At 38.4% G+C, this 1,128,789-nt stretch overlaps 116 protein-coding genes, 10 long non-coding RNA genes, 6 other non-coding genes and 1 pseudogene across 211 annotated transcripts; 67 read left to right on the top strand and 66 right to left on the bottom strand.

Moving 5' to 3' along the window:
• The first annotated feature begins 29,544 nt into the window (after positions 1 to 29,544).
• Positions 29,545 to 30,856, top strand: LOC108133637 (angiopoietin-related protein 4-like). The gene is made up of 3 exons (XM_017253641.2): positions 29,545 to 29,653; positions 29,716 to 30,277; positions 30,339 to 30,856. The coding sequence occupies exons 1-3, from the start codon at positions 29,588 to 29,590 to the stop codon at positions 30,854 to 30,856; spliced, it is 1,146 nt and encodes a 381-aa protein (XP_017109130.2). The 5' UTR covers positions 29,545 to 29,587.
• Positions 30,857 to 33,560: 2,704 nt separating this feature from the next.
• Positions 33,561 to 34,416, bottom strand: LOC108133634 (serine protease SP24D-like). Its single transcript, XM_017253638.3, has one exon. The coding sequence runs from the start codon at positions 34,408 to 34,410 to the stop codon at positions 33,622 to 33,624; it is 789 nt and encodes a 262-aa protein (XP_017109127.2). The 5' UTR covers positions 34,411 to 34,416; the 3' UTR covers positions 33,561 to 33,621.
• Positions 34,417 to 36,133: 1,717 nt separating this feature from the next.
• Positions 36,134 to 37,004, bottom strand: LOC108133636 (serine protease SP24D-like). The gene has a single exon (XM_017253640.3). It carries the CDS (start codon positions 36,990 to 36,992, stop codon positions 36,201 to 36,203), a length of 792 nt encoding a protein of 263 aa, XP_017109129.2. The 5' UTR covers positions 36,993 to 37,004; the 3' UTR covers positions 36,134 to 36,200.
• Positions 37,005 to 41,717: 4,713 nt separating this feature from the next.
• LOC108133996 (angiopoietin-4-like) lies at positions 41,718 to 53,208 on the top strand. The gene is made up of 4 exons (XM_043212959.2): positions 41,718 to 41,827; positions 41,890 to 42,448; positions 42,500 to 43,013; positions 53,154 to 53,208. The coding sequence occupies exons 1-4, from the start codon at positions 41,762 to 41,764 to the stop codon at positions 53,206 to 53,208; spliced, it is 1,194 nt and encodes a 397-aa protein (XP_043068894.1). The 5' UTR covers positions 41,718 to 41,761.
• A 2,649-nt stretch (positions 53,209 to 55,857) lies between these two features.
• LOC122321902 (uncharacterized) lies at positions 55,858 to 56,183 on the top strand. The gene is given in 2 exon segments (XM_043212960.1): positions 55,858 to 55,992; positions 56,043 to 56,183. Coding segments are annotated over 2 exon segments (276 nt in total).
• A 6,395-nt stretch (positions 56,184 to 62,578) lies between these two features.
• On the bottom strand, positions 62,579 to 63,311 carry LOC108133998 (uncharacterized). Of its 2 annotated transcripts, none has more exons than XM_070283148.1 (2): positions 63,202 to 63,311; positions 62,579 to 63,142 (listed from the first exon to the last, which is right to left on the bottom strand). In XM_070283148.1, exon 2 carries the CDS (start codon positions 63,032 to 63,034, stop codon positions 62,678 to 62,680), a length of 357 nt encoding a protein of 118 aa, XP_070139249.1. In that variant the 5' UTR covers positions 63,035 to 63,142; positions 63,202 to 63,311; the 3' UTR covers positions 62,579 to 62,677. The 2 variants fall into 2 exon arrangements, with proteins under 2 accessions (XP_070139249.1, XP_070139250.1); XM_070283149.1 differs by having other exon boundaries at positions 62,579 to 63,124; positions 63,202 to 63,284.
• Positions 63,312 to 64,485: 1,174 nt separating this feature from the next.
• On the top strand, positions 64,486 to 65,853 carry LOC108133997 (angiopoietin-4-like). Its single transcript, XM_017254141.3, has 4 exons — positions 64,486 to 64,598; positions 64,674 to 65,061; positions 65,112 to 65,610; positions 65,709 to 65,853. The coding sequence occupies exons 1-4, from the start codon at positions 64,533 to 64,535 to the stop codon at positions 65,761 to 65,763; spliced, it is 1,008 nt and encodes a 335-aa protein (XP_017109630.2). The 5' UTR covers positions 64,486 to 64,532; the 3' UTR covers positions 65,764 to 65,853.
• A 14,259-nt stretch (positions 65,854 to 80,112) lies between these two features.
• Positions 80,113 to 81,249, top strand: LOC138925540 (fibrinogen-like protein 1). The gene is made up of 3 exons (XM_070276289.1): positions 80,113 to 80,424; positions 80,477 to 80,984; positions 81,088 to 81,249. Exons 1-3 carry the CDS (start codon positions 80,319 to 80,321, stop codon positions 81,140 to 81,142), a joined length of 669 nt encoding a protein of 222 aa, XP_070132390.1. The 5' UTR covers positions 80,113 to 80,318; the 3' UTR covers positions 81,143 to 81,249.
• Positions 81,250 to 81,814: 565 nt separating this feature from the next.
• LOC122321903 (fibrinogen beta chain-like) lies at positions 81,815 to 83,326 on the top strand. 2 transcript variants are annotated; one of them, XM_070276320.1, is made up of 4 exons: positions 81,815 to 81,922; positions 81,983 to 82,544; positions 82,606 to 83,122; positions 83,226 to 83,326. In XM_070276320.1, exons 1-4 carry the CDS (start codon positions 81,857 to 81,859, stop codon positions 83,269 to 83,271), a joined length of 1,191 nt encoding a protein of 396 aa, XP_070132421.1. In that variant the 5' UTR covers positions 81,815 to 81,856; the 3' UTR covers positions 83,272 to 83,326. The 2 variants fall into 2 exon arrangements, with proteins under 2 accessions (XP_070132421.1, XP_043068896.1); XM_043212961.2 differs by having other exon boundaries at positions 82,606 to 83,326.
• Positions 83,327 to 86,025: 2,699 nt separating this feature from the next.
• Positions 86,026 to 87,298, top strand: LOC138925650 (fibroleukin-like). Its single transcript, XM_070276516.1, has 3 exons — positions 86,026 to 86,137; positions 86,200 to 86,728; positions 86,781 to 87,298. The coding sequence occupies exons 1-3, from the start codon at positions 86,072 to 86,074 to the stop codon at positions 87,296 to 87,298; spliced, it is 1,113 nt and encodes a 370-aa protein (XP_070132617.1). The 5' UTR covers positions 86,026 to 86,071.
• Positions 87,299 to 101,796: 14,498 nt separating this feature from the next.
• On the top strand, positions 101,797 to 155,080 carry LOC138925649 (fibroleukin-like). The gene is made up of 3 exons (XM_070276515.1): positions 101,797 to 101,925; positions 101,996 to 102,533; positions 154,563 to 155,080. Exons 1-3 carry the CDS (start codon positions 101,860 to 101,862, stop codon positions 155,078 to 155,080), a joined length of 1,122 nt encoding a protein of 373 aa, XP_070132616.1. The 5' UTR covers positions 101,797 to 101,859.
• On the top strand, positions 116,302 to 127,471 carry LOC138927808 (microtubule-associated protein futsch-like). Of its 4 annotated transcripts, none has more exons than XM_070283152.1 (2): positions 116,302 to 118,476; positions 118,621 to 127,471. In XM_070283152.1, exons 1-2 carry the CDS (start codon positions 116,415 to 116,417, stop codon positions 127,425 to 127,427), a joined length of 10,869 nt encoding a protein of 3,622 aa, XP_070139253.1. In that variant the 5' UTR covers positions 116,302 to 116,414; the 3' UTR covers positions 127,428 to 127,471. The 4 variants fall into 4 exon arrangements, with proteins under 4 accessions (XP_070139253.1, XP_070139254.1, XP_070139256.1 ...); XM_070283153.1 differs by having other exon boundaries at positions 116,302 to 121,364; positions 121,611 to 127,470; XM_070283155.1 differs by having other exon boundaries at positions 116,302 to 124,562; positions 125,178 to 127,470.
• Positions 139,743 to 147,931, top strand: LOC138927820 (uncharacterized). 2 transcript variants are annotated; one of them, XR_011444301.1, is made up of 3 exons: positions 139,743 to 140,056; positions 140,137 to 140,271; positions 147,730 to 147,931. It is a non-coding gene; the product is annotated as an uncharacterized lncRNA (long non-coding RNA). The 2 variants fall into 2 exon arrangements; XR_011444300.1 differs by lacking the exon at positions 147,730 to 147,931 and adding an exon at positions 142,025 to 142,292 and having other exon boundaries at positions 139,746 to 140,056.
• LOC122321904 (uncharacterized) lies at positions 148,958 to 154,479 on the top strand. Its single transcript, XM_070283093.1, has 3 exons — positions 148,958 to 149,056; positions 153,950 to 154,331; positions 154,430 to 154,479. The coding sequence occupies exons 1-3, from the start codon at positions 148,991 to 148,993 to the stop codon at positions 154,477 to 154,479; spliced, it is 498 nt and encodes a 165-aa protein (XP_070139194.1). The 5' UTR covers positions 148,958 to 148,990.
• Positions 155,081 to 155,915: 835 nt separating the features above from the next.
• On the bottom strand, positions 155,916 to 159,217 carry r-cup (ryder cup). Its single transcript, XM_017239726.3, has 3 exons — positions 158,111 to 159,217; positions 156,739 to 157,037; positions 155,916 to 156,673 (listed from the first exon to the last, which is right to left on the bottom strand). Exons 1-3 carry the CDS (start codon positions 159,110 to 159,112, stop codon positions 156,196 to 156,198), a joined length of 1,779 nt encoding a protein of 592 aa, XP_017095215.1. The 5' UTR covers positions 159,113 to 159,217; the 3' UTR covers positions 155,916 to 156,195.
• An 83-nt stretch (positions 159,218 to 159,300) lies between these two features.
• Positions 159,301 to 162,065, bottom strand: LOC108133639 (glyoxalase domain-containing protein 4). Its single transcript, XM_043213116.2, has 4 exons — positions 161,847 to 162,065; positions 161,562 to 161,611; positions 161,386 to 161,492; positions 159,301 to 160,111 (listed from the first exon to the last, which is right to left on the bottom strand). Exons 1-4 carry the CDS (start codon positions 161,940 to 161,942, stop codon positions 159,495 to 159,497), a joined length of 870 nt encoding a protein of 289 aa, XP_043069051.1. The 5' UTR covers positions 161,943 to 162,065; the 3' UTR covers positions 159,301 to 159,494.
• Positions 162,066 to 163,436: 1,371 nt separating this feature from the next.
• On the bottom strand, positions 163,437 to 165,168 carry LOC108133640 (zinc finger protein 497). The gene is made up of 2 exons (XM_017253644.3): positions 164,799 to 165,168; positions 163,437 to 164,733 (listed from the first exon to the last, which is right to left on the bottom strand). The coding sequence occupies exons 1-2, from the start codon at positions 165,060 to 165,062 to the stop codon at positions 163,624 to 163,626; spliced, it is 1,374 nt and encodes a 457-aa protein (XP_017109133.2). The 5' UTR covers positions 165,063 to 165,168; the 3' UTR covers positions 163,437 to 163,623.
• A 217-nt stretch (positions 165,169 to 165,385) lies between these two features.
• On the top strand, positions 165,386 to 168,981 carry Ntf-2 (nuclear transport factor-2). Of its 2 annotated transcripts, none has more exons than XM_070283175.1 (4): positions 165,386 to 165,686; positions 166,703 to 166,774; positions 166,842 to 166,940; positions 167,446 to 167,786. In XM_070283175.1, the coding sequence occupies exons 1-4, from the start codon at positions 165,579 to 165,581 to the stop codon at positions 167,554 to 167,556; spliced, it is 390 nt and encodes a 129-aa protein (XP_070139276.1). In that variant the 5' UTR covers positions 165,386 to 165,578; the 3' UTR covers positions 167,557 to 167,786. The 2 variants fall into 2 exon arrangements, with proteins under 2 accessions (XP_070139276.1, XP_017109142.1); XM_017253653.3 differs by lacking the exon at positions 167,446 to 167,786 and adding an exon at positions 168,493 to 168,981 and having other exon boundaries at positions 165,389 to 165,686.
• A 356-nt stretch (positions 168,982 to 169,337) lies between these two features.
• Positions 169,338 to 170,404, bottom strand: LOC108133646 (uncharacterized). Its single transcript, XM_017253652.3, has 3 exons — positions 170,197 to 170,404; positions 169,929 to 170,052; positions 169,338 to 169,653 (listed from the first exon to the last, which is right to left on the bottom strand). The coding sequence occupies exons 1-3, from the start codon at positions 170,248 to 170,250 to the stop codon at positions 169,436 to 169,438; spliced, it is 396 nt and encodes a 131-aa protein (XP_017109141.2). The 5' UTR covers positions 170,251 to 170,404; the 3' UTR covers positions 169,338 to 169,435.
• A 2,071-nt stretch (positions 170,405 to 172,475) lies between these two features.
• On the top strand, positions 172,476 to 173,622 carry Mgstl (Microsomal glutathione S-transferase-like). The gene is made up of 2 exons (XM_017253650.3): positions 172,476 to 172,713; positions 173,180 to 173,622. The coding sequence occupies exons 1-2, from the start codon at positions 172,582 to 172,584 to the stop codon at positions 173,504 to 173,506; spliced, it is 459 nt and encodes a 152-aa protein (XP_017109139.1). The 5' UTR covers positions 172,476 to 172,581; the 3' UTR covers positions 173,507 to 173,622.
• Positions 173,623 to 174,187: 565 nt separating this feature from the next.
• Cbs (Cystathionine beta-synthase) lies at positions 174,188 to 179,063 on the top strand. The gene is made up of 4 exons (XM_017253646.3): positions 174,188 to 174,294; positions 177,217 to 177,449; positions 177,511 to 178,552; positions 178,615 to 179,063. The coding sequence occupies exons 2-4, from the start codon at positions 177,227 to 177,229 to the stop codon at positions 178,916 to 178,918; spliced, it is 1,569 nt and encodes a 522-aa protein (XP_017109135.1). The 5' UTR covers positions 174,188 to 174,294; positions 177,217 to 177,226; the 3' UTR covers positions 178,919 to 179,063.
• Positions 179,064 to 179,506: 443 nt separating this feature from the next.
• Positions 179,507 to 181,023, bottom strand: LOC108133644 (fibrinogen alpha chain-like). 2 transcript variants are annotated; one of them, XM_070276328.1, is made up of 3 exons: positions 180,947 to 181,023; positions 179,746 to 180,884; positions 179,507 to 179,647 (listed from the first exon to the last, which is right to left on the bottom strand). In XM_070276328.1, exons 1-3 carry the CDS (start codon positions 181,010 to 181,012, stop codon positions 179,599 to 179,601), a joined length of 1,254 nt encoding a protein of 417 aa, XP_070132429.1. In that variant the 5' UTR covers positions 181,013 to 181,023; the 3' UTR covers positions 179,507 to 179,598. The 2 variants fall into 2 exon arrangements, with proteins under 2 accessions (XP_070132429.1, XP_070132428.1); XM_070276327.1 differs by having other exon boundaries at positions 179,509 to 179,659.
• A 3,495-nt stretch (positions 181,024 to 184,518) lies between these two features.
• LOC138925528 (fibrinogen beta chain-like) lies at positions 184,519 to 186,056 on the bottom strand. Its single transcript, XM_070276255.1, has 4 exons — positions 185,941 to 186,056; positions 185,318 to 185,879; positions 184,762 to 185,266; positions 184,519 to 184,665 (listed from the first exon to the last, which is right to left on the bottom strand). The coding sequence occupies exons 1-4, from the start codon at positions 186,004 to 186,006 to the stop codon at positions 184,605 to 184,607; spliced, it is 1,194 nt and encodes a 397-aa protein (XP_070132356.1). The 5' UTR covers positions 186,007 to 186,056; the 3' UTR covers positions 184,519 to 184,604.
• Positions 186,057 to 187,063: 1,007 nt separating this feature from the next.
• On the bottom strand, positions 187,064 to 190,568 carry Stt3A (catalytic subunit 3A of the oligosaccharyltransferase complex). The gene is made up of 6 exons (XM_017253656.3): positions 190,232 to 190,568; positions 189,516 to 189,844; positions 189,062 to 189,451; positions 188,584 to 188,871; positions 187,882 to 188,361; positions 187,064 to 187,682 (listed from the first exon to the last, which is right to left on the bottom strand). The coding sequence occupies exons 1-6, from the start codon at positions 190,329 to 190,331 to the stop codon at positions 187,128 to 187,130; spliced, it is 2,142 nt and encodes a 713-aa protein (XP_017109145.1). The 5' UTR covers positions 190,332 to 190,568; the 3' UTR covers positions 187,064 to 187,127.
• Positions 187,748 to 187,834, bottom strand: LOC122322020 (small nucleolar RNA Me28S-U3344). The gene has a single exon (XR_006246388.1). It is a non-coding gene; the product is annotated as a small nucleolar RNA Me28S-U3344 (small nucleolar RNA).
• LOC122322023 (small nucleolar RNA Me28S-U3344) lies at positions 188,940 to 189,023 on the bottom strand. The gene has a single exon (XR_006246391.1). It is a non-coding gene; the product is annotated as a small nucleolar RNA Me28S-U3344 (small nucleolar RNA).
• Positions 190,569 to 190,826: 258 nt separating the features above from the next.
• bves (popeye domain cAMP effector bves) lies at positions 190,827 to 224,029 on the top strand. 3 transcript variants are annotated; one of them, XM_043213115.2, is made up of 9 exons: positions 190,827 to 191,043; positions 198,684 to 198,985; positions 199,054 to 200,029; positions 216,182 to 216,339; positions 216,433 to 216,535; positions 216,904 to 217,053; positions 217,125 to 217,266; positions 221,850 to 221,882; positions 222,465 to 224,029. In XM_043213115.2, exons 3-9 carry the CDS (start codon positions 199,472 to 199,474, stop codon positions 222,527 to 222,529), a joined length of 1,209 nt encoding a protein of 402 aa, XP_043069050.1. In that variant the 5' UTR covers positions 190,827 to 191,043; positions 198,684 to 198,985; positions 199,054 to 199,471; the 3' UTR covers positions 222,530 to 224,029. The 3 variants fall into 3 exon arrangements, with proteins under 3 accessions (XP_043069050.1, XP_070139002.1, XP_017109144.1); XM_070282901.1 differs by lacking the exons at positions 221,850 to 221,882; positions 222,465 to 224,029 and adding an exon at positions 218,043 to 218,337 and having other exon boundaries at positions 190,832 to 191,043; positions 198,687 to 198,985; XM_017253655.3 differs by lacking the exons at positions 221,850 to 221,882; positions 222,465 to 224,029 and adding an exon at positions 218,043 to 218,337 and having other exon boundaries at positions 190,832 to 191,043.
• LOC108133648 (transmembrane protein 205) lies at positions 201,094 to 205,819 on the bottom strand. 2 transcript variants are annotated; one of them, XM_017253654.3, is made up of 3 exons: positions 204,768 to 205,819; positions 202,355 to 202,599; positions 201,094 to 202,232 (listed from the first exon to the last, which is right to left on the bottom strand). In XM_017253654.3, the coding sequence occupies exons 1-3, from the start codon at positions 205,466 to 205,468 to the stop codon at positions 201,784 to 201,786; spliced, it is 1,395 nt and encodes a 464-aa protein (XP_017109143.2). In that variant the 5' UTR covers positions 205,469 to 205,819; the 3' UTR covers positions 201,094 to 201,783. The 2 variants fall into 2 exon arrangements, with proteins under 2 accessions (XP_017109143.2, XP_070139001.1); XM_070282900.1 differs by lacking the exon at positions 204,768 to 205,819 and adding an exon at positions 202,747 to 203,073.
• Positions 224,030 to 226,608: 2,579 nt separating the features above from the next.
• LOC122321905 (angiopoietin-2-like) lies at positions 226,609 to 227,647 on the top strand. The gene is made up of 3 exons (XM_043212964.2): positions 226,609 to 226,747; positions 226,810 to 227,338; positions 227,490 to 227,647. Exons 1-3 carry the CDS (start codon positions 226,682 to 226,684, stop codon positions 227,645 to 227,647), a joined length of 753 nt encoding a protein of 250 aa, XP_043068899.1. The 5' UTR covers positions 226,609 to 226,681.
• Positions 227,648 to 236,488: 8,841 nt separating this feature from the next.
• On the top strand, positions 236,489 to 255,611 carry stg1 (stargazin-like protein). The gene is made up of 8 exons (XM_043212965.2): positions 236,489 to 237,186; positions 242,404 to 242,579; positions 247,604 to 247,699; positions 252,484 to 252,624; positions 252,692 to 252,909; positions 253,645 to 254,051; positions 254,111 to 254,724; positions 254,803 to 255,611. The coding sequence occupies exons 1-8, from the start codon at positions 236,489 to 236,491 to the stop codon at positions 255,531 to 255,533; spliced, it is 3,081 nt and encodes a 1,026-aa protein (XP_043068900.1). The 3' UTR covers positions 255,534 to 255,611.
• Positions 238,699 to 241,019, bottom strand: LOC108133458 (uncharacterized). Its single transcript, XM_043213085.2, has 3 exons — positions 240,624 to 241,019; positions 239,737 to 240,520; positions 238,699 to 238,919 (listed from the first exon to the last, which is right to left on the bottom strand). The coding sequence occupies exons 1-3, from the start codon at positions 240,685 to 240,687 to the stop codon at positions 238,760 to 238,762; spliced, it is 1,008 nt and encodes a 335-aa protein (XP_043069020.1). The 5' UTR covers positions 240,688 to 241,019; the 3' UTR covers positions 238,699 to 238,759.
• LOC108133459 (uncharacterized) lies at positions 243,123 to 244,350 on the bottom strand. Its single transcript, XM_017253395.3, has 2 exons — positions 243,645 to 244,350; positions 243,123 to 243,591 (listed from the first exon to the last, which is right to left on the bottom strand). Exons 1-2 carry the CDS (start codon positions 244,211 to 244,213, stop codon positions 243,219 to 243,221), a joined length of 942 nt encoding a protein of 313 aa, XP_017108884.2. The 5' UTR covers positions 244,214 to 244,350; the 3' UTR covers positions 243,123 to 243,218.
• Positions 255,612 to 256,521: 910 nt separating the features above from the next.
• Positions 256,522 to 257,945, top strand: LOC108133602 (angiopoietin-related protein 3-like). The gene is made up of 4 exons (XM_043212966.1): positions 256,522 to 256,626; positions 256,688 to 257,231; positions 257,283 to 257,787; positions 257,885 to 257,945. The coding sequence occupies exons 1-4, from the start codon at positions 256,561 to 256,563 to the stop codon at positions 257,943 to 257,945; spliced, it is 1,176 nt and encodes a 391-aa protein (XP_043068901.1). The 5' UTR covers positions 256,522 to 256,560.
• Positions 257,946 to 260,142: 2,197 nt separating this feature from the next.
• On the bottom strand, positions 260,143 to 265,610 carry unc (uncoordinated). The gene is made up of 4 exons (XM_017253606.3): positions 262,587 to 265,610; positions 261,842 to 262,526; positions 261,618 to 261,786; positions 260,143 to 261,557 (listed from the first exon to the last, which is right to left on the bottom strand). The coding sequence occupies exons 1-4, from the start codon at positions 265,350 to 265,352 to the stop codon at positions 260,216 to 260,218; spliced, it is 4,962 nt and encodes a 1,653-aa protein (XP_017109095.2). The 5' UTR covers positions 265,353 to 265,610; the 3' UTR covers positions 260,143 to 260,215.
• A 926-nt stretch (positions 265,611 to 266,536) lies between these two features.
• On the top strand, positions 266,537 to 271,209 carry LOC108133609 (NEDD8 ultimate buster 1). The gene is made up of 5 exons (XM_017253607.3): positions 266,537 to 266,805; positions 266,879 to 267,054; positions 268,049 to 268,507; positions 268,580 to 269,377; positions 269,433 to 271,209. The coding sequence occupies exons 2-5, from the start codon at positions 266,935 to 266,937 to the stop codon at positions 269,898 to 269,900; spliced, it is 1,845 nt and encodes a 614-aa protein (XP_017109096.2). The 5' UTR covers positions 266,537 to 266,805; positions 266,879 to 266,934; the 3' UTR covers positions 269,901 to 271,209.
• Positions 271,210 to 273,802: 2,593 nt separating this feature from the next.
• On the top strand, positions 273,803 to 292,907 carry ldd (lipid droplet defective). Of its 2 annotated transcripts, none has more exons than XM_017253602.3 (15): positions 273,803 to 274,076; positions 282,391 to 282,771; positions 282,830 to 282,972; positions 283,472 to 283,555; positions 283,624 to 283,764; positions 283,832 to 283,891; positions 283,963 to 284,102; positions 284,161 to 285,161; positions 285,234 to 285,354; positions 285,414 to 285,604; positions 285,666 to 286,003; positions 286,168 to 286,817; positions 286,874 to 288,126; positions 288,196 to 288,901; positions 291,521 to 292,907. In XM_017253602.3, the coding sequence occupies exons 2-15, from the start codon at positions 282,470 to 282,472 to the stop codon at positions 292,385 to 292,387; spliced, it is 5,997 nt and encodes a 1,998-aa protein (XP_017109091.2). In that variant the 5' UTR covers positions 273,803 to 274,076; positions 282,391 to 282,469; the 3' UTR covers positions 292,388 to 292,907. The 2 variants fall into 2 exon arrangements, with proteins under 2 accessions (XP_017109091.2, XP_070139115.1); XM_070283014.1 differs by having other exon boundaries at positions 273,819 to 273,880.
• On the bottom strand, positions 289,138 to 290,676 carry LOC138927778 (angiopoietin-related protein 3-like). The gene is made up of 4 exons (XM_070283092.1): positions 290,548 to 290,676; positions 289,957 to 290,485; positions 289,407 to 289,905; positions 289,138 to 289,291 (listed from the first exon to the last, which is right to left on the bottom strand). The coding sequence occupies exons 1-4, from the start codon at positions 290,611 to 290,613 to the stop codon at positions 289,246 to 289,248; spliced, it is 1,140 nt and encodes a 379-aa protein (XP_070139193.1). The 5' UTR covers positions 290,614 to 290,676; the 3' UTR covers positions 289,138 to 289,245.
• A 709-nt stretch (positions 292,908 to 293,616) lies between the features above and the next one.
• LOC122320954 (fibrinogen-like protein 1) lies at positions 293,617 to 371,217 on the top strand. 3 transcript variants are annotated; one of them, XM_070282905.1, is made up of 8 exons: positions 293,617 to 293,741; positions 294,352 to 294,565; positions 294,699 to 295,308; positions 345,759 to 345,895; positions 355,825 to 355,944; positions 361,370 to 361,931; positions 361,993 to 362,494; positions 362,596 to 362,711. In XM_070282905.1, exons 6-8 carry the CDS (start codon positions 361,592 to 361,594, stop codon positions 362,639 to 362,641), a joined length of 888 nt encoding a protein of 295 aa, XP_070139006.1. In that variant the 5' UTR covers positions 293,617 to 293,741; positions 294,352 to 294,565; positions 294,699 to 295,308; positions 345,759 to 345,895; positions 355,825 to 355,944; positions 361,370 to 361,591; the 3' UTR covers positions 362,642 to 362,711. The 3 variants fall into 3 exon arrangements, 1 of the variants encoding a protein (XP_070139006.1); XR_011444201.1 differs by lacking the exons at positions 293,617 to 293,741; positions 361,370 to 361,931; positions 361,993 to 362,494; positions 362,596 to 362,711 and adding an exon at positions 371,146 to 371,217 and having other exon boundaries at positions 293,800 to 294,565; XR_006246357.2 differs by lacking the exons at positions 293,617 to 293,741; positions 361,370 to 361,931; positions 361,993 to 362,494; positions 362,596 to 362,711 and adding an exon at positions 358,077 to 358,437 and having other exon boundaries at positions 293,801 to 294,565.
• LOC108133605 (fibrinogen-like protein 1) lies at positions 301,150 to 301,842 on the bottom strand. The gene is made up of 2 exons (XM_017253601.3): positions 301,353 to 301,842; positions 301,150 to 301,246 (listed from the first exon to the last, which is right to left on the bottom strand). The coding sequence occupies exons 1-2, from the start codon at positions 301,754 to 301,756 to the stop codon at positions 301,201 to 301,203; spliced, it is 450 nt and encodes a 149-aa protein (XP_017109090.2). The 5' UTR covers positions 301,757 to 301,842; the 3' UTR covers positions 301,150 to 301,200.
• Positions 301,815 to 302,567, bottom strand: LOC122320956 (dynein regulatory complex subunit 4-like). Its single transcript, XM_043212967.1, has 3 exons — positions 302,463 to 302,567; positions 301,896 to 302,404; positions 301,815 to 301,839 (listed from the first exon to the last, which is right to left on the bottom strand). The coding sequence occupies exons 1-3, from the start codon at positions 302,526 to 302,528 to the stop codon at positions 301,815 to 301,817; spliced, it is 600 nt and encodes a 199-aa protein (XP_043068902.1). The 5' UTR covers positions 302,529 to 302,567.
• On the bottom strand, positions 314,775 to 519,723 carry LOC108133603 (fibrinogen alpha chain-like). Its single transcript, XM_070282906.1, has 3 exons — positions 519,556 to 519,723; positions 315,074 to 315,575; positions 314,775 to 314,962 (listed from the first exon to the last, which is right to left on the bottom strand). The coding sequence occupies exons 1-3, from the start codon at positions 519,686 to 519,688 to the stop codon at positions 314,884 to 314,886; spliced, it is 714 nt and encodes a 237-aa protein (XP_070139007.1). The 5' UTR covers positions 519,689 to 519,723; the 3' UTR covers positions 314,775 to 314,883.
• LOC138927777 (angiopoietin-4-like) lies at positions 320,928 to 322,312 on the bottom strand. The gene is made up of 4 exons (XM_070283091.1): positions 322,247 to 322,312; positions 321,717 to 322,188; positions 321,158 to 321,665; positions 320,928 to 321,051 (listed from the first exon to the last, which is right to left on the bottom strand). The coding sequence occupies exons 1-4, from the start codon at positions 322,310 to 322,312 to the stop codon at positions 320,997 to 320,999; spliced, it is 1,101 nt and encodes a 366-aa protein (XP_070139192.1). The 3' UTR covers positions 320,928 to 320,996.
• Positions 320,960 to 336,323, bottom strand: LOC138927809 (fibrinogen-like protein 1). Its single transcript, XM_070283156.1, has 3 exons — positions 335,819 to 336,323; positions 335,642 to 335,707; positions 320,960 to 320,976 (listed from the first exon to the last, which is right to left on the bottom strand). Exons 1-2 carry the CDS (start codon positions 336,046 to 336,048, stop codon positions 335,662 to 335,664), a joined length of 276 nt encoding a protein of 91 aa, XP_070139257.1. The 5' UTR covers positions 336,049 to 336,323; the 3' UTR covers positions 320,960 to 320,976; positions 335,642 to 335,661.
• LOC108119462 (uncharacterized) lies at positions 322,953 to 324,149 on the bottom strand. The gene is made up of 2 exons (XR_001772995.3): positions 323,800 to 324,149; positions 322,953 to 323,697 (listed from the first exon to the last, which is right to left on the bottom strand). It is a non-coding gene; the product is annotated as an uncharacterized lncRNA (long non-coding RNA).
• LOC108119465 (fibrinogen alpha chain-like) lies at positions 325,443 to 337,044 on the bottom strand. The gene is made up of 4 exons (XM_043212968.1): positions 336,930 to 337,044; positions 336,379 to 336,871; positions 325,595 to 326,093; positions 325,443 to 325,488 (listed from the first exon to the last, which is right to left on the bottom strand). The coding sequence occupies exons 1-4, from the start codon at positions 336,993 to 336,995 to the stop codon at positions 325,443 to 325,445; spliced, it is 1,104 nt and encodes a 367-aa protein (XP_043068903.1). The 5' UTR covers positions 336,996 to 337,044.
• LOC108119463 (uncharacterized) lies at positions 339,717 to 340,567 on the bottom strand. The gene is made up of 3 exons (XR_011441853.1): positions 340,542 to 340,567; positions 339,983 to 340,490; positions 339,717 to 339,870 (listed from the first exon to the last, which is right to left on the bottom strand). It is a non-coding gene; the product is annotated as an uncharacterized lncRNA (long non-coding RNA).
• Mnr (Membrane-bound Notch regulator) lies at positions 364,430 to 501,586 on the bottom strand. Of its 5 annotated transcripts, none has more exons than XM_070282904.1 (4): positions 501,438 to 501,586; positions 371,796 to 371,916; positions 371,233 to 371,415; positions 364,430 to 365,789 (listed from the first exon to the last, which is right to left on the bottom strand). In XM_070282904.1, exons 2-4 carry the CDS (start codon positions 371,881 to 371,883, stop codon positions 364,837 to 364,839), a joined length of 1,224 nt encoding a protein of 407 aa, XP_070139005.1. In that variant the 5' UTR covers positions 371,884 to 371,916; positions 501,438 to 501,586; the 3' UTR covers positions 364,430 to 364,836. The 5 variants fall into 5 exon arrangements, with proteins under 5 accessions (XP_070139005.1, XP_070139004.1, XP_017088151.2 ...); XM_070282903.1 differs by lacking the exon at positions 501,438 to 501,586 and adding an exon at positions 498,141 to 498,250 and having other exon boundaries at positions 371,796 to 371,919; XM_017232662.3 differs by lacking the exon at positions 501,438 to 501,586 and adding an exon at positions 498,143 to 498,249.
• On the top strand, positions 371,874 to 374,074 carry LOC108119468 (ubiquitin-conjugating enzyme E2 R1 pseudogene; annotated as a pseudogene).
• LOC108133630 (E3 SUMO-protein ligase ZBED1-like) lies at positions 374,137 to 376,357 on the top strand. The gene is made up of 4 exons (XM_043212970.2): positions 374,137 to 374,275; positions 374,340 to 374,400; positions 374,463 to 376,051; positions 376,119 to 376,357. Exons 2-4 carry the CDS (start codon positions 374,376 to 374,378, stop codon positions 376,311 to 376,313), a joined length of 1,809 nt encoding a protein of 602 aa, XP_043068905.2. The 5' UTR covers positions 374,137 to 374,275; positions 374,340 to 374,375; the 3' UTR covers positions 376,314 to 376,357.
• LOC122321908 (angiopoietin-related protein 3-like) lies at positions 391,988 to 453,705 on the top strand. The gene is made up of 3 exons (XM_070282902.1): positions 391,988 to 392,094; positions 392,156 to 392,801; positions 452,978 to 453,705. The coding sequence occupies exons 1-3, from the start codon at positions 392,029 to 392,031 to the stop codon at positions 453,502 to 453,504; spliced, it is 1,239 nt and encodes a 412-aa protein (XP_070139003.1). The 5' UTR covers positions 391,988 to 392,028; the 3' UTR covers positions 453,505 to 453,705.
• Positions 402,920 to 403,970, top strand: LOC108131872 (fibrinogen-like protein 1). Its single transcript, XM_017250954.3, has 3 exons — positions 402,920 to 403,074; positions 403,124 to 403,631; positions 403,741 to 403,970. The coding sequence occupies exons 1-3, from the start codon at positions 402,945 to 402,947 to the stop codon at positions 403,784 to 403,786; spliced, it is 684 nt and encodes a 227-aa protein (XP_017106443.2). The 5' UTR covers positions 402,920 to 402,944; the 3' UTR covers positions 403,787 to 403,970.
• On the bottom strand, positions 404,387 to 404,460 carry TRNAI-AAU (transfer RNA isoleucine (anticodon AAU)). Its single transcript has one exon. It is a non-coding gene; the product is annotated as a tRNA-Ile (tRNA).
• TRNAR-UCG (transfer RNA arginine (anticodon UCG)) lies at positions 412,484 to 412,556 on the top strand. The gene has a single exon. It is a non-coding gene; the product is annotated as a tRNA-Arg (tRNA).
• Positions 440,317 to 441,708, bottom strand: LOC108131865 (uncharacterized). The gene has a single exon (XM_017250943.3). The coding sequence runs from the start codon at positions 441,508 to 441,510 to the stop codon at positions 440,500 to 440,502; it is 1,011 nt and encodes a 336-aa protein (XP_017106432.2). The 5' UTR covers positions 441,511 to 441,708; the 3' UTR covers positions 440,317 to 440,499.
• Positions 442,860 to 444,210, top strand: LOC108131870 (protein scabrous-like). The gene is made up of 4 exons (XM_043212972.2): positions 442,860 to 442,925; positions 442,984 to 443,497; positions 443,549 to 444,053; positions 444,150 to 444,210. The coding sequence occupies exons 1-4, from the start codon at positions 442,860 to 442,862 to the stop codon at positions 444,208 to 444,210; spliced, it is 1,146 nt and encodes a 381-aa protein (XP_043068907.2).
• Positions 470,233 to 471,036, top strand: LOC138927775 (fibrinogen alpha chain-like). Its single transcript, XM_070283089.1, has 3 exons — positions 470,233 to 470,320; positions 470,372 to 470,879; positions 470,991 to 471,036. Exons 1-3 carry the CDS (start codon positions 470,233 to 470,235, stop codon positions 471,034 to 471,036), a joined length of 642 nt encoding a protein of 213 aa, XP_070139190.1.
• Positions 497,412 to 499,992, top strand: LOC138927741 (uncharacterized). The gene is made up of 3 exons (XR_011444203.1): positions 497,412 to 497,591; positions 497,652 to 497,861; positions 499,894 to 499,992. It is a non-coding gene; the product is annotated as an uncharacterized lncRNA (long non-coding RNA).
• LOC108131844 (phospholipid-transporting ATPase ABCA3) lies at positions 503,283 to 524,237 on the top strand. The gene is made up of 10 exons (XM_043212973.2): positions 503,283 to 504,297; positions 514,409 to 514,552; positions 514,605 to 515,900; positions 515,986 to 516,365; positions 516,423 to 516,875; positions 516,935 to 517,275; positions 517,748 to 518,071; positions 518,143 to 518,509; positions 523,141 to 523,890; positions 523,953 to 524,237. The coding sequence occupies exons 1-10, from the start codon at positions 503,425 to 503,427 to the stop codon at positions 524,143 to 524,145; spliced, it is 5,121 nt and encodes a 1,706-aa protein (XP_043068908.1). The 5' UTR covers positions 503,283 to 503,424; the 3' UTR covers positions 524,146 to 524,237.
• LOC138927740 (uncharacterized) lies at positions 518,849 to 519,113 on the bottom strand. The gene is made up of 2 exons (XR_011444202.1): positions 519,000 to 519,113; positions 518,849 to 518,888 (listed from the first exon to the last, which is right to left on the bottom strand). It is a non-coding gene; the product is annotated as an uncharacterized lncRNA (long non-coding RNA).
• On the bottom strand, positions 521,022 to 521,644 carry LOC108131853 (fibrinogen-like protein 1). Its single transcript, XM_017250930.3, has 2 exons — positions 521,269 to 521,644; positions 521,022 to 521,186 (listed from the first exon to the last, which is right to left on the bottom strand). Exons 1-2 carry the CDS (start codon positions 521,556 to 521,558, stop codon positions 521,135 to 521,137), a joined length of 342 nt encoding a protein of 113 aa, XP_017106419.3. The 5' UTR covers positions 521,559 to 521,644; the 3' UTR covers positions 521,022 to 521,134.
• Positions 524,238 to 524,925: 688 nt separating the features above from the next.
• LOC108131866 (uncharacterized) lies at positions 524,926 to 526,917 on the bottom strand. The gene is made up of 3 exons (XM_070276351.1): positions 526,756 to 526,917; positions 526,067 to 526,702; positions 524,926 to 526,010 (listed from the first exon to the last, which is right to left on the bottom strand). The coding sequence occupies exons 1-3, from the start codon at positions 526,756 to 526,758 to the stop codon at positions 525,132 to 525,134; spliced, it is 1,518 nt and encodes a 505-aa protein (XP_070132452.1). The 5' UTR covers positions 526,759 to 526,917; the 3' UTR covers positions 524,926 to 525,131.
• A 565-nt stretch (positions 526,918 to 527,482) lies between these two features.
• LOC108131873 (fibrinogen-like protein 1) lies at positions 527,483 to 528,483 on the bottom strand. The gene is made up of 3 exons (XM_017250956.3): positions 528,274 to 528,483; positions 527,708 to 528,221; positions 527,483 to 527,591 (listed from the first exon to the last, which is right to left on the bottom strand). Exons 1-3 carry the CDS (start codon positions 528,413 to 528,415, stop codon positions 527,546 to 527,548), a joined length of 702 nt encoding a protein of 233 aa, XP_017106445.2. The 5' UTR covers positions 528,416 to 528,483; the 3' UTR covers positions 527,483 to 527,545.
• A 1,704-nt stretch (positions 528,484 to 530,187) lies between these two features.
• Positions 530,188 to 547,162, bottom strand: Abca3 (ATP binding cassette subfamily A member 3). 3 transcript variants are annotated; one of them, XM_017251012.3, is made up of 13 exons: positions 546,871 to 547,162; positions 541,268 to 541,589; positions 540,598 to 540,663; positions 538,473 to 539,061; positions 536,979 to 538,406; positions 536,579 to 536,921; positions 536,146 to 536,516; positions 535,226 to 536,075; positions 534,402 to 534,552; positions 534,158 to 534,334; positions 532,383 to 533,183; positions 531,443 to 531,631; positions 530,188 to 530,897 (listed from the first exon to the last, which is right to left on the bottom strand). In XM_017251012.3, the coding sequence occupies exons 2-13, from the start codon at positions 541,477 to 541,479 to the stop codon at positions 530,843 to 530,845; spliced, it is 5,232 nt and encodes a 1,743-aa protein (XP_017106501.2). In that variant the 5' UTR covers positions 541,480 to 541,589; positions 546,871 to 547,162; the 3' UTR covers positions 530,188 to 530,842. The 3 variants fall into 3 exon arrangements, with proteins under 3 accessions (XP_017106501.2, XP_070139137.1, XP_017106503.2); XM_070283036.1 differs by lacking the exon at positions 546,871 to 547,162 and adding an exon at positions 543,449 to 543,522; XM_017251014.3 differs by lacking the exon at positions 540,598 to 540,663 and having other exon boundaries at positions 546,871 to 547,161.
• TRNAY-GUA (transfer RNA tyrosine (anticodon GUA)) lies at positions 544,749 to 544,848 on the bottom strand. Its single transcript has 2 exons — positions 544,812 to 544,848; positions 544,749 to 544,784 (listed from the first exon to the last, which is right to left on the bottom strand). It is a non-coding gene; the product is annotated as a tRNA-Tyr (tRNA).
• TRNAY-GUA (transfer RNA tyrosine (anticodon GUA)) lies at positions 545,119 to 545,214 on the top strand. Its single transcript has 2 exons — positions 545,119 to 545,155; positions 545,179 to 545,214. It is a non-coding gene; the product is annotated as a tRNA-Tyr (tRNA).
• Positions 547,163 to 548,136: 974 nt separating the features above from the next.
• LOC108131868 (transportin-3-like) lies at positions 548,137 to 550,173 on the top strand. The gene is made up of 3 exons (XM_017250947.3): positions 548,137 to 548,364; positions 548,418 to 549,053; positions 549,104 to 550,173. Exons 1-3 carry the CDS (start codon positions 548,362 to 548,364, stop codon positions 549,977 to 549,979), a joined length of 1,515 nt encoding a protein of 504 aa, XP_017106436.3. The 5' UTR covers positions 548,137 to 548,361; the 3' UTR covers positions 549,980 to 550,173.
• Positions 550,174 to 550,669: 496 nt separating this feature from the next.
• LOC108131928 (ATP-binding cassette sub-family A member 17) lies at positions 550,670 to 557,519 on the bottom strand. Its single transcript, XM_017251053.3, has 12 exons — positions 557,126 to 557,519; positions 556,296 to 556,884; positions 556,093 to 556,236; positions 554,700 to 555,941; positions 554,364 to 554,643; positions 553,763 to 554,276; positions 552,763 to 553,448; positions 552,563 to 552,701; positions 552,325 to 552,507; positions 551,268 to 551,927; positions 551,141 to 551,206; positions 550,670 to 551,050 (listed from the first exon to the last, which is right to left on the bottom strand). The coding sequence occupies exons 1-12, from the start codon at positions 557,341 to 557,343 to the stop codon at positions 550,792 to 550,794; spliced, it is 4,980 nt and encodes a 1,659-aa protein (XP_017106542.2). The 5' UTR covers positions 557,344 to 557,519; the 3' UTR covers positions 550,670 to 550,791.
• Positions 557,520 to 557,787: 268 nt separating this feature from the next.
• Rpt6 (26S proteasome regulatory subunit Rpt6) lies at positions 557,788 to 559,362 on the top strand. Its single transcript, XM_017251036.3, has 3 exons — positions 557,788 to 557,948; positions 558,012 to 558,156; positions 558,221 to 559,362. Exons 1-3 carry the CDS (start codon positions 557,931 to 557,933, stop codon positions 559,273 to 559,275), a joined length of 1,218 nt encoding a protein of 405 aa, XP_017106525.1. The 5' UTR covers positions 557,788 to 557,930; the 3' UTR covers positions 559,276 to 559,362.
• Positions 559,363 to 560,019: 657 nt separating this feature from the next.
• anox (acyl-CoA-binding domain-containing protein anorexia) lies at positions 560,020 to 560,872 on the bottom strand. Its single transcript, XM_017251037.3, has one exon. The coding sequence runs from the start codon at positions 560,870 to 560,872 to the stop codon at positions 560,135 to 560,137; it is 738 nt and encodes a 245-aa protein (XP_017106526.1). The 3' UTR covers positions 560,020 to 560,134.
• Positions 560,873 to 560,980: 108 nt separating this feature from the next.
• SLIRP1 (SRA stem-loop interacting RNA binding protein 1) lies at positions 560,981 to 561,448 on the bottom strand. The gene is made up of 2 exons (XM_043212934.2): positions 561,342 to 561,448; positions 560,981 to 561,269 (listed from the first exon to the last, which is right to left on the bottom strand). Exon 2 carries the CDS (start codon positions 561,254 to 561,256, stop codon positions 560,981 to 560,983), a length of 276 nt encoding a protein of 91 aa, XP_043068869.1. The 5' UTR covers positions 561,257 to 561,269; positions 561,342 to 561,448.
• A 356-nt stretch (positions 561,449 to 561,804) lies between these two features.
• Dd (CTD nuclear envelope phosphatase 1-like protein dullard) lies at positions 561,805 to 568,734 on the bottom strand. Of its 6 annotated transcripts, none has more exons than XM_070283098.1 (5): positions 568,643 to 568,734; positions 567,386 to 567,492; positions 565,605 to 565,853; positions 565,357 to 565,539; positions 561,805 to 563,830 (listed from the first exon to the last, which is right to left on the bottom strand). In XM_070283098.1, the coding sequence occupies exons 2-5, from the start codon at positions 567,485 to 567,487 to the stop codon at positions 563,639 to 563,641; spliced, it is 726 nt and encodes a 241-aa protein (XP_070139199.1). In that variant the 5' UTR covers positions 567,488 to 567,492; positions 568,643 to 568,734; the 3' UTR covers positions 561,805 to 563,638. The 6 variants fall into 6 exon arrangements, with proteins under 6 accessions (XP_070139199.1, XP_017106515.1, XP_017106517.1 ...); XM_017251026.3 differs by having other exon boundaries at positions 565,605 to 565,862; positions 568,643 to 568,733; XM_017251028.3 differs by having other exon boundaries at positions 567,386 to 568,719.
• Positions 568,735 to 569,125: 391 nt separating this feature from the next.
• Positions 569,126 to 574,750, top strand: LOC108131920 (basic proline-rich protein). Of its 2 annotated transcripts, none has more exons than XM_017251040.3 (4): positions 569,126 to 569,809; positions 570,241 to 570,620; positions 570,679 to 571,255; positions 571,363 to 574,750. In XM_017251040.3, the coding sequence occupies exons 1-4, from the start codon at positions 569,596 to 569,598 to the stop codon at positions 572,991 to 572,993; spliced, it is 2,802 nt and encodes a 933-aa protein (XP_017106529.2). In that variant the 5' UTR covers positions 569,126 to 569,595; the 3' UTR covers positions 572,994 to 574,750. The 2 variants fall into 2 exon arrangements, with proteins under 2 accessions (XP_017106529.2, XP_017106530.2); XM_017251041.3 differs by having other exon boundaries at positions 569,127 to 569,809; positions 570,679 to 571,249.
• PIG-T (phosphatidylinositol glycan anchor biosynthesis class T) lies at positions 574,736 to 577,461 on the bottom strand. Its single transcript, XM_017251046.3, has 2 exons — positions 577,068 to 577,461; positions 574,736 to 577,008 (listed from the first exon to the last, which is right to left on the bottom strand). The coding sequence occupies exons 1-2, from the start codon at positions 577,342 to 577,344 to the stop codon at positions 575,309 to 575,311; spliced, it is 1,977 nt and encodes a 658-aa protein (XP_017106535.2). The 5' UTR covers positions 577,345 to 577,461; the 3' UTR covers positions 574,736 to 575,308.
• Positions 577,462 to 587,870: 10,409 nt separating this feature from the next.
• LOC138925575 (uncharacterized) lies at positions 587,871 to 589,464 on the bottom strand. 2 transcript variants are annotated; one of them, XR_011441810.1, is made up of 3 exons: positions 589,336 to 589,428; positions 588,969 to 589,194; positions 587,871 to 588,177 (listed from the first exon to the last, which is right to left on the bottom strand). It is a non-coding gene; the product is annotated as an uncharacterized lncRNA (long non-coding RNA). The 2 variants fall into 2 exon arrangements; XR_011441809.1 differs by lacking the exon at positions 587,871 to 588,177 and having other exon boundaries at positions 588,706 to 589,194; positions 589,336 to 589,464.
• A 2,830-nt stretch (positions 589,465 to 592,294) lies between these two features.
• LOC138925648 (involucrin-like) lies at positions 592,295 to 594,911 on the top strand. Its single transcript, XM_070276514.1, has 5 exons — positions 592,295 to 592,305; positions 592,566 to 593,245; positions 593,309 to 593,374; positions 593,436 to 594,801; positions 594,887 to 594,911. Exons 1-5 carry the CDS (start codon positions 592,295 to 592,297, stop codon positions 594,909 to 594,911), a joined length of 2,148 nt encoding a protein of 715 aa, XP_070132615.1.
• Trf2 (TATA box binding protein-related factor 2) lies at positions 592,558 to 601,414 on the top strand. 2 transcript variants are annotated; one of them, XM_017250981.3, is made up of 6 exons: positions 592,558 to 593,245; positions 593,309 to 593,374; positions 593,439 to 595,750; positions 595,816 to 596,068; positions 596,123 to 597,458; positions 598,594 to 601,414. In XM_017250981.3, exons 3-5 carry the CDS (start codon positions 594,911 to 594,913, stop codon positions 596,977 to 596,979), a joined length of 1,950 nt encoding a protein of 649 aa, XP_017106470.2. In that variant the 5' UTR covers positions 592,558 to 593,245; positions 593,309 to 593,374; positions 593,439 to 594,910; the 3' UTR covers positions 596,980 to 597,458; positions 598,594 to 601,414. The 2 variants fall into 2 exon arrangements, with proteins under 2 accessions (XP_017106470.2, XP_017106469.2); XM_017250980.3 differs by having other exon boundaries at positions 593,436 to 595,750.
• Positions 601,415 to 603,979: 2,565 nt separating this feature from the next.
• Positions 603,980 to 605,666, bottom strand: LOC108131895 (uncharacterized). The gene is made up of 3 exons (XM_017251001.3): positions 605,538 to 605,666; positions 605,198 to 605,470; positions 603,980 to 604,340 (listed from the first exon to the last, which is right to left on the bottom strand). The coding sequence occupies exons 1-3, from the start codon at positions 605,586 to 605,588 to the stop codon at positions 604,116 to 604,118; spliced, it is 549 nt and encodes a 182-aa protein (XP_017106490.1). The 5' UTR covers positions 605,589 to 605,666; the 3' UTR covers positions 603,980 to 604,115.
• A 569-nt stretch (positions 605,667 to 606,235) lies between these two features.
• Miga (mitoguardin) lies at positions 606,236 to 609,283 on the bottom strand. Its single transcript, XM_017251000.3, has 4 exons — positions 609,040 to 609,283; positions 608,465 to 608,953; positions 607,222 to 608,409; positions 606,236 to 606,847 (listed from the first exon to the last, which is right to left on the bottom strand). Exons 2-4 carry the CDS (start codon positions 608,540 to 608,542, stop codon positions 606,539 to 606,541), a joined length of 1,575 nt encoding a protein of 524 aa, XP_017106489.1. The 5' UTR covers positions 608,543 to 608,953; positions 609,040 to 609,283; the 3' UTR covers positions 606,236 to 606,538.
• Positions 609,284 to 609,538: 255 nt separating this feature from the next.
• On the top strand, positions 609,539 to 612,991 carry Axs (Abnormal X segregation). Of its 2 annotated transcripts, none has more exons than XM_070283178.1 (8): positions 609,539 to 610,118; positions 610,186 to 610,334; positions 610,711 to 610,817; positions 610,882 to 611,152; positions 611,216 to 611,428; positions 611,488 to 612,458; positions 612,511 to 612,687; positions 612,747 to 612,991. In XM_070283178.1, exons 1-8 carry the CDS (start codon positions 610,100 to 610,102, stop codon positions 612,763 to 612,765), a joined length of 1,926 nt encoding a protein of 641 aa, XP_070139279.1. In that variant the 5' UTR covers positions 609,539 to 610,099; the 3' UTR covers positions 612,766 to 612,991. The 2 variants fall into 2 exon arrangements, with proteins under 2 accessions (XP_070139279.1, XP_017106488.2); XM_017250999.3 differs by having other exon boundaries at positions 609,540 to 610,118; positions 612,766 to 612,991.
• Positions 612,690 to 613,714, bottom strand: sing (MARVEL domain-containing protein sing). Its single transcript, XM_017251002.3, has 3 exons — positions 613,365 to 613,714; positions 613,163 to 613,303; positions 612,690 to 613,104 (listed from the first exon to the last, which is right to left on the bottom strand). Exons 1-3 carry the CDS (start codon positions 613,674 to 613,676, stop codon positions 613,027 to 613,029), a joined length of 531 nt encoding a protein of 176 aa, XP_017106491.1. The 5' UTR covers positions 613,677 to 613,714; the 3' UTR covers positions 612,690 to 613,026.
• Positions 613,715 to 614,550: 836 nt separating this feature from the next.
• On the top strand, positions 614,551 to 615,397 carry LOC108131899 (uncharacterized). Its single transcript, XM_017251008.3, has one exon. The coding sequence runs from the start codon at positions 614,802 to 614,804 to the stop codon at positions 615,210 to 615,212; it is 411 nt and encodes a 136-aa protein (XP_017106497.2). The 5' UTR covers positions 614,551 to 614,801; the 3' UTR covers positions 615,213 to 615,397.
• Positions 615,398 to 618,692: 3,295 nt separating this feature from the next.
• LOC108131897 (uncharacterized) lies at positions 618,693 to 627,887 on the top strand. Of its 3 annotated transcripts, none has more exons than XM_017251005.3 (4): positions 618,693 to 618,849; positions 626,411 to 626,491; positions 627,277 to 627,406; positions 627,474 to 627,887. In XM_017251005.3, the coding sequence occupies exons 2-4, from the start codon at positions 626,416 to 626,418 to the stop codon at positions 627,661 to 627,663; spliced, it is 396 nt and encodes a 131-aa protein (XP_017106494.2). In that variant the 5' UTR covers positions 618,693 to 618,849; positions 626,411 to 626,415; the 3' UTR covers positions 627,664 to 627,887. The 3 variants fall into 3 exon arrangements, with proteins under 3 accessions (XP_017106494.2, XP_017106493.2, XP_017106495.2); XM_017251004.3 differs by lacking the exon at positions 618,693 to 618,849 and adding an exon at positions 623,966 to 624,123; XM_017251006.3 differs by lacking the exon at positions 618,693 to 618,849 and adding an exon at positions 623,967 to 624,123 and having other exon boundaries at positions 626,415 to 626,491.
• Positions 627,888 to 629,639: 1,752 nt separating this feature from the next.
• On the bottom strand, positions 629,640 to 643,833 carry r (carbamoyl-phosphate synthetase 2, aspartate transcarbamylase, and dihydroorotase rudimentary). 4 transcript variants are annotated; one of them, XM_017250911.3, is made up of 8 exons: positions 643,757 to 643,833; positions 641,999 to 642,786; positions 638,696 to 641,947; positions 638,520 to 638,624; positions 633,407 to 633,546; positions 630,509 to 632,345; positions 630,063 to 630,446; positions 629,640 to 629,999 (listed from the first exon to the last, which is right to left on the bottom strand). In XM_017250911.3, exons 2-8 carry the CDS (start codon positions 642,770 to 642,772, stop codon positions 629,790 to 629,792), a joined length of 6,702 nt encoding a protein of 2,233 aa, XP_017106400.2. In that variant the 5' UTR covers positions 642,773 to 642,786; positions 643,757 to 643,833; the 3' UTR covers positions 629,640 to 629,789. The 4 variants fall into 4 exon arrangements, with proteins under 4 accessions (XP_017106400.2, XP_017106402.2, XP_017106398.2 ...); XM_017250913.3 differs by having other exon boundaries at positions 641,999 to 642,781; positions 643,757 to 643,815; XM_017250909.3 differs by lacking the exon at positions 643,757 to 643,833 and adding an exon at positions 643,536 to 643,750.
• LOC108131846 (uncharacterized) lies at positions 633,906 to 637,626 on the top strand. The gene is made up of 2 exons (XM_017250914.3): positions 633,906 to 634,574; positions 635,183 to 637,626. The coding sequence occupies exons 1-2, from the start codon at positions 634,054 to 634,056 to the stop codon at positions 637,614 to 637,616; spliced, it is 2,955 nt and encodes a 984-aa protein (XP_017106403.2). The 5' UTR covers positions 633,906 to 634,053; the 3' UTR covers positions 637,617 to 637,626.
• Positions 643,834 to 644,299: 466 nt separating the features above from the next.
• LOC108131847 (uncharacterized) lies at positions 644,300 to 664,927 on the bottom strand. Of its 9 annotated transcripts, none has more exons than XM_070276540.1 (10): positions 659,891 to 660,000; positions 658,365 to 658,506; positions 649,309 to 650,043; positions 649,125 to 649,244; positions 648,874 to 648,954; positions 647,016 to 647,124; positions 646,692 to 646,951; positions 646,268 to 646,324; positions 645,336 to 645,603; positions 644,300 to 645,274 (listed from the first exon to the last, which is right to left on the bottom strand). In XM_070276540.1, the coding sequence occupies exons 3-10, from the start codon at positions 649,937 to 649,939 to the stop codon at positions 644,695 to 644,697; spliced, it is 2,106 nt and encodes a 701-aa protein (XP_070132641.1). In that variant the 5' UTR covers positions 649,940 to 650,043; positions 658,365 to 658,506; positions 659,891 to 660,000; the 3' UTR covers positions 644,300 to 644,694. The 9 variants fall into 9 exon arrangements, with proteins under 9 accessions (XP_070132641.1, XP_070132639.1, XP_070132640.1 ...); XM_070276538.1 differs by having other exon boundaries at positions 658,365 to 658,511; positions 659,891 to 659,996; XM_070276539.1 differs by having other exon boundaries at positions 658,365 to 658,511; positions 659,885 to 659,978.
• Positions 660,498 to 662,867, top strand: LOC108131863 (trypsin-1-like). Of its 2 annotated transcripts, none has more exons than XM_017250940.2 (5): positions 660,498 to 660,575; positions 661,072 to 661,335; positions 661,404 to 661,733; positions 661,836 to 662,058; positions 662,167 to 662,867. In XM_017250940.2, the coding sequence occupies exons 2-5, from the start codon at positions 661,281 to 661,283 to the stop codon at positions 662,813 to 662,815; spliced, it is 1,257 nt and encodes a 418-aa protein (XP_017106429.2). In that variant the 5' UTR covers positions 660,498 to 660,575; positions 661,072 to 661,280; the 3' UTR covers positions 662,816 to 662,867. The 2 variants fall into 2 exon arrangements, with proteins under 2 accessions (XP_017106429.2, XP_017106430.2); XM_017250941.3 differs by having other exon boundaries at positions 660,524 to 660,661.
• LOC108131862 (trypsin-1-like) lies at positions 663,626 to 665,650 on the top strand. The gene is made up of 4 exons (XM_017250939.3): positions 663,626 to 663,882; positions 663,970 to 664,293; positions 664,363 to 664,585; positions 664,916 to 665,650. The coding sequence occupies exons 1-4, from the start codon at positions 663,816 to 663,818 to the stop codon at positions 665,562 to 665,564; spliced, it is 1,263 nt and encodes a 420-aa protein (XP_017106428.3). The 5' UTR covers positions 663,626 to 663,815; the 3' UTR covers positions 665,565 to 665,650.
• A 335-nt stretch (positions 665,651 to 665,985) lies between these two features.
• LOC108131869 (C-type lectin 37Da) lies at positions 665,986 to 667,077 on the top strand. Its single transcript, XM_017250948.3, has 2 exons — positions 665,986 to 666,143; positions 666,196 to 667,077. The coding sequence occupies exons 1-2, from the start codon at positions 666,014 to 666,016 to the stop codon at positions 666,648 to 666,650; spliced, it is 585 nt and encodes a 194-aa protein (XP_017106437.2). The 5' UTR covers positions 665,986 to 666,013; the 3' UTR covers positions 666,651 to 667,077.
• Positions 667,078 to 669,399: 2,322 nt separating this feature from the next.
• Positions 669,400 to 680,851, bottom strand: Trf4-1 (Topoisomerase related function 4-1). 3 transcript variants are annotated; one of them, XM_070276537.1, is made up of 7 exons: positions 680,487 to 680,851; positions 677,775 to 678,234; positions 676,512 to 677,399; positions 675,772 to 676,452; positions 675,112 to 675,710; positions 672,815 to 673,532; positions 669,400 to 669,656 (listed from the first exon to the last, which is right to left on the bottom strand). In XM_070276537.1, the coding sequence occupies exons 2-6, from the start codon at positions 678,016 to 678,018 to the stop codon at positions 672,840 to 672,842; spliced, it is 3,105 nt and encodes a 1,034-aa protein (XP_070132638.1). In that variant the 5' UTR covers positions 678,019 to 678,234; positions 680,487 to 680,851; the 3' UTR covers positions 669,400 to 669,656; positions 672,815 to 672,839. The 3 variants fall into 3 exon arrangements, with proteins under 3 accessions (XP_070132638.1, XP_017106509.2, XP_043068852.1); XM_017251020.3 differs by lacking the exon at positions 669,400 to 669,656 and having other exon boundaries at positions 670,043 to 673,532; positions 680,487 to 680,850; XM_043212917.2 differs by lacking the exon at positions 669,400 to 669,656 and having other exon boundaries at positions 670,043 to 673,532; positions 680,542 to 680,850.
• A 520-nt stretch (positions 680,852 to 681,371) lies between these two features.
• On the bottom strand, positions 681,372 to 704,830 carry LOC108131877 (inactive dipeptidyl peptidase 10). 2 transcript variants are annotated; one of them, XM_043213110.2, is made up of 9 exons: positions 704,527 to 704,825; positions 695,620 to 695,833; positions 695,444 to 695,538; positions 695,245 to 695,330; positions 694,464 to 695,096; positions 693,028 to 694,209; positions 687,609 to 687,803; positions 687,392 to 687,552; positions 681,372 to 684,761 (listed from the first exon to the last, which is right to left on the bottom strand). In XM_043213110.2, the coding sequence occupies exons 1-9, from the start codon at positions 704,644 to 704,646 to the stop codon at positions 684,415 to 684,417; spliced, it is 3,033 nt and encodes a 1,010-aa protein (XP_043069045.1). In that variant the 5' UTR covers positions 704,647 to 704,825; the 3' UTR covers positions 681,372 to 684,414. The 2 variants fall into 2 exon arrangements, with proteins under 2 accessions (XP_043069045.1, XP_070132711.1); XM_070276610.1 differs by lacking the exons at positions 681,372 to 684,761; positions 687,392 to 687,552 and having other exon boundaries at positions 687,743 to 687,803; positions 693,030 to 694,209; positions 704,527 to 704,830.
• LOC108131880 (uncharacterized) lies at positions 692,833 to 755,921 on the top strand. 2 transcript variants are annotated; one of them, XR_011441886.1, is made up of 8 exons: positions 692,833 to 692,901; positions 700,876 to 700,934; positions 746,993 to 747,155; positions 750,290 to 750,428; positions 754,885 to 755,093; positions 755,145 to 755,316; positions 755,388 to 755,723; positions 755,789 to 755,921. It is a non-coding gene; the product is annotated as an uncharacterized lncRNA (long non-coding RNA). The 2 variants fall into 2 exon arrangements; XR_001773662.3 differs by lacking the exon at positions 754,885 to 755,093.
• Positions 712,260 to 715,022, top strand: LOC122321910 (importin subunit alpha-like). The gene is made up of 2 exons (XM_043212975.2): positions 712,260 to 714,886; positions 714,940 to 715,022. The coding sequence occupies exon 1, from the start codon at positions 712,480 to 712,482 to the stop codon at positions 714,244 to 714,246; it is 1,767 nt and encodes a 588-aa protein (XP_043068910.1). The 5' UTR covers positions 712,260 to 712,479; the 3' UTR covers positions 714,247 to 714,886; positions 714,940 to 715,022.
• A 4,024-nt stretch (positions 755,922 to 759,945) lies between the features above and the next one.
• LOC138925687 (uncharacterized) lies at positions 759,946 to 775,635 on the bottom strand. The gene is made up of 2 exons (XR_011441885.1): positions 775,305 to 775,635; positions 759,946 to 760,413 (listed from the first exon to the last, which is right to left on the bottom strand). It is a non-coding gene; the product is annotated as an uncharacterized lncRNA (long non-coding RNA).
• Positions 775,636 to 776,524: 889 nt separating this feature from the next.
• LOC108131841 (uncharacterized) lies at positions 776,525 to 777,936 on the top strand. Its single transcript, XM_017250906.3, has one exon. It carries the CDS (start codon positions 776,563 to 776,565, stop codon positions 777,850 to 777,852), a length of 1,290 nt encoding a protein of 429 aa, XP_017106395.2. The 5' UTR covers positions 776,525 to 776,562; the 3' UTR covers positions 777,853 to 777,936.
• Positions 777,937 to 779,994: 2,058 nt separating this feature from the next.
• Positions 779,995 to 812,796, top strand: LOC108131879 (uncharacterized). Of its 9 annotated transcripts, none has more exons than XR_011441884.1 (6): positions 779,995 to 780,140; positions 807,473 to 807,643; positions 807,702 to 807,878; positions 807,937 to 808,486; positions 811,478 to 812,182; positions 812,396 to 812,796. XR_011441884.1 is itself a non-coding variant. In XM_070276616.1 (6 exons), the coding sequence occupies exons 1-4, from the start codon at positions 807,337 to 807,339 to the stop codon at positions 808,111 to 808,113; spliced, it is 591 nt and encodes a 196-aa protein (XP_070132717.1). In that variant the 5' UTR covers positions 807,114 to 807,336; the 3' UTR covers positions 808,114 to 808,194; positions 808,268 to 808,486; positions 811,478 to 812,074. The 9 variants fall into 9 exon arrangements, 8 of the variants coding, with proteins under 8 accessions (XP_070132719.1, XP_070132717.1, XP_070132718.1 ...); XM_070276616.1 differs by lacking the exons at positions 779,995 to 780,140; positions 812,396 to 812,796 and adding an exon at positions 807,114 to 807,402 and having other exon boundaries at positions 807,937 to 808,194; positions 808,268 to 808,486; positions 811,478 to 812,074; XM_070276618.1 differs by lacking the exons at positions 779,995 to 780,140; positions 812,396 to 812,796 and adding an exon at positions 807,112 to 807,402 and having other exon boundaries at positions 807,976 to 808,486; positions 811,478 to 812,074.
• A 23,529-nt stretch (positions 812,797 to 836,325) lies between these two features.
• Positions 836,326 to 846,290, bottom strand: wcy (WW domain-containing adapter protein with coiled-coil wacky). 6 transcript variants are annotated; one of them, XM_017250961.3, is made up of 15 exons: positions 846,098 to 846,290; positions 845,197 to 845,843; positions 844,394 to 844,430; positions 840,999 to 841,365; positions 840,675 to 840,932; positions 840,283 to 840,357; positions 840,148 to 840,223; positions 839,995 to 840,080; positions 839,831 to 839,938; positions 839,277 to 839,764; positions 838,981 to 839,216; positions 838,429 to 838,922; positions 838,201 to 838,370; positions 837,916 to 838,043; positions 836,326 to 837,840 (listed from the first exon to the last, which is right to left on the bottom strand). In XM_017250961.3, the coding sequence occupies exons 2-15, from the start codon at positions 845,235 to 845,237 to the stop codon at positions 837,762 to 837,764; spliced, it is 2,643 nt and encodes an 880-aa protein (XP_017106450.2). In that variant the 5' UTR covers positions 845,238 to 845,843; positions 846,098 to 846,290; the 3' UTR covers positions 836,326 to 837,761. The 6 variants fall into 6 exon arrangements, with proteins under 6 accessions (XP_017106450.2, XP_017106451.2, XP_017106455.2 ...); XM_017250962.3 differs by having other exon boundaries at positions 837,916 to 838,037; XM_017250966.3 differs by having other exon boundaries at positions 838,429 to 838,874.
• A 440-nt stretch (positions 846,291 to 846,730) lies between these two features.
• Positions 846,731 to 848,279, top strand: LOC108131860 (uncharacterized). The gene is made up of 2 exons (XM_017250938.3): positions 846,731 to 846,927; positions 847,005 to 848,279. Exons 1-2 carry the CDS (start codon positions 846,826 to 846,828, stop codon positions 847,470 to 847,472), a joined length of 570 nt encoding a protein of 189 aa, XP_017106427.1. The 5' UTR covers positions 846,731 to 846,825; the 3' UTR covers positions 847,473 to 848,279.
• A 195-nt stretch (positions 848,280 to 848,474) lies between these two features.
• LOC108131926 (uncharacterized) lies at positions 848,475 to 856,568 on the bottom strand. The gene is made up of 7 exons (XM_043212976.2): positions 855,130 to 856,568; positions 853,456 to 854,775; positions 852,528 to 852,975; positions 851,956 to 852,470; positions 849,046 to 849,410; positions 848,727 to 848,916; positions 848,475 to 848,664 (listed from the first exon to the last, which is right to left on the bottom strand). Exons 1-7 carry the CDS (start codon positions 856,484 to 856,486, stop codon positions 848,501 to 848,503), a joined length of 4,359 nt encoding a protein of 1,452 aa, XP_043068911.1. The 5' UTR covers positions 856,487 to 856,568; the 3' UTR covers positions 848,475 to 848,500.
• LOC138925549 (uncharacterized) lies at positions 849,513 to 851,313 on the top strand. Its single transcript, XM_070276311.1, has 2 exons — positions 849,513 to 850,583; positions 850,645 to 851,313. Exons 1-2 carry the CDS (start codon positions 849,715 to 849,717, stop codon positions 851,156 to 851,158), a joined length of 1,383 nt encoding a protein of 460 aa, XP_070132412.1. The 5' UTR covers positions 849,513 to 849,714; the 3' UTR covers positions 851,159 to 851,313.
• Positions 856,569 to 861,398: 4,830 nt separating the features above from the next.
• On the top strand, positions 861,399 to 867,818 carry LOC108131911 (proton-coupled amino acid transporter 1). The gene is made up of 6 exons (XM_017251024.3): positions 861,399 to 861,731; positions 864,499 to 864,656; positions 866,252 to 866,612; positions 866,672 to 867,123; positions 867,192 to 867,370; positions 867,438 to 867,818. The coding sequence occupies exons 1-6, from the start codon at positions 861,720 to 861,722 to the stop codon at positions 867,689 to 867,691; spliced, it is 1,416 nt and encodes a 471-aa protein (XP_017106513.2). The 5' UTR covers positions 861,399 to 861,719; the 3' UTR covers positions 867,692 to 867,818.
• Positions 867,819 to 871,419: 3,601 nt separating this feature from the next.
• LOC108131910 (proton-coupled amino acid transporter-like protein CG1139) lies at positions 871,420 to 874,577 on the top strand. 2 transcript variants are annotated; one of them, XM_070282970.1, is made up of 4 exons: positions 871,420 to 871,548; positions 872,512 to 873,051; positions 873,146 to 873,779; positions 873,862 to 874,577. In XM_070282970.1, the coding sequence occupies exons 2-4, from the start codon at positions 872,560 to 872,562 to the stop codon at positions 874,101 to 874,103; spliced, it is 1,368 nt and encodes a 455-aa protein (XP_070139071.1). In that variant the 5' UTR covers positions 871,420 to 871,548; positions 872,512 to 872,559; the 3' UTR covers positions 874,104 to 874,577. The 2 variants fall into 2 exon arrangements, with proteins under 2 accessions (XP_070139071.1, XP_017106511.1); XM_017251022.3 differs by having other exon boundaries at positions 871,421 to 871,548; positions 872,509 to 873,051.
• Positions 874,578 to 874,826: 249 nt separating this feature from the next.
• LOC138925647 (thioredoxin domain-containing protein 2-like) lies at positions 874,827 to 875,822 on the top strand. Its single transcript, XM_070276513.1, has one exon. The coding sequence runs from the start codon at positions 874,827 to 874,829 to the stop codon at positions 875,820 to 875,822; it is 996 nt and encodes a 331-aa protein (XP_070132614.1).
• Positions 875,823 to 876,017: 195 nt separating this feature from the next.
• Positions 876,018 to 877,101, bottom strand: Arpc3B (Actin-related protein 2/3 complex, subunit 3B). The gene is made up of 3 exons (XM_017251035.3): positions 876,973 to 877,101; positions 876,666 to 876,839; positions 876,018 to 876,489 (listed from the first exon to the last, which is right to left on the bottom strand). Exons 1-3 carry the CDS (start codon positions 876,976 to 876,978, stop codon positions 876,145 to 876,147), a joined length of 525 nt encoding a protein of 174 aa, XP_017106524.1. The 5' UTR covers positions 876,979 to 877,101; the 3' UTR covers positions 876,018 to 876,144.
• A 216-nt stretch (positions 877,102 to 877,317) lies between these two features.
• Positions 877,318 to 878,634, top strand: LOC108131915 (rab-like protein 3). The gene is made up of 3 exons (XM_017251033.3): positions 877,318 to 877,482; positions 877,546 to 878,118; positions 878,178 to 878,634. The coding sequence occupies exons 1-3, from the start codon at positions 877,443 to 877,445 to the stop codon at positions 878,468 to 878,470; spliced, it is 906 nt and encodes a 301-aa protein (XP_017106522.3). The 5' UTR covers positions 877,318 to 877,442; the 3' UTR covers positions 878,471 to 878,634.
• A 199-nt stretch (positions 878,635 to 878,833) lies between these two features.
• LOC108131914 (decapping and exoribonuclease protein Rai1-like) lies at positions 878,834 to 880,291 on the bottom strand. Its single transcript, XM_017251032.3, has 2 exons — positions 879,526 to 880,291; positions 878,834 to 879,463 (listed from the first exon to the last, which is right to left on the bottom strand). Exons 1-2 carry the CDS (start codon positions 880,215 to 880,217, stop codon positions 879,022 to 879,024), a joined length of 1,134 nt encoding a protein of 377 aa, XP_017106521.2. The 5' UTR covers positions 880,218 to 880,291; the 3' UTR covers positions 878,834 to 879,021.
• Positions 880,292 to 882,872: 2,581 nt separating this feature from the next.
• LPCAT (lysophosphatidylcholine acyltransferase) lies at positions 882,873 to 888,554 on the bottom strand. The gene is made up of 8 exons (XM_017251043.3): positions 888,000 to 888,554; positions 886,052 to 886,197; positions 885,467 to 885,952; positions 885,262 to 885,399; positions 884,705 to 884,981; positions 884,533 to 884,634; positions 884,328 to 884,469; positions 882,873 to 884,263 (listed from the first exon to the last, which is right to left on the bottom strand). Exons 1-8 carry the CDS (start codon positions 888,267 to 888,269, stop codon positions 884,169 to 884,171), a joined length of 1,656 nt encoding a protein of 551 aa, XP_017106532.2. The 5' UTR covers positions 888,270 to 888,554; the 3' UTR covers positions 882,873 to 884,168.
• Positions 888,555 to 891,169: 2,615 nt separating this feature from the next.
• Positions 891,170 to 892,004, bottom strand: LOC138927748 (uncharacterized). The gene is made up of 3 exons (XR_011444218.1): positions 891,928 to 892,004; positions 891,675 to 891,800; positions 891,170 to 891,483 (listed from the first exon to the last, which is right to left on the bottom strand). It is a non-coding gene; the product is annotated as an uncharacterized lncRNA (long non-coding RNA).
• An 820-nt stretch (positions 892,005 to 892,824) lies between these two features.
• Hex-A (Hexokinase A) lies at positions 892,825 to 896,460 on the top strand. Its single transcript, XM_017251011.3, has one exon. The coding sequence runs from the start codon at positions 893,146 to 893,148 to the stop codon at positions 894,775 to 894,777; it is 1,632 nt and encodes a 543-aa protein (XP_017106500.2). The 5' UTR covers positions 892,825 to 893,145; the 3' UTR covers positions 894,778 to 896,460.
• Positions 896,461 to 899,463: 3,003 nt separating this feature from the next.
• Positions 899,464 to 900,931, bottom strand: LOC108131867 (skin secretory protein xP2-like). The gene has a single exon (XM_017250946.3). The coding sequence runs from the start codon at positions 900,858 to 900,860 to the stop codon at positions 899,640 to 899,642; it is 1,221 nt and encodes a 406-aa protein (XP_017106435.2). The 5' UTR covers positions 900,861 to 900,931; the 3' UTR covers positions 899,464 to 899,639.
• A 4,827-nt stretch (positions 900,932 to 905,758) lies between these two features.
• On the bottom strand, positions 905,759 to 912,610 carry LOC108131861 (uncharacterized). Of its 4 annotated transcripts, XR_011441794.1 has the most exons (38): positions 912,368 to 912,610; positions 911,936 to 911,967; positions 911,708 to 911,802; positions 911,550 to 911,641; positions 911,385 to 911,492; positions 911,219 to 911,326; positions 911,031 to 911,161; positions 910,867 to 910,957; positions 910,702 to 910,809; positions 910,524 to 910,637; positions 910,358 to 910,464; positions 910,198 to 910,300; positions 910,049 to 910,135; positions 909,884 to 909,991; positions 909,718 to 909,825; positions 909,530 to 909,660; positions 909,366 to 909,456; positions 909,201 to 909,308; positions 909,023 to 909,136; positions 908,856 to 908,963; positions 908,691 to 908,798; positions 908,513 to 908,626; positions 908,347 to 908,453; positions 908,187 to 908,289; positions 908,035 to 908,124; positions 907,870 to 907,977; positions 907,699 to 907,812; positions 907,532 to 907,639; positions 907,367 to 907,474; positions 907,195 to 907,308; positions 907,029 to 907,135; positions 906,864 to 906,971; positions 906,687 to 906,805; positions 906,526 to 906,627; positions 906,319 to 906,404; positions 906,126 to 906,263; positions 905,970 to 906,070; positions 905,759 to 905,899 (listed from the first exon to the last, which is right to left on the bottom strand). It is a non-coding gene; the product is annotated as an uncharacterized lncRNA (long non-coding RNA). The 4 variants fall into 4 exon arrangements; XR_011441796.1 differs by lacking the exons at positions 908,035 to 908,124; positions 908,187 to 908,289 and having other exon boundaries at positions 912,368 to 912,609; XR_011441795.1 differs by lacking the exons at positions 910,049 to 910,135; positions 910,198 to 910,300 and having other exon boundaries at positions 912,368 to 912,608.
• A 4,089-nt stretch (positions 912,611 to 916,699) lies between these two features.
• On the top strand, positions 916,700 to 918,196 carry Chchd2 (Coiled-coil-helix-coiled-coil-helix domain containing 2). Its single transcript, XM_017251050.3, has 2 exons — positions 916,700 to 916,873; positions 917,351 to 918,196. The coding sequence occupies exons 1-2, from the start codon at positions 916,827 to 916,829 to the stop codon at positions 917,787 to 917,789; spliced, it is 486 nt and encodes a 161-aa protein (XP_017106539.1). The 5' UTR covers positions 916,700 to 916,826; the 3' UTR covers positions 917,790 to 918,196.
• A 1,064-nt stretch (positions 918,197 to 919,260) lies between these two features.
• On the bottom strand, positions 919,261 to 928,739 carry xmas (RRM_XMAS2 and SAC3_GANP domain-containing protein xmas). Its single transcript, XM_070276512.1, has 6 exons — positions 928,533 to 928,739; positions 926,897 to 928,475; positions 924,316 to 926,843; positions 922,591 to 922,754; positions 920,392 to 922,513; positions 919,261 to 920,336 (listed from the first exon to the last, which is right to left on the bottom strand). The coding sequence occupies exons 1-6, from the start codon at positions 928,574 to 928,576 to the stop codon at positions 919,985 to 919,987; spliced, it is 6,789 nt and encodes a 2,262-aa protein (XP_070132613.1). The 5' UTR covers positions 928,577 to 928,739; the 3' UTR covers positions 919,261 to 919,984.
• Positions 928,740 to 929,050: 311 nt separating this feature from the next.
• On the top strand, positions 929,051 to 960,814 carry baz (par-3 family cell polarity regulator). Of its 5 annotated transcripts, none has more exons than XM_070283122.1 (9): positions 929,051 to 929,360; positions 930,261 to 930,815; positions 953,405 to 955,084; positions 955,148 to 955,761; positions 955,824 to 956,129; positions 956,188 to 956,864; positions 956,919 to 957,423; positions 957,723 to 957,842; positions 959,101 to 960,814. In XM_070283122.1, the coding sequence occupies exons 2-9, from the start codon at positions 930,696 to 930,698 to the stop codon at positions 959,651 to 959,653; spliced, it is 4,575 nt and encodes a 1,524-aa protein (XP_070139223.1). In that variant the 5' UTR covers positions 929,051 to 929,360; positions 930,261 to 930,695; the 3' UTR covers positions 959,654 to 960,814. The 5 variants fall into 5 exon arrangements, with proteins under 5 accessions (XP_070139223.1, XP_070139226.1, XP_070139224.1 ...); XM_070283123.1 differs by lacking the exon at positions 929,051 to 929,360 and adding an exon at positions 929,748 to 930,092; XM_017250973.3 differs by lacking the exons at positions 929,051 to 929,360; positions 930,261 to 930,815 and adding exons at positions 945,134 to 945,277; positions 950,729 to 951,176.
• TTLL1A (Tubulin tyrosine ligase-like 1A) lies at positions 960,462 to 963,468 on the bottom strand. Its single transcript, XM_017250979.3, has 4 exons — positions 962,938 to 963,468; positions 961,539 to 962,118; positions 961,130 to 961,470; positions 960,462 to 961,062 (listed from the first exon to the last, which is right to left on the bottom strand). Exons 1-4 carry the CDS (start codon positions 963,270 to 963,272, stop codon positions 960,834 to 960,836), a joined length of 1,485 nt encoding a protein of 494 aa, XP_017106468.2. The 5' UTR covers positions 963,273 to 963,468; the 3' UTR covers positions 960,462 to 960,833.
• A 965-nt stretch (positions 963,469 to 964,433) lies between these two features.
• Positions 964,434 to 965,150, top strand: LOC108131871 (keratin-associated protein 21-1). The gene has a single exon (XM_017250951.3). The coding sequence runs from the start codon at positions 964,527 to 964,529 to the stop codon at positions 965,106 to 965,108; it is 582 nt and encodes a 193-aa protein (XP_017106440.2). The 5' UTR covers positions 964,434 to 964,526; the 3' UTR covers positions 965,109 to 965,150.
• A 3,543-nt stretch (positions 965,151 to 968,693) lies between these two features.
• LOC108131864 (skin secretory protein xP2) lies at positions 968,694 to 970,249 on the top strand. The gene has a single exon (XM_017250942.3). It carries the CDS (start codon positions 968,757 to 968,759, stop codon positions 970,029 to 970,031), a length of 1,275 nt encoding a protein of 424 aa, XP_017106431.2. The 5' UTR covers positions 968,694 to 968,756; the 3' UTR covers positions 970,032 to 970,249.
• Positions 970,250 to 970,751: 502 nt separating this feature from the next.
• Positions 970,752 to 971,299, top strand: LOC108131840 (uncharacterized). The gene is made up of 2 exons (XM_017250905.3): positions 970,752 to 970,955; positions 971,013 to 971,299. Exons 1-2 carry the CDS (start codon positions 970,847 to 970,849, stop codon positions 971,294 to 971,296), a joined length of 393 nt encoding a protein of 130 aa, XP_017106394.2. The 5' UTR covers positions 970,752 to 970,846; the 3' UTR covers positions 971,297 to 971,299.
• Positions 971,300 to 971,429: 130 nt separating this feature from the next.
• LOC108131839 (uncharacterized) lies at positions 971,430 to 972,184 on the bottom strand. The gene has a single exon (XM_017250904.3). It carries the CDS (start codon positions 972,098 to 972,100, stop codon positions 971,540 to 971,542), a length of 561 nt encoding a protein of 186 aa, XP_017106393.2. The 5' UTR covers positions 972,101 to 972,184; the 3' UTR covers positions 971,430 to 971,539.
• A 1,718-nt stretch (positions 972,185 to 973,902) lies between these two features.
• Positions 973,903 to 975,123, top strand: LOC108131838 (phospholipase A1). Its single transcript, XM_017250903.2, has one exon. It carries the CDS (start codon positions 973,903 to 973,905, stop codon positions 975,121 to 975,123), a length of 1,221 nt encoding a protein of 406 aa, XP_017106392.2.
• Positions 975,124 to 976,104: 981 nt separating this feature from the next.
• LOC108131923 (vitellogenin-1) lies at positions 976,105 to 977,869 on the top strand. Its single transcript, XM_017251045.3, has 3 exons — positions 976,105 to 976,402; positions 976,461 to 976,720; positions 976,861 to 977,869. Exons 1-3 carry the CDS (start codon positions 976,144 to 976,146, stop codon positions 977,647 to 977,649), a joined length of 1,308 nt encoding a protein of 435 aa, XP_017106534.2. The 5' UTR covers positions 976,105 to 976,143; the 3' UTR covers positions 977,650 to 977,869.
• Positions 977,870 to 979,347: 1,478 nt separating this feature from the next.
• Positions 979,348 to 979,934, top strand: LOC108131874 (uncharacterized). The gene has a single exon (XM_017250957.3). The coding sequence runs from the start codon at positions 979,411 to 979,413 to the stop codon at positions 979,804 to 979,806; it is 396 nt and encodes a 131-aa protein (XP_017106446.2). The 5' UTR covers positions 979,348 to 979,410; the 3' UTR covers positions 979,807 to 979,934.
• Positions 979,935 to 981,780: 1,846 nt separating this feature from the next.
• LOC108131875 (uncharacterized) lies at positions 981,781 to 982,464 on the top strand. The gene has a single exon (XM_070276511.1). It carries the CDS (start codon positions 981,781 to 981,783, stop codon positions 982,462 to 982,464), a length of 684 nt encoding a protein of 227 aa, XP_070132612.1.
• Positions 982,465 to 983,607: 1,143 nt separating this feature from the next.
• LOC108131854 (uncharacterized) lies at positions 983,608 to 984,465 on the bottom strand. Its single transcript, XM_017250932.2, has one exon. It carries the CDS (start codon positions 984,452 to 984,454, stop codon positions 983,777 to 983,779), a length of 678 nt encoding a protein of 225 aa, XP_017106421.2. The 5' UTR covers positions 984,455 to 984,465; the 3' UTR covers positions 983,608 to 983,776.
• Positions 984,466 to 986,225: 1,760 nt separating this feature from the next.
• Positions 986,226 to 987,059, bottom strand: LOC108131857 (uncharacterized). Its single transcript, XM_017250934.3, has one exon. It carries the CDS (start codon positions 986,994 to 986,996, stop codon positions 986,451 to 986,453), a length of 546 nt encoding a protein of 181 aa, XP_017106423.2. The 5' UTR covers positions 986,997 to 987,059; the 3' UTR covers positions 986,226 to 986,450.
• A 4,176-nt stretch (positions 987,060 to 991,235) lies between these two features.
• LOC108131855 (uncharacterized) lies at positions 991,236 to 991,995 on the bottom strand. The gene is made up of 2 exons (XM_017250933.3): positions 991,932 to 991,995; positions 991,236 to 991,874 (listed from the first exon to the last, which is right to left on the bottom strand). The coding sequence occupies exons 1-2, from the start codon at positions 991,935 to 991,937 to the stop codon at positions 991,236 to 991,238; spliced, it is 645 nt and encodes a 214-aa protein (XP_017106422.2). The 5' UTR covers positions 991,938 to 991,995.
• A 1,565-nt stretch (positions 991,996 to 993,560) lies between these two features.
• Positions 993,561 to 1,034,713, top strand: f (espin protein forked). Of its 11 annotated transcripts, none has more exons than XM_070276545.1 (13): positions 993,561 to 993,700; positions 1,005,487 to 1,006,405; positions 1,017,903 to 1,018,286; positions 1,024,242 to 1,024,425; positions 1,025,089 to 1,025,271; positions 1,025,342 to 1,026,523; positions 1,026,648 to 1,027,053; positions 1,027,129 to 1,027,476; positions 1,031,460 to 1,031,994; positions 1,032,818 to 1,033,223; positions 1,033,288 to 1,033,536; positions 1,033,606 to 1,033,802; positions 1,033,885 to 1,034,712. In XM_070276545.1, exons 2-13 carry the CDS (start codon positions 1,005,501 to 1,005,503, stop codon positions 1,034,231 to 1,034,233), a joined length of 5,328 nt encoding a protein of 1,775 aa, XP_070132646.1. In that variant the 5' UTR covers positions 993,561 to 993,700; positions 1,005,487 to 1,005,500; the 3' UTR covers positions 1,034,234 to 1,034,712. The 11 variants fall into 11 exon arrangements, with proteins under 11 accessions (XP_070132646.1, XP_017106472.2, XP_017106480.2 ...); XM_017250983.3 differs by having other exon boundaries at positions 993,563 to 993,700; positions 1,033,594 to 1,033,802; XM_017250993.3 differs by lacking the exons at positions 993,561 to 993,700; positions 1,005,487 to 1,006,405 and adding exons at positions 1,015,000 to 1,016,003; positions 1,023,483 to 1,023,944 and having other exon boundaries at positions 1,033,885 to 1,034,713.
• On the bottom strand, positions 1,000,033 to 1,004,065 carry LOC108131888 (3'-5' RNA helicase YTHDC2). Its single transcript, XM_043213206.2, has 3 exons — positions 1,003,072 to 1,004,065; positions 1,002,805 to 1,003,012; positions 1,000,033 to 1,002,742 (listed from the first exon to the last, which is right to left on the bottom strand). Exons 1-3 carry the CDS (start codon positions 1,003,807 to 1,003,809, stop codon positions 1,000,695 to 1,000,697), a joined length of 2,994 nt encoding a protein of 997 aa, XP_043069141.1. The 5' UTR covers positions 1,003,810 to 1,004,065; the 3' UTR covers positions 1,000,033 to 1,000,694.
• LOC108131890 (uncharacterized protein C9orf85 homolog) lies at positions 1,004,239 to 1,005,179 on the bottom strand. The gene is made up of 2 exons (XM_017250995.3): positions 1,005,064 to 1,005,179; positions 1,004,239 to 1,005,005 (listed from the first exon to the last, which is right to left on the bottom strand). The coding sequence occupies exon 2, from the start codon at positions 1,004,977 to 1,004,979 to the stop codon at positions 1,004,272 to 1,004,274; it is 708 nt and encodes a 235-aa protein (XP_017106484.1). The 5' UTR covers positions 1,004,980 to 1,005,005; positions 1,005,064 to 1,005,179; the 3' UTR covers positions 1,004,239 to 1,004,271.
• A 3,506-nt stretch (positions 1,034,714 to 1,038,219) lies between the features above and the next one.
• LOC108131858 (uncharacterized) lies at positions 1,038,220 to 1,039,223 on the top strand. Its single transcript, XM_017250935.3, has 2 exons — positions 1,038,220 to 1,038,346; positions 1,038,611 to 1,039,223. The coding sequence occupies exons 1-2, from the start codon at positions 1,038,281 to 1,038,283 to the stop codon at positions 1,039,187 to 1,039,189; spliced, it is 645 nt and encodes a 214-aa protein (XP_017106424.2). The 5' UTR covers positions 1,038,220 to 1,038,280; the 3' UTR covers positions 1,039,190 to 1,039,223.
• A 627-nt stretch (positions 1,039,224 to 1,039,850) lies between these two features.
• LOC108131859 (uncharacterized) lies at positions 1,039,851 to 1,040,586 on the bottom strand. Its single transcript, XM_017250936.2, has 2 exons — positions 1,040,494 to 1,040,586; positions 1,039,851 to 1,040,424 (listed from the first exon to the last, which is right to left on the bottom strand). Exons 1-2 carry the CDS (start codon positions 1,040,530 to 1,040,532, stop codon positions 1,039,912 to 1,039,914), a joined length of 552 nt encoding a protein of 183 aa, XP_017106425.2. The 5' UTR covers positions 1,040,533 to 1,040,586; the 3' UTR covers positions 1,039,851 to 1,039,911.
• Positions 1,040,587 to 1,042,259: 1,673 nt separating this feature from the next.
• On the bottom strand, positions 1,042,260 to 1,056,731 carry Fim (plastin-2 Fim). 2 transcript variants are annotated; one of them, XM_017251010.3, is made up of 5 exons: positions 1,055,999 to 1,056,731; positions 1,043,881 to 1,044,991; positions 1,043,537 to 1,043,815; positions 1,043,214 to 1,043,467; positions 1,042,260 to 1,043,148 (listed from the first exon to the last, which is right to left on the bottom strand). In XM_017251010.3, the coding sequence occupies exons 1-5, from the start codon at positions 1,056,071 to 1,056,073 to the stop codon at positions 1,042,924 to 1,042,926; spliced, it is 1,944 nt and encodes a 647-aa protein (XP_017106499.1). In that variant the 5' UTR covers positions 1,056,074 to 1,056,731; the 3' UTR covers positions 1,042,260 to 1,042,923. The 2 variants fall into 2 exon arrangements, with proteins under 2 accessions (XP_017106499.1, XP_017106498.1); XM_017251009.3 differs by lacking the exon at positions 1,055,999 to 1,056,731 and adding an exon at positions 1,046,515 to 1,047,002.
• A 281-nt stretch (positions 1,056,732 to 1,057,012) lies between these two features.
• On the top strand, positions 1,057,013 to 1,059,708 carry LOC108131849 (protein ILRUN). Its single transcript, XM_017250922.3, has 4 exons — positions 1,057,013 to 1,057,384; positions 1,057,480 to 1,058,088; positions 1,058,393 to 1,058,688; positions 1,058,770 to 1,059,708. The coding sequence occupies exons 2-4, from the start codon at positions 1,057,607 to 1,057,609 to the stop codon at positions 1,058,907 to 1,058,909; spliced, it is 918 nt and encodes a 305-aa protein (XP_017106411.1). The 5' UTR covers positions 1,057,013 to 1,057,384; positions 1,057,480 to 1,057,606; the 3' UTR covers positions 1,058,910 to 1,059,708.
• An 8,474-nt stretch (positions 1,059,709 to 1,068,182) lies between these two features.
• B-H2 (homeobox protein BarH2) lies at positions 1,068,183 to 1,076,324 on the top strand. The gene is made up of 3 exons (XM_017250926.3): positions 1,068,183 to 1,069,409; positions 1,073,732 to 1,073,984; positions 1,075,215 to 1,076,324. Exons 1-3 carry the CDS (start codon positions 1,068,419 to 1,068,421, stop codon positions 1,075,810 to 1,075,812), a joined length of 1,842 nt encoding a protein of 613 aa, XP_017106415.2. The 5' UTR covers positions 1,068,183 to 1,068,418; the 3' UTR covers positions 1,075,813 to 1,076,324.
• The last annotated feature ends 52,465 nt before the right edge of the window (positions 1,076,325 to 1,128,789 follow it).

Below are 1,128,789 nucleotides of genomic sequence, written 5' to 3'. Positions count from 1 at the left end.
TAGCAGTCACTCATTGTTTATCGACGTGGCACCTTTGCCTTTTATGGCTTTAAGCAACTGCCCAACTGCCCAGCCACCGTCAAAACAATAAACAGAAACGGAGATGGAGATGGAGACGCGGCTATAACTTCACGGAAAGTACACCATCCCCCGCTAAGCCCTAAGCCAGGCAGCCTTTCTCAACCCTTGTGGACAGTTCACGTCTTACGCCTTTTTGGGGGATAAGTTAAGCTGTGATTTTTTTTTTAAAGATATTCCTAAGAGTTCTCCCCAATGAGAACTACAAATGCTCTCTAAAAGAAGTATATACCCAGGGCCTATACTATAATTTTTAAACCTCTAGTACCTCTAATTAAATAAAATATTAAATTATAACAAATAATTAGCATATCAGCAAAGCCAACAGGGCGTATGATGGATGTAAGAATATTAAGTATACGCCATGTGGTATACATTTTAATGCCATTTTTGCCATTTCCGCAGTTATTTGTATTTAAAATTGATTTAAAAAAAAAACATTGAATAATTTATAGAGCATTCTACGCTTTGCTAATAATCCGGTTTTGTTGATTCTATTATTTTGCTGGCCTTTTTAAAGGAGTAAGTTTTCGTTGCTTTTAACTGCTTTGCCAGTCGAGCAGTCGAGTGTTTTGCGGCAACACCCTTAAAACGAGTCGAGTGTTTTTAATTAAAATTAATAAAGTTTCAAATGCTTTTTGTGAGAAAAGCAGCAAACATTTCTTCTTTCCAAAAACTCAAACAATCACTCAAGGCGAGCATGTGTGAGTGTTTCTGTGTTTGGACATTAAGATTCATGCCGGCAAGCACTTGAAATAGCCGACAATTGAAAAGCATAATTATAAATGTATCAACTAATGCATATGGCAAAATCAATTAGCAATTACCCCCAAAAACACACACACACATACATACTATGACATCCAAAGAATATATCTACATATAGCACACATATATTCGAGATGAAGTGCAAATTGAGTTGGCCAAGTGTCTGTTGGATGGGTTGGCCTGTTTTTCATCCTACACTTTAATTGCCATTGAAATGCGACTGTCTGGCCTTCGGGCCTTAACAATGCCAAGTGCTAATGCCAAAAATTTTACCAAATGAGCCGGAAAACAACTCACAAAAGAAAATAAACACGTGCCCCATTCACAAAATACCCAACACATTTGATGATCTTTAATGGCAGAATGCTTGACAAGTGCGGTTTAGTTTGTAAATTGTGCATTTCGAGTGTTTTTTTTTTTTTTTATTCAGTTTTCATTCGAAAAGTCTAGTCCAGTATGGTAATGGCCATTAAATGAAGAGCCACCTTGTTCTCAATTGATATTCGAGAGGCCTTTCAAGTGGCTGGCAGTATTCTGGATGGGAGTTCATAATCATAATTTGTTCTAAGGGTTAGTGATTTAATTAAAGGTAAATATAGAGAGTTAATAGTTTTATTGTTGATTAATCAGAAATATTATCTAGCTATCTAAACTGCTTACTATGGCACTTTCTATTTCATTTATTTATTATCTACGCTATAAATTCTAGATATTTGTTTTTATAGACTATATGATACTCTATGGTACTTTATTATCCAATTTTTTTATCATCCAAGTAAATGCCTTCTAGAAAGTAATAATTATGTGAGTATTAAGTCCACACTGTGCCTAGCGGTAAGGTATTATGTGTCTTGAGTAGCAATGGGCACACTAAGAGTAACTGTAAACACAACCAAGTGTATATTTAGTTGAAAAAATAAAGAAATTTAAAAGAAAATAAATTTTATTAAAAATATTTAAAAAAATATTTTAAAAAATATCAATCTGTCAATATAGCTTCTTCCTATTCACTACCACTCGAAGATCTACTATACCAATGATTTATTATGTATAAGCTATGGTACCTGGTACATCTACTATCCTACTGTTCTGTACTATACTATTCTTTTATTATATTTTATAAGAATTTTAATCATTAAGTGAATATTAAGTCCACACTGTCTAGATTTAGCGGGTTTCTTTATTTAATGTAGAAACAGACACACTTAAAGTAACTTAAATACCAATAAAATGTATATTAATTTAAAAACCTTTAGAAATTGAAACGAAAAATCATTTTAATTAAAAAAAAAAAATATTTTAAGTCAATCTGGCATATTTATTTATAAATTTTTATTATAAAGTCATATAAGGAAGGAATATCCCATTGACTACCAACTAATCATACAATCTATTTCATTTACTATTTTCTAAGACTATATATGTTAGTTTCTATATACTATATGATACCTAGTACCCTTCTATTCTGTGTACCCTTCCTGTTAATCTTTCAGAAATATTTCATGGGTGAAGTTTTTATTTTGTTTTAATTTTGAATAGTTAGAGTTATTAACTGTTCAGAGCTCTTACTATTAAGTACCAGTATTCAGTTTGATCATAATATCTATATACCCATTATATATATATAAAGTCTATCTGTAATATCACATTATATATGCCATATTAGACACTTTATATTCCTTTTACTTTAAAGAATAGTTTATATTTCTATTATATTTCAATTTCTATAGTCACATGGTATCAGTCAGTTTCTATATAGATGGTATCTGGAACTGTACTATCCCTTATTTTTAACCTTTCAAATATATCAGAAGACTCTATAACACATATTATTTCTTCTCTCCCTCTGCCTAAACCCATAACCGATATACCTTTCTTCCTTTACTCCAAAAATACCTGCCATAAACACTTCCCAAAAGATATCTCAAATTCCATTAGTAGCATCTTGCCAGACTCAGACCGCAAAATGGAAAACGCAAAAATGAAAACCCCGAAAAATCCAAGGCATAAATCATTCGTATGAGCGGCAACACACATTTCCCACTGAAGTTCAGGCGAACGAATCAACGAATTAATGCCGCAAGTGTGGCAATAAAAATTTAAATTAATTGATTTTGTTTTTGGTGTGCGGCATTTGGCATGCGGCATGTGGCAAGTGGCATGTGTGGCCCCAAAAAAAAAAACAAAAAATATTCAAAAATAGGACGAGGCAAGAGCCTTAGAGGCTCTCCTACGCACGATATGCGGACTCGGGACCCATAACCAGGTCATAACTCACGAGGGGAAGGCATTAAAATAAAATTCTGCGCATAATATTAATCGGTTATTGGCCAAGAGACCTACAGAGGCAGTAAAGGCCGTAAATGTATTAACTGTATCAGAAAACTTGCCATCCAAAAAGCACCAACTGACTGACTTAGCTTCTCTTGGGAGATTTTATTTTATTTTATTAAAATACTAGAAGCATTTTTTATATTTATTCATCATTTAATTAATTCAAAATTTTTGGAAAATAGTTAAATTTTGTAATTATTTCCCTAAAATCATTTCTCTGCTTATAAGCTTCTTCAATAACTTGCATTTAGTATTTTATTCAAATATGCTATTAACGCCAAAATGTTTCTAAAGCGTTAGGGTATTAATATGTCCCCAAAATTATATTTAATAAACTGAAACGGGCACATTAAAACATATTCAAATTCATTTTAAGTCAAAAACTATAACTGGCAAACCCATAAAGAACTTGTTAAGTTTCAAAATAAAAAAAACAAACCATACTCTCTAAAACATACTTAATTTCAATTAAAAATTAAAAATTTCTTTAATCATTTCTAATAATTTCAATTAACATTTAGAAACCCAAACATAATCCAAACAAAGCACCGATTAACTGCCAATATTTCATTCTATAACATATTCATCTTTTGATTTTATAATCCAAGCCACATTAAATTCCTAAAACATCCCCTTTATTTTTCTTTGCGCCCAAAAATTGAACTTTTCAATTATTTTGCAATTAGTAGGTGCATTTGTAAATTCCATTTAAATTGGCGTGTAAATATTTTTTTGTTTTCCAGTTAGTTGGCTTAATTAATGCAATCAACTAAACCAAAACCAGAGGGCCAAAGTCAGTATTGTTGTATGGATTTTGGGTCCGAAATGACATGGCCTAAGCCGGGCTAAGCCTAACTCCATTCCGTTTCCGCATTCCGACTGGATGTCGGCAAATTGCTTTTTAATACAAATTAATTACAAAGGAGGAAATTCAATTTTTAGGAGATACACTATACGTATAGTAGTAGTTTACCGCCATTCTGCCAAAACCAAACGTGCAAAAATAGGAAATACGAGAAAAAAAAAGAAAAAAAAAAAGTTAATTAAAGCAACGCGCACATAAGCGTACTGGCACATTTTCAATGATGGAGATGGAATATTTAATTTATTCATTTGCTGACATAAACCCCGGACTATTGGACAACAGGACTACAGGGGTCTCCACTATCCTACCGGCTGTAGTCGAACCTCTCTCTCTCTCTCTCTCTCTCTCTGGTCTATAGACGAATCAGTAATTTATAAACGTGCTTATAAGCCGCAATCCAATTCGCAATTCGCAATTCGCGTTTTTGGCTAAAATTACACTTGCATCAGGCCAGAAACCCATTTCCAACCAGACCCCTTAACGGGCTTTCAGTGTCCTCCTCCATGAAAATGCTATCAACACTGACAAAACTCAAAAAACTGGCCAACTGGCCGTGGCCATGGCCATGGAATTGGCCTAGTCTATAGAGGCCACTACCCTCTACATTTTCCCAGGGATTTTTGCCCCCCAAAATGGGGGCTTATGAGGGGCCAAGGGGGGAGGGTATCAAAGAGAGGGTCTAAAACTAAAACTAAAAACTCCAAAACTGAAACTGAAGCCAAGCGAAAGCGCGCGAACGAATGAGATTTGGGTTTCTCCTGTCCAGTTTTTTTTTTTTTGTTCTTTATTTCAAAATTAAAATTGAAAATGAATTAAAGTTAACCCCAAACATACACAAAAAAATACTTGATTTATTAATGATAAAAAAAGGGTAATGGAGTCTAGAAAAGACTGATTCATCAGTTTGTATATTTTTTAGTAAACTAAACCAACTAATAGTTTTTTATTGAGATGGATGGATATTCGTTAATTGGTTAATGCATTTTTAAACTAAGCAGCTTGCTCTTTAAATAAATGTGCTGTTGATTCTATAATTAGTGCATTCGTAGGCTATAAGCTTGCTTTAAAATTTAACATATAAATTATATTATAATTCTTTTTATAAAAATAAAATTAATTAAAACATTAAATTAAAATTAAAATTAATTTTTAATAAATTTTTAGGACAGATGGTTTCACATTCTCTTAGAAATCAGTTAGTTTGCAGACTTAAAACCTTGATTTAAAATAATATAATAACCTATTTAAAAAAAAATAAATAGACTAAGCAAATAAGAAAGGCTAACTATACTATAAAGCGCTACTAAGAGCATAATGATCGTAAAAAAAGTGTCAAGCTTAGACTTCTTTACCTATGAATTTATAAATCACATGGATTGGTATTCTCCAATTAATTAATTTGACGTTAAGTATGAGGCGTACTATTTAGTATGGCATAAGTATGACTTTTAGTTTAAGCTTTAAGTATGACTTAGCACCTTGCTTCAGTATTAAAATAATTACATACATATTATTAAAAAAGAATAAGGAAACTAATCAAATTAGACACATAGCAAGGCCACACTAGCCTGAAAAATGGGGCCAGGCCTGCAAAAAATAATTAAGTGTGGCCTTTTAAATTTTTAAAAAAGCTAAATTGATAAACTTGAAAATCTTCCAGAATTTTTAGACTAAAAACCTTGGTTTAAAATTAAAAATTTTAACTGTCAATATTACTCAAATAGCAAGGCTATTCAAGCAAGACTCAAATAGCAAGAATACTACCCTAAATAATATGGCCAGGCATGTAAAAAATCACAAAAACAATAATAACATCAATAATAGTTATAATTGATAGACTTTTAAACCAAACAGTGACTCACCAAAAACTGACAAATAAAAACAAATAATAAATATGAATTGAAGTGCAAAAATTTGCACAAAAGAAATTCCTGTGGAAAAAGTGACAGGAAATATTTCCGAATTTGAACTCTCAGAGCCAACAAATTACTAAAGATTAAATTAGAGTTAAAATGACATTGACTTAATGGGTTAATTTAGAGAGACATAGAGTGTGTGTGGATGGGTGGGCGGATGCGGATGTGGATGCGTTTGTATGATTGTATGGGTGTGACAGCAATTTCCAACTAAATTATAACAACAACCTCAACAAATGCGCAAAATTTTGAGAAATTTCATGCAAAATGCAAAGGCAAAAGCAAAAGCAGTTTATACCCAGCCAGGCCAGGCCAGGACATGCCGCAAAAAGCAGCAACACCACCACCAACAGCAGCAGCAGCAAGCAGCAACAAAAGCATCAGCATCAGCAGCTGGTTGCATTAAATGGTGCACGTTTTCCCCTGGCTTTTCCCTGCCACTTCCACATCCTCTTGGGCCCCCTTCCCCTCAACTGTCCACCGAACATAACGAAAATGTCAAACACACTTTTGACCAACACATGGATAGCTGGCACAGCATGAGCTCAACACCCGATGGCCCCCATCCTAAAATTCCCATCCACCCAGTCCCAAAAAAAACCCCTCTCCACACACCCGCCTCTGTATTTCCCATCTAAATGCATTATCACACTGGGAATGAAAATAGCAATGGAATTATAGATAGTTTTTATAGGAATTTGGGTTGAAAAAAAGTACTAATAATTAAAGCTTATGGTTGGAAGTTTGTTTAATCAATTTTCTAAATTTTTAAAAATATTTAAATATCTTTAAAAAAATCCCTAAACCTTAAACCTTATCTTTAACCCGAACTTCACCATAAAAATTATAAATAAATAGCTTTGAATTTCTCTCAGTGCCCTGGCGAGGATAACTGGGATAGAGGATGGCTCATAAAAGCCATGGCGCTGACAAGTGCCCCCTGATCCGATACGCCACCACTGCCGCCGCTCCACAACTCGCATCCGAAAGCCCCAAAAACCCAAACCCAAACCCAGATGCAAAATGTCAGCCAAGATGGCAATGCAGCTATCGATTGATTGGCCTTCGATAGATTGCAAAGCGCAAGATAATAATTTTTAATTAATTTTTTTTTGTATTCACTATTGGCACGCACACAATAAACACACACACCCTATACACATACACACAATACAATATGAAGTGCTGGCAGGGACGATGGATGTGTATAAAAATTAAAATAATTATAATTATTTTGTTGTGGTGCCACGAAGCGCTAGATAATCCAATTAATGGCATGGTAAACACACAGTGACACGTGCACTCACACTAACGAAGTTAGGATGTGTATGTGTGTGTGTGTGGGAAGTAGAAAGGATGTTCTGATTTTAGGAACTGATTTTATCCAAAATATTCATTAGGAATCCCTTTTTTTATGAACTGGGTCGGTTTTAGGTTATTTTTAAGAAAGCAAGGCCACACTTGGTTATTTTCTACGAGCCTGGTCACATTTTTTAGGTCAGTGTGGCCTTGCCTTGTGTCCAATTCAACTTATTTTTTTTTTTTAATAATTTTATTTTTCATTCGGATTCCATTTTTTATAGAAAAGACTTTATGGAGCTTTGTTTTGGAAACTTTTAAGAAATCAAGGTCACACTATGTTTTTTAAAAGTCTGGTCACATTTTGTAGAACAGTGTGGCCTTGTTTATGGCCTAATTTCTTTATTTTCAAATTCAATTAAATGCTATTACAGTGACTAATTATTTCTTATCTCTCTTGACTTCCAGCTTTCTATATTTTTTTATGAGCCTGGACACAGTGTGACCATGCTACCTGCTAAATTTGATAAAAAAAACTTAAAAATTTTTAATTATATTTCCCTTTTAAGCTTTATTAATGTCTTGATTTCCCTAAGCTCTTTAAATTTCCAAGCTCTCTAGATTTCTACCATACCCTAGTCACATTCCTCAAGTCATACCCCTTTTAATATTATTTCCCCTTAATTTTTCGAATAAAACGTATTATTTTCAGTGAATCTGTTTTGTGGAATACCAACCGCCGCTGGGTTAAGATAATTTTTACTGGTTTATGGCCAGCCACTGTTCAATTAAAATCATGGCCAATGATATCAATTAAAAGCACAGAACACTGATTGCGGTGAGAGCTGGGCTCTTATCCCTCGGCCTCCAATATCTTTCGCCCCACTTACTTTTCCGCCCCCCTACACCCACCCATCCTCATTCGTCACTATCTTATTCACTCTTTGGTTAAATTTTTATGGCCCCCAGAAAGGCGATGGCAGCGAAGGAGGTAGGCAGCCGTGGTAGATGGTAGCTGTGGGGATCCCCTTGTGATTTATCACAAAGAAACAAAAAGGAAACCTCAACCATGGGGGAGCATTTGCTTATCTTCAGAGCTGTTGGGTTGTTGCCACTTTTTTTGTTTTGTTGTTGTTGTTAGTGTTTGTGTTTGTTTGTTTGTTGCTTAGACCCGTGCTTTTGGGCCGCAACTTCTCCAGCACCTTTCTTTCTTACTATCTGGGAAGGGAGCTTGGGCTTTTCTCTTGTTTATCGTAATTATGAATCTTTGTTATCCGAACGCTACTGATGCTCAGCCTCTGTTCGCTCATGTGTGTGTGCGTTCAATCAAAATAGTTGATTTCCTTTATGCTAGTCTATGTTTTTCCGCCTTCCTATCTATTTTTTTTTTTCATTGTTTGTGGGTGTTTGTTTTGTGTCATAAACGGATATGGCTATCGAGAGATGTGTGGTGGCAACTATTCTTGATATGCCAGAAATTATGCCTTGCTCTTTTGTTCGGACCTTGTCTTGGTCGAGCATATCTAAAAATTCGATGGCCCTGACATGGTTGCCACGACAGTCCTCTCCAATTATAGACTAGTTGGCTCTTAATTAAGAGCCAAAACTAGTCTAGGCCTAAAAGTCTCTATCACTGTGTGATGCAATAATTTAAGCCTACTTTTTGGCGCTCTGGCGTGTCCATTTCAAGTGTCTATTTTAGACCTGTCAGTCAGTCAGTCCAGTTCGTGCTTAAATACATATATACATATATTCTGAACTGCCTGAATCTGATCTGTGGCATCTGCTGGGCGTATTGCATAAACTTCCATTTACGTCCATCAATGTCCGTCATCGGCGAGTACAAAAATTCCGTAATATGTGTTGGCAGCATCTGTACATTAAATCATGACCCAGGACCACTTTCTCCATTCTACTCGTTTTTCGTAATTAATATAGTAGGATCAAAAACCCAACACACAACTAGACGGCACAGACAATTCCTCATAAATCTTTGAACCAATTTAATCAGGTGAACTGAGAAAATTGTGTATAGCAGCTCAGCTTTTACTGAAAATATTAATACTTTTAAGTTCATTTTATTCTTATTATATTTTTCATATTTTTAAATTTTATTATAGCCAACTTTTACTGATGTAACTCTAAATATTTACTCTCTATTGCCAAAGTTACTTTAGGAAAGTTTATATTTGCATTTTTTCTACGAATTCCATGGACTTGGCTTTGAATATTTAGAGGTTTTTCTAATAAAAGTTATTTATGGAAATGTATTTTTTTTTAATAAATATTTAAGAAAAGTTCCAGTTAATAAATAAATTAAAAATACTACAAAAAGTTGTAGAATTCAAAATTATAGCCACAAAATAGCAAAAATGTTGCTATAAACTAAAGGGTTAAAGATAGAAAGGCTTCGAAACGTATTCAGTATTTTTTCAGTATTAAGTACTCAATATTTTCAGTATTCAGTATTTCTTAGTTTTTTTACCAACTCTTTTATAATTTTCCCTTAAAAATTAAAAAATAATAATACCTATAGAGCAATGGCCTGCCTTCTATACCCTCTACCATGCCACCCAGAGGCGTAGGGTTGCCGTGGGGGTGTCGGTCGGTCTTTTGGGGGCAGCTGAAGCAGGATTTTTGTGTTGCCACCTCGATTCTGATTTTTATCGCTTTAATGAAGTTTCATGCCGTTTATGCTGCCAGCTGCCAAACATTAATGTTGCTACTGCTGCTGCTGCTGCGGGAATTTTGTTAAAAACTTTTGCGTCAATCCCATGACACGGTTACACCCCCCAATACCAAATACCCAACACCCAACACCCACACCATCCACCCCCGCCCACTTATCCCAGCCACCCGCTGACCGAGCAATGTTATGGAGCATTTGAGGCGCTATTGATGCACGTCTTTTCAGTCTATTACTATCAGCACTTTTTTCACTTTGCCGCATTTTGTTTTTTCTATTTTTTTTTTTTGTTCTTTTTTTTCGCCGATATCCCACGGTAGCTGAAAGTGGGTATATTTAGTGGATATATGTATATATATATTCCAGGTTAGTGTAAACAGGGGTGTATATTGCAAAATGGACTGGAGTTGTTTGGTCTAAAAACTTTTTGGTTCATCTGTTACTGAAAAAAAATATATCTTTCTTTAAACGTTTTTATTTAAAAGCTTAGTTTTTTTTTCATCTTTCATATATTTTTAATTTATACAATATTAAGGGATTATTTTTAAACATTCTAAAAAACCTTTTCCAACATTTATTTCATTTTTTATCTAAAATTTCTATAACATTTTCTAAGCTTGTAATTTTTTTCTATTATTACTTTGAATTAAATTTTATATTTATATCAAATTTAAGAATATATTTTTCCACTAATAATTTTTTCAGATATTTTTTCAGATTTCTCTTCCCAAAGGTTAAATTTTTAATCGAAATATTTTTGATTGATAAAATATTTATTTTTATAATTTCTTTGAATAATAATCTATACAGATTTAATTTTAAGCTTTATACTTTTCAAAAACCTTTTCAAAAATTTCTTTATATTTTGAAACATTGACCAATTCTTGCCTGTATTTCTAAATCTAAATGTGCCTATATTTCTATTTTTTAAAATATTTAAGTAAATAGTAAATAGTTTCTTTCATTTATGGTCTAAAATAATTTAATTTAAAACATTATAACAACCTTTTTAATCATTTTTTTTATAATTTGCTCCCAAAAGCTTAAGTCACAGATTCAAAACTTGATCGGTATTTTACTTGTAAATTTAATCGAAATATTTTTAATTTATATAAGATTTTGTTTATATTTTTCCTATCTAAATCTTTCTATCTTCCTTATCTATTCATATTTAACCTTAAGCATACTACCAACCTTTATTTCCATTTTTTTCTCCCAAAAAGGGTAAGTCAAGGTTCGAATCTTGACCATTTTTTTTTTGCTATTATTATTTGTATGTTATTTTTTATTACCATTTTGCTTTTTTTTGCCGTAATATTTTGTTGTTCAGTTTCAGTTAACAGTTTATTGACTTCGCTCAACTTGTCGCCGTTATAATGTCAGCAAATTGTTAAAATGCTTTGTTAGGAATTTCAAACAATTTTTTCCCACTTTTCCCAGGCACTCCCAGGTTCTATCCATCTCTTTCGCCATCTAGCTGTCTCTGTTGCCGGCGACTCTTGGCTCTACGGGTATGTGCTCCTTTGTTTTGCAAGGAGTACAGGACCACGGGACTCCGAAGGACCAAAACTGAGACCAAAAATATGCTGTAGTTGTTGCGAAATAGTTCTGCTTCTGCTGTGGGTAATTTGCCAGCAACAACAACAAAGAAAAAAGCCAAAAAAAAAACAGAGATGTGGGCACACCACCCCAAGAACAATGTTGCCACATTTAAGCGCGTTTGAACTTCGAAGTCATAAAATATTTGTTAAGCATTTTGCGCTCAATTTTCTTTTTGGCCATTTGCGCGCTGCAGGTCAACAGGCAGGCTAAAAAAAAAAAAAACCTTTAAAAAAAAAGTCAAAAAACCAAAAAAGCAGAAAAGCACTAAGCAAAAGCAGCAAGCAAAAGCAACAGCCAAAAGCAAACATAGCCAACAAACAACAGAGCAAACAAACACAGGAAGTAGAGGAGCCTAGCTAGCGTTCAGGCGTTCTCCTGTTTTCATCCCGATTTTGTATGACCTGGATGTCCTGCGTGTCCTGGGTTCTTTCTCCGCCCTTCCCGACAAAAATATAATAACCAATTCGTAAGCACATTCATTATGCTCTGTAAGCAGAGTCCGGAAATTCCCAAAAAAAAATATAAGAAAAAAAAATATTTCAAATAATTTAGTATTATAGCTAGAGTTGTAAGATTTAAAGATTAAATATCTTAAAACAAAATATATTAAGCACAAAACCTTAAATTATTTATATTAAAAAAAAAATGCTTTAAAAAACAATCTTCCAAAAAATCATAAAATCTATAATCAATTTTTCAAGAGCTTAATTTTCTTTCAAAATTTTCTTACATTTATTATAAAACTTTTAATTTTTTGTAGAGTATTTAAGTATAGTTTTGATACATCATTTTTTAAAAATTTTCGCCAAAAAGACCACCCCTATTTTTGGGCCATTTTTTTCACACTTTTGACCAAAAATTAAAACACATTAGTGGTGAGCGCGAGTTTTTCTTTCCATCGGCAGGTCCGGCCGCATTCCGCCCACAATTTCCTTTATTAGTATTTGTGCTTGATTTTTTTTTGTTGGTTCCCCCTCGCAAGGATCTTTCCCACTTGGTCCTGATGTCGTCCTGGGCCAGGTCCTTGTTGTTGTCAGCGTATTATGGCAAAATGACAAGCAAACAAATTATGTTTTTGTGTGCTTAGCGTGGGCCCCAAAACAAAAAAAAAAAAAAACCAGAGCACTTGGCACAAGGTAGCATCGCAGCATGTGGGCCACAATACCCATCCCCGGATGGGGAGCTGGGATGCTACGACAGGCACCACCCCCTGAATGAACATGCCACTGGTAACATTTCTATTGATGCGATGAGTCTGTATATTTCGATTAGATTTTGTTTCTTATTTTCTTTAAAGCTTAAGTATAATTTTTAAAAGTCAAGCATAAGGCAGAAACCTTTAACGAAATCCACATGAAAATTTAACAAATAAACTCCTAAAAAAATACAAAAAAAAAGGAAGCAAAAAATAATACGAAGAAAATAAAATGTAAACAATGCACAGTGCCGTGATGCTTCTCTTTGTGTTTCGCACACTTCACACACAAATCGCAGCTTCTTGCGACGCTGGGGCGACACCGCAATGCAAATATTCCACAACACAACCAACAACTTCCCCCACAGAGCCCAGACAACGGCACGGCCAGAAACTCCACAAAGCCAACACGGCCGACAGACAACAACGGATAACCCCACAAATCTCTGAAATCGCTTGCGGCGCTTCTGAGACGCAAACCAAATACTGGATAAAAATGCTTAGAAAGTGCAGATAAAACATTTGAAAAGTGAAGGAAAAGGGAGGAAGAGACAGGAAGACTTTAGAGGATATATAATAAAATATTGCGACTTAATTGATAGACTCAGGACATCATTGGGTACATTTTTAAGAGGGAGTCACTTCTTCTGTACAGTAACACCTCTGTAATTGAAGATTCATTAAGAGATAATCGGTTTACAAATCGAATAAGATACTCCGCTTGAGAATCGGATAAGAACTGACAGAGATATGGATGCTCCCACTTGGACATATAGGGGTTTCTTACATTTTCAAGGGGACCCCTGGGAAAAATTTACGAAAAATCTTAAAAATATTTTTACTTGGGATTTTGATGCAGATTTATTGGAAATCGGTATACAAGTCGATTAAGATACTCCGCTTGAGAATCGGATAAGAACTGGCAGAGATATGGATGCTCCACTGGGCCATATAGGAATTTCTTGCATTTTCAAGAGGACCCCTGGGAAAAATTGACAAAAAATCTAAAAAATATTTTTACTTGAGATTTTGATGCAGATTTATTGGAAATTGGTATACAAATCGATTAAGATACTCCGCTTGAGAATCGGATAAGAACTGGCAGAGATATGGATGCTCCACTTGGACATATAGGGGTTTCTTACATTTTCAAGGGGACCCCTGGGAAAAATTTACGAAAAATCTTAAAAATATTTTGACTTGAGATTTTGATGCAGATTTATTGGAAATCGGTATACAAGTCGATTAAGATACTCCGCTTGAGAATCGGATAAGAACTGGCAGAGATATGGATGCTCCACTTGGACATATAGGGGTTTCTTACATTTTCAAGGGGACCCCTGGGAAAAATTGACGAAAAATCTTAAAAATATTTTTACTTGGGATTTTGATGCAGATTTATTGGAAATCGGTATACAAGTCGATTAAGATACTCCGCTTGAGAATCGGATAAGAACTGGCAGAGATATGGATGCTCCACTCCGACATATAGGGGTTTCTTGCATTTTCAAGGGGTCCCCTGGGAAAAATTGACAAAAAATCTGAAAAATATTTTTACTTGGGATTTTGATGCAGATTTATTGGAAATCGGTATACAAGTCGATTAAGATACTCCGCTTGAGAATCGGATAAGAACTGGCAGAGATATGGATGCTCCACTGGGACATATAGGGGTTTCTTGCATTTTCAAGGGGACCCCTGGAAAAAATTGACGAAAAATCTAAAAAATATTTTTACTTGGGATTTTGATGCAGATTTATTGAAAATCGGTATACAAGTCGATTAAGATACTCCGCTTGAGAATCGGATAAGAACTGGCAGAGATATGGATGCTCCACTTGGACATATAGGGGTTTCTTACATTTTCAAGGGGACCCCTGGGAAAAATTGACGAAAAATCTAAAAAATATTTTGACTTGAGATTTTGATGCAGATTTATTGAAAATCGGTATACAAATCGATTAAGATACTCCGCTTGAGAATCGGATAAGAACTGGCAGAGATATGGATGCTCCACTTGGACATATAGGCGTTTCTTACATTTTCAAGGGGACCCCTGGGAAAAATTGACGAAAAATCTTAAAAATATTTTTACTTGGGATTTTGATGCAGATTTATTGGAAATCGGTATACAAGTCGATTAAGATACTCCGCTTGAGAATCGGATAAAAACTGGCAGAGATATGGATGCTCCACTTGGACATATAGGGGTTTCTTACATTTTCAAGGGGACCCCTGCGAAAAATTGACAAAAAATCTAAAAAATATTTTTACTTGAGATTTTGATGCAGATTTATTGGAAATCGGTATACAAATCGATTAAGACACTCCATTTGAGAATCGGATAAGAACTGGCAGAGATATGGATGCTCCACTTGGACATATAGGGGTTTCTTACATTTTCAAGGGGACCCCTGGGAAAAATTGACGAAAAATCTTAAAAATATTTTTACTTGGGATTTTGATGCAGATTTATTGAAAATCGGTATACAAGTCGATTAAGATACTCCGCTTGAGAATCGGATAAGAACTGGCAGAGATATGGATGCTCCACTGGGACATATAGGGGTTTCTTGCATTTTCAAGGGGACCCCTGGAAAAAATTGACGAAAAATTTAAAAAATATTTTTACTTGGGATTTTGATGCAGATTTATTGAAAATCGGTATACAAGTCGATTAAGATACTCCGCTTGAGAATCGGATAAGAACTGGCAGAGATATGGATGCTCCACTTGGACATATAGGGGTTTCTTACATTTTCAAGGGGACCCCTGGGAAAAATTGACGAAAAATCTAAAAAATATTTTGACTTGAGATTTTGATGCAGATTTATTGAAAATCGGTATACAAATCGATTAAGATACTCCGCTTGAGAATCGGATAAGAACTGGCAGAGATATGGATGCTCCACTTGGACATATAGGGGTTTCTTACATTTTCAAGGGGACCCCTGGGAAAAATTGACGAAAAATCTTAAAAATATTTTTACTTGGGATTTTGATGCAGATTTATTGAAAATCGGTATACAAGTCGATTAAGATACTCCGCTTGAGAATCGGATAAGAACTGGCAGAGATATGGATGCTCCACTGGGACATATAGGGGTTTCTTGCATTTTCAAGGGGACCCCTGGAAAAAATTGACGAAAAATCTAAAAAATATTTTTACTTGGGATTTTGGTGCAGATTTATTGAAAATCGGTATACAAGTCGATTAAGATACTCCGCTTGAGAATCGGATAAGAACTGGCAGAGATATGGATGCTCCACTGGGACATATAGGGGTTTCTTGCATTTTCAAGGGGACCCCTGGAAAAAATTGACGAAAAATCTAAAAAATATTTTTACTTGGGATTTTGGTGCAGATTTATTGGAAATCGGTATACAAGTCGATTAAGATACTCCGCTTGAGAATCGGATAAGAACTGGCAGAGATATGGATGCTCCATTGGGCCATATAGGAATTTCTTGCATTTTCAAGAGGACCCCTGGGAAAAATTGACAAAAAATCTAAAAAATATTTTTACTTGAGATTTTGATGCAGATTTATTGGAAATTGGTATACAAATCGATTAAGATACTCCGCTTGAGAATCGGATAAGAACTGGCAGAGATATGGATGCTCCACTTGGACATATAGGGGTTTCTTACATTTTCAAGGGGACCCCTGCGAAAAATTGACAAAAAATCTAAAAAATATTTTTACTTGAGATTTTGATGCAGATTTATTGGAAATCGGTATACAAATCGATTAAGACACTCCATTTGAGAATCGGATAAGAACTGGCAGAGATATGGATGCTCCACTTGGACATATAGGGGTTTCTTACATTTTCAAGGGGACCCCTGGGAAAAATTGACGAAAAATCTTAAAAATATTTTTACTTGGGATTTTGATGCAGATTTATTGAAAATCGGTATACAAGTCGATTAAGATACTCCGCTTGAGAATCGGATAAGAACTGGCAGAGATATGGATGCTCCACTGGGACATATAGGGGTTTCTTGCATTTTCAAGGGGACCCCTGGAAAAAATTGACGAAAAATTTAAAAAATATTTTTACTTGGGATTTTGATGCAGATTTATTGAAAATCGGTATACAAATCGATTAAGATACTCCGCTTGAGAATCGGATAAGAACTGGCAGAGATATGGATGCTCCACTTGGACATATAGGGGTTTCTTACATTTTCAAGGGGACCCCTGGGAAAAATTGACGAAAAATCTTAAAAATATTTTTACTTGGGATTTTGATGCAGATTTATTGAAAATCGGTATACAAGTCGATTAAGATACTCCGCTTGAGAATCGGATAAGAACTGGCAGAGATATGGATGCTCCACTGGGACATATAGGGGTTTCTTGCATTTTCAAGGGGACCCCTGGAAAAAATTGACGAAAAATCTAAAAAATATTTTTACTTGGGATTTTGGTGCAGATTTATTGAAAATCGGTATACAAGTCGATTAAGATACTCCGCTTGAGAATCGGATAAGAACTGGCAGAGATATGGATGCTCCACTGGGACATATAGGGGTTTCTTGCATTTTCAAGGGGACCCCTGGAAAAAATTGACGAAAAATCTAAAAAATATTTTTACTTGGGATTTTGGTGCAGATTTATTGGAAATCGGTATACAAGTCGATTAAGATACTCCGCTTGAGAATCGGATAAGAACTGGCAGAGATATGGATGCTCCATTGGGCCATATAGGAATTTCTTGCATTTTCAAGAGGACCCCTGGGAAAAATTGACAAAAAATCTAAAAAATATTTTTACTTGAGATTTTGATGCAGATTTATTGGAAATTGGTATACAAATCGATTAAGATACTCCGCTTGAGAATCGGATAAGAACTGGCAGAGATATGGATGCTCCACTTGGACATATAGGGGTTTCTTACATTTTCAAGGGGACCCCTGGGAAAAATTTACGAAAAATCTTAAAAATATTTTTACTTGGGATTTTGATGCAGATTTATTGGAAATCGGTATACAAGTCGATTAAGATACTCCGCTTGAGAATCGGATAAGAACTGGCAGAGATATGGATGCTCCACTGGGCCATATAGGAATTTCTTGCATTTTCAAGAGGACCCCTGGGAAAAATTGACAAAAAATCTAAAAAATATTTTTACTTGAGATTTTGATGCAGATTTATTGAAAATCGGTATACAAATCGATTAAGATACTCCGCTTGAGAATCGGATAAGAACTGGCAGAGATATGGATGCTCCACTTGGACATATAGGGGTTTCTTACATTTTCAAGGGGACCCCTGGGAAAAATTGACGAAAAATCTTAAAAATATTTTTACTTGGGATTTTGATGCAGATTTATTGGAAATCGGTATACAAGTCGATTAAGATACTCCGCTTGAGAATCGGATAAAAACTGGCAGAGATATGGATGCTCCACTTGGACATATAGGGGTTTCTTACATTTTCAAGGGGACCCCTGCGAAAAATTGACAAAAAATCTAAAAAATATTTTTACTTGAGATTTTGATGCAGATTTATTGGAAATCGGTATACAAATCGATTAAGACACTCCATTTGAGAATCGGATAAGAACTGGCAGAGATATGGATGCTCCACTTGGACATATAGGGGTTTCTTACATTTTCAAGGGGACCCCTGGGAAAAATTGACGAAAAATCTTAAAAATATTTATACTTGGGATTTTGATGCAGATTTATTGAAAATCGGTATACAAGTCGATTAAGATACTCCGCTTGAGAATCGGATAAGAACTGGCAGAGATATGGATGCTCCACTGGGGCATATAGGGGTTTCTTGCATTTTCAAGGGGACCCCTGGAAAAAATTGACGAAAAATCTAAAAAATATTTTTACTTGGGATTTTGATGCAGATTTATTGAAAATCGGTATACAAGTCGATTAAGATACTCCGCTTGAGAATCGGATAAGAACTGGCAGAGATATGGATGCTCCACTTGGACATATAGGGGTTTCTTACATTTTCAAGGGGACCCCTGGGAAAAATTGACGAAAAATCTAAAAAATATTTTGACTTGAGATTTTGATGCAGATTTATTGAAAATCGGTATACAAATCGATTAAGATACTCCGCTTGAGAATCGGATAAGAACTGGCAGAGATATGGATGCTCCACTTGGACATATAGGGGTTTCTTACATTTTCAAGGGGACCCCTGGGAAAAATTGACGAAAAATCTTAAAAATATTTTTACTTGGGATTTTGATGCAGATTTATTGAAAATCGGTATACAAGTCGATTAAGATACTCCGCTTGAGAATCGGATAAGAACTGGCAGAGATATGGATGCTCCACTGGGACATATAGGGGTTTCTTGCATTTTCAAGGGGACCCCTGGAAAAAATTGACGAAAAATCTAAAAAATATTTTTACTTGGGATTTTGGTGCAGATTTATTGAAAATCGGTATACAAGTCGATTAAGATACTCCGCTTGAGAATCGGATAAGAACTGGCAGAGATATGGATGCTCCACTGGGACATATAGGGGTTTCTTGCATTTTCAAGGGGACCCCTGGAAAAAATTGACGAAAAATCTAAAAAATATTTTTACTTAGGATTTTGGTGCAGATTTATTGGAAATCGGTATACAAGTCGATTAAGATACTCCGCTTGAGAATCGGATAAGAACTGGCAGAGATATGGATGCTCCACTGGGCCATATAGGAATTTCTTGCATTTTCAAGAGGACCCCTGGGAAAAATTGAAAAAAAAACTAAAAAATATTTTTACTTGAGATTTTGATGCAGATTTATTGGAAATTGGTATACAAATCGATTAAGATACTCCGCTTGAGAATCGGATAAGAACTGGCAGAGATATGGATGCTCCACTTGGACATATAGGGGTTTCTTACATTTTCAAGGGGACCCCTGGGAAAAATTTACGAAAAATCTTAAAAATATTTTTACTTGGGATTTTGATGCAGATTTATTGGAAATCGGTATACAAGTCGATTAAGATACTCCGCTTGAGAATCGGATAAGAACTGGCAGAGATATGGATGCTCCACTGGGCCATATAGGAATTTCTTGCATTTTCAAGAGGACCCCTGGGAAAAATTGACAAAAAATCTAAAAAATATTTTTACTTGAGATTTTGATGCAGATTTATTGGAAATTGGTATACAAATCGATTAAGATACTCCGCTTGAGAATCGGATAAGAACTGGCAGAGATATGGATGCTCCACTTGGACATATAGGGGTTTCTTACATTTTCAAGGGGACCCCTGGGAAAAATTTACGAAAAATCTTAAAAATATTTTTACTTGGGATTTTGATGCAGATTTATTGGAAATCGGTATACAAGTCGATTAAGATACTCCGCTTGAGAATCGGATAAGGACTGGCAGAGATATGGATGCTCCCACTTGGACATATAGGGGTTTCTTACATTTTCAAGGGGACCCCTGGGAAAAATTGACGAAAAATCTTAAAAATATTTTTACTTGGGATTTTGATGCAGATTTATTGGAAATCGGTATACAAGTCGATTAAGATACTCCGCTTGAGAATCGGATAAGAACTGGCAGAGATATGGATGCTGCACTGGGCCATATAGGAATTTCTTGCATTTTCAAGAGGACCCCTGGGAAAAATTGAAAAAAAAACTAAAAAATATTTTTACTTGAGATTTTGATGCAGATTTATTGGAAATTGGTATACAAATCGATTAAGATACTCCGCTTGAGAATCGGATAAGAACTGGCAGAGATATGGATGCTCCACTTGGACATATAGGGGTTTCTTACATTTTCAAGGGGACCCCTGGGAAAAATTTACGAAAAATCTTAAAAATATTTTTACTTGGGATTTTGATGCAGATTTATTGGAAATCGGTATACAAGTCGATTAAGATACTCCGCTTGAGAATCGGATAAGAACTGGCAGAGATATGGATGCTCCACTGGGCCATATAGGAATTTCTTGCATTTTCAAGAGGACCCCTGGGAAAAATTGACAAAAAATCTAAAAAATATTTTTACTTGAGATTTTGATGCAGATTTATTGGAAATTGGTATACAAATCGATTAAGATACTCCGCTTGAGAATCGGATAAGAACTGGCAGAGATATGGATGCTCCACTTGGACATATAGGGGTTTCTTACATTTTCAAGGGGACCCCTGGGAAAAATTTACGAAAAATCTTAAAAATATTTTGACTTGAGATTTTGATGCAGATTTATTGGAAATCGGTATACAAGTCGATTAAGATACTCCGCTTGAGAATCGGATAAGAACTGGCAGAGATATGGATGCTCCACTTGGACATATAGGGGTTTCTTACATTTTCAAGGGGACCCCTGGGAAAAATTGACGAAAAATCTTAAAAATATTTTTACTTGGGATTTTGATGCAGATTTATTGGAAATCGGTATACAAGTCGATTAAGATACTCCGCTTGAGAATCGGATAAGAACTGGCAGAGATATGGATGCTCCACTCCGACATATAGGGGTTTCTTGCATTTTCAAGGGGTCCCCTGGGAAAAATTGACAAAAAATCTGAAAAATATTTTTACTTGAGATTTTGATACAGATTTATTGGAAATCGGTATACAAATCGAATAAGATACTCCGCCTGAGAATCGGATAAGAACTGACAGAGATATGGATGCTCCACTGGGCCATATAGGGGTTTTTGCATTTTCAAGGGGACCCCTGGGAAAAATTGACAAAAAATCTAAAAAATATTTTGACTTGAGATTTGGATGCAGATTTATTTATTTTTTTCCAGCGATTTCAATAAAAATCAATGGATTTCTAATCAATCCAGTTAGATATATTAGAAGTTTTATATTTTTTAAGAAATTAGTATAAACTAGCGAAAATACAGCTTATCCAGTCGTAGTTTGCCCCATAGATATTCCTTGATAATAGCCCATAGATACCAACAAACAACATCAACTATCAAGCATCCTTCCATGTTTTTATGCCGCCCCTTTGCTAATCCAGATAAGATATATAATTCCCCCAACCCATAATGCCCTTGAAGTCCCGTTTCTAGGCTTCCAGCTGCACTCAACAAGACCGAAACAAAAAAAATTATATAAATAATAAAGTAAAAAGAAAAGGAAATGAAAATGAAAAAAAAAAAAGAACCACTGACCAGGACAGCTGCCCAGCAGTGCCGCACCCATTTACGTGCCCCAAAATGGCAGTCATAACAAATTAAGAAGGTTACCTTTATTGCCATGGCCCAGAGCTGCAGCTCCGGCTTCCTAGTTTGGCTCCAGATCTGGACTCAGATTCAAAATCAGCTCCGAGACGAGCTCCACAGAGCTGGCTACTTGCCCAAGTACATTTGCTAAATCTTTGCACGTTCCCAGTAGCGCAACAAAAACGAAGCAAAAAAAATATAAATAGAGTTTGTAGATGGAAGGTTGTGACAACGACTTTAGAAAGTATCCTTTAAAATAGGGCTAAGAGCTTAAACATAGAAATTATGTTCAGAAATATTGGAGATATTTTTAAATAAATATTTTTAAAGTTTTGTAAAAATTTACGAAAATATTTCTGTTTTAAGGAAGAAAATATGTATATAGTTCCCTACAAAATGCCATATTTTAAGTATTTAAGATCTCATCTCTCTTATCCTTTAACCTTAAAGTCTTATGCCTTATACCCCTTTAAAGTGTAGTCTCTCACAAACAACAACCTGCAAATTATGAGACCCAAGCATTGCTGCGGTCAAAGTTTTGTGTTTGTTTTTGTTGCGTCGCCTTTTGTTTGTGAAGTTGTTCTTGGGGTCTATGGTAGGCGTGGCTCCGAAAATGTAGGCAAAATCTAAAATATATGTATATGTATCTTTGTGTGTGTGTGTGTGTTTTTTTGGCATACTCCTATAAAACCAACATTGATGCGATTGTCCGGCTGCCTGGCTCTGTTTGGGGAATTTGCAACGTGATCGGGGGCCGGTGTCGGTGTCGGTGGCAGTGTGTTGTTGTTTGTCGTTTGCTGTTGCAAGTTGTTGTCATTTTGGCAATTATCCCGTTTGTACTTGGGATAATGCTCAATCAGGTAAATTGGGGTTAAAGCCAAAACTTGCAAGTGCTGAGATTTTTATGAGAAAAGGTGCTGCTTTTAATGAGAAATATTGGTAACATGTTTGAACATGTTCAAGTCGGAATTATTTCTTTTAATTTAGTGTTACCAGACTTGATAATAAATTAAGAAATATTGATATAATATCTTAATCAATCAAATTTAAATAAAAGTTCTTGTTTTTAAAGAGAAATAAGGGTAACTATTGTTCACAATTTTAGTCCAAATTATTTGTTCTGATTCAGTGTAACCAGACTCGGGAATAAGTCAAGAAATATTGATATATCTTATAATATATATAGATATATTCAGGCAAGTGCTAGGATTTTCGGTAGAAAATCCTTCATTTTCATTAATGTTAATAGAGAATTTAAAAAACATTTATGTGCAATTTCTAGACAGAGTTATTTATTTTTTAAAGTGTGGCCAAACTTGTTATTAATCTTTGTAATTAATAATTGTAATATCTTTGTAATTAATCAGTCAATTTGTGGTTAATGCCAAAAGAAAGGTCTAGTTTTAAGAAGTGCATGGTTGTTTGTAATAGTATTTATGAATTATTTTTTAGTGTGCCCAAACTTATGATTAAACTAAGAGATATTGACATCTTATCTTGGAAAATCAGAGGCTAATTCAGAGGAATCAAGGGCTAAGAATTGCAAAGGAAGGAGTTACTGTTAATCGAGAATTTAAGTAAAAATTATTCACAATATTTCGAATTTTTTATGGTATAAACTGTTTACCCAATGTGCCCAGGCTTGAGAATAAGTTGAGAAATATTGAAATATCTTTGTAATTAATCGGACATAATTTAATGAGAATAATATTATATAAAACAAATATATACTTATCTAAGCATGAAAAATTTGTAAAGACCGTCTTGATATTATTCTTGTTTTTTTTATTTTTTTCTTGTAATTTGACCTCCCAAACAAAAAGCAAGAGAACTCCCCTTTAACTCCCCTTTAATTTTTTTCCCAACTACAATCGCACAAAAGTCAGTGATCCAACCTCAGAGTGACCAAAGTGACATGTGATTCGATTGGCCTTTTGTCGCCTCTTCACAATTGAGCGACCGGGCTCATTGCATTTCATTTTGTGGCGCCCGCTCATTAGCCTCTCATAAATCGCCTAATTTCGATGGTGCCAGCCCAGAACCCTTCTTGTATTCACTCTTGGCCCCTCATCTATTAGGGTTTACGAGTGTCTCTCTCTCTCTACCTGAATGAGTGTGTTTGTCTGTCTGTATCTGTTTGTGTGTGTGTGTGTGTCAATGCCACACAATAGCACCTATGATATGCCACCTGAGCGAATGTTGCTCCTGCTCTGGCTGCCTGTTTCTGCTGCTTCTGGTTTTGCTTTTGCTTTTGGTGTTGCTGTTTCTGCATTCAACGCATTCATTTGTCATACATTTATGCAATTTACCCCATTGTGCCACGCCCACAGACGCACACAATAGTAGGCGTAGGGCGATGGGGGGTGGGGACGTGTTGGTAGAAGTGTTGCCCGGTTGGGCACTGAACTGGGCATCCAGCATTTATTGAATTTTGTGACTTGAAGCATTTTACATTTTAAACATAAAACAAGCCAACCAGAGTCAATTTGGGAGAGTTATTCGAACGGGGATACTGTGTAATATATATATTTATCGATAAATATCGATAAGCCTGTTGATGATGTTAATAGGTGTCTTAAGTAATAGCGATCAAGTATATTTTTATATATTTTATCGATAAATATCGGAGTAAAAGTAAATTCTAAAGCTTTGTTTATTTTTATTTTAAAAATTACTTTGTAGCTCTTCTTTAAAGTAGATTTAAATCTATTTTATCGATAAATATCGATATGTCTTTAGTTATTTTTTACCTTAAAAAAAAAAACTTTATTACTTTGTACCTTCTTTGAAACACATTTCAATATATTTAATCGATAAAAATCGAGACTTTAAAAAGATCTACATACAACCACCATTTCTCTCTTGAAATATTTTATGTAATTATTTCATTCGCAATCAAAAGAATTATCGATAATTATCGACAGACATATTAGCCCTCTACTAAGGTATTTATATTCCACACAGATCCCCCAAAATGGAAGCCCACCAGTTACGGCAGATCCTACTGTTTGTTGTAAGTTTTTGAGGGAAGGGATGCCGGCCGAAAAGGGGAGGCGTTTCCAGAGGCGTATGCAGATGATGGGGGAGAATGGAGGACTTTTCGTGGGGGATCCGGTAACAGGCCTCAGGTTCGTTTCTGTTTGGCCTTTTCGGCACATAAATTGCCCAGGCCAGGCCAGACCAGACCGGACCAGACCGGGCCACACCAGACCAGAGCAGAAAAGACCAGGACAGGACCTGCTGTTGTTATTGTTGTTCGTCCTGTCTACCATTTAGCCGCATTTTGTTTTTCATCTTTTTTTTTTGTACCAGAGTACCAGAGTGTACCACACACACACACACACACAGAGTGCGTGTATACGAGTGTGTATGTGTCTTTTTGTTGTTATTCTTTTTTTTTTGTTTTTTTTTTTTTTGGATGACTGTTGTAGCGTATAGTACGGTATACGGTATGCACAACGGAAATGAATTGAAATTTTAAAACCCACAGCTGCGACCGCTTCCTGCGGCAAAAGTAGCACCAACCGACGACACTTCCCAATATACACAGATGTATGTACTTACACATGTCTGTCTCCCATACACTCCCCCATACGAAACATGACCCATTGTTGTGCGACTTATTTATATGTTGTTTCGTTCCAAAAACTGATTTCTACCTTATTTTTTTGGTGAAACTTATTAAATGTGGAACGGAATAAGTAATTTTCCATAAATCTGGATAGTTTATTTGAATTTAGACCAACATGGCGTATGAGTGATATTTGTAAATTACGTATACGACATGTTTGGACACGTCTAAAAACTTAAATACATATATTTTTGATGAATGAATTTCTTTTGATTTTTTGAGGATTTTCATTAACATTTTGTAAGAAACACATATATTTTTTAATAATTAACTATAATTGATATTTTAACAAGTTTGAACATGTCTTTAAGTTTAGGGACATGTTATAACTTGTCTAAAAATTAAAATAAATATTTTTATAAATGTGTTCTTATGCATTTTTATGATTTTACCAACAAATATTTAATATAAAAGACAAAAACATATGTATTAATAAAGTATTACCAATATAACATGTTTGAACAAGTCTAAACATGTATAGCCATGGTTTAACTTGTCAAAAATTGTCTAAAAATTAAAACTTTACTTTTTTAATATTTGATTTAGAATTTCATAAATATATTGAAACTCAAATGTCAATAACGTAATTTTTAAATTAAAAAAAAATTTATAAATATTTAAAAATACTTACATTTTTTAATAAAACTCATAGAAATCATTTTCCAGAATCACCATTGCGTGCAATTCATTTAAATGAAAACATACACATGTAAAAAACACACATATATTTGCACAAAAATGGATATATTCGTGTGCCTGTATTGAGGTGCCATATGTATGTGTGTGTGCCTTGGTTGCGTCTATGTGTGCGTAGAAGTTTATATCATTGATACACTTGGACGCATTCTTATTCCAAACACAAACACCCAACATACACACAGCCACCCACCCACACAGATTTTATCCGCCAGTATTTAAATTTAAGTCCGATTCAGGTTGTTATTTAAAAATTTCTGTGTAAATGTTGTAACTTGGTAACAACTACAAGAGCAGGGGAAAAATATGTGAATTGATTTCAAATGATGTCAATAAATAGGATAAATTACCGTAGAAAAAAATATGTTGAAAAAATAATTTTTATTACTTCCGGAGAAGGTAGTTTTTGCTTTAAAATGTGGTATTAAATAGAATAAATTACTAAAATATAGAGCTTACTTCATTCAACATTTACCTTTCGATACATATCATCCCATCGATATCTATCGATATATGTCGATATATCTTTGATCTTAAATATTTTCTTTAAATAATAATTATATGAAATAGGTCACGTAATAAATATAATATTTAATATTTTATTCAAATAATCAGAAGCAAACGATAATCATTTTAACGATAACGATAATGATAAAATCAAAATACTTACTTTGAACCGCATAATATCTAGACTTATCCAGACTTACCTTTACTTTATATTAATTATAATTTTTATATTAGAATTTGTATTTATATTTAAAAAACATCTGTTAAAAAAAACTTACTTATAAAAGCATAATAAAGTTAAATATTTTATATAAATTATAATTTTATCACTGAATTAATTTTCAAGTCACATAATATTTCATTTAAATATTCAATCACAAGCACGAAAATAATTCCAAGTCTTAAGTATAACAATTTTTTATTAAATTAAAACAGATAAACTATAATTTGTAAAAAATATTAAATTTTCAAAATAAATACCATTGAAAAGCTATTTGTTTTTACCTTTTTTTATATCTCAACCCCCAGTGGAGTTGCCACCCTATTTAAGCACTTAAATACTCCTTCATTTCTTATATTCTCCATATTTTTTTATTTCATTTTCGCCATTTCCCTGGAGTTATCAAGTGGCCCTGTCCCAGACCCCCAGTCTGTCACTTTTCACTCGCGATAATTTAAGAGGGAAATTATGAAGAGCGACACGCAACAAGGTTCATCGGAAATTCTGTAATTTTATCGCTGTCGTTGCAGTCATCTTCAAAAATGGCACAAAAAAAAGAAAGGGGAGACAGTTGGGAGACTGCGTCAAAATAATAAAAAATAAATGTATAATGTATAAAAAGTAACAATATTTGGATGATGATTATTTTCTATTTTAATTATTTACATAAAAATGCTGCTACAAATGATTGATGGCATTGACATCGAAGGGAGAGGCATCGAATAAAGATGCCGATGATGACAGCCACTGGGAGATATTACGTATACGTACGTGTCACCATACCAGAGGACACATTCATACATATATATACATATATTTTTTATAATATATACATATATATATAAATTGCAAATCAATAAATAAAAGTATAAAACAAAAAGAAATCGAATAGGAGGCTCACGCAAAAATCGTAAATAAATAAAAAGCGCAAAGTGACGCACAAAGTACCGACACAGAAAATGCAGCAGCCCAAGGGTTAAGGGGTTAAGGGGAATGAATTGTGGTCATATGGGGGAAAGGGGGTTAAGTAAGGGACTAACATTGAACTGGCATGTTGTTGTTATTGCTATTGTAGTCCTGTTACCCATCCAATGGGCCCAGGACCATTGTTTATTGTATTTTTGGTATTTCGTGCCGAGCGCAGCGATAAAAATGCTGCTAAAGTATAAATTATGCCAATATATGTTGGAAAATGCGCGAAAATGCAGCAACAAACATAAAAAAAAATCAAAAATGTTGATAAAAAAATAAAACAAAAACAGCAAGAAATAGCAACAACATGGGCCATAAATGAAACAAAACACCAGAAAACGAGGGGTGTCTTTAAAAACAATTAAAAATTAATTTAAAATTGACTAAAAAAATTACTAAAAATTGTTTGAAATAAATAAAAAAATATTTAAAAAAACTTTAACTTTTAAAAAGACATTTTATTTTTTAACAAAACTTACAATTAATTTTCAAATATTTTAAAAATCTAAAAATATTTTCCCAGTTCCCACTTAACTTCTCATAATTTTTAATAATTTTTTACAACTTTTAAAGCTACCCTCGCCGTAACAATGGCCAGGAGACAATGTAGCCCAAAAGCGATAAAAGGGCTATACTCTTCCATTCACACACACACACGCCTATAAATCGCGCATTAGTATTGATGCATTTTCGAGTGGGTATTGGTGGCTCAATCGGGTCACGCTCAAAAAATGCGCATAATTGGCAAATTTAGAGTGAAATTGCTTGACAAATATTCAAAAATACGTACATATATCTGATATGCCAGGGTCGCCACCAAAAAGAGGGGGTTTCCACAAAAAAAAAAAAGTAACAAATTTCTATTATTTTTTTGTGGGCGAGAGGGAGGAGAAAATGTAGTTCCTTTTATTTCTAACTAAAATGTAGTTTCTATTAAATATTAAATAATTTTTTATAAAAAGAAGTAATATTTAATATATTTTGTTAATATTTTATGATAAAAACAAATTCCTCGAATAATAGAATTTAAAAAAAAAATCCACAGCTTCTATTTACAAAAATACTAAAATTTTTATTTTTAACAAATTGTTTTTTTTTTTTTTGTTTGATTTTCTTACATTTTTAGACTAGATGACCGCCTTAAGCGTCACATTCAATTGTTAGAGATAAGACAAATATTACGTCATTGAAATCTGTTTGAAAAGTATTTTCCATTTGGGTAAATATAAATATAAAATAAAATACATATATATATATAATTATTTATAATAATTATATAAAATATAAATAATGTATTATATTATGTATTATGTAATGTAATTCATATATATATATACATATATAAGGCCTTACTATATACCAAAAAGGAAAAGCTAAGAACATAAACCAGGCTTTGTTGCTAATCACCTCTCTCTAATCTCCAATAACCTTTGACATCCCTTTCGTACGAATTCTGTCTGTGGAATATTTTGGCTTTTCTATATGTGTGAGTATGTTCCAATTTCTTATCAGAAACTAAAGCTCAAGCTCATGGCCAAGGATGGCTATAAAAAGCCGGAGCTCCAAGACTCGCAGCATCAGTTCAAATATTCCCAGAGACTCTTTTGGTACAAAGTTAAGTTCAATCAAAAAAATACAAGATGATTTTCCCCGTGGCCCTTATTTCTGCCATTTTCTTAATTTCCGCCTCCCTGGGATCGGAAGAAGTAAGTTATACCTTTTTTGAGTGTTTTTTTATTTTAAAAAGTAATTTAATTTTTAATTCCAGTCATGCTACCTCTCCGAAGAGGAGGAAGATCAATGTGCATCGGTTTGTTATCCAATCGTGAAACCTCTACTACGCTATTTTGAGAAAACAAATGAAAAGGATGCCCAGCTCCTAAGATGCAAGACAGACTATTCGGAACTTCAAAAACGACATTCAGACTTGCAGAGCAAGGATCTAAAACAATATGCCCAGATATCCAAATGCCAACAGGACTATTCAGACTTAGTGAAATCGAATTTGGAAGTGCTGAGTCAACTTAAAGATAGTGAAGTCAAATATGTGCAGTTGCATTCGAAGCAGCAGGAAGTTGAAAATCTAATAAATCAGAAAAACAAGGATATCGACCTCCTAAAAGATCAAATTAGGGAACTAAAAGAAAAAAGTGAACTTGCAACGTTGACTAATCAGTTCCGCGAAGACATTGCCAAGTTGGGAAATATAGTAAAGATTGGAGGAATTCATGAAAATAATCCAACAAAATCGGAAGTAGAAACTGGGGAGGTCCCAACAACTCCACTGCCTAATATTAATATTGAGACGACGCCCAAAACAGAAACCATAGGTAAGTCGGAAGAACCCAATCATTTGCAAAATAAAACATAACATTTTTATATTCTATTTAGATTTTCCAGACCCTTGTCCACGAGATCAAGAAAAAATGAAAGTCCTCCGCGAAATCAAACTACCAGGCTTAGACCCGTTTAAAGTGGTTTGTTATTCAGCTTCGAATATTGGATCTGGATGGTTGACTGTTTATAGAAAATGGGCTAATTCAAACAAATTGAATGGCACGTATAAGGATTATGAAAGTGGATTCGGCCATTTCGGAACTGATAATGACGATGAGTGGTTTATTGGACTCAATCGATTGCACCATCTGACCAGTGGAAAGCGTAATGAAGTACTTTTATGGTCCAATGGCATAGGAAAAAGATGCAACAACTTAATTGTGGGCGATAGAAGCGAAGGGTACAAGGTGAAACTTATTGACGATTGTACTGGAAATGTGTGGATGAGCCCTAAGCAGGGCTCTCAATTTTCCACCTTCGATCAAGATGAGGATGGAGATCCTGATCGTAATTTGGCGAAGGAAGGGGGCTATGGCTGGTGGTTTGATCCCAGAATGAGGTGTGTATTCTAATTTGGTTTTTTCTTTTGTTTCATCTCCAACAGGAAAACTTTCTAAAATAACTAACTAAATAATTTTTATATTCTTTTTTTTCATCTATAAGCCTTGAAGAACATGGCATATTCATGTTCATCCGAAGAACAGGTTGAAGATAACAAGAAACCTTTAAAAACGGACTTGGAAAATGAAATATTTTTAAAATAATTTGAAATACAGGATATATGTAAGCCCTATAATGTAATTATATTTTTTATAAAATTATAAAGACGATTATTAGATAAGCTTTTTTTATATTGTTTAAATTTTGTATAAAAATTTCCAATTAAAACATTTGAAAATTAATCGAAAACAATTGTTTTCATCGGAAGGTCGGAAACAAAAATATTGAATTTCAGACATTTCAAGATCAGCCCCAACGGAGCCTTTGAAAAATAAAGAAGCGACTCTGCTTTGGTTGTGGAAAGTGGCTAACAAACTTGGCCAGCAGCTGGATAATGAGTTCCTTTGGACGTTGGCCCCTTTTATATGAAAATATGAACCAGAGTCTCAACCTACTGTGTCTAAAAAAAAGTTCCGGCATAGCCGATCATTCAGTTATATGCGATTCGATGTACATATATCATTCCATATCCATAAGCTTAGGTTTTTCTTTCTCTTTTAATCCTTCAGCGGAGGGAAATATATGCATCACCTATATCTATTAGCAGAAACTCGAACATTGTAGATATAATTACATTATTTTTCCCTAAAATGTAACTTGGGGCAGTTCTGGTTACTAAAAAATACTTGAATTTATATAAAAAAAATAAGTTTTTTTTTTCCCCAACTTCTCTTTCTGGGGAATATAGAACACTGATTTGTGGGAAGATATATTGTATATAATTAAAAAATGCATTTATTCATAATTCCCCATAAAATGAATATTTTTAAACCAACTTTTCCTAAAAAGTAATTCCACAAGCACTATGTAAAAATTAAATCATAAAATCTTAATCAAAAAAATTTTCTATTAAATTAGAGTTTCTATATATTGCTATCCAATATTTGCTATATATATCTTTGAAGGGTATATCATCTGCGGCTCCGCCCGAAGTAAGCTTTCTTTTCCATTACAATGTATGTACATATAGCTGACCTATTTTGTGCCAATACTTTCATTTAAAAAAACGGTTTCTTTTTTTATAATTTTTAAAACCCATTTAGTTTAAACTTAAGCCTGAGTTACGTATTACACATTTTTTCTCTTTGTGTAGGTTCTGGATAAGCCCAACTTTTTTCCTTTCCAAACTGAGTAAATATCGAAATGAAAATACCTTTTCTTTAATTAAATAATTTATATATAAATAGGATTTATTATATATCCTATTTATATATAAATTATTTAATTATATATTTATTATATATTATTTATTTATTATTATATGATTTATTATATATCCTATTTATATATAAATTATTTAATTAAAGGCTGTATATATATATCTTATATATATGTACATACATACATACAGGGAGGTATAGGCCATAATACAGTAACTATAATATAGTCTCTACTTGTCTTCTTACTTGTTAAAATTATTTAAAAGCTTAAAGCTTTTCATATAGGTAACAATATGACACATTTTAAACATTTTACACATTTTACACACAGTAAAATAGTGTTAAGTAACAAGAGTTTTGTTAACCCTTAAACGGTGAATAGGGTGACTAGGCTACCTCTAATAAAAACTTAAAATTTTCTATACAATTGTTTCCAAATTTTAATTATTTTGAGTTCGAAAGAAATTTATATATTTTTTTGTTTCAGTATAAAAAGGCTAATTCCTCTAATTCGTAATTTATCATTATAATTTAATGCCTCAAATTCCTCAAAAAATGGGAAATTTTTGTTTTTTAAGCCCACTAAGGGTTAAATATATTTATTTTAATTTAAATCACTTCAAGCTGTACAACACTGAAAGTTAACAGAATAAAAATCGAATAAAATGTCAGCGATAAGACTATTTTTTTATTATCTAATACAATCTACTATATTTTATATCAAATTAATAAAGGTTTTATTATTTTTTTACTATCACTACATATTACTATTTACTATGTGTAGTACTCTCTTTATTGGGTTTGGCATTAAAGCTTATATGCTCTTAAATACTCCTCATCGATGTCCTCGAACCATACATACTTTCTCTATAAGATCCCTTAGTTTAACCTATTCTCTTCAGTTTCAACGAAAGCCTTTAATAGTTAGATTATATAAAGTTTTTTTTTTTTATTTCATCATGATATAGGGGTTTCTAGAAACTGTAGTACAGAGTAAGGTTCTTATGGAGAGATATATAAATTCATTATAGAGAAACTAGATTAGAGAGTTGATGTATATAATATATATAATACCAAAATTCGACTCTTAAATATCTCTAGTATAATATATATTCTTATAGATAATAAATAAACTCTCTTCTACACTCTACTTAACAATGTCTAGTATATAAGTCTCTTAAAGAAACAATACACTTCACTTATAACTTAATAACTTGCTAACTAAACAACTAGTGGTATTTCAATTTGTTCTTATCACTTCAAGAATGTATTACCTTGATCTAGGTATTACCCAAAGCCCACTTTAGCTTTTACTAATTACGTTCTTTTGTAAATTATTTATTTGGTTTTTAAAACTTTAACCTAATTATTTAAAAACTTGCATAGTTTTTTTTTATTAAAATATTTATTAAAAATTCACAAAAAAAAAAGGAAAATTATTTTCTAGTAATTCCAACTCAGATATCCGAGTGCTGCTTGATCCAATCCCTGAAGTAGTAGACCCTGGCATAGCCATCGGGATATGAGGAACCGCATCCTCCTACCACAAATCCGGCAATGCCCACCACCTCGTTATTGTAGATGGCCGGTCCGCCGGAGTCGCCGTTGCAGGCTCCATTGTCCACCTCATGAATGAGACAGAGTTCGCCCTCGAATCCAAATTCGATCAGCTCCTCGCACCGTTCCGGCGAAATCGACTTGAGGGTATTGTACTGCAGATACCGAGGCAAGTCGCCCATGTGCTTGAGCCTTCCCCATCCGGAAATGATAATGTCCGCGTCCGCCGGCGTATTCTGGGTGGCTATGGCTATGGGCTGGATGTTGCTGGAGAAGATCAGGGGGCTCTCCAGCTTCAGCAGGGCAATGTCGTTGAGAAAGTCACCGTAGCTCTCGTGAACGATGATCTCCGCCACTTGGATGAGCTGGCCGCCACTGAACCGATCGTTGGAGCCCGCCCGAATGGACAGCCGGTCGACATCCACGGGTATATGCTCTCCATTCGCGTTCTCGTTCGTGACACAATGGGCGGCCGTCAGGATGAAGTTCTTGGAGAGAATCGAACCGCCACAGCTGTGAGAACCGCCATTCCTCAGCGAAATCTGATGCGGAAACTGACCCTTGGTGGCATCCTCGCCGCCCACAATCCGTCCGACACCGTTAGCGGGGGCCGACTGTACCGACGACGACAATAGTGCCAATACGATTAGCAGCCAAGTGCCCACCAAGTAGCGACCAACACGCAACATTTTCAATTCGCAAATGAGCACCATCCATGATAAACACCTCCGTTATATACCCCATGACTATATACATAGTTAGGTCTTACAATTTATTACGGCCCTGTATTACAGAATGAGAAACTATATCTTATCGCCAAGATTTATGCAGTCAGTCGAGCAATCTAATCGTTGAAGACGCCGATATTGGGAATTATGTCATTGCTAATTGTTTTATAACTGCATTGGATTTATCTTGACGCTGGCATTACCTCGGAGCTACCTCTGGCAGCTATATTTTTGGCAGCAGGTATTACCAGTGTTTGCGGAAAACAAACTTCATAACAAACTTTAAAGAAAATAAATCAATGGAGGCAGTTTTTTAAAAAATTTTGATAAGAAATGTAGGGGAATTGAAGCAGAAAAGCAGTATATCGCTTAAGAATAAAATAAATATATACATATATATCTTTGAGGGCTTTGTTGGGGTTTTCTTTACTTTTTTCAAATAAAAAAAAAGTTACCAAAATCTTGAGATTTTATTAAAAAAATAAATACGGAAAGTAGATAAAAAACCCTATTAAGTGAATAGGATAAAAATTATCAATGTACCCAAAGATATTTCAAAGAAAGGTATATCAAAGATATAATTATAAAGAAATTAACAAAGTTATAGCCTTGGGCTTGATATGGGATATATATTATATATAAAAGTATTAAAAACAAATAAGTAAATAATTAATTATAAATATTATTATATTATTATTATCTATAAAAGTATCTATAATCCATAAAGTATTTAGAACCTATTAAGAGCTGGATAGCATTTGGCTAAGATATAGACATATAAGTATGTAAACCTTATAGGGGTTCTCCTCATTTTCTATAAAATATTATTTTGAAAAAAAACGACAAAAAATCTAAAAATGTTAAATGTTAAATGTTCTTCCTTATAATCGGATATAAATTGGCAGATAAAAAGATTAATAGGATTTCCTCCATTTTCTTTTAAGAGATTTTATTAGAAAAAGCAATAAAAAATCCCAAAAAATATTTTTCGTTAAGATTTTGATAAAAATTTTAAAAAATCGATACAAATAATTAATGAAGGAATTATCCAAAAATTCCGCTTAAGAATTGGACGAAAATATGGACAAAGATATAGCCATCGAAAAGATAATAATGGGCCTATTATACTCTTTTTAATTTGATCTCTTATAAAGAGTATAAAAAAAAAATCTTAAAATATTAAAAATAATTTTCTTTCATATTTCGATTCAAATTGATAGGAAACCTACATATATAGAAATCGATTATAATCGAGTATGCTTCAAAATCGCTGAACAATTTACAAAGATATAGGCTTAGACTAGGCTATATAGGCCTCTTCTATTTTATTTAGAGCAATATTATTGAAAAAATTTAAAAAATATATATTTTTTCTTAAGATTTTGAAGAAAATTCATAGAAAATCGATTTATAAATCGAAAAAAATACTCTTCTTAGAAATCGTATAAGAACTGACTAGAGATATCCATCTTTTTTGACTAGGTATATAGGTTTCTCCTATAAGTTTTTTGAAAGAAAACTTTCCGAAAAAAATCTAAAAATTATTTTCTTTCTAAATTTAAAAAAAAAGTCCAACCAGGGATTGTTTAAACTTTAAAGAGGGAATCTCCTTAGAATCGGAGGTAAAATACTGACCACAACATAATCGATTAATCTTAAAACAATATTCTTAAACAAAACCCACTTCATAAACTCATTTCTTTATTATTTCTTGTACATCTATTAAAAAAAAGGGGTGTAGGTCGGGACCTTTAGAGGTCGGTGTGCTGGATAATCCATTCCTTGTGGTACCACACCCTGGAATAGCCGTCCGGGTAGGTGGTTCCGCAGGTGCCCCACACAAAGCCGGCAATACCGACCACCTCGTTGTTGTAGATGGCCGGTCCGCCCGAATCGCCATGACAGACACCGTTGTCCGCCTCGTGGATGAGACAGAGTTCCATTTCGAGACCCCAACCGATCAGTTCGTCGCACTTTTCCAGGGAAATGGACTTCAAAGTGTTGAACTGCAAGTACCGGGGCAGATCACCGCCAGCCTTGATCCGACCCCAGCCGGAAATGATGATGTCGGCGTCATCCGGAGTCTGGGCCGAGGGCAGGGAAATGGGCTGAATGCTGGTGGAGAAGATCAGGGGCGTCTCTAGCCTGAGGACGGCCACATCGTTGCGAAGGTTCATGTAGCCCTCATGGAAGATGACCTCGGCCACGTTGACCAGGACACCGCCACTGAATCGATCATTGGAGCCGGCACGGATGGTGAAGCGATCGGCGGCGATGGCCACGAAGGAACCGTCCTCCTGCTCGCTGGTCACACAATGGGCGGCCGTCAGGATGTAGTTCTTGGAGAGAATCGAACCGCCACAGCTATGAGAGTTGGCATTCCGCAGGGAGATCTGATGCGGAAACTGGGCCTTGGTGGCATCTTCACCGCCAACCACCCGTCCATAGCCGTTACCGGGTGCCGACTGTACCGTGGCCAGTGAAAGTGCCAGCACTAGCACCAGCAAGCAGCACCTCGTCGCCAAAACACCAATTCGTGCCATTTTTAATTCGCAAATGGGCAAATCCCATGGGGCGAGTACCCCTTTTATAAAGTCCCCCATTCCCCCACTTTTGATTTACAACCGCGAGTGGTCAGTACTAAAATACTGCATAAATAGTAGTGCTATCTAATCGGAGCAACAGAAAATAAATCATAATTCTCAAGTGGCGTTCTCAATCTAATCGATGGAGACAATGGGCTTACTTACAACATACTCCTCCCCCCAATCATGAGGTGGTAATAATGAACAAACTTTCATCGAAAACTTCCCATTTTTCTGCATTCCTCTCGAGCGTTTTTTTTTTTTTATCTTTCTTTTCTCTTTTGACAATTATTATCCTGGCTATTAGTGTTTGGCATTCAATTAACGGTAATGTCAGAAAGGATCAAGAGCTGGGATTAAGTTATCCCGAAGGCTGTTGGCTTCTATAATGAATATTTAATACTCTTTTCAATCGTGTTAAATTTTTAAAAATTTTAATATCAATTATTTTTATTTTAATATTTAGCATATATGTAATATTTAATACCAAAAAAAAATAATAATAATAGTAATACCAAAACCCCCAAACTAATGGAAATCACTTTTTTACCGTTAAGATATCGAGAGAGAGAGAAAGCGAGCCAGAGTTGCCGGCGACACCTGGAAAGACAATGGGAAAATGTCGCTGGCACAACAACAATAACGGTAACGGACTGTGAAACGATTCGTGATAAATCTATTAGCTCATCCGCAGGCTGCATTGTTGCCATTGTTGCAAAAGTGAAGATGTGGATGGAAGGGGAGGCAGTGGGATGCTGCTACGCGACAAAAAAATAATGGAGGAGAGAGACTGTTGCAGGAGAGAGCAACAGGCAGTCAAGACACAATTGACGGCTGAAGACACAATTATAGAAGGAGCGAAAGTGGGAGGAGAGATGGTATTTAAATGTTTATTGCTGTGTATATGTTTATAGGAGAGTGAGAGGGTGGTGAGTAACTTTTAAATTTAATCAAAACGAATGCGAAAAGAAAAAAATAAACCGAAAGGTGAAAACGAGAGAGAGTAGCTGACTGGCGCAGGAAAGGAGAAATGCAAGGAAGGCAAACAAAACAGTTAACCCACATCCACCAAAAAAAAAAGGGCGGACTTTCTAACTATATAGTTTTTTTCATCAATGCTTACTAAAAATAAATAATATTTTCAAGTATTCAATTTAACAAAAAAATTCTTAAATTATTAACCTCATTTAAGTTATTCAATTAGTTCCCCCTTTTTCTCTCAGTGCCACCTAGACCAGCTTTTCTGGCTTTAGCCGACTTAGCGCAAAGTTTATATCAAGGATCGCTCTTAATTATTGACAGTGGCAGGCCGGATGCTTGAGGCTTTCAGCTTCTTCCTGTTTCTCGCCATTTCTCGTCTTCCCCGTTATTTCTTTCATTTTTCTTTGCCACACGGATTTCTTTAACCCGTTCTATGGTCAGGGGCGGACTTTTAAATTATGCAGATTATTTTCAGAAGCTTTTCAATTAAGCGGTTTTGTTGTTTTTTTTTTTTTTCAAGAAATTTACAAAAGTTGGCAAATAAATAATAGAATTTAAGGAAATATAAATATTAAAAATTTGTATTTGAATTGTGTATTATTTTTAAGCTATAGTTTATAATTTATTTTATTCCCACTCCACAATATAATATAAATAATATAATTTAACAAAAATAAATTGTATAGAAATTAAAATAACTTACCAAAATTGTTTAATTCTTCTTTAATCTTTTTTTAAGTTTTTTATTGTGTGCATTTAATAAAAACTAAAATGAAAATTTTAAAAAATATATTAAATATAAAATATTACTATATAATATAAAATATTAGAAGATTAAGCTCATCTTTGAATATTTATATAAAAAATATACTTACCCAACTTTTAATATTTGGCTTCTGTATTAATTCAGAATGGACTGTACCATAATGTTTTATAAAAATAACGGTAAACGGGTTTAGTTTAAAAAAATATCCTTTAAAATAGTTTTACTTTTGCAATAAATCAGGCCAATTATGTTTATTATTTTATTAATACTTTTAAGATTAAATTTTATTTAAGACTATTTTAATGCGCAATTTTTAAACACTAACACAAGAAAAATAAAAAACAAAAATTTAAAAAAAAGTTGCGCCATATTTCACAAGAATAAGGTCCATCCAATTAATTAAATTGGAATTTTGACCTTTTCCTTAAACACTTTCACTTATTTTACTCACACACTATTAACTCACTATTAAATCACTTAACATTCACTTTTCACTAACTAATTATGTACTCTTATTCTTAATTTTATTTATTCACTTTTAAAGAAACTGATGTGTCTGCGTCGTATCCTTTGCAATGTCCAAGTTGAAATGGCTGGCAGAAGGAAAACGAAAAAGGATCAAAGTGCCGTGATCAGTCTGGAAGTGGTGGGAGAGCAAGGTGAGCGCGAGAGAGCGCTGCTGAGCGGCCATTACTGTTCACCACAGCTAAGCATTATGTAGATTGCCGGGAGACATAAAAGTGAGCTACAAAAATTGGAAAATGGATATTGGAAATGAGAAGGGTATCTTATATGTAGATCTTTATTGAATCGTTTAGAAATAGATTAATATTCAAATTTTTAATTATATTAGATACCATAATATAAATTATAATTTATTAAAAAACAATTATAAGTATTCATTTTTTTGTCAGTGCCTTACCCGTTTTCTTCCCCCCTTTTTGTATGTATTTTTTTAAAGTTATGCATAAATGATTCGTAGCTTTTGGAGTTCCCGTTGTGCCTGCTGCCATTTTTTTTTCCCCAATTTATCTCTCATCTTTGGCAAAGTGTTTCACAACTATTCCACTGCACTTGAGAGTGCTCTTGTTCGGGGGGTTGGTGGTAGTATGCATGTAGGTAGGGTGGTGGAGAGTGATATTGTATGCGCTGAGTTGGGTAAAAATCTTTCCAAAAACTACCGTTACCGGTGGCGCTGTTATCGAATTAAATACACACAGACAGACAGATATACCACATAGAAGAAGAAGAAGGCAGCGGCTGCAGGAGCAGCGCAGTCGACGCCGAAGGGCGATCAATGTGCAAATTTATGGAGCGAAAGGCAATGGCTAGAGGGGGGACGGGTAGAGGGGAGTGTACTGGTCTCCCAAAAAAGGGAGAGAGAGCGGCGTGTGGGGAGTTTGCCCGAGGAGTGGCAGCAGGAGTGGTGGTGGAGGTGGGGAGCGAGAATGGAGTTGGTCGGCACGGAGGCAAGGCAACAATTTTGGCAGCCGAGCACGTGAATTGAGTCCAAAATTTTGCGCACTTGTGCAATGACAGCGAACCACCGAAAGCAAACTATACACTGTTGAAAAAATTTGTAAAATAATGATTCCCATTTTTCGATTTATTTGAAAGACATTTTTTTTTTTCAATGCGAAGTTTAAATAATGTTTTATACCTTCCCCAATAATTTCTTACTGTGTAACTTTGCAGCATCAATTCTCGAACCTTTGTTCTCATTCCCCCCTTGTTCGTTGTTTCACTAGCAGCGCCAGCCCCTCTCACTGCACTCAACCTGCATGCCCCTCTCTGGCAGAGAGTCTCCAAAAACCAGAGCCAGGTAAACCATGTACTCCACCAAATGCATGTATATATGTATGTATGTATGGGTGTAGTAGTAACCTTAAATATGCACATAGACGGTGGACAAGGGTGGTAAGGGTGGCTGTGGTATGTGGACCAAGGGTTTCCCCAGGGACGAGGGTCTGGGAAACAACGTTGGCCATTTGGCGCTGCTGATAGCCAAAAATATTAGTCATTGCCTTTAAGTTCTTTTCTGGCTTTTGATTAATAAAGCGAACATTTCTCAGGGATTTGCTTTAAGGTGGAACACGAATACATATGTATATTTTATGTACATATGTATATATATTTAAAGACTTTTCTGCAAAAAATCGCTGGTCAGTATAATAAGTATATTAATTAAATTATTATATTAAATTAAGTAAATTAATTTATAGGGATTTTATCAAAATATTTATAGGATGTTAAAAATCAAAAACCTTTTGTTCACACGATCATATGGAGAAACGGACAGACGGACATGGCTATATCGACTCGGCTGTTGATGCTGATCAAAAATATATATAATTTATGGGGTCGGAGATGTCTCCTTCACAGCGTTGCACAATTTTGGCGAAAGTTATAATACCCTCTGCAAGAAGGGTATAAAAAAAATTATGACAAAAAAATTAAAATTTTTTTTTCTTAAATTTTAGACTAGAAACCCCCCTTTAGCGGGACATTCATTTGTTAGAGATAAGGCGAGTATGACGTCATTGAAATCTGTTTGAAAAGTATTTTCCATTTGGGTAAATATAAATATAAAATAAAATACATATATATATATAAATATATATATAATTATTTATAATAATAATATAAAATATAAATAATGTAAAATATACATAATTTTTTACAAATTCATATATATATATACAAAAAGGAAAAGCTAAGAACATAAACGAGGCTTTGTTGCGAATCACCTCTCTCTAATCTCCAATAACCTTTGACATCCCTTGCGTACGAATTCTGTCTGTGGAATATTTTGGCTTTTCTATATGTGTGAGTATGTTCCAATTTCTTATCAGAAACTAAAGCTCAAGCTCATGGCCAAGGATGGCTATAAAAAGCCGGAGCTCCAAGACTCGCAGCATCAGTTCAAATATTCCCAGAGACTCTTTTGGTACAAAGTTAAGTTCAATCAAAAAAATACAAGATGATTTTCCCCGTGGCCCTTATTTCTGCCATTTTCTTAATTTCCGCCTCCCTGGGATCGGAAGAAGTAAGTTATACCTTTTTTGAGTGTTTTTTTATTTTAAAAAGTAATTTAATTTTTAATTCCAGTCATGCTACCTCTCCGAAGAGGAGGAAGATCAATGTGCATCGGTTTGTTATCCAATCGTGAAACCTCTACTACGCTATTTTGAGAAAACAAATGAAAAGGATGCCCAGCTCCTAAGATGCAAGACAGACTATTCGGAACTTCAAAAACGACATTCAGACTTGCAGAGCAAGGATCTTAAACAATATGCCCAGATATCCAAATGCCAACAGGACTATTCAGACTTAGTGAAATCGAATTTGGAAGTGCTGAGTCAACTTAAAGATAGTGAAGTGAAATATGCGCTGTTGCATTCGAAGCAGCAGGAAGTTGACAATCTAATAAATCAGAAAAATACGGAAATCGAGCTACTAAAAAATCAAATTAGGAACCTAAAGAAAACAAGTGAACTTGCTACTTTGACCAATCAGTTCAGCGAAGACATCGATAAGTTGAGAAAAATACTAACGATTCGAGGATCGGTTGAAAATAATCCAACAAATTCGGAAGTAGAAACTGGGGAGGTCCCAACAACTCCACAGCCTCATATTAATAATCAGACACCGAAAACTCAACCCATAGGTAAGTTGGCAGAACACAATTATTTGAAAAATAAAACATAAAATTTTTTAGATTTTCCAGACCCTTGTCCACGAGACCAAAAAAAAACCAATGTCCTCCGCGAAATGCAACTACCAGGCTTAGACCCGTTTAAAGTGGTTTGTTATTCAAATTTGAATGTTGGATCTGGGTGGTTGTTTGTTTATAGAAAATGGGCTAATTCAAACAAATTGAATGGCACGTATAAGGATTATGAAAGTGGATTTGGCCATGTCGGAACTGATAATGACGATGAGTGGTTTATTGGACTCAATCGATTGCACCATCTGACCAGTGGAAAGCCTCATGAAGTGCATTTATACACCAGTATAGACAGAAAAAGATGCTCCAACTTTGTTGTGGGCGATAGAAGCGAAGGGTACAGGGTGAAAGATATTGGCAATTGTTTTGGACACGACTCGAGGATTCTTAAGCAGGGTTCCAAATTTTCGACCTTCGATCGAGACGAGGATGGAGTTCCTGATCGTAATTTGGCGAAGGAAGGGGGCTATGGCTGGTGGTTCGATTCTAGTACGAGGGATATGAGGTGTGTATTCTAATTTGATTGTTTCTTTTGTTTCATCTCCAACAGGAAAACTTTTTAAAATAACTAACTAAATAATTTGTATATTCTATTTTTTCATCTATAAGCGCCGAAAAACATGCCATATTCATGATCATCCGAAGAACAGGTTGAAGATAACAAGAAACCTTTAAAAACGGACTTGGAAAATGAAATATTTTTAAAATAATTTGAAATACAGGATATATGTAAGCCCTATAATGTAATTATATTTTTTATAAAATTATAAAGACGATTATTAGATAAGCTTTTTTTATATTGCTTACATTTTGTATAAAAATTTCCAATTAAAACATTTAAAAATTAATTGAAAGCAATTATTTTCACTGGAAGGTCGGTAACCAAAGTTTTGAATCTCAGACATTTCAGGATCAGCGCCCCAACGGAGCCTGGAAAGTTGTGGAGTTGTGGAAAGTGGCTAACAATCTTGGCCAGCTGCTGGACAATGATTTCCGTTGGACCCTCTTTCCGTGATCCCCTCTTATATAATAAGAAGCAGAGTCTCATCTTTCTTTGTCTAAAAACTCACAAGATACGGCATGGCCGATCGTTCAGATATGGTATATGCGATCTGATGTTTATCATTTCATATCCATAAGTTTCGCTTTCTTTCTTGTTTAACAATAAATCTTATTATAATTTTGGTCAAAAGTGTGCAACGCAGTGAAGGTGACATCTCTGATCCTATAAAGTATATATATATCAAATCATATCATATATATCATTTTTGGCTCCGCCCGAAGTTACCTTTTCTTTCTTGTTTTCCTTATATTTGTATTTGTTTTAAACTCCAACTCTGCTTTAAGGACAACAAATGCTAAATCTTGCCGGGTTCTGATTTATTTTACTTATAAATTTTAATATTTTGTATTAAGTTTATGCCTAAAGTTATGTCGCTTTTATTAATAATAAAATAAAAATTATTCGTATTAAACTGAATTTAATTGAAAGAAAATAACCTTATGTTGCCTCCATTCTCTCGACAAATCATAGTTGAATAAAATTATTCAATAAATATTCAAATTCAATCTATAAATCAAAATAATATCCTTTATAAAATAGACAACCTAATCCCCTAATTTTTTTTTTTGGTAAAAAGTCAAAGCCAAGACTGCAAACACATGTCTTTGATGGTCAGAATGGCTGAAATTAATTGAAATTAAACATGAACTTTGACAACAACAACAACAACAAACAGTGCGATGTCCTTTTGAGTGAATTTCGAATTTCGTATAGGATTGGCAATTGAATCAATTCGCTTCATATCCGAACATGACAACTCATTAGATCCAAAATAGATAATTGAAGCACCATCATTGGCCGGGCTATCATCTTCAGCCTGCAACGGGACGCCATCCCAATGGAGAATGGCCAAAAAGTTATTGAACTGTTGCCATTACGCTTCAATTGATTGTGGAGTGCCAGGAGATCGGGCAGTGGCGTAGAGTGGAGTGGAGTGGAGTGAGTGGACTGACTGACTGACTGAATGGCCAATTATGGGGCGGCAACGGGGTCTTTTTCGCCCAAAAAGGACGAAGGATGAAGACCATGTCCGTTGCGAGAGCTCTTCCTTATCGCCATTGCACATTGCTCATGTCCATGTCCACGTTAGCGACGCCTCGCGACTCGCGACATTTGCCAAAAAGGCGGCATAAGGCCCCCCCTTTTCGCTTCGCTTCCACGCCCCCTGACCCAGAGAGCCAATGGTTTTAGCTGTGCATTCAACACACTTAAAAAAAATTTTATCTATTTTAATTTCTCTAATTAATTCTTGAAATAATAAATTGCTTGCTTTTATTTATATTTAAATAAAACACTACATTTCAATATAACATCGATATAAAAATATGGTTCATCGATAATATCGATATTTTTCTTTCGATTCTTAAAAAAAATGTTTAAAATATTATTTAAAAAAAAAGCAAAAAGAAAAGCTAATATTCCAAAACTAGAAGGAATCCTCTAAAAAATTATTGATGCAAAATGGCATTTTTAGGCTTCAAGCTTAAAAGCTTAAAAGATATTTTAAAAAAATTGTATATATTTTTGAAAAAAGTACATATTTTAATTTTGTTATATTTTAGAAACATTTTTTTTGATACTATTTTGATCTATTGAATTTCTATTGAAGATTTTCCTTATTATCGATAACATAACGACAATTTAGACAAAGAGCTTAGAGACACATTTTTAACTCCCATTTTTAATTAAACTTAAATTTATAAAAAATTATATTTAAATTTATATTTTTTTAAACTTTAACTTATTAAGATAGCTTATATATTTATTATTTACTATTAACAATTTTTATAAAAAAATAAACAATTTTAAACTTTCCTAAAATGTCAGATAAAAGTATATCGATAAAAATCGATAGCCCATTTTTTAGAACAGTGCATCGAAAAAGCGATAACAGAGCATCAACCTTACTGGAGACGGAAAGCAAAGAAAGAGCATGAGGCGATGAGGATGAGGAATAAGGACGAAGGATGAGGAAAATGGAGGAAGGATGGCAAAACAGGAGAGAAGCAGTGCATCTGCCACGTGCAGCTCTTGATTTAGTTGCGGCAAGGAGTCAACGACATGCAACGACCAAAAAGCCGAAAGAAAGGACCAAGGAGCAAGGAGCAAGTACCAAGTACCAAGGACCCTGTGCCGGGCAATTGAAATTAACATTGGCCTGGACATTGGACAAGGGTCACCGTCCACCAGTCTACCAGTCAACATCTGCCCTGCCACCCACTCGGTAACTCAGTAATCTCCCACCGCCATTTGCTGACATCTCATTTCACTTTCTCACTTCTTTTGGGGATTCCCCTCGAACATCCTTTTTGTTTGCATAATAAAAACATAAAAATTCTCCCCCATCACCATCCTGGCATTTGTATGTTTTTTTTTTTTTGGTGTGCAACCGAAATTAATTTCCATTTCGTACATTTAATGGAATTTACTTGTTGTCTGTCAGCCCAGAAACGGAAAGGATTGGTAAGATTGCCAGGACCATGGACAAAAGGGCTACTGGTGGAGGTAACTACCATATCAAACATACATAGAATATCTATCCATGTGAAGGCCTACCTACTAACTCCAAAATAGCATTCACAGATGCATTCACACATTTGCATTTTCATTCTGATTCGAATTCGGATTCGGTTTTTGGTTATTTTGGTTTTTGGGGAGGTGTCCTGTTTGTTTGTTTGATGGCTGTCCGTCAATTTTGTCCTAATTTTGTAAAATGATAAATCGAAACAAAGGGAAATGTATTTTTGGAGGGTTTTTTTGAAAAAACAAAGGTTTGGAAATGTTCATGTCCGTCTGTAGTTTGGTTTTATTCAGATTATTAAATCAGATTTAAAGCTATACTTTTTTATACACCTTTCTTATACATATGTACTTAAACCCACCATATTTAAAATTTAAAACTCTAATAATCAACCTTCTATATCTCCCAAATACTCACTTAAAACAAATCAATATATTCCAATACGTTTCTCCTATTTCACAATTTTATTTGTGAAATTAATTAATTCAATAAAAGGGAAATATGCAATTTATGGTGGCCATAAATTTTATACCATACACATCCAAAAGGGGGGGAAGTGGTGTGTGGTTAGGCGGGTGCCGGGCGGGGTTCAAAAAAGCCCCAAAAGCACCCAGGAAGGACCCGGCCAGGCCCCAGGATACTCGAACTCGAACTCGGGCAAGAGTCGAGCCTTGTCTTGCACTTGGCCAATATGTCTGTGCATAATTTATGCGCCATCTTTTAAATATGTTTGAAAATTTTCCCCAACCCAACATTCAATGAAAAGTTTTATGCTTTCTAAAAGAAAAAAAAATTAAAAGAAAAACAAGAAACACAAGGAGTTTGCATATGGAAATCATTAGATTTTCACAGAGAAAGCAATTTGATTTCGTTTATGCTACGTACATATACTGGAAGTGTCAAGTGGAGTTAATTTGTTTACGTTGGCTTAGGTTTATGGCTTTAGATTTACAAATTAAATGGAAATTGCATTCTATTAAGGGGGTGAAAATTGTGTATGAGTGATATTTTGTACAAAAAGTTTTTAGTATTTTGTTTGGGAATTGTTTTGGGAATGGTTTCTATGTTGAGCGGTTTATGGGTGGATTTTTTGGACCTAGGACTTTAGGTTGCTTATATCTGTATATCTGTATTTTATAAATGAGCCCTTAAATATATGCTAAATAAAATAGATGTACTTAGAACTTTACTTTCTTATTACATTTTTATTTCCTTATTTATTTATTTTAATTAACAATTATAATTTTATCAAAAAAAAAACTTTAATTCTCTATAATCTCTATAATAATATAGAGTTAAAACTAGAGGTAGAATTAGAATTAATTTAAAGTTATAATTTCCTTAAAATAATGAAAAAATCTTCGAAAAATATTAATATTTTCTAAAATATAGAAAAGCTATTTAAAGTATTAATATTTATAAGATCCTAGACAATTTCCTAATAACTAATCCAAATATATGTATATTTTTTTGAAGCTTAATAAGTAATACAACTAAAAGTGCTTTCTATAACTTTCTTTCCCCAAAAATCATCTCTATCCCCCTGATCTCTCTTTGGGCCAAGTCAAGCACTAAATTGACCATTTGGATATCATTTTGACCTGGTTTCTGGCTTAAACCCGGTTATTACCTACCCCTCTGAGTGATTGTTTTTTTTTTTGGGGATTATTATTGTTCTATGTTACCACCCACCGATTTTGATTTCTGTTTGAGATGGCAACTTTTTGGGGGACTCGAGAGAAAGGCAACTGGAAAGTAGAATTTTAGAAAACTATAAAGCTTGCCTGTGGCCCCAAAAGTTGTATGTTGCATGTTGCGTGTGTGGCCCCTCCTGGTGCGTGGCAGGCAGAAGAAAAACCAAATGACTGATGGCTGGTTAATTGTCTGGCCAGGGCCTTTGTTCTTTTTTAGACAAAAACAGGAATTTCTTTCCTTTTTTTTTTTTAGAGTGAAGTACTGCTGCTGCTGCTACTGACGCTTGAAACATTAGACTTAGACGTGGCACAGATACTATATACTACGAGTACGAAATCCTGTAACTGCAACTGAAGATGAACTGAAAAAAACAACAACATCAAAGACAATGCAACCCACACATACACACTGCCAACTCGGATCCTGGCAACAGACTTTACTAACTGGGTTTTTCTAAAACCCAACCCCTAACCCGAACCCAACCCACCCACCAAGATGTTGGCCTAAACTGAAGTCGGGTTAAGGAAGTGAAGTCTCTTACAACACTCCCCCCCAACACATCTCCCAACAACTCTGGAGGCTAAAGAAATTTTCGTTACTGAAATTTCAGTTCCCCTTTTTGGGTGCCAATTGGAATTATATGACCCATGGCATCATTGCATTCCAAACCAAATTTGTCAGCAAAATTCAATTCATTCATTAATTGAAGGGGTTCGAACGAAGTATATAGAGCTTCTAAATGAAGAACTCGATTAAGAGGTATTTTAGAGTTCTGAAAGCAATTACTAAATTAAATTGAAAAACATAGGAAAATAAAGGTTCTGGGATTTGTAATATAATTTTGATAAAGTAAACTTATTTTAGGATTAAAAGCAGGAGAAAATTTTAAACAATATTTTTCTGAAAAAACTACACAACTTTTTGGTTAAAAATTAAAATACATAGAAAACGTTAATAATCCAAATAAGAAAAAAAATGTTTGCTAAGGATATTATTTTAGTGATAAGTTATACATAAGACAAGTCTTTATATACCATCGCCATGGAGCAGATTGAAATTCTGACCAGATCGTGAAAGACAAAATTCTAAAATATAATACTAAAATAGTTAAGAACGAAAGAAACATTTATCAAGATTATTTGAGTTTTTGACAAAAAAAAGGCAAGGCGAGATAATTTACAATTTTTCCAATTAATTTTAAAAATATTCAAGCTTATAAAGAACTTATTATAAATTATTATTAAGACTAACTATTATAAAACTCAAACAACAAAGTATTTAAATAAGAATTACTTAATTGGGTTAAAAATAAACAAAACATATTTAAATATGAATTTCTCTTTAAATAATAATTTTGTATAACACTTTTCATTATTTTAATTTTAAATAAATCAAATCTAATAAAAATAATTATTAGAGGTATATTAAAATAAAAAATTTAACATTTTCAGAAATCAAATCCCTTTAAAAAAAAACCAACAATTTTTTTCAAAAAAAAAAAAGAAAGAACATCCCTTAGTTTGGTTAAACTTTTGTTGGTTTTAACGAATTTAGCCTCCTTTGTGGCTTATTTGTACTTTTTGTTGGCCACGTTTCACTCGGGTGTACTGGCTTGTTGTTCTTGCTGTTGTTTTATGCGTTCCAGGACTTGGTGCAGTTAGTCAAACAGAGATGCCAGCACAAAGCTAGACAGAGAAAGGGAGAGTGAATGAAGCCTGGGGAGTTGGAGGCAAAAGGAGTTTTCGGGAAACAAATGGCAAGAAAACACCGCATGGCGATGATTGTGATGACGACGATGTTTTCATTGTTTTGTTACGCTCGCTTTTCATACCAAACTAGCCCCAACTCACCAGGACCCTTCTAAAAAAAAAAAAAAAAACAAAAAAAAATCCCCTTTCTCCTTAGAGCCACACTCCCCAGCCCCGTACTGGCCTTTCGCGCAGCTGCCAGCTACAATATTTTACTGACTGTTTGCCGGATTTTCTTTGCAATTTTGATGCTATTGCTCAACAAAAAATAAAGGAAAATTAAAAAAAAAAATGGCAGTAGCTTTCTTTTTATTTAAAAATGAGTATTTACATTTTTTAATACTCTTGTGGGATAAGGCTTTTAAAGTTATAAAATAATTAAGCCTCTAAAATGACTTTTATATTTGTAAGGATTTTTTAAATATTTAAAAATATTTTAAACATTTTTATTTGTTATGTTTTCGGGACTACATTTGGTTGTTTTATTTAAATCTTCGAAAGTTTTTGTTTTTTATATAACAATTCTTAAGTGTGATTTTGAATATTTTGAGGGAAAATTGAATTTTTTTACACAAAAAAAGTATTTAAGGTTTAAGTAAAAATTAACTTTCTTTTTGAAGCCAAAAATTGTTTGAAATCCCATTATAAAATGGGACATTGTAGGTCATATTTTTCAGAAGAATCTGAAACAAAAAATCTCAAAAATGGCGAAATGACGAAAAAAAAAAATTATTTTTATCGTATTTCAATACCCATTTTTTTTAGAAACATTTTCAAACTTTTTAATATACCTTTATAATCTAAACATAAAATAAAAAAATCATTTTTTAAATAATTTTTTTGTGGAAAGAGCAGACAAAATAGCAACAAACGAATGACTGGCTACCAAAGGGAGGAGATAAAAAAGGCTGGCAGGATGACAGGGGTGGTGCCTATAAGGGGGGCTAGAATGCACCTAACCCCCTCTCACCATCCTGCTAAACACAAAAAAAAAAAAAAGAATGGAAGGGCTGCTGGCAGCAGCTTTGTGAGGCTTTTTAAACCGAAGCTCCAGGAAACAGCAGGATGCGATGATGAAAAGGAGCTGCAAGACGAAAAGGACATGTGGGGAGGGGGATGTCAGATGAAGAAGGGAAGGCGGGTAACGGGTGATGGGAAGGGGAGGGAAGGCAATAACGATGACTGCGAACGATGGCAGCGACGCCAGCTGCGCCGTCAACTGCGACTGCAGTGGGGCAACAACAATTTTTCAAGCACTTCCGAATGTTGCAATAGAAATCTGCATTTTTAATTTGTGTGTGTGTTGGTGTGTGTGGAAGTGTGTGTGTAAGTGTGTGTGTAAGCGTGTGTTTGTGTGTGTTTGTGGCAAGTATGTGTTACTGTTGATTTCTTTGCATTGTTGCTTTTGTTGTTTGGTGTGCTTTGAGGGCTAAGGATTTGCACTGAGAGAAAATTTAATATATTTCTATTTAAATTTAAATATTTATATATTTATTTATATTTATTTTATTTATATATTTATAATGAATACATTTTAAAATATTCATTTTTTATGTGGATAAATTTATTATGTTATTATTATTTAAGAATCATTATTTTGAATGAATTAAACATTAAATTTATTCTACTTTTATAGAGTTGTGTTATTTAAACTTCATATTTCTAATACAAGGGGTAATATGGTATTAGTAATATACTACAAAATACTAAAACAGCAAAACTATTATTTTAATTTATAATTTTCTTTAAAAAAAAGTTATTTTATTAATTCCAACTCAACAAGTTTTTCTTTCTCTGTACTCTGTATAAGGTTTGTTTGTTTGTGTGCGTCTGGTGCCTGCGTCCCAGTTCTTGTAACGTTTGATGTTCCTTTTGTGGTTGTTGTTATTTTTGCTGTTGCTGGCGTTGCTGCGCCATGTTGTTTGGAACTTCCTCATGACCCTAGGACCCCACTGCCGCCCCCCCTTCCTTCCACCTGCTGCTGTCCCTTGCCCTCTGACCACCCACCACCCATCACCCACCACCCACTGTTGTATGCAATTTTTGGTGAAATATATCCAAGAGATTTTTGGGGAATTTTCGGTTAATGATCTTGCCAGTAATATTTTCTGTTTTGTTGCTTTGGTCTTACAGAGACATTGGCCATTACACTATTTTTTTAATATACACCAGATATGGCTAATAATTTTAAATTTTAAGACACATTTTTTTTAATTTCAACCCTTTTTTTTGAGAAAAATCCATTTTCTCTATAATTTTGATAATTTTTTAGAAAAATATTTTATTTCATCTCTTTCTGTTAGCCAAAAATTAAAAACGATCCTTAATTTTGACCAAAAACATAGTCAAAAACATACACGTTTTAAAATATACATATAAATTATTTAAATAAATTAAAATAATATGAAAAATACCAACAACGTGTAATTCATTTTTGTACAAAATAATTGAAAATATTCCATTAGGCTTACCTTAATTATTAAAAATCTTGTGTATTTCCAACAGCTCCCCAAAAAAAAAACCAATTATTTTCTGCAAAAAGAATACAAAATATAAAAATTAGATCTTAAATTTTTTGTTAATTTTCTTAGCAACCACAATAATTAGTTTTTCCACAAAACCCAAAGTCAGTATCTTGCATTTATATACAAATTTTGTAATACCTTCCTGCAAGCCAAAAACCAAAAACCTAATAACCAAAAACTTGCCAAAATCCCACATGAAATCCCCATGGAATTTTGGCATAAAAACACAGTAAGCATCAGATTCCCAATGGGGAATATAAACATATATATACGTGCGCACATATCCAGTAATTTTCCATTTGCCTTGTGAAGAGAATATCTCATCAGGTATTCCCCTTTTTTTTTGCAGCAGCAGCAAAAAAGCTACAAAATATCATATATACTGCCCAGAGAGACTGGATTTCTGGATTTTGTGGAAGGATGGTGGACTCTGTACTTCAACGTTTATCTTGTCCTTCCTTGGATTTTTTTCTATTTTTTTTGTTGTATTTTTTTATAGTTATCTAGTGCGTATTTCGGTTACCATTTGATTGTGATATGCACACAAAAGCGGATTATTCTTGACTCTTTAGCAGCATCATTTATGACATGCAACAATAATAGTTTGGTAGTTGCAACATAGAAAAACCAGGCCAACAACTCTCTGTATTTGTGTGGAAAATGTGGCTAAAAATTGTTACAAATAGAAAATGCAATTTCGTTTAGTGGCCGGCAACATTTTTGTTTAGATTTTTGTATTTTTTTCGGTATTGTCTCGCTTTCCGGCATTGTAGTTACATTATACTTACATATTTTTGGGTCCAATTCTCGATTTTAAATTCGTGATTCAAAATGGAATTGCATAGTAGCCACAAAAGCTACTTAAGTTATTAATAATACATATATATTTTGGAATACATATTTAGTCAATAGTATGCTATTTGTGTTGAATAAATTTTATTGTAATTCTATAGTTGGCATTTCAATTGAAGGAGAATATTTTTGGGAAAAGGCAATTAATTACGAGCAAAAAATAGGTCAGGACTTGTTTAAATATTTGGATTATTTTTTGGTATATCTATCAAACCCTATACCCCTATATCTTACTTTTCAGGACATCTAAGGAGACCAACTTGAAGACAACGATATTCATCTTCAATCCCGACTAGGGGATTCCTGGGGTGTCCGCTGCTGCGTAAAAAGTGGGCTAAATGTCGTTGGCAGTCTAGGCTGCCTGCCTGCACAGTTGGGATACTGGTCCTCGTTTTTTTTTTTTTTTTTGTGGTGGTGGCAACCCTACAAGCCCTCACCCGCCCACCCTGTCGTCGTCGCCGCCGCCGCCCATGACAACTTGAGCGCTGTGAAGCGCTCACCGAAATGGTCCAATTGCCGGCCAAGTGGACCAAAAGTGCCGACGTCGCCTGTTGGATGTCTACTTTCTGTCTCCCCATTATCCTCCGTATAATTTCCTAGGGTCTTGGGTCCCACCAGGTCCTAGATTTTTTCAATGGACATCACTCTTCTAAAAGACCTAACAGCCTAATTTACACCTTGGATGCTCAAATGGCTAATCATTTTGAGGTTTATATGGTTTCTTGATTTAGCTTTAGCTTAAGCTTTTATTTTCTAAAAAATGCACTAATTTAAGGATCGTTTTTAAGGAGCATGGTCTGACTGAGCTTTTGGAGACACAGTGTGACCTTAAGCCATATAAATATACTTCTTTGGTAGAAGCTACTTAAATACTTTTTTTTTGTTAGTAAAAATAAAGTAAAATTAATAAAAAAAATAGGTATTTTACTGATATTTATGATGCTGGTTTTTCCGTCAAATATTTTCTTAAAAGATCTAATTTTTTCAAGGAAAGGTAAAACTTCCTCTAGAACAGAAAAAAATGGAACGTATTGTTGCTTCATGACTTTGTAAATTTTACTTTGTGATTAAAACAAAAAGGTCCGACATTTTTTAAAATTTCCATAAGCAAGGCCACACTGTCTATCAGAAATGTGACCTTTTCCTCCTTTTTATACTCAAATATATTTTTTTTATTTTGGTAGACCTTTATCAACTTTTTATATAAAAAATTTTAAACTTGAAAAGATCTCATAAATTTTTCACGTTTCTCCCTTTATAAACCGCATTCCGGCTCGCTCCGTACTTGCCCCAAAACATTTTGGCCTTTGGCCTCCAGTGGCTGCTACGACTGGCCCTGTTTAAGATGCAGATAATGCTAATTAATTGTATTGATTAGCTCATTATATCATTAGCTGGCAACTGAGCGCGCGTAGCACACAGCACAGAACTTGCCCCAAGCGCCTTTTCAATGCGCCACACACGCTGCGGCTGCTTCTGCTGCTGCTGCTGCCGATGCTGCATCGACTTCCACTAAGACCCCTCGTGCCACCAACAGCAATAATGCCGCATATGTAGGTATATATGTATGTATGGGTTTGTGCCACATACTCGGTGTACTTGCATATAAATAAACTTGTCCAAATTGCTGTTACCGCCCCAGGGCCATGGCCAAAATTGTATGCAACACGGGGGCACACACACAATATTCGGGGGCATTTTGGAGTCTCCGTTTGGGAGACTTGTTTTTTGGATATTTTGGAATGGGCCAAAACATCTTGAAATAAATTTAATTCCTTAAGGATATTCAATCAAGTTGAAGGTTTAAGCATCTTTGTTTCAATTTCATTATTAATCAAATAGAAGAGATTTTTTTAAAAAAGACGGAATTCAGGTGACGAATTTGCCTACAAGGGCTGAGGAAATATTAGTGACGAAAATAGGATATTTAGTTTTTTAAAGACATTTTTCAGCAAATATTAAAATACTAATATGTACAGCGTAGATGTCATTTTTAATAAATGACATTGCATTTGTCACTAGTAAGTATGAGCTCGTCACCTTTCTATAATATATATATATATTTTTTTTAAATATTTCTTAAACCTCTCTAATCATTCTTAAAAGTAAATAAAAAAAAAAAGGAACCAAAAATACTTACCATTTTTTATTTATTTTGTTCTTTGCCTTGCTGACTTTGTCGCATCTGTCAGGTGTTTATTGCCGTCTCTTTCACTGGCCATTTGGTTGCCCTCCCTCCCTCACCGCATCCCGCCCCTCCTCCACTGCCTGGCCATAAAGTTTTTGGCCAAGTTTTTTGGCAACAAGCTGCATGGTCCGCTCGATTCGTTGTCTGTCTTTTTGTCGCCAGCATCGTTAAGGCGTATCCATCATAATATCTATCAGAGAAAGCTAGAAAGAGACAGGCACATCGAGCGAGAAAGAGAGAGAGATGGAGGTCTCTAGGAGAGTCTCATCCGTATAATTCATTTATATTAATACATCCTGCAGAGCAACAGTCAAACTCACTGCAAAAGAGATGCCTGGACTAGAAGAAGAACTATTTCAATTTGTATTGCCAAGTGTCTCTGCATCTATCCATCTTGCTCTAACGCAAGCAGTCTATCTCTTTCTAACTTGAAAAGCTTCAAGTTGAAATTGCTGAACACAGAGACACTATATACAGTGAAAGAAATATGTTAGAATTAATAAAATTTTAATAAAGAGAAAGAATATTCATACCTGGTACTTGAAGAGACTGATTTTTGAAGGTTATTCGAATTAGAATTCTACAATTGTCACCATCATGAATGATCATGATTCTCCAGAAATATAATATTATATTATAGGATAATATTGGAATCTTCTTCATTTGTTTTCTTAAGTACATTTCCGCTTGGACAACCTGGCCAAAAGGTAGGAACTGGGTTGCATCCTTGCGGGCTGGAAAATGCGATGGCACAAGGATGCGGGACAACAGGATGCAGGACGCAGGACGCAGCAGCAGGCAGGACGCCACCTTTTGCAGCTGCTTCCATGTGTTCATGGCGCAAATAATCGCCGTCATCAACAAAAACAAAAACAAGATGCCCGCCCAGGACAGGATCAGGATGAGGATGAGGATGAGGATAAAGATGAGAAGCTGAAGTTGCAGGATGCAACGGCAGGACGGTGGCAACGGTTGAAGATGGAAGTGGGTTAGACCCACCTACTCTCCCAAAAAGATGAGTTGAAAGACGTTGACGCTGACGCCATTAGCACCGAGTTTTGCAGCATCAACGACAAACTTTAAATTGTTGCGTCATTACAATTCGAGTTATCCTTTTTTCAGGGAGGGTAGTGACGGCGGAGGTAGAGGCCGACGATAGTGGGCGTGGCAGTGGGCGTTGAGCAACAGGAAGACACTGGCAGTACGAATATTTGAGCCTTCTCTAATAAAATATACATTTAAATGGTATATATTAATAGTTATACAATTATGTCCACTTTTCTGCGATTTTTAATTTTGTTTTAAGTAAGTGACTCTGCTTTACAGATATTTTATTATATTAAATTTATATATTACTTCTATAAGCATGAATAATCTTTTAAAATGACTCTCGAAAAGAGGCCTCATGTCTTAATAATGATGTGTCTTTTAGTTTTATAATTTTAAATTGGGAAAAGAATTTTTAAAATTTATAAATAGTTTAGAGAAATATGTTTTTATTTAAGGTGATATCTAAGGTAATATACATAAAGAATCTATATAGAAAAGAATCTTCTATAGAATATAGAATTAGAAAGTCGATAACGACTAGAGAGTAGGAGTTAAGGAATAAGTTCTATATCCAGGAGCAACAATCATCCTTGTAATAATTCTTTGATCAATTTCTTTATTTTTTGGTAAAAATATAAAAAAATAACGCGTATAGAAAAGAAAAGAAAAATGTATAAGAAAATGTATAAATTATATAGACATATGATCATAATAAAGTGGGTTAAACAATTATTATTTTAAGTGTATTAAAGTCTCGTATATGTTGCAAATCCTGACTCTTTTTAATTTTTTTGAAGCCGTGTTAAAGGAACCAAACAAGTCCTGTCCCCATTTTTACCAGTGATTGATGTTGCACTTTAAATTTCAGTTGTGTCACTCAACAAACATACATATACACCCACAAACAAAGATATGAAAAACAATTCCCTAATGATCAGGTGCCACAAATGGTTGCAGGTTTCAAAAAGTTGATGGTTTTTATAAAACAATTCCATTTTCATCTTAAATGTGTTTGAAAAAAGGAAATCTTAAAAAAAAAGTTGACTATTTTTGAAAGGTTTTGTGGTATTTTTTAACCTAGTATTTTTCTAGTGTTACCAAACATCAATATTTTCTCAGGAATATAATACCATGAAGTGCGTTTTGGATAAATATAGATTTCTTAATTAAGATTTCTTTAATTCTATATAAATAATTTAGATTTTATAATTTGATTTAAAAATTATAATTTATATTGTATTATAATTTACATTTATATATAGATTTTATAGAAAAAACTAAAATAAAATCAGCCCAAAGGGGAACTAAAAATCGGCCTACAAGGCCCATCATAAAACCCCCATAATATATATTTTTATTGAACATTAAATATATTCATGCCCAAACATACATATAAGATGTACTTACACACACACAATCAGATCTGTCTTGTCATCCTTTCGGCTGCAAGGTCCTTTGTAATGATTTAAATGAACAAATTATAAATTATCCCAATATAATGGGCCCAGGACTCCACGACATTCAGGCAGAACACAAGGAAAATGCCAGCGACTGGAGACCGGACAGAGTCAGGAACTGAAATCAGAAATCAGGAGTTGGGAGTCACGTCCTGGCGCACACACACCACACTACACACACATATATACATATATATATGTATATACATATTACTATATGCATCATATATTATATATTGCGGTGATTGCATCGCAACGACAATTTTGGCTCATTATAAATTTGCCTTAATTTTAATGCAAAATGTTCCTGCCGCATTCTCTCTCCTTCTTTCCCTCTCTCTCTCTTTCCCTCTATAAGGCTATCTCTTTCTTTGTGTGTGTGAGTGTGGCAGTGCCATCTCTCTTTCGGCGTGTATCTGGCACAGTGCCTTACATTTAACTCGAAAACTCCAGCCGACTCCAGCTGGCATTCCAGATACTGATTCTGATGCTGATTCTGATTCAGAACTTCAACTGAACTCAACTCGACTCGAATTGCATTCAACTGCAGTCTGCACTCTGCACTCCTCTGCATCGCTCCCTCTCTTTCTTGGTCTGTGCTACCCGTCTCATTCTATGGCTGTAGGTAATCATGTTGCCGACAGCAGCTTTGTTACCATGAGGTCTGCTGTTTTTTATACCCTTGATGGGAGTTTTTTTTGGTTTGGGGTAGTGGCAGATCATTCATATTATTTTACAAATTTTTAATTAATTAAAAAATATGGAAAAATGCTAAAGAAAAAAAATACTATTAAAAGGATTATGAGTCACACATGACTTGCTCATATTTTTATTGAATACTATATATTTTTAATAAATGAATAGTTTCTTTATAATAATTTAGGTATTTTAGAAAAATAAATAGATAATATTTATACCCGGTACTCGTAGAAAAAAAGGAAAATTGTGCGGGAATTTGAAGAGAAAAGTACCAGGTATGATATAGTTATGTTTTGTACGATAGACATTCTTTTTAAATTGAATTCCTTTAAATTTTTTCAATTAAAAATCTTAAAAACAAATTAATGGCTTAATCTTAAATCAAAATATCTAAGAATTCAAGATACACATTGAATAAAAAGTTTGAAAATCAATATTAGTATGGAAATATGATTAGAATATATTAGTATGATTAGAAAATCATACTTAAATCAATATTAAGTATGGCATACCAAAAATATAGTAATATAGTAATATTTTTGGTATGCTAAATACCTCCATGTAAACCCCATTTTGGGGGTAAATCTATGACTTATGTACATTCTAGGATATCTTTTGACTCGTATCTTTTTCATAGTCCTTGCCCCGCATTGTAATGTTAAATTGTTGCACGACAATGAGCAAGCTGCCGCCAAAAAGGACGAAAAAGGACCAAACAGCAAAAGGAACAAAAGTGTAGCCCTGCGAAGAAATGAAAAGAAAAGAAAGCAGCCGACAAAATGCACATGCCACGTAGTTATGCATATGTCGTTGTACCCTCTGACCCCCAGCTCCTGCCATCACTTCCCTCAACCCATCGACCACGCCTCCTTTATTTTTTTTTTGTTGGCCCACGCCCTTCCCTCCACCCCTTAAAAACGCCCAGTACGTGTGTTCCAGGCAATTCACAAATTGAACGTACGAAATCACATTAGCCCCGACGTCAGTCCCAGAATCAGGCTCAGTTCCAGATCCTGCATGTCCTTTCAGCATCTTCGCTTGTTGCAGCGGCTCCTTGGGGAGATGCTGCCCGCTCCCAGGCTCACTGCCACACCCTCCCGTCACCCGGCTAGTCTATGGCTTCTACCTCACTTCACTTTCCTCTATCTCTGGCTCAAGCTCTAGATGAAAAAGTGCACGTTGGAAATAGATTTGGATTCTATGGATATTTGTTCTAATCTATAAAATATTTAAAGCATAAATAAATTATATAAAAAAAAAACAGAATGAAATAATTACATTTTAGAATTTAATTAGGGAAAAGAACGAACCAGGTACCAGGTAACTTAAAAAATAATTGTTGAAATAAATAAACCTCGAGAAAAGCTTCGTTTTTTGTAAAAACATCCTGAAGCTAGAGCTAGAGTACTTTAAAAAAATGGAAACCATAAGTAACTTAGAAAATAGTTCCAAATATTGTCTCAAAAAAGAATATTTTTATAAAATAGAATTAATAAGAAATAATAATTCTTAAATTTCATAAATTATTTCGTTAAAAATTATTACAAGACTTTAGAATTAAGAAGGCCTTCTGTTTATATTTTTGTTTTGTTTAGTACTCATTTTAAAAATATAATTCTTATTTTATTTTATTCCAATTTATCTATTTTTTTTTTCAAGTGTATTTAAAGGCAATGGACGTACCCGTAGCGGGACTATTTTGGACGAACACGTACGGAGCCAGTGGCATTGGCCAATTGGCCTGGTCTGGTTCGGTTTTGGTTCCGTTTGGTTTGGATCTTGGTCTTGGACTGGGTGTCCTGCATCCTGCACACACACACATACACACACACACACACAAATATATATCCTTTATATGCAGACATCTTGAAGCGACGTGCTGCAGCAAAGTTTGCCTTGTCTATTGATTTGAATTTGAATTTTTTCGCCTAATTGCAAAAAAGTGTGCACAAAGTGAAAAAAATCGGTCAAAAAAGGGAAGAAAATGCTAAAAAGTGGTAAGAAAATTATTTAAAAATTTAATCTGAAAAGATAGTTTAATTCTCCACAAAATAATCAAAATCAACAATGTTGCAAAAACTGAAATCAATAACAAATGTTTGATTATCTGCAACAGGGTTCTACAAATATTTAGCCAAAAAATTGAACATCAATTCTTCAAAATGAAATATTAATAGTTTTTTTTCCGATATATGTATTTATATTTACAATAGCTTGAAGGTCTGGTCTGGACAATAAATGTATATATTTATTTTGTGCATTTTCCAAATGCAAATATTTGCCTCGATGGGTATGGGGATGCGTTTCTACAGAAAATTGTTTTTATGAAACGAAAGCCTAGATAACAATCATACAAAAAATATATATATACTTTTAGTTGGATGAAAAATAATAAGTATTGAATATCTATATATTGATATTTTTAATAGTTTTTTTTTGGCTTGGAATTGATTTCAGAAGTGCTGGCCAAATATAAACAACTTGCCGAGGCGCGCACTTTATTGAAATACGTTCGTACGTATTACGTCTTCCTTGAGTGAAGAAAAAAGAGATGGCTAGATGATAAGTGAAAGAGATGGGAGAATGGTGAATGGCTCATAGGGAGCAACAGGAGTTTCTCAAAAAAATACAAAAAAAAAAAAGAATGTCCGCCCCACGCAACAAGGTAATCAAATGCAATTGAAAATTCATCGCAAAAAAAGTTTATCCTTTGGCTTGTTCCGGGGCTGTTTTTCTCCAGGTTTTTTTCACTTTTTCTCCAGAACCTCACCGTTTCAGGTCCGTTCCACTCATTTTTATTTTTATTTTTTTTTTTTTCATTTTTTTCACTCGTTCGATTTTTCACCCGGTTGCCATTGCAACGAATTTAATCAAAAGTTACAATTCCAATTGTCCGCAAGCGGGTCACTCGTGTTGCGTATTAAAAAAGTTCTACTGCGGTGAGACAGGGATGGGGGAAACACTGCCGAAAGAGATGGCTCTATGCTAGAGAAAGAGATGGCCAGAGATAGAGCATTTCATATCCGTGTTCTATGTAGGCCAAAAAACAAAAAAAAGTGAGCCAAAAAGTTTGCCCGCTTAAATTGCAGCGATTGCAATGAACCGGACGGACAATCAATGCCGATTTTTGCCATATCTCTATCTATCTATCCCCCATCTCCCTCTTTCTCTTTCTCTCTCTTTCCCTCTCTTTCCCTCTCTTTCTTTCACTCTGTACCCCTCTCTTTCATTGGAGCAGGCTGGCTCTTCGAAAGCGAAATGCGTATCAAAAAGTATCGATATTGGATATGTGATAAAATCGAAACATTTTGCGGCCTTTTGTAAGGTTTCGCAACAAATAAAAAAAAAAAACACCAGTGACGAAAAAAATGTTAGAAATCAAAGCGTGTTGTATTGGCGATTTTTATGATGGAAAATTATTCAGACAAATTCACGAGAATTCGTGGATCAAAAATGGTTATGGCTTTGAAACAAAAATCGACTTTTTTGGAAAGCTTTATTAAAAAGTAACTAGTTTTTAATAAAAAAGAGATAGTAGTTATTAAAGTTATATGTATTTGAATTTATTGTTAAATTTAAAACTATTAGACTTTATTAGTCAGAATTAGAAAAAAGCTATTAAAGTTATATTACTAAAACAATCTAGTTTTAATATAAAAAGCTATTTTAAGGTCTTTAAATTAATTAAATATATATATCTTTCATATAAGTTGCTTAAATTTTAAAAACTGTAATTTTTAAATAAAATTTAAAGTAAAATCATAAAAAGTTCAAAGCTTAAACCCATTTTCTGTAAGTGTATAGTTGTCAGCACTCTTTCGGTCTTTCTCCTTGAATGCTGGCTGTTGGTATTCTTCCTGCCACTGCCCCCTTAAATCCTTTAGGACGCACCCCCTTCCCCACCACCTAAAATCCCACCCCCTTTGCTGTCCATCACAAATCGCCTCCGTCACCTCCCCCTCGCTACACCCGAATGTGTGGCAGAAACAAAACCAGAACCATGCCACCCGCCCCAAGGCAGATGTGGCAGCTCCAAAGTCGCCGCCCAGAATGTCGATAATGATGGTCCAGACGAACAATCAATTAACGCACATCCAGCCATCAAGGTTGCTGACCAGAAAAAAGGGGCAACTGGCTGCTGTTGGCTGCAGGGGGCGTGCCCGGATGTCGTTGACAGCCAGGAAGGAAAGGGCTAACAACCGAAGAGAAGGCCCAGAAGACAGAACCTGATTTTCGGAGATACTTTAAAAAAAAAAAAAAGAACATAGCTCGTTTCAAAATTAAACTTGAAATTTATTTGCCAATCCATTCGTTATATAATTTTTAAATCGAAAATATTTAAAATATAAATTTGGATATTATTAATGGAAATTATTTGGAAGTCATTGAGTTTGGATTTCCCTTTTTTCGTAGCTGGCATTTGCAGCTACTCTCTGGACTTGCCTGTCTCAAATATTCAGACTCTGACTCCCAGCGATGATGACTGACGATCCTGGCGGACAATGGGAAACTACTGCTCACCGTGGTGAGACTAGTATTACGGCTCAGTTCGCCGACACATACGGGATCCCACGTACCAATGGCCTCCGCCAGCAAGGAGCTGGTGTCCTCCTCCAGGACCATCTTGGATGTGCTGGCAGCATCCTCCTCCTTCTCCATCTCCTTCTCCAATCCCCGTTCGAGATCGAAATCAAAGCCCGGCGGCTGTATCTGTTTGTCGACACTCATTTTTCCCGAACTTTTCTTCACCTTCGACACTGCACACTTCTAGTCTCTTCTCTTTGAAACTAAGGGTATTCGTATTCTATCTACTTTTACCTATAAAAATTTTTCAAACTGTGTTTGTTTGGTTGGGAATCTGGAGGGCGGGCGGAACGGCAGAGGATAGAGCTTACTTTGAAATTTTAATGAGAAATAATCTCTCCGAAAGTCCAGTTCTCAGATAGGGATTTGATGAATGTTTCTAGGGTTACTTTGTTATGAAACAAAGGTAAATGGTATTTGTTGGTGATTCTTAGGATTTTCTGAACCCTAACCTGGAGTTTTTTCCCTAAAAATATTAACAACGTATTCGTTTTTATTTCAATTTCGAATTTGTTGATTTTAGAAGGCCTTAGTCAGTGTTTTACCAAAGGGAGGAAGTGAATGTCTCTAGCTAGACATTTTATATAAAAAAAATTGAAGTAAGCAAAAATTAATAAAAATAAGGCAATAAAATTTATAAACTTAGTAAACGCAACAGCTCAGTAACAACTTGTAATAGTATATGCATATTTTAATATTTATATTTATAATTAAATGCATTATTAATATATATACTGTTAAGTCAATTACTTAACAAACATCATCAAGCTTCAAGCTTAAACAAATGCGTCATTTTAGTCTATAAAAAAAGCAATCTATATGTGGGTATATTTCCCTTATCTGTAATAAACATCGACATACGTACGTATTCTGTCTGCCGAATATTTTGAACATTTTTATGAGGTGACTTTTTATAATATTAGAATATTTATCTCTTAACTATATAGAATCGGGTCGAATCGAATGAATCGGAAAGTTTCCGATTCAGATGGGAAAGACCTTGGAAGTTTAGTAAATTTTGAATATATAACCACTTTAATCTCTAACCTATGCAGAGAAAAGTTTTATTCGATAGTAGAATCTATTATAGGTCTTAAAGATTCTATTTTTAGTTATAGAATCTTCTAAGAAAAATAAATACATCCGATATAATTATTTTTTTGTTATATATACAAGCAACGAAAAGATTTTATGTATTAGTTTATAACAATACTATTATTATGGTAATTATGATATTATAATTCTTGAGAATAATGTGCCTAAGTCGTTATTTAAAAAGTACTTTCCATTTCGGTTTTACCTATAATAATTTATGATTTATTAAATAATGTACACACTTGTTTAAGTTATAACTGAGCTGTTACAGATCTAGAGAGGAAGAATATAAACAAGTGTTTGTTGCTAATCACCTCTCTCTAATCTCCAATAACCTTTGACATCACCTTTGACAAGTTCTGTCTGTGAAATTTTTTGGCTTTTCTATATGTAAGGGTATATTCCAATTTCCAAGCTTGAAACTAAAGCTCAAGCTCATGGGCGAGGATGGCTATAAAAAGCCGGAGCTTCAAGACTCGCAGCATCAGTTGAAATATTCCCAGAGATTCTTTCAGTAGAACCTTCAGTTCAATACAAAAAATACAAGATGATCTTCCCAGTGGCCCTCCTTGGTGCCTTTATCCTCCTTCCTGTCACCCTGGGATCGGAAGAAGTAAGTAATAGACTCTTTGAGTGTTTTATTTTGAAAAGTAATTAAAATTCAAACGTAAAACTATACTTCGAGTAGTGCCACAAAAATGATACTCAGCTCTTAAAGTGCCACACAGACTTGCAGAACGAGCGTCTCGAAAAATATGCCAAGATATCAAAATGGCAACAGGATTATTCCGAATTGCTGAGACAACTTATGGATGAGAAAGATAAATATGCAGAGTTGCATTCGAAGCAGCAGGAAGTTGACAATCTAAAAGCTTTAATACATCAACAAAGTGAAGAAATAGAACTTCTAAAAGATCATATTAGGGAACTAAAAGAAAAAAGTGAACTTGCAACGTTGACAAATAAACTCAGCACAGACATTGACAAATTTGGAGAAATAGTTAAAGCTGAAGGAGTCTTAACAAATCAACAGGCTCATATAAATAATCAGACGACGCCGAAAACAGAAACCATAGGTAAGTCGCGGACCCCAATCATTTGAAAAATAAAACATCGAATTTTTCAGATTTTCCAGATTCTTGTCCACGAAGCCAAAATGAAACCAGAGTCATTCGCGAAATCAAACTACCAGGCTCAGACCCGTTTAAAGTGCTTTGTTATTCAAATTCGAATTTAGGATCTAGATGGATGAATGTTTATGCAAAAGAATTTATTTCACGAAAATTTAACGGCACGTATGAGGATTTTGAAAGTGGATTCGGCGATATTAATACTTACTTTGAATTCTTTATTGGACTCAATCAATTGCACCGTCTGACCAGTGGAAAGCCTTATGAAGTGCTTTTATTGACCAATGGAAATGAAAAAAGATGTGACAATTTTGTTGTAGGCGATCGAACCGAAGGCTACAAAGTAAAAACTATTAGCAATTGTACTGGAGACGCCTGGCTGGCCCCTAAGCTGGGTTCCAAATTTTCGACCTTCGATCGAGACGAGGATGGAGTTCCTGATCATAATGTGGCGAAGGAATTGGGCTATGGCTGGTGGTTCGATCCTGACATGAGGTGTGTATATTCCAATTTTGTTTTTTCTTTCGTTTCATCTCCAACTGAAAATTTTAAAATAACTAACATGAAATAATTGTTTTTATTCCATTTTATAGTACTTTAAACGTCGAATTTCATTACTTAATCATGTTCATCCGAAGAAGAGATTGACGACAAAAAACAGCATTTCAAAACGGCCTCAGAAAGTGAATTATTTTTGAAAAGAATACAGGATATATATATGCACTAGAATGTAATTATTATTATTTTCTTAAATATAGTTACACGATTATTTGATAAACTGCTATTTGACAAAAACTTCCAAATAAAATATGTTACGATTAATCGAAAGCAATTATTTTTACTGGAGCGTCGGAAACCAAAATATTGAATTTCAGACATTTCAGGCTTAGCCAAGACTTAAAAATACTTAGCCGCTGGATAATGATTTCCTTTGGACGTTGACCAAATTTAAGAAACAATAACTGTTTTGTGGCAGTAAAGTTATAACAAAAATAATCGGTTTATTATTATTATTACAACTAAATTACTAATTACTAAAATTGGTAAGTTCTTCATATAACAATTTTTAAAGAATTCATCTTAACATCTTTTTTTTTTTACCCACATAGCTATAAGATATACTCCACAGATTCCGGTCATACTATGCACTTGTACATATACAGTGTGCCTGTATATTTCATTATTTTATCCTTATGAAATAAGGATATTTTTTAAAATTTTAAATTAAAAAAGAAAATAAATACCAAGCTCATTCTCTTAATTTATTTTACTTTAATTATAACAAAGATGTGTTCTACTATAAATTGTTTGTATCTAATTCTTAAATCTTCAATTTTGTATTACCCGAACGGCCCCGAACACCTCATCTCTGACGAAATTGAAGGTAAATTAAGTTTGCTCTCCCACACATTCGACGTTTGAACTCGATTGACGCTTTTCGTTTGCATTTTGCTTCTATTTTTTTTTTCTGGCAGATGGGGGCATGGAGAGGAGGGCCTCAAAAACGAAATTGCTATTTACAAACAATTTTACATATTTACGCGGCAACTGTTGACATTTTGCTATAAATTCACCCAAGCCTGGTCTACCTCACGCTCTGTCTGCCAGAGCCAGAACCAAAGGCCAGAGCAAACACTGCTTCTACTAACACAAAAATTGTAAGAAACAAAATTAAAGGAAAAAAAATAAAATTAAAATGTAACAAAAAAATAATTTAGTTATAAATTGAAAAAAAAAAATTATGAGTTAAAAAAAGAGAACTAACTAACTAGCATTTTTTAGGGCATACATATACTATTATTTACAGACTTTTGAGTATTTATTTTATTCTCATTCAAAAGAGAAAAGATTTAACATAAAAAATAATAAGATTCATATTATTATTTAAACTAGAGTATAACAAAATTTCAAGGCTTGCAATATGTACATATGTAATCGCATAAAATTGTTAAGTCTTATATTAAAAATTTTACAAAATTAGCAAAAGATTATTATTTTTTTAAAATTCAAACCACACATAATATTCAAAAAAAAATGATTCAATACAGCCCCAAAAAATTGCCTAATTTGTATTTTTTTTTTTTCAGTGCATTTGAAAGTTGCAATGAAAAAAAAGTGGCCCAAACTGACTGATGGCTGACTAGATGGATGGCTCGGATGGGTCGACGTAGGAGCTGTTGCTTTTGCTGGACGCTTATTGTTAGATGGATGGATGGATGATGTGTAGCTGTTGCTCCTGCCACTCCATCCCTCCGCACCCCAATACCCCCCTTTCCCCCACTGACTTATAGTCTCCTACCATCCTCCTACTTTTTCGAGTGCAGTATGTGTTGTTGCAATATATCTGGTATCTGGCGGTGGAAAGTCCACGGCCAGGGACAGAGAAGCCAGATAGAGTTGATGATTTGTGGCGCAAAATGCGAAACTGACAGCGCGCTTCCGCTTAAAGGAAATTGAAATCCTTCTTTGCACAAAATTGTTGACGTATTTACACATACACGCACACACACTCACACACACATACAGATACGGACAGAAACACAAGCACACATATGAACAAAACATGTCCTTTTCCATACATTTGTATTTATATCTTTGATTTTTTTTTCGGCCGGTGAGCATTTGAACTTTTCTCTTATTTATTTGTTTAAATAAAATAATTTAAATTTTAAAAAATTAACTTGGAAAAATAAGTGTGTTTAAATAATTATTTTTATAAATATATTTGTAAATTAATGACATTATTAAAAAAAAGGATAGTATTTAATTGTCTTTCATTAAAAAAAGGTTTTACTCAAGATGAAATTTTAGAACTTTAGAAAGTCAAAACTTTACTTTCTTCGAAGAAGAGTAAAAATGGCAAGTTATTACAATATAATTTTACACAAAAACGTTTACAAAATAAAATTTTTTTCATTCTATAAATTAACTTTTATAATACAAGTTTTGAAACCAATATTTAGTAAGATTCTATATAAAATAATCATACAAAAATAAAACCCTATATATTTTTAAACACTTTCCTTACAAAAATCCATCAAAGTTCTTTAAAGTAGTACTGTGTGCGAAAAATATTCAAATTTTCTGTTCAACTGTCAACTCATTGCCAGTCAAATATAATGAAATGAGATATTTTTTTTAAGGGATGCTCTCCTGCAGGAGAGGCAGGAGGTGGGTATGAAAATGAAGGAAACTTTACTTCCGCCGGACATATGCTGATTATTTGGCCCGATGTTGCCACCGACGATTCGTGCCGCATTGCTGGCCACTCTCATTAGGCCAACAGCTGCAGCAACAATTGCAACTGCAACTGCAGCTGGTGCAACAACAACTGTAACTTTATCTGCAACTGCAGCTCAAAAACACTAAAGAAAAACGTACAGCTTTTTTTTATAAAAGTTTTAAATACAAAAAAACTCATGGAAGAGTAATTTAACTCTTCTTGTTGTACGTGTAAAATATATAATATTTTTTAATTACCCGTTTTTTTCAGTGCCTGAATGGAGTTCAAGAGCATCAATGTGCAAGTAAGTGAGTGGCAAGCCGAGTTGCCACCACAAATGTGCGTCCAGCGATGAAAATGAAAAACTGAAGGATGCAATGTTAAAAACCAAAAATCCAAATATTTTCTTTTCAGATGTAACGTTTTATGGATACCCTATATTGTTTTAAAAATTTATATTAATTAAAATAAAACTTTAAAGACCGTTAATATGTTAACTAAGTCAACTATTATAAAACCAAATGATACAGTTTCGAAATAAGAACTTATTGGCAATCGAGTTTTTGCTGTTTGAAAACTAACTAGTGTTGGAAAACGATTTATGACACAAAACTGATAAACTTTGTTAAACGATATCTGAAATATCGCTATAAATTAAATAATAAAAATTATTTTTAAAATTTTCAAATATTAATCCAAACTTAACAAAACGACTCTTATTCCCAAAAACCCCACAAAACCAAGAAAAACTTTACATTTTCAGTGACATTTGTGACCCCTCTTGTCAAAAAGCAAAGGGCGGTGGGCGGTAGATGGCCTGCAGCGGCGACCCACTGAAAGGGGGAGGAGGACACTCCATATACTAGTGTCATACAGGGTCACCTAATTGGTTGCCTGGCATTCCACTGATCGAGGGAAGAGAAGAGAGCTAGCTCCAAAAATTGGGGAAAGGGCGAGAATATATGACAATCAACGAATGACCAGCGGCTTACCTTTTTCTCTCTGTGTATGTTTTGTGTGTGTGTGTGTGTGCGGTTGTCATCATCAACGGTTCGTCTCACGTTTGCGGTGTTTGTTTGTCTGCCTAAGTCCTCAAACCCTTGTGCCCCCCAATCCCTCTTAAAGTCCCCTTTTTTGCACGGCCCTGCCCTCACTTGACCAACTCCCCAAGCTTCCACTCCCCCTTGGTCCCACATTCCGGCCAATCCAACCCTTTTTCCCCGTTTTCCCTTTGCCTCTGGCTACCTTTACAGAAATGCATTCGAATTTTGACAGTTCTTATAAGCACTGAGAGAAATGAGTGACAATTTGCAAGGAGGGATTTAAAGTTAATATCATAAAAAGCTTAACAAAAGTATTTTTAGTAGCTTTTAGTATTTTTGGTTTAGATTTTATTTAAATATTTTTTTTATTAAGTCTTTTTTTATTTTTGTTTGTTATAATATTTTATTCATTATTTTCTTTTATTAAAATACCTTTAACTTAAAATTTTAAATTAAAAAAAGAAAATATTCAAATTAAATAAATACAGCATAGTTAGGATATTTTTGTAAATTAAAAAGCATACAAAAATACTTGGAAAGTTAGAGCTTTACTAATTCTTAAATAAATTGTAGTTCTATGGTTAATATTTTCTAATCTTTATAAAATAAAACCAACATTTCAAATATATGAATGAGTTCCCTATTATTATGTATTAAATTTAGTTCCCTATTCTCTACCCTATTAATAAACAATTATACATTTGGTTCAGTGTAAAATAGAGCACCGAGATGTTTGAAAGTAGGCGAATAGGCTGCCCGGACAGACGTCATTCGACTGTAACTAAACATTTTTGTTCTGCCTTGTCTCGGCTTGCTAAGCTCCTTTCAAACAAGACTCCCCCCTAGATGAACCCAGCCATCACCCTGCCTCCTGCCTCCATGCTTTTTTCTTTTGCAATCTAACTACTTTCCTCCCTTGCCAACATCCTGCTGCCTTTGGCGGTGCCAATTGCAATGGAGTTCAATTAGAATTTGTCAGTGGTTGACCTAAACCTGATCCTGAACCAAAAAAAATACAATACAAAATGGTTTCAAAACAAAATACAACACTCTATGATAAAAAAAATAATAAAATAAATAAAAATAAAAGCAAAGAAGAGGAAAACATAGCGAAATTCAAATCTTAAATATATAAAAAAGCTATATAGAAAAGTGCATTGCTTTTGTGATTTAATTGTGTTATAGTGTTTTGGTTTGTTTTATTTATTCTTTATTTAATAATTATTTTGAATAAATTTTAATAAGTTTATGTTAAATAATATATAATTATATATAATAGAATATTTTGAGGCTTAAACATACATTTATTTTACTCTTTGTTTTTTTTTCCAAGATGATGTTAGGACAATTTTCTCATTTTTTCTTCCGAATTTATTTCTAACTTTCCACCTTAACAAGTAACATTTAAGAAACCTTTTTAGAAAAGTTAGCTTTGTTGCATACCATTTTTAAAAACTTATTTTTTAAAGATAAAAGAAATCACATTTTATTTAAGACCATATACCCCATAAAGCCCATATTGGTTATTTTTCTGTGGCATTTGTAGACAGGTATTAAGAACCATATCGAAAAATAGTTATAACCCCCCGTCAGCCATAAAAATCCCAAAAAGGAAGATATGCCAGAGAGGGAGGGAGGACGGTAATGGGTTGTTGTATCCTGTTGTATCCTCGGGTATTCGAATAGGCTTTGAAGGTTCATTGGGTTTGGGGCTTGACTCTTGCTTTGATTTGGTCTTGCTTTGGTTTGGTTTTTACCATTTTGACCATTTTGCCATTTGGCCATTGAGCTTTTGCGGTGGTTTTGGCCAATGCAACAGCAAAAATATGAAATGCATTGGTCTAATGTTAGTGCTATCCTCGCCCGCCCCTTCTCCTGCCCCAGCCCCCGCAGGATATCCATCTCTATATCCCCATATCTATCTTTTTTCCCGTTGTCCTTCGTTTTATCTGAACTCTTTGCACCTTAACCGCAGTTTACTGTGGCTCCGATGCAACCATCTAGTCATCGATGGTCATTCATCTAACTGCTATCTTCTTCCACCCTTCCCCCCTTGGTATCGCTCTCTCCCCCTTGGAACAAAAAAAAAAAAAAAAAAAAATAGAAAACATCTACCCCTAAAATGGGAGGGATGATGGCATCCTGGCGGTGATGGTCATAAGGACCATTCTAATCCACTTTGTTGAAAATACACCGGTGCATATTGAAGAGCTTGAAAGCATTCCAGGCGTTCAGAGGTGTCCGTTGATCGGGGTTTTAAATACAAAATAAATATAATAAATATAAGAAATAAGATATTACATGTTATGAACATAAAAGTTTCATTCAAATTAAAAAGTTCATTCAATAAAAAAATATTACATTTTTAACAATTATAATCTATATTAAATTATACGATTCAAAGATAAGTTCATAATAACCCTTAATACTATAATTCCATCGCTTAAATATCCATTAATATACATTTCTATAAAAAAAATTCCTCACAAATTCCATTTAAATTCTCAAAAACACAAAAAATACTAAACCAAAAATTGAAAATAATTTAAAATTTAAAATAAAATTAATTGTTTAATATTTATACAACTTGGTGTTAAGGAAAATAGGAAAAATACTTATGTTTAATAGTTTTGGAGCTAAAAAACGCATCAATTATAGATCTATATATTCTTTACTTGTTTTAACTTCAAAGCTCCTAAACAAATAACATTTATAATTTAAATGTAATTCAAAAATTTAAAATCTTAAAATTTAAACTCTTTATTCAAATGTTCTTAAAACACTTGCTATTATATTCCTACTGTTTGTTGTTAAAAATATTTCTGCTGCTAAAAATATGTCCCAAAAAATATTTCTTTTAATCTGATGGCTTAAGGACCCCCTTGGGCGACACCCCTGTATTTTTTTTTTTTTGCAGGGAGTTGAAAACAAAGAGAGCGAAAGGACTCCGAGCTGAGCTGCGTTTTAAGTTTAGCGCGATGGCGAGGCATGGTCAGGATTTTAAAGGGGTTTCCCAGCCCCTCCCCAGAGGGAAGGAAAAAAATGGGGGCTGGGTAGTGGCTTAAAGGCTCGTCCTGTGCATATCGATTTGATGTGATTTTCATTAAAAACTCAGCACAGGTAGCAACAAAACAAAGTGCGCAAAAATGTAGAAAAAAATGAAAGCAAATCCTGAAAGCCACGCAATGCACAAAAAAGGAGTGGGTCTTCCTGGCTTAATAAAAATGTGGGGCGGTGGAAGTTATGGCTGAGATTTAATGATACTCACTAAAGGAGTGGAAAAAAAATACAAATACATTTAATTAATACAAAAATGTTAAAACATTTATCTTAAAGTTTAAAGAAAAGAAAGCGGAAACATCTGGGACTTGGGATTCAGGATATGAAGGATTTAAATTGCCATTGACTTGGTATATCCTACGTGAGCAGTCAAACTTTTGGCCCCAAAAAACCAAAAAACAACGGGAATAGAAATTAAAAACAAACAAACAAATCGATTATTAGCAAGGATACACCAAAAAAAAGGGTTCGACATCTTTGATGGGAGATTTCTTTTCGTTTTTTTTCAGTTTTTTTTTTTGCATTTTGTTTGTTGTTTTCAAAAGTCCGATTCTTGGACTTTGGGACATAAAGTGTCACTTGAGTGGGAGTGAAGTAGAAGGAAGGGGGGGGGGGGGGGGGGGGGGCAGCTGGGAAATCTGTTTTCCGTTCGATATTTTCACGCATGATTTATGACCCCGTTAACAAGTAAAAGTCTCAACGTGCAGCAGCCGAAGCAGCAGCAGCAGTGGCAGCAACATCCGACCGGGCAGAGGCCGTTCCTACAACTTGAAAAATGAATTTTTCGTTAGCCACCACCACCGCCCACTCCCACCTTACTCCACCACTCAGTCGGCCTCCATAAAGTGGCAACGTGGCACGTAGAAATTCGGTGCGAATGGGACAGGACAATGGGACAGGACAGGACAGAAGTACAGGGGACAGGACAATGCCAGCAGGAGGACAGCTGAGAAAAACAGGAACAGGCCGCATAAAGTTGCCGAAATGAAGCTTAATTTAAAGACAAACATTTGTGCAAAACAGCGACAACGACAAGGGTTTCCACGGCAGGCCGAGAATGAAAATGCTGAAAATGGGGAAAACGTGAAGGAAAATGACAAAGCTTAGAGGGCCACTTAAAAAGCCAACCAACAAAAAAAAAAAAAACAATCCCAAAGGAAACTACTTTAAAAGACCGCACAATTAGCAGTTGGTGCTAAAAAAAATTATTTAATTACTTAGAAAAATGTAACGGGGAAAAGTTTTTATTGCAAGTCTAATAAGTTTTTAGTTTTAAAGTCTTTTTATATTTCGTTTCTATTTATTTGCACAAAGACATTTAAAAATGAGCATTAATTATAGTGTTGGTCACACTTTCTTTTCACACTTGGTTACACTCGCCCTTCAAGCTTGATCTTTTCATCTTTTATAAATATATTCGAATATTGATAGTACTTGATGGTCCTTTATACATACTTAATAAAAACAAAAACAAAATTAAAACAAAAACTTACTCGATTTTTGAAACCTTTTTATTTATTATATAATCGCACTGATAACTAGAAGCTGTTTTCAAATTAAATGTCATTTAGTAAATTGCAATAAATCTAGTATTAAAAAAAAATTCAAGTAGTATTAAAAAATTCTCTCAGTGTAAGCTTTTGACGTGCGTGTATTTTAGAGCTGGATGCTGGATGTCTCTTAAAAAAACGCCAACAAAAGAAAAAAAGTCTTACCACTTTATGGTTTCCTTGGCCAAGGCCAACATTTTGTTTTCAAGACTTTTCCCCAAAATATCAAAACAAAAAAAAAAATACGGGAAAAAGTAGAGAAAAGGGCCAAGGGAGCAGTCGCTTTATGAATTTTACATATGTTTCCCAAAGAACAAACAAAAAAAAAATACAAAAACTAAAAACTGAAACTGAAACCAAAATGAAATAAACATTAGAAAAGAAAAGGAAAACCCACGCGCGGAAATCCATACAAATCAGAAAAGTAAAAGGAATAACAACAAAAACTTAGCAGGTGTGCCCCAAAAATCTAACGGTTCTTCTGCGTGTTTTCCTCCTAGAGGGGAGAAGTGGAAAAAGGGGCTGGTGGCAGGAAGGTCGGGATAAGCGACTCCCCGGCACTGTCATCAATCATCACAACTCGCGCCCACGCAGGAAAACCCGGTGAGGAAAATTCGCAAGAGGAAAAGCGGAAAAGTAATGGTAAGGAAGGACGAGAGGGTCAGAAGGATGTGGCCAAGGGAAAACGTGGAAATGGGCAAAGAAAAGCTGCTGCTATTTGGTTACTTTTTTCTCGACCATTTCCACGTATCATTGCTTCATGGTTTGCAAGCCAAAACGGTTTCAATAGGTTAATGGGTAATATTACTAGGGGCTTGAAATCTTCCAACAGGAGCTACAGGTTTTCAAAAAAAGTTTGAAAGAAAAAAAATATACAAAAAAAATATTGATTTTTGATTAAAATTATAGTTTTATGAGTATATTTCAGAGGATCATAAGCATACTTTTTCATATGTTATGGATTGGTAAAAACCAATCCATTATTTCTCATATATTTTACTTAGTTATTTTTGAAGATTTTAAATAATTAAACTTTATTTAATTTATAATAGTTTATAAATATATTATAAAGCAAATATAATTATTTTAAAAAATGGTTTGAAAAAGAAACCTTACAAAATTTGTAGTTAGTTCTTTGTTCTTTAACCAATCTATTTAAAAAATTTATCATATAATCTCTAGAATATTGTAATATAGTACATTCAATTTTATTTTATTTATTTTTATAAATATTTGCTTTTTAAAATTTTCCTTAACATATAGCTTATCCCTGGAACACCTACTGGGTAACCCACTGATCGAGTGTCCCAGTTAGCTAACTTCCGTTCCTCCCAACTCTCCTAAATATGTATACCCCCCAGGCCCCCCTTGTAAGACCCTATTTTTAAACCGCCAACTAACTCCTTGGGTGCCTGGGCCTGGGTTCTTTGTAACAGTTGTCGAAAATGATAGCAAAAGCGGCAAACCAATTGCCGTGGGACCCAGAAGCGCTCCTTAACTCCTATTCTGTTTTTTTTTTTAATCAGTGTTGTAATTTTGGCTTTTTTTTCCTTTAATTGGTTAAAAATAAATGGGTAAGAAAATATATAAATAATAAAACTCCTTTTAAGGATGATTTTGTGCTTTATAAATTATATAACTTAAATATTAAAAGTTAAGTAGTTTTATAGACTGGTGTTTTATATTATTCTTGTATTTTTTGACATAATTTTTGTCCATCATATTTTCTCTTCTAATGAATATGTAAAATTCATAAAAATTTACTTATTACTTATTAAATTTACATATTCAGTGAAATACAAAATAGTTACAAGGCACTTAATCCATAAGAGATATGGGCACACTAATATAATTACAGGTAAGATTTTATTTTTGAAAAACAAGGACACTATTAAATACATAAATACAGAAAAAAGCTAATAAAAAAAAAATAAACAATAATAATTCAAAGTCAAAAATAAAAAAAAATAATTATAAAAAGAACTTACCCGATAATTCCAATACTTTTTGGCTTAAGGTCACTTACACTTTAGATTATTTCACTTTCACTTAGTAGACTTTAACTTAAAACACATTTTTTTAAATAAACACACACTTTTTTAAAACGAACTAGATATACACACAACGTCTTTATTATAAAAGGAAAGTATCTGAGCCCGGAGCTCTGATCTTTGTGGTACCATCACTAGAACTGGTTGAGAATTTTAGGAAAATTGGAAAATTGGTATCAAATTGGTATTATAATGTTGCATTTAATGTTTAATTTTATTTAATTAAAATTTATAAAATAATCAAAATAGCTACACCAATATTTATGGCCTACTCGAGCATCTCTGCCTGAAACGCGTGTATTTGATGGCCCTCTGGGAGCCCATGAGCTGGGGTTAGGGGGTGCCGTATAGGCCTCAGCGGTGGCGGATGGTAATGGCTCAGAGGGGTGTAGCGGGGTGGAGGAGGGGACTGGCAGGCGCCTGTTTGTTTGCGCTTAATTCGCGCCGCTCCGCGTCAGGGGCACTCAACCATGTTCGGCTACCGTTACCTGTGGGTGTGTGTAAGTTAGTGTGTGTGTGTGTGTGTGTGTTACCTGTGGAAGACCGTTAACTAAGCACACGGCAAATGTTTGCCAGCCGGGAAGACGTTTACCGTTTAAATACACTGAAAACTAAAATTTCCTAATTTTACAATAAACTTTAAAAACTTAAAAAATAAAAAATATTAACAACAATTTATTTCTTTAAAATTAAAAGCCCCTACATTATTTTTCTTTCTTCTTCTCTTTCAAACATATTCTTCTTAGAGAAGTTAACTCTTTCAAATTCACTATTTTTTCTCAGTGCTTGCTTATTAAAACCGCCCACTCAGCCCCTCGGGTCACGCTCACGGCCCACCGGCCACCTGCCGCCCCCTGTCCGTCAGTCAGTGAACTCGGGGCATAAAAATACCACAGGGGGCATGTCATACATTTGCTTTCGCTTTCGCCAGCGATTAGTCAAAAGACTGCGGGCTCTGCGTAGGGATGCTACGAGGGGCAATACGAAAGAGAATCGAGGGGCGGGGCACTAACCACTATAGAAGGAAAGGCCCCATCAATATTTATAATGTTAGTTTTAAATTAGCGTAAAATAAACGACTGGCAAATATTGAAACAATCTCGGGCCCGTGGCTCATTATGCTAAATATGATTTAATCTTTTTGCCGAGAAACCGAGTATGGCCTGGCTCACCTGTACAGTCAATCCTCGCCTCCGCATCTCTGCGTACCCTCTGGGGGAAAACCTTTTCACAAAATCCGCTGCAAATCCCTCAATCAAATACACACTGCAAATGGGTGAAAGCTGTGTGAGAAAAGCAACAAAAAAAAAAGAGAGAAGTGCAAAATATACATAACACTCGTACAAAGACCTAGCGAAAGGCCAGGAGAGAGTTAAGTTAACTAACGAGAACAGTAGAGCAATTAATTCGAATCAAATATTGATAAGAAGAGGCATGGGAGCCATACTCTAGCAGGCGATGATTCACAAACTTGGCCAATGAAAAATGTATCCCACAAATACACTTTAAAAGGGAAAATGATAATCATTTCCACGCCAACTAAGTTTACAAATAATCGATTGATCGCACTATTGTTATCAGGGTTGAACTATCCTTATCGATAGTGTTTGGAGCGAAGCTGACATCTCTGGTAGATGCCCAAATTTTCCTTTATAACCCGAGACCCATCAGATCTCAGAGCCAGTTGCCGTTTGGCAGCCAAGCCGTCACAATCTGCCCAAAATATTATTGATTTTTTTTTATATTTTTATTTTTATTAAAAAAGAGCGTTGAAAAATCTAATTTTCTTATTCTTTATGTTTATTTCGCAGTTTTTATTTGACTTGTAAATATTCTTTTTTTTGCATTACTTAAGAAAAGATTAGAGTTCTTTTACTTTTATTTTATTGACGCCTGGAACCTCCGAGATAAGAAAATTGGTAATTTCTGGTAAACTGATAATTTCTATGTATTTCATGGTTAATGTTATGTCCATCACTTAAAAAAAGATAAAGGTTTTAATTATACTTTTTATTTTATTTTTATTTACGTCTGGAATTTCCGAGAGAAGGAAGTTCTTTTTTCTTGATTGGAAGAATGGGTTTATTATTTCCGGTCACCGTACACAAAAAATAATTTCTTTTTTAATTTGTATTTATTTTTTTTATGTTTTTTTTTTTATCTTGTTAAAAATATGAGATTTTGCATCCTTTCGAATATGCAAGTTCGTATGTTATCAAGTCCAAAGTTTATTCCAACTTCATTTAACTGTGCATATAATTTTTTTTTCCTTTAAAAAATCTTTAACAACACTCGCTTAAAAACTCGATTTTTTTTTATAAAATTTCTAAAACATTAAATTTATTTATGAATTAATAATATGAAAGCTTTTTCTGGCGTATTTTTTTTATTTAATAAGATAATAAATGAAATAATGTCGGATGGGATGTTTACTGCAAATATCGAATATAGTTGGCTGATTGTTATGAAAATTTTAAAACCAATTTATAAGAAAACAAAATTTAAAAAAAGTCTCAAGCGTCCAATGAAGGAATTTTTACCAAATTTTTACCATTTCCAATCAGTCAGTTTACAAAAAAACTAAAGTTATACCATTTCCGATTAATCAGTTATATGGCAGCTATAGGACATAGTCAGCCGATCAAGGCCGTTCCGACTTATATACTTGTATTCTGATTAAGGATATATATACTTTATAGGATAGGAGATGTCTCCTTCACTGCGTTGCACACTATTGACCAAATTTATAATACCCTCTGCAATATCAAGTCTAGATTTTCTTACATTTTAGACTAGAAAACCCCCTTTAAGCGCGACATTCATTATAAGGCGACTATGACGTCATTAAAATCTGTTTGAAAAGTACTTTCCATTTGGAGAAAATATATAAAAATATATATAACAAGAAAGGAAAGCTAACTTCGGGCGGAGCCGAAGTTGATATACCCTTGCAGTTAAAACCGGATATATATCGCAAACATCGGATTTAGTTGGCCGATCCTTATGATTACATTATAATAAAACCAATTAATTAAATTACAAAATCTAAAAAAAAGTCCCAAGCTTCTATCGTCAAAAAAAACAAAGTTGTTATTTTTACTAAACACCAAATACCATTTCTGATCGTTCAGTTATATGGCAGCTATAAGATATAGTCGGCCGATCCTTATGAAATTTGGTAGGTTGGATCAACTGACCAAAAATAGAATCTGTATGGAATTCCAGCATTCTATCTTCAAAAACACGAAAGTTGGGTCATTTCCGATCGTTCAGTTATATGACAGCTATAGGATATAGTCGGCCGATCCTTATGAAATTTGGCACGTCGTATTGTTTTGCCAAAAATAGCTCTCATGTTAAATTAGAACTTTCTAACTTTAAAAACACCAAAGTTATACCATTTCCGATGAATCAGTTATATGGCAGCTATAGGATATAGTCGACCGATCCCGGTCGTTCCGACTTATATACTGCGTGCAAAGGAAAGAAGGGTGTGTGCAAAGTTTCAAGTCGATAGCTTTAAAACTGAGAGACTAGTTCGCGTAGAAACGGACAGACAGACAGACAGACAGACGGACAGACGGACAGACGGACAGACGGACAGACGGACATGCTCATATCAACTCAGGAGGTGATCCTGATCAAGAATATATATACTTTATAGGGTCGGAGATGTCTCCTTCACTGCGTTGCACACTTTTGGACAAAATTATAATACCCTCTGCAAGGGTATAAAAATAACATAAAATATAAATAATGTAAAATATTCATAATTTGTTACGTATTCATATATATATACATAAAGCCTTCTTATATACTAAGAAAAAAAAGCTAAGAACATAAACCAGGTCTTGTTGCTAATCACCTCTCTCTAATCTCAAAATACCTTCCGTACGCGTTCTGTCTGTGGAATATTTCGGCTTTTCCATATGTGTGGGTGTGTCCCAATTCCTTATCAGAAACTCTGAAGCTCAATTTCAAGCTCAAGGCCACGACCGGCTATAAAAAGCCGGATCTTCAAGACTCGCAGCATCAGTTGAAATATTCCCACAGACTCTTTCAGTAGAAAGTTCAGTTCAATCAAAAAAATACGTGATAATCTTCCCCGTGGCCTTCACTTCCAGAAAGCATCTGGCAGTTGACAATTAAAAAGCTCTAAAGCTCAAAAGATCAAATTACGGAACTAAAAGAAAAAAGTGAGCTTGCAACGTCGAGAAATCAGTTCCGCGAAGAAATCGACAAGTCATCACCGCCAAAAATAGTAAAGATTGGAGGAATGGATGAAAATAATCCAACAAAGTCGGAAGCAGAAACTGAAGAGGTCCGAACAACTCCACTGCTTAATATTAATAATCAGACGACGTCGAAAACGGAAACCATAGGTAAGCCGGCAGAACAAAATCATTTACAAAATAAAACAAAAAAATTTTTCAGATTTTCCAGATCTTTGTCCACAAAGCCAAAAAGGGGGGAGCCACCTTCGCGAAATCCAACTACCAGGCTTAGACCCGATTAAAGTGGCTTATTGTTCATATGATGACATTGGCTCTGGATGGTGGTTGGTTTACAGAAAATTAAATAGGTCACGTATATTTAATCGCCCGTATGAGGATTATGAACGTGGATTCGGAAATCTTGAATTAAATTTTTTCGATGAGTTCTTTATTGGACTCAATCGATTGCACCGTCTGACCAGAGAAAAGCCTCATGAATTGGTTCTCTACGCCGGTTCGGGGACAAGAAGATTCGACCACTTTGTAGTGGGCGATCGAAGCGAAGGTTACAAGGTGAAAAGTATTGGCAATTGTACTGGAGACGACGTATGGATGAGCCCTAAGCAGGGCTCTAAATTTTCCACGTTCGATCGATATGAGGATGGAGTTCCTGGTCGTAATTTGGCGGAGGAATGGGGCTATGGCTGGTGGTTCGAACCTAGTATGAGGTGTGTATTCGAATTTTGTTTTTAATTTTGTTTCATCTCCTACTGGACATTTCTAAAATAACTAACATGAATAATTGTTTTAAATCTATTTTTCTATTGCTAGATCTATTGGGAACGAAAATCATTTCATAGATATGTACATCCGAAAAACAGATTGAAGAAAACAAAAAGTCTTTTAAGACGGACTTGGACAATAAAACAATTTTGGAAAATATATGCAATCTTCATATGCACTAAAATGAAATTATATTAATTCTATTATAAAGACGCTTATTAGATAAAGTGTTTTCTTCTAGATTTTAAACTTTTAAATAAATTAAACAACAAAAAATATTCAAAAAAAAAAAACAAAAATTTTTAGACTAGAAGACCTCCTTTAAGAGCGACATTGAGATAAGGCGAAACATTTGTTAGCGATAAGACGACTATGAATCATTAAAATCTGTATGAAAAGTACTTTCCATTTGGGGAAAATATATAAAAATATATATATAATTACCTATAATAATAATATAAAATATAAATAATGTAAAATATACATAATTTGTTACATATATGTATATACATATATATATAAGACCTTATTATATACCAAAAAGAAAAAGCTAGCAACATAAACCACATCTTGTTGCTAATCACCTCTCTCTAATCTCCAATAACCTTTGACATCCCTTTCGTACGAATTCTGTCTGTGGAATATTTTGGCTTTTCTATATGTGTGGGTATTTCCCAATTTCTTATCAGAAACTAAGGCTCAAGCTCGTGGCCAAGGATGGCTATAAAAAGCCGGAGCTCCAAGACTCGCAGCATCAGTTCAAATATTCCCAGAGACTCTTTTGGTACAAAGTTAAGTTCAATCAAAAATATACAAGATGATTTTCCCCGTGGCTCTTATTTCTGCCATTTTCCTAATTTCCGCCTCCCTGGGATCGGAAGAAGTAAGTTATACCTTTTTTGAGTGTTTTTATTTTAAAAAGTAATTTAATTTTTAATTCCAGTCATGCTACCTCTCCGAAGAGGAGGAAGATCAATGTGCATCGGTTTGTTATCCAATCGTGAAACCTCTACTACGCTATTTTGAGAAAACTAATGAAAAGGATGCCCAGCTCCTAAGGTGCAAAACAGACTATTCAGAACTTCAAAAACGACATTCAGACTTGCAGAGCAAGGATCTTAAACAATATGCCCAGATATCCAAATGCCAACAGGACTATTCAGACTTAGTGAAATCGAATTTGGAAGTGCTGAGTCAACTTAAAGATAGTACAGTCAAATATGTGCAGTTGCATTCGAAGCAGCAGGAAGTTGAAAATCTAATAAATCAGAAAAATACGGAAATCGACCTCCTAAAAGATCAAATTAGGGAACTAAAAGAAAAAAGTGAACTTGCAACGTTGACTAATCAGTTCCGCGAAGACATTGCCAAGTTGGGAAATATAGTAAAGATTGGAGGAATTCATGAAAATAATCCAACAAAATCGGAAGTAGAAACTGGGGAGGTCCCAACAACTCCATTGCCTAATATTAATATTGAGACGACGCCCAAAACAGAAACCATAGGTAAGTCGGAAGAACCCAATCATTTGCAAAATAAAACATAACATTTTTATATTCTATTTAGATTTTCCAGACCCTTGTCCACGAGACCAAAAACAATTAAGAGTCCTCCGCGAAATCCAACTACCAGGCTCAGACCCGTTTAAAGTGGTTTGTTTTTCAGATTCGGATATTGGATCTGGATGGTTTTATGTTTATAAAAAATGGTATCATTCAAACAAATTGAATGGCACGTATAAAGATTATGAAAGTGGATTTGGCCATGTCGGAACTTTTCCTACCGCTGAGTTCTTTATTGGACTCAATCGATTGCACCATCTGACCAGTGGAAAGCCTCATGAAGTGCTTTTATGGTCCAATAGCATGGAAAAAAGATGCAAAAACTTTGTAGTGGGCGATCGAAGCGAAGGTTACAAGGTGAAAAGTATTGGCAATTGTACTGGAGACGACATATGGATGAGCCCTAAGCAGGGCTCTAAATTTTCCACATTCGATCGAGATGAGGATGGAGTTCCTGGTCGTAACTTGGCGGAGGAATGGGGCTATGGCTGGTGGATCGATTCTAGTATGAGTGATGTGAGGTGTGTATTCGAATTTGATTGTTTCTTTCGTTTCATCTCCAACAGGAAAACTTTCTAAAATAACTAACTAAATAATTTTTTAATTGCATTTTTTATCTTTAAGCCGCAAACAATATTCCATGTTCATATACATTCGAAGAACAGGTTGAAGATAACAAGAAGCCTTTTAAAACGGTCTTCAAAAATGAAATATTTTTGAACAGGATACAGGATATAAGCTTATACGGCTTGATATTTTGATATATATTGATATAACGGCTTATATCAATAAGCCGTTGATAAACTGTATTCTGATATTTTTTAAATTTTGAATAAAATTTCAAAATAACATGTCTAAAAATTAATCAAAAATAATTGTTTTCACTTGAAGGTTGGAACCAAAATTTTCCATTTCAGACATTTCAGGTTCAGCCTCTACGGAGCATTTGAAAAATAAACGATCGACTCCGCTTTAGTTGTGGAAAGTGGCTAACAAACTTGGCCAGCAGCTGGATAATGATTTCCTTTGGAGTCTCCTTCCGTGGGCCCCTCTTAAAAAACATAACTTTCAGCTTTCTCAACCTAACTTTCATTGTCTAAAAACTCACAAATACGGCATGGCCGATCGCTCAGTTATGTGCGATCATTTCATATTCATTAGGATTCGCTTTCTTTCTCGTTTAAAAATGAATCTCGTTCATTGTTATTTTTATACCCTTGCATAGGGTATTATAATTTTGGTCAAAAGAGACTACGCAGGGAAGGGCTTATCTCCGATCCTATAAGGTATATTATTCCTGATCAGGAGCACCTCCTGAGTTGATATAAGCATGCCCGTCTGTTTCTACGCGAACTAGTCTCTCTGTTTCAAAGCTATCGACTTGAAACTTTGCGCGCTGTATACATATAAGTCGAAACGGCCGAGGTTGACCGATAATAACGATTGATCGGAAATAATATAAATTTGGTTTTTTTAAGCTAAATAATACAGAATAATACGACATACCAAATTTCATAAGGTTCCTATAGGAGACCCCATTTTCACGAAAAATGGACAAAAAATCTAAAAAATATTTGTCTAAGGATTTTAATGCAAAATGGTGGCAAATCGATCTAGAAATCGTTTAAGGTGCTCCGCTTGAGAATCGGATGAGAATTGGGGATGATATAGCCAGCCCTGTGGGTCCTTTAGGAGAGAACTCCATTTTCAAGGGATCCCATCACGAAAAATGGACAAAAAATCTAAAAAATAGGATATAGAATATATAAAAATGTAGGATTTGAGTTTAAAATGAGGTCTTCATTGGACTCAATGTATTGGATCATATGACCAGTGGAAAGCTTTATGAAGTGCTTTTAGACATCCATGCGTGGGCAAAAAGATGCGAAGGATATATCGTGAAAAATATTGGCAATTGTATTGGAGCTGACTGGAGGATCCCTAAGCAGGGCACCAAATTTTCGACCTTCGATCGAGATAGAATGGAGTTCCTGATCGTAATTTGGCGAAGGAATGGGGGTATGACTGTGCGCTCTTAAAAGTAGGCAATGCAAATTTAAGTGTGTCGATTTTCAGGTTTATAATTTATAAACAAACATGTTTTCCGTTAGAGACTATAGAAAAATTATGTTAATTAAGGATATTTAAGGAAGGAATGTAAGAAGACCGATTCTTTCGGTCAACTTGGCATTGTTCTTTTTATTGCTTTTCTATTTTTGTTGGGAGGTATTTATTATTACCCTTCAGGGTATATTTTTTTTTCAGACTCGGCAACCATTGAAGGAGTCTCCGACCCAAATATTTGATATTTATATTATTAGGACAAAAGGGGAAAAAATTAAGCCTGTTTTGACGCATTTCATATTCTTATAATACTAAATTTTTAAAGAAATTTATAACTTTACCACAAAAATTGGGACTTTAGTAAAAAATTAATAAAAACAAGAAATGAAAGCTAACTTCGGGCGGAGCCGAAGTTTATATACCCTTGCAGTTAAAACCAGATATATATCGCAAACATCTGATATAGTTGGCCGATCCTTATGAGAATATGATAATATAACCCAATTTATTATAATACAAAATCTAAAAAAAGTCCCAAACTTTTATCATCAAACATACCAAAGTTGATATTTCTACCAAAAACCATTTCCGATCGTTCAGTTATATGGCAGGTATAAGATATAGTCGGCCGATTCTTAATGTACAAGAAAGGAGCCGAAGTTGATGTACTCTTGCAGTTAAGATTGGATATACATATGTAGATCTCGAATATCGGATATAATTGGCCGATCGTTATTAGAACTTTATTTTAAAACCAATTTATTAAAACACCAAATAAAAAAAGTGACAAGGTTCTATCTTCAAAGATACCAAATTTGGTATTTTTAACCAATACCATTATCGATTATGAAATTTAGTATGTCATACTATTCTGCCAAAAATAGAACCTATAAAAAATTGCAACTTTCTTAGTCTAAAACACCAAACTTATGGCATTTCCGGTCAATCAGACATATGACAGCTATAGGATACAGTCGGCCGATCACTTATATTCCGACTTACATATATACTGCGTGCAAATCAAAGTTTTAAGACTTAATTAGACCATACAACATATACGTTGTAAGGTAATATAAAAATAATTTATTGCTTATATATTATGTACATATATAGCCTTAATATATACCAAGAAGAAAAAGCTAGGACCATAAACCGGATCTTGTTGCTAATCACCTCTCTCTAATCTCCAATAACCTTTGACATCCCTTCCGTACGAATTCTGTCTGTGGAATATTTTGGCTTTTCTATATGTGTGGGTATTTCCCAATTTCTTATCAGAAACTAAAGCTCAAGCTCATGGCCAAGGATGGCTATAAAAAGCCGGAGCTTGAAGACTCGCAGCATCAGTTGAAATATTCCCAGAGACTTTTTCAGTAAAAAATTCAGTTCATTCAAAAAAATACAAGATGATCTTCCCCGTGGCCCTCATTTCTGCCATTTTCCTAATTTCTGTCTCCTTGGGATCGGAAGAAGTAAGTTATACCTTTTTTGAGTGTTTTTATTTTGAAAAGTAATTTAATTTTTAATTCCACAGACCTGCCATCCCCTGGAAGAAGAGTGCGAGACCATTAATGTGCAACGGTACTTCGAGAAGTGCCACAAGAAGGATGTCCAACTCCTAAGGTGCAAGACAGACTATTCGAAACTTCAGAAACAATACTCGGATTTGCAGAGCGAGGATCTAAAACAATCTGAGATATCCAAATGCCAACAGAGTTATTCGGACTTGGTGAGAAAGCATTGGGAAGTGCAGAGTCAACTTAGTGATGAGAAAGTGAAATATACGCAGTTACATTCAAAAAAGCAGGAAGTTGAAAATCTAATAAATCTGAAAAATAAGGAAATCGACCTCCAAAAAGATCAAATTAGGGAACTACAAGAAAAAATTGAACTTGCAACGATGACTAAGTTCCGCGAAAACATAAATAAGTTAGGAAAAATATTAAAGATTGAAGAATTTCATGAAAATAATCCAACAAAATCGGAAGTCGAAACTGGGGAGGTCCCAACAACTCCATTGCCTCATACTAACATTGAGACGACGCCCAAAACAGAAACCATAGGTGAGTCGAAAGAACCCAGTTATTTGCAAAATAAAAAAAACGAGTTTTTTAGATTTTCCAGATCCTTGTCCACGAAACCAAAAAGAAGAACAAGTCCTCCGTGAAATACAACTACCAGGCTCCGACCCGTTTAAAGTGGTTTGTTATTTAGATTCGGATTTTGGATCTGGATGGTTGACTGTTTATACAAAATCGTTTTATTCAAAAATATTTAATCGCACGTATGAAGATTATGAAAGTGGATTCGGCCATGTCGGAACTGATATTGACGATGATTTCTTTATTGGGCTCAATCTATTGCACCGTCTTACCAGTGGAAAGCGTAATGAAGTACTTTTATACGCCACTTTGGGGACAAGAAGATGCGACCATTTTATTGTGGGCGATAGAAGCGACGGGTACAAGGTGAAAAGTATTGGCAATTGTGATGGATACGGCGCGATGAGTCCTATGCAGGGCTCCAAATTTTCGACCTTCGATAGAGATGAGGATGGAGTTCCTGATCGTAATATGGCGAAGGAATTTGGCACTGGCTGGTGGTTCAATCCTTTTATTAGGTGTGTATTCTAATTTGGGTTTTCATTTTGTTTCATCTCCAACTGAAAATTTCTAAAATAACTTAATTAAAATAATTTTTAAATTCTATTATTTCAGTTCTGCACTATTTAGAAGTGTCGAAAATTATGACATTTACATGTTCATCCGAAGAGCAGATTTAAAAAAACGAACAGAATTTTAAAACGGACTTGGAAAATGAAACATTTTTAGAAAATATAAAGATTATAAAAATGCATTAAAATGTAATTGTTTTAATAAGATAAACTGTTCTCTTATATTTCTTAAATTTTGAATAAAATTTCCAATTTAACTGAAAAACGTTTGAGAAGGTCGGAAACCAAAATTTTGAATTTCAGACATTTCAGGATCCGCCCAAGGCTCCGTCTTTGAAAAATAAACAATCGACTCTGGTTTAGTTGTGGGAAGTGACTTGAGGGGGGTATAGTTAAATTGGAGCAAAATAGACACTTTTTTTAAGAATTTAAATTTCATTCAAAAATATTTAAAATTAAGTGAGATAAGTGAAGTTCCAGATTTCTATCTTCAAAAACACGAAAGTTGGGTCATTTCCGATCGTTCAGTTATATGGCAGCTATAGGATATAGTCGGCCGATCCGGGCCGTTCCGACTTATATACTGCGTGCAAAGGAAAGAAGGGTGTGTGCAAAGTTTCAAGACCATAGCTTTAAAACTGAGAGACTAGTTTGCGTAGAAACAGACAGACGGATATGTTCATATCAACTCAGGAGGTGATCCTGATCAAGAATATATATACTTTATAGGGTCGGAGATGTCTCCTTCACTGCGTTGCACACTTTTGCCCAAAATTATAATACCCTCTGCAAGGGTATAAAAACCCCCATACAAATGAGTAAAATTCTTAGAATATTAATAAAAATGAAAACTAAGAAACAGTTTAAGGTTTCCCTCTCCTTCTGGCTTTCCATCATCATTATTGTCGCTGCCACGTATTTCTCACTTTCGTAATTAATTGCAACACCTTCACTAATTCCGATAATTATCTCAGAGCATTTTTTGTGTTTTGATTAAGAATTTGCAGGCACCTGGAGAATCGACCTCAGAATTTATTAATTCCTTGGCATGCCATGAAATTAATTGGCATCCGATTTGAAGTCAGCCCGGTTTGGGGAAAATCTGGCGGAAAACCTCAGAGTTTTCAATGTGTGGGCGAAGTGTGTGGTGTATAGAGTGTATAGAGTGTATTGTGTGTATGGATGGTGTGTGTGTGTGGTATATGGGCCTGGCATGTGTGTGGCTGTCCAGAAGGCAGACGGGATATGGGGAGTGGATGGAGTTGGCAGCTCTTCTGGTTGAACTACCGTTGCGGTTCCTGTGGTCCGACCACAAAGCGAGTTACAAAAACCAACACAGAAAGGGGCCAGACTCGGCCGGAAATCTGAATAAGGTTCACCCCAATGACGGTAGCCCGCATATTTTTTTACACCAAGGTCTTCCCTTTAATTCCAATTTTTATTTTCTATCATATTTGATTAATTTTTTCTGAAGTTTTTGTTTAATCTTTAAACATAATTAAAAATTCCTCAAAAACATGCAGCTTTCTCTTTACGCTACTATATTATACCCGGTACTCATCTATTCAAACCACACCTTAACTAACATTTTATTTTTAAATTATTCAGTAGGGAATAATTATTCAGTGTTCAGTTGAGAAACATAATAAAAAGTCTATAACTCTTCTTAAAATTTTCTATTTAGCTGAATTTTGATTTGTAGGTGTAGCTTAGCCATTAGAATAGTTTGGCATTAAAATAATTCCAAAAAACATTTACGAACTAGCACTACGAGATTTCTGTTTCTGTATCCTCTAAGAAACGGCCGATTTGGATGAAATTTGTTTTTCGGACATAAATTAACTATAGAAATAGTTTTCATCAATAGTTTTCCAAAAAACCATTATTATTATAGGGCATTATAGGAGTCTCCAATAAAATAAAAAAAATTAAAGGTATATCTTACAGATTCTTAAGAATGAGAGACCATCGTATATAAAGTGATTAACAAAAAGGGTCAATAAAAGAATGAATAAAAATATAAAGGAAAAAACGATTTTTTGTGTACGGTGACCGAAAATGACCGTAAATGAAAATAAAATAAAATAAAAATTATAGTAAGAACTCTTATCTTTTCTTGAGTAATGCAAAAATCTTTGACTACGAAATAAAAAACAGAAAATAACCAGTTAATTGAAAATAAGCAAATGAGACCCATTTTTAAATAAAATAAAAAAAATAATATTTTAGGCAGCCCTTGATGGCTTGGCTGCCAAACGGCAACTGGCTTTGAGATCTGATGAGGCTCTGCTTATATAGGAAGTTTTGGACATCTACCAGAGATGACAGTTTCTATCGATACACTGTAAGATAAGCTAAGATAAGCTATCGATAAGCTCGATAATAGCGATAGTGCGATTAAACGATGATTGTCAGAGATTCTCATAGAGAGTTAAGCATTCCTGGAATTAAATGTCAAAGTTTCAAGTTATGAAAAGTATTGAATAGAGACTCTCTCCAACAAAAAGTTCAGAAGTGTTTCCTTAGAAATAAAATTCATTTTAAAGTATTATCCCTTAAGCTGTAGAGCTAAAAGATCACTCGTAAAAAAACCCAAAGTGTTTCCACCACATTGATGCATAGTATCTGGATATATGAGTATCTTCTTATTGTCATTTACTAATATATTTTTTCTTTTAAGCATTTGCCGCTTGTTATTGATACGTTGGCAGTGTGCAACACAAATCACAGTCCAATTAAATGGCCAGCCGGACTCCAATTAAAGCTGCCACAGCCAGAGGATGGCCAGGATGTTCCAATTGGAGGAATCGATGGAGGTCGATGGAGAGCTAAAAGGAGCTATGTGACTATGTGGGGCAAAGCAGATGCCGTTGCAAGCTGGAAAACGTTGCACAAACTTTATTTTTTTTTTGGCCCCCCCCCCCTTCTCCGACTGATTTTGTTGAGGGCATAAAAAAATCCAAAAAAACTCTCGTACCTCTAAATCCTAAAACACCCAAGAAAGTATATACATATGTGTGTTATATATTTTCTATTCTCGTTATGTTGCTACAAATTTATGGCTTGTACGTGTAAAATTATTTCTAACAAGTGTTAAATTTCATTTTCAAATGTTTTATGAGTTTTTCAAAGGAAAAAGACACATTAAACATTTTTTTTGGGGAATACTTCACAAAAAAAAAAAATAAATAAATATTCTTAAATTGGCCTATTTGAAGTTATTATTAAATATTTTGGGGTAATTGCTAACTTATTATGTACAACCTCTATATTTAATTTCACTTGCACTTCATACAAAAAAAACCATTAGTCAACGTAATTAAGGTAAAAAAAAAATAAAAACATTCAGAAGTTAACTTTCATTTAAAACAGAAACTTGGTCGACAGTACAGAAATCGAAAATTTTCCAGCGAAGCCATTTTCCAGCGGAAAACATTCGTTCTCACTCCTGTTGCGAAATTTTCCACTAAACTATTTCAATTTTTGTTGTTTTTGTTAGTTGCTGTACGGTATTTTTAATACACTGAGAAAAATGTGTTAAAACTCTACTTAAATAATAAAAACATTTTACATTTTAACTGAACGATAATTCATTTTTACATTAAAAACTAAACATACTAAGTACTGCTCCACTTACCCAATTTAATGCCTTGTTATTTTATTTTTATAAATTAACACTTTTTCTAGCCCTTTGTGAATTCTGTAAATAAAAAATGTATATACGCGAATTAGTCTTAAAAAACTTGCTTATTTAAATGTTTTATATGTTGAATAATATTTTGAGACGTAAAGCAAAATATTAAGAATATTGAAAAATACCTTTCGAATATAACCTTTTACATTTTTATCATCTTTAAGTTTGAATATATAGACCAATTCTGTAAAAAAATTATCGCTATAATTTATATTCCTTCTTCCTCAAATTTTCTATTATTTCCTACATTTTGTTATCTTTATTTTTTAATCATGATTTAAGATAAAATATTAATATTTGTATGTAAAGTGTACATAATAGTCTTATAGGTCTTAACATGAAACATAATTTCAAAAAACACATAAATCTTTTTTAAACCCTGCCTTATAATTATTTAAACAAAAAATTTCCAAGTTTTCATTCTTTTAAATTTTAACTTAGAAGTAAAAACAATATTTTTTCCAAGTGTATCAATTTTAGACAATTTTCGGGCAACGTCAAAGTCAACTCCAAAAGCAAAGTCAACACTAACTGCGCTGCCTCAGTCGACTTCGACGTCTACGTTTACGTCGATGTCTTGCAACTGCAGCTTTCCACATTTCCCTTTTTTTTTAATTTTCCCATTTTTTTTTTTTTGATTATTTGTTGTTTTTGTTGGACGGTCCGCTTAAGAGCGTAAAATGCATGGAGTTTATATAAAGTTTATTGTAACACAAAAACGTAGAACTTTTTGATGTTTTATTAATTAACTTTTTGCATTCTACAGGGGTTGGAGGTGAACGGCGAGGAAGGGCTGGCCGGATGATGGGGGTGCTGGATGGGTGGGGCTAGGCGGTGGGTGGCATGTTGCAAGTGGCAAGTGCCACGATGGCTGGTGAGTGAAAATAGTTGCTGCTATGTGGTTAAAACTTTGATGCCTCTTCCAGTGACGTAAACACACTTACACATGCTTACAAACACACACTCTTACACACCCACACAGACACTCACTCACACACTCTTGTACACACATATGCTTTGAGCTTATTAAAATATTTATGATTGTGTGAAAGAGAGAGAAAACTACAAAAGAAAGAGGTGGCAAGGTGGCTGGGCAGTGGGTGGGTTGTGGGGGGTGCCAGGATTCTAGGCTACTTTCCAACATTAATTTAGTGCAGGAGAAGAAATAATATTATTTATAAAAATAAAAAGTTCCAAGACCTCTTCATGAGTTATAAGCAATTTTTAAATTTAAAATTAAAATCTTTCAAAAAGTTCTTCAAATATCGACGCATTTCTGGAAATCTCTAGGGGTCTTTTTTTACAGAAATTTCTATCGAATGTATCGATAAATCAAGTAAATATCGATAATGTATCGATAAAACAATATCAATAATATCATTCATATATCCACAAATCATTGCATTATAATAATTTTCTTGGATCCTTAACATATCCTTTGAAACTCCCAATGACCTAATTTCCCTTTAATAATTTTCAGTGTAAGCACACACAAGCATTATATATATGTTATTTTTTTTTTAATTTTATTTTCTATTTTCTGATTTTTTTTTTTTTTTTTTAGTTTCTCTTGTCCAAGTAAGTACTTTTGCCATCTTTCGCTTAATTGCTCGTAAAATGTGAAAAGTGGGAAGTTTTCAAAGAGAAAGAGGCTAGTAGGAGGGGTAGGAGTGGCTGGAAATAGCCAAACACTTGGCCCAAACAACAAAACTTTTCATCAAAAGGCGGTAGTAAGGCAAACAAAAAAAAAGACGTAAAGAAAAGAAAATGGTAGAAATCAAAATAGAGAGAACTCTAGAAAATGATTTGATCGAATATGTAATGGGGTCCTTCAGACCCATGCTCATTAATATATGATTAGGCCTTTAACAGAGAGTGGGAGTGAGACAACAGCGAGTGTGTAACAGAGACAGACATTATAAATCTTCGAAAATATACCATAAATAATGCAAACAATTTCCCAGCGTAGAAAACCAAAAACTCTGCCGAAGGAAAACTCTCTTTTTCGGTGAAAAGTCCGCACAAAGCCAAAAGCAAAACGATACGAAACAAAAGCCTTACAAAGCCCTTAGTGGGCGGGGGCTAGGCGGGGCAGCATGCAAAAAAAAGGGGGTTGGCTATACAGACAAAAACAAAAAAAAAATTACATATTACATTATACTCTTTTGAGCTTGTCTTTAAATTTGGTTTTGTTTGTTAGTTATTAATTTGTTATAAATAAAATATTGATTGTTATTGGTAAGAGTATTATTATAAAAAAAAACGAATTTTTCAATATTATTGGATTCAAAATATTTCAGCTTAATTGGCCTTATTTAATTGTTATAAAAATATAAAGAAATCGCATATCTTAATAAATCTCTCAAAACCTTAGTTTTAAACCAGAGGTCGGCACGGCCCTATCTCGGGGGCATAGGAAATTTCTCTGCCCGAGCTCTGCCACACACACACAGTATACATGTGTGAAACGTCATGCACACAGCCTACTTTCTGCTATTCGTTACTAACACTAATGCGGTAAAATCATATCAATGTATTGGGGTGCCGATCCCTGTTTTAAACCATTAACTTTATATTTTTCTAGTTTTTAATAATCAATTTATTTTTTTTTTAGATTTTTCTATACTTTAATTTATTGCGAAGTCGTAAAGACTGCTCTTTAAACTACAACCTAACTTATAAGTAATAAAGAAACAGTTTGAATATAACAAAAATTAAAAATTATGTATGTATTTGTATTTTTTTATATATTAACATATATATTAATATTAAGACTATATATTAAATTTAATTATACAATAATTAAATTTTTTGAATGCCACAACCATTTCCAATTCCGCTTGTCTTCAAATTATCTGATATTTTTTGAATACATGTTTATATATCCCTGAATTCTGGCAGATTATCCTGGTTTATAGAGTAACACACACACACACACACACACACACACCAACACACTCTCACACACACACACACACACCAACACACTCTCACACACACACAATAATAATAAAAAAAAAACAAAAACAATTGCCGAGGCATTCAAACTTGTATTTTTGCGCGGCGATAAAAAATAAAAACAACAGAAGGACCAGAGAACTTGGCTTGTTTTCCGTTTTGTTGTTTCTTTTTTTTTTTGTTTGCCAGGATTAACAGGAGCAAGGAGCAGGATGGTGCAAAGATGAGGGTGGGGGGAGAGAAACAAAGAGGGGGGGCGGGGGAAAAGACAGAAAGGAAAACTGTGCGCGGCATAACAGGCACGAGTACAAAAGTACAATAAAATTGCATACGAAAGCAGTTTACTGCAGACGAAAAAATTAAATTAATGAAGAAAAATGGTAATAAAGCGTTAGTCACGTGTGTCCCTCCCCTCTGTCATCTCCCTATCTCTCTTGCGTACTACCAGCTAACCATCTCCTTCTACTCACCAGTGTGGCTGTCTCTCTATCGCAGACAAGAGTTAGACGCCAGAAACTAAAAAAGAAAAAAAAAATATTAAAAAAACCAACAAAAATCTGTGAAAAAGTCGTAAAAAATAAAAAAAAAATAACAGGGCAGAAAATTAAGTATACGCCACGTTGTAAAGGACATAAACATGCGAATTTTTGACTGGAAATAAACCTGGGTAAGAGCTACTCAGAAATGGACATGACTTTTAATTTCCCACCAGAAGGCACTGAAAGAAATGGTTTTTAGCAGTAATATAGGTGCCGACTTTATGAACTCTAACTATCTTTAAAGTTCCTAAACAATTTTCTTCTTATTATCTTGAAATACAATTATCTATTAAATGTATATTCTTTTGATAATGGGATTAAAGTTGAAATTTAAGACATAACTTGCGTGTTTTAATTTCTTCCTTGAAAACTTCTTGAAGCTCCTAAATATTTATTATTATTAATGTATAATCCAGAAATAATTTGATACACGTCAGACAAAATAGTCATAATTGACATAAGCCCAAATCAATTCATCGTTTATTTTTCTTTAAACTGTTTCAAACTTAAAAATAGTTCTTTCTATTATAAGGTACATATATTCCATAAATAGCTTTAATAAAGTTCAAATTTAAAGCATCCTTTTTTAATTTTTTTTACTTCAAACATTATTCCTATTCATATAATTTATTATTACATTTCATCCTACATTTACTTTCAACTTCATAAAACTCAAAAATCCTTCGTATATTTTTTATGATAAGCCCATTCATAATATTATGTTTCTAATTTATAATGCACAAGCTTATACTCTTAACCTTCAAAAAACACTGTTTTTACTGTTTTTACGGTTTTTACTGTTTTCCCTTAAAAAAGATGTCAATCAATTAATGATTATTTTGCTTTTGCATTAAACCCCTGTTTAAACTCAAGAACATTAGCGATTGTTTTAATTGAAATCCACTTAAATGCCTGAAACCTTTTCAAATTAGATTAAATCGCAAATGTATAGTATACATTGAGGCTTTTCCGCGGCCGCTCATTAATTTTGCAGGATTAGCAATTAAACACATGTAGCTATCGCTTGTCTGTACATTCATAGATATATATATATTTATAATTATATATATATATATATATTTAAACGATAAGTAGATATATCTATAAGCCATGTGCGGGAATTTAATCCCGTTATTAACACTTTACATGGCCAAATCTCATGGTTGGAAAAAGCATTGGAGCATACAAATTGACAATTAAATATCAAGTTGGTTAACTTTTATGCGGCACTGTGTCGGGGGCCAGTGTTGATTAACAGCTAATTAATGGTTAAAGCTTTAAAGTCGCATAAATTATGCACATCAAGTCAATGAAAGAAAATTTTCCCATTTGTTTTCCCCTTTCTCTTTCTCTTTCTCTTTTTTTTTTGTATGTTATTATTATCTTTTATTATATACATATATGCATTTATGTATATAGAGAAATATACATGTCTAGTGAGTGGAGGGGGGTGTGGAGGAGGTTGCACTGTTTACACCACAAATATGCCTCAAAAGCAAATCAAGCATAATCAAATTATTTCCACTCGATTGCTGTTTATTGATAAATTACGCCACAAACAATATTTTGATAACATCAATTATAGTCACCACTGCCAATGCCAATATATATGTATGTATGTATGTCTGTATATAAATACATACACCCCTAACAGCTAACACCCCTTAATTTTTGTCCTTTATTTATTTTGTCACCCAAAGCCAAAGATATAAGATGTAAAAGTATTAGACTGGTAAGAGGCTTATAGAGTCTATAATATAGAAATAATATACATACATATATCTATTTTTAATTCAACTTTCAAGTCAATTAATTTTTAACAAATAGTCACAGTTGTTTCATTCAGGTTTATAATCAACTCTAAGGGTTCGAAATTAAAAATAAAAATTTTAAAAAATGCAATAAAAAATTTTAAACTATTTATGATTTAAATGAGTTTCTTTTATTTCTTCCCTTAATTTGATTTTCATTCAGATTTAGTAGGAACTCCATAAAGGCCCATAGGTTATCTTTAAGTTTCGTTTAGCTTTAGCTCCAAAAACTGAAATTGTAGGTTGATCCCCAAAATATGATACCCCAAAGGTAAGGTGTTAACCTTTATGTTCTCATTTAAGTGACATACCTTTATTACATTTTTTTAAAGATATAATCTATATTTTATTGGTTATTTATTGGTTTTATAAATAAAAGTATATAATCCTTATGAATCATTTAACAAATGAACTGTATACTATGAAATATTTAAGAGCTTAAAGACCGTTTAGTTTTAAAAACCCTATAGAACCCTTTTTGTTTAATATATTAAATCAAAACTAAATCAAAATACCTACCAAATACTATCAATTTTTTTCCAATATGTTAATTTTCCCAAACACACAACCCTATTTATTGAAATAAGCCCCTGCCACCCTATCCCGATAAAAATATCATCTTGCCCTTTTTTAAAGACTAACCAGAACAAAAACCGAAAAAAAAAACCCGAAACAAAATATAAGAAAAGTAAAAGCAGGGGCGTAAGTATGGGCGTGGTTTTGGGGGAGGTGGAAACCACATGTGTTTTTATTTCCTGGCCACAATTGATTTGTAATCTTGGTAAACAGGATTTAACAGATTAGACGTGTAACAAGCAACGGGCGACCGATAATCGCACAACCACACGCACACACCGCCAAGCCGAAAAAAAAAATGGGATTCCCCCCTCCATACTTGCCTCACACACACACACGTGTCCTGTTTTTAGACCCCTCTTCAAACAAAAAAAAAAAAACAGAAATAGAAAGGGAAGCGAATTCTGATATACCCAAATGCTATGCGTCGGTTTATGGACTTGGTAAGTCTATAATGTAATATTTTAGGCCTTATTTTTTAAATTAAAAAGAAAATCTATCTTGAAAGGATCTTAAATAATTACAGGGTATATGATTAATGTCATCTAATTTCTTGTCACCCACTACCGTGTGCTCCTTTATTTGCCAACATGGCTGGCTTGGCTTGTATGTATGATTGATACTTAATGCCGCTTTTAGCCTCGTTAGGATATCGTATCCTGTGTGTATTCTATGTGTGTGTGTGTGTTTGTGTGTGAGGGTGTATTGTGTGTGTTTGAATGTCCACATCCTAGCGGTGTCAGTGTGTAGGTGTGTGCGTTTGTGTCGCCATCCTAATCGCCCAATTTTATTGTCATTTCTTTGGCTTTTGTTTGAGCCTCAGTTTTGGGCGCCAATTAGCTGCCCGTTGTCATCGAATTCTCGCCTCCCAAAATGTCCCTTCCTCGCCAGGACTCTCCCTTACCTCATATGATAGCAATACCAATACCGATACCGTTTCCATCGTCCAATGTCCAATGTCCATTTTTCCATTTGTCAACGTTAATTGATGGTGAGCACTCATTTAGCAGATCTGGCCAGTTTGTCCGGCCATCAGTCAGTCAGTCAGTCAGTTGGTCAGTCAGTTAGTCTGTTGGTCTGTCAGTTGGTCACTCAGTGGCTTTTGGGCTTTCAATTAATTTATGCCAGTGCCTAATTTTGATAACTGCCCTTCCTGTCTGCCTAACCTGCCATCTATGATTCTAATGAAGCTACCACATGGCGGATGATCAATTTTCGGGGTCGCCTTTTCATTTATTCATTCATTGAATCTTTTCGATTAGTTACTTTCATCTAAATTAGGCATACTATTACAAATACTTTTATGTATTAATTTTTTGGTATTAAGAACAACCATTTCTGTTGTGTTTTAATGATTTTTTGAAGTTAATTAATGTGAAGGTATTTATATTTTTGCTAATCTGAAATTATTGGCTCTTTATTAAAGTAACTAATACCTTGTATAAAGTATCTTGAAGGTAATAACTAGAATCTAGAAGCTAATAACTAGTATCTTGAAGCTAATAACTGGTAGCTTGAAATAAGTGGTAGCTAGTATTTAAGAAACAGTATTTAGTAGCAATAACTAGTTGCTATAAAAAAGTAGCTAGGAAGTAGAAAGTACAAGCTAGAAACTAGTATATAGTATATAGTAACTAGTATAACTAGTATATAGTAACTAGTAGCTGCTGGCTATGTAGCAACTAATAGCTATTTAGAAACAGAAACCTACTCACTACTGCCTGATATCTAACAGTAGCCAGTAGCTAGTAACTAAAAGCTATGTAGCAATCAGTAGCTAGTAACTTGTAGCTAGTGAGTAATTGCTAGTTCTTGGCAAAAAGAAACTATTAACTAATATAAATTGAACTATAACTAGTATTTACTTCTCAGTACCTATTATTTAACTTATTATTTAATTATTAATTAGCTCTCACTATTAAATATAACGATTTAAACGTATTTATTACATATAAACTAGAATTAAATGCTTATAAGTAAGAAAAATTAGACATAGCCAGAAGTACCATAACTAGTAACTAGTATCAATTACGAAGTACCAAAATCCTATAATTAGTAATTGGAAAACATTACTTAGTATAACAACTAGTAACTAGTGTCTGATAGCTAGTACCTTGTATCTAAACCATCTAGGTAGTTGTATCCATTTAGGTAGCAAAATCACAAGTACTTAGTAACTCACTTAAAACATAAATAATTCTCAGAACATAACAGAAAATATATATATATATAGAAAATATGTAAAAATAATTATAAACTAATATTTAACAAAATGAATCAAAAACGTATTTAAAAACCCAGCAAATTGAAAGCCAAACAACCAAAAACATTCCCCCGTTTTGCCATGAAAATGTTACGAGGTTTAATAAAGTGCTGCTGTGCCAATTGGCAAACCAGTTAAGTGTGCGGCTATTGACCAGTTATCCAATATCCTGAAACCATAATCCTTATCCTCTTACCTACAGGATCATCATCATCATCATCATCGTCATTATTGAGCTTCATTTGGCGGGGCATCTGTCCTCGCGGCGATAAAAATTGCATGCAATTATGCCAACTTTGATTCTGATTTTACCACCCACTTACCCACCTACCCACCAATTCCACTTTTCGGATGGATGTTCCCAGCTACTTTACAAGAGGAAAACCCCCGAAAAATCCCAAAAGTACAGAAAAATTGGAAATCGAACCAAATCCGAGAATGAGAATCCATCCCAGAACCATTGCCACCCACCCACTTGCCGGTTTCAGTGCGTTTTTAAGAGTGGGTGTGTGGGTGTGTGTAGGTGTGGGTGGGTGTGTGTTTTTGGTTTGGTAATCAAACGCTTAATTAATATGAGACACGCCAATACAAGCTGAATGGAGATGCTCAACTGGAGGTTTTATAATCAAGATGTGAGGGCTTTTTAAGATCTTTAATATTAGGAATTAAGAATTTAAGAATTTTAAGCTTTTAAAGTAATAAATAAATAAAGAAAAAAAAAATAATAATAATAATACATATCTACAAAAAATATTTGTTTAATTTTTATACTTGCACAATTTTAAATGTCTTAGGTATAAATATAAAAGAATTTTTTTAAAATTTAATAACCTAATAAATTATTAAATTTAATAAATTTAATAATAAGTTTAAACATAAATTTTTAAACTTAAGATGAGTCCTTTACCCTTAACTCACCTTAAAGCTTAGTATTGGAATTAAAAATTAAATTAAAAAATTAAACAAAAATTGCATATGTTTATTATATATTTATTTTTACATTTATTTTGTATATAACTTATGAATTTTTCGATTTTTTAGTGCTATTTTTTTGGCAACCCTATTTGGTAAGAGATTCGATTTGGCTTTTTGGCGTCCTGCAGGTTACCAAAGTGAGTGAGGAGGAGGTCCTCGCGCCAAAGGACATCGGAAATCGGAATATCGTCGTCGGTGGTGGTAGTGGCGGCGGTGGCTGATGATTTTTGGTGCCCCCCGTCCCGGTTATGTCCCCGGATTTTTCGGTTTTTGGCATATTACTGATAACACTCGCGGTCGCCTCTCGACCGAAAATGCCCAAAAAGTGGCCAAATGCCCGCGAGGGGCACTGAACGAGCGAGATGGACAATTTGGTTGTTAGAGCGAGATAGCCCACAGAAAGGGACAAAACGAGACTGAGACGTAAAGCAGCGCTTGCGGTAATTGCTTCATAATTGAACAATTATGCAAACGTGATTGAAGTGATTATATGGCCGCTTATGCGCCTCTGTTTATGTGCGTTTCGAGTCCCGAGCTCCCGAGCTACAGCTACAGGCACGCCCCCTTCTGTTCACCCGCCGCCCTTATTTGCCGCTTTAACGCCCCAACTCCCCATCACCCCTATTCCTGCCGCATTTCCCCCCCCATTTCCACATCAATTCATTTCAACGCATTTCTACTTTCCTTTCCCTATTAATTGAATTTCCCATCATTTTTCCAATTTCTATTGCCCGTCTGTTAAATATTAGTTGAATTTTCTAAAAATATATGATATTCTAGCGGTAAACTGAGTTTAATTGTACAAATAGCATGTGACTATATTTAAGTTTCTTCATAAATTTTTTTATAAAAACATCTATAAAAACACGAAAGTTGGGTCATTTCCGATCGTTTAGTTATTTAAAAGCTATAGGATATAGTCGGACCATCCCCTTTGAAATTTTTTATGTCGTAATATTTTTCAACACATAGATGCCATAAAAAATCACAAGTCTCTAACAAAAAAAACACCAATGTTATGCCATTTAAGATTAATCAGTTATATGGAGGCAATCCTGATCAAGAATATATATACTTTATATGGTCAGAGATGTCTCCTTCAATGCGTTGCACAACTTTTGACCAAAATTATAATACCCTCTGCATTATAAAATCTCGATTTTCTTTACTTTTTAGACTAGAAGAACCCCTTTAAACGCGGCATTGAGATAAGGCGCGAAATTTGTTAGAGATAAGAGGACTATGACGTCATTGAAATGTTTGAAAAGTACTTTCCATTTGGGGAAAATATATAAAAATATATATAATAATAATATAAAATATAAATAATGTAAAATATACATAATTTGTTACATATATGTATATACATATATATATAAGACCTTATTATATATATATATATATATATATATATTATTATATACCAAAAAGAAAAGGCTAAGAACATAAACCAGATTTTGTTGCTAATCACCTCTCTCTAATCTCCAATAACCTTTGACATCCCTTCCGTAAGAATTCTGTCTGTGGAATATTTTGGCATTTCTATATGTGTGGGTATTTCCCAATTTCTTATCAGAAACTAAAGCTCAAGCTCATGGGCGGGGATGGCTTTAAAAAGCCGGAGCTTCAAGACTCGCAGCATCAGTTGAAATATTCCCAGAGACTCTTTCAGTAGAAACTTCAGTTCAATCAAAACAATACAAGATGATCCTCCCCGTGGCCTTAATTTCTGCATGTTTCCTAATTACTGCCTCCTTGGGATCGGAAGATGTAAGTAATAGCCGTTTTGAGTGATTTATTTAATAACTATTGAAAACTAATTAAACTTTAAACACCACAGTCATGCTACCTTACCGAAGAGGAGGAAGATCAATGTGCCTCAGTTTGTTATCCAATCGTGAAACCTCTACTTCGATACTTCGAGAAAAGTAACGAGAGAAATGAACAGCTCTTAAAGTGCAGGGCTGATTACACAGAATTGCAGAAAGATGGTCTCGAAAAATATTCCCAGATATCAAAAAGCATACAGAATTGTTCGGAATTGGTGAAAAGCCATTTGGAAGTGCTGAGTCAACTTAGTGATGAGAAAGTTAAAAATGCGCAGTTGCATTCGAAGCAGCAGGAAGTTGACAATCTAATAAATCAAAAAAATAAGGAAATCGACCTCCTAAAAGATCAAATTAGGAACCTAAAGAAAACAAGTAAACTTGCTACTTTGACCAATCAGTTCAGCGAAGACATCGATAAGTTGAGAAAAATACTAAAGATTCGAGGATCGGTTGAAAATAATCCAACAAATTCGGAAGTAGAAACTGGGGAGGTCCCAACAACTCCACAGCCTCATATTAATAATCAGACACCGAAAACTCAACCCATAGGTAAGTTGGCAGAACACAATTATTTGCAAAATAAAACATCGAATTTTTTAGATTTTCCAGACCCTTGTCCACGAGACCAAAAAGAAACCAGAGTCCTCCGCGAAATCCAACTACCAGGCTCAGACCCGTTTGAAGTGGTTTGTTATTCAGCTTCGGATATTGGATCTGGATGGTTTTATGTTTATAGAAAATGGTATAATTCAAACAAATTGAATGGCACGTATAAAGATTATGAAAGTGGATCTGAAACTGATCCTGCCGATGAGTTCTTTATTGGACTCAATCGATTGCACCATCTGACCAGTGGAAAGCCTCATGAAGTGCTTTTATGGTCCACAGGCAAGGCAAAAAGATGCAACAACTTAATTGTGGGCGAAAGAAGCGAAGGGTACAAGGTGAAACATATTAACAATTGTACTGGAGACGTGTGGTTGAACCTTAAGCAGGGTTCCAAATTTTCGACCTTCGATCGAGACGAGGATGGAGTTCCTGATCGTAATTTGGCGAAGGAAGGGGGCTATGGCTGGTGGTTTGATCCCAGAATGAGGTGTGTATTCTAACTTGGTTTTTTCTTTTGTTTCATCTCCAACAGGAAAACTTTCTAAAATAACTAACTAAATAATTTTTATATTCTATTTTTTCATCTATAAGCCCCGAAAAACATGGCATATTCATGATCATCCGAAGAACAGGTTGAAGATAACAAGAAGTCTTTTAAAACGGTCTTGGAAAAAGAAATATTTTTGAACAGGATACAGGATATATACATATATATGCATATACATTAAATAAGCCGTTGATAAACTGCAATCTTATATTTTTTAAATTTTGAATAAAATTTTAAAATAACATGTCTAAAAATTAATCAAAAATAATTGTTTTCACTTGAAGGTTGGAACCAAAATTTTCCATTTCAGACATTTTAGGATCAGCTCAAACGGAGCCTTTAAAAAATAAACAAGCGACTCTAGGTTAGTTGTGGGAAGTGGGTAACAAACTTGGCCAGCAGCTGGAGAATGATTTCCTTTGGACGTTGGCCCCTTGGTTTATAAAAATGTGAAGAAGAGTTTCAACCTTCGTTGTCTAAAAACTTACAAGTTCTGGTATATTGTATATATTTATGTATATTATTGTATGTATGTGTACGATGTATATTATTTCATATCCATAAGTTTAAGTTTCCTTTCTAAATTAAAAATTAAATTAATTCTTGATCTGAAGGAAATATGTATATGCATCACTTTATTTATAAAATAGGTTTATTTTTTAATTTTTATTCAAAAATATTCAAATATCTATTAGCAAGGAGCTATTACTAGAAACTCGAAAATTGCAAATCTAATGACATTATTTATCCTTAAAATTCCGGACAGTTCTGAAAAAAATATATGGACTTTGGGAACGGAAAGATAGATTATAAATATGCACTAAAATGTAATTACTTTTTTTCTTTTTTTTTTTTAGACGATTATCAGATAAGCTGTACTCTTATAATTATAAAATTAAAATTTTATTCTATTTTATGTTTTACTATTAAAATATTCTCCAAAAATCTATTATGCATATTTTTCGTGGAATATGTTTCATATTTTATTTTATATTAATATTCGATGTGGTTTCTTATTCTTTAAAAAGACTTCCTCGAATCATTTCTGTAAGTACATATTCTCTTTCCCGGATCATCCTTTCTTTATACTCAACTCAATAGAGGCACTAGGACGAGTGCTATAGCGGCGCCTTTCATACCCTGGCATACCCTTTCAGTTAAGATTGGATATAAATCACAAATCACAAATGTAGTTAACCGATACTTATGAGAAATTTTTTCAAAATAGCTTTAAAACTGAGAGACTAGTTCGCGTATCAAGAATGACCCTGAATGACTATGACCCTGATCAAGAATATATATACTCATTTTCAGACTTTGAAAAAAAAAATGCAAAAATTTTATTTTTACTTTTTTCTTATTTTATTGGGTGTAACAGTGTTTTATTTACAAATTTTTCTTTGTTTTTTTTTTTTTTGTTTTTTTTTATCCTCTCCATGTACCACCTCTCCATTTATGCAGTTGTCGCTTTATTTCTGTCTTCCCTTTTAAGCTTTGTTGTTGCCGTTGTCGTTGTTGTTGCTGGCGTGGGGGGTGTTCTTCTTATAGCTAGGATTTTCACTTTATGCTTAATTCTACAAGTGCTCTGTGATCCTCAAAACATCCTCATCCTTCATTTCTTGACGTGCGTTTAATAATGTGTTGTCTTATTATGTTAATATCTAAGTACTACTATTTACAATTTTAAGTCTTTTTATGTTCCATGCTACTTACTACCGGGACTCGAACCCGGACCGAACGGCAACCGAAAGTAGGTCTAACTTACCCACTCGGCTACCGCTCGGCGGCAATTTAGGAGTTCCAAAATTTCATCTTAAACCTCAACAAACGGGCCTACTATTTCCCATTTTCAGAGTTGACAGCATACAGTTTTTGTGTTGGTAAACGTAAAGTGTTGTCATGTTGGAAGAAAATGCCTTTTCATCATTCAATTTGTTGTGCTAGATCTTTCACTTTGTTTCAAAAAACTATAATTAAATTTATTGGAAATTTACTAAAAATCAGATTACATGCTTAAGGTCATAAATTCCTCAAGAAATTGAAACAAGTTGTTTCACCTAACAGTGTTGATAAATTATTTATTTCAGAGTAAGTGTTGAAAGCGGCAAAGAAAGCAACAAGTGGCTGTTTATTTGAATTATAAGACCAGAAATATAGAAATTAAAGACCTCCAAGTTGCAATTCATCAAATTTATGGTAAATGGTTGTACAGAAAAAAATGTAGATCCTTATTAAATCATTTCGTAAATTAATAAAGTCTCTTACCCTGTTAAATACATAAATATTTTTCGGCCTCGATCCCTATTCAATGGCTGACGTATTAGGATCTCGGACTACAAACTAAGAGTCCCAGGTTCGATTCCGCTTTAAAAAAACAACATATTTTTTCCTTGTTTGTCTTTAATTAACAACGTTTTTTTGACCACTTACAGTTTCTTGACCAACATTTTGTTACATTTTCAGTTATTTTTTTTGGCCCTCCTCTGGTGGAATAGTGAAAAGTTGGCAAGTTTACGACGTAAAAATCAGACAAATAAAACTGGCGAAAAAATTCGCATAACTTTCGGTCGTTGCCGATCCTAAGTGTCATCATGTGGCCAACACACCCACTCATCCACACCCACTCTCGATTGTGGCAACATAAACTTGCAACATACATGACAACAACGACAAAAACCAAGAAGAATAACCCTTTTATTATATATTCTTTTCGCTTTTTTCGGTGGGGGTTTCGGTGGATATGGGAAACAGTCACAATGAAGTGGAAATTTGTCTGCGACAGAAAAAGGAAAAGAATTCAAATCAAAGCTCATCGTAAGGCGGCAATGACTGCGGCCACGCCCATCACCCATCTCAGATTGAAACTAAAAATAAAGTTGGTTTTTAGATTTATACTCTAAAATAAAGGGTTGTGGTGGTTGATACAACGGTTTTGTAATCATGGTACCCTAATGAACAAAATGTTTTTTAAGACATAAATAATGATAAACGTTTTCTTACTTTATTCTTGAGGCTTTATTATTATTAAAAAATAGTGGGTAATGTAAAATAGTTTTAAGTTTAAAAGGCAAGCATAAAAATTAACAAAAAATGTTTTCCCTTTGGCCGGAGTCGAACCTGGGACTTTTAGTTTGTAGTCTCACATCCTAATACGGAAGCTAGTGAATGAGGCTCATCGCCAAAAAATATTTCGTTATTTAAGATGGTAAAAATATTTAAGGATGTTTAGCAGAAAATTATTTAAACAATAAGTAGTTTAATATAATATAAAAAATTAAATAGCTAGTGGCTAGCAACTTGTACTAAGGAAACTATAAATGAGCTACACTTCTAGAACAAAGACAGTCTCAAACATCAAATTAAATACAAAGATCGGTACTTAGTATCATAGCATCCTTGGTATAATACCTTCCTTGGTCCTTAGTTCTTAGTATCCTTTGGTGGTATCCTTTTAACTGAATATCCTAGTTCCACCAGCAGGATTCCTTATCCAAAATGCTGTCCCCACCCAAATTCTTCGGACTAGGAAGCATAGTCGGGCTTACTAAGGAAACCCATACTTAGGGCCTCAAATAGGATAGGACAACTATTCCTGGAAGTATCCTATTCTGCGAACCCAAGTTCAATTTTTTAAGATTTTTTAAATATTATTTTACTAGCTTATATGATTTCTACAAAGAATATCTTCTCTGCAATCTAAATCTATTTGTTCCTTTTATCATAACGCTTTTCTAACTAAAAATTCATTAACAATTATTTTTCAATATATTTTTTAAACTTTTCCTGAAGATAGAGCATCTAACAATTCATCTTCAAACCGATGATTCATTTAATTTGCTTTGGTTTTTCCTTATTTGGTTTAGTTTCAGTGTTATTACTGCTACTTTTGGTTTTTGGATTTTATTGCAGAAATTGTTTATGAATTGGAAAATTAAATTCTTCACAGTTTTCCATTCCTCTGTATGTGATGGTTAGAGTTGGAGATGGAGATGGGTGGGGTGCTAAGTTTGGAAAGGAATGGAAGTTTATTTGCATGCAGAAAGTTCAATTCAAATTGCATGCTTCGTCGCACACACACACATACATTTTCAGGAATATAAACACACATACCATTACACGCGAAAACTTCCCTTTTCGTCCTGTCTTTTAGAGGGTGGGATGGGGGAAGGGGGGGGTTGTGTAAAAAAAAGGATAGCGACTTCATTGCCAGCTTCGACTTTTGTTTCATTTCCGACAGGACTTGGATTTTGAAGGCTTTGCATTTCAAAGTCCATCGAATTCTGAGGCAAAAAGATTTAATTGGGATTTATTTGATATTTTGAAATGTTTGGCCAATAGAGTTACAAAAATATATATACATACATACATATATATATACATATATACATATGAGAAAATAAAGTTAATTAAAAGGAAATATAAGGATATGAAAGGTATGTATGTAGAAGTTGTTGTTGGATTATAATAATAGAAAAGATTATTGGCTCGAAGAAGAAGCCTTCAAAGGAATTTGAAAATTGTTCTTTTTTTGATTAATTTTACAAATTTAAGAAATAAATATTTATATTTCTACCTCTTAGATGTACATAGCTCCCCCTTTTTGGAACATAAAACCATAGATGGCCATGAAACTAATCCTGATTTTGATCCTGATTGACCAACAACAACAACAACACTAGCAAACGACAAATAGCTAAAATGGAGGAAAAGGACCACCAGCCAAACAAACAAACAATTCACACTCAACAAGCGAAGCAAATGAGTTTTGATTCATTTAGCGTAAAATGAAACCCAAAGTGATGGCCAAAATGGGGCGTAAGGGGCCCCGGCCGAGAGGAAAATACAGGACATAGAAGCGGATGGACTGGCGAGGGGAGTGGCAATGGCGGCAAGCCATTCAGCTGTCATTTCATTATTTATACTGCTGATTAAATTTCCGCTTATACTCATTAAGTTCCATTGTCAAACCACTTCCGTTGCAAAATAGTCGTGGCTCTGAAATGAGTAGGAAAGGGAACAAGGACTAGACAAGGACGAGACGAGGCATAGACAGAAACACACAACCAACCACATGCTGATCCCAGTGGAGAGGTGGTATAGCCGGGGGGTAGATTTCTGACGCGCTGGTGAAGGGGGGGGACGCTGGTATAACAAACTAATTAAGTCGACGGCAAACTGCAAAGGTGGCCCAACTTGGTTGCCACTTCTTCGACGTATTACACTGGCAAAAATCATAATTTTAGTATCCTTTTTGAAATCTTTAAACTTTTTTGTTTAAAAATGTTTTTTATTTTTGTATTATAAATTTTATTTAAATTTGTATAATTTGTTGGGTCTATTTCTTATCATAAATTGTTATTATTTTTTGGCGGATGTTGATATTTGTATTTTTTATTTGAATTTTTATATTTTTTTTATTAGGCGGAGACCTCCTAGAACTGTGCACTGAGAGAGTAAAGGATGCAACAAGACGCTCTCCTTGCTTTTATCGCATTTCGCGGAGAAAGCTCGTAACATCACTGCTCCACTTTGGCTCTGGGAGAGCCATGGGAGAGAGTCCAAGAGTGAATAACTCAAAGTATGGCTGCACTGTTTACTCCTATCTTGTTGCATAGAACGATTCAAAATGGCCGCAAGAGATCTCTGATCTCAAGCAATGGCCGCGTAGAAGGAGCCAGCGATGAGAGTAAGTACGATATGGCTGCTCTCATTTCTTCCAATACTTTTCATATAGGACGATGTTGAAAAAGAGATGACGAACATTGATGGAAAAAAAGACAACATTAGAAGAGAGGCACCTTCAGAAAGCTGTTAATATCTTCTATTAATATTACTTCTATTCTTTTAGTTCTTTCAATGCCTTTATAACTTGGAAATCCAATGAGAGAGCCAACAGTAGGAGAACAAGGAAGAAAAGACCCCAATAGCTTCCATTCAATTTAAAAAAAAAATCACCCATCATTTCTTGAAGTGTAAAACCATAAAGGAATGATAAACTCAACCGATTCAGGGCCAGGGGCGGTGTGGTTGGCAAAAGAAATTGGCAGTAAATGTGGGCGGGGCCCAAAAGAAGGCGAACCTCCTGGCAGGAGTACCTAAAGGAGTAGAAACTTCAAGCTCCTAACACTTGGTTGGATGCCATAGTACTTCCAATGGCACCTCGAGGTGCGAAACTTCAAGGTGGTGGGGAAGACCCCCACTCGAAAATTGCAATCGGAGCTGAGCACAATTAACAAGATAACACCACGAGGACTCGTGGGTGCAAGGACTCGAGGACGAGGGCGAGGACGGTGTTGTGGTGGAACGATTGAAGTAAATCAAAGGACTACAAGCCAGAATATAGTCCTGCGGATGGCACTTCAAAAAAGCCAAGACCCAAAGGCAAGGCAACGCAAGGCATGGCAAGGTATTGGCATTCACTTTGCCACTTCAACTGGCAAAAGACAATCTAACTTTTGGCCATGATTGCAATTCGGATTCGGATTTCAGATTCGGCTACGGATAATAATGATAGTCATTAAAACCAAGAAATCACGATTTGCAAATTAATTAAATAAAACAGAGAACCGAAAACCAAGAACCAAAGTGCCCTTTCTGCAGTTTAACTCAAGAATCAAAGTTATTTGGTAGAGAAATGCTATTGTGATTTTTGAATAAGAATTAAAAAACAAAAACTATTACATTTTTTATCGTTTTTAATTGTATGCTCCTAAAGTATTACTTTAAGTAAAGGGTTCTTGAGTTATAACTTGGATAACTAACTTATATTCTTATTTTAGTTCTTAAGAAAATCAACTTAAAAACTTTAATTAAGCTTTAAATAATAATATATATACAACAAAATCACCCTCACCATATTCTAACTGATGAACTAACTAAAAACCTCTTAGTAATTCATAATCCCTTAGTAATCTCTTAGTAGAAACTCAACCCCACATCAACCTCACAACTCCTTTCAATTAAAAAAAACCTCCCTAGACTTATTCACTTATTTATTAAGCATGATAAGTATTATATAAAAAATACTTATACATTTGCAATAACATTAATGTACCTAACCGCAATTTTTCCACTCCACTCAGACATTTTTCAAGTTGTTTGCCGGCAATTATCAAAAGCCAAAAAAAACGAAGAAGAAAAATAGTAAAAGGAGCCTTTAGTTGAACATTTGTCTATGGACTGAAGGATCTTATCAGGGTTATCGCATCGCAATGACAACTTCGTACTTCCTTGCAGTCTCACAAGCACACAGACAACCGCAAACAGAAAGGACATTCACACATACATATATACAGCCATAGGTTAGTTGCCAACTAACGGTAAATGCGCGCCAAGTGTCATTATCCTTTTGGCTGGCGCTTGTCTGTGCATGTTTCCCTCTGTATGTGTGTGTTGTTAGTGTTTGTGTGTGAGTGTGTGTGTGGCCAGGTTGCGAGCGTTAATATGCCACAAGCTCACACACAGACGCATGCAAGCACTCATGAAGTGCACGTGGCCATTGCCAAAAAGACAGACAGGACACTTCTTCTCTGTGTATGTGTGTGTGTGTGTGTATATGCTTGATTGTGTGTGTATGTGTGTACCTTCCCTACACACCTCCTTGGGGGGGCAGAAAACCATGGGAGGCAAAGCCAAGTTTTAACCGCCAGCATCAGCGTCTTGTTCTTTAGGCTTCTTAAAGGATACCAAAAAAGTATGCTATGCTTTTTGAAAATCTCAAAAATGTGCTTATTTTTTGTAAAAAAAATTTTACTCACTATTAGTTAATAAATAATTAATAATAAAATCAATAAAAAAAATAAAATCAATAAAAAAAATAAAATCAATAAAAAATATAACTCATACGCCTTGATGGAAAAATATTTATTATTTGCAAGCATCTATGACTTATGCCAAAATGTATGCTATAAATATTTTAGTTTCTCATTTTTAAAGGCTGATTCCACAAATCTTGCATACGGAAATAAAATTTTATAACTTATTTTTAAGTTTAATGTGTGGATTTGAAGGATAAATTGTGTGGGAGTAATATTTTTTGTTGAACATCAAAATATTACTCATACGCCATGTTGACGTATGAGTGGCGTATGTTTTAAAAATAGAAATAGAAATAAAAATAAACGCCAAAAATTAATTTAAAAACAAAATTTAAATTTATATATTATTCAGAATATTTTGTACACACAAATTTAGTTTAGTATTTTAAGTTTATTTATATAGGGGCGAAGCCTACAGGGCGTATGAGTAATATTTATAAATAACACTTTTTTTTTGTACGAATTTAAAAAAAAAAATAAATAATATAAGTATCTCAAGTAGGCTATGGAGTATTTTTAATAAATATTTTATATATTTTAATATATTTTAATTCCTAAGGTATAAAAAACTCCTCTCAGTAAAGATTACATATCCTGTATTCTTAATGGTTTAAAAAGGCAATCTTTCTTTTATTCTTCATCTGCCTCTTCAGCCTTCTGCCTTCTTCTCCTTGTAGCCCCCGCACACCTGTCCCCTCCTTCTTTTTGTCCTTTTTCTTGTGTTTTTTTTGTTGTTGTTCCTTGGCTGCCCCTGGTGACATTAGCCAAAAAGGTGCAACGATGTCGTCGTCGTCGTCTCCTAATTTCAGTGTGTGTGCTGCTTCATTGCATTCCCAGGGAACCCTTAGGACCCCCCAACCCCTCTTTTGGATCCTTCTCTGCTCTTTCCGCTCCCCACCTTCCCGCTCTTCCGTTCTCTTTTCCACTTATTTGGTATCCTTTTTTGGTCTGTCGTCGATTTATTTTTCATTTAGTTTTGTTTTGATTTGCCGCCTTATTCATTGCGACAGCATTGCAGTAGTCCTAGTATTGCGACCCCAACTCTCTCTCTCTCTCTCTCTCTCTCTGTTTCTTCCTCTTTTTCTCTCTGTGTCGCTAGCTCTCTCTTCCCTCTCTTGGGCTCCTTGTTCTTCCCCCCCGGTTTTCTGTGTGTATGCCGCCTCCGCCTACACCTCCGCCTCTGGAAGTTCTGCTCCCTGCGCTGCTTACGTAATTTCCAGGATAAGCTGCAAAGTTACAACATTTTCAGGTTGCGCGGCTGCAACAGAAGCAGCAGCAGCAGCAGCAGTAGCAGGAGCAGCAACAAAAGCAGAAGAAGCAGAAATGGCAACAGAAGCATAAGAAGAAGCAGATATGTCAGCAGTACACAGCGAAAAATAGCATTTAATAAAATGCATTTTCCATTTAATTCAAGTTATTAAATTTCAGTTATGGTATTTTCAAAGATGGTGCGTACATTATTATCGCTATGATCAGGGCTGATATTTCGATACATCTATCGGCTAAATCACATCTCTAGGCCTCAATTCTAGGCATCAGAGTTTACCATTAAGGTAATGTCGTCCCAGAAATTCAGTCGTAGCCGGTGCGCCGCACAGTTAACACCGGCTAGCTCAAAAAAATCTTTTTATTTTCTTTTATTTTTGTTTTTTTAATTTAATTATTTTTTTTTTTTCAATATTTTAAAAATATTAAAACAATATTATTTATAAAATTTAATTGTTTTTAATCGATGGTCTTTTTGTTGTTGTTGGGCATATGGATATTGAGACTTATTTGCTGATTTATTTTTTTATTTTTTTTTTATTTATTTTATTTTTTTTTGTTTTCCTAAGTGTATAAAAAGGGACTAGACCAAATGTTGCAGCTGCAGCAGCAACATTAGCACATGCTGCAGCAACCGGAAGTTTGCAGAACAGCATCCAGGTTGAGCAGTACTCTGGTATCTCTCTCTCCCTCTCTTTCTTGCACTTTGACCCGCTGCACAAATTGCAGGAGCTAGCAGTGGTCTCTTCTCCCACGCTCTTTATGCTCTCTCGAAGCTTTTTTTCCGCTCTCTTGCATTTCTGATAACGCCGACAGCGACGCTTCTGTTAACATTTTTTATTTTATTTATTTTTTATTTTTTTGCCGGTTTTGTGTTGAAACCCATTCTCTGTTGTTCTTGCCGGCAAGGAACTTCTGATTTTCTTTTTTTACTTTTTTTAATTTTTGAATTTTACTTATTTATTGTAATTTTATTAAGAAACTGCATTGGTCACCTTACAAGCCATTCGCCTATATATGTCTTTTTTCTGATTTTCTTTTTTTATTTGTTTTTTGAATTTTTAAATTTAATTTATTTTTTAAATTTTTTTTTCGGAACTACAAAGGGTTTTGTTACTTTGCATGCCATGCTTCTATAGATGCATAAACATAATGTGCCTCATAAGAATAAATAAAAGTGCCGAATTTAAAAAATTGCTTACTCTTGTCTTGTTTTTCTTTTTTTATTTAATGCTAAACAAACATATTTATTTTTTTGTTATTTTTTTATTTTGCATCAAAGTCCAAAAAAACGACATAGAATATTTGTGTCAGTTTTAAATATTCTGGCAGTTTTGTGTCAGTTCATTAATATCAGTTTTTTGTGTAAAATTTTTATCCTTTTTGTTTAAATAAATTGAAGATCTATTTTTTTTGTTGCAAAAGCTACATTGAAGCTACTATTAAAAAACTTCGTATAATTTTTTAATTTTTTATTTCTGAATTTAAAAATATTCTGACTTAACTGCCTTAAATAATTACACACCTTAGGCTTAATAATGAGCTTTTAATATCCTCTATATACTACAAGAAAGAAAATCGCTGGTTTCCCATTAACCAAAACTAAATATTTATAAAAAAAAATATATAAAGTAAGCTTGGCTGAAAAATATGCAAAGCAAATCCAAGTATTATTACTGTCCAATGTTTGAAGGCCCGAAGCCCCGGATCCCCGAAGCCCCCTGCTCTGTTGTTGCCACAAACAGGCAGGGGAACAGGCAGACAAGCAGGCAGGCGGCATGCAGTCAGTGAGGCAGGCATGGACGGCTGGCAGGATGTCTTCCCGAGGGCATTGTGCCACCGTGCCACTCGATTCGTATCCCCCTTTGCCTTTGGCTTAATGGGGATTTGATGTTTTCGGTCAAGTGTCAAGCGTTTTGGCCAGCAGGATGGATGAATGGATGGATGGATGGACAGGACGGAAGGCAGTTGTATTTTCAAGAGTATTTTCTCCTGCAGGTGAAATCTGCAAAATCCAAAAACATCACACAGCCCACACAGCCCACACCAGCCACCACCTCCAGCTATCATTCCTATTGAAGATTGCCATGCTATCCAAGGGTTATCCAAGAATATAAAATACACAAAAATCTTGTCGCCATTGTTTGCCCTTCAATTGGGAATGTCTAGCAATTTGTTCAACTCAATAAAAAATATGGCCCAAAAACTTAGCCTCAGCAGGATACTGAGCAGCCAGCACCCTACAACCCTCAAATAGCACTAAAAAATGTGGTAAGAAAAAAAAAAAATGTAGTAGTAGTAAGGAATATTGAGAAACTCCCAGCAGCCACACATAAAAACTATAAAAGTGATTTATTTGATGTCACAGAAAAGCAGTCATGCATAAATATTTAGCATAACCCTTAGACTATATGCTCGATCCCGAGCATACAGAACTTCCCAACTAACGAACAAAGCAGACATATGGACATATGAGAACTGTGCGGACAGGGCGGACATGGCGGACAGTGCCGTCTGCGACTCCAAGGAGATATTTAAATCAGGCAAACAGCAGATATATGCTTTATAACTGTGTGTGAGGCGCAATCTGAATCCAAATCCAAATATACGTTTGTCCTTAATGTCCGTTGTGTCCGCTGTGTCCGCTTTGTCCGTTAGTAGTTTACGTGTATGTGTGTATTTGTCCTTTTTTTTTTTTATTGGCAGATACGGAGACAGGAGAGGACATTATGGCCACATACTCGGACACACGCCTACTTCAATATGCTTCTTCTGGCCAAGGCGAAGGATGAAGTATGAAGGCTGAAAGACTAAGGAGGCAAGTCGAAGGAGCAGGCACACCAAACAAGGCACATAAAAAGCCATAAGCATCCTGGAGTGGATTGTCCTGGAACTTGGATTTATTTCTCAAAGATATCTCTTTTATTTTTTCCAATACTCTTACTTGTAATTCAAATTTAAGGAAGAAACTAAACAATTAACTAATTAATATAAGACTTGATAATTTATAAAAACAAAAATATTATATTTATAAAATGTTTTAAAATATAGACTCTATAGAGTATTTAGATTTTCGTCTTTCGTTTTGAAATCGAGTTTCCAACTCAAATCAAATATGCGCAAATAAATAAAAATGAAAATTCAAGAGAATGAATGAATGAATTTCTTTTTTAACTGTTGATGCCGATAAGTATTAGCGTTGGGTCCTCTTTTCATGTCCTTTTTTTTTTCCTTGCCTTTCCCGCTTCGAAGGTAAGCTTCGAGTTTTTGGCCAAAAAGGAAAACACTTTGCGGCATTTTTATAGTTGTTTGATATATTCATTGAAATTGGTTGCCATGTTCCCGTTTCGAGTTCCGAATGTGTATTGAAATATTTATGAATCAATAACAAAAACATATTCTCCTCTACCCCACCATATACACATCCTTGGTCCTTGGTCCACACACGTTGTATGTGTGTGTTTATGTGCGGCATCTGTCCAGGACGAATAAGTGAGTGTTTGGTTAAGCAATTGTTTATGTGAAGTTGAAGTTGTCGCATTGGGGATAAAGACAGACGCCTTCGCATAGATCAACTCGCACAACTTATGGCACAAAAAGGACAAAAGGATATCCAGTATCTAGTATCCTTTTGGGTGTGGGTTTCAGTGAATAAACTACTACTTTCCTTCCCTTCTTCACTTCAGTTCGATTCGATTCTCAACATAATTGGCTGGGCCAGATTGGATGATGGGGGATGTCGGGATGTTTTGTAAATCCATCTTGGCTCTCAAATGGGATTAGTTCCGAGGACCTCGATAGAGGGGATAATCTGTCAAGGTAGCAGGGGAGCGGCAGTAACTTCAGTGCGAATTATTTATTAAGAAAATCATTTCTGATCCAAAAGGATTGCGGTCGAGCTTAAAGTTAACTCTTATTGTTTTAATTACTTTAATTATTAAGTTTTGTTTTTAAAATTTTACATTTTCAAAATATTTACAATCAAGTACTCCTTGCGAAAAGTCAATTCAAAAAAGTAGGCTCTGTCAAAACGGTCGTGTCAAGAGCCAGGCCCTAGAATTTCATTCCAAAACGAAAACTCAATCCAATCGGTTGTCTCCCAAAAACATTAAAATAAAAAAAAGTGGTGAATTAAATTTCGATTTTTTCAATATCCAAAAAAAAAAAAAGAGTTGGGATTAAACGATCAATATGGAAAAAAACAAAGACCAAAATAATATTCAAGACACGGAGCCTTCTCCTTTAACGACCTTCTCTGCAGAGAAACCACAAGACGACCCAAGCCAGTCAACAGTCGACAATGCACCAAGTGATGAGACCCCTTGCACAAGGAGGTCAAATATTCCTATCCGAATTAAGCCTATAAGGTTCTGCGAAGTGAAAAATCAATTTACAGACGAAGGAAAAGCACTGTTTCCCGTAGCTGAACGGCCCCCAAGAGGTTCAAGAGCGCCTCGTAACATGTCAGTTTCCCGGATCGAAACCAATGCCAACAGGTATTCAGAACTCAAAGAAGACAAGGCGAAGCATACTCCAGGTGCATATCCAAAAGGTGCATACTCGAGGACCAGTCGTGCAATGTCAGTTTCACGGATCGAGTCTCGTGAAGTCACATACGGAGGCAAAGCGAAGTCACCCGGAATGCCAAGTAAGAGTGCCATCTTGAAAGATTCATCTGCGGTAATAGAGACCAAGACCAACATAGCTCAAGATGCGTTGCCTAATCAAAATTGGAAAAGAATTAAAGGCAAAGACGAGATAAAGAATTTAAATCGCAACGTGAACCAAACGGATGTTAACGATGAGAGCGGAATTTGTAAGGAAAAGGAACTCCAACCGGACCTGAACGAATTGGAACACAACCTGAACCAGTCTGATGTTATCGTTGAGAGAAACATCCTGAAGAATCAAACCTCTTCGAAACCAGAGGCCGAGACCAACACCACTCAAGATCCATCAACGGTTGAAGACAGGAGGAATGATATAGAAAAGGTAGTCGATGAACACATGCACGAAATGGAACGCAACCTGAACAACTCGAAAGTTATCGGTAAGAGTGGCATCTTAAAGCATCCATCTCCGGTAACAGAGACCAACATCGACATGACACCAAGTGATGAGAGCACTCGCACAAGGAGACAGTCTGCCAACCGTGAGAGGTCAAATATTCCTATCCTGATGAAGTCTGTAAGGTTCTGCGAAGAGAAGAATTCATTTATAGACGTAGGCAACGCCATGCTGCCTATAGCTAACCCAAGAAATTTTAGACCCTCTCGTAATATGTCAGTTTCCCGGATCGAGACCCAAGCCAAAAGGTATCCAGAACTCATAGAAGACAAGGCGAAGCATACTCGAGGTGCATATCCAAAAGGTGCATACTCGAGGACCAGTCGTGCAATGTCAGTTTCACGGATCGAGTCTCGTGAAGTCACAGACGAAGGCAAAGCGAAGATGCTCGTAGCTGCCCCACGAGGCCAATACTCGAGGTCGGTGTCCCAGATCGACATCCAAGTCGGCAGGACTCAAGCCGCAAGGCCGGAACTTAAAACGGGCACAAAGGGAATGGCGCAGAATCCACAGGCTACGGCTCCCAAGAAGCCCGAAACTAACCGTAGAGGTCCGAACTCGACGACCATTGCTTCTCGTACTATGTCGGTTACCCGGAACGAGCCCCAAGCAGCAAAGAACCAGTCTTCACATAAGCCAGACAGAAGTGTCTCGGCTCACCCCAACAGGGCCAGGACGCCGATAAATAACCTTCCAAAGGAAAACGACAGCAATGTGCAGCAGTCAGAAATTCAGAATCGGGAGCCGGCTAACACCACAGATTCACAACTTGTCACAGTTCTCCGAAAGATCTTAAAGGCCCCCAAGGATAAGACAGCAGTGACGGATAAAGAAGAGGATCGTACAAGCCGCATAACATCTACTGTTCAAAAAGGTAGAAATGAAAATTTGAATCGCTTTATGCCTGAGGAAATTGCTGCCCACCAAATCTTACCCAGGTCTATGACTAGTATTTCGCAGACTATTTCAGAAAATCAAATGGAAGGCAACCAGAACACATTAGAGATTGTAGAAAGTAAGCCAGACTTGAGGATCGGCTTGAGGATCGACCATGAGGATCGGAAGAATAAAATAGAAAAAGAAGTCAAGGTTGAAGTCGAAGACAAGAGAGAAATGGAACCCAACCTTAACCAGTCACGTGTCTTCGGTAGGAATGACATCTTGAAGGATCAAATATCTTCGAAATCTGAGGCCGAGACCAACACCGCTCAAGACCTACCACCCGTTGAAAAGGAACTCCAACCGGACCTGAACGAGTTGGAATACAACCTGAACCAGTCTGATGTTATCGTTGAGAGAAACATCCTGAAGAATCAAACATCTTCGAAACCTGAGGCCAAGACCAACACCACTCAAGATCCATCAACGGTTGAAGACAGGAGGAATGATATAGAAAAGGTAGTCGATGAACACATGCACGAAATGGAACGCAACCTGAACAACTCGAAAGTTATCGGTAAGAGTGACATCTTAAAGCATCCATCTCCGGTAACAGAGTCCAAGACCAACATTGACATGACACCAAGTGATGAGAGCACTCGCACAAGGAGACAGTCTGCCAACCGTGAGAGGTCAAATATTCCTATCCTGATGAAGTCTGTAAGGTTCTGCGAAGAGAAGAATACATTTACAGACGAAGGCAAAGCGCCGCTGCCCGTAGCTCAAGGGCCTCCAAAAGGTTCAAGAGCGCCTCGTAACATGTCACTTTCCCGGATCGAGACCCAAGCCAAAAGGTGTCCAGAAATCAAAGGAGACAAGGCGAAGAAGCAACCCGTACCGATCGCAGGAGGGCCATACTCGAGGACCAGTCGTGCAATGTCAGTTTCACGGATCGAGTCTCGTGAAGTCACAGACGAAGGCAAAGCGAGGACGCTCGGAGCTGCCCCAAGAGGCCAATACTCGAGGTCGGTGTCCCAGATCGACATCCAAGTCGGCAGGACTCAAGCCGCAAAGCCAAAACTTAAAACGGGCACAGAGGGAACGGCACAAAAACCAGAGGCTACGCCACCCAAGAAGCCCGAAACTAACCGTAGAGGTCCAAACTCGAGGACCGTTGCTTCTCGTACTATGTCGGTTACCCGGAACGAGCCCCAAGCAGCAAAGAACCAGTCAAGTGATAGTCACCAGTCAAGCGATATGACACCAAGTGATGAGAGCACTCGCACAGGGAGACAGTCTGCCAACCATGAGAGGATGAATATTCCTATCCCGGTGAAGCCTATGACGTTTTGGGAAGTAAAGAATCCATTTATAGACGAAGGCAAAGCGCTGCTTCCCAAAGCTGTCCCTATAAGTTCAAGATTCCGTCGTAATATGTCAGTTTCCCGGGTCGAGACCAAAGCCAACAGGTATCCAGAACTTAAAGAAGACAAGGCGAAGCAACCCTTACCTGGCTTAAGAGGTTCATATTCGAGGACCAGTCGTGCAATGTCCGTTTCACGGATCGAGTCTCGTGAAGTCACATACGAAGGCAAAGCGAAGTCACCCGGAATGCCAAGTAAGAGTGCCATCTTGAAGGATTCATCTGCGGTAATAGAGACCAAGAGCAACATCGCTCAAGATCCGTTGCCTAATCAAAGTTGGAAAAGAATTAAAGCCAAAGACGAGATAAAGAATTTTAATCGCAACGTGAACCAAACGGATGTTAACGATGAGAGCGGAACTTGTGAGGTAACTGAGTTCAAGACCAAAATCAATCATGTTAAGTTAACGCATGATAAATTGAAAAAAAATGATATCACAAAAACGATAATGAAACGAAAACACAACATGAACCAGTCAGATGTTATCGCTAAGAGAGTTTTGAAGGACCCGTCATTTTCGGTAAGAGAATCTATTGCTCAACAGAGTTTATCGCTCTTGGTAACAGAGTCCAAGCCAAAAATATCTTGGACACTTCCAAATGAAAATTACACACAACGAATATATAAGGAACTTCAAGCACACTTGAACGTAAAGAATCGTAACCTAAACCTTCTAGATTTTATTGAGAAAAATAAAAAAGGTGATAGGCGGAACTGTCATTCATCTTCTGATGAGTCTAAAGCCAACATCCATCAAGATCCATTAGCGAAAATAGAATGGAAAAAAGTAAGAGCAGATTTTATAAGTAACCTTAATACACTGAAACGCAGCGTGAACCAGTCAAATGATATCAATGAATGGGAAATCTTTAATGATCCACCATCTACAGGAACTGACACGGAGACCAACATCGCTCAAGATTCCTCACCGAATTCAAACCGGAAAACAATGGAATCAGACATCGGATTCGATCTTAAGAAAATTACAAGCGAGAACCTGTCGGATGTTATCGATAAGAGTGAAACAAATTTGCAAATATATGTTGAACATGAAATTGAAGAACTTAAGGGGAAGACACTCACCTGGAACAAGGAGGAAGTTATCGATACGAGTGTAGTCTTGAAAGATTCACCTTTAGACGAAGATTGGAAAAAAAAAGTAGAAAAAGAAATGGAAATGGACCGCAACCTGGAAACTTTTGACGTTATCGGTCCATCATCGACGCATCTTCAAGATCCCGTACCGAAGATCGAGTTGAAGAATGATGTAGAAGAGGAGGTCGGAAAAGATTCTAAGGAAATGGATCGACACCTGGAAACTTTTGACGTTATCGGTCCATCATCGAAGCATCTTCAAGATCCCGTACCGAAGATCGAGTTGAAGAATGATGTAGGTGAGAAGGTCGGAAAAGATTCTAAGGAAATGGATCGCAACCTGGAAACTTTTGACGTTATCGGTCCATCATCGACGCATCTTCAAGATCCCGTACCGAAGATCGAGTTGAAGAATAATGTAGAAAAGGAGGCTGGAAAAGACACTAAGGAAATGGATCGCAACCTGGAAACTTTTGACGTTATCGGTCCATCATCGACTCATCTTCAAGATCCCGTACCGAAGATCGAGTTGAAGAATGATGTAGAAGAGGAGGTCGGAAAAGATTCTAAGGAAATGGATCGCAACCTGGAAACTTTTGACGTTATCGGTCCATCATCGACGCATCTTCAAGATCCCGTACCGAAGATCGAGTTGAAGAATGATGTAGAAGAGGAGGTCGGAAAAGATTCTAAGGAAATGGATCGAAACCTGGAAAGTTCAGATTTCATCGGTCCATCATCAACGCATCCTCAAGATCCCGTACCGAAGATCGAGTTGAAGAATGATGTAGAAGAGAAGGTCGGAAAAGACACTAAGGAAATGGATCGCAACCTGGAAACTTTTGACGTTATCGGTCCATCATCGACGCATCCTCAAGATCCCGTACCGAAGATCGAGTTGAAGAATGATGTAGAAGAGAAGGTCGGAAAAGACACTAAGGAAATGGACCGCAACCTGGAAAGTTCAGATTTCATCGGTCCATCATCAACGCATCCTCAAGATCCCGTACCGAAGATCGAGTTGAAGAATGATGTAGAAGAGAAGGTCGGAAAAGACACTAAGGAAATGGACCGCAACCTGGAAAGTTCAGACCTTATCGGTCCATCATCGACTCATCTTCAAGATCCCGTACCGAAGATCGAGTTGAAGAATGATGTAGAAGAGGAGGTCGGAAAAGATTCTAAGGAAATGGATCGCAACCTGGAAACTTTTGACGTTTTCGGTCCATCATCGACGCATCCTCAAGATCTCGTACCGAAGATCGAGTTGAAGAATGATGTAGAAGAAAAGGTCGGAAAAGACACTAAGGAAATGGATCGCAACCTGGAAACTTTTGACGTTATCGGTCCATCATCGACGCATCTTCAAGATCTCGTACCGGAGATCGAGTTGAAGAATGATGTAGAAGAGAAGGTCGGAAAAGACACTAAGGAAATGGATCGCAACCTGGAAACTTTTGACGTTATCGGTCCATCATCGACGCATCCTCAAGATCCCGTACCGAAGATCGAGTTGAAGAATGATGTAGAAGAGAAGGTCGGAAAAGACACTAAGGAAATGGATCGCAACCTGGAAACTTTTGACGTTATCGGTCCATCATCGACTCATCTTCAAGATCCCGTACCGAAGATCGAGTTGAAGAATGATGTAGAAGAGAAGGTCGGAAAAGACACTAAGGAAATGGATCGCAACCTGGAAACTTTTGACGTTATCGGTCCATCATCGACGCATCCTCAAGATCTCGTACCGGAGATCGAGTTGAAGAATGATGTAGAAGAAAAGGTCGGAAAAGACACTAAGGAAATGGATCGCAACCTGGAAACTTTTGACGTTATCGGTCCATCATCGACTCATCTTCAAGATCCCGTACCGAAGATCGAGTTGAAGAATGATGTAGAAGAGAAGGTCGGAAAAGACACTAAGGAAATGGATCGCAACCTGGAAACTTTTGACGTTATCGGTCCATCATCGACGCATCCTCAAGATCTCGTACCGGAGATCGAGTTGAAGAATGATGTAGAAGAAAAGGTCGGAAAAGACACTAAGGAAATGGATCGCAACCTGGAAACTTTTGACGTTATCGGTCCATCATCGACTCATCTTCAAGATCCCGTACCGAAGATCGAGTTGAAGAATGATGTAGAAGAGAAGGTCGGAAAAGACACTAAGGAAATGGATCGCAACCTGGAAACTTTTGACGTTATCGGTCCATCATCGGCGCATCTTCAAGATCCCGTACCGAAGATCGAGTTGAAGAATAATGTAGAAAAGGAGGTCGGAAAAGACACTAAGGAAATGGATCGAAACCTGGAAAGTTCAGATTTCATCGGTCCATCATCAACGCATCCTCAAGATCCCGTACCGAAGATCGAATTGAAGAATGATGTAGAAGAGGAGGTCGGAAAAGATTCTAAGGAAATGGATCGCAACCTGGAAACTTTTGACGTTATCGGTCCATCATCGGCGCATCTTCAAGATCCCGTACCGGAGATCGAGTTAAAGAATGATGTTGAAGAGAAGGTCGGAAAAGACACTAAGGAAATGGATCGACACCTGGAAACTTTTGACGTTATCGGTCCATCATCGACGCATCTTCAAGATCCCGTACCGAAGATCGAGTTGAAGAATGATGTAGAAGAGGAGGTCGGAAAAGATTCTAAGGAAATGGATCGACACCTGGAAACTTTTGACGTTATCGGTCCATCATCGACGCATCTTCAAGATCCCGTACCGAAGATCGAGTTGAAGAATGATGTAGAAGAGGAGGTCGGAAAAGATTCTAAGGAAATGGATCGCAACCTGGAAACTTTTGACGTTATCGGTCCATCATCGACTCATCTTCAAGATCCCGTACCGAAGATCGAGTTGAAGAATGATGTAGAAGAGAAGGTCGGAAAAGATACTAAGGAAATGGATCGCAACCTGGAAACTTTTGACGTTATCGGTCCATCATCGACTCATCTTCAAGATCCCGTACCGAAGATCGAGTTGAAGAATGATGTAGAAGAGGAGGTCGGAAAAGATTCTAAGGAAATGGATCGACACCTGGAAACTTTTGACGTTATCGGTCCATCATCGACTCATCTTCAAGATCTTGTACCGAAGATCGAGTTGAAGAATGATGTAGAAGAGAAGGTCGGAAAAGACACTAAGGAAATGGATCGCAACCTGGAAACTTTTGACGTTATCGGTCCATCATCGACTCATCTTCAAGATCCCGTACCGAAGATCGAGTTGAAGAATGATGTAGAAGAGGAGGTCGGAAAAGATTCTAAGGAAATGGATCGACACCTGGAAACTTTTGACGTTATCGGTCCATCATCGACGCATCTTCAAGATCCCGTACCGAAGATCGAGTTGAAGAATGATGTAGAAGAGGAGGTCGGAAAAGATTCTAAGGAAATGGATCGACACCTGGAAACTTTTGACGTTATCGGTCCATCATCGACGCATCTTCAAGATCCCGTACCGAAGATCGAGTTGAAGAATGATGTAGAAGAGGAGGTCGGAAAAGATTCTAAGGAAATGGATCGCAACCTGGAAACTTTTGACGTTATCGGTCCATCATCGACTCATCTTCAAGATCCCGTACCGAAGATCGAGTTGAAGAATGATGTAGAAGAGGAGGTCGGAAAAGATTCTAAGGAAATGGATCGACACCTGGAAACTTTTGACGTTATCGGTCCATCATCGACGCATCTTCAAGATCCCGTACCGAAGATCGAGTTGAAGAATGATGTAGAAGAGGAGGTCGGAAAAGATTCTAAGGAAATGGATCGACACCTGGAAACTTTTGACGTTATCGGTCCATCATCGACGCATCTTCAAGATCCCGTACCGAAGATCGAGTTGAAGAATGATGTAGAAGAGGAGGTCGGAAAAGATTCTAAGGAAATGGATCGCAACCTGGAAAGTTCAGATTTCATCGGTCCATCATCAACGCATCCTCAAGATCCCGTACCGAAGATCGAGTTGAAGAATGATGTAGAAGAGGAGGTCGGAAAAGATTCTAAGGAAATGGATCGCAATCTGGAAACTTTTGACGTTATCGGTCCATCATCGACGCATCTTCAAGATCCCGTACCGAAGATCGAGTTGAAGAATGATGTAGAAGAAAAGGTCGGAAAAGACACTAAGGAAATGGATCGCAACCTGGAAACTTTTGACGTTATCGGTCCATCATCGACGCATCTTCAAGATCCCGTACCGAAGATCGAGTTGAAGAATGATGTAGAAGAGGAGGTCGGAAAAGATTCTAAGGAAATGGATCGAAACCTGGAAAGTTCAGATTTCATCGCTCCATCATCAACGCATCCTCAAGATCCCGTACCGAAGATCGAGTTGAAGAATGATGTAGAAGAGAAGGTCGGAAAAGACACTAAGGAAATGGATCGCAACCTGGAAACTTTTGACGTTATCGGTCCATCATCGACGCATCCTCAAGATCCCGTACCGAAGATCGAGTTGAAGAATGATGTAGAAGAGAAGGTCGGAAAAGACACTAAGGAAATGGACCGCAACCTGGAAAGTTCAGATTTCATCGGTCCATCATCAACGCATCCTCAAGATCCCGTACCGAAGATCGAGTTGAAGAATGATGTAGAAGAGAAGGTCGGAAAAGACACTAAGGAAATGGACCGCAACCTGGAAAGTTCAGACCTTATCGGTCCATCATCGACGCATGTTTTCGATAAAAGAAAATGTCGGTTCACCATGAATAGTTTAGCAACGGAACTCAATCGAATTATTGGCACAGAAATCGAAGTTAAACAGAATAAAATACTGGTGGAAGAAGAACAGAGTCAGCTAGAATATGTAGAACCTAAGCAGAACTTGGAGAGCCCAACATTAGATAATTATCCGATTAGGGAAAAAGCTCAATCGACGCCGAACGACTGGAATAAATGTCGCTTCCCGCCCAAATCTGAAACAGAAGCTCACAAAAAAAATATATTTAAATTGAAACAAAGCAAGTTGGAATACGTAGCACCTAAGCAGAACTGGGAGACCCCGACAGCTTCTATTCATCCGATTTTGGGAAAACCTCAAACGACGCCGGACGTATGGAATAAATGGCGCTGCCCGACCAAATCTGAAACAGGAGTACCAAGTAGAAGTGAAGTAACTGATACTAGAGAAAAAGTTGAAGACCGGACCAAGTTGGAGAACGTAGAACCTAAGCAGAACTTCGAGACCCCGACAGCTTCTATTCATCCCACTTGGGGAAAACCTCAAACGACGCCGGTCGTATGGAATAAATGGCGCTGCCCGACCAAATCTGAAACAGGAGTACCAAGTAGAAGTGAAGTAACTGATACTAGAGAAAAAGTTGAAGACCGGACCAAGTTGGAGAACGTAGAACCTAAGCAGAACTTCGAGACCCCAACAGTTTCTATTCATCCCTCTTGGGAAAAACCTCAAACGACGCCGGACGTATGGAATAAATGGCGCTGCCCGACCAATTCTGAAACAAAAGCTCAAAAGGAAAAAATATTCAAATTGAAACAAAGCAAGTTGGAATACGTAGCACCTAAGCAGAACTTGGAGACCCCGACAGCTTCTATTCATCCGATTTTGGGAAAACCTCAATCGACGCCGGACGTATGGAATGCATGGCGCTGCCCGACCAAATCTGAATCAGGTGGACTATGTCGAAGTGAAGTAACTGATACGTTGACTGGAGAATTTGTCGAAGACCAGACCAAGTTGGAGAACGTAGCACCTAAGCAGAACTTGGAGACCCCGACAGCTTCTATTCATCCGATTTGGGGAAAACCTCAAACGACGCCGGACGTATGGAATACATGGCGCTGCCCAACCAAATCTGAAACAGGAGGACCAAGACAAAATGAAGTGACAGAACACTCCAACAAATCGTTCAACATCGTTCAATTTGCAGATCCGGAGAAGAAAAAAGTATTAAAAAGCGATGTGATGCGTAAAGAAAGTGACAATCCGCTCGGCAAGTTCAAGGGCCCACCTAAACGGGCCTATCATCAAAATCCAGAACAGGAATGGGAATCCAGGAAAAGACTTGGGAGTCTAACGCTTATGGAGCTGAATAATGAAATCGTCTCATCCCAATGCTCCAAGGATCATACAGAACAGCCTATATATAGAGCTCTTGGTGAGGACCAGATGAATTCCGAATACGTAAAACCTAAGCCGAGCTTCAAGTACGTAGAACCTAAGCAGAACTTGGAGACCCCGAAGTTGAAGGGCCTATCGTCTGAAACGTCCCTTCGTCCAATGACGGAGAAGGAATTAATATTCGCAAAAAACCTTGCTAGTGTGCCGGTACTTCAAATGAAAAAAGAAGTCATCTCACCACGAAGAAAGGCGTTAGATGCGATTAATTCAAAGACAAATTCGATTATGGAAGGATTCAGCAAAGTTTACGACAAGATAGGCAATATAAAGTTAGGGATTAGTGATTCCGATGGTAATATTCTTGATGTAGTGCCTGAAAAGCAAAAAGATGCTATAGAATCTGATTCTGTCAACAAAATGGAACCCCTTTCAAGTACTAAGTGCCTCTGCATGCGTCCCATGAGTGGTTTGAAGTGTCGCAAATGTTCTAAAATTTGTTACGGCCGAATTGCTCGGGTCTGCGATATGCATCCAGACCGTGAATTTGAAGGGGATCTCAAGAGTTGCCCGATTTGCAAGGCACCCACCAATAATCTAAAACTGTCTAACGAACCGCTTCGAACATCCGACGATGATAGCGATCTTTAAAGTTTAAATTTATAGTTCCAATCGGGATGTTAAAAGTTATATTTTTCTGTTAAATACATCTGGAACATAAGGTATTTTTTAAAAGGTTTTTTAGTCACTTTTAAGGTTGGGAAGGGGTTCTCATTTTTAACTCAAAAAGAGAGATATCTAATGTACTATTTCTCAACTAATTTCTAAAAGACTTGGACATAAATTGGACTTTTCTTTTCCTATATAAATTTCTTGGATTTAGATGCAGTTTTATGGAGAATCAATCTACGAACTGTTTAAGGTATTCTCCTCAAGACTCAGATGATGTTTGCCAAAGATATAGCCTTTGCCGGGGGTCATATAGTGCCCCCATGCATTATTGTGGATTTTTGAAGGGGATCCCCTAGAAATTTGAAGAAAAAATATGAAAAATATTATTTTCCTAGATTTGGGTGCAGTTTTATGGAAATTCGATCTACGACTCGTTTAAGGTACTCCCTATAATAATCGAATGATGTTTGCCAAAGATATAGCCTTTTCCGAGGGTCTTAGAGTGCCCCAATGCATTTTTGTCGATTTTTAAATGGAACCCCCTAGAATATTGAAGAAAAAATCGTAAGAATATAATTTTCTTTGATTTAGATGCAGTTTTATGCAGAACCGATCTACGAATTTTTAAGGTTCTTGGCTCAAGATGTTTGCCAAAGATACGGCATCTAAAAATAAAAATGTTTTAAATTGTAGCTTCAAAAAGTTTAAAAAAAAAGTTCAAATTTCATATTTGTTGTAGTTTTCTGATAGACAATTTAATGGTTGTGGACCAATGCAAGAATATTTTTTACAAATAAAAAATAATTTAAAAATGTGCGCTGTAAGGAACATAGAAGTAATTCAGTTTGTTTTTTGTTCAGAACCCACTAGTGTTTCTCAAAATATATAAATATCTCTTCGACTAATATTGTGCATTCATATATCCAATAGTTTATGTATATCATACTTACTTTGAAAAAAAATATCTGAAAACAAATTAAAACAAGAAAGCAAAGCTAACTTCGGGCGGAGCCGAAGTTGATATACCCTTGCAGCTAAAACCGAATATATAGCGCAAACATCGGATATAGTTGGCCGATCCTTATGATTACATCATAATAAAACCAATTAATTACAATAAAAAATCTAAAAAAAAGTCCCAAGCTTCTATCTTCAAAAATACGAAATTTAATATTTCTACCAAATACCATTTCCGATCGTTCAGTTATATGTCAGCTATAAGATATAGTCAACCGATCCTAATGAAACTTTGTAGGTCGGATTAACTGACCAAAAATAGAATGTGTACCAAGTGCCAGCTTTCTATCATCAAAAACACGAAAGTTGGGTCATTTCCGATCGTTCAGTTATATGGCAGCTATAGGATATAGTCGGCCGATCCTTATGAAATTTGGCATGTCATATTATTTTGCCAAAAATAGCTCTCATATCAAATTTGAACTCTCTAACTCTAAAAACACCGAAGTTATACCATTTCCGATCAATCAGTTATATGGCAGCTATAGGATATAGTCGGCTGATCCGGGCCGTTCCGACTTATATACTGCGTGCAAAGGAAAGAAGGGTGTGTGCAAAGTTTCAAGTCGATAGCTTTAAAACTGAGAGACTAGTTCGCGTAGAAACAGACAGACAGACAGACATGCTCATATCAACTCAGGAGGTGATCCTGATCAAGAATATATATACTTTATAGGGTCGGAGATGTCTCCTTCACTGCGTTGCACACTTTTGGACAAAATTATAATACCCTCTGCAAGGGTATAAAAATTAGGGAATACATAAAAACTTAAAAGTCCTTGTCGCTCGCATCCTCTTCAAATACTAAGACATTAAATGACTTCAAAATTATGAATTCAAGAAATAAAATTTTATCAAGAAAGAAAAGCTAACTTCGGGAGGAGCCGTTGAAGCCCTTGCAGTTGAAACCTATAAATTCATTTGGTCTCTGTGAGTTATTTTTGACAGACCATTAAAAATATAACTCATCTGATAAAGCCCAGCCGAAAACCTAAACCACTGAAAGAGAGAAAGAATACTTTGTTTTTTTTTCGGTTAAGTTCCAAAATAAAACAAAAAGTAAAAAACTGTTAGCAGCTATTACTATAGCTCTACTACTATTACTATAGCTATTATTGCAAGCTCTACTATATTACGTCTTGATTTATTTAAAAAAAAAACAAGATTTTATGGGTGTTACAACATTTTAAAAACGATTTTGTGCTATATTTATTTATTTATTGATTCATTATTAAAAATGATCTGTTTTTCAAGATTTTTATAACTAAAAGTAATAATAAATTAATCTTAAAGAGATTCCATAATTTTAGATTTTATTACATCTAGGGATAGTTGATAATATGGGATAATAAATGGGACAATGAGTTATTATATTCACAAATAATGCGAAATGGACCGTGTTCAGCAAAATTAAACCTAGAAATTGGTAACCAAAGGGGTCGGAAGGATCTAGTTACTCTATTAGGAACAGAAAACATTAATTTTTCAAGAAGTAATTTTGAGTCCACCTGTCCAAGAATAAGCACATAAAGTAGCATATTCGACCTTATAAACAATTCCTACTATGTATGGCATTGGGTTTATTATTGCTTTAATATATGTATATAAAAAAGAATCTAAGGTCTTGTTGCTGATCACCAACACAAACCAGGTCTTGTTGCTGATCACCTCTCTCTAATCTCCAATAACCTTTGACATCCCTTCCGTACGAATTCCGTCTGTGGAATATTTTGGCATTTCTATATGTGTGGGCATTTCCCAATTTCTTATCAGAAACTAAAGCTCAAGCTCATGGGCGGGGATGGCTTTAAAAAGCCGAAGCTTGAAGACTCGCAGAATCAGTTCAAATATTCCCTGAGACTCTTTTGGTACAAAATTAAGTTCAATCAAAAAAATACAGGATGATCTTCCCCGTGGCTCTCATTTCTGCCATTTTCCTCATTTCCGCCTCCCTGGGATCGGAAGAAGTAAGTTATACCTTTTTTATACCTTTTTTATTTGATAAGTAATTTAAATTTTACTTCCACAGTCATGCTACCTCTCCGAAGAGCAGGAAGATCAATGTGCATCGGTTTGTTATCCGATCGTGAAGCCCTTACTACGCTATTTTGAGAAAACCAACGAAAAAGATGCCCAGCTCATAAAGTGCCAGAAAGACTACTCGGAACTTCAGAAACGGCATTCAGACTTGCAGAGCAAGGATCTAAAACAATATGCCCAAATATCTAAATGCCAACAGGACTATTCAGACTTAGTGAAATCGAATTTGGAAGTGCTGAGTCAACTTAAAGATAGTGAAGTGAAATATGCGCTGTTGCATTCGAAGCAGCAGGAAGTTGACAATCTAATAAATCAGAAAAACAGGGATATCGACCTCCTAAAAGATCAAATTAGGGAACTAAAAGAAAAAAGTGAACTGGCTACTTTGACTAATCAGTTCCGTGAAGACATAGATAAGTTGGGAAAAATAGTAAAGATTGGAGGAATTCATGAAAATAATCCAACAAAGTCGGAAGTAGGATCTGGAGAGGTCCCAAAAACGCCACTGCCTAATATTGATAATCAGACGACGCCGAAAACACAAACCATAGGTAAGTCGGAAGAACCCAGTTATTTACAAAATAAAAACAAGAAAGGAAAACTAACTTCGGGCGGAGCCGAAGTTTATATACCCTTGCAGCTAAAACCGGATATATATCGCAAACATCGGATATAGTTAGCCGATTCTTATGAAATTTGGTACGTTAGATCAACTGACCAAAAATAGAATCTGTATTAAATTTCAGCTTTCTATCTTCAAAAAAACGAAAGTTGGGTCATTTCCGATCGTTCAGTTATATGGCAGCTATAGGATATAGTCGGCCGATCCTTATGAAATTTGGCATGTCGTAATGTTTTGCCAAAGATAGCTTTCGTGTCAAATTTGAACTCTCTAACTCTAAAAACACCAAAGTTATACCATTTCCGATCAATCAGTTATATGGCAGCTATAGGATATAGTCGGCCGATCCGGGCCGTTCCGACTTATATACTGCGTGCAAAGGAAAGAAGGGTGTGTGCAAAGTTTCAAGACGATAGCTTTAAAACTGAGAGACTAGTTCGCGTAGAAACAGACAGACGGACAGACGGACAGACGGACATGCTCATATCAACTCAGGAGGTGATCCTGATCAAGAATATATATACTTTATAGGGTCGGAGATGTCTCCTTCACTGCGTTGCACACTTTTGGACAAAATTATAATACCCTCTGCAAGGGTATAACAAGAAAGGAAAGCTAACTTCGGGTGGAGCCGAAGTTTATATACCCTTGCAGTTTAAACCGGATATATGTCGCAAACATCTGATGTAGTTGGCCGATCCTTTGGGAATATGAATATATAATCTAATTTATTACAATAAAAAATCTAAAAAAAAGTTCCAAGCTTCTATCTTCAAAAATACGAAAGTTGATATTTCTACCAAGTACCATTTACAATCGTTCAGTTATATGGCAGCTATAGGATATAGTCGGCCGATCCCGGCCGTTCCGATTTATATACTGCGTGCAAAGGAAAGAAGGGTGTGTGCAAAGTTTCAAGTCGATAGCTTCAAAACTGAGAGACTAGTTTGCGTAGAAACAGACAGACGGACAGACGGTCAGACGGACAGACGGACATGCTCATATCAACTCAGGAGGTGATCCTGATCAAGAATATATATACTTTATAGGGTCGGAGATGTCTCCTTCACTGCGTTGCACACTTTTGACCAAAATTATAATACCCTCTGCAAGGGTATAAAAACAAGTTTTTTAGATTTTCCAGATCCTTGTCCACAAAACCAAAAAGAAGTAAAAGTCCTCCGTGAAATACAACTACCAGGTTCCGACCCGTTTAAAGTGGTTTGTGTGTCAGATTCAAATATTGGATCTGGATGGTTGTATGTTTATAAAAAAATGTATACTCCACAAACATTTAATCGCACGTATGAGGACTATGAACGTGGATTTGGCGATGTCGGAACTGATGGTTCCGGTGAGTTCTTTATTGGACTCAATCGATTGCACCGTCTGACCAGTGGAAAGCGTAATGAAGTAGTTTTATACGACACTTTGGGGCGAAGCAGATGCGACCATTTTATTGTGGGCGATAGAAGCGACGGGTACAAGGTGAAAAGTATTGGCAATTGTAATGGATACGGCGCGATGAGCCCTAAGCAGGACTCCAAATTTTCCACCTTCGATAGAGATGAGGATGGAGTTCCTGATCGTAATTTGGCGAAGGAAGAAGGCTTTGGCTGGTGGTTCGACCCTGGTGTGAGGTGTGTATACTAATTTAGGTTTTCTTTTAGTTTCATCTCCAACTGGAAATTTCTAAAATAACTAAATTGAAATAATTTTTAAATTCTATTATTTCAGTTCTGCACCTTATAGCCCCGAAGAGTTTTACATTAATATGTACATCCGAAGAACAGATTGAAAAAAGCGAACAGAATTTTAAAACGGACTTGGAAAATGAAACATTTTTAGAAAATATAAATATTATAAATATGCACTAAAATGTAATTATTTTAATAAGATAAACTGTCCTCTTATATTTCTTAAATTTTGAATAAAATTTCCAATTTAACTGAAAAACGTTTGAGAAGGTCGGAAACCAAAATTTTGAATTTCAGACATTTCAGGATCGGCCCCAAGGCTCTGTCTTTGAAAAATAAACAATCGACTCTGGTTTAGTTGTGGGAAGTGACTTGAGGGGGTATGGTTGAATTGGAGCAAAATAGACACTTTTTTTAAGAATTTAAATTTCATTCAAAAATATTTAAAATTAAGTGAGATACAGGCAATATTCAGTGTACCCTATAACTAGACTCAGAATCATCTGAACTGAAAAAATGAAATTGCATTAGTTAAAGGATAAGATGCCTCAGGTAAAGCTGTCGAGTTTTAAAGGCAATTGAAAGTCAAAAAACCCCGATCGACCAAAATTTCAAGATATTTGTGTTTAGTACATAGGATACGCGTGTACCTTGAAAATGGAGTTTTCCCCTATAGGGTCTACAATGAAAGTTGGTGTGTATTATATTATTCTGCCACAAATAGAATACATAGAAAATCGCAATCTCTTATTCTAAAAACACCAAACTTTTGCCATTTCCGATCAATCATTTATATGGCAGCTATAAGATACAATCGGCCGATCTCAGATGTTCTGACTTACATATATACTGCGTGCAAAGGAAGGTTTCAAGACTATAGCTCTAAAACTGAGAGACTAGGATGTGATCCTGATCAAGATGTTGTGTTATCCTGTTATGCGTCAAGCTGAACAGTTAATTAAAGAGTTGGTTTTTTCCATAAATTGGAAATGGTGGATTTTCGGGAAAACTTCATAAAAGGAATCAACATTCCTTTTATATTTTTGATCAATATGATGATAATGAATATCGAATATTTCCAAAACAAATACACTTCTTTAAGTTGGATTCGAATCAAGAATAATATTTAAAATTTAATTTTTCAAAAGAAAATCAATAATAATTACTATATTTGATTTTTTTAATGAAAACCTCTGAAATGTACAGTCCCTGCTTCTCGGAAATCCCCAAGCATAAATATGTAACTTGAGTTGAGGCAAAGTTTGTTGTTTTTATACCCTTGCAGAGGGTATTATAATTTTGGTCAAAAGTGTGCAACGCAGTATAGGAGACATCTCCGACCCTATAAAGTATATATATTCTTGATCAGGATCACCTCCTGAGTTGATATGAGCATGTCCGTCTGCCCGTCTGTCTGTTTCTACGCAAACTAGTCTCTCAGTTTTAAAGCTATCGACTTGAAACTTTGCACACACCCTTCTTTCTTTTGCACGCAGTATATAAGTCGGAACGGCCCGGATCGGCCGACTATATCCTATAGCTGCCATATAACTGAACGATCGGAAATGACCCAACTTTCGTGTTTTTGAAGATAGAAAGCTGGCACTTGGTACACATTCTATTTTTGGTCAGTTAATCCGATCTACCAAATTTCATAACGATCGGCTGACTATATCTTATAGCTGCCATATAACTGAACGATCGGAACGATTTTAGATTTTGTATTGTAATAAATTGGATTATATATTCATATTCCCATAAGGATCGGCCAACTATATCCGATGTTTGCGATATATATCCGGTTTAAACTGCAAGGGTATATAAACTTCGGCTCCGCCCGAAGTTAGCTTTCCTTTCTTGTTTTAATTTCCATTGATCCTGATCAAGAATATATATAATTTAAAGGGTGGGAGATCTCTCCCTCACTGCGGTTCACACTTTTGAACAAAATTATAATACCCGCTGCAAGGGTATAATTACAATATTAGAATATAAGATCCCACGTCCATCGAATCCTTTTCAAATAAGATACCTTCGACGCCATTTTTTGTTAAAATACAAGAATTTTAAATAATCAAGAATAATAAAAATAATCTCCAAATGATTTTACGTTTTAATGGTGCGATCGATATTCGATATTCCCATTTAACGATATTTTTTGTCTATATTTTGTCTACTCAAATATGTTATTTTTTCATTCCATTCCTCATAAATGAAACATGCCCTATTTTTTAACTTAAATTGAATTTTTTTCTTGCTTTTTTGTTAACAAGTTCAATGTTGTTGGCATTATAAATCATGTGGAATTTATTAGTTCCTGTTAAAAGTCTACACTTGCAACGTGCACCTTTTGTGCCTGTTGTGGAAAATCCGTGTTTGTCAATGAGGAGAAAAAAAAAGTGACAGACGCCGCTCTCCTTGCCAGCCCCCCTTTTGTTGCATGCAACGAGTTTCTCTGCCACATTTTGCTCCACTTTGAATAAGGCCCAGCAATTTCTTCTCTTTTATTATTATATTTATTTTTTTCCCCCTTTTTCTTGTGTGGCAACCTCAGCCGCCTTGCTTCATTATACCCTTGCAGAGGGTATTATAATTTTGGTCAAAAGTGTGCAACGCAGAGAAGGAGACATCTCCGACCCTATAAAGTATATATATTCTTGATCAGGATCACCTCCTGAGTTGATATGAGCATGTCCGTCTGTCCGTCTGTCCGTCTGTCCGTCTGTCCGTCTGTCCGTCTGTCTGTCCGTCTGTCTGTTTCTACGCGAACTAGTCTCTCAGTTTTAAAGCTATCGTCTTGAAACTTTGCACACACCCTTCTTTCCTTTGCACGCAGTATATAAGTCGGAACGGCCCGGATCGGCCGACTATATCCTATAGCTGCCATATAACTGATTGATCGGAAATGGTATAACTTTGGTGTTTTTAGAGTTAGAGAGTTCAAATTTGACATGTGAGCTATTTTTGGCAAAACATTACGTCATGCCAAATTTCATAAGGATCGGCCGACTATATCCTATAGCTGCCATATAACTGAACGATCGGAAATGACCCAACTTTCGTGTTTTTGAAGATAGAAAGCTGGAACTTAGTACAGATTTAATTCTTGGTCAGTTGATCCAACCTACCAAATTTCATTAGGATCGGCCGACTATATCCCATAGCTGCCATATAATTGAACGATCGGAAATGGTATTTGGTAGAAATATCAACTTTCGTATTTTTGAAGATAGAAGTTTGGGACTTTTTTTAAATTTTGTATTGTAATAAATTGGGTTATATATTCCTATTCCCATAAGGATCGGCCAACTATATCCGATGTTTGCGATATATATCCGGTTTTAACTGCAAGGGTATATAAAATTCGGCTCCGCCCGAAGTTAGCTTTCCTTCCTTGTTTTTGATTATTTTTGTTATATTATGATAATCTCATAAGGATCGGCCAATTAAATCCAATGTTTGCGATATTTATCCGGTTTTAACTGCAAGGGTATATAAACTTCGGCTCCGCCCGAAGTTAGCTTTCCTTGCTTGTTTTTTTTTTTTTTACTGTTCTTGCCACCGCTGCACAAATTTGAATCATTTACAAAAATATGCAACACAGAAGAAAACGGAAGTCAAAGAGTGAAATAATACAACAAAAAAAAAGAACAACAAAATGCAAAATCTTCATGCAAGTGTGTGGGTTGTTGCATGTGGCAGACAAAAAAAAATATAACCTTATTTAATATATATATAAAATAAAATAAAAATCAAAACTTTGTTTAACAAGAAAGCAAAGCTAACTTCGGGCGGAGCCGAAGTTGATATACCCTTGCAGCTAAAACCGGATATATATTGCAAACATCGGATATAGTTGGCCAATCCTTATGATTACATCATAATAAAACCAATCAATTACAATAAAAAATCGAAAAAAAGTCCCAAGCTTCTATCTTCAAAAATACAAAAGTTGATATTTCTACCAAATACCATTTCCGATCGTTCAGTTATATGGCAGCTATAGGATATAGTCGGCCGATCCTAATGAAATTTTGTAGGTCGGATTAACTGACCAAAAATAGAATGTGTACCAAGTTCTAGCTTTCTATCTTCAAAAACACGAAAGTTGGGTCATTTCCGATCGTTCAGTTATATGGCAGCTATAAGATATAGTCGGCCGATCCATATGAAATTTGGCATGTCATATTATTTTGCCAAAAATAGCTCTCATGTCAATTTTTAGCCCTCTAACTCTAAAAACACCAAAGTTATACCATTTCCGATCTATCAGTTATATGGCAGCTATAGGATATAGTCGGCCGATCCGGGCCGTTCCGACTTATATACTGCGTGCAAAGGAAAGAAGGGTGTGTGCAAAGTTTCAAGTCGATAGCTTTAAAACTGAGAGACTAGTTTGCGTAGAAACAGACAGACGGACAGACGGACAGACGGACATGCTCATATCAACTCAGGAGGTGATCCTGATCAAGAATATATATACTTTATAGGGTCGGAGATGTCTCCTTCACTGCGTTGCACACTTTTGGACAAAATTATAATACCCTCTGCAAGGGTATAAAAAGTTTGTAAATCTTTTAATTGTATAACCCAAGAAAAACTTAGGTGCTATATTTCTTTTAATTTTATCGTCAAAATCCCTTATTTTTATTTTAATTTCTTAGGTTCCTTAAAAATTTTTAATTTTTTGTAAGAACCTTTAATAAAATTTAATTTTAATTGAATACTGAGGCAAAGAGAAATCTTCATCCCAAAAAGTTCGGTGTGGCGGCAAGTAATTCCCAAGATCATTGGGGACTCAAAGGAAACCCCCCCAAAAAGGGCATTCAAACGAGGCAAGACGCGGCCAGGAGAGACACTCCGAGACACGAGGCGGCACATGAACATCGCGCATCCTGCCCGCCACCCACACTTGCACCACTAGACCCACAACTGCCGTCCCCCCCCCCACATCCTTATGCCTACAACGCGCTGCAGGACCACCACCCTCCCCACCTTTACCCTTCACTCATTTGGTGCTCCTTTTTCTCTGGAATCCTGGGCAATGGCTGCTCCTTGGCTTTTTCCCCGACTGTGACTGTCATGTGCCACAAACCCACTAAACTAATGAAAAATGTGAAGCGACGGCACAAAAGGAAGCACAATTTCTCCACACACACACATAGACACAGGCACACATATGCATGCAACACAAAAAAAAAAAAAAATGGAGAAGAAATGGTGAAAGAAAAGCAACACAAAGAAATGTTAATTCCGTAATACTTTAAATGCGGCAGGCATCGAATGACATTTGCACTTTTGCTGCCACTGTGCCCGCCGCACAGTGGGACGAACTATTTTTATTTATTTTTATTTTTTTTTTTTGTTTCGTGGGTTGATGGGGAGGGGGGGTTCGTTTCTCTTTTGTTTGCCGTACGTGATGGCCAAGTGAAAGCGCTTTCTCCTTTCTCTGCCTTTACCCAAAAAAACAAAATACCCGTCTAATATGTATTTGCCGGCTTGCAGGTGCTCCCCAAAAAAAAAAATTAATAGTCTTGACTTTAATAATACCTGGTACTTCAAAAATCAAAAATAGATAACAAAAAAAAATGTATATATTTTTCCAGCTTTTTGATATATTAAAAAAATATATTTATATAAAAAAGTAAAAAAAAAAAATCAGATAAATAAAGAAAGTAATAATTTTTAGAAGCATATTTTTTACTTTATTTAAACTCAAACCGTTAGTCAAGGGACTGGTCTTTTCCTCAAATGAAAGCCATTGATTACAATAAAATAAATAAATAAAAAATCACAAGAAAAAAGAAAAAAAAACCAAAAATCAAATAAAATAAATAAGAAATAAAAATAATGATGTTAAATAAATATTAAATATCTTTTACCATATCCAAGAAATATATATTTTAGTCAAGAAAATATAATCTTTAACCTAATATCTTATGTGCCTACTAAGGTAAAAGGTATGTATAAAAAGCTATATAGAAGTCAAACAAAAGGTGCAAAAACGGGAACAAGAACTGCAAGAACGACGGATTTTTGAAGCGGATTGGGGCGGCCATACTGACCGCACTCTGCTGGCCAAAACAACAAGCACCACCACCAAAAACAGCAACACCCCAAACAAAAAAAAGGGGAAAAAAATAATAAAGGATAACAACACATGAGTACGGAGAACACGAAGCCAAAACGGAACCAGGCCTGGCCTGGAGATGGAGATGGACTCGTGAATTTATACAAACGAAAAAAATATATATTTTTAAATAAAAAAATAAAAATCAGAGAACCAGTTTTCCGACTACACAAATTCTTGAGTCGTATATAATAAGTAAATCAATAAAAAATCATAAAAAAAATAATAAGCAAATAAGAAGAAATGTGCAATCCACGTTATTACCATACCGATGGTATTCAATATACAAAAAAAATTTAAATGAAAATAAATATACAAAAAAGAAAATCAGAGCTGAGGTAGAGTCAATTTCCCACCTTAAGAGCATCCATAGGATTTGAAAATAAAAAAATAAAGATAAAAAAAAGAAAATAATTAAATAATTATTTTCGAGACAGCCTGTGAACGATTTGCCTCACAGGATGAGACTGACGTTGTTTTGGGGCCCCATCTAAGAGGAAACCTCAAAATAAGGGCTAGAGATGCAATTTAAACGATAAAATAAATTGATATATTGATCAAAAGCTTTCCTGATAATATCCCTAATAAATAAAATATCGATAGCATAAAAGTTGAAGATATCTAGCAATAGCGGCTTTTAAATATAAAAATCTTAATTTACCCAAAGTCAAAGAGTACTAAGAAGATTAATTTTTTAAGGCTAGAAATAGGGCCATTTGATGTAAATAAAACGATAAAAAGAAACGATATTTTAATAAAGAATGGCCCAGATTGTTCCACATCTCATTTAGTGCGATCCAAATTATTCAGTTGAAAGCATAAATATGCATTCTATTTAAAGAATTTTATTACAATTTTAGGCCTCATATTTAGAGGTGTAACTAAATCAATAACAATATCGACAAGTCGATGGTCGATAAAAAAAAAAGGATCCCTAATAAGAACTAATAATTGACTTGTCAAAAATCGAAATATATAAAGAAGCATATATCGCATCATTCCGAAGTATCATCACCATTTTGAAGAACCGAGCTTGCCAGGGACCAAGGAGAAAGCGGCAATAGGCGGAAGGTGGAGAAAGTAGAAGGAAACCTCGGCCTGGGTCAGTTCGCACGTTCATTTGCGCGCTCGTTTGCTCTTTAACAAATGTGCTTTTCTGCTGCTTTTCATTACGTATGACAGCAAATAGTACAATGGAATATGGAATATGACATGCAGGCGATAAAGTTATGCCGGAGACATACCAAAAAGGACGCAGGACGAAAGGACTAAAGGACGCAAAGGACAACGGACACGGTACACCGGAGAGGCTGAAAGGTGAGCAAATGGGTGTTAGTGTGCCACTTTGCCACACACACACACACACCCATATATGTACATAGAAAGCAGAAAAAGGGAGCAACACCTTGTAGTGAAAGAGATGGATATAACAGATAGAGTGAGAAAGGTAAGGCAGCAGCAACAGCAGGCCACAAATGCTACTGCGGTAGTTGTGCTAATTTGTTTGTTTGTCGTTATCATTTTCTCAGACCTCTCGCATCGCAGTCTCCCTGCTTCCCCCAGTCTGCTTCCCCCCCATTTCGAACTGCCCTTTATATAGCCTGCCATGTCCTTTTTGTCCCAGAGAGCCGCACAAAGGCAAAAGCAGGTGACAGGCCAAAGGAAGAGGTCAGCGAAAAGCGAAAAAGAGTCCTGCCAGATAGTCGGGGAATTGTTAATAGCCGGATTAAAGTTCTGACATCAATGATTTTATGGCAAACATAATTGGAAAGTTTCTTTTTTTATATAGAATGTGTATTATGGCTCTTCAGGGTTTATTTAGCAAAGGGAAGAATTTATTTCTAATATTTATTAAAAATTTTTTTTATCAGTCTAATATTTAACAAAAAAATAAATAAACAAAACGAATTCTTATATCAGTTTTTACATCTTACATATTATAATTCCTAATTTGTCATAAGGATTAGCTATAAATGGTTTTCTTCTTTTCTTAAACGAAGAATTAGTCTGTTTTCAATACTTTTGTTATTTTAATTTTAAAAATAATCATTCTAGTTCCATAAAATTGTATTTAATTTCATAAAATTCCAACTTATGCCTAATACATATATTAAATTAAACTATATTGGTGTATTTTTTATGAAAAGCGTATGTGTTAAACTCATAAAAAAACATATATTATTAACATATGTATTTAAATAATTTGTTTTGTAAACCAAAAATCTTAGACAAATTATTTTAATTAGTATTCTTAATTCCCAAACTTTTATGTAAATCGCTTAAAGTCTCTTAATTAAAGCCATTTTTGTTGCCCGAAACACCGCTAGCTAGTTTTTCATTTAGTTCCAAACTAATCTATATAAATTGACATTGACTTTATCAGCTTTTATAAACCAACTTTACCGACAGTTATCCCTCACTTTCACCCAAGGCACGCACACAGCCCTTTTTCACTTTTTTTTCCCCTTTCGGCATTCCTTCAACCTATCGTGGAAACTGCAATGCCAAATATGCGGAAAAAGCCGGCAAGAGACGCTTTTCTTTGCCAACTGGTCATCAGATCGGTTGGAACGTGGTTCGGGAAGGGGGGAGGTGTAGATGGAGCGATGGGGAAATGGTGGAAAGAGAAATTGGGGAGAGTCTGTGACTGTGTCTGGGCATTTTCTCATTTTTCGTTTGCCGTTAGTTCGTCTTTGGATTTGGTTGCGTGTTAAACGGTAAATTTGTACTACTCTCCCATAGTGACTGTCCCTGGGTTGGTAGTTATGCTAGGAATGGTACAGTAGTCTATCGGGGGGTGAAAAATATTTTCAAGGGAAATTTTATACAGGAACATTTAATAAACAATAAAGTTTATAATTGTAATTTTACTTCATAAAAATCATAGTATTTTTCTTATATTTATTCTTAAAATTTAAAAAAGATTTTTTTTTGTAAATCCTCTAATTAAATATAAGTTATATACACCAACCCCAACTACCCCCAACTTACCTGTTATAATCTATTATAGCCTAATTATCATATTATTCATTACCTAAAGACTTTCTTAAATATAGTTTCTCTTATGTAGCTTTCTTTTTAGCCAATCTCCCCTCTATTTTGTATTTTGTCGCGCATATTAATCATAAAGCGGACACGCGTCGCTTTACGCACGTCTGCTGGCTACGGTTGCGGATGCGGATGCGGAAGACAAGAGACTCTAGCAAGTAACCCGACACTCCTGCTCCCCCATCTCCATTCCCACTCCCAGCCCTCCAACAAGAAGCATAAAGAAGAATGAAAGAACTGCTTGAGTACTGTCCGCGTATTAGATTTAAGCGCGTTATAAATGAGCCCGGCCAATATACAAACACACACATAATTTCTCTGGCTCCTTCTCTTTTACTTTACTTTACTTTACTCTGGCTTTCGGCTGTTTTAGCTCATAAATCAAAATTTTCGTTTTTGGCATTTTTAAAGGCCAGAACTAACAGTGACGTAGAGGATAGTATAGAATGGTGGGATGGTGGTATGGTGGGGTGCGATTGTTGGTTGAGGATAGGGTGTGTGGGGGCCAGTTTTTTTTTTTTTTGGAGAGAATGGGGTGGACAGCCCTTTGCTGCTGCTGTCCATGACGGATGATTGGATTTTATGTTGATTACGAAAATGTCTACGAGTCTGCATAGATGTGTGTGTGGGGCAGTCGAATTTTTGGCTTTGCCTTTCACGAAATTCTTTTATTTACTCCCCTTGAAAAAAATTAGCCAAAAGTATTGTCAATGGGTATGGGAAGGGTTTAATGAACTATTAGAATGAGGTTTTACAAATATTAAATTTTATTACAACATTTTAAAATTGAAATTTACGTATAATAAATTGATAATAAATATTAAAATTATTATTAAACTTACCAATGATTACTTTAAAGTTTCAACAAAAACATAGAATTAGTTAAAAATTCTTTGTTTTATGGACCCTTATATCTTTAAAAGTATTTCTTCACTTAACACTCATAATTAACGTTATTTCAACAATTACAAGTACAATTTTATGAAACAATGTTTATTATAGTACAAAACTATAAGAATATTAAAAGATATGAATTAAAGAATTAAATAGTCTGGTCTAGCAAAGAAATACAATTTTTAAGCGCACAAAAACACACTACATTAAATAACAAAATCACAATCACAAATGAAATCCTGATTTCAAAAAATGGTTATTGACCATAAAAAAGAAGAATAAAAAGAAAAAGGAGAGAGCTAAAAATGGCAATTCCCTAATTCACCAAATGGAGAGAAAGAGAGTAAAGGACTAAAATCCAGAGATCACCTAACTATGAAGAGAGAAAATAAAGGATTACGAGTTCTTAATTCACCTAATGGTGTGAGAGAGAGAGAGTAAAGGATCTTACAGGCGAAAGATTGGGAAAGAAGTGAGAGAGTAAAGGATAACAAGCAACTTATCACCAAATGGGAAAAAAGATGGGGAATGAGAGAGTGTTCGACACAAATTAAAGGCTCATTCTCTTTTATAAGAAGCCTTTCTACATGTAAGAAATATAAAATAAATTAAAACATTTAATAAATATTAAATTAAATATTTATTACAAAGTATCACTTATTCGAAACACTTTAGATATTCATTCTTCAGTATCTTACTATAGTCCTACCCCAACCCCTTTTTGGCCTACTCGTATTACCAATTTTGGGGCTTTTCTCATTTTTTTTCGTTTGGATAGGAGAGTGGGTGGGTATGGTTGACTTTGGGGGATATATCACATGGATATTTCGGTTATTATTGGCCATATTTTAATGCTCTCGCCACTGCTGTCCGTGTCTACTGCTTTTGGCCAACCGAGATTTGTCGTAGTCCATTTTTGATTTATTTATGTGTTTATTTGCCTTGTTTTTGGCTTTGCGTCTGTGATTACTCATGGCTCCATGGATTCCTTTATGCCCATGTTGTATATACACATACACATATACACATATACATCCCTACATATTTATAAGGATTGGTTGCTCAAATTCGATTTGCATATTATTTTATTTGCATTTTACATAATAATTTAATTTTATTAGTTTTGCTGCATCATCATCATCGTCATCGTCATCGTCGTGTGGCTCAAGTCCTGCCAATTCTAATGGTTTTAATGGCACCTAAGTGACCCCATCCCCCAAATATTTGTATTTTGGGTCATCGCCCCACCATTTCCAACTATTTTCTTCCTATTTTTGTTGTTGTTTAATTTTATTTTTTGTCGATTTTATTTAGGCAATTCCTATTGGGGACACTTAAATACACCAACCATGCGAAAATCAACGCCTACGATGGGTTTTTTTTCTAACTGAACACAAAAAGAAATAAAGGTAATAGTTTTTAATATTGGACTTTTTAATTTTACCTAAATTTTTTTATATTTATTTTATGAATTTCAACTTCAAATAAATTTGAATGTTTTAGTTAAATCTGAATACTTATAAAAAATAAATATACTGTTTAATTTTCTTAGGTAGAAGGTAATTTCTTACATAATTAAATTTCCAAAAATTCATACAAATTAAAAATAAATCAAGGAAGATTTGTAAGGTTCGTAAAGTAAGTAAGGAAGACAGTCAATTAATTATATTATATTATATTAATTTTTAATTCTTAAATAAAATAAAATTTTGACCAGGAGTTTAAGGAAGAAAACAATAGAAGTACCGGGTATCGTATATCTTTTATCTTTTTCACCTATTTATCTATTTTTTTTTTACCAATATACTTTAAGACGCAATTTTTTTGACTGTGTAGTATGCAGTTTATTTTCTAGTTGCATTTCTGCGTCTTGCCTGTTATTTATTTATTTTTTTAGTTTTTTTTTGGGCATTTATTTTCATGGCTTACTTGTAGCATATTTTGTTGGCCACCACATTCATTTAAGTTTGCGGTGAAGGGTGTTAAGAGTGGCCTGGTAAATATAGTCCATGGGTGGGTTAAAACGGGGGCATGGGCATGGGCATGGGCATGGGCATGGCGTGGTTGGTGGGGAATTGGCCGACAATTGCCGCAGTCTTTGGAGAGTCTTCCCAGCGCGACGGGCAGTCGTAAATTAGTTGCGAATGGCAGCAGTAACACCATCAACAACAACACCACAACACAACACAACAAAACAACAAGCATAACAATATGAACAACAACATCATCAACAACAACAACAACACATACATATATGTACAACAACTAACTGGAAAGTTCTACGATGCAGAGCGAGAAAAGTTCAAAAAGTCGAAAGGAAAAGTTCAGTAAAAGTGTAAGGTGAAAATTATTATCAAGTGTTTGCCACAAAATTTGTGGCAGCCTTAAATTGGTGATGGTGCTGTGTGCTGCACCTGTTTGCATCCAACTGGGTGGCTGAGTGTTCTAATTTAAATTGTTTTTTGATCAATTCCAATTGGATTAGCAGAAGTTTAGTAGAAATGGAATACATATTAGCAAGAAATGGAATTGGAATATTAAAGACTTCTTTAATATTAAAGACTTAGTTTTAAAAAAATAACTCAAAAACTAACTCAAAATATGTAGTTACACTTAAAATGAACAAATTTTTATAATTAAAATGATTAAAGTGAGAAAGTTCAGCAACATATTTTAAAAATAATTTTAATAAAAGCCTCTACTTATTTTATTATGTTTTAGTTTAAATGATACAGACAAAACTAAAATAAAACAAATTTTGAATAATTGATGAATATCAACAAAAAATATTACACCAACAATATAAAAAAACTTACCAACGTTTTCATACATATAAATCAAAATTCCTACATTTGTAATATATTTTTAGTGATAAATTGTAAACCAACGTTCAATTAAAAGCTACACCAACGTGGTTTTAACCAAAAAATGTAAAATCCATACTGCCTACAACAAATTCAAAATTAAACAAAAAATTTAACTGAATTAATTATAGCATCATTTTAAACACATATAATTTCAAACCAAGAAACAAAATAATCCAACAATCTAACAAAAATAAATCTTTATAAAACTAATAAATTTTAATTTGTTTAGAAACTTTTAATAACAAAATTAACTAACAGCAGAAAACTATCTCCAAGAACTTTCACCAACCATACACCAACATTACTATAAAGACTGCTCTAAAATCGGAACTATTCCAAAATAGTCTTCTTATTTTATCCAACTAAATTTAAAGCAGTCAAAAAAATACCCTCGAGTCCATTTGAGTTTGGAATAAACCGAAATGACTTGCAGATCTGAGTCAGAAGGAAAATGTTGAATGCAATTTGGCTTGGTTCTGGTGGCGCTGCCATTACCAATTATTTGTGCTGTTATCGCGACCTTCTTCCTCTGCTGACCCCAATTTGGCCAATAAGGTTGTCCTACCCAAATATATGTATATACATACATATATCTATATATTTTCTTATATATATATATATTATGTTGGAAAAAAAGGCAGCCTCAAGCATCAAGTTTCAAGCTTGTTGATTGCTTTCGATATTCGCGTCTTGGCGATGGCAGCTGATTGAAGTGCAAGGTAAGGTAGAAAAAAAATCTAAGGGGGGACGCCTGCTTCAGACAATTTCTTTTAGCCATGGAGGAGATGGTATGTATGTATGTTCCTGCCTGGCAGGTTTCTCTTTCACTTTTAATGGCAACTGGCATAATGAGCTGGAAATATGTGTGCCATGTGCCACAATCGGAAAAAAGAAGTCAAACTCAAATCGACGCGACTCGTTTTCTAGCAGCTATTGGTATTTGTTAGCTGGTAGTTGCATTTGTTTTGGCCACTTGGGACTTTGGGCTAGGACCACCTCGTCCTCACTGCTTCTGGCCAGCATTGACACAATATAACATTTGTTGTCGTTGCATTTATTGACGCATTTGCTCTTTTGCATATTTTGAATGTGAATAAATACATACTCTAACTTTGGGTTATTTTGGTTTTAAAAAATATAGTTTTCAAATTTTATTGAGATTTTATATAATCTTAATAAGTAAATTCTTTAAAAATAAAATTCATAAATGGAAAAATTGCTCTTGAAAATGCACTTATTTTGAATAAATGCAAAATATTAAAAAAAAGGTATTAATTTAAGATATAAGATAAGATTTAAATAAAATAGAAAATAACTTAAATGAGGAATAGAGTATGAGTATAAAAATTATATTATACTTTATTGGTAAAAAAATATAATAAATTTATATACTTTATTATATAAATCTAAAATTTGGGATATATCTTATAAGAAAATAAGATATAAATATTCTTTTAGTTAATGGTTTAAATTTTAGAGTATTTTAGGAGCTTCTATATTCGAAATTTTCTACAAAAATATATTATTAGTAAGAGTATTCTCTCTCAATATTTAAATTATTTTTTTTGAAGTGTCCTTTAGTATTTGGTTAAGGTTTTATCATTAGGATAACAATCCAAACAAGGTTTTAAACAAACACCAGGTGATGTAAAAAATCAAGAGTTCAAGTTCGCAAATTTTAATTTTAAAAAAAGTAACAAAAAAAAAAAAAAATAAATCAAATAGTTCCAGCACTAAAAAAGCAACTCTAGTAATAATTGAATAAAAATCGGCCTTCAATAAAAATTAACACTTTCTAATATTTTCATATTTTAATTTATTTTTTATATTTTATAATTCCTAAAAATTCCTCCCAAAGGGTATCTTTCACTTGCAATAAATATGAAAAATTTGAACAATTTTTTTTTTGCTAGAATTATTGGTGTTCCACGACATGCGACAAAATAAAATGTAATTTCTCTTTCAGGCCCAGTTTTTCAGTTTATCCATTGGCAGTACCCCCCTCGTTTTGGCCAACATGCGACAATTCAATGCTGACACTAACAACAACCTAAAAACAAACAAAAAACCAGCAACAACAAAATATGCAAATCGTAGTTGCCACGCTGGGGCAAGGTCGGTCAGGCACACGGGGCACATAAATATTTCTTTTTTGTTGGCTTTTTTAAAGGGCTAAATTGGCTAAATTGAAGTCAAGTGCAATTGCAATATTTTAAATGTTTTTGAAAACTAAAGTTTTTGTTTGTATTTTTGCTATTATTTAGATTTTTGTTTATTTATAATTATATCGAACAAAAAATAATGCCAAATAATAGTGAGAATTGTTATTGTTATTATCTTGTTGGGAATGTGATTTTTAATTGTTATGTTTTTTTGAAATGATTTCCATTTTCATGTGATGTTAGTTTTGTGTCATAGCCATTAATTTTGTTAACCCATTTAATTGAACTTTTTTTTCATGTCATTAGATAATGCATATTTAATTTTATGCAAACAAAAATGGCCACTGACATTTCAATCTTTGACCCATTATGGAAACCGCGCTGTTATTTTGTTTTTTTCTTAAAATTTGTGTAAACTATGTCAGTGATTGTCACAAAAATTAAGTAAATATTTAAAGAAGGTAATAAACTTATTAAATTTATTATTAAGATTTCAAAGAATTATAAATTAAAACAAGAAGGGAAATCTAACTTCGGGCGGAGCCGAAGTTGATATACCCTTGCAGTTAAAACCGGATATATATCGCAAACATTGGATTTAATTGGCCGATCCTTATGAGATTATCATAATATAACCAAAATAATCAAAAAAAATAAAATTTCTAAAAAAAAAAAAGTTTATTTCTGATATCCCTGATAAACAATTCCTACTATTTATGGCACTTAAAAAGTTCCTCCCCTTTTTTTTTTGTTGCACTGTGTAATTTATTGCATATACATAAATGTACATATGTATTATATATAGCCTTAATATATACCAAGAAAACGAATCTAAGAACATAAACCAGATCTTGTTGCTAATCACCTCTCTCTAATCTCCAATAACCTTTGACATCCCTTCCGTAAGAATTCCGTCTGTGGAATATTTTGGCATTTCTATATGTGTGGGCATTTCCCAATTTCTTATCAGAAACTAAAGCTGAAGCTCATGGCCAAGGATGGCTATAAAAAGCCGGAGCTCTAAGACTTTCAGTAGAAAGTTAAGTTCAATCATAAAAATACAAGATGATCTTCCCCGTGGCCCTCATTTCTGTCATTACCCTAATTTCCGCCTCCTTGGGATCGGAAGAAGTAAGTTATACCTTTTTTGAGTGTTTTTATTTTGAAAAGTAATTTAATTTTTAATTCCACAGACATGCTACCTCTCCGAAGAGCAGGAAGATCAATGTGCATCGGTTTGTTATCCGATCGTGAAGCCCTTACTTCGCTATTTTGAGAAAACTAATGAAAAGGATGCCCAGCTCCTAAGGTGCAAGACAGACTATTCGGAACTTCAGAAACAATACTCGGATTTGCAGAACGAGGGTCTCAAACAGTACGCCCAGGTATCCAAATGCCAAAAGGATAATTCGGAATTAATGAAATCGAATTTAGAAGTGCAAAATAAATATACGGAAGTGCTCAGTCAACTTAGTGATGAGAAAGTTAAAAATGCGCAGTTGCATTCGAAGCAGCAGGAAGTTGACAATCTAATAAATCAGAAAAATACGGAAATCAACCTCCTAAAAGATCAAATTAGGGAACTAAAAGAAAAAAGTGAACTTGCAACGTTGACTAATCAGTTCCGCGAAGACATTGCCAAGTTGGGAAAAATAGTAAAGAACGGAGGAATTCATGAAAATAATCCAACAAAGTCGGAAATAGAAACTGGAGAGGTCTCAACAACTCCACTGCCTAATATTTATAATAAAACACCGAAAACTCAAACCATAGGTAAGTTGGCAGAACCCAGTTATTTGCAAAAAAAAAAACAACGAATTTTTCAGATTTTCCAGATCCTTGTCCACGAGACCAAGAACTTAACTTCGTCCTCCGCGAAATCCAACTACCAGGCTCAGACAAGTTTAAAGTGGGTTGCTATTCAAGTTCGACATTTGGATCTGGATGGTTGTATGTTTATAGAAAAAATCATGGTTCACAAAAATTTAATCGCACGTATGAGGATTATGAACGTGGATTTGGTGATGTAGGAACTGAGTTGGCAAATGAGTTCTTTATTGGACTCAACCGATTGCACCATCTGACCAGTGGAAAGCCTCATGAAGTGCTTTTTTGGACCCTTTCTGGCCGTAGCAGATGCCCCAACTTTGTTGTGGGCGATCGAAGCGAAGGGTACAGGGTGAAAAATATTGGTAATTGTTCTGGAGACTACTTATGGATGAGCCCCCCTAAGCAAGATTCAAAATTTTCCACCTTCGATCGAGATGAGGATGGAGTTTCTGATCGTAATTTGGCAAAGGAATATGGCTATGGCTGGTGGTTCGACCCTGGTGTGAGGTGTGTATTCTAATTAGGTTTTATTTTAGTTTCATCTCCAACTGGACATTTCTAAAATAAATAAATTGAAATAATTTTTAAATTCTATTATTTCAGTTCTGCACCTTTTAGCTCCGGTGGGTATTACATTAAAATGTACATCCGAAGAGCAGATTGAAAAAAGCAAACACCATTTTAACACGTACTTGGAAAATGAAACATTTTTATAAAATATAAAGATTAAAAATACTCATTAAAATATAATTATTTTAATTTAAAAATAATAAAGACCATAATTAGATAAACTGTACTCTTCTATTTTTTAAGTTTTGAATATAATAAATAAACAAACAAGCAAGGAAAGCTAACTTCGGGCGGAGCCGAAGTTTATATACCCTTGCAGTTAAAACCGGATAAATATCGCAAACATTGGATTTAATTGGCCGATCCTTATGAGATTATCATAATATAACAAAAATAATCAAAAACAAGGAAGGAAAGCTAACTTCGGGCGGAGCCGAATTTTATATACCCTTGCAGTTAAAACCGGATATATATCGCAAACATCGGATATAGTTGGCCGATCCTTATGGGAATAGGAATATATAACCCAATTTATTACAATACAAAATTTAAAAAAAGTCCCAAACTTCTATCTTCAAAAATACGAAAGTTGATATTTCTACCAAATACCATTTCCGATCGTTCAATTATATGGCAGCTATGGGATATAGTCGGCCGATCCTAATGAAATTTGGTAGGTTGGATCAACTGACCAAGAATTAAATCTGTACTAAGTTCCAGCTTTCTATCTTCAAAAACACGAAAGTTGGGTCATTTCCGATCGTTCAGTTATATGGCAGCTATAGGATATAGTCGGCCGATCCTTATGAAATTTGGCATGACGTAATGTTTTGCCAAAAATAGCTCACATGTCAAATTTGAACTCTCTAACTCTAAAAACACCAAAGTTATACCATTTCCGATCAATCAGTTATATGGCAGCTATAGGATATAGTCGGCCGATCCGGGCCGTTCCGACTTATATACTGCGTGCAAAGGAAAGAAGGGTGTGTGCAAAGTTTCAAGACGATAGCTTTAAAACTGAGAGACTAGTTCGCGTAGAAACAGACAGACGGACAGACAGACGGACAGACGGACAGACGGACAGACGGACAGACGGACAGACGGACATGCTCATATCAACTCAGGAGGTGATCCTGATCAAGAATATATATACTTTATAGGGTCGGAGATGTCTCCTTCTCTGCGTTGCACACTTTTGACCAAAATTATAATACCCTCTGCAAGGGTATAAAAATAAGACCCAAAAGAAGTAAAGGACAGGCGGACACGCGGACAATCTTATTTTAGCTTAATAAAAAATGCATATATTTAATATATTTCTCTAGTTTCTTATTAAGGTTGTAACCTTTGTAAAGCTAGTCTCTAACATAGAGGCTAGACCTCCATTTAGGTAAAAAAAAATACCTATTTAGGTAAAAAGGCCCAAAAGAACTAACGGACACACGGACAAAGCTTTTATGATAATCTCCCTCCTTATAAGATAGCCCTTATAACCCCCATCACTATTAGAGAAAATTAAAGTGTAAACAAATCATTTGTAATGCCATAGCTCCATAGCTATTAGCCATACATATATGTGCAATATATATCATTAGATGACCCCCCACCTCGACGATTTTAACGATGATTGCCGCTAAGCAAACACCAATTGTTGGGTCAAGAAATCGATGATTTCGATACGAAACTACCAGAGAAAAAACAATAATATATACTAGGTATATATATGGACTTTGAAAAAAAAAAGGGAGAAAGAGTTGAAAGAGAAACCCTGGACATTAAACCCCCTTTCTCCAGTGCTTGACCAATATTGTCATTGGCCATTCAACTAAAAAAATTAACACTAAAAAAAATAGTAATTAAATAAATTAAATATTTTTTTTTTCAAATTCATGATAGCCATATATTGAAACTTTAGTCTTTTCTTTTAAATAAAAATATACAAAAATATGTATGTTCTTAACTTTTATAAACTATTTTTTTTCCAGTGTAGTTCCTTTAATTTCTTTCTTTCTCTAACTTTTTTTTTATAGTTCGCAATTATCAGGGACCTCTCTCTCAGTCTCAGCCACAACTTATTGGATTTTTTGCATTAAAAGTTTCAAACTCTGTTTTCTTATTTTCATCTTTGGACTTTTTTTTTCACTGCAAGTTTTCCCCATCTGGTTCTTCTAATTTTTTTTTGCAGAGTGTTTTTTTATGTGCGTTTTTTTTTATGAGAAAAACGTTTAAAAAACAAGAAAGGAAAGCTAACTTCGGGCGGAGCCGAAGTTTATATACCCTTGCAGTTAAAACCGGATATATATCGCAAACATCGGATATAGTTGGCCGATCCTTATGGGAATAGGAATATATAATCCAATTTATTACAATACAAAATCTAAAAAAAGTCCCAAACTTCTATCTTCAAAAATACGAAAGTTGATATTTCTACCAAATACCATTTCCGATCGTTCAGTTATATGGCAGCTATGGGATATAGTCGGCCGATCCTAATGAAATTTGGTAGGTTGGATCAACTGACCAAGAATTAAATCTGTACTAAGTTCCAGCTTTCTATCTTCAAAAACACGAAAGTTGGGTCATTTCCGATCGTTCAGTTATATGGCAGCTATAGGATATAGTCGGCCGATCCTTATGAAATTTGGCATGACGTAATGTTTTGCCAAAAATAGCTCACATGTCAAATTTGAACTCTCTAACTCTAAAAACACCAAAGTTATACCATTTCCGATCAATCAGTTATATGGCAGCTATAGGATATAGTCGGCCGATCCGGGCCGTTCCGACTTATATACTGCGTGCAAAGGAAAGAAGGGTGTGTGCAAAGTTTCAAGACGATAGCTTTAAAACTGAGAGACTAGTTCGCGTAGAAACAGACAGACGGACAGACGGACAGACGGACAGACGGACAGACGGACAGACGGACATGCTCATATCAACTCAGGAGGTGATCCTGATCAAGAATATATATACTTTATAGGGTCGGAGATGTCTCCTTCACTGCGTTGCACACTTTTGACCAAAATTATAATACCCTCTGCAAGGGTATAAAAATAAAATTTCTAAAAAAAAAAAAGTTGATTTCTGATATCCCTGATAAACAATTCCTACTATTTATGGCACTTAAAAAGTTCCTCCCCTTTTTTTTTTGTTGCACTGTGTAATTTATTGCATATACATAAATGTACATATGTATTATATATAGCCTTAATATATACCAAGAAAACGAATCTAAGAACATAAACCAGATCTTGTTGCTAATCACCTCTCTCTAATCTCCAATAACCTTTGACATCCCTTTCGTACGAATTCTGTCTGTGGAATATTTTGGCATTTCTATATGTGTGGGTATTTCCCAATTCCTTATCAGACACTAAAGCTCAAGCTCATGGCCAAGGATGGCTATAAAAAGCCGGAGCTTGAAGACTCGCAGCATCAGTTCAAATATTCCCAGAGACTCTTTCAGTAGAAACTTCTGCTCAATTAAAAAAATACAAGATGATCTTCCCCGTGGCCATCATTTCTGCCATTTTCCTAATTTCTGCCTCCCTTGGATCGGAAGAAGTAATAGCCGTTTTGAGTGATTTATTTTAAAAAGTAATTTAATTTGTTATTCCACAGTCATGCTACCTCTCCGAAGAGCAGGAAGATCAATGTGCATCGGTTTGTTATCCAATCGTGAAACCTCTACTACGCTATTTTGAGAAAACTAATGAAAAGGATGCCCAGCTCCTAAGATGCAAGACAGACTATTCGGAACTTCAGAAACGATACTCGGATTTGCAGAGCGAGGATCTAAAACAATATGCCCAGATATCCAAATGCCAACTGGATTTTTCGGACTTGGTGAGAAAGCATTCGGAAGTGCAGAGTCAACTTAGTGATGAGAAAGTTAAAAATGCGCAGTTGCATTCAAAGCAGCAGGAAGTTGACAATCTAATAAATCAGAAAAATAAGGAAATCGACCTCCTAAAAGATCAAATAAGGGAACTAAAAGAAAAAAGTGAACTTACAAAGTTGACTAATCAGTTCAGCGAAGGCATTGCCAAGTTGGAAAAAATAGTAAAGATTGGAGGAATTCATGAAAATAATCCAACAAAGTCGGAAGTCGAAACTGGAGAGGTCCCAACAACTGCACTGCCCAATATTAAGATTGAGACGACTCCGAAAATAGAAACCATAGGTAAGTCGGCAGAACCCAGTAATTTACAAAATAACATAACGAGTTTTTCAGATTTTCCAGATCCTTGTCCACGAAACCAAAAAGAATTGTTAGTCTTCCGCGAAATCCAACTACCAGGCTCAGACCCGTTTAAATCGGTTTGTTATTCAGATTCGGATATTGGATCTGGATGGTTATATGTTTATAAAAAAATGTATACTTCACAAACATTTAATCGCACGTATGAGGATTATGAACGTGGATTCGGTGATGTTGGAACTGAGTTTGAAAATGAGTTCTTTATTGGACTCAACCGATTGCATCATCTGACCAGTGGAAAGCCTCATGAAGTGCTTTTATTTATCTATCCACAACCAATCAAATGCAACAACTTTATTGTGGCCGATAGAAGCGAAGGGTACAAGCTGAAAAGCATTCGCAATTGTATTGGATACGACTGGACGATCCCTAAGCAGGGTTCCAAATTTTCCACCTTCGATCGAGACGAGGATGGAGTTCCTTATCGTAATTTGGCAAAGGAATATGGCTATGGCTGGTGGTTCGATCCTGGTATGAGGTGTGTATTCTAGATTGGTTATTCCTTTTGTTTCATCTCCAACTGAACATTTCTAAAATAACTAACTCGAAACAATTTTTAAATTTTATTTTTTTTATTTAGAAGTAAGTTTTACATTGAAATGCACATCCGAAGAGCAGATTGAAAAAAGCAAACACCATTTTAACACGTACTTGGAAAATGAAACATTTTTATAAAATATAAAGATTAAAAATATTCATTAAAATGTAATTATTTTAATTTAAAAATTATAAAGACGATAATTAGATAAACTGTACTCTTCTATTTTTTAGGTTTTGATTAAAATAAATAAATAAAATAACTAAAAATTAATCAAAAATAATTTTTTTCACTGCAAAAAGGTAGAGATGGTCGGAAACCGACATTTAGAATTTCAGACATTTCAGGATCAGCCCCAAGGCTCCGCTTTTGAAAAATAAACAATCGACTCTTGTTTAGTTGTGGGTAGTGACTTAAGGGGGGGTATAAATAAATTGGTGCAGTTCAATTAACAGTTGAACAACATGTGTGAAAAAATATTAAATTAAAATATGATAATAACTTGATAATAACTATCATAATAATATGATAATAATAAAATATAATGATAACTTGTCACAGATTTATCTGAACTGAAAAAATCAAATTGCATTAGTTAAAGGACAAGATTCCTCAGGTAACGCAGTCGAGTTTAAGGCTATATCGACGCTATATCGAAGGCTATATAAATAGATATCGAAAAAATTATAATACCCTCTGCAAAGGGTATAATAAGCTATCATATAATTATAAAATACTCTTCCTTCCCTTTATTTTAATTTCAAAAATAATAGATTTTCTCTTTTTTTATTTTATTATACAATTTCTTAGCATTATCTTTGATGGTTTTTTTTTTACCTTTCGATTTTGTTAGATTTTTTAAAACTTTTTATGATTTTGTTTTACTTTCTATACATTTTTCAAAGTTTCTTTATCTTTCTATCTTTTTTTTTCATTAATATTTATAAAAATTTCTTTTTACTTTTTAATAAAATGAAGAAGATAGTATGTCTGACAAAGATGCAATGGATCGAATAAAAACCTCTAACAGAATATATCCTGAGAGAGGTTTTTATCCGATGCATTGGATCAGACAGGCATACGTTCTTCGTCCTCCGCCCTGTGATGATCGGGCGAATATTGTGGGGAATTGAAAAAACTGGATCTATTCGAGATTTTCGATCTAAGACGCTTACTGGTCACCAACTGGGACATTTTCCTTAATGTTATATAGTCCTTGTTCAGCATGCGACACAATTCGATGAAGGTACATAGTTGCGGGGACTTCAGTTCGGTGGCTAGGTCGTAGGCGGAATTAAGGACCTCGGTTTGTCGTTCGTATTTGTGGAGCACGGCATGGGACTTGGCCATCAACATAGTGGCCAGAAACTGCCAGACAAGACTGCTACATCGTTTCGCCTCGTCGATGGCTTTCTGGGCATAGGACAGGCACTGGACAAAATGATTCACTTGCATATGGCGATCGGCCAGCTCGTGGAGCAGATAGGTCCGTTCCATGGGTAGGCGGGCGAAAAAAAGACGTTTTTCCAATTGTAATATACTATTACTGTTATAGGAAAATTAAAATTAAAAAATAACTTGAATAGAATTTTAAATATGTAATTCACTAACTGATCAGCCATTCTATAGGTTGTTTGCTTCTCAGTTCCCGCATACGAATATGTGGATCTATCTCCAAAAACAAACTCCAAGTGCTCCAATGGCTTGGATACTGGAATATTGAGTAGATGGCACATTGCATTTTTGTCATAAGGCGACACCCGATGCGGTGGCAGTCGATAATTCTCACAGAGACTTAAAGCCAAGTGGTTATAGACCTCGTTCATAAACTCGACCTTCCAAGGCATGACCCGGGTGGTTTTAATAACCACATAGTTGCCCATCACATCCTCTACGAATTTGCGAAGTTTCTGTAAATATTTTTCAAACAAATTTATAAACAATGAATTATTTTCGCAATATATTTTTAAAGATATATCGTTGTATTGTTGGCCGATTAATTAATAATTTTCAATAAACCCTGGAATGGAAATATATATTTTTTAAATTTTTCTCTGAGCTCTTTTAAAAATGAAGAATGGTTTGGGAGTGTTAATATGGAAGGGCCATGTATTAAGGCATTTATATCAGATCCTAGATAAAAAAAAACACCTTAAGAAAATAGTAAATCGTATTTCTATCAATACTCATTAAAACTTAAGATCAAAATATTTTTTTTTTAATTTTTTTCCCCTTTTTTCTGGGGAATACCTGGGAGAAATGAAGAATGGCATTGGAAGCTATGTATATGGCTATATCGCTCTCGGGAAAGGTCATATCTTAGCCAATATATATCAGATCTTAGAGGAAAACACGTTAAAATAGTCGTACATCAATTTTCTAATAATATTAGTTTTAACTTCAAATCAACAAATATTAAAAATTAATTTTTTCGTTTTTTTCTGGGGGAGCACCTTGAAAGAGCTATATGGCCCACGGTGAAGGTTATATCTTTGCCAATATATATCAGATCCTTAAGCGGAATACACTAAAAGAACCCTAAATCGATTCACTATCAATATTTAATAGAACCGTAAAATAAAATATTTTTTAAAGATTTTAAAAGTTTTTCGGAGAGAGTCCTCTTGAAAAAACTAGGAAAAGCATGTAAAGGAGAAAATGGCACTCTGGGAAGGTCATATTTTTGCCATTATATGTATATTCAATCCCTAATTGAAACAATTTAAAAGAAGCTAGATCGATTGGCTATTAATTTTCTTTAAAACCTTAAATAAAAATATTTTTAAAAATTTTTTAAATATTTTCCTGGAGAAGTAAGAAAAATGACTCGAAAGGTGGAATAAATCCCTCAAGGAAATCTATATCTCTCCCAATATATACACAATCCTTAAAGGGAATATCTTTAAAAATTTTAGATCTAATTACCATCGATAACCGGTATCTAAATCGATTAATAATCATACGAAATCCTTATAGAATTTACCTTGATATCGTTTCGCTTCCTCAGCAATCGAATCGTATTGAGAATACTGTGCATGTTCCGCCTGGTCTGGTATTGGATCCTAAACAGATTGGCTTCCCTCAGGTCGGCCATCATCTGGGGACTGCGCTGGAAATATTCGTTATACATGGGACTCCTGGCATGCAGCATCCTGGCAAAGGTCTTGATCCTCTGGAAGGACCTGTAAAGATAATCACTTCTCTCCTTTGAGGTGCCAAAGCCGCCGTTCACCAGGAGATTGGGATTCCTTCGTAGAGTCTTTAAAAAAATAAAATCCGTCCATGTCCGGCCAAGATAGTTCTGGTAAAAGATTTTCGTTTTCCGGCGTCTTCGTTCCATTTCCAAAGGCGATAGCATTACCTCCTTCTTATCTATGACACTCTGGACATCGCACTCCTGTCGCTCCTTCAGGATTTTCCACAATGGTCGAGTATCGGCCTTTATGAGTTGATCCCTCTTGTGTTCATAGAACCCAGGCATTTGATCGGAATGCTCCAGAAAGAAGCTGACCAAACTATCCCCGGTGCTATCCTTGAAGTTCTCATCCACCACCCCGAGACGTTTCTCGAATGGCCTTATCGAAGTTCCAATGTGCTTCCGGATATTATTGTGGAGTATGGATTTGTTGTCCTCGAAACGGTTCAGATCATAGAGACAATCACCCTCTTCCATGGCAAAGGCTGGCACATCGTCCGAGAACTTGCACGCCTTCTTGCTATCCTTGAGGGCCAACGATGGCATGGCCACCGATCTCAGGAACTGACTCCGCATATGCAAAGCCTGGGTATCGATATGCGAATGATTCTCGATGCACAAATCAAAGTACTTCTGGGCGGCATTGTTCATCCGGGCTCTGGAAAAATATTGGCCCCAACTGCGATGGATGCCCCTTTGTTGTTCCACCGGCCAGTCGAATAGCTCCCATGGCTTCTGTTCCTTCACGAGGACACCTGCCGGTGCCGTAAGTGTCGAATCTACCTTCATTGTTGGTTCCTCGTCGGTTTAATAAAAAAAAAAACAAAGTAAAAAACAAAAACTACAAGAAACCCTAAAAACAATTAATTATAATCTAAAAAGAACACAATAAGACTAAAGTTTTTATATAAAAATGAAAGAAAATGCTAGGAAATCGAAGAAAAAAATATGAGGAATGTTTATAAAGACTTGGGAGATCCAGATTGTAAAATTTTAGAAATTTCTTTGTTTAAATAAGAGGTATGATCACAAAATATAATCACACTCTGTATATATAATATCTCTCTCTCAAAAAAAAAGGTGGAAAACATTAACAATTCAACCGCAAATAGCAATACAAAAATGGTATGTCCATATAAATTCCATTTCTTAAGGTACATAGTCCGTCACATCACTTCGGCTGGAAGGGATCCTTGCGAATGTACGAGTCCAGACGGGAATCGCCATCTTTCTCCACCTGAGACAGCTCCCCAAAGCCCTCCTCATCCACAAAACAAATCTCATGACCATCCGGATCCGCCAGAATGAGAACCGTAACGGATGCCTTGTCCGGCGTATCCAGAGTAATCAATGGCTTCAATATCGTTGTGCCGGCCGCCTTGACAGCCTCATGAAGTGGCGGTTGCTTGGCTGCCGGAATAGCGAAAGCAATCCGTCCATAGGCCTTGGCTCGGTCCAATGGATCCGAGATTTCTGTGATCACCAACGAGGCCTGCTTGCTGCCGTAACTCAAACGCAGGCTCTTGTCCTTCTCCTCGAGCAGCTGCATCTGGAGGAGGTTGTGCCAGTAGTTCTTCGATTTTGGCAGATTAGTGACATTCAGTTCCACTGATTGAACGGGATCGGAGCCAGCCGCCGGTGCCTGGTCGATGATGTAGAACTTGTAGCCATCGGGAGAAGTCAGAAGACTGCCTTCTTTTCCGTCGATTTTCTTGACGGGATACGAATGCTTGGCGGCACGGGACAGGATGTCCTTGGAGTGTATGGTAACGCCACCAAAATCGTTGCCTGAAAAGCAGAAAAACATGAATTAGTTAAAGAAACTAAGAAAAGAATAAGTGTTAAGCTTTTAATCTTAAAAACTTACTTAACTAAACTTACTTATTTATAATTTTAATACTTTATCATCGATAGAATATCTTTAATCATTTTTATTTATAAACTATCTTTTAAGAATCTTATTGCTGATTTCTTAAAATTAAACTACTTCTGCTTGACTTTCATCTAATTTCCAGATTAATTTTAATCAAATGATTATTTAAAAATAATCACTTGTATGAAGCTTAACCTGCTTTGTCATTTATCAAATCAAAGTTTAATAATAGCCTTAAATATTGCGTATCAAAGCCACTTCATTATAAAATTGTCAATGTAAGAACTAGCCTTTTGTGCTTTCCGATAAGACGACAAGTGATTTCTTTATTTTTTTTCAAGTACTTTCCTAAATACGTTTAAAAAATACTCCAAAAAATAATCTTGCTATTTAGTTGCTTGATCATGAAGGCGTCATAAAGAAGTTGGGTTTTTAAAAAGATTTTATAACATTTTATTTAAGGTAATCTATTTAAGCTTTTTTTATGGGAAAATAATTCTCTATCACGTGAACTATTCTCTATTGTTGAACTAATTGTCTTATAATTATCTTCTTTTTAAAGATTATTATTATTATTATAGCAAGTAATTTATTTAAAAAATTACCGATTCTATGCAAAGACTACATTTTTAATAAAATATTAAATCAAGCTGTGATGTATATTATTTTAGAAAGTATAAAAAGAAATTGATAAACAAAAATTAAAATAATACGAAAATTAAATTTTAGAATAAAATCCATTTGAAGGAATATTAATCTAAATAAAACATAAAAATAAAAAATATATTTAACAAATCGTTAAAACCTGTTAAAAATAGGTACTATTTAATAGAAACTTGATAAAATCAATTCTTATACCAAATTAAAATCCACACCATGTAGATATTTTATTTATGTACCAAGATCTACCATATAAGGATCTATAATATTTAAAAGAAAATTTAAAAAAATTTAAGAAACCTTCTTTAAAGCTTAATAATTAAAAAAATGTCTAAAATATCTATATATCTTCTCCATAATTTCCAATACAACATATGAGTTCCAAATGTCTATTTTGTCTATATCTATATGTCTATATCTTCCATATATCTTCTCCATAATTTCCAGTACATTATATGTCTTTAATGTCTATTTTTTTAAGCTTAAAATATAAAAATTTTTAGAATTTTATTTCTTAATAATTTCTCACCCAATTCGTAGCTTGTTACTCCATAATTATATGTCAATTCGATCACAAAATGCGAGTCCTCTGGGCCATAACCGATCATAGTTTTGCTCCAGCGATTATCATAGGGTCTGTTTAGAATTTAAAAAATTAAAAATTATAGTTAGTCCTTGATTAGTCCTTTAGTAGCACCCACTTACCCATTGCATTCCGCGTCACAGCCTTCTTTGAACTCCTCATGCCGCAAAACCTGTTTGTCATGTGAGAGAGAGAGTGAGATAGACTGATAAGAACACGCAGCAAACAAAAAAAAAAAAAAAAAGTTACACAGTCATTAAACATTATCGGGCATCTGGGCTTTTTAATTAGCCAAGTCGTTGACACGTCGTTGAGATAAAAGAAAAAGACGTCTGCGTCCAGACATAACATACTATAACTTTCCCGATAAGGATTCCTGATGATCCCCCCACCATCCCATCACTTACCTTCATGCCCAGAATTTGGCGGAAGAAGAAGGCGTTCTTGGCCCGATCTCCGATCTTGAAAACATAATGCAAGGCACGTCCCGGTATGGCTGTCATCTTTCTTCTGTATATTTTTTTCTTAAAATTTCTTCAATCCGTTTGTTTATTATTCCGGATTTGTACTGTTTTCTGCCGCAATTACGGAGGGGCTTTTGTACGACGGTTTTAGTGTGACCTTAGGTGCGGCGTTTACAAAATACCAGTGTTTAAGAGCTTTTCAAGATACCAGATTATGTGTTTAAAAGGGATAAATATTTAAGAAATTAAAAATATAACGAGAATATATTAATACCATGCCATTTAGGACAACTTTAAATGTTTTTTGACGAAATATTAGTTTCTAAAATAAATTATAAAATTTTCATTTGGATTTTTTAGCATTTCTAAAGCTTGAAATTATCTAATAAATTAATTGAAACAAGCTTTTAATTAATAGCTTCAAAGTCAAACACTTTTATACAAAATTTTTTTAATTCCAAGCTTGTTAATAATTTTATAAAAATTTTTACAATATTCATTGGGTTTTTTTGCAAATTTAATTAATTGTGATTAATAATACATCATTAACTCTAAAATACATAATAACATATTTTATTAATTAATTATTTTTTCGTAAAAAATATGCTTTACAGTTTTTATATGTAAAAGATGGTAAAACCCCTTAAGTATGTATATAATTTTTTAAAATATATTTTTAAGGAATAAATACATAAATTACTTCTTGGTTTTACATTATTATATTGATATTTATTTAATAACAACTAAAATGGTAAGTCTAATTTCTAATTTCTTGAAGTTTTATTAAAAACTGACAAATAAAACTATTTTTAAAATAAATTTCTATAAAAAATTATTTAAAAAAAATATATAATTTGTTTTTTAAATACATATATGAATATATATTTTTTTAAGTTTTATACTTGAAGGCACTTTTTTTCTTAGGAACATAAACGATTAGAGGTTTATACTTAAAAAAATACTCATGCCTAGAGATAAAATAAATAAAGATTTAAAGTAAATTTAAATTATTAAAAAATTAGTACTATAATTTAGTCGATTACTCTATTCTCTATATATATTTCTTTATGAAAAAAATTCCCATGCCATTTCTGCTAGCTTTGCAATAAGAATTGTTTAAATTATTTTTTGTAAAATAAATAAACTAAGAAATGTCTTTCCCACAAAAAGGGTGAGAAAATATTTCGTCATTGATACTTTCTGTCTATAAATATTTATTTTTTTTGGATAAACAATTTGCAAAAAAAAATTAATAAATAAATCAAAATGCTTACTTTTCATAAAAAATTTCATTTCAATTTCTTGGCGAAGGGTAATTATAAAATTAATTTAATAAATTAAATCATAATTATAAAATCATATTCAAAAGGTGAATTTCATAATTATGTCTTAAGTTATATATCTGATCCGATTCAGATATAATCCTTTAATTTCCCAACAAAAGAAACTCTCAAAAATTAATACTTTAGAAAATATGTATATTTCAAACATCAAACATTATTAAAAAATATTCAATATATTTATATAAAATATATATGTATATAAAAAAATTAATACAGTATGTAATATATGTAAGAATAAGTAACAACTTTAAGTCGCAAGTTTTTCTTGGTTTCTAAATTCCAAAAAAATAGTGAAAATTCAAAAAAAAAAACCGAAAAACTTTCTTATTTTTTGTGTACTTCAGGTACAGGCTAAAGCTAATTTTGGAATGTGATAATCATAAGATATCCAACTCCTCTTCCACCTCGTCATCCTCCTCCTCATCATCATCATCATCCTCCTCCTCCTCCTCCTCTTCTTTCACTTTGGGTTCCAGCTCATAGCTTGACCAATCGGGATCTTGTTCTTTTTGCTTCTGCTCCACCACAGCCTTTTCCTTGTCAGCCTCCACCTGCGGCATCTCCTCGTCGGCATCCTGCTCCTGGTAGTGCTGCCTTTGACGCTTCCTGCCACTGTGCCGGCGCAAGTGCAACTCCAGGTTCTGACGCGTCACGCATGGCTCCTGGCAGTGAATGCAAACTAACGGCCAGGATTCCTCAACCGGCTCAGTCTCTTCCACCTCGACAGAGACTCCACCTCTGGCTGATGATTTCTTTGTGCCGCGCGATGACTTGCCGTGCACCCTCTCGTGACGCAACTGGGAGGCATGAGTGCCGAACCGCTTCTCGCAGTGACCGCACTGGAAACGCCGCTGCCCCTCGTGGACGACCCGAACATGCCGGGTTATGGCGCTCTTGTGGCGAAACAGCTGCGGACACTGTTCGCACTTAAAGCGCTCCCAGGTGGGATTGTGGGTGCGCATATGGGTGCGCAGTTCGGTGCGCGTCACCTTCGCCACGCCGCAGTGCTCGCAGACGTGCTCCTTGGTCTGTGCGTGCCGCTTCAGATGCTCACCGAGAGCATTCTTTGTGCTGTACTGCCGGTTGCAGAGTTCGCAGATCAGTTCGCGCAGCTCCTGGAGTTGCTGCTGCTGCAGCTGGGGATGGGCGTTGCGTTGATGGGAGCGCAGCTGCTCGTAGCGGGTGAAGGACTTGTCGCAGTTGCGGCACAGAAACGGCTTGGAATGACCCTGATGGACGCTGCGGATATGAGCCTCCAGGTAGGGCAGCTTGTAGACCTGCTTGCCGCACTCGTTGCATGCCAGACCGGCTCGTTTCTGCTTGTGCTGCGGCATGGGCTGCTCCTGCCGAAAGTCCTGCCTCTCGCGCTGCTCCTGTTCCGGTGGCCCGGCTGGTCCTTCTATGTGCTCTTCACCAGCATTTAGAGTCAGTTCCTGCTCCTCCTTCAGTTGTTCATCAGCCTCAATGTCCAGCGGCTCCTCCTTCACCTGTTAAGACCCTAAGGAAGCGTTAAATATTTGGCCAAAAGCTACAAAATCCAGCATATATCCACCCTGGGGAAATCCTGGCTATCCTTTAGCTGGTCGCACAGCTTTTCGGTCGTCTCCCTGGCCACCTGGCACAGCTCCTCGAAATAGGCCACAGCATTGTGGCACAAGTTGCAAATGTCGGTGGGAAAGCCGGCCTCCTGATGCAGGATATCGATGTCCAGGAATTTTTTCAGCAAAATAATCAGTCTGGAGTTTGGTTTTTGGGGGTCCTTGAGCTGGCGCAGGCAGATCCTGCAGAGGCGGGCCAACTCGGCGGCGGATAACATCGCTGCGATCGGTTGGGAGTCGCCAAAGGCAATGAACAACTTCGTTTTAGATTTTAATAAAGTTTTCTTTAAAAAAAAAAAAATTCCCCAGCTGTTACAGTGAGTCGTTGGCAGCGTTGCCAGACTGTTAAAGTAACAAAATAAAAGATCAATAATAAAATAATAGACAATAATAAAATAATATCTATATCAACATATAAATAAATTAATATTAACTATATAAATAAAATTAATTAAATATATTAACCCACATGTAGTGTTGTAAGGCCATTGAAAATACCAGGGATGGCACAAAAGAACGATTTTTTGGTATTTTACAAACCGACACGGCACGGTCACACTTGCCCACTAAATTCCAAGAGATTCTTCAGGTCCAAGTTTTTACTTCACTTTTTGTTGGTTTTTCAACACCCGCTAAACACTTAAAGTTCGCCCAGGATATTGGATATCCGCCACACAGCTGACGCCGCAGAAACACATAGTGATAGCAGCCAAATAAAACATAATTTCGCCAGAATGTCTCTAAATCCGCAGTACGAGGATATTGGCAAGGGATTCGTCCAGCAATATTATGCCATTTTCGATGACCCGGCGAATCGGGCCAACGTTGTTAATTTCTATAGTGTAAGTGTCATACATCTTAATTATGCTGAATGTTTTTTGCGCTTTTTTTTTCGCCGTATTTTCACATAAAAATTGCGCTCCCGCTTTGCGCTTCTGCTTGCTGCTGCTTCTTCTTCTTCTGCTTTTGCATCTTCTTCCTCTTGCTAATGGCCAGCTCTTCTTCCTTCCCGCTCACTCCTGTGGAGCACAGGTGACGCGCGACGCGCCCTTGAAAAATTCCGCCTCCAGCAGCAGCAGCGGCAGCGACATCGGTGGCAGAAGTAGCGCAGAAAAAAAAGAGCGCGCAAATCAAGAATGTGCATGAACTTTTTCGGCGGAAAATTGCAGCAGCTGAAAATGATGAATATTTTTAATGCTGGACCATGAATATAGAGGTGTGCGGTGAAAGAAAGAGAGAGCACCGGAGGGGAGCATGGATTCTCGAAGTTTCGGGTGACACATGCCACACACACGCACGCACAAACATACATATCTCTTATATACATATATGTATAGGCTACGTTGGTGGTCAATATTATAGCAACTACAAATATGTATAAAAAATATGAGGAGAAAATTCTGTTTATCTTAAAAGTTGTATTTTTGTCTTAAATATATGACTTTAGTTTTTAATAAACTAAATTATCATTATTTAAGTTTAATAATTTTATAATATATTTAGAAACCTAAAAAATACCATGAATTAGAAGATATCTTATAATAATTATAAAAATGAGTAAGAAATTTTTGTAATTGCTAACTTTTTTTTAAACTTTAATAATAAATTATAACTTATTTATTTTATAGTTCCTCAAATCATGATTATTCATGTCCAAAAACCACATATTCTGTCAGAAGCTTACAACTTTTATTTAATTTAATTATTTTATAACTAATAAATTAAGAACTAATAATATATTTTATTTACTTAGTACTAAGTACATTTATTTTACCAATTATCATATATTCTATTGACTTTTTATAACGCATTTTATAAGAAATTTCTAAAATTAATTAATATTTTTGATCTTTTCCAGGCGACAGACTCGTTCATGACCTTCGAAGGCCATCAGATTCAGGGAGCACCAAAAATTCTTGAGAAAGTACAGGTAAGTACCGAATGAATTTAACCATTAAGAAACCTATTTAATAATATTATTATTTTTAACTTTGCAGAGTCTGAGTTTCCAGAAGATCACCCGTGTCATAACCACAGTTGATTCGCAGCCCACCTTTGACGGCGGTGTTCTGATTAATGTTCTTGGTCGACTGCAGGTGAAGATTACAAAAAAATAATATAAATACCCCATACTTAGTTAAACTTAAACAAAGACTAGAACCATGAATGAAATTATTTCAATGGCTTGAGTCTTTTTTTTAATTAGTGGCGGTTAGGATAATAGCACTGTCTTTTTTGTAGTGTAGTTTTTTTTTAAAAGCACTTTACAAAGTTTTTTTTTTTTGCTTCATAATTATAGTCTTGATACTTGTAAAAAATGCTAAGATATATCCATAACTCTTAACCAGAAAACCTATACCCAGCTTGTAGTAATTATAAACAATTTTTTTTCTAGAAAATTAAATAAAAACCTATCGTTTAACATTTCCTAGTATATTCGGGCAGTGCTATAATTCAATCGCCAAACAGCTGCTTCAGCTTTATATATGAATATATATATATATATATACATACTTTTATATATCCTATATCGTATATATCTCAATTTTGGTTTGTGTTTGTATCGAATTCGTAACTGAAATCGTAATTGAAATTAAATAGACGGACGAGGATCAGCCGCATGCCTACATACAGACCTTCGTTTTGAAGCCAGTTGGTGGGAGTTTTTTTGTGCAACACGATATCTTTCGGCTATCGCTGCACGATGTGTAGCAGCTTCATCGATCTGCCATCGATCCCCCCATACGCTCCACTCACCTGACGACGGCGACAGGCCATAATAATATAAAATGCAAGAAACCGAAACGAGCCAGAAAAGCAACCAAATGATTTGAAAGTCTTGCACCAAAACGACAAGCCAACAAATTTCAAAATATATATTTATATGTGTATTTCATTATCCTGTGCGGCAGTCCAGCCCAAAACTCTCCGCCCACAAAACCAAGAAAACTTCTAATTTTCCAACTGCCCTCACAGTACGTGAATGCTGAAATGAAAAATCGAGACAATTAACCAAAAACACCAAATTATTTCATTAATGTTCTTGATTTTATTTGAAATTTGTAAACTTAACAAAATAAGATTTAATAAGACTATATTCTTATTATTTTAATAATTTCTTAAAAATATTTAAAAATTCAAAACTGGAACATGAATGAAATCGAAAACCTTTAATTTTGTGCATGGTTTTTGTTAAATTTTGTGTTTGGTTGTTTAACAAAAAAATGCAGTGGTCGCTGAAAAAAAATAAAACTAAATTCTATATATAAAAAAAAATATATATTTATATAAACAAAATTCAAATTATATATGATTATTTTTTTAAAGAAAAAACACCATAATATAATAATCTAGCCACTTTAATGAGCGATCACTGTACAGTAAACATGCACCTGCACACTTCTAGTATTTTATAAATCGGCTGCCAGCTGTACACCCTCTTTACCTTTGACCTTTTGGCTTGAATTTGTGTTTACTTTTCGATCCAACCAACCACAGTACCTCTTAACCCCTTCTACCACTTCAAAAAATGACAAAATTGGTTTTACGCACGCTTTTTGAACTAACTTTTATGAACTTTTAATATTTATTAAGTTAAAAAAAATTGAATATTAATGAAAAATTATATTTATTTTATTTTTTTTGTAGTGCGACGAAGATCCGCCGCATGCATTCTCACAGGTTTTCGTACTGAAGGCAAATGCTGGCACCTTCTTTGTGGCCCACGACATCTTCCGGCTGAACATCCACAACTCTGCATAAAGAAAACTATAAATTAACGAATGAACTAAATAGAACTAGGCCCTAGGAATCGCCGAACTATGATTTGCAGATCAAGAACACACACTATAATTTATCCAAAGATGCGGCTGAAAAACAAACACATCAACTGGCTGCCCAGTGGAAACTCAATAATAATGTGGACAGCATGTTCTCACGTTTATCAACAAGAAGAAAAAAAAAAAAAAAAAAAAAACCAACAGAAAAAAAAAACCAAACACAATAACACGAAATTATATGCTAAACTACTATTACGATGTAAACAAATGTGAGCTTTTGCGCTCGAATTTACCTTTAACATTTTTTGTTCGCTTTTGTCAAGCCCGGTACTCTGAATTGTCGGGATTTAATAACATTTATTTTATATTTTGTTTTGTATTCTATGAACTATATTTTTCATTTTTTTTTTTTAATTTTTGAAAAGTTTCAATAAATACATTTTTTCTTGTTTTTCATTAAAAATTATGAGTACATTTTTTTGACACAAACGCCGAAAACCCCAAAAGCTGAGTACCGGGTATATATTAGTTTCAACTTTTTGAGAGATGGAGATTTATCTTTTATTGAGACAAAAAAAACAAAAAAAAAATAATAAGAACACACTTAAATATAAAGATTAACGTTAAACTGCTGTTGTATGTATGATCAGTGATATTCCAGAGCTGGCAAAAAAAAAAAAATATATAAGAATCAAATATATATATATATATATATTAATTTAGAAAACCCGGCAACTTAAAAACTATTAAATGCATAAAAAAAATAAGTTCCCGATGACGAAATGAATTTAATTTTTCTCGCTGGCTAATATTCATTTGTCGCGAAATGTGAAAACGGCATCGAATCCAAAGAGCACACCATTGACAATGGACAAGGAGGCCTTGATTAGGGCCAGATCACGGGTCCTGGTCCGGAACGAGAACTCCCAGGCTTCGATGATGAATACACCGCTGGCCACGAAAAGAGTGGAGCCGAGGACGCTGAAGAAAATGTCGATGCGCTTGTGGATGGGCGCTCGCATTAAAACGCCTAAAAAAATAATTATTTTTTGGGATTATAGTTTGTAAGAGTTTTTTGAGTGAAAAAAAATGGAACAAATATTTTCTTTAGTTTTTTTTGTAACTTTTGGAACATGTATAAAATCAAAAATGAATTTTTTTTTTACGACTTTAAAGGAAAATTGTTGTTTCAAAAAAACTATAACTATAAAAAAAAATTTCTTAAAAACGAAATAAATTTTTTTTATGGCATGCATAATTTGATTTTAATTTTTTTTCTTAAACAAAATTTATATAATAACTTACCAGCAAATACCCCTATGACCACTATTATATATCCTGTAAATGTTCCGGTGGCCAAAAATGAGGTCATAATATCTCGATCATTGAAACTATAGAAATGCAGAACCAAACAGGCCACAGCAAAGCCCTAAGAAATTTAATTTTAAGAAAGGAAATATTACTTTTTGTTTCAAATTTGTAAAAAACTAGGAATTAACTATTATTTTTTCTTTGGTATATTTTTTTAACTTCTAATTAACACTTAAGAAAAAAAAAAGAATTAAGACTTTACCAATTCCAAAAATTTAACAACATTAAGGCGACCTTTCCGTTCGCCGTGAGACATTTTGTGAAATTGCTGTCGCTGACAATCTTCAAAAATGTGGTCCAGTTTGAAAAAACACTTTTGATCTTTCTAAAAAAATATTTATAAATCGAATCCGGTTATGGTCATAGGTTATATAGTTATTTATTTATTTTTTGTTTTTGGCAAATGTGCACAGGTCGACTGCCCAGAAGTAACTGATTTATCCAACCATCATGCTATATGGTTGGGGATGCTAGTCTGCAGTTGGGAAGCGCAGCCGCCGAAATTAATTAATTACACTTAGGAAATAGGCTTTTCATTGGACATTTCTCATCTGATTATCTGATTGTTTATGGAGATACCGGACCCGGGGCAGCGGACCCCACCCATAGACCGGTGACTGGAGACCGGAGACCGAAGACCGGAGCTTGTTGTTATTATTTCTGTGAAGTGGACACCGCCCGGTGATCGGAGCAAAAAAAAAAAAAAAAACAAACATTGTCTTCGTTGTAAAATGCACTTGAGGCGTAGGAGACCCAACCCTTTACAAAAAAAAAATATAAAAAGAAAACTACTTGATTGAGTGGGTCCAGGGTAAACATAATTTTATTCTTTCCATATGTGAGAATAATTGTGATTGCATTACCCCAAATTCTCCATCAGGGAAGGTTACATACCGCTCAAGATCGGAGCATAAAATGGGGGTAATGGGAATAATTACAAAAATTCTAGCCAAAAATTGGAAAATTACAGGTTTACAGATTTATGAACTGAAAAATGGTACTATAACCCATAATACCCATAAAAAATATAGCTTATCTGTATTTATTGGTAAACTTACTGATATGATACAACAAAAACATTTTAATCTATCTTTAGTCATGGTTATCGATTCCAGGTCCAGGTATTATTATTTGACATAAAAATATATATATTTACTATTTTAGATTAACAATTGCATGTTTTTTTTGCATTTAGTAATTAGAACGAAAGCTAATTTGGTTTTGTGAAGCTTTTTGTCTTTGCAATTTAACGCCAATTACCGGTAATTTGTTTGCTTTTGTATTTTCATTAAATGTTAATCGCTGTCATTTGACAGCAAAATAGCAACAATAACTAGTTTTAAAATTATGTAAAAAAAAAACTATTACGAGGCTTAGAATTTATTAGAAAATCAGTATAAAACTTATGGTAGACTTAAGATTTAACTCTCTTCAATTTATCGTTTAAAAAATTTTTTTTTTATCTTTAAAATAGAAGATTTTTTATAAAAATCCTTATTAGTTGGGAATTATAATCCAAAATCTAGATTACATTTTGTAAGCTTCATTTAGTGTATGTACCCTTTTATAAACCCTATAAAATACCTTTGCGTGCAATTCCTGAACAGATCCAACCTGATCTCAGTCTATAAGTGCACCTGAAGCTTTCAAAATGCTAAATCCCGAGTTGATATCTTTCGAAAACCCGGTCTTTCGTTGCTACTTGGGTTGGTCAGCCATTTTGGTGTTGAAAATTTTTGCCGCTGCTATATATTCGGGTCTGATGCGTTTTTTCACTTCAGTAAGTATCCTTTTTTAAGTTTTCAACATAAATTTTAAAATTCTAAAAAAAAATATACAAGCAAGGAAATAAGTCTTATACATTCTATACATATATATATTGGATATTCCGTATACCATGAATAAAGCTACATAATTTTGACCTCTACTGTGGGGCCACGTCCCTTTCTTACCGCAACACGCATACATTTGCTGGCTCAGAATGACATGACACTTTCAACATTAGCTAGAGGAAGACGGAAAATGAGAGAAATAGCTTTTTTGCCGGCTATATTTGATGAGAAAGAGAGTAAAATAGCGCCAGAGAGCACTTCTCAGCGTCAAAACGATGCCTTACCTAGTCGATTACTTCATGCATGCATGTTATATTACTAGTAATCGATTAAATAAAGATCAGAATACTTCAGAAGAAATGGGGTATTCTTTCCCTTTAAATAATATTAAATTTAATATAAAAACTTTGAGTTTTGAAAATTTCAGTTTTCTTCTTTTCTTCAAAAAAAAATCTTTTCTTCAAAATAAAGAAAAATCAATTAATAATTAGTTAAAATATATGCTTGAAACACTATAAATTTGTTCATTGATTACCACCTTATTACTGGTAATGCATTACTTTGGCAGCCCCCAGCGGGTTGTTTGTCGTTAGCTTCCCGTAAGCTTCCCGATTACCGGCATATAAATTGAGAGAGCCATCACTGGAGGCGCTCACTACATTTGGAACACTCGTGCGATCGGGAGAAGAAACTAAAGATTATTTTTAAATTTTAAATCACAAGCACAATACAAAAAAAAAAAAAAATATAATAAAATGACTAGCCCTGTGGAATTGCTTAGCCTGACGAATCCCGTTTTCAAGAGCTATGTCTTCTGGGTCGGAGTTTTGGTGATCAAAATCGTCCTGATGAGCCTCCTAACGGCAATTCAGCGTTTCAAGACGAAGGTGAGACAGGGGGAGAGTGAACGATTGGGAGGTAGGGTGGGTGTCGCACAGTGGGACGGGGTCAAAGTCTCGCCGTGTAGAGAGAAAGTTGATTTTAGTTCCAGTGATTATACAAAGCTATCGGTTTGTGAAATTGTATCAATTTAAAAAAATGGCCAAATCCGCTTTTTATGATATTTATGTTGAAATAGGTTTTTTATTTAAAAAAATAAATCCTAATTAAAATTATTTTAAAACAACAAATAGCAAAAAAAATTGTAAAATGTAATATAATTTAACAAAAACTTCTTTACGACTAAATCGTGTTTTTTTTTTAATGTTTATCCCAAACTAGTAGTACCCATGATTACTAATGGATACTTCAAAGTACTTTCTTTATAAGGAAATCAAATAAAAATATTTTTTTATAGACATCATAAAGCCTTAAACAATAAAGCCTTAATAACACATATTTATTATTTTCTAGACCTTTGCCAATCCCGAGGATCTGATGTCCCCCAAGCTGAAGGTCAAATTCGATGACCCCAATGTAGAGCGTGTCCGTCGTGCCCACCGCAACGATCTGGAGAACATTCTGCCCTTCTTCGCCATCGGACTGCTCTATGTTTTGACCAATCCCTCGGCCTGGTTGGCCATCAATCTGTTCCGGGCCGTGGGTATTGCCCGTATCGTTCATACCATCGTTTACGCCGTGGTTGTGGTGCCCCAGCCCTCTCGCGCCCTCGCCTTCTTTGTGGCCTTGGGCGCCACCATTTACATGGCCCTCCAGGTCATCGCAGCGGCTGCTTTTTAAATAAGAGTTAATCTAGTCACAAAATTCCATAAATTGTTTACATTTTTGTAAAAGATTATTATTTTTTTTTTAAATACATATAACAAACATGGCCATGGTGCTACATTTTTAAGAAATCATATTTTTAATGGGGTTTTTAATGGGTTTTAATGCTTATTGGGAGTTTTTTTTTTTTAACAATATATAAGTATTTTTAGTATTAACTACTCTGCCCTCCAATACAAATTTTCTTTTGTTATCAGCACACGGCTAAGCAGTTTAAAAAGCGGGATACTGCTTGCTTTTAAAACTGCTTGCCCTTGGCTCAAGACAAGCCGTGGGGCCTAACAGAAAGAGAGCGAGAGCGCGGAGGCCTATACAACCGGTTATCAGTGGAGCCCTCTCTAACATGCTAGGGTTGCACAGTGGGATGATTTAATTTTTTTATACAACTTTTTAAATCTTATAAAAAATAATTCAATTAAGACATACTTTATTCACATACCAAAATATAAATAAATATAAAAACTTTAAAATACCTAATTAATTTTTTAAATTATTTTAAATATTTAACATAATTTTTGTAAAAAATTAAAATTTTACTTCATTTATATTAAAATACTATTACCAAAGTAATAATTCAAATATATAATCGATTCCACTGTGCTCTGAAAGCAAGCAGCCCCCAAGTGCGAGGAGCAGAGCTCCGACAATGTTCAATTGCTGTCGTTGGCAGCATCGTGGCGGTTGAGTTTACGCTCCTTTGGCTGTGTTTTTATTTTGATTTCCTGAAACACATCTCCGCACTAGTAAGTATTCTGTGAAATCCAATTAATCCACTAGAAAGATTTTAAAAATAAAGCCTAAATCCTTGGAAAGTTCATTCATTCCTCTCCATTTTTTTTTTTTTTTGGCAAAAGTGCAGTTGCAGCTGAAACTCCATACTGTTGTCTCACTTACACTTCCCCAAAGTTAAAGGCCCCCCTCACACCTTTTTCTTATTGAAGTTGCCGGTTTTATTTTTGTTTTTTGCACAAAAAAAAAAGAGAAAAACATGTGCTTGTCTATTTTTTTTTTATTCGGAAGCCCGCGTGCTAGCAAAAAAATATATATGTGTGTGTATATGTATTTGAATATATATTTGTGAATATTTTTTTTCTATTTTTTTGCGTTTTGTGTTTTGATAGATAAACAAAAAAAAAAAAAAAAGAGCAATACAAATGTCCAGCGGAACTTGTTGGGTCTCTTTTCCTCGCTCCTTGGTGGGTGGGGGAAGAAGCAGACTGTTAGAAGAGAGCGCAGGATGGTAGAAGAAGAGGAATGAAATCAGGATAGACAAGATTTTTACACTGTCAGAAATGTTTTACTATTTTAGTTTTGAAATTCCTTTTTATATAAAATAAAATGATATATGTTTTATTTTTATTTTCATAAAATCATTTCCGACCTGCCCTAAAATTTATTGCCCAGTAATATAACCCTATACTATATAATAACCTGCTTATATCATAAACACACAGGTGAATATTCCCACCCAGTTGACTTAATTTCAAGTAGCGTATCAATCACTGCCACTCGGGGAAACCTTATCTCTTAAATAAATATTCGAACGGGTGCCAACTACTTTTATTTACTAACCTTAGAGTGGAGAAGAAAAAAAATGGGAAAAAGAAAAGAAAAGTCTATAAAAGGAAAGATCAATGAACCAAGAACCAGTATTCTTTCTTTTCCTGAAGAGGACAATAGTAACTATATTTTTCTGTTCTTTTTTTTTCTAATCGTGAACTTTCCCCATTTGTTAAGATAAGAAAAACCTTGAGATTTATTTAAAAAAAAAAAAATTTATAGTTAAGCTTGAAATAAATATTTTGATTTCTAAAAGCAAATAAATAAATTGTCATTTCCGTTCAATGAAACTTAATACTTGTACGCAGTATAAATTTTCATTTCAATTTTCTAATTGTTTTCTTTAAACTAAATCTGTCACATCATCGATTATGTATATATTTTTTTAAGCCTGATTTAGCATTATAATCTTAAACTATTTCACAATTTGAAACGGCATGAGACAACGAAAAATAAATCTATTTTGATTCAAGATTCCAAAATTTCTTACGTATGCAAACCGAAATCTAGAAATCTGGGGTGATAAGGTCTATGGGGGGTCATCGTAGGTCTAAACCCAACATCTGGCGATGCGACACTGGAACAAATTTTTTGATAATTGTATAGCTATGGGATTATATTATTCAATCAGTATGGGGATTTAGGAATTAGAATAGTTAGAGCAGAAAAGTCAGTTGGTAATTTAAAGCATTGAAAAAGTTTTAAAAAGAAATTCTTTTAAAAAATAAACATAAGGTGTGAATGTTAAAAATTATAGACATTAAAAATATTCAATAGTAATTTCTTTTTAAAAAAGAAAATGGAGATACTTTGAAAGAGATACTCGTTTATGAAATAAATTTAAGAAGTTGGGAAGCATTAAAATATTTTAATATTTAAAATGTATTATTTTTTTAAAACAGTGATACTTGAAAATTATAGACATTTATATAACCTATACAGATGTATCGCGCAAAATGATGATATTTTATCGATTTTTTTTGACACCATAGAAAATATTTATTAAAAAAGTTTTACCAACGTTGTTTAGTACATGGTTTTGGGTACTTATTTAAATTTTTTCATTAAAAAATATTAATTAATAAAAATGTTATAGCCGAATTCCAAGATCGTCTTTTTTCAATGGTGTCTTGCGGTGGACATCATATCCCGAAAACGGTTCATCCAAAATCAAAAATTTAGTTAGTATATTGTATTGTCTAGTCCGTGAACAAGGGATTTTTAAAAATTTTGATTAAAAAAAAATGGCGACGGTTTTAACAAAAAATGTACTTTTTAAAGGTATAAGATTTTCGATTTTTATGCTTTAAAAAAGGAGTTTTCAAAAAAATTGAAAATTGAAACAAAAAATGTACTTTTTCAAGGTATAAGATTTTCGATTTTTATGCTTTAAAAAAGGAGTTTTCAAAAAAATTTAAAATCCCTCGTTCACGGACTAGCTAATATCATAACAAATAAGTGGTCAAATTTTGATTTTGATCGGATTAGTAGTTTTTTAGTAATCATGTCCACCGCAAAGGTAATTTCGAAAAAACAAAATTCTGAGATAATGGCGTTTAAAGGTTCCAGTTTGTTCGAGTTTTACGTGCAGTTAGTGCGCTATAAATTGCTACAACTTCGGTTTTAATGCTCCGGTCGTTATGAATTTTTGTAAGAAAATTCTCAACAGTATATACTTAAAGAATATGCAATAAAAAATCGATTTTTTCATCTATCACAACTGTATATAACCCCTTAAAAGTAGTTGTATTTCATAACAGAAAAAAAATTTGAGAATTATAAGCATTCTAAAGGTCTTGAAAGAGGTACTCTTTAATAAGATATGTAATTACTACCATTTTATTAGGCAAGTAGGAAAGTAGAAAAGTATTTCCATTATTAATTTTATTAGATAATTTTTCATTAGAGTTAAGAATTATAAAAATTATTCTTATAAGAATTTAAGCAAATATCTCAACAAACTTTAAACTTTTACGTTTCGATTCTGAAGTTTAAAATTAAAGTATAACTCCTTATAGAAACATTTTAATTTTAATTTGAAAATAATAAAAATCTAGTATTTAAATTTATTTTCTTGTATTTTTAATTTTTTAAAATTCTTTTAGAACATCAGAAATGCCACAGCCAAAGCCATACCAGAGGCCCGCGGACTTCATTGATCCTGGCAAGCCATCGCGTTGCAAATGGCATCTGGGAACTACGGAGAAGTCGCCTCACACCCAGAGGAGTATTGCTCACCGCCAGAAGATCACCCCGAATATCCTGGAGGTGATTGGAATGACGCCACTGGTCCGTTTAAATCACATCCCCGCCAGCGAGGGAATCGAATGTGAAATGTGTAATAAAAAATATAAAAATAAAAAAAATAAAAAATATTTAACAAAAAACTATCTTCACAGATGCCAAGTGTGAGTTCTTGAATCCCGGCGGATCGGTCAAGGATCGCATTGGCTATCGAATGGTGCAGGATGCCGAGGAGCAGGGTCTGCTCAAGCCAGGATTCACCATCATCGAGCCAACTTCCGGGAACACGGGCATCGGTCTGGCCATGGCCTGTGCCGTCAAGGGATACAAGTGCATAATTGTGATGCCGGAGAAGATGTCCAACGAGAAGGTATCGGCTTTGAGAACCCTGGGCGCCAAGATTATTCGTACACCCACGGAGGCGGCCTACGATTCGCCGGAGGGCCTAATCTACGTGGCCCAGCAACTGCAACGGGAGACACCCAACTCGATTGTCTTGGATCAGTACCGGAATGCGGGCAATCCCTTGGCCCATTACGATGGAACTGCTGCCGAGATCCTATTGCAATTGGATAACCAGGTGGATATGGTTGTTGTATCGGCGGGAACGGCAGGCACCATCTCCGGTATCGGCAGGAAGATCAAGGAGCAGGCTCCCAACTGTCAGATTGTCGGCGTTGATCCCTTTGGTTCCGTTCTGGCCCGTCCCGAGGAGCTCAACAAGAGCGATGTACAATTCTACGAGGTGGAGGGCATCGGCTACGACTTTCCACCAACTGTCTTCGATGACAAAGTCGTGGATGTTTGGTCCAAGATCGGTGATTCCAACTGTTTCCCGATGAGTCGCCGGTTGAACGCCGAGGAGGGTCTGCTCTGCGGTGGATCCAGTGGTGGCGCCATGCACGCCGCCCTCGAGCATGCCCGGAAACTGAAGAAGGGTCAACGGTGTGTGGTGATCCTGCCGGATGGCATTCGCAATTACATGACCAAGTTCGTGTCCGACAACTGGATGGAGGCGCGTGGCTTCAAGGAGCCGGTGAACGAACACGGCCACTGGTGGTGGAGCCTGCCCATCGCCCAACTGGAGCTGCCTGCCCCCGAGGCGGTGCTGAAGTCTGGAGCCACAGTGGGCGAGGCCATTGGCCTGATGAAGGTACTTCGTGTGGATCAGCTCGCACTGGTGGACGAAGAAGATGGGTGAGTTTCGGAATAAATGCCATATCATTTGTTACCTTCTAATGGGGTCATCTCTGTTCTAGTTCCGTTTTGGGAGTGGTCGGCCAGGAGACACTCATCACCCAGATCGTGACCATGAACCGAAAGCAGAGCGATCCCGCCATCAAGGCCCTCAACAAGCGAGTGATCCGTCTGCCGGAAACCGAAATTCTGGGCAAGCTGGCTCGCGTCCTGGAGGTGGATCCCAGTGTCCTCATTATTGGCAAGACGGCGTCGGGCAAGGAGGAACTCAAGGCTCTGGCCACCAAGCTGGACGTGACCAGTTTCATAGCCAATGGCAATCCCAGTGAAAAGGCCAATGGCACCACCAATGGCAACACTCACTAGATGACTGGAAATTCCAGGATATATCCAGGATATAGCACTCTCCTCCTCGTCTGATTTTTGTCCAACCTACCGACTTAACTTTTACGTATACAACATGCATGCATTTTATGAATGTCTAATAAAAAATAATACTTATATACATAAATGTTCGATTTTATATATTCTTGATCAGGATCAAACTCCTGAGTTGATATGAGCATGTCCGTCTGTCTGTCCGTTACCTGAGGAATCTTGTCCTTTCAATAATGAAATTTTATTTTATCAGTTCAGATGATTCTGAGTCTAGTTATAGGGTACACCGCAGAACTCTATTCTTCGAGACGCCGCCGGATATTGCCTGTATCTCACTTAATTTTAAATATTTTTGGATGAAATTTAAATTCTTAAAAAATTACCCATTTTACACCTCAAGTCACTTCCCACAACTAAACCAGAGTCGATTGTTTATTTTTCAAAGACGGAGCCTTGGGGCCGATCCTGAAATGTCTGAAATCCAAAATTTTGGTTTCCAACCTTCTCAAACGCTTTTCAGTTAAATTGGAAATTTTATTAAAAATTCAAGAAATATAAGAGGACAGTTTATCTTATTAAAATAATTACATTTTAATGCATATTTACAATCTTTATTTTCTAAGAATGTTTCATTTTCCAAGTCCGTTTTAAAATTCTGTTCGCTTTTTTCAATCTGTTCTTCGGATGAACATATAAATGGGATGAAAAGGTGCAGAGCTGAAAAAAAAACTAATTTAAAAATTATTTCAATTTAGTTATTTTAGAAATTTCCAGTTAGAGATGAAACTAAAAGAAAACCTAATTAGAATACACACCTCATACCAGGATCGAACCACCAGCCATAGCCATATTCCTTTGCCAAATTACGATCAGAAACTCCATCCTCATCTCGATCGAAGGTGGAAAATTTTGAATCTTGCAGAGGGCTCATCCATAACCCGTCTCCAAAACATCTACCATTACTTTTCACCCTGTACCCTTCGCTTCGATCGCCCACAACAAAGTTGGTGCATCTGCTACTGCCTGAAACGGTCCCTAAAAGCACTTCATGACTTCCACTGGTCAGATGGTGCAATCGATTGAGTCCAATAAAGAACTCATTTGCCAACTCAGTTCCTATATCACCAAATCCACGTTCATAATCCTCATACGTGCGATTAAATGTTTGTGAAGTATAAATTTTTTTATAAACATATAACCATCCAGATCCAATATCCGAATCTGAATAACAAACCGCTTTAAACGGGTCTGAGCCTGGTAGTTGGATTTCGCGGTGGACGAATTGAAGTTCTTGGCCTCCTGGGCAAGGATTTGGAATATCTGAAAAATTCGTTGTTTTATTTTGCAAATGATTGTGTTCTGCCGACTTACCTATGGTTTCTATTTTCGGAGTCGTCTCAATCTTAATATTAGGCAATGGAGTTGTTGCGACCTCCCCAGTTTCGACTTCCGATTTTGTTGGATTATTTTCATGAATTCCTCCGTTCTTTACTATTTTTCCCAACTTGGCAATGTCTTCTCGGAACTGATTAGTCAACGTTGCAAGTTCACTTTTTTCTTTTAGTTCCCTAATTTGATCTTTTAGGAGGTCGATTTCCGTATTTTTCTGATTTATTAGATTGTCAACTTCCTGCTGCTTCGAATGCAACTGCGCATTTTTAACTTTCTCATCACTTAGTTGACTGAGCACTGCCGTATATTTATTTTGCACTTCTAAATTCGATTTCATTAATTCCGAATTATCCTTTTGGCATTTGGATATCTGGGCATACTGTTTGAGACCCTCGTTCTGCAAATCCGAGTATCGTTTCTGAAGTTCCGAATAGTCTGTCTTGCACCTTAGGAACTGGGCATCCTTTTCATTAGTTTTCTCAAAATAGCGAAGTAAGGGCTTCACGATCGGATAACAAACCGATGCACATTGATCTTCCTGCTCTTCGGAGAGGTAGCATGACTGTGGAATTAAAAATTAAATTACTTTTCAAAATAAAAACACTCAAAAAAGGTATAACATACTTCTTCCGATCCCAAGGAGGCGGAAATTAGGGTAATGACAGAAATGAGGGCCACGGGGAAGATCATCTTGTATTTTTTTAATTGAGCAGAACTTTCTACTGAAAGAGTCTCTGTGAATATTTCAACTGATGCTGCGAGTCTTCAAGCTCCGGCTTTTTAAAGCCGTCCTCGGACATGAGCTTGAGCTTTAGTTTCTGATAGGAAATTGGGAAATAGCCACACATATAGAAAAGCCAAAATATTCCACAGACAGAATGCTTACGAAAGGGATGTCAAAGGTTATTGGAGATTAGAGAGAGGTGATTAGCAACAAGACCTGGTTTATGTTCCTAGCTTTTTCTTTTTGGTATATATTAAGGCTATATATATACATAATATATATGGGCATTTTCTGGGGTCGCGAAGGTACGTTCGTACGCAATTAGTGCCAAAAAATTAAAGAAAAAAACATTTTCTGATTTCTTTTTTTTTTGTTTCCGATAGCATTTGTTGAGTTCTTTTCTAAGTCTAAATTATCATTCTAATGGATTTTTCATTTTCATAATATTGGCAAAAAACATGAGGTCGCGAACGTACGCGAAATGGAAGTCGGTTTTGGCTTGCTCTAGCAAAATCAAAAAATCTGCGAATTGGAATGGAATATTTTAATGCAATAACTTTACTGTTAAAATAGAGGCATGTAGCTTTCTATCGAGTCTATTCCCAATTAAATATCTCCATTAGTTTTATACCCTTGCAGAGGGTATTATAATTTTGTCCAAAAGTGTGCAACGCAGTGAAGGACACATCTCCGACCCTATAAAGTATATATATTCTTGATCAGGATCACCTCCTGAGTTGATATGAGCATGTCCGTCTGTCCGTCTGTTTCTACGCGAACTAGTCTCTCAGTTTTAAAGCTATCGACTTGAAACTTTGCACACACCCTTCTTTCCTTTGCACGCAGTATATAAGTCGGATCGGCCAACTATATCCTATAGCTGTCATATAACTGATTGATCTGAAATGGTATAACTTTGTTGTTTTTAGAGTTAGAGAGTTCAAATTTTGTTCCGTTCAGCTCAACGAGAGCTATTTTTGGCAAAATAATACGACATGCCAAATTTCATAAGGATCGGCCGACTATATCCTATAGCTGCCATATAACTGAACGATCGGAAATGACCTAACTTTCGTGTTTTTGAAGATAGAAAGCTGAAACTTAGTACAGATTCTATTTTTGGTTAGTTGATCCAACCTGACGATTGGTAGAAGTTTGGGACTTTTTTTAGATTTTATATTATAATAAATTGGTTTATAGTATCATATTCTCATAAGGATCGTCAAACTATGTCCGATTTTTGCGATATATATCCGCCCAAAGTTAGCTTTCCTTTCTTGTTTTTTTTTTCATTTTTTTTTAAATTTCAATAGTTTACACTAAAATGACTTAACACATGAAGTTGCATCCACCTGCTTTCACTTGATGCGAAGCAATTACAGTAAAATTATGTTTTGGGTCGCGAACATCGTCTTATTAGATTGTTATTAAGAGATTTAGTAAAAGTTTTAGTTTTTTTAAAAAGCTGAGATATGCTATGAACCCAATTGATTATGAAATTTTGGATATTTATTTATGAAAATACCAAAAAAGAATCGAGGAATATGGACATTTATTTTTTCGGTCCCGGTTGACCATCCGCCGGAATAGCCGATATTCATGCATATGCAATAATAAACCCAATGCCATACATAGTAGGAATTGTTTATAAGGTCGAATATGCTACTTCATGTGCTTAGTATTGGACAGGTTGACTCAAAATTACTTCTTGAAGCATTAATGTTTTCTGTTCCTAATAAAGTAACTAGATCCTTCCGACCACTTTGTTTAATTTCTAGGTCTAATTTTTTCGATCCATTTATTATCCCCTTAGCTATCCTTAGATGTAATTATTTTCTAAATTATGGACTCTCTTTTAGATTAATTTATCCTTACTTTTAATAATGACTAAATAAATAAATATAGCATAAAACCGTGTTTAAAATATTTGTAACACCCTCAAAATCTTGTTTTTTTTCTTAATAAATCAAGACGTAATAGAGCAGAGCTTGCAAATAGCTGCTAACCGATTTTTAATTTTGTTTTATATTGGATTTGATTTGAAATATCTACGTTTTCGGTTGGGCTTTATCAGATGAGTTATATTTTCAAGGATCTGGCAAAAAGCATTCACAGAGACCGAATCAAATGAGTGCTCAAACACTGAGAGTTTAGCAAAGATCATACAAATAAAAGGGACTGTACATTTCAGAGATTTTCATTATAAAAATCAAATATAGTAATTATTATTGATTTTCTTTTGAAAAATTAAATTTTAAATATTATTCTTGATTCGAATCCAACTAAAAGAACTGTATTTGTTTTGGAAATATTCGATATTCATTATCATCATATTGATCAAAAATATAAAAGGAATGTTGATTCCTTTTATGAAGTTTTCCCGAAAATCCACCATTTCCAATTTATGGAAGAAACCAACTCTTTCATTAACTGTTCAGCTTGACGCATAACAGGATAACACAACATCTTGATCAGGATCACCTCCTAGTCTCTCAGTTTTAAAGCTATCGTCTTGAACCTTCCTTTGCACGCAGTATATATGTAAGTCAGAACATCAAGGACTTGCCGACTGTATCCTATTGCTGCCATATAACTGACTTATCGAAAATGCCATAAGTTTGGTGTTATTAGACAAAGAGAGTTGCGATTTTCTATGTATTCTATTTGTGGCAGAATAATATGACACACCAACTTTCATAAGGAACCTATTTAAAGTACTTCGCTTGAGAATCGGCTGAGAATTGGGAAAGATATAGCCATCATTGTAGACCCTATAGGGGAAAACTCCATTTTCAAGGGATCCCATCACGAAAAATGGACAAAACATCTTAAAAATATTTTGTCTCATGATTTTGATTCAGAATGGTACAGAATTGACCCAGAAATCGTTTGAGGTACTCTGCATGAACATCGGCTGAGAATTGTAGAAGATATAGCCAACGCTGTATACCCTACAGGGGAAAACCCCATTTTCAAGGGACACGCGTATCCTAACTATGTACTGAACACAAATATCTTGAAATTTTGGGCGATCGGGGTTTTTGACTTTCAAGTGCCTTAAAAACTCGACAGCGTTACCTGAGGAATCTTGTCCTTTAACTAATGCAATTTCATTTTTTTAGTTCAGATGAATCTGTGACAAGTTATCGGGTACCCCGCAGAACTCTTTTTTCGAGGCGCCGCCGAAGAAATTTCCAATATCTCACTTAATTTTAAATATTTTTGAATGAAATATAAATTCTTAAAAAAATGTCTATTTTGCTCCAATTCAACTATACCCCCCTCAAGTCACTTCCCACAACTAAACCAGAGTCGATTGTTTATTATTCAAAGACGGAGCCTTGGAGCCGATCCTGAAATGTCTGAAATTCAAAATTTTGGTTTCCGACCTTCTCAAACGTTTTTCAGTTAAATTGGAAATTTTATTAAAAATTCAAGAAATATAAGAGGACAGTTTATCTTATTAAAATAATTACATTTTAATGCATATTTATAATATTTATATTTTCTAAAAATGTTTCATTTTCCAAAACCGTTTTAAAATTCTGTTCTCTTTTTTCAATCTGTTCTTCGTATGTACATATAAATGTTAAACTCTTTGGGCCTATAACGTGCAGAACTGAAAAAATATAATTTAAAAATTATTTCAATTTAGTTATTTTAGAAATTTCCAGTTGGAGATGAAACTAAAAGAAAACCAAATTAGAAAACACACCTCAAACTAGGATTGAACCACCAGCCATAGCCCACTTCCTTCGCCAAATTACGATCAGGATCTCCATCCTCGTCTCGATCGAAGGTCGAAAATTTGGAGCCCTGCATAGGACTCATCGCGCCGTATCCATCACAATTGCCAATACTTTTCACCTTGTACCCGTCGCTTCTATCGCCCACAATAAAATGGTCGCATCTTCTTGTCCCCAAAGTGGCGTATAAAAGTACTTCATTACGCTTTCCACTAGTCAGACGGTGCAATAGATTGAGCCCAATAAAGAAATCATCGTCAATATCAGTTCCGACATGGCCGAATCCACTTTCATAATCTTCATACGTGCGATTAAATGTTTGTGAATAAAACGATTTCCTATAAACATGCAACCATCCAGATCCATTATCCGAATCTGAATAACAAACCGCTTTAAACGGGTCTGAGCCTGGTAGTTTGACTTCGCGGTGGACGAATTCAAGTTCTTGGCCTCCTGCACAAGGATCTGGAAAATCTAAAAAACTCGTTTTTTTATTTTGCAAATAACTGGGTTCTGTCGACTTACCTATGGTTTGAGTTTTCGGCGTCGTCTCAATCTTAATATTGGGCAGTGGAGTTGTTGGGACCTCCCCAGTTTCTATTTCCGACTTTGTTGGATTATTTTCATGAATTCCTCCAATCTTTACTATTTTTTCCAACTTATCGATGTTTTCGCGGAACTGATTAGTCAACGTTGCAAGTTCACTTTTTTCTTTTAGTTCCCTAATTTGATCTTTTAGGAACTCGATTTCCATATTTTTCTGATTTATTAGATTGTCAACTTCCTGCTGCTTTGAATGCAACTGCACATATTTAACTTCACTGTCTTTAAGTTGACTCACCACATCCGAATACCTTCTCACCAATTCCGAATTATCCTTTTGGCATTTGGATATCTGGGCATATTGTTTTAGATCCTCGCTCTGCAAATCCGAGTATCGTTTCTGAAGTTCCGAATAGTCTGTCTTGCACCTTAGGAGATGGGCATCCTTTTCATTAGTTTTCTCAAAATAGCGAAGTAAGGGCTTCACGATCGGATAACAAACCGATGCACATTGATCTTCCTGCTCTTCGGAGAGGTAGCATGACTGTGGAATAAAAAATTAAATTACTTTTTAAAATAAAACACTCAAAAAAGGTATAACTTACTTCTTCCGATCCCAAGGAGGCGGAAATTAGGAAAATGGCAGAAATGAGGGCCACGGGGAAGATCATCTTGTATTTTTTTAATTCAACTTAACTTTCTACTGAAAGAGTCTCTGGGAATATTTGAACTGATGCTGCGAGTCTTGGAGCTCCGGCTTTTTATAGCCATCCTCGCCCATGAGCTTGAGCTTTAGTTTCTGATAAGAAATTGGGAAATACCCACACATTTAGAAAAGCCAAAATATTCCACAGACAGAACACGTACGGAAGGGATGTCAAGGGTTATAGGAGATTAGAGAGAGGTGAGGAGGTCTTGTTGCTAGACCTGGTTTATGGTCTTAGCTTCCTTTTCTTAATATATATTTAATTAGTTTTCGTTTCTTGTTTTGGAAGAATTAATTTTTTTTTTAAATTAGATCACTAAGTTATACGATTTAGAAAAATATAGATTTTCCACAATTTTTTTTTATGAATTTCGCAATTAGAATTAAGCTACATAATAGAAGCACATATCTTTGTGAGTAAAATTCTGAAAAAATTGGTTTTGAAAATAAAAATTCAGAAAACGAAATGCTTTCAGTATTTAAGGACCTAATCCTAAGTAAAATTAAAAAAAAAATGGATAAATTAATTACCTAATGATAATTTTGAGAGCTAAATAAATTCATAAAAAAAAGACGAATGTTAGAAAGTGTAATTAATCATCATTTTTCTTATAAACCATCTCACATTTTTTCAAGAGCAAGACATCTTAAAAATAAATTTATGCCACAACTTAGAACCCAGTCCCCAAAAATGAGAAAAAATCAACTTTAATTTGATCACTTTTTTCATGTACATATATATTTCGTTCGATTTGCTTTGTATTCGCTAGACGGCGACCTTGCCAATCATGTACAGTGGAGACAATTATTAAAAATATTGTTTAAAAAAAAAAATTCATCGAATTTCTGTTAAAACTAAATGCATGGCAGGGAAAATTAATTGTTTTTTAATACTCAGTGAGTTGGAGATTTTTTTTAGTTGAGATTTCCTTAGAAAGAGGCAGCAGATACATAGAGAGATAGAGTGAGAGAGACAGGGCTAATGTACAAACATAGAATAGAAAGAGATGGATAGCTTGGAATGCTTGCCGTTTGTAATTATTTTTTTGTTTGATTCGAGTTTTGTTTTTTTTATTTTTTTTTTTTTTAGACGCCACGGTTGGGCAAGTCCTTGACTTTGTAAATGCGCACCAGCCAGTGTTCTGTGGTGTATGCCTCCTCCAGGACATCCAGCTCAAAGTCCTTGTTGCCAATCTCGGCGGCCCTGACACGATCATATCCCTGCGCCTTGCCACCTTCCGTGTACATCTGCCCGAAACGATAGTAGCACATCTTGTACATTAAACAGTTAAGTAGTGTGGGTGATCCCTCCTTGTCCACCCGGAATTCACCATTGGCGGCATAATAGTCCTTTTCACGGATGTTGGCTCCACGATCCGTACTGCCGCCGATCCGCACCATCCACAGGAACTTGTTAATATCATCGGATGAGTAGCCGGTGAGGCCACCGAATATGACGAGGACATAGTCCACATCCAGTTCACGCATTATCTCGTAGGCCTTCTCCTCCGACGAGGCCATGGCCTGGCCGACTCGAGAAATGTGCGTGTTATTCCAAGTGTTGTTGTCCACCAGAATGGTGCGATTCGCCATGGCGGTTATCTGATAGCCATAATCCCACCAGGACATGATGCGAGCGTCCTGTAAGAAGATCAGAGATATGGTTAGTTGAAGAAAGAACAAGAAAGATCCTATCTTTTATAGGTTTTGATTTGTCAGAATGTTTTGTTTAGTACTCATTATGTTTCATACTCTTCCTATCAAGAATTTACAAAGTAGTCATCAGAATAATGGAAAAAGGATTGGAAATCCATGGAGTATCTATTCTCTAAAAACCCACCTCTGGCGTATTCATCTGTAGCCAATAGTACGCCTCACGGAAATCATCAAAGATAATGCGTCCCCCGTCATGGGATCGGGCACTGAGCACAATACTGGGCGAGGAGTAAGCCTCCGAGGTCACCCAGGTGCAGTGGAGCGTATAAACGATCAGCATAAAAGTGATGATGCCCACAAATCCAATCGCCACTTCGCTCTTAACGCCACCCGTCTGCTGTTCCAACTTCTTGAACTGCCTTTTGCTTTCCACGCCCTGCTTGGCGGCACTGCCCGCATCCACGCTCTTGATATACTTGGCCAGCAGATGCGAAATGGCAATGCCGGATAGGACACACATCACCGGGGCCAGGACCAGCATAAGACGGACCATGACACCGGCAAAGTAAATACTGGTAACTCCGTACAAAATAATAAAGATATTCGAGTCGGTGAGCTTTGAGAAGCAAAAGTACAGGCCGGCGGGGAACAGAAATACCAAGATCTAAACAAATATAAGATATAATAAAGATTAATTAAAATATAGATAATTAGGGTTAAGGTTGAGGTAATTTTCTAACCCAGAGCCGCCTCAGCGATCAAAGTGCAAGGTAATCATTGAATGCATTAAGTCGCAAGTCATTCGCATCGTTATAAGGCTCTCATCTCAGGCAGATTTGGGTAGAAAATAGAAAAGCCAACAGAAACCCTCCAAAGAAAAACCCACCTGTAGATCAAAGTAGAAGGAGGACCAGGACGTGGGCTGATGCTCGGATACTGAGGCAATAATTGGAATATGATTCTTGGCATAGGACGGATCCAACAATGAATAAAATCGCCCAGTCCAGGGCGATACTTTTCCAGTTATGGTCGCCACAGTGCCCACAACCAAGACCACAGTCAGGATACTCGAGACCAGGGTCTTGAAGAGCAACTCAAAGTGCTCTTTGGGAATACGAGATCGCAGATAGTCGACAAAGGCATGAATCTGGCAAAGACCGAAAACGCCAAGGGCCTGAAAACAATAAAAATGGGATTTATTAATAAAAGTTCTCATATTTTTAATAAAAACTATAATTTAATTATAAAATCAGCTTGTTTTGGTAGTACTCATTATGTTTCATACTCTTCCTATCAAGAATTTTAAAAATATTCATCACAAAGATCGTCCAGAAATAACTAGAAAATGACGAAACAATCCTTACCAGCATATGTTCCGAGCTCTGTATCGGTTGGAAGCCCACAAACGATATCTGCATGGACAGTATGGTGCCCACACAATACAAGGTACTGTAGGCAATGTAGATTCTGTGCGAGAATCGTCCAGTGATCATAAGCGCCAGGACATGCAGCGGTATTAGATTGATCAGGAACACATAACCACCCCACGAGGAGACCATGTAGAAGTAGGCCAGTGCCGACATGGCCGACCAGAAGATGGTGCCCGTCTTCACGGCCTTGATCCACAAGTAGTAGGTGAAGAGCATGCAGAAGATGGCGATGCCTTCATTGTCGTACGAACCAGCCACAGACCTGGAGATATAGCCCGGCACAATGGAGATTAAGGCGGCGGCCACCAGTCCAGCGCCAGTGCTCTGAATCCAGAAGAGAAACGGTAAAGCACCCACGTGGTGGAAATTATAACCTCGTTTTACTCACGTGAATCTCCTTGGTGAGGGCATAGGTGACCAGTGTCGTCAGCGAGGAGAAGAACGGTGCCAGAAAGACACACACATTCCGAATATCAATGGTGATGTTCAGTAGCCACATAAGGCGGTATAACGCCGCCGACGTAACCATCAGTCCGGGATAGATGGTGCCGCCGATGATGCGGCCCAGCGGATACCAGGCGCGGTCATCGAACCAATTGTGGAATTTGTAGAAGCCCTGCTCCGCAAGGAAGCGGGTGGTGCGGTAGTTGAAGTACGGATCGAACTCATGGATCACACTCTCAAATCGCAGCACAGAGAAGAGTCGCGTGGCGAACGCTGCAAGGGTCAAATCAAAAAAGAGGAAGTTGAAATTTACGGCGGCAAGAAGCAGAACCTTATCAGTGGTGGCACAAGCGCGGGTAGGGTTATACTATCGTTAGCTACATTTATCGATAGTTTTCAATAATAAAATTAATTTATTATTTATTATTGTCATAATAATAATGTACATTTTATAAAATTTATACAATATTTGTTGACAAATAATCGAATTAATTTATGTTTCTGTTGATTTAACTGACATCACAGGCTGGCGATACCGGTTCATAGCGATAAGCGGCTCACGACTCACGAACGGGATGCCAATGTTTGGTTTTTTTTTTTTTTTTTTTGGAAACACGCCCACTGTTGTAGGTTTTGGCCATTTAAGGGCATTTTACTCACACAAAACCGCTGCCAAAATGAGAATAGCTAGCTTAACCAGGTGCTCCTGCTTCTCCCAAGTGAGCAGACCCCTGACGCCGCCGCCCACGTCCACGGTCATTTCCCCTCTCTACCCTGCTCGCTACGGCTCCTGCCGGCGTTTTTCTTTGTTGATTTTGTAGAATTCTAATTTACAGATTGTGGTCTTATAAAATTCACTGAACGCGTAGGGGTTTCTTCTTCGTCAATCTCTAAGATTTGTCGTTACTTTTAATTTAGTTTGTACAAAAAAGCTTAAAATGCGCGACGAAACTTGCAATTCGTGGCAAAAAAAAAGTATCGCTATGTGTTATCGTAATCGCACTGTTTTCGAGCAGGTGGCAACGCCGTGAGAGAGGCGCTCTTATTATTAACAGACTTATTGCTTGTTATTTGAATCTAATGGACTGTTTGAAATTTATAAATACATTCTAAAATTCATTTTGAGAATAGTCTGATTTTTTATTTATTAATTTAATTGAAATGTTAAATTTCTGTTCGACCGGCTGTTCAAGTCTTATTGGTACTGCTTAAACAGCTGTTTTGAGGAAGAGCTCCAGCGATGGTGGTATTTTTTTGACGGTCAGCCTGCAGTCACACTGTTTTCCAGCCGCGCTGCTTGTGTTTTGTCGTTTCCCGTTACTAGAAGTTTAACAACAAAAAACTATGACAAAAAAACACGGGCATTCAGTAAACCGCCGGGAAAAATAATCGCGAGATGATTGATTAATATCTGGATATATTGGCCAACACTCGTCGAACCGGAAAACGAAAAAAAACCGTGATATCTGCTGGTAAATAGTTGCTAACGTTACAAAAAATAAAAGAACTAATGAATAACACCTTAAAATCACGTTTATAACAAAAATAAGATTCTCTGATTGGTTCACATATTTCGCTTTATTGTTTTTGCCATTTAATAGTAATAAAAAAAATTCGTTAACTTTTCGAGTGGGAGCAGCTCGTTATATACAAAACCAAAGAAAAAAAAAAAAAAGTCCAAAAGAGAAGTAACTTGCGGCTTGTTGTTTTTGTGCGCGGGTTGTTTTTGCCTTTTTTTTGTTTTTGTGTGTTATTACTTTTTTTTTTTGGGTATTTGTGCGCCAAAAGTAATTAAATAATAATCATTTATTTTTGGATTTATTGTGAGTCTTAAAGTGCAGCAAGAATGGTGAAAAATCGAACATCAACACGAGAGTTACGCTCTCAAAAATGCATGTGTGTATGTGTGTGTGTGCGTGCGGGTGGTGGCAGAGACGTTGACTGCGGTAGCAGCAGCAGCAGCAGCTAGAAGCAGCGATTGCAGTTGCCAGCACGCATCCAAGAAGAAGAAGCAGAATAAGGAGTGGGAGCAATAAAAGCAACAAACTCCAACTTCTGCAGCTGCTTCTCCTCCTTCACTATACCCCCCACTATATATATATATATATATATACTGTGTGTATATGTGGGTGTTTGCATTTGCATGGCATTTCTGGCATGCAACGTACTTACGTATGTTTGTTTGTATGTATGTATGTATGGTATTTGCATTTATGGCAATTTGTGTGCCTAGATGGGTGTACGAGAGAGAGAGAGAGAGGTCACAAAGTGGGAGGTATAAATTACAACAACAAAAAAAACTTCAAAAATCTAAATCTGATTACCGGCTTTGTTGGAAAATTTATGAAAAAATAATCTAGTATATTTACTTTTCCCCTATTATTTACACTTTTCAAATTACAGTTCTCATAAATACTTCCAGAATCTTAAATGATATTCCCAAGATAATAGTTACACAGCAAAAAAAAAATGTTGACCTTCAAAGTTCCCTTAAAAACAAACCTTTGAAATTTATCTTGAAAAAAAAAGTTCCCAAAAAGCTTTAAAGATAAGATAATTAAATGATAAATTATACTAATATTGCCCACTTGTGCTTATTATATAATTTTTGGTTAAAAATTTTCTCATTTTTTAAGGTCTCTATGACGTAGATGAAAATTATTACTCTAGACCATCAATTTTGGTAATCCATCAATATTTTTTTTTTTATTTTTTTGGCCATTTCCTAACCCATTTACATGACCAACAACCAAGTGATTAAGTGTTTTTTTTTTTGCTGCTTTCGCTCCAAAAAAAAAAACATTTTTTTAAAATATTTTTTTCTTTTGTTTTTCTTGTAAAAAAAATGTTAAAAAAATATCTGGCATATAGGGCAAGACAATGTTGCTTGTCTTGCGGGTTATTGTTATTATTATTATTATTATTTTTTTGTTTACTCGTGGGAAACGGAAATTGGCAAGACAGAGGGAAAGAGAAAGAAAAAAAAATGATAATAAAATTGCCGCCGTTTCACTTTCGGTCTCCCATTCTCCACTCTCCACTTGCTATATCAAAAAATTTTGTTAACAAATTCAATTTTTTTTGTTGCTTTCAAGACCCCCCCCGCCCCTTTATTTCTTGACTCAATTAATTTCAAGCAATTAAAGCATTACAACGCTTACAACCTTTAATATCTGGGGGATGAGACCTACAAACTGGTATCCATATATTGGTAGGGTCTTTTTGTTTTTAATTGGTTTCTGGCATACAGGTTACGTTTCGAATTGGATTACAATACCCGGAGACTATAATTTATCTGTGGGCTCCATACTAGGGGTATTATCGGTCTTAGGGTTAGTAAGTTTTGGGAGGAAATATATAAGAAATTCTACAACTTTTATCATATTTAGGTATTTTTCTTATTTTATAGATAAGTCTAGAGGAAGAAAGATATATATAGATATAGGAAGTCTAGAGAAGACTAGAATATGTATAGACTTTAAATTAGGGGGTTTAATAGCATGTATATATCCTAAAAATTGTAAGATATCTCTAAGACTCTGTACCATAAAAAAAAAAATAGAAGAACTCACGGACATACGGACACGCGGACAAGCTTATTTTAGTTTTATAAAAAATATTAAATAGTTTCTTTAATATTACCTTACCTTTAAATTTATAGATCTCATAAAGAGTCTAGACTGTAGAGAATCTTAAATATATATAGACATGAAATAAGGGTGTTTATTAGACTATGTTTTAGGGTGTTTATTATTAGGTGTCTTAGGCATCTCTAAGAACCATTACCTTTAAATAAATAGAACTCACGGACAAGATTATTTTAATTTTATTAAAAATATTAAATAGTTTCTTTAATTTCAGTTTCATAAATATTACAATAAATCTCTTTAAACCTAGAAACCTAGAGATTAATATAGTTTTAAAGATCTAATTAATTTAGTTAAAAAAAAGACCCAAAAGAACTAAAGGACAGTCGGACACGCGGACAATCTTATTTTAGCTTAATAAAAAAGTCATATATTTAATATTTTTCTCTAGGTTCTTATTAAGGCTAAAAAAAACCTTTGTTTCTTTCTAAAGACTCTAACATAGAGGCTAGACCTCCATTTAGGTAAAAAAAAGACCTATTTAGGTAAAAAGACCCAAAAGAACTAGCACGGACAAAGCTTTTAGGATAATCTCCCTCCTTATAAGAAAACCCTTATAACCCACATTACTATTAGAGAAAATTAAAGTGTAAACAAATCATTTGTAATGCCATAGCTCCATAGCTATTAGCCATACATATATGTGCAATATATATCATTAGATGACCCCCCCACCTCGACGATTTTAACGATGATTGCCGCTAAGCAAACACCAATTGTTGGGCCAAGAAATCGATGATTTCGATACGAAACTACCAGAGAAAAAACAATAATATATACTAGGTATATATATGGACTTTGAAAAAAAAGGGAGAAAGAGTTGAAAGAGAAACCCTGGACATTAAACCCCCTTTCTCCAGTGCTTGACCAATATTGTCATTGGCCATTCAACTAAAAAAATTAACACTAAAAAAAATAGTAATTAAATAAATTAAATTTTTTTTTTTTCAAATTTATGATAGCCATATATTGAAACTTTAGTCTTTTCTTTTAAATAAAAATATACAAAAATATGTATGTTCTTAACTTTTATAAACTATTTTTTTCCAGTGTAGTTCCTTTAATTTCTTTCTTTCTCTAACTTTTTTTTTTATAGTTTGCAATTATCAGGGACCTCTCTCTCAGTCTCAGCCACAACTTATTGGATTTTTTGCATTAAAAGTTTCAAACTCTGTTTTCTTATTTTCATCTTTGGACTTTTTTTTCACTGCAAGTTTTCCCCATCTGGTTCTTCTAATTTTTTTTTGCAAAGTGTTTTTTTATGTGCGTTTTTGTTTTTTTATGAGAAAAACGTTTAAAAAACAAGTGTACTAAGTGCTGTGCGTGGTCGTTGGGAATTGTTGTGTGTTTCTCGGCATTTATGTTCGTTTTTGGTCTTTGGGTGCGGAGTTGTACTCTTACTTTTTGGAATGAAAAGGGAGATTAATTGGAAATGGTTTGAAAAATTAATAAAAAATTAGTTTTTATTTTTAAGATAAGACATTTAGTGAAGAGAAATGTGTATGAAAGATAGAAATGAACAAAAAAAGAAAGAAATGTATAAAAGTTGGCCTTTTAAGGTTTTAAGAGTCTTTAAAGTTTTAATATATTTTTGTTTAATATTTAAAAAATATGCATATATAAACTATGATTATTGTATGATTATTCTTCTAATTGACTTTATATTTTAAATAGTTTCTCTTTTGTTTTTACAAAATTTTTCTTTTAATTGTAGGGCATTTTCTTGTGTGCTAAATTATCATTTAATATTTTTATTTGTTTTTTTGTAGCCCACCTCTCCACTTGAAATTCATTTAAATTTTATATTCTTTATTTTTTTTGTTAGTTTTTGAATTCTTGGCTTGGTTTTTAATTTTTTTTAGTATTTATTTATTTTTGTATTTATTTTAATTTTTATTTGTTTTTTTTTTTTGCTGCTGGTTTTGTTGTTGACTTTGTTGCTTCACTTTGTCTTTGCTTTGGTTTTGCTTCTTTTTTTATACCCTTGCAGAGGGTATTATAATTTTGTCCAAAAGTGTGCAACGCAGTGAAGGAGACATCTCCGACCCTATAAAGTATATATATTCTTTATCAGGATCACCTCCTGAGTTGATATGAGCATGTCCGTCTGTCCGTCTGTCCGTCTGTCCGTCTGTCCGTCTGTCCGTCTGTCCGTCTGTCTGTTTCTACGCGAACTAGTCTCTCAGTTTTAAAGCTATCGTCTTGAAACTTTGCACACACCCTTCTTTCCTTTGCACGCAGTATATAAGTCGGAACGGCCGGGATCGGCCGACTATATCCTATAGCTGCCATATAACTGATTGATCGGAAATGGTATAACTTTGGTGTTTTTAGAGTTAGCAAGTTCAAATTTGACATGAGAGCTATTTTTGGCAAAACATTACGACATGCCAAATTTCATAAGGATCGGCCGACTATATCTTATAGCTGCCATATAACTGAACGATCGGAAATGACCCAACTTTCGTGTTTTTGAAGATAGAAAGCTGGCACATGGTACACATTCTATTTTTGGTCAGTCAATCCGATCTACCAAATTTCATAACGATCGGTTGACTATATCTTATAGCTGACATATAACTGAACGATCGGAAATGGTATTTGGTAGAAATATCAACTTTCAAATTTTTGAAGATAAAAGCTTGGGACTTTTTTTTAGATTCTTTATTGTAATTAATTGGTTTTATTATGATGTAATCATAAGGATCGGCCAACTATATCCGATGTTTGCGATATATATCCGGTTATAGCTGCAAGGGTATATAAACTTCGGCCCCGCCCGAAGTTAGCTTTGCTTTCTTGTTTGATTTTTTTTTTGTATTCTGCTTTTTTTTTTTTTTTGAATAATTCGTTTGTGGTGTTCAAGGCAACAAAACGATGACTTCATCTCCACTGCCCACATTTGTCTTGTGGTGTTGGTGTCTCGGAATACCCTCTATGTCCGAGGGTCTGTGTCTTCTTGAAGAGAAAGTATTTCCGGCTCTAGAGGGTATCCATTAAAAATAAAGGTTAAATATTAAAACAAAAGATTATTTTTATGCCAGACATTCAAAAGAGACTCGAAAGAAACCTGTTTATTAAACAAAATATATGCAAATTATTTATTAGTTTTTTTAAGAAAATATATTATATTATATAAATCAGACGATATATAAACAAAATTGATAATAAATTAAAGAAAATATTTTTAGAAATGATTTGACTTATTATTTGGCACAAAATGTTGTTTTTACTCTTCTTATAATTTAAAATATATTCATTTAATTATTATTTCTTAAGTCTTAAATTGTTTATTTTTTTAATTATCATAAAGGAAGTCTTAGTCTTTGTTTTTGTTTTGTTTTTATGTGTGTCACTTGCCTCTTACTTTATTATCATCATCATTAACATTATCACGGTCATTATCATTATCCACACGCCTCAGACCATGTTGCAGCTAATATGAAAAGTGTTGAGTAATCATCATCATCATCATCATCATCATCATCGTAGTAAACATCACTTTTGCATCATCGTCACTGTCATCATTAAACTCATCGGTTGGCTGACTGCTTTCGATAGGTACACTGACAAAAAAAAAACAGAAAATGCAGGAAAAATTTAAGCTTACAAAAATAGAATATAAAAAATAGCCTTTAATAAAAATAATAAATTCAAATATTATTTACACTATTCATTAAATGGATTAACTAAGTAGTGAAAAATAATAGTAATATTTATCATTTATTCCATTTTAATTATAGAAATATCTTATAGGAAGTAGTTTATTCTTTATAAAGAAAATAACTAGTTTTTTAAATATGGTTATTTTCAGAATATTGTTATAGTTTATTATATATTTTGAATATTATTATATATGATTACTTCCCTCACCTATTGTAAGGTTTATTAAAGTTTATTGCGGAATAGTATTCCAAATTTTAGGGAAATTAAACATTTCAATAATAGATATTCGGAAATTTAATGAAATATTCAAAAAAAAACCTTAAATATGATTATTTTAAGTTTATTTTCAACTCTATGTTATTTACTAACCTAAGTTGAATTTCTCAACCAAAAAGAGAACACATTATTCCTAAGACGTTTTTATGATATATATAAGCAATAAAAATACCAACAATCAAAAAATATAAAATTTATAATATTATTTTAATTACAAAGTCCCATTTAAAATATTTTTCTTTTAAAATGTAAAGCGAGTACCATTTCTCTCAGTGCCTAGGCCTGTGCGAACTTTGCGACATCAAATTGATTATTTTGATGCCCTTCCGTGTCTTCTGCTCTTTCTCCCGTATCGCTCTTTCTCCTCTCACCACTCTCCCTTTCTTTCAACGCTATCGGAGCCACTGTCTTTGTTTTTATTGTTCTCGTCCAGGCCGGAAATGTTTCGCTTCGTTCTTCAGTCCAGTCGCGTCCCGGCCGAAGTCCGCAGTAGTTTCGCCTTCCCGACCCCCAAAACCAAACCAGACCAGACCAACCCCAACAATATAAAATATATATATGTATATATATATTTGGGTCAGCAAGCAAACAAAGTAAACAATACCGGTGGTATATAACTATTCTCTGGAGAGTTTTTGGCCAACTTTTGTTGGCCAGAATGCCCACAAAACAGGTTGTACGGTGTGTGTGGTGTACGGATACGGATATATGGGATCTCTAAACAAAAACTGCAATCAAAAAAATTTTTTCTTAACTTGCGATGATTTATTTGGCGGATTTCTATAAAATTTATGCGAAATTTTCGGTGTGCGGTATGTGTTGATTATCTTTGAGATTCGGATTTTTAGAAACAATCGTTTTATTATGGATGCGATGAGTGAGCAGGGTCCTCAGATGATTTAATTGATGACTAATCGATATATCTTATGAGTAATCGAAGCAGTTTTATTTAATATCTTGGGCTTAACTTTTAAATAGTATTTAAAATTGTAATATTCTTGGGAATGATAGGTATGCTTTGGAGTATTATCATCTATAGCTCTATCTTAAGGGTCTTTAAGGTCTTTCTATAAGTCTGATTTTCTTTAAATAAGTCTCTTAGTTTTAAAATTATCAAGTTAAAAGTTTGTATATTTATATTTTTTGTATTAAACAAAGTATTTAAACTAAAATAGACTAAATTAGGGAACTATATTCTATATAATACAAGTTTGAACTAAAACTTAAATACTTCCCGAACCTAACTATGTATTTATTTTCCTTCTCTTACTTTCCTAACCATTTTAATGACTAATATTAAATGAATCAATTTTAATTTAATTTATTTTTAATTAAAGCTTTTTTTTTATCATTTCCTGGATATTTCCCTGGGAAGTAGAACACGTCGCTGGCAGCTGTTTATTTTTCGCTGCGGCCTGCGTTATATTGATTAACAATTTATAGACGACTTGCGAAAGTTAATTGGCGCGTTATATATGAAAGTTATAGTAACAATTGTTAACGATTTTTATTTTATTTTTCAGCAGCTGCCCAAACGATGCAACAATGTGACAGGCAGCAGCAGCAGCAGCGGCAACATCAACATCTGCTATTCAAGAGCCAGCAGCAGCAGCGATACCAACAAACAACAATTCTATACAATTTTTTGGCTTAAAAATTAAAAAAAATATTCCGAAGCAAATTTTTAATTTAAAAAAATCAGCCATAAAAATAACAGTTGGAAAACAAGTTAAAAAAAAACAATAATTTTAAAAAATATTTCTTTGCTTAGCAAATACATAAACCAAGCGGCTACGAAGCAGAGACCCTAACCACTGGGAACACAGTGAGTTAAACAAATAATTATACCCAATCTGCTAAATAATAATAATTAAATTAATTTATTAATTAAAGCGAGAAACAACAAAAAGGTGCAATAACAACAAAAAGAACAAAAATATACAAGCTTAGACACAAACCAAACTATTTTAAAGCGAATGCAATAACCCAACTGAACCCAGAGAGAAAGAAATTAATTTTATTAAAAAAATCAATAATAAAAAATTAAAAAAAAGAAAATTTGATTAAAAAAAATATAAAATTTTCGTTACTAACTTTGCTGCTTAGCTAAGGCACGAACCCAGCTATTACAACAACCACTGAACCCACTGGGCAACAAAAACGCTGGAACTTGAAGATCATTAGGATTTTATTTGGAGAGCGACAGACTGAAAGAGTGGCAGGATCAGGATCAGCAGCTGGATCTGGATCTGAATCTGGACTGGGATCAGGATCAGAATCAGGATCGGTATCGGTATCGGGAACCGAGGAGATGCCAAGCACTGCTGGTAGTGCCGCTGGAGTTGGAATGGGCGCCTTAATAAACAGTGCTGGTAGCAGTGCCGGCAGTGTGATGGGAATTGGCAGTCTGGGTGCCAGTTCGTCGGGTAATCCCGGACCCGGATCGGTTGGTCAGAGCGATGCCTCCGGCGCAGCTGGCACCCTGATAGCGCAGAGCACGGCGGGAACGAGTGCCGCCAGCAGCGGTACCATCACCTGGGACAACAACGGCACCCTGCGCTCCATCAATCCCGGCGACTGGTCCATCGAACAGTGCCTGGGCTGGCAGCAGCCGCATCAACTATATTTCCAACTGGGCTGGGCCTTTCTCTTCCTGGCCTTTCTGGCGCCACACGGCCCCTTCGGCTCGTTGTGGATGCGGGCCATGCTCCTGATCGGCTGCCTGATGATGGGAATGCACGGCTATCTGGTGGCCTGTACGCCGGACGTGGTGCTCTGGTCGGGCATGGGATTGTTTGTCAACTTCATCTACCTGGTGGTGGTGCTGTGCCGGCTAAGGCCCGTGAGATTCGAGCAGGAGATTGAGGCGGTAAGTGGTTTGGAATTTTGTATTAAGTCGCTTATTCCTTAGACTCGTTTTTTTGGTTAGAGAATATATTTTATTGAAAGAAAAGCTTAAAAGTAGGAAATTAAAATATTTGAAGTGAAAATGTATTAACAACTTCTTAAAATTGTAATATCTATGAAGAATGTTTATCATATAAACCAAGGACTATAGCATTTTAAAGAGATGGGAGATTTTTTAACGTATTTTTTTGTACAATAATAATTCCAACGCTCTTGTTGTTGAAAACAAAGCTTTAAAGTAGGCAACAAACTAATAAACAATGAGAGCTAGCTTACTTTTTCTACAAAATTTAACTTTTATTTAATAATTTCTCATAAAAACCTAAAGATTTGTTTTATTTTAACAAGATTTAAACTATTAAAAATACTAATATTTCAATAATAAAAACTTCAATGCTCTTTTCGTTGAAATAAAAGCTTAAAAGTAGGCAACAAATTTATAAAAGTAATAATAAACTACTAGTTCATTCTAAAAAATTTAACTTTTTAAAATTATTAAATTATTTCTCTTAAAAAAACAAAGAAATATTTTATTTTACAAAGATTTAAGCTTTAAAAAATATTTATAAGAAAAAAAAATTACTCCAATGGTTTTGTTGTTGAAAACAAAGCTTAAAAGTAGGAAACTATATAGTTTAAAGTGAAAATTAAAAAAAAACTTTCTTGAATTTTAAGCTTTAGATAATATACTGAACTCTTAAACCTAAACTTTTTGTTTTCAAAAGGTTTAAGTTTATTAAAATATATATTTCTTTACAAAAACTACACCAACGTCTTGTTGTTGAAGACAAATCCTAAAAGTAGGCCATAAAAAGTAGCAACAAGCTACAAATCTCTTATATTTACATTTCTCCCCGCCCCATTAAACCCTAGAAGGACCATTAAACCCAATACCCAGAAATAATCGAAATTTAATATTCAGGCCCATTGATTTTCTGACAAGAAAATTAACCATAATTTGGCAAATTTCCCAAGCAATTATCCATCCACCGACCGCCCGCCCGGCCTTGCCAAGAAAAACAGATGTTTCAATTGTAAACAATGACTTTGATTCTTGAATAATTTTATTGATTGAATTTGATTTTGTTTGTTTTTTTTTTTTTTTTTTTTTGTTGTGTGTGTTTGGTTTTCACTTTTTTGGTTTTTTTTTGATTGCTTGTTTTTGTTTTAATTTAAATTAAATGATTTATTATATTTATTCACTAAAGCATCCGCACTTAAAACAGATAAATACATAGTTTCGATGGATTAATAAATAACAGAATAAGAATGATTTGCGCAAAAAAAAAAAATATTAAACAGTACAATTAATTATCAATAGAGGCTATTAATTAATAACTGTGTAAATTATTGGCTATCGACTATCGACTAAATGTGTTTGGGGTTTTGTGGGTTCTTCACGGGGGTGGGCTGGAGTGTGTGTGTGTGTTGGTGGGGAGACGGGCTGAGTTTATCACAGGATATCAGATTTTTTTTTTTTGAGTGTCGCTTTTTGTTTTTTTCTAGTTTTGGAGAAGGAGACTACTTGAGGATGGAAAATAAATCAATTATTCGATAAGCATAATAATAATTATTCCTTTTTTTTTTTTTGAGACAAAAATTATCGAATATTGAAATACAGTTGTTGGTGTGTGATGATGATGTGATCTTACGTGTCTATAAATAATATAATATTATATATACGTAAATTCATTATAAATCGGGGGATGGAGTGCCTTAGCTGAGGCGTATTTTCGATGCCAGAAAATACAGCTGCAGGCACGTGGTTAGCATAACCGTCATATTGCCAATGGCGATGGTCATGTGTATGCGCCGGAATCCCTTGTGAATGCGCTGATAGTGCGGACAATCAACCAGATCACCCTGCACCAGGCTCCCCACCTCCTGGCCACTTCCAATCGCATCCTCGATCCTGTATTTCTCGTGCATCAGTTGTAGCATGGGCGGTACTAGATATAGTCGCACCACCACCTCAATGCCCGCCGCCAGTGCAAGGGATCCCATTTGTATGCCCGCCGATGTTGTCCAACCGCTCAGGAAGTACTTGGCATAGACCACCAACATGGTCAGGCTGAGCATTGCATTGAAGGCGAAGTAGCGAGGGAACAGAATCTGCTGGCACTGCCCAAAGACATGGCGTGGCAGTGAGAAGTACAGCGAGAGTCCTAAAAGGATACAGAAATATTTGAAAAATTATTAAAATATTTTAAAGAAACGGTCACATCATTAGAGATGTTTTTTTGTTTATTGAAAATATAAAGAGATCTCTTATTTATCGATAACTCACCCGAGACAAATGTCATCCAGATCTGTGATCCAAAATGTGTGGCAAATGCCCCCAAATAGATCAAAGCAGCCAATACACCGCCCGTGGATGGTCTCGTTATGGATTTTGATGATGTGTCTACTACTACCGATGTTGCTGTTGTTGTCGTTGCTGGGTCGATAAGGTCGCGTCCCACAGTCATCATCACGAAGGCCAGTATGCAAACGGCTATCAAGTGTGCTGGTTGTGTTGTACGCGTCAGAATTCTACAAAAAAATTAAAAAATAAATAAAAGTCTCAATTAGTGATGATTGATAAACGATACAAGTGCATTGCGATCTTGTTTTAATCGATAGTCTTGAGATATTATAAAATTTTCTTGGAAAAATCAATCTGAATTGGCCTATATTTACCAAATACTTCAAGGTCTAGCCATCTCTTCTATACATAACACCCTACTACCACTTATTATTTGTATATATAATCATTTGGAAATGGATTTATAAGCGCAATTGCACTGCAATCGCATCACAATCGAATCGATTGTGTTTCGGGTTCGTGGATGGTCCAAACTCCAAACTTCGATTACATGCTTCGTTATAGTCGATGGTATATAGTCGGCCGATTTGATAGCTTCGTAGGCACGTGGTCGTCGCTTTTTTTTTTTTTTTGATTAGATTGGACGCCAATTCTACGCATTTCTACTCTCTTGTCTCTTCTCTTCCTCCAACTAGTTAGTCTATCAATTTTACATATCCGTCTGGTCGTTGTTTTATGAGTGGGTCCGTTTTATTTTTTTTTGCACTCTTTTTTAGACGCTTGCTATTTTTTTTTGCTTTGTTTTTGCGGCGAATAGAGGCGAAAAAGTGGCGTACGTGCGAAAACGCATGCAGCCGAATATTATATATTTTTTGTCCCCCCCTCCCATCTAAGCCCCCCCTTCTACGCCCATTGAGATCTCAGATGTGGAGACCAGAACTAAAGCCACAAATTGCCAATCTTTATGCACTTCATAATAGCGTGGATAATATTTATTTTTTTTTTAATGGGAATTTAGAAGAATCAGCTGTTTAACAGCTGATATTATAAAATCAGACAGAGATAGGGAGATTAGAACTGCTGATTCAATTTATATTGTTTCAATAATTTATCTAAGAAAAATCCTAAATTATTAACCTCCATTGTAAGGCTAAGAATTTATTATCCAAATGACGTACAAAAATCGCACCTGATCGCACTTTGCACTCTCTCGGAACGTGCCAAAAGGTAGAGAGAGCGTGAGATCCCCTCGATTGGGAACTCTATTGACTTTCGCGACTTTCGCGTCATCAGATAACACAAACTACCGATTCGAAACGAATCCCCGAACTTATCGGATCTTGACATTGAGTCAGCATACCGGTCAAGGCAAAAATAAAATATATATTAAGAACTTTCATAATTAGTAATACCTTTCAGGTGGTTGCCCAAAATCCTATCCTATTATGAATCACTCAAAGCATTAGGTTAGGTTAAGGTTTAGGGTTTATTACATAAATTGCACCACTGTATGTATGTATATCGCTTTTATATATCGTGACGATCACGAGTTTGGGTCGTCTGCTGCCATTTATTATCGCTAATGTGCGAAAAATCATATGATTTGATATAAAGCTGATATGATAAAGCTGTTCTAGTTAATGAATTTCGCCATAAATTAATTTAAGAACTTGTGATTCTTTTGGGAAGTGACTCTAATGATCTTGTCTTGGTTTCCATCATCGGCTTGTATAACCAACCCCAGACATATGTGCACCAAATGCTATATATGTGCATTTATAAATATCAAAACAGTCGTGATTAACATGATCCAGTGCCGTGACTGATAACCACTCTCTCTCTGATTGATAATGGAAGCCTCTTAATGCATCTGTGAGCTTTACTTAATGTCACATTGTGAAATAATATACATATTTTTTTTTATTTTATTGGGGGGTGTGTTTTTTGAAATTTTTCCAAAGCTTATCAATTGGAAATTCTCCGTTGTGGCCCAAAAATACTTTAACTATTAGCTGGTAATTAAAATATTTCAACAGGAATTGCATTTCCGGCACATGTAATTGCTTTAAAAAACAAAAACAATAATAATAACCGGGGAACACAAATATTTTTAAAATAACAACCTTTCGCTTTTTAAACAAAAAAAATAAATAGATTTTTGTATTTTAATATTTAGTGTTTAAAATGTCATGAAAATATTAAAATTGTAGAAAGGTAATTGTATTAGAAAATGCCTAGTTTGAAGAAATTTGTGATGGAACCCGAATACTTAAAGACCCTTTGCTTTTAAATAGATATTATTTAGGATATTATTTCATATATATTATTAATCCTTTGAAATATATTTTTCTTTCTAAATATTAAATCTAATATTATTTTTTTTTTAGAAACTTACGTATAGAGACGGCTGGCCTGCAGCTGTGCCACCAGATAGGTGATCCTTTCGGACACCTGTCGTGTCATTTGTGTTCCAATGGCCAGGGCATCGTCCATAGACGGTTCCATGGAGCTGAGCTTTCGTTGTTGCTGCGCTTTCAAATCGGCTGCCGATAGAACCGTAACATCGTTCTCTGTTTCTAGTTGCTGTTGTTGTTGTTGCAACTGTTGTTGTTCCTTGATCATTTCTTGTTGCTCCTGTTGTTGCATTTTACGAAAATGTGGACAAAATTTCAAAAGTTCAATATTTCCAGAGTGTACTGTAGTATTGGGAAAAGCAGCTGCCAGGCTACTCTTTCTACGCTCCAATGGCATAACGGTGGTTTTCACCTCCATGGAGGTATCTCCACCATGGGCAGCAGCTTTGGCGGCAGCAACATCAGTACCGCTGTCGGCTTCACTATCGCTGCCAATGTCGGTGGTGTTGGCGCTGCTGCTGTTGCTGCTGCTGTTGCTGCTGCTGCTGCTCGTTAGCTCCAATTGCTCTAGAAGGTGTTGCTCCTGTTTTTGGAGAGCTTCTTCCTTTTGTTTTTGCTTCTTCTCGCGCTTTCGGAGAGTGTATTTGACACTTCTCACCGCTTTTGATGGCATCCCGTAGGCCATGTACCGTTCGATCTGCTGCTCGTTGCTTTTCTCCATAATTCCCGAATTGTGGCACATTTTTGCATTTGTTGTGCTTTTTGCAAATTTAACGGTGTTATATTTTTTCTTATTTGCACTTTTTTTTTTTTATAGAAAATTTGTAATTTTCTTTGTCTTGCTGGCACAGCAAAAAAAAAAAATGTTTTGAGGGATCTTTGATATAGTTTTTGAACAGAGCGCGTTTTGTGGATTTTTGGGTTAGTTTTTGTTTATTTTTGTTTTTGGTTAATTTAACGGGAAAGGGTTATTGTTTTAATTTAATTTTGATTTTGGTTTATTTTTGAGGTTTTGAAAAAAAAGGGGGGGAAAACGACTACGTCGAGGTCCACGCGACGCGCTAAGGTGTGCGATTTTGAATGGGCCGTCGGCATGGGGTTTACGTTTTTATATACCGCCAGCCCCCAGCAGCAGCAGCAGAGCTCTGTCGCCGCCAAGTTCTTGCGACGTCGCCGCGCCACCTCCACCGCTGCGCTCTGCTTCCGCCGACACTCACTCTCTCTCGCACGGCCTCCTCTCTTTTTTTCAGCTCAGATCAGCTGTCTTTGGGGGCTGACGAAACAGTGGGCTAATTTGTGTTAACTGCAAATTAATCTAGTTCATCATGATCGGTTAAAAAAAAATATATATAAACCTGACAATGATAATAGGAGTTTAAGTTCATAATCGTTATCGTTTTCGTAAAGTCGTTACAAAACTAAGTTTATAAAAAATTGAACATGCCAGTTGTCAGTAATACAATTTTAAGAGGAAATAGTTATTATTTTTGGGGGAAAGTTCGATTGACAAGGTTCATAGGTTTCCTAAGAAAAGGGGATAAATTATTAAAATTAGTCACTCTGTTATTCCCAGAGTACTAATTACTACTTAAATTAACATTTTAATAAGTTTAAAGTTTCAAAAACATTTTAAAATTTCCAACTATTAAATCTTAATTATTTATTTTAAAGCCTACGTCATGCATATTCTGCCCACTGTATCCCAGCTTAAACTAGATTATGCAAGGAGATCAAGGGAACTGCAAGAGAGAGAGTAACTGCAATTTCTGGGAGGCTGGGCTCCCATATACATAGTATGTCCTCTCTTAAAGCACCATCTCGGAAGAGAGAGCTTATTGTAGGGAGAATCTCAATTAGCAGACTGTCACGCTGCGATCGTTTGACATTCTGCCGCCTTATAAGCACCTGACAAATGGGCGCCACATGTGAATAGTTTTTAGCTTTTCGGTCTAACCTTCAGTATAGTTCTCTCTCTTTCCTTGTACCACACCCACTGTCCTTTTTGTTCTTTTCTTTGCTTTTTTGGGGAGTTCTTATAAAGTGGGATCCACCGCTACCGATTCATATATTTACTTTCAAAAAAAATTGTATGACTTGTCAGTTGGAATTCGGGGAATGGATTTTGATCACTGACGTCGATGGTTACTTACCCCAGGTATTTTTTGTTTTCTTCCGTAGAATCTCCAGGTTATTGGATATGTGTTTGGGAAATATCTATTACCAATTTTAAAGGGGAAATCTTCAAACAGATTCCATGAAATATTTGTTGTTTATTTTTGAAAGAAAAATAAACTAAAAAGCTTGATGGGGGTCTATTGGCAATATTACTCTATCAATTTGAAATCGGGCCTTGAGTGGGTGATAATTGATAAGAAATTAGCAAATTAAAAAGCTTAATGAATCACCTAATGATTCACAAGGATTTCTAAGCCAAAGCCCCCCCGTCTAAAGTTCAGACTACTGAACTGACCACCCACATAATGCGCAAAAATTCACAAATAGAATAAACAAACTGATTATTTGATTAAAGGTCAGTCTGTGAAACGAAATTGATTAAACTGTCCCGGGGTCTAATCATGGCCAATCAGTGGACATTATCCCCTGGGTTAATCCACCACCCCCGGCCTCTTGCCTTTCGAAATATATCCTATTCCACCTGATTCTTGAGAGCCACGATGATTGGACAAAAAAAAATGACGATAACCTGGCCAACACAGACAAGAAAGAAAAAAATGAGCTAGTCTGTTGACCAAATACGTAATTAATGCCAACATTTGTATTCAGAAAAAGGAATCGCCAACGTCTCGATCGGAGAGATCTACGTCCGGCCGAAAAAAAAACAAGAAGAATATTTCAAAAATGAAACAGAACGATATTGGCAGCCAACCGCAATTAGATAATGAGCATGAGGAATACGTTGTATCCACAAATATCGAATATATCAAATATAGAAAGCACTCTCCATCTACATCTTATCGGTCCAAAGATCCTCATCGATCATTATTTTCCTCACGTCCCATCACGTCCAAAAAAAAAAAAAGAAACAAATATTTATATTATTAATGAATGAAATCGGAAAAATCATCAATATAGTCATCAATTGTAATAGTTTGTTCTGTAAGGATCAAAGGTCAATAATTGTTGTAGAATTTTATCTATTTATAATTGATTACTGAAGATTGATCATCTTTTAAGGGGGTTTTTATCAAAAAGTCTAATTTGGGGGACAATTTATCAAAAACAAGCAAAAATGTATATTATTGGACGATAAATGTATTAAAATTATGTGGTTTAAAATATTGATACAGAACTTAAGACTAATTCTCTTTAAAATGAGTATCAAGTAGTATGTATTATTTTTAAAGGGATTTGAACTTTAAGTATCCAATTTAAAAGCTTATTATTTATTATAATTTATTTGATATAGTATTTAATGTGATATAAAATATTTATATTGGCCTTTGGCTATAAGGGCATTATAATCATTATATTAAAGAACGACAAGGCACCATACTCGTATATTTACTTGATCTATTTATACCTTAAATCTACCTTTAAAAAATGATCAAAATTTTAACATTAAAACCCCAACTTTTGCATCATCTTTAAGTATTTTGTTTTTAGGTTTTTTTTTTGTTTTTCTGGCAAAAAATAATACAAGTATAAAGCTTCAAGGCACAGGGCCTTTTGTTGTTATCATCTGGTTATTTGATTAGTTTTTATACCCTTGCAGAGGGTATTATAATTTTGGTCAAAAGTGTGCAACGCAGTGAAGGAGACATCTCCGACCCTATAAAGTATATATATTCTTGATCAGGATCACCTCCTGAGTTGATATGAGCATGTCCGTCTGTCCGTCTGTCCGTCTGTCCGTCTGTCCGTCTGTCCGTCTGTCTGTCCGTCTGTCTGTTTCTACGCGAACTAGTCTCTCAGTTTTAAAGCTATCGTCTTGAAACTTTGCACACACCCTTCTTTCCTTTGCACGCAGTATATAAGTCGGAACGGCCCGGATCGGCCGACTATATCCTATAGCTGCCATATAACTGATTGATCGGAAATGGTATAACTTTGGTGTTTTTAGAGTTAGAGAGTTCAAATTTGACATGTGAGCTATTTTTGGCAAAACATTACGTCATGCCAAATTTCATAAGGATCGGCCGACTATATCCTATAGCTGCCATATAACTGAACGATCGGAAATGACCCAACTTTCGTGTTTTTGAAGATAGAAAGCTGGAACTTAGTACAGATTTAATTCTTGGTCAGTTGATCCAACCTACCAAATTTCATTAGGATCGGCCGACTATATCCCATAGCTGCCATATAACTGAACGATCGGAAATGGTATTTGGTAGAAATATCAACTTTCGTATTTTTGAAGATAGAAGTTTGGGACTTTTTTTAGATTTTGTATTGTAATAAATTGGATTATATATTCCTATTCCCATAAGGATCGGCCAACTATATCCGATGTTTGCGATATATATCCGGTTTTAACTGCAAGGGTATATAAACTTCGGCTCCGCCCGAAGTTAGCTTTCCTTTCTTGTTTATTTGTTGTTTTGTTATAGTTTCTGTTTTTGTCGTTTTTAGTTTCATGTTTTTTTTTTGTTTTTAATATGCATTTTTGTTTTTGGCTTGTGTGGAACTTTGGTCGGGATGGTACGTGGGCCAAGTCTGGTTTGTTATATTTTTGCTGTTCAGGTGGCGTTGTGGCAAATTCCGTTTCATTGCCTCAAATGGCGGACGTGCCGGCCGGCTTTCACAACGTTCGGGCCACACGTCTGTATTAGGGCCAAGACAACGGTGAGGTAAAAAGGGGGGTCTGATGGTAGTACCATCTATAATATTTTTGTCTTAGTCTCCCCCACCTGACGCACCAAAGTGACATCTGACGAAAGACGTACCATTCTGCGTCAGCATCATTGTTTCATTCGATGGGCATTGATCCAACACAGTTGAGGAAAATATATAGACAGCTTGTACATTATATATATTCTATATAAATATGTAATCCATATAGCACTTTCCATATCTCTCAATCCCTCGTTTTTCACGCGCCCTCACTCGATCATTGTCCAAAACATAATCCCTTCGAGCCAAAAAAACAAAAATATTATTCATGAAAGCTAGAAAATAGTCGGCCAGTCATATGAGGTGATAGAATTTGGAAATTTTGTTGGTACTAGGTGGGCTTTCTTTCTTCATTTTTTTCTAACCACGAACCCAAAGAAAGCTATCATATGATTATTTTTCTTTTTTTTTTTTTGGCTGAAAAATTTGATTTATTCTTTATAATTTTTTGAAAATATTTTGGTTTATTCTTCATATTTAGAAACAGGACTTAACAAAATTATTTCCTTTCTCCTTAAAAGGAACTATTATTTTTCCCCCAAAAAAAAGTTATATTTAAAGTCGAGGCTTATCAAAAAAAAAGTTTTAGAAAAATTCTCAAGAAAAACCCGTCATAAAATTATACAAAAAAGATTTAAAATATTTACATATTTATGTAGATTAAAATTAATATGGTTAGTTTTTATACCCTTGCAGAGGGTATTATAATTTTGTCCAAAAGTGTGCAACGCAGTGAAGGAGACATCTCCGACCCTATAAAGTATATATGTTCTTGATCAGGATCACCTCCTGAGTTGATATGAGCATGTCCGTCTGTCCGTCTGTCCGTCTGTCCGTCTGTCCGTCTGTCCGTCTGTCTGTCTGTTTCTACGCGAACTAGTCTCTCAGTTTTAAAGCTATCGACTTGAAACTTTGCACACACCCTTCTTTCCTTTGCACGCAGTATATAAGTCGGAACGGCCCGGATCGGCCGACTATATCCTATAGCTGCCATATAACTGATTGATCGGAAATGGTATAACTTCGGTGTTTTTAGAGTTAGAGAGTTCAAATTTGATATGAGAGCTATTTTTGGCAAAATAATATGACATGCCAAATTTCATAAGGATCGGCCGACTATATCCTATAGCTGCCATATAACTGAACGATCGGAAATGACCCAACTTTCGTGTTTTTGAAGATAGAAAGCTGGAACTTAGTACAGATTTAATTCTTGGTCAGTTGATCCAACCTACCAAATTTCATTAGGATCGGCCGACTATATCCCATAGCTGCCATATAACTGAACGATCGGAAATGGTATTTGGTAGAAATATCAACTTTCGTATTTTTGAAGATAGAAGTTTGGGACTTTTTTTAGATTTTGTATTGTAATAAATTGGATTATATATTCCTATTCCCATAAGGATCGGCCAACTATATCCGATGTTTGCGATATATATCCGGTTTTAACTGCAAGGGTATATAAACTTCGGCTCCGCCCGAAGTTAGCTTTCCTTTCTTGTTTTAAATTCATATGAATTGTTACACTTACAAAATAATTTATTAATTTATTGTAAATTTATATTAAAATTTTGATTGTGTAATCCGTATAAAATTTCTGTAGGTGCATTATTTGGTGAAGTATTAAATTTATATACTTACCTTACATAAATCACCCTTTTAATAAAATATAATATAATGCAATATAACATAATGCAGTGAAGTATAATATTATTCTGTTATAATATTAATTAGTATAATTATGAAATAAAAAAGAAAAAACCTTAAAAGTAAAGCTTTTTGGAGTCTAAAATTTAGACTTCAAGATAGACTTTCATTTTGTGATATTTCATCATGACACGTTCGGTTTCCTGTGTTGGTCTCGTGATAAGAAGGCCAGAAAGAGATGGTTAGAATATTCTCGCTCTACAAAGAAAACTCCAATGCAAACTTTAATCTTAGTGGCATGCCTTAGCAGTTTGGCTTATTTTTTATTATTCCTTATTATTATCAGCAAGATGTTGTCGTCAATCGATTGTTTACAAGCCTCCCGCGTATTGTGTGCAGTGTGTGGCTGGCCCAACACCCGGCCCTCTCACTCGGCCCCCTAGGACGCCCACCTTTTAGCGCCTCCTCTGCTCCACCTTTCCCCATCCACTCTCTCTCTTTCTCTCTCACACTATCACGCTGCTGGCCAAATGAGACGTGTGCAGCGTGCGATTTTATTTGTTTTTACTTTTTAATGGCCCCACTGTTGCCGACTGCGCTTGGCCTGCCTGCTCTCTTAAATCGTAAAAGAGAGGGCATATGGTTTGGGGCCCGCTCCCGCTTATCACCGATCAGCAACAGGTTCAATGGCTCATAAATGTTTTTTCTTTTTTCTTGTTGATCTTCAGCGAACTTTTTGCTCTTTTATTTTCCTTTCTTTTCTGATCTATTTGGGCAGGTCAGTGAAGAGCAAACAAGAATCGAAGAGATATAAAAGCAAAAATAAAAAATAAAAGTACAAGTAGAGTAATTAAAGACGATCAGTTATAATTATACCTGAATGAACTTGAACAGGATGCACATCGATCTGTATTGAGTTGTTGGGAGATCCAGAAGACCAGAAGAATTCCAACCAATTAAACGGAGAATCTTCAGAAGAAGATTGAGTTGTAATCGTTGTACAAGAAAAAAAAAATGCTGAAGAATTCTAAAGAATGGAAACTATTTAATGAGTTCTTATAAGGCTTAATTGAGTTAGTATTGAGAATGTGTATTATATAATAAATGAAAAGGTTTTATTAAAAGGTGCAATCTAAATTAATTTTTTTTTAAATTTATTTTATTAAAAATGGAAATGAGTCTTTAAATTATTCCAAAAAAGGGCAATAAATTATGGTATATCCTGCCAGAAAAGGTAACCCAATCTTAACCTTTATCTTTAGTTTAAAACAGGTAACCCCCAAGCACTCTAAAAATATTCAGTTCCCATAATATACATATTAAATTGGCCAATTTAAATTAAAATATACAAGTACATAAATCATTTTGAAGGATAGCTTTTCTTTTCCTTGGCCTCAATAATCACAATCGTTTTTTGTTTTTGGGATTAATCCATGTCAAGTTGTACCTCTTTTTTTGGGACAATCATTGCACAAATCTGATCCGATTGGATTAAGTAGAGTAGAGCACTATCTTTCACTGACGATCATACCTAAATTGCTTTGTTTCGGTTTTAGTTTTTTGTGTTTTTGGTTTTTTTTTGTGGAATTCTTTCGCTTTCATTGATTTCAATTCGCAAATTGCAAGCGGCTCAACGGAATCGCGTTTTATTTCCCACAGCAAATCCACGAAACGAAGGAATGACCCCAGACCTGGTTGGTTGCCCCTGATTCCCCCAAAAATCCCCGATCTCTGATCCACGATCCCGGTTGATCTCTCCATCCCACACACAAGTATTTACATATATTTATATATATGTTTTTCTATATATGTATGTACTTATATATAGTGCCATCCCAGTTTAGCACAAGCACAGTTCATCATCATTATACGGTCGCTAATCTGCTGTTTCTGTAGTCATACACTGGAATTAATTAAAAGGAATAGTTTTATGCCAAAGAATAATAAAAATAATGACAGGAAAAAGTTCTTAAAATAAGGTATCTTTTAATAGGTTCATTTAAGGATTAAACCACGTTCGATAATATATACCCGGTACTTACTTCGAAAATAACTCTAATGACCTCTTAAAATCATGAAAAATATTTAAAAAAATACTTTTGAATGTTTTTTTTTGAAATATTATCCTTCACTATTTCGTTCAATTTATTTTTAAAATTTCCTAGATAAGATTTCTATCCTAGATCCTCGATTTCTAGATTCACTTTTCATAGAAACATAAGGAGTTACGAGAAAATGTTTTTTTTTGTATTCTTCAAACAGATTTTTGAAAAAAAGAATAATTCAAAAAAATTTAAAGTAAAAGTATCTCAAAAATAAAGCTAATAATTAATAAGCACATTATCATAAATTATGACAAGATGATTATGTTAATATTTTGTATTATTATCCTTTAATTTACTGCCTTTTCGTTTTTTAAGGATATTTTATTGAATTATTATTTTGTTATTTTTTTTTCGGTGCATTGGTATCCCCTTGGATCCACTGTTGCTGTGACTCTTTCCATGAATTTTATTTTTTATACTTTTTTAATGACTTTTTTTTTATTTATGTATTTTGTGGCTCTCTGAGCTGGGCTTTGGTGCTTGGTGGGCTTTGTGGTGTGGTTCGGTGGCTCAGTGGTTCCAGTGGCTCTGTTTCTGTTTCTGTGTTTGGATTTGCGAAGTGGCCTACGTGACTCGGACATGTGCGGCAATGTCCGACCGACTGCCGACAACCGACTGGCGACTGTTGCAAATCGAAACGAAACAAAAAACGATTCGCGTGGATCCGCTGGATCCAGTCCAAGTCCCCATACCCATACCCCATCTCCATCCTATACAATCTCATCCAATCCAATCCAATCCAATCCACGGGATCACAATTTGTCCGCCCGGCGTCGCCAAAAAGCATATCCATTTATGTTTATTTATTTACTTTGCCAGGCTTGTTAATGTTTAGTGTTTATTGCTTTTTCAGCACAATAAATAAAAACAGTAGTTTAAATGCTTGTAAATTTTAGGTAAATTATTCAAAGTTTTTAATTTGTCTTTTAGTCCTTTTATAAAACGATTTAAAAGAAAATTATAGTACAATAAGGCTTTAAAAATTGATTAAGCTTATAAACTTAAAGATTTGAGAGAAATTTTGGTGGTTTTTTGGTATAGAATGTGGTTTATTTCAATTTTTTAATCCTGAAAAAGATTTTCAAACAGTTTCGAGTGTTTTGGAAGGATTTTGGAATCATTTTCATACATTTTGGAATATTATTAAAGCTTTAAGGATAACTAAGAAAAAAATTTGTTTTCAAACAAATAATCTTAAGTTCCTTTTTAGAAAGTATTTCAATTTTCGAAAATGCATTCCATATTTTCTAAAGAGTATTTTTATAATTTCAAAATAAATCTACTATATTTTCGAATACGTGTTCAATATTTTTAATAAACATTTTTCACATTTTAATATTTTAAAAATTATTGAATATTTCTGAAATTTTTTAAGTTTTTGAAAGTGTTAACCATGTTTTAAAAATGTACAGATATGGCTGAATATTTTTTTAAGGTAAAGAATTTCAAAGCATAACTCCAAATTACAATAACTCCCAAAATTTATAAATTTTAAGTTATTCCTGACTACTAATATTCAATAATATATATCAAATCTTAACTTGATACTCTCAAAAAATCAATGCCATTGAATATAATTTTTCCAAGTATCTGAAAAGCAATTTGAATCATGAAATGCATTTTTACTTCTGGCGACAGGTTGTGGAAAATGCCTGAGTTTTATGTTGCTCGTCGCAATATGATCGCCTTGCAAGTTGTTGCTATTTGTTGTGGCTACCACATGGGCGACTCCCTGTGGCGGCGACACCCCAACTAGAGGGGGGGCAGTGGCTAGTTGGGGAGGTGCCTTATAGCCTGCTGTCTAACGGCTGCGTCAGCAGAAACTCATAATATTTCTGCTTGGCAACCAACTTGGCCAAGTTTTACATTTTTGGCCATGTGATCGTTGTCGTTGCTTATTATTATTATTTTTTTTTTGCTGGCCCATTTTGGTTGGCAACAGAGTGGTGAGAGGAGGGGGTGAGGGTTACCAATCAATTGCACCTCCTTCCACCCGAAACCCGCCAAAAAAAAACTGGTCTCAGCATTATCTGGCTGGCCTCTGTCTGAGTTTTTTTTTTTTTGCGTGAAGCTCATCCACGCCCACATTTGCAAATATAAGAAAATATATTCTTTTATTTATATTTGTGGAAATTTTTTAGACAACTGGAAATATTTTATACTTTTGGGGTTTTAATTTAAAATATAAAAAATTTAATTTCAAGTCAAATTTTTTTCTAAAACAGAAACTAACTTATAATTTAGGACCACTTTTTAATGAAAAATGATGTTAAATAATAACAATATTAAATAAACCTATAAATTAAATAAATAAAAACTTCGATGGGCCAAGGTAAAAAAAAAAAAAAATAAGTGGGCGTAATACGGCGGCGCGGTCATTGAGCTTAGCAAAATAGAAAACAGTTAACACTCTCGGTCTGCGAAAATATTTGCATATTCCGAACTGTTTATTTGCTCATCGTTTAGTGTGAAAAGCATCTTCCCCTGGCAACACAAATTTTTCCAAAGAGTTTAAAACTCTATTTAGGTTGAGAATATATGGATAATGGAGTGAGGAAATTTATTTGTTTTTGTTGGCATTTTTCATTCGATTGAGAAGACGAGGAAAAATTCCTGTTCCTGATCCATAAATTGGGTGATTTTATGTATTGACTGTCAATGATCGAAGCTCCAAACAAATTTTAAGAAATTTCGTTTAGTTTCCCAGCTACTAGAGTTACTTACTTCCTTTATCATTTATTGATTTCCAAACTGTCCACGTTTTTGGAATTAAATTTCAATAAGACACCTTTTTTTAAATTAAATGAAAGAATCAGCATTTAATTTGATCTTTTTACCATTTACAGGTGTATCTGGCACTGTTCCAGCCCCTGCACGTGACCCGGCATCAATTCAAGAAGGTACTAAACTGCATGAAGGTGATACGTGCCCTGAAATACCAGGAGGTCTACGCCCAGGAGAAGGTCACCAAGGTCGATAGCCTTTCTCTGGTGTTGAGCGGCAAGTAAGTGATACAAAATATATGTATGAATCATATTCCTGAATTTAAAATAATAAATATATATATATTTATGTAATGTGTGTTTATTTGCAACAGATTGGTGGTTTCACAACATCAGCGAGCCCTGCATATTGTATTTCCCCATCAGTTCCTAGACTCGCCGGAATGGTTTGGCGTCTCGACCGATGATTACTTTCAGGTGTTTATTTTACGATTTTTATATAAGAAATAAGATATTTATGGTCTGGCGATTGGGATTGTAAGAAGTTTATTTCAAAGAAGGTAATCGAGAGGGGATACGTTTCAATTAAAAGTAAAGACATTGCGAATCTGTTTTAAAAGCGGATAAGTTTCTTAGTTTTAAAATTAGAGACTTGATTTTATAGATATTAATTGTCAGATTTATCAGAATCATAAGTCTATATTATATAGAAGCCCTATATAATGCTCTAACTTGGTTATTTATCAAAATAAAAGCTTCTAGCTTCTTAAGAATCTTTAAAATATATTTTTATCATCATAAACCCTTAAATCCTTGTTTAAACTATTTTAAAAATCATATTTTAGGTCTCTATCATGGCCATGGAAGAGTCACGAGTCCTCATCTGGCATCGTGACAAACTAAAATTGTCAATTATGGCTGAGCCCTTTTTGCAGACCGTTTTTGATCATATACTTGGCCGGGATGTGGTCAAAAAATTAATGCAGGTTACACAGGTATGTTTTTAATACAAAATCAATTAATAAAGAAACAAATTTAAAAATGAATTTATTAAATTATTCAAAAGGTGAGCGAATCGATAGCCAGCAATGGCTTTTTGCCCTCGGGTGGTTATGCGGAGGATGCCGAGGATAAGCCCATGCTGATCCTGAAAAAGAGTGTGGACGTGGGCCATGGACTGACGGCCCTAATCAACCGGCAGTTGCAGGGTAAGCTTTAAAAATTATTTATAATTCTTAAAAAACTAACACATCATTAGCCAATAAAAATATAATATTTAAAACAGCGGCGGTTAATAAAATAACAAGGGTTTTTTTTTTTAACATTTAGACTAACTAGCTTTTGTTGGCTCTATTCACAAATATTAAAATTTATTTAATTGTTTGGTTAACCAAGTAATGTGTAGTTAGTATTTTAAAGTAAGTTGATATTATTTAATAATATTTAATGAAATAGGTTTGATATTTTGAATAACTATTTTGTTTGAAACTTGAAATAAAACTTATTTTGGTACTTCTGTCTTGAACTTGAACTATGAAACTGTTGAATTTTCTTATTTATATGTAAAAGTAATTTTTGTGAATAGTTTTTATTTTTAAATAATTTTCCAAAACAAAATCTTAAAAATAACCGCTGGTGTTCCAAAAACAATATTCCCCGCTTTTTTAAATCATATTTCGGGTGTTGTTTTTTCCAAGTTCCAATATTTTTCAAAAATTTAAAAAAAAAAAAATTGTTCATTTTACACCTCAGTTCATCTCTGTCTGTCTCTCTATATCCCTGTCTCTGTTCTGCACGCCCGCTTATGCTTTATTGGGGCTTTTTGCATGGCATTTCTTAAAATTAAAAAAAAAAAATTACTAAAAATAAATTATTTTTATGTTTGTCACATTTTCATTTATATGCATTTTTGAATTTTATTTTTTTTCTTCTTAATTTTTTTTTTCTACGGCAACAAAAACAAAAAAAAAAACTCTAATTTTAGAAGAGCATGTTCCTTTACTTGGTCGCACGTATAAACAACAACAACAACAACAACTACTACTGCAACAACTTCAACAAGTACAACAACAAAAACAACAACAACAACTACAGTCAACAACAACAACAGCTACATCAGCAACAACAACAACAAGAGACAACAACATCGAGCAAAGTGCAATTTGAAAAAAATCTTACAATGCCTGCAGCTGCTCAACTTGCCACAAAAAAAAAATGAGAAATCTAAAAAAAAAAAAAAAAAATATTCAACAAAATCCAACCACACTCCTGCACCCTTTTCAATCAACCAATCATCAATCAACGAACATCAGTCAACGATCATCAATCAAAGATCATCATAGTTCTCATCCATCATTCATCGCACATCCCAACGCATCCATCGCATCTTGAGCATTTTAAAAACTTAAAACTCACCTAGCATAGAAACCTATCACTTAAAAAAAAAACAAAAAACTCACTCTAAAAACTAAACAAACATTTCAAACATCGAATTCTTCTAAATAGCTAACTTTGTATAACCCAGAAAGCTAAACAGAAAAAAAACCTGAGACAGTAATCCAAACAAAAACCCAGAGACTTGATTTTTTATGTAAACTTTTTTATAATTTTGTTTTTGTAAAAATCACTTATCACTCGCAAAAAAAAATTAAGGAAAAATTGAGTAAAGTAAATTTTCCACCACTGCGGAAATGTACGCAAAAAAAAATTGGATTCGATAAGTGTTATAGATCAAAACCAGTTATTGGAAGCTTTGTAATTTATGTGCGAGGTAAACATTATACCATTATTATTGAATTATCATTGGGGTTTCGTGAAGTTGTTCACCGACCAGTCACACTCTCATATGATTGCTCATGAATTAGTTACAGTCAAGTGGAATTGAATTTAATTCTGGCAGTTAGCCAAGGTTTGGGATTTGAAATTAATTGATTCGGAGTCGGATTTGATGTGGAATTTTGCTAATATATTACGAAATTTGATTACAAACATGAAGTTATTTTATATATTTGACATTAAGTTGGCTTAGATTGATTAATTGTTAATCATCTATACATTTTGTTCAACAAATGAATAATTTTATAGATTTACGATGTAGAGTGACAAGTATCATTTAATTTTTGTTCGAATTTGAATTTTATTCCATGGAAATTTACTGTGCTGGCACATCACAAAACCTAGAAAGGCAATCCGAAATATATATTATTCATTAACACATTAATATCTTATTTATGCATATGTTACCTTCTACTTCAACTTTTCTTCTTTTTTTTTTTTTTTTGTTTGTTGTGTGTGTTTTGATTTGCTGATTGATTTGCAAATAAATTGAGCTTAAAGAAAGCGTGAAAACTAATTAAAAAATTAATAATGATTAATAATTTGGTATAAAAATTAAGAAAAAAAAAATATATATAGACTAAGTCGTTGTAAATACCTAACCAATACATTATATATACATACATATATAGTATATTTGCTGTACATAACCCCTCCTCTAAGAAACATTTCCATTCAACCGATTTAAATTCAATACTCCCTGAAAAAAACGTAATGTGTAATATGAAAGGTCAAGAAATCATTGTGAATGTAAACAAGCCAAAAAAAAAAATTGAAATAATAAAATAGAAAAAAAGCAAATAATAGCATTTGAAATCATTGATTAAATTGTTATCGATTTTATTTGATTTTGTTGTGTTTTTGATTCGTTCATTTGGCACACGCTCCCATCAAAGCCATTTTGACATCATTAGAAAATATTTTGGCACAAATGGCATTGATTTGTTTTTTATTTTAATTTGCCACGAGGAAACAGCCACGACGGCAACGAAACAAAAATATTTGTTATTTAATTAAACAATTTTGCTATTGTCGCGATCGCCGCGTGTTGATTGCGATCGGATTTCCATTCAGAGATGGGGGTATACTTATACTACATATACACTTTAATATGGGAGGAGGGAGGGATATATTCAGGGAGTACATTTGTATGTTTAGAGATATATATAAGTATCTTTCTTGATCAACTTTCAGGGGACTCGTAAACAACAAGAAAAAAACTAACTTCCGAGGAAGTCGAAGTTTTTATACTCTATAAGTGGTATATATAGAGGATATAGGATATAGTCTGAAGGGATAGAATAGCTCAGTTGCTCATCCAGTAATTTCTAAAGAGATTCCCAAGAACCTCTCCTCAATAAAAAGATAGGAAATATCCCATCGCTTTATTATATAAAAACTATAGTATATAGTCAACTGATCTGAACGATTCCGTATTATATACTTCAAACAAATATAAGAAGTAATATAAGAAGCTATAAAGTTAAGGGTTTAACTTTTGGCTGACAAACGGACACAGAGACAAGCTTATCAGAAGAAGAACCTGCAAAAAAAACTATAAAGATCTAAGATAATCAAAAAACTATTAAAACCTCTGCAAGAGTATAAAAAATACAAAAAAATCTCTAAAAAAAAACTAAGCATGTCCATAAACTTACACACAAAGTGCAGCCGCACATGCCACACACCTCTGCCTCCCTGCCCCTTTTTGGGACCACGCCCCCTCGTAATCACTCACAATCACTTCCGCCGCCCATTTACAATACGTTTCGAGTACTTTGAGCTTTAATGGATTTTTATATATATATTTTTTGTATGAATGTGTTTTTTTTTTTTCAAAGTACCGAAGCCGCAACGAATTTGCAAATTACGCATCGCAAGTCCACGTAATTTTAGTCTCAGGGGCCAGAAAAGATTTAAAAAGCTCAACAAGATAATCGCAAAGTTCAAAACGGGTTAAAAATAAATATTAAGTTACTTTATTTTTGAGTGATTTTATCAGAAGGCAACAAATATTCTCTAAATTTTCATTAAATAACGAAACTAAGGGGGGAAATGTACAAGAACTTTTTACACAATTTGTAGGGCAATAAATCCTTAAACTTATTGTTTTAAGGAAGTTATACAAAAAATCATAAACGCTAAGTAGAAAGTGGAACAACGGACATTAATAATTTTGAATAAGCAGAAAGTATGCATCATAAAAAGTTAGATATTTGTATCTATTTAAATATATAATTTATTATTTTTATGACCTATTTTGCGAGATATGTTACTTAATTTTTAAAGCTTTCAGTCTATATTGATATTTATATTTGTCCTGCTTGATAATTTAATAGATTTGTAAATATTACAGGTAGTCAAAAAAACGTAGAGTTCATCAAACCATAGATTAATAGTTCTATAATTACCTAGGAAATAGCTAGAAAACATATTACCCGACAATCTATCAAGATCTAAAAGGCTGATAGAACTTTGCCATGCAAGTTAAATAAAAAAAAAAGTTCTAAATATATTTCATTTGTTTGATTAGACTTTAATTAGCTGGCAAGTGTTAATTTTTGTGTTCTATTTCGGGAACATTTAGTATTTATAAATCACGGAGCGTGGCGTTATATTTAATCACGTGATTGATTACAAAATTAATAGAGAGTTTCAACCATTGACTTCCAATTATATTGTGTTTTCCCTTGTCCTATACTGATTTTTTACCTTTTTTAGAAAATCTAAAAACAAAATGTTTAACAACATTTTTAATATGTATATTGTACGTTTGATTTGTGATGAAATTTATGTATTTGATTTTCTATTTTTTCGGTGACTATAATTTTGTTGTATGTCTAACGTAAACGTTCCAAATCAAACTCCATCATAAACGTTAATCAACAACAACAACAACAAAACTCCAACAACCAACAACAACACCTACTATCCAAAATCCAACAACCAACAACAGCCCTGCCCCGGATATCGAAGTATTACGATTGTGGTAAGTTGATCCATTAGGATTTTTAGTTTCGGAAACCGAAAGACAAGATTTACGAAAACCCTTGTAGAATTAATCAAAAATTAAAAAAAACAGTATGACCAGAGTTATATTTTATCAAAACGTTAATAATAAAAACTAACTAGGTGACCAGGGTTTAAATCCTGTGAGAAATGTGACCGTTTTTTTCAAACTCAGTGTGATCGAGCTTGTAAATTTTCAAAGTAACTTTATTTTGATATTCTGCAAGGGTTAAAAACCAAAAAGCTAAGAAAATAAACATTCAACAGCAAAGCGTATGTATGTTAGTCTGTGTGTGTCCCAGTCTCTTTTTCTGTCATTGCCGTTATCTCTTTCACATTTCTGTAGTGTGACCGTTTGTGTGCCTGCTTAATGTTTTTTTTAACAAAAACAAAAAAAGATTTGTGCTTTTAGAGTTGTGCATGCCTATGTTATTAAGTGTTATTTTGGAAAGGAATTTTTCTTATTTTTTTTACCACTGCCCGCTTCATCTTCGAAACAATATTAAAAAAATGTTTTTTCTCATAACGTCACCCGTTTCTCTCTGTGTATTTTATATTTTAGCTGGAGATCCGAATTCCTGGCGCCTTGGAAGGATCGATGAAACTGATCATGAAACGGCCGTTTGAGAAGGATCGCTATGAAATATTTAGACTTGTGTTTTTGAGTATTATTAGATGTATATTTTAGTCAATACAAAAATAACAGAAGAATATGGAAACCAGCAGCAAAAAACCAAACAGAAAACGAAAGCAGAATTATTTATATATAAATATATATGTATTAAAAGAAAATTATTAATTGTGGGTATTCCATTCTTTTATAAATTCTTCATTTAAAATATGTAAGCTTTGAGTATTTTTATAAGAAAATAAAAGCCAAAATTGATGCCATATTTGTTTTTAATAATGTGACCACAAGTTTTAATGTGACCTTCTCTTTTAAGTTTCAATTTTGTATATTTGTTCAGTTAAACTACGAGTGGAATACTCTCAATAAAAAAAAAACTAAAAAAATAAGAGAATGAAATTATATATACACAAATTATATATTAATTAAATTTAGTCTAGTTGCAAATTGTATTACGCTATAACTATGGATTAGATGAGAGAAAATTAATTAGACGGAAGTGTTTATGAATTAAATGAAACGAAGAAAAATGTATTTTTTTATTACAGTTAAGAATAAGTATAAAAGAAAAACAAAAAAATAAAAATAAACGTTGAATGTACAATATACAAAAAATAAATCAATACACGATATGTACATGAAACTAAAAAATATATATTTAAATATACGACTTGATTTGTTTGTGGCTAATCCCTGCTAAAAAAAAATCTGAAAGCTAAAAATCTTTAAAGAAATCATTGAAATCTTAAACCAAAAAAAATATATACATATACATATATAGTGCCTGCCTAAAACGAATATTATTTTTTAATTTCCGGGCTGAAAACTTTTGGCAGTCACTGTAAATCGTATCCAGCCGAAAAGTATGCAATTGAAAATGTTTGGTTTCCGCCCACAAACAACAATTTGTTTGAAATTCTATATATTTTTTTGCCATTGTTGCCTGCATGTGTGTGTGTGATAGTTTAAATGTGTGTGTTGCTTAGTGTATGTGTGTGTGCGTGTGTTTCCTCCAAAAATTAATTTTGTTGAAACCATTTAAAGTTTAGCTAGGTGAACTAAATAACGAAAAAGCAAAAATGAAATTGAGCAGCAAAAACAGAAAATTAATTAAATGCAAAATAAATGCAGCTACCCCCTTAACCCCCCCTAAGCCCATGGTGGTTTCAAGTGTTGTTTTTCCTTTAATTTTATTTGAAAAACAAAAAACGAAAGGAATTTAAATTTTGGTTTCATTTTCCATAGAAAAGACAAAAACATAAAAATAAACATTTTTTAATTGTATTTGTGTATTTGTATTGTATCGATCCCAACGTTTGTCTCATGTAAGTTAATAATAAATAATTAAATGATTAATACTAAAAACAGATCCACATTTAGTGCAGTACACTGAAACCAAGAACCCATATTAAAAAAAAAACCAAATAGTTCAATGTATTTCGTACCTTTGAGCATAATTAAAAATAAAATTGAAACTGACATGAAATAAAGACAAACTTAATAAAAAAGCTAACAGCGCTCATAATAAAATGTATTTTATTTTATATACTGTATGTGGGTGGGTACGTGGTTAAAAATTGGTATGGTATTGATTTTTCTTTCTTTCTTAAATCTTAATTCAAATTCATAATTCATATTCAGTTTTCTAGTTGAGTGGCCTTGGGGCTTTGCATCTTCGAGCTGCGAGAAGAGGCAATTAATGCATGCAAGTGACCACCAAAGGACACCACACACAGATCCTGGCCAAAGTTTGCACCGCAAAAAGGCAAGGACAATGCCCAGTGTCGCCCGGGGCCAGGCCACGACTTTCCACAAGTTTGCCGAAACGACATTTTTAATATTTGATGCGGTTTTTCAATGTCCTTTCTGGTCTGTTCTCTCTTGTCTCTCATCTGTCGTCTGCACATCCTACAATGAACTGTAAAAAAATTGGTTAACAAAAGGGTATATATGGGAAAGGCCAATAAAAAGATCTAATATTATTTTACAATATATACTTCAATTAATATAATCTTTTTGAAGTTTTATATGTGTTCTAAATATGTAATTTATAATTGCTTACGATATTTATCTGTTTTCAGGCTTTAGGAATTTTATTTTTACAAATTTTAATTTAAATAATAACTAAACATTTTTATAATTGTAATTTCGCTTGCAAATATTTTCCGACTCGCCGTACTTTAAAGGGCGTTAGAAGTTAAACTTTTTTTTCGTTTACATTTTTTTTTGTTTAAACTATACTATATATTGTATGTATAGTATAACGTCTATACATAAACGTTTAAAAAAATTTATAAACATTTTTTCATGATTCATGATTCAAAATATTATTTAATTTACCCGAATCATCCCAAAATTGTACCCAAAATAATACCAAAAATATTAAATTTCGTAGCAACAGATCTCACTTAAAATTTGTGCCTGAGGCTTTGCGAAATTCAACAGCAGGTTTTTGCATTTGTAAGGTCTTAGAATTAAGGAGTTCTCCGTCTAATCAATTTAATTGCTTATTATGATTTCTTATAAACAATATTATAAACTTATAAGATCTGAAGGCTCATTGGTAGAGTAATCAAGTTTCATCTTTGCCCTAAAACCCAAAAACCAACTTCCCTTACCTGTTAAAATATTCAAATTGCAAGTTCTATCATCTATTTTTTTGCATTATAATCATCTTTTTTTTGAAACGATTATTTAAGAAGCACTATTTTGTTATAGTCGAGGTCATTGCTGCATTTTTTACAAAGAGTGAAGAAAAAAAGGAGAGAAATATAAAGGCGGAAGGGACTTTGTGGCAGGTAAACTGTTGCATATTTTCAGGGGAGTTGGCCAAGTTAATTAACTGAACTCAAAATGGAGCCCGGCGAAGACTTCAAAGCGCTTTTTGTGCACTGGCCTGTAGGTTTACACTCTATATATGTATATATGTTTGTATATGTTGTATGTACTAGCTATATATGTATGTATACTGCTATATGGCAGTACAGGATGTCAGGAGAGGTGGGTGCTTAATCCCAGTTTTACGTTTGACGGACTCTAGCTTTATTTTTATTTTTATTTATATCCTGTCGCTCTGGTCACGTGTCCAAAGGGGTGTTACAAAAAAACAAGAAAGGAAAGCTAACTTCGGGCGGAGCCGAAGTTTATATACCCTTGCAGTTAAAACCGGATTTATATCGCAAACATCGGATATAGTTGGCCGATCCTTATGAGAATATGATACTATAACCCAATTTATTATAATAAAAAATCTAAAAAAAGTCCCAAACTTTTATCATCAAACATACCAAAGTTGGTATTTCTACCAAAAACCATTTCCGATCGTTCAGTTATATGGCAGGTATAAGATATAGTCGGCCGATTCTTAATGTACAAGAAAGGAAACCTAACTTCGAGCAGAGTTGATGTACTCTTGCAGTTAAGATTGGATATACATATGTAGATCTCGAATATCGGATATAATTGGGCGATCGTTATTCGAACTTTATTTTAAAACAAATTTATTAAAATACCAAATAAAAAAAGTGACAAGATTCTATCTTCAAAGATACCAAATTTGGTATTTTTAACCAATACCATTATCGATTATGAAATTTAGTATGTCATATTATTCTGCCAAAAATAGAACCTATGTATATAAAATTGCAACTCTCTTAGTCTAAAACACCAAACTTATGGCATTTCCGGTCAATCAGACATATGGCAGCTATAGGATACAGTCGGCCGATCACTTATATTCCGACTTACATATATACTGCGTGCAAATCAAAGTTTTAAGACTTAATTAGACCATACAACATGTACGTTGTAAGGTAATATAAAAATAATTTATTGCTTATATATTATGTACATATATAGCCTTAATATATACCAAGAAGAAAAAGCTAGGACCATAAACCGGATCTTGTTGCTAATCACCTCTCTCTAATCTCCAATAACCTTTGACATCCCTTCCGTACGAATTCTGTCTGTGGAATGTTTTGGCTTCTCTATATGTGTGGGTAATTCCCAATTTCTTATCAGAAACTAAAGCTCAAGCTCATGGCCAAGGATGGCTATAAAAAGCCGGAGCTTGAAGACTCGCAGCATCAGTTGAAATATTCCCAGAGACTCTTTCAGTAGAAAATTCAGTTCATTCAAAAAAATACAAGATGATCTTCCCCGTGGCCCTCATTTCTGCCATTACCCTAATTTCCGCCTCCTTGGGATCGGAAGAAGTAAGTTATACCTTTTTTGAGTGTTTTTATTTTAAAAAGTAATTTAATTTTTAATTCCACAGACCTGCCATCCCCTGGAAGAAGAGTGCGAGACCATTAATGTGCAACGGTACTTCGAGAAGTGCCACAAGAAGGATGTCCAACTCCTAAGGTGCAAGACAGACTATTCGAAACTTCAGAAACAATACTCGGATTTGCAGAGCGAGGATCTAAAACAATCTGAGATATCCAAATGCCAACAGAGTTATTCGGACTTGGTGAGAAAGCATTGGGAAGTGCAGAGTCAACTTAGTGATGAGAAAGTTAAAAATGAGCAGTTGCATTCAAAGCATCTGGAAGTTGAAAATCTAATAAATCTGAAAAATAAGGAAATCGACCTCCAAAAAGATCAAATTAGGGAACTACAAGAAAAAATTGAACTTGCAACGATGACTAAGTTCCGCGAAAACATAAATAAGTTGGGAAAAATATTAAAGATTGAAGAATTTCATGAAAATAATCCAACAAAATCGGAAGTCGAAACTGGAGAGATCCCAACAACTCCATTGCCTCATACTAATATTGAGACGACGCCCAAAACAGAAACCATAGGTAAGTCGAAAGAACCCAGTTATTTGCAAAATAAAAAAAACGAGTTTTTTAGATTTTCCAGATCCTTGTCCACGAAACCAAAAAGAAAAAGGAGTCCTCCGTGAAATACAACTACCAGGTTCCGACCCGTTTAAAGTGGTTTGTTATTCAGATTCGGAGGATGGATCTGGATGGTTGACTGTTTATAGGAAATCGTTTTATTCAAAAATATTTAATCGCACGTATGAAGATTATGAAAGTGGATTCGGCCATGTCGGAACTGATATTGACGATGATTTCTTTATTGGGCTCAATCTATTGCACGGGTGAAGCGACGGGTACAAGGTGAAAAGTATTGGCAATTGTGATGGATACGGCGCGATGAGTCCTATGCAGGGCTCCAAATTTTCGACCTTCGATAGAGATGAGGATGGAGTTCCTGATCGTAATATGGCGAAGGAATTTGGCACTGGCTGGTGGTTCGATACTTTTATAAGGTGTGTATTCTAATTTGGTTTTTCATTTTGTTTCATCTCCAACTGAAAATTTCTAAAATAACTAAATTAAAATAATTTTTAAATTCTTTTATTTCAGTTCTGCACTTTTTAGAAGTGTCGAAAATTATGACATTTACATTTACATGTACATCCGAAGAGCAGAATAAAAAAAGCAAACACAATTTTAAAACGGACTTGGAAAATGAAACATTTTTAGAAAATATAAATATTATAAATATGCATTAAAATGTAATTATTTTAATAAAATAAACTGTACTCTTATATTTCTTTAATTTTAAATAAAATTTCCAATTTAACTGAAAAACGTTTGAGAAGGTCGGAAACCAAAATTTTGAATTTCAGACATTTCAGGATCGGCTCCAAGGCTCCGTCTTTGAAAAATAAACAATCGACTCTGGTTTAGTTGTGGGAAGTGACTTGAGGGGGGTATAGTTGAATTGGAGAAAAATAGACACTTTTTTAAGAATTTAAATTTCATTCAAAAATATTTAAAATTAAGTGAGATACAGGCAATATTCGGTGTAACCTATAACTAGACTCAGAATCATCTGAACTGAAAAAATGAAATTGCATTAGTTAAAGGATAAGATGCCTCAGGTAAAGCTGTCGAGTTTTAAAGGCAATTGAAAGTCAAAAACCCAGATTTTCGGCCAAAATTTCAAGATATTTGTGTTCAGTACATAGGACACACGTGTCAGATCCCTTGAAAATGGAGTTTTCCCCTACAGGGTCTACAATGATGGCTATATCTTTCCCAATTCTCAGCCGATTCTCAAGCGAAGTACTTTAAATAGGTTCCTTATGAAAGTTGGTGTGTCATATTATTCTGCCACAAATAGAATACACAGAAAATCGCAACTCTTTTAGTCTAAAAACACCAAACTTTTGCCATAGAGGATATAGTCGGCCGATCCGGGCCGTTCCGACTTATATACTGCGTGCAAAGGAAAGAAGGGTGTGTGCAAAGTTTCAAGACGATAGCTTTAAAACTGAGAGACTAGTTCGCGTAGAAACAGACAGACAGATGGACAGACAGACGGACAGACGGACATGCTCATATCAACTCAGGAGGTGATCCTGATCAAGAATATATATACTTTATAGGGTCGGAGATGTCTCCTTCACTGCGTTGCACACTTTTGCCCAAAATTATAATACCCTCTGCAAGGGTATAAAAAAGCCACCCCCGTAAATCGAGTTCTTTGCTTTTCCAATAAATAGGTCATACAAACTTTAAATGTAGTAGTTAGCCTTTTTCTTTTTTTTTTTTTTGTGAGTTTGACTTTATTTTTTGATGTTATTTTTAGAGCAGACAGATGCGATTTGTTCAGGGATATAGTTTCAAATTACTTTTTGGAAGAGAGATGTTTGTCATTGAAACTTTGTTTAGTTTTGATAAGGTTTTATGTGATTTAAGTTTATTAATTGTATTTGAAAAGTAATTAAAAGTTATTTTATGGTTTAAATACAAGAATAATCAATTTGTAACTGTTGTGGGAGACTTTGAAAAATATATATTCTTTTTAATGTCCTTTGCACGTAGAACATTGTAAGTCGAACGACCGGGATCGGTCGGTTATAACCATATATCCTGTAGCTAATAATTCAGATACAAGCTTGAAACTTCATAATTCACATTATATCGAATTGGTATTTAACTTCCTAAAAGGATCGGTCAACTATATGCCATATGTGCAGTAAGCAGCAACTATAAAAACTCTGCACCAATTTTGACAATGAAGAGAGTATTGTGATTTCGTATATCGTTCAAATTAATAATAATTAAAAATAAAAAAAAAACAATTTCTGTTTATATTAATTTTTCGTTTGCAGAAAAATATGCAAATAAATGAGTCTGAGAGCCTGAAAATCGGAAAAATCTGTAAATCTGAAAGCCGTGTCAATATTGAACAGCTACCTGTGTTTTTTGGACCATTATTTCCAATGAAATTGAATGTTTTTTTTCGGAAAATCAAATAAAGCACTTTCCCTTTGGCACACGACTCTCCGGTTACATTTATTGGATTGTGTCGACAATTAAATGCTCAATTTTATTTGATTAATTTATGAACTTTGCCGCAGGGACAGAGCGGGTTGGGGAGGTACGAATGACTCACATGCAGTTTATGTGCAAAATTAATTGCAAGGCTGGCCCGCCTTTGCTCATTTCGTTTGTTTGCCTCATTCTGCTTCCGCTCCACTTCCAATTGAAGTTGCAATCCTGGCAATCCTTGCAACCCTGGCAATCCTGCCAATCCACGCCATCCTGTTGCTCCTTTCGTTTGCTCACTATGGATTTAGGTTAGTCGTTCATCTTAAATTAGTTAATTTTAATCAACCTTCCGCGGGTTGGCTTCAAAAAGATGAGGTGAGGTGTGTGTGGTAAGCAAATGAGGGGTCACAGGGTAAATGGGAGGTGGGTCTACCTGTCACTCAGTCAATTGCTTCCGTTTCCGTTTGACGCTTCCCATCCGGCGCAGGAAAAGCAAGTGGTCTGGTTATGGCTTCATCCTTCTGGCATACCATCGGCATTGTTGTCGCTTCGATGGATTCCAGCGATTTCCAAAAGCACTTGAAGGAAAATTTTTGGTTGAGAAGAGGACATTTACGTAGTATACTAGAAGTACAGGGTATAATATTTATTAGTTTTTACTTTAGAAATTAAATATTTAAAGTTTTATTTTAAAAGAAATATATTTTGAGAAATTATAGCAAAAGTATAGGTTAAAAAGAGGTACTTCTTAGTATTACCGATTTTGTTTATAATTTACACTCATAAATTTCTCACAGTGCATACCTAGATACCGTATGTATATATGCGCTATTGGGTCAGTCGGGAAGGCAGCGAAGCATTACACCTCCAACCCCTGACACAGTCACAAACCCCCACCTACCCAGAACCCTTCCACACCGTTCGGCCACCTTAAATTAACCCTTCGCTGGGAGGTGGTTGGTCAATAACCTTAATTGCTCATCAATTTTCACAGCAGAAACGGGCGAAACATGAGAGTTACAGTAACAGGGACTGGTAACATCAGCGGCAAAGGCGCTAATCAGTCAACACACAGGACCTCAAATCCCAGTCCCAGTTACTGCGGTCGATGTGTGTCACTATGCTAGATGAGATATCCTTTAAATAAAACCATCCCATATCCGAGATTTAATCAATATTTCGTCAGGCCAGAACTCGGCTTAAATCTGAAGCTGACAAAGTGTCCCAAAAAATGATGACAGAAAGAAAAGAAAACTAAAGACCAAGTTTAAAGCTTCATTACAAGTGAAAAAAAGGGTAAGAAAAGATAGTTTTGGCTATAGAAGCAGCTTTTACACTCTTTTTAGATTTGTTTAAAAAAATTTAAGGTTTTTAGCTTTTAAATTAGAGTTAAGGTTTGCCTAGAAAACTTTTCGGAGGACAAGCGGACAGACGGAGAATATTTTAATTATTTTGGATATATTAATGGAGGTTTAAGGAGGTTTTAAAGTATTTAAGTGGCATTTATCTTGAAACTAAGTAAAACTATTTCTGTTTTAATAAGTTTTATAAGTTACTGTTTTAATTATAAATACATAAGCGGACAAAGGAACACATGGACAGTACTAGTACTAGTACAGCCTCTAGACTACAAAAAATAACTTTAAAGGGTCTTAGAATTCTATAGCTTTTAAACTGAGACTGTGATCCTAGACTCAGATTAATTGACAAACGGACATGACTCCCCCCCTTTCTGCCTTTCGAACTTTTCTACACCAGTTTTAAAGCCTCTTGAAAGAGTAAAAAAACACGACAAAAAAGAATACCTTTTAAATAAAACCCTTCTCCTTGTAAAAGTAAATATTGAAGTGCACCAAAGTTAGTCTCTATTTTCTGGTAAAATAGTAGGATAGTAGGAGTAGGACCACTTGCAAACATTGTCTTTTGGCCAAAATGACAAAAAAGCGACCGCAAAAAAGGCCCTCTCTGAAGTTTCTGCCAAAAATAAACAGACAAGGGCATTAGTGGCAGTAGTGTACCATAAAAGCAAGTTGCAACACAAGAAATAATAGGACATGTTGCAAGTGCAACTAAGGGGATCCAATAACATTGTCGGAAAAAATATATAAGCAGTCTATCAAAACAACAGCTGGGGAAAAAATGTGATTTATTCCATTTTATGTGATTTTTTTTTTGGCCCAAAGTGCCAATAACCAGAATCGTCAGAGACACAAAAAAAAACCAATTACATGAATGACAATTGTGTTGGAAAATTAAAAAACCAGAAAAAAATGGAAAAAATCCAATAGCCACAACAAAGTTGTAAGATTTTTTTACATAAAAAATTGGTTTTTGGGTTTCCATAACAGATTTTTTGTAGATCTCGGTGAATATTATTATAATACAGTTGTGGAAGAGTATTGAAAAAATTTATTATTTATTTGGCTTAGCTTAAATAGGTTTAGGCCCAAAATGTATTTTAGCCTTGATTTCATTTTTCATGACAAGATTTTTCTTTCTTTAAGACTTTATATTTTTTGTCAAATATTTCATGAGATGGTTAGACTTTAAGGCTAAAACCAAAAGAATAATTTTAATTGGCAGTAAGACCTCTGTACAAAGGCCAAAGCTAAAAAAAAATGTTAGCCAAAATATACAAAATGCGGCAAAGACTGTGGTGGAAATTAAGAGACACAACACAGCCATATATGCAACGAAAACAGAAGCAACAACTGTGGCAATAAATGAATACAATTAGCTTGCTGACAGCTATGAGTGGGCAATAATATGTGACTTAAAAAATGTAAAAAAAATATATATTTTACCACAAAAAATAATATTCAAAAATAACTTCATTTATTGCCAAGCTAGGGAACAAGAAAAACTATTTAAATAACTAATTAAACACTAAAAACTTGGTCTAGTCTGTCGGTGTGTGGATTGGCAAGTATTTGACACAAAAACACACAAACACACACAAAAAATAACAAAAAGTTGGCTAGAAAAAAAATGGGCTAAAAGTAAACTGCCAAAAAGGCAAAACACAAACAAAAAAATAAGAATTTTTATTAGTTTATTTTGTGTCTTTTTTTTTTAGCAGCACTTTTGTGTAAAACAAAATGCAACAGTATAACAAAAATGTAGAAAAAAATATTTAGTAAAAAAAAAAATGAAAAAAAAAGAACGAGAAAAGTGTTGCCAGCATTTGCAGCGCATTTAGATGAAAAGTTTTTGAAAAAGTTGTAAACTCTGGGCTCTATGTATTTAAATGCTGAAATAGAGAGGCCAAACTTTACGGGGTAGTGGGCCCAAAGGACAAAATAAAACCAGACGAAGGACGCCCGACACAGGACACACAAAAACCAGAGCCGGATAAGAGAGATTAATTTTATGGCAAATTAAAGCTGATGTTGAACTACTTGTTGGCATTAAATTGGCCAAAATAAAAAAAAAATACTTTTTTGTTTAAGCCTGTGAGAAGGAAAACGAGATTTAATTAAGATTTTTACTAATATGTTTGCTTTTCAAATATTATCAATTAAATAAATAAATGCTTTTGTTTAAACACACAACCTAATACTGGTAATAAACGATTAAATATTGACTTTTGCGATTACAATAAATTGCCACAAATTTTTGGCAAATTTCAAGTAAATGGCTCTTCCTTTTTGCTGCAATAATCGGCTGAATTTTTGTTTGACGATTACATCTGGCTCCCATATGTACACTATCCTTCCGGCCGCCATCATCCAATCCAATTTTGATGGAATCCTCAACTGTTGCCAGTTTCTTTATATGCGATATGGGCACTGAGAAAAATATAATAAACATTTTATTAGTTTTTTCATTTAAAGGTAATTTAAGAGGGAACATAATTGGGGTAGAATAATAATATTATTTGTATTTGTTTATAATATATTTCCTACTAATTTAAAATATTTAAAAAGAGTTAAAAAAAAAAAGGAATGCTTAAAGCATAGTCATAGCTTCAAAGAAACTAAAGCAATTGTCCATCCTTGAACTTTTGTGTTTTCTTATATTTTAAGTTATAAAACCAAGATTCTTTTGTAATTAATTCAAATTATTAAAATATGTTATTAATAAAATTATTTACTTTTCTTGAGCAAGAAAAGAAAAGAGATACTATTATTTTTAATAAAATAATTCAAAAACTTACAATATGATTCGAATACTTAGTTCGACGGTTATTTATTCAACTAAATAGCTTAGTATTAAATAGAATAATAAGTAGTCTAACAATTATAGTATTTTTTTTGGATCTCACAATTTGTATTTTAAGTTTTAAATAATTTGTTTTATTTCCTGAATTACTTATAAACCGCATGTATGTATTTTGCCTCTGACATTCCTAAGCTGACTAATTGGTATGAATAATTGAAATTATTTTAAAAGTTTAAAAGTATGTAGAGCTTATTTTCTAGATTATTACCTTTAGAAGTTAAGGAAGAGAGATCATCCAATATTAGGAAATCGAAGGTTTTTTTTTATGAAATTAGTTTCTTGATTTTTTTTTTTTAGTGCCCTTCTGACCGGCTTAATCTTGAGCCTTTGTCTTGGTCCTGCGATGGCTGAGTTTTTGCCACTGCCACTGGTACTGCCACTGACTGTGCCACTCGGCAATTCCACACTTTCACTTCGTTGGCAACCAGTTGTGGAGCTGTGGAGCTCGGCAGTGCACTTAACAAGGTGCTTCGAGGCAAAAAACAGAAGAAGCAGAACGAAAGGTAGTGGGTAATTTTTGGCCAACAGGGAAGTGGGGGTCAGGTAGCATCCTACCTGATGGCTGGATTGGGTGGCAGTGGTAGTACCCTTTTAATGTGGCACAATCATGGCACGAACTTGCCTCAATCACATGTGGGAATTCAATTAAATAAACGAGAGTTGCACAGAGACCTGAAGAATCCGGAATCCAGCAAGTGAGTGGTTGAGTGGGTGGTATGGAGTGACTTGCATTAAATGCTTAGATTTGCAGCTAAGTGCAACACACACACACACACGCATACATACACCTTTGTAGACTCGTCTATATCCTCTCTATATCGGGGGATAGGTGCACACCTATTCACGCATACAGATAGACAAGTACAGTTAGATCCCCAAGCGACCGGAAGTCACTTTTAGCTAACAACGGAAGTTGCAAACGTCTGCTGGTTGTTGCTATTGTTGCATACTGCTTGTTAGTTGCCCTAGGAAAGCACTGAGAGAAATTATATTACTAAATATTAGAGATATGAATATTAAAATATTAGATTAGGTTATAAAAGGTTTAAGAATTAGTATTATTAATAAAAAAAAGTATATAATAACAGATTTAAATTTGGTATTTAGTGTAAAAATGTTATATTTTTAATATTTTAGGCATTAAAACTTTTGTCTATAAAGAATTTTATTAATATTTTTCTTATAAAATCGACAAGTGATTTACATTATTTTCAAACTTTGTATCTCAATACTAATTTTTACTTTGAATTTGAAAAGAAAAATATACCTTATCTTTTCTTTTTATTATAATTATATAATAATAACTAAATAACTGACTTAATATAATAGTAACTGATTAATGAATTTAACTTGTATATACATAAGTAGTCTGTTTAAGCTAAATAATTTAAGTTAAATTGTAAATATAAATGGAGGTATTATTAGCTATAAGGAGAAGAAAAGGCAAACGAATTTTTACAAAAACCTCACAAAGCACTCTCTTTTAAAAAGGCTACTTTCCTAAAATATTCTATCTATATTTTACAACTTTAATTTCAAAACTTTATTTTAAACACTTTTAAATAAAAACTTTAAATAATCGTATGGTAATCATTTTTTGACTCAATATGACAAAATACTAAGAAATAAACAATATAACTCATCATTATTCAATCTTTGTTCAATTTCCTTATTAAATCTTTAGTTTATAAATGAAATTTGCATTTTCAAGAAACTTCTTTAAATAATAACTTCCTCTAAAACCTTAACTCTAGGCCTATTTTTACAGTGTGTTTGTTTTAATGAACTTGTGCTATTATTTTATGTATTTTAATATTAATATTCATACAGCTCGTACAATATTTTCAATATTTGTTTCATTTCATAATTGATATGAACGTATTTTTAGTAAAATTCAAACAAGGTGACTAAAATTAAAAAAGAGAAATGTTTGCTAACAAAATTTTTTAGCTGTGTAATTTTTAAAAAGCTAGCTTTAAGGATTAGGTTTTTTAAAAGGGACCTTGAAAACTTGCAAAAGATAAATATGCTCTTTGTAGATTTTTAAATAAAAGAAGTTATTCTAAACATTTTTTAAAAATTGTTTTTTAAAGAGATAAAATTTGCGTTGAAAGATATAAAAATGTTTAGTGTTGCTATTGGCTTTGGTTTTATAATCGCCAGTGAAGCTGCAACAGCAACAACAGCAACAACAGCCACATCGGCGACCGGAGAGCCGAAGCTGCCTCGTTTCGGTTCGTTTGGTCGAGGCGAGTCCTTTGGCCAGGACCAAAAAACCTTTTAGTCGAGTGAAAGTTCTTCAGCCCAACGGACGTGTCATCAAAAATAAAACAAGATATTTCTCAAATACTTGGCATTTTTGGGTTTTTTGGCGGGCTGTTTGAAAAGTCAAAGAAAAGTATTTCTATTTTTTTTCTGTGAAAACTTCGAGTGTTAAAAATGAGGGACTATCCTTCGGTGCCGAATGTCTTTCGTGTGGCCTCAACGCACAGCATTAATAGCGAAAATCCCTATAATAATGCCAAGAACTTGAAAGTCATTAGCAATCAAAATAACTCGAATTCCAATACAAAAAGTCAAGAGTCGCAACCAAAACCTTTGGCAATGCATCAACTAACAACTAGTGCTTCTATAGAGAGAAGTAATTCAACTCAACATCAGCAGCAGCAACAGCAACAGCCACAGAAGCAACTTCAACCACAACAATCGCCATATGCAACATTGCCGAGGGGACAGCGATTCGTTTCCCAGCCACATCAACAAACTGGAGTGATCAACACCATTTCTGGCAGTATTCCTGCCACAGGATTTGGTTCTATGGCTGGCAGCTTCAGTGATCTGCAACTCAACAATATTGGCAACAACAGGAGACAGCAGCAGCAACAGCGACAAGTAACTGGCTTTGGAAATTACAAAACACCAAATGAATTGCAACATCAGCAGCAGCAACAGCAGAAACAGCAACAACAGCAAATACAATTGCAACATCAGCAGCAGCAGCAGCAACATATTCTAAGACAACAGCAACATCATTTGGGAGGCGGAATTGTGGGCATGCCCGATCATCAGGGCGGTATCAGCAATATGGTCAACACCAGTGGAGGCTACCTGTGGCTACTCACACCCGTGGCAGCCAGGTAAGTCCAAGAATCAGAATTATATAGTTATTTAAAATTAATTAGTTTAAGAGTTTAGTTAAATAATTTCAAAACTTTAAAATCAAATCAGTAATATCTATGACGTGTAAAGTGTAAATATTTTTCAAAAGGTTCTTTTTTGGAGTCGTTATAAGCCTGTCCGTGTGTCCGTTTGTCCGCCAAATTGTTCTTAATGTAAGCTAGGACTTACATTTGAAAGCTACTGTCTTGAAATTTTGTACACAGCTTTTATGTCTTTTCGTGGAGCATAAAAGTTGAAACGATCCGGAATAAGGACTATATCCTGTAACTATCGTAGACCTGAAAATAAAAATTAATATTAACTTGAATTTTTAGTTTAATCAGAGTTAATAGACTTACTTTTGTGATTTAATCTACACATTTTTATAAGGATATCAGAACAATCAGAACATAGACTGACGTAACCAGCGACTGTAAACAAACTACTTCACAGATCGCGCTCAAACTTTACTTAGTAATGCAGAACAGTGTTAGTAACATACCAAAAAAAAAATTCCGATATCGGTTTAGCACAGGCGTTTTAATTAATCCAGTCCCGGTACTTTTTTGACAGAAGGTATATATATCGTAGTGCTCTTTACTTTACATTACTCTAATTCTACTACTTGTTTTTTATTTTATAATAATTTTATTAAAAATAAAATGAAAAAAAAAACATACCCCAGTTACCAATTTCCGTTTCGTTTACTTTTTATTGGCCAACTTTCAAGTGTTGGGAGGCACATTATGCCGCAGAGTTTAGCTGGCAAGTTTTCAGCTCTTTTTCACTTTAGGGGTCACATGTCAGATTCTTTATATTTACAAAAAAAAAATTTAAGAAATTCCTATTGTAAAAAAATAGAGTGAATAAAGAACACTCCTTCGAATTGTCGAATCCTTTAAAACTGATGATAAACAGCTGGAATTCCAAAAGCTTGAGTTCTCGCAAAAAGCGCCCACATATACGAGTATATATATGCACAAGATATACATATATATATATATATATATATATATACCATATATATATTCTTGGCAATTTCCTTTGCTTCGTCTCATTTCTGTTTAAAGAAAAACTAAAGGAATGTCAGTGGAGCGATTTCCACGTTTCACGTGCCCCGTGAACGACAACAACACCAGGAGAAGGCATAAGACAGGACCTGCCTGCCTGGCAAAGGCAGCTTCTCACTCTGCTCTGGGTCGTCCTTGTCAGTCGGTAGGAGGCAACGAGACAAGACATCCTTGCGCTACCGCCGCCTTCATCCTTGTTGCTTGACAAATAATTGTGTTAGCGACACAAATCACTGCAAAGTGGGCTTAATTTGTTCGCAAACTATTTCGCACGACAGTGCAGTGCAAGAAAAGAAATACTTATACTACGAATATGAACGTTTCTGACTTACCTCTGGGGATATTGACAACAAATCTTGAAAAAGTTAGTGGCTTCGAGTGTAGGTGGCATTTGTATATAGAAAATGAGATTGAAAGGTATTGGGGAAGTGTATTACGTTTTATTCAGTCATTGTTCCCCTACTATACAAGTTGCTTAATTTCATTTGGTTTTCGGTTTCTTTTTCAACAAATTGCGCTCACAGGCTGCCTCGGCATGCATCCTCTTGAAGCCTGCCGTGCGAAAGATCTGGCCACACTTATCGCACTTGTGTGTCCAGTTGTGGTGGCCAGCATCACGTTGATGTTTGTACAACAAACGGCTATTTTAGGGGAGATTTATATTAGTTATTATCCATGTTTATGTTTTTAGAAATAATTTTGATTAATTTTAGACATATTTGGGAATTTTTTAGAATAAAAATCAGATTAAAGAGTCTATAGAGATGGTATCCATTATTCATTGAAAGCTAAACAACTATCGGTTAGAGCTAAAAGTTTTCTTTAAAATATTGAAGAGAAGTAAAGAATTGAGTTTATCAATATTTAAATGGTTTAAATTTAAATTTTTTTTGTAAAAGATTAAATATATATGTATACCAATTTACATATTAAATAACAAAACTAAAAAGCGATACAAGCTAATACAAATATGTCGCTTATATCGATAAGCTTTGAGATGAGAGATTTGAAAAAAAACAGCTGATCGTTATTTACACAACAATATTTTGGTAAAATGACAAGTTTATAAAAACAACAAACAACATAAAGAGACATAAAACAAATCACAATAGACCATATTGATTTCGAAAAGATTTTTTAAAATGAAGATCCTCTGCCACTCTGGACAATAGTTACAAAATATTTGGCAACAGCCAAACTGGGTAATGTTTATACCAAACTTTATACAATATTTTTATAATTTGTTATTCTTATAACAATTTCATAAAAAATTAGAAGTGTTGTAATGAAAATGTCAAACAAAAAAAAAATCAAAACATAAACATGTACGATATATCGATAGGTTATAATAAGCTTTCTCAACAACTACAGCCATACTAGACATTGTTTACTAATGTTTACAAAATAATTTTTACGAAAGCGTTAATAAAAACCATATCAGAAGAATTGATTACATACCGTAGCGCAAAAACTTGTCCACACGTTGGAATTGGGCACAAAAACTTGGGGCGTCCTCTCATAGTACTGGCCCGTGGACTGTTGTTCGTGTCCAGATCATGGCAGTTTGTAGGTGGAATGTTCTCCTTGTTCGCATTGACGTCGTAGAATCCACAGCCGTATACGGGTAGAACATTCTTGGGAGGACGACCTCGTTTGCCCTTGACCTTTGGCGCCAGTTCCAGGCTTTGCGGCATGGCATCCGCATCGCCATCCGAATCGGAAGACGGCGATGACGGAAAGAATGGTGACGGCATCTTGGTTTTAAACTCTACGAACTCTATGTCGGAATCGTCGGAGAGCACGATATTAATGTTTCTGTTATCGTCCTCGTCAGAGTAGTCCAATCGAAGGGGATCTAACTCAGGAACCGGCGATGGTGATCGACTGGACTGATAACCGCCCACTTGCTTTGCGAAATCAGAGGCGCACTTGGCGATGGCGGAGGTGCCGGGACGACGACCTCGTTGCGGCCTGCCGTTGTGACTGAACTCGTGGGTGGCTGTGGAAGGATCGTAGCGCGGCAACAGGACCCTGCTCGTCCTGGTTTCAATGGAACGACGCACCACAATCGGTAGACGATCGTTGGATAGCCAGGCTTCGCTCTGCCACTGTTCGGTCGTCTGATTGCCAAGCTCCCTGTAGGACTTGTATCGACGCCGAATCGAGCAGTCGACGATTTCCTTTCGGGCTGGCTCTACAGGTCGCTCACACAATGGAAGATCTGGATGCAATATCCGAGCAGCTAAAAAAAAACACACACGCAAAACAGAAAAACAAACATACATAAAATTATTAAATATTGAAATAAAATTTAAAAAAATATATATAATCAAAACAAAATATACCTTCATAACGTTCATAGAATTCTTTTCGCGAATTACTGTACCGACTTGAAAATAGACTACGCATTGTTTTGATATATGTACCACTTACTGTGCTTTTTGTTTATTTATATTACTTTTCCCTTAATTTTTATCTTGAACTGAAGAACTAAATAACTAAAATAGTAATATATCTATTTAACTTTTTGAAAAATAGGATCTCATAAGGAAACCGAAAGCGAAACTTAAGGTTGGCAGGTACGGAACTGAAGTGAGTTGTGGAATCAATGACTGACTATTCTAGACTTTGACACTTTATAGATTTTGATAAGAAACTTAAATACGGCCTACTAATTCTCAGACTAATACGAATTTTTGAATTTAAATTTAAGGCTAAATCTTAAAAGTTATTGTGTGAAAACTGTAATTTTGAGTAAGTGGAATGTGTTTTTTTATTACCAAAGTTTCCAGTGTTACCAGAATAATGGTATTCAATTGGATTAGTGTGGCCAATTAGCAGAAGACCCACAAAACTATAAAGCTTAGTTTCTTGGAGACCCACATGGTCTGGCCCATTTAGGATTTTATTATTGAAAAAAAAAATAGAATTACCAACACTATTGAGTATTAAGGATTATTGAAATTAAATTTTTATTAAAAAATATTGTATATATTCTGCATATCAATAGCCTATATAATTCACACTTTATTTCTCCGATTTCTAAAACCTCAATTGCCAAACAAATAAAAGTTAGCATAATGGTTTGTTTACACTTTCATGGGCCAAAAAAATACTCAACTATGCACTGAAAGAAAAAAAAACTAGAGAGCACAACACCAGTGATTTATTATGATTGGCGTTTTTGGTCGTTTCGAGTTAGAAAACTCAATTTAAAAAGTAAATGTTTGGCATTTGATGGATTTGGCCAAGTTAAAGTGCACTCATGAATGTATTTACGAATACCTGCGAATATATATAGTGTAGTGCCAAAAACTCTGCACCAAATAACCTAACCAACCTTTGACCTTTTTTCGCATTTTTGTTTTCTTTCGTTTTTGGCATATTTTTCAGCGCCAACAATTTTATTTTCTGCGATGGCGAATGGCGGTGGCGACATTTATTTGCATATCACACCGAGTGCGGAGAAAGCGGCGAAAGTGGAGCGCACATACATTAACTTCTTTTTTTTTTTGGAGGACTTTTTGTTTTTTTGTTTTTGCATTTTGAAAGCCCAATAACCACAAATAGGTTCAAGTATTTTTTAATCATCAGGCCAAACAAGCTCCATGCATGCTTCAATTTTCGGAGAGGAGTGAGTACCCTGGTAGGGAATGGCATTTCCCTTGATTATTTCCCTTATTGGGTGGCTCGTTTCCCGAGAAATTTTTGACATAGATTTTGAGTTAGAAAGTGCAAATTTCCAATATACTGAGAGATGTTTTCGAAAGGGTTATATGTTTATACATATATATTTTTAATTAGTAATGGGAAATCATGAGTATTTTGATTTAGATCTACTTCGAACTGGTTCTAAACCAATTTGAAACTGAAAAAATTATACATCACTGAAAAATTAATAAAACTTAGTATTTTATAGCACTTAAAAATATACCTAAGTTTGTATATTTAAACATAAAAAACGTTTAAAATTTTAAAATAGTTCTTTACATATGTATATACATATATGTTTATTTTTTAATTAAACAAAACCAAACTTTTTTCTTGTATTTTAAGTAAAAAATTTTGTTACAGTGCCTTAATAAGCATGCTTTTTGATTGTTACTTTTTTTTTGGTTTTTGCAGCATATCGGTGGCCATTGTCATCGCCGCCCTGGCCGGACCCCAATGGCTCTTCACGGAGGAGAAGCTACCCAATTCCAACTACAATGGTACGGCCAACTTCAATGCCCTGGACGACGGCGCCTACATCACCAAATATACCAAGTCCAGTCTCTGGATATTGTGCACCACCCTGCCAGGTGAGTGGGTGTATGAGTGGGTGTGGGTCTGTGTGTAGTTGCCACTGAAAATGAAGACAAATGTGGTGTAGGCTAGCAAGAAGGTGTAGGTGTATGAGTCTGTGTGTGTGGGTGTGTGTGTTGGGCAGGATGTGGCTGGAACAATGAACCAAAAACCCGGTGCGTTTCAGTGCATTTCGCTTGGCCTGGATTTAATAATTGCCACCAGAGGCCTAGATTTTGACCAAATTAAAGTGCCGTCAGTCACTCAGTCAGTCAGTTGATCAATCAATCAATCAATCATTCAATCGGATAACATGTCAGTCGGCTACTCAATGAATTCTCACGGTAGCTTTTGTTCTATTAATTATGCTTTAATCATGAAAAGGGTTTGCCACCATACCAGGATAGTTCGTCACTAAAATTTATAAAATTTAAGGTATTTGTGCATTCGTCACTGGAGTTATACCTTCTCAAGAGACAATTTTGTTTAAACATTATTCAAATAATTAGGATAATTCTTTGATATTTTAAATCTTAGGTTTTCTTTATATACATTTGTAGGTAATACCTTTATTTTTATTTGCTTCACAATGCTTTAAAAATTAAAACAATTGAATAAAAATAAAAGGTAAGAGACCGCCTTTTTTATGGGCATTCTTAGTGACCCTTCTTAGGGGGCAGGATACCTCCTAGAGATTGGATCAACTGCAGCAGACTGGTGCGCATGGCGTCGATCTGTTCCCAGGCAATCAGTAGGGAACTGGTGGCATAGCCACACCGGGTCACATAGTCAGCCACATGTTCGGCCATGCAAAAGAGATGGATACCCGATTGGGGATCACCATATATCTGGGGATGTTGCTGAAGACAGCGGCCGGTGACTACCACAAAGTCCCAGGCACCGAGGGGTGCTCGCAAAGTTTCCGCCATTGAACCCGCCAGCTTGGTATGGAAATTGTCCTGAGAATCGAAATGAAAGAATTTTCCATCCGGCCGGGAAACCAACAGTAAGGACCAATGTCCATGGGGTCTGTAATTGGCCTTTAAAGGAACATTTTAAAATATTAAATGGATAAAGTATACCTTGGATGAGTGGACAACGGAAGCAAAATAAAAGGCTTCTCGTGGAGGCGTCGATCGCGGACCGTGTGCCTTAGCTCCCGCATATCCATGTGCCCCAACCGGGCCGTTAGAGCCGGAGGTAGGAATATCAGATCCGGCTCGGTGCGATACCTACGGTGCTGCAAGTATGCAAAGTAGAAGGCCACCAGCCGTTCGTTGAGTCCTTCGCTGTGGGACTGCAGCAATTGGACATCCGAATGCCGGAGCGAGATGTCCGAGAAATGCAAAGCCACCAGACTCGGTTGGGAACGCGGCTGATGGGGACCATCTCCGCTGCCTCGTTCCACCCGTGAGGCACTGGAGGCGACGACCACCTCCGCATTACCTTCTGTCTCAGCAGCGACTTTGTCGTTGGACTTGTCCTTTGACTTGGACTTGACCTTGGACTTGGATTTGCCCTTCACCTTGCCCTTGGACTTGATCTTCTTGGGTTTCTTAGTATCCTTGTCGATGATAACTTTGGCGGCCTTCTGGAGCTCCTCGGTCGGCCATTTGTGTCTTTTGAGAGGTCCCTTCTTGACCAGCGGCATCTTTGAAAATCTGCAACTGGGCACCACCCTGTATCTCTCGGCTGTGTCTTTTTTGGTGTTTTTGCGGATGTTCGGTGGCTACATTTGGGAGAACTAAGTATGTTGAAGTTGAAGGCAGAGAGTGCTTTGGTAACCAAATCTTTAGATTTTAGTTTTAGGGTTTGAAAGGAATGTGAAAGGGCAGGTATATATCCAATACCTTTAACTTTTTGTCCTTAAAACGTTTTTATACCCTTGCAGAGGGTATTTTTAGTTTTGGTCAAAAGTGTGCAACGCAGTGAAGGAGACATCTCCGACCCTATAAAGTATATATATTCTTGATCAGGATCCAAATTTCATAAGGGTTCGGTCGACTATATCCTATAGCTGTCATATAACTGAACGATCGGAAATTTTATTTAGATTTTTTATTGTAATAAAGTGGTTATATTATGATATTCTCATAAGAATCAGCCAACTATATTCGAAGTTTGCGGTGTATATAAGGTTTTAACTGCAAGGGTATATCATCTTCGCCTCCACCCAGAGTTAGCTTTCCTTTTTTTTTTTTAATATTTTGGATGAAATATATAATATAATTTTTTTTCACACATGTTCAAATGTTGCCCTATCACATGAAATAAACCAAAATTTAGCTGAGAATACCCGTATTGCCAATAAAACTTCTTAAAAAATTACCCATTTGGCACCAATTTAAACACACCCCCCCTTAAGTCACGTCCCACAATTAAACCAAAGTTGCTTGTTTATTTTTCAAAGGCTCCGTTGGGACTGATCCTGAAATGTCTGAAATTGTAAATATTGGTTTCCGACCATTTCTACCTTTTTGCAGTGAAAACAATTATTTTTGATTAATTTTTAGTTATTTTAATTATTTATTTTATTCAAAACTTAAAAAATAGAAGAGTACAGTTTACCTAATTATCGTCTTTATAATTTTAAAATTAAAATAATTACATTTTAATGAATATTTTTAATCTTTATATTTTCTAAAAATGTTTCATTTTCCAAGTACGTGTTAAAATGTTGCTTGTTTCAATCTGCTCTTCGGATGTACATTTTAATGTAATACCTTTTGGTGGAAAAAATACGTTTTGGTGCAGAACTAAAATAATAGAATTTAAAAATTATTTTAATTTAGGTATTTTAGAAATTTCCAGTTGGAGATGAAACAAAATAAAAAACCAAATTAGAAAACACACCTTATGGAAGGATCCAACCACCAGCCAAAGCCAAATTCCTTCGCCAAATTACGATCAGGAACTCCATCCTCATCTCGATCGAAGGTCGAAAATTTTGAGCCCTGCTTAGGGCTCATCCATACATCGTCTCCAGTACAATTGCCAATATTTTTCACCCTGTACCCTTCGCTTCTATCGCCCACAATAAAGTGGTCGCATCTGCTTCGCCCCGCACTGGTGTATGACAACACTTCATGAGGCTTTCCACTGGTCAGATGGTGCAATCGGTTGAGTCCAATAAAGAACTCTTCCCGCCAATGATTTCCTACATCTCCGAATCCACGTTCATAATCCTCATACGTGCGATTAAATATTTCTGGATAATAATGTTTTTTATAAACAGTCAACCATCCAGATCTTAATGTCGATCTTGAATGACAAACCACTTTAAACGGGTCTGAGCCTGGAAGGTGGATTTCGCGAAGGACATCTTTTTGGTTTCGTGGACAAGGATTTGGAAAATCTAAAAAACTCGTTATTATATTTTGCAAATAACTGGGTTCTTCCGACTTACCTATGGTTTGTGTGTTCGGCGTCGTCTGATTATCAATATTAGGCGGTGGAGTTGTTGGGACCTCTCCAGATCCTACTTCCGACTTCGTTGCATTATTTTCATGAATTCCTCCAATCTTTACTATTTTTTCCAACTTATCGATGAACTGATTAGTCAACGTTGCAAGTTCACTTTTTTCTTTTAGTTCCCTAATTTGATCTTTTAGGAGGTCGATTTCATTATTTTTTTGATTTATTAGATTGTCAACTTCCTGCTGCTTCGAATGCAACTGCTCATATTTAACTTCACTATCTTTAAGTTGCCTCAACACTTCCGCATTCGATTTCACCAAGTCCGAATAATCCTGTTGCCATTTTGATATCTGGAAATATTTTTCTAGACCCTTTTTCTGCAATTCGGTGTAATCAGCCCTGCACTTTAAGAGCTCTGCATCCCTCTGGTTGGTTTTCTCGAAGTATCGAAGTAGAGGTTTCACGATCGGATAACAAACCGATGCACATTGATCTTCCTGCTCTTCGGAGAGGTAGCATGACTGTGGAATAAAAAATTAAATTACTTTTTAAAATAAATCACACAAAACGGCTATTACTTCTTCCGATCCAAGGGAGGCAGAAATTAGGAAAATGGCAGAAATTATGGCTACGGGGAAGATCATCTTGTATTTTTTAATTGAGCAGAACTTTCTACTGAAAGAGTCTCTGGGAATATTTGAACTGATGCTGCGAGTCTTGGAGCTCCGACTTTTTATAGCCATCCTTGGCCATGAGCTTGAGCTTTAGTTTCTGATAAGAAATTGGGAATTACCCACACATTTAGAAAAGCCAAAATATTCCACAGACAGAATTCGTACGAAAGGGATGTCAAAGGTTATTGAAGATTAGAGAGAGGTGATTAGCAACAAGATCTGGTTTATGTTCTTAGCTTCTTCTTTTGGTATATATTAAGGCTATATACATACATATGTTCATAATATATATGCAATAAATTATTTATATATTACCTTACAACGTATGTATATACTGCATGGTCTAATTAAATCTTGAAACTTTTATTTGCACGCAGTATGTACATATGTAGGTCGGAACATCTGGGATCGACATCTGGATGTATATTATATTATAGTAACTGATTGATCGGAAATGCCATAAATTTTGTGTTTTTAGACTAAGAGAGTTTAGATGTTTTAATAGATTATATTGTTGGCAGAATACTACGACATACCAAATTTCATAGGGTTCAAACATAAGGTATATCCTATAGCTGCCATATAACTAATCAAAAATTTTATTAGGTAAAAATACCAAATTTGGTATTTTTGACGATAGAAGCTTGTGACTGTTTTAATTTGGTATAAATTGGTCTTATAATAAACCAATAAATTGGTTTTATAATAAAGTTCCAATAACGATCGGCCAATTATATCGGATATTTGTGATCAATATCCAATCTAAACTGCAAGGGTATATCAACTTCGGATCTACCCGAGCTTACTCTCCTTTCTTGTTTTAGTATATTAGTATATTAAAATAAATAAATATTTTTAAAAATTAATTTTCAATATATAATTTTTTTCTTACATAGTCTATGTTCTATTTATTTAAATCTTAATTCTTTAATAATTGTTTTTATTTAAAGGCCTGGATGTGGACTCATATAATTGCATTAAAATTGACTATTTTCCTAAAGAAGGCTACCAACCAGATCCACATGACTCGACGCCGGCAATACCCTGTAAGTATTTGTGATAAAAATGATAACAAATTTAAAAAAATAGTTTATAGCTTAAAATGTTTAATTTAATATCTAAAAGGCCATGTCTTTGTGAATAAAATAATTTATTTTGTAAAAGATTCTTAGCCTTTTAGCCCACTTTTTTTGTTGAGTGTATGTGGCTTCCAGCTGAATGAATCCATCTCAGAGGTGATGCTTAATTCCCAGCCCCGCCAGAAACTGCATCTTAATGGGCTTAGCTGGCTGGCTTAATCCGGTGTTTAACCAGGCGAATGCCTTTAAATCCGGGCCAACACCAATACACACATACCCCCACAGTCACCTGGCTGACTGGACCAAATTGAAATTGATTTATTGTTGTTTTAGTTGCCACACACGAACATCCACACGGAATTTAGTTGCCTGAATTTTAATTAAAGGCAAAGTTTTCATATGATTGTTGGTCTTTGGTCTTTTGAAACGTCGGGGTCACCAGTGCTAAACAATTCAATAAGACTTTCAAATACCTATATGTGCAAATTTATCCATTAATTTTGCTTTATTGTTTAAGATTTATCAGCCAAATTGTATTTAGTGCTCGGGGTCACCAATGTCCTTGTGGAAATTCGAATCGAAGTCATCAATGGAATTCCATTGATTTACAAAACAATTCAGTGAGCCTCTCAAATACCTACATTGTATGTGATTCCCCATTAATTTTGTTTTGTTGTCTAAAGTCACAAAACAATTCCTCAAAACTAATTTCCCATTTGACCGCGGGTCACAATTTTCTAAATGAAACTATTAAACCAAAAAGCCCAAACAGTTTGCCAGTGTCATTATATATTGTATAGATGTGTTATAATGTATGTGTATATAAATATACATTTTTTTTCCTCTTGGCTTTGGGTTATTTTGACACTCGACAAAGTCAAGACAAAAGGACAACAAGGCCAAATGGCCGCAGGATAAAAGTGACAGTTTTTCTCGTCACATACGAAGCTTGATTTTGGACAAAATGAATTGTGGTTCAAGGCATTTTTCAATTATCTTTGCCACAAATTTAAGGATTTAAAGATTTTGAAACAGTGGCTTAGATTTTATTCACTAAAATTATTAATGGATTACTAAAACGCTTCAGGATCCTTACAGATTCCTTGAATCCTCTTCCTGAGAAAAAACAGTGAAAAAAATGTATGGAGGATCAAAATATTGACCACGGCGTTGTCTATATCTTTGCCATTAAAAATAAAGTAAGAAACTCTTAAGCGCAGTACCTTAATTTATTTCAATATCGATTTCGCAAAATATTTTTTACATTTTTTCTCAATTTTCCTCATGGGATCCCCTCAAAAACGCAAGTAGCCCCATTATGGCCACGGCGATTTTTTCTGAAAATTCCCCATGGGATCCCCTCAAAAACGCAAGTAGCCCCATTATGGCCCACGGCGATGTCCATATCTCTGTCAATTCTTACCTGATTCTTAAGCGGAGTATCTTAATCGATTTCTATATTGATTTCCTATCTATTTGTATAAAAATCTCCATGCAAAATATTTTTTAGATTTTTTCTCAATTTTCCTCATGGGATCCCCTCAAAAACGCAACTAGCCCCATTATGGCCCACGGCGATGTCCATATCTCTGTCAATTCTTACCTGATTTCCTATCTATTTGTATCAAAATCTTAATGCAAAATATTTTTTAGATTTTTTCTCAATTTTCCTCATGGGATCCCCTCAAAAACGCAAGTAGCCCCATTATGGCCCACGGCGTTGTCCATATCTCTGTCAATTCTTACCTGATTTCCTATCTATTTGTATCAAAATCTTAATGCAAAATATTTTTTAGATTTTTTCTGAAAATTCCCCATGGGATCCCCTCAAAAACGCAAGTAGCCCCATTATGGCCCACGGCGATGTCCATATCTCTGTCAATTCTTACCTGATTCTTAAGCGGAGTATCTTAATCGATTTCTATATTGATTTCCTATCTATTTGTATAAAAATCTCCATGCAAAATATTTTTTAGATTTTTTCTCAATTTTCCTCATGGGATCCTCTCAAAAACGCAAGTAGACCCATTATGGCCCACGGCGATGTCCATATCTCTGTCAATTCTTACCTGATTCTTAAGCGGAGTATCTTAATCGATTTCTATATTGATTTCCTATCTATTTGTATCCAAATCTCAATGCAAAATATTATTTTTATTTTTTCTGAATTTTTTTCATGGGATTCCCTCAAAACGCAAATAGCCCCATTATGGCCCACGGCGATGTCCATATCTCTGTCAATTCTTACCTGATTCTTAAGCGGAGTATCCTAATCGATTTCTATATTGATTTCCCATCTATTTGTATCCAAATCTCAATGCAAAATATTATTTTTATTTTTTCTGAATTTTTTTCATGGGATTCCCTCAAAAACGCAAGTAGCCCCATTATGGCCCACGGCGTTGTCCATATCTCTGTCAATTCTTACCTGATTTCCTATCTATTTGTATCAAAATCTTAATGCAAAATATTTTTTAGATTTTTTCTGAAAATTCCTCATGGGATCCCCTCAAAAACGCAAGTAGCCCCATTATGGCCCACGGCGTTGTCCATATCTCTGTCAATTCTTACCTGATTTCCTATCTATTTGTATCAAAATCTTAATGCAAAATATTTTTTAGATTTTTTCTGAAAATTCCCCATGGGATCCCCTCAAAAACGCAAGTAGCCCCATTATGGCCCACGGCGATGTCCATATCTCTGTCAATTTATACCTGATTCTTAAGCGGAGTATCCTAATCGATTTATATATTGATTTCCCATCTATTTGTATCCAAATCTCAATGCAAAATATTATTTTTATTTTTTCTGAATTTTTTCATGGGATTCCCTCAAAACGCAAATAGCCCCATTATGGCCCACGGCGATGTCCATATCTCTGTCAATTCTTACCTGATTCTTAAGCGGAGTATCCTAATCGATTTCTATATTGATTTCCCATCTATTTGTATCCAAATCTCAATGCAAAATATTATTTTTATTTTTTCTGAATTTTTTTCATGGGATTCCCTCAAAACGCAAATAGCCCCATTATGGCCCACGGCGATGTCCATATCTCTGTCAATTTATACCTGATTCTTAAGCGGAGTATCTTAATCGATTTATATATTGATTTCCCATCTATTTGTATCCAAATCTCAATGCAAAATATTATTTTTATTTTTTCTGAATTTTTTTCATGGGATTCCCTCAAAACGCAAGTAGCCCCATTATGGCCACGGCGATTTTTTCTGAAAATTCCCCATGGGATCCCCTCAAAAACGCAAGTAGCCCCATTATGGCCCACGGCGATGTCCATATCTCTGTCAATTCTTACCTGATTCTTAAGCGGAGTATCTTAATCGATTTCTATATTGATTTCCTATCTATTTGTATAAAAATCTCCATGCAAAATATTTTTTAGATTTTTTCTCAATTTTCCTCATGGGATCCCCTCAAAAACGCAAGTAGCCCCATTATGGCCCACGGCGATGTCCATATCTCTATCAATTCATACCTGATTCTTAAGCGGAGTATCTTAATCGATTTCTATATTGATTTCCTATCTATTTGTATCAAAATCTCAATGCAAAATATTTTTTAGATTTTTTCTCAATTTTCCTCATGGGATCCCCTCAAAACGCAAATAGCCCCATTATGGCCCACGGCGATGTCCATATCTCTGTCAATTCTTACCTGATTCTTAAACGGAGTATCTTAATCGATTTCTTTATTGATTTCCTATCTATTTGTATCAAAATCTCAATGCAAAATATTTTTTAGATTTTTTCTCAATTTTCCTCATGGGATCCCCTCAAAAACGCAAGTAGCCCCATTATGGCCCACGGCGATGTCCATATCTCTGTCAATTCTTACCTGATTCTTAAGCGGAGTATCTTAATCGATTTCTATATTGATTTCCTATCTATTTGTATCAAAATCTCAATGCAAAATATTTTTTAGATTTTTTCTCAATTTTCCTCATGGGATCCCCTCAAAACGCAAATAGCCCCATTATGGCCCACGGCGATGTCCATATCTCTGTCAATTCTTACCTGATTCTTAAACGGAGTATCTTAATCGATTTCTTTATTGATTTCCTATCTATTTGTATCAAAATCTCAATGCAAAATATTTTTTAGATTTTTTCTCAATTTTCCTCATGGGATCCCCTCAAAAACGCAAGTAGCCCCATTATGGTCCACGGCGATGTCCATATCTCTGTCAATTCATACCTGATTCTTAAGCGGAGTATCTTAACCGATTTATATATTGATTTCCTATCTATTTGTCTAAGAATCTCAAAGCAAAATATTTATTAGATTTTTTCTCAATTTTCCTCATGGGATCCCCTCAAAAACGCAAGTAGCCCCATTATGGCCCACGGCGATGTCCATATCTCTGTCAATTCATACCTGATTCTTAAGCAGAGTATTTTAGTCGATTTCTTTATTGATTTCCCATCTTTTTGTTCAAGAATCTCAACGCAAAATATTTTTTAAAAATCCAAAATAATATTTTCATCCAAAATATATAATGAAAAATATTTTCCAATGAGATTTTTGTATAAATATATGGAGGGAATCGATATAGAAATGTTTTGTTTTTTATATTTAAAAATGTTTCCGGTTATCATCAAAAAAGATACCATACTCATAAAATAATGTAATAAATATATTATGAACTTAGCTAGAGAGTTTAAATATAAGTACGTATGTATTTATAATATTTTTAATTTTATTAAAAAAAAAACATTGTTTTCTTCCAAATAGATACTGTCACCAAATCATGTCCCATTTTCCTGGCCGCAGGTGTGTTTTTGGTGATCAGCTTTATTGTATTTTTGATTCCTACCTGTTCGCATCAAAATAATTTATATTATTTTAGTGCTGGGATACTGTTTATTGTTAGTGGTGAGTTATTATTATTGTAAAATAGTTAAAATTATAAATAATATAATTACTTATTATATTTTTATAGGTTTGGTTATGCTCATTGGCTTGATTGCTTATATTTCCATATTGAAAGCGGAAATTGGGTCAAAGTTGAGGCCTCGATCGACCCTACAACCGGCTCTGTTTAAAGTTACTTATGGACAAAGCTTTTTCCTCTTCGTTTGTGGATTTATTGTCACGGAATTTGTGGGTGTTTTGAATATATTTTTATTTATTAATCTACAGGAAGTGAATTATTATAGTGTAAGTTTAAATAGAGTATTATTTTTAAGTCTACAAGTTTTTAAGTGTTTGACAAGTTTAGGTTCACTTTTAGTTAATACAATCATGCTTCATAATTTTGGATAAGTTTTTTTTATGTTTTTTTTTTTAAAGGTTTGTTCCAAATGTCTACACTTTTTTCCACTTAATTTGTTTAAACATTCCAACAAAAAATCGAATCTATTTTCAACTAAATATAATTATTCTTCCCATGATGTCCTATACCTTATCCCATACGTACATATATCCTTTTATATGTTTTATATTTTATATTATTTTTCTATTTGTTCTCCTTTCTTAAACAAATATCCTTAGAAACCTTAGACTCCCTAGACTTACTCTTCCCTTTAATATTTTCCCACCATTTGCCAATTCCTGCCGAACATCCTGTTACACATTTTAAATATTAACTTAAACTTGTTACGTTAACACTTTTGACATATCCTTGCGGAAAAGTACATATTTCCATAGCAATTTTTCTGCGCTGTCCTCTTCCGGCATTTTTCGCCTTCGTCTGGCTGATTTCCTGTTTTTATCCTGGCCATCCTTCTTGGCGTTGCATCGTCACCCAGCCCATAATTCTTCTGCCCGAGTGCAGGATGAGTCCTTGGGGGATTTAAATGCATTTCCCATTCTTTCCCTATTTGGTTTTGCCTTTTCCTTCGATACTTTATTTATTTATGCTTCGCATTTCTGTATTCTTTGTTTTTTTTTTAGCGATTGCCCTGCTTCAGTGTTGCCAACATCCAGGCCAAGTTCAAGGAGGGCGCCAACCAGCATCCATTGAGTCAGTCCTACAAGCGGTACAAGCAGCCGGGCACCCTGGGCAGTCAGGACGGGCTGCAAAGACCACGGCCGAGGGGCGATAATCTGCAGAACTCCTCCAGGAATGCCAACACTCATCATCCTCAGCAGTCCCAGTCACAGCCAGGTTCGAGAATCGTGCGTAGCGGTGGAAATCCGCGCCAGCATCAGGTACACGATGCTAGGACACGACCTCCAGGACATCATCCGGGCAGTTATGGCCATCCGGGTCAGACCCAGACTCTGCCAGGAGCCTGCCGGAAGCATCCCAATGCCGGTTCCAATTTGAACCTGTATCTTCACAATGACTTGGACAGGCGGTGGGTAGTCCTTGGATTATCCTTGTAAGGATTTAATGAACTATGTACATATTTTTTAGTTTCTATTTTGAAAAACCCGCTGTCTCGAAATGTAATCTCCACTCTCGGAGCTTCGCCAAATCATTGAATGAACTTTGCACCGAGGCTGCTCCTCCGCCACCACCGCCTGCTCCACCGGCCACCACTACAGCACCGGCTCCCTCCCTGTTTGCCGATCTGCCGCAGGAGTTCCCACTCACCAGGTCCGTGTCCACCACCACCGAGATATACACGGCACCGGTCGGATCTGGGACAAGTGCGGCGCCACAAACAGGACAACTGAAGCGGAAACAGCAAAGAAACATGGCCACCAACACTTCCGGCGTGCAGCTGGAGGATCAGTCCAGGTTGGGTGGCCTGAAACGGGGCCTGCGAAAAACTAAGGATGAACTCTTTCAGGAATTCTGTCGTCGAGCGGGAATGCGAAGTAAACCGAAGAATATTTATTACATTAGTGGCAGTGAGGGGGCTGGGGAGGAGGGCGAGGACGAAGGCAGGGCGGTGGAAATGGAGCGGAGAGAGAATGCAGGACATGCGACAGACCCGGAAGTCCTGGACGATGATGATGAGGATGGCGATGATCACGGTTTCAGACAGTTTCGACTCGAAGAAGATCAACTTTATGTAGTGGGAGGTGAGAGACAAAAAAATTCATAAAAAATATAAATAGTTTTAAATTAAAAAATTTAAAAATAAATATTTATTTTTATAGACCACGCCCAGTTGGTTGTCCCACGTCGCTCCTCCATGGGCTTGGATCCCTTGGGACAACCTTTGAGGCGTTTGAACTCGAATCTCTCCCTTCACACGGAGCAGGGAGCTGGAACTGGAATCGCTGGAGGAGCTTGGCCTCAAATGCAAAGGATGCCCTTCCCCCCACCGCCCAGCACCTTGCCACGCTGCTTCCTCCGGCAGTCCTCGGATTCCCTGCAGAGTGGAGGCTACAATACCCTGAGCAGCAGCCAGCAGAGGTTCTCCCAACTGATGTTGCAACATCAGCAGCAATTGCAGCAACAGAATCGCTACCTTTCCACCTTGACCTTGCCGGGAGCTGGGGGAACAGGCTCCGGAGGAGGAGTAGTAGGAGGTGGACAAGTCCCACCAAAATCACAAGTTCAGTGGCCGGTGGCTATACCATCGTCGCCATCAAACTATTCCAATGGTTATCAGCAACATCCACAGCCCATTTATCCAGGAGGAGGAGGAGGAGGAGCCGGATCTGTACTGGGATCTGCAGCAGGAGCATCTAGCGCATCCACATCTCACCCAGCCAAATTCCAAAGGGCCTATGCCTTCGACGATCCCCAAAGAAGGTCCAGCTATGTGAGCGATGCCTTTGATCTGGACGAAATTGAGCGGGAGCGGCGGAGATCCCATGCCAGTCTCTTTGGATTATCCCAGGGTAGGGATCCCTACGATCTCATCAATGGAACAGCAGTCTAAGAATAGCCATTCAAATACCAAATATATTAATGTTTATTAGAAATTAATGATTGTAGTGCGCACTATTTTGGCCAAAAAGGAAAAATATTGTTTAAAATTAAGTTGAAACTTTAAGAGATCTATGTAAATTGAAGAAATATATATGTATCTGCGCACCAGTTTTGGCAAAAACACCAAATAGTAAACTTTTTCTTTATGATTGGTCACACTGTTTCCTAAAAAATACATATGACTAAGACAATGTGACCTTATCTTGACCTTATGACCTTCTCAAATTTAGTTTATTTTTTATTTTTATTAGAATTTATCAAACATGTAAGCTTTTTCTTCATAGTTCATGACATAATCCATAATCGGCTTGTTAATGTGACCTTAGTCTGCCAATGTTCCACTTTCTTTATTTAAAATTTAAAAAAATTTTGAATTTTCTTCAAAATTTTGTTTTATTTATGCTTTTGTCTTTGAATTTATAAAAAACGGAATTTTTTTAAATAAACGGCCACAACGTCAAGCCGACCAAATTGTGAAAGAGTTTTTTTTTGTGCTCTTTCCGTCAATTTGAAATGGTTGGTTTTCAAGCTTTTTTCATTTTTGCAAGTTCTGCTATTACGTCATTAAAATCTATTTGAAAACTACTTTAATTTTGGGAAAAATAGGTAATAGGTCGCAAGGTAATATATAAATAATTTATTGCATATATAGTATGTACGTACATACATATGTACATGTATATAGCCCAAATATATACACTGAAGAAAAAAAAGCTAAGAACATAAGCCAGGTCTTCTTGCTAATCACTTCTCTCTAATCTCCAATAACCCTTGACATCCCTTCCGTACGTGTTCTGTGGAATATTTTGGCTTTACTATATGTGTGGGTATTTCCCAATTTCTTATCAGAAACTAAAGCTCAAGCTCATGTCCGAGGACGGCTTTAAAAAGCCGGAGCTTGAAGACTCGCAGCTTCAGTTGAAATATTCGCCGAAACTCTTTCAGTAGAAAGTTAAGTTCAATCATAAAAATACAAGATGATCTTCCCCGTGGCCCTCATTTCTGCCATTACCCTAATTTCCGCCTCCTTGGGATCGGAAGAAGTAAGTTATACCTTTTTTGAGTGTTTTATTTTAAAAAGTAATTTAATTTTTAATTCCACAGACCTGCCATCCCCTGGAAGAAGAGTGCGAGACCATTAATGTGCAACGGTACTTCGAGAAGTGCCACAAGAAGGATGTCCAACTTCTAAGGTGCATGACAGACTATTCGGAACTTCAGAAACAATACTCGGATTTGCAGAGCGAGGATCTAAAACAATATGCCCAGATATCCAAATGCCAACAGAGTTATTCGGACTTGGTGAGAAAGCATTGGGAAGTGCAGAGTCAACTTAGTGATGAGAAAGTTAAAAATGAGCAGTTGCATTCGAAGCATCTGGAAGTTGAAAATCTAAAAGCTCTAATAAAGCAACAAAGTGAGGGAATCGACATCCTAAAAGATCAAATTAGGGAACTAAAAGAAAAAAGTGAACTTGCAACGTTGACTAATCAGTTCCGCGAAAACATCGATAAGTTGGAAAAAATAGTAAAGAACGGAGGAATTCATGAAAATAATCCAACGAAGTCGGAAGTAGGAACTGGGGAGGTCCCAACAACTCCACTGCCTAATATTAAGATTGAGACGACGCCCAAAACAGAAACCATAGGTAAGTCGACAGAACCCAGTCGTTTACAAAATAACATAACGAATTTTTCAGATTTTCCAGATCCTTGTCCACGAGACCAAGAACAATTAAGAGTCCTCCGCGAAATCAAACTACCAGGCTTAGACCCGTTTAAAGTGGTTTGTAGATCAGATTCGTCTATTGGATCTAGATGGTTGAAGGTTCTTAAAAAAATGTCTCATTCACAAATATTTAATCGCACGTATGAGGATTATGAACGTGGATTTGGCGATGTCGGAACTGATGGTTCCGGTGAGTTCTTTATTGGACTCAATCGATTGCACCGTCTGACCAGTGGAAAGCGTAATGAAGTAGTTTTATACGACACTTTGGGGCGAAGCAGATGCGACCATTTTATTGTGGGCGATAGAAGCGACGGGTACAAGGTGAAAAGTATTGGCAATTGTAATGGATACGGCGCGATGAGCCCTAAGCAGGACTCCAAATTTTCCACCTTCGATAGAGATGAGGATGGAGTTCCTGATCGTAATTTGGCGAAGGAAGAAGGCTTTGGCTGGTGGTTCGACCCTGGTGTGAGGTGTGTATACTAATTTAGGTTTTCTTTTAGTTTCATCTCCAACTGGAAATTTCTAAAATAACTAAATTGAAATAATTTTTAAATTCTATTATTTCAGTTCTGCACCTTATAGCCCCGAAGAGTTTTACATTAATATGTACATCCGAAGAACAGATTGAAAAAAGAGAACAGAATTTTAAAACGGACTTGGAAAATGAAACATTTTTAGAAAATATAAATATTATAAATATGCATTAAAATGTAATTAATTTAATAAGATAAACTGTCCTCTTATATTTCTTAAATTTTGAATAAAATTTCCAATTTAACTGAAAAACATTTAAGAAGGTCGGAAACCAAAATTTTGAATTTCAGACATTTCAGGATCGGCCCCAAGGCTCCGTCTTTGAAAAATAAACAATCGACTCTGGTTTAGTTGTGGGAAGTGACTTGAGGGAATAGTTGAATTGGAGCAAAATAGACATTTTTTTAAGAATTTATATTTCATTCAAAAATATTTAAAATTAAGTGAGATATTGGAAATTTCTTCGGCGGCGCCTCGAAAAAAGAGTTCTGCGGGGTACCCGATAACTTGTCACAGATTCATCTGAACTAAAAAAATGAAATTGCATTAGTTAAAGGACAAGATTCCTCAGGTAACGCTGTCGAGTTTTTAAGGCACTTGAAAGTCAAAAACCCCGATTTTCGCCCAAAATTTCAAGATATTTGTGTTCAGTACATAGGATACACGTGTCAGATCCTTTGAAAATGGAGTTTTCCCCTATAGGGTCTACAATGATGGCTATATCTTTCCCAATTCTCAGCCGATTCTCAAGCGAAGTACTTTAAATAGGTTCCTTATGAAAGTTGGTGTGTCATATTATTCTGCCACAAATAGAATACATAGAAAATCGCAACTCTCTTTGTCTAATAACACCAAACTTTTGCCATTTCCGATCAATCATTTATATGGCAGCTATAAGATACAATCGGCCGATCTCAGATGTTCTGACTTACATATATACTGCGTGCAAAGGAAGGTTTCAAGACGATAGCTTTAAAACTGAGAGACTAGGAGGTGATCCTGATCAAGATGTTGTGTTATCCTGTTATGCGTCAAGCTGAACAGTTAATGAAAGAGTTGGTTTTTTCCATAAATTGGAAATGGTGGATTTTCGGGAAAACTTCATAAAAGGAATCAACATTCCTTTTATATTTTTGATCAATATGATGATAATGAATATCGAATATTTCCAAAACAAATACAGTTTTTTTAGTTGGATTCGAATCAAGAATAATTTTTAAAATAAATTTTTGAAATAAAAATCATAAATAATTATTATATTTGATTTTTATAATGAAAATCTCTGAAATGTACAGTCCCTGCTCCTCGGCTATCCCCAAGCATAATTATGTTACTTGAGTTGGGGCAAAGTTTGTTGTTTTTTATTGAAAACACAAAAGTTTGAACTGAGTATTTCATTTTTTCGGTCTTTGCTAAACTCTTTTCTACGTTCGATCGAGATGAGGATGGAGTTCCTGATCGTAATTTGGCGGAGGAAGAAGGCTATGGCTGGTGGTTCGATCCTGGCATGAAGTGTGTATTCTAGATTGGTTATTCCTTTTGTTTCATCTCCAACTCGACATTTCTAAAATAACTAACTCGAAATAAATTATAAATTCTTGTTTTCATTGCGGGATCTGGTATGTAGCTACAAAAATAAACTCATTTCTATGTACATTCGAAGGAAATATTGAAGAAAACAAAAAGCCTTTTAAAATGGTTTTGGAAAATGAAACTTTAAGGAATATTAAAGACTATAAATATGCATAAAAATGCAATTTCTTTAATTTTTTAAATTATAAAGACGTCAGCTAGATAAACTGTACTCTTATATTTTTTATAAAATTTGAATAAAATTTCTAATTTTACTGGAAATATCTAAACAAATCTGAACTCTCTAACTCTAAAAACACCGAAGTTATAGCATCTCCAATCAATCAGTTATATGGCAGCTATAGGATATAGTCGGTCGTTCCATTTTTTATACTGCGTGCAAAGTTTCAAGTCGATAGCTTTAAAACTGAGAGACTAGTTTGCGTAGAAATAGACAGATGGACATGATCAAGAATAAATATACTTTTTAGGATCGGAGATGTCTCCTTTACTGCGTTGCACACTTTTGACCAAAGTTGTAATACCCTTTGCGAGGGTATAAATTTCAACAACAAATCCTCTTTCTTATAACTGGCCACAATGTTTCCCTAAAAATACCTATGATAGAGCTATGACACCAATGTGTCCTTACCCTACCAATGTGACCAAATCTTTATACGCAAATAAAAAAAATTATCCAATCTTTAAAAAAAAAAAGCTTAATTCGAACTATTTTATTTAAAATTTAAAACATATGTATATTGTTTGTTTTTTAAGATTACGATTTTTTTTTCACAGATTGACGCGCTTCCAGAACTCCTGGCTGAAGGACACCTCCGGCGTGGTGTCGGGGCCCATTACGGCATCGGCCACCAGATCCTGGAACGCAAGGGCTGGGGATTTGCTGGAGAGACTGCTGGGCGTGGAACTGGAGGTGGAGATGTCCAGGTGGAGGGCCGGAGGACGTGTAACTGGGGGTGGGGCTTTCCCTGGAAGGTTAGGAGTGACGGACAGAGAAGAAATTGCCGGAAGATGAGGAATACCAGCTAGAGTTGACACACCAGGAAGAGCACCCACACCAGAAAGAGAATCCAAACCAGGAAGAGATGTCACAATCGGAGGAGCTGAAACCGGAGCCGTTTGGGGACGTGGAACAGCAGATGGACCCAGACGGAGACTCTCTCTCAATCCCGAACCAGCTGTGGGAGCACTGACAGGACGCACTTTACTCGGTAGTGGCACAGAAATCGGATCCTTGTCGATTCCCGAGCCACCAAAGAGCAACTGCATCTTGGCCATGGAACGTTGCAGCTTCTGGCTGGGAGAGCCCCTCTGAAATGGAGCAGCCGAGGCCAATGGAGCAGTTCCATCTGCCAAATCGAAACTGGAACTATCGCTGCTCGAGTCCAGGAGGGGATTGGGTTCAGAGGTCAGGCCAAGGGCCTCCTTGGCGCGTCGGAAGAGCAGGCTCAGCTCCCCGCTGCTGCGACTGCTTCTGGAATGGTCCAGGTCAGTGAGCGAGAGGAGCGGTTCCCGCTGTTCCGACGGCTTGAAGGGCAGTGCTGGACTCTTGAAAGACTCCGGTAATCGTGGCAATACTGGAATCTCGACTGGAGGTAGTGGTGCCAGCCAATCCTCTTGCTTATCCAGAAGCTGATCCTGCAGCTCTGGCTGCTCCATTCTGAGAATCCCTGGATCCTCTCGCTTGTCGTGTCGGATCTCGCCCAGCAGCTTCTCCCTCGCCTCGGCAATGGCATTAGTGAATGGATACTTATCCTGCTGGCCATCTTCCGGTTCCGACAGCCACAACGGCGAGGAGCGCTTCGAGTCCACCATTTTGGGCAGGATGCGATCCTTTTGCAGATCCTCCAGCTGCGCCACACTGATGGCATCCTCCCGGCGCACTTTCCGCTGCCAGTCCCGGTAATGGTCCAAGGATCGATTAATCTGCTCGCGCTCCCTCTGGCAACTGGACCGGAGCTTGCGTCGCGCTTCCTTCTCCTCGGTATCCCGGCGCGGTTTCTGGGGACTAGACTTTGGCGGCGTTTGGGGCTTGGGCTTGGTTTTCTCCAAGTAACTGAGGAAGCTCTTCTCAAGGAGATCGCTCTCCTGTTCCAGCTGCAGCATCCGATTTCTGGCGGAGATTAAAATAGGAATGAGAGGGAGGATCTATCGAAGGGTGTGGATAACTTACTTGGCACTTTGGAGAGCCTCCTCGAAGCTTGGAGCTTGAGAAGATCGAGTGGTGGTGGTGGGGGGCGGCGGCATGGTGTTGGTGGCCGCATTCTGCATGGCAGGGCGGCCAGGATCAGGATCTCTTTGGTTGCTATTTGTAGGAGGAGCCATCACAGGAATGACTGGGACTGCAAGACATTGAAGGATAAGACAAGACCTTTTACAAAAAATGACTAGACTTACCAGGATCTTGTGAAGTGCGAGCTGTTTCTGCGATTTCAAGACCTCCTACTCTAGGTGGACTCTCATCGGGACTTCCTGTACTACCTGTAGGACCTCCAATAGCTGGCACACCTACGCCACCTTCTACCCTTGGTGGACTCTCATCAGGACTTCCTGTACTACCTAAAGGACCTTTAATAGCTGGCACACCTTCCAAGGCCGGTAGACTTAGTCCTGCAGGACCTTGCATAATAGCAGGATTGGCGGAATACCGAGACTCTATTGGCATATAGCTGTCATGACCCGCAGAAGGCACCGCCACAACCTGGCAAGGATAGGTCACAGCAGGATAGACAGTATCGCCGTAAGGATGTCGGACATGCGGCGTCACAGCAGCTTCTATGGCAGCTCCTTTCGGAGCGAGACTGCGGTTGGAAGGACGAGCGTGGGGTGTGGAGACGCCACTGGAGGACACTAAGCTGGAGGAGATTATCGAGTTCCAGTTGCCAAAGCTCACGTGGTTCTGGTCGTTCCACAGGGGCACGATGCGAGTGGCCTGTTCGGCGGCCTGCTCGGTCTGTTGGATCTTCTCGGAGAGGATCTGGTGATGCGACTCGTAGTGCTCCAGCAGGCGGAAGATCTTCTGGACGAGGTCCTTGGCCTCGGTCGAGGAGTGCGAGTCTTGTTCCACGCGCTTGCAGAGAGTCTGAAAGGATAATCAAAGGATAATCATAAATTTTAAGACTTCTCAGAAAGGACTACTTACCCGCCAGGAGCTCTGGCGCCTGCTGAGCCTCATCATCTCGGCCTGATGGCGCAACTTCACCTGGTAGAGCTCGTCCAGCCTATTCTTTTGCAGCTCGAGGGCCTTGTTCAAGGACAGCTCCACCCTCTCGAGGAATATCTGGCCACTGGTGCTGTTCAGCATTTCGTCGATCCACTGCTCGTAGGATTTCTGATCGTGGTTGGATTTCTGGAGAGGATCCTTATACACCTCCCGGGAGCTGGCTTGGTTGCCGGCATCCTGACAGGTCTTCCCCTCCGTTTGAATGATTGCGGTCTTTAAGTGGGTTCTCCTCTTGGAGGTTTGAGTGGCTACACTCCTGCCGGGTGTGTCCTTTTGCTGGGAGAAGTCTCTCCGCTCCCGGACAGGGTCCTTCTTCTCCCGCAGCTTCTCTCTGACCTTTTCTTTGTCATGTCCCTTATCCTTATTCTTATCCTTTTCTTTCTCCTTCGCCTTCTCCTTTTCCTTCTCCCGTTCCAGTTTCTTCTTTTTTTGGGCCCTCTCGTGCTGCTCCTTCTGCTGCCCCTCCTGGAGGCCCATGAAGTGTCCGTGAGTGAACCCCTCCTCGTAGCCAATGGCGAAGCCCTTGTTCCGACCAACCGCATGCTCCTGCTCCATGGACAGGTTCAGGATATTGCCCAGCAACTGCATGCAGCCACAGAACTCGCCCGCAAGGGCCTCCATCCGTTCCACGGACACGTACATCCTGCTCTGCGGCTGGCTGGCCTTCTTATGGAGCTGATCCAGTGATTGCCGGACTACGGCCATACTGGAGAGCTGCTCCGGATGAAGGACAGGCATTCGCGGAACCGTGACATTCTCGACGGGCAGAATGATGGGCCCCAGATCGGAGTACACCACATCCTCGTGCTTTTTTGTTGCCTTCTTTTCGGGTGGTGGTGGCGGCAGCTTGATGACCAGCTCGGCGGGATTAAAGGACTCGCCGGCGCGGGTGAGACGCTCACGTTCCCGGAGCTCACGTTGCAGTAGCTGCTCGAAGGAACTGTGCGAGATCACCTCGACGGGCGGCACGCAGGACTTGGATAGGTGGCGGAGCTGGCACATCAACTGGCCCAACTGGTGCTCTACGGCGTGCAGGGCTTGGGAGACCCGAGGTCCTAAAAAGACGCTCCTCCCATCGGCGCCCACAAAAAGATCGGTTTCCTCGGCCTGGAAGAGGCGACTGGTGTCCACCTCGGGATGCCTCTCCAGGATGGTTGAGGGTTCTGTCTGGCAGGAGGATGTTACGAGGATAATGGATGGCACTGTCTCCTCTGGTACAGGCTTCTCTGACTCCGGCTGTGGCTGTGGCTTCTCCTTAGTGGCCTCCCTTCGCACCTCCACCAGGGACCTCATCAGAGCCATGAGCAGGCTCTGCGTTTGTCCCGCCAGATTCTCGCTATAATGCGCCTCCACCAGTCGATTCAGTTCCAGGTCCGCTGGCATGTCCTCGCCGCCCATCACCGCCGTCATCACCGCCTCGAGCTCTGCTGTCTTGAACGTGAACTCCGGTCGACTCTCAAAGTTCGGCAGAGCTTGGCGATGCGGCATCTCGCTGCAGAACACAGAGAGGGTAAAGTGGCAGTTGTGGGAGTGCAGGAACTCGGCCACCAGCGTGTGCAAGGACAGGGCCAGGGGAGAGAGGAACAGGGCATGGGATTGAGCCATCTGGAGGCCGGCTGCCTTGTTGAGGAGCTGCCCGAGGGCGGTGTTGTTGAAGCAGTTGATGAGCTCCACGCGGAGGTGGGAGTGCATTTCGCGGGCGATGCCCTCCTGGTCGAGCCACTTGCGGAATCCCAGCTCGAAGTCCTGCTCGGAGAGTTGCGATAGATCCTCCAGTTGGGTCCTGAGGCGTTCGGCTCGGTACTCGCAGTCGGTGGCTTTTGGATCGGTATTTAGGGGCTTGGGATCTGGATTAGGGGGCTTGGGATCGGGATTTTGGGGCTTGGGATCGGGATTTTGGGGCTTGGGATCGGAATTCGGGGCCTTCTCCACGGGCTGGTTGGTTGGAGTAGGTTCTATGGGTGGGATAGGGTCTTCCTTTTGCTCCACTGGCTCTTTAGGAGGTTCTTTCTTCGGTTCCTCCTTCGATTCCTTCTCTGGTTCCTTCTTCGATTCCTTCTTCGGTTCCTCCTTCGATTTCTCCTTCGGCTTCTCCTTCGGGTCCTCTTTCGGCTTCTCTTTTGGGGGCTCTGGCGGAGGAATTACTGGCTTCACTACCGATCCATGAGCTCCATGAAATGCTCTACCACCTGGGCCTCCTTTTCCTAGATATCCTCCTCTAACTCCAAATCTTCCATAGCCTGCATCTCCCTGAACTACTCTGGCATGAGCGGCTGCGTGATATAGTCCTTGGACTCCTGGGGTTTGAAAGCATGCTCCATGGCCGGCTCCCCCATGATATCTTCCAGCCTGGTATCCGGTATAAGCTCCAATCTTGCCCGATCGAAATCCCCCCGGATCGTACTTCTCTCTGGGATGAGTGATCCGGTTCTTCGGCGCCTGATCCCTCTCCAGCATTCCGGCGATCTTGCGATGTTGCCGCACCCGCTGAGCCGCCGCTGCTGCCGCCGCTGTGGCCGCCTTTTCCCGCTTCAGTTGCTCCTCCCGCTCCCGCATGGCCGCCTCGTGCTTCCGCTCCCGTTCGCAGAGTATCCCACCGCCGACGCCCGTCATCCTGCCCGCATCCTTCTGCTTGGCCCGAAAGGATGCTGTGCTCGTTGTGGCCCCCAACGGACGTGTTTTCATCTTTTCTATTTATACTTTTTTTTATAGTTTTATATTTTCATTTAAATATTTTTTTAAATTTTTCTTTTTTTTTAAGGATCACAGGGGCGAGGCTGGGATCCTGCCGCGTGTGTCCTTTGGAAGCGAATGAATGAATGAGCGATGTCCAGGTGCCGGGCACACTCACCACCACCAAACCAAAAATAAACAACAAAAGGTAAGTTGTAATTCCAGTTTCCAGAGCTTGACAGGTGAGTCGATGGTGACCCTGGAGCGGGGTTGGGGGTTAGACCTGCCACAGGGGGTGGGTCGTCGTCGGGTTCTCGAAACTCTCGAAAATAAACTCAAAAACAACTAGAAAAACATAAAAAATACAAGGGTTAGTATGGAGGATCTAGGGGTAGGTCTAGAAACCATAATACTTTATGGAACGTCAGTTGTCGGTGTTTTAAAAGAAGTGTTTTGAAAACAATGAGATCTTATAATTATTATAATATATGGTCCTATAAGATAAGATATATAAGAGTTTATAAATAAGTTAAAATAAACATGTATTTTTTCATTAAAATTGTTTTAAAAAATGAAAGAATAGAACCCAAATTTATGATATTCCCAAGTGAGGTTTTTCCATTTTTATCTTGAAAGTATAATAGTTTTAAGTCTGTAAAAGTATTATTGAATTAGAGAAATTTTTAGAAAAAAATAAATTTTTTTAAGTAAACAAACATCTTAAATATTAGTCTTTACTTATTAGTAATTTCAAATCGTATATTGACTTGAAATATCCAAAACAAACCTTAAAAAAGCCCTTAAAAAAATAAAAGATTATCAACCAAATTTACATATAAAAATACTCCTTAATGTTAAATTAATTCAAATATATATCCATTTTTTATTTTAAAGAGTTTTAAATATGTTTATGTTCCCCGGATAAAATGCATCCATTTTCCCGCTCAAAAATATGATTTTTTATAGACTAAAAAAATATATATTAATTTTCAAATAACCTTAAATATAAGCCCATATATTATTAAATTAATATAAACAAAAAAATCTTAAATATACGCCATTTTTTAAGTGAAATTTAATATTAATCAAAAATAATATATATTATTTCCATTTTATCCGCAATAGTTCCATCTCTAGCGCCCTTGTAGCACTCAGCTATCTGTCAGCCATGCATGTGTATCACAACCAAGTAGTCGCTGCCATAAAATTATATTTGTTTGTAAACAACAACAGCAACTGTAGAATTTCGTCAGGAAATTAGAAAAATTTAAAGTCATCCGATTGCATAAATGAGCACAAATATATTCCAAAGATATATTCGATACACTGTCTAGAGGACACAACCCACCGAACACTGTAAGAGACCGAGGGAAAGACAAGCAGCGTCTTTGTTTTGGTTTTCACGAAAAAAAAACATGTGTTGAGGCGTAGAAGAAGAAGAACAATAACAACGCATTTTCCACACGTACGTACTACTGCTGCCTGTAAATCATTGAGTTTTCCTTTGTGACGTGTAACATTTCCTTGGTTCTTTGCAGTTCTTTGGGATCAGCAACAGTCGTAATATTTTTTGGAACAAGAAGGAGCTGCCGTAATGTCGCAAATCGACAATATTTTCATTCAAGTGAGGGCTCGTTTGCGCTCCGAGGGCATCAAGTTGTGGGAGGAACCGTACTATTCCGAGGATTTGGGCAGCATCGAGGCGGCCATGGAGGTGGGTTAAGGGCTTTTAGTAACTACAAGTGATTAAATATTGTCTGGAAGAAACTAGTGAAGAAACTAGAAATCTATTTTTAAAGTCATTGTAGTGACTTGCATTTTAAGAGATTTTGTTTCTTAAAATGTCTTATAAAATATGTATTGTGTATTATTATTTTTAAATGTTTTAACAGTAAAAGTATTTAAAAAAAAACCAAAAATTTAAATGATTCTTAGTAGTTTTTCAGCCTTTTCAGTATTTAATTCTTAATTATGCTTGTGGATATTTTAAAAATATAGACTTTACATCTTTATATCATTATAATACCACTCAAGAAAATACCACTAAATATTTATATAATTATAATACCACTCAAGAATATATTTTTTTTTGTATAGTCAATATTTAAGACTATAATATAGCAGAGTTTAGTAAAACTATAAACCAATACCTTGAATCTAAAAAACCACAAAAACATTAAGGCTTCCAAATAAGTTTTCTTACAAGTCTTTCATAAAAAATTTGTACATATAAAACCTTAAATATATCTTGTAATTAAAATATAGAAAATTCATAAAATAATCTATAAGTCTTTAAAGTAAGAACGTAAGAACGTATAATCTTAAAAGTAAGAACGTTTTTATAAAACTAGTTTGAAAAAGTTGTAAAGGTTCTTTGCCCAAAAAATTTTGTTTTAAAAGTAAAGAAAAAATTTACAATATAGTATAGATTTTTAAGAAAATAATATAAGCATTTAAATTTGTTTTTAATTATCTTCAAATGATCGCTTAACTTAATTGAAATACATAATATATTTAACTTTTAAAGATAAAAGTTCGATATAATTTTCAAAGATAGTTTTTCAATCTTAAAAACTAATCTAAATCGAAATTCTCTTCTTATTTTTAGCATATCTTTTAAATATTTAATTTATAAATCCCACCATTCATAAACATTTAAGCTTCCCATTAAAAACCAACTAATTTTCTAATATCTTTCCAAAAACCAGAACCTAGCCGCTAAGTACTCTGACTACTTTGGCATTGCCTCCGATCACTGCAAGTGCGTCCTCACCGAGCTGCAGGACAATGCCCTCCGAAAGCTGGCTGCCCGCCAGGAGTTCTCCGTCACTGGAATGGCCACCTTTAAGGTGCGTCGAATTGACAATCGTGGCGGCACCACCACCATGCTGGACATCAAATGTGACCTCAACTCTCTGGGCTCTGATCTTCAGGCCGCCATAGCTGACAAGTTGAAGCTGCCGGATGCCAATCATGTGAAATGCATTGCCGGTGGCAAGATGGTGGCCTCCAATGTCACCCTGTCCGCCCAGCAGCTGAAGAACAACCAGCAGTTGATTGTGATTGTCGGCCAGGCCGATAACCGGAATGGAGCACTTTACGAGAGGATCAATCGAATCAAGAAGGATGTGGAGACGGTGGTTTCGTCGGATAATCAAATGATGGAGGTGGGTTGTTGGTAGGATATTCATATCCGGTAGTTTCTAAGCTGTATCTATTGTACTAAAAATCCCCTCTAGATGGAAGACCAGAATGGCAGTCCCGTCTTCCTCCCACCCGCCGAGAATCGTGCCCTGCTCATGGGTCTGGGCTTCTGTGAAAAGGCACGAGCTGCCATGCAACGCGAGGACTACGAGGAGGCCCTGTTGCTGCTCCTGGAGGCGGATGAGCGGTTTGCCACTTGCAACTCACAGTTCCTTGAGTCCGTTGACAACTATGCCCTTCTCAACCTGGACATTGTGTGGTGCTATTTGTGCCTCAAGAACGTGACCCAGTTGCCGGATGCCGATCGTCGCTTGGGAATCTGTGAGAAGAGCTTCAAACGGAGCTATGGCGAAGGCTTCAAGAGACTGTATTCCCTCAAGGGCAAAGCCTGTCCCGAAAGGGCTCTCATCATGCGGCTGCACTTGCTCCAGGGTGTGGTCCTCTTCCACCAGAATCGTCGCGACGAGGCATTTGAACGCTTCGAACAGGCTTCCGCCTTGTTGGGGGAACTGAAAGTCAACGAGCACGACCTAACCACGCTGATGGAGATGGGCTTCGAGCTAAGCGAGTCCCGGCTGGCTCTCCGGTCCTGTTCCGGTTCCCGTGATGTCGGCCAGGCTATTCAGTTCATCCAGGAGCGTCGGCAGCAGTTGAAGAATGCCCGGAAACAGTCCAAGGCGGAGAGATCCATGCAAAGGAAGTACAATAGATCCAAGAACAAGGACTGCGATTGGGTGAATCCTAGGAGTATTTGCACGCTGACCGAAATGGGTTTCGATCGTCGATTGGCCAAACTGGCGCTACAAAGAAGCAACAACGATGTGCCACAAGCGGTAAGTAGAGGATTATGGTCCAAAAATAATATTAATAAACTCCTGCCCCCTCCAGGTGGAACTCCTGCAGACCCAGTTCGATGATCTGGTGTCTGCCTTGCCCAGAACCAGTGTCTCTGCGGATGACGATCAGCTGAAGCATCTCCTCCATTTGGGCTTTGAAGAGACCGCCGTACGGGCAGCCCTCGAAAGCACCCACAATGATGTGGAGAGAGCCATTGAATTTTTGCTACGCTCCTTCCAAACTGAAGAGGAGCTCAAGGAAACCATGGATCGAATCCGAAATCTATCAATCCAAGAGAATGAGCCCTCTACCTCCAGCTCTAGCTTGAGTTCAATGTCGCCACTATTGTCGCCAATTATGAACTCAGTTCTACGTCAAGCTCAAGAAGAGATAGATGCCATGCAGGCCTATCAGCGTTTCAACTCGGACATCAACCAGAATGATCAGGACTATTTGGATTTGCCATTGGTTCTGGAAGAGCAACTCCTGGCAGAGTATCGTCACCTTCTAGAGCAGTAAGGTTCATACATATTTTTTGTTTTTTTGTAACTAAACCGGTTTCCTATGGAGAGATAACTGTAATCATGACTTGTATATTGCAAATCGTTGTTTTATAATGGCACTTAAGTGGCATTCATTCAACTACATAGCCCCTTCCCCTATTTCTCGTATTTGCAAGATTCATGAGTACGAGTTCTATTGACAACTGGAAAAAATGTGATTAGCAGCTGCCTTTTCCCTTCTTTTTTTTATTTTTGCTCTTCTTGATACCCTACACTTGAGGTTTTTGGATTTCTTTAATATTATTTGAAAGGTTACAACTTAAATGATCTTTTAGTTTATGCCTATATCTTTTTAAAGGTTTAGTTTTCTAGACAAAAATAATCATTGTACCCCTTTTCCTAACTTTGTCCGCCTTTCCGCTAACTTTTTAGTTTATAACTCTTAAAAATCAAAAGCTATAAAGTTCAAACTTAATTAATTTTTTGTATCCTTTAAAAAGGACATTCAGTTTTCGTCTCGACCCGAACCTTCATTTCTTTATTTGATATTTTCTATCTATAATAAACAAACTTGCTAGCTTTAGTCTTTGGCAATTATTTATTTTTAATTTTTTGTCGCTTGACTCTCGACCCGGCTTAAACGGTGGCTTTTTTTGTTGTATTTCGACGGCCAACAGAAAGCTGAAAAGCGGCGCTTGATTGGCTTTAAGGCGTGACTTTGTGGGGGTCAAAGGGCAATCGTAAAAATTATAAACATTGAATTTTTTCAAAATCAATTTTATTTTGAATTGGATATAAGGTTTCCCCAAGGGCTGATAATAGCTTTTTCACAAAAAAGGGATATACATTATGGAAGACTTTGGAGTTTTATTAATATTGGTTTTTGTTATCAATAAATTTTAAATTTCTTATATATTTTGTAAAGTTTTTTTTTATAAAGTTTGAAACAAAAAAAAATGGTTTATCTTTCAACATTTTTTGTTATAAAGTTTTCTGTTTATGTTTTTGGTTTTCTTGAAATGAATATTCTATCCAACCACTTTATGCTTTTTAGTGTTTGTTTTAAAATCACATTTTGCTTTAGTTTTTTTTAGTTTTAACAAAAGTTTATGGTTTTTGATTCCTAAGAAAACATAATTAGTTTTTCTTCTATTTTTTCGTACTTTGGTTATTTTTAGGAATTTTCTAAAATCGTTTTTTTGATTTTTATAAAAGGCTTCCAAGGAACATTGTCACAAAATATAATTAAGCCAAATATTGTAAAATTGGAATGTAAAAAATATTGTTTATTAAAAATAAAAAGGTTTCTGAATAAAAGAAATGAATTCAAATGATTTTTTATTATACTGTTTAATTAATAGAATTATAACTATCTTATAAAAATATACCTTTAACATATCCCTAATAAATCCTATTAATGAGTTTCAGTCTTAAATTTAAACTTTGGGATAGCTTACATTAAAATGTTAATTGAATTTTGAATGAAGTAGCTTAGATTTGAGTTAAGTATATATATTTCTGTAATATGTACTTTAAAACATGCCCAAAAGTCAAATTTAAATTTAAAATAATCTCATTTGCTTTTTGTAACTTTTAAAACAAAGTCATGAGACACTAAACCACGTTTAACCTTTTTCTATTTGAGTGCGTTTACCCAATAAATAATGATATTTTAAAAATGTTTTATATATATATATTTTTAATGGAAATCAACAGTGAATGAACCTTAAAATAAATGACACCCAAAATGATGTCAGGTCAAAGTACAGGTAAACTTCATTAAATTAAAATATATTAAATGTAAAACATATATAAATGTTGACCTTAAATATTGTTTTAAAGTATTACAAGACTTAAAAACATTTACGAATAACTTATTATTAGACTCTATATTTTTCTAAAAATATTAGTATGTATTTAATAACACATTTATATTGCTGTTTCTATGGAATAATACCTGTTTTAAAAAATCGCTATATGGCTCATGAATCGAGTAATTGAAAAATTTTATTTGCAATTTCTTTGTATTTTTAGAACTAAAGCCTTTTGGTTGTTAATTATAATAATAATTACTTTGGCTATTTTTTTTGTAAGTTGGTTATTTGCCCCTTTGGTTTTTAAGATAGTCATCGCTAGTTTGCTGGCTCTTGTGTTCTTTAATGCCAATAAACAATTTCATAATTCTTAATTCTTGAGCGTTTAGTTTTTGTTTCTTTCTTTCCATTTAAAATTTTTTGTTTTGTTGACCATTTTTTATTGTTACGATTTTGGCCATAATGACTTTGGCAATTATGCGCAACTGATATTCAGCCAGCGATACTTTTTGGACAATTTTTTTTTGCCAGTAACTGAGAATCGGAATGGTTCTGGTTCGCATAATTCCCCTCCCTTTGAGAGGGGGGCACTGCGGATTTCTGGAGGTACCTGGACTTGGTCCAAGCAAAGTCTATATTTAGTTTCTTTTTTTTCGTGCACTTGACAATTGTTTCTGGAAGAGAACCTGGAACCCCTTTCAGAAAACCCAGATGTGCCCCAATATCTGGTTTCTTTCGAAGAAAAAAATAACAGAAAAGGTTCTCTTGGTATTAATTTTTTAACAAAATAATACATAACACCCTAAAGGTTCTTGGAAAACTTGGAACTTGGATCCAGGTGAGTGTTATTAACAGGTGTTTTTATAAGAAATATTTTAGGGGGTTTTAAAGACCTTGAAAACTTGTATATAATATAGAATTTTATAAATTAAAATATAGTGTTAGATATCTAACATTTTCTAATCCGGAAATTATTTAATCCCTTACCATTATTTTAATGTCACATCATGGTGCTTAGCTTATATTGTAATATTCTTAAGTTCCGATCCATTAGCCCTACCGGAATCGGTACAAAGTACGCCCTGATATATGGTATATATAGTATGGAGCTCTTTACATGCCCGACTGGCTCTAAAAATTGGCTTTAATTCGGGGATTCGATGTTTTCCGTTACTGGTTATTTTTTTTAGTTTTTATATATTTGCCTTATTTTTTTGTGGTAAAGGTCTAGAGGTCTGTTTTTTTTTTTTGGCATTTCATTGGAATTAAGTACAGTTGTCCGCCCAGGTGGCCCAGGGCTGCAATTACTGTCACTCCCACACTCCAAAAAGCGAAGGGTTTAATTAAATCCATTTCGTGCGTGTCACGCAACTCGGAAATTGAGTTTTCAATTTAAAAGAACAGTTAAAAATGTCAGGGGTGGAGGTGGTTTCAAAAGGGGTTCGAGTTGAGGTTGAAGCTTTCTTTTTATTTTGCGAGAAAGGGAATTGAAAATTAAGGTTTAAAAATGGGGAAATTTTAAGTTTGTAAGTTTTTTACAAGGATTTTTAGAGTTTAAATATTGAGTTTATATTAAATTTGTCCCTTTTTCGGGACAAATGTATGTAATTGCGTGCTTAAAGATAGCACTGATATAGATGGTATTTTTCCATTAGATACGATTTAGAATAGATATATTCTAACATCTAATCTAGAAGATAGAAAAGAAAATACAACTAAAATTATAAAACTTCTTTTCTTAAAATAAAAGTAATACAATTATTATACAAAGCTTAAAATCTTATAAAATTCATAACCTTAAAAACCCCCCCCTAAGAACACCTTTTACCCCCAACCTACCTCCTTAAATAAGAAGGGCCCCAAGAAGCAACATGTTGCTAGTCATCCCGGCAGCCAGCCACCCAGATAGCAGACGCAACATGTTGCCGCCCCCACTACACACGCAACACCAAGCTAAGCCAACACTGAAAGCCAAGCCATCGAAGTTGGCAGAAGAAGTTGGGGCCGATCGGCGTCGATCCAAGCCAGGCAGCGACGCCGGCCGCAGCAGCGATGGAGCCGGCAGTGGCAGCGGAATTAAATAATTTTCCGTAAGCGCGCCTAGTGAAGCTCAGTTCAATTGCGACTGGCGATCGCAGCGGATGTAACAAGGCGGAAGAAAGTCAAAATAGATCAAAATAGTGTATGTACTTATTTTTTTAAGCGTGTTAAATGTGCTAAGTAAATAGTTGAATGAATTAAAGCCAAAGCTATAATAATTCAAGTGATAAGCAAGTGCGTGATAGTGTGTGATATTACGAAAATCATTTTATTGTTAATAAAAGAATTACGAAAAAACCAAGAAGCTGCGGCAACTATAATTTTAAATAAAGCCTTAGGTAAGTCTTGTACTTAATATATATTCTCGATCCAAATTGCAAGAATTTTGCAATACCAACAGCTGTTTTTCAATCGCTACGGCTTTCAGTTTGTAATTCTCTTTGAAGTTTTGCTGGTTTTGGCTTTGGTTTTTTTGGTTTATTTTGATTTTTGTTTTTGTGGGAAAGCATTACTGGTTTTTTTTTGTCTTTTGTTTTGGTCTTTCTTGGCACGTTTTTTGGCCCAAACTTGGCTGGCTGGCTGCCTGACTGGCTAGGTGGCTCATCTTTTTGGCCCAAAAGCAAAAGGGCCAAAGCAAAACAAAAGAAAACCACGAAAAAGCAAAACAAAAGCAATAAACAATTTGTCCGATAAAAAACAAAAAAAATTGTTTTATTTTTATTTTTTGTACTTCACACAACAATAGCTGTAAATTGGTAACTGAGAGAAAAAAGGTGGCCTAAACCAACAACAACACTAACAATCACGGCAGAAATAGCTTACAATGAAAGTGAAAACCATAAAAACTGAAAGGGAATGTTAAAAACAAGAAAGTGCACATGTCCTAAAAAATTTAAATAAAGAATTAATTGTTTTAAGTCTTATTTTTGGGTTAAATTAAGTTTAACAATTAATTTTAATTAAGGCTATAACGTTGGAGTTATAAAAATGAGCTTTTTTGGGATGGTTGTGGGGATATAATTATGCTTCTTTGTGGTTTTTAAAGATTTACATCTTAGGGATTTTTTTTAAACTTATGTTTTAAACTTGTGTTTTAGTTTAAAAATTTTTTTATATTTTTAAACAGTGATTTTATAATGTTAGATTCGATTATATGTATATATATGGTTAAATTATAAAAAGATGTCTGTTGTTCATAATTCCAACTCTGATGTAAATTTACATAATTTTACATCAATTTACTAACAAAGTTCTATTTTTTAATTTCATTTATTTTATTGCGGAAGCCTAATTATGTTTCAAATACCTAACCTAATAATTTCTTAACGAGTACCGTACCGAGTAACAATTACTCGTTACTTTCAAAAAACATCCCAGACTAGACTCTGACTAATTATCTTCTCCTTATTAATAGGCTTATAACTTAATGTTTAGTCACTTTTATTTAAAAAAGCCAAGCCTTTTAGTAAAAACACCAAAAAAACTAAACCGCATTAAGTCTGTAAACTCTGTAATGTGCATAGCCAAGTAATTAACACGTGTGAGTTTGGAGTGTTGGACGGACAATTGGCAATTGGCAATAGAATTTGCAGTAGAATTGGCAACCGACATGGCTATTTCCCCGATTTGGCATTGAATCTAAAGTTTAAAAGTTACAAAAGCCGCAACGTGCGAAATTTTCAACAATTAGCAACAGCGGCAATTAAGGAGAAGAAGCATTACAAATTAGCATCAAATGCACTTTAAAAATTTTATTTGAAAACTGGAAATGAAATGGAAATTTTATATTCAATGGGGAATATCTATGGAGTTACGGAAAAATATTTAATACATAAGAGGACATTGATTAATAACTTTGTAATATATGTTTATTTTTTCATGAAGATTTCTTGAAGATTTAAAATTATAACTTGAAACTAAAACATTAATAAAAATATAACGTTTTGTACAATTTTCCATAAACATTATCTAAAATTTACAGTGTAATAAATCACTTACAGCAAATAAAACTTAAGAAAATAAAAACTCCCCTTAATATGAACATATAATGGAATTACCATTTGCCAGGTGTCTGTGTAAAATATTTACTTAAAAATTATATGGCTTATACTAATATTTTTATTAAATAGATTTTTTGTTGCTACTATCTGTAAAGATAAATAGAATTAGTTTCGGGCACCTGCTCACGTTTCTTCACTGAAAAGTGAATCTTTTGTGCATCTTCCGTTTCCTGTTTGGAAGAAAATAAACAAATTACCATAAATATCGTCGAGACCCTGGCTTCTTAGCCAGATAGAGTGACAAGACTGGTTTATAGTGCGATATTCCGAGATCTCCAGAGACTTAATTGCATTGCAAGTTTTTTTTTTTATTTTGCAAATGTAAGCACCGACCTTGATACTGAGCTACTGCTGCTGCTGAGCAGGCTTAAAAGCTAAAAAGCAACAAGTATCCATAAATAAATAAATAAACAAAATTAAATAAAGAGGAAAAAAAAGAGTCAGTCGGAGCATTTCCTAGACAAAGCCCGAATGGCTTTATAAATTAAATATGCGACAGAATCTACATATAGACTCGACTGGAAATATAAATATAGCCAAGTCTGCGCCGGGCAGCCGAGTTCTTGCCAATTCATGCTGATCGATTGAAAAAAGAAAAGAGACTTTGATTTTGAACTTGAATTGTAAGCGAAGTTATTATATCTTTTTTTATAGTCTTACGGGGCGGTATAAAAATGGAAAAATGGGGCTTTAAATATAATAATATTTATTAAATAGTTTGTTTACATTACTTGCTTAAATTGGGTTCTATTTATACGGAATAAGGCATTTAATAGGAGTTTGATATGAACTTGAATTATAAAAAAAGTCTTAATGAACATTTTGAGCCAAAGAGACCTGATCATGTATTACATATTTAATCAGTATTTTAAAAGCCATGTATAGATAACTTTGTGTAATGAAAAAAATAAAGCATTTACAACATTTTCTTATAATTTTCAAAGTCTAGTAAGAAAAATAAATAAAGTTGCCTCTTTTATTTCCAGGAAAGACAGAAAATTTAGTCGTATCGATAAGAAAATAAATTTTTTTAAAATACGGTAATATCCCGGTGAATCTTATTTATTGAAATTCTGTTTAAAAGGAGCTACTGGGAGCTCCCATTTGATAATGGGAATTGAAAGCCAATTACTGGTCATTAGGAAATAAAATTATAGATAAAGTTGAATATAGATAAAATAATTTAAAAAACAAATAGGCAAAAATATATATAATGTATAATAATAATCCTTATTTTAACAGAGAAATAATACTTTCAAGTATTTTATTGAGGGATTCAACCAAATATACATATGTTTCCTCTTAACTCATTTTATTAAAGGTTACTATGTAAAAAAGCAGGAAAATGTAATAAATATAATAATTTTACAATAATTGAATCTGTTTATTTAGAAAATCTAATATTAATCCCATAGTTTGTTTACATTATCATTACACTTTTTGAATCATTTTCCGAGTATCATGCTCCTGCCCTACATTTGATGTGTCATATCATTATCATGTTTACATTTTAAGGTCTTGATTTGTCATAGATTAGGATTTTCTATATATTTTATTGCATATTGCACTATACATTCTACATATTATATATAATCTATTGCTAGATCAAAGCTTATTGAGGATTTTTTTGACTAGGGTTTTATAAGTAGTTTATTGTAATCTTATCGATTAATGAAAGTCCAATCATATTCATGAATCAAGTTTAATGAAAATCAGAAATAAACCAGAACCTTAAGTTTGTAAGTACATTTATCCAATTTAATTATTAGTTGATAAAAATATTTAATGCCCACTTCGAAACCCTTCAACTAATAAAATAAAAACCGCTAAAAAACTCATGCCAACAGCCAGTAGACACAAGCCATGTTTTAATGCCGTTAAGAAAGGCAAATTGGACATAAGTAGTTGTACATTTTTCTATATATGTATGGTATAAACGCTAATATTTACCGGCTACTATAAATTGTATCATTAATTGTACCATTAGCGGAGATTGGAGCCGGAAAACGCGTCTGATTTTAACACGCGATATTAAATCTTTTTATTACAGCCTTTTACAGAGGCGGTGGCTACTGCTGCCGGGGGGTCCATGTAATCACCCTACACGAAAACCATTGTAAAGGTGACGGGTTGAGGTTCGATTCTGGGGGGCATTCTACAAAAAACTAGTTTTACTTTTTTATGAGTTTTTGTTTTTTTTTGCTTAGTTAGCGATTTAATTCTGTGTCTATATTCCAGTTTCTGTTTGATTTCGCTTTTAGTGAAGACTCATGGTCAAGGTCGTTAGTGAAATCCGAGTTAGCCAATATACAAGTGTATATATCTTTATAGATATATGTATGTTTGTGGGCATATCGGTGATAAATCGCACCTAGACTGGAGCTCAAAGCTCGAGAAACTCTCTTGCCAATTGCTTATATTGTTTGGAGTGTTTGTATTTTATGTTTATGCTGATTACACTTTAGTGGGTGAGCTTAATATACTGCGAAAAATTTTCATATATTTTATAGTTTTTATAGAAATATTTTACACAATTTTCGATGTTAAATAGGTGGTACTATAGCCTATTTGAAAAGTTTCTAACAGAATTTTAGGTCAAATTTAGGGCCTTTTACAAATAGTAGTTGTTATTTCTAATACAAAAAATGGTATACAAATTTCCCAAACCTTTTAAATAATAACTTAATTATACCAATAATTTCCTCCAGTGCATTTGAACTAAATTGGTTAGCAGTGAGGCAACTAACTTGGCCGAAAGGGGACCAAGGTGGGTCGAGCTCTCCTCTTAATTAGTGCAGCTGTCAGTTGAGGCCACCAATGATGGATATGCAAATAGAATAGAACCTTATAAATTGCACAAGATAATGATGTGTGTGGGCTTCGCAAAAACGCAACAAAAATAATAATAACATACTAATGGAAAAAATAGTTCAGCTGATAAAAAAAAGGCCTCAAAACAGACTTGGGACTTGGGAAACACGAAACTGAGCCTGTTTTCAAACCAAATCAACTCCCAATTCCAGTTCCAATTTCTGTTTTGATTTCAGACTTTATTCGCGTCTTAATACAAGTCTTAGTGCGAGTCTTGGTTCCAGTCTCTAAAGTTGCACTTGCTGATTAGCCAATGGGGTAGCAAAAAAAATGAGTTTAATGCTGCATTCGATGGCAATGTCATCATCTCGGAGTGGATTATCTAATACTTGATCGATCCCCGTTTAATGTTGCCTGAACTGCTCGTGTTCCAGTTTTCCCGCCATCACAAAAATCTGTGTCAACTATATATATTTAAAAAAAAATATACATATAGATTTATCAGCTTATCAGCTTGCTATTTCCACTGCAAAAAAAGAAGAGTAATAATTAGTAATTGCAAGGTAATTGTGCGAACAACAATGTTGATAAATGAGTGGAACCCACGATAATTTGTTTATATGGACTATGTGGTGGAAATCAGCTGCTTAATAATAACCAGATGTTTTTGCGTACTAAAAAACTAATTAAATTTAAAACAAAAAGTAAGCGTATATAAGTAGAAAAACGGGATTTTGTGGTGACTTAAAAAAGAGACCTCCCCCCTTCTATCAAAAACTCGTTCCAATCACTCGCTCACTCAGACGAGATTCAAATGAATTTCAGGAACCTGGAATTACCCCAGACAGATACTTAACTGCTGCTTAAATCGAAAGTTTATAATTTAGTCAAAGACTTACGTGCAATCTAAAGATGATTAGGGAAGAGATATACTATACCAGTATATTCTAGCAGTATATTTCTACTTCAAGTGGAAGTTCAAGTTCAGGCAGGTTTTTAAGACTGTTTTTATTAAGGTATTTTTTATGGAGACATGCTTAGCTTGAGCTTTGGACAATTTTACTTAGTAACTTATTTAATAACTTAACTTGATTTAAATGTATAGGGAAGATTTCTTAAACATTGGTTATCATTAGATTAAATTAAAATATGGGGATGAAAAAGCTTGAATTATTATTATGGATTATTATTTTGAATTTTTCCAAATAATTTCTTAACTAAAATCTTAAAAAACAAACTAGACTTTTTACGAAAAGATACATATAATACTTAAAATGTAATACATAACTTCTAGAACAAAGCGATTAATCAGCCAAAATCTAAAACCTTTCAATAATACTCTTGTTTAAACACTTTCTAGTATTTCTTTGTTTATTTTTCAATAACTTTCCTCATCATTTAACTCTGAAGCGCTCCAAGCCTTTTGAGATTTTCCCCACTTTGTTTACTCAACTAAATATTCTGATAAATAAATAATAAACAAAAAACCTAGAGAAATACTACCTGAAAATTCATCAGACGTTTCTCGGCATTTAAAAGTCAAAAAAGACTTCGAGGGGAATGGGAAGGAATCCCATCAAAAGTCACAAGTCAAGCTTTGCATATCAAACACAAAAAAAAGCAAAAAACAAAAAAACCTCAACATGAGAATTGAGTTTTAGGTTTATGTTGTTGTTTCGCTCTTTAATTGTTCACCTGTACAGTGAACTGTTTGATTTTTTGTTGTTCTTTTTGCAACTGGTTTGGAGTAGAGTTCCCCGCCACTGCGGGCTATAAACGCGGCTCATCTTTCATCGCCAGATCCGACTTTTGACTTTGATGGACAGCCGACTTTGGCGCCATAAGATGTAATAGATCTCAAGTTTTTGGAATAACTCACGCTTTTATTGGGGTTTTGAAGCTATTAAAAGTTCATATACATGTTCATTATTTTTTTGATTGCAATGGTATAAATAAATGGGCAATTACTGGAGAAAAAATTAACAACTCCATGCTAGAAAGAAATCTAAAAGGGATTAAGCTTGCAGACTTTAAAGCAAATAATCCCAGAATTGTTCTACAAAACATTTAAGATACTCCATACAAGAATCTGATGGAAATTGGCGAAGATATAGCCCTCGTCCTGAGCCCTACGGTGCTCCCCATGTATTTTCCAGGATTTTGAAGGAGAGTCCCTAGAAATTTGGACAAAAAATCTAAAAAATATTTTGTTCCTAGATTTTGATGCAGATTGGTGGAGAATCGTTCTACAAAACTTTTAAGATACTCCCCGCAAGCATCTGATCGAAATTGGTGAAGAAACAGCCTTCAATCGGGGCCCTATGGTGCTCCCCATGCATTTTTCAGGACTTTGAAGGGGAGTCCTCAGAAATTTGGACAAAAAATCTAAAAAATATTTTGTTCCTAGATTTTGATGCAGATTGGTGGATAATCGTTCTACAAAACATTTAAGATACTCCCCGCACGAATCTGATGGAAATTGGCGAAGATGTAGCCTTCCATCGGGGCCCTGTGGTGCTCCCCATGCTTTTTTCAGGACTTTGAAGGGGATTCCTCAGAAATTTGGACAAAAAATCTAAAAAATATTTTGTTCCTAGATTTTGATGCAGATTGGTGGAGAATCGTTCTACAAAACTTTAAAGATACTCCCCGCAAGAATCTGATGGAAATTGGCCAAGATATAGTCTTCAATCGGGGCCCCCTTTGAGACTCCCCACTTTACTGTCTAAATCCTTTTGTTGATTCTTTATTATTTCTAAAAAAAACTCTAAAAATAATACTTAAAATAATCAAATAAAAAAAAATAAACTGCAGGAAGCTAGGCATAGCCATTTTACTTCCCCATAAATAAAGAAATAAACAAACAAACAGTAATCTTAACTGCTGACCAACTTTTTCCAATATTTTCACAGAGCTCGCCGGCGGAAGAGAGTCGAGTGATAATTTTAGCGGGTTATGGGATCACATATCTCTAAATATAGAGGTATATGGATATATATAAACAGATCCATATGCTTTACTTCCCCTAAAACATAGTCGGCTCCTCTGTTTTCTTTTTTTTTCTGGTCGCGTTGCTAATTCAGGCTAAGTGGCTTGCCTTGGCTGGAAAAATGCTTCCCGTTGGCGAACTGAAGAGTTAGCTCCACCTCCCCGCATACCAACATTAAATGCCATTTAATGACAATTATTTAAAAAGCGTGCTTTTGTAATTTAAATTAAATTATTCAACGAATCGGGCAGGCGACTAAATTGTCGCTCTGTTGTGAGTCACGCCCATCAATTATACGGACAGTCGATCAGTAATCTCAAATAAACATCAAAATACAAAAAAAAAGGAAAAATAAAAATAAAATAAATTAAGTAGTCGAGAGTATTTCCTACTCGATGCGGCATTTGGTTATAAATTTTAGACCAGACTCTCGAGATTTTTATGGTGATTCTGGATGATAAACGCAATGCAGTTGAAATGAATAAATCTTTTCAGGAATAAAAATATCAAAGGGGAAGTTTATTTTAAAGTTGTTCATTAATCTCTTTGAAGTTGTTGATTTAAGAGGCATGTGCTATTTATTTTTGTATTTAAGTGGGTATTTCTATTTTAAATATTTATGGTATGTTTATTGAATTTGTACAAATAATTTATTATTCATTATGAAATTAATCTTAGTGATATATTTTTAATCAGAACCACTAGTTAACGATATAGCCACATTTTTTTTGTATAAACGCATTTGATATTGGTAAATCAATATAATAATTTGATTATTTTTTCCTTTTACAGCCCCATTTTGAAAAATGCTGGAGTAATCTTAAATATTTAAAAAAAATCTAAAAACCTAGAACAAAAACTTTAACCAAAAATGCGGATCCATTTGGATGCCCGCGAGATTCGCGAATTGCTGCGAAAGGATCTGATTGTGCGATGGCGCCAGAAGATCCTTACCCTGATCCTGCTGGGCTGGCCCATGATGATCTTCATGCTGCTCTACCTAATCCGACTGAAGTATGGCTCCGAGCACGTTCCGGCTTGCCAGTATCCGACTAGACTCTTGCCCACAAAGAATCAGGTAGTGCCAGCGGCCTTCTCCTACATCTGCAGTTTGGAGAATAGATGTAAGCCGGCGGAGCCCTATGAAGAGTATTCCAAATGGAAAGAGGCGCCGTAAGTTTATCTGTTAAATAAATTAATTGTTTTATTGAAATTTAATGTGTTATTTTAGTTTACATTCTGTGATTGAAGTAATCAATGCTTTTGTGACCGACGAGCGACTCCTCAAGGCCGTCGTGGAACTTGCCGAGAAGGGGAACTTTGTATCGGCGATCACCACATTAATTACCAGCGATCGTCTTGACATTATTAGAAGTGAGTAGTTAATAAAAAATTACTGAAGATAAAGTGAAAAAAATAAAAGATAAATATTATTTAATGAGTGATCATAAACAGGTGGTTTTCTTTGGGTTTTTCTTAAAGATAATTATGCAGAAATAGAAAATAAGGTAACTCAATAGGTTTTTGTTAAAAAAAAAATGTATTTATACTATCTTTATATATGATAAGGACCTTCAAATAAACATACATAAATGCTATATGTTTTTTATAACACATGAGATTAAATACAAGGATAGAAATCTACGAGAAAAAATAGTTAGAGTTACTCTCACACATATAGCTACTTATTATAATTTAATTAAAAGACTAACAGCCCTCAGGAATAAACCCTCTAATTAAAATTAGAGCCATCTATTGAAAATATTGTCCTACATATAAATTAAGCCAACCTGATGAATCATGGAAAATGAAAAGCCGGCAAATCGACAACGAAAACCCTTTAATTTTCCAATTTATTTAATTCTACTTTCAGGTAATATAAGTGAAATAATCTCCCTAGTGCCAGAAATCGAGCGCCGAATGAACTATAGCTTTGATATAAAGCAGTTGTTTTCCAGTAAGATTTAAAATTTAATTTAAAATTTTATAAAATTCCACTTATAAATAATACATATGATTTTTTAGATCGTGAAACCTTTGTAAAGTTGGGAGTACTTTTGTGTGGACATCCTTTTCCCAACACGGATACTATTCCTTTGGTGAACGAGATCCTGGAATCAGAGGACTTGAGTCAAACGAATGATGATGAATTAGATTCAATGCCAAGTGAGTTATCCCTTAAGGAAATACTTATATTAAGTGCACTAACTGTCTTTGTGTTGTTTGTCGTCAGACCTCCAGTCCTCAGAACGCACTCGTCGATCCACAGATTCATCCTCGGACTGGAGGCCAAGTGAGCATATAATAATATAAAATAAATATGGTATATTAAAAAAAAACGATTTAAAATTTATAATTTCTTAGCAAAATACTGCAAACGTTTGTATAGAGATGTAACATCCACAAATCAGGGGAAGCTTACTTGGAATACGATAAAGCCCATTATTCAGGGAAGAATACTTTATACGCCAGCCACTGCTTTGACTGAAAGTGTGGTTCAATTTGTAAGAAATAATTGAACATAATTTTAAATAATATTATAAATAAATCCTCCACTTTTAGAGTAACTCCACCTTTGAGGAAATAGATCGATTGAAGCAACTCTCCCGAGCAGCAGCCACCATCCTAACCAAACTCCACACAAACGCCACCTTCCAAGAGGCCTTCGATAATCTTCTCAAACTGGCCCGATCTCCCTTGGTGAAGAGCCTCGTGGGCGATGACTTCGATATTGGCCAAATCGAAAGTATCTTCCAGTATCTGAGAACCAATCAGCTCATCTATGATATCCTAACCACGGTGGCTGACATAATGGATTGTGTTTCGGCGGATCGGTTCGAGGCTGTGGAAAGTGAAGCGGCCTTGCGGAAGAGAGCCTACGAACTGAATCAGAATAAGATCTTTTTGGCTGCTTTGAATCTGGAGGATGTGGGCCTGAAAGAGGCCTCCTATCGCCTGCACATGGACACGGATAACACTCAGCCCACCTTTGAGAATCGTAATCGTTTTTGGTTCCCTGGACCTGCGGATAGTATGGTCTTGGATCTGAAATATCATCGTGGATTTGTTCAACTCAAGCAGATGATCGATATGGGTATCATAAAACACAAACGAGACGAGGCAGGATTCGTGCCAGAAGACGAGGATACTAGTGGAAAGACTACCAGCGGACCAGGACTCTTCAGCATCAAGGCCGTAGATGATTCTAGCGAGGACAGCGATGAAGATGATGATTTGGATTTCAGCGCGGAGAAGGCTACACCAAAAGCCCAGCCCTTTGAAGAGAAGGAAGAGGATACCACAATAAGTGGAGTTACCACACAACCCGATATCGGAGTCACCAATGTGCCGGAGAACGGAGTCACCACCGATCCAAATGAAGAACCCGAGCTGCTGTTACTCAAAGGCGAAGAGGTCTTGAAACGAGCCAAGCGTCAGGGTTTTCTTGATTTTCTGGGTGGCTTGGGGGGTTCTGGAGATGCCAACAAGAAGCCCAAGTTTCAAGTGGATAGTATGCAGTTCTATACGAAACAATTTCCATATCCAGCTTTTCTTAATGATGTGTAAGTGAGGGCTTGACATGGGGGTTTTGTATGTATTTTTATAAACTTTATCTATTTTTCTATAACTTTTAGTTTCAAACGTGGTCTATACCTCTCTCAAGGCGTTCAAATAGCTTTCCTATTGGGTCTGGTAGTAGCCGTGGCTATATGTGTGAGAGAAAGGATCTGGATGCGAGAAAGCAGAAATAGTATGGTTAGTTTTCGACTCAAAACCCTAGGTCTCCAATACATAATCTTTACAATACTCTCCAGCTAATGCGATCTATGGGTCTGAAGGCTCAATCCGAACTGATGGCCTGGGCTTTGATGAGTCTCATGGAACTATGTGTGATCTTTTGTCTTATAAGTGCTGTTCTATATAGTGGCGGTATTCTGGCCTTTACCAACTGGTTCTTTATGATGTTTTATTGTATGAGTTTTGGCGTTTGTCTCATATCTTTTTGGTAAGTTTATGCGTTCTTAAATATACTATTTTAAACTAATATTTTTTATCTTACTTTTCAGTTACATGTGCTCTAATTTCTTCAATTCCGCCAATATTGGTGCCGTGGCTAGTGCTCTGCTTTTCTTCATCACCTTGTGCCCTTTTATCATTGTCCTGATGTTTGATGCCAAGCTGAGTGTCTTTGAAAACTTCCTGGTGGATTTATCCTTTACCACGGCCTTTGCCAAGGGATGGAGTGAACTGATGCGTATGGAGTTGCAGCAGGAGGGACTAACGCCGATTCATTTGTTCCGCTTGGGTCCTGCGAGGAGTGAGTGTGCCATGGCCTTCCTCATGTTCCTGTTGGATTTCCTTCTGTATGCGGTCATTGGCTTGGCCTATCAGCGTTACAAGAGAAGTAAGTATTCAAAGGACTTTAAAGAGCAGAGTAATCTAGTTCTTCTAGTTTTGGTTTTAGAAGAACTAGAAGAGTAAAATAAAAACCTTTTATTTAGGGATCTATGAAAAAAGCCCTATTCTTTCATGAGTAGTTCCAGTAAAACCCCTATCCCTCATTTCCAGCCAACTACAGCTTCGTAAAGGTCACTCGCTCCCAGCTGGACGACAAGCTGGGCGCCTCCCTCTCGAATGTCACCAAGCTGTACGGCAGCAAGTGCGCCGTCTCCAACCTGACGATGGACTTTGCTCGGAACCAGGTCAGCTGCCTGCTGGGCCGGAATGGAGCGGGAAAGAGTACACTGATCAAGCTGCTAACAGGACAGATACGACAGGATACGGGCCGAGTCCTGCTGGCCGGAGAGCATCAGGTGGGAGTGTGCTGGCAGGACAACATCCTGATACCCACTCTGACGGCACGAGAGCATCTGCAACTGTACGCCCAGATCAAGATGCCGCGGGGCGAGACTGGCAAGGACGAGATCCGCGCCGAAGTGGCGAGAACCTTGCAGAGCCTGAACTTCGGCCAGCACGAGTCCTTTGCGGCCAGTCAGCTGTCGGGCGGGTATCGGAGACGGCTCTGTGTGGCCATCGCCTTCATAGCCTCGCCGAATGTCGTTATCCTGGACGAGCCGTGTAACGGCGTGGATGCCAAGGCGCGCAAGGACATTTGGCAGTTGATCGAGCGCCTGAGGCAAGGACGTGCCGTGATCTTTGCCACACACTTCCTAGACGAAGCCAAGTACCTGAGTGATTTTCTGGTGATAATGAGAAATGTAAGTAGTCTTCCATGTCCTTTACGCTTTCTCTCACACAACGATCTCTATTGTAGGGTCGGATAATAGCCCAGCATAGCAGGGATTCGCTCCAACAGCTAAGCACCTCAAACTACAGCCTACGGATGCGCTGCTCGGATGCCACAGGAGTGGCCTTGGTAGCCCAGAAGGCCCAGAAGCTCCTGCCACAGAGCCAGTTGCTTCAGTCCGGCGATCATCCACAGAGTCTCACCATCAGTGCCAGCTATGCGGAGAACCTAACGCCAAGTGCTGTAGAGTTCCTGGAATTCCTGCAGGATCAGGAGACCTCGAGCGGCATTGCCGACCTGGAGCTGACCAGCAGCAACAGCCTGGAACAGGAGTTCGAGCAACTGAATCGCAACGGTGAGGATCCAAGGCCGAGAAATGGAACGACAGAACCGAACGGTGTGGTGACAGGACCGGCCAGCGTCACCGACGATCCTCCCTCAGCCTGCGCCCAGTTCAAGCTTCTGATGGGCAAGCGGTTGAGGCATCTGGCCAGGAACTATAGACTCCTGCTGTACGTCCTGCTGCTGCCAGCTCTCTTCGAGCTCTGCGCCATGTGGTTTGTCAGCTACCGACTGGAGGATGACTTCGATACGGTATTGCCACTCAACAGGAATCTATATCCCAAGAGTGCCGAGTTTCTGTCCCAGGAGGTGGCCACAAAGTTCACCGATAAGCTGTATCCCCATCTGAAGGAGTCCTGCGAGTCCCTTGGCGAGTGCCGGGAGTTTAACGACTCGTCAAAGGCCTACGACTGGGTCCTGAACACTCTCGATGAGTATCGGGAGCGTCGATATGGCGGCTATAGCTTGAACGGCAGTGCCGCCACTGTCTGGTACAACAACAAAGGATATCACGCTATGGTGTCCTGGTTGAACGACCTGAACACGGAGCTGCTACGCACCACCATGAACGACTCAGAGTACAGTGTCCTTACGCTCAACGAGCCCTGGAAACTGGGCTTCTCGGAGCTCTCCACCACATCCGTGCTGCGGCAGGCCGGCGACTCCTGCATGGTCTTTATCCTTCTGATTGCCTTCGGCCTGGTGGTGGCGGCCGGATCGGTGTATTTGGTCAACGAGAGGATCAACGGCGAGAAGCTCCAGCAGCGATTGTGCGGAGTGAGTGCCGTGACCTACTGGTCGGTGTCCTTCGTGTGGGACTATCTTGTGATGGTCCTGGCACTCATTGTCCTGCTCCTGGTGGTCTTCATCTTTGGCATGCCAGTGTTTGTGGCTCGCCAGCAATTGGTGGGCATCATAGGGCTTTCATTGGCATTTAGGTGGGTTTTTTAAGTTAAATCATAATATTTTTAAATATTTTTTAATTTTTAAAAAATATTTCTTGATAGCTTCGCTTGTGTTCCTGCCGTTCATGTGGCTGAGAAACTCTTTAGCGACTCCAGCATTGCCATTGTCACGATTTTCTGCGCCAACCTGATCATCCCTCTGGCCACCATGGGCGTTATCCTGATTCTGGGCGTTGTTGGCGAGGGAGCTGCCTGGGATGACTGGCGACACGCCCTCAATAACCTGTTCCTTTTATTCCCGCAACATGCCTTGGGCGACGGCCTCCTGGAGCTGTGCAAGAACTACATGGTGGCTCTGGTCTTCCGGCGCTACGACATCGACTCCTACAAGCATCCACTGGCCAGCGACCTGTTGGCACGTCACTTTGTCGCCCTGTTCGTGGTGGGGGTGTGTGGCCTGATCCTCAACGTCCTCATCGAGTGGCACCTGCTGGCCAAGATCTGGCAGAAGGTGGAGCGCCTGCTGGACTGCCACTATCGCCGGGAACTGGACAAGCTGGGCCAACTGAAGCTGGTCAACATCCAGAGCATTTTCAAGAGCTGTGTGGCCGCCGGGGAGGCGGTACGAGCCGAGAACCTGTGGCTGGCCTATAGCCGAGGCAGGTACGCCGTCCGGCAGGTGCACTTCAGTGTCCAGAGGGGCGAGTGCTTTGGGCTGTTGGGCAAGAACGGAGCCGGCAAGTCGACCATTTTCAAACTGCTTACAGGACAGCTGCAGCCGAATGTGGGCCACATCTACTTTGAACAGGTGAGTGGGGGTCACAAGAAGAGGTTATAATGGAATAGAAGCTACATCTCTGATACCAAGTACTTTTAAGAGCATCCTTTTTATATATCCTACATCCAATACTGAACGATCGGAAAAGCTATAACTCTGAAATTCAAAATTTTGATTTTCGACCATCTCAAAAGTTTTCCAGTGAAATTGGAAATTGTATTCAAAATTTGAAAAAATATAAAAGAACAGTTTATTTAGTTATCGTCTTTATAATTTTAAAATTAATATAATTACATTTTATTGCATATTTTCAATCTTTTTATTTTCCATAAAATATTTCATTTTCCAAATCCGTTTTAAAAGGCTTTTTGCTTTCAATCTTTTCTTCGGATGTACATATAAATGAGTTCATTTTTGTAGCTACATAGTAGATCCCGCAATGAAAAAAAGAATTTATAAATTATTTCGAGTTAGTTATTTTAGAAATGTCAAGTTGGAGATGAAACAAAAGGAATAACCAATCTAGAATACACACCTCATGGCAGGATCGAACCACCAGCCATAGCCTTCTTCCTCCGCCAAATTACGATCAGGAACTCCATCCTCATCTCGATCGAACGTAGAAAATTTGGAGCCCTGCTTAGGGATCATCAAGTCATCACAATTGTCAATATTTTTCACCTTGTAGCCTTCGCTTCGATCGCCCACAACAAAGTGGTCGCACAATCTCTCCCCCGCAGTGGTCAATAAAATCACTTCATGAGGCTTTCCACTGGTCAGACGGTGCAATCGGTTGAGTCCAACAAAGAACTCACCGAAACCATCAGTTCCGACATCGCCAAATCCACGTTCATAATCCTCATACGTGCGATTAAATATTTGTGAATCAGACATTTTTTTAAGAACCTTCAACCATCTAGATCCAATATACGAATCTGACATACAAACCACTTTAAACGGGTCTGAGCCTGGTAGTTGGATTTCGCGGTGAACTAACGTTTCGTTTTGGTTTCGTGGACAAGTATCTGGAAAATCTGAAAAACTCGTTATGTTATTTTGTAAATAACTGGGTTCTGCCGACTTACCTATGGTTTCTGTTTTCGGCGTCGTCTGAATATTAATATTAGGGAATGGAGTTGTTGGGAGCTCTCCAGTTCCTACTTCCGACTTTGTTGGATTATTTTCATGAATTCCTCCGTTCTTTACTATTTTTTCCAACTTATCGATGTTTTCGCGGAACGTTGCAAGTTCACTTTTTTCTTTTAGTTCCCTAATTTGATCTTTTAGGAGGTCGATTCCCTCACTTTGTTGCTTTATTAGAGCTTTTAGATTTTCAACTTCCAGATGCTTCGAATGCAACTGCTCATTTTTAACTTTCTCATCACTAAGTTGACTCTGCACTTCCCAATGCTTTCTCACCAAGTCCGAATAACTCTGTTGGCATTTGGATATCTCAGATTGTTTTAGATCCTCGCTCTGCAAATCCGAGTATTGTTTCTGAAGTTCCGAATAGTCTGTCTTGCACCTTAGGAGTTGGACATCCTTCTTGTGGCACTTCTCGAAGTACCGTTGCACATTAATGGTCTCGCACTCTTCTTCCAGGGGATGGCAGGTCTGTGGAATTAAAAATTAAATTACTTTTCAAAATAAAAACACTCAAAAAAGGTATAACTTACTTCTTCCGATCCCAAGGAGGCGGAAATTAGGAAAATGGCAGAAATGAGGACCACGGGGAAGATCATCTTGTATTTTTTAATTGAACTGAAGTTTCTACTGAAAGAGTCTCTGGGAATATTTGAACTGATGCTGCGAGTCTTCAAGCTCCGGCTTTTTAAAGCCGTCCTCGGACATGAGCTTGAGCTTTAGTTTCTGATAAGAAATTGGGACATACCCATATGGAATAGCCAAAAATATGTTATTCCACAGACACAATTCGTACGGAAAGCGTGTCAAGGGTTATCAGAGATTAGAGTGAGGTGATTAACAACAAGACCTGGTTTATGTTCTTAGCTTCTTCTTCTTGGTATATATTCTTGTTTATATATTATATTCTATATGTTATATATTATATTATAACATACCATATATATATATTATATTCTTCTTGGTATAAATATCTTGGTATGTAGGTATATTCAGGATTGTATGGATTTTATTTTTTGCAAAATAATGCTACATGCCAAATTTCGTAAGGATCGGCCGACTATATATTTTAGTTGCCATATAAACGTTCGGAAATGGTTTTTGTTAGAAATAAAAACTTGAGACTTTTTTTTAATATATTTTATTGTAATAAATTGGTTATTATATGATATTCTCCGAAGTTAGCATTCCTTTCATTGTTTATTTGGTATTTAAATACATTGGTTTTATAATATAGTTTTAATAACGATCTAATAACAATTATATCCGATACTTTTTCTCTGCTTGAAGTTAGCTTTCGTTTCTTGTTTAATGTATAATTAATAATTATTATTATATTATTATTACTATAATTATTATTATTAATTATACATAGAACGTATATATTTAGCAAAATAACTTTAAACCCAATGAAAAATGGCTTCTATAACACAAATGGCAATAAATTATATATTTAGAATATGTATATTATTTAATTAACAACAAACTTTAATCTTTTTTTTATAGCCTGGTGTTTCGTACTGCCCCCAAAGTAATCCCCTGGATCCCCTGCTCACCGTCAGCGAGTGCATCCGCTTCTATGGAAGATTGCGCGGCATCCGGCAGCTGGAGCAGTTCCTGGACAGAGTCCTGGACACCTACGAACTGCGTCCTTACAAGGACATCCAGGTGCGGAATCTGAGTGGCGGCAACCGGAGAAAACTTACCGTGGCCGTGACCTGTTGCGGGTACACGCCCACCGTTCTGATGGACGAGCCGACAAGCGACATGGATCCGGTGACCAGGGACCTGGTCTACGCCACCATCGAGCAGTTGCTGTTGGCCCGGCGGGCGGTGATCCTGACCTCGCATTCGGTGTCGGAGATCGAGCATCTGTGCCAGCGAGTGGCGGTTCTCCGGGCCGGCCAGGTTATAGCCAGTGATAGTCCCGCCCGTCTGAAGTCGGAGTACGGAGGGTACTATGCCGTCAACTGCTTCTGCCCGCCGGCCCAGCAGGCGCTGCTGGTGAGAACGCTTCACCAACGCCTGCCGAGCCTCAAGGACCTCCAGCACTACGCCCACAGCCTGAGGTTCTTAGTGAAAGTCCGTTCCTCCTCCCATCCGGCCGACCAGTCCCCACTACTGTCGGAGCTGTTCGCCATCCTAAGGGATCTGTGCGTGGATGTAGCCAGGTTTTCGATAAATCGCTGTCGCTTCGAGACCGTTTTCGAGCGAATCCTGGACAGTTGCGAGACGAGTAACTCAAAGCCTGAGGCAAATGGCCTAAACGGTGTTACCAAAAATGATCATGACTTGCCGAGCAAGTCGGCGGCGGTGGCAGGATCGCTGGAAACGGGCTATATACACTGTGGCTATGAGGAAACTACAACCTAGAGATCATATCAGAATTTAAAATATTTTAATATTCTTTTATTTTTTTTCTAATCAGACCTGTTACTGTGTTTTTTAAATGCCAAAAAAAAATTTAATATGGAAAATCAGGAACTACAAAACAATAATATTTCAATCAAAAATAATGATAATAATGATAACAAATTTTTTTTTTATTAAACCTTTACCTATAGGTACTATAGAGCAAGTTTTTTTGTGATAAGATCGATGGATTTTCGATCCAGTGATACAGTTTTGTGCTTCACTTTATTTCGGGTGTTCTGTTTAGTGATTAAGAATCGTAAATATTATAAATAAAATATTATAAATAAAATATGATATATATCCTATCCCCACCACCAATCTCCTTATAGCTTTAATATACCAACATAGGTATAGAAAATAAAAAAACTGTATATGTGTGTACTTTATATGTCCTGGCTTTGGTCCTTATAGGATCTGGCCAAATTATTTTTTTTAAATGGCAAATGATTATGAATAAAGTTAAAGATATTGTATGTAATTTTGTTTGGTGTATTTATTTGGTTGAGAATTCAATCAAAATTAAATTAAAATTAAAGGTAATGATAAAATCCATCCTATAAAAAGCCATAGCCATTTTCATTTTTCCACATTCTACTTGCACTGCTTCAAAGCAAAATAAAGCAGTTTAAGGTGGCGAATGAATAGGAGTAGCTTGAGGAGAGCCGCTTAAGGAAAACACCTTAAGCGGTGCAGCTTAAACACCTTAAGGGGAAGAAATTTCAAGAGCATCTTAAGGTGAGCCATATCAAGAGCAGTCCCGCAAGAACTAAGCATCTCCACCGGTACCATTGCACTGGCCAATGACTTACATGGGAAAAGCAAGAAGAGAGTGCCATTGAAGGAATTTCGCCATGCTCTGTAAGCTTAGTTTGTAGAAAATGATATCAAAGTTATTTGAAAATCAAAGGCAAACATAAAAATGGACGATTTCCCTCATGTTCCACATTAAGATTAGATTAAGCGGAGCGACTTTCAGCTAGGAGTAGCTGAAAGAGAGTAGCTTAAGCAGCTTAAGGGCTGCCATTTCAAGAGAAGTCCGGAGAGAGCTATTTAAGCACCTCCACCGGTACCATCCGCCATCTCACTCCCCCTTGCAACTGCACTGGCCAATGACTTAGAGGTAAAGAGAAATAAGAGAGCAACATAGCGGAAATTTCGCCATGCGCTGCAAGCTCAGCTCTAGCCGCTCATAGGGCACAGTGCGCAGCAACCCTTGATGGAGTAAGGTTCTTCCGTGAAGAAAATTTTCAAATAAGCCGAATAGGTGTATTAATAGGCCAAAAAACTAGTGAAAAGTTTTAAAAATATGCAGGCAAGTGATCTAAAAAACATAAACAGTGTAATCATAAGCGAAAACGTGGAAAAAACGCCAAAGAAATGGAGCACTCCACCGGTACCATTGCGGTACACGGCAAGCCAAGCTTATCCGCCATCTCACTCCCCATTGCAACTGCACTGGCCAATGACTTAGAGGTAAAGAGAAATAAGAGAGCAACATAGCGGAAATATCGCCATGCGCTGCAAGCTCAGCTCTAGCCGCTCATAGGGCACAGTGCGCAGCAACCCTTGATGGAGTGAGGTTCTTCCGTGAAGAAAATTTTCAAATAAGCCGAAAAAGTTGATTAAAGGCCTAAAAACCAGTGAAAATTGTTAACAATATGCAGGCAAGTGATCTAAAAAACATAAACAGTGTAATCATAAGAGAAAACGTGGAAAAAACGCCAAAGAAATGGAGTTTTTGCTGATGAGACACCAGGGTGAAAAAATGAGAGTGACAAAATGGCGGAAGAAAAAATGGTGAATGAAAAAGTAACTGATCTAGAATGAATTAAATTGAATAATTAGTGTGTTTTATTATTAAAGGAACTGTGTAAATGAAAACTGAAATATAAAATATAATATTTAAAAGTTTTTCGCTGCAGAATAAGTCTGAATAAAGTGTGAAAATCAAAGAGAACACGTGGCGTCCCAGGCTGAGTGAAAAGAACGGACCACCATTTGGAAGTTGAGTTGGAAGAAGAGGAAAGAAATACCTAAGAATGAGGAAGAAAATGGAAGTACAAAAGAAGAAGAAGAACAAAATGGCTGAAGGAATTTATTGGAAAATGAAGAATTGGAATATGAAGAAATATTTAAGTAAGTGATTTTATTTATTATCTTTATTGAAAATGAAAATATTGTTTCTTTTAAAATTAAATAAAAATATTATTATTTATATTTCACCAATAAATTTCGTTAAATGCATTACAAATATTAAATTCTATTGCAGATAAAAAACTATAAAGTTTCTTAAGTATCAACGTCAAATATTTGTAATAATCTTTAAAAAAAAATCAAAGACTGAACATTGAGATGTTAAACAATATATAAAGTAAACAAAAAAAAGTTAAAAATTCGTAAGATTGTAAAGTAATTTAAAAGTAGAAGTGAAAATATTGTGTCATATTGCGTTTGTTAACATGTTTCTTTTCCATTTTTATGATAATTCTTTATGATAAATCTTTCCAAGAGCGGTAAGCTCCCTCACGAGCTTTAGATTTTTAGAATTGGAATCCAATTAATGGATCTTTTTGGGATTTTTCTGTTCCCTTTTCATTATAATTTTTTTTGTAAATTAGTAAAAATAATTAACTAAAAGTGGAAAAGAACTCATGTTGCAAAAAAGTGTAAATTCGCGAGTGCGAAAAGGTCAATAAAACAATAGACAATTGAAAGTGAGTAAAAAAAGCTGTAAAAGAATGAAAGCGAAAATAAAATTGACAAACAGAGCTGGAGCTGGAAATAAACGAATTGGAAAGAAAAGTGGAAAGAATGTTGCCAATCTGAAGCAACATGTTGCTAAAACGAAAGATCCGTTGTTGCCAAATAGGAAGACTCTGGTAAGTGATTTTTGATTTATTTCTTTGATTTTATTACTCTATTTTCTTATGAACTGAAAAAAAAAACTTAAAAAATACCGTAATTAAAGACCATAATAAGAAAGCTAAAAGTTAAAAGATTTCCAAATTATGTTTTTTAAAATTTTACCTAAAGCATACAAACAGTAAAGTATTAATCTTGATGGATCAGAAATTAAATTATCACTGATTTATATTATTTGAATGGATTATAGAAACCCCTAAAATAATACCAAAAAATACTATTTTATTAAGAGTATGTAAAATATCAAAAGCTCGAAAAATATAAATATATATATTTGTTCATAATTATACTAAAATATTACTCAAATATTAAATACCATAAAATTATACCATACAACCATAATATAGTTATAGCTATATATTTGAAATTTCTATTTGAAAACCATAATATTAAAGATTCTCAACAGCTATTCCATCCATACATCCATATTAAATCACAAAAAATAATCAAAGTATTTAATCAGCAAATTCCAAACAGAATAATCCCGAAATCGGGATGATGGAAGCATCAATGATTCGTCCGCAGTTGTGTGATAATGTGATTGGCCAGCCACGGCCACGGCTACGGCCAAAATAAAATCAAAAGCCAAACTCGATAGGTAAATAATGCGTTCAAATGCGGTTTAAGCCGAATAATGCGGCCAAATCAGCTTATCGGCCAAATGCAATTATTAAATTATATTCGAGGTGAAATAGAAAACGTAATCGAGAGCCACACACCTCCCCCAATTTAATGAAGCTGTTTTGGGGCTGTTTGAGCTGAAAAGTTGAAAAGTTCAAAGAGTGCCAAAGTCGGAAAAAAGTAATTAAAGCCAAAATGGTGTAACATTAACTAAAACGTGCTACGTTAGCCCCTTTATCCTTGCTATCCTTTATACTATACCTTGGCCATTATCAGCTTGGCATCCCAGTTTGGCATTTGAATGGAAAGCATTTGAAGTATTTTTTTTCGTTTCTATTCAAATTTTTTTTTTTCATTCACTCTTTTTGGCCAAAAAAAGTGCTTTTATAATTTGGCTTTTCAGTTTGCTTTTCGGTTTGCCTCTTTTGCTGTTCAATTTAAATACAAAAGACAGAAAAAAAAAACATTCCTGTTTCTGTTTCTGGTTGTTTTTTTTTGCTGGTCTGAGGCTGGTAAAGGATTAAATTAAATTCCATTTGGTTTGCGATGCAAACTTAACGAACGCAGGTAAAAATTAAATCTGCGAAAAATCAACATAATTAAAAGCTTTTCGGCTGCTCGCCGTATTTTTCATTTGTCCATTTCGCACATTTTCTCTGTGAGATTCTCGGCTTGCCAGTTCTTCTTCTGTGCCAGTTTCATAGCATTTTCCCCTGTTTTCCTCGCTTTTCCAAACCAAATTAAAAATTGGTTGGTGCGTATTGTGTTGTTTTTTGGGATTTTTGGCTTGAAAATCCAACAAAAAACAAAAGGAAAATCATTTTATTTGCTTTAAAACCAAAACAATGGTCGGGATCTATATATAAAACAAGAAAGTGTGGCTTTAGAAGAGTTTATAGACTATATGACACCCGGTATTCTTTGCTTAAGCTTTAATATTTAAAAAAAATACGATTTTGTGCCATACTCTTGGGTGCGGCGAAGCTTGGTATTAGGGAAACTGGCTATATAATTGGCTATATAATACATTCTTAAGGCTTAAAATCATCAGATTTGGCTTTAAAACCAAACGAAATGATGTGATCTATGTGTAAAACAACAAAAGATAACCTTTTTGGCATTCTTTCGGGTGCTTTTTAGGTCAGAAAGGAGTCAAGTGGGTCAGAAATACCCATAACTTCACTAAAAATCCTCGGATTTGGTTTGGAAACAAGAACAATGCTTTGGGGTCTATAAAAAAAGCAAGAATGGAGTGCTTAAGAAGGGGTTATCGACTATAGAAAACTTTCTCGAATTGGAACTTTAGAAAGCAGCTATTGAGAAAAGATTTTAAGGAAGAGAAATTCTTAAAAAAAAGTCACATAACTTGGATCTGCGGAGGTAGTATAGGATCCCACATACCAAATCCCATAGCTCTAAATTTTATAGTCTCTGAGATCCACACGTTTGTATAGACTGGCGGAGAGACGGACCCACGGACAGGGTCATATCTACTCCGCTGCTTAGGAAATACATCTCCCAGTTACACAAATTGCTCAAAAAAACAATATACCCCTTTACACCACGAGCACCAAGTACAATTATATACAAGGATCTCCTACTTTTGCATAATTTAGGCCTTTTAACTTGATTTTTTTTCACATTTCACATTTTTTTCCGGTTTCCTGCTCATAATTATTCAATTATGCGTTTATTAAGTTCGAAAAATGGAAATGAGGAGAGCAATTTAATTGTGGCCCTAATGAGAATGCAAATAAATTAAAATGAAATTATTTGTTTGTCCTTCCGCTTAAATTATGCACATCCATCGGATATGTAAATTGACTATAAAAATATTAAATATTTATTTTAATTTAGTTTTTTTTTTTGGTATATACATATATTAAAGATTAATATTTGTTAAATCCCTTAGTAACTAGTATTTTGTAGCCAAGAAACTGTTGCTCTGTTAATGGTTTCGGGGAAACATATTTTGCCAACTAATCAAATCGGATTTCGGCAAACCCATTCAAAGTTTTGATGATTAATACGAGTTGGGGCGCTGGCTGAGGATGGCCCTTGTTCCAATTTGAAGCTGATTACAATTCATCAAGACCCGATGAAAGAAAAATGGCCAAGGGTTCACAGGGTATAGGGTTTAGGGTTTAAGGGCTCGGGCCACAAAACTTTGAGGCCTAAACAAACGAACTTGCCACAAATTTTCGCTCAACGCAGCAGTCGGCAGTTGGCGGTTGGGGGCAGTTGAGCCAGTTGAGGCAACAAAGGGCTAAATGCCTTCAACACCAATTTGTTTACATGCCAGCGCCACCCCCCTTTTCTCCCCTCTCGTATCCTCTAAGGGTGAGTCCTCTTTCGTCCTGATGGCGTTATTTATTGTTATCAGACACTCGAGCACATAAAACATTTTATCACTTGGGCCCAACAACAAAAAAAACAGAGTGTGGCGGCCAACACAAGCAAATCACAAAAAAAAAAAAAAACAATGATTATGGGAGGGCGGCGGGTGGCTTAGAGGGCGTGGTTCGGGCCAAGGGGCAAGTGGCAAGACAGCGACTGCGAAACTTCATCACTCAATGCGGCTCGATGCGAGTGTTGAATGCTGGACCGGAAACGGAAATAACGCGTCGTTGCCTGGCTCCGCCCACTTGGCTCCTTAGTCCTCGGTCGCGCCCCCTGCCCTGCCCCACCACCAACCCTCGGCCTGCTCCTGTCACCTTCTCCTTTGACTCCTGCTGCCACATCCTTCACCTCATCCGGTGGCTCTATCTATCTTTAAGTAATTTGTGCGCTGTCCTCTATGGCTTTGTAAGCACTGAGAGAAATGTGGGGGCTAATAAATTAGAATTTTTTTAAATATTAAAATTTTAAAGAATTTCCAAAAATAAAAGCTCAAAAATAATTCTTAATTCAAATTAGCTCATATTTATTCAAAATTTTCAAAATAAAATAATAATTCAAATAATATGTAAAAAACGAATTATGTTTAAAATAAAAAAAAAAGTAACATAAAAAGAGCCACTAATTATTTCGAGTGTAGTGCCAACTAGCCGGAAACGTCCATTGTGCGAAGGCTAACGGACAAAAGATGGTGGCCAGAGCGAGGAGGAAGAGGAGGTGAAGTACAAAAGGAAAAAGACGAAAGCGGAAACGAAAAAGCAAGCGATAAACGAGAAAGCCACGGAAAAATCACATTTATGTCTAATAGTTTCTTTTTTTTTTCCGTCTCGGTATTTTTTTCTTTTTTTTTTTTTGGTTAGACTCACTTAGCCATGATTAATTAAGCCTGCAGCGCACGCCTAATGGCCAAGAACTACTCCAACTCCTGTTGGCATTGCCATTTCCATTTCCATGGCCATTAACATCCTTATCCTTGGCCATATCCTGTGTCCCTTTTTTTTTTTTTTTTCTTTTTCCGTTTTGTGGACTCTTATCCTGAATCGAAAAGGTCCATTGACCTTGGCGGCAATGGCATTCGCAACTAATTGGAACGGGATTGCAATTTATGGCCAAAATGGAAAATAGAAAATTAAAATCCTGAATCCAGATAGTCTGGCCAAAGGGAGAGAGAGAGACGGGTCTTGGACAGGTCAAGGTCGGGTCCCCTTGGCATCTATAATGGTATGGCTGACAAGGGTTAATGAGCTCGGGGAGCCAACGGTGATTCGGGTCAGAAAATCAGAAAGCTCATTGCAGAATGAGCTCAGCCATTGATGATTGCAGTTGTTTTTTTTTTATGAAAAGTGATTTTTTAATTGTTTTCCGGTGGGTTTCCAGAAAACAATTAATGAAAAGTGGCATGTCAGAGGATTAAGCAGAGGATTTCTCTTTGGACTTGGCTTAGTATTTTGTTTAAAATTATTATTATTTATTATTATATACATATTTGGTTTGAATAACTTTTAATTAAATTATACGATAGTACGATGTGATAGTCCCCGAAACGTTTGTGGTATATCCTTCTAGATAATCCACAGATATTTCTCCTTTGTATTGTTTTTTTAGGGATATGGATTTCTAAACATTGTAAATATTTGTTGAAAAAATAACTAATAGTAGATGTATAGGATCGGTATACATATATCTCTTTAGATAAATAGCATAGGATAGTATGTATAGATAGATAGTAAGGATATGCAGTATAAGCTTAAGGGATAGCAGATATAGGTATAAATTTATAGGGATAGTAGATATAGCCACTCGAATAATACATATAGAGATACAGATAGTACATATGGGGATAGCGGATATAGCTATACAGATAGTATGTAAATATAGCCATTGTTATATAAGATATACCATATATAGCTATAGGAATAGTATGCAGATATATTTATAGAAATATAAGTACACACATGGGTAATTGTCCAGAAAGGTCAACCGCAACGATAAAAGTCAAAATCAATGAAAGATTTAGATTTAGATTAAATTTTAAAAATAGGGTCTTAAAATTAAATTTTATGAAGATTTATTAATTTATAAATTGTTAAATTATATTTATTATATTTTGCCTCAAATCATTGCTCTATGCTTCCCAGAAAGAGATGTTGGAAAAACAAACTTTATATTATTTTACATTTTTGGGAAAAAGCATGTAATAAGATCTGCAATTTTCGAGTTTCTGTTAAGAGCTTCTTGCTAATAGATCTTTGGGAATAAAAATGAAGTAAATTAACACATTTATAAGCAAAGCGATGCTTATATTTCCCTCAGATTAGCGATTAATTAATTTTTAAACAGAAAGTAAAGCGAAGCTAATGGATATGATATTCATTGGATCTCAACTGATCGATCGACTATTCCGTAACTTGTTTGTTTTTAGACAAAAAAAGTTGAGACTGTGCTTCATATTTCTTAAGGGCCAACCTCCAAAGGAAATCATTCTCCAGCTTCTGACCAAGTTTGTTAGCCATTTTTCACAACTCAACCACAGTCGCTCGTTTATGTCTCAAAAGCTCCGTTGAGGCTGATCCTGAAATGTCTGAAATGCAAAAATGTTTCCGACCTTCTCAAACTTTTTGCAGTGAAAATAATTAATTTTAATTAATTTTTATATATTTTATTTGTTTCTTTTATTTAAAAGTTTAAAAATAGAAGAGTACAGTTTGTCTAATTATCGTCTTTATAATATTAGCAATAATGTAATTACATTTTAGTGCTAATGACGATTACATATATTATCCAAAAATGGTTTATTTTCCAAGTCCGTTTTAAAAGGCTTTTTGTTTTCTTCAATCGGTTCTTCGGATGAAAATTTCTATATCATTCTTGTCGTGGCTAATAGATGAAAAAATAGAATTTAAAAATGATTTCATGTTAGTTATTTTAGAGAGTTTTCTAGTTGGAGATGAAAAAAAAGGAAAAAACAAATTAGAATACACACCTCATACCAGGATCGAACCACCAGCCATAGCCCACTTCCTCCGCCAAATTACGATCAGGATCTCCATCCTCATCTTGATCGAAGGTCGAAAATTGAGAGCCCTGCTTAGGGCTCATCCAGTCGTCTCCAGTACAATTGCCAATAGTATTTAGCTTGTACCCTTCGCTTCTATCGCCCACAACAAAGTGGTCGCATCTTCTTATCCCCCAACCGGCGTATAAAACCACTTCATGAGGCTTTCCACTGGCCAGATTGTGCAAGCGATTCAGTCCAATAAAAAACTCTCCAGTTTCTGCATCACCGAATCCACGTTGATAATCCTCATACGTGCGATTAAATGTTTTTGAATCATCATATTTTCTATAAACATTCAACCATCTAGATCCAAGCTCCGAATCTGACATACAAACCACTTTAAACGGGTCTGAGCCAGGAAGTTGGATTTCGCGGACAACGTAGGAATTAGCTTGACTTCGTGGACAAATTTCTGGAAAATCTGAAAAATTCGATGTTTTATTTTGCAAAATGTTGTGTTCTGCCAACTCACCTATGATTTCTGTTTTCGGTGTCGTCTGGTTATTAATATTATGCAGTGGAGTTGTTGGGAGCTCTCCAGTTTTTACTTCCGACTTTGTTAGATTATTTTCATGAATTTCTCCAATCTTTACTTTTTTTTCCAACTTGGCAATTTCTTCGCGGAACAGATTAGTATACATTGCTAGATCACTTGTTTTCTTTAGGTCACTAATTTGATTTTTTAGCAGGTCCATTTCTCCATTTTTTTGATTTATCATCTGCTCATATTTAACTTCACTTTCTTTAAGTTGACTCAGCACTTCCAAGTGGCTTTTCACCAAGTCCGAGTAATCCTGTTGGCATTTCGATATCTGGGAATATTTTTCTAGATCCTCGCTCGGAAAGTCTGAATATCTTTTTTGAAGTTCCGATAAGTCTGTCCTGCACTTTAAGAGCTCGGCATCCTTCTTGTAGCGCTTCTCGAAGTATCGTTGTACGGTAATGGTCTCGCACTCGTCTTCCAGGGGGTGGCAGGTCTGAGGAATTCCAATTTAAATTAATTTTCAAAATAAAAACACTCAAAACGGCTATTACTTCTTCCGATCCCAGGGAGGCAGAAATTAGGAAACACGTGGAAATTAGGGCCACTGGGAAGATCATCTTGTATTTTTTTAATTGAACGGAACTTTGTATTGAAAGAGTCTCTGGAAATATTTGAATTGATGCTGCGAGTCGTGAAGCTCCGGCTTTTTAAAGCCAACCTCGGCCTTGAGCTTGAGCTTGAAACTGAGCTTCAGGTTCTGATTAGGAATTGGGACATTCCTCACATATAGAAAAGCCAAAATATTCCACAGACGGAATTGGTACGGAAGGGATGTCAAAGGTTATTAGAGATTAGAGATAGGTGATTAACAACCAGACCTGGATTATGTTTTTAGCTTCTGCTTCTTGGTATATATTGAGGCTATATATATGTACATACATATTTACACATGTATTTATATACAATCAATTATTTATATTTTACATTATTTATTATAAACATTATTATATATTTTCCCCAAATGGAAAACACTCTTCAAAGAGATTTCAATGACGCAATAGTCTCTTTATCTCTAACAAATGAATTTCGCGCTTAAGGGGGTCTTCTAGTTTAAAAATTTAGGAAAATCGTATTTTTTTGTAGTTCCTCAGTTGAAATATTTTAGAATATCTTCCTAGAAGGGTTTTTATACCCTTGCAGAGGGTATTATAATTTTGGTCAAAAGTGTGCAACGCAGTGAAGGAGACATCTCCGACCCTATAAAGTATATATATTCTTGATCAGGATCACCTCCTGAGTTGATATGAGCATGTCCGTCTGTCCGTCTGTCCGTCTGTCTGTCCGTCTGTCTGTTTCTACGCAAACTAGTCTCTCAGTTTTAAAGCTATCGTCTTGAAACTTTGCACACACCCTTCTTTCCTTTGCACGCAGTATATAAGTCGGAACGGCCCGGATCGGCCGACTATATCCTATAGCTGCCATATAACTGATTGATCGGAAATGGTATAACTTTGGTGTTTTTAAAGTTAGAGAGTTCAAATTTTAGGTGAGAGCTATTTTTGGCAAAATAATACGACATGCTAAATTTCGTAAGGATCGGCCGACTATATCCTATAGCTGCCATACAACTGAACGATCGGAAATGACCCAACTTTAACCCAACTCGTGTTTTTGAAGATAGAAAGCTGGAACTTGGTACAGATTATATATTTGGTCAGTTGATCCGACCTACCAAATTTCATTAGGATCGGCCGACTATATCCTATAGCTGCCATATAACTGAACGATCGGAAATGGTATTTGGTAGAATTATCAACTTTCGTATTTTTGAAGATAGAAGTTTGGGACTTTTTTTAGATTTTGTATTGTAAAAAATTGGATTACATATTCCTATTGCCATAAGGATCGGCCAACTATATCCGATGTTTGCGATATATATCCGGTTTTAACTGCAAGGGTATCTAAACTTCGGCTCCGCCCGAAGTTAGCTTTCCTTTCTTGTTAAAAATTAAATTATTTTCAAAGTGAGGGTCGCTTTAGTTTCGTGGCAGTAGACCTGGTTGTGCTTACACCATATCTCAAACTTATATCAGCCAAGTACACCAAATAAAGTATATATATTCTGAACAGCATCCACAGTCCACAAATCGCATAATTCTGTAGCGCCAGTACAGGAAGCTATTTTGAAAATGCCAAACTATTTGTATAGCTAATTTATATCTGGTAAACAGAATTCCGCCAAATACAATTTCCCAAAGGATTTGTGGAAAAATATGAAAAGAAGTGTTTGTGATTGGAACCCTTGAAAAAATATGAAAAAAAATATGATATGTATGTATTGTGGAAATAGTCTTTAATTGGGGATACTTTTCACTAATATTTTGAATGATGTGATACCCAATATTACTCTGATATGATCTTAAGGCTATTCTTACAAGAAATTAGAGACTATTCTTACAAACAAAGGGTTCAGGACGATCTCTATTGGAAATAGCATTTAAAGATGCCTAGCAAGGGATACTTTTTAAAAATATTGTTTAAATATTAAAGCCTCCAAAAATGTTAGATTTGTGTTACATTACCTTCCTAGTAGGAACTCCATTAGAACCCTTTTTAAAAACACTTTTCAAATCATCCGCCAATCATTCGCCTTAATTTGTCGATTCGAATTAACCCAAATTGGTGAAGAGTGCTAGTGTTTGGCATATATAGTACTACTCCTATATAGCCATTAGTTCAGTGCACTTTTGAGTGAGTTTGGAGTGGCAGGTGCTACTTCTTCTGCAAGGAGTGCGGCAAGGTGGCAGGTGAGTTTTCCGCTTTTCTCCGAGGACTGTCGGTTAATTGCTGCTTACCTGCTGCGGGCCGAGTTGCACAAATAACTCAATTAGAGCTGCCTCTTGCGCCTCACACCTCTCGAATTTCTCCGGCCAGTGTTTTTGGTTTTCTTTGGCCGAAAACTTTTAGCCATCAGCCGCCAGGGCGTTGATGAAGAAGAGGTTTTGCACCAAAAAAAAAAGGTGCAAAGGACCAAAAAGCAATAGCGAAAGCAAGGAAGCCTGAGGGAGAAACTTGCACTTTGGACTATAGAAATATTCGTAAATAAAAGTTTAAATAAAAAGAAACGAGTGAAGAAAATAGCGTGAAAATGTTGGCGAAAAACAAAGTTAATTGTTTTGGGCACAGCCAGCCCAACAGAGCCAACAGCCAGACACTGGCACAAGTGCATAAATAATGAAATCTGTCTGCAGCTCTCAGCGATCTCGAATTAGTTGCAAGTGCCATACTAAATGGCAATCATTCAGGTTGCGACTTTCAAACTGCCTTGCCTTGCCTTGGCAAACTAACTGGAAAATGGAATGGAAAACTTGCAACTTGCAACTGGAAACTTGCAACTGGCAACCTGCAACTTGCCACACAAATACAAAAAAAAAGGGGGCCCATGGAAAAGTTTTCCACCTTCTACCCAGCGCCCAGACTTCACACCACGAGGCTGTTTAGTCATTAGGAGGTTTTCTCGACACTTTCCCAAGAAAATAAAGGGGATATCTTAAGAGGTTTTGTTGATACTTTTCATAAAAATATTAACCAAAAACCATAAACTTATTAAAGAAACCGTATAATATCCGAAGGATACAAGTCTTTAAAGTAAAAACTTACCACACAAGCTGATGGAAAAATGCTTCCGAAGAGGCATTAAAGCCAACAGGACTCGTTTCCTTCTGAACTGATGGCTGCCATCCATTGACGATGGTTACCTTCGGTGTGGATTAGCATATGTCTTCATCGTCCTGGTTGCACTCCTCATCCGTCAGCGGATTCTCTCATCCATCCATTTGCACTCGCCCGTCCCCATCGCCGCTTTTACGTCGCTGTCTCCATTCCACGTGGCTGTCTCCGTTTCTATCTCCGGCTGGCACGCCTCCTCCGTGTCGCCTTGTTTGGCATTTAAAGGTAAGCAGCTAAGTGGCAAGTCACCTGGCTCTTCAGTTCCTTTTTAGTTTTGACACTGGGAGAGAAGCGAGTGACTAGTGACAAGAACCTGGTAATTAGTGACTGTTAACTGGAACTAAAATTAAACTCTGGGGAATCAGAAACTTGGTTTTATTTAATTAGTAACTAGTAACTTATGTATAGTGACGAGTATTTTTTGACTGGAAAGCAGTTACTAGTCGCCAACAACTAGGGATTAATGATTATAGTACTAGTATTTAAGACTTTCTTAACCAGTAACTAGTAACCAATAAATATTAACCATAAAAAAGTAACTAGTAACTAAACTAACAAGGGTCTTAAAACTAGAAACTATTAATTTTTATCTAGACCCCCAATTATTAGTTAGAAGTAACTAATAATTGGATACTAATAACTATTGTTTGTAACTACTAATTATTAACTACTGGCCAATACAAAGTCTCTTATAACTACACCTTAACGAGTAACGAGTAAATAATAAAAATTATTATTTAGACTTTATTAATGGAAACTAATACTTGAGAACTAGTATTTTTTTAAAAGGGACCTTTAAATAGTAAGATGCAAGATGCAATAGCAAGATGGTAACAAGAATTTTTTTTAGAAGAAAACAGTGACTAGTAGCCAATCTTCTAGCCAGTAGATAATCACAATTACTAGTAGATGGTCAATTTTTTATAGAAACCAAAAAATAAAAGTTATAGGAATTTTTCTACAAAAACCACCAATAAGATGTTTTACCATTGAAGATTACCTAGTAAATAGTTTGTATAACTAGGAACAAGTAACTAGTCTTCAACAACAAGTAAACCAAGCCATTATAAGCTAGTTTTGAATAGTAATAAGGAATTATTACCAAGTTACAAGAATTTTTCTACATAAACTAATATATGGTTAGCAATAAAGACTAACTAGGAACTAGTATCTATACCTAGAGACTAATGAATAGTATTATAGATCTAAAAACTAATAACTTATAATTATGAACCAGTAACTTATTACTATAAAAAACCTAGCAGCTAATAACTAGAAACTAGTACCTAGTAAGTAACAAATAACTAGTAACTAGTATTTTTCTTGAAGTGATCCTGCCAAAGTCGACTCTTACGATGACTTTGATGCAACACACACATTGTGAGGAGCTCGACTGAGAGAGGGAGTGGGTGTGGGTGTGACAAGTCGACCCAGAAAGTGGGCTAAATGGGGTGAAGTCTAATGGGGACGGGGGTGGCTGGCGCAGGGCGTAGCATCTTACAAAGCGACGTCGTCAGCGTTGTCAAGTTGCATTTGACTCAATTGAAATCGAAGTTGCATCTACTGGAATTTCTTTTGTCTACGCGAGAATTCTATGACTTCTTCTACTTCTTATGGATGAGGAGCAGTCTCCCCCCTCCTGGAGGCGGAATGGATTGGAGGGGGCGTGGCTGCGTGCAAAATACGAAATGTGTGTGCACACATTTTGACGGAGAAGACATCACACGGATTTCAGCCATCAATGAGCATATGGGAAAGGTTTTTAGGATGTTAACGGGGGGCGGGGGTGTACTAGGGCATGGGGGGAGTGCCATGGAAAAGGAGGGGGTATATCCGTAGAAAGCATCCTTTTTATTTAAAAGTCGCAGCGCGTAAAACGAAATTGACAAAATCGCATGGAAGTGGCTAAGACGCATCAGCAGGGGCGCCAAAGGAGGCTCCAGGAGGAGGTCCTGGAGGGGCTCATGGAGGGACTTCTGGAGGGTGAGGGGGATGTCGAATGACAGTCACTTAAATTTAACTGTAACTGTTCCTTATGATAAGTAAGCAAGCTTATGCCGAGAAGAAAAGAAATGTGTATCAAATATTCTCGAATGTACTGAAAGGAATACAGAGGCGTTGTGTGTCGGTGGATGGCAGGTGGATGGGGAGAAGCGGAAGCTTCCTTAGGCTTAGTCCTCCTGGCCAGAGGATTTCAGGGGTGGCATGCTGCTGGGGCATCTTCTAAGAAGATTTAAGAGGCCCCCTGACTGAGTGGTATGCATTGATTGGAAGTTAAATCTATGAAAGTGGAGCAGCTAAGAAAAGTGGGCGGAAATAAAAAAATGTGAAAAATGCGAAAAATGTTTCATAAAATTTGTACTACCAATCAACCGAATCGATCAATAATATTTTAAATCAAGCCACCGCCAGAATTATATGCCAAAAGTGTGTGTTTATTCATCGCTTATTTCGCCACACAATTTTAATTGTTTGCCCGCGTAGACCGAAACTTGATACAAATGAATTGGATTTGGGTTGCGCCTTGGGTGCCTTGGGTGGGTGGCCTGCCTGCCTGAATCCTTTGGGGTCCTCGGGGCGTTTCTATATCCGTTTCCGATTTCATTTAGTGGGTGTGTTTATTGACTTCATTTGTGTTTAAGCAGCAACGGCTGGGAAATCCCAAAAGGAGCAGGGACAAGGTGGCGAGAAAATTCGTTGAATAAGAAACTGAATTTTGTGGAGCAAGTTCTCCCTTGTTGAGGAAACTTTTACCTTTCACTGCACTTTCAGTTGCTGTTGCTTTATCATCTACTTTCTTTTTTATTGTTTGCAATACTCTTTCTTTAAAAGGGTAAATTGAGTTTCTTGAAGGATTTATTTTTTTTCTTTTCCTAAGTAACTGGAATTCATTTAATTTAGTAACTAATAAACACTAACTGTTCCCTAAAATATATAAATTCAGCTTTTTAAACCTATAACTAGTAAGTAGTAACTAATATCTAGCAACAAGTATTTTTTTTTAGAAAGATACAGTAACTAATTATGAATATGTAAATGGTTATAAATAATAAGTAAGTACTACTTAGTAACTTTTATTTATAATTAAGTACTAGTCTATTGTAACTAGTAACTAACAAAAATAGGAGTAACTTGTTCTTGTAAACAAGTTTTTAGTATCTGGTAATCAATGACTATATACTAGTATTGTTTTTTAACTAAAAACCTAACTAATAGATTGTCATGACCAAATATGTATATGTAACCAATAACATTAACCTAGTATTTTCTAAAAAGGACGAGTAACTAGTAACTTGTTTATAATAACTTACAACTTGTTTCTAATAGCAAGTAACTAATGACTATAAAACAATAACTATTAACTTGTAAGTTTCTAAACTAGGTACTAACAACTAGTAACCAAAATCTGGTAACAAGTTACAAATGACTCTAAACAAATGACTCAATACATTGTAACTAGTATTTTTTTTTTATATATAATTTATACTAGCAACCATTAACTGGTAACTAGTGTTACTGTTTTAAAGAAAGAACTAGTATCTGGAAGTAGTATGTTTTAAAGGTCTATCTTAAATAATTTAATACTTTGATTCCTTTCCTTTCATTTTAAAAGCTAACTCTCTCAAAGTGTCTTTAGCTTTTATTAAGTGTATTTAAGCTGCGTCCTGTTTACAAATATCCTTTTTTCTCTTCTATGTTTGTTGCTGTTGTTGTTTTATCCACCTGAGCGCCCAAAGCTGTGCTTTAAAAAATTAACTCGAGAAGCTGAAGAGCGATGATGATGGGAATGGGAATGGGAATGCCAGTGGATGTACGAGTGGGTGTGGGTGTGGATACTCCTTCTAGGACCTTTTACTTTATCTCCTGGGAATGTGCACTTAATGAGCGTTTAATTGGCTTCATTGTTTACATTGTGGGCGTGGCTTTGATGGGCGGACAGTAGCAGAGGTGGAGATGGAGTTGGAGGCTTGCGAGTTTGGCTGATTGAATTTCTTGAGAAAACTTTTTAATTACATACCCATTGTAGCTGCAACAAAAGCCAACAAACAATCAACAAAACAACAAAACAACGAAAAAACAGCAAGAAAGGAAAGCAAAGTGTTTGATGTGAAAGTATAAAGTGAAATTTACTGCTCGACGCGTTTATAAACGCCTGTGCGTTTCCCGGGCGATTTTCATTTGGCAAATTGCACGCGGGCGGCCATAAAAATTGTAGCTTCAAGGGGAGTGGATGGGGGAGATGGGGATAGGCGGTATTCGAATGTAAAATTAGTTACAAGACACAAACAGGACTTTTCTCCTTTATTTTGTTTTTTTTCTTAGCTAAACCCTCCGATTTCCTTGGGTTTTTCTTCTGATTTTATTTACAAATGCTGCAGCATTTTATGCGGCCATTAAAATATTTTATTGCTCTTGGCGTAAATTTTAAGCAACAATAAAACGTATAGGCACAGTACCCCACAGAAAAACAACAACATGGCCGCAAAAACGTGAGCCAGCCTCAATAGCATCTTACAAGCCTGTGAGAGAAAAAAAAGAAAAACAAGCCAAAAACATGCCTCAGAAAATCCGGTTAGAGGAGAGGGAATATGGTCAAGAAGGCTGAATGAATTGGTAATGCTCTTTGTAGGTATTTTATTGAAATTTGAGGATTATTAGGGCACTGAAGTTTTAGTTTTTAGATAAGAACTGCGGATTAATATAACAAAATAATCAATTGCTTAACTTAAATGAAGAAACAAAGAATAAAATGAATATTTCAAGGTAGAGATTATCTTTAACCTTATACTTATACTTAATGCTTTATTTATTTATCTAAATTAATGAATAAATATTTAAAAAATATTAATTTACTTACCAAAAAGTAATTCTTACGTATAATTACACTTTTCTTAAACAAATATAAGAAATAATAACTACAAAATAATACTAATATTATTCGTTTTTAAATAATATTCAGAAATTGTCTTGAAATGAATTTTTCGAAATTTTAAAGAAATAGGCTTAAACTTATTTTTCTAGTACTAATATACCAGACTATGTTTATACTTAATGCTTCTAAAACACTATTAAAAACGAACTACTTGACGATTATTTTAGCATTTTAACATATAACATTTATTGCTTTATACATGATTTATTACCTTTAAATTAAAGAATAACCTATATAAGGCTTAGTATATTTTTAAATCATTTTCCTATAATATAATTTTATTAATTTAAATGTAATTTCCAAGTAGTTTAAAGCCAAACACTTATTATTTTACACTTAGCTTGATTTAATTTAGGAAAAAGCCCCCAAACTGCCGTTGATTTTCCTAGAAAGCAACAAACCCTTTTGCCATTTTCGTGGGCCTGCCCGCCAGTAGACCCAAAAATACAAGATTACCCATTCCGACCCATTCTTTGCGGCCACGCCCACCGGCTCTAGAGCCGTACATAGCCGCCCACATTCTTGTGACTGTGGCCGCGTGGCAAGCCGTTTTTCCGCCGTTTTCCGAGCGATTTTCCTTTTTTGGCAATACGGTGAAAATTTAATTTGCATTTGCGCATAAAATGCTGCTACATCAAGGGAGAGAGGAGGGATGTGAGTCCCTGCCACGCCCACTAGTTTGACTTACACCTTCAAGGGGACGCAGTAGGCGGAGGAGGATAACATGTGCGTGTCTGCTGCTCCGCTTTTCCGCTATTTATGGCAGCAGCTGTTCCTCTTTCTCTTTTTTTTTTTGGAAAATATAGGAAAAATATGGAGGCTAAAAATTGAAAAAAAAATACAAATTTAAGGTAGGGTAGAAGGACCTACCCCACTCTCTCACGCTACGCATACAAATGGCAACCAATTGATTTACTTGTGCCACTGGCAGTCATTTGTTTTACACTCCCTCTGGCCCCAAAGGGGAGACTGGAAGACTGGGGGGTCTTGAATTTTACTATTGGAAAATGGAAATCGTCGCCGAGTCTGCGTTTTATGGCCAGAAAGAGGTTCGGTTCGGCTTTTTCATGTAAATTATGTTTATGATTCCCTCCCTTGGGGACTATCAGGAAACTATCAGGGAGTACCAGGGTAAAGCTCAAAAATGACCAACCAAATGCAATTGCCAATTCAATTAAATGTGTGTTTTTATTAAATTTCAACTTAATTTCATTTTAAACAACAAAAAAAAAATGAGGAAAAAATATAATATAAAATGGTTTTTAATTTGTATTCACTTTGTTTGTTTAATAATTCTATTTAAACTGGAGGGCAAATGGTTTAAAAAAAAAAAGGACTAAAGTTCAACATTTGCTTAAATGATTTTTGCTTTTTTTTATATTCTCTGTTTAATATTGAGCAATAAAATTTGTATAAAAAAAGTAGAAAAGAAGAGAAGTGAAAATATATTAAATGCCTGAATAAAAATATGCAATATGCAAACGAGACTGGTACTATCTCTGTCTGCCATATTGTACCTGTCTCTTTTCACCTGTTTATGCAAGCCAATAAATGTGTGTGTTAGTATGAGTGTGTGTGTGTGGTAGTGTGTGTGTGTGTTTATGCTGCAATAACTGTAAATGACAAACAAATGCTCACGTTAAAATCGTTGATTAAAATCAGCATAAACACACACAGGACAAAGGCTAAAATGGCAAAAGTACAAGGCGGTGGGGGGTGGAAAGAGAAGAGTGTCAGGGTAGAGGGTAGTGAGTGCCAACATGCCAGGCTTAAATAATATCCTAGAAATTGGTAATATTCGAATAAGACCAAGGAGAGTACTAAATATGGCTTCAATTAAAAGTATGATTTTAAAATTAAGGTTTTAGAAGTATAATATTAGAATTATGGTATTAAAGGTATGCTATTAAAAAAGCTTTGTTCCAAAATAATTATTTTAAAAATATGCTATTTTAAAGAGGAGTATAAAAGTAGGATATTAAAAGTATGGTTATCTAATTATGATTTTAAAGTAGGTTTTTTTTTTAAGTATTGTATTGAAATGATGGTATCATACTGGAAATTAAAGCAAAGAATAGAAATTATGATATTTAAAGTATTGTATTTAATATAATGATTTAAAAATATGATATTAAAGTAATGGTTATATAAAATATGGTATTTCACGTAAGGTATTGAAAATGTTGTATTAAAAGTATGATATTAATATAATGGTATTAACATTTTAATATAATAGACTATTAAGTAGCAGCTTCTTGTTTTTGATAAATATTAATCTCCAACTTTCATAACAAACGGAATACTTTTCAAAACAAATCAAGAAAATTATCAACAGAAAAATATTCAAAATAAAATGTAGATACAACCCGCAGGATTTGAAGGATTAAAGGGTATGGATATGCAAGCAAAGGAAAAGCCAAAGAGCGGGCGAGGCAGGCGGGAAGGTGGGCGGCGGACAGGCAACAGCAGGACACTCGGCCCCGAAAAGGACTGCTTTCGTGCAGTGCGTCATTTATGCGGGCCTATAAGCATACAGGTGAAAATAAGGGTCCAACGAGGGGCGGGTAGGGGCGTAACAGGATGCAAACACATGCCAAAGGGGGGGTGGACTTGTATGTCCTGAAAAGGGAGGAAGGTCCTGCCCAGCCCGGATCAGGTAAATAAGTTGCACTTTAAAGCAAACAAACCCCAAAAGCAACGTTTGTTGAGTTCCCCCTGTCCCACGCCCCTGAACCGTCACATCAACAAAATGGCTTCTGACACATATGCGTGTGTGTGTGTGTGTCAGTGTGTGTCTGTGTGTGTGAGTAAATGTCCTGCTAGTTAGCAGAGCCTGTAAATGTCATTGGCAGACGACGACACAGACGAAAATATTTTAATAACTACTCGTATTCGTATTCGTTCTGCTCCGGCAAATGTTTTCATTAGCTGCAAAAATAGCAAAAACATAAAAATAGAAAAAAAAAAAAGAGAAAAGACTATAGCAGAAGCAAGAAGCAAGGATAACAAGGATATTAGTTGTGGCTGTGTGTGTGTGTATGTGTGTGGTAGTTGTGGCAGCAAATGCAAAGGAAAACAAAGGCCAGACTAAATGGAAAGTTCTCGGACAGAGCCAATTAAACCGAGATGGGTTGACGGAGACTCCCAGCTCAACCAGCTCCCTCCCAGTATAATTCCCCCAAATTAATGGCATTCCTTTCTGACTTTAAGCCTAAAAACAGATTCTTAAATATTTAAACACTCGGAATGGCCCGAAAACAGAGGCCCAAACACTGACTTTTGGCCTATTGATCTCCGGGGAGTCGTAAACCAAGACGAACACTTTTCTTTCTCGGTCGGCTATCGGAAATGTGAAGGAAAATTTGCATAAAAGAGAGAGTGGGGTTTTGAGTTCTGGTTTTTGAAGAGTTTTGAAAGATAAAATACGTACAAAAAATTCAAAAGAATTTTAAGGATTTAAGTTAAAGAAATATTTCATTTCAAAATAAGTTTTAGATTTTTGGGAATTTTTTTATTAAAAGGTTCTGAAGAAATGTTTTGTATACAAATCAGTCACTAAGTTATTAATTTTTATTTATTTCAAGCACTCTTCAAAAGGCCCGTTTTTTTATTTAAGCTTATTTTATTTATTATTAATTTATTTTATTATTTATTTATTAAACAAAACTGAAGTTTACAAAATGTATACTAAATGTATACTCTAAGAACTAAGCGCTGACATCTTAGTTGATAGAGGCGAAGCTGATTTTAGAGCCGAAGTTGATATACCCTTGCAGTTAAGATTGGATTTATATCGCCAGTATCGCATATGGTTGACCGATCCTTACGAAAGACAAAAAAATTATAAGAATACAAAATTTAAAAAAACATTCCAAATTTCTTAAAAGTTAAAAACCAAGTTAATATTTTTACCAAATACCATTTCGAATCGTTCAGTTATATGACAGATATGTGATATATATGACCGATTCTTATTAAAAATTAAATGTACATACATACTTTTTAAGTTCGGAGATGTCTATTGTTTATTTTGTAAAGGCTCGGTTGGGCCTGATCCTGAAATGTCTGAAATTTAAAATTTTTCGAACCTTCTCAAACTCTTTCCAGTGAAAACAATTATTTTGAGTTATATTTTAAATATTTTGGCAATTTTATTCAAAATTTATAAAAGATAAGATTACAGTTTATCAAATTAGCGTCTTTAGAATATCAGAAATAATATAATTAAATTTAAGTGCATATTTAGATAAAATATAGTTTTCAAAAATTTTTCATTTTCCAAGTCCGTTTTAAAAGGCTTTCTGTTATTATCAATCTGTTCTTCGGATGAAAACGACAAAGCCATATCTTGAATACGTTTCGGTGCTCCGTATTGTAGTAGGAATTGTACTGTAGATCCAGCAATGAAAAAATAGAATTTAAAAATGATTTCGAGTTAGTTATTTTAGAAATGTCCATTTGGAGATGAAATTAAAGAAAAAACCAAATTAGCATACACACCTCATACTAGGATCGAACCACCAGCCAAAGTCCAGTTCATGCGCCAAATTACGATCAGGAACTCCATCCTCATCTCGATCGAATGTGGAAAATTTGGAGCCCTGCTTAGGGTTCATCCATACATCGTCTCCAGTACAATTGCCAATACTTTTCACCTTGTAACCTTCGCTTCGATTGCCCAAAACAAAGTTGTCGCATCTGCTAAGGCCGAAAGTGGTCGATAAAAACACTTCATGAGGATTTCCACTGGTCAGATGGTCCAATCGATTTAGTCCAATAAAGAATTCATTTGTCATGTCAGTTCCTACAACTCCGAATCCACGCTCATAATCCTCATACGTGCCATTGGTGAATATTGGTGAAATAGAAAGTTTATGATAAACCCTCAACCATCCAGATCCAAGCTCCTGAAATTTATAACAAGCCACTTTAAACAGGTCTGAGCCTGGAAGCTGAATTTCGCGGAAGACTTTTTCTTCTCTTTGGTCTCGTGGACAAGGATCTGGAAAATCGGAAAAATTCGATGATTTATTTTGCAAAAAATTGTGTTCTGCCGACTTACCTATGATTTGAGTTTTCGGCGTGTGGATATTAGTATTAGGCAGTGGAGTTGTTGGGACCTCTCCAGTTTCTAATTCCGACTTTTTTGCAAAGTCACTTGTTTTCTTTTGGTCACTAATTTGATTTTTTAGCAGGTCGATTTCCCCATTTTTTTGATTTATCACCTGCTCATATTTTACTTCAGTATCTTTAAGTTGACTCAGCACTTCCAAATGGCTTTTCACCAAGTCCGAATAATCCTGCTGGCATTTGGATATCTGGGAATATTGTTTTAGATCCTCGCTCTGAAGGTCCGAATATCGTTTCTGAAGTTCCGCAAAGTTTGTTCTGCACTCGTCTTCCGGGGGATGGCCGGTCTACGAAATTTAAATTTACATTACTTTTCAAAATAAAAACACTCACAACGGCTATTACTTCTTCCGATCCCAGGCAGGCAGAAATTAGGAAACACGTAGAAATGAGGGCCACTGGGAAGATCATCTTGTATTTTTTTTAATTTAACGGAACTTTGTATTGAAAGAGTCTCTGGAAATATTTCAACTGATGCTGTGAGTCTTAAAGTTCCGGCTTTTTAAAGCCATTCTCGCCCATGAGCTTGAGCTTGAGACAGGGCTTCAGGTTTTGATAAGGAATTGGAACATACCCCACATATAGTAAAGCCGAAATATTCCACAGACAGAATTCGTACGGATGGGATGTCAAAGGTTATTTGAGATTAGAGAGAGGTAAATAGCAACAGTTTTTAGATTCTTCTTCTAATTATTAGAATCTAATATATATTGTGGCTATATATATGTACATATGGTACATTTTTATATATGTATATGCAATGAATTGTTTATATATTACCTTATTTATGATGCATATATGTGCTATTATATATTTTCCCCAAATGGAAAGTATGTACTTTTCAAAGAGATTTCAATGATTCAATAGTTTCCTTATCTCTAACAAATAAATGTCGCGCAGAAGGGGGTCTTCTAGTCTACAAATTTAAGAAAATCGGGACTTTTTCATAATTATTTATTTAACTTGTGCTTATGGCATCCCATATTTTAAATTTTAATCAGCCCAACCTCTTGGAATTAATATTCCTTAAACATCTCTTTATCGCGAAACTAACAAGAAGTAAAACTTTTTATTTTGTATTTTATTTTTGTGAATGTATGTAACATGGAGAAAGAATTTATTTTCTATATTTAAAAAAAATCCGAAAACCAATTTAATTTACGTAATGCATTAGTTGAGAACCTACCATATAATTATTATAGCATTGTTCCTAAAACAGCTATACGAGTTTAATGTATAGAAGTGTCTGATCTTAAACATTTTTTAAACTTTTAAAGGCATGATTTGTCTGAAAGATAATTATTAAGGGGTCTGTGGAAAAGAGACACTTTGAAGAACAAGCTTTATTTGTTTTTCCTTAGAGATCAGAAACCTCATAAAAAAAGGAACCCTTTTGAAATTAAAGCATCAAGACTGAGATGGACTTACTGCACCCTAGTAGGGCTCTAACTGTTTTCAGGGACATCAGATCCGCAAACGCAGGCCCCAAAAATTGTTTAAAGTTAAACCAAAACTTCCTCCTAAATCTAGGTATAATTTTTAACCCAAAAATTAGCAGAAACTAGCACAGATATTCGATTGGATCTCGTAATTGGGGCTAGCGGACTGCCAAACGCTCTGACACATTTCGAATGCGGTTGGCGATTCCATTTAGAACTCGGCCATTAGACGTCGCTAAATGGCTTGGCCAATTTCGTTAACCCTCTATTTTTGGACCAGAATTTTGCGCTAAAAACCAGATGAGATGAGGGGCGTGGCAGCGGTAGGGATAGAGGTAGAGGCGGGTCTGTGGTGGCAAACAACATTGTTATTATTTTTAAAAGCGATTTTCGCAACCGGCACGCAGCTGGGCTCGTTAAAAGCACAAACAACCCGGAAAATAGAGAGGGTTAAGGGGTGAAGTTACCCATTGGGTTAAGAGGGGCGATGTGAGGGATGTGGATCTGTGGATGTGGATGTGGATCTGGGATAAAACCTCCTTTCCCCCTCATATACAAACGTGGAAAGCAGCAGTTAGCCCCGCGGTGTATACACATAAGTCATTTATTGAAAATCCACTGCAGCAGGAACAGGAACCCAAACAGGAGGACAAGGCGGACTCGCTGGATGGCAGGATGGTAGTAGCATTTGGGGGAGAGGAGAGGGGTAGAGCATCGGCAACGGCAACGGCAACGGCTGCCGTCCAAAGTATGACAAACAATAGCCAAATGGGTTTTTCCTACAACAACAATTTTTCAATATGCTCTCCTCCATCCAGCATCCTGCATCCTCCAAACGCCTCCTCCAAAAATGACCAAAAATGCCCCCGAAAAACCGAGCCCCAAAAAAAATAACAAACGACGACAACCTGGTCTGGTCGGACGGTCGGTCGGTGGCAGAACAATTTCTGTTTATTGTTTCAATACCTTAACTTATTTAGGGGAGTATGTGGTTCACGTTTTTTCATAAAATAAATAAAATATTCTTTATATGAAATAAACTTTGCAGAGAGCTTGTTTTTGAAAGGAAATTTTAAAGAAATAAATTTTAACACTTTGCGTCAAATTTTAATTTCTTTTTTATATTTTTTTTTAAATCATTATTAAAAATCAATGTATGTTAAGGGTCTACTTTAATATTAAATGTTAAATAAGCACACAATTGTATGTTTTTTAAGCTTAAATTCAAAATAGAATATTTTGAAATATGAAATATTTTGTATTTAATTGTATTTCTAATTATTTCTTTTAGTTTTTTCCCCTTTATTTAACTCGTTTGGCATGGTAGTTTTGATTTCACAATAAAAAAATTAGTTTACTAAAAATAGATAAATGTAATTAAACTAAGAACTAACTAAGAACTAAACTACATGTTACTTAGCCTTATTTGTGATTTGTTTTGTTAAGGAGTTTTAGAATTTGAACACAAATGTATACTATATATTATACTATAAACTATATACATATATATACTATACTACTATTACTACTAATATTGTTTATAGTATTTATAGTTTTGTCATTATTTCCTATCAGTATTAATTATGTTTATGATTTTTTTTTGGAAATAATCTTGACAAAAACCAGTATTATATACCCTATAATTGCATAGTATCTTACAGATTTAATTCAGTATTTTGTTATATTAAAAAGTATAGTATTTTAACATAGTAAATAGTATAATAGGTACATAGTATAGTGAAGAGTACAGTATCTAGACTTTAAGAAAAATTAAATATTTTCTAAATTTTACCATTTTTTTATTTAATACTTTTAAGAACCCAAATCTATTCTTAGATTATTCTGGATATCTAGTTATTAGTTATTCTGGATTCTGAAATTGGGACATTAGTTACTTTACTATTTATGTTTGTTTTATCAATTCAAAACTAAAATAATATTAAATACTATAAGTTTTTAAGTATAATATTAGTTCATATATACATATATGTTCCCCATAGTCCTCTCCAAAAAGGATATCAAGCATTCGAGCTGAAATGTTATAATCCTTTTGGAAGCATAATGGCGCATTGTGAAACTGCAGCAGTTGAGTGTGTCCTGCTTCCTTTTTGGAACAACCACCACTGCACCCCCATACCTCCCTCACTCCCCTCCTTGGCGCGCCAAACCAAACGATGGCCAAGGCTAAGGACATTCATAGGTCGATTGTCGCTGCCATTAAGTGTGCATAAATGTGACAAGAACAACAATAAAAAAAGGATAACACAACTGGCTGGGGAGGCGGGGCGACTGGGTGACTGGGTGACTGCGTGCGGGGATCCAGTGGCAATCGGAATGCCCTTACTTAAAGGACAATAGGAGCCGAATGGATTCTGGCCCGGGGCTTCCACAGGGCGTATACTTGATTTATTTTTCAGGAGATTACGCATACGCCAGATGGGCTTGCACAAATTATTGATTTTCAAAAATAAACTCGATTAATATTGAATTGGCAGCCAAAGCTTTGTTATCATTTTATAAAATAATTTTTAAAATAATGGAAAATATTTTGAAAAGCATTATGAGAATGAATATCTCTCATTTTTGTTAATAGTTTAAAGGCTTAAATATTTTAATTATTTTGATTCCTTCGATTGGCAATAAGCTCTGCATTTTGTGTGCGATTTTCAACCAGCTGCTATCCAGATGCCTCATCCACCCACAGCAAAGCTTTAAATAAAAAATTGTCGGAAAATAAATTTTAATTTGTGACATTGGCCAAAACGAAAGGCGAAAATGGATTGCGAAAAGGATAAAAAGGTGCAGGACATTGCAGGGGATGATCAATAACAAATGAAATACAAAAAATGGCACAAACAAAAAATAAAAAAAGAGGAGCAGCAGCAGGAGTAGTCCTGCAATGGCCATCAAGGATAACGATATTGTGACAGGTTATCGATATTGTCGCCAAACTCGAGAGGGCCTGACAATCGAGTGGTGGGTGGAGTGGCACGGTGTGGAGTTGCAGTTGGAGTGGAATTGCTCAATTACTTAAATGCCAGGAAAATGTTTGCGCCTTTTGATTGCCATTTCAGAGAAGGATCTAGATTCGTTTTGCCTTTTGAACTTTTGAACATAAATTAAACTATCCCTTTTCATAGTAAACTTTAAAAATATAGTCTACAAAATATATTCAATTCATTTTTCATCAAGTACAATTATCATGTTTCAATTAAAATCATGTTTATATAAATTTGTTTAATAGTTTCCAATAAAATTTAAAAAAAACTCTCGACGAGGTAAGATTACGGTGACGAACCCGAAAGCCCCCCCAGGCCAAATTATCTGTTATCCATTTAAGTGACGAAGAAATGCAATATACTTAGGTATATACTTGACCGATCCTTACGAAAGACAAACAAATTATAAGAATACAAAATTTAAAAAAACATTCCAAATTTCTTAAAAGTTAAAAACCAAGTTAATATTTTTACCAAGTACCATATGACAGATATAGGATATATATGACCTATTCTTATTAAAAATTAAATGTACATATATACTTTATAAGTTCGGAGATGTCTATTGTTTATTTCTAAAAGGCTCCGTTGGGGTTGATCCTGAAATGTCTGAAATTGAAAAATTTTTGTTTCCAACCATCCTTAAACTTTTTCCAGCAAAATCTATTATTTTCGATTATTTTTTACATATTTTATTTGGAAATTTTATTGAAAATTTAAAAAGATATAAGAGTGCAGCTTATCTAATAATCGTCTTTATAATATTAGAAACAATTTTAGTGCATATTACAAATACATATATTTTCCAAAAATTTTTAATTTTCCAAGTCCGTTTCAAAAGGCTCTTTATTGTCTTCAATCAGTTCTCCGGATGTACATGAAAAAGCCATACCTTGCATACATTTTGGGGCTAATAGTTCCAGCAATGAAAAAATAGAATTTAAAAATGATTTCGAGTTAGTTATTTTAGAAATGTCCAGTTAAAGATAAAACAAAAGAAAAAACAAAATACACACCTCATATTAGGATCGAACCACCAGCCAAAGCCTCCTTCTCTCGCCAAACTACGACCAGGAACTCCAACCTCATCTTGATCGAAGGTGGAAAATTTCGAGCCCTGCTTAGGGCTCATCCATACTTCGCCTCCAGTGAAATTGCCAATACTTTTCACCTTGCAACCTTCGCTTCTATCGCCCACAACAAAGTGGTCGCATCTACTTGGCCCTTGATAGGTAATTAAAAGCATTTCATGAGGCTTTCCACTGGTCAGATGGTGCAGTCGATTGAGTCCAATAAAGAACTCATCGAAAGAACCAGTTCCTACATCTCCGAATCCACGTTCATAATCCTCATACGTGCGATTAAAGGCTTGTGAATTATAATGTTTTATATAAACACTCAACCATCCAGATCCAAACTCCGAGTGTGACACACAAGCCACTTTGAACGGGTTTGTTTCTGGAAGTCGGATTTCGCGGAGGACTTTGTTTTTCTTTTGGCTTCGTGGACAAGAATCTGGAAAATCTGAAAAATTCGTTGTTTTATTTTGCAAATTATTGTGTTCTGCCAACTTACCTATGGTTTGTGTTTTTGACGTCGTCTGACTATTAATTTCTCCAATCTTTACTATTCTTCCCAACTTATCGATGTCTTCGTGGAACTGATTAGTCAAAGTTGCAAGTTCACTTGTTTTCTTTAGATTCCTGTTTTGATATTTAAGGAGCTCTATTTCCTTATTTTTTTGATTTATTAGATTGTCAACTTCCTGCTGCTTGGAAAGCAACTTCTCATATTTAACTTCACTACTTTTAAGTTGACTCAGCACTTCCAAATGGCTTTTCACCAAGTCCGAATAATCCAGTTGGCATTTGGATAACTGGGCATATTTTTCGAGACCCTCTTTCTGCAATTCTGTGTAATTTGTCTTGCACTTTAAGAGCTGCGCATCCTTCTCGTTGATTTTCTCGAAGTATCGAAGTAGAGGTTTCACGATCGGATAACAAACTGAGGCACATTCATCTTCCTGATCTTCGGAGAGGTAGCATGACTGTGGAATTTAAAGTTTAATTAGTTTTCAAAATAAAAACACTCAAAATAGGTATTACTTCTTCCGAACCCAGGGAGGCAGAAATTAGGAAACAAGTAGAAATGAAGGCTACGGAGAGGATCATATTTAATTTTTTTTTATTGAATGGAACTTTCTTCTGAAAGAATCACTGGAAATATTTGCTACTGATGCTGCGAGTCTTGCAGCTCCGGCTTTTTAAAGCCGTCTTCGGCCTTGAGCTTGAGCTTGAAATTAAGCTCCAGACTTTCTGATAAGGAATTGGGACATACCCACACATACAGAGAAGAGGTGTCAAAGGTTATTAGAGAGAGAGAGAGGTGTTTAACACAAGACCTTCTGTATGCTCTTAGCTTCTTGTTATATTTTGTGGCTATATATACATACATTTCTAATATGTATATTTAATAAATTATTTATGTATTACCTTATTTTTTGATGAATCTATTATTGTATATTTTCACCAATTAGAAAGTACTTTTCAAATAGTACTCCCAAATATGATTTTCAAATAAAAACAAAATTCAAATTACATATAGATTCAATTTATGATTTTTTTTTTAAATTTTTATTATTTTTTTCCTTTAGGAACGTCTTCCCTTATCCCTAGTATGCTTTGATTTTCATATCAGAATTACAAGTCTCCAAAAATTCAAATATATTCCCTTTGAAAAAGTTTTGAAGGAAAATATATTACAGCCCTACCCCCAACCCATCCCCAATATAAAAAACTATTTTAAATTCAGTTTTTTTTTTTACATTTTTCAATAATTTATTCTTTTAATGTCCAAAAATATAATTTACAAAAATATACTTGTGTTGAACGGTTCTAGTTAATATCTGAGGAGCCGAGTAGCTGGCCACCAATAATTCAACAAAAAATAAAATAAACGTCGATGTGCGTGCGCGTGCGAGAGCCTTCCTTGAGTCCTGATCAGGGAAGAAGAGTGGTGTATATCTATATCCATGTATATTAGACGTGTCCGTGTTTGTGTCCGTCGGTACCACATCGGTGGCAGCCACTGGCACACATGATTCTTCGCCCAGCAAAGAATTTTTTTCCATTAAAAGTAGTAGTTATGAGGGTGGTAGTTGGAATCGTCGATTCTCCAACTTAAGTTCATCAGGTTAGTTTGCTTGTCTATTGGAGTGTGGATCTCTGAGTCGTTGAGTAGATAGCTTAATTCTTCTAGTCTGAAGAACCGCAAAAACAAAAAAAAGAAGACCGTCATCCAAGGTCATGGGGGATGCCAGCCTTTGCGTTGATAATATGTGACTTGGGTCCTGGGTGTTACCATTCTTGCCATTCCAGTAAGCTGATCCTTCTCGAAGGACCAGCTGGTGTGTGGATCATTCGTCAGTAACATGTGGCAGGATAGTGATGGATGCCGCCCATCCCCGTGGTGCGTCTGTGTGGATCATAGACCCAACAAAGCAAAGAAAATTGTAATTGCAGCAACATCAGCAATACTAATTCAGCAACTTCTTATTCTAAAAAGAAATTTATAAATAAATAAATATTTAATAAATAAATATTATATAAATAATAAATAATAATAAATATTTAATTGGCTTTTCACCAACTATACTCACCAAAAATGTAGGATGTAGAGTGAGTATATATATTCCATATTTAATTTTTCCCAAAAAAAAACTAACAATTTTGGTGCGTAGCTTTATGAACCTAGCAGACACATTTTTTTTTTGTTTGGCAGACGCCCCAGCTAACGAAAAAATTACTCGAATAACACGAAAAACATTTCACAATGTTACGAAATTTTAAAACATTTTTTTTTTTGGTAAAAAAAAAATAAATATACAATTTAGGAGACGATCTGTTCAGTTCGGTTGATGACTTGAAACTGATTCTGGATATGGGGCTCTGTCGACTAGCTTGATTTTTTTGGAGAATTTCGGCCAAGGCCTACTTGTTTAGGCCGAAATTTGACCTAGAAATTATTAAGTACTATGGGCTGGAGACACAAAATTTTGAACAAATATTGTTGTACAGTGGGATGGTAATTGGTTCTCACTTTAAGGGCTTTCTGTATATATTTGTCCAAGTTTTAAGTCTTTAAATGGAAAATATAATAGCTGATGCGAAATATATGTCTTAAAAGATTAATTGAGACTCGAATTTTGAAGAAAAAAAAATATTTCCTTTTGTGTAATTATAAAAAAAAGTACATAAAAGTTTTATTCATAAGTTTATTTTTATTAATGGTTAGTTGTTTCTGACTTAAATAGCTTGATTTTTTTGGACATAAGCTTAAATATTTGCTTACTTTTATAGTATCGTTTATTTATGTTTTATTTGATATATTTTTGGAAAAAGCTTATATTTATGTAAGAAAGAGTAACACTAGACAGAATATTTTAGACGTAGACAAAATCCATAGAAAAAATATTTTTTACATTATTTGTCCATTTTTCGTCATGGGATCTCTTGAAAATGGGGTTATCGTCTATTTGGCCCACAGAGATGACTATATCGTCCCCAATTCTCATCCGATTCTCAAGCGGAGTACATCAAACGATTTCTAGATGGATTCTACACTATTCTGCGTCAAAATCCAGAGACAAAATATTTTTTAGATTTTTTGTCCATTTTCCCTGATCTCTTGAAAATGATTTTCCCTTGAAAATGGGGTTTTCGCCTATAGAGTTCACAGTTATGGCTATATCTTCCACGTACATATCTCATTCTATTCTCAAGCGGAAAATTTTCATCCCTTTTTCGTGATGGGATGCCTTGGAAATGAGGTTTTCCTCTGTCAAAGTTGGTATGTCGTATTATATTGCCAAAAATAGAAACCATTAAAAATACCCAAGCTATAGAATTTACGATGAATCAGTTATATGACAGATATAGGATATACATAGATGACCGATTCTTATTGAAATTTAAATGTACATATATACCTTATAGGTTCGGAGATGTCTATTGTTTATTTCTAAAAGGCTCCGTTGGGGCTGATCCTGAAATTTCTGAAATTCAAAATTTTGGTTTCCGACCTTTCACTTTTTTTCAGTGAAAACAATTAATTCTGATTAATTTTTAAATATTTTGGAAATTTTATTCAAGATTTAAAAAGGTTTACGAATACCGTTTATGTAACCATTGTCGTTTTAATTTTAAAATTAATATAATTACATTTTAGTGCATACTAAAATAACATATATTTTCCAAAAATGTTTAATTTTTCAAGTCTGTCTTAAAAGCCTTTTTGTTTTCCTTAATCGGTTCTTCGGATGAACATCCGAATGCTATCCTTCTTGGGGCTAATAGATGAAAAAATAGAATTTTTAAATTATTTCACGTTAGTTATCTTAAAAATTTTTAGTTGGAGATAAACAACAAAAGGAAAAACCAAATTAGAATACACACCTCATGTCGGGGTCGAACCACCAGCCATAGCCCACTTCCTTCGCCAAATTACGACCAGGAACTCCATCCTCATCTTGATCGAAGGAAGAAAATTTGGTGCCCTGCCTAGGGAGTATCCATACGTCTTCTCCAGTACAATTGCCAATAATATTTAGCTTGTACCCTTCGCTTCTATCGCCCACAACAAAGTGGTCACATCTTCTTGTCCCCCAACCGGCGTATAAAACCACTTCATGAGGCTTTCCACTGGCCAGATAGTGCAAGCGATTCAGTCCAATAAAAAACTCTCCAGTTTCTGCATCACCGAATCCACGTTGATAATCCTCATACGTGCGATTAAATGTTTTTGAATCATCATATTTTCTATAAACATTCAACCATCTAGATCCAAGCTCCAAATCTGACATACAAACCATTTTAAACGGGTCTGAGCCAGGAAGTTGGATTTCGCGGAAAAAGTAGAAATTAACTTGACTTCGTGGACAAATTTCTGGAAAATCTGAAAAATTCTATGTTTGATTTTGCAAATAATTTGGTTTTGCCAACTCACCTATGGTTTCTGTTTTCGATGTCGTCTGATTATAAATATTAAGTAGCGAAGTAGTTTGGAGCTTTTCAGTTTTTACTTCCGCCTTTGTTGGACTATTTTCATTCGATCCTCCAATGTTTACTATTTTTTCCAACTTGGCAATGACTTCGGGGAACTGATTAGTTAAATTAGCAAAGTCACTTGTTTTCTTTTGGTCATTAATTTGATTTCTTAGCAGCTCGATTTCCCCATTTTTTTGATTTATTATCTGCTCATATTTAACTTCACTATCTTTAAGTTGACTCAGCGTTTCCAAATGGTCTTTCATCAAGTCCAAAAAACCCTGTTGGAATTTTGAATTCTGGGCATGTTGTTTGAGATCCTCGCTCTGCAAGTCTGAATATCGTCTCTGAAGTTCCGAGAAGTCTTTCCTGCATTTTAAAAGCTCGGCATTCTTCTTTTGGCTCTTCTCGAAGTACTGTTGCACAATAATGGTCTCGTACTCGTCTTCCGGGGGAAGGCAGGTCTGAGGAATTCAAATTTAAATTAATTTTCAAAATAGAAACACTTAAAACGGCTATTACATTTTCCGATCCGAGGGAGGCAGAAATAAAAAAAATCACAGAAATTAAGGCCACGGGGAGGATCATCTTGTATTTTTTTTATTGAACGGAACTTTGTATTGAAAGAGTCTCTGGAAATATTTGAACTGATGCTGCGAGTCTTGAAGCTCCAGCTTTGTAAAGCCATTCTCGCCCATGAGCCTGAGCTTGAAATTCAGCTTCAGGTTTTGATTAGGAATTGGGACATACCCACATATATGGAAAAGCCGAAATATTCCACAGACACAATGCGTACGGAAGGGTTGTCAAAGGTTATTGGTGATTAGAGAGAGGTGATTAGCAACAAGACATGGCTCAGTTCTTAGTTTTTTTTTCTTTTAATATATATTGAGGCTATATATACATACATTTGTAAATATGTACTATATGCAATAAATTATTTATATATTACCTAATGTATTACTTCCCAAATGGAAAGTACTCTTCGAAGAGATTTCAATGACGCAACAGTCTCCTTATCTCTAACAAAAGAATGTCGCTCTTATGGGGGTCTTCTGGTTTACAGATTTAGGGAAATATTATTTTTTTGTAATTCTTCAGTTGAAATATTCTAGAATATCTCTCCCAGAAGGGTTTTTAAGAATTAAATTATTTTCAAAACGAGTGCGTTTTTAGTTTCGTGACAGTAGATCGGGTTTCTCGAAATAACTAACATACCTCAAGTTCTAATCAGAAACTTGGCATGAATATTCCGAATAATCGCACAAACTAACAAAACTACCAATTTTTATATCCAGTACCCTTAGAGTACAAGGGTATATTGTATTCGTGTCCAATCCTATAGCTGCCATATATAAATGATTGATCGGAAATGCCACAACTCTGGTGCTATTAGAGTAAGAGAGTTGGGATTTTCTATGAATTCCATTTTTAGCAAAATAAACCGACATACTTAATTTTATAAGGATAGGCCATCTATGTATATCCTACAGCTCCCATATACTTATTATATACCTTTCAAGTCTTGAGCCTAATATAGTTAATTTCCAAAAATGTAGAGCTTATCAATAAAAAAAGGAAACAACAACCTGAGGCAGAGATGAACTATAAGAAAAGGTCCTGAAAAGGCCAAGGACAAATGGAGGGGGGGAAGGAGCAGCTCAGAAAAGGGGAGGGGATTGCATCGAAATTAAACATAATCATGTGAAATATAAATATGCAAGTGGAGTGCGTCTCGCAGCTCTGGTCCTGGGTCCTTGGGCCTTGGTCCTTGCTCCCTTTTCCAGCCAGGCTATTGATATTTGGCCAAAAGCAGGAGCACACTCAGAAGGAGAAGGAGACCAACAGGAGGCAAGGCAGCAGGACGAAGGACGAGCCAGGAGCAGAAGGCAGCAGGATCAGGCCAAGCCAGCGGAGAAACAGCGACTGGCAAAGTTTGCAAAGCAAACAATGTGCACTTCTGGCGCATAAACAGACATACATATGCGCTCCTTATATACATATATGTATGTATATACTATACACACATATATATATATATATATATACACATTGACTGTTCGTTAGAGTGGCAAATCAAACAATCCTTGCCAGCCTCCCACTTCCACTCCCAGTGGCACTCCCTTCAATGAATATGTTTATGCCAGTTGGCATTGCAATAACTTCATAAATATGCAAGCCATTGGGCGGCATTGCCGAGCAAAATTGCGGCAATCGAACCGACTCGACTCGACTCGAATTTAAATTCAAATTGCTGCCACAAAGTCGGATTTAAGGACAATAATGCAATTATGATGCCGGTCTGTCAATTAAATGGCAAATTTACGGCACTTATAGTGCCAAAAAAGGAGGCAAGAGTCACAGCCAGAACAGCTATATCCGAATGGAAAAAGATATAATTAAATAAAATCTCACAAGTTTATCAATAAAGATTGTGAATTTATGGCATAAAAATAATCAAGGATATGTGTATATTAGTGTTAAATATACATGTATGTACATACATAATTTATTAAAAATTCAAAAATTCAAAAAGGCAAGGATTCATTAAGGTTGTAGCTTTTTTAAGGCCTAGTTGGAGATTCTTGGAGGTTTTTTGCATTGAAAAATGGGCAATTTAATGGTAGTACTTATAGGTATTAGGGGTTTTATTAATATTGCCTGTTTATGTCTTTTCTTTTCCCATTTTTGTGCTGGAAAGTGTTGAAAAATACTCGTAAATCAAATACTTAAAAAAAGGAAGTCTTTATTAAGATACTATTAGTTACTTATAGGTACTTCATAGTATATATAAATAAGACCTTAATTTTAAAGAAAAATACAACAATTAAAACCCAAAACCCCAAACAAAAATTTCTAAAAAAAAATAAACCTTTACAAAAGAGCATTTTATATTTCATATTAAGATTGTCGTTCATATCTTTTCTTGTCTCTCGATGTCTGTTCTTGTGTGCAAGTGTTGGAAAATACTCGTAAATAAAATACTCAACTTGTATGGATCTCCTTCCCTTCCCTTTCCCGTTGTAATTCCCAACTTGAGAGTCGGGGCTAGCGGCAACCAAACGATGACGAGCTGACGATGCCATTGTAAATACCATAAAGAAAATCGTTGCCGACGTGCTCTGTCCAAGTTTGTCTCTCTCACTGTCTGACAGTCTATGAGTCTGTCTGTGTCTATGTCTGTGTGGGTGTCTGGGTGAGTCCTGTATGTCCTGACTACCAAGAAGTTGGCCAAACGAGACCAGGAAGCCCTGCGAAATGTTATTTATTGGAATTGTGTAATAAATGTGACCGAAAGTGCACTCGACGTAAACGAAATGTTGCATGTCTCTCCTCTCCTCAGTATCCTTTTTTTTTTTGGGTAAAAGTACGTCTTCTTTGGGGGTGTCCTGATGAGGGTTTCTGTATTTTCTTGCATTAGGGGGGAGAGACCAAATGATGCAAATGAAGGTGGACAACCAGCCAGGACATATGCGGATCCAAATGGCCATTATCCATTATTCTCCCTTAGGCCAGAGTGTCGGAGTGCCTGAGTAGGGGGTGTTAGGTGTTAGGTGTGTGGGTGTTAGGTATGACAGGACATCTTCCACTCCTGGCCAAAGATCTTCATTATCCCTGGGGGCTTCCGTTTCTATTTACCAAACCAGTCACTGGTCACTGCCATTTGTCAAAGTCGAAAGGCACCACACCAAAGTGTTATCCTTTTTCCGAAAAATCATAATTTATTCAATAGAATTATTATCTACCTTGAACAACAAAGCCCTTCAATCAATTTCGATTGTCCTCTTCGCTTTTTTATTTTGCCTTTTTTTTTCTTCGTTGCTTTGTAAGCCCACAGCCCAAAATCCACTAAATCATAAGAATGTCAGGCTCGATTGGGTAAAGTGGTTGGAAGGCTATTCGTAATTCAAGGACCTGCCAGGAGTGGAGTGTCTTTGCTATGTTGATGATCGGTGGTGTCTGTTTTGTGAGTGTGATTATGGCTACGTGATCGTTTAGTTATGGAGGTGGAGTAGAGTTTTGTGAAAGGAGTGGTTTTAAGGAACAAGCTTCTTGCTTGTATTTGTAAAGGCAGGCTTGACAAAACCAAATAGTGATGGGAATATGGTTTTTATTTAAGTTATATTTGGTTATTTTTTAGGGATGTTTTTTAAAGAATTTAAGGACTTGTTCGGCAATGAAAGATCGCTATTTAAAAATTGTATTGCAGGACTAAGGCTATTTAGCTGAGAGCAGTAGTACTAGTGGGGATTACTAGGCAGTTCTTGAAAAGATTAGGAAAATGTTTAAAAATAAACCTATATAACTAATAAAAGTTAAATGTAGCCTTGATTTCTGTATTTTTTCTAAAAAAAAAAATTTAACAAGAAAGCAAAGCTAACTTCGGGCTGAGCCGAAGTTGATATACCCTTGCAGCTAAAACCGAATATATAGCGCAAACATCGGATATAGTTGGCCGATCCTTATGATTACATCATAATAAAACCAATTAATTACAATAAAAAATCTAAAAAAAAGTCCCAAGCTTCTATCTTCAAAAATACGAAATTTAATATTTCTACCAAATACCATTTCCGATCGTTCAGTTATATGTCAGCTATAAGATATAGTCAACCGATCCTAATGAAACTTTGCAGGTCGGATTAACTGACCAAAAATAGAATGTGTACCAAGTGCCAGCTTTCTATCTTCAAAAACACGAAAGTTGGGTCATTTCCGATCGTTCAGTTATATGGCAGCTATAGGATATAGTCGGCCGATCCTTATGAAATTTGGCATGTCATATTATTTTGCCAAAAATAGCTCTCATATCAAATTTGAACTCTCTAACTCTAAAAACACCGAAGTTATACCATTTCCGATCAATCAGTTATATGGCAGCTATAGGATATAGTCGGCCGATCCGGGCCGTTCCGACTTATATACTGCGTGCAAAGGAAAGAAGGGTGTGTGCAAAGTTTCAAGTCGATAGCTTTAAAACTGAGAGACTAGTTCGCGTAGAAACAGACAGACAGACAGACGGACAGACGGACAGACGGACAGACGGACAGACGGACAGACGGACATGCTCATATCAACTCAGGAGGTGATCCTGATCAAGAATATATATACTTTATAGGGTCGGAGATGTCTCCTTCACTGCGTTGCACACTTTTGGACAAAATTATAATACCCTCTGCAAGGGTATAAAAAGAGATTAAAAATTGCAATCAAGTTATATCATTATTAGATATTAGGACATTAAGATATTTTGTTGAAGCCTTGGCTTAAATGAAACCGATTTGTATCAAAATTTTAACCAAAAATCGATCAACTCTATTTGAATTTGGGTTTTCGTGAGGCTGCGAGCCGCTACTTGTCCAGCTGCATTTTGGCAAAACGGAAACGGGTCCTTGGGGCGTTGACGCTTCAGGCAATGGGTAGTGGCCACCACTCCCCAACCAGCCAGGCAGCCAGGCAGTCAGCTCTCCCCGGCAAACCCAACTCTCCTGTCCTCTTATCCATTTAGCCATGGCATGTGTCGGCGAGTCACACAGACATCCTGGCTATAGGATACAAATGTGCCGGTGCCTGTGTGAGTGTGTGGGTATAGTGTGTGTGTGGGCACCTTGCTTTGTCCCGAAAATTTCCATCGATTTGATTTATATGGAAAATATTTAAATTTTATTGCCAGTTTGCATATGGCCTGGCCAGACAGGACCAGGACCTCCACTACCCAGGAGGCTTAAGTGAGATCGATAGTTATAGTTGTGCATACACACACACACACACACATACATAAACATAGATGGAAAGGATATATGAAAGGAAAGTGTTGAAAAACAGCTGAGTTTGTGGGAGATAATTTATGCAGCTTGCTGGGTAATATTGAAAACGAAATTTAAATGCAAACAAGGGAAAGTGTTTTGGCAAAGCAAACTGTCCCTGTTTTTCCCCCAACAAAACCGATGCCTGACCCTCACCTGTTTAGCCTTTTCCTGGTGCCTTTTCCTGGTTTGCTTTTTGTATGCTTTTGCCTTGCTCTTACATTGTATAGATTGTAGAGACTAAATGGCCAACGATTAAAAGGCCATTGAAATTTTGTTAGCCTGGCCAGTGGCCACGGAAAGAGCAATCAATGACCAGGACTCGTACACCAAGGACTGCAGCTAATGAGAAGTTTCATCCGCAACTTGCAACTTTCAACATTTTTCATTTTGTCACGAACAACACAAACAAGGACATCCAGTCCTCCTGCCGGCCTGTCTGCCTGCCTTCCTGCCTGCCAAGGATGAATGGATAACAGAACGAGAATGAGGAGAACGAGGAGAACTAGGAGGAGTCAGAGCTGGCGACCGCGTGGGAGGCGAAGGCGTGTCAGAAATTATGTTGATTGTTTGCTCTACCCAAGGAAATAATTAAGCAAGACGTGGCAGCTACGGAGACAGGAGCAGGGACAAGAAACTCTCAAACTCTGGCGCCAAGTCAAAAATATATATAAACGGGGCTATATACATAGTATGCCAAATAATATCGTAGCTTTTCAGGCACTCGGAGAAACAAGTGGAGAGGTCTTACAAATATATTAATATTTGAGGGAGGTTTGGGGGTTTAAGAAAAGAACAATGGTTATGTTTAAATACTTTATTTTTTTTCAAAGAATAGTCGAGCCTATCTACCAATTTCTATCATTATCACTATCTATCTATCTTGTCCTATCGATCGTTTTATTTTGATTCTTATAAAAATAGGTATTGGTGTATATATTTTTATTCCTCTGAGGATTTGAGCTTTAAATCCCGCTCTCTATTAAGTCTCGTTTTGCTGATTCAAGTCCAAGTTTTAAGACTATTCTAGTAATCTAAGTAAACGAATAAGAGAAAAATTAAAAAAAAAAAAAATGGGGCTTCAACATATTGTGACGAGGTTTCAAGGCAAATGGTCGAAGGTATTCTTTAAAAGATCTGCTAGAAATGGGAAAGAAATGGACGATAGTTCGAAGCTACTTTCCAAAAATACCACATTTTACTAAAGCTCTCCTAGAAAAAATTTGAGAAATACGAATAGAATATTTTCTATTGAAGTTGTAATGCAGATTGGTGGGGGAATCTATCCACAAATCGTTTAAGATACTCAGCGTGGGAATCGGATAGAAGTTAGTGAAGATATGGACAGGGCCATAAATCAAAAGCAGAAAAATTAGGAAAACTTTCAAAAATAAAGATGATAAAGATTAATGAGAAATCAATCCAGAAATCCAGTTAAAGATCGTCCTCTGGGACATCGAATGGAAATAGGTAAAGATATGGATATATTTTGCGGTCATCTATGGATATCCTGGGTCCTGGGAAAATTGGGATCCAAAATATTTGATCGAGTTTTTTGAGCTGAGTTAAATGGGGATTTGTTGAAAAAATTATTTATTCCGTTTAAGAGTCGGATTAAAATTGACAAAGATATGGACATAGTCCGAAATTACATGTGAAAATGCTGGATACCGTATTCTGCAAAAGATACTCCTAGGAAAAATTTAAAAAATGGGAATACAAATCAAGGATGTATCGAGGTTTTGATTGAAATTGATTGAGAATCGGTCTGAAAATCTTGTAAGATATGGGGTTTCACGGAACATGTAGAAAAATCTATGTCTGTAGATGTCTGTCATATTTCTTGTTAATAAAATATAACTGCTAATCGATATGAAAATCTTGTTAGATATTGCGCTTGAGAATCGGATGCCAGTTGACAACGACATAGACTCAGGATATTCCCAATACTTTGCACCCTTGGGTCTATATACATACTAATCTAATTATTACAAATATATAATTTAACAAAATTGCAATATTGTAGATGATTATTAAGGACTATCATGTGGTTAATTTAGGACCATTTATGTCTAAAATCCCCTACCAAAAGATATCAACTTCTAACGAGTTCTTTATTCCTATCTTTTAATATTAAAAAATAATAAATTTCTCTCACTGCAATTGAAAATATTTCGCTCATCAGGCTAGAGAGGCAAAAACAAAATTCCAAATTGTCAACAGCTTTTTGTGACTCACTGTATATGTATATTTTTGGGGGGTTTTTTTTTTACTTCTTAGCCGCCATAGCCGTTTGGCGTTGCTGCTGCCATGGCTGCTGCTGCTTCAACTTAATCTAATTAGTGTGGCACTTGGAGCTGCAGTTTTGATTTACATTTCGGGGCGCTGCCACTGGAAATTAGCCAGAGAAAGGAAGTCGCCAAAAGCGACTATATCCTTGACACACCATCCCGCCCAGCTGCCCTGGCTGTTGGGCAGAAAACTTTTACTAATTTCCGCACCGAAATCCCAAACCATTGGCCGCGCAAAATGTCCGCCCATTTTCCTTTTGATTTTAGTTCGATTTTCAGTTTCAGTTCATTTTATCGCATTTCATTAGCGATTGCAACCAAAGCGATTTCAATTTCCCATTTTGCCAGCGAAACTTTTGTGTCCTACCCGCCCGCGACTCGACCGCCTCGGTCGTTGGTTTTTAATTCTGTTCGATATTGGTTGGGCACCCCGAGGGGCCTCGGTAGGGCCTGGTATTCGTCGTAGGGTCCCCCGATTTCATTGGCATTTTATTTATTTATTACGTATACGCAGTGCCAGGCAATCGAAGCGCGTTCCTTTGTCCTGCCGAGTCCTTTTGTGTTTCTGGTCTAAACTGGGCAAATATTTGATGTTTTCCCCAAAAAAAAAAATATCTCCCTGTGAGGTCGGGGGGAAGTGAGGTCCATTGCTAAAGTCCGCTTGATGAGCGATAAGCCTCGTCTCGCCAGGACCATGAATAAATTAGTTACTAACTCAGCATTCGGGCTTCAAGCCCTACAACAAAGGCAAACACACGAGCATTTGTTTAAGAAAACATTTTTATTTAAAAGTATACTTGTTATACCCATTACTCGTAGAGTACAAGGGTATATTGTATACGTGTGAGTTTATGTAACATATAGAAACTAATTTATTAATGGATCATTTTTAGAGAAGTTATAGACGCTTCAGTCTAAAGCTTAAGTAGGAGTAGTAAGCCTTTTTTTTGCAAGGAAAAAAGTATGCAACAAGAAATTGTTGATAAGAATTCATATCTTTGGAGTTTAAGCTTTAAGAGCGGCTAACGTCCAAAAGAAATCATTCTCCAGCTGCTGGGCAAGTTGGTTAGCCATTTTTAAAAACTCAACCAGAGTCGCTCGTTTATTTCTCAAAGGCTCCGTTGGGGCTGATCCTGAAATGTCTGAAATTCAAAATGTTTCCCACCTTCATAAACTTTTTGCAGTGAAAACAATTATTTTTAATTAATTTTTAAATATTTTATTTGTTTATTTTATTAAAAAGTTAAAAAATATAATTGTACAGTTTATCTAATAATCGTCTTTATAATATTAGCAATAATATAATTACATTTTAGTGCATATTAAGCATACATTTATTTTCCAAAACTCATAAGTTTTTAAAGGCTTTTTGTTTTTTTCAATCTGTTCTACGGATGTACAAGATAATGGGATCATCATTAGGCCTAATATATCCAGCAATAAAAAAATAGAATTTGAAAATGATTTCGAGTTAGTTATTTTAGAAATGTCCAGTTGGGGACTAAAAAAACAAAAAACCAAATTAGAATACTCACGTCATTCCACGATCGAACCACCAGCCAAACTCCAGTTCCTCCGCCCAATTACGACCAGGAACTCCATCCTCATCTCGATCGAATGTTGAAAATGTTGAGCCCTGCTTAGGGCTCATCCATACATCGTCTCCAGTACAATTGCCAATACTTTTCACCTTGTAACCTTCGCTTCGATCGCCCACAGCGAAGTTTTCGCATCTGCTATGGCCTGAAAAGGTCCACATAAGCATTTCATGAGGCTTTCCACTGGTCAAATAGTGCAATCGATTCAGTCCAATAAAGAACTCGTTTGTAATCTTAGTTCCAACAACTCCGAATCCACGTTCATAATCCTCATAAGTGCGATTAAATGTTTGTGAAAAAGAATCTTTATGATAAACCCTTAACCATCCAGATCCAAGCTCCTCAAACGCATAACAGACCACTTTAACTAGGTCTGAGCCTGGAAATTGAATCTCGCGGAGGACTTGGTGTTCTTCTTTGTCTGTTGGACAAGGATCTGGAAAATCTAAAAAAATGTTTTGTTTTATTTTGCCAATGATTGGGTTCTGCACACTCACCTATAGTTTCTGTTTTCGATGTCGTCTGATTATTAATATTAAGCAGCGGAGTAGTTTGGAGCTTTCCAGTTTTTACTTCCGCCTTTGTTAGATTATTTTCATCCGATCCTCCAATGTTTACTATTTTCTCCAACTTGGCAATGTCTTCGCGGAACTGATTAGTTAAATTAGCAAAGTCACTTGTTTTCTTTTGGTCATTAATTTGATTTCTTAGCAGGTCGATTTCCCCATTTTTTTGATTTATCATTTGCTCATATTTAACTTCACTATCTCTAAGTTTACTCAGCACTTCCAAATGGTCTTTCATCAAGTCCAAAAAACCCTGTTGGAATTTTGAATTCTGGGCATCCTTGCTCTGCAAGTCTGAATGTCGTTTCTGAAGTTCCGAGAAGTCTGTCCTGCACTTTAAGAGTAGGTCATCCTTCTTGTGGCAATTCTCGAAGTACCGTTGCACAATAATGGTCTCGCACTCGTCTTCCAGGGGATGGCAGGTCTGAGGAATTCCAAATTAAATTAATTTTCTAAATAAAAACACACAAAACGGCTATTACTTCTTTCGATCCCAGGCAGGCAGAAATTAGGAAACACGTAGAAATGAGGGCCACGGGGAGGATCATCTTGTATTTTTTTAATTGAACTTAACTTTGTACCGAAAGAGTCTCTGGAAATAATTCAACTGATGCTGCGAGTCTTGAAGCGCCGGCTTTTTAAAGCCAACCTCGGCCATGAGCTTGAGCTTTAGTTTCTGATAAGGAATTGGGACATACCAACACATATAGAAATGCCAAAATATTCCACAGACAGAATGCGTACGTAAGGAATGTCAAAGGTTATTGGAGATTACAGATAGGTGATTAACAACCAGACCTGGATTATGTTTTTAGCTTCTGCTTCTTGGTATATATTGAGGCTATATATATGTACATACATATTTACACATGTATCAATTAGTTATATTTTACATTATTTATTATACACATTATTATATATTTTCCCCAAATGGAAAGTACTCCTCAAAGAGATTTCAATGACGTAAGAGCCGCCTTATCTCTAACAAATGAATGTCGCGCTTAAGGGGGTCTTCTAGTTTAAAAATTTAGGAAAATCTACTTATTTTATAATTCATTATTTTGGATGATCAAGAATACCCATAATATACCCATAATACCCATACCCATAAAAGTTTTCTTGGGTTCATAGTTTTCATAGAAAAACAGTAGATACAATTTGTGGTTTATATTTGAGATAGTATTTGCTTAGGGACATTTTTATAATGTGAGATCATTCTAGAAAATGGTTTTTTTTGTTTAGTTTTTATATTAGCGTAGGCTTACAACAGTAGTTGTAGTGTAGTTTGTATTTTAGTTTAGGCTTGTGATGGTTTTTGTTGAAACTGCTTGAGCTATCATCTAAGAAGTCAACAGCTTGCATGGTTTGAGGTGAATTCAGTATAGGGCTTCTTATTTGATAGGCCTGATATTAGGTTCTGTTCCAATTTAGACCAGTCTTACTGTGTGCGATGACCACTCGCGAGGACCAGTCTTAATGTGTTCGATGACAGTAGATTGTAGTTAGGTTAGCTGTTCTGTGATTGGTCTTCATTATAACTGCTTACATAAGAAGGTAAGCAGTAAACTGCTTGCTCGCTTGGATGTTATAGCCGCCTGTGGCTTGTTTTGCTTCAGGCCTCAGGTAGTAGCATTTATAATTTTCCTTGTTGATTGGTTTTTGAAATACTAATACTACTATACTATATTGTCAATTTTTTAAATCTAATGTTTCTTCTGCTTCTTGCTGGGATGAAAATGGGGCTCGACATCATCGTTCATTTGCTGACGACGCTTAGAAGTTGTCGGCAATTCAGGAGGTGGCATCTCGGGCTGAACGTTAATATTATTGTTGTTTTCAACTACTCCGGTTGGCTTGTTGTGGATATTTTGTTCTTGGCCAGCTGACAGATGGCTAGGTGGAAGCAGACAGCGGACATTCGTACGCTCATTACGAATCTCGTCCTCATGGAACAGTCGTAGGGGGTTGAGGTATGGCTCTATTTGAGACTCACTATATCCAGTCAGCTCCTGTAGATAGGGTGTCCAGGGTTCTATTAAGCTTATCTTTCGCACAAATGCGATGCAGACGGCCGCCAACATCGATGGAGGTACGCTGCAAAATTCGGGTATCTTCAGTGTATAGTCCGACACCTTGTGCAGCTTGCAGAGTATTTCTAGATACATATGTTCGAAGCTGATGTAACGGGGAAACTTTTCGTAGATTGGACGTCGTTTCATCTCTTCGAAGTAGCCCACAAAATCATCCTGGGTGAGGAAACGAGTACTAAAAAGCTGCACAAAACTGGCGGTGGTGGGACGCAGCATTTCGAATTTCATGAAGCGTAGAATCCTACGCTCCACAGACTTGAACTCGCGAACGTTATAGACATTGCCGACTACTATATTCATATCACAGAATCGAGGAATAGTTGTAACGGTGTCCTCGATTTGGGCGGCAAGATGGATGCATACGAGCATCATCATCACCACCTTGTCCCTCTTGATTCTATATACTTGATGTATACAGTCCATATAGTACAGGGCCAGGTGTATAGTGCAGTGGTTGAATTTGAACGATTTATTTATCCTTTCCATAAGGTTGATCAATCTATTGCGGTCACCAAGTGGCGTAGAATAAAATGATAGGTTACATCGACGCTGCTCCTGCTCCTTCATATTTTCATATATGTCTTCGGCATACTGTTTGTCCCATAAGGTTTCCAATTTCCTCTTTAAGTTCGAAAATTCTTCAATGTAATCGGATGGTATTTGGTTTGTTTGGCGATTCTCCATGCTAACGAAATTATTTTATAGCTCGGATACCAAATTCGAAAAAAAACGAAAAGAAATTTAAGTTACGTTCAAATGACAAAAAAAAATATGATGTAGATGTCGGATTTTTTATATCAATATCAAAATCTCTAGCTTTTTTCCTGGTAACTTTATACAAAAGCTATATAGCTTTTTGGGTGACAGACAGTATTGCGAGATATCTCATCTTTAAGTTAGTCACACAATTTAGCCAAATCAAAAAGACTATATCCGAGCCTATATCATATTAAAGATTACACAATATACACATTGTTGGATGGGCTAAAGGGGCCACCTCGAAGGCTCCGTTGGGGCTGATCCTGAAATGTCTGAAATTCAAAATGTTTCCGATCTTCTCAAATTTTTTGCAGTAAAAACAATTATTTTTCAATAATTTTTAAATATTTTAATTTTTTATTTTATTCAAAAGTTAAGAAATATAAGAGTATAGTGTATCTACATATCGTCTTTATAATATTAGCAATAATATAATTATATTTTAGTGTATATTAAGATATCATATAGTTTTCAAAAATGTTTCGTTTTCCAAGTCAGTTTTAAAAGGCTTTTTTTTCAATCTGTTCTTCGGATATAAATGTAAAAGGAATAGCTTGAATCGGGGCTCTTGGGGCTAATAGTTCCAGCAATGAAAAAATAGAATTTAAAAATGATTTCAAGTTAGTTATTTTAAAAATGTCCAGATGGAGATGAAACGAAAGGAAAAACTATATAAGAATACACACCTCATACTAGGATCGAACCACCAGCCATAGCCCACTTCCTTCGCTAAATTACGACCAGGATCTCCATCCTCATCTCGATCGAAGGTGGAAAATTTTGAGTCCTGCTTAGGGATCATCCATACATCGCTTCCAGAACAATTGCCAATATTTTTCACTTTGTAACCTTCTCTTTGATCGCCCACAACAAAGTTGTCGCATCTGATTGGTCTTGGATAGGTGTTTAAAAGCACTTCATGAGGCTTGCCATTCGTCAGATGGTGCCATCGGTTAAGTCCAATAAAGAACTCATTCAAGAAACTAGTTACTATATCGCCATATCCACGTTCAAAGTCCTCATACGTGTGTGTATTCATTGGTGCACGATGACGTTTATTAAAAACACTTAACCATCCAGATCCAAATATCGAATGGGAAATACAATTCACTTCAAACGGGTCTGAGCCTGGAAGTTGGATTTCGCGGAGGACATGGAATTCTTTTTGGTCTCGTGGACAAGGATCTGGAAAATCTGAAAAGCTCGTTGGTTTAGTTTGCAAATTGTTGTGTTCTGCCAACTCACCTATGCTTTCTGTTTTCGACGTCGTCGATCCAAGGCAGGCAGAAATTAGGAAACACGTAGAAATGAGGGCCACGGGGAAGATCATCTTGTATGATTTTTTATTGAACTTAACTTTGTACCGAAAGAGTCTCTCGAAATGTTTCAACTGATGCTGCGAGTCTTGAAGCTCCGGCTTTATAAAGCCCTCCTCGACCATAAGCTTAAACTTGAAACTGAGCTTCACATTTTCTGATTAGGAATTGGGACATACCCACACATATGGAAAAGCCGAAATATTTCACAGACACAATGAGTACGGAAGGGATGTCAAAGGTTATTGGTGATTAGAGAGAGGTGATTAGCAACAAGACATGGCTTATGTTCTTAGCTTCTTTTTCTTCTTGATATATATTGAGGTTATATATACATACATTTGTATATATGCATATACAATAAATTATTTATATATTACCTTATTTATTACTTCCCTAATGGAAAGTACTCTTCAAAGAGATTTAAATGACGCAACAGTCTCCTTATCTCTAACTAATGAATGTCGCGCTTAAGGGGGTCTTCTAGTTTACAAATTTATGAAAATCATATTTTTAGTTCTTCAGTTGAAATATTCTAGTATATCTCCCCAGAGGCTTTTTAAAAATTAAACTATTTTCAAAGCGAGTGCGTCTTTAGTTTCGGGACAGTAGACCGGGTTTCTCGAAATAACTACCATATTTCAAGTTCCAATGAGCCGAATCACTTGAAACTTGGAATTAATATTTCTTAAATATCCGCACAAACTAACAAAAACTAAAACTTTTTATTCTATATTTTATTTGTGTGAATGTATGTAAAATAGAGAAGGAATCATCTCTGTCCACATAAAGTATATACATTCTTGATAAGCATCAACAGCCGAGTCGATATAGCCGCGTGAATCTCAGAGACCAAAATAGATAGAGCTGTAGGATTTGTCTTGAAGACTCTTATAATACCACGCAGTTCAAGTTTGTTTCAAAATTTTTGCCACGCCCCCTCCTGCCTTTTTTTGTAGCGCCAGTAAAGGAAGCTCCGTAATATAAAACCCATAACTGAAAGTACGCCCTACTATAAAACTAATAATATTACAATATTCATGCCTCAAATTAAGAATACGCCTCGTATGTCCTACTAATTTTTTACCTTTCCCTACTACAAGCTCTTATTCCTTTTCCTAAAACCTACAATTTTCAGGAAATATTTGGCATTCCGTTCGCTGCACTTCAAGAGGTGCAAAAATGTGTGAAATTTTCGCTGTGAAATTTAATTAAAGCCTTCTTCTGGCTGGCGGCGCAAGGGCGACTTTCAGGCGATAAAAATCGCGCCCAGAACGTGACAAACGGGCGCTGAAGTCGAAGGCGGCGAACAAACAATGATACTTTCAATACAGGTTGTATGCTCTTGTGTATGTGCTGAAGGCGTGGCTGATGTATTGTTTACCTTTCTCCGGGGCTGATGGCGGTTAATCATTAAAGCCGCCTCCGGGGGCGTGGCGTGACTCAAGATGGTCAGATTTATTCATTACCTTGGTAGGTAGGTATGTAGGTAGGTAGCTCACGAGGCTCACGAGGGGGTTAAATCACTGCGCGGGCATTAAAAATTTAGTAAGTCCGGTGGCCCAAGGGGGAGAGCAGAACCAGGACGGTATAGGACAGTACAGGACATACAAGAGCCAGAGACCGGAGAGCAGAGTGCAGAATTCACGAGCCAAACTGTGAGCCCTTTTCTTCTTGCAATTTGCACTCAATTGCAATTTCCGTTTCGCCACTGCCATTTGCTACGTGGCTGCCACGTGAAAAGTACTTGCCCCCTCCAGCCAGCTCTCTTTCCACCCCCCCTCACCATCCTCTTTCCGCTAGATTTCCCCAAAACCCTCCTCTAGCGATTCCCAACCAGCCGCCTACGTGCTGAGCGGCATAAAACGCGCTGAAATTTGTTTTGCCATTTTGTTTAGTTGTTAGTTGCGGCTCCCGAAACCCCAAAAAGCAAAAAGTGCCACCCCTTGCTACCCCAACTGTATTTTTTTTATTTTTTTAAATATCAATATAAAACGTGACAGAATGGACTTTTCCTCCACAAAGCTCAGGAAGCGCTCCCGCTGGATGGTTACACTCGAGCAAAATATAAGCCTCGGCATTCGGGGGATTTGCTTTTTCATTGGTTTGTTTTCTTAACTTTATTACAACAAACTTTATTTGGTTTGGCAAAATGGTTTTTAAATTTAACTAAATTAAACAACAATTTATTACTAGAACTTTTCTTTGTAACAAGTAAGGATTAAAATTAATGATTAACTAGCAGTTTTCTTACTTATAAATTACGATTCAAATTGGATTAAATTAAAAAAAAAATAACAGAGAAAAGATAAAGAAGAAAATAATGAAGAATATAATCTTTAAAGAGCAATTTGAAGATTGAATTGGAATAATTATCTTGTAATTTATATGTTTCTCCACCTTTACCAAATACCAAGTTTTTATTAAACATGAATTTATTACAAAAATTTAAGGACTTATTTTATTTATTTATTTTTATTATTTATCCTTATATGAGTACAATATATATAACAACTTACGTACTGCCTAAAAAATGCTTGATATGCAGCTTAAAGCACCCTTTTCATGAATAAAGGCCATAAATCCAATCATTATGTATTAAGCATTTTATTCTTTAATTTAAATTCTTTCCACTTGGATTAAAATAATTTTATATAATTTTATTAGTTTAATAAAAAATAACCTAACAATTGGATTTATCACCTTTAAAGTATACTTTTGCATAAAAAGCTTTGCATTTGTAACACAATTTAATATTAAATTTGAAATTATTTAATATCATTTTAAAGGTTTATTTTATTAAATAAAAAACGAAGATTTTTTTTGTTATTTTTTTCATAAAATACCTATTTTTAAAAAGATGCCATTATAAATTTTTTTTTTCTTTTTATATTTTATGCCTAGATACTATATAGCACTCAGATCTGACTTCTAACTATATAGAACAAGTTTCTAAATCTTCTATAGAACTACAGCTAGGTATGGTTTTTTATTTAAGGAGTGATAAATAATAAACATGATAAAAATATATTATAAAGGTACCAATTACATTTTTAGATAAATAGATTATTTATTAAGTTATTTCTTAATCTTTCAATTTCTTTAATAAACAGTTAAGTTTATACCTAAAGCTGAAAACTACCATCTACTTATGGTTTTCCTTAGCTCGTACTTCCCTTTATCTACCCTATATTCATTATAGCCATTTATTATAAATATTATTCCGAGTGCACCGTTTAAAGCAAATCTGAAAATCTGTGGCATGGGGGCGGGGCACATCCGTAAGCGGTTTAACTGCCCAACTCTGGTCTGGCATAAGTAGGCAGCGCCGGCGGTCAGGTGTCCAATGGGGGACGGGGCCGGGCCCAGCTCACGCATTATAATCCGTTTATGGTCGAGGTGATCCAAGGTAGCCATGAAACCTGACGATTTCACATGCCCCGACTTATGCTTAGCTGCTTAAATCAGACAGAGCCCAGTTGCCTGACAAGTCACATAACAATTTCGAAAAGAAATAGGAAAATATTTATACCGAAAATCGGAAAATTGGAAAATTGGAAAATCGAAGCTAGAGCTAAACGATACAAAAATGGAGGAAACCAGTCATAAGGAGAGCACCAAGGACACTTTCAAGAAGAAGATCCAGCAGCAGGCAGCCATAGATCATGTCAGTCATATGCTGGACCGGATATGCGAGAATTGTTTCCGGAAGTGCGTCGAGCGTCCCTCGGAGGAGCTCCAGGCCAAGGAGAAGCGCTGTCTCAACTTGTGCATGGATCGGTTTATGGACTCTTACAATTTGGTGGCCAGGACCTTTCAGCGGCGCTTGGAACGCGATTCTTAGGGGAATTCTAGAGAGAGAAGAGACAGAGAGTGCTAGAAGCAGCGAGTGCTGGAAGCAGCGAGTTATAGAGACGAGATTGAGAAGCAACGAGTTTAAGTAGCGACTTGTTCTAAAGACGCGAAGTATAAATTACCTTTCCCGGCATGTCCTTTGAGAAACTGAAAACTACTACCATAAATTTTACATCTTTGGAATGATATTTGTAACAAATCTTTACAAATTCCTAACAAGTCTTTTTAAATTTCAAACAATAAGTGTGTAGATCGATATTTTCTTTGTGAATTATAGTAATGAGAAAGTTTTAGTCTTAAAATTCTTTTTTCTTTTTTAACATTTATTTTTTAAAAGCAACAAAGATCTCTCCTTTTTGGTGCAATTATTTCGAAATATTTCATAAACTTCAATGACATGTGTTTCTGGACAGGATGCCGGAGGTCATAGAGTCCGATTTGAAAGACATGTGTGGGTGGGTATGTGGTTTAAGTTTCCATGAAGTTCGAGTGAGGCATGGCTGGATGAGGGAAAATGGAAAAATGGACTGACTGACTCCGACTTTGAATGGACTTGCCTTGTGTTCCGAATTGAATGGAAAAGGAAAATCAGACACAAAGTACGGGATGTGCATGCATTGGTTTTCAAAAAAAAAAAAAGAAGGTAGGAGGCATCTATGGTTTAGTGGTTGGGGTATATATGTACATATAGTATGTACAGAACCCACTCTTTTTCACACAATACTGACGGCTGTGGGGAATGAAAATTGCATTCAGCGACGATTCAGTGTTTTATGGTCCTACGGACTGCAGCTGCTTTATGAATGCATAATTTTATTTTATGCACAAATTCTATTTACAACGCGACACGTTGCGTGAACGGTTCATAAAGCTGCCCTGCCCTGCGAGAGGCTAGCGAGGTTCGATCGAAGAGTTTCCCACAAAACACTACACAAGACTATCGGAAACTAGTATGGTTCAGAAATCAAACACACCACGTTCTTTTCGGCCTATTTGATTGTAATTAATATTTGCATTTCAATTGCATTCTCGCTGGCTGGGCAGTAAACCGGGCTTTTGTGGCCAACGGCCAAATATTTCACAACGACACCATCTCACCAGGACACCAGCCCATGGAGCCCGGCACGCCCCCAATTATCGCATATGCCGGGACATTGATTAAACATTTAGCTGTCCATAAGTATTTTAATAACTATTTTCGCCGCCCGCAAAAAACAATTTCCCAATTTTCGGTTCTATCGCCATCTCTCGGCCTGTCTCTTTCTAATTGCATGTTTCTACCTCTTTCTAGCTAATTGTGGTGAACCAATGGGCGTACCCGGATCGGTTGTTTATTGGCACGCCCTGCTACTGAAACCTGAAAGTCAGCCAGACGGAATGGAAACTCATAGAATGGATTATGTTCTGGACCTAAATCGGTTACACAAGGTAGGAACAAATACATACTATATATTATTTGAATTCTTACTTATTTTTAGAGATTACTTTGAGGGGTTGTATTAGGGGTCTGAGAGGTTTTTGGAGAGGTTGAATAGTTAAGGTAATTGAGTAAGTACCGAGTATTAGAATAATGATGTAGGGTGTAGTTTATGTACAATTTTTGAGGTAATGGAGGTATTTTGAGGTAATTTGGTAATTTGAGGTATGACTGCGATAAAACTGTTGTATTTTTTTTTAAGTGTATAAATGCGAATATTGAGGTATACATTGAGGATACTTAATTCATCTTTTAGGTATAATTTTTGTAAAATTATGATATATTTATGGCATAATTCAGGCGTACTAAGTGTAAAATGTAGGTACAATTTTGATATAATTTTAAGTTATGTTGGTGTCATTTAGGTATAATTTTGGTAATATATGTATATATATGTATATATAATAACAAAAAAAATATATATAATTATGTATATTATATTGTTATGATACTTTGATATACTTTTGGTATACATGAGGGATAAATACGGACTTTTTATGTAAAATTGTTATACAAATAATTGAGGCATAATTTGAGGAATAATTTAGGCGTAAGTTGTGTATAGTTTTGGTAGAATTTGAGCTTATATTGTCTAGTTTAATATATTGATTAAGTAAGTACAAATAAGGTGTAAATTGGGGATAATTAAGGAATTATATACCTTAATATTTACCTTAATATTAGAGCTTATAGTGTGTACAGTTTGCGAATGGTGATAAGGCATAATTTAAGAATAATTTGTGTACTATTCGAGAAGAATTGGGGAATTATTTAGACATGTTTTATATATAATGTAGGCTTAATTTTTTCTATAACTATTGGGTATAATTTAGTTGTAATTAAGGTATAGTATTGGAAGACATTTTGGTATAATTAAGGTACCGTGAAGATATAATTAAGATTGAATTGAGGAACTTTTATGGTTTTTGAGGGTACATAATTCGACCTTATCATTGTCGTATATTCAGAGGATATTTAGAACCTTCAGATATATCCTTCAAAAACCTTCTAAAAGCCTTAAGCCTGGCACTCCTCTTCCTTAAAGTCCCTTAAAGTCAGTTTTTCTCACTGTGTGAGAGGGGACATCTCTGCGGACATCTGGTTATGGCACCCGGCGATGATTGCTTCCCTTAGGGCGGCCCGGGATCGGCATCGACATTGACATGGTCCAGTGCGTATAAATCAACAGCTGCAGTCGGTTTTCCGGCCCAGAAGGATGGCGGCCAGAATGGGGGAGGCGGCGAGGAAAAGCGGGAAAATCTGGAAGGAAGGAAAAGCCGGGACAGCGGGTTAAAAATCTTTTCAAGTGGTCAACGGACGCAAATCCTTGTCCCTATATATCCCACAGCAAGCGTCCCCTTTCGACTGTATACAGTTCTGTCGTCCCATAGTCCTGTGCTCCGTGCGTCCTTTTTCGTCCTGCAGTTGTGTAGTCCTGTATCCCGCATCCTTGTGCCTTTGCGGTTGAATTAAGTCAAACAAAAGGCAGTGGCAAAAAAAAAAAAACACAAAAAAAGAAAACAGAAAGAAAGGAGTAACTAGAGAGCACTGCTTAGATTACGCATACGCCGTGTTGAACCGAGGGGTCCTTTCTCCATCCCTCTTATCCCCGGGGAGAAAGTAGGAGGGAAATGAGGTCGGGAAAAGAAAGTGCAACACACATTGCAAGAAATACAGGGAGAGAGCGAGGGTAGGGGGTGGAAAAACGAAAAATGGCAAACGCAAAATGTAAATGGGCTTTTCACAAAATGAATATTAAATTGCAAGCCTTTTTTAAGGGGTGTAGCAATTGCAGCTTAGCCATAGAGTGTTAGACATGTCTGAGCCGACATTAACATGCCTCTGAGCCTCAATCCTGCCACACTCCATAGAAATATACACCTCGTTCTTATCTCCTTATGTCCATATTTTGTGGGGGGCTTTTGGGGTATTTTTCTTTTTTGAGGATATTTTTATGAATAGTAATAATTGTGTTTGAGATATTACTTTAGTTTGGTGTTTGAAGTTTATTAATTAGTTTCGTATTAAACAATCCTGAAGTTTAGGTGGTTGCATAAGGCATTTATGGGAGACTATGGTTGTTTTTCAGACTTATTTCAAACTGATTCAGAAGAATATTTAAATTTATGTGTTTGTTTTAAAATTTAATATTTTCATAGTTTAAGCCAATATTTTTAGCTAGATTTAATGCCTCTTTAATTAGCATAGCTTTTTATTATTTTTTCAATTAAACATCAACCTCGACATATTACTTTTCATACATATTTCTACTAGTTTAATAGTGTATAATTTGGAATTAATTTGACAAAGCTATGACCTTTTTAAAAGCAGTTTTATTTTATAAATTTTTATACAAACTTACCTTCTTCTATGCAAGCCACCTCTTGGTACAAATATTTCCTTCAAAAACTCCCCCACGGCAGAGCACTTTTCAAATCAAACAATGACTTTACATTTCTTTGGCATTTTAAATGTTTATTTAATATTTTTCGATAATGAGCAGACTGTTTGTGGAAATCACGAAGTACGTACATAGATTCCATGAAACAAGTTGCTCCTTTCGAGAAATGCTAATCCCAATTAGAAGCCGCAACCCGACTAATTAGCATTGGTTGAATCTCGGATATCCGGCTTGTTTGCGGTTATCCTTAAATAGATGAGAATTTTGTGCAGTTTCCTGGAAAGGCAAGGCCTCCATTCCGCTTCTCCGCTCCGCTCCGCCTTCTCTATTCCCTATTTCATTTCCTTTCGAAGAAAAGTCGGTGTCGCCACCACCACTTGCACCACCGCTAGCGTTGCCACTGCCAGTGCCGCTGCTGCCTACTTATATGACATGGCATATGCATTGTTTTCAAAATGATTTGCGGTTCTAATTTTTCGCAGGAGGAGCAGGCTATGCCATACTTTGTCGTCGCTTCTTATTTTTGTGGCTTGAGCTGCTGCCTTTGCAAAACTTGAACACAGGCCCCGGCTCTATATAGTTATGTCTTTTTCCTCCGATCTGCTTCCCATCCGCTTTCTCTGGTCCTGGTCGGTCCACCCTCCTCCTCCAGTTGGGTACAAAGTATGCTGCAAGTAAGATGCCGCCACAAACCGCAGGCAGCTCCAGTCGCTCTCAACTATTGCATCGTCTTTGGATGTGGCTACACTGCAACAAATTGAGGGTTCATTTGGCAATAAAATAAAATTTTGTTCTTGAAATTTAGACCTCATAGATATGCCTTTGTTATACCTGATAAGGTACACCATAAGGTATACCACAAAAAGGCATAAAATATTACATTAGTTAGGCGATTACTTCACTTCACCTTTACAAAAACAGTATAGACAAGAAAGGAAAGCTAACTTCGGGCGGAGCCGAAGTTTATATACCCTTGCAGCTAAAACCGGATATATATCGCAAACATCGGATATAGTTGGCCGATCCTTATGAAATTTGGTAGGATGGATCAAAATATAATCTGTACCAAGTTCCAGCTTTCTATCTTCAAAAACACAAAAGTTGGGTCATTTCCGATCGTTCAGTTATATGGCAGCTATAGGATATAGTCGGCCGATCCTAATGAAATTTGGTAGGTTGGATCAACTAACCAAAAATAGAGTCTGTACTAAATTCCAGCTTTCTATCTTCAAAAACACGAAAGTTGGGTCATTTCCGATCGTTGAGTTATATGGCAGCTATAGGATATAGTCGGCCGATCCGGGCCGTTCCGACTTATATACTGCGTGCAAAGGAAAGAAGGGTGTGTGCAAAGTTTCAAGACGATAGCTTTAAAACTGAGAGACTAGTTTGCGTAGAAACAGACAGACGGACAGACGGACAGACGGACATGCTCATATCAACTCAGGAGGTGATCCTGATCAAGAATATATATACTTTATAGGGTCGGAGATGTCTCCTTCACTGCGTTGCACACTTTTGGACAAAATTATAATACCCTCTGCAAGGGTATAAAAATTTTGACTGAATTTTATACCTAATTTTGAAACCTTCAAAGCTTGTATACCCTATAATTTATCCTCAAAAAAGCATAAAATTAGTATATATTTTTTTGCAGTGCATACTTGTTCTGTTCCCTGCTCATTTTATGTGTGTTGCCTGAGCTGAGGCGCCAAAACAAAGCAGAAACTTTGCTTGGTTCAACATTTCAACTGCTTGGAAATTTATTCATTCCCATTCCCGAAAAACTGAAGACCCTTTCCATTCTGATTTCCTAGCTCTCCGGCTCCCCAAACTTCCGGTTGGTCCCCCATTTTCTTCAAATTCCCCAAACCCATCCCAACAGTTGGCATCTTCATTTGTCTGTTCTGTCGTTTTGTATTTGAGCATTTCGGTATTTGAGTTTTCGATTCAGCAGCTTCTACTTCTGCCACTGCTACTGCCACTGCCACTGCCACTGCTACTTGCTACACCTTCTGCTAAATGCCACACATAAAACTTTGTCGAGCAAATAAGTAAATTTTTAATTGAAACTCACATGCAAGAAGTGCACATTTTGTCACTGGCCAAATTTGATAATTCAAATGGCAGAACATTTAATATTTGATGTAGCTCACACCTCTTATTTAACTTTAGTATGTATATGGCTGCATGGCTGTATATCTGTACCTGACCGAACCGGAGTACCTGACAAATTTAATTCAATTTGTCGAAATCAATTAAAATGCCTTTCAAAATTTATCACCAGCACAAAACGAACGATTTGCCAAATTGGACTCGAAGCTATAAAGCAAAATTCTTTGAATGAAAACTTGTTTCCATTGCCCCACACTTCCCTTTTTACCATTTTTTGGTCTAAAAGTTAACAAATTTCTGGATTTTCTTGATATTTTCTTTACTATTTTTGTGTTTTTGGGTTTTTTTTTATCAAAAAGTTAGAAGGTAACTTGCGTTACTGAAGTCGAAAGTTTTCTTTCTCTCCACATGCGTCGAGTGTCTGGAATGGATGGAGAACTTCGAGTTCTGTATGGCGTAGGACAAATATTTTTCAACAACTTCTCAATGTTGCCGGCAAGCTTCGAATGCAACTAAATTCCCGACATACGAGTACATGCTACGAGTAGCATTGGCAGCCTCTGAATAAAGAACACAAATTGCTGGCATAAATGTGGGAGAGTGCAGGAATAACATCTATGTATGTGGGCTGGTTGGTTTCTTGAGGAATAAGTCAAGTTTTTTTTTATTTTTATACCTTTTATTACGTCTGAAATGCGTTTTTCGGAATAGAGGCTGGCAAAAATTTTAAAACTGGGAGACTACTTAGTTCGCGTAGAAACATACAGAAAGACATGGTTTTAAATAGGGCTTGTTTAATTACTTTTTAAGGAAAGTTGGTTGAAAAATATTCCTTTTATGAGAACTTATGAATCAATAAATTGTTGAATTATATTCCATATATTTTCCCTCAAGCCTTTCCCTCAAGAGCTCTATGCTTTCCAGAAAGGGAAGTTGGAAAAAAAATTTGTATTTGTTAAAATACATTCCAATACTTTATCCAGAACTGTCTTAAATTAAATTTAAGGGAAAAAGAATGTGATTAGATCTGCAATTTTTGAGTTTCTGTAATTAGCTCCTTTCTAATGTGAATAAAAATTATACTTTATAAAGAAAGCGATGCATATATTTCCTTCAGATCAAGGATTAATTAATTTCTTAACATAAAGTAAAGCAAAGCTTTTGGATATGGTTGGATCGCAACTGAATGATCGGCTATTCTGTAACTTGTTTGATTTTAGACAACGAAGGTTGAGACTCTGCTTCATATTTCTTAAGAAGGGCCAACGTCCAAAGAATATCATTCTCCAGCTGCTGGCCAAGTTTGTTAGCCATTTTTCAAAACTCAACCAGAGTCGCTCGTTTTTTTTTTTGAAAGGCTCCGTTGGGGCTGATCCTGAAATGTCTGAAATTCAAAATGTTTCCGACCTTCTCAGACTTTTTTTAAAATTAATTTTTACATATTTTATTGCTTATTTTATTCAAATTTAAAAAATAGAAGGGTACAGTTTATCTATTAATCGTCATCATAATATTAGCAATAATATAATTACATTTTAGTGCTTATTACGATTACACATATTTTCCAAAAATGTTTCATTTTCCAAGTCCGTTTTTAAAACCCCTTTTGTTTTCTTCAATCGGTTCTTCGGATGAACATTTCTATTCTAGTATCGTCCGTGCTAATAGTAAAAAAAATAGAATTTAAAAATTTATTTTGAGTTAGTTGTTTTAGAAATGTCCAGTTGGGTATGAAACAAACGGAAAAACCAAATTAGAATACACACCTCATACTAGGATCGAACCACCAGCCAAAGTCGAGTTCCTCCGCCAAATTACGATCAGGAACTCCATCCTCATCTCGATCGAAGGTCGAAAATTTGGAACCCTGCTTAGGGGCCAGCCAGGCGTCTCCAGTACAATTGCTAACATTTTTCACTTTGTACCCTTCGCTTCGATCGCCCACAACAAAGTGGTCGCATCTGCTTGCCCCTTCACTGGTGACGAAAAGCACTTCATGAGGGTTTCCACTGATCAGATGGTGCAATCGATTCAGTCCAATAAAGAACTCTTCAGTCTCTACATCATCGAATCTACGTTCATAATCCTCATACGCGCGATTAAATATTTCTGAATAAGAATTTTTGTTATAAACCCCCAACCATCCAGATCCAAACTTCCAAAGTGAATAACAAACCACTTTAAAAGGGTCTGAGCCTGGAAGTGGGATTTCGCGGAGGATAGCTTTGCCTTCTTTTTGGTTTCGTGGACAAGGATCTGGAAAATCTAAAAAATTCGTTGGTTTAATTTTTAAATAATTTGGTTCGGCCGAATAACCTATAGTTTCTTTTTTCGGCGTCGTCTGATTATTAATATGAGGCTGTGGAGTTGTTGGGACCTCTTCAGTTTCTACTTCCGACTTTGTTCCGATATTTTCATTCATTCCTCCAATCTTTACTATTTTTCCCAACTTGGCAATTTCTTCGCAGAACTGATTAGTCAAGTTAGGAAAGTCACTTGTTTTCTTTTGGTCACTAATTTGATTTTTTAGCAGGTCGATTTCCCCATTTTTTTGATTTATCATCTGCTCATATTTAACTTCACTATCTTTAAGTTGACTCAGCACATCAGTATATTTATTTTGCACATCCAAGTGGCTTTTCACCAAGTCCGAATAATCCTGTTGGAATTTTAATATATGGGAATATTTTTCGAGACCCTCTTTCTGCAATTCTGTGTAATCAGCCCTGCACTTTAAGAGCTCTGCATCCCTCTGGTTGGTTTTCTCGAAGTATCGAAGTAGAGGTTTCACGATCGGATAACAAACCGATGCACATTGATCTTCCTGCTCTTCGGAGAGGTAGCATGACTGTGGAATAAAAAATTAAATTACTTTTTAAAATAAATCACTCAAAACGGCTATTACTTCTTCCGATCCAAGGGAGGCAGAAATTAGGAAAATGGCAGAAATGATGGCAACGGGGAAGATCATCTTGTATTTTTTTAATTGTGCAGAACTTTCTACTGAAAGAGTCTCTGGGAATATTCGAACTGATGCTGTGAGTCTTGGAGCTCCGAATTTTTATAGCCATCCTTGGCCATGAGCTTGAGCTTTAGTTTCTGATAAGAAATTGGGAATTACCCACACATTTAGAAAAGCCAAAATATTCCACAGACAGAATTCGTACGAAAGGGATGTCAAAAGTTATTGGAGATTAAGTTATTAGAGATTGGTATATATTGAGGCAACATATATATACATATGAATATACAATCAATTATATATATATTACCTTGTTTATCATGTATATATAACAAGGTAATATTTATTATATATTTTTCTGAAGTGGAAATTACTTATCACAGAGATTTCAATGATGTAATAGCCTTATCTCGAACAAATGAATGTCGCGCTGAAGGGGGTCTTCTAGTCTAAAAATTTAAAAAAATCGAGACTTTCTATAGCAGTGTGTATTATAATTTTTGTGAAAATAAAATTATTCACCACCTTATAAAATATATATATTCTCAGCATTACATCCTGGGTTAAGTCTCAACTATATCCTATAGCTTCTATATAACTAATAAATAGGAAATTAGTATATGGTAAAAATACCAATTTAGGTATTTTTGAAGATTTTTGGAGAATTTGCAGAATTTTTTAATACATTTTTTATTGTAATGAATTGGTTTTGGGATGAAGTTCTTATAACGATCAGCCAACTATCCGATATTTGTGATATATATCCGATCCTAGCTGGAAAGGTATCCGCCAGAAATAATTTTCTTTATGTTATAAATACTTTTATTAAATAATTTTGTTAAACAATTATAAATTTTTATTTAATATAAATACTTTTCATCGCTTTTATACATATATGGCCAAAAATATCAGATAAAAATGTTGAAAAATTGTGTTGCAAATTTAGCCATGTCCGTGGTTGCAGTTCTTAGTTTAACAATCCGGCTTGACTAAATCAGAGTCAGCCTGTTGCCGTTGTTGCTGTTGCTGTTGCAGTTGCAGTTCGTGTTGGGTAATGCTGTTTTTGTTGCTGGTGTTGCTGTTGTGATGTTGCTGCTGATTTATCTGGCGAGTGCGCCAAACGCATGTAAACAAGCGCTGGGGCCAACAGTGTGTTTTTCCTGCTCTTGGGGAAAATGCCAACACACGTACACTCCAACAGGCCAACACGCCTCCAACTTTGCCACGCCCCCTCATGCACAGCCTCCTTCACCTCCACCTCTGAAAAAAACAGAAGAAGAGAAGTCCCAAACCCCATTTCAGCCTCAGCCCATAATGCGCAACTCAATTTGGCAACGAGCTGATGTTTCTGATGTTGCCCACATAAGTAGGCAATGGATTTTTGCCTACTGGAATTTTCGACGATTGTGAATGTTTTGTGGTTGAATTGGCAATACACTGAACAAAATTATAAGCTAAAAGGAGCTAAAGTGGATCTTAGCAAGAAATGCTAATTAATTTGTCATATTTTTAAGGTCTAAAGTTTTATTTATTTTTTGGCTTCCAATGTCCTTTCAACTCTAACTTTTTCTTTTGTTTTTCTTTTTGCTTTCTATTCTCTTTCTATCCCTATTTCTCTACCCCCATTCGCTCTTCGTTTGGTGTTGTATGTGTGTGTGTTGACCATCCTCTAATGGCCGCAAATTAAAGACTTTGGACCAAAGCTTAACTTTCATTAATCGCGCCAAATGTCAGTGCACAGATTTCCTGTTGAAAACAGAGAAGTGGAAGAGGGAGTAGAAAGGACAGCAAAAAAAAATGGTAAAATAGGATAAAATAAAGAGTGGGCAACAAATAGAGGGCAGAGACAATGAGAAAGCACTGCTGCAGCTACAGCAAACTATCAAAATAAATAACAGAACGTGACGGCTACGTAACGTGCCACATTCTACCCGCCAGGCCACTTTCCACACCACCACCCTATGTAGACCACCCATAGACACACACTAACACACACTCACAACACAAACGAAACTTTTCAGCCACGAAAATTGCACATAAAACTTAATTAGTTTTTTCTCTCTCTGTTTGGCTTGTTTGTTGCTATTGCGTTTCGTGCTGTTTGGTCATTTTTATCATTTGCACTTAATTAATTAAGTTGTAGCATTTTTATTGCCCAACAATAGCAACAACAACAACTAGAAAAACTACTAGAACAAGAAAAGAAAGCACAACAACTATATAATACACATGTTATAGAATAGTTGCCATTAGGAGCCAATTGGTGTGGATGACTTTGGAAAGAATTTTTGGTGCAAAGAAATATATATATTTTTAAGGAAAACTTAGAAATTTATTTCTTTTATTAAAACTAGTAGTTCTAATCTTAAAATATTTCTTCACCATCTTTCTGGAACTCTCAGCAGCTTCTGAAAAAAGATCAACAACTTCTGGGGTTTTGATTATAAAACCGTAATTGGATTTATCCAACCAGGATGCAGGATGAAGGATCCAGGACATAAATATATAATAAATCGCAGCATGTAAGTACCACCAATAGTATTAAAATATTGATCAAGTGCGTGGGCGGCATCTACAGGGCGTTTATGCGAAACTGTGCCGTTACGGTCGTAAGCCGTAAAAATTAATAGCCAGACGATGGGTATCGTTAGAGGATTGCTGGCTCCTGTGTGTTCTCGACCTGTCGGCCTGTCGGTGATGTCGGACGCTTCGGCCGACCGACCGACTCGACTTCAAGTACGTGTAATATCAATAAAATTAAGCCGGCAGGGTCTTGCGTGCAATCATAAAAACGCGACAGTGCCAAACAATAAGCTGAAAGCCTCTTACACGTATTTTTATGCCCCCGCCACGGGTGCACTTCATCCAACCGACCTACCGACCGACCGACCATCGAGCCACCGAACCACCCATCACCCATATCCAATCTCGACGCCCATCCACGACGCCGCCGTGTCGCTTCTAATGCGACTTGAAAAGTCAACGACATCCGGTATGAAACGAGCTCTCTGGGCCAGTGAGGGGTTAAGGCGGTGGGCGGTGTGGCGTCATGGACTGGTAGTAGGAGGAGTGGCACCTCTACATAAATGCGAGGCGTCATTGTTTCGCCCTGAAGGAGCTGCCATCTGAAATCCAAGGGCCCCCAGCCCAGAGAGCTCAGCCAATAGCTACTGTTGCTTTTCTAAAAATACACAGTGCACTGTGGTTCACCATAAAGCTATACCATCTTAGGTCCTTGTAGAGATATTACAATATTTTTCTCAAAAGTGTGAAATGCAGTCAGGGATCAGGATCACATCCTGCGTCGACATAGGCAGGAACTAGTCTGCCAGCTTTCGGTTATTAGCTAAGGGTCTGTTGCTGTAGGCTGCTGCGTACCGGATACGGGATAGGCTACGGGCTATATAATATGGGATTCGTCATACGGGCTGCACAGGGCGTAGAGGGTACGGCGTCAAAGTAGTAGTAGTCAAAGTACGGCTTTGGCGTACAGCCTACGGGCTATGTCGGGCAGCCTACGAGCTACGGAATACAGCCTACGGGCTACAGGCTACGGGATACGGGCTACGGGATACGGGCGTCGGGATACGAGCTACGGCGTACAACCTACGGGTTACGGTGTACAGTCTGCGGGCTACAGTCGGCGTACAGCGTACAGCCTACGGTCTTCGGCGTACAGCCTACTGCCAACGGCGTACATCCTACGGTGTAGGAGCTACAAGCTACAGTGCACATCCTACGGGCTACTGGCAACGGCGTACAGCCTATGGGCTACGCCCTACAGCCTGCGGGCTACGGTCGGCGTACAGCGTACAGAATACGGGCTGCAGCGTACAGCCTACGGAGTAGGAGCTACAGGCTACGGTGCACATCCTACATGCTACTGGCAATGGCGTACAGCCTACGGGCTACGGCGGGCAGCCCACGAGCTACGGACTACAGCCTACGGGCTACAGGTTACGGGATACGGGCTACGGCATACTGGCTACAGGCTACGGCGTACGAGCTAAGGCGAATGCCGTACTGGGTACAGAATACGGCCTACAGGCTACAACGAATGGGCTATAGTGTACTGTCTACGGCGTATGGGCTATAGGGCACTGTCTACGGCGTGCTGCCTACGGCTACAGGCTACGGGCTACAGGCTCCGATTTACAGCCTGCGGGCTACGGCCTACGGGTTACAGGATACGGGATACTGGCTACGGCTACAGCATACAGGCTACGGAATACTGGCTACGGCATGTATGCCGTACGGACTACGGGCTACGGAATACTGGCTACGGCATTCAGCCTACGGGCTACGGCTTACTGGCTACGGCTACAGACTACGGGCTACAGGATTCGATGTACAGCCTACGGGTACTGCCTGTACAGCTACGGCGTACGGGCTAAGGCGAATTCCGTACGGGGTACAGAATACGGCCTACGGGCTATGGGGTACGGTGTTCGGACTGCGGTCTACGGGTACAGCCTACGGGCTCCGGGCTACAAAAATAAGGGCACTACCATTCCCCCCTGGATCTGGAACTAAAAATGCTGACCATTAAATCAATGAATAACAGTTTAATAATTTACTTTTGTTTATTTTCACAGGATAATTCACATGATCTTACAGTTTTTTAAGATTTTTTACATTTTTCTTCCTTTAAAAGGCCAGGAGTACCTGCAAACAAGGAATTTTAGCCTGGATGCGTAGAATCTACTCGGTCAAATCCCCCTCTAGCTCTTTCGGGCCTAATTTAAGGAAAACCTTGTCCTGTAATAGGTTTACCTGTGAATAGTTTTAAAATAGGTTATTTAAGTTGTTTAGATTTATTTATTTATTTGATATTATAAGATTTATTGTAATTTTTTTAACAGATAAGTCTAGCACAAGTTGTAAATGGCCCGGACGCTATTTTTTTTAGATTTAAAATTAGTGTGACCAGGTATGCATAACAAAAAAGTATGACCGTATTTTTCGAAATCGATCACATTTTAAAATAAAATATATACGGTCCCACTAAAAAATACGGTCACACTAATTTTTTATTATTATGGTTGGAAAAATACGGTCATACTTTTTTGTTATGCGAACCTGGTCACACTAAAAAGATACGGTCACACTAAAAATACGGTCACATTAATTTTCCATTATTTTGGTAGCGGAAATACGGTCATACTTTTTTGTTATAAGAACCTGGTCACACTAATTTTCCATAAATAAAATACGGTCACACTAATTTTTTATTATTATAGTTGGAAAAATACGGTCATACTTTTTTGTTATTCGAACCTGGTCACACTAATTTTTCATCAATAAAATACGGTCACACTAGAAAATACGGTCACACTAATTTTTTATTTTTATGGTTGGAAAAATACGGTCATACTTTTTTGTTATGTGAACCTGGTCACACTAATTTTTCATCAATAAAATACGGTCACACTAATAAATACGGTCACACTAATTTTTATTTTTATGGTTGGAAAAATACGGTCATACTTTTTTGTTATGCAAACCTGGTCACACTAAAAAGATACGGTCACACTTAAAAATACGGCCACACTAAAAATACGGTCACATTAATTTTTTATTATTTTGGTAGGAGAAATACGGTCATACTTTTTTGTTATGTGAACCTGGTCACACTAATTTTCCATAAATAAAATACGGTCACACCAAAAAAATAGGGTCACACTAAAAAATACGGTCACACTTATTTTTTATGATTTTGGTAGGGGAAATACGGTCATACTTTTTTGTTATGCGAACCTGGTCACACTAATTTTTAACCTATAAAATTAAAAAATAAATTTGAAAATTAGTTTTTCAATAAATTTTTAAAAACTAAACAATTTGTGTGACCGTACTTTTATAGATTAAAAATTACTGTGACCAGGTTTACATACGTAGCCCGTAGTCTTTACCCTGTAGACTGAAGCTGTAGGCTGTACGCCGAAGCCCGTGCGCCCGTACGTTATACGCCGACTGTATAGCCAGTATCCCGTATCCCGTAACCTGTAGCCGCTACCCCGTAGGCTGTACGCCGTAGGCAGTACGCCATACCCCGTAGCCGTTGCCAGTATCCCGTAGCCCGTATCCCGTCCGCTGTTCGCCGTAGCCCGTAGGCCTTACGCCGTAGCCCGCAGGCTGTACACCGTAGTCCATAGGCTGTAGTCCGGTGCCTGTAGCCCGTAGCTCTAGCCTGAATCCAGCATCCTGTAACCTGTACCGCATAACTCGTACGCCGTATCCCGCAGTCCGTACGCCGTAGTCCGTATTCCGTACCCCGAACGGTATTCCCCGTAGCCCGTACGCCCTAACCCGTAGCCGTAGCCAGAATCCCGTATCCCGTAACCCGTAGGCCTTAGGTCGTATCCCGAAGGCTGTACATCGGAGCATGTAGCCCGTAGCATGTAGCCGTAGGCAGTACGCCGTAGTCAGTATCCTGTATCCCGTAACCTGTAGCTCGTACACCGTAGGCTATTCGCCGTAGCTAGTAGCCCGTAGGATATATGCCGTAGTCTGTAGCTCCTACTCCGTAGGCTGTACGCCGTAGCCAGTATTCCGTAGCCTATACCCCATACCCCGTAGCCGTAGCGAGTATCCCGTAGCCCGTATCCCGTACGCTCTTCGCCGTAGCCCGTAGGCTTTACGCCGTAACCCGCAGGCAGACGCTGTAGCCTGTGCCCTGCAGCCCGTAGCCTGTGAACTTATCTTTGGATTGAGTACCCTTGTTTCGATTATATGCTTCTTATGTACATACATATATCCGTAGGTCCGTATTGACATTGGAATATATTTTTTCGTTCGATTATTGAGTAATCCGTATTTATACCATTAACTATTTTAAAACCACCTTGAACATAACGTTTCAGACCTTGACTAAGCCTTGATTAAATCTTTGCCTTATGTTATGGCATGTTTATACCTTTATTTTTCCTTGATTATATCACAATTATAGCAATTACGATTTAACCCTCTTTAGGCCTTGATTATACCATATTTTCAATTATTGTATAACAGATTTTAAAAAAAATTATAAAAACCTGACAAAAATAAAGTCATTTTCCTAAAATTTATATAAAACACGAAAGGAAAGCTAACTTCGGGCGAAGCCGAAGTTGATATAACCTTGCAGTTAAAACCGGATATATATCGCAAACATCGGATATAGTTGGCAGATCCTTATGAGAATATCATAATATAACCTTATTACAATAAAGCGACAAAATGTCCCAAGCTTCTATCTTCTATCTATCATTTCCGATCGTTCAGTTATATGGCTATAGGATATAGTCGGCCGATCTCTGTCGTTCCGACTTATATACTGCGTGCAAAAGAAAGAAGGGTGTGTGCAAAGTTTCATGTCGATAGCTTTAAACCTGAGAGACTACATAGTTCGCGTAGAAACAGACAGACGGACATGCACATATCAACCCAGGAGGTCATCCAGAATATAGAATATATATACTGATCAAGATCAAGAACATATATACTTTATAAGGTCGGAGATGTCTCCTTCACTGCGTTGCACACTTTTGACAAAAATCCAAAAGCTAAAAACATAAACCAGGTCTTGTTGCTAATCACCTCCTTCTAATCTCCAATAACCTTTGACACGCCTTCGGTACACATGCTGTCTGTGAAATATTTCGGCTTTTCTATATGTGAGGGTATGCCCCAATTCCTTATCAGAACCTGAAGCTCTGTCTCAAGCTCAAGCTCATGGGCGAGGATGGCTTTAAAAAGCCGGAGCTCCAAGACTCGCAGCATTAGTTGCAATATTTTCAGAGACTCTTTCAGTATAAAGTTACGTTCAATAAAAAAAATACATGATGATCTTCCCAATGGCCCTCCTTTCTGCGTGTTTCCTAATTACTGCCTCCCTGGGATCGGAAGAAGTAATTCCTATTTTGAGTGTTCTTATTTCAAAAATTAATTCAACTTTAAATTCCACAGTCATGCTACCTCTCCGAAGCGCAGGAAGATGAATGTGCCTCAGTTTGTTATCCGATCGTGAAACCTCTACTACGATACTTCGAGAAAAGTAACGAGAGGGATGCGCAGCTCTTAAAGTGCAGGGCTGATTACACAGAATTGCAGAAAGAGGGTCTGAAACAATATCCCCAGTTATCAAAATGCCAACAAGATTATTCGGACTTGGTGAAAAGACATTTGGAAATGGAAAATAAATACACTGAAGTGCTCAGCCAACTTAGTGATGAGAAAGTTAAATATGCGCAGTTGCATTCGAAGCAGCAGGAAGTTGACAATCTAATAAGTCAGAAAAATATAGAAATCGGCCTCCTAAAAGATCAAATTAGGGAACTAAAAGAAAAAAATGAACTTGTATCGTTAACTAATCAGTTCCGCGAAGAAATTGCCAAGTTGGGAAAAATAGTCAAGATTGGAGGAATTCATGAAAATAACCCAACAAAGTCGGAAGTAGAAACTGGGGAGGTCCCAACAACTCCATTGCCTAATATTAATATTGAGACGACGCCCAAAACAGAAACCATAGGTAAGTCGGAAGAACCCAATCATTTGCAAAATAAAACATAACATTTTTATATTCTATTTAGATTTCCCAGACCCTTGTCCACGAGACCAAAAAGAAACCAGAGTCCTCCGCGAAATCAAACTACCAGGCTCAGACCCATTTGAAGTGGTTTGTAGGTCAGATTCGGAGGTTGGATCTGGATGGTTGAATGTTTATAGAAAAGTTCCTATATCACACAAATTTAATCGCACGTATGAAGACTATGAACGTGGATTTGGCGATGTCGAAACTGATTTTTTCGGTCAGTTCTTTATTGGACTCAATCGATTGCACCGTCTGATCAGTGGAAAGCCTCATGAAGTGCGTTTATACACCAGTATGGAGATAAGATGCGACAACTTTGTTGTGGGCGACCGAAGCGAAGGTTACAAAGTGAAAAGTATTGCCAATTGTAATGAACCCGACTGGATCAGCCCTAAGCCGGGCTCCAAATTTTCGACGTTCGATCGAGATGAGGATGGAGTTCCTGGTCGTAATTTGGCGAATGAAGAAGGCTATGGCTGGTGGTTCAATCCTGGTATGAGGTGTGTATTCAAACTTTCTTTTCCTTTCGTTTCATCTCCAATTAGAAATCTCCATAACTAAATTAAAATAATTATTAAATTGTTTTTTATTCATCTGTTAGCCCCGAAAATGATGGCATTTACATGTACATCCGAAGAACAAATTAAAGAAAACAAAAAGCCTTTATTAACGGACTTGGAAAATGAAACATTTTTAGAAAAAAAATGTAATCTTAATATGCACTAAAATGTAATTATATTATTTCTAATATTATGAAGACGATTGCGATGTAAGCTCTTATACTCTTAGATAATCATATACTTTTAAACTTTTGAATAAAATAAACAAATAAAATATGTAACAACAAAGGAATGCTAACTTCGGGCGGAGCCGAAGTTGATATACCCTTGCAGTTGAAACCGGATATATATCACAAACATCGGATATAGTTGGCACACTTATGCAGAATATCATAGTATAAAAGTTTATTGCAATACCAAATCTAAAAAAAAGTCCCAAGCTCTATTTTTTTACCCAATACCATTTCCAATCGTTCAGTTATATGGCCGCTATAAGATATAGTCGACCGAAAATATAATCTGTACGAAGTTCAACTCAGGAGGTGATCCTGACTAAGAATATATATACTTTATAGGGTTGGAGATGTCTCCTTTACTGTGTTGCACACTTTTGGACAAAATTATAATACCCTCTGCAAGGGTATAAAAACGAGCCATGTGACCGAGTTTTAAGAATTAAGTTTGATAAATCTGAGGACCTATACCTGCGATCAGCAAGAACCGAAAAAGCTCGAAAATTTTCCGGAATATGAAATTAGTTTGAGAGGCGAAAAGTTTAGAATAGACAACGAATCAGTGTGTGGCTGCTGCCGCTTTGGCTGCTGCTGCTGCTGCTGCTGGTAGGTGAAGTGCTGCTTAAATATGAAAAACTAACTCGCAGCTGCTTTTCACATTTTCCTGCACTTGACACTAAATTCACTTTGGCCAAGTGGGTGCTTCGAGCACTTGAAGCGCTCTTTCGCTTGACAACAAACCCACTAACGCATCCAGCTCTGGATTCTCGTCCTGCTCGTGGTCCTACTCCAGCTTTTGCTCCTTTTTGTTGGCCAGGGGCCCTGTACATATGAACGTCCTTACTGCTGCGTTGCAATGTGGCATGTGTGTGTGTGCACTCCGCACTCTCCATGCTCTTCGGTGGACCTCTTCAGGTCTTCAGCCAGGCAGGTGCGCAACGTACATACATACATACGTATATCGTATAGCGTACATATATTTATTTTATTACTTAAATAAATTACAAAACGGTAGTCGGTTAACCAGAGCCAAAGCCAAATGGCCACCCAGTCGGTCTACCCACACTCCACTTACCCACGTGTTTGGCTGCATAGTTGAGAAGCTTAGCGAATAATATATTGTTGCAGCCACAGCAACACTGGCAATAGCAACACTAGCAACAGCCACACTGGCAACTGCAACAAAATGCCACTAACGGCTCGGCACAGGGGCGTAGTTTGGGAAGGAAATTAAATGGTATAAAAATTTGCACAAAATATAAGATTAGGAAATATTAAAAAAAATTATATTAATATTTTATATAAAATATAGAAATCCCAAAATTCAGAACTTTCAAAAGAGAAGGCGTGGCCCACTGCCAAGTGCAGAACGAATATGTGGTCCACTACAAAATCCAGAGGTCGGCAGGTGAAAGGGAAATGCAACACAATTCGAGTCCTGGCAGAATAAAACTTTTCAAGAACTTTTGTGTCGAGACGCTCAAAAAGTTGGCTTAAATCTACTTACACTCCGCCATTAGCCTCTTAAAAAGTTATGATCGTGTTAACGATGTAAAATAATGCCTGCAATATTATTTAAAATATAAACTTACCTAGAATATTATTTAATTTTTTTTTGGAATAAAAGGCAAACTGAAAAAAATTTGTTTAAACTGGCTTTCAATTCTTACGTATATTTATATTATCTCAATGTTCAATTTATAATTTCAGTTTTATTTCTATTTACAAATGAACTCCAAATGGTTGTTGTTGGTTTTTGTTTCAAATTTAAGTTTTCTGAGAGAAATGCTACGTGTGTGTCTGTCTGTTGGGTTCAGCTTTCTCTTCAGCCTGGGTATATGTATATATATATGCGTTCTTGTATATATATTGTATCGTATTTGTATAATCATCATTTATAGTTTACGTATAATATGCCTATGCTGTCTTGTATATATTCATCATATTCTTGTTTTTGCTTTTCAATATTGTTTTTGAGTTAAATTTCGTTGAAAGTTCTTCATTTGATTATATTGCCAAAAAAAAATCGATGCAAAAAAATTGATATTGTTAGCCATAATAATTGCCAGGAGCCTGGGTGGGGTAGCTCTTGGCTCCACCGTAGTTGGAATCGGAACCGGAATTGGAACTGGAGCTCCGGGGATTCTCACTGAAGAGTCCACCAAAGTTTTTCGAATTGAAGATCTCGCCCAGACCACCGGCACCACCACCACCGCCGGAATTTCCGCCGCGATTGCTGTTTCCGCCACTGAGCAGGCTGCCCAGGAAACTTCCGGCACCACCGCCGCCAGCACCGCCGCCTCCATTGCCGCCACCACCGCCAGATAGAACGGATCCAAGAATTCCGGTTAGGAGACTGCTTCCACCGCCGCCAGAAGAGCTGCCGCCGCCACCACCACCGCCTCCATAGCCACCGCTGGGCTGGTAGCCACCACTGGGCTGATAGCCACCTTGTGCTCCACCGCCGCTTCCTCCTCCGTTAGCACCGCCGCCTTGCAACTGTTTGGCAATCTGGCCTGCAATAATACCGGATACCGCTTGACTCACCGCCGGATTCGAAAAGAAATTGGAGAAGAAGCCGCCGCCCTCCTTGTCCTTGGGTTTTTGGGCGCCACCACCACCACCGTTATTCTCATAGCCCGGAGCCGGGGGAGTGTAGCCGGGACGTGGTTGATAGCCGCCGGGGGCTGGCTGATAGCCGCCTGGATTGTAGCCACCGGGATTATAGCCGCCGGGTTGTTGAGGCTGATAGCCGCCATAGGGATTGTAGGGAGCTGGTCCAGCACCGCCACCACCTGCTGCTGCATGGCCGCCATCGCCGGAATTGGGTAGACTGGGATACAGGGAATGACCGCCAGCCGAGAAGCCACCACCGTATCCACCGCTGCCGCCGTTCGGTAGATTGTTGCCGCCGCCGCCGCCACCATTACCGCCGTAACCACCCATCTCCGGTAGCGGGGCACTCGGGGCATTCGGGGCGTATGAGTTATGGCTATGCACTTCTATTATTTTTGTTTTTTTTTTTTCATAATTTCGTTTTGAGAGGCAAGCAGTTTCAGCAAAGCAGTACATATCCAAGCAGATTTTTTTTTTGGGGTTAGCCACAAAGCGGAAGGAAACATAAAAAACGGGAGGATACAAAAATAACAACAAAATAAATAAATAAACAAACAAAAAAAACATAAAAAACTTAGTTTAGTTTTGCTTTCCACGTTTTGGGATTTTCTGTTTTCTTGTTTCTTTTTTTTTTTAAACATTAAAATCTACACAACTTTGAGTTTGTCGGCCTTAAGCTAAAGTTAAGTCTTTGCCTTTAGTATATTAATTTTATAATATATATATACTTTAATATTTTTTCTTGTTTTTTAGCCTCACACTCATACACTTAGTAATTCTATTTACAACTTTGTTTTCTTTTTTTTTTTTTGATTAGTAATACTCGAATACTTATTGTTTGCTGCCCGTTTTGTATGTGTCTTGATGTATGTATGTATGTTGTGTGTGTGTTTGTGTTAGGGTATTAGTAAGTATCTTGTATCTTAAGTAATGATTTTAGTTAGTTTGTCAAGTCCCCGTTATGTTATAATACTGCTTACATATGATTCCGGTTGAGAGAGAGAGAGATATTGCAAATCAAGTTATGTCCCAAAAATTAAACTGCAAACGGACGGAGTAAATATTCTCTGCACTGATCATTAAAACAAACTCTATATGTCTCGATGGCCAATGAAAATGATAAAAATCAGTTAGTTTCTTTACTTTTGTGGTGAATAGTTGTTTTTGGGGCTCATTTGGCTTTTTAATTAATATTTGTATTTGTATTGTTACTGTGGCAGTTTAGTTTTTCCTTCGTTTTTTGGTTTTTAGTAGCAATGTAAATGCATCTCTCTATTTTTTTTTTTTTTGATTTTTCGTTTGCATTTTGCAGCACTTAGTTATTAGTTTTAAGATTCAAACACCTTAGGCTAGTTTCGATTTTTAAAATGCCATTTAAATTGCTTCATTGATTAATTGTAATTATTTATTCGTACTCCCATTATGTATCGAGGGCATAAAAAAAAAACTTACACACACTCTTCGAATCGGAGCTCACTTGGTGGCTTCTGATTCCCATCTTCACTATGTTTTTTTCTCATTTCTTTTTTTTTGTATTTACGAAATGTAGCTCATTATGCATTTTTAATATTTATTTTTTATTTTTTTTTTTTTTGATTGACATGCGTATCTTGTATCTACACAACACTATCCATCTAAGTATCTGACAGTGGCAGTGGCAGCGAAACATTAAACGGCTAAAAATTTGGTAGAATCGTTGGAATTTCCGGAACTACTGACCGCAAATTCGTAGCATCAAAAAAACAAAAAAAAAAATGAAATTAACATCAAAGTTGCCCAACCAGGCATGCCGCCATGCACAGCCATGTAGTGTCCGTGTATCTGTGTATCTTTCCATCTTTGTATCTGTGTCTGGGCATGTGTGTAGTGGTCAGACTTGACTGGGGAGGCTCTCACCATCCGGCCGGAGGCTTCCTGTCTAAGCCCGAAATTAAATTCCAATTTAATTGAGCTGCAAAAAAGAGCAGCCATCCAGCCATCCAGTCAGCTAGCCAGCCAGCTTGCCTCTTGGGAACGAGGGCCGCCATGAAAGTTCCTCTTGACTGACAAATGAACTCCATTCCCCTTTCCTTCCCCCTTTTACTCACTACTCTCTTAATCTCTTTTTGTTTGTTGCTTTTCTGCTTTTTGCTGTTGTGTTTGTACAACAATATTAAATTGAAATTACGTATACGAAGTGTGTGCCAGACAGGCCAAAAAAAATAAAAACCCAAAATTGGTTCTGTAATTAAAATACTAAACTGGCCTAAAGGGCCATGAAATAGGGATAGTTTGTTAAAAAAACTATATAACTACACATATTTTATATTAAGTACTTTTTTTCTTTTTTTTAGCCGAAACATAGCTATAGTACTCACTGCCACTGTCACTGCCACTTTGTTTTTGCTTTTTAGCACAAAATTCGACAAAGAAAACAGATATTAAATATCAATCAATGGTTTAAGTTTAAAACAATAATTCAAATCATAGGTTTAAATAAAATAAAAAGCTTAACTCGCAGAAGGGCACTCCATTTTCACTTGTTTGGTTGGGAAATGTTATGCATTTATTCTTGTCCTTATTTCCTGTTTAAAATAAAGTTTCCAAGTTGAAACCTTGATGTTTTTTTTAAAGGTTTTGTATTAAGATATTTTTGTAGATATTTCATTGCATTATTTAGATCTTCTTGTTTTTACATTTTTGCCAATATTTTGTCACTATTCATAAGTTTTGTGTTTCAAATGGGATATTGTTGTGTTCTTTTGGTTTAATTATTTATTAAAATATCTTCTTTGTAATGAAATATCTTGACTGGTTGCTTATATGTTTGAAATTCAATATTTTTTGAAAATTTTCCAATTTTTCTGCTTAAAATTTTAAGAAAACATAGAACATTTAAGCGTTTGTTCCACCTTTGAAGTTTTAACTTTAAACTTTTCATGTTAAAGCATTTTTGTTGAAGATTTTAAATTTCGGTACAAAGAGTTGAAAATTAAGTTTTTTGAAATTTTAAAAGATTGTTTTCTCAAGTTAAAGGCATAGCATTTTGAAGACAATAACAATTCTTGAACTATTTAGACATTTTTTTTAAACACTTTTAAGAATTAAAATTCATACATTTTGGTATGTTTTGGTCAGCGAACTTAGTTCTTTCAAATATTGAGAAAAATGAAGGTCTAAGAATATGGTATGCTATTTTCAATCAAATATATATCCTTTTATACGTTTTTTTTTAAATATAAGTTATAAAAACAACTCTCTTTTTCAAGTGAAAATGGCTGCCGGACTTTAAGCTTTGTGATCTCATGGTTTGCGCATTTTTCCAGGGTAACATCGTGGTCGTAGCGTTTTTTCTGCATTATAGTAGTATCTTTCAAGTCAATCTACGGAAACTGAAAACTAAAACCGAAACCGAAACTGAAACTGAAACTGCTGCTCCGTTCTGGCCTATTACGTGTGCAGCTGGCCAAGAATTAGCCCCATGGCCAGGAGAACGAGGACGGGCCGGGATGAGCCGAGATGCCCGGCCGCCGATGGATGCGCCTGGGTGCGCCGGTTGTAGGGATTCTGTTGGTTTTGATTCTGATACTGCGGCGGCGGCTTGTTGTACATATTGGCATTCGAGTGCTGGCTCTGGTAGCCCTGATAGTTGCTACCGTAGGGGGCAAGGCCGCCACCGCCGCCGCCCAGGATGCCCAGTGTCGAGCTGGGCAGTCCGAGGCCGCCGCCGGAGACGCCGCCCCCAGAGCCGGGCGGACCGCCGACGCCGCTGCCGCCAGTGCCGCCGGTCGGTCCCCCGTAGAATGGTTGTTGGCCGAAGACGAAGGGCGGATTGTACGGGTTCACCGGCTGGAGGCCGTGCATCGGGTATCCGGGATTGAGGACGCTGCCTGGATGATTGGGTTGGGGGAATTGCTGGAACGAGGGCGCCGACGTGGGCGAGTTGTACGGAAAGATGGGCATATTGGGTATGATGGGCATATGGTGCTTGGCCCCGAACACATAATGCGGATCGATAATGCCCGTGGAACTGGCACCCGCTGCTCCCGCCGTATTCATGTTGTTGCTATTCTTGTCTCTCTCACGATCACGATCCCCGCCATTGCCGCCGCCATTGCCATTCCCATGGCCATGGCCGTGTCCGTTACCGTTTCCGTTCATTCCCATTCCGGAAATGCCATCACCGTTCGACTGGTGGTTATTGTTGTAGGTGTAAGTATTTAGCGTGGGATTCGATGAGGCGGGTGCAAAGATATTGTTCTCGGGTCCTTGGCCCAAGCTTGATCCTGTTAGTGGTTAGTATTTTGTATTTTTTTTTTTTGGTTTCCAGCGAGAGATGAAAGGCATACATCAAAAAAAAAGTAAAGAGCAATGGTTGGTTTTTAGTTAAGAGTGTTTAAGATTGGCCATCATACTGCCCAGCTAGCTACGTTTTTCTCTCAGTGTGTGAAAAAAATATTAATAATTGGAGCCTAATAAAAAAAAGATATTAAATTTCAAAGAAATATTGCCAGAAAGTTAGACTCAAGGCCTTTGAAGAATTAGCGTTATTTTAAGGGATTTGTTTAAAGTTTAAATAGTAAGTTTTGAGGGCTTAAAGAGGCTTAAAAAAAGAGGATATTGTAGAGAATATTATATTATAAAATATGAAAATTTTAAAAAAAACTTATTTTATTTTGAAGCTTGGAAATGTTTCTTAAAATTCTTCTAAAAAATAAGTAGAGTTTGTATTTTCAAATAATATGTTTTAAGCTCAAGAAACAGCTACTTTTTTTGAAAAAAAATGAAAATAAATTTGTATCTTGAATGTTTAATATTTAAAATCTAAATTTCAAACATTATTAAGCTTAAAGCTTAGAAAAAAATAGTTGTTATAAAAATTAAAAGATCTTTGTGCTGCTCAGGCCTTTTTAAGTATGACCTAAAGGCCCTTTTAGGTATATTATTTTCAAATATTAGAAAATTTATAAATCTAAACAAAATTTTGTAATCTAAATTTAATCTAAAATATTATTTTGAGAGAAAAACATTCGCCGGACATTAGCAGCTGGCCTGGTGGTGCATTTTTTTAGCATTTTAGCATTCAGTTGAGTACTTTGGAAGCCATTTAGAGCGAATGAGGCGATGAATGAGCGAGCGAGCGAGTGATTGATTGATTGATTGGTTGATTGATTGGGTTGTTTGATTGATTGATTGTTCAATTGATTGAGTTGGCAAAAAGCAGTGTTGAAGTGTGGTGTGTGTGTGTTTTTTTTAGTTTTCTGTGGTGGTGGTGGTGGTGGTGGTGGTGGTGGTGTGCAGGTGGAGTGGCTTTTGTGGTTATTCAAGGTGTGTGAGTGTGTGTTTAAGGCTGTGTGCTTGTGTGTGTGTGTGATCGCCTTACAAAAATTAAAAACACTTTCTTGACTCAACGATTTTTGGTCGAACAACAAAAAGGCATAAAACCGATCGTAAAACAAAGACAATAAGGGCCCAACATAAAAGGAGATTAGAAACACAACAAAATAACATTTTTTGATTGTTTTTTGGATTTTGTGTTCATTAGATAGGCAGAGTTCTTTCTTTTGGTATAAAAATTAGGTATAAAAATCTTTAAAGAAATTCCTTTAGAAAACTCTGCCCATCCAAGATCTTCGGTTACCGAAGTCGGGCTCATTTTTCTAGACCCGCTTATCCACCGATTTAAGGCCCCATCATTATCGTAACAGTTAATGTTTCTGTTTTTTTTTTTTTTGGGAACCAAACACGATGCCAATCCGAAAGATATATAAGCTCAGCCCGACAACTCCGCCCAGGCGGGGGCGCACAATGAGAAATTCAAAGGTAAGAGAGTATCCATTTCGTAAATACCTGACGGATTGGCCGAGGGCGAGGCCGAGTTGGGGCTGCTGTTGGTGGATCCTGTCTTGCGCTTACAGGTCGGATAGCTGCCGCAATCCTTGCCATCCCTCTGGTTGTAGCTGCACGAATCGCTGGTGATGATGCACTCCTCGGTTGGCAAGCAACCGATATCGCCGCATCCACGACCGTACTCTTTATATTTTTTATATAGTATTTTTTTTTGTTTTTTGGTATTTTTTGTGGTTTTAGTGTATATGTTGGTTGTTGAGAGGTTGTTCAGGTTGTTTAGGTTGAAAATCATAGACATAAAAATAAAATAAAAGAAAACGAAAATATTGGAAATTATAAAACCTGCTTAAGAATTGGAATTACTTGGGTATCTTATATCTCAAATGACAATGATGGAGTTTTGATGAAGGCATGAATTTTTTTACTTGGAAAGGAAATACTTTTGGTTTTTTTTTAGAAAGACGTTTCTAGACAAAATACTTTTTAAAGAAAAAAATAAAAACTAAAATCTGGATCTTCAAGTCGTTCCAGAAAAAAATAAAAGAAATATCAAGTATACGCACTGGAGTAGGCATCCACGGTGTAGCCGCAGCTGGCGAGGATCGCCAGGGTCAGGATCGCCATCCTGTTGCTCATCGATGACAAGCCCATAGCTGGAGTAAGTGTTGTTACAATATTATTGTTCTGCAAATAGAGAGATATCGATAAACGATTAAAATAATTTGAATAAATAAAATAAAATCGAAAAGTTAAAATATTTCTAAAATCAAGTAGGCTGTGGAACTTTTCAATTTTTGGAGTCCTAAACAAACGCCAAACTATTATTCATTCCAGTCCTGGAGCTCGGCGGAGTAACACAAAAAAATTTAATACAAAATAAAATTTAAATTCCGAAAAAAATATCAGTGAAAAAATAATAATTTCGCCCAAAAATCAAGTGTCAAAAAAAATATATATATAAATTAAAAAGTAAATAAAAATTTGTGAAAATAAAAATATTTCAGCCAAAATTTACAAAAAAAAAAATTAATTTTTTTTCTAGAAAACTACCGTGACCTGCTAGCGACATGGCCTACAGCTCGGAAATGGCCAAGAGGGCACTGGCCCTCGAGTACAAACGCCTTCAGGACCAGATGGTGGAGGGCTTCACCGTGGCCCTGGTCGATGAGAACAACCTATTCGAATGGGCGGTGGGTATCTACGGGCCGCCCGACACCCTGTACGAGGGCGGCTACTTCAAGGCGCGAATGAAGTTTCCCCCCGACTACCCGTACTACCCGCCCACACTGTGCTTCGAGACCAAGGTGTGGCATCCCAACGTGTATACCAGCGGGATGCTATGCATCTCGATACTGCATCCACCCACTGACGACTCCGTCGGCGGAGAATTGCCGTGCGAGCGCTGGAATCCCGCCCAGAGCGTTCGCACCATTCTCCTGTCGGTTATTTCGCTCTTGAACGAGCCGAACACCATGTCCCCTGCTAATGTGGAGGCCGCTGGCATGTATAGGCGCTGGCGGGAGAGCAGGGGCGAGGATACGGAGTACGAGGACATAGTCCGTCAGCAGGCGTTGGAGTCAAGCGAGGAGGCACGCCTCAATGGCATCTTCGTACCAAGGACCCGTGAGGAGTATATCCAGAATTCGCAGGAGCCGCAGGAGCCGCAAGAGCCGAAGGAGGAGCCAGAGGATAAAGACGATATGGATTATAACATCTACTTCGACGGCCATACTGTGGACATCATGGACATCATGGACATCATAGTCATCGATGACGACGAAGAGGGTGAAGAGCCCGGAGCACAGGCTGCCATAAAGGAGGAGCAGTTATAGACACTAAAAAATTGCACTTAATGCCGTGTGAGCAAGGACACGCCTCGTCCTTAACAGTTAACCGTAAATTGAGGAAATGGAAAAGTATGAAAACGCTGATACCGAGCCAAGAAGAACAGTACACCCCCAGACACGAGAGCTACAATTTCAACACTTTACCGTTGTGATGCCGCGTTCTTGCTAGATTCTAGCAGAACGGGCACACTGTTCGCCGAGCTTAGGTCACACTGGAGGCATATAAACACGTTTTATGCTCACACTAGTAATATGTATCGTGAAATGAATCTAAATGGATCCCCTTCGGATCGTGTTAAGCTCGATGGTCCACAGTTTATGACGGAAATTAATGGATTTTGATGGAAACTGAAGAATTCTATATCGCTGAGAAATTTTGAAAGTTACTACAGAGTTTAGAAGCCTACGATAAGACGTAGTACGGCAATGTTCAAGTTGAGCTGTTGAATTTGAATGATGCTGATGTAGGATAATACTGATGAAAAATTTGGAAGTTAATGTTACTTATGTCAACACTATACATCCGTCAAGTCAATGGTTTATAGATCTCGACCATTGAACTGACCACTATGATTCTCAAAATGATTCTGACGATGGACACACTCTCTTGTTACCCTTAAGCCTCACTAGCTTAGCTCACTAGTTGCAACATAATGGGACATAATGTTTTGTTGATCGCCATTATGTTGCAATTTGATGATTTGATATCTCTGCAAACCTGATCTTCTCACTGTCAACACTGGAGCGGAAAACTAAGTCAACACTATTACACAAAGGTCAATCCTCGACCACAAATCAAGATACACTGTTATTATTCTCGCAATGATAATATTAACAAGAAGCGTTTTCAAGACAACCCCGAAATAGGAAGCAACTGCTGTTTGGCTTTCTTTTCTACACTTGTAATGATTTTCTAGAAATGTTTGAATATCACATGTGATGTGTTTGTACAGAGCCTGTTTGCTTTCGCCAGTAAATATACACTACACACTTAATATTATGGATATTTTAATGGGAGGGGGGGTTCTATATCCTAGAAGTCAAGGTAGTCTTAGAGCTGCAAACGATTCGATCTTAAATCGATTACATCGATGTTTTTGAGTTGAGCGAGAACATCGATTCCTACTTTAGTGAATCGATGCATCGAGCAATCTGTCACTTTAACAAAGAAATTTTCGAAGGAAGGCGAGAAGAATGTAAGTAAACGAAAAAATTGTTTTAAAGTAATATAATTCATTTAAAGTAATGATTTTTTAACAGTTTTAGATTCAGTGTGTGGATTCAGGACGAGTAAGGATGAGCTCATTTTTTCGTTTACCAGGTACATATACATATACATATATGACGAAGATTTTGTATTACCATGTCTTTTTTAACTTTTAGAAAAGCGCAGCTGCGCGGAAGAAGACTCTGCAAAGGAAAACGAGCCCGCTGCCAAAAAAAAATGCCGTTCTTACGTTTGGAAACACTTCAGTCAATTAGAAGGAAACAGTGCAAAGTGTCTGCTGTGCAGTCAAGTATATAAAACAGGTGGGAACACAACAAATTTAATAAACCACCTGAAACGATCACACCCAACCACGATCACAACGCCAAAGTCCGAGCAAACCCTGGGTTCATTTCTGAATGTGGCTACCACCAAGGGTGATGCTTTGGGGTCAACACGAAAAGCGAAATTGGACGAGGCTCTAATGAAAATGGTTGCAACAGATTTGCAGCCGTTTCGTGTTGTGGAGGACACCGGATTTCGGAATTTTGTCCGGTGCTTGGATCCCCAGTATGTATTGCCAAGTAGAACAACATTAAGCTCGGTTCTTTTGGAAAACCTGTATGGAGAGATGAAGAGAAAACTTAATGTAATGCTGGAAAATGTAAGTCATTGTGCAATAACCACTGATGGTTGGACAAGTCGTGCCAATGACCACTATTTGACTGTGACCTGCCACTTCGTGACCGATACATTCCAAATAAAAAGTGCCGTCCTGTCAACCAATAAATTACTTTGCGAGACTAACCAGAACTCTGAGAACATTGCGGAATCCTTACGAGCAATACTGGTCGATTGGAACTTGTTTCATAAAGTCACGTCAATAGTGACAGACAATGCGTCTTCAATGATCAAAGCCTGCACCTTGCTAGAGAAACGTCACTTGCCTTGCTTTGCGCACACGTTGAATCTTATAGTGCAAGATGCACTGATCAGTGAAAGCGTTAAGGACGTATTATCCAAATGCAAGCGAATCGTAGGTTTTTTCAAATCTAGTTCAAATGCATATGCAAAGTTGAAAACGGCCCAGACTAACAATGAATGTTATGGTCTCGTTCAAGAAGTGGCAACACGATGGAACAGTTGCCACAAAATGATAGTTCGCATTCTAAAGATTAGAGATGCTGTTTCTCGGGTGTTACTGGAGACAATGAAAGCACCTCCACCATTAACGGCCGAAGAAATATCTGTCCTAACAGACTTGGAGTATATCCTTGGTCCGTTTGATGAAGCAACCAATCGCGTATCAGGTAGCACCTACGAAACGATCTCTCTAATCATTCCCGTATCGGCAGATCTTCATCATCGCTTAAGTTCCATGGATAACTTAATTAAAACAACTGAAGGTTTCGAAGTTCGAAACGCCCTTTTGAATGGGATCAATCGTCGTCTTTTTGAGTATGAGGGACGTTCTGTAACAAAGGTGGCCACAATGTTGGATCCCCGTTTTAAGAAGGAGGCATTTCGGAGCGCTAGTAATGCGGACTCGGCAGTGGAAGCCATCCGCAAAGAAATGGCCGGAATGACCAACCTTAAAGTATCTGAACCACCAACACACACCGAAAACAACGCATACTTTTCGTTTATGCAATCCAAAATTGCAAATAAAATTAAAACCCCAATGTCGGATGCCATTATTGTGCTCCGACAATATTTAGAAGCCAACCACGCGACGCCAAATATAAGCCCGTTAGACTATTGGAAGGTTTGTTGTTTAGATTTCATTTTGTGATAAATCTAGTCTAATTTGCAATTCTAAATATTTCTTACAGGTGCAAGATATTAGGATGGAATCTCTCAAAAAAATAGCTTTAAAAAACCTATGTGTTCCAGCTTGCTCAACTGAATCAGAAAGGACCTTCAGCAGGGCTGGATGTATCGTGACTGACCGCCGAGCAGCCTTAAAGGCTAAGAATGTGGATAAACTTGTTTTCACAAGTAAAAACCAATGGCTGTCTGAAATATAACAATTAATAAGAATAAGTAAATAAAAAACTGTTGATCTCAAGAACTCTGTATTTATATTATTGTTTAAAGGCTTATGTTTTCCTCTACAATTTTTGAGCATATATATTTATATATTTATTTTTTCGATCTAAATCGATTTAAATCGATCTTTTTCAGAATCGAATCGAATTTACTCGATTCACTAAAAGTAGAATCGTTTGCAGCTCTAGGTAGTCTGTCACTCCATCAAAGTAAAATAATAAAAATCATTTAGACTAGAAATCTCCAGCAATTTTTCAGAGACCTTGTCGCTTCAGAAAAAATTTAATGCCAACTCATGATGGTGGACGGTGTGCCCTCCTGGTGGCGACACTTCATCACAGTCAAGGTCCTGCACAGAGACCACCCCCCCCTTAATCAATTGCCCTTTTTCCAACAATTTCAAGAACTTTTTCATAATTTTTTCAATCCACATCCAGACAGAGTCTCCAACTGGGGGATGAAAACATTTCCATATTCAAATTTCTCAAATGACTTGGCAACTCTGTAGATTTTTGTGCTTTTTTTTTTAACCAAAAAAGGCCAGTAGCGGAAAATGTTACGAAGAGAGAAGTGCCGCTCGTTTTGATTAATTTTCAATTTTCGTTTAAAGATTTCCCGTTCATTTTCCAAACCGGAAATGGAAACTTTTTTGGCCAGAAAAAGGAGAAGCTTGAAAGGAAATCGTCCAGCAAATGAAAACCCATAAATTGGTCGTCTGGCTGTCTATGATTTGTGTCGTTTTTCCATTTGTTCCACAATGCCGCCCCAAGCGGCAAACCAAGCCCATGAATAGGCCTAAAAAATAGAAATCGCCAGCCCTCCCCCAAACTAGTTGAAGCGTACTTAAAATTATTAATATTTATTTCAAATTAAATGAAAACTGAATAGGAAAAATCAACATATGTAAGCAGTATGCTTGAATGATAAATTTTAATGGCAAATGGAATTCCTATTTTGGCCATTTTATTTACTAATTAGATGTACAATTTCTGTTGGCAATTAAAATTGATGAGATATGAGTTTTTAGTTTGCGTTTTTTTGCCAATAAATTAGATATTTTTGTGGCAGAAATGTATGGCAGTTTTTTCTGGTTATAGGTTTTGGAGTGTTTGCCATTTATTTTCTCTTAATTGAGTTCTGATTAGTTAAGCTATAACGAGAAATTAGTCTGTTTTTGTACATGTATGACTAAGCAGTTCTATTGGAGCTTAGCTAAGCAGTGCATAAAAGGAAAGCAGTTTAGAAACATGTCCATTCGTGTTAAAATAAGAATTTATTTATGGATTTCGAAAGCCCTATGTCTTTAAAGATTTTTAGATTAAGAAATATATTTAAAAATAATAATTCTTAAAACTTTCCTTTAATCTAAAAAAAAACCCTCAATGTTTTCAATGATAACATTCACTTTTTAAAGCCACATTCTCTGGGTGGCTCCCTTTTTTATTACAACTGCTTTTTTTTCTTGGCTCCCCCTACTGTCCGTCCGCTTGTCCATTTGTCCGCCTGTCCGCTTGTCCATTTCTCCGTCCGTCTGTCCGCCTGTCGTTGTACATTTGTCTGTGCGGGCCACGTCCCGGTCGACGGAAGCCAAAAGTGGAAATGCATGATAAATGACACAAGGTTTGGCTCCCCGCTACCACTATTTTCTTCCTTTTTTTTTTTGCCACTTTTTTTTTTTTTTGCAACACTACGGGTGGGCGGAGGCGGCGTGGGTGTCAGGCGTCAGGCGTCGGGCCTTGTACAACAACATGAAGAACCAGAGCGACAACAACAATTTTTATTTCAAGAAACACACACACACAACAAACACACCAAGCAGAACAACAAGAATTCTGGGCCACCAGGAGGGGGGCACTGCTGGGGAGTCGCAACACAAAAATTGTGAAACGATGACGTCGTAAATGTTTTGTTGCAACATTTTTCTGTTCTACGTAAAAAAAATAAGACAAAAAAATAAAAAAAAATAAAATAGACAGAGACAGTTAGATGGGGAGCGAAAAAGATGGAGCAAAAAAAAAAGGAAAGAAATGAAGTAAAAACAGCAAAGCAAACTGTCCGCGAAACGGAAGCGCAAATAAAACAACTGCAAGGGGTGCCCAGCCAAGCGGCCAGTGGCGGTGGGGCAGCGAAATGGAAAGGGGGGCGCCCGGACCACCGGATGAACTCGAAAAGAAAAAAACAGAAAAAAAAAAATACAGGAATCAAGCCACAATGAGTCCGACACTGTGCGCTGCCTTCGAAAGTTTGGGTTTTGTAGACAAGATATGATTTAAATACTAAAATAAAACACTAAAAATAATATAACAATATACTCTTATTACTATAACTATAAGTTTAATATTTTAAAGACAAATTTGTTTATTTTTAAAGATATTTTTATCAAAAGTCCTTCTTTTTTATGCAATAGACTGAAAGAATATATTTAAATAAGAGGAAATAAAATACTTAAAATAAAAGAAAATAAAATAATAAATAATAATAATAAAATAAAAGAGATATACCAAAAAGCATATTCCATATTATACTTAAAATAGGAGAAATACTAGTATCTCTGTAGATGACAAAACACAAGGTGACGAATTGCATGCTTTGTATTTTTCTATTGTATTGTATTTTCAAGCTTGTATTTTTTTTTTAGACCTTTCATGGTTGATTTTTTTTAAATTATTTTAATAAAGACGGTAATATTATCTATATCTACATGTGTATACTTTATTTTAAAGCTAAAAGCCATGATCTTAAACCTAAAACTCTTCTTTTTAGGATCATGCCAAGTATTCTGGATATGATTTTAAATTATTTAAAAATGTACCAAAAAAATCTCTACATTAAAAAAATCGAATTATACTAAAAAAATCTCTTAAATATATAATTTCCTTTAAAAATTAAAATAAAACCATTTAAAGTTAAAACTAAATTATTGTTAAACATCTTAGTTCCTAAACAGTTTCACCAGAGAAGTGAACAAAACAAAGCCACCATGGCCTAGAGTTAGAACCTAAATATATACACCACTATAACTATATATATAGGTATGTTTAACGATATACATATAATCCTGACCCAGGCCGGAACAGGAAGGGAGAAAGAACATCGCCTGAGGAAAAGTGGGAAATGGCGGAAAAGCGGAGGGAAAAGCAAGCAACGCTCGGGTTCGCAAGGCATAAACCGAAAATTCACACTTGGTTACTTCCTTCATGACTTTGGATATTATTGTGGTTTATGTTAGTGCTGTCACTTGCCGCCGGCCACACCTCCCCTACCTACCCTCCGAAAAGCAGCCTGCTGGTTGATGTATGACTCCATGAAATGCGATATATTCATGTTAAATTATTCTTTTTTTTTTTGGTTTTTTTTTTTTTTTATGTCTGTACTTGCAACAAAAGTCAGAGAAGTTGCACTTTTCATTTTGAATTCATTTTTTTTCTATTTAACTTTTGGCGAATCAACTTTAAAACAACACAAATATAGAAAGAGACACAGACAGAGATAGAGATAGAGAGATGGAGAGAGAGACAAACACAAAGTGCAAAGTTGGGCGCCAGTTTGAAATTGCAATTGCAATTGAACAAACAATTAAAACTTTTAAATATTGTGACAGCATTTTTACAGTTAATTGCACAGGCAAAGCCAGCTGCTGGCTCCGGCTCTACTTCTCCCCACACATACCTATATATATATATAATTTTTTTTGTAACCCCACCATTCATTACTTCCAATTCATTTCAAAAGAACTCCATAGTTTGCCCTATTGGCCTCTGAAAATAGGTGCTCCCAAATAAAAAAAAAGTTTGTCCATCTCTTTCCCTGTCCTTTATGGCCATCTCTTTCTGTTCGTAGAGTCGCCTGCAGTTGTTGCAGCCTGACAAAAAAAAATAGAACTGACAAACTGACAACCATTTGTCATTAGCTGCGGGCTGTGGGCTGTGTGGGTGTGGCCATATGCTTTTAGCATTTTAGAGGGAGTTCCTGACGCAAAAAATACCAAAAAAGACCAAGAGGGAGTCAAAAATAATAGCCAAGAGTGAGAGGGGACGACTTTAATTAGCGAACGCCACCAGTTTGCTGATTTTTCAAATTTATTTCGGTTCGGCGGCGGCATTTCTGGCTTATTAAATTCCGCCAGCTAGCAAAAAAAAAAAACCAAAAATCCAACAAAGTAGGAACCCAGTCAGCTCCCTAGCTCCCCCCAAAAAAAAAAAGTCAATTTGCGGGAACCGACCAGGCCATTCCAAAAACGACACAAAATAAATAAAAAAAAAATACCTACCGGAAGAAGGAAAATCTTTGTAAGGCAGTTAATTAAAAACTTCACATAAAGAGCCAAAAAAAAGGACGTGGGCGTTAGGCACCAAGAGGCGTGGCATGTGTGCCCTGAAAATGTGACAGAAAAAAAATCTAAAGAGAAGAAGAGGAAACAACAAACTCTGCCAAAGAGTTTCCGACACTGCCATAATTAAAAATAGTCCAGAGTCCCAACGAAATTGAAATTGAAACTTGTCGTCGTACACCAGGGCGTATACTTGATATAGTAGGAGCTGCCTCTTAGCACTTGCTATGTGAATCCTTCAATTCTTTTTCAAAAATTACAACATACAATTTTATTTTTTGAATGATGTATGGCCTGGAATAATGATGCCCGTTTGTATTCCAGGCCATATGTATTATTTTTTTTCATTGTTACCAATATTTTATACTTATTTTTAGAGCCAACTTGCGCCGTGTGAGAAAAGCAACATATGGTGGTTATTGGGCAAGGGTGTACTGAGAAAAATAGGGGTCTATTAGAATAGAATAAATATTTTTTCTTTAGAGATTGGTATTTATTGTTCTTTTTATTTTATCTAAATTCTATTAGCGAAATCAAAGCCATAAAAGAATTCTCACTGAATAGTGCATTTTTTGAGGCCCACCACTCGATGCTACTACTCGCTACAAATTTTTTAAGTCTTTCAAAGAATTTATAGTATCTAATATTATTTATGGATTATTATTTATAGTTTACTTTTAAATATTTTTTTAGTAAGTTCTTTAAACGAATTCATAATAATACTCGCTTGACTCCTAATTCGTGGAGAGTCACTACTACTAGCTATGAACGCTCCTCGATTCAGTCTCAAAAAATAATAACAATAAGTCATTCAAAAAAAATTTGAAACTTGGTATCTATCATTATTTTTATATATTCTTGTTGTTTTGTGTATTACTATATATTATATTTTACTTATATTTTATGGAAGGTCTGTCAGCATCTAAAAGGCTCTCAAACACATTCTAATCTCAATGCCACAACAAATACTGACTAAAAATAACGAATTTGTGAATGGGCTCTACAAGCAATAATTCTCACACAGAAAGACAAGATTCTAAAACGATGTATTTAAAAGCTCTAGAATAAATTTAATTTTCCTAATAATTTTCCCAAATTCTAACCAAATATCACCTTATTTTTCTCTCTGCATGCCACCTGTCCCCGGCAGGCACACTGATGATGATTGATTTTGTTAATTTAGTTGAGCAGCTGAGCAGAGCTGGTGGCATGTCATGAAAAATGCATGACACAGTGCCAGTGGGCCAGTATGGCCGTGGCCACTCCGATTGAGTTAATCTAATGGCTGCCATTGGAAGCGGAAACGGAAGTGGCAGTGGCACTAGCAGTGGCGGTGGCAAGTGCAAGCAGTATCAGAGGTATAAGTTTAACTGGAAGTGGTTGGGGCAATGGAGTCATAGCTGTCACTAAAGCTACCATTTAATTTGGTCATCCAGTTAAGTATTTTGGGAATAAACTTTTGCTTGCAAATCTTCCATAAAATCAAAGCCTTTTCTTAAGAATTTAAAAAAATTGCTGTAATTAATGGCCAGCACTTTGATTTTCTTTTCAGGAGTTTTTCCAAACTTTTCCACACGATTTGTTGGCCGAAAAAAATAAAAGAGAGTTGTCATACAACATAATGAATTGGTGGGTGGCTGGGTGGTTGGTTGGTTAGGGTAGGGTTGCCTCTCGTGCCGGGCTCTTTATTTTTCGATCAACTCGAAAAAGTTTTTGGGGGAAAAGTGCTCTTCAGACGCTCGCGCTCCATCGACTGAAAATGAGTGCGAGGCAACGAGCTCTCCAGCTCTCCAACGTGGTTCTGAGGAAAAACTATCAAGTGGGCGGGCTCGCTTAACCCTCGAGTGCCGGAGGCGGCGGTTGGCTGGATGGGTAACGGGCTAAGGATAATAGATGTTATTTATTTATGTCTTCCTTTTGTGGGAAGGAAGCGAGAGGAGGACCATGTTATTTGTTGTACTTATTAGCAGTACATAAGGATAACTATCAGCCCGGGCGGGGGGTGGTTCCTGATTCCTTAAGGGAAACTTTTCATCCTTGTCTTGGTAATAAAGTTGCAGTTTTAGTTTTAATACCCGGTACTTTCCAAGCCCAAGAAAGGGTACGTTCCTCAGCGTAAGAGCGTACCGGATATCATATACTAATTATTTCTTTAATTTTTTACCAAAAAAAAACTTTCTAGACTTTTGTTCACTTCACAGTAATAAAATGTGCAATGGTAGCAGTAGCAGACTGGTAGAACAGGTCCTGTTTCGTCCTGTTTTTTTGTAATCATTTCATTTCTTAGTCAAAGCAGCCAAGGCGGAAGTTATTATTTGCTAGGCAACTGCATAACTACAGCACGGCCAGTGAAGAGAATAAAATGCAGAAACAGGGGGAGGAACAGAAGCTAAAAGGACACTAAGGACGACAAGGAATGAAAACAATTTCTGAGCTGGCGACGCGTTGTAAACGAAGGCAGCAAACAAACTTTTTAAATTGCACTTGGGCGAGAGTTTTAAATTATGTGACCAGGACACAGACACACAAACACCAGGCTGCAAGCACCAAGCTCTTAGGGATAGCCAAGGACTCCAATCTGAAAACATTCTTTTGCTCAAGAAGCCGTTGGCTAATTGCTGCTCATCGTCCTTTTTCCTCTCTTTCTTAGACTATATCCTTATATATTGCGTATACGCCGCGTATCGATAATGCTGCTATTTTTTCTACTTTTTTTTTGAGGAAAAACCAAAAGGATGGTGAGGTTCTGGCTGGAATGGAAAATCCATAAGCCAGCAAAGAGCTCTACAATGTGGGAATCCAAGCCAGAGAGCAGCTCCTCGAGGCTCATCTGCCCAAAAGTGCAAGAAACTGAGAAAAAATCAAAGGATAGTTGTGACTAAAATTTTAAAAAGAATTAAGAATTGAAGATTTAATCTCAAGAGAGAGTCTCTTTTATAAAAAAAAAGGCTTAAACTTGTTGTTAATATTTTTCAGTGATCTTGGGACAGGATATCCCTCTTATCCTATGGCACTTTCTTTTTTTCGGGAAGGTCTAGTCTGTTTATTGAACACTGAACCCGTGGATCTCCGGAATCCAGAAACCGGATCCTTTTACTCAGCCAACAAGTTGCCGCTGTAATCCACTTAAGTCGTCGTTGGCCCGGGCAGGCCAATGCCAGTGGTAGGATGTTGTGCATCGACATTCCAGATGCTTGGCCCGCGTCGACTCTTTTGTGCTCGAAGGAGAGGAGGGGCATGGGGCATGGGGCATGCTATTATGCAAATCGCAGTGCACAAAAGCGGTCTTGAGTGCAACGGCAACAGCAACGCCAACAGCCGGATAAAGGATAAAAGGGGCACAGGATTCAGATCCAAGCAAGCAACCCAGCCAGCCATCCAGCAACCCAAGGACAATGGACAGAATGGCCTACGGCCGACTAAAGCTCTTATCCTTTTTTTTTTTTTGGCCTGCGCCCCCCTCCTCTTGGTATCTTGTTTGTATTTTACGGCATTTTATTTACTAATAAAGTCCTTATGAAGTCAAGCCAATGCCAAGGCCTTTTCAAACTCAATTCGAGAATCCACTTTGCCTCATAAATCATTTAAAGCCAAAACGCTCTGTGTGGTAATCGTTTTAAAAAACAAAAAGCATTAATATATGTGTGTGTGTACCTTTGACAGGTGGAAGCTATCAGGCATTCAAGCTCATTTAATTTATGGCTGAAATAGTCTCCAATTTAATTGCATGATTGCTGGAAATATTAATGGGCCTATACAGCCTCTACAGCCTCTTCCCCAAAATTTAATCAAGTGCCAAAATATTCGAGTCGAAAACTAAACAAAAGTGCCAAAGTCAAAGTACTCGTATAAATAAACGTACACATCTATATAATTATTATATGGCATGGCAGTGTGTGTGTGTGTGTGTGTGCGTATTAGCCGTGCCACCAGCCAAAAATTAATTAAGTTGAGAAAATGTCAACGCTGCTGCTTTTTGGCTTGACAATGTTTTCCCTCCTCCCCCATACTCTTTCTCTAACAACTTCAATTTTCCTGCTCCCTTTCCCGGTCCTGGTCCTGGTCCCGGTCCCGGTACCGCTACCATTTCCCTTTTCCTGTTCTGATACCTTTCCACCTTTTGTATACCCTGAAAATAATGGAAATCCTGGCCATATCCTGGCTTATCCCGGCATATGCAAAAATTCATTATTCAAAATGGCATGCAAGAAGGATTTCTATGCAACTCGGGGAAATTAAAATGCAACAAAAATGTTGGCAAGGAAATGTAATACTTTCGACGTATATGGGGATTACTTCCAATTATGTGTTTATAGAAAGAGTACAAAATTAGATATGATCCATTTTTTAGATTAAATTAAAAGCTTATTAGATTTGCAAAAAGAAATATATCTTTTTCTGATGGTATTTTTGTAGTATTATTCATACTATATTTTTCTAAAAGTAAATCTAAGATTTAGGTATTTTCTAAAACGATAATTGACGCGGTTTTCTTTCAAGTTTTGGAATAACCTTTTTTTATATAAATTTTCATTTGTTTGTTTTTTTTAACCACACTTTTCTTCAGGGGTTTCTTTATAATTTTTTTATTGAACTAAACCCTTATTTTACTATATACTTCTTTTTGTAAACCTACCTTTAAAGAGATATTATTTTAAAGCTTTAAATGCCTATTTAAATCTTTAAAATTTTTGTTAAAAAATAAGATTTATCGTAAAGTTTTTTTTATAAAATTTTAGATAAAACAAATCTGGTTTTAATACCTTATATTATCTTATATTTTATATATCCCAAGTTGAGGAAATTATTCGAGATAAGGATGAACATTATTTAATGATTTAATTCATGGACTACTATTTTAGAAACATGAACTATTTATGGAATAATTTTATTAAAAATACTATCAGATCTTCCTGGTATAACTAAAGCTCTTAAGATAGTCCTAATTAATACTAAAAACTCCCCAGTAGAATATACTCAAATAATATTTCTTACGGGTCTTTTAAAGATTTTATAAGTCTTTTATAATTCAAATAAGTCTTAAAATATAAAGGTACCCTTTCTAAAATCTACTATAGAGCATTCACCATTCGAATATCTAAGAGCTTTCTTGGGAAATCGACTTTTCGTTTAGCTTGTTCACATTTTCCGTTCCGTCGCAGCCATTTTGTGCAGCTGCCTGCATTTTCCGACCGCTTTTAAGAGTGTGAGTGTAAGGATGTGTGTGCTTAGATGTGTGTGTGTGTGTGTCAGCCCGTTTCTTCCCCTTCTTTTTAATATTTTTGCTTTTGTTAAGTTTTCCAGAGCACACACACACACTAAAATACACACTCATAAACACACATATTCCCACACCTGGTGATTTAATAACGAGTCGTTGCGAAAAATTTGCGGTTTGAATAGCTGCTAACTTTATTTTATGATAAGTTTATAATGTCCTCCCTCTATATATATAAAGTGGTATATACTATATACATATATATTTGGGGAAAATGGGAATTGCACTGTTGGGGCGGCGAGAGCACAAAGCGAAAAATCAAATCATAAAGGCAAGGCCCTTGTGGCTCTTTTTCCACTACTTTCCCCTTACCCTTTCTCTCTCTCTCTCTCTCTTGGTGTGTGTGTTTGTAAAATTTGTTAAAATTGCACTAAAACGCAGATCCCAGAAGCGCCAGGCTATCCAGGCTATACCAGGCTAACCCAGGCTACCCAGGCAGCACTCTTTCAGCACAGCGGAAAATCACATTAGAAATTTGTTTGCCCACATGGCGTATGAGTGACGTTTTCCTTTTAGTGTTTGCATCGCAATCCCTCACTCTCTCATGTTTCTAATTTTCCCTTTTCACATTTTTTTTTTGTGTAAACTTTAGATACCTTTTCTTATTATATTTTCTCTTTAAACAAAAAAAAAGCGATTTTCAGGGGGGTGGGGGAGGCGTGGCAATAGTCAAACATCAAGTGAAAATTTTCAATTTTCCATGCAAAACTGCCACACAGCTCGATAGTCACGCACACACACCACAAAGTACCAAAAAGGCGGAAACGGAAATGGAAGAAAACGTGCAAAAAGGGATGACGAGAGGGGGGGGTTGGGAGCTGGGGGGCAAGGGTTGGGGGAAATGATGATGTCGCCCATGGACCTGCCCTCCAGAACTGATTCTGTTTGCCCGATAGGCGACAAAAAGTCAAATTGTGGCAGCCAATTAACAGCAGCAATCCCCAGAGGCGTGCAGGGGCGTTAGTAACCAACAAAAAAAAGAGGGGGTCGGGATGGGTTGGTTTTTTGGGGGGGGGGGGGGGGGGGAAGTGAGGGGCAAGGGAAGGCCTGGAGTAGGGACCAGCTAAGAAAAGAACGCCAACCAAACCAACAAGTCAAACAGAAACGGCCAAAGTGTGCAAAGGGCGAGTGGCGAGTGACGAGTGAGGAGAGGCGAGTACGGAAGGCATGACCCAGCTTAAGGGTTAAAGCCAAGGGTTACAGTGTCACGAAAATTATCAAAATAGTTAATAGAAGGTAATAAGAGTAGAGCTATAAACTATAACTAAAATAATGACAACGTTTGGGCTTTAAGATCCTAAAATTATCATAATCCTGATCCTTATCCTTAAAAAAGGCTTTAAAGGACTTTCTTTTAAAGCCTGAACTAGTTTGAACTCTAAGAACAAGTAGAGAATTATAGAGGCCTGGCAATAGAAAGCCAAAACTTATTTATTGAGATATACTTAACTTTAAAGAACTTTATTCAGTCATACTAAGCTAACTTGTAAAAATCGAAGCAACATTAAGACCTTGTTTCTAGGTCCTATCCTTTAAAGCTTTAAATAACTAGTAAGAAATAGTTAAGAATTATAGAGGTCTTGAAGTAAAAAATAAAAAATACTAAGGTTTCTAGTGTAGTAAGGTTAAGGTTAAGCCCTAAGGTTAATAGAGCTATAGTAATTTTATATAGTAAGTTATATACCATACTAAGTTCTATACTAATACCTTTAAACATCTAAGCACAGCTTAGACCTTTTATTTAGATTCTAGACCTAAGAACTAGTAAAAACTAAAACTAGCTACTTGAAAATTATAAAATGAACTGGTTTTAAATCGTAAGCCTTGAAATATAAAAAAAAACCTTAGTTTATTAAAGAAACCTAACTATTTTTAAGAAATATTTGTCACTAAAATCAGACCTAAGCTTTTCTTTCTTTTATTTAAAACTCCAGATATTACTCTTTCCAATTTCCTCAAGATTGATTTCTTTATGATTCTGTAGAATCCCAAACCACTGCCTCTCAAGGCGATTGTATGCCTCTCTGTCTGTTAGCTCCACTGGTTGGTTGGTTGGGTAAACTGATATGGACGTGCCTGCGTCCAAGTCTTTCGTCATGCCGAGATGAGCTCGTTTATAAAGTTGACAAAAGGCGTTCCCCAGTTCCGATAATCATCTGACAGTTTTTGCGCTATCAGCGACAAGACACATATACCGAGAGAGAGTGAGAGAGAGAGAGGGGTATATGCAGAGTGTAAGAGAGAGGGGTTTATATCCCTCTACACAAAATGGAGAGATGTGAGAGTTTTCCTTTCCTGTTGAACACTTTTGCTTTTGTCAGCACTGCGGACAAGATACAAAAATTTCCCATTGCCAACTAAAGGATGACTAAGGGAAAATAATTTTCTATTTTTCTTCATTTATTTTTTTTTTTTTGGAGGAGGAAATGAAGAAAGAAGGGAAATAGTCAAGAAAAATTTAGGGGCCTTAGGGGACGGACGGTGACCCGCTAATGAGCCGCCAAAGTATAAAAAATGCGACAAGGGTCGCGCTTTCTAGCCCTTTTTTTTGCCTTTTTTTTTTTTGCTTTCGTTTTTTAGTTTTGTGATGTCCCTAATGCCCCGCCCTCTTTTTATTTTTGCAAAAAAACATCTAAAATAGGCACAAGGCCAGGCCAACAACAAACAAAGCTAGGAAATGCTCCTGATGACTACGATGACGATGATGATGAAGAAAATTATTCCTGCAGCTCATTAAAAACCCAAAGGCTACAATGCAATATGCACAACAAGGCGAAAAAAACAAAAACACAGAAACAGGAGCAGAAACTAGGCTGCCGCAGAAAGAAAGGAGAGAGGGCACGCCAGCCAGCCACCAGGCCAGGCAGCAGGTGGCGGAGAAAGTGAAGAAAGTTAAACAATTGAAATTGAAATTAGTTTTTGGCGAAAGCATAAAAAAAAAAAAATTAGTTGGCTCACCACACCGCACCGCATCGCATCGCATCGCGCAAAGCAAAGCAACTCATTTAAATTGGGGCATCATGAGCAAATTGCAATTGGTTGGGAAAATTAGTTTAGAAAACCACTAGAGATTTTAAATCGTTTGATTTGAAGCCTAAAAGTAGGCAATGTGCTTGGATTAATGCACTTTTGATGATGAAAAATATATGATGATGATGATGAAAGAAATAAAAGAACAGAGGGCTAAAGTTTATGTACCAGGTACTGCCCTATTAAATTTTGTAGGTTTTTAAAGAGAGATTTAAGTAATGGAAAGATTATGGCCTTAAACTTTTTCTCAAGTCTTAAGAGGAAAACAAGGATAGAGGGCTACTGTTCCTATAATACAAGATATATGTGGAATATATGAGGAGAGCCTGGTACTCCCTTTATTGCAATTTTTAAAGACTATCGATGAGGTATTTTAATTAGGATCCTTTAGGTGTAAAGATCCTTTAGGTGTAAAGGATCTCACTTTAGCTTTTAAATGAGCGTAGGGATGAAATGAGCGTAGGGATGAAAAGAAGGAGATGTGGTTATAGTTCCTATAATATACATATAATATCCGGTACTCCTGAATACCTTTTTTTAGACTTTTAATAAGACATTTGCATCGGGTTTGTAACGGTTATGATTTTTAACTTGTTTTTAGCTTAGAAAGTAAATAAAGTAAATAAAATAAGTAAATAAATAGGTCTATAGTTTCTATAATGTATGGTAACCGGTAAAGATCTATGGTTCTTTCTAAAAGTTTCTTTTATGGTTTCTATGTTAATTTCCCTAAAAGTTTTTATAACAGTTCCCAAAAAAGTATAATAGTTCCATAAATATTTCAATAATATATCCATGTTGGTTTTATAAGCGGGTGATGACTCCTCTAATACTTTAAATCTAGTATCTTTTATTAAAAATGTTATTCAAAAGTTATTTCATTTACTTCTTAAAAGTTACGCTTTTGGTATTATTGAAAGAAATTTATTGATATTTTAAGCTTATTTTTATAAGAAAATATAAACAATATTTTAGATACTTAATATAGTTAACTACCTAACATATATGTAAGGCATGTATAAGTAACACTCTTTAGAAACTAAGTATCTTCCTTTTCTTTCTAAGTTTTCTATCGTCTTAATTATGAATAGAATACTTTCTAGTTTAAAAAATGCAATCCTTAATCTATTCATAACTGAAATTCAGAAACCCCTTTAATAAAAATCTCACACTTTCCCACAACTAGTGCCCCCAGAACTACCAAAGTTATCCCCAAGTATTATATTACCATTGAAATAACCAGAAACCACAACATCATTACCTTTTCTATTTTGGTTATTTTTAAGCTAAATTCTAAAATCAACAAAATGGGGCAAGGCAGAGCAGGACAGGGCAGGGCATGGCCAGGACATGGCCAGGACATGGCAGGGCAGGGCATGGCAGGACTTGGCAGAAGGGGCACTCTGTGTTAAGTGTTTTCCTTGGCTGATTCCCATTCAGAATTCTATGCATGCATGCTCCATTTGCACACATTTCTTAATGGGTCAGCACCCTGTGGGGTGTTTGGCTAGATCCTTGCCATCCAGCCATCCAGTCAGGCCTTTTCGCCCAAAAAGTATTCAGACTATCTGTCAGTGACAGTTGTCGCAGAGGGGCTCCGGGGAGCTAAGGGGTATCTGCCTGATTAAGAACTTAGTTAAATGGAAGAAAAAGAAATAAAATAAAAAACAAAATAAGAGCAAAGAGCAAAGAATTTAATTTGCACAAAAAAAAAAAAGAGAAAACGCAAAGACAAAACAAATATGAATGCGAAAAAGGATAAGCAGGAGTGGTAGCGGTAGCGGTACCGGAGGCAGGACATGTCCCTTAAAAAAGAGCAACGAATTTCGCCTTTTGAGCTTGGCATCATATATCTTTCAGTCAACAGCAGGCAGTCCACAGTTGGTTTGTCACACAAAAGGACAGCTTCGGCTTCAGCATCATCCTAGCTGACTCTCCTATATCCTTCTGCCCCTCTCAGCCGCCCCCCCCTCCAATTTCCTTGGTCCTCGGCGACAGCGTTGCAATTAAATGAACGCAATGCATCGCACAAAAGTATGCAATGCAAATGGCAAATGGCGGACTAAAAATTAAACAGAGACGCCAACAAGGAGCAGGAAGGAGCACAAGGAGCCAGTCCTTGTCGGTCGTCAGTCGAGTCCAATTTGGTAAGAGCCCAGGCAGGTCATACACATTCTTGTCAGGATGTTGGCAATAAATATTATTTTTTAAATTTTAATTTGAGAACTTTATGAACATATTTTATTATAAAAAAAACTTATCGAAATACAAAAACTTAAAAAAAAGTCCTAAGCTTCATCTTTAAATATGGCAGCTATAGGCTATAGTCCCACTATAGGGTCCACAGTGATGGCTATATCTTCCCCAATTCTCATCCGATTCTCAAGAGGAGTATCTCAAACGATTTATAGATCGATCTCCACCATTCTGCATCAAAATTCTGAGACAAAATATTTTTTAAATTTTTTGTCCATTTTTCGTGATGGACATTAAAATGGGGTTTCCCCTATAGGGTCCATACAGATATATGGATATGGGCTATATATTTCCTTTATTTTCATTCGATTCTCGCAACTCTCTTAGTCTAAAAACACCAATTTTATGGTATTTCCGATCAATCAGTTATATGGCAGCTATAGGATACAGTCGGCCGATCCCGAAAATTTCAAGACTTAATTAGACCATACAACATACACGTTGTGAGGTAATATATAAATAATTTATTGTATATATAGTATGTACATACATATGTACATATATAGCCTTAATATATACCAACAAGAAAAAGCTAGAAACATAAACCAGATCTTGTTGCTAATCACTCCTCTCTAATCTCCAATAACCTTTGACATCCCTTCCGTACGAATTCTGTCTGTGGAATATTTTGGCTTTTCTATATGTGTGGGTATTTCCCAATTTCTTATCAGAAACTAAAGCTCAAGCTCATGGCCAAGGATGGCTATAAAAAGTCGGAGCTCCAAGACTCGCGGCATCAGTTGAAATATTCCCAGAGACTCTTTCAGTAGAAAGTTCTGCTCAATAAAAAAAATACAAGATGATCTTCCCCGTGGCCCTAATTTCTGCCATTTTCCTAATTTCTGCCTCCTTGGGATTGGAAGAAGTAAGTAATAGCTATTTTGAGTGTTTTATTTTAAAAATTAATTTAAATTTTACTTCCACAGTCATGCTACCTCTCCGAAGAGCAGGAAGATGAATGCGCGTCAGTTTGTTATCCGATCGTGAAACCTCTACTACGATACTTCGAGAAAAGTAACGAGAGGGATGCGCAGCTCCTAAAGTGCAGGGCTGATTACACAGAATTGCAGAAAGAGGGTCTACGCTATTTTGAGAACACCAACGAAAAGGATGCCCAGCTCCTAAGGTGCAAGACAGACTATTCGGAACTTCAGAAACGATACTCGGATTTGCAGAGCGAGGATCTAAAACAATATGCCCAGATATCCAAATGCCAACTGGATTTTTCGGACTTGGTGAGAAAGAATTCGGAAGTGCAGAGTCAACTTAGTGATGAGAAAGTTAAATATGCGCAGTTGCATTCGAAGCAGCAGGAAGTTGACAATCTAATAAATCAGAAAAATAAGGAAATCGACCTCCTAAAAGATCAAATTAGGGAACTAAAAGAAAAAAGTGAACTTGCTACGTTGACTAATCAGTTCCGCGAAGACATTGCCAAGTTGGGAAAAATAGTAAAGATTGGAGGAATTCATGAAAATAATCCAACAAAATCGGAAGTCGAAACTGGGGAGATCCCAACAACTCCACTGCCTAATATTAAGATTGAGACGACGCCCAAAACAGAAACCATAGGTAAGTCGAAAGAACCCAGTTATTTGCAAAATAACATAACGAATTTTTCAGATTTTCCAGATCCTTGTCCACGAAACCAAAAAGAAAGAATAGTCCTCCGCGAAATCCAACTACCAGGCTCAGACCCGTTTAAAGTGGTTTGTTATTCAGATTCGGATTTTGGATCTGGATGGTTGACTGTTTATACAAAATCGTTTTATTCAAAAATATTTAATCGCACGTATGAGGTTTATGAACGTGGATTCGGATATGCCGGGACTAGGTGGGAAGATAAATTCTTTATTGGACTCAATCGATTGCACCATCTGACCAGTGGAAAGCGTTATGAAGTGCTTTTATACACCAGTGTGGGGCAAAGCAGATGCGACCACTTTATTGTGGGCGATAGAAGCGACGGGTACAAGGTGAAAAGTATTGGCAATTGTGATGGACACGGCGCGATGAGCCCTAAGCAGGGCTCCAAATTTTCCACCTTCGATCGAGACGAGGATGGAGTTCCTCATCGTAATTTGGCGAAGGAAGTGGGCTATGGCTGGTGGTTCGATTCTTCTATAAGGTGTGTATTCTATTTTGGTTTTTATTTCGTTTCATCTCCAACTGGAAATTTCTAAAATAACTAAATTAAAATAATTTTTAAATTCTATTATTTCAGTTCTGGGCATATAATCCGCCAAAGGGATTTCATTGAAATGTACATCCGAAGAACAGATTGAAAAAAGAAAACATCATTTTAAAACGGACTTGGAAAATGAAATATTTTTAAAAATTATAAAGTTTGTAAATATTCATTAAAACAGACTATAATATCTTAATAATATCTTATCTTAATAAACTGTCCTCTTATATTTCTTGAATAAAATTCCCAATTTCACTGCAAAAAGTTTGAGAAGGTCGGAAACCAAAATTTAGAATCTTAGACATTTAAGGATCGGCCCCAAGGCTCTGCCTTTGAACAATAAAGTCAAAAAGTCAAGTTGAAAGTCAAAAACCCCGATTTTCTCCCAAAACGTCGAGATATTTGTGTTCAGTTAAAACAGATAGATATCGCCAACATGGGATATACTTGTCAGATCCCTTGAAAATGGGGTTTTTCCCTATAGGGAAACCCACAATGATGGCTATATCTTCCCCGATTCTCATCCGATTCTCAAGCGGAGTACCTTAAACGATTTCTAGATCGATTCTCCAAAATCCTGAGACAAAACATTTTTTAGATTTTTTGTCCATTTTTGTGATGGGATCCCTTGAAAATGGGATTTTCCCTTATAGGATCTTCATGAAAGTTGCTAGGTCGTAATATTTTGCCCAAAATAGCATTCAAACAAAATCCGAACTCTCTAAATTTAAAAACAAAAGTTATAGCATATCCGATCAATCAGCTATATGGCAGCTAAGTATTGGATTCCAATCCTAGCAAAAAACTATTACAAAATCACTTGGAATTGCAGGAACAGGGTCCTTAGCCAGCCAGGATTCTAAGGAGCTGCCGAGACTTCAAAGTGTGAGTGAGAGGCAATGACTGGGCAAGGGAGAGGGCACTAGTTAGAGCGTGGGTGTGTCTCCCACGTGCAGACATAAAAGCGACCAGAGCCGAGCTACGTGCACTCAACACCTGCCCAGAGCCTCTTCAATCTGGTAGCAGCTCCGCAACCCACTTTACCAGCCACTACTCTGCCCCTACCATGCTAACTGCCCCTGCCACCAGCAACCAGCCTCCTGCCACCTGCCATGCCCTCCCCCTACTGAATCGGCGAGTGTGTGGCAATTGCAATTGAAAGTGATAATTTCATTGCATCTCGGGCACAAAGCGAAAGGATGAGGAGGATGAGGAGGATTGAGGTTGGAGAGGGGCGGGGAGGGGACATCCACCCGCATTGGCATCCGTATCCGGAATCCTTTGGCCCTTCCCTGAGCCACCCCCAACCCACCGCCAGGAACTGGTGTTATCTGAGCACGTCCATGGCCAGTTATACACATCCAAGACGTAATGGGGAACTAACATATATTTTTGCATGATTACACTGAGAGAAAATAAATATAAAAAAAATTATCAACTTAATTTTTAAAAGAAATATTTGTATAATTTAAGAAAAAATAAAAATAAGAAAATAACAATTTCCCTCTCAAGACCCTATAGTTTTTGTCAGTGCTGTCCTGGCTGAACACAAATCAGGTTAAACACACGACAAGGAGTTGGCCAGGACCAAGGGGAGTGCAGAAAGAGGGCGGAGGGGCTTGAGCAGAGGAGGGTACTGCAAACCAAAGCCAAACCAATTGGGTCATAATTGCTTTACGGGCGCCAAACGCAAATGAGTCGTAAGCAGAAGGACGCAGGACGAAGGCAAGACTACCAGGACTACCAGTACTTCCCAGTACTGGGATGAGGCCAAGTGTGTTAGGGGAATGGGTCTCTTGCTATATGACTTTGTCAAGCTTCCCATTGGGAACGTTTCTAGAATGAAATTCAAAAGCAATGGTTGGATGGAAGGGGTCCTTTCCCCCGCACACACAACCACAACCTGTCGATTTCCATTCAAAGGCATTCAAACTTATCGTCCTTTAAATCCAATATCTCCATTGATGTCACCACAGGACAGGCAAATCTAATTATCAATTCCCCAAAGGCACTCGGCTTTTGTCGGGAGAGCATCACTGTCTCAAGAGGAATCACAAATCGTAGTCCAAGTCGGGGAATTATACATTTTGTAAAGGATTTTCCAAGGAAGTCTACTAATCTATTTATAAGAAGTCGATCTATAGAAAGATCTCTACAAGAACTGATATATAAAATATTTTTAAACTAAACAACTTCTTCCAGGATATCTTAATGCTAGTTTCTTTAAGCCATCAAGCCTTCTCCTTAGAACTTTTATCTCTTATCCTTAATAACCGCCTGTTATAGCTAAGTAATGCTCTAAATATTGCCCCAATTTCCTAATAATTTCCTCAATTTTCCAAGAACTCGAGCAATTCTCGATACGCTAACCACACTCATCATTAGTCGTCGTGAGTTATTCATTCAAATCATTCATTCAGCGATTCAGTGCAAATATTTGCAGGCATTTCCGGAAGGATATTCCCCCTCACCCACCCACACACTCACAAAAAAAAAAAGGAAACAAATAGAAACGATTGCGGCTCCTGTGGCGTCGTCATCGTTAATTTGTTATTTGATGTGCGCTCTAAGCACACATAACCAGAGAGTCCCAGCCCTCGACGGCCACTCCCCCTTTGGGGGTGGTGGGCAAGGGCTGAAGATTGAAGGACGGTAGCCCAGGACCTAGGATACGATAGAGGACGACCAGGAAGGACGGACCAGGAGCGACGACAACGTCAACGACGCACTTAATGAGCCCCGTGCGGCCAACATGTTAATCCATCCCGGACTGAACGGATTACACCGAAAGGAATTCATATTACTGCTCTAGGAAGTCTATATGAAGATCTTATTATTTTGAGGACTAAGTTTGAAGAATATTTGGAAATTTCAGTTGGAATTTAGTCACTAGTTGTAGGTTTATTTTGAATAAAATACTCCTATTCCCTTATATTTAAACCTAAATATCAACTGAATTAGTTTTAAACAAGAAAGGAAAGCTAACTTCGGGCGGAGCCGAAGTTTATATACCCTTGCAGCTAAAACCGGATATATATCGCAAACATCGGATATAGTTGGCCGATCCTTATGAAATTTGGTAGGATGGATCAAAATATAATCTGTACCAAGTTCCAGCTTTCTATCTTCAAAAACACAAAAGTTGGGTCATTTCCGATCGTTCAGTTATATGGCAGCTATAGGATATAGTCGGCCGATCCTAATGAAATTTGGTAGGTTGGATCAACTAACCAAAAATAGAGTCTGTACTAAATTCCAGCTTTCTATCTTCAAAAACACGAAAGTTGGGTCATTCCGATCGTTGAGTTATATGGCAGCTATAGGATATAGTCGGCCGATCCTTATGAAATTTGGCATGTCGTATTATTTTGCCAAAAATAGCTCTCATGTCAAATTTGAACTCTCTAACTCTAAAAACACCAAAGTTATACCATTTCCGATCAATCAGTTATATGGCAGCTATAGGATATAGTCGGCCGATCCCGGCCGTTCCGACTTATATACTGCGTGCAAAGGAAAGAAGGGTGTGTGCAAAGTTTCAAGACGATAGCTTTAAAACTGAGAGACTAGTTTGCGTAGAAACAGACAGACGGACAGACGGACAGACGGACAGACGGACATGCTCATATCAACTCAGGAGGTGATCCTGATCAAGAATATATATACTTTATAGGGTCGGAGATGTCTCCTTCACTGCGTTGCACACTTTTGGACAAAATTATAATACCCTCTGCAAGGGTATAAAAAGGTAAGCCCTAGGTTTTTAAATATATATCTTTGTAAGCTTAGTTCCAGCTCAGTATTTAATATTTAGTATGCAAGTACAATCTAGTATAAAGAACATATCACGATTTATCTAGCCTCAAGGTATTGCTGTTTAGTATAATCTTTAGTAGAAGTTTAGTGTAGTAAAAACTAGTATTAGTAGTTCCATCTAGTATTATGTATGTATATTATGTATGAAAAAGGTCACTATAGGTAAGAGAAACCTGCAATTTGAGAGCTTTTTAATTGAAAAGAAAATCGCCAAAAATATTCAAAATATACTAAGTTGCTTGAATCCTAATAGTCTAGTCTATTAGGACTAGTCTAGTCTTTCAAAAATAAATAATGGCTTCTTGGAATTCGTTAAAAATATGTTCATCAATGCTAATTTGAAACATTTTGTTTTTCTGAAAACATTCATAGCTGGAAAATTCTTAGTATTCTTAGTTTGTTATTCAAATAAAATACAAATTAAATCTTAAAAAATAAAATATTTTTATTTTATAAAGAAATTTAAATTATGGCTTTGTAAATTGCACCAAAAAATGATATTACTTGATATATTCTTTAGTAATTTTGTCTATTCTTCAGGAAAACCTTCATTGTTCGAAAATTTCAAGTATTCTGAACGAACTAAATAAAATAGCAATAAACTCTTAATAAATTACTAAGATATATCACGAAATTTTTAGATTGAGTGTTTGTAGTTTGGATTTAAGAGTGCTAATATTGTGTTGAAATAGGTATAGGTATAAAAATCATAAGAATAACAAAAAAATTTACGAATTAATTCTTCAAATATTTTAATGGAAAACCATTTTGAAGAGCAATTATTTTTTCTTTAGTGCATGAACCTCAGGACTCCGGACTCCATATTCCGGACCAACGGATCCGGCATCAAGCGTTGCCGTCATTCAACGCGATTGCTGCCCCCTTCCACTGCCACTGCCACTGCCATACACCCCCCGTCGTGCTGCCGCTCCTGGAAAAGCCCTTTTTCGCATTTGTTTCGTAAGCGCATACGAATGCATTTTTGTGTTTTAATTGCCCCCGGGTGTGGAAAGTCCCCGAAGCGAGCTTAGCCCGCTACTGCCATGCCAGCAAAGCTGTTGGTATTTTTTTTTTTTATATTTTACGCTCATTTATCGCGGAAAATACCAGAGAGAGAGAGAAAGAGGGGGGAAATACGGTTACGGGTCAGAAGTGGGGTCGGGTCGGTCGCATAAATCAAGAAGCTGACGAGGCGTCAATGGCAGGCGGCGGCGACGTTCAGTCCAGCCGCCACTTCATAGCCTTTCTCCTTAAAAAATTACAAAAAAAAAAGTAAAAATCCTTGCAGCCACTTCCTTTTCTTTCATAATTTTTCTTCTCTTATTTTATTTGCATTTTTTTATGCCATACCACTTCTGTTTACACTTGCAATATAACATAACGAATGGGCGAAGAGAATTATAAATTAATAAGAAGGAAAAATTCCATTTGAACATAATTGAGCATAATTCTGAGTATCCGAGAGTAGTAGAGCAGGGAAGCAAAGCTCTAATAAAATATTTATTATAAAAACTGGGTCTTTCAATTAGGAAATATTTTTATGACCGCTGGGGTTTTATATTCAAAATTTTAAAGGTTTAGGATTTGAGTTGAGAAACTAGGGAAATAAATGGGTATAGAAGTTATGGAGGATATAGGGATTCTAGAAAGGAAAGAAGCAGGAACTTCTTTCCCTGGAAATCCTTTCCCATAAAAGGAATTATGAAGAAGACTTCAAAATATTAAGAAAAATATAAAAAAATATATCAAGTATTCATATTTAAGAGTTTTAATTTTTAAAGGAACCTCTATTACAAAATTACTTGAAATGCCTAGTTTGAAGTATATGTATTTAGTGGCTTTCTGGATGTAACTAATACTTCTTGGTATTTTAGTATTGTAGGACTATAATACATAGTACTTTATATGGATGTAGTATTTAGTATTATTGTAACTGTTTGTGGCATATTTTTCTTTAAATTAAATGTCTAGTTAGAAAGTATTTGAAAGACCTTCTTCTATGAATAAAATTAGTTCTGTTAAAAATATAAACTTTCAAATACAACAAACAAATACTTCGGCCTGGTTATCTGATCTGCCTTGATCACTCTCACTTTATCGAAAGATCTGATGAAAATAAAATCCTATACATATTTTTTAATAATCAAATAATATTGTTATAGTTTAGTCATTAATTTAGTTTGGTTTTAAGCAGATAAGCCTTTATAAATATATTAAACATTTTATTAATACAAATAAACATCAAATATTAAAAATATCTCAACTTCAAACTGATTATAAATACCAACTACCATAAAACTTAAATACCTTTTGACTATTTTCCAACAAAAACCATCTGAAACCAATAACAAGCTAACATTTTCCCATTCTAGCAAGAAACTATATGTTTTTTAAGAATAATTGACTTGTTTTTTTTTATGTTCCTGCCCCGCCCTGCCCTCACCATATTAAGTAAACTAAAAGTTAAGCCCTATAAGCTAAAAAAAAAAAAATAGAAATAATAATAAAGTAAAAAGTAACTATTCCTCACAGGCCAGAGATAACAAAACAGTGGGCCAGGACATCGGGCAGGAGGATGGTCGGACATTCGGACATGGGACCTAGGACATGAGAAATCAGCCCCCCAATAGGGGCCAGGGGCTATGTTTCAGTTGTTGTCGTTGTCGTCATGGCCCTGTTAGATCGCTCTTTGGGGTAAAATAAATTACCATAATTTAAGCGTAATTCAGTGCCAGTGGCAGCAGCAGCACCACCACTAGCGGCACTACAACTACCAGACTAAACGGCAAAAAACCAAAGCCATCCACCCACTCTGTAACTAGATCTGGAGTTATGGACGCTGGGTGGTTGGATGGATGGTTGGGTGTCTGGGATAGTATGTAGGTAGTAAGGTCCTAGCGTGGGCGTTTGACTTTGTCGTTATGTCGTCTTCTTGGCTAAGTGGACATGAAACATGCACGACCAGCCATGATTTGTTAGTGGCCATATATGTGTGTTAGTCTGTGTGTGTTTGTTAGCCATATATTGTTTCGCCCTTTTTTTTATGTTTTTTTTGCCTTTTTGTCTTCTTTTTTTCTTGTCTGTTTTATTTTTTGTTGTTGTCTTTTAGTCTTCTAGTAGAGACCTCTAGAAAGGGCATTAGCAATTGGTCAATTGATTTATGCAGAGTTATACGGCTTATACGGCTTATATCATAAGGCAGTTGGCATTTTTTTGAAGCTTCTTAAGAAACTCTTGGGATAGTTTGGTTTAGGAATTCAGGTTCAGATTAGGTTTTACAAATTTTTGTACGAAGTTTTTTAAGACTTGAGGTCTTCAGTTTTTAAGGGTTAAGATATAAGATTAAAGGTTCAAGGTTTAGATCTTGGGTTTTGAAGGATTAAGGCTTACGGTTTAGGGGTTTATGATATAAGGTTTTGGTGTTTGAGGCTTAAGTTTAAGGTTTTAAGGTTAAAGAGCAAGATTTAAGGTTTTTTAATACATTTTCTTTGAAAATATTAAACTTGAACTAAGTACTTATGAGCTTATATTTATTTAAGATCTTAAGAAATAATTTAGAGATAATAGAAAAGATAGATACGATTTTTGGATGTTTTGGGAATATATTCTTAACAAATTGTAAGTCTCGAAGATTTTTAAAGTTTTTTTTTAATATCTGTTTACCAAAGTAACAAAAAGTATATAAAAATCCAATTTAAATAGTATTATTCTTACCTTATTTATTTACCTTATTATTATTATATGAGGTCTTAAATCCCTTACTTTCTCTTAACCCCCCACTAACCTCCTTAAACAATTATGGTACTTGCCACTCGAAATAAAAAATCTCTTCACATTTTTTAGAGCATATCCCGGTCACTTTTAAGAAAATCCCTATGGGATTTCCTAGCCAAAGGACAAATGTCCGAGCGTGTTTCAGTTAAGCTTTTTGATAAACTGCCCCCTGCTCCAGTCTCTGACCCCTTAAGGTTCCCAAACGTTTACGGTTTTCTATTTTCTGGTTTTTTTTTTTTTTTGTAGTGGCCCAGACCAGTAGACCAAAACCAGCCAGACACAAGGGTTGGGTGTGGGGGACTGGCCTAGAGGGTGCCTAGAGTACAAGGCTAATAAAGTTCAATAGCCAAGGCGACGCCTGCTAAATGTGCGCACAGCTCATTTGATGCACATTATCGTGGCTTTCCATTGAGTTTGCTTTCTTTTTCTTTTTTTTTTTTTGCGACTTTTCATTTTGAATGTTTGCCAGAAAAAAAAAGAAAAGAAAATGAAAACATTTACAAGGCTTAGAGAAGGAGCCCAGTGACCTGTCCAAAAGCAAAATATGCTCATGTTGTTTTCGAGCGTCGGCGAGTGGCGCCTGCAAATCGTTGGCCATGAATCGAAGGGTATTTTACCAATTGCAGGACATCCACAAAAGGCCCGAAACGGGGCAAGGGGACTGGTCTGACTAGTCTGGACTTGGCCAGAATTGAATGAAATGAAATGGCATGGAATCAACTCGTCTCGAATTGAATGAAATATTTCCCAAAAAAAAAAAAAAGAAGCCGCCTCTGCAGAGGCCTCTCATTCTGGCCAATCATCCTGACGATTCCTGATTATGATGGAGATGAGGCTGATGAGGCTGACGAAGCTGCCTGGCTGATGGAAGCGATTTTATTGTGAATGAAATTGAGCTCAATTGTGTAGCAATTCGTGGGGCTACATATAATAGGCCCACCATTCAGCCGAGAATCCATTACAATTCTCAGAAAATAAGGTTTCTTTTTAATTAAATTTAAGAAGAAAGACAAAAGAGGTCATAAATACCATTCTATGGTTACCTTAAATTAATTTAAAAAACAAGAAAGGACAGCTAGCTCTTCTAAAAAGGGTCTGATTTGCCTGAATTTTGACTTTTAGATGTAGATTAGCCATTAAAACAGTTTGGCATAAAATAATTTATAAAAATATTAACAAATTGGTCCTACAATAAAATGTTTTGGAGGCGGGAGTAGGGGGACAGTTCTATTTCTTATAGTCTTCGAGATCTTCCTTTCCGGCGCTACTGAAATTTGCGTTTATAAGGCCAGAAGGAGGCGTGGCACAAATTTGAAACATACTTGAACTGCATGGGCATTATAGGAGTTTCCATGACAAATCCTATAGCTCCATCTATCTATAATAGGGAGATATTCTTGAAAATCTAAAATAAATAATTATGAAAAATATTGGCAATTTTTTTTAATTCTTAGAGTAGAAGAATACCTTTAGTACGAAAAACATTTGTTAGATATAAGGCGACTAAGAAGTCATTGCAATTTCTTTGAAAATTACTTTTCATTTTGGAAATATGTACATATATAATAAATAATATAAAAAATAAAAAAAAATATATTGCATATACATATATACAAATGTATGTATACATAGCCTCCATATATACCAAAAAGAAGAAGCTAAGAACATAAGCAAGGTCTTGTTGTAATCACCTCATTCTAATCTCCAATAACCTGTGACAGCCCTTCCGTACGCATTCTGTTGTGGAATATTTTGGCTTTTCTATACGTATGGGTATGTCCCGATTTCTTATCAGAAACTCTGAAGCTCAGTCTCAAGCTCAAGCTCATGGGCGCGGATGGCTTTATAAAGCCGGAGCTCCAAGACTCGCAGCATCAGTTGAAATATTTCCAGAGACTCTTTCAGTAGAAATTTCAGTTCGATAGCAAAAGTATAAGATGATTCTCCTCGTGGCCCTCCTTTCTGCCTGTTTCCTAATTTCTGCCTCCCTGGGATCGGAAGAAGTGGTTCCAACAACTCCACTGCCTAATATTAATAATCAGACGATGTCGAAAACACAAGCCATAGGTAAGTCGGCAGAACCCAATAATTGCATAATAAAACAACAAATTTTTAGATTTTCCAGATCCTTGTCCACGAATGCAAAATGGAGACGTAGTCCTCCGCGAAATCCAACTTCCAGGCTCAGACACGTTTAAATCGGTTTGTGTGTCATTATTTTATATTGGATCTGGATGGTTAAATGTTTATAGAAAATTAAATTCACAAACATTTAATCGGACGTTTGATGATTATGAACGTGGATTCGGGGATGTAGGAACTGCGAGGCACAATGAGTTCTTTATTGGACTCAACCGACTGCACCAACTGACCAGTGGAAAGCCTCATGAAGTGCTTTTATCCGTCAGAGGGAGGAGGCTAAGGAAATGCGACCACTTTGTTGTGGGTGATCGAAGCGAAGGTTACAAGGTGAAAAGTATTGGCAATTGTACTGGTAGCGAATTATGGATGATTCCTAAGCAGGACTCTAAATTTTCCACACTCGATCGAGATGAGGATGGAGTTCCTGATCGTAATTTTGCGAAGGAAGAGGGCTATGGCTGGTGGTTCGATCCTAGTATGAGGTGTGTATTCTAATTTGGTTTTTCCTTTCGTTTCATCTCCAACTGGAAATTTCTATAACTAAAATGAAATAATTTTCAAATTCTATTTTTTCATTGCTCAATCTTTTAGACCCGAAGTGTTCAGAATAAACATGTCCATCCGAAGAACAGATTGAAGAAAACAAAAAGCCTTTTAAAAACGGACTTGGAATATGAAACAATTTTGGAAATTATATGTAATCTTAATATGCACTAAAATGTAGATATATTATTTATAATATTTTGAAGACGATTATTGGATGAACTCTACTCTTATATTTTTTGAATTTTGAATAAAATAAACAAATAAAATATGTAAAAAATAATCGAAAATAATTGTTTTTACTTGAAAAAGTTTGAAAAAGGTTGGGAACTAAAATTTTGAATTTCTGACATTGCAGGAAGAGCCCCAACGGAGCCATTTAAAATATAAACAGCCGACTCTGGTTTAGTTATGGGAAGTAGCCAAACTTTGCTAGAAGCTGAAGAATGATATCCTTTCCTATGCTGCGGCATAGCCGATCGTTCAGTTATATGCGCTCCGATGTATATCATTTCATAGCCATAAGCTTCGCTTTCCTTACTTATAAGGAAAATAGGGTGAAAAGATTGTTTCTTCGATTTTTAAATATCTTACTACTAGTCCCCATCATAATCTGATAAAATAATATTTTATATAAAATTCTAAAATATCTAAAATAAAAAATATTAAAATAAAAAGAAAAAAAAGTACTTGCTGGCCCATGAGGGGATCGAACCCGCGACCTTCGCGTTATTAGCACGACGCTCTAACCAGCTGAGCTAATGGGCCTCTCGGATCGCAGAGCGCCAAAAAGCCCTCTCGAGGGCTAGAGTATCTATAGGGTAGAGTTCTATAAATGGAATTTGTGGGGGATGGAGGGGGGATCACCATATAATGGGGCATGAGCTTTAAAGCTTTAGAAATTCTCGCAGTCTCGCATGCGATTTAAAGCCAGTGACGAAAGATGACGTGGCACAAAAGCTCAATCACCCTCGAAAGAGAAAAGAAATGTTGGGGACACACACCAACAACAACAACAACAACAAAATATAGAAAGAAAAAAAAAACTGCAACAACAAGCCGGAAATATTCTTCTTCTTTAAGCCATTCAGCCTCGAGCAGGCAACAAAAAAAAAATGGAAAAAGAAAAGCGCGCTGAGAGTTTCCAAGTCATTTTGCACATTTCCTTGACATTTAATTTTTTTTTCCTCCCTACCGTCTAGTTGTTGCTTTTATATATATATATATAGTGACATATCCATAGCATTATACATAAACTATGTAAATGTCCACACACCCACACACTCACACATACACATTAAGTATTTGTCAGAACTTACCCTTGAGACTTAGATTCAAATAGGCAAATGCACCGAACATGATCCTAGCCCAAATCAGACCTAAACATAATTGAGGATGGAAAAGTACTTATAAACAAAAATCCTCAGACTAAACAGACCGAGGGAAACATGCATTCAGCACGTTCCCATAATTCAGATCCCCAAACCCAATCGTAAAACTCAAATTTCGGGACCAAAGACAAAAACAAATTCAAAAGCAAGAATCCAAAGTCCAATCGGGAAAGTTCTCAGCCTAAACAATAAAACACACTCAATTAGAATAAACACACTCAAGTAAAGCTCGAAAGCTCCAAAACCGAGGTTTGATCGTAAAAGAAGTCAGAGTTAGGAGTGAAGTTCAGTTTAAGATCTACAAGTAGTAGGTTGGTGTTCTTCAAATAAAGAATATTTGTAACCAGTTGGACATAAGAAAAATAAAGATAATTTTTTTTATTGAAAACTTATGGTGCAAACATTTAATTGGCGCAGTCGGTAGGATTTCTAAAAAGGTCCTTACACCAAGTTATCGGTACTGATCAACAAAGAAGGATAATACTATACGACTAGTTTATCCTGATCAGCGAAAGTGACTAAAAGAAATCCGCAAAAGAATTTATGTGCAGTGCGACTGTATATAAAGACAATTAATTAAAAATCCAATTCGGTCAATAACTCCACGAATTTTCGTGCGACAATATTGCAATACAAAAACTTCAAAAGCGATAAAAATGGCGACACCACAGTTATCCGAGATCCATCTCAATCAATTGATTGGACAAATCAAGGAACTGCCTTATTTCGACGGCAACCCAATAGAGCTCAGCCGATTCATTACACGGGTCGAGTATCTGTTGCAGTTATACCCAACACAGGATGTGAGGCAAAACCATATCATCTACGGGGCCATCGAGAGGACCATTATTGACTCAGCACAAGCAGTCATCGCAGAAGAAAAAACCACAACATGGATGCAGACGAAACTGGCCCTGATTAAAGCATTCAAGGACCATAGGCCATACGAAGATGTCATCCGCCACGTACATCAAACACCTTACCCAGGGAGCATCAGTAAGTTCATAAACGAACTTAAAATCAGGTCATCCGTAGTTTTAAATAAGTTAGATTTAGAAATGGATCAGACAGATAAAACAATTTATACAAGTTCATTGAACAAAACAATCAGGGATTGCATTGAAAAGAAACTTCCGGACAGATTGTATAATTCACTATCGAAAAGAGATATTACAACTATTACTAACTTAAAAGAGGCAGCCATGACTCTAGGCCATTGGGATTCAGATCCATACGATAATTATAAAACCAGGTATTATGATCAACGTAGGAATTTGGGTAATTCAAGACAGAATCAAAATTACTCGAGAAATAATTCAAATCATTATCCCCGACATAACTCAAATAATTATTTGAATTATAATCCAGGATCAAGCAATCCAACAAATATTCCGAATTCACCTGCCAGAAACCAAAACCAAGGCAACTATCATGAACTCAGAAGGAATTTAAATCAAGGTAGAGCTCAGAACCCCATGAATTATCAGGCATCAACTTCTAATAATTCTCCAAATGCACCTGTTAAGAGACAGAGAGAAAGTGAAAGCGCCCAAAGTAGAATGGACGTAAATTTTCAGCAAATAGCCTCGGAAAACGAAAACAGTATCCTTATATCAGAGTAGTAGTCAAAGGTAAAACTCTCAAAGCAATGATCGATACAGGATCTTCCATTAACATCATGAGAGAAAACTCAGGAAATTTTGCAGAAACTAACGAAAATCAGAAAGTCTATACAATAAATGGACCAATTAACTTACTTAAAAGCATTACATTAAATCCCAGTAAAATTTGCCCAGTAAAACAAAAATTTTTCTTACACAAATTCTCAGAGAATTATGACATACTTATAGGCAGAGATTTTTTGAAAGAAAGTAAAGCTAAGATAGATTATGAAGATGAATCAATTACGTTAGGAGACAAAAAACTTTTCATTGAATATGGTGAAGATGATAAAGAGGGCAAGACCGCACTAAAATGCCTTAGCTCAAAATCATCCGAACAAGAAATTAAAAAGGGCAAGACCGCACCAAAATGCCTTAGCCCAAAGTCAATCGAAAAGAAAGAGGAAAAGGATGAGACCGCACAAGATTGCCTTAATCCACCTCTATCAGAAGATGACTCATTTAATTTTTCCATAAACAACGAACTTAGAGAATGCAACGAATTTCGTCTCGAACATTTAAATGAAGAGGAAAAGAAAGATTTAAAAAGGGTTTTGTTTGAATTCAAAGATATTCAGTACAAGGAAGGTGAAAATTTGACTTTTACTAGTACAATAAAACATTCAATACAAACAAAACACGAAGACCCGATATATAAAAAGCCATACAAATATGCGCAAGCTTTTGACGAAGAAGTTAATACACAAATTACTGAGATGATTAAACAAGGAATAATTCGAAAGTCGAAATCTCCTTATTGTTCACCAATCTGGATAGTCCCAAAGAAAAGCGATGCTTCAGGAAAGAAAAAATTCAGATTAGTAATAGATTATAGGAGTTTAAATGAAATCACAATAAACGATAAATTTCCGATCCCTAGAATGGATGAAATTCTAGACAAATTAGGAAAATGCCAATATTTTACAACACTCGATTTAGCCAAAGGCTTCCACCAAATTCAAATGGATGAAAATTCCATAGCAAAAACTGCATTTTCAACTAAACATGGGCATTATGAATATACCCGTATGCCATTTGGTCTTAAAAACGCCCCTGCAACTTTCCAAAGATGTATGAACAATCTCTTAGAAGATTTAATCTATAAAGATTGTTTAGTATACCTGGATGACATCATTATTTTCTCCACTTCATTGGAAGAACATATTTTGTCTCTTAAGAAAGTTTTTGGAAAATTAAGGAATGCCAATTTGAAATTACAATTGGATAAATGTGAATTCATGAAAAAGGAAACAGAATTTTTAGGTCATATCGTAACTACAAGTGGTATCAAACCTAATCCTAATAAAACCAATGCTATAACTAACTTTCCAATACCTAAGACCCCAAAACAAATAAAATCATTTTTAGGACTATGCGGCTTCTATCGCAAATTCATTCCTAATTTCGCTAATATTGTAAAACCAATGACAGTTAAATTAAAAAAAGGAGCAGTAATTGATATAAAGTGTAAAAATTACATAGAAGCATTCGAAAAATTAAAAGTACTTATTACTTCAGATCCAATACTTATTTATCCTGATTTCAGTAAAACATTTTCTTTAACAACTGATGCAAGTAATATAGCAATCGGTGCAGTGTTATCACAAAACCATAAACCCGTATGTTATGCAAGCAGAACTTTAAACGAACATGAAATCAATTATGCCACGATAGAAAAAGAATTGTTAGCGATCGTTTGGGCAACGAAATATTTCAGATCTTACTTATTCGGAAGACGTTTTGAAATACTCAGTGATCATAAACCTCTTGTTTGGCTGAATAATATCAAAGAACCAAACATGAAGTTACAGAGATGGAAAATAAAATTAAATGAATTTGATTACGAAATTAAATATTTACCCGGAAAAGAAAATTATGTAGCGGACGCTTTATCCCGAACCAAAATAGAAGAAAATATGTTAGGAGAAGTAGCCGAAAGTGTAGGCGCAACCGTACATAGTGCACAGGAAGACAACCAAAATTACATACCAATAACGGAACGACCATTCAATTATTTCCCTAGACAAATCGAATTAATAAAAGGAAATGAAGACCAAACGAACGTACAGCATTATTTTCATAAAATCAAAATCAAAATAACTTATAAAGAAATGACTGAAGACCTGGCAAAAGAAATAATTAAAGAATATTTATGTACAAAGAAAAGCGCTATTTACATGCACAATGACTCAGATTTCCCAACATTCCAGAAAGTTTTCGTAGAAATAATCAATTCTAATCATTTAACAAAATTAGTAAGATGCACAACTAAATTAGAAGATATCTTGACATACGCAGAATTCAAGGAGAAAATATTGGGAAGACATAAAGAACTATTACATCCAGGAATAGAAAAAACAATTAATTGGTTCAAAGAAAAATACTATTTCCCTGACCATCAAAACTTAATCCAGAACATTATTAACGAGTGCGAAATTTGTAACATATCTAAAACAGAACATAGAAACACAAAACTTTCTTTCGAAACCACCCCAGAAATACAAAACATCCGTGAAAAATACGTAATGGATTTTTATATAGTAGGTAATCAACAGTTTTTATCTTGTATTGACGTGTATTCAAAATTTGCTTCATTAGTAGAAATAACAAGTAAAGATTGGCTAGAAGCGAAAAGAGCAATAATGAAAGTATTTAATGAAATGGGAAAACCACAAGAAATTAAAGTAGATAAGGATTCAGCATTTATGTGTGTAGCTTTACACAACTGGTTAGATTCGGAAGGAGTAAAAATTCAGGTAACAACAAGTAAGAATGGTATATCAGACGTAGAAAGATTCCATAAGACAGTTAATGAAAAACTACGAATCATTGGAAGTGAGACAAATATTGAAAATAGGTACACTAAATTCGAGTTAATACTTTACATTTATAATCACAAAACAAAACATAATGCTACAAACAGAGTACCAGCCGATATTTTCATGTATGCAGGAACACCCGATTATGATACACAGGATAAGAAAATCAATAAGATTAATCAACTAAATAAAGACAGACATGATTATGAAATAGATACCAAATATAAGCAATCTCCGTTAGTAAAATCAAAAACAACTAACCCGTTTAAAAAGACAGGAAATATCAGACAAGTTGATGAGAAACATTTTGAAGAAACCAATAGAGGCAGGAAAATTACTCATTATAAATCTAAATTTAAAAAGAAAAAAATAATTAATAAAAGTAAATATAACAATTCCAGACAAACAGAAGAAACCTAATGGATTCAACAACCTCTATAAAATTATTATGTTTATGATTATATTAACTACTTCAATTCAAATGACGAATGGACAAAACATCGAAATAAATCCGATAAAAGCCCAAAATGGATACTTAATGTTTAAAACAGGCACGATAGACATTCCAACTAATTATGAGAATCACTTTATAAGCATAAATATTACGAAAACAGAACAAATCTTTGAGAAATTAGTAGAAGAAGCATGTGAATTCAAAGGAACATTGCAGATAGAATATTTAGTGGGAAAACTTCAACGAGAAATTAATGGTATTAAAATCGCAAAACGTAGCAAAAGAGGGTTGCTAAACATTGTAGGAACAACTTACAAATACTTATTTGGAACATTGGATCAGGATGATAAAGAAGAGTTAGAACAGAAAATCGATACACTAACTGAGAATAGTATTCAAAGTAATGATTTGAATAAGATTATTGATGTCGTAAACAATGGATTAGATTTAATCAACAAATTTAGAGACGAGGAAGAGAAAGAGCAACAGGCTAACGTCCTAATATTTAATCTACAACACTTCACAGAATACATAGAAGACATTGAGTTAGGAATGCAACTAACTAGACTTGGAATTTTTAACCCCAAACTTTTAAAACATGATAATTTAAAACAGGTGAATTCCGAGAAATTGCTTAAAATCAAAACTTCCACTTGGCTCAAAACTAATACAAATGAAATTCTGATTATGTCCCACATTCCTACCGAAATATTTAAAGCCCCTGTTTTCGAAATTATTCCCTACCCAGATGAAGACAATAACATACTAACAGAGAACACGATCAATAAGTATTTCCTACATGATGAAAAAGTATTTGATAAAGAAACAGGAAAGATTGTATTTGACGAATGTATAAATGGAATAATTAAACAAGAAAATACAGGTTGTAAATACACTAAAACTCATAAAAATTTTCAAATTGATTATATTGAACCAAATATTTTATTGACATGGAACATCCCTAAAACATTTTTAAATCAAAATTGCATTAATAAAGAAATTTCTATAAGCGGAAGTAACCTTATCAAAATCCTTAATTGTTCGGTTCAATTGAATGAATTTATCCTTTCAAATACAATGGCAGATTACACCCAAACAGTTTATGTCAGTAATAATGTAACAAAACTAGAACCGCTAGCATATATCCAAACAAAAGAAATTATAAAAACACACACAAAATATTATAATGTATTCCAAATAATAACAACAACTACTTTTATAATTACAATTATAAGTTTATCTTTGTATCTATTCTATAAGTTCAAAAGTTTACCGAAGAAACTAATTGTAAAATATGTAAAACCAAAGGAAGAAACACCAAAGATTCCAGAAATTGTAAACGATCAACCTAATATGAACATAGGAGAGCATCTCATGTTATACCCAAATCTATCGACCTGAGGACAGGCCAAATTCAAAGGTTGGGGGAGTGACATATCCATAGCATTATACATAAACTATGTAAATGTCCACACACCCACACACTCACACATACACATTAAGTATTTGTCAGAACTTACCCTTGAGACTTAGATTCAAATAGGCAAATGCACCGAACATGATCCTAGCCCAAATCAGACCTAAACATAATTGAGGATGGAAAAGTACTTATAAACAAAAATCCTCAGACTAAACAGACCGAGGGAAACATGCATTCAGCACGTTCCCATAATTCAGATCCCCAAACCCAATCGTAAAACTCAAATTTCGGGACCAAAGACAAAAACAAATTCAAAAGCAAGAATCCAAAGTCCAATCGGGAAAGTTCTCAGCCTAAACAATAAAACACACTCAATTAGAATAAACACACTCAAGTAAAGCTCGAAAGCTCCAAAACCGAGGTTTGATCGTAAAAGAAGTCAGAGTTAGGAGTGAAGTTCAGTTTAAGATCTACAAGTAGTAGGTTGGTGTTCTTCAAATAAAGAATATTTGTAACCAGTTGGACATAAGAAAAATAAAGATAATTTTTTTTATTGAAAACTTATGGTGCAAACATTTAATTATATATATATGTATTTATATATCTGTTTTATATGTATATATATTTTTTTTTAGACTTTTAACTCACATTTCTGCGTATGAAACGTGTTCTATTGCTGGTCTTCTCCCAGAGCCAGGAAGTAAAAAAAAAAAAAAGGAAACACCTCTTCTTTTTTTTTTTTCTTTTCGTTTTTTTTTGTCTCTCCATCCATCCGTCTGTCAGTTCGTCACTCTGTCAGTTAGTCAGTTGTTCATTAGAGCGTTGCTTAATTAGCGCCTGGCTTTGTTTTTGCACTTTAGACACTTCCCATTCCCCCCGATCTCATCATACCCGTTTCCCATTCGCCCCATCTCTTTCTCATTCACATTTCACCTCTCACTCTTAATTCGGACAATTCTTCTAGCTCGCCGCTAGCCCCGTCTCGCTCTTACTCGTTCCCCCAAGCCGTTTGGCTTATTCGCAAGTTAATCGCAAGAAAAATATGCGACCGTGTGGCCTAATGGATAAGGCGTCGGACTTCGGATCCGAAGATTGCAGGTTCGAGTCCTGTCACGGTCGAATAATAAAATACTTTTTTTTATTTTGTATTTTAATTTTTTATGTTTTGATTATTTTCTATATTTTAATTAATAAAAATAAATATTTTATTGAGCCATAAAGATAAATCTATTAAATTAAAGAATAAGAATAAAATAAATATTATAAAAAGCTATGGAGGTATAAAAGAGATCCATTAAGAGGGAGTATTTATAAGTAGGTATTTAGGTACCTTATAGAAGTTACGGAGTTTTCTTTTCTTTCCTAAGTTACTAATCCAGCTTTCCCCTTTTTATATAGAATTTTTACCATCTAAAGAATTTATATAGATTTATATATGTACATAGATTTAAGACTTTGTTTTTTTTTTTTAAATGATTGTTTTTTAAGAAGCTTTATCATATATATAATAATATTTTAAAGCTTGAAAATAAAATATTCTTCCCCGTTGTTTCTTAGACCAAAATAATATTTTCTTTTAGTCTTTAAAATACTAAATTCTTCAAGTTTTCCACTTATACTTCCTAACAATCTTTTATATAATTTTCACTGGCGGATTTAACAGATGGGCAAGATTTTTTGTCAAATTTTCTGGGCTGTCCCCTTCAAAATGTGCAAAGTGCATGGGGAGCCCCATATGACCCACTGCGAAGGCCATATCTTAGGAAATATTCATCCGATTCTTGAACGGAATACCTCAAACGATTTGTGGATCGATTCTTCATAAATCTGCATCAAAATCTGGGAACAAAATATTTTTAAGATTTTTTGTCAAATTTTCTGGGTTGTCCCCTTCAAAATGTGCAGAATGCATGGGGAGCCCCATATGACCCACTGCGAAGGCCATATCTTAGGAAATATTCATCCGATTCTTGAGTGGAATACTTTAAACAATTTGTGGATCGATTCTCCATAAATCTGCATCAAAATCTGGGAACGAAATATTTTTAAGATTTTTTGTCAAATTTTCTGGGCTGTCCCCTTCAAAATGTGCAGAATGCATGGGGAGCCCCATATGACCCACTGCGAAGGCCATATCTTAGGAAATATTCATCCGATTCTTGAACGGAATACCTTAAACGATTTGTGGATCGATTCTTCATAAATCTGCATCAAAATCTGGGAACAAAATATTTTTAAGATTTTTTGTCAAATTTTCTGGGCTGTCCCCTTCAAAATGTGCAGAATGCATGGGGAGCCCCATATGACCCACTGCGAAGGCCATATCTTAGGAAATATTCATCCGATTCTTGAACGGAATACCTTAAACGATTTGTGGATCGATTCTTCATAAATCTGCATCAAAATCTGGAAACAAAATATTTTTAAGATTTTTTGTCAAATTTTCTGGGCTGTACCTTCAAAATACCCTGAAAAAATTTTGCCCACTGGGCCTTTTTCCTTAAATCCGCCACTGATAATTTTGTATATAAAATTATGCCATTTTGTATATTTCTTTAGTTTTTATAGTTAATAAAAGTTCTCTATATTCTTTTTTTTCTATTCTCCATACTCTCCTTTATTCTGATATTTATTTTTCTTACATATCTTGTAGATATTTCTTTTTTTTTTAACAATTTTGTGTTCTTAAAAACCTTTAATAGAATTTTATAAGTCCTTTTAATACCTATTCCTCTACATTCCCTAATTTTACTTTCCTAAATATATCACCCTGAGGGAAAAAAGAAGCTCCTTAAAAAAAATCATTTTGGTTAATTGCAGTTTCAAGTCCTTCCCTTTTTTTTGTTGCTTCGCCGAGAAGGCAACATCATTACTCAATTTGCAGCAATTAATTTCCATGGCAACAACTCGATTTGTTGGCCGGATCCTGCCCTATCCCATATCCCCTCTCTCTCTCTCTGCGGCAGTGCACCCGTCTCTTTCGGCCTTTGTCTCGATGCTTGTTTACGGGTGACATCCGTTCCGGTAGTTTTGATGCAGGTATACGACTCCCGAACTGCTAGGATACTGCTAGGATGATAATGGCGCTGATGATGGCGGTGCGGGGAGACCCTAATTAATTTCTTCAGCTTTTGTCTGCAGTTATTTGCCTCGACATATGTGAGGGGGTGATAGGGGGGGAGTGGCAAAAGATTGTTTAAAAAAAAAATAGAAGAAAGGTCCAGGTGTGCCAGGTGGACACATTTCAACTTATTCTGTGTGGCTCCTCCTGACTGGGGAGGGGAAAAAGTTTTCTGCCGGTAAAGTTTTTGGCCAACAGAGGGATCGGGGGCCAAAAGGTGGCCTCTGTCGGCCATAACCTCAATTATATGCAAGGCAGCTCATTGTCGTCCCATTCTCCATCCCTGTCGCACTGTCTTTGTCTCTGTCTGTATCCTTCTTTTTTGCCCCACGCTCTGTTTTTTTGCTCTTTTTGGCCAACTTCTCGATAAGCGTTTAATTGCCGGTCGGAGGACCCAGTGTCCTGTCTTTCGGGATGGAAAAATATGGCCAGAGAGGGGGAATAGGGGGGGATAGGGCTATCCAGAAGAAGGTGGCCATGGGAAACGGGGTCTGACTGGGCCAGAGGGCACCGGAAATGCGTTGAACAATTTCAACCGGATGTTAAATGTCAGAGCGCTTGTCGCCGTTGTTGTACTGTAACTGCTACCGTTGTTCTTGTTATTACTCATTGTTGTTATTTTTACTATTGTTGTTGTTGTTGTTGTTGTTGTTGTTGTTATTGTTATTATTATTGGCCAGACCATGTGGTTGTTGGCCAGGCAATTTATAAACGACAGCGGCTGTCAGACACAGCACAAAATTGATGCCCCGATCCGATCAGATCGCCGCCATTTCGTGTGGAAACTTCAATAAAAACCAAGGAAGAGGATGGTTTTTTATTTTTAATTTCATTTTTTGTAAGTTTTATGGAATCTAGCAGAGGCAGTAGAGCTGATGGACTTTATACGATACTATACTAGGGTTTCTGTTGTGTTCTTTTGGATATTTTTGCGGAAAATAATTAGCGGAAAAGGATTTGGAAGATTTAAGAGCAACATGTTAAGCATAAAACATCTTGGGAAATTATAAAATCTTTAAATATTTAACTTATTTAATCAAATTCCATGGTATTTAGTTTAATATAACATAATAATCCATATAAGCCATGTAGATATTACCTGATATACACCATTCTGATATTCAATATATTAAATTGTTGCCTATTGAATATTTAAGCTACAATTGCATATATATTTGCAGGTAAATTCCATATACATATTGTATATTTTAAGAATTATTTATGATTTATTTTCTTCAATATGCAATATACCTAAGTTGAAGTACTATACAATGTATCAATAGCAAGTCAGACATAGCAATAGCATGTTCTAAAGATGTGAAGTTGTATGGAAATATAAATGGATATATTTTGATACTTCAGATACATTTTGTATTTTGTATTATTTTGTATATTTTGTGTGTATATATTATTTGATACTTTAGACTTTTAACTATTATTGTACTTTGGTAATGACAAAAGTTTTTTAACAATATTTTAAACTGTTAATTTTCCTAAATGATCTTTAGAGACCTCCATTTAAAACTTAAGTCTCTACTTTTTTTTTAAAGTACCAAAAAAAACCCCCCACCTCATCTCAACTTCCTGCAACTTTTTCTTTTAAATTAGACATCAAAACAAGCTGATTCCTTGCAATACTTATCCCCCCTGTCATCGCATTTGAATATATGCCAGTATAATACACTCTCCGCCTAATCAAATCAACCTGCTGAAAGGAAAAAAGCCTTCCCGTTTTCCTCCTAAAATTATGATTACGCACTTTTTAGAAGGAGGCCTTGCTGGCTGCCTGGCTGGCTGCGTGAGAATGAAATGTTTTGTCAGTTTTGGCAGAAAATTGCCAAAAACAGCGTCAAACGGCGGGCGGGCAAACGGAGACAGACAAACAAACAAACAACCAACCAAACAAAGGGAGGAGCAAACAAACAAATAAGCAGGCAAACAAACAAACATTGACGCAATTTCTGCTGCAATATGAAAAACTTTTTCCGGCTCTACTGTTCGCTTTTCATTTTTCTTTTCCCTTTTTTTTTTTTGTTGCGAGGCTCCTTAGTTGGTTTTCAGAGCTTCAGTCGACGCTGTAATTTGCATTTGTAATCAAAAAGTTGCACATAAACTTTGTTTCATGCTCATTTTCCCCGGCTAGTCACATGTGTGCGAGTCTCTGTGTTCGAGAGCCTTTCCGCCTTTTTTTGTTTTTCGTCCTTTTCCGGTTGCCAAGACATAAAAGGACACACAACACTGGGGACACACTCTCATCATAATTTTGTTCTAATTTGAAATTATATCCATTAGCGAAGCAAAAAAAAAATTTGATTGCAACTTTAAGGAAGCCATTTCCAAGGCAGCACAAAATATTACTCATACGCCGTGTTTTTTTTTTTCTCTTTCTGTATAATTTAGGGATCAAGCTTCTTGGAAAATAGCTAGAGACTAAGAATTTAAAGGAAAGGTGGGCTTTCTTTCATTGAGGCACTTCTTTTATTTTTAGAAAAGTAGTTTAGGAACATTTAAAAAAATATTACGTATACGCCTGGTTGTTTGCCTAAAAATTTACTTTTTCTTTTTCCTTTAAAATTTACTTTCTTACTATATGCATTGTCATTTTTATGGAGTTAATTAGATTTTTCTTAAAAAAAATAAATGATTTTACTACAAGAAATTAGCTTGTTTCAAAATACCTATAATATGCATATTACTCATTATTTTTTCAAGATTTCTCCAATTTAGGGATTAAGTTTCTTGAAAAATAGCTAAAGACTTTATATTTTTAAGAAAATATATGCTATTTTTAATGAAACATAATTTTTTATTGCAAAAAAATATGTTAGAAATTTTTAAAAAATTATTTTTTTGCATTACAAGGATTACTTAAGTTCCATTGTATTTATTTTTAAATTGAAGGAGAAAATAATGCAAATTTCTTTCTTTTCAGTATTATATTTAAGTTTCTGAATGAAACTAAAAATGAAACTAATATTTTCTTCCTTAAAAAGACTTATTTTCAATATTATGTATACGCCATGTTGGAAGTAATGAATAAAATGCTCTATTTTTAGTAAAGCCTAAGTTAATTTCTTAAGCTTTAAGCTAAGGAATTCTTCTTAATATTGCCTTATAGGTCCACAAGTAACTAAATATATTTGAATTGAGATTTGAGATTTGAAAATTTATTAAAAGAGGTATATTACTCATACGACCTGTGTGTTTTTTTTTGCATTTTCATATTGAATGAAGCCTAAGGCTGTGGAAAAATAGCTATAGACTTAGTATTCAAAGAAAACATGAGCTGTTTTTAAAATAACTACTTTAACTTTCCTCAGAAGTTAAATATTCATAAAATATTAAGTATACGCCATGTGAAAATTAGTGAAAAACATGGCATTTTTGATAAAAAGTTAAAGCAAAGTTTTAAAAAAGTAGTTTTGTTTAAAATTTTAGCCTCAAATATAGGAAAAGAAAATATATTTTTTTCCATAACTCTCTCTATAGCTCATACGCCCTGTCGTATCTTAAATTTCCTTCTGTAATAATTCTTTTGAAAGAAATATATATTTTTGTAATTTATTTACTAGTACACGCCCTAATTTGTTAAGCTTTCTATGGTAGTTTCCTATTTTTCCATTTCATAATTAACTGCTTCACTCAAAAAAATTAAAGACGAAAACCCATAAAGTTGAAATCATTGAAATTGAAAAGCTGAAAATTGTCATTTAATCAACTGGCGCTCGTCTCGGTATCGGGGTATCGGTATCGTAGACCGAAAATCAAATCAAATATTTACTTGCTGTTAAATTTATGACAGAACGCAAATCGCATAAAAAGGATTCGCTGGGATTCGCTTTTTTAGCCCTTTTCTTGGCTATTCTCCCTTTTATATATACATATATATATATATATAGTATATTTTGTGGTCGCGGCATAAAAAATGCGGCAAATATTTGCGTGCAGCTGCGACCCTTGAAAATGGCCAAAAAGTAGAATTTTTGCCAAAGTGGGCGAGTCTCAGATTTTGCCACTCCCAGGACTAGGCTCAAATCGACAAAAAAAAAAAGACCGTTTGCTAAAAGCCATTTAAGTGCATTTATAGAGCCAAGGAAGCTAAAGGATTTGATAGATACACCAAGATTGTCTAGACTTTCAAGTCCTTGTAGCTCCATCCTTGTAACTCCATCCCCTTGCTGGGATGATAGCCTGGTCAATATTTAATTTGTCAAAGTGAGATTTCACTGTCGTCGGTACCTCGGACCTTGGAGTCTTTCGGTTCGCCTTGCATTTAACAATTTGTTGATAAATTAGCCAAAAGCCAAAGCCAAAAGCCACTGACAAACAAGGCTAGTGGCTTAAAAAACAACTTTTGACATTTAATTTTGTGGGTCCCGTCGGCCTGGGCTGGCTGAAGTTTTAATGCAGATTTATCGCTCGAACCGGAAGAGACAAATGTCAGCAAGTTTTTAGACAAAAAAAAATAGTTACTGTTTGTCTCAAGCTATCCTTTAAAATCTAGTGTCTTGTTTAAAAACAATTATTTCAAGCACTTTTAAAGGAAATTACTCAAGTATCCTACACTCTTCTTTTGCAAAAAAAAAAAAGGCAAACAAAGTCCTGGGAAGAAGAAACCCTGCCCGCAGCGATCCAACAAACTGACCGCAAGTTGACAAGAGTTTTTGGCCAAGGCAGCGGAGATTTAGTTAATTAAAATACAATAAAATATGCACAAGTGCTGAAATACTTAGGGGAGTCACAGTCTACAGTTCACGCAGTCCACATAGTCCATAGGCCACAAAAGCCGCAAAATGCCCCCGGACAGACTTTTGAGCACTTCGGGCTCTCTGGATCAACTTTAACTTTAGCAACTCTTTGCCAGTTTCAAGTTTTCATCGCCCTTCCCCCCATTCTCTGTCAATATATATATATATATGATATATATATATATATAAAAGAAGAGAGAATAAAGGCAAGTTGGGGGCCACATGGCGTATGCGTGATGTGAATTCATTGGAGGGAACAGTAGGGACCAGCAGGGTACCTCCCGTTCCTCTGCGAATGCAATATTCAGCAACCAACTGCCATGGAGTGGCAACTCAATTAATCCGCCCTGCAGTCCAACCCACTGACCACGTTAAATGCATTTACATAGATTTATTTTTAAGCAGGTCGGCCCTCGTCGCTTTAAACGGAGGCTGCCATTTCCAATATCTGCACTCCAGGGGGAGGCTCTATTTTTATATTTTAAGCCTTATAGGCAGAGGAGGTTATAAAGTAGAGGCTACATACGCAGATGGTCAGGCTTTCTGATCGATATCTATAGGTCATGTAGGTATGGGGGGATCTAGAAGCTTCAAGAGAGAGAGTGAGTCTTTATGGCTCTTTTCTGCCAAGTACCGGGTATCATATAATCGAATAAGTAATATTTCTTCTGAGTCTTTGGCTGTCTTTGTTAAAGGTTTTTGGCTCAGGAACTTAACACCAATTCTACCAAGCTTAAAAATCATGGATCTAAGCATAATTTAGGAATAGTATTAATTTTTTTTATAATACTTAGTACCGGGTATCATATATTAAAAAAAAAAATAAAATATGGTCTTTATTTGAGGTTTTTAGATCAAAAGCAATTCATCAAATAAACTTAGTTTCAAAAGTAAAGACTTAAAAAGCAATAAGTGATTGAGGCAGGGTGTTTCTATTTGGCAAAATACCGGGTATCATATACTCCAAAACTCCAAAACATAGAGCCATAATATTTAATTGAATTTTTTAAACATCTTCTTCAAAATCGCTCCCTTTCTGAGGATTTTCAACTTAAAACCATTCTTAGGTAAATTTTATGTCAAAGTTATCTTTCAAAGTCAAAATTAAAAACTAAAGCCTATACAATCATGTACCGGGTATCGTATATCCAGAACATAGAAGCTATATAAGATAGAGCCATTATACTTCTTATAGAGGGTTTCAGAAGGTCCCTAAAAACGAGTTGGTTGAAAATCTTCTTAAAAATCTCTTTATTTCTTACCATTTCTAACTTTGAGGCTATTTTCAGGGAAAATTTCTTGCAAAGATACATTACCCATCAGCCAAGTACCGGGTATCACGTTCTCAGATTTTAAAAATCTATAAGAGTTAGAGCCTTTATATATCTTCTAAAGACTTTTATCAAGGCTTTAAAAATAAAATTGGCTTCAAATCTTTACAAAATCATTTATTTGTATACAAATATTCGGTATAACACACTTTTCACGACAAGTCTGTTCAACAAAAGTCCATTTTTAAAGCCCGAACCAAAAACTGAAGCCTATATATTTAAAAAGCGTGTATCATATTCTTAAAAAAAAAAAAAAAACACCAATAAAACTCAACAATAGCCATCGCTGCTCGCAATTTTTTGTTATTAATTTCATTACAATCAAGCTGATGTCCCAAGTGACGTTGGTTAACTCCAGCTTTTCTCCATTCTGTGTGTGTTTTTCTCTTTTTTTATTTTTGGTGGTTTTTTGAAAGCTTTTTGTCGGTTTGGAGAGGATTGCCAATTATGCAGAAGGCCGCCGAATAAATATGAAATGACATAAATGACCACACAACACAACGAGCAGCAGCAAAAAAAACAACAAAAGTTTCAGTTTTCCAACAACATGGTTGGTTTTTGGTTATTATTTTTTTTTTTGCAGCTTGGACCCTTGTCTAGCCAACAAAAACAACACTGACAGGACAACAAAGCCAGCCAAGCGGTATAAATATCCCATTCCTTCTGGAAAGGAAAAAATACCAACTTCCGGGGACCAGCCCTCCTCTGAGGGAAAGGGGTTCTCTGGCCTAGACCGGCAATAAATAACATTTATGACTGACCAGGCGCTTAAATATTTACATAGAATAAAATTATTTATTAATATTTCAATGAAAACCCCCCAAAAAAAAAAAAGAAAAGAAAGAAATTCAAAGCCAAAGAATAAACAACAAAGTTTGGACATTTTCTATTATTTGTTTGGAAGGCAATAGGCCTCTAAAGAGCTTTAAAATTAATGGAATATTTTATAATTTAAAGATTTATCTAGCTAAGTTGATAAGGGGAAATAATACATTTTTCTTTGGCTAATTTTCCTTTTATTTGCCCGACTAATTCACTTGGAAACTCACTAATAACTTGATTCAATTTCCATTTAGTCTATAAAGAGCACCATGCCACCCACAATTACTTGCCTACTTTTGCGATTACTTGGAAAAAAAAAATATATATAAAATTTTGTTTAAAAGAAGAACGGAAATCGACACAAAACGTAGCGACTTCAAATGAATTCAGCAGAAAAAAAAAATGGAAATAAGAAGACCTAGGCTAGGAAAGTGGAACAGGATGGGGGAGACAGGCTAGTGCGGACACAGGATAGCACAGGACACAGGAACGGACACGGGATACAGACTCGAACACGATGTCCGGACAAGATGGGGCAATTATTGTAAGCGGCTTTCATCGTGCGATGATTACACTTGCAACAGAAATGGGGCGCGAGCTGAGAAGCCTCATTCAAGCTAAAATACCAAAAAAAAAAAAAAAACAAAAAATACCAAAGAAAAGTACAGAAAAACAGAACCAAAGCTACCAAGATAGTAGTACTCCCTCTCTACCAAAAAAAGAAAAAAAACATAAAACTAAGAACGCATTTCATCTAGTATTTTTTTTTTTGTCGATTTGGTTTTTTTTCTGCCAATTTTCTGGCCATGTTTGTTGGCCTAATTAGTGGCAGTGCATTTTTATAGCATAATTTTCGGCGTTGTAAGCGTTTTTCTCATCCTCCACCCACCTTCCACCCACCCTCCACTCCATTTTGTACAACATGGAAATATTACATTAAAATTTATGAAACTGCAGGGGGCCGGACACCAATGGCGGGCCAAGCCAGGAAGATGGGTGGCCGGTTGCCAGGATTGCCAGGATGGGATGTTTTGGTTGTAAAAATGCGGTCTGGAATTGAGGCATCTGCAACTGAGGCTACATCTACAAACGGGGGCAATTAGCGGCTAACTGACCCCCCATCGTGCTTACCAGCTACCAGGGAGGAAAAAAAAAGCCACCAGAACCGAGAAGTTGAAACTCACCTGCAATGAGATAAGAGGTAGATAAAGAGTTGAATTAATAAATAGTACAGTGAATGAATGGGAATTACTTAGTTAAATAACCCAGTTGAGGTGTAATTATAAAAAAAAGCTCCCCAAACCAAAAGACAGGAGAAAGTGTGGGATAGTTTTTTTTTTTTAAAAGGAACTCTTGACTTTTAAGAGAAACTAGTAACTAATTGGTATTTAATTCTTAAAGAATACCTACCGAAATTTATTAATAGAACTTCAAGAATTATTATTTAAAAGCCCATTCCCTGAACCCCAAGACCCCAAACCCCAAATACCAAAAACTGATAAATGAAATAATAATTTCCATTCGATGAAAGTTCGTCTGCTTCTCAGGAGGACTACATGCTACATAGTTGAGGCATAAATGTTAGCAACTTGCAACCAGCTAGCTGCCGCTGTCCGGGTTCCTCGTAAATTTATGAACTTTATGGGTCGGCGACTGGGTTCTAGGTTCTAGGTTCGAGGGTCGTTAGTCGGCAGTCGGCAGTCAATATCTTGTGCATTTCAATAGTTCATATATTTTCGGTGGTTACCCTTGTAGGGCTTGTAGGGGGGCTAGCTATACCATCTACCACTCGAACCCCTTCTCTATGGCCCCTTGCTATTCAAGAGCCATGTTGGGTGCAATAAAAATGCATTTCATGCTCGAAACATGACTTGGCTCAATTTATTTTACTTTGCCGCATTTAACGACTTCACACAGGCGCCGCTAGACTTGGCCTAAACCAGGAACTGAGAGAAATACTATAAGGTTATATTACTTCTATTATAAGTAACTAATATTTGTCATTAATATTAATACTATTCTTGTGAGTCATATTTGTTTTAAGAAAATAGTTTTCCTTTTAAACAATTTTTTAAATAAACAAAAATGGCCTTTTGTGTTATAACCTTTTTTCTGGAGATTTGAAATTAATTAAGTAAATTAAAAATAATTGAGAATATATTTGAATTTTAATAGAAAGCAAGGTTAAGAAAGAAACTTAACTTGTACGTAATTTTTATAGCCATCTTTTAGGCTATAAAGCCATCTTGTTGAATTATGGCAACTGCTTAAAAGTATACCCCAAAAGTTAGATTTTAAATTAGTGCTAAGAGGCTTCCTTTGGCCCTGATATTCTTTAATAAAATCTATAATAAAAAATATTTAAAGTTTATAAAACAATAAAAAATAATTATATCTCATATTTATTGCGTACTTTTAGGCTCTAAGCCCTATAATGCCTTCACCTATGGAAGTCGCAGTGTACTGGCAGTTGAATTTGGCAACTCCATCTATCTGTGTCTGTCTGCCGCCGACCCTTAACCCCTCGCAACAACCACCTCCGCCCCTGTCACATACATGGCAGCCCCCTACATACATACATACATACATACATGGCCGGTGTAATGGTGTTAGACCACAATGAGCTCAATTTACGCCAATGATTGGCGGTGCTTGGCAATGGCGGAAGCATACAGACACAGATTTCTTCTATTTTTTTGTAGAGAGTTTAGAGTGAGGGGGCAGAGTGTTGTACAACGTAGAAAGACTGAGACTGAGAGATGGCCAAAAGAAAGGAAGAAGCAGGAAGAGCCAGGATATGGTCTGGCGGTTTCTTCTCCAAAAAGAAAAAAAAAAGTTTCTTGTTTGCATTTGCCTATCGTCTGGGACTCGGGAGGTGGTCACGGGCTTCAGGATTCAGGACTCAGGCGTTCTGGTGTTCTGCTGCCTGGAGGAGTCCTGGGAGAGATACGAGTGCAAAGGAGAGACCGCCCGGACCGCCAGCAGACGTTAAACATCGCGTGCAGACATTGCCAATGTTTGCCACGCCTCCTTCAGGCCAGCACTCCACCACCTACTCCTCCTCCTCTACGGCAGTCACGAAATCTTTGCCGCTGCACACGAAAAATGTTCGACAGTCGATCGAAAAACGAGAAACACAAGTTGAAGTTGAAGACTTTTTTTGGCCAAAAAAATAAAATAAAATAAACTGCAAGAAAAAAAAACTAAAACAGATATAGCTGGGGGGTGGGGGAGTGTGTGTAGAGCTGTCATGTCCCAGACACAGAGGCGTCCAGACACAGGGCAGAAAACTGCATTTCTTTTCGAGGAGCTTGATCAATAACTTGGGATAAGAAACAATCCAAAAAAAATATATATAGATATATATATCTAGAGAAATGAACAATTGGAATGTCTTGAAAAATGTTCACTAACCCACCCACCAGTCGACTCCCCCCCGTTGTTCCATTTCGTGACTAAGCCCCTGGTTATCCGAATTCCGGACAAGTTTACTTGTTACACGTAACCAGAGACAGGCAATTCCAAGGAATCACGAAAAAAAACAAACCAAAAGCCCAAACCAAAACATTCGACATTTATTTCAGATTTCTTTCACCTTCACGGGTGAAACGCAGGAAGTGTGAAAAAGTTCTTGGTTTCTATAGTTTACAATTAGCTTGGGGTATTTTTTTTTCTTTGAGGGCTTTCGATATGAGCCAAGGTGGATTAGATCTTTATTAAATGGAAATGGTAAAGTATATTTAGACAGAAAGTTATTAAGATTATCAGTGGAGACTTGAAAAGGTGACTGACTTGGTTTCTTTCTCAAGAATATATATTTTGAAAGATAATTTAAAAGAAAGAGATGTACAAAAACCATAAATATTCAGATTTTCCATTGTCTTAAATCGTTTTCCAACACTAACAGTGATAGACATTAGCCATTTGAATTATTAAACGGACTTGGAAAATGAAATATTTTTACAAAATAAATGTAATCTTAATATGCACTTAAATGTAATTATATTATTTCTAATATTATGAACACGATTATTAGATAAAATGTACTCTTATAATTTTGGAATTTTGAATAAAATATCCAAAATATCTAAAAATTCTTCGAAAATAATTGTTTTCACTGGAAAAAGTTTGAGAAGGTCGGATTCAAAAATGTGGACATTCAGATTTTTCAGGATCAGCCCCAACGGAGCCATTTGAAAAACAAACAAGGTGCAAAGGTGCAGTTAAAACCGGATATATATCGCAAACATCGGATATAGTTGGTCAACCTTATGAGAATACTTCAATACAAAATCGAAAAAAGTCCCAAGCTTCTATCTTCAAAAAAACCAAAGTTGGTATTTTTACCAAAGACTTTCCTCTGCCAGATTATAAAAAGAGTAGAATATTTTAAATAAGAAATTAAATTATCTTAATTTTTTTGACAAATTTTAGTCTAAACAAGATAATATGTGCTAAAAATCGGAATCCTTGACTTTATTAAGCAATTAAATCCTCCGAAATAATAAGTAAAAAAGAGGCAACCACATTTTATGGCCAAATTAAAAGTAACTTCACAATAACGTACATAATAAAAAATAAGCCAACCTATTAAGGCAACAGCTCACTTCTATACTTATTTTAAGGCAAAAAAAAAAAAAAGAAAGAGAGACCCCTAGAGGAGTAATCAAAAGAAAAGCCAGTTGCTAACACCATTTGCCATTGGCCCATTATGATAATCATTTTGAAAGGCTTTCCGCACGAGTTTTTTGAACAACAAAGGAGATTTAAATTACGCCCGCTAAGCGGTTTATGTATATATGTATGTAAGTATATGCAGTCGACAACAACAGCAACAATAATAATAATGGCCAAAACAAGAAACATCCGCAGTGAGTAAAAGTTAACAAGCAAACAAGAAAGTCGAGCCAACAGACTCTTTTTTCCACACGAAACACTCTTGATGCCCTTTGGGCCGGTTGAGCCACAAATTTTAACACGAATTTAAGCTGCCAGAGTCCCTGCGGGAATACGTGTACGGGAATATTCCCCCAAAAAAAAATAACAGAAATTAAAGCAATTGCCTCAAATATAACTTTGCAACACTGGCTGGGTTTAGTTTATAATTTCCAGGGATATAATTGCCCAAGGAAATAAAGTTTCAATTGAGTTGTACAATTTTCAAAACACTAATTAGTTTGCTTAAAAAAATAGCAACAAAAACTGCAAAAAAAATTAGATTCTTGCTTTATAAACAACTTCCCAACACTACAAAAAATTGAAAGCTACTTAAGCTAACTTTAAGTGTATTTATTTAAGTGTATTTATTTAAGTGTATTTATTTAAGTGTATTAAATATAATATTGATTTTATAGAATCTCATATAAGTTTCTTAATAAAATCTTATACCAAACCAAAATTTTCCTACACTCTTTTTCCTTTTTTCAGCCACTAACCAACACTTCCAAAAAACACATTTCCGTCTTAATTGCAAACAGATTCATTAAGTGAACAGGCAGAACTGAATATTCAACCTCAGCTAAGCAAAAAGACAGGGTCCTATAGTGGGGACACACATAGGGGTGTATGGTGTTGCTATGGGGGTACAAGTGTGGGTAAATGACAAGCTTCCATCTCTTGAGAGCTTGTAGAGGCCGAAGGGCGGCAAGGGCTATATGGGGGGGCGTGGCTGACTGGCTGGCAGGCTGGCAGGCAGGCAACTCATCAGCAGCCAAGCCAAGCATTTTGAGATAAAACATAAAGAGCGCACCTAATGCGTATATGTTAGGGGGGAGTGAGGTAAGTGTGGGTGTGTGGCGGTGTGGTTTTATTAGTGTGAGTATGTGGGTTTTATTGTGTGTGTGTGTGTTTGGATCTATGAGTGTGTGGGTGCCCGCACTGAAGTTAAGTTTATGCTGGCCTACAGCAGGGGGCACAAATATAAAAGTATTTGAAGAAAAAAAAATTATTTAATTAAAAATGTATTAAGTTTATAATTAAACCGTTTAAATTAAATGGTTAACTTTTATAAAATTAGTTAAGTACTCTATATATATTTTTTAACAATTATTTTAACTAAAATATTTCAAAATAAAAGCTTAAGAGAAGTTGATCTTTTTACCTGATAGAGTTTCGAACTTGGTACTAATATTTTTTTAATAATAGTTTAACTCTACAATCTTTTAAAAAAATAATTTAATGTTAAATTTAAAAGAAAAGCCTATATTTCCAGCTTGAAGAGTTTCAAACTTGTTACCTAAATGTCTTATATATCAAAACATGTATAGTTTCTTTATTTCTTTAAATGCTTAACTATTTTTTTACATAAAAAAGATGTTTAAAAAATTACTATTATTTATAAATTGTTTCTTTAATTTTTTCTTAATTTTTGTATAATTTTTTTTTTAATTTGAAGAATTATTTTGTTGCCTGCGAGTGTCTGGGCTTGCGTATGATTTGTTTGAGCTGTTGACTTTGGATAATGTCGTTCGTTTGTTGGCGACCGCTTTTGTTTGTCGGTATGTTTGTTTGTTCCTCTAATATGTATATGTATATGTATGTATGTTTGTATGCAAATGTGCGTATTAGTCAGTTTGTGTGTGTGGGTGAGTATATTTGTTTGTTTGTTTGACTGATTGTCTGTCATTTTGTCTGATTGTGCGCCTATTAGACACACAAATGAATGAATAAGTGCGCACACACCGCACACTCGTTCCAATCCCAGGGACACTCACCATCCACCATCCCTCCCTCCCCTTGCCACGTTTTCATTTTCGTTGATTGAATGGCCCCACTCCGTCCCCCCTCCATCCCTAGCCAGACACCCGCCCAATTTTCCCCACAGATTATTTGCGCTTTAAGCCTTTAAGTCTTTGTTAGACAATTTGCTGCCAAACTGGCAAACAAAGAGGTGGCACAAAAAAAATAGGGAGCGATCCCTCACACACTCTAACAGGGAAGCTCTAATTGTAGGGCTTACACTGAGAGAAATGGGTGTGGAATATTTATGAAATTTGTGAAGAAAAGGCTAGGCTTTGAAATAAAAGTATTTACAAAAAAATGAACACAACATTTGAACATAAAAATCGAGTCTATAGTCAAGTTCCTGAAGGAATACAATTTTATATTCTAATAGTTTTTCTAATACATAATCTAATCTTTTAAATTATCTATTTTAAATAAAATTTTAAATATTTTAAGCTCTTATTTTAACATTTGTTTCCAATTTTTCTAATTAGAACTAATAATAATAATACCCGCTACTTATAGAGTGCCATTGGTTCTATAAATACATACGTTTCTTTTATTCCCTAATTTCTGATTACTTTTGGTAATACTCTTTAACTTATCCTGTATTATAACTATTAACTATTTACTATTTAACTTTAACTATTTTATTATATAACTTATCCTAATTAATTGATATCATACCCGGTATTCTTAAAATACCATTAATACCAATGCTTCTATTCTATTCAAAGTATAAAGAAATTCTATTCAAATATACCAAATTATAAATCATATTTTATATGAAACATGATAAATGTACCTATAATACATATATATTAATATCCTATGCTATTAATATTTTTGAAAAGTCACCCTATTAATACCAAAATTCCTCCAGTGCATTTGCCTGTCAAGGTATGCGTTTGTGCGTACATCTGTGTATAGTAAGCTCTCTAATTGTTGTAATGCGATTTCGTCACCTCATCGCCAGCTCATCCTTACCAAAAATTGCAAAGCCCCCGAGCCTCAGTTTTTTTTTTGTATAGTATGTATAGTAGTCTCCTTCCCTGTTGATTTCCATTCATTCATTCATTCTTTTTGTCAGACAAGGCTTTTGATTAGCTTTGGCTTGTCAGTGTGGCTGTGTGTCTGTTTAAATAGGTGTCAGTGTGGCTGTGTGTTGTGCCAATGTGTGCGTGGTGTGGTGGCTTTAGGAAATAGCCACACCATCCAAGTTTGAAGCTTTTGGGTCAATTTGATTTGGCTAATTGGCCAGACCAACGATTCGGAAACATTCTGCGGAATTAATCAGGAAAGCAAAGATATCAAAGTTAAACAGAGGGTGCACTGTACTAACTAGCTTGGGTAATTAGTTGATGGTCCAAAATATCCTTAAGAATTACCTAGATTCTTTTAAATCAAAGCTTAGAGACTCAATAAAATCATCTTAAATAACAACAACTGGTCTGCTATAATCTACTCTTCTAAGAATCACAGTCCACTTATTTAAATGACAATTTCTCACTTGAGCTCATCAAATCTTTGTGCCACAGTCTTAGTGCCTTGTTTCGAGTGTCTCTAGTTATGGGGGGACGGGTGTCTTGTATGTATGTAGGACCGGACCACCCTTGTCCTATTAACACTTAGTTACAACATGTACGGCAGCAATTGGGAATTTAGCTCGGCCACTTGAGCCACTTAAATGTTTGCGAAAACAAACAAATTGAGGGGCGCACTTGCCACACACTTGCCCCAAACAGCTGCGACAACTAACTAACTAACCACTCTCTATGCGAGTATATAAGTATGACCAAAACAACTAAATAAATATACATATATCTAAATGATATATATACCTATATACATGGTTATTTTGTCTCTAATGATGCGCATAAATTTCTGAGGGCCATGGGAGAGAGAGTTGTTAGGGCCAACAGCCAGCCATCCACTCCAAATCCTGGCCATAAACACAGTGCGCGCAAATTGTTAATTGACACATTGCTACACTCAAGTGGTCCCCTAATGGTCCTTTATTTGTGTTTTGTGTGTCTGTGCGAGCTACTTCAGCAATTTCAGTCAGCCTTTCAATTAGTACGGCGGTCAGAAATACATACTATCCATATAAGGAGTCATATCTATAAGAGTGGTTATGTTTGGGGGGGGCAAAAAAATCAAGCCCCTCAACCACAAACCATAATGACATGGCCTGCAAATGGAGAGAAATTAAAGCCAAAACTATCACATCCATCAATCAGCATCAGTAAACAAGTTTCAGACTTTTATTAGATAGTTGAGGGGCTTATTTTAATTAGAAAATGTTAGGGACAATAAAGGGGGGGAATTATATATAAAGTTTGGGGTATATAAATGGGAAAAACTATATAGAACGATATCCGCTACTTATAAAGCTAACTCTTTATTAAGTATATAGAGCTTAGAGTTCTTTCGCTTGAGAATCGGATAATAATTGAGGAGAATCGGAAGAAGATATAGCCATCACTGTGAACCATATGTTTTTACTTTTATTTTAATATTTCTTCGTTAAAAGTGCTCATTCCTCTCCCAAACATTCCATTCCAAATTAATCCGTTTATTTAAATGTTTTGATAAGCCTTATGATTTCTAATTGAATTATGCGCCATTGAATCTCTCTATATTCCATCGCTGCACTATAATTGGAAGCCATCACATCCTTTTGGGCAATTCATTACGACAATCTCCGGAGTTTAAATTAAATCAAATAATTGTTCTCTCTCTGGCAATCGACAATCGGCAATCAACTCGATTCGCACTCAAAGACACTGGCTGCTGGCTGGCAACTGGCTTGCTGCCTTTCTCGATTCTGACTTTGCTCATTTGGAATTCATTGAATTTTGCGATAATTTGATTAGACCACGCCCCCCACACCCCCAAACCCCCGTACACTTTGGCCATTGTTCAATTTTGGAGAGACAGAAGACAGTAGAAGGTCCTGTTCTGTTTATGTCAGAAATGCCTTTTTGACATAAATTGCAATTGCTTGAGTTTACATTTAAATGCTTGATATGGCATTTTGCCATTTATCTCAGGAGGAGGGGGTATATGGGATGTGTATCAAATAAATTAGTTAAATATTATGTTATCCAATTAGAGGGAAAAGAGATGAAGGGCTAGAGAGTGACGGGGCCAGAGACTGTCAGCATAAATTGCCAAGCCAGACCAAGCCAAGTCTCCGCATTTGATGTGACAACAATAAAGTCAAGAGCCAAGAGCTGGCATTCAAATTACGACAAACTAAGCCCAGGCAAATTGTCAGCGACACTCTCGGATATACATACTTATACCCCTAACCCCTCTTACCCCAATGGATAACCCAACTAATACCCCACACTACTAGTTGGCAGTTCAAAATGCTAATCGCCACATGACACTCATTGTCTGCGAAACAATTGGACTCGCTAACTAACACGCCGTGGCCCCCATCATTATGAATCGCATTATGTGCGCCACGCCCCCTACTCCACAACGCCCCCAATGTGGTTAGCGGCTAATGGGTAATGGGTAATGGGGTTAATCATCTACCATTGCACCGTCAATTGCAGCTGCCGCTCTAGACGGGCCACAGATTTCAATTTACTCGAGACAAAATCCAATTAGCAGAAGCAGTTCATGGCTGTATATCAGATAGACTTTATCTAAAGCATATATTTTGGATATATCTCATCTATAGTTTGTATCTCAGTTACAGGTCATCTTATCCTTATAGAGAATATCTTAAAAAAAAAACAGAAATATAGTCTCCTATAGTCTACTATAATATATAGTATATATTTTTAAAAGAAATCCTTTTTTTTAGTTTTTTCTGTTGGAACCATGTTTGGAAACTATAGTCCTAATTGAGAATACCTTGGACACCTAGAGGACATATCCTTGATCCCCATACATCTCTATCACAATTTTAAGACTCATTCTTCATTAAATTTGTGTTAACTCTCCTAGGGGAACCCTATTTAAAATCAATAGAAGCTATAACTCATTAGAAGATGGCTCGGTGCTAGGGAACATTAGTCTACAAATAACCTTCTGGTACCTTGTTAAAATCTTCTACCTTGTAGAATCTGGTAAATCTGGTACCTTGTAACCAAAACTTTATACTCCATAAGGTTATATTATTGAGAGTAAGTATTTTTTGTAATTTTGCGAGTGGAGCCCCATTTGAAACCAACAGAAGCTGTATCTCATAAAAAGGAGGTGTGATTCTTAAAGAAAATACCCTCAAGCAAGTACATCAAGCTGTACAACCATCTCTTAGTAAAACCTTTTGGTTACAATTTTTTGTAAGTTACTTGGAAAATGGATAATGGATAAATGGATTCAGTATCATCCATCCATTATATAAAAGATATAACTCTATATAATGTTCTCATGAGGCTTCAGCATAATTTTATTATTTATTAAGCTCTATTAAAATATTTAATTTAAATTTGTGCTATTTTGGTTAAATTTCTAATGGAAGTCTCTTCAAAAAACCACACAAGTTCTATCTTATTCAAAGAAGACCTAATATCGATAGAGAATACCATAAAGAGAATTTAACTTTATTCCCCATCAATCTCCGAATTTAAGTTATGTTTCTGAAATATCTTTCTTTTGTAATATCCTAATAGAACCTTATATTTCACGGTATTATTTACAGAAGATATATCCAAATACTAGAAAATCTGGTCCGCAAAGGGAGTACCTCAAAATAAACATACGTTTATTTTCTATCAACCTCTATTAACTTTTAACTTTTTCATAAATTTTTGAAATACATTTCCTAATGAAACTTTATGTAGAAATCCCCAGAAGCTATATCCCATCTAATGAATATAGACCCGAATAGAAATAACCTTAATAAGCTCTCTAACTTTATTCTACATTAAAATCTAGCTTTATCTTAATTTAAATATATAGCTAAATATATCTTTTATCTCTTTAATAAGAAGTAACTTTAAAGAAACTCTTTACACCCCCTTTACAATAAAAAATCTTTTAAACCTTAAAGTAAAACTATTCTCAGCCCCTAACCTCTCCTCTGTGTTGGAATGCCTTTGCAATTTATCAGGCATTTGAAAAATTCATTAATTGCCAACCAAAAAAAAAACAAGAGAAATAGTATAATATTAAACAAATAAATAAATAGTCGAAAATGCAAAAAAGAAAACCACAAGCTGAAATGCAATTATTTTTGCTGGCTGTCCATAAAGGCTATTTGCATATTGTCAACATAATTAAACAGGCTTTTGACTTGTGGTCTTACAACGCCCACTCGAATTCATGTCCTTGTAGTTGTCGTTGTCGTTGTCATTGTCGTTGTATACTCGTATCCTTCTCGTATGAATATGTATAAACACTCACTCATTCATTCAGAAACATTCAGTGAAGTGCCCTTGACTGGTGAACAGAATATACAGAAAGTGAGAAGGTTGAGGATGGGGATGAGGATGAGGAAGCTGGCATCCAAATGCAAATTCAAATGCAAAATTGTTTTTGGCAAAGTGCACAATGCACTTGACGACTGTCAGAACGGACATGGGACAGGGACATGGGACAGGGACATGGTCTTGTTGTGGTTGTTGTTATCCTCCATGTATTGTCCTTGTTATTTATGTAAAATGTTGCACAATACATTTATTGGTCGAGCCGGAGAAGAACAATAAAATAACCAAGTCCTTAACTGAAAAGAAAATGAGGGCAATTGCAGCAACTTTTCCGGCAATTTTATATAAAATCTCACTCTCTCTCTATATAATAATAATATATATCAAGATATATATGTTATATATATAGATATTGAAACAATGCCACCACAAACTGTTCTAGTTGTTGTCCTTGCTCTGCTTGGGTCAGCAATAAAAATTTGTCCTGCGGTAAATGAAATGGATAGCAATTGCGATTGCGATAACTGGCCAGGACTGGCCAGAACTGGCCAACTGGTCAGTCTGTCTGCCCGGCACCCGCGAAACCAATCTTTTGGCAACAAAAAAAAATAAAAACAAAAAAACAATGGGCCCTCGAAAAATGCAAGTTATATAGCCGGGTCGAGGTCATCCAGCCAGGACTATCTAGTGTCCTCATTTCTGGAGTCCCAGTTACCCTGTAATTGTCTCCTCATTATTAATAAATGCTCAAAAGTTCATAAAACGAGGTGGAAAATTGCCAATTCCAAGGCTTATTGTCGCAAATTGATTGGCGAATTATTAAGGGCAGGGGTGAGTGAAGGCTTTTTGTGACGAAAGAAGGTCGATTTTTATTTTTCTTGTTTTAGCTGTTTTCTTGATTTTACAAGGTTTTTCTTTAGTTAAGGATTTTAATTAGCTTAGATTTTAATTCAAAGAAAACTCAAATAATTAGTATTGGGCTTCATTAAATGATAATAATTATTTGATAACTTTATTTGTTTGTGACGAAAGTTGCTACATTATCATTAAATATTAATTTCTCAAGCTGATAGTTCATGCATTCTTCCCAATTTAAAGCCAAAATATATTATTTATAGAGTATCCTTTGAGTCTATATCATGTTCTGCCTTTTGTCATGTGTAGGAGTGCGGTTTCCGTCTTTTTTTCCCCCCCTTGTAAGCCCAAGAGACGATTTCGGTTTCAGTTTCCAACTTGTTGGCATTGCTTTTCGATTTCTGCACTTGTGCCGGAATTTGTTTTTTAATATTGCACTCTCTTCTCCAATATATATGTATATATATATATATATATATTTATATTGTTTTTGAAAAAGTTTATCTGGCTCGAATTTGTGGGTCAATTGATGGCAGAATGGCCTCCGTTGTGGGAGAAATCAGTTTTTTGGAATCGAGGACAGGGGCTCGCCTAATTAACAAAGTCCTGAAAAGGAAAGTTTCTGGCCCACACACTCACACTCTTGCTATCTCTATCTATATCTCTATCTCTGTCAGCCATTGTGCTACCGACTCGTTCTATCCTTCTTGAACTGAACTTTGACCCGTGCATTGACATCGTTTTTGCGTAAACTGAACAGAACTGTGTCAGGTAATTGCGTTCAATAAGCAGCTCGAAATGGTAACTGAAACTCGAGACAGAGACAGGTAATTTCTACCCAAAGAAAGAGACGGAAGATAAGGTTCTAAAAAGCGAGAGAGAAAGCGAGAGGGAGGACATACATACATGGCCTGAATGGTAACGAGTGTCACTTGAATTCTGCATAATTGGTTTCTCAATTTGCCGTAAATTAAATTGGATTTTTGAATTTATTTCCAAGAATATAGACTCTCTTACTCTCTCTTTCTACACATACCTATAGCCATCACTATCAATCTTGAAAAAATAGGCATATATTTTAAAAATTTATTATAAAAACTACTTATCATTATTCTATTGTCTCTATTTTTTTCAGTGCATTCCATTTTCATGCCCAATGAAATCCAAGACGACAAACGAAAACCCCCCTCGTACGCCCACTCACAGCTACCCCTTTTCCCAACGCCCCCCTCTGGTCCCTGGTCCTTGGTCCTTGGTACTTGGTCCCTGGTCCTGCCCACTCTGACCGCACAAATTTGGAGCAAGCCAATGATTAATTTATGCGAAATCCGAAACGAAATCGTGCGAAAACCAAATTTACTCGCCACACAATTTAAATGCATAGGAAACAGGAGTGACACTCTAGGGGCGAGAGATTTCTTTTATTGCGAATTGAGAGAATTGCTTAAGGAGAAATACGAAAAAAAATTAATAATAAATTATTAAAGAAAATAAAAGAATAGAGAAAATGAGAAAAAGTTTTATCTCTTAAAATTTTTATTTTTCTCTATTAAGTTCTTATTAAAAAAAAAAAGTTTTCTAGAAAGATTATAAAAAAGTTTATCGATTGTTATCTTTCAAAATTTGTGTGTAAATCAGGAACGAGTGTTGATAATTTATCGATAAGTCTTAAGCGATATTCTCCTTGAAATGGGATGCAAAGATAGTGTCTTCAAATAATAATATCTTTTTGTCCCCTGTCTTCTAATGGTATTTAAAGAGCTCCTTCAGAAAAAGTATATTATAATTTATGTGTTATGTTTTATATGCATATCATAAAAGAATATCGATAAAGTATCGATAAATCCTTGACTTGATTCCCTTTTAAATGGGATAAAAAGATAGAGTCTTCTATTAAAACATTTGTCTCTATCCCCTGCTTTCTCATACCATTTCAAAAAGGGCTTTTCCTCTAGAAAAAGTCTAGCAAGAATGATGCTTAAATCTTTTATTTCCATAGCTTATCGAACTTATCGATAAGCACTTTCCTATGTTTTACTGAAGATTTGGATATATAATACCCAAAATATGGCTCCCAAAATATAGCCAATATTAACAAAAAAAAAATCTATAGACAATTTATCTTTCATGCTATTTTGCTAAAATATCGTATGAAAGTATCTAGCCCAGGATATAGCTCTTAAGCCTCCGTAGCTGTCTACAACATTTTGATGCAGTTTGTTAGAAAATGGAAGATTTTTTTTTTGTCAAAACTTTTACGAGATAATTTTCGCTTCAACTTGTTTACCCGCTTCCTGGATCATTATCCTTAAACCGAATTTATTGAATAATATTATAGCCCCTTCTTTGTGGTGAAAACTTCATCTAATCCCCTCTTCCGCCCACCTCGGCCAATTTTGTTCAGGCTCACTTAACCGCACAAAGGCTCTTCTTCAATTCCAATTGGCATCTTCGACGGTAGCCTGCCTCACCTCACCCCCTCCCTCTCTGTTATTTAAGGTTCTTCTGCCCTTCCCCACCTTCCCTGAATGCAGGACTTGAATGCAATCAAGGATTTTTTTCCGGCTGGCCAAAAAGTGCGCTTTCAGCCATGTTCTTTCGGGCGGACACTGCTGCTTATTCAGTCACCACCTCAGCCACTACCGCACTACCCTCTCCCTCTACTGCCCTTTGGATTCGTTTGGCTAATCCTTGCCCTCCAGGACATCCCTCCTCTCTAGCCCCACCCTGAATTATACAGTCTGGCCACGATTATAAAGCCCGAGGCATAAATATTAGCAAAGGCGTTGCCGTTGACGTCTCTGCAGTCATTTAAATGTTGTGGGTCGTTGTGGTTTCAGATCCTCGGAAGGCTCCTTCTCTCTCTTCTCGCCACCCCATTTCTTACTTTCTTTTTCCAGAAAGCGTTTCTGGTCTTGGTCTTGGTCCTGTTCCTGTTCCTGCTCCTGTTCCTGCTGATTATGCTTGTCAACCAAGTTTTTCAAGCACTGTACGAAAATTTGTAATATTCTTTTTTTTTAGTTTTTGGGAATAGGGCTTAAAGTTGGTTTACGAGGCGTATGATTGATATTTTTTAAAGAGTTTAAAGCTCTGTAAACTCTCTAAAAAAATACCTTACATTTTGTAATTAAAACCTTAGTTTTTAGATCAGAAGGAGATTACATAAGTTTTGAGAACTTTATTCTACAATTAATTTTAAGCAGACTAAATATTTAAGATTTAATATTTAAGCTAAACATCTTATCCCAAATAAAAGCTTGTAATTTTTAAACTGAAATAGCTTACATACTATAATTATGTTAACTCTCATTTTAAGAAAAATGTTCTAAGAAAATTTCTACTAAAAAATACCAAAATTTAAAAGTTATAGGTTACTTTTTAAAAATCTTATTCAATTTTTAAATAAATAAACATTAGTTACAAATATTAAAACCCTTATTCTAAAGCTCTATTTAAAAAACCAAAGATATTCTAGGAGAACTTTCTTGAGCACGTGATATATGTGAAGCTATTCCTATTTAAAATAGCTATTTATATTTAAATCCCATTTAAATATTCCCATTTAAATATTTAAATATAAAAAAATCATTGTTATTTTATTTTAAAATTATATTTTAAAATAAATTCTAGAGAGAATATTTTTCAAGCTCTATATTTTAAGACCTCTGAAAACCTCTTATTTTCCACAGTGTACTTAGGCGGGCTTAACCCTTTGCCATTCCAGAAATCCAACTTGGCGCACAATGAATTAAATGAATCTCAATTTCCGTTCGGTTTGCGGTTAAAAGCCGCAGCAATCGTCCTCAGACGACCGTTTCGGGCTGGTCGTCTTAAACTGCCTGCTGCTTGCTGGTTCTCCTCCGAAATGCAAATTCTCGAGCGGCGAAAATGAAAACAAGCCCGAAAACCTCTCGCTGCAAGAATGGCCCCCAAAAGCAGCAACAACAATGTTGAACCAAACCTCCCTTTTTAAGAAAACCATTTCCACCATTGCATCAATTGCCTGGCTTTCCATCTCCTTGCATAGCACCTCCTTCAAGTTTTCGACTGGGGAACCCGTAAATTGCTGCAAGATGCCCCGAAAAGATGCCGGGGGCAAGGATTTCTGGCCTCCCCCTCCTCCTCTAACCATTCTTGGAGAAAAGTTTTCGAAAAGTTTTACAACTGCACCGCTGATGATGAGATTGCGGGGGTCAAAAGGGTATGTAGGAAAACGGGGACTTTTTGGAGGCGAAATCAAGAGGCGATGTTGAAGAGCAAGGAGAGGCCGACCGGCCGACCCGTTCAAGTCGCTGGGTCGCCGTCTGCAAAACTTTTGCGATTTGTTTGCGCGAAATAAACGCAACGCAGATAATTTGCGCAAAACTTCGCTGCCGACAGATGCAAACCCAAAAAAAAACACAAAAATCTCCAATCCAGAATCCAGAATTCACAAATTCCAAATCGGGAGAATTCCCACTGCCATTCTCAATTCCATTCACATTCAGATACCCATTCCATCTTGTTTAACAATTTCATTTGGGGAATACATATATAAATATATATATATATACATATTTCTGGTGTGTCCAACAAATAAAGCAACCGAAATGAAAATGTTTCGTGTTTGTTTAAAAGTTGTTGCATGCCAATGTTTGTTTTTTTTTTTTGGAGACCGGAAAGTTACGAATTGTGGTCTTTGATTACTGAATTCATTTACATTTGACACTCGCTGCTGTGCTTTTTTAAAATCAAATCTATCAACTAGTTTGTCAAACTATCGAGACTAATTTCAGAGTAAAGAGTAGAGATTAAGAAGATAAAGATAGTGAATAATAAGGTAAGAAAGTAACTATTAGATTAGTCGAGTAATTTAACACTCATCTTGTGGTTTAAGCTCAAAGCCTCCAACGAGTTTGAAAGACTATCAAGTAACGAGTGGCTACTACAAGGAAAACCTATTAAAAACTAGTCTTATGTTTGACTTTTACTGTAATTATTTTATATAAAATATATCTGCGAGTTTGTGGAATTAAAGCCTAATATTTGTAGTTGCTAAACTCTCATTTTGTTTGCTATTTACCATACTTTCTGACCGAGTAAGCCAATTCTAAGGATAAATTTGACGAGTATCTTCTTAGTAAAGTAAGGTCTAAGAGTTTTTATCAGCGAGTTTTCAAAGTAGATACCTAGATTAACTAGACTAGATTTACTAGTAACTAGATTTACATTTTTAAGAGAGTAACTACTAGTTTTACAACTAGTATTCTCACTAATACTACTTATACTCGCTAATTTTTGTTAGCTTGTTTATTTTTATTATTTCTATTTCATTTATTTGATTATTATTATTGATTATTTTAATAAAACATATCAGCCAGACTAAGTAACTATCTAATATCTGCTGTGCTGCGTTTCTCTTTGGAAATCGGTTTATCAACGAGTAAGCATATTCTAAGGATAATGATGAAGTGAATAGGTCTTCAGAGTCTTTATTTAAATAGTCAGTTATCGATTTAAACTCAAAGCCATCCATTGATAGAACTCCTTAATTAAAGAAACTAGTTTAATTCTGAATATAACAATGGCTAGTAACGAGTAGCTTAGTTAAGCTAGTTAATAGTTACTAGTAACTCTGTACATAAACTAGTTACTTTATTTTTTTGGTTAATCTCTCAGCGAGATGAAAAGACAATTACCAGTAACGAGTAGTCTATAAACTTGAACACTTGGTTGTATTGGATGTTGTGGTAATTTCCTTTAAAATATTTAAGTATCAACGAGTAGGCAAAGTGAAGAGTCACGAGTAACGAAAAGTGGTACATCATACACTCGCTGATGTGGTTTTACCCTTTACACCAACGATTCTTAATCTAAAGACTAATTTTAAATGCATATTTCTAACATCTATTGCTTTATCATTTTATTTCCATTTTTTTTATGCTTTTAAAAGAGTTATCCACAGAAATTTGTGACAAACCATCATCATCATCATCAGATTAGTATACAATGTGAGCTGTGCCGCAGCATTCCTTGTCGCCCGATTGTAAAATATTTTCCAATCCACTCTCTCCTGGCAATCTCCTGGCTAGCCAGTTAACGGACGAATGACCGGGCTCGCTGCTTTCGTGGCGCGTACATATTATGGAACTCGTTGGTGGAGATAAAGTCAATGATGGGCAAGCGATTCGTCAGCGGCACCTCGACATTTTTGGCAGAGAGGCCGACACCACTGGTGGCCACGCCGCCGGCAATGGATGCCAGACCATGACCACCGTTGCCCATAACGAGGCCAGATGCTCCGCCACCTCCATAGTTACCGACACCGGCACCACCTAGATTAACACCACCACCGCCAAGATTAACTCCGTATCCTCCAACGCCTCCAATAACACCGCCACCGCCACCGCCACCACCGTTTCTGCCAGGCATACCACCGATATAGCCATGTCCATATCCAGCGCCGCCCTGCAATCTCATCTGCCTGCCGGCTGGGAATGCTGCCGCCGGTGGATGGACTCTCCGGCCGAGATTGTAGAAGAAGTCAACGCCCTCGTGCGCCCGTGACACCGGCATCGTCATAAATCGCTGATCGATCCGATGGCGGGCATAGTTCAACACCTTCCGGCGCTTATGGGTCTCTGCAGACTTGACAGTCTTCCGGTGGCTGCTACCGGTTCCGGTACCGGCGATCGCATGTCCTTGCGCATCCTTGACCAGAAAGAGTACGGGCGTGCCACGTCCCCCCGCCTGCCGGGGACTGGCATCGATCAATTTCGTTCGACGCATCACTCGCTTATTCGACACCGAGGAGGTTTTCGGACGATTCTTGCGAGGCTTACCCGCCGACTTGCCCATCGACTTGGCCAAGGGAGCCCTGTCCCTACGCAGCGCCATCACGGTGTGTTTCATCATCGGCTTCTTCGATCGCATCTTCTTCGCGGCACTTGGCATCGATTGCATCTTCGGGCTGGTCCTCGGCATGCCGTCTGCTGTCCTTTTCCGAAACGAAGAATTCTTCTTGGGGCCTCTTGGGGCAGACTTTGCGGGAGACGGTCTCTGGCGACGATCGGTCTTCGGCAGAGTTTGTAGCTTGGATTTTGTCATGATTTCTCAAAAAAAAAAAAAATGGAAACCTATTGCCTGAATTTTGAAACCAAAATATGACTTGAAATTTTGTTTGAAATTTTTGGATTTTGTGGATCGGTTACCGTTCGGTCTCACAAAAAAAAATACAATAATAATTCGAATAGGACTTGAACGGCTTGACTGGTGATTTCGGACTGTGGAAATGGCATTTGTTGAATCCCATAACTCGTTGCTGTGGAGTGACAGGAGCGCCTACTTGGTCCACCCACACTTGCCACATGCCACTTGCCACACATGTCGTACACTCGCATACCATATGTCGTCCTGAACTTGAGCACGTTTCGCCATTCCTGTTTCCTGTCACCTCTTGACTTGTTTGTTTGTCTGCCGACCTCTTTGCTAGCCGACTTTTATTTTGGCGCCCCCCAGGGATCACAAACTTGAAATCAACTTCCGTTTTCCTTCTTCCTTCATTTGCATATCAAGTCGAGCCTTAAAGGGTTAACTCATATGACCCTTTAAAGTCATTCACGCAACTTTTCCATTGATTTTTTTTATTTTCTCATTAATAGAACGGAAAAATGGCATTTCCATGCTCCGTGCTCCATGCTCCATGCTATTTTCGGGTCGGGGGCTCATTTTGGTGTCAAGTTTTGCGTATCATTTAATGTGACACACTTGGCGGCAAGGAATTGTGGCAAGGAGTGATGGGGCAACGGGAGGCGAAGGGTCAGACAGCCAAACACATGTTAGCTGAATGCTATAAATTGCTGAGCTCGCCAAATGACACAAAAAACAGGAGTGCCACATCAAAGGGGCTCTCACAAAGAAAAGGGGGGAAGTGCACTTGAAGAAACATTTAACAAGTTATGGAAACAAGAAAAGAAAGCTAACTAAAAGAAACAGACAGACGGACATGCTCATATCAACTCAGGAGGTGATCCTGATCCAGAATATATATAATTTATAGGGTCGGAGATGTCTCCTTCACTGCGTTGCACACTTTTGACCAAAATTATAGTACCCTCTGCAGGGGTATAAAAATAATATATTCCATATACTTGTGTACATATGTATATATAAATATATAGCCTCTATATGTATCAAGAATTAGAAGTTAAGAACATAATCCAGGTCTTTTTACTAATCACCTCATTCTAATCTCCAATAACCTCTGACATCACTTCCGTACGCGTTCTGTCTGTGGAATATTTTGGCATTTCCCAATTCCTTATCAGAAACTCTGAAGCTCAGTTTCAAGCTCAAGCTGAGGCCGAGAATGGCTTTAAAAAGCCGGAGCTCCAAGACTCGCAGCATCAGTTGTAATATTTCCAGAGACTCTTTCAGTAGTAGTTAAATAAAAAAAAATGATCTTCCCAGTGGCCCTCCTTTCTGCGATTTTTCTAATTTCTGCCTCCGTGGGATCGGACGAAGTAATAACCGTTTTGAGTGTTTTTATTTCAAAAATTAATTTAAATTTAAATTCCGCAGTCCTGCCATCCCCTCGAAGACGAGTGCGAGACCATTAACGTACAGCGGTACTTCGAGAAGTGCCACAAGAAGGATGCCGAGCTCTTAAAGTGCAGGGCTGATTACACAGAATTGCAGAAAAAAGGTCTCGACAAATATTACCAGATAATAAAATTCCAACAGGATTATTCGGAATTGGTGAAAAGACATTTGGAAGTGCTGAGTCAACTTAAAGAAAGTGAAGTTAAATACGCGCTGTTGCATTCGAAGCAGCAGGAAGTTGACAATCTAATAAATCAAAAAAATAACGAAATCGACCTCCTAAAAGATGAAATTAGGGAACTAAAAGAAAAAAGTGAACTTGCAACGTTGACTAATCAGTTCCGCGAAAACATCGATAAGTTGGAAAAAATAGTAAAGAACGGAGAAATTCATGAAAATAACCCAACAAAGTCGGAAGTAGAAACTGGGGAGGTCCCAACAACTGCACTGCCCAATATTAAGATTGAGACGACGCCGAAAACACAAACCATAGGTAAGTCTACAGAACCCAGTCATTTACAAAATAACATAACGAATTTTTCAGATTTTCCAGATCCTTGTCCACGAAACCAAAAAGAAAGAATAGTCCTCCGCGAAATCAAACTACCAGGCTCAGACCCGTTTAAAGCGGTTTGTTATTCAGATTCGGATATTGGATCTGGATGGTTGCATGTTTCTAGAAAAATGTATACTTCACAAACATTTAATCGCACGTATGAGGATTATGAACGTGGATTTGGTGATGTAGGAACTGAGTTGGCAAATGAGTTCTTTATTGGACTCAATCGATTGCACCATCTGACCAGTGGAAGTCATGAAGTGCTTTTAGGGACCCTTTCAGGCAGTAGCAGATGCCCCAACTTTGTTGTGGGCGATCGAAGCGAAGGGTACAGGGTGAAAAATAATGGTAATTGTTTTGGAGACGGGTTATGGATGAGCCCTAAGCAAGATTCAAAATTTTCCACCTTCGATCGAGACGAGGATGGAGTTCCTGATCGTAATTTGGCAAAGGAATATGGCTATGGCTGGTGGTTCGATCCTGGTATGAGGTGTGTATTCTAATTAGGTTTTCTTTTAGTTTCATCTCTAACTGGAAATTTCTAAAATAACTAAATTGAAATCATTTTTAAATTATATTTTTTCAGCTCTGCACCTTTTCATCCCAATGAGTATTCCATTTACATGTTCATCCGAAGAACAGATTGAAAAAAGCGAACAGAATTTTAAAACGGACTTGGAAAATGAAATATTCTTAGAAAATAAAGATTGTAAATATGCATTAAAATGTAATTATTTTAATAAGATAGACTGTCCTCTTATATTTCTTGAATTTTTAATAAAATTTCCAATTTAACTGAAAAACGTTTGAGAAGGTCGGAAACCAAAATTTTGGATTTCAGACATTTCAGGATCGGCCCCAAGGCTCCGTCTTTGAAAAATAAACAATCGACTCTGGCTTAGTTGTGGGAAGTGACTTAAGGGGGGGTATAGTTAAATTGGTGCAAAATGGGTAATTTTTTAAAAATTTAAATTTCATTCAAAAATATTTAAAATTAAGTGAGATACAGGCAATATCCGGCGGCGTCTCGAAGAAAAGAGTTCTGCGGTTTACCCTATAACTAGACTCAGAATCATCTGAACTGATAAAATGAAATTTCATTATTGAAAGGACAAGATTCCTCTTAACGGACAGACAGACGGACATGCTCATATCAACTCAGGAGTTTGATCCTGATCAAGAATATATAAAATCGAACATTTATGTATATAAGTATTATTTTTTATTAGACATTCATAAAATGCATGCATGTTGTATACGTAAAAGTTAAGTCGGTAGGTTGGACAAAAATCAGACGAGGAGGAGGGTGCTATATCCTGGAATTTCCAGTCATCTAGTGAGTGTTGCCATTGGTGGTGCCATTGCACTATAGGCCGGATGACCACTTTTTCTGGCCAAAATTAATAACTTCTAAACGAAACAAAATATTTGGGTTCTGTTTTTTGATTTGGGTTCTTAGTAAGCTAAGGAACATATTTTTAGAAAATTAGCGTGGCACCGCCACCTCTGGGCGGAACTAGATTTTATGTCTTCCAAAGTTATATAAAAGTAGATAAAAATAAATATAACTTAAAAAAAAACAAAAATATTAAGGTATGGTTTTTTTATTTTGGTTTTTCATAAGCTTAGGTATTAAAAAAAAGGCGTGTCACCGACACTTTCTGGCAGGAACTATGGACATGTTTTCTACAATTGCTACGCCCAAACCGTTTAAAGTAATTATTATTAAAAAGGCCTGAAAGGTAAAATATAATCTAAACTGTTTCACATGCGCACCTAATCAACATCTTCTTCGGTCTCGAGTTCCATTTCCCTGAACTCAAGCGGATCGTCTTCAATATTTTACTGATACTGATCATCAGCGCTCCTTAAGGGACTGTGGAGCAATTCTAATACTTCTTTTGGAAGAAGCTATCTGTTTTGTTGTTTGATACGGTTGGCTAGGTTAACCGATGATATTGTAGGGTCTGGTATATATAATGATCTGTGGAATACGTCCTTTAAACTTTTGCTTCGACTGCTTTTTCTCGCATGCTTTTTCTCGGTTTCAAATACAGAACCAGCTATAGAAACTTTGTATCTAGCGAATATTGCATTCTCTTTCGCACATTTGGTCGCAGCAGATCTCCAAACATCGAAAAACTCCATGTTAGCAAGCCTGAGGTTGCGACCTTAAAAAGTGAATTACACAGAAAGTGCGCAAAAGGGCACTTTAATATTACATTCATATGAACAAGAATTGAATTACCTTCAACCCAGTATAAATATTAAGGTCAAACTAGCTCAAAGACCGTTTAAATCTCTAACTAAACATTAGTTTTTGTTATTGATTAACACACACAAAAGCTCTGTTAAAAACACTCAATTACAGGGACAATCCCAAACAAACCAACATTTGAGAATCGAAAACATATAGTACAAATCACTCCCTTTCGATGCCATAACAACATTTTTATAAATTACTAAGTTTAGTGCCTTTTTTATTAGCTTTAAATGGACTTTTTTTTTCCGATAACAAGCACACGTGATCACGACACTCCGAACAGCTGTTTTTGAAAGCCGATAACTTAACGGAGCGTGGCTCTGTCAAAATTTCTGTTACATAATATTGATGTCTGATATTATACTAATATAATGACATCATAAAATCTTAATTATAAGAACTTTCGAAAAATGGGTTTTTGGCCAGAAAAAGTGGTCATCCGGCCTATAGTGCATTGGCCTTTTCACTGGGATTGCCATTGGCATTGCCATCGTACTACTAAAAGATGCAATTAGGGAACTAAAAGAAAAAAGTGAACTTGCAAATTTGACAAATCAGTTCCACGAAAACATCGATAAATTGGGAAAAATAGTAAAGATTGGAGAATAGAAAAATTCATGAAAATAACCCAACAAAGTCGGCAGTAGAAAATGGAGAGGTCCCAACAACTCCACTGCCTAATATTGATAATCAAACGACGCCGAAAACAGAAACCATAGGAAAGTCGGCAGAAAACAATCATTTCCAAAATAAAACATAAGTTTCTCAGATTTTCCAGATCCTTGTCCACGAGACCAAGAAATAGCCACAGAAATCCTCTGCGAAATTCAACTACCAGGCTCACCCCCGTTTAATGTCGTTTGTGTGTCTTATTCGAATAATCTGGATGGTCTGGGATCTGGATGGTTGGCTGTTTATAACAAAAACTATAATTCAGAAATATTTAATCGCACTTATGAAGATTTTGAACGTGGATTCGGCCATGTCGGAACTGAGTATAAAAATGAGTTCTTTATTGGACTCAATCGATTGCACCGTCTGACCAGTGGAAAGCCTCATGAAGTGTTGTTATTGGGCACTAGGGAAAAAAAATGCACCAACTTTTGTTGTGGGCGACCAGAGCGAAGGGTACAAGGTGAAAAGTATTGGAAATTGTACTGGAAACGACGATTGGGCGACACCCAAGCAGGGCTCTAAATTTTCCACATTCGATCGAGATGAGGATGGAGTTCCTGGTCGTAATTTGGCGAAGGAATTTGGATATGGCTGGTGGTTCGATCCTGGAATGAGTGATTTGAGGTGTGTATTCTAATTTGGTATTTCCATTTGTTTCATTTCCAGCTGGACATTTCTATAATAACAAACTTGAAATAATTTTTAATTCTATTTTTTAATCTATTAGCCTAGATGAACTCACAACTTTCGATAAAGATGATCCATTATACATGTACATGCGAAGAACAGATTGAAGAAAACAAAAAGCCTTTTAAAACGGACTTGGAAAATTGCGCATTATTGGAAAATATATGTTATCGTAATATGCACTAAAATGATGATTAAATGATTAAATAAACTGTACACTTTTATTTTTTACCTTTTGAATTAAATAAACAAAAAAAAGATGTAAAAATTAATCGAAAATAATTGTTTTCGCTGCAAGGAGTTTGGATCAGCCCCAACGGAGCCCCAATTCGTGAAATAAATAAACGACTTTGGTTTAGTTGTGGGAAGTGGCCAACAAGCTTGGCTAGCAGTTGAAGAATGATATCTTCGGACGTAGGCCCCTCTTTATATGAAAATATGAAGTAGAGTCTCATCCTTCGTTGTTTAAAAACTCACAAGATGCGGCATAGCCGATCGTTCAGTTATATGCGATCTGATGTACATTTCATTTCAAGTTTTGCTTTCTTTCTTGTTAAAAATATTAATCTTGTTCATTAAATTCATCATTTTCTTTATTTTTTGAATATTTTTGCAGACAATTCTGAATGAATTATACGGATATACTCTTAATAAAAGGGGTGTTGTTCTGTCCTGGCAGAGTGTATTCTAATTTTGGTCAAGACTTCTTTGCATCAACAGCTCGATAATGACTTATTTTTAAAAATTCTATATATTTTTAAGTGGTGAATTTTATTACTTAAATTTACTCAAGCACCTGATTTTTATTCCCAAAAACATAAATATAAACATTCTCTTATCTTATTTTGGAATCAAATTAAATAAAAAAAAAATAGCAAAGTATTGTTCATGAAAATGGTTCTTGAAGAAAACCAAAGCACTTGTCGAGAAAAACCTCTTTTTTCTTCAATTAGAAATAATCCCCCAGACTTTAGCATTTTCATTTATTTTTATTTAATTTGTATTTTGAAAATGTATAATATTTCTTACTCTGCTCTTGACAATATACAGTGCAATAGCACTGGGGAGACATTATTCAGGAGTCAGGAACAGGAACTCATATACACACGCACTTGAGCCAGCTGGCTAAGGCACAGGAAATCAACAGGACACTCACACACACAGACACACACACACATACTATATAGCAGTGTAGATAGATGTACAGCTGGTGCCGGGACTTCCGGTTTTCGGTCAGGCTTTGATATATGATCAGAAATCAAGTCTTACTTTCCGCCACATACATATGTATATGTATATGTATGTATACTATAACTCAGGAGGGCAGGAGGCAGGACGAGTAAATTGCAAACTGAAGCAATCAGCTTATGTCTGTCTTGGTTTTGTTTATTTTCCTTTCTCTTTTATCTCTCTTTTTCCTTCTCTCTTTCTTGTTCTTCTACTTTCAACTTTGTGCTTTTCTTGGCCATGATTATCACGTTTCTTCTCAGCCAACCAACCAACCAGCCTTCAACATCAATATCGAGTATACGCCCCATTCGTCGAAAACATAAATTCAAAAAAAAAAATCTTTACAAAAAAATATCTGACCAGTACATCTGTTGGCTTTCTTTTCTTTGAATTTGAGATAATTTTTGTTGGTTCAACACCTCAATAAGTTGCAGGGCAAGAACTTGCAACATGCAACAAACAAAATGTTGTTTTGCGCGTTCATGTTCCCATAAGAGTCGATGTAGCAGCAAAATAAAAACAAAAAAAATAAAATAAATAAAAAGTGAAAAAAAAACTTAAAAAAAAACTTCCACGAAAACCAATCCCATTAGTGCGTCCGTCCGTTTGTTTCTTTATTTTATTTTGCCGCACAATTTCTTCTCTTTCTCTGCCTGTTTTACTCCTTTTTCTACTCCTTTCTACTTCTTCTTCTTTTTCTTGTTCTTCTTGGCTTGTTTCTTCAAAAGCAACAAAAGCAACAACAATAACAATAGGCACAATGAAACCTCAGTCGTGGCTACACTGTCGACAGGCCCTTGGCCAAAAAATGAAGGGCTACGATCTAGGCCAAGCATTCGAACTAATTTATACCCTGTAGGTATGAATATTTTTTTGTATTTAAGTATTTTTAAGAAATATTCACGGTTTGTTTTTAGTTAAAAAAATGTATTTTTAAGGAATAAAAGTTTTTGGAATTAAAACTATTAATTTTTCAAAAAAAAAAAAGAAGGAAAAGTTATAGTTATAAAAAAATATAAAAGAAACTACACAAAATTTAAAACTTTTAAGGTAAAAAAAAATATGAAATAATATTTAATATTGGTCTAAAAAAGAACAATATTTCTACAATATGAATTTCTAATATCTTAAAGTTTTAAAAACCTTTGCAAATTTTATTAAAAAATAAACCTTAAAAAAAGAGACCTATGAATAACTTTGAATATATATTAAATTTTTCTTGATTTTAAAGCTTGAAATTATAACCAAAAACTCACTATTATTATTTTTAATAAAAAAAAAACATTTGAAAATAGATATACCCCGTGATACCCTATACTTTTTTTAAGAGTATAAAACACAAAAACAAAAAAAAGAACCGGAAAAAAAACAGAAATGTGCACATGCTTCGTTGGCTGGAGTGCGCTATTTTGCACCTACGGGATTTTGTGTCTCACAAACACACACACACACACACATACAGATACACTGAGAAAAACACACACAAACACATAGAGAGAGAAAAACACATGCAAAACGGGGGAAAATCCATTCGAAATCAGTCAACGCGCCAAGGCTTTCATTCAGTTAGACACAGTCGAGGGAGGGGGGGGTCTTGAAAAAGGCTACCCCCCTATGTATGTATGTATTTGGGGGGGGCGGGGGGGGTAGCCCCAGTGAAGCTTGAAGCGGAAGTGCGGCTTGATTTACTCAACTCGTTTGCTCGCTCGTTTGTTTCCAAACTGCTGCAAACATATTTTCCAGCAGCCCATCCCAAGCCATCCCAAGCCATCCCAAGCCATCCCGGGCCAGGGTAACCATTTTCTGCTGTTGTTGCAACATGCAGCTAAAATATTTATTAGCTCTTAAACAAACGGAATAGATGTGCGGCTACAGACACACACACACCATTCCACCTTAAAGACCTATAGGGAAATGGCCTGGAAATACTACCAAAATTTGTCCTCATTCGTGGAGCTATGGCCACTATTTATTAAAGCATTTCTTACGCATCATTTGTTGCTTCAAAAACCAAAAAAAAAACAAAAACAAGAAAGCAAAGCTAACTTCGGGCGGAGCCGAAGTTTATATACCCTTGCAGTTAAAACTGGATATATATCGCAAACATCAGATATAGTTGGCCGATCCTTATGATTACATCATAATAAAACCAATTAATTACAATAAAAAATCTAAAAAAAAGTCCCAAACTTCTATCTTCAAAAATACGAAAGTTGATATTTCTACCAAATACCATTTCCGATCGTTCAGTTATATGGCAGCTATGGGATATAGTCGGCCGATCCTAATGAAATTTGATGGGTTGGATTAACTGACCAAAGATATAATCTGTTGCAAATTCCAGCTTTCTATCTTCAAAAACACGAAAGTTGGGTCATTTCCGATCAATCAGTTATATGGCAGCTATAGGATATAGTCGGCCGATCCTTATGAAATTTGACATGTCGTTTTATTTTGCCAAAAATAGCTCTCATGTCAAATTTGAACTCTCTAACTCTCAAAACACCAAAGTTATACCAGTTCCGATCAATCAGTTATATGGCAGCTATAGGATATAGTCGGCCGATCCCGGCCGTTCCGACTTATATACTGCGTGCAAAGGAAAGAAGGGTGTGTGCAAAGTTTCAAGACGATAGCTTCAAAACTGAGAGACTAGTTCGCGTAGAAACAGACAGACGGACACACGGACAGACGGACAGACGGACAGACGGACATGCTCATATCAACTCAGGAGGTGATCCTGATCAAGAATATATATACTTTATAGGGTCGGAGATGTCTCCTTCACTGCGTTGCACACTTTTGGACAAAATTATAATACCCTCTGCAAGGGTATAAAAAGAAAGAGAAATGAAACTAGAAGAAAAACTAAAACAGGAAAAACTGTATGAAAGTCAGTGAAGAATGCAAATGAAATGGCCCAAAGGCAAAGTCGAATGGCTAAAAGAGAAGCAACCAACAAACAAAAAAAAAAAACGAAACCAGTTAGAGCCGGAAAATGCTGAGGCAGCTGGAAGGGAGAAGGGGGTGGTTGTTGGGGAAAAACAGAAAATCGACTTAATGAAAACGCAACTTCAAGTTTGATAAAGTGAAGGCATACAGGGCGTATGCGTATGCGTATCCGTAATGCGGATTACCCATACGCCCCGTATGCCAAACGAAAACGATCCATCATCTAACGATCCATCTCGAGAAGCCCAAGAGGCAGATAAAACATTTCAATTAAACGAAAAGTGTTTTAGGATATTGTTTTTAAAATAAAAACAAGCAAGGACGGCTAGAGGCGACGGTTCTTATAGTCTTCCAGATCCACGCGCTGCAGACCGTTTCTATAGGAAATGGTATCTACTATATGGGTATATCTTAAATTTTAAAAATTCTTCTAGAGAGATATTTTTGAACATCTAAAATTAAGAATTATACAAAAATTTGATTTTCTTAAATTTTTAAGCTAGAAGATCCACTTAAGCGCGACATTCTTTTGTTAGAGATAAGGCGACTATATATGTATATATATATAGCCTCTATATAGATCTAGAAAAAGAAGCTAAGAACATAAGCCAGGTCTTGTTTCTAATCACGTCTCTCTAATCTCCAATAACCTTTGACATCCCTTCCGAACGCATTCTGTCTGTGGAATATTTTGGCATTTCTATTTGTAGGTCCCAATTTCTTATCAGAACCTGAAGCTCTGTCTCAAGCTCAAGCTAAGGCCGAGGATGGCTTTAAAAAGCCGGAGCCTCAAGATCCGCAGCATCAGTTCAAACATTTCCAGAGACTCTTTCAGAAGAAAGTTAATACAATACAAGATGATCCTCCCTGTGTTCTTAATTTCTGCGTGTTTCCTAATTTCTGCCTCCGTGGGATCGGAAGAAGTAATACCTATTTTGAGTGTTTTTATTTTAAAAAGTAATAAAACTTTAAATTCCACAGTCATGCTACCTCTCCGAAGCGCAGGAAGATGAATGTGCCTCAGTTTGTTATCCGATCGTGAAACCTTTACTTCGATACTTCGAGAAAATTAACGAGAGGGATGCACAGCTCTTAAAGTGCAGGGCTGATTACACAGAATTGCAGAAAGAGGGTCTGAAACAATATCCCCAGTTATCAATATGCCAACAAGAATATTCGGACTTGGTGAAAAGACATTTGGAAATGGAAAATAAATATACTGAAGTGCTCAGCCAACTTAGTGATGAGAAAGTTAAATATGCGCAGTTGCATTCGAAGCAGCAGGAAGTTGACAATCTAATAAATCAGAAAAATAACGAAATCGACCTCCTAAAAGATCAAATAAGGGAACTTAAAGAAAAAAGTGAACTTGCAACGTTGACTAATCAGTTCCGCGAAGACATTGCCAAGTTGGGAAAAATAGTAAAGATTGAGGCAATTCATGAAAATAACCCAACAAAGTCGGAAGTAGAAACTGGGGAGGTCCCAACAACTCCATTGCCTAATATTAATATTGAGACGCCGCCCAAACCACCAGAAACCATAGGTAAGTCGGAAGAACCCAATCATTTGCAAAATAAAACATAACATTTTTATATTCTATTTAGATTTTCCAGACCCTTGTCCACGAGACCAAAAAGAAACCAGAGTCCTCCGCGAAATCAAACTACCAGGCTTAGACCCGTTTAAAGTGGTTTGTTATTCAGCTTCGGATATTGGATCTGGATGGTTTTATGTTTATAGAAAATGGTATAATTCAAACATATTTAATGTCACGTATAAGGATTATGAAAGTGGATTCGGCCATTTCGGAACTGATAATGACGATGAGTTCTTTATTGGACTCAATCGATTACACCATCTGACGAATGGAAAGCCTCATGAAGTGCTTTTCTACACCTATCCAAAACCAAGAAGTTGCGGCAACTTTGTTGTGGGCGATAGAAGCGAAGGGTACAAGGTGAAAAATATTGGAAATTGCACTGGAGACGACTGGACGACCCCTAAGCAGGGCTCCAAATTTTCGACCTTCGATCGAGATGAGGATGGAGTTCCTGGTCGTAATTTGGCGAAGGAAGCGGGCTTTGGATGGTGGTTCGATCCTGAAATGAGTGATATGAGGTGTGTATTCTAATTTGGTTTTTCCTTTCGTTTCATCTCCAACTGAACATTTCTAAAATAACTAACTCAAAATAAATTTTTAAATTCTATTTTTTCATCCATTAGCACGGACGAAACTAACATAGATATGTTCATCCGAAGAACCGATTGAAGAAAACAAAAAGGCTTTTAAAAACGGACTTGGAAAATGAAAAATTTTTAGAAAATATATCTTAATATAAAGTAAATTATACTTATATTATTACTAATATTATGAAAACGATAAACTGTACTCTTCTATTTTTTAACTTTCAAATAAAATAAACAAAAAAATATGTAACAAATAATCAAAGATAATTGTTTTCACTGGGAAACGTTTGAGAAAGTCGGAAACCAAAATTTTGAATTTCAGGATCAGCACCAACGGAGCCTCAATTCGTGAAATAAATAAAAGACTCTAGTTTAGTTGTGGGAAGTGGCTAACCGTTAGAATTATGGACGTTAGCCGCTCATAAAGTTTAAACTTTAAAGATATGTAGCTTACTTATGTGCTTGCAAAAAAAAAACACGAAGCCTTGCTATTATAATTCCTCTAAAAATTGTCCGATTTGGTTGAATTTTTATTTGTAGGGTTGCGCGAATACAAAACGAGTCCAAGTTCCAAATCGGATAACTCTATCTTTGATAGTCTTCGAGATATAAGCGTTTAAACTTTTAGCCCGTTTGTATGAGAAATGGTATAAATGTACTATCTGGGTATATCTCCTCCAAATGTCATCCGATTTGGATGAAATTAATTTTTCAGATATATATATTAACTAAAGAAATATATGGGCATCTTGTTTGAGCCTCTCGCAGAGAAAGAAAACGAGTTACAGACTCCTCATTTCGAGGAAGAAAGAGACCTAGTAAGACCTAGTAAGCAAGTTTGAAATGATCTATGACTCTTTAAGGACTATCTTTTGGGATCCAAAATCTAAAATCAATCCTCCTTAAAGCCAAAACCCCACAAAACAAAACCCGGTCGCCATAATTAAGCCCCTAAGTTAACAGTTGGCCAGACTTCAATCAAACATTTAACCAAATTAGTAGTATTTCTGGCAATTGGCAGGGCAGTGGTTAAAATGCCAAAGGCATAACCCCTCCTCCCCTTCTCCCCTCCCCGCAGTATGTGTGTGTAAGTCACGCAATTGTTCGATGGCCCACAAAAGTAGGCAACAGATTTTTGTTCCTCAATTAAATTTGATTTGCTGCCATTCAGTGACGGCGTGTGTGGGTGTGGATGGCCAAAAAGGGCAAATGGAAATGAAAATCGAAATCGAAATCGAAATAGTATCCTGTAGTAGTATCCTGATGAAGCTGTAACTGTATATAAGCGGGGGTATGGCCTCCACACACACGCACACACCCCCAACTAACACGCCTCCTCTTTACCCATCATTAGTTTCGTAGTTTGTGGACCTTTTTTCCCTTTTTTTTTTGCGTTCGCTTGCCACAAATTTAGTGCCAGGGAATCCTGCATGTATGTGTGTGTGTGTCCTGTGTGTGTCCTGTATCCTGTGTCCCGTTTTTGGCCATTACCTTTGGCAGTTGCGCCTGGAAATGACATTTTCACATCATTTGCTGATGTGGCAAATGTGTCTGGCTCTCAGTATCTATCTCACTCGGCGAGGCGCGAGGACCTTTTTTGCAGGACTCAAAGGCCCAAAGCACCAGCATCAGCAATAGCAACAAAAACAACAACAACAAAAAACAACACCCGCTTAACCCTCGTTGACCTGTGGTCAGCATTGAGTGACTGAGAAGCATATTTTCCTGACCATTTCCCTTCCATTCTCCTCATTCGCCTCATTCTCGTTTTTTGGGGAAATTTTTGGTTTTATATCCTCGAATGCAGCACACCACTAAGCCACAGGAACACACTACCACCTCCTCCTCCCACTCCCCATCCTCATCCTCACATAACTTGCACAATTTGAGGCAAACGACGACAGCTTCCAATCATAATGCCAATGAAATGAACTGGCCATTCCACCTATTCCAACCACTCCCTTGTCCATCCACCCATCCACCCATTTCACCCATCCATCTATCCATCCATCCTTTCATCCTTTACCCGAAATCATCCTTGAATGCCAGGACCAATAAACTCCAAAAGCAAGCTCCCTCTTTCAAAGTGCATGTGGGTGTGTGTTAATATCGCTGAAGGCTATATTTGTGTGTGTGTGTGTGTGGGGGGTGGAGGGGTGGAGGGGAGGTCCTTTCCTGCGTTGCATTCCCATTTCAGAAACGTGTTTTCAGATAAATAAGGATATTAATACCTTATACGTAAAGACCTATAGCGTAATCCCTATGCCTTTCCTCATATAGCGTCGATCTTAAAAATTTTTTTAGAAATTTAAAAAAATAAGTAAAAATAATAAATATATTTAAGATTTCTTCTTAAAAATACAAGATTTATTTATAAATATTACCATTGTTACCATTATTTCATAAAAGTTTCACACAAAGTAAAAAAAATGATTGAAAATACTTTAAAAAGAAGAGATATTTCAAAATAAGTATTTTTTGAAAAAATACCAAATGAAAACATATTTAAGCCTTAAAGCCCCTTAAAAAAAAATACCAAATGATGCTACTAGCAAAAACGCGAAAATAAATGTATTGTTAAGAATAAAAATGTAAAACTCAAAATTAAACTCATCAATAACCGTAAAGAAATTCAATCCCAGTCTCAATTATTATTTTAAGCCTTTCTTGAAGGCCTCCTCCTAAAAACCCCCTTTAATATTCCCCATTTTTCCAATTCCCTCAGGATATTAAGGTCCTGGCCATGCCGTCCATATTGCACCTAAGAATCTGCTGCAAATCATTTGATATTTCGTCTGCGGCTTCCATCAACTCTTTGGGGAAAACCGCCCCTATCCACATTTTCTTTGATTTCCTTTAGTGCCATGCCACATCGCTTTTCCGGCTCATCGTCTCTTTATGCTTTTCAGCTGATTTCGGCATTTTTCATCTGCTGCTAAGTGATTTCCAGCCAAAAATCATTTAGTTTGGCAAACGCATCTCGGACTTTTCGTCTCTAATGTGCATTCTACTCCCGATATCCCTATATACTTAAATATATATCTCTTTTGGTTTTCTTCTGTTTTTGTAGGTGTGACCAGGCCCCTTGATGGATATTTTCTCGTTATTTGTTGCATCCTCACTATTAGTGTGTCTGTGTGTGTTTTTTTAAGGGGTTTTTTTCGGTAGGGGGGGCGGCTATTGCGTACTTAAAAAATCATTTCTTGTGCTGACGCAGCGCTTAAAGCGTTTTTCATCTGCTCTCTCTCGCTCCCAGCTTCCCAATTCCCTTTTGGTTTTTCCGGTTTTTCATTTTAGTTTTCCCTTAGTTTTCTTTACTTCTTTTTCTCCTATTTTTGTTTGTTTTTCTTTTCTTTATAACCCGTTTTTTGTCCTTGCTCTGAATACTTGAGTATTTCTTTTTAATTTTACAGTTCGTTTGGTTGCGTTTTTAAGTTTTTTTGTTTGTTTTCATCTTAAAAGAAAATATTTTTCAGTGTTTTTTTTTTGTTTTTAGCTTTTTTGAGGTTTGGTTTTGGATGATAAAGGTTTTAGTATTTATGGTGGGTGTTTTTTGTGGGATTTTAGGTATTTATTGGTAGAAAGTTATTCGTTTTTTTTGCGTATTTTGGTTCAAGATGTTGGCTATTTTTTTAAGGTTTTTTTTACGAAATTTTAAAGGTATTAATATTAACGTCGTTTATATTGTAAGGCCTTAAATGAAAAAAATTTAAGTTAGGTTGTATTTAAGAAGAAGGAAGCTAAAGCTTAAGTTTAAACTTTCTTAAATGAATATTGTAAACATTTTATGTATAGATATGTTTTTCTTCTAACTCATTTAAAGCCTTTAATATTTTCACTATTTAATAAATTTATTAAATATTTTTAAGCATTTTATTTTGGTTCCTTGTTTTTATTTCAAAATATTTATTTTATTTATAAAATGTTCCCTTAAAAGGACTACTTAGTTCCTGCCTATGTTTTTAAAACACATATTTCTAATCCTTTCATCTTGAAATACCTGACTTATTCCTTTACAGCCTCATAGTTCTTATAGGTTTCTTGTTCCCATTTCTTATTAAATATTTAATCTTAAATCCCAGCTAGTCTTGGCCGGTATTTTTCGCTTTCTTAGCGCTTTTCCCTTGGAATTTATGATCATTTCATTTCCTCGAATGCGAGTCCGAGGAAAAAATGGCAAGAATGCCCCTTTGTGTTGTGCTGTGTTGGATATATCCGCTTGTCACATCTGTGCCAATCCAAAAATGATTCTTTCACGAAAGTTTGCCGTTGGTCGTAAGTTTTTGATGCCGGAGTCGTAGAACATTAGGCCAGAAAACTTGCTTATGCTCTTCATCTCTCTCTCTCTTTGTCTGTTCTGGCCTGGCCAAAAAGCAATTGCGCCCACTGCAATTGCTATTGTTGTTGCTGTGGCCGCAGCTGCCAAAATGTCTCGTGTTGGGGTCAGCTAACACAACTGGCCCGTCCAGCCTGGCCACCCTGGCCAGCTTGGCTAGCCTGTCCAGTCTGGCAAGCAAATCCAACCCAAAAGTCCGAGTCCTGGGCCAAGTTTCTTTTTTTTTTGGTTCTTTTGCTCTGGAGAGCGTCGACAGACAAACGACAACAGAAGGCTGGCAAAACTAAATTAATGCGGTGACTTTTTCGAAAGAATTCAAGTTCTTAGATGCCCTTATAAAAAATTATTTGCACTCTTTTTTCCTAATAAAAAATAAATCCTAATAAATACTAGTTTTGTGTCTCTTTTTTAGAGAGTCTTAACGAAACGGCTCTTAACGAAAAATGTTGTATATATATTTCTCGTCTTGTTTTATAATTAACATTTTTATAATTTATTGAGAACAACCCCCTTAAAAATGCAACGTATTTAAATAAATATTCACCATAAATAAATAACTTTGTACCATCAATGGTATACCTTTAACTTTGGATGTATGTAGATATGTACCTCAGGGTTTTAACTTGATATCTACAGGACTTGAAACTTAATTTTTATAAATTAATTTTTGTTAAATAGATTTTTTATACCTTTAGTCAATCTTTTAAATTGTATACCTCAAGCATTGCAGGGATATAATTTGAATTCATTTACTTTTTACCTTTAAGTTTATACCTTCAATTAATACCTTTAATTTTATACCTAAAACCGTATAGCTGCAATTTTAAACCTCTTTATAAGCTTGTAACTTTTTGATACCTATCAATATTATACCATACCATCTAACAGCTTTAAGATTGAATAAATTAATTGTATACAAATAGTAAATAATACTTTAAGCTTTATACCTTCAGAATATTGAGAATATTATATATCTGTTCTTGTATCTATTTGGGTCTATCAATATAATTAATAGATAATTATTAGATAATTATAGATAATTATTAATTAAAGAAAATTATATTTTCTTTCAATACAATAATAGATACACCTTTAAGTTTATACCTTTAAGCTTAAACACTAAGCTATATATTTACAAGATTATACCTTCAACTTTATACCTCTAACTTGGTACTTTAAAGTTTATTTCTCCAGCATTGTAAGAGTATAATACATTACTTTATAGCATTTACTTTAAAGTTTAAACCTTAAACTAGATACCTACGTTTATTTTTATTAAATTCCTATAATAATTAATTCCGTTTTTATTCCTATAAGTTGGTATTGTTATATTATACACCTTTAAGTGAAAGTCTTTAACTTCATACACCCTAATACTTCATAATATTAGACTTTTAGCTTCCTTACTTTTAATCTTTTAACTTCCATAAACAATCTTTTAAAAATTTATATAAAATTGCTATAATATTTCAATTATTCCAAGGTCTATACTTTAATAAGAATTTTCCCCCAAAACAAGGTATGGTATTCTTATAACTCGAACCAAGGTGAATAATAAAGCTGCCCCAAAAACCACAAGCCCCCCCCTAAGTAGAGTATCAGAAGCAACCAAAGTGCTATAGAATCACGGCAGCCGTCTCGACCAAGGGGGGGTCCTAGAGAGCAAGGTGGTTGGGGTCCTGGCCCGCTCTGGGCGGTCTGGGGGGCTGTCATCTTGGTCGCTGCTGTCTTAGCGCTTAAGTGCGATGGCATTAAGCTATTAGCATAATTTTTGTGCATTATCATTAGGGGGGGGAGCTCCAAGGAGGGAGACTCTTTTTTGGCCAAAAACGGCAAGACAATCTCAATGCGAGTACTGTTGTGGGCTAAAAAGATTATGCCATTTATCATTGACATATTTCGTTCAAAGCTCTCAAGAAAACAAAAAAAAATAAAACGCATCCTAAGGATAAATTTTTACTTACTTACCTAAAGGGGGGCAGGGTGGGGATGAAAAAACCGACTGACAAAGTTATCTTCTCAGGGGAGAGGGGGGATGGGCGGGGGGACAGGACAAAAAGTTTCGGCTTTTTCACTATTTTCCGTATGTTTTTCCCAGGCCGGGCTTAGCCGAGGGAAATGAAACGAACCGAAATGAAGATGAAAGAAGCTGCACTCACCTGCAATGACAAGAAAAAAGAAAAAGTAAGAAATTGCCATCCGTTTTTTGTTAGTTTGAAAGGACTCCATACTTAATATTATTATTAAATGCACTTGCAAGATGCATTTAACTTCCCTCTCTTTCTTTCAAGCGAACGGTCGTGTTTTTTTGTGCGCACTGCGTTTTTGATAAATATTGGTAAACCGGTGTTTACATACTTTGTGAATTAATCTTGTGAATCATAACAATCTCAAAGCCTAAACCGTATCGCTTCGCGAGTGCTTTGGTATATTTGGAATCGAATTAATAATTTGTCTAAATTCTATTCCAAGCATAGCTCAGCTCTGCTTCTTCCCCGGCTTATCTATATTTTCTGCATTTCTCTTGTGCACTCTTTCAAAGCTCCCGCTTCGGCTTCTTGTTTGGCACAGTGGTTCAAGGTATTGTGTTTTTTAACTTTTTAAATATTAATTTTTGTCTTATTAAATTAAAAAAAAAAAATAATAATAATAAACAAAATGGAATTTAAACTGGTCTGTGCCATTAAGTCTTGCAACAAGACGATTTCCACATCCCAGCCTAGTATCCATTGCTGGTTATGTGAAAACGTCGTGCACGCCAAGTGTGCCGGTTTCACTGCATCAGTTTCGGATGCCATTTCCCGTAGGTCTGGGATACATTATTGTTGCGAAAATTGTCGTGCTGTGCAAGGCGAAATGAGGTCGTTCATGAGACAGACCAAAAATGGATTTAAAGAGCTGATCACTGGTTTTCGTAAAATCAATGACCAGCTCTGTGCGCTTGACACTCAATTTAGTGGCCTTCAGCTGCTAAATGAGTCCCCTAAGCGTAAGAAATCCGCTGTTTCTGATCCGCCTCAGCCAGCTCAGCCGACATTAATGCAGCCGCTCATAACTCTGGCCACCCCAAGGGCCTTAACTGAGAAAAATTCGTCAGAATTTCTCAGGGATAATGAGCAATTGTCCGATATGTCCGCCATGGCATCCCTTCAAGTGATGCCACAGGTCCTAGGGAACGAAACCCCCATTAGGGTCACCCAAAAGGGTATTCCACAGTCCGGACCACCGGCACCGACTGATGCTGCAGTTCTTGTACCTGCGACACCAAAACCCTTACAGGTGATTCCTCCATCGAAACATATATTTGTTTCTCGGCTTGCCCCTGATACTTCAGAGATTGATATCTCGGCTTATATCAAAGCCAAAACTAAAGCCGATATAAAGGTGGAGGACATACAAAAATTTAAATACAATTATACAAGGCGCACGTCTTCTTTCAAGATTCGTGTGCCCGCGCTGATGTTCAAGACGATTTGTTCTCCCAGTTTTTGGCCAGAGAATCTTTTCGTCCAAGAACATCAGCCTAGTTCCGTTAAAAAAAAAGTTAATAAACCAGTGGGAGTGAGACTTCCCAATATCGGAACCACTGACCAACCCTCCACCTCTTCTTTGGCCTCTAACCCAAAAAACTAATTTCCTCACTAACTCTTACCTATCAGAATACTAGGGGGCTACGTAGCAAACTCCCCAAGCTATATTCTGATAGTTCTTTCTTTGTATCCCATATAATAGCATTTACAGAAACTTGGTTAAATCCGGAGATCTTTAGCTCCGAAGTTTTTCCAAGTAAGTACACCACTTTTAGACGGGATCGATCTCAGCGAAGAGGAGGTGGAGTCCTCATTTCGGTAGACTCTACTTTTGCTTCTGAAGAGGTGAAATCCCAAGAGTTTGGTGACATAGAATTTATTTGCGTTAAAATCACTATGTCCGTGAAAGCTTTATACATTACATGTTCATATATACCTCCTATGTCTGAACCGCCCACATATTGGCAGCATTTGTCCGCTATTCGATACGTCTCTAATCTTATGACGGATCGTGACCAACTCGTAGCGGTGGGCGACTTTAATATCCCAGAATTAAAGTGGTCCAACGTCGATAACTCACCATCTTTGTCACTTATAACTTACCATGACTTCACCGCGGGCATGTTTGACATGTCCCTAGGTCAGATCAATCATGTCAGAAATTCGCTAGGTCGGCTCTTAGACTTATGTTTTGTATCTGATCCAGATGGTACCGCTCTCTCCAGAGCTTTTCCCCTTTCAGCCCCAGAGGATCCATATCACCCCACGCTGGAGGTCTCAATCGAAACCACTCCTGGTATCGATCAGATGTCTCCGAGCGTGGTAAATAAGATTCGCTGTTTCCGTAAAGCTGATTTTCAAAAACTTAATAGCCTTATCGATACATTTGACTGGTCTGATATTCTGGCGTGCACTGATCTTAATGTCACTTTAGAAAAATTTTATTTTACTTTAAATACATTTTTTGACTCATGTGTGCCTTGGAAACATCCGTCCGCTTCAACAAATCCTCCTTGGTATACAAGGTCCCTCACTAACCTAAAAATAAAAAAAATAAGCTTTTACTTAAATATAAAAAAACCTGCAGTAGTGTTGATTTCTCAAGATACCTACTAGCTCGGTCGAATTTTACCGTGCATAACGCTGAATGTTATAGGAATTATATTGACCGCTGCCGGATTCAATTTACTCAGGATCCAAAGCAGTTTTATAATTTTGTAAACACTAAGCGTAAACACGTATCTTTTTCACCTCTGCTTATGTTTGAAAATTCCTCTGCGACTTCGGATCAGGCCATTGCCGATCTATTCGCAGAATTTTTTCAAACAACTTATTCTCCTCCTAAATTGACTGATCAGCCTTATGCATATAACATTCAAGCAGCAAATCTTATTTTCTGTCCGTCTTTTTCTGAGAGCAACTTATTATCTGGTCTTTTAAGGGTAAAACCCATTTATTCGCCAGGCCCCGACGGAGTACCAGGCTGTGTGCTAAAATACTGCGCCAGGGCTCTGTGCAAACCTCTTCTAAGACTTTTCAACTTATCTTTGGAAACCTCGATTTTTCCCCTTAAGTGGAAGGAATCATTTATAATTCCCCTACATAAAAAGGGGAAAAAGTCCGAGGCTGCCAACTACAGAGGCATCTCTAAGTTGTCGGCAATTCCAAAGTTATTTGAAAAATTAATTACCCCTCATTTGCAACACCTTTGCTCTTCGATCATCACTCCTTGTCAGCATGGCTTTATTAAGCGTCGCTCCACCACCACAAACTTATTGGAGTTGACATCCTTTGTCATAGACGGCTTTTGTAAGGGATATCAAACCGATGTAATTTACACAGACTTCAGCAAAGCATTTGATTCAGTTAATCACTCACTTTTGTTGAGTAAACTGAATATGCTGGGTTTTCCTAAAGACCTCTTAACGTGGATCTCCAGCTACCTAGATGGAAGGACACAAAGAGTCTTATTTAAAAACATACAGTCCCGTCTGGTCCGTGCTACATCCGGCGTCCCTCAAGGAAGTCATCTTGGCCCGTTATTATTTACGCTTTTTATAAACGACTTGCCCCCTGCTTTAACGAACTCTCTAGTTCTTATGTATGCAGATGATGTAAAGCTTTGTCTTCAGTATAAATCCATCTCTGCCCAATGCAGTCTTCAGTCTGACCTTGATAACTTTCAAAAATGGTGTTTGGCTAATGATTTAATACTTAATGGATCAAAATGCAAGCATATGTCTTTTTATCGTTCTTGCCCTCTGCAAGCTACGTATTCCATTAATGGGATTGCCTTAGAAAAATTAACCCAGGTTAATGATCTCGGCATCCTATTAGACATAAAACTTAAATTTGCCGACCATATTTCCTTAATGGTTAATAAGGCTAAAGGAGTCCTTGGTTTTATTAAAAGGTGGTCAAAAGAATTTAATGACCCCTATATAACCAAAACTTTATTCATTTCTTTGGTCCGTCCGATACTAGAGTACGGTTCATGTGTCTGGAGTCCCCAATATGGAGTACATAAGGACCGCATAGAATCCGTACAAAAGAACTTTTTAATATTTGCACTTAGAGGTCTATACTGGGATGCAAATCTTCAGCTTCCATCCTACAGTAGCAGACTTTTACTTATTAACTTACCTAGCTTAACAAATCGTAGGACAATGCTCGGTGTAGTTTTTCTGCAAAACCTTATCAACGGGGATGTAGATAGCCAGCATTTACTAACACGCTTAAATTTCAACATTCCTAATAGAAGGACTCGAAACTTTAGTCCTCTGTTCCTTAGCCGTTGTAGTTCGACATATGCACTGCATGACCCTTTTAGGGTATTATGTTCGAACTACAATGGTCTCTACTCTATTACATCTCTTTCCTGTCCATCTAATTTAAAATATAGAATTTTAAATTTCCTTACTAACTCCTCTTAGCTTAATAATTAACAAATAACTTAATATACTCTAACAAATCGTTTCTTGAGCGCCCCTCGGTCGTCTGGGCCTCTAAGCTTTATGATGAATACAGGAATGCTAGCTGATGCTCTTATTGATGCACAAGCCATTTCCAAATTCTGAAAGACCGCGAAAAAAAAAAAAAAAAAAAAAAAAAAAAAAAAAAAAAATAATTCAATTCAGATAACCCCCACAATGGATTATTATTTAAGGGCCATTGAGTTGATTAGCTCTTGGTTTAATTGCAATCACTTCTCACACTTTCACTCACTCAAAAATACTTCTTTTGACTTTATAATCCCCCTATATTTGTATATTACCGCAACAAAGAGACCTCCTTTCTTTTCAAATCATAAACTTAAGTCAGCGAGTAACAAATCCTCTACATCTTCCACAAATTCATCAACCTTAACTCGAGTCATAATAAAAACGTACAAATATCATAAAAAAAAGATGGGTGGTATCAAGTGGATATTTCCCGGGGATTTCCATAAACCAGTTGATTGATTTGCTTTTGCCTGAAATTTATGTCCTTATTTTCTTCAAGGGGCAAAGGAATAAAACAGAGTTATTCTGTTGATATTTGCGAGTGGAACTTGTAGGGGTATCCCTTTAGCCAGAGCATGTGGTATTTCATAAGGTATTTATATAGTATTTTGGTATTTGTATATTATTTAAGTACTTATATAGTATTTCTTTAAAATATAAAATATTAAGAGTAGCATATTAATTATTATTTAAAATAACTATTAAAACATTTACTCACAAAAGTTATAAGAAAAAAAATGAAAAAAGTACCAGGTATCATACAGTCATGTTTCAAACTTCTTACTTTTTTTTTTAAGAAAATAGAGTTGTCTTGTTGCTATTTATACCCGGTACTTGTAGAGTTTAAAATATAATTTATATTTTATTTCTTGAAAAATGAAGCCCCTTTTAAAAAAATTTTCTTCAAAAAAATTTTAAAGAAAAAAACCAGGTATCACAAAGTCGAGTATCGAACTTCGAATTTGTATTTCTTCTCCTGAATGGAGAGCTTGGATTTGTTTTCCTTGCCACTGCCACACATATGTAGTGCGGAAAATTGCAGAAAATGGGAAAACCTCAACTGGAGAGTCCACCTCAGTCCCAGTCGCAGTAGCAGTCGCAGTACCCCTTCCCCAGAATTTCAAAGTCCGGACGCATTTTGGCCTGGGCCCCGGGCTCTCCGGGGGCTCAACATTTTAATTGCCTCGATGGGAAAATGTGGTGGGGAAAAATGGTGGGGAAAATGTGGTGGGGAAAGCAGCGCAGAGCCAACGGCGCACGACTTGCAATTTTCAACTCGAAAACTCCAATTTCGTGTGCAATTTTCTTTTAGGACTGTGGCGAAGTGGAGCTGGCTGGCTAGCTGTATGGTGTTGGGATGGCAGTTCCCTTTGTATATATCTGGAATATATATATATATATATATATGTAGGATTGTATAAACGACTTGCCAGATAACTCGCTAAGCCGCAAAACGTTCCGCACTTGCTTTATTTTATTTTTATATCTTTTTAGTTTTTTTTGGTAGTTCCCTCTGACCTCTGACCCCCAACCCTGTAACACCCTCTAATGCCCCACCCACCTCCTATGCAGTGTGTGTCCCCTCTCAACTAATCCGCCTCAAAATTTATTTGCTTAATTTCATTTGTTGGCTGCAACTTTGGCGGGGAGGTCAGAGGGCATGCAACTGAGAACTGAGAACTGAAGCGAAGCTTTTGCCTTCTGCGGACGTGCGGTAATGTTTTGGCTTAAGCTCTGCCTGGCACCTTTCTCTTTCTGCCACCACCGCCTACATGACCCTCTCTGTCGCACAGCAATTTTCTCCAACTGGGCAATGGCCAAAAGGGCTTTGGACTTGGCTTTGGATCATAAATAATCGCTGCTAGTTTATAAATCAGGTCTCTCTGCCTCAGGAGATTTATCCTCAACGTGTTCCATTGGAAAGTGCTTACAAGCACGACTTCAAAATATTTCGAATTAATTAAGATTCTAAATTAAATGAGGCTTACAAAGTTCGCTAAGATATGGTCCTAGTAAGAGATCTTACAATATTTAAAAAAAAAAAATCAAATAACACGATGTTAAAGTTGATCCCCCTTTTGAGGATCGAAAAAATATAGCCAAAGATACAGCCTCCCTATGAGTTTCCATATTTTTGGAAGAAGGTCCATCAGAAAAATTCAAAAAAAATATTATCGAAAATTAATTTTTATATTTTAATATATATGTATCGATAGAGAATGGATTTAAAAATATTTAAAATTTATAATTTTAAGAATCGGATGGATATTAGCAAAGATATGAACTAAATTGTGGGGCATATAGAGCTTCCCAAGGTTTTCCTCGATTTTCAAAGGGGTTCCCCCAGAAAAATTGAAAAAAAATGGATGCAAAAAATCCTATTCAGGTTTTGATGCAAAAATGTGGAGAAGTAATCCACGGATCTTTAATGATATTCCGTTTAAGAATTGGATGAATACTGACGGAGATATATACTTCTCAGTAGACCATATAGGACTCCCCAGGGTTTTTCTCGATTTTCAAAGGTGTTTCTTAAGAGAAATTTATGAAATGGATGCTTATTCTCATTACCGATAAATCCTCATAAAGAAAACAATCGAAATAATTAAAAAAAAATTATTTGTTAAGACATTTCAAGGAATATGAATAAAAAATCAACCTACCGATTCATTATTTAACATTCCCCTTAAAGATTCAACAAATAAAGCCCAAGCTTTAACCAGAAAACCTTAAAACATAACCAACTTATCGATAATTATCGATAGCACTAACTTTTAGCTCTAATTTCCCTTTTAATTTCCTCAAATTAAATTTCCCCCTCCCCATCCCAAGCATCAGCATCGTTAAGTGCACCGTAAGTGCAGTTTTCAATTCACTCGAGGAATGCTTGAAAATTTCCATTTCATTGAAAGGCTTCGAGAAAGGATGGGAGGAAGGATGGGCAGGGTGCCTAAAACTATTTTTCGCCACCCCCCTCCACCTGCTCACAAAGGATGTGACATGAGAACGCATCTTCATTATTTCATTTTACGCGTTTCGGTTGAAGGTTTTCGGAGCAAAAGAGGCCCCTTCTCGCGCAAAACCTCTTCTGCTTGGCTACCATTGAACCTCGGCATAGTCCTTGGGATGGCAGGAATTCCTGCCTTCATTTCAATTAATTTGCGCGACATTGATGCGCCTTGGCAACAACCCGTACAAGTTGCCATCCTCCTCCTCATTCTCATCCCGGGATGTCCTGTCCTTTCTGTGCAACACCAAGTCCTCTTTCACGTCATACCCCTGAGAATTCCTGTTGCAGGATCTGGCCTCCTTGGATCTGGCGCCCGCGTTTGTTGTCATCGCAAGCTTAAAACATTTTTGCCTGGCGCGTTTTTAATTAATTTAAAGTTATTTTGCCTGTCGTCAGTTGGAGACACGCCACGCCCTCACTCCAACGCCCACAATGGCATACACATGCATACGCCTTTATTAAATCCGTCTGGATTGCATTTTAATTGAAAACCATTTGTTGAACAAAAATGATATAAATATTTTAAAGAAATTATGGCAAAAATTCCAGCAAAAAAAATATTCGCCAGCAATTTCTGATTAGCCAGACTACGGCGAAATCTTCAGACAAATATCCTTGCCATGTCCTTAGACAGGCAGTCAGACAGACAGACTCGAGCCGGGGCGATACAGGCGGGGAATCCCCAACAGCTGCAGTTGGCATAATTAATATTTCCTCTCCACGGTGTGGCAACGGTGCGCGGAGAAACTAAATGGAAATCAAGGAGAGCCAACAAAAAAAAAACAGGAAAATTGTAAAAAACTGAAGGAAAGTCTCTGGGAAAAATCAGGAACAAGGCTTCAGTTGGGCAAATATTTGAACTGAGAAGGAAAAATATATGTCTGTCTACAAGGAGGATTTCTACTTAAGTCTGCTGGTAACTGCATTTTTAATATGCAGTTTTTTGAATAATCCTTTAAATAAGAGGTATTCTAAGGTTTTCTATATTTCTTTTAGAAGATCTAGTTTTAAAATATAAAATCATCTTTGTATTATATTTATTAAAAATATTTTTTTAACTTTTACTTAAATAAATATTAGCCTTTAGTTTGATGAGGACTTCAACCCTATACTACAACTTGACTCTTTATAGAACCATGATAGAACCATAATTATATACTATATAGTACTTATGCAGTACTTTCGAAGCTATTATTTTTATATAATATATTATTCCATATTTATCTTTGAAATTAAACAAAAATTCGTATAATATTTAAAATTAAGTACAAAATAATTTGATTTTAATTGAAAAATAAAATAAGATACCCATAAAATTAAAAAAATATTACTTTTTTTTCTCGATAAGTAGCGATTAAGTATCGAGCACACATATAGGATATAGCACAAATATTTTACTTTTAAAACTCTTCATTTTCCTATAAAAAAAAATATTTCTATTCGAAATTATAAAGGTACAAATTTAGTTTAATTTTAATTGAAAAAAACTAGATAATCCGTAACTTTCCTCAAACTTTACTTTATTTTCTTCATAAGACTATTAAGATAACTAATAGTTTCCTTTTAAAATTAGTCTATTTGAAGGAATAATTTATAATTTTTACTAAAAAATCATCATGCAATTATTAAACATTTAGATTCAACACAAAGTTAAATATGGGTTTTATTTTAATTAAAAAAATGTATAATATCCGGTACTTTTGATGAAACTTTGTGCAATATTGGACTCTGAACGTTCCGGGTGCATACTATTTAATTTTCTTGAAAGATCTTGAATAATCTTGAAATAAAATATTATATTAATAAATAATTAAAAGTTTGTCTTAAGTTTGATTATATATATAAAAATGTATGATATCCGGTACATTCCTTCATTCCCGATTATTTTAAATAGACTACTCTTAGACTACAAGTCCCCCTTTAGCGCCAAATTCATTTGTTAGAGATAAGGCGAATATTGCAGCTTGAAAAGTACTTTCGGAAAATATGTATTCATACATACATACAGCTAATATATATATATCACCTCCCTATAATCTCCAATAACCTTTGACGTCTATACTTATACCTATATGTGTGGGTATGTCTTAATTCTTTATCAGAAACTCTGAAGCTCAGTCTTAAGCTCACGCTAAGGCCGTGGATGGCTTTAAAAAGCCGGAGTTTAAGACTCGCAGCATCAGTTGTAATATTTCCAGAGACTCTTTCAGTAGAAATTTTAGTTCGATAGCAAAAGTACAATATGATACTCCCCGTGGCCCTCCTTTCTGCGTGTTTCCTAATTACTGCCTCACTGGGATCGGAAGAAGTAATAGCCGTTTTGAGTGATTTATTTTTAAAACTAATTGAACTTTAAATTCCACAGTCATGCTACCTCTCCGAAGAGCAGGAAGATGAATGTGCCTCAGTTTGTTATCCGATCGTGAAACCTCTACTTCGATACTTCGAGAAAAGTAACGAGAGGGATGCACAGCTCTTAAAGTGCAGGGCTGATTACACAGAATTGCAGAAAGAGGGTCTGAAACAATATCCCCAGTTATCAATATGCCAAGAAGAATATTCGGACTTGGTGAAAAGACATTTGGAAATGGAAAATAAATATACTGAAGTGCTCAGCCAACTTAGTGATGAGAAAGTTAAATATGCGCAGTTGCATTCGAAGCAGCAGGAAGTTGACAATCTAATAAATCAGAAAAATAACGAAATCGACCTCCTAAAAGACCAAATTAGGGAACTAAAAGAAAAAAGTGAACTTGCAACGTTGACAAATAAATTTAGCAAAGACATTGACAAAATGGGAGAAATAGTTAAGTCTGGAGAAGTCTTAACAAATCAACTGGCTAATATTAATAATCAGACGACGCCGAAAACAGAAACCATAGGTGAGTCGGAAGAACCCAATCATTTGCAAAATAAAACATCGAATTTTTCAGATTTTCCCGATCCTTGTCCTCGAGACCAAGAAGATTACTTAGTCCTCCGTGAAATCCAACTACCAGGCTCAGACCCGTTTAAAGTGGTTTGTATGTCACGTTCGGATGTTGGATCTGGATGGTTAAGGGTTTATAAAAAATATTATAATTATAAAAAATTTAATCGCACGTTTGAGGATTATGAACGTGGATTCGGTAATGTAGGAACGGAATATTTAGATGAGTTCTTTATTGGACTCAATCGATTGCACCGTCTGACAAGTGGAAGCCGTCATGAAGTGCGTTTATGGACCAGTAAGGGGAAAAGAGTTTGCGACAACTTTGTTGTGGGCGATGGATGCGAAGGTTACAAGGTGAAAAATATTGGAAATTGCACTGGAGACGGCGTATGGATAATCCCTAAGCAGGGCTCCAAATTTTCGACCTTCGATCGAGATGAGGATGGAGTTCCTGGTCGTAATTTTGCGAAGGAAGTGGGCTATGGCTGGTGGTTCGATCCTAGTATGAGGTGTGTATTCTAATTTGGAGTTTCCTTTTGTTTCATCCCCAACTGGACATTTATAAATAACTAACTGAATATAATTTTTAAATTATATTTTTTCATTTTTGGATCTATTAGCCCTAAAGATGATACCATTTTCATTTACATCCGAAGAACCGATTGAAGAAAATCCAAAAACCCTTTTAAAACGGACTTGAAAAATGAAAAATTTTTGGAAAATATATGTAGTCTTAAAATGCACTGAAATTTAATTAAATTATTTCTAAAATAATATTTTGAAGACAATGAAGATAATAAAACTGTTTTGTAATAAAAATAAACAATCGACTCTGGTTAAGTCCTGGGAAGTGACTTTAACAATCTTAGCAGCTGGAGAATGATATCCATTGGGTGTTAGCCACTTTTTGATGTTCCAATATTTAAAATTCATAAATAAAAGACATCTTAGGATTAGGAAATGTATGATATCCGGTACTTTCCTTAACACTATAATAATAAACTCCAATAGTACCGGGTATTCATATTTAAATTTAATTATTCAAAAAGTCTATATTTATATTTTGAATATTAATTTGATTTTTCCGATTAGCCACCCCAAGTACCAGTCCTTCCAAAGATCTAATTTGATTAACCTTCTCATGAACTCTAGCCACATTGAGATGGTGAGTCATTTGGATGGATTTGGCTTCCTGTGATTGCCTTGGCTCCGATTCCAGATGCCACAGGGCCAATCAATACGGATGGGGCAACAATTGAGACAGGCTGGGACAAAAGTCAATGCCATGTTGCATGTTGCATGTGTGGCTCGTTTTGTGTCTTGTGTTTTGTACTTATTTGTTCTTGTTTTTGTTGTTGTTGTTGTATGTGTTTCGCACAAAAGGCTCTTTGTTAAGAGCACACACACACACACACACATAGATAGACAGATACACAGATACATATACTAGATACTAGATACGGATGCATAAATACAGCCTCCTGATTGTGAACAGTGAGCGAGCGAGATACTCTGACTTACTGCCAAAGGCTAATGAAGGCAGAAGGGGACAGACGAGAGTGGAGGATAGGTCCTGAAAATAGGGCCTGAATTTCGAGAAGGACATGGCAGGATGCACTTGCCACTTGGCAATGCATGCAGCTGTGTTGCAGCAACTTCAGTACACTGCTGCTCATATGCCTAGGCCATGTTGACATCAAACAAACAAACAAACAGGCAAACAAACAGACATACAGAGGCCAGTTAAAAGAGCACAACTCCAACAGAAACCGAAACAGAAACTGAAACACAAAACTGAATGAAAAACTGGAAAAACTGAATGAAATTTGTATAAACTGCCAACAAGAGTCATCCGGAGCGTACGGCTCCTCCTGACTTTTCCCCCACCCCAAGTTCGAAATGGAAAACTCATGTTCAGAAACCAAAAAAAAAAAAGCACAACTGCTCCTCGACTTGATTGGATCTGGCGTGTCCCTTTCTAGTTTTCTAATTAGAAAGAAAGTCAATAAGAATATATCTTAATAAATTTATTTAAAAAAAAAACCCCTTTTTGTTGGTCTAGCCCATTTTCGGTGCCGCCATCTTTTTTTTTTTTTTTTGCAAAGCTGACATGTCGCGAGTGTGGGTGTTCGAGTGAGTGTTGGAGTGCCCTGTGCCCTGGGCGGGGGTGTCTCTGTGAGTGGGCTTTGCATTAAAGTCATCACAAGGCAATCTAATTTGAAGAAAGCGCCGCAAAGTCTGCAACAGAAGGCAACAGCACATGCAATGCCAACTCGCATGTCAGAATCCCATCCAGAACTCTCCGCAAAATGCCGCCTTGGGCTACAAAATCCAAACAGAAAACAGAAAAACGACAACGATGCCACACACGTTTAAACATAATAATTCTCAATTTCGTCAGCGATATCAATGGCAGCAGCAGCGCGACAGGAAGAGCATAACACACATCAACATAAACTGACATTTTTTCTATGAAATTGAGCTGAGGAGCAGCCTCCCAAAAAAAATGAGAATGAAACTGCCAAATATATGTAAGACACTATTGCAGGCAAGATATTAGTTCTATAATGATTTTAATATAAGACTTTAAAGCTTTCGAAACTATGTATTTGTATTAATATTTTATTCCAAATTAGAATTATTATTGTTGTACTTTACAGACAAAAAAAAAAGAGAAGCTAAAATAAGACGATTTTCTAAAATACAGAGTATTTTAGTACATAATATATATTTCAATAATTTCTATTAACCTTATCTTTCAATTTTATCTTTCAATATTTTGTTTTCAATCTTTTCACTACTTTCAACTGCATATTTAAATCGTATCTTTATTTTTTATTTTCTGTCTGGCTTTTCAATCTTTACTTTTGTTTTATTTTTTTTGTTTGCAACCTTTTCTAAAAAACATAGTCTTTCAATTGTGACTTTCAATCATATGTATGTATTTTTCCATATTTTCTTTCAATCTTGTCTTTCAGTCTTATTCTTCAATATTTTAAGGATTTTATTTAATCATTTAACTAAATCATTCCATATAATCTTGCCTTTCAATATTACTTTTCAATTCATATTTCTTTCCATAGTTTCTTAAAACATTATCCTATTTCAACCTTGTCTTTTAATCTTTTCATCAACTTGTCTCTCAATCTTGTCTATCAATCTTGTCTTTCAATCTTTTCTTTCAATCGCACATTTTTATCTTGTCTTTCAATGGTCATTCAATATGGTATTTCAATCTTGTCTTTAAATATAGTCTTTCAATTATGAAATTATCTCTTCTTTTAATATTAAATATTTCAATATTTTCGTTCATCACTACTTTCAATCTTACTTTTCAATCTTTTCATTCAATTTTGTCTTTCAATCTTGTCGTTCAATCATTTCTATTATTTCTTTCAATATTTTTTTTATAATTTTCTATTAAAATTTGTACTATTATTCAAGCGCATATTTCAATCGGATCTTAAAATTTTCATTCAATATGGTCTTTCAATCTTGTCTCACAATATTATTTGAAAATGTTGTATTTCAGTCTTATGTTTCTATATTGTCTACTAACATCATCCTTTAATTATTGCTTTAAATTTTGTCTTTCAACTTTGACTAGTAACTTTATATTTCAAGTGTCTTTCTTTAAATATTATTTATAAAAGAATTATGTAAATTTTTGAAATATTTTCCAATAAAAATTTCAAAACTATTTCGAATATTTCCAATATTTTAAAACTGAATTTCTCAAACTAATAACTGAAACACAACTGTACCCCTCTTTGTGTCAAAAACGAGCCCCAATGAAGGAGAAAATGTAAAAAAGAAGCCAAGTAAGAAGGAGCATCAGAAGCATCAAAAAGTAAAAGAAAATAGGAAAAACAAGCAAACGAAGAAGAAAAAGTCGCCGGCAAGAAAAACTCAAACGACATGCGGAAATCATGTCAGATGAAGCAGCAGTCGCAGTAGCAGTTGCAGTCGCAGTCGAAGTCGCAGACTCCGGAGACTGAGGGCGAAGCGAAATAAATGGCGGCACACACATACACACACACTGTCACACAAACACTGACACACACACATATGCATAAAATCGCGAACATGGTAAAAAGGAAACGGAAAGAGTTGTACATGTTTGATGGCAGGACTGCAACTGCAGCTGCCGTTTAGAGTTCGCATTCGAGAGCAGCCACTGTACAGTGGAGACCACTCAACACTAATTACAGTTGGTATCCAGGAGGGGCAAAAAATAAAATAAATAATTGGAGAATTATAGAAATTATAATTCTAGACAGAAAAAAAAAACTAACCACTTTTGAAAGAAAAATTATAAAAAAAAAGGTTAAGAGTTCGATTTCTCGTATTTAGACATTTAATATATTTTCTTTTAAATTTATTTTGAAGATTTTTAATGCCGTTTATAAAATTTTCATAGATTTTAAGGTATTATCTTATAAATAACAATAATAATGAAAGTAAAAAGTAGCGCTAAGTAGCTAAGAGAAGTACCGGGTATCATCAATATGAAAGGCTGCCACGTAGGTACCGAGCCTTATGCCTTAGCTTGTATAGTCTATAGCCTCTATAGACATAAGTCTAGTTAGTGCTTACTTAAAGGCACTTAGTTTAACTTAAAAAAAAACTAAAACCCTTAGGTACATAATTCCACAAATTATATCCCCCTTCCCCACCCCACTTAGTTAGTAATTTAAAACCCCACCTAGCCCCGTCTAATTATACCACAATTCCCCACAAGTTGCACAATCCAACACATTTGATATGCCAGTAGTTCCGACCTCAGATCCATTTTCTGGCCACAGGAATTATCGAGACTTTGTGGGATTAAATTTCATTATAAAGGAAAAGTGGGCACTTGAACTGGTATTTGGCCCACTGTGCGGGCGGCATTGTCATTACTATTTGCGCTCGTTTAGAGCTTCTGATGCTCCGACTATAAGTGCATGGTAATGTTTTAAAAACGCGACACAGACGCCTGACGATAACAGCCAACAAAAGTGGAAAAATCCAGCCAAGAGAGGGTGATGGAGGGGGGGGTGGCATAGAGGGTGGAGCTAACAAGCGATGCCATATCAATTTTCAATTTCCAGTGCGCCAGCAACTGTCAGGGTGTCAGGGACAGACAGACATAGCCGGCATAGCAAACGCAAAGCCATAGACTACACTGAGAAACAAATTGAGAAATATTAGGGTTTTAAGGGTTTGGAATTAAAAAAAAAAAAAACATTCAAGTCCTAAAAATAACACAGTTTCTAAGAAAACTTATTTAAAAAGTTGATAATCTTAAGGTATCTTGTCTTTAATATTTTTTATAAATACTTAAAACATTTTTTTCAACTTTTTCAAGTCTTTTTGCCTAAAAACATTCAACTCTCAACCTAAGACCTTCATTTTTATTCCCAAAACTATTTCTCTCAGTGTCTCTGGCCAAGACCAGACCAAAACTATTAGAGATATATCCAAATCAACAATGAAATGCAATTTTTTTGCTGCCATTGGCCTTTATTTTAATTAAGAAATGAAATTAAAAAAGAAAACCTTTAATGTTTTGAATAAATTGAGTACCCCCTCAAATTGAAATCCCCTCAATTAAACACCCATTTTTAAATAAAAGATAAAAGCTTATCCTATCTAGCTATCCAGAGCAGTGCATCTTTGAGATAGATATTCTGAAAAGAGCAAGTAATATCGAAAATGCAGCCCAGAAAGTGTCGGGGGCAGTCGTTTATTGTCAAGTCATTTGTTTTCGCTTGGCCCAATTTGGAGTTTGATTTATGTCGAAAATATTTTAATTTTATTGGCAATGCCCAGTGGCCAGGTGGTGCAGGAGTGGGGGAGAAGCAACCGAAATGTAACCCAGATATTTTGGCATACACAAGGATACACGCATACACATGGCCATACACATGGCCAGTAGAGAGAGAGAGTGTGTCCTTGCTGCATCTGTTTTGATAAACTGCATTGTTATGGATTCTCTTGCTGAATTTTCAGGTGAAATTTTTTTTTGGCCAACCAGTCATAGCCATAGCAGCTCTGTTGGCCTTGTTCGGTATTTTGGCCCAAAAAACATGAATACAAAAAAAATATGAACATTCCTGCCAATACTTTGTAATCGCATACCATTCTTGTTCAGGCGTAAATCCTTTTGATATTTTTTCATCACCTGTCTCCTGTTTACATTTCATTATTATTGTTTTCCGCAAATTCTAGTTTAAAATTTAAATTAAATTTCTAAAAACAATGCCAACGTTTTTCTTTCACATTTAGTTTTATTGGCAATTTTGTAATGGAAACTAAATGAATGAAAAATATTGAGAAATTTTATGATAAACACGGACATTAATTGCTTTCATTTGTTTTGTAAATATTTTTTAGTAATTAAGTGTGGTCCGAGAAGGAAATATATAATATTTGTGAATAAAAATACTAATTTCTTCATTTTAAAAATAATTTAAGCATCTAACTAAATTTTTTGATATTTTTCAAGAATTTTTAAGCACTTCCTTTAACCTAAAACCACCTTTTAAGCTTCTAGCTAATTAATTGCCCAGCCTCCCCAAAAAAGTAGGCTATGATTTTTTTCTATTAAGATTGATGGCTCCTTTGTGCTTGCAAACGTATGAGTGTGAGGCTGTGTGCTATGTTCTCTATTCCCTCAATCAGATTAATTAATTGGATTTTGTCAAGCAACACTTCAATTAATCAAAATCAAATTAAAGCGAAAAATAAAGCGCAGAAATACATACACACACCATCCCACTGACCTGCCGCCCCCCCCTTGAGGATTTCTAATCCTTGGAGGCTCATTAGGCCCAGATATAACGGTATGTGCTGACACACATTGATAACTCTATGCAGGGATGTCTGTGTGTGTGTGTGTGAGTGTGAGTGTGTTTGCCCCCTAATTAACCCACTAATGCCATTTGCCGACTAACGTCGCTAATTAAGCTCAAAAATGGAAGAAACAAAAAAAATGAGAGAAAAAAAAAATTAAACAAAAAAACGAGAAAAATTTTACGCTGCCTGCGGAAAAGGTCAAAGCATAAATCAGAGGGCAGGACAAAAAAGGGGGAAGGACAGTTGGAGCGGAGATGCAGGATGCAATTGCCTGGCCTGGCCTGGCCTGCCCTGCCCCACTTTTCTTGTACATTTTCCTCCTCTCACTCTTACTCTTCATTTTGCTGTCCCATCTCTCCCCCTCTCTTTCTATTTTTTTTTTTTCGCCCCTCTGAAAGGGGTCACCATAAAGTTTTTCCATTTCTGTCTACCACCAGATCGAGTTTCAAGCAATTTCATTTAGAAGTGGCTTTTCACAGGTGGAAAATGAAATGAAATCTGCCTCAACCGAGTGTGTGTGTTGGAATGACACATATACCTTATTATACATCCATATATATATCATATATATCTCTACAAATTCCATACAAGTTCTATATAAATTACATATATGTATCACCTGGTTAGCAAGTTCAAAGGGAAGTTCACTTGAGATATCCTATGAGGCCAAAACAAAGCCATTTGTTAGCATGTCGGAGGCGCAAAAAAAAAAAAAAGAAAACTTCCTAATTGGGTTAAGGTGTGACATACTTTTATTTAAATGTGCTCTTTGTTTTTTAAAAAGAGATTTTTAGTTTATCTTTCGTTTGGAGTGGGGATTAAACATTTAATATTAAATGGGCATTAAATGGCATATCTTAGCAATACTTTTAGAAAGTTCTGGTATTAAATATGGAATGATATAGATTATAAGGTATAGAGTGTCTAAACTCAATGAGGTTTTAGTTTTTATCTCCTTTTCTCTTTATTATTTTTTAATTGAAAAAAAAAATCATTAAAATAGTCCATTATAAGTGTTTCTAACCTCAAACGTCTTTAAACTCCTTATTCATTATTATTATTATTATTTAAAAGGTTAGTTGTAATTACAATTAATACTATTACTAGTAATAGCAGCGAAGACCTTCAGCTAAAAACTCTTTATTCAATTTCTTTACAACACTTTTTAGCTTCACCCCACCCTACAACACTCTCTACCTTCACTCTACTGAACAACACTATCTAACTACAATCTACTGTACAACACTAACTACAACTATTTTTAATAGTATTTCTTACAAGTATTAGTAGTATTTTTCATGCAACACTATTTGCTTCTAATCTATTAAACAACACTATCTTACTTTATTCTACTAAACAATACCATTCTACATAACTACACAACACTATCGCACTCTTAGTTTACTCAATAACACTAACAGACTCTAAAAAATTAGAATTATACTAAAAAACACTGTCTTTTTTCATAAAATCCAACTAAAATCTTTGAAATAAAGGCTATTAATACTAAATGTACTAAATAATTCTAGAAAAAATATAACAATAAAAAAACCTCAATAATATTTCATAACCCTGACCTCAAAGACCTAAGCATTCTTTTTAAGACTAATAAATATTTATACCAAAAAAAAGCTATTCTATTACTTTTCAGACCCCTCTTATAGGTCATCTCTCCTATAGGTCTTGTTTTTTTTTGTAAACCAAAGAAATACCAAATAAAAAACCCAAGCACATATTAGTCTTTCTGCATTTTTGGCTTCCTGGAGAGACAGATGCTGCAAAAGGAGCAGATCTCCCAGTTTTTCTTTTTCTTTTCTATTTTGGTTGACACAATTTTCCAATCCGAAACAGAGCTGAGCTGAGTATTTTTTTTTTTTTTTTGGTTCCACAGGGGTCAGGGGTCAGCGGTGCTGGTGATGGTGACGGTGACGGTAACGGTGGCACTGGCAGTACAATGTATTTCAAGTGGAGCGAGTGCAAATAAAATTTAAAAAAATGAAAAAATCCCCGAAAACAAAACAGAGAAAGAAAGAAAAAAAAAATGTTATATGGCGCCGACCTCATTTTTGGAGCAAAAGGGGTGTAGTTTTTGGTGGGCGGTAGCTGCAACTTGTTTTGCCACTTTCGGACTCCCTACCGCCCTCCCTCCCCCTCGCTTTGTTAGCCCTCCTCCACCCTATTTTCTAGCCGCCTCTGTTTGTCTGTCGACACTTGGCGACCTCTGTCGCTGCCTCAGCCTCTGCCTCTGTCGCTGCCTCTTTTTCTGCCTCTGTCTCTGTCGGCGTTTTGTCATTGTTTGCATTTGGCGCGCAATTTTATTGTTGTTGTTGTTGTTGTTTTTGTCTGTGGTTTTGTCTTTCTTTTCTTTTAGTCTTTTATTTCTTTTAGTTTTGTAACATTTTGTAAAAAAAAAAATATGGAAAAACTTGAAGCAGCTCGAAATGGGGAACACCTGGTGTTTTTTAGTTTTTTTAGTGTTTTTTAGTATTTTTTGGAACTTTTTGTTTGTTTTTATTTTCTATAAGTTAATTAATTATTTTAAAGGTTGAAAGATAAAGATATATACAAAAAACATCTCAGCTAGTCCACTAGATCCACAAGAGAATTAGCTTTTTCAATTAAATAGTCCTTTCATATTTATTAAATTAACATTTGACATAAAATTATTCACAGTTAAATATTAAAAACTCACTAATATGAGTTATATTAAATAAAAACACTATTTTTATTAAATCTAAAAATTGAAATCTAATCTGAGACTATATCTGTATCCCTTACATCCATATGCATCTTTATTTATGTCTGTTTCTATAATCGTATCTCTATCTAAAACTGTGTTAGTTTATGGCTTTCTTTTTTTAGCTTAAAGGTAAAGAAAAGTCCAAAATATCTCATAATATTATAAATATTTATGATACTATGGAAGAAAACCATTCTGAGTTATTTTTCGGGCGCCAATTTCCAAAGGCCCAAAAATACAGATAAAATAATATTTACTCTCTAAACAGAGGTTCCAATTCAAGCTTTACATCCTGAGCCTATGTCTCATAGTTCTAGAAATATACTAGATACTAACTTCAATATTATAATAAAAAAAATACTATACTATTTGAAATGAATAAACTATTTAATATTAATATAAGAAAACTTTGATACAAAAAACACTATACTATTAATCCTAGATATATTCCCCAAAGTATTTTTAATTATTGCAATTTGAGATATTTATTTATTTGAGATATTAACTTTTTTCAAGCAATATTTGAACCAATCTATTACGAATTACCTAAACCTATCTATCTACCTATCTATTGCCTAGCATTGTAACTATCCAACCAAACCATCTCTTAGTTTTTCCCATTCAAGAGGTATTACTAAAAGTCATAAGGTATAAACATTATCTTTTCTCTTTATTTTTTTGGTGGCATACATTTTCTTTAAAAAAAAGTATAAGCTTTGTGTTTTTTTTTTTTGTGGTGTTGTTTTTTTTTTTGTGGTGTTGGTACACTTGGTTGGCCTGAGCGGTCTCATTGAGTTGCCTGCCGGCCATTTTGTCATATTTGCTGGCACCTTTGTCAAGGACGAGCAGAGCTTTCTTTACCAACACACACACATACAGACACACGCACACACAGAGACACACACAACTATAAACCAGTAAAATTCTTTGTGGTGTTGCTGCAATATTTTTGCAGCATCATTTTTCCCTGTTTTTTTTTTTTTATTATTTGCCCTGTTGTGGTCATTTGAGCTGATGCAGGAAGTTGTGCAAAATTTAAAACGGAAGTCAATTGTCAGACAGCCAGCGATGGCCGCCGGAAGTGGCAGCTGCAGCATGCAGCATCAGCACCAGCAGTGGCAGCGCCATGTTGGTTCTCTCTCTCCACCATCTTTTTTCACTCCATTTTGTCTTTTTTTTTCTGTGTTGGCTCTTATTGTTTTTTTCTTTTATTTTTTTTATGTCATTTGTTTGTTTGTTTTTTTTTTCTTTTTTTTTTGTTTCTTTTATTGAGTTATTGGCGCATTCATTTGCCATACGCCGCATGCAAGATTTATGCCCGCCATGTGTCATGTGGCTAAAAACAAACCCGGCAACCGGCTCGGCTTGCTTTCTCGTCCCCCCTTCCTCCATCAACATTTCCTCCATTTAGCATTTACCATTTTCCTACCATTTCCCAACACACACAGACATATACTCATATATAGGGCAAATTGTTTAAAAGCCTCCAACAACAACAACAACAATAATACATGTATGTTCTCCAATGCTGATCTTCCCTCTACTTTTTTGGGGGATACAAAATTTTTGCATAATTTTCCAGAGAAAACCAGGCCCGAATTCGGTTTGGAGACATTCGGTATTTGGAATTCAGCAAACAGAATGCTTTTTCCCCCAAAAACAACCCACAAACACATACATACATAGGTATGTACATTTTCAGGCCAATTCTGCTAAAAGCCTTTTTGAAAAGTGCCTTTCTCTACTCTTTGCTTGATTCGGTTTTTAAAAAAATGTTCAAATCTAGATGGAAATATTCCATTTTTTCTTATTCATTTGTGTTTAGAAAAGATCAAATTCGGATTAAAAGGCTTTTGAGGTGGGGTTTTCGGAAAGTATTTTTAGGGAATTTTTTATTTGTGTTTTGGTTTCCTAGGCGGGATAGTTGTTCTAAAATATTCTGTTTAAATACTCTTTAAGAATTACACCTTATTCTTTAAAACTGAAAATATTAAACCAATTAGTAACAAAAGCCATTAAAAATTCTTTGATAAATTATGACATTTTGATTAAAAGAATTTATCATGGAGTCTGAAGATGTTTTTCAAGGTTGGGACTTTTCTTATTTAAATATGAGTATTTTGAGGTATTCTATGGTATAATATTCTATAGTATACTTCTCTATAGTCTTAAAAACTTAAACAAATTTTAACCACTTATCCAATTACCATCAAAAATAATTAAAACCCTTTAATAAATGATCTAGATATGTTTTTTTATGGTATTCTGCTGTATTCTATAGTAATTATGTAATATTTCCTTTAAATACTCTTTACTACCACTTCGTAAACCTTAGCACCTCTTCTTAAAGCTTAAAATCTCTTCTTTAATCTCAAAACCGCTTCCCCACTTACCTTTCCAAGCTATTAAAAATCCTTTATTCAAACTATAATTAGCCCATTTCAAAAGTCAATCGTTTAAACCCAGCTTATGGCTAATATTTCACAAACATTCATCCACAAATACATACTATGGATATTCCGAATTAATATCACCCAGTTGACATTGTCAAATTGCCTGACAGATGACCCATCATCGTCATCATCATCATCATCAAATTTCATTGATTTATTCTCTAAAAACCAAAAAAAAAAACCCCTAAAATAAAATAGAAAACAACAAACAATTGTTGCATATATTGGATGCCTCAATGGCTTCTCTCATTTCACAAAAACTAAATAATTATAATCATTGGATGGATGGTTAGATGAATGATGGTTTGCTTTTGTTGTTGTTTATTATCCTAAAAATAAACCCAAATCGTGTTTAGCAATTAAAACAAAATTAAAGTTAATTTTGATGAGCAATTAAATGCGACTCAATGGGAAACCATTTCGATCCACAACCATTCCCCTCTTCGAAAATTTCCCTGTTGGCTGTCAAAGTTGAATTGCTGACGCAGTCGCGGCTTTTATCCTCCACTACCTCATCGTACTCCTTTACAGCAGCGCAACACAGCGGGGAGGAGCTCTGGGGAAAACCGACCTCTGACCTCAGCCAAGTCGTTTATTATTTGCCGCCTGCTGTTGCATCATAAATAAATTTTGCAGTGCATTTAACGAATTGTGAACTCACCAAAGGGAAATGCACCTCGATATTCATATTGTACGTGTTTGTATATACATATATATATATGTATATGTATATATGAATATATTTTAATATATTAAATACACTAGGGTGTCTCTTAATTATTAAAGCTTAAATTTTCACTAATAATTAAGAGCCTTTAGAGAAGAAGTTAAGAAAACATAGACCTCTTGCTTGTGAAAAAGTCTATCTTCTTAAAAATCAAGTCTGGGGTTCGACTCCCGCTTATAAATATTTAATATTAAATATTAAATATTAAATAAATTAATATATTACATAATTCTATAAAATTATACATTATTTTTCCAAAAATATATATTTTTAATTTCTCTGCAAAAATAAAGTTGAGGTTCAACCCCCGCTTTTATGGTAACTTTATATTTTTTTTGCTTTTTTCTTACTTTTCAATGAAAAATAGTTATAAAAAAAATTAAAAATTATGAAATTCATTTCAAAAAATATATTTAACATCTGTACAAAAATATCTACCTTTTTTTTTAAACTTTTCAAAGAAAAATTTCGAAAAAAACCCTAACTAAAACATTAATATTTTTTATCTTATGATTCCCACTTTCAATATTTCCTATAACTATGAGTTCTACAAGTCCTACCCATATTTTTCCTCCACTTTTAAAATTTGTAAATTTTTCGAGTGCCATCATAGGCCACCCTATTGTCCATATTTATGGCTATGTGTTTGCCGGGACATGGTTGTGTGTGTGAATGTGAGTGCGGGTGAATATTTATCTCTTGATTTACTGTCCGAGTCTGAATGGCGGCCTGGGGGCATGGAGGGGCTCATCATTACGGCCATTGTATAAAGCCATTGTGAAACAGAACAACAACTGAGGGTATATACCAAAGGCTTTAAGGTTAAAATAAAATAGTACTATAAAATATTAAAAAAGCAAAATTTATTTAAAAGAAATGGTAAAGAATAAAAGTTAAATAAATTGTTTATTACAGGGTATTCTTGGATTTAAACTTTTTTTGAAGAATTTAAACTGCTTACTGCGCATTTAACTAATTAATTTACTTTTTTTAAATTCAATTTATTCCGCACAATTAATTCCGTTTATTTTTTTTTTTCCCTCAACTCTGATTTTCCGAGTTTTAAAGGGTATATTTAATTTTGGTTTTCAATTTTTTGGCGATTCTTCCCCAGCTCTCCCTTTATATTTTTAATGGGCTGCAAATGCGAAACTTAATGTGCTTGCAGAAAATTTATTCATAATTAAATATAAATTTATGCTCAATTGTGGCTTAACACGCTGCAGCACCGTCTGTGAAAATATCATTTGTCAACTTTGAAGCCCATTCCTCCATTTATTCCCCAGGCTGGCCCTCCAGCCCCCCGTCATTGACTGATTTATGATAAATTTTCATGCAGTTTGTTCAATCATCGTCATTAGTTCTCAACAACACACGTTTTTCCACTAGATTTACTTTTCCAATAAACATGAATAATAATACTCAGTTGGGGGGATAATATTAGCTGTAAAGAGTAGGTACTTATGCATCCAGTGTTGCAAAGCACTAAGTCATGTGTTATACTTATTTGGGTAAGAATATATTTAAACTTAAATGGGTGTACAAAAATTATTCTTTTTTTGGAGATGTGTTAGCTATAAAGAGTATGTTTCTTTAATCATTTAGACATTGTCTTCCACTTTTATAATCCAGTGTTGTAAACCATAAAGTGATATATTTAACCTTTACTGGGTGAAACCTTTATATGCTTTTTTTGTATTAGCTTAAAAGGGTATGTACTAATAATCATGATACCATAACTATAATAGTAGTCTAGTGGTTCTCGTTTCGTTCGATTTTTAGTCAGTTAGCGCTATTTTAGTGTTGTAAAGCATAAAATGATATATTTAACCTTTATTGTGTCTAAAAAAAATGATTTCTTGAAACGATATATGTACATTGTACAAGGTTTAAAACATATGTGCATCTAGTGTTGTAAAGCATAAAGTGGCTTGCCGACGAGGTCTTAAATATATTTAACCCTTATTGTATTTAAGATAAAATGTCTTTTTAAAATGTACGCTGATTAATACGCTGATTTTAGGAATAAAATGTATGAATGAAAGTGGAGCCCCATTACAAGCTGTGGGGTAACAAAGATTAAAAAATAAAATTAAATTAATGAAAGAAATGAATAACAATTAAGAAGATAGTATTTTTTTTTTTATTATAAGAGGCGGATTCAAACCCTAGTCACCGTTTAGGGGTTAACAACACATCTCTTACCAAACACTGTTTCACTCAAAACCAGTCATTTTGATAACCTCACAGATTATAACCTTATAGTTATGGTACCATGTCTATAATAACCCCTAAATTATTACTTCTTTTTATAAAAATTAAAATTTTTTTTTAAATCCCTCAACCATATAATCGTATAGATCCCATAATCTATACCTTATCCATCTCTTCCACTCAATCGATACAGCATTGTATGCTTGGCATATTAAATACATCAAATTTTGTGTATATTCCATAATAAATGATTTGCGATTTGCATCGAGCTGATAAACCGCAGGGCGGAAAATGGAAAAGCTTCTTCTGCCACAGCACTCTCTTCCTCAATAGAGTCCCATCCCCAAAAAAAAAAATATACATATACATATATATGTATATAATCCCCAACAACAATAAAGTTTAATAACCCAAAGGAATCCGGCAAGAGGAGACGCGCATAATCAGCATCATCAGCGACATCAATTTGTTTCCACCGCCCCGCTCTTCCATCCTCCCTAAAAATTTTCTCATTTTTTTTTCTATATAGGCGCTAAGCTGTTAAAGTGTAAATGACGTGTAAATGTGCGACCTCTGATCCCAAAAAAAATAAACCCCCAAAATGTCAAAAAAAAAAGAAAAACTTGGGGAAAGGGAAAGTATTTTTCCGCCTCCGCTGCCGCCACCTCCACCTCTCGGAAATATAATTCAAATATTTTACTCAATCGTCGAACCGAATTGTGAATGGAAAACCGGAAAAATATGTATAAATTTTATAAATCCCATAGATTTATTTATGAGAACGATTAACAATGGACGTCCTACAACTCAGACGCTGGGCCAGGCCACTTTGGAAAAAAAATTAAATTCATTCCCCTTCTGACAAAGTTTTCATGTTTTTTTTTTTATAAATTTTCTTATTTTTTTTTTGAGGAAAATTAAAAGGTGTGAGCCGGGAAACGTTGAATGAATGCCGACGGTCGGCCTCTAAAGTTTGGCTCGTAATTTTCATAAATCAAAGTGGCCTTTTCAATTTGGTTCTTTTGTGCGAGAGAGATTGGTAACGGCAGCTGCTCTTCCGGCCTTCTTTTTTTAATTAAATCATAAATTTAATATGAAAAAGAGCTTATTTGGTAGCTAATTTAGGGAGAGGGGGAGAAATGGTAAAGTCAAAAGGGTGACAAAGTCACCTAAATAGTCACCTACCCATAGATTGTTGTTTTTCGAGTTCTTCTAAGAGGGTTTTCTGGTTGTTGGACGTTTTTTTTTGGTTCTTAGATTTGTTGCTAAAATTATTGCTTTTTTACAAAGTTCCCTACAACATATAAGAGCTTTTAGACTATGTAGTATATTATGTGGTTATATACATAACCATTTATATCCTTTTTATGGTCACCTTTATAGTCTCAAGAGGTGAAAAGTCATCTACATAATACTACCTACTAGCCTACAGATTATATTTTGTGATTTCTTGCAAGAGGTTTCTTAAAGATTATTTTTGAATAAAATCTCTAAACTAGAATCTTATTTAGTTGGCATGGTATCTATTCTATTCTCCCTATATATCTAATTCATGTCTTTTATCTTTCTATTCAAGTATCTATTCAAGTTTCTTTTTTATTCAAGTCTTTTAAGATTTAATTTATTAAAAAATTACCAAAATAATTTGAAACTTTTTTTTAGATAAAATAAAGTACTTTTGAAGAAAAACATACAAAGTTTTTCAATTATTCCTGGAAACTCCTTTTCAAAGACTAATCCAAAACATAATCCCCTCTTGTCATTAGTTACTTTTCTTAAAAAAACTAACTAAAATAACTAACCAAAGTTAATTTATTTAATATTTTTTTAAGACTCCTTAGACCTTGAGAAACATTTCGCAATTAATTTGCAATTAAACAGCCGCTTAGCCTGCAAACCGCCATTTAGAATCGAGTTCCTTGGCTTTATTGCCGACTTGGAGTTTGTTTTCGGGGGGTGTTTTATTACACATACTGTAAGTGTGTGTTTTTGTGTACTTGGCATGTGTGTACCCCCCAATCGTGCCCACACAAGATTGCCTTCTTTGGCTTACACCCCTTCCTATCCCCATCCCTATCCCCATCCCTATCCCTAACCCTAGTCCTGATCCTTTTTGCCGTCTCGTGTTGACTCGTCTTGATTTGATTTGATTTATGCCCTGCTGAATGCAAAGCGAGCTGGCAAATGACTTAATATTTATGGAAAACATTACCGCAATATCCTCCTTGCTAGACAGGATTTCGCCCCTCTCCCTCTCCCCCTGCCCCTCTCACGTTGCATCGTTTTATGTTCTTTTAATTTTTCCCCCACCCACCGCAGGACGATGGAAAACGTTTTCCTTTCCGCCCACATGGCTGGAAGGAGGAGGAGTGGATGGGTGGTGGTCCTGTCTCAAGGGCGCCACAAAAACCGCGAGACATGAGTGAGCCACAGAAGAAGAAGAAGAAGCAGAAACACCAAGCAAAAGGAGCAATCCTGCCACGGTTGCAGCTAAAATTGCAATAACAAATTTTTGTATTTTTTTTGTGGAAAAAAATCAAAAAGTTCCCCAAAAGCGATTCGTGAGAAATTCGCATAAGTTCTCAAATTTCCAACTCTAGGGAATTATATACACACCGACACACACACACACTCATGCCACATGCTGCATGCCACATGCTACGGCGTATATGTATGTGCGAAATTGTAATAAAATATTTATGACTTTACTTATTGAAATGCACCCAAAACCCAGACTCGTAAGCGAACAAAATCTCACAGATCATTGAACCACAAACCTAGTGTACTTTCAGGTTAATGAAAAATTAATAGAGCCCCCAAGATACAAAACGAAAATTATGAAAATTGAAAAACAAATTTTAATAAAATAAAAAAAATAGTGAAAGAAAAACACTTGGAAAGACTTGATATAAACACTTTTTTGTACATATAAAGCCTCAGTCCATTTACCTAAAAGCTTCATAAAATATGTCAAATATTTTGTGTCCCCCCGGCAACAACTCCTTCCCCAAGGAATGCCATTGCAGTGCATTCATAAAAAAGTTCAAGATGCAAAAATAAAAACACCTCAGGCGTTGCTCTTGCAATTCCCCAAAAAGCGTTAAATAATTGTTTTTTGAGAGAAAAGTTCTTTAAAAATATTTACAAAACAAAAAAAATCTCACACTTCTTGTGTCCATTTGCGACAGCAAACAAACAAGAGAAACAGAGAACCAAACAAATCAACACAAACAGACAATATCTTCCATGTTATCTGGGAGCTTACATTAACCCCACCCTCAGGCTTAACCCACAAGTAGCCAAGGAGTCGGTTCTAATGCGAATACTATCGACAGTCCATCGCAGTAGTGAACTGTAACTGTTACTGCTACTACTATTTACTGACCAGTGTTTGCGATATCCGTAAACGAATCAAATTGAAAAAGGCAAATGCGACAGGGTCTGGTTGTGGTACTGGTACTGGTACTTTTCTGGGGGTTTTATACACTGGCAGAAAAACATAGGTTCTTAAATAAAATACATAGAATATCAGAGATCTTGTGGGAATCATAGGTCTCTAAAGTATGAAATGTAGGTGAAATGTAAAATTTGATTATTAAGTATTTCAAAGGTATGGTACACTAAAGTATTCCCTAAAGGAGAGTATAGAAAATTATAGATCTTTTTTATAAAATTCCGAAAACGAAGATATAAAAATTATACTAAAATATGTCCGATTTTTTAAAAATTCGAAACAACAAGTACACAATATGAACTTGAAGAGAACTGAAGAAAGGAAAGCCTAATGTAGATAGATAATATTTAATATATTTAATATTTATTGTCATTTAGATGGTATTTATTGGGAGGAGTATATGAGGAGTTTTAAAAATTATATTTGGATATACCTTAAAATATTTCTAAACAAAAAGTATGCAAAATTATACTTCTTTTAATATTTCTTCTTTTCTTTTTTTATATTCCTTAGAATTGTGCCTCTTTCTAGAATCTAACCAGATTCTATTCTGAACCAGACCCTTTCAAATATGATACATCTTAGATCTTAGAAATATTAAAGATCTTTTAAGTATTTGAACCAAATTTTAGAAAAGTAAAAGATCTTTTAATATAAATCTATAAAGATTTTTTATGAAAGAAGGTAATAGATCTTCATATTATCGATTTTTTATTAAGTCGTTAAAGTATTTCAAAACAGAAAGACCAATAATATGATATATCCAAGTATATTAAAAGTAACATGATGTATAGTATCTTTTAAGTTATTCCTAATCATAAGTAGCAAAGCTATATATGTATCTCTTAAGTATTCCAAACCAAATAACCTAAAGATTTAAATCTAGGCAAGAACTGCGACTGAAAGCAACTCCTAGTTCCCCAACAGAAATCTCAAACTTCAACTATAGTAACCCCCAATTTCTCTCTCTGTCTTCATAGACCCCCTAAGCCCTTGGCCGGACTGCAATCCAATCCGGCTAAGAATCAAATCCAACCAGATGACATGACAAATTTCGCCGCCAGTAAGCTGCTGGGGCTGAGCTGCTCTCCACAGCCACAGTCACAGCCAAAGTTTGAAGTTGAAACTGGAAAGTCGAGAGTCGCAAGCCGAAAGCCAGAAACGGAAAACGGAAAACTGAAATCTAAAATCAGAAAACTGAAAAACTGAATTCTTGGCCAATGCTTTGCAGATGCGTTTTTTTTTTTTTTTGTGTCTTTTTCGGACTTCGCTGACAATTCAATTGTCACATCCGTTTATAAAGTTGGCAGCAATTGCCACCGAAAGTAGCAGAAAGAGCATTTCAAGGTTAACGTCGGGTTTTTGAAAAGAAAATCATTCGAATAAAAAAAATAGAAAAAAAGACCAACAGACGACTTCAATTTCATTCAGATTCCGTTACTTGTGCTGCCATTGCTGTGACTGTTTCCTGTCTGTCTTACACTTCCGGTCCCCATTCCTCCGGCTTGTGCCCTCGTTTTTAATTTGGCTTTCTAGCCCCCCTCGCCGCTCCGACCCACCTCGTCTCGTCTCGTCTCGTCAATTTCAAATTTCACAGATTTGTGAACAAACAGCAGCATTGACTGGCGATTGTACGAAGCGATTAAGATGAGGCCACTCAAAAATTGAAAAACTTCTCCCTCTCTCTGGACTTTTTTTTTTTACAATCAATGATACCTGGTAATCGGGGGATGGAAGGGCATGCTCTGCTAGAGGAAGGGGATGCTCTGCTGGATGTTACAGCCAGAGTCTTGCAATTAAATATCAAGTACTGGGTATCTCGTCACAATATTTATTAAAATTACTAATTACTATATTAATTATTTTTATTTATTTAAGAAAATAAAAATTTACTAAATTAAGTCAAGTTAATATCTTAGGTCTTTGACTGAAAACTAAAAACTAATATTTATATAGTTTGGTATTTATACCCAGGAACTATTAGTATTCCCCACTTCTATCTTCAAGAGTCTTAAATACTTTGAAAAATGTCCAGTACCGGGTATCACATAGTCTCATTTAATTTCAAACCGCAAATTCAAAACATAAGACACAAAAATAGGGGAATATAACCAAAGACCAGTAATAATCTACCATTATTTTTCCTATCGGATTATTAAAAATCTTAAAAAACACTACAACTACAGGGTTGAAAACTTCTATCTATTATAAGATTCTCAGAAAGTTTGACAATTATTTCTAGTACTAAGTATCACATACTAAGTACTATACATACATAGTACATGGTCTGCAAATCACAAATTCAAATTGAAAATCATAAAACAAGTGAATATGTAACCAAATACTTAGAAATAAAAACTGTTATTTATTCAAACCGGCTTGTAATTATTCTTCTTGTCCCATCTTAGTCCTATCTCCTTTTGCCAAAACAAAGTACAGGGTATCAGTAGGTCTATTTGTATTTCTTATTAAAAACTCAAATTAAAAAGAGTCATACAAAGTAAAATTGAAACCATTCAACCAGTAGTTATTTTATTTTCTAACTATCCAAATCTCATAGGATTTAAAAATGTATATCAACTGGGTAATCACCTAGTCTAGCATTTATTTATCTATCCCTTCTATCCTATTCTTCTTTATCTCCTATTCTTTCAAGAGCCCAGTACCGTGTATCACATAATCTCCCAAAATAAATGGTGACTATACTAACTATCAGTATCAGTATCGACTTTACTTTACTGGGTAATAACCTAGTCGATTACCTATTCACCTTACTCCCCCGCCACAAAATCAACTCGAATGGCAAATGAAAAGTCAAGCATCAAATCTACTCAAATTCCAACCGCCCTCTTCCACTTGATTGTATTTATTTTTTTTTTTTTTCTATTTTTTTGGGCCACTGTGTCGTGTGTCGTTTATAAAATATTTAAATGTAATCCCGTGGGCAGAAAAATTGAAAGCAAATAGCTTATGATGAACAAATATTGTTCTGTCAGTAAATGACAGAAAATACAATTCTCGGAATATTTATTTAGTCGTTTGTGGCAACGACTTTTTTTTTTGAGAGAGAAAATGAAATAAATCTTAGGCGAGCTAAGTTTAAGGGCAACGTGTCGTATACTTAATATTCTATAGCCCTGTAATTAGATTTATTTTATTTCGGCTTTTGCGTTTTAAATTCCCAAAACCAAAACCATTTATTAATAATTTTCCAAACATCAATCATAGAATATGGACCATATTCCATATTTCCTAATCTCTGTCCCCGACTCTAATGGCCTCGGTTGAGGTATAAAAAAAAATAATATATATATATTAGTCATTGTATAGTATATAGTCTCAACAAAATGAGCGGAAAACGACGAGACTGGTCACCCAAGTGCTGATACAGCGATAACCTTTCGGGTCATCTCTCTCTTTTTCTAATCTTCATCTATCTATATAGTATGTATAAAAATAAATATATATATATACGTATGTATATGGCCCTGTGCGTATACTGTCCCTGCCTTTGTCGTTGGCTCATCTTAACCAATCTACACGTAATCCAATTGTATTTCTTCTTCAAGAATCCAGAAACCAGAATCCAGAATCTAGAAGCTCACTTCAGCAATTGTTTTTGATTATTTAATTTGCCAGACTTTTGCTTTGATTTAGTTTTCGGGTTTTCGGTTCGGAAATCCTTGTTTCCTTGGGCCTTGGGGTTCAGCCGACCACAAGATGTGTCCTTAGCCCTTTTGTGGATTTTGTCCCGTTTTTGGTTTTTTCTTTTTTTTTTTTTGCTGCAGATGCAGCTTCTTTGTCCTTTTCTTTGGCATCTTTTTGTCTTTTTTTTTTGTGCTTCTCTTGCCATTTTTGTCTCCTTGCTTATGATTTACTCCTGCCGCAGTTCGGGGACCTTGAAAATATTGCAGCGCATTGTTACCAAATGTTGTTTTTGGCCCAGAGACCGCAAATGCCGTTGCCGTTGCTGCTGCCATTGCCGCCACTGTGTGGCCAAAAACAAAAGGAGGTCGGGGGTTAGGGTAGCAAGTGGTAGTCGTGTGACTAAGACAAGTTTATACTTTGGGAGAAATATTACAATAAATATTATATTAATTAATGTAAGAAAATATAAATCAATTAGAAGTAACGCGTTTAAAGTTTTGAGACGGCTCTGGCCGTCGCCTAAATCGGCTATATCTTCAAGAGTTTTTGAAATTTTCACTTGAAATTGTAAAGGAACATTCTTGAATAGTTATAAGTTCGAATAAAATTTAAAAAAAAATTGATTTTTTGAAACCGAGAATGGGGGGGGGGGGGTCCCCTTAAATATGCCTTTTTATGATTCAATCATTAAAGTTTAAATATTTGCCTTAATTTAATTTTTTCTTAAATTTTTTATTAAATGGAATGTTAACCTTCATTTGGCCATCAACTCATTGCCATTCTCCTCTTAAATTCTCAAAAAAATAAACATAATTATTTTTATAAACTCAACCACATAAAAGTTTAACTATCCAGCCAAGTCATTATAGTTTTTAGAAACAAAAACCTTGATAGGTTCTTTTTATTAAAACTTTATTAAAAACCAAGTTTCTTATTATATTTTTCAACTTTAATCAGTTAATTTTTTATACATTTTTTTAAGTTATTAAAAATCTTTAAAATATCTTTCCAAAAAAGATATTCAAAAGTCGACTCTCAGCTGCCCCTTTAGCTTCAGATTTTCAAACAGGACATGCAACATGGCCGGCAACATTTCCACCTCAGCTGGTCCACTATCCCTGGACCTTCTCCCATCCCCCGACCACACCGCTTGACCCCTTTCCACCCGCTACCCCCTGATCACCACTATTTTTCACTATTTTAGCCTTTGTCTCTGTGCATTTGGCTTGACAGTCGCAGCAACCAAAAGTGCGCTTTGGGCCTTTGTTGTTGGCCTTCTCCTCTCGGTTCTTAGTTGTCAGTATTTTGGCTTTAATTTTTGCTTTTTTTCTTCTAAGATGCTTCATATATTTTTTAGCAATTTTTATGAAAGTCTCTCCATTATTAAAATAAAAGAAAAGAAAACCTTCATATAACTTTCAATCGCTGCTAATTGTTGGAATCAATAACAAACTTTCAGCTACCACCCACGCCCCAGAGCTCTACTGGATAATCGAATATAACTTAGCTTCAGAGAAATTATTTGTTGCGAAAAGTTGTGCGTTTAGTTTTTCGTCTACGCACAACTTTTGCCAACTCGTTTTTTGCATAAATAGCGAAATAATTCTCGAACAGGCTGCTTCTCGAGCATTTAATTGATTTTGATCGATAGCGTTGGTGGACTAATTGAAATCGGTTCTATGTTAGTTTCGTAGCTGACTTTGATAAATGGCTTCTATGCGTGAAGAGATTGTTAATAAAAATATGCATGTTTTTCAACCAACAAAAAAAAGTTAAAGTTTATTTTTAGGGAAAGTTTAAGAAGTAAGAGATAGTTTGGGTTTTATAACCAATAAAGAACCTCTTCAAATACCTACCAAATTATGTAAATATTAAATATTAATATTTTCTCCAAAAACACAAAGATATAAACTTCAAAACTTCAAATCCCTTCAATCACCAAAAACCCACAACTAATACCACATAAGCCCAAACCCAAAAACAAAACACCTCCAGAAACCCCCCAACAAAGTTGATTTAAAGCATTTCCTTAGTGCCTTCCTTCATTTGGAGTTTCCCTCCTGATTGATTTGTCGGCAACCACGATGAGAGCCCATTAGAGTAGAGTCCCCCCCCCCCCTTTTAAGAAATGCAGCGAAACAAAAGTCGCAGTAAATTAATAAGCTCGCCACACACACGCAGAGGGGGAGCTTACTCGAAAAAATAGAAATACTAGAAACCATAAAGCCCATCCCCATCCCCTCCATCTTATGACTAAATAGTAACATATACTGACCTGACCTACTCTCCGGTTACAAGTAGCGGACACGGGATCGACGATGAACGGCAACGGGACGTATACGTTATATGGTAACGGGAGCGTTTCACAGCGGTGGCAGTTGAAAAATATACAAAAACAACAACAAAAAATAAAAAACAAAAAACCATAAAGAATAAAACAAAAAAAATATATAGAAAATTTTGTTATAGAAAAATTTGTACTCTATGGGTATATATATATTATTAGAGAGGGGGGGGGCATAGGCTTATAAATACAAGTGTTTGTGCCATACACTGGGGGAAATTATTGGGGATGGTGGAAATAAATTTTGATTTATTTGTGTGGCATAAAGTTTAAGAAAGTAAAAAAATTGGAAAAAATTGAATATTTAAGGAGATTTCTTTTTTCAAGATTAAATATTTTTTAAAGTTAAAAATCCCCTAAAAATCTCTTTAAAAATCTTTAAAAGAAGAACCAATATTTTTAAATATATTCCTCCATGATTTTTTTGCAGTGTAAATCGGAGATTGGGCTTTGGAGCCTTCGCTGTTTGAAGTCGCTGGCTGGCTGGCTGGCTAGCCCCTCTGCTCTGGTAGGTCCTTCATGCTGGGGGCCCCGGAACACGCGATGCCAAAGTCCGGGGTGGGGGGGTGGCAAAAAGGGAGCAAGGGGTTGGGGGGTTTGGGGGGGTATATGCGAAAAAAAAGGGCTCTAACGATGGTGGGCATGGCTGACTTTATTCTGACGGACTGTTGCGTGTTTTGGAGCCAACAACTGCGACGTACTCGTTGCCATTGTTGTTGTTGGTTGTTGTTTCTTGTTTGTTGTTGTTGTTATTATTATTATTATTATTGTAGTTGTTGTTGTTGCTGTTGTTGCTGTTGGCTTCTATATACTTTCTATTGTATTATATTTTATATGCTTTGACAAAAGCCCCAAGCCACTTAGACAAACTGCTTCAACTTTCAGCTTTTGGTTCTCTTGTTGCTGTTGTTGTTGTTGTTGTTGTTTTTGTTGCTTTTGCTGTTCTTGTTTATTATTGTTATTTAATGTTTATAGTTCGCCGAACAAGACGCGACATGCAAGGCAATGCAAAAAAAAAAAAATTTTAGAATAAGAAAATGTTTATGGAATGGGAGACCTGCTCTTAGCGGGAATCCCCTTCACTTTCGGAGGCGTAAGAAAAGGCATTATTAGCCATGTATGTATATATTAGATGACGTTCCTTACATGACATTCGGCCTAAAACACAACAACAAAAAATTGTATACCCAAGCAACAAGAACAACAACAACAGAAACAGAAACAAACAAAAACCGCCAAGGAAATTGCCCAACTAAGTAGAACACTCAACTTTGATCATTCCTATTGGGTTGGCCTTTGCAATTAAATACAAGTCATTAGCAGGTGGCTTTTTTTTAATTTTTTTAATTATTTATAAGAAAAAAAATTATTTTTAAAATTATAATTCAAAGGTGAAGAACTTCTGAAGAATTGAAAATTGAGATTTATTAAAGCAATCTTGCGCATTTTTATTGTAATTTCTTCATTAGCTTTAAAGTTCCAACTTTTCATTAATTTTTTTAAGTTTTCTACAACTTTTTTCATGTTTTTTTACCTTTTTTTTAAAGACCTTTTAGGTTTTTTACTTCCTTAAAGCCCTTCAAATTAATTCCTTTCTTTTGTTTTAAATTTTTGAATAATTAACTTTCCCTTCTCAAAGTTTCTATTAATTTTAAAGTATTTCCATAGCACTTCGCAGCATTTTTTAGCAAATTTTTTTAATATTAAAATTTTTTTTGTTAAAAATACAAAGTTGAAGTTTTTATATTTTTTCGTTAAAAAAAATTCATAAACAAAATTTTATTGCTTTTTTTCTTGTTTCAGCTTTGAAGTTCAAACTTGTCATTAAATTTAAGCTTTTTCCTTTTTTTTAATGTTTCCGCTTAATAATAATTTTTTAACATTTTTGAATTATTATTTAAATATCTTTTGCCACTTATTGCCACTTAAGTTTTACTGCCACTTTTCATTAAGCTTTTTTCTAGGAATTTTTAAAAATTTTATCATCGTTTTTCTAATATAAGTATTCGTAGCAGAAGTTTTAAGTTTTTTTATTCAATGGAAGTAGTTATTTCTTTTTGAAAAGGAATTTTCAATTCTTTCATGGCTTTAGCTTAAAAGTTCAAACTTCTCGTTATATTTAGGCATTTTCTATTTTTTTTCCCCTCTGTTTTTTTGATAAATAAAACTTAGGGTTTATTTCTCTAACATTTTTATTTAAATTTCTTATTATTAAAGCAAAAGAAATATTAAGAGAAATCTCAAAATAATATAGTCATTTTTCGAAATTTAACATTTAAAAAATTCACAAATCACATTCACAGTTTTCAAATTCTAAACTTTCATTATTTTTAAAAATTTTACATATTACAAATTTCAAAATAAATCTTTGCTTTTATAATTTAAAAAAATTGTAGGTTTAGAAACTTAGCTTCTCAGAGCTTAAAAAAAAAATTTTAAATTTAATAAATTTATGGCACAAAACTGCTTTTAAACCTTAAGTTTTCTTTATATTTCGAGTTACTTTTTCCGCATGTTTTGTTATTTATTGAAAACGTTTACAAAAAACACCTCTCTTGATTTAAGAATTTCATTTTTTTTATTTTTGGTTTAAACTATTTATTATTTTACTTAATCATTTTGTCACTTTCAGTTTAAAATTAGTATGAAAATCCACAAAAAGTAATTCGTTAAAAAAATCACTTCCTGCTTTAAAAAGTGCATTTCTCACTCATTTTCGTCTCAAAAGCCGACAAAAATAATTCGCCAATGGAATCAATCAATGAAATCAGCAATGCATTTAATGCATATAAAAATAAACGGTAATTGTTATAGAAATTGTTATAGAAATTAGCTTATTTTTTTTGATTTTTTTTTTAAAGGCACAAAGTAAAGAGGAAAGGCATGACAGAGAAGATGACGATATCACGATCAATGTCGACGATCTGACACACTTGGAATAATACAAAAAAAAAATACAATAAAAAAAAAGAAACTGGGAAACTTTGAATATGCAAAGTAACAATTAATTGGCACAACACCTACAATAACAACAACAACCACAACAACGACAACAACAATCACAACTAATAGTAAGTCGCTTTTGAATTCACTTTGATTATTCGCACACTTTATTGGTTTTTTTTTCGCTGGAAGATGATTTAATGCCACACAAAAACAAAAATAATCAAAAAAAAAATAGCACAAACACAATTAAGAATGAGAAAAAATCCCAAATCATTAGCACTTTTATTTCCTTTTTTTTTTTAGTTTTTGTTCCTTTGTTTTTTAAGGTTGATTCTTTTTTGACGAATGTTTTGTTATTGTTTTTAGAAACGCGTTGCTTTTTTGTGAAATCACCGGGTGTACGTACGTTGAAAATTTTCGTCAATCTGACTGAGAGAAGTAAGTGGAATTTCCGCAGTAATATGGTATATGGTAAGACCGTCGTGGGCCAACTGACACCGTCGACTGAGGCGACTGAGGCGGGCGCCAAAACCCAAAACCGGTCTCGGCTCCCCAAACGGCCTTCGGTTCTCACTTCGTCATCGTCTGCCATTCGGTTTTCGTCTTTCGGCTTTTTCGCTTCGTGCCTCCAGCACCCCCACCCCACCCCTGATCTAACTCATCATGGCATCGTTGGGCTCTCTTCCATTCGTTGGCTAACCCCCCCTTTTCTGTGGGGCTTGCTCTCGCAATGCTTTTCAATGCCAAGCCAAAGCAGCTGTTCCAGCGTGGTATTTGTTGTTTTTGTATTTTTTTTTTTCACGCTCGCATGTGAGCGCCCCAGTGCTGTGGGGGGGTAAAGGGAAGCTAGCGGGTGTTCGTGTGTGTTTGTTTTCTAGGCGGCAAGTGCAACGCAAATACCGTATTTTTTTTCAAAAGTGCGGGTGGCATAGGTTAGTTTTGAATAGGTATTTTAATAAATTAATGTTTTGGAAATCTTTAATTTCGTTAAAGCTGTTTATTCCCCAAAAGGATCTTAAGAGGGGATCTGATCGCGTACTCCCACTCTCTCTCTGTACAAGTATAAGACTCCTTATAAATAACGGACCTTTTCATCTTTTGTCTCTTTAAGCTTTCCCATTAACCCCTAGGTAATATTCTTAACAAAAATGCCTTTAAAGTTTAAGAAATAAATATTTTCTTAAATTTATTATTATAAAAATTTAAATTTTAAGTTTGTTTTAGCCAAAAAATGCGAGTAACTATTGTGCTTCGAAAATTCATTTTTTATAGCCTACTTAAGGGGGATGTATCAAAACAAATGCAAAATCTTCTAGTTATCAATAAAAAACTAGCAATTTGTTAAACAAATAAGAATTAAATGCTTTAATTAAAACATTTATTTTTGTAACTATTTATTTTTAAAATTGAATTTAAAAAATTACTACCCAAAACAGGCTTCTAATTGAGAAATTCTAACAATTGTTTACCTTTTATTCTATGAATAGTATTATTTTAACCAAACCCATAAGAAAACTTAAACTCCCCCCCCCAACACCCTACACTTGAAGGCATTTAATCACGCCTTGCGAATAGTAAGCAGAGAAGAAGGCAAAAATCATGACAAAGAAAGTTAGCAGCGCAATGATTTTAATTGGAAATCGTTTATGGGACAATGATTTCTCTAATCCCAATGACTTATAACGCCATTAGCAATGCAATTACTTCCAAAAAGGGTATTTCCAAATTCGCATTGCCTTAAGAAATGAAATAGTCGCTGTTTTGCTAGCTTCTGGCTATTGGTTGTTTCTCCTGAATGATGATGCTCTCTATTATTGTTGTTGTCATAAGAAACATACAACAAATTTTTCAAGTTCAACATGTCGCCGCTGGTTTTAATTTTAATCACACACACACACATAACACACAAAACATGAGCAATGTTGATTTTGTTGTTATTGTTAGTGCTGTGTTTTGTGGCTTTTTGTGTTACATTTTAATGTTATGCGGCCTTTGTTTGTTTGTTTGTTTATGCACACTAAACACACATATAATATTGTACATTTGGGGTGGTCCAAAGTCATGAGAAGTATGTTGGTACAAAGGGGCGTATGAGTGATATTTCAATTTTAAAGGTTTTTTTATAAAATGCATTTTTTTAATATTTTTAATTTTTAGTTTCAAGTTTGAAGCCGACTGTTATAAAATGCTCATAATGCCCACTGTGTTGCTGCCAAGCAAACAACGGAAACGGTAAACTTGCACGTGGAAGTAGAGAGAGCCTCCATGATCACAGTCTCTCAGTGCTCTCAGTGCTCCCATTGCTCCAAATAACTGTTCCAACTGTTCTTTGCGTAAATTTCTGCAGCTTTAACCCCTTTAACCCTTTGGTGATGTTACAAAAAAAAACCTAATATAAATATTGTTTTTTTTTAACAAATATTTAAGGAATGTTATTAATATTTAAAACCCAATAATAATAAATAAAAAATCTTGTCCACCCTAATATTTATGGGTACGTATATTTTATGGGACATTTGGCTGACTTTCTTTATTTAGACTTTTGGGCCGTAATGTCCTCTATGAGATATTATGTAGAGAGCAACTAACACAGACACACACACACCCATACACATAGTGAGCTCACATATCAAAAGATAACTGTAATGTTGTAATGTAGTCCATTTGCGACAAATATGCGCACCCAAAAAATGCTTCTCGGACAATGGTTGAAATTGTTCGCATATTCATGACCGAATTACCCACATTTGGGTTTTTCGGGGTGCAGCAGGGGGACGGGGAAAAGGGGTAGTAGAGAGAGAAATGGGAGGATGCTGACTCCAAGGAGAAGGAGGAGGAGGAGGGGGGTAGTACGAGATGGAGGCTGGAGGAATGACTGGACACAGCAGAACAAACAAAACCATTGGCAAGGCACGCAAATCTCGGCTATGACCAAAATATTTGCCAAAGTTCATCGAGACCTAAAAAAATGGGGAGTACACTGACAAAAAAAAATAGAGTGGACTTTATAAAATATTCCAGAGTTATTAAAAAATAAAAATATAATTCCAAGTTAGATAAAAAATTAATACTAATTTTTTTTTTTAATTTTAATAAATTTTTTTTCCGTGTATAGATGTGTAAAAAAAAATCCTTGCCAAGAAATCAAAGTGAGTGAGTGCGAAAGAGAGCAAGGGGTGGGGACTAGCAGGGGGGACAGATCCCCGCCGGATATATTAGCCAAGACAGGACAAGGACAGCATCATCGTTTCTATTCGCTGCCTGCGTCAATGACAAGAAATTTGTTGTAAGCTTCCCCTTTCCCCTCCCCATCCCCTTTGTGCCTTTCCAGCCAGCCAGCCGCTCCACCTAGGCTAGAGCCACCCAAAAAACAAAAAAAAAGGAGGGAGAAAGAGGGAGAGAAAAAAAAAACCCAACCATAAAAACCGCTACCCATTCCCCCCGCATGCCCAGCCAACCTTTTCACGATGGGCAACTAATATTTGCCAAGCGTAAAGTAATAAAATATTTCTTTGGTCAATAAATGCAATTGAATGTGAAGCGCCAGAGCCCAAGGAAACGATTGAAAAATGGAAACGGATGGGGAAGCAGAAACAACAAAGAAAAAAAAAGTGGGGCATCATTCAAAAAGTAAACGAATTTTAAATGTACTATAATATATAAAATTATATACAACAAATTAAATGAAATAATAAACTTACCGTTACTTTTACTTGTAAATTGCAAATTGCACTTTCATTCACCTTTCATTGTTCTGTCTTAAGTTAACGGTTCTTGGCGTAGGGTACGTTTTACGTTTTTCAAGTCATTCACACACACTCACACTTTCACACACGCGCCACGTTTTTCACCAAAATTTGCACTAGAAACTTAAAAAAAACAAAAAAAATGGCAAGATTATACGATAGTTAGTATATATATTAACTAGTCACTTTGTTTAAAACACTTTTTCACAACGATTGGGAGCGATTAAAAGTCAACTAACACACGCGGTACCCAAGCCACCTTTTATCTTTAAGCACTGGAACCTGAATGAAGCGCATGGCAGAATGCAGAAAAGAACTTAGCTCATGGGAAAGATGCCGGGAAAGGTGGGAGTAATTTTGATCGTGCGGGAAGAGAGAGTGCAATTAAGAGCAGAGGCTGGCCAAGGCGGAAAGATCCAAAGTGCTTTCCAGAGAGAGCTTAGTTCTTAATATTAACATTAACATTATTTTAGCCGATCTTTACACACTTTTTCTACTAAAATAAATCTAATTTACATTTATTTTAATAATTTTAAGTAAAACTTGACATATTTCTTGCCAATACACTATAATTTCTTCCTTCTTTTGAATTTCCTTTAAGCTCTCTTTTTTTTACACTCTCGAGCCATTTTAATGCCCACTCTGCTCTTACTATTTCCATTCAGAGGCATTCGTAAAAGCTTTTATTGTCATTTGTTTGCTTTAGAATGCAATAAAAATGTTATGCCAAAGGATAAATAAATACGCCTGCATGTTGCCAAAAATCAACATGCAACTGACACGATATATCTATTCCATATATAGTATGGATGTCTCTAGAGAGGGTCTGTGTGTGTCTGTTTATATAAAGGAGGGCACATAAAGGCAGGATGACCATCTCAAAAGGACACTCGAGAGCGGATATGACAACAGTGCGATGAAAGGCCAGGCCAAAGAATGCGAACAAAACTAGACACTTGTATTATTGGCGTTTGGAAATTGGTCAAGAAATTGGAAAAATATATCTATTATATTTAGAAAATGGGCTGAAAAAATATATATTATTTTTTAAGAATAAAGTTCAGTTTTTTCAAAATAGAGATTAAACCTAATAAGAAACTTGATTGTATACACATACATATACTATTGATATTATCGTACAAAGCTTTATTTTTTTAATTAATTTAATTTCAGAGTTTTTTTTAAACTTAAATTCCTAAACTCAAATTTTTTAGTAAAATTTTGTTTTTCATTATGGTTTTTAGTTAATGAAAATTCATTTTCTCTGGAAAATAAAACTATAAATGATTAAACCAATAGACTAAAATAAAATTAAAGTTAAAGTTTTTAATCTAAGTTTAAGTTTTAGGTTAAGCTTTAAAAAAGAATCACACTACACTAATACACACATAACAGGAAATATTACTCAACTTCTAGGAACCACTTTTGGTCCTTCGAGACTATATCTATAAAAACAGAAAAAAAAGCAGTAGAAATCAAAATAACAGAAGAAATAACAGAAAATTAGTATACTAAAGATGAATAAAAACTTAAATAATTAAAAAATAAACAGGAATGTATATTGAAAATATAAGCAGTTTTTGGAACAGTTTCTCTTTCCTCAAATCTTACTCTTTACTCTTTAAAATGTTTTGGCTTCGCTGGTTTTTATTTAACCCTCAAAATTAAAACTATGAAATGTATATGATATAGTATCTACTTAATATATATTAACTAAATAGAATAAGTATATATAAGTATATAATATAAGTATAAATAACAAAAACAACCCTAGGAAGAGTCATAGTAACCTGTAACCAAAAATCAGACCCAAAGTTAGACATAAATCTGATGTAGAAAAGTAATTTTTGGGAAATTCCAAAAAAAAAAGAAAAAAATCAATAAAAATAATCGCAGTTCAAGATATAGTTTAGACTTCAGACAAAAAATAAAATACCAAAAAATGACCGTACGCGATTATTTTCGAAAGTTCCTATTAATGAACTGGAAGAACCACAAGATACAGATATCAAATCCCCTGGAACTGACAATATTGACCTTTTCAGCGCCATTGTTCACCATGTTTGCGGTGATACTACGTTGTGTAATACCCGTGGATCAGAGATCGGATAAGGTATACGAACCGATCGATTTGGATCGATCATGGCTGGAGATGATCGACGCCCTGGAAAATTCCCACAAATCGGCCATGGAACAGAACTATAGCAGTAATATGTTTTGCCCGGAAATGGTGATTGGATGGGCACCCGAACCCTATAATATATTCGAGGAGATAATGACGATAGCGGCCAAGTCTCTGGTCGCCATGAAAATATCAAAATATGTCAGTTGCGAGGAGCTGGAGGAATCAGTTCGATCCGACCATATATTTGCTGGCATTTGTTTCGATAATGCCCACTTCGAGGTGGACTATATCTTCGAGGACGGTGTCCTGGCCAGTGATATGTCCATAAAACCGGTACTCAACTATACGGTCATACTGCCCAGTGAGTTGCGGCAATCGGAGGGTATATTTTCGATGGCCAATTGGATGACACTCTACAAGGACGATCCCACGGACTATATCCTGAATAGACTAAATCAGCCCTATACGGGGGGCTATGTCGGTTATGTCCGTGAGGGATTTATTCAAATGCAGAAAACGATCACCGAATCCTTTCTTCAGGTGATTAGCCGTAAAAAGCTACCGAAAGTGGTTTTGCGTCGTTTTCCCGTTCTGGCCAGAAAAGAGGATTCATTAATGCTCTTTTTGGAGTATGGCTTGGCATTATTGGTAATAATGGGCTATCTATTTCCATCGCAGTTGCTAGCTTGGGTAAGTTTTTATTTATTTTTATGATCTGAATGATTTCCCTTTCCGCCTATCATGCATTTCTCGATAGAACCAATTGATAACAAGAAAAAAAAGCTAACTTCAAGCGGAGACTAAGTTGGTAAACCCTTGCGGTAAAGATCGGATATTTATCGCAAAAATCGCATATAGTAAGCCAATCAAGACAAGAATTTTATTTTAAAACAGATTTGATTTTATGCCATTTTTCTTGTTGGAATCCCAAAAAAAAGAGGGTTTTCCCCTATAGGGTCCACTGCGATTTCTATATCTTCCCCAATTCCTATCCGATTCTAAAGCGGAGTACCTTCAACGATTTCTAGATCGATTTGCTACCATTCCGCATCTAAATCCCGGGACATAATATTTTTTAGATTTTTTGTCAATTTTTCGTGATGGGATCCCTTGAAAATGGGGTTTTCGCCTAAAGGGTCCAACGCGATGTCTATATCTTCCCCAATTCCTATCCGATTCTCAAGCGGAGTACCTTCAACGATTTCTAGATCGATTTGCTACAATTCTGCTTCAAAATCCCGAGACATAATATTTTTTAAATTTTTTGTCAATTTTTCGTGATGGGATCCCTTGAAAAAGGGGTTTTCCCCTATAGGGTCCACTGCGATGTCTATATCTTCCCCAATTCCTTTCCGATTCTCAAGCGGAGTACCTTTAACGATTTCTAGATCGATTTGCTACCATTCCGCATCTAAATCCCGGGACATAATATTTTTTAGATTTTTTGTCAATTTTTCGTGATGGGATCCCTTGAAAATGGGGTTTTCCCCTATAGGGTCCACTGCGATTTCTATAACTTCCCCAATTCCTATCCGATTCTAAAGCGGAGTACCTTCAACGATTTCTAGATCGATTTGCTACCATTCCGCATCTAAATCCCGGGACATAATATTTTTTAGATTTTTTTTCAATTTTTCGTGATGGGATCCCTTGAAAATGGGGTTTTCGCCTAAAGGGTCCACTGCGATGTCTATATCTTTCCCAATTCCTATGCGATTCTCAAGCGGAGTACCTTTAACGATTTCTAGATCGATTTGCTACCATTCCGCATCTAAATCCCGGGACATAATATTTTTTAGATTTTTTTTCAATTTTTCGTGATGGGATCCCTTGAAAATGGGGTTTTCGCCTAAAGGGTCCACTGCGATGTCTATATCTTTCCCAATTCCTATCCGACTCCTAAGCGGAGTACCTTAAACGATTTCTAGATTGATTTGCTACCATTCTGCATCAAAATCCCGAAACATAATATTTTTTAGATTTTTTGTCAATTTTTCGTGATGGGATCCCTTGAAAAAGGGGTTTTCCCCTATAGGGTCCACTGCGATTTCTATAACTTCCCCAATTCCTATCCGATTCTAAAGCGGAGTACCTTCAACGATTTCTAGATCGATTTGCTACAATTCTGCTTCAAAATCTTGAGACGAAATATTTTTCTGTTTTTTTGTCAATTTTTCGTGATGGGATCCCTTGAAAAAGGGGTTTTCCCCTATAGGGTCCACTGCGATGTCTATATCTTCCCCAATTCCTATCCGACTCCTAAGCGGAGTACCTTAAACGATTTCTAGATCGATTTGCTACCATTCCGCATCTAAATCCCGGGACATAATATTTTTTAGATTTTTTGTCAATTTTTCGTGATGGGATCCCTTGAAAATGGGGCTTTCGCCTATAGGGTCCACTGCGATGTCTATATCTTCCCCAATTCCTATCCGACTCCTAAGCGGAGTACCTTAAACGATTTCTAGATCGATTTGCTACCATTCCGCATCTAAATCCCGGGACATAATATTTTTTAGATTTTTTGTCAATTTTTCGTGATGGGATCCCTTGAAAATGGGGCTTTCGCCTATAGGGTCCACTGCGATGTCTATATCTTCCCCAATTCCTATCCGACTCCTAAGCGGAGTACCTTAAACGATTTCTAGATCGATTTGCTACCATTCCGCATCTAAATCCCGGGACATAATATTTTTTAGATTTTTTGTCAATTTTTCGTGATGGGATCTCTTGAAAATGGGGTTTTCGCCTGAAGGGCCCACTGCGATGTCTATATCTTCCCCAATTCCTATCCGACTCCTAAGCGGAGTACCTTAAACGATTTCTAGATCGATTTGCTACCATTCCGCATCTAAATCCCGATACATAATATTTTTTAGATTTTTTGTCAATTTTTCGTGATGGGATCCCTTGAAAAAGGGGTTTTCCCCTATAGGGTCCACTGCGATTTCTATAACTTCCCCAATTCCTATCCGATTCTAAAGCGGAGTACCTTCAACGATTTCTAGCTCGATTTGCTACAATTCTGCTTCAAAATCTTGAGACGAAATATTTGTCTGTTTTTTTGTCAATTTTTCGTGATGGGATCCCTTGAAAAAGGGGTTTTCCCCTATAGGGTCCACTGCGATGTCTATATCTTCCCCAATTCCTATCCGACTCCTAAGCGGAGTACCTTAAACGATTTCTAGATCGATTTGCTACCATTCCGCATCTAAATCCCGAGACATAATATTTTTTAGATTTTTTGTCAATTTTTCGTGATGGGATCTCTTGAAAATGGGGTTTTCGCCTGAAGGGTCCACTGCGATGTCTATATCTTCCCCAATTCTTATCCGATTCTCAAGCGAAGTTCCTTCAACGATTTCTAGATTGATTTGCTACCATTCTGCATCAAAATCCCAAGACATAATATTTTTTAAATTTTTGTTCATTTTTCTTGAAGGGATCCCTTGAAAATGGGGTTTTCCCTTATAAGGCCCACTGCGATGGCTATAGCTTCTCTGTATCTGATCCGATTCTCAAGAGGAGCACCTTAAACGATTTCTAGGTCGATTCTCCACCATTCTGCATCAAAATCCCAACACAAAATATTTTTCAGATTTTTTGTCCATTTTTTTTGATGGGATCCCTTGAAAATGGGGTTTTCCCTTATAGGGCCCACTGCGATGGTTATAACTTCTCTGTATCTGATCCGATTCTCAAGAGGAGCACCTTAAACGATTTCTAGGTCGATTCTCCACCATTCTGCATCAAAATCCCAACACAAAATATTTTTCAGATTTTTTGTCCATTTTTCTTGACGGGAACCCTTTAAAATGGGGTTTTCGCTTATTGGGTTTACTGCGATGTCTATATCTTCCCCAATTCCTATCCGATTCTCAAGTACCTTAAAAGATTTCTAGATTGATTTGCTACCACTCCGCATCTAAATCCCGGGACATACTATTTTTTAGATTTTGTGTCAATTTTTCGTGATGGGATCCCTTGAAAATGGGGTTTTCCCCTATAGGGTCCACTGCGATGTCTATATCTTCCCCAATTCCTATCCGATTCTCAAGTACCTTAAAAGATTTCTAGATTGATTTGCTACCACTCCGCATCTAAATCCCGGGACATAATATTTTTTAGATTTTTTGTCAATTTTTCGTGATGGGATCCCTTGAAAATGGGGCTTTCGCCTGAAGGGTCCACTGCGATGTCTATATCTTCCCCAATTCCTATCCGACTCCTAAGCGGAGTACCTTAAACGATTTCTAGATTGATTTGCTACCATTCTTCATCAAAATCCCGATACATAATATTTTTTAGATTTTTTGTCAATTTTTCGTGATGGGATCCCTTGAAAATGGGGTTTTCGCCCAAAGGGTCTACTGCGATGTCTATATCTTCCCCAATTCTTATCCGATTCTCAAGCGAAGTACCTTAAACGATTTCTAGATCGATTTGCTACCATTCTGCATCAAAATCCCGAGACATAATATTTTTTAGATTTTATGTCAATTTTTCGTGATGGGATCCTTTGAAAATGGGGTTTTCCCCTATAGGGTCCACTGCGATGTCTATATCTTCCCCAATTCCTTTCCGATTCTCAAGCGGAGTACCTTAAACGATTTCTAGATCGATTTGCTACCATTCTGCATCAAAATCCCGAGACATAATATTTTTTAGATTTTATGTCAATTTTTCGTGATGGGATCCCTTGAAAATGGGGTTTTCCCCTATAGGGTCCACTGCGATGTCTATATCTTCCCCAATTCCTTTCCGATTCTCAAGCGGAGTACCTTAAACGATTTCTAGATCGATTTGCTACCATTCTGCATCAAAATCCCGAGACATAATATTTTTTAGATTTTATGTCAATTTTTCGTGATGGGATCCCTTGAAAAAGAGGTTTTCCCCTATAGGGTCCACTGCGATGTTTATATCTTCCCCAATTCCTATCCGATTCTCAAGCGGAGTACCTTAAAAGATTTCTAGATTGATTTGCTACCATTCCGCATCTATATCCCGGGACATCATATTTTTTAGATGTTTTGTCAATTTTTCGTGATGGGATCCCTTGAAAATGGGGCTTTCGCCTATAGGGTCCACTGCGATGTCTACCTGGTCGAAATAAATATTGGGACACTTTATTTTTTTTAAATAAAATCGTAAATGATTTTTAATTTTTTTTGTTTTTATTTTATTTGTAAATATAGAGAAGAAATGCATTAAAAACAGATACAATTTTTTTATTTTACTGATCCTTTTCACGAAAATTGATATTGTTATGTTAGCTCCCTTAGAAATAATTATTGGGACACTGTAAAGAAAATAATTTTAAAAAAATTTATAATTTTAGAAAAAAAATATATTTTCTTACCTAATAGTGGGTATTGCCTCCGTGCTTTGAAATTACTTCAGCCAAGCGTTTAGACATTAAATTAGCCAAATCCTGCAATGTTTTTGTTCGATTTTGGCCTATTCTTCAACAAAACCCTTCTTGAGCTGTGCCAAATTTTCAAACTGTCGTCCATTGCTGTATACTATATTTGAGAGTATACCCCACACATTCTAAATCGGGTTTAGGTCGGGACTACAAGCCGGCCACCCCAAAAGTTCAATTTTTTAATCCTCAAAAAACTGCTTTGACACTTTGGATACGTGGAAAATTAACTTTTTCTCAAAATAAGTTTCGCCAAACATATCAAAACGTCGTCCATTAGTCTTATGACCATCTGAGAATTCATTCGTGTTAATAAAAAACATATAGAGGATCTTTTTTTTTTTTTGAGTTTTTGCCCCTTGTCGTGATGGGATCCCTTGAAAATGAGGTTTTCCCCTATTTGGCCCATAATGATGGCTATATCTTCCCCATTCCTGATCCGATTTGCAAGCGAGATACATTAATCGGTTTCTGGATCAATTCTCCACCATTTTGCATCAAAATGCTGAGAAAAAATCTTGTTTAGATTTTTTGTCCATTTTCCATTGTCCATTTTCCCCCATTTGGCCCACAGTGATTGCTATATCTTCCCCAATACGGAGCCGATTATTTAGCGGAGTACCTTGAAACATTTCTTGTCTATTTTTCGTGATGATGAATAGGGTGTTTCCTTTACACCTTTTTTTTTTTCCTTTTTATGGCTATATCCTCACCAAGCCTGATCCGATTCTACCTTAAATTATTTTTACTCTCTGCAAAGGTATAATAGTTAATAAAAATGTTTCTTTAAAAAAGACAAAGATAATTTATTATAAAAAAAACTTATTCTATATTTATATATGGTTTTTAAAATCGAGTATCTTAAAATCGATAATATATCGAGTTGTGATTGATTTTTTTTTGAATTTGTATCATAAAAAAGTGTGACCTTGGACGCGACAGAACTCAAATCCCATTTTATTTAAAATTCCATATAGGCAAACTAATGGCGTTAGGACATTTTTGCCTCTACCAGTGTATATATAAAGGCGAGATGATGTAATTTCCACCAGAACCGCGTGTGGAGTCAAACCAACCACATCTATTTTCTCATTAGAGTTACTAGAGTTTTCGTTGTTTTATTTTTATTTCTTTATTCTCATTTTCATCCAAATACTGGCCTCTAATTACAATATATATTATATTCGGCTGATTTTCTTATTTTTGTATTTTATATTTTTATCAATTTTTATTTTATTTTCTGGGTATATTACACCAACCATGGGTATTATACCTTATTGTTTCGGTTCTGCTTTAGGTCTCTGATTTTTTTTATTTATACTTTTCAAAATGATTCTTTTTATTATTTTATATCTTGTATCTAATATGAAGACGATTCAATTTAATTTTGTCCTTAAAATCATTCTGTTCATTGATAAATTTTTTTCCTTATGATCAATGTCTCTGTTTTTCCTTCACCTGGTACTTGACCCCTTGACCACAACAAAAAATTTAGGATAAAAAAAGTAACAAAAAAAAAAAAACAAATATACAAATTTCATTGAATAGTTACACAAAAAAACTAAAATTTTATTTGTTTTTGTTATTATTTGCCTTCTAGTGGCCCTTAAAAAAATCAAAATATACGAGAGTTTAATTACTATTCGAATTATTTATTTTATTTTCTGGGTATATTACACCAACCATGGGTATTATACCTTATTGTTTCGCTTCTGCTTTTGGTCTCTGATTTTTTTTATTTATACTTTTCAAAATGATTCTTTTTATTATTTTATATCTTGTATCTAATATGAAGACGATTCAATTTAATTTTAGCCTTAAAATCATTTTGTTCTTTGATACATTTTTTTCCTTATGATCAATGTCTCTGTTTTTCCTTCACCTGGTACTTGACCACTTGACCACAACAAAAAATTTAGGATATAAAAAGTAACAAAAAAAAAAAAACAAATATAAAAATTTCATTGAATAGTTACCGAATTAAATCATCTTCTGAAATGTTATCATACGCAAAAAAACTACAATTTTATTTGTTTTTGTTATTATTTGCCTTCTAGTGGCCCTTAAAAAAATCAAAATATATGAGAGTTTAATTACTATTCGACTTATTTATTTTATTTTCTGGGTATATTACACCAACCATGGGTATTATACCTTATTGTTTCGGTTCTGCTTTTGGTCTCTGATTTTTTTTATTTCTAGTTTTCAAAATGATTCTTTTTATTATTTTATATCTTGTATCTAATATGAAGACGATTCAATTTAATTTTAGCCTTAAAATCATTTTGTTCTTTGATAAATTGTTTTCCTTATGATCAATGTCTCTGTTTTTCCTTCACCTGGTACTTGACCACTTGACCACAAGAAAAAATTTAGGACATAAAAAGTAACAAAAAAAAAAAAACAAATATAAAAATTTCATTGAATAGTTACCGAATTAAATCATCTTCTGAAATGTTATCATACGCAAAAAAACTACAATTTTATTTGTTTTTGTTATTATTTGCCTTCTAGTGGCCCTTAAAAAAATCAAAATATATGAGAGTTTAATTACTATTCGACTTATTTATTTTATTTTCTGGGTATATTACACCAACCATGGGTATTATACCTTATTGTTTCGGTTCTGCTTTTGGTCTCTGATTTTTTTTATTTCTACTTTTCAAAATGATTCTTTTTATTATTTTATATCTTGTATCTAATATGAAGACGATTCAATTTAATTTTAGCCTTAAAATCATTTTGTTCTTTGATAAATTGTTTTCCTTATGATCAATGTCTCTGTTTTTCCTTCACCTGGTACTTGACCACTTGACCACAACAAAAAATTTAGGATATAAAAAGTAACAAAAAAAAAAAAACAAATATAAAAATTTCATTGAATAGTTACCGAATTAAATCATCTTCTGAAATGTTATCATACGCAAAAAAACTACAATTTTATTTGTTTTTGTTATTATTTGCCTTCTAGTGGCCCTTAAAAAAATCAAAATATATGAGAGTTTAATTACTATTCGACTTATTTATTTTATTTTCTGGGTATATTACACCAACCATGGGTATTATACCTTATTGTTTCGGTTCTGCTTTTGGTCTCTGATTTTTTTTATTTCTACTTTTCAAAATGATTCTTTTTATTATTTTATATCTTGTATCTAATATGAAGACGATTCAATTTAATTTTAGCCTTAAAATCATTTTGTTCTTTGATAAATTGTTTTCCTTATGATCAATGTCTCTGTTTTTCCTTCACCTGGTACTTGACCACTTGACCACAAGAAAAAATTTAGGACATAAAAAGTAACAAAAAAAAAAAAACAAATATAAAAATTTCATTGAATAGTTACCGAATTAAATCATCTTCTGAAATGTTATCATACGCAAAAAAACTACAATTTTATTTGTTTTTGTTATTATTTGCCTTCTAGTGGCCCTTAAAAAAATCAAAATATATGAGAGTTTAATTACTATTCGACTTATTTATTTTATTTTCTGGGTATATTACACCAACCATGGCACAGTGGTTGCTCCCATAGGCCAAAAATAAAAAAATTGATAACGACAAAAATAATCGAAAAGTAAACAAATCGCCTCTAAAATGTCCAAGCTTCTTCATGACAAACCAGATTTGTCTAAAAATCTAACTGGATTTTCTAAAAAATGATTTGAAGATGCTCATTTGTAAAGCGCGGCTGCGCGCATCACGAATATTTCACAACTATACCGCACTTTGAAGTGGTCAGATCATTATTTACGTGTTCAAATTCAAATTATTTGTAATGGATTTTGAAGTTGAAGGTATTTTCTATAAAATGAGATATAATTTGATATATAAATAATAATTATTGTTATTATTATATTACTATGAACTAATGCATGTTTTTTTCCTATATTTTGAACGTATTTTTCATGTTTAGCTGAAGTTTTAGTAGTGATCCCACAAAATTCTACAATTCGTTTATATACCAATGTGTTTGTCGGTCTCCAAGGGTAACAAATGTGCAAAAATTTTTTGCCAAAATTTGCCTATGTGTCTAATATCGTAAAAATACTAACACCATCTTAACATGAAAGTTGGGTAATTTCCGTTTTTTCAGTGATATGGCAGCTATAGGATATAGTCGGCTGATCCTTATGAAATTTGGCATGTTGAATTATTTTCCCAAAAATAGCATTCGTACCAAATCAGAATTCTCTAGCTTTAAAAACACCGAAGTTATATCATTTCCGATCAATCAGTTATATGGCAGCTATAAGATATAGTCGGCTGATCCTTATGAAATTTGGTAGGTCGTGTTATTTTGTCAAATATAGCATTCTTACAAAAATTGAACTCTCTAACTGTAAAAACATCCAAGTTATAGCATTTTCGATCAATCAGTTATATGGCAGCTATATGATATAGTTGCCCGATCTGGCTGATTTTAATATATTATTTTAGAATAAAAATATAAATATTTTGTGCCAAGTTTCCAGTCCCTACCTGAACTAGAAGTATTTTTGGCCGCTTTCTTCATACAAGCCGGACCACTGTGCATGGGTATTATACCTTATTGTTTCGCTTCTGCTTTAGGTCTCTGATTTTTTTTATTTATACTTTTCAAAATGATTCTTTTTATTATTTTATATCTTGTATCTAATATGAAGACGATTCAATTTAATTTTAGCCTTAAAATCATTCTGTTCTTTGATACATTTTTTTTCTTATGATCAATGTCTCTGTTTTCTCCTTCACCTGGTACTTGACCACTTGACCACAACAAAAAATTTAGGACATAAAAAGAAACAAAAAAAAAAAACAAATATAAAAATTTCATTGAATAGTTACCGAATTAAATCATCTTCTGAAATGTTTTTATACGCAAAAAAACTACCATTTTATTTGTTTTTGTTATTATTTGCCTTCTAGTGGCCCTTAAAAAAATCAAAATATATGAGAGTTTAATTACTAATTAACTTATATCATATTTTTTTAAATTTTTTATTACTATTTGACTTCTAGTGGTCCTTAAAGATAGCCAATGAATATATGAGTTTTTAAATTTTCAGAATTTAAAAGGAATTAAAGATATCTGATATAGCAAACTGATCATTATAGGAATTTCATTAACAGACAAATTTTGTAAAAGCCCAGGATTTTATCTGCATTATCATAAAAGTTATAGCATATCCGATCGTTCAGTTATATTATATATGACAGGCCGATCTTGGATGACTAAGAACATCATCCATAGAAAGTCCCAACCTTTTAAGTTAAAAATTCCAAAGGTATGGCATTTCCGATCGTTCAGTTATATGACAGATATATTCAGTTATATTCTCCATTGGTTTCTCTAATAAATAACTTTATAACCCAAATATAAATTTTTTTTTCAGCAAATGGTTCAGGAAAAACAATCAAATTTACGTCTATATCTCATCAATATGAACATTGGCAACTTTATACACTTTATATCCTGGTATTTTAAAGGACTTCTCTATTTATTTATCAGTTCCGCCATTGTTACGCTACTTTTAAAGGTAAGAAAAGTTCAGCGCTTAGAAAAAATATAAAATAATAATTATTTTGTAGGTTCACTGGAGTAATGATCATGCTGTTTTGACCCAAACGCCCTGGTACATCCTGTTACTTGTACTGATGACCTATAACTTGTCCAGCACTGCCATGGTTATGATGATAGCGTCCTTTTTCCGGGACACCGTTCATGCCGTTCGTGTGGTTACCCTTGTCTGGGCGATATCCTATATGCCATCGTTTGTCCTCTGGAATAATCCAAATGTTAAGATCCAGGCTCTGCGATATTTATCCTACATTCTGCCCAATGTCGTTGCAATGATGGTATTCGAGTGTATCGTTGAACGTGAAATGCTCTTTCAAAAGTACTGGGATAATTTCTCATACGATCTGAACTATAATAATGGCCCGATATCGGTGCAGACGAGTACATGGGTATTTTTAACCGATTGTTTGATCTTCACTGTCGTTGGTTTGTACATGGATATGTGGCGTGGCGTGGATCGAACCAGCCAAAAGACGAAGAAACCGACGAATCGATTAAATAGTTTGAGCGAAGATGGCTATCATGATCGCGGCGATAGTTTCACCCATCAGGGTCAGGGTATTGGTGTCAATTCTACCAAAATCTATGAAGTCGAACCGTCGCATCGACGATTTAAAGTTAAAATTAAAAAAGTATGCAAACGATTCGGGCCCAACGATCGTCCGGCCTTGAATCTTTTCACGTGGAATGTCTACGAGAACGAGGTCACCGTCCTAATGGGACACAATGGTTGTGGAAAGACCACTTTGCTCAAGATTCTGGCCGGTCTACTGGAACCCACTCGTGGCACTATCATGGTTTCCAATTATAATATCCAAACAGAACGTAAATCGGCCTCCATGGAACTGGGTATTGCCTTCAACAGTGAAGTTCTTCTCTCCAGTCTCACTGTCATGGATAATTTGAGATTTGTTTGCCGTGTGAAGGGAATGCACAGTTCCACGGAAATCGATGAGCAGGTTAACTTCTACATGTCCACTCTGCAACTGGATGCTCTGAAAAATAAACGTCTACGAAATCTGACGCCTCGTGATATGTGCTTGGTCTGTATTTGTGGTGCTTTTGTGGGACATAGTCCCATTATTCTGATCGATGATATACACTCGGACCTGGACAAGGCCTCCCAGAATCTGGTTTGGGGCCTGATCAACGAGGAGAAGTCTCGAAGGACCATTATTCTGGTCTCGAACTCACCGGTATTGGCCGAAAATATAGCCGATCGTATGGCCATTATGTCCAATGGAGAACTCAAATGTACGGGAACTAAACCATTTTTGAAGAATATGTATGGTCATGGTTATAGATTGGTGAGTGTTGGTTTTTAGATATTAGATTTAAAACATTTAAGTTAATATTACCTAAACTATTTTATTAACAAACCCTCCTATCTAGACCTGCGTAAAAGGCCGACATTGTAAAATTAGAGAACTTAATGCCTTGATGGGCAAATATATGCCAAATCTAACGATTGAAACAAACATTGGCTACAAAATAACTTTTGTTTTGGAGAATAAATACGAGGATCAGTTCCCATTTCTCATCGACGATCTGGAAGACAATATGGAGAGACTAGATGTGGTTAGTTTCCGGATAAGAGATACCTCAATGGAGGAGATATTCCTGAGATTTGGATGCGAGGAAAATGATCCGATGGGCGGTACCCAGTCGTTGGATAATCCAAACACCCTGGTGGATGAATATTATGCGACATTGGATGAGGCGGACCGAAAGGGTAAACGCAAGGGCATAAGGTTGGGTTTTCTACAATGCAGGTCAGACTATAAAAGAGTGTTATCATAAGGATCATAAATAATTCATTTCCATCGCAGAGCTCTTTTTATGAAACGTTGGATTTTAGCGAAACGTCATTGGATCGTGAAAATCTTTGAACTCATCGGGGTGTTGGTCGCCTTCTTGTGCACTTTTGCCGGTACCTTTATTTATGGCAAGAATTATGAACTGATCCCAATGACCTATAACCTCAGTCAGTTACCAGCTATTGATGCTTTCGCTGAACTCTTCTCGAGCGATAAAGCCTCCGTCGATATGCATGCCTATTATAGGGAATTACTTTACTGGTACGATGCCAATGTCCTGAATTTGGGCAAGGCTGATTATGAAAAATATGCCCTAATGAATAACTCGGAACTGACTACCAATGTCAACTACAAGTACATGTTTGGAGCTACCTTTGACCGCGAACTGGTGACCGCCTGGTTCAATAATATTCCACTTCATGCTGCGCCATTTGCTCTAAATGTTGTCCACAATGCAGTGGCCAGGTAATGGAGTTTGTTTTTTGAGATAATTGTTTCTTTAAAAAAACCCCTTTTATTTTCAGACACTTTTTCGACGAAGAAGCCACCATCGATGTCACTCTGAAACCCCTAAGATTTGCCACAAAAGTCGATACTTTTCCACCCGGCTCTCATGGCGTGGGCAGTATCTTGGCCATTAATGTGTGCTTTCTTCTGGGCTTCATTTGGCCAGCTTTGTCCATTTATCTGATTCGGGAAAGTTGTAGTTCAATGAAAAGACAACAATTTCTAGCCGGCGCCAAATTTTGTACATATTGGACTTACACTTTTCTGTACGATGGGATGCTTCTGTCTTTTCATACATTGGTCTTGCTGGCCATGGTATCCATGTACATGCATCCTATTCATAATCTCTCCTTTTACTGTAAGTGCAAGCCATTCTAACGATATTTTAACGGTTTTATTAGGTTTACTTTTACTTAAAAATTAATTTTTTTTTAATTTTATATATTTTTTATGTAACTATCGCGGATTTATCAATTATGTTTTACTTAAGAAATAAAATGAGTTTTTTTTTATATTTTCAAACAAGAATTACAATTTTAAAATTATTTAAATCTCTTTTTTAACTTAAAAGACGGTAATTGTGTAAAGTAATTCCTTGAATTAAGCTATATGCTTCATTAAAATTACTTTAAATTTTTAAAAACATTAGAAAATATAAAAAAAATAATATACTTTGAATAATAAGAAACCATAAGCTAAAATTTATCAATATTTGTCGATTTTTAAATAAATAAGTGGGTAATTAACTTAAATTTCTGTGAATATAATGTTTAATAATTTAATGATATTAATTTTTCCATATTTTATTTTACTTTTCTTTCTTTTCTCAGTTTTCTTCATGCTGGTCTTCGTCATGGGCTGCTTATGGTTGATTTTTTCAACCTATTTAGTATCTGCCATCTGCTCGAATCCCTGCTTGGGCTACATGGGTCTATGCTGTTTGTCCAGCCTGGGGGTAGTATGCTTTACTTTGGTTTACACCCATACCATCATCGAACCTTCAACTTCATTGCAAATATTTGCATTCTATGTCGTGGCTGAAATCATTTTTATACTTTTCCAAACACTCGAACACTCGATAATATGCTCCGATGATTCCGTTAAGTTTGCCTCAAAAGTGGTCTATAGTTGCAAGTCGGTGCCCAGTTGTTGCAGTTGAGTTCTTAATTTATTTTTGATGATTTTTTTATTTTTAATTTACTTTTCTTGTTTTATCCAATTATAGATGAAATAAGCTTTACTGGCCCGACTAGTGGACTTACTAATTTGTATATTGTGCTGGCATGTCACTTGTTCTTCGTCGCTATTGCATTGTTCCTCATTGAATTTTATTCGATGATGGGCTTTGGATGCTGTCGCAGTGGTACCAAAAATACAATTCATCTACCCGGTGGTGAGGAAATGGCCAATAGCTGGCTGATTCGCAGTCATGTGTCCATGCCAACGGCAGATACACCAGTTCAGACCGAACGCCATCGGATTAGTCGGATACCGTCGAGGTCGAGGCCCGATCATGCCGCCGTCCTGTTGGGTATTTATGCCAAGAAGCGTAATGTTGACATTCTCAATAATTTGGATTTCTATGTGGAAAAGTGAGTATGTCTATAGAGTACCAAATTTTATGATTTTATGCCTTGAAGGCATTGAGATATAGGAGGTTATATAGTTAATTTCGTTGGGGTGATCCTGAAATTTGTAAAATTCAAAATTTTGCTTTCCCACCTCCTCAAACTTTTTCCAGAGAAAACAATTATTTTCAAATACATATTTTATTTGTTTATTTTATTCAAAAGTTATAAATTAGAAGAGTACAGTTTATCTAATTTTCGTCTCCATAATATTAGAAATAATGTAATTGCATTTCAGTAAAATTTCCAAAAATGTTTCACTTTCCAAGTCCGTTTTTAAAAGGCTTTTTGTTTTCTTCAATCTGCTCTTCGGATGTAGATGTTTATTCTATGACTTTTTAAGCTTTTAGATCCAGCAATGAAAATTGAATTTAAAAATGATTTCGAGTTAGTTATTTTTGAAAGTTTTCCAGTATGAGATAAAACAAAAGAAAAACCAAATTAGAATACACACCTCATGTCAGGATCGAACCACCAGCCATATCCCTCTTCCTTCGCCAAATTACGATCAGGAACTCCATCCTCATCCCGATCGAATGTGGAAAATTTAGAGCCCTGCTTAGGGATCATCCATACATCGTCTTCTATACAATTGCCAATACTTTTCACCTTGTAACCTTCGCTTCGGTCGCCCACAACAAAGTGGTCGCATCTCCTTAGACTCCCTCTGGTGGATAAAAGCACTTGATGAGGCTTTCCACTGGTCAGATGGTGCAATTGATTGAGTCCAATAAAGAACTCATCGCGCAACGCAGTTCCTACATCTCCGAATCCACGTTCATAATCATCAAACGTCCGATTAAATGTTTGTGAATCATTTTTTCTATAAACAATTAACCATCCAGATCCTATTAAAAAATATGACACACAAACCGATTTAAACGGGTCTGAGCCTGGAAGTATGATTTCGCGAAGGACCCTGCTTTCACTTTGGTTTCGTGGACAAGGATCTGGTAAATCTGAAAAAATGGATGTATTATTTTGCAAGTGATTGGGTTCTGCTGACTTACCTATGGTTTGAGTTTTCGACGTCGTCAAATTATTAATATTAGGCAGTGGAACTTCTTCTTCCGATATTTCTTCCGATCCCAGGGAGGCAGAAATTAGGAAACATGCAGAAAGGAGGGCCACGGGGAGAATCATCTTATACTTTTGCTATCGAACTGAAATTTCTACTGAAAGAGTCTCTGGGAATACTTCAACTGATGCTACGAGTCTTGGAGCTCCGGCTTTTTAAAGCCGTCCTCGCCCATGAGCTTGAGCTTGAGACTGAGCTTTAGAGTTTCTGATAAGAAATTGGGACATACCCATACATATAGAAAAGCCAAAATATTCCACAGACAGAATTCGTACGGAAGGGCTGTCAAAGGTTATTGGAGATTAGAATGAGGTGATTAGACCTGGCTTATGTTCTTAGCTTCTTCTTCTTAAAATATATAGAGCCTATATGTACATACATTTGTATTAATGTTTATGCAGTTAATTATTTTTTATTTTATATTATTTATTATATATGTATAATATATTTATATATATATATATAATATATTATAATATATTTCAATGACTCATTAGTAGCCTTATCTCTAACAAATGCGTGTCGCACTAGAGAGGTTCTTCTAGTCTAAGAAATTTATAAAATCGGGAATTTTTTTCATAATCCTTTAGTTAAGATGTTCTGGAATATCTCTCTAGAAGGGTTTTTAATAACAAAATTATTTTCAAAGTGAGGGCCGCTTTACTTTCGTGGCAGTAGACCGGGTTTCTCGAAACAACTTGAGCTTAGGGTATCTCAAGTTTTAATCAGCCAATAAGGCTGAGTCGATATAGCCATGTTCGTCTGTCCATTTGTCCGAGCTATAGGATTTGGCATGGAGACTCCTATACTACCCAAGCAGTTCCACGCTTCATCCCGCCCCCATTTTTTTTTTAGCTTTTGATGCCAAACTATTTGCGAAATTAATTTATATATGATTTTTACAGGAGAGATATACTCATATACATATATGTATATAAATATCGATACAAACGGGCAACAAAAAACGGTACTACACCTACACTGCCCATACATCCAAAAATCTGTTCATTTTTAAAAAAGTTATAGGCTTTTTATTCTGCTTCCCTACTAAATCGGTAGTATTGACGTAGGAAGGCTTCTTGTTTTTTTCGCAAGCACATATTTTTTTTTTTCGTTTTTTTCGCATTAAACATATCGTTAAAGTTTAAACTTTAAGAGCGGCTAACGTCCAAAGGAAATCATTCTCCAAATGGTAGCCAACTTTTTTAGCCACTTTTCGCAACTGAACCATGGTCGATTGTTTATATATATTTCACATGACTTCGTACAGGATCAGCCCTGAAATTTCTGAAATTCAAAATTTTGGTTTCCGACCATCCATAATCTTTTTCCAGTAAAAACAAATATTTTAAATGACATGTTTTATTTGTTTATTTTATTCAAAATTCGGATAATATTATAATCGTCTTCATAATATTAGAAATAATGTAATTACATTTTAGTGCATATTAAGATTTCATTTATTTTCCAAAAATGATTCATTTTCAAAGTCCGTTTTTAAAAGACTCTTTTTATTCGCAATCTGTTCTTCGGATGTACACGTAAATGATATCATTATCAGGCCTAATACATCCAAAAATGAAAAAATAGAATTTAAGAATTATTTCAATTTAGTTATTTCAAAAACCCAAATTAGAAGACTCACCTCATACCAGGATCGAACCACCAGCCAAAGTGCATTTCCTCCGCCAAATTACGATCAGGAACTCCATCCTCATCTCGGTCGAAGGAAGAAAATTTGTAGCCCTGTTTAGGGGTCATCCATGCATCTATTCCAGTACAATTGCTAATACTTTTTACCTTGTATCCTTCGCTTTGATCGCCCACAACGAAGTTGGTGCATTTTTTAATCGCCCAAGTGGTCCATATAATCACTTCAAAAGGATTTCCACTGGTAAAATAGTGCAATCGATTGAGTCCAATATGGTACTCCATTTCATACTGGTCTTTTAAATCTCCGAATCCACGTTCATAATCAGCATATGCGCGATTTGATGATCGTAAATAAAAATGTTTTCTATAAACATGCAACCATCCATATCCAATATCCGAATATGCCCCACATGCCACTGTAAAAGGGTCTGAGCCTGGAAGTTGGATTTCGCGGAGGACTACGTCTCCATTTTGCTTTCGTGGACAAGGATCTGGAAAATCTGAAAATTCGTTTTTTTATTTTGCAAATTATTATGTTCTGCCGACTTACCTATGGTTTCTGTTTTCGACGTCGTCTGATTATTAATATTTGGGAGTGGAGTTGTTGAGTTGTTAGGCAGTGGAGTTGTTGGAACCTCTTCATCTTCAACCTCCACATTTGTTGTTTTATTATTCGACTCTGTTGGACTATGTTTATCCGATCCTCCCATTTTTACTATTTTTCCCAACTTGGCAATGTCTTCGCGGAACTGTTTAGTTAACGTTGAAAGTTCACTTGTTTTCTTTAGGTTCCTATTTTGATCTTTTAGGAGGTGGATTTCCTTATTTTTCTGTATTATTAGATTGTCAACTTCCAACTGCTTCGAATGCAACTGCGCATATTTAACTTTCTCATCCATAAGCTGACTCAACACTTCCGTATATTTATTTTGCATTTCCAAATTCGATTTCACCAAGTCCGTATAATCCTTTTGGCATTTTGATATTTGGGCATATTTTTCAAGACGCTCGTTCTGCAAATCTGTCTGGCACTTTAAGAGCTCTGCATCATTTTTGTGGCACTTCTCGAAGAATAGTTGTACGTTTTGAATTTAAATTACTTCTCAAAATAAAACACTCAATGAGTCTATTACTTACTTCTTCCGATCCGAGGGTGACAGGAAAAAGGATAAAGGCAGCAAGGAGGGCCACTGGGAAGATCATCTTGTATTTTTTAATTGAACGGAACTTTCTACTGAAAGAGGCTCTGGGAATATTTCAACTAATGCTGCGAGTCTTGGAGCTCCGGCTATTTAAAGCCATCCTCGGCCATGAGCTTGAGCTTTAGTTTCTGATAAGAAATTGAGAAGTACCCATACATATAAAAAAAAGCCAAAATATTCCACAGACAGAATGCGTACGGAAGGGCTGTCACAGGTTATTGGAGATTAAAGAGAGGTGATTAGCAACAAGACCTAGCTCATGTTCTTAGCTTCTTCTTCATAAAATATATTGAGGCTATATACATATACATGTATATACATGTATGTATATGTATATGGAATAAACTCTTTTTTATTTTATATTATTAATTATATACATACTAATATACATATTTCCAAAATGGAATTTAATTTTTAAATAGATTTCAATGAATTATTATCACACCAAATAAAGTATATATTCTTGATCTGCATCATCAGCCAAGTCGATATAGCCATGTCTGTCTGCCCATCTGTCCGAGCTATATGATTTGGCATAAAGACTTCCACGCAGTTTCAGTTTGTATAGGATTAGACACCTTTTTATATAAAACTCATCATCAGTAACCAATACCCTATTTAATATAGTACTAAAATATACCAAAAACCTCCCAAAAATCTAGAAAAGAATGCGTTAACATATCAGGATCTAATAACTCTGGCAAGTCCACCCTATTGAAAGTGCTAGTGGGTGAGACCAAGATCAAGAGTGGTCGGATCTGGATCTGCGGCCATTCGATGGAGAGACAGCGCTTGAAGTGCTACCGCCTCATCGGGTACTGTCCCCAATGGGACACCCTGCCCTCGGAGTATACGCCCCGGGAATTGTTGCTTATTATGGCCCTGATGCAGGGACATCGCAGGAGCATGGCCCAGGAACTAGCTGATTCTTTGCTGCGAATGCTGGCCCTTACACCCTGTTGGAACCAATCGGTTGGTCAGTGTACCACTGGACAGAGTCGTCGTCTATTATTTGGAGTGGCTGTACTGGGCTCTCCAAAGCTCGTTCTAGTTGATGGTGTACCGGCGGGCTTAGATCCCACCGGGAAGAGGACCGTCTTCACGGTCACCTCACAAATGCAATCACGGGGATGCAGTTTCGTGTACACTCACCTGAATAATTTGGATGCGGAACGATTGTGTCAACGTACTCCAATCCTGGTGTCCGGTCAGCTGTGGATGGTGGGGTCCTTCGACGAGGTCCATCGAAACTACCAGGCTGGCTACCAACTGGAGGTTAGATTCAAGCGAAAGGTCAACCCGAATGTCAGCATGTCCAGGACAACCTGGAATCGAATCAATCACTTCCCCATGTCGCCTCAGAAAAAGTTTAGCGCCTTTATGGAAATTAAATTTCCTTACGCCGTTCTCAAGTATGTTTTTTTTTAATACTTATAATATTATAATATCCTAATTTATTATACATATCCTTCAGGCGTGAAAAAGAAGACTCTATGGTTTTCCAAATGCCACTGGGCTCAACATCATTTTCCGAAATATTTTTGATCCTTCGCAAGGATGCTTTTGAAATGAACATCGAGGATTACTTCATCACTCGGAATATGCGTATGGGTCTGGAAATTTATGTTTATGATCGGGAATTTGAGGATCCTCGCTACAATAATTGAAAGTTATTATCGGAAAATTGCGGAATAATTACAAGAACTCCTGTAATATCTTTGTCATACTTTTCGCAGATTAATAAAAAATTCCTTGATCAGTTTTGACTGAAAGCAAGGTGTTGAAAAAAAAATGTACTCTTCTAGCAAAGGAGAGGACTTTATCCATAAAAAAAATACTGTCTCAAAAAGTGACCTATAAAAAACAGTGTCCTAAATCCATAAGCTTCATTTTTAAAATTCTTTTCACAAAATGAATTACAATTAACCCTAATAAAATAATTAAAACATATTTTTACTTAAAAAAATTCTTTGTAAAAATATACTATACTAATATTTTTCAATTTAAATTTAAAGAAAATTTTTTTACTTCTTGGCGTCATTAAAGTATCTATCTCTGATTCTTTTATTATATAATTTTATATTGAAATACATACATTTTGATATTTTACATATTTATAACTCAAATACTTGTGTTTGAATGCAAAAATTCATAATTTACAGATTACAGTCTGGCTTAAATGCATAAATATATAAAAACGCTTAACAAATCATTATATTGACTTTTAAAAAATTTTTTAATTCAAATTTTTAATAGAGGTTGTGAAATAGTAGTAAACAGATTTCTATCATCGAGAGTAGACCGAGAGTTTTAAAACATATCCCACCTACGATAATATCGAATATCGCTGTTTTTCTCAGCCGGATAGTATCCCTAGAATCTATCGATAATTAGGGGAGTCCCACCAAAAGGATGCAGCAGACTATACCAAAAATAAATAAATAAAATAAATAAATAAGATATGTATAATATATACCAAAAAGTTTATTCGTTTTGATTACAAAATAATTTGAAAAATTTAGTCGGAAAATAGCCTATTTGGTGAAACCGCTAATTTGAAAACTAAAAAGCCGAAGGGAGAAGCCAACAATTTTAAAATTCTCAAATTAAAAGCACCAAAAATTTGGATCGATCTCCGAGGATCACTGAGCCTTTAGCAGGATGGACAGTTGGATTCGTTCGAGATAACTAGGGCTTGCTTTCGGATTTTCTTCTGGATACGGCGCTCTATCCCGCGGAAGATGTTCTGGGGACGCTCCGAGAGGATTTCGAGAAGACGCTCGTAGAAGGAGACCTTCAAGATAGTGTAGCCGTTAATAAACGGGATGAGAAAGAAGGCGGCTGCCTCCACCTGCATCCAGGGACTCGCTGGGTTCTGGGCGGTGGACCAGAAGCTCTCCATGATGATGGGGGTAACTAGCTGAGCCATGACCCTCACGGTTTCGTCGACACGTCTGCGGAAACCCGCAAATCGGGTACGGTGGTGCAGGCCAGAGTGTTGGTGGCAGTCGCGCAGCTGGATGCGCTCGAAGAGGACCCCCATCAGATCATACAGGAGAGGCTCAAAGGCGGAGACCCTCCTAAAATGGTTTAGCTCGCGCATGAGTTTCTGCCAGATCTTCATGGCCAGCTCCACGGCGGACCACTCGCCATACCTCGTCACCTGGAGCAGCATCCGGAAAGTAAATTTCCCGAATTCTTCCACTTGAAAAGTGTGGGTGCCCCGAGCCGTCATCAAGGTCATGGAAGCCAGCTGCAGGAATACGGCCGCGTAGTTGGCCACGAGGGCCCTCTTGTTTTCAGCCACCGCCCTCAAGTACTTGTCCTCCAGGCTATGACCCATTTCTAAAATTTCCACCTCGAGTTGGCGGAAGATGTAGGCAGACTTTAGTATAGCCACCACTACTCTGCAGGCTTCTGCGTGGATATGCACTTCCTCGTGACACACAATGAGGTTCACTCGTAGGAGCACACGGCTGTAGATCAGGTCCTTCGCACTCATGAACCCATAATGGGTCCAGGCGGTGCACACCTCCAGGCGGAAGAGAAGGATTATTGGAAGAAAAGGAATAGAAGTTGGATCCCTACCTTGAGGCACTGCTTTTCGCCCTCGAGTCCGATGTTCTCATTATCGAGCAGCTGCCCCATGAGGGTCACCACGTGGCGGGCATGTTCCCTAAGGTGGAGCTGGATGAAATACTCCCGATCGGGACGCACTCTTCGGATAAAATCGCGGGCCTCCCCGGGCAGCAGCTCCAGGAGCTCGAGGAAGGCGCGGATGTGCTCCGGGCAGTTCTGGACCATCGCCTCGGAGAGCTCAGGTAGCTCGTGACACCAGGTTGCAAAGTATAGGCCCAAGCGCACGAGGCATAGGGCGAGCTGTTTGACCAGGGTTCTTCCAAAAGGCAGGAGTGCCGCTTCCTGCAGGTGCTTGGTCAGGCAGCTCTTCAGCTCAAGGACGCTTTCCGGGGTCAGGATGTGTGCCTCTCGCTTGATCTTGAAGTGGATAGTGGAGGCAGCGAATATGAGCACGTGCATGGGCTGACACTCCACGTCTGCCAGGATCTCGTTCAGGACCGGCCACGCATGCCGAGATTCCTGGAAGCGTCTTAGAAACATTTCCCTACGCGAATTGGGCCATATGATCGGGGTCACCAGGGTCTTGGTCACAGACTCCTTGGTGTAGGGGTTCGTCCCTCTCTTGTGGTTGCAGTTCGCCGAAATCTGTATAGAAATTTATATTTTTTTCATTTTAGATATTTTTTTCAAAAACTCACCATGATGTGAAATATCAAATTAAATTAAATTTGGAAGAAACTTTTCACAAAACACGTCTGCTTATATTTTAAGAAAAATTATTAGACTCCTGAAAAATATTTTCCAAAAAATACTGGGAGTAGAAGCTAGTGCTCGTTGTGAGATAAAAACACAGAATGAAAATTTTCAGAAACGCTCCAGGCACTTGGACCAGATTTAAAAATCAATGGCTACTTTTTTAAATTATTTCCGCCTGAAAAACACTTTTTGTTTTTACATACAAATAAAGTGTATCGTAGAAATCATATGTATCGTAGAAATAGTTTAGTTTGATTCTGTCAACCTAGTTAGTATCTGGAATCTGCTTAAATCCCTGCTAGGGCTTGGACTACCCCCAACCTGGGGGTTGGAACTTATATGTCCTGAGTTGGGAACCACTTTCTCTTTTCTAAAATATATGTCATTATAAACATGTTTAATCTTAATATTGATATCGGAAGCATTTGCTATTCGTCGCCGATTTTTATACCTAGTACTCCTAAACTTCAAGGGTATATTGTATTCGTGTGAATGTATATAACTATCATCTCCGACCCCATAAAGTTATATTTTCTTTATTTTCTATCAACATGCAAGTACTTTCAGTGACAACAACTATTTTCGATTATTTTTTACATATTTTAATTGTTTATTTTATTCAAAAGTTAAAAAATAGAAAATTACAGTTTATATAATCATTGTCTTCATAATATTAGAAATATAATATAATTACATTTTAGTGCATATTAAGATTAAGAGCTTTTTTTTTCTTCAATCTGTTCTTTTGATGTACACGCCTATGGAATACCTTTCGGGCCTAATAGATCCAGAAATAAAAAAAAAAGAATTTAAAAATTATTTCAAGTTAGTTATTTTAGAAAGTTTTCCAGCTGGATATGAAACGAAAGAAAAATGCATGTTTGGAATACACACCTCATACTGGGATCGAACCACCAGCCATAGCCCTCTTCCTTCGCCAAATTACGATCAGGAACTCCATCCTCATCTTGATCGAAGGTGGAAAATTTGGTGCCCTGCTTAGGGAGGATCCATACGTCTTCTCCAGTGCAATTTCCAATATTTTTCACCTTGTAACCTTCGCTACGATCGCCCACAACAAAGTGGTCGCATATTCTTGTCCCCGGATGGGTGTTTAAAATCACTTTAAAAGGCTTTCCACTGGTCAGATGGTGCAACCGATTGAGTCCAATGAAGAACTCATCGAAATAATTAATATCGACATTGCCGAATCCACGTTCATAATCCTCATACGTGCGATTAAATATTGGTTTGTCAGAATGTCTATTATAATAAACATTCAACCATCCAGATATCCCCTCATCCAAATGTGAAAAACAAACTACTTTGAACGGGTCTAAGCCTGGTAGTTGCATTTCGCGGAGGACTAAATAATCATAATGGCCTTGTGAGCAAGGATCTGGAAAATCTGAAAAAAATGGATGTATTCATTTTCAAAATATTGTTTTCTGCCGACTTACCTATGGTTTCTGTTTTCGACGACGTCTGATTATTAATATTTGGGAGTGGAGTTGTTGGAACCTCTTCTTCCGGTACTACTTCCGATCCCAGGGAGGCAGAAATTAGGAAACATGCAGAAAGGAGGGCCACGGGGAGAATCATCCTATACCTTTTCTATCGAACTGAAATTTCTACTGAAAGAGTCTCTGGGAATATTTCAACTGATGCTGCGACTATTGGAGCTCCGGCTTTTTAAAGCCGTCCTCGCCCATGAGCTTGAGCTTGAGACTGAGCTTCAGAGTTTCTAATAAGAAATTGGGACATACCCATACATATAGAAAAGCCAAAATATTTCACAGACAGAATGCGTACGGAAGGGCTGTCACAGGTTATTGGAGATTAGAATGAGGTGATTACAACAAGACCTTGCTTATGTTCTTAGCTTCTTCTTCTTGATATATATTGAGGCAATATATACATATATTTGTACATATGTATATGCAATTAACTCTTTATTATTAATTATATACATACTAATATACATATTCCCAAAATGGAAATTAATTTTCAAATAGATTTCAATGAATTATAATCAGCCTAGTACACCAAATAAAGTATATATTCTTGATCTGCATCAACAGCCGAGTCGATATAGCCATGTCTGTCTGCCTATCTGTCCGATCTATAGGATTTGGCACGCAGTTAAGACTCCCACGCAGTTTCAGTTTGTTTCTTCATATATATTAGCTTTTGATATTTAAGTGATTTCGTCATATTTTTATAAACCAGTTTCAATAAAATATTAAAATGGTAATAATTTTAAATATCAATATGAAAAGCTTTTGACTTTAAAGTCCTTACAGTCCATTCGTCACCAGTTTTTAAGCTGTTTGAAGAGTTTCTTTGTAAGACTACGGCACCTAAAGTACCGGGTAACATACCCAAATATTTTTCAAGAATTTCCCATGGAATAATATAGATGCGGGAGACCGATTCCTTATCCCTAAGCCTTGTACTATTGGAAGCCAGTTTCATGGGAAAATTATTACAAATTGAGAAGCTTCTTTTTATGTAGAGGCAGTCGTCACTGGATGTTTACTCTGTTAGGGATTTTTTATAAAAAGTAATTTAACTTAACTAGCACCGGGTATAAACAACACATAAACAATCCTATCAAAAGAATTTATATTTCCGATTGGATTAGACACCCATTTTTTAGAAATGTAAATTTCTAAAAATTAAATAATTTAGAAATGTACAATTGGTGATGAAACTATAAGAAAAACAAAAGGATTAGGATTGACCCACCAGCCAAAGCCCCATTCCTCCTCCACATTACGAGCTGGAACTCCACCTTCGATCGATTGCCCAGCAACTTCCCCATGAGGGTCACCACGTGGGGGGCATGTTCCCTGAGGTGGCGCTGGATGGAAGACTTCCTATCGGGACGCACCCTCCGAGGAAGGCGCGGATGTGCTCCGGGCAGTTCTAGACCATCGCCTCGGAGAGCTTAGGTAGCTCGTAGGACCAGGAAGCCAGGTAAAGGGCCAAGCTTACGAGGCATAGGGCCAGTTATATGACCAGGGGACGTCCAAAGGGCAGGAGTGCCGCTTCCTGCAGGTGCTGGGCCTGGAACCTATTGCGCTCCATGCTCGGGTTCTCCAGGGCCTTGGTCACAGTCTCCTTGGTGTATGGGTTCTTGGCGTGGATAGAAATTTCTATTTGTTTCAGTTTATTTTTTTTCAAAACTCACCATGATGAACAATCAAATGAATCACAATACTCAACTTACAAATTAAGGTAAATTTGGAAGAAACTTTTCACAAAACTCGACTTTAGAAACAATTATTAGGATCCTGAAAAATATTTTCCAAAAAATATCGTAGAAGGTACGGCTCCGCTCCGCTATTTCCGCTCAAAAAAACACACATTGGTTTTTTTTTACATACAGATAAAATTTAATTTCAATCGTAAAGTATACATTTAACATAATTTGTAAATTCTCATATGTATCGTAGAGTTTTAGTTTGTGCCACAGTTTAAAATTGTCTTATTTACATTTAATGCTTTGGTTAGATTTTCTAAGTACATCGAAATAAATACAATTACTATTATTATTATGGTATATCGTTTATATGAAAAAAGTTTCTTGTCGGCGCTGGGAATAGTTTCTTCGACCAAAATATATATATTTTCTTTATTTATTTTTTGGCCAATACTCTTTGTAGTTTATATCGTTTTTTTCTTTATGCTTATGAATGAAGTTAAAAAAAAAATTAAATCACTGGAACTTAAGGTGCAGATCAAGCAAATATACATACAAATATATATAAATAGATCTCTTTTTTTTTACAGTGTACGTTTCACTAGATGATCACAATGAAATAAGGCATAAAAGCATCTACCTATTGTCTGGTCGATCTTATATTATTTTGTGTGTTGTTTGTGTAGCGTTTTTTTGTATAAAAACTTGTAGTTTTTAAGTACTATAATTTTTTATATATATAATCTGGTTTTTCTCTATGCGTATGTGCTTTGAGTTGAGGTCAGGATCAGAATTAGTATCCTATCAGGTAGTTGTTTCAGGTTTCAATACTCATTTGCTAGCAGGCACTTGCACAGCCTTTTCACATCATACGGTTGCCTATTAATTATTTATTTGGGGGGCGAGGAGGAAAAAGCAAATATAGCTCAATTAAAATTAGTTCATACATTTAAAAAAAATGGGGTTTTAAAAAACAAGGTTAGTATTTACAATTAGTTAGTTAGCTCTTCTAAGAAACTACAGTGTGTGCAGAAAAATAGCGCAGGTTAGCAATATGAGGCCTACAAAAAAATTATTATATCAAATATAATAATTATATTAATAAAAAAAAAAAACTACACAACAAAAAAATAGCTTTTAAAAAATGTCACATGTTGAAGAATAGTGCTTTTTTTGAGTGCTTCTTGGTGATGTTCTGCAAAGTTAGATGTGATGGCAATGTGATGCGATGTTCTAAGCCAAAAAAAATCCAATAAATCCGTAAAATCCAAAAAAATGTATCCGCAATTAAAAGCCAAAAATTATGCCAAATTTAAGCCCATTACAGAAGCCAAAGTGTCAGTGTTTTGTTTGCTGATTGGGATTAGCAACTGGTTTTTGGGTGTTTTGTGTCTTTTGGGGATTGGCTACTACGTTTGGCTCACTGGTTGGCTCGCGTATCCTCGCGCTGGTACTTGGCAAACTCCAGGAAGATCTCCTCCAGCGTCGTCTGGCTCACCGAGTAGTCCTCCACGTTCAGCTCGTCGCGATTGCTCTCCATCAGGCCGAAGATCCGGGACCATTTCACCCCCGTCAGGGGAATGTAGAACGTCAAAATGCCCTGGTACTCCTCTCTGGAAAATAAAATATGGAAAAGTTTATTTATTTTTCAGTTTTTAAGGAAATTAATTTGTAGAGGCTTCTTGGCTGCTAAAGCGAAACGAAAGCCAAAAGCCCTTGCAATCAAAAATATATTTGTTTTAATATTAATCAAAACTTATTAACTTATTAAAATTTATTTGTTGACTTATTTCATATATACATATATCTGTGCTAACATCGGAATCAATATCTAGGGTAAAATTCGAGTGACGAAAGCCTTTAAACAGAAGCCTCTTTAAATATGTTTTACTTCCGATATAATTCCGGTTTTTGGAATTTCAAAGGCTAAAATTATGAATGGTTCTATATCCATATGACCATATATAAATATTAACATTAAAAACTATTGTATAAACTTCTTTTATTTCCTATATAAATTTTTCTTTTTCCAGGAATCTATATCTATAATAAAATTTCCGAAAGGCTTAAATTATGTTATTTTATATACATTATATGATAATATATGTATATTTACATTAAAAACTATTTTTCAACTTCTTTCACTTCGAATATATCTTTTTTAGTCAGTATCTGAGGTTAAGTTCCAGTGAAGAAAAAACATCTAACATAAAAAAATATCTGATATGTATAATTTGATTCAATAAATATACTTCTTTAAAATATATGTTTTAAATGCCTTAATAAAATAAAATAAAATAAATAATAGATATACTAATATTACTTTCATAAACTAAAACTACATATATTAATTCAAAAACTCACTGTAGTATCGAGTGCGGATACTCGCGCTCCACAAACTCCTTGACGGCATCGATCTCCTGCTGTGCCATCTGGACGGGCACCGTCACCTCATCATCGTTCCTCACCTGGAAGGCACTACCATTACCTGTGACACCGCCGGCACTCAAGCGCGTCTGACGCACTGCATCCAGATTTCGGCGCACCTTGATCTTCAGGATCAGTCCCTTGGAGAACTTGTTCTTCAAATGCTGCGTGGAACCGATGCACTTGAACTCTCCATTCACCATGATGGCTAGTCGCGTGCACAGCGCCTCGCACTCCTCCATACTGTGGGAGGTGAGGACGATGGACTTGCCCGAGTCCCGGATGCGGCAGACCATGTTCCATAGCTGACGTCGGGCGGCGGGATCCATGCCCGTGGTGGGTTCATCCAAATAGATTACGGACGGACTGCCAATTACGGCAATGGCTGTACTCAGTTTACGCTTATTTCCGCCACTGTAGGCATGCGTCCTCTTATCGATGTGCTTCATGAAGCCAAAGGACTTGGCCAGATCCTCGGATAGCTGTTTAATCCTGGACTCTTGGACGCCGCGCAACATACAGAATATCCGTAACATCTCCCTGCCCGTCAGATCGTCGAGCAGAGCGTCGAACTGCGGACAGTAGCCGATCATCTTGTAAATGCTGTTCATGTTCGATTCCAGGCTCATACCCTGGACATAGGCCGATCCGGAGCTAATACGCTCGTCGCCAGTCATCATCTTGAAGGTGGTCGTCTTGCCGGCACCGTTCACGCCCAACAGCCCAAAGCATTCGACTCTGAAAGAATAAAATATGTTTGATTATTAATGGAATTAAAATAAGGAAATTAAAGGATTCTATAAAGGGTATATCTCAGTCAGTTCTTGTGGGATATGTAAAAGGAATGCTTTACAAAATTTTTTTATCTCTTCCCCATCAATCAACTATCAATTATTTCAAAGAAAGTTTTTACTGATTTTTTGTCGAATTTTTATAATGAGCCTTTTAAAAATAATAGAAATTATGGCCTATTGGAAAGGCTATATCATTAGTATTTACCTAACGAGCTTTAAAAGGAATACCTTAAAAGATTCTCAGATAAATTCTTTTTTAAAATGCATAAAAATGTGGGAATGAATTTATGGTTCCATTTTTGGTCCATTTTTCTAGGGAAACCCCTTTTGAAAATCTAAGAAAACAATGTGGATGCCTTATATGGCCCACTGAGGAGTCTATATCTTTGCCAGTATTCATCTGATCCTTAAACGGAATGCCTTCTAAAATTCTAAACTTAATTCTTCACGATTCTGCATCAAACCTAGGATAGGAATTTTTTGTTATTTTTTTTTTGGTCTGAAAATTTAAGAAAACCATTGGGACATCATACGGTCCACTGCAAAGGCTTTGTCTCTGATGGAGATCTCTGACTATATGTATCCGATCCTTGAGTGGAATACCTTAAAAGATTCATATAACCATTCCCTGTCAACAACAATTATAAATATTTTTTATGATTTTTTTTTTTAGAAAGCATAATACCCCAAAATACGACCCACTTCGAAGGCTATATATTTGGCCAAATCTCTTAAACGTATACCTTATAAAATTTTTAGATAAATTCCCTATGAACATGATTCAAGATCTTTGTACAAAAATGTGCATAGATATTTGGAAAAATTAGTTTCTGGCTTGCACTCAAAAAAAAATTACTCTTACGAGTATGACCCATGCTACCTATTTACAAACAAAATATTTATTAAATAATAACTCACTCCTGAACGCAGAGCGACACCTGATTGACAGCCAAAAATTGACCATAATACTTGGTGACACGATCCAGAACAAGATTTTTGTTTGCCAATTCATTGGAACTCATATTGAGGATACGTTCCCTCTCAGAAGCCACGTCATCATCCAAATGACCATCCGGAGGTGGTGGCGGTGGCTTGCTAAAATGACAAAATATATTATTAGTTAAGATTGCATTTAAGATTAAATTGTTACAGAGAAACTTACGAAACAATTTTGCGGACATTGTAGATAAGTTCGTTGATCAAACGGAATTCCAGAACGATGATAATTAAGAAGAAAACAACACCAGTGACGGCCATATAGACGGTTTCTGGCAAGACTCCAGGCTCCTCCCAGGCAAAATAGGGTTTGATATCTGAAAGTAAAATAATCAAATGGTCATTTAAGGTCATAAAATTTATAAATATTTGTAGGTTGTAAGAACCACACGATTGTGGGCCATACGATACGAAACAAGAGATATATTTTGAAGAACTAACAGACAGGCAATATATATATTTTTTTATGGATACTATTTTTGGCAAATAATACGACAAACCAACTTTCATAAGACAACATCCTATAATAGAAACCCCATTTTCGAGAGACCCTATCACGAAAAATGGACAAAAAATCTAAAAAATATTTTGTCTCAGGACTTTAATGCAGAATTATGGAGAATCGGTCTAGAAATCATTTAAGGTACTCCGCTTGAGAATCGGATGAGAATTGGGAAAGATATAGCTATCACTGTGGACCCTATTGTGGAAAACCGCATTTTCAAGGGACCCCATCACGAAAAATGGACAAAAAATCTAAAAAATATTTTTTCTCAGGATTTTAATGCAGAATGATGGAGAATCGGTCTAGAAATCGTTTAAGGTAACCCACTTGAGAATCAGATGAGAATTGGGGAAGATATAGCCATCCCTGTGGACCCTATACGAAAATAGGAAAATACTATTTAAGACTACTTGTAGTTTAGAAATGTCTATCAAGAACTACTTAAATGTAACTTCTAAGTATTAGTATTAAAATAAAACACTTACTGCAACACTGCGGCACCAATTCACAAAGAATAATGGGCGGTATAGAGCCCACCTTGGCGCAGGCATTCCTTGTCGCCGTATTCGTGTAAACCTTGTTAAGTCCCATGGCCAGTGAAAAGTGCGGGAAGATGCGGAATATCCAGCCCAATATATTCGCGGTATCCTTGGTATCAAAGAAGTCCGATGACATCACAACAACGACAATAAACAGAGCCATGCCACAGAATATATTAACGATGGAGACGCGAGCAAAACCAGTGGCTGGTTCCTTGAAGAACAAGGACATAATGTAGATGAAGGGCAGAACGGCGAATCCGAAGAGTAGGAGCAGGGAAAAGTATCGTCCCAGTTCGCCAAAAGTGGACAATCCCGACTCCTGGAAGCAGACAATGGTGATGATCACGATGAGGGCGGTAACTGCATAGGTGGCGAAGTCACAAATATATTGCGAACACCAGAACGTCCAGACTTTCACGCCGCCCACAAATTGCAGAAGTTTGGCTCGCGACTCTCGCTCCTTGATCAGAAACAGGATATATATCGAGCTGACAAAGCACATGCAGAAGCACAGATTGGAGGCCAACTGGGTGCCCAGATTATTGCCAGTGCTCAGTTGGGAGAGCAGGGTGCTGGTGGTGTACGGCAGCGGGGCATTCGTCACCTCTATACTGATGTTCGGTGACACGGTCATGGCAATGGCATTGTGCACCATGTTGATCGTTAGGGGGGCTGTGTGCAAGGCCTGATTGTTCAGCCAGGCAGTGATGTTGGTGGCTTTGAAGCTGGCGGCCACAAGGTAGCGGGAATTGATTCGCACTTGGATCGTCTCGCCCAGGTCCAGGATATATTTCTATATAATAGATATAAAAATGATAATTTAATGGTTTTTAAACACATAACTCCCACTCCCAACTACCCACCGTAAAATTCTGATTTCCTGTCAACTCCAAGCCAAAATCATTGCCATACGACTTGGACAAGGACTCATATGCATTCGAATACTTGTATATTTCAGAATTAGCCACAGCTTCAGACCGATCCAGAACCGTAACAGCCACAGGGTATTGGGTCAGGGAGAACGTAATGGGTTTCAGTTCCTGGAAAGTGCCTTGGGTTTTGATTATCAAAATGGTGACGACGACAAAGAACACGGGCATTATGTTCTGGATCAGCAGCAGCAACTTGTTGCGCCACGTGTAGAGGAACTTCTTGAGGAGCATGGCCTTCCATTGATTGGACAGCAGCTGGAGGCCGTTGAGGAGACGTCGATTCTCCGAGAAGATGCCATCGGCTGCAAACAGTTAATTGAGCTTATCGGGAGCTATTCCAAGATCGAGTTCAAACACTGCTTACACTGTACAGATTCGTTGTCCTCGTCGCCAGGTCCCCGGTATCCAGTGCCGCCGTTCATTATCTCCTTGGGATCCTTGAGATTGCCGGTATTATCCTTTTCGGCGCCCACCTTCATGAAAACTTCCTCCATCGAGGTAATGCCCACACCATAACCATTCAAATGCAGCTCATCCGATTCCTTTTCCAGTTCCCCAAACATATCCTCGAACTTACTGGAGGCACTGTCCGGCAATTGGTAGGATAATTCAGCGCCGATATCGCATTCCGGCTTAAGACCCGGAATGTATTTGTTCAGCAAGGCAGTCACCTCGTTGGTTTGGCAATCGTCGCGTTTCACACAAATCTGAAAAAGGATAACCGATAGAAATCGATTGTTTTTTCGATTATTTCGATAACTTACCAGCCGGTAGCCGGAACCGTATTGTTTTTTCAGGAAAAACGAAGTGCCATGACACTTGAGCTCGCCATCACACATAATTGCAATACGATCCCCCAGAACATCAGCCTCATCCATGAAATGTGTGGTCAGAAGTAGAGTCCTGCCGATCTTCTCCTGTTGGAGGAGATCCCATAATTGCCGTCGGGCTGAGGGATCCATTCCGGAACTGGGCTCATCACAAAGCACCACCTTAGTATCACCGCACAGGGCACAGCACACGGAAAGCTTACGTTTCATGCCACCGGATAGCTTGCAGGACGCCACATTGGCCTTGTCCTCCAGCTCGATCATTTTCAGGTACTTGGCCACCTCCTGCTCCACAGCCTTGCCCTTCAGGCCCTTCATCCGGCTAAAGAACCGAATGTGATCCGCCACACTCATCTCGTCGAACAGGACATTGTGTTGCGGACAAATGCCCAAGGACATGCGGGCTCCCTCGATATTCGTTCGAATGTCACTGCCATTAATGATCGCCGTGCCGCTGGTGGGCGGGAACATGCCCGTTAGCATCGATATTGTTGTTGTCTTGCCGGCACCATTGTGTCCCAGAAGCACCGTTATTTCATCCTCAAACATATTCATCGACAGACCCTTGACGACCAATTTATCGGAGAATTTCTTCTTCAAATGTCGCATCTGTAGACCGATATGTTTGTCGGCCGGTTCCGTTTCGAAGGCATTCGGATCTCGGTGCTCCAGATATCTACTATTGGGCACGTCCTCCACACCTGTATACTCCCGTTCGCCGCACCAGAACTCGCGAGTAAAGGGGAAATTCCATTTCTTTGGTACCCCAAAGCTGCCCGGCATTATTTGCTCCACATAGAGACAGATGGTCATGCAAAGGACACACGACACCAGCATCATAATCATCACAGCACCGATCGTTAGCGTATCATCCACCGAAACTGGCGTGAAGATGTTACTCCACTGGAGGCCTTCGCCCGTACCCTCAAAGCCGAGGATCAGTTTAACGCCAAAGCCCATGGCCGTATTCGAGATCAGACTCCAGCCCAACTTGGAGCCCAAAGTCATGCCGTCGTACGAGTTGATCGTGAAGGAGTACGGTATATAGGCTATGAACCAGATGAGGCCCGTAACCGCCGCCGCTGTACTGGCCCGCGAAAAGAACGTGGCCATCATGAAGCAAAAGCATATACTGGCTATTATATAGATGATCAGGAAGAAGACCAATGCCGTGAAGCTGGCATGCGTCAGCACAGCCACGTCCTCGGACCAATGGATCTTCACCAGAATGGCTATCAGTATGGCCGATATGGTTAGCATTATGAAGGACTTTACAAACCACGCCGTCCAATGCAGCCAATTGCTCAGCCCCATGATCTTCATGACTTCCTTCAGTTGTTTCTCCTTTTCGGCGGTTATATACTGAAATTAGAATAAAATATTTAAAATATTACACAACCCGAAAGCTATAGACTTCGTCCCCCTCACCTTTGTTATATACGTGCAGGGATATATGAAACTCAGCAGTATGATCAGCGACATTATCGATGACATTCCCTCCAAAAGTGGATCGAAAATATACGATGGATATGGATAGCGTTGCATGTATATGTCTGGTAGCTCTCCATTTGTTTTGTTTCTCAAAAATGCCATCGTCAGTTGGTGTTGTAAAGGCAAAAATCCTTCTCGTAGATAACCCACAGGTATGCCACCATCGTCATCGCCCTCGTTTCGAGGACCCGTCAAGTCGATCGTCGGAAACAGTCGCATCGTCAGCCATGTATTGGCGATTGCAATCGTTGCCGTTCTCAATTCCGATGGAAACCGCAACGAAAACCGGAAATCATCCGGCAATGTGTCATATCCGGACCACGAATCATCGAACTGAATGCCGGCAAAGGCACTTTTACTTATCACATCGGCCTCCAATTGCATGGCATTGGCCGAGGAGCATGGCTCCTGCATTGCAGGATCCAGATTGGACAGAGCTTCGGAGACTAGTCTGTCCAGGGCGGGACTGGTCGGGGAGTAGCACACCAGGAACTTGAAGTTGTTAATGCCGGCTTTTAAGGAACTCCTGTTTTAGAATATATTCATTTTTTAGTTTTTCTTTCTTTTATAAAAATTTGCGAAACATTAAACATTTGGTTAGTTTATTTGGTTAGCTTTTATGAAGGGGTTTATGGGTTTGGAAAGGTTAGTATATGTTGTTTTGTATAAAAGATTGATGTGTAAGGTAATATATGTTTGGTTTTATTTTGATCTCTTTGAACGTTTTTTTTTTAAGTCTTTTTCTAGCAAAATATAACAGTTGGTGAGTAAAATTTAATTATGAAGGTGTTTATGGCCTAATTATTGTAATTTTTCAAAAAATAGTTTAAACATTATTTTATATGATAAATATACATATTTATTTGGTGCGTTTTATCTATTGATATTTTTCTTTTTTCTGTTTTTAGTTTTTTTTACTATTTAATAGAACTTTTGGTTAACATAGTTGGCTTTTGGCTTTTATGAAGGTGTTTATGGAAATGGTTTAAGGCTTTGGAAACGTTTTTTTATGTTGTTTAAAAATTATTTAAATATTTGTGGTAGTATATAGTATGTTTTATTTTGATGATTGTCTCTAAATCTTTTTTTTTAGTTCTTTCTATTAAAAAGAACATTTTGACGCATCTCCACGAAAGGATCGTGTTTTACAAAAATCAAACTTTACATAAATACAGCTTTTCTATAGAGAAGTTTTTATAAAATTAATGGAAAAAATAAAATTGAATCTTTAAATTTGGCAAAACTTTTATTTTAACTCATACATTTTGGTAGGATTGGTAGAAAAATGAGTGTCATTTCCTTTAAAAAATTTTCATTAAATTTTCAATTTCAGTAAAAAGTGATGTACGATTTTTGCGGAAACGTTTCGATTTGGTTGGTATAGTTTGGTATAGTATAGTAGTATGTCATTAAAAACTTAAGCTTATGTCGTTCTAAAGTAAATTTCAGTTAAAAGGTTAGATTGATAATATTTTCCTTAGTTTTTCCAATAAAGGCCTTTAAAAACCAACTAAACTTTAAATTGAAGAAATAACTTTTGCTTGAATATTCATTTCAATAAAAATTTAAAAAAAAACATAGCATTGGGAATGTGTGTAGTTTTTATTCCCAAATAATAATATTCCCATACTCTAGAAACTTTAAATTAAATAAAAAAAATCAGTTGATTTGTTTACAACATAAGGCTTTTAGTTATAGTATATGTTATAAAAACCAGCAACTTCCAATACAATAATTTTTTAACTGATAAAATTTTAAAACCACTTAAAACATGATGGTTAAAGTATTTATTATAATTTAATCAACTAATTTTTGTCACTTTTTATGTCAAAATAACCAAGGAAGTTGTTGAAAAACTTTCAAATGCATTTTAATTGTGGTATTTGCGCTTGTAATCCTGTTTTAGCTTTGAGATTAAAGTGTTCAGAGTGTATATATCATGTGGTTTGTTTATTTGTTTTTAGTTTTTGTTACGGTGCCAGGTTGAAGTTTGTTATTAGGTTGTGTTTTTTATTATTTTTTTTTTTTTGTGGTGTTTTGTGTTTACTTTTGATTTGTTTACCTCTGTTGGTTGGGTGCAATCAGCGCTAGGAGCTTGCCAAGGTAGGACGTTCTATGCAACGAATTCCTTCAGACGAAAAACATTTACATATCATGTACGAATATATACAAAATAGAAACTTTGAAGGTAAAGGGTAGAAATTGGAAAAAGAAAACTAAACTACAAAGCGAAAAGCAATAGAAGCCTTGTAATGAAAATCTTAGAAAAACAAAATAGAATGCACAATGCTAAAAGCAAAGAAAAATTGTAATTGGATTAAAATATAAATAATTCAGAAGCAAAGCAGACTGTAGGCTTTTTGATCAGCTATTTAACGACTATATTAACCAGATGCTCAAAGCTCAAAGCTTTAACTTTCCAAGATAATTTTCGTAAAAATTCAACATCAAAAGATGCTTATTCTTTCTTCTAGTCTCGTTGCTATTCCCGCGATTCAAGCCGTACGGTATGCGACAGCGCCACTCGTTCGATTCGAGAGGCAGTTCGTACTTAAGCAGTAAAAATAAAGATTCCTTAAACAAATAAATTCAAAAAAAACTTCCAAAAAACACTGTAAAAAAAACTAAAATAAATCAAGCAATTAAAATAGAGATAAAAGATTTTATAAAAATAAAACTTGATACAATAACCGGACAAAAACGTTACCATATAAAATTTCTCTACAACTCACCTCAACAAACTCAGATCTGTAATATTTAATGCGGGGTATTCTTTCGTATTCATCTGTTCCGTATCGACCAGAGTCCGGACCAGAACCAGTAGCAGGGAGAATATAGCCGGCAATACCAGTTCGATGACCATTTGCAATTTGTGATTCCATTGTAGGGTCCAATTTTTCCAAAGTAACAGGACAAACTTGTCCCAGTTACTAACCCTGGCCATTTTTCAGGATAGTTATTGTTTTCTTGTTTCGTTTTTTTGGGGAATTTGTTCGTCTTGGCTTTGGATTTCTTTAGATTAGCTCAACATTAAAATTCTCTTAAAATTAAGGTCTGGAAATAAAAGAAAAAAATAAAACATATTTTATTGATTTTTTGTTGGTACCTTTTTCTTTTTCAATGCTATTGAAATTTTCAAGGTGGCGAAAAACTGTCTGTTGTTTAAATATTCAATCGACACTTATTGATTTCATAGGTCTAATGCCATTGGGAATTTTTAATTCAAAAGGGGTTAGAAATCCTTAAAATATTGACTTCCCTAAGCCTTATCAGAAGGAAGTTAATAAAAGTGACCCTGTTTACAAGTTCATTGTGGTTTTGAAAATGCAATGTCAAGTACTTTCGTCTAACGATCTATTTTCACATCCAAAGTGCTTTTCAATTATCTAATCATTATCGATGGTTATGTTAGCTAGATAGGGTTTCATACAAAAAAAAAAAAAAAAAAACAGAAAGAACAAACAATAATAAAGCACTAAATATGTTAGGTAACTAAATCATAACTCTTGTAACAGCACACGTTATGGTTTTGTAATAATCGTAACTTCTCGTAATCGTAATATAACTTCTATAGATTGGATGAAAAGTGCAAATGAAACTGCAAAACTCTTGTTTTTTTATGACTTTTTGATTTCAATTCGAATTATCGAACTGCAATCGAGGCGTCTGGACATTCTTAATCTTTCGATGGTATGATTTACTAAATTTAGAAGGGCTAGCCCCAAATGATATTTCTTTGTTTCCAACGTCTAGCAATTAAAAATACAAATTACCAAACAAAAAATAAATTAATTAAACAGGTGTTTGCAGTTGCCAACTGAGAACTTAAATTAAAATTGAATCAAACTGAAAATTGTTGGCAACTGGTTTTTTTTCGTGTTTCGTGAAAATGAGAAACTTGCTGATCTCAGAATGATTTGTGGAAAAAAAATCAAGTATATTGCATATATGTGACTGAGTATATGAGACGATAAGCTGCAAAAAAAAAAAATGCTTCCGAGGAAGCTTTGTGAGATGTATGGACTTTGCAAAAGCGACATTATTTGTTTATGAATTAGGCCACTTGTAATCAAAGTGCTTTGATTATGAGAGCTAATTGAAATAATCAATTTTTCGGGGGGTTTTTTCATTTTTTCCCAGACAGATAATTTCAAAAAATTTCAGTGTCTTCTTATCGGTTTTCAAACAATTTCAAACAAACGATTTTGTTGATTTAATATTATTTTGTTTAATATTTATAATTGGTTTTAAACACATTAGTTTTGATGTTATATTTTATAAATTTTGTTGTATTTTTTTAAACCCTTTTTGGCTCTATTAAATTGACATTTCAATTATATTCTTTTTGCAATTAAAGTTGTGATGAAATGTCATTACGATACATGTATTTGATTAGATTTGCAAAATTAGTTTGACCTTTAAATGGTTTCATCAAGATAGAGATATAAATAAAAATAAAATACTAAAAATATTTATTGAACATAATACATATTTTATGGTAAAAAGTAAGGAGAGAGAATTATAATAAAAGAAAACTAGTTCAACAATTTAATAATTATTTTTAAGTAAATATAATAATTTAGTTTTTTATCACTCTTCTATTATTACTTAGAATATCCATGTCTCTGGGATAAACCAAGCAAAATTTTACGACCGTAGACACTAGAATCACATCAACACACAATGTGGAACAGAAATAAACAATAATATCGGGTTTCACCCGAAGTATCCACAATTCCTGGAGTGGCATAAATCCACACAAAAAAAAAGAGTGTCAGCCACAGCTGTACCACCGATACGATAATGCCACCTTACTCCAGCTTACTCACCAAGTACACAATAATAAAAAAAAATATAATAATAAAAAAAGCAGTTTCTACATAGAGATATATATATAGTAAAATATAAAGTACCTAAAGTAAAACGTAATCGCGAATACTCCGGCGTATTCGATACCGTCGACCGTTACGGGTGCCGGACAAGTGTGAACTGAAACGCTCCGGCGGACAATCTTCCGTATTTATCAATGAAAAGGTATATTTCGAACGCAATCTATTGAAGGCCAATAAAGCAAATAGCGTTTATTGGTTTTTGGCCTGGCTAAAAAATGATAAGCCGATACACATGTCCCACTCCGGTGCAGAGTTACGCGTCCCAGGGCATACATACGTATGTATATATATTTATTTATTTGAGGGATGTCTGGCATTTTCATAAACTTTTAATATCGCAAGTGGATCTATTACTCATTAAATGACCCTTGACTTTCATTTTTTTTGAAATTATGGCTAATTGAAAAGACATTTTTGCAATACAACACTGTCTAATAATAAACTAAAGTGATAAAAAATCGATAAACGCGATAAAAACTATAATAATATTATTCTTAGGAAAGGCTAATAGTAATAGTTGAAGCACATATTAGTTTTGTGAGTCTTTATTGGAGAACCTAATACCTTAATCGATTTATTTAACAATTACAGATAACTTCGATAAAAACGATAAAAATAATAAAGGCCTTTAAGCTTTTGAACATACAAGTTACTAACGAGTTTTTAAAATAAAACCCTCTTTAAAAATGTAATGCATTAATCTATTTATTTAACAAGTACAGATAACTTCGATAAAAAGACAAACCAAAAGCCGTAAAGCCCTTGGACATAAATGTATCGATTAATGGGTAATACAAACTATTAAAGAATGTTAAGTCAGCAATTAGCAAGTAAAAATGAATCAACATTTTTTTTTGTGTTTCTGAATATGTGATAAACAAATTTTTAAACAAATTGTATTACAGCAATGAGTCAAGTCCCTTAGGGTTAATTGCTCGTGTCTTACTTCTGAAAATCTGAAGTGGTCATGCGACAAATCGTAGCGATATAGATAAGATTCAAAGAACCCTGGTTTGCTAAAAAAAAAATTCTTAAAATTTGATTATGCTGAATAGAAGTTCCAGCGAACACCTGTTCCTCAGAAGAGTGCTCCTGACCTTATCAACTCGATCGACTATTTTTATGATATCTTTAGATTTATATTAGCCAGATCCAGAGTACAAACACGTTTTACTTTCGTTCAGTTTTTAAACACGTTTACAGTCAGGACAGACTGTACTTAATTGGGGTTAATATTTAAAAAATATATACTTTTTAAAAGCTAAGTAGGTGCTTTGAAAAGTAAAAAAAAATTTAAAAATATAATATAAAAAAAAGTAATTCCTTCGAGCCGGATTTGAACCAGCGACCTATGGATATCCGCGCTGTTTTTTGCAATCACCGTCTACAGTCCACCGCTCTACCAACTGAGCTATCGAAGGTCCACGGAAGACCCCGTCTAATCACTTAAACAAAAAGCACCTCTACGTCTAGCCGGCAAGACGACAAAAGTGAAAGGTAAACAATCTATATATTTTGATGTGCATACATTATTTACAACAAAAAAAAAAAAGCACTGCTTGTTTGTATTCATATAAGCTGTCTCAAGCATTTTATTGATGCATGTATATATATATACTGTTATACTAAAGTGTATATATATAAAACTAATTGAATTAAAATACGGTTGCAGGGCGGAGATGAATAAGCAGCCTTCGATAGCTCAGTTGGTAGAGCGGTGGACTGTAGACGGTGATTGAAAAAGCGCGGTTATCCATAGGTCGCTGGTTCAAATCCGGCTCGAAGGAAAGTTATATTTTTTTTAAATATATTTTTACTTATTTTCTCCCAAGAAATAGGTTCTTGAAAATGACTATTCAATATTTTTGTCTTCAGAATGCGCTGTAATTCCATCAAAATACTCAGAATCTAATCTATTTGAGTTATTACCATGAGGATCTGCATTTTATGACTCATATGATGATTCATTGACTTTTTGGAGTGACTTCCAATCAAAAAAAAATATATATATAAAGAATCGAAAGCCACTAGTTTCGTTATCATCATTCTGATTGGACAATCTTGAGGGGTCATTTAGTATTATTTTGACACTGGATGTGTCTGATAATAGAATCTATTAGTTTTACTAATAGAATAATCCATAAAATAAACATTAAGTAGAAACAATAGAATATGAGAGTTCAAAAAAAATCTAGGACACATGTACATACCTAGAAAACCTAAGTAGACCCCCAATTGTAGGCGTGTGGCACCTTTTATCGTTACTAACCGTTGTTGGTGATATGGATTTTTACCTGGAATGTACTTAAAGCAATAACTCCAATCTACAATATGCCAAAAACTCATCACGAGGATTCCCATTGGAAACTACGATGATTCATGGGCTTTGGCATGTGACTGTCACAAAAATTAAAGTCAAGAACCTTTAATTCCAAGTATGGTAACACTCTAGATAGGATTTTAGTAAGATGTATCCTGAGATGAAGCCATTTTTTGTTGCCCTTTGGACTATGACTCATATTCCTTTTTCTTTTGGAAATAAAATAGAACACCCCCTTTTAGTTTATTAGATAAAGTTCTATTATTGTGCACTCATTCCTCCCTTTGGTTGCTTCTTTTCACAATAATTACAATTATTATATACATACATCTATGGGTATATTGTATATATGTATATATATTATTTCATTTGCAACTTGTGCGATTAAGTTAACAACCACTTAGAGATAAATATTGGAACGCGGTGTTGGGGCATTACTGCATAATTGATTGGGAAATTGTTCGATTGGTGATTATTATTGATGCCGATGCGTTTGACCTTTATTCGATTTGCGTATTTTGCACTGTCACTGTAAATACTATTATAAATTAATGGTTTTTATTCAGAAATAAATAAATAGAGGTTGATAATACATTTTATAAAGGCAAGTATATTCGAAAAAATGTCTATCTAATTATATAAAAAAATATATATATTAATTTTGAATCATATTTATTATAATTAAATTTCAAATACAAAATTATTGAAAAAATACCCTAACAATTTTTTTTTATAGTGCATAGAACCAACACCCACTCTATAATGACCATGGCAACCATGAAAGATAACGGTAAATGTCAGGGTCGTGCAACATAGGGGACCGACCGGCATCGGCAAATGCGCATGAAACACTCAACAAAAACAACAAGAAAATCCCATGCAAGGGGGCTTGTGGGAAATGTGTGTATGCACCGTTATAGAGACAACTTTGGCGCCTCACTCGGAAAAACTAAAAAAAAAAACAAATAGTCATATGATATCCATAGTTTTGACACGCCGGTTATTTTTTTTTCTAGTCATACGTATGATTTGTCCCATCGTGCGGGTCGTCTAATAATTATAAGCCGCACATAACATGATAAAATAGATATTTTACATACGTATTAGTATGTGTATTACATACCGACTATCATACATATAGAACACCAAATAATACACCATATAGTACTTCTATTAGCTTTTATCTTTGGCTGCGTCATAGGTAATACATGTAGATAAAATAGATTTTATTTTGCTGATTTTATACGTTATTGCATTTTGCACGTTGACCACTTATTTCTAATATTTCATATTTGTTTGGATTTTTTCGGGGAATTCTATTAACAGCTGACTGACTGACACACACTCGCGACACCCGCACTCACACACACGGCCGATTAGCAAAAAAAAAATAACATCAATTTTTAAGTGTTGCAAACTTCTAATGCCAAAAAAAATTCTAAATAATACACAAGTTAACATCGATGAGCTTTTGTTCCAATTACATCATCGATAGCTGAGCGCCGATATTAAGCTAGTGGCGATACAAAGTGCGCGCCAAAAGAACGATAGCGATAACTTTTTAGAGAGTGATTTAAATTAAGAAGCGTATAAACTATATTTTAAGCACTAAATAGTTAAAAATACTAGTTTAAATTATTAAAATATTATTTTATTGTTTAATTCTGCTGTTTAAAAATAATTTAATTATTTTTTTTAGCAATTTTCTCTCTGTTTCTTCACTAAAATCAATTGTAACTAGTCATTGTACATTTCAGTTGTCACTACTTCGCTCTTTTTTTTTATTAAATATTCATTGGGGCATATGAAAAAGTTCCCAGCATTGAAAAATTTACTTTCCCCAGGGACTCTCATCTATTATGCAAAGCAACACGTTGTGAACCCAGTACAAAGCCTTTTAATTATTGATCCGGGGAAAGCCCATGTCCCCACATTATAAATGTCTGTGTCTATGTAAAATATCCAGGCCAGACATCTGGCCTTGGTAATTGTAAAGGCAAACTTCTGGTTACGAAAGTGTTGCCTTTTTAAAATAAATATGGTTATTAAAGTAAAGGTAGAGAAGTGGGAGAAAATGTATTCATAATTCCAAGCCTAATCGGAGGCCAATGGCCTCTCTGTTAAGTCAAGTGTGAGTTTTAGAACTTCCCGGATTATATGAACCTCTTTGAAGCTCCTTAAAAATGGTCTATTTTATCCAATAACAAATTATTAAGATTTAATATGATTAAATGATCCTGTTTTCTCTTTACAGACTTACTTTCTTTAACTTCTTTAGGCATTTTTTTCTATTTTCATTTTTGAAAATATATGAAAAACTCAATAGGCTATTTTTCAATAAAAATAAAATCCTAAATAAAATCAATCCAAGTAGTTTTGGACAAAATGTCATTTGTTTCCACACCCCTGGATCATTTCGGAAAACTTTCAATTGTGTTTAGATCTTACAACGAGCACAAGCTCCTACTATATAGCTCGTAGTATTTCTTTAGAATATATTTTTCAGGAGTCTAAGTCTAATTAATCCTAATAACCAGTCGGGTTTTGTGAATAGTTTTTTCCAAATTGAACTTATTTTGCAACTTGAATATCGTGATTCATTTAATCTTTTAACATGGTGAGTTTTTGAAAAAAATATCGAAACTGAAAAAAATAGAAATTTCGATGCAGTCTTGGGCGAACTTCTACCGCGAGAGAGTGATAATCCACTACACCAAGGAGAATGTGACCCAGGCCCTGGTGCCCCCGATCATAGTGCTCAATTCAAATAGGTACAGGTTCCTAAGAGCCTTCCAGTGGTCTCCACACGCATGGCCGGTTCTGAACGAGATCTTGGCAGACGTGCAGTGTCAGCCCATGCACGTGCTCCTATTCGCTGCCTGCACCATCCTCTTGAAGATCAAACGAGAGGCGTACATCCTGACCCCGGAAAGGGTCCTCCACCTGAAGAGCTGCCTGATCCAGCACCTGCAGGAAGCGGCACTCCTCCCATTTGGACGACCCCTTGTAATCCAGCTGGCCCTATGCCTCGTGCACTTGGGCCTTTACTACGCCTCATGTTGCCACGAGCTACCTGAGCTCTCCGAGGCAATGGTCCAGAACTGCCCGGAGCACATCCGCGCCTTCCTCGTGCTCCTGGAGCTGCTCCCCTGGGAGGCCCGCGAATTTATCTTTAGAGTGCGTCCCGATCGGGAGCCTTCCATCTATCGTCACCTCTGGGAACATGCCCCCCACGTGGTGACCCTTATGGGGCACTTGATAGGAAATGACAACATCGGAATTGAGGGCGAGAAGCAATGTCTAAGGGTAGGGATCCATTTTCTGTTCTTTCTCTTCCAATAATCCTTCTCTTCGAGGTGATTATTGCCTGGACGCAGCATGGCGTTATGGATGCTGATGACCTGATCAACAGCCGCGTGTTCCTACGAGTGAGCCTCATTCTGCATCACGAGGAAGTGCATATCCACGCAGAAGCCTGCAGCGTATTGGTGGCTTTGCTAAAGTCTGCCTGGATCTCCCGCCAACTACAGCTCCAAATTTTCGAGATTGGCAATAGCCTGGAGGACAAGTTCCTGAGGGCAGTGGCCCGAAACAAGAAAGCCCTCATGGCCAACTACGTGGCCGTATTCCTGCAGCTGGCTTCTACGACCCTGACGGTGGCTCAGGGCACTCCCACCTTTGAATTAGGCGCCCACGGAAAGGCCCTCTTTCGGGTGCTGCTCCAGGTGACGAGGTATTGCGAGTGGTCCGCCGTGGAGCTGGCCATGAAACACTGGCAGAAGCTGATGTGCGAGTTAAACCATTTTAGGAAAGGCTCCGCCTTTGAGCCTCTCCTGAGGGACCTGATGAGGATCCTTTTCGAGCGCATCCAGCTGCGCGACTGCCACCAACACTCTGGCCTGCACCACTCCACCCGTTTTGCGGGTTTCCGCAGACGTGTCGCCGAAACCGTGAGGGCCATGGCCCCGCTAGTCACCCCCATCATCATGGAGACCTTCTGGTCCATCGCCCAGAACCCAGCGAGTCCCTGGATGCAGGTGGAGGCAGCCGCCTTCATTCTCCTCCCTTTTATAAATCCCTACAATATGTTGAAGGCCTCCCTCTACGAGCGTCTTCTCAAGATCCTCTCGCAGCGTCCCGAGAACATCTTCCGCGGGATAGAGCGCCGTGTCCAGAAGAAACTCCGAAAGCGGACCCAAGTTACCTCGAACGAACCAAACTGCTCATCCTAATAGAGCCTCACTGATCCTCGGAGATTGATCCAAATTTTTGGTGCTTTTAGTTTGAGAATTTTAAAATTGTTGTTTTCTCCCTTCGGCTTTTTAGTTTTCAAATTAGCGGTTTCACACATAGCCATAGCATTTCCGACTGAATTTTTCAAATTATTTTGTAATCAAAACGAATAAACTTTTTGGTTTATTATTTATTTATTTATTTATGATATATGTAGGTGCTGCCTCGTTTTGGTGGAGTTCTTCAGATACCGTGTAGAGCTCCCCTAATTATCGATAGATTCTAGGGATGCCACCCGGCTGAGAAAAACAGCGATATTCGATAGTCGTGGGAGGGATATTTTTGAAAACTTTTGATAGAAATCTGATACAATCTCTGTTCAAATTTTAATTAAATTCATTCAGTAAATGTTGATAAAAATGTTTATGGACCTAAGTCTTTTTTGGACCATTTTGAAAATATTGCGGTTTCTGTGAATTATGAAGTTTTTTCTATTTGAATACAACATTTGAGTTATATGAAAATAAGTAAAGTAGTTGTGAAAATGTGTATTTTAAAGATAAAATAAAATTAAATGAATACCCTTGATGCAGCAGACACAGAGTAGTTTAATTGTATTTATAAGTAATATTTACAAGAGTTTATATAATAAATAATAAAATAAAAAAAGAAAAATCAAAATTAATTGAACGGCGTTTAGAGAACGCTAGATTATAACATATAATGTACAAAATATATAAGTACATACAGATTACATATTAGGAAGAATTACAGATTTATAAATTGTAAATTCAAAAGTCCTAGAAGCATTCTAGAATTTTTTTCCTTTCTTCCCCTTTCGATATTTGGGAGCCTGATCGAGCATTTGTCCCTCCAATTGGTTGAGGCGATACTTGAGCTCCGCCCGGGTTATTTGGACCTGGGCCACCACATTGTTCATGTCCGCCTGGTAGATGCAGTAATCGGAGACGTTCAGCCGGATCTTGTTCTTCTCCATGGCGCCATATAAAAAGGAGTAGACAATATGGCCCACGGGGATATAGTATTTGAACCAATTATGAAGGCGGCCACTGAAAAAAGATGGATTATTATAAGTATTTGGATTAAAAATATAGGAAATATAATTCTATATATTGCAAAGATAATTGCAAACCACTTACACCAACTCCGATCTATTATGCAAAAAGTTGACAAACTTGGCCAGATTCTCCACATCTTTGCGCAGACTACAAATTAAATAAAATATAAATAAATCATAAAAATAATAATTATAATAATAACACGCACTTCTCCTCCGATTCGGCGACTGTGACTCCATCCCGAATAAGGCGTACTTCCAAATAGAAACCATGACTATACTTATATCGCAAGTACTGAAGACTACCGATGGCCAACATTTCGCTGTCGCTGAACAGGATAATGAAATCGGCCAGGACCTTGCACTCCAGTTCATCGTTTGTGGCAAAAATGATGGTCTTGCCGCAATAACGCAAATATCTCAAGATATTCCAGATTTCACGACGTGTCGTCGAAGGCATTCCCCGGGTGGGTTCATCGAACACCAAAATCTTATTGTAGGCCACCAAAGCCAAGGCTATTTTCACCTTTTGGCGCTTTTCGGCCGTCAAGAGGCCGCACTTTCGATGCATCCATCCGGTCATGTTCAGCATGAGGCATAGATCATGCATTTTCTCACCGATCTTCTTGTCGGGAACACCGCGAATCATGCACAGCAAACGGATGTGCTCCCTGGGTGTCAGCTCCTTGAGGAGTCCTCCGTGTTGCGGACAATAGCCCATGTAGGTGTGAATACTTTCCAGATCGTACTTGAAGTCCAGACCACGGACGTAAATCTCTCCAAAGGCGAAACCCTCTTTGCCAACCAATTGGCGGATTAGATGACTTTTGCCACAATTTCTGGGTCCATAAACGCCCATGCTCATGTATCTGAAAAGGGGGGGAAAAATAATACATAATAGTTATTATTAGTATAATTAAGAATCGGTTATTGTAGGTATATTGTAGGTTATTGTAGTATACTTCGGTATAATATTCGAAAATATTCTATAAAAGCCAGCTTTATTTTTAATAATTGCTTAAAGAAGTACCAGGTATTATATAGTCTGGTTAGTAATAATACCCGTAACTCGTAGAGATCAAGACTGTATAGTATTCTTAAGAGTAAAGTGTGTTTTGTCGCTACGAGAAGTACCGGATATAGTATATCTTGTTAAATACTCATAGAGTGCACAGTATTTTCAAGTTTATAAATTATGAGTCAGTGTAATTAGTCTCCTTATCAAATACCATGTATCTTTAACCTAAATATTATCTAAGAACATACTTATTTAGAGCAAATGATACTGTATTAATCCTATTTCCAGTCGGAGGAACACGAGCCTCTACTTGATCCACCAAAAATACAGATTGCTTGCATTTTGTCATATCAGCTTCGGCAATTTTTAGTTTCACATCCGCCACATCGCCATCATCGAAAGGATATGCAGCAGTACGCATTTTATGAAGACTATAAATAAATAATTTACAAAAATCTAAATATATTTATATATTTAAAATCGTACTCTCTCGATGAATGAAACTTCTTCTCGCGGCGATGTAATTCAATCCAAAATATAAGACACAAGGAAATAATGGAAGTGACTGTCATGAAGAAAATAGCCGGAAGTATTCCCGGAGACATCCATTTAAAGTAGGTATCAACTAGAAGAATAATCAAGGTAATAAATTATAGATATATCACTATTTTTAAACAAAAACTTACAGCGACAATGAGGCACCACCTCGTGCATATTCTCAGGAGTGCAACTAGCATGTGCCTCGCATTTGGAACGACATAGTTCCTGTTCCAATGACTGTGTATATATATTACTAATGCCATCCAGTAGCGAAAATCCCGGTGAGAGACATGCTCCATAAAAGAATATATCATTGCTGTTGGCCACATCCCAGTAGATGATATATAGGACAATGCCCGATCCTCCATGGACCAAGACGGAAACGAGAAATGCTCGCATCATCGATTTGTTGACATACATGGCCACCAGATAGGTGATCGGTAGTGCTGCCAATCCAAAAAATGTCATCAGCATTACGAGTAGAGAATTCTCATAGAATCCAAAGCCCCCAATCCCCACCAGACTCATTATCACCACAATAATGATCGAATAGATGAAAAAAGTGAACCAATCCCAGAACAAATTAATGCCCCAGAATATTTTCAGACCCAATCCAGCCATATGCTGGAGGAATCTTAGCTTGTAGACCTCCTCCTCGACCAGGGGGATTACGAATACGGATATAGTCAATGGCAGAATGCATCCAATAACCAAGGGGGCTTGGATGTGGGCGATCTTGTTGTCCAGCAGATTGATTTTCATCGAGAGTTGGGTGGGCATTGGATGGTTATTGACCAGGGAAACTATGTCATTTCTATCCGGATAGGAAAGTCTAAAAATAAAGAGGTTTTTAAAGAGAGGAATATAAGAAACAATGGCTTTGGTTGACTTTAAAAGGGAGGTGGCGAAAAATCATTAAAATTGATGAGTTTTATTTACAAGTTTTGTTATTAAAAATTTGTAAGGCATGTTTATAATGCATATAGTTTGTTCTTACTTAGTCCCTATTTTTTGTACTAATAGTAAGTAATATTAAGAAGTAATTCTGTAAACAATTTTTTGTGATTTCGTCACCTTTCAAAAAGCTTAAGTAGAAGAAATATACAAGCATCCCTCAATTATACACTAATTCCTAACTAAACTTACTTCAATATAATATTATGCAATAGATTTAGCATCACTGGAGCCGAATGGAAAATATCCTGACTTATATAACCATTTATATCCTGTTCCCCATCCGCCTCCACAGCCCCCATACTGGCCAGTCCATCCTTTTTCTTCAAATCATTGCGATAACTTCCCTTTTCACAGACTAGGGAGTCCTTGTTGAAGAGCTTCGAGAGCGACTCCTTTATATTATTCTTGTTTCGGCTAACTGATTTTATGTTAATATAACCACATTCATTGAGATCGGGAATATTATCAATAGTTTCATCCTTCTCATGATCATAGGCCAATTTAATTTCATTCATTCGCTCCTTTGGTACGTTTAGCATAACCGATAATCGGGCTATAATGGCGATTAGTATAAAGCTGGTAATAATCATAATTATCGGCCAGACATTGGGCGCTGTGTGGATCATCTTTTTATAGAACATGGCTCGCATTCGTTGTCTGGCCAAGTGTTTTTTGGAAACCACTTGGTATTTAAATGTTTGAGCTGAAGAATTACAAAAAAAAAATATTAAAAATTGTTTCTAATTTTGTAAAATAATACCCTTTGAAAACCCCCTCTTTTGAAACTTACTGACATCGGGTATAATTTGCTGTTGTAATCGAAAAGATGTTGCCAATTTCATATAAATATCGGACAGTTCTGCGCCCACAACTCGTACATTTTCAATTCCCAACTTTTTCCGATCGATTTCCAAATGAATCAAAAGTTTCTGCAATCTTGGACGATACTTGACGGGCAATCGATAGGTCAAAGTATCACCTATCTCATTGTCAGGCTCCACGTTTGTTAGGAATTGATTAATGAAATCGGTAATGGGCTGATCCGGTACATGAGGTTTCTTGATGATGACCTGAAAGTGCAATAATTAAAATAAAGTACTTTTATTTAGAAATCAAGATTTCTTACCAAATCCACGGTGCTGCTGAATTTAGCTCGCAAAAAGAATGGTGTTCCACTGGCCTCCAGGACACCCATACTAAGGATTCCAATCCGATCGGCAATATGTTCCGCCTCCCCCACACTATAGGTGCCCATCACAAACGATCTGTTCTCCTTCTCACTGATGACAATCGACCAAAAGATCTGCGCCTCTCGTCCGGTCAGTCCCAGGGTGGGCTCCTCCAGTACAATGATCTTAGTGTCACCGGCCAGGCATACGCACAAAGCCACCAATCTCTGAGATCCGAAACTCAATTGTCCAATCCTTGCTCGTCGGCTTTCGACATGCTGATCCAAAATGCCCAGCCACTTTCGCTTTTCGATCAGAAAGCGATCCATATCCGAGGGCCGTAGCTTCAGTCGAACATGATAGTCGATGGTCTGCTCGACTGTGAGATGTTTATTCAGGCCGTGTTCATCGAAACGGAAGTCGACCATGTGGCGGGACGCCTCCTTGGGACCAAAGGGTTTGCCCATAACCGTCACCGAGCCCTTCAGTGGAAACTTCAGGCCCGCCATCACCCGGAGTACGGTCAGTTTTCCGGATCCAATGTGTCCGAGCATAGCATAGACCTCTCCCTTGTAAATTCTCATCGAAATGTTCTTCAAAATCTTACGTTCCGAGTCCCGATGGGCAGTACTAACATGTCGGAGTCGCATCATTTCCACAGAACCCACATCGCCGTATTCAAAGTTCTGCCAGCTCGGAGCTCGACCCAAATACAGAATGGCATTATCACTTTTCGATTGTTTCCGGCGACGATTGTTTACGATCCGGCGACTGAGGAACTTTCCGGGCATTCTCCATTGGGCGGCCAGTAGGATCAACAGATAGATCAAGGCCGAGCTAACGGCGGCTGTGAAGAGGACAACAAAGTCAATGGTCTTCACATCCTCGGGCGATTCGATACAGAGTCGGAACAAGTTCATGCTAAAGTGCATTTGGCAATTGAAAAATGCCACCAGAACGAAAAAGACGTAATACTGATGGGCGTCCCAATACCGTTCCAATATTATGCAAAATGCGGCGTACATAAATATCCACAACACCAGGCCACAAAGTACGGCATTGATGGGATTTGCAAAGAGCTTTGCCACCACCATTCCGGTTATGATAAACTCCACAGTATAGACGATCATAAAGCATACAAATCCTAACATACCCCAACCTGAAAGTTCACCTTCTCTTCCACCAAAAATCCAAAAAGTCTAAAAGAAAAAAAGAGAAATATAAAAATGTGCGGGCTTTTTAAGCAAGTTAATTTCGTGTGAAATTATCGAAATCGTTTATCGACAAAATAATCGTTAGAGATGGGAAATTTAAATGAAATATTGCTATAATTCTTAATAAAATACTCACCACAACAATACCAATGAATATCAGGTCAAAGCAAAGCATTCGAATAAATAAAACCAAAAACTTGAGACACCATTGAATCCCAAAGGAATATCCATAGTGCCATTGATGAACCATAACACCATCTTCCACTTGGGCAGCCACATTCTGTAGTAAACATTATATGATTAATATTTAAACTTAAATATAGATTAATTAAAACTTACTCTTATAATGTTCAAAAATGGTAATAGGTATAAAAAGTTATAAAGAAATGTTGGCAAACGGTGCATATTCATTGACGAGCACGTTTCATCGGCTGCCTTCTGCAATATATTATATACTTCAACATTCGGTTCTGGATAATCGGTATCGATTTCGTTTCGTAGCCGATGATACCATTCTGTGAATATCTGATGTTGTAGCTGTAGAAATCCTTCGCGTATATATATATCCTGTTCCTTATCCTGATCGCTAACTCGATCCCGTCCCTCATTAATTCGACCAGAGCAGCGTGTCAACCAGAGACGATTCTCGGTGAGAAACGGAAGAATGGTACGAAATTCACTGGGAAAGCGTATCGACAAGGATAGCTTTAGGGGTGTACCCTCGGTCTCTACATTATAATAGACAATTCCGGCCAATGTGGTTCGTTCATCGAACTGATCCTCCATTTGATCGGAGCTGCTAAAGCCAACGGTGGCATTAAGTTCCAAAGTTTTCGCCACCTTTTCGGTAATATCTCTGGCGAACGGTACACTGGGTGCATAGGCCAGGATATATTTGGTTTTCTCGCGCTTCGAATCGGCCAATTGACTGTGAATAGAGTTATAATAGAAGTTATCTTTTTATTTTTATACTTTAGGAAGATTTGGGAACTCTATATTGAATATTCTCAGAGATCTGATCATTCTTTATGCTTAACATATAAGCGATTTAAAATAAACAAACTATTAATAACTCAAATTCTAAACTTTTGCCAAAAAATCACTTTTCTACCATCTATATAATCAGAGTTCTGATTACTTACTCCCTATAACGGCCACCCAACACTTACGTAAGAATACTAATATCCTCCAGCTTGTGGGAGACGATACTCTGTTCGTTGGTGGCCTCTCGGCGATTGTAAAGAAGACGCTTGGAATGGGCAATGGGATTTAGTAGTATAACTAATACCATGATAATCAGGGTCACAGCTTCGAAGAGAGTACGACGCCATAGGTTCAATTCGATGCGTACGTAGCGCTTGAACAGAAGACCCGTAGTGGCCGGCATTGTTTTCAAAATCTGGTCTAATATTTTTATTAATTTATCCGGGTATCCGTGCACACAACAAAACTTCTTACACCAAGGTGCAAGGTTTATAAATTGTATTTTTTATTGAATATTTTTTTTTTTGAAGAAAGTTTCAATCGGTGCAATTTGATACGTTATGTTTACAAAAACAAGGAATAATGAACTTTATTTTCAAGGCATATTTGGATTTAAACAACTTGGGGACTAAAATGTTAAGCAAAAGTTTGAACATAAGGGATAATATGTTGAATATTTTAAAATCCTTTTTTTTAAGACTTTTCTAGCAATATTATACTGTTCTTCATATAAATATATTAATTTTTAAATATATTCAAAAATAGAAATATCGATATCAATTCGATAGTGTTGCGAATGGCTAGTGTTGCGAAATATTTCGGTTACCAAAAAAGTGCGATAACCGATAACTAGCAACTCACATCCCCAAACGTAAACCAAGAATGCCGAGTCATAAGTAAAATTTGTTAATAAGTCGAAGAAACAGCATTAATTAATTGTCGAAAGAACAAATTAAATATTGAAACGCAACGAAGTAGACGCCAACCAAGATGACTGTCACTAATCGGGTAGGTTTTATTATAATATTACAAGAAATATATAAAAGTAATGATGGTTTATTATTGCGGCAGATGGAAATCGAGTCTGCCTACCAAAAAGGCGAAGGCTTCCGTTCCTATTACATCCAGAAGATCGAGGAACTGCAGCTCATTGTGGCCGAGAAGAGCCAGAACTTGAGGCGTTTACAAGCCCAGCGTAATGAGCTGAATGCCAAAGGTATTTTTCAAAAGAAAAACACTCGAAATTTGATGTGTTTGTTTAATAAACTATTATTCTGCAGTTCGTATGCTGCGTGAGGAATTGCAGTTGCTCCAGGAACAGGGCAGCTATGTGGGCGAGGTAGTGAAGCCAATGGACAAGAAGAAGGTGCTGGTTAAGGTCCATCCCGAGGGCAAGTTTGTGGTGGATCTGGACAAAAACATCGACATCAACGATGTGACACCCAATTGCCGTGTTGCACTGCGCAACGAGAGCTACACTCTGCACAAGATTCTGCCCAACAAAGTGGATCCATTGGTGTCCTTGATGATGGTCGAAAAAGTGCCCGACTCCACTTACGAAATGGTAGGCGGTCTGGACAAACAAATCAAGGAGATTAAGGAGGTGATTGAGTTGCCCGTCAAACATCCGGAATTGTTCGATGCCCTCGGCATTGCCCAGCCGAAGGGTGTACTGCTTTATGGACCACCTGGTACAGGAAAGACCCTGCTGGCCCGTGCCGTTGCCCATCACACCGAGTGCACGTTCATTCGCGTCTCTGGCTCCGAGCTGGTCCAGAAATTCATTGGTGAGGGATCGCGCATGGTGCGTGAACTTTTCGTTATGGCCCGTGAACATGCCCCCTCAATTATCTTCATGGACGAAATCGATTCCATTGGCTCATCGCGTATTGAGTCCGGTTCTGGCGGTGATTCTGAGGTGCAGCGCACTATGTTGGAGCTGTTGAACCAGCTGGACGGCTTCGAGGCCACCAAGAACATCAAAGTGATCATGGCCACCAATCGTATTGACATCCTGGATCCGGCCCTTCTCCGTCCCGGTCGCATTGATCGCAAGATCGAGTTCCCCCCACCAAACGAGGAGGCCCGTCTCGACATCCTGAAGATTCATTCGCGCAAGATGAACCTCACCCGTGGCATCAATCTCCGCAAGATCGCCGAACTAATGCCCGGTGCTTCGGGTGCGGAGGTCAAAGGTGTCTGCACCGAAGCCGGTATGTATGCGCTGCGCGAGCGCCGTGTCCATGTCACCCAGGAGGACTTTGAGATGGCCGTGGCTAAGGTGATGCAGAAGGACTCGGAGAAGAACATGTCGATCAAGAAGCTCTGGAAGTAGACGACAGCCCTTAAGCACATCAACTCTCCCACATCCCTTGTGTCCCTTAATACTTTTTTCATTAAATATATCAGTTAGTAATACATATTTTTGTTACATTTTTTATTTCCGGGGAAAGCAAATCTTTTAATTTTAAAAATTAATTGCTATCTCTTTTCTTTTCATTTAAAATGCTTACTTTTAAATGATTATGAAGGTCAGAGATCCAGTAGACTCGATTGAGTGGCAAGTGATTGTCCTTGTCAATATATATCGGATCCCTAAGGGTAACCATGGAGAGCCCTACATGGCCCACTGAGGAGTCTATATCTTCGCCAGTCTTTATCCGATCCTTAAACGGAATACCTCAAAGGATTCATAGAACTATTTTTCACAATACTGCATCACAACCTGGAAGAGAATTTTTCGATCCATTTTGTGTCAATTTTTCTGAGGGACTTCTTTGAAAATCGAAGTAATCCAATGGTCCCCCTATATGGCCCACTAAGAAGTGCATATCTCCGCCAGTATTCATCCGATCCTTAAATGAAATACCTTCAAAGATTCGTGGATCTCCATAATACTGCATCAAGCAGCAAGGATTTGTTGGATACATTTTATGTAAATTTTTCTGAGCAAATCGCGGCTAACCATACGGCCCACACCAAAGGTTACAACTTCGTCAATATATATCCGATTCTTATGGGGAGATCGGAGATTACCAAGGATGAGAAACCTGTAGCTTAAATAAAAACCAAAACTATGTTTACCCGTAATACACATTGTAATTTGTGGTAAAATTTGTTCAAACAAACATAATGATACAGTGGTTTTTGAGAGGGGAAAGTGGAATCTATCGATCTATAATTTTAGGATGCTGTTACGACGCGGATGCCTGCAAGCGATCCTTTTCTAAGCGGAGCACAGTGCAGATCTGCTCGTCGTCGGCCACGTCCACGCAGGTTTGTCCTTCGGAGTCGCACAGGGTCGGGTTGGCATGGAGATCCAGCAGGCAGCGCAGGGCCTCCACGTGGCCACAGCTGGCGGCGTAGTGTAATGGCGTTTGTTGTTCTGCATCCCGCTGGTTCACACTGGCGCCGCTCTTCACCAGGAACTCAATAATATCGACGGCATTGCGGTCAGTGGCCCAGTGGATAAGGGCCATGCCGTACTCGTCCAGTTCCTGGATGTCTGGCGGCGTCAAAAGCTCCCTCAGACGCGCCAAGTTGTTCTCCTTGACATAGTCGAAGAGGGTCTTCTCGCTCTCCGGACGCTGATCTTCCAGAGGTACCGACTCAATGGAATGCACCACCCATCCTGTATTCCGGGACGACTTCTTGCGCCAATCGGGCTGTAGTTTCTGCAGCTTCTGGACATACGCCCGTCGTGCTTCTGTGGCGGTCATCTTGCCGAGATTGTGCCAAGCCTGCCACTTGTTTCGCGCCTTCATATGAAGTATACTGGGACTGGGCTCCGTACAGGGTCCGTCGATGGCCTGCTTGTAATAGCCGTAGAACTCAAGCAGATCTGCGGCGGCCAGGGAGGAGGTATTCCCAGCCACGTGCTGGGTGGCGCGATAGAACAGCTCCTCCTCCGGATCCGAATCGCTGTCGGACATTACAATAAAAAAAAAATGTGATAATGTGTGATATACAAAAACCTAGAGAAACTTAAAACTAATTTGATGAAATGCCACTGGGCCTATTGGGTTTTTGCTGCTTTCTATTTAGGATTTCTGTATGTTGAGGTAGTTGCCCTCCAGAATGTGTCGTTGCTCGTTCTCGATCTTCTCCAGCGCCGTCAGGCTATTGAAGCTAACGAATCCGTAGCCCTTGGAGCAGCCGGTACGCTTGTCGAAGATCACGTTGGCGGAGATGACGCGTCCGAACTCCTTGAAGTAGCCACGGAGCTCCTGATGGCCCACCGTCCACGGCAGATTGCCCACGAAAATGCGGTGCACTGATTTTCCGACTTTAGCTACAGCTCCGGCGGTGGCGGCCATGGGTCTTGTTTTCCTAATCGGTCCGGATTTGATATATTTGATATATATTATATAGATTCTGGTTGATCTTGACGACGCTCCTCACCAGTTGCGTTGCGTAAATACTCCGGCGATTTTCTTTTACGGTAACTTGTTGTTGGATCGACTGAGTGACAACATAACCTAAAAATTGTCAAGTTAACAGCTGCTGTTAATACCCATTATATAGAGGGGTAGTCATGGTAATAACAGTCAGGTTATATAAAGTTAAGATTATGTTAGGATTTATATAATTTAAGGAGTTGACTTTCCAAGTAAACAATACAAAAATTTTATTTTAAGAATCTATTTATTAATTTTATTTCTTAATTTTAAAATTATCCTTAGATGATATTTTCTATAGGGTATAAAAAGTTCGTGACATGACTACAACTACAAACCTTTCATTGAAGTGCCGTTCGCATAACAGCACCAAAAATGTGCTTTAACTTAACAGACACTGTTAACTCCTGAAAATGTAAGTCATATGTAACACTTGGCGCTAAATTTAAAAAAATAAAACACAAGTCTTTTATTTTTGATTGATTTTGTTGTATTTTTTGAATTTTTTTTTGTTGTCTCTGCTTTTTGTGTTCCCTTTCTCATTTATTTCATTTACGTCTCAGTTTAACAAATTTGCTACAAACTACTTAAAATTAACAACATCGCGCAAACACGTATTTTTTTCATAATTCTTTTGTTGTTGTTTGTATTTCTTGCAATAATAAACAAATAGTGATTGTATTTAAAATGTACAATTCAGTAAAAAGAACAATTGGATAGGGGAGTGTGGGTATACAATGTGTTCAGACAAGCTTTTGAGGATGTTGTTTTGTATTTTATTTTGTTGTATTAAATATGTTTTTTTTTATATTTTTGGAAATAACATTAACTATGGAAGCAGTTTTCATTTGTTTTCCGTTCAACTATAATCCTCATTTTCCTACTGTGTTGTGTGTGATGTCTCTCATTCTCAGATGATGTGCCACGATTTCTCATTTTAGTTTCTTCTCAGACTAACTCGGTACAAGTATATAATTAGTGATTTGGCTCTCTATTTTTTATCTCAATATATCCTCTTCTCTAACTTTCCAGTCTGGGGGCTCTGTCTTGAATCTGATCTGATCCGATCGGATTATAAGAGACTATATACGGCTCGGCCGTCGTGATTTTTTCATTTTTTTTCTCCTTCTACCTCTCCACTAACTATCTTTCTGATCATTAAGGTTTATTTTGTTGGTTTTTTTTTTAGTTTTTTTTTTGTTTTTAAATAGTACTTTATAGATGTAGATATATATAAATATACATATTTATATAATGCCTTCAAAGACAAAAATCTTATCCATAGAAAAATTGTTATATATTTTTTGTTTTTTTTTTTCAAGCAAAATGAAACTCTTGAAAGATCTCATCGTTCGGTTTGTCGTTTTTTGGGTTTTGTCATCTTTTTACAAGAGAAACAGAATAGTATAAAGTCTCTACAGAATCGGTTACATATAGTAATTATCCATAATAATGATGTCCAGGAAAGTTTCGTAATCAACTAATTTGTATAACTAAAAGTATTTATATCTCAATCGCCATATACAGTTTAAGTGTAAACAATTTCACTTTTTCATTATCGTAATTATAAATTGTAATCATAATAATATATGTAGATACTACAACAGACTTCTGTTGCACGACTTAGATTTAGAATTTATATTATGATATATATATATATATAGTGTATATAACTTGACTTGAATTTGTTCTTAATTTTCAGTTTTATTTAGTTAAGATACTGTGTTCAATAGTTTTGGATTTTACAAATATATATATATATTTATATATAAACTGCATATATATATATATATATATATGTGTGTATTTATGTATATATATATACAAAAAAAAAACAACACAACTAAAAATAGTAATCATAATTCTGATGCACTCGAATGCAGGTAGATTATTATAAAAGTGTTTAATCTTAATAGAGGCATTTTTTTCAAACAAAAAAAAATAAAATTACAAATTATTACAACTATAGATTTCCAGATCCAACAATGGGGTTTACCTTGATTATCTTTTTTCTTTACTTGATCGATCACTGTCTGTCATAGTTCTACACCCCCTTCCCCACCCCCATTAATTAACTCTGTGGGGGGGGGACTTTATTTGTTGTTTTTCACTATCCAAATTTGCTTGTCGTCTTGAATGGTAATAAGTATTAATAATATTGAAAAAAATTCGTTAATGTGTCACAGCACCACCATTTTCTTCTTCTTCTTGTTGTTGTTGTTGTTGCTAATTTCAAAAAATTTACCCTCCTCCTCACTGCAGAAATACGTTAGACTATACTAGCGTTAGGCGTCCCACCTGCTACCAGAGACGATGCAGATGCAAGTTACGGGACAACACTGATCTCACATCGTTCGTAAACCGCAACGCGTCCAACATGGGCAGCAGCGATAATAGCGCCGTGTCCATGGGATCCGAGAACCAACTCTTGATGGGTATGGCGTTGTTGGGAAAACAGCGATAGGCGCCGGGCGAATTGTCAATGATGAATATCTGAAAGATAACAAAAAAAGATACATTAAAGATGGGTTTATAAATCAAAATAGTACCAGATAGTGTAAAAAAAAAAAAACTGATATAGTTGCTATAATTCTTGATATTTTGTAGACTATATGATAGTGGGTACTTTTCCTATTTAACTATGTATTTAGCAAGAAAAAACCTTTTTCTTTAATATATATTTTTAAAATAAACCAATAAAAATTTAGAATCGTTTCCTTAACAACTTATACTTTTAGGACTATGTAATAGTTTCTGCTTTTCCTTGATACCTTTTTAAGTTAAAAGGTAATAACTACTAATATTCATAAGACTAAAAATCTATCTTTACAAATTATTGTTTTTGAAAGCAAATAAAGGAAGGACATATCGAAAATATCACCTTAAATCTAAAATATTAAATACTTAGAGCATCATACTGCAATGTATTAGAGTCCACACTTTTCCTTCGGGGCCTTTAATGGCCTTTTATTCAAATAATTTTTAATATTTATAATTCTAAAAATATCTCTTAAAAAATTTTCATTTGAATACAACTAAAATAAGTCATCTTTAGTCGAAAAAAAATCAAATATGTCTTAGAAGAACATAATTAGTTTCTTTCATGCTTAACATTGGACTGTACGATAGTAGATACTTTTAAGGTTTTTTCTAAAAATTTTTCATATTTCTACTACTAAAAGTTACTCCTGAGAAATTTTTAGTTTGAATACGTAACAAGAAGAAGTAACATAGGTCAAAGAACAACAAATATTTTCCTTAATGCTTAACACTGGACTTTAGATAGTCGGTAATTTTTCTGGATAGCCTTTTGAGGTTTCTTATATTTTTTGAATACTTCCAAATCTAAAAATATACCTTAAAAAATGTTTACTTGAATTTAAGTAATAAAAGACACATAGTCAAAACATGTATGACAAATAGAAATAATTGGAAATTATAATAGTAGATAATAGATTAAGAACCTAATACTGAACTGTATGATAGACGGTACTTTTCCTCATTTGGCTTAAAGGATTGTTTAGAAAAACAAACCTTTTGAAATACATCTTTTGTAGGGTCTTATAAAGAGAATATAAATATCTAGACTACACTAGATAACCATTCATTACTAGCTAAGATTATTTCAAAACGTAGTCTTAAATTAAAGAAAACTAAAATACTTTAATCCCTTTATTTTCAAAAAAAAAAAAATTGTAAGAATTTGATTTCTCTCATAGTCAAATCTCATTCTCAAACCCGAAGAAACATAGGGACCTGAATAGAACACATTTATATATTCTTTTGAAGACCGGAAAGGGTTTGTTTTGTAATTACGCCTCTCTATAAGACGTAATAAATTGATAAATATTTCAAAAACTAAACTAAAAAGTCTTTTTAGGGAAATTGTTTGATAATTCTTACTCTAACTCTTAACTCTTACCAACGAGCTGTATCTTTTACTGTATCTATGATAAAGCTCTATCTAAAACACCCCATAAATAACTCTAAGCAACTTCTAGGACTTCTAGGAGCATTACCCTATTTAAATCACTGCAAATAGCCGACAGATCCTTGGTATAGGAACCATAGTCTGGAGTGCAGTGTTGTCTGTAGTAGCGCCGCCGGAGTATATTCCGACCGTTGTCCAGTTTATCCGCCACTGCCGCTCCATAGATCTCCATGCTGGCTGTGAATACCACCAGATCGTACCACTGAGAGACCTAAAAAATAAATAATTATTATTAATAAATAATTAATAGTTCAAAAATATACATTAAAAACATACCACATCCAGAAAATAATCGACATGCGGTCGTTTGTGAACAAAAAATCGAACTGGATTCCGATCGATGGTGACTTTGACGGTGAAATCGTGCGGCGTGCCGGGCTTCACGGTATTCCTGGGCATGGCATTGTGATGCGAGTGGATGAGGGTCTCGTCCAGGTCCAGAACGAGGGTCTTTCGCTGCACCAGACTCAGTCGGTGGCGGGAGACCGGTGACAGCGGAAAGAGTTCATATTTAACCGGTTGATACTGGATAAACTAAGGAAGTTAATACATAGAATCAACGGAACAGTACTTGGAATGCATTCGAATGTGTCTACGTGTATGTCTGGTGGTTGGGATTACTAAATCTAAACCTAAGTTACCTAAAAACTGGAGCGAAATACAACAAATATAAGTCATTATTTAAAAAAAAAACAATCTTGGGAAAAATCCTAAGATTGGGCAAATCTGGTGCTTCAGGTCGAAGGTCAGTTTGGAATATTGTACATATTTGCCGTGTCACGATTTCGAGCCAAAAAAAAAAAAAAATCGCCGATACAGTGGAGAACATCAAAGACAAACAACGGCGACTAGCGATAAGATGAACATACTCACCCAATCGAGAATTTTTGATAAAATAAAATTGACAAAAACAGCAACAAATAGGTTGAAAATAACAGGCTCCATTATACTTGTACCGCGACGATTGATAAAAAATTTAATATATGGCTGCTTGTCATTTACTAATGGAAACTATGGACACCGAGAAAAACTAAGCTAAAATACTAAGGTATGGTGATGTTTTTTTTCGAGCGGAGGTTTTTTAAGAAAATAAGTAATACTATAGAACTTGTGTAGTTTCAAGAGTAAAAAAGTTCCCTTTTTATTTTAAAACTTTCTTACAAATTGCAGAAACCTAACAAAATATCATACAATATTTTAAGAAAAACATTACTTTCCCAAGCGGATTTGAACTCTGACCTGCCTTTCTAGGTTATCTAAAACCATTTTCTTAAGAAAACTTATCAAAGGAATAGAAAAATGTATACATTTTAAAGAAAATATTCTTTATTTTATATTAAAAATTATAATATTCCAAAAAAACAGGATAATATATTGAAATTACACTACTTTCATGACCGGAATTTAACTTTTACTTAAGAAAACATATCAAAATATTAGAAAAAAAGATTACAAATTAAAGAATATTGAATAATTGTTAATAATTGAAGAATTGAATTAAGTAAATAATTTATACTTGAAAAATATGAATAAAATATTGAAATAAAAGTTTTTTTTTACCAAAATTGAACTCTAAGCTGTCTTTTTAGGATTTTAAAGGCTTTTATTTTAATAAAAAAATCAGGAAAACCAGGAAAAAACTTGATTTTTTAGTTCAAAATTATGGTTGAATATCGAATATTATAAAAAAAAAAGTCCCTTAATAATAAATATTAAAGTTTTTTTTAAATTTAAACGTCTATTCTTTCGAATCAAAGACCTTTTAATCCAAAATTTTTCTAAAATAATCATAAATTTCTAACTTCAAACCAAAACTACCAGAATATCTCATGGTTTCTCTCAGTGTGCTGTGTAAAATCTATCCGATAGTGCCCAGCTTAGGCGAGTATTTACTGTATTATTGGAAGGCCTTATCAATCAGTGGACTTTTATGATTTTAGTAGTGCTCGTGTTTGTTGATACCAGAAGATCGGGTTAAAGGGGGGGCCACATTTTTATATTTTCGAACAATTACTAATTTTTTTTGTACTAATTTTTATTTTAATAATTATACTTACAGCTCGCACTTGGCGATTGAACATGAAACAGATGCATGTCCAGACTTTTGATAGCAACAACAAAAGCGCATGGAATTTCATTTGCAGCAACGAAATCATCATATAATCTAGAACACCGGTGTTTGTGATTAATTGAATTTGGATTATCCTTAAACGATCCGCGATGATAGTGATGGGAAATTGTAATTTTTTTTTGCATCCGCTGGTGTGCTGACGAGGGAGATGGTGGTGGGTGGCAAGGCAACCGGCTAAGGGTTTCTTTCCCCTACTTTTCTTTTTTTTATTGAGATTTGATTTTTTTTTTTTGTGTTTTATTTTGCAGTTGATAACACACAGTATGCCGTTGTTGTTGTTGTTTGATTGCACACTCACACACACACACACTGGCAAAAAATCGATAACGCGAAAAAGAGTTTCTGGGAAAGTGTTCTTATATAGATTTTCGCGCTTTTTTCTCCCTCTCTTTTTTTTTTTTTGATTGTTTTATTGTTTTTTATTTTTATTCTCGCCTACTTGGGTCTTTATTATTATTCTTATATTTTTCTAGTTACTATTACTGTTGTTGTTGTTGCATTTACTTTAGGATTATAGGTGGCGTCTGCTTCTTCTTCACGGCGTGTATTTTTTTTTTTTTATAATTGTATTTTATTTAACGCACGATAATACCAAAAAAAAAAAACAACAAAAAAATATCTCAAAAAACAACAACAACTAACTGTTATTGTTGAGCAATAATAAAATAATATATGTATATAGGTATGGGTGTAATTATTTAAGATTGAGCTATTGCACTTTGGTTTTAACCCACTGGCGTTGGTTGTATGTGTGGTTTTTTTTTTTTTTTTTTATATATTTTTGGTTAAATAACTGGCGTTTCGTTCGCGTTTCTGTTTTACATAAATTATAAATTATTACATAAAATTTTGTAGTATGTTCGTGTGCCGATTTTGACTTTTTTTTTTTTGTGTTTTATTTTTATTTTTGTTGTTTAATAAATTCCCGCACACACATACACGGCACACGCTCGCACACACACACACACAATCGCACCGCGGAGGAATTGGCCAACAGCCAGGCAACAAAATACAAATTTTTCTTTTGATGGATGCCAGGCGGATAGCATTATTGCTATCGATAGACGCACGATTGCCGGCAGCAGTTAAATGTTATCGCTTGGCGGCCTTTTTCGTCATCATCATCACATAAACATTTAGTAATTATCACTAAATTCAATTGCAAATTGTTACCAAAACGTACGGTTTGTTAATTATTAATTGCCGCCTTTTGGAGAAGTGAGATGGACAATTCACCGTTTGTGCATCGTTGGCAGCACATGCGTATGCGAATATGACAATTTCGAGGGCAAGTGGAACGTACCAACAGTCTATCATGCCATCAGACAAAATGCATTCAATTATTTAAAGTTATCTACTATAAATTAAGTGTTAAATGGGTAGAAAATATACCTATTTATTTTTAAATAAGTGGCAGTTTTGTTATTGCACAAATTAGTTTTATTTCGGTCTTAAATATTTAAAAAAAATTACATTTATTTTGTTACCAAACTTCTATTATACAATTTTTAAATTTAAAGATAATTATTATATTCAAAATCATGTATATTGATTAAAAAAATATCAAATTTTTACCACCACCACTCCACAGCATCTTTAAATCATGCACTGTTAACGATATGTTAACTAACAGAGCTGAGCATCACGCGCCATCATACTAGTTCGATCGTGTACTCGTGTCGTGCATCCGATTAATCGCCCCGAGCCGCCCGTGTATTTTAAGCGTCGCTTTTTTGCAAAAAGTGTAGGAAAAAGAACGGAAAATATGCCAAATCCCATAAACGAACATATTTGACAGTACATTTAATCGCATAGCAAGAAATCCAATACATCCTTTTAAGCCGGCGACTGGATATACCGAGCAACGCAAACTTTTCCTTCAAACCACAAAAAAAAAACTCTGTTGTGTGTCGTCCGTGTGTGTGTGTGCGTTGCCGTGCGCGTGTGGGTGTAAGTGTGTATGTGAGAAGAAAAAAAGCCGCACACTGCAAAAAATAGCAAAAACAAAAAGAAAAACTCGAACAGTTCGACTGGACTTGACGACTTTTATTTCCCCACCGGTCTATAATAACCGCTAAAATTGTGGAAAAACAGGAGAAAACTCCCAAGCGGAAGAAGAAGGCTGCAGCCAGTAAAATGTCTGCAGTTTATTCGCCGCAACCGCCGCAGCAGCAGCCACAGCAGCTGCAGCAGCAGCAGCAGCCTCCCCCGCCACAGCAGCAGCAGCAGCAACAACAACAACAGCAACAGCAACTGCAGCAGCAGCCGCCACCCAACTCGATTCCCAATCAGCAGCCACCCGGCTCAGGGGTGGGCCCTGGTGGAGGAGGCGGCATAGGTGGAGGCGGAGGTAAGCAATACAACAAAAATCAAAATTAGAGCTGCAAAATATCGATTACTTTGTTATCAAAATAATCGATAACAACTAGCGATGGTAGCTTAAACTGTTTTTTTTAATTAAAAAAATAAAAAAATGAGAAAGCTACAAAGTTAATAAGGATTTTAAACAAATATCGATATATCGATTACGATTATATACTTTATTTTTTCGATATATCGATAAATTTATATATTTAACTTATTAGCTTCAATAAGCTTTAAATTTATTTATTAACAAATTTAATAATTAGGTTTTTTAATTTCTTTTAATTTTTGTTATCGAAATAATCGATTTATTTTCCTATTTCGAACCTATTAGGCCTGGCGATAAATTTTAAAAATAAATTAATTTTCAAAAATAAAAAAATCCCCTTTTAAAAATGTATAATTTTCCGATTTTAGGTGGTGGACCTGGCGGCGGAGGTGGCCTTCTTCCAATGGGCCTCCAGCAGCAGCAACAGCAGCAACAACAACGACCGCCCATGGGAGTACCCGGATCGCCAGGCGGCGTCATATCCGGCGGAGTTGGTGGCGGAATGATGGTCACTCCGCCGACTACACCACGCGGCGGCAATGTGGGCGGCGGTGTACCGCCACCGGTGAACTCGGCCCAGATCCAGAAGATGCTGGACGAGAACTGCGGATTGATACAGACCATCCAGGACTTCCAGAGCATGGGCAAGGCGCAGGAGTGCATGTCCTATCACGTGGCGTTGCACAGGAATCTGGTATATTTGGCACAATTGGCCGATCCCGCCATGAATATATCCCAGATACTGCCGGTGAGTGTTTCTCTTTGATTTCAAGGTCTTCCAGAGATTAAGATTTTGCTCTTTTCAGCCTCCACACATACTCCAGACTCAGGCCATGCAACAGGGTGGCCAGCAGACGCCGCCAACGGGTCCGCATGGCATGCTCGGTGGTCCACCGCCGCCGCAACAGCAACAGGGTCCTGGCCAGGGTCCAGGAGGGGTGCCGGTGCCAGGACAGCAGGTTGCCGGTGTGCCACCACAGATGGGGATGCAGCATGGGCCGGGTGATCCGCAAGGACCGCCCGTTCAGATGCCTCCCTACGGCCAGCAGCAGCAGCAACAGCCACAGCCACATCCCGGCCTGCCGCCGGGCGCTCAACAGCAATCTCAGCAGCAGCAGCAACAACAACAGCAGCAACAGGCACAACAACAACAGCAACAACAACAGGCAGCAGCGGCGGCAGCAGCAGCGGCAGCCGCAGCAGCAGCCGGCCAGCAACAAGGAGGTCCCCAAGTCAGCCAGGCGGGTCCTCAGTCCCAGCAACAACAACAGCAGCAGCAACAGCATCCCGTCTACCGAAATGCCCAGGCCCAGGGACCGGGACAAGGACCCGGACAAGGTCCTGGCCAGTCGGTCGTCAATCCGAATGCAGCGCCCAGTAAGTGTAATGTATCCCAGCTGTTGGATTTGTTAAATATTTCAAGATTTTTGATTTTTTTGAGAGAATATGGCTTCTACCTTCTAATCTGAATGGAATCCTCCTTCCCACAGATCAACAGCGTCCCAACAACGGACCCCTTCCTGGCCCCCAGAATCCCCAACAGCAGCAACAACAGCAGCAGCAACAAGGCACTCCCCAGCCCGGCGGCCAGCAGCCTCCGGGACAGCAGCAACAACAACAACAGGGCGGACCGGGAGGACCACAACCAGGAGCTGGTGGTCCAGGAGTACCGCCACCGCAGAGTCCATACCGGGTGAGCTATCAGCAACAGCAACAACAACACGGCCACTATCCGGGTTATCCGCCGCAACCCCAGACCCAGTATCAGCCGCAAGGAGCTTATCCGTACGGTCCACCCACCCAGGGTTATGGACCGCCGCCTCCAGTGCCGCCAAATGCCGGCCAGGGTGGCTATCATACGGCGGCCGGGCAGACGGGACACGGCTATCAGCCGAATACCGGAGCAGCACCGCCGGGCGCTTATCCGCCGCCGCCCGGAAGCCAACAGGGGCCACCGGTGCCGGGACAACAGCAACCGCCGCCGGGTCCACCACCACCGGGCCAAATGTATGGACCGCCGCCCACTGGCGGTCAGCAGCCGGGACCACCGGGTCCGCCACCACAAAGTCAGTACGGTCCACCGCCACCTCAGAACACGGCCGGTGGTCCGCCACCACCGATGAGCTATGCCGGCTATCCACCCAACCCGGTGGGACAGTACGGCCAGGCAGGAGCTGGCGGAGGCCCACCGCCCGGCAGTTACGGACCACCGCCTCCGGTGCCGACGAGCAGCGCGCAGAGTCCCTACCAGGCCTACCAGACGGCCGCCGGTGGAGCGACTGGTGCTCCGCCGGGTAGCAGTTACCCGGGAGGACCACCGACCAGTGTGGCGGGTCCGCCACCCCCACCGGGTGGCGCTTACAGCAGCAGCACTACGGCGCCGAGCCAGACGCCGCCGCCACAGGCTGGCGGAGCCGGCGGTGGAGCTGGAGGAGGCGGGGGAGCTGGTGGCAGTGGGAATCCCAACGGACCGAATGCCCAGCAATCGACGCCGCCACCGCAGGGTGGTGCCGGTGGTGCGGGCGGCGGAGGAGGAGCAGCTCCGCAACAATACGCAGGACCACCGCCACAGCAGCAACAACAACAGCAGCCGCCCGGCGGTGGAGTGGTGGTCTCCGGTGTGGCGCCACTTCCGACGCAAGTCCAGCCCACATACTCGACGCCCGGCAGCTACAACCAGCAGGGACCCGGCGGCCCACCGCCCAACCAACAGCAGCAGCAACAACAGGCACCGCCCACGGGCGGAGCGGGAGGAGCGGCCGGCGGTGGAGCACCCAATCCGCAGGGACAAGGCCAAGGGCAGGGACAGCCGCCGCCACCGAACGGAGCGACGCCGCCAATGCCGCCTAATCAGTACCAGCCGGCAGTGCCGGGAGCACCGCAGGGTCCGTACGGTGGCCCTCCGCCACCCCAAGCGTACGGCCCGCCGCCGCCGGGCAGCGCCTATCCGGGCCATGCCTACCACCAGCCACCGCAGGCCGCCGGCTATGCCCAGTACCCGCCCACGCAGGGCTACCAGAGCTACAGGCCGGCCGGAGCCCAGATGCCGCCACCGGGAGCACCGCAGGGTCCTCCGCCCACGGGAGCCTACGGCTACTACAGCCAGCAGCCGCCGCAATGAGGTCGGGAGCAGCTCTACCCGCAGAATAATCCGTAGTGAATAGCGCACAAAAGTCTGGAGGGGATTACTTGGATGTGGAGGCGGGACTAGCAAAGATTAGCGAGAAGAATCGAGACACTAGGAGGAGGAACAAGAAGAAAAATCCATAGAAACTAAAAAAAATTAAGGAAAAGGGATGGAATGCTGGAGGGAAAGCTGTATTTATATTAAATTTAAAATATTTTTCAGTTAAAAAACAAAAAATAAATTTCTACAAATTTTCTGGCAAGCTTTTGGAGAATTTGTTGAAATTTATTTAAAAAGGGATAGATTCTTGTTTAATTAAAAAACTTAAATTAATATAAAAAGCAGCTAAAAACATAAAGATATAAAGATATATTTTAAAAGAATTAAGTTAAAAAAAAACAGCAAAGAGAACAAGAAATCGGGAGAAGAAAAGAAAAACGTGTCCTAGGCATATAAATAAATAGATATATATATATTATTATATAGATCTATTAAGATGGGTCGATCCGAGATCCTATATATACGATTATGTTCAGGGTTCGTTGCGTTGTATTCTAATGGGCTTAAAGCGAATCTATAAACTAAAAACAAATACAAATATTAACTTGATTCGAATCAATTGTAAAATTCTATATGATATTTAAGACAGTAAACAATTTTAAGCAAATTTTAAGCACAACTCTTAATAATTAAAATTACTTAAAATTGTAAATACTAACTAGGATTTCTATATATATATGACATGCCAATCGACCCATCCTATTACATTTAAATTCTCTACGAATAGCTCCTCAACTCTCTTTCTTCTAAGTTAAAATATAAAAACAAAAACAACAAAAAATCCTGAAAAAATATTAAAAATATAAATATTCTTAGATTTAAGTAATAGGACGATAATGATGAATAGTACATGTTTTGAATAGATTATTAATTATCTTTAATTATTTAATATATATATTTTTTTTAATCATTTTTTTTTTGTAGATGCCCCGTTTTAAATGTTTTATATTTTTTTTTTTTATAGTAACTACTATTAGAGTCCCTTGTTCCGTTTTCTTAAATTTTTTTTTAAATGCATGTGTTCTTGGGAAATTTAAAAATACATTGTAAAATCCATTAGAATTAAGCTTATTATATTTAAATTTTAATTTACTATTTAAAGTAAAACTATTAATTATAATTAGCAAGCAGAAATCATCAATAAAATTTAAATAAAAAAAAAATAATGGGGTTACGAAATTCTTAAGAAATATTAAAAAAAAAAGATGGAACTTTTTGATAAAAAATACTGTTATTTTGCTTGCAACATTCAAGTTCCAAAAATCGAAATCTAAATTATTTATTCGATAAAGAAATTATTTAAAGTTAGTTAAAATATTACAATTATAAATATATAAGAGAAGATAATTTTGCATTTTCGGAGATTTAAAGAAATGAAGATATTTAAATATATATATCCGAATGTTCCATTAGTTTATGGATATGTAACCACACAATCTGTCTCGCTCTTAAGCAGGCCAGACTGGCTATTATGTATGTATATCTGCTCTGCTCTAATCCGATCTGATATAATCTATAGAGATCCTGATGTCCATTTCAAGGAAAAAGGATACAAACACACACACACATCGAGAAATCATTTAGATGTATGTACATGAAATAGCATTTAGAAATTAAATCTATTTTTTAAATGCTAAACCTTAAAAAAAAGTCAATAAAAAAAAGCGCAAAAAAAGTTTTCAAAGTAAAAATGGTTTTTTAAAATTTATTGGAGACTTAGTTTAAATGGAAATAGTTATAATAATAAAAAAAATTAATATTTTTCAAAAGTATAGAAACCTTAATTTATATCTTAGGTTTTTAAAATTAACAATTTATTTTTTTAAAACCAAAAAATATTTGCATTTATAAATTTTACGTTTTTTTTAATTACAATTTTTGGAATATAATTTACAATTTGTTTTTATTTCTATTTTTGGATTACATCCCTTTAATGTTTTTTTTTCCTCTTAAATTAATAGTTTAAATATTTCTTAAAAATTGTACAATTTTTTGGAATTTAATTTTTACAGTTCTTGCTTTTATTTTATTGGACAATTTCAAGATTTAAATTTTAAAATAATAAACCTGCATACTAACTTTCATTTTTTATGATATGGTTTCAAAAAATATATTATTTTGTTAATTTTTTATTTTTTAATTAATAACTATATTTTTTACCTGAATTTTTAATTTATGGGGTATATATTTTTAAGCTTTACATTAACATATTTTTTGAGCTTATCACGACTCTTGACTTAGAGAGTAAGTTAGTCCTGTTCCTGCTCCTCCTCCTCGTGGAGATCCTCGAGAATGGGTTGATCTGCCGATGTCCTTTCTGTCCGCCCTCCACCTTCCCCTTCATGTAATGCTTCTCCCTGGGCAGCAACTGATGCCACCTGAACAGTATTCCGGCGGAAAATCTTTCCCAGAATCTTGCGAACAAAGTTCTTTGGTGCGGAGGCCTGACGACCCACTACTATCACCTTGGTGGCCACACTGTGGATGGGACCAAAGGCCAAAGCCACCACAGTGCAGGCCAGGCAGATCACATTGTACGGCATACTAAAGTCCGGCGTGGGCAGGGAAACTATCAACGCCTCCGTGTGCAAGCTCAACACATAATTCGGTCTGGTGGCGTTGAAGGAGTGCTCGAAGAGATGCCCCTCCGGCGGCAGGGCAGTGTAGTTTCTGCCCATCGGCAGCTGGGTGGAGACCATGGCGGCTCCAATGTAGTGTCCGTGATTGGCATCCGGCGGATACTCCAGCCACTTGAGCAGCAGGTAGTCCACATCAATGGTTATCAGAGCAGAGGTTTGGCCGGGCAGGGTGAAGCCAATCTCCAGGTGAGAGGGCAGCTCCCTCTGCTTGCCCGGCGTGTAGTGGAGCAGCTTGAAGGGCAGCCACCGGCGAGTGTACTCGTTGACCCGCTGAGGCTTACGCCGGATTTTCAGGGTGTGCAGATAGGCGTGCACATACCACGGCACTAGTTCCTGCACCAAAATGGGCAGAGCCTCGTAATGATTGTTGGTCACCTCGGTGGCTATCCGGCCTCGTTCTTGACCATTACCGAGGAGGTATCTGTGGACCGTAACCGGCGGCAAGTTGGGGTTCATCAGGTTCCGGCGACGGTTTTCGTTCTTCGCCGTTAGCCAGGCGATGTTGAAGAGTCTCTCTCCAGGGTCCTTGAACTGCTCGTGCATGTCGTAGACACCATAGACCACCTGATGGCCGCCTCGAATGGATTTCACCTCCTGTGTGGGTTGCGGCACCAGGCTATACCTCTGTCCCTGCTCATTTTTCTGGACATAGATCTTGGAGCTCTCGGCCAGCTCACAGAAGCCATTCAGTCCCATGCCGAAGAGTCGCCGCAGCGAGAAGTCATTGTTGCTCAGCTCGAACAGACGCAGGTCGTAGACCAGATTCGCCGTCTGGGTCAGTTCCACAATGCAATTGTCCTCGGACTGATCCTCGCACAACATCCGCACCTTCAAGCCCAGCGAATGGTACTTGGTGTTGTGCACGTGTCCGGAATTCAGCAGCGAGGCAAAGCCCGAGGCACTGCCGCAGGGCAGAAGCTTCTTCCAGGGCGTCAGATTCTCGGTGCAAACGATTTCCCGTGGCAGTGAAGCATACCGCACCGATCTCTGCCGATTGGCTGGCATAAACTGGGGACGCAGCAAGTGCCGTGGTGCTATGCTGTTCGTTTTGTCCACAAAATTCAGGGAGGCGCACAGGACGCCGGAGAACACATTCGCCAGCTGGCCCCACTGTCGATCCACCTCGGTGTTGGTTAGATTATCGCCACTGAACCAGGCCCACATTTCGGCACCGCTGGTAGCCTCCACGATGGGATAGCCCCAGGTTTCGTAGCGCCACAGGCCCTGGGTGAGGCCGATGTGCAATTCCTTGACATCAAATTGCTGCAACATCTCCGCAATCACCCTCGGTGTTAGTTGGGTGTGATACACTGATTCAAAGAAGCTATAATTAACCCTTTTCTGTGAGGATTCACTGCCACAAACTTACGGTTGTCCTTCTGTCCGAAATGCCAGCGCGTTGTGAACTGAAAGTAGGTGTTGACATGGTCTCCGGCCAACGGACGCACCACCAACTCCTCGTGGAAACGCTCATCGCTCCGGCCCAGCGGGCCCGAGAAGTTGGGGCTGCCGCCGGTGGTGGGTGGAGCCCCCGTAGTGCCGGGGGTGGTGGCTATTGCCGGCAAAACGGCCAGCAGGAACATTTGCAACGCCATCAGCAGACTTCCCAGCCGCTGGCAGAGGGGACGAGGCCGTTGTTGGCTCATCGGTAATGCTTTTTTTACCGGCTTGCAGTATTATATTTTCAATTGGCAATTAAAATTAGGAAAAGACGGCCTGTAGAAAAATGTCAAAAAGGCTTCGCCAGCTGACAGCTGTTAGCTCTGTTATGGCTCTGTTAACAGAGCACTGTTAAAGCGCAGGGTTGCTATTTTTGAAGAAACTTTTCAAAAAATGGCGCCAACTATATTGTCTGACTTTATATTTATTTAAAAAATATATGGAAATACATTTTCCTTGTTTTCCAATCACTTTGGTTAAAGTTTCTCCCAATAAAAACACATTATTCGATTATTTTCGTTGTGGTTTTGAACTTTATTTGTTTTTTTCATAAACAAGATTCATAAATAAACTTATTATATGTATAATTATTTATAATTATGTAATTATTTTTATATAATTATGACTTTTATAAGTAAAATAAATATATTTTGTATTGTATATACCAGTCCTCTACGGTTTGGATTCGTCTCTTATTCCAGGTTCCAAATATCTTTGATTCAGTTTAATAAATATCAAGCTATTTACTTTAAAAACAAATAAAAAAGTTTAATTATGTTTTTTAATACGATATTCCAACATAATTTACATAACATTGCCTGCACTAGAAAAGGACTCACACCTCTAGTCCCGTTAGCAGGTCTGTAAAGCCAAAATTTTCTATAAAAGGGCAAACTTCCCTGACACTTTTTGTCATTATTTTTTTTGGCTTCAAGCAGTTAAGGTCTATCTCCAAACGTAAGTTCAAAGTAAATAAAATAAAAAAAAAAAACCGAAAGAAAGTTTAATTGTAAAACAATTCAATAGAACGAATATATCAAGATCGAAAATCAGTACCCGTTTAACCCTCATTGATAACTAACCATTGAAGAATTTTTCAAATCCCTCCTAACAAACTTTGGCAAGATACGGTTGGCAGTAATTTGAAGGCAAAATTCAAGAAATTTTGTAAGTAAATTCATCATTTTTCATATCCTTTGAAGTGCTTGAATTTGTCGAGTCATTAAAAATGACTCGTTCCAACATAATTTCAAAAAGGAATTCCTTTTGCCGCGAAAGAAAGTCCGTTACATTTCTGCAAGCTTTTTTAAAAAAAAGGTCAAGGAATATTAAAATTTAAAGCGGTTCTTCACATTTTACTTAAAACCTATAGAAACTGAAAGCTTAAGAAAAGCTACCATATAGAAAACATGAACATTCTTATAGTTCTTATAGAATATTCAAGAAACAAACATGAGAAAATTTGTTTGTTTTCTGCATAGGAATTACGTTAGAGGGACCGTTGTTTAAACGTCACTTATGTTAGTGGTAGTGCTCTTTTCTTTAGCCAATAACAAATTTTCCAATTCATTTGATTTTTTAATTGGTCTAGGGCACAATTGCAATCATTATAAAAACAATCGAACCCCTTAATTTCGTTAATAACCCAAATTGTTGACCCATTTGAAGCCACATAGTGTTACCAGACTTAAGGGATTTGGAGGCGATAGTCCGCGGAAAACTATCAAAGACCGCTAAACTCATGGCTTTTTCACTTTTCGCTGTGTTTTGAAGGCTGTTAACTATCGATAGTTTCAAAAGCCCTGGTTTTCATTCAGCATTGTCTGTTGATAGGTTTGAATTGTACTGAAAAAGTGTGACCATTGATGTTACTCTACCGCGAGCATGTGCGATAGTACATATCGATATATCGACATGTGTTTTCGTCATCCCTAGAATCGAATACGAATACGAGTAGGTTGGTATGGTTAAGGTTGGTTTTTGTTGCGCTCGCGTGAAGACGTATTACCGTGTGTGCTCCGACTTGTGCTCTCAGAATTTATTTTTGGTCATTCTTATTTTTTTTTTTGCCCCTGGTACGCATAAATATACAAAAATTTACGAAATATAATTAAAGAAGATACAGAAATTAAGACACCGAGCAAACAAGATTATTTCAGCAAGCAAATCAATGAAATGAAAAACGCACACCATGATATTGCAGATTAAATTTTACAACCAAAAAAAAAAAATGAAAAGAAATAGAATTTCAGAAGAATTATAGGTTTTTTTGGGAACATTTTCGAGGCACAGCCATTAACTAATAGTATTTGAAAACCAAGAATTCTGGTGGCAGGGGCGCTCCGCTGGCGAAATTCGCGAAAGACGAGACAATAGCAACAACGACGACAACTACAACAACAACTGACTGCGGCGACGACAACGACGACGACGTTGAAGGAAAGATTTTTACTCGCGTCGCGGAATACTTCAACTGTTTTGAACTTTTATTGCGTGTTGCTGCTCGCGCGGTCCGAGCGACAAAACTCGCGCGGCGCCACAAAAGCGGAAAACGTGTGTGGAGTGCAAAGAGAGACGGAGAGTGAGAGAGAGAGCCAGCCAGACGCCAGACGATAAGAGAGCATGCGCTGTATTATGTGCTTTATGAACTTTTGTTGCGCCGCGCGTTTCGCTCGCGTTTATCGCCGCCGCCGTGGCCCCACACACTGAGAAAACGCGCGGAGCTCCCAATGCCATTGCCATAGTGCTGTTTTCGCCGCGTTTTTTTTCGTTCGCTCAATTCGCTTTGAGTTCCATTTCATTTCATTTGCTTGCTGAACTCAATCGCTGTTTCCCTCCTCCACCCCCCCAACTTTTAGAAGAATCAAAAGCCCCAACACCCACAAAAACAAACGTCAAATCATCAACGACAAACTAAACTAAGAAAAACCAATCAACTTTAGTTGTCTTGAAACATTGAAAAGTGAAAATTCGAAAATTCGAAAGAAAAAAAACGGATAATCAATTCCAAGAGAGAGGGAGAGAGAGAGAGAGCGGCGAAAATCCTAATCAGCGAATTTGGCAGCGGAGCGCAAGTGCGAGCGAGACGGCAGCAGAGCTCCGCTGCAAGGCAAGCCAACCGTTAGTGTGAAAGGGATAGGAGAGGGACGAGCAGCACATCAGCTGGGGAGCGAGACATAGGGTCGTCGCCGCCGCCGCCATCGCTGTCGCCTGGCCACAAGCTACAAAATCGCTGAGGAGAGCGACGAGAGCCACAAAAGAGAGCAACGGGAGAATACAAAACTAGCACCACATTACGACGCGACCTACTGAAAAAAGGTGATTTTTTTCGTTTCATTCTTTACATTTCTTACTTTATTTTTCTTATTTTGATTTTCTCTTTACCCCAACTTGAATTTTTTCGTTTTAGTTGTCTCTCTATCTCTATACAAATTGTAAGCCTAGTTAAGTTTAGTTTTAATCGTTCGTAAGAACAAAGAAACAATCTTTAGTTGAAAGGAAATTCAAATGTAACTTTTGGCCCTCTCCCTCTCTCACCCACCTCACTTCCTCTTGCTCTCTCGCTCTCATTTCATAACCCGTTTTTCCCCCCATCCGATTTTCTGACAATTCATCCTTTTTTTCTCGTTTTTTAACATCGTACATTCATTGTAAATCACCTGGATAGCAAAATTTTGAAAAATTTTCATTAAAATTGAAATTAAACACACATTTCTCTCCCACCTCCCCCCCCCCATCATTCCTTTTGTTTCTCCAAAAAAAAACACGAGTCTCGATTTTGCAGCTTTGTGGCTCGCTTTCATTCAAACCACAAAGCGCCAAAAGAGAGCAGAGGCCAAGAGCGAGAGAGAGAGAGCGACAGAGAGCGTGCTAGCTTATACTTTTCAGCAGTGATTACAACAAAAAAAAAATCCACAGAAAAAAATAAGAAACCATGAAAAAACCAATAAACATTAACTAAAAAGAGAGTTGCTTTAAAAAAAAAAAACCAAACCAAATGTCTGCATTTTTCAATACTTTCGAGTGTTTTTTAGTGGGCGGGATGACGTCACGAATTGAAGTGTCGGGAGGGCTGCTTCTTCTTTTCACTACCAACTACTACTACTAGTACGTCGACTGCTATTTTCGGTGCGTGCGTGTGTATATGTGACTGTGAGCGAGAGCGAGCGTCACATCGCTTTCGTCACATTCCTCGCATTTATTTCGCATTCCACAATGGGAAAATAGCCAAAAGCCCAGCCGCAGACAGGCTGTGGGTTGGCCGTCGCCACGCCCCCCTCCCCTCGGCCCCATTTGGCCGTCGCCACGCCCCCTCAATAGTCGGCCGCCCTCTGGCGCGCGCTTTTCGGAGTCGCCGCTGGCGGCCGACTGAATAGCATGTCACACATTCGAAATTTCAACGAACTTGGCACCGCTGTCGTTGACGCCTCCGCTGCTGCGGCCGCTGCCGTTCTGAATTCGCCGTAATTCGCCTGCTTTTGTAGTTGCGCTCTCGCGGTGTCGCTTTGTCGCTTGTGGCTCTCTCTATATCTGACAGATATCTCTCGCTCTTGTATCTCTTTCGGGTAAAGGAATATTTTCACTGAATTTTTTCTTGGAAATGAAAAAAAGAAGTTTCTAGCTTTTTGTAGTTGGCTCGAAGAGGGTCGAAACGGTAAAGGATGGCAGCAAGGCACAACAAATCTTAGGAATATATTTTGTAGAGCGTAGTGTGGGTTTAACGTGTTTTAGATGAATTCTAGGAATATAAAGATATATTTTTTTTTATTTTTATGCCTAAAATGGAGTAAAAAGGGTTATTTATTTAAGTGAAAATGTAGGTCTTACTTATTAGGTTTTATTTTGGATTATTTTCCCCCTATTTGGTTGATAAATTTACGTAATTCATAAGGTTTCTTATAGATTCTTTTGATATAAGATTGTATCTGTAGATGAATAATTCACAAAAGAATCTCTTAAGAAATTTCCCAGCTTTTTCAATGACTCAGAGAGTTGCAAGCAGATTTATGAAAATAACCAAAAGGCCCGCCCCATAATCTTATCTTTTTTTTTATTGGTTAGAAGCTTTTCACATGCTTTTTTTTTTTTTAAGGGGTCAAGTAATATAATTCATTATTTTTTTTTTTTTTTGTTTCTCAATTGGTTTCCGTTTTTTCTCTTTGGTTCCCACACACACGATTATATGGGTGTGTGTGTGTAAATGTCTCTAATGCCTGTGTCAATTTTCCTAGTGATGTAATAGATTGTTTTTCGTGTTTTTTTTTCTTTTAGGTGCGGCTTCTTTTTCCGCCTTCTTTTGCGTTTGCTTTCTGGCATATTCCACTTTTTTTATGCTCTTTATTATTTTATTTTTTTTCGGTTTGTAGCTTGCCAACGAGGTCAGACTCTTACACACACGTGCAACCCCAAATAAATCGCAGTTTGCAGTTCTCTCTTCTGGCCATCTCACACAGTCTCTGTCTCTTCTCCTTCTCCTCCTTCCTTTGATTTTCGCCCTACCTGTCAACGGTGATCGGCTCTTACGGTTATTTGTTGTTATTGTTTTTGTAGATGCATCTGTTACAGAAACTCATATTTGTTAGGTTCATCATCTTAATGGTGCTTCTTCTTCTTTATTAAAACGTTACTTCCGGCCTGATCTCGTCTCTCTCCCTTAACCCTCATGTATCCGCTCTCTCTCTCACTCTCTTGGTTCTATCTATCATCTCTGGCTCTCCGGCGAGATGCCCGCATTTTTGTTTTTATCGCTAATTTTGACTGGTATATGGGCTGTTGTGGAGTATGTGGAGAATTACTAAGCCTTGTTTTGACTTCACGCCCTCTTTATAAAATTATCTCAAGAATGTGTGAAGAAATATTTACATACATTGAGTTTTAAATAAGAAAATATTTCATAAGTGGCATTTGCATATTTTTGAAATTCCCGGTTGCTTTTAAGAGTCGCACTGTATGTATGTTCTGAGGCCTCATTTTTTCCTCAAATTTAGAGCATAACAAAAATGGCCCCCGCCCCCCTCTTTGATTGAAATACGCAAATGATTGATGCAACATTGTGTGTGCCGGTGTGTGTGTGTGCTTGCTTCCTTTGTCTTTTAAATTAAGCCCATTAAAAATAATTAAGATATTGACCTAGTTTGCTGCCAGTCGTCGGAAAAGTGCGCCAGAAAACAAATACAATTACAAAAAAAAAAAAAAATATTTCAAGTGCCTGACATTTTTACAAAAAAAGAATAATAAATCCATGACGTCATGCAAATGAGTTTAGTTTATGCATTTTGTCGCTTCAGCTGCTAAACGGTCATAAACAGTTAATAATTGGCACTGATTGCAGTTATTTAAATGTAAATATTGTTTTTTTTTTTCTTTTATTATAACTAGAGCATGTAAATTGTGTGACCATTTACAGGGGGAGAGAGGAAGTGAGAAAGCGAACAGTAAACAGATAATGCCAAAGAGAGAATAGGGAGACTTGAGGGAGACAGTTATTCAACAGGCATCGTGTTCCAACATGAAAATTAAATGTTTACAAGCTAATCCCAAAAGATTATACATAAATATTTATATATTTACGAGTACTACTACTTTGTAGATATAGATAGAGGGAGTGAGAGGGCAATAGCTAGATTCTTAGAAGTGGTGGGAGTGTTTGAAGCTTAAGTGATAAGGGCGATAAGCCATGAACAAATTCTTCCACTTTTATAATTGATTTCGAAATGCTGTGCTCATTAATTTGTGTTTTTAGCTGGAAAACATTTCAAATTTCTCAGTATCTTCAACTCGCTCTCTTTCTCTCTATATATTTCGCTCTTTGTAGTATCCGTGAGAGCGTCTCATTTGGATTTTTCTTTGTCACATTTCTTTCGTTACTCATCCATAGTAGGTTTTTTTTTTTTCGTTTTTGTTGGCAATTAAAATCAGCAATGTGAAGAAGTCCAAAGTAAAATAAACAAAATACAGAAGAAACAAAAAAAAAATAAACTAAGATATAAACTACGCAACGGTAAATCAAGCTTTTTGAAGCGTGCAAGCGAGATGGCATAAGAAAACAAACGCTGAGCCGGCAAAAAATAAAAAAAAAAGATAAATTGGAAGAAAAGTAATGGAATTTGATATGGAACAAAAAAATGATTAAAAATAAGGTCTACAAAACTAGATTGAAAAAAAAGCGTAGCTTTGAAATTAGGTTGCATATTTAAAATCCATCATTTGCTAAATAAGCTCTACTGTAGTCTCTTGTTTCTCTCTCCTCATTTCGCACACATTCCAAAACACAAACAATACAAAATCATTGAATTCAACTTTTACTTTCCTTCGCATAACAGTAAATCTTTTGCACCTTCGTTTTGGGCGCTTTCTTTACGGCGTCTTCATATTTTTTTTCTCTTTCTTTTGAGGAAAGAAGAACAAGGAGAACTGAAATCATTCAGGGAAGAAGAGAGCGTGACCTTCTTTTCATTGGAAAAGTGCGTAGCTCTCCTTTGTATTAAAAATTTGCACGTTTTCTTTATTTTTTGTCATTTTTCATAAAAATGACGTCAAAAAATGGTATAAAATAAATAAATTAGCAAACTCACGCGCTTAATTCCATACATATGATCTGTAAATATATTTTGTTGATAAAGACGCAAAAAAAGGCCGATTTAATATGAAGATTTAGGACAAGTTGAAGCATGAAAAGGATCAAATTTATTTATAGGTTATGTAGGTTAAAATCTATAAACTTTATAAATACCATCCTTGGCCAAGTCATGGAATATTTTCTTTTTTTTGAAACTACTTTGTAATCTACATTTTCAATACTGTAGTAGTAGCTTTTTTTTATTATTCACTTTTGTGGTTACAATTAATTAACAGCTTAAGCCAAAACGCAATCAATTAGCACCTGGTTTATACCAATTCAATGCAAATACAAACATGTATAGACATGCTATATGGTACATATACTTACGTGTTTATAAAAATAAATACATGGTAGCCATGAATATAGCCAGAGAGCCAGTCAGCCCCCAAAGCCAGTTCCAAGGTCAACGATAAAAGCTAATTTCCGTCTGACTTTGTCCTGTCTCGCCAGACAGCCGTAATCCCCGCACCGTGTCATGTCCTTTCATGTCCCTTCATGCTTCAGTCTGGCCCTCTCCGCCCCTTGGGTCGCTTGAACTTTTCGGAGGGTATTGATTTCATTATCCTGAATTTGATGAGAAAAAATAACATTAAAAAAGACAAGTTAAATGTTTATAAAAAAATGTACAATGTCTGGACTGTAGTTTATTTATTTCTCAAGCCATAACGGTTAATCATAACAAATCGACAGCTGTCCCTGTCTGTCTGCCATAGTTTATACTACTTATTGTGGAGGACATGTCAACGACTTGTTGTTTTTGTTCCTTTCTTCGTCTAAGTAGGCGTCTTCTTCTTCTTCTTCTTCTGGGAAATGGGGGAAACAGGGGAATGAGTGAATGAGAGGAAAGAGTAAAGAAGAAGGCAATATAAAACATCAGTTCATTGACTTAAGGGCGGAGAGACTTCAAGAATATTTTTGGGGTTGCCCCGTTTTTGTGTTTTCTTTTATTTTTATTGTCATTACTTTTTTTTTCCTTTATTTTCTTTACTGCGGGGACTATTGCTCTTTAGTAAGTAGTCTCTGCAATTATTTGTGTTATGTGGAGCATGTCTGGGGATCCTTTACAACACTAGCACGTACAGTTTATTAGGAATTTGTTGGAAATTTTTCAACGGTTCTCTAAACATTTTTTCTTTATCATTTTCCATTTGAAACGTACTGAGAATTTATGTATTCATTTTGAATATGTAATAGTGGTGTTGTTGTTCGTTGATATGTAGTTTCCGTATGTACATATGTATGTGTGTCGGGTTATATATCGGTTTGATGGGATTTTTGTAGAGCTCGTTGATTTCTCGTGCACACAGCATTTCCGCTCTTAGAGTCTCGTTACTTGTCCCAGGCAATTGTTGTCAACCCATATTGTGGTCCCCCTTGGTGTCCAGATAGGAACAGTAATGGTCAAGATTCTAGTGGTTTTTTTTTTCAAAAATATTTCTTTAAAAAAAACTCAATATTTTTAAAAGTATTTATAATTAATTAATTAAAACTATTATTTTTTTAAACTTAAAAATACCTATTTAAATGACCTCTATTGTACTACACACATGCAAATGTTAATTTGTATCTTCCATTGCCTTAAGCACACCTGGGGAGATTTTTTTTTCTGCCTTCCTGCCTCTGCCTCCGCGTACTTCACTTATTTCCTCCCTCTTCTACCTCTGATCCCCTTATCTTTGCCTTTTTTGCTTTGGCCAGCTGTTTTATTTCTCCGTTGTTTTTGTTGTTCCTCCTCTTCTTGTTGCCACCGCCACGCCCACTAACTGTTGTTGGCCTTCTTTGTTACCATTACAGGCTCCCTCGGTCGAGATTTTTTCGAAAAAAAGCAAAACCCTTAGTAATATAACCATTTGAAACTAATTAAGGACTTTTAAGAGGTAAGTTTAATCAATCGATAAATATCGATATGATAACGATTAGTAGTGGTCAGGGTCAAGTGCAATGTTAATCGTCAATGTTAACTGCCGCCAAGTTAATGGCTAAAATGTTAGCTAGCCACTCAACCAACACGTGCAAAAAAAAAAAAGCACCAAGTATTTCTCTGAGTAATGCGAAAAAAAAAAATTGCCAACGATGACGCAGCCCCCAAGCCGGCTCCTCTCTTTTCTCTGTCTGTGTCTCAAACTTCTCTCTCTCCCTCTCCTGGAGTTCTCTAATTCTCTGTCTCGCCGGCGGCGTCTAACAAATTGAGCTTAAAACTTGTTTTTCTTGGGACTTTTTTTTTTTTTTTCTTACAAAGCCTTGCATTTTGTTTTGTGGCTTATTTGGTTACCATGTGCATCCAAAAAGTGCTAAACGAAGATACAAGATGCTGTAATTGGGAAACGTGACTGTTAAATTAACAGTGACTGTTACAGAAACGTTTTTAACAATTTGAACCTCTTAGATACATTTTTCAAGTTGTAAAAACAAAAACCAAGCACCTTGCTAAGGTTTTTTTTTTTTAAATAAAATAGGCAATAGGAAAAATAATAGAAAATTATGCAAAATTCTTTATAAAAATATTGCCTATAATGAGCAGGAATTAATATTGAAGATGGCTAGATATATCTGCAACTATTATGGTGAATTTGTTCAATTAAACTACAAGATAGTAGCTAATACATTTTTCTAGATATTATCACTGGAAGGGTTTTACAAAATTTTCATTTTTCTTATCTTTTTAAACCTTTTTAAGAAGAAAACAAGCCGAGAAGCAGTATATTTTTTGTAAAATGTTAATAAAATATTATTACCAAGCCAATTGAGTTAAAATAACGTCATTCATTAAACACAACATTTTGAAAACCTTATTCCCCCCTCTTACACTCAATGACTAACCTCTGGGGGCTTGGTTTAAAAAATTAAATGATTCACGAAATGCATAAAAAACGTATACGATCATGACAAAAATAAAGCTAATAGTTAGATCATACTAAACTGATAACTATACTGGCTTTCTTTAGAATAATTCCATGTAATATTTCTGCATTTGACTGACACATTCCACAACTGTGTCCTGGTTTTATTTTACTTCCAAGTAAGTCCCCCCCTCTGCCCGTGGCACATGTTTCTCTGGCCAGACAGAACAACCCACTCTCCTACCACCCACCCCTCCTTGGGTTTTCGGCTTCATTACATCAAGTTGTCATAAAAATGTTGTATATTAAATCAATAAATATGGTCTGTGCGATATCTTGCCAAAGTACATAGATTGCTGCTGCTGCTGACTTTTTTTGGTTATTCCAGGGTCATTTTATGTCGATTGGTTTATCGTATTTTTATTTTCGGTATTATTATTTTATACATATAGAGGCTTAGTCATTGTAACATTGAATTTGGGTCACTGCTGCAATAGCGGATGTTAAAACTTAACAGCAGGCTGTAGGTGGATACACCCTCCCACTCGATATAGTGGGGAGAGTTTCATTCTGAAAATCTGAAAAAATATGATGGTGGGGGACCAGCATATATAAAAGATAAGGGTTTTTCATTAAATGGAGTAGTTTCCATTTGAAAAAAGAGTTGAGTATTTAAGCAAACTAAACACTTGTTGTGCCTGCACTAAACACACTACTCTCGCCCCTTTAAAAGTTAACTACTTAACTGGTTTTTTTACGCGTGACTGCCAATTACAAATCCACCAGCACCCTCTTTATACATTTTTTTTGTAACTAGCAGTTGAAACAATTGGGTTCTAACTTACTAGTATTGCAACTGAAAAGTGCAGAGTTTCAAAAAAAAAGTTTCATTTTAATGAAGATCTAAAATAGTTAGAGTTTTAAGGATGAATTCTTTTAGGTTTTTTTTATTTTAATAATTTTCTAAAAATGTAAAGTTTATTTTAAGAATTTTAATATGCATTCTAACTGATCTTAAAGCTAGATTTGTACAATTAATTACAATCATAATCTTAAAAGTATGAAGATTACAATCAAAATTTTAGTGACGAATTCTCCTTGAAATATTTGTTTTTTTTTTTTTTTTTTTTTTTTTAAACACTGTATTTTTTATTTGAAGCCCAAAGTTCGCTCTGGTTTTGTTTACTTCAAATGGGAAATATAATTTTGCTTGCGCACTGAATTATAAAATCGCCCTGCAACTAGCTGCCTATGATTTTGTTTTTTAGTTTTTGTTTTTACATCACTGTTATTACGCATGACCTCTGCACAATGTGCGCCGCGTTGCAGTGGACTGTAACTGTATCTTATACATGTGTGTGTGTAGTACCTCTGTGTATCTGTAATAGATGAGCTGTCGCTTGCAGTTGGCGGTGAAATGCGATTTGGCCTGGCTGTAGTTGTGATTCACCCGCTCTCCCGCAATTGTTTTTGGCGAAAGAGAGAGAGAATTAAACAGGTGCTTGCCTGTTTTAAGCTCCACTCTCTCACTCGGCTTGCGATCTCTCTCTATTGGGGCATGAAAACGAACGTGAGCAATGGCATGAACAAATAACCTACAGCCGAGGAAAAAATGTTAGTAATAAAATAAATAAAAAATACTAAATAAAAAAAAGAATAAAAAAAAGGAAAAAAAGAATTCTTTAATTAAATACAAAGAATTTTTTTCAAAGTATTTTGTTTATTTTGTGACTAACATTTTTCCCCCGGTCTGTTGGTTGCAGTTAGGTGGTGTAAAGACAGCACTTGTTATATCCGCCGGATGGTAATTATGATTATGATATGGGCAATGCAACATTTCCACTTTAAATAGGTTGCACTGCACTTAAATGGAGAAATGTGCGCTACTCACTTAACATTTCTTGCTCTCTTTCCAAAAGAGAGCCAGAGAGAGTACGAGAGAGTATAAGCTTAGCGCGTGGGGAGCTCCTTTTACCGTTCTTATTTTTATTTTCTCAATATTTTGATTTTTTGGTTATTCCATGCCATGTGCTACATAAATAATGCATTTTATATGTAATCTATATACATATTTTAGTGTTTTATTTATTATTCATGTTTTGTTTTGTTGCTGCGCTTCGCATCAAATATGGAACGGAAATAAAAATTTATTTGAATGCGTGTGTGTGCTTGAATAATATATGATTTCTCTTGTCCGACACGTAGTAGTTACAATTTTCAACAAAATGAACCCTTCCAATGGATATTTTTCATACAAATTCCACAAATTTCCAAGTTAAAATTAAACAAAATATTAACAGTTTCTAAGAATTAGTGGGAGGAATTAATTTATTAATTATTTGTTTTCTTATTAAAACTTAAACTATCCATGGAAATCCCAAAAATTTTAAGAATAAATACTTCTTGGAAAAAAATGAATAAATAGGGTTTATATTTAAAAAATACTCAAATTTGTATTTCAACAAAGTTTACTGGCATTTTGTATCTTATAGATATTTATTGTTATGAGGTTAAGATACAAGATACAATAAAAAAAAATGCGCCAAAAATGGCTGATTATTGGCGAATTGAGGAATTTGCGAATTTCTGTCCCACTCATAGCCTTGAACCTGAAATTAGCAGTACAATTTTGTTTCATATTTTTCGTGTTTTGTTTTCATTATTATTATTATAATGCCTTTTGTCTTTATCTTAACCTCACCGCCGCACCCCTTTCAATTCCATAATTATTATTATTTTTTTTTTTCATTTTTGTATATTGCGTGTCTACTTTTTCACACATTGCATTGAAGCATTGTTCTCATTCTCGTTTTCATTTTCATTATTTATTTTTTTTTTTTTTTTGCTTTTTGGGTTAATGAACTGCAGTTTTTTTTTGTTGTTTTTGTTTTTGCAAATATCTAGGGTTCGTTTTGAAAATAAATTTCAATTTTGATCTTTTCTTGCTAATTGTGAGGCTAAATCTATTTTTGAAATTTAATTACAATTTAATGAAATTTGTATTTTTGTTTCTATTTTGTTGAATTTTTCGCATATCTCTCTATTTAAGTTTTCTTTATTGAAATTCTAGCAATGATTGGCATTTGCATTTATTGTGCATTTATTTTATTTATTTTTATTGCTTCCTATTTTTGACTCCATATAGTTGTTGTTATTTTTTGTTTTTGCCATTGTCTCTTTTGTGTTGCTGAGCTGTTAAAAATAGAAGAGAGCCATAGATAGATAGAGAGAGAGTGCTAGCGAGTGAGAGTGTGGGGGGGGACGTCAAAAGGCGACGTCATGTGAGCGAACGCACGCGCGACCATTACGCATATTGTTGTTGTTTTCTTGTTGTAATTCCCGTGGGCTGACGTTTCAATTAAATTTTTTTGTTTTCAATTTTCAATTATTCACTGATTACAATTTTCAAAACAAATGCGATTAGCTAATCGCCTCAAACTTTGAAATGTTTTATATTTTGTTTTTCCCACTGAATGTGTTGTGTTTTAGTTAGAAATTCCTTATATTTTCTAATAGAGATGGTATATTTCTATCTTATTCTATTTCTTCTAATTATTCCCAATTTCCAAATGCACATTTTTGCACTCCATTGCTTCCAAAAATAGCCCCCCCCCCCTCTTTTTGCTGTTGCTTGGCAGAGTGAGTGAGATGGATAGTTTTGATTACAGCTCTTTCCGTTATTTTCGTCACTGATGCTGCTGCTGCTGCTACTGCTGCATCGCAGTCGACGTTAGCGTTGTGCTCAATTGAGAGCAGAGCCGAGCAGAGCCATCGGCAGCGTGTGCCAGTTTTGTAAATTCGTCCTTGACCCAGAAGTGATTTACGGTACTTTTTGCATGACAACACCAACACACGCCCCCTCCCGAGTCTAGTCGATGCACGCTCCTTTATGCAATTATTTGCTCTGCTCTTTATGTTCTAATGTGAAGGCTGGCAATCCTAGTAAGCTGTAAATAAACCGTTATGGCTTATTTCTCAATATTGACAGGCGACAAGTTTTCATAGAACGTTTCAATCAGAAAAGTAGTAGGAAATAAAGGAAAAGAAGTAAAGAAATTTTAGAAATTTAAAATTCATTCAGAAAATGTTTTAATCCAGAAAAGTAGTTAGCTTTTAAAAGAAAAGGAAAAAAAGTACAAAAATTTACAAATTTTTCAAATTAGAAGAATCATTTTAAAGCCCTTAAGGAAATAGTTTCTCATTTTCTAATCATTTCTGTCTTTTCTTTTTCTTTCCTTTACCGTTACAGACTGCTACAAAGGAACAACCAACTACAAGCTAATAAAACCAGGAGAAAGAACGGAAGACTAGATTATAATCATAAAGCGTAATATAGTTTATCATTTAAGATTTAGAAAAGAAAAAAACAACAAAAAACACAACACACACCACAAATACTAACAATAATTTAAAACAAAAAAAAAAAAAAAGTATTTTTGGCATTAAGAAAAAAAAAAGAAAAAAAATCAAAGCCAAGAGAGAAAAAAAAGAACGCTAAGCGAAAGAACATATTAAAAAAAAAAAGAAAGAAACATTAAAACCTAACGAAATTCACTTTAAGCCTTATATACAAATAATAACGATCCCTAATATTAAGTACATATTTTAGTTGGTAATTGAAAACGATTGGAAAAAAGAGACGGCAAGAGAAGGGTTTACTTTAAGAGATCAAAATAAGTCAAGAATTAGTAGGCCATGTCGCACCTGTAAGTTTTGATCTAAACTAAAGACCATTTTATTTATTTGTATATTATTATAATACAGTACACCCGACAAAAACACACTCTTCTGCCCGTGCTCTCGTAAACACATATACACCAACACCCCCATACACACACACACACGCTTAGTTACATAATAAGACATAATCATATGTAAGGATAATTCCCCAAAAATAAACCAAATTAATTAGAAAATTAGAGAAAGCTTAATTCGACTAATCCTGCTAAACCTGCTAAACCGTTAGTCGCCAAGATAAGTCTGGTAACCAGCCGGTAACCAACCAGGAAGAGCCTCCATCAGGATCAGTCTCAGGACATCGAGTACCATCACCGATCGATTTCGAAGACATTCTCGACACCTATTTAGTCACCAACCAACCGGTCACCAACCAGGAAGAGCTTTCATCCGGATCAGGCTCAGGATTAATCAGTCATCAAGGACAACGTAATGTAGAGGAGCCAGAGCCAGGAGCAACTGACCAGAACCATACCATACCAGTTGTTGCCAGAGCACTTAACTTGATAACTGATACCTTTGATGCCTTGGATTTTGGAAGTTTGGTAGCAGAACCCGTCAATACCATCGGCGGTCGTCGCCATTTGGTCGAGGATCCGGTCTTGTCTGAAATAGTGCGTCAGGAGATCCATCTTCAACGGCTCGAAGACGAGGGGCAGCCTGAACAGGAAGACACTAGCAGTGTTAGCTCTTTGAGCTCATTATCCATCCAACCCAACCCAACTAGCAGCGGTGTCTCGTCATTGGCAACAAAATCCACCCAGGATATCTTGTGTGAGGAGGTGCGTCAGGAGGTGCTCGCTGACCTGATCGGAGTCGAAGAGGCGGAGAGTCTTGAACCACAACCAGGAAACCAAGAGGTCTGGTGTGAAGAGGCGCGTCAGGAGATCCTTGCTCAACTAGAAGCAGGTAGGTCTTGCGAAGATTACCTCCCATAACATCACTTATATATTACTGATCTTCTTTTTGAAGGATATAACGATTGGTCCACAGAGGCGGGCCCCTCATTCTCCTCAAATAACGATAGCTACTCCCAAGGTATGGTACCATATGATTTTCGAAATAATTATCTATCCTACAAGTAATCCTTACTCCCCAGAAGACGAGAGTTCTCAACAACATGCATCCTATTCCGACTCAGCACCGAATTCTTCTTTTCAATCAGTCGAGGACGTAGATTTGCCTTTATATGAGGATCTTTTGAGATATTTAGAAGCACAAAACGGCGAATCTACCCAAGACTCGGGTATCATTGTAGACTTTCTTGATTTAACCGAATCTGTACCTCAAGTATTGGAAAATATCGATCTAGCCATCCCGCAAGAACAAGGAGAGTTGGATGAGGTAGATGAGGAACCAAACGTAGATTTACCCAAAGCCGAAGAGCCAAATAAACCAGATTCTCCAAAGAAAGCTGACCAACCGAAAGAGAATCGCAAGAAGACTTCTTCAGCCCAAAAGAGGAAGATTCTGGATGACTCTGTGATTGCGAAGCGTCCTAAGTATAATCAGAAAGAGACCGAGGCTGACCAAGTCTCTAAAGAGCGTCCAGGACATCAGAACGAAGAACAGGAGCGCCCTGAACAAGGTCCAGAACATCAGCCATCTGAAGAACAAAATCAGTCGCAAGAGGGTCCAACTGAGAATAGCGGATCACTTCCAGATCCTAACCAGAAGCCAGAGGCCGAAATACGTCGCAAACATCCCCGGAAGTCGTCGGCAGTTACTGTGAACTACGGCAGGGACGCGGTCAGTAGAAGCGACACCTTCGATAGTGACGACGACGACGACGATCAACCACCGCCAAAGGCGCCAGTGTATTCCACTGGCTGGGTGAACGTTGTATTCAATAACACCAGCTTCACAGGTCCTGTTCTTGACAAGCTACCGACACTCTGGAAAGCGATCGATGAGGTAAAGTCCCAGAATCAGAAGAATCGAACCATTTCGTTGGAGGACAATAAGCGTCATCTCAGGAAGGAGACGGAAGCAGCGATAGTGGCATATAAGGAGCGCCAGGCAGCACTTCGCCGGGTAGCCAGTAAACGGCAGCTCGAGGAGCCCACTGGGGATTCGGGCAAAGTAACCCAACACGCCGTTCAAATTCCACGATTGTCGGGCTACACAGGCTTCGGTATCTATAATCCACCACCGGCCCTGGAATACGATCAGCAGTTGCGCCATCTAACCCCCAAGCAACTGGAGCTTCAGCAGCGCTACCGCAAGCAGCAGGAAGAACTGTGGATCAGGCAACAGGAGGTCGATAAAAAGAGAGCTGAGCACCAAAAACAGAAAGAGGAGGAGGAGAAGGAAAAGGTGCGTCTGAAGAAGCTGGAATTGGACATTCAGCGCCAGCTACGATTGCAGCAGGAGCAGTACCAGCTAAAGCTTAAGGAGGAGGAGGAGCTGCGGGTGAAGCAGCTAGATCCCAACTATAAGCCGCCAATTAAGGTCACCAAGGCCGAGTTGCTGCGCCAGAAGATCCAACGAAACAAACAGAAAAAGGAGGAGGAGAAGCGCCAGTTCCGGGAGCAGCAACTTGGGCTGCAGAAGCAGCAACCGTCCAAGGAGCTGATGCAAAACGATATGGTCAGCATACCGGCAGCCAATATGAACGGTGGCTTGAAAGCGGCCAGTGCCGGATCGGCTGTGGTTACCGCCAGCGGAGTACCCTCCTCGGTGCTGGCCAACGCACCGCGCGTCTTCCTCACCAATGCCTCGTCGGCATTCATGGTCGGCAATCGTACCGGCTCGGCCACAGTTACAGCCACTGCCACGGCGGCCTCATCATCGACCGGATCGGCGGCAGGTGCTGTTCGTTACTTTTCGCAATTTGGAAAAATCCAAAAGTCCCCCAATCTTGATACTATCCTAATGGCCAATGGCATTGGTACGCCCATCAAAACGACCAACGGCAGCCTCAACACTACTACCCTGTTGACTTCCAACAAAATGGATTTCCTGGACAGTGATGCCGATCTAAGTACTGTGATCATCGAGGAGCCGGAGAGCGAGGATAGCCGCAAGTCGGCCGCCTCCGATCCATCCTCACAGCAGCAGCAGCAGGAGTTGCAGCTGGAGAAGAAGTCGCTGAACCCAGAGGCGCAACCGAAACCGGACGAGCCTTTGGAACTCACCCAACTTAGCAATTCGAATTCGGACACTGCTGCCCCTGGCCAGGCGGCTGGCCCTGACGAGCCCCAGCCCGAACTGGACATTGTCATCAACAATGTGGTGTGCTCCTTCAGTGTGCGCTGCCACCTGAAGCTGCGTGACATCGCCCTGAATGGCGCCAATGTGGAGTATCGTCGGGAGAACGGTATGGTTACCATGAAGTTGCGTCATCCCTATACGACAGCCTCGATCTGGTCCTCGGGAAGGATCACCTGTACCGGTGCCACCTCAGAGCCAATGGTAGGATGAGCTATAATGCCACTTATTCGATTCCAACTTTATTGAAATGTCTTCGTGTTTTTCAGGCCAAAGTTGCAGCACGTCGGTATGCCCGGTGCCTGGGAAAACTGGGCTTTCCCACACGCTTCCAGAACTTCCGGATTGTGAACGTCCTGGGCACCTGCAGCATGCCGTGGGCCATCAAGATTGTCAACTTCTCGGAACGTCATCGTGAGAATGCCAGCTATGAGCCGGAATTGCATCCGGGCGTTACCTACAAAATGCGCGATCCCAAGGCCACCTTAAAGATCTTCTCCACCGGCAGTATCACAGTGACAGGTAAGTGAATCTTCTACAGAATATAGACAGAATATTAATCTGATGATTCTATAGCGGCTAGTGTCAATGATGTGGAGGCGGCTATCCAGCATATTTATCCGCTCGTTTTCGAGTTCCGGAAACAACGTTCGGCCGAGGAATTGCTACATCTCCGCTCGAAACAACGGAATTTGGTTGGTGCCGATCCCTCGGAACTCGAGGAGCTGATCATAAACGAGAACAAGGTGGCTGGTGATAACAATATCTTTGTGAACACCCAGCCGGCCCACGGGAAGTCTGAATCGTCGACAAGTGCCACGGCACTGTCCACCTCCTCGATCAACAGTGTCCAGCGCTTGAAACAGTTCGAAAACTATGTCCATGTGGTCAACCAGACGCAGGACGAGCGTCGCCACATACCCTTCCAGGGTGACTCATCCGCCAAGTCGTCCTCAACGGCGGCGGGGACAGCCTCGTCATCCTCTACCGGGGACAATATTTGTGCCAATGCCCGTCGCCGGGCCACCGAGTGCTGGGCCAGCAAGCTGCAGAACAAGCGGACGCGCTACAACAACATAGCCCCTACCGAGCCGGCGACATCGTCCTCCGGCACTGCCGTTGTACGCAATCCTCTCAAGGCCGCCGCTCTGGCGAACGCCAAGCCGCGCAACGCTACTGGCACCAGCGGCAAGATTCCAGTGAGCCAAGTCCTCAAGCAGAGCAGCTCCCGGGCGCGGAATGCCCATTTGCAGCAGCAACAGCAACAGCAGCAGCAACAACAACATCAACAGCAGCACCTGGAACAGCAGCAGGTTGTCCAGGTTGTCCAGTGTCCGAAGGTGCGGTCCTCACCCGCCTTCGAGCCCACCGACTTTGAGATCGATGATCTGATCGAGGAGGAGGAGACCAATGAGTTCGGCCTGCCCTACTAACGGGGGACGATTGGATGAGGATGATGACGATGATGAGGATCGAAGACCATATCTCTGTTGCCTATGCCAAAAAATAATTAAGCGAGTAGTCAGTCGGAAGCAAGATTAGAGGAGAAAGAGAAGCAGAATCGGAAGAGAAAGAGAGAGAGAAAACCAAAAACCACACACAGCCACGCCCCTTTCGAGATGGGTAGGGGGCGTGGTGGACTTCAAAAACCTTAAACACAAAAAAAAAGAGAATTTTTTACGTTGGTTTATTCTCTTTTTTTTTTTATTCTTGTTCCGATACATTTTTTTTTTCAATTCCTTGTATTTGTTGAATTTAAAAAACGAATCGGAAAACACTGAAAAAAATGATACACTGCGAAAGGCAACAATTATCCAAAGCAACACTAATTCAACCCAAGCAATATGCAACAATCAAGAAACAAGCAAAGCAGCAACAAATAACAACACGAGCCAAATATTTAATATTTAAGGTGAGTAATGAACAGACTAAGCATAGGCTTAATTTTAAGAGATTAAATGTAATTTAATAACAAGCTAAAAATAGTTTAAACTTTAAAGTAATTGCTTTTATTTGTTAAATATTGATATAATATTTAATATATATTTATAGTATAAATTGTAATTATACTTTTCTGTAGAAACCATTAACTTTTATAGATTGTCAACAAATTTTTAAAGTAATATCTCTTTTACTTCTTTATTTTGTATTTCTTTATAGACCTGAGTTCCTTTTAGACCTTTTATAAAAAATCTTTTAGGTAACATTATATTAAATGATGGAATTTCCTGTAAACTTCTCTTAATTCTTTATTCAAAACTATTTTTTTTTGGATAAAATTATATTAAATAATTAAATTTCATGTAAACTTTTGCTTAATTATTAAACCTTAACCCCCCATAATTAGGGCCATAATTTTAATAATAAACCCCCCTCTTTGGGAGTTTCTCTTACCCATGGTTAGACTCTGACTTGAAACATTATATGTTTTTTTAACAAAACTATTTTTTTTTATTCTATTAAATTTCTAAAATTTAAACTTCCTACTATTTCACGTCATTTGGTCATTATCTTGGGCCCGGTCCTTCTTAAGGAAAAACAATGCAACTTGTTTTTTGATTTATTTTTTAGAAATTCTTCTGGTTAAATGTTTTGGTAAAAATTTTTAATTTTTTAATTCTATACTATTCATGTAGTTGCATCACTTTCTGGGCCCGGGTTCGACCTCAGCTTGAGGAAAATAATTTTTTTTTTTACTTTTAAAATACAACATTTTCTTCTCGATTTCTTTTATGGATATATATTTTTGTTTTGTTTAATATCTTCCAAACTTTTAAATTCTACTATTTTTATGTATAATGCTTGCAAATGCAAATAATGCTTGAAAAAGTATAGTATATATATATATACTACATTATAGTATATTTATTTTATACATATACTATGTATATGTATTTTTATTATTTTATGCTACAAGTGTATTAATGTATCTATAAGTCCATACTCTTTCTTAGCTCCGTTTTCGATCTCTGCTTAAGAATAAAATAACACATATAAAAAATATTTATTACCAAAACTAATAGAATTTCTCTAATTTTTTTTTTCAGATTTACGTTTAAGAAAGCACACACCCGCTAATATTCTAACGCCACGCCCACACCTCAAACAAAGCAACAACGAGATGTCAACAATCGTTTACCAAAACGGAACTGATCTTTTGAAGGAACAAGAACCTTGATGCATAAAACCAACCTACACATACATCAAAACCCGCTTCACGGAATAGGAATACGTAAGCCAAATAAGAAGGACTCTACGTATTGACCAAGAGTTGAGGATAAACGCTTTTTACACATATACATATATACATATTTTTTTTTTGGTTGTTTATTTCCTCTATTGGTTGAGCCAAAACCACCGCCTAATGAAATACTGTAATTGAAACGAATAATAATAATATAACAAGAACATAATATCCCAATAATGTTGGGATATTATTATAAAATATATATATAATTAACAAACACAATTTACCTTAATTTTAATTTAATTTTTGTAATTTAAATTTCGAGGCGAAATTGCCACACACACATTATGTTTTGGAGTCGAGTTTAGACCAAGTTCTTCCCCCATGTATGACCAAAATTCTCAAGAAAGCTAAAGAGAGGAGGCCAGGGATAGAAATATATTGCGTAACGTTTACCTATTAAATATTTCATACATTAAGTATATGTATTTATATATATGTATAAGATTAAAATTTTTTTGTGTCGATTATACTTTATACATTAAAACACCCATTTACACCAATATCTGGTCACTTGTAAACCAATAACAAGAAACAAACTAATATTATTAATTTATAAAAGAAACACAATCACACACACACACACATTATACAAGGCCTATTATATAATTATAATAATAAAGGCGGACAAATAAACAAACCAATAAGAAAAAAAAAACAAAACTATTAACTAGAATAAGCGAAAAGATTTGTGACGAAAGACGGTGACCCAATTAATTTCTAAGTGTTTAATTCTTAATACAATAAGTTTATACTACTAATATATTATATATATATTATATATATATTAAAATTATATGTATTCATATTTAGACAGCGTTTTTTTTTTTTGTTTATATTTCGTTTTATTTAAAAAACAATAAACACACATTTTTAAAGGATATGACCAGAGAAAGAGAACTTAAGTGTAGATTTACAAACTTGTTCCTGTGTTGTTAACAAAAGAAAAGAATTAAGAAGGGCCTATGTTTTTAGTTAAAACTTAATTAAGCATTGCGCATACACATACGTATACAAAATAAAAAAAAACAAAACCTTAAAAACAAAATTAAAATCAAATCATAAGCAATACAGTTGAAAGTTCAAGCAAAACCAATACTCTATGTGTGTCCATAAAAAAAGATTTAATTTTTTTTTGGCGTGCCTCCTAAGTGCTCCCTTAAAACTAAAATATAAAAAATATAAAAAAATAGACAAATGTACAATCAGTGAGAAATAGAACTTCCAGTACAGGTACCGCCCCCCCTTCCCCCCACACACACACAACTAAAAACTAATGTTAAAATATATAAAATGCCCTTATTTTCACCTTAAAAAAATTTACATTTCTTTGTGCTTTAATCATAAAAACTAAGAAGAGAAAAAAGAAACAAAAAACCTTCATATCGTTCAACTTATGCATAATCAAAACAGAAAATAAAATATCAAACTTTTTTTTTTTTTAATTAATTTCAAATATTTAGTTTATATTTTGTTCTTTTTTTTCTAATTTGCAAAAAAAAAAACGAAAAAATTTAGAAAAGTAAAAGAAAAATGCCTTTAGGGAACAAATAATGCGAGATGGATAGAGATAGGGATAGTTAGCGAGAAAGAGAAAGAGCCGATCTGTATTTTTTGTGTATGCGAATGTGGATAAAAAATAAAAATAAAACAAATAATAATTAAAGTGTTGAAAACAATTGCAAAATGAACTTAGCAATTAAGAACTAAGCCTTAAGTTAAATAGGAGATCAGAAACAAAACAAATTTAAACGGAATACTAACTTTTAAGCCAAAATGCTAAAAAAAAAAATAGCAATTTAAAACAAACAAAAACTATAAACTAATATTAGTTGCAAAAAGTAAAAAAAATATCATTATAATGTAAATAGTTGTTAAAAAAAAAAAAACAAAAACAAAAACCGAAAGCAAGAAACCGACAAAGAACTCTATAAGCATTAAAAAAAAATTCATACAAACCTTAAAAAAAAAACTAATCTTAAATTGAGATTCTTCTTTACACATCTAACTGCCTTCGAGACAAAAACAAAAATAAGATGAGAAGAAATACCAATTAAAATTAAAAAATTACACTTACAATTAATTAATTAACCAATTATTCTATATAACAAAGAGCTGAAAAAAAATGCTTAGCAGAAATTAAAGATTGCGTAAAATTTATTAAATATTCTGATCCGATGATGACACATTTTTTTTTTGTTTAAAAAAAAAACAAATAAATTATAAAAAAAAACCAACAAGCAGAAATAGAAAGGCCTAAATAAGTGTATTTGGTTTCACGAACTTTAAAAAAGCAAACAAAAAAAAAACAACAACAAACAAAAAACTAAATATTTAATATAGTATACAGATATATTTTTGATTATTATGTATTTAAAAAAAAAGGAGAACAATGAAAAATGATATAAATAACAAAAAAAAAAACTAAAACTATGAAAAACAAATTGAGAAATCAAATAGCATAATTCTGTTTTTGTTTTGCCGTAAAGACTGCATTATACCAACAATTAATTATATACAAAAAACAAACAACATAATAAAATAACTGATAGAATGGATCTGAGAAGAATGAATAAAAAACAAGAAACAAAATATTAAATCAACCAGAAACAAAAAAAAAACATTTATTTATTAGGAATTTAAGATGCCGATATGATGGGTCATGAGTCGTAAGCCAAGTTGGCCTAAAAGGTCGGCAATTCAGAACGAAAAGCAAGATGAAATTACCTTACCAATACGTGCTATCCCCCCAATAATCCCTCCCAGCCTCAATCACTCCATCACTCACTTAATCAATCAATCAATCCATCCTTACCCTCCATATTATCCAGCCGCCTCAACAACATACAAACAAAAAGCCAGCAAAAATAAATAATAATATATATATATATATAGTTAGGGGGGCGGGGCTGTAAGGGAAAATGATACAAAATAAGTCTAGGAAGTGAATCGGAATAATTAGAAACTATAGTATGATAAATCAATTACCAACTAAATGGCTAACTTATACAAGATAAGATTTATAGTTCCCCCCCAAAAAAAAGATAACTGGGGAACAAAACCTTAGCTATAAGGATATATACATTATAGATATAAAGAAACAAAACAAAAAAAGTGATGAGAAGTTTGGTTTTGAGAATTTGCAATTGTTTGCCGCATCTTCACATACTATTCTATATAAAATATATCAAGCAATTACATATGGATCAGGGTTATATCCAAAATTGCCTACTTTCGGGCTGAAAAACTAAAGATTTCAAATCTCTTTACAATTTTTGGGCGAAAATCGAAAACCCTGATCCGAAAAAAAAGAGAAGAGAAAATAATTACCAATGCTACACAAAAACAAACTCATTTAATGTATTTAGTTTAAAGTTTAGTCCCTAGTTTCAAATGAAAAACTGCAAGTCTTAAATGATATGGAAAACTAAACTTGCAACTGCCTTCCCTGAACTGCAGTTAAAACTCAAAGTAACAAAAAAAAACTGACAAAAAAAATAAACAATAAAAAACCAAAAAAAAAATTAAGCAAAAAATGAAAGAATTGTTTGAATAAAAACCAAAATTATATGAAAATACCTTGCATTTTTAATTGAAAAAGGGGAATATGCAGAAATTCAAACTTTTGCAGTTACGCGCCCAACTGGCAAGTGTTGGGAAACACCTGTATTGGTAAGCGGGCAAAGTGAACTTTAGCTTCTCTCTCTCACACCTTGTTTCTTTGTATTTGTGATCCTTCGCGCTTCCTTTTAGCCTTGAAACTGTGATTTGAATTCAAGTTTTGTTTTAAATATCGTTCTGATTGCCAAATATTCTTTAATATGTTAAAGTAATTGTGAATAAGGCCGAGAAACAGCAATGGCTTCCCGTATGTAAACAAACATATGATGCCGGCAAAGTGCGTGTGTTTTTCAGTTTAAAATCGTATTGTGAGATGTGGAAAAAGTGTAAATCTACAAGAAACATAATCCTGGAATCTGTTTATAGTAAAACTATTCCTAGTATAAATAAAAGGCTTGAAATAGGAGGAATTTCAAATGGGGTGCTCCGTTAGCCGCTTCTGGGAGTGTGGGAGACGTGAGCGTCCCACTCGAGGAACCGTTAGCTTATTATAACAGAGCCCATAACAGATGTAAGGATGTAGATATGTAAAGAATGTAAATAAATGTCTTAAATCGCTGGACTTAAAATTGCGGGTAAGTGTTTCTTTTATTTAAAGTATATTCAATTTAAAAATGAAATGAATATGAAAATTTAAAAAAGTTTATTGATTTTGAATTTTAAAAAAATTACAAAACTTAAGGTAGGTTGCTTAAATTTCCCAGATTTCGATTAGAAATAATAGTAATAGTAATAATAATAGTAATTATCCAATAAAAACCAAGTATCCAAGTAATTATCCAATAAAATTTTGAAAAAGGAAGAAAAAACCCAAAAATTAAGTAATTTTTAAATATATTTTAACCAATATCTCAGCTATTTTTGCGCCGTTTGGGAAACGGAGTACCATTTATGAATCTAAAAATCAATCTCCTTCAATCTGCATAACAATCTAAAAAAATTAAAGCAAAAAAAATTGTGACCATTTTTTGGTAACTTTTATGATGTTACCCCATTCAAAATTTGCAAAAAATGGCTCAAATTTTTTTTGCTATATTTTGATGAGGAATAATAGTACTATCTCATCTAAGATCGGGAGGGTATGATATGTTACAATCGGACCAATATTAGCAAAGTTATGACTATTGGAAGACGGCGTTAAGACATACATATATTTCCAAAAATAAAGCCAAAAATTTAAAATCCGAAATTTCGAAACGCCCTTTAGAGAATATCTAGAACATTTTACAACCAATATTGAAACAAAGTGAATAACAAAAATATTATTCAGTGACTTAATCCAGTTTGATCTGCATTTAAAGATCGGAAAATCCAAAATAAAATGGTGATCAATTTTTTATGATGTTAAAGGTACTAAAAAGGATCAAAAAAGATCCAATTTTTAGTTAGGAAGACTAGAACTCGAAAAGCGGAGCTTGGAAAGTTATCCCATTTTGGAATCTGATCAAGAACTGGCCAAGTTATAAGCCTTTGGGTATTTAAGATGTATAATTTAAAATTCATAAATTATTATCTTTCTTGCTCTAATAGTAATACATCTATAATAAACTTTTTTAATACACATATATTTTATTGACCTTTTTTTTTTTATAAAAAGAAAAAAGAAAGAAATGAAATCATTGCTTTTCGATTTTTTTTTTAAATTTTTGTATTTGGATACCAGGTCCTTGAATATCCTTTTGCTTTTCGAAAAGTGGTATATTAACGTGCTTCTATACGCATACCCCACTGCCTCACCTGGGAGCGATGCAGATGGCAGGAGTGGCTGAGGAAGAAGGCCACCGCCACTATGGTGGTCATTGCAATGAAGTACAAGTACAAGTAAATGAACTCATTGCACCAGGCATCCACGAAGGGTTCACGCGTATGGATCATCACAGTGCCCGAAAGGAGGACAGTCGATAGCACAAAACCCACTAGAATCATCTGTGGGGGGAGATGGTATTTTATTTAGAAATGGGAGGACAAAAGGGAGCTTTAGGTTATATTTGGGATAATATTTAGAGTTATGAAGGTTCTTAGTGGTCAGTTATATGGATGGTCAATATATTAATGGTCAATATCTATGGGTTATGGCTTTCTAATCTTTTTAAAAGTGTCTAGATTGGAAAGGTTTCTTAATAAAAATGAAGGCCTTAGAAAATATCAAACATAGGACGATATCTTGGATAAGTTATATGAATATTTTAGTTCCTATATAGGATAATGATATCCTACTTTATCTATTCCTATTTTTAATGGAATTTATTACAAAATTAAATATTTTTTTTGAGTTTCAGATCGATAGCTTTAAATTTAGGCGTGTTTTTTCATAAAAAAAAGAACATTGGCGGACAAGCGGACAGACGGACAAGGTTCTGATGAAAGATCTACGATTTTTAAACGATCTTAGATGGATACCGAACCTAGGAACTCACTTTTAGACACAATTATCACAAGAAATGCCTTTAATTGAGTTTAAAAATATATACAAACCATAAAAAAAGGACCTTGGCGGACAAACGGACAGTGGGACAAGGGCTCTGGTAGTACTAATCACAACTCTATGCAATTAAAGCCATCTTTCTCACTTTAAAACACAACTATCACCATAAATGCCTCTATTAAAATTTAAAAAATAAACAAATCGTATGGGCGTTGCCCAAATTTGCATAAAAAAAAGGACCTTGGCGGACAAGCGGCGGACACTTTTTAAAACTCCAAGCACTCAAAGCCATCTTATTCACTTTTCAACACAATTATCACTATGAGACCCCAAGTTTGGATCTAAAAACTATACAAACCGTATTGGAGGTGGCCATATTGATCTCAAAGGTGCTCATGTACTTGGCACGCAGCAGTTGGACCACGGAAAAGGAGTACAGCAGAGCAAACACCACGGTCCAGCGCATATAGATCAGCTCCAGCCAACTGAGATGATTTCCATTCACATTGTTCACCTCCAGAATCTTCTGACAGCGAGAATTGGTCGAGGCAAGGGTCTCATAATGACGCAAACTCCCATCGCTCAATTGTACGATCTGGTTCAGGAGATGCAAGGCTCCAAAGCAGGCTATCTGTTGTATCACACAGGATATATAGGATCTCCATATAAAGGATCTATAGGATCCAGGATGTACTCACAAAGGCACCAAGTGATAGGATGGCACAACTGAAACCCAGGCCCTTACCCATCTTGCTTCGATGAGCGTCCAAACGCAACTGTCGTTGATGCGAAAGCTGAACCTCTTTAAGTTACCTCCGATACCCTATAATTCCCTAATGGGGTATATCAGATGCCAGGGCATTACACAAAACTCCATTCGGTTTGTCATTATCGGCTCACTATATTTTACATGATTTTAAATGTATTTTTAATTGAATTCGAAATTCAAAATCTACAGCCTAGTTGTAATTCAAAAAGGAACAATTGGTCAAACTTATTATTTGATTTTCTTATTTTTTTTCTTTTGCTTTTAATATAAAGCAACATTACAAACTAATTTTATTTTTAAGTAGTTTACAAGAAAAAAATTAAAGGTTGGAAAGTTTTTTCAAAAAACTTATTTCGTTTTTGTTTTTTTTTTAAAGACGAATGTACATATTTTAAGCATTTCATGAATTAATAAAAAAATTAAAAAATAAAAAAAGTAATAAATTTTTCAAGGCAATTTTTAAGTTCAAAGTTTTGCAAAAAAAAAAAAAAAAAAATCTTCAAAATAAAAAATATTAATAGAAATTCTTGGCTTAATTTTTGTACTAAATCATAGTTTTGAATTCTTTGTATGAAGGGTATTCGATGCGTCGACTACCCATTGCCCACTCAATTTCTAGCAGCTGGATTTTAGCTTGGATCGGGCGGTAAACAGTTTTATTTTACAAATGTTTTTAGCTTTTTTTTTGGCGTCTTAAATGCAGCTTAATCATAAAATGACGATGATATTTTTTTGTGTGTGATTAGAATTAGTCAACTTGTGGAGGATTTCTTAGTGAAACTACCAAATCAAATAGTATCGAGTCTTAATAGTCCGATGACAAAAGTGTGCAAGTATGTAAGGTTAACCATTAAAACATAATATGGATGTCTAGGATATGGGGGGAAAGTTAAAGTAAAAAAAAAAATATTTTCTATAAATTGGATGACCTTATTGGCTAAATTTAACGCCAATATTATTGACACGCGTCTGCATGTGCTGGAGCACGTCCTGGGAGAACTCCTCGATTGTGGTGAAGCGGCTCTTCTGGAAGCTGAATATGTCGCCAAGGAAGGCGAGCAATTGCTCCCGAAAATAGTGACAAATATCGCGCAGATTCTCGTTCGGTCCAAAGAATCCCCATGCCATCAACGGTGATATCTGCTCGGATATTACGTAGAAGTGCGACATGAAGCCATTGGGGAACTTGAGCATTCGCTTCTTGGCTTTCAGTACCGACCACACGGCTGTCGTCAGGGCCTGCAAGGGAATGAAAATTATAAAGAAGTCAGTCGGAATAAACAATAAAGACACATTTTTAAGCAGAACTGGGGGGAGAACCAAGTGGTGATAGGCACCAAAATTGTTTTGACTGTACCATGAGGTACTGGAGTAAACAAATGTGGCGCCCGTGATATGAGACGGACATCCGAGACTTTTTTTTTTTTTTTTTTTAAAGCTAATGAAGGTTAATCATCAAGTTGGTTAAGAAATTTCATAAAAGTAAGCTTCAAAACTAGAAAATAGTTATATAAATGGTATTAAAAGGAACATGGCGACCGTGACAAACATAAGGAAACATGGCGACCGTGACTTATAAGTATTTAGTTTATAGTTTTAAAGTAAAAACTTACCGTCTCCTTGAATCCATTGGATAACCATCTATTCTGAACCACCGCTGTAACACTGGCCGGCGGTGCATCCAGATCCTTGAACGAGTCCAGTATGATAAAGTCCAGGCAGATGTCGTAGAATGTCATTGCCTTGACATTGCGCTGTTCAAGCTCCAGCTGGATGCACGGCCAGTTGGTGGAGTCGTGCAGATAATTGACCATGTCCTCGTAGCCCACCAGAAACTCCTTGGTGTCCTTGTCGCCGAGGCAGAGCAGGTCCGTGAGTATTTGACGTCCGGAATCGCAGATCCACTGGCCGACGGCGGGATCCTTGAACAGAAACTGGAAGGCCAGACGGACGCAGTGCAGCTTCGCCAGATACTCGGTGTCGCTGTCACAATGCATCAAGTCCGCCCGAATGGTGCGGCACGGCACCGTGTACTCGTCATGATGCTTGAGGGCGCTCTGGAAGAGCGGATACTCCTCGTACGAGGTCTCGATGAAGCCCTCGAACTCCCGAAGATCGGCCACCTGGTCCAGGGCGGAGGCAAAGCTCTCGGCGGAATCGAAATTGGGATCGGAACCGGCCCGGCTCAAAACACTGCCGGATTTTCTCGAGCGCCGATCATCGTCCGTGTTAGCTCCGTCCTCCTCGGCCTCGTCAATGGAATGCTCCTCGCGGAACAGCACCGAACGCTGGTCCAGGAACAGCAGCTCGCTCTGTTCCTGCAGCGTGTAGGCCATCTCCAGGAGATTCTGGATTTCGCGACAGAACTCCGAGTCCTCGGCAGTGGTCAGCAGGGCGGGCAAGCCGCCGGGTGAATAGTGTGCCGCCAGGGCATCCTCCCAGAAGTTAATCACCGTGTCCAGCGCCTCCATGCCCATAACGCCCAGTTGTTGGGCTGTCAGTTGTGTCACTACTGATGCGCCGCCAGCATTCTGCATCAGAGCTCCCGCTCCAATGGACCCCGAAGCCATGGAAAGGCGATCGGAGAAGGCTATTGTGGAGCCCACGGGGCTGCCAGATCTGGCCGAGGCCTTGGACCCGGCAATGGATATCAGATCGTTGGGACTGCGCATGCTGTTGCGTGTGCGTCGTCCTGTGTACTTCCTGGCGCGCCGTGGAGGACGTGGTGGCTTGCGACGACGCAGGAAGCGAGAGAGTACACCCATAAGGGCCACTCCAGCGGTTAGCGAGAAGAAGACAACCTGGAAGAAGTGAATTTATAGTTGGTATGACTGGGAAATGACTCGTTCTCCTTACCTTTGTGGTGGTGGAGATGCGAAATGGCAGCAGGCCGCCACCACCACTGCTCCAGGTGGCGGGCATTATGCGCTGCATCCTTCTGGTCACCTCACTCGTGGAACACTTTCGTGTGGATGGAGGCGGGAATGGAGTTGTGGAATTGGGAACGTTGCGTTTGATATCACTTTGTGCCGGATTGGATTTGTGCCTTGCGGTTTGAGGTTAGGCCTCCCGAATGAGTGCCCAGTTTGGTGTCCAGCCCACCAGGCATTGGCTGCGCTAACTCAGGCCACGACGGGATGAATCAATTATATCCAAAACCATTCATGTGTGCGTCACGTTCTGGATTGTTGCTTTGAACTATGCCCTCCCTCGACTTTTCCCAACAAGACTTTCTTTGGGGTTTTTCCAGTCGCTTTTCTTCGCCTCTGGTGACTCCCTCGACGAAAGCTCAACAACTCTGGCGCTTTGGAATCTGCTTATCAGTGGAAACTTTCACTTTTAGGCCTGAAAACACAACAAAAATTGCATCACAATGTCTCAGGGAGAGCACGGCGGCGCCAGCGGCAAGATCAGCTGTTTTCTTCTTTTACCTTTTTTTTTTGGAGGGAGGCTCGCGCGTTGCCAGACGGTCTAATTGGCCAAAAAAGTTCGCGGGAAAGTGTTGCCAGATCCTTGCAACTTTAATTGCTTATAAAACGTTTGTATTAAAAAATATTTAAAATTTTTTTATATAATTAGTGTTTGTTTGTTAGTGTAAGCGCGTGTGAAAAACTGAAATAATTTTTTTAATTTTGTGGATTGTGTGGATTGTGACCTATTTTGGAATAATGTGTGCCTGACATGAAAACTATATGTTATTAAAATGTTTTTTTAAGAGCTACTTTGTTAAAAAAAAAAATAATTAATCATCTCTAAAAATTAATTTTGGGTAAGTAACAAATTTATAATATTTAAGCTGCTACATTTTTTTGTTAATTAATTAAATTTATTAAATATTATTTAATCTTAACCGGTTTTAACCGGTTACAACTGCTCATCTCTAACAAGTGCACCTTGCACATCTCTATCAATAATTGATCGATTGATTAAATGCAAGTGGGCCGGACGGGCGGGAGATTAGTTCCTAATTTAAACGCAAATTAAAATTGTAATTAAATATGACAATGTCTATAGACATTATTGAGGCCAAGTCCATGGCAGTGCCAGCGATGACGTCATGCGCTGCAGCAGCAACAACAACAACAAATCGGCAAGAGCACAAGAGCCAAGAGCACTTCGAACCGGCAAGAACCGCAAAAAAACGGTGAATCCGTTGTCCGTCGTCTACATATTCTGGCATTATTAAAAATTCTGTGTTTATTTTTCTCCTCTGGCATTGGTTGTAGCTAAAGCTACAACAACATAGCCACACGCACTCGCAGCAGAAGCATCTAGCGAAAGCAACAACAACAAAATAGAGAGCGAAGAATACTAGTAGGAGAGACAGCGGCGGCGAAAAAAATTACTCATGTGCCAGAGTGGCAGAACAAAAACAAAATAAAACAATTATTAAAAATAAAAATAATAATAAAGCATTTGCCAAAAAAAAAAAAAAAGAAAGGAAGATCTGCTCTTTTGCGCCGCACTGGCATTGTTATTAGTTCAGCAACGATGTCCGAAGATGCCAAGAGTGAGTGCATAATTCATGCCCGACTACATAATCTTACAAAATATTAATAATTGCAAATATGTTTCAGGTCCTGGACCACGCACACGGAACATCATTGAGAACCAATTGTTCCGGCGGCAGCGCAGTCTGAAATTGGAGGCACTGCAGCGCCAAAAGACCTTGGACTCGGGCGATTCCGGTGAAGGTGATGGTCCTGATTCTCAGCCCTTTGAGAAGGTATGTCAATGGGCTTTCGTAGGAGGAGGTTTTTTTTTATAAACTTTATCACAAACCACAAAGTCTCTAGAGATTCATGCCAAGTGGAGCGTTGGATGTAGTCATAGTAATGGAATTTAGGGTGTGTAATGGAACCTACACTGAAAATAAGGCAAGGGAATAGTTTTTATAACATAAAGATCTTTTATTTTTATTTAAAACTATAATATCCTACAATTACTTCAATATTTAAGGAGTGTCTTTGTTAAAAAGTTAATTATTCTTTAAAGAATTTTATTATAAACCTGATTCTACATCGAAATCTTTAAAGAATTTAAGGGAGATCTATGTATATACCAAGTCCTATACTAATCTCATGTATTGAAACCATTTCCAGACCCACATTGTCATTATTTTTACGGAGAAAGCCAAGCTGCGACACTGCCAGGATGTGGAAAAGATAATCCAAGAGTTTGGGATTCAAACTACTCTGGAAATTGTTGGGTAATCTACACCATAATAACCTAAGCTCCCAAAGAAACCTATTAACAAAATAATACCATTTCAGGACTACTGAAAAGTATCTATATCTTTCGGCCAGCATTGATACATTACTTCGTCTGGCCGATGCCGCCGAACTGGAAAAGATGACCACCACGGGCAGTATGCAAAAGTTCAACAACGGTTGCATCTCCGACTTTCTACTGCCCGGCATGAACAAGGAGCAGATACTACGCTACTGCGAGATTCCGGTACTGATCAAGGATGCCATACAGGATGGGATTAAGTCGTATGTCCAAAAGGGTTACATTGAAGATATGTTTCCCCTCCACGATATTGTGAGTGTCTCTCAGGTCTATGTTGTATCTATAGAGTTGATGTATGACTCTTTCATTTCACAGCTCTATCTGGACCGTTTTAATCTGAATCTCAAGCGTACTCATCTGCCCATCGAGGATATTCGCAACTACTTCGGTTCTAGCATCGGCCTGTACTTTGGTTTCATTGAATTCTACACAAAAGCCCTCATATTTCCGGCTGTTTTTGGAATACTTCAATGCGTTCTCGACTTGAATCTCTCGCTGGTCTGCAGCTTCTATGTGATCTGGACGACGGTGGGGGGACATCTCCTTATTTTGGTTAGATTCTTGTCTTATGTATCCTCTTCTTGCAGATATTTTTGGAGCTGTGGAAACGAAAGTGTGCTGGATACTCCTACCGCTGGGGCACCATCGAAATGAGCAGCCTGGACAAGCCACGGTCGGCATATACGGGTAAACTACGCCCAGATCCGATTACCGGACGCATGACCCTGCAGTATCCGATGCGGTATACGTACCTCCAAATGTATTGCATCTCGTATCCGGTGGTTTTCGGATGCGTTGTGGCTGCTGGATGGTTCGCTCTCTACCAATTCCAAATCGAGGCGGAGGTTCTGGCCGATTTCGGTGCCGATTCGTGGCTGTTGTACGTTCCGGTTATTGTTCAGTCCGTACTGATTGCCATATTCTCGTGGGCCTACGAGAAGTTGGCCACATTCCTGACCAATCTGGAGAATCATCGCACCAGGTCGCAGTACGACCGGCATCGCGTCAACAAGCTGATGCTCTTCGAGATCGTCAACAATTTCTTTTCGCAATTCTACATAGCCTTCGTCCTGCAGGATCTGCGACAATTGAAATACCAGCTTATGATGCAGTTGCTCGTCTTCCAAATCGTTTGCATTGCCCAGGAGATTGGGATACCGTTGCTGGCGGTCCTCCGCCAGAAGTACGCCGAATTCCGGCATCGTGAAGTCGCCGAAGAGAAGCTGCGATCGATCAGCGATGTGGCGCGCTACGAACAGTCCTTTTTCGAGTCCGGCCTCGATGCCTACCATTCCACGTACGAGGATTATCTGCAGGTGTGCATCCAGTTTGGCTACGTTGTCCTCTTTGCCGCCGTGGCACCGTTTGCCGCCATCGGTGCGCTGCTGAACAATGTCTTTGCGGTGCACATCGATATGTTCAAGTTGTGCAACATTTTCAAGCGGCCCTTTGCCCGGCGGGCCAAGAACATTGGAGCCTGGCAGCTGGCCTTTGAGCTCCTGTCGGTGATGTCCTTGCTCAGTAATTGCGGCCTGTTATTCCTACAACCGAATGTCAAGTAAGGATCTAGGATATATCATTATTTTTTGGTCTTATAGTGTCTATTTTAGGGACTTCTTCACCCACTGGTTGCCCTCGGTGCCGGAACTCTCTTTCGTGATTTTTGAGCATCTGCTGCTGGGCCTGAAGTTTCTCATCCATAAGGTGATCCATGAGCGTCCGCGCTGGGTGCGGATTGGCCTTCTAAAGGCGGACTACGAAACCAGTCAGGCCCTCAAACAACTCAAGTAAACTCTTCAACTTAAAACATATTTATTTTAAAATATTTAAACCAAAAACTACAAAGGAATACGTCTCTTTTTTAGGAAATTCAAGGCGGAGGCCAATAAGCAGGCCTAGGAAGGTCTCCAACAGGATCGTAGGCTAACAGGATCTCCCACATCCTTTTTGTTTTGGTGCTAAAACATAACCAGTCCATTTTTATCAAAAGGATATTATTTTTGTGTGTGTATTGTAAGAGCTTTTTCCACCGAAAGGGTGCCTTAAACTGATTTATCTTATAACTAATATAAATATCTGTGAAAAAAATTACATACACTTATTGTTATTCTATATCCTGGAGGAGCTCAGCGTGCTCCTCGGAAATGCCGAAAGGCTAGATAGGCATCCAGAGCATGCAGTATGCCCGCCGCATAGCCCATGTACTAAAATATAGAATGACTTCTAATTGGGTTTCTAGATTCGTTTTTTTTAGGGACTTACATAGCAGGCCGTCATGGCAGGATAGGCCCAGAAGCCGGGACGCACCAGGAACTGTGGATGCAACCACACGACGCAGGCAAATCCCATGTAGCTGGCGGAGCTGAAGTACATGCAGCAGGCGAGACCATTGAAGAGCGTCTCCTGTGAAGAACAGAAATAAGAATTCATTTTAAGAACCATAGACTTTAAGACCCAAACTCACAAACAAAGACTGCCGAATGAGGTTGTAGGACTTGTCCGAGAAGGCATAGCAGATGAGCAGGATGCCCGTGGTGGTGAAACAGTGACCCGTGGTGGCCAGAAACCCGGTCAGGGCCTGACCAATTGAATCCGCATAGGGCACACCATACCGTATAAGCAGGCCCTCGCACAACATGGCCAGACCCAGCTGCATCAGCTTCAGCAGACCGATCCGCGACAGAACGAAACCAAAGTTGATGCAGGTACAGACGCGGCAGCAACACAACCGGATACCCAGAGGTTGTCCCATTCCACGGACTCCAAATGTGGCCATCTCTGTGCAATGTCTCGTCTTCAACTGAACGGCTTAGAGTTCTTGCACATCTCTCTCCCTTGTCTGTAGGAAGTTAATGCCCAAGTAGGGTGCGTGTTGTGGTAGGATTTGGATGGACTCTATAAATAGATCCTGCTACACATATGTTCGAGGGCCCCCCGTGTCCGGTTGGTTTTATTTTCGGGCTGTGTTGGTTGCATTGTTGTGCCACAAAGGCATGACATTTTAGTGAATAAGTTGGAAAATATTTAAGGATCATTTTTTAAATAAATATTTTAAAAGGAAAGTACAATTTTGTTTTTTATTTTTTGTAAGCTGTTTCAGTCTGGGTGTTGATTATGATTTGAATTTTTATTTTTATTTGTAATTTAAGTGTTAAATTTTGATATATATTTTTAAAATTAATTTTAAAAATATTTAAGTTTAAGTTTTTAAACATGTCTTTTATTTAAAAGTGATTTTGTTTTTAGAATAATAAGAATTTAAGAATTAAAAGTCTTATATTCTGTTCTCAGGGGTTAGTTTTATAATATATCATCTTGTACATCTGATCCTTTCATAATCATAGCTAAAGAGTGTTATTTGGGTTGCCTGGTGTTGGAAATGGCATAATGAGAACAAGATTACATATTGCCTTTTCCAGCACTTAAGTACCAGGCTTTGAAATAGTGCTTTATTTTTTATCACCTTTTTTTAAATAACTAATTAAATTAATAGTATAAATTAAATAAACCAATAAACCTAAAATTTGTGGGTGTTTTTCTTCATAAAATAGTAATTCTTTCATGAAATTAAAAAGCAAGAAAAAATCATAAAGAAGGCTTGCTATTTTGAAATATTTTTTTTTGTACAAGCTGACGTGGCATCCCTTGGATTCGATGTCAGTGTGTTCGTTCGATCCTATCCAATCAGTCACAGGCAAAATTTTAAAACGTGCAACTCTGTCGGCACTCGCTCACTTCAATTCCCCAAAATTAAACGGCCCCTTGTTACCATTTCCGTTTCCGTTTTACGCCAACCGCTGTTCCACATTCGCTCACCACTTCCGCTGTCTTTCGGTTAAGCGATTTCCCTTCCTGATTTCCGGTTCTGTGCTTCTCCGGTGCTCGGTGCTTCAGCTTCAGGATGTGTATGCCCTATTTGAGCAAAGTCTTTGGCGGAAACCATCGGCATCACCGTCGTGCCCAGGATGGCGGCATAACCCCACGTCCCAGCCTGGCCAACATGAACCAAGTATCGGTGGACACGATGCGCACGGCCAAGTCGGCTGTCAGCCGGAAGAGCGCCCGGGCAGCGTTGCGGGAGGCGGAAAATAACCGGACGGTCACCATGGAGGCGCAGGCTGGCGGCACCACACCGTCCACAGCCAGGAATGTTGCGGCGACAGCGGTGGCGGCTACGGCGGCGGCAGGAGCATCAGCCGGAGGCGCAGAAGCAGCCTCCTCATCGGCCGGCGGAAGGTCCGGAACTCGTACATCCTGGTGGGAATACCTCGGCATAAATAGGAACAAGAAGGCCAGCAAGGAGTCGCTCTAGGAGATCCTTCAAGGATTCTCGATCACCTCCATTCGATCTCTCACTCTCTCGATCGATTATTATTGGAGGTTATACTAGCATATGGTGCTCTGAAGGATGCCCCCAGGATAAAAGGACCCTTCAATTTGGGTTGATTTAGCGCAGAAATTGCATTCCAAAATATAAGCACATTATTTAGCACATCATTTATAAGTTTTTAATTTTTATTCATTTTTGTTATCAAAAATATTTGGAAAGTTTTATCAAAATTTAAATCGAAATCTAAAAAAAGGAGGATAGTGGTAAGTGATAACATAAATTTTCATAGAAAATGGATCAAATTTCATAGAAAAACTTATTCAAAAAAAACTTCAACTTTTCGTTTTAAAACTTATAAGTTTATAAATTACATATTTTTAATTTAATCATCAAATTAATAATGTTTACAACTTAAACTGTTAAAATGTTGCATTTTGTAAACTTTGAAATATCTGCAAATATTTGCCAATATTAAGTTCAAATAGTAACCAACATGAAAAAAGTCGTCATAAAAATTGCACCTGTTGATACATTATTTAGCTGTAAACAGACCAGCTTCGAATAGGTGTCACCTACCTCGCTAATATTAAGTAATATTTAAGGCACAAGAAACGTAATGAAGTAAGTAATGAAACTTTAACCTTTCATTTTCACATTTCACTTTTACTTTTTAAAATTACACTTAAAGAAAAAGTTCTCAATAAGCTTATTAAGACGAAAGCAAGGAAAATATAAATGGAGAAAATTTAACCATTCTTCTGAAACCACTTCTCATAACTATAACTCATCTAATAATTGTCCAATTTTCAAATCAGACAGATCTTTGCTATCTAAGCTGATAAAGAACTTTTATTTCCAACAAACATCTAAAATATTAAAATTTGAGCTAGTTTAAATACATTTTTCAAGTATTTCATCAAGTATCTTTATAAAAAGTACCATAGGAAAAATTTACAAAAAATTGATTTAAAAATTTGTATTCAGCTTTTGATGCAGATCCATGGAGAATCGATCTTGAAATCGTTTAAGGTACTCCGCTTGAGAATCGAATCAGAATTGGGGAAGATATGGCCATCACTGTGGGCCCTATAGGGAACAACCCCATTTTTAAGGGATCCCATCAGGAAAAATGGACAAAAAATCTGAAAAATATTTTGTGTTGGTATTTTGATGCAGAACGGTGGAGAATCCATCTAGAAATCGTTTAAGGTACTCCGCTTGGGAATCCGATCATTTTTGGCGAAGCTATCGTCTTTGGATGGACCCCTATACCAATATCCTCCAATATCCTACCAATTTTGAAAGGAGCCCCTAAACCAATTAATTTGGTGAATTTTTTGAAAAAAGGTGTTTATTAGGAGATTTTTATACTTTTCTTTTCGTATTTTGAAAAATTATTATTTCCAGTTTTATGTATAAGAAAGTTCTTGTTTTCCTATGAGTGGCGTTTTCACAGATAAACTAAATACCTATTTGTTGCGTCTTTATTTTATTTATATTGAATTTTTAGTACCTCATAATTAATAATAATTAGAATGAATCTACCAACACTTTCTCTCTTAATTTTTATACCCTTGCAGAGGGTATTATAATTTTGTCCAAAAGTGTGCAACGCAGTGAAGGATCACCTCCTGAGTTGATATGAGCATGTCCGTCTGTCCGTCTGTCCGTCTGTCTGTCCGTCTGTCTGTTTCTACGCGAACTAGTCTCAGTTTTAAAGCTATCGTCTTGAAACTTTGCACACACCCTTCTTTCCTTTGCACGCAGTATATAAGTCGGAACGGCCCGGATCGGCCGACTATATCCTATAGCTGCCATATAACTGATTGATCGGAAATGGTATAACTTTGGTGTTTTTAGAGTTAGAGAGTTCAAATTTGACATGAGAGCTATTTTTGGCAAAACATAACGTCATGCCAAATTTCATAAGGATCGGCCGACTATATCCTGTAGCTGCCATATAACTGAACGATCGGAAATGGTATTTGGTAGAAATATCAACTTTCGTATTTTTGAAGATAGAAGTTTGGGACTTTTTTTAGATTTTGTATTGTAATAAATTGGATTATATATTCCTATTCCCATAAGGATCGGCCAACTATATCCGATGTTTGCGATATATATCCGGTTTTAACTGCAAGGGTATATAAACTTCGGCTCCGCCCGAAGTTAGCTTTCCTTTCTTGTTATAAGTATATATTTTAATTAATTTAAATCATTTCCATTATTTGAAATACATACCAAATATTACCTGCCATCAGTCAGTTATTCCTAGACAAGATCGTGTCGTGTTTGACAAGCGGGGGGGCGTGGCAGGGAGTGGGGGAGTGGCAGGTGTGGGCGGTTTTGGGAGGCAAACAAAGCTCGATCGCCGACAACGCCAACGGCGATTAGTGTAATTTATCAGGCGCAACGGCAATTTATATTGCTAAGCTCGATCGGCAGAGGTACAGATATATGTATCTATATAGTATATATGCATACGTATATAGTGGGGTGGGGGGGTTGTGGGTGGTGGAGCAGGGAGCAATGGGCAGTCGGATGCTTTTTGACAATAAAATTAATGTGGCTGTTATCACAAGTAATTGTTGCTGCCGGCATTTGTTACCGCTATTGTTGCCACTTGCGTCAATGGGAAGCGTCAGTCGTAATAGCAGGCTGCACTGCAAAAAAATATATAAATATGATAAAAGATTACAAGGGATTATATTAGTCATTTAATGTCTTAAATAAGGCTTTAAAACTGAGAAAAAATTATTTTGAATTCTTAAAAATTCATTTCTAAATGCCTTAAATTTTTCTCTCAGTGCCTCGTCAACGATGACACTCCAGAAATGCTGTAACAAGCGGAAAACCTTTTCAGAATTTGCATAAATTGTCTCATGGTTTGTAATCTGCAATTAGGAATTTGCCAATTCCGTCACGAATTTTGCACGTGCACTTGGAAAAATAAAAGACTTTTTAACAATTTTTATATTTCATTCTTTTTGTTTACCCTGGTTAGGCCTTTTGTTTTGTGACAGAGATTTTCTATAGACACATTCCCTAGTTTTATTTTTAAAATAAAAACGAATAATGTGCTCGCTCGACTGTGTTTCGTTTTTGGTTGAAGAAGATATATGTATTCGATCCGACAGACATATAGTGTATATAGAATCTATAAGCAAGGCGAGGAAAATCTTTTGTCGATTTTTTCATTGGGGCATCTGCCTCTGACGTTACAAGTTCCCCCCCAAAAACCAAAAAACGTACAAAAATGTACCAGAAAAATCAAGAATAATATATATACAAATTACGTGTAAATAAATTAACGAAACAATATCAGCAAAAATGCGTTTGTAAATAATTCGCATTGCAACGTTTTTTGTAACATTAATTGCACAAAAAAAAAAAAAGACTCAAAAACTGTAAAATAAATAACAAAAAACCAATACTCTTTGTATAAAAAATAAACAAGTACAAAAATACAAAAACAAGAAACATAAAAACAAGTGCAATAAGTCGAGACACAGTGCACTGATTGTTGACTCAAATTTTAAGTGCTACAAATTTTCAGTTTTGTTTATTTTTGTTTCGTTTTATTTTGGTCGCCAACAATTGGCGCAAAAAACATACAAAGGTAAATAAATAAACCAGCAACCAAATAAATACAAAAACAAGAAAACAATGTAAGTGTACAAAAGATACATTTACGATTGCATTTAAGACAAACGTTTTTATTTAATTTAATTACGAACGTCAATTGGAAAGCTGGGAAGGGAACAATTTCCAGAGATACCATCTGGCAGAAAAAAAACAGGAAAAATAATGCTGAGAAATTCGGAATTTATGACGGAAATTCCTATAATGAGGAAAACGAGAAAATCTATAATGTAAGGAAGTTAAAAGCCATTTAGTTGCTTGACGGCCGGAAAATAGTCGGGCCTGAGTATATATTTTAGGTGAAAAGCCGACAAAATATAGTTTTTTATATAGAGGATTTTGAAATGTTAGTCTGGTAATATTTTTTAATATTTATAATAGAATAAATACATATGTATGTATATACACATTTTTAAGTTAAAAGTAATGATTTAATTCGTTCTTCCTAATATTTTGATACATTATATATCTAAAAAACATTTCAACATAGTTTATTTTAGAACCTTTTAACATAAAAAAGCTTTTCATTCCAAACATTTCTTTTCTTAAAAATATTAAAAATTAAATCAAAGCTAAAGTCAAATTTAGAAGATATTTTGAATACTTATTTCCTTCTAACTTTTTTCTTATATTTTATACATCCATATATTTATTTAAACCCAATGTATAAGACATATTTTGTTAAGCTACACTCTTTCTAGAAGCTAATTTTACTTTGTTTAAAGTTGATCAATTTTTATAATTTTCTTATGCAATTTATTCGAATAATATATACTTATATTAGTCTAATATATTTTCTAATATACTTCAAGAACAAAAAAACATACTACTCCCAACATACTACTTATATATAGTTTTTTAAAGATTCCTATAAGTTTTCCCCTAACTGCATTAAAAAAATCTTAGTCACAACAAGTTAAAGCCCAAAGAAAATCGGGAAATACGTAGTTATTTCCATGAGTCCCTGCTGTGCCACGTAATTGTGTCTTTTAAGATCCGCCAACTGTTGTTTGCTGAATGGGGGGGAATGGGGAAATTAAAAGCATTTTCAAATAAACAAAAAGGCAAACTCTGGCAAGCTGCAGTTGTTAATCGATAATTTCAGTATTCAGTTTGATTTTTATGGCCACAATTGTAATTTGCTGATAAACAACAAGTGGACGAGCGACGACCACACGACAATTGTTCATTATTATTTATTATTTACTATTTTTTTTTATTTGTTTATTTTATTTTTTTTTTCTAAAACGCAAATTCATGTGACAACAAAAGCAATTTCTTGAGGCGAAAGTGACGGAGGGCTGCCTTGCTATCTGGGCTAAGAAACTTGTGCCAAAAAAAAATAAAGATAATGCCGAGTGGTCTGGGCCCGTCTGTCTCAATCACTGATTGACTATTATTATATACATACATGCATACATATATATACTCTCACATAAAGATCCTTGTCTAAAATTGGGAGGCAGATTGCGGTTTATTTATGGCAATTTGTTTGCCCACTTTGGCTACGTCATTATCATTTGCCTGTGTCATGATTTTTGGTAGTCCAAATAATATTGTAGACGGGGCTTCTTAGAAATAAGTGCGTGTAGCACTTGATCATTTTTTTCAAGTTAAAGAAAACAAAAAATAGGGTAAATAAAGTAGGTAAATAGTCTGTGTTTGAAGTTTTTCAAACAAAGATTGAGACTTGGGACTTGGTTTTAGTTAGCGTTATATGATCAGTTTTGTAATTTAAAGCAAAAAATTCAAATCAAATTCTAAATTAAATTCTAAATTATACAAAATTATATTCTAAATTCTTAATTATATAAAATTATGCCTAGATTTTGAGTTTTTTGAAGCTTAATCGTTTTAAATTTCGTGTTTATTAAACCATGTGTTGGTAAAAAAATGTGTTTTGTTAAGAAAGTTTTCCCTTGTTTTGGTTTCATAATGCATACAATTATTTTTAATTAAATTTTAGCTTATTTCTAATCAAATATAGAGTATAAATTGAATAAGCTCATTCATTATCTGTCCAAAACAAAAATTGAAAGCTAGTTTCTATGTCATTTTACGTAAACTAAATATATTACTTAAACCATAGTTCGCTTTTTAATTAGCTTTTAGCTTGTTAAAATTTCAAAATGCACAATAATTTAATTAGGTTCTGTACAGTTATAGAATGTGTTATAATTTTAAGGTTTTTTGAGAGATTTTATGACGTAATAGTTCAAAACTTAAGTGTTTTATGTACCATAAGGTTTTGTTTCATGAAGCTTGTAATAATAAAGCTATTTTCTGATATTTTAAAACATAAATAAGCAGGATTTGTTAACGCTAATAAAATTCGAATAAAATGCAGTTGAAAAATACTCTCAGTGTACTATTCCCACACCGGAGATGAGTGGACAGAATGTGAACAAGTTGTGCAAATTGTCCATTGATTAGAAAGTTCAAAATCACATGGTTGGTAGTTGGGGGCGTCCTAATCTTGCGCTCAATATTTATTTCCATTTCTATATTCGAAAACTGGGAAAACCCCTCTAGTCCGAAAATGACAAAGCACTTTTTCAAGAAGATCCTTTAACTCATAACCTAATCAACATCATTGATTAGAAATCAGAAATAAAATTAAATATGTGGACTATTTAAAAAAAAATCTGTACACAAAAGATAAGACAATTTATTTATTTTTTGATGAAACGAGGCCACTCGAAGAATCTCTGATTGCTTTTGATAAGCTCCAGCGCCAAAATACCTATGAGTCATTTTGGAGTTGGAGCAAATACTGCCAACCCTGGTCGTAAAGTACCAGGTTTTTAGAAAATAACTTCAAGTCTAAAAAACGTTGAGAGAAAAAAGCGGAGAAAAAAAAACAATTAGCCATCTGCGTCATTGCGAAAAAAAAAACACTTGTCTTCCATCTGAAAGGGAGTTAGGTAGGCGTGGCTGGCGTTGGCATCTACAACTGTGGCAGAAATTTTAGAATAAATAGAAATAACCTATATAGGAAGGGTTATTTTTTGAGCCATTTTCTATGGGTTATCTCGGCTTATAAATCAAGATTTTCTTGCAATTAGTTTTGGGGACCTAATATACCTAATATTAGGGCGTTAAATACCTAATAGTTTAAGGGACCTATAAGTCTAAGACCTATAAATACCTATAAGGACCTATAAGTCTATAAAATTAATATTATTTATTGAGGACTTGGTTCTATAAAAGTATGCGAAGAATTCATCAAGCTAAGTTAGCATTATGTTTGTGTCTACAATAATAATATAATCTTTTTTAAGATCTTTTTAGGAAATTATAAATTTTAAGAGGTAGTTACAATAATTAATCAAAAACTATCGATAGAAATAGGTAGAAAGCTAAGACAGGATTATGTTTGTGTCTAAAATATGAATTATTTGTACACTTATTTAAACACTTTATTCCATTAAATGAAAGATATTTAAATGAAAGATATTAAAGGGAAAATGCAAAGAATTTATCAAAAATTATCGATAAAATCAGAAAATTGCTTTAGTATTACAAGGTTTATGAAGCAAAATAATAAAATCTCTCAAAAAACATTAAAATAATAATAAATATATAGCAATATATTTTATAACTGTAAAAAACCTAATTAAACTGTTAAGAAGTTTAACTGTTTGAAACAATAAAAAAGCTAAAAACTACATAAAAAGCGAACTACGGTGTAAGTAATATAGCTTACGTAAAATGACATAGAAACTAGCTTTCAATTTTTGCTTTGGACAGATAATGAATGAGCTAAAATTTTGACAAAAAATATTTCTAGAAAATGTTTTAAATATCTAACTTTAAATCTTAACGTAATCCCGTGACTAAAATAGTTGTTTAAAACTTAAAAATCGTGTATTGTCTTTAAAATGTTCTCAAGTAAATACCTATTATTCTAACCAAGACTGTAGAAATTTCTACAATCGATTTAAATTCAAGCATCTGAGAAGAGGCGCCCGCCTCCATGTACCGCAAATTCTTTTCTCATGTCGCGTTCTAAGTTTATTTCTATGCTCGCTCCGTCCGGGACTTATCACTTATCGGAAAATCATGTCGGTTAATGGAACCGAGATGAAAAATCGGATCATATATACAACATATACATATATGTAGTATCTATCACTATTGGTAAAGGTATTTGCCTTGATCTACTGCTGTCACTATTTAGTTTTTTTTGTTGCTACTTGCTTTGATGGCATTGAGGGGCTGGCATCGCTTTCATTTGGCTACTATTTCAATTTCAATTCCATTGCGTTCGTTACATTTTAATTAGATTTAAGATCATTTTCGTAAGCAGCTCAACTTGACTTGAGAAATCCCGCCTTGACAGCCCCTTTCCATCCGATCGCCTCCTTTTTAACCCATTGAGGTATCGAAAGTGCAAAAGAAATGTTTAGAATTCTTTAAATTCTTAAAGTAAATTATATTTCAATTAAAAAATATTTCTTAGATTTTTTTCTAGAATACATTTATATCATTTTCCTATTTCCTATACTTTTGAAATATTTATTCAAAAAGACTAATATTTCAGAGGTTTCAAAGGATGATTTTAAGGATATTCCCCAACTAAGCGACATATTTTGAAGGTTCCTTAAGTTTATATTTAAGTTTTCCTTAATTTTATTTGTCTGGGATTAATAGGATATTGTTTTTATAATAATTACAAAATAATTGGGAAGATAAAGTAAGAAAAAATTTATTTTAAACACATTTGGGTTAAAAACAATGAGTACTTTTACTGCTTTAAATATTTTATAAAATAAAATACTCTTTAAATACTCATAAAATATAAGAAACATTAGTACATATTTTCAAAAAAACCCAAACTGCGTATGAGTGAGAAGTGTTTGAAGCTCTTTTCCAAAATCTTAGACTTTTCTTGATTTTTTCTCTTTTTAAATTTTGAAAACAAACCTTAAAATTTCCTCAAAACCTTAGAGGATCTTAAGCTATTGGAGGGTTAAGTCTGATTCCGAAAAGAGCTGCTTGAAAAGTCGACGTCGACTGCGCTGCCGGCGTCTCAGTCGGCGTTACCGCTTTTGGCGCAATCGAAAGTTTACGTTTCGACTTTACGTAGATCGCATTAGTCGGACGCTGAGTGTCGGCGGCGTTAGTTCACAGTTATAAAGCCAAAAAAAAAATTAAATTAAAATATAAAAAAAATATATATTTTAAACTAAACTAAAGAACAACAAAAATCGAAATTCGCAATACCATATATAAGCTTGATAATAAACTTGTAAGTCCAATTCTGTTCTTGGAAGCAAAAAAAAACAACAAAAAAAGTTACCTAATTTTAAAGTGCTCTCGAAATTCAAGTTTTTATTTCGCACATTATATCATGGGTAATCAATTGATTAGTATAAATTTAATGACAGTGCAAAACACCAAAACACCAAATTTAATTTATTTAAATCAGATTAACAAAAACAACAACGAACCATTTCACCACTGAGAGTTATTTATAAAGTCCGTAATTCGTGCAATTAAATTGTAAATTGTTGCCACGACAAATGATTAAATTAATTAAATTATTAATGGCGGCGGCGGTGATGACAAAATAATAATAATGGCAATAAAAAAGAAGATGCGATTTTTATAAATATATATTATATTTTAGTTTATATTTTTATAGTTTTATAAACAAAAAAAAAACAAAACCAACTTTGTTGTCGCCTTTCTCTAGAAACTTGGCTGGCGATTTCCTTAGTCTCGCGCTTTCCTTCCTGTTTGAAAAGATACCATTAAATCATTATCTAAACAAATGAACATGTCTACAAAAATTATTCATAAATATATTCATTTTGAATATATATTTTAATAACTTAGCTATAAGTACTATATTTTATATTCCATTTGGGAAAAAGAGTTAAGAAACTGAAGTTTAGCTAAGAAATCTTCTTTATTTTTCTAGAAAACATTCGAATTCTATAAACCATTTCCCTTAAATAATATTATATATAATAGCCATTTTCATGACTATAATCTTTGAAAAAATCGTATCTTTATAAAGAAGGCCCTAGTTTCATTCTCTTTATTTTCTTACAGTGTATTCATCTATAATCCAGCTTTCGTTGTATTTTCTGTAGTTTTTTTTTTTATTTTGATAGTTATTCGATCCGCATGCAAAACATGTGTAGACCTAATAAAAAAACAAACAAATTCTGTGCTAATCAGGCAAATGGATTGCCTTTAAATTCCAATCATGGCAGCCCATTAAACTCCCTTTTTTGGACTTCGTTCAAATAGAAATCCCCCTTTCGAAATGAACAAGGTGGTGGTGGTGACAAGTGGCGATATTCCGCAATTTGTTCCAAATCTCCTAAATTAACTTAAATGGAAATTTATTCTAAACCAATTTTACTTCCTCACGTTTTTGTTTAAGGTTCTTTTTAAAGTTTTTGTTTTTGTTTCTTAAAAAAGGTAAAGATAGACCTGCGACTAATTGCTAAAAATGTCAGATAAAATTCTTGTTAAAAGTTTAAAGATACCAAAAATAATACAGGGATACTTCTTTAGGGTTGAAAATAAATGTTAGTTTAAAAATTAGTGTTATTAATGCTTAAAATTTAGTGACTAAGGGATACATAAGTAATTTCTTGTTGTCCAAAAAATTAGGAATACTTTTTTTGAGTAAAAATATAACTTGCAGCCTGTTATTACCATTTTTTAATAAGAAATTTTGCATCTTGCATCTTTAAAGTCTCACTCCAAAGTCTCTTAAGAAACCACTTAAGGAGTTCCACCTGTTGACTAGTTTAGTGACAAATATTATCTGAAAAGTGTCTCTTAATGCCGCGTCTGCAGCCAGATGCCGAAAATGGCCTGTAAGCAATAAAATCAAAGTAATTATGGCCAAATAAATCACTGACATCTCAACTTGGGCAAAAATTATTGCCCTCAGCTGATAAGCGACATCAGCTTAGCTTCTCCGACCAATTAATTAGCTACTGCTACAGCGACGGCGACAGCGACTGCGACTGAGGCAGAAACCGAAGCAGAGGCTGCGGCAGAGGGGAATTGCCTAATCAAATAACCAAAAAAAAAAAATTAATAAAGTTAAGTCGAGCGTGCTTTCGGGCTTTTTTTTTGTCTGCTGCAACTGGGCCAATACAGTCCGTCCGACTTCCCAAGATCAAAGTTTGGAAAACTATAAATCAACAATAAAATTATTTTAATTATTAAGGATAGAAATAAAAAAAGATATATTTAATTTTTATATTTTATAAAAAATATCTCAAAAAAGGAGACCTTTATGTACATATGTATAATTATGTATCTAAGTGTTGGATAATAATTTCTCTTAACTATACCCTTCAAGGATTCAAATAAATCAAACTAATTTTAAACCATTTATATAAAAAAATACATATTTATATAATTCTTTATATAATTCTTATTTTATATAACTTGAGTATATTTTAAGCAATCTTCACTGTAACTTCATTAATTTATAATTTGTATTTGAACAATTGGTTAACGGCCCTCTTGTGGGTTTTCGTTTTCTTGTTTTTCCCATTTCCCAGATAGTATGGACCTGAAAATGGAGCTGGGCGGTTATATGCAATCATCACCCAATGCCAAACGATTCGTGGTCGAGGATTCGAGTAAGTGAAATTAATTAATTAATATAATTAATTAAATGTAGTTGCCAAATGGGTTCCTTGCCTTTCATTCTTCCGGCTTAGAAAGTCCGGAAGTGCGTTGACGCCGTCGGCGTTGTCGTTAAATAAACCTGAATATATGGCTTTCGGTATATCCGATCGGTTTGAAACAAATCGGATCGGTTTGAATGGAATCGGATGATGGAAACGGTTCAGATCAAGTTGAAGTTCAACGCCAGACACCTGTCCCTGAAAAGCTAAAGTTTCTTGGGCGTATTTTACACAAAACAAATAAAATTTTTTAAAATTTTTATATGCACTTCTTAGGAAATGATAAGAATGTGAAAAAGTGCCTTTCATTTTCAAGATTAAGACTAAAGTTAAAGTACTTAAGCTTACTAAAGTTTCAATTACAACATTTTTTTTCAATAATAACAAAGAGACACTTTTAAAGACATTCTGTTTCAAAAAATTCACAAACCAAAAAATTACAAATGTTTTAATTGATATAGGTTTAAAATTAATTTAATACAACTTTTAAAATTTTAAAACGAATGCAACTTTCTAAAATGCATAATTTGAGGTCGTTTTTCCAATGCTGAAATTCCCCAAAGTTACGCATTTTTTAAAGCTCTCGGCTTTAACGTCGTGATTCGTTTACCTTTACACGGCTTTGACCTTGGCTCCAATTTACATTTCACACACCCGACGATTTGAACCAATCACTCACCTGTTGCTTTCTCCTTTCTTACCGCACCTCCCTCCGTTCGCGCCCGACCTCCTGGCAGTTACCAAGGTCACTTCTGACGGGGAACCGCATGGAATGATGACAATGGTGGCTGGATTATCTGGACTACTGGCAGCCATTATAATTCTAGCCGTTTTGGCCTCCATGGTGGCCTGTCGCAAGCAGCGAAGGTAATTTTAATGGCTTAGACAAATTTTTAATTTCTATAAACTTTAATAATATGTATATACTTTACAGTCCCTTAAAACGTAAGAGCCGCAGTTCCACTAACGTGGCCATGACCAGTGTCCAGTCAGATCAACCGCAATTGGCTGGAAATTTGAATGCTGCTTTCGCCGAGAGCACCTTGACCCTGGACAAGGTAAAGGCTCAAGACCAGGAGACGCAGTGGCAGCCGACATCAGTGGTTGTGGTGGAGCGGTATTAATTATGGCACCTACTGGGACGCGTGTGGTTTTTTTTTATTTTGTTTAGTAAACCTTTGAGACTGAGACTTAGCCTAAGGACTTCCAGAATTATCTTTTATGATATATATGTATATTTACCTAATATTTTTTTGTACTGTTAAAATTCATAGAGAAAACATATTTATATTTGAACTGTATTTATAAAACTTATCAGAAAATTCAAATGAAATGTAAAAATACAAAATTATATTAGTTATGGGTAATTTAAAAAGTGCGCAATCGCAAGCACAATCGCTATAAAGCGCCTCTGTTGTAACTTACTATCGATAGTGCGCTTACAGCACATAAACGTGCGATAGTGCGCTTTGCAGCACATCAAGTGGGCGATAGTGCGCTTTGCAGCACATCAATTGGGCGATAGTGCGCTTTGCAGCACATTAGCTGTGCTATAGTGCGCAAAATAGAATCGGATTGACTATCGATATTGCGTTGTAATAATATCGAGTCGAAAAACGGTCGAAAATGAGTTGTTCGATATCGAAAAACGTGGTATGCAGTTCGATGGACATTTGACCGCTGATTCCAAAAATGTGCAAGGCTGCCGGATCGGACCAAAATTGGACTTTCTACAGCCCATATCTCGGCCATTTGTGGTCCGATCTGGCAACGCTTGGCATTTTCGAAATCAGCGCCCCAAAGTCTCTCGAATTGCATACCAATTTCGTCGAAATCGGACAAAAAAATTTTCGGCGAAAATCGGAAAAAATCGTGATGGTTAGCCTTTCCATTTTTGCGAAAAAACGGTCAAAAATGAATTGTTCGGTATCAAAAATCGTGGTACGCAGTTCGGTGGACATTCGAGCGCTGATTCCGAAAATGTGCAGGGTTGCCAGATCGGGCCAGAAACAGAGATTCTAGAGCCCATATCTCGGCCATTTAAGCTCCGATCTGGCAACGCTCGGCATTTTCGAAATCAGCGCCCCAAAGTCTCTCGAATTGCATACCAATTTCGTCGAAATCGGACAAAAAAATTTTCGGCGAAAATCGGAAAAAATCGTGATGGTTAGCCTTTCCATTTTTGCGAAAAAACGGTCGAAAATGAATTGTTCGGTATCAAAAATCGTGGTACGCAGTTCGGTGGACATTCGAGCGCTGATTCCGAAAGTGTGAGGCGTTGCCAGATCGGACCAGAAATGGGCTTTCTAGATCCCATATCTCGGCCGTTTGTGGCCCGATCCGGCAACGCTTGGCATTTTCGGAATCAGCGCCCCAAAGTCTCTCGAATTGCATACCAATTTCGTCGAAATCGGACAAAAAAATTTTCGGCGAAAATCGGAAAAAATCGTGATGGTTAGCCTTTCCATTTTTGCGAAAAAACGGTCGAAAATGAGTTGTTCGATATCGAAAAACGTGGTATGCAGTTCGGTGGACATTCGAACGCTGATTCCGAAAATGTGCAGGGTTGCCAGATCGGGCCAGAAACAGAGATTCTAGAGCCCATATCTCGGCCATTGAAGCTCCGATCTGGCAACGCTCGGCATTTTCGAAATCAGCGCCCCAAAGTCTCTCGAATTGCATACCAATTTCGTCGAAATCGGACAAAAAAATTTTTGGCGAAAATCGGAAAAAATCGTGATGGTTAGCCTTTCCATTTTTGCGAAAAAACGGTCGAAAATGAGTTGTTCGATATCGAAAAACGTGGTATGCAGTTCGGTGGACATTCGAACGCTGATTCCGAAAATGTGCAGGGTTGCCAGATCGGGCCAGAAACAGAGATTCTAGAGCCCATATCTCGGCCATTGAAGCTCCGATCTGGCAACGCTCGGCATTTTCGAAATCAGCGCCCCAAAGTCTATAGAACTGCACACCAATTTTGCCGAAATCGGACAAAAAGTTTTTCGGCCAAAATCGAAAAAATCGTGACTTTGAAGGCGAAAAAAAATTTTTAAAAACTTTTTACTATTTTCAAATTAAAAAAAAATAACGAAAATAACAATTTGTTATATAATTTAAACAACTTATTGAATTATATTTTCAAAAAGTGAATAAAAAAAATTGGATTGTATAAAAAAAGGTATAAAAAAAAGGAGAAAATCCGTAAAATGTGTCAAGAGAAGGCAGAACTTTATGCTTTGAAGCTTCGAATCTAAATGGCTGTGTTGCGACATCCAACAACCATGGCCAGCAAAGCCATCCGGATGTACATGCCGTATTCCGCCTGTCGGAAATATGCGGCCCTCGGATCGGAATCGAAGTCACGGCTTATTTCGTCCAGTCGTGGCAGCGGATGCAGGACGATTGATCGCTTCTTGGCCAGGGTCATCAGCTTAGGCGTAATAATCAGTTGGCCACAGCACTGAAACAGAATTTTAGATTCAAAATAGGTTTCGTTTGTGGCCGCAAAAATTGCAAAGCTCACCTTTTCGTATTCCGCTTGGCTGGTGAATCGCTCCCGTTGGATTCGGGTCATGTAGAGCACATCCGTGCTGGGCAGCACAGATTGGATGTCATAGGCAAAGTTCTGCTTGATTCCACGCGAGCTGACGAACTTGGTAATCTCGTCAGGCATCTGGAGATTCTCCGGTGCCACGTACTGCAGCGTTACATTGTAGAGGGTGAGCAGGCGGGCCAGTGAGTGAACAGTGCGTCCGTTTTTCAGATCACCAACCATGGTGATGGTCAGGCCATTGACCGTACCGATCTCCTCGCGAATGGTAAAGATGTCCAGAAGAGCCTGGGTGGGATGTTCTCCAACCCCATCACCGGCATTGATTAAAGGTTTCCGGCTGAAGGCAGCAGCACGCTGAAAATAACAAATATTTTAATTTTTAAACAGAAAATGAAGGTAAGAAACAATCAACAGACCGCAACAGCTCCCGGGGTGGGATGACGCAGGACAATGACATCCGCATAGTTGGCCATCACTTTGATGCTGTCCTCCAGGGACTCGCCCTTCTTCACCGATGAGCTGACCTCATCCATACTGATCACCCGGCCGCCCAGACGCAACATGGCTGCAGCGAAGCTGCACTGCGTCCGGGTGCTAACCTCGTAGAAGACACTGGCCATGATCTTTCCGCGCAACAGCTCGTCCACCGGCCGATCTTTAGTCACCCGCGACTTGAGCAGCTGCGCCAGATTGAAGATGTCGTTCAAGTGCTCCTTGTTGAACATGTCCACGGCAAGGATGTGCTTGCCGATCAGTGAATGGGCAACGGGATTCGGACTCGAACCGGGCATGGAGGTGCGTTGCAAGTATTCCCGTAACGTGGCGTTGCTGGAGGAGTCCAAACGCAGGCGTGGTGATGGCGAAACTGGGCGCAGGAACTCTTTAGTTTCGTCCACAAAGTGAACCTTCGTACCGGAAGCGGGGACACCGTCAACGGTGGTCAGGAGTCGGGCAAAGGTGTCATTCGCATCACTGTCACTGGGCAGAAGGTCTTGGGCGGACTGATCCGCTTGTAGCAGGGCGGACTGCTTGGCTCGCACGTTTTGACCAAAGCCCGGCTTCACCAGCACCTGGCCATCGATGAAGGCCACCTCGCCGCGTAGCACAACGCGATGGACACGTCCCTTGATCTTTTGGCCCTCGAATGGCGTCCAGCCGGCCTTGGTCTTTTGCTCGCCTCCTGCAATGGTCCACTCCTCGTCCAAATCCACTTCAACATAAGTGTGCGGTTGCTCCGGCAGATTGAATATATTCCTGGGATTGCGATGGAACTTTCGCTTGATGTCCTCCAGGGTGAGGCGACCTTCTTGGACCGCCTGCAAAAGCAGGGGCAGTATGGTCTCCAGTCCTGGGAAACCAGGTGGCGGCTTCTCCGATCGCTTCTCGGCCAACGTGTGTGGAGCATGATCGGTGGCAAATACATCAATATACTCCAGGTTCTCCCACAACGCCTCCTGATCCTCGAGGGAGCACAGGAGAGGCCTGACCTCCGCCATGCCGAAGCCCAATCGATCCACGTCCTTGGTGCTCAGGAACAAGTGATGCGGACACACTTCGCACGTCACGCGCATGCCCTTCTCCTTGGCCCCCCGTATCAGTTGGATCTCCTCTTTCCTGGCCACATGACAGATGTGAACGGGCCGATCCAGCAGATGGGCCATCAGGATCACAGCCGCTGTGCTTTGTTTCTCCGCGTGACAGACAATGGGCGCCCGTTTCGGCCAGTGGGTGAGATGTCTCTGCCAGGAGTTCATGTCCGTCAGCTTCAGCGTGCCAAAGGTATTGTTCAGATACATTTTCAGGCCACACGCCTGACTGGCCAGCTCCTGGACCTGCCCCCAATTGGTGTCAGTGGCACCCACATACAGCGCATAATCGCAGCGCGCACCATTCTTCGCCAGCTCCTGGAACTGGGTGAATGTTTCGCGATCCACAATCGATGGATTGGTATTGGGCATGGCACAGACCATTGTCACACCTCCGGCCAAAGCAGCGGCCGTTCCGCTGGCGAAGTCCTCCTTGTGCGTGGCTCCCGGTTCCCTCAAATGGACATGGACATCGATGAATCCGGGCAGCTTGATAATTCGCCGCGAGGTCATGCAGTCTGTGTGCGTTTTCATGGCGGGCTTGCCGCCCGTCATTCGCATCGATTCCACCAGCAACTTGGTGCACTTGACATCCGTCACCAGGGGAATCGAATAGTCGACCGCCAGTCGACGAGTGCGATAGCCGTGGGTCATAAACGAGGAGACACTGTAATATATAACAAGAATTTTAATAAAAGTATTTAAATTTTAAAAGGTATAAATAATAGAAAAGGTTTACTCTTTAGGTAGATAGTTGGTCACCTACCTAAACAGTCGTTCTTTCTTCCATACTGGACATAGAAAAGAAATCTATTATAGCACTAATCTGTAGGACTTTAACTATTTCAAATACTGAAGGTATTTAAATTTCCGAAACGTAAGAACTTGCATTATAGCTTCAATTTCTTGAATATCAATAATGATTTATAGCCGCGGTGTAAAATATTGTTAATATCTTACAAATACCCATGATTAAGTATATTTTAGACTCGAAATCATATTAATTTGTTAAACAAACAACCCAAGTGGGATATAAGCCATATAGTTACGGAAATTGATTATTAAACAAACACCACACTATCTCGTAGGCCATAAAGGAGGAGTTCCCGTTTTAAAGTCATACTGTTTGACAAGTGAATCATAATTTCTAATTGTTTCCTCAGACAGTCAGTCGTTACACAAACAACTATATAAGCGTTTGAGGTTCTTACATTTCTAGACATTGTGTCAGGAGTGTTTAAAGATATTTCATTTTAGTTCCGTATCGAGAGAAGTATATATTAGATAATGGAACCAGATAACTTGAAATTAAATACTGGAGCAGATCTGATGGTAAATTTTGAGGTTTGTTAAAACGTAGTTCCATTTTCTGTGTATCAGATTATAATTGTTGTGTCCTATTCGAATGAGGGCAGTGGGTCTTTGAAACATTTTGTTGATTCTATTTTGAACTCGTGTGTAATTAACCTTGAGGTAATATGACTTTATTGGACTGGTTACTATTAATACAATTATTAAAGCTCAGAGCTTATAAGGTCTCATGCTAATGTGTGTCTTGATAACATACAATGAAGAAAAAAGAAGCAATGCACAAATAATGGGACAAGTTCATAACTAGCGATAGCGATAGGTTCTTATAAGCCTAGGCCAATACTAATAACAATAAGAGGGCTCCAGGGCTACTAGTTACCTTTCCCGTACTACCATTTCAACTACCGTTCAACTCACCGTCTGGCACCTCCTCCGCTCATGGGCAGGTTGATGACCAAGTCGAACTGCTTGTTGGCCAGGAACTCGGCCAGGTGACGCAGCTCCCCGTTAATATCATCCGGAGTCGTCTTATCGAACGTCCACTGCACAGATTCCACCTGCAAGCCAAACAGAGATTGTATAAAATGTAAAAGCAAATATTAATGAATAAACAGATGTACTTGACAGCCCAAGGACAGTACCAACTTGTCGCCCAATGTAGATATATCGTTATTGATGCACTTTTCATGTCTTTATTGATACTCAATTATAAATTAGAAACTGTATGTATGGTAAAGCAACTATGAGATACCCCGTACTACTCTCCTGGAAATTGTTCAATCTACTTTATTTTAAAACGCACAAAAACACAAGTTGGATCATTTTTGGACGATATGTAATTCGTGTTACGGAACGCGTCTAATACCCCTCCGGGTGCCGGAAGCAAACAGTGTCAGGGGAAGTCGGAGCTCTTCAATACCTGATTATGGTGTCTGATTGTTCATCTTATCTTATCAGAATTGAGTTGCTTTCAATGGCAGCAAGAGTAGAACAAACTATGGTAACACATCAGTCGTGTATTGCCGATCAAAGATCACTGATGTCAGATCTCTGATACGTCCAAAATGGGTTGTAATTGGTCGAAATCGGAGGCATATAATTCCTCCACACCGAATGCTCTCCAAGCCGGAATTCCACAGCTTCGTGATCGGAACAAGGATCGAATAAAAGAGCAGCACTCGATCCAGAAAATAAAAAACAAACATAATCGAAAAACGCGCCATGAAAAGCCTCTGGAGTTGCAAAGTTATGGGAAAAATCTGGCGCCCCAGCTGCGTCTAATGGGTGGCAGCAATGGTAGTAGTGCCACCGAATGTGTCAGTGCTCTGTATGCCCGGACATTGGAACAGCAACGCGAGGAATTCCAGCGTACAGTCGAGGAGAAGACTCTCCAGCAATTGGATGGCCGACTGCACATGTTTCTGCTCAACCAGCTCCTACTGGGCCTTCAGTTCTTTGCCCATTTCGAACCAGAACTGGCCCAGGTGGATGCGAACGCAAAGAAGTACAACTCCAGTGATCATAGCCTGATCCAGAGCAGTGCCATTGACTTGGCTGTGGCCCGAAATGTGCTCTACAAGTCTGGGTAGGACATTTTTTGTAGAAGTTTGTTGAAAACAAAATTGTGGCGACCGTGACTTTTTAAACCTAAATCCTCTCCAATCACCTATCAAAATAAATCAAAAGTGGCACCACCTTATAATTTAAAAAAAGAAAATAATGATTATTTTAAAAAAGTTATGAACGAATTAATTCAAGTTGGTTTTGAAGGAAGTGTATTGAAAACAAAATTGTGGCGACCGTGAATTTTTAAACCTAAAACCTCTAAGCCTTCACCATAGAGGTTAGAGTCTCTGAAAAAAAATCAAAGGTTGAACAAAATTATATATTTATAAAGAAATTTTTAGAATGCTTTCTTAAAACAAAATGCCTCTCGATTAATTCCAATTTATATTTATGGAAGTGTATTAGAAAAATAGTTAAATCTCTGCCGTAAAACCTCCACTAAATTAAATCAAAAGTTCAGCAAAATTATACTTTTTAAAGAAGAAAACTTGCTTATTTTTTGAGAAGGTGTCAAACGACTCGGTGTATATTAAATTGTGGCGAACGTGACTTTTTAAACCTTAAATCTGTTACACTTTTGAGTTAAAATCTCTATCTAAAACTTATATACCCCCTGTTTTTTTGTAGGACCTCAAAGTCATCTCTCCAGCCACTTCAAAAACCCCTCACCTATGTGATCTTTGAGAATGTGGACGTTTCTGGACCTCAAGATGCCAACTATGACTCCATTTCCGCCTTGTGCAAGGTGATCCTCGAAACGGACTACTACCGGACAATGCCGTGCTTCTCCAAGTATTCTTCGCTCATGGAGCAGACCTGGTGGAAGGGCTATGTGCGACTGAAGCTACGAGATCAGGCCGGATATCCTCGCGTGGAGTCACCAACTGACAGCCTCGACGAGGGTGAGATCTATTCGAAGGGTGGCTCATCCACCTACTCCCTGACCTCGGCCAGTTCTGGTTATTCATCCGATGTCTACGATCATGTATACTTGGACAAATTGAGCAAACTTCGTCCATTTGATGACCTGAAGCTGACGGGGATTGATCCTGTGACGAGTAATCAGTTGCCACCGGCATGTGTGCGTCGGTTAGCCGATTATGTGCCATCTTGGCCGGAGCAGAGCGATAACGAAGATGTGTCTAGTGATCAGGAGGACGAGCAGGAAGAGGATCAGTCAGCGGAGCAGCTGGATGAGGACGCCGAGGATTCTCCTGCTGGCTATGAGAAAGTACAAATTCACCGACAATGTCATGCGGAGCAACTGCAACAGTGCTACCTTGGTTCACCACATTTCATGCTCTATTTCGGAGAACTTCTACGCCAGAAAATGGGACCAGAACTGGGCATCACCGACTCTCAACTGAGGACTGGAAAGTATCGCGGATGCAGTGTCTATACCAGTCGAGAGGAGCTTGTGCCCGCCATCCATGTGCCCTTTGTGCCGGAATGTGCCTTTGCTTTCGGCCTGCGAGACCGATCTCAGGTCACAAATATCCACACGGGCGAGCAATTCCAGTGGCCCACCAAGCAGATGCGAGATAAGATTCGCTCCATGGGCTTCCACTTGGTTCCGGTGGGCTATTCGCCCAAGCACACATTGAATCCCTTCAGGGATCTCGAGTGGAAGATTCGATTTCCCCAGGCGGAACTGTACCTGGAACGGCACTGTCTCACGCCCATGCAACTGAAGGTGTTCCAGCTTATGAAGCTACTGATGAAGACCTTTGTGGAGGGGTCGTGCGACCAATCCCCCGGCGATCTGCTGGAGCAGTTACGGGCGCACCTGTTCTGGCAGTGCGAGCTCTATAGCAACGACTGGCCGGGGGAGTTTCTGGGCGAGAGTCTGGTGCGGTTCATTCGCACCTTTGCCGACTGTCTGGCCCGCAAACACTTGAGGGACTACTTCATCGAGGAGAGGAATCTCTTCGAGCACATCCCAGAGTATACGCTGATGGAGCTGAAAAGGATAATGTCTGGAATAGCAGAGCAGCCATTACTCCACGTTGTGCACGCTCTGAGGAATCTCCAACATTCGCCGGACTTCTATCCCCCCTTGGACTACAAACGATTGCTGGAGAATCTGTGTAGCAACGACTACCTGGACCTGCAAGGTTGGGGTAAGTTCACGAGTTCTCGTCTCCTCGCTGAACTGGAAAATAGCCAGGAGCTGGAGCAGGAGGCGCCGTCCAGCACGCCGAGACAAGTTACCGATGCGAAGGGTTTTCTCGGCCTGCCGGAGCACCAGGAGCGACCCAAAACTAAGCAACGGCGAAGAATCCAACAAAGGCAGCCAAGACCGAAACAAAATAAGCCACAAGATCTAGATGACCTCGACGATCTTCTGAAGTTGGCGGGCGATTATTCCGATTATTCCTACAGCTCCGCCTCGATATCTTCCGTTGCCTCTTCCGGCTACCAGGAGTCCTTGGGCAAGCCCCAATTGAACGACGGCCTGGAGATCCTGCGACGCACCAATATTCTCGAGCTCCTACTGGACCACGCCCTGGCCATGCTGGCGAAAGCCGTGCACTTTGGCAATCGTGATCATGCCCAGTTGTATCTGGAGCAGGGTCAGCTACTCTGTCGGTTGTACCAGAATCTCGGCTGCTCCCAAAAGTCCCAGCACTTTGTCCAAGAACTCCAGCAAGGAGCTGCCAAAATTGAGGCCATGAGCGAGACGCCGGTCCTGCCCCGAGGAGTTCCCGTGGAGAAAAGAGTCACCTTCGAAGACACAGTTCAGATTCACTCGCCCAACTCACCGGCGAAGATCCATCGTTCGCCAAATCCGAATCGCGAAAGTATTCGCCAAAACCCCGAAGAAGATTTGGACAAAATAGACGTAATCGTTGAGGACCATGATCCCATAGAGACTGATGTGAATGAGGAGAATCAGGAGAGACCCAAGATCGAGGAGACTCAGGAAACTGTCCTCAACGATAGCTCAAAGAATCCCCTAAACGCTTTCCTGAATCGATTCGATGGTGATTCCAATTTACGGAATAAATTTAAAAAAATTGTTCTACCCAAGACGGAGAAGTTGAAGGACTTCCTAAACTAGGTTGTTCCGCAGGCGGAAGGAGTTCCATATAACCATATAATAATATTCCATATAATAAATAATCAAGAAAAGTCGGTTGCGATAAGATACAACTGACAAGAATTGCGTCAGTAGAGTAATTAAGGAATTAACCTATAAATTGTAGGCCATTCCACGAAAAAGATCTATAAATAAGCCTATCTATATATATAAGTACATTGCTATCAGATTACATCAATCAACACATATATGTTCATATAACGTTATCGACAGAGGTACTAGGGATAGTTGGGATAGTATATTCGGCAATATATCATAGGGAAATGTCTGGACAAGAACTCTATGTAAAAAGTATTATTTGAAAAATTAAAAGGAAATGATAGGAATAAACCATTTTAATGTTTAAAATTATACTATGTACTATACTATACTTCACAAATACTTTACTTCACTAATATATCATACTAATATACCATAATATTATTCTTTTATCGCTAGTACTACTATAAGTATTATTTTGAAATAGAAAAAATATAAAAAGAAAATATATGAACATACCATTGCAATGCATAAAATTATACCATACTATATATATTATATCAGTCGATATCTGTATCTTTCTAATATCTGTATAGTATATCTGTCCATTCTATATATATTATACTATTATACTATACTAAAATATAATATTATTGTAATATACCTACACTATTGTACTACACTACTACCATACTATACCTTCTATTAAAAAAATGATAATCTAAAAATTCCTAGTGTTTTGACTTTTTTTTACAATTAAATAGGCAAGTATTTAATTTTAAATAATTAATAAATAATTTGATAGTTGTTAATATTATGATTTTAATTCAGAAATTTAATAATTAATTTAAACAATATTTAAAAAATATACATCTCGGTACTCACATCCACACCATGTTCCGCATAAAAGTCTCCAGTGCCCATGGAAGCATAGAGCTTGTAGCCCATCTTGGCCAGATCCCGAATGGAAGGTAATAGCTCCATTTTGTGCTACCAGAGAGTTAAAAAATTAAATTAAAAACTTTAAATAAAAAATATGAAAAATTAAGGTATAAGCCTACCTTGAAACTGCCAATCGAAAGGAGCACGGCGTTCTTGGGTATCTGGAAGCCGGTGGACATCATGGCCTTGAGGTAGGCCTCGTAGCGGTTGTCGCCGAAGCAGGCCACCTCGCCGGTGGAGGCCATCTCCACGCCCAGCTGAACGTCCGCGCCGGCCAGCCGAGAGAAGCTGAACTGGGGCACCTTCACGCCCACCTTGCCCACGCCGTGCAGGACATCCGTGGGCTCCACATCCAGGCCGACAATGGCCCGGGTCGCCGTGGCAACAAAATCATGATCGAGAGTCTTGGAGACGAAGGGGAAGGATCTGGAGACACGGACATTGCACTCGATGACCTTCAGTTCGTTGTTCTTGGCGATGAGTTGCATGTTGAAGGGTCCTGTCACATCCAGGACACTGGCCAGATCGCAGGTGATCCGCTTAATGGCCTCCAGGGTCTCCGGATTGAGATCCTGGGGCGGCGTCACCAGAGTGGCATCACCGGAATGAACGCCGGCGTTCTCCACGTGCTCAGAGACGGCCATGCAGAGGATCTGTCCATCGGCCGCCACCGCATCGACATCGATTTCCTTGGCCTCGGTGAGGAACTTGGAGATGACCACCGGATGCTCCCGACTCACCTCGGAGGCGGCGTTCAGATACGTTTCCAGATCCTGATTCGAATAGGCCACGTTCATGGCGGCGCCGGACAGGACATACGACGGCCTCACCAAACAGGGATAGCCGACCTCCTCGCAGAACTCGATGGCCGACTGGAGGTTGGTCAGCTCCTTCCAGCGCGGCTGCAGGATGCCCTTGCGGTCAAGCATGCGGGAGAACTTGAATCGGTTCTCGGCCGTGTCAATGGACTCCGGCGAAGTGCCCAGAACCTTGGCCTGCTGGCGATGCAAGTCCATGGCAATGTTGTTCGGCAACTGGCCGCCCATCGAGAGGATGATGCCGTCGCTGGACTCCATCTCGTAGATGTCCATGACCACCTCGAAGCTGATCTCCTCGAAGTACAGCCGATCGCACATGTCGTAGTCGGTGGACACGGTTTCCGGATTGTAGTTGATCATGATGGTGGGTCGCTGCAGTTTCCTCAGCTCCTTCAGGCACCCAACGGCGCACCAATCGAACTCCACCGACGAGCCGATTCTGTAGACACCCGAGCCCACAACGATAGTGTGTCCGCCGGGGAAGTCCACATCGTGCTCGGACCCGGAGTACGTGTTGTACAGGTAGTTGGTGCTAGCCGGCCACTCACCGGCCACGGTGTCGATCTGTTTAACGTGCGGCCGGATGCCGAGCTCCTGCCTCAGGTGCCGAACGGCCAGTTCCGTGCTGTTGAAGGCCTTCGCTATCTGCTTGTCGGAGAAACCCAAACGCTTGGCCTCCAGCAGGAGGTCAGCCCTCTGTTCGTTGCTGCCAAGCTTGAGCTCGCTATTCATTTTGATGATCCTATCCAACTTGTCCAGAAACCAGTTATCAATCTTCGTCAGGTCATGAAGCTCCTGGATGCACAAACCCTTTTCCAGAGCAGCGGCCAGGACGAAGGGTCGGCGATCTGTGGGCTCCGACAGCTGATCGGCCAACTGGTCCTCGTCCACCGACAGGACGCCGGCATCAAAGCCGAGCACATCGCTGTCCACCATGCGCAGCGCCTTCTGGAACGCCTCCTCAAAGGTCCGCCCGATCGACATCACCTCGCCCACACTCTTCATGGAGCTGCCGATGTGCTTGCTGACCCGCACGAACTTGGCCAAATCCCAGCGCGGTATCTTCACCACACAGTAATCCAGCGATGGCTCGAAGCAGGCCGTCGTATTGCCCGTCACCGAGTTGCGGATCTCCGGCAGCGGCAATCCCAATGCCAGCTTGGCGGCCACATACGCCAGCGGATATCCGGTAGCTTTGCTGGCCAGTGCGGAACTCCTCGACAGACGGGCGTTCACCTCGATGATGTAGTACTGCTCGGAGTGGGGGCACAGCGCATACTGGATATTACACTCGCCGACGACCCCAAAGTGGCGGATCACCTTGAGGGCGGTGCTCCGCAGCATCTGGTACTCCCGATCCGAGAGGGTCTGCGACGGAGCCACCACTATACTCTCGCCGGTGTGTATGCCCAACGGATCAAAGTTCTCCATGTTGCAGACGGTGATGCAATTGTCGTAGGCATCGCGCACCACCTCGTACTCCACCTCCTTCCAGCCCTTGAGCGACTTGTCCACGATCAGTTGGCTGGAATGGGCCAGCGCCTGCTGGGCCAGGCTCTGGAGCTCCTGCTCGTTGTTGGCAAAGCCGGAACCCAAGCCACCCAGGGAGAAGGCAGCTCTGGCCATTACAGGGTAGCCCAGACGGCTAGCCGCCTCCAGGGCCTCCGCCACGGAATAGACCGCCTCTGAGGGCGCCACCTGCTCGCCAATCTCGTTCACGCGGTCGGCAAACAGTTTCCTATCCTCCGTCTCTATAATGGACTGGATGGGTGTGCCCAGAATCCTCACATTGTATTTGGCAAAGACACCGGCTCTCTCCAGTTCCACGCCGCAGTTCAAGGCGGTCTGACCGCCGAACGTAAGAAGCACTCCGTTGGGCCTCTCCGATTTGATCACCTGCTCCACGTAGTGCGGCGTCAGGGGCAGGAAGTAACACTTGTCCGCCATGCCCTTCGAGGTCTGGACGGTGGCTATGTTCGGGTTGATGAGCACCGTCTGGATATTTGATTCCCGCATAGCCTTGATGGCCTGCGATCCGGAATAGTCGAACTCGCCGGCCTGGCCAATGGACAGACCGCCCGAGCCCAGGATCAGCACCTTGCGCGGCTTCACCACCGCCGGCTGGTCGGCAATCCTTGCCGGCTTCAAATGCGGCTCAATCAACTGGGCAATGGTCACATCCTTGCGTTTGATGCTCTCCAAGAAGACGTCGAACAGGAACTCGGTATCCTGCGGTCCGGCGTGGTGCTCCGGGTGGAACTGCACCGAAAAATAGGGCTTTGTGGCATGGACAATGCCCTCGTTGGTGCCATCGTTGGCATTTACAAACAGTTCGGACCAATCCACGGGCAGTTGTTCCAGATCCACGGCATAACCGTGATTCTGCGACGTCATCAGACACCGGCCAGTGGCCCGGTGCAGGCAGGGTAGATTGTGACCTCGGTTGCCGTACTTCATCTTGTAGGTGGAGCAGCCGATGGCCTTCGCCAGGAGCTGGTGGCCCAGACAGATGCCAAAAATGGGTTTCGTTCCGTTTTTCAGGACTTTTCGAATCTACAGAGGAGGATATTAGTAGAGTTTCTAATAATAGTGGAGGCAGTTCACCTGCTGGATGATCTCATCACAGCTCTCGGGATTACCCGGACCGTTGGACAGGAAGAGGGCGTCGAACTGTTCCTCCTCCAGGTTGGCACTCCACGGCAGCAGAGTAACCGAAGCACCTCGCTGCAGCAGGCATCGCAGTTGATTCAGCTTAAGGCCACAATCAAGGATGGCAATGCGCGGACCGGATCCATTCGGATCTCCGAACACCTTGCGCTCCTGGACACTGCATTCTCTGGCCAGATTCCTGAGATTGGGATCCACAAAACTGCTCTTCTCCAGACCCTGGATCGGTGGCTTCTCGTAAACAATCTTGCCCAGCATACTGCCCTGTTCGCGGAGCTTTTTGGTCAGTGCTCTGGTATCTATGCCACTGATTCCGGGTACTTTGTGCATCTCCAGCCATTGGGGCAGCGTCTTCCAGAGTCGCCAGTGCCAGGCACTGACGGCCACTTCGCCCACCACCAGGGCCGTGGCCTGAACGGCGCCCTTCATCCACTCAAAGTGCAGCGGCAGACCGTGCTCATCCTCGTCGGGCGCCGGGACACCATAGTTGCCAATTAGTGGATAGGTCAGCACCAGGATCTGGCCACTGTAGGAGCGATCGGTGAGGGCTTCTGTGTATCCGACCATGCCCGTTTGGAAGACCACTTCGCCGCCGACACCAGCTACGGCATCTCCACCGGGTCGGTTCGATGGCACGTAGCCGAAGGCATTGCCGGCCATGACAGTGCCATCCTCCAGAACCAAATAACATTCCTTGTTTTCGTTTGGCATCTTGGATTTCTGTACTGCATGGAAAATAATTAAAAAAAAAAAAATAAATAAAGGTTACATGTGAACCCCCCTAACCTATATACCCTCGGAGCTTTAAGATATTCTACGGTACCAACAAAAAATGCGACGCAAAAGCAAAAGCAACATGTGTTTTTATCTCTCCCTCTCTTTTCCACTCCCTCCCACAATACGACAACCCCCAGCAGAGAGTGAAGCTGCCCCAAAGCCGGCATATACATCCTCTCTCTTTCTTTCTCACCTGACTCTTAAAAAGAACATCAACAACAACAACAAGAAGAGCTTAAAGCAAAAGGGAAAAACTATACATAAACCAAAAAGCCGACGGAGCAACACGATTTTAATTGGGAATGGACAGGGCTTATCTCGTTGTGGTTGTTCTTGTTTTTTGTTATTCAGCCCAGTTTGAGGTTTGTTTACTTGGCGACAGCGACAAGCGACCACGACAACCGCGACGGCAATCGGGCCAGAGATAAAAGGAAATCATAGACAAAAAATTAATGAAGTCGGCCGATTGGTGTGCGTGTGTGTGTGCGTACAAACACGTGTGTAAGAATCCCAGACTTCCCAATTGTGGGAACCAGTTTTTATTTTTGAAACAATAACAAAAGCTTAATCAAGATAACAAGGACACAATGGGGTTTTCATTTTAAATTAAAAACAAATTCATTAATTGTACAATAAAAAATGACATGAAAAAAAAGATTCCTTTACATGAAGTTCCGTTATCCTTTCTAACACTCACATTAACTGTCCACTATGGTGTTCCCACTCTGATGCACTTGCACTTTGGGTTGTGGGTGAGCACGTTTTCGTTCCTTTATTTTTTTACTTTTTTTAAATAAGACGCGGTTGATTTTATTTTGATTGCTTTTAGCAGAATTTGATCAAATTGTGATGTTATCACGCTCGCTGCTACAAAAACAATCAAGCTCCCTTGTTTTCTTGTCGATTTATATCACTTACCGCGCAAATGAATTGAAAAACGTGTGGCGCAGCCGACAACCAAATTCGCCGCCTCACTCACACTCTTCTTCTTATCCGTTCTGAGCTTGGATCTTTGGCGGTTTGGCTGTTTTCTAGCTAGACTTTTAAATTATTCTGTTAATAGATTTAACGACTTTAAAATTTAAATAAATTTATTTACTTTTTTTTAATAGCTGATTATTAAAGACTAGATTTTGTTTTGTAAAGTTTTTTGTAAAAAACATATTACTACTTTAGGCATTTTATATTAAAATTTTAATAAATTTGCATTTTTTTAGATATTTATAAAAAAAAAACGTAGGATTTTTTAATATGTATGCGCTAATGCGCTATAATTAATAAATTCTGATTTTCAGCCGCAGCCTTTTGGCTTTAGCTTTTTTCTTAACAAGAAAAGTGCTGCCCATAACTTCAAAGAGAGAAAATGTGATAACGCGTTCGGGAAAATGAGACCTTTGGCGCGCCATCTGTTATTTGAATTTAAATTTGAATAATGTTTGTATTTTAAATATTTAAACTCCATTTATTTATATTTGCAAACTTAGTTGCTTGATTTATTTATTTATTTACTGTTGTATATATGTGTTTTATATACGTTGTGTGTTGTTGTTGTTGTGTGTGTGTGTGTGTAAATTAGATTGTTTGTAGTACAAAAGTTATAACAAAATAAATAACAAGAAATTATTTAATACAATATTACGCAAACATACAATATATAATGCAATCTATGCACATTTTGGTTTTTTACTTAAACAATCCCCCACCAGTTTCCCTTCCATGCCCGATTCTTAGAGGAATACCGAAAAAAAAAGAATTGATAAAAAATTAGACTTTGTTAAAATCAAATAAAATGCTAGAGGATTACGGGCTGAGGAATGAGGGAATCGGTGGATATGATATCCAAATGCTGGCCCCCCCTAAACGTTCGTCGGCGCATCCATGCCGCAGATCACCGACTTGACGACCGACGCCGCCGAAAGGGCGGCAAAGTTCTGCCACTTCCTCGTCGAGGTACCGTCCTTGTAATCGGCAATGCCCTTCACCAGGATAAAGCTCTCCCGGCAATTGCCAATGATGCTGTCCAGCACGGAGCTCATCTCCACATCGGTGGCCAGCAGTCCGTACTTCCTGGCGAATTGGGTGCGCAGATCATCGCTCCTCACCAGATCCCGGCCAGAGCCGATGGGTCCCAGATGGAGGCGCAGCCGCGGCACACCGTCCACTTCATCGGCGGCAATGGGATGGGCCACCTCGATCACCTCGTTGTTGCCAATGTTCATGAAGAGCTTGTCCGTTTTGCTGTCCGGCCGATTGAAGTCGCTTTCGGTCTTCTGGGCGAGGGTCTTCTGAGCCTGGCTGAGATAGTTCTCCCAGGGCCGCTTCACCTGCATATTGGCCTGCAGGCTCTCGGCGATCTGCTGCAGGGAGTCGTTGATCGGGAAATAGGTCTTCACATCCTCACCGCTCTTGTACAGATAAACGTAAGGCTTTTCTTTGCTAAAAAATATAAAATATTAGTTAATAAATATTAAGCTATTATATTAATATTATTCCTTACCTGTTGCTAATCAATGCCCTTTGCTTGTCCACATACGAGATGACAACATCGCCCAATCGTACGTGCTTCTTGTAGTCCGTATAGTGGGGCACGCCTCCGGCCACGCCCACAATAAAGACAAAGTCCACCTTCTGGAATGTGCCCAATAGCCGGGTGGTGGTATTACCCGTCGCCGTCATCGCCTCCCTGGTGCTGCCCACCGATGGTAGCTTGGTGCTCACGATCCTGTGTGCCCCGATATTTCCCAGGGTATACACATTCGATTCGCCTAAGATTTATAATAAAAATAAAAGGTTAAAAAATTAAATTAAGTACAAATATTGGTGTTTATATTTAAGACATCAATTTACAAAGAATATGGTTTCATAAAAATAATAACTTTCGCAAAAGTCTACTTTTATGAACCATCTCAGTTACATCCATCTATTTATATAAATAAATGTTTATATTTATAAATATTAGTTAATGTTTAACCATTTGATGAGCCCGGTGCGTGACGAATGTAATCCATCCATCTCACAGTGATAGTTACATGTCTGTACAAATAATAAAGGTCATGTTGCCCCCCGCTCTTGGACCTTAACGAATCCTTTTACCATAACAACAAACAAATAAAACAAACTGATGACCAAACTAAACACAAACAAAGACATACACTCACACACACAATACACAAAAATAAAAGACACGAAATCAAATTATTCTAGGCCAAGTTCATAACTTTTTCTAAGCAAGTTTATGACAAGTCATTATGGTACAGTCTTCACTCAATAGATAGTTTTTGATTATTTGGTTAACCAGCAAGGGCACACTGGTTTATTTACAAGATAGTGTGACCTTGCTGCAGTTAGAAAACTCGCAGTTATGAACTTGTTAGTGATTATTTATGGGTGCGAACGTTTTTAGATTGTGCTTTCTGGACATTGGCTTACCAAATCTTCGTTTCTTTTTGGACTTTCTGAGTGAGTTCGTTAGATTGGGATCGGAATCTGTTATCAGGGGGGGTAGGAATCGGATGATAGCATTCAGGTGGTTTTGTTTTGGTTTTTTTGAGAAGTATGATTTTTGCAGGCAAGCGAACAATCAACAAAATTTTATGCAAATTCATTCGGTAATTCATTCGGATTTTTCATGGTGAGGTGTGGGTATATATTCATATATATATTTTTTTTTGGCCATCGGTGTAGATAGGTTAGGGAACAGAAAAAATATGTTTTGGTTTTTTTTGGGGAGGAAAGAGAAACAGAGAGAAAAAGAGAGTTAGGTAGATTAGTTAAAGTTTCAATTTTGGTTTTTTTTTGTGGGACATTTTTATCGATAATTCGATTAATCGATTTTTGATCGATTTCAACCTACCGACTGTGGTGTATCGGACGAATGTCTCCTTATTTTCCAACATGGCATCAACGGCCAGCTTTTCGCAATACTGAGCCGTAATGATGGCGATGGTGGGCTGCTTGTTGGAGGCGATTGTGGGCATTTGCTTGACCACCTTGATCTCCTTGTCCTCGTGGTGGATGCGGGTATAGGCATTGTACTCCATCAGTTTGATGAGGCCACGTTCCTGTAGGGACTGAATCACCAGCAGGACATCCTGCTCAGTCCAACCATAGTCCCTAAAAATCAAGAATTATTCAATTTTTGAAAAATGGTTATTATTTTTTAAATAAATAAACATACTTGGCCAGATCTTCGGGCGATACTGGATTGGGATAGGCCTGCTCGATTAATTCCAGCACTTTTTCCTGGGTCAAAGGTGGAGATTCAAACTGGGATTCCTCCAGGGATACTATAGAAATAAAAAAATCCAACAAATTAAAGCCAGACGTTTAGAAATTCAAATTAAATATTTTTCTGTCAGGATGTCTTTTTTGGTTAGCAAGGCAATCACATCTACTCTGAGCGGTGGGCGTGGCTGGTTAGGCAGTGTCTGTTAGTACACTCACACATTTGCAAAACGAACTCTTCAACAACGAGGGGGGCGTGGCAGTCAATTAAATGCTCAAGCAGCATATTTTAATGGCAGACAGCAGACAAATTGGACACTTAAGGTGTCATTGCAGTGGGCGTGGCATTCGGGGCGCAACAGGGGCGGTAATTGCAACGGCAAGGCAATGAACTCGACATTCGACAACTCGTCCTTAAAGTCATTTCATTTATAGTTTTGGTGAATTATTTAAAGAGGTTTCGAGATTTTTGAGGTCATTTTATTAACACAAAACACAAAATATAATTTCTTTAAATTTTTAAAAATTTTTGCTCTACATTCACAAAAATAAAAAATTAAGAGTCAAAACCCAAAATTAGAGGTTTTAGGTTTATTTAATTTTTTAAATTCCAAAAAGCCCATATATACATTTTTATAGCTCATTTTTCTAGAATTTTTATTTAACTTAATCAAATAATTTGGGTTTCAAGGTTTGAAAAGCATTTAACAGTTTAGTCTTAGCTAGCTACAGTTTGATCTACAGTTTTAAAAGCCGCGGGAATCTACCTCAGTCGCTCAAAACTAGCCCTAATATTTTTCAGTAACTAATAGCTAAAATATTGTTAATGGAATTTGAAGTAAATAAAAAAAATATATAATTGAAATCTATTTAAATATATATTCTCCTTATTAATCCAAAAACTGGAAACTGTACATTTCCAGTTCCAGGAAACAATAACCCTTAATAGTTGAAGAACTATGGTAAGATCTAAGGTCGTAATAGTTTAAAAATCACGTTATAACTAACAAAGAAACACCATTAACTTAATTAATTTCAAGTAATTTTGGAACCTGAATGCTTTTACAGTTTGCAAGCCATCTAAGAACGTTGTAAGTTTTACAATCGTACTGAGTACGTATACATTTGGCAAGCCATTGAGGAACCTAAAGGGTTGTACAGTTTGCAAGCCTTCTAAGACCCTAATAAGTTAGACCCATACATAGATCCTATACAGCTTTCAGACCTTTTAAGAACCAAAAGGGTTGTACAGCTTGTAAGCCTTGTAAGACCCTAATAAGTTTTATAATCCCTCATAGAACTTATACAGTTTTGAAGCCTTTGAATAACCGAAAGGGCTGAACAGTTTGCAAGCCCCCTAAGAACCTGCAGGTTTTAGAAGCACACCAAGAACCTATACAGTTTGTAAGCCATTTATGAACCTAAGCACTTTTCAAACCTTTATTTTATTTGTTTTTTTTTTACAATTATTTAATTTCTGAGAGGTGCGCAATGTTTTTTATTATTGATTTGGAATTTTTTGTGAATTATAGTGCGTGCATTAGTACGAAATCGAAGATAAAAACAACAAAGAACAAAAAACCGAAACAAAAAGGAGGCGTAAGTGGAAAATGTGGAATTCGTTGAGCGGATTAGATGATTAGTTGTTTTGTTTTTTAGAGGATCTTTGTTGAGGAGAGAGCGGAAGAGCGGAAGCTGGCTAGGTGGTAGGAGGAAGTGGTGGGTGTGTCGGGCTTATCACTTCCGCCTGGCGCTCAGCTGTTCGGTGTACATGTCCAGCCAAATGGCCTTCATCAAGTGGTCGCCGTCACCTGTCTTCCGCTGCGCGATCAGCGCCTCCTCGTACTTCCGGTTGCAATCGCCATAACAATAAATGATGTAACCATCCCGGGCTGAACTCCGAACCAGATAACCAAACGCACCGAACCCAGAGGAGAATCATACATATATCATATATATATTTTAATTAATGTTTTAAGACTTTTTTTTTTAGGTCTTGATCATTATTTTAAAAGGAATAGTACTCTTAAGAAGTACCGGGTATCTAACAGTTAATACTCACGTGGTCGCGAAGGAGGTGCCGAAGTTTCTTCCAAAATTCTCAGCTCTATTTCAATGGATTGGATTTCGGAATAGCCATGCTGCAGTAGTTTCATTATCTTCTTAATGAAACCAACATAATCTGGAAAGAAACAGGATCAGGTATAATATTAAAGACACTTTCCTCCCAAGACCTTAACACCCACCTCTGGGAAAGTCCTGTGGACTCACTAGCTCCTTGAAAAAGTCCTGGGCAATGTGAGCCTGTTTCTCGTCATTGGTCAGCCAGTCACGGAACCAGAAACGCAATGTCCTCGACTCCTGGGAATGCTTGCCCGTATTGGCGCTAACCAAAAAGACACGAAACTCCAAGGACAGGGCCGCCGCTTTGCTGGCACTCTTCTGACCGGCAACGGTGTCCTTGTTGATGATGATACCGGTGTGATCACCGCCGGCCACATGCACCCGATCATTGATCTCATCGACCAGCTTACGCTCGATGAGTATAACCGTACTGTTAGCGGTCTTGCCACGCGGAGTCATCACTACCTGCTCTGTCCGTGGTGGCGTCTGGCTCCTTGGAACGGCGCTAGACTTCTGATTCGGATTCGGGGTATCCTGTTTCTGTAGCTGTTGCTGTTGCTGTCTATCTACTAGTCCGGGTCCGGGGACTGCGACACTTTTACTACCATTGTAGCCATTGTTATTGCCGTTCGGCAGGATTCCGTTTCCATTGGCATTACCGTTTCCATTGGCTGTCGTCTGCGATTGCGATTTGTTTGGCTTGGGGGGCGGCGGCGGTGGCGCCATCTGTATGTGACTCCTGCGCTCCGACATGCTCCTCTTTCTGTCCTGCACCTTCTGCTCCTCTCTGCTGCTCCTTCAATCCGATACCGATACCACCGCTACTCCACCGGTGACGTCCTTGAGCCCAAAACTTGCTGTCGAAAGAAAAGCAAAAGTTGACTGTCATTAGGGTCTCTGGAATAGTGGAGCAGGGGCTATACAGTGGTTCTCTTTAGGGATTCCCCAAGTCACAAAAAAATTATAAATATTTTAGAGAATAATTCAAAAGATATACAACTTTTAAAAGGCATGAAAAAATCTACATAATTTCTAGATAATTGAATTTCCTGTTTTAAGAGAAATATATTTCCTTGTAAACGTTGTGTTTCAAGATAATACCATATTCTATTATCATTTAAAAAATAATAGTTCTTGAATAAAAACAATCGAGAAATATTTCGTAAATACATTTTCCCATATCTATCAAAAGGTTTAGATATATTTACTATCTCAATTTATCAAAAGTTTTAAATCAAAAACGGAAAATTCTATTTTCCATTTTCATATTCAAAGTCAAAACTAAAATAACAACTTGAAAAATCTTTCAATTATCTTCTTTCAAAATCTTTAACCTTTCCATTTAGACACTTGAACTAGAACTTCAAGAACTAGAACTTAATTAATAAAGGAAATTTATCAAATTAGTTAAAGAAAAGAAAATTTCCCATTTGTAAGAAATGTTTTCTTAAAAAACCTTGTTTAAATAATAAATATTAATTTTTTAAATAGTAATAATAATTTTATGACAAAAATATGTCTTATAAAAGAAACTATTTATTTTCCATAACTTTTTTCACTCTCCCTTTTTTTTTGGAATCCTTCCACCGTATCTATATTTTTAGGCTAGTCACTGGTAGTATTTTGCATTTTTTTCGTCGCTCCCTCCCCCCCTGAGGTCGTATCAAATGTTACCTGGGCCCAGGCCCTCCCTCTCCAAAGACGACCCTGCCTGTTGGGTGGGGATGGGGACTTCTTTTGCAACTCTCCGACTGCCTGTCTGTCTGTGTGTCTGTCTCGCTGGCAATGGGCCAAACAAATTTAGAATTCATAAATAATTGGTGTCATAAATCCAACCCACTGCAACCCCCCTGTGTTCAGGCGGCTTACTGCGACCCAGTGACTCGGTTTTTCGGTCAACAAAATAATAACAATAAAAAAAAAAAGAACCAAACCAAACTGAAACCAAAACAAAACGCAAGAAGAGGAAAATCAATAGGCTAAAACTTGGTTACGGCAAGTGCATGACAACCATGGGCGTAGTCCAGAACGGGGGCAAAGGGAGAGGGGCTGTAACCTGCCTACCCCCGTGGAGCAATTAAAGGCACAAGTCAACTTCCGGCCAAGTGTCACCAAACCGAAACAGCCGCCAAAAAGGTTTTTGAACTCGAAAGGACACCGAGGGGGTTGGAAAAGGGAGGGCGGTTTCTAAATTTGCATAGGACAAACAGAGAGGTGGGCCCTGAGGAAGAGGTGGGCCTTTCCCCCCAAAGGAAAAGGCCACAGAGGCGAATGAACCGAATGGACAAAAGAAACGCACAAGGAGCGCACAAAATGCAGGCTAAATGAAAATTTACATTTTTCAAATGCCACTTCCTGGAATTCTAGGACACACAGGGCAGGGTTATGGGGCATTTTTAAGGAAAAGGGGGTTGTGAATGTGGCATTGGATGGTAAATATTTCCGCTAGTTACAGTTGCTTTAGCCAAGCTAATTTAAATTAATTTTCAGGGATTACGAAAATAAAACTTGTATATTTGCAAGTTCTGTAAGAATTTTAAGACAAGATATGATTAAGGATTAAGCTATTAAGCTTTTAATCTTGTGGATATTCTATCTATAGTTCGAGCTACTCTTATTCATAATTTTAAGAAATATCCATTGGCATAAATATGGACATTGAAGGGGGTCTTATATGCGTGCTAAGTTTTTTACCAGGACTTTTATCAGAAAATGTGAAAATATAAAATATATTGTCATCATTTTATTCAGCTTGAGAATTTTATAAAAATTGGCAAAGATAAAGACATTAAAAAGGGTCATAGTTGGAAGTAAAGGTTTTTACAAGGGGTTCCGAAGAAAAATTAACATTATATATCAATAAAAAATATGTATTTCTATATTTTTATATAAAGTAATAATGGTCCCACAAATCTTTAAAGGTATTCTACTTGAGAATCGCATAAAAATAACCAATGATATGTATAAACATCGTAAGTGGTCATAGTTGGTCATATCCAAGTTATTTTATCACAATCATCAGGTTCCATCAGAAAATGTGAAAGAATATTGATACAAAATGTTACATTTCGATTTTAATATTCCATTCCATAGAGAAGGGAATGGAGATTTCATAGAGAATGTTTCAAGGAATGCAGCTTAAGAAGCGAATCAAAATTGGCATAGATACAGATATTTTAAATAGTTTTATTAAAAATTGAAAAATATATCAATAAAAAACATTATTTCTAGATTTTAATATAAACTTATTTAGATTTTAGATTTTAATATTTAATATAAACCATTCTCTATTATTTTATATTAAAATAGCGAAGAGTTTCACAAATCTTTCAATTTATTCCACTTCAAAATCGTCTGAAAATTGTGGGGGACAAATATCCTATAAGTGCTCACAATATAAACCCCCCCGATTTTTTGTTTGTAATTATTATAAGTACGACTCCCCACTGGTTTGAGACATACCCACTTGACAGCGATTATCGAAGAGTACGAGTACATCCCCTGGCGAAAAAGAGACATATTCCGCTCATCATTTTTACCATTTAACTAATTAGATTAAAGAACAGCCTACTACTACCCACTTTATTCCCTTGTCAATTTTCGGAAGGGTGCACTCGAATTTCATGGCCGGAAATTATTTGCCGTCTGCCATTTCAATTAAAACAAAAAAACGTCTGACAACTAAAACCAAAAAAAAATGAAAGATACAAAAAAAAAAAAATTGCACCCAATATGGATGGCAGAGGACCACTCCCTCAGAAAAATGCATTTCTTCACTTCCGTTTGGGCAGTATGTGTGTTGTTATTTTTTCCCCTCATTTTTTTTTTTATAGTTCGCCGATCTTTTGGGGCGCCGTTGTCTGGAGTGAAAAATTCCTATGGCAAGTGGCTGACGATGCGTAACACCCGGGGGGTCTGGCTTTCAGAGGGCTAAGGGTCCCCGTCAGTGAAAACTCTTCTCTCTTTACGGTTGACAGAGCCCCAGAGTCACGTGTCTTGAAAACAAAATCAAATTTCATATTTGGTTGGAAAAGAAGAAAAATACCAATTAGAAGCAGGAAAATTGCCGGCAATTTCCGTTGGCGGTTTTTCCTTTTTTTTTCGGATACCCTTTAAGTGAGGGGATTGATATTTTAGGGCTATAGGGCCATACTCCTATTAAAGGATAGTATTTTTTTCAATTTCTTAAAATTCTCAACCCTCAAAAAGGAGGTCTCTCTATAAAGACCACCTTATTTTTAATAAAAATCCTGGTATCTTGGTAATGGATTCATGAAAAAATATTCCCTATAAGCTAATATTTTTCTCAGTGCATGGTTTTTAGTGAGGCGTGGACTGAAATGAAGCAAAACCTGCCCACACACAAACAGGAAAACTTGAAACATATAGAGAGACACCTTTATGTTAGGAGTTTCCTGTTTTTCACTTACTGCGTGGGGGTTCCCACAAAATGTGCACCAAAGGAAGTGCCAAAAAAAATAAAACCTAAAAAATATATGTAAATGTTTAGTTTATTTTAAAACCTAATTGCATATGCAAAAAGTAAAATATTATCTATTTGGTTTATCTACAAAAGAAATAAAAACAGCTAATTACCGCATAATTTAAGTTAATTAGCTGCAAACGTTGTGCCTCAAAGTCAAAGTTATTTAACCGATTTGTCAGAGACAAACCCCATATATTGTACACCATATATAGTGAGTCATTCAGGAAGGAAAGGGCGACGAACGTGCCTTCTTGATTTAATGGTTAATTGACAATCAACAAACGAACTTTGTTTGTTTGTTTTTCTCTCTTTTTTTTATATTTTTTTTGCCCAAGTAACCTCATTAATTAGATAGTTACAAAGATATATAGTCTTATCTGTAGCATCACATCTGTTATTTTTCATGATTGAGAAACTCAAAATTAAGATATACATTTCCATATACATCTTTCGCAAGTTCTAAATATATGTTTCTGGACATTTTCATAGCCATAGATTTTCATCTTCATGTCAAGGTTGTTTCGGAAATTATTTCTCACTCAGCCTTAATATAGATAATGTGCCTCAATTGCCGGCATGTTTATGAAACAATTTTCAAAATTCTTGTAGAAATATTATGGCTGTTTGGCCGGTTCCTCGAACTCTATAGAGGGTACTGAAAAATTGGGCAATATATTAAGCGATACTTGTATTTAAGAAAATCAATAAACAAAAAATATATTTAGGATGAACTTTTAAGATTATAAATTCTAAATATTGCTTCTTCTCTTGTATAATTTTTTCGATTCTGATTCTACGTCTTTACAAATCAACTGATTTATTCTTTCCCTGAACTTTAACTGCCAATCGAATTTGAATATAAATTCAATCACAATTTGCATAACTGAACGACATTCGGTTAATTGAGTTCGTATCAGGGATCTTAAGAGGACCCCCCGAACCAAAAATTATTTCCAAACCATGACGTCATTCGATATATATATATTTCTGACGCAATGTTTGAGGCACTTTTTTGATAAATATTTAAATCGGCAAGTCGAGTAGCCGAGAACTCGAGATCTGACCTTCAAAACAAAACAATCTGAGCTTGAGAAATTCGAGAAAAAAGAACACTTCCAGTGATAAATGTATTATAGACTTGAATAGAAACTATTATCTGGTTATTTTTTAGTTTAGGCATCCTAGAAATGTCGCCTGATTGTCTGGTAATTCTTGCGCAAATTGTAAAAATATTTATTCGAGATATCAAGATTTATCTAGTGTCTCCCCTCCAAAGCAGACAGAATCTTTCGTCAGATCTGTTTTTATTTGGGTGGGCGGTGTGAGAGAAGAACTCTAGAAACTTGCCGGTTGAGGCAATAGTTTCATCACAAGTGGCATGCGTCATTTGGTATTTTTCTTTATGATTGGCTCATTTGATCAATTAGCCCGCCGATCAATACGCCGATGCATTGCGTGGGCTCGGGGGTCTCTATTTTATCCCTCGAGAATGACCAATTGCAGGGCAACCCCCACCAGTACCCTCCATTTCAAGTCGCATTCTTTTTATCTACTTTGTGCACGCAACGATAATGTTTTCTATATTTTTAAGAAGGGGAGTATACGAATTTTGAATGCCCTGTAAAGGCACTTAAAGGCACTACCCTGTAAATAAATTAAATCGTAAAAATCTCCTTAACTAATATACCCCAAAGTGCATTTAATGGGTAATCCCCCAATGGACTCTTGAAAAGTCGGCTTTCTCGACAATATTCTTGGAATTAGCGAGCCAAAGTTCAACTCCCCCTTTGCCTCCTCACTCTTCTAAGACCATGGGCTTGTGTGGTTGGGTGGTGTTTCTGGTGGGGACTTGGGTGGGTGGTTGCCCCATAAATTACAGCGACTTGGCAATATGGGCAATACAGTTGGACAGTTTTATGGCCACGGAACACACAAATGCAGTTCACAAATTCAGAACTCAAGGAAGGGTGTGGGGTGAGTGGAAAATCAACCCCATATATTGGCAACAAAGGGGTTTTCTTTGGGGCAACCAGTCAGTGTGTCAGTGGTGGGTGGTTTTTCTTTTTCTGGTGGCAGGAGTGCCGCCTATTAGCGGCTGATTAAGGGGTCATTAAGCGACCTACATATAGATGGTGGGTGGAAATTGGGGACGTGCATTCTTCAAACTTGAAGAAATTCTTTAAAGCCATAAAGTTTGGAGGTTTGGGGCACAAGTTTTAAAGTAAAGCCAGGGCACAAGTTTAAAGTATACTCTGCATAACTAGGTGTGACCAAGCTTGCATTGTTCCCAAGCCCACTATTAGTTTTGAGCTCCCATATCATCATTCTTGAATTGCAAAACAACTTTCTGATTAATATATGTGTGCCAACCGAAGGGCGATAAGTAATGTTGTTTGTTTAACTGGAGAAATTGGCTCAGCTCATCTCGAATTGCATCGGCTTATCGTCAATCGGAAATGAGGTTAAAACTCCAACAACTTGGTATCCATTTACCACAATTGCCTCTACAAACAGCCAACTGGCAACTGGGAATGCCCCATTTGATGCAAAAGTCGGGCCAAACTATAGTAGAAGAACCAGAAGAACTAAAAAAAAAAGTGAGAAATTATTTTTAAATGCAGAGCCGGACGATTGACCGAGAAGGAAGGATGGGGGGTTGGCCCAACCAGGCATTCCAAGTTGAATGAACCACACGATCGAACAGATAATATGGGCAGATGGTGCTCGCCGATATACATATACTATATCCATATGCATATACAAGAATATACTTATATCCCAAAATAAGGTGTCTAGCCAGACACTCAACGCGTAAATGTAAATTAATATTCTGCCGGAAAACAACAAAAAATTTAAGAAAAAATATTCGAGATCATCGTATTTCTTATTATTGTGGAATTGTTCTGTGTGGGATTATGCGAAAATTGAAATTCTAGATATACGTATATATAATGAGGAAATTTAAGAAGAATCGTTTTGTTTTATTGATGGATATTTCCCCCGAAACTTCCAATATTTCTTCAAAAATGCCAAAATGTGCAAGAAAATAGCGTCGAGCTGCAAAAACTGGATATCGAAACTATGCCAAATAAGCATCAACACAATTTTCTGCACAGCCACCGAGAATGAGATCATTCTAGACTTCTCTCTTCAAATCTTTTTTTTTTTTGCTCTTTTGTATACATTTTGTTAACCGAATGTTTTTAGGATCGTAAAATTTGTTGAAATTTCCACCGACTGGAACCAAACGCCGAAAATAAAACAAGAAAATAGTTTAGGGGAAAAAATAATGCAGGTCAGACGAATGATATAAAAAAAAGCATTGTGGGAATTTGCGACCAGACCAACAGCTCGTCAGTGTGGAAGTGGAAACGGAAATGGACTTTAGATAAACCCCGACCAGCACAAAAGTTATCAAAATAAAAAAAAAAAGAACGTAGAAAATATATGCATTGTACAGAGTACTTAAAAACAAACGAAATTGCTAATCCACACAAGGGTAATCGTTCGGTTAACTCCACCGAGGTCAATATCGTTATCGTGACTTGGCCTTGTCTCGAATTCAAATTGAAATTCAAATGCAGCAGCACAAATTGTTTATGATACATTTTTGGTACCCTGCAGCGATGGCTATGAACGAATTTATATTCTAGATCTATTTTTTAAAAACAAGTATAAGGAAAAACTATCCATAGATGCCGGGGACTTGCTGTATTTCCACAGATATGAAACTATAAAGCTTAGAGTATTATTCCATCAAACCCTAAATGAATTCGAAATCCAATATAAATATTTTTGGTTTCTAAATTTCTATACAACAGAAGCCCATCTATAGATATCCGGTACTTATCCGGTCCGGAGCTTAATTTAATATTAAATATCCATATTTTTGTACAAAATAAATAGAAGAATTCCTCCTCTTTAATGCAGTCTGGTTCACCTATATATGTATATAGTCTTCGATCTAGGCATGTCTAGGCATTCTATGCCCACTCTTATTTCCTTGTGGTGGTTATAGACGCAAAAAATCCACCTTCGAGACGATCTCTGATTTTTGTAATTAATTTTTTATTTCAATGTTAAGAGAGAGTTTTAAGTAGCAAATACCAGTAGCAATATCTTTTAATTAATTGTAATTGCTTTTTTTATTGACCAGTAGTAAGTCGCTACTAGCTGCTGATAGCTCCTAACTTTTCTTAACATTCAAAGCCATTTGTGTTCCTCAAAAAATATATATTTATTTTTTTTATTGCACATTCGTATTGAAGTTATTGGTCTTTTATTCATTGATCCTCTTTTTAAGACTCTAACATTATAGATACCCGGTACTTAAGTGTATAACAATACTAACTAAATTTGACTATTATTTAGTATGATCATTAACAGATTTTTATAATGTATATATATTTTAATAATTTACTAAATAAATCAACCTGATACCAATATCTTATCTTTCAAAAAGAGCAGACAATAGAGATACAAATTTTCTGGCAAAAAAAAAGACCAAAATAAGACAAAAAATAAAATACAAAAGCCGCGTCTTAAAGTCTTGAGTGGAATTTATAAATAGACCCTCATTACGCCGACGAAATGGTGAAAGTACAACAAATGCGGATGATGGCCCCATGCCACCCACAAGCTCGACAAAAAAAAGGCCAAAAAATTACAGAAAATATTAGACATCAGACTCACCTGTTGCTGTCTAGAGATATTGTTGGGAAAATGACGTGTTTTATTTAGTCACTTGATTTAACCGGTTTTTCTTTTGGGTTTATTTTATTTGCTTAATTTGTTGTTATTTTTTTATTTACTTTGCTATTTGGTTTATTCCACACTGCTCTATAAAAATAAAACAAAAAATCAACAATAAAACCACGTTTTTTTGTTAAGAACTTTTTCACAGAATATACCGATTGGATACACGGCGCAAAAAAATGTATGTGGAAACAAAGAATGCGAAATATTTATCTTATCTTATCAACGTTGTGGGGTAGGGTGGAGGGGGCAGGGTGGGTGGCTGTTCCACTATCAACTAACTGATAGCAAGGTTATCGATAAGCCGTGTTCTGTGTTCTGTTTGTTGTTTGCTCTCGTTTTCCTGTAAACTTTAGTCATCGATCGTTACGATTCTGCTATTGGCCGCCTTAGGCCATTGCTAATTTTGGCCCAGGTGACGTCAGGGCTTAAACCAACCAGGAAAAAAAATAAAGAAGAAACGCGATCAGGCTTCCATGCTGCTTCTATTGTGACTCACAACGATCGCGGCTCAGAAAGCACGCTCAGTGACGTCATGACCTCTAATACTATTCAAATGCACAAAAGGGAAAAAACTATGGTTACTTCTCAAGTTTAATTGGATACTCTATTTGAATTGGATACAAAAGGCAACCTTGAGAGGATGGCTTTGAGTTGGGGTATACAAAATTAAACAATATTAAGGTATTACAAAAAAATTATAAAACAAATAGTATTGTAACTTTTAAAAAAGTACAAAATATTTTAGAAAAAAGGGATAGAAAAAAAATATAGAGGTTTATTAAGAAGACATTAATACTTATTCCAAAATTATAAACTGTATATTTTTGTATAAAAAATTAACTTAAAAATGTAAAAACTCTAATGAATAAAACCAGTTTTTTTAATTACTTTTCAAGTGTTTGTTTTGTGTTTTAATTACTTTGTTTTTATTTTAAATTTAATTTAGAGCAAAAGAGATGGCAAAACAAAAGGGTTTGAACTTGAAACAGTAGATGAAACAACAACAAACATTAAGAACAACAAACAACAACAACAACTGGTTCACCTTCAGCTGATCACTGATCATCATGCATCTCCCTCGCTCGTTCCATTCAAATTTCAAACAATTTTGTTCTACACTACACAACAACAACAAATAGAACAAACAATAGCCGAATGATAAAAAAACAAAAAAAAAATATATAAGAACAACACGTAATAATGATTCGGTCTAGGTGTGTGTATTAAATTACGCCTTTGCGACACACTCCTATGGACGATTTTTATTAATAAATTGCACATTCGCTTGATTCACGAATATATATATTTTTACCGTAAATGCGCGCGTCGCTTACACAAAAACAACAACAAAAATAGAAAACAACAGCACCAGCAGCACCCGGAGAAAGGGTATGAGATATTTCTCAGAGGGCAAGAGAAAGGGGAGAGAAAGGGTGCGAAAGGAGCGCGCGTACACTTACGCCAAAATGCCGGCAAAAAACAAAAACGGGGGATAGTTTTCTTTAATTTTAATGCGTCAGCTGCGCGTCCGTTTCGTTCAAACTTCGCTTTCCGTCTGACCAGATTCGGCATTCGGTTGCGCGGCCAAAAATACCGAAAGCTTTTTAATAGTATGACCAAATGCAAGGGAAAAGAAAATCCCAAAATGCAAACAAAATATGTTTATGGTTTAGAAAAAAGCTTTTCTTTAGAGGGAAGTAAAGAAGCATTTTTAAATGTAGGAAAAACATTTAACATAATCAAGTTTGGCTTAAAACGAAACAAGAAAACAATTAACATTTTCATTACAATTTTATTTTAATTTTAAAAATATTACTTAAAGATTCATAGCAGAATTGCAAGCATTTTAAGAAAGAAAGTTTGTACTAAAATGTTGTAGTAATACACAGATATAAATATGGAAAACTAATAAAAAGTAACTAAATTTAAAATAAAACAAAAACTTTTTTATTACTATAATTTAAAAAAAGGGGTCTAAGGTCTAGAGGGGTTTTTTGAAGGTCTACATTCTGAAAGCAATATTTTCTTAAAAAGCTTATAATTGTCATTTATTTTGGCGCCCTACACCGGCCACACTGTCCATAAATCAGTTTTACTTTTCACTTAATCCAAACCACTAGTTTAATGAATAAATAACAACAATACGTATGTAAAATAATTAAATCATCACGTGCCAAAATTATACCAAAATAAACTCCATAAATGCGCCAAGTTCAATGAGCCAAGACCAAGTAAATAAGTAAAAAAAAAATGTTATTTAAGTTCGAAAACCGGTCATTCTTTTTGTTCTTTTTATATTTTAATATATATACATTTTTGAAAGAAGCTACTATCAGGAAAAAAGCCGAAAACGATGTGTGTCAACGAGTGTCAAGAATCATCTGGAGAGATAATACGGCAGACCAGGGGCAGGGACTTCGAATTCGACACCAAAAATTATTTGTTTTTAATTTGTTTTTTTTTTTTTAAATCAAGAGGGAAGGCGGGTTGCGCGTGTCTGCACAGTAAAAAATTAATCTGTTTTGTTTATCAATTTTAAGAACTTATATTCAAAGAATGCTTCTATTTTTTGAAAAGTTTGATCTTTTTGGTGCTTTCTTAAAGTAAATATTTTCGAATCTTTTTTCGTACATTTTTGTAGACCTTATCAGATTATCGTATTGTTCTCTGTGTGACTGACTGACGATTGTTTACTTTCGGTTGATTGGCACTTTGGAAGTTGCCAGGCGGGTTTCTGTGATACGATCACATATGAATTGAAGCCCTCCATTTGTGATCTAAGATCAGTCCCCACTGCAGTCTGCATCTGGTGCTGATCAGGAAAGGAGATCCTATCCAATCTTCTCCAAAATGAACTTCCTAATCCTCAATTTTGTAGCTCTGCTACTATTTTCTATACTTTCCGGTGAGAATAACATCTTAGAATTGGTGTATATGTTTGAAATTAACTATAAACTATATTTTATTTTTCAGTTCAAGCTATTCCAGCTAAAAACCCCCTTTTAAAAGGTGATATTACTTTCCCCAAGGAATCCTTTGATGAATGTTTCATCGATGATGCCAAAACGATTAAAGGAACATGTTGTCGCATGGAGGAGTGTCCTACGGCGATGAAGAAATGGATCGAGAAGCGGGAATCCCCCAAGACCTGTTACTTTGTCAAGTTCGATCACTTTGTGTGCTGTGAACCGGAAACGGATACACGCATACCGGAAATAAGCACCGTAATGCCACCACCTATACCTCTACCCACACCAAGTGATCCCAATAGGGTTCCTTACGTCAACCGTAGCAGTCAGGAATGTAAGATACATTCAATTCTAATTAATTTTTTTTCAGTGCATCACCTTCAGGCAGTGATGTAATTCATGACTAACTAGGGTTTCCCCTTCTCGCTTTCAACAGCTTGTTATTTCTACAACAACCTGCAGAAGGTTAGTGGGAACGAGCTGACCTTCGTGTTCTCTGTTGTCGGCGGAATGCCCACCCGCTACAGGGAATACCCCTTCATGGCGGCCCTCGGCTGGCGATCGAACTTTGACAAGAAGACCATCTACTATCGTTGCGGTGGAGCCCTAATCTCAGAGAAATTTGTTTTGACGGCAGCTCACTGCGTCGACTTTGGCGGGTAATAACACTAAATATTTTCATTGTTTATTCCTCAATTATATGATTTTTTGAGGAGATATGTATGTATTTGAATATTCATTTTAAATATTTTTAACTTCCCTTGCAGTGATCGCCCCAGCCAGGTTCGTTTGGGCGGCGACAATCTGACCCTGACGGAGGGAGAGGATCTAGGCATCCTACGGATCATCGTCCATCCCGAGTACGACTCCAGTACCGATTACAACGACATCGCCCTTCTTGAACTGGAGGAACCTGCGGCGCCTGAACTAAAGCCCTCGTGTCTCTGGTATGAGCCGGAATTGGCCAACTCCGCTGTCACGGCCATTGGTTACGGCCAGACAAGCTTCGCCGGCCTCTCCTCCGCCCAGCTACTGAAGGTGCCGCTCCAGCGAGTGTCCAACGACATCTGCCGGTTTCACTACTCCGCCGATCAGCTCACCCGTGGCCTGCTGGACAGTCAGCTGTGCGCCGGAGACGACTCCGGGCAGCGAGACACGTGCCAGGGCGACTCCGGCGGACCTCTGCTAATGACGCGCGGCTTCCTGACCTACGTGGCGGGGATCACCTCTCACGGACAGGGATGTGCAAGTGGCCCGCCCACGGTCTACACAAGGGTGTCCAGCTTCCTGGACTGGATTGAGGGTCATGTGTGGCCTCAAGGATTTCAAGTTCCAAGTCGGCGGCCGTCATTACACCTCCAATCGCAATTCAAAAGAGAGACTAGTCCGGAATTCGATCTGAGATCCAGTTTCTAAGTATCTGTTTTTATGATTTAGAATTTTGAAAATAAATATTTTTTAATAAAAAGTCCAATCCCATTCATAAAATGGCGCGAAATAGGATCGTTTTTGTCAATGAGACCAGATCTGAGAGTTTTTCAAAGCTTTTTCCCTCTTTTGGCGGTTTGGTGCGGTCACATTATAAAGAAATCGCAAATAAAAACACTAAACCAACGGCAAGTAGCTAATTTAAATAGGTAGTTAAATGGGATCATTAATCAGGAAAATTAAATGTCAAAAAAGACATTAAATAGCGAAGTGCAGTGAGCTAAATAAAGCAAAGTGTATTATCATTTTAGGAACCGGTTGTCTTTTAATAGATTTTCCTTTTTTTTTAACTTTTGGAGAAGCCACAACTATCAGATGAACAAAAAAAACCCAAAAAGGGGTGTATCATCAAGTGTCAAGAACCATCATCTGCCAAAATAATTTCCCCACTCTAAAGTCAGGAATTCCAATTTGCGAACACAGTGTAAAGTTTTTGTTTTGGGTTTTTTTTTTCTCTTCGTATTAATTCTTGAGAGGAAGAGCCAAGATGCGTGAGATTACACAGGAAAAAATATAAAGGACTGAGCCTTTTTTATTAATATTTGATTAATTATTTTTGTAGTCATTTTAAAAATCGATAAGAAAAGTTTGAGTAAATTAAAGGCTCTTGTGGAAATAGTCTATATAGGAAATATTAAAATAATATTTCTTTAATAAAATATTTCTTTTCAAATGTAATTACTATTTTAATAATATGTTTTGTATTTTTGGCAATTGATTTTATTGAATTTAGGTATCGGTATTGTTTTCTGTGCTTTTAAGTGGCACTTGGTAGTTGGAAGTTGCCTGGCGGGTTTCTGCGTTCCAATCGGAGAATATCAAACCGGCGTTTGGAGATCTGCGATCTGAACCACTGCAGTCTGCAATTGGAGCTGACCAACAAAGGAGATCCCCAGCCGATCTTCTCCAAATTCATTCTATCGGAAACATGAACTCCATATTCGTGAATATGTATCTGCTTTTTGTGGTTTTAATACAATTTTTGCTTCTATCAGGTGAGAGTTGATTTTAATAATATTTAATATTTTTATATTTTATATATTTATGATTTTTAATATTTTAATATTTATTTTATATCTTAGTTAAAGCCACTCCAGCCATAAATCCCCTATCGCAGCGTGGGATTATATTCCCGAAGGAATGCTTCGATGAATGCTTCACTGATGATTCCCAGAGGACTAAAGGAAATTGTCGTCGAATGGAGGAGTGTCCTTCGGCTATGAAGAAATGGATCGAAAAGCGGGAATCCCCAAAGACCTGTTACTTTGTTAAATTCGATCACTTTGTGTGCTGTGAACCGGAAACACCTTTACCGGAAATATCCACCACAGTACCCCCAGAGACACTACCACCCACAGCGAACCCCTATACGGCGGCGCCTCTGATAAAACGAAGAAGTCAGGAGGGTAACTATTAGCCATTTTTCTCAGTGCATACCCAGTGACTAAGAGAGTTTCCCCATCTAATCAACTCAGCTTGCGAAATTTACAACCGAGTGGACCCTCTCAATGAGAACGACATAGCCCTTGTGATTCAGGTGGTCGGCGGAACGGCTACCCGATACAGAGAATTCCCCTTTATGGCAGCCCTCGGATGGCGATCCAATTTTGATGACAAGATCATATACTATCGGTGTGGCGGAGCCCTTATCTCGGAGAGATTCGTCTTAACGGCAGCTCACTGTATCGACTTTGGCGGGTATGTTTATTAGAATATATCTTAATAGTTAATTGTTCGAGGTTACTCATTTTTTTAGATAGTTGTTTGGATTTTTTTTTCACTTAGTAGTTATTGGAAGAGAAACTAGTTAGTTATGCTGTGACCTAATTCGTAGAGAATTGTCGTAATAGAAAAAAGTTACTAAAAATTGTGATTCACATTTAAGTTGGGAATTGGGGAACTTATTTAATGGGGATTACTTGGGGAATTATGAGGTGGCTAGTCAAAGGTGAAAAGTACCAAAAGATACATCTTAAATTTTATTACATTATATTTTATTTGATTTAAATAGAATTTCTTACCTTCCAGCGATCCCCCCAATCAGGTGCGCTTGGGCGGCGACAACTTGACCCTGACAGAGGGCGAGGATCTGCGTGTCCGCCGGGTTATTCTCCATCCCGAGTACGACTCCAGTACTGACTACAACGACATCGCCCTGCTGGAGTTGGAAACGCCGGCCAAGTCGGAACTGAAGCCCGCATGCCTTTGGCAACAGCCAGAGTTGACCAACACCCTGGTTACAGCCATCGGTTACGGCCAGACAAAGTTCGCCGGCCTCTCCTCCGCTCAGCTTCTGAAGGTACGGCTCCAGCTGGTCTCCAATGACATCTGCCGGTTTCATTATTCCTCGGAGCAGCTCAGCCGTGGCCTGCTGGACAGTCAGATGTGCGCCGGCGATGACTCCGGAGAGAGGGACACGTGCCAGGGCGACTCCGGGGGACCTCTGATCATGCGGCAAGGTCTCTTGAGTTACGTGGTGGGCATCACTTCCCACGGACAGGGATGCGCCAGTGGTCCGCCCACGGTCTACACTAGAGTGTCCAGCTTCCTGGACTGGATCGAGGGGCATGTGTGGCCGCAGGGAGTTCAAAGGCAGGAGCCACAAAAGCAAAATCTTGAAGGCGCATCGAAGGCGCCATCGACCTCTCCGCAGTTTGATTTGAGGGTTATGATCTGAGGTCCCTAAATCTAAAAAAATTAAATATTAAAATCAATTTATTAAATAAATATTTAAAGAAATAAATTCTAAGATATAACAAGATATGGCAGTAAATAAAATACATATTTAATCTAAAATAAAGAGGTTTTATATCTTATTAATTTTTTTGAGAATTTAGTTTAATTTTTTTCTTAAATATGAACCCTATAGAAAAGTACGATTTGGGCTCAAAGTCCCTACGTGTTCAATTCTTTGTTTATTCCACGAAAGACTCCAAGTATACGACGCCCATCTGGGGCTGTTACAGATCGAATATCATTATCGGAACTATAATGCGTATGCAGCTGTGTGATATTCCAGGTTCCAGACACCAACTGGCGGCTGTATGGGTTCTCGGGTGGTATATAAGAGTCCCCGAAACCGGTAACAAATCGGGTAGTTGAGTTCCGGACAACGAAGAAACAATAATGTCTCTAGAGCAGACTTGTAAGAAAATAATAATCCAAGGTGTAGTCCTGGCCACCGTTTTAGGACTGGCCAGAGGATATTTGCCCGATGTGAATATATTTACCAACTACCGCACTGAAGTCTATAATGGTGAGTCCTGTTAGCATTAGAATTCCATAAAATAAAATCCTTGTTTTGGTAGGCATTCCATCGGAGATCGATACCACACCTTTTGTCCGGATAGGAGATAATTATTACTATATAGAGCCTGTAAATAAGGTGAACTGGTTCCAGGCGGCGGGCGCCTGCAGGATGATGAACGCCCACCTGGCCTCCGTCGAGGACAAAGCCGAAATGGAGGCCCTCATCAAGTATATGAAAGCGAAGGGCTTCAAGAACAATGATTACTTCTGGATCTCGGGTAATGATCTGGGAACTGAGGGGGCATTCTATTGGTTATCGAATGGACGGCCAATGACCTATGCTCCGTGGAACGGGCCCAAGCAAATGCCGGACAATTACGGCGGAAATGAGAACTGTGTTCACATGTTCTCCACCCGGGAAATGATAAACGATGCCAACTGCAAGATCCAGATGCTGTACGTCTGCGAGGCGTCGGAGCCCAAGACCTTCAAGTTCACCTACATAAAATGGTAATGGTAATTACACTCAAAAAAAAAAATCAAGTGAAAACAAAATCAAAAAAAAATTTAGCATACATTTTGTACATAAATATTCAAATTAAAATAGTTATATTTTTGTATAAAAGAAAAAAAAATATCAAAACTTAAAAAAAAAACCAAGTGAAAATTCAAAAAAAAATCCTGTAAATATAAAATTTGTAAAAGTACTATTTTTGTAAAAAAGAGCAATAATCCAATTTTATATTTTAGTGAAACCAATAATCCAAATTTTTTATAAAATCAAAAAACTACAAAAACTTACTAACTAGCTACGTAAAATTAAAAAAAAAAACTTTTATAAACAAAAAATTCAAAAAAAAAAAATATAAAGTTGTATAAAATATTGTAAATATAATATAAAAATGTAAACTTGTATAATAAATCATTTTAAATTAAATTTTGCTCTGTTGAATTCTAACTTAAAATAATTATATTATTTAAAACAAAATATAAGTTATAAAAAATTTAAAAAAAAAATTACATTTATATATAATCCAAACTTTAGATTACGTACATTTATATACACTTAAAAGGGAAAAGCTAGTTCAGCTTCAGTAGTCTATATTTATAATTATAAAAAGACACAGTTAACAGTTAACATAATTTACATTAAACACAAATACAACAATAAGCCAGCGTCGAAATATTAATTAAGAATTAATAATATTATACTACTAAAAACTAATAAAAACATAATTTCCATATTACTTTCATAACTTGAACTTATTACATGGGCACTGGTGTACTTTACAGGAAATATTTTCCCTATAACAGAATATTTACCCTTTAGGGGAAAACCCCATTTTCAAGGGATCCACCACGAAAAATGGAAAAAAAATCTAAAAAATATTTCGTCTCAGAATGGTAAGAAATCGGTCTAGAAATCGTTTAAGGTACTCCGCTTGAGAATCGGATGAGAATTGGGAAAGATATAGCCATCACTGTGGGCCCTATAGGGGAAAACCTTACATCCAAGGGGACCCATCAGGAAAAAAGGACAATAAATTTAAAAAATATTTCGTCTCAGGATTTTGATGCAGAATGGTGGAGAATCGGTCTAGAAATCGTTTAAGTTACTCCGCTTGAGAATCGGATGAGAATTGGGAAAGATATAGCCATCACTGTGGGCCCTATAGGGGAAAACCTCAAATCCAAGGGGACCCATCAGGAAAAAAGGACAATAAATCTAAAAAATATTTCGTCTCAGGATTTTGATGCAGAATGGTGGAGAATCGGTCTAGAAATCGTTTAAGTTACTCCGCTTGAGAATCGGATGAGAATTGGGAAAGATATAGCCATCACTGTGGGCCCTATAGGGGAAAACCTCACATCCAAGGGGACCCATCAGGAAAAAAGGACAATAAATCTAAAAAATATTTCGTCTCAGGATTTTGATGCAGAATGGTGGAGAATCGGTCTAGAAATCGTTTAAGGTACTCCGCTTGAGAATCGGATGAGAATTGGGAAAGATATAGCCATCACTGTGGGCCCTATAGGGGAAAACCTTACATCCAAGGGGACCCATCAGGAAAAAAGGACAATAAATTTAAAAAATATTTCGTCTCAGGATTTTGATGCAGAATGGTGGAGAATCGGTCTAGAAATCGTTTAAGTTACTCCGCTTGAGAATCGGATGAGAATTGGGAAAGATATAGCCATCACTGTGGGCCCTATAGGGGAAAACCTCACATCCAAGGGGACCCATCAGGAAAAAAGGACAATAAATCTAAAAAATATTTCGTCTCAGGATTTTGATGCAGAATGGTGGAGAATCGGTCTAGAAATCGTTTAAGGTACTCCGCTTGAGAATCGGATGAGAATTGGGAAAGATATAGCCATCACTGTGGGCCCTATAGGGGAAAACCTCACATCCAAGGGGACCCATCAGGAAAAAAGGACAATAAATCTAAAAAATATTTCGTCTCAGGATTTTGATGCAGAATGGTGGAGAATCGGTCTAGAAATCGTTTAAGGTACTCCGCTTGAGAATCGGATGAGAATTGGGAAAGATATAGCCATCACTGTGGGCCCTATAGGGGAAAACCTCAAATCCAAGGGGACCCATCAGGAAAAAAGGACAATAAATCTAAAAAATATTTCGTCTCAGGATTTTGATGCAGAATGGTGGAGAATCGGTCTAGAAATCGTTTAAGGTACTCTGCTTGAGAATCGGATGCGAATTGGGGAAGATATAGCCATCACTGTGGGCCCTATAGGGAAAACCTGATTTTCAAGGGATCCACCACGAAAAATGAACAAAAAATCACGTATTTAAAGTGAAATAAAAACGAAAGAAAAACACGTATTTCGATACCATTTTGATTTTAATCCCAGAAGTTACAATACACAACCCAAAACGTTGGATACCGAAAAAGAGAGCAAAGGATTAAAATGTTATAATTAGATATTTAAACAAAAGATGCAGGATTTATATTTTCAAAGTACATTACCTTTCTATAAAGCCGGAAAATAATATTTTAAAACCAAAAACAATCGCCTTCAAACAACACCATCTTGAAATGAAGCAAAATGAATAATAAGCAAAAAGGAAGGAAGAAGAGAGTTAAGGATTAAAATGCTCTCCCGATCGTGAGAGCAAGCGACGCTGTTGCAAGAAAGTACACTATAAAAAAAGTTTCATGTTTAAATTAAATAAAAAATATCTATAAATATATTTAGCCCCCTCAAAGCATTAATTTAAAAATCAATACACATAGAAAATGTTAGTTTTTGCCGGCTTTTATTTGTCGCATCTTTTTTTTTTTTGCTTATCGCATTCCTCATCGGTTTTCCTCGTCGATTCTTTTAGTAATTTTACTGTTTTTTTTTTTTTACTGTTTCTTTGCTAATTATACAATCAGTTAGATTTACGATTTATGCATTACTAAATTATTACGATTCCGATTCGTTAGATTCCTTACACAACTATTGAACTCTAATCATATACATCATGTTGCGATTCGTCGATTCACTTGATTCACTTTAAATGTAATTTAATTGTAATTCAATTTGAATTTAGTGATACATTATAACATCGCGACGACAAAAATAAAAAAAAAAATATATAAAGAGTATGTAACAACAACATATGGAAGGAGATACATAATAATAATAATAAATATAATGCTAATATTGTGTGTAGATTGTAAATCGGAGGAAAAATCGAAAACCGAAACGAGAACGAACGAGAGACTCGACTCAAGACGCATGGAATCCAGTAGAGAAATGAGTTAGTTTTACAGTTATTACAGTTACAGTACAGTTTTTTTCATTTTTTTCTTATGTCCTTACTAGGCGAACAGTGATCGGATATTGAAAAATCTACGACATAACCTCAACATTCATAGCGATTATGAGTGTGTGTGGGTGTGTTTTTGTGGGTGTGCTTACATAGGCTCTAAGTAGTTGTCGATTTACGAATTACGATTTACGAGTCTTACTTGTCTAGGATCGCTAATTCTAAACATTTGTTGTTGGGTTTTTTGTTTTGTTTTTTGTTTGTCCACACAGTAATCCACAAGGTATGCATATATAAATATTGTATATTTATCAATTAGTTAATATTAGTAACTACGTACATATAATTCATATAAATATTCAACAGACGAGTGCATAAATTTAATAATCCTTATTATTACTCTCTCTCTCTCTCTTTCGCTCACTTTTTACGATCTTTCTATTTGCTCCTTTTGAATTTTTCTCTCTTATTCATTTTTTATTTAACATTCTATGCTAAATTACCGTTAATAAGTGTCCGTTTCTCTCTCTCTCTTGTATCATGTGTATTAGTATGTGTGTGTGTGGGTGCTAATGCGCGTCTGTGTGATTAAGAGTGTGTAGGTGGGCTTCAAAGCTCTCAGCTGCAAGCTTGTAGGAGTCATCGTGCCAAAGGGAGAGAGCACTTTCGGCCTTTGCCAACACTGGACATCGCGACAATACACTGGCAACAAATATCTGTTGAAGCACATCTTTTCTTTCAAGAAATAAAAACTTTAGAAAATTTTGTGGAAACTATTTAAAAAGCATTAAAATTGTTTGTTGCCTAGCGTCAGAAATCACGATCTCCGTTCTCGATCTCGGTTCAAAACTCGCGTACAATCAGTTTTCAAAATCGACTAAAAACATAATCATAAACTATTTGAGTTCATTTACAATTAGATCGGTTTTTGTTTTTTTTTTTTTTTTTTTGTTTTTCTCTTACAAATGGAAAGAAGAACAGCCTAAAATGTTATACATGTACAAAGTCTAAATGTTTTCTTTACTTTTTTAACTACATCATCAATTTTCTGGTTTATGCTCCATTTTTGACATGTTTTTTTAAAACCTTTCTCAAAATGGCAGTGCGTTTAGAAGGAGGAGTGGATAGTGTTGTGTAGGGGTTGGTGTTGGTGGGTTGTGGGCGTGTCGCAGGGGAAGTCTATGTGGCGTAACATAGTATTTACAGAGCATAACGGGGCTATACAGTTAAAGAAAACAAAATGGCAGGAATCTATGCATAATGCACAAAATTGCTTAAAAAAGAACATAAATAATTTGTAAATAAAAAGTAGTGTTTTTTTGCTTTTTGTTGGTTTTCTTATTTTTTTTATCGTTTTTTTTTTGTTTTAGTTTTTCTTTTTTGTTTTGTTTTTTTTTTTTTGTTTTGTTTGCTTTTAGTTTAAAAACACAATTTGCTTTTTACGACTGTTTCTTGGATTCTTGGGAGCGCAAATGTGTTTGCAGTACAATTATGTGGGTTTTTTAAAATCTATAGAATAGTGGTGTAAAAAAAACTAATTATAAGCATCATAAACGCAACTAATGGAACTCATAGTATAAACAATTACATTTCAGGCATAAAAATTAAGGATTATAACTGGAAGTTAAACAATGCAATAAAAATTAGTTACATATGGGAGCTTAATTGGATTTTCGATTTCTTGATTCCGGATGTGTATCATAATTTTTTTTTTTTACATTCGCTCGCAAGGACACTTAGTAATATTAGCGTGATCCCTGCGAGCAGGATTTCGGTTTTTTGTTAAATTTTTTTTTCAGTTTGTTTTTTTTTTTTTTTTGGTTTACAAAATAAAGGTTGCACTTAAAATTACTTTACAAGATTTTTTAATGCGCGTGACTGATTGTGTGTGTGTTTGTGTTTTTTTTTTGGGGAAAAGGAGGGAGTGAGAGGGGGTGGGATGGAACTCTAACAACTACAATCTAATTTATTAGGTATATGTAGTATATATATATTTATAAAAAAAAATCTAGTGAAAAAACTGTTTAACGGTTGCTTTTTTTTTTTGTTACACTGTTCCATTCATACATATACACATACATACATACATATATATATATATACGCAGATATATAAATACATATACATATATATATATACATATAAGAGAGATTGTGAAACATATATATATAATATAGTGTAGGCGCAGTTCTTAAATACGTAGCGGCTAATTTCATACTTCAGTTTATCGCACTTTCCAACCATTACGATCTAATCATGAGTTTTACAAATTACATCCTAAATAGCTCTAAATAATTTTTCTTTCTTTTTTTTTACTTTATATATACACATAATTTTTGCTTTTTGTTTTCTTTTTTTTGTTGTGTTGTGTTGTGGCTTTCATTATTATTTTAGAAACAAAATGAAATGACATTTAGCGCAATCAGAGGCAAATTTTGCAATATTTAAGCTTAGTAGGTTTTGTTTTCTTAAATGTATATTTATAATTTTTTTTTTGTTTGCTAGCGAGACAGCAATGTAAAAAAAAAAAAAAAAAGAAAATCTAACTATTTTAAATATATATATATCTTTTTTTTAGTATTTTGTTGATTTTTAAAGATTTTTTTGTTTGTTTTGGGATTAGGATGCTTTTTTTTGGAGGTTTGTGGTATTTTGGGATATTAATTAGAAAAATGCAGCATAGTTTGCAGTGTAAACCTGAGAAAGAAATATAATTCATAAATATTGCTAACTCGTTTTAATCTATCTCTTTCTCTCTCTCTCTCTGTTCTGTTTCTGTTTCTGTTCCTTCGTTCTATGTGTGTGTTTTATCTCTCTATCATTTTCAATCTCTCAGTTTGTTTCTCAGTGTATCTTGTATCTTGATCTCATTTAAGCAGATCCCTGATTATTATCCCTACCTTATCGCTATCGCTATCGCTAATCCTATCGCTCGTCCCTCTCATTCTGCTGCTGGTCCTGACCCGATCGGGAGGAACTCGAACTGCTGCTGGCAATTGAGGATTCGGAGGATATCGATATGATGGATATCGCCGATGATGAGTTCACCAGCGTCCCTCTTAGCGGCGGCAATCGATGATTGTTGCTCCCGTGACTGTGACTATGACTGTGGCTATGGCTGTGACTGTGACTGCTGCTGCTGTGGCTACTGCTGCTGTGGCTGCTGTTGCTATTGTTGCTGCTGTTGCTATTACTAATCGGCGATCCTCCCACAGATTTCTGATACCGATTGTTGCCGCCGCCGCCACCGCCACCGCCGCCTCCGAGGCGCAGGTGTTGCGGCCGCTGCTGGTGATGATGCTGCTGCTGGCTGTGATGCTGTTGCTGCTGCTGTCTGTGGTGGTGATGGTAGTTCGAGGAGGAGGATGAGTTGCTTTTGCTCAGCTGCTGTTGCTGTTGCATCGGCGGTGGCACGTAGTACTGCTGGTGGTAGTAGCCGGTGGAATTGTGGCTGCCTCTCTGGTTGTAGTTGCGTCCGCTGCTGTTGCCACCGCCGCCGCTACTACTCCCGCCACCGCCTGTACCGCTTCCCGAGCCGGCACCAGATCCGCCCACAGATCCTCCTGCGCCGTTGCTGCCCACTGGATCTTCCAGTTCCTGTTCATTGGTGTTTTCCGGCTGTGTTTTGGTTTAAAAAAAATAAAACGTTAGTGGAATGTTTCATACAATAATTTTAAAAGCAGTTTACTTATCAAGGGGTTTTTGAAATTTTTTTAAAGGCTAGTTTTTTTTCAAGTTCCTATCAGAGCAAGCATTTCCTATTTTTTCAATGGATTCAGTACATGAGATACTTTAAAACTTGAGATAAATCGGTCCCTCTGTAACACCTTAGCAGGACCATGATACAATTATAATTGTATCATGAGCAGGACACTTTTAATAATATGCTCCCTACAAAAAGACACTTTTGACAATGCCTACTTTTAAGTGGACGAGAAAGGGGTTACTTTGTAATAAAATTTAAACTTTGTAATAAAATAAAAAAACAAGAAAGGAAAGCTTACTTCGGGCGGAGCCGAAGTTGATATACCCTTGCAGTTAAAACCGGATATATATCGATCCTTATGAGAATATGATAATATAACCCAATTTATTATAATATAAAATCTAAAAAAACGTCCCAAACTTCCATCTTCGAAAATACCAAAGTTGGTATTTCTACCAAAAACCATTTCCGATCGTTCAGTTATATGGCTATAGGATATAGTCGGCCGATCCTTATCCGATTTGGTAGGTCTGATTATCTGACCAAAAGTAGTATTTGTACGATGTTTAGGATTTTTATCTTCAAAAACACGAAAGTTGGGTCACTTCGGATCGTTCAGTTATGTGGAAGCTATAGGATATAGTTGGCCGATCCCTTTAAAATTTGGCATGTCGTAATGTTTTGCCAAAAATAGCTCTCATGTTAAATTTGAACTCACAAACTCTAGAAACAACAAAGATATACTATTTCCGATCAATCAGTTATATGGCAGCTATAGGATATAGTCGGCCGATTCCGGCCGTTCTGACTTATATACTGCGTGCAAAGCAAATCAACTCAGGAGGTGATCCTGATCAAGAATATATATATTTTATAGGATCGGAGGTACCCTCTGCAAGGGTATAAAAAGAATACTATTTTCGGCTCGGAGAGATGCCCTTCTACCTTAAGGTTCTAGATTCTAGATAGTATAAGGTTCTAGATTCTATAGTATAGACCTCTGTTCTAGAAGGGTAATTCAAAATTCGGAATATTGTAATTAAGAGATTAGAGATCTCTCATGGAAGCACATCATACAAAATAAAACAAGAAAGCACAAGTCTGGAAACATCTTTCCAAATAGAACCTCTAGAACCGGCTAAGAATTAAACCGATTTGTTAGTCAGACTCCATGTATAAACCTTTCCTCAGCCAATGAACAAAATGCCACCTGTATGCCTTTGTAAGAGGATATTTTTTTTGGAGTTCGGGAGAACTCTTTTCTTTCTATATTTTAGAAACTCTATAGAGTCTATTCAAATTATTCAAATGGGAGCCCCGGTCCCTATGAAAGTTTGCTCTCTCTATGCGAGAGATCGGTTCTATCCCTCTACCCTTTTCTATCAATAATATATCCTAAATTCCAGAAACAAGAACTTGAAAATTTCAAAAATCCCTCCAATAAGGGTTTCTCATCCTCATCCTCTTCCTCCGACTTCTCCGCCTGTTTACCGAAGATCCTGTTGAGCTGCTGTTGCCGCTGCCATTTCTGTTGCCGCCACCCCAGCCGCCGTTCGTGGGCGAGATAGTGATGTCGATAATATCTGGGCCACCCGAGGATACCTCAACCACGTCACAGTCCTTGCTATCTTCGGAATCATCGCCCGACGAGGTGCTGCCTCTTCTGTGACGATTCTTGTTCTGCGTCTGTTGCACGGCCATCTGTTGTTGCTGCTGCTGCTGCTGGTGGGTGACTATCGGGATGCCCACACCGCCAGGACCACCGCCGCCCACCACCGACACGGCCGTGGTCATGGTCGTCATGGCATTGGTGCCACTGGTGACAAACGCTTGACCCAGATGCGTGCCGGCGGCACCGGGATGGGTGTGACTATTGTGGGCGGATGCCACTTGAACAGCCGCCGCCGGATGATGGTGGTAGAGCTGCTGGACGACGGCGCCCGAGGGCATGATCACATATTTGGGCGCTCCGTTGGCGTAGGCGGTGGCTGGCAGCGGGGAGATGCGATCCACAACTACCAGGTGTTCGAAATTCACGCGTATCCAATCGCGATAGTCTATGACATCGTCAGTGATGTGAATAATGCGTCCTAACACCAAACAAAAAGGATTATAGATTATAGATGATTGAGAATTCCACATGACACTCACCCAGTATTGAGTTCACTCGCGGATCGATGCCTAGGAGATTGAGCGGGCTGACGGCGAGGGCGAGGACGCGGTAGGCGCACTTGAAGGCCTGCTGCACATGGAAGACCCCGTAACTGCTGCGCCCAATATCGTTGCCGGGCGTCAGCGGATCCTCAATGCACAAAAGTGACGGACGATGTCCGTCCACCATATCACGTTGCAGATCCTCCTTTGGCATATAACGTCCACCGTTCTTGATCGAAATACCGATCTTCATGTAGTTGAATCGGCGGCCATACAACTCGAAAAATTCCAGCAACAATACACCCAAGTTGGCCGTCTCCTGGTAGATGCCACGCGGATGCAGCTGCAGGAAGCTGATGCACATGAGGATCAGCGAATAGGATGAGATGCCGCCGGTGAACACCTCATTGAGATCGCGGAGCAGCAGGAACTGCTTGAGAACCAGCACCAGTTTGCCCAGCACCGGATAGTCGCGCTTGAATTTCTTGATCAGTTCGGCGGACTGGACGCCGCTCTGCATGTTGAACGAGATGTCGACCTTAACATGGGTCTCCCGATCGGTCAGCTTGATAATGGGCACTGAGGCTTTGTCCAGTACACGCACGGTGCAGGCCTCGGCAATACCGCGACTCACCAACTCGAATTCCAGGGTACGCAACGGTAGTTTCTCCCATAAACCTGCAAGAAAGTATCATTAGAGATCATAGAACTCGAGCGTTTTTGGATGAAAACCTTACCTAGCACAACGAGATCAATGTCAGAGGTGGGCAAAAAGAGTCCGGTGCGAAAGGAGCCGAATATCTCGACCACTGCCTGCGGCCAAATGGAATGGACGACGGCCTCGATGCGTTTAACGACCTCATTGCGGATGGCGTGCTCGCAGGGTGTGGGCAGGACATACTGGTAGAAATGCTCTATCTCCTCATGCAACCCGATTACACCCTCGCCATAGGGATAGTCGGGCTTTCGCCACGGTTCACCCTTGTACTTGGCTATCATCTCTCGATGGTTGTTCATATAGAAGTGAGCACCGCCAGACTTGTTCTCCGGACGTTTCTTTCTAGACGGATTGTAATAGATGTTGTTGCGACTGGCAGTAGTCGCTGTCATTTGTGGCGGGTTGTTGCTTGATTCGGTGTTCATGTTACTGCTGCTGGTGCCGCTGTTGTTGCTGGCGGCGCTACTGCTATTGGGGTTACTACTACTACTACTGCTGCTGGTGGTTGTGGTGGTGCCTGTGGTTGTTGTTGATGTTGCACCCAACACTTCACCAACACCAACTCCTCCTGAGGGCCCAGATGCTGCCGTTGTTGTTGCAGCAGTTGTTGTTGTTGTTGCGTTGCTTGATCCAGTCAGCGGTCCGTTAGCAGTGGAGGAGATAGTACTACTGGTACTGCTGGTGGCGATTGAATTAACGGTTGAATCAGCTGTTGTTGTAGCTGTTGATGAGCTATTAGTGGTGCTGCTACTACTGCTGGTACTATTATTATTATTATTATTGTTGCTATTGTTGTTGTTGTTGCGTTGAGAGATTCCGTTGAGTTGCTGCAGAATCTCCAAGGAGTCTGCCCGGAAGTGGAGAGCCCGACTGAGAGAACTAGTCGGTCGCGATAAGTAGGGCTTGCCTAAAATAGACGAAAAATACAGTAACAATTATTGGATGTTTTTTGTTTTGTTTCGTTTCTTATATAAATTTTAAAAAATAAATCACCAATCGAATAACTACAACATTTTTATTATATTTTTACGTTTTCTCTTTTTTTTTGTTCCACACTTTGAAGTTCCAAGTTCTACTATCCAATCCAATACGATATACTATATAGGCACTACGTGTGACAACTAAATCCAGGCTATATATTTCGTCTTATTCTAAAATAACAATTTACAATTTTTTTTTTTGTTGTTGTTGCCAATTACAATACTAATATTAAAAAATACCCTTTTTAGCCGCAAATAATAGTATTTTGTTTTTTTAGGATTTTGTTATCCTGGGGCATTACCGCTATTATTGTTGGTGGTGTGATTGTTTGAATTGTTGTTGTTGTTGTTATTGTTGGTATTGATGTTGTTGCCGCCGCCGATGCCGATGCCGCTGCCGCTGCTATTACCGTTAGTCGTCGCCTGCTGTAACTGCTGATCAAGCAATGCGCCCATCTCCTGGGCGTTCGTCTCCCAAATCTTTAACCATGTGCGCAGCGATGGGCCCTCCTGTTCCTTCTGAAACCAGCCAACAAATGGATCCATTCAAGACGGTTACGCACTCCTGTTGGCTGGAAACGGGCGGGAAACGAGGGGGCGCGTCTCTCCTTCGCTTCGTCCTTTGACTCTCTCTTCAGGTGTCCCTTCCGTGTTTGCTTTCTTTCTTATTTTTTTCTTTTATTTATTTTATTTTTTTTTAATATCTTTTATCCTTTTTTTTCCAGCTAGGATGTGGATATTTCCTCTAAAAAATTAAAGGATCTGCAATAGTATAAATTAAAGATCCAGTTTGAAAAGATTCTTTGGGATGTTTTTGAGAACAAAAGGTGAACCACAAAAAAACTTACAAATCATATAATACAGGTCTACAGGTCTTCACAACAAATATATGAATATTTACACAATTTACATCAAAAACTAAGAGTTTTTATATTTAATAATAAACTAAAATATATACTCTTTTATTATTTTCCATCAGACTTTTTTTTTAAGAAAGCCCAGACTTCAAGCCTTCCAAGACCTTCAAGATCAATGTAAATAAATAAATCCAACTGTAAAACTATGTATATCGGCGAGATATTTAGGTTAACTGGGCATGATGATGACGATGATGAATAAACAAAGGAAGAAAAAAAAATAAAAAAAAAACACCAACACACAAATAATAATAAATAGTTTCGTCTGGCACTCCAAAAAGGCGTTTGCATGCATTTCGTTCGAATGGAAAGCGTAAATGGCAAACTATTGCAAATTATGCGCTCTTTTCTACAAATAGAAATACCACCCACCTCCCCCACAGACAACCACCATCACCACCACTCACCCCCACCCCTCAGTTTCGTCTTCTTCTTTTCATTTGTAGAGAATTGCAGCTGAAGCGTTTAAAGGCGCCAGGCGAAAATTGTTTTTCAGAGCGGCAACAAAAAAAATCAGACAATGAAAAAAAAATAATGAAAAATTATTACAAAAATAAAAAAAAAACCTCAAATGGGCCATAAAAAAAACAACAAAAAAAATTAAGACCCGGAGGCGATAACATTTGATTTTTAAAAACTGCTCACGAGACTCCGAGGCCTGCAAATAAACGACTTCCAAAATGATACTATATCGCACCCAAATGCACTGAGAAAAAAAAAAACATCAGAATAATTAAAAAAAAAAATGATATATAAGAAAACAAGTCTATCTAACTAGTGATCGCCCGATTAGTAATATTTTTTCACACTCATATGTGCTAAACATTCAAATCAGGCATAGAGATCATCAGGGGCTGGCAATGTGATCACATTTTTGTTTTCAAGTGTAATAGGAGCACCAATACAATCAAAATTACTCTAGTTTTTTTTTGTTGGTGTGCACGCGCTCGTTTGGATGTGTGTGTGTGTGTGAGCCAGTCAGCGAGTGTGCAAGGGCGTACAGGTGGCCGTAGTATGGGGGAGGGAGTGGGAGCGGGATGGCACACATGCACATGTACCGAAAGGCGGCTCTTCGATTATGCAAAAAAAACAAAAAAAAAAATAAGAAAGGAAAATAGAAAATATAGACAAAAAAAAAAAAGAAAATCAAGAGTGAATAAAACCCGCTAATCACTCACGCACACTAGAAAGTGAACTTTTCCGCGAACTGGTAACTAGACAATTTTTTACCATTTATTGCAAAAAAAATAAGCTGCATTGCGAAGGAAAAACTTTTTCGCACTTACTCCAACTCACACACACACACACACACACAAACATATACGTATATATGTATATATATATATGTATATACGCCGTTGCTGCATATGTACTTGTACATTTTAGGCAAATTATTTTCTTAATGCTGGTCAGTGTTGGTTAACGGCCAAAAGAGAGAGGTGGAAAGAGAGCGAGAGTTTGGGGCTTGAGGGGGCGGTTGTGGTGGTGATGGGACTTGGAGGGTATGGGTAAAAGCAGTATGGAGCATGTGTGCGTGTCTGATTGTTTCAACCGGCGAATTATGTTGGCTTTAATTAAGATGCTTAATTAGCGCCCTTGCTAGGGCGCAGGGTTGTCACCCCGCCTGGTCGAATGACATTTTACAGCACTGCGGTCAGGGCGCGCTTGGGCGGAATGTAAACATTTAATTTATGCAACTAGCGAAAATCAATTAAAGACACACTTCACTTTTCGGTTTCCCTCTCACTCGCGCTCGCACTCACGTGCGTGGCGCCCCTCCTGCCCTCCCGCTCGCACTTATCCGCGTGAATCTCGCGTAATTCCGTTGGAATTCACACACTATTTTTTTTTTCGCTTCTCCGTCCTTTTTTTTTTTGCTGCTGCTTAGTGCTGCTGCTATTTTACCTTGACGAGTTTTGTTCTCGGTGCGATTGCGTTGGATTTCAAGTTTAGCACATATACACACACACCAATGGACTTCTACGGCCTGTCACACACACACACACACAGAGACACATGCAGCCAGTCCCCACAAAACGTGCACAACGCCGAATCGGGAAAAAATATAAAATATAGATTGCGTTTTCAATTAATTACTTTTTAGTGGGGGGGATCGCAGCAAACAGCCGCCCAAAAATTAATGGAAAATTACAGTTGTTGTCGGCGTCGCTGCTTCTGGGTTGCTATGCCTTTTATGCACACTCTCGCACATACACAGACGCACTCAGCAACGAGGTAGCAGCGTAGCACACACAAACACGCCCGTACTGGGCACTGGTCACTGAGCACTCACTATCGTTCTTGCTCATACAGGCAATGGCCTTATAACGATTACGGTTTTAACTGCGAAAATGTTTAATTTTTGCAATTTTGCGTGTCCTGAGCAGATCGCAGGGCTTTACCGCCGTGCGATTATCTTTTCCCGTTTATTGCTAGATCTAGCTGGTTTAAAGCTATTGGCTATAATTCTGGCTATTTATTGAAGTCTGGCAACGTGAAGTCGCTCGTAACGATAGTCGGCCACACTTCTAGAAAATACCGAGTTATCGATTGTTTCAAACCATATTGTTTTCTTTAAGAATTATATGTGAAAATTCTATCCTTGCTGGAAAAGATTGACAAAATAACAGTCTTGATTCACGAAAAATTAGCCCCAAGCGCAAAACTTTTGGTATTTTGTTTGCTTGTGTTGAGTTTTTCAGTCCATTTGAAGAAATGGTTAAAGGATACAAATCTAACGTGTTTAGTCGTAGACGTAGACGTAGTTAAGATGTATTCAATTACTTCCTCACAAAATAAAATTATAATCATACAGTGTGGTTAATTTTGCTGGAACTTTCTATAGCTTATCGATAGTTTTGTTTTTATACTTTTTACAACACTGTCAGGACGAAAGAAACTTCAACAATTTCTAGAACTTTCCAAACTTGCCGCCAAACTATTAAGCCTTTTTTCCCCATTATTTCAGTTCAAACACGATTATTTTATTTTATTTTGCATACACACAAAAAATGTCTTTATTGTTTCATTTTTTTTGGTTTTTCTTGTTTGGTTTTAGTTGCTTTAGATCTTATATTGGTTGGTATACTTGTGTCTGCTCTTTGGAAATACATAGTTCTGCTGTTTCTGTTAAACTTTCGCTAAATCTATTTGAATTCGGTTCGTTTTCGATTTCGAATGTCGATCTCTATTTCGTTTCGATTCGTAGTGTTTTTGGTTCGAATTTGAAATGTTCTTTTTTCGGGCTGTCTTGAAACCAAATCACTTCGTTGGGTTGGTCATTTCTGAAATGACCAAACAACTGTCCAGTTTGGTCTTTTTTTTGTTTGTTTGTTTGTTTGTCGGGTTCGATGCGGCGTAACTGAATTTTACAATTATTTTTCTCTTGGTTTTTGTTTGTACTTTATGGAAATGAGTTGTTAGCTTTGCGTTTACATTGGTTTGGTTCCACGTAGTTAATGGTTATTTTCTCTCGTTTTTTGTTCATTTCTTATTTGTTTTTTTTTGCTTGAAATACATAAAATTCTGCCATAGCACAATTACATATATATATCTTCGTTTACATTTAGTTTTGTATATGTGTATGTATTTATGTATATATAATTTTAGTTTATTTTATAGAATTTTTGTTTTGTTTTAAACATTTATAAATATGCATTTTTCTGCGTGTTTTTTGGGTTTTTGTTTTTTGGTTTCTTTCCATTTAAGTTTAACATTAATTCTTGGATCTAGGTTTTGGTTTAGTTAAGTTTCAAGTTGTGTTTACAACATTTAAAGCTTGACTATATTGATTTAAATGGATTTTATAGTTTTTATTTGGGTTTCTGGAAGTTGTTTTAGTATTTCTCGTTTTTATGTTTTATTTTTTTTTGGTAGGGAGTGGGTTGAGTTATTGTGTCCCCCGTCCCCCGGCCCCTCTACAATAAAATTTCGCTTATTGACGCAACATTTAACACCTATGCTTTCTTTTTTTTTTTTGTTGACAATCGTTTTTTATATATATTTCATTTTTATTTTTCTTTCGTTTTAATGTTAAATGGTAAAAAAATCTAAAAAAAAATGTTTTTTCTTCTTGGTTCTCGCTTAAGCACACTCACACACATAATAATAATATCCTTTCCCGGTCCCCTAATAATACATGTAGTTTATGGGGTATTTTTCTAACAAGCCTGTGGCACAATCTTCTCTTCTTTTTTTTTTTACCCACTCTAAATATTTTTTTATTTGTATATTTAGACTTAAAAAAAAATTAGGTCTGGCTTGTATTATGCTAGACACCTGGAAATACCCTGTATCCTTGCATTAATATTGGCGCTACTCGAATGGATATGAAAGTTTAAAGCTTTTGCACACCGAAAGTCTAGAGAGAGAGGGTTCTATCTATGTTTTTAATTATATTATTTATTTTTTTTTTATGAAAAGCAATTCGAGTGGAGTACAGGGTATTTTATAGTCGCCTACTCTCGACTATCACAAAAACATTCATGTACACCAAGTACTCTTTTTTTTTTTATTGGGATAAGCTGTGTGTTTTTAGTTTTTTAATTATTTTTTTTTTTGTATCTCGAAACTACTCGCAAAAACTGTGGCTATTTAAGAATTAAATTTTATTTGATCGCTTCTTCGTGTTCTTCCTTTGGACATCGGTGTTTGGATTTTAGTTTTAAAATTTAATCATTAATATATACAAAAAAAATTATGTTCAGTCAATTATAACTATATATTTGTACACACATACATACAATCAAACACTTAAAACAACAATGAGACATTAAATAAAATTTATAAAAAATTAATTGAAAACAATATGTTAATATAATACCCGAAACTAAATACATGAAACACTTACACATAGTTAAAGTTTGTTTGACGCTTTAGTTTGCAATTTGTTTTTAGCATTTAGCTTTAGGTTTTTGGTTTCCCCCTACATTTTCGTTATCCTTACGGTAAGGACATCATCGACGTTGTCTCTTCGCGTATCGCCATCCCTTCGCACGGTTGCCCCCATCAGTATGAGTTGCCATTTTGGTTTTTCTTTTTAATTATTTAATACACATATTTTAATAATCAGTCGCATAAATGAATCACCTTGCTTTGGTTTATTTTCCTTTTCCCCTCTGGCATCTTATTTTCGATCTACTCTCTTTCTTAATTTCGATTCCTTTTCACACTCGGTTCTTTATGGTTAAATACTAAATAATTAATTTATTTAAATGAAAGAAAATTATTTTGTTTCAAGAAATTCATGAAGTTTTATGTATTTTCTTTCAAAAAAATATTGTTTTTAATAATTTTTTGGTTTTAATTAAATAAATATTTCATATTAATAAGAAGTATTCTTTAAGATTCCTAAAATATGTTTTTTCGTAAGCAATGGAATAAGTTATAAGTTATAGAGACTTTCGAAAATTGTATTTTTAGAATTGGAAAAAAATTGGAAAATATTTTAATGAATATTTATTTTAAAAATAAACTAAAATAGAATTAAAATAAACAACCATTTAAGAACCGAAAACCAAGCACATTCATTCATCAATCACTCACTTACTCAATCATTCATTCAATGACTCAATCACACACATAATCACACACACACACACAGTGTTAAACATATATCCTTAAGGATGCCTGTAGGATTCCTTGTGGACGCCTTAAAGAATCCCTTAGGACTCCTTGAGGATACCTCTTAGTGCTGAAGGATGCGTGACTTCTGAGCCAGCGTGGCCTCCGACTGATGGAGTCGTCTCTTGCTGCTATAGTTGCACAGTTTGCCAGCGACCTTGCTTAAGGTCGTCGCCGTGGAGGAGGTGATCAGATCGAGGGCCTGCAACCGGTTATCCAGCTCATCCAGAGCCGATAGCGATGCAGTCGTAGTGGTGGCTGTTAGAAGGGTGGAGAGATTACTGCCCCCGGAACTACTTCGATCAGGATCACCATCCTTCGGGTCCGGAGCGGGGGCTATGTCGATGTCGCTGAGCTGATTGGCCAGCGGATCCTCGTCGTAAGGATCGTAGGGGGGTCTTAATTATTGCTTGAACACAAACAGACCCGTGGGGTCCCACTCGTTGTCGTCGACGGGGCCGAAGCACTCATCGAAGTACCACTCCATAGTCTTGTACACATGACTCAAGGACCTGCCGATGCCGTGATCCTCGTCGGGATACACCTGGTGGCGGAACTTCACCTGCTGCTCCACCAACGCCCGCACCAGCATCAGGGTGTGCTCCTGGTGGACCAAAGTATCCGCCGTTCCGTGCATCAGCATCAGGTTCCTGCCCTTGATGTTGCCCGCCTTCATGGTCAGGTCCGCCTCCTGGAGGGCTCTTAGGTAGTCGCCTTTGAGGGGTATGTACCGCTCCGTGAAGAAGGAGTCTGCAAGGATAAAAAATTTGTTAAAATATTGCCCTTTAAAAGTCGATGTCCATCAATGAACATAATTTACAAGCAAGAATACCTTGAGTTTTGAAAGGGGTTGCCATAAGGCAAAGATTTCAAAAGATTTATTTTCAGGTTTTCATATACATATATCGAGTGAAAATCAATCTAAAAATATTTTAAGACATGCCCCTCCAGAATCTGATGCAAACCGGCAGAGATATAGACATGGTTCTGACACCCATTAGGAGAACCCATCATTTTCCACTATTAAAGGGGTATTGCCCAGAAAAATGACAAAAATTCAAAAATATATTTTGTTTCCAGATTTTGCTGCAGATCAGTGGAGAAGCGACTTAGAAATCGTTTAAGATATTCCGCTTAAGAATCGGATTAAAATTGGGGAAGATATAGCCATCACTGTGGGCCCTATAGGGGAAAACTGCATTTTCAAGGGATCCCATCAGGAAAAATGGACAAAAAATCTGAAAAATATTGAAAGTTAGGATTTTCATGCAGAATGGTGGAGAATCGATCTAGAAATCGTTTAAGGTAAACCGCTTGAGAATCGGATTAGAATTGGGAAAGATATAGTCATCACTGTGAGCCCTATAGGGGAAAACCGCATTTTCAAGGGATCCCATCAGGAAAAATGGACAAAAAATCTGAAAGATATTGAAAGTTAGGATTTTCATGCAGAATGGTGGAGAATCGATCTAGAAATCGTTTAAGATAAACCGCTTGAGAATCGGATTAGAATTGGGAAAGATATAGTCATCACTGTGGGCCCTATAGGGGAAAACCCCATTTTCAAGGGATCCCATCTGGAAAAATGGACAAAAATCTGAAAAATATTTTGTGTTAGGATTTTGATGCAAAATGGTGGAGAATCGATCTAGAAATCGTTTAAGGTACTCCGCTTGATATTCGGATCAGAGTTGGGAAAGATATAGTCATGAATGTGGGCCCTATAGGGGAAAACTCCCTTTTCAAGGGATCAGGATTTCCATCAGGAAAAATGGACAAAAAATCTGAAAAATATTTTGTGTTGGGATTTTGATGCAAAATGGTGGAAAATCGATCTAGAAATCGTTTAAGGTACTCCGCTTGATATTCGGATCAGAGTTGGGAAAGATATAGTCATCACTGTGGGCCCTGTAGGGGAAAACCTCACATCCAAGGGATCCCATCAGGAAAAATGGACAAAAAATCTGAAAAATATTTTGTGTTGGGATTTTGATGCAAAATGGTGGAAAATCGATCTAGAAATCGTTTAAGGTACTCCGCTTGATATTCGGATCAGAGTTGGGAAAGATATAGTCATGAATGTGGGCCCTGTAGGTGAAAACCTCACATCCAAGGGATCCCATCAGGAAAAGTGGACATAAAATCTGAAAAATATTTTGTGTTGGGATTTTGATGCAAAATGGTGGAGAATCGATCTAGAAATCGTTTAAGGTACTCCGCTTGAGAATCGGATCAGAGTTGGGAAAGATATAGTCATGAATGTGGGCCCTATAGGGGAAAACTCCCTTTTCAAGGGATCAGGATTTCCATCAGGAAAAATGGACAAAAAATCTGAAAAATATTTTGTGTTGGGATTTTGATGCAAAATGGTGGAAAATCGATGTAGAAATCGTTTAAGGTACTCCGCTTGATATTCGGATCAGAGTTGGGAAAGATATAGTCATCACTGTGGGCCCTGTAGGGGAAAACCTCACATCCAAGGGATCCCATCAGGAAAAATGGACAAAAAATCTGAAAAATATTTTGTGTTGGGATTTTGATGCAAAATGGTGGAAAATCGATCTAGAAATCGTTTAAGGTACTCCGCTTGATATTCGGATCAGAGTTGGGAAAGATATAGTCATGAATGTGGGCCCTGTAGGGGAAAACCTCACATCCAAGGGATCCCATCAGGAAAAATGGACAAAAAATGTGAAAAATATTTTGTGTTGGGATTTTGATGCAAAATGGTGGAAAATCGATCTAGAAATCGTTTAAGGTACTCCGCTTGAGAATCGGATCAGAATTGGGAAAGATATAGTCATCACTGTGGGCCCTGTAGGGGAAAACCTCACATCCAAGGGATCCCATCAGGAAAAATGAACAAAAAATCTGAAAAATATTTTGTGTTGGGATTTTGATGCAAAATGGTGGAGAATCGATCTAGAAATCGTTTAAGGTACTCCGCTTGAGAATCGGATCAGAATTGGGAAAGATACAGTCATCACTGTGGGCCCTATAGGGGAAAACCGCATTTTCTAGGGATCCCATCAAGAAAAATGGACAAAAAATCTGAAAAATATTTTGTGTTGGGATTTTGATGCAAAATGGTGGAGAATCGATCTAGAAATCGTTTAAGGTAATCCGCTTGAGAATCGGATCAGAGTTGGGAAAGTCATGACTGTGGGCCCTATAGGGGAAAACCCCATTTTCAAGGGATGCCATCAGGAAAAATGGACAAAAAAATTGAAAAATATTTTGTGTTGGGATTTTGATGCAGAATGGTGGAGAATCGATCTACAAATAGTTTAAGGTTTTCCCGCCAAGAATCGGATGAAAATTGGAAAGGATATAGACAGGGTTCTGGAGGACATGGTTTTGATTTTTAGAAGAACACTTACAATGGAATCCAAAGTTGACAATTGGATTGATGGCAACGGCGCACTGAAGGACCTGCTGGGAATCGTCGATGAGCATCATGGCGGAGGCATAACCACCATAACCCCAGCCAAAAGCGCAAATCCTTAAAGGATCAATGAACTTTAGGTTATCACGCAAGTATCTGTCGGAAAATAAACATTAGTTTTGTTTTAATTTTTAAAAAATGTGAAAAATTACGTTAGTACGCCAAGTTGATCCTCCACTTCGACGGTACCTAGTTTCCCATGGACTTGGGTACGGAGGAGTTCTCCTTGATAGCCACTGCCACGCCCATCGATTTGGGCCACAATAAAACTGCGCTGACTGGCCAAATACCAATTCCAGTCGACGTGGAAGCGCTCTGTTACTAACTGAGATCCGGGTGAGGCGTCACTGGAAATAAATAGAAAAATATTTAAGATTTATACTTATAAAGTAATTTTTAATTTAATTTAAGTTATATATATTGTTGTTTTGTGTCATGTGGAGTTGCCTTAAACGGCTCCCCACACGCGTAGGTCCGAAGAAAGGGGTACTTCAAAGGCCTTGGCTGTGGCTAACGGAACGTTTTATTCTGTAAATTCATAAATTATTCTACAATTCAAATATTAATCCTTCTTCTTACCGCAGTGTGCCCTCCTACAATCAACAAAACAATGAATGGCACTTTTTGGCGGCATTCACACTACCGCTATTAGTAGGCCCGTAATTCCGACAACTTAAAATACTACATTTCCTAATAATACTGACTTAACTATCGATAACAATGTTATTGACCGTCGACATCCCCGACCCCGTGAAGACCCGCTTCACTCAAATCCAAACTCCAAGTTTAGAGACGGGCCGCAACATTGTCCAAGATAGTCCATTAGCTCCATCCATCTCCATCGGCTCCGCTGTAGACCTCCTCCACGATGCCCTTGCGCCACTCTCGTCTGGGCAAGGCAGGATCGCAGACGAAGACCATATCGCCCTGGCGGATGGGCTCCGTTCCCTGGCACCACTTCTCGCGGCGCACAAGCGTAGGCAGGTACTCCATGGTGGGACTCCACATGGTCCCTCGGCGCGACTTCTTCCAGGGTATGGCGCAGCACTCGCTTGACGCAATGCACCATCTGCTCCCATACTCCGCCTCTGTATCCTCTCCGTCTCGAACGCGTCTCCAAATCGTCTGGCCTCCTTGTCGGCTCCCACGAAGTTCTTGCTCACCTCGTACACATCCGGGTCTCGATCGTCGTTACCACCTCTCCAAAGGAATCGTTGGGAACGTCGATCTCCAACCTTGGCTGCAGCATGAAACACAAGCCGGACCTCACCGGGCTTGTTCGGGGTTTCGACACCGAATTGTGGCAAATTCCATAGCTTGTCGCTCTTCACCGCGACCTCATCCGGCTGCAATTTCCTCGCATATCCTTTGGACACGTCCTTGATGATCCGATCGTATCCTAGCGCCAACGGCCCGTGGCGCTTCAACTTCTCGACGTCGATCAGCCGTCTGTGTGCCATCTCGTAGCTCCGTGGCAGCACAGCGTGGTCATCCTTCCAGAGCAAACCCGTCTGGTCGCGACGCCCCACTTTCACCGTGGTGTCGTCGAGGATCCTTTGGGCCCGCGCGTCGTCGCTGGCTGCGACCGGTTGCGCGAGCTTCACACCAAAGCCTTCCATCTCGACGTAGTCCTCCACCATCTTTTCCATCGTGTCCTCCACTGACACGGCTAGAAGGCAGGACCTCGGTGACGGCGTAGTTGATTGTCCACTTACTGGCCCAAACACAACCCATCCAAGCTCGGTTGCGGCCGCGAACGGTCCCTCTCTGGCAAACCGTCTCGTCCTAAGTGGCAATCCCAAATGTCCATGGTCCAGTCCGATGAGCAACTTCGGCACCACGTTGCTGTAGGGCTTCATCGGCAGTCGCGAATCCTTATGAACGCCCTGGACATCTCGTCGACATAACGTCTGCATCGGCAGACTCAGGCTCGAAACGGCGTACACGTTCCTCAACGGGTGACGAGTGGGCTTCCCAGCTCCACTGATCTCCAGACTCACCACGTTGGTAGGCTCCCTGCTGGCTCTTCCTCCAAACCATTGGATGTTCAGTTGTCGACGTTCGCCTTGCACTCCCAGATCCCTCCGTAGCTCGTCGTCGATCATCGTGACGGAGGATCCTTCATCTAATAGCGCGTATGTGTCCACCTGGCGACCAGCTCCGTACAGCGTTACTGGCAGTATACGGAACAAAAGTCTGCCTCCTTCGACGTCAATACTTAAGTTTCTCTGCATGGGCGCCTCCGCTGGCTGCGGGGCCCTTCTTTCCAGGCTGTTTCTGCGGACAGCCGACTCCTGGGTCCTCTCGTGGTCCCTGTAACCACCTCGTGGCGAAGACCTCCTGTCCGGGCTGCGTCTGGAAACTGGTGACATCTGGTTCCCTCCGTTGTGGCGCCTGAAACCACCTCGCTGCTCCGGCCGTCTTCGCCCTTCGTCCTCTTCATGTAGCAGACGGTGATGCAATCTGCGGCATCCGTTGATCTGGCACTCGCCATGCACATCGCAGGATCTGGCCGCATGCCCACTCCGTAAGCATGTGAAGCAGAGCCGATGCCTCTTCACCATGCTCCATCTGCCCGGTGGCGAAGCTCCAATAAATTCGCTGCAGCTCGTCGTAGCATGTTGACCTCCACAAATTGGACAACCTCCATGCCGGTCATCCCGCTGCTCGTATCCGTTCTGGTCGACGCTCGCGTGTAGAACTCGACGCCTCGGCTCCTTTCCATCGACGTCCAAAATCGTACACACGATGTTTGCGTACTCCTGTAGCCACGCGCTGAAGTGCGCTACAGTGGGAAAGGGTTGGATCGATGCAGCGTGCCTGGCCCAATCCACTCGTTTGCTGGTGGGAAGCTTTGCCACAAGCTCCTCCATGAGTGTGGGGTTTCCCAGATGTTGCTCCGCCTTCGCCGACTGCAAGAAGGCCGTGAGGTTACTCACTCTGGTTGCGAAGGGGACGATCCTCTCCAGTTGCTGCTCCGAAATCGGCTGCACCTCTCGCACGCTGTTCAGCTGGCTGCGTATTAGCTGCTCCGGTCGGCCAAACCTAAAGCGCAGCTGCTCCATCACGGCTCTGACATTCGCGGGGTGAATTAGCAGCGACTTCACAGTCTCGCGCGCCTCATCCTTCAGCGCCTTCAACAGCCTCTGGTTGTTTTCCAGGTCTGTGCAGTTGTACGCTTGGGTCGTCTCCACAAACGCACAATTAAAAATGGGCCAATCCTCGGGCTGCCCTCCAAATATAGGCAAGTCCGGGAGCCTCCTTGGTCCAATAGCTTGGGTTCCATTCGGCGTCATCCAGGCGTAGGATCCAACAAATGGTGATGCAGTTGCTACGTTGTGGATGCTCCCGCCCGGTAGCGCGAATCCATGCGCTGTTTGCGCAGCACTTGTAGCACACAGTGGGTTGCTACTCGTTAGCAACGGTGGTCCACTCCAAGAAGGCGGCAGCGTGTAGGTCCCACTGGTCGCACCGAAACTGCTATATGGGTCCGGCCCGACCCCGTTAGTTGGTGCCTCACCGTTCGATGTGGCGGTTAATGGCGGTCCGCTCCACGATGGCGGCCGCTCCGACGCTCCACTGTTGGCGCCAATTGCGCTTGGGCCAACTGCGATTGGCGCGCAATTGGCGGTGCTTGCTGCGTCCATGGCTTTGACCTTCTTCAGCTCGTTCTCCAACGCCGTAATCCTCTCCAATAGGTACGCCGTGAGTGGCTGGCTCACCTCCGGCTCTGAACTCGCAGCTGCTGTTACAGTGCTCCTTGGTTGGGACGCTACTGTAGTCGCTGTAGTGGCTGGGCGAGAAATGGCCGCCGCCGTGGTTATCTTCACCCGCGGCCGATTTTCTGCTGCACTACTCGCTGGCTGCTGATCCGCTCGCGTTGTAGGGGTGGCTTCCCCTCCGTTCAGCCGGGAACTCCTCCTGGGGGAGTGCTGCATCTCCAAGTGTTCAAATATGGCGCTGCCCTAGCGCTCCAAAATGGCGCTGCCCTAGCGCTCCAAAGATGGCGGACCTGTGCCGTCTGGCTGCTGCCGCTGATGCTTGGCGCTCCTTGCGCCTCCTGCCCGCTGGTGCTTGGCGCTCCTTGCGCTTCCTATCCTGACGCTGGCTGCGTCTCCTAAACTGACGCCGGCTGCGTCCCCAGAACTGACGCTGGCTGCGTCTCCGTGTCGCTGGCTGCGACTCCGTCCGTACTCAGTGGTTTGGCGCTGGCTGCGCCGTCTATGTCGCTGGCTGCGACTCCTCTGCTGGTACGGGAACTGCGCTCCGTGCGCTCCTGGCAACTCTCTAGCTGGTCGTCGAGCCGTCCTCCAGCGCAAGTTGCCCTTGCAGTCTCCCTAGGACTGCGAATAAAAGCTGTTGTTTTGTGTCATGTGGAGTTGCCTTAAACGGCTCCCCACACGCGTAGGTCCGAAGAAAGGGGTACTTCAAAGGCCTTGGCTGTGGCTAACGGAACGTTTTATTCTGTAAATTCATAAATTATTCTACAATTCAAATATTAATCCTTCTTCTTACCGCAGTGTGCCCTCCTACAATCAACAAAACAATGAATGGCACTTTTTGGCGGCATTCACACTACCGCTATTAGTAGGCCCGTAATTCCGACAACTTAAAATACTACATTTCCTAATAATACTGACTTAACTATCGATAACAATGTTATTGACCGTCGACATATATTAACAATGTTCTATATTCAATGACTGAAAAAAGATTCTTCAAAAGACTGTTTGAAGAATTCAAATCTTTACCGGTTGGCGCCAAACAACTGGGAGGGGACAAAAAATAATACTATGGCAACACTTGTCATGGCAGCACTCTCTCTCAGCCTCCTTGATCAGGAGAGCATTCTAATCCTTTGGTCTTTTCTCTCTCTCTGTTGCCATTCTTGTGCGTTTCCTTTAGTGCTTTGTATTCATTTGTAAACTTAAAATGGTGTCGGATAGACGCTCTAAAATCGTTAATATTTTTATTAATTTAGTTTTCTGAACTGTGCTTGATATACCAATGAAATTAAATAGTTTTATAACCTTTGTGTTCCCTTTTGGTCGGTATTTTCGTGTTTTGCTGTTTGGTGCCGGTCAAATGTGTGTGTTTTTCGGCATTCAATATTGTTTAACTATTAATAGATGTATTCTTTGCATTTTTGGTTAAAAATGTATTAACCATTAACTATTTTTGTACTGTTTTATAAAGAAACTTTTGAAATATGCTGCAATTTGTACTACTACTGCTACTTCCCCCCTTCGCATCTTTGGTGAGACCACTGGTTAGAGTTGGCAAGAGGGGTGCTGACTATGCCAGAGAGTCCCCACCGCAAAGTACCGCTATTTTATGGATGCCTGGAACCATGCGCTACGTACTTTACATGCGTTACATACTTTACTTGTATGTAAATAAGTACGCATTTGTAAAATCTTTGTAAATGTAAATACAGGGAAACAGGTGAGTTAAAAAATACAATTTTTTAATTATAGAAATAAAGATAAAACTAATAATTGAAGAAAGAGGAAGGAGGGGGTATATTGAATTTTGTTTCATAAGAAAACCATAAAAAAAAAATGTACTTACACATGCAACACTAACGGGAAAGCCACATCCTCCTCCTCTCGCATTCCCGGTGGCAGGAAGAGACGGACCTGGGCGTGGAAGCCATGGCGGATTTCTACACTAAACGTTCGCATCTGGGGCACTGCCAGCTGGGAGAGTCGATGCCGCAGGACGTCACCGGCATTAAGGACATAGATCTTGTCATTGCTCGCCGTCTCCACCAGATAGACACTGGGAGCCTCGGGACCGAGGCATTCTTGTACGTAGTAGCTATAGTCCTGGCTGAACTGGACCCGATTGAAGAGACAATTCTTGGGTATGTCGTAGAGGCAGTCGTCCGGCTCCAAGCGCGCCACAATGTCCTCCCAGCGATCGCCCCGCTGGGATATCCTGGCCCTGTGCAGTCGATAGGTGGACTCGGTGTTGTCGCAGGTGAGACAGGTGGGCGGTGTGGACGTAATGTACGTTCGGTTCGACTCCGTGACATTCAGCTTCAAGCTGATCTTGTAGAGATGTCGCTCCCCTGGACGTTTCTCCGGAGCGGCCATGAAATAGACAATCTCATGCGGTTCATCCCAGCCAATGATCTCGGTAACCTCGAACCGACCCATGGTGAGGGGCACAGGTCTCCGGTCCAGGGAGGAGATGAATACCACATGCCGGTAGTGGCCGTGTTCCCCATCCCGCACCGGTAATCTCTTCAGTAGATATCCCCCGTTGCTGATCTCATGGGTGGTGCTGCCCCCGCCCTCCATCGTTACATTAATTTGCGGTTCGGTCGGCAGCTCCTCCACAGGTTGTTGCATTTTCTGGTTTTGGTTCTTGTTTTGCTGGGAAATCAATTGATTCCGGGCGGAGAATACCGGTCGTTCCGAGGGCAACACCCACCCATCGTTGATGGTCACCTCCGTGTGCACCGCCTGGCAATGGAAGTGCGGTGCCCGGCACAACACTGTTGTGGCCTTGGTCTGCTCTCGATTGGTAACCGTCACCGAGAGATCGATGGTCGAGGCCCAGGTTAGGCCGCCCACGTAACTTCCATTGGCCAGGTCGGCGGGCAGCTTGATTTGGGTGGGGAATATGTACTTGATCACGGACAGGTTGACCACGTTCACCGTAACATTGGGATTGCGGGCGCCCGTTTTGGGGTAGCGCTGGGTCAAAACGGCAGGGTACTTGATGTCATCACCCATCCAGGTGTATCTAAAATGGGAAAGAGTTACTATCTATAGATGGTTTTAAGGGTAAACTTAAGATTATAATTTTTATTAAAAACAATAATGTTTGTGATACAATTTTAAAGTTAATTTTTGGTGAACAAGTGGAGATCTTTTTACAAAAATAAGCATAATTGTAAAGCTTTAATAGAGGAATTTTTTTTAAATATTTTAAAATCATAAAATATATATCGTCAAAACTAAAAGCTACAGTAACACCTCCCTAAGTTCAACACTCACTTGTATTCATTCACTTCGCTGTCATTGTACGTTATATATGCCAAATAAAGTCCATCCGGTGAGAACTCCATGCTGCTCCGTCGACTCTCTAGCTCTGGTACATTCTCGTATGTCCAGTCCGGCACACCGTTGTAGACCACGCCCCCCGTGGGCGCCGCCTCATCCGGATAGCCCTGCCCCCATTCGCTGCCGCCGCCCGTTTGCGTTATCCGGCAAACGAGTTCGCCCTGGACTTTCGGCTTGTAGTAGATGTCGTTGTGATGGACAAAGGCTATGGCCTGATTCAGGGTGTAGCCGCCAGTTTTTCCATTTGAATTTTGGCCACTACCTCCTCCTGCTCCGGCTCCAGTTCCAGCTGCTCCCCCTCCGGCTGGTCCGCCACCATTGCCACCGGCCGCTGCCCCATTCGCTGCGCCAGCCAAACTGTTCAGAATGATACTGCCGCTGGGCAGGGGCGATAGGGTGGTGGTGGGACTGGCAGGGACACTGCCTGGGGGAGGTGGCGGTGCCGCCAGGGGCGGTGGGGGGTTGGCCGGGGCCCATACCACGTGCTGCAGGCGGGGCGCCTCCGCAATGTTCTCAGTGGGTCCCAGCGGAAATGTGTTTGCCGTCTGCACCTCGTATACGTGATGTCTGCGGAAGCGATAAAATATCACACACTCGTATGCCTTCTTATCAAATTAACTAATGTCTTTGCCAAGTTGGACATTTTTCAATTCCCCAATATAATTACTCTTGAAATAAATGCTCGGCATGGTTAGGTGGAAAGGCTAAAACTTACCTAGAGCCCTCGGCATTGGTGTCCGATTGCAGGAGAACATATTTTTGGTCTGGTGCCACGAGAAATGATTCCGCATTCAGTTGGCGCTAAAAAAAAATAAAAAAAACATATTTATTTGATAAAATAAATAATACATAACAAAAAATAAAACTAAAATTAAATACATAAATGAAAATTAAAATTAGATACAAATACTTACAAACGTTGAATTGGTCATAAGAATGCGTGTGGTGAGATCCGCCATGTTGAGGATGGACAAACCGCCCGTAGGATCCCGATAAATGAGCTCTCGACCTAGAAATGCATTTATTTTAATTTCAAATTTAAATATTAAAAATACATTTAAAGTAATAAAGTTTAAATCGTAACTCGTACCATTGCTCCAAGTGCCGTTGAAGGGCTTCCATTGTAGACTCCGGCCAAGGATATCGCTGGGTAGCATGCGACGGCCTCGAATGCGCAGGCCCTCGTCCTCCGGCGACAGCAGGAAGATCGAAAATATGATGAGGCTGAAAACTGCGGCGATTACCAGCAGAGCAATGAAGATTCCCCGCCAGTTGCGACGTTCCGGAGAAATGGCCACCAGTTCCTGCAAAAAAAATTATACAAAATATGAAGAATTGTTTAATAATTTTTTCAACTTAGTTTTTAGAAAGAGAGTTAAGTCATAAGCCCATTTATACTTCATTGTCCTTTCTTCTTTTTGTTTTAACTTCACTCATATTTCATGGCAAATATTATTCCTTTAATTGGTTAATTGCATTAGGCTGCGCCTTTTTTTTCGGATCCCCTTCGTTTTCAATTAAACTAATGGAATGGAGGAAATATTCTCAGTTTATCAAAGCCGGAAGAGAGGCATTAAAAGGCAATGGATATAATGGCTAAAGGATTTATATATATTTCTGTAATTTCCCTCTTAAATTGTCGAAAAAGCAATCGTTCTATTTTCGTCCTTGATGGGCTTTAATTGACAAGAGAGAATCAAGCGAATTGAGGTCACATATGTAGTCGAAAATGATTAAAAGAAAAGTAAACGTTTCACAAATACCCTGGAAAATATAGAGTTTTAAGAAATATGGCTTAAATATTATATATAATTTTAAATTTAATAAACAATTTCTTATAAAATGTATTAAATTTTATTTTTGGAATTTCCTCAAAAACCAAAATACCTCAACAATATCCTTCGAGTAATTGCCAAACTATTTTAATGCATTTTGCATGTGAGGCGAAAAGTTCCTGTCCACAGCCACGCCTACTTGGCAAAACACACACCCACATGCAAGCACACATATGGAAAATAATCCGCCTCGTAAACTCGATTTGCACTTAGCCAGGACTTGAATTTTCTTATCGAAGGACTTCAGGCTGTGGATTTGGTTTTATTTTTGTTTGGATTTAAATGTTCTTTTTTCTCTCTTAGTCTCCTGGTTTTTTTTTCTTTTATTTTTATTTTGTGTTTTGGCCAATTCGATTCTGGCCGTATTCCCCCAAGTGGCAGCCACTCAATGTCGTCGTTGCTTGTGTCTTGAAATTGAATTAAAAATTTATATGCACTTGACGCTGGGTGGGAAAAACTAGAGGAAAATTGGTGGGAAAGTTGTGGAAATGGCCAAATAAAAACAAAACAAAAAACAAAAACAGCAGAAGCAGCTAACAGAACATGGCTAAAATGTGCATGTGAAAAGTGCTAATTGAAATTAGTTGCCCCAAAACTGCAGAACAGGAAATTCGATTTTGTTGAGGCAGCAAACTGAACATTTTTCCGCAAAAACCAGAATACTTTAAGCGTCCCACAGAAAGTAGTGGGACTATTAAAAAGTTTAACAACTGCTGAGGGTTATTAAATCATAGAGTTTCAAGTTGTTTTTTTAAGGGCTTTAACTTAAATTTTAGTGCTTGATTTTTCATAAAAAAATGATGGCCCTAAAAAGTTAGGGTTTTACATATTTTTTTTAAGGTCTGATTAAATCATTGCTTTTGACCTTAATAAGCTGTCTTTATTACCAATAATTACTGAAACTTGTCTCCGAAATATGACCAAAAAATTAATTGCCAAAAACAAAAACTGGACACAAAAGAGACAACTTGAATTTATTGCCAACGGAAATGGCAGATGGAGCACAACCATTTAGTGTCCAACAATTGTCGGGCTCCAAGTGTCCTTGGTTTTTGGTCTTTGGTATTTGGTCCGTGGTCCTTGGTCCGGCGGTCTCTCGTTTACCGCCATGTGTCCTGGTAGGGCTCGTTCGTTGATGTCCCTTCATTAGCTATTAATGCCAGCCAGTTGGTAATAAAAAGGTGTGACAATTGAACATTTTCTGGCATTCTCGACAGCTAGATTACTAGCCAGAGCTAATTGGTAATAAAATTTAATTGACTCAACAATAACTTTAACAAGCAATTATAATAAAAAGAAATATCCAAGGTTTTAGTTTAATTTTTTAGAAATTAGAAAGAATTAGACTACATGTCGTATGAGTAATATTATATTATTTTCTAGCCAAAAGCCCTCCAATTCCAATTCCTCCAACATCCAATTTCCCAAGACTCTAAACAGACTCTAGTAGTCCTTATATACCCCAACAATATATCGTCATAATCCTCTGCCTATTTTGTTTTCTTGGCACCCGGGGCGTATACGTTATATGCGAGTTACCTAAGTGTACGCATAATTTATGTGAAAATGAATGAAGTAGTTGTTGTGTCGGCACTGTTGTTACCACCCTGGCATTGTTCTTGGCCCGATGCTTTTGGGCCGTATTCTCATCCTTGTTTACGTTAGTTGGAGCCTTGGGCGAATCTGGCAATGCCAAATGCAGGCAGTCGGCGGCAGTTGGCAGTCGCTTTGGCGAATGCGTTCACAGCTCATTAAATGCTCATTGAGGGGCTAACCGATGGGAAACTGGGCGTCGGCAACGGCGGCTTTCTTCGTCGCTTTCTCCGCCATTACCGTCATTTCTCTTGCCGTCACACGATTATCGATTGCCGAGCTGCATTTGCATTCAACCAGCGGCTTTCCGACCATACTTCCCCTCATTTTGTGCGATTACATCTCGCACGTCTTGTCTTTCGATTGTTTGATTACACGGTGCGAAAACGAGGGTTATTGGTGTTGGCAGGTATAATACAAGTTTTAACTTTAAGTTTTATCTATAAGTTTTACCTATAAAAGGTTTAACTAAGTAGTTAGCCTTTGATGTCTTATGCAATGATAATTTTTAGCTGAGAGTTGAACCTTTGAGATACATTTTCCATTATGTCTTTAAAAAAAAAACCTATGTCTTTCCTAATTTCAAAAAACATATATTTTGTATGGATATATATAGAATCTCATAACAATATTTTAGGGTCATTTAAATAAATTTGAAAAAAATACCTAAAAAGCAAGTTATGATACGCGGCAAACTCTATTCTACCATCTGCCTTTTCCAAAGTAAGAACTAAATAATAAAACCTGCATATTTGCCTATTTAATACTAAAAAGCTAGTTTCCACTAATACCTTTCGAGTAATACCTTATAGTGACCAAAAAGGAAAAAACTATACCTTAACTGTACAATTAAAGCCCTTTAAATCGTATTTCATACCAGACTTTAATAGCCCTCTTAGAGTCAAAATTCTTGACTCCTCGTATTAAATTACCCCCCTGGCTGCTAAATGTGTTATTTTTTCTCTACTTTTTTTTTGGTACCCCCATTGTTGGCTCCATTAGAGCGCAACCAAAGCCGACAGCTGACAAAGCCACAAAGAGATCGGACCTGGCCAGTTGGCTTCAGCTTTGGCTTTCGCTTCAGCTCTGGATGTGGGATGTGGATGCATCTTTTATGGGCTGCCTGCCACTCAGAAGATGCCACTGACAAGTGCATATGCTTGAAAATACTTTGTTATTGTTGATTTTACCTTCTGCACCTCCGCTTTGAGTGGGTGTGTGTACTATATGGGCTTTGACCACAAAGGTTTGTTTTCCCAACCATTGTAATTTTTTTTTGCTTTTTTTGCTAGTTTCCATAGATGGTATAACCCGTATCCGGATGAGTCTGTGTGGACGAAGGCCAGGACATGGATTGCATTTTACGACTTTATCTGCGGCTCCTTTGCTCTCACTTGCAGCACTGTGACCAACCACAATTTTTCCCAACCAGTTTTCCACAGAGTTTTCCCTCGCCCACTACCAAACTACCCAACGACCCAACAACTCCCCATTCTCACACAAAACCAAACCAACGCAGTCCTTTGCCATTTTATTTTTCCGTTGAAAATAATTACCTCGCAAATAGTGAAAACAGCACAAAGGCATTTCGATCAACAACAGTAATGAAAAAAAAAAGAAACTACAACAAAAATACAAGAAACAGATAAAAAATCAAAAGACGGAATTATTTCAAATATTTTAATCAATGTTTGCAACAAATAAAAGTAGTTTTGCTGGAAAATCAACAAAAAAGTTCTTTGTAGTGAAAAACTATATATAATTTCAATAAATTTAATCAAAAGCAATTTATTTTTGAAACCTGATTGTATTTTGAATAATGACTTCGGATGTTGCAATTTATTTTGTGGCAAGTACAGAGTTCGATTCCGCTTGAAAAAGATATATTTATAGATCTATAATTTTATGAAAATATAAGTTTTCAGAGTAAATTAATATAAATATAGAGAAGAAAAAATAGAATAATAGATAGGATATTAGTATATCAGGATAAAGATATCGCTGCTTTAAGAACATTATGTATTTTCTTAAATATGTGCAAAACAACAAAGTTGTTGAGGCACTTCCTGAAAAAATATCTTTTTTGTTCTAAGTATCTTAACATTTTTCCTGCAAAGCAATAAAATCAAAGTTGTTGAGGCACTTCCGGCTTTTAATTTTTATAACCTTTCAAAATTATATTGTTTCAAAAGTTCCAGGGCAACTATTAAATCTAAGAGCCTTTACTTGGGCCAACAAAAGTGTTTATTTTTTTTTTCATCATCGTTTGGGCCAGCCACTAAAATTCATGTACGACTTTGTAGCGGTTTTTCTCGCAGCTGCATTTTATGGCCCATCATAAAGATTTTCCTACAAAACACATACACATTTTCACACACACATATACCAAACACTAAAACACACACCATCACATCAGTTTATAGAAGTGGAAATTTGAGTATTTTGTGCATTTTGGCGGGAAATTTAATTCTTGGCCTTTTTCCCGAGCAGCATTCCGAGCGTTGAGTGCTTAATTGGATTTCCTCTGTGCTGGCCCCAAAAACAATGACGAATTTGTGGCGACAACTGACTCGGCCTTTCACCACTTTCACATCCTTTCCCCCACATTCCCTCTACTTTCATTCACTTTCGTCACTTTTCCTCACTGCCAGCTGGGCGATAAGTTACAGGCCCTTGAATGGACAAAACGAATGAATCCAAACAATGGACATTTGGTTAGGGAGGTCCTTTTCGGAAAGGACTGCTTTTTGGAGAACAAAATAGGGGATATTATAAACAAAAGGGGTAAAAGAGGTTCTAAATTTGGTTTTATGTATAGTAAAATGTATCTATTTGATTCCTAATATTTTAAAAAAAGAAAAACTACTTTTGAAAATGAATACTTTTTTTTAATAACAAATTTATTTTCTATTTCACAGATTCTTCCTCAACTTTTTAAAATCCCATACAATTGGAAAACATTTTCGATGTTTTTTTGGTAAGTTTGAATCTTAATTTTTTCACTATTTTAACACTAAAGTTTAATTAATTATTGATTTAAATAAACTGGGGTAATTTTAATTTCAAAATACAAAATTCTATTATCTAAATAGGTTTCAGAGCTCAAGCTTTCTATGAAATAGCCAACAAAAAACCAGCCAAAATGACAAGCCAAAAAAGGCCCAGGAACACAAAAAAAAAGCCTAGAAAATTCCTTTGTCCCTGGAAATTGTGTCATTAAAGTCTTCGCACTTAATCTTAATATTAATTGACTTTTAAGGACGAACGACGACAAGGATACCGGGCAACCGACCTTGAGCAGGTGTTGATCCATACTTTTCGGCTGTCGGCGTACAACTAAATGTTTGTCGTCTTTTAATTAGAAATTGCAGAGAAAAAAAAACAAACAAGCCAAACAAAAAAAAAAAAAAGAGAAAGTTATGGCCCTGTCCGAGAATAGGCGCAAATATTACGCAAACCGTAGAAAGAGACGGGTGTTGGGAGTTGGAAAGAGATGGTAGAAAGGGGAATTTCAAAATGGTTCCCGTGAGGAATGACAGAAAAAATAATAAAAAAAAAGTAAAAATCATTTGCAACATTGAAGGCATAAGAAAGGCAAAGAATGTGGAAATAGTAGTTGGGAATATATGTATATATATCTAAAATATATATATAGGATAAGATATATAGAAGGACACACGGAAAAGTTTTCGTACTTGCCCACGCAGGGAAAAAACTTGTGTCATTATGATGAACTTTTGGTTCCTTTGGCTCATTTATATGATGACCGCCGGCTTACCCTCTCGACCTCTCCACCTCTTCTCCGTCGCCAGTCAGTCAGAGGGGAGCCCCCCTCTCCTTCACAAAAAATGTTCCATTTTCCTTCAACATGCATGGCTGACAATTATTAATGAAAGGGTAAGAACTCCTCGTCCATAGCTCTCTCTATATCCTAGACCTTATCCTTATCGCCATTTTTTTGTTGTTTTTTTTTTTTTGTTACCCTGGAATGCAAAATTTATTGTCTACTTTTATTTATTGATCCAAGTTTGTGCCGCCTTTCACTTTGGTCATCGTCATTTTCTTATCTTGGCCACAAATTGCCCGAACGGTAGGGAAAACTTCACGGAAAATGTGGAAAACTTGGACTTGGCGAAAAATGGCATACATATGTACATACATATGTAGGATAAATAATGCGGGTAGTGGATGTTACACAAAGGGTCTAAAAGCCTCGAAGACTTCGAAGTTATCGAATATTTTAGTTAAAAAATAAACTTTAAGAAAATTATTAGGACCAATAATATACATATAAAAAATTATTAAAAATTGTATTGTATTTCTTTAATATTTGTGGAATTTATTGGGGAAGTTATGGAATTAATTTCACATTTTCACAACACATTCGCAAATCTCAAATGAGGATAATTAAAAGCGAATCAAGGGAAATGTCCACCCAACCCTTTCTTCCGAGTAAGGCCCCACCCCCCTAACCGGCTACGCCCCTGTAGCGTAATCAGCTTCTGGGAAAAACTTTTCCCCCCCATTTGTCGCCAGTGAAAAGTTTTGTCAGCTAGCTTAAAATGAGTTTGGCAACAAATTTTATAGAGAAAAGTGTGGGGAAAGAAAAAGGGGAATCTCCATGGAACAAATTAAATTTTGAAACGAAAAAAAAAAATATGAAGCTGAAGGATGGTTGAATGAAAAGGAGAGGAAACTGCTCAATTATTTGCTCGCAGAGCTATAAATTTTATTTGTATTTTATTAATTTATGTCAGAGCTATTGCTACCGTTTCCGATTCAAAAAATAAGGTAATAAAGGCCAGGAAACAGGAAAGAGACGTTATGGACCACTTATTTATATCGTTTTCTGTTTTTTTTTTTGCTTTTTGTTCCTGATCTGAAGGAAATCTAAAGGAAAATTGGAAGGGAAAATCGCGGCGTCGGCTGCTTTTGATGGCATGGCCGCAAGGTTTTTTTCCAGCGATATGGCTAAATCGATATGGCAAATCGAGTTTTGTGTTTTATTTATGGCCCAGGACCCACAACAAAACAAAGCAAAAAACAAAAATAATGAAATGCCAATCGAAAGTTGGCAACAACAGGGGAATATCCTTGAGCCCACTTCTCATTCTTCTCAATTACCCGCCCGCCCAATCGTTCTTCCAGTCGTCGTCGTTGTAGTCGTTGTCCTTAAACTTGAGTGTATAATTTCGAAATTTATAAACTGTGAAATCTGAGGGCGCACGCATCTTTTTTTGCCTTCATCCTTCCGTTGTTTTATTTATGAATTCGGCAACAAGAAAAGGATCCCAGGAATGGATAGAAAGAGAGGCGGCGTAACCGGTAAGGAAGCAGGGACCTCAAACCATGAAATATCTGTGCCTTGAAGCGCATTTATCTGCGGCGCGTCTGAAAGCAATTAAATGAGCCTAGAAAAAGGAAGCCACTTAATTCCTTCCATTCTTGTCTAGCTGGTCCTTCGCCTGGCCAAAGACAAAAACATTTGCATACTTAATTAACTTGGCTAAAATATTCAAAACAGCAAAAGCCTGGTGCCGGTTGTCGGGTGCCGGGTGCTGGGTGCCTGGTGCAAAAATATGGTCTGAATAAAAACAACAGGAACAGGAGCATCAAATTGGTTTTGCAGTTTCCTAAAAAATGCTAAATTTATTCAAAGAATCTGATGGAATTGTATTTTGAGGTATTCAAAGGATAATATGTCTTAAATGGTTTTTCTTGTGTATTACTTTTTGGTTACATGGTTCTAGTTACTAGTGCCTTCAAGTTACTATCTCTTGATACTGATCCAATTACTTGTTACTACTTGTGTCCAATTATTAGTTTATAGTTTCTTGTTACTTCAAGATACTAGCTTTTAGAACGTAGCTCTAGGTACTGGCTCCTACTACTAGTTTCTAGCCTTTAATTATTAGGTATTCATTTTTGTTTTTTAGCTACTTGCTACTTGTTTCTTTAAGTGACTATCTCCTAATACTGATTATACGTAACAAGTTCCTTTTTCCAATTACTCGTTATTTCTTGTTACTCGATACTTTAAGATACTAGCTTTTAGAACCTAGCCATAGATACTGGCTCCTACTACTATTTTCTTTTCTCCAATAATTAGCTATTCGTTTCTGTTTTCTGGTTACTAGTTACTAGTTCTTTTTACTATAGTGTAGCTTTAGTTTCTCGTTCCTAACAAATGGCTACTCGTTTCTGGATTATTGCTTCTAGTTTCAAACTTCTTGTCTTGAGTTTCTCGTTATTAGTTTTTAATTAATATTTTCCAGTTACTTGTTAATCATTTCTTAGAAAATTTGAATTATTTACTAGTCACTAAACTTTAATTTCCATGAGTAGCTTTTTTTGTCTAGTTACTATTTATAAGTAACTTCCTACTCTTTCTTTATTAGAAGAAACAAAAAACCTTTTTGTGTAGAATATTTTGTTATACTAATTTGTTAACCAGAAGAGCCATGTCCAAAAATATTTGGGCCAAGACCGCCAAGAAATCCCAAAAAACCCCCGACTCGAATCCTAGAAAATGGTATGCAAATTAGCCGGAATCAACATTTTTGGCTCACCTCATCCTTGGGCACCAGAGTCACCTTCTTGATGGTCGGAGCACTGTTGTTAACAACGACCGTTTCCCGTTTTAACGATGGCCTTTTCAATGCCGAATGCGGCTTTTGTATCTCGACCATTTCGCAGAGATACTACCGAGATACTAGCAGATACTGAGGGGTGTGATTATTACAGCGCGGATTACGATGAGATGATGAAATGTGGCAAATGATGAGATGGCTTATTAGTTAGTTTAACGCCGAAGGCACAAGGAAAGTTGCCTGAGAATTTCACAAACTGTTGCCAGTATTTTTTTTTCTTTTGACAAAAAAAGCGACAAAGAAGAAAAAAATGTGAAAAAATCATAGCTTTTAGTCTGTGCTTTTTGGCCATGAATTCAGTTTTAGCTTCATCTTATTTTCAGTCAAGTCAAACGGCTCATTAATCAAAAGGGAATGGCCATTATAGCACGCATTAGGTCTACACTGACAGAAATTATGATTAAAAATGATGGTAGGATTTAATTTTTTTTTTTTGGTGAAAGGAGCTTTAGGCCGATGAACGTTGATGACATTTTTTTATTGTCAAAATGAAAGAGGGGTTTCTTTTAATTTGTTTCGAGGGATAGAGGGATTAGTAATAAAATATGTTTAAAGTTGTACAACTTTTTTGTAGTTTTGTTTATTATTTTCTCAGTTTTAAAATTAGATTTGATTGTGGGTACAATGCCAAAGACCTCAACATATTTTTAGCTTTTCTTTTCAAGAGAAAGCATAAGAATTCTTTATAAATCTCTCTTGTTATATTTATGTACGATTTATCAAAGGTTTATTTTTTTGTTTATGTTTTTAATTAGTATATTAAATACTGTATTTTCTTGGGCTTAAATATTTAATAATTTAGGAGTATCTTAAAGGTTTAAAAGTAGGTTAGACACCTTGCTTATATTTTGGCTTTTGTGTTTAAAACAGTTGCTTCTAGTTAAAGTATTATATCGTACAAATTTATGTAACATAAGTTTTTATTCCCCATATTTATTTAATAAAAATGTTTAATAAATAACTATACTTTATCTACTTTGTTTAATTTTTTAAGGCTTCTTTAAACTTAAAACTTGTGTATCTATTTTTGTGAGAAAAGCGTGAAAATTCTTTTTAAAAATTTAATGCAAATAATACCATTTTTTAAGAGTGTATAAGGACACACACACACCTAAACACTCTCATATCTGTCATGTTGTGCGTGCTCGGGCATTATCTAAATTAGAGATGTGCGTCGTAAAGATTTTTGGCTTCATTTCAGCTCAATCCCGACTCCCATAGGCTTCTATATTGTACATCCTAAGCATCCTGCGTAACCTTCGCAGCCTGCGTGTCCTGTGTATGTCATTTAATGAGCTGTTTATGCAATCATCGGTCTGGCTTTTTGGGCAATAAATTCGTTTTTGGTAATGGTAGTTGGGTGTTGGGGGTGCTGTGGAGTGGTGTGGGAGAGCAAGGACTAGCTTTGACAACGGCGCAGAAAATTTGCATAATCGCGAAAGAGAAAGTCGACCGACCGACCGACCGACAGACCGACCGAGCCAGCGACTTAACCTGAACGAGCCCGCATAATGTGACCGACGTCATGATTATAATGATGTGCTGTAAGTTTAAGCTGTTGATTCAATTTGCTGGCACTGTTTGGTGCCAGATAAACGACTTAGTCACTTGCCACAAAAAGCCAAAAAACCGAACAAAAAAAATTGAATTAAACAGCTTCGGGCTTTTTGGTTTTCAGTTTTTCTGTTTTAGGTTTTTTTTTCTTTTTAGTATTCAGTTTTCTGGGCACATGTGAAATGTGCGGGTGGGGAAATCTTTGCGAAAAGTATTAGCATAAACACACCAAGCTGGGGAAACTTCAACACGGCCAAGTGCCAGCTGTTTGGGGGAAAACTTTTGTAACAGAAAATAAAAAAAACTAGAGGAAAAAATTCAAGAAAGTGAGTTACATATTTTATAAAGGCGAGTTTTCTAATACCCTTGGGGTTATATTTTGAAAATATTTCTCGAAATATGTGAAAATTAGTTTTTTTTTATTTCAACAAAACTTAACATTCTTTATTGATGGACAGACACACGGACAAATCACATGTTCGTGGACAGACGGACAAATGTTCTACTAAACGGACAACAACCCAGATTATCCTACAGATGGGCAAAGTCACAAATTCGCGGGCATGGGAACAACAACACAGATAGGAGAACATACGAACAAGTCTTTATAACCTCCAGGGATTATCCCTGGATCTAGTAATATCTCCATCACTTCATTAAAACCTTCCAGGAAAAATTAAAATACCCTTTTTTTTTTTGAAAGAGTATCCAAAAAAAAGAGCACTAACGCAAACAAATAGAAACGAGAGCAGGATGGGGGCAGGAAAAACTTGGGCCAAATTTGCAATTTGCATATTGTTGAGCGTAAGTTTAACCAGGAAGTTTCATGGATTCCGGGGTTCCGGTGGGCATTGGGGGGAGTAAGCATCCAAAGGACAGCCAGGCGGTCAAGTGGCAAAAGCCCGAGGGCCGAGAAGAGGGCCTATGCAAATGTTTAGCTCCGGTCGGTACAACGTGGCGTATGATTGATGTGGTCAGTTGGTTCAATTGCTCTCGTTGCTTGTTTGCATAGGACTCCTTCTTCTGGTCGCCTTCTTTTTCGGTTTTCTTTTTCTTCGTACCGCTTTCTTCGTATATAAATTTTTGTTTGATTTTTTTGTTGTTGGTATTTTTTTTTTGGCAATCAATTTGGGTTTTGCGGCTCTCAATTTACACCCTTTCCTTTCGCCTTGAACAATGTTGTTGAATTTCCTTTAGCATACTTTCACCAGAAACAGGAAACTATTTTGGCCAAGATGTTGGCCAAGAAGGGCGGCATCGTGAGGACGGAGGATGGAGGAAAAGAGGAAGGCAGTAAGCCAAGAAAGTTTCCGCTTGTAAAATAAGAAAATATAATTTCTGGCAAGTATTCTTCTACAGCGAGTACTTTTTAAAGGTTAAATACTTTACAAAAAGGATTTTTGGATTATTGTAAGACTTCTTAAGATTTAAATTAAAAATGTATAGGTTTAGGGTAGCTTTTGAGTAGTTATTTCTGTAAAGACCATCGTCAAATCCTGTTTTGGTTGTCAAGAGTCTAGGGATTAAGTTCATATTGTCATTCGCCAAAAGCACAAGTAAATTTAAAAGTTGAATTAATGGCATGAACCTGATATTATTTAGACGTTGTGGGGGCCTTAAGCCCATCTGTCAGTCCTATCAATTCCCAATCTCTGACGCTCGCCACTAACCAAAGCACTGACATATATCAATGCCAAAACACCCACACAGCCATACGCCCAATCTATACATACACACTGGCAGGATAACAAACACATATACATGTACAGGGACACATCTTGAAGTTGTGAGCAAACAGACGAGAAAAAAATGCAAGTAAGAAAAAATCACGTTGAGCGAAGTAGAACTGGCGGGTACTCTTCTTGAGCAGAATATGTTTGAGGGAATGTATTTGATTATTCGGTTAGAGAAATTGAACTCAATATAATCCATAATTAGACTAGAACTAAATATAATCTTATAATGAAGGTTTATGCAAAAATTCTAGTCAACATCTTTGAAACTGAAACACTAGACATGAGGTATCCAAGACACAAGACATCAAACCTCCAATACGTCCTGTTAGAGTATTTAAAAAAAAAAAAAAGAGCCCAAGATGTGTAAAAAAAAAAAAAGAAAGTAAAGAAAAGGCAACAAAATATACAGCTCTCGGCTTTAGGTTGGGCAAACTTTTTGTCTTCTGTGTTTGGGTGTATGTGTGTGTGTGTTTGTGTGCGAAAAGGGGATATGCCCCATGCCGCCACACTACATCAGGCGCGGTACAGAGACGTAGTTGCTAAGAGGGTGTGCATTACAAACAGCTGCTGCAGTTGTGCAGTTTGATGATACCAGAGACAGAGACCATAGACTCAGAGTACAGAGCACAGAGTACAGAGACCAGAGCATTGACACACTTTTCCCGCTGTCCTGTTCGCCGAGTTTGTTTGTTTGTTGTTTGTTTGCATTCTGGCCATTCTGCCATTGAGCAGGAAATTAAAAATGTCCTTATAGATTTATATGAACGTTCACATGCAACACGCACAAGGCACGCATACTAATAGGGATATGCAGTTTGAAAAATTTGTATTTTAATAGATTTTATAGATTTTATGGTTCTATTAAATAAATGGTTTTGATTTAACTAATTCTCGTAAAAATAAAATTAAAGGAGGATACTCTTAGAAGTATATTCATTGGAAAAAATATTTTTTTATAATGTTATTTAAAATCTATAGTCTTATCAAGAATTCTAATTAATAATCAAGATTATTTAATTAACAAAAGGATATTAATATCCAAAAAGTATGCTACACTTTTCGTACCTAGAAACTTATTGGATCACCTTTTACATAAAAGAAATTTTTACAAAATCTAACCCTTTCTTTAGCCCGGAAAAGTATGCTATATTTTTACAGTCAGAAGTTTTTATAAGAAACATTTTGAATCCATTTGCTTAACTTTATTAAAATGTACTTATATTTTAGCTAATTACATTATTTTTTAGTTATTTATAAACTTTATAAAGAACTTTTATAAGATTGTAAATTTCGTGACCTATCCTTGTAACTTGGCTCGTTAAAATTAGATTTATATTTCAAGTATAATACACTATTAATAATTCTAATACTCTTATTTTCATATCATAGACCATAATTATTACTTCAATTAGAGTAAATGTTTTCAGGGCTATTAATAACTTAAGCCATAAGCCGAAAAGTACTGGGTTCGGCGCACAAAACAGCTCCTTTATCACAAAATACCTGGCTTAATTACCACAGCAATTAGTCAGGTGCTTAAAACCCTTTTGTTCAAAGGCAATTAGCGATCTTATCACTCAAGTTGACTAATTTCTCCGTCTTTTTTTTCTCAGTACATATTATTTTTTTTTGTACAAATCCTTGCTATTTTATTTTTTATGAAAAAAAGAAAAGAGAAAGGTGTGTAAAATGTTAAATGATTGAGTGACTGATTTAGAAGGAAGGAGACGGGTGTGGAGGAGGGAAAGGTAAAGTGGGACAGGTTTAAATGGCGTAACACACGCACATAAACAAAAGAAAATAAAAAAAAAAACAAAAATAACAGCTGTTTAGAAAAAAAAACTCTTTCTCTTTTCATTTTATTTTCTTGGCAACTTTCCTTTATTTTCTCTCTTTAGCCTTTTTCCCACCTTTTCTTTTTTTTGCAAGTTTTCTATTTCTATGTTTTTTTTTATTTTCTTTTTCAAATGTTTTGTTTTTGTTTTCCAACTCGGTATTTCGGCGAGTTGATTACATTTTTGTCGGCACAATTTTAATTGTTTTCTTTGTTTATTTGCTTTTTGTTTTTGTTTTTGAAATGCACGTTGTAATGGCCACAAAAAAAATAAATAACAATTACAATTACAATTACAATAACAACAACTATGTGGCAACGAGACGTGAGAGAGCGAGCGGGAGAGTGGCGGATAAATAGAGATACTGGTGTTGGTGTCGGTGTGCCGTGTGAAGTGTGATAAGAGTGTCCCGAGGGAGAGAGCGACCGAACACTTCCGTGCGGAAGTCTGGCGACGACTGAAAGTGAAATTGAAAGGCACAAAGCCGACAACCGAAAAACGACAAGCTGAAGGAGCAGGCGAAGAAGCGAAACAAACGGTAAACGATTTCATTGCTTCGCCATTTCTCTGCCGCGTCTGCGTATGTGTGTGTGTGTCAGTGTCAGTGTGTATTTGTGAACCGGGTGCCCGCTTGATTGTTGTTATTGTTTACCTTTTGGCACGAATTTCAGCGCCAAAAATAGACAAAAAAAAAACGGGAACCCCACCAAAACATCAGCTGTTTCCGAAAGAGAGCTTTCACCTGTGTCCTGGCTAGACTTTTGGCGGCTTAACAAAGAAATTGGATGTGCTTTTTATATATTTATTGATTTAATTTAAAAAATTACAACAAATTAACATATTTTTATTTTTATTTTTATTTAAAATTTGTTGTATATTCAATTTTTAGTCATAATCTTCTTTATTTTCATGATTTAATATAATTTTTTTAATAGTTTTGTGACCAAACCTTAACAAAAGTTTAGTTTGGTAAAAAACCTTGAGGATTTAAAGAAAAGTGCTTTTCTCCGAAGCGCCTTCTTCAAATTAATCAATTTCAAAAAACAAAAAAAATTTTGTTCATTTTTGGATAAAGAATACATATAGTACAAATGTAAGTATCTTAAAGAGAAAATATAAAAAAACAAGAAAGGAAAGCTAACTTCGGGCGGAGCCGAAGTTTATATACCCTTGCAGTTAAAACTGGATATATATCGCAAACATCGGATATAGTTGGCCGATCCTTATGATTACATCATCATAAAACCAATTAATTACAATAACAAGAAAGGAAAGCTAACTTCGGGCGGAGCCGAAGTTTATATACCCTTGCAGTTAAAACCGGATATATATCGCAAACATCGGATATAGTTGGCCGATCCTTATCTGAATAGGAATATATAATCCAATTTATTACAATGCAAAATCTAAAAAAAGTCCCAAACTTCTATCTTCAAAAACACGAAAGTTGGGTCATTTCCCATCGTTCAGTTATATGGCAGCTATGAGATATAGTCGGCCGATCCTAATGAAATTTGGTAGGTTGGATAAACTGACCAAAAATATAATCTGTATTAAATTCCAGCTTTCTATCTTCAAAAACACGAAAGTTGGGTCATTTCCGATCCTTCAGTTATATGGCAGCTATAGGATATAGTCGGCCGATCCTTATGAAATTTGGCATGTCGTATTATTTTGCCAAAAATAGCTCTCATGTCAAATTTGAACTCTCTAACTCTAAAAACACCACAGTTATACCATTTCCGATCAATCAGTTATATGGCAGCTATAGGATATAGTCGGCCGATTCCGGCCGTTCCGACTTATATACTGCGTGCAAAGGAAAGAAGGGTGTGTGCAAAGTTTCAAGACGATAGCTTCAAAACTGAGAGACTAGTTCGCGTAGAAACGGACAGACGGACAGACGGACAGACGGACAGACGGACATGCTCATATCAACTCAGGAAGTGATCCTGATCAAGAATATATATACTTTATAGGGTCGGAGATGTCTCCTTCACTGCGTTGCACACTTTTGGACAAAATTATAATACCCTCTGCAAGGGTATAAAAACGTTCATGTAAATGCATATACTAATATAGAGACTATATGGTAGTGTTTAAAAATAGATAGAGTATCTTAAGACGTTATAATAATAGGTAATATATAGGTATAGTAATATTTAATAGATAATATAGAACCAACTGTATAGTTTTTCGATCATCTAAAACCCGATACCGGTACCCGCTGCCGGTTATAAATCAATACTTAGAATCTCAAGCAGGAAAACGTCCCGTTTTCAGGATGGCCGTAAACTCCAAGGGTGTATAGTCAAAATTTGAATAGATTTTGAATAGATTTTTGAACACAAATATAACCTATCTTTTGACTTATTTAGTCATAGGGTGTATTTGGGTTATATAAGTTAGATAAAAGGTTAGAGCTCCTCAACAAAGCAACCGAAATTAACATAGAACTGAAAATCCAATAAATATTTAGACCAAGTAGCACATGATTTTATAGTTTAGTTGACATCGTCCCTACTGCCAGCCAAACATTCTCAAGCCTCACTCACTCCAAAGCTATCAAATGAATACAACATACATTTCACTGTAACAAAACCAAAGCTGTGAAATAATAACCAAGTAATAATAACCAAGTAATAAACAAGTAAACCAGTAAACAAGTAATATAAAGCAACTGAAGCTGAAGAATATATATATTTTGTTAAAATTTGTTCGAGATTTTTGTTTAAATTCCTGTTTTAATGGATAAGTCGCCACCGGGTTCGCACCGCTATCTTTTCAAGCCAGCAGGCTTTGATCCTCTGGAGGCACGGTCGCGCCGTCACGAGGTCACCGTCAAGCTAAGGAAGTCCAAGAGAGAGGAGGCTTTTATGAAGCAACGTAACATAACATGGGAATCTTTGGAGGATGATTCGATGACGCCACAGATGATAGACACTGATAATGATAACCAGGACATGATGCTGGTCGATGATGTAAATATCGATAATATAAATAAACTATGCGATTCTATAACGCCAGCTAATAATAATGTTGACATTAATACAGTTGCGAAAACTGTACAGAAGATAATGGTTTTTGTGGCTAGCTGTGATAACGAACGTGGTCACATTATGGGCCTCCAATGTGCCCGAAAATTGCTAGGCTGCCTCCAGGATCCACCCATCGACATGATGATCCAGCATGGAATATTACCGTGTTGCGTGGACTTCTTGAAAAGGAATCACAATCCGAAATTGCAATTGGAAGCTGCCTGGACCCTGACCAATATCACCTCGGGCAATACCGAACAAACAATGGCGGTAGTAAAATCTGGAGCAGTCGCCCCTCTGATGGCACTGTTGCGTTCCGAATCAACGGATGTCGTCGAGCAAGTCCTCTGGGCGCTGAGCAATATATCTGCCGAGTGCCGAGATCTGGTCTATGGCCTTAATATCATCGATGAAATTATGCCGCTGCTCGAGGTCAAGGGTCCGATCACCTATAACCGCAATCTGACCTGGCTGATCTCTATTTTGTGTCGCTCCGAGATGGATTCGGCGAGCTTTGCCAAGATCTGCAAATTCCTGCCACATCTGATGTGTCAATTGTGCAACCCACTCGAATTGGGTATCTTGTCCAACACCATTTGGGCATTCACCTATCTGACCGACCACAGCGTTCATCAGACCCAGGTGGTGCTCCAGACGGGTGCCCTGCCATGGATCGTCGGCCAACTGACTATCCAAACGCACATATCCGTCTTGATGCCGGCACTGCGTTGCGTTGAGAATGTTATCGCCAAAACGGAAGACTTCGGCAATTATGCGATATCGGTGGGGTGCCTGCCGTATCTAGGAAATTTGTTGGAACACGAGAAGCCAATGGTCGTTAAGCGGACCGTCTGCATTTTCACCCAGCTGTCTTATAACCAAAATCAAATCCAGGCCATGCTGGAGGCAAAAATATACACGCAGCTGGCCAAAATTTTGTCGAACGGCGATTTCCGGATCCAAAGAGAGGTAGTCGTGTGCATTTGCAATACGATCACATTCGGAACTCCGCACCAAACCATAGCCATGGTGGATGAATATGACATTTTCCTGCCGTTCATTAAGCTGCTCGATTCACAAGACACCAGGATCTTGATACGCATCCTGACCGGAATCGAGGGACTGTTCAACCTGGCCGAAAATCTGCAGTCTATTCAAATCTTTACCTTTAAATTTGAAGAACTGGGCGGATTGGAGAGACTGGAGAAGTTGAAGTTGCACTATAATGAGGCTGTCCATGAAATGTCTGTAAAGTTAATTGAATCCTATTATCCGGACGATGATAATATGGAAACACCCCAGAGCGTCACACAACAAGCTCATGTTGCTGGAGATCAGTCAGGGCCAAATGGACTTAGTCAACAATTGCAAGTCGCATTAACACCCCCAGGAGCAGCGGGACCAGGATTGTCAGCCGATGGCCAGTCCTTTGAGATGTCGACTCCACCGCCGCCAATGGATGGATATCAATTCTAGAGGAGCTTAAATTATTCAGTTAGCTTAACACAACAGAAATATTCGCAGGATTCTTCCCCTCTTCATTCGCCATTACAACTACTTGTCCTTTACTAACTACACACTCGGCATATACACTGCACAGGTGTCAAAAGAACAAAAAAAGTTGTATTCATAATAATAAGCTATCTAAAGATTTCCCTGTTTCCCATTAAGGGGAATATTTAGATACTTATGGTACAGATGTATGACCAAAAATTTGATGTATGCACACCATATATGCAATGAGAAAAACAGCACATCAACATAACATTGATCACGGACAAAATTTATATATCTACGGCTTCCCTGGTTTGTCAAAATGGGAATACTTAGATACTTTAGTGCAGATGTTTATCCAATAATGCGACTCCAAACTGCAAGTTAATTGATGATTTAAATGAGACATACATACAGAAAACAAGATATGTATGTAAACTAATACAAAATTAAGCATGTAAAAAATTTAGAAATGTATATAAAATTGTGATTGTGAACTAATTCAGGGGTGCCCAGCCCCATTCCTCTTGGTGCTTCTTTGTTGTCGGAATTGGGTCCTAAGCTATCAGCCACAAGGAATGTAAAAAACAAGTAGTTCGTTTTTTTTATGGTTAAAAACAAGGTAAGAAAAAAACTTTTTAAAAAACTTTAAAATAATTTTCCCGCCAAACGAAGGTTCCTATAAGCTTCCAAGCACATAAGCGCCCACAACTTTAGAATCCTCTCAAAGCCAGGGACTTTTCCTAAAGCTTTTCCTGGAAAAAGGTCAACCATAAGCTTTCGAGGGAACAAATAATCCTTTTGTGTTCTTCCACAAAGCTCGCGAAATACCAAACATGTTTAATCCTGTTTCCTTTTGCCTCAAAAAGCTTCGAAAAAGCGTGGACCTTAAGCCCCCAAGGATCTAAACAAAAAAGGACACCGCGCCACACGAGAGCTTTAAACGGGTTTTTCGTCTTTTGAATATTTAACCACAAGAAGTTCTGACCACAGAGTGTTATTAATGTTGGCCAGGATTTCGAGAGGATATTCAGGATATACTCTTGTGCTTCATCGCACATTCATATGTCAAGTGCAGGACTCCCAACAGAGGACCAGCTCCCTGGGTAACAGAAACAGACATTCAAGCATGACGTATAAAGATGTCCTGTCAACACACGTCCTTGTCCTGGTTCTTGTACCTTCCTACGGGGGTCCTGGCTTATATATCTGGCCCCCCTAGGTCCTGTCACATTCTGCGGTGAAAGAAACACATAAACCAATTCAATTCAGCTCACCTCAATCGACTGTCAGTCCCAAGAACTCGATTAACATTTATTTTCTTATTTTCTCTCTCAATCTATTGACTCGGGCTTTTTTTCTTTACACTGAGAAGAGTTGGGGGTATATATGTTTATACTAAATATAAATTAAAGAAAAGAGGTAAACAGGTATAGAATTTTGGGAAAATAATATTTTCTTTCTTTTTATAACTTTTTTATACCCTTGCAGAGGGTATTATAATTTTGTCCAAAAGTGTGCAACGCAGTGAAGGAGACATCTCCGACCCTATAAAGTATATATATTCTTGATCAGGATCACCTCCTGAGTTGATATGAGCATGTCCGTCTGTCCGTCTGTCCGTCTGTCCGTCTGTCCGTCTGTCCGTCTGTCTGTTTCTACGCAAACTAGTCTCTCAGTTTTAAAGCTATCGTCTTGAAACTTTGCACACACCCTTCTTTCCTTTGCACGCAGTATATAAGTCGGAACGGCCGGGATCGGCCGACTATATCCTATAGCTGCCATATAACTGATTGATCGGAAATGGTATAACTTTGGTGTTTTCAGAGTTAGAGAGTTCAAATTTGACATGAGAGCTATTTTTGGCAAAATATTACGACATGCCAAATTTCATAAGGATCGGCTGACTATATCCTATAGCTGCCATATAACTGAACGATCGGAAATGACCCAACTTTCGTGTTTTTGAAGATAGAAAGCTGGAACTTGGTACAGATTATATTTTTGGCCAGTTAATCCGACCTACAAAATTTCATTAGGATCGGCCGACTATATCCTATAGCTGCCATATAACTGAACGATCGGAAATGACCCAACATTCGTGTTTTTGAAGATAGAAAGCTGGCACTTGGTACACATTCTATTTTTGGTCAGTCAATCCGATCTACCAAATTTCATAACGATCGGTTGACTATATCTTATAGCTGACATATAACTGAACGATCGGAAATGGTATTTGGTAGAAATATCAACTTTCGAATTTTTGAAGATAGAAGCTTGGGACTTTTTTTTAGATTCTTTATTGTAATTAATTGGTTTTATTATGATGTAATCATAAGGATCGGCCAACTATATCCGATGTTTGCGATATATATCCGGGTATAGCTGCAAGGGTATATAAACTTCGGCTCCGCCCGAAGTTAGCTTTGCTTTCTTGTTAAAATTTAATATTCTTTAAAATAAAGTTATAATTGTTGGGTATGCTCCATATTTATAGTCAATTTAAAGGGAATCATATCATATGTAGAAGCACATATTTTTTAATAAATTTTTAATCCAATCAAAAAAAAAAAAAAATTCAAGATTAAATATTAGATTAGATTCCATATTTTTCTCACAGTGCTTATCCGCCCAACGGCATACTCATTCTCCATCCTAGATTCTCAAATATTTTCTCCTTATGGCTGCTGTCATTGTCGCATTGGCGTGGAAATGTTGCAAAATTAATGCGATATCGAGTGCGATTACAAATGTGACAACAACAATAGCAATAACAATAACAAGAGAAAACAATAAACAAAAACAAATCCAATAAGAAGATATGTATGTACATTGTACAACAACAAGTGTTGCTTGCTGCCAAGCCACTCCAAGCCACGCTTTGGCTCAAAGTTGATTTACAATAATCGCCATCGACAAGCAAAAATGGCAACAAATAACAGATGTAAGTGCCAGAGCTGTTGGCCATAAACACCATCTGGCCTACAGGATGGCACACACACACACATGTATATATTTGTATGTGTACCATATATTTTAGTCAGATTAAGGAAAAAATAAAATAAATGACAGAGAGGTAGGTGTTGAAAGTTTAATTGAACATTAAGTAATTGTTTTATGGGTGGTCTTCAGGTATTTGATAGGCTTTAAGGATTCATATTAAATATATTACCTATTTAAATTGTTTTTGATTTTTTTTTAAGTTTTTAAATAAGTTTGTAAATGTTAATATTATTTATCATTATAAAACAATTAGCCACATCTTAAGACCATCTTAAGGTCAGTTTCATGACTATATTATACCCGGTACTCCCCTTAACCCAACTTGATTATTAGAACAGTTTTAGAAACTACTTAATTTTTAAGTCATAAGTTCATGAAGAATTTAAAATAATTAAGATTAATATATTATACTCTTAAAACCTAACTAAAATAGTATCATCGGCTGTGTATTACAAAATAGTTCTAATATATATGAAGTTCTATAATATAATATAGTTCGAATACCTCTTTTGGCGTTAGTATTTTAAGAAATACAATCCATAAGCCAACGCCTAAGAACTATTTAATATAAATTCAAATATTTTTGTCCCCAAGGTCTAAGGAAGTTTTATAAATTCCTTTTCACCATTAAAACCGAAATGGGGGAATGTGCACCCTCTTTTTTTGGGGTTCTCTTCGCCCTCTGGTGACAGGTGTTTCTATAAGTATGTGTAATACTGTGTATGTATATGTAAAACACACAAAAAAGAGGGTTAGGGGTGAAAGGATACGGAAACGGAAATAGGAAGGCGTCTGTCTAAGATGGCGTTGAAGTGAGAGATCAAGATTCTGTTGACCAACTCTCGAGAGCATATTTATATTTATCGATGGTAACACGCACATAGCACCCACACATATGAATATGTATATAAAAATATATATATGTACATGTCCCAATTGAGAATATAGCAAGGAGTTGGCTTGGATAGGGGTTTATTAAAAATGTATGCCATAAAAATTGCGTTTTCATATTGTGGAAAATGCCCCTGAATATTTACACGTTTTCGCTGGTGAAGAAGGGTAAGAGAACTCTTCACTCTTGTTAAGAGTGTGTATGTGTATGTGTGTGTGTGGAGTGTCAGTGTGACTGTGTCTGTATATGAGTGTCAGTGTGACTGTGCCTGTATGAGCTCGTAAACAGGAAACGGAAATCAGCATGCAAGCGCACGCAGCAACAAAAACAGGAAAATCAACATCAGTTGGATTATTGTTTTTATTTTTTTTTTGGTTTTTATTATTTTTTTTTTTTGGGCCACTCATATTACTGCGGTTGCTTGTGGCAAACATGTTTAATATGAGCATAACCACAGCCTCGTTTTTGCCCATAACATGCACTTGAACAAAATTACTAATAAGAACAATATTAGGAAATGCATATCAGAAATATGTACTCTTCTTTAATCTAATAATTATAATAATTCTTTTGTTATCTTGAATTATTTGTTTGTTTTTGGTATTTTAAATGTTTTTAGTATTTTAAAAGATTTTGATATTTTAGAAGTCCTTTCTTTTTTGGTATTGTACAATACTTTTAATATATTCTTCTTGCGATTAAGTGCAACCTATGAGAATCGAGGAGGAGGGCATTTTTTTTAAATGATTTTTATTATTTTTTTTTTTATTATTTAAGAACTTTTTAACTTAAGGAAACATTTTTTTCAATGCGTATTCTAGCCAAGTTCGGTTAACATGCCCAAATCAACACATGTAACTAGTCAGCTGGAAGGCGTGGGATTGTTTAAAAGGCGGTATGAGTCCTGAAGGGGGTCCTGACGGTGGGCGGAATTTGAATAGAAACGATACAAATAGGAGGCGTAGGGGGCAGGGGACATGGGGCGTGGCAATGCAAATATTGTTATGCAGATGTGGATTGACTCGTGTGTTTACGAAACCGATCATATGCATAAATATACAGGCATGTTTATGGATAAATAATAAACAAAAGTTGGTAGCCCATTTTAAAAGGAACTTTTGTTTCTTTTTTTGTATATTTTTTGCCTTCTTGCAGCATAAAATATAGTGCTAATTTTATTGTTCTTCTTTTATGAACGTTTTTGTGATGTTTTCACATATTTTGCATATTTCTTGTTGGGGTGATGTTATTTTAAGTGATTTTTGATGGTTTTTAAATGGATGCAGGAACTTTTAAAAGCTCTCCAACCCAAAAAAAAGAGGATCTTTTTTGAGGGAAAGAAATTAGCCGCAAGGAAAAAGGGCATTGAAGTTTAAAAGGGTGAACAAAAGTGGAGGGGGGACGACATTTCAGTCCATTTTTTTGACATACGTTTTTTTCAAAAGTGACGAAAGCTTTATGCTACGAATTAAGGTGACAAAAGCCAGGAATTAATTATAGTATTTGGCTTAAATATTCATATAAAATAATTTTAATCCATTTTTAGTCTTTTATCAGAATAAATTGTCTAATAAATTCCCAATTGAGGGTGTTTTTTTTTATTTAATCCTTAATCGAATGCAGTTTGAAAAAACCGATGAATCCTGGGCATCAAAGAGAAATTTAATTTTAATAAAAAATTGAATTTTTCCCCCAGAGCCAGAGCCAGAGTCAGAGCCAGAGTTGTGGGAAATGGGTAAAGTTTGTGCTTGCAACTAAAATTAAATTAATGCCACATTGCTATGCGCATAGAAAATGAGACCAAAAGAGGCAATGAAAATAAACAAGCTTAAAGGCAAAGCATGCGAAAGAGATGGCAATACCAGCCAGAGTGAAAGAGATGGAATAGAAAGACAAAAAAGTTAATTTATGTTCGAGTCTTATGCCTTATGCTGAGTCTTACAACTTTGGCCAGAGTGTTTTCTAAATATCATGTAAATACAAGTGCCAATACTCACATACACTCATAAAAATAAAAGCGAAAAAAAAAATAAGAAAGAGATGACACTACACACGCATGCAGCTAAAGAAAGAGATAGAAAATTGAATCTCTGGCAGAAAAGTTTTGTGCCACCTGCGTTTTTTCATTTACATGAGTAAGTTTCCACATTAAGCACAGGAAAGAGCAGAAAATGAAAATGAAAATGCGAAGAAAGAAAAACCAGGCCTCTTGGTACCATTTTCCCCCATTTTTCATCTCTTCTCTTTAAAGTTTTTTTTAGCCACAAAGTGGTGGGGAAAAACTTTTTAAAACGCCTGTCAGTGCGAAAATCCATTATCATTCCACGGTAATTGTGCGTAAAATTTATAATCGAATATTTGAAAATAATTAAATGCAATGCCAGGCACATAATTAAATTGAAAAGAAGCCAGCCACGAATTGAATTTGTAGATATTTTGTTGGCATTAAATATTTAAAATGACTAAATCGTTGGGTTCTTTTATGCCAATTTCAATTCGAGTGAAATCAAATGGAATTTCTTGATGACTTAACTCGGTCGAAAGAAAATAACTTGGTAACAGTAAGAGGAGGGTATGGTTACCAAGTTGTCTTTGCTTAAAAGCACTGAAAAAAATATGGTATTACTTCAAAAAGTATATTAAAGATTAATTGGAAGACATTCTAAGATTTCTTAATTATCTTGAAGTGTTTAATAGGCTTTTAAAATTACTTTAAAGTATATTATTACTATTATTAAAATATTAAATTCTTTTAAAGATTTTTTAAAGTGCCTTTTAAACCCACAACACCACAAGAAAAAAGCCAAAAAGTTAAACACATTTTTTATGCTCGCTTGGAGAATGTGAAACCAAAGTTAAATAAATAAGCGGCAGTTGATTAGGCCTGGCTAACAGGCAGGAGGAATACCTGGCCTAAGCTGCTGAGCTCAGCATGCGTGAGGAGCCTGCGGCAAGATACCAAGCATCCAGGCATCCTTATAGCCCTGTTTACCCAGTCCCTGCCATCTGCCAACCCTGCCATCATATCCTGGCCACAAATTTCGCCGTCAGCCCAACGCCTTATTAACTTAACACAAATGCTGCCAACTGCTTAGCGATGAGATGACAGCCAGGGGCTAGGATGGGTGGGTGGTTGGTTGTGTATGCTTGTGTGTGTCATAGAGGGTGTTGCCTGTATTCGCTGCTTGTGGCAGCACCTGTAACACATTTGCGAGAAGCATCTGGCAACGCACTTGAATAATAAGCATCTATTTATCGGCCTAGACGCCACAAGACAGTTTCTCAGATCTCTTTTTACCTTTATACCGTTATACCTTTACACCGTTACACCGTTATACCTTATACATATATATTTATTATTTTTGGTTGCCCATTAACTTGTTTTTTTCGCTGCTTTCTTATGGGGTAGCTTAGGCTTAATAATTTTAAGGAATTTCACAAGAAAATTACTCATACGCAGGGTAGGCTTTAGGAATTTTTGATTTTTTTGGCTTAAGAGAGATTGAGGTCTTGTTTTTTGTATTTATTTTAATAAGTAGCTTTACTTCTTTCAGAAAGAATATTTTAATATTTAAACAAGGAATAACAGATAGTCTTTTTTCTATCCCCCAATTTTTAAACCAATCTTTAAAAAAATATAGGTGTATTTAACATATAAATAGATATTACAAAAATAGTCTCAATTTTAACAATATAAATTTTATGTAAAAAACAAGTAGTTCGTTTTTTTTATGGTTAAAAACAAGGTAAGAAAAAAACTTTTTAAAAAACTTTAAAATAATTTTCCCGCCAAACGAAGGTTCCTATAAGCTTCCAAGCACATAAGCGCCCACAACTTTAGAATCCTCTCAAAGCCAGGGACTTTTCCTAAAGCTTTTCCTGGAAAAAGGTCAACCATAAGCTTTCGAGGGAACAAATAATCCTTTTGTGTTCTTCCACAAAGCTCGCGAAATACCAAACATGTTTAATCCTGTTTCCTTTTGCCTCAAAAAGCTTCGAAAAAGCGTGGACCTTAAGCCCCCAAGGATCTAAACAAAAAAGGACACCGCGCCACACGAGAGCTTTAAACGGGTTTTTCGTCTTTTGAATATTTAACCACAAGAAGTTCTGACCACAGAGTGTTATTAATGTTGGCCAGGATTTCGAGAGGATATTCAGGATATACTCTTGTGCTTCATCGCACATTCATATGTCAAGTGCAGGACTCCCAACAGAGGACCAGCTCCCTGGGTAACAGAAACAGACATTCAAGCATGACGTATAAAGATGTCCTGTCAACACACGTCCTTGTCCTGGTTCTTGTACCTTCCTACGGGGGTCCTGGCTTATATATCTGGCCCCCCTAGGTCCTGTCACATTCTGCGGTGAAAGAAACACATAAACCAATTCAATTCAGCTCACCTCAATCGACTGTCAGTCCCAAGAACTCGATTAACATTTATTTTCTTATTTTCTCTCTCAATCTATTGACTCGGGCTTTTTTTCTTTACACTGAGAAGAGTTGGGGGTATATATGTTTATACTAAATATAAATTAAAGAAAAGAGGTAAACAGGTATAGAATTTTGGGAAAATAATATTTTCTTTCTTTTTATAACTTTTTTATACCCTTGCAGAGGGTATTATAATTTTGTCCAAAAGTGTGCAACGCAGTGAAGGAGACATCTCCGACCCTATAAAGTATATATATTCTTGATCAGGATCACCTCCTGAGTTGATATGAGCATGTCCGTCTGTCCGTCTGTCCGTCTGTCCGTCTGTCCGTCTGTCTGTTTCTACGCAAACTAGTCTCTCAGTTTTAAAGCTATCGTCTTGAAACTTTGCACACACCCTTCTTTCCTTTGCACGCAGTATATAAGTCGGAACGGCCGGGATCGGCCGACTATATCCTATAGCTGCCATATAACTGATTGATCGGAAATGGTATAACTTTGGTGTTTTCAGAGTTAGAGAGTTCAAATTTGACATGAGAGCTATTTTTGGCAAAATATTACGACATGCCAAATTTCATAAGGATCGGCTGACTATATCCTATAGCTGCCATATAACTGAACGATCGGAAATGACCCAACTTTCGTGTTTTTGAAGATAGAAAGCTGGAACTTGGTACAGATTATATTTTTGGCCAGTTAATCCGACCTACAAAATTTCATTAGGATCGGCCGACTATATCCTATAGCTGCCATATAACTGAACGATCGGAAATGACCCAACATTCGTGTTTTTGAAGATAGAAAGCTGGCACTTGGTACACATTCTATTTTTGGTCAGTCAATCCGATCTACCAAATTTCATAACGATCGGTTGACTATATCTTATAGCTGACATATAACTGAACGATCGGAAATGGTATTTGGTAGAAATATCAACTTTCGAATTTTTGAAGATAGAAGCTTGGGACTTTTTTTTAGATTCTTTATTGTAATTAATTGGTTTTATTATGATGTAATCATAAGGATCGGCCAACTATATCCGATGTTTGCGATATATATCCGGGTATAGCTGCAAGGGTATATAAACTTCGGCTCCGCCCGAAGTTAGCTTTGCTTTCTTGTTAAAATTTAATATTCTTTAAAATAAAGTTATAATTGTTGGGTATGCTCCATATTTATAGTCAATTTAAAGGGAATCATATCATATGTAGAAGCACATATTTTTTAATAAATTTTTAATCCAATCAAAAAAAAAAAAAAATTCAAGATTAAATATTAGATTAGATTCCATATTTTTCTCACAGTGCTTATCCGCCCAACGGCATACTCATTCTCCATCCTAGATTCTCAAATATTTTCTCCTTATGGCTGCTGTCATTGTCGCATTGGCGTGGAAATGTTGCAAAATTAATGCGATATCGAGTGCGATTACAAATGTGACAACAACAATAGCAATAACAATAACAAGAGAAAACAATAAACAAAAACAAATCCAATAAGAAGATATGTATGTACATTGTACAACAACAAGTGTTGCTTGCTGCCAAGCCACTCCAAGCCACGCTTTGGCTCAAAGTTGATTTACAATAATCGCCATCGACAAGCAAAAATGGCAACAAATAACAGATGTAAGTGCCAGAGCTGTTGGCCATAAACACCATCTGGCCTACAGGATGGCACACACACACACATGTATATATTTGTATGTGTACCATATATTTTAGTCAGATTAAGGAAAAAATAAAATAAATGACAGAGAGGTAGGTGTTGAAAGTTTAATTGAACATTAAGTAATTGTTTTATGGGTGGTCTTCAGGTATTTGATAGGCTTTAAGGATTCATATTAAATATATTACCTATTTAAATTGTTTTTGATTTTTTTTTAAGTTTTTAAATAAGTTTGTAAATGTTAATATTATTTATCATTATAAAACAATTAGCCACATCTTAAGACCATCTTAAGGTCAGTTTCATGACTATATTATACCCGGTACTCCCCTTAACCCAACTTGATTATTAGAACAGTTTTAGAAACTACTTAATTTTTAAGTCATAAGTTCATGAAGAATTTAAAATAATTAAGATTAATATATTATACTCTTAAAACCTAACTAAAATAGTATCATCGGCTGTGTATTACAAAATAGTTCTAATATATATGAAGTTCTATAATATAATATAGTTCGAATACCTCTTTTGGCGTTAGTATTTTAAGAAATACAATCCATAAGCCAACGCCTAAGAACTATTTAATATAAATTCAAATATTTTTGTCCCCAAGGTCTAAGGAAGTTTTATAAATTCCTTTTCACCATTAAAACCGAAATGGGGGAATGTGCACCCTCTTTTTTTGGGGTTCTCTTCGCCCTCTGGTGACAGGTGTTTCTATAAGTATGTGTAATACTGTGTATGTATATGTAAAACACACAAAAAAGAGGGTTAGGGGTGAAAGGATACGGAAACGGAAATAGGAAGGCGTCTGTCTAAGATGGCGTTGAAGTGAGAGATCAAGATTCTGTTGACCAACTCTCGAGAGCATATTTATATTTATCGATGGTAACACGCACATAGCACACACACATATGAATATGTATATAAAAATATATATATGTACATGTCCCAATTGAGAATATAGCAAGGAGTTGGCTTGGATAGGGGTTTATTAAAAATGTATGCCATAAAAATTGCGTTTTCATATTGTGGAAAATGCCCCTGAATATTTACACGTTTTCGCTGGTGAAGAAGGGTAAGAGAACTCTTCACTCTTGTTAAGAGTGTGTATGTGTATGTGTGTGTGTGGAGTGTCAGTGTGACTGTGTCTGTATATGAGTGTCAGTGTGACTGTGCCTGTATGAGCTCGTAAACAGGAAACGGAAATCAGCATGCAAGCGCACGCAGCAACAAAAACAGGAAAATCAACATCAGTTGGATTATTGTTTTTATTTTTTTTTTGGTTTTTATTATTTTTTTTTTTTGGGCCACTCATATTACTGCGGTTGCTTGTGGCAAACATGTTTAATATGAGCATAACCACAGCCTCGTTTTTGCCCAAAACATGCACTTGAACAAAATTACTAATAAGAACAATATTAGGAAATGCATATCAGAAATATGTACTCTTCTTTAATCTAATAATTATAATAATTCTTTTGTTATCTTGAATTATTTGTTTGTTTTTGGTATTTTAAATGTTTTTAGTATTTTAAAAGATTTTGATATTTTAGAAGTCCTTTCTTTTTTGGTATTGTACAATACTTTTAATATATTCTTCTTGCGATTAAGTGCAACCTATGAGAATCGAGGAGGAGGGCATTTTTTTTAAATGATTTTTATTATTTTTTTTTTTATTATTTAAGAACTTTTTAACTTAAGGAAACATTTTTTTCAATGCGTATTCTAGCCAAGTTCGGTTAACATGCCCAAATCAACACATGTAACTAGTCAGCTGGAAGGCGTGGGATTGTTTAAAAGGCGGTATGAGTCCTGAAGGGGGTCCTGACGGTGGGCGGAATTTGAATAGAAACGATACAAATAGGAGGCGTAGGGGGCAGGGGACATGGGGCGTGGCAATGCAAATATTGTTATGCAGATGTGGATTGACTCGTGTGTTTACGAAACCGATCATATGCATAAATATACAGGCATGTTTATGGATAAATAATAAACAAAAGTTGGTAGCCCATTTTAAAAGGAACTTTTGTTTCTTTTTTTGTATATTTTTTGCCTTCTTGCAGCATAAAATATAGTGCTAATTTTATTGTTCTTCTTTTATGAACGTTTTTGTGATGTTTTCACATATTTTGCATATTTCTTGTTGGGGTGATGTTATTTTAAGTGATTTTTGATGGTTTTTAAATGGATGCAGGAACTTTTAAAAGCTCTCCAACCCAAAAAAAAGAGGATCTTTTTTGAGGGAAAGAAATTAGCCGCAAGGAAAAAGGGCATTGAAGTTTAAAAGGGTGAACAAAAGTGGAGGGGGGACGACATTTCAGTCCATTTTTTTGACATACGTTTTTTTCAAAAGTGACGAAAGCTTTATGCTACGAATTAAGGTGACAAAAGCCAGGAATTAATTATAGTATTTGGCTTAAATATTCATATAAAATAATTTTAATCCATTTTTAGTCTTTTATCAGAATAAATTGTCTAATAAATTCCCAATTGAGGGTGTTTTTTTTTATTTAATCCTTAATCGAATGCAGTTTGAAAAAACCGATGAATCCTGGGCATCAAAGAGAAATTTAATTTTAATAAAAAATTGAATTTTTCCCCCAGAGCCAGAGCCAGAGTCAGAGCCAGAGTTGTGGGAAATGGGTAAAGTTTGTGCTTGCAACTAAAATTAAATTAATGCCACATTGCTATGCGCATAGAAAATGAGACCAAAAGAGGCAATGAAAATAAACAAGCTTAAAGGCAAAGCATGCGAAAGAGATGGCAATACCAGCCAGAGTGAAAGAGATGGAATAGAAAGACAAAAAAGTTAATTTATGTTCGAGTCTTATGCCTTATGCTGAGTCTTACAACTTTGGCCAGAGTGTTTTCTAAATATCATGTAAATACAAGTGCCAATACTCACATACACTCATAAAAATAAAAGCGAAAAAAAAAATAAGAAAGAGATGACACTACACACGCATGCAGCTAAAGAAAGAGATAGAAAATTGAATCTCTGGCAGAAAAGTTTTGTGCCACCTGCGTTTTTTCATTTACATGAGTAAGTTTCCACATTAAGCACAGGAAAGAGCAGAAAATGAAAATGAAAATGCGAAGAAAGAAAAACCAGGCCTCTTGGTACCATTTTCCCCCATTTTTCATCTCTTCTCTTTAAAGTTTTTTTTAGCCACAAAGTGGTGGGGAAAAACTTTTTAAAACGCCTGTCAGTGCGAAAATCCATTATCATTCCACGGTAATTGTGCGTAAAATTTATAATCGAATATTTGAAAATAATTAAATGCAATGCCAGGCACATAATTAAATTGAAAAGAAGCCAGCCACGAATTGAATTTGTAGATATTTTGTTGGCATTAAATATTTAAAATGACTAAATCGTTGGGTTCTTTTATGCCAATTTCAATTCGAGTGAAATCAAATGGAATTTCTTGATGACTTAACTCGGTCGAAAGAAAATAACTTGGTAACAGTAAGAGGAGGGTATGGTTACCAAGTTGTCTTTGCTTAAAAGCACTGAAAAAAATATGGTATTACTTCAAAAAGTATATTAAAGATTAATTGGAAGACATTCTAAGATTTCTTAATTATCTTGAAGTGTTTAATAGGCTTTTAAAATTACTTTAAAGTATATTATTACTATTATTAAAATATTAAATTCTTTTAAAGATTTTTTAAAGTGCCTTTTAAACCCACAACACCACAAGAAAAAAGCCAAAAAGTTAAACACATTTTTTATGCTCGCTTGGAGAATGTGAAACCAAAGTTAAATAAATAAGCGGCAGTTGATTAGGCCTGGCTAACAGGCAGGAGGAATACCTGGCCTAAGCTGCTGAGCTCAGCATGCGTGAGGAGCCTGCGGCAAGATACCAAGCATCCAGGCATCCTTATAGCCCTGTTTACCCAGTCCCTGCCATCTGCCAACCCTGCCATCATATCCTGGCCACAAATTTCGCCGTCAGCCCAACGCCTTATTAACTTAACACAAATGCTGCCAACTGCTTAGCGATGAGATGACAGCCAGGGGCTAGGATGGGTGGGTGGTTGGTTGTGTATGCTTGTGTGTGTCATAGAGGGTGTTGCCTGTATTCGCTGCTTGTGGCAGCACCTGTAACACATTTGCGAGAAGCATCTGGCAACGCACTTGAATAATAAGCATCTATTTATCGGCCTAGACGCCACAAGACAGTTTCTCAGATCTCTTTTTACCTTTATACCGTTATACCTTTACACCGTTACACCGTTATACCTTATACATATATATTTATTATTTTTGGTTGCCCATTAACTTGTTTTTTTCGCTGCTTTCTTATGGGGTAGCTTAGGCTTAATAATTTTAAGGAATTTCACAAGAAAATTACTCATACGCAGGGTAGGCTTTAGGAATTTTTGATTTTTTTGGCTTAAGAGAGATTGAGGTCTTGTTTTTTGTATTTATTTTAATAAGTAGCTTTACTTCTTTCAGAAAGAATATTTTAATATTTAAACAAGGAATAACAGATAGTCTTTTTTCTATCCCCCAATTTTTAAACCAATCTTTAAAAAAATATAGGTGTATTTAACATATAAATAGATATTACAAAAATAGTCTCAATTTTAACAATATAAATTTTATTAAAATAAATGAAGGAGTAACATTTCTTTCATATTTCCCCACAAAAACCCACTTTTTTGCGCGTCTGCCATCGAGAGGCTTTAATCTATAATTTATTATAATTTTTATTATCATTATTATTGTTGTGTTTTTGTTGTTTGTGTTACCCTTGTTGTTGTTGTAGTCGTTGGTCCTTAACGGGAATTTAATTTGCCGTCTCCGACAAATTTTCCGCCCGGAAAATTCCCTTTTTTCTTATTTTTTGCTGAATAGCCCAACAAAAATGGCGTTGGGAATTGTGAAAAGTTTTCGCAGATTGTCGAGAGCCACTAATTGTCAATAAGCGAGGGCGTGGTCTTAATATATACATATACTATTATACATATATGTATACACATGTATGTGTGCATGTGTGTGTGGTTGTGTAAAGGACACACAATCACACATGGTGGCTAAGTGAGAAAACTGTTCTCTGGAGACTTTAATGCCACATGGCGCCATTTGAATGAGGTTTTAAATGTTTGCCGACATTGCGGCCATAAAAACGGGATTTCTCTAAATGTATATGTATGTGAGTGTGTGAGTATGTGTATTTGTAATTGTATTAGTTGGGGGGGGGGAGGCAGCATTAGTGTTTGCTTGTGTGTTTTTGTTGGAATTATGCAGCTGCAGAATTTAATTGAGTTTTCTTTCAAAAAACACACAAAAAATTTCTCGAGTTTTTTTTTCTCCTATTTGAGTTTTCACTTTTCACACTTTTTCTGTTCTTTTTCTACGGGGTATATTGGTTTTCAACCAAAAGGAATTTGCATTAAAAAAAAACTAGGTTTAGTCCGCCATCCATCATTGTCTGTCATTGATTCAAAATCTGTTGCTGTCACTTGTCTCTTGGACAAAAAAATTGAAAACGAAAAATCGGCCTTGATAAATGGTCAGAAATTGAAAAGTTGCCCAGAAACCTAAAGGGATTTTAATATGCATTGAATTTTGAGAAATGGAAAATAGACAGAAAATTGAAAAAATATTTTGTCTCAGGATTTTGATGCAGAACGGTGGAGAACCGAGTCAGAAAGCGTTTAAGGTACTCCGCTTGAGAATCGGATGAGAATTGGGGAAGATATATCCACCACAGTGGGCTCCATGGGGAAAAAACGCATTTTTAAGGGGTCCCATCAGAAAAAATGGATAAAAAATTGAAAAAAAATTTTGTCCCAGGATTTTGATGCAGAATGGTGGCCAATCGATCTAGAAATCGTTTAAGGTACTACGCTTGAGAATCGGACGAGAATTGGGGAAGATATAGCCATCGTAGTGGGCCCTATAGGGGGAAACCCCATTTTCGGGATCCGTCAGGAAAAATGGACAAAAAATCTGAAAAATATTTTGTCTCAGAATTTTGATGCAGAATAATAGAGAATCGATGTACAAATCGTTTGAGGTATTCCGCTTGAGAATCGGATGAGTATGGGGGAAGCTATAGCCATCACAGTGGGCTCCATGGGGGAAAAACGCATTTTCAAGGGGTCCCATCAGAAAAAATGGACAAAAAATTGAAAAAATATTTTGTCTCAGAATTTTGATGCAGAATATTAGAGAATCGATGTATAAATCGTTTAAGGTACTCCGCTTGAGAATCGGATGAGAATTGGGGAAGATATAGTCATCGCAGTGGGCCCTATGGGGAAAACCCCATTTTCAGGAATCCGTCAGGAAAAAAGGACGAAAAATCGAAAAAATATTTTGTCTCAGGATTTTGATGCAGAATAATAGAGAATCGATGTACAAATTCTTTAAGGTACTCCGTTCGGGAATCGGATGAGAACTGGGAAAGCTATAGCCATCACAGTGGGCTCCATGGGGAAAAAAACGCATTTTTAAGTCCCATCAGGAAAAATGGACAAAAAATCAAAAAAATATTTTGTCTCAGGATTTTGATGCAGAACGGTGGACAATCGGACCAGAAATTGTTAAAGGTACACCGCTTGAGAATCGGATAAGAATTGGGAAAGATATATCCATCACAGCAAAATCGCATTTTCAGAGTGGGGTTTTTTAAACCCGATAGTTGGAAAATAAACGGAATATATTTAAATTATACTTTAAGAAGTAATTTCGCATGCAACTCACAAGTGGCCCGCTGCCACCCTCTTTAAATGTAAATGTGTCCACCTCTTTATCCTCATTTCGGAGTTTTGTGCACTTTCCATTTGATCATTCTGCTGCAGAGAAATTCAAATTGGAATGCTATTGAAAGTTTTTCCAAGCGACAGTTACACACAAAGACACCCACACACACTCAGGCATACATATGCAGAAACACATACTCTTTACACACACTCTCGTGCACACTTATGCTTCACATGAAATTCAATTAGAGTTTTCAGTACTTTCATCAGCTGCTTTCGCTTTCACTTTCACTTTCACGTTTACTTTCGCCTTCTCATCTCATCCCCGTTGGCTATTTGCTTTCATTTGCCTGACGAGCTGGGTGGTTAGTTGGGATGGAGGGTCTTTGTATACTCTACCCTAGAAAAGGGTATTACCACCAGGTCCATGTCCGTCTGCCTATCAGCAGTTATTATGCCATTATTACTATTATATTAAAATAACTATCTGGAACTTTTAAAATCACGTTTACTACATAGAAGTTGGACTTATATGGATCAGGATTATATAACTTATAGCTATATATTTATATTAAAATACATCATATCATAATATAATAAATATTCGAGTAGTGTCTAAGGAGTCTATAGCGTTCGACTCTGCATTCCTTACACATTTAACCATTTTTATTTTTTTTTGGATGGGGGGCCAGCTGGGGCGTGAAATTGTGCCAAGGAAGCTTGGCTTTGAAATGAGCCAGCCAAGGATTCCGATGTGAGGGGCTGAAAACATCCTCATTGTGCTTACCTGCAATGAAACAAAAACAAGACCAAGTTGGAGCATTAAACACACACATATATATGAGCAAATAAGCTGAAAAGCAGAAAGTAGAATGTAGATGGGAGTCCGGTTAAAGTTTTTGGCCATAAAACCAAAAAAGCCAAATTAATCATGACTCTCCAGTCATAAAACACAGGAACAGGGTCAGGTCAGGAAAAAGGTAAAAGGACACGAATGATAATGTAAGGCAACATTGTTGCCGTTTACCACAAATACCATTAGATTCTTGGGGGATTTCGTAATCACATTTTGACCCCAAGAACCATCTTAATCATAGGTCTTTAACAAATTTTGATTAGATTTCTTGGAATTCATTTTAATGTACATGGTTACCCGATTTAAGTTTGCCAACAAATCATTTCACTGCCTTGGAGTCCAAAGTTGAGACTGGTATTATTTCGAAAATTCTGAAAATATTTTTCTGAAATATGGTATTATCAGGTTAACTTTATAGGTTAACCTTGTTTAGTCCGCCACCACGTGTCTATTTCATTATAATTATACCTTATACCTAATACCTTATTTCTTATATGGGCTATGCTTTTTAGAGTACTTGATAAGTATGATGGGCCTGATTGAAATTTTAAATTATATTGTATGTAAATATTGTAAAAACTTTTATTGTTTAAAAAGCTTGAAATGTTCTTTTTAGTGAATGGTAGTATTTCTGTTTTGTAATTCTATTGGTCTATCTGTCTATTTAACCTTAAGGGGAGGGTAAGGTATTAAATTTTTTTTTTTTTCATTATACCCTTGCAGAGGGTATTATAATTTTGGTCAAAAGTGTGCAACGCAGTGAAGGAGACATCTCCGACCCTATAAAGTATATATATTCTTGATCAGGATCACCTCCTGAGTTGATATGAGCATGTCCGTCTGTCCGTCTGTCCGTCTGTCTGTCCGTCTGTCTGTCCGTCTGTCTGTCCGTCTGTCTGTCCGTCTGTCTGTCCGTCTGTCTGTCCGTCTGTCTGTTTCTACGCGAACTAGTCTCTCAGTTTTATAGCTATCGTCTTGAAACTTTGCACACACCCTTCTTTCCTTTGCACGCAGTATATAAGTCGGAACGGCCCGGATCGGCCGACTATATCCTATAGCTGCCATATAACTGATTGATCGGAAATTGTATAACTTTGACGTTTTTAAAGTTACAGAGTTCAAATTTGACATGAGTGCTATTTTTGGCAAAACATTACGACATGCCAAATTTCGTAAGGATCGGCCGACTATATCCTATAGCTGTCATATAACTGAACGATCGGAAATGACCCAACTTTCGTGTTGTTAAAGATAGAAAGCTGGAACTTGGTACAGATTATATTCTTGGTCAGTTAATCCGATCTACCAAATTTCATAACGATCGGCCGACTATATCTTATAGCTGCCATATAACTGAACGATCGGAAATGGTTTTTGGTAGAAATACCACTTTTGGTGTTTTTGAAGATAGAAGCTTGAGACTTTTTTTAGATTTTGTATTGTAATAAATTGGATTATATATTCCTATTTCCATAAGGATCGGCCAACTATATCCGATGTTTGCGATATATATCCGGTTTAAACTGCAAGGGTATATAAACTTCGGCTCCGCCCGAAGTTAGCTTTCCTTTCTTGTTTTTTATACCCTTGCAGAGGGTATTATAATTTTGTCCAAAAGTGTGCAACGCAGTGAAGGAGACATCTCCGACCCTATAAAGTATATATATTCTTGATCAGGATCACCTCCTGAGTTGATATGAGCATGTCCGTCTGTCCGTCTGTCCGTCTGTCTGTCCGTCTGTCTGTCCGTCTGTCTGTCCGTCTGTCTGTCCGTCTGTCTGTCCGTCTGTCTGTTTCTACGCGAACTAGTCTCTCAGTTTTGAAGCTATCGTCTTGAAACTTTGCACACACCCTTCTTTCCTTTGCACGCAGTATATAAGTCGGAACGGCCCGGATCGGCCGACTATATCCTATAGCTGCCATATAACTGATTGATCGGAAATGGTATAACTTTTGTGTTTTTAGAGTTAGAGAGTTCAAATTTGACATGAGAGCTATTTTTGGCAAAATAATATGACATGCCAAATTTCATAAGGATCGGCCGACTATATCCTATAGCTGCCATATAACTGAACGATCGGAAATGACCCAACTTTCGTGTTTTTGATGATAGAAAGCTGGCACTTGGTACACATTCTATTTTTGGTCAGTTAATCCGACCTACAAAGTTTCATTAGGATCGGTTGACTATATCTTATAGCTGACATATAACTGAACGATCGGAAATGGTATTTGGTAGAAATATTAAATTTCGTATTTTTGAAGATAGAAGCTTGGGACTTTTTTTTAGATTTTTTATTGTAATTAATTGGTTTTATTATGATGTAATCATAAGGATCGGCCAACTATATCCGATGTTTGCGCTATATATTCGGTTTTAGCTGCAAGGGTATATCAACTTCGGCTCCGCCCGAAGTTAGCTTTGCTTTCTTGTTTTTTGATTACAAATGATCCAGCACCGAGTTATGAGGGGCACCGCAATTCAACTTTTTTTGGCGACACGTCCGGACAATTGCTACCATTGCCATATTTTTAAATATTTTTCTGTAAAAATTTGATAAAACATTCTTCTAATGTCATACTTTAATATACCGTTGGTTGAATAAATAAATTTTAACTGTGTCGTCAGGAAAAAAATCACAAAAACATGGCTTTTTTCGCATGATTTGACCTTACCCTCCCCTTAAAGGTCAAGAAACTTGTAAATGAATTCTACAAATAACTCCCGTAATGAACAAAGCTTTGGAAAATCCCTTTTGCAAATAGAAACCAGATCCTTTGGTGTATCCTTTTCGCTAATGAAATGCAACAACAAAGTGGCTGCTTCGATTTTCTGAAACAATCACATTAATCATTGTGTCAATTAGGGAAATGGGAAATGGGAAAAGGGAAACGGGAATGGAAGCCTTCATTCTTAATTAGAGAAAGTCAAAGAGTGTGTGTTTACAGAGTGTGTGTGTGTGTGTTGGGAACATAAATATTTACTCAGGGAACGTAAAAGGACAAAGAATGGGGGAAAAAGAGTTGAATTGGGAAACAGCAGGACATCGGCAGGACATGGTCCTGCCGCAGATCCTTGCAGGAGGAGAGCCAGCAGTGAGCAGCTGCTTAACGAAATATGCAAATTGCCTAAAAGTATGCCACAGACAATGGCAGGCGAACAAACAACAGCATTTTGCAATTAGTGCAACTGTCAACAAGACATGGCTAAGGAAAAAGTGAAGGCCACCAGCACAGGGACAGGGACAGGGGCAGTGGTAGGAGCAGGGCAGGGTGACCACCTAGAGGGTGGCCGAAAGGGGTAGAAAAGTCATGCCCCGCCAGGACCAAGCAATGCAAGGCCATGTCACCATCAACGCCATTCACTCGAGTCCAAATGCTCTCGGTTTTCCCGGCTCCTCGGTTCGTCTTTCTCGCCGACTATCCCATTCTTCATGCCCCCTCTTCGGTTACGGTTTCGGTTTCTGGCTCTCTGGTGTTCCGACCTGTCAGCCAGCTCATCATGTGGCCTAAGTGCCTTTTGGGATATCATCTAGCCATCCCACCACCCACACAGCAGGACCATCTCAGCAACCAGACAGTCGGACGGACAGACAGACAGACAGACAGTCGGACAGTCATGGCTCACATCCTTCTAACTTGGCCTAAACTTGAACCAGCAGCCACTTGATAATTTAAGTTGAAAACCCAAGCAAACGAAAAAACAAACAACAGTTGGTACACAAGCTTTAAAAATAAATGCCAACGAAAACAAATTAGACGCTAAATTAACAAGGACTTTTACTTTTAAAAAGTTGATGTGGAGAATAAATTGTAAAAGGGTCTTAAAAAGGATCAAAACACATTCCTAATTGTGTTTTAAAGGGAAGGTCTTCTAAAAAAACAACAAGCAAATAAAAAAATTATAGGATTTTTAAGCGAAACTTTTTAATAAACAATAAAAAAAAGAACTTTTTATTTAAAATTATACTCGGTACTTGGAGACTAAAAGTGCTTAAGAAGTACAGGGACCTCTACAAGTACCAGGTAATATACATATAGGAGAGTTATTCAAAATAAAGAAGATTTATGTTAAAACCTACTCAAAATTATAGGGGTTTCTAAAGTAAATACTTAGTAAACATTAAAAAAAAGGGACTAGGAATTATTATTACCGGTATTACCGGTACCGGTACCGGTATACCCGGTATTGTTCATAATTATACCGCTTCTTATACTCTAAAAGAGCTATGCAAGTTCAAGAAGCTTGAAGAGTACCGGGTATCATACAGTTGAGAAAGAATACTATTCAAACTGCTTTACAAAGAGTAGTCGGAGAAGAATATCATTCTTTATATATACTTAGATTATATACTTAGATATTAGATTATCAATAAAAATCTATCTTTAACACTAGATATTGAAATTTTAATGCTATTATGCTATATTACAAATATAGCGGATATATTTCATTCAACTTCCGTTCAGTGTAAAGTGTTCAGTAAATCCTAATGAAAGTAAAATTTCTTATATATAGTATTACCAGATGTCTTAAATATAAAAAATACAATACAAAAACTTCCACAAGTAACAATGGCAATTCCACCGATTTCAATTAATTAAGCTCACGCTGGATGAACATGAATTTCCACAGATTTTCTCCTCATTTTCCATCCCCGTTTTTTTTTCATTCATTCACATTCCAAATGCATTTCCTCCGCCAAGTTCTTTTCACATCTTCTTTGTTTTTTTGAGCTTTTTCTGTTTTTTTGTGGAAAAACGTGACCCCATATATGTATGTATGTAGGTAGACCCAGTCTTTCCCTTTCTTTCGGTCGGGGCCCTCTCTTTCTCTCGTTTGCATCTAAATTATGGCAATTGAGTGTGAGCCAAATAAATCATTTTCAGCTTGCACTTGTTCCACGTTCTTCATGGCCAGAACCAGACGGCTATACTATAGAAATTTTTACATATTTTTAAAGTTATAATTTATAAATTTTACGCTTTAACGTTCAGGCTCTACCCTACTGGGGTTTGTTTCTAAAACAAAATTAATTGCTTTTAATAAAAATAACTAAAAAATACAAAAGAGATTTCTTATTATTCTTAGAAAGAATAAATATATCTCTTGATGGCCTTAATTTTGGCCAATTTTTCCATTGCCATTTTGCTTTTGGCCATCAATTTGCAAAAATGAGCTTAATACTGGTTATATACACGCATCCTGCAGATTCTTAATGTCCCTCTGGCTGTTTCAATTAATTTTTAATGAGAAACCATTTATGCGGTGTCCTTTCAGTTCACTTTGGTCCGCCTCTTACTCTCCCTCTTGCTGTGGGACCCCTCCAACCCCTCTTAATTAGTTGCAACTTCAATGGGATATTAATGGGCGCACTGGCATGTCCTGACACGGAATTTTGGCAAAATGCAACAACAGTCCGAGACAGGATAATACACGGAGAGAAATACAATTATGATTTAGATAGATTATGAAATTTTTTAAGAGTTAGAATTGATTATGTTATACATTTAATATGAAAAAGATTAGGGTTTTAGATTTCTATTTTAGATATATTTAGATAGGTTTCTAAAAATATTTCTAGATAAGTATATGTAGGAATAGTATTTATATAGAGATTCGAAATGTTTAAACAGACTATGCTACCGTAGAAATCTTTATAAGGACTATTTATTGTTATACAAAGAACCTTGAAATCATATCCTTTATGTAACTCATAAAAATCATTTAAAAACTGCCGTAAAAATCATTTTCCTTTTTAAAAAATCTATCAATATTTGTCCAAGTGTAGCTAGAGCTTATAAAGCTATGGTCATTATGTTACCAACATCGGGATCGGGATCATAATCGTTATGGTAGCGTAGCGATTTGCCCCTCGCCGCCCATTTAATTAAACTTTCCAACCCTTGAGGCTATGCTGGCCACGCCCACTTTTTGGTTGGCCAAAAACAGTTCAGCCTTGTTCAGCTTAATTGCTAACACGCACACACACATACATATAAATATATCCAAAATACCTACAAATACAAATGTAGAAAGCAAAACGCCCCAAAAAGTATGCAATAAAAATTAATGAGCGAGAAAATTTTTATTGACGCGCCTTTGGCTTTGGCAATGCATAAATGAATAATGTCCCAAGGGGGCTACATAATGAGCGGGACTTTTTGCCCCATTTATGTGGTGTGTAACTGCCTTTGTGTGTGCATGATGGCCAAAAGGAGAGAGTACGAGAGGATACGGGCAGCAGGGGCGTTCCCTCCTTCGGCAAAAACTAGACAAACAACGTCATTGTTCGCACAGCTGGGATTGCTTGTTTGCGAAAAAAATTTCGCCATTTCGCGTTTGGCCGTTCGCGTTGTGATTTGTGGCCACTAAAAGCTTCTCTGACATCAGCCGAAGGACATGTTGGGACAGGACACTCAGGACATGCCAGGACACGCCATGGCACGGCCAACTGCTGCCCAAACAAATGAATGGATACACGTGTGCGTTTAAAGGCACTGCAAAAAAAAAAAATATGTAGCTAGTGTTTTAACTTAAAATTCATAAAAGAAAATGTTTAAATTTTAGAATATGTTAGATAATGGTTTATTTATTTGTTTATTCACTTATTTGTTATAATATTTGTTTCAATAAAGCCACATAAGATTGTATTATTCTTTAGAACCGTTTCTTTCTTATATTTTTATGTTTTAATATTATAGATTTATACAATTTTAATCCCAAGAAAACATATGTTTAAAATTTATGTTTTCTTTAGAATTTATTCATAAAATTAATTTACTAAACATTTTTTTAAAGTTTCCTTTTTTAATATAAAAGTAATGGAGTCACAGTGTGGCGCCACTTTTCTGAGCAAAACAAAAGCCGTGTGTCCAGGATTGCAGCTGTTTCTACAAACTATCCTACACCCCCTTGTCGCTTTTTGTGAGTGCCACACCCCCTTGAGTGCCCCTTGACCACCTTAGTCCCCCTCAAAACTGAACCCTGCTAATTGCAGTTGAAAAGTGAAGCGTCAACATTGCGCATACGCCACGTGGGCTGCAATCGGACTGATTTATGACGGAATTCCAATCAAAGTGGCAAGCTTCGTGTTTGCCTCGGACATTAGACCTCAAAGAGGAAGCTGATAGGCCAAAAAAGCAAACAAAAAAGAACTGTTCTTTATGACATCAGAGAAACAAAAAAACGAAAGGCAAATGGTATTTTGGGAGAAAGTTGACCAAAAATGCCTTGGGGGTGCGTGCCTTCAACTTTCCAGAGAGTTTAGTGCGATGTTGCGATATGCAAACTAAACGGAGGCACGTGACCTCTTGCACAACCTCTAGACACACAGTCATACACACACAATGGGTTCATACGCACACGCACGTACATTTGTGGTCGCTTAAAGTGAGGTCCTTGAGGTCCTTAAGGTCCTGAAGGTGCCCCAACCGGCCACGTGTGGGAATTGCAAATAGACATGGTTCTAAAAATGTTTCTCATAAATAGCTGGAGGTTGTTATTTTTGTGGCTTTCAAGTAGCTTTACTGTGGGTGGTTATGACTGTTTTCGGGAAATGTTTTATATTTAATTCCTAGACTAGAGCTAGAAATAGATCTAGAGAACTAGAGAAAACTAGAGCTTTATAAGATCCCCAAAATTTATTATAATTTTTTCTATTAAAAGAAATTTTTAGTGACCCTATAAGGTGTATATGTATATCCTTAATCAGAAATACAGGACCTCCTTGCAAGTCCCGATATGAGCCTTAAAAAAAATTAACAAAATTAAGAAAAAGTTTTTATTTTTTGATAAATAAGCCAGTTCTTTGGAATAAACTTGTTACTTGTTAATACCTACAGTTAATAATTATTTAAACGACAAGTAAAAATAAAAATAAAACTAAAAAAATAATATGGAATATATGTATAGTAGAAGCCAAAAATAAATCGCGTGACCCGTGGGCTATTTTTGTTGGCCTCCTTGTTGGCCAGGCCAACATTTTTGAGTTAAATACGATGTCTCTGTCCCGGCCATTTGTTATCTGCGGAAGTGTCCGCCAGCGATTGCGTGCTGCATGCTTTTGGCCATTTAGCTAGCCACGCCCACTATTCTAGACCGCCTCTCCATTACCAGCTCTCCGGTCCCCGCTCTCTAATCCCTCTGTTTCTCTGCTCCTCAGAGATCCTTTGTATTTTCTCCGCAATTCACGTAGCTGAGCGGTTAACACAACAATTTGCCGAAGGATTTTTGTTATCGCTTCTTGAGGGGGGAAAGAGACAGTGAAAGAGTGATAGAGTGAGAAAAAGTGCACAGAAAAAACTGTTTAGCTAGGTATTACATTTTAAAAATTTTTTCGGTTTAAAAATAGTGTTTTAAACTAGTAGAAAATTTTCAAAAAGTTAAAGACAATACATATGATTAGTTTCCTTAAAGGCTTTCCGTGTTCCTTTCTTTTTGGAGTTTGTTTTAGAGTTTAACTTTTTATTTGGTATTTGGTTGGTTTTAAATGTTTAAAGACATTTTTTATTTAAAATTTCTATAAATTTCCTCTTAAAACTCTTTTTTTTCCCGTGTCTTGGATGAGATTTGTGTTCCCCTCGTTTGCTAACATTATTTTTTCGTATTTCGTATGTTTTATTGTTGGCATCGTTGGATGCTTTTGGCCTGGAATGGTCTGCTATGGTTTGGCATCTATAGCATCTATAGCACCTGTCGCAAATTGGCCAAAAAGGAAGCCGGAGGGGCGAGTCTGGCCAAGAAAGGAGAGAACGTTGTCACGTCCTAACAAATATTTTGCAATTTTCCACAGTTTCCATTTTATCCGTTCAGCTCGAATACAGTTTTGTGTTTCAGTTTCTGTTTCAGTTTGAGTTTCATTTTCATTTTCCTGAATGCTTGTTTCTCTTTCTGGGTTTTTTTCATTCTTTTTTCTTTGTTTTTGTATTTTTGTTTGTACTTTTGAGGAACGCTTGATTTGGCCTGAAAGCAAATTGGCTTTTTCCCCGGCACGTTTCTGAATTATAAAGAAGGACGCACAGGGGCGTCAAAAACAAGGGGGTGCCTCCCACCTCACAGAGAGATAGAGAGAGAAAGAGAATGATTGTGCAAGTCCTCAATTATGCACACTCACATGGGTGGTGTGTGTGATGGAAGGGGAGGGGGAGGAGGCTACGCACAAATCTGGAAATTGCATCTAACAACTGGCCCCATTTTCCGCTTTTCTGGCCCCACATTCCCCCATCTGTGCACTTCCCCAGTGCATTTCCCCTTGAACTGGCTCTTCCCCAGCAAGGATAACAGCCAAATAGCATAGCAAATGAGACTAGGAGGATTCCAGGAGCGCTGCGTCCTTGGCTCTTGGAAGCGACTCTCCCATATAAGTCAGATACTCACAATTCCATGCATATTACCATGTTCCGAAAATGAAATATAATTCTACCCGAAGATTATGTCGACAGGACTCCATAAAACAATGGATAACTTTCTGGAATAATATGGGTTTTCAATTTCTGGGTATTTAGTTTAAATATTTGTCACTTTATAGCCTAAAAATAAGGATTATTTAAGGGGACCCCCCCCATTCTCGGTTTTAAAAAATCGATTTTTTTTTATACCCTTGCAGAGGGTATTATAATTTTGTCCAAAAGTGTGCAACGCAGTGAAGGAGACATCTCCGACCCTATAAAGTATATATATTCTTGATCAGGATCACCTCCTGAGTTGATATGAGCATGTCCGTCTGTCCGTCTGTCCGTCTGTCTGTCTGTCTGTCCGTTTCTACGCGAACTAGTCTCTCAGTTTTGAAGCTATCGTCTTGAAACTTTGCACACACCCTTCTTTCCTTTGCACGCAGTATATAAGTCGGAACGGCCCGGATCGGCCGACTATATCCTATAGCTGCCATATAACTGATTGATCGGAAATGGTATAACTTTGGTGTTTTTAGAGTTACAGCGTTCAAATTTGACATGAGAGCTATTTTTGGCAACAAATTACGACATGCCAAATTTCATAAGGATCGGCCGACTATATCTTATAGCTGCCATATAACTGAACGATCGGAAGTGAACCATCTTTCGTGTTTTTGAAGATAAAAAGCTGAAACTTGGTACAGATTATATTTTTGGCCAGTTGATCCAACCTACCAAATTTCATTAGGATCGGCCGACTATATCCTATAGCTGCCATATAACTGAACGATCGGAAATGGTACTTGGTAGAACTATATACTAACTATATACCAACTATATCCGATGTTTGCAATATATATCCGGTTTTAACTGCAAGGGTATATCAACTTCGGCTCCGCCCGAAGTTAGCTTTCCTTTCTTGTTTTTAATTTAATTCGAACTTATAACTATTCAAGAATGTTCCCTGAAAATTTCAAGTCAAAATTTCGAAAACTCTTGAAGATATAGCCGATTTATGATGGAAGCCTCAGGCGACGGCGAGAGCCGTCTCAAAACTTTAAACGCGTTTTTCTCGAAACAGTGTTTTTACAACTGGCGCATGAGGTTACTCAAAAACTATTAATCCAATCGTTTCCAAATTTTAACACGTTATTCTATACATATATAGCTCTCGTATGAACTAGGATAAATCAAATCGGTGAAGATCTTTTTTACTTTTCAACTCGATTTGTGGCTGAAAAATATGGAAATTTAAAAAAAAAAATTTCAAAGGTCCGCCATTTTGTTAATTTTTGAGCGAAGTTAATAATCCTAGTTCATACGAGAGCCAAACATGTAATTTTTCTAATCCCGTTGGAATTTTTGGATTCCGATGTTCCAGTGAGCGGAAATCACATGCGCCGCCGAAAAGAAGGGCTTTTCTTTGATCACAAAAAACAACAACAAAAACAAAACAAAAAAAAATTCTGTGAAATGATTTTCTTCCTTTTTGTGTCTTAATATATGTAAGCACAGTTACAACCCTAAAAAATAATTTATGTCCATTTGCCAGCCCATTGAAAATCGTCAAAATTTAAAATCGAGAATGGGGGGGGTCCCCTTAATGCAATTTGAAGGGGTTGTTGTTTAGAATTATTTTAGAAACCGGAATATTTTTCTGATAATTTTCATAAAAGTTTTATTAGAAATTCTGAAATACTATGCTACTATGGATATAAAAACATATATATAAAACTATAAACTATCTGTTAAGAAGTGTTTAAAAATTATTGAAAAAAATAACATAATGTGGATACCCGGATACTTGTAGAACACCTTTTAGAAAGAGAACATCTGGATCTCGAAGATCTATTAGAGGTAGGGTCATAATATTTGAAATATAGACTTCCAGGAGTCATACACACTCATTTTTTAAAAATTATAATTGCCTCTAATAATGATATATGTATTTCTGTAGTAATAATTCAGAAAAGTCTAGGAATGCAAGTATTTGGTATTATATAGTTTAGTAGCTTTACTATAAATGGTGACTATCATCTATAATAAATTGCTTAAATATACTAAAAATGTTTTAAAACCTATTCAGGTTCTAAAGAGGTACCATAAAGGTATATTATTATTAAATATAACATTTGCTCCCAATACCAAAACCTAGACTTTTATAACTCAAATCCCTTAAAATGTTATCCCCGCATTTTCCTATAAATATGCCATCTAGTAGTTGATAAAATAATAAATCCCCATAAGCTATAGCTCTCACTCTGATTAAATTATCCATTTAATATAGTTGGAAACCAGTTCCTTTATCTCTCCTTGGGTGAAATCATATTCGCATTTTGTTGGCCTGGCCCACATATATAATCGCCATTATTCTCAGCTGATTGCCATTTGCAGGCACTCAGCTTGATTTAGGTCCAGGCCACGCCCCCCATAGCCTCCCTATAGATATCTTCGTGTGGCATTTTTCGCTGCTTGCCACAGTGCCACATCCACCTACAAAGTGGCCATAGAAATTTGCATGAAGAGGAAAAGCTTTTTGGCCCATAAATTCATACAAAATAAACTTGATGCCAAAATGTCTCAATGGCGACACGAAAACGCGCATGGAAGTGGCGAAAAAATGGTGAGAAGGAGGTGGAGAGTGGCCGGATCTGACCTTCAAACGGAAAAGGAAAAGAAAGAATCCTGTCTGAAGTTTTTGAAACCGAAACCTCCAGCCACTTGAGTTATTCTTTGCTAAAACCCCCTTTTTTCTTGGCTAACCCCGCCTATGTTTCCATAAGCCCATGTATTAAACATGAGCCATGGGATGGGCTGTATGAGGGCTGTCTATTAATGAGTGCCACGCCCCCAAAACATACAAAGATTGGCGAGTCGATCATAAAAAAAAATCATAATGGAACCCATCCATGTGCCGCTCATAAAATCAAAATCTGTGGCATATGGAAGATGAGGCAACAAAAAAAGGCAACAACTATGTTGACAAAAAGGGGATGGATTGGTGGCACCGCAAAAAGGGGGGAAAGACGGCTAAGACTGTTAAGCCAACAAGGGTTAATATTGGAAATTAGTGGCTTTTTTAATATAGAGGCTGCGGAGGGATTTATTAGATTTATTATTGGATTAGTAAGCATTTTAAGTTAATTAAATGAATTAGAACCAGTGGTACTTAAGTTAAGGTTTTTAGATTATATAAAGATATATGGAAGATATAGGAATTTCAGGATCCAAACATTAAAAAATCCCATTTTTCTTCGTTGTAAAAATATATGCTATAGAACTCACGAAACTAACTCCTCAATTTTTGTCTTAATAATGTATATTTTATATTTGTAAATTTCATATAATATGTCCCACTAAAATCCAGTCAGGCCCATTGTACTTACTAGCTTTTTGAAAAAATTTCCGCACCAAGTGGGCCATGGAATTGAAATTTTCAAACCAAGTGAGAGAAACCAAAATACATTTCAGTCACAAACTAGACAGCCTCACAGACGTTTCGACTTTAGATACAAATTTGTACAATTTTCTATTGGAAATTTTTAAATTGGAAGGAGAAACACTTTGAGACAACAATGGAAGACCAAAAGAAAGTATTCAAGATGATCGAATATTTCGAGAAGCTGGCCGTCTCCCAGTTACACATCTGTGTCTCCCAGGAGCCCGAACTTGGACCCTTGCTGGAATCTGAAGTGATTCCCTCCATGGCGAAGATTCTTGAAGTTGACGAACACTTGCGAGAAGCAGACAAGACCATTGACCAGCTGGGACTACCAGAAGAAGTACTGGAGCTAGACGTGTCTAAAGCAATGCCTGGGGAGGACAAGGCCTCACCTTCGATTAACCAAGAAGCTGTCGAGATGATTTTAAATGAACCCAAGGGCATTTTGATGCCGAAAAACGATATATGGATTGGAAAGGACCCGGCTATTCCCCGTCTTATGTTCATCACCGGCGAGGAGACTGCCATATTGATTGGAGACGCTATCGACGATCGCTTGAGGGAGATTTTTCAGAAGCACTCCAGTCCCAAGGGGCATCTAAGTGTGATGGTTTTCAACCGAAATGCCTTCGCCAGGCGTGCTGCTCGCGCCCTCCGCCAGGCCGCACAGGAGATGTCCAAGGAATCAAAGGACGAAGATCAAGACAACGATGAGGAGGAAGTAATGGTCTCCATGTCGAAGATTCGTTGGGGCTGTGCCGGGATGTGGAAGGACGTGGGATTGAATGGAGAAAACAAAGAAGAAACCCAGTAATGAAGTAAGCTTTCAAAATTCCTCAAGTACGTTTGGACTAATGGACTACCTAAAGCATCGATTTGATTGTTGGCTTACAAGAATGGGTTTTTAAAATCAAACCCAAGGGTTAAAAATGTGTTTTAAAATTTAAAAGAATGTATTGTTTAGAATGTTGAAAAAAAAAAAATGAATTCGGAAATAAAAGCAGCGCTTTACCACCAAACTTGATTTTTATGAAACGCATTTGGTGTTTTCTAAAAGGTAAGGAAACTCGATTTATTCATTAAAAATCGCACATTCCCCGTGGCCAGGTAACTGATTTAAATTCCCACAAAAATGTATTTATTTTTTATTGTCAAATCTGACACAAATGTCAAATGACTAAAAATTCATTTAACTAACAACCTTGGCCTGTGAACTTGACTAATTTTTAGCAAATCAGAAGGCAATAAATTATGAAACAAACATGATTTATGCAAAACATTGATGGACAATCGAAAGGATAATGAAAATGTAAATGTAAAAGTATTTGCATAAATAAATCGGCATAAATCGACAAATGTATAAATGCAAGAGACATTAAATATCCTTGATGGCATATCCTGATTAGCCGGCCGACATATGAAACGGATAGTTCGAGGCTCAAAGCTCAAAGCTTGTGGCTCGAGGCTCGAATGAATAAATCATTTCGATTTATTCAAAATGCTATCGATTTCTTAACGGCCAACTTGTTCGCCATTGTTGGCCAATTTCGCAATACAATTTTCCAGTGGCGAACCGTGGAACAGTGAACAGTGAATGGTGAAAATTAATTATGCGACGCATTTCCCAAGGACGTTTGCCACAAGGATCACCCGCGAAGGAGACAGGAATGAGAATGAGGATGAGGACGAGGACGAGAATGAGAGAAAGACAAACAGTCGACAGCTCAATCAATTCCAGTATGGCGTTGCCCCAGTTTCCCTTACTTTTTCCGTGCCTGCCTGCCTGCCAGCTACGGCATATCCTGCTATATCCTGCCGCATCCTGACGTATCCTGGCCAACGGTCACGCACGCACACTGCGAAAAAGGCAATCAAACAAACGGAAGACACCAACCGGAAGTTCAAACTGGACACGAATTGATGATAATGATGATGTTGATGATGTTACTGATGCCATTGCTTTGCGCCAATGATCATCATAACACGCCAAAGGATACCCGCCAAAAGGACACATTTGTCATCACTCGCCATGTCTGTAGCATCTGTCACATTTGTATGGAAATATAGCAAAATCCATACATATAATAATATCTAATAAATTGACGCCCAGCCAGGATTAGGTTGTAATTGAAAGACGTCATTGGGAAATAGGATTGAGTTCTATTTATTGTCCTTTAGGGATAGCGTTTTGTGTGGTTGGTGTTTGGGGTTTTTTGAGGGGAGTTTCTGGTAATAGTTTGTCTTGAAAATTAAATTGTATATATTCTTTTTTGAGAATTTTTAATATTAATAAAAAATAAATTTACTTATGTGTATTTTCAGTTAAAGAAACCCCAAAAAATCCAATCCAGAGACCTACTTTCTATAAAATTCAAAAGAAGGAATGGAAAGCTACAACTTCAAAGGATAAATGAAAGAATTATCTATATCAGTGGAGTCTATCCGGGTCATTCGTTTAGAAAAATGTACAAAAAACCTACAAAATGTAAGTAAAGCTTGGAAGGGTTTTTTTTTTGGGGAAAGACTAAGATGGTGGAAAAAAAAGGAGTCGAAGGATTCGAAGGAGTCGCAGGAGCGGAAATCAATTGATTGGCGGCCACAGATGTGAAATGGTTTTACGCTTGTGCGATTTCCGGCTGCTGCAATTAAATATGTGTGCTTGTATTAGTACAACTCTCAAACTTTCTCTCCACTTTCGTTCCACTTTCTCCCTACCCACTTCCCTAACCACTTTCTTATCCTCCACGAAGTAGAACCCTGAGTTGTCGTTTTTTTGCCATTCCAAAATCAATCACTTCCACAGCTGCCAAAAGCGAAATGCTTTGTCATTTATATTCCCTTAAATCGTTTTCCGAAAACCTAAACTGCCACGCCTACTATGTAGAATCTCACTCTCACTCTCATACCCACTGCCCTACTGCTTACCCCCCTGCCCTTTAACCCTCCATATCAATCAAATGCCTGGGCACGCTCCGATTGTTGTTGAAAAATTGTCGGACATGTACAATAATGTTTATCAAATGGCATCTTCTTGTACAAATCCAGGGCTCCATTTTTTTTCCTTTCTTAAGGAGCAAAAAATATCCTTATTTTTTATATATATGTATATATGTATGTGTGTACCTTGGGGCTTCTTTGATTTGTTGTTTGATTTTTTGGGGCAACCATGGAGGTAAGAAATACTTGAGGTGATAAAAAAAATCCACAAATAAAAAAAAGTAAAAAGAAAAAGAATAAAAGTGTCAAAGTGCATTGGTAATGCCTTAACGGAAAGATGAAAGCTTCCCTGATTTATGGTTTCCTTGTAAATCAAGAGAATTGAATCTGTCGCCTTTCCAACAAAAAAAAATAAAGAAATCCTTACGGCAATCTTCTGGTTGAACGATTTTAAAGTCAACTGCAATTTCACTTCGTTGACCTCGACCAGGGATTTCGATATACATATGGGGTTTGTAGATAAATGTACATATGGAATGGAATTTATATGGAGTATGTGTGCAATATATATGGCATTTATATAGATTTCTTAGTAACCTGATGCATGCTGGAAGGGCATCAGAAAGCAGGGTAGCTTGGTATTTTTAAGGACCATTTTTTTAATAAGGGTTTTAATTTGATAGAGTTTTTATTAGGTTTGGGTAAAAGGTTCATTTTATTTATATTATTATTATTTCTATTACTTCTTATTTTTATCTATTAACTATCATCCAAGCTACGAACCTATGGTATGTTTTCAGGTTTTCTTTGTAGAAAATATTTTTTTAAGATACATTTCTATATATATTTAGCTCTATAGCATATTTAATTTTTCAAATTTATTATAAAGATTTTTATAAAGAGTATTTAAATAGTCATTATTTTATAAAAATGATTTATTTTAGGGCTTTCTGTGTGGCAAGAACTCAACTCGACTTCCCAGCTGTTTGCATTTCAGCTTGGGGAGGTCTAAGGACTAAGGACTCAGGACTTAAGACTTGAGGCTCGTCTGGAGCTCACTTGGTTGGCGTTTGCTTTTTTGATAAAAGCTCCATTGAGGCGTCAGCTCTCAAGTGTTTGCCAAAGGCGAAAAAAAATGCCAGAGAGTGTTACACTTTTGAGTTACATTTTTAGTTACATTTTCTCAGTTTCAATTTCAATATTTTCGTGGTCTCTGTTAAAGTAGGTTGTGTGGGTCGATCGATGATTTTAAATGAAATATGCACAAGGCCGCAGCCGGACAAGTGTCAGATGGTGGGCTTAGGTTGCGTTTTGGGGCCCACTTTTCAATTAGTTTCCAATTAATTGGCAGGCTTTGCATTGACAGCTGTCGCGGCGGTTCCACGTGGCGTATGCGTGATATTATTAAGTATACGCTGTTCAAAGTTTATAACTTTTAGTTCAGTATTTTGAGTTATTTCATGGAAAGTTTAGAGTCAAGTCAGTTGATGTGGAAAAATCTTCCATCAAACTTTTAGATACTTGAAGAAAATTAATGAAACTTCCACCCTGTAGGTTCCTGTGCATTCGACATGTTGTAACTATTAAATGGCCTATTTAATTAATCGCATTTCGTACGATTTACTTTATTATTTGCTCTTGAAAGTGCATAGTTTGTGTTTCCTTGCCAAGGTAAATACTCTTGACATCTTGTTTGGATTAATTAAAGCTTAAAGAGCTGAAATAAATGCATTTATGTTGACCTCATATACGCAGAGGTGGTGCTGCATTGCCAGGATATAGGGTTAGGCTGCCAGGATGCTAGGCAGCCAGTGAACCATCGAAGCGAATCGAAAACCGAAAAGCTGTCAGACTAACGAAGCAGCACAAAACACTCTACATAGTCGTACGTACCCCAAAAAGGGGGGCGTTTTGTGGGGTTAGGGTTGGCTGGTTTTAGTTAGAGTAGGAGAAGGAGGGCTGTAAAGGGGATAAGGGGGGAGCTGGCAAGCTTTCAAATCTGTTGGTACTTTAACGCACTTTACTTTCTGGGTTACTTCCACCCACAGAAATTTTGTTGCATTTTCGGTGCGGATTTTAAGTGCAGCCCCAGACGTAAATAAAGTGCGGAATACATAAATCAAGCATCAATCATTCATCATCAATCATTTTGGGACAAGGGCGGGGGGAAAGAATAAGGGAAACAGGGCAAAAGTGTAAAGGATAAAGAAAAAGAGAAAAATGAGAGACACGCAGAAAAAAGGGTTCGTATTTAAATACACAACCCTACAATATTAATTCCTTGGATAGTTTTCTTAAAAAATTATTCTTTAAAAAATTTATAAAAATTCTCTAAAGCGTACTCCTCAAATTGTTGACATTCCTCTAACCTTTTCATCTTTCCTTTTCAATATTTATGCCTTCCAAATTCCTAAACTAAAAATTTATGTGAAAACTTGACTTGGAGATGTTTTGTAATTTGAATGTCCAACGAGTAACGAGGAACACTTGACTGTGTGAGTAAAGGACCTGCTTGCCATAAATTACAAACAAACACACACACACTCATGAACACACTAGAGTGTTGGCATCCGGTTGCTGTTATTCGTCCTTTGTCACGATTATCATCATCATCATCATCATTGCCATTCAAGGCAAGGCGGCAAGTGCATAATAAAATTTTATTATTTTCTCTACTTTAAGCGGAAATGAATGTGCAGGACACCCATACATCCATACGCGCATGGGAAGGAGGTCGCAAGGATACGCCAGTTAGCTGACTTCTTGTCGGAATTCCAATGCAACATAAACACCAAAGAACAGAGAGAAAATATTAGAAAAGGTGAGTATTTTTTATAAAAATGTAGGAGAGTTGATAATTTAGGGAAATATTCGTGAGGGATTTCTTAAGAAATACGACTTACAGATCTTATAGGGCAAGTTTTTCTAAAGAGTTTTTTAAAAACCCTTTATGAGAGTTGTTACCTGTGGCTTTTTATTTTTTGGAAAATAGATAGATAAATTCATTTTTTTGCAGACCTTTTTTCTCTCAGTGCCTTGGTAATGCTTACAGCAGCTTTTCAGCATTTCGCAGTCGCCTTATGCTCAAAGTAAATGGCAGCAAATTGCATTTTAATCACATTGTTGTGCTCGTGTGGCATGCGGCATGTGTGACACTTGCTGCAGGACAACGTCTGCCAAGGACACTTCGCTAAATTTGGGTTATTAGATAGGGGGGGATGAGTGGTATGAGATGGAGTGATAGGATTCAGGAAACAGGATAAGAGAGGCATCACCCTGCATTCCAATTAAATTTCCTGCTCCTTCAACCCGTCCAGTTAGCCCCAATTAAACGCGCCTTATCCCATCAGACATCCTGCGAAAACCCTTTTCAAGTAGTCACTCGCTTTGCAGGGGATTACACTGAGATAAATTTATTAGAATGGTTTTAAAGGGAATTATGTTAGTTTATTTTTTTTGGAATTGTTAGGGGTTATTTTTTTGTAAACAAGGGGATTTGTTGTTTTTAAATTATTACTTAATAGTTTCAATGCTCTATTAATATCAGTGGCAAAGCTTAAAAAATGTTTCTTAAAATACGATCAAAACTTGATTTTTGAATTATTTTTAAAGAATTTGGGCATTTTTCTTCACTTTTTAATCCATTTTTTTAAGCTATGAAAAAACTATTATTAGCCATCCCTTAAGTTTCTATAACTGCATGAGTTATGAGTTATCATTAATATTCATACTTAATATCAACAATATCTTAAGAATATGTTTTATTTAAATTTCAGTAATTTTTCTTGCACATATATATATTTTCTACAACTTATTATTTTTTATGCAAACATATTAGTTTCCCCCAGTTACTGAGAGTTCATCCAAAACCCCCATTTGATAGACACCCTGGTACTCTCATTGCACATTCACATTCCGAGTCTAAAATCTAAAATTCACATGCAGAATTACGTTGAATGGAGTGCTGTCAAGTGCAGAATTTCAGGAGATTTTCCAACGGACGAGATTTTGCATGCAAGCTTAAATGGCGGAAATCAGTGCCAGACACAGCGTCAGGATAACAGGGAGCGAGAAAGGGCGAGCGAAAGAGATAAATAGTGTGTAGTAGAGAGAGAAAGAAGAATAGCCATGGGGAAGATAATTTGCCAGCTATGCAGATTAGTTAGCACTTTCCCTGCCACACACAGAATATTTCCACAGATTTTCTTCTCATTCCTACTTTTTTGTGGAATTTATTCCACTTACTAGTAGTCTGCCCTTTTAATCCATTCGATTACATTTTTGGAGGCCCAATACGGGCATATTGCCGCCCATTTTATGTTTATTTTTAGTTTTTATTAATGGCATGCAAGTCTGAGGTTTTTCTTGTCAGGATATGGTAGGATATACATACATATGTTCGAGTGTATAGCATATAGTTTACCTCAAGACGGTTCTTTCAGGGCCTCGGATTTCAAAAAGTGGGTGTATTGGGATCTTATCTACCTGAATCTAACCTGAACCTGAATCATTTTTTTCCACGATCTTGCCAACAGTATCCTAAGTTTCTGTACAAAATCCGGAAAGAAGTTAGAAGGAATCAATTAAAAAGTGTATATTTATTGAGATTTTTTTTTAACTTTTATTAATTACAGATTAATGTATGTAGATTGAGTGTATGTTTTTAAAAAAATTTTTTCCTAGAGATCCTAGATCTTTTGAAAGACACTAGATATTCTTCAAAAAGTTCTAGAAAACTATTTTCTAACCTCAAATTAAGAAATGATAAAATAGACTTCAAAGATCAAGCTTCAATTTTTTCTTAAAGTTCCCACCAAAACTTCGTTTAAATTACAAGCCCCTATAGTTTAAAGAACCTAAAAAAAAGGAGAAATCTTTCTTCAAGTTAAATGTCAAATAACTTGAAGTGAAAGTATTTTTTTCCAAAAGAACAACAACAAAAATAAGAGAAACTTTCGCGAAAAAGTTTTTTTTTGTATGTCATACTGTTCCTAATCCTTGTTGTTTATAGGGTATCCTTGCGAGTCCCGTGAGAGGGAAGGGAGCAGAGGTCCTGTCCATCCTGTTAGCTTAAAAATGCATGCCAAGAACACGAAACGGAAAAACGCAAACTTTTTCGCAGCATTTTTCTTGATACGAGAAGAGCAAGCCAAGCGGATTTGTAGCGTTTTTATTTATAAATTCCGCTTCCCCAATATTCTTCCCTCCATTTCTTTTACTTTTTTTCTTATTTTTTTTTGGTTTTTGGTCTTTATGTGTAAGCCAGAGGCACTTGCCCCAAAGGGAGGGGCATGCCAGAGTAGCTTTAGCTTTGGCTTTGGCTTTAACTGTATCTGGATTTTGGTTACGTGCAGGCTAAAACCGAGTCAGAGATTAGCTAAAACAGAAATGACGACCAGAGAATGCAGGCAGGGGTGGAGACGGTAGGGATTGACAGTGTTAGGGGGTAGATGGTCCACCAGAGGTGGGGGGGCTTCTGGCCAACCACCCTCCCTCCCTTTTTTTGTTTCTTCGTTTCATGCATGGAATTAGCCGCGTTAATAAAATGCCAGCGACTGCGGCAGCCAAATTGCCATTTAGGGATTGTCCTGCCCTACGCCCCTCCACCTTCCTCCTCCACTGCCACGCCCCGTTTTGCCCTCTTAACTTGGCTTAACTTTCCGCTCATCTCTGTCTTTTTCTAGCTTCAGGCCTCGCTTTTGGCCAACTCCCGACAAAACTTTTGCTCGTTAAAATAAATTTCGCCTTCTCTTCTATATACCAAAAATAAAAATAATAAAATAATAAAAGCGAAATAATAAAAAGAAACATAAAACGAGAAGAGGGTTCTTATAATCTGAGGGTTAAGTGAGGTACCAAGCTTTCTAAAAAAAATATACGGTTATGACAAAATAAAAAAACAATAATGAAATTTAATTTAAGGTATATTTTAAAATTAATACTTTGTAATTTAGTTTATCTTTTATATTTTATAATTTGGAAAATCTTTTATGTAAGTAATATGAACCCAATATTGAAATATACAATTCAATGAATATTGAAATATTGAAAGCTTACCATACAATTGTGTAGATAACAGTTTCAATAATTTACAAAAATTTATAGTAAAATTTAATTAAATATTACATGATCAAAGGACCCTCAAACTTAGTCGCAAAGCTTTTCTAATACATATTTCTTTCACTCATCAAAATTGTATTTATGATTTTTATATTATATCTTTTATGTTCAAAGGCCAATTTTCGTCTAATATTTTTTTGCAATCCTCAGCTGGAGTGTATAAAATACTAAATGTTTTTGCCGCTTTTCTCGTTTTCCCAACTTCAGCTACCAACTTGAGCTTCTGCCTCTTCGTATTCATCTAGGGCTTTATCGGTTTTTGGCCATTTTTGTTGCTTTTGTTGGCTGCGTGAAAATTTACGCGCTTGACGCTTTTATGGCTCATGAGGGCCCATTGCTATTGGGTTGTCTAAGCCATTGTCTTTGGCCTGGTCCTGGATTCTGGCCATGTTTATGGAGTTTTGTCCGGCAATTAAATGGGCTGTATATATTCCCTATATATGTATAAACGTAAGTACATACACTATATACACTGCATAGTTTGGGGGGCTCTTTTGGGGCACTTTTGAAACTGATTCAGTTGCACTCGCGCTAAAAACTTGCTAACAGCAAAAGCGGCAACTTTTCCGATCCGACTTCTTGGCCAAACACACTCAAAAAAGTTTTTTTTTTTGGGTGGATGGATCAATCAGTTGCAGCCAAAAGGGGGGGTGGTACTGTGGCGGAGGTGGCATCCCTTTGGGGCATGGTGTGCCTCTCCTAAAAACTTGTAAATTGTTTTTATTGTCAGCAGCATGCTACGCTTCTGGTTTTCCTTCTGCTTTTGCTTTTGCCACTCTTGTTGAACTTTCTCTATTGTATTTTTGGTATTTCCTTGGAGTTCAACAAGAATTCTCTTTCCTAACTTGACTTGCAAGTTGTAAGTTTTGTTTAAGACCAGCGGCGATCTTACGACTTCATTTGCAGGCCAACATGCATTTGATTAACTTTCACATTTATTATTACATGCACGAGCAACCATAAATTTTGCAAGAATTAGTTTTTTTGGCCATAAAAATTTAAAGTCAAATTATCTTAGTCGTTTGAAGATTTTTCGTTAAACAACACACATTTTACTCCACAAGTGATCTTGCATTTTAATGCACACTGTACTCTCTTTTGCTTAACATCACAGGTTATCTTTATAGCACAGTTGCTAACATTCCAATACTTTCCAGTTTCAATACATCCTGTTTTCGCCATCCGCCATTTCTTTTGATTGCCATCATGAGAAATATACTAGGATACCGGCGAAGATCTTAAAACGCATTTAAAATGTAAATAATATCTTCTGTCTATCTCGCATGGAACTGGGAAGGCGGCGACTTTGTCCAAAAAACTGCATAGAAAATACATACATATTTTAAAGACAGCGTTTGGATAAGCAGTTAGTATTGATCAAACTAGATGGCCTTCATTAATATAAGTTTCTTTCCAGCTTCAACCCACCCAAATTGTTTGCTTAGAAGACCACACAAACTTTGAACGAAACGATACAAGAAATCCTAAGCTTGCCGCGAAAAAATCAAGGAACTTATACCGACGACGCAACGAAAGGCAAACCATAAAAAGTGGACCCTGTTGGCCACGGACATATTCAGAACTACTAAGTAAGTATGGTTGGAAAATATTATTTTAGGAGACATTAGTCTCTTTTGACCCTCCATAAATGTTTTCACAGTGAAATACACACAAGCATTGACGGTAGATTAGATTCACCGGTACCTTGACAGTACACAAGGTACATTAACGTAAATGAGATTCTACCTGGAGATGACCTGGAGATACGCAAAAATAAATAACTAATGTGGCCAGCATGCGGTTGTTCTCGACGGTTCGAAAGAAAAGTATGCGGACCGGCGAGGATCTTAGAACGCTACTATGTGATCATAGTACTCTTTGCTTAATGTAAAAGCTGCATTGAAAATATTTTATCGCTGCGTTTGTAAAACCGGAACATAAGGGCCTCTGTTAATATTAGTATTTCCATCCTGCAAGTTCTACCCCGTGATTTTCGGTAAGTAAAGATCTCTACTAAGTGAATAAAATATTGTGTTGATCTATCATGGTTCTATTCTCCAGGTGAACGTGTATCCTGAAAAAGGATATTTAACTTTGCGCCGTCGCCCATGCCTTCAAAAAAGTATCGGAACTTACGCCCTTATGCTAGAAGTATTTTAAAATATTATATTTAATACCTATCTTATATTTCAAGATAATATAAGGTTACTTATAGTATTAAAAGACTATCTCCTTAGTATTCAATAAAAATAAGGATGTTTTGTGTGTTTTACTCTAGGGGGAAATAAAAATTTTGTCATTTTCCCCAAACATAATATACTTTGAAGGACGGAAATGGCCATTTGTCGATCCATATCAACGAAACCTTGGCCCGATTTGGCATCTATGTATATCTCTGGATTATATCTTAACTTTTATTAACTTTTATTAACCATTTTTTCGAAAAAACGGTCAAAAATGAATTGTTTGATATCGAAAAACGTGGTATGCAGTTCGATGGATATTTGAACGCTGATTCCGAAAATGTGCAGTGTTGCCAGATCGGGGTAGAAACAGAGATTCTAGAGCCCATATCTCGGCCATTTAAGCTCCGATCTGGCAACGCTTGGCGTTTTCGAAATCAGCGCCCCAAAGTCTATCGAACTGCACACCAATTTTGCCGAAATCGGACAAAAAGTTTTTCGGCCAAAATCGAAAAAATCGTGATGTTTAGCCTTTCCATTTTTTCGAAAAAACGGTCAAAAATGAATTGTTTGATATCGAAAAACGTGGTATGCAGTTCGATGGATATTTGAACGCTGATTCCGAAAATGTGCAGGGTTGCCAGATCGGGGTAGAAACAGAGATTCTAGAGCCCATATCTCGGCCATTTAAGCTCCGATCTGGCAACGCTTGGCGTTTTCGAAATCAGCGCCCCAAAGTCTATCGAACTGCACACCAATTTTGCCGAAATCGGACAAAAAGTTTTTCGGCCAAAATCGAAAAAATCGTGATGTTTAGCCTTTCCATTTTTTCGAAAAAACGGTCAAAAATGAATTGTTTGATATCGAAAAACGTGGTATGCAGTTCGATGGATATTTGAACGCTGATTCCGAAAATGTGCAGGGTTGCCAGATCGGGGTAGAAACAGAGATTCTAGAGCCCATATCTCGGCCATTTAAGCTCCGATCTGGCAACGCTTGGCGTTTTCGAAATCAGCGCCCCAAAGTCTATCGAACTGCACACCAATTTTGCCGAAATCGGACAAAAAGTTTTTCGGCCAAAATCGAAAAAATCGTGATGTTTAGCCTTTCCATTTTTTCGCAAAAAACGGTCAAAAATTAATTGTTCGATATCGAAAAACGTGGTATGCAGTTCAATGAACATTCGAACGCTGATTCCGAAAATGTGCAGGGTTGCCAGATCGGGGTAGAAACAGAGATTCTAGAGCCCATATCTCGGCCATTTAAGCTCCGATCTGGCAACGCTTGGCGTTTTCGAAATCAGCGCCCCAAAGTCTATCGAACTGCACACCAATTTTGCCGAAATCGGACAAAAAGTTTTTCGGCCAAAATCGAAAAAATCGTGATGTTTAGCCTTTCCATTTTTTCGAAAAAACGGTCAAAAATTAATTGTTCGATATCGAAAAACGTGGTATGCAGTTCGATGGAAATTCGAACGCTGATTCCGAAAATGTGCAGGGCTGCCAGATCGGGGTAGAAACAGAGATTCTAGAGCCCATATCTTGGCCATTTAAGCTCCGATCTGGCAACGCTTGGCGTTTTCGAAATCAGCGCCCCAAAGTCTATCGAACTGCACACCAATTTTGCCGAAATCGGACAAAAAGTTTTTCGGCCAAAATCGAAAAAATCGTGATGTTTAGCCTTTCCATTTTTTCGAAAAAACGGTCAAAAATGAATTGTTTGATATCGAAAAACGTGGTATGCAGTTCGATGGATATTTGAACGCTGATTCCGAAAATGTGCAGGGTTGCCAGATCGGGGTAGAAACAGAGATTCTAGAGCCCATATCTCGGCCATTTAAGCTCCGATCTGGCAACGCTTGGCGTTTTCGAAATCAGCGCCCCAAAGTCTATCGAACTGCACACCAATTTTGCCGAAATCGGACAAAAAGTTTTTCGGCCAAAATCGAAAAAATCGTGATGTTTAGCCTTTCCATTTTTTCGAAAAAACGGTCAAAAATGAATTGTTTGATATCGAAAAACGTGGTATGCAGTTCGATGGATATTTGAACGCTGATTCCGAAAATGTGCAGGGTTGCCAGATCGGGGTAGAAACAGAGATTCTAGAGCCCATATCTCGGCCATTTAAGCTCCGATCTGGCAACGCTTGGCGTTTTCGAAATCAGCGCCCCAAAGTCTATCGAACTGCACACCAATTTTGCCGAAATCGGACAAAAAGTTTTTCGGCCAAAATCGAAAAAATCGTGATGTTTAGCCTTTCCATTTTTTCGAAAAAACGGTCAAAAATTAATTGTTCGATATCGAAAAACGTGGTATGCAGTTCGATGGAAATTCGAACGCTGATTCCGAAAATGTGCAGGGCTGCCAGATCGGGGTAGAAACAGAGATTCTAGAGCCCATATCTTGGCCATTTAAGCTCCGATCTGGCAACGCTTGGCGTTTTCGAAATCAGCGCCCCAAAGTCTATCGAACTGCACACCAATTTTGCCGAAATCGGACAAAAAGTTTTTCGGCCAAAATCGAAAAAATCGTGATGTTTAGCCTTTCCATTTTTTCGAAAAAACGGTCAAAAATGAATTGTTTGATATCGAAAAACGTGGTATGCAGTTCGATGGATATTTGAACGCTGATTCCGAAAATGTGCAGGGTTGCCAGATCGGGGTAGAAACAGAGATTCTAGAGCCCATATCTCGGCCATTTAAGCTCCGATCTGGCAACGCTTGGCGTTTTCGAAATCAGCGCCCCAAAGTCTATCGAACTGCACACCAATTTTGCCGAAATTGGACAAAAAGTTTTTCGGCCAAAATCGAAAAAATCGTGATGTTTAGCCTTTCCATTTTTTCGAAAAAACGGTCAAAAATGAATTGTTTGATATCGAAAAACGTGGTATGCAGTTCGATGGATATTTGAACGCTGATTCCGAAAATGTGCAGGGTTGCCAGATCGGGGTAGAAACAGAGATTCTAGAGCCCATATCTCGGCCATTTAAGCTCCGATCTGGCAACGCTTGGCGTTTTTGAAATCAGCGCCCCAAAGTCTATCGAACTGCACACCAATTTTGCCGAAATCGGACAAAAAGTTTTTCGGCCAAAATCGAAAAAATCGTGATGTTTAGCCTTTCCATTTTTTCGAAAAAACGGTCAAAAATGAATTGTTTGATATCGAAAAACGTGGTATGCAGTTCGATGGATATTTGAACGCTGATTCCGAAAATGTGCAGGGTTGCCAGATCGGGGTAGAAACAGAGATTCTAGAGCCCATATCTCGGCCATTTAAGCTCCGATCTGGCAACGCTTGGCGTTTTTGAAATCAGCGCCCCAAAGTCTATCGAACTGCACACCAATTTTGCCGAAATCGGACAAAAAGTTTTTCGGCCAAAATCGAAAAAATCGTGATGTTTAGCCTTTCCATTTTTTCGAAAAAACGGTCAAAAATGAATTGTTTGATATCGAAAAACGTGGTATGCAGTTCGATGGATATTTGAACGCTGATTCCGAAAATGTGCAGGGTTGCCAGATCGGGGTAGAAACAGAGATTCTAGAGCCCATATCTCGGCCATTTAAGCTCCGATCTGGCAACGCTTGGCGTTTTCGAAATCAGCGCCCCAAAGTCTATCGAACTGCACACCAATTTTGCCGAAATCGGACAAAAAGTTTTTCGGCCAAAATCGAAAAAATCGTGATGTTTAGCCTTTCCATTTTTTCGCAAAAAACGGTCAAAAATTAATTGTTCGATATCGAAAAACGTGGTATGCAGTTCAATGAACATTCGAACGCTGATTCCGAAAATTTGCAAGTTTGCCGGATCGGGCCAAAACTGGACTTTCTAGAGTTTATATCTCCTTCCATGTTTGATGTTTAGCCTTCCATTTTTTCGAAAAAACGCTCGAAAATGTGTTGTTCGATATCCTATTACCATTTTGAAAGGGGTTGTTCCACAACGATGCGGGCGGTCATATCCTTCTATCTTAAACTTAGTAAGTAAGCCAGTAAAAAATAAAACAAAATGAAGCAAATAAAAATGTTTATTGCGAGAATTGTTATCAAATGGCATTTATTTAAAGTATTTTTGGTAGCTGTTTAGATTTTAAAAGAAAATAAATTTGTTATTTTAAGCAAGGTGTGGAGGAATTTTGTGATATTCTCCCGATTTAACATACAAGTTTTGCCTGTTTTATTTTTCGTTCCACGTTCAACGAATGTTTTTGCAAGCGTTTTTTTTTGTTTCGGGCACCTGACTTGAAGCAGCTGCTGGTGATTTTTTTCACCCCTGGCAGGACTTTCAAACTTGATTTGCCCGTCACGTGTTGACGGCGCCTACGCGTATGCAGGAAAAAATTTTAATGCTGTCTCCGCTTTTCTCGTTTCAACGAATTTTCACCCGGCGTCGATTTTAATGCCAGCGGACAGTTTTCCAAGGTCAATATATATATAAAGGGCGCCAGTCGTCAGTTTGTTCAAGTAAAAACCAAACGAAAAATAAACAAGCGCGTCCAGAAAAGAGCCTGCAATAATAAATGAAAATAAATTAAAATTAAAAAGAAATAAATTAGAAAATAAAAATGTGGCGCAGACACAAAGATTGAGCTCGCAAAGTTTTCCCCGCCGGTTTTTCCGCCGGCCTTTTGTCACAAAAATCTCTCGTTGGGCACGTACAAATGGCGGTGCAAAGAATTTTTAGATCTTTTGTTTTAATCATAAATTGTAGGCCACCAAAAAGCGGGCAGGGGGGAGGAGGAGACGGTGGCAGAGATGGTGGGAGGAGTGGTGGGTGGACAGCTACAATAATGTTTTTTGCTTTGTTGCGTAGTTTGCAATAAATTTCAACGCAGACTCCCCCTGGCTCGCTTTTCTTTTCAAGCCCAAGTACTTTACATTCATTTTGCATTTTTGGCTTTACGCTTTTCTTATTTTTCTTGTTTTTTTTTTAAGGAGCTAGGAAAGAGAGCTGAAGAGAAGAAGAAGGAGTAGGAGAGGGTGTGGCAACTGCTGACAGATAGAGCGAGTGACCGATTCTGGGAGGACATTTCCACTTTCTACTTTCCACTTTGCCAAGCCAAGCCAAGACAAATGATAAGCGTTGACATTTTCCTTTTCCACTTTGAATGCCCAAGTTTTCCCGGGGCTTTCCACCAACCCACCACTACCAACTCCCCATTCCTTGTTTTCTATGTGATAAATTGCCAACAATCAAAATCCAAACGCCGAGGCCAAAACTTTTCCCACATCCACTCTCTGTTTTTTATGTATTTTCTAAAGGGAAATGTAAATTTAATACCTAATTACCTGAAAATGTGAGAAAGCGTAGCGAAAATTCTTGGAAATTTGATAAGCAATTTTTGTTGGAAGAAGATAGAGAGAAAAACAAGTCAAATATCCCAGGGGATATCAAGAGTTGGGCCATAAAATATACTAGGATATGCTAGGATATGCAAATATTAGCATCAAAATGGAAAGAGTAATTTAAGAAGCCATAGGAAAAATAATGAAATATTTAAATTAAAGAGAAACCAATAGAAATACAATAAATTGTTTTACAAATTTTATATGATGTACTGAGAATTGATTATTATTATACCATATGTACTGTATAGATTAGAAAGTAAAATTTTTCCCCTTTTATTATTTATCAGAAATATTAGTTGTTATATCCTTATATTAAATATTTATTTAATCACAATGAGTATCTATAGCTTTTGTAAAGTATTTAAATAAAAATTCCTATGTTTAAATTTTTGTATAACCACTTTTCGCTCTCTGTTTTAGATTGAAAACTTAACTATGTGCTGGCTAGGCAAGAAAATCCCTTTGGTAAGATGAAAGAACTTCGTTTGGACTCACAAATTTGCTAGATATTCATTTTCCTTTTAACTCGGATTTCCTTTCTGCCCTTTTGCTCCACTCTTTGTTGCCCTCTCGTTTTGACTTGGCCATTTTCTCGGCCATATTTTTCCCCATACCCACCCTAGACTTACTTCATTGACTTTCTTGCCCATCTATGAAATTTGTATCTTTTCATCTCTGTATCGTGTATCTTTATCTGCTTGTCATCATCAACTAACCACAAGCTCATATGACATATGAAAACTGTCTCCTATTTTGAGGGACAGGACTTCCTTGCTCCAGCCTCTCATTCCTCCCTTTAGCCAACGGCCATGTCAAACTATGACCCGTACAAAATTTTCGAATTTAATTCAATTAGATTTTTGTTTTTTTTTTTCTCTTTCTTTTTGTTGCTGTTGTGTTGGTTTTTTTTACGAGCAATTTAAGTAATGTTGTGCCATGGACTCTGTGCCGTCCGCCCACTTTTTCCGCCCCCTCTTTACCGTATGGGCTTGCAAATATTTTCAGAAAGTATCTGTTGGGCCCCCTATGCCATTTTGTGGCTGGCCAGAAAGGAAGTTAAGCAATGTTGGCCAAGAAAAAAAAAAAATTTATAACAAATAGCAAAGAACATATTTTGCATTGAAGGTCAAAAGTCACAAATGAATGTGTTTTCTTTAGTTATGAAGAGCACAGAGTTGTGTACTGATCAAAAAATCAACATATTACTATGTACTACTATTTATCTATTACTTAGTTTAAAGTCCTATTAGGAAGGATACAAAATTTTCTCCATGAAGGGAAATTTAACATGTGTTCGAGGATTTGACGATGGGAGAGGAAGAAGGGCGGAAAACAGGATTGTAGGCGGTGTCTGACGAGCTCATCTTGTGGTTTTTAAGTGCTCTAACGGCATTTGCCGCCCCTTTTTGCTCTTTTTTTCTTTGCACCCACCCGCCCAAGGTCCTGCCGGAGAGTTTTCTTGATTTTTTTTTTCGGTGATTTAGGAAAATTGATGGCTTGCTCTTGACATGACTTGCCAATGGACCAATGGGCGTGACAATGCAAAAAATAGAAGAAGGAAACCCAAAAAAACGAAAAAAAAGAGTCTGGGGTCCTTTAAAAAATTCATAGATTTGATTTGCGTGCAGCATATAAAGATGTTTGTACAATCCCCAAAAGGATTAGGAAAAGGAGAACCCTCACCAAGGAGCAACAAATTTGTTGCTTGTTTCTCGTCTGTGTTTGCCAAAAATATGCTAAGACATCAGGATTTATACGGTAGGAAAAAAGAAAAACATAAAACCTACATACACATATTCTTGGGGATCATAAATGTGACAATAAAAATTGTGACGAGCCTCGTAAAAAAAAAGAAAAGAAACAGAGCAGCGCTGATTTATGATTTGCTCAGCAAATGTGGATGCAAGTGAAGTTGATCTGAGAAAACTCGGAATAGCGAGAAAATCCTAAAGAAAATCTTGTGGAAAATTGTTGTGTTGAAGAAGCTGAATTATTTCTACAAGCCAATTTTGGGTTTGTGCCATATTTTTATTTATTTGAATTTTTCTAAAAAAAAAAATATTTCCTTTATTTCTAACTTTCTTATCTTTTCAGCCATATATTAACTTTAAACCCAAGATGCTTAAATTTTCTTTCTTGCATCCCAGAAATCAACTTGCAAACGCCGAGTCTCTGGAGTGTTAATTAAAGCCGCCACATTTGCAATGGAAATGAAGGTCGTGGCACTACGCCCCCATCCCCGTTACATTTCAGGCCACTTACGAAACGGAAATTAGCTCACTGAGAGCCTTTCGACCCGGTTTCCAGGTTGGCAAGTTCACAGGTTCACAGGGTGGCCTGCTATTCTGCTTTTCCAACAGAGAGAATCAACACTTTGATTGCCCCGACCAATTGCACAGCCAAAAAATAAGGGAAATCGACGGTGTGCGAAACGGAAATGATCCAGAGGACATCGGGACGGGATCATGGGGGCAATGGCAATGGGGTTAAAGGTTGCAAAACAAACGCAATGCAATAGTGTCACCTCACTGCTTCAAATCCTTTGACTAGACTTAATTAAATTCGTGGCATTTTTTGTTCACTCTCATTTCTTCTTCTATTTAATTAGTAGAGCCACGCACAAGGCACAAAAAAAATAAAAGAAAAATAAAAGAATACCACGTGGCGTATACGCAATGCGCCACAAAAAAAAAACGAAAAGAAAATGGCTACGAAATCGGTGTCATGTTAATGACCGATTAGCATAGCGTGTGCAACACCATGGGGCAAGTTTTTCTTACATTTTAGGAGTGGGGTTGAACTCTGACCTGTCAACTCCACTCGAAGGGAGCCATCAAACGCACTTCCTCCAGCTGAAAGCCAAGTTCCTTCGATAGTTTAATTGAAAAATCAAAGGGCCCACAAAGATAGATGGCTATAATCCGGAGGTAAGAAGAAAGCCACAAGAATAATTTCCGTTCTATTTAAGTTATTAAACGTGGAAGCCCGAGACAAGTTGCCAATTAAAATATGTCAAAGAACTTCCGGGTTTTGGTTAAAAGAAGGTCAAGACAATTAATTTTCTTGAAAAGGGGGATACTAACCTTTTTGAAATTAAGTTAATATTTTCGGGAAAGAAATGGCAACATTTCGACAGAAAACTTGTCGTGCAATTAAATGATTATTTTGCGATTTACGCACTTGAGTTAATTTTAGGAAAATCTAGATTTATTTATTAACATTTCCTTTTAACCTTTTGCCCCGAAACATACTGACTTTGGTTAATTTCTAGCGCCATTTTTCTTTCCGGTTTTCCCTGCGAAAACTGACCTTAGCCGCGGACTCCACACATAACAAATTAAAATGTGGCACGCAACAGGAATGTCTAACCCAAATGTGGGCGTGGCTAAGCATTATACGCCAGCTTTCTGGCTTCATAATATCGCAAAATGGAAATTTTTTCGTCGTTTTGTCGCGCTTTTCCAAAAGGAAAATATATGTATGTGTTGGTTATATCATGTGTGTTTGTGTGTGAGTAGTGTAGGTGTTAGGTGTTAGTTATACAGATGTTTAAGTATATATATATATATACAAAATATATATATACATATAATGGTTCAAGTAAATTGGATTTCGCTTTATGCAAATTTATGCGCACAGATTGAGTGACATTAATGGATGATGAAGTCGCCAGCCATGACTGTAACGCACAGAGAAAGTGGAATGAAAGAGAAAGTTACCAAAAAAGAGATAGATAGAGAGAGGGAGAGAGAGAGGAATGGGGAGAAAGCCTGAAGCAAATTAGAGAATTCCTTGTGGCAGAGCCTTGAGACCAAAATTGGACTCCCCAGAGTAGTACGCGGAAACAGAACGTGCTATTCCTGTGACCAAAAAACCAAAACCACTCGAAGTCATCTCACACACCGCCCAGTAACCACCATGAACCACCCACCAAATATCTTCTCTTTACTATATACCCTTTCCTCTTAAAGTTTTCACCCAAAAAGTTATACCTTTTCAATTCTGTTGAGTTTAAAATTGGATACTTTCAGTATTTTTTATTAAAAGAAGTATTTTATGATAAAAAATTAATAAAAAAATTACCCATATATTTTTTTTATCAAAAATAGTCCAAGAATCGTGTTCTATTTTACCTAATTTATTTCTCAAACTTTTCTACCAACATTTTTCTGCTTAGCTTTCGAGTTCCATAAAAAATAGCACAAAAAGTACCTCGAAAATATGTCTTTATTAATTTAAGTAATTGACATTCCCCAAAGAAAATTCCCAGGAAATTTAAAAAAAACACTCTGAACAAATTGCAATCAAAAGCCTTGGACATGAAGGACACAAACGTGAAAAGAGAAATTTTCGGCTTAATTAGGAATAAACAGAAAAAAAAATATAACACAAAGCTCAAAAACGAGGGCGTAGAGGGAGTGGCTACTTTAAGAGAGCTGGCTCATTAAGCTGTTGTTGTTGTTGTTGCTGCTGTTGCTTTATGACCATTTAAAACATTTATGGCCAAAAGCATTTGAATGACAGGTGCGATGGCAGCAGACACACAGACCTTGCTCATTATAAGCCACCTCCCTCCTCCCTACAAAAAAAAGGGAGGCAGCAACCGCATACCACCACCCACTTGCCACCCTATTGCCCCTCTGCTTCCCTGTCATTTTTAATTGTTTGTTTACAGGATCCCCCCTATAGAGCAAGATGGAAGGACATTCCCCCGCAACTTGATTGCCACTTTTGAAAATGTTTATTTTTTACAATTAAATTTCTTAACTCGAGACCACTTTTGTTACTTTTTTTTTTATTTTGCTTTTAATTTCTAAATTTTGTAGTTTTTTATTGCCCAGCGGGGTTTTTTTTTTAATTGTTTGTCTGTTTTTGTTTTTCGAGACAGAAATTTAATTAGTATGGACCGGGCCGGCTTTTTAGTTGGCCGTTTGCTGTTTTTCTGCCGTCACTTCTCATTAAGTTGTTTGTTTTGATATTATTTTTAAAAATAACACAAAACTTAATTGCCTTAATTAAAGTCTAAAAACAAAAACAGGGAGAGCAGAATGAAGCTATATAGTAGATAGTATAAAATAAAAATGTTTTTATGATTTTTTTTCTGGAATCTGGGGTTCAGGGATTTATTCTTCCGTTGTTTCGGCCATTCAGTTTGATTGCCTTTAACTTAATTGAGGGACCTGAACCAGGACCTTTCCTCTCCTCTTTTTTTTATGAAGCTAATCGAATTGGTTTATTTTAATTTATGTTTTTTTTTCGCATTCTTGTTTTTTCTTTTTGTTGGTGTTGCCTTTTAAGGACCGCGTCACGTTTCAATTCGGAATAACAAATTCAATTTGTGCTCATTACAAAAAAAAAACGGCGACACAGGTCAAGCCTCCTGCCACGCCCCCTTATTGCCGCCCGCTTTTTTTAGGGCTATAAAAAACACAATGCCAAAGTGCTTGAAACTGGACCGAAACAAAAAAATTTCATAAAAAAAGGAAACTTTTTGGGTGTAATTTAAGAAATAGAAGCAACAGTTAGCGAAAATTTTTTAGGGGTTTTTGGATAAATTATATATAATTTTTATATTATTTTGTTTAAAGAATTTTTTTATTTAAGAAATATTTTTATTGTAAATTTCTTTAATTTTCAAATCAGGTATTAAAAAGGGTTTTTTAAAATTCCTTATGAATAGACCTTAAATTTTTTGGCCCGCAGGACATTGAACCCTTGAAGGACCCATAAGGCTTTCTCTTATTGCTTTAGAATATTTCAAAGGGAAACAATAAGCAAAAAAAAAAAATAAGAAAAAAAGAAAAACAGTAGAAAATAGAGAAAGAAAGCAAGTCGAAGCGAAGGCACCTTCTGAATGCGCACTTTCTCCGGTGAAAGTGCCTCAGATGTATAGGAGCAAGTGGACCAGGATTGCCCAGGGTATGGATGGGTGGTGGATGGTCGTCGTGGGTGGTAAATAAAATTTAATATAATTACCTCCATTTGGGAGCCCTTCTTTCCCATCGAACCTCCGCCGCCCGTGTGGCCGCCGCTCTGTGCGGCATTCATTTTGTTATTGTATTTGTATCTGTATCTGTAGCTGTATCTGTTATTTTATATCTGTATCTACTACAGCCACTGGGTATTTATTTTTTGTATCTTAAACTGTATCTGTTATATCTTTGTAACTCTGTATATATGTATTTTCTTATTATTATTTTTTTTTTGGTTTATATTTTCTTCTAGTACATATAATTATTATCGTCGAGGGTCTGCGGTCAGCGGTCGAGCGATAAATCCTTCGGCCCCGCCTCCTTTTTCGACTTTTTCAATTGAAATTTATGTGCAATTTCAGTTCGTTTTCCACTGTGCATTAAAGATGTGTTTAAAAGATTTATTGCATTATTTTTGGGTATGGATATTTGATTCGATTTCGGGTTTTGGTTTGTTTTTGTTTTTGATTCAGTTTTAGTTTTGTGTTTGTTATGCCTTTTGCTTTAGCCGCTTTCTGGTATCTTTTTGGCCAACACTTTGGCACGCCCCGAAATTCAAGTCAAGCCAATGCTCTTTTTTTCCCCCACAAGAACTATTTCTTTGTTTACACAGCGAGAAATTTTATGGAGGTAAGTATATCATTATTTTACATAAAAATATTATTTTTTCTTAGTGTTTTGTTGCAATTTGGTAAAGTTTTCCCGGCAGCATCTTCATGCTAATGATACGCAACTAACTCAGTGGATCTGAGCAGGGCTGACGGAGTCTGGGGGGGGACGGAATTAAGGGGACAACGCCGAGGGGCGGACAGGGGATGTGGGGCGTGGCATGCTGCGAGAATAAGATGAGATACTTGAGCACGTCGTCCGCCTTTAATACAATGTCTATGGCTCGACGGACAAAGAAACGTTGAAAACAGAAACTTAAGCTGAAGTTGAAACTTAAATAAGCCAACAAAAAGCAACAACAACAACATCAGCCAGAAGAATACAACAAAAACAAGTTCATTTTCTTGAAAAAATGAAAAAACAATAACAACAAGGACATTTGTGTGCGGTTAATGTAACTATATACGGGCACTTGAAGTCCTTGCCATCAACATATCGCATGACTTGTCACCCGCTCGAAGGATAAGATGCTAAAGAAGATGATACAAGCCGAAGAAAGAGATAGCCCGATAGACAAAGACAGAGAGAGAGAAAGGGACAGAGAGCCAGGCGATGATAATGTCCTTTGAAGCGCCAACAAAGTTGGTCAAAATTATCCTTAAGATATCAATTGAAAAGCACAAAAAGAAAACAGAGAATTATTGAATTTTAACTAAATTCGAGAATAAAAAAATTAAATATGTATTTGAAAAATACAAATATTTAAACATTATAATTTATAGTTAAAAGAAAAAAAAATCAGCCCTATTACAAACAAGTTTCAATTTTTTCCCCCAAATGAATATACAAAAATTTCACCAACCTTTTTAGTTTAAATAATTACTATTAAATTTTCTTCAAGCCAGAACCCTAAAAAAAACAGACACATGCCACTCCTTCTTAGTCCTCCCTCCCCCACCACCAAATAACAAATCAGTAAAAAAAAATGTTTTACAAAAAAGATTTCCGAAACAAACTTCAAATAGAAACTTGCCAAATGGAGAAACCCTAGTGTCATTGTGTTTATTAAAGACAAAGTTTTGGATGAAACTAAGCGGGTTATGGTTGGTTAGAAGTCGTTTCTTGTTGAAACTTTCTTTGATACTTTTCTGCGAACAAGATGCGAAAAGATAATTCAATAATAGAAGTCTCGGGTCAAAGTGAAACTGCATACATTTGCTTTAATTTTTCCACCGAATGGCTCAAAACTTTTAGAGATCTTGCGATGTTTTTCATTGTTTGAGCGTAAGGTAAAGTGTATACTTTACAGAAATTTAAAAAAATATGACAAATAATTTTTTTCTTAAATTATATAATCAGAATACAAATAACCAAGCCGCTATTTTTTGTTCTATTATCTATCCCCAAATAAAAAAAAGTTAAATTTAAACTTAACCAGCATAGAAGCTCGGTCCGACCAGTGCAAAAGCCTGAAAAACTAATGCAAGGCAAAAGTAATAAAAATATAAAAATAAGAGTACGAAAGATTCGAACTATTGCAAAGACCCACATTGTAAGTCTACAGAAGCTGCAGAAGAACCCAGGGTTCCCAATAATTATTAAAATTAAAATTAATAAAAAGAAAAAAATAAGAAAATAAGAGGTACAAAGATTTCAACCGTCAAAACCACTGTGCATCGAAAGCAGAGAACCCAAGGTTCTCAATAATGTAAAATTTATAGTCCAGTTTTTCGATAAATTAAAATTAAATAAGAAAAGAAGGGAAAAAAACTCATAGAAGCTGGTTCTGACCAATCCAAGGCCCTTAATAATTATAAAATTAAAATTATAAAAAGAAAAAATAAGAGGTACAAAGATTTCAACTATCAAAACCACTGTGCATAGACTCTAGAGAACCCAAGGTTCTCAATATTTTATTATTTAAAGTTTTTAAATAAATTAAAAATAAATAAGAAAAGAAGAACAGACGATTCATTGAAGCTGGTTTTGAACAATTCAAAACTCTCAAAAATTATTCAAGAAAAAATAAATAAAAAAAAGAAAATAAGAGTAAGAATGATTCCTACTTTCGTAAAGGCTCCAGTTGCAGTTAAACCTAGAGTTCTCAATAATTTATGTACAATTTATAGTCTAGTTTTTCGATATTTTAAAATTAAATAAGAAAAAGAGAGCGAACAACTCATTGAAGCGCAGTCCGACCAGTGCAAAAGCCTAAATACCATCTTATTCATATTTTATCTTATAAATTAAATTAGTTTTTTTTATGGAAACTGGTCTCAAAATAAAAATAAAATCAAAAAGAAAAATAGAAGGTAAAAAACAAAGAGAAGGTAACTGTTTGGAAGTCAGAAACCAAATGATTCAATTTCAGGCAAGAATGCCCTTTTATACTGATTTTGATTCAGAAAAAAAATATCAAGGCCTACTAGTATCGATATTTTTATGATGCGAAAGTTGACATCGATTCTGGCTAAGGTTGCAGCGATCCAATTTTTACAATTTCTATCGAAGTATCGAGTGTGGATGTTTAAGTTGTGAAATTTTTTAAGTGACTTTCAAAGTTCTACATCTCAAAGCACACAATTTTTTCATTTTTTAACTTGTTTCCTTTTTCTATCCATTTTTGGGCTAATGCCGCAAGATGACAGGAAATTTTAATAAACTTCTAGCGTGCGTATGAGTGTGCGGTGTGTCATGCATAGAAATGTTTTTTCAAAAGGAAACTTTCGGATAAAAGGATGTGGGAAAAAAATCTAGGCTTGAAGAGAAAAACAGAAAATAAAATCAAGAGAGTGAGAAGAGATGGGTAAGGCCAAAGTGAAAGATGATGAAGGCAATTTATTCGAACCCTTAAGCCTTTGATGGGCTGGCTGAGGGTGGTGGTCGTGGTGATGGTAGTATTAGACTGATGAAAGGACCCAGGACAATGCTCCTCAGACCAGCCTAATTGCTGTTGTTTGTCTCTCTGTATGTGCGTGTGTTCTTTTTTTTGCTTCTCTTAATTTTTTTTTTTGCCTTGGCCTATTAATTTGCCTAAAAGTTGGCCCCCGAAGGGATGAAATTAGAGCTAGACAATCAGGGGTTAGACTGCTGCTTGTTGTATTTAAGATTCCAGAGCTGGAATCGCTTTGTTTTTATGCATTTGCTACGTGATTTAATTAGTTGACGCTGTTTTTGCCAAATTGCTGCATGGGGCGATGCCTGACTTTTGGTTAATTACCAAAGTATTATTAACATATTGCCCTCGATAAACGATAATGATAAACGATAAAGTCCAAATACAAAGAAAACCCCGTAAATGGTAAGTAAAAAGCCAAAAGGTTTCAAAGCCAATCCAAAAATAAATAAGGTAAGAAATCAACAACAGAAATCAGCATTTCTCTCAGGCACAAAAGGAAGCCAGAAAACATAGGGCTGGCAGGACATTCACCATTCAGGATACGGGATTTTACGGGCTCTTGGGGCAATCAGCATTCAAACAAAAGACAGCAAGAGCGAGAGACCACCAAAGTAAGAAATTCCTCGGCAATTTGTGTCAAGTTTCTTCTTTTTTTTGTCGTTCGTTTTTTTTTTATTTCAGCAATCTGTGCTGGCAACAGGCTGCTTTCGGTTCCAAATCCGTATCTCAATTCAAATCCAAAACCAAATCCCACTTCGACTTTTACTTGGATTTCGGCGTAATCAGACAGAGCGGTAAAAGCAAAGGCCACGCGGCGTATACTTGATTTTGTCTTGGGCACTTTTTTTTTCTTTTCGCCCCTTTCTCTTTTATTTTTTTGTTGCCTTTTCTGTTTGCTAGCTAACTTCTTTGGCCAACACGATGGATGGCTCGAAAGCGAAATTTGTAGCGACACACCTCAAGTCATTACAAATTTGTCTCAAGCAATTGGCAATTTTTTACGATTAGATTATATCAGTTTTTTAATTTCTAAGCATTTCAAAAATAGTTTGATTTGTTTTTTTTTTAATTTACAAAAAAAATTACATTTTTTTTTCCTATAAATTACATTTAAATATTCTTTAAAAAAGTAGCAAGCTTTTTAAAAAGTTGTTTACTTTGCGAACGCCCTTTGTTTTACTTTTCTTTCTCTAAATCATTTTTATGACTTTTTGAATGGATTTTTTATGACAATACTTTAGTACTTTGGTTTTAGCCAATTGTCAATTAAGAAATTTTCGCGTTTTTTTATATGTTGTTTATATCACTCACAGTTTTTATTTTTTTTTTATAGCTAAGCCACAACAAAAAACAAAAAAAAAATGGTAATCAGAGAAACCTATTTTTCAAAATATTCAAATTACTTTCTTACTGCAGCTAATTTTCTGTTTAAGGTTAATTTCTATATTTTTTATCTATCTATAATTTTTTTTTTTATAAATTTAAAATTTTTTAGTTAGAATTAGAATTTTTGAAACTTTTAACGACCGATCGCCAGACGCGTTTTTGGCTACGCGCGTTTTCCGAGCGTTTTGCTTTCGACTTGGCGCAGCGACTTGCGACTTCAACAGCGTGCGTTGTGGGCAGAACTGAATCGAGAAACCGAATTTGAGAAAAAGGCAGGAAAAGTGCCGAATTAACGCAGCAGCCGCATGCTGGCTGGAGCTTTTCCTTTCCCATCCCCCGCATTCCAAAGGCTTTTCCTCGAACTCTCTATGAATCTTACTGCATAAAAGCTGTCGCCGTTTGTGGCACGCAAGCTCGGCCGTCACGTGGCAGCAACGAGAACGTGGCCAGTAGCATGTGGCACGCATAACGCCGAATGTGCCGAGCAAAACAAAATCAGCAAAATCAGTGAGCAAAATAAAAAAAAAAATAAATGTAAAAGAAAAATAAACACCTTTTTTTATTATTTGAATTTCCTTCATTTTTGTGGAAAAGTTAAGACTTTAGTTTAGTTTTTTAAGCGAAAAGTATTCCTTCCCCAATTTTGTAGTTTATCAATTAATATTATTATTAGTTAATTTATTCTAACCTCTTAGATACTAATATTATGTGACTAAAACTACAAGATTCAAGTTAAAATTTAACTTGTTTTTCATAGCAAAAATAATGTCTAAAGCAAACTCTAAAAACGCAAATTACTTCAGCATTCAAGAACAACAATTGACTTATTAAATCCATCTGCCTTGGGCTTAAATCTTAGGCAATGATTAAAGTTAATTAAAGCTTGTGTTTCCCCCCAAGGGCTATTTATAAGGTCAATGATTAACCCCCAAAAAACCCGCCACGTAGGTGTCTAATAAATAAAATTTCATTCCTCGTAAGTCAGAGATGAATAATGTGTCGAGTCGCTGGCAAGTCACCTGTGCAAACAAATGCAAGAAAAAACATCAAGAAAGGGGGTTAAAGAAGGTTAAGGGTTAACCGAAAGCTGTTGATCAAGAAGCCATGTTGAGGTAGGGGGTCTTCTGTTTGTTTTGACTTCGCGTCCATTTAGCATATTTCATGGCCAGCAACCGCCCACAGCTTGGCCCACAGCCCGGCCCACAGTCCTGCCTTCACCTTACCGCCCCCACTCCCCCATGGGCACATGAAAAATCCTTTATGGCAAGTGAATGGAATAACCAAACAAGCTGAAAACAAAAAAAAGGAAAACCTGAATGAAAGTCATTGCCGAGAGGCGACTGCACAAAAAATATGCCCTTAAATTCTTAAACTTTTTTTTTGGGGTTTCAATAGTTAATGCTCGATAAGCAATTTCCCGCTCTATTTTTTGGGTAAAGTTTCAAGAAAGTTTGTCACGAAAAAAAAGTGAAAACTCAGCAACAGCAACAGGGGGGTCATAAATTTTGTTTTCGGTCACAACGGAACAGCTTTTCATTGCCATTTCTACCAATGGAGTGCCGAAAAGCCAAGTGCAACACTGCGTATGCTTAATGCCACTATATACCGCAGGAAAAAAGCAAACAAAAAATGCCAAAAGACAGGCTTTGAAAAGGAAGAAATTTCGATGGAAGGATAACTTCCATTTTCAGCGGTTTTATTTGTGTTTTTGTCAGTTTGAATATTTTCTTTCTAGCTTTTCAATAGGAACTCAAGTTTGGGGGAAAGCTGTCTTTTAAGGATTTTAAGCTCAAGAAAACTTTGGCAGAGAGACTTTCGGGACTAAAAAGCTTTAGAATGTCCACAACCATTTAGAGCTTTTAAAAACAAAGGATTATTATCACCCAAAAAGCTTTAAAGATATACCAGCTTTTAGAATTTTAAATTTAAATTTGAAAATAAACGGCATTTTGAAGGAGTCCTTGTCTTTCTAAGCTTTTAAAGGATTGAAGAATTATATTTTATAGATTTTTAAGACTAACCAAAAGAATCATATAAGAAAGAAACATATTTTGGTGTATAATAACATAATTACGAGCCATATGATTTAATCTTGTGACTCCGTAGTCCTTATAGAACTGTACGTCATACATACATATATACATCATTTTATAATATATTTTTTTAAAACAAGCATCTAGACTATACAAATTTTAGATTCTGTCACTTTATTTTTTACAAAAAAATATTTTAACTTTTCATTATCTAGTTTATGAATCTATACCTAGCTTATAAAAGTGGTCCAATCTTAAGAACCTTAAAGTTCAATTCCTTTTTTTTTTAAAGCTCTATTTTTTATACGATTTTTCCTACTAGCCATAAAAAAAAACCGTAACAAGTTTCAATAGTTGAGCTAATTGTTAAATTTTTCCCCTTTGCAAATAAGTGGGTTTTCCCCCCATTGAAATTAAAGTTTTTTATGTCACTGAACTTATGGCTACCCCACGGCCAAGTTGCTGCGCCACTTGCCCCACAACTTGGTAAACCAAAAACACAAAAAAAACCGTCTATAAAGCGCCACTCATCAAATGCAGTCTGAAGCAGTTTAATTGCAAATTGCAGCCAACCCGACTGGACAGGCAATTACAGGGTATGCCAGAAGCCAGAGGAAAAAGGGGAGGGCCTGGTTGGCTCCACACGGCATTAAATCAAATCTGGAAACAGAGCCCATAACTGGGGTCATGCAGAAAGGGTTCAAATTACTATGATGGAGAAAAATGCGACTATAAAATAAAGGGGAAAAAAATATAATAAATTGAAATAGAAAAAAAAAGGAAAAATATTTTTGAACATAAAAATAATAGAGAAATACATAATTAATAACGAAAAGCGCTTTGAAAATATATATAAATTTTGGTGCTCTGAAGCTCTTAACTTCACAAATCACATTCTAAAAAATCTCTAACAGATCGTTATATTTTTTTTTTCTTAAAAAATATATATTTTCTTTCAGTGCCTAGTTGTTTTTCCTCTCAAACCGGGAATTAAAGACAGTTGCTTGCATTCACCCCTTTTTTCTTCAGAAGCGACACTGGAAATGCATTTCCCGCCACGGGCGTGGCTCGTCAAATTTCCTCCCCTTTTATAGCTCATCCCCCCCATTCAATCTCCCCTTCGCCATCCCCATAACTTTTTCCATTTTTACCTGCAACTGCAACTGCAACTGCAACCGCCACCCACCATCATCATCTTCATCATCGGGCACTTGTCTGCCGTTCTTGTGGCGCAGTTTCTATTTCTATTTCTATTTTCATCCTTGCCGGCATCCTTTAACAGCTTCCGCCATGGTGACGCACAGATGGGGTACACAGAACACGAAACAAAATATTTTTCTATGATTTTATAAAGAGTTTTTCAGGTTTAGATATTTTTTTTTGAGAATATAGTATAGAAACTAAAGTAACTAAGGTAAAATTTTTTGTTTATAATTTTAAGGGACTTTTTTTAAGTTTGATTTAGAAAATACTTTTGTCATTTGTCTCAGTGCCTGTTTAATAGGTAGTGGGTGGTTTTAAGGCTTTATGGCAAAGTAAGCAAGGGGGCGTGGTTAGCAACTTCCTTGCCGCCATCCGCCTTCCGCTTGCGTAGGTGTTTTGCTCTCGGCCATCTTTTGGCCTTAGTTTGCCATTTTTCTTCATCTTTTGTGCGCGTTGATGAATTCGTTATCCCCCTTTCTCCCCCTCCTAATCGTTATTGTTAAGGAAAAAAACAAATCCACCTCGCCCATACCAACACAGACACCCACACCCATGGTCACACCTTTGGGGCAATCGTGCCCTGGTTGTAAACAACAGAAAAGAATGAAAACAAAAAACCGCAATAAGTGAACATTTCACTGTCGTCCTCCTTGACGTCAGTAGCAGTTGGAGTAGCAGCTACCGGAGCTACCGCAATATGCAGGAAAAACTCAGGAAAAACCAGAAAACCAAAGCCAGAAGGATCTGGAGATGACTCGTATAGCAGAAGCCGTATAAAAGGCCACAGAAGCCTCGTGGAAAGCTAGGGTGTTGTATGAATTTTAAGGGATTTAAAAAAAATCTAGATCTAGGGACTTGGTATAGCCATATAAAAAGTATATGGAATTTTTTCTAGTTATTTGTCTATTTTATTCATATTTTTTAAAGAGAAGAGTTAGTTTCATTCTTTTATGAGTATAACCCCATTTCCGTATAGAGTATTCCAAAATAAAATCAGAGGAAAAACCGAAGAATGTGCAAGTGAGTCAAAAAAGGATACAAGACAACAGCTATCAAGTGTCAGGACAATAAGGATATCAAGGTGCTAGACAACTAACAAACAAAATATAAAAGACAAATTAAATATTCCATTTTAGGAAATATATTTTTTATCATCTAGTTATCATTGACTTTTACGTTACTAAAATAAAAACATTTTTTAAGGAAATGGCTCTTTTGAAGAACAAAATAATCCTTTTGTTATGTTTATTTCTCCATTTCGAAAAGGCACATTTCCAATTCGATGACGAGGATGGACAGGATGATTTTCCACAACGCTATTCGCGTGAATCGAGTAAACGGAAAAAGTACGAAACCGGCTGGCGATCCGAGGATGATCAGGATCAGGAGCAGATGCAGGCTCAGGACCCCGAACAGGACCCGGATGAACAGCTTTGGCCGCGAGACCACCGAGAGTGTCCTACAAGTATTTGTTCGGCGGAAAATGCAAATGCCTTGCGATTCGAAAAGCCGTGGCCCAAAAAACTAGGATCTGCCAGCAAATTTAATAAGGCAAAAGACGATAAGGATGTGCATAATATGCCCTTAAAATGTGACGAAGATGACGACGACGATGGCGATGATGGGGACGATGATGACGAGGACGACGACGACGATGATGAGGCCGATGATGATGAGTATTTGAGTGACGGTGAGCAGGAAGCTTTTTTGGCAAGGATGAGGTGTCTAATGAAGTCCTTGGACACACACACCCGGGCCATACACCGAAACCTCAAGATCCTGCAATCCCGCATAAACAAGGCCAAAGAAAGAAGTAGCCAAGGTTCGACATGCCGGAAACCGGACTTCTACACTCATCCAAAAGATAAATGGTTTGAAAATCCTCAACAGGAAGAGAAAGAAAACCACCCCGAACAGTGTGTTCCCGAAGCCACCAAAAAGGTCAACAATCGCCAGGACACTCCTGTCTATACTCCTAATAGTCCACACAGCCCTCAAAGGTTGCTAAATCTTCAAGATTCTCAAAGATCTGAAAGTCCTCAAGGATCTCAAAGTCCCCAAAGATCTGATTATATTCAAGATTCTGAAAGCTCTCAAAATCTTGCAACTCCTCAACAATCTCAAAGACAGCAAGAGCCTCAAAGACCTCAAGGCCTTCAAGATTCTCAAGGTCCAGAAAGTTCTCAAGGTGCTCCAGGCCCTCAAAGTCCCCAAAGTCCGCCCTCTAATTCGGATAATAATCTAAAGGTTTCTCCACTATTGAAACTCCTCAATAATCCTGCAGCCCTGCAATCCAAACCGGAATCGCCAGGATATTGGGCTCCTAATCCGGTGCTCACCCGTCCTGAAGATATCTCAGTTCATTTTAATAAAAGGTCAAATCCACGCTACGAGGAGTACGAGGCACGTCTCAGACGTTTGATGGCGAATCGGGATGCTATCGAGAGAAACGTTATGAAAGTAATGGGCACATCACGAAAAATACCACGGAAATAGCTTTTCTTCAAGATTTTTGTCTTTTATGAAGATTTTACACAAAGTTGATTTGAAAGAATTAAAAATAAAGAAATTCTTTGAATAATAGTGGCATAGCTAATGGTTATGGTTTTCTTTTTTCATAAGTTATCTATTTGAAGTATTTAAATTATTATATGAATGGTATTCATAATGGTAGTCCGTTTTAAGAAACACTTGTAAAATAACTATGATCTGGACTTTCAAAAATGTACAATTTTCTGGTTTATCCATTTTTGTGAAATTTTGGAAAAAGTGGATCTTTTAATATGCATAGCTTAGCTAATACTTATTGGATTAATGAACGTTATATGTACCTTCGCGATCTTGCATCATCAAATTTTATCTATTTCTATACAAATATAAGAAACCTACATTTTACAAAATTTTTGCCAATTTTCAAAGGGACAATATAATCATAAAAATGGACAAAAAATAGATAAAATTTTTTATGGACTAAAATACCGAATGTAAATTGAGGGGACTGAAGCTCTAATTAACAAACTTATATTTTGGCTTAACAATTCTTCAAAAATGGCAGAGTTTTTTTGATAAAAAAGAAGAAGAAATTCAAAATGTTGAGTTTTTAGGCCAATTATGAAAGATTTGACACATACTTGGCAGTGTGCGATAACTGAACTGCATAGATGCACTATATATATTATTATAGACTCTATAGACTTTAAGTATAATATTTATTTACAGTTTAGTTTGTAGATCATCACAAACATTGTAGATTGTAGATCAAGAAACTGTTTTTCTATATTATAATTTTAAAAAAATGCTAAAAGTTGTATTATAACCTTTAATCCTCTTTCGGAACTACCTTCTTACCCGGATTGGGCATAAAATTTCATAAAACACATTAATTTAAATTTTAAAACCTAAAATCGCAACTACCCAGACGATTTCCATCAATATTTGACACATAATCCAAAAACTACTAAAAACCTTCCAAATATTTCATTTTCTATGGAAAGCCATACAAAAATCTAAAAACGTAGTAGTCTGTGGACCATTTTTCGCCATATACCTGGATCTAGCCCCCAACTCTATTCATTCAACTTACGAGCATCGAACAGAAAGCATCTAAAAAAAAAAAAATAAAAAAAATAAAAATTTCAAAAATTATCGAGAAACGTAAAAAACCTAAATAATCATGTTTCTGTTTTTTCATGTCGTTGGATTTCTATGCCTGACCCTTGGAATGGGAGTTTCTCGAATGGCTCTTCCGCCCGTTGCTGCAAAATCGCTAGCTAATAACGCTGCTGAGGTGGAACAAGAACAGATACTGTTGGATGCTGATAATCATGCAACACCTTCTGCTACGATGTCTGCCATGGACGAGATCGAGGACATTGAGCTAGACGAGAATACGCCGGCTAGCACTCCCGGTGACTTCGAAGAGGCTACTGAAGACACTTCTGACGAGACTTCTGAAGCAGAAATCGAGAAGCCGGTGAGGATGTGCAAGCGGATCAAGTTCCATAAGTTGGAGAAGGTTGTACACATTACCCCTGGATCACCATTGAAGTCACAGTTGCAGCCACCAAAGAACTGGGAAAAATCCTGGTCCGATTTTCTGTCACGATCCGAAGCTTTGAGGCACACCCGTAAGTTCGTAATCGGTCTCCAGAAGGACGAGCAGGATAATGATCAATGGGAATAATGAACACCAGCTCCATTAGATGTCTAACAACAAGAAAACTACAAGGGACACGTATCTCTCACAAAGACCTCCAAAAACATAACAAAAACAAAAACATTTCTGGGTTCCTCCTAACAAATTTGATGTTAATTTTACGTTAATTGTTAATTGTTTTTCTTGGCCTGACGCACATTTATAACGTTTCTTTACAAATAAGACTACAAAATAAAAAACACTAAACACAGAATGGTTTTTCCCTTTGAATTTAAACGCAACTTTCTAGGAAATATTTAGTAGAAGTAAAGTTTTGGTAAATTTTTCAAAAAAAATATATATTGTTTTGGAAAGAAATAATAAATATTCCATTAAATTGACATACAAAGCAAAGGACTTTGCGTTTTCTATATTTGTGAAATATTTCATATCAATTTCATATTTCATTCCATTTTTATTTAAAACCCAGTAGTCTTTGCTTTATAAATTGCATTTGACAGACAGATGAAACAAAATTTAATAGAAAGCCTTACAAGAAGTGAACACAAATTACTAAGAAAATAATAACAAGAAAGACTACGAGTTCTGCAAGTGTTCGTGCCAAAAAAAAAAGTTCATTCTTAAGCAGGTAAGTTAGTGACAATAAACTCATAAAAAGATAATTATAAATCATTAATTTCCATTAAAAAAAAAACCATTTCATATTTAATATTTCTCATATTTTTGTAAATCAATTTCAAAGACACATTCCGACACCACACCCTTCCACACATTGCGGCTAAGAAAATTGCAATTTGTTGCTCAACTTTCTGCCAAATCATCGAATTGAATCGAGTCAACTTTGACAGATTTTCCTGCTGAGTCAGCCGGAAGATTTTTCCCAACCCCTTTCCTCCCCGCTACCCACAACTCTCTTCAATTTTTCCGTAGATTTTCCGACATTTTTGGTGCCAACTTTTCGTGGCTGAGGTGCCAAAACCAGTCAATCATTCATTTCCACTGTCTGCTGCAACCAGTTGCAGTCGGTTGCCGAAAAAGTTCTCTGAATACCGAGTTGCGAACTCTGAGTTCTGAGTTCTGTCAAATTAGTGCAGCCTATTTCAGTTGTCAAAGCACAATCAGTCACGCCCCCTAAGCCACTAGGCCCCTCGAATCTCGTCTCTTTCCCTGAAAAAGTGTCAGGGCGGAATGTGAGCAACAGCAATTTTGCTTCAATCCAAGTGATTTTTTGTTGGAGTTGAAAAGTGTACTTTGTAGAGGGATTTTAAATGCTCTATTAAAAGATATTTTTCAATAATGGTATCTACTTTAATGTAAAAGAAATAAAAACCTTCATGCAGTAAACTAGAATATGAGAAGTACCGGGGATCACATAGTTTATTTAAAATTTATCATTTTTGTAAGCTAAAATTAAAGTTTTAATTAAAAAACCTCAAACACAATTTCAGTTCAAATTACATGTCCTTTAAAAACTTCCACTACTCTTTTATGAATAAGAGTATATACATTTTCCATTTTCAAACTTTTCAACCAACTCGTCTGATTCTCATGTGTGTGTGTGCGTAGGCTTTTGTGTGTGTGAGTGCCTATGTATGTGTGTGACATGTCTTTGTGTAGGTGAACTTGTGGGTTTTCTTATTTGCCAAACGCTTGTCGCTCGACTTGCCTCGAAATGGCTCAAAGCAATTTTCAAATTGTTTTCACAATCACAACAAAATCGATTTGCAAATATCCTTGCAACAACAAGTGCCACGCCCACACACAAAAATATGTCCAAATTTGTGTGTCCTTTGCGAGAATATGTGTTTTACGTCTGTTTTCTAGCAACAATTATGTCCAGAAAGCAGTTAAAATGTTTATGGCCTACTTCAAGGATTTCGCTTTCGAAAAAAAACAGAAGAAAAGGGAAAGATTTGTTCTTCGGATTTCCTGTGATTTATTTCCGCTGATAAAGTGCGATTTCTAAAAGCGATTTATTCAAACAAATCTTTTTCTTTTATTCCAATCACAGCCCCCTATTACTTTCTTATTTTTTTTTTTTTTTGTCAATTCAGCTGATTGTTTTTATGTTCTTGTCAATTGTTTTGTCGCCTTTTCTCTTTTGTCGCGTTTGTTGATTTTTTGTATATTTTTATGAGGTACTTTTCTGGACTTTTCCGGTCTGTTTGTGTTTGTCTCTCCATCGGACGGCATCGTATAATAACTTATCGAGGGCCTCCACAATCCACGGCTGGCTAAACATCTACAACTTTTCAGTCGGTTTCAGTTTTTTATTAAATTTTTGCTCGCCGCGACGTTTAATAAACGAGAAATAGCTGGCATAGCATCGCGCCACATGGCGTATACTTGATGTGTCAAGCGCGGGCCAGGACGAAAAAGTTAGAAGGGGCGTACATAGAAGGAGGACGCATAAAGATGGAGGGTGATGGGAACCGCAGCTTAAATGCCAGTTTAAACAGGGGCGGTTAGGTAGTGGGGGCCCGTGTGCTGTGCTGGCCCGGCCCAAAACTAAATTATGAATGAACGAAAAGGTGAAAAAAAATAAACGTCCCAGCTGCAAAAATTTTTACTGAGAAAAAATTAGGTAATTAATTGAAAGACATTTTTTTAGCTACTTTAGTTGATAAACAAAATTATTTAAGCATTAAAAAATAAATAAATAAGCATTAAAAGTCAATTAAAGAAATTGTAAGAAACATTAAAGAAAACTAGGAGAGTACCGGGTATCGTATAGTTTTTCGGTTAATTTCTTTATTTTTTTCTAAAATAATTGTTAATAAATTTTAAAATAAATTCTAAAATCAAATTAAGACTCTCTAATATTGTTAAAAACAATATCTTTTTGGCTAACTTAAGATTCTTTATTAATAATTTAACGGAAAGTAATACCGATAGTAAGCTTTAAAAGAAGAGCCACCTGAAGTACCTCAACAAACTTCCCATTGATAAACATTTTTGGTAAAAACCCTGGTCTTAAATAGCTCCTTAAGAATTCCACCTTTTTAGATTTCCCATAAATATCCTGTCATTTTGTTTAACGAATGTTGGAACCTTGCCTGCCCGACATTCGAACAAGAAACACCTGATTGTGATCAGTGGAACAAGCAGAATCCTTGCCTGCCTTGCACTTTGCACTTGTCTTGGCAAGGTCAGAACAGCAGGTGTAGGCCAAAGGGAGGGGGTGCCAGGTTGGCGGGGATGGTAGTTGCAAGTAAGGATGGTTGCAACTAGGAATGGGTTTCGCCTCTAGGGTGGTTCTAGCTGGTTGCCTTTGCTGCTGAACTTGAACTTTGTCAGAACAGAACCGAAAACAGATGCTCGCCTGTCTGCTAAGTCGGCTTTAATTATGGCAGACAACACTTGGCCCAAAAAAACCAGGGGTGTTGGCAAGGGGGTGCTTAAAAAAATAAAGGGAAAATAAAACGACAAAAAAAAAGAGATTGTTTATTGTATGTAACCTACATTTATCCCTGAGCAATTAAAGGCGAGGCTACAAATTCTTTACACGCCTCGCTCATAAATTCATTCTCAACGCCCCTCCCGGAGACAGAGAGAGGGGCTAGGGGCTAGCCCCTAGAAAGTGATGGAAATAGCATAGAAATGGCGACAAGAATTCCGAGAATTCTTCACGCATAATTCTTGGCCATATTTTGCGCTATTTATTTAAGGCCAAAAAACTTTTCCATTCCTTCCTTCAAATGAAATATGATGCCCCAACATAAAGCTTTACCTTTACCTCTAAGATATATATATATATATCTTTCTTAAGGGGGATGGGAGGACGGGGAAGAATGGTGTGGTAGTGGTGGTGGAAACGGCGGCAACATAATCATATTCATGACAATATAATGGCATCGTTAGATAGGCACAGCCAACAACTCAGTCGACTGGAAGTCCTAGGCAACCGCAAAGGCAAAAAAAAGGAGAGGAAGGAGAGCCAAGATTCGACTTCAACGAATTCCAAATACCCTGCTGATGAGTTTTATTAAGAAAATTTAAATTTATATTTAAGGGTTATGGTTTTATCTTTGTTTTATTATAGAAGGCTTATGTAAACTAATTTGTAGGGAAAAGTTCAAAGTCAAACACGGTAAAAAGTAAAGGTCTGGTTTTTTTATTATAAAATTTTAGCGGAAAGGCGGACAAAGAGGCAGACAAATGAGCATTAGAGAGATATACACAGATATGAACAGATATTTCTTCTGAAAAGGTATATATTCTTGAAAAAATGATAGATTTTGTGGAAATATTAAAATAGATAGAAAACCGAACGGACAGGTACGGACACAGAAAAAGGGACATACGGACAGTAACAGAATTTTGGCCTTATGAACATAGCTTTACATAAAGTGATCCAGATCAAGAAAATACATATCTTCAAAGTTTTAACAGATAATGGCAGACAAGCGGACAAGTATAAATGATAAATAAATGAAATCAAAACAGATAAATGAAATTTCGGATAAACGGACAAGCTCATAACCCTCCAAAAGCCTAATTAAAGCCAAGAAACTATATAATTCCATAACCAAATCAAAACACTCTATTAAAGAGCATAGAAAAAAAGTAAAAACCAAAAGCAAAAGTCGCTTTCATTTCAATTTTTTTTCCACTTTATGCCAACGGCTGTCCATTAGCCAAGTCAGCAAGCAGGCCCAACAACAAAGGCACTAAGGGGGTCCAAAAGCAGGCCTAGAGGCTCTAAAGAGGCGGAGGAGGTATCAGTAGGCAGGACTCTCGCTGGCAACTTCATAAATTCAGTGTCCTGCCAGTGGCGCATTAATCAGGACACGTTGCCAACTTGTAAAGTTCTTGGACGGTTTTCACTTTTTTTTTTTGTTTCCTGGCCAGAGCTTCCGTCTTTTTTTTTGGAGGGGCTAACAAATTAATTTTATTATCACCATAAGGTGAACTGGAAAATTATGGACAATAACGGTAAAGAGTCCTGATGGTATAATATTAAAAATTATACGAGGATTTAAAGTTGATGAAATTAGAGAAATAAAAAGGAAATTCAATTGTTGGAGGAAGTGGGGAATATTGCTATTATTAGAGAAGAAAAGAAATTTGAAAAATAAAACTGAAAGAAAAAGAATTAATTTCCCGATAAACTCACACTTAAAACCACTATTTTAACCACTCCCAATATTGGTTAAACCCATAACCCCTTAACTTAATAATGATAATAATTACAATTGAGGCAATAAAATATAAAGTTTTTCTTACTCACCGAGTGCTGCTTGGTTAACATTGAATATTTGTTTTAAATACCATAATTATTTTTTGACATTTTTCGTGTATATATTTTTTGTTTTTAAATATATATATTTTTTTTTGGGGTTTTTGGTGACACATAAGTACACATACATATACATACATATTTACATACATACATATATATATTTTATTTTGTTGGACGTGTTTTGGTGTGTGAGTGTGGTGTGCATGTTGTTGAGGGGAGTGGCGGGGGAATAGAAGAGAAAAAGAAACAAATATATATATAATTTTTTTTCATTTATATAAAGATATATAATATAATATATATATATAAATATTTAATGAGATTTCTTTATTTTTTTTATGTGAGGAGGGATATATGATACGGGTCTTATGTGTGTGGCTGAGTGTGTGTGAGTAGATGGCATGCGGGAAGCTAGAAAAAGACAGACAAAGCTCTAGAAAATATGCTACAAAAAAAACCAAAAAAACTCACAAGCACACTCAAAAAAACAATATACTAACATAGAACTTACCTGAACAAAATTTCATAGAGTGAGAGAGATAAATCGAATAAAATAAATCTTTTCAAAGGCAATTGAAAAAGAAAATATATATTTACGCCTTTGGCTGACAATTTCCTAAATGCTGACATCCATTGAATTTGACAATCAAAAAGGGTGAAGGACAAAAAACTTTATTTGATTGTTTCAGTCTCAGTTTCAGTTTCAGTTAGAGAGTTTCAATTTCATTTTTTTTCCATTCTTGATTTTATTATACCCTTGCAGAGGGTATTATAATTTTGGTCAAAAGTGTGCAACGCAGTGAAGGAGACATCTCCGACCCTATAAAGTATATATATTCTTGATCAGGATCACCTCCTGAGTTGATATGAGCATGTCCGTCTGTCCGTCTGTCCGTCTGTCCGTCTGTCTGTCTGTTTCTACGCGAACTAGTCTCTCAGTTTTAAAGCTATCGTCTTGAAACTTTGCACACACCCTTCTTTCCTTTGCACGCAGTATATAAGTCGGAATGACCGGGATCGGCCGACTATATCCTATAGCTGCCATATGGTATAACTTTGGTGTTTTAAGAGTTAGAGAGTTCAAATTTGACATGAGTGCTATTTTTGGCAAAACATTACGACATGCCAAATTTCATAAGGATCGGCCGACTATATCCTATAGCTGTCATATAACTGGACGATCGGAAATGACCCAACTTTCGTGTTTTTGAAGATAGAAAGCTGCAACTTGGTACAGATTATATATTTGGTCAGTTTATCCGACCTACCAAATTTCATTAGGATCGGCCGACTATATCCTATAGCTGCCATATAACTGAACGATCGGAAATGGTACTTGGAAGAAATATCAACTTTCGTATTTTTGAAGATAGAAGTTTGGGACTTTTTTTAGATTTTGTATTGTAAAAAATTGGATTATATATTCCTATTCCCATTAGGATCGGCCAACTATATCCGATGTTTGCGATATATATCCGGTTTTAACTGCAAGGGTATATAAACTTCGGCTCCGCCCGAAGTTAGCTTTCCTTTCTTGTTTTTATTTTTATTTGGATTTTTTCCGCCTGTTGCCAACCAAACCAAATGTCACGTTTCGTTTTTATTTCAATTTGCAATGCGAACCGAAACACACACACAAGTCCCGGGGTATCCGAGACCTGGGAGGGCCTCTACAAATCTGATTTTGAACTCAATCAAGCATGTCAGGTCCTGGCTAACAGTTACGACAACAACAGGATATCCAACCAGCCATCCCTCCCAACCATCTCACACAATCCATTAAAACCACTTTCAACCCAACCACCTTCCTACCAGTCGGTGAAAAACCACAGTGGTTAATTAAAGGTCACAAATTCAATTTGAAAGTCAGATACTAAAAGCTGGGAATTTTATTAATTGGATTTGGAATTATGATAAGGGTTATGATAATGAATTTAAGAAATGTATAAATTATGTTGTGAAGGTAAAGAGAACTTAAAGGGATTACTTATATAAAAATATAGGGTAATTTTGGGTTAAAAACAAACTAAAAATAGTTCTTGATTGTAATATTAAAAAGATTACAAAATCAGAAATGTAAGATATACCCAGAGTATCATAAATTTTATCTGCTCTCTTCCAAATGAAAATATTCATCCCAAAAATCGATACCTCATGATCCTGATACCAAATTCAAATAGAAATTTTATAAAATGCTAGTTAAAGTAGAGTTTTTCGTTTGTATAATACCCGGTACTTTTAGTACTACTAGTATACTTTATTATGAAATAAAATATATTTCGAGATATAAATATTGTCCAGTTTGTGGTAATGCCTGGTACTTTTATTACTACAATTGTCCTTGAAGAACTCGTAATATTTATTTTATCAAGATTTTGTCAACACAACTTTCTATTAAGGTTTTTTTTTATAAAAATTTCATGAATATTTACCCACTGTTGCCGTGATTTAATGCATCAGCATGTGTCCATGCCCATGTCCCTGACAATGGCTTTGGTTAGTAGTTTTTGGCCAATGCCCGTTGGCGAATTTGGAATTGGCCATTGCCAGTTGCCAGTTGCCAGTTGGCAGTTGGAAAGTTAGTTGTTGGCGCAACGTGCAATGCATTTGATTCGATTAACGCCACAACCTGGCACCACGCCCCCTCTGTTGCTCTTATCCCTGGGCAACTGAAAAACTGACAACTGAAAAGTGAATTTGTGATCCATCAACTGGATGGAATCAGTCAGGCTTGAATCATAGATGATGCACCACAAAAATTGTGGCACAGTTGCATCCTGTTTTGTGGTTGATTTTTCGCCAGAAGCTTCCACCAAATTAATTTTCCAAATGGAGAAAATGACAGAAATGCCAAAAGGGAAAACCTACAGCAGAAAACCCATAATCCAATATCTTTATAGTTAAAAATCACTGCTTCACTTTGATTAAAATTGTTTGGCTTATAGCTTGTAAACAATTTTTTTTCCTTATATAACCAAACAGGAAACAAAATTGGAGGGGAAAAAATTGGAAAATTTCTGCCTGTCGATGCACAAGATTACAGACTTTCGATTTCCCTTCACAACCACACCCACACACACGACCCACAAAATCGTTTTCCTTTTCCACAATATTTTTATTTTTTCACTTTTTTTGCTTTTAATATTTTCCCATTTGAGAGGAAAACTATATGGCAGGAAAACGACGGTGGCAGAAGGAGGGAGAAATCTTGTTATCCTTGAGCAAACTAAACTAAATTTTTTAATGGAATTTGCGAAATATGTAGTTTTTCGAAGCATTTTGCTTAATTAGTTTACTCAAAATAAACGAACAAACAATTTTTGGAAAATGTGCAAAAATTTGGAGGAAAACTACAAGAATTTTTAGAATTATTAGAAGATAAGTATTTGGAAAAAATTCAAACTTTTCTTAAAAATATAAAGGTAAAGGTTAGATAATGGTATTATTAATAATAGATCAAACTAAATAAATGCTACAAATAATAGAATCATAAACCATAATTGAGCCTTTAAATAAATTCCTTAAATGTCTTTTTCCTCTAATATTTAATTAAATCCTTCCAAAAAATACCTTCAAATATATATCCATGAAAATATTTCTGCACTTTTTATTATAAGAAAAAAACTGTAAATCGCAGAGCCATGAAAGCCGCTTAGTGGAAAATATTGTGCAACTGCATTGGTTTCATTATTTTTTTTTTCCTGCCACATTTTCCTGCTTTTTTCTTGTTGCTTTTTCTTGAATGCAGAGGAGGTCGAGTGGGAGGTAAACCCACCCGATTTCTCCATGGCAGCCACACATGTTATTTCTACGCTTTATGGCACATAATCAAATGGTTGGATTTGGCTGTTTAATGAGCTTGTTCCACATCAACTGTCCCACATTTACACTCCAACTATACATGTATATATATCATATATAATATTAATATATACATATATCTGTGGGTGTCTGGTAACACGAAAAAGAGGAAAATATCATATTACCACTGAATGGCCAACTAAAAACAAAACGAAGGATATCTGTGGGGATGATAATCCCCTTATGGTCTGCACTAAAAATTTATGTGTGAATTTTATTGGTTCTTAAAAAAAAATGAGAAAAGAACAACAAGAAAATTAAGGAAAATGTGGAAACCACAAGCATCATCATAAAAAGCAAATGGAAAATGGAATGAGGAAGAAAGAGTTTAAGAATTTTTCGGGCAAGGAAAACTTTAATTCTTGTATATGATTTAAGTTTGGATCTAGGATTTTTAGGATCTAGGTTTTTTTGGGGATTAATTAGGAATTGGCTTTAATTAGGAAGTGAATGAAAGCTTCCTTGAATGAAAAAATGTGAAAAAGGAAAGAAACATGAAAAAAAAACTTATAATAAAACTTAATAATTATTATGAAATGTCTGTTATGTGTTACCTTATGTCTGTTACCTAATCAGCCCAACCTAATGGAAACACCTTTTAAATTCCAGTCCCAATTAATGAACTTTATAGGGAAATAAATTTTGTAGCAATAATAAAACCCAAAGCCAGAAAAATCTTGAGGCTTTCCATTTAATTTAATGGAATTTGACTTCACCCGGCTTTTAATTAAAAAAAAAAAAGAACCAAAGTAGGCAACAATAAAACTCGACTTGCGCTTACTTTTCAGTTGTTTGGTGGCTTTTCCTCTGCAATTTATTTTCCACCAGAAGCCACCCCCCATCACCCTACCTCTGTCGGCAGTCATTCGACGTGAAAAACTAAAATGGAAATTGTATGCATTGTGTGTGTGTGTGGTGTGTGTGTAGAGAAGGGGAAAAATAGAAAATAGTAAACATAAAACAGGAAAAACAGGAAAAAGGATACAAGAGCCAGGCCGCTTAATTAACATTCTAACAAAAGTTGAAAACAGAGTTTTCTGGCCACAACAAAGTGGTCGGAAAGCTCTCATTATCTCTCGTTTTTGGGAAGTATCAAAAATGAATCAAAAATGCTTCTCAATTATGCACCAAAAAGAGTTTCAAAAGCTTTTAATTTGTATTTAAAAAACCAACCTAAGCACTATTAGTTCTAAATTTATGAAATTTATCAAAAAAGCCTATTTGAAATTGTATTCGAAATTACCTTCGTTTCATTGCCGCTTGTCTCATGTTCATCATCGACAATATTGTGAATATTTAAAACCATTTTGTCAATCAAACACTAATTCCATTTGATATTCGGAATTTTTTTTATGTATTTTTCGTGTGAAAGTCAAGAAGAAAGTGAAGTGTAAGCGTTCACAGTCGAAAGACAACTGCTTTTTGGCCAAAAAACTCAATTCATTCAAGCGCAACACTTTGACTTTGACCGAAAATAAATTAATTGTTTAAGAAAATACTTACCCCGTTTTGTACCTAAATATATATATGTTTAATAAAAAGAGAGAGAGTAGATAGTGAGATAGATATAGAGATATAGTGATAGCTTGCAACTACTTTTTCAGCTAAATGGTAAAAAAAAACATTTTGTTGATTTTCATTTTTTTTTTTTTGCCTGTTTGGCTTACTATTTTAGTAATAATTTTGGCCACGCCCACTACAGCCTTTCCAACTAGTCATCAAAGTATTTGAGTTTAAGTGTGAACCAAAAAAACACACAGTAAAAAAAATAAAGAGTAAAAACGAAAGCCAAGCCAAATATTTGTCAAGACTCTAGAGAAAATGCAAAAAGGCTAGGAAAGTTATACTTTTCCGATTGATTTGACTCGGTTTTGGGGCTCTCTTTAGAGGTAACTTTTTATGCGCCTTAATTTTATACCCTTGCAGATTTTAGTAATTATAAAATATATGAAAATATAAATGTTTAGGATAAAAGAATAAGCCATTTCATAACATGGAATCAATTAATGATAGTCAGAGTTTATGCTATTTTAATGAAATCTACAGCTTTATTATTATTTAAATCTTTCTTTTTTAGTTTAAAAAAATTATAGATCTGCAAGAGTATTTGTTAACTAAGAGACCAAAATATTTTCTCTGTTTTAAGACGCTTTTTTCTATTATTTGTGTTTATTTTTCGCGCAGAGAACATCACGCACTTTGCTACTTAGAGAAGTGAAGGGAAAAAAATAGTCAAATGTTTTTGTTTGTGGTTTTTCTCTGTTTGTTCGAATGAGAGGTGAAGGAGATGGGGTAGGGGGCTACAAGATGGGCGGAGGGCGTGTCGTAATGGCTGGTGATTCGAAAAAAAAAGGGACACCACTCACCCCAATCCTGCCGAGCAGCAGGGCATCCATTTCGCCGCCATTCTGGGCCACCGGAACCGTGGTTATCACCGAAATGGTCGGCTCCTGTTGTCCGCTTAGATCTACCGACATTCTGTTATTTTTTTATTTAGCTAGACTTTACTGTACTTTAGTTTTGATATTTGTTCTTGCTCCGATCGTTGTACTTTTTGATTTTCTTTGTTTTTGTTATTGTGCAATGTGTTTATATGATTATTATTATGTTATTACTTAGTTGGTATTATTATTATTGTTATTATTCAGTCGTTGTGGTTTTGTTGTCGTGTTTAAATGTTTTTTTGGCAAACCAATTATAAATTAACAACTAAAACTGCAGAAATTCATTTAGTTATTATTCCCATACTTCTGTGCCAAACTTTTAATAGATTAAGTAATTGCCAGTGACAGTTTCGTGGTGGTAATAACAGAAGAAAAAAAATCAAAACCCAAGTGGCATATTCAAACATTAATTGGCTTCGGCGCGTGCCCACAAAAGTTGTTTTTTTGTTGGCCACTTTAATAAAAGTTAACGACAATAACAATTAGTAACTGGGAGATGTGTTAGAGAGGAGAATAAAAATATTTGACAGCTAAATGGTAAGAAATTATGAATGGAAAAATAAATCCTAGATGACTAACTAGGGGCTAACATACATTCATCCCAAAGTTTGTCTCTTAGGGTCTCTATTTCTATCACTTGCAACATAATCCTCTTTTAGTTTAATAATCTAGTTACTAGAAAAGACAAAAACAACAACTTCGAACTAAAACACCCATTTAAAAATATCCATAAGCCATAAAAGCTTCCTATAAGCATATTTCTTTGATTGAAAATCCTTAAAATCACACAGTTTTTTCACACAAAAAATAAAAGAAAATCCTTTGATGTATTTATCGAAAAATCAGTCAAAAGCACCAACAACAAAAATACCCTCAAGGGCATCTATAAAAACGTCAGTTCGTTTTTGACGATGAAATTGTAAACGATGTTTACCAATTGCCAGTCGATTCCCAGAACATGCATTACCTTGAACTGAAGTATATGTACTTACATATCCCTATATTTGATGATTGGATGACAGAAAATGGGAAATTCCAAATAAGCCGCAATTCTAATTAAACATGACATGGAAAGACAAGAAAGACTATTCTCGGGGGCTGTGACGACAACTCACGTCTCTGTCTGTCAATAAACACCGGAAGACTCATGACAGTCGCCAGACTGAGGCAGATCAACTGACATCAACTCGTAATATAAAATAATATAGCACACATATTGGGGCTAAAAAAATATACACATACATATGCGCATATATATGTATAATATGGTAATACACATTCCAAATATGACCCGCGGCAAGTGCTGCTGACACATTGAAATTTTCATTTCTTTGCCATCCCAATAATTCGTTGTTGGTGTTGTTGTTTTTGTGTCGCACCTTTGGCCCCAGCTGTACCCCATATCCAGTGCCCCCTGTACCAACAGCGCCACGCGTCGTATGCGCAATTTGTAAACGCTGAAAATTTGTATTAACGGCATTACACACGCTTTACGAGCAGCCAGGGATATGGAATAAAAGCCGGAACGGGACAGCACCAAGCGTGTAAGAGACACTTGGAAAAATAAGCTAGTGATTAGTTTTTATAAAAGGAACTTAAGCATTAAAGATTTTTTTAGATAAAAATGCAGTGCAAATCATCACCTTTAAAATCACCTGAGCTATGTCATTTCCGATAGTTTAGGCTTAGGTTTAGGTTTAGTTATATGGCACAAATATTTTTATGAAAACTAAATAATATATTAAAAAAGTGTCGTCCTCCTCGATTCTCATAGGAAGCACTTAAGCAGAGCCAATATACATCATTTTTAAGGTAATTCAATGTTATGGCAAGTTTATTAGATATTAGAATTAGATATTGTTATCTTCATTATACTGCACTCTAAACAAAGAAGGATTGATGCATGTGTTGAAGATAGCAGTCGATAGATTTAAGATCGAGAAATAGTTTAAGGTTATATTTTTAGGGTATAAAAATTTCTACCAATTACTGCTAATTACTACTACTTTTGACTAAAACTAGAGCATCCTTTGCAAGGTTATACAAGATATAGTAATAACTTTTTCAATATCTTCCAAGCTTCCTAATTAGCTTCCTAATTGGTGTTTATTTCCTAACAAATACAATAGGAAAATTTACAGCTATTTTTAAACTTTTTTATTGTTTCTTTAAAGTATTTATATATTACCAAATAAACTCCAACTATTTTTTCCCAGTGGCTCTAAGGTGACAACTAAACGACTGTGAAATTGTATTTGTTTTCTTCATTTTTTTCTTTTCACATTTCGCGCTTTGGGAAAAAATGTGTCACCTCAACTTGAACAGGCCATCAAAAACAGTGTGCGAATAAAAAAAAGTTTTCCCTTTTTTTTTGGAGGGAAAATTTGTTTTGGGAAAAGTTTTCTCCCCACTGGGCTGTCTCAATGGGAAAATGATTGAGTAAACAGAAAAAAAAAATAAATAAAAAGATAAATGCCGGAAAGGTGTACAACTTTCCCCAATAAAAGTTATGAAGTGGTTTCGCTGCTTTGACAATCGAATTGATGGCGGTCAAGTGACACGCCCACAAAAACCAAGAGCCACCCACCGGATCCCACTCTTGTCATTGTTTTTTTTCGCAATTTTGTCGGTCGTTTAAAGCGCGTGCTAATTTGACTTTAATTTGCATTTTAATACGCAATATTCATAATGTGCTTCAGCGACTTAACAAGGCGCATGCGTAAATAAAAAAAAAAAGTGAAATAATAAAAAAAAAGTAAGAGAAACAAGAAAATCTGAAAAGGGGGACACACTCGTATCATGAGCATTAATATGCAAATCAAAAAATGGGCCCAGCAACGCACTGCATACGTAATTATGCAACCGGAACGCGGAAAAGCGGAAAAACGGAAGCAACGGGAAACAAGGACTCGGGTTCTGAATCAGACAAGGATTTCAAAATTGTCCTCCCCAGGGATACAGGGAGTTACCTGACAGGAGGACGGGCATTGGAAGCTTAAAAGATTGAAAATTAAAAAACATCTTTCCTGGGATTTTTTCTTATAAGTGGGTACTGTATTTTACAAATAATTTATTTAAAACTTAATGCCTTCAAATATTTAGATATAATTAACTCAAAACAACCTCAAAACAGGCGTTCCAAATATAACATTTCAAGGTTTAACTGCTACTACACAAATACCCAAATCACATATTTTCTGAACCATTCTTACATTATTAATAAAATATGATTATTCCCACAATTTTATTTAAAATTCAAAACCCAAACATTAACACAATTACAGCCACAAGTCCCTTTATGTCCAATCTACAATCCCTAAAAGCAGAATAAATATAAACAGATGCAGTCGACGGATTTAACACATACATGGCCACCACGCTCCATCTCTGGACCCACCTTGCCCCAGAAGAGCCAACCTACACCCCGCCCGGCACCACATCCTTCCACCTGTCGAAGGTGAATCCTTGCTGGCCGAAATGTTCTCATGCATGTGAAAATGTTTTCTGGCAAAGGACTCGCCAGGGTAGCACAGAGTGGGCGGGAATTCACGATAAATTGGCAACCAAATGGGAGGGAAAAAAATTATAATCAAATCAGAGAAGGTGTTCAGGGGATGATATCCTTGATCCGAGAGCAAGTCCGGGATTTTATTAGATTTAGCTCCGATGGCAGATGGAAATCGTATTAGCTGCTAAACGAACATGTGGTTCATTTTAATGCAGAAAGTTGAGTGGTTCTTTTCGAAAATATGAGTAAAATTTTATAAAATATGAGGAAATAAACTTGTTTGATAGTTTTACCCTATTTTTTTTTCACAAAATATATTTGCAATAATTGTAAACCATCTCATTTGGAAAATCTTTGGACAGACTTTCCAGGGTATCCGGCCATTAAAAACTTTAACCGGACTAGCCAAGAGCAGAAACTTAGTTTCTCGACAGTCAAATGGGGGTTTTTGGGGGAATTATGCATGAGCGCCTCACTGCCCCGGCAAGAGGCATGAGGTAAGAGGCAAGTGGCAAGTGCAAGTGCCACAAGATGCCCCGTCAGGACCAAACCCACTCGCTCCCCGCCCCTTCCTTTAAGCCACATTTAAGGCCGGCCATGTGCAATTGAGAAAAGGACGCTTTCAACTGTCAAGTTTCGCAGGGAAAATGCAAATAATTGACAGGGACTCTCAAGGATCCGGAGAACCGGAATTTCGAAACAGGATTTTGTTATTTATTTATTTTTATTTTTTGGTTGTAGACTCCTTCAAGCACCATTAGCAGTGGCTACTGGCCAGTTCCTAATTTGGCTATATTTTTTTTGTATGGCCTTAAGGCTTTGTCTCCTCAAAAAAAAAAAAAATAAAGTATATAAAAAATGGCCGCAACATTATTTCCGCTGTGACTGCTTTTGAACAACTTATTTTCTCCTCACTTCTTATTTTTTATAATTTTTCCTATGCTTTTCTTCTAATTTTCATTTGAACTTTTTCTTTATTTTTTTTCTTTTGCGGAAAAAAATGTTTGGAACGCTTCGTTAGTTTTCTTCTTGGCCCCGAAAAAAAAAATGATTTTCCCTGGGCTTTTCTTCTTGTAGGGCGCGAAATTTCCACTTTGTTGGTCTTAATTAAATTGCATTGGCAACAGATGGGGGTGGAAAGTGGGGAAAGCGGGGGGAAATCTTTGTGGAAAGCCATGAGAGAGTAGAACATTAGAACGGAAGCACTTAAAGTGCCAAAGTTGGTGACACTGCCACTCCTCAGTCTCCTCACAATTTCAATTTCTGCGGCTTCGCTCCGCCAATCGCTCATAATTACAAGTCTACGCCCCATCCTACCGGCCACGCCCCCTTCATAAAACTCACATCGATTGAAAATTAAGTTGGAATAATGTAGGCGACGAACACATGTTTCACTTCCTCAGGCAGCAACTCACTAGACTCTCAGAAAATTATGAAAAAAGAGGAAAGAAAATATTTTTTCCTTGAAAACAGTGGGCGTGAAAAGTCTGCGTAGTGGGTGGCTTTTCATAAATAAAACAAAAAAGTGGCCCACTCTCACAAGGTCATAAGAAATTTAGGGCCAAACTTTTTTCACTCTCTCTGAGCCCAAAAATTATTGAATTTAATGCAATTTATGGCTAAAGTTTTGAGATCCCTATGAAATACAGGTAAACAAATTTTCATTTTTATATGTTTCCTTAAAAAATGATTAGGTTTAGGCTTTAGGTTTTTCGGGATTAAATCATTTTTAATATTTGAATAGGGATTAACGGCAGAACATGGTTCTGATGCCCATTAGGAGAACCCATGATTTTCCACTATTGCCCAGAAAAATTACTTATATTCCAAAATATATTTTGTTTGCAGATTTTGCTGGAGATCGGTGGAAAACCGATCTATATTTTCTATAGGGGAAAACTCTATTTTCAGAGGATCCGTCAGGAAAAATGGACAAAAAATCTGAAAAATATTTTGTCTCCGAATTTTGATGGAGAATGGTGGAGAATCGATATAAAAATCGTTTAAGGTACTCCGCGTGAGAATCGGATGAGAATTGGGGAAGATATAGCCATCCCTCTGGACCATATAGGGGAAATCCTCATTTTCAAGGGACCCCATCAGGAAAAATGGACAAAAAATCTAAAAAATATTTTGTCCCAGGATTTTGACGCAGAATGGTGGCAAATCAATCCAGAAATCGTTTAAGATACTCCGCTTGATAATCGGATAAGAATTAAGGAAGATATAGCCATCCCTGTGGACCATATAGGGGAAATCCTCATTTTCAAGGGACCCCATCAGGAAAAATGGACAAAAAATCTAAAAAATATTTTGTCTCAGGATTTTGACGCAGAATGGTGGCAAATCGATCCAGAAATCGGTTAAGGTACTCCGCTTGAAAATCGGATAAGAATTAAGGAAGATATAGCCATCCCTATGGACCATATAGGGGAAATCCTCATTTTCAAGGGACCCCATCAGGAAAAATGGACAAAAAATCTAAAAAATATTTTGTCCCAGGATTTTGACGCAGAATAATGGCAAATCGATCCAGAAATCGTTTAAGATACTCCGCTTGATAATCGGATAAGAATTAAGGAAGATATAGCCATCCCTGTGGACCATATAGGGGAAATCCTCATTTTCAAGGGACCCCATCAGGAAAAATGGACAAAAAATCTAAAAAATATTTTGCCTCAGGATTTTGATGCAGAATGGTGAAGAATTGATCTAGATTTCGTTTAGGGTACTCCGCTTGAGAATCGGATGAGAGATGGGAAAGACATAGCTATCACCGCGGACCCTATAGCAGAAAACCCCATTTTCAAGGGATCCGACCAAGGGGATTCCTTAGAAAATACGTTTAACCCTTATTAATATTTAAAATTAATTAATTTTAATAAATATTCATTGTCAAATAATAAACTACATATATCTATAACCCTCTAAAGTCTGATATAAACTGAAATGGTAATGTAGCTTGTCAACTATATGCCCTGGAGGACTTTCGGGTTTCATGCAAATTGAGTTTCGTGGGTTCGGGGCTTTGAATGAATGTTTGGAATGTTTTAGCCACAGATTTGCAGTTCAGATGTCACAGAATGCGGCAATTGGGCGTTTAATTGAGTGGAAGGTCAAATGAAGGTGAAACAGAAACACAGACAGAGACAGCATGTGAGAGAGAGAGAGAGTGAAAGTTAATTAAAATGCGCTTTTGAGTTATTCAGATATTTATTTGCACTCGACTGACGCCATATGAGAAATGCATTTTTAATGTCCTTTTGCCAGGATGGACAGTAACTGTATTTAATATATATGAGAGAGTGTGTTGGTGTGTGTTTGGGTCAGCTGCAGCATTAATTGCTGTGGGCTGACCTTCCGCCGTCCTTCATGTCTGCTCCTCCAGATTTTCCCCAGCATTCTTGTTCCTTGCGCTGTCCTTGCCCTTGTAAAATGGACTCCCAGTCCCCCCCTTATAGTCCTATGGTTCTTCTCCCTCTTTCAAGTCCTTGGCTTGAAATCCCTTGGCTACCTGCAGCAGCTGCGGGCCATTTGGGATTTCAAAATGAGCGGAGAGGAGAGGCAATGAGGTTGCTACTGCAACGATGGCAGAAACAAGATGAAAACATGGTTTTATAGTTTCGGTTTCGGATGCTAGATGCTGGATGTTGGATGCTGCTTCTTTTGCAGTTGCCAAGGATTCCGAAGGACAACACCAACAGCAACAACAAGTGCAACAAAGGCGGCACGACACCCAACGGCATTGACGGATTGTTTCAACAATTTCAGCAAATTTGTTCAGTCAAACAGAAAGCGAAAGTTTCCACTTTTTCGGATTTTTTTTGTTCAGCTGGTATTTTGATCAAATTTAGACAACAAGAAAGTCAGGCCAATACGTGTACACTTTGAGAAAAATTTTAAAACAATATTTAATATATCAGATCACCTTACAAAGAATATATAAAATATTTTGTTCAGTTTTCTAGTTAAAGTTAAGTACCAGAGTTTATAACGCTCTTAAAATAGTTCATAAAAAATAAGGCCAAAAGTAGCGGGTATCTTATAGTTTTTAGAGTATTTTTTTGGTATTAATATAAAATATTATTTATTTATTTGTTTTTTTTTTTTTTAATTTCAAGTCTTAAACATTTAAAAGGAATTTTTTATTATTATTACTTATTTTATTTTCTTAAAAAATTATTTTCTTAAAATAACACTCCATAATTCCTAGCCATGTAACTACTATTGTAAACTTGAAAGAACATAACCCTAGTGGAAGTAGCAGTTGCTGATTGCTTTCCACAGGCAATTCAAATGGCGGAGGAGAAGAACCAGAAAAACAGGACATCTAAAGCCCCAGGATATTTCTAAGGGTTTGTAGTTATTTGTTTTTTCTCCAACAAAATACAAGAAACAATTCTCAAGTCGCGTGATCGATTGTGGAAATTTGTCAAACTTATACAGTTGAATGATTTCCAACAAAACTACTTATTTGTATTATAGTTTGAAACAAACCAAGAACGAAAGTATTCGATACACGCTTTTGTTGATAAAGTGATATTAGTTAAGAGATTAAACCATCATCAAACATATAGGCTGATGAACTTTTCATCTTTATCTGGCAAACAATGCTGACTTTGAAGGCACATCAGCCATCAAACATCGGCAGCCATCACGCAACCAAGTTTCTTGGGCCAAATTGTTGACCTATTTGTGCCACAAGCGCAACGCCATACGCAAGATATCCTTATCCTCGGCATCCTTACATGCTTACAGAAAAAGCAAAAATGGTTGCTTAATATTAGAATATTTTTTGAATGGCTTAAATTCTATATTTATGGAATTTACAAATTTTATTCATGTGGAGAGTTGGTAGAAAAAATAACAAATTTTGTTGAGAAAGAAGTTTCTTTAAATATAGTTTTGTTTAAAAAATTATTCCTCAAAATATACATACTTTCTTTATTATTTTTAAAAATTTTAAGTAGAAAAACTTAAAAGAAATATATATATTTTAGTCATTGAATAGATATTGTAATGGTGGGTACATACTGTCTATAGATTCTTTATCATGTAAAAAAAAATATAGTAATTTTTATATTTTTTTTAATATTTAAGTATGTATTTTTTTCAGTGCACCATCATCGTCATCTTCATGTAGTCATCGATGTCGATGTCGAGCAAATCACTTAAGCGCACTTAATTATTTGCACAAGTTTCGTTTGGCGGCTGATGCTGTTATGGCCCGCCTCCTCCACCCTCCCCCCCCTTCAGAGCCCTCCCCACATATAACCCCCTATATATCCCCATATTTCTGGTCCTTTTGGCATCCCCCACGTATCCTTCTGGGCACGTTCCTCTTGCGTTACATTTCAATCGAATCGAATCGCATCGGATCGAAAATGAAGCACAGTGAGGAGACAGAGGGGTTATAGAGGAGGAATGGTTGTGCGCACAACGGCGCGTATGAGTGATATGACACGTAATCAATAAATAACGGCAAACGCCCTCCCTAGGGCGTGGGCGTGGCAACCAGACCAGTCACTCCGCCGAGCACTAGTTCCCCGTTTCGTTAATTGAAAGAGTTTTTAGGAAAGAAACGATAAAATATTGTCCAACTTTTGCGTTTTCTAATTAAAAAAGTTCATAAGAGTATAAAGAGTTTATTAATTAGGTTTTGATTTTAGTTTAGATTATCGTTTGGATTTATGAAATTTTAAATATTTTGAGATTCTATACTTGAACCATACTCTTATTTTCATTTGCTTTTTATAACCTAATTAAATCAAAACACTACAAATAAGAAAACTTTCGTCACTGAAGTAATTATTTTCAAATAAAATATACCCCTTAAATATTTTTCTCTCTCTCTATATATATAAATTTAATTAAGCAAATAAAACCCAAAACTAAAAGACTTTAAAACTATGTATTTCCTGGCCAAAAACTTTCCACAATCTGGCGAGTAGACGAGACTCGCCTCGACTTTAATCGAGTTTGTACGAGGGTCGTGGATGCCTCCATTAAAATGAAAACCATTTGCTTTTTCAACATTTTGGGGACTTTTTTATTTGGGAGAGTGGGGTGGAAGAGATAACGGGAAGAGTGGCAAACCCCCTCTATAGAAAAACACCAACCCCAATGGACGTCTATTTATTTTCTACTATCCCCATGCATAATTACTTTTTCAAGCATGTCTCGAGGGCTGTTTACTTTGCTAAATGCCTTGAAATTTTGAATAAGATTTTTGGCTTGATTTGTTTTTTGTTGTCACAGTCGCTGTCAATGTTCTTTGTTGTTTTTCTGTTTGGTATTTTTATGGTTTTGGAGAGAGCCACGGGGCGTATGATTAATATGCGTGAATTAAGTCAAATCGAATCGAATCAATCAAGGCGAACGTCCTCGTCGGACAGCAAAATGAAGGCCAAGACCCAAAAGTACCGGAAAACCGAATAAAAACACTTAATCTGCATGGCCTAATGACAAAATATTTCCTGTTGGCCACTTTCTTGGGGAATTTATTTTTTTTTTTGGCCAAAAAGCCAAGGGAAGCCGTGAAAGGCACAATAAAAATAAGTCTCTAAAGTGCCAACTTCCGGATAGAAGGACTTCAGGACAAGGACAACGACGAACAGCAGTCCTGGCAACAATGTGACACATACTAAATTTTTATTACGCACCCACACACACACATAGACTAACACACTTGCAGAAAAAATACCCAAAAAAAAAACACATACTCGCACTTTTCCTGAAAGTGAACTCAACGCACTTTGAGACACTAATGCAACGACATTTTTATTACAGGCCAGGCCAAAACGGCAGCAGCCAGTTGTACTCGGTCCGCTGTCCGCACTGTCCGTTCTGTTCGGTGTCCATTCCGGAGGCCTTTTACGGCCCGACCATCCGGGCAATCGGCCACCCCGGACTATGGTGTCAATTTTTATCATGTGCTCTGGCCGTGAACCTCGTCCGAGAAGGTTCTCCCACCCACCACACAGCCTCACAACCTTCAACCCCGCATCCCTTTCCTGTTTCACCCCCGCTCCTCCCCCCTTAAACCCCTTTCCTATAGACCCTAAAAACGGATTTGCCCTTGTTTTTGTGTATTTCACTTTCTGTCCAAAAATCCACAGAGTTTCTCTGTTTTTATGGTGTCCTTGTTAAAGGGTAACATTTGTTTCAGGTTCTTTCTCAAAAAAAATTAATAAATTGGGTCGGATTAATTTTGGCAAATATTTTTTAATAATTTAAGACGGTTTAATTTGGGCAAGAAATTTAATAATTTTAAGGGGGATTTATTAATATTAAGTTCATAGAGAAATTTTTTATTCAGAGATATAACCATTATTCTTAATGTCTTAATGTTTTTACTTAATTTTTAAAAATAATTTTTTTTTGCGCCTTGGAAAGCTCTAAAAAAACAATACATTTTTTGGAAAATATTTTTTTTTGTAAAGATCTGCTACTTTTTTGTTTTTAAACCTAAACATTTCATAGAAAACCCCACCAACTTGGCTATAACGAAGAGCTCTGACAAATCTTCTTACTAATTTAGCTTTTCATCAATTTGGTTGATTTTTTTTTTGTTATTTTCTTTACGGATTTTTTCTCCACAGCGTTTTTTGTTATTTTTTTGCCTGACTTATTTTTTTTTTTTTTTGTGTGACCATTGTGTTTTTTGGCTTAGTCGGCGTTTATGTGATTTATGGCCAGGACCGCTTAGATTTTTTTTTGGGAGGTCAGCCTCGGCAGTAATGATGTCCTGTCCTCCTGTTCTGTCCTGTTCGGTTCTGTCCTGTGTTTCGTCCTGTTTCTGGACTGTGTGATGTGATGTCTCCTGGCCCCGAGGGTTAAGGTTTCAGTTTCGGTTTTCTTTTCGGGGTTTACGTTTTTGGGGTTTTTTGTTTTGGTTTCGGTTTTCTTTTCTTTTATTTTTTCTTGTGGGTGGAGATTTTTGGTTTCCCGTTTAGGACCCAGTGTCCTGGGTGTCCTGAGACCGTAGCCCTAATTAAAATCGACACTAAAACCGACCGTTTAAGCCCTGGCCAATTTGCTGACAATGAAAAATGAGCCTTGGAGCTCAATTTCTTTGGGTATTATATAAAGGAATACTTTAGATATATTAAGTATTATTTTATCATTAAATAGAAATTTAGAATCTAATTGAAATGCTTGTCAAGCAAATAACCTTAATAATTACTAAAAATAAAAACAAAAAACCCAAAAAATAAACACAAACCGCGGTGACAGTCTATGAATTTTAAATTTTATTATTTACCCAAGAGGTGTGAGGTTTACGGGGAGTGTATTTTTTAGGCTTCCATTTTTTTTAGGAAGCTCTCTGCTGCCGACAATTTGGAATTTGAATATTTTAATATTCATGAACGTTTTTGGAGGAAAAGTTTCTTCTAATTTGTGGGCTCTTGCTAATGAAAATTAAATGGAATTGCTTAAAGAGTCTGGAATTAATATTTGACTTTATCTAAACGAATCCTGGGCCTGGTACACACCCAACCCACACACACTGACACACTCACACACATAATTAAGCAAGGATTCTCAAGAGTAGAGAGTAAAGTAGAGTAGAGTTACTTGAGGTCCTGGGCAGCAAAATGCATAAATCAGTTGGCTTGGCTGACAGGCTGTCTGAATTCAGGATTCCAAATTCAGGATTCTGGTTTCTGGATTCCACCACCAACACCCACTTGTCCATTCAAGATTTTGATCCTAGGCCCTTTGGCAGATAGATTTTTGCCCCACCTGGGCATTTCACATTTTTTTTTTCCATATCCTGTTTATTCCATTTCCATTTTGAATCCGGCGAAAGGAATGCCTTTTGGCCATTGCCCGCATAATTGTCTGTTATTTATGATATGTTTTATACGTTTTCTGTGATGTCTTTGATGTCTGGGCCAGACTATGCCTTCGTTCGCCATTGATGTTGCCATTTTCATGTGAAACGAATTAATAAACCACCCAAAAAATAAATAACTCTCGAATATCTGCCACTGAAAGCTAGCCATCAATGGAAATTCACAGGAAAAACATATTCGTATATGAATTCAATCAAAAAAGTCAGCAAACAAACTCTTTTGAGCCATTTTTCAATTAACAATCTTTATGATGTTTTAGTTTTGTGGGTGGTTTTTTTTTGTTTAATAGTTTGCTTAATGGAACTAAAATATTTAAAACGTATTCTTTTTTTCAAATATATGCTTAATATAAGATACCAATTTATTAAGACCTTTAAAGAATCTCTTACATAAAAAAAAAAAACTTGGCATCCCTTATACCTCATAATATTTATTTTTAATATTTATAAATAAGATTTACTTAACCCTTCAAAATATATTAAAATCCCATTTATTTTCCCTTTGATAATTCCACATTTTCATTTCGATTTCAATTTCATTCGGATTGCCTGCGAATGAGAATGCAATGTTAATCATACGCACCGTTGCCCGAGTGCAATTAAGAAAGGAAGCGTAGGAGGCGAAAACTTCAATTGGTCAATTGCTGAAAGCTAATTTGATTATCGAATCATTACGTTTGAATCATTACGACAAGGGGGGGGGGGGCAGGGTCACAGCGGTTTGGAAAGTGGGAAATTGCGGGAAAATTGAAAATGGACAGTGCATGGAAAATCAATGCAAGAGATTAACAATTACACGGAATTGCGGTCAACAAGTGAAGGGCAGGACAGGGCAGTGGGTAGGATGGAGGCTGGTGGGTAGCTGGTGGCTACCCACTCACCAGTGGAGGTTGGGGAGGTAATTCGAACAGACATTGGCCGACTGGGTGACTGACTAACGGACTGAATGACTTTTCTGCCACAAAAGATGTTGGCCATAACGATTTAATGTTGGTTCGTATAAAGGTCCATTCAAATCCACACTGATAAAAATTAGTGAGAGCTTTAAAGGTTGAAATATTTAAACTTTTGTTTTTTTTTGTGGTATTAATAATTAATATTTATCAATGTTTTATTAAAATATATTGGTTATCCAACAAGATATAGGAGTTTATATTCCAAGTTTTCGCCTAAAAGGCTCCAATATTGGAAGGACTTTGAGACACGATTAAATTAATTGGTTATTAATTTAATCGTGTCTCAAAGTCCAAAATTAATTGGTTATTTTTATTATTCTTAATTTCAAATATATATAGTTTTATTTTTGAAGACAATTTATTTTTAAATTTAAAGGTATAGAATAATGTTAGGTTGAAAAATTATTTCCTCCAAAAACATCAAGTATACGCCATGTGTTACCCCCAAAAACAGCATCCCATTTCTATATTAAATCCCAATTTTTTTTATCTGTGTATAAAAGTATATCTATTTGTGTATATGTTTGCGTATATATTGGTGGGTGTTTAATTTTTTTTCTGGCCAAGATTTATTTCAAGTGCGTCCAGGACTCGATTGCAGACGATGGCCCAGAGAAAGCCACAAGGACATGAGACGAGCCTCTTGTCTCCTTGTCCTTCTTCTTCGCCGTCTTGCCTGTTATCGATAGTCATTGTTTGTCTCACACACACACACACACACACTAACTGATACACACATTGGCACTGGCACAGACACAGACACTCACAGTCAAGTCCCAAAGTTCTTTATTGATGGCGAATATTACGCCAACTAAGCAAATTAAATTGTTTACATTGACAAAGGCCAAAAGGAGGAGGGCAGGACAAATGGCTTGGCTGGCCAAGAGTGAGTGTGAGGCGGCAGTGGGGCGTGGCACATGACGCACAGCTGGCCAACAAAAAACAGAGAAGCTACCGTCTAAGCCAACCCAAGCCAAGCCAAGGTAGCCCAGACAACAATGGACAATATTCAGGGTATCCTTTGGTCACATAGTCCCCCTTGGCCAATACCCTGCCCTTGCCCCCTTTTTTTTTCTTAACTATTTGTCCTGCACTTTTTTGTATCCCCTTCTCGTCTAACAGCCCCCCTTGTCAATGCCCAAAGTGGAGACAAAATAGATGCACACAACTTTTCATACACGTTTAGAGGGGGGCGAACAGCCAGGAGCAAAGGAATTCTCTGGGCAACCACTCAGCAGGACAACACTACCGGCCACAGTGGACATTGGCTTAAAAGGAATTTGGTTAGCTGAGGATTTTGAAAAGGGAATTGGGTTTCAAAGGATTTTACAAATTATTTCAAATCAGGAAAGATTTTAAATAAATTAAAAAATAGTTTGGAAGAGAAATTTAAGTTTTAAAATAAAAAAATTAGACAATTATAATAAGAATCTTTATATCCGCTACTTATAGAGTTAAAGGTAAAATAGATAAATCATAGTTTGGTTAAAAATTAGTATAAGCCTTTTGTTATAAATTATATAAATAGCTCCTTAATTTTTTTATATAATATACTAAAATATATTTATATTTTAAAATAGAGAAAAAAAGTCCTCCTTTTGACCAAAGGCCCCACTGTTCTTTAAAAGAAGCCTGCAAGAGAGCTGCAAATGTTTTATTGCCTGCCAAAAACACTAGGACGAAAATGGCAGGACCAACTAGGTAGGCGAAAGGATTCGGGAGAACGACAATTTACCAACATACATATATCCTCTCCTTTGGGGGACAAAAAGATAGGCTTCGTTTTAATCGAGTTGATTATAAGAAGAGTGACAAGTTTCAACAGCATTAAAAACTGTATCCTGGCAAAGGATACAAAGTGTGTTTAGGTGTTTAGTTGTTTAGATGTTTATTTTTGTGTATGAGCTCCCAGGATATACACACATCCTTTGGCAACAAATACACATACACACACACAACAGCTTAACGCGATTTGCGGTTCGGGCCACAAAACCTTCTACATTTTTGGCCCAAAACAACTTTGATGGCCTGCGAATGCAAACAAATCAACACTAAATTCAATAAGGATACACTACTACATAGTGGTGGCGGGGGGGCCAAAAATGTGGGCGTGGCCAGGGGCAACTAGGCCAAAATGGTCTTTGGCCTAAACGGCTTGGCTTCCTTTTCATTTTATTTTTTCTCATGATTTTCTTGGCTTCTACTGGACTCATAAAAGGCCCAAACGTAATATGATAATCAAACTAAGTGCCAAACCACGAACAAGTTGAGTGACCCCCGCAGCCCAGGGGCGTGCCAAAAAGCGGGGGAATGGAATGGGATGGGAGTGGGAGGAGTGAGTGGTATAATGGTATCGAACCCTTGGCAACCTTCTCAATGAGCTTTTGGCCATTTAAAACAATTTCGTTTGATTTGGCAGGACACTAAAGGAAAAGTGCTGCCCAATATGGCTCTATTAAATGGCAATTAAAGTCAAGTCGACTTGGTTGGTACTCTTTTTTAAATTTTGTAAAATATATTAAGATACAAATTTGGATAAAATTAAGATAAAATTTAAACTGTTAAGATAAAATTAATTTTTTTATGTTTTAACGATTAAAAAGAAGTCCTTTTATTCAAATCTTAAAATTTAATTTTATCTACGAATATGATAGCTATTTTATATTTATTTTTTATATAACATTTTTTTTTATTCATATTTAAATAATTAATCTCCATATGCCTTGCCAAAGTTGCCAAAACAAAAGTTTAGTGTTAAAAATTCAATTCAAACTATTGAATCCTGGGGTAGCTCTCTTAAAGGGGCTTTAGATTGCCCCAAAACACACACACACATACACACACAAACACACACACACACACTTACACACCCACAATCAGGATACAGGCTATAAAAGGATAGCCAAGGATACCCAAGGATAACCAAGGATACCCAAATCATACACCAGAAAATACCATGTTCTGTTGCTTTTCCACACACAAACTCAAGCTAGTGGTAGTTCTACTCACATTGGTGGTTGCGGTAAAATTATTCAAAAACTAACCAAAAATCGTAAAAATATCCTTAAAGACATTCTTGCTTTCTTTTTCAGATTGATGGCGAAGTGAAGGCCTCGACAAGTGGCACAGTGCTGTTGTACCATATAAATACAAAGTTTCGCGATTTTTTGATATCGCGCGTAGTTCTCGGTTGCCTGTTGACGACATGGGCTTCGGGAGGATTCCTGGCCCTGTTCTGGGACTCTGTCAGAGCATTGGCCATTGTAAGTACAAGAATATCCTTTGACAAATAATAATTCTGATATCTTTTTGTCTTCCAAGTATTCGTCAGGGATTTGTCTATTAACCATTTTTGATTGCTTTACGGTGGCATGGGCATTTCACTTGTCGGCTAATGGATTACCGGAAACTGATTACAATGAACAGATAATAGAACATATTGTTACTACCGAGGATGTCATCGAAATATGCATTCTTGTTATTCTTATAGTCGTGCAGGTAACCCACTCAATTATATCCAATCGAAAGAAAAACATTATTCGTTTGGTATCCGCAGCGATACCAACAAAAACCAACAACGCCCACCCACACACAGATCCTAGTCAGCATTGCTGGTTGGTGGCTAACGTATCGACTTCATCGCCATTACAAGGACGAAATGAAATACGAACAGGATCACAGACGCTTGCAGAAGATTCTTGCCGCCCAATCCAAGACGCATGAGGACAAATGAAGATTATCTTTCAGCTCGGAACCCAAACTAACTCTTACTCCAAATGACGGACCCTCGGGATAGAAACCTTCACTTTGATTGGTATCCCTTTTTATTATCCTTTTACCGAATTAGTTCCAGCAACTTGCATTTTCGGTATTCCGCATTCAACAAGCTGCAATTCTCGACCTCCAAACCAAAAGGGGTCACGGCCAATGTCATCCATCGGTTTTCGGGGTTGAAGGACTAGTCTCGGTTCGTTTCATTTCATTTCGTGTCCTGGCCTGGCCGCGGGGCCTTTGGCTGAATAACACATGGCCAAGAATACAGGAGTACTGGACAGACTGAGAACTGGACAAATTGCTTATGAAAAACTATGCTCACTTCACAAAATGTACGTATGTATGTATATATTTTTTAAAATTCATTCCTTTAATGATATTATTTTTTAGAAGAATAGTTATAGTGTTTTGTTAGAAGTCTGTTAATGGATAATTATTTAATTTAGTTTTCCCAATTGAAGAATTTTTAGTTCTTTAAAATCGCTTTAAGTAGTATTATATTATCTTTAGTTTTTCCTCTTTTTTTAACTACTACGGTTTTTTTTCCAAAATAAAAACAATAGTTATTTTTACGACTATCTATTTCTTGACCTTCTTAAATTTAAGTGACGAATTTAATGCTCAAAAATATCTGATAAAAATTATAGCGACGGAAAAAAATTATCCCAATTATATCCTCTATTTTCCTACATTTTCTTTAAAACTTTCCCCATTCCTATTGATTAATTAGTTCTTGACTCTTTTAAACACCAATGACGAAAGCCATGCTCATTAAATATCTGATTAAAAATACAGACAAAAAATACTATAAAAATTTATATTAAAAAAATATATATTTACCTTAAAATTTTAAAGCTAAATCTTTATTTTCCTCAACAAAAAAATTCAAAATCTTAAAGCAACCTTCAATTACTGTCCTTTAAAGTTTTTATTATTATTTCCCTGAAAAACATCGATACATTTTCCCCCTCTGATATCAGTGCAACAACTTTTGTCAGAACTTTGCATACTTGTACCCTTTTGTAAAGTTCGGCTAGTAGCCTTGAAAACTCAGATTGTTACCCATTGTTGGGAAACTAACCCTATTGCAATGACCTCGAGTGTTTGTGTGTCGGAGATTTGATTAATAATCGGAGCGCTATGGCCCCGGCAGTTAAAATTGGCTACAATGCTCTCTGGCAGCTCAACGGGCACGACAGCTGTTATCAGCAAGCAAGAAAGCAAGCGCCGAGAAGTATACTATACTTTATTAATTTGAGAAATAAAAACCCTAACAAGGACATCACACATACGCCCTGTGTGTTTATGACAAGTGATAATTAGGAATGGTATTTAGGAAATGGAAATTAATAATGCCATAGTAATAATAATTAAAGTCTGCAAATTATATGGATTTCTTTTACGGATTATTTTGTTTATTATTATTATGTTGTTACCTTCGAAGAATGTAAACAATGGCTAACAAACACAAACACACATCGGTAGTAAACTTTTTGTTGCTTTATTTCCTTTTTTTCTGGCAACTGATAAACGAGAAGAACTTATTTACGCGCCAAACTCAAAATGCCGGCTCACACTCGTCAAAAAAAAAAGAAGAAAAAAAATATAAAAACAAAAAATAAAACAGGAGACACCCACACACAAGCACACTCACTGGCATAAAAGTAGAAAATCAAAATTTTATGATTTTTAATTACTTTTTTGTTTGGCACACTCGAAAAAAAATCAGATGATTTGCTAATGGAAGTGCAGGAATAGAAATTATTTTTATTTTGCTGCGGATTTTTTTTAAATATTTATTATTAAGATGTTTTGGTTTTTTTTTCCAAGTGCGAGAAAGCGAGTAACGGTAACGGAACAATGGAGATAACGGTTAAAAAGCGTTTGGGTCGCCCGTCGCGGACAAAACTTTTCGCATGTCAACACGCGCCAAAATGTTGCTAGCGACTGAACAACGGTATCCGAAAAGCAGCGCGGCAAAGTTCATTGAGAAAATCCCACCAGCCGGAATCGGGGCGGGGCGGGGCATGGGTTCGAGGGACAACGAGGGAGTGAACAAAACAAAAATCAGATGGGATAATTCGCCTTAAAATCTGCACAAGCAGCTGATGCTGTGCCACGAGCTTTAAGCTTCCGGCTAGAGCTTTTCAAAATCGAAATGGCGCAGGCGCACATCCTGCAAAAGCTTTTAATTCTCTCTTTGAATAAACACTTGTTGATTGTTTTCTTTCTCTTGTTCTACAAAGAAGCCCTAAAAAGTATGCTTAAAAAAGTTATATGAGTAATTTCGTTAATTCTTTATCTTAATTTAAAAGCAGTTTTTTATTTTAAATATATCATTTAAAGTTGATTCCCATTTTTTAAAGACAAACTAAATGGTTAACTATTTTAGAAACATTTTGCAGAAAAGCTTTTGCAGGAATTTCAAGTCTTTCTTTGGGATAACCCAGTAAACATTTTGTTGGCAAGGATAGTCCTACAAAATATTATAATATGTAGTATCTTCAATTGAGGTTGTGTTGTTTTCCAAAGAGTTTTTCTAGAATTTGGCCTAAATTTTTTAAAATTTGACTTTGTTGACCAAAGAAAAATATTTGAAAACATTTAGAAGTCGGGAAAATGTAATGATGTATGTAGTGAGAAAAATTAATAACATAATATCCACTTTGTAAAATATTTACACAATCAGTGAAAACGTAACTTTTTAAACAGAATTTCAGTTATTTAAAAATATTTTTTAATTATTTTTACAATTTTCTTTAGAAGTAAAAATAGTAATTAAAAGTTTGAAAATTATGACTTTTTTAAATTTAAATTAAAGACTCAAAATTCCAAATTCGAAATAAATATTCTATATTATGAATATTTTATTTATCCTTACACATCCTTAACCTTTTATTTGAATATATCAAGATTAATGAGTAAATATATTTATTTTTTTACTTATTCTAGTTTCGAACACCTTTCTTTGTTGATTTTTAATCTAAAATTTAAGTAAAATGTCAAATCTTAAGGGCTTCAACGTTGACATCTCGACAAATACATAAATGCCTTTATTTGATGATACATTTTACGGAGAAGAGTAATAACATAATTTAATCAAAACAAACGCCAGAATACCCAAATACCAAGCCAGACGTGTGTCCACAAAATTGTGGTAAATTGAATAATGACCGTCGTATGGGCAAACAAATCAAATTCTTGTACACATGGTACACTGAGTGGCCGAGTGCCTCAGGATGGTCCTTTTACCAGCCTGTATCGTCCTGGCTAGACCGTTCCTTGTATTTACCATAATTAATTAAGTTTCCAACCTTGTCTAGCCGTGGACAACATCAACAACAACATATGGACAGAAATCAACCCACAAGAGCCTCCCCAAAAACTGAGCAACTCTCAGGACGGCAGAGCAATTCAATTTTGATGAGATGGAAGGCCAAAAACTTTGAACTGTAATTAATATGCTTGAAATACGAGTTTTTCCAGTGTGGTAATTGCGGTAAAGGATATTTGAGTATATTTGAGTCCACATAGGGACCAACAAGGACCAAGACCAATACCAAGACATGTGTTAAGTGGGCACTCACCTCGATGGTAATGTGATGTCCACGGGAACGGAAATTGTCATCGTTGCTGCGCAGATTCTTCGAGTCGATTTGCACATTCGTCTGCATTTTGGATATCTACAGAGAAAAAAAAAATAAAAATAAATACGGAAAGAAATTGAGAAAAAAATGAATGAAAATTTATGAGATACTACTCGGTCATAAGTGAAATATTCTCAGGCATTCACATGGCATCGTAAAATGCAGTTGATTGGACCAGCCGAGAGGTCTTTGGTCTCTTAACCAATGATGCGTGTTCCCGATAAAATAGGCAACAAAAAAAAAAAATCAAACAAGACCGCAAAAAATACGAAACATTAGTTTGGTTTCAAAGCGAAAGTTGTATACCCTTCTTTGGGGATAAAAAGGATGTGTTAAGTGCAAGATTCTTTATAGAAAATGGATATATATTATTTAAAATAGGTATGAAGACATATATTTTTTAAATTTACTTTGTTTTGAACAGAATCGTTAGATCCTCTCTAATAACGGACAGACGGACACAAAAGAACGACAGACGGATAATCGGAAAAAATTACACAGAAAAATAAAGTTATAACTAGCTTATAAGAATATTTATAATAAATCTATTAAGAGACATATACATAATTATAAAAAATTTCCTTTCCTTTGCAGCAATCTTTTCAAGAAAATACCAAGACTCTTTTTAAGAGTATAATTCACCAAAAAAAAGAGAAACAAGAAAAAGATGAAATGGCAAACAAATGGCCCTATGAAAATGTGGGTCATAAAAGCCAAATGGAAGCGCTCAAAGAATTTACTTGATGAGTACAGCTCACAGTTGCCTCACAAGGAGAGCAATGTGGAAACCAGGAATCAATTTATAAAAGGACAAACTAGTTTGTGGATAAAATGTTAACAAGCTAAACCAGCAATCAAAAAACCATAGGAACAAAGTAGTACATATAATATCTATTTCAGTGTTTGATTTTAAATTCAAACTTCCTTTTTCCTCTTTTTCTTCTCCCCAAAAAATGGTGTAAAAATAATAAATGCAAAAATACATATTTCTTCAGATCATCATCGCCCAAAATTGATGTGGAGGCTTAAGAGTCGGGAAAGAATTCCATAAGAGTTCATGAGCTGAATATGTCAGAGAATTATGTGAGAAATTTTCATCAGCTTTTTGAGTTTATAAGGCGGTAGGTCTGTTTCGGTAATGAATATCCAGTGGCATGCCGCAAAATGTGGAAAAGTGGCATCGTGACAACTTTTTGTCTTTTTTTTCCTGGAGGGAATCCTTCTTTTTTTTTGGGAAATGGAGAAACCACATTGGCGATTAAAATACCAACCAACAACAAGTGCAGACACGACAAATCCATTGGCATTCGTTGGGGGGTGGGATGAAGGTGCGACAACACCCGGAAAAGGAAATACACACATACAGAATCAGCCAGCCTGCACCCCCAATTTGCCGCAACAAAATTTCAAATTTAATTTGCGCCTCTTTATTTATGCAGAAGCAAAGTGAACTGGCGAAACTTGAACATGGCCCAAAAGTGAGTAAGTGAGGTGGCTAAAAAAATAAAATAAAAACAGAAGATGAAGCCAAGTTGTATGTAGTTGCCACTTGGCACTCCATAGTCTTGCCCCTGCCCCATGCTACCGTTCTTGGCCTGCCCCTAGTGACAAGCTGCCTCAGTGCATCCAGCTCAATTTAGTTGCCCCACCGCCTGGGGGCAGGAACTGTACCACCATTGCCAACACCAATGCCGCCCTTTTTGCAACTCCTGCGAGTCCATGCAACCCATGCTGTGCCACCGGAAAACTAAGAAATATTCTACGGAAAATAGCGCTGCAACAGCGCCGGTTGAAAACGCACAAGCGTATTGGTGTTGGCATTTTGCACTTTTCCCCCTTTTTTCTTTTCTATTCTTTTTTTCAGAAAATTTCAGTGATTGAAAAGGCAAATTTTGCAATCATTCGAGGTTTAAGATACTTTTTAGATCACTTTTAAGATTTTAAATCATTTAGGTACTGAGAAAATGGGTATAATTTTAAATTAAAAATTAAAGCATTTAAATTCAGAATTTATTTCTCATTTCAGGAATATTTCAAAGTAACTATTGAAAGTTAGGAATAAATTAAATATCTTTATGGCTGAAAAAAAGGTTAAAAAATAATAATATAAAAGTTAAGCCCAAAGCTCCCTCATACAGAAATAAGAAAGGGAAATACTGTTGAAATTTTAAAACTTTTTAGACATTTTTTTTTTAAATCTTCAAATGAATTTAATATTCTTTTAATTCAAAAACCAAAAACTAGTTGGTAGTTCCAAAATTTCTTTTAATAGAAATCTTGAAGCCTATGATTTCAATACACTGTACGTAGTAATTGGACTTTGTTTAGAAGACTTTTCAAAATGAATAAAAGACTTTAATAATTTAATTTTTTTTTATCAAATACTCATGTCTCGTATGTTTAAAACAAATAGATTTTATTGAACAATACATAATTCTTTGCCTCTTCCCTGTGATTTGTTTTTTTATATGTATATTTTATACATTTTTCTTACAAATTTATTTTATCTATATATTATTTATATATTTATTTATCCATCCATTTGTCATTTACTTATATTATTTATTGATTTAAATGAAACCTAAACAAAAAGCCACACCGAAAACCGCTTAAAATCCGCTACAAAAACCACAAATTAAGGGTTTTAGTTTTATAACCAATTCATTTACAAAGATATTCGCATTTATTGACCACAATTGGATGCTGTTTTCCGGCCAGGAAATGCCAAATAAAACACAAACGCAGAAATGCAAAAAAAAATGCAGCAACATGGCAGCATGGCAATCAAGCCACTACTTGAATATGCATGCAACGTTTTCCATTTCGGCAACATTGTTTTTCGCCGGCTTTACACCGGTTTTATACAGTTATACAGTTTTACAGTTTTTCCAAGGGCCAGGCCAAAAGAGAGATGTTGGTTGGCCGCCAATCAAGTTGCAATTGTTGCCGCTGTCAAACAAGGGGAAAAATTCGTTGCATATTTGAAGCAAACTGCTTGCAACACGCCGAAATGCGTTTGCATAAGTGATTGAGAAAGGATTACACAAAACACACCCATAGTGGTATGGTAGAGAGGTAGGTCCTTTTTGGGAGGAACAGGAATATCCTCTTTAAGGGTTTACATCTCATATAGCTTGAGGGGATTTTCGCATTTTGGCAGAGCAACTGACACTGACTTTGCCATTGCATTTGCTTTTGCCTCGTCTTGTGGCAGCTTTGATTTTCGGTTTTGGTCTGTCAAACGATTTAACCGGCAACCCGGCAATAGCAACCATTCGCCAACCATTCCGGCCATAAATATGTATGTATGTATGTCCTGCCTTCGTATCCTGCCCCTGTCAGGATGTGAGCCGCATTTCTGTGGTTCTTGCCGCCGAGAAGTGTCCATTATTCGCAGCATTTGCATCGGTATCCAGGGTGCGTGTTTCGAATGCGTATGGCTATATCTTTCCATCTATCTATCTGACTTTCTGTCTTTATATCCATCTGTATATCCAGCTATCGGGCTATCTATGTATCTAACTATCTAAACGGATACGGTAGTGTCTCCATACCGGCAATGGGAAATATCTGTGAGTGGCATCGGAATTTCTGACCAGCAATCAGCATTCACTCACGAAATATTCACATTTACGCCCAAAATTCTTTTGATGAGCTTTTGGTTTTTGGTTTTTATGGGGTTTTCAGTTAAAGAGTTGGACTTTTGGAATTTACTTTAAAGCTAAGCTTTATATATACCTTTTATATTTTTAGAGGCTTTTAGTTTGTACCAAATATTATATAAAATTTATAGATATTTTTAGTAAGTAAGTAAGTTTAGTAGGTTAGTAAGGAGGCTAGTAGGTTTTTTTTTTTTTTAAATTATTATAAATAAATATTATTTAAATATGTATGTAATTTAAAAAATGAGTAAATAGTTATCTATATTTCTAAGTGTCCAACTTAACTATTAACTTCGGATAAGAAAAAAAAAGAAAAAGACAACAAGAACAAGGACAAGACCGAGAAATAAAATCAAAACCAACCATGATTTTAAGCATTTTCATAGGAATTGTGTGTGGTTTTTCTGCTCGGTATGAGCTCTATTACATTGTGTGGGTTTCGCCAGAAGGCGCGGGCAGAACGGCGTGTGTCTATGTAATCATTGTCTGGATAATAAACAGCCAACAGATATTTCACTCGCCCACGTGCAGATACACAGATACTCAGATATACAGATACAGAGAAGCACAGTTAAAGATACGCAGTTAAAGATACAAGCAGAGATACAAAATACACGAGGCAGGCTTAAAGATACAGGCTACAGGATAGTAAAGGTCTCAAGATTCCTAGATGTCGTCTGTTAGGTTTCATAAGCATATGACGATTTTTTTATTTTTATTTTTTTTTTTTTTTGTTGGAGAGAATGAGGCATGTTGAAGGTCCTGGCAAGGAGTTGGCATTGTCATTGTGGCGCAAAATGACTTTGTATTTCATTATTTATATTTATTTGTTGTTGATGTTGCTCAACTGTTTTGTCTGCTTCTCAGTTATCCCACTGCCTTTCTGCTTTTCCTATTTTCTGCTTTTGCTTTGCTGCCTTGCTGCTTTTCTGCTTTCGCTGTCGTGCAATAAAACAAACGCCAGCACCAGCGCAACGGAAATCTTAGCATACTTAAGTGGCATTTGGGGGGCGGGGCTGTAATAAGAAGGAGGCAACTACTCTGGCAGAAGGATGAAAAGGATGTGCTGCAATCCAGCTTGGACTGCAAGCAACTGCCAAGCCAAGTAAGTCTGCTTGCCAAGCAAAAAAAAAATAATAATATAAGAAAAAAAAAGCATTCCAACTCTTGGCACTGGCTAAGAAGACAATCCGATTCAGTTCTGGCCACAACAAAAGCTCAGTGACACTTAAAAAAAAATTATAGTTAACTCTTTTTTCAAAAGATTAAAAGAGAAGAATTTTTTTCGCCAGAATTTCTATCATACTATATTAAGTGCTTTCGTTGCCAAAAATGTTCTGGTAAGTGCTTTCGTTACTGAATCACCGAAATAAATACTTCCGTCACTGAAATATTCGGATAACTAAACGCTTTCGTCACTGAATCACCTAAATAAATACTTAAATAAACTGAAATAAATACTTTCGTGAAATATACGGATAAGTAAGTGCTTTCGTCACTAAACTTTAATGTTTAATGCAGCACTCATACATTATTAACGTATGAAACGTTATGCTCTCATTCTACTTTGTGGTATTCGTTATTAAACATAATGCAATTTGTCCTTAAAAAAAATTCTTAAAATATGTATTTATTTTCTTAAAGTGCATTATAAGAACATCTAACACAACATACTACTGTAATACGTGTATTTCCATCATTTCCAGGCACACGCGAAAAGTGAAATAAATGAAATGAAATAAATACGAGTTAAGATGGCGAGGGAGCGCACAAACCCAATTGTGAAAAATATTTTCAAACACAACTTGCATTTTTTCCAAGCAGTCAGGGAGTCCTTTCCTTATATACATAACATATATATTATATAGTTAAGATGGTATGTGCTCAGTGTAGTGCATTCAACTCAAGTCAGTGTTCTCTGGGGATGATTGCCATTAAATGATTGACAAATGAAGCAAAAACCGTGAGTTGGCGTGAAACTATCAAACAATGAGGGGAAAATAAAAGCCAAGTAAACAAAAAAAAATACATAAAGAGGGAGAGAGTGTGAAAGACTTTCTAAAGTGATGAACAAATCAGTTAATCTGATTTTATAAATTGAGATCAGGGTTTAAGATGAAGACTGCAGATAATTGGTATTGATTGAGTTGAGAGTAAAAAGAGAGTTTATGGGCTGTATGATACCCGGTACTCCACATGATAGGAAGAAGGAATATAATAGACTTTTAGATATAATCTGATATGGCAAATATGTAAATATGGCATATGGCATTAAATAAAATATTAAATATGGCGTTATTATCTTTTTAAAATAAATAAAATCCCTTAGTCTTTCATCTTTAATAGACCTGAGATGTAGAAGCTCTTAAAGTTAAGCAAGTACAGGATCAACTACGGTTCTAAAAAAAAAAAGTTGTTTAATTTGTATTATTTAATTTTATATCTTTAGTCTCAAATTTTTCATTCTAATAGAATTCCTTCATTATATGTATATGTAGTTTCTTTAAGACATAGCTTTCTTTAAGTTTTCACTGACATTTCGGGCTTTTTTTTAGCCATTACCCTTGAATCCTTTTAACCTTTGTCGCATTTTTTCTCAGGCTTCATGCTCCATCGTTACACTTTTATTTTTTCCACCAAACTGAAAGGCGTTCCCATCTTTTTTTTCCAATTTACCGGCACTGAAAGTCGGCAAACATTATCAACAATGTGCGAGACAAAAATTAATTGAAATAGCGGCGGCTGTGAAACCGAGAGACAACACATATCCTGTCAGTCTTTTTTTTTTATGTCCCTACACCGCACCCTCCACAACAAGCTGAGAGGTAAAAAGTACATAATAATAATCATAAATAATAAGAAAAAAAATCGGATAAAATATACACACACAAGTGAACACGAAAAAATAATGGAGAACAGTGAAACACTTAAAACGTAGCACTATCGTATATAAAGTGAATTTATGAAGGATTCGCCTGGAGGAGGCGGAGAAAGTGTTCCCAGAGAAAGTATGTGTATAGTATGTGTGTGTTGTCTAAGAAGAAAATTCAGCAAAAGCCAAAGGGAAAATGTAATAAATTACAGCTGAAGTTTAGTCAAGCGAGGGAAATGTAATAATTAAATTATAGGAATTTATTATTTTTATTTTTGTGGGATTTTAGTGCTTAAAGATTTTTGAGTACACCATGAAAAAAAATATTAAATTTTATTTCTCTAAAGAGCTCTATTAAATGAATAACTTGATGTTAATAAAGTCACTTTTAAGCCACAACATCCTAACCCTTTACCATTAATTTATTTATTTTTTACTTTAATTGTTTTCTTAATAAACTTTGCTTGAAGTATTTCCGACCTGCTTTTTGTGTGAATTTAACCCCATTTCCTCGTTCCGATTTGTTTACAATTTTTTTTTGTTCCTTGCGGGTTATCTTTTGTAGCATTTGGTGTGCCATTTGAAAATTAACCCTCTTCAGATCTTTTGCTCGGCTGACCGTTGGAAATTTGAAAAGTGTTAATCAGAAAGCCAGCTATCTGCTCCCTCGAAAAAAAAATAAAAAAAAAAAAGAAAAGAAAAACTTTTTCCATCGTCAGGTGCAGTCAATAATTTCGTTATTCAAATCCTTTTTTTTTTGCCTTTTCAGGACTTTCAAACTTTCCGCTGCTCTTTTTTTGAATAAATATGTATACTCGTATATATTTTGTTCCTATTTTTGGTTCAAAGTAGTTCAAAGGGTGAAAAAAAGAAATTTGTGGCTCATGAAATTGCTTGACATTCAGAACTGGGAAAATGAGGAAAATATACCAAAAAGTCCGTATCACAGGAAAAATTTTATGTTGAAAAAAAAAATAAAGAAAAACATGCCGAAATGGGAAAAATGGGTTTGAATAAAAAGTTTTCCCTCCATCCCCTCTCTTAATGGAATTGCCAAGGTAGAGTTTTCTCCCAAAAAGTCAGGGTCGTGATGACATATAGTATGAGTTGTATCTGTGTACATACATATATGGTGTATCAGTCCTGTAACTGCAACTCCTCATCCTCCTCTGACCTTGTCCCCCGTATAAGTTAATTTCCATTGGCCTGTGTCAACTCGCATGTCTCATGCCCTCCGGCTGTTTGCTCATTTTTGGGGGCCACAAGTTGTCGCCTTCGCGATATGCAAACTCCATCATCAGTTCTGTGTGGGTGTGTGTTCTTGTGGGCGTGGTGGGTATCCGTGTTAGCCAACTCACCCACACATAACCACTAACTGTTAAACTGAAGCACTAAGCAATTAAACAAAATACAGAACTCGTAGAATGCTTCATACTAAAAGCACTTGAAAAAAATTGAAAAAAATACAATACATTTTATTATTGTATATATTATGTTTTAAACTATATGAGCAAGCTGTATGATACCCCATACTTTTTAATATGTAAGGGTATAAGTTTAAAATGTTATTTCTAGATATATATATATAAATTTTTTTTTACATATATTATATTTGATATATAATATATGATTCCCGGTACTTTTTAAAGCTAAAGGAAACAGATTCCAAATTTTTTTCTTTCTCACCTTCTTATAGAGAATAAAACTTCCTTTAATTATTCCCAATTTCTCTGAGTGCCTCAGAAAGCTACCAGTTTTTTTTTGGCAACGTCAGGCAATTGAACTTAATTCCATTTGCCAAAAACTCTGATGCAACTGTTGCACTTAACCGAATTTCAAGCCAACCCCTTTACCTCACATTCTTTTCTCGGGTCGAACCTTCTGGTTTGAGGGCTAGGGTAATATGCAAATACGGTTTACAATTTGGATGCTGTTGTGCTGGCCAGCTGGCCAAAAATCAAAAATTGCAACAAATGCATAGAGAACAGATCTCGACAAAAACAGAAAATAAAAAAGAAAATGGGATTGTTTCATTGAGAGTGCTGAGGCAATCGAAACAATGTCAACAATGGCGTCCAATTTCCTGGGGTTTTCCTCTCCCTGCCAAATTGTCCACTTTTTCCCAATTTTTCCCGCCCAATTTCATTCAACCTCCAGTGGGAATTTTGATTCTGAGGATTCTTCAATGAAAATCCAGAAAAAAATAATCTCATTTTTAGAACAAAACAAATACCATTGAGACAAATGGGAATAGTATTTGGAAACTTTTCCAATGAATAGAGTTTTTTTTTTAACTTTCAAAAGGGTATTTGATCATTTTTGGTTGATTATAAATATTTTAAAATTGATGGAAATAAAAATGAGGCAAATGTTTAGATTCTTAAGATCTGCTTTAAAAGTTGATCCTTTTCTTTCAAGGTTTCGAAAATGTTGTATTCAAAATCATTTAAAAATTTGGAACTTTATAACTATAAGATACCCGGTACTTGAGGTTTAAGATTTGAGGTTTTTAAATAAAACTCTAGGGATTAATATTTTCTACTTCTACAATAATATTTTCCACTATCTTTTGCTTAGAAAGTAGTGTCTTATTTCTTTTTTTAAATTTACTTTAATACTTTGAATATTAGAGTATTGAAACTTTCGTATCTTTTGGAGAAAAACACTCTTATCCTTGCTCTTAACACCCTTGTCCTTGTCAACTGCATTCAAAAGTTTGTCCATTGTTCAGTGGCTTGTTTTTGTGCCAGTTTCCATTAAATGGTTTGTGGTTCTGCTCTTTGTTGTGGTGTGTGTGCACAAAAATTGATGTTATTGTTGTGAACATTTGCATAATTGAGTAGCCAAAAACTATAAATTCCGCCGCCAGTCAAATCGATTAAATGGAAAATGTGTCGGTGCCCCCTTCCCATAGTTCTAAAAAAAAAATATATACATATATATATTTTGTCTTGCATCCAGCCACAAAAATTCATATTTATATATATATTTTGACAGCTTTTGGCAAAACAAACAAAAAATAAAAGTTTCAATCGAATTGCAACAGACGAAAATGCTAAAATCTGAATAGAAGAATTCTAAATTTTTGCAAATATAAAATGCATGACCCCGCAAAAGAAAAGTTTTAACCGAAAAATGGCAATTCCGTAAATTGAATGCAATATATATATTTTAGCTATTTTTGTTCGTTTTTTATTCATTTAATGGGAGTATGCTTCTGCATTCCTTTTGTTGGCATAAAACATCAAACAAATGTCTATTAAATGATGTTATTGTGTTCAAATTGTGAAAGGTTTGTTTTTAAGGAAGTTTAAAACTGTCGAACTTGATATTTGTAAGTAAGCCTTAAGGTAGGCAAGAAAAAAGTCATATATGTACTTTAAGTATTGGGTATCATACAGTTTAAGAGCTCTTTTCGTACTACTCCTTAACTTTTAAATTATCCTTTATTTTTCCTTCTTCAACAATTAACCAAATATACCTATTTTTCCACCCCAAAAAAAAAACGCATTTTTGACTATACGGTAAAACCAATTAAGCTCATCTGGTTAAGCCAATAGCTTTGGTCAATAGCCTCTCAGTATCTGAGAGTTGGCCAGATTTTTTGGGTCATTTCCATGGGCGTTTGCATGCCGGGACATTAAATTATTCAAGACATTTAACATAAATAATGCGACAAGCAGCTTAACTCGTATTTTGCATCAAAAGCTCATTAAAATTTCAACGTACATTGCAAATAAATGAATGAAGGCAGAGTCGCTGTCTGGAGCTTCATCCTTACAGTACAACAACATGTATGTATGATTGTATGTGTATGTGAAGGATAATCAATCATTTGTATTTGAAGTCTGAAGTCCTAAGTCCTTACCTGAAACTCATTTGCTAAGCATTTTCCATGTATGCTACACACCATATACTATCACATGGAAGAAAGTGAGCGTGAAATTTGCTGCTTTCGCTTACCTTTGACAAATGTCAAAGCATTCACCGGCTACCGGTTGTTGGATAACAAATCAAACGTTTGACAGTTGTCACGACAAACACAAAGGCTATGAAAATACAGGGTACTATAAAGGGTATTACCAATCCGGGGTTAAATTAGAGACACTTTGAAAGACAAGCCAATCACTTTACTTTGAAAAATTATAGTTATTTTTTTCAATAAACACTTAATGAGTCATTTTCATAGCAAGTACCAAGTACCAAATCAAATGTTCATGTCCTTTATATCCTGTCACAGAAGAGTCATTAATTTTCATTTATTAATTGCCGACACAAATGAATTTATGAAAAATACAAATGAAAAACACTCACACACACACAAATTAAAATGCCATTCTTGCAAATTGTCATGTGCAATTAATTAAATAATATTTGTTTGCTTTTTCACACACTGCGCCACACTCTTTGAAGCTCTGAATTAAATTCGAACGAATGTTGCGGAAGGAAATATATATTTTTAGCCATACCGGATACCGGACACTCAATTAGCAGAGTCATGTGCCGTGCATTAAGGCACACAACTTAACCCCTGGCACCCGTTTAGGGGTTAAGCTGCTTAAGTTCATTAGGTCATAAAAATCGCGCTCATTCGGACGCCTTGCAATTCCCGGGGTCATGAAAGTTGAGTGCTTCGTTTTTAGAGGCTCACATAGAGGGGGGTGTAAAAAATCCTATATATACATATAGACAACGGGAATAATATATAGAACAGGAAGAAATATATATAGCTATATACATATATAAGAAATGAAGAGAGAGAACCAAGTACATTGAGGTAAGAATACAAATACAAGGTAAGAAAAAAAGTAAATATTATTAAAATAATTATTATGCATTGAAAAAATTAGACTTATTTTTTAAGGAAATAATTTCAAAATAAAGAGAAAAGAACTAAGTAAATATAATGTTTTAAAGCGTTTAAATATTCATTTTTATGTCTCTTCCTTATTATTCTCATTAAATTATATGTTTCAGGTCTTTTAATATTTTAATATTGTGTTATATGTTTTTCCAAAATCAAGTATTCAATACTACCATATGTCTTTACGTCTTTCCAAAAATTATATGTCTTTCCAAAATCAAGTATTCAATACTACCTTTCAAGGGTTTTAGTTTTTTTTTAACTCATGCTTTATCTTATTTTTTAATTATTACCTAAAAAATTTAATTTATTTAATGCCCTTTATTTTCTTCAAGTGCATTTCCACTCTGTTGGTTTTATACTATCTGTATTTCGAGTATCTGGCTATCTGGAAGCTGCTTCACACCTTAACCTTCTTATTCGACTGCTTCGGCTGCCATTTCTCTATTTAACGCTTCTTGCAATTAGTAAGGGCATAAATAAACCAAAAACAAGTACAGAAGGCTTTTCTTAGATCAAGTCGAAGTTTAAATACCCTTCATGTTATTTTTCTAAGAATTTAAATGCTTAAACGGATAACTAATATAACTAAGGATGACTAAAATACAGGTACCTTTAATATTCATAGAAACTTTTTAAAATTTTTATAATTTAAGCTCCGAAACAAATATGTATTTTACAAGATAACCCTAAACCATGTCTATATCTTGTTTGTTTCCTCAAGAAATAGTCATGAAAAGATAACTTTTATAGCTCTAGCACTGATGTAGGAACACCCCTATTAAAAATATAAAAGTACCCCGAGGAAAGAGTATAAAAAGCATCCAGAATCTTAAGGTTTTAGTGTCTTTTTTGTTGTTTGCTTGCACTCTGCTGGCTTTTTGCCATTTGGCAAGGACATTGTCAGCCTCTGTTTAGAGTTTCCTTATTTTTTTTTTTTTTGTGCACTTTTACTTTAAAAAGGTGTTGGGAGAGTACGTTTTTTTTTTATTTTTAGCTTTAGCCACCCTACTACTTAACGGTTTTCTAATGAGCTCAACTTATGACGCCAGAAGATAACCCCAGTGGAATCTGTCGCCCATTGTCGCCTTCCCTTTTCCTGGGCGGACGGTGATGCCATCTCGCTTGCTCCCCAGACAGGATGCATAAATTCCAAGCAATTTCAGCTAACACACACATACTTAGTCCTACGGACAAAACAATGGGGCACTTTTAGTCCTAACTAAGTGCTCTACCACGCCCACACTCGCCCTTTCATTCTCCAGCGTCCTAGTTCTCTAGTCCTGGGAATTGTTTTTCTTCAGGCAGGTCTTCTACCACCATAATATATATATTATTCTATATACATATATCTTTATATATACGTGTGTGTATGTGTGTGTATGGGAGAGGTGCGTAGTAGATAATTATGCCCAAGGATAAATATTCATGATATTGTTGTTTAGTGCTGCGTTGTTGAAAGCCCAGCGAGATGCAATCGCTTATCCTGCCGGAAAAGGCCGGAAAACTTTAATGGCTTACAGAATTTGTGGTCCTAAATTATATGGCCATAGAAGGAGATAGAAAGTGCTACTAAATTATGCTTAAAATATTTAAAAAGTTGAAATAAAACCAAAAAAAAAATTCAAGAAAATCGAAGAAATATCCAAGAAATATCCGCAAGGCTTTTCAAAATTGAATTGTCTCCTTTCCGGCAATTATCTCTTCAGGACCTCTTCCGTATTTTTCCCCCCTTTTTTTCTGCCCAGTTGTGATGACTGCAATTTGTGGCCAAAGCCAAGGCAAAGTTTCTAAAGCAAAACTTGGTCAATTAATTCAGTGCAAATATACCGACAACAGCAACAACAACATTGCAAAGAACAAACAGGGAAACATTACAAAAAAAAAATGCTGAAAAAAAAAGAAAAACAATTCTGCTGATGACCACTTGAAGGATACTTTTGTTTTTCGTGTCCTTTCCATTTTCCGGCATGGAATCGTTTCCTGTTGCGCTTCTGCGAGTTCTCGGCAGGGATGCCGGAATTGTTTTTTTTTTTTTATTTCTTAAAGTCTTTCAACTGGAAAATTTCTAAATATTACTTAATGTTTTTTGAGTTTTCAAGCTAAATTGCATTTAATTTTTTAAATGGTTTTTTAAAAGGTTTGCTTTTTTTAGACTATGAAACCCATGAGGCATATGAGTTTTTTTTTTGTTAAGTATACGACAGGTATTACTTTAATATTTTGAAAGAATTAATTTATCAAAAAAAGGTTTCTTATAATTCTCTGCTAAATTCTTTTCTAAAATTCATTTTATTTCGGAAAGGTATTTAAGCCTAAGGGGCGTATGAGTGATTTCTCATAACGTAAACGCCAGGTATACCGAGTATTTTTGAACCAGAAATAAAATAAAAATAAAAATATATCCAAATAAAATAGCAAAACCGCAATAAAAGCTTTAATGATTAAAGTGACATTTAATAAGAAAAATACAAAATAACCCACCAGTCGTATGAGTTATTTTATGTTACACATACGCCATGTATTACCACATTAAATCTTAAATAATTAAATAATTTCCCTATGTCCCTTTTAAAAGATTCTGTGAGTACTTTTTATCTCACAAAAAACAAACCAACAAAGAACCAACCGGAAATTGCTACACATGGCGTATGATTAATTTATTTTTACGTATACGCCAAGTAGGTTTAGAAACTGGTTGACAGACTATTAAAATATTATTTTAAAACGAGATTTTATACTCTCTCATCCCTCAAGAGGGCTGGAAAACAAGTTGGTTGTCGTTGTTGGCATTGCCTTTGGTGGGTCCATTGAATTTAATGCCCGAGTTTAACTTTTCACCCCCTGCTGCTGGCTGTCTGTCCCTCTTGGAGGACGCCACTGGCAATGATGGACAAACGTGCTCGGCATTCGGAAAAGGGAATAACAACATGCGGAATGCACATTGGACACTGCACACAAACATAACAAGAAACTAATTTGTCACATTTCATTGAAACATATATGTATCCATGAGCGAACCCATCTCAACAAATATTAGACAAAAGTTTTTTCACCAAGTTCACCAAGTTTTTTATTTTTATTTTGGCAAAAATGTGATAACTATATCAGTTTAGCTCTTTATGGCAATGTATGTCCACAAAAGTTCTAATGACACAGAAAATTAAATAAATAATTGCTTTCAAAGTTATTATTATTATTTTCCACACAATATATACATAGATAGTAGAAGACCCCCTGATAAGATGATTTTGATAGGATAATCGATAATACGAGTAGCGCTTGAAATATTTCCGGATTTGCTTTGCCAATTCAATTGTTATTTTAATTTTGGTTTATCTTTCGGCTCTCGGTGCGAACAAGTTTAGCTGCAATTTGAGGACACTAACAGGCGATAAGCTCCCAATACAGGACATACACGGCACATCCACATAAACAGGATACAACGCAGGACAGCAGGACATACGGGACACATGACATTTGACAAGGACTTAAGGGCGCAAAGCTTTAAAGGCCAGGCTCAATGCGGTTGATGCTGCCATAGCGGCCCCTAAGCCGTTGCACCGAGAGAAATTATTTGTTAAGTTTTGGGTGGAAGTTATTTGTGGTTTTGGAGTTTTTTTACAGATATTTTTATTCGATATTTAAAGAAAATATTCTTTGTAAAATTTTAGTTCATTTAGTTCATAAAAAGCCCAAAAGAATGTTACAAAAATTAAATTTGATTCAATAATTTCGGTTTTTAATAAAAATCTAAATTTTTTCAGTAGTTTAACAGTAAACATTGTTGAATTGATTTAAAATTTAACAATTAATATCGATTATAATAAATTATCCACGATGAAAAAATATCGATACATTAGTACGCTCTTCAAATAAAATATTTGGCAACCAAAAAATATGGATTTCATACTTTAAATAAAACATAAGAACCAATAAATTAAAAAAGAAAATATTCATTATAGTTTTTAATAAAAATAAGCACACAGGACTCCCAAAAAGTACTCAAAATATAAATTAATCGCATAAATCGGGTTTAATCGATTACCTTGAAACAAAAAAAGGAAAACAATTAAGATCAAAACAAAAACAAAAAAAAAAAGCCAACTGACATGCCTAGAATTGATGGCTTTATTTTGGTAATATTTTGTTCCTTTTTTCCATTTCTTCAAGTGGCTCGAGTGAGAGGTGAAAGTTGTTGGCCCAACGATTGGGAGATGAAGAAAGAAAAGACGGCCCCTTTGGGCCATAAAAGTTAAGATGGATTTTATTGGCAAGAATTGAGCGGGTCACACACACTCACCACACACCCACCCAGATACACACGAGACTTTATTGGCACATAATTTGTTTGAGCATAGATGGGGAGGCGAAACCCATCTGAGGAAAGAGTCCGGAATAACGGAAATGCAACAAAAACAAAAGGAATGCCCGATAAGAACCGTAAACTAATGCATCAACGAAAGAGCAGAGAGTTAAAAGCGGAAATAAAGACAAGAAAAAAAATCTGTTTCGGCTTGAAGTAGGCAACACTTTTTGTCACAAACTCCACAAAGAGTACGAGTGCTGTACACAAAATGCAAATTCAAAAAAAAAACCTCAAATTGCAACATTTCCAAAAGAAATAACAAGAGGGGAATTAGTCTCGACCAGGCTAAAAGCATTCTCTGTTTTTTCGCTGTTTGGTTGAAAAAGGTTAAAAAAAAAATAAAAAACCAAAAAAAACCACCCAACCTCCACAACAACAAAACCCATTAAAGACGAAGAGGAAAGAGGTTATCACCGGTCGGAGGGGAGAGGAAGTGAAATTTTCCAACCAAAAACCAAAACCAGACACACAAATAATCTGCGAGAAAATCTCAATGGACTTGCCAAAAATAAAAAAAAGTGAAATAAAATGCAAAAAAAAAAAATAAAGGCTTAGCTAATGACAATTTAAGGATTTTGTGATTTTGTTATTAACATAAATTTACTCTCAAAGTAAATGGCTAAAAGGGGTTTTGCGTAGCAAAGGCTAAAAGCGGGTAATGGCTTAGAGTACAAAGTGTTCGTTTTTTTTTCGCCTGCCTCGTCCTGGAAATCGTTTGCAAAATTTTAAACAAAGGTTATGACAAAGGTAAAGGCTCTAGGAGAAATTAAAGGGTCTGAAAAAAAGAAGAAAAATATATAGATAGGTAGATATCGACAGAAAAAAAATTTGTATTTGAAGAAACGAATTATTAGGAATTACAAAATTAAGTCGAAAAACATGTTTTCTTTAGAAATAAAAATTCTTCTTATTTTTGAAAGAGTATCTAAAAACTTCTAAAAGAAAATATCAGGTTCTAGCTGAAAAATAAAATCAAGTATACCCCATACAGTGAGTGCATTAAATATACAAACGCAAATGCTCCGACTTGGCTTTTTGCACATAAACCTTAATGCCACACGCACACAAGCACACACAGTGGTTTTCCTTTTCTTTGCCAACATTTTGTTTTTCTTGTTTTGTTTAGAAAAAAAAAACAAAAGCTGCAAAAAAAAATCTGAAACATACATATGTATATATGGGTTTATATATATATATATATTTTTTTTTTCTTTGTGCGCGTATAACACCTTGGTGACATATGCCAACTTACGACAATGACATGCGAAACATCAACCCTCCCTTCCACCGCCTACTTTGGCCACCCTCTGCTGACACGCCCCCCATTTGATGTTAGGGGCTGTGGGAAATACTAAAGATGAAGACGAACAAGCAGCAACAGAACAATCAGATAAAATAAAAAAAAAAAAAAAAAACAATTTTCCAATCTTAGATTAAGATCTGTTTTCGAAAAGTGTTTAAAAAAGAACCATTATCAAGGGATTAGCTAAAGATATGAAAGGAAATACTAAGCAGGTTTGGATGCGTTTTTGGGGTGGTGTTTTATATATATTTTTATACCCTTGCAGAGGGTATTATAATTTTGTCCAAAAGTGTGCAACGCAGTGAAGGAGACATCTCCGACCCTATAAAGTATATATATTCTTGATCAGGATCACCTCCTGAGTTGATATGAGCATGTCCGTCTGTCCGTCTGTCCGTCTGTCCGTCTGTCTGTTTCTACGCAAACTAGTCTCTCAGTTTTAAAGCTATCGACTTGAAACTTTGCACACACCCTTCTTTCCTTTGCACGCAGTATATAAGTCGGAACGGCCCGGATCGGCCGACTATATCCTATAGCTGCCATATAACTGATAGATCGGAAATGGTATAACTTTGGTGTTTTTAGAGTTAGAGGGCTAAAAATTGACATGAGAGCTATTTTTGGCAAAATAATATGACATGCCAAATTTCATATGGATCGGCCGACTATATCTTATAGCTGCCATATAACTGAACGATCGGAAATGACCCAACTTTCGTGTTTTTGAAGATAGAAAGCTAGAACTTGGTACACATTCTATTTTTGGTCAGTTAATCCGACCTACAAAATTTCATTAGGATCGGCCGACTATATCCTATAGCTGCCATATAACTGAACGATCGGAAATGGTATTTGGTAGAAATATCAACTTTTGTATTTTTGAAGATAGAAGCTTGGGACTTTTTTTTCGATTTTTTATTGTAATTGATTGGTTTTATTATGATGTAATCATAAGGATTGGCCAACTATATCCGATGTTTGCAATATATATCCGGTTTTAGCTGCAAGGGTATATCAACTTCGGCTCCGCCCGAAGTTAGCTTTGCTTTCTTGTTTATAAGATAAGTTCTACAAGATATTGAAAAAAAATATATACATGTATTAATAAAAATGTATATACATAAAAGTTTAATAAATATTTAAACTATAAACTGAATAAATGGTAAAATTGCATCAAAAAGTTTTCCCATAATTTGTATTATTTAAAAAAAAATTACATTAAGTATATTCTATTGTACAATTTTTAGTATAAATATTTCAATAAAAGCAACCTTTGATACTTGCGGGAAAGTGCTTCGATACGAAACAAAAACCCTATGTATTATTAGTATTACTCGCACACCCTCTTCGCCAAAAAAAACTCTGAACCAGCATAAATAAACACTCTCAAAAAAAGAAACAACAACCATTCAAAGACTTTTTATGATAATCGTCACGATTTTCTCATTATAATTTCACTATTTTCTTAGGTCGGCGTGGAAACAATAACATACTAGTATACCCTCATGGCAGCCAATATCCACTTATCCCACACTTGATTTTCCATATCCCAACCTATCCCATATGGTGTCCCTTTTTTTCTTGTTGGATAGGAAAGGGAGCAACATCTGTAGGTCTGAAACTGGGCCTATAAAGAAAAGTCACAGGACATAAAAATGGGTAGCCGAAAAAAAGCAGAAAAATCAGAGCCAAATGTTTACGATTTCATGGCCATGTTTCTTGATTTTTTTGGCCATTTTTTTGTGCGATTGTTTTTTTTTTCAAGTCGAGTCGCATGGGAGAAAAGTCGGGATAAACCCTCATAAAGCACACGAAAAAAGAAGAATGAAGCTTGGGGGGCTTCAAGTGAAAATCCTAGACTTTAGTTTGCTGACAAAGTGTTTACTGCTATATATATATATTTTTGTTTCTTTTTTTGCTGTTTTTGGCATTTTATGCCTTTAAGGCAAAACTTAAAAATATACCAGATAAATGCAATTTATATAAATGTCATGGTAGTGACTTGGAATTGAAATAGTACACCCAGGCACACTCATTTCGAATCGGGCCAAAAACATTAGGCCAAAAAGTCATAAAACAAACAGAAAAAATAAAGAGAAAAATACATTTTTTTTCTGTAGGCGTCCGCCAGGAAATAAAAATGTAAATGTAACCAAAGGCAGGCCAAATGAAATTATAACAGGGAGAGCAATGGTTTTGGGAATGAGAGGTGGGGTGGCATTCCCATGGAGGTCCTTTCAAAGTTTTTTTTCCCACCCAGGAACTAAATAAAGTGTGCGACGAGAAGGCTATAAAATTGAGTGCAGTTGCCGAAACAAGAGCAATAAGAAATCGCCGCCAAAAATGAAAATGGAAATGAAAATGTTTGTCAGGCACGATAGAAAAGTGCCTCGGCTCGGCTTGACCACAATTGCTGCCAAATGTTTGGGCCATAAACTGAAATCCAGCTAAACAGGAATCTAAATCAACAATACAATAATACAAAAGCCAAACTTGAACAAAAAACTCTCAAATGAAAACGAAAATGAAATACATGCATACATAATTTGTATAGAAATTCAGTCAAATTTTTTTGCCAAAAACTCTACTTATTTTTGTTGTTGTTGGTCTACCAAACCAAGGTCGCACAAAATATGGTTTTTCCAATTAGCAGCTGAGGTTGACTTTTGTGGTCGAGTCTGGAATATGAAACTTAATTGAAACCCCAAACTAACTGCCTACAGAAAATCTTTTGTATTTGAATTTAAAAAGAAGTTTAAAGAGTTAAAAATTGGTTTAAAACTTAAATTCAGACTTTAAAAAAGGTGCTAACGATACTAGACACTGCGCCTTAAGGCGGCTACATCTTGTATCAATATTTATTTTATATTTATCAATATTTTGTTATTTAATTCGATTTCAAATCGGAATACCCTGAAAGACCCCGTACAAGGATGAATTTTCTGACCCCTTATGCGTGGTCCCGCCCTATATGACCCACTGTAATGTCTATATCATTGATCCGATTCTTGAGAGGAATGTCTTAAAACATTTCTAGATGGATTCTCCATCGATTTGCATCAAAATCTGAGAAAAATATTTTTGAGATTTTTAGCCAAATTTTCTCAGGGACCCCTAACGACAAATGGGAGATTCATGGTGCCGCACTATATGGCCCACTTTGATGTCTATATCTTTGCCAATTTTGATCCGATTCTTGAGAGGAATGTCTTAAAACATTTCTAGATTGATTCTCCATCGATTTGCATCAAAATCTGAGAGCAAAATATTTTTGAGATTTTTTGTCAAATTTTCGGAGTGGACCCCTAGCGAAAAATGGGGGATGTGTGGTCCTACCCTATATGGCCCACTGCAATGTCTATATCTTTACCTTTAAAAACCTTTAAACTGAAACTAAAGCTCAACTTTCTTTAAAACTTCAAGCCTCTTTAAAAATCTCAGCAAATATTAAAGAAAAAGTTGAAAAAAGAGAAGACTTTCAAGGGGAGATGTAAAATAATAGCTGAAGATTAATAATGAAAATAATATTATTATTTTTGTTTGCTGCACATTTCTCTTGCTGGCACTCAAATGACCGCATCAACTTGGATTGTTCGCCCCTGCAATGGCTGCTCCACTCCGCCTCCAAGAGCAGGGTCCTCCTCGCCTTTAATATTTTCCGGTCCCTCTACAATTTTCCGGATACTCAACCCCTTCTGTCACCGCCCCCACCACTCACTGCCCTGGCACTTTACCCTTTTTGGCGACTATCGACGCATTTTGTTTGCTGTGGATGCCAAAAGGACTTGGCGGCGTCAAATTTATGGCTCTTGACTCTCGACTCTTGGCATTCCATTGCCAAAGCGCGTAGAATGCACCCATTGTCAATAAAGCCCTTGTACTTTATATAAATTCTCCTCCCCCCAGTACCCTCTACGCCTCTAAAAGCATTCACTTTCTTTTTTTTGGGTTTTGGCGGGCAAGCACAATTTTTACTGATAGATATAAATCCAGTTTTTGACGGCCAGAAGTGCATAAAATCAAACAAAATAAAACCGGCCAAGCCGCAAATCATTTCGAAGGATATTCTCGGACCCGAGGACCCCTTCTGTAATTAGTTTAAAGCCAGAACAAGATAAACATCCGTGCCAGAAGGAAGCGGAGGGGCCATAACGAAGGCAAATCGAATGGAAAACAAATCAATGACAGATGATGAGTGACAGAGACAGAAGTGTTTCAAGGGGTTACACACTGAGAAAAAAATAAAAAAAAAATTTTTCTATTAATGTGGATTTATACAGTTTAATAATTATATATTATATATGTATATTGTTTATACATTATCTTTTAAAAGCTTTTAATTTATAGTCAGGAAACTCTTATTGATTTCTTGTTTTTTATTCTAACATATTTTTAAAATCTTCACTTACACGTCAACAGTTAAAAAACAAACTTTGGAGAAGAATATATTCCATAACACCACCAGAATCCATAAATAATTATTTTTAGCAACTTAAATATTTTTTTATTACTTTATTTCAAAAATTTTCCTATGCTAATATGCTCTAATTTCATATATTTTTGTAAGCCCCTTCATCTTAAAATTTCTGAAAAAATATTATTCCTGGCTTAGCAAAGTTTTTGAATTAAATAGAAACCCCTTTTTCCCCCTGTGGATTAAGCCACATACACCCATGAATATATATATTTTAGTATTTTCCCAGCTTGTTCGTTTATGTGACAGCCTCAAAGTGCATTCCAAATAAACTATGCAGGCAGCGAATTTTCTTTTACTTTTTTTTTACTTCTATTTTTTCTCAACTTTTTACCGTTTTTGTTGTTGTTGTATTTTGTTTTTTGTCTCCTTGTTTGAATGTTTTGCAAATGGAAGCGTAAAGGGAATTGATGTAAATGCGAAAATGGTACAACTGGTTTTAAAACAAAAACTAGAATTTTGTTTTTTGGGGTAAAGACGTATTTTGATGCTTTTTTTGTAAGATTTTAAAGGGATTACAGTATTTTTGTGGAAAAATAAATAAATATTTGTAGGTAAATAAAAATATATTTGTAATAATAAAGTATAATAAATAACAATATAATAGAATACATTTAAAACAAATTCAACTTTTTTTAATGTTAACAGCTGTAAGCTGTTTTGTCGTCGAAAGGCAACTAGGCGTATGAGTAATATTATTATCCATACGCACTGTTGGCCCTAATATTTTATAAAAATGTTTCAAATATTTTTTTATTTATTTTAGTTAGTTTTAAGTATATTTTTATTTATAATTATTATTATTTTTATTTATTTTATTTTAAATTTGATTTTTGTATTTATTGTAATTAATAGGGTGCTTGAATTTCTCTTATTTTGAACTTTTTATTATATAGTTACTTGTTTTTTTATTTCATTTATTTTTTATTATTTATTTTATTATTATTAAATTATTACTTTTATTTTTAACTCTTTTATTTTTATTTCAAACCTTTAAACATCTTTGTTATTTTTGTCTGCTTTATTTATTAATTATATCCTCTATACTTACCATTCACTTACCAAATGTATTTGGTCTTAAATATTAAGACCTTAATTTCTAATCTAAATTTAAAAAATGCACAATTCACTCACCAGTTATTTTTTAATCTCACCACTGCTCTTCTTAAATTTTGTCTTCACTTTTATCCAAGAATGTAGTCTAGTTCTGTTTTGCAGTTTTAATAAAATAAATCACTTTTTAAAAAGTCACAATTGCTAAAATTCAACCGAAAAAAAAAAATTATTAAAATGAACACATATTTTTTGAAATAAATTCCCGTGACCGTTATTTCGGCTTTTTCGAAATCTGAACCGTTAGTGTGTGTTGGCTGCCTGTCTGCCTTTCGCTGTTCCGCAAAACAAGCGAACGCTTCGAATGCTGAACTGCTACTTGTTGGCATTTCCATTTCGTCCTCGGTCCTCGGAAAAGCCAAAGCGGAGATGCTAGGGCAGAGCCGTACACACAAGAAAAATAAATGCGAACAGAAAAAAAGTGGAAACACACACACACACTCACTGGAAAAGGAAAACAACACACAGATAGGCGTACACTCACGTACACAACGATACCACGGCTTTTCCCTTCGGAAAATTCAGGCAACATTCGGCGGGTGTTCATTTTGCCATATTCATTTTTGGCGAATTCGCTGCGTTTGCTGGGTAACGGTCAACTTTGGAGAGCTTTCCACGCGGCTCTCTCTCTTGCTCACTTTCCGGCTTTTTCGCAAAAGCTTTTATACTCTCTCGCTGCAAAAAGAAAAGCCGGCTGAAAACAGACAATGAAGAAAATAATGAAAAGCTTTTTGGACAATTTTGTTAGCGGTTTTGATTTGAAAATTTTAAAAAACAAAGTTTTTTGAAAAAATTTCAAATCTTTTAACCAACAAAATATTAATATATTTTAAAAGTGTAAGCCATAAAAGCTTTTTATTTTTAAAATATATTAGAGGTTAGTTATGAATGTTAATGCGGTTATTTAAAAAAAAAAAAGAAATACAAACAAAAATTACTTTCCAAAAATGTATATATAATTGAAAATGTAAATTTTTATTTATATATATTAGTATAAAAATAAATAAAATCAAACGAAAAAATAGCCAATTAAGAAAGAAGGAAAAGAAAGTTTAAAATTTTGAATTGAAATATAATATTTAAAGTTCCCTTCCCTTGGTCTGATTTTTTAAAACACATTTTAAACTTTTATTTGTTGTTGTTGTTGTATTTTTTAATTAATTCATAATAAAAGTTTCTATTTTTCGGTTGGTTTTTCTTGTTTTTTTTTGTTGTTTGTTTGTTTGTTGTTTGTTTTTGACGCTTAGCTAATATATTTATTATATATATATATATTATTTATATGTATATCTACAGTAGTTATTAGCATTATCATTATTAAACTGTTGTTTGCTTTCTTTTTGTTTCGGACCTGCTTTTAATGGCAGAGTCCCCTTTGTTGTTTTTCTTTTTTCCGTTTTTTTTTTATTTAGACAAGTTAAGATTAAAAAAAAACTCAAAATTACACTTATTTACTCTCGCGTGTGTGTGTGTGTGTTCGTATGTATGAGTGTGTCTGTATATGTGGGGGAGTGTGTGTGTGTCTGTGTTAGTTCATCTTTATCCGATTATCTCTCTCTGGGATCCCTAACATCTTTTTTTCTTTCGAACGCAATAGTTGTTGTTTTTTAAATTCAATAAAATTAAGTTTATCTTTAAAAACCTTTTTTTTTTGCTTATTAACAACAAAAAATTGTTTCCTTTTTATGTTTAACTTCTTCCAAAAAAATAAATTATATCGTATATATGCATATATATAATATATATTTTATATATATACTCATATATATAATTAATAAATGTAAAACGTAAGTGTAGTGGGGGGGTAGATAGAGGGGGGAGGGTTTATAAAAAAAAAACTAAACTAAAAAAAAAACAAAACTGAAAATTCAATAAATCGGAAGCTAGACAAGCCTATATATGTATATCGTAATCGTGTATATATATATAATATAAATACATACTTTTGTTTCAAACTAAGGAGCAATAATATTTTTTTTTCTTATTTTTTTGTTTTGTTTCTTGTGAGGATGGTGGGTATTGGGTGTTTCTTGCAGTGTAAACTCAAAATTTCGAAAACGCAATTTCTTTTAGAGAAAAACCAAACTGATTTTCTTTTTTTTTGTTTTTTTTTAAAAAACAGATAACAAAACATGGTCATATATATAGTTATATATATAATAATATATATATATAGTATATATTTAGATATATATATAAGATATATATAACGATTTGTTAACGGTTTCTATGTAGAAGCTTCTCTTGGGTGTGGGTGTGTGTGTGTGTAGAGGATTTCTTCGATTCGGTTGGATTATTAGTTTTTTTTTCTGACTTGCATTTTGGTTGTCATCGATAATCATTTTATCATTATGATTTACATCTTGTTGTTGTTGTTGTTTGTGGTTGTTGTAAATATACAAACTTTCATATACTCTATTTATATATATATATTTATTTATATATAAGTATATATATATATATAATTATATATATCGTTTGTATATATATTCTTTAATTCGAATTCTTATTTCATTTTTTTTTTTTTTATTGCAATTGAGTATACTATGTTGACTTGTTTAGTTTGTTAATTGTGTTTGTTGTTTGTTTTGTTTGGTGTTTTTATTTACCGTTTTTGTTGTTTTGTTGTTGTATGTTTGTTTGTTTCTTGTTAGTACTGATGCTAAATAGGCTTTTATCCTTATTGCTTCTTGATAGGTTCATCGGTAGTTGTATCTTGTATCCTGGAGTTTGGTTTTCTCGTTGCTGTTTTTTTCTGTTTTTCGGTTTTTCTCTGCTTTTGCTTACATATTTGTTTTTTGTTTTTGTTTTTAATTTTACGCTTTGCTAATTATAAATTATGCTTTAGTTTTTTCTTTCTTCATCTATTCTTTCTGCTCTCTCTCGCTCTCTGAAACTTTTTCATCTTCCGGTTGAATTAAGTCCTTAACCTGAACCATCTATAGTCCTTTGGGCAGCAATCCTTGAAATATGCTGCCACCATATTCCAAATAGGATTGCCAGGACGAACACAGTTCAATCCTAGGCGACTTGGTGTCTGGCTCAGTGAGGGTGTATATATATGAGTGCTGATGTGGTAGGGTGTGGTGAAGTATGGTATGGTGTGGAGATGCATCGCCCATTATTGGATTATTTGGGGGGAGAGAAGATGTAGAGGTGGATGCCAACTAATCGCATTCACTAGGCTAGGCTGCCGCCAGCAATGCTACATCATCGCCATCATCATCAGCTGCGCCAGAATATGCTCTTTTTGAGCCTGACCGACAGCTTGCGATGCACGCGGAGCCTAACCTGCTCCTGATCCTAAGTATCGTCCGACATGAACGCGTTCTGAGTCTTCGACTCCTCAATCCGGCGGATCTGTTGCCGCAAATACATGATTCTAATACAAGAAGAGTTCATATTTTTAAATAAAATAAATAATATACATAGTTCTTTCAGCATATCAACTACTCACTTCTGTTCCTGCAGGGTGGCATTGATCTCGGTGCTCCTCACTAAGCTTCGTGCACACTTCAGCTCCGCACATATCCTCGTGCAGGTAATGTCCCCAAACAGATGTGTATCCTCGCAGCATTTCTGCGCCTTCGAAAATGCAAGAAGGGATATATAATATGAAAAAAAAAGCATTTGCCACAATTAGCTGAGATTCTATTTACGCTTGAGATTCGTCATTGGTTTTTTGATTTGGGATTCTTGTGGGAGTTCGCCCGAGTTCGGCGAATCATACCTCACAGCTTACCTGACGCTCCAGCACTTCCGCCTGCCAGTTCGTAACGTGCGCGATCAGATCAGCGCGAAAGTATTTGGCCAGTTTGGGCGATATCTCCGGACCTCGCAGGTTGGCCGCCTGCACCGACGATCCCACACAGCTCTGCAGCGTGCTCAGAGTGGCCGATGATGCCCCATCCACTAAATAATTAGAAGAATGTTAATCAAATCCTTGCTAGAAACTATATTCAAGACTTACGTTTGCCTCTCTGTTGTGCCGCCTGTTGTTGGCTTAGACCGGCTGCTGCTGCTGCCGCTGCTGCTGCGGCGGCCGCTTGCTGCGCCTGCTGATCCAGAACGGAACCGCTCAGATCCAGTTCCTGGGTGGGCGTCGGTGGTCCCTCGCCAATGCCCGGCGCTCCGCTATTGGAGCCACTGTTACTGCCCATCGACGTGATCACACTGATACCGCTAACGGGACCCAGACCGGGCACTATATTTTGGCCAACGCTGTTGACGCCGCCGCTGACGACGGAGGAGGCAGTGGGCGTGGCCGGGGAAGCGGAGGCCACCAGTAGGCCGCCGTCGAGGCTCGACTTCAGTCCGAAGGGTGTGCTGCAGGAGTAGGCGTTGCTCACGTTGTTCGTGTGACCGACAATCGTCGGTATGGGGCTCTTCGTGTAGCTGGTGAGCGACGGGGAGAGGCTATGATGCGGATGGGGCATATACAGCGGGGAATTGACATTATTATCCCTAAAACAATGACGCCTTTAACAGGATATCATTCGTATAACAGAATCCAATCACTCACCGTAAGCTGCTCAGACTGCCGCCAGACACCGAGTTGTTGACCGAATTGTAGGCATGATTGACGCCCGAATCCGACGCCGAACCGCCACCATCCAATACGCCCAAGCCCAGGTGCATCTTTTGGCGCATTAGTAGCGCCTGATCCTTGCCTTTGGCTCCTGGCGGCAGGGGAGCATTCGAGTTCAGATGATGCGGATGCTGGTGCGGATCCTGACTCGCCAACGTCGGCACAGTTGTCTGTTAGGAGGTTTACAAGGATTAGCCAGGATATGGGGTAAACTAGTACCAGGGTCTTACTCCAGAGGTGGAGCCAATGTGGCCAACGACCGAATTCCTTAGGCTGCTGCCACTGTTGCTGCTGTTGCTACTGCCGCCGGCACTGTTGCTGCCGCTGCTGTTCGCCCCCACCGAGGACAGCCCACTGGTGGGCAGCATAGTGGCTCCCGTTACCAGGCCCGCCCCACCGCCACCGTAATGGAGTGCCGCTGCCGCCACAGCTGCCGATGCCGCGACCACGGCTGCGGCGCCAAGCGGTCCTCCAGACACGGAGGAATTGCTGCTGCTGGCATTGGGATGGGAGGCCAGGCGGGGCAGGGCATTGCCCATAGGCTGGTCACCGCCACCACCACCACCACCACCTCCTCCTCCTCCTCCTCCTCCACCACCGCCGCCGCCGCCGCCACCGCTGCTGTGTGCCGTGGGCGTGCCGCTCAGGGAGTAGCTGGCCTCTGAGGTGGGCGTCGAATCGCCGCTTATGTCCATGTCAGCATTGTCATTGTGTCGACCTGAAGGAATTTATATTTAGAAATTAGCCACCAAGGATAAGGACCTAAGGGGACCGAAGTACTCACCATCCAAACGCCTTCGATGGCTGGGCGGGCCATCGTCGTTGTAATTCCATCTCAGTCGTGAATTGTCCCGCGAAGAATTGGAATGTTTGTATGCTGAAACAAATTTATCTAATTAGATCCTTTTTAAAAGGAAGAGTCCTGCAGACGTTGCTCTTCCAACTCACTCGATCTGGAGAAGCGATCATCGCGGTCCCGATCGCGATCCTTGTCACGATAGTCCTTCTCACGGTGCTGATCACGCGGTAAATTCCTTAAAAAAATACATATTAATATATTTAATATTTTATAAATAATTTTTAAAATTTTAGGTTACTTACCTTTCCCTATCCACCCATTCCTTTGGCTTCTCCCACTGGGAGATCTCCGTCTTGCAGTTGTAGTAATACATTTTCCCTTAAATTGTTAATTAATTATTAGCTTAGTTTTTAATTTTAAATGTTTTAAAAACTTACCCGACGAGCTCACATGCTCACTCCAATCGCCATAGCGCGCTGTTCGCTCGCCGCGATCACTCCTTTCGCGTTTATCTATAAAAAAATATCGATAATTTTAGTTAGACAAGTTTTAGCATGATTCTAGACATGTTTTAACACGCCTCAGAAAATGATCTTACTTCCTAGCCCGCCTAGAGTTATGTTCTAACATGGTAACAAGACTCTAGACATGTATTAACATGAATTGAGACAGGTCATAACATGTCCTTAAGCCTCTAGACATGTTCAAACATACTAAAAGTCCTTAAGACATGCTTTAAAATACCTTAAGGGATGTTCTAACATGCTCACATTCCTTGAGACTTGTTCTAACAAGCCAAAATGCCTGTAATTCTCTCCCCAATCCTCACCTGCGTATTTGTCCTTCTTGTACAAATCCCGATCGCGATCGGAGCCACGATCTCGCTTGTCGCGCAGATCACGCATATCCCGATCCCTGTCCCTATCGCGATCATCGGAACCGGAACGCTTGTCATTCTCCCTAGAGGAGCATAGCTTGCCACCGGCCCCACTGCCACCACCGCCTCCACCGCCGCGCCGATCCCTGTCGTGGTTGGTCCGATACGACGACTCGGAATCCCGGTCATTCCCACGCCGATCCCGTTTGTCTGGAAATCGAAGAAGACCACCATGTTAAGAGATCTCTTTAAAATGAAATATAATGTATAGTTTACCTGAATATTTATCCTTCTTGTAGGCATCGCGATCCCGGTCGCGCATCTTTTGTATGAAACTGTAACGTTCTCCGCTGCCGCCACGCCCACTGCCGCCTCCGCCCCTATGATCGCTACGATCCCTGAGATCGTGCGATCGCGACGATGGCGAATCAATGTCCGGCGACTGAGAGCGATAGCTGTTGCCATTGTTTAGTGGTCCGCCGCCGCCGCCATTGCCGCTGCTGCTGCCACCGCCTCCACCGCCGCCGCCGCTGCCACCGCCGCCACCACCGCCTCCGCCGCCACCAGGTGACAGGTCGCGATCGCGGTAATTGGAGGAACGGTCGCGTTCGTAGTCGCGCTTTGAACTGCTGTACTTTGAGCTCTGCACGGATTGGACGGAGGGTGTAGTGTAGGGTGAGGTGTAAAGATTTTGGATGGCAAAGGGGGTAAAGAAATCACACACATTTTTAGACTCTTACATTCCTCAATTAATCACACACAGGCACACACGCTCAGCGCACACACACACATATACACACACTGTGCTATAAGGTGAAACATATTTTCATTAAAATTTTCCTTAATTTTGATGTCTTTTTCTTAGGTTTTAAGAGAAAAGTTTAAAAATTATAACGTAGAACTCATCAAAAATTATTTTAATCGATATTTATCGATAATTTCGATATGTGGTTTGTTTATAAACACACGAAATTCTAATTTAAAAGGGGAAGTTTAATGAAAAGCTTAAAATTTAATAGCAATTTCGGTCTTGGGAATGAATTTATCGATTTCTTGATCTTATCGATCTTCAAAATAAACGATAATATCGATAATAAAATTTTAGAAATAATAAATGAAGTAAATTTTCAATATTCTCAAAAAAAAAAGGTACATTTCGTAGAGAAATAAGACATTTATTTGCTCATTTTTGTCCAAAAAAGAAAAATATCGCTTATCTCGATAGTTAACGATAAATTCGATAGTCACATCTTAAAAGGCAATTATAAATTATAGATATACCCAAGAACTAGAGCACAAACCATAAATTATAAAGAGAAATAAGAACCTAAATTGCCCAGTTATGACCGAATAATATTATATCGCTTATTTCGACAGTGAACGATATTTTCGATAACAACAATTTTAAAAAACAAGTGTAAATTACCAATATTCCAAAGGTATATGGTAAAAAAATTTGTACTATACAGAAAAGTAAGAAATTGAGTTGCCAAAAGAGAATTAAATTATTATCTCGATAGCTCTCGATTATTTCGATAGTAAAATTTTAAAAAAATGAGGTAAAAACCATTTAAAGAAATAAATTACATAAAAGCATAATAGATTGCAAATCTCAATAGTTAACAATAAATTCGAGATACATTTTGACTAAATCTGCTTCCATCTCAAAGCTATTAATATCCCTTATAGCACAGTGTTCTTTTAAAATTAGATTTCTTTTAATATTTTAGTTTCTTTTTGGTTAATATTTTCGGTTATTTCGTAATTTTTGGTTTTTTTTTTTTAAGGAATAGGAACTGTGGTTAGTTGAACTAAATCTACTCTGGGAAATAATAAACATAAATGCATAATCATAAATGCCAGCTACTTTTGCCAATGTTATTTGCTTGTGATTATTGCCAATGCTTATTGAAAAACACAAAATAAAAAATATATAAATATATAGATAAATATATTTTGAGAAAATGAGTTTTAAATGAAATGAAATTTTGATGAAAAAAGAGTATCAATTGAATTGTTTTCCTTTTGGTTCGAAACTAAAGTGTGTGTGTTATAATTTTGAAACATGTCAAGTATATTTTGTTTGATTGGTAATTGTTTTATTAAATTATATATCATTTTTAGATGGCTTTGTGGTAAATTAATGTTGAACGTAAAACTTTAAATATATTTCCTTGTTTATTAAGTTGTTTGGTTTAATTGTTTATTGATTTTAATGTTGATACAGTTTTTTTTTTTTTTCTTGATTATTTTTTCATGTTTTGTTTTAGTTGTTTCTGGTTTCTGTTTTTAAGACACACTTTCCAGGGGTTTCAGGTTTATGTTTATTGTTTTTGTATTTTTGTTTTTATTGCTTTGATGGTTGTCTTTTTGTTTTTTTTTTTGCGATTTCCTTATGGTTTTCTGTTTTATTGTTTACTTACTTCGAGACGACAGAGGCCCACAGCTGATGAGGTCGAGGCAGCTGCCAGCGTTGCTGCTGCAGAACTTTTACTTCCACTATTATTATTATTATTATTATTGGTATTATTATTATTATTATTATTATTGTTGTTGTTGCTTATGTTGCTATTGCAATTGGATATCGTTGATGTTGCAAGTGACAAGTCAACAGCCATGTTGTTGCTGGTTTTGTTGCTGCTGGAGTGGGTGTTGTTGTTGCTGTTGCTCCTCATAGATGTTTTCATTAATAAATTAATGATTTGATTTTTATTCAATTTTTAATAATTAACTAACTTTTGGCTTAATTTTTTTTTTAATATTCTTTTATTTAAATTTGAGGCACATTTGTGTTGTTATATATTTTTGTTGGAATTGTTGCTGGTTCATTGTTGTTGTTGTTGTATATTTAATTTGTAATTGTTTTCTACGAAGTTTTTGTTTATTAAGGCTACTAGTTTGATTAAATTTAATTAGGCAGCGCTTAGAAATTGGTTAAGTACTTTAATTTAATAATTTATAATTCTATTTAAAATGGTTAAACATTGTTTGGTTTGCTTTAAAGCATATTTGTGCTGTTTGGTTAATAATTTTGTATTTATTTATTTATTTGCATATATTGTTGTTTTTCTAACCGTATATATGTTTTAGGATTTTTAATTAATTTCCGAATTTTTTTGTATTTGGTGTAGAATTGCTAGATTTTGCCAGTTCTTTTTTTTTCTTTCTTATTTTATAATATATATATGTATAGATTCGTTTCTCAATTAAAGATCAGTTCAGGCTGCAATGCCGCGTTATCAATGGGTTAACAAATGAAACGATTTTTTTTTTCTGGTCAGTTCAAAAAATGGATGAAGGTTTTTGGTTTTTTTTTTTTTTATTTTTTTTGGGAAAAAAGTGACAATTAAGGATGCACAACACAGCGATTCAAAAAAAATTAAACACCTATTTAATATTAATCGAAAACCAAAAGAAAATCAACTTAATAAATACTATCTACATAAGTTAATCTTTTTTTTTAATTTTTAATAAAAATTAGTTGATGAATGGTTGAAAATTAAATGATTTACATTGGCTTTTAAAGTGCACTACAAAATTGTGATTAGAAATTGTAAGAAAAATAAAAAAACTACTAATAGACACAAAAAATAAAACTGGCATTACAACAATTAGCGATTAGTTAGTGTTGCTGGGGGGGATATTGGTCCGGAGATTGTTTCTTTTCTCACCTGGTAGGATGTGTGACTGGTATGCTTCTCAAAGTACCTGAAATAATGAAAAATAATTCAATTAAAATTAATTTATAAACAAATAATTAAACACTCCAGGCTTAGCACTACGGATTTTGCTTATTTTTAATTTAATTTTTAACTTTTATAGCATCTTTTAAGACTAAATCACATGAAAAATCCGTGAAAAACCTCAATCGATTTAGTTTCTGGTTGAATTTTCTCTCCACAATGCCGGCATCGATTTGTTGACAAAAAAAAAAACCGAAAAAGAAATCCCAAGCCGGCAGAGGGTTTCCTTTAAAAAAATAACACAAATATAGGACTAATAATTAACAATAAAAATCACTTGACTTAAATTTTAAACTTTAAAACAAAAAGCAACGGTAAATGTGCAAAATAAATTTTCTTGGAAATTCTTTTTTTCTGCTCCGACAGCTGAGCGTGTGCGAGCGAGTTAGCATTAGAGTGGGATGGCAAAGCCAAAGACACGAATAACCATAGAATGAAGGAATGATAACACTTGAAAAAATATACATATCACACATTATCATTAAAAAATGTCACAAATATCTTGATATAAGCAATTATGAAAATTTACAAAATTAAGAAATCGGTTTTTTTTAAAGAGAAACATACGAGTTAGAAAGAGACGGGGAGAGGGAGAGGAATGCAGAACGTAAACAAAAAAAAAAATATATTGGAATTCTGGGCGTGCAGCCTGGCAGTGTTTTTCTTTTTTTTGTTGTTGTTTGTTAATAGATTTTAATAGTTTTTCTTTTTTTTTAACCAAATATCCATACCCATCGTTCATACGCTGCGGTTTTCTAGCATGCATTACCATCAATGCAAGATTTTCGCCAAATACGCTGCTTCCTTGGTGTTGTTTTAGTTGTTGTTGTTGTTGGTTTTTATTATTGGCTTTGTTGGTGTTTTGTTGTTGGGGCTGCTGCTACTACTACTGCAGCTCCTCCCTCCTCAGCTGCCTTAATCGCACTCGAATTGGCCCGCTTTGTTGGTTGTCTCCACGTTGCTTCGATTATCCTGCTGCTGCTGCCGGAAATGCTTCTGGAGTTCCTCTGGATTAAATTTTTTTTGTTGTTGAATTTTTTTGCTGAGTTTTTGGGGCTTTGGCGCCTTCGTTTCCGCTCCGCTTCTAGCCGCCTCCGACTGCTACTGCTTTTGCTTATTCCTCTTCTTCTTCTACTTCTCACCTGCCAAGGCACGCGCGCTTGTATGTGTGTGTGTTTGGTTTGGTTTGATTGTATGCATGTGTGTGTGTTTGGCGATGCGGTGTGGTGTGGCGTGTGGAGCGTGTTGGGGGGCTCTCTCTCGCGGTTGGTATTTAAATGTGTGTGTGTGTGTGTGTGTCGCGTGTATGTGTGTGTGTGTGTGTGCCTAAATTGCGGTCGCCGTTTTTGGCCGCTTTATCGGCTCTGGTGTTCGCCTCCTAAAAGTACACACAATATCCAGGGTAAACTTTAAACGTTAATTTCATGATTTCCGGGCAAATGAATGAAATTCTTGTTAAAAACGAACGCTGCGGCGCCTGCACTTTTTCACTCTGCGCTGCGTATGCGTGCGAGCGTACGGGTGAGTGTGTGCGTGTTGGTGTGGTGGGCTACCCAGAGTGTGAGTGTCGCTTGTTCGTATTTTTTTTTTTGTGTGTGCCTGCGCTGCTTTTTTGGTTTCTATTTAGCTTACCGCAATTTATTAGCCGCTTGCATTTACTGTGCTGTAAACGCCGCATTTAATTGTTCAGCGTTAACGCAATTTAACAATTTGGGCCGCGACTTCTGCCTTTTCGCCTCTATACTTGATGATTTTTTTCAATTCTTTTACATTACGCTTTGTGCGGTCTGTTCGTCGGCTGAGTTGAGTTTGACGTTTAAGCGATATGGTGAGTGCTAGATTTGAAATGGTGAATAACAGGTGGCGCCACTTCAAATCCTTAAGCTATCGATATATACTAAATCATCGGATTTGGTATTTTTCCTTAAATATTGCTTTTAAAGTGGATTTCTTCTTATAAAACGGAGGCTTAATATATAAAATTGATTTTTTTTTTATTTTTTTAAAGGTTTATTAGGGATGGAAAACGTTTCAAGCTAACCATATATTATTTTTCGATAGTTTTTTTAAACCGATACAATGGCAAACTTTAAAAAAAAAGGATAAAGACGGGAAATGTGTTTTATTCTAAGAATTAAACTTCCTATTTGTTTATTTAAATGGACAAAAGAGTTTTTTCATACTAAAATATCGCAAATAGTGGTGACTATCGGTATCTCTTGTAAAATATCGACTCAATTTGTATCGCCACCATGCAGTATTTTTTTGTCACATCCACCACGGTCACTCGATTGTTATTGTTTGGAAAAAGAAATTAAAAGCCGAAAAATAATAAAATTAAATAATTTCTTTGAACCAACATGGTCAATCCGAACCACAAAATCAGCCCGCACTTGAATGGTACACCCAGCAACTACATTTACCTGGCCGCTAATGCGGACTACGGCCGCAGCTTGAGCAAGGTGAGTCCCCTATGAAAAAAATTCCCTCCAAAAATTGTTTACCTTTTGTTTTCTTTTATTTATTTATTTATTGGCAGCTTTGCGAACGTAGTTTGCTGCAGAAGCAACGTATTTTGTTGATCAACAGTCGACAAGGTAATGCCGAATTACACAACCTGGAGAAGTACGCAACGCTACAGATCGCTCACATGCCGGATATCGAGAGCACGCCGCATGGTTTTTTGGATTTTTCCGACAGGGATGTCGATTTGGTTATATTCGATCTAAATTCGATTGTTTTGAATGCCCTGCATCGTCCGGTGATGCAGCAATGCTCTACGGACAAACTGGTGCGTCACATTGCCAAATGTTCGGCGGCTTTTGCCAATTACCGGGAACAGCTTCAGGCCAGATGTAAAACGGTCAACACCATTCTGGTGATGTCCCAGGAGTCGTATCCGTTGACACCGGCCCAGTTTAAGCTGCTTTGCGGCCTGTATTTTTGCGGCAACGAATGCCACACAAGTTTGTCCAAACTGGCGGAAAGAATGTTCTCCTCCCAGTGAGTTTATACTCGATTTTGTTTTTCATTTGCAGGATATTTGAAAAAAAGGACACTATTAACCATAAAAGTGCCTTAGGTAGGTTTCGCAAAAAAAATACTCGAAAAGGTTTACAGGAATTATTTGTAGTTTTAAATAGAAACTAAAACAAGAGGACTGGATACAAGCAGTATTTAAAAATATTTGTAAAATCCTTAAGCCCAGGATTAAATATTATTATATTATTAGAAAATCAAAGCTGAATAATTATGTGTCTTATGGAAAAATACAGCAAAATTCCAACTTTTGGTATCCAAAAAAAATCAGCAAGAAAAGTTGAAATCTTTAATTCTTGATTTCAATATCCTAAGAACCTAAGAAATATTTGGAATTTAGTTTAAATCCCTTTAAAGTAAAACCAAATGTTAGTTTAAGCATAAACTTAATTATAATTTATTTTAAGCAGCAAAAAGAGCTCTTAAGTTGTATTATGTTTTTGTTTATATCCTAGCCGATATAAACTATATAAAAGCTCATATATTGTGTATTACGAAGCACTTTAAATTATATATTTTTCAAAATATATAATCCTTAAAGAATAGTGCTAAAAAAAAGAGAGAATCTGAAACTTTCATGGCATCCATGCAAAAAATTAGAAAAGAAAACAAATCGAAATGCTTGATGAACTAAAAAGACTTTATTTTTGTAAGATATACTATTTATTCTAAATAGGATTTATAAACTACTACTATTAAAAAAAAAAATATCGAATATATATATATATATATTTTTAGTTATAATACACAAAATAAATCTCAATTAAAGACAAAAGTGTAAATAAAGAAGAAATTTTCAAACAATACACTCAAAAAAAAAAAAGAGGAGTAAATTAAACTAAATTATATGGAGATCTGCATGCCGGAAATGGGGAAAAAAAAGGATCTCCGGAACACAAGCCGCCAAATAGACAAAAAAAAAAAAGGAACTTTAAAGGGAAATCACCCGATTCCGTTGGAAAACCCCCCTCCCCTCCCCAGAAAGTCCCACAATTTCTAAATATAATCCAACATTCCACTAATGATCTCAAAGGCATCCCTGGCCGTGGGCTCAATAGCGCTGCTGGGCAGCAAATATCCATGGACTCCATTGTCCGCCAACTGTATCGTATAGCTGAAGGGTATTCCGATCTCATAGGCGGCAAAGGCATCCGAACAGCCTGCAACGGGGGAACATACAAAACTTTTAGTTAGTATAGGTTTTATAAATAATACTTATTACCTGAACGCTGTTCTATCAAATCATTGGAGGCATCTACTTTGTAGCGAGATTTGTGTCCTTTTTTTCGCAGACCATCCGTTCCCACCATGGCCACGTCCAGGAAATCATCCAAACGCTCGGCATTGAAGGTGGAATTGGCTTTCACGGGATAGGATACCACTTGGCCGTAGGCTTGTAGGGATATATAGAGCTGGTGGGGAGTTGAGCAGTATATATTATATTAATAGGTTTTTATTTATATTTATGGTATAGGTATTTATTATATTTATTTATCCCTAAGCTCCCTAAGTTGCCTAAAAAAAAACATCCTTAAACTCACCTTAATTTGCGTTCTATAATCCATTAGAAAATCGGAGACAGCCTTGGTTTCCGGCTCTGAAAATGGAGCTGGTCCCGCATAGAACTCATTGCACGGAGCCTTGGAACTGCCACGCTTGCCCCAATGATACAACCAATTCCGGTCAAGATCGACACCGTAGCAGACCTTCTCGGGGCCACGTTGCTTCTGCTGCAACCAGGTCATGGCCGAGTCGAGGATGCCAGTGGGTGGCGGTGCCTGATGCTGGGATCGGGACTTCTTCCAGAAGCGATCGTATTCGTGGCTGAAGGCATAGCCATCGGGATTCAGAACCGGCATTATATACCAGGTGGTGTTTCTAACAAAGTCCATGTCCTCGTTGGTTTCTGGAAGACATAAATGATTATATTTGTTTATTTTTTGTATTATTTTTTTTTTTTTAATTAATAAAAATCTTTAAAAATCTAGAGAATCGATTCCGAGATCGACGTAACCTCGGCCTGGTTAGTCAATTGCTCGGGTTTCGAGTTTAGAACTTTGGCTTTCCAATCAGTTTCCAAATCTTTTTCAAAACAGATCGAATGTAACCAGGATCCAGGTCCCGAAGCCATCGGATCGGACTGGGCTGGATTGGGAGCTGGCACAGGACATAGTCCCGGAGGAGCAAAATCGACAGAGCAAGAGAGAACGATGGACAACAAATCGTCGCGTCCCCCGGCCAGGTCCAAAGTCGGTGGTGGAGCTGCCGCCCGAGCAGCATCTGTGATCCGTGCGGTGGCCAAAGGTAAGAGCATGTCCCGTTTACCGGGCGCCTTGGGAATCACCATTGGTGGCGAGATCAAGGATACCCGGAACTCGGAAGAGTCCCAGGCTGAACGAGACTCGAACCAGCCGCCGCATCATGGAGGTGTTGGCTTTGCCGGCGGTGCTGGCGAGGTCATACCAGATGCTGCAGATCCCGGTGGCCATATCCGTTTCGGCAGCGAGGCTAGCGGGGCTGTGATTATCGGGGAAGACGGCTCTATCTTCAGAAGGGATACCTCCGTGGACATTCCTGTTGTCAGTCGGACAATGAGCGCGGCGCCGACCTGCCATGGCGGCTGGAACAATCAGTCGGTATCGGCGCCGGCGTCTCACCAAGGACGCGACACCCTGGGCTTTGCCTTCCATCTGGGCACCGCCACCCTGGGGCATACCCGCTGTTCCTTAGGAACGCCCTGCGACGAGGAGTGCGGCTATGGCACTGGCTGCGATGCCGGGTGTGCCATCGCCCACGGTCAGGGCTCCATCAGCAGTGGTGCATATGACGGCCTCGTTACCGGTATGGGCACCGGTATAGCCGGTGTCCATGGCGGCGTACCGGGTGGCTATAGAGGCGGAGGTCCTGGCGGCCAGCCACCGGGAGGTAATGCACCATGGCGGCCGGGCGGTAATTTTAAGGGCGGACCAGGTGGTCCGCCAGGTGGCGGTGGAGGATATCGCGGCTCCTTTGAGGGCCTGGGCGGCGACCAGGTCAACTTTTTCATCACCTTCCTGCTGGAGGTACTGGGCGTATTGGTGTAAGTAGTCCAAATCCTAGACTGTGTCCCCTATCCTTCACATATCCCTGCATCCCTGCAGCTTCTTTGCCATCTGCACCATCACGTTCTGGATCACTCTGGGCTACCATGTCGTCACCCTGCTGGTGGACCTAAAGAACGCCGAACGCAACGTCCAGGTGGCGGTGGCCATCGTCTTTGGAGTGCTGCTCTTGGCCTTCGCCATATCCCTGATAACGAATCACAGCGGATCCTGTTGCCATGCCAAGGATCGTCACCGGTCCCGGTCACGCTCCAGCTGCCCCTTTGCGCGCCCCAAGCCCAAGTCGAAGCCCAAGCACCGCAGCTGCCCCCACGCCAAGGTGAGCTGTCCGGCCAAGCCCAGGTGCAAGAAGCCGGCGGAACGACGGAGGAGTACGTGCGGCATGAAAGCGGAGAGCGCCTTCTCGCCGTGCCGGCGGAAGGTCCGCTACACGGACTGCGAGGGTCGGGCCATCTTCATCAATTCCCGGCGATATGCCATTCCCACGGAAATGAAACAGCCGCCCACGATGGTGCTGTGGTTGCGTGACATGATCAGTCGTTGGATGCAGTAGCAGTTCCAGTTCTCTCACCGGGAAGTATCCGACGAAGATCTGAGTGAAGAATATTGAAAGGACCTTACTCCCACCCCCCAATCCTCTAGAAATCTCAGTTCGAATAAAATTTTTCCAACCCATGGCGGATGGAGAAGAGTGGACATGTAAGATAAGTGTACATACTAATCCATCTTTAGATCGATAGGTCTATGGGGGGATGATATGAGAGGAGATATGTTTGGTGTCTGGGGTAGTATGGGGTATGATATGAGAGGAGCACTGATGGGTACTCTGATACCCTGATCTTCAAGAAATTTACTCTTCAAGTTATATCAGTCTAGTAACAGTATTATCTAGTATTAGTAATTTTCTGGATCAATTTCGATAAGGGAGAAAGAAGGATATAAGAGAAGACCTAATGGATTGATCTCTATCGATTTTCTCTATCGACCTGAAACATTTCCGTTTCTATCCACAAGTACCGGATATGAATATCCTTCAAAACAAACCCCAAAACAGTCCTCCATTATTAGTCCTTAAAAGCCTCATCATAGTTTTAAATCTATCTCTATGAGATAGAGAGATCTCTTCCTATTTCTTCTTCCTAAGAACTTCCTATCTTCCTAAGAAACACATTTCCTTTCTCTCTATAAGTACCGGGTATAAATATCCCTTACAATAAATAGGCCTGGCGTATGAGATCTGATATCTCTGGATTCTTTTTTCTATCCAGATCTTAAGGATCTAAAAGGATTTTTTTCTTTCTCAAGTATCTGGTATTAATGTCCTTAATAAAACCCCCAAACTATACTCACTATTACTCTTCATAAGCCTCAGGATCTCGGCAATCATCCACGTAGAGGTGGCCGGTCCAATCCACGCCAAGCCCTGGGCTCCCGCCTCCACAAACACAGCATTGGCTCGTCCCGACTTCCGCTTCCGCTTGGGTCGTTTCTGTTCGGTTAGTCCTTCCGTACTGCCCCGATCCTTGGATTCGATCTTTACAACAATCAGCGGACGTCCCTCGTAGGAGCGTCCAATGTGAATGAGCTCAACCAGCTGGGGATGCTTCATTCGCACCACTTCCAAGTACTTGACGATCTCGTCGTGGTTGTGGTAGCGGTTCCAGGACATGAGACTAGAGCTCGACGGGATGGTGGGTCGCAGCTTGGAGGGTCGAGTGGTGTGGAGGTAGTCCTCCTTTGAGCGCTCGTAGGCGATGGCCTTGCCCACGTCAAAGATGAGGACCTCGTGGGCAATGCCCTCGTAGTTGAGGGTTCCCTGGAAGTCTACCAGCATTTTGGGGGCCACCAGGACATCCGTGAGACCTCTGATTAAAGGTTAAAGGTTACTACTGTTTCCAGGATTACAAACTTTATTATCTCACCTCAGACTTGGTCCCTTGAGCCAGTGCATCTTGACTCCATCCTCGCCCTTCTTGAACTCCTCCAGTGCCCGGACTTGAGCCTCATCCTGGGGCTTCAGTCTCCAGATCTGATACTTGTCATAGCTTATCCTTCGGGGAATATCCGGCCGTGAAGTGGTTGTGGAGGTAGTACTGGTGGTGGTGCCCCTCGTGCTCATCCTGGTGGCCAAAGCCTGGAGCAAGGGATTCCCGGTGGTGGTGCTCGTCGAATTGACAATGTGATGGGCCAGGATTCCGATCCAGTTCTGGGGATTCCGCAATGGATCCACTATCGTCAAGATCGGCACCTGACCCACCGACGACGGTGTCGTGGTGGAGGTCGTTGTGGTTGAGGTGGTCGAGGTCGAGGTGGTGGAACGGCGTCTGACCTTTCGCTTGGGCTTCGACTCGAACCAGCTGGCGAACCATTCTGCAAACAAAATATGGGAAAGTTGACTTAACTGTCTGGGTTTTTTCTTGGCCAAGTTTTGTGGCAGAAAGCCGCAGAAAGCGTGACCATAAATGGGAAGACTTTGGAGCGATCCGTTAGTGGGTTCTATGGACGGGGGTTTCCCTTTCTAGATAGTAATCGCTGCTCATTGAGCCAATCTCTCTATTAAATCAAGTAAGGGGGTCTCTCTATTAAGTCGAACATAAATAAATAAGGGAGGCCTCTTTTAACTTTAAAGAAAGTATATCAATCCCTAAGCTTGAAGTTATTTTTGAAACAAAAACACCTCATCATCGTTATAAGGTTCTATTTTGGTTTAAAGATCAAACCAAGCTTAATAATATGGTATATGGTCTAAAGGTCTGTAATTGCAATTAATTAACAATTTAAATGCTTGAATAATTTTTTTAAACTCTTATTAAAATTTAACAAAAATAAATTTAAGAAAAGTCAACTCACTATCGTAGTCATCCTCCGCCTCAGGCTCTGTTGTACTCGTCTTTCCAAAACCGAACCAGGACTCTAGCCATCCGGGTGACTCCTTCGTAGGCTCTGGAGCGGACGTAGTGGTGGTGGTGCTACCGCTCTTCTTGGTCCTTTGCTGCAAGCCGAACCAGGATCCCAGCCAGCTGCCCAGCGAGGAAGATTCCTCATCCTCGCCATCATCCTCATCCTCCGCATAGGCCTCGTTACTGTGTGCGCTATGATAGAGGGTATAGGTCGGATATCTGGTAATCGTGGGACCCTTGAAGGGCTCCTTGTCATCATCGTCGTCGGCGCTGGAGAAACCATCCATTAGCCGCGACATGGCCACCTGAACGGGATAGAAAATCATGCGAAAGAATCCAGCAATGCCCGAATCCTCATCATCATCGTAATCCTCCTCGGTATCGATGGGTCGCCTCTTGATGCGAATTTTCTTTTTTGCCATGGAATTCTTGGTAGCATCGCCAGCCTCCTCCTCTTCCTCGCTGCTGGACATGGTCGTGGCTGGCAGGGTCGTCTCCTCCACGACCATGGCACCGAAATCCGCACCCTCCTCCGCCGAACTGCTGTCTTCGTTTTTGTCTTTGTGGCTCTCCGTGCTGCTATCGGGCTTGCGAGTCACAGAATCTCCATCAAAGTAGTAATCCTCATCATCCTGGTCCTCATCCTCATCGTCCTCGTAGTCCTCCCCATCGGACATTAGTTCGAAAATATCGAAAGCACTTCCTACATCCGGTCTTCCTCGCTTTCTTTCTTTCGTTTTTTGTTTAATTTTTGTTGCATTTTTTGTTTCTTTATTTTGTTTCAGGATGGGCCGGTTATCCTTGTGATTCTCATCCTGGCTGTGATTCTTATGAAGGAGATGTACCGCCATCGGAATATGATGATTAACGGGACTGGCATTATCCTTTTTGGGGATACTGGGTGTGGATGGTGTGGCCTTTTGTTTCGTTTTCCTTTTCCCACCTTGTGGATTCCTTTTCGAAGGACTACCTCTACGGGGTGTACTAACTCTTCGGGCTTGTCCTGTCTCTTCTACTGCTTTTATGATTCCTTTTTCTCCTCCTACTCCTATATCTACTCCACTTTCGTGAGTTGCTACTATTTTTGTTTCCTTTTTTATTTGAGTTTCCAATGAGCGACGTTTTCTTCTGTTGGGTTCTTCTGTAGTTTCAGTTTCTTCTGTTTCTTTTGGTTCTTTGATGACTTTTCTTTGCACTTTCTTGGCTTCTTTTTTTATGACTTTTCTTATGGCTTTTTTTAACCAGGTTTTTCCTCGATTTCCAGGCTTTTCTAGAGATTGGAAATCTATATTTTGTGCTGATTTTTTTGGTTTTGATTTTTTTGAGGCTTTTTCTAAAGTTTTTTTTTGTTTTTTCTTGGAAATATTTAAAGGAAGAATTGCACTCTCTTCTCGACTTTCTTCAGGGGTTTCTTCTGCTATATTTTCTTCTTGTTTTGTATCTTTTTTATCCAAAAATTGTTTCTTTTTTTCATTGGAAAATGTTTCCTCCAAATTTTTGGTGTCATTTTCTTCGTTTTTGTTTTTAAAATTTGTTCCGTCATTTTTGGAGACTTTTTCTTTATTATTTCCCGATTCTTTTTCATCCTTCTCTGTTATCAAATCTTCTATATTTTTTGATCCACCAAGCTCCTTCTCAAAGTCCAAAGATCGACGTCTTCTGTGGTTAATCCGTAACTCCTGGGGGAATTCTTGTTGGTTCTGAGGGAACTCCTGCTGGAACTCCTGCTGGAACTCCTGCTGGAACTCCTGGGGGAACTCCTGCGGCAACTCTTGCTGATCTAAAGGACCCTCCATTTCCAAAGTATCGCCCTCCTCCTGACGGTACAGGTGCTGACTAAAAACATTCCCCGTCGGCAGTGTGGCATGGGGCATGTGTGGCTTCTCAAGCTGAGGACCTGCCACCTGGGGCGGCTGGGGTGGCCTTGTGGTGGTCCCAATGGTGGGTCTCTTACCCAAAATAACTGGCAGTGGACCCGGCTGATTCCTGGTATTATTTAATCCCGGCCGTTTCCTGATCACTTTTGGTTTATTTTGCTTTTTCTTCTTGCGTTTCTTGCGCCGAATATTTGGCCTGTGGGTGGTGCTGGTGGGTCTGGTGGTGGTGGCAGTGGTGGCGCCGCGGTGGGGCAGCTTCAACAGCTGATCGCTGACATGATCGATGGGGCCACTGGTCACCATCACCGGTGGCGGTCGATGGTTTGGTTTTTGTGGTAATTTGTTGTTGGGTTTTGGGTTTTGTGGACTTTTGGCGGGTTTCTTCAAGCGGATTATTTGTGGCCTGGCGGTGGTGCCACTGGAAGCAGAGTTCCTCACGGGATTCAAGGTGGAGATGACTGTGCCCGGTGGTGCTGCCATCTGACATTGCTTCTCATATTTCTTCCTCATTAATTCCAAATCGGCATCGTACTGGGCTTTTGTTACATAAATGGCTATCGAGTTGCTATCATTCCGGCTCTGACTTGTGGGCTGACTGGCCGGAGGTCCTGATCCCGATCCACCAACCTGACTTATTTGATAGACTATCCCGGTACTGGGATGTGTAAAATAAATGGGAAAACTAGTTGACTCAGTATTGTGGGGATGGGGTTTTGGGGAGGGTTTCTTTGTGGGTTCTTTGATTTCCAAGACTTCACTCTGGACGTGAAGTTGATCGGATATTCCGGAGTTCTCCACCGCATTCTCCACCGATTCAAAGACATAGGGCTGTCCGAATTGTATGTCATTATCGTCCTGTTGACTGAATAGTTGAAAATCCAGTTCCGGCTGATCGAAACGAACCGAGGTCTCATGCTGATACCTTGGCACAAATCTTCGAGTGTCCTGGATGCGTCGCTGAAGCAAATCCCGACCGTAATTGGTTCTTAAAAGTGTATCGAACTCCTCGGCACTGGGATGATAGCCAAAATCAATGGCCTGGCTTAAATCAATGGCCCATAGGATCACCCAGATCCATGCCCAGAGATGTCCAGACCAAGACATTTCTCACACACTCCCGCGCGTTTTGTATTTCGAGTTTTTTTTTTTGTATTTTATATTTTTTTAATTTTTTAAACGAACTGTCTAGTTGCGAGTCTGGCTAATAAATGAAACAGGCCCAAAGTCTCGGCTCAAGACTTGGCCATTTGGAGAAAGCCCCCTTCAACCCCTTCCTCCCTAGCAAACTACTCTCAGTCTCGGTCTTTCTCTCCGTCTCACTATCTCACTGTGTCGCCCAGTTTTCTGGCTCGGCTTGGCTTTTGGCCCGTAACGCTGCCACCAACTTATGACTTTTAGCCAACAAGAGCTAAAGCGAGCCAGCCAACTAGCTGGCAGCCCGTAACTCTTGACTTCACTCCACAGCGACCTGTCGATCGTTCTGGCCCTGCGACATCCCATTTCATCCATCCATGCCAAATTGCCGATCTAATCATAGCCTCTATTTAATTGCGAGTAAGCTATGAGTCACAGTGGGATGGGATACTTTGCAAAATTTTAAAAACTAAATAAATAAAACTTTAATATACAATTTTTACAAATATAAATACATAATAGAAATTAAATATAAACTAAAAGTAGTAAAGGTAAGAAATGGCATCAAAGTAATAGGAACAAAATTCTAAGTTTTAATATATGTATTTGTGTCTTTCAAAAAATATTTTTCAAAAATCTTCTAAGAATAAATAAATAAAATCTTTAATAAAGCTTTTAAATAAAACAATAAAACAGTAAATAACTAACAATGCTTATATTTTTAAGAAAATGTATGAAATTAATACAATTTCAATAATTTTTTTGATGTGGTTGCTTGAAAAACATGAATAACTATTTATTTTCTATAAAAAAATATGCACTATCTTAACTGAAAACTCAAAAATTATTTAAAAGTAATCCAATATATATTTATCTACGATTTTTTAAGAGAAATAACTTATTTAAAGCTAAGATATTTATATTTTTAAATATTGTATTTTAGGAAAAGGCTCAAAACATTAATCCTACAAGCTGTCATTTAATATTATATTTTAATCAATTTTAATAATTCATAATTAGTAAAAAGAATAAATAAATATTTATTTAATAATAAATATTAATCCCTTATTAAAATATATTGACCATAATAAATCCCTTATCCTTTTTTAATATAAATTTGCACATAAAAATAGCATTTTATTCCACTGTAACTGTTTAAAATATAAGATGACTTGAATAACACTCCAGAGAAAAGGTCTCTTTTAAAAGAAAACCTATTCTTGGGTATTTATTTATTAAAATTTAATTTTCAAATTTAACTTGAACTTAAATACTATTTCTAGTTTAATTTTTATTTTAATACCTATTACTAAAATAGTCATAGTCACTATTTCACATTATTTTTCTCACTGTTTAGTACGATTCTTGGCTCCAGTGGCTCCCGGGTTCTATTCAGCCAATTGGAAGATCGGATAGCAGCGCCAGGTGGTGGCTCCACAATCCACATGCCGCATGCCACATGCCTCATATGCCGCATGCCGCATATGCCTCATGCGGCAAGTAAGGCAGCCAGGTCATTTGGTTGTCACTGAAGCATGTGGCATGGAGTGTCCCACTTCTGGCTTGCCATTCTAGAGAGGATCTGGTCGGACTTGTCCAAGGGGCGGGGCGGAGGGGCAGGGGGAGGGCATATCGCCAGGGGGATTTCCAGGAAGAAGATGGGACGGAACGGGATTGGAAAGGTAAACCCAAAACGAAAAGTGACAGGGAGGGAAATTGAACTAAATAAGCAAGAGATAAGTGATTTAAGAAGTTGGGGGACTTTCAAAATATATTTCGTTATTTTTTAAGAAGTATTTTGGAGTACACAATTTTATGAATTTTCAAAAAAATATGATTTTTTTTAAAACAAGTCACCTGAAACCGAAATAAAGACATTAAGATTTCCAGTTCGGATATGGCGACAATGTCTATAAATCCGCGACCGTCTTCAGATCTTTCACTTTCTAAGTATTCTGCAATTAAATTCATAATTTTTTTTTATTTTAGTCTATATTTTTTTTGGAGCTTTATATATATATATGTATATGTAAGTATTGTAGTATAAGTTGTTGGTGACTTTCCCCAGTGACAGTGAGTGTCAGTGGCAGTGACCCCACAGAAGTGACTGTCACTTGGTAATTACAACCACTAAGGTAGCTGCAATTTGTTGAATTTAAAACTTACTGGAGCGTCACTAAAAAACGTTAAACGTTTCCAAGCCCCAACTTAATACCTCAATTTAAAGACAAAGAAATCGGGGGGCCTGGCTCAAAGTTTTTAATAACAATAATCCACAGAATAATATAAAAAAAAATAAACAAAAGAAAAACCAACCAAAACGTAAACAAAGTTTTTTAATTGCAAGTTTTCTATTTATTTTTTTTATACGAACCAGAAACCAAGCATGTCAGTAGTTCCGAAAAGATATGGAGATATAAGAGCTATAGAGTCTTGTAAGAGTTACAGGTTTTGAATGAGTTAAGAAGTTGAAAGCGAAAGTATTTTAAGAATTATTATTATTATCGAAGAAGATGGCTTTCGAAAAGGCTGGAAAAATATTATCTAATATCTAATATCTACGAGTATCTATCTAATGTTTAATATTTAATATAATATTTAATATTTAATCTAATATCTAATATCTAATATCTAATATCTAATATCTAATATCAAATATCTAAAAAGCTTGTTTTATTCTTAAAATAAATCCTAAAATAACTCATAATATAAAACTCATAAATTTTGCACAAAATTGGGTCAAGGTGTTTTACAAGTTTAAAAAAATCATAAAACATTTCTCTTAGCCATAAAATGTTTTCTAAAAATTGACAATATTTGTCCTTAGACTTAGACTAAAAATTGTGAATGAATAAATAATAATAATAATTGTGAATTAGAATAAAAGAATTAAATACACTTATAAAAACCAACAAGCATCAATAATACCCAAAGGTTCAATGACTTTTAATTTGAAAAGCAACAAAAATAATAAGAATTTCACCAATTTCTGGTCTTATTCTGTTTTTTTTTCTTTCATTATTTTGACAGAATGATAAACTGATCAAAATAGCAAAGAAATAAATTGATGACGAGTATCTTAACTTAAGTACCCGACTTTAAATACCCTTCAAAATAAAAAATAGTTCTTTTAAATATTATTTTGACTTTACTTATCATAATTCCTAATAATTTCTCATATATAGAATTTTTTTTAAACCATTACATTTCATATGAAGTGTATTTCAAAGAGAGTGTACTATCCATCACGTTTTTAGCTTTTTTTCATTGAATCGCCCGACCCAAAATGTGATCTGGCAAGGGCAATTGGATTTCGGTTGGCTGAAAATAGTCTCCCGATACCACCCACCGAACCGACCCATTCCACCTACAAATACCAAGAAAATAAAATGGCATATCATGGTACAATATCCGATCTTCTCAGAGTTACCTATGCATATATCTATATATTTTTCTTTATGATGGACATGCGTGTGCTATTCATCTATTTTCTGGTCAAGTTTCAAGGCCAAGGACAGGATAGCAGGGTCGTTAATTGAGCGATCTGCTCGTCAAGTTGGCGTGTGTCCCGCAATAGAATGCCCTGGAATGTAGGCTACACTGAGAGAAAATATTCATATTGAAAGTATTAAAATTTAATGAAAAGAGGTTTACTAGAAAATTGAACACTGGAAAAATTACTATTAATTATTAAAAAAAAATTAACAAGTTTTCTTTAATTTTTTATAGTGTAATTTCATATATAACGTTTATTCTTTGTTCTCACACCGCCTTTTGTGACATTTTCTTTTGCTTTAGTTTATTTTTAAACAAATCAATAATAATAAAACATAAATTAAACGATCCATTAGTGTGATCAAGTCGGAAAAATGAAAGTTAACTGAAAATATACACTTGAAAAAATTGTTAAATTAAATTTATATTATACAATAGATCTAATAATTTTTACAATTAATTTTTGGTAAGATGAAAGCCTTTATTAAGGTTTACTTTTTTATTAAGGTTTATTAAGGTAAATGAAATTAATGTTTTAAACATACATACATATGTATACGGTTTTTATTTAATCATAAAATTTGTTTTTGTAATCTTAGTATTTTTTGAATGGAAAAATCAGATTCCTTTGTATTTTTTTTTTGGAATTTTATGAAATAATCTATAGTCTACTTAAGGGCGTTTTTAGGAAAAGTGTTTGAAAAAAAGAAATATGAAAGAAGGAATTTGTAAATCTTGTAGGAACCTAAAAAAAAATGAATATTTTGAAAGCTTTTTTTTTCAAAGCATCTAAGTTTTATGCCAAAAATATTGATAGATTCTAATAAAGTAATTTTATGATTTATATAATATGCCTTTAATTTCTTAAAAATATTCCATTACTTATAATTTAAACATGTCTCTATGGCATTTGAAGTATTTCTTACGTTTCAAGTACCAGCTGGTTGGTTATCGGAAACCATACCTCATTCAAGAATTCATAGAAAACATTTATTTTCATTCAACAAGTGTTTTCACGGCACGGTGTGCAACGCCACCTGTGGTGTGATAAGCACACCAAGGAGAAAGTTGCATTGCCCCAAAGGAGAGGGGGTTGGGGGCTATAGCCATTACGATCCCGGTTTCTTTATAAGAACAGCTGATTGACAGCCTGTCTCTTTCCCTTCACCGTATCGGTGATGAATATTTTTGTAATGAGCGAATGCGGGGAGCCCGGGACGAAGTGTGGAGAACAGCTGCCTGCCTCCCACTCTCCCAAAAACAAACACAAACACACGCACACACACACACGCACACATGCCGGCTCTCAGTTGGGGCATCGCTCCTTCTCGCTTTGACAGCCAGAAGCGTTGGTCGGCGATTCGCCGGTGGCGTCGTCAGTCTTGAATATTTCGTGGAGCGATTAGCACACAGAACACAGAAGAAAAACTGAATTCTTCAAAACTTGATTCTTGATTCTTGAAAATAAAATTCAATTAGCCGCATCCGCATCCTAAATACATTTTATTCGAAAATATCTAAATGCAGTCTCAACAAAAATAAATCAAATATAGCGAGTGTGTGTGCGTGTGTGTTTTGTGTGTTAGCTTCTCTTTCGCTCAGTGTTTTGTTGTCTGTTTTTTTTTTTATTTTTATTATTTGTTTATTTTTGCTTTGACCGAGTTCTTTAACAACAACAACAAGAACAGTACAAGCAGCTACAACAAAAATGGATGCCGAGGTGTGTAATTAAAATTAAGATATGTACTATAACCCAAAAAGAACTCTTTTTATATGTAACCCATTCACATAAAAATTACGACGTATTTAAAAAAAAGAAAAAAAAACAGCCAAGACCCCCAAAAAAAACCAGTTATTTTTTTGCCGGCAAAACAAAAGCAAAAGCACAACAAACACCAAAGACAGAAGAATTCAAGTACAAAGTCAAGCTTAAAAAATAAATAAAATATTACCAAAAAAAAACTGTTACTAAAATAAAAGACAAAAGTTTTTTTCTAATTATATCTTAAAACAGAGACTAAGTTTATTAATTCCTAATAACCAAAACTTCCGTTTTAAGCCAATTCATTGATTAGTACGCATTTTTGGGCTTATCTTTTTATAGATTTATGATCAGTTTTCGGTTCACATATTGGTAATAAAAGATTAGCCATGATTTACAATCCGTAGACCCCCCTGGTCTACGTCTGGTTTATTACACCTAAGGGATTAATTACTCAAATTTATATTTAATTTATTATTTTTTTATTTTTTTTCATAAAAATGCAAATAAGCGAGAAAATTCACAGACACTTTGGTTTGATCAAGGTTAGAACTGGTTCTGGGACAAGTTACTATATATATGTAACTGAAAAAAAGAACACAATAGATATACACTTGAAAAAAGTATTTATAATATACAGAAAATTATGAAACAGAAATGTATTTAAATTCCTGATAATTTCTCATATATTTCATATTCCAACAAGTTGTACAAAAAAAATGCATCAACAAAAGCTTTGCCAATAAAAACCAATCAAAGCTCTCATTGAACTTGTCACATTTCCGGCAACATTAATAAAAGAGAAATTAATAATTTTTTCCCGTTTTTGATTTGTATTCTTCTGTATTTGGATTGTTCCAAGTGCAGTGAACCCCCCATTGACCGACCACCGACCATACCAATCGAAACTTGTCCGCTGTGGAAAATTTTCCACTCAAAAGACATATTTCTTAATTCAAGAGGGACCAAGAACCAACAAAAAATTAAAAACGAAAAAAAAAAATCACAAAAAAAAACGAGACTATACATAAATAAATAATATCAGTGTCGGCCCTCTTGACAGTTTGCCAATGGGCAGCCATGGGTTAAGAGGGAGGGCTAGTGGGGAGATTAGGGGGAGTGGGTGGCAGGTGGTGGCGTTACGCACTTCAAGGCTGTTCTATCTGTCATCTAAATAGACCTTATTTAATAGAGTGTTGAACAGTTGAGACCTAAAACTTGATTAAAATAATGAGAAACTAATGGTTTCTTTAGGTTTTTAATATATTTGTTAAAAGTTGTATTCTGTATGCTCTTTTTTGTATTATAGGAAACTATAGAAAACTATTGTTTTTTTTTCTTAGGAGACCTTATTAAAAAATTCCAAATGTAAACTTTCATATTTATTTATTTTTTTTAATATATATATAATACCCAATAATTGAACAATAAATTAGACCAAACTAGTTACCACAATCGAGAGGCCTCGATATTCAGGGCATGTGATTATGACAATTTATACTTGGCTCTAACTGCTTTAGCTGCCGATAAGCGTAATCAAAAAATAATAAAAAAAAGCAAAAAAAAAAAATGATTGTCTAGATTTGCACAAGGTTTCGGGATACCAAAAGTGGAGTACTACTACTAGACTAGACCACAGTCTCTCGACATAAAAAATTCCCCTCCACAAACAGCCATACGTCATACGGCGCCAATACACGAGATTGCGTATACGACATGTGGTATGGTATGGTATGGTATGGTATGATATAGTTGTTATTTTCCATTTTACAATGAAAATGAGAGGCATTTGAAATCAAAATCAGTTAGCGATAGCTTTAACCATTATTTATAACACTCGAGATGAGTTTTGGGTGGCATCGATAAGGCTTAGCAACAAGATCATTCAATAAGTGGCCAATAAATATCATCCAGAGTATCATTGAATCTCTAGAATGCCCTCTTAATTGCAGTCATAATTTCTTTTGTTTTTGGGCTGATAAGCTATCACTAGAATATTATGAATGAACGTGCCTAATGAGGGGGGAAGGTTTCCTATTACTTACTTAAGGGTTAATTAATTTCCATAGTGGGTTTTCGATTCAGAAGAGGGGCTTGAATTTCACAATAAAGTCACGAACTAAATGGCTTTCAAGATATGAAATATCGTACAGACTTTGGCACTTGACATTTTTCCCATACTCATAATTCAATTAGAATCTGAACAACGCATTTGGTGAGATTGCAATTGGTACTATACAACTTATCTAGACCTCATTGAGGTTGTAATGATCGAGACAGGCACGTGCTCGATATATATATATGTATATATATAATTTGGCAAAGTTGTTGGGACTATCTGGGCCACAAAATAAACACATTTAGATATAGATAGACTCGATAGGAGAGTGATAGCATTTGCTTTGTATTTCGGCTTTTATCAATCCGTTTAATTAGCCATGATTTACAATGTTATAATGGGGATGGAATATGGAATCGGGTGGGGAAAGGCCCATGTAAATATTCCATTCATCCCACACTTACTTCCACTTAAGTCAAGTGGAATTGAATGGGCACAAGTTGATCTGTGGGCTTGCCGATTAAATCTTCGTCTCTGAACTTGATCATGGAGATGGACAAGCGGAAGCACTCGACGATTCTCTTCAGTCAATTAAGAATGAGAGCGACAAGAGTTACATAAACCTTTAATTATATTAAACAAACATGAGTATATTTTACTTTAAAGGCACACATTCAGATACAAAACATAACCACTACCAAGCGGCGCAATGTGAACGAGCAAGGAGGATACGAAGAGACGGCCTGTGGCAAGGTAGTTGCAGTTGATCCACCCGGGAATGCCGGAAGTAATAACCATAACAAGGGTTATCATCCACTCACCAGGTATGACCACCTGAAGAGCATCTATGGTAGAGACTGAACCAACTAACCACTAACCCAAATCAAGATTGGATATCCCCCACCTCGCTTATGACTAACCCAGCTTCACACTATTGGATAACCTAACCTTAGAATGCCCTTCATCCCAAAAACTAACCTACAAATTCAAGTGTCCTCATATATGATAGAGCCTCTGTGGCAGAGACTCAACTAAATAACCACTAACCCAAAACAAGATTGGATATCCGCCACCTCGCTTATGAAATGTATTCCATCAAACCCAACTGGAATACTGCTTAATCCCTGCTCAAAACCCAATCCCTGCTACCTACCTACAGCTACCTAACCTCAAATGCCGTGCATCCCAATAACTAACCTAAAAATTCATGTGTCCTCATATATGATAGAGCCTCTGTGGTAAATACTCAACCAACTAACCACCAACCAACTTGCTTATGACATGTATTCCATCAAACCCAACTGGAATACTGCTTCATCCCTTCCTAGAACTAACCCACTATTGGATAACCTAACCTCAAAATGCGCTGCATTCCAATAACTAACCTAGAAATTTAAGTTTCCTCATATGTGCTTTTATTTAATTTGTAAAATTAGTTTAAGAATAGGCTTAAGTCTAACAAAGCTTCACCAATAAACCTTCAAAAATAACATCCCTGAATGGACTTCCTATCCTTTCACCTAATCTTCCACGAACCCTATGAAAATGGATTTTAATATCATCCCAAACCCATAACCTCCAATGGGGTTTCCTCACCTAACTAAGCAGCACCGACATATCCTGTTCCTGAAGACCTCAAAAGAAAGAACTCCCAAGCAGATACTCTACGCTTATGGGGGAATACCATAAACCTACTAACCGGAACCCTAATTATGAGGAGACATCCACATTCCAAGATCCTGTACCAAAAACACTAACCGAATCCAAATATAACTAACTAAGGGATAAATTAGAGCCTACATCTCAGACCCTATGATAACCCACTCCCAACCTCATGAAAATATATACTATCATAAGGTACAACGACAACCTATTATGAACCCCAAACTCATAAACTCCAATGGGTTTCCTAACCTAACAAAACAACACCGGAAATTCCAGATCCTGAAGATCAAGATCCAGATCCTTAAAAGAAGGAAACTTACTAACCTAAGCCAAACCAAACTATGAGAAAACACCCACATCCCTAGATCCTGTGCCAAAACCACTAACCGAACTCTAACCCTTAAATATTGGACAAACTAAAGCCCACATCTCAAGATCCTATTATAACCCACTCCACTCACCACTCCCAGTCTACTATGGATAACTTAGCTTCAAACGTCAAAAATATCTATCATTCAACCCTTTCCGATCATGATCTAACCCACAACACATTGGATAATACACAACCTATAGTACTATAATAGCCCAATCCTCTCAAGACCCCATGGAATTTCCATCCAACGGATAACACACTCCCATAACACACATCCACCCACAGCCAGACCACAAGGCCTCTTCAAATTATCCAAAATCCAAAAAGTGTATTTCAAAGTATGAGCCAATAGGAATATATATTTTTAATCATGCTTCAAAGCTATCTGGAGACGATCGTCCATCTGTTCAAGGGCAACATTGGACCTGGACTGTTTGCGATGGGGGATGCCTTCAAGAACGGAGGATTGGTGGTGGCACCGATACTAACCGTGGTCATAGCCGTAATGTGCATCCATTGCCAGCACGTCCTGGTGGCCTGTTCCAAGAAGATGCGGGATCTGCACGGCGAGGAGATCTGTGCGGATTATGCGGACACCGTGAGACAGTGTTTCGAGAATGGACCCGTCAAGTTGAGGGGCTGGTCCCGGACTATGAGCCGATTGGTGGACGTGTTTATTTGTGTCACACAGTTGGGATTCTGTTGCATCTACTTTGTTTTCATTTCCACGAACGTGAAGCAGGTGAGTGGTGGTGTCGTCGAATATCATAGGGTTGTGGTTGCTATCGAGATCCTTTAAAGATACTCCATGCCTCCGACATCGAGCTAGACCTCCGTCTGGTGATGGTGGCGGCCCTGCCGCCGATACTTCTCAGCTGTCTGATTACCAATCTGAAGTGGCTGGCTCCTGTCTCGTTGTTTGCCAACATCTGCATGATCCTCGGCCTGTCCATAACACTGTATTATGCACTGAGGGATGGGCTGCCGAACATACCGGACCGAGCACTCTGGACCAATGGATCACAGTTGGCCCTCTTCTTTGGGACAGCGATCTTTGCCTACGAGGGCATCGCACTGGTGATGCCACTGAAGAACTCAATGGCCAAGACCGAACAGTTCGAGATGACGCTGGGTGTGCTGAATGTGGGCATGTTCTTGGTATCGGTCATGTTCCTGTTCGCCGGATCCGTGGGCTACATGAATTGGGGCGAGGAAGTGGGCGGAAGTCTGACCCTCAATCTGGGCGATACCATGTGAGTGAGGATATGAGAATCTTGTACCTCCAGAAGGACCAACTGTTAAATGTTATATTTCTATCCAGTCTGGCGCAGGTGGTCAAGGCAATGGTATCCATGGGTGTTATGTTCGGGTATCCTCTCCAGTTCTTTGTGGCCATTCAGATAATGTGGCCGAGGGTTAAACAGAGTTTCCGCATCGATGAGGAGAAGAGATGCCTGTTCGGTGAACTTTTATTCCGTACCATAATGGTTCTCATCACATGTGAGTACTCCTTAACTGAATACCTTAATGCATCCTAGGATAAACAAAAAGAGGATACTCTTCGTAGTGTCCATTGCGGAATTGGTACCAGCTCTGGGCTTGTTCATCTCGCTGATCGGTGCTCTCTGTTCGACGGCTTTGGCTCTGGTATTTCCAGCTGTTATCGAACTGATTACCCGCAGCGAAGCCAACAAAGGTCCTGGATTCTGGATTTGTCTCAAGAATTTGGTAATCCTACTATTGGCACTATTAGGATTCTCCACCGGCACCTACGAAAGTCTCAAGGAGATTATAACGCACTTCAATGATGAGCCAAAATGATTTCAACCAAATAAATAGTAGAGATAGTTATAACGAAATATTTACAAAATCGGAATCAGGTTCATCAAATATCAGTTATCACAAAAACATAATTGTCTTAAAAAATAAAAAAGAAAAATCAATGTGATTTAGTGATATTTGACGTAAAAAAATTCTAAATCTTAAAGTACTATTAATCGTATGTATATCCTGGCGAATTTATTGTTGAAGAATACTATATATGAAAAAATTAATACCATGTACTATATATCTAAGTGCCTAACTGTGTCTTAGTGAGCGTGCAGCGCATTTTAATTATTATAATTGATTATATTTTTTTTTTTCATAGCCAATAAGTGAGAATAAACGTTGCGACGTTTGTTTTGACGTCAGCAAAATATAAAAAAAAAATATAAGAAAAAGTACTCACGTGTCGCTTTTTTGGGTTGGGATTTCGGGAATAATATTTTTGGAAAACAATGATCTTGCAGACAATGTTTATTATTTTGTTAAAATGCAAAACAAACATCATCACCATATGAGAGTATTTCTTTCTAGGTCATGTCCGCGTGTCCGCATGTCCGTTTGTCCGTTAATTCTAGTTCCTATACAGAACTAGCTCTCTTACTCTTTAAAGCTATCAGCTTGGGGATATATAGTATCTTGAATATGAATATTTTTCTAACTGGAACTTGGTCTTTTACTCTCCCAAGCTTTAAGCTTAAAAATATATCATATCAAAAGATGAATTGAAAATATCTACATTTATAATATACCCTACCATGCAATGTCCGCGTGTCCGCTTGTCCGTAAGTATTTTTATTAGTCTGCCCGGAACTTGATCTCTAAAAGCTTCCGACTTCTTTAGTATCTTATTTATGAACTAGTCCGGCCTAATAAGCTTCCGTTAATTGGAGAGACTATCCACAAACAATACTTTTATGATTTAAAGATGAAAACTTACTACGCATTTGAAAATTTATCGACTTGTTAACCGCACTCCATATAAAACAATCAAATCCAAAAGCCTAAAAAAAATAATTACACACCTAATTAAATAATTCGTAAATAAAATATATAAAAAACAGAAACAAAAAACCCGCAAGTCATAAAACCAAAAACGTGCTGAATAATAATCAAGTTGCCAAACGGGTTCAACGAAATTGAATTATATTGTTTGGTTTTTTGATTAATATTATTATTTGGCACTAGCACTCCAAAAGAAAAAAAAATATGGCATTAACATTGACCCCAATTCTCGGTAAATCGGTAAAATAAATTAACAAAAAAAAAAACAAGTAATCTTCCATCAAGAGGTGGGTAGTTTGCATAAATTCCCGTCTATTTAATGACTTTCGCTTTCGTCTGGAGATAACTGGTTAAGAATGGAAAGAATGTGGGTAAAAGAGAGGCATAGACTCGCTTCTGGGTATTACGATAATCTAATCCAATCCGAAACGAACCAAATCAATCTAATCGAAACCGTATTCCCTTAACTCAACGACCTTCAACTCGAAACGATCGATCGGAGGAAAATGCAGGCAATGCCATTTATGTTAGATATGCATAGCGGAAGTCAGGGGAGCGCCATTAAAAGGGGGTCCTACAAAAAAAAATTTAAAATAAAATATATAATAGATTTTGTTTTAACTAAATTAGTACTTACCTTCCTATTTAAAGTTAAAAACTTAAAATTAAATCGATAAATTTCAAAACCCCCCTTTTGTAAAAATTTATTTGTTGTTATGAATTTGTTTTTAATACTCCTTATATAATCCAATTGCTGAATTCCGTAAACATCGATCGATTCTTGATTGAAAAAAAGTGAGATGCAGGCAAGATCGATCGATCGGAGAACTTTGATTCCGTGCAATTCATTTAACTGGCGCTTCTTCAATCAAGACAGTAAATTTCCATACTTTTTTTTTAGACTTTCAACAAAAAAAAAATAAAGACAAAATAAAAAATGAAAGAAATGAGACACAGGTGTAACGATCACGAACATGGTTTGGTGCGTTCAAGAATTTACTTCAATAGGCACGTGCCGGGGTAATACCAAATCGAAACCAAAAATTCCGGAACATAAACTATAGATCCTTGAACCTGATAGAACCATTTCCTGCCGCCCGATTTTTTTTTTTTTTAATAAAAAATTCAATGCGCAATGTCATGACGCAATCAATGTTACGGTTCTATTGCAGTTAAAAAATGAACTCACATAACAGACGGTGCGACAAAATAAATAAATTAACTAACTTTGAATGATGAATGACAACTGTGGGAAATTATTTAAAAGAAAATATAGAAAATAATGGAATATCATAAATCATAAACAAATGAGAACTAATAGAACTTTGTTGGTGAATAGATTACTAGCTTCGTGAAATTTTAATTATTATTACCATTTTGTTATTATTAGTTTAGAGAACAAGACGAACCCTTGATACTCTTTGATATTTAAGTGAATTATTTTAAATATATAGCACTTACCTGATAATATAATATTTAAGTTGAATAAGCTTATTATATATTTTACATTATATTCGCTGACAACGCTTCAGTATTAGGCTTAGAAGCACTCAATTAAAGAATTTAATTTAAAAACTTCATTTAAATAGATATTTAGTGATTAAAACTATTTTTAAAAAGCAAAATAAAATTTAAAATTCAAAAGCTTCCGGACGCGGCAAAGGATCCAAAGGATCATTGCGGCAAAAAACGAGAGAATGTGTGAGAGAGCAGCCAAGGTCTCACCATCTAGTATTTTTTTGCTAATTATACAACACTGTTTTGGTTTTCGGGCGGGAAAAGGGATAATTTCAAATTAGGATTATAAGGATAAGGATTATAGACTTTTTAGAGCTTAGTATTAAAACTAAAATACCCTTTGCAAGGGCATGAAATCACATTAATGGATTTAATTGCTGATAATCGCTTTTGATCTTATTTTTCTCAGAAATTAGTTAACAAACAAGGGGATTTATTTTACCTTACTTATCATGGTTTGCCATACAAATTGGCTTAATTATTTGCTGAACAAAGTTTGTTTTTAATGTATACATTTTTAAGGTTTTTTTTTTTAGAAATATTACCTTATATTTTTTATAAACTAGTTTGAATTGGATACTTAAGTGTCACATTAATCGGTGACTGACCGCTAGATATTTTTCCACTTTATCACTCACCTCGTTGCACATTTTTTTTTCTATATTTAATATATTTATATTATAATAAAGTACATTTTCAAAGCGAAAGTGATTTGTAAGTGCTTTGAGTCAGCACAGCAAATAATGCTTTCAAATTCAAAACTATTATCGATCTCACAGATCAGATATGGTTGCACTCTTCCCTGTGGGGGAGACACCCACGACTTTTAACACTTTAATGACCAAGTTTGTGAGTTTGAGTGATAAATTTTTGAATAATTCGCTAGAAATTATAATTTTACTTAAACTAGTATATTTAAAAAATTATGTACTAAATATATATATATTTTTTTTTTTTGAAAAAAACCACTGTCTCAGGGTTAATTGTGATTCGCATTTTTGCAGTTACAGTACGAGACACTCGTCCCAAGATACACTCACAGTCATGTCCATCATATTCATGAGTTACACTCACACACACCCACAATCGAGTGGCGTTCGTTCGGCATTTTTGTACTACTATTATGTGGTTTTGTTTTTGGTTTTGTTGGAGCAGTTTCGCTTTTTGCCGTTTGCAATTTACTGTTCGCTTCTGTTGGCCAACTCGAGCACTGAGTCTGGTTTTGGTTCTTGCCGCGAACGGTCCTCTTCGCGTAACGCCCGTCCATCCGATTTCTATATTTATTTCTATATTCGTTCAAATCGGCAATCGGGAAAATCAACCATCGCAAGGTGAAAATCGCAGTTATTATCAGCTCTTAATCATTAATCTTATCAATCAATTTTCGATTGATTTATACTCCAAAATCTGTGACAAAAATGCAAATTCTTAATAATATTAAAAATAAATGAAAAAAATACACTTTGTGATTTGTGCATAATTAACTTTTATGGCCTTGGCGGGTTAATTGCTTCCTGGTCGTTAAAAAAAAAACCAATACAATAATACAAGTGTTTGGCTTGCATTTTTTCATTTGTTTGTTTATTTGGTTTTTTATTCTCGGAATTTACTAAAATTAGTTGCTAATTTTCAAGTGTTTTTTTATCTTATTGTTGTTGCTGTTTGAATTACAATTAATTTTCATTTCAATTATTCCACTAAACTAGTATGTATGTTTCATAATAAATTAAATAAACCTAATTTGCATTGAATGCTTTTATGCTAAATTGAATTAATTAGCATACTTTCAATGCCCTGAATCATTTTAGCAGTTTTTTATTAAGTTTTTATGAATGAAATAGTATTCTATGACGTACTTTTTCCGGTTCGATCAGGTTGTCATAAAAAATATATAAATTAAACTAATAAAAAGTGTTAATTTCAAAAATTATAAAGAAAAAGTGGATCTTGAAACTAGAAAGTACTAAATAGTATGTGTGATATTTTATATGAAATTTTTTTAAATGTTATAATTTACAATTTTAACCCTTACTTTAATTATCATCTCAAGTAATGTCTCCCTCTGCCCTTAGTGGGGTTAAACACAAAGATTGGGGTGAGAGCGAAAGGGAGGAGAGATGGAGAGATGAGAGCCCCATTAAAGTGCAAGTACTCCACCGGTAATGGCTCTCCGAAGGCCACTCTACCTTTCTCCCTTGCTCTCGCCACGATCTTAAAAACGTCAAAAAGTACCGTTATGCCACCGATCCACCTGCATTCTTTTGACAAAAAATTTTCCATTTATTCCGCAGCAGCAACAGCAGCAGCGCAGCGAACAGAAAGCAATCGAAGCCGCCGGTAACATGGGAAGGACACTGGAAATAACGCCACCGGAGCGATCCATAAATCTGGAGAAGCAACAGGAGGCCGGAGGCGAGAATGTCGAGACCGGAGCAGCGGGCACGGGTGCGAAGCGACGCGGTCACGAGACCAGCAATCTGGAGGCAGCCACCCATCTGTTCAAGGGCAGTGTCGGTGCCGGTTTGTTCGCCATGGGTGATTGCTTCAAAAACGGTGGTCTGGCAGGAGCCACCATCCTGTTGCCCATCATTGCTGTGATGTGCGTCCACTGTGAACGGATGCTGATCAAGGGCTCCATTCTGGCGGTGGAACGGACGCCGGGTGTTGATTTTCTCGATTATCCGGAAACCGTCGAGAAGAGCTTTGAGTACGGGCCACGCCCACTGAGGCGGATGTCGCGATTCATGAAACTGGTGGTGGAGATGTTTCTGTGCGTCACGCAATTTGGTTTCTGTGCCATATACTTTGTCTTCATCACGGAGAATCTTCATCAGGTAGATGCAGTTCCTCAAAAACATACTGAAAATCTAAAAATATGGATATATTTTTTTGAACGTTTACCAACACTACTTTGAATTTGAATTCCAGGTCCTTCAACAAAACGGCGTCGACATTAGCATGAGTATGGTGATGCTGATCACTTTACTGCCCGCCATGATTCCTTCGCTGATGACCAACCTGAAGTACATATCCCCCGTGTCCTTGTTCGCCAATGTGGCTCTACTTTTTGGACTGATCGCCACCCTGACCATCGCCTTCTCCGATGGACCGATGCCATCGATTGGCGACCGACATCTATTTACGGGTGGTGCTCAGTTGTCCCTGTTTTTTGGAACCGCCTTGTTCTCCTACGAGGGTATCGCCTTGATCCTACCACTGCGGAATTCGATGCGTAAACCGGAGAACTTTAGTAGTCGTTTCGGTGTCCTCAATAGCACCATGTTCCTAACCACCGCCCTGTTCATTTTCACCGGTTTTGTGAGCTATGTTCGTTGGGGCGAGGATGTGGCCGGTAGTATTACCCTGAATCTGGTAGTGGAGGACATCCTGTCGCAGGTGGTAAAGGTGGTGGCTGCCCTCGGTGTCTTTCTGGGCTATCCCATACAGTTCTTTGTCATGATCAAGATCCTGTGGCCGCCCATCAAGCGATCCAATGAATGTGCCCAGAAATATCCAATCACCATGCAAGTGTGCCTTCGTTTTGTCATGTGTATGATGACCTGTAAGTATTATTTATATATTTTCATAATCTTATCCCCATTATCCTTAATAAATCGTAATCTTTAAACCTAATATCCTTGCAGTTGGCGTTGCTTTGGTAGTACCCCAATTAAATCTGTTTATATCCCTGATCGGAGCTTTGTGCTCCACCTGCCTGGCTTTTGTCATTCCGGTACTCATCGATTTTGTGATCCAGGCCCAAGTGCCCAAAGGACTTGGGATGTGGTCGTACATCAAGAATATCCTTATTCTGACAGTGGCTGTGCTGGGAATCGTCACTGGTACTTATCAGAGCATCGTGGAAATAATCAAAGAGTTTAAATAATAGACTTTAATCCTAAAAATATATATATACATATAATTATTATTATTTTTTTTTTGTTTGTTGTGTAAATAACGATATTTCATTTTTGTGTTTAAGTCTAATTCCTATATTTTTGTATTTTGTTTTTTTTCGCCATTCATTTTTTTGTTTATAGTTTTTAAGCTGTGCATTTGTTTGTATTATAAAATATTATTTGGAAAACAGAAAAAAAAAACCAAACAAATATGATCTGCGAAACAAAAACCAAAAAAAACACAATTTTAATAAATGATTATAAAGCTGGTTTTTTTTATTAATTGGAAATCAAAGTTTTTTGTTTAAAATAAATTAAATTAAATTTTGTAAAGCTTTAAAATGTCTAAGAAGCAAACAAAAAAATATCTCTATTTTTAAGGATTATGTATATACACTTTATGGTAAAAAAAAAACTTATTTAATAAAATAGGAACAAAAATTCCAACAAGGCCCATTGTACTTAATGACTTTTAAAAAAATTTCCGACCCAAGAAAGCCATGAGATTCGAATTTTGGGTCTAACTTGGAAACATATTTCAGTCACAGCCCTAGAGCGTAACAAAACGTTTCGACTTCTATAAAATTGAAAAATTTTATAATTCAAAAAAAAAGAAACTTTCTTTTTTTTCCAAGTATTTCGAAAACTTTGTAAATTTCTTGGTGTATCTTTCTAAAAATAATAATATCTTAATAAGGACTTTGTGAACCATGGAGCACAACAGAGTTTATCATCTTATTAATTTCTTTGAGAGATTGAGCCTTTCTCCGGTACACCTTCGAGTCCACTATCCTAGTAAAAATCCGTTGCTGGACATTAAAGAAACTCCATCCATCCCAAGGAATTTGGAGATCCAATTACATCAGGAAATAAATCAGAACATGCCTGAAAACATATCTGATGAGAATGCTTACAAGGACGTTCCAAAGGATGTTAAAGAATACGAAAAGTTGAAGCAAGATAGTGAGGAAGATGTTCCAAACAAGCTCCCAAAGGAGGAGGACGAAGCTATTGAATCAAAGAACTCGGAAGAGAAAATCGACAGCGTCTCCAAGAAGCTAAATGATCTGGAAACTGAAAGTGATACAAACCAATCCCCAAAGGTTCCACAACAAGAATTCCAAAATTCCAAGCAAAATCTATCCAAAGATAGCAGAGGGGTTGCTCCAAACGAGTCCCTAAAGGATATTGAAGGACAAAAATATGCAAATTCTAATCAAGATCTAACTAAAGATAGCGAGGAAGATACCCCAAACAAGCTCCCAAAGGAGGAGAACGAAGCCATCGAACCAAAGAGCTCAGAAGAGAAAATCGACTGCGACTCCAAGAAGCTAAATGATCTGGAAACTGAAACCGATACAATCAATTCCCCAAAGGGTCCCCAGCAGGAATATGAACAATTTATACAAGATCCACCAGAAGACAGCGAGGAAGATGCTCCAAACAAGCTCTCCAAGGAGGAGGACGAAGCTATCGAACCGAAGAGCTCGGAAGAGAAAATCGACTGCGTCTCCAAGAAGCTAAATGATCTAGAAATAGAAACCTCCAAGCAGGAAGAACCTTCAAGAGGAAAGCTTGTGTATATACCCGATGACACTAAAAATTGCTTCAAGTCAGAAATTTTTCGTGAACATCTGGAGGAGATCCTTCGTAAGCACTTGAGATCGAAACGCTTAGCGGACGCCGGAAAAGATTCTTCAGACTAGCAGGATAAGGATACTCAGGACAAGAAGGTTAATCAACTGGATAAAGGAGAATAAAACCAATTTGTAAAATTTTGGAAATATAATAAAGCATGTATTGATTTAAAAAAAAAGCATACTTGATAAATGAATAAATGTATGAATACAATATGAAAAATTTGATTCCGTAAAACTAAAAAAAAAGTAAAGCAAAATATATGAAGGGAATATCTTTTATATATAATTTTAAATTCATCTTATATTTTTATACACCATAGGCAGTGATCAGTTATAACTCACAGCTAATCAAAAAAAAAATAGAAATTGAAAATATATATAATATAATTTACAATCCTGGTCCGGATAAGCTCTTCTCCATAAACTTCTTTTTGGCAAAACAAATCCACCATTTATTCGGTTTATCATCGGGTGTATCGAAAACTTTCTCCAAAAGTCGATTTCCGGTTTCCTGACGCAGCTGCAGGAAATACTGACGCATCTTTTCCGGATCCTCTGGCTTTGTATAGATGGAGTTAAGGGGAAAACCCGGATCGCCTGGCAGATCGAAACGATCTATAGCCAGACTATATAATTCCTGCTGGCCCTGGGCTTTACTGGTGCATCGGGCCAAACGTTTCAGGCATTCGGTTATATATAATGTTATATAGATAAGGACACGATCCACTTCCGACTGCGATAAGATATGGAAATATGGGTTAAAGAGAGAAATGTATGAATACAACATGAAATATTTTATCTCATTTTGGCTGAGCTATTGGTTAGAGATAATACCCTATGTATTACTTGTAGTTTGTTTTGATTTTCTATTAATGATATTTTAAACCAAAAATACCACAAAAAACCAACCTTAACTTCGTATGTCCGAAAAAAAATGTTCGATTTGTAGTAGTATAGTGATTCATCCACGATGTCGTTATCAATATTGACATTGGGCGCTGGTCCGCGGATCTGGGTGCGTAATGGCAATATAGCCATATTGCCAACCGATCCACTAAATTCCTCAATCTCCGAGTGGTATGCCTAATAATCGAAAGATAATAACATGTAAATAAAAACAGAAATTCCTAGTTTCTTATCTTGAATTTGAATTTCTGTTAGTCAACACACCAATCTGTAGCCATATTTCTCTTATATTTTAAATATTTCTACTTACCGGCATTTTTTTAAATTTATTTGAAAGTAAACAGTCTTTTTAATGTTAAAAAAAAAACAGCAGCTTGTGTGAATAAAAAATAAAATTAAAAACTTCTAAGCTGTTTATCGAAACAGTGTTAGAAAATACCTTTTAACGATTATTTGGTATTTTTGATAATCACCTCAGGTCAGTATGGTATGGTGAGTAGATCCTCATAAATTCCGATGTTTTTCGTAATTTTTAACTTTAATCTTATATTTTGTAAGGATTTATTATTAAATTTCCTACTAAAAATATTTTTGAATGGATACCATTTATTGAAAACATCGATAGAGCTACAGATTGTCCATTTTACCATCTCTAGTGGTGAGTTCTATCGATGCATTAGGATTATTTGTTTTTATTATTCCTTTTTCGTATTTAAAGACTTCAAACGTGGCATTAAGTAGGTAACCAGCTTCACCCTGGAGGGAACTCATGGAATATCAATGAGCAATCGCGTCAGAATTGTCGTAGTCGGCGATTCAGGTTAGTATATATTAAATAATTTCAGCAAATTTTATTAAATAAATGCATTTAATTTTAACACAGGTGTGGGAAAAACCTGCCTGACGCACCTGATTGCGCACAATGAGTCCCTGATACGACCTGGCTGGACGGTGGGCTGCAACATTCAGGTGAAGATCCACGAGTTCAGGGAGGGCACCATCCGCCAAAGTCCGTATTTTGTGGAGCTTTTTGATATTGGCGGGTCTTTGAGCCACAAAAACACCCGGAGTGTCTTCTATTCTGGCATACATGGTATCATTCTGGTGCACGATCTAACTAATGCCAAGTCGCAGGAACAGTTGATCGATTGGCTGTACGAGATTGTCAACAAGGAGGGCAAGGATACGTACAAAGCACGCGGTCCTTCTCTGCCATCTTCGCCCACGCCCATGACAGTTTTCTCACCCTCGGGCACATCGATTGCCTCCGCATCCATCTCACCATCCGCTTCGTCGTCCAGTTCCTGCATGGGCGCTTCAGATTCCCATATACGTTTCGATCTGGAGGAATTCCTCGGGGCCACCCAGACACCAATTCTGGTAATGGGCACCAAAATGGATCTTATCGATGAGAAGCGCCATCCCAAAACGTCAGTGAAGAAGGTGGGCGGCATAGGTGAGTTTTATTCCCGTGAAAAATATACGTAAGTTAATATAATTATTTCTTTTCCTAAGCGGACAAATGTGGAGCTGAAGAAATCTGGCTAAACTGTCGGGACACAAGGAGTTTAGCTGCCGGCACTACGGGCTCAGTGAAGCTCTCCCGTTTCTTTGACTGTGTCATCGAGAAGCGCGAAGCTCTAAGCTCGTCCAGTTCCTCCACAAATATTTACGGCAGCGGCTTTAACGTTGGCTCTCCACCAGACAGAAGACGCCCGACAGCCAGCTCACCCCCACGGCCCGCCGACGACTATTCCATGTACGGCGCTACGGCCATTCCCCTTCTGGATACCAACGACCTCAAATGATCCCGAGTTCTATATTAGTCATAAGTAACATATAAGAGAATCTTAGGTAACTAACGTTTGAAACGATTGGAAAAGTGTTTAACCGAAGTATTCATAGTCTCCATTGTATGTATATTAAATCATTGTGGTCTGAAATAAATTTGTGTTTGGATTCAGTTTATAAATATTTAATTCCTTAATTTAATCTTTTCCAATAATTGTTCCTTAAAAGATTTGTACATCGATTCCACATCTGAAGAGACCCTTACGATAAATGGTTCACTCGTGGTTTTACCGTATATCGGCCAGAACGATGTCTATATATTTGTCAATTCTTATCTGATTTGTAAGAGGAACACCTCGAAAGATTTGTAGATTGAAGACTTGAGGCAGATTCTTAGTCGTTCTTTATAAAAATCGAAGAATAAAATATTTGTACATTTCAATTTTTCAGAGACACCTTATCCAAATAAGGGATATCTTGAGTTCGCCCTATGTGGACGAGAGCAAAATGATAATCCTGGCCAATTATTAACCGATTACTAAGCGCAAGACCTTGAAAGTCAGTTGTTTCAACCAAACTGGCCCTTTAGAAGCTCGCGGTACCAGTCGGGTAGAATCTGGTTTTCCTTGCCGCGCAGCACCTTATAGTAAGCACATCGTTCCTGACACTTGAAATCAACCTGGACAACGGCAAATGGATCGTCGATCGCCTCCATGAGAGACTTGAGTTGGCGCAGGAACTTCTCCAGAAACACAACCATGGCCGCTGGGCTCCACGGTGAATCACGGGACATTTCCCGCGTATCGTATCGGCGAATCTCCTGCACCACGCCGTTATTGTCCCTCAAACCGGCGTAGATCGTCTTGATGCCGACCAGAAAAGATTGGCTCCACCAGTTGGCCGACTTAAAGCGGCTAAACATGTTTTCTTGATGGGGGCTCCTATTGTAGGGTCCAGTCTTCAGCTCCACAAATTCAAGGCGTTTATAGTTGAGAGGGTCCTGGAAATTCCTGGAAAAGGATGTGAGTGAATAATGGATATAAGATCGAATATAAAGATGGATTTTTTTTACACTGGCTGAGAACTGACAATGCAGTCCATTTCGGCTCCATAAATCAAACGAAGTCCATTTATATTTTTGCGAAAAACGCAGTTAAGTTCGTTGCCCTCGTTGACAGGTACATCGGTTACCGGATTACCGCATGGCTTGTCGCTGGTTAGGCACTGCTCAAACTTGAAGCCCCAGGAGCACATGTCGAGTTGCCGGCTTGACAAGGAAGCCTCGTGCGCCAATTTCTCCTCGGTGTCCTCTTTATTTATATAGATGGTGCCGTTTGCTCGTGTCACCTTAATCCGAAGATCTTGCAGACGGTCGTACTGCAGACACATGATATGCCTCAAGACACCCCGCAACGCTACGAAATCCGCTTCGAGTTGGATGGTGTTTCCCTTCACTACCAGAAGTTCTTTTCGATGACTTTCTACATATTTAAGCACATACTCTATGTCGAGTAGGGTTCGTGATCCCTTTCGTATCACATTTTCGATCCCGTGGTTAAGATCGATGGGCGTTTCGGGGAAGGGATCGCACAGATAGGTGGCATTCCGGGCGTCGTTCTGATACTCCCCGTCGGTGATGCTAAAAGCGCCGATGCACTCAGGAGGCGTCATCTTCGGAAGAGGCTGTTGAAATGGCTGCCCGTGCCTATGCTGTTGCCACGGAACTCGGATAACTCCGTTGTCCCGTACCCTTTGTTTATCCATTTTATGCTTCCTCTTGAAGAAAAATCAAATCACAATTTTGGGGACTCTTGCGGTAATGGAATGTGGCCAGACTTTGTTTTTAATAAAGCTGAGTATCGATCACGGGATATCGATATATCGATTTATTGCTCGTAAAACATCGAGAAAATCGAAAAAATGTTTACAAATTTTAGCTTTGTATAAATATTGTTGTATTTAAAGTTATTTTCGTAAAAAAAATAAACTAATTATATTTAAAACCTAAACTGTAGGCTAAGCCGAAGGCCACATAGCCAACGCTATATAATTATATTTTTCTCTAATAATAATAATAAAAGTAATAATAATAATAATAATAATAATAATAATAATAATAATAATAATAAAATTAAAAATAATAATAATAATAATATTTTTATGTAAAATAATTTAAAGATGAATATTTTTGATTAAGCATAGTACTGAGTTGACGAAAATCCGCTGTTGAAAATCCGATAACGATATCGCACTTCAGCTACCGAGCTAGTGTGACCAAAAATATTAAGAAATAAGGTAATACTGAACAGCTGTTGTTTGTAAACAAAAAACCAATAAGGAAAAATGAATTCAAATCAATTGGATGTTGGTGTTTTGTTTATGTATTTTGCCGTTAAGGAACTGAATAAGAAATAGAAAACTGGGTCAAAATCAAAATCAAAATCAATCACAAATCATTTCAATGCCATTTTATGGAATGTTAATGCCCCTTGTGGGTCAAATCCCATATTATGGGCTTCGCCTTGACCGCAGAAATTAATTATAATTTGTCCTGGCGCATCGAAAATTTTTTTGGGCCGACTATTTTTTTGTTTGGTCAATTGACCCTCCATGTCACACCTATAGAAATAAATTAAAATATTTCTTTTAACTCCCCGAGAGCAGCTGTTTATTTTTTTTGATCCGGCAACACGATTAGAATCGATAACAAAAATTTTCGTCAACTCAGTACCCGCAAAATCTAGAAGGCAAAAATTTCTTCCTCTTCCTTTTTTACACCGTTTTTTTTATATGAAGTTTGACAGCTGTCACTCGTTTGACAGCGGATTTTCGTCAACTCAGTACTATGCTTTAGCTTAAAAAACGGTTAAAAATGAGTTGTTCGATATCGAAAAACCTGGCATGCAGTTCGGTGGACTTTCGTGAGCTGATTCCGAAAGTGGCAGCGTTGCCAGATCGGGCCAGAAATGTGCTTCCTCTGGCACATATTTCGGCCGTTTTTCGAAATCAGCGTCACGAAAATGGGGCTTTCCCTTATATGGCCCATTGCGATGGTTACAACTTTTCCAATTCTGATCCGATTTTTAAGAGAAGTACCTTAAACGATTTCTAGATCGATTCTCCACCATTCTGCATCAAAATCCCAACACAAAATATTTTTCAGATTTTTTGTCCATTTTTCTTGATGGGATCCCTTGAAAATGGGGTTTTCCCTTACAGGGCCCACTGCGATGGCTATAACTTCTCTGTATCTGATCCGATTCTCAAGAGGAGCACCTTAAACGATTTCTAGATCGATTCTCCAACATTTGCATCAAAATCCCAACACAAAATATTTTTCAGATTTTTTGTCCATTTTTCTTGATGGGATCCCTTGAAAATGGGGTTTTCCCTTACAGGGCCCACTGCGATGGCTATAGCTTCTCCAATTCTGATCCGATTCTCAAGAGGAGCACCTTAAACGATTTCTAGATCGATTCTTCACCATTCTGCATCAAAATCCCAACACAAAATATTTTTCAGAGTTTTTGTCCATTTTTCTTGATGGGATCCCTTGAAAATGGGGTTTTCCCCTATAGGGCCCACTGCGATGGCTATAACTTCTCTGTATCTGATCCGATTCTCAAGAGGAGCACCTTAAACGATTTCTAGATCGATTCTCCACCATTCTGCATCAAAATCCCAACACAAAATATTTTTCAGATTTTTTGTCCATTTTTCTTGATGGGATCCCTTGAAAATGGGGTTTTCCCCTATAGGGCCCACTGCGATGGCTATATCTTCTCTGTATCTGATCCGATTCTCAAGAGGAGTACCTTAAACGATTTCTAGATCGATTCTCCACCATTCTGCATCAAAATCCCAACATAAAATATTTTTCAGAGTTTTTGTCCATTTTTCTTGATGGGATCCCTTGAAAATGGGGTTTTCCCCTATAGGGCCCACTGCGATGGCTATAACTTCTCTGTATCTGATCCGATTCTCAAGAGGAGCACCTTAAACGATTTCTAGATCGATTCTCCACCATTCTGCATCAAAATCCCAACACAAAATATTTTTCAGATTTTTTTGTCCATTTTTCTTGACGGGTTCCCTTGACAATGGGGTTTTCCCCTATAGGGCCCACTGCGATGGCTATAGCTTCTCCAATTCTGATCCGATTCTCAAGAGAAGTACCTTAAACGATTTCTAGATCGATTTTCCACCATTCTGCATCAAAATCCCAACACAAAATAGGGATTTTTAGAGTTCATATCTCGGCCTTTTTGGTCCGATCTGGCAATGTAAGATATTTTCGGAATCAGCGTCCCAAATCCTTTCGAGTTCCATACCAGGAGATTTCGTCGAAAACAAACCACAAATTTTTCTCTAAAAATCGGAAAAAATTCACTACAAAATAAGTTTTCCGTACAAAAGGTATTAAAATCGTACACATATATATATTTCTTTTGAGCAGATTTATCCTAATAACCATTTTGGCTTTCGGCTTGCTCTGGGTGCTGTTGATGACTTAGGGCGCTAATAATATCTTTTACAATAATAGCACATAAATTAAATCATTTGTTTAGCTTAGGGGTTAGTTTAGTTCATCTCAAATGTAAAAACTACGAGTTTTACTTTTCTTTTTACAATTATTCAAACGTTTTCTAACTTGCGTTTCGTTTTTAAATAACATTCTTTGTAAAATAGACTCTGCTTGTTTGTGTGTGTTATATTAAGTGCCAAGGTGTTAAGATTTAAGTACATGCTATATATGTATGTATGTATGCTCTCCAAGTGCCAGGTGCTGAGCTCTACTAAAGTCTACATGTGTAAGTTACAAATGCACAAGAAATGTTCGACTGACTCGACAGGAACTTAAAGGAACTGAGGAGAACATTTACAAGATCAGAGATCCTACAGTTTAAATTCATAAAAAGAACACTTTGCGCATACTTGTCTAAAGTCATTACAAAATTACAGATAGAATTAATGTTTCAAAGCGTTCAGAATTTGCTCTTCTACTTGATGGGAAATGGGACATAATCGTTATAGCTATAGTTTAGATTTAGAGTGCTTGGTGGTTGTTGTTCAGTTGGGTAAGTAAGTGGGTGATTACATCTACATATTTTTTTTGTTTTTTATGATCATATTGGCGATCGCAGTTCCTTTGTTCAGTATGTGGTTTTCATTACATTTTTTTGGTGGTGTTCAGAGCTAATTTGGCTTTCAGTTTGCAGTTACAAAAGTTTCTATATCTTCTATATCTCACGGCATTACATTATTCATCTTTGCCATGGAAATTGGTTTACAATAAGAGGTTGTGGGTGAATACATATATATATATATATATATTCCTTGTCTCGGATATAATAGCTCTTGTATATATATATATATTAAGTATATAATAAGAATCACATAGATGAAATGACTTGTGTTTAAGAGTCGGTACGAGTATAAATAATAACAAAGCTGGGGATCTATTTGCTCTGAGCATTGTACACGAAATGAAAAAAAAAATATATATATATCTACGTTAATAATTATAGAAACTATATTAATTACAATTTATATGTATATATATATATATATATATATATCTGGCGTCCAGGGAGCCGTGCATTACACGATAAATAAATATTATAAATATACACTTGACAGTTGAACTTTCTGCTTAGCTTGGGTTTCCATCTATAACGCCTACTCGCCCCGCGTTTTTTTTTTTTTTTGGCCACCTTAGTTGGCCACCTTGGGCCTCCTTATGTGCTCCGACTTGTGGTACAGGAATTTGTAGCTTGACTTCTGCTTCTCCGTGTGCTCCACAAAGGCATCTGTGTGGAGTTAATGAATTTATTTTTAAATCAAATTAAAGTCAAGTCAAGAGATTAGACAAACCGAAGGATACATAGCCCAGGTTATCTGGATCCAGGGCGTAGAATAGCGATTGGGCCTTTTGCTCATTCAGTTTCCCGCCAGCATGTCGCATTAGTCGCACGAAGCTCTCTCTGTCGATTTTTTGACTAGACTCGCTATATAGCTATAGGATGTACAGAACAATGGGTTACTATAGCTCGGTATAAGATCAGTCTATATATATTACGTTGATCAGGGCCCGTAGGAAAGTCAATAGATCGGAATTCTTCAGTTTGCAAAAGAGGGAGCAGAGCAGGAAGCTCTTCAGGCTGACGGTGCCCGCACGTCGCTAGAGGATTAGATAAAAGTTTCAAATAGAAAGAGAGGCCAGAAGAAGAGGAGCTAATCCACTAGCTTACGTGATCGAGGAGGGCAAACAACTTGTGCAGCTCAGGATTCTTGAGATCAATGCGTAGCAGCTCACTGAAGGTAATGATATCGAGCTTGTCCGTTCCGGGCAGCCGGAGATAGCACTCGCACAGCTCCTTGTCCCGCTGGCTCTCCACAAGACCCAGCTTCTCGATGGTCCTCTCGATCTCGACGATGTCGCCGGGGAATGGGATCTTCATGTCACGGGCCCGGCTCATCACGATGACATCCTCGAACGAGTAATCCGACGTGGGTACGCCCAGGGCCCTTGAAAAAAAGCGGAGAAGGTTACAAAAGGTTGGTTAAGAGATTCTCGCTTTCATTTTATTCTTTTCCTCAAAAAAAAACACGGAATCGCTTTGAAAGTCTAATTTCGAGCCGGCTGTGCCAGCTAGATAGCTAGCTAGTCGCATGCATTATTCACCGACCGGGTCAGGGGCTCCTCCCAGGTGGCCTTCAAGCGGATATATATTTGCAATAGTTGCCATTAAAACCAGAACGCTTTCTAAAATTAGAAGTATCGAAATGGAAATTCGAGGAAACATACTTGGCCATCACCTCCCGGACGTTGTTGGCATACAAGTTAGCATCGGCCACCTCCTCCGGCGAGGGGGTGTACACCGGCAGGTATTCGATCTCGCACCGATTGTAGAATTGCGTCATCGTCAGCCAGAGGAGGCGCAGTCTGTAGAACGCATTTGTGATTCAATAAGAGGGGTGCGCAACAAGGTTAGGCTGGATGGGATACTCACACTCCTGGTCCGTCCCAGGTCCAGGTGAAGGTGTCGAATTTGTTGGGATACTTGAGGAGGACCGGTTGAACGGGTACGCCCGGATAGAAGGCGCCCGGCTTGAACTTGATCAGGGCGGTGCGATTGGTGCAGGTGCCCTCGGCGAAGATCACCACTTGGGGCCAGTCGTCGGTGGATCGGGCCCGGGCCACAATGTCCCGGATGGTGTTCTGCCTGGAGTTGGGATCCTCGCGCTGCACATAGATCGGTTGGGCGTAGTTGATGATGCGGCCGAGCAGTGGTATGTCCGCCGTCTCCCGCTTGGCCACTATCGAGGGCGGGCCACTGGCCACGACCAGGATGGAGTCCACGTAGGAGGAGTGCGGTGCTACTACCAGGATCGGTGCCTCCTTCGGCGTCGCCGGCCTGCCCTTCATGCTCACATAGTGGAAGGAGCCGAATGTGTACACCATTCGCATGGCACATGCCGTCAGATACTGCACCTGCCTGGGTGGACACAGGGGTGGAGGGGTGGTACGGAGGGGTGGCGTGTGTGAAAAATATCAATAAATTAGTGGCATTTAGATGGTAGTCCCAGACACTCACTTCCGCCAGCCGGTAAGCGGTTTCTCCTTCAGGTCATCCAATGTCAGGCCATAGAGTCCGATGCAGGAGAACATCCAGGCGGAGATTAGGGAGAGGACGCAGCCCACCACCCGGATGGGAAGTAACAGCAGCGTGAGGACATAGGTCTGAAATGGGAGCAAGTATTAGTGTCATGGATTATATCATAGGATTGTTGGATTTAGAGGTAGCCCCTCCGTATCAGCTTAACCAATTTCCGCCATAATTTATACCAGCAGACGCCCCAAATCAAGTGGCCCCCAAACATGTCCATGTTTACATCCCACCGGCAGTTTCTAATCGGTCCGATACGAGTGCCTTATCAGTCAAGTGGTATGGGTAGGGTGATGCCGTGAACTTTGGAAGTTAGTGAGGCCTTGACGGGATTAGGGGGGGGGATTCGGGGGATTCGATTCTAAAGATCTACATCTCGGCCAAGTCACAATGCCAGGGCCAGTGGAGTGCCTTGAACTTTGGACGGAAGCGTGAAGCGAACGAAAGCGAAACGGGTTTTTATATTTTTGTGCACGCAATGATACGGAATCCCCACCTGCCTCCGGCCTCCTGCCCCCTCCATCAGCTCAGCGACCTTCAGAAACAGCTGTGCAGCTTCATTATGTTTGTATTTGTATTGGTTTTAGTAGGTCAGTGACTCGAATTCAGTGATTCCCCGCTCTCGGTGCACTTTTGGAACTCTTAAAGCCTCTGAGTCAGAGAGATAGCGTGATGTGATAGCGTCATTGGGTTTAGGGACTTTAGCCCTGGGTTCTATGGATGTGATGTGTTGTTTACTCTTAGAAAGGCCTATAAATAGACGGGGATTATTAATTGTTGTAATGCCATTCTCCCAGAACCTAGTCACGTCTGTTGAGTCACTGAATATAGAGATATAGAGAGGCCCCTTATCCACTGATCCATAAACCAGGCCAAAAACACAAAACACTTGGCTCATTACCATGGCTCATTGCAGGCTCTAATGGTGTTTTTTTTTTTATTTCCCGCAATTAGAGTCGGTGGGATGGGGTGGGTGCTTAGAAAACAATAAAAAGCAGGCCACTGCACTGAGTGGGAGTGGGTGGGAGGCCAGGAGGAACCAAGCTTTCTCCAAGGAATGTGTAAGACCATAAAGATACCCTGCCAAAGACAGACAGTGACTATTGTTTGGGTGCTTAAGAGGGGGCTAACCCCACCATAGTTAACCCCCATACCCCACCACCCCCTGGTCCTTGAGGTTAACTCGAATATGCCCCTATATTGGATTTCGACACCCCATTTAATGAGTCGGAAGAGCCCACAAAAAAGAATGGCTGCCAACAACAACAACAACAACAACAATACCTCATACACACACATGCCAAAAAGAACCGGCATTACAACAACAACAACTACAACAAAAACATCAGCAAGTAGAACAAGAAAATCATACGATTCTCGCTGCCGCCAGCAAAACGTTGACGTAGGCAGAGAGGCCCCAACAACGTTGGCAGAGCCAGATAAAAAAAGAAAGAGGAAGAGAGCTGCAGAAATCCACCAACAATAACAAAAGGGTACAAGAACAAGAACAAGAACAAGAAGAAGAAGGAGAGTGGCCATCAATGTAACGGCAAATATGCATGTCAAGTGCAGTATGTCTTGGGAGCGAGTGAGAAAGATGGCCACCATTAGATGGGTGGGGGGGTGCTACGTCTCTCTCCCTAGCTACATACGTCTCTTTCGCATGGAGATCGGCGCACATGTGCCCGATTTGCGTGAATGAGAGAGAGGGTGACGGTGAGAGGAAGTGTGGAAGCCAGAGGCTGATCGAAAAGGGGAATTAGCGATTAGCGATTAGCGGCAGGCAGGCGATTATGCAAATATTTATTAAGTTCATGGGGCGCCCCCCTTTAAAAGCGCCCCTGGAACGTATGCGTGGGCGGAGGAAGAGACTCACCTTGGCCACCTCAATGTGGCTGTCGATTTCGATGCGATGGACAAACGGATTAATGTAATTGTATCCCTTGGATGCCCACGCATCCTCCTCGGAGTCACGCTTCGCCAGGCAGCTGGGCGTCACGGCCGCCACACCACCCACGCTACCGTTATTACTGTCGCCGCCCGCCCCCAGTTCCGGTGTCGCCGGTGTTCCAGCATCCTCGCCCGTTGTTCCAGCAGCCCTCGTCAGCGAAGATCGACGGCATCGATTGACTGTTGACGTATTCATTGCACTTCTTCTCACTCACTTCTCCACTTTATCGCACCACGCACTCCCGCACTGCGGCGCAAAAAAAAATTTCTAAATAATAATAACAACAATAATAACTGTAATTTAGAACGGTAAAAGTGCGCATTGGTTTCCTGGCAGCGGCCCGTACACGCCGTACAAGTGGTTTTCTATTTCAATTTAAACGGTTTTAAGCTTGGCCAGCATTTCTGTCGAACGAATTTGTGTGTTGTGTGCGTGTATCTGTGTATGTTTGTTTGTTTCCTAATACCAGTACTGCCAGACTGACACAATTCAAATTCCCTCGCCCTCTATAATCGATAATCTCGTTTGTCAGTCTATCGATATATCGTTTACGGTCAGAAGCTGGCTGCTTTAGAACTCTAGAGCTTGGCATGGCGCCATTTTTTAAATTCAAATTTTATTACTCTGCGTTTGACCGTTTGCCTTTCAGCGACCCAGCATCGCGCCACTTTTAATCTCTTTGCCGCGGCGGCGGCAGTTCACGGCCGCCGCGGTATCGCATGTGTTGGAAACGTGTTTGCCTAAAAATACATATATATAAAACTTTTACGATGTTAATCGAAAACGTTTCCAAGGCGAAAAACACGCGAGACATTTGAATGTCTCGTCTAGCTTTTATCAGCCGTTTGTGGCTGTGAAGAACCAGTTTTATTCCGTTGCGTTTTAGTTTCTTGAGATAAAACGGGTTTTGCCGCCGCCGCCGCCGCCGTTGTCGTGGCAGTTCAGTCCACCCCGCACGATGATCGGCAACTGTTATACGGCTCTCCCAACCGCTCAGCCAAATGACCTTGGCTGAAGTTTATTCGCCGCCCTTTTCCCATTGACCTTGCCAAACAAAAGGAGATGTGCGCCGAACAACAACAACAACACTTCCTTGTCTCCCTCCCCAAAGCCCCGCGCCACCGCCCCACAAAATCACCCAACCGCTGCGAAGGCCGAACGAGCAGTTTTTTAATGACCGACCGACTCTACGTTTATTAATGGACTTCTTCTTCTTCTTATTCACATATATTAAAAGTTTTCTGATTTTTTATACATTCCATTTTTTATAAATTTATTTGTTTTGGGGGTCTTGCCATCATACGGATATTTCTATCCGTCAGTAAATATTATTTTATATTATCTTTTATATGTATGTATTTTCCTGTATTCTCAGGGTATATATTTTCTATGAATCGGATGGACCCCGTGGTCTTTTTTTTTTTATCTCTTGCCCTGTTTTTTTTATGTCTCTCGTATTTCGAATTTTCCGCATTTTGGCAGGCCCGTCACGTGAAGTTATTTACGTTGCCAAAAAAAAAAAACGTATTATAATTAATGACTATTGTGTATGGATGAAGGCCGGCGAGATTTTGGGGGGCGTGTGGTTGGATTTTCACAAATTTTCCACGCGGTGTCGTCGTTTGGCTGCATTGACCCCTCAGCCAACCGAGAAAGAGACGGCACGACAGGGTCTCACAGGCGAACGGGATAGGTAGAGTGTGATGAGAGTGAGTTTCACAAGGGGCTGGCTGGGCGACGTCATCATGATTGACGTCACAGCGTAATATCGCCCGATATAGTGCTGTAAAAATCAATTATTTTGTATATACCCCTCCGGTCGTACGGGCAGGCGCACAGGCACCGACACCCACACATGTTCGCTAGCGACGTGTACGGACACGAACAGAGCTTGCGTATGTGTGTGTGTGCATGGGGCGAGCCCCCAAAACTGGATTCCCAAAAGCGGACTAAAATACGCCGCACAACCGCAACGTCGACAGCGGCCGAGACGTCGGTCGACGTGGGCGCTGGCATCGGCATCGGCGTCAGCGTCTACGCTAACGCCTACGCCGGTTGAAGGTGACACAGGAAACGGCCACAGGACATGTAGAACAGTTTCTGAAAAGCTGACGAAATCGTTGGAATTTCAAGGCGTGGTTGGTCAGGGAGGCGAGGGACGCATTGGGGGGGGGGACTCCAGAACCAGTTGAACTTTTTTTTTGTTTTTTATCGCAGTGACTGTAAAGTTCTCAGAACTGATGCAATTAGCTTTCATTATGTATTAATAGATGCCCATAAAGGATTCTTATTAGATTATTTCCATAACTGTGTTTGCGCCTCATCAGAGCAGCTGACTCATCATGTCAGTGCACGTCCTCCTCTCTTATCGCTCCTCAAACATGCGATAGATACAAGAAGAAGAATCAAACATGAGTATTCCATTTCTTGACACTTTCTAGATCGATTTTCGAGTCAGAACCGTTATAGCGGCGTCCTAGTGCTGACCTAGTCGATGGAATCGCTTGCCACACCCCCTCCGGGCCCCCTTTTCGCAAAAAAAAAACAAAGACTAATTTCCGCGACTGCCGATAAGAGCCACTCCTCAGTTGCCATTGTTATAATTATTGTTGTATTGTTGTTGTTGTTGTTGTGACCTAGAAATAGGGGGGGTGTTATGGCTTCGATATGCATTTCAAGTAGCCACTTCCGGATTGCTTCCAGAGTCCGAAGTATAGGCTCCAAAACGATAGCCATTATGGTTATATTATGGGTTTTATTTTATTTCATAATTGGTGTATTATGAATGTGAGATACCTTCTATCTAATAGGGTATTCCACACGCTCTCTCTTGTTTTTTAACAGTTAGTTCAGTTTTCTGTTTTCGTATCTACGCTGTGTGTTCCTGAGCAACGGAACGTGTAACCCACCCAGATAAGCAATTAATCATTTGAAACACACACACACCCACACACACGAGACAGTCAAGCACTCGGTGACACACCTACGTACTCACAAGTGGAGACGCTCCCCCTTTCCAGCCCTCTTAAAAAAAAAAAAAACAAGTGTTTTTAAGCACTTTACTAAATTTTTAATGCACTTTGCACTTTGAGGCTTCTGAGCTTTATTTTTGGCAACTTTACGGCCAAGTGGCGTGGCGTAAACAACTAACGTTTTTGTTGTTGTTTTTGTGGCGAAATCGTTTCGCAAGACACGTGCAACGGCAGTCAGAGAGTGGGCCTAGAGGGGAGTGGGAGGCTGGTGGCACTGGAGAGAGGGAGTAGTCGTAGTCATAGTTGTAGTTGTTGCTTTGGCCCCACAGACGTCATCGAACTCACGCTCACTCTCCCCCAGTCACTCTCTTAGTCAGTCGGCCAGGGGGCGTGTGTGGCGGTGTGGCGGCTGAGAGTGAATGGGCCTATGTATACAACTGTAAACAGCAGAGGTCAACTAGTTAGCAATATCTACCGGGCTAAGGAGGAGAGCAAGATGGAACTATTTGTGAGCAAAAGGTCTTGTTCCTGCGCCCTCGATTGTCGCACGTCGGGTCTTGTATAACACATTGGGGGCCACATGCCAGCACACACGTTTGCAAGCACACACACACACACACGTACGTACCTACATTTAGTTGTCTGAACGCCATTGTGGACGAGCCTCTTTGGAAAAATAGTGGAACAGCGCAAAAAGCCCCCCAAATGCAGGCGTCAGTGGGCCCACCTGCAGTCTAATGCAAAAGTGCAGCATCTGAATGAAATTGCACACGAAATCAAAAGGAAAAATGTTAAATAAAAGCCAATAAGACCCAAAAAAAACAGAATTCCATTGAAAGAGAGCGCATGCCAGGCGAGGGAGAGGAGCTTCGAGCACGTACTCACAAGCTCCAAAAGGGTGTTGGGACGGGGGGGTGGAGTGGACGGCTGACAACTGTTAGGTTAACCCAAACTCGTTCTCTCTCAGACTGCTCTCCACCTGGAACTGTTATACTACCACTTATGGCAGGGAGTTCAAGGAACGAGCCCAACACGCAGCCAGTATAACGGGAGTACAACATGGCGACTACTTGATATCCTGGAAAAGTTTATTTGCAAGAATAGACAAGTTCCAGTATTGTTTTATTTTTTAATATTCTTCAAGTTCATTTAAACATGGCTATGGTTTATTTTAGAATTTTAGAAACACACTAACTCCTAGTGCGTAACAACCCTGCTGGAGCCAGGGTATCATATTGCTGACGAAAGCAAATATGGACTCTCTTGAGCGCAGAGAGCCCTTTTGGGGCCTGGCGTTCATGTAGGACAGTAATGATGATATCTATACTTTTAATAATGATTTTATTCCAAAAAGACTCATATGTGTTAAAATTTAGATAAAATATTAATAAATTAATAAAAATCTTTAATGAACTTCTTGATATTCTGTGCGATCGGAGGTCTCCGCATAAACCCATTCCGTTGACTCATTCGGACGGCAAAGCGCCACGGCGCACACTCTGGCTCTCTCTTTCTTTATCCGGCGGGGGGGCGCTGGGCCCCAGAGGCGTATGCGGTTTCGCCTATGCCGACTGCGCCATATCTCCCATAACTAGCCGCCCCATACTAATTTTCAGTTTTTGACCTTCAAGGTTCCTTCACGCGCCAAATAGAGAGCGGGAGCGCCACAGAGCCAGCAGCCAACCAGTGACGCCGCCGACGCTGACGTCGACTGCGGCAGTGGCTGCGGCGGCGGCGGCGGCGGCGCTCGCAGCGACAGCGTAAAGCGAGCAGCTCGCAGCGAGTGGATTTAATTCCATAAAAAACATTTCACGGCAACGGACGCGTGCGGACCAAGTAAAAATAACCGGAGAGAGCGAGCACTGAGCTGAGAAAAAAAAGCGGAAGAAGGCTAAAGGCGCAAGGCAAAATATCTGAAAAAGAAATAGAAAAAAAAATAGAAACATTCAGAAGATAGAAAGCAGATCAAGGCGAGAACGAAGAAAGAAGGAAAAGCGTGAAAAAAACAAAAAAAATCGCGAGTGCATTACTAGTTTTATTCTATTTATTTTTTTTTTCCCGTGTGAGTGCAATCCTCGAGAGGTAAAAAGGCAAGAAGCATGGATCGGGAGCTGAACGGCGCTATGAGGAGTGTGTCTATAAATAGCAACGGTACCGCACAGCTGAACGGCCATAGTCGCGACGAAACGGATCGAGTGGGTGTATCGGGGGGAGTGGCAACAGCAACTGCGACGTCGGCAGCGGCAGCGACAGCATCACAAACAACCACAAAATGCAGCTCAACGGCAGCGGTGAACGCAAATGCAACAGCGGCCACAAATGCAGCGATAGCGTTGGAGGCGAACCGTTTTGCGGCCGCTAGCGCATCAGAGAAAAAGAAAATGGTGCACGAGTTATGTCAGCAGCTGCTGCTAACGGACGAACAGGTGCAGGAGCTGTGCTATCGCATCCTGCACGAACTGCGCCGGGGCCTCGCCAAGGACACGCACCCGAAGGCCAATGTCAAGTGCTTCGTTACGTATGTACAGGATCTGCCCAATGGCAATGAGCGCGGCAAGTTCCTCGCCCTCGACCTCGGCGGCACCAACTTCCGGGTGCTGTTGATCCACCTGCAGGAGAACAACGACTTCCAGATGGAGTCCCGCATCTATGCCATACCCCAGCACATCATGATCGGTTCGGGCACCCAGCTGTTCGATCACATAGCCGAGTGCCTGTCCAACTTTATGGCGGAGCACAATGTCTACCAGGAGCGTCTGCCACTGGGTTTCACCTTCTCGTTCCCGCTGCGTCAGCTGGGCCTCACCAAGGGCCTGCTGGAGACCTGGACGAAGGGCTTCAATTGCGCCGGTGTCGTCAACGAGGATGTGGTCCAGCTGCTGAAGGACGCCATCGCCCGGCGCGGCGATGTCCAGATCGATGTGTGCGCCATCCTGAACGACACCACCGGCACCCTGATGAGCTGCGCCTGGAAGAATCACAACTGCAAGATCGGTCTCATTGTCGGCACCGGCGCCAATGCCTGCTACATGGAACGGGTCGAGGAGGCGGAGCTCTTCGATGTCGAGGCGGACAACAAGAAGCCCCATGTCCTGATCAACACCGAGTGGGGCGCTTTCGGCGACAACGGTGCCCTCGACTTTGTCCGTACCGAGTTCGATCGCGACATCGACGTCCACAGCATCAATCCCGGCAAGCAGACCTTCGAGAAGATGATCTCCGGCATGTACATGGGCGAGCTGGTCCGCCTCGTTCTCGTCAAGATGACCCATGCGGGCATACTGTTCAACGGCCAGGACTCGGAGGTGCTCAATACGCGCGGCCTCTTCTTCACCAAGTACGTGAGCGAGATCGAGGCCGACGAGCCCGGCACCTTCACCAACTGCCGGCTGGTCCTGGAGGAGCTCGGCCTGACCAACGCCACCGACGGCGATTGCGCCAACGTTCGCTACATTTGCGAGTGCGTCTCGAAGCGGGCCGCCCACTTGGTGTCCGCCGGCATCGCCACTCTGATCAACAAGATGGACGAACCGCACGTGACCGTCGGCGTCGATGGCAGTGTGTATCGGTTCCATCCCAAGTTCCACAACCTGATGGTGGAGAAGATCTCGAAGCTGATCAAGCCGGGCATCACATTCGATCTGATGCTATCGGAGGATGGATCTGGACGCGGTGCGGCGCTGGTGGCGGCGGTCGCCTGTCGCGAGGACATGCTCTCGCCCAAGAAGTAGGATCATCTGTCGCCGTTCAAGTCCTGCGAGCGGAAGGCCAGGCGGCGGAAACCGGAGAACACCTAGTACACGGCCACGGCCACCACGGCGTATGCGTAATTACAGTCAGGCCTCGCTAACTCGCCAAAGCGCCCACACCAGAAAGACAAAGACAAAAACCAGCTGCCAGATGAAGAGACCAGCCAGACCAGCCAGATCAGCCAGACCAGCTCCATACATTATCCTCACAGAACAACCTCCCCGACCAGATGGTCCTCTTCGAGGGACTCCCAATGCGTCGGATCAACGTCGGGGGACAGAGAGAGAGAGAGAGACCTTTTCGGAGCTATTGGAGAGTTAGCGAGGCCCCACTGTGTAGGTTCCTTCGTTGGCTGTCGCCAGGGGGCGCCAGCCATGCCCACAGAAACAACGCCACCTGGCGATGAGCTGCTTTAGTATTTTAATTAGGCAAAAAAAAAAAAACGAAAGAGAAAACAAAGTTTTTAAAGAAAAAAAAAAAAACATTCAGAAAGAAAAGCAAAAAAAAAAAAATACAAAAAAGTAATCCCACTAAGAGACAGAAGATTTGTTGCATTCTATCTCTTTCTCTCCTAGTTAAAACATAAAAAAAAAACTTAAAAAGAATGGTAATGCTTAATGATTATATGGATCGATTTTCGATTTTTGTTAAACATTTGTTATGCTATTATATACACCTACATATATATATATAAAAACAAAACCGATAAAGTAATAATACACAAAAAAAAAAACCACTATTATAGTACAATTTTGTGAAACGAATTTCTTTTCGATTTCGATTTCGAAATTTTGGTGACAGACCTCCCCTCCCATCCCCCCGCCCTAGCCCTAGCCCACAGAAAGAGAAAGAGAAATAGAGCGAGAGAGAGAGAGAGAAATTGTTATACTATCGTGCTACAAGCATTCTAGCATATCCTGCAGGACAACCGACAAAATCGCACATTGTTAATGGAAAAAAAAGAAAATTATAAAAAAATATGAAAATACTTGAAAAAAAAGCCGCTAAAAGGAAGAAGAGCAGGACAGACAGACCGAGCGAGAGAGAGAGAGATAGGAAATACTAGGCGAAGATGAACCCTACGAGGAACCCTACGGCGCTAGATGGTGTCCTTTCTGTAATTGTAAATGTTTATATAGAACCTATTACGAAGCGTTATATGATAATACTTGCATACATATATATATTTACATATATATATATATATATATCTATATCTATATATATATATATAAAATATGATATACATTAGCCACTATATATATTACTGACTTTTTTTTTGTAATCTACTTGCTTTGTACTGTCTTTGTTTAGTGAATTTGTTTGTTGTTTAAAAAACTAAACATATAAGGAAGGCAGAAGGTGTGTGCTTTTTTTTTTTTTTTCCTCGGATATAGTAGACACTATAGTAGAATGGATGGATGCACTGTTGTGAGCCGATTATTTATGTAATTGTACATTTTTTGACCTAGTTTAGTGTTTAGTTCATATCTTAGTTTCTAAATGTTGTCGTGGAAGCCCGCAATACTATATACCACCCCAACCACCAACCCCCCCCATCCCTTAATTATATTTAATTATTATTTACCCACAACAACAACAACAACAACTAAAACAACTATCGCCGAAGAGAAATGCGAGAAAGCGAAAGCGAAAAGGCAAAAGGCAAAAAAAAATATGCGAAAATGAAAAGCAAATAAAATTTGTTCTTAATTCATAAAAGTTTTATATTTTTGTTTCATCTATTTTTGGTTTTTTCTAAGTGCTGCTGGTCAGCATTCTCAGGCAACAACAAAGACATGATGTGTGTTTTTTTTTTCAGTGGAGTCACGAGGCGATCAGACATTAATGGAGAATATTTAAGAAAAATCCAAAGCTAAAAAACAAGTGTTTCTATTTTTCAACAAAAAAAAAAACGATTTGTAAGATAAAGAACATAACCCCTGTTACACCAAGTCTAGTTATCAAAAAAAAAAAAAACTAAAATCTAAACAGAAATAAACCACAAGGCTTGGAATCTGAAGATGAATGGATTGTTTATCGAGATGCAGATATGGAAACTAAAAAAAAAATAAAACAAAAAACCGCTGATGAGAAACAGATACGAGTTCTGGAATGTGTGTGTTCTTTGGGGGGGGATAATGATTTGGGGGGAGGTCTACATACATATTTATTCCCGACAAGGGCTATTTGTTTACGAAATTTCAGTCTGAAATTATGCATCATCAGTGACAATGACAATCAGTCAGAAAGCTTAATTTTTGTTATTTATATTATTACGCCAGGCGATACCCTGTAACGATAGTTAGGGGATATTTTTTGGAGCTGAAATCATATGAAACTTGGTCCCTGCTTGTATTTGGAGGGTGTCTATAGGGTCTGTACTTTATTTGCTCTTTTTTTAGACGCTAGAGCTCAGAACTTGGACTTAGAACTTGGTATTTTTCATATAAGTCTGTAGAATGATCTTAAACTTGGTCTCTGCTTGTATTTGGAGGGTGTCTATAGGGTCTGTACTTTATTTGCTCTTTTGTTTGATGATAGAGCGAGCAATACTATATTTTAGTTAGATTATAACTTGGTATTTTTCATATAAGTCTGTAGAATGATCTTAAACTTGGTCTCTGCTTGTATTTGGAGGGTGTCTATAGGGTCTGTACTTTATTTGCTCTTTTGTTGAATGATAGAGCTCAGAACTTGGACTTAGAACTTGGTATTTTTCATATAAGTCTGTAGAATGATCTTAAACTTGGTCTCTGCTTGTATTTGGAGGGTGTCTATAGGGTCTGTACTCTATTTTCTCTTTCGTTGGATGATAGAGCGAGCAATACTATATTTTAGTTAGATTATAACTTGGTAATTTTAATATTAGTCAGTAGAATGATCTTAAACTTGGTCTCTGCTTGTATTTGGAGGGTATATTCTTGGTCTGTTATCTACCATCTTTATTTTTTCATAAAAGAGCTTATTATTCCACGTTTTAGTCAGTTTCCTAAGAGAAAGATCTTTAACCCCGTCTCTACTTGTATTTAGAGGGTAACTACAAGTTCTATACTCTATCATCTTATTTTCTGATGACTATCCAGAGGGTATCTCCATTGTCTGTACTCCACCTTCCTTCCCGCCGCTTTGTAGTCCATTTTAAATTGAATCATTTGCAGTATTCGTTTGACGCATTTGAATTACAAGTGCGGACCGGGCCAGTCGGACAGACAGACAAAAGGCTTGATTGAGCCATTGATCGTAAATGTGTGTGAGGGGGGGCAGCAGGGGGCATGTGGGCTTGGGGGCTAAGGCAGTGGTCGTGTCATTTGTACACTCAAACAAAACATCCATTTCGATGGAAAACTGTATTAGAAAGGCACCGGATTGGACCGGAAAATAATGCAATCTCCGGCACGACTCGATCACGTTTTACTGCCCCAGTCTGGCGAGGGAAAGGGGAAGGGGGCTTGAAAGCCCCAATTTAAATATTTCGAATGCAAATTTTCAATTTAGAAATGCCAACCGCAATTTCGACTGTCTGTGGTGAGGGGAATTCCAAATGGGAGATACCCTGCTCTGGGTATTAATCAGATTCGAATGAGCTCACATGAGCTCGATTCCTTTAATCTTTGTCCACTGGGGATCACCCCACTTAGCCCCACTTAGTGCACCTGATGCCCTCGCCTTGTCCTTAACCCTCTCTTATCAACCTCTCCAGTGATCATTATCAGTGGACAGGCACTCCTCCCTGGGCCTGGAATTTCGCTTGATTGTGCATTTTGCCCAGCAATAGAAACTTCTCGGGCGCACCCGGCGTATACGTAATATGAAAAAAGCAAGTTCAGGTCCCCAGATCTTTCACCCCCAAAGCAATATCCATTCCACACCCTAACATCTATACTTTTAAGTAAAAACAAGAAAGGAAAGCTAACTTCGGGCGGAGCCGAAGTTGGTATACCCTTGCAGCTAAAACCGGATATATATCGCAAACATCGGATATAGTTGGCGGATCCTTATGATTACGTCATAATAAAACCAATTAATTACAATAAAAAATCTAAAAGAAAGTCCCAAGCTTCTATCTTCAAAAATACGAAAGTGGATATTTCTACCAAGTACCATTTCCGATCGTTCAGATATATTGCAGATATAGGATATAGTCGGCCGATCCTAATGAAATTTGGTAGGTTGGATCAACTGACCAAAAATAAAATCTGTACTAAGTTTCAGCTTTCTATCTTCAAAAACACGAAAGTTGGGTCATTTCCGATCGTTCAGTTATATGGCAGCTACAGGATATAGTCAGCCGATCCTTATGAAATTTGGCATGTCGTAATGTTTTGCCAAAAATAGCTCTCGTGTCAAATTTGAACTCTCTAACTCTAAAAACACCAAAGTTATACCATTTCCGATCAATCAGTTATATGGCAGCTATAAGATATAGTCGGCCGATCTGGGTCGTTCCGACTTATATACTGCGTGCAAAGGAAAGAAGGGTGTGTGCAAAGTTTCAAGTCGATAGCTTAAAAACTGAGAGACTAGTTCGCGTAGAAACAGACAGACGGACAGACAGACGGACAGACGGACAGACGGACAGACGGACATGCTCATATCAACTCAGGAGGTGATCCTGATCAAGAATATATATACTTTATAGGGTCGGAGATGTCTCCTTCACTGCGTTGCACACTTTTGGACAAAATTATAATACCCTCTGCAAGGGTATAAAAATTACGATTATTCGTTTTTAGAATTAGAACTAGAAAAAAAATAGTTGAGTACGTTTATGGTTACGCTTGAGGTTGTGGTTCTTATTGGTGTTTTTTTTTTTGGTGACTATATTCTGGGATGTTCCGATCTAGCAGCCCACCAGCTTCTCGAATATGCCGCCGCGCTTCCAGCCGGCACCGAAGCCCAGTCCGGAATTTCCGCCACTGTAGCCTCCGTTGTAGCCGCCGTTGTAACCTCCGTTGTAGCCTCCGTTGTATCCGGTGCTGTAGTCACCGCTGGAGCTGGCAGAGCTGCTAGCCGAGGCGCTGCTGGAGTAGCCGGTGGCCACTGAAGCTGGGGGCCCGTAGACTGGGGCGGGGGCGTGGTCCTCGTCCACGATCAGCTTGATGGTCTTCACCACCTGCTGGCTCTGGGGGGCGTAGTTGATGGGGGCGGGGGCCACCACGGGAGCGGGTGCGGGGATCACCACGGGGGCGGGGGCAGGCGCGGATATGACCACGGTGGCGGGGATGGCAACTGGGGCCGGAGCAGGAGCGATGTAACGCAGCACGGGAGCGGGAGCAGGAGCGGTGTAACGCACCACTGGGGCGTGGGCAGGAGCGGGAGCGCTGTAGCGGACCACGGAAACTGGAGCCAGAGCGGGAGCGGTGTAGGTCACGGCGGGAGCAGGGGCAGGAGCCGAGTAGGTGACGGCAGGAGCGGGAGCGGAGTAGGTGACTGCAGGAGCGGGAGCTGGAGCAGAGTAAGTCACTGCCGGGGCAGGAGCAGAGTAAGTCACAGCAGGAGCTGGAGCGGAGTAGGTCACAGCGGGAGCTGGAGCGGAGTAAGTCACAGCCGGGGCAGGAGCCGAGTAGGTCACGGCAGGAGCAGGAGCTGGAGCGGAGTAAGACACAGCGGGTGCAGAGTATCCAGAGGAGCTGGCGCTGGAAGAGGCACTGGCACTGGACGAGGAGTAGCTGCCGCCGTAGCCGCCGCCATAGCCGGAGGAGCGGTACGAGGGATGCTCGATCACCTTGATGACCTTGATGACCTGCTCGCCTGCTCCGTAGCCGCCGCCATAACCGCCGCCGTAGGAGCTGGAGGACGAGCTGGAGGAGGAGCTGCCGTAGCCGGAGTTATAGACCGGGCGGCTGGGCTGGCTGTAGTATCCTTGATTGTAGCCGCCGGAGTAGCCGCCGCTGCCGTAGCCGGAGCCGGAGCTGCCGTATCCACCGGAACCGGAGCCGCCGCCCAGGCCGCCGCCAATGGCCTTGAGAAGGGCGAGCTTGGCGCCCAACAGGGCCTCCGATGGGGCCGGGGCCGAGAGGGCCATAAGGGCAACAAAGGCCACGCAAACGTACAGCTTCATGGTGATAATGGCAGTGGTAATGATGCTACCTGAACCCTAAGCGAAACTCAACTGATGTCCCAAATCGAGTCTGGCCACTAATTTATAGCCGGCTTTGGACCCGCATATACCTGTATCTGTATCTGTGTTTGTGTATACGTCTGTGTGTATTTTGTGGATACTTTACGGATTCGCCAGAAGCGGTCAGATAATTCCCAAAATCTGTGCCGCCCCAATTCGCAAGAAGCTTCGCCCGCCATGTTAGGCCAACAACACTCACCGCCAGAATAAACAATTTCAAACCAAAAACTGGCATTTCGTAGGCACTTTGGAATTCTTTGGAATTCTTCTAGGCTTTTATATTCTCCAGAGAACGGATATTCCAAGTCGTGGCTGAACGCCCATTGGTGACACTTGCATGTCTCTGAGGCCGTATTGATCAGTTGGAGTTATTATAGAGGCTATAGATTAGCGATGATCAGGGGGTCTAGACTCTATATGTTTGCTTGAGACTTTTCAATTGGAAGCCTAAAAGACTCCCTAAGATTTTGTTAAAATATCTCCCCTTCCCACAAAAAATGCTGCTACACAAAACTATAGTTTCTAAGACTAAAGTTCTTGAACCTTGATTAAATTAAGCCTTAACTTAGCGTTGGCTTTAGTGTCAAGACCCCATAGACCCCAACCAGGGCCACCCCATTTCTGTGGCCATCCGGATTCGGCTGGGAGTTAACAGTCGGGTGCTAATTTCCGATAGAATCAATAAACAAGAAAGGAAAGCTAACTTCGGGCGGAGCCGAAGTTTATATACCCTTGCAGGTAAAACCGGATATATATCGCAAACATCGGATATAGTTGGCCGATCCTTATGGGAATAGGAATATATAATCCAATTTATTACAATACAAAATCTAAAAAAAGTCCCAAACTTCAATCTTCAAAAATACGAAAGTTGGTATTTCTACCAAAAACCATTTCCGATCGTTCAGTTATATGGCAGCTATAAGATATAGTCAACCGATCTTTATGAAATTTGGATCGGATTAACTGACCAAGAATATAATCTGTACCAAGTTCCAGCTTTCTATCTTTAAAAACACGAAAGTTGGGTCATTTCCGATCGTTCAGTTATATGGCAGCTATAGGATATAGTCGGCCGATCCTTATGAAATTTGGCATGTCGTAATATTTTGCCAAAAATAGCTCTCATGTCAAATTTGAACTCTCTAACTCTAAAAACACTAAAGTTATACCATTTCCGATCAATCAGTTATATGGCAGCTATAGGATATAGTCGGCCGATCCCGGCCGTTCCGACTTATATACTGCGTGCAAAGGAAAGAAGGGTGTGTGCAAAGTTTCAAGTCGATAGCTTTAAAACTGAGAGACTAGTTCGCGTAGAAACAGACAGACGGACAGACAGACGGACAGACGGACAGACGGACAGACGGACAGACGGACATGCTCATATCAACTCAGGAGGTGATCCTGATCAAGAATATATATACTTTATAGGGTCGGAGATGTCTCCTTCACTGCGTTACCCTCTGCAAGGGTATAAAAATATCTATATATCTATAGTAGATATAGAATGCCATTCTGCGAATATAATTTATCAAAATATCGCGTATACGTCACCGTGCCCCCAAAGTAAGTGGGCGGCCGTGCCGGGCCACGCCTCGAAGCGTTCAGCCCCCCCTACGTCAGTCGAAAGATTTATCATTGAGCGCCGAGTCAGCCAGAACAGAAGAATTCTTTTCAACATTTTTAGGAGGCTTTGACAGCTTACTTTTGTTGTTGTTGTCGCAAATTTCGCGTTAATTTCGCGGCAATTTTACAAAATATGCTTCGAAAACACTTTTTTCTAAAATAGTTTTTAATGCGCAGCAGGGGGGGAGGGGGGGCGGTGAATCGAAGACCGAAAACAAAATACGCAATAATAAAAAAGAAAAGCAAAAACAACTCGATAGTGATGAAGAGAGATGGAGAAAGAAAGTCTTCTCCCCTTGATCTTCAAAAGTGGGGAAAAGTGTCTCTCTCTATTCTCTCGCTATCGCCTCGTACTGCTCTGGCACTGCTTTATCGCTGTGTTGTTTTGGTTGTTACGCAAATGCTAAATTGCAAACCGCAAAGGTATTTTTTCAAACGGAAAGTGTGAAATGGAAATGCAACAGGGAAACAAAAACAATAAAAAAAAAAAACAAAAACCAAATCATGTGAGGCAGCTACACTGCAAAACAAAAGTCAGGTGTGGCCAGGTTATAAGATACCCGATACTATCCAGGAGTACAGTTGCCGACCAAGATACACTTGAGACTGATGGCTTTTAAAAAAAAAATAATTAGGACCATAAGGTCTTCTAAACCCTTTTCTGTGTACCAATATTTGCATATTTAAATTGAAAAAGGTATAACATTAACGAAACAGCTGCAAAAAGATTGACAATTGGCACTCGCCTCATAAATACAAAATCATAACAAGTCAGCACTCGGAAAAATGTACATACAAGTTCCGAGCGATATACTGACGGATATTGAAAGTCTTAAACCAGGTCGGGAGACATAAACCAGTTTAGACAACAAAATCATACGACACAGGAAGGAGCAACATACATACTATATGTATGTATGTATATACTACTTTTTGGAACCCACAAGACCAATTGAGACTTTTCTAGTTTGACATTCGACTGACATTCTATTTCCCCATAGGCCCAGTACCGGCCGTATCTCAGATATCAAATCTTATCGATCGGCGTCGTGATAAAACCTTTGATTTCGCACTTCGGTAGTCCGAGACTTTATAATGGCCAGTATTTCACGATATGCCAGATACGTAATGTTCTATAAAGATTGACGTATGTATGGATGTATTTGCTTGGTAATCGTTTATCTCAGAGACCCATAAACTGGCGAAAGAATGCAGATTTCTTAAGCTATTGTAGAGAGAAGATAAGTCCTATAATTTTGCAATCAAAGCAGATGATAGGGTTATAAAGATTCAGTTTCACCAACAGACACCAACCATTTCAACAAACACAATTATTAACAAATTAGGACAGAGTTGGGTTATAATTATAAAGAAAAGGCTAGGCTTAAAAGATTCAGATTCCAAAACAAAAAGACACCAATCATTTCAACGCACTAAGCACCATTCCAACAGCATTCCAACAAACACAATTAATTAGAAATCAGGGTTATAATTATGGGTTATAATTATAAACCATAGACAAGGCTTTAATGATCCAGATTCCAAACAAAAAGACACCAATCATTCCAACGCACTAGCCAACAACCATTCCAACAGCATTCCAACAAACACAATTATTTAGAAATCAGGGTTATAATTATAAACCAAAGACAAGGCTCTAAAGATCCATATTCCAAAACAAAAAGACACCAATCATTCCAACGCGCTAGCCAACAACCATTCCAACAGCATTCCAACAAATACAATTAATTATAAATCAGGGTTATAATTATGGGTTATAATTATAAACCAAAGACAAGGCTCTAAAGATCCAGATTCCAAATAAAAAGACACCAATCATTCCAACGCGCTAGCCAACAACCATTCGAACAGCATTCCAACAAACACAATTAATTTGAAATCACGACAGAGTTGGGTTATAGTTATAAGCCAAAAAAAAGTTTCTAAAGATCCAGATTCCAATACAAAAAAAAAACCAATCATTCCAACAGCATTCCAACAAACACTCTAAACACCACCCATAGATGGCTGCCGTCACTTCCTTTGGCGATCTTGTTTTTATGGTTGTTGTTTTCTGTGAACGATTACCGTTATTAGTTTATAACGCTTTTGTTTTTTTGTGGCATTTTTTTTTTTTTTGTCAGCTCTCTTAGGGAGGCAATTGACTCTGCCTTGTTTTACTGCCAAATTAGCGACTTTGGCAAAAAAAAACACAATATTTTTTATTTTTTTTTGTTGGCAGCGCTCGTGTTTCGCCTTGGAAACCCTAAACAATAAATTCTGCAGCTAAAATTATTTTAATTACGTTTTAATTTAAAACCGCAAATGGAACACTGAAGTACATACCCCACGCGAGAAAAAGGCAATAAAAAAATGAGTAATTAAGAGCCTCGCGAGGGGGAAAAGCGCAAAAAAACAAAGTGAGTTGTCGGCGGCATTGGGATATATATGTATATACCTATATATAAGCTAAATTGAGTGATATAATCCAGGTAATTGAGCTGGAGAAGATCTCAATCGGGCAGGTGAGTGTATCCCCCAGCTAATTGGATGGATGATAAATATATGTTTATGTAAAGTTTTAAGAAAGTTTCTCGTATTTCTTGATAGTTTATAAGAATCTTTTTTAATTAAACATCACCCTGATATGTCTGCGACTTCCAATTACAATCGTCAACAATACTGCGCATAATCATCATCGAGAATCGAGAGTCTGTCTCGAGTTCTGTAATTGGAATACCCCAGAACTTGAGCCCCAGACGTAGGACCCTGGCCCTGGTACTGCCCCCTCCCAGATCCGGTACAGTTGCCTCCGGCGGAGACCTCATCGACGGTCACGGCCACTCACTCGATAGATGATGTAAGTGAATGAAAACTGAATGATTGAATTGAACTAATCGCTTAACGAACCCAAATGCAAACCAATTGAGCGGCGGCGGTACAAACTGCCAGAAACTGCCTCTACCCCAATTAAGTGGGGAGACAGTCTTCTTCTGGAAGACACACTACATATCCGACTCTCTAGAGGAAATTGCTGGGCATACAAATTTATTTGATCCCAGACACTTGAGTCAATTTGCAGACAAGCGGGCACGAGACTTTGGTTAGGAATTCTCCAACTTGTTTGTCCAGCAAAGTGATCTGATCTATTAATGAATGAACCTGAAACTGGGGAATTCTTAAGTAAAAGACTATATAGATTTAGGCATTCAAATATCTTTTAATTCTCAGAATAGAAGAGTCACAAAGTTTAAAATGTGTCATTGTGTAGTAGTTTTGTGGAAAATTAATTCAAATAAGACCCAGGGAAGATGACAATAATGATTCGAAGACCACGATCGAAGGAGAGCCTTTTTAGGAAGAATTAGTTAATTAGTATATTAGTTAACACTAAGTGTGTTTTTTATTTTTAATACTCACAAGAAGAACAAGTACAAGAGAGGGTCTCCATGAGGAAATAATTAGAAAAACATCAGAAAATGGTTTAAAGGTGAAAAATAAAATCAAGAAATAAGGCCCACCTACAGGAAAGATAATATTATTATTTAATTTCAATTAGTTACTAAAATTACTCACTCGTTGGGGGTTTTCGGGAAAACATTTATCAGAGGAGAAAATTAGAGAGCATGGAATGCAGGTATTAGAATTTAGATACCTTTGCAGGGGGTATTATAATATAAATAATTAAAAAAAAGGAGAAAATCAGAAGGTAAACTGAAAGAAATACATTTTTAATTGCAGAATCAACATTATTAAAGATAATATTTACCAAAAAAAAACCATGGAGGCAAAAACCTTTGATATATGATATATAATATGAAAGTTAAAATATAGGAGGAAATCAGGAACCGAAACCTGGAGATAGAAAAGTTCGTGATTATATCTCGAATAAGCTATTAAATATAATTAAATTTTGCCAGACACAGCTAGTCTTCAGAATATATCAATTAATTTTAAGAAGTAAGAATTTACTTACGTGTGTTAAAGGAAGATGAATATTGGTAGTACTCGAATAAAATATAAGGAAATCAGACCCATTACTATGCGAAATTTCTACGCGGAAATGTAAAACCGAAGCCTGGAGATAGAAGTTTGTGATTATTTTCTGAATCAGCTATTAAATATAATTATATTTACCTCATAAAGCTAGTGATACGGTAAAGGAAGATGAATATTGGCGATACTCGAATAAAATATAAGGAAATCAGACCCATTACTATGCGAAATATTCACGCAATTGATGTCCACGGTATTTTCTTTGAATGGAAAAAAGCTCATAGAACGGAGAAATTAATGTTGGTTCACAATACTCACTATGAATATATTGAAAATAAAACAAAAATCAGAAAATCAGACCGGATGACAGACACCCCCGGACCGATGCTCCAGTTTACTTGACAAAGTTATGTTAAATGGTAAAGGCTGTGGACATTTGGAGTTAAAATTGAGGATTTAAATACTAGTGGAATTAATATTTACCAAATAAAAAAATAAGAAAAGGACAGTTCCAATCAGATCCGAATAAAATATAAGGAAATCAGACCCAAGCTATGCGAAATTTCTATGCAGAAATCTTAAAACGAAGCCTGGAGATAGAAGTTTGTTATTATTTTCTGAATCAGCTATTAAATATAATTATATTTACCTTAAAAGCTAGTGATGCGGTAAAGAAAGATGAATATTGGCGATAATCGAATAAAATATAAGGAAATCAGACCCATTACTATGCGAAATATTTACACAAAGTCCAGGGTATTTTCTTTGAATGGAAAAAAGCTAATAGAACAGAGAAATTAATGTTGGTTCACAATACTTACTATGAATATATTGAAAATAAAACAAAAATCAGAAAATCAGACCGGATGACAGACACCCCCGGACCGATGCTCCAGTTTACTTGACAAAGTTATATTAAATGGTAAAGGCTGTGGACATTTGGAGTTAAAATTGAGAATTTAAATACTAGTGAAATTAATATTTACCAAATAAAAAAATAAGAAAAGGACAGTTCCAATCAGATCCGAATAAAATATAAGGAAATCAGACCCATTACTATGCGAAATTTCTATGCAGAAATCTTAAACCGAAGCCTGGAGATAGAAGTTTGTGATTATTTTCTGAATCAGCTAATAAATATAATTATATTTACCTTAAAAGCTAGTGATGCGGTAAAGAAAGATGAATATTGGCGATACTCGAATAAAATATAAGGAAATCAGACCCATTACTATGCGAAATATTTACACAAAGTCCAGGGTATTTTCTTTGAATGGAAAAAGCTAATAGAACAGAGAAATTAATTTTGGTTCACAATACTCACTATGAATATATTGAAAATAAAACAAAAATCAGAAAATCAGACCGGATGACAGACACCCCCGGACCGATGCTCCAGTTTACTTGACAAAGTTATGTTAAATGGTAAAGGCTGTGGACATTTGGAGTTAAAATTGAGAATTTAAAAACTAGTGGAATTAATATTTACCAAATAAAACAATAAAAAAAAGAGCAGTTCCAAATCAGATGCAATTCCGGACTACAAACACCATTGGTCCGATGGTCCATCTGAGCAGGACTAAAGAAATTAAGTGAATTAGGGTTAATGTTACCAGTAATTATATTAAGAATAATACTTACGTAGTACAATAACAGTTAAATTAAGAATAAAGCAAAGAAATCAGGCCCCACTACTGTTCTGGAAAATCAGAACTGCAACGCGATTGTTGAGAACATCAAGTAGCTGTGGGCATTTGGAGTTAAAATTGAGGATTTAAATACTAGTGAAATTAATATTTACCAAATAAAAAAATAAGAAAAGGACAGTTCCAATCAGATCCGAATAAAATATAAGGAAATCAGACCCAAGCTATGCGAAATTTCTATGCAGAAATCTTAAAACGAAGCCTGGAGATAGAAGTTTGTGATTATTTTCTGAATCAGCTAATAAATATAATTATATTTACCTTAAAAGCTAGTGATGCGGTAAAGAAAGATGAATATTGGCGATACTCGAATAAAATATAAGGAAATCAGACCCATTACTATGCGAAATATTTACACAAAGTCCAGGGTATTTTCTTTGAATGGAAAAAGCTAATAGAACAGAGAAATTAGAAATTAATGTTGGTTCACAATACTCACTATGAATATATTGAAAATAAAACAAAAATCAGAAAATCAGACCGGATGACAGACACCCCCGGACCGATGCTCCAGTTTACTTGACAAAGTTATGTTAAATGGTAAAGGCTGTGGACATTTGGAGTTAAAATTGAGAATTTAAATACTAGTGGAATTAATATTTACCAAATAAAAAAATAAGAAAAGGACAGTTCCAATCAGATCCGAATAAAATATAAGGAAATCAGACCCATTACTATGCGAAATTTCTATGCAGAAATCTTAAACCGAAGCCTGGAGATAGAAGTTTGTGATTATTTTCTGAATCAGCTAATAAATATAATTATATTTACCTTAAAAGCTAGTGATGCGGTAAAGAAAGATGAATATTGGCGATACTCGAATAAAATATAAGGAAATCAGACCCATTACTATGCGAAATATTTACACAAAGTCCAGGGTATTTTCTTTGAATGGAAAAAGCTAATAGAACAGAGAAATTAGAAATTAATGTTGGTTCACAATACTCACTATGAATATATTGAAAATAAAACAAAAATCAGAAAATCAGACCGGATGACAGACACCCCCGGACCGATGCTCCAGTTTACTTGACAAAGTTATGTTAAATGGTAAAGGCTGTGGACATTTGGAGTTAAAATTGAGAATTTAAATACTAGTGGAATTAATATTTACCAAATAAAACAATAAAAAAAAAGAGCAGTTCCAAATCAGATCCAATTCCGGACTACAAACACCATTGGTCCGATGGTCCATCTGAACAGGACTAAAGAAATTGAATTGAAAGTGAATTGGGGTTAATGATACCAGTAATTATGTATATTAAGATTAATACTTACGTAGTAAAATAATAGTTAAATGAAGAATAAAGCAAAGAAATCAGGCCCCATCCCTGTTCTGGAAAATCAGAACTGCAACGCGATTGTTGAGAACATCAAGGGGCCCCCACAATAATAATAAATGGTTAAGGCTGTGGGAATTTGGAGTTAAAATTAAGAATTTAAATACTAGTGGAATTAATATTTACCAAATAAAAAAAATGAAAAGGACAGTTCCAATCAGATCCCAATAAAATATAAGGAAAGCAGACCCATTACTCTGCGAAATTTTCACGCAATAAAGTCCAGGGTATTTTCTTTGAATGGAAAAGAGCTAATAGAACAGAGAAATTAATGTTGGTTCACAATACTCACAATGAATATATTGAAAATAAAACAAAAATCAGAAAATCAGACCGGATGACAGACACCCCCGGACCGATGCTCCAGTTTACTTGACAAAGTTATGTTAAATGGTAAAGGCTGTGGACATTTGAAGTTAAAATTGAGAATTTAAAAACTAGTGGAATTAATATTTACCAAATAAAAAAAATGAAAAGGACAGTTCCAATCAGATCCAATTTCGGACTACAAACACCATTGGTCCGATGGTCCATCTGAGCAGGACTAAAGAAATTAAGTGAATTAGGGTTAATGTTACCAGTAATAATATTAAGAATAATACTTACGTAGTACAATAACAGTTAAATTAAGAATAAAGCAAAGAAATCAGGCCCCATCCCTGTTCTGGAAAATCAGAACTGCAACGCGATTGTTGAGAACATTAAGTGGCTGTGGGCATTTAGAGTTAAAATTGAGGATTTAAATACTAGTGGAATTAATATTTACCAAATAAAAAAATAAGAAAAGGACAGTTCCAATCAGATCCGAATAAAATATAAGGAAATCAGACCCAAGCTATGCGAAATTTCTATGCAGAAATCTTAAAACGAAGCCTGGAGATAGAAGTTTGTGATTATTTTCTGAATCAGCTAATAAATATAATTATATTTACCTTAAAAGCTAGTGATGCGGTAAAGAAAGATGAATATTGGCGATACTCGAATAAAATATAAGGAAATCAGACCCATTACTATGCGAAATATTTACACAAAGTCCAGGGTATTTTCTTTGAATGGAAAAAGCTAATAGAACAGAGAAATTAGAAATTAATGTTGGTTCACAATACTCACTATGAATATATTGAAAATAAAACAAAAATCAGAAAATCAGACCGGATGACAGACACCCCCGGACCGATGCTCCAGTTTACTTGACAAAGTTATGTTAAATGGTAAAGGCTGTGGACATTTGGAGTTAAAATTGAGAATTTAAATACTAGTGGAATTAATATTTACCAAATAAAACAATAAAAAAAAAGAGCAGTTCCAAATCAGATCCAATTCCGGACTACAAACACCATTGGTCCGATGGTCCATCTGAACAGGACTAAAGAAATTGAATTGAAAGTGAATTGGGGTTAATGATACCAGTAATTATGTATATTAAGATTAATACTTACGTAGTAAAATAATAGTTAAATGAAGAATAAAGCAAAGAAATCAGGCCCCATCCCTGTTCTGGAAAATCAGAACTGCAACGCGATTGTTGAGAACATCAAGGGGCCCCCACAATAATAATAAATGGTTAAGGCTGTGGGAATTTGGAGTTAAAATTAAGAATTTAAATACTAGTGGAATTAATATTTACCAAATAAAAAAAATGAAAAGGACAGTTCCAATCAGATCCCAATAAAATATAAGGAAAGCAGACCCATTACTCTGCGAAATTTTCACGCAATAAAGTCCAGGGTATTTTCTTTGAATGGAAAAGAGCTAATAGAACAGAGAAATTAATGTTGGTTCACAATACTCACAATGAATATATTGAAAATAAAACAAAAATCAGAAAATCAGACCGGATGACAGACACCCCCGGACCGATGCTCCAGTTTACTTGACAAAGTTATGTTAAATGGTAAAGGCTGTGGACATTTGAAGTTAAAATTAAGAATTTATATACTAGTGGAATTAATATTTACCAAATAAAACAATAAAAAAAAAAGAGCAGTTCCAAATCAGATACAATTCCGGACTACAAACACCATTGGTCCGATGGTCCATCTGAGCAGGACTAAAGAAATTAATTGAATTAGGGTTAATCTTACCAGTAATTATGTATATTAAAATTAATACTTACGTAGTAAAATAATAGTTAAATGAATAATAAAGCCCCATCCCTGTTCTAGAAAATCAGAACTGCAGAACGATTGTCGTAATTTAAACATAAAGAAGCTGAGGGAATAGAGATATTAATTTAAGTTACTTAAATTATTTAAGATACTATGTATAGATGTAGATAGTCAAAATCTGATTTAAAGACATAAGGTGACAAAAGTTAATATTTTTAAAAAATAAATATAATTACCAGGCCCATTTTTGTAGAATAAAATAATGAAGCTGAAAAGGAGAAAAAAAAAATAAAAATATAAATATTAATAAATAATTTTGTCAATAATAATAAATAATAAAGAAATGAATAATAAAGAAATGAATAATAAAGAAATGAATAATACATAAATCAATAATAATAAATAAATAGTTTTTTATTATTTTGAATAATAAAATATTAATATTTATTATATTAATATTAATTATTATATTATTATATTAATATATATTAATTATTTAAATTTATTTATTATTATTTTCATATTATATTTTTTTTTTCATATATTAATATATTTTCAATAATATTGAATATTCATTTTAATAATTATCAAAATAATAATAGCGAAAAAAAAAAAATAATAAATGAATATTAAATAATGCTGAAAAATAATTAATATTAAATAAATACCTGATTAAACACTTTCACTTTTTAGACCAATTTATATTTTTCATTTTTCAAACTATTTAATATTTTTCACAATTTATTGAAAACTTTTTATTTATTTTATTTTATTATTTAGACCCGAACTCGGCGAGGTCCGGAGACGAACTGATTTAATTTTGGGCTCCGGTCAGGGCCCTTGAATTTTGGGCAATGCCAATTCGGTTCAAGGACTACTTGTCAGGAAGCTCAAAATGCCACGACTTCTGTGATGCAGAAATTCAGGATTTTTCATTTTAAACTGTTTACACAGAATTGGTCACACTTAACAGAGAATCTTAAAAAGAAACCCATCTAGAGGATAATTGAAAACGATGATGATTTATGCCGGGGCATGAGGATGAGAACGACTCTACTGTGGGTGGGTGGATCGGAGCATGTGGGGGGTATAAATTAAACACCTTTCCGAAGCGCTATAAATAATAACAATAACAATAACAAATAGCGGCCAAAACAAACGTAAACAACGAACCATTTTTGGGTGCAAATGGGACACACACAGCTCGGCTGATAACCGCAAAAAATGTCAGTGGAGACAACCTGGAATAGATCACGTTTCTGCATTTCTCACACCCCACCACAATAATACTACCCCCCCAACCCAATAGCTGGATCTGGGCCTCTTATACAATCCACCTGGACTGGACTTGGCTCCGAGTTCTAGATGGGGGATGTTCCGGGAAGTGCATCATCAACAACTATAGTGATTCTTTAGAATCTTGATAGAGGAGGCACTACTGCAATTGGATATTGGAACACCATGACACTATGACTATGATTTTTGTTTACTTTCAGTTATTATTCGATTGCAGGTGAGTGACCAGACCCGACTATGAACTATATATGTATGTATGTATGGCGGAACTTTGAGCTGCCCTCCCCAGTCCATTCATTCATTTTGCAGTAAACACAATAGCCAGAACCAGTCATTTAGCAACTATTCCCAGCCAGGGCCATTTGTGGACTATACTACGATAATTGCAGCTAAAAAAAAAAGAGAAACGAATGCAATTCGATCTCGAACTGGATATCGTTGTCTTCCGCTATTCAATTGCCGTAAAACGCAATTTCGAACAAGTTGCATAAGATCCAGATATCCAGATATAGATGAGGGGTTTCAATTGCCCCGGGGATTACCAAAAGAGATCAGAGAGAGAGAGAGTATCTCTGTAATATATTATATCTCAAGCTTGAAATATCAAATATTCGAAGCCCCCTCGATAAGCAAGGGTCAATTGACAAGTGGCTTGGTTGGCTAATCTACGACGGATTCGAATGAATATAGTATTGTATTGCCCCCCAAAAAAAAAAAAAATAAATATTTCACACTCCCCGGGGCCTGGACCCCGGATCACGAGCTGTGTGCTCTTTTCTGGCGTTATTTGTTTACGATTATAAACAATAAACACATTTATGACCGGGCCATATAAAAAAAAGAATGTGTGCGAATTTGTACGGGGGATCGAAGCTCCGTCCGGGTTCCTATCCCCCCACAATACTGGGTACTGGGTAGTGGGTACTGGAGAGTGTAATTAGAATGGTTGCCGAAAACCCCACAGCTGATAAGCTCACATGCCAAATAAAAACTCGGAATTTTGGAATGAATCCAAGAAGAAGTCTTGCTCTGAATAGATCGGAGGTTAATGGAAGGTTGGAGAGATAACTTTATTTCCGGACCACCACGGGTTCTCGTCCCGAGGAGATCATTGTCGACAAACCACTTGACTGATAAGCCCCAGAAATAGGAATTTAAATTGTAATGCTCCATGAGCCAAAAAAAAGACCTCTATGGCTATACTATTATCGTTTATTGGTTCGGTCCCTTTGATTATTGACTTTTGACTATTTACTATATGTACTTCTGGGGCCGACCACCAAAGTCTTAAATTTTCAACTCAACCCACGCAAGATTAGGCCTCGAGGGAGGGTTGATTCACCAGCAGAAGTACTTGGAATATCTCCACGTTTTTGCCAGAGATACTCTATCTTCGAGATAATCAAATTTGAATGGGGCTATGGGAGGTATATATTTGGCCAATTTGTAATTATTTCAGATAAGGTGTGGCGTCGTTTAAAGTTTCTAACTACCTACCTGGCTACTAAACTGGTAATCCCAGTGCATAGTTTTCACTAAAAACAAGGGAAAGTAAAAGTGCCAAGTTCAGGCGGTCTATCAGGCGATAATACCATCAAGACCCCCGATAAGCCCTCTATTGTACAGACCCTAATTAATTCATGTTTTTTTTTTTTTGAACCCTCTGGATGGGCCCTATATCTATTGTTCCCAACCAAAATCTGTCAATTCTGTTGCCATAGTGGATTAATATTTTTGGGTACTGAGATTGATAACCCCCCCCCCACACACACACACAAACACTGGAATTTCATTATTTATTTATTTTTTTTTTTGTCAAGAGTCGAGTGCTTTTGGAGTGAATATTGGAGTACTCCCCCCCCCGGGTGGGCTTATCAGGTGCAAAAAAAAAAAAAAAGGGGGGCGGGGATTGGTCGGTGGGGCAACTAAATCGGCGCAGTTGCATAAATCAATCGATCGTCGAGAACTTTCCCTATCGAGAAAGGAATTCGATAACGCCAGAAGTTCCCAGACGCAGGCGAAAGTTTTGTGCCCGGACTCCGGATACGGTTTTATTTTATGGGTTGCCCGCACCAGCTACTACAACTCAGTGCAATATATGTACATGGCTGATCCGCCGAATCCGCGATAACGGATCGGCCGGACCAATAACCTTGAGATTTCAAGTGTCTCAGCGGGGGAGGAGACATGAAATGTCGGCTTGGAATTCACAGAATCACCAAATACGGAATGGTATTTATTATCGGGAACCTTATCGAATTTATGGATGGACAATATCAGGCCATTTCTGATTCTATGAATAGTAATAGCCATCAAATTGTTTGTTTTTTTTCTTCAGAACTTCCTAACCTCACAAATCTTGAGCTTTTTGCTTTTGTGTGTAACGGTAAATCGCATACATATGTAACGGCGGTACACGACAGCTGTTCCTGTGCGTGCGTGCCTGTGGAGGGGAGTGGAAAAATTTGGTGGGAATCGATATCAATAGCCCCGAACGATGGTCAGATAGTGTATGTACTAACTTAGTGGCTCAACGCTGTTGGCTCTAGTTGATGGTTAATCAATGTCACTTGCTTAAATATGCGAACATAACCTCAAAGGGCACGCGCCGCCTACGGCCGAGCTAGGAGGAAGGCGCATGCGAGGGCGACGGCAAGTAGTGGCGGGCCGAGAAGGACGAAAGTGTGTCAGCCGGCATCCATACAACCCACGAGCACGCCCACTCACGGAATGAAATCCTCTCCCAACGTCAAAAAGCGTGGGAGTGGCGGAAGGAAAGAAAAAAAAAAAAAAGAGGATTTTAATGGTAGGAAAAAAAAAAATACCAAACTGATTGTGCAATCTAGAAAAAAAATTATGAGAGGGCTTGAGCCCAGGCAGCGCCAGCCACACATGTTTGATATTTTTTTTTTTTCAGAGTATGCTAATCAAAGCAACTACTACTATGTACTTATCAAAGGCGGCACAAGAAATTTGTAATTGTTTTTGTTTTTTTTTTTGTGTTCGGTGTTCGGTTTTCGGTTTGGGTGCTTCTTCTTCCGCGTTTCGGTGCCCTTGAGTTTGTCCTTTTTGAGCAGCTCTGCTGGCGGAGCAGTCGACGTGAGCAGCAGAGGCGGTGGCAGCGCTGGGAGCTTTCAGCTGTTATACGCTGCGCATGTAAACTGGTTTTGGTATAACACTTTTATCCGTTTACCGAGAGAGAGAGGATAAACAATGAGAGAAGAAGGGGGCGGGAGAGCCCGGAGAACCCGGAGAGAGCGCGTGTAGGAGGCTCGTCACCCGGCCTGCGCATGTGTTGGTGTGTGTGTGTCTGTGAGTGGAATTTTCTCTTACAACAAAACCCAGCAGGTTATTACAAAAATATGTAAATTATATATGTAAAACTTTTCCTAAAAGCTAGTTGGTTGAATTTATAATATAGAGATAAAGTATTTAAGAGTTAATTAATAACTTATTTATATATGCTTAAAAGAGGTAATTCAGTACTATATTTTCAAAAAGTCTTCAAGAATAAGGGTAATCACCCAAAAACACGTTCAAATTTAAACCACCCGCCCTTAGGTGAATTCCCGTTAATATAGAGATGCCAGAGGTAGCATCAAGGCTGCCATATATGAGGAAAACCATCGCCAAGCTATCGATAACTTTTTTCGTCGATAACAGTGCTGCCACCTGGCGAAAAAAAACAGGCCGAACTTTCTCGTCGAAATCGAATTTCATTTATAAGATTCCGACAGCCATCATTCGAGGCAATTGTCAAGCAGCAAACAGCGAAATTTTCGTGTGATTTTCAGTCAGAAATCAAGTAAACAGTTAAACCAAACAAACAAAATGGTTCGTCGTGGACGTTCTGCCAGCCCCCCGCCATCCGCTCGTCGGTAAGTTAACGAAATCCGGAAACAAAGCACGGGCCAAGATAAAGGAAACGACAAAGCGCCACCAGGAGGAGGAAGAGCATTTCGTAATCGCCTGAGGATCGGAACATCATTGTCTTCCGATACCGGGTAGCATTCCCTCACCCACCGTCGTTTTGCGGGGCACCTGAAAAATGAGTTACGGTTACGTAACCTATAAAAAATAAGAGCATTGGAGGAGACCCCATAATGTGGGATGTTCCAGTGTTGAGGCCTTGGATTGTCAAGGTTCTACCTGAAGCTCTATTGTTTCCTCTATCTTGGCTAGTGTCTTAAATGCCTTAATAGTTTTTTTGACCCATTCCATGGGGTTACCGAAGAGATAAGCTATAACGTTTATAGAAATGTGAGAATAATCTCAGAATCTGTTATGACTTGGCCTATAAAGGTACAAAGTTCAGCGAAGACAACTAATAGTAACCATACTCTTTCCAATTACAGTAGCGCACCGGCCCCAGCTCCCGCACCTGTGCCAGCACGTGCCGCAGCCCCACCACCACCACCGGCACCCGTTGCCGCTCCACCCAGCGCCGTGGGCATGCCGGCACCCCAGCAGCCGTCTATGTTCCAGCAGATGGCCGCCACCGCCGGTGGTGTGGCCGTTGGATCGGCTATTGGACACACCGTGGGCGCGGGCATCACCTCGCTGTTCAGCGGATCCGGCGACAAGGAGGCAGCTGCTCCAGCACCCGCCGCAGCGGCCCCGGCCCCCCAGCAGCAGTACTACGCCCAGCAGCCACAGCAGACGGAGCCGCAGGGTGCCTGCGCCTGGGAGATCAAGCAGTTCCTCCAGTGCGCCCAGGGTCAGGCGGACTTGTCGCTCTGCGAGGGATTCAACGAGGCGCTGCGGCAGTGCAAGCAGGCGCATCACCTGCAGTAGAGGCCGCCCCCCCAGATAGACCCACAAACTACCCACTACCTCGGCAGCACAGTATGGAGCACAGACACCTTCCGGGCGCCGAGCGCTTGTTTCTAATTTTCGTTTAGTTCTAATTGTTTTGATGAGAAGGCATCCAAAAGAGAGCATGTTTTAATGTAGTGCGAAGAAATGTTGAATAGATATGTTCTCCATTGGCAGTTTCCCACTGAATCCCCAGCATAATCCACTTCCGGTAACACACACTTCCCTCACCCTTTGGGATTGCCAATGGAAACGAAACAAAAAAAAAAAAAAATCGAAGCCAGTGTTTTAATTGTTTTTCCAAAACTTTAGCTAAGTTTATTATTTTATTTCTTAGTTTCTATTTTGGTTAAGTTTTCAAATAAGCCACAAAAGATTCTGTGAGACGACTTTTGTTTTCTTTCTGGAAATGAAAAGGTTTCTTTTGTTGTGAAATAAGGGCGCAAAATGAGCCTGCACTTCTATAAATACCCAAATCGATTCACATTCCCCCTATAATATAGACCCTTCTTCTGGGCTTCTTAGTCACGTGTCTGGGTTGTTTTTGTTTTTAAACGAGAGGTGAGATCGCAATTTGCGTCTAATTTGGTGAAATTTGTGGAACGTAAACATGTTTACAAACCCCCACATCTATATATATATATATATGTACATCTACTATATAGTCTACTTTTCATATTTATAGCTAATCGTCATTAGTCATAGCTGCTCCTATATGTAGGTTTTGGGACTTTGATTTTGACGAATGCTTTATAGGCTTTTACAGGCTATAGAGATTAGAGAACCGATCTACACATCGGTTTAAGTATTTCTCTTAGGAATCTGATAAATATTGAAAATATATACAGATATATAGCTGCTGCCAGAGGGCGATCGAGGCATTAACAGGGTTTTCGAAGGGAATCCCCCAGAAAAATTGATAAAAAAATTAAAAAAATATTTGGTTTCCATATTTTGATGCAGAATTATGGCAAATCGGTCTAGAAATCGTTTAAGGTATTCTTCTTGAGAATCGGATAAGAATTGGCTGAGATATACCCTTCGGAATGGGCCATAGGGGCCTTCCTTGGGGATTCCCTCCAGGGGATTCCCCAGAAAAATTGAGAAAATATCTCAAAAATATTTCATTTCCATATTTTGATGGAGAATGATGGCAAATCGGTCTACAAATCGTTTAAGGTATTCTTCTTAAGAATCGGTTGAGAAATGGCTGAGATATACCCTTCCGAAATGGGCCATAAGGGCCTTCCTTGGGATTCCAAAGGGGATCCCCCAGAAAAATTGAGAAAAAATCTCAAAAACATTTCGTTTCCATATTTTGATGCAGAATGATGGCAAATCGGTTTAGAAATCGTTTAAGGTACCCCGCTCAAGGCTGAGATACACCCTTCCGAGTGGGACATATAGACACTCCTAGGGGGGGATCCCCTAGAAAATCGTAGATGGGAACTTTTTCGAGGCATACTAGAAATTTTGCGCTTTATTTCAAGACCTACGGCAATGTGTCACGACAGTCGTAAGAAGTCTCAGAATCCGAGTGTTGTCCACATCCGCGTCCGGACCGACAGATTGGCTACTGCGAGATGTGGGAGGATGCAGGCTGACTGCAGGATGCGGGACACGGGATGCCGGTGGGATGGGACAACATCGTCGTCGCACATCTTTGATTTTGACGTTTGGGGCAGCACACTAGGGTCTTGACTGAAGAGAGCTGGTCAGGATTCCAGACCAATACGCCTCGCGAATCCATTAAGGTTAACGAAGTAAAACGACTAAGCCCACCCTAAGGGGGGGGGGGGTGTGGCAGTCAAACGATAAAAGTGTTGTCTTGCAACAAAACGAGGTCCTTGAAGGGCCACTGAAGGGATTGCCAAACGCTCATGGACGGCTACTCCGAAGCGTCGATTCGAAGATTAATTTGGAATTTTTTTTAGGAAATTTTCTGGCTTGTGGGTTGGTGGTTCATGTTGTGGGGGGGGGAGGGGATCTATAGCTTCTTATGCGGGATAGTGTTCCGAGACTGCATACTCCGGGCTGAGCTCCAGGAGGCGTGTGCTAGTGGTGGTGGTAGTGGAGCATGTCCTGGCATTTCACTCCTCAATTTGGTTAATTGCTGGGTCGATGGGCATCGGGATTGGGTTCTAAACTCCGGCAAGGAGTGTCTAGTGGTGGTACTAGAAGCGCCACCGATGTTCAAAGGTGTCCTTCTTGGAACGCGCCCACTCCCACTTCTCCTTGGTCATCAACATGGCCGCCGTTGTGGGCGGTTTCAGGCTCGGCACTGGGGGCGGCAGCCTGGCCGCCAACTTGCTGACCAGCGGCTGGTTGCGCATGGGTATCGGCTTGCGGAACGAGTCCATCCGGACGTACATTTTCGGGTCCTTGGGATCGGGTGTCTGGACTTTAGGACTCACCTCTGGTCGCCTGGGCGGGTGGACCGTCAGTGGCTTCTTGCTCTCCGGCTTGGGAGGTAGCCCGCCCCTTGCATACCCAGACCCAGGCTCCTTGCGGCTTGGAATCCCATCCCTGCAGGATAATCATTTGGTTTCCGTTTCTAAAGCTACTTGGGGGAGATACTCACTTGGTTAGCAGCTTCGTGCACTGGTACATCCTAGCTTGATTGGCCTGCATCGAACTGGTGGCCACCGCCTTCTCCATGATCCTGGGCGCCTCCAGGTCCTTGAAGGGATTGGGAACCTCGTTGACAGTGGCGCGATATGACGTCTCCACGCGGCGGAAGGACTCGGTGGGCGACCGCTTGAGCTTCGCCTTCTGCAGCTCGCCCAGGGCGACGACCTCCTGCGCCGGCAGCTTGGACCGGCAGCGGCTCTTGGGCGCGGCTCGCTCCTTGGCCTGTCTGTGCTTGGAGTAGGTCTGTTCGACCAACCCTGGTGCCGCGGAGGTCGAGCGTCTGGCGCCCGTCTTTCCGGCCACCATCGAGGCGTCTCGGCCCAAGAGGGTCAGCAGTGATGGCTTCTTTACGACTTGGACGACGCGAGGCCGCTTGGCACCGTCCATGTGATGCAGGTTGATGTCTTTGCCGGACGAGCGGAGGTTCATCAGCGCGAGGCCTAGGGGATCGATGCCCACAGAGGTGCTCCGCTCCAGGTCGGGGCCCGGAACGGTCGAGTAGGGACGCACCGGTCCCAGGGTGGCGGGCTCCCGGCTCAGCGGGACGTGGCAGCGGCCCTGCTCAAGGAGTTGGCGGGTGGGGGCGTTGGGCTGGTACTCGATCCGGTAGGGGGTGGCGCGGGACTCTGACACAGGTAGCAGGTCGGCTAGATGTTGCTTAAGCAATGCTCGCTCCGCGGGCCGCGACATCGCGGCATCCACGGGCTTGCTGCTGGCCTTGGTCGGTTTGGGGGCCGCCACGCCTCCCTCCCCCACCTTTGATCGATTCTGGACCTTTGCCTCCTTGGCGGTTGACCCTTTCAGCGACAGCTGCCGGGATCGCGCCCTGGAAGACTCGCTTACTGGATGATCCTCCTCGTCCTCGGCCTCCTCCAGGCTTTCCAGGCTATCCACGCTGGTGTTCGACTGTCGCAGTCGGCGAATCCGGCCCTGGTAGCCGTGCTCCTCGGCCAGGAGCAGGTTCGACTTGGCCGCCTTGATGGTCGGCAGGAGGGAGGGCTTCTTTCGGGACCCCAACTGTTTCGCCACGCGCCCTAGTCCACCCCAGGGGGACATCTTCTTCATCTCGCTCCACACCAGGGGCGACTGGTGTCCGTCTTCGTCGTCCTCGTCATCCGACTGCCGCGTTACCATCTGGGCACTGGAACTGTCGCTGTTGATCTGCAGGTGCTCCTGCTCGACCGGCCCGCCCTGGAAGTCGGGCACCGGCAAGTGCTCCTCGGAGCGCCGCCACTCCTCCAGCTCGGAGATCGGCACCGGATCGAACGCCCGACCGCGGTGCGAGTACCGGCGGTGACGGCGCAGTTCCCGGCGCACGCTGGACTGAGCCATTGTCCGGCCGCTCCGGGTGGCCTTCAGCTTTTCGAGGAGATGATCGCGGCGTGGCTCCGCACCTCTGTCCTCGACGGGCACCCACTTGGCGGCCAACTCTGGCTTCATCAGCTCCAGCGTCTGCTGCTGGCTGGTGTCACTGTCGTCGGAGTCCTCCTCGTCGTCCTCGTAGCCCCGGCGGGGAACCTCCCCCAGCTTCGAGTTCGACCGACATCGTTCTATGATCAACTCCTCGTGCTCGGCCTCGGCCTCGGTTAGCTCCAGTTGGGGCACTGAGCGCCGCTTCATCGCATAGCACCGGTTGGAGAGAAAGCCTGTCCAGATATTCGAGGAAGGCAGAAGCAGGGGTCGCAGGTTGGTCTTCCGCCAGTGGTGCCAGTGGCGGGCCTGCATTGTCTTGGGCGCGTACCGGCTGCGAATCGGCAGACGGCAGTTGGATGAACGCCTCGTGACCAGATCGGTGCTCAGGAACCGCATGCTGGAGTATCGCTTCAGGATCACCACGGCCAGCTTGCGCTCGAGGCGCGTGCTGAAGCTCACGTAGGGTCGCCACAAGTCCCCCTGAATGCCCGATCTACTTACCAGACTGGCCATGTGCCGGGGCCACATTGTCCTCGATTGTGGGCCGTATAGTTGGGTGACCATCTCCCGGAGGGCACCGCCCGTGTTCTGGCCGCCGCCTCGGGATATGTTGATGGCAGCGGTGCAGGTCTGACGGATAACGGAGAACAGGCGTCCAGCTGTAAAGGATCAGTTTGTATGTAGATCTCTGGATCTCTAATATCCGGAAAAGAAAGACTCGCGACGAAGAACTCACCTTGCTGGGGCCGCACCACTTGCTTTTCCGCATGTGCCACTAGGCTGTGCATTTTCCAGGCAATTTTACTCGAAACGGTTTTCAAAATTGGATAAAAATCGTAAAAACAAAATAGAAAAAACGGAAACACAAATAGTTTGGGGAGGTGGATGCTTTCGCCTCGGAGCTATAAACTAAACTGAGCCCAGGACGGAATGTTCGGCCCCAGGCCATCTTGACAGCTGTCAACCAAGGTCATGGCCTGCTCGTTTTTTTAATATTTGAACATATTTTTTCGTTGGCTTACTAACGAGCCTTATTCAACAATCGATAAATAATCGATAGGTATGCAGAAACCTATAAATAGTCCGAAAGTTCTTAAAATAATCGATAATTATTTCAAAATCATACAAGCACTTGAAGAAATACCTAACTTTTCTTCGGTAAAATCGATAGCAATCGATAAATAATCGATACGTAGGAAAAAACCTAAAAACAATCCATCAACTGCCGAAAGTTCTTAAAACAATCGATAATTATTTCAAAATCATACAAGTAACTGTCCTTTCGTCGAAAAAAAAATCGATAAATAATCGATTGGTAGTTAAAAACCTAAATATAATCCAACAACGGCCGAAAGTTCTTAAAATAATCGATAATTATTTCCAAATCATACAAGCACTTAAAGAAGTGCCTGCCCTTTTGGTCGAAAAAATCGATAGAACTCGATAACTTATCGAGAAGTAGGCAGAAACCTATACAAAAATCCATAAACTGCCGAAAGTTCTTAAAATACTCGATAATTATTTTCAAATCATTCAAGTACCTGTCCTTTCGTCGAAAAAATATCAATAAATAATCGATTGGTAGGTAAAAACCTAAATATAATCGAACTGCCGAAAGTTCTTAAAATAATCGATAATTATTTCCAAATCATACAAGCACTTGAAAATGTACCTGCCGATATCGATAATTAATCGAGAAGTGGGCAGAAACCTATACAAAAATCCATAAACTGCCAAAAGTTCTTAAAATACTCGATAATTATTTCCAAATCATTCAAGTACCTGCCCTTTCGTCGAAAAAAAATCGATAAATAATCGATAGGTAGTTAAAAACCTAAATATAATCCAACAACTGCCGAAAGTTCTTAAAATAATCAATAAATACATATCATATACATATCATAATCATTCAAGTACTTGACCTTTCGGCGACCAAATCGATAACAATCGATAAATAGTAAAAACCTCTATAAATAATTGTCATCATCTCTGGAATGTTCTTAAAAAAATGGATACTTAATTAAAAGTAACAAAAACACTTGAAAAATATTAAATATTCGCCCAAAAAAAAAAAATCGATATATAATTATTGTATAATGACACAATTGCGGCGTTTAAATGTATTACAGAATAATTGGTTTGACTTATCTACGGACTTATTCCTAAAATGTTGTATAATCTTTTATGTACCAATTATCGTGGCTGGTGGGAGCGTTGATGCCATCTCGTTCAGATTGCCTCTTCCGTCTCGCTCGCTCTCTCTGTATCAGATTTAAGGTATCAGGTTTCACTAGATTTGTTGGATTAATTCGAATAATCGGCCTAATTTCATTTACAATTCCAATAAAAATCCTATTTCCGAATTAAAAGGTCTAAAAGATCGAACATTAATTAATTAAAAGAAACCGATTCTAAGCGGTGGGGGGGTGGAAGGGGCAAGGATGGGGTCTAATCCCAAGGTTACTCTTCCAGGCGCTGGCGCTTGGACGTGGTCTCCGGGTCTATGGGGTCGCGTCTCACCAGACTCTCCAGCCTCTTATTTTTAGCTTGCTTCTCGCTGTTCAGCTCGGAGAGGATGCGACGGTTCTGGAACCGCTCTAGGATGGCCTCCGCCCGGCTGATGACCTCTTGGACTTCCAGTTTATCCACCATCTGCACCTGCGTCTGCGCCATCGCCTGATCCTGCTTCTGCTGTTCCTCCAACTGCTCCCGCACGCTATCATTGTAGTCGGGCTCCTCGAACTCGTAGTACCAGTCGCTGAGAAAGCATTTCCTCATGGTGGCCCTTTTGAAGACTAGTCCCTGACGTTCCCGCGGCTCCCCGCGGAGCAACCACTGCAGCCTCTCGGTAGCGAAGACTTCCACCAGGCCGAGGTAGTCCCGGGGTGTGCGCTCCAGACACTTGATGGCCAGCATAGAGATCATCTCCACCAGGTCCTCCTGCTGCGACTGTGTGGCGTAGTCCAGGACCCACTGGCACTGCTCCTCCTCCCGTTCGGGCACGGGCCTCATTGTGGGCATTTTAGCGCGCTCCAACAGATCCACGATTCTCTGGCGGCGCTCCGGTGTTTCCCATCCAGGTTCAAAGTACTCCAGCCGGCTGGTGTTTATGGCTGCGAGTCCCGACAAGGGTTCCACGAAGACGCGCAGCTCCTCGGGCAGCCGGGGAGCGTGTCTCAGGTCCTCGCCCAGCACCAGCTGCATGCGACGCACTGCCTCGTTATAGAGCCTCACGCAGTACTGGGGGCTCTGGCGACATCTCCTTCGGATGGTGTCGTTGTACTTCAGCCGGCGGAAGAGCTCCTGTCCGAGGTGCCAGATCAGCAACTCGCGAAGCTCCCCTTGCTGCAGCTTCGGGACGATCTTAGCCCTGCCCAGGAACTCGACGGCGCTCCGGATGTGAGATAGCAAGCGCTCCCGGTTGTTTCCAGTATATCTGAGTGGGAAGATCCTCCAGTGGCGAAGGCCCATCTCCTCCAGCGGCGGCTCGGGATCATCCAGTTGGGTATATGGATATTGCAGGATCAGGGCCACATCCGGGCAGCCACTGGCCTGGACGAGTTGCTTTAGACGCTGGCCCAGTTGGGGAAAGTGCGAAGCTTCAGCCAGGCAAAGGATGCCATCGGCATCCTGAAGATCCTGCGGATCCCAGTGGTCCCGGACCTTCACAACGCTCAGGGCTACGTTCTGGGCCAGTCCACGGATATAGCCGCCGGGCTCCATGCGGGCATCCGGCGCCTGGGGCTGCTGCAGCAGTCCTCGGTCCAGGTCATTGTTCAGCTGAAGGCCATCGTCTCCGGCGGGCAGCATAATTAGAAGCTTGTAGAATCGCCGGGCACCTGGTACCTTAACGGGCAGGCATTGGGCCAAAACGCGCCACAGGTCCAGCTTCAGCCAGGTCTTCTCCTCGAGGCCGGCTAAGAGCTTCTTGTAGTCGCAGGCCTCGCCCTGTCGGTAGCGCCGAATCAGGCGCACGGACTCCTCCACATGGCGCTCATCCAACAGGCGTTTCGGGGTCTCCGCCACGAAGCTCAGCGGCAGCTGGTTGAAGAGGACATCCTTCTTCTGCTGGATGCCGCGGTAGTTGCGCCAGCGACGCCAGTATAGCCGCATCAGACCCTTTTCGTAGATAGCCTGCTGGTGCTCTTTCTCCGCCAGCTCAGACACGACGTTTTCCACCAGGTCCTGGTAGCACTGATAGACTGCCTTCTGCAGGGCCAGCTCCTGCTGGCACATCTCCTTGATGGCGCCATTGAGCAGTTCCCCATAGAACTGGTTGGTCAGCTCCGTTTGACGTTTCTTCCTTTTAAGCTGCATCTCTCGCCGTTCCTTCACGCGCTGTTCCTTTTCTCGCTGTTCCTTTTCTCGCCTCTCCCTCTCTTCCCGGAGCCTCTCCTGCCGCAGCATCTCTTTCTCCTCCTTGATCCGGGCCAGCTCCAGACGGCGCTGCCTTTCCAGCTCCTGCTGCTCCTGTAGCTGCTTCTGCAGCTCCTCCTGGCGACGCTTTAGCTCCTCGGCCTCCTGGAGATGGCGCAATTTCTCCTGGCGTACGCGCTCCGCCTCCTCCTCCTCGGCCTTTCGAAGGGCCTCCATCTCGGCAGCCTTAAAACGCTGCTCGGCCAGCCGCTGCTGCTCCTCCAGTTGAGTCTGGCGCGTGGGCTGGGGCAGCACGAAACGGAACGTCGTAGAGGGCCCCGCTGCGGGCGCTGCCGGAGCTGCCATCGGAACTTTAAAGAATGAGTCAGCGTTCGGTGGTCTATGGAATGGCTGGGTCGTCCGGGCAGGCGGGGGAGAACGGCGGTTTGCCGCCGCCTCCATCTCGGCTTGCATGCCGGGCAGCTGGTCCTTGGCCTCCCAGGCTATGCTCTTGAGGACACCGTGCTCGTTGAAACTGTTGTGGGGTCGGTGGTTCAGGTAGAGGGATTTCGGAGGCAGGGGCTCCCCGCTGATACACTCGCCAACGGACAGCTGGCGCTTGGACTCCACCAACTGGAAAAGAAAGTATTTACTTGAGAATAGTACTAGTTACCTGAAGGACCTACCATTATCTGTCGCCTCAGCTTGTACTCGGACTCCACGGTGTGCATTCGGGTGAGAGGGACACGCCCCGCACTGTTCACTTTCAGACCGTAGTGATGCACGAATTCGGCCGCCTCCTGGGTGTCGCCGCAGCCCAGAATCTGGGAGACATAACTGAGCGGTAGCGAAGAAACCTCGTTCTTCCGGGGTGCCCTGTAGGCCATGATCAGCCGCTGGAGGGCAAGGACGCGGAGTCGCGTGAAGTATGTGACCAGGATGCAGGCACTAAGGTAACTGGTCTCCTTGTCCCGCAGCAGCTGGAAGAAGCGGACGATGTTGGTGTCCTGGAGGGCGAGGTAGAACTGAATGGCCTGACGCACGTCCTTGCAACTCTGCAGCTCGGCCGGCAGCTGGCCAATGTCCCAGAGGAAGTTGGCATCCGCCAGGTTGAGCAGGACGATGTAGCCGCGGAATTCCGCCTCCTTTGGACACTGCACACCCTTCAGGCGCAGATCGTGGTACATGTACTTCAGGGTCTGCAGGCACTTGGTGAGATTCTCCGCATTGATCTTTGAATCGAAGACGCTGGGATCCTCGGCGACTAGTCGGGCGGCGCAATGGATGTGGAAGCGGGCGCACTGCTCCACCAGCTTCACAACGCCCAGGGAGCAGAGTTCCTGCTGGGTAATTTCCTTCCGGATGGAGCGAGTCCGGTCCCACACGAAGTGAAACCAGTCACCCAGATGCAGGTCGGGGTTCTCACTAATGTCCATCATCTCGTGCATCAGATAGCTCATAGTCATGTGGAGGGCGGACTCGCCGCGCAGCTCGTGGGCGAGGGGTGTCTCCTGGTCGGCGCTGCTGCGCGAATACTGCTTCAGAGCCCGTTCGTGGCAGATGAGCTCATCGGAGTTGGGCTGTAGCTCGTAGACGGCCACCTGGCGCTGGAATTCGCGCAAGGCCCGTTCCTTTTCTGGGCACATGTCCGGGCAATATCCCTCTGTAGCTGTGCTGGACCTTTTTTGGTTCTGGGAGCGCTTGTGCGACTGGTTCAAACGCAGCAACTTGTCTCGGGCGTCCAGAACGCGATATCTTTCTTCGGCAGTGTGGGCGGGACGTCGGAGTAGGGACTCCATCTCCCTTTCTTGTTGTGTGTGCGGACGGTCTCTGTTGGTGGTGGTGGTGGTTCCTCCTCCTCCTCCACCGCCTCCGCTTCCTCCATGCGGCAGTTTGGAGGTGGATGCCTGTGAGGAGGACTGGGATTGGAAAGAAGTAGTCCTCTTGGTCGTAGCCTTTCCCGCCGAATATTCGTTTCTCCATGGTGCGCTAAGGGCACTGAGCTCAGCCTGTACTTCGGGGTCTACCCACTCCTCTGTCTTTTGGGCGGGAGAGTTCTCGTTCTCCGCATAGGATATGTCAAACTTGCGGCCGTTAAAGGTGTCGCCCTCCCGCAGGGCCCGCTCCGCCTCTGCCTCCGTGCCATAGCTTACCGTACAGGTCATTCGGCGGGGTCGCAGGACAAAGTTAACGAGCGTTCCAAATCGCCCGAAATGCGACCGCGCCACAAATTTGTCGAGGAATAGGTCCGGTATGTTTTTGCATCTACGCGAAGGGAAAATTATGTGATCTTAGGGTATTAAAATAGATGGAAGTACGCACAGTAGTGTCTTGTAGTTGTAGGCGCCAGGGCGGATATCCGCCATTGAACACCGAGGGGATTTCTATTGAAATATTTTCTTGCAAAAATCGTCTATTGTTTTGGAGGTGGTCTCGTCTGGCCTTCTGACCGGCGTGACACGAAGATTCGCGACTCGCGACTAGTGATGGTAGCTGGTTTCCCGCCTAGTCGCGTGGATGAAATTTTCTATTTTATTTTTAAGTTACTGAATATTAAGTTACAATTTCTGTTTTTTTTTTTTCTAGAGCTGACGTATTAAATTTATTTTTATTTTTTTATAAATTTAAAAAAAATCTATCGCATAATATCGCATTGGTATTTTACTAGAGCCGAATAGTGTGGCCAACTATCGTTTGGAAGGAATGCGCTCAATAGCCTTTTTTCCAATAGCTAGATCCAGCTAAAAAAAAAAAATACCAAATGCCGCCACACAGCCACACACCTTCCAGGTGGAAGCCATCGTCGTCCACCTCTACTGTTTACAAATTTGAATCGTGAGTCGGGAAGGTCGTGTGCTGCTGCGGCTCGCGTCCGCAATTTGCTACATTTTTTTTTTTTGAGTTTAAACAATGCACTGTTCGCCGATCGCAGAGCGCGGGCAGCAAGTGTTGCAGTGTCCGGAATTGAATATCGAGATATAAAAAACAGTGAAAAGCGGCGACGCCAGCAGGAAAAGCGCCGACGGAGCAGTGGCAGATAAGCTATTTAAGCAGCGCTGGCAACGAAAAAACAAAAAAAAAAAAAATGATCGGGCCGAAGAATTGTTGGTAGGATCAACACCAACAAAAACAAATGCGAAAAACCAAAAAGTGAGCTACTGGAAAAGCGAAAACGGTTAACGGTTCTACTAGGTGCAGCATAGGAGAATATATATAGAGACAGAGACGCGTTTATTATTATTTATTTTTTTCGTATCTACGTTTTTTTTTTTTTTTTCTTTTTTTCGTTTCATACGTTACGACGTTTCCGATGATCTTGGCCTGGCCCGCTATTTTTTTTTTTTTGTTGTTTTTGTTTTTTTTTGTCGTAACTCGTTTTGTGAGCGCGTGTGATTCATGCAAATGCAAAAACAGCAACAAAGCCACTCGGAGTCGAGAGTGAAGTATGCTAAGTAAATACAAAGCAAAGTGGGTGCGAGTGAGAGGGAAAGAAGCGTGTGCATCCTGTGAATGCATTTTTGAGATCCTTATGAGACTAGCAAGATTCTTTAGCTATTTTTCAACTAGATAGTACAGTGTTTAAATGTAGTATCCTATTTTAGGGCCCTTTAAGTCTTTTAATATAAAAAATAATTCCAATTTGAGTAGGAATTGCTTTTAGGGATTCAAAAATAGTCGACTCCTAACGGCGCTTTGGCATTTCCCTCGAATGCAACGTCTGGTCACACTAGGCGAGAGAACGCGTTTGCCTGGCGTTTTTTTTTTGCCATCAGTGGCCCGCGAAACGACATCCAGACCTCGAAAGCATCTGCCTTTCTTCCGAAGTGCCAGTGCCAGTGTTTCCACAGACCGGAGGTCCAGAATCCTTCCAGAATTACACTTGTAATTGTCTCTGGTTAACCGTTAGCAGTGCCCCGGGGTACAGTGCGGGTGTCGAAATCCAAAAAAAAACTGAATTTTTTTTTTAAAGGCTTGAATTATATTTACTAGTTAGTCACAGTGACCGCCTCTCACTCTAGCAAAAACCTATTCGTTCCTCTCTCTTTCTAGGCCGCTGGCGTAGATTTAAAAAAAAAAAACAAGTGATCGGATCTGATCGGATCTGATCTGATCCTCCCCAGGTACGCAGGCGTCTCGCTTGCAGCTGCCCAGCAACCCGACAAACAGGCAACAGAAGAAGAAGAAGAAGAAGCGAGCTGATAAAGATGCGGCCGCAACGAAAACAACAACAACAACAACAACAAGCTGCAGTTGAGGCTACTACTGGCCATCATCCAGCACTGAGTAGTATTCGCGTAGAGTATCTAAAAAAAATAGAAAACTAAAATAGCGTGTAATTAACGGTTGTGTTTTTGTGAAAAAAAAAAAATGGAAAGTGCATCACTACTACGATAATCCTCGAAAAAATCGAATTACGAATTATACGAATATCTATATCTATATATTATTTTAAAACTCGAACGAAAGATAACCAAACGATAAAATATGAAGGTCACTGTATGTTTCGGTGATGTCCGCATTCTGGTGCCCTGCGGTTCCGGGGATCTTCTGGTCAGCGATTTGGTCAAGGAGGCGACACGTCGCTATATCAAAGCAGCCGGCAAGGTGAGTTAGTTAGTTACCCCCCTTCCCCCCCACCAAAAAAAAAAAAAATAAACTATCTCTATCTATAAGATACATTTATGCTTCCCCGGAAATTATGCACTTGAGGAGTGATGTAATTACTTGTGAGGGAAAAAAAAAGGTTCTTCATTGGCGCTTGCAAGGAGGGAGGGAGGGGAGGGTCACACACACACACACACACACACATGTGTGTCTAGCCAGAGCCTAGGTAAAATATTTGAATAATGATAAGCCAGCGAGTCCGCAGCCGCAGCCCAAAAATGTGAGTGACAGAGAGAGGGGGGGGGGAAGAAGAGATAACAACAACAAACAAATCGAAGAAGAAGAAAGAAAGAGAACTGAGAACGAAGAACGAAGAATTGGGCACCGGGAAGAGAAGACTCTGCCCAAGAAGACTCAAGAATTATAATAAAAGTCAGTCGAGAATCAAAATGAACATTTTTGATATCTTTTTGAACTCGTTTGAACCCAAGATTGGATCGGTTTTGGGTTCTGGGTCTTGGTCTGGGGAGTGGGAGCGACAGGTAACCCGAACCCGCAAAGAGGGGTGCAGAGAAATGCACTTTACAGCCCCAGAGATGCACCTTAATTAATCAGAAAGGTAACCTCCGAGCGAGTCCAGAACCTATCCTCCTGGGCCCACACTCTGTAATTAATCAAAAAAAAAAAAAAGAGACCCATCTGAGGAATTTTCCTTGGAAAATTCTGATTCGAAATCAATTTAGATCCAATGGATAATGATTATGATGGATTTTTAAAGAAGACTATCAAGTCTGGGAAGCAGGAACATCCCAATAGGAGTTTGGAATGGCTTCCGGTTGGGCTGCTAGGGGGGGAGGGGAGTCGTTTGCTTTCATTGTTTGGCCAAAAAGCTTGAAACTGTGTCAGCTGCAATTAAATGCAAAAAAATAAAGAAGAGCACTACTGCCAGATAAGACTGCTGCCACTGCTTTCCATTTCGCGATCACGTGCAAAAGCCAAATCCAAATCCAAATCCAGATCCCCAACTTGTGCTAATTATGCAATTTAAGGCCAAGAAACTAGTGCCTGAAATGGAAGACTTCCCAAGAGGGGAGTCTTCTCCCTTTTTTTTTTTTGCAAAATCGACAAAAAATCAAATGACTTGCAGCTCTTTCTTCCAAAACAGACACACATTCTTGAGGCACATGAGAGATTGGACTACTATGCTGGGTATCGTTTTCTGCAGCTGTGCGATCCAAGTTGGGTTCCTAGAGCCACATGTGGATGAGAGTATCTGTATCTTTTATTGGGAATTAGTATCTTTTGTTTGAAAAAGTGATATTTGGCCAGAAAACCATGCATCTAGACACCTGTCCTAGCCCGGATAGCCTTCAACTCCGGCTCCGGCTATTGAGGAATCGATAGCTTTAGCTTTTGTGGGCGTTACTCCTTATCAGAATAAAGTCCCCGAGCCATATGTTTCATAATTACATTTTTAAATAATAAAAAAACTGAATATAAAACTGATAAATGAGGAAAAAAAAAAACTGCAATTTCATCACGTTTCGGGTGACTCTTTTTTCCTGTTTATTTGTTTATTTTGTTTGCCTGGGAAACGGATAAAAAAATAAATAAAAAAACCACCAAGAGCTTGAAACCAAAAAAAAATTCATTGAGCATTTTTCTTGTCGGCTGTTTTGGTTGAAATTCTTGGCATTAAAGTGGCAACAGCAGAAGCTGAATCTCCGACTGAAACTGAGACTGAGACTGGGTCTGAGGCTGTGGCTGGCAAACCAGTTTTGCACACAATTTGTAAATTATTTAGTCATAAAAAAAAAAGAAAAAAAAAAATGAAAAAAATATCCAGCTCTTGATAGCCGTCCTGCTTGCACACTTTTTTCGATTTTTAGCCTCTGATGGCAATTGTTAGGGTATTTTAAGTCTAACTGGGTCTAATTGGTTTAAAAATAATAATTAGAAGAATGTGGTGTGGCTTTGCTTTGACAATGAGAATAAAAAAAATCGATACAACACCTTGGGGGCAGCTCTGTTTATGGAATTTCGTTGCAACTAGAAAGCTGTGCATTCGTAACCTGCCATAAGTGTAAGGCCTTGGAATTATTAGAATCTCTCCTCTATACCCTATAAGAGGAGAAGGCCAGAGGAGGAACTAGACATCAGGTAGCACTGTACTACCAAAACACCAAAACCCGATTCGACTCTTGGGGGTTGCACTCGTATAGTTGAGCCTATAATAGTTTCTGTTTTGTTGGTTGGCATGACAACAACCTGATTACTAACTCCCCGTATATGCTATAATAGTAGTATATATAGTATTGGATATATATATATATATGTTTCTATATTGCATTGTGGGTTGATTCACTTGGCCACGCTACCAAATTTGGAGCGAGCGAGAAATTCAATTGAATTGTCGTTTCTCTCCAGCTGTCTGTACTGCCAGCTTTATACGGTCTGTAATTGAAATTAAAAAAAAAAAATTAGAAAAAAAAAATAGAGAAAAAATAGATAAAGAATTTCAAAGCAACACCCACACACGTCGATCAGCCCACGGGTCGATTAATTATAATTCTAGAAACTGCAGCAATCGAAACCCACCCCCCCCCCTGGTAGGAGGTATCTGTGGGTTCTCTGTTCCACATTCTTTCGAGGAACTTGTGTCTAATCGATGGAGTTACAGCTGGGAGGTCTCTTTACAATGAGTAATCGATATAATCGATAATTATTGTTGGTGAAGATCTATTTCCTATTATCAGGAATAGCTTCTGGTTCTGAATAATCAATAGAGTTTATAGGAATGAGTCTGCTTTGGAATGAGTAATCCAACTTATCGATAATTATTGTAGGTGGAGATCTGTTTCACCTTAGAAATCTGGAAATGCCTCTCCAACTTCTCCAAAGTAATCCAAATAATCGATAGTTATTCATACTTAAGAGGTCCCCATTGTCTTGATCTCTAGCTTATTCTGTAATGGTACTTCTGTTTCAGAATAATCGATAGAGTTGATTAGACATTTGGTTTTTTCATGATTCATCGAAATAATCGTCAGAAAGTCGATCAATCGATCATTGGTCAGTCTCCTCATTCTTATGATATCTTATCTTATGATCTTTCTATCTCTATAAGGAATACAATCTAACAGATTACAGATACTATGCTTAGTACTTCTGTTTCAGAATAATCGATAGAGCTCGAAATAATCGAAATAATCGCCATAAAGTCGATAAATTGATAATTGTTCAGTCTTCTCATTCTTATCTTATGGTCTCCCTATAGTTATCTCTCGCCCATTCTTAGGAATTACTTCTGTTTCGCGATAATCGATATATTAATCGAAATAATCATAAAGTCATAAAGTTCATCAATGAATCATAGCTCAGTGTGAAGGAGTGTTATGAAGGAGGAACTCTTGGATTCTTTGGAGGAACTTCTGTTTCAAATAATCGATAATTGGTTTATTTCACTCTTGTATAAATCTTGTATCGAAGTAATCGATAATTGTTGATTATAGCTGATGATTTTTCAGTCTCCTTCATACTTATTATGAAGAACTTCAATTGCAGACTTCTCTAGATCTCTAGAGATCTTCCTCTAGATCTTGTCTCTTCTCTCCTCTCTCTAGATCTCTTGTGGAGTCAGTTCTCTCGTCTCAATAATCGATAGTTTAGTTCAGTCTTGCATTAGTAATCGAAATAATCAATATTTTCGATTTATTCACGATTGTCTAGCTTTCCTCATACCTGTCTATGGACATACTTCATATGGAGATCTCTTGCATTTCTCTAGAGATCTCTTGAGGATTAAGTTCTTTATCGATAAATAATCGATAGTTTAGTAATCGAAACCCTTTTCATATCTCTGGCAAATAGTTGCCCCTTATGGAGGCCCCTTATGGAGAAGGTATCTTACCAGGGGAACGGGTTGGAGGGTTAGGGAGTGGGGGTTACCAGAAGGGGTTGGGGGGACCAAAGACCTAAATGCACGATTGCACGACTGTCCCGAGTCCCTTGCCGGGTTCTCTATGCACTCTCCCCCATTAGCCCCCAGCCCCCTCGAATTAGGGTGGACCTTAATTAATACTAAACACTGCATAGTTCTGTTAACAAGATAAAGTCACCTCGAAGGCTCACTCTAGAGTGCATTCGCTTCGTTATCGTCTAGAATTACAAACATTTTATTGCCACACTAATTGAGTATCTATTTTTGGTCACGCACACGTGTGTGTATGTATGTGCGTGTGTCAAGCCACGCCCCCCTTGTGGTGTGGTGTGGTGGTTGAGTCGTGCTCCAGATGGGCTTCCGTTCGGAGATGCACTTTCAGGATCGTGGATCACGAGGGTTAATGGAAAGGTAAAGCCCAGGGGATGGGGAGGCCAGGGAGTGCCAGGAGGACCAGCTGTTGTTTCAACTGCAACGTTGTCAGTGGCAACCACTAGTAGTAGTACCTTCCTTTGTGTAAATAGTGCCATTAGGGGAGCTTATGACAGGCAGGCCCATGCACTCCCACACCTCGTCCTAAGCCAGGTCCTTGGGACCACCCCGAACTACACCCATTTAGCCTCCAAAAGTGGGAGTATGAGGAGTTGTACTCCACATCTTCAGCTTGGTTTCATGGTTGGTTGGGTCGCTGCCACCAAGGTGCCACCACGAAAAATCAAGGCACCCACCCGGGGGGCGGGGCAAGGTGACAGGGGCGTGGCGGCAAGTGCGTGTGGCAAGTCGACAAGCTCCATTGAAGGGGAACTTGGGTAGCCGGGTCAAGTGCAGACCTCAGCAAGTAGTTCAAGTTCGGAAAAGTGAACATCTTAATTAGGAAAGGTGATCGGAGAAGGGGGGGGGGGGGGGGGTTCTATAAGGTCTATTATTATTATAGATTTTAGTAATATAGATAGTTCTATAGATTCTATAGGTATAGGTACATCTATAGTCGATATAGGTGTAGATATAGGTAGGTATATCTTGGTATATCTCTACCAAGAACTATTATATCTACTTCATATTCTCTAACTCCTATATCTACTCTTTATTAGGAAAGGTGATCGGAGAAGGGTTCTATAAGGTCTATTGTTATATATAGATATCGATATCGATTAGTTCTCCATTAAGACCTTTTATATCTTCTCTTAACTTAAGAGTAACCTTTACTACTTAATTAGGAAAGGTCATCGAAGGAGGGGGGTTATATAAGGTCTGTTAGGATCTATTAGGTCTATCTAGTAATATAGATAGTTCTTTAGATTCTATAGATATAGGTATATCTCTAGTCTATACAGGTATAGGTATAGATATAGGTCTATAGATATAGGTATAGGTAGATATAGGTATAGCTCTCTAGCAAGACCTATTATATCTACTCCTTATACTCCTACTCTTATTTCTACTCTTAATTAGGAAAGGTGATCCGAGGAGGGGGTTCTATAAGGTCTATTAGGATCTATTAGGTTATATTAAGAATTAGGTTCTGTTAGGAGGAGGGGGTTCTATAAGGTATATTTTAATTCGATTTTAGTAATTCGATTTTTAATTCGATTTTCTATAGATTCTATAGATATAGGTACATCTCTAGTCGATATAGGTGTAGGTATAGATACAGGTATAGGTATACCTCTAGCAAGACCTATTATGTCTACTCCATATACTCCTACTTATATCTACTTTTTATTAGGAAAGGTGATCGGAGAAGGGGGGTTCTTTGAGGTCTATTATGATCTATTAGGTTATATTAGGAATTAGGTTTTATTAGGATCTATATTATATTCTATTAATTAGGTGTTAGTTCTATAGGTAGTTATATAGATTTTATAGATATATGTAGGTATATATATAGACATTAGATATATAGATATAAAAACTATAGATGTATCGGCTATATATTAGTTCTCTGCCAAGACCTATTATGGTATATCTACTCCATATACTCCTACTCCTATATCTTATATCTTTAATCAAAAAAGGTGATTGGAGGAGGGTTCTATACGGTCTATTATAATTAGATATTATGTAGTCCTATAGATTCTATAGATATAGGTACATAGGTATAATTGTAAGGATCTATAAGCTAGATATAGGTATATATAGGTATTAGGTATAGGTACATATATCTATAGATGTAAGTCTCTAAGAAGATCTATTATATGTATCTATCTGTAAGGAATAGACCTATCAGGCTAGGTTCTATAGAAAATCCTGTCTATTATTATTATTATTATTAGTTCCCTAAGAAGACCTTTTATATCTATCTGTTATAAACCTATTATATCTATCTTCTATAAGAAATCTCTCTTATTATTATTATTATTATTATTATTATTAAAGATAGATCAGTTTTCAAAACCAAACGATCTTAGTGGCTATATCACCCGTAGCGAGGCCTTTGGCTTTTAATTATAGTAGATGGGAGGTCTAGGAAGTTGTTTACAAGAAATCTCCTCTATAAACCCTATCTATATTCCCCTAGACCTTCCTACGAAAGAATCCCCTTCTTCGTACCCCTGTACTCCCATAGGCTTCTTATTTTTTATGAAAATCAACATCCCAACACCCCATTTTCTTTAAAAGTTTATTATTATTATTCCATAACAGAAACCTGCTCCTCCCCTGCTCTTCGACTGCATTTGTTTCCCCAACTCGTCACTTCCCCCCCTTTAGTTTGTTGTTTATTTATTTTTTTTTTAATTTTTTAATTTCAATATCGACTTTTGTGTCTAAACTAGTTTGGTTTCGTGTCGTTTTGTCATCATCCCACAATGGGTCGGTTAACAATGCACCGATCTGGCTGGTCAGTGAGGTCCGAGTGGGCGTGGCAGCAGTACTTTCTGCAGCAGCAGCAACGTGACGTTTTCGGGTAATGAGTAAGCTCTGAATAAACACGGCCGGGTAGGGTCGGTATGTCGGTCGGTCGGTCTGATGATTCTCCCTCCTCTCCCTCCCTCTTTCTCTCCCCCAATGCACTGGAAAAAACTCATCAAATCACTTATAAAGTTCATCATAACAACTGTCTCTTTTTTTTCTTGGAGTGTAGATATAGCATGTCGTGTTCCCCCGATCGCACATGTCTGATATAGGCACGTATCGGAATGTAACAAAAATATCTACATACATATATATATTTATTTTTTGAAAAAAAAGGGTTGTCGTGGGTCAACATACCCATCAAAAAGAGTAACCACACTCTCGCACAAAAATTTGCACTCATTTCCGAGAAGTGCTACTGGTGATTAGGCATTCATTTCGTCACCTACTCCCACACAAGTCCTCCCCCCTGGACCTGTCTCCTCCTGGCTCTTGGCCATTTTTTTTATGTTGTTTTTTCAATTTTTGTAATAACCAAAAAAAAAAACTTAAGACTCCGAGCAGAACGTCGCTCACGTTTTGGCGATAAAAGCAGCAACCCATCGAGTGGCAAAAAAAAAAAAAAAACCGCATTTTTCTTCCAAAAAAAAAAAAAAGCTTAAAAAAGGCAACCAAAAAAACCGTTTATTGGCAAGGAATGTCGAGGAGCTTTGGATGTTGGATGTCGTTTGGTTTTTATTTCATTGTTTTTTTTTTTTATTTTGTTTTTTTTGGATTGTTGGGTTAGGTCGGTAACCGTTATTAGGCTTAGAGGCTCTCTGGAAGTCGATACTTCTAGGAACGAGGAGAACGAGGAACGAGGAACGCGGAGAGGGTTCGTTAATTTTATTTGAGCTTTTATTTGCCTTCTGCACTAATTAATAACGAGAGTGTGTTTTTATTTGAGTCACCCACCCCTCACCTTCCCCCTGAGACACAAACTAGTTGGACTATGTGTGTATTTGTCCAGGTGTTTCCTCCAAAAAAAAAAAAAAAAAGAATAAGTTTCCAAAGCCATGATTCATCCAAAGCGGAGGAGGGAGGCTACACAGAAAGAAAACATTATTATTGTTTTGTTTATTTTTTTTTTGCGAAAGAATGTTGAAGGTTGCCGGAGAAGAGGAAGAAGAAGAAGTGGTGGAAGTAGTGGGAGTGGTAGTGGTAGTGGTGGAGGCTCTCTTCGTAGGCGCTGCACGTGCATGTGCTTGAATGAAAAATAAAGTTGAACCGCAAAAGGCAACGGCGATAATCCATCCACTCCCCTGGTCCCCCGCAACCCCCGCAATTAGGCCACGCCCATGCCAAATTGCGCACTTGCTTGCCCAGCTTGTTTTATTAATTAAGTACAGTGGGGACTAACTAAAAGAGTTTTTTTTTTCCTAAAAAAAGAGACTTAATTTAAAATCTTTACAATTTTAAGTTTCATTTTAAATTCAAATTTTTAAATAATAAAGTACAGTGGGGACTAGCTAGGATGGCTTTTTTTTTTTTAACTTTTTCCTAAAAAATAATTAAAAATAAAAATTTTTAATTCATTCAAAAGTTTCATTTTAAATTATAAATTACTTCAAAATTTTTAATTAATTCAGTACAGTATAGACTAACTAAGAGGGCTTAAATTTATTTTAAAATCTTTATAATTTCAAGTTTAATTTTAAATGAAAAATGAATTAAGAATTTTGTATAAATAAAGTACAGTGGGGGCTAACTAAAAGGGGTTTTTTTTAAACTTAAAAAATAGTCTTCATTGAAAATCTTAAGAGTTTCAAGTTTAATTTTAAATTCAAACATTTAAAATTTTGTCTCACTTTTGGAGTCTCCACTGCACTTTGAGCGGGGGCGATGCTCTGGCTCTGGCTCTGGCCCTGCGAGAGAGCTTTGCATTCTTGTGCCTCTCACGCGCTCTCTCTCACTCGTGCGCTCTCTCACCATTTAGCTCTCCTCTCCCTCTCCCTTTGGCGAGGAATACGAAAGACTGAGGCGACAAACTCGAAATGGCGGACCACAAGTTGTTCCAATTGAGAAGGCTCTGTGCATGTATGTTAGTGTGTGTGTGTGTTTGTACAATGCACCCACATGGCACAACAACAATGTTGGCCTGGCCTTGAAATTGCTAAGCCAACAAAACCAACAAAAACAACGCCATAAAGTTAAAAATCTACGATAAATTCATTAAAAAAAAATGATTTATTTTTTAAAGAAATAGAATAGAGCTCCCATTGTTAAGCATAGATTCGCTTTCGGTCTTCCGCTTGATTTCTCAAAAATCTCTCGCCTTTCTTCTCGGCACCCTCGGATCGCTTCCAACACTTTCCATTTATTTTTAGAGGAATGTCAGGGCTTTGTGAGCGTTGTGGGTCATTTAATTTCACTTCCACGGCGACGAAGCATTTAATTAATGAAAAATGAGATTTGTCAAAATGTGAACTTTTGCTTAGGGTTAGGGTTGCCATGGTTCAGGGTTGCTGTGCTGCGATGCGATGCTATGCGGTAATGGGTTTTGAGGTAATCTCTGCTGGGTTTTGGAGGTAACTTTGAGAGCCAAGCCCATAAATTTCACTTCTAATGTCGTCGCCGGCATCCGGCCGGGGGAATTTCCTGGAACTCTGGATCCATTACAATTCAGGTCTCAAATAAAGAGAGAGAGAGGGAGTGCCGGCATAGTAGACTACATGGCAGGCCGTACTGTAAATGGTAGAACCATTGTTGTGGTTCTTCTATTCAAAGTGCGTATTTCAAGAGACATTCAAGAGGCAGGTTGGCATGAAATCGCGATCCTTTTGTTTGTCTTTGAGTCTTGAAGAAAAAAGGAAGCTTTCTTTTAAGGCTTTTCTGCTTTCTTCTTCGCAGAACAGTGATCTCTGGGCTCTGAAGAAAGTATGGCTTCCAATTGATGACTTTATCTGGTTAGCATCTCTCATTTGGTGTGCCCACTGTACCTTTTGCTGGGCTCTGGGTTCTCAGTTCTTGGTTCTGTGTCATGCGACACAAATAAATGTGAATCTCCCGTCTCTGTTTTCAATTCCGCAAACAATAAATTATATTGTTTTTGGATGTGGATACCCCTGTTGGGTCTGGTTATGAGTGCCCTCGTCTGGGGGAACAGGGCCAGGAACAAAGCTAACCAGAAGACAGCCACAAGACAATCCCCCCCAGTAGAGTCTCCGGTTACCTGATACAGTGGAACCACAGTGCTTGAATGCCAGTCTGTACTGTGCAGCCTCTTTATGAATCTTTTGATTGATGGCTCGATTGATTGACTGACTGATTGAGTGAGTGATTGAGGTGGCAGCTTCGTCTCCAGCTGGTTTACCTTGGAAGGCAGAGACGCAACTTCCACGTATTGTCGTCTCACTTTCACTCGCTAGGAGCTCCTCTCTTTCTGTCGCAGCTTTTGCATAACATGGCTTTTGTAATGAACTCTAACCGACCTGCCACTAAGTGACCCCGTACACTGAGAGAAATAAAAGTTAACCAAAAGAGAGCAAAAATAGGCCTAACTTTCAACTTATAATTGGAGGAAATCTGGGATATCTAAGAAATGATTTATCTTTGAGATACCTACCGCGACCCTCCCACTTTCATCACCGCCCGCCCTCCCGGCCAGCACTCGCTGATGGCTGATGGCATTGCGGAAACTCACACACACATTAGCCAAAAAAACGAGATACAAGATACAAGATACAGGCCGAAATGAAAACAACGCTTAAGCTTGCGCAACATCCGATCGGTTTATTGTCTTGTTTCGGGCGGTGATGGGGTGACCCCCCCCCAAAGACAATTACAAGGGGGGAAGCATGGCGAGAGCTTGTCCGTCTCTGGGTCACTGCTTGGCGCTAAATGACTGGCGAAGACTGGCTGACTGGCTCCCAAAATGGGACAAAAGTATCGATGAATCACTAGATCTCACAACTAATGGGATTACAAAGAAGCACTGACTCACTCAAGAGATACAATTTCCAGATACTTTGGCTGGGAAGGTATGTAGGTATTTGGTCTGGCAAGTCATTAGTATGCCGGTTAGACAGCTCGTCTATTACTTAATTTCTAGCACATTTCCAGGAATTAGGAGAGTGTCTGGAAGGCAAGGAATGCATCCATTCCAGGATGCTTAAAATTCAGAGCCAGTACTTGCATTCAGAGCTCAGGAGATGCATAAATAAATGTCAGGCCATGTCGGGTTGGGTTCGACAAGCTACTGCGTTCTCCAATGAATGCAATTCTCCTCACGTCCTCCCTCGCCCTCGCCCTCGACGTGTCAAATCAAAGTGCGACAGCTCCCCCAAGATTCCCTCCTAGGGCTCCCACCCCTTCAGGCCTCCACTGTAGCCCCACAACCGCAGCCAGTCACGAGCCGGCGACTCTAAGCCGCTTGTAATTGATCGTGTCTTTGACATTAGAAAAGCATTCCCCCCGCTCCCCATTCCCCACTCCCCCGTCCCCAATCTGCGTGTGGCATGAAAATGTAACGCAAGCACGAGACTCGAGCAACAGCTGCAGCAGCGACACAAAATCCACTTAGCACGCCGGGTGGGTCGGTCGGTGGGAGGGAGCTGGAGCGCGTCATAGGAAGACCCACAAGTGGCAAGAAATGAGACGTGGCAGAAACACGGGCCCTAACTTGATTTCCTGCTCCCAAACTCTGTTTAGACTATGCCCTTATCTTAACCTAGTTATGCTAACAAATCAATAGGCTTTATCGCTGCTCCCATTCTGGTAGTGCCCCCAAAAAAATACCAGGCCAGTGCCAGATACTAAAACTAACCATTCTTTACCATTTTATCTACTTGCAGGTAAGAAAAAGTCCGGGCATTGCGACCCACACGATAAGAGTCCAGGAGAAGGGTAGCCAGGTAGCAGGTAGGAGGCGCAGGTACCAGGCTACAAGGCACCAGGTATTTGTGGCAGATGCCATATAGACCATATAGATGACCCAGTTGAACACAGGCCGCAACACTGACAAATGAAATGCCGCCACCAACCTGACACATGCCACGGGTGCAGTGAGTTGTGAATCGAGAGAGTCTCAGAACGTTGCGATTCCTGTCTATATAGCCAGATAGTGTTCATTATTTTAGCTCTAAAATGCCGACATTCCAACTTATCGCGCTGCATGTTGCAAGTCACAAGCCTAATCATCGGGGTAACTAGGACAGAGGGGGGAAATTGACTAAAAACAAATATTATAGACAAAAAACATGGAAAAGATAAGGAGAAAGGTTGATAAACCTGGTCTGTAGTGGCTGGCGCCATCTATGGTTGGCCATTGAACGGCACTAATCTAGGTGCCTATACCAACCGCTAGGTGGCACTGCAGTTTTCTACGCCGACAGATGGCGACACAATGTACTGTAAAACTTTACTTATATTAACTCTTTTAAAGTTAATTTTAAATATTTTATTTAAAAGGAATTAATTTTATAAAATTAATTAAAACTAAAGAGAAACTTTAACTAGTTTTCTTTACCATCGGTGTCTACTGAGCTTTCACCTACACCCCAACAGATGGCGACTCTTCGATGGAGAGAGCGCGACCTTGGGGTCAGTGAAGCACAGCAATTACTCCCCCATGTTGCCTGATTTGTGACCGTCATTTCAATCAACAGAATCTAGAATTCGGACCTCAAAACCAAAACAAAGGCAAGGCTAACGAAACGGAACCAAGCTAAAGCACTAATCACAAAAAACAAATCGAAAATTGGGTGAAATGGTGAATGAACTTAACCATTTTTTAGTCTATTGTTTTAGCCAAGAGATGCTGAGATCGAACCAGTCGAGCAACTTTGTCTCAAAAAATGAGAAAAATCTTAAAGTAGCTGAGAGAAAGAGTGGTTTTTAGACTGGAATTGTTTAATGAAATCTAAGGAAATAAAACTAAAATTAATTTTTAAGCATTTTAATTAATTTTAGTTACATTTTTTGAAGAGTTTTTGCTCCACTGTGCCCTCAGACTTATTGGTCATTAGGAGCTCTGTGCTCGAATTTTGGTTGATGACAGTGCTTTTATTTATTTATTTTTATTTTTTATTTTTATTTCCAAACGGAAGTTATGACGGCTTACAGTTTGAAAGCCAAGCCAACAAGCCGATAAGCCTATAATATTCACAGAACACAGTCTATAAGGTTTATAAGTCTAAACCATGCTTGAGTGATTGATCAGGTTTGAGGAAGAAGAGGCATCAATCATCATTAATGAGTACTAAATTAGGCTTAGTCTTTTTCCATTTAATTTAATTAATAATTTATTTATTTTTTTTTTTTTTGCTCTTTTGGGTTTCTCTCATGAATTATGCTGGCGGTGCCTGTCGGTGGAAAAAGGAAGCTTTCCAGTTCGTTTGTTTTCATTTCCCAGATTTTCAGAATTTTCAGAAAAAAAGTGGCCACTTGAAGGCTGAAGGCCAGGCCATTGTCCAAGGAGGAAAACGGTTTCCAAAAGGAAACTGTTAATGATAATGATTACCATCCGACCATCGTCATTATCATTATTATCGGGCGTCACCGCCCGTCACCGACATGGCCAACAACAACAACAAGAATGCCATTCAAATGATGACGTCCTGGCGTCAATTCCAATGTATTCTGTAGTTTCTTTTGTGTTTTTCCTGCTTCGGCATAAATTTGCATTCCAGCGCCGCCCAGGAAGAGGAGGTGTGTGTGTGTGTGTCTGCAATGGAAAGGGTATATCTACCTGATCTTGTCATCATTCTTGCCCACTTGAAGGAATATTACTCTTTTTTAGCCTTCTAACTTGTAGAGTTCTTTGTATTTTTTATTGTACCCTCTCTGGCAAGGGTATTGGGTAGTCGTTACCTTCCGGCTATAAGAGTTCTGGCCACTTGTTGCATCCCCTTTTCCTGCCTGCCACTAACAGTTGTTGTTTTTTGCGCATTTGGCTTGCGTTCCGCTTGACAAAGTCAGTTCTTCTTCTTTTCGGTTTTTTTTTTTTTTAGCCCGGTGGTCATTTGCCAACAGTTTGAGAGCCACTGATGGGTGCACTTGCCAAGGCAAAGAGAATCATTAGACAGTGGAACAAAAAAGATAAATATTAAAAAAAAAAAATTTGCATTAATAGATGAACATAATTATTGCAAAATGGAGAATATATTTAAAAATTAATTAAAATTAAAATATAATCCAATAGTTTAAACTAAAACCCTTACTCATCCCACTGTGCCTCTTGGTCTCACCTGTGCGATCACTGCACACACACGCCTCTCTCTCGCCACGGTCTGGCGCTCTCTCCCTGTGCTCTCGCTCTCTCTCTCTCAACAAACATGTTGCGTTTGACTGGGCTAGCAATAACGGATCTCTCTTTCTGGCCAAAAGGCTCAATTCACAACATGTTGTGTGAAGAGAGAGGGAAATACCAAACCCCATAGTCGCCTCTCGCTTGCCAACTAACCGTTCGAACCGCAAACACTCGAAGAAAATGCGAGTTAGAAGCTGAGTGGCCAAAAAGACGGTGTATCTGTTGGATTTTCAAAGTTACTGCCGCCGTCGTCGCGTTCGGTCGCTGCTTTCGTTTCATGCGCGCTCGCCGCCGAATGGCCAGCGGGACTGCGACGTCGCAGAGGCTACCGCCGGTACTGCCCCGGTACTGAAATTATTCGGATTCGAAAATAAAAGCCAAGTAGTGACCAAGTGCATCCACAAATCCAATTAAATGTTTTTTTTTTTGTTCGAGTGCCAGCTACAGTTTTGAGGCAACTGATGACCAGAAGAAATGCCAAGAATTCGTAACAAGAGTCGGAAATCTGAAAGATAGAAAAGCACAAGTGCGCGAGATACTCTATCCAAACAGGGGGCAGGGGGATATGCAGATTACAGTGCAAGATAGCGAGGCATTGTGTGAGTTAGGGGTGATTCTTCTGCCAGTGTCTTCTGGTTGCGTCTTCTGGCTGCTTAGCTTCCCATGACGGTCGGAGGAAGAAGTGCAGGAAATGGCTTGACAGGCACAGATACACTGCGGGAAAAGGTGCAGAACCTGAACTAATCACCTCTTCTAGAATGGGTATTTTTCCCACCATTAATAGGGCTTCCTTTCGTGATCCTTTGACCTTTTTTTTTGTGTTCTTCCCTTTCCCGCAACCTTCGCCCTCCGCCAAAGAGGGGGGGGGGGGTTTCCAATTACATTAATTAGAACCAGACACTATATGTCTTTGTTCAGTTAGAGGCTTACTTATGGGATTAATCGCATTCCTGGGAAGCATGTGTTCCACCTGCTGCACCTCCTGGAGAACCTTGATTCCAGCGACTTTCACTTGGCAGGAATGCAACAGAGAACCAGAATCCGCCTCCGAACTGGAACTGGAAGCAGGTTGCACCACCAAAACCAAAGCAGGGGCGTGGTGCTGCCACCAGTTCTCTTTCGCGAGTATGTGGTTGGCCTTCAGTGGGTTCTGACCCACTAGAGTGGGCCTGGGGTTGGGTTCTATCTACCAGCGATATATGCTATTGTTTGCCTTCCGTTCTTGGCGGGTTGTGGTGTCTCATGGACGTTAATCTTATCATCCTGGCGAGATAAAATAACTTTCGGGTTACGGCCGAGTGGGCTTTTGGTTTGTTTGCGTTATGATTCGATTTTGATAAAATACCTTTTCAGGTATCTACAGGTTTTTCCTACCCATTACTAACGTTAATCAGCGGGCCAGGTTCTTGGACCAGGGGACTTGGACCGGTAGAGGTTCTTCAGATTGTTTCCCATACAAAGCTTAAACAAAGTATAAATACCAATAAATCGAAACCGTCGAGAAATGAACAGTTATTGTTACAGGTCTTGATTAACTGTTTCGGGTTGTCACCAAAGTGGCCAAAACCGAAAGCCACAACACGAACTCGTTGTCCAGCCAACAAGTACCGAGAGTACGGAGTGAGTGAAAGTGACAGTGAACTCAAGTGACCTGCCTCTTAAGTCAGCACGTGGTCTAAAGATCCCTCCGCTTTCTTTGGTGGAATGGGATGTATGGGATTTCGTCACCTTCCTCATTACCATATCTTTGGTTATCTTTCACGAGCAATTAACCAAAAGTCACACAGCCGTTTAAATCAATTAAAATCACAAGTTACTCAATCGCAGTCGAGTCGAGCTTATTCATTCATTCATATGATGTGCCCCAAACCCCTCCCCCCCTCTGGAGGAGGTTCAGTAAACTTTTGGCTATAAAGACCGGTTGAAAGCCAAAAAAAAAAAAAACAGAAACATATACATCTTTTCGGCAATGGCAAGGCAATTACGCTTCCAGCTCTGTAAGCCGCTTTTGTTGTTCAACTTTCGTTTGGCTTTGGCTTTGGAGCTTGTAAGTGCAGTAGTAGTTTTTATGGCAACGACGCTCTACTTTATAAAAAACGACTAGGAAAACAGATGAAAGTTTTCCCCAGCTCGGCAATTAATAATATTACCCAACAGCGAGTACATCGCATTATGCAGATATATATGACAGTTTGTCAGAGGGGTGTGGGTGGTACTAGCCAGAGGTACCAGAGGTCTTAAAGGTCCGGTCCCCCCACTCCTTCCAGACCTTCATGGGCCATCAACCCAAGGGGAGTGGTTTAGAGCCCTTGAGTGGCTTTTCTTTTCACTGCAATGGCTTGTGAAATATTTCCCCACAATGGTATTCGATTGTTTTCTAACTCCCAACCACCCAACCACCCAACCACCCACTCAGTGTCATATCTCCCCCGATTGGTTAGTAATTAGAGTGCTTGATGGCCAGAAATAGAAAGCGTTGCAACTGCCACTAATAGCCTTAAATGGGCAGCAACTGCAGTTTCACTTCTTGACGGTCGCAGCTGTTCCAGCTTCTCACTCAGGTGACCCTCAGGTGCTCTCCCCCCACCTGGCAAACCATGTGTTTTCCCAAGAGAGAGACACTATTGGTTGCTAATTATTTGAATAAGGCCCTCTCGGTGTGCTAATCACATGGAAAATAGAGTATATATCTTTAGGAGGGGCGGAGAAAGGTGCCAGCCGGCCGCTCTCCTTTCACTTGCGAGACCTGTGCGAGGAAAGTGTTATAAAGCCAACCCCCCCCCCCCTACCTCTGGTCTACAAAGGACAAACTGCAAAAACCACTTCTTGGAAAAGCGGCATTTGCTCCGTTACTTGACCTCTGAACTCAGACCACGCCCTCAGATCTATCCGACTTTTTGTTACACTTCATTATGAGCATTTTTTCTGCCCTCCCATCCCTCCCAGCTCCGTTGTGGCAGTGCCTCATGTGGCATGCATAATGACAACATGTAATTTGGCCTTTCTTTCCATTGCCCCTGCTCTCCCCTCTCTGATTGGAGCCTCACGGCATCTTGTGGGCCGCCTTGATTGCAAATTATGGCTTTGAAAAAAAAAAGATCCCTGACAGCCTACCCGCCTCTTTTTTGGTCTCCCAGGGCGTGGCTGAATCGCAACATATGAATCGGTTTATATGATCGCATTTTAATGCAAATTTGCGAGTACTTTTCAGTGATTTTCAATTCAATTTTCCAAAAAGGGTTTCCCGCTAATTGGTTATTCAAACGAGATCTGAATACGATAATGGATGTGACTACGAATGAGTTGATTGGTTGAGCCAATAGTCCCCAGTGAATAGGGTGATTCAGAGACTTTTATTTTCTTTTTTTTTTAGATTTTGGGTTTCAAACTCAAAAGCAGACCCTAATTTTCCAAATTAATCAGAGTGCGGGTAGTGATTGAACCAATCGAATACCCCAACGAATCATGGATGACCTCTATTCGAATACGAATGAGTATGTGGTTCAGAATATCTGAATTTCGGCTTGATTTCGGCCTGGTTTTATTTTCGGCTTTTGGCAAATATTGGCTCGGCCTAAAAAAATATATTTATGCGAAAGTATCTGTATCTATATGTGGGTATCTGTATCTGTATCTGGGTATCTGACTATGTTCAGATAGTAACCGAGTACAGTCGGCCCTGTCTAAAATTTCTAGTAAGCAAATAAATCGCATTTGCCAAGTGGCAGGTGGCAGGTGAAAGAGGAAGGTGAGGGGCAGGGGCAGATGGCAGGTGGCTGAGCCAGGGGGGGGGCTGAGTGGAGGTAGTGAGGCATCTTGTCATGCTTCAGCGCGTTGCTGGCGCTTCAAAAATTGTGCGGCCTGGGCCATTGTTTGTATTTATTACAGGTGTGTCCCATCCGCCCCTCAACCAACCACCCTCTCTTCCCCACCCCCTCTCCCCCTCTGCGAATTGAGTTCAACCTGCTGTTGCAACTTGCAACAACCTAGGCAACAGTGTGTCTGCCACTTGATTTATCTATATATTAAGGCATTATGTGTGTTATAGTTAAAAAAAAAAAAAAATGCCTCCGAAGCACGAAATATGCAAAAGGGGAGAAGGGGGCGAGAAATAAAGTGCTGGCCATGCAACTTGTTGGAAAGCTGGAAAGCCTGGAAAATTGCATGGGAAAGGCAAACAGCAAAAGCTTTGTGTGTTTGAATCTTTTTAGAATCGAAACCAGTTTCCTATTTAGACACAATATAAGTAAAATGATTATAAACCTAAATGAAATGTGAAAGCGGTGGAAATGTGTGGCTATAATAGCCAGTTAGTCCGTATTTTCTCTGTTATTCTCTCTTATATACTTGTTTCTTTTCCAATTAATTAGACTTTAGATTAATCGAATTAAAAAATCAATTAATTCGCAATAATAAACATTAAACATTCTCATTCAAAAAATGATTCAAAAACGTAAACAAAAAATGTAAACAAACAATGCAACTGTACTTCCATTGATATCTCTCATCTCTCACTCCATTCCACTTACTTCCATTCGCTACTCCAGCTAACGGGACTTTACTCTCCCAACGCAGTGGGCTTTAGAGTTGCCAGAAAACAAGGGGTGGAGCAGAGTTGCGAGGGGTGGAGCTTCCTCTATACATTTTATCAAATTAAAGGATTTTGAATTAAAAAGTCGTAATTAATTAATTGGATATATCTATTAACTAGGGATGCAGAGAGACTATATTAGTTACTGAATAACTCTCTTCAAGAGGCCGGAAAAGGGAAGGGCTTTAATCGAAAATAACGGGGAGACGCCAAACTGGCGCTTCACAACACTAACCGACCGCACAGACCCGATCTGGCATCGAGAACTAGCCTTCAAAAATGAAGTGTAATTTAAAGCGATTTTTATGTTTTTTCAAAAACTTTTGACTAAATCCTATTGTCCATTACCATTTTAGTGGTTGTTTTAAGCTATTTATGGAATGTAAACACCCAGAATTGAAGAAGAAGAAGGCGAAGAAGGATTTTGATAATTTTGATAATTTTGATCATGGCGGGCGGTGTGAGAGCGGGTGAGAGAAAGGACGTGAGAGAGCGCAAGTGCATTTGCGTGTGTTTTCCAATACTGTTTTGGGGCTAGGCGCCAATTAGGAAAGATTTGAATTTTGTTGAGTAGAGAGGGTAGACCGTTAAAGGACTTTGAGGGTTGTCCTACAATGTTCTCTCAAAAACGAATACCTGGTTTAGTCATTTCTCCCAGTGTAACACCCACAATTGGGCAGAAACGAAAACGACGCTTACCGGATACGAAGCGAAGAAGGATTTCGATAATTTTCATCATGGCGGGTGGTGTGAGAGAAGGTGATGAGAGAGAGGGCGGTTTTGCAACACTGATTTGAAGCTTGGCGCCAATTAAGGACAGATTTGAAAGGACCTTATGGGTTGATTAGAACCAAAACAGCAAAGTTGTATGACTTATGAGATTTTCTGACCTTTTATTCCCAATTTTTATCGATGACTCCGTTTTTTTTATTTTTCCTCCGAATACTTTTGCTTTTCAATGGCGCACATGTAGCTCAACTTTTGATTTCTGCTCTTGTCTGCTATTGTGGTTATTGTTTTTATTATTGCGTGACATTTCCCTGTGCCACCGCCGATAAGAGAGCGCCAATTCAATGCACTTTCGAGATAAGGGTATCTCGAAACGAGGTTGCATCACCGATAAGAACGCGTGTGTCTGCAGAAGCCATCGAGATTACCAGACTTTATAATGACTAAGGGCTTGAATCACGGTCGAGGTACTCATTTACGATTTTTTTTGTTTGTTATTTTCGAACTCCCAGGGCCACTGAGCGGTGAAATGTTCCTCAGAGTATTACTAATCGAACGCTAACTGTGAAAATGTGAACAAAAAAAAAAAAAAAAAGCCAACGACGCGATTTTGTGTAAAGTCTACTTACCAATACCAACATGAAAACGTAAACAAACGATAAAAAAAAAAAAAAACAAACAAACTAACAATAAAAACGAAAAAACAAACAAACAAAGTAATCCAAGCAGCGGATTTAAGCCAAAGATTTAAACCAAATCTAGGACTGGATTTCGGCCATGTTCGATGTACCGCCCAAGTGCCCGGCGCTGGCGAACAAGCTGGGCGGCATATTCGGGTGGCGCCACACCTACAAGGTGGCGGCCAAGCATGAGGGGATACCCCATGGCCAGCTCCACAAGTCCTACTCCCTAACGCTGCCCAAGAGGCCGCCCTCGCCCTCAACCTACTCGTGTGTTAAGGTAAAAAGATACAAAAACAAGAAAGGAAAGCTAACTTCGGGCGGAGCCGAAGTTTATATACCCTTGCAGTTAAAACCGGATATATATCGCAAACATCGGATATAGTTGGCCGATCCTTATGGGAATAGGAATATATAATCCAATTTATTACAATACAAAATCTAAAAAAAGTCCCAAACTTCTATCTTCAAAAATACGAAAGTTGATATTTCTACCAAATACCATTTCCGATCGTTCAGTTATATGGCAGCTATGGGATATAGTCGGCCGATCCTAATGAAATTTGGTAGGTTGGATCAACTGACCAAGAATTAAATCTGTACTAAGTTCCAGCTTTCTATCTTCAAAAACACGAAAGTTGGGTCATTTCCGATCGTTCAGTTATATGGCAGCTATAGGATATAGTCGGCCGATCCTTATGAAATTTGGCATGACGTAATGTTTTGCCAAAAATAGCTCACATGTCAAATTTGAACTCTCTAACTCTAAAAACACCAAAGTTATACCATTTCCGATCAATCAGTTATATGGCAGCTATAGGATATAGTCGGCCGATCCGGGCCGTTCCGACTTATATACTGCGTGCAAAGGAAAGAAGGGTGTGTGCAAAGTTTCAAGACGATAGCTTTAAAACTGAGAGACTAGTTCGCGTAGAAACAGACAGACGGACAGACAGACGGACAGACGGACAGACGGACAGACGGACAGACGGACAGACGGACATGCTCATATCAACTCAGGAGGTGATCCTGATCAAGAATATATATACTTTATAGGGTCGGAGATGTCTCCTTCACTGCGTTGCACACTTTTGACCAAAATTATAATACCCTCTGCAAGGGTATAAAAAAAGTATCTAAGACTATCTATATGGTATCTGTTATTTCTATCACTCGGCATTCCTCCGATCTTGTAGATACAGACATGTATATGATATATGAGAACTAGATTGTTGTGGCAGCTCGTTGCCGCATAATTTTCATTGAAAAATGACCATAAAGAAATACCAACAGAGCCGTACAGTTGCAGTCCAGAACAGTGGTTCAAAATTGCTTGAAAAAAATGTAAAAAATATTATCCATTAATCATAGATAGTTGTGGCAGTGCTGCCTAGTTAGTTAGTCACTCGGATTGCATAGCTAGAATACCTGAATGCCAATTTTGACCCACAATAGCAATGCGGCCAAAACCGCCAACCAAAACAAGCCAAAAATAATACAAAAAAAAAAAAAAACCAACAAAAGTTAATAAAATGAGAGAGAAATAGCCGAAATTATTGCGCCAACTTTTGGAGGTTCGACGTTCCAGTTCTGCAGCTCGGCATGAGCCTGAGCCTCAGAGACTCCAACGCTTTTGACTGGTTTTTCTTTTAAGCCATGATGCAATTGTTTGGCTCTTAAACACTGAGAGAAAATATTTATCCAAAAATATATATAATAAAAATAATAAATAATAATAATATATAATAAAATAAAATATTTAAAGGGGAATGATAACCTTATTAGTGGATTATATAAGAGAAACTTTTATTTTTAGATTAAAAAAATATTATATTAAGTTTATAGATCATTTCATATGAATATATAGATATTTCTTATATAAAGCTGCCACATAATGTACTGCTATTCATGAGAGATAGTTCTAAAAAAGATAATATTGCTTAAAGAGTGACTAAAAGTGGTCTGAAAAGCCTCGAAAAGTGGCTAGACCTTTGAAATACAGTGTTCTCTCGAAAAAGAATACCTACCTTAGTTCCATTTCTCTCAGTGTACCTTATGGCATTTGTTGTGGAATCTAGTGGAATGCCAAAAGCAACGCTATTGCAATTTGGGGCGCTGGAGGTCGTCCCGTTCCGTCCCATCCAGTCACTGGTTTCTGGCTTATTTCGGCGTCAATCAAGGGGAGTTCAAGTTGAGCTTGAAGACAGCCCACGTGAGTCGAGATCCAAGATCGGAGATCCAAGATGTGGCGTGGTGACTCAACACGTATTGTGCCAGTACCTATGCCTGCCTTCGATGCGGAAGAGATACCACAGGCCAGATACTAGAAACTGCCAGGTGCCTGCCAGGTGCCAGGTGGAGGGGTTGTGGGAACCACCTCCGAGAGGCAGTTACGTGGATTGGGTAATGGGAGGTGATGAACCTTGCAGAGATTTCTTCAAAACTTTAGCCTAAAAGAGCCTCAATCTTCAAAAGAAACTTCAACTTACTGTCTTTCTTTCTTTCCAGCCCGATTCATGGGTGACGGTAACCCATCTGCAGACACAGTCCGGCATTCTGGACCCGGACGACTGTGTCCGGGATGTGGCCGACGACAGGGAGCAGATTCTGGCCCATTTCGATGATCCCGGGCCGGATCCGGGCGTGCAACAGGGTGGCGGCGACGGTGCGTCCGGCAGTTCGTCTGTGGGCACTGGATCACCGGACATCTTTCGGGATCCCACCAACACAGAGGCGCCCACCTGCCCCCGAGATCTGTCCACGCCGCACATCGAGGTGACCAGCACCACGTCCGGTCCGATGGCGGGCCTGGGCGTGGGCCTGATGGTGCGCCGGAGCAGCGATCCCAATCTGCTGGCCTCCCTCAAGGCGGAGGGGAGCAACAAGCGTTGGTCCGCGGCGGCGCCCCACTACGCTGGCGGGGATTCGCCGGAGCGCCTGCTGATGGAGAAGGCCGGCGGTCATCTGTCGCCACAGTGGGAGGAGGAGGACGATCCCAGCCAGCAGCTTCTCAACCAGCAGCCCCACTCTGGAGGAAGCAACGGAGCTGGAGGAGGAGGAGGTAACCACCAGCCGTTCGCCCGATCCGGACGTCTTTCCATGCAATTCCTGGGCGTCGGCAACGGCTACAAGTGGATGGAGGCCGCCGAGAAGCTCCAGCAGCAGCACCAACAGCAACCATCCGTCCAGCAGTCTCACACGTCCTCCCAGCACACCGGCCCGGCTCAGAGCGGAGCCTACTCCAGCAAGTCCCTGCCGCGGGAGAGCAAGCGCAAGGAGCCGCTGGGCCAGGCCTACGAGTCGATCCGGGAGAAGGACGGCGAGATGCTGCTGATCATCAACGAGTACGGGAGTCCATTGGGCCTCACCGCCCTGCCGGACAAGGAGCACGGCGGCGGACTTCTGGTGCAGCACGTGGAGCCCGGATCGCGGGCGGAGAGGGGTCGCCTGCGCCGCGACGACCGCATCCTGGAGATCAACGGCATCAAGCTGATCGGCCTGACCGAGTCCCAGGTGCAGGAGCAGCTCCGCCGCGCCCTGGAGAGCTCCGAGCTGCGGGTGAGGGTCCTGAGGGGCGACCGAGGAAATCGCAGCCGCCAGCAGCGGGACTCCAAGGTGGCGGAAATGGTGGAAGTGGCCACTGTCTCGCCCACCCGGAAGCCGCATGCCGCCCCGGTGGGCACTTCCCTGCAGGTAGCCAACACCCGGAAGCTGGGCAGGAAGATAGAGATCCTACTGAAGAAGGGACCCAACGGGCTGGGCTTCTCCGTCACTACGCGGGACAATCCCGCCGGCGGTCACTGCCCCATCTACATCAAGAACATCCTGCCCCGTGGAGCCGCCATCGAGGACGGGCGCCTGAAGCCCGGAGATCGTCTGCTGGAGGTGGACGGCACGCCCATGACGGGCAAGACCCAAACGGACGTGGTGGCCATTCTGAGGGGCATGCCCGCCGGTGCCACCGTGAGGATTGTTGTCTCCCGCCAGCAGGAGTTGGCCGAGCAGAATGGCAACGGCGAGCAGGCCGCGGCTGGAGCCCAGCCAGCAGCAGTAGCTCCTGCGGCAGCTCCGCCTCCGATTCCCGTCCAGAAGTCCAGCAGTGCCAGGTCGCTCTTCCAGCACCAGCAGCAGCAGCTGAACGAATCTCAGCACTTTATCGACGCGGGAAGCGAGTCTGCGGCATCGAATGTAAGTGGGAGTGGCATCTCCACCAGAACCGAAACTAACCAAGTCTATCTTTCACCCCAACAGGACAGCCTGCCGCCGAGCAGCAACAGCTGGCAGTCCCGGGAGGAGCTCACCCTCCACATCCCGGTCCACGACACAGAGAAGGCCGGCCTGGGAGTGAGTGTGAAGGGCAAGACGTGCTCCAATCTGAACGCCTCCGGCTCCAGCACCACCAGCTCCGCCAATGGCCCGATGAAGCACGACGGGGATCTGGGGATATTCGTGAAGAACGTGATCCATGGAGGAGCCGCCTCGCGGGACGGACGTCTGCGGATGAACGATCAGCTCCTGAGCGTCAATGGTGTCTCGCTGCGGGGACAGAACAACGCCGAGGCCATGGAGACCCTGCGTCGGGCGATGGTGAATACGCCGGGCAAGCATCCGGGCACCATAACCCTACTGGTGGGCCGCAAGATCCACCGCTCGGCCAGTTCCAGCGACATCCTCGACCAGAGCACCAGCCATAGTAGCCACAGTAACAGCAACAGCAGTGGGGGCGGAGGAAGCGGCAACCACAACAGCAGCTCCAATGCCAGCGACAACTCGGGGGCCACGGTCATCTACTTGAGCCCGGAGAAGCGGGAGCAGCGATGCAACGGAGGAAGTGGAGGCGGCAGTTCCAGCAATGAGATGAATAGGTAGGGTTTCTAATCTTTCAGATCTTGAGGGGATCATTCAACCCGAACTCTTCTTCTTCCAGATGGAGCAATCCCGTTTTGGATCGTCTAACCGGTGGAATTTGCTCCTCCAACTCAGCCCATTCCTCGCAGCAGCAACAGCAGCAGCAGCAGCCCTCCCAGCAGCAACAGCAGTCGCATCCGCCGCAGCAGCAGCCACAGCAGCAGCGACGCCTGCCCCCAGCACCGGCTTGCAACAGCGCCGCCCTGCGGAACGAGAGCTACTACATGGCCACCAACGACAACTGGTCGCCGGCGCAGCTGCACCTGCTGACGGGACACGGCAACACAGCGATGCTCATCGAGGACGACTCCGAGCCAATGTCGCCGTAAGTTTGGAAGCCCACCATCCCTAGTGCCACCTTTTCACATCTGAATCCCTTCTAGAACTCTACCGGCACGTCCTCACGATGTCCAGCACTGCAACCCGAGCAGCGCCAACGCATCGTCCGCCCAGCAAGTGGCCGCCGGAGGAGCGGCTCCAGGAGCCGTGCCCGTTCCCGGCACTCCATCCACGTCCTCCAACTTCGACGCCACCTACTCGTCACAGTTGAGCCTGGAGACGAATTCCGGGGTGGAGCACTTCTCGCGCGACGCCCTGGGCCGGCGCAGCATTTCGGAGAAGCACCATGCGGCGCTGGATGCCCGCGAAACGGGCACCTATCAGCGGAACAAGAAGCTGCGCGAGGAGCGGGAAAGGGAGCGCCGCATCCAGCTGACCAAGTCGGCTGTGTACGGCGGCTCCATCGAGTCCCTGACGGCGCGGATCGCCAGCGCCAATGCCCAGTTCGGGACGGGCTACAAGCACGCCAAGACGGCCTCCAGCATCGAGCAGCGGGAAACGCAGCAGATGGCGGCCGAATCGGAGGCCCGAGATCAGTTGGGAGATTTGGGCCCATCGCTGGGCCTGAAGAAGTCCTCGTCGCTGGAGTCGCTCCAGACGATGGTGCAGGAGCTGCAGATGTCGGACGAGCCGCGCGGTCATCATGCTCTGCGGGCTCCCCGTGGCCGCGGCCGGGAGGACAGCCTCCGAGCTGCGGTGGTCAGTGAACCGGATGCCAACAGTAAGTAACGACTACCTCTAGCAAGGACATCATCTAATAACCGATCTCTTCCAGAACCCCGCAAGACCTGGTTGCTGGAGGAGGGAGACCACGAGGGCGGCTTCTCTGCCCAGCGGAACGGTCCCTTCCAGAGCTCCCTGAACGACGGTAAGCACGGCAGCAAATCGTCGCGCGCCAAGAAGCCGAGCATCCTGCGCGGGATCGGGCACATGTTCCGCTTCGGCAAAAACCGAAAGGACGGCGTGGTGCCCGTGGATACGTACGCCACGGCGAACAGCACCATTTCCCCGCCCAGCTCGGTGGTGTCCACGAACACCCAGCAAGTCCAGCAGGCGCAGCAGATACCCACCGCTGCCCTGGCGGCGCTGGAGAGGAACGGCAAGCCACCGGCCTACCAGCCGCCACCACCCCTGCCCGCTCCCAACTCGGGTGGGGGTGGAGTCTCGGGGGGATCGCAGCTGAACGGGGGCATCCACCAGAACGATATATTCAATCATCGCTACCAGCACTACGCCAACTACGAGGATCTGCATCAGCACCAGCACCAGCATCAGATTAGGTGAGAGGGCGGGTCCAGCATCCATCCTCCTGGCTTGGTGGTTTCATCTTGTGGCTTGGTGGTGGGCTTATACTAACTAATATCAATACTAATCATTTAATTCATGGAACTAACTTGGATCTGTTTTGTGTCCCCATCTCTCTCTCTCTCTTTCGGTTTCTTTCTCTGTCTTATCGGTGTGTCGGTGCCTGTATTTTGTTGTCCATGTGTATGTAACCCCACACCCACCCATACATCCAATACATCCATACACCCCCGCACACACACACACATACACACTACAACTACTAACGCTAAAGAAGCAGCAGTCGAGGAGGCGACTCCAGCACCTCCAGCATCTCGGAGACACTCTCGGAATCCACTCTGGAGTGCATGCGCCAGCAGGTGATCAGGCAGCGGATCAAGGTGGAGGCGGAAAGGTAACCCCCAGCACACCCACACACTTCCATCCACACCCACACTAACACACACTCACACTCGTAAAGCATGCTCCGACAGTGCGTTTCGTGACTATAGTTCCCAAAAAGCCCATTCGATTGTTTCAGAGAGAAACTAATATAGGATCCTAATCCTATAGAGTACTATAATTTCTACCCGATTTATGATCGAAAACTGAAAGAAAATCTTTCGAAAGAAGGGAAAATATTCAAAAAGCATGCTTTTTCATATAAGATTCAAAACGAAAACCATATCTTTCGTAATTCTCATCCTATTCTGAAGGGAAACCCCTTAGAAGACTCAAGGATCTGCATCAAAATCTAGGATACAGTTTTCCCATCGATATTTTGTCTTTTTTTCTGTGGGCACCCCTTTGAGAAAATGGAAAAAGCATGCTTTTTCATATATGGGCCAAAGCGAAAGCCATATCTTGGGCAATTCTCATTCGATTCTCAAGGGAGATACTTTAAAAGATTTGTAGATTAATTCTTTATCAATTTGCATTTAACTTTAGATTTATTTTTTGTATATTTTTTTGGTTAAACCCCTTGAAAAATGATGAAAAGCATGCTTTTTCATATATGGCCTAAATCGAAAGCCGTATCTTTGGCATTACTTATCCGATTCTTGATCGGAAAATCTTAAAACATTCGTAGATGTACAACCAAATCTGGGATACAATTTTCCCATCGATTTTTGTCTTTTTTTTCTGTGGGTACCCCTTTGAGAAAATGGAAAAAAGCATGCTTTTTCAAAAATTCTCAATTCTCATCCGATTCTCAAGGGAGATGCTTTAAATGATTTGTGGATGAATTCTTCATCAATTTGCATTCAAATCTGGGATATTTTTCTGGGGGTACCCCCTTTAAAATGGTGTAAATACATGCTTTTCCATATATGGGCCAAAGTGAAGCCTATATCTCTGTCAATTCTCATCCGATTCTTGATCGAAAAATCTTAAAAGAATCTTAAAGATTCGTAGATTAAAACAATATTTTATTTTGAATTTTGTATGGGAACCCCCCCTTGGGATAAATCTTGGGAAACGAAACGCACTGCACCTGCACCCTTTAAATGTCGTAGTTACTCTAGTATTTTGGCTACTTCGGTTATATGCTTAAAAGTAGTGTAGATTGAGTCCCGGCTTGTCCAAATTCGGCATCCAAGTAGACAAGAGAACACCCCTTCCTCATCCACCTTGTAAATTACTCATTGAACATTCTGTGCTTGCTCCTCCAGTCGCCGCCATCAGCATTACCATTCGCAACGCAGTGCCCGCTCGCAGGACATCAGCATGCACTCGACGGGATCGGGATCTGGACCGGCAGGTCCGCAGGCACAGGCCGGTAACGGAGTGCGTCCCATCAGCAGCTACTACGAGTACGAGACGGTGCAGCAGCGGGTTGGGAGCATCAAGCACAGTAGCACCTCGGGAGGAAGTGGCCGAGGAGACTCCTCCGGGGCGGGAGGCAACACCACCACCACATCGCCCATCAACGTCCCCCACTGGAAGGCAGCGGCCATGAACGGCTACTCGCCGGCCAGTCTCAACAGCTCCGCCCGCAGCCGAGGTCCCTTCGTCACCCAGGTGACCATCCGGGAGCAGAGTAGCCTTCCCCCCCACCTGCTCCTCCAGCAACAGCAGCAGCAACACCAGCACCAGCTTCAGCATCAGCTTCAGCTCCAACAGCAGCAGCAGCAGCCGACCTACCAGACCGTCCAGAAGATGTCATCCGGGCAGTCGCAGTACGGCAGCACGGCCGGATCCCAGCCGCACGCCTCCAAGGTGTGACTATAGGTGTTGGCGCATGCGCGCGCCACTCGGGATGTGCTCGTGGACCGGAGGCAGCAGGAGCAGCAGGTCAGCGGCGGTAGAGAGGTCAGCGGGGTTAGGGAGGTTAGCGAGGAGGTGGAGATCTTCTACTACGCTACCGAGTGCTGAGGAGATCAGAGATCTGCGATGGAAACTCGTACACACACACACACACATTTCCAGGGTGGGTTTTAGGGTACTCCTGAGATCCTGGGTCACAAACTATATGTATTCTATTATAATCATTCCGCAATAAGGCCAACTATAATATTTGTAACCAAAGCGAAGTATAATTCCGAGAGAACCAACTCGTTCTTAGAGTCCTTGTGGAGAGGAGAGTATGGGACCTAAATTACCAAAGCTGAAAAATGCAATCGACAGGCCAAACCCGCCCTGAACACCCACACACCACACGCATCCTAGGATTAAGTCCATTATTCACAACATTATAGTTATAGATTGTGGATCGACAGAAAGTATTCCCCATGTAATAAAGCGCTAATATATATTCTTGTAAAGTGCTTGGATTAGAGTTAAGGTCCAAGTCTGAGTCACGGAAGCTTCTTTTGTACATATCTTGTAGCGAGAATATCAAACACACGAATCGAAGAAGGATCTGTCCTTCTCTTTAAGATCATAAGTACTATATTTCAATGTCCCTGATCATATATATATATATTTTTTTTTCTATTTTAATTTGTATATAAAAAACCGTAGTTTGTTTGTTTTCTGTTAGCTTTAAAGTGGAAGCCATTTTTGTGTGCAAAATGATAAGCAATCAGTGAGGATCTGCCAGAAGCGAAAAGTAAAACTTAGAGCCAACTTATAGAGATATGCATCTAAAGGATATATCTATAGGTCTATAACCTTTTTTTTTTTTTGTGTCCAAAAACGAAACGAAGATCGAGGTCTCTCATAAGCGAGAAAGACAGCGCTATCTAGAATACGTAAGAAAAAAAGAAACACATCCATTTGTACGATTTAACATAAAGCTAGAGCCTAAGCCTCTATATATAGCGAATATATATACGATACTTTAATTTTTTTGTGTGTACTTCTACCATATAAGTCCAATTTTGTGCGATACCGATACCGAGAATTGCGAATTAAAAATTACGAAAATTTCGAAAAAGAAAACAACATTCCAGAGACATTCCATTCATCGCTCCATGTCCTTCCCCTTTCTGGCCGAGATCTCCTCCCCCTCGGCGGGCGGGTGTTTCTTCTTTCTTGAGGATCTCCCCTTGCGCCGCGAGCACCCGCCCTTTCGATTGGCCACCGCGGCTCCCGCTCCCGCTCCCGCCGATTGATGCGTCTGGTGGGGAATGGGCATAAGAACGGTGAAGTTTTGCAGAAACTCCGGCTGGGGGGTCTTGTCCCAGTGTTCGCTTTAAGGGATATATACGGATAAATGAGTAAAGGGTAAGGTAAAGTCATCTCTAAGGGATTACTTACTCTGGAAGACTGTTCGGGGGCATCACCACGTCCAGGACATTGTCAATCAGACGCGACTTGAGACTCCTGTCGTTGGTGGTGGTGGAGTGCATCGAGGGCGAGGTGTTGATCTCGATCAGCCAGGGCTTCAGGCAGTTGTCGATGATGATGTCGTAGCCGTAGACCTCGAAGCAGTGCCGATCGTTGGCCATTACCGGAGCCACTGCGTCCAGGGAGTGGCGGATGGTGTCCGAGATGCGGTGCCACAACATATCCGAAACACCCTCACCCCGTAAGCTGTCCAGGTAGAGCCAAAGATTCTGAAGCGGCCACTTTCCACCGTGTATGGCGTTGTACTCCTCCTGGAAATCCACCTCCTCCAATTAGAAGACCAAACTTAAGAATCCCACTACTACATTCCTATACTTACGTTCGTTTTCTGGATGCTAACGTTGGTCAAGTGCATAAAGACATTGTCGATCTCGGCCTGGTCGTACTTTTCCGTGCAGAACCGGCAGAAACCCTCGTTGTAGAGGTAGGCCTTCAAGGGATTGAAGGTCGTCACCAGGACAAATAGCCGCAGATCGAATTTCTTGCCGCCAATCAGGAGTGGATTCTCAATGTACTTGGAGATGACGCAGGTGTCCCGGTTCATGGCCGGATAGAAGGTCCTGGCGTCGTACGCATACTTCTTCAGCTTGGACAGCTTGTTGACCAGGTAAATGCCCACTCCCTGCGACTTGCTGCAGGGCTTCACGATCCAGGTGCTCACCGGGCTCTGGTGGAAGGCCTCCACGAACAGCTGATAGTCGGCGGGCAGGACAAAGGTCAGGGGTATGATGTCCAGGTGCTTGTACCGCGTTCCTCCGATCCCCAGTTTCGTGTCCGGAGACAAGGTCTGGGCCAGGGGATCACCGCGTCGCTCCAGATCCTTGCGGTAGCGCTTGATGTTCTTGATGAGCAGATCCTTGCGGGACAGTTCGATGGAGTTGGGAAAGTGGTTTATCATTCTGTAAATAAAACATAATTTAAGTATGTAATAAAATAATATGAAAATTTTCCTTTTTGCGCCAAACATCCTAGTAGTGTTGCGAAATGCGTTAGGTTTTCCACTTGCTAGTGTGGCCCTACTCTGCACCTGCTCTCTCTGCCACTCTCTCTCTCTCTTTGCCGGCTGATCCTGCGCTCTCTCTAAGACGCTCTCCTTCTTAAAATTAATTTTTCCGCGTATTTTGTTTATAAATGGTGTTTTTGACAATAAGAATTTGTTAAAAAAAGCTTTTAAAATATTTAAAAGTAAGCAAAATAATCTAGAAACGTAAAATATAGTTCTGGGTGTCGAGAAACCGCGAAAGTTGGAATATTAATCGTCTTAGAATGTCGTCCCTGCGTTTATTTGAATTAAAATACTGTTCTTCTTTAATTTAAAAGGGTAAGAATATAATTAATATACTTCTTAACTCTTTTGTAAACATAATTAAATGTTTAAATAGATATATAAAGTGAAATTTGGGAATTATAATGAAATGTATGGAGGACGAAGCCCCGCTGCATCGGAAGCCAAAGTACCGTTAGCTTGAGCAGTGATGGATGCGACTGGAAGTCAGTGGAAGTACAGTTCCAGTGGCAGGTAAGTGGAATTTTCGAAAGTGATATATATTTTGAATGAATTGGGAAATATGAACAAAATATGAATATCATTCAAGATAAAGATTAAAGAGAGGATATCAAATGATTATATTCCCCAAAACTATATGTTTATATCTCCAAAAAGAGAGAGAGAGATTCCTACAGATGAGCCATTCTTCTGTACAATACCCTCTACTTACTGATCCGACCGCATCCTATAGGGATGATCGATCCCAAAGATGTACCGACAGTTCTGGGTGCAGGCCCAGTAAAAGTTCCACTCGCCCCCGAAGGAGGGCACCTGGAGCCAGCCCCGTTTCTGAAAGTTGGTGAGTAGCGCCGACTTCTCCCAGTCCGTACTGTAGAAGATGCACTTCTGCGACTTGGGTGGCCTCAGACGGCTTCGGATAAAGGTCACCAGGGGCGTCAGGGACGGTGTAGCGGGGGGAACTTCCGGCTCGTCATCGTCACCACTAGTGCAGCTGCCACCGAGCTTCGGCCGAAGATTCTTTAAAGCGCTGGGCTGTGGCTTCATCCTGGAGGCTCTTCTGGAGCTGCCCAGCAGGACCCCGACTTCCTCAGCACACACTCTGGAATGGTCCTACAATTATTTTCCAAAATTCTTTTAATTTTTTTATTTTAATTTTCTTAATTTTCTTTTTATATATTTTTTTAAATTTTTTTATGGGGTTTCTTATATAATTAATGACAAAAATATTCTGGCCTGACTGATGCTAGGTATATAGAGTGAGGGGATAAGTGATCTAAGAAAAGTTGATGCAGTCCCTTAACCCGGATCTTAACCCGGGAACCACTTGTGCACAGTTCCCGCAAGAAATCGAAAGTGTTAATTCCCTTGAAGATCAAATATTTGCCCAGAAATCTGACACTGTTTAGGGTATTTCTATACCCTTGCAGAGGGTATAGTAGTTATTGTCTCAAGGGAGTCACATAGTGAAGGAGGAATCTCAAGTAGATCTCAAGAATTCTGGATCAGGATCCCCAAACGAGTCGTTATCTTACAGCTATGCCTTTTAAAATCTAAGACATTTACACATCATTCTTGTATTTATGGAGCATATAAGTCGGAAAGGTCGGGATCGGCTTGGTATATACTATAGACTATACTATACTATATAATCACTTTATGGAATATTAAAGAAAAAAGTCGAAAATATTTTTTGGCGCTGCTTAGCTGCTATCTATGAGAATCGAGGAGGAGGGCGCTATTTCTATTAATTAATTTTTAATGAATTTATTATTAAATTTTCATAAAAATCGATCTGCTATCTTACTGATTTATTAGAAATACCAGAGCTTTTGTGTTTTTGAAGGTTTCTGCCTTTCCAACCTTCTAGTTGGGAGTTTCTATGGGTTCCATTAGGATCGACTTACTATATAAGATTTTTGTGCCACCTGCAAGGGTATATAACCTTCGCCTACGTTCGGAGTTAGCTTTCCTATACCGACAAGTCATGGGAAGTTCTAAATAATCACGGATCGGCAACCTTCCGGGGAACCGCAATGGAGTAAATTGACTTTGACACGGAATTGTGGAGGCAGCACTTGTTCGGCCCTGGATTGAGTAATTTCACACTTTGCAGGCCTCCTCCAGCTGGCGGGGCAAGAACAGACACTGCCCATTGATGACACCTGACCCCCGGCGGGGTATAAATTGCCCAGACACTGGATAGGCCAACAGAGTTCACCAGCCGACGTTGGGAAGTCAAGAACTGTGGATTTACGGCTCCGACCTGCAATCACCTCAAACACTTACACACATTACAAGATGCACCTCCACGTGGGATTGGCTTTGGGATTGGTGGTCCTGGTGGCTGTGATTCGTCCGGGAGATGCTACCTTTGGGAAGCTGAATGTTCTGCTGGGCGGCGGAGCCACTGCAGCGGGCTATGGAACTGGCTACGGCGGTTACGGCACTGGCTACAGCGCTGGCTACGGCGGCGGCTATGGCACCGGTTACGGATACGGCTCGGGCTACGGCTACGCCCCCGAGAACGTGGTGAAGGTCATCAAGGTATCTGTCGTTCCAGGAGGAGGCAGCTACGGAGGCGGATACGGCGCTGGATACGGAGGTGGCTATGGATCCTACGGTGGGGGCTATTCCGGTGGCTTTGTGGGTGCTGCTCCGGCCATCTCCACCTCCGCTGTGGTCACTCCCGTGGTGACCTCCGTCTCCGCTCCGGTGGCCCCAGCCGTTGGCCTGTCAGGCTTCGGAGGCGGCTTTGGTGGAGGATATGGTAGCCTGCCTGCTTCCTATGGATTCGGAGCCGGCTATGGAGCTGGCGGTGGCTTTGGCCTGGGATTCGGAGCTCCACCACCGCCCCTGGGACTGGCTTCGGGACTGTGCTGAGGAAACCTTAACGAGACGAAGACGATATTTTTGGTTAATTCACTTTTTTTTTTGTATTTTTAAAAACATTTTGTAAAAATTCTAAAATAAAACCGATATAATGTGAAAAAATTTAAAGATTGTTGGATGATTTATGGTGGGAATAAGGTTATAGAACCAGTTTGGTTCTAAAAATTAAATAGATTCCATAAAGATCTGAAACCTTATAGAAACTGAAGTAAGATTCGATAATCTTTTAACTAAATTCTTCAAAAAAAGGGAAGATATTGTAAGATATAGTGCTTTAAAGAGTGTATTAATATTTCATAAGCTTCGAATTCGTCACTAAAATGTTATTTTTATGCTGAGTCTCTTTTTTTTTCCTGCAACCTCAAGACTGTTGCAATTCCACGTTTCGAGTTACAAAACATATCAAATATTTCGCACCCAATTGAAGATGTGGCCACCTCCCCCAATCCAAATGAAGTGAACCCAACCCAAAGAGCCCAAAGAGCCCATTCAACCCAGACGGAGGATGACCTTCGGGTGGTGATGGTGGTGGGCCTAAATGAAACCGAGAGTTGTTGGCCGATTGTGGCCACCACTGTTTACGCATTTGGTTAGCCACGTTTCCCGGCTGCAGGGCCGGCCAACAATGCTCCCCTCCTGACGGTAATCAAGTGCCAAAAGCCAGAAAGCCAAAAAAAAACCAAAAAAGCCAGAAAACAAAACCAAAGTCAAAGTCACAAGAGCCAAGCCCAAAAAAGTTGGAAAAAAAATGTATGGCCAAGAATGCTCTACGCCCGATGGGTGCAAATTGGTTGAGCTGGACCAGCACCAGGCATACACTGAAAAAAAAACGAACTAGATTAATAGATACTTAACAAGAAATAAACATGGAGATTTATATTTTAGTTGAGGAGTGAAATAACAAAGTCTTTCTGATAATTTATATTCCTATTTAACTGTTTTAGGTTCTAATTTCTCTCAGTGGATTAAAAATAAATGAAATATGTGTGTGCTCCAAAGGGGGAAAAAACTACAAAGTCTGTAAATGGAAATGTGTAAATTGGCTATGATTTAATATTTGCCATGTTCAGCCAATAAACCCCCAAGAGCCTGAAAAAAAGAAAGAAGAAGGCACAGATTTTAGAGGAGGAACTATAGACTATAGAGACTAGTAGTACTATCTATATACAGGGAAGTGAGATAATATTTCAAGACCCAAAATATCTCCTTAAAAACGTTGTTTCTTGTCTCAAAACTCAAGGACTCAATGAATATACCCCAAACAATAGAGAGATGTACACAGATTTAGAAAACTAGAGACTTTAAAGACTATTAGTACTAGTTATTAATATACATGGCAGTGAGACAATACTTAAAAGGCCCAAAATATCTCCTTAAAAACGTAGCTTCTTGTCTTAAAACTCAAGAATATGTTGGAACCCCAATCAATAGAGAGAAGTACACAGATTTAGAGGAGGAACTAGAGACTATAGATACTAGTAGTACTATCTATTAATATACAGACTTAAAGACTAGTAGTACTATCTATTAATATACAGGGAAGTGAGATAATATTTAAAAGGCCCAAAATATCCCCTTAAAAACGTAGCTTCTTGTCTCAAAACTCAAGAATATGGAACCCCAAACATACATAGAGACTATAGAGACTAGTATTACTATCTATTATATATACATAGAAGTAAGACAATACTTTAAGGTTCTAAAAAACACATCTCTAAAAACTAAATTTCTTGTCTCAAAACTCAAGAATATGTTGGAACCCCAGCAACATTATTTATGCAAATAATTTGCATCTTAAAGTCAAGATTCCACGCATGTTCCCTAAAAAGGGATTTTATGTTGCTCTCGTGCTCGAAGATCAACAAAAAAAAAACCAGTTGAGGGGAATTTATGGAGAATATAAAATGGTTAGAATTTCGCCAGATGGAAAATGTTTTGGGCGGGTTTTTGGTGACCTGATTTGCATACGGGTCTAGATCAATAATAGTATGAGAATTTACATATATGTAATACGAGAACTAAACTGGAAACAAATAGACGACTCTGCACGTCAGACGTGGACGACGTGGACAAGTTTCCGAGATGAGGCTAAGATTTGGGCGTGCTTCGGATATTTGTATTGAGATTGGCTTTGTCTTTGGGGTTAGCTTTTGGTTTTGGGACTTTTTTTTTTCAAATCTATGACTACGTGTAGCCATGCACAAGATTTCGGTGGCTGAGTGAGTGACAATGACAACATAGTTGGCTACGCACATTTGCCAGCCATTTGCACTGAGAGAAATGTTTTGTATAAAATTAGGGATAAGTCTAGTAATAGTCTAGTCTATATCTCAGTCACTTTACATCCGATTGTAAAGTGGTATACCTTAAAAGAATTGGTGTTTTAATCTCCATTGATTGACTCTTAAACCTAGGGGACACAATTTTTATGTTTTTAATTTTGATGATGGTACTCCTTTGAAAAAATAGTACAAAATTTAAAAAATTGTAAAATGCTAGTTTTTGATTCAAAATATAAGAACTTTAAGAGCTGAGCTCAGAAAGGTATAGCTTATGTCCATGCGACAAAAAACCAAGTTATGGTAGCTAGAAGCTGGGATTATAGGATTATATATAAGGATTTTAGGGATTATACCTATATCTAGTCATTTATTGATATAATCCAAGCCATAACTTTGGTATTTATTCTCTGATTCTAAAGCGGATAAATGGAAGCTTAGAATGCTAACTTTTGTAGATCTGACCTCAATTAGCTTAGTTATGATAGTTAGAGGTTACGAATAATGGATAGTCTTAAGGTCTAAGGTCAAAAAAGGTTTTTTGTATAAATTTGATCTTTTTCAAGTCCATAACATGGACAATTATGGGTCCTCCGATTTCAATAAATCATACATTTATTGATTTGTTTATCAAATATCTATACATTTGCATAAAAGACAAAAACCAAAATTTTGGAAATTATTTTTTCAAAAATTTCATGGTTATACCCCTTAAAAGTTTTCGAAAAATGCTCCATTGCGCCAAAATATAGTATTCATTAAGCAGAGTTTGGCAAGGTCTAGATGGTTATAATCCTCCAATACTTAGTCTAGCTATGATCCTGAAACTACCTTGATTTTTGTTGATTTTTTTCAGTGTAAATTTTTTTGATTTGGGGAATTACCTGACTTGCCAGCTTCTTGCGAATCCGTAACGTATCCACAAAATGCTGCCTTATACTTTTTTTTTTTATTTATTTATTGTTGAGGTTGAGATGCGAGAAAATATCTCACTTGATGGTTAAGTAGTTGAGGTGACAGACAGCCCGGCGGAGAGCCCCGCCTGGATTTTATTTTCGTTTTTTTTTTTAAGTCTTGTCTTGGCTAATTCATAAATAAGTAACTATTTATGAATTAAGCAAACACCGCTGCTCCAAGGGGTAGGCTACCAAAGCTCTCAAAGATTAGAACTACACAAACACAGATACAGATACAGATACAGATAGAGATACAGATACTTTTGGGAGATGGCGGCACAGATACAGATACAGGTATATGCGGGTCCAAAGCCGGCTATAAATTAGTGGCCAGACTCGATTTGGGACATCAGTTGAGTTTCGCTTAGGGTTCAGGTAGCATCATTACCACTGCCATTATCACCATGAAGCTGTACGTTTGCGTGGCCTTTGTTGCCCTTATGGCCCTCTCGGCCCCGGCCCCATCGGAGGCCCTGTTGGGCGCCAAGCTCGCCCTTCTCAAGGCCATTGGCGGCGGCCTGGGCGGCGGCTCCGGTTCCGGTGGATACGGCAGCTCCGGCTCCGGCTACGGCAGCGGCGGCTACTCCGGCGGCTACAATCAAGGATACTACAGCCAGCCCAGCCGCCCGGTCTATAACTCCGGCTACGGCAGCTCCTCCTCCAGCTCGTCCTCCTCGTCCTACGGCGGCGGTTATGGCGGCGGCTACGGAGGCGGTTATGGAGGCGGCTACGGAGGCGGCGAGCAGGTTATCAAGGTCATCAAGGTGATCGAGCAGCCCTCGTACCGCTCCTCCGGCTATGGCGGCGGCTACGGCGGCAGCTACTCCTCGTCCAGTGCCAGTGCCTCTTCCAGCGCCAGCTCCTCTGGATACTCTGCACCCGCTGTGTCTTACTCCGCTCCAGCTCCTGCTCCTGCCGTGACCTACTCGGCCCCTGCCCCGGCTGTGACTTACTCTGCTCCAGCTCCCGCTGTGACCTACTCCGCTCCAGCTCCTGCTGTGACTTACTCTGCTCCTGCCCCGGCTGTGACTTACTCCGCTCCAGCTCCCGCTCCTGCAGTCACCTACTCCGCTCCCGCTCCTGCCGTCACCTACTCGGCTCCTGCCCCTGCTCCCGCTGTGACCTACACCGCTCCCGCTCCGGCTCCAGTTTCCGTGGTCCGCTACAGCGCTCCCGCTCCTGCCCCCGCCCCAGTGGTGCGTTACACCGCTCCTGCTCCCGCTCCCGTGGTGCGCTACGCCGCCCCTGCTCCGGCCCCAGTTGCCATCCCCGCCCCCGCCCCCGTGGTCATCTCCGCGCCTGCCCCCGCCCCCGTGGTGATCCCCGCACCCGCTCCCGTGGTGGCCCCCGCCCCCATCAACTACGCCCCCCAGAGCCAGCAGGTGGTGAAGACCATCAAGCTGATCGTGGACGAGGACCACGCCCCCGCCCCAGTCTACGGACCCCCAGCTCCAGTGGCCACCGGCTACTCCAGCAGCGCCTCGGCTAGCAGCTCTGCCAGCTCCAGCGGCGACTACAGCACCGGATACAACGGAGGCTACAACGGAGGCTACAACGGAGGTTACAACGGCGGCTACAACGGCGGCTACAACGGAGGCTACAGTGGCGGAAATTCCGGACTGGGCTTCGGTGCCGGCTGGAAGCGCGGCGGCATCTTCGAGAAGCTGGTGGGCTGCTAGATCGGAACATCCCAGAATATAGTCACCAAAAAAAAAAACACCAATAAGAACCACAACCTCAAGCGTAACCATAAACGTACTCAACTATTTTTTTTCTAGTTCTAATTCTAAAAACGAATAATCGTAATTTTTTTTGTTAAATCTACCTACTTATATAATATGATATGTAGAACCGAAACGAAGCGATCTGTAAATATACAAATACAATCCACAATGTATAGACATTATATGGTATTATATAACCCATTATCGGAGATATCCGGCTGACAATTGGTGGGCCTTCTTATGCAATCGCCAGAATCTGAAATGGTGGCGTTTGTGTTTCAGTTTCATGGCTCTCTGACGGTCGAGTTCATTGTGTTTTTTATTGATTCTATCGGAAATTAGCACCCGACTGTTAACTCCCAGCCGAATCCGGATGGCCACAGAAATGGGGTGGCCCTGGTTGGGGTCTATGGGGTCTTGACACTAAAGCCAACGCTTAGTTAAGGCTTAATTTAATCAAGGTTCAAGAACTTTAGTCTTAGAAACTATAGTTTTGTGTAGCAGCATTTTTTGTGGGAAGGGGAGATATTTTAACAAAATCTTAGGGAGTCTTTTAGGCTTCCAATTGAAAAGTCTCAAGCAAACATATAGAGTCTAGACCCCCTGATCATCGCTAATCTATAGCCTCTATAATAACTCCAACTGATCAATATCGGCCTCCGAGACATGCAAGTGTCACCAATGGGCGTTCAGCCACGACTTGGAATATCCGTTCTCTGGAGAATATAAAAGCCTAGAAGAATTCCAAAGAATTCCAAAGAAGCTACGAAATGCCAGTGTTTGGTTTGAAATTGTTTATTCTGGCGGTGAGTGTTGTTGGCCTAACATCGGCGGGTAATCCGGCGGAGAAGGAAACACCCACAGTTCCCACCGCACACGGTGCGTATGAGTAATGTGCTATAAGTTCCAGTCGTGACTTTTGAGTCTGATTCATAGGGTACGGACCTGCTATCCACATCAGCTCTGGAGTTCTCCAGCTAGCCCCGGATACGGAGCCAACACCGCTGCTCTTGCTTTCGAATCCCTACTCTACCGCCTCGGTTCTGGGAGGGAATCCTTGGCCGCACTTTTACGTGGACACCCATGGCGGCTCCCATTTGCCGGTGGCTACTTCGGGAGTGGCTATCCAGGAGCCCCGTATCCTGATCAGCGATAATGTGGACTTTTCCCAGCTGAAGATCAGCCAGCACGATTATCCACTGAAGTCTCATGGACGTTGAAAGAGCCCCTTCTTCTTCAGTTTTTTTTTTTTTTTATCGATTTTTAGTTTTTGTTTTTAGTTTTTTATGGTAATACAGAAAACCTTTAAAAAAGTAATATTTTAAATATAATTTTTATTATTTTTCCAAGCTCTCATTGCTCAGCTTTGGCTTTTAAATATTTATGTAAAAAAAAAAAACAAAAAAAGTAGCTAGGATATAGTTTTCTGGTTCTGGTTTTTGGTTTTCTAGACAATCACAGTCTTAGTAGAGCTCCTCCAGGTGGCCCACACCCAGGCCCAGGTCATGATCGTGGCTCTCCAGGTGGTGGATCTCCGCCTGCTGGTGTTCCACCTGCTGCTCCAGGGCCTGGTGCTGGAGCTGGTGGATCTCGTGCTCGTCACGGTCCTTGAACTCGTACAGGGTGCTGTAGCTGAAGGCGCCCTTGCCGTGGTCGATGCCGGGCACCGGCTTGTGATCGTCCTCGTGGTGCTCCTCGTAGTGCGAGTGGATCTCGCTGGCCTCGGCGTACTCCTCACCGCCGCCGCCGGAGCTGTAGTCGGCCGGGAAATGGTCCTCGCTCAGATGGTCGCCCAGGGAGCCCAGGTGGTCACCGTCGGAGACGCCGCCAAACTCGTGGGAGGACACCTCGGAGCTAAAGTCCAGCTTGGAGAGGGCCTCGCCGCCTGTCAGGCCACCGGCATAGCTGCCCAGGAGTCCGGCGGAGTGCACGCCAGCCGAGAGGTCCTCCCCAAGGGGATAGCCAGAGATCAGAAGGCACAGCTGGCCCAGCAGGAGCATCATTTCCAGGCGATAGCTGAACATTGTGGCTAGTTATAGTCTTATTGATTTCAAGGAGTAGTGGTGGGGGGATATCCAAATCCAAATCCAATTCGAAAACCGACGCGGTGAAATGTTTGGAGTCAACTAATTTGGTCTCGAAACTCGGTGGCATTTTATATGCTTCGCGGTCCCGTCAATTTTCCTGCAATTTCCAGCCACTTTTCGCGCTTCTGTTTGCTTGCAACAAAAATCCACACAAGCAGAAAACAAAAAGCTGAAAAGCTGAAAATACAGCTGAAAAAAAAATGTTGCAACGGACATCTGCCTACGATCCGCGATCCGTTCACGATCGTTCGACTGGAGCTGATAATTTGCTGCACTTACCCCGCCGTGTTGCAACGGTGCGTATACGTAATAACACTTGCCTCTTTCGCTGTCGCTTCTTTTCTTTCAGTGCAGTGTGTGGATAGCATTACGCAATGTCTGGCTATCATCCCTGTGGGCCTTCCAAAACTCAATATCATATCGGGGAAAAAATTAAAAAAAAAAAGATCCCCCAACCACCAAGGCGGAAGCTGTGCTTCCGTATTTCTTCGTTTTTTTCATCAAACATTATTTTTATTTTTTGGCACAACCCAACTAATTAGGTTTATCAACAGCTAGTATCGGGTGGCTAGAATGACTGTTGAGAGGAGATCATTGTCTGAACTTGAAACCTAAAAAGTGCAGGCTTCTGATTTGGCTTCTGGATAAGGCCTGGCTCATAAGGTCCATTGTATAAGCACCTCTCTCCATGCCCCCTAATAAATAGCAATCTCTATTGATTTCGGATTTCATAGCCAGAAAGCTATATAAGTCAGTAGAGCGATCATTCCGCTCCTCGAATGCCAAAAGCAAAACACAAACGTGGCTGACACACTCACCCATATTCGTATCTGGCGGCTACTGGGTATCCCAATAATTGCAAAAGTTGGAAAAGTGAAACAAAACAGTAGGCTGGTAGGCTGGTAGCTCTGCTCATAGTAGAAATTTGTTGCCATCAGTTGCGACGTGAAATGTGCGAATAAATTGCCGAAAACCAGGCATGAGCTGGTCGATTTTTAGACGACTACGAGATGCTCTAAAGAGAAATATTAATTTTATTAAAATATTAACAATTAAATGGAATAATTCTATATATAATTAGATAGGAATAAAAGTGGTTGTCTTATTATTAAGTTCCTTTAAATAAACTTCAAGCTCATCTTTAAAATCTTTAGACTCTCTTGGGAAGATTTCTGCATTTTGTTGGGAATCTTTGGTGGAAACACGCAAACTTAAAGTAATACTTTACAATATTTTAAAACTTAAGCTTCAAGCCCCTTTCTTATTGTGTAGCTTCAAATGTAATAGCCACGCTTGCTATTATTTTTAATTTAAGTTTCTTATAGAGCCAATGGAGGTGGAGGTGGAGGTGGAGGCGGAGACCGGGTGGTCGGGTGGTCGGATAATTGGTAACAGAGCAAGCCAGTTATTAGCCGACCAGAGCATTTCCTAACGCAAAATATTTTCGTTTGGAAAATTATGCGATTGCCAATGTCTGCCGCGAACCACCCACCGCCCACTACCACCGCCATTCGCTATAATTTCCAATTTCTGGTGAAACATCTACCTGGATGGGGCAAGACTGCCTTACTTCGTGCCACTCGGACACGTGTTTTTTTGGCCAAAAAATTCCGCACACACGACATCGTGGGGTCGTGTCTTGAGAACCCGAGATATGTACATTCTTTGAAAGTGGGGCGCCGGAAAGTATAAAAGCGCCAAGGTTAACCAAGTTTCTTTCAGTGTGGCCCCCACAGACCATGACATTCTCGGCTCTAGTAGTGTTGGTACTCCTAACCGGAGCAGCTCGGTCGGATAGACTGAGAAGCGACTTGGTTCGCAGCGATTCGATCCTGGACTTTATGAACATCAGCAGGGGCGAACAATACCCCGACAGGGCCCAGGACGAGCAGCCGGGCTTTCTCAGTGTAGACACCCTCCTGGATCGCCTGCAGAGCGCCCTTAAGCAGTGGGTGATCGGATTGCCCCTGGACCTGGGCTTTTCCACCTTCAACTACATCTGCAGCACCATCGTGGATCTGGGGGTGCTGCAGTCCAAGGTCGTTCCGGACATGTCCCGGATGAGCTTCTTCCTCCTCACCGAGGACGCCGACTGCCTGAATGTCAGTGTTCCGCTCACCCGGGCCGAGGACTTGTGGACGACGCCGGGATTCCGTCAGGATCGGCCCTCGGTCCTCTACATTACGGGCTTCAAGACGAACATCAACGACTCGGGCGCCGGGCCGGTGGCGAAGGCCTACGCCTGCCGCGCGGACACCAACTTCATGGTGCTGGACGCCGCCTACTTCCTGGACACCCTCTACTCCTGGTCGGCCCTGAACACGGAGGCCATCGGGGAGTACGTGGCCAAGGCCCTGCTCCGCCTGCCCGACCAGGAGTACGTGCTGGAAATGTTCCACCTGGTGGGCCACAGCCTGGGCGCCCAGATAGCCGGTTCGACGGGACGGAACTACCGGCAGCTGTCCGGCGGTAAGCTCCTGAAGCGGGTGACCGGCCTGGATCCGGCCAATCCCTGCTTCTACGACGGCAACGACCTGGAAGGGGTGAGGAGCGGGGACGCCCGCTTCGTGGACATCATTCACACGAATCCCGGAATGCTGGGCACCTCGAAGCGGGCCGGGGACGCGGATTTCTTCGTGCAGGGCCGGCTGCCCTTCAAGCGGGGCTGCCTCGGACTGGACGCCCTCTCCTGCTCCCACACCCGGGCGGTGCAGTACTACCTGGAGTCAGTGTACCCCACGAATGGGAATGATTTCCTGGGGAAGCGATGCGGAAAGTATGCGGACCTCTACACGGGAATACTCTGCGACAGCTCGGACACAGTGATGGGCTATGGAGCGGATCCGTCGCACTTGGGACTGTTCTACGTGGACGTGAATGGAGCGGAGCCCTACGGCCAGAACGCCAACCCGGAGACGTACACCTACACGAGTGCCGAGTGCGGCAATTGCAGGGGATGATCCTCTCTAAGAATCCTAGTATACTAGTCCTCCTCAGGTGTTATATAAGCTAATCATCATTCAGATTATTATTCAGAGATAAAGACCCAATCATAATTCTAAAAGGGGGCTGTGACGTAAGGCCAGTGTTCTCCAAATCTTTGTCCACGAGACGGCGGAGGAATAACAATGGGCCTGGGAATATGGATCGGAGATCGGGGAATACGGAATGGGAGGGAAATGGGCGATGTGCTCGCATTAATATGACTCTGATGTCGTAACCGAATCGCAGGGGGGGGGTTTTGATGTTCAATACGTGAGTCTAGGTCTGCACTGAGAGAATGGAGCGGGAGTTCTATGAGATCTTGAAGATCTTTAAGATATAGACATCTAATAAATAATTCGCCCTATTAGTATTTTTCCAAGTGCACTCTCTGATACTCTATCTTGTGCCCAGAGCCCACTCGATGATTACCTGCGGAAGTTGGCTGACGAATTCCGACTGAAACCGAAACCGAAGGCCTAAGCCGCCTAATCAGTGCCTCAGAAACTGACCCCGGGTATCAGCAAAATGGGGAAATCCCAAGATCACCAAATCCAGCATAGATTTCGGCTAACCCGGGCAGAAGAGTAGCAGCTGGGCTGGGCGGTCGGCCGATGGGGATTATCAGCTCGGCTCGAAAACCGGGAATATATGCAGATGAGGGCGGGATATGCGAGTGCAGCTAGCTCGGCCCGTGAGTCTGTACAGCCTCTCCCGTATAATAGACTTTATATAATATATATATGGGCATTATACACTACGCTGTTCTGTTCGAAGCGCCGATGAGTGCCGCAAATGGAAACTAATTTAGGTGACAAGTGCACCTTATCTGATCGGGGCACACACATCGATATTGTTGGCCGGCGTCGAATGGAAATTATATACAAGTCGATCGGATTCCCCTCAGCCCCGTCGGAGACGCCCGCCCTCGGGAAGCCGTATAAATAACATTGCCACCCGGCTTCCGGCACTCAGTTTGCGTTCGGACCTCGTCCAGGATGGGTGACTTTGGCAAGATTACGGGCCGTAAACGGCTGCCTTTGACCATGCTCCTGCTGCTGATGCTGGTGCAGCTCTTCCGGCCGATGGAGGCCATCGAGTGGACGCTGCCGGACGTTATCAGCTCTGTGGGATCAGTGGGTTCCAGTATAGTGGATCCCAGTCTGCTGCCCACGCCCCAAGGACTCCTCGACGGCAGCAAGCAGCTGCTAGCCGGCTATCCCTTCGAATTCGTCTCCAGCTCCCTGAGCTACATATGTGAGTAGCTTAAATGGTTGGAAATTGGTTCCAAATGATGACCCAAATCACCCTAAAGGCTCCCAGGCGCTGGCCAACAACAAGATCAAGTCCAAGTTCACGCCGGACATCAAACTGATGAACTTTCAACTGCGGACCACCTGCAGCAAGGTCAGCTTCCCGCTGACTGACCCGAGCGCCCTGTTGCGCAACCCGGACTTCGATCCCAAGAAGAAGGTGGTTATCCTCGCCACGGGATGGACCACCACGGTCAATGGTACGGACACCATAGAGGTCTTGTCCAAGGCCTACAACTGCCGGGGCGACGTTAACTTTTTGGTGAGTGCCAGCGAGCGTCTAATCCGTAGATTGTACGGATCGGAGATAAGGCTCTTCCGCGATTATTTTCTAATCTCGGAATTGCTTCTCTGAACTTGACTTAACCCTTCCAATAACTGAGCTTCTTTCAACCCCTTGAGGCTGTGGATGCTGCCCGTTTCGTGGACACTCTGTACACCTGGAGCGCCTTCAACACGGAGGAGATCGGCGAGAACATGGCCCTCGGGCTGGTGAAGCTGTTGGACACGATACCCGTGGAGAACATCCATCTGATCGGCCACAGCCTGGGAGCCCACATTGTGGGCGCTGCGGGCAGGCACTTGACGAAACTGACGGGCTCAGTGATTCCCAGGATAACGGGACTGGATCCGGCCAAGCCATGCTTCAACGAGGGCGAGGTCCTGTCGGGCCTGATGCGCGGAGATGCCGGCTTCGTCGATGTGATCCACAGCAACTCGGGAGTGCTGGGCAAGCGAGACCCCATGGGCGACGCCGACTTCTACCCCAGCGGGTTGGATCCCTTGCCCGTCGGCTGCTATTCCGTGGTGTGCGCCCACGCCAGGTCCTGGGAGTACTACGCGGAGACCGTCTTCCCTGGCAACGAGCGCAACTTCTTGGCCACCCGCTGCAGCTCCCTGACCCGGCTCCGGGAGTTCCGCTGCCCGGGCGACAGCATACCCATGGGCTACGCCGTTCCGCTGACCACCAAGGGCAGCTACTTCTTGGAGGTGAACCCCACTGAGCCGTACGGCATCCATGCCTCCATCGTTCGCACCGTGCACCTGGAGAACTGCGGAATCTGTCCGTACACCACCTCCACGGCAAACCCCTCGACCTCCACCCGGGCAAAGACCTCGACCCTGCAAAGCCCCTCCAGCACGACAAATCCCTTGAGCCGAATCTTCCCCACGAGAAAGTCCTGGTTCTGAAGAGAAGTCCTGGTTCCCTCGCAGATCCTCTCCAGCTACTTATAATCTTATTACCAACTAGGCTAAAGTTAGTCGTTGAATTCTACTACCACCTACCACCTACCACGTACCATTACCACACACTACTTACCACTTACCAGAGCTACCTGGTTCGTTTTGACCCGATTGCGGTCGATATGCAATATACTATTTTTGCCTTCTAAGCGCGTTGACAATTCAATTAATTTTGTGTTTAATACCGTCTTTGGGAGCTGATCGAACAGGGGATACCCTACCTGATAGTCTGGAATCTAGAGTTGGGAATGCAATGATAAAAAATATCATAATTTGGAACTAGACAAGCCAGTTTCTTTAAACAATCAGTGCTTCACTCCCTCGTCTATAATCTGTTCGATGGTTAACCCCCAAGATCCATAATGGTTAACCCATAATACCCCCCCAAAGACACTAAACCAAAGAATAAATAACTTGTGGAAAAGAGGTCGCAGTGTCGCCATTCGCCAGGTAATTGCAACAAGCTCAGAGATGACTGTTGACTCAAGTTTTTGTTTACAAATTTGTTGGATTTTAGTGGCGCCCGGGCACAGTGGGCACAGTGGGTCCAGTGAGTGGCGGAACTCTGGCCCGAGTCCGAGTGTCATCAGTGAGGTCGGGAGCAAAGTGAATGTTGCTCGTCGCGTCACTTTTTATGGCCTAGACGTCCTAGATGGCCCGCCTTGAGAAGCCGATCTCGATTCTGGCTCTAAAACGCTTTTAAAATTATTATTTTTGAGGGGGGGAAACCCAGCTGTCCAGCTGTATTGTGTCCTTCGGGATCAGGAAATGCCAGGGCATCCACTGTGCCACACAGAGACAACCTGAAAGGTAACCCCTTCACCTGGCATCCGCATCTGCATCTGAGCGTGTTTATGTGTCTCTGTATCTGCATCTGCAAGTGTCTCCGTTTGGGGCTTAAGCTGCCAGCTTGACAAATGACTCACCCGACGCCAGATCTTCGCACAGTGTAGTCATACATGCGACCCCGCCCCCTCTTCAAGCTTACACTTGAAGAAAATCTTTATGAAAAGTTTGGATACTATAGAGTTCTGAGGAAGTCTTGAGGAGGGTATAGCATGGTTAGTACTATAGTATGATTATAGTACTAGCAATAGTATGATTGCTAGTCCATAGATTTTCTCTCAGTGCACTTCTGCTGCAGTTTCGGCGAGGAAATGATCCATCAAGCGTGTGAGTTATGCACGAATTTTGCAACCCGGCTCGCACATGGTCGGCTGATTTGTTGATTTGTTGGCTACCCACTTGGCTATGTGACTCTGTGGCTTTGTGGCTTGGTGGCTTCTGCCTTCTTGTACTTTGGCTTCAAAAGCAGTTGACCCTGGTCAAGAATCGGACGCTCAAAGTGGTTTAATAAACTGCAATTACCCAGGGTCCCAGCCAGCCAGATAGCCAGCCACCCGCCTCTCGAGTGAGATTTATTTTGTGGATTCTCGTCTTGACGCCACTTGCCATTGCACTGAGCCGGCCCAAGCTATGATTGAGCAAAGCGAGGCTTAGCCCGGCCCGGCCCGGCCCAGTCCCAGTCTATGGGAAGTGGAAGCGGACTAATCCGAGACCGAGTCTGGGCCACGCAGTTTTTGGTGTAACTTTTTGCGATAAATAGCGACTGGCACTCCACTGGCCACACCATTCGAGTGCGACACTTCGAGAGGTAAACCAAAATCGACACTAAAATATCCAAAACCCAGCAAAGGACTCAACAGGATGAAGCTGCTCATTGTCATCTCCGCTCTGGTGGCCTGCGTCTCCGCCGGCGTGGTGCGATCCTCTGGATGGGGATCCTCCAATCCTTGGGGCGGCAGCAGCAGCAGTGGCTGGAACAGCGGATGGTCCTCCTCCCAGCCGCAGGTCATCAAGGTTATCAAGATAGGAGGCGGCGGCGGCGGCGGCTGGGGCAACTCTGGAGGATGGGGCGGTAACTCAGGTGGATGGGGCGGCAGCTCTGGAGGATGGGGAGGTAGCTCCGGAGTCTGGGGTGGCAATTCCGGCGGCTGGGGCGGCAGCTCTGGTGGATGGGGCGGCAACTCCGGCTGGAGCAGCGGCAATTCTGGCTGGAACAACGGCTGGGGCAGTTCGGGCTCCAACAGCGGCTGGTGGTGAAAGGACTACTCCTCCCGAAAGGACACTTCTCCCTCGCCCACCTCTGGCCACCCTGCCCCCTCTGGTTCGCACAACACCGCCCACCCTCCCCTGGAATTGTAACATAAATACTTAACATAAATACTCCTTTTTTTTTTTTTTTTAAATTGAAATAAAATGCATAAATCACAGAACTGCAATCTGCCTTCATGTCTCAGACTAGTTTTAACATTTTTATGATCTTTTGATCTGAAATCGACTGAAAATCGCATAAATATGCAATGGAACTCTGAATTATGGATCTTCAAGCAATTAACATTCTAAACCCTGGTCTGTGGGGAGTCTCGGGGCCTGGTCCGTGGCAATTATTATTAAATTTTTATGCATTTTTCATTCGCTTGGCTAAATGATTGTGGAACAGCCAAGTCGCTGCTCCACCGGCCAAGGTGGAAGATGCGCTGCACAGTGGTTCGCGCTTACAGCTCCGCTCTCTGGCTAAAATGAGAGATACTTTTTGTGGCATCCGCAGGCCACTGCCACCCAAAGACCCACACATCCATTAGATACTTGGATGAAATTTATGGCTCAAATGATGCTCAAGTGCAGGCAGCGCACTGCGAGTTGTGTTTGCGAGTCAATTGACATTGAACTAGTGTCTGATTGTTGCTCACACACTTGTGTTTACATTTGCATTTGCATCCACCACCAATTTGTTGCTGTGGCTGTGCAAATGAAGATTAATTACCACAAACACGGCATTTACAACCAAACCGAAAACGAGCATAAATATGATTTGAAAATAAAGTGCGAGAAAATTGTTTATTTAAGCCGACTATTGCGGGTTTTCATGTAGGTTTTTACTTTGAATTAAGTCTTGGCAATGCCTCTGTCTTGAACTAACTTGGAGAACTATGGGAAGTTTCGTAACCTATTGAAGTTTTCTGATCAGGAGTCTGGTTCTTACTATCCATACTTTTCTAACCCTATGTAGAACTTTCTAAAGGACTTTCCTTCCATTTTTCAAGCGTGTCTTGAAGGTGTCTGGAGGTGGTTGGACAAGGTGTCTGTTTTATTTATAAAGAACTACTGAAACTTTCGTCCCTGGAACTTTTCCACCCAACAATCTATACCATATAGTATATTCTTCTACCGCTAAGTACACCTCTCAAGTGATCCCTAATAAGCCTTTTCCCTAGTTTTTGAAGCATTGGCAGCCATTTGGTTACAATTTACGAAATCTACATGATTTTCGTAACCTCTCTGGGTTCTATTATGACAAACTTCCATACTTTTCTAACCCTAAGACCCATCTTAAAGGCCTTCTATAAGCCCTTCATCTATGTTTGAGAGCCTTTTTGTTTGTGGAGGTAGAGAGCAACTGAACTTTCGTAACCTATCTAGGTTCTTATATTTCAAACAGATTTTCTACCAAAAGAAACTGTGTTCTCTTGCACTTTTCTTACCACTACCATAGCATACCCTCCTTATATGCCACTTATGCCATAAAATAGTAAAAATAATTAAGAAAAACTTCAGAGCATAGAATATGGAAGACACTTGGCAGCAAAACTGCCAGCAATTAATGATCCAGCCATGGCTCAGCAACTTTAAAAGTGCTTCGGTTCGGATTTGGCTTTGAGTTTAGATTTTATTATTAATATATTTTGTTGGTGGATCGGCGAACCGGTGGCGTATGCGCGATGTTCCCAGCTCAGACATACTTGAGGCGCGTTTTTTTTTAATTTTTTAAGCGAGACTTAAAGTGCATTGTGCCGCGTTCTCAACCTTCCTTTGGGAGCTCCGAGGGATTGGATCGCATCGGATCGGATCGGATGGTGGTGACTCAACTGAAAATGGAAGCGATTAGTTCCGCAGCAATGGCTATAAAAACGGAGCCAAGTTCTGGGTTAGAACATCAGTTGCAGTTGCACTGCCTCAGCGGTTTACCACAAGGATTACTCTTTTTTTTTCTGTGTGTGTTCTCTGTGATCTGAAATGCGACACGCTTTGGTCCTGGTCTTTGTGTGCGGTCTGATGATCGCCCTGACCTCTGCCGGTCTGCTTGGCGGCGGAGGAGGAGGTGGCGGCTATGGAGGAGGCGGAGGCGGCGGCCAGGGAGGCTACGGAGGCGGCGGCGGCCAAGGAGGTGGCGGCTACGGAGGCGGCGGTGGCGGTGGCAAGCATGGAGGCGGCGGAGGTGGCCAGGGAAGCTATGGCGGCGGCGGCGGTGGCGGCAAGCATGGAGGCGGTGGCGGCGGACAAGGAGGCTACGGAGGCGGCGGTGGTGGTGGCAAGCACGGAGGCGGTGGCGGCGGACAAGGAGGCTACGGAGGCGGCGGTGGTGGTCAAGGAGGCTATGGAGGCAGCGGCGGTGGTGGCAGCAAGTCCCTGGCCGGAAACCGCGGCAGCTCCGTCTCCTGGCAAGGTGGTAACTCTGGCGGCGGCGGCGGCAAGCACGGCGGTGGAGGAGGCGGCGGCCAAGGAGGCTACGGTGGCGGCGGGTTCGGCAAAGGAGGCGGCGGCCAGGGAGGCTATGGAGGCAGCGGATCCGGAGGCGGTGGCTACGGAGGCGGCAACCAGGGAGGCGGACACCACGGTGGTGGTGGAGGCGGTGGTGGCCACCATGGCGGCGGTGGTGGTGGTGGCAAGTACGGAGGCGGTGGCGGTGGAGGATGGTAAATCCAGTCCACCAGCTCCAACCCAAATCCTTACCAAGGGCAGCCAGTCCTCCGGCTGCTGCTGACATGTGTTCCATGGCATAGAGATAGTGGACATCCCCCGGAGAGATCCCGAATCCCGATTCCTTTTTTCAATTCCCACAAAATTGAATGCCTTTCTATTTCTGCCTGTTTTCTAAACCTAAACTTATTTTTTTTTTAATTAATAAAACAATTATACGCATTTTTAAAGCAATGAGTGTTTTTTATGGAAGGTTACGAAACGATGGTTTGTGATTGGGGTTAAAGGTACTTATCTTTAGCTATATTTTTGTTACTTAGGAGGAATGGTGGGAGAAACACTTATTGTATTTTTCTAGATATATTCTTTATGAAAGAAGCATTAATATTTTGAAGAAAAATAAATAGAAATAATAGAAATAAATGAAGATGTTACATTCACCCTTTTTTAACTAAATTCTTTAAAAGTGTCCATGGTTTTCTTTGACAATCTTTGAAGATACTTTTAAGATATTTTCATGTAGCTTACTTGGAATGAGTATATTTTACAGACCACTAACTAATAGTATTTCTAATATTCTGATTCGGATGGAAAACAGACAATATGGGATAGTATAGAATAGTATAGACTAGTAAAGACTAGTGAAGAATATAGTGAAGAATAGTATATATTAGGGCAGAGAATAGTATACATAAATACATAGTATACCTAGAATACACACAAGTAGATTCTATTCTATACTGTTCTATAATGTTCTATACTATTCTCAAAAGAGCATATATAGCATACATTGATATACAAAGTTCATAATATATGTAATATGTATGTATATAGATCCAGCTTCTGGTATAGATCATAGGAGATTTAAGTAACTTTTTAGATTATAGATCAACAAGTTCTTTGTTTTTAAATTCTTCTAAGAAGTCTTCTCTTCTTTTGAAATATTCTTCTATTTAAACCTTTTTCCCCATTAAGTCTACAGGATACATATAGTATGTAGTATAAAGTCTATAGTATGGTTATATAGTATAGTATTTAGTTTAGTCTCTAGATAGTCTTCAATAAAGACTATGCACTTTTATGCAACACTATTCCACATTATCTTATACCAGATATACCAGAAAACATAAAACTTATTAAAAATTACATTCTCGTAAAAATTTATTCACACGTTTGGGTTTTAAAACAAGCAAAAAAAAAAATACACAGGATTGTTAAGATTAGGGCAGAGAAATGTTATGTACAATTGATCAGTGTCTTGTGTCGCCTCGTTGCCAGTGGATCTCCAGTGAGTATTTCGGATGGGGGTTCCTTACCAGCTCCAGCCGGAGCTGCCGCCGCCAGAGGACCAGCCGCCACCACCACCACTTTTCCAGCCGCTTCCACCGCCGCCGCCGGAGGACCAGCCACTGCTGATCTTGGCGGGCCAGACGGAGGCCGAAGAGCCACCGCCCGAAGACCAGCCACTGCTGCCGCCTCCACTCTTCCAGCCTCCTCCGCCACCTCCACTCTTCCAGCCTCCGCCGCCGCCGCTCAGACTGGACAGGGCCTGGGACTTCCAGCCGGAGAGACTCGACAGGGCGCTGGACAAGCTGGAGGATCCACCCGACTTCCATCCGGAGCTGCCAGAACTGGGCCAGCCGGAGGATCCACCACCCAGGGACCAGCCAGAGGAGCCTCCCAAGGACCAGCCGCTTCCGCCGCTGCCGCCTCCACTCTTCCAGCCTCCTCCACCGCCACCTCCTGATGGCCAGCCGCCTCCTCCGCCGCCGCCTGATGACCAGCCTCCTCCTCCGCCGCCTCCACTCTTCCAGCCTCCTCCGCCACCGCTTCCACCGGAGGACCAGCCACCGCTGGAGGGCCAGGCACTAATGATGACCTTGCTGCCGCCTCCGCCGCTGCCACCCCAGCCATGGGGCTTCGCCTGGGCCATGATCACGCCCAGCAGCACCGCTAGAAGGGCGATCCGAGTCCGAGTAGTCGATTGCATCTCCGCAGCTGCCGTGCACTCACTGTTTTCCGACTGCAGACCGCCTCGGCCTTTTATACCCAACAGATTCCACCTGAAAAGCGGCAGATACCCCAGAGATTCTAGCTCCGTCGGCTGCGGCGACTGCCACCGGCTCGTATAATCAAATGTAATTGCCAAAACGGCCGACCAGCCGACCGCTTACAATGGCCAAGAGGGGACTGGGTGGCTGGGTGGCTGGGTGGCTGGGTAGCTGGGGGTGGAGCTTGAGCTTGGGAAGCCACCTCTTGGCTGGGGGCCTCATTATGCCAACTTTAACTTTCGATTTCGTACGCTCGTTGTGGCCCAAAAAAATTATGAAAAAGGCTCAAAGCCAGAGCACCTGCCTCTGAATTACACTGAGCTACAGGTTTCAAGAACACTGGGCATCAGGTCTTAAAATAAGACTAGAAATAGGGTTTAAGATAAATATTAAGGGTGTTTCTTAAGAAACTAAAAGAAGACTGAGAGTCTTGGAGCTTTAGCTATAGATTATATGGATAGATAGATAGATAGAGATATTATAAATATAGACTCCAAATAGACTTTAGAATAAATGTAGTTCCTTTCAAGAAAACTAGTCTTCAAAAACTAATACTAATCTTGAAACTAAACTAAGTTTTTGTAAAAGTAATTATGAAATCCGAATAGCTAATTTAGTGAGAGACTTTGTTTTGGTTTTAAGATCTGTCATAAAATCGGAAACTATTGCTACCTGGGATTACGTAACGCTCTTTCTTTGTTTCATTTTAGAGAGCCATAAAGTCGGGCGTAAAGCCCTCATAGCCCAGAATGCTGGCAAGAGAGTGTGGCATGCCACATGCCGGGAACCGCGAACCGTGAACCGCATCATCGATTCATTAGCCAGCTAGACCGCAAAGTACTTAATCGAGTGCGCCCCGAGGTGGCAGGGATATCGGTTCTTTATGATCGCCCATTAATTAGAATGGCTTCCAGATGGCGAATTGCTGCCACTTGCCACTGCAACTGGCACTGCGTGTTGCGGTTTGCACATAATTCGTGCTGTCTGCAAATCGGGTCGCCTCCGAGCCGATCAATCAGCCAATCAATCCATCAGTCAGAGAGGTGCAGCTTATGAGCCGACATCTCACAGTCGGAGACACCTCGTCTGACTCAGAAGAATGGCCCGAGAAGACTATTGTTGTAGATTTTCAAAAAATGCTCTTGCGAAAATCGAGTTCAACTGCCTTCAAGATAAGATTCATTTTTATGGATCTCTCGGATCCAATCTGGACAGTCATGACAGAGAATTTTCATAGCCACGAGATCGGATTGTTTCAATTTGGAGGCAGATTTTGGGCCAAAATGTTAATGGCAATCGATTCTAGATCCGAGCCACTTGAACCTTTTGGCTTTGGCACGTTTCTTGCATTGCGGTCACCCTTAATTCTTGGGCGGCACACAAATCCGGGCAATTGCTGGGCCGTTGATGGACAGCCCAAACCCAAGCCCAAAGCCCGAATTGAAAATGCACTCGAGTTGCACAACTCGGGGCACAGTTTTTGTGGCTCGGTCTCCGCGTCTCCATTGTCCGGCTCTGAGCTAAGTACCTGTCTCATTACCTGTCCCATTACCAGGCCAAAAGTGGCACCGCAGTGACCTCCACTTGGCCCACTCCGATGGGTCAGCCAGAGAAGTCTAATAATAGCTCCCAGCACCGCAGAAGATTTAGCCGGAAGCGTGGCTCCCAATGCCCAACCGGTCTAGCATCCAATTCAAAAGAGTCTCTCAATTAAAAATGGAAATTCTATTCGCGTATATTTTATAAATTCTAAACAAAAAAACAAAAATAAGTCTAAATATAAAAAAAAAACTTAAGCTAGTGGAGCTTCAAATTCGGGATTTCTGTTTTTTTTTTTTGTTTTCTTCCCTCCGCTGGGAAGCCCAAGCTTTTGGCTGGCAGTTTTGAACTATTTCTTTAAGTGTAGGGGGTAGGTGGGGGGTGGGTGGTAGCCTCTTACCAGCCCTTGTTCCAGCCTCCGGACTGGGCGCCAGAGTAGCCGCCGGAGTAACCACCGGACTGGGCACCAGAGTATCCACCAGAGTAGCCGCCGGAGTATCCACCGGACTGGCCGCCAGAGTAGCCACCGGAGTAGCCCTCGTTGATGACCTTGACGATGACCACCTTCTCCACGGGCCTGGCAGGAGCTGGGGCAGCGTATCCACCGCCACCGGAGTATCCACCGCCACCGGAGTATCCACCGCCGCCGGAGTATCCTCCGCCGTTGGACCATCCGCCAGACTGGCCACCGGAGTAGCCACCGCCGCCGCCGCCACCTCCTCCGAGCTTGCCGCCGAGACCGCCGCTAAGACCGCCGAGTCCTCCGCCCAAGCCGCCGCCAAGGCCTCCCAGACCGCCCAACTTGCTCTGGAGAAGCTGGCCAATTCCGCCGGCACCGCCACCGCCGCCGCCACCACCGCCTCCGAGCAGACCGCCCAGAGAGGCGTGGCCAACGGCCAGGATGGAGGCAAGGATCACCAGGATGCAGGCAAAGGGCTTCATTGTGCTTGTAGAGGGAAGTGCTGGACGGAAGTTCCAAACGGCCGATCAAAACTAATAGCAACTATGGCGGAGACACGCACCTTTATACCCGAAAATGGGTGATCGGTCGATCGTTTATCGATTCGCCCAATTAGAAGCCATTGATGGGCAGAAGAGCCGGCTCTCAACAGCGATCTTTCGGCCAGCTCTTAGCCATCGCCGTGCCTCTTGGCCGTTTCATAATAACCCACATTCGACTATGCTCGTTCTTTTGTTTGTCCACATATGCTAATCTCGGCATGCGCATGCGCGGCTGCTCTGCACAGTGGGTCGGGGGTTCCGGTGGTCTCTGAGGGTGGGGGCTCTCTGGGGGGATTCCGGAGGTGCTAAGCCACCTCAAGGCGAGTTTCGAAATTATGTCAGAAAATGGGAAAAGTACACAAGTACTGAAATTTAAAAATTGGGAAATTGGAGTGTGATATTGCGGGGGGTTATCTTTAAGAAATAGAGTTTCATTGACAAGAATATGTAGAGACATCAACTAGATAGTAATAATGATCTATGATATGATCTTAAAATGTTTGTCAAAGGACAAAGTACATAGGACTAATGGGTATAATCTTTATGGGATCTTCAATTTGGGTAATTAGAGTGCTATATTTCAGGTCTGTAGGATAAAGAAATATACTTTCAAAGACCAGATCTATAGAGTACAGTTTGAAGAATGATATGACCCTAACCCTAAGCTTTAACCATTGCATGTTCTTCCAATGATAGTCCCCTACAAAAGCCCCTGGCAGATCAGATTCGGTAGTCCCCTTAAAATATTACTTAATTAATTTATAAAATTCCGCGTAAAAATCGAATCAATCGCCCCACTGTCCCTCTAGCCGAAAGTCAAACAAATTATCGGCATTTAATCACTTTGGCTCGACAATCAACATTCGTATCACTGTTTTGTCAGTTGGTCACCGGAGACAGACTCCGTTTTGCATTTATATTTTTAAAGTTTTTGTTCTCCGATCCGAGTTTTAAAAACCAAACCAGCAGCAGCCCAAAGTGTCGAACTGATTAATGGCCCGAAAGCCCAAGACGGCCGCCAAGGTTTGCGAAAGAAAACTCCGAAACTGAAGCAGGAAGAGGCCTATCTCGAAGAACAAACACCAGGGGACCCACTAACTACATCATCGCTACAGAAAAAAAAACTTAGAACCGGTCGGGTCGGATGGGTTCTATTTCTGAGGCATATATTTGCATAGTCGCTCGCCGAACGGGCCTGGGAATGGGCTGGCTGGGGAACCTCTACAGGGCCCCCGTCCTCTATTTGGCTGTACTAACCCGAAAAATAAACACTAATCTCTCCCACTAAATGGACAAAGTGTATACACTTGGGTTCAACGTACGCCCCGAGCACATGCCCGCGAAATATCGAAAATTTATGCAAAAAACCAAAGACTAAGACTGTATCGCTTTTCTGGCTTGGAGTCCGAGTAGGCTTGAGTGTTTGGCATTTACATACTCGCTCCTCCGCACGCCGCCATGAATATTCATAATCGCATTATTCGATTATGGATCGGTCACTATTCAAAGCTGTAAGCTACCGATGCGATGACAGAACGACAGATTTATCAATCGACAGAGTGGCAAACGGGTCGGAGATTGAGTTCTCCAATCGATTCTGCAAGATTGCCACTCGAGAGAGATCTTCTCTGTCGATCATGATTTCCTGATTAGTTCATCTACTCTGATCTAGGAAGCAGTCTTGAGCAATCAAGAGCCTTTGTCTTTAAACGAAGTTTCCTAAATGTTGTAACCAACAATACGTTAATTAATTTAGAATAGTGGCTTGGCTCATTATGGGCCAGTGTCTCAATGTCCAGCTCATTGTTTCGGCCAAGATGTGTGGCGGCATTACAATGGCATTACCACCTTACTGCTGTAATAACTCGGCTTAAAAGCACACATCTATTTCCCATCGCAGCGCCCTCGAGCTTCTCTGAAGGCTTCCATTAAAAAACACAAAACCAAATTAACATATTTAATTGCAAGAGCTAGGTATGATAGGTACCCAAAGGAAATTACCGGTACCCGAGTGCAAGTACCCAAACAGATGATGCCAGAAAGTGAGTGGAGTCGCTTTAGCTCTGAAATTGATGACACTCATAAATTAGCTTGCAGTCTGTAATCCGTAATCCGTAGACCGTAATCCGCAATCCACAATCCGCCATGTAATGATAACTCATACGCCGGGTGCTTGAAAATGAAAATTTGCAAGCTTGCATAGAAAATTAGCCAGGCAGTCGCCGCAGATGGGTACATATGCCACATAAATAACCACATTACAGTGTTCTGTAAGAGCCGTGCATATCATTCCGTTCACCGGCGGATGGATGCCTAATGGATGGCAGCCAGCTCGTATAAAATACAACGGAGCATTAAAGGTCGTAAAACATCGATAGTTAATTGCACGTTAATCGATTGCATTTCCATCAATCACCCGGAATCGCTTCAGGAATCGTGAGAACCCTAAAGCAGAAGAGGAAGTATGTACTTGGGCTTGTTAATTATAAACCCCCTGCCACTTGTTGTTAGATTTTTACGCCTATTTGGCGTTTCATTGACAAAAATTAAATTCAAATAAAATTCAAACGCTAATCTCCGAAATGTGCATCGAGTATTTGTCAAACACCGACAAAGGAAAACGAGTTTTCAGCCCCAAAGCCTTAAACAAAATGCGAAAATCGAACATTGAGAAGGAAAAAAAACGGGTTAACCCAGGCATAATTTGTCCGGCGCTCTGGCTCCGGTGTTTGATCTTGGACGTCCGGTGTCCAGTGTGTAAATAAAAGAGATTCTCAGTTTTGTTTACAAACAAACACGCGAATCGTAGTTTCATTAAATCGGTGTCGGTGTCCCTGGAAACCAAAAACCAAAAACCGAAAACCCAAAAAACTCAACAAGCCAAACGACGAGACGCTTTGGAGCCACAACTTCATAATTATCCAAAAACCGAATAAGAAATGTCCAAAGACAAAGGCAGACAAAGAAAATCAACGGAAGTAAAACCAAACAAAGACCAAAGTCAAAATAAATACAAACAAACTTTAAAATCGGAATGATTTTTGATGAAATAATCAGCCCAATAGCTATTACTTTATATTTATGATTCGATTTTAGTCTAAACTTTATTTTAAAGATATATTACCTGCCATTTTTCTTGCAAAATTTTAGGGAAAATTCTGTTAACTTTCCATTTTGGCGCCTGCAGTGACCTTGAACTTCGCCAGTCCAATCGCAAGGGCAGTGCGTTAAGTTGTAAACTGGTTTTCGTTCGGCTGCCCACAAAACAAAAGACTCAAGCCACGAACTTGGCTCAAGCGACATCTAGCGGTGTGGTTGAAAAGCTGGTTTTAAAAGCTCCAAGCTCGATATGATGTGGGAATGTGTTTCAGCTATATGGGAGTTAAAGTCGGTTAGGGCACATTGCTTTTACGATTTAAAACTTTATATTATAAGTAAATTATGAATATTATTATTGAGATAATATTAAAAAACTAAAGTACATAAACAAGAAGAAGAGCTAAAACCATCACTGTGGACCCCATAGGGAAAAACCCCATTTTCAAGGGACCCCATAAAATAAATGGACAAAAAATCTAAAAAATATTCTATCTCTGGTTTTTGATGCAGAAATGCGGCAAATTGATCTAGAAATCGTTTAAGGTACTCCGCATGAGAATCGGATCAGAATTGGGGAAGATATTGCCATCACTGTGGGCCCTTTAGGGGAAAACCCCATTTTTAAGGGATCCTGGATCACGAAAAATGGACCAAAAATCTAAAAAAAATTTTGTCTCAGGATTTTGATGCAGAAATGTGGCAAATCGATCTCGAAATCGTTTAAGGTACTCCGCTTGAGAATCGGATCAGAATTAGAGAAGATATGGCCATCACTGTGGACCCTTTAGGGAAAAACCCCTTTTTCTTGGGATCTCATCACAAAAATTCAATCCTTACCACAAGGGTACATCACTTAGTCTCCGCCCGAAGTTAGCTTTCCTTTCTTTTTATTATATAACTTTTTGAAACAAATATCCTAGCCAATTTTACAACCTCTATACAGTACCGCTTGAGAAAAGAAGCTTTTTTAATGGCTTATTTTCTTGAAAATCGAAAGACTTAGGCAACAAACTTGTTTTCTGGTTAGGTTTAAATTTTATTTTTCGATCACGGTTTCAAATTTTGTTAAAGTCTGGGGACCTAATCGTTCCACCAGCCAGCACCACCTCGGGAGCCACCAGCACCGGCTCCACCACCCAGGTAGGGAGCACCGCCAGTCCCTCCAAAGGCACCTCCAGCTCCTCCATAGGCTCCGCCAGCTCCTCCAGCGCTAGAGGCGTGGTTAACAGTGTAGTCGAACTCGGCGGGGTTTCCCCAGGCATTGCCAGCGCCAGCTCCTCCGGCGCCTCCTTGCCAGCCACCAGCTCCGGCTCCACGTCCGCCGGCTCCAGATCCCTGCCAGCCGCCAGCACCGCCGCCGCGACCACCGCCATAGGCGCCACCAGCACCGCCGCCGTAGGAGGCAGCTCCACCTCCATAAGAAGCGCCACCACCTCCGTAAGAGGCAGCACCGCCACCGTAGCCTGCTCCAGCTCCAGCGCCATAGGCAGCTCCTGCTCCTCCAAAGCCTCCAGCTCCGCCAGCTGCTCCGCCGCCAATGTGGACCTTGGTGTTGCCCCGCGATTGGGAGACGTGAGAGATCAGGCCGGCTCCGATAGCAGGACGACCGCCACCGCCGCGTCCTCCGCCGGGCAGGTAGCCACCAGCCCCGCCACCGGCTCCACCTCGCAAACCGCCAGCATTGGCCAGAGCCAGAGAAGCCAACAAGCAGACAAAGACCTGCAGGGAAAGGACGGAAGTGAGATTGAGAAGCCCTCGAAGGACCCAGGAACTTACCTTCATTTTGGATTGAAAGTTAGGAGTTTTGATTCGATTTGAAGATTTGCACACCAAGTGAAGATCCGATGGATTGTGATACCTTTGCTCCAAGAAGCAGCCGAATTTATAGCTCAATTCTATACGGATCTTTCGCTAATGATCCGAAACAACGCACCAATCTAAGAAACTGAAAACATAAAAAAAAATCAATTACAATTTTCAGACGCGGGCCGTCAATCTGCGCAGCTCTATCATTAGAATTTCAGCGGTACTAACCGAAAACTACCCGAAACTAATCTCGAACTGAATCATCTTTATCTTTAGCTTCTCCGTTTTTTTTTTCTCTTACGCGTTTTTCCTTGGCTTTGATTTTAATTATTTAATCCATAATCGATGCTGTTGCCGCTGGGCTTCCGATTTCGATTAATGGTTTGCCCAACTTGGCCAGTAGAGAGCCTTAAAAGAGTCGGCCCGCGGAGGCAGTGCCTCCAGTTGATGCTCAGCCCTAGGCTGCGTGGGTGGTCTCCATGTTCCTACTCTTATTTTTTTGTTTTTTTTTTATGTTTATTTTTATGTTTATGTTTGAAAGTGAACAAATGTCGTTACGCAAGCCGACATGCAGAAATGCAACTCATCAACATCGGCTCGAGTGGAAAATATTTGAAATGGGGAAGTCAAATGTACGTTGTGGCTTTGTCAGGCGACCCAAATAGTGGAGCCTGAAGGAGACTGAAGCCTGAAGGTGTTGAAAATGGTGCCCACACAGAATAGCCATAAATAGTTTATTATCCAACAGGGTCTTGAGGTTTTTGAGACAAACATTCGTCAGTTGTTTTTATGAATCTCTAAATAGCCTGCAATTTTCTTATTTAATTTAAGTTTTTTTTATTCAAAACCCATTGGTATTATTGATTTATCGAACAAGTCCAATGCCAACTGCTTTCGAGCTGATAAAGTAAACACTTCACGGCTGATTAAATCGACTTGCCTGAGTTCGATCGGAAAAACTGAACCCATCAACTCAAAGCAGCCGATGACGAAGTGCCTCCACAGCTCTAATGGGACAAGTCAGCGATGGCATTGGAAATGGCAATGGAAATGGAACCTGGAGCCATAATCGATGGAAATTTATGCGAGGAAGAAACCGCACAGAAGCCGAAACCATATCAGTGTTATGTGCTCCATAGATTAGCCTGAAAGACCAGATACCCGAGACCCGGTAGGGTATTCAAAGTGGCTCTTTCTCTTTCCACGCTCAAGAGAAAGCCTCTCTCTGGGGGCACTCTCTTGTGGCTGCGCCGGCTGATAATTTCGGACCTGGCTGGTGGCGCTGCAGATTTGGCCAAATCATTCCGTTGCCGACGTTGTAACTGGAAAACGTGTTTGCCCGGATCGTTCGCGGCGCCGCGTTCGTTGCCTTTTCCGAACCAAAAACACTTTTCCGAACCAAAAGCACCTCGCGAGTCGTGTGTGTGTCTCATGGACGCGATCGGTCGATCCTTCAGCACCCCCGGAAGCACATCCTTGAAATACTGTCCTTGAAGTTGTGTGTGTTTTGTGTCTTTGGTGGCCAGGCTCGAGCTTGGCTTGTTTGTTTGTTTGTTTTTTCCTGTTCTTGGGCCGCACAGTTCCCCCCATAATTGGCGCAAATCAAAAAGCTAATTAAATAGCACAAAGCAAAGCAGAAATTAATAATGTTGTGTGTTGACTAATTGGCGACTGGAAAACAAAGAGAGAGAATAGTGCACAAACGGAATACGTAATAGCCAATTCGGACAAGCTGTGAGGTGAGTTTTGAATCCATAAAGGATCCATTAGGGCTACCATTCGTCTGGACGATCAATCATTCTAAAAATATGGAGGAAACTGCGGACTTTCGAGGCGACTAGTTTGGGGCTATTGGGGGCCTTACTTGATAAGTGCGCATTAGCGAAGAGTTAGGCTTGATTTTGCGGTTCGCAATTTTCTTTCGACTGGCAAACTATTCATGGTCTATTAATTACCAAAGCAGCTCATTTTCTTTTAGCGCTTATTCGAGTGTTAGTCTGTGGCGGCTAGGCACTTGTGGATGCACATACATTTGGCGCTTAGTGTTATGGCGCCGTGGGCTTCGAGATTAAATACTTTTTGAATTTTTTTATAAAAAATTGTATATCAAAGTTTGTAAGAGAGCTTTGCCCCGCAGGCCTGTCGGGCGTTTGAAACCAAAATTCGAGCCCTGCCCACGCAACTGGCGGCTTGCAGAACAAAAGACTTAGGCAACGAACTTGACTGCGCTTGCGGTTTCTGCAACGGAAAGCAAGGGGGGGATGTGGGAGGCGGGCCGGGGAATGTGGCAGGTGACAACACACTATGCTCCATGTGCATTCAGCTGAATGACTTTCTCCGTGCCTCAACGCGAGTCGACTCCGAATCCGATTCTAAGTGCCATTGCTAATAAGCCTTGGCCCAGGGAGGGCTTAGAGGGGGGCTTGCTATACGCTTTTGTCGCTGCAACTTGTGGAGGGTAGAGGGTAGCAACGGGTAGGCTCTACAGGGTGGTGAGTATGTCATTATCTTGGAAAAGATTTTGGAAGATTATGTTTGTCTTTTAAGTATTTTGGAAAAAAGGATCGAAAATATATTAAAATATTTTCCCAAAAAATAATAGAAGACTCTTCAAACCCAAAGAACCCCTCTTACGTTAACCAAAAATATTAATCTCAAGCCCCTGAGCACCTTGTAGTTTAACCTTTCTTGGGAATTTCAATTTTCGGGCGACTCGCTCACTTGGAAAAAAGTCGCCTCCCATCTTCCATCTAGCCCTGGCCCTGGCCCCCTGCCACCGCTGCCACTCCCCCACCTAGTTGAGCTAGTTGAGCTCCACATGCTGAAATGATATTAATTGCCCCACACACCGACACACACCGACTTTCATTGTCTTATTATGCGGCAAGTGGTGTACTTTTTATGAACGAGTGCGCGTACGCAGCCCGGTCTGCTGTGACTTTGTCAGCAGCTCCGGTCTTGGCTCCACCGGTGTAATCACACTTTTAACTCCGTTTCGCATAATACTAATTTCATAATTTGCACCACCCAACGCACCACTGCTGCACCATTTTCACTTTTCAATTACAATTCATAAATTAAGTCCCGCCCGTTCGGCCCGTTTTGCATAAATAGTTACTGCTCGGCTCTCTGTCCCCGGGGGCTGTGAAATCGGAACTGAGAAGCTCTTCCCAGAATTCCTGGGCAGGCGCAGAGCTCCCTACTGGAGTTGATGACATGCCCCGGAGGCAGCTAGCGGATCATAATTGCCGCCAAGAGTTGCGGCAACATGATCATGATCGAGCTGTAGCTGTTGAAGGCCTGTGTAAACTGTGCGAAGAACTACGAGATTGCTGCGAAAATAAATTCTCCAAACGAAAGACTTAGACAACGAACTCGATTCCCCAAAATGTAAGGCTCTGAAGGAAACTTCTTCTCATGACTCTGCGGTTGTATCTACGTATGTATCTTGGCATCTTTGTAGCTTGTATCTGTCAGCAAATGAAATAGCACGTACCATATAATCAGCGCAGTGCTTGTCTCGGCTCTGCAAAATAAGAAACCGCAACAAATCAGTGGCTCTGCCTGCTGCTGCTATCATTATAGCATCGTCGTCTTGTCTAAGAATGAAAGTTGGGCTTCTGTTTCTGTCTCAGCTCCCCCAGCTGAGGTACCCAGTCTTTTGTCAAAATGTGAAAATGTATTTATTGCCGAACCCATCGCATTGCTCATTTTCTCATTTCCCACTGTGGACCCTATTTCTTCTAGAGATCTAACCATCTAACCATCTAGTCATCTATCTATAGATATTTTTTCCAAACAATTAACATAATTATCAATGGCTGGAAATGCACTTTTCACACTTTCCACTGCCACCACCAGCCGCTGTGTCCGTTTTGTGGCATTTGTCACAGAAATTATGCATAAATTTCCTCAACTGCTCGCTTTCGAATTGGAATCGCTTAGTTTTGGTCTTGTCTCTGTTTCTGATCTTTTGTCCCCGCCATTGTGAACCCTTCACCTCTTTGGAATCTCTTTTTAGGGGAGACGATGAAAAAAAAAAAAGTCCCAAATTGTCATAAGCCTCATAAATTTGGGGGCCCCAACAATGACAAATCGATGACGGCGTCAACAAATAAATATTGTACGACATTTATAAACAAATTTGTAGGTTTCTTTTGATCCGATCGTAATTGTTAGTGGTTTGCCTTTATTTATTATTGTTATTTGTTATATTTTGTGTTTGATGGAAAGTGAAACCTACTGTGTGTGTCGTTAATAAATAAGCCTGCCTCGGCCGAGTCCCAATAACTCCCCAAACACAATGACAAATGTCTTGAACTGGAAAACCAGTAACTTTCGAACGCATAAGGCGATTAGCTTCAGATCAGACTAAGGGCGGAACAGTTATCGGGAGTCATCATGGGGTTTATATAACACTTGTCTTTGATGGGATTTTCAGATGAGGGGGGGAATTGGAAAGCCAGCACTCCAGAGCCAGATGGGAATCGATTGTCAGTCCACACTTGTTATTATTTAAATTCTACCTCTTGTACCACTCTCTGGCTTCTTCTCATTAGTGGCTGTGCTTAGCCGCGGTTTAATTTGCATTTTTATGATCCATCTCCCGTTGGTACCTGAAAATCCAGTCCTGACCCGGGTAATCCTTTTCTTACGCCCCACGTCCGTTCAGGGACATTCATCACTGTCTGTCTGGCCGCCAAGAAGTACATGCCGCAGCGTATGTTGTAGTGGCTTTCGGTTGCAACTCGCCACTCCAGCACTCCACCACTTTGGCACTCCATCCCTCCGGCATAATTCCATACTTATCCGGAATCGTGAAATTGGCAAAACAAACGGAGAAACAATTGTGCAGCAGACAGGCCAAATTAAAACTTAAGAGCTTAGATAGCATCATGGCTCATATCATCATGGGCGCAATCCACTTCATCTCTCACGAACTGCCAGCTTTCGTGCACTGGTGATCCGCTGGTGACCTTTTCGTCCTCCTCCTCCTCCTCCGTCGGTGGGGAGGATGGCGGAAGGAGAGCTTACTCTTACTCAGGTGTACGGAAAATCTTGACCAGACAACCTGTCACATCTCAATTCCCGCTTGACCGAAGCAGAGGCTCTTGACATCGGACTCCAGTCTCCACTCCAGTCCGTGCCACAGCTAGAGTGTGGAGAGTGTGACTGTGGCTGCCACGGTAGCTTAGCTGGACAGGACACTGGGAAAAACGAGGCACATCTAGACAGAGTATTCCCAGTTATTTGTGAAGAAAACAACAAATTTCTCGCTCTGCCTTTTTAATGCCCATGTTGCTCATGTTATCGGTGTTGTTTGCCGTTGATTGGCGCCGTTGTTGCCACGCCTCCCCCCGGCCATACAGTGGCAATCGATGCGATGCTGCAACTGCCGCATCTCGCTTACATAAAAAACGCAAAATGAAGACATAAAAATTCGAAATACCTGCCAGCCAGCAGAGTATCATTTTTCGGGAACTGGCAAATATTTGGATTTGCATTGGCAACACTTTGTGGCACCTTAATGGCGCACCATTAAGTTGTTGTGACAAGCGAAACAAAAGGCAGACGATCGTTGCATAAACAGAGTCTGATTCGCAAATGTATGTATGACTCTTGATATTGATTGATTATGACGGAGACGCTTTGACTTCCGCAGTTCGGGTCATAACCTGAGCCAGTTTCCGGCTCCTGCTGTTGGTTACCAAAGTGGCTAGTGGCTAGCTGGCTGGTTGTCGTGGCCGGCCATGGCCAAATGCGAATCACGATCGGAGCTTGTTTGGACTCCAAACGACGCTGTTTTGCCATCACTTCACTCTCGTTTCGGCTTTTACTTTTCGGTGTGCCCCCATGGAATCGCACATGAGTTCACTTTTACCTCGCTTGCCACAATAAAGTCGCCGTTTACACGCTTCTCAGCTCTTCAATGTGGTAATGGTGGTTAAATATTTGAGGCTCTCTAGTTTAAGGCCTCTCTAGTCGAGGCCATACCTAACAGAGTTACATTGAGGAACTTCCTTATGGAGGCCCTAATCCCTCTCGGAAATGGTAATGCAGGTAATCTTCTTGGACCTAAGAGTATCAAAACTTGAAGGTTCTCCAGAACCCCTTAATATTCCACAAAAATTATCATAAAAACCAAAAGCCCATGCCTTTTAATGACATAATTAGGCTTGTATTTTTGTGTTTTTTTTTATTTTTTGGAAAGGTGTTGCTCTCTCGCCAGAGGTGCGATAAAATGGGAAAAGGGGATCTCCCACTTTTGTTCCGGCGGTGGCCTACTGCTGTTTCGGCTTGCCTTCTTTGTAAGGTCACCGCCCAGGCTGATTGATTTGACCCCGCCAAAAAAAAAAACAAAAAAAAGACAGGCCCGGGGGACTTTCACCCGGTGCAGTGAGATGGATGGCAAGACAGACTGGCGTGATTTCGGAGTCGAGACTTGCAACAGACCCATACAAACATACATACATATTTATGATAATACCCTATTCGGAATTTGGAATTTTTGGAATTACCGAAACGCATTCCGTGCGAGATGCCAGCTGCCAGCTGACAGGTGCCGTCCCGTCCCTCCAGCCGGAGGAGGCTGGCTGGCAAAGATGATGTCATTCCAGTGGGCCGTGGGCAATCTTTGAGCTTCTGCGAAATTAATTTCAGTTAATTATGTAACTGTAACTGTTGGCCCAAAAAAAAGAGTCCGCAGATCGCAGATCGTGGCAGATCTCTGGACCATCAATCAGTCGAGGAGGGCCGGTCATTAGCCGGCAGTATTTCGTTATCGGGCTGTCGGAGATCGGGGGAGGAGGAGGGAGAGACCTGCATCTGACCCACAATGCCACAAAGCTCCGACACCTTCCTGCTGGCCGAGCTCCGACACCTGCCGAGCTGGTCCCCATTTGAATGGGAGTGCATTCAACCGGCTTCCTCCAGCGGACTCCAATCGAATGTGCCACTTGTTAGCCATGTTTATTGTCGCTCCATTAGCGTTGACTTCATTTAATTTCGAGTAACTGCATCGCGGCGACTGCCATGCCAGCCATGCAACACTGTGCCACACTCTGGGTTCAATGCCTGCCATCGGACAATGGATGAAAAATTGATTTGTACTCCTGGAGTACAATGGATGAAAAATTGATTTGTACTCCTCTTGGGTACACTCCTCCCAAAGCGGGATGTGGCATCTGCGTTGGAGACCGTTAGAGCGCAGATTTCCCGCAATTCCCATTGATGAGTTGCAAATTATTGGCGGCATACCTGCGGCTTGCAGATAAGCCACAAAAAAAAAGAACAGACGAGTTCATTTGGGTCAGATCCATCATCCAAAAGATGGGGAGATCTCCGGGAGACTCCTCACCGACATGGTTTCCAATCCAGAGTATTGGCAGTGAAATCTATTAGTTTTCACTCAAGGGCCCAGTCTACGGCGATTCGAAATGCTCTCTTTTCGTCTTACCGAAAAAATAACAATTTAATTTCACTTTCTTTGCAGTAAGTTGGCTTGCCTTTTGTTGTTGTTGCTGCTGCTGCGGCATGCCTCTTGTTGTTGCTGCTGGTGGTGGTGGTGGTGGTGCTGCTGCCATTGTTGTAGCAGCGACAGCAGGCCCGACTCGAGGTTTATTGACTGCGTCGTCTCTGTGCAATTAGCTTGGCTCTTTGGCCCGCTCTTGTTTGCGCCTGAATGGGCGGCAGGTGGGCCGGAGCTGGAGCTGGAGCTGAAGCTGGAGCTGCAGGTGCAGGTGGAGCATAAACGTCAGCTGCCACGGCGACGGTTGCATGCCCCAATGCACCGCAAGGGCAACTCCCAAACGGCAACTAGCAATTTTCTAACAAAAGACCTTCAAGACTAAAGTTCATGATGCTAACTAATTAAAAACTATTTAAATTAAAAAATATATATTAAAAATATTTAAATAAAATATAATTTCGGTTAAAAATAACCCCAAACTTGTATCTAAAAGTTATATCATTTCTCGCAGTGCATAGCTGACACTGACACTGAGTTGGAAGCTTCCCATGTGGCACTTGTGGCACATATATTTTCACCCACCAATTATAGCCTGTAGGGTTTTGTTTAGCTTGTGTTGTATTTGGTGTCCCTGCATTTCCAAAGTTACAAGTTTTTAGATTCAAAATTAGCATACAGTGCGCTCTTAAGTAGCTTACAAATAAATTAAATATCGAGTGATAATACCTGGCCCTTAATACGTAAATGGATTAGTCGTTGGATCAGTCGAGTCGATCGAAAATGATGTCGAAAAACATTCGAAAATATATTCGAAAATATACATACATACATGTTTCGTCGTATTTCGTATATATCGTATTCGTAATATCACATTTTTGGGTTTGGGTTACGATATTGAATCTATTAGGTTAAGTACTTTAAGATACTTTAAAACTAGATCACGTCTTTAAGCTACCATTACAATAATACAAATCAGCTGAAGACTAACGAATCAGTTCTGAAATTAATCCCTAACCTAACATTTTGGTAACTAACTCGCGTCGGAAACTAGTCTCGCTGCCTGTGTCAGGTACGATTTGGCCTTAGTATGTTATGTATGTTTTGAAACGCACTGTATTTGTAGTATCTGTGGCATCTCTAGGAGCATTCTCAGTTCGAAAGGAGTGTCTTTTGGGCTACTTAAGCTACTTATGTTTGGTTATTAAATCGGATCCTTCGGTAGCCTCCAGGTCTTAGGTCTGTGTCTATAGGTGTAGTAGTACGATCTAGTTTTCCTTATCACAGTCTGGGTCGGTAGACGGGGATCTGCCTTCGGCCACACAGATCGACGAGGCGTCCACCTTCAGCATCCGGTAGACCAGCATCGGTCCCATCAGAGTGCTGCCGAGGTTCATGCGGCGTTTCTCCACTATCTCGCTCACCTCCCACTGGATGATCTGGCGCAGCTTCTGCAGCTGCCGGCCAAAGTCGGGCGGCACTATGATCCTTACCCACGAGTCCAGGCACAGCACCCACTCCTCCTCGCGCTGCTCCAGTTCGCTCTCTCTGCCGCCGGCCATCGCCAGCGTCAGGGTGCTCACCAGTGTAGTGTTCTCCAGCGAGGAGCGCTGGTCGGCATTGCGGCTCTTCTCCACGTAGAGCACCCAGTTGCTGGGCAGCTTCTTGAGCTTCGTGCGGCTCAGCAGGCAGGAGTTGCGCGAGATCTGCATGCCTCTGTCCCCCTCGGAGATCAGATGGTTCTTGTTGCCGCGATCGATGAACGCCACCTTCGGATAGAGGCCGGCGGCGAGGGCCATGCGTATCATGCTCGGGTCGTTGTCCCACACGGTCACCAGGCGCTCGGTGATCACGTCGGCGCGGAAGATGCGACGAACCGAGTCCTTTAGGCTGTTCACAGCCGAAACGAACATAAGCATGGCGTTGCGACAGACGCGGTTGTTTTCGCAGAACGAGGTCACCTCCGACTTGGAGCACTTGACGAACTCCTCGTACAGAGTGACGGCCGCTATGGAGTCGCTGGTACAGGTCCCGGCGAAGGCGTGGCGAGGCAGCGGCTTGGTCGCCTTCTTTGTCCGGTCCACGGGCAGCACGAAGGGGTCGCGCACCGAGTGATAGGCGGCTATGATCGCCATGCTGCCCAGGCAACGGTAGTAGATGGAGTGCACTACACTCTTTCCCAGCTGCACGTTCACCGGCAGCTCCGCTACGACCCTGCCCAGCGGGGTGATCTTCTCGGTTTTTGCCTGCAGAATCCCCATCACTACCAGCCGATCACACGCCTGGGCGACGGCCTCCGGCTTGGGAGGATCCAGAGCCTGCGCCAGGAAGTTGGCAATGGGTTGGTCCGGGGCCGCTAGCTTGGCCAGCAGGCAGATCTCGTCCAGGGTGCGCCGCATTATCTCTGGAATGGTGTAGAGGCTCATGGTGTCGTGGCGCGCCTGGGAGTAGAGGCGGTAGCAGATGCCGCTGCGCAGGCGCCCGGCCCGTCCGGCCCGCTGCTGGGCGTCGGCCTGTGAGATCCAGGCGGTGGCCAGCTGAGAGGCGTCGGTGACCGCGTCGTAGGTCTTCATCTTGGAGCGACCCGAGTCGATGACGTAAATGAGATCCGGAATGGTGATCGAAGTCTGGCCGATGTTGGTGCTCAGCACGATCTTGAGACGGATGTTGGGGAAGACCTTGAACGCCTTGCGCTGCTCGTTGTTGTCCACCTGGCTGTGGAGGAGCAGTACCTTGATCATCTCCCTGGGCAGCGAGTCTTCGATGCGCTCCTGCAGCACGGTCATGTCGTGGTAACCGGCAAGGTACACGATCACCGCGCCACTCTCGCCCTGATATAGAAGCAACTCCAGCAGGGACACGATCAGGTCGTTGTCCAGCTCGCCGTCCGCTAGAGTGCGACTGGCATTGTACGCCGCCAACAGCTCGTCCGAATCCTCCGTGTCTATCAGTTCGCCCAAGTGCGGCTCCATCATCGAGGTCCTGTACCCAGTCATACTGAGAATGTTCTCCAGGTGGAAGATCTTGACTTCGAAGCTGCGTCCCTCCACGTCCAGCACCCTGGCGCCGCCAAAGTAGTTGGACAGTACGCCCAGGTCCATAGTGGCCGACATGAGGATCAGCCGCAGGTTGGGGTTCTTCTTCAGCTCCAGCTTGGTGGCCAGCAGCAGAAAGTCGGTGTCCAGGTCGCGCTCGTGCACCTCGTCGATGACCAGGTGGGAGGTGCACTTAAAAAAGGACTCGCCGTCAATGGCCAGCACACGCAAGAGGCATCCGCTGGTTGTGAATGTGAGGACGGTCTTGCTACAGCAACTATCTGGGAATGGAGGACGATACGTTAAGATTTAATCTGAAAGCAGTAGAGTACCGTGGACTTACTGTTCATGCGAATCTGGTAGCCCACGGTGGTGCCGCGCAACTCGCCGCGCTCCTTGGAAACTCGTTCCGACACACTGGTGGCGGCCACACGACGTGGCTGGCTAACCACAACCCGGACGGGCCTGCAGACGTTGGAGGCCCACTCGAGCAGATACTGCGGCAACTGGGTGGACTTTCCGGAGCCAGTGGCTCCCTTGATGATCAAGACCTGCCAGAAAGTAGGGATGAATGGTGCATCAACCGGGGGATTGGGTTTCAGGGACTCACCTGCTCATTTTGCAGAACTTCCAGTATCTTGGAACGGTGGCTGTAGATGGGCAGAGCCTTACGTTCCTGCACCAGAGTCTTGTCGCGACACTGAGGCGGTGGAGGCACCAAAGGCACGCCCACTAAGCCGTTGTTGTTTGGGCGATTTTTGTAGTTTCTGTCGCACTGGCGCTCCAGTGCGCGCTCCTTCTCGCGCTCGGCTTTTGGGCGGCGATACATGGTGCAGCGATGCAAGAGGTTTGTGTCCATCTCCCCACTCGCCTGGGTGAGGATCTCCGACAGAGCACTGGACACCGTTAACTGCGGCTGCTGCACCACGCCTGGCTGCGGTTCGACGACGGCGGGACGACTGATGGTGAGGACCCTCTCGTTCGGAGGACCCTTGCTGGAGGTCTTCAGGCCCAAGCTCTGGGCCACCCGATGCACGTGGATACGCTGGACCCGAGACAGCCCACGAAGTTGGACATTCTCCTTGTCGCTTCGCATAAAATCATTCACGGCCGTGCGCAGAACGTTCTGCTCTACGCGACTTATCTCTTGCTCCGGCAGGACAACGTCACTAGTATTCTTCTTGTCCTTATTCTTCTTCTTTTTGCCCGAGTTGCCCTGTTGAGCGGCTGAGGCTGAGTTTGGAGCGGACGGGCCAGCAGCAGCCGCGGCGGCATCGGCGGTGCATTTCTTCTTCCGGACCCGGCGGTTCTTGGGTTTTTTGTTCGGCTCCTTCGGACTGTCGGCCATCGGACTGGTTTTTAACTCAGTTTTCTTTTGTATTCTGCACAATTCTTGTAAAAACACAACTTTTTGCCGGAAGTTCCAATTTCCACGAAAACGCTACAATCGCTAAAAGATCTGGCAATGAGTGATTTAAATCTAGGAATGTCCAGTCTTACATTTCAACGTGGTGAAATGAAGGGGACGCGATACCTATATTCTAGATTGGCTTTAAAAATCGAAAGAACTTTGTTTCGATTTGCACAAGCTGATTTTCCCTAGAGCGGAGCTGTCGGCAAGTCGATAACACTTGCGCTTTTATCGATAGTTGACCGCAACTTTTCGCAACAAAACGAAATTTTAAAGCTCTTTTCTAGATTTTCGTTTAAAATTTTAATTGAAAATTAAAGTAAAAAAAAAAGATTTAAGCTTAATAATAAAAAATTCAAAAGAGTGTTATGCAGTTTTAGGTGTAGAAAAAAAAAAAGTTTATTTCGCTTTAGATGATTTGGTTTTAACAGTTTCCTCCTCGCTATCCTCTTCATCCTCCTCCGAATCGAATTCAGAGTCATCGTCTTCGTCCTCATCCTCGTCGCTGAAGTCAAAGTCATCTTCGTCCTCATCGTCTTCCGCGGCCAAGTTCAATTGTTTGATTTTGTCGAGCAGCTCGTCCCTCGTGTGCGCCACTCGCTTGGCCTTCTCCTGCGCTTGGGCCTCCTGCTCATCGTCGACGGGCTCCTCCACCGGTTGCTTCTTGCCCTTCTGCATGTAGCGCAGGAAGGCGCGGCGCTTGCGCTCCGAGAACGACTTGATCAGACGGTCCATTTCCACCTGGAGCTGCTGCTCCTCCTGCGGCGTTGGCTCAGGGGCTTCGATGGCCACCTCGTCGCCGGACTTCAGGCACTTGGCACAGGCCTTGGCCTTTATAGCACAGTCGCGGCAGATGACATGGTAAGCCTTCTTGACTGTCCGCTGCTTGCAGTGGGCGCAGGTCTTCGCCTGGGTCAGCGGCTTGTACTTCTTGTACTTGATCTTCCACTCGATCTGGTCCTTGCATCGCTGACAAACGGTGGACACGTGCATGGCGTTTAGGCGCATTTGCTGTGGCGTTTTGTCGTGCAGATCGTTTTTAAAAACATGACGATTTTTGTGTTTCTGTGCACGTGTGCGGGACACATTACCGCGCTGGCTACTCATTGTGGATTTAGACTGGGTTCTGGTAACTGAAAATAGAGTATCGTTAATAATTATCTATGTTTCGTTTACCATTTCATTGCTAACCTGTTGTAAATAAGCTAAAACTAATCACAGGCAATATATTCCGTAGCTAAATAACAATAGTGCACGTGCAGTGTGACTGTTTGACAGTATTTTAAAAATACCAAACATGGTTAGAGATGGAATGTTCAAAAGTTGGCAACACTGTACTAAAACCATCGATGGGACAAACAATCGATCTAAGCCATCGCTAAATTATTTTCGAGATGGAAGTAATAGAAATAGTAATAGGCCACCAACAAATAATCGATAAAATACCAATACCAAGACATAAACTATCGTTAAACCGTTTTCAACACTGTTATAAAAATATCGATAGCTGAAAACACCACCTGCCGCCGTTTTTCCAAAATGGTTGGCAACGTGACGAACGTGTAAAAAAAAGCTAAAATTCAAATGTTAACGCGCCATTTTCTTATCTTTCAGACCCCCATGTCGCCATGCGCGACCTCAAGCAGCGCCTCTTTGACTTGCTGCGCTCAGGCGGCAACAATAGCAATGGAAACGCCAATAATCACTCGCATAACGGTAACCAATCAAATGGCGTCCCTCACGTTCAGCATCCCCAGATGCCCGTACAAAAGCCCAAAAAACTGCACGAGTACACGGCGGCGGACTGCAATGCGGCCTTCCTGCGCAAGTACCACGATCTTAGCATTAGCCGGGACCATCAAATGGAAAGAGAACGCGATAAGGAGCGGGACAGGGAGCGCGAGCGGGCCGGACCCGCCCTCCAGCACGCGCCCGCCCCCAACGTAATCTACTTTAACGAGAACCTGTCCATGGCCAGCAAGTACAATGTCCGGCCCTTTCCACTCACCCGCTACCCCTCATGCCCCCTTAGCACCTTCGGCATCTCGACGGGCCAAGCTGGTCCGGAGGGGGGCAGTGCGGGTAGCAGCCTCGGCGAGGAGGAGGACACGGAGAGCGAGGCCTACAACTTCTGCTCCGACGAGGACCAGAGCAGCCACACGCAGACGCTGAAGCTACGGCGCCACCACGAGATCGACATGGGCCTGTCCAGCGCCACAGACCCCACCGACCACGAGCACCACGACCTGGCCGAGGAGGACGAAGACCAGGCCGAATCCCAGCTGGACTCCTTCTGCACTCTCTGCACCTCCACGTTCAGCTACAACAAGTGCTGTCGCTTCTGCGAGAACTCACTGTGCGGCTCCAAGTGCAACTCAGAGCGCGGCTCCCACGCCAGTCGCCTGAGCCGGATCAGCCAGATAAGCCGAGGCATGCCGCCGGATCCGGACTTTGAGCACCACCAGCTGCAGCATCCCAGATTCGGAGGCAGCGCTCGGCTGCTGGCCAATCACCACCAGTCGGCGGCCATTAGGTGAGTCATTGCCAAATAATCCCCTAAATTACAAGAATTGCAATCAGTTACTCGTTAAGTTGTAATCTTTTAAGGCCTTTGTAATGTAATGTTTTGGGGTTTTGTAAGCAGCTTGGGTTTCCTCTGGTCTAGCTGGTTCTGTTGCAGGTTCTGCAGACCTCATAGGTCCTAGCCCTTGCAACTATGAGAGTCCATTTCAGTCATGGGTATTGTTTTGTAAACGATGAATTATGAATTATGAATTAACCCATCGAAAGCGCTTCAATCCAATCAAGCTGCGAGGAAATTTCTCAATCTCAATCACAATACCAATTATCAATTAGAGCTGATGAGTGTTTATCGTGGCACCTGCCACCTGCCTTGGGGAGTTCATCGATGTAAACACATCATAAACAGCGCTGGCGATTAGGCAAGCGATTTAAGATCGATCGAACTGCACTCGGATGAACTTTCAACTCGCTTGGCTAATTGATCGCGAGTGCTTTCATCATCATTCTATCAAGTGGCAGTGTCGCCTCTGATCGAAAAGGGGCTGCTGGAAAGCTGGAGAGGAGCGGGCACCTGGATGGATGGATAATTATGCAGAAAACCTTAAAGTGGCCGGCAACAACCGTTACCGCTAGCGAGCTGGGTCTGCAGTCGGCCGGCCAAGCTTGACCATCAAGAAGCATAAATTCTATTGAATAAAATTACTGGCGAGCCGGCTTGGTGAGGAGGAAGCATTCCAGGCGAGCAAGAAAAGTCCAACAGTGTGCAAAAAGCGCATCGAAGACGAGCACTCATGAGCACACGAGCCTCTGTTTACATCGAAGGCAGGTGTGCTGCAGGGAAATAGTTAAAGTATCTGAGACACTTTTTCAGATACTCTTTCGTAAGAAGATGGTCTTTTTTGAGGAGACTGTTCTTATAGAGCAGGCTTATCATCGTCGTAGAGTATCATGAACACCATTCAACTCTCCAGAGAGCTTTCTCGCTTGGCACACTGCTTTCGGGGTCCGATGGTTTTTGCGTTTGGATTTAACATTTCTTCGCCGACCGCTGGCCGAGTCAGTCTCCGCCATCTCTCCGCCACTCTCTCTCTCACTCTCACTCGTCCCATCTCTTTGGACAAGTGCACTACCGTCTCTTTCAACCGGGCGATCTGTTTGGACCGCCGCGTCTGAAATCCGGAGACTCAAACAAGCCGCGACCATTGTTCGCTTAGCACGTGCCGCGCTCCTCGAAAAAAAAACTGCCGACCAGCAAAACAAAAGAATTATTTATCCAAAAATACCAAAAAGACACTGTCTATAGTTTCGTTTTTTGAAATAATTCATAAAAATGCACTACGATTAGGTTGCAAAGTTTCTGTTTTTTTTTCTCGCCTGAATGTGATCTGTGAAGAACATGGAAGATCCAATCGGCCTGTGAGTGTTGTTGTGTTTTTATTCAATCAACCCGTCCATCAGCCAGCCAGCTAGGCAGTCCATCAATATTTTCTGCCAAAGAAGATTATCTCGAGGAAATGTGGTGCGGTAAGTTTCTTCTTCAGAGCTTCTCAGCTTCTCAGCTTGAATAGGGGAAAGTAAAAGATACTCGTACGTGAATTTGTGTGTGAAAATGTTTTCTAATTGAATTGTTATTTTCTTTCGAGAAGCTTTAGAACGTGGAGAAAGAAGCCTATGAACTAAGAGCAAGCTAGAGATATTAATAGAAGCGCGGGTCTCTTGATTAACGTGATCATTTTGGCAACAAGAACCCAACTATGTAGCTATAAAAAATCTTCCACGCCGCGGGCCATTGAAAATAATCGGATTTTGGCTTTCTCCGACGATGCCACCAAATATCAGTATCCAAATATCAGTAGCCTCGATTTGACTATGTTATACAACCCTACACGACTCGCTGCGATAATTACAACCTGGAGTGGTGTGTGGCTGAGTGTGTGGCAAGTCGACTGAATGCGTTTATGTGCAACACCCTGCCGCCTGGCATGCCACTCGCTTCCATGTGATAAATGAATGGGCCAGCCATCCGCAGACCATATCCATATGCACTGGATTTGCTTGAAGTGGTGTAGAATAAAAAAAAAAAATAAAAAAAAAAAAAAAATGGGTAATAACAAAACCGCATAAATTGTATTTTGTTTCGGAGTTGCGCACACACACTCACCCCGTTTCTCATTATTGCATGACAGTACCACAAGTTTCCCATTTATTTCAATTCCATTTTCTGGATAGAGTCGAAAACTTAATTTCTTGCATTGCATTGTTTAAAAAATAGATCAAAACAAATGTATCTTAAGTTTTGTTTCAAATTGAAGGGGAACTTATTTACAAATCTTGGTATTCTGAGATATTCTGATCTAAAATCGGACTTGAATTGACCAAGATATGGCATTTGCTTTGGGGTATGTATCAAAAAGCATGCATTTATTAAAAAAAAAAGTAGTCCACAAAAATCAATGTAATGCAGGTTAATGCTGATTTTGGTTTAAATATAAATATTTTAAGGTATTCCGAACAAGAATCGTTTAAGAAATGCCAAAGATATGGCTTTAAACATGACCAATATATCAAAAAAGCATGCTTTTTTCAATTTTCTAAGATCCTCAAAAAAAAAAAATTAAGAAAAAATCTATCAAAAATTGTGTTATCAGGTTTAAATGCAGGTTAATGGGGAATTTAAATACAATTCTTTTAAGGTAGTTTGACTAAGAATATGTTACGAATTAGCAAAATTATAGCTTTCGGTGTGGACCATATTCTTTTTAACATTTTTCAAAGAGGTACCTCCAGAAAAAAATATACAAAAAATAGATAGGAAAATATTATTTTAGATTTCAGGGCAGATTAATGGAAAATAAAGCCACGAATCTTTTAAGGCATTCTAATCAAGAATTGGTTAAGAATTGACAAAGATATGGCCTTCGGTGTGGGCTATGTATGAGAAAGAATGCTTTTTTAAAGAGGTACCTCTAGAAAAATGTAAAAAAAATGCATCGATTGATATTATTTTTTATTTTGATGCAAATAAGTGGGGAATTTAACTATGAATCTTTTAAGGTATTCCTTTCAAGAATCAGATGTGAAATAGCTATGATATGGCTTTGAATCTGGGCCAAGTATAAAAAAAGCATGCTTTTTAGAATTTTTTAAAAATGAAGAAAAAAATTTATAAAAAATATTGTTCATTCGTTATTCATGTAGATTTTTGAGGAAGTACACCACAAGGAACACCTTTTAAGGAATACCTTAAAATTCGAAAAATGCCTTTCAAGAATTCGATGAGAAATCCCTGAGATATGGCTCTTAATGTGAACCATATATGTAAAAGCATGCTTTCTTGGGATTATTCAAAGTAGTCCCAGAACTATTACCACAAAATCAGATAGGAATAAGTTTCAATGGAACTACGATCCTTGAAAGCTAATCCGTTCAAGAATCGGATATGAAACAGCCTAGCTATGCCTTCGAGGAAAGAGTTCTGGGGTTTTCTATTATTTTTCGATCGTATCTGGCACATTTTCGGCTAATTCGTTTTCAATTAGACTGCTAATTCTGTGACCAATTGGATGCGAAGCCTGTCGGATTGGGATAATCTTCTAGAGCTTTGGAGGAAGTCGGTCGCGCTTTCTGGGGTCTAACGAATCGGTGCGGTGTACCCCGCAATCTCGCAAGCCGTTCGTTCAACTCCAGTTTCGGAGTGCAGACGCCTACGGAGTAATTATTTTTTTTTTGGGAGATTTGGCAACCGATCGGGGTGATGATGATTGGCCGCCAATGAAAGAGATCACGCGTAACACCTGAATAGGCCGTGTCGCTGACTTATTATTTTTTTTTTGGTGCAATTTTGTGATTGCCTGCGTTAATTAGGCACGCTCTTTCTGATTTCAAAACGCGCCTCGTCCAAAAATAAATAAAAGGCGAGTCGGTCGGCAAGTAAAAGTGAAACTCTGCTTATCGGCTATCGAGGACTGGTTTGCTCCCTCCACGCCGTCTGTTTATCTTATTATTACTTTTTTTTCTTCTATATAGTTTGGCTTTAGGCGGGCAGTCATCATCCTTTTGCTTTCGTTGGCCCGGCCCAGACTGTCGGGCGCTCCAGCCCCACACACCACACACCACACACGACACACGGCCCGGTTGGTGTTAGCGAATCTCCCAAGCCGGTCAATAACCGGCTGCAGTTGCAGTTGCAGTTGCAACTTTCCACCAATGTCGATTATTAAGGCAACCGTTTACATACGACATTTTTTTTTTATTTTTTTGTTGTGTTGTGTTTGCCTCGCCAGCGACAATGTTTTCTTTCATCAGACGACGGGTTTCCCACTCGATCCTCCTCCTCCTCCCAACCAACCCCCAACCGTAATTGGCCATTTGTCCAAGTGTTTCGTTCGATTTGGTGGCCAGTTGTTCGGATTTGGTCATTAGCAGAGTGGCGGAAAGCCAGGCCATAAATCGCATCGCCAGGTTCATTGATGTTTGGCGGCTCAAAAGTAATGTGTTTCTTGTCAGAGTGCGTGGAAAGGGTTGATGGATTGTTAGGATGGCTTGTTAGGATCACCCAGATCTCTAATGTAAGTGGTGAAGGGTATAGACTCATAGACTCATTTGCATTCCCCACTCCACCTCCCACCCGACTCGAGGCAGGGCATTCACTGAACTCGCCTCGCCTTGGACCGCGACCTGTCACAACCCGAGACCCACTCGACGGAGTTTGGCCCCGGAGAGGTGGGTCTGCAGTTGCACTGGCTGATGTCTCTCTTTGTTTCCCCATTTGTTGGCTTTTGGAGGCTTTGGATGTTGTTGCAATGTTTGCAGTGGTGGCTCTTCTCGGACTTCATCATGGCTTACTTTCACAGACTCGCATGAATGGATGATTGAAACGAGGCACTGCCAGGGGGGGCAGGGAAGGGCAGGCAGGTATAAGGTTTTTTTTAAGGTAAGGGACAGGCCTGCCCTCGTCCTGGTTAGATGACTAATAGTTCTTGGAGTTTAGCACCTCAACATAGACTCTTGCTTTCTACTCTTTCTTTTCTCTCTCCAATGCTTCTTTCTCCGCCAAAAAAAAAAACAAAAAATAGAAACAAACACAAGGTATATTAATGAAAAGATCGCATATATACGAAAGTGAAAACTTGACGCGTTTCGATTCTCGGCCGTTCGAAAATTTGAATTTGAATTGCCAGCTCTAGCTCTCCATAGCTCTCGCATCTGACGGATGGGGCCACTATTTGTCAGCTACAAGATACATCCATCCGATGGATGAAATGAAAACGAAGCCAATCATCTCTCGCTGTTTACAGTTAGATCGAATGCTAGCGGTGTGTTCTGCTTTTGATAAGCAAAATAGAAAAAAAAAAAAATAAATAATAAAAAACAAAAGAAATCTTAAAACAATGAAATCTGGAAAGTAAAAGTATCGGAAGTATACATAGAAGCTGACAAAGTTCAATGTTTTGATGAAGCTATGGGTTGGATAATGGTACTACTATTACCATTATATAGTACTGTCTGCTCTAGAGATTGACCCAATTGTGGGTAATTGGCTTTTTAAATATCTGCACAAATTTAAAACAATTTTCTGTTGAAGACTCCACAATCCATACTGTTTGGAGCTCGTCTCCATGTTGCACAATTATACCCAAAAATTCATAATTAAATGGATCAAACCCCAAATAGCAGTAACAACATTTTGGTTTCTTCTTTCGCTGTTTTATGGCTCTGCCCGGCCACTATTATTAATGTGCTTATTGTTGGGGCTGGGTGGTAGTGGTGGTAGTGGTGGTGGTGGTGGCTTTTACGATCATTTCCCATCCCAGTTGAGTGGAAAGGCACAGTTACCCGCGCAACAAAAACTGTTTTTCCAAAAAAGAAATCATTTTCCGTTTCTGTTTATGTTTATGTTTTTATGGGTTTACCCTTCAAAATCACTGGAGCAGCCACTGGATGTTGGCCAGGGTGTTGGCCAGGCCACCAGAATAGCTCGCCAGTGATTGGCTTGAAGAGCTCTAGTTTGTGTCACATCAGGAAGCTAGATTTGAATATGAAGAGAGCCTCTTGGCCAAAACAATGTTATTTAATTTCGTTTATGTGGCTATCTGGCTAACGGTTCTGTGCTGGCCAGGCTAGGCAGCTTCAGGTTATTGGCCAATTGGTTATCGCCATGCTGATGCTAATCCACTTGGCGAAACAAAGCCACCTTGCACAATTTTGCGCCTCACATGGCCCGTGGGCTGGCCCGGGTAACTAACATACAATAATATGCTCATAATAAACGTATAATATGGCCATTGGATGTGTGTCACATCGGCAGTATCGACGCTGAATGCGATTTCTGCAGGCCGCATCCACTTTGTCAACCTTCGGATTTCGGTTCAGGCGATTTTCGATTTGAATTTGAATGGAAGATGCGTGAAATGCGGATGGATTGGATGGGCAGGTGACTGGTTGGATGGATGGCCAGTCAAAACAACACCTCTGCCTCATAATGCGCTCTGTTATATTGGGCATATTATGGCTTGGCCCAGACAGACTCCGACTCCGGACTGCCTTTCTAAGCCAACTCTGTCGGTTAATGGCTCTCATCTACCATCTACCATCTCCCTTGTCACCTGGCATTTTCATTTCATTTTCATTGGCCTGGCCGGGGTTCGGGGTCACATTGCCAAAAGGGCGATGAGAGGAGCGATTATGCAAACCGAAAGCGAAGGTTGAGGACTTGAACTCCCAAGTCTGGCTACTACTACACAGGGAGAAAAGTACCCCCCTAGATATGAATCAGCAGCAGCGGATGTGCTAGTCACGTAATATTTATTCATAAAATGACACTCGCAGGCGCCATTGAACCAGAAACCATGGAAACTCTTCACGCCACTTGAGCACGCGGCTCTGTGACTCAGAAGTCAGGTGGAGTCAGCCTGGACGTCCAACTCCCTCGAGTCAAGAAGCTGGAACCCATTAAGTGCCCGGCCAGCCCTCGAAATCGTTTATTTTCGACATGCCTGAGTGGAGCCCGAAGCTGTTCTAAGATGGATATGTATAAACCATAATTGATATTCGACATGCCACTCGGATGTGTGGCAACCAAGGATTTTGGAGAGAATCATTTTTAGAAGCCCGAAACAATGATGCAACTGGTGGATCAATCGTCATTTTGATTTGAATATATAACCATACTATATAACCATATAGGTAACTATGGGAAGGCATTATCCGGCACAATGCCAATGGCCTGATGCCGTCAATTAGCAGAGAATGGATGTACTCTGCCCGCGATTTTAGTTAATAATATTGTATTTTTTATTTCGGTATTCGGTCTTTGGCGCGTTGACGCGTGCGCAGTGATGTGAGACATGGCAGAGGGTTGCCCCAGAGCTCAGAGCAGTCCGGGCCAGAGCAGTCAGAGTTGACATGGCAGTGAGCGTGAAAAATAAATAAATAATACAATCAAGCAGAGGGGGCAGCCCAGCCAGCCAGCCATCCAGCCAGCCAGCGACTCTTCAAAGTTGCGACAATACACTGAGAGAAAATAAAAGTTAATAATAACAAGAAAGGAAAGCTAACTTCGGGCGGAGCCGAAGTTTATATACCCTTGCAGCTAAAACCGGATACATATCGCAAACATCGGATATAGTTGGCCGATCCTTATGAAATTTGGTAGGATGGATCAAAATTTAATCTGTACCAAGTTCCAGCTTTCTATCTTCAAAAACACGAAAGTTGGGTCATTTCCGATCGTTCAGTTATATGGCAGCTATAGGATATAGTCGGCCGATCCTTATGAAATTTGGCATGTCGTAATGTTTTGCCAAAAATAGCACTCGTGTCAAATTTGAACTCTCTAACTCTAAAAACACCAAAGTTATACCATTTCCGATCAATCAGTTATATGGCAGCTATAGGATATAGTCGGCCGATCCCGGTCGTTCCGAGTTATATACTGCGTGCAAAAGAAAGAAGGGTGTGTGCAAAGTTTCAAGACGATAGCTTTAAAACTGAGAGACTAGTTCGCGTAGAAACAGACAGACAGACAGACGGACAGACGGACAGACGGACATGCTCATATCAACTCAGGAGGTGATCCTGATCAAGAATATATATACTTTATAGGGTCGGAGATGTCTCCTTCACTGCGTTGCACACTTTTGGACAAAATTATAATACCCTCTGCAAGGGTATAATAATAATAAAGTATAAAGAGTAGAGAGTACTACCTCCTTCCTAAGAAGTTATTTCCTTCCTAAAGACTAATATTTTGAATAATATTTACTTCTGTGATGCAGTTTCTCTCAGTGTATCAGTGGCAACCCCAACAAAATAGCCCATAATAACAATAACAATAACAATAACAAAAAAAAACTCTTAATCATGCCTAGCGCTGGCAGCGCAGTTGGCGCAACAATTTTTGCATAGGAATCCGAGTAGTAGACTCGGAATCGGAATCCGGCGCGGAGTTAGCTCGGAGTTGGCTTGGATTTTTTGGCCATTTGCGTCGCCGTCGTCACGGAAAGCGGACGCAGAAGTCGCGACAAAGTTCCAAATTGGCAGTTCCCAATTGCAACTCGCGATATCCATACATATATACATACGATCGAAACGGAAACCGGAAAACGAAATTAGAAAATTAGGGAAACAAAAGAGCCACCAGAGAGAACTAATTTGGAGCTCAGAACCTAGCCAGAACCTCAGAGCCATTAACGAGTGGCGTGCTGGTGGGCCATGGGCAGTTGTGCGCCGGTGATCGTGTGGAACGGAGCTCAGTTTACGGCCAGCTCTAGGGAGCTGGAGCAGCTGCGTCGGGACTACGGTCTGGATGCCCGAATGCTGGAGGCCACCTTGGTGCCGCGGTACAAACGACACAAGCCCGAGGCGAGTGCCCGCAACGATTTCGTCAAGGTCCAGAAGAACCAGAAGCCCCAGCCACCGTCCTCCGCCGCCTCCTCGGATTGGATACTCAAGCAGGATCGGAGCAACAACGTCAGCCAGGTGAACTTCCATCCCTGGGCGGGCTCACATTTCGACCTGGTGCCGTGGCGACGCACCCGGTCTGCCCTGGATCTCACCTCCGTGGCGGACTACAACCACGTGGGAGCCGTTGATCCCAAGTCCTTGAAGGGATTGGAGAAGCTAGAGCTTCGGCAGCAGCGAAGGCGACTGCAGCGGGCCAGGTCTACGCAGCAGGGTCTGCGGCGACTGGTGCGGGTCCGGCTGATATTCTCCATCGAACTGCGGCACAAGAGGATGGAGGTCCTGCGGAAGAGCGCCCTGCCCGTGCGGGTCTTCGAGCAGCGCTTCGCCCTAAGCGAGAACGAGAGCGCCGCCTACGAGCGCATCCTGAAGGACGCCAGTGCCGGGGTGGAGCAGCATGTGGGCTACTTCAGCCGGCGGCAGATGGGTGGGAGGCAGGACTCCACCGAGGAACTGGTGGTGGACTTTGCCAGCGAGACCGAGGAGCCTGAGCCTGATCCCAAAGCCAAAATTGAGACGGAGAGCAGGCAGGAGGAGGCCACATACGCCACCATAGCAGCGCCGGCGGAAAAGGAGCCGGACAAGGAGGCGAAAAAGTCCGGGGAAGTGCCATGCGACAAGTGCCGCCACATAGCCATCAAATTGAGGTAAAAGAAATCGCCAATGAAGAGAGAAGAGTCACCGAAACTAGAACAGAGACTAAACAGTGTGTTTAAAAATAGTCACGCGACTAATAATCGATTAGTGGCCAAAGTAAACAAAGTCTTGGTCTAGGTCTAGGTCTCTCAAGGAGTCTGAGGATATGAAGAGAGCTTCTCAACAATATAGGAAACCAACTCGACTGGTTCCCATTCAAGCCACCGCATTCCCACAATAGTAACATCCAAAGCCATAATTCTTGAATTATGATTCACTTCCTTTCTCTCTCCACTCTTGGAAAGTTTCCCCAACTCTGTCGCCACTAATTCGAACACCAATGATGGCTAATTGATGGAGAGCAGATCTCAGAACCACCACCAGAGACACTAGTTATATCACCAAGCCAAAGATTGGGGTCCACAGCCCTGGGAAGAGTAATCGTTTTCCTAACCCCGTTGGCCGCCTTTGGTGACCAACTGGCCCAAGAGCTCTTGCCAAATCGTTTATTTCACTTTTTTTTTTTTCTCACATCGCACTCGTGTTTATGGCTTTTTGGGCATGCTGGCTTATTTATTTGGTTTTCTTTTTGTTTTTTTGTGGCACCTGCCACCCTGCCCTGAATTGCTGACACCTGCTACCGGCCCGTTTCCACCGTTTTGATGCAATAAACTGGAAGAAAGTGTCGTCGTCGTCGTCGTCGTCGTCGTCGTCGTTGTCTTTCGGTTGCCCCAAAGTGAGGAAACAAACCAAACAAATGTCGCGCCACAAGTGCCGGTTACTTTTCGCATCTAAATGTGCCTTTCAATTAATTTGTTGGCAAGTTTTTGTTTTTGTTTCTATAATCTTCTATAATCACTATAATCATTGTTGTTGGTTGTGGGCGCGGAAATTGCGGCGTGAATCAGCATCGCAGCGTCGGGGGTAGACTTGACCTGGTTTACTGATTCGGAAAAGGGCAGACACTGAGGCTGGCTGTGCAGCAGATGCCATCACAATTAATAGCAAGTACTTCCCTCGCTTAATTGATTAATTACCCGCTGTGGTGCGAGTTAAAGCGACGTTTTTTTTTTTTTTTTTGGTTAAAACGTTTTCGTTTTAAATTCAATTACTCGGAGGGGGACTACTCGTTTTTGTCTTAATTGGTTACTTTACATTGATTTCAACTGTTTTTCTGCCCGAATTTGGGATTTTTCTTCAAGTTTGTGTCCTAAGTCTTTTGTTTTGAAGTTTCTTAAGTTTATGTCTTGAGTCTTTGGTTTTAAAGTACTTCTTCAGGGTCCTGAATCTTACAGTTTGTCTCCTAAGTCTCTTGTTTTATGATGTTTTTCTTCAAGTTTGTGTCCTAAGTCTTTTGTTTTGAAGTTTCTTCTTTAAGTTCATGTCCTTAGTCTTACGATTTCAAGTTTGTTCTTCTAGTTTGTATCTCGAGTCTTTGGTTTTAAAGCATTTCGTCAGGGTATGTCCTGAATCTGGTGTTCTTCATTAAAGTTTGTCTCCTGCCTTTTGTTTTGAAGCTTTTTTCTGCAAGTTTGTGTCCTAAGTCTCTTGTTTTATGACATTGTTTCTTCAAGTTTGTACCTTAAGTCTTTCGATTTGAATTTTCTTCTTAAGTTTGTGTCTAGATCCTTTTTTTTTAAGTATTTTACCAAGTTTTCATCATAATTCTTGTATTCTCTGCTCGTCTGTTTCTAGTCTTTTGATTTCAAGTTTGTGTCTTAAGTCTTTTGTTTGGAAAAGATGGCTGCAATTTCTTTTCCAAACCAGCCCACAAGTAGGCAATGGTTTTTCAAGAAAAAGAGACTTTCCCCAAAGCCCCCCAAGTCCACTAAAAGCATTAAATTAAAAACTAAAATAAAAATAATAAAAAAAAAAATAAATAAATAATCAACTTCTGACCTCTTTTTTAGAACCATAAACGATTATGCTCTTAACTCGAATCTTCACCTGAACCACAACAACAAACTGCACAACAACCACATCAACATCCACAATAACAACAACAACAACAACAAGCTGATCAGCCACAGCAACAACAACCTAAGCAGAATGCACGCCCACCAACTGGACTCGTACTTGGGCGGCATGGGCGCCTTGGGCCAAATGGGCCTCGGCAGCCTCACCGGTCTGGGCACAATCGGCGCGATGGGCTCCCCCATGGGCCAGATGCACCATCCGGGTAGCGTTTCCGGCAGCGAAAGACCCAACGGAGGAGCTCTGGCCCTGCACTACGCCGCCGCCAGAGGCTGCCTGGACTGTGTCCAGCTCTTGGTGGCAGCATCCGTGGATATTTGGTGAGTAGACTACTACCAGGGGTGAAAGCTACCTCAGCAGACGATATCGGATAATGGATAATGGAAAACTGATTGGCAGATTGGCGGGCGAGCGGGAAGTCGGTCGGAAAGATCGATTGCCGACATTGTTTTGTTTATTATTTCCCTCGTTTCTGACTCGGATTTCATTCAGCGGAGTTTCTAACGATTTCAGTGTGGCACTTGTGGCAAACAAGTGGCATTATGTGGCAAGATTTTCTCACTAATTCTCTCACTAGTTTAAAATAATTAGCAAGTTAACTTTTAAGAATTTAGCATTTAGAACACTTAGTGCATAGAATTAATGAGTCTTTAGACTCCGTAACGAGCTGATTATCATAGAAGCGAATCAATCAAGAGTCCTAAGCAGGCAGAGAGCTCCAGTAGCCAGTCGCCAGTCTCCAGTAGCCAGTCTTCAGTCTCCAGTCTATTAAGTAAACTAATTAAAACTTATTAGCTCATCCAACTAAGTAGAAAGAATGGACAGAGTCTTCCGAAGAAGAGGCTTCCTCAACTGGGCCACTGCTTCTTCACCTAAATTCAAAATTCCAACCAGCTCATCGTCCAAAGCCGATTCATTTAATTGTGGCCAAGCCAAGTCAGATCCAAAGCCAGTGCCAGTGCTAGTCTTGGTTGGAGTTCCACTTCATCCTAGTTTGGGTCTATCTCTGGCTGGCGCTGGTGCTGGCGCTGGTGCTGGCGTGTGCTATTTTCAATTGGAGTCAAACTGGAAAACAGCCTCGGCAGCACCGCGGAAAGCACCGTTGCAACAAGTTTTCCAGAAGTGGAGCACCTTCCGACAGCCGGCCAAGGAATCAAAAGCAGAATTGATCTTGCAGCACCGCCTCTGCCTGCCCCCCCATTGTAATCCCCTTTCTATGGAGGATCCCCTGCTCGGCGGACTTGAAATTCATATTTATCAAGCGCCGAGGCCGATCAATTGGCATGACAACTGACACAGAAACCACAAGATGTGCGAGGGGCGATTGTGGTTTAATGGTTGGATTTAAGAACTAAGCTATGGAAGGGAATATCCTTCTCTTAAGTGAAGGGAAATAAGTATTTTAATTAAATTATTTAATTAAACTTCTCTTAGTTCTTAACTTTGAACTCCTCTGTCTGCCCTCGTCACAAACCGTTTGATAATTTTGCGTACAAAGACACCTCAATGAAGCCAGATGGTGTGCTCCTAGTGTTGACCAAAGCGAGGGTGGCTTGAAGAGTTTTAAAATAAATAACTATAACTCCTCCACCACCACTAAAGGATTAAGTATTTTCGATTAAATATTTAAAGATATATCCTATATAAGATAGATTAACACCCTAGACCCTATGAACTTTTAAAGCCACCCTCGCTGGCCACCATTTGATAATATTGCGTACGAGGCGACAGCTCGATGGCAAGCGTTTTTCCTCAGTTTCTTGTTGCTGCTGCTTCTTGTGGCACCGAGCTGGTTTGACCACGCCCCCGTACACCGTACCCCTACCCCAGGCCCAGTGACCAGCTGAGCCGACCAAGAAGCAGCCGAAGCAGCAGCAGAGGAGGAGGCGGAAGAAGCCAGCCACACTCTTGGCCACTCTTCAGTGGCTGGTGGCTCGGCTATTCGCGTTTGGCCGGTCGAGGCGAACGGTGCTTTTTCGTTCGCGGACTACTCACCTCACTATATAGTTATATATCTGTCCAGCTATACATATATACATATAATATAATATATTCTGGGGTATTTATTGCCGCGATTACCGTTTTGGGCCACCACACCACCGTTACGGGCAAGATGCGGCCGTAGAATGAATTTGAATTTTTGATTTAAACGCGACTTTAAACACCATTTGCAATTTATTTAAACACCGATGCCTTGTGGCTGCGGCCGCGGCAACGGCCCCGCCCCCCCCCCTTTTTGCGCCCCTCGCGGTGGCAAAAACAAAATTTCGCGCTTCAAAGTGCCTCGAATGCAGTTAACGAATCGGAACGTGAATTAATTAACAGTTTCAGTGTACCAAAGAACTGCAGTAGTGGCCAACCCTCCCAACAGTAGCCCATCCATACAGCAACAATAACAACAAAAACAATTGGAGTAATAGCAACAATAACAACAACACTCAGATGCCTAAGCCAACGGCAGCAACATCCGCAGCAGCAGCCGCCGCAGCAGCAGCGGCTCATCCAGTAACCGCAACCATGAAAAGGTAGCCACAGCCTCGACGGTTTTGGCCAACATTCAGTTGCCACTAATCGATTGGCCAAGCCAGGAGGAGGCCAAGGAATCGAGTTAGCCGGGCCTGAACGTTGCAGCCTTGTTTCTTTTGTTTTTTTTTTTTGCCAGTGTATGTGCTCGAGGTGTGTGTGGGTGTAAAGTGCAAAGTGTGTGAAGAGGATCATCAGTGCTTGTGCTGGAAACTAAAATCAACAAAGAATTAATGATATTCTATGAAGAATACCAAACCAAAATCCAAAATCAATGAAATTAGTTCTTAAACTAAGAACTAGAACTAAGAACTAAGTTAACTAAAGACCTAAAGGACTAAAGATCTAAAGACTCTTTTGGATTAAATGGGAGATGTCTTGGAACCAAGATAAAGAAGGATCTTAAAACTTGAAGGAAATTAATATTCCTGCATTTTTATAAAAATTATTAATAATATAAAAAAAGAATGGAGCATAAAGCTAACACTAGGGGAGGAAAGCAAGGAGCTAGGAGCTAGTTAAGGGAGCTAGTTAATATTAAAAGAGTAGGAATAGTATAGGACTTGTAACCAAACTTAGAAACTTAGCATAAGTATTGAAGGATTATTAGTTACCAAGCTAGTTTTAACAGGATATTAATCTTTCCTGTTGGAACTAGCTTAGTAAAGGTATAGAACTAGTAATGGTATTAATTTAAGAAGCTACAAAGTACTCGTAAGAATAATAAACACTAGACCAGTTATCAGATAATAATAGAAGCAAAAGACCCCTGTAAGAAGACACACTTCCTATCCCATAATCCCTATCCAATTAGAGAACCACCGGCACTTGCTGCCCACACAAGCCTCTATCGAGTGGAAATGATGGTCAAGACCATCTCCAATCTCCATCAAGTACCCAGGCATCTTAGCATCTTAATAGCAACTGGGTCCCGTGGGTCCATTTGTGTCTATGGCTATGGCATAGTATGGCTTTCATTCTGCATTCTCTCGATCGTATAGAGCCAGCCACTGGATTCGAACACGCAAATGTTCAATTAAATAAACGAGTCTATAACTGTCAACTGGCATTTCTAACGAGGCCCCAGAGCTCCTCTCCGGTCTTTCTCCAGTGGCAGTTGGCTGTCTATTTTCTATTGTATAGACAGACACATTAAATGAATTAAAAAATAATTATTAAATTGCGCAAAAAAAAAAAAAAATCAAATCAAATGTGAGCCAAGGAGAGACACAAATTGGGAATACTACTTACTACTGTATTTTCACCTACTGAAGAAGCTCAGCCAGCCATCCAGCCATTGGAGAAGTAAAATAAAAATAAAAAAAAAACCACAAAAAGCATTAAAACGAAAAACAAACAGCATCGGGTAGATGCGAAAAATCGGCTTTAATTGGTTTACAATTCATTTCTAAAGCGAGAAAAGCTGGAAAATGTAACAAGTAGTCCGAAGTCGGACGAAGAAAGCCGCTGGAAAGTCTCCCAACTCCATGCTCCTCCTCCTCCTCCACCTCAGCTCTGCTCTTTGCCGTCAGTCTGTGGGCAATATCCATGAAGTCGTAAGCCAGTTGACTAAGTGCACAAGATACAGATACTGGCTACCCAGTATACCATCATCATCATCATCATCGTCTTAAGCAGTATTTGCGCCTCCGACGCCTTCATGAATCTTATTTTGAATCTCAGGGGGCGAAAGCACAGTGGCACAAGGGTTGGGCTTTTCCAAACTTAAGGTTTTTTAACTCAAAGAAATAGTATCTAAAGTTTTAAGATATTTAAAGTATCTTTTTACTCTTAAGGAAGAGTATCTTTTTAGAATCCATTACCTAAAGTATATAGATTCAAGTAAAGATCGTATCTATATCTAGAATCTAGAATCTATCTAGAATAATAATTAGAGTTGACTTCAGCCCTGTTAGCTAGTAGCTTGCTTACTTTGCTAGTCAGTCTTAGTTTTAAAATAAAGCCATGATCTTAAACAAATAAATATAGCAAATATAGCTCCTCTGTAGTGTTGTTGCCCCACTGTGGCACCGTGGAAAGCCGCCAAAAACGAAACAAAAACAGTGGCAGACAAGTGCAGATCGTGGAACTCGTAGAGAGTTTTTGTTTCGCTCTTAAGCGTTAATTTCACCCGAAAAAAAAAAATCAAATAAAATAAGTTTAGATAGCTATATAGATGGATGTAGAGATATATGTATATATATGTGCATGGGCGAGAGGAGAAGAGAAGTCTCTGCTAGAAGTTTGTCGAGCAGATCGCTCATCTCGAATATCTAGGGGGCCCAGCTTTAATCAAGGCCCAGCCACTTGGCCAGGCGGACAGGCAGCTCCCAGCTCCCATCTCCCAGTACAGAGTTAGATGATAGAGACTTTCGGTTTCTGCAGAGGCCCGGGCTGCGGTGATAAAGTGAAAAAAAATGAACCATTAACCAGAAACTATAACTGAAAACGGCAGCCATAAAGACAAACTCGATATGCAAATCAGCTACAGAGACGCTGTCAATGGCTAAGTGATTTTTCCTAAACCAGTTCCATAATTTAAAGCTCTTTGTGCAGTGTGTGGTGCGTACGGTGCATATAACGGTACTAGGAAAATCAAAGACACAGATGCAACATAACCGGAACAAGCCAAGAGTCACCCAGCAGCAGCGTCCCAACGAAAGTGAAAAGCTAACTGGGTATTTTTTTTGGTGAACTTGAATGGAAATCAAAATCAAAATAAAGACAAAATCGATCAGAAACTAAACCCGAACTAAATCAGAAAGCAGTGAATGGTAAGCTAATTAATAAAAAAATAAAAATAAAAATATAAACAATAGACTCACCAAAGAACCATAAAAAGAGGAAGCACCACCAAGCACTTGATGTAAAAAATAAAAAATAAATAGAAATCCCTTCTGAAAAATACACTCGACACACCCCCCGAGCAATTATGCACTCCGCAACCACCGATTGAACCGTCCAATCCAATTGACCACCGCTTCCACCGCCAGCTACTTCTCGACCATCAACGTGAAGAAGGGCCTCCTCGGCCGGATGACCACCAGCCTCACCTCCTACCGCCGGAGCAAGCAAAAATCCAAGTCCAACAATGACATCCACACGATCATCCACGCCGCAGAGGTAGCCATCCTCACCACCAGTGTCCAGCACAGCAGCACCGAGTCGGATCTGGTCGAGAGCCAGGAAAACCAACAGAAGCATCCCCACCAGGAGCAGGACTCGGACGACCACGAGGAGCAGCACCAACAAGACCAGCAGCAGCAGCAGGATCAGGTCAGGGAGCTGCAGCTGGAGCTGAAGCCTTCGCCCTGCCTGGAGATGGAGCCACTGCATCATCGCAAGTCGTCGGTGGAGATCGAGGATCCCGATTCGAACGAGGAGGACGAGGCCACGCCCATGATGGGAGGAGGAGGTGGCCGCAAGGAGCAGAACAATCGCCGCAGTGTCGTGAGGTGCTTGGCTAAGTTTTCCATGGGAGAAGCATCCATGGGGGGATGAGGGTGTCTAGCACTCTACAAGTTCTAGAAGTCTTTGGACTCTTTGGAGACCAATTAAGACTACAGACCAGTCTCGAGTCACTTGCTCATTTAACTCCAAGTGGCAGCTGCTTTTGGCTGCCACCGATTCGTGCCACTTTTTTGCTCATTACCACCACTGACTGATCCATTGCCTTTATTTGAGTTGCGACTAATTGGAGCTCTACTTCATTTAATTAAATTGTATGTCTCTTTCTTGCCACTAAATTGCAGCGCCAATACGCAAATGGACAACGATGTGACGCCCGTGTATCTGGCGGCGCAGGAGGGCCACCTGGAGGTGCTCAAGTTTCTGGTCCTCGAGGCCGGGGGCTCACTGTACGTGCGCGCACGCGACGGCATGGCACCGATCCATGCCGCTTCACAAATGGGCTGCTTGGATTGCCTCAAATGGATGGTGAGTGCTGCTCCACTAAGACATATATTTTTTGGCCGCCAATTGTGGCAGCCAATGGGGGTCACACTGCATCCAGTTCGATTGGATGGCCAATATCCTTGTTCTCCGCAGATTTTCCTCCAAGTGTAGGTTTCGTGGACTCGTTTCTAGTGGGGTCTCTGGGTCTCCCCGTTAGATTCTTCTGGTTGGATTCTTTTTATTTTTTCGACCAGTTTGTCGCGCGACCTGTACAATTTATCAATCGGGGGAATGCGAAGCGGAGAGAGTGCCAGCCGCCTGCCTGGCTTATGCAAAGCACAGACTCTCAGATACTCAGATACTCAGATACTTAGATACTCGGCCAATAGAATGCATTTTCAAGATCAGTGCGATCGGTGGGGGAAAATCACCTTTCTAAATTGAACTAAATAGTTTTCATTTGCCTTGCGACTGAGACGGCTGGAAAGAAAACCACTTTCCACACTGCTCGCCGCCGTGAGATACTTGGCTATCTCGCAGATACTTGGCCAGCCCGACAAGCGTTAACGAGGATGGATTGGGATTGGGTAGCGAAACGCACTTCAGCGTTTGCCAAATGAAGACAGCGGGCAGTCAAGGCATGTGCGAGGCATCTGATTGATAGATTAGACTCCTATTATACTAATATATACTCGTGTGGTGCAGGTCCAGGACCAGGGCGTCGACCCCAACCTGAGGGACGGCGATGGGGCCACGCCCCTGCACTTTGCCGCCTCCCGGGGACACCTATCCGTGGTGCGCTGGCTGCTCAACCACGGAGCCAAGCTCTCCCTGGACAAGTACGGCAAGTCGCCGATAAACGATGCCGCTGAAAATCAGCAGGTCGAGGTGGGTATTTGAGAGATTCTTGCCCTCCACTAAGACTACGAAGACTAATCCCTCTGCTTCCCTTCCGCAGTGCCTGAATGTTTTGGTTCAGCATGGAACATCGGTGGACTACAACGGCAAGAGCGGCAGCTCCCAACAGCGCCACAAGTCGCAGCAGCAACTGCACCAGTCGCATCCTGGGCAACAGCAGCAGCATCCCCTGAGCAGCAGCTGCAACTCCAACTCGAACTCCTCCAAGCAGACCAGTCGCAGCAACACCATCAAGTCCAAGTCCTCCTCCACTCTGAGCTCGGACGTGGAGCCGTTCTACCTGCACCCGCCGGCAGTCACCGGGGCCGGAGGATCCGGCATCCTGGGGCTGGGCATCGCCCGGAAGAACAGCGATGCCCTGTACTCACAGCAGTCGCGGAGCTCCTCCGAGAAGCTGTACAACGGATCGCTGGGCGGAAACCCGGGGAATAACGGAGGAGGTGGATCCTCCAGCGGAGGGGGCGGTGGCCCGTCGGGTGGTGGCGCCCAGTTGCTGCCCAACGACGGCCTCTACGTGAATCCCATGCGGAATGGCGGGCTCTACAACTCGCCCTCGCCGAATGGCAGCATTTCCGGCGAGTCCTTCTTCCTGCACGACCCGCAGGACATCATCTACAACCGGGTGCGGGATCTGTTCGTGGACTCCGACTGTAGCAGCAGCGTGAAGCAGCACGGCGGCAAGCTGCTGCAGTCCAAGGCGGGCAACGCGATGACCATCCAGGCGGACGTCCACTCCAGTTCGAGTGGCGCCGGCAGCGGCTCGGACGAGTCCGTCTCCATCTCTTCCAGCTTTAATTCGCCGAAGCAGCAGCAGCAACAGCAGCTGCAGCAGATGCAGCAGATGCAACAGATGCAGCACCTGCGCAGCCAGAGCTTCAACCGCAGCAGCAGCAACATCAGCTACAAGCCGCACAAGGCGATGGCAGGATCGCAGAACGGCGGGGGCGGCGGTGGTGGTGGAGGTGTTGGCGGCGGTGGGGGCGGGGATCATGACTACGAGGACATCTACCTGGTGCGGGAGGAGTCGCGAAAGCAGCATCAGCACCAGCACCAGCAGCAGCAACACCAGACGGCGCAGCTGCAACTGCAACAGCAGCACCAACAGCAGTTGCACAAATACAACGTGGGACGGTCTCGGTCGCGGGACAGTGGCTCCCATTCGCGCTCGGCCAGTGCCAGCTCCACCCGGAGCACGGACATTGTACTCCAGTACAGCAATCATGTGAGTATTGGAAGTTTTCAGAAAGTGATGCATACTTTTAGGTGCTTCTGGGAAAGCGATTTCCAAATCTCCATAGCTTTGAGCTTCGAATCAGCTTGGAAACTAATGTCTTCTTCTACTTCAGCACTTGAACAACAAGCGCAACATAAACAACAATAACAACAACAACAATAGTAACAATCATATCAACAATAACAACAACAACAACAACAGCCTGCTGAATCGCAACAAGTCGCACTCGATTATCGGGCTCCATAGCAGCAAGTACGAATCACCGCTGAAGGAGAACTACAGCTCGAAGAACGTCAACCTGAAGAACCAACTGCTCAACGGTGGCATCAAGAGCGACACCTACGAGAGCGTCTGCCCGCCGGAGGATGTGGCCGAGAGGACCAAGCAGGCCCACAAGAACTCCATGATTCGCAACAACCTGGCGGACACCACAACAGCTCCCAATAACAACAACAATCAGAGTGGCAGGAACCTGAAGAGGGTCTCCTCGGCACCACCCATGCAGAATGTGGCCATAGGTGAGTGCCAGAATCTAGGGATTACATGGAGATGTATCTAATCCTAATCCTAATCCTAATCTTATCCTTCCGCAGTTAATGGACCACCGCCACCGCCCTTGCCGCCGCCGCTTCGAGCGCCAGTTCAGCAGCAGAGGAACAACTTGAACGCTGAGGTGGCCAACAACAACAACATGAACAACAATACAAACAACAACACTAACAACAATCCCAACAACAACATTTACAAGAAGAACGTCTTTGGTTCTTCCAGTAATGTGGGAGGAGGAGTGGTGGCTCCAGTTTCGAATGCTAACCCAGGAGCTGGAGGCTCCAATGAGGCGGTGGACTCTGACTCGGGGCTGGAGGTGATCGAGGAGCCCAGTCTGCGGCCATCGGAGCTGGTGAGGGGTAATCACAATCGCACCATGTCGACCATATCGGGTGAGTGTTTTGGAGTCTTAAATACTGGTTTCTTGTGGGATATACTAGGGGATGTTGGAAGCTCCTATTTGAAGGAGGCATACTCCTCTTTCCTAGTCCAAGCTTGGGTTTTGGGATGAACACCAAGATTAGAAGCCTAGAACTCCACAAGATTCAAACAAAGTGTGCCTTGACCTTTCAGTATTCGTTTGAAATGGAGTTCCCCCTTGGGAGATGCTCATTATTTTTAAAGCACCTCTACCGGATCGTCTCGATTGGCACACTCTTGCTCTCGGATTTGTTTTTATCTCCAAATTCCTGATTAGTCTCCAAAATTCCTGATGCTCCAACTATTTGGGCAAGATTGGTCAGCAGTGTAGTAGGTTACAGGCCCGCGAGGTAGGCAGCGGCAGCGAAATGAGCAGCGAGGGCGGCACAATCAGCCAGGATGCGGTGGTGGGGGCAAGCAGCTCCTCCAACAGCAGCAGTACCACCAGAAATAGAAACACCAACAGCAGCAGCAGCAGCAACTGCAGCAAAACAATCAACAACAACAACGGTGACAGCGAGAACTCCAGCAGCTGTGAAGACGACGGCGATGGCGATGGTGGCAACTCTTCCATCTCCTCCGACCAACAGGGCGAGTCCTCCGACGCCGAGGAGTGGGAGGAGGAGGAGGTGGAGGCGGACGAGGATGAGGATGAGGAAGCGCCCGCGGAAGAGGCGGTAAAAGAGGCTGAGGTCCCTGCTCAGGTTCCAGTGAAGCACCAGAACAACCTCATTCCCGCCCACAGCCATGCCACCGTCCAGGCACCTACGAGAGGCGTGGACTGCGTCTGGGACTTCTCCAGAAGCAAGACGCCCCCCACCAAGGACACATACATCATCTACAGCGCGGGCAACAGTACCCTCTTCTTGGAAAGCTTGGATTCGCGATCCAATAGCCAGCATGAGCTGGAGCTCCTGGATCGCCATTTGACCGGGGTGAAGGTGGCCCCGCCCACGGGTCCGATATGGCCCAGTCCCTCGATCCTCACCCAGGGCATGACTTCGATGATTCCGCCGTTGCACCCCATACCGCGCGGGCGTCCCCCGCCCCACACCCGTGTTGGTGACTCGATCCTGGAGCAGCGTCGCAGCCCTTATCCCGGCGCCCGTGTTCTGGCGAAGCCACACAGTCCTGACCAGCGGAAGCAGTGCGACACGCGGACCTGTCACTGCTGTCACCACTGCTGCCACCACCACCCCCGCGGCATCGACAATCCGACCGTCAAGGGCAGCGTCTTCCAGCGGCATCGCCTCCAGGCGAAGCACTGCACCCACTAGTCCATTAAAATTGACCGTAAACGTAGTGAGATCTTTCAACTGGGTGGATGTGGAGGGGAATGTGTCTGTCCTTCTTATCCTAATCCTCTCAAGGATAACCCTGACCCGTCAATAGTGGGGGGTTTCTGGTAGAAAATAGAAGTCGTGGGCTGATGATCCTCTCTAGCTTCAGACCTGCTAGTTGTTGTTCGAACCTGGGAAGAGGCGCCTCCTCCGCGAGACAGTGCCTCATTACCACACCACCAGTAATGTCGAATATTCGGAATAATCGCCATAATAGCGGCCATAAACAATATTGCAAAAAGCAATCATAATGAAAGAAATGCGAGTGATGGGCCTGGCTCCGGCTCCGACTCCATGTTTGACATGTGTTTGTATTCCATTTGTTAATTGGCCATTATATCCCGGGAGGGGGGAGGGGGGAGGCAGGGGCCAGGTGGCAGGTGGAGAGGCCTTAATTGAGCCAACATTCACACGGCAGGAGGAGATCCGTGGAAATCGTGGCCGAAACAAAGAGGTGGAAGTGCTGGAAAGTGGAAGTGCCAGTGTCGGCAGCTCGATGGCAAAACAATTCGCCAGCCACTTGACTGTTGGCAACACGAGTCATGGGATTATGGCCTACACTGAGAGAAGATCTATTTTTTAATGGAAGGATTAGGCTTAAAGATTGTTAACAGAAGTTAAGACTCAAGGAGGAGACCTCTTGGGTTCAACGCACTTTAACCTCTGGTATTCTCTGGTTTATCCCACCTTTCCAAATCCTGTCCATTTTTTCGAGTGTATCCCCGATGAGGCCCGTGGCGATCGCGATGAGGAAGCGATTTGCCAGCCGCAAGTCAACAAGTCTTCTCCATAATTGGCAGCCCATGCCAGCGACCATGTCTATCCCATCCATATGACGAGCCACCCGCACCTCCCACAGCCCACCGCCCATACATAGCGCCACGCCCCCTCCAATTGTAATCCTCCAATCGGGTATCGACTGTGGGGGGGATCTGCGGGTGAAAACTTTTACCCAACGAAAGTGAACGTGTTTTCGAGTTGGAGTTGGAGTTGAAGTTGGCTCAGAGCTGCAACCTGGCCGTCTTGGGTGAATAACTTTGCCGATGGCCCGAACTCACTTCAGTCAACTTTTGCAGCCACTTGGCTTCGGTCCGCGTCCGCGTCCTCTGTTTCTGTTCCGGCGTGTCGCGATTTCTTGATATATTCAGTGTCTCATCATGTTTTCTTTCTGAAGATCTCATCCTTGTTCTTGGAGCAGGACCTTGGACCAACAGACCAGCAGAAGCATGAACATGCTAGGCTCGGTGAAGATCCACAAGAACTCGCGCAGGAATTACTTCACCCTCAGCTTTCAGAGATTTGATATATTTCGGTGTAAGTTTGCAGGTTATAGTACTTCCACTCCTTCCAAAGAGGTTCTCTCTGGCAAGGGACATAGTCCGGATCTTGAAACAAACCTCAGGACTAAAAGCCTGTGATGCAAGGATACAATCATATAACTAGATAGATTAGTGGAAGAGGGTACTTGGTGTGGAGTGTAATCCAACTATCCCAACTAGTCCCATAAAATCCATAAAGTTATGTCCTTTCCGACACCCCAAGCCCAGTCCTCTGCCCAGTCCCCGTCATCATAATTCATTAGCCAAAGCACCTTAAAAGAGACATTGCACTCGTAAACGCAATCGAGCTGGACATCAAATTTCTCCGCCAAGGCACACACGTACATATCTATAACGACCGGCTCTGTTGACAAGCTAAAAAACGGCTCCACTCCGCTCGAATTAACAAACGAAAATGTGGAAATGTGTGGAAAAATTCGCATTGCGTTCGCTCGTTTTTCATGTCGCCAAAATATTCGATCCGATTCGAAGCAGTTCGAACAGGCTCGACTCGATTTTGAGTGGCCTGGCCTGGCCTTATGAGGCTGGCCATGATCATGAAAACGGGTCTGCCGAGCCGTGAAAGTTTCGGGTTCGGTCGCGGGCGCTGTTTGTCCAATTATCTGGCTGGCTGGCTGGCTGACTGGCTGAGATTCCCATCAAGACTCGGTGGGGGAGCAGAGACTCCCACGACCAAACTGCAGGAGGAAGTAATTCTTTGTTTGGATTTCCGTGTTTCAAGCTGATTACCTGCTGGAAGCAGCTAGACCTCGTGTTGGACTTGATACCATATTTCGGCATTTGAATCCTTATCTCTCGCGAGGCTTCGTCGCGTCGCTAGATCGAGTGGCCACTTATCACCCACCTGCCTGCCACTGCCAGTGGAACTTTTCCACCCTTCGCCCCGCTATAAGTGATTTGGTGGCCAATTCTTATCACCGGGTCTGTGTATCTCTGGATCTGGATCTGGAGCAGAGTGCTAATGTACCTGGTGGCTCTTCTCGTTGGTGGCTTCCATGCCGATTCAGCTTTGAATTAATTTCAATTCATTTCGCCAGGCATTTCGTGCTCTCGTATGCATCTAGGCCTGCGATTCTCTTTGTCTAGGTCTACGGATCTGGTGAAAGGCGGCAACGGCAACGGCAACTACGCAGCCAGCCACACACACCTCCACGTTACATACATGTACCATGTAGTCTGCTCAAGGCAGCATGACCGAAGCCAGACTGGGATAACTGCTAACCCACAAACTGCCTCAGCTGCCTGAAACTCATAAATAAATTTGTTCAATTCCAGCGAACAAGAAAGCCAAGCTGCTGAATGCCCAGTCCGGAGGCAACAACCAGATCAGTCCGGAGGCACTGGCTCCCCAGAATGGAGGGGGCGGCCCATCAGCACCCGGTGCCGGTGCTCCCGGCAACAACCAGTCCCGGAACGGCAGCATCTATGGCTACTCGGATGGCGGCAAGGCCCAGAGGAGCAACTACCAGGCCCAGAACTCCACCCAGCATCAGCACCAGCAGCAGCAACACTACCATCATTCCTATGCTCCGAGCATCTATGGCGGTGGTGGATCCTCCGCCGAGGACCACTACGAGCTGGCCCAGCAGCAGCAACAGCAGATCTACGGCGAGTCGACGGGCTCAGTGACCGGGCCGGGTGGTGGCCAGCGTCCCGGTGGCCCCAACCTGGTTAACAAGCAGCTGGTGCTACCGTTCGTGCCCCCCAGCTTCCCCAACAAGTCCCAGGACGGAGTCACGCATCTCATCAAGCCGTCCGAGTATCTAAAGAGCATCAGCATCGACAAGCGTTCGTGTCCATCCTCCGCCCGGTAAGTGCCCCGCCCCACTAGTCCGCCCCTCCTGAACAGCAGCACTGTGAATATAGATCCCCAAATCCAACACTTTCAATTAGCAGATGGCAGCCGTTTTAATTTGCTGGAACAGATCTCGTGCAGCCGCGGCCATAATTAGTATTGGCGGTACAGTTGCCTCGCCTCAATTAGCCAAAAACAGCACAAGCCAGCAGCCAACCAGCCAACCAGCCACCCAGCCATCAGCCAACAGTCAGTAGACAACAAACGAGAAATAAATAACAAAGTAACAGTAGAAACAGTATAAACAGTAGAAACACGGCTCCAAGACGCTTGGATGATGTTGGCCAATTAGCAGCTGGCAGCTGGCTAGGAATCGGAGCTGTTGTTGGCTTTTTTCTGGCCAGGTCTAGAGGGAAAAGATTACTGCTAGATAGTTTATTAAAAATTATAAGCCAGACATCAAAGTTAGAAGTTAAAACAGTTCAAGTTACTGGCCATTTTAGCCATTTTTTTTATTATTTTATTTATAAATTATTAATTGGAGAGCTTTTCTCCTAAAAAAAAAAACCTAGCCAAATGGTGAGATCTTTCCTCGCCGCTCAAGAGTGCATGAAATTTTATGCGTGCCACTTTGCGGCCTGCCACTTGCCTGGCGATCTTGCAGCTGCAACTGCAACTCAGTTGCAATCCGAAGATGCTGCTGCGCACACGCCACGCTTGGCGCAGGTCCGCCCACAGTCCACCGACCACTGCCCACTACTCACCCATCTCAGTCCAGGCCTCAGTCCAGTGAAAGTAGCTCTCACCCTAACCCTTGCTCTTCCTTGTTGTCTTCCAGCTCCACGGATACGGAGGACTACATGCAGATACAGATCGCCCAGCAGCAACAGCAGCAGGTGCACCACTCACAGTCGCACCAACATCAGCACCAGCACCAGCACCACCCTCATCCCCATCCCCATCCACATCCGCATCACCAGCATCCGCACCAGCACCATGGAATGGGAGATCAGCCGCCGTTGCCGCCGCCGCCACCTCCGCTGCCCCATGGCATGCTGCCGCCGCAGCCCTTGATGCCGCTTATGGGCGGGGCCGGAGGCGGCCAGGATGCCACAATGAACGGCAAGTCCTCGCACAAGCCGAAGAAGCCGCACGGAGCGACGCCCAGTAGCCAGGACACGGCCACCAGGAAGCAGCACCAGCCGCTCTCGGCCATTTCTATACAGGATCTGAACAGTGTCCAGGTTGGTCTCGATGAGTACCCACACTATGCTTAGTAATTATCTTGGTCTGTGTAATCCCGTCTAGCTCCGTCGCACGGACACCCAGAAGGTGCCGAAGCCCTACCAGATGCCCGCCCGCAGCCTGAGCATGCAGTGTCTGACCTCCACCACGGAGACCTATCTGAAGTCCGACCTGATCGCCGAGCTCAAGATCTCCAAGGACATACCTGGCATCAAGAAGATGAAGGTGGAGCAGCAAATGGCCAATCGCATGGACTCGGAACACTACATGGAGATCACAAAACAGTTCACGGCCAACAACTACGTGGACCAGGTGAGTGGCAATGCCTCTAACCGTATGGAGCCAGAGTGACTAAGATGCGGGGCAAAGATCTACTTGCAGATTCCGGAAAAGGACCAGGCCGGCAATGCCATACCCGACTGGAAGCGCCAGATGATGGCCAAGAAGGCGGCGGAACGGGCCAAGAAGGACTTTGAGGAGCGGATGGCACAGGAGGCCGAGTCGCGCCGTCTCTCCCAGATCCCCCAGTGGAAGCGCGATCTCCTGGCCCGGCGCGAGGAGACGGAGAACAAGCTGAAGTAAGTCTTGCCTCCGTAGGTAGAGTGTGTGTGAGGGGGTGGGGTGAAGCATCTAAAACACCGGTGGTGTGTTGTCTTCCAGGGCGGCCATCTACACGCCCAAGGTGGAGGAGAACAACCGGGTGGCGGACACCTGGCGGCTCAAGAACCGGGCCATGTCCATCGACAACATCAACATCAATCTGGCCGGCATGGAACAGCACTATCAGCAGATCCAGTTCCAGCAGCAGCAGCAGTTCCCGATTGTCGGTAACAAGGAGAACCATGGCGACGCCAAGAATCCCGATGACCACGATACAGAGCAGGATCAAGCTGGGCAGGACCAATCGGGCGAAAATCCAGGACAGGAAGCGGCCGAGGAGGAGGAGGACAACATTATTCCATGGCGGGCACAGCTCAGGAAGACCAACAGTCGCCTGAGTCTCATTTAAGCAAGCCTGGGAACCGAAAATCGAAAATCCAAAATCATTAATCTAAAATTCCATTCCCTAAGTGCATTTTTTTTGTTTTTTTTTTTTTTAACCTTGCAACATGAAGAAAGTAACTTGAAGCCTGTGCAATTCTTAAATTTTATTTAATTATATAAATTATAAATGTAAGCATACATCCAAAATGGTAAAGAAAACAACTAGATACTGTACTGTACTATATCATAATCGTAAAATTATTACTATTCTATTAATTATGTACACCAATATCAATTTTTTTTTTTTTTTTTTTTTGGCAAACGTATTGTTATTCATAAAAACTTTAAAGGTGTTGTATTTTTTAAAGTTATTTTCGCGTGTGCAACTCTGCATGAATTTATTAAGTAACGGCATTAATTTAATTATTTTTTAAGCATTTTTTTATTGTTATTTGTTTTTATATACGCGGCTCAAACAATATTATTAATATAAACCTATATATTACAATATGTATTACCATAAACGAATTAATTGATTAATAAATATATAAATACATTTTTATTGATTTTCCAATTGAATCGAAATCCGATTCCGAAAAACCGAAGAAACATTTTCAGCTCAGCAATTGTCTTTTCATACTTTTCCGTTCAAAAAAGTTCACCAGTTTTAAAAACTTTTCGATTTTTCTCTATTTTGTCCGATTTTTTTTTCGAATTTTCCGACCTTTTCTAATTATTTTGCCAATTTTTCGTTTTCCCGATTTTCCGAAATTTTCTCAAGTTTTTCCAATTTTTTCCCAATTTTTCCGACATTTTCCGGAATTTTTTAATTTTTTTTTCAGAATGACTTGCACTTTTTTTTTTATTTTCGAAAAAGTGGATTTCAGCCCGCTACCAGGCTCGGAGTACCAGGCGAACAGAAACGGGCAGTAGGTGGATTCCATTTTATCAAAATGTTTTTTGTGAATAACTCGGCCATTTTTAATCCAATCGTAAATTGTGATAGCTCACAAAAAGTGAAAAAATACGGGCCATCTGCCTGGCTAACAAAGTCTGGTATTGGCCAAGTTAACACGGAGTGGCTAACAAATTTGTTTTAAATAATTTTTTTTTAAAGTACATTTGCTTATATCTCGGCCATTATCCAGCCGATCTGGCAACGCTGTACATTTTCGGAATCAGTGTTCGAATGTCCATCGAGCTGCATACCACGATTTTCGATATCGAACAACTCGTTTTCGACCGAATTTTTGCAAAAATGGAAAGGCTATACATCACGATATTTTTCGATTTTCGCCGAAAAATTTTTTGTTCGTGTTCGACAAAATTGGTATGCAATTCGATAGACTTTGGGACGCTGATTTCGAAAATGTCAAGCGTTGCCAGATCGGTTGGATAATGACCGAGATATAAGCAAATGAACTTTTAAAAATATATACTTAAAACAAATTTGTTCGCCACTCCGTGTTAACTTGGCCAATACCAGACTTTGTTAGCCTGGTAGATGGCCCGTATTTTTCTGCATTTTATGACATACAACAATCCGGGATTGGATGCCAAATGGCCGAGTTATTCGTAATAAACACTTTCGAAAAATAGAATCCACCTACTATGCATTTCTGTTCGCCTGGTACTTCACGCCTGGTAGCGGCCTGAAACTTAAAAAATTTCAGCCTCGAAAATCTGTGACGTCACGAGCCGAGCTTTGATCCACAGGTTTGTGTCTTGGCTGAACAGGTTTGTGTCTTTGGTTAATTGTGGATCCTATGCGGGACCTGTGTGGATCCTATGTGGGTCCTGTGTGGATCCTATGTGGAACTTATGTGGATTGTAAGTTGATCGAAGACCGTTAAATTCAAATTCAAATTCAAAAAATACATTTCCCGCCCGCGCCATGTGGATCAAATTACGATCCGCTTAATTAAAATTTACATTCAAAAAAGTTCCCGCCCGCGCTCCCCAAGCTTTTTGAAAAGTTCCAAGTTCAATCCGTGACGTCACAGATGGTGGCTGAAATCAGAGGCTGAAATTTTTTTAATTTCCGGGCGCTACTAGGCTCGGAGTACCAGGCGAACAGAAACGCACAGTAGGTGGATTTTATTTTTTGAAATTGTTTTTTGTGAATAACTCGGCTATTGGGCCTCTAATCCCAGATTGTGGTATGTCAAAAAATGCAGAAAAATACGGACCATCTTCCTGGCTAACAAAATCTGGTCTTGGCCAAGTTAACACGGAACGGTGAAGAAATTAATGTTAGAAATATATTTCTATAAATTGGTTTGTTTATATCTCGGCACTTTTTCAACCGATCTTGGAATGGAATATAATTTTGGAATCAGGACATGAACATCCTTCGATCTGCATCAAAGGATTTTCAAAATCCAACACCAAAATTTCGAGCGGCAGTCATATTTAAGGAAAGGATCAGTATTGCCATTTAAGGATTTCATGAAGATCCTTTGATGCAGTTCGAAGGATATTAAGGTCCTGATCCTGGAAAGTTACTTTTCTTCCCGATCGGTTGGAAAACGACCGAGATATAAACAAACGAAGTTTTTAAAATAAATATATAAGACAAATCTGTTAACTGTTAAGACAAATCCGTGTTAACTTGGCCAATACCAAACCTTGTTAGCCAGGTAGATGGGACGTATTTTTCCACGTTTTTTGAGCCATCCCAATCCAGGATTGGATTCGAATTATCCGAGTTATTCACAAAAAACATTTTGAAAAAATGGAATCCACCTACTGCCCGTTTCTGTTCGCCTGGTACTCCCAGCCTGGTAGCGGGCCGAAATCCACTTTTCGAAGGTGAAAAAAAAGTGCAAGTCATTTTGAAAAAAATTAAAAAATTCCGAAGAATTCGGGAAAGTGTCGGAAATTTCAAGGAAATTCCGGAAAATTTGTGGAAAAAGTCGAAAAATCGGGAAAAATTTAGAAAAACTCTAGAAAAATCCGAAAAATCTTAACAAATCGGGGAAAAACGGGAAAATATTCGAAAATATCGGAAAAAAAGGAAAAATCTGGAAAATTTAAAGAGTTTTGGAAAATGCCGGAAAACTCAAGAAAATTTCGGAAAAGTCTAAAAATCTAAAAAAATTATAAAAATTCGGAAAACCCAAAAACGATTGGAAAAATAGGGAATATTCCGAAAAATTGAAAAAGTTCTTAAAATTGGTGATAATTTAAATTGGCAAAATTCTGAAAAAATACCCCTCAAATACCCATTATAACCGTCATCATCGTCGTCACACTTTTAACAAAAAAGATTAATTTTAAATATATATGTATATTTAACATATTTATTTATCTACATATATATATATGCCTATTACAAAATTAGTTTTATTGATAAATTGGATTAGCCTATTAGGATTATTATCTAAACTTATACATACCTTCTTCTTACAATAAAATACTTACAATTTAATGTTTTCTTACATTACTAATGATGGTGCTTGTTCTGTAGTTATTTCGCTGGTTGGAGCCGGAAGCCGGGATTGTAGTGGTTAACTTGGATGATGATGATGGTGTCTTGCTTGGATGGTGTCTTGCCTCCCATCCTCAGTATCAGCTTAACGCCTTGGAGGTTATTTTAATGTTATTTTCAAATCGAAGATGCATGTCGTTTTGATAAATAGACGGCTCCAAGGGGTTTGTTTTGATTGCTGCTTTTAAAATTAGAACAACCTTAGGTATATTATTTCCTTTTTGTGGGTTTGGGAGTCACAGTCCACCGGAGATTGCGCAGGTGCAGCATCGAGTGATAGCGCCACTGAATCTGGTCAATATCTTCAGGTGCTGGTGCTGGTGTTAGGTGATAACCAGAGCCACGCCGAAGCTATCTGGCCCCGAGAACCGTCAGGTTGGTGACCAGCAGCTCCCTGCATAGATAAGGTCAAATTAGTTTCGGACTTTGGTAGCTAAATTAAGCTCATATTAATTTACCGAATATCACCACTTGACGCGTGGTAGCCACTGATTAGAGGCTGCCATCCCCATGGAGGCTCTTTCCTATATAAACAAACTCCAGGGATCGATCAGCAAACATTCGCCAGTGAATATTCCAACAATGAAAGTCCTCAACGTCTGCCTTTTGATTGTGGCCTCTGCCAGTTTCCTGCTGGCCACCGCCAATGTAAGTGTCCTGCCGGTGTCTCCTCCAAAGATCGAGGAGGTTGAGAAGTGCACGAGTACTCATTATCATCGTTATCTAAAAAAAAAAAAGAACCATAAGTGTGACAAAAACAAATCACAAAAAAAAGATAATACCCCTCTTGAAACCCTTTTTTTTGTTTTTTTTTTTTTGATTATTTGAAAGAAACCAAAACAAAAGTGTATAGTGCTCGAAATGTGAAGAAAAACTTAAATAAACGATCTTAAATATATTTGAATTTTTTAGGCCAACGCCATCGGCTATGATGACCTCGCCATGACTGGCATGGACAAGGACATGGACGGCATGGACATGGAGGGCATGGACGACATGGATTTCATGGACTTTGAGCCTCACGGCTTCGTCGGCGGCTGCTGGAAAGTCCTGAAGGCTGGATTCCATGGTGTTAACGGTACCATGTGCATCGTCGATGAGACGGCTCATGTGGTCCTTGATTGCACCAGCTATGTTAAGAATGTCGCTAAGTGCACCACTGCCATGCCCAAGGATGTGCTCGCCATTGTGAACACTGCCAGTGAAATGATTACTCTGGGCAACAGCCTCACCCAACTGAACACCCTGTGCGCCAAGGACGAGAACAGCTCCTCCTTCTGGCTGAAGAACTGGGTGAACTGCGGCAGGAAGATGTTCATCACATCCATGAAAATTGTGCGCCGCATGAACTCCATCATCAAGAACTCCGCCAAGCTGCCCAAGGACACCAGCAACTGCTACATAACCGCCACCCAGTCTGTGGTCGATTCCTGCAACGCCTACATGCCCAACATCAACCAGTGCATCGCCATCATAAAGGGACAGCAGTAGGGGCGTCATGAAGGGACGAAATAAATAAATACGATTATGAAAAAATGAAAATTAGGTATATTTCTTAGTGGGGATGATTGGGGAGTGGGGATTAAGGGTCTAAGGACTCGACTTTACCTTCAGTTTCCAAGTGGTCTTCCTATTGGATGTATTTTTGCTACCGATCCTCTGGAAATAAAAGGAAATCAATTGAAAAATCATATTAACTCCATTCCTTTGGGATCCTAACCTGTTGGGATCCTATTGGTTTCCTTTCAGTGTCCTAATAGACCTTATTAGGTAGTACCTATGCATTCATTGTCAAAGTACTTTATCCTTCCAATCCATTGAGCTTCCTCAAATATTAGAAAGGCTCTTTAATTTTTACTTCAAGGGTTCTACTAGTTAACTCTACTAATTCTACTGATTAAGCGTTTAATTCCACTTCCTAGGGTCAACCGGCAACCGATCTTCCAGCCTGTAGGAATAAATATAAATAATTGTACATACAAGTGTATATCTTTCCATCCATATCTCCATATCTCTTCTTCTAAAGATAGAAGATATAAAGACCTTCAAAATCATGGCCAAACAGTCATACTTTTCAAACTCAAAAGTATGTCTTAAAAGAAAACTTTTAAGGGCCATAATTTGTAAAATATTATAAAAGAATACCTTTAGCTAATATATTAAAAAAAAAAATTTATTAAATGCTCGCAGTTTTGTGGTATCTATCCCATCTCTTAGGAAGTCAGCTTGGAGCAGCTGACAATGTTTTGGGGGAACAGGGTGTAGTACTCGACCAGTGTGGTCACCGACTCGCTGACACAGGCCGAGGCATTGGGTCCGGTCTGGGGCAGCTTGGCGGCCAGGCTGGCGGCCTTCTCCACCTGCTTCTTCAGCTTCCACACCTGGGCGACGGTCTTCACGAAGCAGCTGTTGGTGATCTTGGCCTCCTCATCGTCGGCGGCGGCGCAAATGGTGGACTTCAGGTTGATGATGTTGCTGCAGGAATTGATGATCTCCAGGTTGGCGTTTATCAGGTTGGTCACATCCTTGCTAGCGGTCACGCCACATAGGATAATGTCCGAGTTGAACTTCTCGGCACTGGCCTTGATCCCCACCACCCAGTCGATGATGCAGCTGAGACCCTTGATGGTGCGCAGGGCGGTCTTGAGGGCGCTGTAGGTGGCGCTGAAGAGACGGAGGTCCTCCTCCTGATCCTCGCCGTTGTACGGCACCACCAGGGCATTGACCTGGTTGGGCAGGATTGGGGTGTTAGTATATGAGACTTAGGGATATTTATTTTCTTTGGTAAAACTCACAGCCAAAAAGCAGAGTGCCAGAACCAGTAGATACTTCATGATTGGGAATAACTATATCCACCACATGGGGCTGTGGGGCCTTTTATACTTCTGTCTGGTGGTCTGGATCTTCTGTCTGGTGGACTTAATTCTCCGATAACCGATAAGGGCCTAAGCCTATTGCACATCACCTATTAGTTATCTATGAGAAATAATTCTGGAACTCCCACTTGCCATTATTTGATAAAAAAAAATACGCCTAAAGGCCAAGGCCAATTACCACTGTTTTGATTGCCAGTTTTGTTTGTAACTTCTTGTATCGGTTGTCCGATATCTATGGTAAATTATTCAAGAATCTAATGATCTTTGAATATTGTAAAGCTTTAAGTTTAAAGACTTCTCTTAGTCAGATAATATGAATATTAATTTCCTCTTCTTAATATTTGGAAAGGAAGTGCCCAGGAAATGAGTTTCAGGAGGAAATGAATAAGTGGCCAGTTTTAAGATGGTGATTAAACTTGAACTAATATAAAAACTATACTAATAATAGATAGTTATAGAAGGTTCAAGGCATATATTTTGAAACATTAGCTTCTAAATATGGTATTCCTTTACTTGTATTTATTTCAGGTTTGATATTTTTAAACATATTTCATAAAATATTAACAAGAAAGCCTAAAAGAAGACAAGGACTGAACCCCCAAAAGTAGGCTTTGGCTATAGGCGAAAGCTAAAATATAATATTGCATACTTAAGGGCGCTGATTTTGAAAACTTAAATGAATAGATCATTAATTTCTTTTCAAAATTCAAAAGACCATTACCAGACCCTCTATAAAATATTCAAGAAGTTAACCCTAAAACCCCCCAACCCAACCCCAAAAATATAGCCCTTCCAGTGGCATTATCAACATCCGGATACCTCGGCGCCTGATTGATTTGGAAACTCGATTTGATTTGTGAACCCCCTGCCCTGCCCTGCCCCTGCCGACCGACCACTCTCGATTTTCTGGCCACGTGAGAGGCTCCCTGGCTGATAAGCTGGCGGTGGCGGCGATTAGATGGAGGGTCCGAAAATACCAAGATTACGGGGATCCTTATCGACATGCTTTAATTGCGCAAAGCAAAAAATTCATATCTCCAGGCCCAGAAGGTGATCCATTTCAAGTTCCCAAGTTCCTGAGTCATCCTACGAGGGCTAGTTTCTGATTTCAGACCAAGAATATGGGGCATTACCTGATTATAGCTTGGAAATTGCAATACAAATTATGAAATTAATAAAATAGTTTTAAATTTTAGTATTTTTTTTGTAGATTTACTTTATTGTTTTATTTTTATAATGCATATAGTAGTACTTCATCTTTTTCTGGTCTGTTTTCCACGATTCTGTTTCTGTTTTGCATTTCCGTTTTTAATATTATTTAGTTTTTAGTTTTTATTTTGTAATTTTTAATTTTTAATTTGTATTTTGTAATTTGTTGCTTTTTTATTTTTAAATATGTCGCCTCATTGCACTAAAAAAACCATCCGTGTTGCCATCTCCGTCATGTCTGGCGCCCCCATGACGCCCTCTCTTTCTAATTAAACCTCTCTCTCTCTCTCTCTTAAACGCAAAGTTAAACAAAAAATATATAATATGTATAAAGAAGTAGAACAAAAAACACACACACGTGGAAAAAAAAAACATAAACAAATCTCGCTTACAAAAAAAATACAAAAATAATTAAATACAAAAGGTGTTGCTCTTTTTTTTTTTCCTTTTTTTTTTTGTTTGTTTTTTCTTTGAAGTTTACGGTTACGTTACTCTCTCTCGATCATTTATGCAAAAATATATCGTATATCGTATATCGATTCATGTAAATATATATATATAGAGATATATTCATGTGTGTGTGTGTATAGGCGCATATCGTAGTCGTATATAAATATATATGTATATATATTACAAAGTTAATTGTTTTTTTCTCAGTGTCTCGGTGTGAATATTACAATTGTTGCCTCTCCATACTGCACAGACATGCACGAACATGTACGATCCTGCACGGACTATAGGGGTTAATATTTTAAGGCAAAGGAGGAAAGCAAAGAAAATCCCTATTTATAAAATAAGGTTGTACGTGCAACACACTTGTTGAACAAAAAAGCCAGTCACCGGGCAGTGCCTCCCCCCTTATTACAAGCCACAGACGAGGGCTGGACACTCCCGGCTAGGCTATATGTTTAAATATATAATAAAAAAAAATTACAAAAAGTAATCGCAATTTAAAAAAAAAAAAAAAGGTGGGCATGTAGATGCCGATACAAGGACAAGTTGTTGTTGTTGTTGGAGGAGGGGGGGAAGTCCGAGGAGGGGATGAGAGTGGAATAGTGGTGTCCACCCAGTGCCCTATTGCCCTGTCCACACTATCTGTTGGCTTCTGTAGGTGTATAATTGAGTTGTAGTCCTTTCCACTTAATTGCTGTTGGTGACGACCGCCACTGGTGGCACTGCCGCGTTGTTGTGGTTGTTCTGGTCGACGCTGTCCATGTTGGGTACGTAGTCCAGGGCCATCATGCAGGCGAACACGGTCATCACCATCTTGGGCTTGACCTCGGTGATGTCCTCGGGCAGGGCGTAGACACGGGCACCGATCTTGCGGGCCATGGAGATGGCGTACTTGGCATTGGCCAGGTTATCCTGCAGGACACACAAAGTATAAGCATTACTGACTCTAATCTCGGGACTCTAATCTATAAACCCACCTCCTGTGTGCCGCTGGTGCGGACCAGCTCGTAGTTGATGCTGCCCTCCTTGATGGAGTCGATCAGGTCGATCACGATCTTGCCATCGGCAATGGCCGGGTCGTTGAAGTTGCGCAGCTGCGACTGCTTGCCGGCCTCCGCCAGGCGGTTGTTCACCCACTGGACGATCTCCTTCTCGATGATGGGGTTGCCGGTGTTGGCCAGTCGGGAGAGGATGGACAGGGTGTAGGCGCGCATCAGCTGCCAGATGAGAGCTGTTCCCAGAAAGTCCAAGAGTTAGCATGGAAATCGAAACCAATCGAGTGGGGGGAGAGGATACTCACCCAATGTCAGGGTGGCATTGCCGTCATTCAGATCCTGGCCAGCAATGCCCACCAGGGAGAACTTGAGCTGCTTGCCAAGGTCCACCGCATAGTTGCAGTTCTCCAGCTTCTCCATGAACTTGCGCAGCGGGGTGAACCTCTTGTGCACCTTGCTCCAGTTGACGATGCCGGGCTTGATGACGTCGAAGAGCTGGAAGATGACGAGGCCATCGGCCAGGTCCGAGTACAGCCAGTTCACGTGCGGCGACACGCCCATCGAGTTCATCCAGTTGCGGTAAGCTGGAGAGGAATAGGTATAGGGAATATCAATAGGGGAGCTCCAAAGTGCCAATCAAAGTACTCACTCTTCTCCTCGCGCGTCTCCTCAATGGACTCCAGGCCCTCGATCTGCTCCGGCTTGTCCAGGCCGGGATGGTTGTTGAAGAGATTGGCCACAAAGGCCAGATTGAGTTTGTAGACACCGTTCACGACGTCCTGGGGCGTGAGGAAGCTGCGGCAGTTCAGCTTGGCCGCCTGCTGCAACATGATCTCGGCCCGGCTCTGCAGGTCGGACTCGCGGAGGGCGTCCAGGTTGACGTCGGCGTCGTTGCCGGCGATCTGCTTCAGCAGATGCGAGTAGATCTCCGAGTCGACGATGTCCGACTGGAAGTTGGTGCAGCGGCGCGAGATGCCGGCCCGCTCCAGATGGTGGTTGACCCAGCGCAGCAGTATGGCCTCCGGGGACATCTTCATGAGATCCTCCAGTCGCTCGTTGTCGAAGAGGAGGCCGGCCAGACCGGGGCAGCTGTCCAGGGTGATGTGGCTGAAGAGACCGATGCGGATGATCTGCCAGAGGAGGCCCAGGACCAGATGGGGCTTGCCCTTGGCCAGGTCGTGGGCATCGATGTTGACGATGTTGCAGCCGATGGCCTGGGAGGAGACCAGGGCGAGGGTCAAGTTCTCAAACTCCCGGTAGACGGTGAGGTTCTTCTTGTTGATCGCCCGCTCGTCGATCGTGTCCGGGCAGGAGTGGTTGATGATCTTGCAGAGCAGGATGCCGTCCTTGATGCTCTGGTAGAGGCGCTTGCCCTCGCCATCAATGGGCAGCAGGTGCTGCAGGTCCTTGTCGTGGCCCAGGTTCGAGTTGATCCAGTCGGAGAAGGCCAGCTGCTCCTCGAGGCGGACCGAGTGCGTGGTGCCCTCCGATGAGATGCTCGACATGCCGCCGAGGGTCTCCAGGTTCTCCTTCTTGGAGACGACCGTCTTGAAGGTGCTGGCCACGTCCTTGCTCTTCAGGTCGAGGCACAGCGTCTCGAACTCCTCCAGGTTGAGCTTGCCCTGGTGGGCGGTGCGCTGTTTGCTCTTGAACTCGTCGATCATCTCGCGCACCTGGTAGCCGGCCAGTTTGAAGCCCACCTGGTTGAGGGCATCCTTCAGCTCGTGCAGGTCAATGAAGCCATCCTTGTTGGCATCCAGCTGGAAGAGGGAGAGATGCTCTGATTAGTTTTCTGCCATCTGCCATGATTCATCTGCCCCGCGAGGTCATCCCCCATGAGTAATTCCCCCCCTCCGATCATATGAGTAACTCATTCGATCCATCTGTGAGTCATCAATCATCAAGTCTGGCCACTGGCCCCCACCTGCTCTATCTCTGGTATGCAAAATAATGCTTCTTCCGATCTCCGGCTACCGTCTTATCGCAGCTATGGGTGTTATCTCACCGACTCGGAGGAACTATTTCTCACCTGACTGATTGACAGCGTGCCGTGGGAGGGAGGGAGACCTCCTCCAAAACCCCCAAAAAGTGAAAGCCCAAAATAGTTTGGAAATCAATTTCCTCCAGCTCTCCACCGGATGACTAAGAGAGGTGAGATCTCTGGCCACGAATATGACTCATTATTTAAAAACTTGGCCATCGTGGTGGTCTCCTATAATCAATCCCCCTTGGCCAATCAATAGAGGCCCTCTGTTCTGATTAGATTAAAGCTCTTATTCCTAATATTAGTCATAAACTTAAGGCTTAGCTAGTCGGCTTTACTCCTCGGAACCCTACAACCCTACCAAGTCCTTACTAACCTTGCCCAATAGACTCTCTATTAGGGCATCTCCCTGCCTATAGTTGGGAGCTAGGTCCGACTAGGACGACTTCCCAAATCCCAAATCCTAAATCCCAAATTGGGGGGAAAACCAAAAAGTTAGCCCAGAGCTGAAGCCGGAGCCGGAGCCGGGTGGTGTCGTAAAAGCTTCGCGAAATACTCGAAATTGGAGCAAGGTGGCGATGGTATGGTGGTGGTGGTGGTGGTGGGGGCATAAAGGCACCTCTATGTACGTATCACCCGATACTGGACTGCGGAATTTATGGCAGCTCAGTGGTGTTGCCAATGGTGGAGCGTTGATTGCTCCGCTAGCGCTGTTTGCCGATAAGATAAATGTCTGTGCGCCAAAAAGGCGAACATGGAATCGAAAACAGCACTCGATTACGTATATGGTAATGATACCAGTTGGGTGGGTGGGTGCAGGTGCTCAGGAGGGGGGCTACCATCGAGGGTAATGTCCTTGGTTTCCAAGAATCATGATAGGGAGAGAGTGCCCAGCATATGACTGACATGGAGCGGAAGTGATTATGCCTACAGGCTATAGGGGTGGGAGTAGGAGGTGGGATATAGGGGTCAGCTGAAGGCGCGTGCACTTTATCGAAGGTGTCCACTGTAGTAGGGCCCCTAGGTGGAGTAGTTGTATGGGTATTCCTGTGCGTGTTTGTGGTCTTCAGTCATTGGTGTTATCGATTAAAAAGCCATAAAGTGTTCCGGGAAACCGCAAATAAACGAGAGGGAGTGATTACGTGAGTTGTGAGTAATAAAATGACAGTCCTACTTGAAATATAAGATACTCCTCAGAGATCATCCTCCCTTAACTACATATTTTAAAGAGATTTAATCTCCTCTTAAGCCACCCTCTCCCTTTATCCCCTTTGGAAGAGTTGAGAAAGCGCCACCTACATCGGGAATAAGCTCCTCGAGATTCTGCTTGAACTCCTCGATCGTCTGGTGCTGCTCAATGTTGATAATATCGGCCATTATTCCAGTTTGTTTTCACTCGCAATCGCAATTGATTATTTTTTGTTGTATTTGTTAAGTGAATTCCTTCTTGCTTCTTCGCTCTTTTCGCGAAAAATAAACACAAACAAAAAAAATTAATTGATCTGCACACACACACTCAGGCACACAGGCGCAATCTTGCACGGACACGCGCCGGAGAGCGAAGATCGCAAGAGTAGTCCACGAAGTAGACCGTTAGTTTGAAAGGGCGAGAGCGAGAACGCGCGCGCGATAAAGAGAGCTTGCGAGAGAGAGCGTTAGTGAGCGGCAAGGATATCGTGGGTGGCTGTAATGGCGTTGGGCTAGCTTCTTCTTCCTCCGTCCGGCTTCTCCTTCCTTCCTGCTTTACACTGGATCGCCTTCAACAAGCTGGTGCTGAGAACTAACTGAGTATTATATGGCGGCGGGCGGGCTATTTATGCCTTTGCTTTTATCATAAAAGCAAAATACATACACTTGGCCAATCGAACGGAGCCTTATCGGCTCCTACATATGCGAGAGCGCCGTAATTGGAGCAGCGGAGAGCGGCCGCCACCTTGCCTTGCCTTCCCAGTGCGCGCGTCATCCTGAATCACAAAAAAGCCCGTCCAGTGCTATGCTAAGTGCGAAGGAGCGAGTGCATCGCTTCCGAAAGTTACTCACCGAGGGAAAAACAGCTGCACTTGCAGATTGCAATAAAAAATGCCAGGTAGTGCCCGCCCGATAATTCGGAAAGGTAGCACACCCCTCCCGCCCCACCACGAATGGGCTCTTCTTTTTTTGGAGGCAACTACTGATAAGCCATGGCACCTCTTTTCGCTCTTGTTGGCCCTTAATCGATAGAGTGCACTCGAACTGTTAGGGTTGCCAGGATACTTGACTTGAACAGGAAGTGTTACTGACTATAGTGACTCACTTGTCTTCAAACATACTTATGCTCTGACAAGCCTATTCATGAATCATGAATGAATCTGTCGGATTTCCCCTCCACTGGAATGACTTGGCAACCCTTTCGGCAAAGAGTTCACAAAAAAGTGCTTACGCATCAAGAATTTATCGGCTAACGGCAGTACTCTTCTACCTTTTGGCAGGTTAACCTCTCTCCCGCTCGCTCTCTTTGGGGAGAGAGCGGCACAAGGTATTTAAACGTAATTGGTTTTTTAATAGGCATTGTATCAGCGAGTGAATTATGTGGCAATTGTCATTTGAGGCAAGTTATAGCTTGTAGAACATAAATCCATTTACGTTCCGATAAGACAGTACCCTGGCGATAAGACAAGGAACCAGACATAGGACCTACCTGCTCCTCCAAATAGATCTCATTCTCATACATCATAGTCACCTTTATCGATCAGGGGGGATGACTAATCCCCTACTGTGGGTGGGGTGGTGGGAGATAAAATAACAGAAGCCCCCTTCCTGGGGCCAGCTGAACAAACTGCAGCCCCACTCCCACTCCCCAGCCGGTAATCCATCTGTCAGTTACATAATACCATCTATAGCTACAGCTGCGTCTGCCAGTGAACTCAGATTGCATCTCAATCTGAATTCAAGATCATAATTAACCTTTTCCAGACCTCCAAAGGTTAGAAACCAGAACCGCACACGCCTGACCCCACGAAACTGGCCCACGGTAGAAAGTAGCGTTCACCTTTGGTGTCACCTGCCTGCCTGCCTGCCTGTCTTGTTCTCCCAAATTCTTCACCAACCAGCCAGTCAGCCAGTCAGGTAATCATAATTATGACAAACAACGCGCAAAAATTTCTGTTAATGAACGTTCTTCCCTGTCTCCAGCATGAGTTCCAGCTCTCTAGTTCCAGCTCCAACTCTGGGGGGGGGGGAGACTTAGTCATTGTCGTTTAAAGTCAATTTACAGCAAATGAAGTTCATTAGCGGGCTAAGCGGGCGTTTAAGGCGGCTTGTTTGTGTTGCTTTTAGTGTCGGAGATCGGAATCCCGGACAATGAGACGAGTACCGGGGGAGTGACGTAATTGCAATGTCACCTGGCCGAGATTTGCTAGTTATTTTTCGCTTTCATTGAACCGGTTTTCCTGAGTTTCGGTCATTTTGTATGCCCCTCACGAGATAGTCTGCCTTTGCATATCAACTATCAACAGTGCAAGCATCACACAGACCTCCCTCCTCACTCCTCCACCCTCTCGACCTCGACAACAATGGCAGCATTACATCAACACTCGAAACGTGAGTGAGTCAACATTTTGAAGGCATTCGAACATGTTAATCAGCATTGTTTGATAGATATATACATATATATATCATATACATGCATATGCTTATAACCAACACCAGACCCCACAGCCCCTATGACCTCTCTATAGGCAAAAGGAAACCAATTGAACAGAAATTAATAATGCCGATGTTGATGCCAATGCCGATGCCGATTCCGATGCCTCTGCCTCGGAAGATAATGACGATATGCCCAGATAGTTGTTTACCGTTGCACGGCCGTAAAAAAAAAAAACGACCACCAACGCCGTACGTACGTACACCCCACAATCAGACACCGGCCGTATAAACTTTATATTATAAAGTCGTAAAAATATATATCTACACTTTGCGGGGAATTCTCAAACATTAATTGATTAAAAGTAAACAGTAGAACACTTTGTATATCTTTACTCCCGATATATAGAATATATAGATATATAGTATATTTATGAAATCAAAGTGAGATAGCTTGTTAGAAGCAAGGTCGTAAGAGCAAGGTTATTCAGAGCAAGGTTATTCAGAAAGGTCTTTTATAAGAAAGCCAGGTTACTATTTGATTACAAGAGTATATAATACCCGGTACTTAAATCTTACTTATAAAATTTAAAATATTATTAAAATTTAAAGTCTTTAAGAAGGTAAGATCTTTCTTATAAAGCAAGCTAGGGATTTCCCTATAAAGTATAGCTACCAATGACTGTATAATACCCGGTACTCCTTTTTACATATTTATTCTTAAAGAAGTAATTTAAAAACTGACCAGAAATAACTTGAAAATAAACTAAAACTATAACTAACTATAGGAAAACATAAACTATAGGAAGGGAGAACTCCAAACAACCTATTACAGGCTCCACTACTATATGATATCACTATACTAAATGATACTAAATGACATCATCTGGAAAAAATATAAAACCTTACGATAAATAAAGTAATCATCAAAGAGGCAAGAATAATACAAGTTTTTATGGTAAGGAAAGAGTTTTAAACGATATGCACCTACTATATGATAACCGATACTCCTCTTCTTTAATCCATTTACTAAAAACATCTCTTTAAATCTTAATAAGCTACTAAAAATAAGCATAAAAACCTAAATACCCTATTAAGGCTAGATCTTTTAAGATTTTAAAAGAAGGAAAGTGCCATAAACGATATCGTTTTCCTATATGATACCCGGTACTAATTCTAACCTATCAATTCTGCTACCAAATCCCAATAAACTCTTAAAGACAAGACTCCAAGATTTTGCCAAGAGTCTTAAAGCTGAAAACCCTACTATATGATACCCGATACTCCATTTATTTTATTAATTTACTAAAAACATCTATTTAAATCTTAATCAAATACTAAAAAGTAAAAAAAAATAATAAAAAATAAAAAAAAAAATTAATAGTATTACTACTATTACTGTTAATACTGGTTTAGATTCTAACCCACTAATTCTGCTCCCAAATTCCAATAAACTCTTACCAAATAAACCCACACTATATAACCCAATCCTAAAGACTATATGATATCCGATACTCTCTCTTAACTCACTTAAACCCCAAAAACACCCATAAAAATCGTACTAAAATAAATCTACAAAATGAATATGAAACCATCATAATGTGAACTCGACCCTTTTGTCGCCTGTCAGGCAGAAAGAAACGGTGTCAGTGCGTTACTTTTCGTTTCTCTTTGTGGTTTGTTGTTGTTTTTATTGTTGTTTGTTGTGTCTGTCTCTCTTTCGGTTGTTTGCCGGTCGTTGTTCGCATTCAATAACCCCCTCCCATACCTCCCATACCCAGCCCCTTTCCAGTCACCAACCCAGGGTTGTCGCAGTCAATTGAAATTTGTAACACGTAAAGCGAATTTTGACTTTTCGCTTGTCTGCTATTACCAGCAACTGGCAACTCGGACTCGGAGTGTAATAAATATTTATGTAGAAACTTGCAGTGCGTCGGTCTGTCGGTCCGTCCGAAAGCTAAGCAAATTGTATAATCAGCAGTGACACATATCCGCTAACTAGACAGCGGGTCTCTGTCGTGGGCGTGGATCCCCAAAAAAAAAACAATAGCTCTTATGAGGCAAATAGCGGTGTGGGCTTTGATGGAATTTCAGGTGTAATTATTATATAATTCATAATGCCCTTCAAGATCCTCCTGTTGGGCAGGGCGTGGCCTTCACCGGGGACCAGGACAAATGACCAGGGTTGGCTAATTAGCCATATGAGTGGTATGAGTATAAGAGTATCAAGTACCGCTAATTGAAGTGCATTTAGTCCCCGGCCAGTGCCAGCAGCGAACTAGTTCCCCCCAGTGCGCTCCACTGTGGTGGGTGGATGGGTGTTAATTGTATTGGACATGCCTCAATGACTTGCCACTCAAACCATGACCTCCACCAGTAGAGCACGCGACCAGAGACCAGAGACCAGAGATCTGTGAAAGTCAACACTGCACTTCATTATGACAAATTAACAGTTAATCAGCGAGTGAAAGAGACAGAGAGATCAGACCGACCAGACACGGTCGGTTGGGTATTTGGAAATGAGGCACTAAATCATCCATGCCTCTGGCAACCATACCCATATCCAAATCCACTAAGTGGGGCCTCCTAGTGGTAACTGGTGGTGGCAAGTGAAACCCCAAAATGGCAGAAATGACAAACAAGCCCCTCCGCCCTCCCGGCTGCCCCTCTCATAAGGTAACTGGCCAGAAGAGTTCAACAAACCCGGGGAGTATCCAAAAAAGGAGTGTACACCCACATGCGAATACCCTGCTTTGGATGCTTATGAGGAAGAATCCCCTACCTCTTCAAAGGTAGGGTCCATTCTTTTACTCTTTTTCAAGCTCCATCTCTTAGTGGATATACCCCCTCTGGTAGAGTATCTACAAGGACAAAAAAAAAAGCGAAAGATGGGGTATGGGGATGGGAAAGTGTCCAAGTCTCTGCCGCCAAGCAGCTGCAACTTATCGCTCCACCATGCAACGCAATCAACGCACCACCAGCACCACTTTCACTCTCGACTCCAAGGGGTACACTGGTACTATCCACTGGTACTAATCCTTCCAAGATATGCCGATATTTGACTTCCATTTTTGTATGTTTATTCTCCAAATCACGTAACACTTACGTGGCGTTCTTCGACTTTGAATAGCGAGGGGGATTCTTGGGGCATGATATCATCGATCGTTAATCACGACCCACTGTGCGGCACGACACTACTGTACCGCTCTCTGGCATGTTGCATTAAAACGACATTAAAAAAAAATTATAAATCCAAAATAAACAAAAAAACAAAAGCCACTTGAAGGCTGGATGTTGATGGAAGCCAGCAGGCTGCAGGGCCCAGAAGAGGGGCTGAGAATGGGGGCAGTAAGAGAGCCCTAATGCCTGCCGCTGCAACAACAACAACAACAACAACACACAGTGGCGGCTAAAATAATAGAAACCGCAATCGAACTTAATAGTCTAAAATCTTGGCCATAAATTTTGTGGAATAACTTGACGTAAGTCTTGGCCATCTTGGTGACTCATCCGGTCATGGCACTTGGGAAGGTAACTACTTCCAAGGCTTCTTAGGATTTCGACCGCTGGTGTTTATATCAAGTATGCAGCAGAACCCCCCCTTCAATGAGCAATTAACACTGCCACTCCCACGCAGAATGAGAAAAATATGAGCTGGAGACTGGGGCGTGGGTGCGGCGGCAGCTCAGATTCAGATTCGGAATCAGTTTTGAGGCACAAAGTAGCGTTAAGCGGGGCATCTTGAAACAATTTTAGGAAAGCAAGCCAGCAGATACAAGTATCTACAAGTACATAAGATACATAGTACTACATGGATATATACTACATGGATCTATAAACAAAGCCACTCCTTCCATATCCCACAACCTTCATGGAGGAGGGTGGGGGGGGGGGGGGGGAATGGGGAATGGAATGCAAAATATCATTAATTGAATGCGGAACTGGATTTGTTTATTTTTAGTGGCTTGCCTTCATGGGGCATTAGTCATCCGACTCGGGCAGCACTCACTGCCACTCCACCACACCCACCCAACCCACTTGGCCTCCCCCCCCCAAACATTATCCTGTTTTCTTTCCAAAGCTGGGCACTTCTCGCGAAGAATATATCGTTCCGTTGGCCACGCATCGGAATTTAAGATTTAAGATTTTTAAGCACAAAGGGGCTCTATTGTGCGAGCGATTAACGCCGCGAACGCGTGCTACTGGGGGTTTATAAACTACACTTTAAAAAATTTAAATAATAATTTAATAAATAATAGTAATAATAAATTAAAATTATAATAATTGTATATCAAAAGTTGACTCTAAATTGTATTAAAAACAATATACTTCTTGAATTAAGGTTCAAGATTTGAAATAAATTTCAAAAATAGCAACTACTTTAGAAAGTTAAGGGACTAAGGGTTTTTTTTTTAAAGTTTTTCTTAATTAATTTCTTATTTCAGATTAATTTTTAACAAAAAGATCTTGAACTGTTTCACGATAATTATTATTTTCATTAGTAGATGCTACTTTTAAGATGAAAATAGATGATATTAAATTAATACTTATTATATTAATAATATTAATAATATTTCTCGAAAATGGATCAACTAATCGGTCTTAAACTTGTTAATAATATTATTAATATTATTAATAGTCGATAAGTCGATCTAAAATATAGAATACCTTTACCGAAAATATATATCTATTATAGATAGGTGTTATTATTATTATTATATATTATTATCATTATTATTATTAAAGGTACATAGATCAGTTTACAAAACTAACCCAACTAAGTGGGTATAGCACTGGCAGCGAGACCTTTGGCTATTAAATCTATCTATCAAGATATATATCTTCCTATCTATCTATCTATATCTCTATTACTCTATCTATCCAGATATCTAAATATCCATATCTATACAAAGTATACATAAATGCAGGTAATGATCGAAGAATTTTCCAAAAATTCACATTTTTTGAGAAAATGCCTTGACTTTTACATACAAAAATATAGTTTTTTGATGAAATAGTTTTATTAAATTGTCCAAAAAAATAATAATACATTTTTTTAAAATAAATTCCTCTGTCTGTTAGTTGGAGAATATAACCAAGAAGATTGGTTACAATTTTAAGACCGATCAGTTGATCCATTTTCGAGAAATAATGATCACCGTCTTGAGAAACGCTGTCAACTCTGCCATGAGGATATTAATCCTCACATTAATGAATATCTCCAAAAATACTTATAGGATTGGGATTAAATTTTGAAATGATATAAACAAATATATTTAGATTTAAAAAAAAAATAAAATATAACCAAAATTTCTCTCAGTGCCTTGAATTTCTCTCCTTGACTGCCAACTGCATTTGCAATCAGGCGGTCAGGCAGGCACACGCTCTTATATTTTTTTTTATGTCTTCCAGTGTACGAACTTTTACGGCCAGCACTGTTCCACTCTGCACTCGTGGAAGCAATTGCAGCGTGGGCGTTTATTGTTTCCCCCACCGCCCCCTCCCCCTTACCACTTGTATTTTTCGGTTGGATTGTGAATTGTCGGGAATTACGAGCTCAGCGAAAAAAACCAACGAAATGCAGAGCAGGATTGGAGACTGGAGACTGGCACTGGAGGTTAACACCAACTGGGAACTGGGATCTGGTGTCCAAATCAGAGGAATGACCTTTGAACCAAGATGACGGTGCCACTACTGTAAGTGTGACTAACGCCTATTGCTGATTCAAGTTGTCTTTAATTGACTTGTGGGGGGGTTAAGGGTCTAAACATGTACAGACATGTCTGGACAAGATCTTATAGCAGCATTGCCCCATTTTCCAACAGCCTTAACCCCTTATGACCCACCATTCTCGCATGAATCTCAAGAAACTGAGAATCTAGAGAAGCTAAGAATCTGAGACGTAGTTTTTCACGCTCTCCATCTCCAAGCAGCAAGCAGTCGGCGGGTCTGGTATGTGTATATGTGTGTGTGTGTGTGTGTTTGTTGTATTTTTATTTTTAAGCAGAAACTGGTTTTTCAAAGCGCCCCCACCTGCCCGCCACCCCACTAGCTGCTGCCAGTCGTCAACGTCGGCAGCGACGCTTACGTGGTGTCATAGTATGGAAATAAATGTTTTTTTTTTTTTTTTCTGAACAAAAAATGCACGTTGGCGCTACCCAAAAAAAATACCAATTCTCGTGAAATTCGCACGAAAAAGACTTGACTGTTTAGTTTGTTTGTTTAATATTAGTCACTGACGCGGCAGAGCGATAGAGCGGCAGAGCGACAGCGACATTGAACTTGCGCTTGGCGGCGCATGCGCTGCTGCTTCTTCACTTCAACGGCGGTTCCTGCAGTTGCAGCGACGCCAACGCCGACTGCAGGGGCCACCACCCAAAGTGGAGACAGATTTCGCTGTCAACTCGTGGGGGTTTGTAAATAATTTTTTGTTTTTTTTTTGGAAATTTTAAGAAAATTCTCCTATGGCGATAAGAAGGCTATTTGCATGCCTTATCGGGTGCTTGTTTTCGGGGCATATCTGTGGCAGAGTTTGGTGTCTGGCAGAGCTATCGGCAGAGACCTATTTTCCGGATAAACCCTTCATGCCCCCCAGCATTCCCTTCCACCGACCGACTGTCTACTGTATTTCTCTCAGAGACCGACAGACGAGAAAGAGAGAGTGCGACGATAGGGGAGATGAAACTTGTTTGCTCAACTGCTCCCCCACCTTCCCCCACCACTTATACGCACACACACCCTCTCTCGCACATGCAGCAGCAGCAGCAGCAGCGCATTAACCGTTAGCCTTGCGATGCTTTGTCTTCTTCTCTTCTTCTTCACTTCATGGGGGGTTGCTTTGCACTGGGCTGCTTTGTTGTTTTTGTTTTTTTTGCTGTTGAAGGCCAAAGCCGCAGCCAAAGCCGGCGTCGCTGCTCCCCCATTGTCAACGCCGACGCCCACATGCACCGCTTCTTTTTTCTGCTTCTGGCTCTTGCCTCCACCCTCATCCTGGTCTTCTTTATTTTTTTTTTTTTTGCTCCCCCTTCCCATGCGTCTTCGCTGTGTTTGAGTGAGTCATGCTATTGGCATTTAATTTTAATAATTGTCCTCCTCCTCACACACACACACACTTATTGATTGTGAATATTTTTGTCACTTTCCCACTACTTCCTCTACTTACCTCTGTAAATTTCTCCTTGATCTCGGCCTTTTCATCAATGGACAGCGTTTTTGTGAATTTGTTCAGCGCTGCCATCTTTTTACTGTTGTATTGTGCTTTTCTTAACTTTCTTAATTATTTATAACAGCGGCGCGCGCGGCTGATTGTTTGATTGGTTATTATTTTAAATAAATTATGCGTTTATTATTAATTTCACTGTGTCGCCGTTTTTCGCAGTTACTTTATATTCTCTGCTTTGACTTCTTCTTTCGTTCTTGCCTTTTCGTTTTTTTTTTTTGCCGCGCTCCTTTCGCCGCCTTTGGGTGTGTGTCTGTATGAGTGTTATTCGGCGTCTTTATATGTATGCGTGTGACTGTGACACTTTCTTTTCAAAAAAAAACTTCTGCTTATTAATTATTATTTTTTAAAATCTTAATTCTCCAGCACGCTACGTCGCCCGCTAATTACCATTCCAGTTGGGATTACGGATTACAGCCTTTCCTTTCCAGCCACACACAAACACACTCGCACTTTCGTTGTTGTTGCTGTTTTTGCACTTTGGTGTCGTGTCGTTTCCGAAAAAAAAATGTTTTCAAAAAAAATTCGGTTTTGTTTATTTACAATTGGTAAAGATTGCACTGCAATCGCCGGCTTCTGTGCGTTCGCAACGGATTGTTAGCAATATTAACAATTTTCGTACCAGCGAGCAACGGAGCTCAGAAAACAACAACGCGCAAAACGACAGTGTGGCCAGAGAAGCTGTTAGCGAATAATACCAAGTGCATTTACCGATAGTTGGACTCCAGCTATCGAAAAAGCTCGTGTCTGATTAGCTTGATAAAGCTTTTTAAGCTTAACCGATTTTTAAATATGCTTTTTAAAAAAATAAACAACCTAAACAATAAAGCAACCTAAAAACATGATTTTTTTTTTCATTATGAAGTTTATTAGGAAAAAGAAAATGTTTCCTAATAAAAAATGTATATAAAAAGGAACTTCAAAAATGGCTTAAATGTTTTACTTACATATTTTAGCCAGTCCAACTAACTAGCCAAGTTAGTTGGTCTAATCCAATTCGATTTTGAAATCTGCCCGCCTAGTGGCATCGCAAGTGTGGTCTGTCTGGGCGTTTGAGGAGCGAATCGTGAAAAATAGATCTGGCCACACCGTTGCAGCTCTGGCTGTTGCCTTTTATTTTAATCCGAGATCTTCACTGTCCAGCGATCACCGTTGCCCATTTAGACCGTTACTTGAGGTCAGAGATCGCTACCCACGTCGCCGGCCCCCCAAAGAACGCCCCCAGCCGCAGAGGTCACCGCCGGAGTCGTTGTTTTTGTCGCACCAACAGCTGCTGCTGCATCCCTGTGCCGAGCTGCGCATACGAGGTGGTAGTGTGTGTGCGTTTGGGTAAGTCGCCAGTGTGTGTGCGTACGTGTGGGCACTTGTGCTCAAACAACAACAAAGCGTAAAACGCATTTTCATTTTGCGATTTCAAATCCCAGAGAAATTACACCAACAAGAAAGCAAAACAAAGGACGCTAAACAAGGGCGCAGAGGAAGAGCCAAGAGCCGAGACCCGCGACCAGAAACCAGAAGAAGCAGCGAGAAAGACAAGCGCCAGCCAGAGACATGGATGTGGAGGAGAACTACGAGAACGCCGCCGAGACTCAGATGCAGACTCAGCAAAACACTCTCCAGAACCCGCACCCGCATCCGCATCCGGCCATGGCCACCTCCGATCAACAGCAAATGCAGTGTGAGCCCCTCTTTGGGTTAACCACCAACACCACCACCACCACGAATCCCATGATGGCCATACCGCTGCCAGCACCGCCGGGAATGATGCCGCATCCAAATCTCAGCCCGAATGCGAACGCAAATCCGAGTCCCTCATCCGCAGCCGTAACCTCAACCTCAAGCGCATCCGCGTCCGCACCGGCGGCCATCAAGGGCCTGCCCACAAATGACTTTGACATCGACTCGCTGCTGTTGCAACAGTTCAGCTGCATGGGCACCACAGACCACGAGGATCTGATCAGCCAGTTCCAGAGCCTAATGAACAATCAGATGAATCGCGAGTCGGCCAGGTTCTATCTGGAAATGAGCAATTGGTAAGGATGGTCTATTGATAGTTACTGGTTAAGAAAACAGGAAGTCCCTCGAGGGCGAAAAAAAGTTGACGAAAGCAGAAAGAAGCCTCAGCTTCCACGAACCCGATACTTTTCTAAACAAAGATAAGTCCCAAAAGTGGGGGAAACAGCTCACTAAGCTGAATCATTCCTCTTGCGGGGATCAGCGGGTATTTTGGCATTGGAAGTCCCTCTAAAAAAACAAACAAACCCAGCATGGAGTGGCTTGGAATCGAAATCTCTATGAGATCAAATATTAACATATTTCTTCGATTATTTCCACCAGGAGTCTGCAGACCGCCGTGGGCTGTTACCTGGACTTTTGTAGCCTCCAGTCGCTGCCCTCGATGAAGATCGTCCAGGGCAAGCATCTGAGCGCCCAACAGCAGGCCTTCCAGCTGCAGAACGACGGCACCGAACGCTGGCCCAGCAACTGCTATCTAACCTCGCCCATCCAGACGCAACGCATCAATGTGCCGGCCCTGCGTCCCGGGGAAACATGTGATATCCTGGCCGATCTGATGCCCACCCAGCCGCCGATCATGTGGCGACTGTGCACTCCAAACGGCTGGTACTTTGGCGGTGAGCAATGGTCCCCATAAACCATATAACCCAGAACCTTGTTGGCATTGTTTTGTAATGCTGTTACATGCCCCTCTTTAGATGCCATTTGGATGATACCGCCGGGCACACAGGCCAGCCAGGACGAACTGCAGCAACGGATGGTGCAGCTAATCACAACGGAGGCCAAGCCGGATGTATATCCGCAGATGAACATCGTGATAACGGCGCACACTCAATGAACGCCAGAGAGAGTCCCGGTGGCCAGACATCCAGGATCCTCTCCATCTCCTGCCAGCTCAATGTGCGGGTTCCCACAAAACAGAAGCATCATGGATAGCATTTCATACCCCCTGCGAACTGTAACATTTACGATAATGACTAGCCTTTAGTCCCAGATCCCCCGAACCCCATAACGACCACCCCCCATCCATCCCTTCCAGCTCCCACGATTAGACTTAACGTTGTTCTCAGTAGCGGAGAGACGGACAGATCGGTTCGGTTTTTACACACTTGACGCCGTACATATGTTGAAGTATATGTAGCCAACGCCATTCACGTGTAGCCCTACTATTATTACTACTACTACTACTACTACTACTATAATACTATAATGCTATTCGATCCGTTTATTTTATGTTTTTGAGTTCCAAAAGCGGCAGCCTTTCTCCCTTCTCCTTTTATTTGGTGTCAGTCGAGTCGACTCAGGTCAGCTTATAATATATATCTTTGGTTTAGTCGCGAGAAGGGTTTAGTCAGCCTGCCGGACCTTGAAATGCGACCTTTTTTTTTGTGAAAAATCAGCATAAGTTTCGAGGAGAATCGTGTGTGTTCTTCTGTTTTTAGTTTTTAGGCTAAAAATTGCGCGCGTGCGTGTGTGTGCGATTGTTTAAATGCAGAATTAATTTTTTTCTTTAATTTAAAGCCCCTAATTCCCCCGTAACCGAAGAGTTGAATTTAAGCAGAAAAAAACCTTGTAACAAAATTAGGCTTAAGTGTTTTATTGAGCAGAGCAAGAAAAAAAAAATGTGGAATGATTGAGATATGTATTTGTTTTAATGTTTTTTATGTGGGAATGAACTTTAAAAACCTTTTTTGTCTATAGTTTTGTAACATAAGATATAAAATATATATAATTTTTTATATAGTTAATAAGATTTTTTGAAATGTAAAGTTTTCTGATCAAAATGCCATATATAAATAAAAAAAAATACTACCTATAAATCTTTTAAATTCTTGGTTCGAATAATTGGCACTACTGTTAAGTGCTGCCTATCACCCAACAAGCTGTCTGATCCAAATAGGCAGCACTTTTAAGTTTAAAAACTGCGCGGCTAATATTTTGCCATTCACAGCGAATGAATAATTTTGATTGAAGAGTGTTTATGATTCAAATCTACTGCCTCTCCGAAAATTGCATTTAAATTCAAATCCGGAGATTGACGAATTTCAAAGGAAATTCCTTATTTTTTGCACAACTTCCTTTGATTTGATTTTATATTTTGATCACATTACGTAATCGGATTAGGGAGAAAACATAACTTATGCCGGCGACTACTTTCTTGTGATGTATGTGAGCACCCCCCTTCTTCAGACACTCCTCCGAGCCCTTGCTGCTGTTCTGCATGAAAATTGTAATTGAGTCAAAAATGCAAAAATTTCAAAAACACACACACATGCTCCGGATGGCTTGTCTCGAAGGACCATAAGGGAATTGAAACATCAACACAATAGCAAAACAACTCCGACTAGCTTTTGACTTGAATTACAAAAATGGTGCGGAAGTGCAGCAGGGGCAGAGGGGGTAGAGGGTGTAGGGAAGGGGGGTGGGTGGCACAAGACCCTTGCCCCCAAGAAGAAGGACGAACCCCATCATGTCATGGACAATCAAATCAAAAAGGCGTCAAAGCCCAAGTCCTCTGCTTCTCTCTCTTTCTAGCCCTCAGAGTCCTTCTCTTTCTCCCCCCTTGTAGAGGCTGTCCTGCTCACTCTGCCAGGAGTCAGAGGCACAAATTGCGCGTTTTCTCGTTTCATGTAACACTCTAAAATTGCATTTGCGAGGACTACCCAGGACTACCCATCCTTTCTAATGTCCCTATCTACTCCGGAGGTGGGCCGGAGACCGAGCTTGTGTTGTTATTGCTGGAATATTCAGATTATGATTTGATTGCCAAACAAGCCAGTGCCAGGGCCAGGACCAGGGTAGGGGTTGGGTGCTGGGGGCCCTACACGTATTTTTCGCCAGCCAGTATGGCTCGGATGGGCACCCCAGGCCTATTTGATATTCATAGATTGGGAATTACAAGCCCAGCCATTGGCAATTGTCAACACACACACACTGGCACACACTGGGCAGACCCACTCCACCATCCACTCCGTACAGGGCCACGTGCTGATGTCAAGTCGTTACAACGACGCCAATTTGTTTGTTCATTTCGTTTCGTTTCATTTGATTCCACTTCCACCCTCCCATCACCATCACCCACAAGAAAGCTTTTCGTGGCAATTGGAAAAGCAAATAAAAATGAAAAACATAGCCAGAAGGAGGTCCTGTCCTGGTCCCCAAAGGGTAAAATAGGCATCTATTTGCATAGTTAAAGGCTAGTGATTTTTCGTTATAAGCCTCTATAGTTTCGGGCCTTAAATCAGTCCAAGAGACCCAGAAAACGGAATGCATTAAATGCATAAAACAATTGCCAGACAGTTTGACGCTCGAAATGCAAATTCAAAAAAAAACAGACTACACTTGGAGAATGAAATCTTCAACAATCCGAAACAATATCCCAGACAGGTGAGGTCTTTTCTCCAGGTGCTGGTTACACAGACCCGTTCAGATTCCGTCCATTCAGAGTCCATTCCGTCCAAGTTGGTGGTCGATTTTTATGAGCTCCGAGCGTTGACAGCTTAAAAGTCTCTTAGCATGAAAAATATTGTCAACGCCAAATGGCGATTCTTGATTCCTCGATACCCTCCAGTCCCAATCCCCTCCAGCAGTTGCCTCCAGCTATATTCTGTTGTTTGTGGGCCGGAGAGTTGGAAAACTTTCTGACTTTTGATGTGTTTGGGAGATAAGATTTTGATAGGAGGCCCGGATTTATGCGAAGCAGCTCCGGCAGGACTTTTAACTTATCGTCTGGAGCTGACAATCAAAATAGAGAAGGAGAGGAGAAGCAGGAGTTGTAGTATCCAGGTATCAGCTATCAGCACTCTATGGCAGCCAATAATTAGTCCATTTTGACACGCACTAAAATCGAGGAAACCGAAACCGAAACCGAGCCATGGAAATTAATTTCACAAATTGTGCGGCGATAAATTCGATTTGAGATACCAACTAATTCCCAATCCGAGGCACCTACGAAAGACCAAGTGTGTCTATCTCTTGGTGCGTGATGGTGTGTGTCTGTGTTGGCCTTTTAAACAAACATGATTTTGTACTTTTATTTTATGCCATATTTAAACTGATTTAATTTGATGGTCGCCTTTCGATTTGGCCTTTTTATGCATATTGCCTGCTCGTCTAGGCCTAGGCCCATACCCATACCCATGCCCAGGCCCATAGAAATTAACATAAAACTTACCCGATAAGAGATGCGGGGAAAACTTTTTTGTCTTTCGGGCCTTAGAGTCTTCTTATTTTCCAGTCTCCAGCCTTAGTCTCAGTCTTTCTTTTAATTTGTTGGTGTGGCCCATCACTTTTTGTACGATTTTGTTTGCGGTCTTTGTCCGGTCGTGATATATAACAGCCGATAACGCCTAATCGCCCCGATGCGAGCATATATCATCCGGGGCATCGGTGATGTCAGGCATGGGGTGGGGCCTGCCTTCGATTTGGAAATTTTGGTTCCAAGCTATACAGCAAAGCTTAGCTGAAAAACATAAACAAGTTCTTCTACACATCCTGATAAGTCTTTGTCTTCCTCTAGATATTATAAGTACCAGGTATCACATCACTCTTTTCACACTGTACTTTTTACCCACTTCCTACCGAGATCTCTTTCCAGTTTCTAGGCCTAATTGGTCTTATTAAGAAGACATCAAACCCCCTAATCGGCCTCGAAATATTTCCCTAATTTTGTCTCTCATATGCTGAACGGATCCTTCTTTTAGATATCATAAGTACCAGGTATCACATCACTCTTTATTATTTTATATTAATTTCCCTACTGGACTTTCTAACCACTTCCTCTAGATCTTGAAATCTTCCTCCAGTTTCTAGACCTAATTGGTCTAACCAAGAAGACATCATATACCCTAATCGGCCTCGAAATATTTCCCTAATTTGTCTCTCATGTGCTGAATGCTGAACGGATCCCCGAAAAGCTAAAACACAACTAACGAGGGTCGATAGAAACGGTGAAAACGTCAATATTATTAAATATAAATGCAACGATGAAAAGAGCCGCTTTATTTGGTCTTTATTTATTATTTTTATTTATTTTTTTTTCGGGATGTTGTTGTTGATGTTTAATTTTAAATGCGGACGCGACATTGCGTGATGAACAAACGTCGAGCATTTTTCTCAATGGGATCAGAGCCACAGGCAGGCATCATCAGGGGCGGGGTTTCGGGGTTTTCGGCCAAAAGCCGAAATGAAATGAAATGAAATGACATGACGTGTTGTTATTAAGCCGCATAATCAAAATAAAAACAAGGCCCAGTTCATTTTATGAATGAAAAGGAGAAGTTCAGAGCTGTTTCGGTTCTAGTAGAGGTGATCCCAAAGAGCCACTCCCAGATCCGCAGAGAACAGTGGGTCTGGGATGATGAATTCTTCTCAAATGGTATATTATACCAATTCTTTGTAAAATATTATAAAAATTACTCTCCTTCTTACCACAAGACTCTATGAAAGAGCTCCTATAACATCATAATAGATCTATAGATCGTATCCCTATCCACTGTGCCACTCTCCAATCTTGTATTGACGGCGTCGGCAGCTTCAAGGCGATTAGCGAAAAGCGGTAAATGTTGTGTTAAACCTCAATTAAGAGTCCAGGTAGAGATCCAGGTAGAGATCCCCCCTTCTCAGTCTCCAGGGGCCGCCAAACAGGATGTTAAACTCTTTCGGGCAATTTGAATTCGCTTTGACTGACGCCACACGCCAGGGTCGGTTTCAGAGGATTTACGATCTTTGTGGATCTTAGGAGATCTGTGGACCCCTTCCCCAGTCTTCAGTATCCAGTCCCCAAGATCTTAACTGCTAAATGATCTCACACAGGCGATGACGACGTCGAATGGCGCCTAGAAGGAGTCGCTCCTCTGCACCTCTGGCTCTTCTGGCTTCGTTCTGGTTTACCCCCTTGAAGCACTCCACCCCCGCCCCTGTTAAGTGCTTTTTAATTTGTTTGCATTCGAAATCCGTATTCCCAGTGTTCCGCTTTTATCGGGGAATCAAGTGAGCTGAGTGCAATTACGACACCTTCAAAAAGCCAAACAGGATGCTCATCCTCAAGGCACTTAAGCGCATCCCCCAGGGGGTTGTTGTCGTTGTTGAACAGACCACCACCCACCCACCCACCTACCAGCCTCAGTTCCGCACTTTTCCGCCCACATTTCCATCCCCTTTCAAGGGTAGTCCGGACGGATGGAGGTAGCGATGGAGATGGTAGAGGTGGCGGTGGTTGGCGGTGGGCGATGGCTAATTAAAATTACTTTCCAAAGAAGCTCTATTGGGGGTTGGGGGTCAGGCTGGCAGGCAGTTAATGGTCAACTGGCCAGTTTGTAGCCACTCTTAATGAGCTCGGTCCCCAGTCATTTGCTTGGGAACGAACGGGGACGTACCTTCTCGCACCGCCAACTACCAACTGCGTATTTGTCATTTTTAATGTCTTTTTAAACCACCAAAGGTGAGTTGGACTTAATGGCGCTCCACCGACCTATCGGAACTGGCCTTTCACCGGGTATATTCACCAGAAGTCGGAGTAATCACAGTCTCATTACTCTATTACTTTAGAAAGATTATTATTTCAAGCTAAGAAAAGTATGCTATGTTTTTTAAAGAGAGAGTTTAGTAATCTTACTTGTCCCTTAGATTAGTATGTATATTATTTAATATTATATCATAGATAGAGTATTTATCCACAAGTATCATAGTTCTCCCGTATCTCGTAAATAAGCCACCGTGCTCATCTTTAATTAACTTATTTCGCTGTTGAGTATTATATTTCGCTTTGTACTTCCATCCCGCCCAGTGAGCACCACCAGCAGCAGCAGCAGCAAGTGCCGTTAGTCAGTCCCCCCCACAAAATGGCGGACCCACCTAGCGGTATACCCACCTGGAGTGATATAGTATACGCGGCTTGTGGCGAAAGTCAAGTTGTCTCATTAGCAGGCAAAGGGAATACCGAAAGACAAATTATTGTCACATTTTTTATGGGAATCTCATTAAGGGGCGGGGAGGGTGCTGGGAATCGCTGGGAAGGGGGTGTGGCAGAATTTGACACGGATACAGTTATTATTAAAGGCCTATTATCTGGGTAGATAGAATAGGAGTTTAGAATAGAGGGTTTTAGAGATACAGTTTGGGAAAGCAGTTCTTCCTTGATGGATGATGAGATGGGAGTAGGTTAGTACTTCCCTATGGGAGTATTATTTACAAATATTAATATTTAGATTTTTTAATTTTAAGTTTATTATAATAATAGTAGTATAATATAGTATATAGTAAAATAATAGAATAATAACCTTTATATATATATATATATATATCTAATATATATATAAAAATCTAATATGCAACATCCAGCATCAAAAGATAGGACCATATCTAATAGTTGTCTTATAAGTTAAGAGTTAGGATTCTATGAGTTAGGATATTAGGAGTTACTTCTCTATAGGAAGTTCCTATAAGGAACATTATTAAAAAAATTAACATTTCGATATTTAAAAATAATATTTATAGAAACAAGTCCTTAGACACAAGTATAGACACATTTCTACTCCACGATATGATAGCAGTAAGATGGTACGTCCCGAATGGAGTATTGCAGCAAGTCTTAATATTTACCCTTCAGGATATAAAGATAGAACTATATCTCATAGTTATCTTATGGTATATCTTAGGAGTTACTTCCCAATAGAGGAACAATATTACAAAAATTAGAATTTCGATATTTAAAAATAATATTTATAGACACAAGTCCTTACATTTCCACTCCACGATATGATAGGAGTAGGATAGTACTTCCCTAAAGGAGAATTATACAAAAATTAAAGGTTTTCGCAAGCTAGTCCTTGAATTCAGCCTTTAGGATGATAAGATAGGAGTAGGATAGTACTTTCCAATGGGAGTATTAAACTTATTTAAAGTTTATTTTAAGTATTTTAAGGAGCAATTCTTAATATTTCACATTCATGGTATAAAGATAGGACTATATCTTATAGTTATCTTATGGTATATCTTAGGAGTTACTTCCCAATAGGAACATTATAAGAAACAATTAACATTTCGATATTTTTTTAGATGTTGAAGTCTGTAGTCTAGGATATAATAGAAGTAGGATTGTACTTCCCGAAAGGAGTATTATTACAAATTAAAGGTGAAGGTTAAAGATTAATATTTCAAAGGTTTATGTACGCAAGTCCCTAGTAAGTAAGATATGGTAGTCTATTTCCAAAAGATAATGGATGTATTGTAAGAAGCTCATTGGAGTAAGACCTTTATTTGGGGCTCCTCTTAGAATTAAACAAAAATGAAACAATTATTACTCCATTCTAAGAGATTCTACCTCCTCCGGGGACTGGAATTAGAATGGGAATTTTAGCTGCCATAAAGGGGAAGGGGGTTGAGGACTGGGAGGGGGGAAAAACAAAGAAAAGTTGGCATTCCACGGATTGGCATTGATTTCCATCCTGGTCACGTCTGCACTTTCCTGCCTAAACCGATCGTTTGCCACATAGTTAGCCAGGTCGTAAATGTTTGCTGCACGCCGGGGGCCACCATCTATGTGGTTAGACGATGTCGGTGGTTCCGGGAACGATATTATCATCCAAACAGGAAGCTGCTGGTAAATAATTCCAGACAATTGCCGTAGGCCATTTTTTATTTTTTTGCGAGTGCGAGTGCAGCTGGGTGGGACTGGGCTGGGCGGGGAGACCGCCTCCTTGCGGCAAGGACGGCCTCCAGTCGGGAAGGGGAGGGTGATGCCTCCCAGCATCTCTCCAACACCACCAACTAGTCTCGCCATTCACTTGGACATTAGGCAGCAAATTGGCATCGATACTCCGGCACCAGGCACAGGAGTAAGACCAAAAAACAGTCCATGTGTGTGTGTGGAGAGATGAAAGAGACGGCAGCAGGGTGTGCGAGAGAGGCAGAGCGAGCCTGCATCATTTAACTGCTGCCAATTTACTGTTTAAATGCCAAACAAAAAGTGTTAACAAGCGCAAAAATAACAAAAGACAGCAACAACAGGGCTAGAGCGAGAGGGGGCGAGCGAGTGCGAGGATGCGGACGAGGCGGTGTGAAAGAGACGGGCATAGCCACTTCAGTGCGAGTGTGTGTGTGTGTGTGAACCAGTTTAGGGAGGCGTGGCCTGGCCCAAAACAGGGTTGACAGCATCCCATCCATCCATCCATCTTGCCATCTCGCTATCTTTGCGTATCCATCAGATACAAGGCAGCTGTTGAGTTTGCTGTTGGCCATAATCGTGGTGGGTTTGGTGGTTATTTGCTATAAAAAGTTTATGGTAAGTTGGGAAAGGATGTAGGATCTAATCTTCTATGAAATTATAATAATTATAATATTAAGACTGGTGTTTCTATATTTGAAAATATTTTCATAATTTTTCAAAAAATAAAATAAACTCTTAAAAGAAACAATCTTTTTAAAAAATTAAAAATTTCTAATAGGCTTTATTAGTGAGTGCCTCCCCTTAAGGGTTAAATTAACTCATTAGGGTTGAACAAATATTAAAAAATAAATTCTTTAAGTAGGGCTTAAGGGTTAAATTGCAAAATCAAGGGTTGAAAAACGGGTCTTACCTCCATGAGATGTCATTCGAAATTAAAAAAAATATTCGAAATTCTTTAAAGAAACAATCGCCGCTACAAAGCTGCCAAAGTAACAACAAAGTTGCAATAAAAACAACCGTTAGAGCGGCCATTGTGAATGGCCCAAACCCACCACACCCCCACACACTCACACACACACACACTGAGAGACACACTCAAGTGCCGCTGATTGAAGCCTAATGAATGTCAATTGCTGCCAATTACGACCAATAAATGCGGGCAATAGACACGGGCTTCTTACTCCCGGAGAGCGAGCGGGCGAGCGAGCGAGAGAGCCAGTGTTCGGGCGACAGAGAGCCAAATCCACCACACCACTTGGCCAAAACCGCCAGCCAGAAAGAGACGACGAGACAGGTGTGTGGACAAACGAAAAAGAGACTCAACTGGTTTTTGATGTTTTTTTTTTTTTTTTTTTTTTTTGGTTTTGGCCCTATGTTGGTGGTGTTGTAGCGGCAATTTGTTGCTGGCTGGCTGGGGCAGCGATATTGCTGGCTGGCTGGCTCAGTTTTCAGTTTCGGTCGAAAGCCAAAGGCGAGCGGTTGTTCGAAGCACTGCTCCGCTTTAGTTCTTCATCGGTATTACCAGTTTTTTACGTGAATCACCAAAAAAAAAAAAATAATAATAAAAACCAAAAAACTCTCAATACTCTGTAGTTCTGTGAACTCTTTCCACACCCATACATACATACATAGTTGGCGAATTTTTTTTTGAGTGCATAACGGTAGTGCAGGAACAACACATGACCACAATGCCACCGGAAATGTCCGCAGCAACGGCCAATCCCGTTGGCGGTACCGCCAGTGCGCCGACGAGCGGTACAGGCCATCCCGCTGCCGTCGGCGGCGGCGCCAGGCCACGCGATTCTCCGCCCGGCGGTGCTTTGCCGGCGGCCATGCCAGCCGGAGCGGTGGCAGCCACCACCACCACAACCACCACACAGGCCACCCGATCCCGGTTCATGATCACGGATATCCTGGCGGGAGCAGCGGCTGCTTCGGCGGCGGCGGCAGCAGCAGCGGCGGCTCTGGCGGCGGCCGGGCGTGGCAGTCCCCCAGATCCGCAGGACAGGGACCCGGTCCTGCACCACCAACACCAACACCACCATCAACAGCAGCAGCAACAGCACCACCAGCAGCATCAGCAACAGCAGGCTGCACTGCAGCAGTATATCGTGCAACAGCAGCAACTGCTGCGCTTCGAGAGGGAGCGGGAAAGGGAGAGGGAGCGTGAACGGGAACGCGAGTCCCGGGAGTCCCACCATCCGCACCATCCTTACCACCCAATGCTGCACCACTTTCCGCCCGCCCACTACGGCCTGCAGCATTCGCTGAGCCACCATCCGCACCACCTGCAACAAATGGAGAGGGATCGCCTGGAGGCGCTGCACCGCCACGGCCTGCCCCTGGAGCCCCAGTCGCACCACCACCAGCAGCAGCAGCAGCAACAACAACAACAACAGCAGCTGCAGCAGCAACACCATATTAACCACCAGCAGCATCCCAGCCACCACGACGAGCGGTCAAGATCGCCTCTCATGTTGCAGCAACTGGGTGGTTCCAACGGCAGCAACAACAACAATAACAACAATAATGGCAGCAGTGGCAACAACAACAATGTCTCAAGTGGCAACAATAACAACAACAATGGCAGCATACTGCTGGGAGGGGCAGGAAGCAGCATCAGTGGCGATCAGGCCAGTACCATCGATGACAGCGATAGCGACGATTGCGGTGAGTTTTGGATTTGGGTTTTTTGGGAATTAATTAATCGAATTAATCGAAAATTGAGTTAAAATTAAGAGTGATTTGGGGGCTTAGGACAAATAGCTATAGAGCCTCCTATTCTCCGATGAGCTATCACTCGACATTAATATTTCCAAAGGCCATAAATCAAGTCACAAATTTCATATAATTTGTGATTTGTGGAGTGAAAGTTTTCCAAGCTAACGATTATAGGGTTTGTGACGAAACAAACTGAATTAATTAGATGTTTAGTATTTAGTTTCTTAAGGCTTTATAAACTAGGACTAAACTTTAAGGAAAGCAAACTAAAAATCCTAGACTTCCTTTAAGTTTAATCTCCTTACTTATAAAGTAAAGTATTTTGAAAGCCAATGGTTAAGATTTGTGACGAAAGCAACTGAATAAATTAGATTTTTAATATTTAATATCTAAATTCTTAAGGTTTTCTAAACTAGGTCTAAACTTTGAGGAAAGCAAGCTACAGAAGTTGACCTCCTTGACCTCCTAGAAGTTTAATCTTCTTACTTTTAAAGTAAAGTTATCTTATGGTTAAGATTTGTGACGAAAGCAACTGAATAAATTGGGAGTTTTAGATCCCAGCTCTGAGGGACTAAGGGACTTAACTTCAAGGAAAGTGAGCCTTAGATAAAGAGCCTTACATTCCTTTTTGTGACATCACATAATTATTTTGTTAAAAGTTAGTTTAAAACTAATGACTTAGTTTGGTGACGAAAGCAACTGATTATTACACAAGTAAAGATACGAATTTGTTTAAAAACCTTAACATCTGGAACTAGAAAACAAGGCAATGCAACCTCCAGACAATCTTCGAAGCCAATCCCTGACCCTTGACTTCCTACTCTCTTAGCCGTATGTGGAGTGCATTATCGAGCCGAGGTGTTGGCCGTGTTGTTGTTTCTGTTGCCGTGGCTGTTAGCTAATAGATAACGAGAGCAACAACAACAACAACCACATGAATGCCAACCGCAACAACAACCACCATAAATTGTGAGGCTCGAACTGAGGGAAAATGTTGGCTCGGTAGGTCGAAGAATGCTGGCGAGGCAGACAGAGGGGTGTCGGCACAGGTGAGTTTGAGAGGCAGGTGTCTTGGTATCTCTCCCCCTCCACCGTCTCACCCGGTGGATTAGCTTATTTCCCCGTTCAGAACTGTCACTGGACTGTGCCCCAGCACCTCCCTCCTCAGCCCTCGGCACTCAGACTAGCATGCAACAATTTAATTGATTTTTGTTTTTAGTATTTTTGCTTTTAAACTCGCAAAGTGCTTTTAAACGTTATGCAAATTATGACAAATTACTATTAAATAGTAATTGCAATCGTTTGGAAACGATTCTGGTCTACAAGTACGATTCAGAGGTGGGTCTTGGCCATCTGATCTCCTGGCCCAACTTTCGTGGCAATCATGTTTCCCAATTTTATGGGCAATTTTCACATTTTTGACTTGTGCCAGAATCAATTAACAAATTAAACTATAACCCAAACGGAGAACGGAGATTAAATCAAAGGAGTCCGTCCAGCCAGGGCAGACCCCCCGTCTGCTATGACGTCCCGCTGTCAATTCGAAATCGCTTTGATTTGAGACACAAGCCAAACAAAGGCCAGTCAGTCAGCCAGCCACACACACACACACTTTCTTGACTGTTAAAATAAAAATAAAAACTAAAGAAATCAAAATTAAATTTAATCTGCTGGCTGGACAGCTACACAGTGCCGCACAGAAACCCACACGCAGTCACAAATATTATATATACCCATTGACATTTTGGGTTTTTGGAGTTGCTTTGTCTCTGTCGCTGGCTTTCTCTGTCCCACGCCGAGAGTTGTGATCTCAAGACGATGACTACGAAGCTTCTGATACCCTTTGCCTTCAAATTAGTAACGAAAGCTGTAGAAACCGCAAGCTAAAGCCCACCCAGGCTTAGCCGAATCCTTAAAAAACGGGGGGTGGCGGGGATAGGGATGCATAGAAAGAGAGGTCCATACTGTCGAAGAAAGAGACGGGGCAGAGGCACTCGAACGCGTTCAACACTCGCGTGTCACTTGAGACGCGTGCGAGCGACAGTTGTTGTTCTTCTTCTCTCCAGTCTTCCAGTCTTCTCCAGTCTTGGCCCTGTTCTTTACGCTGGAGAGTCAAAAAAAAGGATTGATCGCTGAGGCACCGCGTTTGAAATTGACCCACAAGCTTGCCCACTGAACTGTACACTGATCGAAACGGGGGGGTAGCTTGATCGAATCAAGCCCGAACCAGATCGAGGGAGTTGCCGCTCCAATGCCTCCATCCAAGTGCCAAGGATCAGCAGCTCGATCAAAAAAGGGAAAGAGAACAGAAAAATGATTTCAAATTGAAATTGATATTTTGGGGCATCATCTTTCGGGGCCGATTTTTTGGCATTTCAGGAATTTCAAGACTCTTGCTTTGGCTTCCAGACCCGAAGAGCGGGCCAAGCTCATCCACTTAATCCGCACACTCCGGTTTAATGGATGAACCCACCACCAGATATCCCCAGATCCCCATATATATCCATGAAAAATCACGTGCGCCAGGCCAAGTTCGTTGCTTAAGTCTTTTGTTTCTCTTCGTTTTATTTCTTTGGTTTTTCGCTTTGATTTTTAAATTCTAAAATAAAGGTTAATTGGTGGCACTTTTTTGGCGAAAATGCCAAAAATTATAAATTAATTATGAATATTTTTTTGCGAGTTCTCCCATTTCGACGATTCTATTATTCAATTTCATGGATAATTTTCGTTTATAAGCACACGGTGTTTGCGATTTAAAAGTTATGTCATTAAAATGTTAACTTTTTTTTAACACTTTATTGAATATTATTTTTAGCTTTTATTTTTTTTTTAACTTTGAGTTTGTTTCTGTTCCTGATATTATTCACCGCCCATTTTCCGTGAAGGAAATGCTAAAAAAAAAAAAAATAATTACAATTTATAGTTTAGGCGGCACGAAAACCCAACAACCGTTATGCAAGCTCACATTGTTGTTGTTGTTGTAGTCTCCAGACTGTGCACTAAACGCCAACATTATCAAAATGTTGATAAACGTTTAACTGAAAAGTCAGGGAAGAGGCAAACAAAGCAATGTCTGGAAATAAGTGCAGGGAAATAGGGAAATGGGGGAGGGAGGGAGGGGGGAGGAGAAGAAGGTTCTTCTAATTAAAATGCAAAAAGGCCAATTGCAAGTGCGGCTGCCTCTTTTTCTTCTTCTTCCCATAGTTGTTGCACAATTAAAATGAAAAGTAAAAAAAAACCAGCAACTTGCAAGTTGGCAGGCCGGTCGGCCTAAGGAAGTCGGCGGTGCACACTTAAGCATGTTTAATACAGTTTAGCCACAAGCACTTAATTACAAATGCGAATGCGAAACAAACACAAGAAGGGAGGGGGAGGGGGGCTGTTGCAAGTTGCAGCGGCAGGTACATGGGCACTGCCAAGTGTGGAACAGAAATTGCGGAAATACTTCGAAAGTCAAACTACTTCTTCGGTGGGGAACCGCTATTAATGCATTTAAAAAAACGAAACGAACTAAAAAATGTATGCTAGTGGGTGTTGCCACCGGAGGGGGGAAGAGAAGAGGAAGAGAAAAGGCGGAAGAAGGGGGGCGTGACTCAGTTATTAGAGAAGCAGCCGATCAACAAAGTAAAACAGATTTTTCAAGCTCACCACTGAGAGAAGAGAGCTTGCCTCTTTCTTTAGGAATTATTTTTTAATTTTTTTAATTCGAATCTTTTAAACTAGCCACAAGTATAAGATAGCCTTTCTTAATTAGTCGCTTCTAAACCAAATATATAATACACACATAATAAAAAGTTCAGTTCACTTTGCTGGCCGCCGAGGCTTCTGCTGCTGCACCAGCCATGCAGCATACATATATGTATATATCCATTAAGGTAATGCTGATAATTGTTTGTTGTTGCTTTCTTGTTGTAATTTGTGCTCATAAACTGTTTAATTGCAAATTAGCAAAAGACTAAAACAACAAAAATAACAATGTTGCCACATGCATGGTGTATGGTATATCTTGGCGGTTGCAGCGAGCAGCTCTTGCCTCTGCAAGTTGCAAGTGGCTATCTTGCGCGTTGCAAGTCGCCAGTTAGCCAGTTGATCTTGTTGCATGTTGGCCGGTCATAAAAGAACAAAAAAAAAAAGCGCGTAAATGTTGCAGAAAATTGCAAATATGAGATATGTCCGTCGGTGGTGGGGGAGGGGAGAACCATCTAGCCTAGAAGTCGAACTTACTTTTAATTCTTCAAATAATAAAAAAAAATATCATATTTTTTTTTTAGGCGGCAAGGACGACGACGGCGAGGATAGCCTGAAGAACGGCAGCTCCGCCAACGGAGACTCCTCCTCCCACTTGAGCCTCAGCCTGAGCAAGAAGCAGCGCAAGGCCAGGACCGCCTTCACGGACCATCAGCTGCAGACCCTGGAGAAGTCCTTCGAGCGGCAGAAGTACCTCAGTGTCCAGGACCGCATGGAGTTGGCCAATAAGCTGGAGCTGAGCGATTGCCAGGTGAAGACCTGGTACCAGAATCGAAGGTGAGTGTGCACCATAGTGTCTTTTAGGCGGCTCCTTTCAAGCCTGATTAATGGGTTAAGAGCCGGGCCCGGCGTTGTGGGGTTAAGGCCCGCTAATCAGCACCTTTAATGGGTTGCGCCCATTTCTTCGCGCACTTTTCCAATAAAAATCATTTTAATGCCTCTCCCTTATCTCTCGGTGTGTTTGTGTTTTTATGCTGATTACTTAATTTGCTGCATTTTGCGCTCCGTGTCGTAAAATCTTCCCTCCTACCATTCTGGTGCTCTTTAATAAATGAGAATCGCTGTTTTTTTTTTTCTCAGTGCAAGTTTGTTGCCTAAGTCTTTCGTTACATTGCTGTTGCGTTTTTTGCTTTTTTTCTGCTGCTGCTGCTGCTGTTGCTACTGCGGCTGCCTTATTACGTTCGATCGCGTTTTATTTTCGTTTTTAATTATTGCCCAATGACTTGTCACTATTTTTTTTTTATCCATCGATGGGCCAGCAGAATGGTACGAAGAAGAAGAAGCAGAGCAGACTGTCTGGGACTGCTGACGGCGCAAAAAAACGCAACCGGATGTGAATTTCGCTGCTGTGGAGTACCCTCTTTTAATGAATTTTTTTATTAAAAAATTTAATTCTTTTCGCCAAATTCGCTCAAGTCTTAAAACCTTAATATCTTCAAACATAGAAACTGTAAGAATTGTAACTGATCCTTGATCCTTGTCGGAAAAGTCATTTTCGAGAATGGAAACAATTTTCACAGCTGCTCTCGCCTCTCGGAGCATGAATGGGCATAAAAAAAACCGATGAAAATATACCCAAATTCGACCTGGTTCTAGTTCTAGTTTCCGTCTCGGTCCTGGCGCCACAAACAATTAAAGGATTTCGTTGCCAAAAAAATAAAGGAAGAGAGAGCAGGCAGCGGGAGAGGCGTTTCCCTGCCAATTAGGCCTCAGTTTTCAGTTTACGGCTTAAAGTATTTTTATTTATTTTCGGTTTGTGTTTTTTTTTCGGTGGGCAGGCCCAAGATTAATGACAAAACAATTAAGTGCGAAATATAAACAGTCGGGCGGGAATCCTTAAAGCCGCTCAACGGGACATGAGACGAGCCAGAGTGACTCGGCAGTACTTGTGATTAATTGAAGGACTTGGCAGGATCGGCAGGGACCTAGGAAGGGCTCTAAAATTTCAAAGATAAAGTCTTTCAATTTCAATTTTTAATATTTTTTTGTATTTTATTTCCTTTTCAGGACCAAGTGGAAGCGTCAAACGGCAGTGGGCCTGGAGCTCCTGGCCGAGGCCGGGAACTATGCCGCCTTCCAGCGCCTCTACGGCGGTGCCACGCCCTACTTGAGCGCCTGGCCGTACGCGGCCGCTGCCGCCGCCCAGTCGCCACACGGCGCCCCGCCCTCCGCCATCGATATCTACTACCGCCAGGCGGCCGCCGCTGCCGCCCTACAGAAGCCCGCCCTGCCCGCCTCCTACCGCATTCCGTATCCGTCGAGCATGCCGCCCGGCATGGCGCTACCCGGCATGCCAGCCCCGCCGCCCCCCGGCGCCGCACCCATGCTGAGCGGGTATTATGCCGCCGCCGCTGCTGCGGCCGCCTCTGCCTCGGCCTCTGCCTCCGCCGCTCAGCCGCTGAGCCGCTCGCCGGCGACGTCGCAGAGCGCCAACAGCGAAGCTGACTGCGAACGGGCGCCCCCCAGTCCGCCCCTCAACCCGGGCAGTCCGCCGCGCCGGAACCTGGTCGAGGAGGAGGACCAGGAGCGAGAGGAGGAGCGCGAGAGGGAGCGAGAACGGGAGCGCGAGGAGGAGGACGACGAGGAACTGGCCCTGGAGGTCTAAGTACAGTCGCCTCTCCCTAAGCTGGATCTCACAAACAAAACAGCAGGGGCTCTATTCAAGACCTTTGGAATGGGGCAGTTTTTCAAATAAATTTTAAAATTCTTAATTTTTAAAGAAATATTTAATGAAAAAATTCCTTAAGATATTATTTAAAAAAAAAAAGGTTTAACCTTCACTCTCTGAGTTCTAAAAAGTAACAAATATTTTAAGTTAAATCCACAATTCAGGTAGAAGAAAGCTTCAAAAAAAAATCAATTTCGAAAATGGCTTAAATATTTTTTGAAACTTGATATCTATATTTCCAGTATTAGCCTTTCCCCATTCTCAGCTGTCGCTACGAATAGCCCCCCCATAGATATTGTGTATAAACCAAGAACGTAAAAAATAATCTTAAAATTAAAAAACATTTTTTTTTTCTACATTTAAATCTTAGCTTAGTGAAAATTTTGTAAATTTTTGTAAATGATTTTTGTACATACGCAGCAGACCAACAAAAAAAAAACAAAAACCATTTTTTTTTCCAAAACAATAATTTTTTTTTTTTCTAACTTTTTGTGCCTAGTCTTAAGGCGTCTATTGTGTGTAGTGTAATAATAAAAAAAAAAAAAAATTGAAGAAAAAAAAGAGCAATTCATACAAAAAAAAAAAAAAATAAGAGATGGAGCGAACTGGGTATTGTGTTTGGGAACTTAAGGACTCGATCCTGATTTTAATGCGAGCTGACACACGAGCCGAAAAGTCGAAACGCCGGGATCTCAAGGGCGATATGCTCGTGATATGCGATACTCGATACTCGAGGGGTCCTCGAAAAACTGTTGCATTTTGCGGATTTTGGGCAAGGAGTGCCTGGTTGCCTGGCTGCCTGGGAAGAGTGAGCTGGTTGCCGACCACTAAACTGCTCACTTAGAAATTGTTAACATTTGCCAAGGGTCCTGCCGGTCCTGAGTCCAAGGGTCTGGCAAGGAGCGAGTCCTGCGAGAAAGACGCCGCTCGCCACTCGAGTGCTGAAACGTTTCTAATTGACTTGCCGGAACGGGCCGGGGAGGGAGATGGGGGGGAGCTGGGAGCGCAGTAAGGATCAACCACCAAGCTAACCAAAGGATATCAACTGTTAGAGATGGTAGCGTGAGTTGGAACACAAACCTAGCCTTGAAGTAAGCTTTGGAAGTCTATAAAGTCTATAGGGTTTGCTATCATAATTAACCTTTATACTAAGGCATGGTCTTGTGGTTTAATATGATCTATCTATTAAAAGCTGTGGAAGACTATATAGTCTATAAGGTTTGCTATCATAGATCTTTCTATAAACTTGCTTTTTTTAATAGTTAACTCTTGTACTATATCTTTTATTTAATATATATCTACCATATTATATTCATAATAATATATGTATATTTATTTTATTTCCTTCATATATCCCTGCCCCGGACCGAAGCCCATCTCTAGCTGGTGGCAGGACCTACCCCGTTGCTGTTTGTTTTGCCTGTTTACATGCCGCTTGCCATTTTCGCTACTTTTATGACAATTTCAATTTCTGCCCGCCGCTCCTCGCCCGACGTTCGATGTCTTGGTTAATGTTTTAATTTATGGGGTTGCGGCTAAGCGAATTCAATTTGCGTTGCCTTCGAGTGGCGCACACACACACACACACACACAACCCCTTTAGGATTTGATTCCTCAGCTCCGGCCTCATCCTCATCCTCTTCCTTGAAGCCTGATTGTGATCCGGATTCTCAGACTCTGCGTGAAGTGGCTGCGTCGTCATCCAAGTCAAGTGTCGATGGCTACGGATTATACTGTATATATAGCTCAGTAATTGTGCGTAGGGTTCCTGTTCCCTTCTTCCTCTTTCGATTCGATTCGATTTTGGAACGTTTGCCAAACGCCTCTGTAACAAATTGATTATTCGATGCGGTTTTCTCCGCCGCTCTCACCATTTTTTTCGCATCGATTTCGATTTGAAATTTTTATGAGTGCTGCTCGTAGTCGCTACGAGTGCGAGTACTTATAAATTTATGAGTGGCCCGTCAAACCGCCAGACCGTGCGAAACTTTTCACTGAGAACGCGTCCCAAACTTTGGGGTTCCGAAATAATAAATACACAAATAACAAACACCGAGTAGCCGGTGGGTGGTGGTTTGTCGGCTATTTGCATATTTTTGTTGTCATCTCACAGTTGATTGGGCAAACAAAGCGGCCAAACCAGGGACTCCCCCAGGAGCTCCCCCAAACCTTCGCATTAGAAATATTTTGAAAAAATTAACCCAAGATTTTGATGCATAATCCAAAAGAATCGAAAGGAAGCCCCTAGAAAATTTGAAAAAAACCTAAAAAATATTTTACTTCCCGGTTTTGATGCAGAATGATAGTAAATTGATATAGAAATCGTTTAAGATATTCCTCTTAAGAATCGGATAGGAATTGGAAAAGATATAGCCATCGCAAGGGGCCATATAGCCACTTTTGGGGTTTTCGAAGGGAAGCTATAAGGGAAAGGAATCTAGTTATAGCTATCGAAGACTATAACTCTGCCAATATACATTCGATTCTCAAGCGGGTTACTTTGAACGCCATAATAACGTATTTAATTCTGCATCAAGATCCGTAAGCAAAATATTTTATCATTTTTTTCGAATAACACATTTTTCACATTTTAAGAGACACATTCCAGGGCTACCTTTCATGACAGTCTTTCATGTTGCAACCCTAAGATAATCGATGGCTGTTACTTGCCTATGGATGCCTATCGAGACTAGTAGGCTCTGATTCAGGCCCCAAAAAGAGTATAAAAGGCGGCGTTCCTTCATTCCAAATCAGTAGTCAACGTACCTCCATCCCGTTGACTTCTCGCTTTTTATTTTATTTTTTGTTTCTGATTTATTTTATTTTTTAATGAACAAAAATCAATGGAGTCTTGAAAACTTCCAATTCTGAGTTCAAGCCTATGGGGTTTTCTACAGCTCTTATTTTTTAATTTTATTTATTTTTATTTTTTTATTTTTCAATACTTTAAATTCGTTCTGACTGGTCGGTCTCTGATATTTTTTATAATTTTTCTTTTTCTTTTAATACGTGCAATGGAATTTTGTATGGAGGAAAGGCCTCAACGGTTGTCAAATCTATAACAAAAGCTTCGCCTAATTTATTTATTTTTATTATTTATTTTAATTTATCGGTCTCTGATATTTTTTATAATTTGTCTTTTTCTTTTAATACGTGCATTGGAATTTTGATTGAACTTTCTTTGCGGAAAATCTTTTCGGTTGTCAAATCTATAATAGAAGCTTCGCCTAATTTATTTATTTTTATTATTTATTTTATTTTAATTTTGCTGCCATCCATTGATTCATTTAAGTTCTTGAATTTTTTTTCACCTTTAGGGAAATCCTTTTCTTTTGTCAAATCTATAACAGAAGTTTTGCCTAATTTATTTATTTAAATTATTTATTTTAATTTATCGGTCTCTGATATTTTTTATAATTTTTCTTTTAATACGTGCAATGGAATTTGGATGTTACCTTTTTTTCGAAAAACCTTTTCGGTTGTCAAATCTATAACAGAAGCTTCGCCTAATTTAATCCATATAGCCATAGGGCCATATAACCACTTGCGGGGTTTTCGGGATTTTAGTAGGGAAGCCCCTAGAAAATTTGATAAAAAATCTAAAAAATATTTTGTTCCATGATTTTGATGCAGAATGGTATTCAATTAATATAGAAATCGTTAGAGGTATTCCTCGTAGAAATCGGATGGGAATTGGAAAAGATATAGCCATCGCAAGGGGCCATATAGGCACTTTCGGGGTTTTCGGGATTTTCGTAGGGAAGTCCCTAGAAAATTTGACAAAAAATCTAAAAAATATTTTGCTCCCGGTTTTTGATGCAGAATGATAGTTAATTGATATAGAAATCGTTGAAGGTATTCCGCTTTAGAATCGGATGAGAAGAGGCAGAGATATAGCCATCAGAGTGGGCCACAGGGGCATTTCAAGGCTCTTTGGAAAGCAACTCTCCGGCATCCATTTCTGCAGGGTTACCCCTTCAGGCAAGAATATATTATTTTTTATGGACTTTCTGTTACACTTAATTTATCAATCACAATATCATGCACAAACACAAACAGTTACGGACTTGGGTAGCTATAGGGTTAGGTCTTTTAAATGCAGAATGGACATGTAAATAGCTCGAATTCCTGGCCCAGTACTGTCGTTCGATTTTATCACCCGCTTCCAGGACTGCCTCCTGCGTCCATTGTCGCTTCTTGCCTGCCATAGGAAAGTTTTCCGCTGGATTGGTGTCTTTTGTGCATCCGAGCTGACAAAGTGCTTTCACACCGGAAGCAATTGCAATGCGTTTGCCGTCGCACCACCCATCTAGCCACCCAACACCCACCATCCACCACCCACCACCCACTACTTTCCCCTTTCTTCCATCTTTTAAAAGCTAATTGACAAGTTTCTGGCAAGGGTCGTGCGTTTCTTTCACATCGTTTTTTATGCATTTCCCGACGACTTCTTTGTGAGGCTAATTTGTCACAGGATGCCGACGCACTGCCAGGATGGAGCGGGCCAGGATGGAGAATGGAGATGCTGCTTCATTACACAGGCAATTTGTTCCACACAAAGACGAGGTGGCTCTGAATGGGAGCACTGGAAAAAGTCGGCTATATGATAAGCTTCCCGGGCCGAAGGACATTCAGAACTCTTCTCTCAGTGTAGATAGACAGGACACTAAGGGGGTGGCCAGAATCCAGGAGCAGGGGGATGCTTCCGTTATCAATAAATTTGTGTCCTTAAATGCGTGTATTTATCGAATTAGATGCCGGAATTGGAATCTGAATCGGAATTGATATTGGAATGGTGGGCTGGCTGGCTGTGACCTCGTCAGGAAATCGCTAAAGATTTATGGTGCACTGGTGGACTGTGGTGGCAGCGGCAAGGTTATATCAATAGCCGGGCCAGAGATGCCTGTTTTCTTGGTCGGTGGCTTTAAATTACCGTAAATGGGCTTTGTGGCGCCAGGGATCAGAAAAATCGATTTGTCGGTCGTCGCCGCCAGTTAAACGCTGCCAATTTGATCCACCGCTGGATTTGGACTTGGACTTGGCTTTGGGTCTTGGCGGCTACTGGTTTTGAACCTGCCACCAAACCGCTGAGCCACTGAGCCACTGAGCCACCGAGCCACCGCACCGGCCCAATTTGCATGCGTTCGATTTGCAATTCGGTCTGCAATTGCATTTGCGGTTTTCAGATTTTGGTTTTTCAATCAATTCTAACTGTGCACACTGCACTGCAAAAGGCAATCAGACGTCGTCCATGGGTCATGGTAGTTGGTGGGGGATACTACTAGGTGATGATATCCTGGATAAAAAATAATACTACACTACAGACTACAGATTGCAAGTCATAATGACACACAAACGAAGCTTAAGAGCTACTCCCCTTTAATAAGTATTAGTCCTTTTTACCCTCTGAGAGGTATACCCCACTATAGGGTATCAAAATCTTATTCGGCGGGCACACGCCAATGTCAAAAGGTTCTCACAGCCGAGTGCTGATGAAGGAACAGCGATCCCAGGCGAGGCCACTTGATACGGAAAGCCGATACCTGGCCTGGGGACTCACAGGTATGAGATTGGAGGCCAATTTTTTTTGTTTTTGGAGGCCAAGTCCCGTTAGTTAAGAGTGTGTGTGGTCCAAAGGACTCGACCAGGACCTGGGAAGGCGCCAAAAGTCAAGCTTTTGTTTGGCCAGGTCGAGTGTACGAGTGCGAGAGTGCGGCACGTGGCACGCTCCAAATGGGTAACAAATGTGCGTCTTTGTTATTCTGTATTGCCTCTCGAAGTGTGACTAAACTGGGCCTGCGGCTATGTAAATGCTGCACAAACATCAAGGCTGTCAGCCAGTCAGTCAGTCAATAGTCCTGTGAAAGGACTCACGCTGTGCCCGTCCGTGGAATGCACATTCCGTGGAAACAAAGGCAGCGGAAAGCAAACAGTTGCCACATTCGGTATCCAATTACGAGCCGACTTCAATTGAGCCAATTTACAATTGTCCTGCTCCTGCTCCTGGCCTTGGTCCTGGTCTTGGTCCTGGCTTCTGGCTCCTGGCTCAGCAACAAAAGCGAAACAAAAAAGGCAACAGCCGGCAGGCCAGTGAGGGGTTGTTCCTAATGGCTTAATGGTAATATTATAAAAATTACTACTACTTTTCGGGGTGTTGTTTGAAATTAGATTAACTTGAGAGCATTTCAATGATTTTCCAGGATAATAGATAGATAGTGGCTCTAATTAGTCCTCAAGTCGGGTATATTAGGGCTTAACCAGCAATGAGACTTGCTAGTTGCTTGGACCAGCTCCCTCTGGAAACTCCCTCTTCGATTTGAACAATCAACCCCCTGATGGGCCTAAGGGGCTGGGCCTTTGTTCGTCCTTGACTGGTATGTCCTTCGTCCTTCCTGTATGCAAAATCCTGTAATGCCAGGCCCTAATTCGGTATTGTGTTGGCCCGTTTTCCTCATTTGCTAATTTGACAGTTGTCAGTTGGCATACGGTGCTTTTCATTCTCAACTGCCATGCTGTCCTGTCCTGTCGATTTCCATTATACATTTTCCATTTTCCATTTCCATGCCGATTTCCATTTCCTTTTCCATTCATCAAAATTGGCTTTGGGTGCGAGAGGCCGCAGCAGCTCATAATAATAATTTGTCATCAATTAGCCGAGGGTGTTGATGTGCGCGGTAAACCAAGTGGAATTGCCAGGACGGAGAGCACCCCGTCGTGGTCCTGCGGCATACGGTGCACGGCATAAGGCGTACGTCAGGGTTGGGAGTCCTTCCATCTCCTCCACCTCCGCTGACTATAAGTGGCCCATTGCTGTTGATGTGGAATTGGAATTCCCACTGAGCCCACTCCTGGCTTTGTAAGCGTTTCGAATTACCTCATGGAGAAGATTCTCGATAAAAATTAATAATAAATTGAAGAAAATTCTATATCTGAATTTTAAGTTAAAGTTTAGGACTAGTTTTTTTTTTGGTTAATTAAATAGTCTCCAGCTTATAATCGCCCCATCTATAAGCCATACAAAGTCGGGTCTATATTAATGCAGGTTTATGACTGCCACCTAGCGTACCACCTGCAAAACCATGAATGAACCATGAAGATACCGGGTCATAATCCGGCCAAGAAAAGAAACCAAGTCAAAAGCCCCAAAAAGCCCAAGACAGAGACATATACGGCCTGCCTGCCATTCATATCCTACACATTATTATACAAAAGACCACTTAAAATCGACCACAGACCGACCTGACTAACTGACTAAATGAAAAACTAGATAAATGTTGTACAAATTGTTAACTGCTTTTTTATGCTAATCGCTGGCATATTTATATTCCAGCAAGAAAAATGACAAAATCAAAACGCAAAGCGTTAAAGCGTTAAAGGTGAAGCAATCGCCCCCCGACTTGTCACTAACTTGGCCCGAAGATCGGCAGATCTCTAGGTCTCCCAAAACCGAATCATCGATGAGGCTTAATTTATTAAAAACACAAGAAACCCCAAGACGTACTAATAGATAGGGCAGTGCAGACCTCAACTGTAAGTCTAGCTAGAGAGATGAGCTTCTGACAAGTTCTGGGTGCTATGCTACTGAGACGCACTGTCTTCCTCCTTTTTCTAATTTTAAAAGTTTATCATTTTTTTTTGTTTAGTTTGTCAAATAAAGCGATTTCTCACAAAAGGCCTCACGCATATAAATGATTTTGCCCTCGAGTCGGGGGCATTGTGGATACTAATGCGATATAAACGCGGACTTTGATTCAGATTCAGATTCGGATATAGATGCTCCGGGGCATGTAGTATGTATGGCTGTGGGGTTGAGTTTGGCAAATGGCTTGCTAAGTGGTTTTAACACTTTTATGGCGTTAAGTTTTTATTTTTATTCGCTAATAAATAATTTAAGTCAATTTTCAACAATATAAAAGATTGTGCATTAATTAAGTTTCAGACGACGACGAGTCGATGGCGACACGTTTTGTTTTCAATTCAATACGATTCGATTCGATTCAGTTTGATTTTCGTTTTCTGTTTCGTTTTAATCCCCCGCCCCAGCCCCTCTCATCCGTGTCTTTCATTGAGTAAAAAGTGAGTCTGTGTGGGTTAATGCCTCTCGATCCGAACCGATTTTTGGGGCTTGGATCTCGCGCGGCTCGGCTCGGAGTGCGACGACAGCGCATTTGTTTTTGTTTAAAATGACATTAAAGTAATTATCTAATTAAGTTAACATTTTGCTTAAAGATAAGTGCTAAATTATTTATTTTCGAATATCGGAATCTCATTATTCGGCATTTGTTTGTTTGCCATGTCTGTCGATTATTTTATATGGTTATGGGGCTATGGATTCGTGTGCGCATTGTTCGAATCAATTTTTCTTACGATCTGGTCTTTGTTATGGTAACTTTTGAATGCTTTTATTTATAAGTTCAAATGGCTATCGCGAATATTTGAAAAAAAAAATGGCAATTATTATATGGAATGGATGGGATTCTTTCAAGATTTCTAGCACATCGCAGCATTCTTGGAGAGTCTCCATCTACATAAATCAAATAGTTCCCGTCCTCTGCCTTAGTATGCTCCTCGCTTTCGTGGTCTTCTCTTGCTCTTGGCCAGATTGATGCATTAACATGGCTCAAAAAAAGGCGGCCAAAATGGAGGCCCATGCCCAGGCAGCCCAAGCAGCCCAGACTCTCGGCCCCTTGACAACGTGCAACTTTATGACGCCCCAAAACTTCGGGGCCTCCGATAAGCCCACGCGTCCAGCGTTTGTCCACTGACGATGACGTGTGCCACAGCCCCCCCTCCTTCTCCTTCTCCCTCTCCCCGGAGAGATGGCACATCAATTAACACACCTACCTACCTACCTTGGACTCAGTTTCCAGTCATCTCGTCTCGGAACGGGTCGCTCCTTCGGCTCCATTCCATGTGGCCATTCATTAAAGCTCTCTGCCTTCCTATCAGTCGGTCGGTGATGAATATATTTTAGCGGAGACAAGAACCGCAGGAGAGATGGTCGAGTACTTGAAAGTACCTCAGAAAAATCATCTTAGAAGTATCTGAAAAGTTTTCAACTCCAGTTACCCTCTAGCTTATATACCCCACTGCTACCCTCCTAAACCCGGACTCTACTGCCAGCACAGGTCTTATCGACACAAGATGTATTCAAAAGTGCATAATGTAAAAGTTGTACGCGATTGCTCCAGATACTCGTACAAACTCACACACTTTCTGGAGGGTATTGGGTATTGGGTATGGGTATGGGCTGCTGTTATCTGAAGCATTGCTGATGCTTATCGTTGGGTTGTAAAAGTGTGAGCTAAAAATACCAGCCCCCAAGCCGAAAATCCAGAGCTCAGGGTCCCCGACTTGCATCAATTAGCCAAGTTCGGTTATATTTTCAGAGTTTGGGTTTTTTTTTTTGTTTTTTGTTTGTGGGCCGCTTTTGTTGTCGCTGCCACTAAACTATAACGATAACGAGAAACAATGTTAAACTTAAACATCAACACCTTTTAAGAGCCTGGCCCGAAAAACCGAACTAGGCCCGCTGCCAGAGACTGAGTGTCTGGCCTTAGTTTCGGTTTTAGAGCCTCGCTCTTGTCCCTCATACACTGAGAACAACTACAGAGATTCGATAATAGGGTTATATCCTTTATTTTGTATCAGAACTCCCAACTATATGGACCAGAATTTCGAGTGCTGGCCCGCCTTGCAGCCTCTCTGTCCCTGTGTGTGAGTGTGATATATTAAAATGGATCTGGGTTCGGCTCTGCGGCCTTTTCGTTCTCGTTTTTTATGGCACAGTTTAGGAGATAACAAATTTTTGTTACAAGCAAATTAAAAGGTTTTTTCCCCCATCCTTGGGCGCGATCCTCTCGTCTGCGTCTCGACTGGGACTCGCTGCAAAGAATTCACTTTTATCGATTGTTTTTGCTTGCATCGTTTAGTCGATAATTTTGGTAATAAATTTTAAAATAAACAGTCCCAAGTGCCCAAGTCCCAGGTATCGAGGTGACTCTGACTCCGAGGCCTCTTTTTCCAATTCGAATCGAAAGGGTTAACTTTTCTCTTTGGGGTCTCTGGTCTTTGGAGTTTGGCCCGTTTAGTGTGCGCGTGGCATTAATGCAACGACATCGAACAAGTTGGGTCTTCTGGGGGGGTGGGGGATAGGCGGCGGTTCGATTCTTCTTTTAGTTTTATTTTTATTTTTTTTTTTTGGTTTTCCTGTAAAGCAAAGCTAAAGCAGACGAGACGCCGCCTCAAAATTCCATGGCCGCACATAAATTCAGAACATCAGATTAAGAAAGTGTTAATGTCGCAGCAATTTCCCTTTTATCTCAACATAATTGAGCGATAGAATTTGAATTTGGCTAAGAGCCCGACATAAATTTAACAGCCACAAACAATGCCGGCGGCCTGAAGGGCCTTATTCTAACACCTCTTGGGTCTCTGGGTGTTTCTAGTGTGTGGGTCATTCGATCGCAGCCAGATCAAAGAGGCTCTATAGTTTTCATTGTCACAACAGACTCTACTATAGGGTCTGGACCCTGGGGAGCATCTGGGGGCTCCTCCTCGTTCGCGTCTCATAAATTTGTCGCGCCTGCGCACTCTTTAAATCAAAAATGCATAATTAAGCAAGTTTGGTGTTTTTTTTTTTTGTGAATGAAGCTTTATAGCTATAGTAGAGGAGTAGAGGTAGAAAGGGTATTCCGGCCCTTGGGAAAGATGATATATAGTCATCGTTTAGTTTACGAGCTAGTAACCCGAGCCTAGCAGCCCGTACCTCTCTTCAGGAGAAAGTATTAGCGGCTGGATTATCTCGAAGAGCTTCAAAAGCTGCGTCATTTCAAAGACATAACATTTAACCCTTAAAGTACTCCGGAAGTCACCATCCCCCCAAATGATGAATAATGCGAGAAGGGGGTATAATGGGGGACACATCCTCCTCCCTGGTTAAAATGCCAGGGCTAATGATTAATGAATGGAATCAATTAAGTTTCATTAATGAACAATTTTCGGTAGCTTGGGCACGAAAAGCAAAGACCTGAAAGACTGCCAGACTGCCAGACAGGCGTCGACGTTCTCTCCTCAAGTGTCAATAATTTTGGGATTTCGATTTCAGTTTTCATCAACCCCCCAACCCCCTTTCCCCCCCGTATTACAGCACTATAGTACTCCCTGATGAAAACGCCGCGGGCTTCTCGGCTGTTTTTTTTTTTCTGCCGTTTTCGGCCTCGGGCTTGGGTTTCGCATTATAGTTGATTGAACTTGCCACTAACCCTTCGAGCCAGGCTCTGAAATAAACTCGAACAATATGCAAAATCATCGTCTTCATTGGCGAAAGCCCAAAACAACAATAGATTGCTAAATAATGTTTATATACAGAGTGCACTTGAAGAAACAAGAGAGGAGTATGATGGGGTTTCAAACCATAGACACCTTTGAAAGCCAGAGATCTCTCTTTAAAGACTTTAAAACTAAAGTTTGATTAAAAACCCATATTTTTTTCAGTGCTTAGTGGGCTGTATGCGAATGACTGACTCCCGTGTGGTCCTCACATTCACTCCAATCCAATCCAGTCCCAGTACAGTTCACCCAGTAGAGCCGGCATGTGAACTCTCCCGTCCAGCAAGAGGTAATTTAATAACAATTAAAAGGCATTCGGTGCATGGCTTTTGAAGCCAATCTCCGTGTTACGCATTAATGAGCACTTAACTTGGTCAAAAGTGGCCTGCTCCACATACCCGATACTCAGATCGAGTACCTTCAGTACTCAACTCCCCGATTCATTCAATATCGGAGCCCAGCCAGCCAGCCAGCCAGTCCAAGTCACAGGTTTCGGTTCAGTTCGGTGTCGGTTTCGGTTTACGCATCTCGCATTGATTACATTTTGAACGTTTGTCAATTTGCTTGCCAAGTGAATGGCTGCCCCCCTTTCACCTTACCCCCTTTGACTAAATCGCTAAAAATTATTCAGTCGTTAAGCGTGCGAAAGTCTGCGAGGAGAGAGCTGCAGGGTTTCTCTAGAGAGTGTTCTTTTAAGTGATTTTTAGAAACTATATTTTTTTTTTGGGGATTACTTCATAGGTGGGCGTGGCCTGTCCTTAAGTGATTGATGATAATTTGTCACACTATCGGTCGGCTATCGATTTCGGGCCCGAAAGGATGCGGTCGACCCAGGCAATCAAACGGCGGAGTGGTGGAGTGAGCTAGCCAGGTATGAGATGCCTGGCTTAGGCACAGTGGAATGGCCAGGACAGTGGTCAGAACCTAATGATCAGACCAGATAGTTCTTCTATAAGTACCACTGTAGCTGTAAAGTTCCATCTGAAAGAAAAAAAAAACAGCCGGACATGTCGCTTGTCGGTCGGTCAAGTGTGCATGATTGATGAATTATTTTGTTCTGCGGTGAATCAAAACGACACCATTTTCCATCAGCCCCACCACTCCGCCGCCTGCGATATGTGGACGGACAAGCCCTGGCTCTCGTAAGTAAACCGAGATGGGGGCGATGATACGAGCCTGGCCGAGTAGAGACCTTGGCCTTCGCTCCGGCCTCCACTCCGCACTCTAATTGTTTCGAAAAGGTTTCGAGATATGGAAAAAAGGTTTGGTCGCCACTCGGTATCATTAAGAAGGATATCGATAGGCGATAACATGGCTAAAATTGATTGAATTGTTTCTGTCGCAGTTGACTCTTTTTGGTTTTCTGTTTTTTTGTGTGGAGTGGTCTTCATTTCAGCTGCTCATTGGAATCAAATTCAAATGTAGATGTATAGAAACACGCAGGACGCGGGTCACCACTCAATAGACCAAAAGTAATTAAGATAAATAAGCAACGATAAAAGTAAATAAATATAATTGTTTCCCCTTTCTAACCCTCTCAGCGATCAGCGAGGCCTAATGGTAAGTGATTAATGAAAAGTACTTCAACCTACAGGTGAGTATTTGAGATACTAACTAACAAACTAAAGTCACTGTTTTGCGAATGAAAAGCATCTTTTGTTCGGCCATTAGTAACGGATACGAAGTACAAAAGTATCTGCTGATGTAGAGATACTCCCAGATACTTCCCAGAGGGGGCACTTCCTGATGACGACGCCATTTTCCGCAGACCTCTGATTTTTAATAAAGCCAACTAAAATGTAATTAAACTTAATTTATGCGCTAATGAAGAAATTTTCATAAAAACAAAAACCGAAAATTAACAAATAAACGCGGCCGGGTCGGTGGGGGAAAATGTGAAAATGTGGAAATGCTAGTCGGGGCGGCGGACGTGTGTGCATTCATTAGAGGGAACTCTTTCCACTTTTCGGGTGACAAAAGTTTCCGGTTCGCCACCGAGCGAACCATAATGTCCGAACCGAAAATCACACGAACAAAAGACATTTTAATTGAAATTTTTAAGTTAATTAGTGCGAGTCTGGCTTTTCCGTTCGGCTTGAGAAAGGATTCCCCCTCTCTGCATCCAATACACGTGGTAATGGACACTCTATACCTGGTACTAATGAGGGCGTTCGTCTTTTTTAATGGCATTGTTTTGTGTTTAAAAAAAAAATATGATTTAAAACCGCTAGAATGAAATTTACGGCCTCCGGAGCTCTCTTCCTCTACGGTTAGGTGCCTGGGGCTGCGAATGAATGGCATAAATTGTCATTAGATAAAGTTTATGACTCAATTATCGTTAGAGGCTGACAAGTATTTGGTTGTCGCCGGTTTTGTTTGCTCTGACATTGAGTGCCACTCTCTCTGCTACCGCCTCCCCCGCCCATCTCACTGCTCCCTAGCTTTCCTGACACCTCGGGGCGTGTCCGGCGATTTATGGGGCATATACTCCCGCCCATGTATCCCCCTGTATATACTGTGGTACTGTTTCGAAAGTCGCCTGTAATCGCTTTTTATTCACATTATTTTTTTTATATTTTATTCCTTTTTTTTTTTTTTTAATTTGGCCGCCAACAATGACACGACTTATGTAATCTGCATTCAGCCAATGGAAATGATTTATGTTCGTGTGACACTTCAAAAGGCAGGTGAGGTCGAAAGTGTCTAATTGCAAATATTTGTCATGGTTTTAAGAGGAACTCTATTGTAACTAAGGTATAACTCTATAATAACTTTAAGGTCGTTTTTGGGTTTTAACTACCAAGTCCCTGTGGTTCTCTAGAATTAAAGATCTCTTTAAGGTATTTTTGGTATTAATTCCTGAGAAGTGGTATTAATTTTTGGTATTAATCCCTACAATATCTCAAGAACCATACAAACAACAAACTAAGGCTTTCAAGGTTGAAAGAATATTATTTTAAATTCTAACCCAAAAGTCTCTTTGATTCTCCAGCATAACATCTTGTTTATAGGTCTAGAAACATAGAAACAAACATGCAAAAATGAATATTTTTCATTAATGCACTGAAAGCATTACAATACCTATATAATATATTTAAGAAAAGTCAAAAGACAGTTAGTTTTAAAAACTTCATACATGGGCGGTCTATAGTAATGGCTCTTAAGAACCTCAATATCTGTCATTATTCCAATAAAAAATCACTACAATATTTATCAAAATAAATTCGTAAAAGTGTCATATTTAACTTCTAACTACCAAAAGTACTATGGTTCTCTAGCATAATATCTCGTTAATCGGGCTCATAACACTACAATATCTATGTACTGTATATTGTATATCTATATATACAATATCTAAGCCACTTAAGTCGAAAGACCTTAATTTTAAATTCGAACTACCAAGTCCCTTTGGATCTTTTGCATAACAACCCGCTTTTGAGAAGCATTTATAAATCATCATGGTTACATGAGATATGGACCATAAAGAAAGATCTAAAAGAAGTAAATATTTGTCCAACAATTGCACATTATTTCGATTGATAACACTACAAAATCAGGGTATCCTACAAGGTAGAAAAAATGCTATCTTTCAATATTGAAGCAAACTTTTAGATGTAAAAGAAGTGAATATTTGCCCAATATATGCCCATTATTCCCATTAATGACGCTACAATTTCAGGCCTTTCAAGGTAATATTATTATATTATTAATTATCTTATAATTATAATTAAAAGCTAATTTATAACTAAAGCCATAGTGACAATGGCTTCGGTTTTTCTTCAAGGTTAAAAAATTTCTATCTTTCAATTCTGAACCTCACTTTTAAGAAATTTTCCGTATTACCTCCTGAAAAACCTGATACATGGGCCTATGGTAATGGATCTTGAACACATCGGGCAGTGTGGCCTTCTGACCACCCACTCATTTGTTAAAAGCACAAAAAATATAAAAAATATGCAAAGAGGAGACTAACATTAACATATTTTAAGAGCCAAACGGCATTTGCATAATTTTCGTTGAGCTGTTCATCCCCCTCCCCCCTGATGCTGTCTTCCCACCATTTTTTAGCTCCAATTTCGACCACCCCTCCCCCCCAAAAATGAGAAATAAAAAACACACAGTTTCAAAGCGAAGAAAATGCTGCAAAATGGCGCGCACTTATGCCAAATTAAACTTTTTAACAAAAATGGCGCCCAAAAGTGGAAAGTGATGCTGGGACTCAGAGCATCTCTGTGTGGTTCGGTGGCAGCTCTTGGCTTTTCCTACCGCCTCCTCCTGGCTCCTGCCTGCTGCCTCCTGGCTGCTGGCTCCTGCCTCCTGGCTACCATTATGTAACAAATTACTTTGGCAAAGTGCTCGTGTATTCGCTTTTTAAATATGCAAAAAGAGCGCAATTTGCATAAATTTTCGTCGCTTTCACTCTCTACCCCTCCCCGCTCACCCTCAGCCACCCTCTCTCTGTCTTCCTCTTTCTGCTTTGCTCGGCATTAAAACAATTTTAACTTGCAACACCAAACCAAACAGGCAAACAAAAAAAAGAAGTACCCCCCAAAAAACTAGAGAGTTTTCCAACAAAAAGGGTATCGAACTTGAAAGTTCTCTTTAGTTTTTGGGGAGAATCCTTATACATATATGGAGTATTATTTAGAAAATATTTAAGTTAATTCTTTAAAGAAAATATCTTAGGAATTACTTATTAAAATATATAAAAAACTTAAGACCTAGACCTCATAAAAGATGAGTTATCTTTAATGGTTTCTACCATCGTATCCCTAAACAAATACACCCCAGGTCATTGCTTTACAGGTCCTGACTTCCACAACCACCCATCCAAGTGGGTTGCCTGTTGCTGGCTGTCAGTCAGTGGCGCCCCACCACCACCTTGCCCCACCCACACCTTGCCTCCTGCGTTCTGCGACTGGTACGTGGTGCGACTAGCAGTGGTGGTGGTGGTGGATGTTTGGGACTGTTTTGGGTTGGTTGTCATCGGTGCCAAATTAACAAATTTACGCCAACATCTCCGGCTCAAAAGCGGTGGGAGGAGTGGGTGGTGGGTGGTTGGAGAGTGGGCGGTGGGTGGCTCACATTTGACATGCTTTGCGGTGTGCTGGCTGCCTCGCAGTGGGTGGTGTTGTTGTTGGTCCTTAATGTGCTTTTTCGCTTTGGTCCTTCAACTTCATCTCCAGCTCTACAGCTCTACAGCTCTCCTCCCTCCTCTCCTGGCACTCAAATTAAATATTCCGGCACCATTAGTGTTAAAAGTGTTCACATTAAAAACATTTTGCATTTTTTTTTTCACGTCGCCTCGCCACTTTGTACGCTTGCTGGGTGTTGGTTGGTGGCCTCCTGGAAAATTAGCTGGAAATTTCCTCACGGCAACTTTGTTTTTAAGCCCGGTCAAGTTTGTTTTTCATTTCCATCCATTTTGGCTTTTATTTCTCCTCTCTCTTTTTTTTTTTTTGGGGCTGGAGTTTTGTCGGACTAATTTGGCAACAACTTTGGCATTAGTCCTGCAAAGTGCGGCGACTAATTCGAGGAATAAATAGAGCGAGTTTCCATCATCAAGTAGGAGCTGTTTTGGCTCTAAAATGGCGTTAAATGGAGCTAGTTTCTGGGTTACCTAGCAAAACAGGAAGGAAACTACTTGCTAATGATCCTGGCTACACCCGATCCTGATCCCGATCAAATGTTAATTCAAAAATAAATGAACGTTAATTACACGGCCCTCAACTTCCTCTGCCGACACTTGACGTCATGTGCGACCTTATGTGGTCTATATAGTCGCCGGAGAAATCATGTCTGGCCTTTTGATGTTATCGCCTAACTCATTAGAAGGAGCCGGAGGTGTGACTTGGCCGAAATTCAGAGTTTGTTGACAGCTGGTAGCACTAACGAGGCCTCTAACTCCTCGACTGAAGGTCGCCTGTGGTTATAATTTTTGCCTGCTTTTCCATGTTTTTATTTTTATATTTTCCAGTGCACTCCAGTGTCAGCTGCCAGTGCACTTAAGTGTCCCGCCGTCCTGCAGGCCTTTCACACCTTTCTTGTATGTATTTTGTTTTCTGTTTTTTTCTCGAAGGTGTGAAGCGGAATTTCCAGTCCCAGTGTGCCAGCGATGTCCGCTGCAAGAGCCTTATCTAAATTGCTTTTCAAGTATCAATATTTTAGCTCAAGTGTAAATTATACGCACACGCTGAGACTGCAAAAAACAGGCAGGGAGAGACCATCCGAGGAGTGATCCATCCTCCGGAGGATCTTTTTTTTTTTTTGCTTTATTTAGTGCTAGGCCATAGATAAATCTAAAAGCCTTCGAGACACTCAAACAAAAAAACCAGACACTGGCCAATCTCCAACAGTTACCCATTCAAGTTAAAGAGACCATTATTTCTTTCACTGTAGTGCTCTGGCAATTAGCCAAAGGCATTTCCAATGGCATAAATTACGCACGCCAACGTATTCATAATTCTATTTCCGGCACCATTAGCCTCCAGTTTTTGGATTCAGATTCAGATTTGGAGTTCGGGGATTCGGTTTCAGTTTAAAATTCACATTCACATGACCCGGCCATTCGAGATGGAGAAGATTTGTCGCTGGCACGCAATCTTGGATGAGATCCCAGCCCGACAACGGCAACGGGATGTGCTTCATTAATTGGCCAAAGACTCTCGGCCGTAAAAGCCATACTCCCCAGGTATGGGTTTCCTAATAAAATGTTGGAAATGAAAAAAAAAAAGCTAAAACAGAGCCAAACCGAGCGCATTATAATCAGATTATGAGCACTAATGATCCTTTAATGATCAGCGTTTAGGTCTCCGGCTCCAATCTCGCTCTGAAATTGGTTTTAAATTGAAAGCCAAGACTGCAATATATACGAAACGAAACGAAATCAAATCAAATCGAAGCGTAACACAACATTTCCCCTCAGACGATACCTTAACTCTTGTGGAAAGCCATCGGAAGAGTCTTGAAGAAGTCTTCTTTTAGATCTCTAGAGATCTGTATCTTATTAACCCTCGAATACCGCAATTGTTGTCTATTATTTTATTATAATTTTTTTTTCTTGAAGTACATTCAGTAATTTGATATCCCTGATAAGTTCCGTTCTTGATAGATTTCTATTATGTGTTACTCTTCTGTTAGTGTATTTAAACTTCTGATTAACCCTATACTCTCTCAATGGGGCGCCTCGGGCCATGAATCCATTGCTACTGTAAATTCTTTCCGTTGTTCCCGTTTTCCAGGCTAATTATCAACGCAACACTGGTGGGCCCCCGGATCGGACTAGTTTCGGATCGGATCGGAACGGAATGGATCCGAATAGACTTTTAACTCTTCGCCCCCAGACGTTTCCGGCCGTCGAGGTGTGTTAATGAACTTTTAAGCGGTGGCCGGACTAAACAGGGAAAAATTATTCCAATTTTCGGGGGTCTCATTCATGAATACCAAAGGCCTCTCACTTCTTGCAGTGTGCTCTAGGACCTTTAGAATGAAACTGGACTAAGGACAAGTGGCAACTAAGGGACAGGTGTAATTTAATTATGCAAGCCAGCGAGCATAGAAAAAGGCCATCGAGCCGGGGCGGGTATGAGGTGACAGAAAACAGAAAACCAGGAACAGGAACAGGAGCCTGGTCCTGTTGGTCCTGGCATTGTTGTTACCTTACCGCTGGCGTGTTCATTAAACAAAGTGCAGCAAACGAGCCAAAGGTAGCGAAGGTAGCGCGTCCAATTTTAATGACACATAAAATTGGTCACTTATGTTGGCCGCAAATGAAAACAAAACTGGCCAGGACATGACAGGCCAAGGATCTAGGCGGCTGCACATGTTCTCGGATACACTGCAGGAAATTTTTCAAATGGGAATAGGATGAAGTAAGAGAGGTCTATTCTCTAGTTTCCCTCAGTGTTTCTGCCACATATTTTCTGTTGCGTCATTGTCCTTGTGGCTAGATAAACACAGCGACATGTCCTTAAAAGCCGCTTAGCGCACTCAGCAGCAGGTCCTGGCAGCAGGACTTGTTGGCGGAACGGAGCCAACTGCTAGCCACCCCTGCTGTCTATCCTGATCCTTAGAGCGTAGTCCTGTTTCGGTTTCAGGTGTTACTGTATCACTGACTCCTTTAATTAAAGGATTTGAGGACTCGTTTCTATTGATTTTGATGGCCAGCCTGTGATCTCCAAAGCGAAACAAAGCGGAAAACAAAGCGAAAATGAAATTATTAAAGCATTAAAGTAGAAAAATTAATTAAAAAATAATCAGCATTACGTGTGCGAGATGGCGTGACAGCAAATCATATTTAATAGTACCGTCATAATATTTATTTGCTGCCCCCCCCCCAGATCCCCCAGAATGTCGGCCACCAAATACCCTAACCAGGTCTTTGGTCTTCCTAGAAAGACTATTAGCGAAGCAGCCCCTTTCGACGGTTAGGGTATCCTTTTGGAAAACAGTGTTCTGGGTGTTCTGGGTGTTGCATGGCCGCAAAAATTAATTGCACTTAAATTGTCACTGGCAATTGCAACAACTTTGTTGCCATTGTTGTTGGTTGTTGGTTGTTGGTGGCCGTGTTTGTTTATCGCTGGCTGGCTGGCCATTTCATTAGCTGTTAGCTGTTGTTGTTTAAATGCAACTAATTAATGGTAATGGGTCATTTTGCATGGCCATCGGCCCGCGGGCGCCTTGTTTGTTGATTTTGTAAGCAATTTTGTGGCATTGTGTGTTTATATAAAACTGCTACCACTATCGATTTTTATTTTCGCCCATTTTTGTAGCCGTTTTTTTATTGTTTCAATGGCCATGTTAACATGAAACAGTTGGCGGGCCAACCAAAACAACAAAGTTGGATGTAACATTGTCGTATCGTCGCATCGCAAAGTTAACAATGTTTCACATTAATGGTTTCCAATCTGGCCCACTAATATGTTCCTAAAGATATGCCAAAAAGGGGATTTCAACCCTTACATCGTCACAGAATAGTCTGAAACTTCATCTAGCCATAGTCATCTATATAATAAACCATTGTCTGGAGTTTCATAGGTTTCTCATGTCTATCCACCGAGATATGGCCTCAATCTCGGCCCAGTCTTAAATCCGGGGTCTGCACTTTCGTGTCATGGCTGTGTGTGTGTGTGTGTCTGGCTTAAGTGGCCAAACAACCTCAGCCCCCCACCGCCCACACATCCTTTTGCCTTTTTTGCTCATTTTCCGTAGTTGCCACATGCCACGTACTTGCCATCTAATTGTATAAAAGCGTTTCCGTTACGTTCGCCATTTTCGCAAAGGGGGCAGGATGGGCAGGATGAGCAGGAGCGAGGAGCGAGCGAGAGGGCTGGCCATCTTCCACCCACTCAGCAGCGCTCTATCTCTCTCTCTCTCTCTCTCACCCCCTTTTGGTGAGCGAACTTTGAGTCAAAGTATCTAAACGCACAGTTTTTCTATATCCAAAACTGCATTAAATGCCATAAAATAACTTTTAAAATGCTTTTTACTTAGCATCCTGCTCGGTTGGCAGAGCGTTGGCGCAGCGTCGGCAGCGCAGTTGCCGGAGGATGTTGTGCGAGCAGGATAGACTTCTTTAAAAGGGGGGTGACCTCGTGGGGGGCAGGCAGGGGGCATCCACGGGGGCCTACAAGATTAATTAACAATTTGCTGTAAAAATACCAACCTCCCCTGCCCCCCTCTCAACATTTCATTTATTTGGTTTTTTTTTTTTTTTGGCACTCTGGCTGTTTATTGGTGCGAGAGACACGAAAGAGATGGCCTCTGTGCGCTGTGCGAGAGCGGGAGAGCGCTGGACCGAAATTATCGACAGCGGAAGTTAACACACTTTAAATCAATTAGAAAATAAAAGGCGGAGTTTAAGAGGTGGCCCCTCTCGCCAACTCACCACCCTGTCGCCGGTGCTGAAGCCACCACGGAGCGGCGAGAGGACCAGCCGGCAGCTGCGCAGTGGTGAGTTGCCACCAGATTTTTATGGCACCTCTCCGGTTGCTATTTCTTTCGCTCTCTCTCTCTCTCTCTCTTTGGGCCAGAAATGGCCAGGAACGGCATCAAAATCGCAGTTTTGTCTCTGATTGTTACTACGTGGTTTTCGGGGCTTTTTTCTATTTTCTATTTTTCTATTTCCTCCCCCTCTCCAGCCCCCTCTGGCTTTTTTGGCTTCTAGCCTGAGGTCACAGCTGTGTCAAAAAAACAACAATGAGGCAGCACAAACGGACACGGACGCGGACACGGACAGAGCCGAGCCGGCGAGTATGAATGAATTCGATTTGAATTGAATGGAAAACTGAAATTTATTTATTTGTTTGTGGGGGCTAGGGAGGAGGGCCAGGTGGGCGGGGGCAATGTGTTACAAATTTTCAAAATTCGGATACAAATTGAAACCCACGCTTGGAAGTTTGGTTGTCAGATGGAGGGGGTATTTTGATCCTAAATCCGAAGTACTTCTTAAGGTTATATAACCTAAATATTCAAGATATAAGCCTATAAACCTTAATATTTAAGAATCTTTATCAATAGTATAATATGCTTTTCTATAAAAATGGTATTCTGACTTTAAATAATTTATAGAAAACCCTCACTGTCTAAAACATATATTTTGTTCTTATATCATATTTTATTTAAATATATTTCATATTATTTTTAATATTATTCCAAAAATTTTACAAGAATTTAAACACAGCACCTAGCTCCGAAGTACTTCTTATAACCTAAATATTCAAGATATATTATATGTATAGACATTTATTATACTCCTATAAACCTTAATATTTAAGATTCTGTATCAATAGTATTATATTATGCTTATAATAACTCATCCAAAACCCCACTGGCTAAGACATATATTTTATTCTTATTTCAAATTTTAATAAAATATATTTCATATTATTTTTAATATTTATTTTTTTTAAGCAATATTTTCTTAACAATTTTTCCAAGAATTTCTAAAAACAAACCCTTTTTAAAGGCAGAGACTCTTAATTGGCATACCAAGATTCTGAATCAGATTCCGATTCCGATTCAGATTCCATTTCTTTTATTCAATTCCAAAGATGATTCCATATATTGGCTTCCATATCTGACAGAATTCCTAGTGACACTTGACTGGCACCTTCGGCACATCAAACTGCCACAAATTCTGAGGCAGGGCAGGGGGCATTATTAACGCTTTACTGATTCGATTAAGCGTCCAAACTTGCGGTTTTGATTTAAAGTTTTTTTTTTTTTTTTTTTTGTGGAATTGGTATGAAGTGTATTTGCTGTTAGCGAGTGTTGACTGTAACGAGCGGACGCCTAAAATGCGTAAAAATACTCCAGTTTGAAACTAGCTTTTATTTGTATCGCTTGTAAAGAGTTTATTTTTAAACTTTTGCCAACGTCATCGTCTCAACACGACGATGGCATTTTATAGTATTAACCTAAGCTGTCCCCCCCATTCCACCTCTCTTTCATTGGCAGTGTAGCTGTCTCTGTCAGCCAGTCCTCGGCCACGCTCTTGTCGCATTTTCTGCTTGGTTTTTTGGTTAATTGGCTAAAAATTTTCTACCAAATTACTTTAATTATGACAGTTACATAGACCTTTTCTTTCATATTTTTTGTTGGTTGTTTAGCTGCGCTTATGTCTCTTTTTTTTTTTTTTTTTGGCCCATTCCCCATCTACCAAAATTTGTCTGGCTGTCATCATCCCATCATACCTCTGCGAGTCGCCGGCATATCGCCAGACAATTGGTTACAAAATGTGTTAAATAATTGCCTCGATTATTGTCCAAATATACATATACGAATATCATGGTCTGCGCAAAATTGAAATCTGGGTTAGTTTGGGATCGGACCACTCTTCTCTCTTTTTGCCGGAGGTCATTGCTTTTTTGACAGTTTAAATTATGATTTTTGATTTGTATAATGATGACATACACTCATCTATGTATCTGCCCATTGAACTGGCCAGCTTTCAATGATGAAATTATAGCAGGATGGTTGCCCAAGCCCCGAAAAAAATATCAAAAATAGAGCCATGACAGAGCCAGTTTGCATTCACAAATCGGTAGGATATGCCAGCAGCACCTTCACAACTTGCATTATCGCATCGCCGTTTAACGGGCGATTAATATTTAATCCATTCAGCCCCCCAACCCCACCCCACCCCACTAGATCAACTTTGTGTCATGCGGTATCGAAATTCAAATCCAAATCAGTTGGCTAACGAGTTGATTTAGCACTCGAATGGCTAACTGGGTAAGTGTGCCGCTTGAAGTCCGTTTGTCAAGCACGAGGTGCGACTGTACTCTCATCGGGCATCGGGGCCCCACTGTGCGAAATCGATTGCATAAGGCTCTCTGAGGCTCGAGCTTTAATTGCCGGACCCAGTTTGGGTTGCATGCCTCACGGAATTGTGAGCCAATTAAGATGCAGTTATTAAAATCCCCACAAAAACTAAAACTATAACTACCACTACCACACAACCACTAAAAAACAAAAAAAAAAGGCTAATACGCTGCCAAAAAGCAAAGAAAACTTCCGCGAATGAAATGAGACGGATTGAAATTGAAACGTTTTTGCAGTCACTGAGGCACGAGAGCAGCTGGCAACGATTACAAATTACGCATACGCCGCTTTGTACGTACCTTCCCGGCTACCTCCCACCTACCCACCCACCGCCTTCAACCGCCACATCTTTCCCCTCCCTCTTTCTAATGCCGGCAAGGCTGTTAATTGTAAAATTGCAAACGCTGGCAATAGCTCGGAAAATGCACTTAGATACCGAGTCTGAGTCTAAGACTGCGACTGCGACTGCCACAGACAGAGACACGCTCGGCCAAGCACAAAACATTAATAAATACCTGCGGTTTAATTCGAAATAATTTGTTTAAACATTTCCTTTTGTTTTGCTTCCATCCCGCCCGGCTCGGCTCAGCCCCACTCGGCCCGGCTCATTCTCACCCAATCCCCACAGCCGGTCCCCACCGGTGTCGATACTGACTTTAGCTGACTTTTAATTGCAATGGGGACTAGAAACTGTAAAAAAAATAGTATATATACAAATATTATCTAGAAAATAGTACTAGGGGGCAGTGGGAGAAAGCTAAAAAATATTAGGTTATTAGGAGCCTTAAAGTACTCAAATAGTTTTATTCAATAAGCTTAGAAGATATATGTATAATCGCAATGAAGATTAAAATGTCAAAAAATATATACAAATTTTATATAGAAAATAGTACTAGGATTAGGTTATTAGGAGCCTTAAAGAACTCAAGTAGTTATACTTAATATGCTTAGAATTATATATGTATATCTTACAATGTTGGTACTTTTCAGCTTACTTTTAATAGAAATTAACGCCAAAAAGTCAAAAAAATATATACAAATCTTTTATAGAAAAAACTAAAAGGTAGAAAGATAAAGCTTAGAAGGATAAGATCAGCAGAGGCTTTAAGAATCCCACTAGTGCTAGCTAATAAGCTACCTAGTTTATTAAAAGTTTATTCACCTGTGATGATACTTTTTTAAAAACAGCAAAAAATTACATTCAAATATTTCTTTAAAAATACTTAGAGGCAGAAGAATAAAGATTAAAAGGATAAGATCCGCAAAGGCTTCAAAAATCATACTACATAGTGCTAGCTAATAAGCTATATAGTGTTGATAGTTGTAAGCTGACTTTTATTAAATTTCTGGCTTTAAATAGAAACTAAAAAAAGCTTAAAACTATATTAAAATATTTTTTTAAAAATACTAAGAGGCAGAAGGATAAGCTTAAAAGTATATGGATATTAAATGGCCATAAATTCCCATTTATTTCTGGCTTAAAAGGTGATGAAGCCAAGCTTAAGAAACAAATTTATAAGCCCTTTCTCTGAGTGCACAATTTTATAGGCCAAAGTCGCGTGTGTGTGGCCAAAAAGCAGTCCCCCTCCGCCCACAACCCCCTACCATCCGCTGCCGGATAATCAAGGGAAATGAAATGCATTTGCAATACAATACATAAATTGCAAATTATATTGGAAATTTGTGTTCTCCGCGCAGCTAATACCATAAGGGGGTTGGACTGAAGATCACTGCATCGAATTGCAAATTGTGGGGCGATGAGAGATGCCATGAGGGGGGATACATATATACATACATACATATATGGGATTGCGAATCAAGGTCAGTACTCATTGTTTGTACAACTTTTCTGGATTTAAAAAAATATTGTTTTTTTAAACTCACCTGGCAGTTAAGCCAACGATGTGTCCATTAATGACTCCTGAAAATAAACAAAAAAAGTTTTAAAATTAAAGTTGACGATAAGTATTTATAGAATAAGTCTGTGTGTGGGGGGGGCCAGGTTTAGGCCAGATAATAAAGAAAGAATAAAGAAAAAAAAAATGGTTTAATTAAATTGCTGTGCGCACTGGGCACTGGGCACTGAAATCAAATTGAAAATCTGTTTTGTTCTGCTTTTTTATGTCATGATTATGGCCGCAACGAAATCTGTTTTGACTCTGCGCAAATAAGCATTAAATCTCACAGTTTTCGATCCAATCGGATCCGATCCGATACGATACGATACGATCCCCCATATCATACGATTTTGAAGCCCACTCCCTTGGGAGCTTTTTCCGCTTTGATGTTTTTCAGCTCTCCGGTTCTGATTTGAATTTTTATGCATTTTGACAAGGCTTCGTTGTCGTTTTAGTTTGCTCTCAGTTCTCAATTTTTTTTTTCACTTCATTTCTCAGTTTTTTATTTGTATCTGTTTTTTTTTTAGTTGTCGGCGGCGTGTGGCCAGAGTTGTTGGGGCTCGTTATTGGTCTGTTTATAGAACGTTTCATTTGTCTCAATCAGCAATCAAAATAAATGCTTTTTTGTTGTTGGTCTGCCTTTGATCTCCAACTGGCTTTAACATGGTTTTTCAATTTTCTGTTTTCGAGCATAACTTTTTATGGCTCTATTCATTTGTCTCTCCGCCCCATCGGCCTCCTCGCCATCATCGGTCGCCATCCCCATCGCTCGGGCGCTCTAGTTTAATAGTTTTCAAAATAATCAAGTGTGCAAATTAATCTGCCATTTGCCTTTGCCATTTGATTGTAGACTGTCGACTGTATACTGTAAACTGTAGACTGCCCATTCCCACGAAAGTCGCTGCTTTCCGTCTCGCCATTCTTCGGCAATCCCATCAAGTCGCGAGTGTCACATTTAAGCCTCGGACTCAACATTAAAGACGACAAAAAGCCAACAAGTTCGCTTTGCACTTAAGAAATCTGATAAAATGAAGAGCAGCGAAAAGCGGCAGCCAAGTGCACAGAGAAAAATGAGATCTAAAGTTTCAAGCTTAAATTATGATTATTTTGATCTACAAGTTGTTGAAGATATTCCTCTTAAGAATATATCAATATTTAATAAAAATATATGTAGGCATCGCAAGGGTGTGCTGGCTCTTACCTTTCCCAAACTAAACTTGGCTTAAACTTGGGGTTCATCGAAAAAATTCACAGGAATGTAATAGAATATAATATAATATCTATACATTAAATCCTTTACAAATCTTTAAAGGTTGTCCACTCAAAAATAGGATACGAATTGTAGCCAAAAATGTAGCTACCGCGGAGGACCATAGCATATCCATATAACCATAGGATGTGAGGGTTTTTGAAGAGGACCGAACCCCCAAGAAAATTTGCAAAAAAATGATTTAGATGTGAAATGATTTTGAAATTATTTCTCCGATTTAGATGCAGAATGATAGTAAATCGATCTAGAAATCTTTTAAGGTATTCCTCTTGAGAATCGGATGAGAATTAGGAAAGATATAGCCATTTCTATTGGCCAAAAAACGAATTTTTTGGGATCTTAACGGAAACCCTCTAGAAAAATTCATAAAAAAATATCTGAAAAATGGTACTATATGTACTATATAAGATTTAAATGTAAATCAATTTTCAATTTATCCAAAAGTTTCTTAAGATATATCTACATATGTATGAATTTTCGGAGATATAGATTTCCCCTTGAATCTTGTGTTATGCCTCTAAAATATGAACTGCATTTCATTATCAAAATATCCCAGATATTTATCTTCTTCAGATACTTGTTTAGATTTAAAAAAATACTCAAAATTTAAGCTCTATTATGTAGAATTTTTTGTCGCAGTGCCTGAGACCTTTCCCAGCTCTGTCGTCGATGCACTCGTCACGTGAGTTTTAGCGCAAAAACAATTTGAACGATTGAACGCATCCTGCAATGCGATGGGACGACGTAGTACCTCCATCCAGGGTCCTCAACCCTTTAACCCTCTGCGCCCCTTTTTCGTAATTTTTTTGTTTTTTGCCCGACTCTTTTCAGAAGTGTCATACACAATCCGCTTGCATTTTGGCATTTGTCAACTTTTCCGTGCGATGCGCATGCGCAGCAGCAGGACCAGCAGCAGCAGCAGCAACAAAAAGTGGAACTTTTAAGCCGATCTTTGTTGCCTTTTTCGCTTTGGTTTGCCCTGCCCTTTATCTAAAATGCTTTTTGCGTAAATTGCGTATTGAGTTTAAATTAAATTTGCCAAGATTAAGATAAGGAAATGCAGTTTTTAGCTCTCGCAGCAGCAGCACCTGGCCACTGCAGCGGCGGGGCATTGATGCGTAACCAAAAAGGTGTCTTAAACGTTTCCCGCTCCTCACCTGGACATTAAACAAGAACAGGGAATAGCAACACGGGGTAGGGTTGGGTAGGGTATGGTAGGGGGGTAGCTTCTTCTTGGTTGGGCCTTGCGATAGAGATACTGGCTCTTGAGCGACTTGGGCTTGCTTTGGGAATTAGTTTTTAAATTAAATACTAAATTAATAATAAATATTAATAATCATAAATGCTAATAATAAATTCTAATACTTAATTATTGGATTTTTGCCTTTATTTGATACCTCTGCTTAGATATTTTTTTAATATTAATATTTATTACAGCTACTGCTCTTGCGTTCTTGGGTACTTAAGGGTATTTTGATTCCTTTTAAAGGTTAAGAATCTTAAGGATCCTAAATACTCTTACAAAAGGAAGTATTAGGAATAAGTGGTAGAGTATTTAATAATATTTTTGTATAAGTTCAATGGCTTGTTTTATTTACAAGTTATTTTTCTCATGTTATAAGATTATCTTTTAATATTTTTCAGTAATAAATATATGGCAAGTTATAATATGTATAATAAGTTATTTTATAGATATTAAAGAATACCCATGATCTAGATATTAAATCCTAACCCTATATAGAGCCCTGCCATTTCCCCTTATAACCCCTTGGAAGAGTATTTCCCTCATCAGCTTCAGAAATCGCTTCACTCCGTATCGCTCTTGGAACGCACTTCCTCTGCAGCGGCAAGTATTTAGTATTTAGTGGGGCAACTTGGCTCAAATGTTTATTTATATAGACCAGGTATAGGTGTATATGTGTGTGTTGGTACCTCTCCCCTCGTCTCTCGATCCCTCGGCAACTGGAATGGGCCACGTTAACGTGTCAAATGTCTGAAAACACTAATCCCCTAAGCAGCTTAAAGATCGCGATGCGTTGCGTCTTAAGGGCCTGGGCCCTGGTTGCGTCGGAGCTGCGCTGACGTCGCTGCTGCAGCGCTGCTTGACCGGACAAGAGTTCGATATATATGGGTTTATATTTTATTTCTTTTCTTATTGCCGTATTCCGAATGTTTTCCTTCCTCCCCATTGACAGCGGACTTACACACGTTCATTCATCGGCTTCCAATGCCGGGTCTTCGCCTCCCTCCTCTTCGGTTTCAGGCCTTTCTTTTGGCTTTCTCCCGAAACATATTGGTAGTGGTTGCCTACTCCGATGGTTGATCTCTTCATTGATATCACTTTTGATTTTTGTCGTTTTAATTTGATAAGTTGTCAGTAGAAAGAGAAGTAGATGGAGAGGAGGTATGAAGGTAAGTAGCTCCGGCCGTCCGTCATCTCGGTAATTGAAAAATGATTTCTAATATGCAAGAAATTAATCACATTTTGGATTTTTGGACTCGAAGAACTTGATCGCCAGTTTGAGCGACAGCTAACATACAGTAGCCACTGTGCAAGTGGAGGGAAGGAGGTCTTAGGAGGTAACATAAGTGTCTGGGTAGCTATTATAGGGCTGTGATAAGCCAAGGGCTTAAGCCCGAAAGTTAGCCAGAAACTGAAAGCTGGCGAAAAAATGAAGCTGGGCATAGACTTTCGAGAGGCACTGTAGAGTAGACTTTGGAAGCAGAGTGCTGGGGCTGAGGCTGCGGCTGAGGCTGGGTGGAAAATTAACTCGCTCATTGGTGTCTGTCAATTGAAATGTCAGAAACGATTTATAATTCCTGTCGCTCACCGTTGCCGTTTGGCTTTGCCAACAAGTTTATTAAGCACTTTTGGGTACCGACACCCATACCCCGCCGCAGATCTTCGAGACTCCGGGGCTAAGCCAACTTTAGCAAAAACATAATGCTGTTAATTGAAAAAGAGAGAAAATGTCAAATTGATTTGCAGATTGATGATTTATGTTTCAGAGGATGCACTGCGAATGGGGTTTCCTGATCGAGGATATAGGATCTGAAGCTATAGAACCATTCAGAATCTTATAAATACTTTTATTTTCGAGTGTAGAACTCATTTAGCATCGGCCGAGATCCCCAACTTCTGGCCAAGATCATTAAGCAAATGTCCCGGCTGTTGTCAGGTTTGACACTTTAGCCGTTCGAACGACACTCGCAACGGCTTAACGAATACTGACAGCGAGCCTAAAAGTTCGCCATTTGTCGATCGTTGATATATCGGAGATATCGTTGAGGCACAGGAGTGTGGGGTGGGGTGGGGTGGCTGCAATCAGGGGGCTTAAGGAGAAATCCAGGCGATCAGGCGATCAGGTGAGCAAGTGATCAGCGATCTTTGATTTGCGATGCCTGCGATCCAAGTGTAAGTGTTAAAGCGATAGACTGAGCGAGAAATTGATGCACATTTTCACAATCCATTTGCCCGTTCGATAAGTAATCGATTAATTCGATTCGAGTGTTTATCTAAGGCTTATAATGACTATATTTTCTCTCCTTAAGTGTCTAGAATGGAATCTGTCAAGGGAAAAGACTCCCAGAGAAATTAATAAGCCATTTTCACAATTCTCTATTCGATAAGTAATCGATTATTTCGACTCAAGTGCTTATTTAACGATTATTATGAATATCGTGTCTCTGCTAAAGTTTCTCAAAAGAAATGTGTTTCATAGATACACTTTATAAGCAATTAATACACATTTTTACAAAAATCCTTTCGATAAGTAATCGATTACTTGGATTAAAGTGCTCATTTGGCAATGATGATGACTATGTATGTATACTATATCCTTATACATGCTCTCCTAATGTATCTAAGACGAATCATCTTAAAAAAGATAGACTGCATTACAGTTCTCCCTCCGATATTTAATCGATTATTTCTTTTAAAGTGATCGTCTTACGATCATTATGACTATGTGTATATATTGTATCTTAATTCTCTTATTATATTTCTTAAGAAGATCCACTGCATCACAGTTCTCCCCCATCCCCACGATATTTAATCGATTAATTCGATTCACGTGCTCATCCCACGATTATTACGATCAGAGTACAGTTGTGGCTCCACCATTCACGGATTTAGCATAATTATGACTATCCCAGGGGGCCGCCTCCACCTCGTGGAACCAAACTGGTGTAAAATGTTATGCAAACAATTCGCGGGGCGATCGGGGAGGGGCTTCTGCAGTGGGAAGAAGCAGCTGCGCTGCGATATGTAAATGCTGCGATATTCAGCGAGTGATGCGAAAACCGCAAGCTTTAAAATTAACTGCAAATTAAGCGCTCCCCACTCCCGGCTTAATTAGTTACAATAGATTAAATTTCAAAGGAGATTTGCAACCGCAGCAGCTTCGCTTTTAAGCGCTAGAGATGATACCAGAATCTGTAGAATTAGACGAGGAACTAGATACTCTCCTTGGGCGTCTCTTGGGCGTCCTGTCTGGCGTGTCACGCTCCCATCACCACCCGACTTGTGGCCGACAAGGCCGCCTTAGTTGCTACTAAGTATGACTATGACTAATTATGAGCAAGTCCCAGAACCATTCGCCGCTCATTAGCGAGCGCAGAGAGAGAGAGAGGAGTCGAGAAGACCGGGCTCCGAAGACCGGGTACCCAGTCTACACTGGAAGACACTGACTGTCGTGGGTACTGAGCCCGAAGCCTGTTCTTTAGTTGCCTTTTTTCCAGGTGTATGTTGCAGTTTTGCTTCGCTGCCAAAGTCCACGGTCATGGGCCACCTCTGGCTCATGACTGCTCCCATTCCCAGTCTTAGTTGGCAGTGCCAGTGCCTGCTCCCATTCCCTTCCAGTCGCACCATCACCTCCGGTTCGAGGCCGAGCGGAGAGTGAATTAAATTGCGGTGGCGTCAGTTCATTACAGGTGGTTGACTTTAATGCCGCGCCATTCTAGGGAACTTCGGCCTGGGGAGCTGGAAAGCCTCCAAACAGAACCACTCCGAGGAGCTCCTCTCTCTCTTAAGTTATTTTGTTCGTCACTCCGACGCTGTTGTTTTCCTGTCTTTTTTTCAGTTTGTGTTTTGTGAAAAATTTACGAAGCGTTAACGAAGCATTAAAGCGCGCATTTAACAAATTTACTTAAAACTGCATAAATTTCCAAGTCTCAGTCTACTCCAGACTCTTAGCTCTCAGCGGAAGTGGCTGGAGTCGCGCATGCGCAGACATCGTACAGCCTGGAAAATGTTTTCAAGTTTTCCTACCCATGGGGCTTTCGGGTTTACTCTTCGCTTCAATGTTCAGTGAGCCGATCCGGTGACATTTTCACGTCTTGTTGGCTCCCAGCCGGAAGAAAGCTTCAGTGAAAGGACTCCTCCTCATCTCTTTGGTATTAGACCCTAATTTGCAGTCCTATCTCCTTCGATCTGGTAGGACATGGTCTCGTTTAGATAACCACTAATATGCATATGAAATATTTATGGGCCTGCCCCTGATCATCATCATCATCATCATCGGGCGACCCCTACTTGAGACCTTTGATTAATAGCCCAAAAGAAAAATTCGCCTGCCCGGGAAACTGACCGAAATGAAAAGAATTTTCTATTCCCTCTTCGGAATAGGCCGACTAATTTATGGGGGATGTTTCCACATTAAAACAAGTGTCTTGAAAAGCCGAAAAGTCAGTCATTACGCCAACTGAAGCGCGTCTATTATTACCGCATTATTTAAATTTTGTTACCTTGTTTGAGTCTCCCCGCCCTGGTCGGAAGAGATCTCCAAAAAAAAAAGAAACAACAGAAACGAGGCCCCGAGATATGGGAGGTCCCCGATGAGGAGATCTTCCGAGTGGAGTCGAGCCGAGCCGAGGGAAGGTGAAAAGTGGAATTTTCGAATGATTTATAGTAATTTGGTTTAAGAGTTATGTTCACACTAGACCCGAGCTTCGGTCGAGCATTGCATTTAATCTAATCTTCTCTCATTCTCTCAATTTTTCCAACTCGATGTTTTTTTCGGTTTATATTGTTTTCATTCCAGTGGGAGGGTTGCTCCAGAACACTGCCAGAAAACACCAAAAGTGTAGGGAAGTATTCAGAGGAGATGTTACTTATAGATCTATTATTTCTCTCACTGCACAGATCGTCTCTGATCTTGTGCGGTTTTGGGGTGGGTCTCGGCTCCTTGGCTCCGTACATATGCAAATTAATGACAAATTAAGGTGTGTGTTTTGCAGTCCGTCGAATCCGTGGCGCGTTAATGAGCCGGCCAGCCATCCAGCCATCCACAAGTCAAGACGAGTCTATGAAGAGGGGTCTGGCCACAAGGCACCTAGTCTAAGGTGGCTGTTATCTGCTGGCTGGGCTCAAATTGGGTGTGAGAATAAATTTCTCAAGTTTTATGGGCCGCTCGCTTCTCTCGCTTTAATAATGGCCTCCTCAATTGGGGTTTAAGCCTTTTAGGCAGATACAAGAGGCCTATAGAGAGATCTCTGAACTTAAGGGCCGTTAGATTCCACATTCAAGATTAATTGTTAATTTTTATTGCCGGTCTCATTTCGTGTCTTGGCCGGTCTTGGCCACAAAGAAATTAAGTTGAGTTTAAGTAGTTGGCCCCAAACGGAAATGTTATCGTCGGAGCAAAGTACCATAATTTGTAGCCATAAATCTTTTAATCTAAACACCAAATAAAATACAATTTGGGTCCCATCATCGGGCCTATGGCTTAGAGATGCCTCAAAGATACTTGACCATAATCCAGGGGAGTTCGTGGGCGTGGCTTTCAGGTGTGGAAAGTGATGTTTGTTTCGCGTTGAAGTCCCGCATACTAGGTCTCTACATTTTAAGAATGAGATTTTCAAGCAAATCACAGAACCTCCCCATACTGTAGCTCGGAATTCATGGCTCTAATCCGCAATCGCATGCCAATGAAATCCGCGGAAAAACAGGCAACAAAAAGTAGGCAGCAGGCAGGCAGCTCGGCGCAAAACCATCAAATTAAATTCAAGAAAAAACGGAGCGATTAAAAAAGTTTTAATTGTTGTATGTCGTGTCGAGATTGCACCAGTCCCAGCCACAATCAAAACTGCAACAGCGGCAAACAGCACGCATGCCACGCCACGGCAAGGGGGTGGGCCGAGTGGGCGCCAAGGACGTTGGGCGGCAGGCGGGAGGGTACCACATACCACCTTGGACGGTCCGAACATTTTTGTGTTAAATGCGATTAATTGCGATATTATATTCTTATGTAATCGTAAACGTAATCGTGGTCGTAAAAAACGCTACACAAAATATTATAGTTGGCCTCGAAAAAGGCCAGGGGAGGGTGGTGCGCCAGGTGGGTGGTGCAGGAGAACAGTCGGACTCATAAGTGGAAAACCAAGTGCAGTGGAGCTTGATTTGAAGTTAGTCTTTAACGAAACTTGAATACACTAAGATGGAATATATCATAGTAGTATCAACTAGTAGGTATATTATCAGAAGAACAAATTTAAAAATAATTATTAAAAGATCTACATCTAAAGACTATTAAAGAAAGAAGAGTCACCAGTTTTAATCTCAACTCTATTCTAGTTCTTGACTAAGATATATGCCTTCATGTTTATAGTTTATATTCCCATAACTTGAAACAATAACCCATCATAGCCTCACTCTTGCAAAACTTTATTAAACAGTGCTTTTATTAGTATATGTTTTAAAGACCGTTAACTTGTGCTTTTTTTTTAGGGTAGTACCACTCTCTGGATCCCCAATCTATTTCGACCCAAAAACAATTCACAAAAAACTATACCACTTCCGCCTTTTATATTTACTTTTCGTTGCTTATGTTTTTTTTTAATTTCTGATTCAATTTTAAGCTTCGGCTCTTTGGCGACTTGTTGTTGCACTTGCTGCAGGCTGCAATATAGCTATTGCTGCTACTGCTGCTGTTGCACATGGACATGCAACTCTGCTTTATGACTCATGACAACATGCAACATGACGTTTGGAGCAGACCTGCTTTCCTATACAAGACCTATACTGTATTTTCTGGTTATTTGTTAGGAGAGTTCTGTTCTGCTCTCGTTTAATGCTCCTCTAACGAGCATAAATGGCAGATAGAGCCCAGAACAGTTAGCCACTTTGTCTCCCACTCGGTGGCGGTGGCAGTGGTAGGGCAGTTCGTTGACTCCTCTGGCTGGCTCCTATAATTGCCACTAAAAATGTCAGGTGCTAAACGCTATCAGCCAACTAGAACCAACCCATAGAGCACAGTCTAGCACATATAACACACCACATCGCACACCACACAGCTCACAAATTATAATGACAATAAAAACAAATTTACAGATTTCCATTTAAAATGCACGAGACAGAGGCAGAGGCAGAGACAGGTACAGGTCGGGGTTAAATTAAGTGTAGGTACCAAAAATTAGTATCGCGTTCTACCATCTCGGAAACAGAAAAACGTAAAAAAAAAAAATATATATCTATATAAAGGGGGAGGAACTGAACTAAGCCGGACGGGACGACTAGAGCCCGGGACTAGATAGACGCATTTTTATGGCCCGGAGAGGGGGATGTTGAGGGGGGGAGGGGGCGGAGAGCGGTGAGCTGCCACAGACCCCATTTGATACACACGACTAACCCCGGGCCAGTATAGGTACACTGAAACAAAGAGTTTTTAAAGCTAGCATTATAATTCTAGAGTTCTATAAGGCTTTTATTCTTGTTATAAATTGTATCAGTTATTTTTCTTTTAAAATCTATTATTTTTGTATCTCAATTCCTTAGATTTTTGTTCAGTGTACTTCAGTTTAGTTTATTTTGAGTTTTTAGCGGCCAAGCAAGAGCAACACCAACGCCAGACCGGAAGCGATGCTTATCGGACTCATTCTCCGTCCAGGTTGGGAACGGACCTGCCCACCTCCCACCTCTCACTCCCCCTACTTGTATCCCACTTTTTTCTCAGTGCAGGCTATTTTGGGATTTGGCCAAGCCGAAAATTAGAATAAAATAATTAAAGGCTTGGACAGGGCTTTTCTAAAAAGTGATCTAAGTAGGTGATTAGATTATAGTATCAGCTTTAAAGGAAGGTTTATAAACAATATTAAGCCTTAGTTTTTATTAAATATATTGTACTGTAGGTATTGTTGGGTGTTCTAGTTCCAAACCCCCCTTAGACTTTAGTCTCAGAGCATAACCACTTCGTTTGGCTTTAACTTCCCCCGAATTCTCCCACTCTTTTAATTTATTTTAGGGCTCACACACAGCAGCTAAAAAACCGATTAAAATATTTAAATTTCGTTTGTCGAGTGCGAGAACAATTTCGTTTCACTTCGCTTTTCATTTATTTTGTTTTTTTTTTTGTGCGCCTGCGCGCCTGATAAATGAGACAATTTCCCTGCGCCGGCGCGGCATTAACATATGTATGGTACATATACCTACATAGTTATACTAAAGAACGGGTAGGGTAGGAGGGTAGGAGGGTGCCGAGGTCTGAGGACAGCAGGGGTCATGCCTGGCTGCTCGTTTAATTGTTCCTGTCGCGCGAATTTTCGGTTCCTGGCCAGAAAAAACCTCATTTCACCTCCACTTTGCCACCTCCACTTGCTGTGGCCCCTCTGTGGCGGCAACTGTGGCGTGTCATGCGCTGCCGGCGTCGCTGCCGCAGTCGACGTTGACGTCGACGTTGTCAGCTGCCTGCAATTATTTAAATCATTAAACAAAACTTAACCAACTGTTAAAATATAAACTAAAATGCATTTAACTGTTTTCGAGCTGTTTTGTCAACAAAGCGCTGTCATCATCATCATTATCATCATTATCATAGTGGTGCTCTCCCACTCCCCCACCACCTAACTAAGTTTTTCTGGAATTTCCGCTACCGCCATCGCCACCGCCATCGCCACCAAGTTTGCTCGTTTCCTGTCACTGATTCTCTTCGAAAAGTTGTCGTTTTCGTTCTCGTGTCGTTCGTTCTGTCAGCACTTTCGACGCAATTACCTACCTGGCCACACTAAACACACTCCTGTAATTGTCATAATGACACTTTGAATGACATTTCATGGACGAGCACAGGAGCAACCATAACGATTTAACCATAATATGTGTCTTTAAAATGGTCTTCAAAATTGCAAAAAATTTTAATAAAATATGTAAGATTATTATATGGATTTTTTGTGTAAGATTAATGCATAATCCTTTTTTTTTACAAGCCGGCTGCTGCTGCTGCTACTGCATTACAAAAAATGTAATTTGCATAAATAATTTCCCAATAATATTCCTTTGAATTAGTTATTACTTTTTGTCAGATACATCCAGTGGTTTGATGGGGTGGTGCGATAAATTCATTTTCATATTTATACACACACATATTTTATATATCGCGCAATTCCAACTTGTGCACACTTAAAAATGAATTTAAATAAATTTCACGCATGGTTAAGTCCAACAGATACAGATACAGATGGAGATACAGATAGAGATACTGATGCGGAGATACAATTGCAATTATAATAATCATTTACATTTGACATTGGCTGACTGACTGTCTGACTGACTGGGGGGAGTGGATAATTTATCATTTAATTTTTATATGTTTTTTTGAGCTTTGAGCTCTCAGGTCGAGTGTCGCACTCGCATGCTAATGATCCTGCAGGACGGCCATCGGCAGGACCATCGGCAGGACGACCTGCATTTGCATAAAAAACCCATCAAATGCAACTCGAGTTTTGAAATCGTCCAGTCGAGTGGAAGAAACTGGGATCTGGGATCTGAAATCTGAAAATCTCCAGCCAGTCTCCGCCCCTCTCATTTGTTGGCAATTAATTAAGAGACCAACGAGTTAGAGGGGTTGGCGGGGTTACAATTGTTGCATTAACGTTTCGTTTCTCAGGGTTCGGGCCGGACTTTTGATTCGCCACGTAATTGCCCGCCACAGAGCTTGTTAGACGCGTTTTGCGGTCTAAACTACTCTTGTTTCTCGTTTTTAACCCATTTATTTCCCTATTTTTTTTGGGAGAGTTTGGTGTTTTTTTTGGTGGTAGTAGCGTAATTATAATTATATCAAATTTTTAAACCATTTAAAACGCATTAAACGCGCCACAAAAGCCCGGCTCCACTTTAGGCCGACAAGACAATGGCTAACCGCAAGTGGTTGTGAGGGAAATATATGGTCTACACTTGTCCAAAAATACCTCTTTAAAGAGCTAGTAGTAGTAGGATTAATATTCTTTATTAATCCAGTTTTTTTTCAGTGCTTCTCCAAAAGACAAAGACCCTAGAGATCCCGAGCCATAATTACGCCAACTCTTTTCCGTTCGAGTTCAATTATTTATGGCTAGTTTATTGGCCAGTCGGGCCAGACCAGGCCAGAAGAACAAAATTAACTCCAAATAGATGTAATGGCTGTGGAATGGCCCACAAAAATATAATGAATCGCTTCCCCAACACCACAAACCCCAAAACTTCTTACTTCTCCCATTCATAAGAGCTGTTAATCGATGATGAATGGGGCTAGACCGGCCAAGGGGGAATATATATTTTTGAGAGTCATTGAAGTCCGAAAGGGTCTACTTTAAGCCCATTATAGTAACTCCATTTATACCTAAACTTGGCTACTAACTTGCTTAATTTAAGCCCGAAAATAGTGTTTAGAAAATAGAAACCTCTGAGGTGGCACTTTGGCGACTTTGGTGAATTCCAGGGGCAGAGTCGTCTCTGGTTTTTTAAGCCGGAAACAGTATCCACTTAAGTGATAGCCCCCCCTAGTCCCCCCCTTAAAAGGTGAACAAACAAAATGAAGAACAAAGAACTGGGAATTGAAAAAAAAAGCTTCATTAAGAACCGGTGCAAAGATTGCTTATGAAAAGCCTTAAAACGTTTTCGTTTACGAGAGGAGTTGGCCAAATGATGTGTGGCTCCGCGTTGGCCAAGGCCTCCATTACTGAGACTCGGATGGAGCTAGACGGAGAGGAGAGATAGAGGAGGGACTATCGGAGAGTCAGCCATGATGGCCAATTACAATAACAATTGCGAAATATGCAAACGAAACGATCGAAGCTATAATTAGGCTAACAACTTTGGCTTTTGCCGTTTTCAGCTTTTCTGCCTTCTACTGTTGTTGTAAGTAAATGCATCTGCGTGATTCTGATTGGATTAAAAGCTCAAAGAGGCAGAAAAAAAAAAAAAAAGAAAAAATGGCAAACAGGCGAACCGATTTCAATCCCACATCGATTTCTGCCGGCATTGCAATCGCTAATTTTTCGCGTTTATCTCATTATTCCACAGTTTTGTGAGCATTTATCTGGGGGATTGGATTTGGGGGACCGGAGCCACCGAAAAGGGGCGATCCCAGGGCGCCTGCATCCAATTAGAGCCGAGAGACAGATATAGAGGGCTAAGATCAGCTAGGGACCAGGGACCTCTTAGCGAACTCCGATCGTGCTAAACTTCATTAAGTTTTCTGCCAGCCTGATTATTGGTTTGAGAAAAACGTCTCTGTGATTTCTTTCCTTTTGGCCCCGAAAGCAGAGAGAAATTTATGCAAAAATGTTGAAAAATGATCGGCTACTGTAAGTGATCGGGACGGGTATCTGGTATTTGGCCGCAGGCTCTCTATAGTTTCACTCCCTTGGTCTTTAGATCTTGGCCAGCTACTGGTTTTGAACAGAATTTGAATGAGACTTTCGGAATTTCTACTCTTTTCGATAATTACTAGTTTGCTGGATTGGAGAGAAAAGGCCCATTGTGAGAGAGGTAATCAACCAATTGATTGCCTCAGTGATCTGGCTCTGAACTTGTGACCTTTCATCTGGATCCTTCCAAGCACCACTCGCCATTCAATTCGCAAATCACCAGAAAAGAGCTTCAAGTAATTAACAATCCGCATCATTACAAAAAAATCTCTTTTTTTATTTTGGGGGGTTTTCGTTTTTTTTACACTCGTACTCTCCCCCAGAAGCGATCAATCGAGGTGTGAAGCTTAAATGTTTCAACAAAAAAGAACTAACGAGGTGATACAATTATAACAAACGTGATCGAAAACGTTAATCTGTTACAAGATCGCCCCCAGAAGCTCGGGGTAGCTTGTCATTAGAATATATTGTTCCTCTGATGTATCTCTGTGTTGACTTTATGGATGCTGGATGGATGTGTCTAATAGATCAGTATTTTGCCATTTCATTGATGGCCCGTTTTTATGAATGAATCGCTGAACCAAGAGAGTTTTCATTGAAGAAACGTTTCAATTCGTTTCGACATTTTGCTGCGTAATTTGTGTTAAGTGGTTTCGGCCCACTTCAGATCGATGGACTCTTCTCTGGAGCCTCTTCGAGCCTCGGATTTGTGGGGCTACTGCTTCCGTATGGACTTTGCTGGCTGGCTTTAATTTTGTTTTATTTTTTTTTTATGCTTTATGGTTTATGGTTTATGGTTAGAAAATAAACATTAATAGAGTAGAGTAGAGCTGGTAGGATCAGTGAGAGAAATGGGTGAGACTTTGAAACTAAACTCCCACCGAGTATCAGGGATTCCATACTTTTCTGAGATATTTTCTTCATGTGTGCTGGAAGGAAATTAAAATGCGGCAAACTGTGCATTTATCCCGTCATGCCACGCCCCTTTTGGGCCCCAAAGCTTGACCAAAGTGGAGAGATCACTTTGATCTATGCCGTACGATTTTGTTTATTTTTGTTCATAATCGACCCCTCGCCCCCGCCGATTGATCTTTTCTTTATTTTATTTTTCGAGGCATGAGGGGGGCATGGGTGGAGGAGTCTTCAGCTTGAAATTCTTTCAATCTTGTGGCCATATCCCGCCTCCAATTGCCGGCTGGCTTTTGATCAGGCGCGAAAATTGTGCGCCTACCGTGCTCCCTGGAATCTGTATCTGTATCTGTATCTGTATCTGAATTGGAGGCAAAGATCGGTAGTTGCTACCGAGAATGACGCAGGCTATTTCGCGGCTGATGCTGATGATGATGATGATGCCGCACTTATTGTTCGCGGCAACAGAGGCAAACAGTAACCGACATAGGCATATGGACATGCCAAATGGGGCTGGATCAGATCAGCGCAAAAGATCAACGCGGACTGATCACAGATGATGATGAGTTGCCAGTTACTGGCAGTGGCAGTGCCAGTTGGCCAGTTTCTTTGTGGCCACTTTTGGATGGATGGATTCTGGCGGAACGGTTCATTAGCTTAAATGGTGGCCGGAATGTGTGAAATCTAGTTTGTGCGATAATCGATCATTTAGAGATCTTGTAGATCGTTGAAGGGTGATCTCGATCTGATTCTAGGGGATGGTAGGATAGTTTTGGGTACTAACAGTGCTTTAACAGTTAGGCCTTCCCTGACTTCTCCCAAATAGACACCTGCGTGAACAAATACAGAAACTACAGACCCCCTTCCCCCCAGTCTGAAAATGAAGTAGTAATAACCAACCGCAGAATTGTCTACCTCTGACTTTTGTGGTCGTGCGGAAACTATGTCAGCATTCTGTGCGATCGGCGCACTATATAATTTACTACGCACTATATGGTGGCTGCATATAGCATATACCATATCACGCATCACTGTACCCATAAATTGCAGGCACTTTGGAAAATGTTTAAACATTTTTCCAGTGAATTTTTTTTTTAAACATTTGAAAGCGAAACGGAAACTGGCAATTTGCTAAAAAAAAAAAAAAAGAATGTGTACTATAACTATACCTTTTGCCAGAGTCACAAGAGCCTCAGGCCCTAAGGGTGGGTGGAAATCGGTGCATTGACATTATGCGTTTAGTTACGCACACGCATTCTGCACTTATATTCAGTATTTATTGCACGCAATGCGCCTATTTTGATGCCTAAACTGGACAATTTAGAGAGCGGGGATACAATCCCAAGCAATTTGCTAAATAAGCAGCTTAGTCCCCTTGCACACTCCATAACTGGCGGCATATTGTTTTCGCAATGCGTCACTGCCTCTTCACTGGGAGTCAGAAGAGTGTCGTTTTTGCCTTGATTACCAAGGGAAAGTTCTCTTCAGTTCAGATGACTCTACGAAAAATCCAAAAAGCATTTATAAACTGATTAATTATGGAAAGAGGCTTCCTGTCTTGAGCAAAATATTCCAAAAAGTTTCTATTGTCTGGGTTTTTTCTGGCGGTTTCAAAGTCAAAAGGCCGTCAGTCACGACACATAGACGGTAGGACAATGGAGGCCATTCGATCAGTCGATCGCCGGCCATTATAAAATCGTTAATAAACGCTTGTCAATTCCCCCAGCCAAGTGTACAAAAAACGTTTATAATCATTAATAATAGCAATTTCATAATTTCTCATAGAAATCCAAGTTTACCTCAAAGGCTTTGGACCTCCGGGCACTTCAGCGACAGATCTCAGACTCATTTCGTGGATCTCGGGCCCTCGAATTCGATATCTTTCGGTCTCGGATTTCGGGTCTGGGGCTCGAGTGCGTCAAACAGTAGCTAACAATTTTTTAAAAGCTCATTTAAATATCTCGAGATCCGAGACCTGAGACCGGTGCTGTTGTGCCTTCAAACCCCCAAACCCCCCAAACCGCGTATATAAATAAACCAACGAGCGATAATTATAGATAGTTTGCATAATAACTCCAAGATATATTTATGAATATGGATGCTGCCATGGGGGAATAACTTGCCATTTTCTCGAAATAATGCTCTAACCCAAGACTGCGACTGCGACTGTATCTGGTATCTGTGTAGGTATCTGGAAGGTATGTATCTCATGTGTGGATTATTCTTCTCCGGTTTCACCATCATTTCTCATCCCGAAAATGACTCTGAAAAGCAAAACCGTTTAACACATTCCCTTCCTCGGGCCGGATCCTAATGCCTCGGGACTGAAATGGATCAACGAACCTCTGAGGCACCTTTGAGGCGGCAAAGACCAAACAGGGGGGGCAGGTCAGGCCGGGGCAGGGACGGAAAGAAAACCCCACCGGAGATTTCAGTAGTCGGTGTAGTGTGCGCCGATGCCAGGGCGCCCATTTAAAAACCTTTTAAGTCATCAGGCACGCCCCCTTTTTAAATGCCCGTGTGCGCAGGCGCCACCCTGACGCCGTCCCGGAAATACTAGTAACCAGAGGCAGGTGCGAGGGAGAGGCCAACACACACACACACACACACACACAGTGAAAGAGATGGAAAAATGCTTACTTTTAACGCCTCGGCAGCAAAAAAAAAAAGAATAAAATAAAATTGTGAGGGAAAGTCGGTGAGCTCCTTGACTAATTCGATTGCAATTAGTTTCTCGGTTCGTGGGTGCTTCTCTACTCTCGGCTCGGTGACAGGATTTGGCCGATAATCCAATTAAATGGACAGACTTTGGCATTTGGCCCACATCCTCGCTTCCTGCTCGCACCTGTGCGGCCTTCTTTGCTTTTTAATTTTTCCTCTCGAATGTTTTTTTTACGGGCGAGGGAATTTTTCAGTTTTTTTTTGGTATTTGGCATGGCAGGGCGGCATGGCTATTGATCGATCGGCCAATGATTTTGCATAAATTACAGAATATAAAATGAAATGAACTTCGTCGGAGGCCAACAAAGCTAAAAATTCATAAAGAACCAAAAATAGAGAGCTGGAGATACCGAATGCTAGATGCACTTTTTCCGAAATTATTTTAAAAATTTAATAGAACTAATATATTTCATAAGATGGTCTTTCCATCCCATTATCTAGACTGTAGACATTCCATTAGGCAAACTTTTATGGACTTTACATTATGAGTTAATACGATTTCCCTTCAGATCGATTCGTTCAAGGCCATATTCGATTCGAGACGCTCCAGAACCACTGATGGAGTTGTTAAGCTCATCGTAAAAATCAGTTTATACTTTTTGGGTGGCGGCTTTCGGTTCGGGGGATGCCACCCAGGCTGGCTATTAGATGTGGATACAATGTAACACCACCACCCAGACACAGATACAGATACAGATACAGTTTGTGATTTAGATACTTTTTGGGGGATTCTGTGGCGTTGCTAATTCGGATTTTTGCGACAAACCCATTCAACAATTATTATTCAATTGTGCGTCATCGTGAGTCAGCTGCCGATGGTTTATATATGTACCCCTCTCCCCCTCCCCGCCTCCTGTTGTATTCCTGTTAACAAGCGGCTATCTGGCAGTGCAGATCTACAGCTTTTGTGGCCTTAATTACAATCTTTTGAATACATTTGGCGCTTAATCACGAGGCCATGATCCGCAGCCTTTTGAGTTTTTTCTTTTTTTTTTTTCACTGAACTCATCTCTCACCTGCCCGGCAATTTTATTTCATTCTGTTTCGTTTTTATTTGTTTTCTTTTTTTGGCCAAAAAGGCAGAGCCAGTGCCAGTTGAAAGGCATCCCTGAGCTGCAATCATCAATCAAAAAGAGCCTCTCTCGCAGCTTTCGGCTTTCAACACATTTAGCCGCGCTTCAGCGGTTTGAAATTTCAACTGGCGAACTGTCGACGTCTTGCGTACTCACAGATACATTTGTATCTGCACTTGAAACAATGTTTGTCTCGAGATATTTGGCAATAAAAAAGAAATTATAAGACAACTTTAATGACTTATGATTAAATAATTCTAAGTATATATTTTTAAAAATATATTTTCATAAGAAATGTATTCCTTTTTTTTTCTATCTGTAAACAGGCTCCTAAATGCTTGACCACTGGCCATAATAGTTGAAGTTGTTGCCGTTTTATGAGCCCAGCGTCTTTGCTTTTGTGGCTTCATCTCGGCCTGCTTCTTGTTCTACTCCTTCTTGGCATCTCCTCCTCCTCCCCAGCTCCAGCTCCAGGTCGACTGCTCCTTGGTGCTCTCCTTTGCTGGCTTTGTCAAGTGGAAAATGTTGTAGAAATGCCTGGTACTTAAGCCCGGCACCACCACAAAAACCGCACAATTTAATACCAAACAAGAAATTAACAAAAAAAAAATAGAAAAAGAAATCATAAAAGGCAGATAGCCAGCTAGGCAGTGGCATGTGTGTGGAAGACGAACATACATAAATATGAAACGAAAATTTCCACCCAACAGATACACTTTGGGCGATGTATCTGAGTATCTTCTGACACGTTGGCGATGCCTGTCGGCGGTGGGTGGGTGGCTGGTGGTGGTGGTGGTTGAACAGGTTGGGGGTGGTTTTAAGCGGAAACCCGATCCGAATCCGAATCCGAATCCAAGTCCGAAAGGTATCCAATACGTCAATCAATGCGGCAATTGAGCAATACACCACCAGCCAGCCATTCCTATCGGGCCTTAATCTAAAGTGCCAGGCAATCAATCGGGGAAAGACATACATATGTTCCATATCCATTCTACAATGATGTGCGACTACAAATTCCAACTTTTCAAGTGGCCAAGTTTTTTTTTTGAAAACGACACTGTTTGTGGCGCTTTTTTGGCCGCCCTATTGGATTTCATATTCGGAATTTTTCGCTCCTCGGCTCTTCGGTGGGGAAACCATAGAAGTATGTGTGCATTTCGTATGGGAAATTAGTAAGCAATGTAAATAACTGTTAGTAGCTACTTAAGTGACCCGCAGGCATTTGCACTCACACACACTAGGGGATACCTGCGGTCAACCGCCTCCACACCTCCCTCTCCCCGGGCAGGCACAACTTCTCTTGGACTTTGTTAAACCTTAAAATTAGTTTAAGTATTTAGTTACCAATTTAGTGCGGTGCCCGAGGATCAGGGTCGAAATGCCAACCGACCGTCTTCGACAGGGACCCGGAGAGGAGGGGCCACTGTCCAAGCGATGATGTGTGCGGTTTCTGTGGTGGTGACGACAACACACACCGACCGACCGACCGACCGACCGACCCAGGCTCTCTGATAACTGGGCTAAGAAATATGGATTGCCGAGGGGGTGACACGGCCGATCCACCACCCGAGGCAGTTTGTCGGCCGTAAAAGGTATCTCTAGCTTATGTTGCAACGATTACCTGGGCCCCCAAGTAGCCAAGAACTAGTAACCGAACATTTACACGGCAGGTTCGGGCCGAAAGAATATCTTGAAGAAAAGTATTAATTACAATTCATTCCAAGAGGTAATGGTAATAGATTCTGAGGGACTTCTGAAGAAAATATAAACTGAATTCATTGTTATATCTCAGTCAATATTTAAGCTCAGTCATTTCCATCAACATGTTCCTTATCTTCATATGACATATCTCGGACATGATTATTTTCGAAAAAATTTGACAAAAAATCGAAGAGTTATTTAAACCCAGATTTTATTCAGCATGATAAGAAATTGATATAGAAATCGTTTCGTACAAATCGGAAACAAAAAATATATTAAATAATAAAAATAAATAAATTAGGCGAAGCTTCTGTTATAGATTTGACAACCGAAAAGGTTTGCCGAAAAGAAAGTTCAATCAAAATTCCAATGCACGTATTAAAAGAAAAAGACAAATTATAAAAAATATCAGAGACCGATAAATTAAAATAAATAATTGAAATAAATAAATTAGGCGAAGCTTTTGTTATAGATTTGACAAAAGGAAAGAAATTCCCTAAAGGTGAAAACAAATTCAAGAACTTAAATGAATCAATGAATGGCAGCAAAATTAAAATAAAATAAATAATAAAAATAAATAAATTAGGCGAAGCTTTTGTTATAGATTTGACAACCGTTGAGGCCTTTCCTCCATACAAAATTCCATTGCACGTATTAAAAGAAAAATAAAAATTATAAAAAATATCAGAGACCGACCAGTCTGAACGAATTTAAAGTATTGAAAAATAAAAAAATAAAAATAAATAAAATAAAAAAATAAGAGTTGAAGAAAACCCAATGGCCTTGAACTCAGAGTTGGAAGTTTTCAAGACTCCATTGATTTTTGTTCATTAAAAAATAAAATAAATCAGAAACAAAAAATAAAATAAAAAGCGAGAAGTCAACGGGATGGAGGTACGTTGACTACTGATTTGGAATGAAGGAACGCCGCCTTTTATACTCTTTTTGGGGCCTGAATCAGAGCCTACTAGTCTCGATAGGCATCCATAGGCAAGTAACAGCCATCGATTATCTTAGGGTTGAAACATGAAAGACTGTCATGAAAGGTAGCCCTGGAATGTGTCTCTTAAGATGTGAAGAATGTGTTAATCGAAAAAAATGTTAAAATATTTAGCTCACGGATTTTGATGCAGAATTACATACGTTATTATGGTGTTCAAAGTAACCCGCTTGAGAATCGAATTAATATTGGCTTCGATAGCTATAACTAGATTCCTTTCCCTTATAGCTTCCCTTCGAAAACCACAAAAGTGGCTACATGGCCCCTTGCGATGGCTATATCTTTTCCAATTCCCACCCGATTCCTACGAGGAATATCTTAAACGGTTTCTATAAAAATTTCTAAGATTTTTGTTCAAATTTTCTAGGATTTTCGTAGGATTTCCCTACGAAAATCCCGAAAACCCCGAAAGTGGCTTTATGGCCCCTGGCGATGGCTATATCTTTTCCAATTCCCATCCGATTCATTCGGGGAATACCTTAAACGGATTCTATATCAATTTACGACCCACGGTGCTGGCTTTATCTTTAATATTATTATTCAAATTTGAAATGGATTGTTTAATAATTCTCTGTTAATCTGTGTCAAATTCTGAAAGAAACAATTTTGGATCGAGGTAATATAATTTTCTTGCGGATGGCGCGCTTTCATAAGCAGGAAAGGATTGCACAGTGGTCGGGCTTGTATGAAGAGAGCGGCCAAAAATACTTCTAGTTGAGGTAGGGACAGGAAACTTGGCACAAAATATTTATATTTTTATTCTAAAATAATATATTAAAATCAGCCAGATCGGGCAACTATATCATATAGCTGCCATATAACTGATTGATCGAAAATGCTATAACTTGGGTGTTTTTACAGTTAGAGAGTTCCATTTTTGTAAGAATGCTATATTTGACAAAATAACACGACCTACCAAATTTTATAAGGATCAGCCGACTATATCTTATAGCTGCCATATAACTGATTGATCGGAAATGATATAACTTCGGTGTTTTTAAAGCTAGAGAATTATGATTTGGTACGAATGCTATTTTTGGGAAATTAATTCAACATGCCAAATTTCATAAGGATCAGTCGACTATATCCTATAGCTGCCATATAACTGAAAAAACGGAAATTACCCAACTTTCATGTTAAGATGGTGTTAGTATTTTTACGATATTAGACACATAGGCAAATTTTGGTAAACAATTTTTGCACATTTGTTACCCTTGGAGACCGACAAACACATTGGTATATAAACGAATTGTAGAATTTTGTGGGATCACTACTAAAACTTCAGCTAAACATGAAAAATACGTTCAAAATATAGGGAAAAAACATGCATTAGTTCATAGTAATATAATAATAACAATAATTATTATTAATATATCAAATTGTATCTCATTTTATAGAAAATACCTTCAACTTCAAAATCCATTACAAATAATTTGAATTTGAACACGTAAATAATGATCTGACCACTTCAAAGTGCGGTATAGTTGTGAAATATTCGTGATGCGCGCAGCCGCGCTTTACAAATGAGCATCTTCAAATCATTTTTTAGAAAATCCAGTTAGATTTTTAGAAAAATCTGGTTTGTCATGAAGAAGCTTGGACATTTTAGAGGCGATTTGTTTACTTTTCGATTATTTTTGTCGTTATCAATTTTTTTATTTTTGGCCTATGGGAGCAACCACTGTGGATTGGGGTGTGAAAATAGGGAACACTTCGAAGGCCATACTACTGACAATATATGTATGATTCTTAAACCAAATCCCGCAAATGATTTTTAGATGCATTTTCCATCAACCTGCATAATTATATATGATTCCCAAGCGGAGTACCTTTAAAGATTTCCCAATCAAAAGTTGGAGTGTCTATGAAAAAAGTAAAGGGACTTTCTATAGATTTTTATAAAGTTTCCTTTTCCCTGGACACCCTCTGGAGAATAGAAATCACAGTTTCCCCGTAATCTCGTAATCACCGTGATTAATAGCGAGTCACTGTTTGCGGCATAACTACGGCCAGATATCAGCGCATATGAATCTTCTATGGCTGCTAATTATTCATCGGGTTCATCACGTCGTGTGAACTCGGTTTGTAGGTTTTTGTTATAAGCTGTTGGCTTTTTTGCTCTTTTTTTGCAGAGCCGTTTTTTTAATTTTCCATTTTTTCCGAAGCTTTTTACCGCAAATGCCTAATGAAGTTGGCCCGCTTTGATTGAGTGGGTGCAATTAAGCCAGGCCAAGACACAGACACTGCTGAGATACTGTGCGACAGATACATGTACTGGCAGCAGCAGCAGATACTTCTTTTAGAGCCGCGCATATTTCTCACTCATAATTAAGTCGTTTTGAGCGCGTTTAGAAATTGTTTTCGCTGCGTGTTGAGCGTTTCAGACTCGAGACTGCTTCTTGTTTGTAAAGCGAGCAGCTAATTGCAACAGATTTTCCCATGGCGAGTCCCAGTGGCGAAAGTCAGTGGCATTGGGGTAGGGGGTAGGGTATGGGGGTAGAGTGCTAGGAAATTGGGTTATTATGTGCATAGTTATGGCCGCGATGCCAACGCCTTCACAAAAGTTGCATGCGACACTTAATTGCCACAAAGAATGCGCCCTGCTGCAAAGCTCCCCTTCTCCTTCCAGATTATGGCCAGAAACTGGCACAAATCTCAGCGCAAAATTTCCTCAAAATACAAAATGGCTTTATATTTAATTACCCACCGACCAGACCAGACCAGAGTTTCTATGCTAATTGGAGAGAGAGATGGAAGCTAGAACTCATTGGGTCAGTCAGTACTTGTGGGAGCTACTATCATCTATTGTTGAAGCTTATTAGAAGAGGTACATACATAGGTAGCTAGAAAGACCTGCTCTTTGAAAGCAGATTTGTATTCTTAAACCCAAACTATGAGGTACTCTTGGCCATTAATTGCTTGGATCATGAACACGCACAATAGACCCGACTCTGACATGATCAGGAACGGAAATCCATGTTGAAATTTCCATTTAATTCTCGACCCGAACTGGGGGAGGTTGATTATACTCGGTTATACTATATTATATTTTTTTTTTTTCGGTGGCTGCAATGAAAATTGGTTCAACGCATAAATTGTTATGGCTCATAAAGAATGCTGTACAACAACAACAACAACAAGAGGAGTCAAAAGGCCCAAAGGCAACAACAAACAACCAAAAAGCCAAAAAGCGTTTCGTGACCAAATATGCTAAACAGTGACAATTTCACAAATGCCCATTGTTGTTGCTATACTGTGCTGTGCTGTAATTATAAGATACATTTGTATCTGTACCATACATACATACGGCTAGTATCTGTGTGCGAGTTTGCCAATTAATTTGTGAAAAGCGTCAGCCGGCAAAACAAAAGGTAAGCCCGGAATCTAATTGAGTCGGGCGATTCCAAACTGAAAACTCAATTATGCATGCCGCATACTTGTATCTATTGTTTTAATGCGACTCTTTATCTGCTTTAATTAGTTTGCCTCCCCAGATACTCCTCCAGATATACATACATATAGACATAGACACACTACAGTAGTATAATCCCCATTGTAATGCAGATGCTGCAAACGCTTCCCCTTCCCGTTTCTGATTTGATTTCGAAAGCAAATTAGTTTGGAAATTATCGTGTTATGCTACTTAAAAAAAAAAAAAACAAAAAAAAAATGATTTCATTATATACGGCCTGAAAATGACTTCCGTTTAGGTTCAACTTTTGTTTTAATTTAGCCAAAAAGACCCAGGAATGGCCGGAAATCTTGTAATCAGCCGGCGGATCGGATCGGAAATATCAGAGAGCTACACAACCCAAAAGGGTTAATCGCATTTTGATGGCTTTATAAAGTCGATCCATAGTCGAGGGACTCTTCTCTCTTGAATAATCAATTGGGTGCTAAAGGTTTCTCCACATTCCGTTCCGATAAATCGACAAAATCCCACATGAATTGCTGCAAAATGGCCTCGGATTTGCCAAGCACTTAACCAGAAATTTTATTTTGAATGTTACTCTCTAATGTTCGATAAATCACAGTCAATGCAAAAAAAAAAAAAAAACAGACACAGATAGTTGACTGGGCACTTTTCAGTACCAGAACCACCCAGACCCAGGCCCTACCCGTATCTGTGGCACATCAATTGAATTTTAATGGAAATCGACGAGAGGAATAAAAGAGACTAAAACGCTCTAAAAAGAAAATCGGAAAATGCCTGTCAGGGGGAGTCAGGGGGAAACATTAAAGAAAAAAGAGGGAAAATTGTACGCAAAATTAAAATAAAAATGGCAATCAGCAAACGGTTTTTAAAAGTCCAACGGCTCGTAAACTTTATCCAAAATTGGTGAAGGATGCCCTGTAGAAGGTCATCAGGGATGGTATTGAATGTATAAAGTACTTCAAATAATATCCAATAGACTGAATTATGTTTTAAATAATTTATGATTTAACCATAAGTCCCAGACCCCACTGAATTACAGGGTATCGCCAAAAGAGCGTCTCGTAACTCCGTTCATTGGCCAGTGATTTTTTCCAGCCGCTCAGCGGCTACGTTCTGCTTCAATGCAGCCAAATTCTGTTATAGAGAAAGAATTGGGGCCCCCGGGGCGCCCCAAATGAAGAGTCTAGCCAATCTGGCCAGGACCCCTCCCCCCTCCGCCTCCCTTGGCCAGCAAGCCAGAAAGCCAAAATGGCCAATTTTACAATTTCAAGTCTCGCCAAATGTGCGCGACAATTTTTCTACACAATCCTGGTGCTCCTGGAGCCGGAGCTGGACCAGGACCAGGACGAGGGGTTCTGTCCTTTTTTTTTTTGCCGTTTTTAAATGGGCTTTTTATGCGCGGCAGATCAATAATATATATAACAGATAAGGGGCCTGGCCTGGGCCTGGGATGGGTAGGAAGCGTGGACAGGATATGCGCGCCAAGCGGAAATGTGCACATTTATTTATCCTGTTTCGATTTCGCTTTGATTTCGTTGGTGTCCTTTTTTCGTGTCCTTTTCTGTATTCTGTATTTGGTTTTCTGGTTTTCTGTTTTTTTTTTTTTTTTTGATTTTGTTTGGCTGGCGACGCTAAACGAAATTTTCAAATGGTTTGGCCGTGGGGGGAATTGGAATTTGAATTGGAATTGGATGGGCGCTGTTTAGTGGCTTGTGACCAGGCTCCAGACTCATCCTCGTCCTCGGCCAGCAGGACACACTCACATACATATATAGGGCGGAGGACCATGTCCGCGTCCGTGTATGTTTAGGCAGGCACAAAAAACGCTGTAAAATATTTGAAAACGAGATTTTTCACGGCTGGTAGTTTGCATGTTCAGCACCGTTACAGAATCCAAATCCGAATCAAAATCAGCCGACACTGGGTCGATCCACTGCCCTCCCCCCAACTGCCGTCACCACTCCACCGGAGACGACGACGATGTGCCATTTGCATAAAGGAATATCCACGGAATATGTGCTGCAGCCAATTCCACAGGACACCGCCTCCCCCAACTCGCACACATCCTGGCTGCCTTTAAGTGCCAGCCGGTGGGGAGTGGGGGTTGGGAGTGGGGATCATGCAATTATGCGGCTGCAAAATACAATCAGAATTGCCAATGCCGACCACTAATTGGATTTCGAAAGGTCGAAATGCAAATCCAGATACAGATACAGATACAGATCCCAGATCCCAGATTCAGGGAGGTTGTGGGTGTCAAGAAGTGTCAAGAGTTTGGGCTGCATTTTGGGCTTTAAAGTAATTAGTTGATTATCCTAGTCCTAGCCAGGAGATGCCACTAATTGAGAGCCCTGCCCAACACCCCTCCCACTGCTGCCACATTTTGTTCCAACCGACATCCAGCGACTACTGGCCTTAACCTCAACTCTTTTCTCTTCCTTTCTTGGCCAGAGTGTTCCAGAGGAACATGGCCCTGCTGTAAGAGCATAGTCGACGATTAATGAAACGTTTGGATATTAATGATCCGCGGTGGAGTTATTAATGAAGATCCGGGGCCAGCTGCCGCCGGAGAGCCCGCTTTGGTGTTATCGGGATCTTTTAGCCGAAAGTGGCTACCGTTCGCGGCTAGCGGC

The sequence above is a fragment of the Drosophila bipectinata genome, chromosome XR (assembly GCF_030179905.1).
Source record: "Drosophila bipectinata strain 14024-0381.07 chromosome XR, DbipHiC1v2, whole genome shotgun sequence".
Classification (NCBI taxonomy): Eukaryota; Metazoa; Arthropoda; class Insecta; order Diptera; family Drosophilidae; genus Drosophila; species Drosophila bipectinata.
Note: the sequence above shows the minus strand (reverse complement) of the source record. Positions and strands in the feature narration are given on the sequence as shown.

Coding starts and splice junctions, on each gene's coding strand:
- LOC108133637 (XM_017253641.2), top strand. CDS start 29,588: ATGATTTTCCCCGTGGCCCTTATTTCTGCCATTTTCTTAATTTCCGCC. Junction 29,654..29,715: donor CCTCCCTGGGATCGGAAGAA/GTAAGTTATACC, acceptor TTTTAATTCCAG/TCATGCTACCTCTCCGAAGA. Junction 30,278..30,338: donor GCCCAAAACAGAAACCATAG/GTAAGTCGGAAG, acceptor TATTCTATTTAG/ATTTTCCAGACCCTTGTCCA.
- LOC108133634 (XM_017253638.3), bottom strand. CDS start 34,410: ATGTTGCGTGTTGGTCGCTACTTGGTGGGCACTTGGCTGCTAATCGTA.
- LOC108133636 (XM_017253640.3), bottom strand. CDS start 36,992: ATGGCACGAATTGGTGTTTTGGCGACGAGGTGCTGCTTGCTGGTGCTA.
- LOC108133996 (XM_043212959.2), top strand. CDS start 41,762: ATGATTTTCCCCGTGGCCCTTATTTCTGCCATTTTCTTAATTTCCGCC. Junction 41,828..41,889: donor CCTCCCTGGGATCGGAAGAA/GTAAGTTATACC, acceptor TTTTAATTCCAG/TCATGCTACCTCTCCGAAGA. Junction 43,014..53,153: donor TCTAGTACGAGGGATATGAG/GTGTGTATTCTA, acceptor CTTACTTTTCAG/GACATCTAAGGAGACCAACT.
- LOC108133998 (XM_070283148.1), bottom strand. CDS start 63,034: ATGAGTGTCGACAAACAGATACAGCCGCCGGGCTTTGATTTCGATCTC.
- LOC108133997 (XM_017254141.3), top strand. CDS start 64,533: ATGATCTTCCCAGTGGCCCTCCTTGGTGCCTTTATCCTCCTTCCTGTC. Junction 64,599..64,673: donor TCACCCTGGGATCGGAAGAA/GTAAGTAATAGA, acceptor TACTTCGAGTAG/TGCCACAAAAATGATACTCA. Junction 65,062..65,111: donor GCCGAAAACAGAAACCATAG/GTAAGTCGCGGA, acceptor CGAATTTTTCAG/ATTTTCCAGATTCTTGTCCA.
- LOC138925540 (XM_070276289.1), top strand. CDS start 80,319: ATGGATGAAAATAATCCAACAAAGTCGGAAGCAGAAACTGAAGAGGTC. Junction 80,425..80,476: donor GTCGAAAACGGAAACCATAG/GTAAGCCGGCAG, acceptor AAAATTTTTCAG/ATTTTCCAGATCTTTGTCCA. Junction 80,985..81,087: donor TGGTTCGAACCTAGTATGAG/GTGTGTATTCGA, acceptor TTCTATTGCTAG/ATCTATTGGGAACGAAAATC.
- LOC122321903 (XM_043212961.2), top strand. CDS start 81,857: ATGATTTTCCCCGTGGCTCTTATTTCTGCCATTTTCCTAATTTCCGCC. Junction 81,923..81,982: donor CCTCCCTGGGATCGGAAGAA/GTAAGTTATACC, acceptor TTTTAATTCCAG/TCATGCTACCTCTCCGAAGA. Junction 82,545..82,605: donor GCCCAAAACAGAAACCATAG/GTAAGTCGGAAG, acceptor TATTCTATTTAG/ATTTTCCAGACCCTTGTCCA.
- LOC138925650 (XM_070276516.1), top strand. CDS start 86,072: ATGATCTTCCCCGTGGCCCTCATTTCTGCCATTTTCCTAATTTCTGTC. Junction 86,138..86,199: donor TCTCCTTGGGATCGGAAGAA/GTAAGTTATACC, acceptor TTAATTCCACAG/ACCTGCCATCCCCTGGAAGA. Junction 86,729..86,780: donor GCCCAAAACAGAAACCATAG/GTGAGTCGAAAG, acceptor CGAGTTTTTTAG/ATTTTCCAGATCCTTGTCCA.
- LOC138925649 (XM_070276515.1), top strand. CDS start 101,860: ATGATCCTCCCCGTGGCCTTAATTTCTGCATGTTTCCTAATTACTGCC. Junction 101,926..101,995: donor CCTCCTTGGGATCGGAAGAT/GTAAGTAATAGC, acceptor TAAACACCACAG/TCATGCTACCTTACCGAAGA. Junction 102,534..154,562: donor ACCGAAAACTCAACCCATAG/GTAAGTTGGCAG, acceptor CGAGTTTTTCAG/ATTTTCCAGATCCTTGTCCA.
- LOC138927808 (XM_070283152.1), top strand. CDS start 116,415: ATGGAAAAAAACAAAGACCAAAATAATATTCAAGACACGGAGCCTTCT. Junction 118,477..118,620: donor GGATCAAATATCTTCGAAAT/CTGAGGCCGAGA, acceptor CATCTTCGAAAC/CTGAGGCCAAGACCAACACC.
- LOC122321904 (XM_070283093.1), top strand. CDS start 148,991: ATGATCTTCCCCGTGGCCCTCATTTCTGTCATTACCCTAATTTCCGCC. Junction 149,057..153,949: donor CCTCCTTGGGATCGGAAGAA/GTAAGTTATACC, acceptor GTTATTCCACAG/TCATGCTACCTCTCCGAAGA. Junction 154,332..154,429: donor AAGGGAACTAAAAGAAAAAA/GTGAACTTACAA, acceptor AATCCAACAAAG/TCGGAAGTCGAAACTGGAGA.
- r-cup (XM_017239726.3), bottom strand. CDS start 159,112: ATGAAGGTAGATTCGACACTTACGGCACCGGCAGGTGTCCTCGTGAAG. Junction 157,038..158,110: donor GGAAGCGAAACGATATCAAG/GTAAATTCTATA, acceptor AAATATTTACAG/AAACTTCGCAAATTCGTAGA. Junction 156,674..156,738: donor ACCTATAGAATGGCTGATCA/GTTAGTGAATTA, acceptor TTCCTATAACAG/TAATAGTATATTACAATTGG.
- LOC108133639 (XM_043213116.2), bottom strand. CDS start 161,942: ATGACAGCCATACCGGGACGTGCCTTGCATTATGTTTTCAAGATCGGA. Junction 161,493..161,561: donor TGTGACGCGGAATGCAATGG/GTAAGTGGGTGC, acceptor AATTCTAAACAG/ACCCTATGATAATCGCTGGA. Junction 160,112..161,385: donor AGTAACAAGCTACGAATTGG/GTGAGAAATTAT, acceptor TCTGCTTTTCAG/GCAACGATTTTGGTGGCGTT.
- LOC108133640 (XM_017253644.3), bottom strand. CDS start 165,062: ATGTTATCCGCCGCCGAGTTGGCCCGCCTCTGCAGGATCTGCCTGCGC. Junction 164,734..164,798: donor ATAGCCAGGATTTCCCCAGG/GTGGATATATGC, acceptor GGGTCTTAACAG/GTGAAGGAGGAGCCGCTGGA.
- Ntf-2 (XM_017253653.3), top strand. CDS start 165,579: ATGTCTCTAAATCCGCAGTACGAGGATATTGGCAAGGGATTCGTCCAG. Junction 165,687..166,702: donor ACGTTGTTAATTTCTATAGT/GTAAGTGTCATA, acceptor GATCTTTTCCAG/GCGACAGACTCGTTCATGAC. Junction 166,775..166,841: donor AAATTCTTGAGAAAGTACAG/GTAAGTACCGAA, acceptor TTAACTTTGCAG/AGTCTGAGTTTCCAGAAGAT.
- LOC108133646 (XM_017253652.3), bottom strand. CDS start 170,250: ATGTCTCACGGCGAACGGAAAGGTCGCCTTAATGTTGTTAAATTTTTG. Junction 170,053..170,196: donor TTGTTAAATTTTTGGAATTG/GTAAAGTCTTAA, acceptor TAAATTTCTTAG/GGCTTTGCTGTGGCCTGTTT. Junction 169,654..169,928: donor GGTCATAGGGGTATTTGCTG/GTAAGTTATTAT, acceptor TTATTTTTTTAG/GCGTTTTAATGCGAGCGCCC.
- Mgstl (XM_017253650.3), top strand. CDS start 172,582: ATGACTAGCCCTGTGGAATTGCTTAGCCTGACGAATCCCGTTTTCAAG. Junction 172,714..173,179: donor TTCAGCGTTTCAAGACGAAG/GTGAGACAGGGG, acceptor ATTATTTTCTAG/ACCTTTGCCAATCCCGAGGA.
- Cbs (XM_017253646.3), top strand. CDS start 177,227: ATGCCACAGCCAAAGCCATACCAGAGGCCCGCGGACTTCATTGATCCT. Junction 177,450..177,510: donor GGGAATCGAATGTGAAATGT/GTAATAAAAAAT, acceptor CTATCTTCACAG/ATGCCAAGTGTGAGTTCTTG. Junction 178,553..178,614: donor CTGGTGGACGAAGAAGATGG/GTGAGTTTCGGA, acceptor TCTCTGTTCTAG/TTCCGTTTTGGGAGTGGTCG.
- LOC108133644 (XM_070276327.1), bottom strand. CDS start 181,012: ATGATCTTCCCCGTGGCCCTCATTTCTGTCATTACCCTAATTTCCGCC. Junction 180,885..180,946: donor CCTCCTTGGGATCGGAAGAA/GTATGTTATACC, acceptor TTAATTCCACAG/TCATGCTACCTCTCCGAAGA. Junction 179,660..179,745: donor TGGTTCGATCCTGGTATGAG/GTGTGTATTCTA, acceptor TTTTTAAATTAG/TTTTTTTTTCAGCTCTGCAC.
- LOC138925528 (XM_070276255.1), bottom strand. CDS start 186,006: ATGATCTTCCCCGTGGCCCTCATTTCTGCCATTTTCCTAATTTCCGCC. Junction 185,880..185,940: donor CCTCCTTGGGATCGGAAGAA/GTAAGTTATACC, acceptor TTTATTCCACAG/TCATGCTACCTCTCCGAAGA. Junction 184,666..184,761: donor TGGTTCAATCCTAGTTTGAG/GTGTGTTTTCTA, acceptor ATATTTTTTCAG/TTCTGCACGTTATAGGCCCA.
- Stt3A (XM_017253656.3), bottom strand. CDS start 190,331: ATGACCGTGGACGTGGGCGGCGGCGTCAGGGGTCTGCTCACTTGGGAG. Junction 189,845..190,231: donor CATTTTGGCAGCGGTTTTGT/GTGAGTAAAATG, acceptor TGACCCTTGCAG/CGTTCGCCACGCGACTCTTC. Junction 187,683..187,881: donor TACAGATGAATACGCCAGAG/GTGGGTTTTTAG, acceptor ATCTTCTTACAG/GACGCTCGCATCATGTCCTG.
- bves (XM_070282901.1), top strand. CDS start 199,472: ATGCCAAGCACTGCTGGTAGTGCCGCTGGAGTTGGAATGGGCGCCTTA. Junction 200,030..216,181: donor TCGAGCAGGAGATTGAGGCG/GTAAGTGGTTTG, acceptor TACCATTTACAG/GTGTATCTGGCACTGTTCCA. Junction 217,267..218,042: donor AATCAACCGGCAGTTGCAGG/GTAAGCTTTAAA, acceptor CTCTAATTTTAG/AAGAGCATGTTCCTTTACTT.
- LOC108133648 (XM_017253654.3), bottom strand. CDS start 205,468: ATGTGCCACAATTCGGGAATTATGGAGAAAAGCAACGAGCAGCAGATC. Junction 202,600..204,767: donor CAGGCCAGCCGTCTCTATAC/GTAAGTTTCTAA, acceptor ATTTTTTTGTAG/AATTCTGACGCGTACAACAC. Junction 202,233..202,354: donor CTGGATGACATTTGTCTCGG/GTGAGTTATCGA, acceptor GTATCCTTTTAG/GACTCTCGCTGTACTTCTCA.
- LOC122321905 (XM_043212964.2), top strand. CDS start 226,682: ATGATCTTCCCCGTGGCCCTCATTTCTGCCATTACCCTAATTTCCGCC. Junction 226,748..226,809: donor CCTCCTTGGGATCGGAAGAA/GTAAGTTATACC, acceptor TTAATTCCACAG/ACCTGCCATCCCCTGGAAGA. Junction 227,339..227,489: donor GCCCAAAACAGAAACCATAG/GTAAGTCGAAAG, acceptor TTTGTTATTCAG/ATTCGGAGGATGGATCTGGA.
- stg1 (XM_043212965.2), top strand. CDS start 236,489: ATGAGGGACTATCCTTCGGTGCCGAATGTCTTTCGTGTGGCCTCAACG. Junction 247,700..252,483: donor CTCGACGCCGGCAATACCCT/GTAAGTATTTGT, acceptor TCTTCCAAATAG/ATACTGTCACCAAATCATGT. Junction 254,052..254,110: donor CACAATGACTTGGACAGGCG/GTGGGTAGTCCT, acceptor CATATTTTTTAG/TTTCTATTTTGAAAAACCCG.
- LOC108133458 (XM_043213085.2), bottom strand. CDS start 240,687: ATGCGTAGTCTATTTTCAAGTCGGTACAGTAATTCGCGAAAAGAATTC. Junction 240,521..240,623: donor ATTCTATGAACGTTATGAAG/GTATATTTTGTT, acceptor GTTTTTTTTTAG/CTGCTCGGATATTGCATCCA. Junction 238,920..239,736: donor GGACAAGTTTTTGCGCTACG/GTATGTAATCAA, acceptor CCCCTAAAATAG/CCGTTTGTTGTACAAACATC.
- LOC108133459 (XM_017253395.3), bottom strand. CDS start 244,213: ATGCCGCTGGTCAAGAAGGGACCTCTCAAAAGACACAAATGGCCGACC. Junction 243,592..243,644: donor CCGTTGTCCACTCATCCAAG/GTATACTTTATC, acceptor GGCCAATTACAG/ACCCCATGGACATTGGTCCT.
- LOC108133602 (XM_043212966.1), top strand. CDS start 256,561: ATGATCTTCCCCGTGGCCCTCATTTCTGCCATTACCCTAATTTCCGCC. Junction 256,627..256,687: donor CCTCCTTGGGATCGGAAGAA/GTAAGTTATACC, acceptor TTAATTCCACAG/ACCTGCCATCCCCTGGAAGA. Junction 257,788..257,884: donor TGGTTCGACCCTGGTGTGAG/GTGTGTATACTA, acceptor CTATTATTTCAG/TTCTGCACCTTATAGCCCCG.
- unc (XM_017253606.3), bottom strand. CDS start 265,352: ATGAAAACACGTCCGTTGGGGGCCACAACGAGCACAGCATCCTTTCGG. Junction 261,787..261,841: donor TCGCACTTCACAAGATCCTG/GTAAGTCTAGTC, acceptor AATGTCTTGCAG/TCCCAGTCATTCCTGTGATG. Junction 261,558..261,617: donor GAGGCTCTCCAAAGTGCCAA/GTAAGTTATCCA, acceptor AATCTCCGCCAG/AAATCGGATGCTGCAGCTGG.
- LOC108133609 (XM_017253607.3), top strand. CDS start 266,935: ATGTCGCAAATCGACAATATTTTCATTCAAGTGAGGGCTCGTTTGCGC. Junction 267,055..268,048: donor GCATCGAGGCGGCCATGGAG/GTGGGTTAAGGG, acceptor TCCAAAAACCAG/AACCTAGCCGCTAAGTACTC. Junction 269,378..269,432: donor ACAACGATGTGCCACAAGCG/GTAAGTAGAGGA, acceptor TGCCCCCTCCAG/GTGGAACTCCTGCAGACCCA.
- ldd (XM_017253602.3), top strand. CDS start 282,470: ATGCGGATCCATTTGGATGCCCGCGAGATTCGCGAATTGCTGCGAAAG. Junction 283,892..283,962: donor ATCCTCGGACTGGAGGCCAA/GTGAGCATATAA, acceptor ATAATTTCTTAG/CAAAATACTGCAAACGTTTG. Junction 286,818..286,873: donor TTCTGGTGATAATGAGAAAT/GTAAGTAGTCTT, acceptor TCTCTATTGTAG/GGTCGGATAATAGCCCAGCA.
- LOC138927778 (XM_070283092.1), bottom strand. CDS start 290,613: ATGATCTTCCCCGTGGTCCTCATTTCTGCCATTTTCCTAATTTCCGCC. Junction 289,906..289,956: donor GCCGAAAACAGAAACCATAG/GTAAGTCGGCAG, acceptor CGAGTTTTTCAG/ATTTTCCAGATACTTGTCCA. Junction 289,292..289,406: donor TGGTTCGATCCTGCCATGAG/GTGTGTATTCTA, acceptor TCTACTATGTAG/CTACAAAAATGAACTCATTT.
- LOC108133605 (XM_017253601.3), bottom strand. CDS start 301,756: ATGTCAGATTCGGAGCTTGGATCTAGATGGTTGAATGTTTATAGAAAA. Junction 301,247..301,352: donor TGGTTCGATCCTGGTATGAG/GTGTGTATTCTA, acceptor TTCATCTATTAG/CCACGACAAGAATGATATAG.
- LOC122320956 (XM_043212967.1), bottom strand. CDS start 302,528: ATGATCTTCCCAGTGGCCCTAATTTCCACGTGTTTCCTAATTTCTGCC. Junction 302,405..302,462: donor CCTCCCTGGGATCGGAAGAA/GTAATAGCCGTT, acceptor GGAATTCCTCAG/ACCTGCCACCCCCTGGAAGA. Junction 301,840..301,895: donor AAAACAGAAATCATAGGTGA/GTTGGCAGAACA, acceptor CAGATTTTCCAG/AAATTTGTCCACGAAGTCAA.
- LOC138927777 (XM_070283091.1), bottom strand. CDS start 322,312: ATGATCCTCTCCGTAGCCTTCATTTCTACTTGTTTCCTAATTTCTGCC. Junction 321,666..321,716: donor GTCAAAAACACAAACCATAG/GTAAGTTGGCAG, acceptor CGAATTTTTCAG/ATTTTCCAGATTCTTGTCCA. Junction 321,052..321,157: donor TGGTTCGATCCTAATATGAG/GTGTGTATTTTG, acceptor TGGAACTATTAG/CCCCAAAATGTATGCAAGGT.
- LOC138927809 (XM_070283156.1), bottom strand. CDS start 336,048: ATGCTTATGTGGACCTTTTCAGGCCATAGCAGATGCGAAAACTTCGCT. Junction 335,708..335,818: donor TGGTTCGATCGTGGAATGAC/GTGAGTATTCTA, acceptor TGGATATATTAG/GCCTAATGATGATCCCATTA.
- LOC108119465 (XM_043212968.1), bottom strand. CDS start 336,995: ATGATCCTCCCCGTGGCCCTCATTTCTACGTGTTTCCTAATTTCTGCC. Junction 326,094..336,378: donor ATCGAAAACAGAAACTATAG/GTGAGTGTGCAG, acceptor AGAATTTTTCAG/ATTTTCCAGAAATTTGTCCA. Junction 325,489..325,594: donor TGGTTCGACCCCGACATGAG/GTGTGTATTCTA, acceptor TTCATCTATTAG/CCCCAAGAAGGATAGCATTC.
- LOC122320954 (XM_070282905.1), top strand. CDS start 361,592: ATGGAAAATAAATACACTGAAGTGCTCAGCCAACTTAGTGATGAGAAA. Junction 361,932..361,992: donor GCCCAAAACAGAAACCATAG/GTAAGTCGGAAG, acceptor TATTCTATTTAG/ATTTCCCAGACCCTTGTCCA. Junction 362,495..362,595: donor TGGTTCAATCCTGGTATGAG/GTGTGTATTCAA, acceptor TTCATCTGTTAG/CCCCGAAAATGATGGCATTT.
- Mnr (XM_070282904.1), bottom strand. CDS start 371,883: ATGGGCTTGTCATCGATGAGCAACAGGATGGCGATCCTGACCCTGGCG. Junction 371,416..371,795: donor CACCGTGGATGCCTACTCCA/GTGCGTATACTT, acceptor AAAAATATAAAG/AGTACGGTCGTGGATGCGGC. Junction 365,790..371,232: donor GCCCTCGGCCAATCCGTCAG/GTATTTACGAAA, acceptor CAAAAATAATAG/AAGTGCATAGCCATAACTCA.
- LOC108133630 (XM_043212970.2), top strand. CDS start 374,376: ATGAGCTCATTTTTTCGTTTACCAG. Junction 374,401..374,462: donor CTCATTTTTTCGTTTACCAG/GTACATATACAT, acceptor TTTAACTTTTAG/AAAAGCGCAGCTGCGCGGAA. Junction 376,052..376,118: donor GCCCGTTAGACTATTGGAAG/GTTTGTTGTTTA, acceptor TATTTCTTACAG/GTGCAAGATATTAGGATGGA.
- LOC122321908 (XM_070282902.1), top strand. CDS start 392,029: ATGATCTTCCCCGTGGCCCTAATTTCTGCCATTTTCCTAATTTCTGCC. Junction 392,095..392,155: donor CCTCCTTGGGATTGGAAGAA/GTAAGTAATAGC, acceptor TTACTTCCACAG/TCATGCTACCTCTCCGAAGA. Junction 392,802..452,977: donor GCCCAAAACAGAAACCATAG/GTAAGTCGAAAG, acceptor TATTCTATTTAG/ATTTTCCAGACCCTTGTCCA.
- LOC108131872 (XM_017250954.3), top strand. CDS start 402,945: ATGATTCTCCTCGTGGCCCTCCTTTCTGCCTGTTTCCTAATTTCTGCC. Junction 403,075..403,123: donor GTCGAAAACACAAGCCATAG/GTAAGTCGGCAG, acceptor ACAAATTTTTAG/ATTTTCCAGATCCTTGTCCA. Junction 403,632..403,740: donor TGGTTCGATCCTAGTATGAG/GTGTGTATTCTA, acceptor TCAATCTTTTAG/ACCCGAAGTGTTCAGAATAA.
- LOC108131865 (XM_017250943.3), bottom strand. CDS start 441,510: ATGACAAAATCCAAGCTACAAACTCTGCCGAAGACCGATCGTCGCCAG.
- LOC108131870 (XM_043212972.2), top strand. CDS start 442,860: ATGATCTTCCCAGTGGCCCTCCTTTCTGCGATTTTTCTAATTTCTGCC. Junction 442,926..442,983: donor CCTCCGTGGGATCGGACGAA/GTAATAACCGTT, acceptor TAAATTCCGCAG/TCCTGCCATCCCCTCGAAGA. Junction 444,054..444,149: donor TGGTTCGATCCTGGTATGAG/GTGTGTATTCTA, acceptor ATATTTTTTCAG/CTCTGCACCTTTTCATCCCA.
- LOC138927775 (XM_070283089.1), top strand. CDS start 470,233: ATGGGAGAAATAGTTAAGTCTGGAGAAGTCTTAACAAATCAACTGGCT. Junction 470,321..470,371: donor GCCGAAAACAGAAACCATAG/GTGAGTCGGAAG, acceptor CGAATTTTTCAG/ATTTTCCCGATCCTTGTCCT. Junction 470,880..470,990: donor TGGTTCGATCCTAGTATGAG/GTGTGTATTCTA, acceptor TGGATCTATTAG/CCCTAAAGATGATACCATTT.
- LOC108131844 (XM_043212973.2), top strand. CDS start 503,425: ATGACCGTACGCGATTATTTTCGAAAGTTCCTATTAATGAACTGGAAG. Junction 517,276..517,747: donor TCATAATCTCTCCTTTTACT/GTAAGTGCAAGC, acceptor TTCTTTTCTCAG/TTTTCTTCATGCTGGTCTTC. Junction 523,891..523,952: donor TTTCCTTACGCCGTTCTCAA/GTATGTTTTTTT, acceptor CATATCCTTCAG/GCGTGAAAAAGAAGACTCTA.
- LOC108133603 (XM_070282906.1), bottom strand. CDS start 519,688: ATGATTCTCCCCGTGGCCCTCCTTTCTGCATGTTTCCTAATTTCTGCC. Junction 315,576..519,555: donor GTCGAAAACTCAAACCATAG/GTAAGTCAGCAG, acceptor CCGATTTTCCAG/ATCCTTGTCCACGAGACCAA. Junction 314,963..315,073: donor TGGTTCGATCCTAGTATGAG/GTGTGTATGCTA, acceptor CTGGATCTACAG/TACAATTCCTACTACAATAC.
- LOC108131853 (XM_017250930.3), bottom strand. CDS start 521,558: ATGGAGTACCATATTGGACTCAATCGATTGCACTATTTTACCAGTGGA. Junction 521,187..521,268: donor TGGTTCGATCCTGGTATGAG/GTGAGTCTTCTA, acceptor TGGATGTATTAG/GCCTGATAATGATATCATTT.
- LOC108131866 (XM_070276351.1), bottom strand. Junction 526,011..526,066: donor GCGAAAAGCAGTGCCTCAAG/GTAGGGATCCAA, acceptor TTCCGCCTGGAG/GTGTGCACCGCCTGGACCCA.
- LOC108131873 (XM_017250956.3), bottom strand. CDS start 528,415: ATGATTCTCCCCGTGGCCCTCCTTTCTGCATGTTTCCTAATTTCTGCC. Junction 528,222..528,273: donor GTCGAAAACAGAAACCATAG/GTAAGTCGGCAG, acceptor CATTTTTTTCAG/ATTTTCCAGATCCTTGCTCA. Junction 527,592..527,707: donor TGGTTCGATCCCAGTATGAG/GTGTGTATTCCA, acceptor TGGATCTATTAG/GCCCGAAAGGTATTCCATAG.
- Abca3 (XM_017251012.3), bottom strand. CDS start 541,479: ATGGCCAGGGTTAGTAACTGGGACAAGTTTGTCCTGTTACTTTGGAAA. Junction 538,407..538,472: donor CCTGCACGTATATAACAAAG/GTGAGGGGGACG, acceptor TTCTAATTTCAG/TATATAACCGCCGAAAAGGA. Junction 536,076..536,145: donor CAGGAAATCAGAATTTTACG/GTGGGTAGTTGG, acceptor TCTATTATATAG/AAATATATCCTGGACCTGGG.
- LOC108131868 (XM_017250947.3), top strand. Junction 549,054..549,103: donor GCGAGAAGCAATGTCTAAGG/GTAGGGATCCAT, acceptor CTTCTCTTCGAG/GTGATTATTGCCTGGACGCA.
- LOC108131928 (XM_017251053.3), bottom strand. CDS start 557,343: ATGCCGGCCACTACGGGTCTTCTGTTCAAGCGCTACGTACGCATCGAA. Junction 556,885..557,125: donor GAGGATATTAGTATTCTTAC/GTAAGTGTTGGG, acceptor CTCTATTCACAG/TCAATTGGCCGATTCGAAGC. Junction 552,508..552,562: donor AAGTTTCATTCATCGAGAGA/GTACGATTTTAA, acceptor ATTTATTTATAG/TCTTCATAAAATGCGTACTG.
- Rpt6 (XM_017251036.3), top strand. Junction 558,157..558,220: donor TAATGAGCTGAATGCCAAAG/GTATTTTTCAAA, acceptor ATTATTCTGCAG/TTCGTATGCTGCGTGAGGAA.
- anox (XM_017251037.3), bottom strand. CDS start 560,872: ATGTCCGACAGCGATTCGGATCCGGAGGAGGAGCTGTTCTATCGCGCC.
- SLIRP1 (XM_043212934.2), bottom strand. CDS start 561,256: ATGGCCGCCACCGCCGGAGCTGTAGCTAAAGTCGGAAAATCAGTGCAC.
- Dd (XM_017251026.3), bottom strand. CDS start 567,487: ATGATGATTTCGTTGCTGCAAATGAAATTCCATGCGCTTTTGTTGTTG. Junction 565,863..567,385: donor TCAATCGCCAAGTGCGAGCT/GTAAGTATAATT, acceptor TAACTTCCTTAG/TTTATCCAGTATCAACCGGT. Junction 563,831..565,356: donor TTTGCAGTGATTTAAATAGG/GTAATGCTCCTA, acceptor GTTATCTTTCAG/ATATTCATCATTGACAATTC.
- LOC108131920 (XM_017251040.3), top strand. CDS start 569,596: ATGTCTGCAGTTTATTCGCCGCAACCGCCGCAGCAGCAGCCACAGCAG. Junction 570,621..570,678: donor ATATATCCCAGATACTGCCG/GTGAGTGTTTCT, acceptor TGCTCTTTTCAG/CCTCCACACATACTCCAGAC. Junction 571,256..571,362: donor GAATGCAGCGCCCAGTAAGT/GTAATGTATCCC, acceptor TCCTTCCCACAG/ATCAACAGCGTCCCAACAAC.
- PIG-T (XM_017251046.3), bottom strand. CDS start 577,344: ATGAGCCAACAACGGCCTCGTCCCCTCTGCCAGCGGCTGGGAAGTCTG. Junction 577,009..577,067: donor TTTCGGACAGAAGGACAACC/GTAAGTTTGTGG, acceptor TCTTTGAATCAG/TGTATCACACCCAACTAACA.
- LOC138925648 (XM_070276514.1), top strand. Junction 593,246..593,308: donor CCTTGCTCAACTAGAAGCAG/GTAGGTCTTGCG, acceptor TTCTTTTTGAAG/GATATAACGATTGGTCCACA. Junction 594,802..594,886: donor ATTAAGGTCACCAAGGCCGA/GTTGCTGCGCCA, acceptor CTTGGGCTGCAG/AAGCAGCAACCGTCCAAGGA.
- Trf2 (XM_017250981.3), top strand. CDS start 594,911: ATGCAAAACGATATGGTCAGCATACCGGCAGCCAATATGAACGGTGGC. Junction 595,751..595,815: donor GTGCCACCTCAGAGCCAATG/GTAGGATGAGCT, acceptor CGTGTTTTTCAG/GCCAAAGTTGCAGCACGTCG. Junction 596,069..596,122: donor CGGCAGTATCACAGTGACAG/GTAAGTGAATCT, acceptor ATGATTCTATAG/CGGCTAGTGTCAATGATGTG.
- LOC108131895 (XM_017251001.3), bottom strand. CDS start 605,588: ATGGGTAAGGGCCTGGGTTTCAGTTGTGCCATCCTATCACTTGGTGCC. Junction 605,471..605,537: donor TCCTATCACTTGGTGCCTTT/GTGAGTACATCC, acceptor GTGATACAACAG/ATAGCCTGCTTTGGAGCCTT. Junction 604,341..605,197: donor ATATGGCCACCTCCAATACG/GTTTGTATAGTT, acceptor CTCCCCCCACAG/ATGATTCTAGTGGGTTTTGT.
- Miga (XM_017251000.3), bottom strand. CDS start 608,542: ATGCAGCGCATAATGCCCGCCACCTGGAGCAGTGGTGGTGGCGGCCTG. Junction 608,410..608,464: donor GCATCTCCACCACCACAAAG/GTAAGGAGAACG, acceptor CACTTCTTCCAG/GTTGTCTTCTTCTCGCTAAC. Junction 606,848..607,221: donor CCAATGGATTCAAGGAGACG/GTAAGTTTTTAC, acceptor ATTCCCTTGCAG/GCCCTGACGACAGCCGTGTG.
- Axs (XM_017250999.3), top strand. Junction 610,335..610,710: donor ATTCTCAGCCCTTTGAGAAG/GTATGTCAATGG, acceptor AACCATTTCCAG/ACCCACATTGTCATTATTTT. Junction 611,429..611,487: donor TCTATGTGATCTGGACGACG/GTGGGGGGACAT, acceptor CTCTTCTTGCAG/ATATTTTTGGAGCTGTGGAA.
- sing (XM_017251002.3), bottom strand. CDS start 613,676: ATGGCCACATTTGGAGTCCGTGGAATGGGACAACCTCTGGGTATCCGG. Junction 613,304..613,364: donor TCATTCGGCAGTCTTTGTTT/GTGAGTTTGGGT, acceptor TGTTCTTCACAG/GAGACGCTCTTCAATGGTCT. Junction 613,105..613,162: donor CTGCCATGACGGCCTGCTAT/GTAAGTCCCTAA, acceptor TCTATATTTTAG/TACATGGGCTATGCGGCGGG.
- LOC108131899 (XM_017251008.3), top strand. CDS start 614,802: ATGTGTATGCCCTATTTGAGCAAAGTCTTTGGCGGAAACCATCGGCAT.
- LOC108131897 (XM_017251005.3), top strand. CDS start 626,416: ATGGACCTGAAAATGGAGCTGGGCGGTTATATGCAATCATCACCCAAT. Junction 626,492..627,276: donor ATTCGTGGTCGAGGATTCGA/GTAAGTGAAATT, acceptor ACCTCCTGGCAG/TTACCAAGGTCACTTCTGAC. Junction 627,407..627,473: donor GCCTGTCGCAAGCAGCGAAG/GTAATTTTAATG, acceptor TATACTTTACAG/TCCCTTAAAACGTAAGAGCC.
- LOC108131846 (XM_017250914.3), top strand. CDS start 634,054: ATGGGTTGTAATTGGTCGAAATCGGAGGCATATAATTCCTCCACACCG. Junction 634,575..635,182: donor AATGTGCTCTACAAGTCTGG/GTAGGACATTTT, acceptor GTTTTTTTGTAG/GACCTCAAAGTCATCTCTCC.
- r (XM_017250911.3), bottom strand. CDS start 642,772: ATGCCAAACGAAAACAAGGAATGTTATTTGGTTCTGGAGGATGGCACT. Junction 632,346..633,406: donor AGCGGAGGAGGTGCCAGACG/GTGAGTTGAACG, acceptor TATATATTACAG/TGTCTCCTCGTTTATGACCC. Junction 630,000..630,062: donor GCCAAGCGGAATACGAAAAG/GTGAGCTTTGCA, acceptor ATTCTGTTTCAG/TGCTGTGGCCAACTGATTAT.
- LOC108131847 (XM_070276541.1), bottom strand. CDS start 649,939: ATGTCGGAGCGCAGGAGTCACATACAGATGGCGCCACCGCCGCCGCCC. Junction 649,245..649,308: donor TCCACAGGACTTTCCCAGAG/GTGGGTGTTAAG, acceptor GTTTCTTTCCAG/ATTATGTTGGTTTCATTAAG. Junction 645,275..645,335: donor AGGGCATTGATTAGCAACAG/GTAAGGAATAAT, acceptor TATATTTTTTAG/CAAAGAAAAGCCTTACGTTT.
- LOC108131863 (XM_017250940.2), top strand. CDS start 661,281: ATGAACTTCCTAATCCTCAATTTTGTAGCTCTGCTACTATTTTCTATA. Junction 661,336..661,403: donor ACTATTTTCTATACTTTCCG/GTGAGAATAACA, acceptor TTTATTTTTCAG/TTCAAGCTATTCCAGCTAAA. Junction 661,734..661,835: donor CAACCGTAGCAGTCAGGAAT/GTAAGATACATT, acceptor CGCTTTCAACAG/CTTGTTATTTCTACAACAAC.
- LOC108131862 (XM_017250939.3), top strand. CDS start 663,816: ATGAACTCCATATTCGTGAATATGTATCTGCTTTTTGTGGTTTTAATA. Junction 664,294..664,362: donor AAAACGAAGAAGTCAGGAGG/GTAACTATTAGC, acceptor TAATCAACTCAG/CTTGCGAAATTTACAACCGA. Junction 664,586..664,915: donor CACTGTATCGACTTTGGCGG/GTATGTTTATTA, acceptor CTTACCTTCCAG/CGATCCCCCCAATCAGGTGC.
- LOC108131869 (XM_017250948.3), top strand. CDS start 666,014: ATGTCTCTAGAGCAGACTTGTAAGAAAATAATAATCCAAGGTGTAGTC. Junction 666,144..666,195: donor CCGCACTGAAGTCTATAATG/GTGAGTCCTGTT, acceptor TTGTTTTGGTAG/GCATTCCATCGGAGATCGAT.
- Trf4-1 (XM_070276537.1), bottom strand. CDS start 678,018: ATGGATCCATTTGTTGGCTGGTTTCAGAAGGAACAGGAGGGCCCATCG. Junction 676,453..676,511: donor CATTGATCTCGTTGTGCTAG/GTAAGGTTTTCA, acceptor ACTTTCTTGCAG/GTTTATGGGAGAAACTACCG. Junction 673,533..675,111: donor GCAGCTCAACAGGATCTTCG/GTAAACAGGCGG, acceptor ACCAAAACACAG/CCGGAAAACACCAATGAACA.
- LOC108131877 (XM_043213110.2), bottom strand. CDS start 704,646: ATGGTCGAGATACAAAAGCCGCATTCGGCATTGAAAAGGCCATCGTTA. Junction 695,331..695,443: donor TTATGACCAATTCAACGTTT/GTAAGTATTTGT, acceptor ATTTTTTTTTAG/CGCCAACTGAATGCGGAATC. Junction 694,210..694,463: donor AGCGAAGTGAATGAATACAA/GTGAGTGTTGAA, acceptor TTCCCATTTTAG/ATACACCTGGATGGGTGATG.
- LOC122321910 (XM_043212975.2), top strand. CDS start 712,480: ATGGATAAGTCGCCACCGGGTTCGCACCGCTATCTTTTCAAGCCAGCA.
- LOC108131841 (XM_017250906.3), top strand. CDS start 776,563: ATGGCTCTTTTGAAGAACAAAATAATCCTTTTGTTATGTTTATTTCTC.
- LOC108131879 (XM_070276617.1), top strand. CDS start 807,337: ATGTTCTGTTGCTTTTCCACACACAAACTCAAGCTAGTGGTAGTTCTA. Junction 807,403..807,472: donor TACTCACATTGGTGGTTGCG/GTAAAATTATTC, acceptor TTTCTTTTTCAG/ATTGATGGCGAAGTGAAGGC. Junction 807,879..807,936: donor TTATTCTTATAGTCGTGCAG/GTAACCCACTCA, acceptor TGGTATCCGCAG/CGATACCAACAAAAACCAAC.
- wcy (XM_017250967.3), bottom strand. CDS start 843,409: ATGAAAACATCTATGAGGAGCAACAGCAACAACAACACCCACTCCAGC. Junction 841,366..843,145: donor TGGGCCTCTGTCGTCTCGAA/GTAAGTAAACAA, acceptor CAATCCGTGCAG/AGCTCAAAGTACAGCAGTTC. Junction 837,841..837,915: donor GCCACCCTGCAGGAACAGAA/GTGAGTAGTTGA, acceptor TTCTTGTATTAG/AATCATGTATTTGCGGCAAC.
- LOC108131860 (XM_017250938.3), top strand. CDS start 846,826: ATGGTCAATCCGAACCACAAAATCAGCCCGCACTTGAATGGTACACCC. Junction 846,928..847,004: donor ACGGCCGCAGCTTGAGCAAG/GTGAGTCCCCTA, acceptor ATTTATTGGCAG/CTTTGCGAACGTAGTTTGCT.
- LOC138925549 (XM_070276311.1), top strand. CDS start 849,715: ATGGACAACAAATCGTCGCGTCCCCCGGCCAGGTCCAAAGTCGGTGGT. Junction 850,584..850,644: donor GAGGTACTGGGCGTATTGGT/GTAAGTAGTCCA, acceptor GCATCCCTGCAG/CTTCTTTGCCATCTGCACCA.
- LOC108131926 (XM_043212976.2), bottom strand. CDS start 856,486: ATGTCTTGGTCTGGACATCTCTGGGCATGGATCTGGGTGATCCTATGG. Junction 854,776..855,129: donor GGACTTTGAGAAGGAGCTTG/GTGGATCAAAAA, acceptor TCCAATCTCTAG/AAAAGCCTGGAAATCGAGGA. Junction 848,917..849,045: donor ATTATAGAACGCAAATTAAG/GTGAGTTTAAGG, acceptor ACTCCCCACCAG/CTCTATATATCCCTACAAGC.
- LOC108131911 (XM_017251024.3), top strand. Junction 864,657..866,251: donor GGTTATCATCCACTCACCAG/GTATGACCACCT, acceptor CATGCTTCAAAG/CTATCTGGAGACGATCGTCC. Junction 867,124..867,191: donor CTCAATCTGGGCGATACCAT/GTGAGTGAGGAT, acceptor ATTTCTATCCAG/TCTGGCGCAGGTGGTCAAGG.
- LOC108131910 (XM_070282970.1), top strand. CDS start 872,560: ATGGGAAGGACACTGGAAATAACGCCACCGGAGCGATCCATAAATCTG. Junction 873,052..873,145: donor TCACGGAGAATCTTCATCAG/GTAGATGCAGTT, acceptor TTTGAATTCCAG/GTCCTTCAACAAAACGGCGT. Junction 873,780..873,861: donor TGTCATGTGTATGATGACCT/GTAAGTATTATT, acceptor ATATCCTTGCAG/TTGGCGTTGCTTTGGTAGTA.
- LOC138925647 (XM_070276513.1), top strand. CDS start 874,827: ATGGAGCACAACAGAGTTTATCATCTTATTAATTTCTTTGAGAGATTG.
- Arpc3B (XM_017251035.3), bottom strand. Junction 876,490..876,665: donor TTCGGACATACGAAGTTAAG/GTTGGTTTTTTG, acceptor ATCTTATCGCAG/TCGGAAGTGGATCGTGTCCT.
- LOC108131915 (XM_017251033.3), top strand. CDS start 877,443: ATGAGCAATCGCGTCAGAATTGTCGTAGTCGGCGATTCAG. Junction 877,483..877,545: donor TGTCGTAGTCGGCGATTCAG/GTTAGTATATAT, acceptor ATTTTAACACAG/GTGTGGGAAAAACCTGCCTG. Junction 878,119..878,177: donor GAAGAAGGTGGGCGGCATAG/GTGAGTTTTATT, acceptor TCTTTTCCTAAG/CGGACAAATGTGGAGCTGAA.
- LOC108131914 (XM_017251032.3), bottom strand. CDS start 880,217: ATGGATAAACAAAGGGTACGGGACAACGGAGTTATCCGAGTTCCGTGG. Junction 879,464..879,525: donor ATTGTCAGTTCTCAGCCAGT/GTAAAAAAAATC, acceptor ATCCTTTTCCAG/GAATTTCCAGGACCCTCTCA.
- LPCAT (XM_017251043.3), bottom strand. CDS start 888,269: ATGAATACGTCAACAGTCAATCGATGCCGTCGATCTTCGCTGACGAGG. Junction 884,470..884,532: donor TCCTACGGGCCCTGATCAAC/GTAATATATATA, acceptor TACATCCTATAG/CTATATAGCGAGTCTAGTCA. Junction 884,264..884,327: donor CCTGGGCTATGTATCCTTCG/GTTTGTCTAATC, acceptor AACTCCACACAG/ATGCCTTTGTGGAGCACACG.
- Hex-A (XM_017251011.3), top strand. CDS start 893,146: ATGGATCGGGAGCTGAACGGCGCTATGAGGAGTGTGTCTATAAATAGC.
- LOC108131867 (XM_017250946.3), bottom strand. CDS start 900,860: ATGAAGCTGTACGTTTGCGTGGCCTTTGTTGCCCTTATGGCCCTCTCG.
- Chchd2 (XM_017251050.3), top strand. CDS start 916,827: ATGGTTCGTCGTGGACGTTCTGCCAGCCCCCCGCCATCCGCTCGTCG. Junction 916,874..917,350: donor CCCCCGCCATCCGCTCGTCG/GTAAGTTAACGA, acceptor TTCCAATTACAG/TAGCGCACCGGCCCCAGCTC.
- xmas (XM_070276512.1), bottom strand. CDS start 928,576: ATGGCGGATATCCGCCCTGGCGCCTACAACTACAAGACACTACT. Junction 922,755..924,315: donor CGCCAGCGCCTGGAAGAGTA/ACCTTGGGATTA, acceptor TAGTTTATAGCT/CCGAGGCGAAAGCATCCACC. Junction 920,337..920,391: donor TGCACGAAGCTGCTAACCAA/GTGAGTATCTCC, acceptor ATTATCCTGCAG/GGATGGGATTCCAAGCCGCA.
- baz (XM_017250973.3), top strand. CDS start 950,994: ATGTTCGATGTACCGCCCAAGTGCCCGGCGCTGGCGAACAAGCTGGGC. Junction 956,130..956,187: donor GACTCCGAGCCAATGTCGCC/GTAAGTTTGGAA, acceptor AATCCCTTCTAG/AACTCTACCGGCACGTCCTC. Junction 957,843..959,100: donor ATCAAGGTGGAGGCGGAAAG/GTAACCCCCAGC, acceptor TTGCTCCTCCAG/TCGCCGCCATCAGCATTACC.
- TTLL1A (XM_017250979.3), bottom strand. CDS start 963,272: ATGAAGCCACAGCCCAGCGCTTTAAAGAATCTTCGGCCGAAGCTCGGT. Junction 962,119..962,937: donor TATAGGATGCGGTCGGATCA/GTAAGTAGAGGG, acceptor TTTTATTTACAG/AATGATAAACCACTTTCCCA. Junction 961,063..961,129: donor CCCCCGAACAGTCTTCCAGA/GTAAGTAATCCC, acceptor TATCCCTTAAAG/CGAACACTGGGACAAGACCC.
- LOC108131871 (XM_017250951.3), top strand. CDS start 964,527: ATGCACCTCCACGTGGGATTGGCTTTGGGATTGGTGGTCCTGGTGGCT.
- LOC108131864 (XM_017250942.3), top strand. CDS start 968,757: ATGAAGCTGTACGTTTGCGTGGCCTTTGTTGCCCTTATGGCCCTCTCG.
- LOC108131840 (XM_017250905.3), top strand. CDS start 970,847: ATGCCAGTGTTTGGTTTGAAATTGTTTATTCTGGCGGTGAGTGTTGTT. Junction 970,956..971,012: donor CACAGTTCCCACCGCACACG/GTGCGTATGAGT, acceptor TCTGATTCATAG/GGTACGGACCTGCTATCCAC.
- LOC108131839 (XM_017250904.3), bottom strand. CDS start 972,100: ATGTTCAGCTATCGCCTGGAAATGATGCTCCTGCTGGGCCAGCTGTGC.
- LOC108131838 (XM_017250903.2), top strand. CDS start 973,903: ATGACATTCTCGGCTCTAGTAGTGTTGGTACTCCTAACCGGAGCAGCT.
- LOC108131923 (XM_017251045.3), top strand. CDS start 976,144: ATGGGTGACTTTGGCAAGATTACGGGCCGTAAACGGCTGCCTTTGACC. Junction 976,403..976,460: donor CAGCTCCCTGAGCTACATAT/GTGAGTAGCTTA, acceptor ATCACCCTAAAG/GCTCCCAGGCGCTGGCCAAC. Junction 976,721..976,860: donor GGGGCGACGTTAACTTTTTG/GTGAGTGCCAGC, acceptor CAACCCCTTGAG/GCTGTGGATGCTGCCCGTTT.
- LOC108131874 (XM_017250957.3), top strand. CDS start 979,411: ATGAAGCTGCTCATTGTCATCTCCGCTCTGGTGGCCTGCGTCTCCGCC.
- LOC108131875 (XM_070276511.1), top strand. CDS start 981,781: ATGCGACACGCTTTGGTCCTGGTCTTTGTGTGCGGTCTGATGATCGCC.
- LOC108131854 (XM_017250932.2), bottom strand. CDS start 984,454: ATGCAATCGACTACTCGGACTCGGATCGCCCTTCTAGCGGTGCTGCTG.
- LOC108131857 (XM_017250934.3), bottom strand. CDS start 986,996: ATGAAGCCCTTTGCCTGCATCCTGGTGATCCTTGCCTCCATCCTGGCC.
- LOC108131888 (XM_043213206.2), bottom strand. CDS start 1,003,809: ATGGCCGACAGTCCGAAGGAGCCGAACAAAAAACCCAAGAACCGCCGG. Junction 1,003,013..1,003,071: donor AAGTTCTGCAAAATGAGCAG/GTGAGTCCCTGA, acceptor ACTTTCTGGCAG/GTCTTGATCATCAAGGGAGC. Junction 1,002,743..1,002,804: donor CTACCAGATTCGCATGAACA/GTAAGTCCACGG, acceptor CTCCATTCCCAG/ATAGTTGCTGTAGCAAGACC.
- LOC108131890 (XM_017250995.3), bottom strand. CDS start 1,004,979: ATGAGTAGCCAGCGCGGTAATGTGTCCCGCACACGTGCACAGAAACAC.
- f (XM_017250993.3), top strand. CDS start 1,015,108: ATGGGCAGTTGTGCGCCGGTGATCGTGTGGAACGGAGCTCAGTTTACG. Junction 1,023,945..1,024,241: donor AATCGCCGCAGTGTCGTGAG/GTGCTTGGCTAA, acceptor ACTAAATTGCAG/CGCCAATACGCAAATGGACA. Junction 1,031,995..1,032,817: donor TCGTGTCCATCCTCCGCCCG/GTAAGTGCCCCG, acceptor GTTGTCTTCCAG/CTCCACGGATACGGAGGACT.
- LOC108131858 (XM_017250935.3), top strand. CDS start 1,038,281: ATGAAAGTCCTCAACGTCTGCCTTTTGATTGTGGCCTCTGCCAGTTTC. Junction 1,038,347..1,038,610: donor TCCTGCTGGCCACCGCCAAT/GTAAGTGTCCTG, acceptor TGAATTTTTTAG/GCCAACGCCATCGGCTATGA.
- LOC108131859 (XM_017250936.2), bottom strand. CDS start 1,040,532: ATGAAGTATCTACTGGTTCTGGCACTCTGCTTTTTGGCT. Junction 1,040,425..1,040,493: donor TGGCACTCTGCTTTTTGGCT/GTGAGTTTTACC, acceptor CTGCCCAACCAG/GTCAATGCCCTGGTGGTGCC.
- Fim (XM_017251009.3), bottom strand. CDS start 1,046,592: ATGGCCGATATTATCAACATTGAGCAGCACCAGACGATCGAGGAGTTC. Junction 1,044,992..1,046,514: donor TCGAGGAGCTTATTCCCGAT/GTAGGTGGCGCT, acceptor TCCCTCTTCCAG/CTGGATGCCAACAAGGATGG. Junction 1,043,468..1,043,536: donor CAATGCCACCCTGACATTGG/GTGAGTATCCTC, acceptor TTCTGGGAACAG/CTCTCATCTGGCAGCTGATG.
- LOC108131849 (XM_017250922.3), top strand. CDS start 1,057,607: ATGGATGTGGAGGAGAACTACGAGAACGCCGCCGAGACTCAGATGCAG. Junction 1,058,089..1,058,392: donor TATCTGGAAATGAGCAATTG/GTAAGGATGGTC, acceptor TATTTCCACCAG/GAGTCTGCAGACCGCCGTGG. Junction 1,058,689..1,058,769: donor AAACGGCTGGTACTTTGGCG/GTGAGCAATGGT, acceptor GCCCCTCTTTAG/ATGCCATTTGGATGATACCG.
- B-H2 (XM_017250926.3), top strand. CDS start 1,068,419: ATGACCACAATGCCACCGGAAATGTCCGCAGCAACGGCCAATCCCGTT. Junction 1,069,410..1,073,731: donor CAGCGATAGCGACGATTGCG/GTGAGTTTTGGA, acceptor TTTTTTTTTTAG/GCGGCAAGGACGACGACGGC. Junction 1,073,985..1,075,214: donor ACCTGGTACCAGAATCGAAG/GTGAGTGTGCAC, acceptor TTTCCTTTTCAG/GACCAAGTGGAAGCGTCAAA.